Below are 981,619 nucleotides of genomic sequence, written 5' to 3' on the forward strand. Positions count from 1 at the left end.
TTAAATTCATTGTGCGGTTGCCACGGTTATTTTGTGATCAATTATTAATCATACAGGATTAGTGCGGCTGCCATCCTCAAATCATCGCCGCCTGGCGGGGTCGTATTAAACTCGTATTAGGTCTTGAATCGACTTCCTCCTCCACGCTGATGAGGTCTTAGCAGCCCGAAAGTTTGTTTTATCGCTTGCATATTTTGTCATATGCAAAGTGTGTGCTGCATAGAACCATCCGCTAGATACTGATTCAGATACAGATACAGATACAATGCACAGGCGTCGAGGTGGAGCGATGGAGCGATGGAGCTATGTGGGGATGGTGGCTCAGTGCTGTCCTTGCTCCATTATAATCCGCACTCAAAGCACTGTTTGTGTAGCAACCCGCATATATTTACACATCAACTCAAATCCATATGCATATTGAGATCCCGAAACATATCTTCGAGATCTGAACTTTAGTTATGTGCATATTTGTGCCAGCTCAAGCGAGCGTTTGTAATACAATTTCGGTTTGTTGTCAGCTCAATTTTCAAGTTGGTTTCCCCCTCATATCTCCCCCACTTACTCTCCTGTGAGTTCTGGATAGTCTGCCCTGAGTTTCTGGGGTTTTGTTTGTTTGTTTGTTTGTTTGCCTTGCGGTTGCTGTTATTCCCATTTTGCCGCTGCTGCTTGCCTCTGTGTATTTAAATTTTTTCGTACCCAACTACGCAATGGAGTTGCCAGCTGGCTTTGTTGTTGTTGTTGTTGTTGTTGTTGTTGCTGCTGCTGATGTCTCACTATGATAAAAGTAAGTCAGTGAGAGTGTGTGTGGGCTACACTGAAAGAAAGAACAAGAGCACTCTGTGTTAGCTCGGACTGGCCCACTGTGTTTATGTGCATTCCTCGCATGCTTGCATATGTAGGCAATCTTAAATGCAGCTGGCTTGAACAAACATTTGCTGAATAGAAATGTTTTGTGATCGAAGTCGAGATACATTTAATTTTGAGAGTTTGTATTGCTTAAATTATCGGTTAATCATGCGGCACTCCATAAGTTTGATTTATCTGCAACACCGATAAGCTTTGCATATTTGAAATTTACCAGTACATTTTGAATCTCAATGCTTGTCAGTTGCTTTCCCATCTCACCCTCCATCGAACACATTTGTCGTCATATTTGTTTTTGATTTATGCAGTGTTGTTCAAGACCTTCGTGCTCCCTTTGCCCTTCCATGTAAACATTTGCATTATGCTAAATAAACCCGAAAGTATTTCGACATATCGAAGTATTATTTGCATACATCTACAAAAAAAAAACAATAGCTCACTCGATGGCCAAATATTTGGCTTCTGTTTAACGTCAGAACTTCAGTTTGGCTTAAGGAAGGGAGGACTACATTGCTGATTACTTGCGGAAATGAATATGTAGAGAATAACAACAAATAATTAAATTATATAGGGAAATATGTATACCAGTTGCATAACACATATTATCTCTTTTATAAATATTTTATATACTTATGGTACTTATTTCCTTTTCCCATTGCTCTTCCACAGTTCAAGTGACTCGTCAAAATAGCCAACTACCAGGACCTGTTGGGCAGCCATCATCAACTGCTCTTAGCCGCCACCGCCGCCGCTGCAGCAGCCGCCGAACCGCAACTGCAACTGCAACACCTGTTGCCAGCAGCGCCGACGACGCCAGCAGCCATCAGCAACCCCCTCACTTCGATTGGCCCGATCAACCAGATCAGCAGCAGCAGCCATCCGAGCAACAACAACCAGCAGGCGGTGTTCGAAAAAGCCATCACCATTTCGTCGATTGCGATAAAACGCAGGCCGACGCTGCCGCAGACGCCAGCAAGTGCCCCACAGGTGTTGTCGCCGTCGCCCAAGCGCCAGTGTGCCGCCGCCGTCTCCGTGCTGCCGGTGACCGTTCCCGTGCCCGTTCCGGTGTCCGTGCCGCTGCCCGTTTCCGTGCCCGTGCCCGTCTCGGTCAAAGGTCACCCGATCTCGCACACACACCAGATCGCCCACTCTCACCAGATCTCGCACTCGCATCCGATCTCGCATCCGCACCACCACCAGCTGAGCTTCGCCCATCCCACACAGTTCGCGGCCGCCGTCGCCGCCCACCACCAGCAGCAGCAGCAACAGCAGGCGCAGCAGCAGCAGCAGCAGCAGGCCGTGCAGCAGCAGCAGCAGGCCGTACAGCAGCAACAAGTTGCCTACGCAGTTGCCGCCTCACCTCAGTTGCAGCAACAGCAGCATCAGCAGCAACAGCGACTGGCCCAGTTCAACCAAGCGGCAGCAGCAGCTCTCCTAAACCAGCACCTGCAGCAGCAACACCAGGCCCAGCAGCAATCTCTGACCCACTACGGCGGCTATCAGCTGCACAGATACGCACCGCAGCAGCAGCAGCCGCAGCCGCAGCAGCACATCCTTCTGAGCAGCGGCAGCAGCATCAGCAGTAGCAAGCACAACAGCAACAGCAACTCCAGCAGCAACAGCAGTGCAGCAGCAGCTTCTGCGGCTGTGTCCATAGCAACATCCGTTGCTGCTGTGCCGACCAGCGGCGGCAGCTTGCCGGACAGTCCCGCCCACGAATCGCACTCACACGAGTCCAACTCCGCGACCGCCTCCGCGCCGACCACGCCCTCGCCGGCAGGCAGCGTCACCAGCGCCGCCCCCACAGCAACAGCAACAGCAGCAGCAGGAAGCTCTGCAACAGCAGCAGCTACAGCAGCATCTGGCACACCAGCAACATCGGCCGTTAGCGACAGCAACAACAACCTGAACAGCAGCAGCAGCAGCAGCAGCAACAGCAACGCCATAATGGAGAATCAGATGGCACTGGCCCCACTGGGACTTTCGCAGAGCATGGACTCCGTGAACACGGCCAGCAATGAGGAAGAGGTGAGTGACAGCTTCCATTCCGGCATCCAAAAGATACGAAATAAAAAGCTGCAGATACAGATAGAGATGGGCGGGCTAAAACGAAAAGGAGCTGGCTGCTGGCAAAGCAGCGAAATGCGACAAAAGTGACAGCTTGGGGAATACGGAATCCTGCATACTGAAATATTGCATAAATCGGTGGAAAGTCGGTGACAGTCTCGCAAACTTGACTTGGCAGCTGAAAACTCCAAGTGGAGTACTAGAATTTGGGCTGGAATTTGCATTTATGTACATAAGCAAGGTCTACTCCAATTATTCTGGGGTTTATCTCTGGGGTGCTTGGATTTCAAGAAGTTGCTACTTTCAAAATGTGGCAACTCAATCTAAATGGCTTGCCAGTATGCTACAACATTTTAATATTTCAATAGTATCATTTAATTCATAGGGTTCTAAAGCACACCCTTTGATCAGCCCAAATGCACTTCCTGTGACTTAGATGTATAGAGCTCAAATTAAATTCGATCCATGTGCTGAGAGTATCCTTTTCAATCATTCGCTTTCCACTGCATTATTTAAAGACTTTCGCCCGATTTTACTTGCAATAGAAAGTATGATCGATATGTCGAGTTCTTTTGGCCCAATACAAGCAACGCCCTCATGGAAAATCCCCTGAAATAATGGTGCGCTGCATCAACTGGCAGCTCGGGTGTAAAATTTTTGTGCGGCTCCCTTTGTTTTTGGCCGAAAGGGGGGGACAGCCTGCTGCTTCAGAAAGCAGTGAAAGGAGGAAGAGGGATGAGTGGGGGGCAGCGAGGATGTGGGGCGACGTCTTTGCACTTGTGTAAGTGGCATGTGCAACCATTGGTGTTGCTACTGCTGCAGCACTGCGCTGTTGTTGCTTACATTTTGATTATGAGCCTTGTCTTATGCTACACATATTTCACGCTGCTTTCCTTTCATATTTCTTCGCAGCAGCGTGCCACGCGTAATCCACGCGGCACGTGCCCAGCCACCCACTGAACCACCCAACCACCTAACCACCTAACCACCCAACCACCCAACCACCCAACCACCAACCGCCCATCGTTTGCCTCGCTGCACTGCCTTCATGTCAAGTGGGTACGTGGCCTTACACGCACACAAAGGCCGTTGTTTGGGAGAGGGGATGGTTAAAATAGGGGGGTTGGGGTTGGGTCCACTACCACTACCGAGCGATGCGTTAAATTTGATTTTATCCTTGATAAAAAAAGTGCGCTTACTTTTGTTTTACTTTTCTCGTTCCAACTACGCTTATGGATTTTTATGCGCGCGTGATTTTGGGAAATTTATTGAAGTCCTATCGCACAGGTTGCTGAATAGTTGGCAAGAGCTTAATGGCATGGGAAAAGTTCGCCAACGCAAAAGGCTGCAGATTTAGTTTAAGGTGGCAGAGAGTAGTGCAGCAGATATATTTTTGGAAGATTTTTAAATCTTAGCCTAATCCAACAGGGATGTGTTTGCACAGTGCGGATGCATAGCGAACCTTTTGCCGCCTTGCAGCTGGATAAAGTCCACGGAAATTCGCATTAAAAATGCATCAATCACTTGCCTCCACTCGTACTTCACCCCCCTCAATCCCCACAAGCTTCTGGCCAAAACAAAAGGCAAGAAATATCCAGGGCGGAGGAGGAGGAAGATAAAGCTGCACATGAAAATAAAAAATATTACTGACTAGGAGACTTAAATTAATCAAAATAAATATCAAGCCGAAAAGTAAACGAAGGCAATCTTCCTGCAGTGGGAAAGGATGGAGAGTTCGACTGAGAGTCGTTGACCTGAACCTGCAAAAGAGTTGTAAATGCAATTCACCTTTTGCTTACCCCTCAACCTGAATCTCCATTTCTCTCACTCTCTCTGCTGTCCTATTCATTCACACTGCAATCTGACTTCATTTGTATTTATGAGTATTCATTCTCAGCCCCAAACACCCACCCACTTCTCGCTGCGGCCCTTCACATGTGTCCCTCACTCTGTGTGTGTGTGTGTGTGTAAGAGCTGCATGAATTATTGATAAGTCAATTAAAAAAGTATGACAGCGGCTGATGGTTGGTAAATATTTTACAGAGACCTCAAGCCGGAGGACTAGACACTCCGAAGCCCAGTGCATCCTGGCCACGATGTTTGCTTGTCATCTGCAGGCGACAACATATTGCTTTTCTTTCATTTAAACGTTTTATGAGTCGAGGAAGTCAATTCCCCTGGCTCCACTGCGGAAAATTCGGAGTTGATTAAAAATAACATGTTGGCATTGCCTCAGAGAATTTAATATGTATAGCTCGAATTCGAGTTCTTTTTAATTTGAAATAGATGCAGTCTTCAACCTTCATTTAAGTGGGTAAAGATAATGAAAGCTAATTGCTTTTGAAGAAAGATCATCTAAATTTCTCGATATCAATCGACTAGGAATGGTGAAGCTAATTATTTATTTAATAAATACAAACAATAAATCAAACGTAAATCTAGAACTCATTCTCAAGTGTTTAACGGAGCAGCAAACATTCCGGGATATACTTTAAAGGGCGGGCGATCAGAGAATTCCGCCCAGGAGTCCTCAAACTGATGCAAAGTGCTGGACTTTTGGGACCATCGAGCAGTCAAGTGTGCGCAACCTGCCATGTAAAAGTGTGTGTGATGCAATCGAGTGACCTCCGGTGCCCAGATCCCTTCCAGATTCCACATACTTAGCCCAGAGCCGCCTCCACTCCCCTGTCTCCACCGACAAGGTTGTGGCAGCACGTTCTGCATTGTTTAAATGCAAAATGCGAGAATATATAAAATAAACTTAATAGAACTTGTCACAGATGTCCTTTGGCCCCTGCCCCTACCCCGCGTCTGCCCCTGCCTGTTGCCTGGGTTGACATCACATCCTGCCCAAAGTTGCGCACAATTAAACTTTTAACTTTTTGCCAGTTTGCGAAAGGAATTCTCCCCCAGCTTCCTCTCTCAGGAGCCCATCTTGTGGCACTTTTTATGCACATTCCACATTTTTGTCATGTGCACTCAACGGAAATTGCCATGTGCCAAAACGGTAGCTCCTTTTGGCCTCCAACCCCAACCCAACCCCAACCCAACCCGAACTCCTCCAACTGCCAACCGCTTCCCATTTTCACTCCCCTGACAGTTTGCAGTTTTCCAGTTTACCAGTTTGTTTACGTTATTTCGTTTCACATTTTTTCAATTTGCTTATTTATTTGCCGTTGTTTGTGAGCAAAATTGCATATAGAATAATGGCCGAAAGTATATCAAAGCTGTGAGTTTTGGCCACTAGGTGGCGCGCGTCAGACTGTCACGCTGTCTGAACAAATTAGAAAGAAAAGTTTTCAACTGTTGCACACCTACAGTAGTGTGTATATATACCAAATGGCTAGGGCTAAAAATAAAAAGAGACCCGAATAAAACGAGGGTAAAACCTGTGAGAAGGAAAGGGAACGCAGATGCTTTTTGGCCCAATGAATTCGGCAAATACAACTCACGCCCCTTTTCATAGTCTCTTCAAACATTTGCCCGCCCCTGAAATCAAAATGCAAGCTGTATGTATTTTATTTACCTATTTACATTTGCATTTTATTTGTCCTTGCTCTGTCCTCTCTTTCCCCAGTTTTTCTGATTTTTCGTTTCCTTTATTTGACAGGGCTTTTAAGCCAACATCGATGCAGTTGGCAAATTGCTTTACGTGGTCGAATGTTTGGGCACCGCCTGAGCCACTTCTAAATTCCATTTCCTATCTTTCGCCTTTCAAACTAACAATGTCCACTTTGCGGCCAAGACCTTGAAGCATCTTGATCGCCATTAGGCCAAGTTAAGTGTCAACTCTTGAGTTTGGGTTAAGATGACCAGAATGTACTGAAAGTAAATTTCTTTTACTCTTCATAATGGTCTAGCTCAGATTTTTCAGCAACCAAAGTTCCTAATTAAATTCTACTTATAGAAAAATACACTTTTCAACTGATATATGTCAATTCAAGTGCAAGCATTTGATAACATTTTTTCAAGTGCATCTAAGTACTCTGTAAAACTGTGTGAAAAGAAAAACCCAAGAAGATGCCCAAGAAATGGGTGGTGGCTAATTCAATTTGGCTAAAGACAATTTCGCGCTAAATGAAATTATTAAAAGGTTGAGGCCGAGAAAGGAGAGGAAAGTAAGGGCTCTTAAGATGTTATCGGAAATAATTTGTGTAAAACCAAAGGTGCCAACATAAAAATAGTAGAACTTAAGCTGCACTCAAGTGGAAGTCGTTTTACAAAGATCTTAGATAGTTCAAGTTAGTTCGAAATGGTTATGGGACGCAAGGGATCATTTAAAGTGGGTTTACTATCAAAGCTGACCTTTTCCAGACGGCTGGGAATGGGGGAAATGGAAAATGTGAACGTGACTTGTGGCAGCTGTCGCTGATTAAACTTCAATTAATAAAACAAGCGCCATGCAACGTCACCTCGTGTGTGACACTTCTCTACAATGGCATTTTGCTCCTCCTATCGACTTGCGGTGCTCATTATGCATTTAACATGCATTAACCTACCGCCGTGTAATGCAATTAAAAATGCCAGCTGAACACATAAATTACACGCTTAAATAATGCAGAAATTAATAAGTTCTGTTCGGCCTCGACTCCCAGGCCCATAACTCTTAATTACCTCAGCTACATAAGGATGCGTGCGTGGGTGAAAGGGTGAAAGGGAAGAGAGTGTGCGGCGACAGGTGAGAAAGAAAGCAGATTGGTGATGTAGATGAGAAGAATACAGTGCAGTCATAAGCCTGCGAAAACATTGCACACTTTTCTTGGCCATGTTTGTCGAGCTGACCCGCAGGGTCAGCTCCTCCAGAGTCCACTTCTTCGCCCAGTCTCCGGCCATCATTAATATTCTTTTAACTGCTTCTGGAATCGCAGGCGGGACTCCTTTCTCGGATTTGGCCATAATGCGGCTGCTTTTTCGCCTTTTGTTTCCTGTGCTCATTAGGTTCGGAAAATCGCACCCGGGAGCCCCATCTCTGGCCCCTTAAAACTCATTAGTCGCTTGTCTCTGCTCTGCTCCAAGTACAGTGCTTTTTCTCGTGTTCTTGGTTATGCGTTGCCATCAAACCGACGCAACATGCAAAAGCCCCATAAACGAGAATTCCCATCAACACACCAGGAAAAAACAATTGGGGAAAGAACGAGAGTGAAAGGCAAGTAATTAAAGCGCCATAAAATGGATTTGTTGGATAGGTGGATTTATCATGAAGACTCAGACGTGGTCTTCAGGCGAGATGGCGATTAAAAATGATACGTTTTTGCACTTTTTTGTTTTATAATCAAATATTAGCAAAAATATTTTAAAATGTCTTTCGCTGTAAAACTACTTTTTCCCAGTTTCGTTCGTTACACAAACTCCGTCAGACTCCCACGATTTTTTGTGAAAATTCCTATAAAGTTTGCATTCTTTTTTCCACCCAACTAATGAATAAGGCTGTCTGTAAACACGCATATACAAAAATGCTGCTGACACTTGCAACAATTTCCGGTTCCGGTCAGTTGGCTGTTTCCTCTCTTCGCACGATTTTCCACTCATTTTCCTTGTCCCAGCGCCTTTTTGTATGCAATGCGACATCTGCTGCCTGCTGCCTTTTTTATGATTATTATAAGTTTGCCCCCATACATACTGTTTTTTCCTCGATTGCTTGTTGGTGCTGGTGTGGGTGGTGATATGGTGGTTTTGGCCCCCCTTATGGCAAAATTTTCACTTACCGTTTGTGCTGTTCATTTTTCGTTGTTGGTGCTGCTGATGTTTTGTGTTGTGTCATCATCGACACGCAAGTCAAACAAATCACCAAACAAATAAGTGCAAACGGGCATTTTGGGAATGGCCAGCACGGCACAAAGGTAACGGCGCCGGAAAAAATAAAGAAAGATCCAACCCACAAAATGCTCTTTGTAAACACAAAATCGTTTAATTTACACACTGCGGTTGAAATCGGGAAAGCGTTTTTCTATTGTGCATTTCAACAAAGACATTTCTAAGAAAGAGCGGAATTGAAATACCATTGCGGCATAAATGCCTTTTAAATAAATACAGTATTATTTTAAGTTTTCGGATTGCCTTATTAATAATGTAAAGCAGCTTTTAGCCTTTGTATTTCTGATTTCTGAAAAATAAAAACGAAAAAAAGGATTCTTATAAAAATTATCCACAAATTCCCTCTGAAAATACAGCATATTTTTACGACCCCTAATTAGTTTTACTCATATTGACAATATCTTTTCAAAAGTGGGAAGGTACGTTAGAGGTTAGAGTAAGGATTCCCCTTTCTCCACCAGGAACACCGCCCCCTTTGGCAAAACGTTAATGTGTTGAACATGCCGGCAGTAATGTGCTGACAACACGCAATCAGGAAGCTCCGTTTTTTGGGGGAGTGAGGGCGGGAAGCGGATCAACATCCTCTACAGGCCAGAGACAAATGACAGTGCCACATGCCACACGATTTGTCTCGATGCGAGTGGGCCATTCGTGGTACCCTGGGTCTCCTCCTTCCCCCTGCTCCCCCCGCCGCTTCTTTGACTATTTGCTTTGTTTCCGCTTCGGTTCCTTGGAGAGTCGAAATAATTCTTGGACGGCGCGTGCTGTGTGTTTGATCTGTCGCACTTGGGAGGGCTTCATTAGTGGGCCCCCGAACACCAAAAGTGTTTGCCGTCCATCATAATTAGGCCGCAGTCCAGAACATGTGTTTTTGTTCCGCCAAACAACCGCATTTTAGCCCCATCTGCATTCAAGCGAACATTCTGCTTGTTTCGCTGTTTTACTTCAATATTCCTACTGGATTCCCAGATATTCATAAGGGCAGTTCATCCAATCAGTTACCAAGGAAATAGATCTAAGCAGTTCAGTTGACATCAGCTGTGTTTTCTCAAATGAAGCTTATGAATCTCTTGAAAAGTCAACTTGAAGTGTTGAAATGTGAAAGAAAATATGGTCATATTTAAAGATTTATTCTAAATTTTACATTTTACAATTTAATGAAAACTACATAAAGAGTAGCGGACGCAGTCAACTGACAGGACTTAAGCTGGTTTTTGGGGTATTTGGTGGCAGGCAGGCAGGTGTTTTTGTTTGCTTTTCAGTTCTCCGAACTGTGTGGGTGGAGTCAATCATAAAATATGAAATTTACACACCCCAATGGACACGCCCACAAGCCCACACGCCCCACGCACGCATACCAATGCAATTACCCTGCAGCTGCACTCAATCTCGCACGGACTTCTCACACGGATATTTTGGTGGATGGAGGGGTACGGGTGGGGATGAGGGTGTCGCGGTGGAGGCAGCCATTTGAGCGGAAACCGGAAATCAACTTTAGGGCGCCTTTTGTTTATGCGATTTTTTTGCACTCTGCACTCGAGCACAGAAAAACAAAACAACCACAACACAAACTGCAGCAAGAACAACCAACGGCACTCGGAAAAAATCATAGCACAGCTTTAGGGGCTGCCATCAGTTCGGTTTTTCACCCACACATTTTTTAGCTCATATTTCCCAGCTTCATGGTCTTTATTTGTTTAGCATGTGCGATGGGCAAAGCCTGGTATGAGGATTGTGTTTTCACACAGCTTTTGATGTTTTATGCAAGCCGAAAAGAAAGAATGGCTGTCTGTCAGATTCCTCAATAAGGGGACATCAATAAGCAAGCAAACCAAATAAAAGCAAAATCCACAGAATAACACCGAAGGATTGGAATACGAAACTGAGGTTACCCATAGTTAAATAGAGTATATGGTAATTGGGGTATCAAATGCGGTTGGGAGAATCATCGGAGAGCTTTGGCATTTTTTCTGATACTTGATTGGAAAGTGTAGAGTTCCTTGAATTTAACATTTGTAAAGCATGTTTTAAAGAGCCCTTCCTAATAAAATAGCTTAAATGTTTGAGGACACACCCTGCTGATTCAACAAATTAAAGGCGGTGCCCCAGACCCTTGCTACTTCCCAGACCATGGTGATTTCTCAAGATTTCCCCCCAACTGACTGGGGAAAATTGCTCCATTAAATTTCCCAAAGTGCGTAAATCATTTAGCAGGCAAGTGTTCAGCAGGTTCATTTACCTAGAACAGGATTCGTGGGCGGGGCAGGCTCCACGCTCCGCGCTACACGTTCCACTTTGCCACTTGGCTCGGAACTTTTTGTGCGCTGCAACAAAGCTGAAAAAACTTCATTCATTCCTGGGGCCACCAACAACAACAGCAGCACAGAGAGCGGGTAAAAATGGTCAAAAACCATTGAAGCATGATTTTAATGGCAGCGCAAAAGAGTGGTAGAATGGGGCATGGGTATCCATTTAGCTGGGTAAGCAATTCATTTAATTTGCGTGCCACGTAAGGGTGCAAGTTTACGGCCGGCCAGGATGCACTGTGGTTGTCCTTGAAGGCCATCGACGGGGTTCAATGGAAGTCGATTCCAGGCAAGTAGGGAATAACTACATTTCAGACAAAGTGGAAAAGGCTAAAAAGAACATATAAATATAGTTTAGAGTATAGGGTTTAATATACAGTATACAGTAGGCAATAAGTACATTTTTGATTTCAGAAAAATGTACTGTGCCTTATGACCTAATTCAATTTTCTTAGGAAGTTTTTACCCTTTTCCAAATGTTTTTAGCCCACTGTAAGCCGTCGCCTTTCCAAAAGGGTATTCGTTTGAAACCTGAAACCGGCGGAAACTCCCTTGCCACTGAAACCCCACTCCCTTTGCGTAAAATAATTTTCTTTTCCGCCTATTTACGTCACAAAAGGCGAACCAGGAGAGTGCAGAAGGGGCAAAAAAAGGAATCGACTAATCCAAATTGGGTTCAAAAAAAAACTGAGTGTGGAGGACCCACAAAAAAATAAGAGTGAAGGGCAGTCGAAACACTTGGGCATAGGAAACATTATCGAGCATTTTGAATGGGCATTGTTGACAATGAATGGGAAAACCCATTTAGAGGGACATTGGCAAACTGCGAGGAAAATTATCGCCGGTCAACATGAGTTAAGTGTGCTGATTCCTGCATAACTGTTGAGTCAGCATTTGCAAGATACTTTTTATAATATATGTATGCTTTCTTGCTTTCAACCAAAATCAAGCTTAATGTGTTTTTCAAACGCAGTGTAACTAATATAATTTCTGTGTTTTTTGATATCTTTGCAGGTATGTGCTCATTATATGGATTATCAAGCTTCGTGTATCTATTGAAATGTATCTCGAACCACACGCAAGTACTCAAAAATAGCTTTCGTTACGCTCGGCTGACGCGAATATCAATGCAAAAAAAAAGAGAATATAGACTCAATCAAAAGCTCATTAGCCGGCGCAGAAATTTGGGTCATGAAATCTCCATTTAGCTATGGAAAAAATCGCACACAAATTATACAGATCCGATGCATTTGTAATCCCAGCTGAAAATCAAATACGCACGGTACATCAATACATCAGTACATAATGCAGGTCATATAGAGGGGTTGAAATTTGGGGGTGCGATGGCTTCGATAGTCGTTGGAGCGGTCAGTTGACGTGCTTTTGCGTAATTACAGTCCGAAATGTCGACAGTCCGCCGGAAAACACCCCCCTCTTTTCCACCCACCCAAAGCCTTATTTAGCTTGCAAAATTTTCAATTGTGTGCGGAAACCAGAGTCGCACAATGTCGCCCCTCCTAATGATGGCTTGTTGTTGTTCTCGCTGTGCACATTTCGGAAAACTAAATTGTTCTATTGTATTTAAGTTAATTACTCATACTAATGCTAATTTGTGTCTCGTACGACTCGCAGTTGGCAATTGTCGTGAGGGCGGGGCAACAATGGCGGCAAAGATTGCCCCCTTATTACTATGGTAATAGTTGATGATGTTGTCGCTATTGAAATGTGAATTCAGCCTCTTAAAAATTCACTTCGCTCGCTTTTTCCTCACTATATGATGGAAACAATGGTGACACGTATTGAAAACGCATATGGGCATTGGGTTTGTAGCCAGTCTAATGGAGGTTGATGAATTTGTCCAAATTACAGTAGAACAACCATTCAAAAAGACAATCTAAAAGCCAAGTGCCGCTCTAAAGACGAGATATTAAGCCTTTTATTGCGTTCTAAGCCCACAAATTTCCCATGGATAAATACACCCACCTCTAAGTGGATTGGTGTGTGATCTATCGTGGCTCAACCTTCATGGATCGTCGATTCCAACAAAGTGCCAAAAACAAGCAACGAATTCCATTGCAAAACGTCCAAATGTCTCGAGTTGATTGTTTTATTTACGACCCCCTGTGTTTAATGTTTGACAAATTAGAGACAAAAACAGCAGCCGCAGCAGCAACAGCAACAGCAGCAATTAAGAGTGGCAAGTACAGGAAGCTAATGGCATTTCGCTGCCGAGACACAATGGAAAATGGCAAAAAGTTGTACAGAGATGAAGTTAAAATGAAAAATAATAACATTAATGCATAAAGGGAGAAATAATATTTACATTCGAGTGCGGTTAAGCTGGGGGCTTCGAGGTGTTGACTCGAATTACAAAAGCGACTTATGCAAGTCGGGTTGCTAACCAAATATACGAGTATATAAAAAGTAGCTTCCCCTCCGCGGAATTGCTCAACCTATCCAGTAACCTCGACACACACTCGCCCATGATTACTTTTATTCACTTTTCGGCCACGCCCATAGCCTTAGGCCGCTCGCTCAAATTACCAGCAACCACAATTCAATCCATTCGGATCCAATCCCATCCGAAAAGCACCCACAATTGCATGTGGTGTAATGAGCTAATGAAATAATAAATATTAATCAGGCGCCTTCGGTTTGACTCGAAAGTTGATTGCCTTGAAAGCGATTTCGAATCTGACTGTGACTACGAGCACTCACTCATCATCTCAAGTGAAACAATGTTTGACAAAGCCCTAATTAAACCAATTAAGTGGATGAATCGCCTTTGCTTACGACAGCCGAAGATCGTGCCATCAATCATCTCGTCTTACAACTGAACTAAAACTAATTGCCATTTAGGCAAATGCTTTAAGAAATGCATTTACAAATTTAATTCACAATTGCAATTAAAATTGCAAGCCATTCCAAGTTAGCTGAAGAAAATCATTGAATAAAAACCAAATAAATAAATTCCTTCTTCAAAATGAAACCCATTTTTGCCGGCCAAATGGCCAAATGGTTTCCATTTTAAAATCAAATAAAACCGACCGCAAATCAAATAGGTTTAATTGTTTTGCAATCCGACTGAATGCATCTATGCGCACACAAAGAGCAGCCCCCAATTAAATCGAAATAGAAAGTGATTAAATTATGCTACTTCGCCCGCAGTTCCCATAAAAATTCTTTAGTTTGCTTTTACATTTCTGGCCCACCTTGAAATTGTTTAAAAATAGCCCCACTTCGCACTCCCCAAATTGCCGGAGCAAGCTGCTCAAAAATTCTGAACGCATTTGCAAGATGGTGTAAAGTGGATTTGCATGGACATTTCAGCAGGCTGTCATCCGTCCGACGAATAAAATCAGGAAAACGAACTTGTTGCTGGGTGCGAGTGTGTTTTCCGTTGGCGCATAATTAAATATTTCATTTGAAATCCGACTTCCCCCCTGCAAATCAGAAAGAATCGCCGCCCTGTCATTTGGTAAACAAATTACTTTACACACTCGGCAGCAGGGAAGAGACAGAAACAGATTCCGGCAGATTGCCCAGTTTTGATAAATCTCTGCTCCTCTGATGCTCTGTTCCGTGAGTTTTCCCGCCCCACCCACCGCTTTTCACTCCCATTTTTCTAGCAGCCGGAGCAGCGGAGCAGACACTTCCATCAAGTTTATCGCGGCAATTTCATCTCATGACTGACTAGGCAGGCAGCAGCGTCTGGGGGCAGAAGTTGAGTGGCAGTTGCAACTATAAACCAGAGGCGTAGTTTTTCCCTGATAAGAGATTTTGCCGGGCCGCTTTGGCATCTAATCAGAAAACCATTTCGGTAAATGGTCCGTTAATAGCCCGGTCAGAACCGAGAATCCAGAACCGAGAACCCAGAATCGAGAATCCAGAAGATGGCCAGCTGTTGCCTAATGGCGGACTAAGCCGAAATTAAAGCCAAACTTTTGCTTAAGCAACTTCGACTAAGCCAATTTGTCCACAGGAAGGCCAGGGGTGGGGGACATGGTATGTAGATGAAACGAGATGAGATGAGATGGTGAAACTTTTAAGCCACCAACGACGTCGGCGAAGGTGGCTTAAAGTCAAACTTTAAGTCTCTGATGAAAACCACTGAAAGTGCTCATTAAAAACATGTCGCTCCCCCTTTTTGCCTCTGCCCCTTTCCGGCCTGCAGTCCCCACACACCTCCATCTTTTGATGTGCAGATAATTTTCTAACCAAATGTGGTTACATCATTAGCGTGTGTCTACCCCCTGGAATCAACATCACCATCAACATCCCCATCAAACTCCGCCAGCATGCGTGTGTAAGTAATAAATTTATTAGTATCCCAACCCCACCGCCTGCCGCCCCAGCAAATGATGCATGGTGGATGGCTGGACCATATATCAAGGGCTCCGAGGGCTGGGGCCTTTTTATATATTTATATGTTCATGTGTAGGACTATGCCGCAAGCCTAAAACAAAGCCCAAGTTTCCGCACATCCTCCCACCGACTGGAGTTCGAGTTCCTCGAGCTTGGCAACTCGGCGGGTAGACATATTATTTAGAGGTCCCTGGAATGAATCTTCCGCCTGCAGGATGGTGTTTGCTCCATATGCATGTATATTAAAACTGACATTTTAATGAGCTCCAACAGATTAATCTTTGTCGCCGACAGGTGCTCCATGCGGGCATGGGGATATTTACCTGGTTAGCTTTGAAATTTCAGCGAAAGAAACGCCCTGTCCTAGACAATTAAAAAGCTATTTAAGCCAGTTGCACGGAGTCTGCGCCTGGGAATAATTTCATACGTTCGGCAATGCCACTTTGGAGTTTGAACATTAAATGACAAGTCATGGACAAGCCTCCTCCTTCATCTCCTCCTCCTTCTAACAGCAATCGCGCGACACCTCCCCTCGTCATAGCCTCGTACTAATGGAAAGTTCGCGTAATTTGTCAGCAGACCATAAAAATGTTCACATATCCACACATACATATGTGTGCCAGGGAATAAAACTGAAAAAATACTGCATTTGCCACATTCATTTTGCTTATATGCAAAAGTGCAGTTGGCGGAAAAAGGTTAACTGGTTGACAGGGCACGCTAGTGCAGAGGAAAAAATTCTACTCGCTAATGGATCGTCCAATTGCGAACTTTATCACAGAATTATTTTTGTAATTAAATCTGGCACGGATGCAATTATTGTTTGATATTCTTATGGGGAGTCACTAAAAGACTGTTAAGCCACTACCTGTTTTATTTCAAAAGTTCTGTCCAAGGTAAAAAGTTTCTTGCTGTGTAAGATATGCTGAATGACGGGGTTAAAGTTTATTTGCCGGGTCACGCCTGCCAGGCGAGTCGACTCTGTCTGGTTTTTACTGTTAATTAACGCCTGGGAAGTCTACCTCATAACTTTGCTTCAGTTGCGTTTTTGCATCTTTTCTGACCAGGTGGCGACGACATTTGCGGCAAATTGATTAATGATTTGCGGAGATGAAGACTGTCCGCAGCTCTTGACATTTAACTAAAAGGTTTTCCCATGCTTATCTGGTCACCATTTCCCCTCATCCCCTCATCCGCTTCGCAAACAAACTAATAAATGCCATGAAAATATTATGTGTACGCCACATGGCCAACATAAATATTCATTCTACCACACGCACTCCTAAAACTGCTTAACTGTGTGCGGTTGTGTGTGTGGCAGCCATTTTGCCACTTTAATGGCCGCAAATACGTCACATGACTTTTCATAAGCGTCGCCCGACACTTGAGCAAGATTTTCCCCGCGCTGCAAGAGACGCTTTTCCTGGCCGAGGACCCTGAGATGTCTCAGGGCGGAAAACTGCGGAAAAGTGGGAATCATCCTTGGCTTCGGCTTTCCCCTTCGCCGGCGACAACTTGTCATATTTATGTAGAATCGTTTAAGCCAGCTTGGCGTTGTGAATTGCTGTTGGTTTAGCAATACAAATGCGCCAATTGCCAGGGGCAAAAGGAAAAAGCAAAAAGAAAAAAAATGGAATCGAAAGGAAATTGTAGCAGAGTTTAATTTTTTTGATGCGTTTTTCTTGGCTTGAAGTTCTTAGCTCTGGCCGAACAGTTGTCGAATTCAATTCATTTAATTTCAGTCATTTGATTGTTGCCACCGATGGAGCTCTGTGACTTATTAATATTGTGGCACAAACTTGGGGAGGAAACATCAAGGATTCTCCACTGAGAAAGCGGATGTGATGCAGGGTCACAAAGTACTTCAATTGCATTAACATTTAAATAGACACGTGTGTGTATGGCGTGGTAGCGAATTCCATTTGAAATTTGTTGTGTCGTGGCCCGTGACAGGGAAAAATGTTTTGCTATGAATATTTCATAAACCAAAGTGAAATGTGCGATATTCACCAGCCAGTGCGGGGGTCGAGGAAATTTTTGCAGGGCGGAGAAAATGCTCGGCATGCCAGGCACGTCGTTCCAGGACTAAGCCAGGTTCAATAATATGCAAAAGTTAAATGTGTAAGAGGAGAATGTCTGGCATAAAAACCCGCCACATAAAGATGTACTATTTACGATGAAAAAGGGCAAAAGGTGTAGCAGCTTGCTAATGGGTTAAACCATAGACAATAGTCATATGTTTAGTACTCCCAAGGAACCTAGTAATTTGTTCTCGCTCTAGACTCAAAACTAATATCATGAATCTCGGTAATTATCATGAATCGAGAGGTTTTAAACTTAAATAAGCGCCTAACTAAGTTATAAATATTTTATAAAAACAATATACCAGCGTTAACTACTTGACTATTCCGTGAAAAGTAGCCAGAAGTTGCAGCCAAGCTGAAAACTATTTGTGTTGCTTTTTTGTGGCCCATTAAGTGGACCGCAGATCTGCTCATAAAGCCCGTGTCTAAGCAGGCAAATAAAAATCTCCGGGCTGCAATTGCTGGAGAAGCCGGGCTAAAAGGTTAGGGAAATAGGGGTTTTCAGGCCAGGTAACCGCACATTATGTTAATGAGCTTTTTGGACGTTTCGCCAGATATTTCTGCATCTCCTCACTGCATTTTCTGTAGTTCGCTACAGTGGGATGCTAATTATGGCAGGAGCTGATCCCTTGGCAGCCTAGAATGGCTGGCTGACCTGCCACAGGCTTTTGTTGTGCCCACTTCTGGCTGAAACCGCCCGCTGCTCTTTTTTCCTGCCAGGCTGACAAATTACGCGCTTGAAAATATTTTATTTGCCGGCATTTTTCGCATTGCTCATTTGCTGTTTTGTATTTTGTATTTTGTGTTTTCTGTTTTTTCTTTTGGGCCAAGAGGAGAATACGCAAATAAGTCCAAATAAAAACAGAAAGGTAAGCATTTTGCGGTTTAATTATTAAAATGTTTCCATTTTGCCGCCATGCATTTTGAGCATTTTTAAATGCAGTTTTTATTTCGTGTCGGTGTCCTAAAGCTAATTAAATTAATTGCAAAAATCTGGTTGCCGTGGGCGCCAGTTTGTTGTTGAATCATGGATTGTGGTTAGACCGCAGATTCAGTTTGGAGCGGAAAGAACGGCTAATGGCCATAAATATACACGTGTGGGCTTTAAGGATAACAAATGGTTTAAGTTAAACTCGGATATGCAAACAAATACAAAACAAAAAGGCCAACCTGCTGGACATTAATATTTACCAATAAAAGCTCATTAAAATCAAATGAAATAGGAAGAAGCCATAAAATTTTAAACCCTATATCTAGTGGCATTGAAAAAATGTGTACATTTTTTATGTTGGTTAAAAATGTATGGTCCAAAAAGTCAAGCTGACTGCAAATGAAATAAAATCAATTGCAAAAAACATAAAGCCCTAGATCATTTCCAAAAAATACGCGCTTGTTTTTCTTTGCAAAAATCGCAGCAGTAAAGCGGTCCGGCAGTTTGGACATCTGACATTTTGGGGCCATAAACTAATTTAGCTCTAACCGGCTACAGCAAAACCTACTCACAAATCAATGGAACATGTGTTGTCAGCTGCTGCCGGATCGATTTCCCTCATCCTGTTTCCACTCTTGTGCCCGCCTGTCAACGTCAATTTGCCAAAGGAACGACCAGACAAGGTTGACCCCAGCCTTAACTCGCTATTTACCCAGGCACCCCCACATGACATTCAGTCGGAGGCCTGCAAATAGTTTTTGCCCCAGTCATGGACGAATATTTAAAATGTCCTGGCCGAGGACGAAAGTACACTCGCACACAGATACACCCACACGCAACTGAAATACTCACCGACTCAGTATGACGCATCATTAAATGATTTGGCAACCTGATTAGGCGACGTGATCGGTGTTCCTGATGTGGCGCCCGCCCCACAGAAGCAGGCGCAACACGTTGCGTATGCGTAATGTGCGGAATTTGCCACCCTATCAATGGCGGTCCGAAATGAATGCAAATTGCATCTGCAACAGAAGCTTTTTTCGCCCGCGTCATATTTGCCCAAAATGTTTCCATGCCGATTATCGCTTATCTAACGTGCCACAGCCGCTATGTGCAGCAAATGTTGCAAGGAAACAGGAAGAAAAAAAGGTGGATTTACGATGCCACAGTTGGAGGTCATTGTTGATGTTGACTGAAAATAAAACTATTGTAAATTCAGAAAAAAAAAGATAACTGACCAAAAAAAGAAAAGAAATTAGTTGGGAAAAAGCTTTAGAGCTGTATTAAATTCCAACTTTAAATAGAAGTTCTTCAAAAGAGATCTAAAATTAAATGGTAAGTAAAGAAAACGATACTTAAATGGTATAACTTTCAGTTTGTTAGAACCATATTAGATTCCAAACTAAAATTAACTTTCTTTGATAACAGAATCAGTTTATTAAATCTATCGGAATAATTGCGAGTACTGGCTTCTATTTTCCTAGTGCCAACAGGAAGTCAAAGATAAACAAGCCAAATCATCAGCTCACAATTGGGCGGAAGTGAGCTGCAAAAAAGAAGCAAGTGTTGCAACTACAACTGCACGACTCGATTGGGAGTCGCCCTTTCAAGAACGATTCTGCAGCAAACTAGCCTACACCCAGTCTGCATTTCCAGATAACAATGGCCACCAAGCGGAACACAAGCTACAACGTGCAAAGTGCGGCAACATCAGCAGCAGCAGTGGCAGCAGTGGCAGCAGCAGTTAATACCCGCTTCTCCGGCGGACTCACATGATTAACCAAGCGCAGATATAATTGTAATTGGTTTTTGTTTGCTGCTCAAGCTGATGATGGTTGTAGTTGCTGCTGCTGTTGCTCGTGTTGCTGCAGTTGTTCTATTGTTGCTGCAGCAATGGTAGCCTGATATTGCTGCTGCTGCTGCAGTTGTCCTCTCTGTTAGGCATTTGTTGGCTCTTGCTTCGCGTATTTCGCAAGTGAATGGCATTCCTTTCTGCGCCAGTTTTTCGCTTTTTGGTGAGAGGGGTAGCACACCGAAATACCCATTTTGCACCCTTCTGCGGAGCGCACACTAATTAGAGCATATTTCACCTGCAAAGAGCGGCAGAGGGAAGCTGAAGGGCAAATGGCACAAGGCAAAAAGCAAAAAGCTGATTTCCTTGCCGTGATTTTCCCTGCTGCAAGGCAGTGTTAGTGTGAGTGTGTGTGTGTGCGAGAGCATTTACAATTGCAATTAACATTGCCGCCCGTTACCCTGAACTACAACCGTAACAGTTCACTTTAATTTTGATTTGTCAGTTTGGGTCGCATTCTGTGGCGAGGTAATGGAATTTTTAATAAAGGCATCCTTTTGGCCCAGTTTCCTGGGAAACCAATCAAATGCTTATCGTGCAGGTAGAGAGATAGGGAGCAACGGAGAGTCCAACAGGAAGTGCAGGAAACGATGGCATGAAGCAATAAGGCTCTTCAGTTCAAAGGCTAATGAATGTCAAGCTGGCTAACGCAAAATAATAGGTGAGTGCAGCTACTTCTTTTGCCTTCAACTTGCAAACACCACGAATCTGATACAAGTTATTTAATGGAACTAAACTGCGTCACACTTTCGATTTCATTATGCAGGCAATGCGAAATGAAAACTTGAATTAAAAATAAACATTGCGCTAAAAGCCAATACTAATTGATGGCAAAGCAAATACGCTTGATGCAACCAAAGTATTATCATCTAATTGGATTTGCAATAAATTTCGTCGCCATGACAACTAAATATGGATTAATCGAAATGGAACTTTGTAAAGGGGAAAAAAGCGGACGCATAGAAACGGTTTAATGACCCAAATGCGTTCTCGTCGAGGAAATGGGTGCAGGCTTTAATTACGAAGGGTGCAGCAGCAGCAGCAGCAGCAGCAGCAGCAGCAGCAGAGCAGCAGTTGCAACATCAATTAGATGTCCCCACCCATTTTGGAGGCCAAATTATGTCACGTTTTGGTCCAATGATCATTGCCTAGGCAGATTTCACAGTGATTAGCTGCTCACAATGCATGCCACACGAGGGGGCCGTGCGGAGGGGGCAATCGGCAAAGGAAGGGGCGTGCCTCATTACCATTTGCTATCGGTGGCAATTAATCGACCGCCTCGTCCTCCTCTCCTCCTCCTCTCCTCCTCTTTCTCCGCCTCTGAGAACATTGGCTCTGGGGACTCTATTGGCTTGCCATAAAGTCATTTATGTTAAACATCCAAAAGCCAAACTCATTTCCAAATACATTGGAAAAAATTAAAATCGATGCGGCTCAAAAGTCACATACACATATCAACATCAATGAAGCGGAAACTATAAATGGTTTCCATCACCGAATAAGGCTGGCACTTCCTTTCTATAAAAGATAAGTCAATTTATCCATATGAAATTTTAAATATTTGAAGCTCATAAGCACTACTCATTGCAAAGTATATCTTATAAATATCTTTCTAAAGCAAAGTGAATAGGGAGTCCAAAAGATTGTGTTGGAAATTCGAAAAATCGATGGCTTAAATTTCACTGAATCTGAAAAATAAAACCGCGTTGATGTGATGTCAAAGCCTTTCGTCGGTCACAAATACCCAGATGAAAGTTCGGGTATAGAAAAACATTTTACTCTGCTGATTTGCATTTTGTCAATTTATTTTGCACTCGGTTTTTTCCTGTGCTTTGGTATTGACTCGCTGTCCATCAGCCTGAAAATATGCATCACAAAATTGTTATTAATATTTTAATGCCTAAAGTGATTGCGAGTGAGAGTGGCTAGGTGGATTTTCCACAGAGATTTCCCAGCGCCATTCAAATATCAGTAAAATTCAGTAAAAATGCAGCAACGCCCAAAAATAATGAAATATGCATACAGCAAAGTCAAATGTGGGGAACAAAAAGTAAAATAGCTGAAAGTGCTACTTAAAGAGCTGAAAAAATCATTTAAGCTGACAAATAATTTCATTACAATGACATGTCCATCCGGAATGAAGAGCCCAAAGGTCAAAGGAGCGGAGTAAATCCTGTGGCCAAGCAAAAAGTAAGAATTATGCATTCGCCGAGGAAAAAACTGTCGAAAAGCGAGGACGGAGTGGCCGCCCAGCCATCCAATGGCAATGGGGCCATAATAAATTATTCCCCAGCCGAAAAAGGTGCAAAAACGTAGTCGGCGAAGGAAAATCGAATAAAATGCGGGGGTAACTGGCAGTCGAGCATGAAACAGCAGTGTGCGCTGTGCGCCACATGCACATCCATCCTTGGAGCTCGCAACTCGAAAGGGGCAGTCGACGGAATAATTTCTCATATACATGTCACGCGCCCCCAACGAACCGTGCCAAATGTGTTGAGACACTCGCCTGACGGACTGCCCGCCCCATGGAGGGGGTGCAGGGGGGTACAGGATAATACGCGCCAGGATCCGGGGACGTTGGTCAGTTACGGCGCCACTGCACTGAGGCAAAAGCCACGTGATTTCTAAGAATAACGCAACCAGCTTCATTTCATGTTAGTTTATTTTACTCTTGAACTAAAGCTACTAGCTAAAGTATTTAAAACTTAAGGAAATGTAATGAATACTTGTGACATTTTTAGAAAAGAGTATTATAAATCTCCTTCTTATAAGTGCAAATTGGAAATACATAATTATATTACCTCGTTGATTAAATTATACAAAAGTAAATTGCTTTCAAGTGGATTGCAAATACTCTAGGGGTAATTGCAATCCCCTTGATTAAGACCATTCAAAACTGACCAGAATAGTTGTCTAAAACTGTTCAGCTTTTTCAAACAAAGATTAACAGCCAACTCTGTATATTTTTAATAGAATTTTTCCCAGTTCTTCCCCCTGGCAGTGTGTTTTCGCCAGGAAGGCTTAAGCGCAAAGTTTTATGCGCCGCATTGCATAAAATACGAAATATGTTTTGCCAACCAGACGGACAGGTCCCGAGTTGAGGACTGAAACTGAGTAGCAGCGGGTGGGAGGCAGGGAGGGAGGGGGTGTGGGTAAGGATATCCTCTCGAACAGGACAACAAGCAACAGCGTCGTCCTCGTGCGAGGACAGTTATTACCCAGCGGTTGTTGTACATGTGTCCAGGAGAGAACGTGCGTGCCACAACAAGTCCTTGCTACTCTGCTCTCTGCTCTGCGCCCACATCCTTCCATATCCTGCCGCCGTTTAAGCCAGAACTCCTGCTTATTTATGGCAACTTTAACTCCCATCAGACGCATTTCAATGCATATGCAAGAGATTTATGCGACAATGTGCATAAACTCTAAGAGCTCAGGGGAAACTTGATCTGAGGAGTTTAAACGCCTTTTAGTTTTGCAGCAGAAAGGAGAGAACAAATCGAAGCTTTGTATAACTTTTTAAATCATGATGTTTGATAGGAGAAAAATGTATAGTTAACATAAATTCTTTAAAGCCATTTAAATATATCACCAATACCCAATCAAATCACTTATTATACACAAATGTTCACGAGTTATTTATTTTGTATTTTCAGTTATAGAGACCTTTTCAAAAGCATTTCCTTTAATCAATTAACCTACTTAGCGTTAGATCTCTTGTGACACAAAATCGAAATCAAATGCTAATTTTACACTTTTCTCCGATTCTCGTTGCAGGTATGTACAGCATAAATCTCGATTTTTTCGACCATCTGTAAGTCCACCGAAATACATCATGGATTTTAGGCATATAAGCACATAATTCGCCGCCGATCAGCCGAAACGAACTCTGCGAAAAGGGAATGCGTTGGGCAATAAATTAGTCGCAAATTATTATAAATGCGAAGGCATTTGTCGCTGTCAGCAGTTCGCTTGCCCCGTCGACAAATGCAAATGTTGCACATATGCGATGCGAGGCAAGTGGAACAAAAACCACAAAAAGAAGAGGGAAACAAGTTCGAAAGGAGATTTGACTAGGTCGCTGATTAATTGCAATTTGATGCTAAAATTGCACACAGCGTTTGGCATTAAATTTTCATTCTTCGGGCTTGCCAGCAAAAAGTCAAACTGAACAGAAATACAACTTGCTGCAAAGGGCTGCCAAAATATTATTCTTTATTTCAGAATCCTTAGTTCGTTGAACTCGGTTCGCGGACGTTTGACCGACGGCCAAAAATGTTGTAAAACAATATGTTTGGGATATTATGTAATTTTAATATTCCCTCCGCCGCCTGTTTAACGCCCTTGCAAACTGCTTCCCTCTGTGTTCCCAGCGATATTTTTGTTCGCAGCCTTTTTTATGACAAACTACTTGGAGCCCACAAAGCTGGTTCCTGTCACGTGTCTGGGTGCTCCACTTTGTGCCCATTGGGGGTAAACCATACAACACCCCCGAATATGGCCCCCTTCTCCGAACGCCCTCGTCTTTTTTGGCCACGTCGCCTCATGTTCGCATTCATGACATGTTCCGGCAAGTGTTGAAAATTTTGTTGCACACTGTCCCCCCGCTCCCCCCGCTTAGTATTAAGGGGCAGCCACGCCCTCCGCCCGCCCCTGCCAACTTTTTGGCCCATCAAGTTTGCTGTTGTTGCGGAGGCTATTAAATTTTCGTGTCTGCTGAATTGCCAGGCAACCATCGCCATCCATTCGCCCCTCCTTAAAACTTGATGTGTTCTTTGGCGCCTGGCGCCTGACGCCTCTGCCTTTTGTTTGCCGTTGCCATAGTTTTCCGCTCATGATAACAAATAAAATAAAGGCGAGCAAGGAAAAATCGCCTGACAACATTTCATCAATAACATGACGGACAAACAACCAACAAACAACCAACCTCCACTAGCCCATCCCCTCAAGTTGTTTTCTGTTTAATGTTTCACGAGCCACGGTCGACGCCTTTTTGGCGGGTTTTAGAAAACGGCAGTCGTTAAGATTTTATGACACCGAGGCGCTTTAAATTTGAGAAATTTTAAGTTAAGCATGGCGAAAGTAAACCGAGATTAACCCCAGCGTGGCCATTTAATGAGCTCAATGAGGTGTTCGTGATTTGGCATTTCAACACGTTCCATCAGTGCCTTTATCCTTTCAGGGATGATAAATACTATTTGGCGAAAGCCTTCCTTAAATATGCCTTTAAAATCAAGTTCAATTTTTTGCACCCAAACTTCTATACGAGTATGCCGGAGTACCTTTGAATATTGCAAATGTCGCTGGCCGCAGATGTCGCTGACGCTTGGCCAAATACCATTTCCAATTGGTCACTGGCGAAATTACAGAACTCAGCAGACGAGCGAGCGAGCATGCGGCAAAAAGTGGGGTTTTGAATGAAAAAGGTAGGAGAAAAAAGGGAAAACATTTCCTGCTCGAATCAAAGCAAAGTTTGCAAAAGAGTTGCGCGAATCGCGGCAAAAACGCCAACGCAAACGCAAAGTGCAAAAGTGGAAAACTTCAGTACGACGGACGGGCGGCGGGAATCGATTGGAAACCGGGGATGCATATGGGTAAATACGAATATGAGAACAGGCCGGTGGAGTCTGACACTGAAGTTGATGGGTTAATGCCATTAGACGGCATTGATTTGATTGGCGTTGATTGGGAAATGCTATCAGATCGGCAGGGCAGGCTAGTCCACGGACAGGCAATTCTGCGGCTCCTGTGAACCCACTGCGTATACGTAATGTGTGGAAATTAGGTACAGGAAATACCGGGGGTGCGGGCGTTAAAATCAATTTGCATGCTTAAAGTTGTATGCAATTTTATTTAAAGAAATTTATTATACCATAATATGGGAAATCTGCGACTCTGATTCCTTTATATCGTAAGCTATTCGGATAAAGGTATACGCTTTTATTAGTTACCAAGCAGTTCGGCAAAATATCTTCTTTCTTCATTGGAGAGCATCCTTGAGATCACGCATACGCTTATGATTGCCGCTTTTTCAAGCCTTAATATAGGCTGATTTATATATGCACATCAATCGCGTAGCATGGAAACTTGATTAAATTTCGCCCACCTCGTCTGTGGAGTGACTCCAAGTGGAACACGCACACTGCTCATTTATTTCAATGCCAAAGGACGTTACTATTAGCTACCTGAGCATAGTTATGTCCTTTGATTGATTCCGAATGATTACGGGAGAGTGTGAACGGTTCAGATACGTTATGAGACATATAAATTACACTTAGATGGGAACTTCAAGCGTGAAGTAATGTTAAGTTGGCAGATTACGTTTCGAAATTTTTTTTGCCATTTTTCCCGATGAAAACCAATAAAGTTTGAAGCCAGCAAAAACTCCAGAAGTTTGCACATGTCGCACACTTTGGCTTTTCTAGCCAAGAAAACATTTTTCCCCAACTACCAACTACACAAAAAAAGGGAAGCCAAGTGTGATAAATGTTGGTTGTACATAATTTTTTGTGACTGCACTTGGGGGAGTGGCACTTTCTTCCTCTTTATCGTGGCTTGCAAGAGTTTGCTTCATTTGCCTTTTGTCGCCTGCTGTCAGATGTCGAGAAAATCCACTGGCACTTTCCCGTTTTTCTTCCTCTGGCTCAGTTTCATTTTGACATGCAACTGGCAGACACTGCTGGTTGCATTTTCATTGTCACTCAATGTCGTCAGATGCCATTTGATTTTGCATGGAAATAAATACCGTATGTATAATATATAATTTTACTTATGTATGACATTTGGACCCGCCTCCAACGTCGGAATTAAATTTACTGCATCATAATTCCATATCCCTCTGAGAGGACAAGCCATCGAAAGCCATAATATTGATGAGGCGGTTTGAGCTTGGGAAACGTGACTGGGTGCTCAACCTGATTCCACCGATTTCCCCGTTGACATATTTTCTGCCTTTTGCCGCGCGCGGTAAATTTGTGAAATAAGCCAGAAATAGCATAAAATCAGGAGCTGCTGTTGCAGCTGCCAGGGCTCCGAGGTTTTCATGGTGCGATGCAGGATGTTTGCCACGACAATGAGTGTGCTATAGCTGTGCCTACTTGAAGCGAACGTGCTGAGCCTGAAAATATGGCTCGTATCTTGATTGCCCGTCTCGAGTCGAATCAAATCAAATCGAAGCGAGCTCCAACTCTTTCCCCAGCCATTGCGGCTGATTTAATTTTGAGTTCATTTCGCAGGCAACAAATAGAAAATAAATCGTTCAACGTTTTGGCCAGCCCGAAGCTCTTTGGCACTCTTATCGCCGCAGCTCTAAGCCCGGTTACCAGTTTCCAGTTACTCTTGCCACTGCTAAGATAAATCTGCTCAAAAGCCACAAACTCCAGGCGATGGCGGCACAAAAACAATAAAAACAATAAAAATGGTTACAAAACGTCGCTGGGAAGATAAGCCAGGAGATGGATAGGGCGGTACGGCTGGTGGTCTATCAACTGAGCCACGTTAGGCGATAAAAAAAATGGCTTCCCATAAAAGGAAAAAGATAAAATGCGACAGGCAGGCAGGCAAACAGACATTGAGTCAAACAAACAAACGCAAACACGCTGGGCGACAAGAATCCTTATCCTTGAGGCCAAACGCACACACATGCAGTGCTAAACACTCTGGTCCACAAACACACACCACACACGCACACCCACATTCATGAAAAATGTCTTCATCTCGTGGTTCGAGATTGAGTTTTGCAATTGTCGGGGAGAAAACTTGCTGTAGTTGCCCGGCTTCAAGGGGATTTATACTTGATAGTAACCCACAAAGTTGTGGGGGCTTGAAAGAATGCTTCGCTTGATAAAGAACTCGAAACCGAGCTCAAGATCTGGGTATTTCCCAGTAGATAGGATAGATTTGGATTGGATTACCCAAGTTAATACAAATCAGGTGCGACCAATTGAATATCCTCTGTATGCAAAAGATGCAGTATCACCTTTTACATTGTATAAAAAGGGGCTTCCACATACTCAAGTATAAAAATCATTTTAGGATCCAGACAACTTGCTTCAATGGCTTCAATGCCTTTACTATAACTTACAGTCTAAAACTACGAGTTGTTGTTAACCCTATCACTATCAACACTAAATCAGACGTTGAAATTAATTGAGACACTCGGCCTGCAGAATTTCAGTTTCATAAAGCAAATTTACCGACTGCTCTCTTGCTCAACTAGCATCCAAGTGCAAAAGCAGTCACAGTGTTCCAATTTATTTATAAGCTAGCGAGCCCATTAAGTTCAACGCATTATTATGACTTCCTGTCTGCCGTCTAATGAAAACTTGATTAAAATACAACTTATGCGATTAGAAGAGATACTCGGCAGATTGTGTTTCTAAGTCATCAGCTTTCTCTCGAGAATTTCGCCTCGTTCCTGAGCTCTTGTAGAGCTGGCATTTAGTTCTCTAGTCAGGGATTTACCCCAATGCCTTCTCGCTTCCTGCTCAACATTCCATCCATTTGCATTTTATTATTTGCCTAAATAATTCAGACAATTATAATGGTCTGTGCCAATGCATCGTCTTTCGACGCTTCAGCCGGCTAATGACAATAGACAGATGGAAATTCCGGAGGGGAGTTGTCGGCTAACCCTGCTGGCATTTCATTGTCATTGAGTCAAATGCTGAATGGCAATCCAGGATAGGATTTTTCAGCCCACCCAGACCCGAAAAAACCCCCAACCCCCCGGTGGCAGCATTAGTTATTCGGGGCATTTTAAGTGCTCTGGCATTTTGTGTTTAATCTGCACATTTGTTGCATAATTCATGGCGCCACGTCGCAAACTGAAACAGAAATTGCAACTGAAACTGCAGCAATTGTAGTTTGTTTTTGTCTTCATGATGCAATGTTTGGCAATCCCCTCCATTTCCCCCTCGCCCCACTCAACTCCATTGCCCATCATTTCTGTGATGATTTGAATTTTAAATGAAACTTTCCTCGCCTCGCACTGGATTCCCTTTGGCCATTTGTTATATTTACGCAATTTATTTTAGAGCCAAAGATCAAAGCAAATTGCACAATTGGCCACCAGCAGTCGGTTTGAGTGCATTCTCTAGTGTTTTCAACGCTTTTATCGGCATTTTTCTGGACTTTTTAGCGCCCCGGCCACGTTGAGTGTTGTCAAACAGAATTTATTTGTCAATAAAGCTGTCACTTCATTACGCGCATTGTCCTGCGTCCTGCAACCGGCACTCTGTGTGGTGCTTCAATAACTCACTCTATATGTACCACCCACTATCCTTTTTTGGGGGAAGTTTCCCCCTCGCCCTCGCCCGCCCGCCCATCCCCCTTGGCTGCTGTGCATGCAAACCATTTAACAATGGCATCCAGAAGTATAAACTTGGATTACCGAAGGCGGTGGATGAGCGAGAGGGAGGTCCTTGTCGCAGGATCTCGTCGAAACTGCAGCAATACCTGCTCGCCCTCGCCCCGCTCTCTCCCACCACTTTGCTCTGACATTAATGAATTTGCCGCTGTCAATATGGCCAACTACCAGAGGAGAGAAATGGCAGAAGGACGCAGGAGCAGGAGTAGCAGGAGTAGCAGGACTGCATAAAAACAACAAACGGGCGGCCATCGCCACCACCATGTTATATCCACACTGCCTGGCGAACCGGACAGATTCCGGGTTCGAGGACTCCGGGCTGCGTTTGCCGAACTGTTCGCATTACAATTTTCATTTTTGATGTCTATTGACAGAGTGATATGATGGGTGGGGTGGGGGGAGAGAGGACAGGATGCGCAGAGGATCCTAGCTGTCATCGCGATTGTCGACCAGCCAGTAAAAAAGCTACTTCATACACTCGCCAAATGCAGAGGTCGGCTTCAATTTCAAGCTAATGTCCATGACAAGTGCATGAGATGAATGAGGGATAAAGCTTTTATTTATATCTAAAATATTTAATACAATTTTTCGTTGAACGTTCCATATCATATCTGTCGCTCTAAGCCCATTTCTTATGGTATTAAATTTAAGGTTTTAATATAGCCACTTTTAAAATAACATTTGAATTTTATGCAGCGCTGCAAGGCTCGTAACTTAAAAAAAAAAGTCTCAGTTTATGCTTTTATTGCCCTGCAGAGTTTCATATTTAGAGGGTTTTTTTATTGCAAACCAAAAAACACCATTTCCCTTTTTTTCCGGCTTAATTCTGGTTTATTCTGTTAAATTTTCGTGCCATTTGAACTGTTCAAAAATGAGGGAAAGGGCGGGACTGCAGTGCAGACTCAATTACGCGCTTGTTTGTGTCGATATTTGCGCTATAAAAACTCAATTGGATGACCATTTGGCAATGAATCCACTCCGCCTGCTTTTTTAAATTCAAGCACACGGGATTTTGGACAGAAGTTTAAGTAATCTTTACAAACTCTGGCGCTGCAGCTTTTACTTGAACGGTTGACCACATTCGTTAATTACAACGAATAACCAAAATAATGCAAATTAAATTGTGCGAAAATGAAAGTCAAACACAGTTTGGGGTAACGATTTTAATTTAATTCAATTGCAAGTCAGCGTGGAGCGGAATGAAAAATTATATAAAAACACATTCCATTTGGCCAGCAGCAATAGCAGAAATGCCGTAACAAATGAAGTAATTAATTTCAATTAATTTGCATGGCCAAGCAGAAAAAGCAGGCAAAGTAAATAAATACAGGCAGTGTTTCAAATGCAAGTGCAACATTTTTATTTGCACTCAATCAAGTATTCCCCAGACTCTGCATATATTTGCCTCAAGTTGCAGAGTATGAATAAATCAGCGTACAAATCACTTGTCTGCTCGCCTTTTCCCGCTCCCCAAGCAAACCGCTAATTAAAATCATCGACTCCCCATCCGAAAGTCAGAATCCCAGAAGTCTCAGAATCTGGGGGTCCTGACCCTTCCCCCCTGATTTCAAAACCAGATTTCCGTTTTCAATTTGCAAATCAAATTGCCAGTTGGCCAAGGGGCGGAAAATTTCACCTTTAACTTTGACGACAAGTTTTTTGAACACCCCGCATTTCCGAGAAGAAATTAAAGTTCTATGCGGGCCTTTCACTCGTTGAAGGGACTGGCCAATTTTCAGTTCATCAGTTTAGGAAATTCAGAGAATTCAGACGTTTGCGAAAAGTGAGCAGTTCACTTGGAAAGAGTAAAATCCGTTCTGCAGAAAACATTTGCAGTCCGCTTATAAATATCATCGACATATAATAGCATTGGTAATCCTTGAACAGGATCGTATTACTGTACTCAAAACTTTGGAAACAGTCGATTTATTAAATACTGGGAATTAAGGAACTCGTTTTCAAGACGGCATCGCTTAGCTGGCGGTTATGAATGGGGTATGTGTTTCAGCTTAAAAACGGCTACCAAGCATAAATATTAATGTGGCAGTTGAAGATTCTCCTGTTAGTGTAAGCCATGTTTTTGCTACCTAGCTATTTGCAACCCACACTCGCACACTCCTGTTTATATAAATATTCATGCTCCCACACAAAAACTCACACACACTGCTGCACAGACACACGGCTTTGCCTTGGCGTTTGCATTTCATTAGCCAAAGTGGCATTGTCTGTGTGTGTGCTAGCCCTCCCACTCGTTGGCTCAAAAGTAGAGCACATTTAGCCAACAACAGCAGCGGAAAAATGGGAAAAAAGCGTTAGAAAATGCAAAGTATCCAAATAGACTGAAGGACACTTGAATCCTTGTGTCCAAGTGTGTCTGTCCCTCTCTTCAGCTTCAAAAAAGGAAAATATAAGCTAAGCGCTGGCTATCGCCGTCCTCTTCCAACAAGTGCCATCTGAAGTGTGTGCTAGTGTGTGTTTGTTTCTCTGTATTGTCACACGCTGTCAAACCCGTTTTAGCCCCAAGTCAGTTTGAAGCACAGCAGCCCCATAGCATACGATCCCATGCCATCGCATCGCATCGCATCGCATCAGGACGGGTCCCCATCTCACATCCTTAGATCCTTACATCGCACATCCTTATTTTTAGCCAAGCGGCTAATTGTGACTGACAAGCGGACCAGAGAGACACAGGATTTCAGATGCGTGTGCACATCGATGGCAGCTCAAGTGAGTGTGAAAATTGCTGTACCCCTAGCATTTCCATTTCGAGGGGCTTCACATTGGTCTCTCTATAAATAAGCGCGTGGAAAACGAGCCTTGCAACACAGACACACAGTCACACATTTAAGCCGCACCAAAAAGAAAACTAGGCTGCAACGAGCATTTGCCCAACCGCAAGTTTAAGATTCCTTCTGGTTTCCGCCTGGCCACCTGCCAAGCAGCTAATAAACTTCCTCAACAATGGTGGAAAAATGGAAAAATGAAAAAAAAGAACCCGCAAAGAGGGACAGCAGTTCGGAAACACAAGGAGGCAGAAAAGTTTTGCCTAATTTGCGGCAATAAAAGCAACTGCCACGAAAAGCAGCTGAAATTTGGTGGCAAAAATGGAAATAGGAAGCTCGCAGTGAACACAGAAAATTTAAGAAACGTTCAACTAGATATTTTAAAATATTTAAATTAAAACATAAGCATAACAAATGCACTCATAAAGAAAAACTAAATAATTTGATAAATAATTCATTTATGGGGAAAATGTAATGCTATCAAGTAAATATTTAGAAGCAAATTGATGTGATTTAATATTAATTAAAATAAAGAAATAATGCTTTATGTGTTATCAATCGAAAATTGTGTAGTATTCCGGATAATTTAAGTTTCAAATAATTGAACAAGAAAAAAAAAATAACACAAAATGATATTCAAACAGCAATTAAGAAAACAATAAGTCGACTTTAGGCAAAATCAATAACAGCAAATATACTTCCCAAAATTATTCCATTTTACTTTGGCTCAGCCACTGAATTATGCAAATGTAGATAACTTCTTTGTCTTGAACCACTGAAGATCTCTTTCTTCCGCTGTTTGGCCAACAAAATTGTGTTTACTTTTGATATTTATATTGTGTAATGGCAATCAGCAATTCAAATAGTTATGGACAGATATGGCCACAAAACGCATAGCCCCATAACGAGCACTACATTAAATCCCAGCCCGAACCCAATGCACTTAACCTGACCGAATGTGTAAATAACAATTATAAATATTTAATTTCATATTTGTGGAGCAACATTTTGACAAACAACTTGACAACAACTCACATGGCCAATGTTTAATTGTCACTCTGACACACACGCACACTCACTACCACAGCCGCAGATGAGCTTCGGATAATTGTCAGGTTTTAAATAATTCAGTTGATATTTCATTGTTGTTTTGCGGTAAATGCCAAATTAACTCCTACAAGGATGCAACATGTTCGTGCCGTTTTGGGTCCTCGGTGACTCACTTAAAAATTGATAAAAACTAAATTGTTTGTGCCATAAAAGTGTTGTTTCCGAGCGACAAAACTAATTATCAAGAACTAAGTCAATTTGCAAAGGGAATGCAAATGCAATGCAGTATACTCGTACGTATTTTTCTGGCACAATTAACAGCTTTGCAACGAATCATTAAACCGCAGCACTGCAAGAGAATCCTGAAAAGCGAATGCCCAAGTTCTCTATTTTTCCCGACCTTTTGAATTTTCTTTTTGCTGCACTTGAAGCAAGGCCTTTTCAGAGCGGCTTTGAGTGAAAAGCCGCAGCGCTGCTTAGGTCAACATTATTTATTTAAGAGGGGCGTGTTTAATATGCGTACCCTGTTGTTTGGTCAATCGGAGCAGAACTGAACAGGACATGCCGAAAAAGTAACGAAAGTAGTGGCGCAGGATGGGCGCTCGTTAGCCCGGGGATAACCAAAAAAATGGCTCAAATCTGGCACGAGTAGATGGCCAGAGGGGGATGGTGGGGAGTTGGTAACAGGACATATCCTAGGCACGTAATCCATGTCCTCCTTTCGCTCTTTCCATCTCCTCACTTGGCTGTCTCCGTGATTGACCCAAAAATGCGATGATTCGTTTTGATTTTTCACTCTGTTTTCCGCATCCACTCCTGCTTAAGCCAGTTTTTCTTGTATTTTTTCTCGGCTCTCCAGCAAATTGAAAACAAAAATATGGCTCGGGGCGAACTTTTCAATTGGCCTACCAAAAATTCAATGAGGGAATTTTGCAGGACGAACAATAGCTGGGAAAATTGCACGTCGAATCACATTAGTTTGTTTAGTTCACAAGGCTTTCGGAGCTTGCCTTTTCAGATTTGATTACTTTCAATTGACTTAGTGGAAAAGTTTGGCCATAATTAGCCGTAGAAGCCAAACGCTGTTGATCTCTAGCTAGTATCAACCCTAAACCTGCCATTTAACACCTGCACTTCAACACCTTACACACATGTACATACACAGTGCCTAGTACCTACACAATTTTCCCATTTTCCCATTTTCCATTTCCCTATCTCCCTTTTTGTCCCTGTGGCCTGCCACAACATACTTTTGGCATAATAAATTAGCTGCTCGGGTTGCTGAAGCTACTGCTTTTGCCACCGCCCTTCCTTTTGGCACTGCGGCAACTTCAATCTTAATTAACTGATGTCGACGCAGTTTACAGTTATCCGGCGTTACGGCCATGGTAAATGTGTCCTGTATATGTGGCCACATATCACGTATACGCCGCATATGCATTTTACTCGATGGCACTTGAATTGCAATTAGCAACTAGCAGACACGGGCGTAAATTCGTCTAATGAACCTCATCTATCTATACATCGATGTTATCAAAATATCAAATTGTTGTAGTAATTAATGACCTAGGTTTGTTTTATATTAATGGAGATAACTTTTGGCCAAAATGTTATATCAATTCAATTAGAGAGCAGCCAGTTAATTACTGCCTTAATAATTTTGTTGGTGAAAACTTTTGCGTGTCACTTATCCTGATCCTCTCGCACATTAACATCATTTACTTTGAAAAATGCTTCCTATCAAATTGTCTGGCAATTTATTTGCTGTATAGAAATGATTTTCTCTATTGTTTTGTCATTTGTCGCCGTTGGCTTTCCCTCAAACTTTTGTTTGAGTTCTTCTGTTCCGCTCTCTGTTCCATTTCGTTCTGCTCCGCAGGCGGAAACAATTCGTTTTGTTTTGCTTACCTTGGCCTAAACGTTGAATTGTTTGCTAATGCCGCCGAGGCGAAGTCCTTGTCCTGGTTTTCGGGTGGGGATATACTCACCTACGAGCTGCCTGATAAATTTTGTAGTTTATTCATTGCAATCACAGAAAATCTCATAAATTAGAAGCATCTGCTGCTGTTGGGGAAGACTTCGCTCCAGCTCAGTTCATAATTAATAAGCCAGCATAACTGACACAGCACTTAATCCTCCACTTGACTTTCCCCAAAAAGTATGCAACGAATATTCCCTGCAAAAGTCATCGCTCATTTGTTATGTAATCCTTTTTCGGCCAAGGGGCGGCTGCTGATGCTGCTGATGTTGCTGTTTTCCTGCTTAACCCTTTACGCCCACCGTCCGCTCGCAAGCGAAAGTGTTAATGAGTTTTAATTATTTAAATTTCGAAGTTACTGCCACGTCGGCTGCTGTTGCAATTTTAAGGACATCTGGGCTTTTTTTATAGATATTATATATTTCACGGGGGAACAAGCACCGCCCACTTTGCGACTTTTGCTTAACTGCAGCAATTCCCAGTCGCAAACTGGTGTTCCTGGCTTTATCTTGTTATAAATTTTTGTTGTTTCCAAACTGGCAAGCAGGACAGGCAGCAACAACAAGACTATTTCGCTGCTGGCAACAAACTTTTGTCAGCCAGTGTACAAAGTTCGGCGTTTGTGTGGGTATGTGTGTTGCAAATAATTTGCAATCAAAAGTTGCCGGTTACGGAAATTCCCAGTGAGTGTGTTTGTGTGTGTGCCAGCGTGAGATGGCGTGGCTTTGCCTTCAGCTGTTTATCTCACCCGGCATCTGTATCTCAAACTGCCTGGGGTTTCCAAATTTCTCATCCGGATTAAAGGCTAATTTATAAAATAAGCTGCAGCACAAGCAAAGCTTCAAGTCTGCGGATGCTTCTTCGTGGATCACAATTAAAATATTGGTTTTAAAAGCGACTTATGCTAAGATTTGGCCAACCCAAATACACTTTAATTAAATGCAAAATGGCGACTGGCGCTAATTACCCGCAACACCCCGCGATTCACTTGCTTAAGAAAAGAAATGCCGCACAAGAAAATAAGTGAGCCAGGATGGGAGTGAGACTGAGAATGGGAGCAAGTGAGAAAACTGAAAGGAAAAGAAATGAGAAGGAAAAAAAAGAGAAGGCCGGGAAACAAGCTTAAACAATGGCTGGAAGCGGAGTCAAAGCCAAAGCAAAACAAAAACAAAACAAAGAAAGGCTAAAGCAACAGCCAAGATTGTGAAGAGATTAAAACCGCGACCAGGCTTAATTGAGCGGAGGAGGAGCGGCGAATGAGAAGGAGCCAGCAGTCCACATCGCGTATACGCGATGTTTGCCGAGCGCGTGAGCTAAATGCCAAAACCGAAGGAAGGAAAATCGAGGAAAATACCAAACGATTTCAGCATTGCAATGCATTGTGATGCAGCAGTGGCAACGCAAAGAAGTGCACCCATTGACAGGGACGGCAATAGAGATGCAGAAAGAGACAGGCACTCGCAGCCATTTGGTATTCTTATTTATCCTTTTCACCGAGTCTACAGTTCACATTTTGTATGCAAAATGCGCCAAAGCAACTACACCAACTACAGCAACATCAATGGTGGAAAAGGGAACAATACAATGGAAAGAAACAACAATGCGGACTACAAAAGTCAAGCCACATGCATTCATTCATTTGGTTTACTCATTTAGTTGCAGTTTTTTCTACCATTGCACTTACACTGAGGAAAAATAGTTCATTACATTTCATTGCAATTTAATTAATTCAGAAAATAGTTGGTAACCACGAGTTGTTTAAGGAACTTTATGAAGTTAGCAAGAACCAAATTTGAATTTTACAAATTATGTATGATAAGTTAAGACGATTATAATATGAAGCATACTTTATCAACGCTTCTTTTTCCGGCTTACTGGCAACAATCGCTGCTGCAGCACTTGAAGATTTTCCACGGATGCTGCTTTTGTTGCCACCAAAGCAATCTTATTGTGATTATTGTTGTTCCGCCGCCGACAGCAAAGAAAGGAGAAAGGAGCGGAGAAAGCAAAGAAAGGCTAAGCAAACACAAGTAGCTGGCAACAAAGCAACAACAACAGCTACAGCACAACAATAACAAATTGTAACATAAACTTTTAGCCACTGGCATTTTAGTTGACTAAATGCTCGACTTAATTGGCTAACAGCGAGGGAAGAACGCAATAGAGTACAAAAGGGAAAATCAGAGGCTTTGGAAACTAGATGCAGACTATTGAAATGACTTTGGCCTGACCCGCTTTGACATGAAAATAGAACAAATCAGGTTAACAAAAACCCCTAACAGGGTCCAACAAAAAACCTCTTTAAATAGCGATCAGATTTTCCTAAAAATCACGGCGAAATTCATAAAAATACAATCCGTGTAAGCTATACGGATAAAAAATGTAGGTATGAAATAAGTGGTACTTCAATGAGTGTTATACAAAGAAAAAAGTGTCGCAAATGCAAATATTAATTGAACACTAACAAAACGGTATAAAATTTGTTAATTAAAGTCAACCAGTAGAAATGAAGGGAACTGTAATGCAAATAGTACAGGGTCAAATGTTGGAAAATATTTGCACAATTAAATTCGGTTTGATTCGCATAAGCTGAATAATTTATAAGTAAACATAATTACACAGTAAACTAATGTTATTTAAACTCAAATGAATACGTCTAGAAAGGTGGTATATTTTGTGATTAAATGAACTCAAATTATAAAACCAAACCAAATATTTTCAAATAAATTAACACCAATCAAGTGCTAATATTTCTCCATTTCGTACGCTCATTTTGCTCCGTTCGAGATTGCCATCAACTTTTAACGTGCATCAATTGCAATTTAATTACCAAGCTTTCAGCTATATATAGAACATAAAAGCTGTTGAAGCCATGCTGTTTGCTTTGTGAAAACGCCGCCGAACGATAAAAATCAGCAACAAATCAGCTTAAAAGTGGCTCAAAAGCCTCTCTCATTAAGCCGCAGCACATGGGAATATCGTGTATGCAAAATTGTTGGGGCTAAATAGTTTTAGCGTCGACTGCACCACGTTCAAGTAATTGGAGGCTACTCTGGCCGGCAAGTTGTTTGCATTTATATGCCATTGCCACGCCCACGTCAGCGGTGCATGGGCGTAAGTGACTGGCCTGAACTGGTATGTATGTATGCAGTGTGTGTGTGTGTGTAGAGTGTGTGTCATGCTTAATTATTGTAAGTCAACACTTGACTACCGAGTGATTTATAAACGTTGTTATTTTCACTGCTTATGCTGGCCCAACATTGTTGAGAGACAAGGTGGCCTTCGCCGTGCGACTGCAAACTCCTAGTTGCCAACACTGCGTATACGCAATGTATGGAATTGTTTGGAATACTCAGCTAAATCACCAGAGTTAGAACATTAATTGCGGGCGGAACAACAAATGGAATCAAGCATAATTATAAACAAAGTTTGGCTAAGGAATATAGACTGGCAAAAAGGGGTGGGCGTGGCAGGCACTGCGGCAAACGGAAAAGACAGGGAGAGGGTGAGTGGGAAATCGGGGGACTTTAACTTCTTGGCAACAAACAGCAAACCGCAAATAGCAAAAATAAACACACTGGGAGAGAGTCAGACAAAAGTGGGGAGTGGAGCGCATGTTTTGCAAGCCAAAATCAGAGCCAAGTTGCAAGGTTGACCAAAAGACAACAGCAGCAGCAACAACCGTTTTGCTGTATTTAAATGGATTTTGGCAACTGGAGTTGGACAAACCGCAAGTGCAACAACAACAGTTGCAGATACATTTACAGATACGGATACAAAAACAAAACACCCACAGCATCGAAATCAGCCACAGCCACTGAGAACTTTAATTAGAAGAGCTGGCTCTATAAAATTAAAGATAAAAAACAATGTACCATATATGAGTTAGAAAAGAACTGTATGCTAAATCTAAAGGCATACAAGGGGTATAGCCTCCATTTTTCATATTTCTATTTAAGTAACAGCAGTAAGTAGTAATATATAGTTTAGATGGTATTTCGATTGTTCTCAGTGCTTCGATACGCTGTAACTTGCATGTGCACACCAAAGTTTGCGTTTAAAGTTGAGAGTTGGCCGACGAGTTGGAGTTGCAATTGCAGTTGGAGTTGCCAAAATACTAAATGTCTATCCGCAATGCCCACAAGCACACAATCCAAATCCACGTTCCCAGACAGAGTCGCAAAGATAAAGCCATGTATAGACAGCGAGGGAAGGGCGAAAGGGTGGAAAATTCATAGTCTTAACTCGAATAAGAATGAATAAAAACTTCAACATCTTTTCCAGCACTTGCCCAAAGTTGATTTACACTTTCTGGAGCATTTTGATAATTGCATTTCAATTGCCATTAGCTGGAAAGCCTTTTAGCCCCACCACCGCCACCACCGCCCCCAATTCCACAATTCCAAGCAGCCACAATTCTAATGAGCCTGCTAACTTGGCTGACTGCCCTTTTCCACCCGCAGCCTCATTATTGCCTTTAATTAGCCGACCGCTCAGTGCATAAAAATTAATTTAAATTGCTATTTAACTGACCATGCTGAGCCTTCTCCCAAACCACCTAGGCTTTTCTTCTCTTCCCCCAGCAGAATTTGGCTTTTGTTTTTCCGCTGGAGTTTTGGGCAGGACTTTTGCTAATTAATTTATGAGAATTTCTGCGATGAGACAGTGAACAAATACAAGCGGCTCTCGTCGGCGTTTCTTATCCGGCTTAGCTGCACTTGAATGTTCATCTGTGATGAAGGATATTCCCCAGCATCCAGCTACTCAGAATTTTCTTAATAGACAATATGCGTGACATGTTGCCAACCTGTATCGCTATTTCTATAAAACCAAATTTAAAACACACAAGGGCAGAGTTTGCAAGAGATTACAGCAGGGAAAACAAAAAGAAGACGCTAGATGGCAATGATAGAACACGTTTTAATTTTGAACACAACATGTTTGCCGCAAGGGGATGCAAACTGGGAAAAAATCAGTTGCTCGGAAAATGTAAACTTCATTGTCATGGAAGCTGTACATTTTGATATTTTAAAAGCCAGTCGTGACCATGATCGGAATCAGAAGTAAATTTGAATGGGAAAGGTAAATGCCTAATGAAGCTTATAGAACCCAAACTAGTTGGTTCTCAAATAAGTATTTTGCGCAGAAAATATTTAAATTTAATAAACTCATTTAGCTGCAATGCACAATTATGCGTGAAATTAGCTGAAGGCGAAAACTGTGTGAAACAGTACATGTTTTTCTTGATTAGAATACATTGTTTCACTCCGCCTGAAAGCGTTATACCTTTTACCTTTAAGCTAATGACTCTATGGCTTTAAGGACCAGCAACAAAGTAAATTTACCCGCTCAGCACAAAATACCTGCCTGGAAAAGGACGAAAAAGCGGAGGGAGTGGAAATGTAACCCAGTTGCACACTCTCACATTCACATCGCTCAAAAGTAACGCACGCCACCTCGACTCAAACATTTTCGCCTAGGTGTTAAAAATAAAAAGCTGTCAGGGCTGGGGACTCATTTAGTCCCTGCAGCACAGCACATGTGTGCCAATGTGTGTGTTTTACCTGACTCACCTGTAATACGTATTCCCCTGGCCCCTACCCCCTACCCCCTACCCCCTAGTCCCTATCTGCACCACCACTCCCCCCCTGCCTGCAACGAACTAGAGTCACGTCTCTGGCGTTGTCATAATGAATTCAGCGTTTATGGCGCTTATTCCATTTGGTTTCATTATCAGTGGGTACATGTGAACCCCACCGCACCCATTTGCCACCCCCTCTGCAATGTCGTGTGCGTGGGAGGTGGGCAGGGGGGTCATGAACTTTTTGGCCGAGAGAAAGGGGGGCAGGGTTTGGGGGCGCACAAAGCGCATTACAAACATTTGAAGTTGAAAATTGAGGCTGAAGGTTGTATTTGTGTTTTCGCAGCGACAACGTGACAGTTTCAACTTAATTATGTAATCATGGGAAATTGGTTTTGCGAACTAGCAATCATCTAACGATTCTCTATCTATCTTGTCATCATTGCAGGTTCGCACACTTTTCGTCAGTGGTTTGCCCATGGACGCCAAGCCGCGCGAGCTCTATTTGTTATTCAGAGCTTATGAGGTGGGTTTCCAATATGAAAGCTAAGTAAAAGCATATTTGATACATCATTTATACACCTACAGGGCTATGAAGGATCTCTTTTGAAAGTAACTAGCAAAAATGGCAAAACTGCATCGGTGAGTAAATGTTTTCTTCCAAACTTCAATATTACCATTGTTTCCTTATGATGGATTCAGTTTCCTTGCAATTCCCTTATTTTATTTTTCAATCTTTTTAATAACTTACATAAATATTTGCAGCCCGTTGGCTTTGTGACATTCCATACAAGAGCTGGAGCTGAGGCAGCTAAACAGGACCTGCAGGTAAATATCCACACCAGATACACCTACATCCTTGTACCTTTTATAATCAAAAGAACACCAAAATGATTTAGCAGAAATATTTTCTCAGCGACAAGAGCAAGTAAATCTTACACATCTAACATAAGAACTGTAAAGCACCCAATGAAAAAGTACTGAAACTACGAAAACTATCAAAATACTTGTATACTCGTATTGCCTGGCTTAAATACCTTTAGGCCCCCGTTGCCGCTGCTCAAGAATCGAGCTTCAAAACTTCTTTTACATCACCCAAAATCAAAAATCACCAAACAAAAACCGAACAAACAAACAAACAACGATCCACACTAACATGTGCTTGCATTTGAAAGAAAGAATCTTAAATTTCACAAAAATCGCATTCGCATTAAGTGTTTCCCTCTCTCTCTAGCCTTTGCTGTCCCGCTCTCTCTATGTATCTCTATCTATAAATCTCTCTGTCGTTCTATATACATATCTCTCTAACTTGCCATTGAGTTGTCTTATTGTTTTTGGTATCTGCATCCCCTCCCTATTATTTGCTCATTCTACGAAAACTTTCTGACACGCAGAGAACACAAATACACACGTAAACTGGTACACTCATCACACCCACACTTACACCTCCATCTCTGGCAAATAATCTGCAAACTGGCAAAGCAAAAAGCACCATCAAACAGAAAAGCAACGTTTCAAGCCTGTGGTGCATGTCCCCCAGCCACGCCCTCTGAAGCCAGCCGCGCCTGGAAGAGCACCCTAAAGTTCCCTGAAGATCCTGACGACCCTCAAGCTGAAAGCATTTTTGATTCTTGCAATTGTTCAGCGATACAAATAACTCAAATTTGAACAGACTGATAAGAATATATTCTTATAAAGCAATTATAAGTAATCCAAATTATTTTTTTAAAACTTTTCTGAAAGTAATATAAAATAATGAACAACGCCAACCGTTGTTTAGAAATATCGTACTAGTGTTTGTAAAAAGTATTTTTCATAAGCGCAGTATAGGATTTTCGAAATATTAATTTCATTTGAAGAAAGAATAGGGTTTATACCGATTCAAAGAATTTTCCCCAACAAGCCCACTCCATAGCCACACACCATAGCTAAAACCAGCCGTCACGACCCCAAAACCAAAACTCAGAATTCCGAGCAGGCACCACGTAATAGAAATTCTACGTTGAATGTCTCCCGCCCCAGAAACCCCAAGCAATAGCTCTCCAAGTAAAAAACTAATGAGAAACACGATTTTGAACACAACTTTTTTTGTTAACGTTACTTTCACGCGACATTCAAAATTATTTTTGGCGAATTGTTGCAAAAAAAAACTACTAGAAAAGAGTCCCACGAAACCTTTGAGCTTTGCCGAAAGAATAAATTACTTGAAAAAAGAAAACCATGGAAAATACAAACCGCTGTATTTTGATCTGATCATTTACAGCAGGGTGTACGCTTCGATCCCGATATGCCCCAAACAATTCGCTTGGAATTCGCCAAGAGTAACACGAAAGTGAGCAAACCCAAACCACAGCCCAATACAGCGACAACAGCCTCACATCCTGCATTGATGCACCCACTCACTGGACGTAAGTAAAAAATGAACAAAAAATGAACAAAAAATGAAAAATAAAACAAAACAAAATATAAAACAAGCAGTAAAGAAATAATCAAAAGTAAAACCAAATAGCAAAACCAAATGAGAGCTCGGCAGCTGCTAATTTCATTGAGTTTGTTTTGTTTTCCTTTTGTGTATGTAGTTGATATTTATGAAATACCGATAGTATGTTTAAGGGTACAAGAAATCCGAACCGAAGGCGTACTCGAGCACCTCCTCCTAACTATTGACAAACCACACACAAACACACCAAACACACCAAACACACCGAACACTCGCACACTGATACACCGATCTATCCAACAATTGAGCAGTTGAAAATGTTATATACGGAATCGAACAAAACAAAACCATACTAGCTTCAAGTGCACACAACTTAAATATATCGTATATACTCGTACATATATATTATATATCGTAAATACTTTTGTATGCTATATCTACCATATCAAGTTGTTATCTCTGCATACTTCGAGTCGCTATTAAGTTATATTTACATTCCCAACTAGGTTACAGCCACGACAACTGCAACATCTATATATAATGTACTGCACTTTGATCACTTGCCGCACTTTGTGCAACTCACACACAAAAAGACACACGCCTCCAAGAAACAGAAAAATAAACAGAAATAAGCCAAAGAGCTAAAAGTTAGTACTGAATATGTAGGCATTTAAATCGTAATCCCTATAAATATTTAAAGCAATTTATTAACTTACAGAGATTAACTTTAGAGTCATAAAGCCATTGATAAATAAGATGTTTTAACAGAAGACTGAGGCAACGAACTTTAAATATAAAAAATCATTTCTTAATATATTTTTTTTTCGTTTGGAAACCGTTCTTGTTTTTACCATTTAGATTTTTGTCAACTAAAACCAGTGTTTAATACTCAATTAGTACCCCACTTAGGTGAGCTGCCATCTGATTTACCCCACTATTTCTCTTCTCGACTCGCAGATCTGGGCGGTCCCTTCTTTCCGGGCGGACCGGAGCTATGGCATCATCCGCTAGCCTATTCGGCCGCTGCCGCCGCCGAGTTGCCAGGAGCTGCTGCACTGCAGCATGCAACGCTAGTGCATCCAGCCCTGCATCCGCAGGTGCCAGTGCGCTCCTATCTCTGACTAAATACAGACAAAGTAATGGAGCAGCCGATGCATCAAGTAAGTGGAACACACGATATCCATTAGAATTAGAAACATCTAAGAAAATAAAACTGTATGTTGTACCTCACTATCTTTTAAATAAACCTTTAATACTATTTCCCCACCTTGCAGACTCAAATGACCATGCCGCCACATCATCAGACAACTGCTATTCATCCCGGAGCTGCGATGGCTCACATGGCTGCGGCTGCGGCAGCTGCAGCTGCTGGGGGAGGTGGGGGGGCGGCCACCGCTGCTGCGGCACCACAGAGTGCTGCTGCGACGGCCGCTGCAAGTGCCGCTGCAGCCGCTGCTGCCTCGCACCACCACTATCTGTCGAGTCCGGCGCTGGCCAGCCCGGCTGGATCCACGAACAACGCCAGTCATCCGGGCAACCCGCAGATCGCGGCCAATGCGCCCTGCTCCACGCTGTTTGTGGCCAATCTGGGGCAGTTCGTGTCCGAGCACGAGCTGAAGGAGGTGTTCTCTAGGTAAATTGCACACGAATAATGCCAAGCCAACTTTGTAATCCTTACGAGACACAATGAAAACTGCACTGGGATCACTGGAAACCTTCACCACAGTATAAACCACCCGATCACGATTACGATCACGATCACGATCACACATTACCATTACAATATAACAACCACCACTCTTGATGGCACTTTGTGAACTTTCTTAACCGAGTACTAACCGAAAACTTTTGCGTTCTCTTCCTTGGTTCGTTTGTTGCCCACCATCCCACCCGATCACTCTTCTTGTATGATACATGATAACCGATAACCGATAACCGACATATATATCTAACAACAAATTATATATATACCCAACTATGATAAATAATATGCACAGTATGCCTGGCTTTTGTCGCCTACGAATGCACACAAAAGGTACGCACCCAATCACAAATTCTATGCCTATTACTTTGTCTTCAACTCTGACCTCAACCAAACCAACTTCAACTTCCTACTCCACAACAACCACATCTGCGACTTCGACTGCGAATGCGTCTGCGACTGCTCCTGAACAAGCAGCCATGGCAACAGCAACTGGCTCAAGCTGCTCCACCAGTAACGGCAGTGGCAGCAGCAACAGCAACCACAACAACGCTGCGGTGCAGCAACATCCGGTGGCATTCATCGAGTTCAAGGACCCACCGACCGCGTCTCAGGCCATGCAGCAGCTGCAGGGTAAATATCTGCTCAGCTCGGATCGCGGTTCCATCCGCATCGAGTTTGCGCGCAGCAAAATGATCAACGAGGTGACCATCATGAACACCAAGGCACCACCGCCACCACCACCACCCACTGCCGCAGCTGCTGCTGCTGCTGCTGCTGCTACTGCTGCTGCACCACCGCCACCACCAGCACCCATGTACATCCTGAACGGCGGCGGAGGGGTCGAGCACTTGCTGGTCCCTGCACCACCGTCGTCGGCACAGCAGCAGCAGCAGCAGCAGCAACTCCAGATGCAACAACTGCAGCAGCAGATGCACCTTCAGCAGCAACATCAGCAGCATCAACAGCATCAACAGCAGCAGCAACTCCAACTGACCGTGGCAGCACCCTGCACCGCAGCAAGCACCACCACCCACAGCAGCACCACTAGCGTTGTTGTTAACTCACTACAGCACCACCAACTTCATCATCCAAATCAGCACCACCAAAATCATCTCTTTAGAGACGTATGTATTATTCTGGGTGAACCAAGTGAACCAAGTTTCTTCTATGTCTGTGTAGCGTAATCTAACCCTATCATTACCATTAAGTTGCTTCACTAAACTGCACACGCGCTTAGCCCTTAGCCCATTAACATTAGAATAAGCCATTCAATCCGCAAAAAGGTTTTCACCGGCCCGAAAGTCCCTCATATGCATGAACCCCGAAACCCTGAACCCTGAACCCAGAACCCAGAACCCAAAACCCAAATCCAGGAAAAAGGGGAAACCCATTAACTATTTATAAAATTTTGCAAATTGTTATTGTTAAGCTTGCCCGTTTACTTTGCATGCTACCTCCACCACCAACACCACAACAACAGCAACAGCAGCAGCATGAGCAGCAAGCAACAATCCAGCAGCAATCAGCAACAACAAGTAAGAACCTACCTTAGGGATGGCCAAAACCATACGAGTTTTTCCCGTACTCCGGCGCACTCGCACACTCACTTAGCCATAACAATTGGAGCGGCATTTAAACACAAATTGTAGCACACAGAAAGTTGGCAGCCATAACGAGGGGGGCACGAAGGGGAAAAGGACTGGGGGGTGCTGCTGGGACTTCCTCATAGACACCCGTTTCCTAAATGCCGGCTTCCGCTGGGAGACTGCCCCACTAAGCACTCTATCTCCTCGGAATGCGGGGTGTGGGTGTGACTCACGTACTCAAATGCCAAAAGGCCACATAAATATATTTTTCAATTTGCTGCAAGAAACGGCTACAGCAGCAGTGGCAGCAGCTTTATAAAAAATGCAAAATTAAACGCAGCATGCCACACCTACACCTATATTGCCATACACATAACCCACTTGACTGCCCCACCAACTTAACCCAACCACATTAAACGTTCGGGCTTTAAGCCACTTTTTGCTTTTGTTCAAGGCGTGATCTTTCCTTTACTTTATTGTACGTTGTTTGAAAATCAATTTGCATATTGAGGGGTGAGCATGCCCAAGCTGCCGTAAATAAATTTTATCACTAACAACTGGAAATTTCGGTTCCATAAAGTATAAACGTCCAACAGAGCGTTGAAATGAAAATTTTCCTAACTAAATGAAGTTTCTGATGTTATTTAAGTCTTACAAATTTATTTACTCGATTCTTTTGCTAAAAATTATTGATCGATATTTTGTTATTTGTAGTCATTTTAAGCTCTTTCCAACTGTTTACTATTCCTTAATATTTTCCCTAAATATACAAATTAATAGAAACTTAGTAGCTGTAAGAGGTGGTTTAGAAACACAATAGGTGCATGAGTAGTTCCCAAATAACCACATTAATAGCCAGCACCACCGAGATCCGTAGTTGGACCACTTACACTGACAAAAACTAATGGCGGCTCTCACTTTGAAAATTATTTCCAGAGGAGCGGGTATGGAATCACGGCATGATTTGCTCGCTAAGAAGCTAGAGCGCGAAATGCAGCAACAGCAGACGCAAGTGCACCACCAGACGCAGCAGCAACAACAGCAGCAGCAGCACCACCACCCAGCAGCGCAGCACTACCACCACAGCCACCAGACAGCGCACCACCAGCACCACCAGCAGCAGCAACAACAGCAGCAGCAACAGCAGCAGCAGGCACAGCAGCAGCACCTGAGCCACCACCACCACCAGCATCATCACCATCAGCAACAGTTCTTGATGACGCCGACAGCAACCTGACCCGGTGGCACACTGAGCCACCATTACGCGACGACGACGCCGCACCACCAACCACATCAGCTCCACCAGCCGCACCACCAACAGCAGCAGTTGCAGCCGCACCACATCTACTCGTACGTGCTGCCGGCAGTCAGCCACATAGCAGCCTGAATGGGCCACATTTGAGTTTGAAAATCGAGGGCAAAGAGCTCCGCATGCAACGGATTCATGCGAGAAGTAAGAACCTTTAGTTCTAGGTATAAAAAAAAGTTGAAAAACCCAAAAAAAAACTAAAAACAAAACAAAAACGCAAAAAGAAGTTAATTTATATGTGACAGACCCCGTTAAACCCAGTTTAGTGAAATTTTTCGACAGACAACAAAAAGATTTGTAGTGAAAACCAAAAACGGGATAAACTTGTAGTAAAATATACAATTTACCATAGATCGAAGCTGAGCGAACTACTTAACTACTTAAGTTAGTTGCAATACAGCGGAAATCCCCCTATAAACGAATACACATATATACATAAACCGATATATATATATACATATATATATAGTATATATAGCAAGCTGATCGAGAATTTGTTTGTTATTGATTATCCATTTAATGTATTTTTGTAGCTTGATGAATTGATTTTGTTAAAAGTTTTTGTTTGAGAAATGTTGCGTTCTCTTAGTGTTACTTCCCCCTCATTCAAACCCGAACCTAACCGACTTTTAACACAAGGAATTGAGACACGAAATTCGTATATTAATCTTATTATTTCTTATTTTTCGATATATCCAACAGCGTAAGGGAATAAATTATGAACAAATTGTAGGAAGGAAGAAAAGTATATAATTATAGCTTAACCGAATGTGCCCTTTAAATAGCTCTCTTTCTAGAATTATGAAAAGTAATATGAAACAAAACCAAAAGAAAACAATTTAAACGTATGCATTAATGTAATAATTGTATAACTAGTAAGGTAAATTTTCAAAATGTTACTCAACAAGAAAATTCTACAAAACAACCACAACGAGTAGTCGACGTCATCGTATAAATTTAAATTTATATTGAGGAATACTGAAAGCTGGTTTCGAAATTTATTTGTTACAAACGTAAGCATAACAAAATTTAAATGTGAATTTCAAATTTACCCGATAGGACATATCGACGATATGGGATGAACGTTGCACGTGCGCTGTAGTGAAGCAAAGACTCGAAAAAACGTTTTTTAAGAAACAAGAAATGCTGAAACTGGCACAGGACACTCCAAACTTTCCGCCCAGAACCATATGTTTTCTTTCGCCACTTTTGGTTGAGCATTTTCTGCGTTTCCCCTACAAAGACTTGAACTTTACTAGAGGCCCCAGTCTGCAGGACTCCATCTACATAATGAGAAACTATTCCTAACCAACTTTCGAAATGCTAGAACAATCAAATCACATTTCTTGCTAAACCAACGATCGATTTAGTGGGGGGAGGGCGCAGAACGAGATCGGGTGAGAAGGATCGAATATCGGATATCATGTGAGGGTGGGGAGAGTGTTTAAGAGGTAGCAGCAAACAAGGACGAGTAAATAAAATCAATGGCATATCATCTTACGTAGCAAAGCATAAGTCGAGTATGTATGTGTGACTACAGAAAGGACGAAGACAAATTCTATTGTAACTAAACGCAAGAACACAGCAGAAACCAACTACAATTAATTATAAAATAACAACTAACAACTATATATAGCTAAAGACGAAAACAAATTGTAAGCAAGCTTTTTACAACATAATTTTCGAATGATTTTCGAAAGAGTTCGTTCAGCCTTGTTTAAACCAATATAAGTATATATAATATATATACAGATAAAATCTTTAAATTTTACCAAAGTTGTCCTTACTAATTAAACAAGTTATGTTAACCAATTCACACACTATTTGTTGAACAAAAACAGAAGAAACCCACAAGTAAATCAACTAATTTTACACGTTTTTAAAGCTTAGTTTAGGGTAAACGTGACTAGACATACCAAAGGCATATTTGAAACAAAAACCACAATTGTTAGAAGGAGATGTGAAAAAGAGAAACATTAACTAATTGGTACTGTTTTAGCCCTTTTCTACACAATTTTTCTTTAAATATTTAATTATTTTATTTCCCGTCTAACTTTAGTCGAATGTAAAATGCATATTCCGTCCAATTACATTTCGTGCTTTCCTCTTGCCCAAAAATATCATCTCTTCGCCAGCACCGCGTTGGTTTGAGAGGCATCATCATTCGGAGTTAAGAACAGAGGTCTACTTATAAGTCTGTAATCCTAACACACACACACGCACACGCTCACGCTCACCACAAAGACAATTAAATTAGTTAAAGTTTTAGCGTGTAAGCAAGGAAATGTTTAATTATACTTAATATACTAATGCATATCATAAAATTGCGCCTTTCAAAACAATTAAGAGAAAAAAAAAGAAGCCCGACGATGGAAAACAAAAATATTTACAACTACAAATAAGCATAAATAACGAAACAAAAATCGATAGATGCTAAAGTACGAAACAAATATTTTCGAAATTAATTTTTAGCGCCTAAGTGTGGTCGATGAGCCCAAAAGTATGCAACAAAAGCAATGGAAGTACGCATAAGTGTGTGAGTGTGCCAGTGTGTGTGTGTGCATCTGGGAAAATCTTGTGCAATTTTCATTGAAGATAGGAAGCGATAGGAGTAGGGAAAACCAGCGCGTTGGCAAGGTTGTTCAGTCCCCACCCCCTAAAAAAAACCATTTCGAGGCTTGAATTCAAGACATTCTTTAATCTAAATTTCATAGCTCTATATACATCTAGATTTTACAAATCTGCAGCAGGCAAATATTAAACTAAAAATTGGTAATATCTCGAAAACACCAGAGGATGAAAATCTAGCTCGTAAAGGATAAACTAGAGAAAGCTAAAATGTATGAAAGAAAAACTAAACTAAACAATATGAATTATGGGAACATTATATGAATATACATACGCATATATTAAAACATTTTTGAAAGAAACGAAAACCTAATAATTACAAAGGAAAAAAATTATAACAAATACATATCAGCAAACGGATAAAGAACAAAATAAGAAGAAACTTTTACAAGAAACATTATTAAGGAACATAAAGCCGATATGTTTTGATGTGGTTTTTAAATTTTTAAACATTGTAAACATTGTAAGCGCAAAAAGGCAGAAAGCAGTTACCAAAAATATGGGGGAAGCAAGCATAACTGATTGAAAGCTTAGTAATAGATTAGGGAACTACTTACAAAATGCTAGCTATATGCTTACCTAGTAATGTCATATCTACATACGTGGCAGCAGTAATAGAAAGACAGTAACAGTAACAGTAACAGTAACAGTAACAGTAACAGTAACCGTAACAGCAAAAGTAACAGTTAAAATAACGATAAATCAGTAACAATAAATATCCTACTCTATTGTATTTATTGTATTATGGCTATAATTTGTGTCTTGAAAATACTTTCGTTGCGTACTTGATTGATTTTTGTTTAGTTTAAGTTGCCCCCTCCCCAAAAGTTGCCTTATGTTTGCCTAAAAAATAAAATTACAATCAATTACATACTAATTTCTAAGTAATTTATATGTATATGTATGGTATACCTCTATGATAAACCCTTATATAAATATACTTATATCATTTGTGTAGCCTTAACTTAGAACTTTTCAATTGACGGTATCAATTACGCATAATAAAACCTTATATTTTGTTCGTTAAACAAACCCATTATTGTTTCATTGAGTTCCCACTCACACACAAGCGAAAAACCTTTGAAGAATCGAATTTTGAATTAGTGAACATTTTTGCAAGCAAATTAAAACCAACTATACAATTACACATATTATATATATGGTACATATACATATACATATGTATGCATCTCTCCCCACTTAAAGTTTTGAGTCATTTGCGGGAGAGCCAACTAGAAGGCATTGTACTTAACCAGACAGGTCTGAGAAAATCGCTGTACATTTGTAATACTTAAGTACTTTGCATATCTATATCTATATACAGACGGACATATGTATAGTATCTTTAGAGGGTTAAGTAGGAAGGGAAAATGATATTGAATATTGAAAATATCAAGGCAGAGCGGTATCGACACACATACCGGCAGATAAATGAAGATAACACAAGTCAAAACATATCAAACTCGTGCCCGATTAAAACTATATATACACATATATATACACAATATATATTAATGAGAAGCAGCCACGAATTAGGCGCAGCAAATTTCAAAGGTAACAAAGAAGGAAAATGATAAAATTATTAAATATACCGAAAGTCTAACGGGAAATGCAATTTTATTTGCATAACTCAACAGTTGGGTCTACTTTTATCCGTAAATATACGAACATAATGATTAATATTAATTGAGATATTAAATTAAAACTACAAGAAATGGCAAAAATTTGTCTATTTTGAGGCTCATTTATTTAACATTTTCGCGAAACCAAGTACGACTTTCTTTTTCAAATCGAATAATGATCTTTTGCTAATATTGTAAAAAACAAATTGATTTTTCAAGCAAATGAAAACAAAGTCGTATAGCTAAATATTATTATAAAACTTACATAAAGCAGAAACAAAACTCGTATATATATAAATATAAATATCAGCCTTGTTCTTTATATATATATTTGAAAAACAAAAAAGAAAAAAATGAAAAACCATACAAAATATTAATAAATTATTAACAACTATAAAAAAATGGATACAAAAACATAAAAAATATTTAGCGAAAATATTGTATTGTGAGTTTAAATGTATTGTTGCATACGAAACCAAAAAAAAGAAACTACATAACAAATCGGTACACCTAAGTTAAATATAAATCCAAATGGCAATACCAACCGATTGGCAGTGACTCTCGATTAACAAGAAAAGAACAGAACACAGAATTGAACAGAATAGAACCGACAGATCAAATCAGATCAGAGGAAATCCGAAACAGAATGAAAGGTGAAGCAATTTTTCACAGACAGCCACCAGCGATAAGAACTAACGAAGTTGAATTCAATTAAATTACCAAGCAGATTATTTCCAGTATAATTCAATAATAGCAGATGGGCTCGCCCGCAAGAAAAATTATACAATTTGATAACGATAATATTTTCATGCGATCACGATCGAGGAGAAAAGCACAAACGATATGCCCTGCTATGCAAAGGGTAGCGGAGCAACCAATCGCAGTTTTCAGCAGGCGACAAATTATTATAATATAATACGAATAATAAATAAAAACTTTAACAATTGTTTTGTGTAATTGTAAAGAACTGGAATTCTTTTGCCGCCAGATGGATGGGGTGGTGACTCGCACAGGTAGGTATTTGTAATGGGATTGAGATAGGAAAACATCACTGTGAATTACTTAATTATTAGGGTATAACATATTCGTTGAAGCATTTTGAGATGCTTGGCTTATCAGCGAACTCTCTGTTCGACTGATCTGTGGAAATAAGTGGCTGACCCCTCAGATAGCAGACAACTTGGCGATAAGTTGGGTAAAAACCCACGCACGCACTATTTACAAATCCAACTGCTAGATAAATTAGGCAAACAGCAAGGACCTCAGCTTCCATAAGATTCAACCTTCCTACCTGGGGAAGAAATCCGAAAAAATGGAGAAAGATTTTTCCCTGCATTTGAGACACCCTATATGAGCACAGACGTTTATTGGATTAGCTTCGTTGTCCCTCATTTAGTTGTTTTTCAGCCGAGCAACTTGAAGGTTGTACAATGCGATCTCTGTGTTTCGTTTTGCTGATCGTTTGGCTTCTCTGCCAAACCGAAGCCAAGTCTAAGGTTTCCTGTAAGGATGAAGCGGGAAACGATGTAGATTGGTGAGTAACCGGTTGAAAGATTGAACAAAAATATATAAAGTTCTTAAGTAAGGTATTTGCATTACTAAATATGTTTGCTAATTAGCAAGTTTCTTAAAACTATTGCCTTTGTTTGTCCCATTCCTTTGAAGTCGCTGTTGGCATATCATTAACAATTTGCAAACACAACATATTTAAATTATTTATATACATGAGGTTATTCTAAACGAAAAGGGAACAACAAATTTAATATAATGAGTTCAGTTTCAACGGAGAAAACAAATTAAAAAGTAATTACTATTTTTTTGTTTTCCAAACGAAAGCATTATGTAGTTTTTGAATAGTAAATCACGGTAACTGGAAGAGATACATTTTAGTATGAGTTTTTGAAAATTAGTTCAAAACTAGTAGTATAAATAAACTTGAAACTTTAGAAGTTTCTTGATACTTCTTTCTATTGCTTATTAAACAAAGTTTTCAACTGTTTCTAATTTTTGTGATACATTTTTAAAATATGTAATTCTTCTCATTTTTAGGTGGCACCTTTACAAGTTGCCCAAGCACTACCAGCACAACGATCTGGGCAAGGACACCACTGGCTTGAAGTACCTGTTTGTGACCAGCCAGAGCTACGACACCTGGCAAATGTCGGGAAAATTCATAAGTGACCCTCTATCGCTGCCAGCCCAGACCCTCAACCCCTTGAACGCCGATTCCAGCCACACGCTGCTGGCCGCCTACAACGATCAGCAGCCGAATGGCACTGTGTTCAGCAGTGGAGGTCACGCCAAAGGAGTGGTGGCCAGTGACGGTGAGACGGCTATTTGGATTGTCCACTCGGTTCCCAAGTATCCCACGGTTCCGGACTACACCTACCCCACTTCCGGCGAGCAGTACGCACAGAGCATGCTCTGCATCACGCTGAAGGCCGAGGATCTGGAGAAGGTGGGTGAGATCCTGGTGTACAATGAGCCGCACTTCTACTACCAACGAAACCCGCTCGTTAGTCGCTCCGATGAAATGTTCCCGAGCCTGGAAAGAGCTCTGCATGGTCAGTGGCGCACGGAATCGCCGTTCCAGAAGGACGTAGAGCTGCGTAGCCTAGGCGGCAAGAAGTTCCGGCTGTTCGGAAAGAGTGGACGTGCCAATGTGGAGCTGTACGCCGATGTGGTGGCCCCCGCTCTGGATGTCAGTCTCTTCGTGGAGGCGTGGCGCGATGGCGCCGGCAATCTACCGAATAGCTGCGACAAGTCCGACAAGGTCCTCAACGTGGAGTCCATTTCCAATCTGCAGCTATCGGTGGACTTCAGGACCACCCAGGACCACTCCAAGTGGGCTGTTTCTCGCCCCACGGGCATTCTTATCTACCACTGGCGAGTTGGCGGCGGCGATTGGATTTGTGTGGGCGACATCAACCGGCAACAGGGTCAGTTGCAACGAGGTGGTGGAACCGTGTGCCACAAGAGCTCCAGGGTCTCCAATCTGTACCGCCAGCTGGTCGCCAACTACGACAAGTGCGCCGAGCAGGAATAGGAGCTGGATTAACAAAGACAATTTGTAATGTTCCGTTAAAAATAAAATACAAAATATTTTTGGTTGACAAAGGCTTAAGTGGGATAAGAATTTATACATTAAGTAGCAGTCCTTTATTACAAACAAATAACCCGAAAATAAATTAGAAAAATAAGGTTGTTAACCTTTTTTGCAAATAATTTATAGTAATTTAAATTTTATATTAAAGTAGGTCAACTTTTCCTGTTTCTTCCTCTTTCTGCTTTTTCCGGACGCTTGCTAGCGCCATTTTTTGGCAATCTAATCTTCTCGTTAATTTTTGGTACTACAACGGCCGACATTCACCTCACTGAAAACTAGGTGGCGCTAGTTCTTACTTAATATTTTTGTAGCTGTTGCCAGTCTGTATTTAGCCGAAAAGCAATTAATAAAAAATGTATAAATAATGTGTAAATGTTTTAATTGCTTTTGATTACATACATTTATTATTACCGCCCCCTATCTATCAGCTTTTTATCCTATTGTTGACAAATACCAGAAAATTCAGTCAGTGTGACCATCCTCTGTAAAGAGAACATCTGTTTACAAAAACAAAACCAAGCGAAGAAGCGAAAATTATTGGCGAAATCCACATAAAGTAGATAATACGAACAGAGTTGGAAAAACATAATTGGCTTGGGGATGTTCTGCTGCCTACGCACCTGTCTCAATGGAGGACACATAAGGAAACCCACGGCAACCAGTCGCCTCCGGGAGCCCGATGTTCACCTGGATGCAGCGCATATGGGTAAAATTACATTGCATTTCAAGGAAGGATTCATTAACTCAGCCTTAATAATGGTCAACTTAAGCGACTCCGAAAAAGCTCTAATAAGTTACCACAAGATAATCAGTTTCGATAACAAGTGATGCCCATAAAAATATTCGCATTCCCCGTTTTATCGTAGAAATCAAATACGTGATCAGATAGTGATATTGTAGCCCCACAGAAGTTCTTCCATTCCTATTCAATAAGCTTATACCCCAAAGATAACACATCGTCCACTTGCAGGACCTGACGTAATCCTGCTGTCGCACCAGCTGCGCGTAACGGGCACTGGCGGCGTCCTGGCCACGGCGCCCTTGGTCCAGTCGAAGTCCTACTTCGAGGTGAAGATCCAGCACGGAGGCAGTTGGTCGGTGGGCTTGGCGACGCGGCAAACGGATCTCAGTCGCAAGAGCGGCGGTGGGGATCGGGAGTCCTGGTGCCTGTGCTCCGATAACGCCACACGCCACAATGATCGCGAGGAGTTTCGACCTGTGGTGCAGGCTGCTTGCACCACTCAGCCAGCGAGAACGACCAATGGAATCCTGAACACAGGCGCTGCCAAGGCGGCTGGGCTCATCGCCATCGAGGACTTGCAACAGGAAGACCTGCTGATGACCACTGGGGTGGCCCAATCCGATGCTGAAATCGGTGATTTGTTGATAGCATCGCCACAGCGAGACTTTCCCGACGAAGGAGACATTGTGGGCGTCGCCTTCGACCATGTGGAGCTGAATTTCTACTTTAATGGGAAGAATCTGGAGGTTCCCTTTCGAAATGTACGAGGAGCAGCTCTATTTCCCGTAATTTATGGTAAGTATCCATACTCTTAAGAGGCACTTGACCCTAATTACTATTTTCAGTGGGCAATGGCGGCATTCTGGACATCATCTTGGACAACTTTTCGCACGGACCACCACCTGGATTTGAACGTATTCTATTGGAACAGTCGCTTCTTTAGATAGTCCACTCAAAATCCTTAAACAAATTAGCAGCATGAGAACAAAGCGTTAACAAGAAGATCAAGAGGACGGTGCATTTTAGGACTTTAGCATTAATGTCTTTTTTTATACTTTATTTATTTAATTTATTAAGTAACAAGTTTAAAGACATTTAATATATATATAACTGCATTTTACATTAAGTTTTAAAAGATGAACTTTCAGTGTAAGACATATTATTCCCACATTTTACTTGGGTCTAACAAATAATATGCTAATCAAATATTGGTAAATCCCTTGCTCCATTTTTCCTCTAGTCAAAAAAAAAACATTTGAAAATGGTCTACGTTAAAACTTTACTTTGGACACATATTTAAAGGCAGTTTGTTGATTTGTCTCTAATACTAACTTATAGTTGTAAAATGCACTGTTCTGTTCTCATTTAGACAACAGGTGTATAAATTTGTAAACTCTCTAGTCCTTGCACTACCCAAAACCGAAAGTATTCGTTTTATTTTATTAATATTTTGTAAATTATTTACGTAGCTTGACCTCGCGACTGCAATTGTATTATACACAGAGATACGTATCTTTATACAGATACAGAACGATTTTTTTGTAGGACTATGTGACCGCAATACAAATCTGACTTCATACACATTCCAATTTACAACGGCAACGTACTCGAGCACGGAATTACCTAACTAATTATAAGAATATATCTGTATATCTAATAAATTGTATCTACACGTATCCAACGCTTCGAAAACTGATTAATCCGCGCGCGGACAATAAATCAATGTTATGTACTTACACAGCTGTGCGGCTAGTTTTCCTAGTTCAGATTGTCAAGGATTTGGTGTTAGTACATTTTGAAAAACGACTTCTCCACAGAAGGGAAATTAATGGATTAAACTAAGACACGACACATGTCCGGAAAGGGGGAGATCATCCAGATCCACATTGGCCAGGCCGGTGTGCAGATAGCCAACGCTTGTTGGGAGCTCTTCTGCCTGGAGCACGGCATTCTGGCCAATGGAAGAGTAACCCAGTCGCCCGTGGACGACTCATTCCTCACGTTCTTTGAGTTCACCGGCCATCAGCCGTGCGTGCAGCCTCGACTTGTTATGGTCGACACGGAGCCCACAGTTATAGGTATGTTTCCACCAAAACACTAGGATGTGTGATGTGTAATTTTAATCTCCCTTTTCAGATGAAATCCGTACCGGCTCCTACCGCAACCTCTTTCATCCGGATACTTTGATCACGGGCAAGGATGACAGTGGCAGTAACTTCGCCAGGGGCTACAACCTGATGGCCAGCGAGCTGTTGGATCGCGCCATGAATGCCATTCGTCGCGTGGCAGATCGCTGCAGAAATCTCAGGGGATTCCTAGTCTTTCGAGCAATCGGCGGAGGTTCTGGTTCCGGGCTAGGCACTCGCATCATGGAGAGCCTGGTTGAGGACTTTGGCAAGAAGATGACTGTTGTGGAGTTCCTCGTGTATCCCTCTCCTTCGTAGGTTGAGAAATTATTCTCACAAGCTCTTATTGTTATACCTGAACTTTTGTTTGTTTCTAGAATCTCTCCGGTTATTGTGGAGCCCTACAACGCACTGCTGGCTGCCCACTTCTCCATGGACTGCGCCGATGTATCGTTCATTGTGGACAACGAAGCCCTGTACGACATATGTGCCAATACACTAAATGTCCCTGCTCCCACATATACAAACCTGAATAGGATCATCGCACAAGTGGTGTCAAGCTTTACAGCCTCGCAGCGATTTGGCGGCGGATCGACCGTGAGTTTCCAGGAGCTGCAGACGAACCTGGTGCCATATCCGCGAATCCACTATCCGCTGATCAACTACGCACCACTGGTTCCCATTTCGCACTCGCAGTTCGTCAACATGTCGACGGCCCAGCTCACGGGTCAGTGCTTCCAGATGAGCAACCAAATGGTCAGGTGCAATCCCTCGCATGGCAAGTACATGGCCAGTGTGCTGCTCTACCGCGGTGACATCGCCCCCAATGAGATCAATATGGCGCTGGAGAACATCAAGCGGAGCAGGTCTTTCAGATTCGTCGACTGGTCGCCCACGGGCTTTAAGATCGGCGTGAGCCCCGTGCCGCCGTATTATGTTCCTGGCGGCGATCTGGCGCCCACCAATCGCGCCTGCGTGGCCATCTCGAACAACACGAACATCCGGATCGCCTGGTGCCGCCTGGTCAACAAGTTCGACAAGCTCTACCAGCGGCGGGCCTTCGTCTACCACTATGTAGGCGAAGGACTCGAGGAGGGCAACTTCAACGAGGCCTCCGAGAACATCTGCCAGCTGGTGCACGATTATCTGGAGGTGGATGCGTCGGCTCCCACCTCGCGACGAGATTCCGATCCGGAGGAAGGGTCGCCCAACTGACTGTGCCCTGTATGCGCCCCCTTCGTCTATATTTTTTAATGAGCTGCATTTTAATAAATTCGATGTATTTTATATTTCTAACGGGGTTCCCTAAAGACTAAGTGGGACTACGGAAAGTTAATTCTCCTCGAATATCCATAGTTGTGATCAAGTCAGAGGTAATAATTGCTAGCTGTCCTTTCAGTTCCATAAGCAATGTAACTATGAAAGACTACCAGTTGTAGAAAAACTTATGAATATCATCTAAGAGTATTTTCGATTCGGTCTGCAAGGGCACCCAACCCTTTTATTTCCTTCTTTTGCGAGGCTTTCGTCAGCTCGAAACCGTTGCCCAAATTAAGTATTTATGGTTGGCTAAAACAAACATTGACCCAGCCTGCAATTTGCGTTGCTTGACCCCAGCGCCGACAGGGGAAGGAAAAGGGGCGGATCAAGGGGGCTATATGGAGCCGATGGGCGTGGCCGGTCGGCCCGATATGGGGTATAATTAAAATGATCGCAGCCCAGGGGCCTAGCACGTACCGAGGCAAAAGTCGCGCTTATCGCGATCGCACCCAGGGCAAGGTCTTCCCGATCATCCCGGCATCTTCGGATGATCTTCATCCCGGGACAGTGGGACGGTGGGACAGGGAGACTGGTCCCTTAACCCCTTGGTGGCCCCTCCGATTTCGGCTGTGTGTGACGTGACTTACGCACGCTTAGTGCGCGATTATCGATGAAGGGATCTTGGCCAGCACGCAGACCGCTCACTTGGCCATCTTATCAGCTGGCTTTTGGTGTGGTCCGTGGTCCTTGCGCAGGATGACCGCTGTTATTAAGGGCATTATCATCATGAGATCCCGGTGCCTTTCCGCCAGTTCCTTTGTGTGTTAACTGTTGCTAATCTTAAATTGAAGTCGAGCCTCTCGCTTTTGTTTCGCAGCGTGAGAACCGCTGCGTGTGGCTTTCAGCCAAAGTTGGTTTTTATATATTTTTCAGGGGGTGTTAATGAGCTTAAGGAAATGCCAGAAGGACCACCTTGGGCTGACTGTTAGTGCGAATTAAGCTGTTATTCCGTTCGACATGGGCTAATAAAGCAATTCGCTCTGATTGCGAAAAGACGCGGCTATCTAAAAGGGTAGATATTGAAAAGTAAAGAAATGAATGGCCTGGAAGGACGACCCCTGTGCCACAACATTTGAAATATCTAGTTAACTCTGGGGCTGCCCTGACCTCCTTTATTTATGCACTAATCCGTGGGAAATGCTCGTCCAGACACCTGGGGCCGATTTATGCCACAACCGAGCGAACAAAAGGAACTACAACCACTGCTTACCCTCACCCGCAACAAAAGAGACAGCCATTCGAAATCCCAATTAAAGGTTGATTAACAAATGCTCTACGATTTAACAGGATTTCGAGCTTTTTGATTGTCTTTCAAAATAAATGTAAAGTTGTATTTTCTTGTCCAAACTTATTCTCTTCCTAGTCGCAGTAAACCAAATGTATAAAGTAAAGTGAAGCGTTACTTGAACATATTCTTAATCTTCAAAGTATAGTTCGAATAGAAGTGTTCCTAAATGTTTCAATGTAGCAAAACAGATCCTTGCAGTCTCCATAGCTCACTAAATGAGAGTATTGCGGAGAGGCAAAAATATTTAACAACCGTCGAGTGAATTAATAAAGCGCCTTGCGAGGCGGCCACGCATTAAACGACACACACCGCAGAAAACATGCAACGAATCCAGGCAGGCCAAAATCAAAAAAGAGGCAGGAAGAGCTCCAGCTCTATTCCGATTCCGAGGAGCCATGCCACATGTGTACGTACTCGTACTCGTAGATGCCACATGACTGACCACTCCAATGCACTGCACACTCCACACTCCACTTTTGTTATTTTGTTATTTTCGTAGCCGAGGGCAAACATTTTGGAATTGCAATTTTCGACTTCATTTCCAGGCTCTGAACGTCTGGGTTGCTTTGGCTTTATTCCTCCTCCTCCTTCTCGAGTTCGAGGCACAAGGCAACACCTACCAAGGCACCAAAGCTCCAAAGCACCAAGCCACCAAATGGGCAAAGCAACAAAAAACACCACAGCCCGCTGAGCCATCGGTGGGCGGTTGAAACCGAGGCAGGAAACAAAAGGGAGGCGACTAGACTAAGAAAAAATCTCCTCAATTCGGGAATATACGAGGAATATCTAGGAATCGGACAATACGACATAGGCCATACTAAATGGTTAGAATTATGTATGTACGATATTTTAAGAATTTACTATGAGTTACAGCGGTTGGTGTGGGTCAGACAGTTCTATCCTTGTGATTCAAGGTTGTTCCCTATTGAAAAAGTATTTTCTTTTTTTCAGATCTTAAATATATAGTTCTCATATTAAGAATTCCTGTCACACAAAGTACTGCAAGTTTCTAAATAAATATAAATGAGCTTTGCATAAATAGGCTAATGTTATTGGTATAATCTGATCGTAGTCAACAATGATATTTTCGCTCAGTGTTCGCCACGCAGCAAGTGTTTCGATTTATGTTTTTGCGCCTCGGCCGCCACAGCTAGCCATATGCTACGTGCTACATGCCACATGCTCTGGCCGACTCTCGACCGCGGCATTTTCATTCAAAATGTTTAACCAGCCCGCCGCAAGACCACTTGTTGCTCTTTTATTCATTCAATTTGTCAGTTTTGCACTAGCACAAAACGAAACCCAGTCGAAACTTTGGGAGAGGAGGATCTGGGGATCGGAGTCAAAAGGTTATCGCCACACTTGCTGCATTTATGTGGCCTCATCATGTGGCATGATCATCACGACGATGATAATGACGCCGATCTCTCCTGCGCTCCATGTTTACATGGCAAAATTATTAGTGGTAATATTTGTGAAATATTTGTTTTCTAATCTGTAAACACCAATCATATTAGCAATTTGAATATGACAGCGCCAGCTCCAAACAGTAACAGGCCTTGTTGTTGCTGTTACTTGTGCGCTGCAAAGAGGGTACATCGCTTTCGAGGAGACCTTGGGCACATTCCATGTATATGTATATTTATAGTAAAGGGACTATAGATATGGTATGAGGAATGAATTGACAGGGCCTGCACAGCAGCAATCAATGAAAACGAAAGAACAACATTCAAGGGAAATCTTAGAAAATGTCTCGACTTAATCATACCTCTTTCTATATAAACCGTAACATTGCTCCAGCTATTCGAGGCATTCTAAAGAGCATTTAAGTAGCTGGCTAAGCAAGACTCTTCCCATTTTTATAGGGACTCTTTGTGGTCAACGGTCAGTGGCTTTCGGCTAGTATTTCGGTTATTATGTTGCTTTTGCCGGTTGGCATCGATGGGTGGGTGGGTAGGTGGGGCGTGAGTTATTATCTATTCAATTGTTGCACTTTGCTGCTTCCTATTGCCTCGAGACATGGCAATGGATGTCGAACGCCAGCCCCAACCCCCAGTGCTCCTCCCTTTTGGAAATTTGCTGGCTATGCAGTTATGAGGCGACTGCCATGAAATTTATGATAAATGCCAAGATCTCTGCAGCTTTGAATCCGACTCGGCTCGTTAGCCGTCTCCCAAGCATCGTTTACAACACTTTAAGAGGATTTTACTGCCGACCCAGTCGTTGGCAGCCATTAGCAAGCCAATTGACATACTCCTTGACAGACAGACTCCGAAGAGCTCCGGAGAGCTCTAAGTGCATGGGATTTATCATTGCCGGATGGATCGTCGTCAGTGGCGATGGCGGTGGTGGAGTTGGAGGTGGAGGCGTTTGCCAAAAATGGCACAAATAACGACATAATTTGGCCACAGATCTGGCCAACATCGCAGATCAGCAGCACAGCAAAGCACTGCCCAGGCCGCATTTGAAGCCAAATGGCAGGCAACTTGCAACATGCAACTTGCAACTTGCGACTCGAAACTCTGCCAGCGACAATCGACATATGCAAATTGACTGTGAAACGCAGACGACGCACGCCGGATAACAGCCAAAAATGGTGTGCAAATCGTTAGGCCACTTTGTTAGTGCACTGCGCGAAATTTGTGAGGGAAGTAAATAAATTGCATAAATCAGATTAACAGGAATCCTTTAACCAATAAAGGAAATAACTAAATTCATAGCTCAATTTGAGGACAAAGTAATTGAATTCTTCGGTAATAACAATAAAAGATCTTCATCAATATTTTTTATATATAATTTTGGGGGACAGCGGAAATTGTCTTTTCTGTAATATTTAAAATATTTTATTACTTCTCAAAGCTCTTTATTTTTACACATAAACTTACGTTATTCCCAGTGTTCCAGTCGTGCATTGCATAGCTCGCACATAAATAATTCAATTAGTTAAAGCAGAAATTAGCGGGCAACAAACAGTTTGTGAAAAGATTTGCCAATCTGACAGTCTTTGATCTCTCGGGGGCCATTTGAGCCGGCAGATGACATCATCTAACTAAGCCATGACTAAAAAACGGCCAGATCAAATGGATTTTTATGCCGCTTGACTAAATGCCCAAATGCTTGGCTGGCTATCGGCGGTTAGCATGCGAAAAGCATAGGCCAAGTTTGAACTTGAAATTCCATATTAAGTGCATTTTGAAATAGAACCGAATGACTGAAACTGAGTCGCACTCCATTGTGGCATTTATTGGTTTTTTTTAACTTTTGTGCTGGCATGGTAATTACTCTGGCTAAAAAGCCTAGGCAGCCTTTTGGCCCGCTACAGCCTTGCAATTTGAGCAACAAAAAAGTCAAATTCTGCACTAAACGCAATTAATCAAGTGCCTTGGGTCGTGCCTGGCCAAATGTTTTCCACTCCTAATGATGCCGTGGTCATATACTCTATACTCTGTACCCTGCCCCCTGCCCCCTGCCCCCTGCACCCCTCTCCTTATCGCCAGAAATTGCTCAAATATGGCCTGGGTCAAAGTTCAAGCCGACTGCAAACTGTGCTTAATGTCTCACTTATGGCCAAAAGACAGAGGCTTGGTCTTCGTTGCGTGAGAATGTTTTGGGGCCAGAATGCCAGCCAGCCAGAAAACCGCGAGGCGTTTGTCAAGCTCCAATTTTCCGCGATTCGCAGTCACGTGTCTCGAAGCCAATATCTTGATGGATCGGCCTGGCCAGCTGGATATCTCGATTGGAGAGTCGGGCATTGTATGGCCTGATAATTTGGCTTAAATGCTTGGCCAACTCCACTCAACGGCCGTCGGTAATCACGGGGTAAATTAAGGTACATTCCATGGCGACTTTGGATTACCCGCTTTTTGACTTTTAATATTTTTCAAATAAAAAATATATTTAGTTCATAAAAATGAATCTATCTAAAGAATGCAAAATTATTTTTTTTGGCAAACTGAACATTTCATACTTGTTTTATAGTTCTTGAGGTATACCTCTTTAAAATACAAATATAATTAAAGGTCTTAGGTATGCATATATGACTTTTCAAAATCTAAATATTTGTACGAATTACCATTGATCTAAAAAAAATACTAGTCGTAAAAAGAAATGTGTTTGTTTAGCATTCTTAGGGGTAATAAATTATACGTTGATATGAACCAATCCATCGAAAAGCAGCTGAAATATATGTATGTGTCTACGCATAACCCATCCGATATACCCGACTAAATTCATTTGTACCTTGTATAAAAACTGCCTTTGGAAGTCGTTCCTAATCCTAATCATTTTTGAACGCCTCACGAGGCGTCATAAATGCGCTCATACCGGAGATAAAGACTGAGACTGAGGGGCAGGAAGATAGTGGCTGGTAATTTTGCATTTTTAAAAAACATTGCCAAAGTGTTACAATTTCCATTAGTTACAGTTATTTGGCCGAAACAGAGAGTGAGGCAAGCGGGCTCAACCAGGCACAATTATCAACTTTTTGCGTTGATTACGATGATGGATTATAACACTTTGCCAGTGGTTCGACCACTGGCGGCTAGAAAAACTGGACCGGCCGACGAAAACACAGCGAAATTGAATGGGCGCCACAAATGGCAGCACTTGGGGGCAGGGCAGCTCCCAATTGCCATTTCTCGTATGAACATACATAAATGAATACTCGTACATGTGGCACACACATTTGAGGTATACTCGTGTGTAGTATAAGTGCGTCTGGCATCCTGCACTTGGGGGCACAGAAATTAATTTAACAGCTTGACAGGATTACGCGGGAACAGGGTCAGCAAAGCAGAAAAACCCGCTGACAGGCAGCACAAAAACTGATTGGTCACAAGTCAAAACCGGGAGACAGCCCAAGATATTATGAACCCTGGAGGCCATGGCGAATGTGTCCAGCGGCTGGGAACCGTGGCCAATTAGCGGACCATTTAACACGTGGCCAAAATGAAAAGAAACCAGGGGACTGACCCGCCGTGGCAGAGACACCAGAGACACAGGTGCATGCCACTCCATCTCGCTGTCTCCGGGTGTGCTAATTGAGCCGCGATCTATGACAAACACAAATGTATTCGGGGAGGTTCCGAAACATGCAATTGTAGGATGAGCTGAATATGGCATCCGCACCAGGGAATACTCTTGAAAGAATTTCATTGCGAAAGTTCAGCTGGTCTGTAAACAATAGCTCACATTTGTTAATATTTGTGAGTGATCCCTCCCATTGAAGCATCTTCTTGTTTATAATCTAAAAAGAATAAACAGGTTTATTGTTTTTCCGATAATCGGATTAACAGCTGCTTGAATAAAGCTGCTTCCGATTAATCTAATGCTTGAATAAATATGAGAGGGGATTAAGTGATGTCTGCGAATTTTTCCCGAATTTATTTGTTTTAGAAAAAATTATGAAATAAACAGATGTTCCAGTAAATTAAAAATGTTGATGTTTAGGGAGCCAATAAATAAGTTGCTATATAATGTTTGGCATATTAAGGAAAACAACTCTTGGCTTCCCTGAAATAAGTAGATATAAAATTGGAGAATACTTGTACATATTACCCAACGATAGGGTATATAACCTCAGAAGTCGGCTTAACGATCATTGACTAGACCATTTGCTACATAAAGTGGCATATGCAAATATGCCGACGATTAGGACTCCGTAGTCCGACTGGTTACTGGATTGGACTGACTTTTGACTGCTGGCTACTGGCTCCTGGCCACTAGCATCTCCACCGACTGCCGCCGGCCGATTAATCAATGATAAATCCGAAATAGATAAATGACCAGGCACATGGCAAATGTTGTGTGGTCCCCCATTGCAGCGCTGATCACCTGCTGTTGCTGCAGTTGCTTCTGTTGCCTCTGTTGGCTCCAATCTGTTGGCCAAACCCATTGGGCCAGCCGCTGTTTCCCTGCTCCTTGGATTTCAATAGCGGGTGCAAGATAAATGCTCCACTGATGATGCTGACAGAGAGCCAGCGTTCAGGAATGGGAATAGTCTGGAATCCAGATCCATCTCCCCCTGCATCATCGGCTTGGCCATCATCATCTGCATCGGCTCTTTATGGGCATTGTCAATGTCCCGGGACGCATTTGCATCGTACGGTTAATTGTGACCGCTATTTGTTGACCAATTGTGGGTGGCAGCCGCACCACACATGTTCTGCACCACCAACACCACTGAGCCACCGAATTCGGCATTTCTTGGCATTCTGCATATCCCGAAAGAAAAAACTCAGAACGGGCTTTGGTATCCATTCTTGCTTGGAGAACATATTCTCTACTTGAGGGTATCATAATTTTCTTCAAATCTGTAATTATTTGGAATATATACTTCGCATTGCATCACCTAACAGATTTGGTTTGTTGTTTTAAAATGGCTGAGCTGATTATTAGTTTAATTTGGTTTGTCTAATCGGCACGTTCGGCAGCAGAAACCTTGTGTTTCCAGTTTCTCTACAGGCTAAATATATTTTCCTCTGCATCGCATTATATATTAGACATATTATACAAAAGTATCATAGTTGTGAAATTCCTAAAACAAAGGGTATTTCAGTAGGCCTTTCACAAAGCAAGTTCGATGTGGATACGTTTCCGCATCTAAAGGGGTATTGCCTTGTTCTACCCTCCATCCTAATGCTCCTCCTTTGCCATTTGCGGGTGCGAGTGTGGCACTCTGATCCAGGTTCGCACAGGTGGCACTTGGAGTGGTGACACCGCTGGGGACTCCAGTGGTCGTGGACGTGTCCTCCTGCGAGCTTTGCCCTCGTTAGCTCAGCACGTTGCACGTTACAGTTGCAGTTGCAGCTAGCCGGATATCTATATATAGCCAACTGGTGTGATTTTGATTCATGGCGCGATTATATGTGCGCACGCAGTTTATCTTCTTTTCTTATTCCTCTACGGTTTTTTCCCTTTTTCTTCTTCTGAGCAGCAGCACAGTAGCATTGGCCCAGCATGAAGGCCTGAAACCCGAACACTTACTGGAGGAGCTCCAGCCGGCGCGCTGGATCCTCCGATACGCCGATCCGCCGATCCCTCGATCTTGTGGCCCTTGCTTGTGGCACTTAACATTTTATTGTTAATAAAATATATTACAAGGCGCAATACAAAAGGCCAACCGGGTTGCGAGCCGAGCTCTCTGGCTTTCAGGCCCAAATGCGTTAACGAAATCATCCACCACATCCTCCGGCCCCGTTCCAGATCCTCTCCAGGTGGAAGCCCCCCGAACCTCCGCCCCTGGAATGTCGCGTGAGTTCGTGTCGTACATTTAACGCGTGACTCCTTTTGAAAATTGTTCATAAATTTTGCGTTTAACAGTAGCAGAAAGGCAACGGCAATGGCAAGAAAAAAACAGAAAAGACCCACAAAAGTCAGTCGAATACAAGATCGTTGAAGGCTGTGGCCGAAGAAATGGGTAACTGAAATAATCGCAAATCGGAAATTGAGTCTGCAGACTGACATTGATGCCCTTTAAGAACACCAAGTTTATTTGGGCAAATGAAATAAAATAAAATTGCTTATTATTAACTTATTGTATAAATAAGACCTAATTATTAGAATTATATAGAATAAATAATATATATTATATTTTGGTCCCATGGTGAAACATTAATTTGTCTCAACTATGAAGATTATAAAAATTATAGAAAATTATAAAAATCTATAGTTAAAATGCCATATAATGAGTTAAGAACGTGATGCTTTTTCAAGCCCGGTTTTATGTAATCCCCCAGCAACCATTAAATATTGAAGTACACACCATATCCGACAAAGGGCATTCCATTTTCGCTACGAATTTTTGGGTTCTTCATTTGGAGGCAAGTCAGCGAAAATGATTTCACAAATCCGACAGATGCAACGAACACGGACCATGGCGACAAAAAAAAACTCTCTCGCCGAGAAAATGAATTAATGAATCAGAAAACTTATCGATTCGCGGCCTTTCGCTCATTATAATGCATATGCAATATGTGGACTCAGAAATTTATGCGACCAGTCGAGTATTTCTAATTAATAACACACAAAATGTAATCAGCAATGTTAATTAGGCACATCCGCTGCTCGATTCATTCAGCGTTGTCACCTCCACTCCACGTTCGTTTCATTCATAAAAATCCGACAGAGACTCTGTCACAGTTTTTGATTCGGTTTTGGATTCGACGTCTGCCCACATGGCAAAATGTTTTTGGCTGGATTTGCATAGTTCGTAAGCCAAGACGAGTGATCGCGGCTGCTGTGGTAAAAAAGGCACCAAATCGTTAAAGATTCAAAGCTTTTAGCCCGAGAATTGCCAAACCGGTTGGCAGGTTATGAAACTGTTTCAGTTTCATCGACTTCGTGCTTCTGCGGGGTTTTTTTTTCGAGTTTTGGTAAAGTTTTATGAATGAAAGAGCGTAAAATTTGCATTTGAAACACGTGAAGTACCTCTCGAGATTACTCATACGCCCCGGTGAACTTTGGCAAAGAAATAGCTATTCAGTGTTCCTGGGGAAACGGCTGAATCCACTGTGAATCAACATTTTGCTGACAGGTGCGCCAAACTGATTCATCTGCTTGGCTATTCAAATAAGCAATTTAAATTATTATTAATTTATTGTTTCCGGTGATATTCAGTTTCGAGTGTTGCCAAGCTCAGAGCGATAAATAATGTATCTATAGAAAAGCAAACACATTTAATGCTTTAAGCACTTGTCAAACTTTGTCCCCTCCAAGTGTTTGCTCCATTCCATTGAACTATCCCCACAATGTGGCGCCAATTATGTCGGTGGCGAAATGATACCTCAACTCGCCTGATCACCCTGATATCAGCCTTTGGTCCGCCTTTCCAAACAAAAAGCCCCAAGACGAGGTCAACCCAAGCTGTGCAATCGACCAACTGCCTGACTAACTGACTTACTGACTGACTGAATGACGGCCACGATCTGGACGATAGACGTTAGACAGGCAATTTGTATACTTTTAAAATAGCTTCAAATGCAACCCAGCCAGCCAGCCAGCAGGCACTCCAGCAGACAACCTGTGCGCTGTCCGATCGCCAGAAACGATTGACCGCAGCAAACACAACAATACGGATTCGGTTTACTGGCAAGCCGAAGGTTCTAATACTCTTACATGGGATGTGCTTGCTAAGAAATTAGAGATATGTACCATATTTTGTATATTTCATAACCGAAATCTGAATCATTAGTTTGAAAAGATATGGGAGATTTGGTGTACTTATCAAGTAGAAGATAATACTACCAATTCTACAACCTGGTCCGTTTCCCAAAAGCAAGACTCGACTTTAGGCCAACATTCAGCAAAGAAGCCAGTTGGAATCATCACTATTGGTTACCGGCCCATTAACTCAAAGCAAGTTATCAAGCACAGAGGCAATATTCCCTTTTCTCTAATATATTAAAATTTACTTTGTATTGAATCAAGGTAAAGATGCCATTAAAATGGATCACATACCTGATACCACATCTCGTATCCCCCATGATAGAGCAAACAGCGCATGCAAATTAATAGCCAACTGTGGCCGAAAAATTAATTGATCACTCGAGACAGGTAACATTGCCGAGATTGCAGACCAGACCAGGCCAGACTTATAGTCTTATGGACCCGACAATCGATCGATCGACGGCCGGCTGATCACCGCGAATTAAGTTGGTGCTGGTGGTAAGTGCCCGCATACCCGGGCTGATCACAGACTTCCTGAGGTAGTTGGTAGCTGGCTCGATTGGGCTGGTGAAATGTGGTTTGTTTTTCATGGCTCCATGAACAAATTTCAATTAACATATTCACGCAATAATTGCAGGGTCTCCGAGCGGCCCACGTCTCTTGTGGCCGGCCAGTGAATACAAAACCAACCCACGCCCGAATCCCCAATCCTCAATCCCGAATCTCCAGCAGACACGTGTCAAACTTCCGATCATTAGGAGCAGGCGGTCGCTCATCGCACCACGCCCACTCGCACCGCTGGGCGGGGTCCTAATTAATAAACAGACAAAACAATTTTAGTTTTATGGCCCTCGAAGATGGAAAACTCTCGAATTGATAAATTATCGAAATGCAGTTTAGCGTGTGCCTTGCCTTGGACAAAAAGATATTGAGATTAATCACTGGACCAGGCCGCTCGTCATCATTCGATCGGATGCGTTGGCGGTCCTCCGCGGTAATGCCGCCTAATTAATGGTTGCCACGCTCGGGAGGAATAATCCAGTGGGTCACTGAAGAGTAAAAACAATAAAAACAAAAGGCAGCTCATGATGAAATATTTGACAATTTGATACGGTGGTGTTAGCAGCTAGAACTTATTGCACGCTGAGTCAACAATGAAAACAGAAGAGCTTACCATATCTCTAAGTGCCAACAGCTAAACTCTTCAAAAAGCTATAAAACAGCAAAGTAAATAAATTCTATAGGTTTGGTAATAAAGCACTACTTGTATACTGCCCTTAATTCAACAGGGAACACCAAGGTAAGCAATATAATTGCTAATGTGTATAGCTAATTTATAATATTAATAAAAATTGATGTGCAGCTTAAGTTGCAATTTAACTGAATAATTAAATAAGCCTCAATAAAATATTTGCCCATGTGTGCATCGCAACGGGCTAAGCGGCGAATAAATATCCCAGGCAGTATCAATTTAGACTTCTGTAAAAGTCTGGCTTCCACACCCACATCAAGTCATGGCAATTACCGTTGATCTCTGGCTTAGAGCGGCTCATAATCAAGACACAAGTTTTAATTTAAATTTGCCCCAATGTCCATTTATCTCACAAGTATCAGCCACACAATGTTGCAAGATCTTTGGATCGCATCGCCGTGGTGCACACAGATCTAAGTCGGCCAACTTCTGGCCGCCGGCGCAGCGGGATCAGCTCGTTGCGAATACCCCTCCAAATAAATCGGACACTCCACAAATCTCCCGCAATTACAATGCTTTATAAACATATTTTTCTTCTTCCCATTGCGGCGGGTCTTGTATTATCGTCTAATTGCATCGTCGACGCTCGTGGCATTTAGCGCGTCAACAAACGAGCCGCCGCCGTCGCTGCCACTGCGACCCCAACCCCATGATCCCCACCCCCAGCCCCTTAATCCTCTGACACCTCAGCAGCGGTTCGAAGCTGAAGAATGAAAATAAAAACAAAACCAAGAAATACCTATATATAAAAGCAAAAAACTAAAAAACCAAAAACAACAGAGAGGACCGCAGGCCGTTCCATTCATCATTTTTCGTTTAGTGACGCGCGTGCCTCGTGCGCCTCAAATCGAGTGTTATTTTTTTCACAGATTTTCAAATTGAGACGTCATGATCTCTCAGTCGGTTCCATCGGTGCCATCGGTTTTGTCGGATCTCCTCGGTTATGCTGAGGTGTATGATCATTTTTCGTTGGGATTCGAGTACAACATTTATTGTTTCATAAGGCACTGCGGCATGCAACTAACGCTAGATAGAACATTGTTGTGTGTTTATGGCTACGAGTATAATTTAGCGAGTATAAAACTGCGAATACTACAAAGATCAGTACAATATGAAATACAACAGAAATACAACCGAGTCTTAAGCATAACTTAGTACTAGGCATATACTAGAACACGTTTTATAGTGCATCTCAAGTTAATTGTAAGCTAGAAGTAAATTCGAGCAGCTGCTTCTTTTTGGTTTTACGCCTTTGGTGCAATTTTGGTAAAATGTTTCATACAGATACTGACTTAAATGAGAGTTATATACATAAATTCGAGTGTAGTACGATTTATAGGATGTTTTATGTAGGCCTTAGATCTTTCAAAGATTTTCTAGGATTCACCTTGAGGTGTTAAATGGGACATTGTCGATTGAAGACACTCAAACCCGTGTTCCATAATCTCTAGTTAACAATTTTGACTGTGGTTCAAAAACCAGGCTTTCATTGCTTGATCTCTTCTAAGGATCCGTTCGAATGCTACCCTAGTTCGTTCAATAGTTACACCACTTCTGCAGGTTGTCCGTTTCATCCTCCTCCTCATCGCTCGTCGAGGGCGGGGTATCCAGATTGGCAATGTCCACGTCGAGGTAGTCCTCCTTCGTCTGGAGCAGCTTGTCCATATACTCGACGATTTCCGTGAAGGGTGGCCGATCGTCGGCGTTGAAGTGCCAGCACTGCCGCATCAGGATGTAGATGTTCATGGAGCATTTCGCCGGCTTCTCCATCCGCTGACCGGACATAAGATAGGTGTATAGCTCCTCCGCGGACATGATAGTGGGATATGGTTGTTGCCCGTAGGTCATGATCTCCCACAGCAGGATGCCATACGACCAGACATCGCTCTTGGAGTCGTAGAATTTCTCCTGCAGCGATTCCGGTGCCATCCATTTGATGGGTAGCCTGCCATTCGTGTTCTTCCTGTAGTATTCCGTGCTTTGGATATCCCTCGCCAGACCGAAATCGGCTATCTTCAGCACATAATCATCGCTGACCAGCACATTCCTGGCTGCCAAGTCTCGATGGATGCATCGCCGCGAGGCTAGATAGTCCATTCCCCTGGCAATTTGGTGGGCAAACTTGATCAGATCCTTTTCGGTAATCACATGAGCTGGTGGCGATGGCGGCGGTTGCGAACAGTCCCTGTCCTGATCCCTTCCGAAAGGTCGATTTTTGTAGAGGAAGTCCTTGAGATTTCCGTGTGGCGCGTACTCGACAATCACATAGAGAGGCCCATTCTGGCTGCAGCAACCCAGTAGGTTGATAATGTTTATGTGCCGCCCAATGATCTTCATCACTTCCATTTCACGCACCAAGCTGGCAATATCATCGTCCGTGTGGCCCTCCTTCACCATTTTCACGGCCACTATGGCATTGTTGACCTCCGCCATGACCACTCGTCCGAACGCACCTTCTCCCAAGGTGGCACCCAATACCAAATGGCTTCTGGGCAGTTCCCAGTTCGAGTCCAGTGGGAATTCGTATTCGTTAAAGGGAGCCGGCTCGTTGCCATTTTGAAGGACGGTGGTGCGCTGTTTCTGAATCCTAACCACCGGCATGATCATGGTGTCCATGGAGCCACTGGAGTCTCCGCCACCTTCGGGCTTGAAGATGATCACCTTCTTGGTCCACTGGTGAACGGTTTCTATGCGTTGTTTCAGCACCTTCTCATGCTTCATTTTCCGGATGGCATAGAAGACAAACAGAGTGGTCATGAAGATGAAAATGAGGCCGCCGAAGACGAAGATGTACACGAAGCTGGTGGAATGCAGTGAGCCACTGGCCACACCGGCCTCCAAGACGTGCAAACTGTGCACCACTCGCAGATATGCAGTGATATTGGATTGGCCCAGGCTGTTGCTTTCGACGCATGTGTAAAAGCCCTCCTGCTCCGCCCTAACGTTCACAAAGTCCAACTGATCCTTATCCTCGGCAATGATGGATCGGTTGTTGGAGCAGTTGGTCATCCCCTGGCAGGGCACAAAGATCCACGCTTTCTTGCTGGTCAAGTCCGACAGATATTCGCAGTGCATGCTGCCTGTGGAATTGACCACCAGTGTGAGATTCATTGGGCCGGTCATCAGGATCGGTTTGTGGTTGACTCGATCGCTGACAATCACCTGGGTGTCATGACGAATGCAACCCAATGAATTGCACACCTTGCAGGTGTAGTTGCCACAATCGCCCGGCACCAGATCCTCCATGGTCAGGGTCCATCGGTTCCGCTTCAAGCTGCCATAGCCGCGCGTCCACTCGACGGTTCCATTGCGAAACCACGTGATATTGGGTTCCGGATTGCCCAGGGCATGACAATTGAGGGTGAGCAGGGAGCCCGAGGGTCGCGTCTGCAGAAAACTCATCTTCTTGGGGTTCCGCCAGTAGGGTTTCGAACTGACATTCACCGGCAAATCTGCCTTGTTATCATCATCATCCGCGGCGCCATCATCCAGATCCGCCGTCGAAGTGCTTGATTGATTGGCGTTGTTCGTGATGGCTGGAGTCTTGTTTTGACTCCTGGCCCCCGCATTATCCTTGATCATCTCCTGGCTGTTGGCCACTTGGCGTCGACCTTCCACTTGTACGGCGGGTTGCCAAATCGAGAGCAACAGGAACAGCACTACCAGCGATCCGCTCTTCATTGTGATCGTTGAGTGACTGGCTCGCCAACTCCAGGCGGCAGCCATTTTTGGGATATTTATTTTTGTAACTCTTGCTGGCAGGGCAGCACCCTCGATGTGCAACAGCTACTGCGACTGGATGTGCAACTGCAACTGGATGTGCAACTTCGACGGCAACTCCCTTGTCGGAGTTTTGTCGCATGTGCTGCTTGGTTTTTTATTCACCGGAAATCCACTTTAGAGTGCTCCGCTCTATGTGGACCGCGTTCTCCCTCTTTCGCCTGCGCCGGAAGAAGATCGGTGATCTTCTAGTTTCTAATTTATAATGGAAACAACAACTGCAACAGTGGCCTCTTCAGTGCAACATGTGTGCCTTTGAAGTGATCCTCCACTCCACTTAACTCCACCCACGATTGCAATCGGATGCTGTTGATAATGAGGCCGAGATGATCCTCTCGATGATCACCTATCTCTTCTTGGTGTAACGGAAATACTTTCCCCCAAAACAATGCCGTCCGACTTTTCTACTTATGGGGGGAGATGTACTCAGTGCAATATGCTCAGTGAGTTGATGGATTTATGGCAGCCATCTTGTCACCAAAGGAGCTCCACTCGTGGACGTGGATGACGGTGGGTTCCATAGATCACTCGACGGCTTCTGGAGGGTGGATTCCTCGGATGTGGTTGATGTGACTGCTGCAACACCTGAAAGAACGCATGCGATTAGATTTATGATCACATTGAGTACATTAGTTTAGCTAAACTACAAACTTCAAAGAACAAGTGCAAAAATAAGTGGAATTCGGAAGTGTACTAGATACATCCGCTCAATTTCTTTGACTCAATGAATTTCCTTTCCATTTTGTTTATAGGCTCATTTGTTTGTGTGGTGAGTAAACGTTCGAGTCTTTCGCAGAGATTCTTTTTGGTCTTGACTTGATTAAAGGCCATTTCCATTTGGCGAACTTAATTAAAATGTCGCGCACATTTCCGGTAACTTGTTCAGCATTTCTCGTATACCCGTTTCTGATTTTCTGATTTTTGTCCAGCGCGTGCCATAAATTAAAAATGGTCCAGAGGAATGAGCTCAGAATGTGCGGCACATACATATAACAACAAATACTCGTGCTTTTCATCTTTTACGCGTTGCATATTTTATTGATTTTCAAAATAGCTTTATGGCCACACAAAAATGCTTCGGCTGCCACTCTTTAATACCGCCATGAAATAACGACCTGTCTTGTCGTTTACCTTTTTGGCGAGGGAAAACTCTTTTCAACTTGTTGTCAGTTTACTTTACGACGGCTTTCTATATATACACTGCGCCCTCAAATGTGGTTCTATTTTTCGCACAACTCACTCACGTTTTTCCGATTTTCAAGAGGGGTTGCGCAGATCTTTCAGCGACTTTTGCGCTTTTCGAAACTGAGAATTTTCACGGAGCTAAGCGAAAAACTGATCCAAATTGGTCCGCGTAGTCCGATGTACTGAATGTGCCCAATGCCAATTCCGATTCCGATTCCAATTCTACTGGTGATCGCGACGATTCTCTACCTCTCCCATTTCTCCCACAGTCTCTCTCTTTCTCTCCCCGGATCCGGCCGCCCTTGTCTCTTTCACCAGCTCTCCCACACTAATGTCCTACTCAATGCGCCGGCGTCGGGAAAGGCGACTCTATTTAGTGGGCCCTCGAGTCGCTTCCACTTTCGCCGTTAAATTTCCAATGCCTGATACCCTGTATTGCAAGGGTGCGTGGGGTATATACGAAACTTATAAAGTAAGGGTAAATAATGATCATGGAAGCGCCATATCAGAGACAACTTTTTTTAAAAGCTTCTGGCTTCGATATAAACATCTGTCCGATCACTTTTTTGGAATTATTCAATTATTTAATATATCATTTCATAAATTTGTTATTTTCTGTTTAAAGCATAATGGTATAGTTATATCCCATTAGTGATCCCTAGTTTCTATAGTATATCTATACCCTTACCATTAAAACTAATTTATTAGCAAAGCCTAGTTCTATCAATTTAATATTTATTTGCCTTGAAAATTTAATGTTTTAGAGTAAAGTCGCGTTGTCAAATTGCTAGGTATGCTAGGTATGCTAGGTATGCTATAGTCAATAAATTAAGGGAGTCGCATTTCCATTCCTGCTGCGGTTCTCTTTCGATGGTCGTTGCCTTTGTCCCGCATCTTTTCGCTTTCAACGGCAGCCTTATTTTTCCACATATGTACATATGCCAGCCCCGTCTCGCTGAGTATCTCTCAGTTCGCCGCGAGTATTACTCTCATCTTTAATTAAAACAGACACAGTTTCTCCCGACGTTCTGGGTCTGATCTTTCCAGTCGCATTCAACATCAACATTCAGCCCACATCTGGCGGACAAAAAATTAAGGAAATTAAAAGCAACAAAAATAACGGCCGGAGAGACTACTGTGTTCAGTTGTCTCTGTTCTCCCGCCCCCCGGCCACGCCCACAGCCAGAGTCGAGACAAGGGCAAATATTGTTTCGGCTTGCATTTGGTGCGCTATTGTTGACTGCAACATGTGGGCACATCATCAGCATCGAACACGAGTACGCGAGTATAGTGTGTGTATGTCTACCTAAGATCGTGCCACATGTGTTGCACAGACATTGTCGCCGGTTCTCGAGGGGAAGTCGAGAGCCGACTCCAGCGGGGAAATTATGGGGTTATCCAAAATGTTGACTTCCAGGAAGGCATCCGCCAAATCGGAAACTGCCAAAAATTCTGCTAAATAGGTCTTCGCTGTGCTATCTCCCTCCGACCTTCACCTCCATCGATAACGACCGCGCAATTTTAGTATATTTCCTGTGCCGTCCGAAATCGCCGAGTATAAACAAACACGTTCTGGAAAGTATTTGCAAAGTATACAATCATTTTACGCTATACACGGTATACACTTCCCATCGCATTCAACCCGCCGGTCACTTGGCGCATCCATTTCAATCGCACGGGTTGACCCGCAATTGACGCACTTGGTGGATTCGCCGCCGCTCAGTGTATCCGCTACCAAGTGGAGACCGGCACGAGTCTGTTATTTCGCACGGTTCGTCGGCAGGTTCCACCAGCCACTTGCCATCAGCCACCCAATCCATCCATCCATCCAGCCATTCATCTAGCACATGGCATTCAGTACGTGACGGCGAGAAGGTTGCCTCCCATGGGGGAAACGAAAAGAAGCAGATGGAGCGAAAGGTCGATTGTGGCAAGCCGACTTTATCGAAAAGCAGAACTACGTTAAAATATCACAAAGTATTCCACTAGAGAATATTCGAAATGATTTTCATTTCAGAAACATAAAGCACGCACCACCAAAAGAGAGATCGATCTGATACCAAGTACTGATATTCCTCAGATTAGGTTGAAATAAGCATAAGTCAACTAAATGTATAAAGAAATGTAGGAACATTTCACTACCAAGTTCGTAAATTTGTGATTCTGAGATTTCATTTTGTTAGCTCTTGAAACATTTCAAAAACTAAATCCATTATAACATTGCTGCAGCATAATATATAATACTTAAACATTTTAACAAAAAACAACAGTTCTCATTAACATTTTCACAACAACCCTTCATTTTTTGTTTTGCAGCCACTAGTAGTTAAGCACGCTTAAATTTAATACCCAAGCATATATTTTCGTTACATTTGTTCCTGAACACCTTTAAAGATCAAAGGACCATCCCGAAAGGCTTCGGTGTTCCCAACTAAGATCGGATCGGAACAATACCGGGAACTGGCCGCACAATTAGCTAAACAAACCTACCTTAATTATCATTCATAAATAAAATTGCAGGCTGGGGAGGAGAAAAGAAGGAGAGTCGGTTGTCGACCAGAAAATTGAGTGATTGCCAAAGGCAACAAAACAGAAGCTGAAACACCGAGAAGATGGCATCGTAAAGCTTCCCGACCGACAAAACAGATACCCGATAAATATATACACAGATAGCTATATCTTCAGCTACATATATACTCACAGATATAGAGCAAGTCGGACAAAGAGCAGACAAGTTGAAATGTTTGTTTATGCGGCTAGAAAATATTGCATGTTCCTATGCCGTCTACAATCTAGAATCTAGACTCTATACTCTAGATGCTGTTAGTTAATAAACAAAATCCCACTCTAAGGGAGCGGTAAAAAATAACAGAATTATGAGTTTGAAATATTTTCCGAGCTCTGGGGCATCAGTTGGCTTGTAAAAGCAAATAAATAAATATAAATTAGAATGGGAACCCTGTGGAAAAGTGCTTTCAATTTGAGCATGTACCATGTACCATAACAGAACCGAACAAAACAAAAAACACATTCTATGTGGCTTTGAAGCCCACAACTGGCCATATTCACTGTGTTATGGGGTAGCCAGAGAATAGATAATTGAACGATTGACTACACACACAGCGGGATAAACGACGCAAATTGCTTTGGTTCAGCAACATGGAACCACTGCACATTTTACACTTTTTGGCCTTTGGGTGAAAAGTCAAATTGCTGTGCGCGGTCAATCAAAAAGTAGACCAAACAAATAATTTCCGCAATTACGCAAAAAGCGAAATAAACTAAAAAAAACGATGCAAGGCGGGTATTTTTAAAGACTTACCTCACAAAGTGTGTTGCTTCACGAAGAACAAAAAGCTTCTTCCCAAATAGCCCAGTATCCAAAGTGTCTCTGCGTTGGAATTTCTCCTTGCCTTCGGCTAAATTGTAAGTGTTTCACTAAAAACACAATTGGGAAAGTTCACAGAATTCGAGAATGTTTCCACTTAAAATTCTTGAAATGTTTTAGTACGCATTTATATGGCACTTGGGCACTAAAACAGAAGCAGAAACTGTTGCACACTTGACTCTGGTTTGTTTCTTTCCCTCCACAAAATGTGTGTTTTCACCGAGAGGTATTAGTAATTACTATTAGTATAATTATGTGGCGATATTCCCGATCGATCGATCGTTCGCTTTCCGATCGCTCTACTTATTGGGCGAAAAGTAGATTTCCGATTTTGCTACGATTTTCCTCCGATTTCGCCTACTGTAACGGCACGCAGTCCGATCGCAACTGAGTCCAAAACCAAGCGAACCGAGCAGAACCGAAACCGAGCCAGCTCTGCGAAATAAATCTCTTCAATTAAATGAGGGAACAAATGAAACGAATTCACATTCCCCCATCAACATCCACATGCTGGAGAACACATCTCTGCAATGTATTTTCGCAGCAGGCGCGTAAACAAATACAGAAAACACACAAAATTGAACGGAACGCCAGCCACACATTGTATACTACCCAGCGAAAGAGAGGAAGGGTCGAGAAAAGCGGTATATAGTATGGTACTGTATGGTATAGGGGCTATACCCTATGAAGGGGATACACACATGTGTATCTGAGTGGCGGCCTTCCCTTGGAAAGTGAAATGTAATTGAGCGCGCACTGCGCAGATCGCACTCGTTCTAAATTTGTTCAACTGAGTCGAATGGAATATCTCAAAGATATTCTGCGACCCAATATGTTGCATAGTTTCAAGCGCACATGGGAAATTCATGAATTTTATTATGAGGGTGCAAGGAACAAAGAAATATTATGGTATTATTCATTACTATATCTATCCGAAAATTGGCTTAAACTCGAAATTATCGTTCTCTCTTGTTTAATATTACATTTTATAATAAGGAATGGCTTATTATTTCCTACGATAAAGATTCTACGGATACATATCGGACTTAAAAAAAAACTTCGTTCGAGGTGGAAAATGCGGAATGGGATACATTAGCCGACACAATAGGCCGCTAAGTAAGTTAGCAGTTATTAATTAAGAGCTACTTAAAGCCAATGTCAAATGACCAAAAGCCACATCAGAACCAGTAGCCAAGTAGCGATGGAAGAAAGCCCCTCTAATAAATGACTCTCGATGAGAAAGGGCCATCAAAGCACACACGCTGTGCGCCAAAGACAATGGCATCGTTTAGCGCTTGTCTCTATGGAGACCCCGAAATAACGAAAGGGGTTAGCCAAACAATGGGCTGCGAAGGGGATTTTGGCCGAGAATCGAAAACAATTAACGATCATTGACCATCAATTGTGGCCGAAGGGGCCCGCTCTGTGCCAAATGGCGTTACGCCTGACTGATTAATTGATGCTCCCCGGAATGGGAGGATCCCCATCAGTGGTTAGCATTGCTTCAACAGTTAACAACCTCGTAAAGCCGCAGAGACCCGGGGAAAGCTCGGGTTAAAGACAGCCACAGACCGACCGAGCGTGTATGGTCATAATACTTAAATTTTATGCACTCCTGGGCAATCCTCCTGGCTCCAACTGACTCCTCATAGCTCCTCCTAGCTCCTCCTGGCTCCTCTTGGCTGCCAAAAGTACTTCTCCTCGGGGCTGCCGATCGCTGCTTCAGCTTCCGTATGGCTTTTCAATTTGGCCAGAACGGAACGCAAGTTGTTAGCGTTTCGAACATAGAAATAAATATTGGGAAATTGGCTCAAACTCTGGTCGGTCGAGCCTTTGGCCATTTGGCTCTGGGAATTTGGAAATGGGAATGGGAAATGAAAAATCGGGAACGGGAACAGGCTTTTGGAGACACGATCTGCGAGTTGGGCGACACGATCCGCAACCATCTCGCAGCTCGCAGAGATCTCGTGCAGAGCGGCCAAACAGCATAAAGTTAATTGCTAATATGATTAATTGCACATTAACATGAATTTTTATAGCCAATTATATGCGAAATATGCCAATGAGGAACGCTTTCGACCAGCAGATTAAACAACCAAAAATAAGGAAACCAAATCTTGTCGATAACTGCTGGACTTATTCAGGTGCAATAGGTAAAAAGGTGGGCTATTGAAGCTGTCAATGAAAATAAGGAAGAGCTATATATTTAAAAGTGCTAGCAAACTTGGGAAATCAATTAAGTTTTAGGGTATACTAGGAAAGCAGCTCAAGGAGTAAACAGGAAACTAGGTAAAGGAGCAATTTAAGTACATATGGACTGAAACTGAAGTTTAGCCTGCTCTTGGCACCCAAGACATTGATTCACCTCTGCTTAGAACCAAAACCCGCTAACAAAACCAGACCAATTCCACGGCTGAGTCGATGTCGATGATAATTTATGCATAAGCTGTGCGTGGCAATTTGGCATCTTCTCAATCCAAACCGAGTGGGCTGCTGGCAGGCGGAATTATGCGGGTGTGTTTGCATTCGCCACAAGAGCAGACAAATAGCAAAAATAAATAAATAAATGAAAATGCAATAAGCCCCGAGACAAGCGTAAAACAAAATTCAAAATGCGAGAAAAAAATCCAAATCAAATTTCCAATCACTCAAAAACTATTGGAGATTCGAATTTGAATTATTGGCTCCACCTTGCCTGCGCCGCGCCATTTCCGGTCTTAAATCTCTGAGCGCGTGAGCTAATCATAACTTACAATGTGGTCCGGCAATTTGACAGGCGGGCTGCCCGGGCTGTTGGCCTTTTTCACTGGCTCTTTAGCTTTTAGCTTTTAGCTCTTAGCTTTTTAGGTCCAGCACGGTTGCTCTGTTGGCCAGTTGGCCAGTTGGCCTGCCACAGAGATAGGAGTTCGGGTATCCAAACGGAGGATCATGGACCATGGATCATGGATCATGTGGGGCTGGAAGTTGTTGCCATCGCAGCGCTTTGGGGCTCGGCAAGCTGTGAGAGCTGTCAATGAACTTGTACGCTCTTGATTGATTTATATTGTGCTGGCTGGATGATGTATCTCTGGATCTATGGTAAATCAGCTTAAGCAGCCCGACGAACGTTGATATCTTGCTCTTAACACGCCGCTCGAAACACGAAGCGGTGGAAAAGCAGCAGCCAGCAGAAATCTCGAGTCGAGTCGGCGAATCTAATGAAAGGTGTATTAATTATATTAGATATCCCCAGCAACACGATCTTCGCTGTTCTAGGCTACCGTTCGAGCTCTCGGCCTGAAGTGGTTTTATCTGCCCGTTTTCTGTTTCACCAAGGGCCTTAGCCTCCGCCGCGGTCTAGGCCATAATTTAAAGCTGCCTCTTTGGACAGGAGGTGTGGGGAGTGGGGGGGGGGCCAGGCCAGGAAAATGGGTTGGGGCGGCTAAAACTGGCGCTTAAAAGTGCGTTTAAACAGACCTTTCGGCCGGATTGGGCTTGGCGCGCGGGCGTGGCCTTTGTATATATTCCCTGGTTTTTAGCCCCGGTCCCCATAATCCCTAATAATAATCATGTGCTGTAATTGACGATTTATGCTAAGCCCGATATAATTTACGCCGTCGGAAACACTGGGGCCTCACCTCAAACCGCTGAGCAGGAGGCGGAGAAGGAGTATCGCATAAATCATAACTGCACCTGGGTTGGCAAAAGGGGCAGCTGGAACCTAGAACCTGGAACCTGGAACCTGTAACCTAGAGCATGGAATCTGGAGACCAGGAACACCAGATCTCTGGGACTTGTGATCCAAGTACCCACTGCTACCGACCATGCAGCGATGGCTCAACAAATATTTCCCACACACGCCGGCGTCGTTACACGGACCAAAAGCATGGCACTACACAAGCCATACACGTATGTCGGGCAGGTTACACACAATGCAAATGCGTTTGCATAAGTCAGTTAAGGTAATGGCCGAAATAACAGGAATCGAAGAGCCAATACTCTTAAGGAGCAGCAATGATAACTCATATGCTATGTTCAAGTGATCAAATAAATAATGTAATAACTTTTCATTCGATTTAGATATGTTTTGACTTTTTCTTACTAAATGAAACTTGAAATATCACCAGTTATAGGTCAAAACTACGAAATATTTTTAACAAACTCAAATATTCTTTACCATAATATCAGATGTGTGTGGAGTTCTAAAAACTTTTTATTACGTGTAAAGGACTTTACATTCCAGTGTAGGTCTCTTTAGTTATAAACATTTAAATAACATTTGTGATATAAATAAATTTTCACTTTAACTTTAACCAGATTACTCTTATACCCCTTCCTGATCAATAGTGTACTCAAAAGTGTTGGCAAATTTATTGTTGTCGGTTGTCGGTCGAACCGCCGATTTGCGATCCATTCCGCAAAAGGCTACCGTATTTGATCTTGGACTCCTGCCCCCCAAGACTGGAATCCCCGAGCCCCCGTAATTACCAGGCACCGTCAAAAAAAGGGGAGAATGGGGGGAAATCTTCTGGAGCTGCGTGCCAGTGCCAGCTTGTCTGCCATTTGGGCAGGCCTTCCAAAAACGTCGCTGACATAACTGTACCAACCACCGAGTGGTGTTGCGTGGTGTGTGGTTGGTGGTTGGGTGCTGGTGGTTTAGGTGGTTTTGGCAGGCGGTTTTCGAGAACCACTGCTCCGGCAGCCCCAGATTTCGGCGAACGTCGCTGTTTTTGGCATCAAACACATGTCGAGGCACATGAAAGGATCGCGGACCTGGAATCTGAAGCTGAATCGGTATCTGAATCTAGTAGAGCAGATATATGGTCGGATCGGGGCTAAGGCTTTGCATGTTTGGCGTTTCAATGCGCATTAATTTTGCATAGCCGGTCGTTGTTGTCGACACGAATGGCTATGAAAGGTTAATAAATCAAATGCATATGCATATGCATGGGACAGCCGCTGCACCTGAGATCCTGGCATGCGAGTCTATACCACATATTTTTTGGATTTTTTCCTGGCCGCTTTATGCGTTTATAATTTCCTCAATGCCCGTTTATGGCCAATCCAGGGGCAATCAAAATCAGCGCCTTTTGTGACCGAGCCGCATTAACACCAAATTAAGGTTGGATTTAATGGCAAAAAGGAAATTGGGTCATCTTCATAGACCGCAGCAATTTAGTTAACGATTCCCCTACGCCGCCTTGAATGAGTTATAAACCACGTTACACGCCACTTGGGTGCACTTAATCTGCGTTTTACGACCCAGTTGGACAGCGACTGCCGGCTTTGTTACACCGATCACGTACTGGGATTAATCACTAAATTAATTGAAACAATTTCCAAGCATGGCCGACAACACAGCGCCACAAATTAATCAGGCGATGCTGATCGACTTGATCATGATCACTGATCAACGATCACCGATCTCCGATCACCGACGATCACCCCGTTTCGCTCGGTGTTGATCGTCATGTTCGTGGCTCGTACGTGTCAGGCATTTAAAAAGGCCAACTGAGCCAAATGAGTTGTCCAACGATCTAACACATGTCGCTCAGCTCATCAGCCGGCGATCAATGGGTGATCAATAAGGTTCGCCGATCGTGGCGGCCCCCAATTATACCCCAAACAAAAACAGTACAGTGAGTTGAAACTGTTCTCATCTATATTTCTATGGCCAATTGCCAGCAACTAAAGTGATCATTAATGATCGTTTTGCGCTGCAGCTGCAGAAAAACCCCACTGGCTGACTGCTAATAGCTTTTAATTAAATTAAAACTCCGCCTATTTGCGTTCAGCGCTCTCGTGGTCGTGATCATTTCGGTATCATCATCATCCTCATCATTATTGGCGTCAGCGGCGGCCAAACAACAAATGCCTTTTCACACCACCGATCAGCAATCAGCAATCAGCGATCAGCGGCGACCCTCACAAAAGAGGCAGCGGTGCAACAGGTGCAGGCACGATCTTAGGATGCCTTTCGCCTTATTTCCCAAGCTCAGTGCCCCAGTGGTGCTTGTTTTGGCATTAACCGTTGGCTTTCGGGTCTAGCCAGATGGAGTCTGCGGCTCCACCCACTTCACGGCCCTACACTGGGTAAAAAGCTATTCCAAATGGAACCATTTAACAAAAACTTTTAGCCAGGTGGTAATTCAACTGCAGAAGAATACTCCTTAGGCTACATTATTATATTCTAAAATGAAATATATTAACAGAATTCTAATACTAAATATGTATGTTCACCTTAAAAGCTTCCTAAAAATTGTGACAAAAAGAAAATATATATATGTAAGGATCTATTTGTTGCAGTGTACTCCCAAGCCAACCCTGCCCTGGCACTCTACCCCAATCCTGCGGAATCCAAGACGCTGGAATGGCAATCACTTAAATCGTTGCGATTATGATCAGCAACAGCATCGTTCGGCGTTATGTTTTCCTTGAGTTGTACCACTTTGGGTGGTTTGGGTTGTTCGGGTTGTTTGGGCTTGTTGTAGCTGCGGTTTCCTACTGTTGCGGTGCTATTACTGTTGCTCTTGTTGTTGCTGCCGCCAAACATAATAGATCAATTAAAAATTAATACCAACTTTGTCTAGCTTTGGGCCGATCGCAATATACTTCCCCATTAAGCACGCCAGTTTGTCGTACGAAATTAAAATAAAGATCTGCCAAGATAGCAGGGAATGCGATCAATATCCATTGGTAGTCTCAATTTTGTCATCATCAAGTCATAATCAATCATAATAAAGGCGAACGAACTTATTTTATTTTGGATAATTTGTTAATTTATCTACGTATTACCATATCAAAAACTATTTAAATATTCATTTTGCAAATGATCTTTTTGCGAAAATATTGGGTAAATTTTATCAATTAAAATATATGCAGACTCACTAGATTTTGCATTAATCAGCTGGACTCAGTTCTTTGATTCCCAAAAATCTTTATCGTAAACCAATTCTAAGCGGTCTATATTACAGTCTGGGAAATTTCACCTCATTGGGTGGTCTCTTGGGACCACACACGACTTAGAAGCGACTAAAGTCTTGTCATAATACCGAGATGGTCGGCTACTTAAGTCAAATGAGTTAGTGCCACCAAAATGTCTGTGACGCACAATGTGCAAACAATGGATCGCGGAGCTTTCGGCTCTTTGGTTTATATAGAAAGTCGGGCGAGAGAACCGAACTCCATTCATATAGACATCGATGGCTATATAGACCCTAATCCTCCCGTCGTCATGCACCGACTTTGTTGTGCTAATCAGCGTTCAAGTTTATGTGACATTTTTAAGCAGGGCCACACACACGGCCTGGGGATCTGACCCACCAATCCGGCAATCCACCGAACGGCGATCATTGATCCACCGGTGCTTGGTGCTTGGTGGTTGGTGGCTAGTGGTTTCTATGACCTGGCTGGTGGTGCGGCGCTGTCGAGGTGTCGCTGCCAACGGTCGTTACAACTTGGATGCCAATCGACCACTTTCCTTGTCGCGTTGATACTTCCATTTCTTCTAACGTTTCCCCCACTAGTTATCTCGACTTCATTTTTCTATGGACCACCAGCGATCTCGATCTCGATGTCTTCTTTTTGTCTGGGAGACAGCAGCCGATCATAACAATCGTCACTGAATGATGCGGGTTGCGTGTGGCCTTTGTCCGATTTATGATTCAATTTTATTGTTAATTGAAATTCAACTAGTTAAGTGTCTCTGGAGATATTTGGGTGCGGTCACAGCCTCTTTTTTTGTTTTGGTTTTCGTGTTGACCCTTTGGCTTGCTTTGGTTTTGTTTTGATCGCTGTAAAACTGTCGTCCCAATTGATTTGCTGTCCCTCGATCACGGCTCAGTGCTTCAATCATGGCTCGTTGATCCTGATTTATGATCATCACCATCATTGCTGCTTTATTACTATTAGAGTGGGCGTTCCACACAGTAGTCTGTTCGTAAATCCGATAATGGGCTTATGACTCCTTTTACATCGCTCGACTTTCACTGCGGCGGCTTCAATTGAAAAGTAGCTCCCTCTAGTCGCCGGTAATCAGCAACTTAATGCCCAGTAGAGCAGACGCCATTATAAGGGTCCAACTGTCAGTCCAGGTCGTAGTCCGAGTTTATTGAGGAGGAGTTCGGATAGGAACACATGCAACGATTTCCTGATTAACACTTTGAGCATAATTCTACCGCCGGCGACAGAGTGCACATAACAAACAGCCGGCCCAGCTGAATGGATGTGGCTGCCAGCATCTCATGCAATGCACTTAGAGAATGGGAGTAAGTTGGAGGGAAGAGTCGAGGATGTCGACCGCAAAGGTACCTGGTACTTAACGTTCCAAAAACTGGAATAAATGAAATATTCCTTGTAGAACAGTCTCTTTTAAAGTACTCATACAAATTTACTTATTTTTTATCAATGGAACATAAGTAAGTGATCCTTGGCCAATTAAGTTCAGACCAAAACTAGACTTCTAGAAGACTAGGTTTCCTTCTCAGCCGTGTGTACACCGTCTTACTATTAGAATACCCATTGAATTAGGCCCGTTCTCGTTTTAGTTTCAGCTGGAATTCCCGTTTCCCGTTCCCCGATCTCAAGCCCAATCCGCGTCCATGGCGCGTGCGCAAAGCCGCCAGCAGCCGCAGCCGCAGAGACAAATTCTAATGGTGGATAACAGCGGAGGAACTGAATTATTGGTGGAGCCGGGAACGGAAACTGGGCAGTACTGGACAGCTCTGGACTGGGGGTCTGCGGCCTCGTGCTGATTGTCTGTAAGTAGCTGAGGGCAAAACTTCTTCAAAAACCAAAGGCTGCACATTAAACAAAGTGAATTGCAGTCGCTGGAGCTGCCGCAGCATTCACGTTTTGTATTACTACTTGAAACTAGTTGCTCTTCGTTTACTCGGAGTCGCTGGACTTGGATGTTCCGCATTCTTTGGCTAATTTAATGGCGTGAAAATACATGTTCTACGCTAAGGTTAGTCACTGATTAGGCTTGATGATCCGCGATCGTATTTCGCAGACGGACCCATTGACAAACGGCGCCGGCGCCGCTGCTAGTTGCTTTAAATGAAAGTGAATTGCTGACTACTTGTCATTACCCACTGAAGTTTTTATGGAAAGGTTAATGGCACTTTAGGAAAACGTCTCAATTTGGTTTGCCAATTAACTACCTCTACAATTATGTAGATATAAAAGTCGCTCGTCATTCGTCAAATATGTATTCATATATACTAACTTATCATTATACCCGTTACTCGTAGAGTAAAATGGTATACTAGATTCGTTGAAAAGTATGTAACCGGCAGAAGCAAGCGTTTCCGACCATATAAAGTATATATATTCTTGATCAGGACCAATAGCCGAGTCGATATGACCATGTCCGTCTGTCCGTCTGTCTGTCCGTCCGTATGAACGCTGTGATCTCAGGAACTACAAAAGCTCGAAAGTTGAGATTAAGCATACAGACATACGCAGCGCAAGTTTGTCGATTCATGTTGCCACGCCCACTCCAACGCCCACAAACCGCCCAAAACTGCCACGCCCACACTTTTGAAAAATGTTTTGAAATTATTTCATTTTGGTATTAGTCTTGTAAATTTATATCGATTTACCAAAAAACTTTTTGCCACGCCCACTCTAACGCCCACAATCCGCCAAAAACTGTCAGCGTTAAATAATCTCCTTCGCACTTCTACTAGCTGAGTAACGGGAATCAGATAGTCGGGGATCTCGGCTTTAGCGTTCTCTCTTGTTTTTATTATGCAAAAATTAAAGTTGATTGTTTTTATTTTAAATTAAATTCTCATATTCGCCTCTACATCATATATCTAAGGTTTTCCAGACTGTAAACTTGTCAGTCCCAATTTGTTTTATCCTGACTTCAAAATATAATAATATAATGTAATCTTTATAAACTTTGATCAGCAAGCTGTTTCTTAGTGAAGACTACTTTACTATCTCCAACCAGAAACCCATTCAACTACGATTCGAATTGGATTCGAATTCAAGTGGCGATCAGGCAATGTCTCGATCGTTGCTCTTCACCACGACAGCTTGAAAACTCCCCACACCCCATGGATCGCTCTCTCTCCGGCACTTTCCCCTACTTTTCCGACCTTTTTTCGGTTTCGAAATGCAACTCATAGAGTACGAGTGAGATACTCGTACTTCCACTCCAGCTTGTGGGCCCTGCAGTCGCCAGTCAGTCAACCGTGAGCGGTGACTTTTGAATGGCAGTGGATGGATGTTTTGAGTGACCAAGCACCAGCAGTAGCCATAAAAGTCAGAAAGCTCCAAACGGCCGCTTTTGTCTATGCCATAAACTGGGAAACTGGGAACTGGCCAGAAGGCTAGGAAACAATTTATTTACGAGGCGGGCCTCTTTCGCTCCCAGCATGCGGAACAGACAACTATTGATTTTTGGGCCCCAAACGCGGACAACAATTAAACGGAGCTCCCAGCTGTAAAGCACTGTTAATGGCTCACTCTAGACGGAGTTGTTTGTTTCCTACCTGCTTTTAGCCGGACTCCAGTGCTCCAAGGTGGCATGCAAATGACGTCATTTGTTGGCGCAAGGCTCGCCTCTCTGCCCCCAAAAGATCTCAGTTTGGGTTGACAGCTGCCGGAGATTGGACGGCATTTGGCAGCTCGGCGAGACATTTATGGTCGGCCAGTCAAAAGTTGGACGCTGCTGTTATAAAGTTGTAAAATTGGTTCCATCAATCGTTTATGATGGCGTTTTCATTTTCGACTCGGTTCTAGGCTCTCGTGGCTTTGGGGAAGCTTTCCGCTTCTTTTCCTAGTCCATGGAGTCAGGTTAAGCTGTCCAGCTTAACCTTTAGCTGCTCTCTGCGCGTGCCAGAAGGCAACAAACGAGCTTTTTACGAGACGCGGACCTCCTGCCTCCAACTCTCCTCGTGGGCCACACCAACAAACCCAGCATGGATCCCCCGGACCATGTTGAACTCGGTTCACAGATTTATAACAAAGATATCGGCCGCAAAGCCGACACGCTGCGTCGTCTCCTCCGAGCCTCCGGATACTGAAAGAAATGCACTCTGAAGATGCAGTTCTTGAAATTACCGAGATATACATATCTGCGAAGTGTGAAGCTCTTTCATTGATAACTTTTGAAATCTACATAAATGTGCGATAAAATGGCATTGCCAATAGAAAGAAATGCTTTTGGATTTTGTATTATTTTAGCCCAACGAAAGATGTTTTAAAATTTGTATTGTGCTTTACAATCAATGTTTTGGATTAAGCTATAGATATATCATGTAAAATGTAAATAATGCAATAGATTATATGAATTGGCCAATTAAAGAAGGCTTAGCTGTTCGGTTTACCAATATTAAATGAAATAATATATACTATACAAACTTTTCTCAGTGTAGGGACTCCATATAGCCTTACCTCATGCTATGAGCTATTAGAGTTCAGCGAAACCAAGTCAGGGCCCAAACCCAAACCCGCTCCAGTCCAGGCAATCCATTAGCCACTGCGTTGTGTTCTTCGCTGCTTTTCCATGAGGTTTTCTGGATGCGTTTTTTGCAGCTCTGTGATATTTTTTTATTTTTGCATCGTCGGCATCTAACAAATCGTTCTGTAATTTGATAGCTCAGATGTTTATGACTGTGGCCAGGCAGTTTTTATTGGGGCGGCTTTCGGTCCTACAGAGCAACTCTCGATGATCGGGACTTGGAACTAAGTTGCCTAAAAAGAAACGAAACGTCGGCTAAGACAACAACTCTTTTACGCCCCGGAAAAACTGGACCTCAATCGAGTCGCTGGCACATTTCGATGGCTTGGGATTTGGTTTGTGTTTGGGCCATGGTAATGGGGCTGCCGGTGCGTTGATCGCCTGCCAAATCACACAAAATATGCTAAAAGGTTTCGCTAGATCAATTTAGAGATTTTTTGTTTAGATAAGCCTTCGTTTATTGGCTAACCAAATGGTTTAGAGCCGGTGCTTTTGCGCGGACGCACAGACCCCGCAAACATGTTACTTAATCCCAAATGGCGCTGGCCGCCTCGATACGGATACCCTCCCGAAAATCAAGAGGGGCAGCAGCCGGATTGGAGGCCAACATATGTTTCTGCCTCGTATCAGATCCGAGCCAACGGCAATGACAAAGCAAAGCCAAGCCGAGATGGAGCCGCAGATTTGGCTGGTGGAGTTGGAGATGGAGTGGAGTGGCCAACTCCAAGACTCAGGTGCAGCAGGAGGCAAAGACTTCCGGAGGCCACTTTGAAATCACTGAGAAAAGAGATTTGGAATTTTGTAAGTACTTGTTTTTGGGGCTTTAATTTTATTTGTTTAAAAGAGACATAAAAACTGTTGTGGTAAAACCCACTAAAAACTGATTGCTTCTTAATGGACAGCTTAACTATTTTAACTAAGGAGTTTTCGGTTAGAATAATGCATTGAATAAAACACTCGTTCAAAAGAAGTAGGTAATTTTAAAATAATAATAAAACGTGTTGTTATTAGTTAATTACAATTACGTCTGCCAATTTTAGGAACTGCATTTTACAGAGTGCAGGAGTGGGTGCCTTATGACTAGATGAAATTGACATAAAAGGCCAAACCCATTGCGGATTGCATAACCAGTTGACCAGCAACCTATTTCCATGTTGATTAATGAGCGGGTTGTGTTTCAGCCGCCAGAGTTTTGCCATGTTGCGACAGGGGCACGTCAGTTTAAGCTGGAAGAGATCTCCTGCTCTCCTCGGGCATCCGCGATCATAATGATGATGCGGTGTCAGGTCAGCATCAAGAGCTGTCCGTCGCCCCTGGAACACCGGACAACTGGAAGGCTGGACAGCCGGACAGTTGGAAAGCTGGACTGCGGAGCAGGAGTTTAAATGTTTACATTTCCCCGTCGCCAGTTGATGTCACAGAAAAATGAAAACAAGGGGGAATAACTAGGCGAGGAAAACGAAGACGCAAGTTCCCTATGAAACATATGCAATTTATAATATTACAACTTGCATAAAACTTAATTTATAACATTGTATAAATTTGCGCAGAGAAATATAATATAATTCAAAATTAAATCATAAAATAATATTAAATACATCTATATAAAGACTATATAAAATTTTAATACTTAACGGACATTAATCGATGTTATGAAAAATTCCATAGCTTTAAAAATTTTGAAGTTGAAAATTCCTGATGATTTCAAAGGATACTTATCAAAACCTACTGCACATTTAAGAGTCCCCCAGCAAGGGTAACAGAGAGTCACACATGGAAATAAAATCGCGGAAAATAGCCAACTTAATTAAATGAAAATATATATTTTTCCAAAGCGATCTTGTTGCGCCCGCCGCCTCATGTCCCAACGTCCCTGCCTGCGCCACTTGCTCCCCCTTTGGCTGGTGTCGCCTTGCGTGTCAACTGAACATCATGCGTAGCGCAGAGTCTCCCCTTTTGGCGGATTCTCCCCACCAAAAAAGTAAGCGCGTAGAAGCCCCAATCCGAGCCCCTGTCCCCCCGGACAATCTCCTCCCCCGGCAAGTGCTTACATGTTACACCAATTTCAGTCTGGAAATCCTTGTCTGGTCTTAATATGATTTAGTAGCCGCATGCTTGGCTTGACAAGTGTCCATTTGAATACTCATTGGCTCAACAAGCAGCTAGTCCCCAGACTGGCACTGGCACTGGCTCCTGGGATCTAAGCCGTTCCCTGCTTCTTACCCCCTGTAAAGAGAGGGCCCCTGCTAGGCCCCACCATCGTTGATTTGTGTGTAATTTAATGAAATTTACATAATATTTTGTTTTTAATGAGGCCTAAGGTGATGTTTAAATGCTTTGACTTGGCTTAGTCGGTAGTCTTGGCCGGTAGCTGGTTGGCTTGCCATTAAGTCCGGTTGCGATGCGGAGTGGCGCCGACTGCTGCTGCATGTTGGACTACCAGTTTTGCATTATTTTTGGACTTTGGGCCCGCGACCTGCCACAAATCCGCAAATCCTTAGCCCAAATGATATCCTTAGGCCGGAATGCTGAGAAATAAAGAATCCCTTTTAATTGTCTGACAAATTTGCTGCAACTTAATTAAAGGGCGATAAAGGTGGCCCCATCCGCTCGGCTTTCCCCGGCTAATTAAGTCACTTTGGCACCGCTATCTGCTGCTGGTACACACATATTTCATGTTGCTTGACGTTCGGAGACGTCCTGTACAGGTTGCACTCCCTGCCGCCACTCGGGAGCGCATCGTCCGTCCAAAAAGGGTGTTCCAATCAAAACAGACAAACACCTTTGCAAAATGCACTCGAGCACTGATAGCTTGGCAAGGCGAGCCCATGCCATTTCCCTTCGGTGCCCCGTTAATAAGCGTAGATTATTTATGTTTATTAACCCTTAACATGTTTACATTTTGTAAAACGAGACTCTTAATGTGAACTTTATCAGGCCCGGCATTTGCAATTGCTTTGGGTAGGCTGTACATTCGGTGAAGTGCGGTACAAACCAAAAGTTGGCAAATCTATATATGTATCTAGTCATATGTATACAGTCGAAAAAGTATTTTACGTATTTTACACCAAGTATGCCATAGCTAATTGTTCAATAAGCAGAATAGAAATTTGATTAGTTGTTCTGTGGTTATGATTTTGAAAACAAGATTACTTTAGTCGGAAAACTTTCATATCAAAAGCTTATGCTTGCGCCTATTAACCACATTATCACGATAACGATAAATAAGAAAAAAATCTTTATAAATCTCATCTTATACCAAGTAAAGGATTGAGCCATCAGCTTTCTCTTCCTGCAGGGCATCGGGGAGCCGGAAAAACCCAACCTCAGCCCGGCGATAAGTGCCAATCGGTGCGCTGCCTTTTCCTGTCACTGGCGAACCACTGGCGAACCGCTCCTCCAACCCAAATGTTATATGTATTTATGTACATACGTGTATAAAGAAGAACCTAACCCGATTCCATTGATTTGACGGCGGCGGTCCTCTGCAGATTGTTTTAATGATGCTCCCAACTCGCGGAAGGGGAAATAAGGGGGGTTTGGGGCACGGGAAATGGGGCACGGGCATGGGGCATGGGGCACGGGGGTTCTCCACTGGCGCCCGATTCGAGGATGGTCGGTTAATGCACTTTTTTTACATGATCATATGCGTTTATCTCTTTGTCCCTCGATGGCGGCCGGTTATCGGCCGGTTTTTGGTGCTTTGGCACTCATTTAATAAGTTTGTTCTGGCTAAGAGATTACATGAACCTGCAGTGTTCAATCGCAATCATATTTTTGTTGAGTTTCTTCTTTTTTCTCAGAAAAGGACGGTGCAGGCTGCGATTGCCCCAATCTCTGGTCCTGCCATACCATTCCCTCCATATCTGTCGCAGAGTTTTCCTTTTGCTGTGCTTTTGAGTTGGGTATTCGTGTTTTGCGTTCTTCATTTGGACTCTTGGCGTAAAGTGTCGCTTGGCGAGTATCGTGTGACATATCGAGTGTGAAGTGTCAATTTGAATTTATTGATAACGCACTGAGGTCGTCTCACTTTGGCTCCTCCAACCTCCGACCAACCAGCATTTTATTTCTAAAGGAGGTCTACGGAGGGAACCCAATTACAGCCGCATAAATTGCGCCACCAAGTGCTTGGCCATTTGCGGCTGGAATTTATGAAACGCTGATTTCTGCCATCCATTGCCATTGCAATCAGCTGAAAAGCTGAAAAGCTCCGGGGAAGAACCAGGCGAACCAAACAGACATGGCCATAAAAGTGTCCTCGTCTCGCGCTCATCATCATCTCAACTCTCTTTTTGCCCGCAAATTGTTATTTATCACGGGTAGCTCTATAAATTCCCGCATGCAACAATTTCATATTTCGCTTATTGCGACGGTGGTTTGCATCTAATCAATTTCCGAACGTCTAAATCAATGATTAAGAATGTCCACGTTCTGGAAATGGCAAAATCTTTGCAAAAATAAGACCTTGTAGCTGTGTTCTGAGATTTGTCTTTGCTTGATTGTATTCATGCCACTACTAAAAATTGTCATTTTATATTCAGAAATAAAACGGGAAATAAATATTCAGATATAGTTACCATTACATTTCCATATATCATATAAAAATTTGCATTTTGAAATGTGTAATAAAATGGCAAAACTTATATAATATTAAAGCGAATTGGGCAATGATTATTTATCATTATTATTATATACCATTATTATTAAAGCTTGCTTATAATAAGACTTTGTTGAAAAGGAAAGTGATATCAAAAATGTATTCATACATATGTAAATATATACCATTAAATATTCATTCAATAATCCTCTACATATAACATATATGAAAGAGTTTTCTATTGAATGAATGATTTCCATGTTATGAATGGCATGATCCTTAAGTAAATGAACTAAGAAGTTCTCATATTTTCCCAGTGCATATTGACAACAATTCGATGCGGCTGCGACGACAGGAAACATCGTGTAAAACTAGCTAAAGGTACATGTTGTGAACATGAAAGGGCTCGGTCTGGTCGATCTGGTAACCATGGAGCTGCGGAGCAGTGGACATGGCTCTTATCGTCGCGACCGGGCCAACAATGAAAGCTACAACATTATAATGGACAGGCCGAAAGCGGTCCAAAACCAAGCCAAAACCCCAACCCAAACTAAATCCAAAAACAAATCCCCACAGCTGCAGGGCAACGCCACACGCGCGACGATCGATGATCCCTTTTCCCTCTTTTCCGTCTTTTCCGTCTTTTCAGTCTTTTGCGTTTTCCTGCTGCTGCTCCTGCTCCTGCGACCTCCACTTTGGACACGCCGGTGCACCGGCCCCGATAAATAAAAGCGGCGCTGGCTCCAAGACCCCAGATCCCAGAAGATCAGGCCAAGATCCGAGTCGGGTCCAACTTCAACTCCAACTCCAACTCCAACTGCAATTCCAAGTCGAGTGCCAGGCGACAATGAAACGTCTATTTTCCCCACATATCCAGACACTGGGATCTGGACGGACTGGAGGACGGGCTAATGTACACACGAATGTGTTGCAATTGTCACGCCAAGTGAAGTTACAAATTTATGAATGCCAAAAAGGCGGCGGGCCTCCTCCCTTTTTCGACTCCATCCGCGAGTCTTGCTGGGCGTCTGTTTCCCTGTTTTCCCTTCTTTCAGTCATCTCTGGGATGTGCTTGGCGAGTATCTGTGAGTTTGACTTGGCACACGGCACGCGGCAATACAAAAACCCATAAATATGTTAAGAGTCAGAGTCAAAAGTTTGCTGGTGCTGTGCGGTCTAAAGCAGAAAAATACTGAGACGTATCCGAATTTCTCATTAAGGAGAAGAGTTCAATTCGATTCGATGGGCAGGTCAGGATCCTCCAGACATGAAGGTAAGTCCCTGCGAGGTATTTTTAAGCTCCTCAGGGCACGGATGAAGTTGAGATCATGCTAACTACTCAATACAAGTTTTTATGTGCTTAGAATGACCTTACCATAAAATGTAATTACTTATTTATCATTAAAATTCCCCATAAAAATAATTAAAGCACTCATTTGAAAAAGATGTATGACTTACTTAGTGCCACATAGTTGTTCTGATTTTTGGAAAGCTTTCCGCAAAGATTAGACTCGAGATTATAAAGATTTGATTTTATATTATTATTACCAAACATTTCTAACCTAAGAAGTAGATTACAGATGATCGGCAACCTAATCTCCGGCTAATTTAATTTCCTTTTGCTGGTCATTGCTTTCACCATCATCTAAAAACCATCAAAGCATAATCTAAACTTCGCAGGCACTTCCCTCTCCTTCCAGCTTCCCCCTCCACTTAGCTTTACAGCCAATTTAAATGAGATAATGTCCACGGCGAAGGGGAAGCAATGTGAATGCCCCCAATTGTAATTAAAGCGCAATAAGCTACATAAATATTTTTCGCTGTTCTGGCAGCAGCAAGCCTTTTCAGCCTTTTCAGACTCAGAGCCAGAGCCCAACTCCCAGTTTGAGATATACAACGCTCGGATTCTGCGGCCAAGAGCACTCACACCCTCAGAGATTCACGAGGGCTTTCGAGGGAGACCTGGTGGACCCATCAATGGATTGCAGCTCGGCTGAGACAGCGTTTCCAATGATTTATTGAATTTAAATCACTTGTATTGGCAACAGTCCCGCTGTGAGTTTGTGACATTTTCGTAAACGAAAAATGTCAGTTACGATTTTTTATCGACTACAAACTCGAATGTGCTGGTCTTTTTTCCAATGAGATAGAGGCCCAGAAATGCAGGCCCTAGGATCTGAAGCGTCTCTATGGTAATCTCGGTAATGGCGTTACGGTACATGGCGATCATAAAACCAGCTTAAACTACTGTAAAATATAGTTCAGACTCATTTGGAGTTATAAATTCCCGCGGGGCCATTAAATTACGGCACGCAACACGACGGCAGAAACCATCAACGGAGCCTTAACCGCTAATAAAGTTATTAACTCGCATCAAAGTTTGGCTTGTTAAACTCCCATAAAAATTCAAAATATATCAGCAGACGCGGCAAGCGAGCAAATCAATAAATGCATATAAATGTTTTCGGGGGAGATACATTTGATTCCAGTACATGAGATGGGGTTTCGCTGACGACCGCTCAACATCGTTCATTAATTAGAAAGCGATCTTGGAGCATGGAGCATGGAGCTTGGAGTTTGGAGTTTGGAGTTTGGAGTTAAGAGCCGCAGGCTCGATGTTCCCCCAATTAGAAATCGACCAAAATGACTTCATTAGAAAACTATAACAGCCTTGTTAACATTGTCTCCAAACATGCGGGTTCAGAAAAGTCACGAAACTCTTGAAAACGTTTTAGCTCCATAGATCCTAAACCTTTTCTGTATTTTCTGTGTTTTAAGTAGTATTTAATTATTTTATGGACGGTACAATTTTGGGTCTGTCATAAAAATCAGACCTCAGTTCATTCCAAGCCTCATTATCGGAGTTAAGCATTCGTTGGGCATTCCAAAAGAGACCTCATAAATTTCCATGGCTCGTGGAAAAGTTGGGAAATCAAACATATTTATATGACAAGCAAATCACTTAGCCATCGGCTTGACTCGAGCCTCCAGGCCTTCCAAACCAACACCTTCTATCCAAGCGGTCTAACCACCAGGCAATTGAATTCAATTGGCTTTCAATGCTGCAGCACGACTTGAGCTAAGAAAAAAAATCAATTTTTATGATCAATCTCACTTGGCGTGCCTCGAAATTGGCAAATTAGCCCGCAAAATTGCCGCAAACAATCTACAAAGGTTTTCATTTTATTCGCCGGCGGGCCCCTTCTTACCCCACCCATCTAATATATTAGATGGCAATTTATTTTAGTTTAAGCCGTTTGCCCCTCTGTCCCAAAAAAAGAAAATGCAAATTGGAATAAAAATTAAAAATTAAAACAGAAAACTAAATAGGGAAAAATATTTTCGATCAGATTTTATCGCATTTTTTATTTGTGGCTTTATCTCTTTATCTCGATCGTAGTGTCGGCATCTCCGGGCGACAAAGTGAAAAATTTCTACCAAAACAGAAACAACGCACAGAGGCATACGAATACCTAATTAATTGAACCGAGAGGTCCCCAAAATTTCGACCTAATGACTTGCTTTGACACTTTGGCTTTGTCTTAGAGAAGAAACCCTTGTGCAGCAGCCATAAATTCAACGGCAATTATGTCAGTTTATTTGGAGCAAAGCATATGTTAATTTATGTAGCTTCAAGATATAATGGATCCAATAGTCGAGATGCAAGAGGCGGAATATGGGCAGTTCACAATTAGATGCTGATTTCGATATGTAAACAGCAGGTGTTAACAAAGCCAAACCAGAAGAGCCGGCCACCAGTTGCTTCAAAAATGTTTCGTTAATAATGCATAGACACATCCATTTTACAAAAGCTGTTCAGCCTAAACATTCGTAATATTAAAATGGGACACAGCATGATCCAAACGACAACTATCCGAAGATGGAAGAAAGTAGCTGGCTAAACAAAAGAATTTAGAATTTACATTTGTATAACTACTAAATCATTAGGTTTCTTGCAATATAAGTAAATGGTTGCCTTTTGTCAAAAATCCTCTTTACAATAAATAAAATATATTTGTAAATGGGTTTTAAAAGACTTAGGATGTAATGCATGGGGACACATGAAAGTAGGACTGCTCACTAGCTTCACATAGCGGCGATGGCGTTAATAGTTCATAACCCTATAAGAAATCGTCCATTTGCGATCTCCTTGGAATTAACATTTTTAAAGAAGGATCGTAATGATCTTGTGTGGTTGATTTCAGTGCTCATTAATTCACCCAGTGACTGCTAATGATGCACCCTCAATCATTTACACGATTCACAAGCCATAAACATGTGCGAAATTCTGGGGGAACAGCCTTTTTCATGTGGCATTTTCCTTTGTTGCCACCCAAGCACTTGTCAGCAATGGCGCCAAGTGGAAAAGATGATGGGGACTGGGAATCCCCCCAATGAGGAGTGCCACAACTGGGTGACTTATTAGCATTCTAATTAAGTTGTTCCAAATGAAATGTGACGTATGTACAACATGTCATTTATTTGCCAGGATTAAATTGGATTTAAAAACAAAGTGAAGAAGGACGTGTTAATTTCGTTGCAAGTAGCACCCTTTTTGCTACTTGCAACGAAATTAACACGTTTAATGTTATTATTTATTAATAATTACAATAAAACTATTCTTAAAATTCGATTTATCTTGTATTACGCACGTGTTAATTTCGTTGCAAGTAGCAACACGTATAATGTTTTTATTTATTAATATTATTAATAATTAAAATAAAACTATTATTAAAATTCGATTTATCTTGTATTACGCAAATCTCAATCAGTAGGTATAGGTATCTACTAAAATCGTGTTATAAAGTTAACGTTTTTCTAGTAGCATTTATATAACTAAACATTTTAAAATATATAACAAATTAAATTACCTTTTCCCACCAATCTGTGGACAGGTTTATAGGTTTCCATTGGTTCATCGGCATCGACGTCCTTCGCACTTGGCCATCATAAATTATCCTCGTAATGAGACTCAACAGGCGCCGCTGTGGATGCTGCTTCCGATGCCCCTATGCTACCCATTGCCGCATTCGAATTGCATTTAAAATACATTTAAAAAAGCGCTGGCCCATTTATCATTTTGGTTTATTTATTGCAGCCCAATCCTTTCCACCCAACTTGCTGGGGACTGCTGCTGTTTGTACGCATCCCCATACCGCCCAATGAATAATTGCCACCATCTAGGCGGAATGTTATCAGCAGCATAATTAAATAACGCCAGGAGGTAGTCAGATCTAGAAATCCGTGTACTCAGCTATGACTAACACCTCCGGTCAACTGTGATCGCCGATCATGTTCTTCTAATTGCCATGAGCCTGCGATATTCCCAATTTTCTGCTCAGTCATGGCATTTATCTATATAAATAACCGAATTCATAAGCGAGTCAAAACAAAAATCAATTAAAGCGAACGCAATAATCGATCAATGGCAACTGCTGCACTGAGAAGGAGAGAGTGCCCGATAGTGATCACCCGGTCGAGATCGCTCCGTTTTGGTTCCAGCCCATATCTGCGGTTGTTCCACCTGATCTCGCAGCGAATAAAAATGGAAAAACGAGTTGGGCGAAAGATCGAGCAACTTCCAATTAAACGTCACGCTAAATGAAGCGTAAAATTGCCCGTTGCTGCCGGTCTTGAATGCGGTTTTTCTTAAAACACACACACACAGAGGCACACACACTCCAGCGGAACCGAGAAGAATGTGCGATCTTTTTTTGCAAATGTGACAGAGTAATAAAAAATCAATTTCACAATAAATATCTCTTCTTTCCGCAGCGATCCGACCGGCGGAGGCCGAGGAAACCAGAATATCTTATCACAACCAGGCATCGCGGAGCGTGAAGTGGTACTTAGGATGAGGATCTGGAGATCAGGTGATCAAGAGATCTGGAGATCCGAAGATCGAGAAGATCGGGAATCGCGAACTTAGTGTCGGGCATCGAAAAGATTGGAGGGACAAATGAAAAGTGTGGTAGCCCAACTGTCAGCGATTGATGTAGCAGCCCTTTATCATTATCACATCTGGCCCGGGGCAGGTAGCAGACATTGACAGAAAACCGAGAATCAAGAATCGAGTATAAGTATCGGGAATCGAGTATCGGGAATCGCCGCGTGTCCCGCTCAGGACAAATGCCTAAGCAGCCCGTCAGCGTCGGAGAGTCTGGCCCAGATCCGCAAAGCGGATTCGCTGTGCACTCAAAAAAAATGTTCACAATTTTTGTTAGACTTTCCTGGAAATTCGTTGAAGCATCTTACACAAATACAAAGTTGATTGCTTGACTGTAAATTTTTAAAATTATTTTTAGGCAATCAAATGCAAACCAAAGGAATTACTCTTCGTATTACTTAAACGCACTACTTTAATATAAGTTGAAAAAAATCCATTTAAACAACGTTTTCAAGTTATAAAATATTTTTCCTAGAGTTATCTAGTCATCTATCTACTATTTTATATCAATGCTTGAGAGTCCTTTTATACACATCACTATCACCTCAAATATTTCCCAAGTGCAGACATACCGAAAATAAATACTCTGCAGCATGTCGCAGCCCCTGTCTGCTGTCTGTTATCTTAAAAACCTTGTTGTCGTCTTAATTATTGCGTTAATGAGTTTTCTGTTTGCTCTTCTTCCCTCCAGCCAACCCGTTCCGCCGCACAGTAATACAGCATCTCGTGCTATTATCAATCAATCGGCGATCGACGATCGACGATCGACGATCGACGATCGACGATCGTCGATGGTCGATGGTTGGCTGGATCGAAAGTCTGTGGCAGGAATACTCGGCTGATCATATGCGGCGATAAGCGGCCAATCTACAATATGTTTGTATAATAAATAGTGTGAGTGCTATCGCCTTGCACTGATATTTATTAAGAAGCGACGATAAGCGATCTTACGCAGCATGCCGCAGAAAAAAAAAGGAATGCGATCTTAAGGACCGACAGGATACGAAATTCCAGTAGTGGGGGTCACAGCTTATGGATTTCCATGTCGGAAGATCCCCCCACCCCACCTTTTGAAGTCCCACATTTAATTAGCATGTTCAATTATACTCGTATATATCCACAGCTCAACACAATGGATCAATAAACAAATTATCTGGGTGTGCGTGTTCCATTTCATTGCTTCAACTCTGAGTTTAACTTTGATTAATTGTGGGAGCCAAGAATTCCCACTGCGAAAGGGTTCTCATTTCTCCCCGATTCCCATTCCTTCTCTATGATCTCGGTGTGGTTTCCCAACTCGGCCAAGAAGAAATTGGTGAGGTACTCAGGCGTGTAGATTCCTCGGAGGAGTGAAAAATTAATGATTTGTTGATTTATGAATTGGACCGGGAGGTCAAGTCAAGTGTACAATGATAAACGAAGGCGAAAACATAAAGTATCCAGAGTGAGGAGGACATGGGGTTGTTCGCTGTCTGTGGGGTCTCTTGGGAATTTTGTGGGTGAGTAATTGAAACCGATCATGGAGAACTGGGAAAAGTGAACAGTAGATGAGTTCTGCATGATTGCTTACTAAAAGGAAATCAGGTTATAAACTGGGCTTTTTTCAGTGCCGAATAACCTCAATACAGGTGACTAAATGATCGACAAGACTTGAAAAGACCACTTAGGAAACTGTCTATCTAATGAGCTGAAACAGATTCCCTAGTTAAGACATTCAGAAGCAAAACAATCAAAGCTCCATAGAATTAAAATCTCAGATCGATAGTTTGGACATTCAGAAGCAAAACAATTTGCAGTAAAACAGCACTAAAATAAATATCATCCCATCATTGGATCGCTCCAAAAAGCATACAATAGATATCCGCCCTTTGAAAAGCCAACACAATACACTTCCATCTGGAGTCCATTTGGGGAACACAACGTCAAGTGTTGGATGCATATTTCGGCTGTGGACTTCACTTTATGACCGAGGAACATTTGTGACTAAATGCAGCTGGGAATTGTGGAGCTACCACCTCGCAGGTTGGCTGCATTCTTATGCAAATCGCTGTTGGAGTGCCAACAAAGGAGATCATGATCATAGTCCACATTTTGTTGGCCGATTGTTAGGCGCTCATTGTTTGGCCAGTTTATGGATCGCCAATTTACGACTGCTAAGAAGGAAACGTGTCGAATGACACAAAGTGCTATCAAACATTAAGGTAGCAAAAGGAAAACCATTAAATCCGCATCTAAGAACATGTTAATTTCTCAATTGTTTGCTTTGGCCATATATACAGTCACATACCCATAGACACTCGCCTCAATTAGTTTTCACTTTTATGCAGAGTGCACCGAACATAATTGCAATAACTTAGGAAAACACAAGAAACAAGCAGCAAAACAAACTCAAATTCAACCAAATAAAATCACCAAGCCATTCAAATTGATTACAAAACCAAGACATGCGAACACACTCTGAGCCCCGAGGATGAATCCTGTCCAGGTCTTCTGATAAACATGACTTGGCGAAAAGTTTTGTTCAGTTTGTTTGGACTGATGCCTGTTTTTATTGTTTAGCTCGTTATCAAGTCAAAATAATCAGCAGTCGGCAGTGGATCTGCTGCACTAACAATTGTCATTGTTAACGGCAAGCCAAGCTCACAGGAGCCAACCAAGTTCAAGTCCACATGGCAAATGTGCCCCATCATGTCGGGCCATCCAAGTGCCAACCATGTGCCGTCCAGGGGCATCCAGCTTCCAGGGGCCCCCTTAAAATGTGAAGCTCCTCATCATCGCCACCGAAACAGGAACAAAATCAGAATCTCCCGAGTCAAAAGCTCCACCAGACGCTCCGAACAATGCAACATGATTCGCGAATTATAAACACCACGCGCTGATGCGGAAAACGGGGGGTTCGATCCCCGAATTGGCAATACCCTAGGATCGTACATTTCTAAGTTTAATTTCCTGGGAACCTTAATGGGAATGCCTTAATTTATGGTTCTGAGTACAACTATCATAAACGCGGTTGGTAGACGAGCCACAAACTAAATAGTGTTTATCATTTTATTTCTAAGAAATGGAATAAGTTAGGAAGTTGGTTAAATAAATACATATATCTCTTTCATATTTGTAATATTTAAAAGCTAATAGCTCATACCCTCTTAGAAAGAGTATCTCAACCATCATTTTCGTATATTTCTGGAGCAATATAATCGCTGGCTGTCTGGAAATTAAGCAGCCGCCGCAGACAGACGACTCCGGAGATTCGCTGAAAGTCCCGTCCCGGTAATTGTGGCAAGTGGTGCGCCTCTTGTGGCTGCCGTTGCAGCTACTGCTTTCCACTTCACCGTGGCAGCAGCAAACTGCAACTGCAACTGCAAACTGAAACTGCAAGACACAGCTAACAACAGCTCTACACAGAAGCCAAAACGTGTCGTCCTTTTGAGCCACTTGAAGTGCTGCCCCTTCAGCTGAAGAGTGTGTCTTGATGTTGCGGCTGCCGGTGTTGCAGTTGCTGCTGCAGCAGTTGTTGTCATCATCTTGGTACGTGTTGCAAGAGCAGCAGCGGCGGCAGCAACAGCCTCGTTTTTAATTAAACAATGTAAGCAGAAGGCAAGGAAGAAGCTAAAAAATAATACAAAGACCCAACCAAGTTCAAGTTGGCTTGTGTGAGTTATGAGTTGCGCAATCACGACTTCTTGTCTCTGCCCAAAAAACGCAGTCTTCCTCTTTTCGGGCTGGCTGATTAAGTTTTAGAACAAATGAATTAAAAAACGTGCACTTACCTTTTTCTGGCGGCGGCAACGGCTACCAATCGTGTTGGCTTGTCAGTATGGAGGTGTGAAGTAATTTGGCCAAAAGGGATTACCTGACTTAGCAGTGGCAGCTGTACCTCAGCTGCCGCCTGATCCTTTTGTGCTGGTTCGGTTTTTATGGCTATAGGAATTTCAGGCAGATGCTTGGAAAGTTCTGAACTTTTTGATTTCACTTACCTGCAAGCAAGGAGGAATATGCTCGTACATACATATGTATGTAAACAGCGTTTTAAGCTCCAACGATCTCTGTGTAAAGATAAAATATTGTAATTCATTTAAATGAACAAATCAGGCAGAGATCAGGCAGAGGCTAAAAGAACTGTCCACTTGGGAGTCAGGAAAAGTCAAAAGCCAACAGCCTCCACGGTAGATTGTTGTGATGTGATTACGTCAAAATTATTAAAACAGTCTCGAGTCCCTCATACATACTCTGTATGTCATGTTTCCCAATTCGTCTGCTGCCTTGATCGACACTGATCTCAGATAAGACAGTCAAACAGCAAACCAACCAAAAAATGTATATTATAGCCGAAAAACCGAACAGCAGAGACAAGTGCATTTGCATCAGAGATATCCCCCGATCTCCACCAACCCGTTTTCCAAATCTCGTGTGAAGCAACGTTTTCCCAAAAGATGAAAACAGAGTCGCTGAGAATTTATAAACACGGGATTTGGGGTGTACCGAACAACTTGTTGAAAAATATGAACAAATGAAAATATTTTCACCAACCAGGCCAAAACTGAAATGTGCATTAAATAGACATTAAGTTGGCTCCCCGCTCAAGATTGTCAGCATTGTCTGTTCCCGGGTTTTATGCTTTGACAGGCCATAGACACACACAAGGCTGACTACAATGCCATTAGTCCCTGGACAAAAGCCAGCCCAACGACAATTGACAACGACGGGTATCCAAAAGTATCAATGGAAAACGCAGGGCAACTGTACAAGTTAGGCTGGGAAACGGTGTGAACTTTCTTGAACACTTACAAAAATTATTTAATATTAGTGTTTACACATTTTATATAAGTCCATATAAGAACGATCTTACTAGATTTTTAAGAAAATCGGACTATCAGAGTTGTCTTTCAAACGATTTTGTTATTTTACTTCCTCATACATATATGTATTTTCTCCTTGATTATAATTAAAATACATTAGTGACAAATGTGTACAAAGATATGTGTATGTGCCTTTGATTATTACAAATTTATTTACTAATAATATCTACTTTTTACATATTACCTAGAAACACTTTATTAAAAAGGATTCGCTGTCATGGTTTCAAACGCTTTTATCTGCTACTTTAAGTCATTTATATAATGATAGTTCCAACACTATATATTTGGAAAATATACTTGTTTTCAGTGCATTCTACCTCGTTCTGGTTCCAATTGTGATTCCTCTAATCGCTCGCTAAGCTCCCAGACAAAAACACACGGCTTTGATTATTAGATCGTTGAAGCTCACACAGAATCCATTCCATTCTATTCCATTCCATTCGGTGGGACTGTTCTCCTCTTACGATTCCTCTGCGAGAGTTGTTAGCATTTCCTAGAAGCCAAGCCAGGGCAAGCCAAATGCTGACCACGTTTTGTTCGACGCATCCGGCCAAGATTCTGGACTTGAGCAGGGCAGCTAGAGGAGGTAGCTGGGAACACATCTGGGTTCGTGTAATATGCAAACTAGTGAGTCTCTCTAGCGATAACTGTACAGATAGGGGTTTTCAGCAGCAGCACAGGCCTACAAATTGCAGGCAGTATACGACGAGGCGATTTATGAAGACTGGCAAATCACGGCGCGATCCTACTGATCAGGTAGTACAGGTAACGACTGCTGAAAGCTGGCACAGCTGTTGCAAAAGGATTAGCCTGCACAAGAGATAAGGACACTGGGTAATCCTCCCCACTACCTGACTCACTCCCCAATCCACTACCTAAATTTGCATAAAAACTTAGGTTCTTCAAACCAAGAGCACATTCAACCAACAGCAACCTTCGAGGAAGAAACTCAGTCATCACATTCAACAAATAATACATATAATAGTTCAGCATGTCGCAAATGCACAATACCGCATTCTACAAGGACGCCCTGGATGCCCAGCAAAATAGCTGCCCAACGATGGAGGAACTTGAGCCAAACTACATCGACAGCCTGCACATCATATTCTTCGAGCAGATTTTCGAAGAGATCGACAACCTGATCGATCAAGTTCGCATGGCTAGGGCCTATCCACAGTTCATGCCCCAGATTCTCAAGTTCTGGCAGAGGCGGCTGCACCTGATCATTGGACCAAATACGCCCTTCCTTGGACTCCTGGACATCGAGGACTACGTTTTCTTCATGGAACACATGGCTGATAGCTTCACGGATCTGCATGTCCACGATGGCGTTGGTTCATTTTCGGAATTCTACGACTACATCACACACTTGTGCGACATCAATATCACCAAGTTTCCCAAGGTGGACACTTGCATACTGGCGGGAAATCCCAACACTGTAGTTGATGAGGACATCCGGGACTTGACGGTGATGTTGCCCAATCTCAAACGCCTAATGACCTGCATGAATCTGTCTGGCATATATATGCGTGGCTTCAAGAAGTTGGAGGAGCTCGTCTTCAACTCCTTGTACCACTCGGTGCCACTGGACAGCCGCTGGATGCAGGATATCTGTCTGACAATGACCAATTTAAGGGTCCTTGACATCACCGATCAGTTCGACAGTTGCGTAAGGCTCACAGACATCAAATTGCCCAATCTGGAAGTGCTGAAAATCAACTTGAGCACCGTGGAATGTATGCTATCGGAGGTGCTACAGTTGCCCAAGTTGCAGAAACTATCCGTGCGATTCGATGATTCGCGGCAATTGAACGCAGACCAGGAGACCATCTTCCAGCAGATTGTGGTGGCCAAGAGTGAGAGGATCACCAGAATTGCCCTGAACAACGAAGTGGTCCAATTGCCAGCTCGCTGGCAACAAAGCCTGCTGATGGAACTGCCCAAGCTGAGGAGGGTGATCTGCGAGAACTGGAGCCACAATGACTTCTTTCTGGATCGCCAGCACATGCCCTGCCACCAAATGGAGGCGCTCAGCTTCAGTGGCTGGGAGATCGTGCGGGAGACTCAGCTCATGGAACTGGTGGCCGAGTGCGTCAATCTGGAGCACTTGGCTCTGAACAGCTACCATAGCAACTGGGAGAAGCTCACTAAGCTCGTGAACATCCGCAATCAGGAGAGGAATCCACGACCCCTGCAGGTGTTTAGTGACATGATGTGGGGCAACTTCACACCCGAGGAATACTATCACTGGCAGAGCAACAAATATGTTCAGGTCACCTGTGACAGCAGCGAATACGAATACCAAGAGGATGGCTTCGAGTTTGATTTTGAGTAACATTAATACTGCCAATTGTATATATACTACTAACATTTTTTTATGAATTTTGTAATTTTATGTATTTTGTATTGTAAATAAATAAGACGCACTGGCTAGATCAAAAGCAACACAAGTTTTCATTCTCAAACACTCCCCGATTGCAGGCAATTTTCCAAGAGGTATCCTCCAACGGCAAATATTTATTTATTTCGCATTGCAGCGCTTTAGGGTCTGGCAAATGGAAAAATCAACACACTTTATGGCCAGCCAAAAGATTTAACTGTGCTCTGGGCCCCAAGTCGCCTTCTTGGCTTCTTGGACTCTCCTCACATGTGGCATGACCTCCACTAACATGGCCAGTTAATTTCGCGAGGCATAAATTATTTGATTTGATTGAGTCGGAAAATGAGTTCGCAAAGTGCCCAAAGCTCTTTGCCGACTGGCTAACTCAGTTCCCCGATCACCGAACCTCCTGACTATTGGCAAGCTGGCAAAAAGAAAAAAGATCGGCTTTTTGTTTAGGCATTGGATTTGGCTCTCTTACTTCAGGGTTGGCACAGTACAATTACGTGTAAATAAGCGAGATTATAGATGCTTAACTACAAATGGCTGGCAATTTAAATACAAATTTTTTTTTTTCATATTAGAAATGTTACCTTTAAACATAAATGATAACTTATAGTATTTTATTTTTCCGTAACATATCTGCTATTAAACATCCCTCGTCTACTATTCCATGCGTAGTTGCACGCGAAGGAAATTAAGCAATTTTAAAAAATGTGCAGCCGGCAAATGATTTACAAAACATTTCTCTTCGGAAAATATGGCTCTGGGAAAAATGAGCGTAGTTTGGCTTTCGTTTTCCAGCATTACGTGAGCCGATCGCGTCCATCGGCCTAAATTATTGGCCGCACTGGCAAGTCAACACAAAGTCGGGTCTGGACTAATTTGTGGCTCCCATCGCCCCATCGAGAGATTAAAATGCAAACGAGGGCAGTCAGTTGGTCAGTTGGCTCTGGGCGACTCGACGACGACAGTTTGGAGTGGACAAAATTGAGAAATAATGGACTATTAATTTATGGCCAACGGAGAGCAGAGATCGACTGGCCAACTGACCGATCAACTGGCGAAGTTGCCATTGCCAAAGCTTTCGGGGACAGACCTTTTTTTTGGCTATCTACTTACTTGTGTTAGCCGCATATCTATCGGTTTTTCATTAATTGAATAATTGCAGGGGCATTTCTTTGACAAATGCACCACTTAAGGTCCAAAACTAATGCGACCCAATTAAAAGGCCGCTCCGCCACATCTTCGCACTCTAGCCAACTCAGGCGCTTTGCCTAATTTCTCTATCAATTTTATTTAACATGACACTAGGGCACACAATTCGTCATGGCGATGGCGATCAAAAGACCTCAGCAACCTGTCCCAAGTGTAACGAATTTTTAGGTGAAATTGGAACGCTACTTCGAGGATTTCTTGACTTTTAGGCTCCAATTCGATCGAAGCCACAACTAGGCGGATTTGCAGAGTTGCGTGGAGCACGCTTGTTAATGAAATCGAATCGAATCGAATCAAATTCAACGAAATGAGGCAGCCTAGCACCAGCTGATTTCACCATAATTAAATTAAACATAAAAGGCCCAAAACCCCGGAGGCCCTTAAGTGGTGTACTGTGTCGGATAAGTCCGATCGCTCAGACCATAAATACGGCGATAAGACGTTGCGGCTTGCTTTTGATATTTCCCTTTTTTAGTGGGAAATTCAGTGGCTGTTTCCATGGTTAAGGTAAAATTAGAGCTTGTAATGAACGGTGATCAATTATGGGATATTACAAACAATTAATTAGGTTCGCTTTTCTATAAATACGATGTACATAGTATAAATAATTAATTAAAAATCGTTTTTTAAAATAATACGATAACTTTTCTGTAAACTTAATTATAACAAGAGAGAAAGCTATCTTTGCCAAACTTATGCTCATACAGTACGATTTGCAGTATCTCTGTAAACTGCTGTACTATATAATTCAAAAGAACATATTTGCCTTTTTTTCTATGATTAGAATAAACTCGAAAATGTATATTTCAAAAAACTTGTGTATACCGAATTATAAATTTATGATCACAAGCTAGAGCTATGATTTCTTTTTTATTACATTTAACAAATTTTTTCTATGGTAGCTATATAATTTAATCAATCCATTTTTATCTTAAATTAATACCACAATATATTTATAGTAAGTTTAGGTCTTGTTAAAATTTTTTTTAAAAAAACAATTCTATCCTATCTAGCAACCTTTGTGAAAAAATTTTAATCTATGAATAAACAATCAGATCGTCGACTTAAGATATTTAAATGAGTCTTAAATTAATCAATTTATCGTTTAAAATAGTTGATGTAAATTTATTATTTCCCGCCATAGAACACCCAATGGCGCGGTATTCCTCCACGAAGTCTTACCCATGAACTGGCTTTCCAGGTGGCCTGTCGCGTTGATTTGCATCACCATCGAGCCAAGAAAAAAGCACAGAAACGAAAATAACACAAAACATTAACACGAGTGTCAACAAATCTTAACGAGCTAACAAAATGTTTGGATCCGGTGCCAGTTTCCCCCAGTTTGGCGCATAACTAGCTAAACGTTGACAAATCGTTTGGTAACTATATACTTTTGTAATGCAAAAAGAGAAAAGTAAGACCCTATTTTGGGTCTACGCACAATACAAAGACCTCGGACACAGGCGAACCACGACGCCAACGAACTACAAGATAAATGCTTACAAACTTGACGTCTTGTCGCCGGTTCGTTGAATGCTCGTTCGAACCTCAATCGTAGGCTGCCATTTGTTTTCGGCCAAAACGGTACAAAAAAATGTTAAAAAAATTCTGGGGAAAAAATAGGGAAAATTGCATCCCCAAGTCACAGTTGAATTGACATCTCATTGATTAATGCCAGGCGGGCCGGACCCAGACGGTCATTGCGGCAATTGGCGCGGTTCGATTAATTTGTCACTTGGCAAAAACTTAATTACCCCGAGATTGTCATAGCTGGCTCAGTTGGAGGCCACTTTGATGGCTGGTGTCTTTCGAAAATCGCGTGACGTATCATATTCCACATGATTTAATAACGTGAGCGACTCAAACCAAAACCGCCTCTCCAATGGAAGCGGTAGTTGCCAATAAATATTTGCCATTACATGTTTACTTACAAAAAATGCTTAATTTATTGCATACACATTTTAGTCGTTTTGCATTCATTTTGGATTTAATTCGCTTTAATTTTTTTAAGTGTATGCAGATGCAGATGAACGGCGATGGACAAATGATCGCCTGCTTTATGATGTGCTATCAATGGCCTATCAATGGCGGCGATTTTTGTTCTGTCCGCTCATTTGTAGAGCCATCAAAATGCTAATTGAAATCGCTTTTCCTTACCGCTTTTCCTAGGCATGCCGCCTTTCATCTACTACCGTCGCTGCACCAGAAAGTCAAACACGCGGCTGATAATGCTCCAAGTCGAAGCCATTTGGTAGCCGCGGCGGCAAAGCATCAAAAGCTATCGCCAACTGTAAACTGTCAAATTTAATAACTGCATCTAACAATGCTTAAGAGGCAGCAAAGTGCCCAAATTGAATATTTTCAGGCAATTTAACGATCCGATGCACTCACAGACAGCTCAGATTTGCATTTAAATCGTCTAGCTACCGCCGATGATTTTTTTGGTTACAAAGTCTTCTCCCCTTCCAAACAATTAATTAAAAGCCAGGAGGGTTATTAAAAACAAATTTCCAGCATTAAACACGCTTATCGCTGCACCTCGCTAATGAAGACATCAACAGAGGCGCTGCAAAACAAAAGACTAAGGTGACGAACTTGACGAACTCTTTGCGAGGCTCGAATCCGATCGGTTCCGTGTGTTGGCTTCGGTCACTGATCGGGCAAAGGAAATCAAATGAATTTTATACCCACTAGCTTCAAAAGAAATCTATAGTATAGTGTTCTTATTAAAACAAAATGGCGGGGTACGATTTAGATCCCGGGCGTTCTATAATGAACATAAAAAATTCATTGCTGATATTCAATATATGTAAAAACTATCTTTTGTCATATATAAAACTGTTTGAAACTATAGAAATATCAAATCAATTCTCAAAATATTACGAAACATTTACATACATATACACAGATTCCCTTAAAAATTCCAGACAGTGTACAAAATGATCATTTTGTTAATTCTCGCATAGAAATCCAAAGATCAGCTCTTAAACGAAAATCTATGGCTTTCAATTTTCAGGGTTCAATTCCAACAAAGTTCTTCATCTCCGCAAACATCGGCAGCAGAAAACCGCGGAGAGTGCAACATTTTGTAGCTCGAAGGCACGTGCATGCAATTTTCATTCATACATTATTCATTCATAATGCGCTTGTGCTTTTCACGAGGCAAAAGCAAAGTCAGATGGAGGTGGAAAATGCAGAGGGACAGCCCAACCATTCACATATGGACGTCTGTCTGGGTCTCTATTTACCATTTAACTTTTCGCCTGTCTCCGAAACAGACAAAAAATAATTGCCAATTTCAAGTCAATTGCCTATTTACCCTGGTTATGGCTAATAGAGAAATCGTAGGGGCAATCATCCATGCAGAGCCATGAGATATCCACGAAGAACCATGAAACAAATGCTGGGAGAATTCCCATTTGCATAGAACCAACAATTGAGGTAATGGCGAAATTTTCGTAATTGGACCCAACTGACAATTACTTTTACACCGCAGACTTGAGAGCAAGGCTCAACTTGTTGACAAGCGCATTTTGAGGTGGTAACTCAATTTATTTATTTAAATTTCGCTTTTTGCTGATATTTTGTAAATATTTATGATGTGCGGCACAGGAAGTGAGCTGAGCAAGTTGACGCCAGGCCAAAAAGACTTGGACCCGTGTTGGTTATGATTTATGTGACATAGTTTTCTAGTGATGCAGGCATGATAAAAAGGGCGTTGCACTAATTGAAATTGCAAATTTTTGGTTGCCCTGTAAAATTGATAGAAATTTTATGCCGCTTCGCTGCAGTGTGAAACTCTTAAGTCTGCCACATTTCCAGATTTATGATACAGGCAAGGCAGTGTCACATTTATAAATTAAAGAATTATAAGCTGATAATCCAAGATCCCTCAGTTATGATTATTATGAGAGATGTTCGAAGATACGTCCGCTGTAGATTGGAAACCCTAGACAATCAACATGTGTGGCGGGCCTAATAAAACAATATAAATTGAGAAAATGCCCAATAAATATGACCAGAAACAAAAGAAAGATATTTGTAATAAATTTTCAACCAAGAAATTTGCATATAATGAATGGAACGCGTTATCGTAAATCACCAATGAAATAAGCAAAACCGACCGACATAAAAGTGTAACCTGTATAAGTCTGTCTACCTATTAGATGCTCATGTATCTACGTAGACCCAAATGTAGTTGACTATATTGATGATGATGAAAACGAATGCCGCAGCGCCACACACAGACCGCAGTCCAATTGAAATGTTTTTCGAAAATTTACGACTTGAAAAAGAAAATTTTCTAGGCTATTAAATTATCGAAATCAAATCACCGGACCACCAGCATGATTTCGGAAATGGATACCACGAATGGGAGGTTGTCTTTCTACACAAGTTTCCTAATGAATAAGGGCAATACCCATTCATCTAATTAAATGGTAAAGTATTTCTTAAAATATATAGATTCTTTGACTTTAGTAATATGTTTTGGTAAGACGTCAAAAAACGTATAAAATCTCTACCACTTAAAAAAGAAGAGAGATGGAATTGACTTATGAGTAATACTCGTGGTCGTTTATAAATAATTTTCAACGCAATTCATTAAGAGCCGTACACTTTGTTAGCAGAGCTTGGTGGAAGCCAACTAAATATAAGTAAAGAATCCAGTCAAAGGAGTTGTCCATAGTAACCATCAGTAAGCTACGACATCAGATGGCAGTCATGCTAATGAATGGAACGCGTTTTTGTAAATTGTCTGCCAAGCGAATGAATGAATGAGTAAGTGACTGAATGAGTGACTGACAGCCAAATGGCAGAGGAGTTGCCGTTTAATGAGCAACCCCTTCTTAGCGAACCAGTCGACAACAGAAACCTCTGTTGATGTCGATGGTTGCGTAGCCCTAGGGTATTCATTCAATCCGCAGGTCTGCAGACTTGAGGGTCTCTCATTAATTCACTAAAAGGTGTTAAAAACGGAAGCCACCGTCAGTTGCTGTGAAGGACCTAACATGGTCAATCAAGCGCAAAACTGTTTGGATTTTGTTACGTTTGCAATAATATAGTCATTAAATTAAAGTGATGGAAAATTACAAGCTTGATTTTAATTGCTGACTGATATTACAGCATTTTTTAAAAGCTTAAGGGTCACACAGAATGCAATTTACATCTTCACCTATTAAAAATAATTCATAGTTGTAGTATTCCGAAATACATTGTGATGTTATTTTGTATCTTGATATTAATGAATCTGAACGTATTTACTCCAAGATTATGGTGGACATTGTTCTGATAATCTTCTTAGGCATCTAGGGTTTTTGGCCTCTTGGCAGTATTTTGGCCTCCTTCGCTCTGTTCAGTGCCATTTCTCAAATTCATTTCCCTGGCAAAGTTGAGCCTTATAAGGTGCGAGCTTATTGTGCTGGCATTTGTTCTTGCCATTGCTTGTGTCACATTCTGAATGAGCAATTACAGTTAGTAAGAGTACAAATGTCAAATGGCCGACGTGCGCGATTCGGCTAAGTATAATTAATTTGACTTGGGGCTTAGGTTTCGCTCAGTGTAAGACACTTGAAATAATTGACAAGATTCCATATATAAGCATTTTGCGAATGAATCAAATTGAGATTTCAGTCGAGAAGGGGGTAAAATATGAATATGATTAGAAGACTAAGTGTGAGTTTGTGTGTGTCTGTGCGAGGTGAGCTTGGTGGGCGTTTTCAACTGGGTTCTCCGTCTCTTTCTGGGCGCGTTTTGCTGTCTCTTTTCGAGTTTTCATTCACAATCTAATGCCGGGCTTGAATCACACCCACATCATTTAAAGTGGAGCTGTGCAAAGAGGGGCTCTGTCCTTGTCTCTTTCTGTTCCAGTAGGTCTGTCTGTTTCCCCCTACCTTTCTCCACCTGCACCCTTTCTATCGCTCTGTCTCTTTCTGCGTTTATGCGGGCACAGCTGCAATATTTTGCAATTCAATTTGCAGTCAGCTGTAAGAAAGAGCGAGAGGTAAAAGTTCGAATTTATCAATGAAACCACCCACGTGACCCCTTTGTATATACATGTGTGGGTGTGTGTGTTTGGGTCTCTTTTGTGTGTGGGCGTGCGTTTCAGTAGGTGCCGTTGTCTAAAGCTTTTTTCTAAGGGGAGCCAAGCTTTTTTCGCCCAATTAGCTTTCGTTGGTGTTATTTTTAGCTGACTTGCTTTCCAGCAAAAGCTCTCAGGATTGATAGACGAATTTTGATTTCGGTTCCAGGAAAACCCTTGAAGTTCACTGCAACCGTAGAAATCCTGGCTAAAATATGTATGCATTATGTAAGTATATATGTATGCATGTTTGCACAAGTGCAATGAATGACGCAAATTCTTCAAGTATCCCTACGAACTGCTTTTGCACACGTGGAGGGGGTTTGATTCTACTAAGAGGGTTGCGATCAAGAGTGTTGGCTGAATGTGTGGGCTTTTAGACCGAGGAAAGCCCACACAACCACTCATAGAACTCGGCACGCTCTGGTACACTTAAAACAAGAGAGAACGCTATAGTCGAGTTCCCCGACTATCTGATACCCGTTACTCAGCTAGTGGAAGTGCGGGAGAGAGTTTTCAACACTGACAGTTTTTGGCCGTTTGTGGGCGTTAGAGTGGGCGTGGCAAAAAGTTTTTTTGCAAATCGATAGAAATTTATAAAACCAAAACAAAAATGAAAATATATTAAAACATTTTTCAAAAGTGTGGGCGTGGCAGTTTTGGGCGGTTTGTGGGCGTTAGAGTGGGCGTGGCAACATGAATCGACAAACTTGCTCTGCTATGTCTTGGGAGTCTGTATGCTTAATCTCAACTTTCTAGCTTTTGTAGTTCCTGAGATCTCGACGTTCATACGGACAGACGGACTGACGGACATGGCCAGATCGACTCGGCTATCGATCCTGATCAAGAATATATATACTTTATATGGTCGGAAACGCTTCCTTCTGCCTGTTACATACTTTTCAACGAATCTGGTATACCCTTTTACTCTACGAGTAACGGGTATAACAATATAAGATCACTGTAATTCAGTTTAGTTTTTATGTACTTGTAATCCTACTTACAAAGAACGCTTTCTATTGCAAGAAGCTAAATAAAGGTTTTAGAATTATATAGCTAATATATTGGGTTTTATGACGAGCAATCATTTAGGTTAACTAAGAGTGGTAAAAAGCCTTCAGGCTTGACAAAAAATCAATATATAACGATAGTCCCCCAACAAAAATCTTTTTTCAACCAGGCAGCCAGGACATCAAGGTGCTAACTTTGGTGTTCAGTGTAGGAAAACGGCTCAAGAGTAATCCAAAGGTGTTACAGCCTTATACTAGGCGTTAGAAGCTCAGCGAGAGAAAAAAGCACTTTGAGGCGTTGCGGGGGCTGTGTGTGTGGCTTGTGGTGTTTGTTGTTCATTGCCCCACCGGCAATTGCCTTCCCATGAGTGCGACGGAGACGGCTAGCTAGCCCGTTCACATGTACAGTTGTGCCCACACACGGCAGTAACAACAACCACACTAAGACGAGGCATCTCAACTGGGCGACAGATCTCTAAGTAAGGCGATGATCGGCCCACGACTGCCACACTCACACTCTGGAATCGCAAACCGATACAGATACAAGCCATGTACAGGTACAGATACAGTGAAACCGAGGCAAAACAGTCAGGGCAGCGCTGCAAAGCGAAGCAAACCGTATTTTTTAATACCGCCGACAGTCGGACGACGAGTTGAATCGCAAAAAACGCATCGCAACCGGAAGGAAATTATCGTCTAATAAGTTGAGCACAATAAATTCGAAAAGAAGGGAGCAGGAGAAGGAGAAGGAGAGCTGGGGTTATACTCGTATATCCCCCCGATTAACGCGCCCTGTGCATGAGATCGTTAAGCGAATTAAGTCGAACGATAGCCCGTAGCCCAATATCTCGACCAGCCCATCAAATTGCGTGTTTCAAATCAAAATTGCATAATCTGAACGAAGAGGCCGGCAACGAGTTCTTTACTCTTCGCCAGCCAAGGAGATCGCGATTACAGCCGCTGGATATCTTTCGCGTAATCGCAGTAGCTCCGTCGCATCCTTTGACTTGGCCACGTTCTATGGCTGCGGATCTTATCGCTGCTTGGCCATCTGAAGTTTCAGTTGCAGTTGGCAGTAGTAGATGCAGTTGCTGTTGTGGCTGCCGTTGCTATTGCGGTTTATAGTGAGCCGCGCGTGCGTTCGCCTTTTGGCCCGCCTCGTAATTAATTACAAACGCAGTCGCGCGATCCCCACTACCCCCGGTTTGGACTACAGGGGAAAACCCCAACGATCCTGCCTATTTACGCGCCCAAATCTTGATTTCCTAGTCCAGCTTTCTGGGCGCTTGCGTGCTCTGTTGTCGCCGACTTGCTTCCGAATCGACGACATCTGATTGCCTTTTTATAGCTGGTAAGTAGTAGTAGACCCTGGCTATATTGCACAGCCATCCACCAACGACATCGTAACAAGTATATTATTGGTTACAGCGGGGAGGGGGAGATTCTCGGTTTGGTTATGGCCTCTAATGGCGTTTAATTGGGGCGGAAACATAATATAAGGCTTTATTAAAGTAGTGTTCATTTTTCCAAAAACATATATTCGTAAATCTAAATTACTCGTATTTTATTGGTTTATTGGTTAAAGCAATTCAATAAGGGTAATTTATTTCAAATAATTTGTTGTAGACTGTTTTGTTAGGGGAGATTTTCAGTATAGGAAACAGATATTCAGCGAACTAATTAATTAATATTAAAAAAGTTGACCATATTTTTAGTTCCACTGACAAGACTTAAATTTGTACTCTTACATTATAAAAGAAAAATTGCACATGCTAGAAATTTCTAGGCTGCTGCCAACAAATCAAGTCAAATCGAATGAGATCATATTGCATAAAATTACACATTCCTTAATATTTAGGAGCCGTTTTTGACAAACACCATTTGCAGATAGACTCCATATGGATTTCGAAACAAACCTGGTTTTTTATGAAGCCGTCGAATGTTCGAGAAATCAATACGATTTCTTGATTTACCTCCATTAAATGTGAAAGGAAATTGTTTTAGAAGTTATTGAATATGCAATACGAGGGCTTGAACATAACGATTTTTAAAACCTTTTTGGTCGTTATAAATGTAGTGTTTTAAGTTTATGGGTTATGCGTTAAAGCAACTTATTTTCAACTCAAAAACAACCATTTTGCTGGTTAATGCTCAAAATACGAAAGACGTTAGCATGCGTAGCCCACGCGATACAAATTTTCACTCCTGCAGAGCGACACGTGCGTAAAACAAATCAATTAACGCTGCCATATTAAAAGGTTAAAAGTCACGCACACGTGTTCCTGCAAATGGGTGAGGGGGCCTGCGGGGTGCCGTTCATATAAGGTCAACCGGCAAATGGAAGCCGCAAATTTTCTGCAACAAGTTCAACCTCCGTGGCTAATTAAACACGGCGGTGTAACGATTCGAGCCAAAGCTGCCGGCGAAATAGAGCGGTTTAAATGGAGTCGCAGCTGACATTTGAAGGGAGCCGCAAATGGCAGAGAAATGGGAGACAGGATTTTCTCCTGCGGGTACCAAAATATCAAAGTTCAACCGGATAACAGGGCGAGTTTCTGTGGTTCCGCTGCTCTATTTGCTTAGCGGGTCGCAGGAAGATTTATGAATGAACCTCGAGTTGAGCAGCCGTCACCGGGAGCTTTTTCCATTGATAAGCTCAATTCAGTATTTCGGTTTCCACTCATTCATATATTTTTGCGGCTGTGACCGGGAAACTTCGGTCTGCCATCGGTTGGCGGCCGGCAGGCAGCAAAGAGCAACAGGAGCCTCCAGCCGCAGGACATCCCACACACGTGGCAGGCATTTCGGGAAAAGGGCCGACTCTCCTCGAGTGGAAAGTGCGAGTGGCTTCTGGCTTCCTTCTGCACAGTGGGTCAAATCAGCCTATACTTATGAACAAAAGATTTTGGTACCTAAGTATTAACAAATGATGACACTTACTATTTTCCATTTTCTACAGTATTATTGTATTAACATTTCAATTTGGTATTTATATTTATAGCCAAACTGCCTAGGAGTAATAAAAAGAGAGTCACAAAGAAACCAATTTGGGTCAACATAAACGAATTAATGTTTTTATTTGTTTAACCACTTAAACAATTTTTTTGATAATAATATCAGTGCAGTTAGCTTATGTTCACAACTATGCCTTTAGCACATTAAGTGCCCAAGCGGTATGGTGAAATATGATTTCCTTGTACTAGTAGTAATCATTCCTAGTAGTAATCATAGTATTAGCCCACTGTATCGTGTCTGCCATTTAGCTGGGCTGTGGCCCCCTGCCCTAAGCTTCATCCTCGTCTCCTAATCAATAATATCCGACCATGTGGGCGTTTAATCGCATCTATTAGCATCCCAGCCAGAAAAGTGAAGTAGAAGTGGATCACATCTGGCGAAATGAAGGCAGGCAATCAACAGGTCCAGCTTGGATAACCTTATTGTTCTCGTTTCCCCAGCCACAGAAGGGACGTTTTCTGCTTTTCCACCGGCCAGGATGCGATGTCCTTTCATTATTATTATTATTTTTGTTATTGCTCCATTGTTTTAGAGCTAGAGTAATGGAGCAGAACAGCGCAGGCAGGAACTTCCATTCCACTTTTGTAGCTGCCTTTTGATTGATGCTCGCAACCTCTAACCTTTAAATGTCATTACAGGAACGAGGCTTCAGCTTCCACTGTGCAACTCTAATTGCCATTTTGTGATGAAGCGAATGGGGGCGTTTTAGCATTTAGCATTTTGCATGTTTTTCGCTTTTTTTCGGCCTTCTAAAGTTCGGTATTTTGGCCCTTCGAGTGTTTGGTTTTCGTGGAATTCCACAACTTTTTTGCTACATGCCAAATGTCAGTTGATAAGTGATAAGTTGCTAACGTAGGATTTCCTTCAGTAAACAACTTCTGTACCGCCATCTGATAAGTTCAATTGCTTCATATTTATTTCTAAGAAGAAGATTCTCAGGCGATTTTAATTCAAACTCATGTATTTCGTTTCGAATTGGCCTAAGGCTGCTAGTTCGGTAAAGGACTCATCATTTTAAATGTCAGAACAATTATGTAGTTATTAAAGAAAATAATATTAATGAATGAATTAAAAAAATAGTTTTTATCATTTTAATGCAGCATTAAGCTTAAATTTAATGTAAGCAAGATACAATTTTTTAGTAGTTTTATTGAACTCAGAATCCCTGTCAAAGGATCAGATACAACCGGGCGTATGAGTTATTAACATAAATTACTCATACGCTGAGTGATGACGCCAATGGCCACGAAAAGTGAAAGCCGAATATCGTAGAGCTTATCTCTGGTGATAAGCGAAATACGTTTGGTAAATACACGCACACACAAAATGCACAACTATTGCGTAGATTTTTGGCAAGTTCAGTGGCACATTTTCCGCTCCGCACCAAGTGGTATTTTCACTTATTTAGTGGTTCCCCCATCTCAGCGATGCTCATTGCTACTCACACTCTCTCCCAGCAGACCGCCACCCACAATTGTTGACATTTGCTCAGCTCGAAATCGTAAATGCTGCTTTTCACTCTCACAGAGCCGCCCACACACATTCACGGCCGGGAAAATCGGTGGAGAAAATAAGAGAAATGTGTGTGTGTGGGCCAGGAACGAGAGCCAGCCAGCAGATGCTTTAGTACAAATATGAATCAAAGTTACACGCAGACAGAGGCACAGCGTTCGGGCGGCAAATAGATGATGATGGCCAAAAGCTAAGCACACATTTTCAGGCATTTTCCGATGCTTCCGACGCCGACGCAGCCGATTTGCCGTTGTTTTCATGATTTTTTCACCGATGGCCCGAGTTTCCCATTTTCATTTTCAATTTTCACCGCTCGCGCCAGTAGCGTTTCGACGGCTCGACGGCTCGTCTCGCCACTTTTGCCAAAATAAATCGAAATAACTAAATCGCGCGCGTCTGGTCAAAACTAATTAATCAAAATCATTTTCGAAATCAAAAATTATTATTAAATATTAAGCAAGGGCACAAACAGCGGAGTAAAACACGATCGACGGATTTTTTGGCAAACATTGAGTGCCAGAAAATAAAAGCTGAGAAAGCTAAAAAAACAAATTTGCCGACGGCAAAGTGAAAATATACAAGGCATATTTTTGGCCAACATTTTTGAAATCTATTTGAATGTGTATTTTTGAGCGTCAATTTTTAAGAAAATATGTATATTAATCATTTTCTGAGTGTCTTATTGTGATTATCAAAATCTAAGTGTTTATCAACTGTAGTGTACGATTTTATAAATGTTTTTCGTGTTATATTTAGATAAATAAATGTAATTATAGTAAACTGAAACCCGAAATTTTAAGAAGAGGTAAACGAGACATTAAGTTTGTTTTAATTTGTCTAGAATAAGTTATGTTTGGTTAAAATATTAAAAATCTATATTCTTTCCTTTCAGCTTTTGCGACAACTTCATTCAATTCAAGATACAATAAAAGTAAATGGAACAAGACTGATTTGATCTTTCAAACAAATCAATCAAGCAGCAAAATAAGTAAACAAAGTACAAAGTGAACAAAATGTGCCAATTAATTAAATTAACAAAAAAGTGATCGTTCACCAAACAAATGGAGTCTCGGCTAATAAGTTTGATTTTCAGTTTTTTGTTTTCCGCATATTTTCTTTTATTTTCGTACCGATCGACGTGCAACGCGCAAAACCACAAAAATGTTGCTGACAATGCGGCGTCAAAATGAACTGATTGTAGGCAGCCAACAGCATCCTTCAGCCACTTCGTCCGGATCCCCGTCAGCTGGAGCCACCACTTCACCAGGATTATCCGGACAAAATCTCACTCTAGTACCAGAAGAAGCAGGAACTATTCCCGGGTCTGCCACTTCACAGGATTCCTTAAATACACCCACAACTCCTTTGCTGGGACTCAGTCGCAATCCACTCCAGTTTGCACCACCACCCGCACCACCCATTGCGGTGCCCAGTGCTCCAGCATCCGGACCCACTTTCGGCTATTATCAGACTGCGAATGCTGCACCACCACTTCACCACCCGTCGACGGCCACCTCTGAAGTTACTTCAGCACCACAGCCGTCAGTGGAACTGGATGAGTACGTAGACATACTGCAGGTTCAACAACTACTATTGGACTCATCGGCGGCAGCAGCCGCGGCAGCGAATAATCCTTCGACAACCGAACCATCCGTTCAACAGCCACAACAAAATACTGCAGTGCAACCACATCAGCATCAACATCAGCAGCAGCAGCAGCAGCAGCAGCAACTACAGCAGCAGCCACAACAAATTCTTGCCAAGCCGCGACCGCGAATTAATCTGCAAAAGGCCACCGAGTATGCTGCTCAACTAGTTCAGGGTAAGGACTCACTTCCGCGCGCATTATAGCCTCCCAGATCAGCCATCATTACTCCAATATACCTATATCTGACCCTCCAGCCGAGTCCTCCTCGCCCGGCTCGCGTCGTGTCCTGCTCGATTACCCGAGTCCCTACTTGTACGGCAATCCCTATCACCACCATACGCCGCCAGGTGAGGACCTAGTCGCCCTCTGGTTCGGCAGCAATGGCTCAGGTGAGTCCTCCACTCACGCCCTAATAACGTGTTCAATTGGAACGTAGTTGGTTGGAGTAGTAGTTGGATAAGATGAATACATTTTTAGTTTACTTTAATTTATTGCTTTACAAAAGAGGATTTGTTGAGGATGTACAGGATTGACACTTCACCAAATAAATTATTAACTATGATTACTTCTAGTTGGTATCAAGTTGCTCATTAAAGCACAATTCCACAAACCTAGCACATTTCTATATAGTTTCCATGGTGATAAGTCTGACGCGATTTTCTTATGTTCAATATTCATCTTCACCATAATCTAAAATGAAGAGGTCTTCTCAGGTTGTAGTGGTCTGAGATAATATATCCTGGAAACCGACTTACAAAGCGCTGAACAAAAAACAGCAACGCAAGTCTTAGCCTTCAATGTATTAGGCCATTCAAAATGAAATTAAATCGTTCATTAATGGAAAAAAAATTCCTCCATGTTTGGTGTCAATCAGCAATTGAAGTCATTGCATTTAATTCCAATATTTCTGGTGGCTTGAAATCTACCCAATTGCCCCCGTCCCCAAAAATACCGATCAATAACTCACGCCGGACGGCACATTTCCTAGGGTATCGTGACATTTCTGTTAGTCTGTCGCCAACATGGGAGTCAAAAATTGGCGATCCGACGTCCCCCATTCCCCGTTCCCCACTCATTACATAACTCACTGCCTGCGCACTCCATGCTGCAAATATGTCCATGATGCAGTTACTCAAAAACTATCTCGCCGGCTATAAATTGCCAAAATTAATCTGTGAATGAGCTGACAGGCGAAACTCCTGCGCCCCTCTCTAATGGCTCAATAAATAAAATAGAAATAAAATGAGATTTTTCGCGCACTTTAATGCCGCTCGCTGGCGCCTTGGCGCCCGCCGTCTACTTGAGTTGCTCGTTCGGACGGCCGGCCGGCCATTCAGTCAGTATTTTCGCTCTTTTGAAACGCTGCCAAAAGGCTGAAATTGAAATTTCAGCTGCAAATGGTGCAGTGCCTCGTCCGGAGTCCCCTCGACTTTGCTCCGGCTGCGCCCTTTCAACAGGTGGCACATGCATGAGTGCGTGCAACACCGCTGCCCATCGGTGGGCTTCCATCGCACGTCTCATCGATTACTCGCCTCGGATTCGACGTGATGTGGCTGCATCTTCCTTCGGTGCAGTTGCTCCCATTTGGGGTTCTCAGCCGGCTTGCCAAAATAAAGTCAGCCCGCCAAGACCACCCAAAGTGTGTCAATGCTGGCCACGTTGGCACGTTGGCTGAGAAGCGCTTCGCAGTGCGTACAAATTGAATTATATATGTTTATATGTTATACGTGTACGAGTATGTCTTGCGGCTCCGATCGAGGCCTAACGGCGCTATTTCCGCTTCGAATTCAATTAAAATTTCGTCTGCGAAGCGATTGGGTGTCAAGCGTGAAGCGGAAGGGATTGCACTAATGCAATTTGTGCGGATCATAGGGCTGAAGATACTTAAATAGGGAAATTATTCTCATCTCTTTTTAAAGAATAGGTAGCTAGCTCATCGTATTATCACTCTTACAGTTGAGAGTCTTTAGAAATTAACTAACAATGTATGACAATTTTAACATTTTTAATCATTACTTGAATTGCTAGTGTATTACTCATTATATATAAATATTATTTAAGTGTCATTTTACAAGCTTTATATATGAATGTACTACTAATCTGGCACAAAACATTTCATAGTATTGGAACGCTCTAGAAAAGTTCACAAAATGTTTTGTAAGAAAGCCAAACTCGGCATTTTCAACGATTTTCAAAACGTGTTCTGCTTCAGCGATTACAAAGCGATCAAAGTTCCAATCCAAAGTTAGATCGCTTACAACTCCGCTCTCCTGGGATCCAATGCCATGTATGGCAAATTAAAGGCAAGCCCATCGCGGTTCTCGTATTCCTCCACCAGCAAAAGACACGCCACACAAATTGTCTTAATTAATTAATATCATAAATATGCGACGGCGCTTAATTGCCGATGGAGAGCAGGCAAAAAACAATAGTAGTATCAGAGGAAAGAATAAAAAACAAATCTCTCATGGCAACTAATTAGCCAGGAAATGACCCCGACTGACCGAGGGGCATTCAGTATTCAGTGTTCAGTACTCAGTATTCAGCATTTGGCATTCAAGACTAGCTGACTGAGTGACCTTAATCGACAGGAAGCTGACTCAATCTGGGAGCGAACTGCAGCCCAGGGCCAAATGCAGCTGGCACTTTTGCGATCTTGCAAGCCATGGCTGCTGCACTTCACCGGCAATCAATATTCATAAATCTCTGGGCAAGGGTTAACCAATTAATAACGTGACCCGTTCATTTTATATCACTCGGCTCCTTTTCGCCTCCTTTTGTCAAATCAACCTGGGTGATCGTTCCACGTTTTCCAATGAAAATCCCAGACAGACTCACTCGCACACAAAGCCTTTCAGCATTTGTCAACGAGAGGCGACGTTGACACCGTCGACAACAAACACGAAGGAATGAAAGCCAACAGCCAAGAAAACTGCAAGAAAATTAAGGCAGCCATCCGGGCTCAGTGCACACATGGCACACTGGTTCGTATTGCGAACTTCGCAATGTCCGCAAGTTCTATGGTGAAGTTCTTAGGGAGAAGTCTTGGATTGCTGGAAGAATTGATAGCTGAGAAAAGGCAGTGGCTTCCTTTGGTTTCCTGGCAGTTGAGCTGTAATGCAGGACCTTCTTAAAATAAGATATTAGTTATTCAATATAAATTGATTATTTGCTTGCAGAATTACAAGTTAATTAAATTGTGACTTTTTACCCAGACAGCAAGCTTATCATTCAGTAACTAATGAGTGCCAATTAGGAGAAGGATGGAATTTGCTTATTATTTTCAACCTGTGACCTTTGCTTAACAGAATATCAATCATAACTGATGATTCATTAATACTTATAACCTAACCCTTTGCTTAACCAAGTATCAAATTTATTTGGATTCTTCAACTGAAGATTCTGACCGAGGATGCAAGTAAGCACTCAGCCTTGTCTTTTTTGAAAGTGTCTTTTGACGATCTGTTGATCTTTGCACCTCCGTTTGGCCAGAGCTCGAACCACTGTGCAGCACAACCTTTGTTACCTTGTGCCGAACGGAAATCGCTGACATGGACCACACCACAGCAGTCAAGTCAGCCAAACCGAACCAAGGAAGCCAAGCCAAGCTCAAACACAATCTCCAGAAGCTTGGCACTCAGCGAGGCTTGCCTAATGTTTAATTAAGGTGATTGCTGTGCGGTCACCTGGCGATGTTGCTGCTGCGGCTGCTGTTGCAGTTGGTGTCGCGGCTGCTGCTGCTGCTGTTGTGGTTTTGGCGAACGACAACAACACCTCACGATCACCAAATTGGTTTGTAAGGATAAGTTGTTCAGCTCGGTCAGGCACTTTCGGAGAGGGAATAGTAGGAGACCTGTGTCAAATGCCTGGGCCAAAGGACATCTCTAAAGAAACGAAACGCGCAGTTCGAATCTGCAGCGGTGGCCTTAATGAAGATTAATTGCAATCAGCGAGCCACTTGAGCCGCGATTAATTGCAGGAACCAGTGGACATGGAAATGGAACCAAACTTCCTCCTAGATCTGCGGACCTGCAGACCAGCAGACTTGCAGATACTGATGCTGATGATGATGATGCCTTTTGGAATGGTTCACAAGTTCACGACTGCAACGACGGCAACTTAATTGCCGTTTACATGGGAGGCTAAATTGTGATTGCTCCCGGCCAGGCTTTGTTGGTGGCACAATGCAGTTGATGGATTGCACTTGGCCCCCCATTTCCCCACCGTTTGCTTAGTGGCTTGAGGAGCCCATCGAGGAGATTCGTCATTGCCAGTTTAGCATAAACAACTTGGACTGGTTCATATCATAAATTGCGTTAGGTTCGACACATTAGCATAATACGTGTGGGTCGAAAAAGTGTGCCACAAATGGCTTCGTATAGGTCAACTTGATTATTATTATATGGTTTTTATTAGTTTTCCTTTTTTTTGCATTGTCACCTGCGGTCTGGGAGTTGGCGCCAAGTCTGCGCCGCTGGCCAAATCAAATCAAATCGATTTGGAACTCTAAAATGTATATATCGAAAGCCACAGCATGTGGGCTGATTTTTGGTTTTTGCGGTTTGCATTCGAGTTAAGTTATAATTTGTGTATGCATTTTGACAACTTTTAAGTAGGAATAAATTGCCATCGCGAATCTAAAAATACAAGCCTAACTCAGAAGCTGAAGGCATGAGTAGAACGAGCGACTTATTCGGGCTTAAGCTCGGCTTAAATCTCATTAAGGAGATGAGACAGTTATGTCGAATATAGTAACTTGTCAATTTTGTAAGTTGTAAATCATTCAGCTACTTGTTATTATTAGCTTTCCGAGGGGAACTAGGGGAAATCCCTACTTTTATTATATTTTTGCATATTTGAATCACAGCCATAAATGGTAAACTCCTCTTAGCGATCCTAATCCGTCGCTATCGGTTAAGTAGACTCTTGATCTCGATAGAATAACGCCCACACCTTGGGGGTCAACCTGTCGCTGTCTTGTGGCGGAACTTGGTGGCAGCCCACGCAGATAAGCCTCGGGAAAAAATCATGTAAATATAGCGAAATCGAACGAGTCATAGAAAAATGAACTATAAGCGGAGTTCAGTTGAAATCGCTTGGATTTTCGTTGAAAAACCGCAAAACGCGTTTTTCATTTGCATAAAAAATTGTTGTCTGTAGCAGGCAATCGAACATGTGGCAGGCGGAGGAGTGTGAGTGTGTGTGTTGGGGGACCAAGAGCAAGACCAAGCCCCAAAGTTGATTTCATTCATGAGGCTGAGACTGAGCTCCATTCATAAGCCGAGCATTTCTAGTTTAAGGTAAGCCACACTGGACACCTACGATCCGCTGGAGAGTTGCATACTGCACACCAGATACTGCAAACTGCAAGCTGCAACTGCACATTATTTATAACATTTTGCCGTTTTGGGGTCACATGTTGGCGTGTGTTGCAAATTAAATTTGCAAATTATAGGCTGTCGCTGGGGGTTTCCGGTTAACGACCAAAGTCAGTCCTTCGCCACAGCAGCAGGCACACTCCCGCTCATCTTGCGGTGCCTCAAATGTGCTGCACCACACATAAACTTCAGCCGTGGAGTTCCCAAAAAATAAAATAAGATACATACATATATGATGCACCCAGCTTTTTGGCTCAGCTGCACTTCATCACGCTCTTCTTTCTGGCGGCGCGGGGGTCCTCGTCGCATGACAACCTCAATGGACATTCACACACAGCTGGGCCCAAATATGGCGCATTCGGTACAAAATGGTCTCGTCTCAGCCGTGTTTTCGGCCACATTTGAACTGTCATGCCCCGACCAGCAGGCTGGATCACCCGTGCTTGGCCGGCACCAGCCAGTTCCAGCTTTCGGCTGACATTTTGAAGCGAAATGTCAGTCACAGCTCAACATCCCGCCATCGTCGTCGGGCCGTCCGTTTGTCGCCTTTTATATTTTTTTTAAATTACTTCACTTTCTGGCCAACGGCTTCAGTGTAGAGCGCTTGAGCTGCTGATGGTGGTTGTCTGGTGGTTCGGTTAGCGGTTAGTGGCCATTACCACCGTGGGCTGCCCAAGATGGCTTAGACAAAAGTGCGAAAGGAACGTAGGGGCAATGCGAGGAGCTGAACTCTGGATGCCCTTGATTTTGAAATCTAATTGGGATCAGCAGGCTGGAAATAGAAGGCTTTGGTCAAAATTAAAGATAAAAGAGAAAGCGAATTAAGGAAAGGGAAAAATTCATTGCAAAACATTTTTAAGATCATTTGAAACATTTATATTTCACCAAGACAATATGAGCCTCAAGGATCTTCAAAGAAGATCAGAAAGGATATAACGAAATAAAATGATTTCATACTTAGATACTAAACATTCAAAAATAATTATTATATTATATTATATTCAGGCTCGGTTCTTGTTTGTTTAAATACCCCATTAAAACTAAATACATTGCTGAATTAAAATTAATATCCATATAATTATTAATAAATTGACTGGCAGCCTCTCCTATAAAATGCCACCAATTATTTTCTCTCTTGTGCCTTTTGTGTAAGTCGATTCAAAATGAAGCTTTCGAAAAATCCCCTCTCCTCCATTGAGATCTCGCCTGTCCATCATACCCTGCCGCACTTCAAGGGTACTCCACTCGAAAAACAGGGGCAACCATCAGCACAGCCATCATCATCGCTGGAGATCACAGATCACGCAAGATTTCCAGCTAAATATGGTAGCCAAATAATTTACATCAGCTCTTGTGCTCTTTATTGTTCTGTTTGCTGATGTCGCTATATCTTTTATAGTTGAAATGGTGGCAGTTGTTGTTGCAGTTAAGCGTGATTTGAAGTTTCGTGTTATTGCTCATCTAGTTGTTGCTTGAATTTTTAGTGGGCGTAGCGCGCGCCTTGCTGCCCACTCGAGGATTGCCTTTTTCAGAGTGCCGCTGCTTGTTGTTTGGTTATTTGTGATTTGTGATTTGTGTTTTGTTTTTTATCTATATACTTGTACACACAGCTTTTTTGACTGCGAGAAATTCGATTGGTGGTCAGTGTCTGATAGCCAAGTTTCCAGTGCGTCCTCCCCTTGTGCCATTAAAGAAATCATCAAGGGGCTTTTGTGTGCTCACGCCACTTGACACATTTCAATGGAGGGAAACAGACAAATCAGAAAATAGCTGCTCCCCGTTCCATTTTCAAAGTCCGAAACTCACAAATTACGCGCATATTTTCTAATGAGCTCAACCATGCCGCATATCGCCATGGTTCGAAATCATTCGACTCGCACGCAGGAAAATTCAGAAAGAAATTAAGATTCTTTTTCCTCGGGTGGCACCAAGATTTATGCGTCTCCATCCGCCGGCAACCGAAACCCCTTGGCATCACCGTCCTCCACCACCTCATCATCCTTGGCAATTGGTGCTAACTGATGGACAGACGCATATCGTTAGCACAAAAGCCGAAAACTGTCCGCTGTCATTTTCGCTTCCATGTCAAACCCTGAAAGACGCGACAATTTGTGGGGCAGGAGGGCCAATTAGTGGGGGAGTGGGGCCAGAGCCAGCCCCTCTTACTCATCTGCCTATCGATGGGTTAAATGGCCACTAAAGATGGGCGAAAAGATGTTGAAAAGCACTTTCCACCTGACAGAAACTCTCTAGTCAGCTATCCGTGGTATGTCGAAATTTTTAATTCATTTTTTAAAAAGTTTTTCGAGCCCTTTCATTGGGATCTAAATTAAATGTTTATTTCCTCCGATTTACGTTGAAATCAAATGTGGTTTAGTTGATGAAAGGAGAGAGCATTTGCAATGAAGACTCTGTAGCATAAGCAATGATAAATGCGATTTCTTAACTTTTTGAAGTTATCACTTAAGTGCCTATAAAATGGCATATTGACGTTAAGATTCCCCCTTTAAGTACCAACTTTTTCCATAACATATGCCAATGCAATGGCTGTATTTCCTGCCTATCTCTCTATTCACCTTTTCCGCCGACTTAATCCAAAAAAGTAGAGGAAAAATGTAACCAAACTTAGCAACAGCTTTGCCAACAGGCCCCCGCAAAAATAGAGACTAATATAAGGTAAATAAAAGTAAAAGAAGTCAAGCCAGCAGCAAGTTTTTCCAAATGCGACACGCGTTGACTTTGGGCCACTGCCGCGACTTGGGATATTTTTTTTTGGCCGTCTGTCTGTCGCTTTTGGCCGTCTGTGAGTTGTTGGTGGAAGCTGTTGCCACTTCCTCGGACCTCTCGCTCGCACAGACGGCGACACTGCATTTGAACAGTGGAACAAATTTGCAGCTGATTTATGTAAATCGCCAACAAGTTTTATTTAACTTTTTGTCGTTGGTTCCCAATCAGCGTATTGAATGCTCCCGCTTATCCGCCCACCACTCCCTAATCCTCCGGTGCACTACTTGCTAGCTTTCTTCTCTTTTCTTCTGCTCAGTTTTTTATTTTGTTATTTTTTTGGCTGCTTTTGATGCCGTTATGTGGCCCATGTTGTTGGTGGTGGCGTGTGTATACAAAAAGAGATACAAAACTGCAATTCATTCAGCGAATTTTCGGTCGTCATGAATGGAGCAACCCACGCGTCCATACTAAAGTGGCTCTTGTTGCGACCGTAGTTCTTGCTGCTGCTGCGAGTGTCAACTGATGTGGTAATGATGCGACTTTATAAATCAGCTCTGAATTTATTTTAAAGAAATATTCAAATCCTTTTTTTGGTATGAATATTCATTGTTTTTATAGTACTAAATAAAACTGAATTTACTGGTCCATAAAAAGCACAGAAGTAAGAACTAATTCATTTATAATATTCAGTGTATAGAAAATCTTATAATGGTTTGAACAGCTGCACTTTTAATTGATAAATTTTTTAAAAATATAGTAATACAGCAAAAATTAATAGATGCAAAGAAAAATCTTTCTACATTGAAATTTTGTAATTATTTATAAATATATTGATTCGTATAGTTTTTTACATAACTCCTTGTCTTAAAACTAAACTCCTTAGGAACAATCGTGACTAAATTATATTAATTCAAAAGCATGGTTTCTCATATATGTACTATGTAAATATAAGAGAGTCCTTTCAGCTATTACTGGCACCTTCAAAAATCAAATAATTTATCAAGTGACAAAGAGTGCTACCCTTCTCTCCCCATCGAGTGCATAAAGTCCAAGCAAAAATCGATCAATGCCCCAGAGCTGTCAGACATCGTGACAAGCGGCAAAAACCAAAGCTCAACCTAAACTCGGGGGTTACGGTTTGTTTTTCCTATTTTTCCGCTGTTGGCCAATATTCAAATGCAATTTATGTCATCGCGGCTTGCATTCATGCATTTATGACGTCAGCCTGGCCATGGGAAGTGGTTAGTGCTAGTTGTAGTTGTTGTTAAAGTTGTTGTTACTGTTATTGCAGCTGTGGCAAGTCGTAAAATTGTAACGGCCGCAAAAAAAAGCATTCTAACCGGCGGAGGAGTGGGAAATAAGCCATTCACGGATAAGATTTTGCGACCCATAATGAATAGCGCCAAAGTGCAAATTAATTAGGAAAAACCTTAAGTTTAGATTTTACTGGTGTCAGATACTTTTATGGCCGAAGAAACGTTAAGATAATCCCCGCATTAATGTGCATTTTCTCACATATTTAACAACATACTCTTCGTCCGCTTTCATGTGGCGATCCAAAACAACTAAAGAAACGCTTCTAGGCCGAGTAGAAAAGCGTATATTTCGAACAATGGTAGCCGTTGACAAACGCCTGAAATATGATAGTTCCGATAGAGGAAACGGTTCTCTAGTCGATTAGTTCATTTCTTACCCACTGAGCTTTTGAGCAGCACAAACATTTCATTGATGGCTGAGATGGCATTCGAAATGTTTTCATTGAACGAATCTTGCATTTGACAGTCAATTTGTTTGCATTGACAAAGCGCGGGGAAAAGCACTTTCCGGTTACCCGAATTTTTGTTAAGTTTCGGTTCTCGGATCTCGAAACTCGGATCTCGGATCACGGACTTTGGATCTCAGACATGCTAATGCGGTTCCGGTGTGCCTGGCTAATGGCCAAGAGGCAGCATCTTGCCATCAACATCTTGGCCACGGCCATCAATTTGCATTTGCTGCCCACATTTACGACTCGCGTGCCCTTTTGGCACCTGGGGTTTCCAAAGTTTTGTCTTGAGCCTCGTTTCATTCATGATTTCATCATCGATGCGACGTGGGCGCAGTTTACTACGATGCGTTTGTTCATTCATAACGTAAAATGAAGGGAAAAACCTCTTCATTAACAACGCGTGCCCACCCCTAACCCATTTCCAATATCTTTCACTTCCCGACCAGTTGGTTAGTAACCCAATACTCGCTTTTATTTGGTTAGTCATGCATCTGGGAAATGGGAATTGGGAATGAGAATGGAATGGAATGGGGTGTACTTTCCATATCTTGATTCGCCTCTGGCTGCATCTTCTCGCTTGGCTCGCTTAATTTTAGCAACATTTAACCCAGTTTTTGGCCGCTGCATCTTCGTTCGTTTAATTTTTTGTTTGCTAATGAAGTGTCAACAACAAATTGAATGTCTAACATTTGTTGCATGTCGCCAGTGGAACACAAACAACACGGGCCACAGCCATAGTTGAACATATGTCTGTGTCTTTGTTTAATGCTTTAAATAAATAAAATGTGCATGCAATTGCAGAAAAAACGAGTGGAGATTTAAATTAAAAGGCAAGCTGCTGGTGAATACCCTTTTCAATCTTCAATGAAATATGCTTTCATCTATAGCAAAACTACAGCATTCACATCTAAGTGATATTCAAAAAAGTAATTATTTTAGTTCATTTTAATGATAATAATTATAGTACTAAATTTAAAAAAAAAAGTAAAAAAAAATGTACTTAATTAAATAAAATAAAATTAAATCGTACAGTTTTGAGTACAATCTCTCCTAACAGCGTCACCACTATGCACAATTTACTTGCTATCAATCGTCCTGGTGCTTCCATCTTCCACAAGCAACTCCTAATCCATCCAATAACCATTCAAATCCACCATTCAAAGATCATTAATATATAATTTATGCCAACACGTAGCCGCCACGTAGGCAGAGACGAAACGGCAACGAACAACATGCCCTGGCCGAAGGCACAAACCCAATTCATTCATTTGGTTGCTGTTTGGTGTTGCAGTTACTGTGTTGCTGCTGCTGTTGCAATCATCGAACATCGCTTGCCAAGTGTGTCGACTGCGAAGTTGGCAGTGCAGCTACTGCAGAGAGCCAAACTAATGTTAACATCGACAGCAAAAACAACAAGAGCAACAACAACACGATTAATTTGCATACAACGGCGGCCGTTTTGTGAATGAAAAAATATTTCCTTTTTTTTCTGGTTTTGCTTTCGGGCAAGTAACAACAACAAATTAAAGCAACAAATGCAATAAATTGTTAAATTTTATTATTCTGCGCCGCGGATACAGGGTGCTGCCGAGTTGTGCGACCTACGCACCAAGCACAGTCGACACCATTGTGGCAACCCACACAGCACAACAAACGCGACAAGTATCTGTATCTGCGAGATACGCAAGACAAACTACAAACTACAGACTGCGAGTGTGTGTTGCGGCTAATTTGATTTCGGATTTCTGCATTGGCAAACGCTTTGCCAACTAAGTCAAAAGCTACCGATTGTTGTTTCTGCGGTTTCGGACGCCAACACAAAAGATAAGGCCTCAGATACAGATAGATATTGCTTTGGAGATGGAGCTACAACTCGGTTTTTGTTCATTGATCACTTGGCGCTTTTCTCCCCTCGCCCCCCGATTGATTCATTCATTTAATTTTCTATTTTCTGTTTCTGTTGCTGTTGCTGTTTCCACCGTTTCCTTTTTATATTAATTGCTGGCGATGCCAAGACGTAAATGTGATAATAAATTATTACAGCAAAAGACATTTACTGGGTGGGCGTCCATTACAACAACCATAACAACCAGTGACAGACACTTAAGTCAAGTTGAAGCCGATGTTGTTCGGATCGGTTGGTTGCCTTTGTGAGTCGATCAGCTTTATTCGTTTTCAATGTGATTTAATTATATTCATAAGAAATATAGTTTCACAAAGTGTTCCCTGTCGCCGCCGAGGAAAGAGCCTACTAAACAGAACCAATTAAAAAGGCTGGAAGAGAAATGATTCGACACTTTTACTGCCAAGGCTAGCCACCCCATAAAAACCATAAATCACTAGTACTTTTAGGCAAATATTGCCTTAATAGTGCAGATGTAGTTGTCAATGTAGTTTTTCCAACTAGTTGTCTGTACTTAGTTTTCATGCAGTGATTAGCTCGCGAAGATTATGTGGCGTCGGTGGTGTAATGGTTAGCATAGTTGCCTTCCAAGCAGTTGACCCGGGTTCGATTCCCGGCCGACGCACATTGATTATTTTTTAATGCTTTGAATATGATTCCTTATCTTATTTTTGAAGACAATAAAATTATCATTTGGGAAATTCTCATTTTCCTACTTTAAAATGACCAATGAGGGGCCCAATTTGAATGTCAAGTTCAATTGCTCTAACTGACCACTTGCCACCCCTAAACTAATCGGCCGAGATGCACATACTCGTAATTTGCTGAAGCGATCCTCAACTCGCAGCCAAATTCCATGCACTTAACGCATCAGTTGAACGCGCCCAGAAAATGGATACCAACCCAGCGAACGGACGGAAAATGATGACAAGCGAAATGAGAATTTATATGGGAAGCCATAAAGAAGGCGACGCATAAATAACAAGGCGTTCCAACCGGAGCATGAAAGCATGGAGACATGGAAGCATGGAAGCATGGAAGCATGGACCCTGGGCAATGGGCAACGCCAACCGGCAGCTCGAAGATCCCAGAAAATCGGGAGAGGCTGTCGCACGCGCAACTAATTAAATTAAAGGCGATCTCGCCCAGGTTTTTCGGGGTTCCGGATCGCATCGGCTTTGTTTTGGGGTCCGTTATGCTGGGTGGGCGGTTGCAGTCGGGCCAAACTACTTTGTGTGTGAAATTTATGTGTGATAATTCAAAAAGCCAGCAGGCGGCGTATGCCAAAAAGTTCCCACACCCCCACTAGACGAAAATTGATAGCGCCTAAGCACAGTGTGCATATTAAGTGCACCCACTTTCCAAGCTAAATTGGCAAACGCCTCCATTCTCTGGCAGATCGGTTACGTTTCTGCTAGCTGTTTGCTTTTTTTTTCGTTTTGTCGAGCTGCCTTCTTTTTATGGAGCAAGTTCAGTGTGCGAGTGAGTGACCCATGTGTCGGTGTGTAGGACAATGTGGCACGCGACTCAGCCGCAGATCGCAGATCACGTGGGGCCATATACTCCTCCTCCACCTCCACCTCCACACAAAAAGCGAAAATTCTGCGTGCGAACTTGGCATCGACAAGTGTAGAGGAAGCGTATGGATGACGTCGTAAAATGTTTGTGGCCGGTTTCGTTTTTTTTTTTTTTTTTTTTTGTGGGGGTTGTGGAGACTCACATATCCACCCACCTGAGGCGCTGATCTGCCAAATGTCGGTCAGTCACGAGGAACAGATACAGATAGAGATACAGTATGCGATGAGTTCAAGGGCGTTGGAAGCAAACCTTCTTGGCACACGCCACAGGCTGCTGAGAAATCTAAGACGGAGGCGTTTTGGCACGCTTCGATCTGGAACGCCTCTTCGCCATTTTGGCCCCCACGCCAACTTGCAACTGGCCGCTTGCAACTTGCAACTAGCAACTTGCACTTTTTGCCACTCTAGATGCGTATGTGATTGTCGTCTGGTCGTGTGCCGACTCAAATAAATCAACGTGTTGCTGCCTATCTTAGGCATCCGGTTCGCCCAGGCTCAATATGTATTTCTACCCAATATTTCTTATTACCTCGTTCTTTTTCCACTTTTTTTCATTTTTTAGCTTTTGTTTTTAGCACATTATGCAAACTGCGACTCAATCAAGGCATTTTATTAAGCATTTTCAGGGGTTTTAATTTGCACTGGTTGAGTCGCATTGTTGTTGGCTGTTTGGAGTTGGTTCTTTTTTATATTTTTACTCTTTCGACCATGTCAGTGTGAGGCTGCAGCCACAAACATGGCAGTCAACAAATTTACGACATAATAATTTACATTTATCTGCTGCAACGAGGCAGTCACACTGCCACAGCAACGAAAACAACTGGATCGCGGCATAAGTGCGTGTGTGTATTAATAACATGAAAGGAAAACTCAATTTCCCCATGGCCGAACTAAAAATGTCCTTGCAAAGCATCGAAAAACCATCGAGGTGGGGCAATGTAACGTATAGCCATACATTACCACTGAAATATTTAAAACATTTAGAATTATTTCTTAGCTAATTCTAATCATAATAATAGCACTTACCAGATTCTTATGAAATATGGAAATATTTTAGAGTTGATGTTCGATGTCTTTCATTTTGGTTGGCATGATATAGCTTAAAACGATCAATTAGAACGTCTTGATTTTAACATGACTTCGTTTACTATCTTTATATATAACAAACCGACTTTAAAGGATACAATCACCCGTTCGTAGGTCTCCGCATGTGAGGGTATCAAAAGCCAGCGCCATGTTGTTTTATAAGTTACCCTCTTGCGATATGTCGACGTCGGGCGCAGACGTCGCCTCTTTATCAGTTTATTACTTGGCAAACTTTTCATTTTAATATCATTCGCATTTGCGCAATGCATTTTGTTGTTTTTGTTGCTTGTAGGTTTTTATGCCGCAGTTGAGCGACTTTTAATTTTGAACGCCTTCTTGGCAAGGCCTTTGCAAAGGAATCGGGTTGGTTGAGCGACGAGTACGTCGACGGCAAAGATGATAAATGCTTACCGGTTTTGCCTGTCAACCGGTAGGAAAAATATTAAAAAAAACACAATATTATTATATGAAAGCAGTGCCTGGGATAATAACTAGTGCATTTTGAACCGAGTGCCACGTGTGGAAAACATTTCTCGGTTCAAAGTCACTCACTTTCTCTAGGACCGGAAAGTTCGAAAATCGATAGAGCTAAACATTGCCGGCACTGTTTTCCTGCGAATTCCCCAACCTTCTCTCTATCCTCCTGTCTCTCTCTTTCTCTCTTTTGGTATTTCGCTTTCTCCGGCTTGCGTAAACTTTTTTGTGGGCCCGGTGAATTTTTATGAATGAATGCGGCAATTTATAGCATACTTAACAGGGCGCCTGCGTCGCCATTCTGTGGATGTGTGCGTGCGCGCCTATCGGTGTGTTTGCGGAAGCTTGCGATGACGAAAGCAAGGCCCTACAATGTCCTTGACTGCGGAAAGTTTCACACAACAGGTGGAATTTTAAAGATGTCTGTGTCTGCGCCTGGTTTTTTCCCCCATTTTCACTTTCACAGAATTCCGTTTGACGCAGTTGGGCGGGAGGCGAACAAAGTTGCGCGTCTCGTAAATTTTCGTTAGACGGCTGTACAGTTGACATCGCGGCGATAAAAATAGTTACAGTAATTGAGGGCCAACAAAGAGTGTGAAGTGTAATTTTTAAAAATGTAACGCCTTTTGGGGGCTTGTGAAAGAGACTGAGGAATATTAATAAATAAGTAATACACATTTCTGCATATAAATATATTTGTTAGCTTAAGGAAATATTTCAAGATCGAATTTTTACAAGATTTTAAGTTAAAGATACATTTACATACAATAAAGATACAATTTTTTTAAATAATTGTTGCATAAAGCATGTTTGTCCGTAAGCCAAAAATCATTTGCTTTGTTCATAGGCATAAGCCTTTAATTCAAAAGCAAATTAAATGGCAGAATCTTCCCAGACTGAGTCGCAACACGTTTGCATGGTGAAATGTTTAGTTAAAAATAGTCGGTTGAGAACCTGACGTGGCTAACGATGATTAAGCCAGCCATGAAATTATTAACTTGTTTTCACCGCTCTCGACACAAATGTTACCATACATGGTGTGCTGAGAGGGAGAGAAGCGAAACCGCAATTAAGCACAAATCACAAAGTTTGCCCAAAATTGGTTAAGACCAGTCGAAGGGAGCCAAGCAAAACAACCGAAATACCGATAATGCCGAAACGGCGAGATGATGGTTGAAAAAATAAAAACCAGCAGACACTAAATTTGTGGTGCCTACTTTTAACCAAATTTGGATGGGACTCTTTTATGAATTGTATAATATGCTCGTACAGTGTCTGAGCATTAAAATCACTTTGTTACTTGACCTGTTTTTCGACATCGGCTTAAAGAGTGCCAAAATGAAATTACACTTTTAAGTGTCTGACATTTCGTTAAAAAGCTTTCGGGTTTTTTGTGTTTCTTTCGATTTTACTGGAAACTCGTGGCATGAAGTGAGATCTTGAGACACATTCATATATCGCTGTCCTCGCCGCTAGGTGCATCCAACAATTCGCTGTTAATTAAGAACTACATTCGCAATGATTCATAGTGATGCGTGTTAAGACTTTTCCACTTCGTGTTCAGCATTAATTTGCCGTGAGATTATCAACATTAGACCAGGAGCAAACAGATTAGTGTCCGAAATCAAGTCTAAATCAACAAGGAGACGTCTTTGAAGTTGGATAGGTCGAGAGTTGTATACTCTAAGTATTAACCACTACAAGTATTCCTTTTGATACAGTTGATCGTTAGATATAAAGTAAGGGTACTTCGATTTTAAATTAAATAAATATGGCTCTAACCTTATACCTTTTAAACACGAATGCACCGTTTTATTCACTTCTGAATAAAATATATATATTTTATATTATTTATTAATACAAAATTATTAATAAACAAAACTTCATAGCTCCCAAATACATCTTAAATCAAGGAGTAATGTATCTGATTTTCGCAAGAGTATTTTCATTTGAAAAAGTTGTCAGTTGGGTCAAAAGAAATTTCATGTACCTTATAGAGGATAGAGAAAATAGTGCAGGGGAGCGATGAAACGAAGTGCAGAGCACCGAGATCCAAAAAACTATTTTAAGTTATTTTTGCACAACTTGGTCTGACACTCGTCCCTGTGTGTCATTGTGGTTTTGTTGTTAAAGCGTGCCAGTAAAGTGTTTTTGCATGCCAGAGTAAGGAAAGCAAAAAAAAGAGTACAACTACAAAAAATAAGGCGAACAATGTAGGCGTATTTTGATTATGATAAACTGGCGAATTATGTTGTCACTTTGCATTTTTCTTATAGAATGAAATTATATTTTATAAGCGCTCTGCAAGTCAAGAGAGTTGTTCGGCTTGTTGTTGTTCCTGTTGCTGTAGCTGTTGCTTTTGCGGCCATAAGACTCGGAAAATATTTACATGTCATGGCATTTGAAGGGATTTATGTGGCCCCAATGGAGACCTGCCTGACTCGTAGACGACGACACATTCACCCCGGACATTCCGCCATGAAAAATGATGAAAACGTACCATGGAAGCCCAAACAGATACATATACATCAGAATTGTATTGGCCATCGCAGGAGGTGGAGAATCAGCCACCAAAAAATATATCTTTGCACACATCTGTATATTCTAGATTCTAGTTCTAGATTCCTTTCACTTCTCATTATTCCGCCCAATTTGTTTGGCTTAGCCAAGAGATGAAAACTATATAGACAAACGCATTTATAGTTCCGATTCCATGAGCATTCGTATCTGCGGCTAAATATAACCCACGCGAGTTATTTTTATCGTTTCACGTAACGACGAGTATTAGTTGCTGATTATTATTGAACAACAAGCGAAATGCTTTCAGCTAATTATTTGCCGACGTCAAGTTCATGAGAATTTGAAAGTCTCGAGGAAAACACAACTATGACGTCGCTGCCATCTAAACAAATCCAAACACAAGCCGAATAAATGTGTGGGGGTGCGAAGTAAACAAGGCCCATCTATATGTCTGTGCTCCACAGATTTTTCGGCTAATTATAGGCTTGCAATTTCTGGTTCGACATGGGGGAAGAGGTCTCTAAAAATACACCGAAAGGAAGCGGAGGAAACAAGGAAATGGGCCACTAAATCAATAAAAACACCCAGCACCAACGACGTGACACACTTCAGTTTTGATCAAAGATTCCACTCGACAACACTGCGAACATTAAAAATTACAAGATATATCGGGAATGTCTCGGACCAGCTCTCCTCTCTCCTTTCATCGCTGGGATATATATCTTTATAGATATAAAATTAATGGCAATCAGGCAGCGAAAACACGACGAAATTTGTTCTCTAGCCGTGTGCCTTATGCCGTATGCCGTGTGCCGTGCGCCTTGGCCCATTGTCCCACAAGCAGATAGTTTTGTGTCATTAGCCCAAGATGCGAGGGACTGCCATCCAATCCATATGGCTGAGATGGAAAAGGCGAAACGAAAACTGAAAATTAATGATGCAACTGCGAAGTGTGTCACGGATGCCCCCAAGAACCGAACCAAGAACCGAGAGCCCAAAAGACATTTCCTCACACATATTTTCCCCAGCACTTTGAGGCCAAGGAATCTGCTCATTAGCAGCTGACAGTATTGGAAATTGGTTCGCATTCGGCTTGCCCGGTTGCCAGGCCCCCTTTGTGCCTTTAATCAAACGGATATATTTTCCCCGATATCGCCAGCTATAACAGCTATAAGGTATACGACACACTGTCTGCCTATATTTAGCCGTGTGACATCTATATATCCGTGTATATTATGCTGATTGACGCACAATGCTTTTCAGAGCGTTTCTGTGACGCTGCCCGACTTATCTCTATAGGGTTCTGTATGGTTACACGTACGCAGTTTAATCTGCGATCTGTTACCTGTAATCTGTGACGTTCATGCCAAATGATAAGGAAACATAATAATTCGCGACTGGCTAGTGGAAAATTAGGGTCAGGAAACTCACATTAAAACGTCAGACAAATGTGTTTTATCTAATAGTGATGAAAGAAGTGAAGCAATGGTCCTAAATGTTATTAAAAGTTTCATCGTATTTCCAAAACTATTTGGCTGAATGGATCAGCAAAATAGTTCTTGACTTAAAAAAATAAGAATTTCTTATTTCTATGAACTGCATAGCAATCTTCTGCAATACATAAATATAGTAAAAAATTGGTGAAGCCCGAAGAAATGCTTTCTAAGAAAAATATCTCACTAAGCCAAATGAAAAACAATGAAAATCAATCATAAAACGAGAACTTGGATCATTCGGCATATGCAGCCATAAAAAGTTGCGCATTTGTCACAATTCTAAAATTAAAAGTCCCCAATATCTTTCATTTTACCCAGCACAACAAATCGTAATATAAACTATCAAAGGCATTTAGTGGGATTAACTTTTTGTGGCCGAGACGACACTCTCATAAATATCCAAAAAGCGAAAAAACAAAAAAAAAGCCAAGAGAAACGCTGCCCATGCACGCCCCATAAATAAAGCCATTAATACGGAATTCAACGAATTTTCAGCGAGAGGCAAAATGCATACGCCCAATTCATCAAAACACGCGGAGATATGGTAAAAACAAAAGCCCGAAAAATGCAGTCAAAGCCAAAGGTTTTTTTTTCCACCCATGTGATTTGCCAATCATTGTGAAGGCTATTTTTAATTTTCGCCCATCTCCCAAAGAAGCGAAATTGAACGTCATTGGGAAAATAGTGTAAGTAGTGTGTGAGTTCCTAAAATTACCTTGACCGAGCGTGTAGAAAATAACAAAGCCCTATAAATAGACAGGGGAAATCAACGTGAGCATCCAAAAGCGAGCGGAGCTGATTAAGCGCCACAGAATTTATGAACTTGACGTGGAAAATTTATATTGTAATTATTTTGCTATTTGCACGCGGCGCTTTTCACGTCATTCCTGTGAGATCGATGGGCATTTGCCATTTGGATGCTCGGATGCTCGGATGCTCGGATCCTTGGATCTTTCGGTTCTTTCGCATCTATCGAATCTTTCGCATCTCTCTGCAGTTAATTGTTTACTGACGTATCCAGCGGATAGCGAGATCATCGCCAGACCGCCTGCTGACTTTGGCCAATTTAGGTCTTGTTTCCTTTGGGCGGCACACGTACTTGCTCTGCCGCTCTATATTCTCTATTTTCTCTATTTTCGGCCAGCTGATTGGGCATTTTAGCCAATTTCCCCCCTTTGGGCGGCCGCTGTCAATCTCTTTTGCGTCGTTTCCCTATCCATAATAATAGTAAAATGAAGATGCACGAACGTATTTTTGATTTCTTTTGTTTTTCGATTCCTCTCTTTTTGTTTTGGCAAAATATGTTCATCGAAAAGCGTTTTTAAATATAGTTCGAGTGAGCCACGCGTTTTATATTTAGAAGATTGCCATGTATTTCGTGTGCGCCAAAACCAGGAGCGTTCAACATAAATAGCGCATGAGTACTTATCAAACACATTCGTGCAATCTATTTCAGATGCCATTTTATTTGACCCACTTTCACCAGACAAATCAGGCTGAGTCGAGCGACTTATTCCTAATTGGGATTGCGCCGAGTTATTATTTATGAGTATTCATGTTTGTGACAAAACTCATAGAGTTTGCAATTAGACAACAGCTTTGCGGCTGTGGGTAGCTGCTAAACAATTGCCAGACATTTGGATTTTCGCTTTCCAAAATTGAGACTGACAAATTGGACATCGCAGAGAAAGTGTTAGATCGCATTTTGCTTAAAATCCTGAAAATATATATAATAAAACAAATCGAAATTATACTTATTACCTCGATACGAGCAAGCAGTTGGAAACTTGTGCTGACTTCCAAACAAGTCAAGCAATATATAACTTTCAACCACAATTATTTATTTAATTTATTCAAGCACTCAAACGTAGATAGTTTGTTAAATAAAAATCAAATGTAGAGCCTCCATGAATTCAACCTAAGCTTGCCAGATTTACGGGCCATAAACTGTCACCATCTAATCAAGTTCAGGATTTTCCAAGGAACCCACTGCAATATTTTTAATGCCACTAATTATCTTACTAATTTCTAAAGTTTTATGCACTTGTTTTGGAATACTGACAACTAATAAAAAACCGAAAATCAAATTTAATTCTCACCTCATTTTTCGCCGACTTCTCAACACAGGGGGAAAAATGGCGCTGGAGGTGTCTCTCAGTTTCTCTGATTCTCCGTGTCCCGCCGAGTTCCCCGCCCAATCCATGTCTCCGCCGCTCTATTTCAGCCAATGGAATATTTTTTGAGGGTCTCAAAATGTTTAAATTTCTAATTTGTGTCTCTGAACAACAATATTTCCCTCCACATTTTATTTATTATGAATTTTACAACGAATTATACGGACAGGCGGTGAAAAATATTCAACTTTTCTCTCTGCCTCGATTTACATTTTATGTCCTGACAATTAACAGGTTGGGAAACATAAGCACGATTAAAACGGTTAATTCGTAATAATTATATGTAAAGTGTATATATGCGACATAGGTATATAAATTTATTCACACCTCAAATCCAAGCCGATGACGACGCCCACTTGTCGATTGGTTTATGGCTCTCACCTATTTGGCCGAAACCAAAATGAAGTTGGCTTGCGTAATGCGCAGCAGCAGCAGCAGAAAATAAGTGCGTTTTCAAGCAGAGTGAAAACCCTACAAAGACCTCATTGGCAGTTCGGATAGGGCAAAAAAAGAAAACAATTTCAGTACGGAGGGCAATCCAAAGACTTGCCAACCAATAACAAGTGAATAGAAAGCCACACAGCCACAACTCAAGTGAATCTCATAGATACACTTATGTCTATATATTGGAGTGGAAGCGGGATGGCAGCAAGCAAGTTGCACTGCCAGTCAATACGCTTTTAATTACAACCTACGCGTGGCGAGAGCTGTAACTCAAAAGTTGCCCTAACAAAACTTTTCACCATTTACGGCAAAACGCGGACCTTGGCTAAAAAGACAGACAAACAGACACAAGCTCGGCTTGATGGCATTGATGGCAATGTTTGTTTGTTGGTTTGTTTATTTGTCAGCTTGTGCCTTTTGTATTTGTATCTGCATCTGTCGTGTATCTGTAGCTGTATCTGTATCTGTGTTTGCGTCTGTGTCTGCGCTGGGCGCGTGCCATGTGTCATCTGGCTTGCGACTCGAGAGTTGCGACTTGCGACGATCTAACGCCTCTGCCTCATCAGCCGTCGTCTCCCCAACTGACCCACGCACGTTCAGCAACGTTCTCAATGAGATAACACGACTGAGGAAACCCACACATCTGTGAAATTGGCATATAGACAGATATAGCTATCAATGCGACTTTGGATTTTCAGATAGGCAGGGCACCATGAATCGAACTAAGCACGCAAACAAAGGTGAATAAATTAGCTGATCACGGCGATTTTCAAGGAGCTGGTTTCTAGGGACAAAGTTCTAAAACAATGATCAAATGTATATAAAATGAAAACCGCGTTATTTACTCCTTAAAATCACTTTGATATATTATTTTACTGATATTCTGCTAGGCGAAACCCATATATGTACCTGCTACTATTGAGCATAAGCCAAACATTTTAATAGATATGTTACTTTATGTGTATATTGGCCCACCTCAAGTTCGATCGCTAATTAGTTTGTTAAAACCACATAAAATCCAACAATGAATGTGTGCCAATTTATGCGTCTGTGTCATCTGTGTTGGGCACGTTTATTAGAGACCCGACCTCTCCTGGGTGCGCTGGCTGAGAGATACTGCCTCCAAATTGGGGAAGAGGTGCAGTGCTGGGGCTACCAGTCACCAGCTGGGAGCTCAGCTGGGCTTAAGTCAAAAAAACGCCCCCCATTCAAGTGGAATCCGAATGGCAGCCAACCATATCCATCTTTGGATGAACGGCAATCAGACAGGCAGGCAGCAGTCAGTCAGCCAGCGGGCAGCGAATAATTTACAATGGCCACAAAAGTGTATTTTTAGATTGTGCAAACTATTTTCGTGGGTGTTTTGTCAGGGGCTGGACACCCTAGCACCACCTTAGGAAAAAAAATATAAATCAACAAAGTCCCAAAATCATCGTCACTACATTTCTGAATAGATTTAGCTATATTTAGCGCAATGAGTTTTCATTTTCCTCGCTACCGACTTGATGCAAATCACACACATACAAAGCGCAAGTTTTTAGTGGCGTACGTTGGCCTACAGGTGGCCAACGAATTCTACGTGGCCATTTCCTTCGCTCTTAACAATATTCCCCCTAGATTTCCCCGATCGGCCAGCATTATGTGAAGGTTAAAAATAATCGGGAGCGATGCGGTGCGATTTGTATTTATTTTGTTTGGCAAAAAACTTTCACAAATGAGGCAAAGTTCTATTTTTGGGTGGGGGCGCATATAAATGTATCTGTATCCCTTGTGTATTCGCCAGCTATCTGACGTACTCAGTTGTTGTGTGCTGCTAAACTTTTTGCCGGCAAAAAACCAAAAGAAAACATCTTGAGGTGTTTATTTTTAGGTCATGGCGTGTGCTCCAATCAACACACAAAAAGTGTCTCGGTTATATTGAGGTTTTCTTAATTAACCCAAATCATTTTCGTTAACCAAATCATTTGGCTTAAGCTGTGAAACTTTTTTTTTTGGAATTCCTTTACAGCGTCGCCTCAATTTTATTTTCGCACTATTTCCAACTGCAGTTTTGTTTATGTTTCGCAGTAAAAACATTTGCGGAATTATTGCCTCTGCACATTGCACATCTGACGTGCAACCTTGTCCTTAGCACATGAAAACTGTTGTTTCGTTTACAATGTGAACGAATGATAAACATATGAACCAAAATTCCAAATGCTGTCAATTTCAGAATTCAGAAAGACACAGAACAGAGAAACACGGAATTTACAATGTTAGGAAGTTTTAAATGAAGCTGAAGTAAGGATGTCTCAGAATTTAGTTAAATAAATTAAAACAAAATAATAATCAAAAAACAAGAGAGACAACTAGTAAAATATCCGTATTATTATATCTTTAAAAATATTCTTAAAAATTATGTACATATGTATACAAAAATATGTTTTATATTTCTTAAGATTTTAAAATTTCAGTCAAGCAGAAAAGTATTTCCCACCAGTCAAATAAATCAATCAACTTAAAAAGTATTCAATCTTATAATTTTCTCACGGAAATTAGTCAACAGAACCTATGGTTATACCAGTCTCAAACGATTCCACTGACGCGTATAAATTCAACGCATTTCATTAAGTAACGTCCAAATTAATAGAGGACCCATGGGAATGTGTCTTCCTGACCTTTTGTATTCTCATAAAGCTTTTAGAGAACTTAATTGTCCGAATTGACTTGTTGGAGTTAATAAAAGTGCCCCAATTACCCAGCAAATGCCCAAACAAATCACCTTTTCATAGACACTTCAAGTGAAGTGCCTCAGACAGATACTTGCCAAAACACTTGTTCAACTATTTTCCAAACAATTTCCACCCTGACCTTTGCTGGCTACCGTGAAAAGTATCCCGAATAGACCCAAATACTGTCCATAAATGGTCAAGTGAATCATTTATTTAGAAATTGGAACATTTTTGGCGGACGGCTCATGCAAACCATTTCGGATGGATCTCAGTTGTTTACGTCGATGCGAAAATTGCTATGCCTAATGGGCCGCAATTTTCGCGCACACTGATGACGTATTTCGGAAAATCATAACATTTGCCAGCCGCTAAAAGTCTCACACAAGCGCACGAATCGATGGATACCCAGAGATACTATATACAAACTTATACAATACGGGCATGGTATGGGGGTACCTGTTGTATTATTTTTACCTCAAGCGAGACCGGAGAGAATCGAAATCGAAATCGAAAAAGTGTTGCCCCGAAAAGAGAGGGAGCACAACGAAACTCACCACGGCGGAAAGGCCTGGCAAACTGTTGATTGGCTGGAGTGCGCGTGCGCGATGAAAATGGCTGCAGTGTAGGGAGGCAACCAGACCTACGATTGGATCAACATCGGGCCGCCAAACCGGCCGGCTATACTAAACTCACACACATATGTAGATAATACTTTCGAGACATATGACGTCGATGAGCTGCGAGATTTCCCCGCCACAGAGAGCGGTGTTTTCGAATTCGACTCTGGGGCGCGTGCCGCCCGAGCAGGGCATTGCGGTAGCGCCCGAACAGGGACCGCACTCAAAGCAGTGTGTGTGAGCGAACAGCGATGTTGAGTTTCATTCATAAAAACCGAAAGAGGGCGCATCTCGTGCCTCAGTTGTGTTCGGACAAGCAAACGCGACGGTTGAAATATAATAATCCAAAGCAGAATAAGCAGCCAGCAAGCTAGCAAGAAAACAAGAAAGCCAATTCAGAAGCAACAATATATAGATATATGTTCAACGCGGAACACCAATTGGAAAGTCCCGGAAAAAAGCATCGTTCGTGAAGTGAAATAAATAAATTAGTGACAAAAAGCAAGATATTAAGTTTTCACCACAAATAAATCAGTTAAAGCATAGAAGCCATTTCTTGCTTATCAAACTTAAACTGAAGTAAAAGTGAAAGGATATTGCGGCACTTGGCGACGGCATGAATGAAAGCCCACCGCCTTATAAGATGATTACACGAGCAGTGCTTTATTGATTTTTGCCTCGCAGTGAGAACGAGAACGAAACTTTCGTGAAACTGACTGTGAAAATTTTGCAGACCTAAGAGTCTAAGAGCGACGAAAAGCCAAGAAGGCAACAAAAAGCCAAAGGAAAAACTTTTTGAATTCTTCTGCAAGTGCCATTGCGATCCAGGTGGGTGTTTGTCGAAAAGTGCTGGCAAAAGAATTTTTAGTGACTTAGGCTCGCAAATTTCAGTAACTCTTTAAGTTAAATGAAAATGTTCGCTGTGCTTTTGGTTGAATTATTGGTCAGAAAATTGAATTTATAAGAACGCTAAGAAGCATAAATTTAATTGTTGATTTATGGGCGCCGCCTTGTCAATTGGATATGAAATTATGGGGCAAAGAAGCATTTTTAAGACTTCCTATTGGCATATGATTTAAAGTCAAGTTGTTTTTGAAATAAATTGAAATTTTTTTAATTTAGTGTGGCAAATATGTATATCTACTAATGTTATTTAGTACAGAAGATTTTAATAGATTTGTATGTGTTTTTGTGTTACTACATGATTGTTAGAATTGTAAAAAATAATGAGCCAAGGAGTTCAGTGTGTTTCATAATTAAATAATTCGGAATAAATAAATTTGATAGTTTCAGAAGTTGTTGCAAATAAAATCCTGGCAATATATCCTGTCGTATCATGGCCAGCCGGACTATTTTATTATTTCTTTATTTTCTCAGATTCAGATGAAAGATATAAAAATTCATTTTACGCATAATAAAAATGTTTGCACGTTATTTAGAAAGCACCTGGGAGCAGAGACACAGCCAAGCGGCAAAATTTACGACCGCAACTATGTATTCCCGAATTTATGTGGCCAAGCACAAGTGCAATCTGCATTAGCCATTTGCAGATTTTGTAATTAAATTATTGTCATACACTTAGCGCTCAATTAAAAGAGCAATCTGCTCAGCTCACTTGTTTACAATTTGATGGCAAATGTTTTTGGTCCGTCTGCATTCCACACATTAATGTACCCAGCCTCAGATCCGTAACGCCCCCAAACCGGCCAAAAGCTTTCCCGCTAATGCACTTCCTAGTTGTGGTTTTATAATGCCAGACCGCGTTCGAAATGGAAAAACAATTAGCAAAATGATTTACATGCAACCTCCCATAACCAAGCGATGGATCATCGATCAATTCCAAAGCTTTTCCATCACTTTTCGTCGAATTTTCGTATTTGGGCAATTAATTATGATATCAAAACAAAAGGTGCCGACGCCTGCGATCGGGTCATCGTAGAGTTCATTTAACACTTGCCGCAGTTGGCAAATGGCACTTTGACACCAAATCCCCCAGCTCCTTTGGATTTTTCTCAACTTTAAGTGACCGAAACGGCTGAAGTTGCCGTCGGTAGTGCGTTTTTTTTTTCGTGCGTTTTGGCTGCCAAGTCAAACAAGAAAATTTTCATTTAAGTGCCCACTAAAATGATTTCAAACAAAGAGGCGAAAAGGCAATCTTTATAAAAATATACATATTCGGTGTGGTGTAGAGTTGTGGCGATGGTTGTTGTTGTTGTTGTAGTCTGGCCCGCGGCTGTTTATTTTCATTAATTGTTCTCATGAGGAGGGAAAACAGGCAACCAGAGCTGTTGGCATGAAAAGTGTGACAAAGTGTTACGCATGAAAAGACGGCGGCAAAAGATACATTTTCATGTTGTCCATGTTAACTTGTTGGACACTCCTGGTGAAGGGAGCTTGGGGCACAGGGGAAGGGGGGATTGGGGGTCGGGGGATGGGAGATGGGGTTCCTGCTCCCGCTGTGTGAATGATGGACTTTGTTGCCGCCCGGCCATTCCATCATCGTTTCGTTTTGGCTCCGTGTCGCATGCAACTTGCATGTTTTCTATCTATGTATCTGCGATATACTTTTACCCTCCAACACACACACACACTTTTGACTAATGATCGCCATCCCTTCTCCTTTAAACGTTTCTTAAATTTCTTTTCATATTATTAAGAAAAGAAAACAAAGCAAAAACTCGTATTATTATTATTAGTTGAGATATTTTTTTTTGCTTCGCGCTGTACCAAGGCTGCAAATGCAAATCTGTCGATATTTGAGTACCGAATAGTATTGGACAAGCTCCCCCAAGACAACAAACTTGTAGTTTATTTTTGGAGCCGCTAAGTAGCCAAAGGTCGCTTAGTGCGTCTCAAAATCTAATCCTCAATGAGGTCTTCAATGCTGCCAATGAAAACAAATGGTTAAAAATCGAATAATAACCTGAGACCTGGGGGTCAGCCGTGGCCCATCCCCCATCCCCATCAATTGCCAAAGCAAACAAATTGGCGCCCATCTATCCGATTGTTAACACTCTCGACCGGGGCGAAGTAATAATAAAAATAAAAAAAGGGCATATAGAACTCCAAGTGGAACTATGGAAGTGGCTAGAGTTATAGCGACAGCTGCAACCGGTTTGGCAAAACTTAATTAAAATAATATCAACATAACAATTTTTTCATGCTCGGCGCTTTTTTTTTCTTCCTCATCGAGCCGTTAAATGTATCTTTCGGATATCCATCTCACTCTGGCGCACAGCCACTGCCAATATTCATTCATGGCAAAGAGATCTTGACGTGTGTTGTGTTGTCTGTCCTACTACACTAAAAACAAAATCAGGAAAATTGCTATGCAAAAATATGCAGAGTGAAAGAAGTCAGGGGATCCGGGCCGGAGACAAGATTTACAATATACATAAACGCAGACAGCGGTTTGAAACAGTGGCACTTGCCTATGATGGAAGTCCAGACGGAAAAACTCTCAATGATAAATGGTAGCCGTAACAGATCTCTAGAGCGATTGCGCTAGTAGCCAGTCATGATTTCATTTGCTTTAAAGTTTCATTCGATACCCAAGATATCTTCTTAGGCAGTTGCCACTGTAGATAAGCAACAGCATCGCTGGCCGTTGTTGATTTTTCTTTATTTTTTTTTTTATTTAAGGGAGTGTCAATTGTTAGCCGAGTTATTAAGAACCACAGGGGAAGACAAAGACCGGGCCAAGAAGTCCAAAGAGGTGGCAGTTGGGTTCGATTCGATGCTCTACTCCAACCAGTTTTTCAGACTTTGAAAGGTTTGAGATCGAGGTATTGGGTTTTATTTCGGCCGCCCGCGGATGATTCATGTGGCAAGCCAGCGAAGAGAAAAAAGCAGATACAAATCTTTGATCGACTCTAAAAATTATTGACTCGGGCGCATAATTTTATGAATGAACAAAACACAAAAGGCACACAGCACAGCACGCGCGGGCTCAGCCAACACAAATGTGTAAAAGTATCTGCATCTGTATCTGTATCTGAGTCGGCATATCTGTGCCCTGACGTTTTTGAATGTAATTTCACTCGCTGCCCGTCTCGAGTGCACTTTGCCATGGAAATTATGCGTGAAATCAAATGTAAATAAAGGAGAAAAAGCAAAAGTGCCAAAAGCGGGACGCTCTCTTCCGCCGATGTTGCCTCTTCGTACATCCGACAGATACGCCGTGGCACGGTAGTTATTTTGGCGCATAGCTGCCTGTCAGCACAAGTGCACTTGTAATGCAAATCAACGCGGTCAAGCCTTTGCCACGGTGAAAAAAAACATCACACAAAAATGGAAAAAACTAAAAATAATAATAATAAAATAAAACAACACTCGAGAGCCTCGAATGACGCCACATTGAATGGGGAAGACCCAGACCCAGTGCCGAAAACTCGTTGCAGATGGCAATCGCAAATTCGGTTAGTTTATCTGTGATAAACACTCATAGCCATAGACGTAGACATAGATAACTACAAAATAAATAATAAGCCAAGTTTATGTGGCATTTGTTTAGAAAAATTGGCCAGCCACATCTCTAATTGAGAGTCTTGCATAAGTTTGCGGCAGTGGATTGCGTAAGGTCACTGAATGGCCCACTTCCCGGAATCGAGGTCCGATCTTAAACCTGTGGGGGGATGATGTTGATGTTCATGATGATGATGATGACGAACCATGGGAAAGACGCCTGTTCTACTTCTCAGGGCTTAGAGCCGCGAACTGCGAGCTGCTAAGTGCTTAATCGATCTTAATTTAATTGCCTGCGATCGCCATCGTGGGCGCAGGAGGCGAAAGTCTGCGACAGATCCCAAAAGACGACAACTCGATGGCAAATTAAATTGTTAAGTAATTTCACCACTTGATGACCCCAAGTACTCACTCATTCACCGACTGGTTATGCAATCGAACAGCTATCGTGGCAAATCAATTGAACGCCGAAGTGCGCGGCATTCGCAATTATGATTTTGCATGAGTCCGTCTGCGGTTACCAGCTTTGATTGCTCTCGACATTTCGTCTTAGATTTAATAAAAATATATATCAGCTCTGAAAAATTAGTTGGCGGTTATAAGCAGATGGTAATTCTAAAATCTCTGAAGAAATCTTTAAATGAAATACTTTCGTCTCTACTTTGCGAAAGCTTACTTCTGAACTGTAATTTATTCAGAAAAATCTCTATCCAATTTATTAATTTGTTTCTTTCTTTGCAGGCGGCGTAGCCCCTGGAACTCCATCAGCGGCCATGATCATGGAAGGGCTTGAAACCCTGGTGGCGCCAACGCATCACGCATTCCTGCTCACCGAAACGGCTGCGGCCGCCCACTTTAATGTGCTGAGCTTCGACACCTGTCTGTTCAAGACGAGCACGGCGGCCCAGAGCAGCGGCAGTCCGTCGACGGCCACCTACCTGAGTCCCGCCCAATTCGGGGGCAGTCATCACGGCGGCAACAGCGCCAGCACCAGCAGCCACTCCCTGAACTCCTCCTCGACCGCATCCTCGTCGTCCGCGTCGTCCTCGCTGCTTCACTACACCACCGCCTCGGCAGCCGCCGCTGCTGCAGCTGCCGCGTCCGCCAACAATTCGGTGCTCCGTGCCCGCAACCAGACGGCCACGCCCACCCAGGGCGGGAGTCCGGGACACGTGGCCGTTCAGCCGAGCGCCACCGCCAGCAGCGGACGCAGCTCGGCCTCCCATCTCAGCCTCCTGAACACCAGTGGCCAGCACAGCCCCACCTCGTCGGCCGTCGAGCAGGTGGAGGCCCACAAGCAGCTGATCGAGGCGCTGCCGGGCGACCTGAACACGCCGGTGACCACGTCCAGCGATATTCCCTCGTTCTTCGGCCCCAGCACCGTGGTGGAACCACCCCCCATTACTGGTGAGTACAGCTTTAAGTAAACATAGTGAATATGAAGTGCATTCACTAAAAATTACTAATTACGTGGACTGGTATTTGCATTAAAAGATAACTAGAAAGAACTATGTGTTCTGATAATAATATAACATTTAGTTAAATGCTCGACTCTATTTTTACATCTTTAAATGTTATCAGTCTTTTAAAAGTTAAATTGCATTTATAATCAATTCACAATTCTAGTTGGACAGTTCAAGTATTGATAGTTAGTAGTGTTAGCTTCTATGCATTCCACACATATCTCTTTAGAAAGAAACTAACGCAGTCCGAATACCACGATACTCGAGTAGAGATCATTTAGAACGGAGCGAAAGTACATGTATTTTTCTCGCCAAGATAGTTCAATAGTGTAATACGGCCTATAAATCGTGGACACAAAAGCCTCAAAACATTTATAGAGTTTTGCCTGGCCGCTGCGCCATCGGCTGGGAGGAAAAGTCGGGCCGTGAGGTTTCTTTATCTGCTGCTAATGGATGCAGCTTGCAGCTGCCACATGTTGCAGTGGTGGTGTTACAGTAGTGGTGCAGTTGCAGTCCGCATGGAGTCTGCAACTAATCCGTTGTCAGTCCTAAGTCTCAACATAAATCAGCCTCAGCGGAGACCGCAGAAACTGTCGTTATGTTGGCCCATATCTTGACTTACTTCTGCGCCACTTCAAAGTATCTCGGCTTTGTCTTTCACCGGACGACTTACCGCAACCTTTTCTCCCTTGGCTTGCCCCATTGCCCCCTTGCCACACAACAACAAGTTCAAAATCAAAAATAAACATTCAAAAATGTTGGAGTACCAATTTTTGAGGCATTTCTTTATTTGCACGTCTTCTGATTTGTTGATCTTGTTTTTCAATTTTGGATTTCTTTTTTCTTTGTGATATAGTGATTTTGTTTGTGCCTGTTCGTTTGCATTAATAAATTCGTTTCGTATTATTAAGTTATGAGGCATTTAAAGCGGCCTCCAGCCAAGAGTTTCATATATAATTTTGATCTTTGCTCACATAAATATAAATTAATAAAAATGTTGACATCCCAATGGCTATATCGCCGTATAGACTTTGTAAAATGTATGTCATAAAATTTTCTGTTTTATTTTCGCGCTCACTTTTCATTAATGTCAAAAATTGAATTTTGCAATGATCGCGGCGCAGCGTTCTCATATTTCTGAGACTGCATAATATTAATAGGAAATACAACAGCAAAAATAGAGCTTAATTAATCTAGAAAAGGCAACAACGACGGCGCATGTATTAAACATTTCCGTTCAGTGTCAATGTTTCGAGCGCAATTTTCTCACAAGACGCTGCCCCAAGATACGCGTACCAAATCGGACTTGTATGTATACATGATTGTGATACGTATATACGAGTATCTACGGACATATGGAGCTGCATTTCTAATTGAATTAAGGCAAAGCAAATAAAGTATACTAGATTTGCTGCTGCTATCAAAAACAATTGAGTTTAATTGCTCTCTTTTCTGCCCTAAAGAATGACACATTTTTGTCTGGTCTCTCGCAGAGAGCGTGTAGATCCATTGAAAATGCATAAAAACATATATCAGATTCATTTGTGTCTAAAATATGTTTTAGCTATAAAGTTTGCCAGAAGCCAAAAAAATGTCACTCGTAAATTCTGGCCACAACCCACGCTGCGGCGACTTCTTGGCCAAAACGCTAAGAAAAGAACAGCAGAACAGCAGAGAAGCTGAACGGCAGAAATCATAGACATGGGCAATTTTCAAATGAAAATCCATTAAAACAATTTGCATGACAATGATGGAGCGGCATTTAATCGCCAAACTTGGCAAGCTGGCGAAACTGCTGGCCATGTCTCACTCGTATTGGAGGGTTTGGGTTTGGACGAATTGGTCGACCAAGGCTCCATATTGGCCAGACTGAAATGCGTCTCCTTTTGGGCCTGTCACAAATTTAAACATAATTTGTTGTCAACTTTTTCTTCTATTTTCTTGGGGGCACATAATTTGCCCTGACAGCATTAATGGGGCTTGCAAATATATTATATGGAACAATAGAAACGCTATCGCGAAAATTTCTGTGAATCCCAATGCATTGCTACTGCCCCCTCCGAAAACGAGATTGATGTCGCAGCACATTAGGCGCAATGCAACTCAATCAATATCCAGGCTAAAGCTCAAGTCCAAGCGGCATTAATGACGCCAATCGTGAGCACTAAAAAAAAGAAACAAAAAGAAGGGGAACCGAGAAGAGCTGGAAAAGATATATTCCCGGCCTGGTAGCCGCGTAATTAGTCTTCTCGCCGACACTTTTGCCTGGCCCCCAATGGCAACTGTCTTCTGCCGCCGGCAGCTTCTGCACTTCTGCTTTTCTCGACTTCTGGGCACGATGAGCGATGAGCGATGATGCGACCTCCCGTGTCGTTCGATTTCCGCGAAATCAAAGCGCGCCCAGCTGCAGTTGCAGTTGCAGTTACCCAGTGCCAATGCCAAAGCCGTTCGGGCGAACTGTGATTGATATCGTTGCAACAGCAACATCAGCAGCAGCAACTCAAGCAACACCAGCAATCAAAGCTTTCAGGGCAATGATTTACTTTTTCATATAACCCAAATATCACCCAGAGGAATTCATTCTGTCATAATGCGGCTTGAAATTCTTTAGAATTTTATGCAAAAGCACAACAGATCTTAGGTACAAGAAATTCGGCTTATCACTTTCAATTTATTAGGATGATGATCTTATTTTTTTTGTAATTGAATTTTATTTAATATCCCTTAGAGAAGAGCCACACAACTAACACGCATATCCTTTGTTCCTCCATTGCAGGCTCCATCGAATCCGAGGATCTGTCTCTGGAACCCCAGGTGATATCTGTGGCCAGTCCCGTGCTGTCGCATTGCAGTCCGTTGAAGGAGGAGCGCAGCACTCCGCCAGCATTGGCCATTGTCAAGGAAGAATCAAGTAATAATAGTTGTAATATGTACCCACAACACAACAACAACACCACAACATCATCTTCAACAACTACAACAAGTAAACAGACAACAAGCGAAAGCAACAACAGCAACACCGAGTGCGTTGGCTCGCCCGGCAACCACACACACTCACACCAACAACAGCAACAACAACAACAACCACTGCAACACAACAACACGAGCAGCAACAACAGCAATTGCCACCACAGTCACCAACAGCAGCAGCAACAACAACAACACATGAGCTCCCCGCAACATCAATACCAACATCACCAAATATTACACCAACAACAACAATTGCCAAATCACCACCATCATCATCATCACCACCACCACCATCACAGTCAGCTACAACTCCAACAACAACAGCAACAACAACAACAGCAGCAACACCAACAACAGCAACTGCAACACCAGCAGCACCAACAACACCACCAACAACAATATCAGCAACATGCCATTCAACACCAGCAATCACAACAGCAGGCTAGCAAAATCTCATATCGTGGCATTTTCACCACCACAGGCAACGCGATGAACGCAGCAGCTGCCGCAGCAGCCCAGCAGCAGCACCAGCAGCAGCAACAGCAACTTCCCTCCCCGCAACTGGGCGCCCTGGCCGGACCGATGTCCCCGCCCTCAAATAGTTTGGGCAACAGCTGGGGTCTTCCCAGTCCGGACAAGACCATGTTCCAGCCGCCCCTGTTCAGCCTGCCCGCTCACTATGCCACCATGCAGCAGCAGCAGCAACAGCAGCAACAGCAGCAACAGCAGCAGCAACAGCAAGCCGCAGGAGCTGCTTCCTCGCCCTACGACGACGGACGAGCTGCAGCAGCAGCGGCGGCCCAGCACGCCGAGCTCTTGGGTTTGACCATGGACTGCACACCTCTGTTGCTCAAACAACCGCCACCAACTTACGCCGGAACCTCCGCCGGATTTCCGGGCCTGGGTGACCTGCACAGCAGCCACGAGCAGCAGTTGCAACAGCAGCAGTATGTGCGATCGCAGCCGAAATACCAATGGCTGGACTCACCAGCGGACTATGCCCAGCAGCAGCAACAAGTGCAGCAGGTGCAGCAGGTGCAGCAGCAACAGCAGACTCTGGTGCTGCCAGGACCCACTTCATCCGCCAGTTCCAGCAATGCAGCTCTGGGCGTTTTGATACCCAAGCAGGAGAACTATCCCGATATGCAGCCCAGTTCGAATGGCACGGGCTATTCCGGAGGATCCGGAGGCAGTTCTGCGGCAGCCGCTGCCGCCGCTGCAGCAGCCGCAGCAGTGCAACTGGCCGAGTACAGTCCATCCACCAGCAAGGGACACGAGATCCTGTCGCAGGTCTATCAGCAGAGCACTGTGCCCTTGAAACTGGTGCCCGTGAAGCCGCGCAAGTATCCCAATCGCCCCAGCAAGACGCCCGTGCATGAGCGACCCTACGCCTGTCCGGTGGAAAACTGCGACCGTAGGTTCTCCCGCTCCGACGAGCTCACCCGCCACATACGCATCCATACGGGCCAGAAGCCCTTCCAGTGCCGCATCTGCATGCGCAGCTTCAGTCGCAGTGATCACCTCACCACCCACATTCGCACCCACACCGGCGAGAAGCCCTTCAGCTGCGACATTTGCGGCAGGAAGTTCGCTCGATCCGATGAGAAGAAGCGGCACGCCAAGGTGCACTTAAAGCAGCGCATCAAGAAGGAGAAGGTGCGCGGCGAGCAGCAGCAGCAACAGCAGCAACAGCAGCAACAGCAGCAACTGCAGCAGCAACAAGAGCAGCATCACCTGAGCCTGCAGCAGCATCAGCAGTACCAGCAGCATCACCTGCTCCACTCCGCAGACTTGGCCATAGTCACCTCCAGTGCGAGCATGTAGAGACTAGAGAACTCGGCATCCAGCATTGCCAAGGCAAAGACTCCAACTCCAACTGCAGCTCCAACGCAGAAAGTTAGTCTGGCCCTGGCCCTGGATCTCGACGAGAGCGCCTTTCCCTTCGAACTGACATCCGACTACGGCACCCTGTCGCCGCTCACCAGTCCCCGGCAGTTCAACTACGTGTGGGTGGGCCAGGACTCCAGCCAGCCCTTCTTCTACAAGGATAGCAGCGTCCAGGAGAAGTAGAGCAGCAAGAGTCCAGCCAGGGGCAATCCGTCGAGAGGAGTCAATCGCTGATGCTGAATAATCACTTAGTGTATACTGAACTGTAGTCGTAGAAACGGGGTTGTGCTATCAGCAAAATCTATGCAAGACATTAAATAGTAGAGAAGATACAATATGCTACAGTTAGCCTAGATAATATCACACATCCAAGAATGGTCACGATAGGAAATCAAGGAATCTGAAAATCAAGAATTTAAGAAATCGAGCAAGCTAAACAGAGTTACTAACCATACAAAGCCTAACTAAAGCAAATTGATGATTACTAACTATATTCGATGTAATTGAAATGGGAAAATATTTAACTTATGTCTCTAATACTGTGATCTCATGTGTAATAATTATTAATTTTAATTTCTTTACATAACTGCAAGTAACCAGTAATAATTTTAAAAATTATAATCCTTTCGCCATTGCCTAGCTAATGTTCATTTTTTAAAAATGCTAACACAAACAAAACACACAAACACTAATTTATTGCATTTTAAAATAATTATACATATATATCTATTATAATTATTAACTTATTATCTTAAAGGTTTAGATTTAGGTTTTAACATTCAGAATACACAAAAACGAACACACAAATCTTAGCATATCATATTTTCCTCTAAGCATTATAAATTGCGTAAGTTCAAAACAAAAGTTACTTTTAATCGAAAATCGGAATTTTCGTGTGCTAGAAACGAGAAACTTGTTTAACGGAAACGGAATCGAAACTTAAAATTGAAAATTACCCCAGTGTACTTCCTTAATTGATTCGAAATCAAAATGGCAAATGGAAATGAGATGTTATTAAACATTATACATATATCTTGAATACGTTTATGTTCTATCTACTGTAGAAAACACTTTCTTCTTAGTTTGTAATGGTTTATTTTAAGTTGAATTAATTTTTATATTATTAGTTTACTTTACCTTGCAAAATATATAACAATTTTTTAAAAAACATATATCATTTGCGTTATTATTTATTAGTTCCTTGTTTTTCAGTTCCAAATTGATTTTCAAAACGAAAAACGAATGGTGCATGCAAAGTAGATGGTTTCGGCTCGTAGTATTTGGCAATAAGGATCGCATAAAACGTAAAGAACTTAGTAGGAGTTAGACAATAGAAATATTGAATACCCAGCAGTACAAGTACAAGAACCCCCAGCAGTCCTAATTCGAACCTTATTCCAAAACTATGAATTTTCCATAGCTTTATGAACTTTTGTATGGCTATGAATCACGCAGTATACCTATAAAATAAGTATAAATGAAATTTGATAACGAAATTTTAATGCTCGGCTTATTCTGAATGAGTCTGGCGCCTCAAAAATGATAGCCTAACGAACTTGAATCGAAGTAGAAAGTGTGGAAAAGCACGAAAAATGAACTCTTGTGCCACTTGACAAATATATTTGTTGATGTATACATACATATGTAAGTGTATAGAGCCACGATAGCTGAAATACGAAAGTACGAAATACGAATGGTTTGAGAATGTTTTAAATTCGGATCTATTTTATAGCAAAAACAATGGTGAGCATACAACATATATTTTGCATAGCCGCTAAAATCAGACACAAATTAGCATTAGGACCGAAGGTGAAGGGCAGTGCCAACATTGAGAACATTCCCGAAGGAGGATAACATTAATCTATATATTTGTATTGAAAGTTTGTCATTTCTTTGCTAGTATAGTGTTCGGAGTAAGTCACAAAGTATCCAAAATGCAAATGAATGTGTGAAACTTATGTGCCATCAAGAAAATAATGAAGCTTATAAAAACACGGACAGAGGAAAAATAATTACACCTAAGAAACGATTTTGTAATTTTAAACGTTGTGATTTATATTGTTCATTTGATGCATGGTTCAGTGTTAATAATTATTATTCAGTCATTTATCCAAGGGGCAAGGCTTAAGCAAATTATATCCATAGGTGTATTGAATGTGTACAAAGGTAAATGTGTTTATATCTCGAGTTGCTTATGGACAGTTTTTCTTCCATATATACATTACATGAATGTAGAATCCACTTGGATAAATGTATTTTATTGATGCATTCTTAGCTAGACAACAATTATTCGTAGCTAAGCCAAATACAAATAAAAATAAAAATACACTTAATGCTCAATCGGTGAGGCAGCTTGAAAATGTGTTTTTGTAGTTTCGCATTGCAGTTTAAATATAATTTATTTGTGCGTTGAAATACATAGGAATCTAAGTGTTTATTAATGTCTTATGTGTGCACATCCAGTTCTTAACTACCATTTAAATGAGTATTCCAAATTCCAAGAGGCTCCCAGTTCGCAAACTCTTATTTCCAAGACTGTCTGTGTGTTTGTGTTTAGATCGTTAAGTCTGTCGAATCGGTTCTATCTTTCATACTTGGGGAGGCTCCACCTTCTCGACGATACCAGTTCGCTCTTAAAAATTCCACACCTTATATATACCCCTAAGCATAAGTTGATATTTTATGTCAAAGTAAACTAACAATATTCGAATTATATATTAAATACGTGAAAAAATATGCAAATTTGGCGAAAACACTTTTTGAACCAATTAAACAAACGAAATTTAAAATTTAACCAAACACCGTCTTTTTATTTTTGATGTACATACATACATGCATACTAGTATGTCTCGCATGCTCGGCAAACGGATTTCTTTCTGGTCATATAAATTAGTTAGGCATTCGTTTCAATAAGCCATATCGTGGCCATATATAGCTGCGAAATGCAGCCCCAATAAAAAGCGCAATAAAATTGAAAATAATAGCCAAAGCGGGCCAGAAGACGACGACACGGACGATATATGCCAGCACTCAAAACTAATGAAATGTTCCAAACTCCAAGGCAGGAAAGTCGCCTGACCAGAAAGAAAGAAAAGAAACGCTCAATTCTTCCGTCGGTTCCTCGGCCACTGAGCCACGCGGTTGCTATGGTCATTCTTCTCCTGGCCGCCAGTCACCGCCGATCACCTGTTGCCACCGATCCGATCCCCATCCGCTCCGATCCCCAAAAGAGGAGCAGGTCGGCCGGGCTGCCAGCAGCGACAGGCGCATGTCGGGCCTAAAATTCTTCAGTTTTCCCGTCTGCCAAAGACGAGCAGCCAATGTCTCGGGGATGCGGCCAAAGTTATGAGCGCAATTCCATCGTAAAAATGCAAAAAGGCGAGCAAAATGGTCAGCTGGGGAGGAATTGCAGATGCTCTACATGTCCATGGAAAATATGAAATATATATATCTACAGTATTGCTATTTTATTAGCTATATGTAAAGCTATCTTTGCGGTTTACAATGGAGTTGTATCTGCACAAACTTTTGTAGTCACTGATTAACTAAACAATTTTTCGAAACTACTAAGAAAATATACAGAGCTTTTATTTTTGTTCTCTATTTAAAATGTATTTTTATATAAAGAAGTCGTTATTCAACTTTTCGCATTTGTTATATTTCGATTCTTCAGTTAGCGCCCGATGTTTTGGTTCATCGAATATTTAAAATGGCAATCCGCTTTTCTTGTTTTTATATTGTTCTGATATTTCTGCGCTATTTTACTAAAAAGGAACCAACTTAGACAAATCAAGTACACTTCAATGGAAATGCAGTTTCTTCCAATAGAAGAATAAGCCATCTATTCCTTACAAACCAATCGGTAAATTCAGAATTCCTCTTCAGCTAGGGCATGAAAATGCAAAATGCTTTCACGGCTGCGGCTTCCACGTCTTCGGCCTCTCGATTGCCACAGTTAAGGTTCTGAAACTAGAAATTCTTGTCTGCGCAGCAATCATCATCGAACGAGAGCAGCGGCCGAGGAGTCCGGAGATGCCAGAGGAGCTGGAGGGGATCAGACCGGAGGAGCTAGAGGAGCTGTAGGAGCTGGAGGTTCGCCTTGTGATTTGTGGGCTTGCGGTACAATTTGAGCCGCGAGCTGTGGCTACCAATGGCCAGTTGTTACCCAGTCGCAGTCTTCGCTTATGACAGGCGCAAACAAAATTATTCGGAATATAGAGCCGGCGAACAGTCGGCTCTAATCCCCATTCTTGGGGTCCAGCTCTTGGGTGAATCCTTGGCCATTTAGCCAGCCAGTCGGCCAGTCAGTCAGACAGCCAAGGTGATGAACTGTCGGCAGTCAGGGGAGGCTCACACACATGTGTAGTTGTCGTCTTAAGTGCGCCTATTTGACATGTTTAGGTGTTTAGATGGCATGCTCGATATGCACCAAATTGATTTCGATTTGATAAGCTGCCACATTTCATCTCAGCCATTCGGTAGCTTCAATATATGGACACCAATATGGCTTATCGCCGGCTCGATACCGAGAAGAAGATACCCGGCTGAGAGTCAGGCGATTTGGAGGTGGACGCACCTATGTACGAGTGTGTGTGTATGTATGTATGTATGTGGCTGTGGATTGGGAAGTGGACCAACTATCTTCCAGCGAGGTGTCGCTGAACAGTCACTCAACAACCGGCCGCAAACTATCGCAAACCGGACTGGTCTTTTCCCCTCCTGAAAACCACAAAAAGGACCGAGACCGGGACCGGAGGAATGTCATGCCGGCAATCTCCATAGTGCCCAGCTTAATATCTTTGCTTAACTGCTAATGAGTTGCCGTTAGTGATTTATTTCGTAAATAAATAGAATTGCCAGCAGTTAAGCCAAGTTCAACTTTGCATGCCACATGCAACACACGACATCGACACGAGCTCTACTTGACACACTGATCGGCTCGAAGCAAAAGCTGAAAGGCAATTTCAGATGGTAATTTGGCACTGGGAAGCTCTTTTTTAAATATTATGAAAATCTATTGTTGGTGTTTCTAATTACTAGAATATTTGGAATTGATTAACCGGTAAAGGAATATGCTGGAACACTTTTTTTTGTGCAGCACCCGATCTTAAGAAAGTTAGTGGAAGCAAACTTAAAGTTCATTTAGTTATGATTAGCTCTATTCATGTGTCTTAATCTAAATTTCTACGAGTAAATGCATAAACGCATTCTAAGGAAATACTTCCAGCTATTTTAAATTGACTCACTACTTACTTATACTACCTGGTAAGAGCCCGCATTCCCAGACTCTGGATCTCAGGGCGTGCCCGTTAAGGAAATGTCAAGTTGGGGTTAGAGACCCCTCCGTGGTCAGTAGCGTAGTGCTATTAATAAGCCCGGCCATATCGCTCTGTCTGCGACATTTGACTAATTGAACAGCCCTGATATATTATAGTCAGATCAGCGAAAGTTGGCAGAGCCACTAGAATAGCCACACACACGCACTGCATCTGCATCTGCGTCTGCGTCTGCGTTTGGCCTAATCAAAACTAATTCATCATGGGTGCTGCCGATGCATTAGCAGCATCGCTTAGGGCACCGGGATCCGGGCACTGGGGGCCATCGAGTGGCCAGGTAGCTGGATGGCCGGATGGCGGATGGCGGATGGCAGATGGCTACCTTGGCCGAAAGTATTCCCCAAGTAGCGCGTATCTATGGCCACATATTTCATCGTCGTCGTTGTCATCGGTCGTTGTCTCTTCCGCAACTCCAGGGAAGAGCTCAAACCGCTCGAAGAGCTCCACGATGCACAGAAGCTTTCTTGGCCATAAAGAAACTAGATCAATTTAATTTGTTTTCGGGTTTTCCTTTGCTCCGCTATTCACTGCTCTACTACACATATTCGTAGCAGACTGGGCCCGATCCACTTTGGAGACACTTTGCGGAAGCGTGCCACTTTGTCACGGAGCATTGTGCCGCGGGCGTTTTGCATTTGGCCAAAGGCGCCGCTGGACACTCGATACTGGACTGGCGGACTAGTGGACGGTGGACTTGGGAATCCTTCTGCAGAGATGGCAGGCATCCAGAGCAGAATGTAGCTAATTCTAACGGGAACATTCTAAAGGACCACAAAACACATTTTGACGCACATTTTATGTTATTGTTTAAGCTCAACGATGGGGTTTTGCATGCCAAGATCTATCGCTATGAACATTGCTTAAGTCGGGCCAATCCCTAAGAAGTTATGCTTAATAATGGGTATCTGATAGTAGAGTATATACAATTTACTTCGCACATATAATTAGGCGATACCATTCGATTGATACTCTCAAATATTTTAAATGCAACTTTTCCCCTAATAAAAAATTCCAAGAATTCCTTAAATAGCCAAACACTAATAGTAGCTAGAGTGCCAGCACTGGGCTCCTGGTCAGCGATCGTTGGAATTCCTAATAAATGCATTGCTCGGGCCTTCGGGTCCCGCCTGCCTTATCAGTGTTTGTAATTAGCGCATTTGCATTAAAAATAGCAATAATTTCCCATAAAAGAAATGCCCAGCCGAGCCAAACTTGCACATATATATTAAGGCCTTCTACCTCCTTTCGCTTTGGCGCTACGCAGTTGGCTGCTCCTTTGGGTAATTACTGCGAAGTGACAGGAAGTGGCACAGAATTAAAATCGAAGCATTAAATAGATAGCTCACATCTGAGCTCACATATCGCCAGTCGCCTCGCAGACATCAATTAAATTTGTCTATCGTTTCAGCCTTCTGCTAACTGCCGCCCCGACTTTTCACTCGCTCCCCGGTAATTAACCATGCCTGCCCGGTGATTTCCCGGAGCCAGAGATGAACTAGTGGGTTTTACGCCCGACTCGGGTTAACCAGGCCTCTTAAATCGCAGGCCCTGTCTTTGTAAACTAAGCATTCGGGGTTTATGTTAAATAAAAATGTGCTTTGTGGACATTAAATCATAATAATAGTCGCGTAAAAAAGAAAAATAAAATATTAATAATATTAATTAATAATAATATTTGGTAATATTATTACCAAAGTACAACTTTATTTATTCTTTACACCCTTTTTAACCAACTTTAAAAAAGTAGTTCATACACAGATTTTTAAAGCCATGACAGCAGTAATAGAACGAAATAGGGTTGCTGGATGTAAACGTAGTCTTTTAATTTATGACTTGGCCAGTGATTGTCACGTGGAAATCGTTTGGCCATATCTTCATATTCCAATTAATCTTAAGTCCGGCAACGGCAATTATGCTCACTAATTAATGGGTTTTTAAACAAACTTGGCAACGCGTTCTGCTCACGTTTGCGCCAATTACCAAAGTCCGGGCCACGCCCCCACTGCCCCTGGCCTGGAGTGACCAAGGCAAGGCGTGCACTTATTGATTCACAATTAATGTTGATTATCGCGATTGCATAGACCATGCCCGATCCAAGAACGATCCAATCCAATAGAACGCCTCGAATTTTCACAGATGCAACCGACGATTGGCGCTTTAGGCTCAGCTCTCAAAAATGCCGATGATGAGTCTTTACGCGGCGATTTATATTTTTCGGCCGGCCGATGATCGCGAATTCAGTAGCCGTTTCTACTGCCTAATGATGGCCCCCATCGCAGGAGCCGATGAATTATTACGCTAACCACAAGCCATGTTAGCACAACTGCTCCAGAAGTCTATTATTATTTATGCGAAAGCCTGCCAACGGTTGATCGCTCGATCGCCTGGATCGCCAAGATCGAAGCCGCTCGATCTTCGATCCTCTCCGATCTACAATCCACTGTTTTCGATCGGCGATCAACAGCCGCCGTTAACCGCACTACGCGGCCATCAATCATGAAATTATTGCCGCTTGATTTGGATTTGCATTCGAGTAAGGAAAAGAAAAAGGAAACCTGCAGATACGCAAAGAGTATTAGTAACTCAGTCATCGCACCATTCAAAAGTAGCCAGGAGAATCGAATAAGCTGGAAAATAAACAAATTCTAAATGCAGCATAGGTATTACATACCACTTACCTGGGGTGTTTTGAATTACTTTAAATGGAAAGGAGTTCGAAAATCATCCTGCAGCCTTGAAAGTCCACTTTCTACTGGCGATCCCTTGCGTTAAAATTAATTAATGACTGGTTCAATTAAAATTGCAACATGCCGTTGAACAGGAGACCGCGATCCAAGCTTAGTGGCTTCGTCCGCTTGGAGCGGAATCCTTCCTGCCCCCGTTCCTGCTGTCCCTACGGCTTGGCGACTCCCATGTACAACTTGTAGCTACAACTTGCGTGCGACGTTCCTTGATGAGCATCAGCACCAGCAGCCACAAATACAAATGCTGCAGCAACAAAAGCGGCAGCAGCAACATGTGTTGGTCGCTGCTAATCTGGCTTTACTTTAACTCGAGCCACTCTCTGTGTGTCCTTAGGCAAACGTTGGTTCTGCATACCATGCACTCAAAAAAACCGGATATTTTACGAACATATTCGTCTCAAAGAGCAAGCTTAAACTTCCCTAAAAACACATTTTTTTTTTCTTTTTTATTTCTTTATTATTATCATATTTATATTATTATATTTATTTTATTTTATTTTTTTAAATATGATAGAATAGTTTACAAAACTAGGACTGACATTAGAAGTAATATAAGTTATAGATTATCATATATTAGGATATGATAAGTCCCGCTTAATTTGAATTAAATAAATTTGAATTAATAAATCAAGTTCTGACTAAAGAAAACCTGTTCTCGTTATGCACATATTTAGTCCTCATTTATTTGCAGTATATTCTAAAATAAGAAACGCCACATTTTTTCTAGTGCACACACACTCAGACAATACTCAGGTGTAAAAATCAATTTAGTTTCCCCCCTGCACCTATCCCGCGCTCCTGCGCTCCTGCAACTCGGCTCACGTCCTTGGCAATTTGTGGCGAAAATGGAAAATTGCTGTTCAATTATTGGTTGCCATGTAAATTTGTTCTCGGCCCAGGTGACAAGAATTCTAATAACTTGCTTAGGAGCTGGACTCGTGGCCAGATCGCCGCGTTCATCGTTCCTCCACCGGCCACCCAATTTCACCTCCTCGTTGCTCCAGAGGGCTACTTACACTTATCAGCCATTTAGGAAGAAATTTATTTTGGGGCCAGCTCTTGGTCTTCTTTCTTGATTCGTTGAAACCAATTAGTTTGGCTGGCGACCACACACGTGACGGGAAAATTAGCATTTCTTTACAAATTCCCCCAACGGTATTTAATGTAAAAGCTCATAGATAACAAAACTCCATCTCTTGCCCCGTAGGAAATAAAGAGCACTATCTCAAGAAATATAAATAAATAGGCGTTATAGTGGGCGTGGCAGAAATTTTTTTGGCAAATCGATAGAAATTTACAAGACCAATATAAAAATGAAAAAATATCAAAACATTTTTCAAAAGTGTGGGCGTAGCAGCTTTGGGCGGTTTGAGGGCGTTAGAGTGGGCGTGGCAAAAAGTTTTTTGGTAAATCGATAGAAAATGACAAGACTAATACAAAAATGAAAAAATTTCAAAACATTTTTCAAAAGTGTGGGCGTGGCAGTTTTGTGCGGTTTGTGGGCGTTAGAGTGGGCGTGGCAACATGAATCGACAAACTTGCGCTGCTTCTATGTCTCTGGAGTCTGTATGCTTAATCTCAACTTTCTAGCTTTTGTAGTTCCTGAGATCTCGACGTTCATACGGACGGACAGACGGACAGACGGACAGACGGACAGACGGACAGACGGACGGACAGACGGACATGGCCAGATCGACTCGGCTATTGATCCTGATCAAAAATATATATACTTTATATGGTCGGAAACTTAAAAAATAACTTGGGGTAATTATCACAACATACCCAAAACAAAACGAAGTTCCCGCATCGGCAAATTAGCATTTAAATTGTTAAGAGCTGCGACTTGATGTTGAGTTTACTTTGGCTGGCTCTCAAATTCCCTAGGTATTCGGCACGTATCTTCTGGGCTCGCTGATAAGAAGCCGAAAATGGTGCACTTATTGACAACTTTAACGAGTTGTCGACAAAACAACAACCACATCACCACAACAGCAACGAAACGAAACGAAATCAAAGCGATTTCTTAAGAGCATATCTTAAGGTATTTTGGGCTAAAAGACAAAAAAAGCTACCAGCATAAGCCAGCCAAAAAGACCCATTCCATGGCTCAAACATGGGGGCGATCTTCATATAAATGTCGAATTGTGAGCCACAAAATGATGCGAATTGATAGCAGCTCGAAGGGGCAAAACAAAGGCAATCTGGACCACCTACTCACAGCCAAATTCACGGACTTTGATTAACTGCCCTCCGTTTGCGACAAATTTTATATTAAACGCTTCACTGGCCACTGGCAAATGGTGGAGTGGTGGAATGGTGGAAAGAGGGCAATAATAACGAAGTAAATGCAACAAGTGGAAGCAAGAATTTATGATGCCATTGTCTTCTTCCAGAATGATTTCGTTGAATACGCATATTTAACGGTCCAATTGAGTTGTGCCCAGGGTAAGTACCATCTTCGACCCGGGCAACAGCCGTCGTCTTAACTTGGCTGACAACATAAAAACTTTTATGCGCATTCCTTGACTTCAAGTTCAGCTCCAACTCCGATTCCAACTGCCCAACAAGACAGCTAAAACAAAAAGTAAAATCGGAAAACAACAATATAAAAACAAAACAAAAAACAGCCGCCGTGAGGGAAAATAAGAAAAGATCAAAACATGACAATAAAAATCAGGACTCTGAAACGGGTCGGACTTTCTGGTCGGTCGGTTGGTCGGTTGGTTGGTAGGTTGGTTGGTAGGTTGGTTGGTAGGTTGGTATCGGTCGTGTGCCTGTTTTAACGCCAAAAGTGTGACATATAATTTCGAAAATGACACGCGGCAACAACAGCAACAACAGCGAGCCGAACAGCGAAAACCCATAACAACAATTCAGCAACGAGAATGTCACCAAAGCGAGACACGCAAAAGGGTCCAAGTAATTCGGCCTTATAGGTGAAGGGGCCTAAAAGGCGGTGTACCTGTGGAGAAGCCAGGTCCCTGTCCCTGTCCCTGTCCCTCAGTTTGAACTGATCATTTACTTTACGACTGCTGTGTGCCGATTTTTATTTTTTGCCGCCTTGTTCCCTTAATTTTATGCCCGTTTTAGGCCCTCATTTACAAATTTTTCATTTGGCACGAGCAGAAACATCAATGGGGATAGAAAAAAGTGGAAGGTGGGGGGAATTAACTAATTTATAGCATTCTTCTGCAGTCATTTAGGAAAGTAGATTGGAATTTTTTGCGATGTAGGAACAAGTATATTTGACATTTTATTGCAACTATGAAATAATTTAAATTCAGCACGGCTCAACACCACTTCAAATATCTTTTGTATTGCTGTATATTTATTTAGTATAAGATGTAACAGAACTGCTTTTAACTGATTTATAAATCCAAAGTCTCACATGCTCCTTTCCTTAAAAATAAAGACTCACGCCGTCTACTTCCCTTTTAAACTGCTCCAATCACGTTCTGACCAAAAAGTCTTATGTTTTCGATTACAACAGCCAGATAAGAGGGGCTTACTGCCATCTGTCTGGATCTCCGAAAGAACCGAGCGGAAATAGAAAAAGGGTTTGGCCCAAGCCCAGAGATCCAGTCATGTTGAGATGGGTGCTGCTGTTGCTCTTGCTGCAACTGATGTAGATGCTGATGTTGATGCTGATGTCGTTCCTTCCGCTGATATCCAAAGGAGTGACGCCTAAAGGCAATAACTGGCAACTGGCAACTGGCAACGGAGGTAACAGCGTGGCGGACATCCCGACACGTCACCAAAGCGGGTAACAAAATGGCTAAAATGCATTTGCAACGCTCCAATGCGTCTGCTTGTGCAGTGTTTTCTTGCCATTCTGTTACAGTCTAGCTTCTTTCTAGCCATTTTAGCCAGGCTAAGTTCATTACTTGCGCATCGAAAGTTAGTTACTTGTGGGAGACATGGTCCCAAGTTAATGGCCAAGACTTGACACGCATTAAATGTTCTGAGCTCACTCCGTTTTTATTTGTATTACGATGGCAATTTCGTCCAAATAAGGCAAAGCCCATATTAAAGATTTTAAAATTTTGTAACTATTTAGGAAATGTACAGTAACTAAAGTGTTTCTAGAGAGTGATATTATCAACTTTTAATCTTCAAATAAAATGATAGATTTCTGATATGTCCCAATTTAATCTTTGCATTTAAATACATAGACAAAACATCGATTTCTGCAGCAATCGCCGAAGTCAAAAATCAATTTCTGTCTGCAGATCGATGCCCAGAGATAATTTTGTATAGAAATATATAGTTGAAAACACCAAAATGATAATTATTTAAATATCCGACATTTTATGACCGCCGGACAGACTTTCGACCATCGCCCTCATGTGGAGCAGTCTAGTGCAGTGTCTACGTGGTCAACGTGGCCGAGACTATTTACATTTACACCTGGCCAGGCGTCGATATCGGAGGCTGCTCCACACTTGCCACGCTAATGAGGCCTCTCGGCCCGAAGAAGTTTGACATTTTGACCAGGCCAACACCAAACACCGAAGAGGGACCACCAGCCGAGTGCGATCATCCGTTGATTTCATTTCCCTCGTTCCATTTTTCTGTCGTCCCAAGCGATGCTTATCAGCGATTATGTTGCCGCAGCAGCATCGAAGATCTGATCAGTTGGCTGTACCGTTTCTGTGCCTCAATTAATGAATATACAAATCTCCTACTCGTCTCAGCTCGGCTCGCAACTGATGCTTATCGCAAAAAATGCCGAAAAATCTATTAATGCAAATGCGGCAAAATAACTTACAATTATACTAAAGTGTTGAAAACGATTTGATTATTTGATTGCTCTCTGATTGTTGGCTAGAGATGCCACATCCCCACTGCTTGCTGTGCAAGCTGATAAGCCCAGCCAGCCGACTGAAATATTAATTTCTTTACACTTGACAAGGAAAACTTAATAAATTAGCTGCGACCGATCCGATCATCTGATCATCATCAGTGCGGCTTGCTGGCCGGAAATGAGGCATTTATCGACGGGCTCAAGTCAACTGCACTCGGTTCACAATTTGTCAGGCCAAGAGCATCTATTCACCATTCATGGATATGGATGCCCATCGATTGTCTCTCTGAATTGTGAATGAAAATTTTGAAAATTTTCGATCAGATGTGGGAGTGGTGCGAGGTGGGCGGGGGGCAAGAGACAGGGGGCAAAAGCCCTCGAGAAAAGACCTTTGTCCAACTGGCTTGTTTATAAATAGAAGTAAATTAATAACATAAGTACCTAATCCAATCAATCAAACTGGTAAATCACACAGCCAGCCTATGGAAACCAAACGCCAAAAGCCCAGCCAAAGGTAACTCGAAAACATCGGGCAACACAACAGCCATGACAACAACATCTGTGACTGACTGACTACAAGATAAAAACATCAACGGCAACAGCCACAACAATCCAACAATCACAACAATCCCAACAACCAAGCAGACGCAGTCTGTCCGAAAAATTGTAGCTGTAACAAAAAATCGGATATGCCCATCCCTAAAAAGGCAGCAGAAACAAATATGAAAGGGTAGAGCCCCATTTGTCAGGCTCTTGAATACCCTTTAAATGGAGTTCGAAGTAAGAGCTTATCCAGGCCTAATAGTAAAACCCAAAACGTCGTGTTAGACCAACTAACAGTGATAAATTAAGTGATAAAGTTTCATCAAAATATAGGAAAACTTAAGTTCCGACTTTACCAACGACTTTGGGGTTATAGTTATGAGTAAGGCACTTCAATATTAACCTAATTATCAGTAATCATTTATCAAGAAAATGAATATCAAGTAACTTTGCTTGTATCCCTCACTTAAGTAATAATTTCTTCATTAGCAAAGATTAGAATTTATATAGGAATTAGTTTTGTAAATAAGATTATTTAGTTTATAAAAATATTTGGAGATAGAAAATATGAAGCAGCCAAAATGATACCATTTGAATAGCTTCTTCTAATAACCACGAGTGAATAATAATAATATATTTGGAATTTGAGGCTTGAAGATAAGCTTAAAGGAAATAAGTTACTAGACATCATAAAGGTAATGGTATTAATCTAGGTAACATCAAGTAATAAGAATATTGTGAGAGGAGTAGAGACTAATATACCCCCGTTCTTCCCTTTCGGTTTTCTCTCGCGCTGTGAGTTGCTTTCCACGGTATATAGAGGGCATGTTGAGTTGATGCTGATGCTGTCGCCCGGCGACATTGCGGAACTGTAGCCGACATTCAGTCTTTGGGTCTTCGGTCGTGGGTCTTTGGAGCTCCCCTTCCGAATCTCTGTGCCGCCTGTCTCCAAGTGACTGTCTGTCTCCTGAGGTCCGCTGGCTTTCGCTGGGTTCTTCAGGCCAGTTTTTGCCAGATCTAAAGCTGGTGCTGCTGGTTGGGCTCACCCGCAAAGTCCAGGTCTGGCCAATCCTTTTTTTTATATATTTTACTCTTTTTCCCATTTTTTTCTTCGGCTCAGCCTTACTTCTCGCCGGTCTCTCGCTGTGGCTCTTTTTATGAATATGAATGGCTTAGCACGCGCCTTTTAAGCCACCAGCTGAGATGACTTGTGGCTTTTCAATTTCTCGTTATTGCGTTTTGCTCTTTTACTTGTCGATTCCTCTTGGCCTCTGGTATCCCCCTGCTTCAAAAACGTCGCTCGTATTGATCATTTGATTTCCAGCGTTGTTGGCTTTTTCTTAAACATATATATCTTTTTTTTCTGAATTATTGAGTACTTGACGATCTGTGGGTCTCCGTTTGTCTGGGGTTCTGAATCAAGCTCAGCTCGATGACTGAGCGCAATTTCTATTGCGCTCCTTTACTATTTATTTGCAATACTTAACACATTACTTGACATTCTTTTGTCTTGGAGATCATCAAACGGGGAAGCGGATGAATTCACCAAATAAAGTTAAAGTAGCTGGAAATTATGCAGGGTATTCACCAGTTCGCCTTTCGATCTTCGGTCCCTTGAAATTGTCTTTGACAATAATGTTTTTGAGATGTGCGCCGGAAATGAGTAATCAAGATTATGCGATATTAGCAAAAATAGATTTTCGATTTCGGATTTCAGTTTACCAGCATTGATTGATGAGGTGAGACAACAGCGGCAGCCGCAGATTGTTGAACACGACGAGATCGAAGATCTTTCGTTTGTTTGAAATTCGATTCGTTACTGGCCACAACTCTGTGAAACTTCTGTGTAAGTCAGTCAAATAATATTTGGAATGCAATTAAGTGCTGAGTTATGAATCGTTGCGAGCAGGTGAAATGCTAGCCACCATAAGACGGCGATTCATGAGGCTTTGGTAGCTCAACTGCAACTTGTCACTCACGCACACGCCTTGCATTATTGGTTGCTTGGAAAATCGGGTAGTATCGCTTACCTATATCGGTTTTCCCCCCGGCAAAGCAACAACGAAAAGCGGAGAGGCAACAGTACCAAACTGGGCCGCAAAATGAACTTCATCAAGTAATGACCGGGCTGATGAGGAGCGGCCACATTTCTTTGGCCCGTTCCTCGACATGGTAACATGAGAATATGAGTAATACAACAGATACAGATCAGTAGCTAGACTCGAGACAATAAAACCAAAGCCCAGGCATGGCTTGGCCCATTGCCATTAAAACCGAGTCCCCTAGTCCAAGCCCTTCTAATTGGCGCGTCCAGTAAAAGCTGAAAAAAACTGGAGGAGAAAAGAATACCCGCTTCTCGAAGTGGGGCATAAAACCAACATTTTATGTAATGTGTTCATTAGAGTCAATAGCGATTCTGATCTTGCTCGGCTGAATAATTGATCTAATAACGCAGCATGCCGTTGATTTTTTACAATCCGGCGATAAAGTTTAGTATCTCAGATCGATATTATCGCCAAATAGTTATTAATTGAGGCGGTTGGCCCAGAATTTCCCTCAGTCTTTTCCATGGTCTCCTCCCTTTTTTTACGGCTATGCGAATTACCTTAATTTCTTAATTTGGATATAAAAAATCTGAATTTTTATGGACCTACATATAGTTGTACGAATGTTATACGAAAACGTTTTTCGGAGGAGATACCCAAAAAAATTAACGATCTATCTCCCTTAAAAAAACCTTTGAACAAGTTACATAAAATGCTGGAACCATCAAAATGGTAAATGCTACACCATGAAGTTTTGGAAAGGCATCTTGGCGATGTCTTATTTTATTATATTAGTAAAAGCTGAGGTACCAGAAGAGTATATGGGATATTAAACCGAATATATCCAGCTTTGTTACAACATTTTAAGGTAGCATTAATGGGTTATTGTCAATCTAAAAATGCCATTCCTCCCGCATTCCTCGCCCAAATTAGTATAGAAGTTAACGTCACTTTGATGGCCGTTTCAGGTGTAAATGGCAATTAGTGGGTTGAACGTGGAAGATCAGGGGAGAGTGGCTGTCGTCTAGGGCAACATTGTCACTAGACTTTAGCCCCGTTCTCTGGGCCTGACAGCTCACCATGAGTGCCACACGCATTCGCCCAGACAATCAGAATTGCCAGCTGTGGGTAATAACAAGTCCGGTTTAGGCCTTCCACTTGGCCTTCCACTCGGCCAAGCCATCCACACAGAGGACTCTGCCGTACTTGCAGGCATAAAATCACTGAAAGACGCGCTTACTGTTGCTATCGTAATTATTATTATTACCATTATTGAATGCTGTTCGTTGCTGGCGCATGGCATAAAGTAACCGAGGCAACGACTGATCATTAAGCTGCAAACAAAATGTGTGTGCGTTCGCGTTTTCCAATTGAATTCCCGCTCATAATCGGGGATAACATTCCGTAAGCCTCTCTTAAGATCCAGCCGCATAAATACGTGTTTTATTTAACGCAAATTGCGTGCATAAATCAAAACCAACAAGTGGCGGGAGTATAAAGACATTACACGGAGATCCGAACCAAATGGCACTGGAGATTCAACGTGATTGATAAACTGTTTGCTGTAAAGCTGTTGGATTCCGACGATTTGGCTTAGCGGTATATTGGAACAATTCAGAAAGTGGCAGGTTGAGTGCCCGGAAGGGAACAATTGGGTTCAAGGTCTGCAGAGCCTGACAGTGAATATATTACAAACTTAACTGAATGTTAATGAAGCATAGAACATAACTAAAATTTCAGTTAATAACCAAGTTGAGCAGGTGAGAACCATAGGAGCCTGAATCACTTTTAGAAAGTACTCTTTGGGTAACAATGAAGCAGCTTTTTGCCCATACGAGTATGTATATCCATCTGAACGATAAGTGCCATTCAACGGCGTACAGGCAACAAATTAAAGTCCCCGAACATCAAAGACCTCCCAGAGGTGTTTGCCGCCGACTCCAGGAGGAACCCCCTCATAGTGGCAGTGGCCGGCCGTCCGGCAGTGGCTCAATCTCAGAGCCGCAGTGGGAACTGAGAGCTGGCGGTAGCCCTAGGGGCCGTCAAACTACCATCGTTGACTGGCCGATCTACCAGCGATGGCCCTGCTAATAAAGCCGTAAAATTAAACGCCAACAGGCGCAGGAAGTGGCCGAGTCGAGAGGCAGTGATAAACGCCCAAAGATGTTTTCAATTGTTTATTCGCGTGCAAATAATTGCAGTCCACTTGGTTACTTTGGGCCTCGGATTGGCTGCGCATATTGTAGCGTATTGTAATCAGCTGATATGGCCATGCCATAATAACGAGCTTCCCGTGTTGAGCGATTTGGTTGTGGGGCGTAGAGGGCGTTGATTGGCCAGCCTAATGAGCCGCTAATGAGAAAGCATCGCTGCAGGTCCCGTCGATCAAATGGGGATACACCTGAGCACCCGATCGAGGGTATGACGAAAGCCTACTGCGAATGGGCGTTGCTGCGACTAAAAAATAATTAAAATATTTACCCAAAAGTGCCAGATGCAAAGACTTTGTGCCTAGCCCATAGTAACCGAATTTCAAGACATTTAAACGGGTTGTGGTTAAAGCCAAATGTAAACGCCCCAAATGCGGGCAGGCACTATTTGACTATTTGTATCTGTGTATCTCTCGTGTATCTGCAGTCGTATCTGGCTTTAAGGCCCACCCGACAAGGCCATAACCGCTGTTTCTTTCCAGACACACGAGACCGACCACTAGCCAAAGGCCAGTAAACGAACGATGAAATAAAATGTTAAGCACTCGTTGATTGGGTTAGGCAGATTCGGTTGGCAACGTTAACTGATGGAAAAAATGCGGAATATGAACACGTTTACATATCCAAATGATCCATTTATTTATTTGAAAAATGCACCTTAGGAAGGAATAAAGAAATTTTTGAATTACTTATGCCAATTCCAATTAGCAGTTATATGTAAACTTTATAGATCGCAGAAGTGTGTTGGCAACAAATTGATATAACATTGATTTTGCAGTTTATTAAAATGATTTCATTCAAAAACTGTTTTTTTAAATGCGCTTCACAACGCCACGGACAAATTGGTTGCCTGGACGGTTCCACCTTTCGCAAATCCAATCAAATCAGCATCTGGGGTGGGATTTGCTCTGCATTGCCCCCCAAAGGCAAGCCATTTCTTATTCGCCTCCTCGAATGTGTCCGAACTGTCAGAAGTAGCGAGAATTGCAACGGTTGTCGACAACGGCAATAAAGCGCAGAGGAAACACAGAAACATTTATTTAATTAACTTGCATCGAGAGTTGTTGAAGTGTATTAATAAAACATTTCAATTTTCATATTTTACAGCAGCCAGACGCATGCCGCACACACTTTCAGCGAGTTAGTGCCTGGTTTTCCTGATTTTTCACCTTCGTTTCGTTTTCATTGTGAAACTAGTTTGAAAACCAAGTATTGATCCAGCCGATCGCCTAATTGATGCCACAGCAAAATGCTTTGGAAACAAAAGCCGAGATATGAGCAGTCAAGTGTCATAAATAAGTTCCCAAACAACTCGTCGCCTCATTAGCGGAGAGTTTGAAACACGGATTGGGCCAGAGAAGCATCAAGAAGTGCCGCCCGAGATGAGATGGCATCGGGAAAAGCAGTAGAGTGGAGATGTGGAGTCCAACTGGATCGCCCCAAGTGTCCCCGTTGATCAGGTCGGCCCCATGCCTGGGTCCATAAAACAAAATCAGTTTGAAATGAAAACATATCCGTGCCTCGTTAGCATCCGATCTCAGCAGGGTGGTAACAGTGACACCAGTGTTGGCTGGAAAGTGGGGGACATTTTCATCTGAATTTCTCGTTGTGGTGCTATCAGCTCCCTAACTATTTGCACTGGCAAATCAGTCGATGTATATGCCATTTTGTTAACAGGAACCAAAAGAGATAGGTATTTTAGCAATGATGTGGATATTTAAAAACGACGTAGCTCTAGGCATGTGCTTTGCTCTACTTCAACCATTTTGACACAGACTTTTATCCAATTCAAAGCAAACATATCCCAACCTCTCATTCAAGGTATAAGCTTTTTAAAAATGTCTTCTCCAAGAACGGAAGATGATAATGCCAACGACATGGTGGCAAGCAGTGATTCAGAGCGAGAAAACGAGGATCTGGCCCTGCTGAAACTGGTTCTCAGGAAGCTGAATGTCAATGATCAGACTCTGCTCCACCGCCATGTTGGCCAAATTCCGGATGCCCTTCACATGCTGTGGAGGTTGCAACATCCACGGCTGAACTTCGAGTTCATGCAACGGAAACTGCGCAGATCCGACTTGGAGCTGTTTCTACAGGAAATGATCAGAGATATTCCCAGCATTAAGTTCCGCAGTGAGCACTTGCAGGAAGAGCTGAACATCCTGGAAAGGGCTAATATTGGACGTCTGCTCCACGTGAAATGTTGTGCCATTACCTGGGATAATTCGCCGAGCAAAACGAAAACCAAATTCCCTCTTTGGCCATTTCTCGCCCTACCACGACTGATGAGCAACCTGACCGATCTTGCTATATATTGCCCGGTCCAGGACTGCTTCATTGACCAGTTTGGCAAATTGGAAGCCTTGACGATCGCAGGGGAGATTTCTACACCAGCTATGGAGGCCATCTACTTGAGTGGCGCACCACTGAAGACATTGGATCTGCCCGGTCCTCATACATATCCAATACGGGGAATCTCACACTGCAAACATCTGTGCAATTTATTGGTGCACCTCGACACTTTTTTTGCCGGTCAAAGTGAGATTCTTCAGTTGCCACGGCTTGCGGAGCTGAGAATCACCGAGATTCAAGCAAACAAGGACATAACAAAAGCCCTATCTAATGTGGTACAGGAAAAATGCAATGAGCTCGTGGGCATTAAAATTGATTGCAGCTTTGCAGATCATGCGAAATTCCTAAGTAAGTTGGCGCTAGATCGCTGTATGAACCTGACTGCACTGGAGTTGTCCAATTGCATTTTCGAGTACCAGGACATGGCCGAGTTGTGTTTCCCCGTTGGCATAACCTATGCTCAGTTCGCCAACTGCCCAGATCTCACTGACGAACAGCTTTTGGACTTCATAAAGGCTAATACCAAACTAGAGGAGCTGATCCTCGATCAGTGCCCAGAACTGACGCAAAATCTACTTCATGGTGTTCTGAAAGTGCGCAGCAGTGGTACTAAACAGGTGAGCTTGTTACTCAGTGTCGGGAGAAGTCCTGATCTGTGGGATTCATATCAACAGAACGTAAGTATCTTTTGATCTATTGATTTCACTTGAATTGGTTTCTGAAGTTTATGCTTTTCAGTTGAATTATTGGGCCCGAAAGGAATCTATTCTCAAAATGGAAAGCGTTCAAAGTCATGACTTGGATGATATTGTCATGAACTTTGAAATAACTAAAGATTTTCCTGAAAATTAATAGCGTACTTTTAGTGTAATTTCAAGTAGCTTTGTATGGCTTTTTTAGAACTCTTTTAAAAGTCTAATAAACACTCGCGGCAGCCAAATCCAAAGAAGTCAAACTCAAGTCCCTCCACTTGGTAATGATATATGGAATCAAAAGTATAGGATCGATCGCTATGCACATATGGAAGCTTAGTCCGGCCATTAGCTGTAATTAATCTTGAGTCTATCAGGTGGCATCAAACCAGTCTGCACGGACTTCTCCTCTTGCTAATTGGCCGCCTGCCATGTGGCGATTTGTCATAGTCACCGACTCCACCACGCATGCGCCACGCATGTGGCACCCGACGCCCCTTTAGGCCCGCCACGCCCCCCTCCGCCTGACCAGTGGGGCGAAAAAGCCACACGCAACAGCTACACGATTTTCAACAACAAAATTTGTCATATGTGACGATGGCTTGGTTTATTTGCTCCTCGATTTTTTCCGCATTTTGTGCGTTTCGGTGCCTTGGGCTTTGAGTTTTAAGCATTTTGTCAGTGGTGGCGACCACCGTTGCGGAATGCAAACAAATTTGTGAACATGACGCGGCTTACACAGCTCCAGCTCCAGCTCCAACTCTAGCTCCACATCCAGCTATACAACTCGGCTGGGGCAACTGTCGCTGGGGCCACCCATTGTTATAATTATTGGGCGCACGGGTGCCAGTGACAATTTGGCCTGGCTTTCTGGTTAGCCATTTGCGTAGCAAACAGTAAACCAGCGACATGTGTTAAAGTCCTCCGAGGACAGATGTGTTTTGGCCATACTTTTCCAGGAGTTGTGACCAAATAGCAGCCATCAGTTCTGGAAACGCGACTTGGGATATTATCGAACTGGAATTGGATCACTACATAGCTAAATGAAGCTGTTTGAAATAGGAATTTTAACAAAGTTAACTATTGAAGGAGCGTATAATAATGTACTTCCTAATAAAATATATATGATGTAAACTCTATGGAATAATATTAATTTTATAGCAGCATATAAAACATACATATTTCACTCATTGTTTACAACAACAGCTATTGCCACATATTCGATTTCACCTTTGCGACTCGCTTGGGAATCACGAATGCAAAGACCCTAATAACTTGAGCGACCTCTGTCTGCCCCGCTCCTCATTCCCCCCTTCCCCCAATCCCCCAATTCCCCAGTCAGCGAGGAGCTGAGCCAGTTTCCAGATCCCTGAGCCAGGCCACTAATTCGTTTTCACACTTTTCATGCATCGGACAGGTCGAAATGGCTGGCGGCGCATTGGCAGCGCCTAATTTCATACGCCAGTCCTAGTTCTAGTCCCATGCTGCCACACAAAGGGAAAAATGTTTGAAAAACGCATTATTGATATGAAAAAAGAATTTGTTAGTCTGCTTATATGCTGTTACTGCTCCTCACACTAGGAAGTTGTCACAAATTGATGAGAAATGCGCTTAACATCTTTGTAAAAGTGCCTAAAAGCAGCTACGTTTGAAGTTTATTGCTGCATACTTTTAGACAGCTCTTTGGTAGTTCCCCCAACGGAATGCGATATGGATTACGTAATGCGCGAATGTCAGGGATATCCGCGTGATTTTCTTCCAGTGCACATAACACCCGTCTGCAGCCGACTAATATTTATATTTGCCCTGCATTTCTCACTCCGCCGATTGCCAGCGATTTGATAAGCAAATGGAAATGCAGTTCGCTGGAGAAAGAGAATAAGAGAATGGTGGAGTGGCGTAGGGGCAGGGGGCGTCAGTAGGAGGCCAGTCAGACGATGGCGGCGAAAGGTGCAAATAAATAATTTGCAGTAGCCGGGCGGCGACCACTCGACGACGACCCACTGTTGGCCTAGCGACCAACTCGGCCAACTCGACAGAAACCCCACTCCGATCCACTCGATCCACTGAGAGCGACGGCCAGACAAATATTTTATTGCAAATTTGCTGATATTGGACGACAGGCGGCCACTGGAGCAGTTTGCAGTGCTGCTGCTACGCTCTTGTCCGGCTGTTTTGCATATTAAATTTATTTTATTGAATATAGCCGAAGCTTTAGTTAGATATGCGAGGGTGGATTGTTCACTTTTCAGTGCCTTCTGTTGCACATTGTCTGTCCTAAAATATTTCTGTTCTCTTACAGCAACAAATGTTAATAATATTAAATCTAAAAGTAACTTTTATCAATTGTTTATCATTGTACAACTAATTGTAATTTTTACAACTTTACAACTTCCGAGGAAAAGTCTACCAGAAGTACAATGAAAACTGCTCTAATAAGGTGGTCCGTAATCGACCCCATAGAAAAGCAAGAGACTGCGCTTGAACCGCTCTCTTGCTGGCCTGCATGTGCACTTTTCCAGCTCATTGTGATGGTCTTTCCACCGGGGAGCTTTGCAGCCCCCCAAAGCACCGTCCCCCGGCACCCGCGGGTTGGCGCATAATTGCCATCGGATTCGGACGCGATTCGTGGTGGAAGGAGGAGGCCCAGCGGGCGATGAATTATTAATTGCCGTTGATTTGCATTGAGATCTGAACGGTCCGGGATCATTACCGCGACCGGCAATCTTGCGGAGCAGGCCGATCTCGCATATAGTGTAAACATAATAATCAACGTACATTATATGCCGATATACCTATAACTATACCTATACCTATACCCATATGTATGTGGCGATCAGCAGAATGCGCTTTTGCAAAATGGCCGGCGGTCAGAGCGGCCCCCAATTGACACCTGAGCGGCCGAGCTGCCTATTATTGCTATTTTCGTTGTTGCCACTGCCGTTGCTGCTGCCGCTGCTGCTGATGCTGCAGTTGCAGTTGCAGCTGTAATTGTTATTTATGCACTTGCATTTAGCCGCCTGTAATGGCATGTGGAGCGCATGGCGGCCATGCCCCCTGGGATGGGCGTAACGCCAGCAATTTGCAGCGCTGCGCAACCGATTACGTAACAGTTGGGAACGCTTAATTGTGGGGCCAAAAGCGAGCCACAATGATGCTCAAAAGTAAAGTGTACTTGGTCATTATCAGCGGGACGAAAAAAGGAGTTAAGAGAACGTCGATCTATGTACTATTTGTATTCCTCAAAATTGGGAGCGGATTAAAATAATTTAATACAAAATCAGAAAATGCAAATTTTGTTAGAGATAAAAACATTTAAAAAAAAAAAAATGTTAAAATGCAACTAAAAATCCCAGCTTTGTACGTACTTTGGTTTTGATAAACACTGTTTTCATTTTGAACTTGTAATAGCAAGTAAGCGAACTAAGTAAAACACTATGCTTTCATTATCTAACAGTATTGCTCAATAATTATAAATATCACGATGTTACTCTATGTACATACTTATAAAAAAACAAGAGAGAACGCTATAGTCGAGTTCCCCGACTATCTGATACCCGTTACTCAGCTAGTGGAAGGGAAAAGGAGAGTCTTAAACACAGTTTGTGGCAGTTTGTACGCGTTATAGTGGGCGTGGCAGAACGTTTCTTGGCAAATCGATAGAAATTTACAAGACCAATATAAAAATGAAAAAATATCAAAACATTTTTCAAAAGTGTGGGCGTATCAGCTTTGGGCGGTTTGAGGGCGTTAGAGTGGGCGTGGCAACATGAATCGACAAACTTGCGCTGCTTCTATGTCCCTGGAGTTTGTATGCTTAATCTCAACTTTCTAGCTTTAGTATTTCCTGAGATCTCGACGTTCATACGGACGGACAGACGGACGGACAGACGGACAGACGGACAGACGGACGGACAGACGGACATGGCCAGATCGACTCGGCTATTGATCCTGATCAAGAATATATATACTTTATATGGTCGGAAACGCTTCCTTCTGCCTGTTACATACTTTTCAACGAATCTAGTATACCCTTTTACTCTACGAGTAACGGGTATAATTAGTTAACCAATAGTTTTAATGAAAATTTGTACATATAGTTATAACCGTGCCAAGCGTTTTTTTCAAACAGTTTATAATTGCCTTCATGTGAATCCAAACCACCTTTTTGATATTTAAATATTACCAATTAGATTTTCTAATTGGACGGTTGGATCCTGATACATTGCAGTCCAATTAGAAGCAAACCGATGCACGCACACGCGTAACTTTTAATATGGTGGCCGCGATGAAAAAGACACAAAGGGTATGTAAAAACGTTCAAAATCGGATAAATAAATAATTTTATAGATTTCTTTTTTGGGCTGGGCTCGCGTGCTTAAGTTCAACTTGAAAAGGTCGCAAGTGACTACTGTGCGATCCTTGGAATCTCAAGCGGAAAAAATAAATATGATATATGAATGCACGTAAGTATGTACATACATACATATGTACATATGTACGTAAGGAGCAGCTGCCCTCTTTTGTTGTTGCACTTAAAGTCGCTAAAATGCGGTGCGTTCGCTTGTCAAAATTGCAGCAGCATTCAGGCTTTTTATGTTAAGAAGCCACAAAGAGATGACGCAGTCGAAATGGTTAAATGAATTAACCCTTTTACTTTGCACAAACACACACACATACAGAGGCATGTGCATGCAACAGGCAATACAGTGGCTACCAACACAATAGCAGACAATGTTTTGTGATTTTGCTGGCCGTTCTTGTAGTTTTGGTCCAACACACGGATTGAGCTACACCCGCGGAAAAATATTTTTGAAACCACGCCATTTAAACTTTAAAAGCAACACTATTGCATTACATTCGATTACCTCTTTCATTACTTTTTATCGATTGGCATATTCAAAGGCATCGCAGGGTATTGCCAACTTATCTCAATTTATTTAAAGTCATTGAACTCAACTATTTAATTTTTTATATTTTAATATAGATTTTATGATAGTAAAATGATTTGCAAAAATTTAACCTGAATTTGAACTTGAATAAGTTAGGCTCACGGTTCTACCAGCAACCTTTCCAGGTTCGCAATCCCTCAAAAGTATATTCATTTTCGTTAAAGTAGGATTTTTAAATATACAAAATTAAACAATAGCAAAAAAATATGCATACTTGACCTGAATTGTGATGTAGGAATTAGGCTTAAGTTGTATACTTATTTTTAGAAAATCAAATTAACTGAATATTACATATTTATGTATAATGTTAAGTGTGCTAACATTTTGGCGCTGCATCAGCGGCTCGTGTGTACAAACATTTATTTAAATGCGCACCCCACCTCTCGGCACTTCAGATGAAGCTGGAGATGAAGCCGAATCTGAAGCTTGAAGCTTGGAGCTTGGAGCACGGTGGAGAATTGCGCGTAAATTCGTTGCGGTCTGCGCGTCATCAACGTAATCGCCGTCAACAGCAGTCAACAGCATCAAACTGGCAGGCAAACGTTGCTACTGTTTCCAGTCGCAGTCCGTCCGGTCAACAGAAGCACCAACCGCCGCGGTGAAGTGGTTTTTTATGATCAGACGAGATGAGCCGAGCCCAAAGCACTTTCCACACGAGAAAGAAACCGAGGCTCCAACAAAAGTGTGTCTGTCGAGTTCGCTAATGGGAACTATCTACACACACATGTACATTCCGGGTACAAAGTGCACATGGTGGAACCATTTGGGCAGAAATTTATCCATAAACCAATTTTAGAAGACCTAGGCCCTCCACATTTATTATCTGCCTCCCATGTAACACTTTAAATTAGATTTTACTTTCACAATTAAATATATATTTTGACCATCTCATCTGTTGTTTTCCAAGAATCTGATGAGTAGAATTCGTAACAGGATCACAAAACGAGTTGATTGGGCCATGTCCGTATGTCCGTCCGTTTTTCTGTCCGTATGTCAGTTCTTATAAACGCTGTGATATCGAATTCTCATTATTCCTTTCTACCATATAATTTTGGTCTTCCCTCGTCTTGCATATTCCGCCTTATCATTTCTGTGGTCTCCTAATTTTGACCGTTGACCACTGGTCACTTTGTTTGGTCAATTAGTTTTTCTGTTGTCGTTTTGATCTTCCTTTTAGTAGTTAGTTCTTATAATCCCTTTTAGTCAAATCGCTTTGGACACGTTGATTTGTTTTCTGATTTCTGTCCCTAACAGTCTACTTTTGTAACTTTTGTAACTACATCAAAACGGATTACTTCAAACATACACCTGTCGTACCTACCGAGTCAGTTTTGTCAAGCGTTCGAAGTGACTGTAAAAATGAAGGTCTATTTGTATCAGATGCGCCCGGTGCTCTTTCTGTTCTACGGTGTGGAGACCACGGTCAACATGTTTGTGATGTACTTCCAACTGAAGGCATTTGTGTTCGTCAACTTGACCACGATGGAATGGGCCGATGCTCTGTTGCATTACTTTTATATGGCCTACTTCTACATATACACGATGGTAACTCTCTTTGCCAGCTTAAACCTGTGCACCGGCCATCGCACTTCGATCGTCGAGGAGGTGGTGCGTCCTCTGGTCGGATTTGTTCTATATACGATTGTTTCCCTGATGGCACTGCGCGATGCCGAGACGGATTTCTACGTATGGTATGACGAGAAGCAAAGGGGGGATATATTGTACCCAGAGAAGCCCCTCCATCCGTTCTTCGGAAGTCTGCGGGACCAGGCCACGGCCTGTTTGGTGGCCAGTGTCATCAGCCTGCTGCACTGCCTCATTGCCCTGGATGTCCTGCTGTCGAATGACGACTCGGAAGACGAGCGTAAGGCATCCGACTCCTCCGACGATGTTGTCGACGAGGTCGACTATGTCCCGGTGCGTCTTTACGTCCTCGGCGGAGTTGTGCAACGCTGGCTCGAGCAGTTCGACTGGTTCCAGGACTTTACCCAAAGGGGAGTCACGGATATCTGATCCTAAAGTTCGTCCATTTCAGACAAAGATGATCCAAAAAACGTAATGAATGGTTCGGATCATCTCCCTTTGCACAACTTCTTAGAAATTATATGAAACCCTCAATTGCTCTTCGTGGCGATTATGCAGCCTTTGGACTTTGTTACATCCGATGCAAGGAACCCCCACCATCTCTATTCTCATGACGTCAGTGGGAAGCAACAGTTCGGGCTGCATCATATAAAGCTCATTGTCGTCAATGTGTCAGCGATAAGCAGCTGTGGCCAAACATCTACATAAGTACACGTATCTATATCTGTATCTTTCCGCGGCCAGTGCGCAGGTCCGAAGTTGGGGAACAATCGATACGTAATGGGGCACAACGGCAGTCAAGAGCAAGGTGAAGCATTGCCCTGGTACCGGTGGGTGCGGTGCACCGCGGTGCTTTCATTCATAAAAAATTGGTCTATATTGCACAAGGCTACTTCTAGCCCAGACCAAGGATGTCCCTTTGCCTCTCAAAAATTGCAATGGACTTTCGAGCACAGACTGCTGGTCCGCAATGCATTCTTAAACTTACATATCAAAAAGTTAACAAGAGCCAACTCTTTTAGATGCCCAGGTGATGGTAATTGTATGGCCTACTTTTCGGGGTTTTTTAATAATTTACCTTATAAATGATAATTAATGGTAATTGCTGTGGATATGCAACAACATGAAAATGGTTTTGAATAAAAGTGAAGAAAGTGGTTTAATTTTAACATTTACTAATAAAAATATGTCCATTCCGCAATCTTATTAGGTATTATTTTTAAGTATCTGCTCTCTTTTCAAGCACATTTTCCATACGGATACCACATTCGACCAATTCGACCACATTCGGCAATTTGAGCAGAATAACCAATGCAAAGACTTGGCTTTAAACAGAAGTCAAGCCAAACATGAAAAAATCTTGGCCAAAATCACATTTAACAAGGAGGAAAAACGCATTTTCCGCCCACGCAAGAAGCGAATGTGAAAAATACATAAATGCGAGAGGGAAAATCGATAAGGACGCCATTCCGCAGGAGCGGCGTGTCCTTGAAATCGAAATGGAAGGACCATTCATGAAGTTGGCCGAACTTTTCATGAATGAAAGTGGCCAGCGAGGAGTTGGGACAGCCCAGTCGGCATTTTGGTGAGTTTGCGCAGCATAAATGCGAATTTTCCAGGGGATTTCAACCGGCGCTGTCACTTCGAAAACCTCCCCTTTTCAGGGCACTGACGCAACCACAATGCGCTGCTCCAAGGTCAGCGTAGAATTTCATTCATAAAACTGATACGCCCCGCGGCGTAGATATACCCACATACATACGAGCGTACATACAGAGCCATGGCGCGTGTAAGTTTCCAGGAGGTGGCCATGGATGGGGACTGGGCGCCAAGCGAGCACTCCATTTGCAGCTTGTTGATTTTTCTACGCGTGCAAACACAAACAAAGCGGGCAATCATTTCATTCATGAAACCAACTCAGGGGGCTCCAAACTTCAGAAAAGAGCCAGAGCTAGTAAGCCCGCACCCCCAGCGAAAAGCTGCGGGCCCAGCCAAAGATTTTTGGAGCTGGTCCAGAAAACAATTTCGCGATAAGCTGAAAGCAATTTTGCCCCTAGGAATTTGTGGAGAACTTAGTCGCTTGGGTTTCATTCGGATGAGAGTCGAATGGGGATAACTGTCATCTTGCCAACTTGAAAATGGTAAAGGTCACATCTCTGAAAATAATTGAAATTCTTGTGTACGTTACAGAGATTTAATATTTCAAATACCTGTTTAATTGGAAAATATTTATTACACAACCTGGTGGTTACGTGTCGAATTAGTAATATTTCCATGAAACCCCAACGAGTTTTCCTCTTTGCCTTCAATGGAGCCTCCTGAATCCCATTTTCCAAGCCAAAGTCTGATTTCAGTTGTAAATGTTTAAAAGAAATTATGTACTATTATACCATAAAGGACTAAATAAGTTTATACAATAATAACCCCTCCTAATAGTAATAAATATTTTGGGCAAAAGCTATTAGAAGTTTTTATTTTATAGGGGCTCAGTAACAACCAAAATGCGACATTGCAAAAAAACGGATTTACAAAGTTTTTTGAAATACCTTGGGGCACACCATCTTAAGAATATTGAGGCACAGTTCGATATTCCAGGGAGAACATAATTTTAGCTACCATATAAAGTACTTCTTAAATCCATTCTCACTTACACCTACAAAGGAGCAACTAAGCGTTGCTTAGAAGATCAAAAAACGCAACTACGTATAAGGTAAAATCAAATATAATAATAAATTAGCATCGATTTATGGCTACAGCTGTGTCGTTTGGTTGCCGCCCGCAGGTCCAGAAGTCCCACCCTTCTCCATCATGCTAGGAATGCCCGGCTCCGACTCGGAACGTTTGTGCGTTCGCTTGGGCAACCGCTGTGTGACCTGCTTAGCCTTGGGACTGGCCTCTCCGTCGCCGGAACTGTTGAGCAGCATTAGATCCGGTTGGCTGCGCACCAGATCCTGCTCCTGGTAAACCTCCTGGACGGCTGAACTGGCATTGGTGTTTGTCACCTGCTCGTTGAGGCAAACATCGTCCAGATCCACATCGCTGTTGGAGAAGAGAGCTGTGGCACCCAGTTCCAATGAGTTGGTGACATCCAACTCCTGCTCACTGGCCGCTTTCTTTGGCGTGGATGTGGAAGCGATTGAGGCTCGTGAGAAATTCTTACTCACATCGAGATGGCCGGCACTGGGCGGTGTCAACAGTGTGGTCACTTGTGCTGGCTTCGAGCCAATGCTATTGTTGTTATTAATATTGTTATTGTGGTTCTGTCCGCCCGTCGAAGCCGTTGAGACAGGAGCAGCTGTGCCTATAACAGGCACATTGGTCATGCTACTCGGTGTAGAACTGTTCCGCTCTGTCTGGTGTTCCTTCATTAGTTTGCAGGCCTTGCCAAGCGCACAGATGGTCAGGCAAATTCGCAGCCCCATTGCAAACAAATAGGCAAGCAGAAAGAGTAGCCAGGCGGCTAGGTTCTCGAAAGAGACCGCTGTGTAGATGGCCTTAATCAAGACCACAGCCAGCGGAAATGGAATAAACCCCATGCGTCTGGCCACCAAATCCGAATGGTCTGAGAAGGCGTGCTTTTGCCGGGTCTGGGTCATATCATAGGCCAAGCTGGTCGTGTACTCTCTATAGATGCTCTCCGGCAGCTCATTGAATCGCGTGATAAACGCATGCTTGACCCAATCGATGAGGATTTCCGTGAACAGCACGGCAAAGCAGTCGGGCAGCATCACACAGAACTGGGTGATGCTCCAGTCAAACTCCTTCATGGTCTGGATGACCACAATGAACAAAAGCACAGAAAGATGGAATCGCTCTCGTACATCGCTACATGTCAACTGGAAGAGGTTGTTTTTGTCAAACTTCTTGAACACGGATCCTTTGAGCTCCACAAAATTATTCGATATCATGATGGTCAGCAGGCCCTTGTTGTTGGAGTTCACTGCCACATTTAAACAGGTGGCCTGAAAGTATAATTTAGTCATAAGCCTTACGATTGCAACTGAAACATACCTTCAAATTACATACAAAGTATGTGGGTTTGTGGTTTTTTAGGGCGATTAAAATTTCATTACTCACCTGAAACATGATCAGGCCGCTGTGCAAAAACACATAGATTAGCGTAAAGAGGACGTGCGTGAGTACCCCAAAGTGCTCCCGCTTGGAATTCTTTGGTTCTGTCGCCGTCCAGAAGAGAGCATCGATGGTATCCTGGCCAAAGGCGGACAGCAGCCGATCGCCCACCTCCAGCATGTTGTAGAATATATACAGCTTGATGATCGACTGCGACTTGATGATGTGGTACACCCTGTTCGTGTCCACTAGGAGCATTATCAGCGTCACCGTCATCCAGATGACGCCCTTTAGCAGATCACAGATTTCCGCCGGCGACAGCAGCCTTTGTCCGCTGCTGCGAAGTCGAAAAATCCGTGCTACCGTCCTGGAAACCAAGGCCCAAATGGCCATCACAAATCGGACGGGCAGAAAAGTGTGAATGTAGAGGAAGGAGTCGGCGCACTGCATTATCCCGTACACCATGAACCGCTCCAGATCCCGCGGAATGCGCATGAAACTGTAGATCTTCTGCCTTCGTGCCGAATAGCGCTCCTCGTCGTGCTCCAGCATGTAGCCGCGTGTCATCTCCACTTTGAAGAAGTCGTAGAATGTGTTTGTGCAGGTCTCTGCGGGTCCTGAAATGTCAAAGCAAATAATAAATGACAATGTTTGAGATGCACAAGACTGTTACATCTGCATGGACTCTAATGATTTAAGTAAAATAGATACCTTTTGATCAAACATCTGAACTTTTTCTATTGTTGGTGTTATTATAAATAATAAAACACCTTTAAAACTCGGAAATTGTTATACATTTTGTAATAAAGGGCTGTATATAGGATTCAGGATAGTTGACAACCCTCATAACTTGATGTATTGCATAAAACCTAAGGTATTTCTGTATATTATATTTACAAGTAAAGTACGTATGGAATAGCGTGCAAAAAACAGTATTCGATTGTATAAAGATACACACTAAACTCTAAATATTATATTTCAAAAGTATGGATTTCCAATCAGGAATCCTTGTTTACCGTTCTGCAGTCGCTGCTGCGCTGAGCCCGCTGTCGCCGCAGTCGGCGCAGTCGGCGTCGCTGCAACGTCATCCTGGGTGAGCGGCGCCTTTTGCTTGAGCTCCTCCTGCTGGTGATGCAGTTCCTCCACTCGGCTGCCGGTAACGTCGCCGCGAAAGCGCAGATGCCGCTTGCTGCCCGCGGAATTGAGTGTGGTGTTCATTAAGTACGGTGTGCCGAGTCCATAAAATTAATAATAACAACGGACTCTGAAACTTCTGGGTAACAGCAGCTATTTGGAAATGTACTAACGCGTGTCGGTAATACCCAAATGTAAACACTGTATATATCGAATGTCAAGAACTATCGCATAGAGTAGCAGCTTGGTTTTTATTATATTTACATTGTAAATATTACATTTTATTTTAAATTTAAGCATCTTATAGAAGAAAATTTGGTTGGAGCCCAGACAGTATTGAATAAATATATATATTGAATAAATAGTACAAAAACTAAAAAAAAAATTGTTGCTACCCAATAAACTTTTTATGAAATAAGATCCCCGATTAATACTGCATGTGCGATGGTCACAGAAAGGGATGACAAGGGGGAAATACCAGCAGGGCTATCGACTTATTAATCGCTGGAGTGCCGCCACTAAATAAACGCGTAGGAAATATTTTAATAGTTTATAGCAGAAAATATGTCCGCATCCGTGGAATTAAGCTCATACCGCGACCAGCACTTCAAGGTGAGTACATCAGAACGCGCTCAAAAAGACTTTCCACTCAACAACCCAATTGCAGGGCTCGCGCTCGGAGCAAGAGCGATCGCTTCGCGACTCGTGTACTCTTTACGTGGGAAACCTAAGCTTCTACACCACCGAGGAGCAGATCCACGAGCTGTTCTCCCGCTGCGGCGATGTCCGGGTGATCGTGATGGGTCTGGATAAGTACAAGAAGACGCCCTGCGGCTTCTGCTTTGTGGAGTACTACATCAGATCGGAGGCGGAGGCGGCCATGAGGTGAGCCATCTCCGCGCAAGAGGAAGCCGCATTGTTGCCGGCACTCGTAAAAATATCCAGATCCTTGCGGGTAAATTGATCAGCACTGACGGATATATAAGTCGGCTGGGCTATGATCTGCGAAGAGATAGAGTACCTCTCTAGAACTCTTTTGTGTCAATATTATAAATATCTTTAAACTTCTAGAAAATCTGAAATGAGTGTACTGCTGTTTTTAAACTAGAAAATTAACATATTTTATGTAAGGAGTGCCCTAAATTGTAAGACATGGATCTGTTAAAGTTTACCTACAAAGTAGAAAATGCGGAATATGGAATCTCGACTTTAAAAAGTGAAAAATATATTCTCTTAAAAACTTTTTTTCTCGCCCAACACAGATTTGTGAATGGCACACGCTTGGATGATCGACTGATTCGCGTGGACTGGGACGCTGGCTTCATCGAGGGCAGGCAATATGGTCGCGGCAAAACCGGCGGCCAGGTGCGAGATGAATATCGCACGGACTACGATGCCGGCCGGGGAGGATACGGCAAACTGTTGTCGCAGAAGATCGCGCCCAACACGGACAACCGCTAGTTATCAGATAAGATGTAAAGACTATAAGCCACCACAATTAGATATTAAAGCAAATATTTAGACGTAACATCTTTAATCGCATATATTGTACGTTTTACATAGTTCTTTTGAAGACGTAATTGATATCATTGCGGCCTAGCTTTACTGTATGAGTTTCTAGTGTTTGCGGAAGTCTGTAGTCAATTTACTTCTTGCCAATGTTGTTGGCCAGCGAGCAGCTGAGTCCTGTGCCATCGGGCTCGACATTCAGCTCGGTCACCTTGCCATTCTCCACCACCAGAGAGTAGCGCTTGGAGCGCACGCCACCAAGTGGGGGAAGATCGATGGTGACATCCAGGGCCTTGGTGAATGCACTGGCGGGATCGGCAAGCAGGCGCACCTTGCCAGAGGCACCGTGCTCCTTGCCCCAGGCGGACATCACGAAGGGATCGTTGACCGAAATGCAGACAATCTCGTCTACGCCCTGCTTGGACTTTAGCTCATCGGCGGAGCTCACGTAGCCGGGCAAGTGGGTCTGTGGGTTGGGAAAATGTATTTTTCAGATGGACATAAGCTGCATAAATTACAATGAGTTGTTGGAAGTTAGTTTCAAATTATCCGATTTTTCTCTCAGTACAGAAACTCCAAGCAGAATACATGCACTTTGTTACGCACCTTGGAGCACCCTGGAGTGAAAGCGCCAGGAACGCCGAAGATGATCACCTTCTTTCCGTTGACCAGATCACCGGTGTTGATTTTGTTGGCTGGGGAGTCCTCAAACAAATCCACCGCCGGAAGGGAGTCTCCTACCTAGAAGTGAAGGGAGCAGAAAGCACACAGGCACACTTCAAAAAATGAGGGAAAGAGATGGAGGCGGTAACCTTGAAGCGTTGCAATTTCCGAGTGCCGCCGCAATCAATATTTATGCAGCTCGGCCCACCGGCTTATGTAATGGGATCCGGACTGCCGCAGAGCCGGAAATCTTTGTTAGTCGGTGACCCCCACTTACTTTCACCATAGCTGCACTGGTTCTGGACAGGGATCGCAGTGAAATGATTATCTGTGGCAGCGCGGAGTTCACAACTCGGCCAAGAAATTTGCACGACAGCAGACGCATTTCTCCTCTCTTTCTTCTTCTCACACAAACGGGCACGCACTCACACAGCCAAAGACTGCATCTGGGTGGAGGAGGGTTGCCAGACCGCCACGAAAAAACAATTTGGGCCGTGCGCTTTCAGTCAAGTCTTAATTTTTACTACCTCATTTTTTTAGGGGGGGAAATAAAAACATTATGGTGTTAAGATGGACTTCCGTCATATTTGGGGATGCTGGGTGTTAGGTCTTTAGTGGCGCTATGTGCCCGCTCTGCTGACTATACTGTCGGCCAATCTCTCCAAATCGTCCAGGCTCTGCTCGTTAATTTTCCTCTCGAAATCGGCCATAAACTCATTGGTCAGACGCTCTGCCTGGAGTTCCGGATAGTGCTTGCGGAATCCCCGCAGAATGCTGTCCTTCAGACAGGGTTTTATCACCACCAGATTGAGTTTGGTGCCCTCTTTGATGTTGGGATAGGATGCAATTGTCTGTTCGTTGTTCAGCGGGCGTCCCAGTAGCAATAGCTTTTGATTCGCCGCCGATATCTGCAGTTCCGCCTCGATCTGGTGTTTCACCTCAAGAATCGTCGATGTCGGCGAGACCTGCGTGGAATATTTCAATATTAATGAGCTCAATTGAGTTTGTCATGGTTTATTGTTACCTCGATCGTGCAGTCCTGGCCCTTGAGCACTTTGATTGTGATCTGCATAGCAAGTTCCGTAAAAATAATTAAAAAATAAGAAGTATTTCTCGCAAGCGATATAAACAATCTGGCTTTGGCGTTGCCACCTGCTCCGTTCGGATATTGCCACCAGGTGCCAGCTAGTCAAGCGTCCCTGGTCTGTAAAAAACTTAAATATTTGCTAATATTCAAAAATATATATTGAGATTAGTTTTAAGAAATGATCGAAAGATGGGAAATTAAAAGGACGCATCGTGTTTCTATAATTCTGAGTAATTGACTTAGTCAATTGACTTTACTGTGAATTATGAAAGTTTATTATTTTTAGTGTACTTTATGAGGATTAGTGACAATCTATCGAAAGCCACCTAAATTAGTTATTTTTCAAAATTTTATTATTTATTATTATTGAGAAATTAATGCATAATTAAAATTATGCGGAATTTTGGATTAGCTGAGGGCCTTAAGCTACAAAATTAAACAAATAACAAATAACAAAAATAACAGTTTATAAACATTTGATTTCATCTTTAAGCTTTTGCTTTGTGCAATAAAAGAGATAACTTTAAAATTCGATAGCATACAGGCTAAGCCCTAGGACTCTACTAAACTATACTGTTTTATACTTCGATTTAAGTTAGTTCCAAGGCATATGACAAAGGATTTGGCTTTTAACGAAGTTAGTATGTTTAGTCATTTTAAAGTAACTATCGAGGCCGGCTGGGCCTGGCAACGCCGCCGCCCGCCTGTAGCCCTGGTATCTCTATTTTCTATTGAGCACCGACAACGTTGCGTGAATAAGACAGTTTACATAAATTATTATTTACAATTGCACAGTCCGTTGATGTTGTGCGTTGTGAGCGAAAAGGTGAACTTGACCCCGGTGCCGATAGTCCGCCGAGCAATTGGGTGTAAAATTCGCGAGCGAGCCTTGTAGAATTCGCACGCGAAAATCGAAGCAAATCGCAGCGATCGAAGAAATTGCAGCGCAAATAATTCGTGTAGCCTCGACGACTGAATTTTTAACGCGAGAGCGGGGTGTGCGTCTGTGTGTGTGCGCTGTGCTGTGATTTTGTGTGCGTGTGCGTGTGCAAGCGTTTTTGTTAGAATTCGCATTTTACGTAAAGAACCAGCTTTTATCAGCAGTGAATTTGATGTTGGCGAGCCTTTATCGCAGCAGGGCCAAATTGAACAAGTTCTTGCAGCTTCTGGCGGTAAATTGGCGAAACAAGCCCCATGAAAACCCCCTTCTGAAAATATAACCCAGAAATTAACCTCGCCCCTCGACATTCAAAGTTATATTTGTTTCCCCACCTATATATATAATAATTGTGTGTTTGGGTCTTGGAAGTGCAACTACAACTATTAATCGTGCCTAGTACACATTTTATTTTTACGCTCTCTGGCTGTCGCCGTCTTTCTCTCCTTCTCTGTTTCACCCTTCCTTGCAAATACAAAACTTATGGGTACTTGCTGGGTGCCTTAACAATATTTGTGTTAAAGAATGTCCATCCTTGCACCTCCAAAATGTAAAGAAAAAACGTATGAAAAAACACCAACAACACCCATAAGCGCCCTTCGTCTCCCATTTCCATTTCCATTGGCATGTCTGGCAACCCTGGCAATTAGACGACGGCCATTGCTTCTCAACTTGTTGCTCGTCCCTCGCATCGTTTGCTCTCTCTCTACTCCCTTTTTAAGTGCGCTCTCTTTGCCGCTAATGTTTTGGCATTTTTGTTATTTATTTCCGTTTCGAGTATAGTTTTATGCGAAAAACACACGAAAACAATGAAACGCCTAAGGGCCTGTACAAATTGTTAATGCTATAGATTAATTGGGAATCCGAAATTCGAAATCACCGACAGCACCTGTCCAATTGAAATTTACAGCACCAATCGGAGGAACGCTGCATGAACGTGTTTTCGGTACCGTTTAGAACCGGATTTTCTATGCTAGAGAATAAGAATATGATCGCGGCTCTGTGGGGACATCTTGTGACAGCTCCAATTCGAAGCGGTTTTCCGCCATTAAGGCAATTCCAATTGGAAAGCGCGCAGCGAGAGATTCTTTAAGAATGCTCCGTTTGCCATTGGCAATGCATTTACAGTTATGGTTAGGAGAATAGCAGCGTGTGCCAGTAATATAATTCGATTTATGGACGTTTTACTATTCAGTGATTAAAGGAAAAAGATAAAGTTGCATACAAAATAAGCTATAATAGTGATGAGAATCATGGTAGATTTCACTTAAACCCCTAATTTACGTTTACGTTGAGCGCTTTTTGAATGCAAATGCGTGCGTGTGTGTTTGAGTGTGTTGTTTTGTGGCTTAATTGCATGGTGGATGCTATTGTTATTATTCCTTTAGTTATTGCCACGTTAATTTCTTTCTTTTGACCCTCCACAGTTCAAATATAATTTTCAGATAGCAATCATCTGAGAGCGGTCCAGCCCGGCTGTTGTAATTGTTTGTTTGTCCGGTTGTTTACGTTTTTTCTCTTGTTCTCGCTGCTTTTCATACGTATTTTATATTTTGTAAAAACAAAAAATCGCTCTAAAAACAACAAAAACACATAGAGGAGAGCACATCCAAAGAGCCAAAAAGAACCAGAACCGATTGCGTATTATGGATAACGAGGCGTTGGAACCAACAACAAAGAGCAGTACGTCGGCAGCGACGCCAGCAGCAGCAGAAACGACAACAATTGTAGCAGCAGCAGCAGCAACAGCGGTGGAAAGCACAACAACAATCGCGGCGGGCACAGCCTTAGCGGCAGATTCCAAAAACGAAACAACGGCCACAAACAACAATAGCAACACAAGCAGCAGCATCAGCAGCAACAACATAGTCATACCGGCATCGGCCACTAACGGTATCAAAGAGAGTAACAGTAACTTAAGTACAACAACAGCAGCAGCAGCAACAGTAGAAGGAGTAGCACCAGCAATAACCTCCACAATCGTGGTGACCGGCGGCACTCCTCCATTGAGCAGTTTGGTGAGTAGCTCTGCCCCAAAACAACAACCAGCCTTACCACCACCACACTCCCCCACTCACTCACTCACTCTCTTTATCTTGCCGTCTTGAAATCACAGTCTCTCTCTGTTTCTTTTTCGATCTCCCTCTGTCGTTCACCTGTCGCCCTATTTGCATGCCTACCGTTATTTCGGCGTAAGCGTAAACCTCACTCGTAATGCCTACTCGCACACTGTGCACTTGAGTGTGTGAGAGAGTGTGCACACAGCAGAGCACAACACTTTCTAAGCCTTATCTTATCTAATCAGTGCAAATGATGTGTCTTATTGTATCGCTGTTTCCCCTCTCCTCGCACGATTTAAGTTAGACCAACACCAATTAGATTCACAATGTTGCCAATTGTTAAATGAGTGTATGTCGTTCGGATAACAAATCGAATCGGAATTGTATCGCAAGTGCTTGACAAACCAATCAGCACATACCCCCCGTTCCACATATCAAACTTGACTAGTCTTTAGAGCGATAAACATATTAGATTTTTAATTTTAAATATCTAAGTTTACTTCCAACATAAATTTGATTTCATAGATTCTTTTATTGGAAATATGTTGTATTTTTTATAAGGCGCAATTGCTGTTATTTTTGGTTTACAAATCGTTATCTTTGCAATTATTTTGCCTTGGGCTCTACGTATTGATACGACTTTTACGATTGATTGAATTCATTGCCTTAAAATCATAGATTTTATACGATTTTTGTGCCAACGAAATCCGGAATAAATAGAAAAAGTTTATATTCAACTGCCTGTTTTATAAACATAAAATTATAGAATTGGTACGATTCCCCGCCATTTTTGCATCACCAAAGACCGAAATGATAAAACTTATAAAGAATAAGGCGAGCACTTTGCTTTTTGAGCAAGCCAACCAATTACTCAATGAAATGCTTAACAAAATACATACATGTTAGTGCCTGGAAAATACTTTGCCACCACCTGATCCCTGGTAGACGCCAGCATTATAATCCTATATGTGTATGGAAAGCCTACCGAACTCCAGTTTCCTGCCCCCCGAGCACATTTTAATGTTCTTCGGCCTTACTAAACTCAGACAAAAACACACCCACAGGCAGCTCGACTTAGGCGTCAAGGATTCGCACAATCCAAGGTAAAAGCGATGGCCGAAATGGCAACGAGGGACCACCCTAACCTGAACAGCTTTACTCTGATTTTGCAAGTGCTACGTTTTGAGTATGCTTTTTGTTCGACCGTATATTGCTTTGCATTTGTTGTTAAAACTATTTTCATTTACTAACCATAAGCCATCCCGTTGAGATGGGCCAAGATAACCAGATAAGTCCTTTACAGGCTAACAAACTCAAGGACACCACACCACCGTACGATGCACCTCCGCCCACGCCGATCAGCAAGGTCCTGAACATCACCGGCACCCCACTCGTCCGCAAGGACAAGCGCCAGACCAGCGCCCGATACAATGCCTCCAAGAACTGCGAACTGACGGCCCTCAGTCCGCTGAACGAGAGTGAGTAGCCCTGTAAAACAGTCTATTTTCAATATTACCTTATAATATTCGTAATGCCAGCTGTTCAGATCGATATCTCTATCTCCTAAACCTGCAGATCGGTTAAAGGGGACCGAACTTGGTCCTGCTTGTCGTAGCATACTTTTCAGGGCAGGGTTTATATGTATGCATAATTACGAATGTACATATATTATGTCAATTAAATCCAGTAAATTTCCATCATAAGTTCAGCCTTATACGTATATTACTGACTAAAGGCATTCTCTGGAAAGTGTACCTACGACATGCAAGCTTTGTTGGGAAAAATAATTGGCAGGGCGATCTTGAATGCATTTATTGCCGGCGCTTGATTAATTTCGCTCAGCTGTTGTAATTTGTTTATTATTTGTTAATCACGTACGCGAAAGTTAAAGGTCAAGGGAGTGTCGTCTGACTAGGTGGGTGGCAACACTGACGCACGGCTACTCACACATGTGAAATATGCAGCCGCGTCAATTCGCACCTCTCGCAATCTCATCTTCTCTTTCTCCTTCACCGGAATTTCAACACATGCGCTCTCTCCGCAGCCTCTCATTACACTGCAAAAAAAAGCATCATTTAATGATTTCACAAATCGTTTACATCACATGTACACCAGCATTTCTTTTTGACATGGTCACCGAAATATGCACTAAAAAGGCAATAAAATTATTTGAATTTGATTAAAAATGTTTAGGGAAAATTAGTCCAGGGGGGCCGCAAAAATAATACAAATTTTTAAACAAATTTATATATATATACATATATATATATTGAATTGTTACTTTTTTTTGTCTGTGCACTATTATTGTCATCGTATTGTGTTATTCACATACCGTCCTGCTAATTGTTAGGGCGATTTCTACTCACAAATCAAATAAACAAATTTTGCTTGTTCAATACTATTGTTTTATTAGGTTTAATTGTTATTTTGGCTCTCTTCCACCCACCTACTTTCGCTCTCTCTCTTCTCTCTCTCTATTGCTCTCTAACTTCTCTCCATTCCATTTTCTCGATATCGATTTTTCCGATTGGCGCAGCAGTCGAAGCAACAAAAAAGAACCGTTTCAAGACCGTGAACGTCGAGTGCCCCGAAAACTTTAATATTAGTTGAAAATATTCGTTTCCAAAGTTAATTGCTCTCCTATCCTATTCCTTCATTTGACTCCCTTCAAACCGTAAGTTTTCCACGTAATTGTGGCAATTAGAAGGCCAAATAAGCAATTTACCAGTGGCGTTGTCAGTTTCCATTTGCATTACATTTCATTTCGTTTGTGTTTCCATCAGCGCATAATCGCATTTGGCCCTAATCTAAACCATTATCTTTATTGCAATTCCATTACAGATTCTATAGTTTCATACTAAGCGTGCCCAAATTGAATTTCTAGTGTAGTCTTTCTCATGTGTTGTTGTTGGTCGGCGGGGGCGGCTGGGAAAAAAGAAGGCGTTTCGAATCGAGATTAAAACCGAGTGCCATTTAATCCAAGTGCCGGCACTAATGAGATGGTCTTCGGTGCTATGTTGCTGACGGGCAACGGGCTCAAAGGTCCCAAACAGCAACAGCAGCCTCAGCAGGAGCCGCAGCAGCAGGAACAGCAGCAAGAGCAAACGAAACCGGCGGCCATTAAATCCTCCAGCCAGGAGCAGGATCCACAGCCTATTGCAGCCGGGTATTATGCCCTCGGCATACGCATACCCAAGTCGCCATCGTTTCACAGCGGCCTAGATCAACTGGCCGACGACGAGTTGGACGATCAGGTGCAGGATCAGCAAGGTCAGGAGCTGCAGCAGCAGCAACAGGCCGGCAACAGGTTTAGGTTTAGCAGCGTGGAGGAGCTAAAGGCCAAGTTCGAGGGGCGGAAAACGCCCCTCTCACCGCCCGAGGCAGCTGCAGCAGGAGGAGCAGCCGGATCCGGAGCACCCACCGCATCCTCCTCACCTTCGTCCTCGTCCACCAGCTCCAATTCCTCGGCCTCGGCCCTGTCCTCGCTTTCCCAGGCGGCGTCATCCTCGCTAGCCTCGGCGGCGGCAAACTCGTCAGCCTCGTCGTCGGCCCCCACCTACGGTGGTGGAGCTAATTCAGCTGCAGCTGCTCTGATTGCCTCCTCCCCATTTGGATCACAGTCCTCCACTTCTTCGCTGTCGCTATCCTCGAATGCCGGCATGTCGAAGAACGCGGCAGGAGCAGGATCTGGATCAGGATCAGGATCTGGATCTGGATCTGGAACAACGACAGCAGGCCCTGCTAGTGGGGGCAACTCACTTGTGTCCACTTTGGCGCAACACTTTTCGGCGGCCACATCCGCCGCAGCATCAGCGGCAGCCGCTGCTGCATCTTCTGCCTCGGCGGCGTCCTCCTCGTCAGCTTCCTCATCCACCGCCACCAACAACGCAGCCAACTCCATCGCCGCCAGCAAGGTTTGCAGCTTGGTCTTGTCCATACACACACACTCAGCGATCTAAATACCCAACACAACCAAATCACCACTCCAAGTACAAACCACAGATATGACACTTTCTTCCAAACTTTCACTAATTGAACTAGCTTCGGGATAAAGATACTCGGTACACATTTATCCGTCGAAAAAGAATTCGACTAGAAATTGATAAATCAACTAATTTGATTATAAATCTTACATTCTTAATTGGAATCAGTTAAATAATATTACCCAAGATTACGTTTTCATAAAAAGTTTGTGATCCAAGTTGTTTGTTGAAGTGCTTGTGCTCTGACTTTTTCGTGACTAAAAGTGCCCTGAAGCTAATCCATTTAGTAGCAGTTCACAATATTCAAACCCTAACTCCATCCCAATTGAACGAACCAAAAGTTGATAAATCAAAAACATACTCTGCTTTCATTTCATCGCTTCCTCATCATACAGTCACCTGTGAGCGCGGCCGCGGCCATAAAGAACATACTGAATGCCACCAAGAGTGTGGGTACCAGTGCTGCGGCGGCGGCAGCAGCGGCGGCTACCTCCTCCTCATCATCATCCTCATCATCCTCATCCTCCGCGGCGGCTGTGCCGTCGTCCGCCGCCGCCGTCGTCGCTGTTTCCACCACCAGCGATGTGCCCGCAAAGGAGCTGCGTCCGATGGTGGCCCAGAATCTGGTGGGCGGCATTAACGTCTCATTGGGAATTGGCCAGCGCAATGGCGGTGCTGCACCCGCGTCATCTGCAGTAATGGTGACATCTAACTCCACCCTGGTGGTGACCACATCGAGCCTAAGCATCCGGCAGAACGGTGATATACTCCCGGCTCATCCGGCGGGTCTTCAGGCCTCGCCCCAGACACTGCAACAGCTGACGGGCAGTCCGGGAAGGGCTCGCGACCGGAATTTGTTCTACACGCCACCCACCGCTTCGGTTGCCCTGGCGCTGCCTGCACTGCGAGGTTGCTATCCCGTGTGGATCCGGGCCAAAGACGATGGAAGGAGTTGAATAGCTCCTGCCATTGCCCTTGGACTTGAGGTCCTTCAGCTACTTGATCCTTTCTTCTGATCTTCATTATGTTCGTTTTGAGTTTCGCTTGCCTGCTTTTGTTGGTCGTTTAGTAGTTGTAGGTTCGTTTTATTTCACATTAAGGTCTATTTTGTATGGTTTATTTTGGACGATATGTCCACTGATATCCTGAAAACTAATTATGTTTATATTTGGTATTTCCTTAGAGACCGCCGCCAGTGAACGAGAGGAGTTGTTCATAGAGAAAATCCGACAATGCTGTACACTGTTCGACTTCTCCGAGCCGCTGAGCGACCTCAAGTTCAAGGAGGTGAAGCGGGCGGCCCTACACGAAATGGTCGATTTCCTCACCAACCAAAATGGTGTAATAACCGAAGTTATTTACCCGGAGGCGATCAATATGGTAAGCCCGAACAGACTGACTACTATTCTACCAATTGATGAAAGGATTTGTGATCTTTATTGAATACAGTCTTACTAATTTATTTGTTTTTTTCTGTCCAGTTTGCTGTCAACCTTTTCCGAACTTTGCCGCCATCCTCCAACCCGAATGGTGCCGAGTTCGATCCGGAAGAGGATGAGCCCACGCTAGAATCCTCGTGGCCGCACCTGCAACTCGTTTACGAGTTGTTCTTGCGCTTCTTGGAGTCACCAGATTTTCAACCAAACATTGCTAAACGTTTTATCGACCATCAATTTGTTTTACAACTATTGGATTTATTCGATTCGGAGGATCCACGTGAACGTGATTTCCTAAAGACTGTTTTACATCGCATCTATGGAAAATTTTTGGGCTTGAGAGCATTTATTAGAAAGCAGATCAACAATGTCTTTTACAGGTAAGCACAGGCATGGGAACATTATCGCCTCTCAGACTAATCGTATAACTTATTTAGATTTATTTACGAAACGGAACATCATAATGGCATAGCCGAATTGTTGGAAATCTTGGGTAGCATTATCAATGGCTTTGCTCTGCCGCTCAAGGAGGAGCATAAACAATTTTTACTTAAGGTATTGCTGCCATTGCACAAAGCCAAGAGCCTCTCGGTCTACCATCCGCAGCTCACCTACTGCGTGGTGCAGTTCCTGGAGAAGGATCCTAGCTTATCGGAAGCGGTCATCAAGTGAGTAATGATTTCTTCATTCAACGCGTTCTGTGATGGGCTTTCTGTTATAAAATTTATAAAAATATTTCAATATTTTTGCAGAAGCCTGCTTAAATTTTGGCCCAAGACGCACAGTCCCAAGGAGGTTATGTTTTTGAATGAGCTGGAGGAGCTGTTGGACGTGATTGAGCCGGCCGAGTTCCAGAAGGTGATGGTGCCGCTTTTCCGCCAGATAGCCAAGTGCGTTTCCTCGCCTCATTTCCAGGTGGCGGAGCGTGCGTTGTACTATTGGAACAACGAGTACATTATGTCGCTGATAGCGGACAACTCGGCGGTGATATTACCCATCATGTTCCCAGCGCTCAATCGCAACTCAAAGACGCACTGGAACAAGACCATCCACGGTCTAATCTACAATGCGCTCAAGCTGTTCATGGAGATGGATCAGCGGCTTTTTGATGAGTGCAGCAAGAACTACAAGCAAGAGAAGCAAATGTATGTTGACTTTTGTTTATATGGACTTCCTTAGGACCTTGAAACTATCTACTTTTACTTTGTATTTCCCTTTACGCCTCTCTGCATTGTAGGGAGCGTGAGAAGCTTTCGCAAAGGGAGGAGCTTTGGCAACAGGTGGAGAGCTTGGCCAAGACCAACCCGGAGTGGACAAAGGCGCGCCGGTATAACGACTGCCTGCCGGTCAGCGACAGCCAGGCCCTGTACGATCAATATAGTGAGAATAGCGATTTAGCGTACGATCAGAGCGAGCAGAAGGCGCGCCAGCCGCCGCCACCGCTGCCGCCCCAGAAACAGGTGCACCAGGAGCCCCGAGAGGTGAGACAGGCACTTGCCACACTAACAACACTAAACAACTACTAATCCGCCACGTGTGATCCTGGCGTCTGCTGTGAGCTGTGCCCAGCTAAGGCCCACTCTGATTCAACTCTAATTCTAATCGAACGAATGTCTGTTAAAATAATCACACTCATGTCATTTAAAAAAATACATATTTGTATATCTTTAACTTTGTCTATTTATTTATTAATTATTTGGTTACCTCACTGTCAGCCAACCTAAACGCATTCATAAAAATTCACCCACGACACAAAAACTTTTCTAATCTGTGTCTTACATTTGGCCTGCACTTTTGGTTGAGCGCATATGAATGGGGCGGAACACATATCTTAATATGTAGTTTATCTTAATTAGATGTTAATTACACTTTTGTGCATCTTTCAACTCATCTGTAACATAAGTGCGTCTCTCATTTATTAATTTTAAACGACATAACACTTTACTTACTTTCCTTCAAGTGTTCACCATTTCCTAGCATGAATCCCAGTTAGAGAAATCTGTACACGTTTCTATTGAAAACTAGTGTCCAATCTATCATGTTGTTAACAACTCAGACCCCAAAACCATGCACACCCCCCTACTTGATCTCGAAGAGACTTTTGTAACACAATTCGACTTTCGGGTTAGTAGATGTACATATCGCAGTCGAGTGTTGTCCAACTGGTGGGCACCGCCAAAGCAAAATCCAAGTTCGTCATCGGGTTCCTACCAGCACCCGCACTCGATATCGTAACGCAATCGCAAACATCCCGCATCACCGTGTAACTTCACCCGTCCAGTGTGTGTGCTGCGATGTCTTCGCAAGATAGCGGGTCCATTTTCTATTGCCAAACCCCTTCCCGTTCCACACAGATTCGCGGCGAGCGGAACAAGGACAAGCCGCTGCTGCGCCGGAAATCGGACCTGCCAGCGGACAGCGGAACCGTAAAGGCGCTCAACGAGCACAAGCGAACGGATGAGTACCTCACCACGCCGCCGCCGGATGGAAACTGCTAGTAAAGAGCTGGCCAGCCGACGCCGCCAATATTATTATCTCCAGGCCCGAGGCGTTGAGAGGACAGTCCACAAAATACCCAAATACACCTACACACTCCAAACTAAGGCCAGAAAGCATACTTATATACAAGCACAAGCCCAGAGATGAAGGATAGGATCAGCACAACTAGAACAAACAATTTCGAACGATGCTGCGCCGTCGTCGCATTTGAATTTGGGGGCGTGGCAACGGATGCAAGCCAATTGCTTTATATATAAACATACAAAATACCTATCTATAATGATCATGCATAGTACCAATAAAGATCTAAGATCCCAATAGAGACAGATTAGATTATACAGTTCCCCTCTTTCGTTTGCTCATGCATTTTAAGATTACTTTCCTTTTCTAACGCATGCCACAGTGAAGCTTAGCCCTGACCGACTTTCTTATATCTTTCGTTACCGCCTGCATGTTGCTGCTAGCGATGTTTTAGCTGTAGCCCTATCGATTTGATCTAAATGTGCAATAATCTGGTATCACAACTATGCTCTTACCATTTCAGTAAACACGAGAATATAAATTGTACAGTTGAATTTGAATTGACTAACTTAAGGCGTAGGCGTTTACCACCTTTATTGAGTACACACATATATCCCCCGACTTCTGCCACACACTTCGACATAGCTATATGACATCCAAACACCCAAGCCACTCGCATACACAGACATACTATACAAAACGCGTTTACTACTCCGCGACTAAAATTGCAAATATTATCGCTATTTAGCCTAGCAGTTAGCAGCCTACCCATATACATATATTTATATTAAACAAATCGCCCAGAAGGACAGATGAATTGTGGTACGTTGTAGTATGTATGTGCGTGTGTGTATGTATTTGTATGTATTACCCATTAAATATAGACATATATGTGCGGAGCACTGTGTTTTTGAACACCGATGAAAAGGAACTAGGCATTTTTGTTTGTCTTGAGACCACGGAGGATCCTGCGGACCGTGGAGGAATAAAGATGTGCCCATTTCTGGGCTACTAACCACAGTTGATAACCAGCGGGAGAATATATATATATACTTATAAGCATCCTTACATCGTCACTACAACAAGAACAACCACTTGGACATTGCTGGTCGTAGCATCTACTTCTATACGTTAATCTATATGTATTTATGTAATATTGGATCCGTGTCAACCAGTCGTTTAGTTCAGTTCCATAGCCATTACCGGGTCCGTTAGACAAGGAATTATGCAGATACTCTCAACTATTCTAGAATCTAGACAAAGGCGACGAAGCAGATCAAAAGTTTTACTACCACTACCAAGTGCTGTACACGCCAAAAACGAAAGGCTTCAGTTTAGCTATAGACACAAATATATATTATATAAAGAGATGTATTTACATATTTTTGGCATTATAGATACATACACAATGTGGAAAATTGCAAAACAATAATATGACGGAGAGGTAAAGGAAAAGTAATTCTTAGAAAGGCAGATTTTTTCATACAGGAAACGGTGAAAATCAAACATTTCAACTTAAGAATTAAATATATGGAAAAAAAAAACTATAAAATATTTACTAAAAGTAAAAACAATAAATGAAATGAGTTATACACCCTTAAAAAATATATATGTGCAAATTGTAAATGGAGCATGTAATTTTGTAAAAATTATAAATAAAAGTTTATCAAGTCGAGAACTATTGAGCCTAAGTTTAGATTGGTGACATTTACAGAGCTGCCTAATTACAAATTAAATATAATTACAGAAACTAGATAAGAATCCGGATGGATAGAGATGTCATTTGGCCACTTATTGCATATATACTCTTTCACTGGAACTTTTCTGTGAGTCCTCGGGTCTTGATGGCCATTTCCGACAGATGCTGTTGCAGCAATCTCTTGTTGACCTTTTCCCTGTTGAAAAAATGAAAAAATTAACACATAGGCAAATATAAGAGTAAGCCTCTCTCACTTGATTATTAGAGCAGTGTAGCGCGTTTTATCCGCGTCGGTTATGAGCTGGGTGGGAAAATTTGGAGTTGCCATTAGGGACTTCATCCAAACAGCCATCTCAGCGGCATATTTCCTGTTCATGGCGAGAAGGATGTCTGCAAACTTGTCCACCTGCGATCGCGGCGTTAGGTAGCCAACACACATCATCGTCGTGTACAGCGTCTGCTCGCCAGTGGTCAGGACGACTTCGGTGGCGTGGGTGTGGTTACGGGACTGCATCACAAAGTGGGTTAGAAACTGTATGCTGTTTCGAATGGCTCCACTCTCCGGTAAAGTCATTCCACGCTGTGCGTAAAAGACTAGTCGATCGTAGGCCAGTGTCGTGTCCTCCAACACTTGGGGAATTTTCTTAATGATCTGGGTCAGACAGCCGAAGAAGGTTTCCATAGTGTCCGAAATGTTTGAAAAGTTCTGCTCGGGGGTGCTTTCAAACAGCTTAAAGCTGTGTTGAATGAACTCCCTCAGAAGCTGCTGCATCAGCGGCTTGCAGCCCTCGTCCTTAAAGAACATAACAATGGCCTGAAACAGAGGATTTAAATAGAAACCTAATTTTTTTGCAATGTATTGGAAAGGCTCACCGTTTTGGATATTTCCAAAGTAGGAGCGCAACATCGGGTCTGAAAGCTGGCCACAATAAAGAGACAAAGATCCTGTAGCATAGGCTGGAAGCTGCTCCTTAAATTCGTAATCGCATGTTTCATCGCGCTGCAAGCGGCCTATGATACCGATGCGCAAACGATTAAATTTGATTATTTATATATAAAAGGTGTGCTTATTTCCGTACCTCCAGGACATCGATCTCCTCCACCCACATCTCAGCGATTCTTTTAAAGATGGGCATCGTTCGCTGCATGACGAGGAGAACTGGTTGCACAACCGGTTGGTCCGTCTTCTCTTCATCCACATCCGTGTTCAGCGACGAGAAGAGAGTGGAGATCATATTGAGCCGGAAGATTGTGCGAATTCGAGCAGCCGGAGTTTTCTAGTAGAACAAAAGTAATGGTTAAATTTTAATCACATTTTCTTGAAAATGTAACTACTAGAAGGTATAAATTATAGAGTGTATTGTCTGATTTGCTTAGAATATATTTACTCACCGAATCTGCCTGACAAATGGCCTGTAGCTCTTCAAAGCACGGACTAACGATGATATCCAAGTACTTGGGTATTTCCTCTGGCTGCAACAGGCTCATTAGCTTTCCGATGCTGAACATAAGCCTTACCGAATCCGAGTTCTTCATACGGCCCGTGTTCAGGGAAGCGTGGCATGCGTTTAGTAGCGGATCCGCGTACGGCTTCAGCTGCAGCTGACAATCACGGCACAGCTCCTTCAGGCCGAGCGTCGCTTGTGCTGACATCGAGGAGTTCAGGCCGCGCACCAGTAGGTTAATGGCTGGCGGAATGTACGCAGGGTTCTCCATCAGCCAATTGCAATAGGAGCCAATTGTCTCCAGCGCAGTGCCCAGTAGCTTGACATTAAGCTTCTCGTAGGGAATCTCTGCCAGCACTCTCATCAGCCTGGGTATTTGACGCACTTCCTCGCCGCCAAAGTGTTCGGCCACCGACTGAAAGGAATAGATGCACGCCTCCAGCTTTGTCCAGTGGGCGGGATGTCTTTGCAGATCAGCAATGGCCTCGTCCAGCATGGCAGCCAGAATCTCCAAGATATAGGCATTTAACACGTCATAGCAATACATCTGAAACAAATAAAGTTAAAGCCCAATTATGCCTGTTACTCATTAAACACGGTAGTCAATCACTCACAAAGGTATCGGATATATCTTGTCTGTAGCACCTGAAGCATTCCAAATCATCCGAGCTCCACTTGGCGAGAGACTTTTCGTCTGGCTGCTCTGACTTTCTCACTAGTATTCTGGTTAGGTGGGCGTACAATGGTTTGATGTACTCCCAGCACTTGCGTTTTTGCTCATCGTTTGACATGGCAAACACTTCATCTTGCAGCATATACCAAAACGCCAGGGCCATAGTGCTGCAGGACTCCTCCACGGGATAGATGCCTGGCTTGTCTGTGCAGTGGAGAATCTCCTGCACAATACGGTGCACGAGGAGCGACAGTTCCGGATCCGCAGACGTGATTCCGCTGAGCAACAGCGTCGAATGCCGCTCCACGGACGATACGAACAGCATGTAGATATGTACAATAATGTCCTCGTTGTCATTCTCCCTCTTCCACTCCGTCTTTGTGATTTCGGATAGCGAATCCAGGAACATTTTTATAAGCACAAAAGCCGTCTTTGGGTAGTTGTGGCAGTCCGGCTGGATGATGATGTTTACTAATGTCTTCAGACAGGATTCAGCCAGCTCGTTCTCATCGGCGGTCATGCAGCCGTCGCCTGCGTGTATGCAGGGCCAGTAGCACTTGTGGACCACTTCCAGGAGCACGGCGGTGATGGTGACGCAGCCCTCGATAGTGTAGCCGATGTTTCTGTCGGAGTTGGAAGTTCAATGAGAATATGTTAAGTATAATTGTATAAATTAAATACTCACTTGATCCAGGTGCCGACGCACTTGACGGCCCTGTTCATGTTGCTGTACGTCTCGGCATCCCACACGCGGTTCATCTGCAGCTTCAGATATCGCTCAACGGTCTGGATGACCAGTTGGACTCGCTTGCCGAGCTCGGCGCGCAGAACAACCCGCTTGACAGACGTGTGGATGACCTGTGCTTCCTCGGGAATGGCGGTCAGTACCTCCAGCATGATCCACAACTGCACATCGGCGCTGACATTTGGCATCCGTTGGTTTTGAAACGTGTTGATCACCTCCTCGATGGCGCCGGGCCATTCGCCCAGCATGTGGACGATGTAGGCGCCCAGCGAGATGCATAGCCGGTTAAGGACGATCTTCGGCCCGCCAGCGAAGCGGACGATGGACTCGAGGATCTTCTGCTTCAACTCCTCGCGATTTTCGGGCGGCACTTCGTGCCAGTGCTTCATGAGCTTGGAGTGCAACGTGATGGCGCCGAAGAACTGCACCTCCTGACTCTGCGTGGGTGGTCAGGCGATTGGGTGGCGGTGGGAGGCGAGCGGTGGGCGGTAGGTGCATGAGTATACATATCCGGGTAATTGATGCATTGATGCGCAGGTCCTGCGGGGTACTCACCTTGCCGAGCTGCATTAGCTGCCAAGAAAACTGCCAGGCCTGAGGACTGGCCTCCGCATCGGTAAGCCATTCATGGGTGATCGCCTGGTTCTGCGAGTTCGAGCGGTAGAAGGACACTACCGCCTCCTCCAGACGCGCTATGTCGATGGACTCCATGTGGAATGGCTGCTGTTGCTTCTGCTGCTGCTACTGCTGCTGCTGCCGAGAGGCAGGCTCCTGTCCGCTAATCCTCGGGTGGTGGTTTTCCTTGCTGCTGCCTGTGGGCACTGGAGGTGCTAGTGTGACCGTCGCGCGCAGCTGCAAATTGCCTCGCAAATAGAGTTAAAGGTCACTCCATTTCCCACTTTGCCGCGCTTTTTTCTCAGTCGTATATAATATTTAAATATATGTATTTAATGTATTATAACTCTAAAGAAATTAAAAATTATAACGCTTGGATTTTAACAACTTTCATTCACTTTTAATTTTTTAACTTTGGAAAACCAAAAACGTTCAGCAATCGAAACTAAAACGAAGTTGCCAGAAGCAGTAGCGAAGTTTGGAGCAACGTTCGGTGATGAATTCCTTACTTTCCTCGTCGATATACACCTCTATTACAATGTTGTCGCAGAACTGAGCGACCTGCCGCTCCACATCATTGCAGTCCAGGGTGGACCGATTGACCACGGCCCACTTGTTGGTGTCTAGGCCCGGGTTCTGCGACTCCAGTAACGCGAAGATCACACACAGCGACTTGCTCGGGCTGACCAGCGGCAGGACGAACGTCGTCCTCAGGAGGCCAAAGAACTCGATTAAGGGCTGGCAGAAGTGCGGCGGGCACATACCATCGACGGCTGACATGACCCATTGGGCGGTTTCCTCATCCTCGCAGACCACCAACATGCTGGAGTCGAATGTCTGCGTTGAAGCACACTCACTGAAATTGAGTTCGCTAACGCTCGCTCCGCTCTCCTCGAATAGAGAATGAAAGTGGTCCATCAGGGCAACGGTGTCCACACCATCCGCGTCCGGATTCTGGTTGGTTATTACCAGACCGTATCGCCGGTTCTCGGGCATTGTGTTCGCATACGGCGGCCTGGTATCCCTCTTTCTACAATTCTTCGGCATGCAGCAGTCCGTTTTTCTATTTTTGCACTCGGCCAGTTGCTCCACTGCGCTGCTGCTGGTGCTCGGCTCTGACTTGCACGCCATTACTTGTATCTTGGAACCAAAAATGGAGGCCATGCTTCCGGGTGGCTTGTCAGAGAGCAGATTCTGCTGCGGAATCACTTTGACCACATTCATTAGGTTGCTCCTAATTCTGTAAAAAGAAATGTCGAGTAGAGCTTTTATTTTGTAGTTATTACCCATACCTTTTGGCGGCAGACTCCTCATCGGAGGCGCTTACCCGCCTCTTTCGCGCTTCCGAGCTGGCGCTCGTGCTGGCGGATTCAAAGCTGGTGTTCGTCTTGTTGGACGCACTCGATGCGGAGGAATCCTGAGAGTCGGACGCCTCGCAGAAATGAGGTAGCCTGTCGACGGGCAGAAGCATAGAGCTCTTGGGCAAGTTGAGAAAGTCTTGTTGGCTTTTTCCCTCAGGAATAGTATAGAACTGAAGAAAGCCCACGAATGATTTCTCGTGATACAGCGAAAAGGCTGTGCCATTAAGCGTCGTCGTCGGGGAAGTGGAATCGTTTTTGTCTTGGACGCGGAGCAGATTGGTAATGTATTCTTCGTTTTCGAGAGACTTGTGGAAGCTCTGTACGTTCAGGCGAGCCAATGGAAGACCCACCTTCACCTCCAGTTTTTGCTTCAATTCACCGATGGTCGCATTGTTCTTGAGCTCGAACATTTCCGGCTTCTATATGGGATTGATAAATAAAAATGTATTATTTATAATAACAATTAAGACGATCCAAAAATATGTATGTGCGTGTGCTTAAGAAAACTGCTCAATGCTGCAAAATAATTGAACTCATACCAAGCTTGCATTTCCATCGGCATCAAATTTTACTTTAACGAACATTTTATGTAAGAGATTAAAATTTGAATTAACAATTGTTTTAATAACAAAATAAGTTTGGCTCCAATTGGAATATTCAAGACTTCACTGAGCTGATGCGCTTTTTTATTGGAGAATATGTAGAACCGTTACACAAAAGCTTTTGTTTTACTGTAAGTCTGGTACTTTAAGGCACTGGGTATTTAGAGATTTGTTTACGATTTGTAATACATATTTTTAAGTTCTTACTTTGCCCTCGTCCTTGCAATACTTCGCTTCAAAGTTAGCTACTACAAACACCATTTTGATTTTGTTAAAGATTTTCTATAAAATAACACATTCGGATTTTGAATTGACCCTAGAAAACAGGCACTCTACAACACTGGTTTTGCGGCATTTCTGTTTACGAATCGGGTGGAAAGCGAAACTGAGTGTTTGTCGAATGAAAATAAATGAAATAACCCATTGAGATGGCGGGCAAACGTGTTTTGGTCATCGATAATGGATCCTACGAGTGCCGCGTGGGTTGGAGCGACTCCAAAGAGCCGGAGCTGCGCTTCCGCAATGTGCTGACCAAGCCGCGCAAGGATCGCAAAAAGGAAGCAGCTACTCAGCACATCTCCTTCGAAGGATCCTCCTCGCAGGCAGCGGTGGAGCAATCTGCTGAGATCCAGGTGGGCAACGACATCACCAATATCGAGGCAGTGCGTGCGCATCTGAAGAGTCCGTTCGAGCGGAACGTGATAACCAACTGGAATCACCAGGAGCAGATCTTCGACTACATATTCACCAAGATGGGATTCGAGGGACAAGATAAGATCGACCACCCAATCATCCTCACAGAGGCGCTGGCCAACCCCAACTTCTGCCGCCAGCAGATGAACGAGCTGCTTTTCGAGTGCTACGGCATTCCGGCTGTATCCTACGGCATTGATGCGCTCTACAGCTGGAAACACAATCAGCTAAAGCAGAAAAAGGTCAGAAATCCTTTCAATTCCTTATTTCAAACTAATACGAAAATTCCCTTAGATATCCGATGCCCTGATTATTTCCTTTGGCTACAGCACCACCCACGTCATTCCCGTGCTAGATGGCAAACTCCAGCTGGAGCATGTGCGTCGCCTGAATGTAGGTGGCTACCACATCATCACCTACCTCTTCCGCCTCATGCAAATGAAGTATCCCGTCCATCTGAATGCCATCACTATCAGTCGAATAGAGAAACTGGTCCATGAGCACTGCCACATTGCTGTGGATTACAGGGAGGAGCTGGTGCAATGGGCCCAGATGGACTACTACGATGAGCACATCATGAAGATTCAACTGCCATACAATGCGGTTACCGCCACTAATGCCATGCTCACCGCTGAGCAGAAGCAGGAGAAGCGCCGCGAACTGGCCCATCGTCTGTTGGAAATCAAGAATCGTCGCGAGCGGGAGAAACTCCGCGAGGATGAGCAGCAGTTATTCGTCTACAACAAGCTGAGACAACTGTACGAGCAGAAAAAGCTGGAAAAGTTTGAGCGAGCCTTGCAGCAACAGCAGATCGGTACTTTGGAGGACTTGGATTCGCTCATTGCCACCATAAAGTCGCGTATTAAGCGTGCGCAGGATAGGGCTCAGAGTGGCCCACGTCCCAGCAAGCAGCAGGAGAAGCTGGACAAGATGCCAAAACCTCCAGAGGGAATGTCCCAGGCGGACTGGTTGGCTGAAGTCCATGACAAACGGGAGAAAATACTCGGGCGCAAGCAGGCCCGCCAGCAGCAGCGCTCCGAACTGGCCAAGCGGCACACCCACGCGGCGCAGGAGCGGATGCGAATCATTTCATCACTGGCCAAAAACGAGAAGCGGCGCAAGGCGAATGGCGAGGAGGAGGATGATGGCTTTGGGATGAACGACAATGACTGGGACGTGTACAAACGGATCAATCGCTACAACGACGATAGCGACTCGGATGCAGATAACGAAAAGTTACTGCAGTTCGATAAGATCCTAAATCACTATGATGCCAACTTCGACGGCAATTCTAATGTCCCGGCACAGAGTGCCGCCGAAAACTACCAGCTGCACTTTGGGGTGGAAAACATCCGCGTGCCGGAGGTCCTGTTCCAGCCCAGCATGATTGGCTGCTCAGAGGCAGGCCTAGCTGAACTAATAGCATTTGTGCTGAAGCTATTTTCCGCTGATAAGCAGCAGCGCCTGGTAGAGCACGTGTACCTAACCGGCGGCTGTGCCCAGTTCAGGGGCCTCAAGGAGCGTCTGATTAAGGAGCTGATGGAAATGCGACCGTTCCAGTCAAAGTTTGCCATCTACGAGTCGGATGAGCCCACTTTAAGCGCCTGGCTGGGAGCATGTGTGCACGCAGGAGAGCCCAACTTTGGGCAATCGCTGACCACTCGCCAGGACCACCAGGAACATGGCAGAGAGTTCTTTCGTGAACACACGGCTAGCAACCTCTTTTATCCTACACCAAAAGATTAACATTTATTTGAAAAGAACCGAAAAATATATGTAGACGCTTAAAACAGAAGCTCGGTAACATCATTGCCGAAAAGTAGGTTCCAGGACTTGGGCACTGTGAGTTTAAAACTGCCATCGCCCCCGTTACGCAGCTGAAGGAAGTCTTCGCAGAGTTCGTTGAGTTCCCGGACAATCAGCGAAGCGTCTGTGGAGTTGTCGCCCTCGAGGAGATAGCGGAATAACAGCATGACGGGCACCTTCTGCTCATCGAAGGCTTTGAACAGCTGCAGGGCATTGCCGCCGCCGTAGATGGCATCGCCTTTGTGCTCCTTCCACTTGATCAGCTCCTCGTTGCCCAGCTGGGCGGCATGCGCTTCCTTGAAATTGTCGCTGGCGCGGTAAGCCCACGGCGACTCCTCAATCACTCGTTTCTCGAATCCGAAACTGCCGCTTAGGATGACTACACGTCGGGCGCCCTTGAGGATCTCCACTAGCTCCTTCTGGAAATGACCGGTGTGGCGGGCAACCCACGGCGCCCGGAATTGCACCACCAGAAGTTTGTCCTCCACGCCCTCGTACAGTTCGCATGAGTAGACCTTCTCTTTGGGCTCGTGCTGATAGGCGGAGGGTCCGTAGACCGGAATCAGAGCTGGATGTGTGATGGATCCGATTCGCCGGAGTTCCTTGGACGCGATTAACAGGTCACAGGCCAGCTGCGCCGCATTTCCCACGCAAATACTTGGTATGATCACTGTGTGCTCTGCCACGTCCAAAGTGGAACGCTTATCCTTCAGAAACAACATACTAGGGGGAAATCTCTTGGTGTCCGGAAAGAGTTTGAGATGTTAATTCAAGTCAAGTCAAAAATATGAAAGTAATGATTCCAGTGTTGGTGTGTTTACCAAGTGGCACTAGGTGGCAACTCTGGCGAGGAGCTTGATTAAAGCGCGGTTAGAAAATCAAATCCAAATCTTCGATGTTTAAGATAAGCTAATCTTATTTAAGTTTAGGACATATTTATGACTGCTGTCTACTTTACGAATTGATAAGTCGAGGCCACGCTAATTTTCAAAAAGTTTCGTTTTATACAAAATTTTAATTTAACTAATTTTGTATTCATTTTATTATGTATAGTGCTTTCGTTACTAACCTGGAAAAATGTGTTGTTTTTGAGCACTCATTTATCGATAGACGGCCAAAGACGTTTTGCAGCACTGTTCTTTATTTTTGCTTTGACAAACCAAATGTTTTGTTTCCCGGCGTAAATATGTCGAATTCCGTGAACATTTCAGTGGAAACGACTTGCGAGAACCAGATACGTGAGATTGGCTACGATGGCACCGAGTTGTATCAGCCGTATGTGTTTCCGCGCGCCAGCAAGTTCTCTTCTCACAAATTTATTGAGCTCTGTTTTTTTTTCTCCTTAGGCCGCCGACTTTGTCCGAAAGTCTGGCGAAATGTGCGGCGCGTATAGATTTTAGTAAGACGTCGCTGGACGACCTCAAGAAGGAGGAGAAGACGGCGGCGGCGGCCGCCGAAGAGGACAAGGACGCCACGCAGTTTCAAGAGAGCCTGTGGCCCTGGGATGCGGTGCGCAACAAGCTGAAGGACGCGCTCACGGAGATATGTGTGCTGTCCGATGTGATCTCCATCGCCAAGGATAAGCGTTATCTGGTTCTTGATCCCTTGCTGGAGGAGGCTGACGACACCAAGCCCATTGTGCAGGTGTACAGCCGCAAGAAAGCCATCTCACAGGCAGCCCAAGTGCTCCTCGGTGGCGCTGAACGCCTGCGGAACGCCAACAGTGAGCAGCGCAACCGAAATGTCTCAGATTTCCACATAGAGCTACTGCGCCTGCGACAGAACTGGCGCCTAAAGAAGGTGTCCAATGCGATTATCGGGGATCTCAGCTACCGCACAGCGGGCTCCAAGTTTGGCATGAGCGGCACCTTCGAGGTGACCAAAGCCGAAGAGACCGGGGATGAGGACACCGCCAGCTCATCCAACAGCAGTAGTAGCACGTCCGGCAACAATGGCATGCAACTTAAAGCCAGCTCCGCATTGCGAGTGATTGTACCAGCAGAGTTGCAGGGAGTTGCCTACATTAAGGTGATTACACAGAAGGATCAGGAGGACTTGTGCACCGCCCAGGTTAATCTGATGGGCCACGGACCCAATATAACAGCCCAGGTTGGAGTGTGGCAGAAGACGCTGGAGTTCGCTCAGAATGTGCTCTTCTGCAAGGAACTATTCGCCCAGTTGGCACGTGAAGCTATCCAACTGCAGGCGCCAATTCCACATGTGGTCATCGGGAACCAAATTCGCGCCACCCTGCTGCCTAACATCCAACTTATTATCTCGTTGTGCCACTCAACCACTTTTGATTCCAGTCAGCCGGCGCCAATTAACGATCATGACCATGTTCTGGAACACTCGCTGCATCAGCTTCTGCGCGAGGTGCACTACAAGAACTCACACCATCCCTTTCCCCATCCGGCCAGTGCTCCATTGGGACCAACTAAGAAACGCATGCTAGCCGGTCCAATGGCAGCGGATCGGGAAACGTTATTGGACATGACCAAGTCGCAGACCATTCTCGAACAGATCATTGCCCAGGCGCAGCACATTTTCATGCGCAAACGAACGCAATACGTGCTCGACACGCTGGCGAGAGATGTAAAGGACCCGCAGATTGTGTCGCATTGGAACGCCATGAACAGTCCCACCATGTCGTGTGTGAAGATCAACATTGTAACGCACGGATACGATGCCATTGGACGTACCTCACTGGTGATCCACGTCAAGGAGCGCTCTCTTAAATGCATTTGTCGGGATGGACGCGTTATGCGGCTGTCCTACGAGCCGCAGGAACTCCGCGACCTGATCCTCTGCCAGATCAACTCTCACCAGATCTCTTGCCTGATCAGCCTAGCTCGCTGCATGGCCTGGACCGTGCTGTCGAATAGCAACCACTTGGGTGTCGGAAAGGTGGAGCCGCTGGGTAATGCCAGTTCCTGCCTTCTGGCCTCTCCGAATAGCGATCGCATGATTGCCGTTCAAATTCGCTGCGATCCGCAGATAGATGTTAAGGTTTATATAGCGAGAAGTCCACGACAGGATTTCTTCCCAAGTCCACTTGTACCGGAAAAGCTGTGGGAGAACCTGGGGGGCACTTTCAAGGAGGTGAGTTCATTATTGCAAATCAGGGCAAGAAAAGGGATCAATAAGTTTCTTAATTTTTATAGGTGAGGTTCGACAAAATCGAGGGCAAGAGCTTTCTCAACAAAATGGAGTTTCTGATGGCTTCACTGACCAGCAATTCAGCCTGAAAAACCTTCACTTGCATCCACTAGTACATAAATCGATTTAGAACTCTGTTTTAGGAATTAATTAAAGTAAAAAGAGTTGCATTTAAATTTACATACGAGACTTCTGTGTTTCGACATACTGCTATTGTATTGCTTAGATGTAATCTCTTGAGGTGCTTTCAGTTCAGTGCATCAGGCTGTAGCTGACGTTGTTCTTCCACAGGCGTGGCTGGTAGTTCACAGACTCCGGCGACATATTTCGCTGTTGCATGATGGTAAAGGTGTCCTCCAGGCTGACCACATTCGCCCGATTGGTGCTCTGCGCAGAACAGTTTTGATCTCCGTACTCAGATTACTAGCTTCTAAACCGAACTCACCCAGCGCTCCAGGTCGCAGAAGCTGATATTGTAGTTCTGGCCGCGTGGCTGCAGTGTCAGCGCTTCCATCTGTATCTGGTCCCCCAGAGGTTGGGCCAGGCGCAGATAAAGTCCCCGGTTGGTGGAAAATAGGACGGGTACTCGCTTGGCCGGTGCTGATCCCGCGCCCGTTCCGGCACCTGGGATTTGCCGGTAGGTCGGGCAATGATTTAGAGTGGACACCGCCACCTCCGGCATCTGTGCGTCGCTGCCACCGCCTCCCACACCTCCAACTGTCCGCATCAGACCCATGCAAGTGTAAAAACAGGACGCCACCTTGCTGCATTTATGGGATTAGTGGCCGTACTCGATTTTCTGATCTCGCGAGCAGCCTTTGGATGGACTTCGCTTGATATGCATTGTTCCACACTCCTGAACCTATCGATTTTGTGCAGCGCCAAGCCTAACGTCAACACGCTCCAGTGAGTGTGTGTATCAGCCCCATCCATTTGTATGGGCCGCAATCGAACGGCCGGTCGCCCCGACAACGAATACCACATACCAATACCCCGTTTCCTGACCGAATGGCCGGTGGTGTTCATTCATTAGCCATGTGCGTGTGCCGGACCAATTGTCTCAGCCAGAGCCAGATATCCAGATAGGCAGATAGCTAGCCGGCCACACGCGTTTTCTGCAAAATTGTTCAATTAATGCCAGCGGGAAGAGAAATCTCTTTGATGATGTATGCCATCAGCAGATTGGGTCCAACTGGTGGTGTTGTGATTGCAAATAGCAGACTATTATGGAATACCAAATGAATATTGTGAATTCATCAACTGAGGAAAAATAGTTCTGATCATTAGGATCACCAGCATTGCTTCTATTACTTTAAGTATCTTCATATGAGTTCATATTGAATATTCTCTAATTGTTGAAATGTTTTTTTCTTTAGAATAGCAATTTCGATGACTAGGATTAGAGGATTAGATATTCCAACACAACAAAAAAATAAAACACTTCTATTACTTTACTTTTTACAAATATTGTTTTAAAACTTTATTTCATTTTTATATTATATTGTTGTTGTTTTGTTTGTGTTGTGTACTTGTAAATTGTATAATTAACACTAAAATACTTATTTAAACATATTCCATATTCAATCGGTTTTTGTATTCCCTTCATTTTTTTCGATTTTTCAGTGTTACTTTTTGCCATTTTTTTGTTTTTGTTATTTGTGGTTGGGGCGACTTATATCTTTTGTTTACTTATTCCGCTCCATTACACTTATATATTTTGTTTGTGGCTTATATAGATCCAGCAATTGAAACGCTCAAACCCAAAGCGTTAGTAAATAAATTTAACTTAGCCACTATTTAAGTTTTTCGCTCGTCGCATCATCGATGCGGCATTCCATACTATAATTTAGATATAATTCATGCAGCACATACTATAAATTTCTCCACTCCGCGCTCTCGATCGTCTTATAAATTCCGACATATTAAACATATACAATATTTAAAATAGACTTTTACATTTTTCTTGTTGAATTAATTTATCAATTGATTTGTGTGTTGTGTGTGGTTTGTGGTGTGTGTGTGTTAATGTGGGAGTGATTGCTATAAAGAAATTAGTTTCTTTATGCGGATTCCTTTTGATTTGTTTATGTTGCTGGGCTTATAGATTAGCTTCGATTCTAATGCTACTGTACGGATACGGGTTGGTTGGTTGGTTGGGTTCTCTATGAATACTAAATATGCGCTGTATCGCTGAAAGGATGCTAGCACAGACATATACAGTGTGTATATTAGATTTATTTATATATTATGCACTTTACGACTTTTGTTTGTACAGCATTCAAGTTAAGTGTGATATTTTGAAGTAAACTTTTCATTAGGGTATGTTTCTACAATTGTCGCTGCTTCTGCTGCCTTTACGAAATATATAATATATACTTTATATGCATATTAAACAACTAAATCTTATAGTTATGCGCGTAGCTATTTTGCAATAAATTAGTGCATACAATAGGCTACATCTGTATCTGTTTCTGTTCTGTCTATATATAATGTTTACATATAGCTAGCTTTTCATATAATTTTCATTTGCTGCCCTAATGCACACACAATGCCGTGAGGAAATCGAAACGAGTGCAAACTGTTGCCGCTCTCCAAAGTGAGGAAAATCGTACATATCGTGTTATTTTTCATCTCGTACATGTGGTATTGCTCGCCGTTGGAAGGAACTTAAATAACGATTTACATATTAGTTGTTTGGTTTAAATACATAAATACATACAAACGCATACGACAAATGGGAGAGACACAAAACAATACAACAAATACGTTTTGAACAAGCAACCAAACAAACACAGACGGCAGACTGAATAGAAGCGTAAGGAAACGACCACAAAGTGCCGAGTTTACAATTTGTACAATGAGAATTGAAAACGAATAAAATTTGGGCCAAGCGAAACGATCTAGACATTGCCCATTCTGCAAAATGGAGCGCAGTTCAAGATGAGTGCATGTGAATGAGTGTGGTTACAGACTATCCATATACAAGTCCAATAATGCTAACTATATACTCAACTAGGTATTATGCATATAATTATAATTATTCCATTCATATGCATATGCATGCGTTCGATTTGCTGCCTTGCTTAAAAACAATTGATCTGCGATCTGCGAATATGTGGTCTGTATCTGTTTTCTATTTAAGCAAGTGAATGGGTATAATTAGGGGACAGGCGAATGGATCTTGGGAGTTTGCAGTGAGGTGAGTGCTTGCAACAACTAAACTAAACACAAGGCTCACTAAACTTGTTGCATACATGTTTAACATTACTTTAAGCATACAGTCCATAACGTCCATAAGACGAACTAATTCTAGTTCTAGTCCGACTTACAGAATCTCGGCCGCATTTGTTTGTTCATTACGATTACTGTTTTTGTTGCTTGGTTTTGTTTTCGTCACTTTTCAGTATTATCTCAAGTTTTGCCGGAAAACACTTCCATTCTGACCGCCACTGCCCTGCGGCCTCCTCCTGAGTTTCAGTGCCATTTTACGAGTTAAATTTTCGATCGAAAACTATAGTTAAGCATAGAATACAACAACGAAACGAACTAATCTAAAATCAACAGCGAGAAATACAGGACTAAGGACAGTGGCAGTGGCAACAGAACGCTTCTGCGACCGTTTGAAGCTTTCACAATTTTACATTTGCTGCTTTAGTCTATTATATTTAAGGGCTTTGCTTTTTCTTTTTTTGTTTCGCTTTTTCTATTTCTCATACATGCGTTAAATGTTAATTACTTTATGCTTATGTATCAAGGATTTCTACTACCGCGTTCTTATTTGCCGTGTGTTGTGGTGTTGCGTGTGGTCCTCGCCTTCAGAAATTGTTGTTGCTATTGCTGAGCAGATTGGAGGCGGCGGCCCCAAGTGCAGCAGCCGCAATGGAAGCGGCCGAGGAGCTGCCCGCCGCCGATCCGTTGGACGCCGCAGCCGCCACCACAGCTGCCACAGCGGCTGCCACCGTGTTGAGATGCTGCTGATGCTGCTGCTGCTGTTGCTGGTGATGTTGTTATGGCATGAAGTAGTCCGGATGATCTGTGTCTTTCTCGAACCGCTTGGCCTCCTCGTGCATGCTCTCCTTAATCTTCAGAATGGCCGCCGATTCCGTTTGATCGTTCTCGCCGGGTCCGCCGAATCCGCCCAGATTGTAATCACCCATACCGCTGCCAGAGTCTTCGCGCGGCGTCCCAGGTCCTCCGTTTGCCGGCGAGTTTTTCATGCCATCCAAACCGGACCCGTCGGGTCCACCGCCGCCATTAAGTACGGGGCCCATTGAATTTGGCCCGCCGCCCATCGGCCCCATTCCGCCAGGACCTCCTCCTCCACCGCCGCCATCCGGCCCTCCGCCCATCGGGAACTCGGGTTTCATCAAGGCGTACATGCTGTCGCCGGGTCCGCCCACTGGTCCGCCTTGCGTGTTATCCTGCGGCGACGGCATTATGGGCGTTCCCGGTCCCGGCGGTCCATTCGAACCGGGTCCATAGTTTCCTGGCGATGATGACGAGTACGCATTCAGTGGCGCCGAAGCGTTCGGCTGCCATTGCGGCGGTCTTCCGCCCGCTCCGCCCATACCCATGGGCGGCATTCCGCCTGGTCCCGGTGCTGGGCCGCGCATCCCTCCTGGTCCGCCGTAGCCCATCGGTCCCATGCCGCCAGGACCGCGTGGCGGATTCATGCGCGGATTCATCGGTCCCATCCCTCCGCCTGGACGTGTCGGATCCATGCTGTTGGGCATCATGGGCTGGCCGGGAGGTCCATTGAATTCATTGCCCATGCCCTGCATACGCACGCCGGGCCGCGGCCCACCCGGGTATCGGGGTCCGCCCATGAACGGCGGCTGGCCTGGCATCATTTGCGACGGCGGCGGCTGCGGACTGGAGGCGTGCGTCGGTGGCGATGGTCGCATCGTCGAGTTCGGGAAGAAATTCGGCCCCATTGGTCCGCCGGGACCCATTGGACCGCCATCGCCGCCGGGCGGCATTTGTCCCAGGGGACTGGGCGCAGGTCCGCCAGCATTGTGGGGTCCTCCGGGTCCAATTCCGTTCACTCCATAGCCGGAGCTAACAAAGCCGTAGTCGTGGAAGGCCTTGGCCTCCGAGCTGTGATCGCACTGATCCCGGCGCTCTGGCGCCGCACAGTACAGGTCCCAGAAGACGCACCACCAGGTGTGCAGAAATCCCGGCGGCTCGCCCAGCGTTATGTTCTTCTCCCATCGGATCTCCGAGAGGAATGTCTGTGCCGCCTTCTGGGCGCCAACGTGCAGCAGATACTCGTACACGTACAGGGCCAACTTTTCGCGGGCCTGGGCGTCCGATGGAACCGCCGATGTCTTTGATTTGCCGTACATTTTGTTTGTGTGATGTTGGTTGTTGGCTGTAGTTGCGCTTCGTTGTTGTTGCTGCGCTGCTGATGATGATGTTGTTGCTATTGCTGCGCTGGGTAAGGTGGTAGTCTGATTTCGGAGTTTGGATTTTCTCGCCTCTCTTTCGTCGCTAGTTCGCTTTTTGTCTACCGACTTCGAGCGTATTTAAATTTTTATACTTTTTTTTATGTACTTTTCGAGGCTCTTGCTGTCTCCTCCTCTTCGGTTGTTTCAGCTTCAGCTTCTTCGTCGTCGACGTCTTCTTTTTTCCTTTAGCGGCTGCTGCTACTGCTGTTGTTGTTTTTTAATTGGCCGCGCTTTGGCTCACGCAGCCGTTGTTCGCCGCTCTATTACTTCCACCATTTTTAATAAAATATATATTTCTGCGAATGGGGAATGAAACGCACCGGTGTGCCTTTACTTTTTAGATTTTAGTTAATAAACTTTTTAGCGCGCTCTCGCCGTACGTGTGTGCGTGCGTATGTCGCCACTTCTTCGTTTTACCGTTTATTTTTTTCAGGTATTTTTTTGCCTGATTGTTGCTTCTTCTTCTTGCACAACCACTAAAAACAGAAAAAGAAGAGCAGAGGGAGAGAGAAAAAGAGAGCATGAGTGAGAGCGAGCGAGAGTTCGTGTGTATGTGTGTTGCAAATTTTTGTGAGCCTGTGTGAAGTGAGGTCTATTCGTGTATTTGTGTCAGTGTGTGCGACCGTACTTGGTGAGTGCGAGAGAGGGAGCGCGCGCATTGTCGACAAAACGGCACAAGTGCCACACTAACCGTCAAAACTTTTGTATCACCTTGAATATTTCGTCAAAAAGTTTAAACTAAAACAAGAATAATCAACTGGCCAATTTTATCCTTCAGCTAACTTTAATGCCGTTATTATTATATTTTCTTTAAAACACTATGAGACAAGGAAATACGACCAATTGGAGCCGAAGTGCACCCTAACTACATAAATTAAAAGGGAAATTTAGAAGTCCTTTACTAGCTTTTAAATTATACGACCTAGTTTCATTTATCTAAATTAAAAATACAACATTTTTACAGCAATTATAAAGTTGCTATGCTAAGGGATACTATTTTGACAACCATTTAAATGTAGTACCTTATTTTAAAGTTCAATTGTTCTAAAAGTTTTTACTGGTTTCTTATGAGAATTTAAACTAACAAAGGTTTAGGTACTTTGTATACATATGTATATGTATTGAAGGTAACAACTCCATGTCTATTTGGTGGAATACTTTTGCAATCCACTTTGGTGGATTTCCCCCTACCTCGTTCCGCACAGGTGAGTGAGGAGTAGACAGTGATGCTCTTGGCCTCTCGGCTTAGTTCACATTGTACACAGGTAGGTTGCTACCTAAAAGCCTTAAGGCCAGCGGGCAGCATAGTCCGCCTGTCAATCAAACAGACATTCAAATCAGAACTCGTCTCGGGAGACTACGAAAGGGGGGCCTCCAAAATATTGAAGGCACTGTGCGGGAGCGAGCGGGTGCAAGTGGGGTTGGGTGGGTGGTTGGCTGAGTGACAGCCCGGAGAGACAGGGCGCGTGGCGATAAGGTCAATTGGCTCTGCGGACAGGTGCATCAGTTACTAGGCACTACCGGCTATATATCCAATGGCTGGGAAAACTGTACGACCGATTTGAATGCGGTCGACGGCGAACTCAACTCAACTAGCGAATGTACACAGAGAGCGAAAACTATGGGCTGTCAGCTGTTATCATTTAAAACAAAAGGTGTTATCGGAATCTATTATGAAACCAGGTGGCGAAACTATTCCAGTCCCCAAACCTGTGATCATCGAAGCCCAAGGGCTGAGTACCTAAACTTGCAGTGACTACAAAAAATACCGGTCCATCTCTCCCTCTCTTTCGGGCTTTGCCCGCAAGCTCTGCTGGCGTCGCTGTCGGCATGTACAACAATAACAAAAAATATAAGTAAAGTCTACATTAGTGCCGATATTGCTGCATTGTTGTTGTCTAGTTGAAGACGTCATCAAATTGGGTACGCGGGTTTTCTCTCGCACGTTCTACTTTTTGCCACACACTCTCGCACACACCACACGCACGCACAGCTTCACAGATGGCCGTTTGTTGATATTGTTGCTGCTGTTGCATACGCACCTTTGTTGTTTACTGTTGGCTTTGGCTGTTTGTCGTATTGTGAACGCCCTAATACTTTCAATACTATTATTTTGGCGAGTGTCGTGTGCTGCTGATTGCAATTTTATCACAAAATCAACAAGAAACACACACACACCATTCGAGAGGCTGCTGCTGCTGCGCTCGCGAAAGAGAGTAGAGAGAGGCAGAGAGAGCGGGAGCGAGTGCGAGAGCGGCAGGGCGAGAGGGAGGAGCGATAGCGAGAATACGGAATTTTATTACAATCATTGATTTTTCGTATTCGTATTTGTATTAGCGGCTCCCCGGCTCTTCACATGTTTTGCGCACATACATATAATTATTTATTATTAAACCGCGCGCAATTTTTCTTCGTTTTTTTATTATTAGCTTTTGCACCAATTCACATGTATTTATATGTGTGTGTGTTTATTCGTTTTTCATGGTTGTGTGTATGCATATGTTCGTGTGTTTTTAATTTCTTTTCTAAACACACTTTTTTGCCTGCCGCCGCTGTGTTGTTGCTGCTGCTGCTGTAATTTTTGCAAGTTTTCTCTCACACGCCTTTCATTCGCCGTGCGCTTTGTCCGTGTATTCGACGATTGCTTTTACTGCCTGTTCGGCTGCTGCTGCTTCTTCTTCCACAAAAAATCGGCTCTTTTTTGCCTGTACGAAATTTTCACAGAGTGCTATTGCGTTGAAATGCATTTTAAATTGATGTCATTTCGAAAGCAAACACAACGTTCACATTTTCACTTTGATATCAAATTATTTTTAGTTTGGTTAAATCGTTTAAACACGGCAAAATCGTATAAATATTTTTACTGCTACAAGTTGCGTCGTCGTCGTCTTCGTCTCGTTCGAGTGTGACCGTTTGCAGAGTATTTAAATATGCCGTTGGCAGCTGAAAAATGCACTAAAATTTACTAAAAGCACGCCATTTGCCGTGCCTTTAATTATTGATTATTAATTATTGTGGGGTGTTACAGGTAAATTAGTAATGTTTATATCAAAGAAGTAGGAGAATGTGTTTATAAAAGCTGATTTCTATTACATATTTTAGAAAATCGATTAGTTAATACAAGGCTGCCATCCCGCTTAAAAAAGCTCGCTTGGCGTTGCCAGGCTCGCCCAAGGTTGTCTGGCAGCGTTGCCCATGTTTCGTAGGCAATTCGCCAAGGAAGTGCATAGAAGTTCGCTGATAAAGTAAATTTCTTCAATATTACAATAGTGCGCCTAAATGATTAAGAGTCAAAGAATACCTCATTTGCCAATGGGTAAGTTGATTGGTAAGATTGCAGTCTTCAGCTGCACTTCAGGGCGGGGACTTACAAAAGCCGGCGTAATTTCCATGTATATGCATTTATATTGTTGTTGGCCCGCAACTGCAGTGCTGTTAAGTTAACACTGGCAGTGTGACCAGCCACCCCGTTTGTTTATGTTTGGGGCTCGGAAAATAACAGTGTTTGTTCGAAACGCATTCAGTGCGCAAGAACCTCCGCTTGCCGCCAAATAAAAACCCCTAAGCGAAGCAATATTTCCGAGGCATAAACAGTGCGGAGGTTTAGTGCAACTGCAACTGTTCGCGATTGCGCTACGTGCGCTGCGGTTTCGTGCTCTTCAAAGAGCTGCAATTCGCGCGATTTCGACGCCATGCCGTTAGAGCAAATGCACTGTTGATTGACTGCCACTCGAGTGCAAAGGCGATAAACGGCTTTAACAGTTAAGTTCGAAAATGGCTAAAAAACAAATGGAACATAGTTATTTATTTTTTAGCTTACCCAACGAGCACGTGATGCCCGAATTTTAATGGTGTCCCTAAACGCACTTTAAACCATTGATGTTTCATAGTATAAGAGCTTCGTCTACTTTGCGTATGGTCCTTATACTGCCAGTTTTCAATGGGCACTCAAAAGTGTCGAGCCAAGTGTTTGGGCATTCAAATGGAACATTTAGATTGCGCCCTTTTCTTTTTTTCCCTAGTAGAAAGCCCCCTCAGAGGGCAATCGTTTACGAAATGAATAATCTCGCTTTTTGGAGCTACCGATTCCCCTCACTTTGTCAGTTTTATATGACAGATTTTATTGGGCAAATCGGTTGCCCGGTAATCCGTTTGCATTTCTAATTCTGTCAAAATCTAGGGCGACATTTCCCAAGGGTCGCATTTTTCTCCCGTTCACTCTAAATTGGAATCGAAATCAGATTTTTTGCTGATGTCGGTGTGTTTTGTGGCATGGGCTCCCAAACTCCTGTTGACTTTCGCATACAAACATTAGTTTTGTGCACTGTTGGAGAATTCTGGCCCCATCCCCCCGAAGTGCACACATATGTATGTATACCAGAGAACTGCAGGAGCGGCATTTTTTGCCACCTTGATCACACTCAACAACTTTGAGTGCGGGTGCCACTCACCCGGTCTTCGCGGGTACATACAAACACCCGCTCAAAATATTCGGGTGTCTGCAAACCCTACGTCGCGGGTACCGATCACACTTGCCACTCATAACGAAGGGTAGAGAAGGCAAACATGCAGAAAAAGGCAAGTGCCTTTTTTTCTCGGAAACACCCGGGTGTCTGGCAAAACAACCGGGTGTTTTGGTAAAAAAAAAAAACAAGCAAAAAAACAATAGAAATAGAATTATGTTAATTAAGTATAAATACTATTTAATAATATATTATTAAATAATACCTAAGTTTTTTTTTTTGTTAAGACATTAGATACATCAAAACGCAAAAACATGTGCACGACCTTTTCCTTGGGTGTTTCCATTCACCCTTAATATTTTGGACCGTGTCTCGCTTCCACCCATACAATTTTTATGCATACAGAAAAGTACCTGCGGCTGATCGTTGCTTGCGCGTCACCCATCCTAAACTTCTTTGCACTGCAGACACCCGAGTGTTTTTGTGCAAGTACAGAAAATCACCCTGGTGGCAAAACACCCGGGTGTTTGTCATTGCTAAAAATAGGGTGTCTCCAAACACCCGGGTGCGGAGACTCCCGGTGTTTAGCGGGTGCACTTAGGGTGCCGGTGGCTTGCTGCAGTTCTCTGATGTACACACACACACACCCGTTCGGCGGGCCATTCAATTAGAAACATTTCGAGCCGGAAACACTGAGTTGCATTGCTCCCGAGGACTCAAGCATGCAGCATCTGCAGCTGTCGCTATTAGTGGAAAAGTTTCTCCCCAGCTGGGATCACAAATCTGTATTAATTTACATTTAATGTGCTGTGCGATAATCCAACTGATTCATAACTCTGCGTAATTGAATCCAGCTTTAATTAATGGCATTAACTTTATTATTTAACTTTATTCTTTTTATTCTACCCCAACTAATTGCTTGACAATTTAATGCTTTCTGCACATTGATTAACGCACACAGACACACACACACGAATCCTGGAACAATTGCAGCAGAGGACGGTAACAGGAAAGGAACAGGAGAATGGAATGGCAAACTGATGATGATGAGTGTCCTTTTTTGTCTGTCACCTACAGTAGGACTTCTTTAGTCAGCACCTTTAAATTTGCCCGTTTTTAGTTTGTTTTATATAGCTTATAAAACAGATAAGGATTAGAAATATATAACTTTTCAAAACTTTTCCTGGAAGCTTACAGTTCCCAGCTTTAATTATTTTCTAAAATACAACCAAGGTTACACTTGTTGCCCAATCCCTTTTATTATTAGTCAATTAAGTGGGACTTCCAGGAATATCCATTTTGACGAGTCCGACTATAGTATTTTTTGCGGATTAAGCGCATGAGAGTGAATAATTTGTGTATAGGATAAGTACCCTCTTTCCGTTGGACCTTCACAAGGCGGCACGCCTTGTATCGCTTGGTGGAGCATCTGCAGCCGGATTTTGGCATCGCACTGACGCAAGCATATTTCAGGGGATCGGATGGAGGTCGGGGGATGCGGATTTTCGGGTGCTGTGGTCGTTGCCAGTCAGGATTTATGAAGCCCCGCACTCCGGTGGCAGGCGTATCCGTTTCCGATTCCGCCTTGCCTCATCCTCGTGCCTCCTTGCGGCTCTCTCCGCCTTTGTCGTCTTGCAGCCCAAGTGCTGGCAGTATTTTCAGGTTGCTGCACTTGTAATTCAATTGCCTTGAAAAGCGGCAAAGGGCCAACGGCTGCATTACAATCTCCGCCCTCCAAGAGCTCCTCGAAAGCAGCAGTAAAGTATTAATACCCTGTGTGGTGGTGACCGACATGGATTCCCAAAGGACCAGAATACCTTGTTCTGCAAGCCTTTAATCGAGAGTATACGTAGCATTTATAAGTCCACACTACTGTGCATTTCGATAACCTTTAAAGGCTGCTTTATACATCTTTTGTATAGGAAGCTGATTTTGGCCCTTGGAAGTAGGCTACATTTATTTTCTTTTAGCCGTATTCTTAAGTGCTTGTGCACAAATACCTGGGCTATCTCTGTTTATCATCGGGGGGATCATCGGGGGGATGATTAACAACTGCATATTCTTCATATGGCCTAATTAAAGCACCGCAGACACAGTTAATTAACATAATTTTGATAACCGCGCCAAAATTACTTTTAAATATTTTATAAGCCACCGCAAACTGGGGAACTTTGGCGCGCTCACACACAACTTATTTATTCACACATTCACACTTCGGCCACCGCGAGCGAGTCCAAAGATGTGTGTGAAAATGGTAGATGGTAAATGGAAAATGGAAAAAAGGGGCAGTCCCGGTATATCTCAACAATTTTCATAAACGCATGAGCAGGGCCAACACTCATACATCTCCCTGCAGAATGTGCATAGTTTAAAACAATGAAACCCATCCCACGAGACCTGCTGCCCAGGCTGTCCAGGACGTCCAGATGCGTCGAGTTCGAGTCCCAAAAAAGCCAGAGTGAAATCTAAAAGAAATTCGGGAGAAACGGTGCAGAGAAGCTTGGAGCATCCATGCGTGAAACGCAACCTGCGGACAAGGGAATGGGTAAATGTGGCGCTCCAAGAGGATTACCCGAACGGAAGAGCTTTCCGAAATATATCGTATTCCGGTAATGATGCTGCAACAACCCGATTATCTCGAACAGCTCAGCTCAGGATTCGTTTATCAATTTGTAGGTATACTCAGCATTAATATAAATATTTCAATTCAATAAAATAGCTATTCATTTCGAAAGTAAAGCCCCTTAAACACTCAGTACGCAAATAGAAAACCGATATAATAATCCCCAAGAGATTAGACAAAGGCCTGAAGAACTCATATATTTCCGTATCCTGGCGAGCATCCAAGTCCCGGTAAATACATGAACTTAGCATTCCCAGTGTGCCCACTATTTGTTGGCTCACTGTGGCCAGTTGTTTGGCGGTCATGCATGCATCCTGTGCTTCATTTAAAAGTTATTTAGAGCTCTGCCGATGACATCGCATGGGGACATGTCCTTCGGATAGCAGGGGATATGGATAGCAGGGCGAAGGGAAAGGAGCCACATGGAGAGCGCCGTGCGTGTGCCCCGATTATATTTGCATGAGTGCGTATTGAAGTCAGGACATATCCTGCGGGAGGAGTTAAATGCAGAGTGGATCAGCAGGGCGTCGGCGGCGGCAACTGCAGGTATTTGGGTAGACGGTGACGGTGACAAGCAAAACGAAAACATTGCGAGTGTAAACAACCGAGACGTGCTACAGGATGCGCAGAATACGGAGGATACGGTGGATAAGGGTCCTCGACGTGCAACATGCAACAATAGCATTAAGCTCGCAGCGGAATCTCATTTGGAAGGCATGCAAAGTGCGCCGCATTCTTCTCTCGCATGCAAAGTGGAATGGGTGTAAAATTGGTTCAGGGATTGGGATGCAGGGCATGAGCATGGCCACCACCGGAACTGGCACCAGTTGGCAGGAGTCGTGCAGACCGCAGACAAAAGTTTCCTATGCTCATTTCGTGCCCCCCAAACGGAGCAGCCCTGCTCGTTAGAATTTCGTTATTTTGTTTGGTAGCCAACGAGCTCAATCTAAAACGGTGCTCACCCAAGGAATAGAAATCATCTGGAAAATAGTCAGGGGGCGAAAGTATGATTGCGTATTGTTCTTACTTTTTCCTACCATGAGATACACACATATATAAACATGATGGTTTTCTAGCTATACAAGTTAAAGTTCATTTTTCAATGAAATTTGTATTAAATACACATATTAAACTGGAGATACTTCAGATATGATTTTAAGGGCAAAATTGAATTAAGCACTGCACAATAGAGAAAGTGCTGCCCTAATTGACCATTAGGACTCCATTTCCATGTAAACCATTTAAAACAAAATCGCCCAAAGCACGTCCTATGTTTGTTATGATGCAAATTAAAATCAAAGTGCAGCGTGTTGGAGCTTCGTAGTGTCGAAATAAATCCAACGTTTATTTGTTGCCGTTTTTGATGCTCACACTTTGCATTCCCATTTGAATATACGGCATGCAAATCGCAAAAGGGTGGTGTGTTTATGCAAAGTTGGGTGCGAGACTGATGGGTATTTTCTATTGCACTTAAAACATTTGAATTGTTATAATTTCCATGGTAATGCTCGCTTTGCCGAATGAAATTAGTGAAAATATTTTAATTGCTGCACGCAGTCACTGGGAATTATGCAAATGTGGCTAAAGGCAGGAAAATGCTGTTGCAAAATATGGAAACCCAGTGCCATCCGCATTGTTTGTCTAAACTTAAATAGGTTTCCGACTTAGCAGGAGTTACATTTGACTTTGGCTTGGGCTTTTGCTTTGGCTTTGGCCCACTTCCGTCAGCTAATCTCCTTTCGTTTGCTCTCCTCTCCCTGCCATTCCCATCTTGGCTTAATTAATTTTTAAGACATTTTAGGTGGCGGCGAGGGGAAGTGGCTTGAGTGGCAAAAGTGTGCGGGTGACAGCTCAACCGGAGTTGCGCATACGCCGTGTTGCCCCACACTGCACCAGGGACTGACTTTGATTAATTGGCTTAGCGTTGGCTTGTGTGCTCTGCTGCACTGCAAGATAGATTACAGGATGCGGTTGTGGACACACTCGTACATCCAGAACTGGTCTCATTAAATCCAGGCCACTCTTGCCAAATTCAATCGCCTCAAAACTGTCCAACCAGTTTGACTCACTCTGTTGATCTTAGCTAATGCCCAAAGCCATCTAAGCAGAGAGCCAAAAGTTGGAACGAAGTGTTTGACATGTCCTGGTTGACATTTGGCTAGAAGTCAGGCCAAAATACCATGCATGCGGAATATGCAGCAAAGTTTGCATTGTGTGGGCGTGGAAAAAGGGGCGTCAATGCAAACTTAAAACTCGGTCCTTATGCGACTTTGTGGACTTGATCAGGATCAATAGCCGAGTCGATCTGGCCATGTCCGTGTGTCCGTCTGTTTGTCCGTCCGTATGAACGTCAAGATCTCAGGAACTACAAAAGCTAGAAAGAATCAGCATGCAGACTAGAGACATAGACGCAGCGCAAGTTTGTCGATTCATGTTGCCACGCCCACTATAACACCCACAAACCGCCCAAGACTGCCACGCCCACACTTTTGAAAAATGTTTTCATATTTTTTAATTTTTGTATTAGTCTAGTAAATTTTTATCGATTTGCCAAAAATCTTTTTGCCACGCCCACTCTAACGCCCACAAACCGCCAAAAACTGTCAGTGTTGAAGACTCTCCTTCGCACTTTCACTAGCTGAGTAACGGGTATCAGATAGTCTTCAAAGAATTAGTATACCCGAGTAACGGGTATAACGATTTCAATTTTAAGGTGGATCCAAGGGCTCTCAGCTTGAGCTCGTCATGAAATTAAATCAGTTACACTTATGTTCTTTCCAGGGCTTAAGCCTATTAATCTGGTGCTGCGACAATCTGTGCTCAAATTGCAGTTTCCAGCCATTCCATTTGAAAGCAGATGGATCTGAGCTGAGCTGAGCTGCTCTTCGTGTGCAGTTGTTTAATAATTCATAAACATCAATCAGCGCTCGGTGTCACTCGTTCGAGTGGCTGGAGGAGCTTCCTGGGCGTCCCAGCGGAGTGCATTCATTCAGCGTCTGCATCTGCCTTGTTAGGAGGGCCTTTCCATATGCTCATCCAAGACCCACCAGACTCCAACCTCCAACTCTTTAACTGTCCAGATCTCCGCCCACTGGAAATGCTGGTGCTTTGGGCCTGCATTAGTAAACATTTTGTTGTCGTCGCTCGTCATTTGCTGTCATCAGTCGACAAGTCAGCACACAGCAGGCGATGCACTTGAGGGGCGGCTACCAGAATGGGGCGGGGCTCAGGCTAGTCTGCATTTTACTGCCTGCTGAATAGGAGAATTTAATGGCTTTTACGGGAAAATTAAAAGGCGACTCTGGAGTTGGCTTTCACCCTTCTACGAGTGCAAATGCAGCATTGTAAACTGCAAAATGAACACAAAAACACATCCACTCAACGAGTGCAAACAAATAGACTTGCATTTGCATTTGCATTCCGCTGACATTTGGAATTAATGATCCAAATTGTTTGCAGGGCCAGGCCACTGCATTCTTATCGCTAAATAAATATCACGCATACGCAGCGTTGTGCTCGCATAGTACCATATATACCATGGAAAAGCCAGGAATTAGCAACGATTTCATGCGGTAAATCCAAAAATGGCGAAAACAGTGCCATTAAATTTAAGCCATTTCTGGTCGACTATAATTTAGTCATTAAAGGATTTAAAATTTCAGTTTAAATACATTCAACTTTGGTTCCTGCAAGTGCACATAAAATATGCATAAATAAAACGGCCATTAGGCACAGTGTGTGACACAGTTTCGGTAATCCTTTAATTAATGTCATTTTTTTTTATAACCTGTTTGTGCAAAGTTTTCAAACATCTTGGCTTGCATATTTTGAAAATAACTTTATTACAGTCAGAAATCTAACTTTTTGTGCCCACATTGTTGGCCGGAAGTGGAAAATTAATCAAGAAAGAAGTTAATTTTGCATTGGCATTTCTCCGCTTGCATTCCAATTTATTTGTCACCAGAGAAACTCATAAATCACAGTAAAACCCGTAATGCAATTGAAATCGATGAGCATATGTGTCTGACTGGCTGCCAGAGGCTTTGCAGGATGCAGGATGTAGGATGCAGAATGTAGGATGTGGGATGCAGGATGCAGGATGTGCTGTGTGAGTTCTGATTGATTTCTGTGTTCCAAGGACATTGTCCGTTGAGAAGCCTCGAGCACAACCAACCCGATAAACAATATCTGACCACAACTGTATCTATTCTTTATCTTGTTGTGTGGTCATGTTTTCTATGTCTCACAGGACTATCTAGAAAAATGGATAGCCAGCTGGCTAGCGAAATGCCCAATCACGTTTCCCCATCTAATTTCCCCTTTTCATGTGCGCTATCTTTGCTCTGTCACCCGTTTCGTTGGTAGTAAAATGCAGTACAAAATCATTTCAAATTATAAACACGGCGTCGTTGAGGGTCCCTTTTTGAGGCGGGACACTAGCTACGTGTCCTTGCCGTGATTTCTTTACACCAATTGGACGTCGGGTGTGTTGGGCTGCAGCAAAGCATGGCAATAACAACAATTTCACAAGTATGTGTAACTATATAAAATTATAAAGTTTTAAAATTGTAACGCATATGATCATGTGCTAAGGCAGTTAATTTTCTAGTCTCACATGTGTCAAGTTTATCTGGAGGTCTTTTCAGGACTTTCATGGTGTCGCCCAGTCGAGCCATTCAAATCCGACACTTTTTTATGGATTCAGTTTTTACTCGCGCAGCAGCTGTTGCTGTGACAGTTTTGCTTTTTGCAACTGCTTTTTGCTTCTGCTTTTGCTTTTTGCTGCTTAGCGCTTTTGAGCGGACAAACTGAGTGTTGCACGAACGCTCTGTTCTAATTCCACCTCCAATATTCCCTCCTCGATTTTCCGCCACGGAGCTGGCTTTTTCACTGTAAACTTTCGCAGTTATAATCTACTTATGAAGTAGGTAACAACGTTTTTATTAAGACTGGACCTGGACCTGGCCTGGAATGCAGACAATTTTCGAAGCTCTGCGAAAGTTTCGTTTCTTTTCAGCACAGCAAGTTTGTTAGTTGAGTTGATGGGCGCTGGGAAAATGAGTGAGGAAAAACTGGGGAAATGCACAGTTCATCAGGATATTTTCATTACAGCGACAAGTTTCGGTTCCCATTTTTGTTTGCTCCCATTTTCATTTACAGTTTGTTTGCCTTGCCAATTATGAATTCCACTGAGGAGGTGGCGTGGGGAGATGATATATTTGCATACATTTGATTGCCAATTTTCTTGCTACTCTGTTGGCAACAAAATAGCAGGGCTTATGGCGGCATTAAAGTGTTTTATGGCATTGCATTTCTGCTGGTTTCCCAATAGATACTTTGTTGTTGATTGCACAATACCCGTTTGGGAGCCGTGGCCTAGCTATTTCTCTTGATTTCCCCAATACATTTCGAATGGAAAATCCCCCAAAATCCCTTCAAGCATTTCTAATTCAAGAGCCTGCACCGGCATGCATCCTGGCCATCACCAATCCACTTCGATTTATTCCCTTCCAGTAAAGAGTGCAGCCCTTTGCAGCTGGCGAAACTTGTTGGAGTGCTTATCGAGGCATCTTAAGTCTGGCCGAGGAGGCAATCAAATGGAGGAGAGATGGATGCTCTCCCGCTTGGCTGACTGGACCACGAATCATCGTCCATTAGTGGCCGACTGCTAATGGATGTTAATAAGGCGTTAAATGGCCTAATTTCCGATTATGGCCCTCAGACCGATAAGGTAATGCGGAAACTAGCACAATATTTTGCTCGCCCAAGTGCTCAACTCAGCGCCAACCTCCTTTCAGCACGCTTTGCACTGAGAGAAAGGGTGCTATCACTACTTAAGGTACCTAAAACAAATGATCATATGTTGTGGGAACTTCACACAAAAACGTAGGAAGCTTCTCGTTAAACTGACAATGGTAGAAATGGGATGGAAATGGGCCAATTATTTAAAAAGTAGTAAAGACGATCAAAATAAAAGTTTTGTTTCCAAATCCCTCTGCAAACCAAGTCAACTGGACGCCCAAAAATTAGCGAAATGGCTCAACTTTTGAATCGATTGAAACGCAGAACTAATGACGATTCATCCACCGATTTCGGTCCTTCGCCGAAGCGTTCCAAGGACAAGCATCTGAATAAAGACAGTAGGAGCAGCTGCAGCATTCCGCGTTTGGAGGACGACGATACCAAGGGATCTAAAGAATCAGGGTTCTTTCTGGAACTAGGACCCAAGGAAAATCCCTACTACTTACAGAACCAGCTGCTCTTCAACTTGCATGTCGAGCGGGAAAAGCGCAGGGAAATAAATAATAATTTCTTAAAAAGTAATTACTTAAATTTGTAAATACTCGTATGTACTGTAAGTCGCATAAGGTAGACTTGACCTTCAATTAATTCTTATCCATATACCTTCTCGAACGCTTGTCTGTTATTTACGGAATGAAAAGAGGCACTTAAAATGCTTTTAGTTATTTACTTAAAATTATATATGCCTGCTCGATGTATTTTTTTTGCTGTGTAAATTTCTTTACAGGGGCCAGAGAAGTGAGCTATGGCCTGGCCGGCAACTGTATTCTTAAAGCCACGTTAAGGCAGCTTTGGCCTGGCTCTCTCCTTCTTCCCGCTCCCCCTTCCCCACCACTTATGTTGCAGTGGCAGGCAAATTTTCTGCTGAAAATGCAATGCGGGGAATGCAATATAAGCGATGCGGGAGCCCCTAAATGGGAAGTCGGAGCAGAAGCAGCACCGCCTTAACTTAATTGCAATGCTGTAGTGGATTTGCAGGATTAATGATTAAATTTGTGTAATTTTACTACTTACATAAAAGAGAATGCATTATCACTAGCCGTATTACCAGCTACAAATATTTTCAAAAAACAGAAAAGTTACCAATTTAACTCTGTCGATACCACGGACTACATTTTTCAATTGGAGTTTCTTTGGAAAACTAAAGAACAAACTTGTTGTTGCCCACTAATATAATTCAATATACGCTTCGAAAATCGTGAATATGAATACGAGTGCTGGCCCATTAACAGCGAATTGAGTGCCTTTTTAGGTCCGTCAGTTCGCGCTTTAAATGCTTTTCATGTTTCATTTTTTAGATGTGTTTGCTCTATTTTTTTCGCAAGCTGCCAGATTGTGCGGTGGGCGAACACTTCACAGGACATTGCAGCTATTTCTAGCACCCGTTCTAGCTCTCCATTGAGTGGGTTGAGGTTGGGCAGGATGACGCGGTGGATGTAGAGCTAGATGAGGAGGTGTATGAGGAGGTGTATGAGGAGGTGGAGGTGACAGCCACCCAGGAAATGGCCAGGGACGCCGTGAATTGCCCGTCTGCAAATTGGCCTGTCGATTTTGCGGTGCAATTACATTTAATTTGGAAAACAGTCGCCCCAAACTATTTTCAGTTCTGTCTGACGAACCAAAGGCAATTAGCACCAATCCATTGTCCTGTTGAAACCGTTTCTTGGCAGGATCTGTCGGTAACGAACAGGGAAGGTGAATTGTTTGCACTGCGAGAAATATCTCCATAATAAGTACTATTTAGATTTAAAGGTGAAATGATCATTTAAATGCACTTTGTTATTTCCTTACAAATGCAGGCAATAGGCTTGTGCAAAACCTCCAGAAAATCAATTTGTGATTTAAACTAAAGCGATGTTTGAAAAAAGGGGGTTGTATAAATCTTAGTAAAATTGAATATAATTAAAATTTGGGTATTTATGCAGAGTGTAGCAATTGACATGAAATAAAATGCGGAAACTGAGGAAAAGGGTTATTTTTCTGCCTCACATCACAACACAAACTCACACACACATCATACCCCTTTCTGGGGCGCCACTGTTTGCATAGCTGGTTTCTCTATTTTTGCATCCTTGGCAAGAACATCGGCCAACAAAGCGTCTGAAAAACGAGAGCATCCATTCAAAGTAGTTGTGGTTGGGAAAGTGCAGAGCTGCCAAGGAGAAACCCACACGATTACTAGGCCTCCCCATTCGACACCTCCCATCGTTTTGTATGCCCCAGGGAAAATGTTTTCGTGTGTACAAATTTGGCAACAACTGGCGATGGAAAGTCAGGAGAAATCGAGGACGAAGTATTGCAAGTGTGGATTAAGCCAAATGGGTCAGCAATCGGAATTCGATTGGCTTTTACCGAATGCAAAATTGATGAGGATTAGGTGCTTTAAACACTAATTCCAGGCAGGTTGTGAGTGCTGCGTTGCAGTTGGGCGTGAAAAATATGGAAGGAGTTATAAAAAATTACAATAAAGTTCGGGATGACTTGGTGTTGATTGAGCACGAGTACATTACCTTTGAAATAAACAAAATGAAATCTCAAGTTTTAAGGTAAATATGGATTTAAAACTAATCTCTATAATATTGCTTTTGCTTTAATATATACTATTATATAATATATTTACCAAGGCAGCACCGAATTTTGGCACACATTCATTTAAGCAATCCTATTTAATTTTAAAGCGCTACATCTAAACTTCATTAAAGCATTTACAAGCAATGTCAACATTTGTCTGGGCTATTAGAAATGATGGCAAACTTCTCATTAGATCACCTTTTCGGTGGTCACGCCCCTGATTCATCCAAGCCACTTCACTCAACCGACTAACAAGTGTCCACAAAGAGTTGAAACTATTCCGCGTTTGTCTTTACTGACATCCACGAAGCCCGAACCACCAGCCGCCAACCACGAACTGCGAACCCAGTAAGAAGTGGCCTAAACGGCTCCGCTTTCAGCCCACTGGTGGTAACCCAGTGAAAACTCAATTCAATTTCCGCCAGCGAGACAGCTGCACATTTTCACTTGAGCACTTGCATTTATCGCCTGTCGAACCGTGCCAGTTTCGTTGGCTGCCATCATAGGATACTGCCATCTTACCAGCCCCATATCCATGGAGCACTTTTATACAACTATTTGTGCCATATCCCCACCTGTGCGAGATGCCTGAACCAACGTCTTAATGGCTCGGCATTTAAATAAGCTGCCAGTTGTGCCTATTTAGGCGAATGCGATCAAATGCGACCGGCAATAATCCACTTTTCCTTTCGCAGTGGTCTAACCACCTAGTTTCAGCTATAAAGTTAAATTAATTTAAAGTTAGATTAAGTCCACTTTTAAATACAATACGCGTAAATATTACGTTTATATACAATTTAATTGGCTTCAAAGAATGTAAAATGTAATTATTTTCTTAAAAAAGGCAATCATCATAATATTTATCATAATTATAATAAATAAATAATCATCATAATAATTTATCAACTATATCATTATGGGTAAAGTTGAACGATTGATGCCTAATAACATTATGCCATTTCATTGTTTTAAAGGCACCTTTGGTTAAAGCAAACACACTATGGTTTTAAAATTTCATATATCACATTATTATTGTTAAGAACTTAATAAAATCGTGCTCACGAACTAGAAAAAAAGAACTAAAATACATTTGCATTTGTTCTTTATTTTAAAGTTTGTCCGACTTGAGCCAATCACAAATACAAAGTATTGTAGTTTTTGTCCACTGCTAGGTCTCTTGGATTCGTTGCCATGGTGCACAGCCGCCGGAGTTGGGCAAACACAAAGGCAGGAGCCAAGACCCACAAGACACCCAAGAACAACAATGGAAACAGCCCTTAACTCAACCTCAATGAGCTGCTCAGCCCGTTTCGGTGGCGTATGAGTAACGTGCGGCTAGGGGCGCCGGTTGTGGGCGGATTTATATAGCATAACTCCGGGGGCTACTTGTTGGATCTTCAAATATTTATGAAAAGTGATGCAAGTTTTTACTCTGCAGCATTGCAGTGGCTGTCTTGCCACAGCTACACTGATGAAAATACTGTTGTGTGAAACCATACTATTTACATTCAGCTTGAAAATACCTTTATCGAATAAACTTACCATCTTATTAAAAAATATATAAAACACATATAAAATGTAACCCATAGCTTCCGGTATTGCATCGCTATATTGCTTCTTTACTCACCCATATTTTTCCCTACTGCAGATGCACTCAAATCTGTGGATATTTATTTGGCGCCGGAAACTTTCCTTCCTGCTTGTCGTGTCTGTCCTGGTGCTTCTCGGCCTCTGGACATGGGCCATACTAATCGATACGACAGCCACAGCACAGCCTTCCGCCGCCCTCTCCAGTTCTGAGCGCCAGCAACAGCAGCAGTTCACGGGCTACCAGCAGGTTCACATCATCCAAAAGCTGATCGAGCAGGCCAACCGGGTGCTAAGAGCCGAGCGACTCAAGGATAACGCCGTCGAGAAGTCGCCGTCACCAGTCCAGCGGCTGGGAAACGTGCGATTCCTGCGGCCCACGCAGGCCAAGAAGGCCCCGCTGCCCATGTCCGAGAGCTTTCTGTTCGAGCAGGAACGCCTCAAGATTCTGGAGCAGCAGCAGCGCCAGAGAAACGCCGGCATGGAGGAACTGAACGCCAATGCGGAGGACGAGCGAATGCTCAGTTCGGCGGAGCGACAGACTCAGTACGAGCACGAGCTCCAGCGGATGGGTGTCCCAGTGGTGGCTGGCATCGGGCCCCATGGTCCAAGAGCTCCCACCGAGCGTTTGGTGCATCTGGATCTGAAGGGTGCTCCGCCCAAGCTCAGCTTCCTCAAGCAACTGCTTCCCGTGCTGCGGGCTCTGGGAGCCACTGGTCTGCTCATAGAGTACGAGGACATGTTTCCCTACAGCGGCGTTCTCCAGCCGCTGGCGGCGCACAATGCCTACAAGGAGGACGAACTGCGGGTGAGTCTCGAAATCTTTAGGCAGAGATACAAATACATATATACCTGCCTTGTTCTTCTGCAGGACTTTCTGGAGTGCGCAGCCCTCCACGGGCTGAGTGTAATGCCCCTCGTCCAAACCTTCGGGCACATGGAATACGTCCTGAAACTGTCTGGCTTCGAGCAGCTGCGAGAGCTGGCTGAGAGTCCACAGTCGATTTGCCCCAGCCAGCCGCAGAGCACGGCGCTGCTGGAGCAGATGCTCACCCAAGTGATTGAACTGCACTCGCAGTGCTTGGGTCAGGCGACACCCTCCTCCGCAGTTCCCGAGGCACCTATCCGGTTCACCCACATCCACATTGGCTGTGACGAGGTGCAGCGCATGGGCGAGTGCACCACCTGCCGCCAGAGGCTGCGCAGTGAGCTCTTTCTCTCGCACGTGGTCAGCATGGCGCACTTCATCCGCCGCCAGTGGCCGCAGCTTGCAGTGGTAATCTGGGACGACCAGTTGCGATCGATGTCTCTCAGCGAGCTGCAGCACTCGCAAGTGGGCAGCTACGTGGAGCCGATGGTGTGGGTTTATGCCAGTGACATATACCGGTACATCCAGCCACAGCTGTGGGATACCTATGCCAAGGTCTTTCCCAGCGCCTGGACGGCGTCCGCTTTCAAGGGAGCCTTCGGCGAGAGCTTGTTGGTGCCGCCGCTGCAGCATCATCTTGAGAACAACATCCGCTGGCTGGCAGTGATCGCCAAGGAAGGCGGACGCTTCTCAAAAGGATTGAGAGGTCTGGCCCTGACCGGATGGCAGCGGTACGATCACTTCGCAGTACTCTGCGAACTCCTACCAGTGGGCATTCCCAGTCTGATGACGTCGCTGTCTACCGTCTCAAAGGGATATTTCAGCACCAATCCGCGGGACAATGAGCTCTTGCGTGTGCTGCAGTGCGTCTTCCAGCCGGACAGTCGGCGATCGGGTCGACCCTGGCTGGAACTGCATCCGAATGCCCATCACAGCCAGCTCTTTGCTGTCTGCAACTACCCGGGTCACCTGGTTTTCAAATATGCCCTGCGCCTGTATGACAAGCTGGCAGAGATCGGTCTCTATTTGCAGCAGACCCGGGACCAGAGCGCCTGGCTTTCCGACTACAATGTGCGGCACAACTTCAGTTCGCCGCTACGGGTGCGCGAACTGACTGGCAGGGTGCCCATGCTGATAGAAGAGCTTCGGGCCATGGCGCGGGAGGCGCAGCAGCTGCTGTGGGAGGTGTACGACGAGTACACGGTGACGGAGTTCGTGGAGCAGCACATTTATCCCACCATTCAGGCACTACAGCGCCAGTTGGCCAGGGCGGAAATGCTGCTCCAGCGACGTACTTGGCCACAGAGACCTCTGCCTCTGCCGTTGAAAGTGAAGGAGGACATGGGACTGGTGACGTACCAGCAGCAGTAACAATGAGGGGCGCCAGGTGAGTGTCCTTCTGGCAGCTACCTTAAATATAAATGCTTAGTTTCAATAACTTGCTTCAAGCATATCACGCTTTTAACTTTCAGCCAAAACGAGCCAAGTTCCAATTGGCCTCGTCCCAATTATGAGTTTTTCTGCTTTAATGGACTAATCGCGAACTGGCTGGCAGTTCCTGCTCTGGATCTTACTCTACTCGCATAGTGATGGCGTTCGAAACGCCCAAGCCTAGCATCTTGGCTTATAAGCCAGGATAATACGAATGTTAACAGCAGCAGCGGCTTCTCGGCCCAAAATACATAATGGTAGCATGAGCCACTTGTAATACTAATAACATCAAATGTTCATTTTTTCTAGACTACTTTGTAAGCAGCAGCAGCTCAATTATACAAATATAGAACATATTCATACTGTAATAAAAAATAAATCAAAACCTTTTATTGTCGTCTTCCAAAAGAACACATTTTTAATGGACTAAGTTAAAAGTTGGTGCCTGGTACCCGAATCTCTGGTTATACTACGATATACCACTATTTATTTATTTTCACTAAGCTGTTTATATTGGGTTTAAGTAAGCGGACGCTCATTACTTTTAGTAAAATGTATTATAGCAAATTTATAATTTAATTTGCCGCCTTTGCGTATATACGTAATCATATCGCAACGTAATGAAGTATCTTGAAACGTTATCCAGGGCTGCAGCTACGAAATGAATAACGGGAAGCAATAAGCTAAAAAGTTCAACACTTGTCAGAATTGTGGGAACTACTTTTCGACCAAAGGAAAAAACGGCTAGCTATTAATATGGCCCCTAAATAAATGAATATCTTTAACATTAGGGGTCATTTGGGTATGGGCAGTTCAAAATTCGCATTTAAAGCGCGTTAGGGCACGCAATGCACGAAGGGGAGAAAAGGCACGAACAGGATACGGCGAGAGAAGAAGAAGAGTAGGCACGTAGCAGTGCGAAAAGAAACACATGTTCGCGCAAAATCGATGAATGAACGCTGCAAAGGGAAACCGAAAACTATATAGAGCAGTGCGCGTTCAGCAATATATAAACACACATTGTTCGCAAAGAATTGAGAGTAAGGCTTCCTGTAAAAGCCTCCGCAGGACTCCTTGAAAAAATGGGTATTACGGAGACAGCAGCAACAACAACTACCGGACTGGGAGCGGCAAACGCAATGGAGAGCAAAAAAATTCTCTCGCTCGAGGTGTTCCAGGACATCTTCAAGCACGTGGAACCGGAAGTGCAGATCGATGCCTTCGAGGTAAGGACACTTCTGGTGGCACATAAATTTAGGTTATGAAACCACACCACCCAACTACTTTTGCAGCTGGCCCAGGGCTCCGACCGGGGCGACAACTATACGGCCGCCCTGTATCGCATAAAGCTAACCGGAAAGCGGAGGAGCCTCCAATGGGAACAGAACATCATCTGCAAGGTGATGCCGGAAAGTCTAGTCGCCCGGGAGGCCTACAAGAGCGACAAGCTCTTTCGGTGAGTGATCTACTTCCAATTCCGCGCATCCTCAAAAGCGTCTTAGAGGCTCATAATTCCGCTTATTTCACAGCAATGAGGTGCAGTTCTACAACACCATCATGCCTGAACTGCTCAAGTTCCAGGCCAGCAAAACGAACCAGGACACTCCCGTGTTCAATGCCATTCCAAAGTGCTATTCAGCCAGGCATGATCTGCTCATAATGGGTAAAATTACCTTTACCCTTTTCCGTGGATCCATTTTTAATTTATTAAACCGAATTTTCCGCAGAGGATCTTCGCGAACGTGGCTTCCAGATGTCCGACCGCCACAAAGGCCTCAGTCTGGAGGAGACGCAGTCCGTCCTGCTGCAGGTGGCACAGCTGCACGGCCTTAGCCTAGCCTACAAGTTCGAGAAACCGCTGGAGTTCAGCAAGCTGTGCAGCATGATCAGCGAGGGCATCTTCTGCACGGCCAATACGAGTTGGTATCGAAACTACTACGAGCGCCTTACCAAGAACGCCATTCAGATGGTGTCCGAGGTGCTGCCCCCTGACTCCAAGTACGTCATAGCCATGAACAAATTTGCGGAAAGCTCCTCTTTCTTCGGCCGGATGGTGAAGTTGGCCAGTGCCGAGTCGCCGTTATCCGCCATTTGCCACGGCGACTGTTGGGTGAACAACTTTCTGTACCACTATGATCCGCAGGATCCGCAGCGGGTGCTGGAGGTGGCCCTTCTCGACTTTCAGCTGATACGCTACAGCTCCATCGCCCTGGACATTGCCAATCTGCTATATTGCTGCACCACCAAGGAAATGCGGGATGCTCAGCTGCAGACTTTGCTCAAGATCTACACGGAGGAGCTGTTTCGATGGCTGCAAATTCTGTGCACAACTTTGCCGGACCACTGCGACACATTACAGAAGTTACAGGACCTGTAAGCAAATGATTTTAACAGGGAAATAGTCAATGAATGTATTATATGCCTTTTATCATAGTTTCGCCGAGGAGCTGAAGACATACGGCCGCTTTGCTCTTGGCCTGGCATTGGATATCCTGCCAATAAGCACATGCTCTTCGGAGGATGCCCCCGATATGTACTTAGATCGAAGCGATGAACTCAAGGAGGATGTGGGCGCGCCAACGCTCAACTTTCCACCCAACGACCTGTGCCGCCAGAAGATGTCGGAGATAGTCATAGATATGGTGGATCGGGACATGCTCTAGGCCACCCTGCAATCCAAATGGAACACTAGCTGTCTGTCCAAAAAACACCAATTTTCAATAATATACCGGCGCAGATAGCGTGCTCCAGTTAGTGCTCACTTAACCTTTAGTTACATGCGAGATAGTAAATATTACCATTAGCTTAGAAAGACTTTGTACGTTTAGAGTACCACCGCTACCTTTATGTTACGTTTCTGTAGCCTCCAATTCCTTGGCCCTGCGTCCCAGGTTGGACTTTGTGTAGTCAGAGTTAACACTTGCCCGTATTAAAAATTTATTCTCGTTTTAGTTAATAATTTGTACTGCTAGATGAGCAAACAAAAGAATGCCAAAATAGTAAATAGCAGTTGTTTATTGTTTTAGCTTTCGTTTAATTTTGTATCCCCTTTGTCGATGGAACTTTACCAAATAGGTATTTCCGGAAAATTAAAATATCAATTGCGCTTACTTTGTCGAAATGCAATTTGGCACAGGGCCCTTGAAATGGACAGGAATTGCGAATATGCACTATTCGATCTAGCCGTAGCTAAAATGAACAATACATTTGTTGAACTTAGCTTAAAAACCAGACAATAGAAAGCTTGTCTAGGCGTATTGTGTTTTTCTAAAGTATTCTTTACACAAAGTAATAAAGTAATAAAGGTATGCCTTTCTTAACTTAGTAGTCCGCCTTGGCCGTCCAGGTGGCCTTGTTTCCTAGGACGCCCTTGTCGCAGTTTTCGCGCAAGAACCTGAGACCCGCTTCGATGGAGCGCTCCAGATCGACCTGGGACTTCTGCTTTTTAGGTGGTGGAGCCTTGTCATCCAATCCAGCAGGCGGGGGAATAGCGGCACCCATACCACGACTGGATGTGCTCGGTTGCTCATCAGCTTCGTCTTCGTTGTACGCACTGTAACTCCGTCGCTGAAACTTCTTTTCCTGCCTGGTGCTGTGAAAGTTGTGGAACTCCGGCTCATGGCCTCTGTTCCACTTCGAAGGCGGTGGCGGAGGCATACTGCTGAAGTTGCTGCGCTTGAGGGGAACCGGCTCTGGCATGGGACCAAATTCTGCCTGCCGCTGGGCACGTTGCTTCTCATTCCACTCCTCCTGGGACATGGGCAGGCGTTCGGCCTTATACTTCCACTCCTCCTCCGGTGGCTCAGCGCTGTCTGAGTCGCGTCGCTTCGCCACACCAGGCTTGTCCTTGTCCCAATCGCGTACGTGCTCCTTACGCAATTCTTCCATTTCCGCCTCCTCCTTTTCCTTTTTCCGATCGATGGCTTCCCTCCTTTCTTGCTCCTCCCGCTCTCTTTCCGCTGCATCGGCCGCTGATTCGTCCTTCTTTTGCTGTTCCTCCCGCAAGTAGTCTTCCTTGCTGATGGGGGGCAAGCCGTTGCGTGCTCGAATCCTGTTTTTGGCGGCTAGCACTCGATCTGCCACGAGACTGTCCCGTTTGGCGCGCATTTCATATCGTCGTGTCTGCTCTTCAGTCGTAGCTTTGCGTGCCTTTTCCAGTTCCAACTGCTGCTTTCGGCGCTCTTCTTCGTCCGTGGAGAAGGCATAGTAGCCAACACCGTGGGTGCGAGCTTCGTCGAAGAAGACATCCTGGTAGTGGACATCGGGCTTGTCGAAATTTTCCTGCTCCTTGCGCTCCCAGTTCATGCGCTGTTCATCGTGCTTGGTCATCGTGGACAGGGCCTCGCTGAAGACGCTCTCTGTTGGCCGTGGCCCAATAAAGGTCTCACCATCGTCATCGTCGCTGTTATGGTTGCTGCTCAGCTCGCGGCTGCCTTTGGTGTCTATCATCCAGTTGGCCTTGGTCTGATCCAGGCGCTCCGGCATGCTCTCGGCAAGTTGCTTGTCGCGTTTCTGAACCTCCTTTAAGTCCCTTCGCAAACATTTCCTGGTGCGTCCTAGGCAATCAACGTACTCCACCTCATCATCGTCGTGGCATTCCTCATCATTGCTGGAACTGCTGCTGCTGCTTCTCGGTCGCTGGCGGGAATCACACCTATGCGAGGAATGCTCCTGTTCATGGTCTGCCTCCTGCTTTTTGCGGTTAAACATCACCAGGCAGTTATCATCGGAGTTGAGGCTGCCTCCATTGCGGATCATCCGGTCGTAGTACTTGCTCTTGGCCTCCAAGACGCGTCGTGACTTCTCCAACTGGGCATGGTCCTCAGCCTCATACACTTTGGCGCCATCGCCGATGCTTCCGACCTTCTTGTAGTTCCGCTCACTAGACTTATCCTTGTCGCCGCTGCTCTTGGCAGGCCGAAAATCGGCGGCGGATGCCTTGGTGGCTTTGGCCACCCTCACCTCATGCTGTTTCCTCAGCAATTCCGCCTTCAGGCTGAGCAGCGAGGAGAGATTTACACTAATGGCCTTGTTGGGATCGTTCATTGCTTGGTACGCAGTAAAATACAGCTATGTGAAGAAATTGCAGTGGAAACAGCTGATACACTGACACAAAAGAAATCACACTTTTTGCTAAGACTGTCTAATTCAATATTATTATATATGTTAAACAAGCCATAATAAAATATTTCAAAATATATATAAATAATATATATATTAGTAGGTTATATATTTTAATAAAAAATAATTTAGTAAGCCACTTTGTTTTTCCTCTGTGGCAAATACGGTCACACTAAACCATGTGGTAAGAAGAAGAGTGTTTATTTACGTTTCGGAATGTCGAACTCTGGAGAGGATTTCCAGGTGGTAACGCGTAAGAAATGGGTGGCTCGTAAGTGCCTGCGGCGGCGGGACCGCCATAAATCTGAAAGCGATTACTTAATCGACTGCCCGGATGTGAATGTGGAGAAATTTCAGCCGTAAGTTTTTCATGTGTGTTTTTCAAAGGCACCGTCCCCGAAAACCAAATCCACTTCTAGGCGTCTGGAGAACTTGTGCATCGAAATGTGCCAGAGCGACTATTTCCTGGTGGCCATGGAAACACTCCAGCAGCAGCTAGAAGGCATTAAAAAACCGTTGGAACGTATTGTTTGCCTGGGACTGGGACCCTTTTCCCGCACCTACCATGCCCTGCATCAGGCTGCCTTTGTGATTGGACTGCAGCGTCAGCACAAGATCACAGAGACCTTGTACTACGATCCCGTCTTCAGAGACACCGAGAGGGAACTGATCCAACTGTTCGGCGGAAGCATAATGAGCGAAGACTGCGCTGGCAAGCACGAGGCCACGGTGCCCACGCTCTATTATCTGCCGCACTGCCCCTACGCTCTGATGCATAACATCCTGTGGTCCAATTGGAAGCGGGAGACACTGCCCAACGTTTTCCTCATCTCGAATAGCTTCGAAATGCTGACCATGACGCCGAGGAACCGGGATGACCACATAACAAGAATAGTAGAACATTGTACAGAGACCCCACTGGAAGATGACTATGAGCACCACAATGTATTCAACGATTTATCGCTGCACACTTTCCCGCAGGAATCCATGCCCGCCAACGACGACGAAGCGTTCTGGAAACGATGTGCTCCCTTGCAGGTGAACGAGGATGAGCTGATCACGGAAACCGAGACGGACTTTGCTGCCCTGAAGCTGGAATCTGAATAAATTAGTAAAGATTTGCATATATATCCAAAGGCGCGGGTTGGGTTTCAATACGTTCCAATTCTAATAACAAGCTATTTACAATTTCACTGAGCAACCTACAAGTGCTGCATAATCATCTTATCTGCAGGCTTAACGCCGTACTTGTAGACCTTATTGAGACTTTCAGGAAAGTCGGGCAGTAGATTGTTAAAGTTCTCCACGTGATGTGTATGTTGCTCCGTCCAGATGCCGTCGCCCGTAAAGTGGAACTCCGATTCGATTAGGTAGAGAATGAGAGTCAGAATCTCGTTGTTGCTTAACGAATCGAAATTCGCCACTGGCAACTGAAGTTCTTCTTGTGCGTCGGGTGATTGCAGAAGGAGCATTTTTTCTTCAATGCGTTTGCTAAAAAAAAAAAAACCAAAAGTATTAAGTAAAAATAGTTTATATAATTCGTATACCACTCACATGGGATAAAGAAGCAAGTGTATATTCGCAAATATCTCTTTAAGCTTAAACTTTTTACTGCGTAAGTACTCCAGACATTGCTTTACGTGCAGCAAAGGTATATGGCACCAGTTTGGATGACGAGAGAGAAGATTGCGCAGCACCTGCACGTCTTTCTCCAGCACATTGCCTAAGTAGACGACTATATCGCGGCCTTTAGTTCGATCAGAGCCATCTCTGGCAAATCTGGAATAAGGCTAGTTGATTAGACAGCCAATGAGATAATATAGCTTCTTACTTAGCGAAAGCCTCGGACCCGCATGAAAGGATGTGCAAGGAAGCGCACCGAACCTTGAGTTGATTGAGATAATCCAGACGCAGTCGCGCCTTGTTTTGGTAGTGCACCAGTCTTAAGACTCGCGGATTGGTGCCCAGGACTTGGAACTCCTCGATCTCCTGCAGATCTCTTAGTCGCTCCAGAACCGTATCCGGTCCAAGCGTGAGCACCTCCAGGCAGCGTAGAACGGCATCCTCACTGATGCCAAACGCGTGGACGTGTTGCAGAGTTTGCTTCAGACTATCGCAGGTGGACATCAAAATCTTGGGTCGTCGGAAGCCGATTTCGCGTATGTCCTGTGAGTCAATGGTAGGTACCTCTCGCAGGATGCGGCGCACGTTATCAGCTTCCGAATAAAGCAGAAAACTATTCTTTCTTAGCCGCTCGGCGGGAAAATTAAACTCTTTGGTCAGAAGCTCGATGGTGTCCTGCACTGCTCGAAAACTCTTGTGGCGGATGCGGGTGTACACGCGCCACAGCTTTTGTAGATCATTGTCGTCCATCTGAAGACGTTCACGCAGGTAAGCGTTGAGCAGGGATTGTCTTAAGCTCTTTAGTGTGAGGGTCTCGCTCTCCAGCTCGCGTAATTCCACCGGCAGCTTAATGTCCACAAAATATCCCGCCAGACGCTCCGCCACCTTCACATCAAAAGGGATGTAACTATGTGCCTTCAAGACTTCTATCGGTTTGTTGACCACCGTAACATATTTGGCCAGCGTTTGGACAGTCACTTTGTGGAAGCCGCACTCCTGCAAGACACTGTGTCGATTGGCCAGAGTGGTAGCACCATAGTAGATGATCATGGGCTTCGATATGATGTCGTCCACACTGTAGTCCAGTGATTTCAAGGTGTCGTAGGAGTTCAGCAAGTCTTTTCGCTTCAACGTCTTGAGCTCTGGGTGCTTCTCTAGAGCGGCCGCCCAAGAGCGATAATTACTACCTAAAAATATGCAATAGTGACTTCCTAGACCAACTTAAAAGTCTTAGCTTACCCAGAGTTTTGGACAAATAGCTGGCATTCAGGGGCTCTTCCAACGGCATCTCGACTATGGGTGGCTTTGGCATTTTTGGTTTTAGATTCTCCGTTTTACTGGTGACCCTTTTCGAACTGGTCATTCCACGCGCCAGCTGCCCAAGTCTCCGGGCCAGCAACTGCGCTTGATTCTGGCCGTTGCGCAGCATAATTATAACATTTCCCGGATATTTATTTACAAACGACGAAGAAACGTAACTGTTATTCGGGGTGAATGGCAACTATTGCAGCTATTGATGGCAAAATATATAAGTACAATGGGAAATGTAGAAATAAATTAAAACAATGTAGCATTTTTATATTGCTAATATTATATTGTTCAATGGTTAAGTTCAAAATGGGCTTTGAATCTGAGGAAAATTCATTTATTTTTTATCTTCTGGTAGCTAAACAACTATCGAAACGGCCGGCTAATCTATCTTATCGATAAGACAGCGGATGTTTTCACATCTCTAACCCCGCAGCGTACTTGCACGTGCGCGTGAATTTTAGTTTATTTGACTTGGTTTTTAATTAAAAAAGAGTTTGATTATGTCGCTTTTACGCATCAGGTAAGCAATAAAAATGCAATAAAAAGCAATGAAATCAAACCAACTGCGCTTCCAGGAAACCCAAAACCCGAAAGGGAAAGAAAGTGTTGCTGGCCAGGGAGCCGCAACTTATTGAATCCGCCCGCACAATGTTGTTTTTGGATGGAAGGAAGTGTGGTGGCAACGTGAAGCTGTGCATGAAGGATCTGCAGGCGCTGAAGAAGCCGCTGGTTAAGGTGCTGAATCGCAAGAACGACATTACCCCCTTTGACGATCCCTCCTCTCTGGAGTTGTAAGTTTAGACAAAGCAATATACCTTAAATCAAGTTTATTTAGCTTTAAACTTTCTTGTAATCCCCAGCTTGACCATGAAGAACGATGCTGCTTTGTTTACGTTCGGTTCCACATCAAAAAAGCGGCCTGATAACATAGTCCTGGGCAGGATCTTCGAGAACGAGGTGTTAGACATGTTTGAACTGGGCATCAAGCGGTATCAGGCGATTTCCGAGTTTAAGAACGAGAAAATTGGAGCCTGCGTTAAGCCCTGCTTGGTGTTCAATGGTCCGAAATGGGCACAGACCGAGGAACTAAGGCGCCTTCGCAACCTGTTCATCGACACCTTCCAGCGCGAGAAGGTGGATTCGATCCGTCTGCAGGGCATTGAGCACGTTCTGAGTTTCACGGTTACCGATGACATGAACATTCTGATGCGTTCCTACCGAATACTGCTGAAGAAATCTGGTCAGAGGACGCCGCGCATTGAGCTCGAGGAGATCGGACCCTCTGCGGATTTCTCCATACGTCGCACCAAGATCGCCAGCGAGGATCTGTACAAGCAGTCACGCAAACAGCCCAAGCAGTTGAAGGTGGGCAAGAAGAAGAACATTAGTACGGACGCCCTGGGCAACACCAAGGGACGCGTCCATTTGGGCAAGCAACAAACAGGCTCCATCCAAACGCGTCGCGTCAAGGCGCTGCGTAAGACGCCTGAGGAGAAGAAGGAGAACCGGCAGCGCAAGAAGGTTGCTCTGAAGGCGGCCGCCGCCCAAGCCCTGGCCTCACAAGGAAACAATCCCTTCTCTAGTTAATTTTAGTTTTAATAAATTGGTCCTGATTAAAATATCGTTAACAAGTGTATGAGTTCTAAAATCGTATCAGTGTATGCCGTCGACAATGTTGCGAATACGCCGTGTCTTGGACTCGGCCAACGCGTCCTCCAATGTTTTGATCATGTGCACCAGACTGCCGACATCCGTCTGCACCAGCATATCCTTTCGATGCAGTCGCTCGTCCTCCTGCATGGCCTTCAGCTCTTGTTCGCTGCGCCCGGAGACGTCCACCGCTAGCAGCTCACGGTTTTCGTTCTTTGGTTCGGTGTGCAGGTACAGCTTCATGGTCACCACCACTTGACATTGATCCAACAGACTCCGCGACGCGGTGCGGACCTCCAGCCGCCAGTCCAGGTTGACCAGCCGATAGGCACGTATGTTGGCTGACTTGATTGAGCCCTCCACAAAGTTTCGTTTGCTGGTGACGAACTGCTCGAGAACTTCGAGCACATCGGCGCCTATATCGGGGAATGTATGGCGCAGAATCACCTCTGTGTCGACCGAACTGCCTCCCACCCTGGTGGTCACGCTGATAAGCAGCGATATCAGCGCTTCCACTGCCTGCTGCACTGCCTCAGGGCTGCCCAAATCCGAGGACTTCTTGGCCATAACCTCGTAACGGCCGGGACTGGGCCCATTGATCAGGTAATCAAAGGCTGACTTGCACAGCTCCACCACAGAGCTCGCGGATCTTTGGAGCAGGCTTAAATGCTCCCGTTGCTGTTGGGTCAAGCGCAGAGATGACATCTTTATGGTTGCCTCACGGAGTTAGCTAAATAGTATTTGATGTATTCATGGGTACACGGAATATTTACGGTATACAATTGTAAACGATTACCTTAAACAGTTTGAATTGTTGATTACTTGAGACTTTAGTCTTGCGCCAGTACTTCAGCTGTAATTACCACGGATTTCTTGGATTATAAACATAAACAATAAATAGGAGTTCACGTATGCCCCTTACCTTATCACTTACAGCTTGAAATACATTCTAGGCAGCTGGTAAAATACTTTAATTATTAGTAGTGAGCATCATTATGATTCCATTTCTCAACAGCGCCTTATTTTTATGCATAAAAAAAACATTTATAGGGTCGAACCAAAATAAATAAATCTGATTGATATCGGAAAACGATAGGTCGATACGATTTTGCGGCTCAATTGGACAGGACTTGCAGCTGAGTTGGCAGCTCCATTCAATTTGTATCGATAGTTGCAAGCTCAAATTCCAATTTTTGAATTTGCTTCCCTGCAACTGCAATTTAGATAGTTGCATGAAGAAGGATGCTGTTCCGAAACATTGTAAGCATATACGTAACAAATAGATAGCTCATATACACATGAAATTTTCCTCCAAATCACCAATCAGCCAAAAGCTTTGATTCACGTGAAAGCTCTGAAGCGAAAGCAACCCTGCTCTCCCCCGCCCCCACGGCAACAACAACAACATGGATTCGCAAATCCGTTTCATTGGCCCGTGGGATTTTGCTGGCAGAACTGCTCTTGTTGAATTGTTTTAACTAATACATTTTGTAACCAAAAACATTGCAAATATGCTTAAGCAAGTGACGAAGCAATTGGCCCTGCAGGGAGTGCGCACCTTCTCGGTTGGCCAACAGGTGAGCATTGTTACCTTCCAAATTTAAAAATTCCGGCCAGAATCGTGCCCCTTTCACTGCAACTGTTTACGTAACAGAGGCGGGTGATCCACTGCATCCGCAAGCCATAACTATGTATATAGAGCCTGACATAACATCGCGACTGTAGCCATATCTTTGCATTTCTGATCTAGAACAACTACAAGGTGACCGTTTGCGGTGCCGCTGGAGGAATCGGCCAGCCGCTTTCCCTGCTCCTCAAGCAGAATCCCCTGGTCACCGACTTGGCCCTCTACGACATTGTCCACACTCCCGGTGTTGCCGCCGATCTGTCGCACATCGACACCAAGAGCAAGACCGCCGGATTCATCGGTGCCGACCAGCTGGGCGACTCCCTGAAGGGTGAGTAGAGGGCAGGGGCCGCGAGTGAGGTTATGTGACCAGCGGATACCAGTGGAAAATTTGCTTAGGGTTGTTGGTGGTGGTGGTTCGGCAGGGGGAGGGGTCGAACCCACTACTATCTCTAATGATATGATATGCACTGTACTTGAGTGCTTGGCTTTTCTTTGTGGTCGTTTAAAAATCCAATTTTTTTTGAAGACTATATACAAATAATGATCAATTCAGATTTGTATGTACTAAAAGTAATAAATCGAAATACTGAATATTAATCAAGTTTTGTAAAATAGTATTTGTGTGCATTCAATACAAATTTATCCATCGTAAAAATAGATATATGTAGATGTTCAAAACATAAAATAGGTTCACTTAAGTATTTTAATCCAATTATAAATATAATAAAGACTTAGATTTTACCATTAGTATACATATATGCAAAGTTTTTTCATGTGATTTGCATTAAAGAAATTTTATGCTCTGATAAGATAAGCAGCAGAGAATATATACCCTGATAGCCACGGAATGGCTATTGGTATTAATAACGGCGTAATCAGAAGCGGCTACTTATCAGTGCAGAAGCCACTGGGATTGAACCCATAAAAGATCAATGCTCAAAGTGTGTACCTGCAAACTAATCAGTGATGGATGCATGCTTGTGCCTACCTCTTGCAGGATCCGATGTGGTGGTCATCCCCGCTGGAGTGCCCCGCAAGCCCGGCATGACCCGTGATGATCTGTTTAACGTGAACGCCGGCATTATCAAGGACATTTCCAACTCCATTGCTAAGAACTGCCCCAAGGCCCTGGTGGCCATCATCACCAACCCGGTGAACACCTGCGTGCCAATCGCTGCCGAGATCCTTAAGAAGGTAAGATGCCCTACATTATTGCTTGCTAGAGAACCTTATTCCTATGCCATCCTTTCTTTCAGGCTGGTGTCTACGATCCCAAGCGCCTGTTCGGAGTCTCCACCTTGGATGTGGTGCGTGCCCGCGCCTTCATCGGCCATGCCTTGGGTGTGGATCCCCAGACCGTGCAGATCCCCGTGATCGGCGGCCATTCCGGCGTGACCATCCTGCCCGTGCTCTCCCAGAGCCAGCCCCTGTTCAAGGGCAACCAGGACACCATCGAGAAATTGACCGTGCGCATCCAGGAGGCCGGTACCGAGGTCGTTAAGGCCAAGGCCGGAGCCGGTTCCGCCACTCTGTCGATGGCCTACGCTGGCGCCCGTTTCGCCGGATCCCTGTTGAAGGGACTCAACGGCGAGAAGAACGTGATCGAGTGCTCCTACGTGCAGTCCACCGTCACTGAGGCCACCTTCTTCTCCACACCCCTGGTGCTGGGCAAGAACGGAGTCCAGGAGAACCTCGGCCTGCCTAAGCTCAACGATTACGAGAAGAAGCTGCTGGAGGCTGCCATTCCCGAGCTGAAGAAGAACATCCAGAAGGGCATTGACTTCGCCAACGCCTAAGCGACCATACAAATCCCAGCCGCCCCCAAAAATCGTGTACTTCATTAGCACCTATCGTAAATTGGCATACCACTACCCCTAGCAAATCTTTCGTCTCAAGTCGGCGTGTCCAAAGATTTTATAGATCTGCGCCCAGAGTGTCGTCTAGAATGAAACCAGTTGATATCTGAAATAAACGAATTGTAAACTTGGATTGCGCGCCGTGTTTTGACGACATTGTTTAGCAGTAATTTAAAGATATTCAAAACACAGATATTGGGGAAAAGAATTTGTTTTTAAAACCTGCTTACGTGTATAATTTTGTTTAGAACCCTAAAAACAACGCCGAGTAATATTTCTTCCCACAGCGAAAGATATTCAACTATGCTCATGGGCTAAGCATCGGGTTTTTGATTCTAAAATAGCGTCCCAGAAAAATGGATGTCCACTGTGCACTGAGCGAAGGGATCGAGTGTTTGCCGCACAACGACTTGATAGATGGCATTTGGAATACGGAAATTTGGCCCAGTGTAGCCTACACCGCCGCAAAGAAAACACAATGCTCACACACACTTGCCCACACAGACGCAACCAATTAAGCTTCGTTAAGATCAATTTAAACTTGCCCGCATGTCACGACGACCCCCTCCCGACGCCCATGACAACCCCTCCGGAATCCTACATGACTCCGGCTCAGAATCCAGTGCGTACGCTTTTCGGAAATACAAATTTCGATATACAAATTTATGTGAGAGCTGAATTTTGTATGGTATGTGGTGTGGTATGGTATGGTATGCAGACAGAAATTTTTTGCCAGCTTAATAAAGATCCTATTTGTTTTGTTAAAATATACAATCTCTGGATAATTCACACCTTCTGAAGATTATTGATCTACGTATTATCAAATACTTGGAACGTGCTTAGAGATAGATACTTTACAAATTACAAATAATCTTACAATTCAGTGTTAATTGCTAGTTCGAATTCAAGTTTCAAGTTAGATATCTATAGTTTGGTAATCTTTGTTTGGTGATGTATACTGTCTATATATTTTTAAATCGATAAAATAAATCTACTTTCAATTTCTGTGTTACTGCATAAATGGAACATATAAATATATAATTTTGTATAATTTAAAGCTATTTCCTTCATATTAATTTATATTTTTCTTGGAAAAGCATGTTTTTTATCCAGATGCTTAGATGGCTAGACACTTCGATACTATAGCAACACTTTCCATAACTTTCTTCATCGAGTTGCACTGGCTTCGCCAATTGAAGTGCTTGGCACCAGCTCGAATCGAGTAAATCGGATTACTATTAGACAATTTGATTTGTTCATTAAACCGGGCGATGCAGAGCACCACAGCACCAATAATTCTAACCTATTTAGCCGTTTAGTGGGGAAAATGGACAAACACACCCCCGACTTAATTATCGACGATGGAAAGGCAGCGCTAACAAGACCAAAACAATCAATTGATACAATTCCATTCATGAAATCAAATCGAACTGCAAGCAAAAATCACGGAGACAATTTGATAGGCCGGACGATTTCGATTCTCGGAGTTCCGCCAATTGGCAGAACGCTTTTAATGAAATAATGAGCAGGAATCAATTTTCAGACGCCGCGCACGTACTATATGGGATGCGAAATGGAATTGCCGGCCGGCATTTTATATTAAAACAAATTGGTTACCATGGATGGATTTACCAGTCCGCGACGACGACACTCTCTTTTTGTAATCGACCTTGTACAATTTTATTTAATTACAAACAATTAAGTCGCCGTACAGGCAGCAGCACCAAAAACGATAAGCGAAGGAGAGTGTCAAGTGCAGCCACAATACAATAATTAATTAATTATTGTCGCACAACGCAATCAACTTGTTCATTCATAAATCTCAAAGTGAGAAATTGAATTCAAGTCCGCGCCTATCGATAGATTTCCGTTACAGTTTAGATGAAGGGCTGTTTCCACTGACTCTCTTATGCTAACACTTTTAAAATGCGTGCATTTCCACTACCAAACTACATGTGATTAAATAAAGGAAGAGAAATACCCTCTATTGAAAATTCGAACATATCTGATACATTAGTCTTTCAAAAATAAATTGTGGTAGGAGGTGTGAAAGAATCCTAACTCTTGTTTCTCTTATTGAAGGGCCGGTTTCGCGCCAAACTTAAATGCTTGCAGGCATTTGCATTGCTCGGTCATCGATTTCAATTACATAACACCACAAATTGCACTGGGAGAGTGATCGTGCCGCTTAAGTCCACTGCCGCAGCTGCAGTGGAGCACTCCCACCACTCAGTTGGGGCATTAAATGGCGCCTTCTTCTTAAATAAGTCACAATTGTCGGCAATTAATTTGAATTGTGCACACTATTTTGCGATTTTTTGTGCATCGACAGCCCCAAGAAGCCCCAAAGCCAATTACACCGGCCAGGGCCAGCGGTTGACATCTTCAGCTATATCTCCCCATTCTATATAGTGAAATGCCCCATATATCGCGGCTGATATGCGCTAGCAATTGTGATTGCCTTTAATTTATTGGCGTCCTCTCTCACTTTCCCTTTGATTGGATTAAGCTTTAAGTCGGATTTGTGGGTGGGTGTGCTTGGGGGCTGGCTATTTAGCAATTATGCCGCGACAAATTGGTCCTTAAATGTTTTCTGGAATGGGATACACCCACTGATTTAACACTTAGCAATTTTTAAAAATTTAGGGTGGGATATCCTCTAAGAGATGTTAAGCCAAATCCTTTAGCTTCCGAGAATGAACACATTTGTATTAAACAAAAAAAGAGAACTTTATTTATTAGTTTACTGGTTTATCATGATTTTATTTTAGCATTATGTATTACTTATTTCAATGTTTCAAGTTCAACGAAGACCTTCTTAATAATGTTCTGGCTCCCGAATTCAATTTATATCCACTCTGATTTTATATGAATGGAATGTTATACCGAACTCCCACCTCACTTTTTGAACTCTGATCTGGGTACAGTCATGCCCAAAAAAATCTCATGTAAATGATGGCAAATTCATAAGACAGCAGCCTCAGAAAGCAAAATGCACAAACCAATTTGAGTGGACGTTTGTGATCGTGGGTCAGATGTTAGACATAAAGTACGCATACGTCCCAAATCCGCCCCCTTCTAGTATATATGTACATACAATATCATGTAAAGAGGGTAGACTGGGAGGAGCAAGAACAGCAAGAGCAAGTACGAAGTACCAGGCAAGTGTGGACCCCAAAGTGCCATGGGGAATTAACGAACCGAAAATGGGGAAAAAACTATACGTCTTTGTCAGGTCAGATACTCGCTGGATGGCTAGGGGAGGGGTCCGGTTACAGCTTGTATCTACGGGTCGACTTGCAGACTTTGTCTCGTGGGCAGTAGATTTCGAAATGTGCACTGAAAGCGCACATTTGGAATTGAAATCTAGGTGTAGACAAGGTTTTAAGAATATCATTTTAGTAATAATCATCTTTAGTTATTAAATAAAAATATTAATTACTCAGAGTTAACCTAAAGCACATTATTTCGAAAATGGCAATTTTTCAAAAGGATCATTGAGAACATTTCTGTTTAAGATGGGATGAGATTGAAGAACTTTTCAAAGAAAATGCAACAATTATTGTACTGCATACCTGGAAAGCATTATAAAAGTTCCGAAATTGCCCTTAGCTTTTCGCTCGGTGTATTCACGTTCATAAGTCGAGGTTTTTCCTCCTTTCATTTATTGTTTTTTGCTTTTTTCTTGTTTTCCACTGAACGCTGAAAGCGAGAACGAATAGCGACAGCCGAGTCAGAAGTGGAACTAAAATACAAAAACTATTTGATATTTTATGCGGGATTTAAATTGATCTTAACGAAGCTTAATTGGGCGCATCTGTATGGATGAGCGCTGCTCCTCTCTCCTGCACCAGTGTGCGTCCGTGTGAGCGTCCGTGTAGCGGTACTTGCGTCCGCCATATTGGAATTTCGTTGTGCGAACTGATCACAATCGCCGCACCAAGCAAACCCGACTGGAAATGGGAATGGGCGACGCGGGCATGGCGCATCCATGGAGCATCGCCGCCTCATGGAAAATATATAGTAGATACAGTAGATATAGTAGATATAGCCGATGTGCGAGTGTTGAGGCACGACACAGAATGTCGTCGCTGCCTCCGCTGATATCGTAATACAATGTGATAATGGAGGATGAGGGAAAGTCGGTGATGCTTCTACACCGAGAGCAGCTACGCGAAACTACAGGACTACGGGATTTGAAGGTATAGACCTGGACAACTAAATACATACCACTTTCCACTTTCAAATTAGCTAGAATGATTATTTTGGAACTATCCTTCCCCCTTAAAACTGTTTAAAAAATAAATATTTTTGATATCTTTATAGACTTATTGAATTACACAATACATTGTTTTCGAAGGATTTTTATAATCATAAAGGCTTCGAAGTACATCCTTGATTTTACAAGATCATCAAGACCGTCATACATTTATTTTATTTCATTTTAAGGTGAAATTTTTTCGACTGTTGTCGCTGTTTGCGGTGATATCGCTGCTGAGGATGGACTGTCATCTCGGTGGGACAAGTGTGGATGCGATGATGATGGTGATGATGGTGGTGGCGATTGGCTTGAGTATCTGCCTACCCCTCAGCCGGGGATCCGTCTGTCTGGCTGTCTTTCCGCCTGCCAGTGTGTGTATCTTAATGGTTATGGAAAAGATATGAGAAAATATTCAGCAAAAGCTTAGGCGCTCACTTGGCCAAACGGCGGCAACTGTACTGCGCAATCATTTTTATAGATGTCTAAGCTAGATTAAAACAAGAGAAAACATTTTTAAAACAAGAGAGAACGCTATAGCCGAGTTCCCCGACTATCTGATACCCGTTACTCAGCTAGTGCAAGTGCGAAGGAGAGTCTTTAACACTGACAGTTTTTGGCGGTTTGTGGGCGTTAGAGTGGGCGTGGCAAAAAGGTTTTTGGCAAATCGATAGAAATTTACAAGTCTAATACAAAAATGAAAAAATATTAAAACATTTTTCAAAAGTGTGGGCGTGACAGCCTTGGGCGGTTTGTGGGCGTTAGAGTGGGCGTGGCAAAAAGTTTTTTGACAAATAGATAGAAATTTACAAGACCAATACAAAAATGAAACAATATCAAAACATTTTTTAAAAGTGTGGGCGTGGCAGCTTTGGGCGGTTTGCGGGCCAGATCGACTCGGCTATTGATCCTGATCAAGAATATATATACTTTATATTGTCGGAAACGCTTCCTTCTGCCTGTTACATACTTTACAACGAATCTAGAACACATCTTATCTAAAAAGAAAACCTACCCGTAGGTTCGACAACTCTTTTTTGGACTTATAAAGACCTTTTCAGATATCTTCGATTTATCGCCAACCTCATTTGGAAGCCAGTGATTGCCTGTATCATACTCTAACCTCCTTGGGTTCGAGGATCAAGAGTAATTAACTTTTGATCTTGCTCGAGGAGATGCTATCATCGCTCCTTGATCTCCCTTCCTGACTGCGTCCTTGCAACCTCCTCGTCCCTGTTTTCCGTATCCTCTCCCCTCCGGGTATCCTTGCAGCCAAACCCACATAATTGGCGCATTGGCTAATGCAAAATACTTCCTGATTATTCACACGCAACGACCCCGACTCCTTTCCTTGCCCTCGGAAACCATCCCTCCCAGTTCAGGGTCGCGACCCAGTACCCACAGTATGGGGTGTATTTATTTGTTTGCATCTTCGGCTCTGATCGCGTGCCCTGCGTCCATTCTCTTAGAGATCTCGGCTTTGCCCGCATTTTGGAACCTGCCAGGCCGAAAAGTATCGAATCGTCCGGTTCCGTCTGTGTGAAAGAGATTTTTATGTTGTTTCCGCCTGGAATTCGATGGATTTTCTTCTTATCCGCTGGTCGCTTATGATGGGAAAATTCGTGGATCCTTTGTGGGATCTTGGGAAGCTGAAGTTCCTCGCTGAATTTCATTTCATCAATGCGGGCTGGTCTTTGAGGACAGAACTTTGACATTGGTTTGACACAAAATCTCTTTACTTTCCTAACAGCTAAGAACGTTAATGGTTTTTGGTTGCTTTGACGAATTGGTTTATATTTGACATCAGCTATTCTTCTTTTAATGAGTAAAACAATAAATTGAGAAGTTGCAACTTCTTCAAAAGCTCTAGAATAGCAAAGCAAAATCTACCTTTTAATTAAACCTATAATACATGAGCTTAACATTTTATATATTTTGTATACTTAATTTTTAGTAAATAACTAAGTAGCTGCATATTACTTAATTGTATTTTACATTATTTAAGCCCTTTATTTTCCCTCAAAGATCCCCGATCTCAACCTCCATTTGAGTGTATCGCTTTGCCCACTTTCACCCTCCTCGACTGCAATGCCCACATGATTCGGCAGCCTTCTTCACTTCCCATTCAAATGCCCCGTGAAATCTTCGGATCTGTCCAAATGCGCCATAACTTAGCCCCTGACTAAGTGCCCACCTCGCCGCGATCGGAGTACCAGCATCTGGCCAAAAGGTCACACGCAACAGAAGGGACTACGCCAATCCTTGAGAGGGTGACACGCGCTGTGGGAAGATCGCGAGCAGGGAGTGGAAATGGATTGGAATTGGGAATGGGAATGGGCTGAAGTGGAAGAAGAAGGTCACAAGCGTGCCAAGTCAAGCCCTTACAGGGGTTGCAACGTCGAGTCGAAGCACCCTCATGAGTCCAATTGGAACCACGACCATCGGAATTCCTTCGCCAGAAGTTAATTGTCCGGCCGACATGTGTGACGATGAAGGTGCATTGTTAGGGATGGCGATGACCGCTCTCGGATGAGGTGGACGCGGAATAGATGGGCTCTCGCAACTTCAGGCGGAACTAATCTGTGACAATGCAGTGCCAACAACAGCACGCCAAATTGGGATTGATAGTGCATTGGTATTTAAAGAATTATCTATGAAACGTTCCCTAGCTCGATCTAAATGCATACAGCTTTGTAATTTTATTCCTTTTAGCGAACTTTTAATGCTTACATTTGGCAATAACTTCTTCCACTGGCTGAATAAACGGCTTTTAAATAGAAACCACTGGAAAAACAAAGCTTTTGTGTATTACCTTTCATATACTCAATCCTCCAAAGCCCTTAAAAGTCTTCGAATTTCGTAGCCGTAATAGACATACTTGTTGCTTCAAACCAAATTGATACCCTATCCCCAATAGACAAGTAATGGACCAAATGAACCAATGGCACTTCTATAGTATAATATATATATGTACCTTTATTACTAGGTATGCGGTAGCTTGTAACTGCTACGTAACCAGAACATAAACAGTTCACAAAGTGGTTCTCTTAATATGACCATTCTTACTTCTTCAGCGATTATTAAGATACTCCGAAAATTTCCCATTGAAAGTAATATCCTTAAGTAAACAAAATCCAAGAAATGTCAAATTTAATAAACCCATTAGAGTCCTTTAATGCGAACTAGGAACTGATCGCCCGTAGAGGCGAAAGTCCCGTTCCCTGGACCCCATCCTGCCGTACTCTTCCGTTCCCAGAATATCTCGATCTGCTGGTAGCCGCGTGCCTGCGCTGCTGAAGCCCAAAAACTGGACCCAGGCAGCTAGACACAGTCAAAAAAAAGAAATAAAATGAAAGGAAAGGAAAAAATCGCAATGTAGGGGAGACCACACCCCGCCGAAAAGAAAATCGTCGAATCGCAGGGGCAGCGGAAAAGTCACACGCGCCAGCATGAAATGCACAGAGCGGCGGTCGCATGCGCCATCCCGCTCGCACGGCGGTAATGGCGGCCGCCGGAGGGCTGCGATTGGCTGCTGCCGGCGCTGCTGCTGCGCTGCCGCCTGCGCCGGTATAAAAGGACAATCATCGCCAGTAGCCGAGTCAATTAAGGCCAAAGACTCGAGCGGTGAGCGTGCAGCTCTACTCCCAAATATCTCACATCCTAACCGATATACAAGTAGCACCAGCAACCCACCAGTTATGTATGTGTTTGCCTAATGCAATTAACTACTGATTTGAAAATTCAGCGGCAATAATTGAGTTCGAAATCAGCCGAATACACTAAATGGATTGAAAGTGTCGCAGTGGTGCAAGTGTTTAGCTAGTGTTTTGTGTGCTTAGTGTTATTTCTGTGCGATCCAAGGATTAGAGACGTGGACGATGGAGCACGACAGCTTCGATGATCCCATTTTCGGGGAGTTCGGCGGCGGCCCGCTGAATCCACTGGGCGCCAAGCCCCTGATGCCCACCTCAACGGCCATGCATCCCGTGATGCTGGGCAGTGTCCACGAGTTGTGTAGCCAACAGCAGCAGCAGCAGCAACGACTGCCCGACTGCAACACCATTCTGCCGAATGGCGGAGGAGGTGTAGGAGCAGGCTCCGCCGCAGGAGGATCGCCCAACTATGTGACCAAGTTGGACTTCGTTAACAAGATCGGCTGCTACTCGCCCAGCCAGAAGTACGAGTACATCAGTGCACCGCAGAAGCTGGTGGAGCAGCAGCACCATCAACACCATCAGCACTACACGGCCACGCCCCCGCCCACCCACAATGGCATCCTGCTGCACAAGCAGTCCTCCCAGCAGCAGCAGCAACAGCAGCAGCTGGTGGGCATCCTGGACTATCACCCACTCAACGGCAAGCTGGACTACTCCTCGTCGCCCAAGGATCAGTATGAGCCGCAGCAGCAGCAGTTGCAGCATCTCTACGGCGGCAGTCCACATCATCTGGACCATTTGGATCATGGCAGTGACGGCTTGCTGCAGGACTCCTCACCCGTGATGATCAACGGAGGATCCGCAGGGGGCAAACTCAAGAAACCCGATGAGATGTGCTCGCAATTGGAGGCGGGTGGAGCTGGAGTTACTCCCCCGAGCAGTTCCTCCTTGGTGGTCAATGGCACCACCAATGGCACCGGCAACACCAACTCCTCCTCCGCTGTCGTCGGCGTTCAGGGAGCGGCGGTCACAGCGGGAGGCGTGGCAGCTTCTGCTCCCAAAAAGGACGGAAGCGGCAACAAGAAGAAGGGCGATCCCAATGGCATCAAAAAGAAGAAAACGAGGTAAGCGGTTGGAGCTGCTCCACTCCCAATTAATTTAACGACGGGAAATCAATGAAATTATGAGGCACAAGATGATAGCACTTGCTATTTATGGCCGTGACCACGGGGCGTATGAGCAATTTCGCGTAAGGACATCCTAGAAACTCGGGGGGAATCCCATGCAATCTGGGGGGCTAATTATTAGATAATGAGTTTCCATAGCGGAGGTGGCCAACGGTGACAGATCTACAGAACGTGGTTCTCTTAGTGCAGTTTAGTAATATCTTAAACTATATATTCAACTCGTAACCCTTTTATAATATTACAAATAGATTGTTTAATAAAAAACATCCGAGTATTTTTATACATTAACTTTTTTGAATAGAATTGTTTGTACGTAGGTTTCAATCCCTATAATACGACCAACTGTACCATACTGTACTATATAAAACCCACCCAGACTTTCAACTAATACATTTACATATACATACATACCGGTATATTCCATTTTTTCTTTAGAACCACCTTTACTGCCTATCAGCTGGAAGAATTGGAGCGAGCCTTCGAACGCGCTCCGTATCCTGATGTTTTCGCCCGCGAGGAGCTTGCCATCAAGCTGAATCTAAGCGAATCCCGGGTGCAGGTGTGGTTTCAGAACCGAAGGGCAAAGTGGCGCAAGCACGAGCCGCCGCGCAAGACTGGCTACATCAAGACGAGTACTCCGCCGACGGCGACGCTCAATCCCGGAACCCTAGCCCCGCCGTTTACCAGCTATCCGCAGACCACGACGGTCACGCCGCCGGGCAGCATGGACAGCTGGACCAGCTACCAGACGCCCTACGAGCTGACGCCCCAGTTCAGCCTACTCTCGCCGGCGGCCAGTCCGTATGGCACCTATTCCGGCCAGTACGGTGCCTATGTGCACGAAAGCCAGCTCTTCCCGATGCGGCACTACGAGTACGGCAGTCCGACGCGCATGGAAATGGGCGCCACATCCGGTTCGGTGGCCGGAAACGGAGAAGAGGCGGTGCCAAATGGGGGAAGCTATCAGCCGGCGGAACTACAGACCGCCCAGCAGCAGCAGCAGTTGGCCGACGGCACCCTGGTCACCGTCCATGCCCACCAACAGCAGCAGCAGGCGCAGCAGCAACTCAATGGCAAGTACCTGAGTGCCGAGGAGGCCAAGTACGTGCACCTGCAGTGCCATCAGAGTGGAGCCGGCTTAGAGCTAAGTCCCGGCGCCAGCTGTCACCTGGTTGAGGCGCAGGGCCAGCACTATGTGACCACGGCGACGGGGGGAGCTGCATCCGCAGGCGGCACCAGCAGCGATGACAACGACAGCGGCGGCATGCAGACTGTGATCAAAAGCGAGGAGGTCGCCCAGCAGCAACAGGCACAGAGCTACGTCCTGCCGCCTTTTTTGCACTGAGAGAAATGCTCACACACCGGCGACAGCAACAGCAACAACACCAGCGACGCTGGGCCACGCCCACCAGCATGCCGAGCGCCCGTTTCCGGCGGCCATTTTGAAGTGATGGGGGCGTGGAGTGTGCAGCATTTCCAATTGTGCTCCTCCGACTGAAAGTGGGGCTCCAGAAAAGCCGATTCTCAAAGACAAGTAGAATTCATCATCAGTTTACTTAAAACTAGTTTCTTTCAAAAATAATCCTATAACAAGTACGGAAAGACCAGAACCAGAACCTTGATATTTTATTTACTAAGAAAATAATATTGTTGTTAGTCAATATTTCCACTCTGTTGGAGTTTTTCTGGCCAGTCCCACGCAGTTTCTGGCTACTATTTTCATATTGCCATAGGTTCCTTTTAGGTTAAATTATGCAAGTTGCAACAACGGAATCCACAAGTCTTGCCAAATCATGCGGTTTTCTTCAGTCTAAGTCTAGGTTAGTCCAGGGTTAGGGGTTCTGCCACGAGAGCCCCGCCCCCAGAATGCATTCCAAATGTGCCTTACCAAACGGGAGACAAGTGACCACCCACTGGGAAGCTTCGTCGCCCAACAAATTTAGTTCTAGTTATCCTACTCGTAGGCTAAGCCCCATTTCCTGTTGTGTAGTTAGACAATAAAATGCCTTTTATCTTGTATAATGGCTCATTTGGCTTACAAATTTATTACTTACTAATTTTGTAAAACGGCTTGCAAATTATGTTACACCTACATTTAATTTAGTTAAATTTATAACTGTAAGCAATACACTAGGACACTTCGAAAATGTATATAATAGACGTATAAATAAATCGTATTTTGTACCAATAATTGATCAACTTCCAGGTCAAAAAAGGAATAACATAAAATGTTTGAAAACAAAAGGGATGGTTATAACACTTCTTCTTGAAGACAAGAAGTAATATACAATATTTAGAAAATAATATAGCAGATTTACAACATAATTAATCGCTGTGGAGCGACATCAGATTCTTTTAAAGAAATTAAAATCAATACCAATCAGAACTAAGCATGAAATCACAAATAGAATTTCATTCAATTTCCCTATCAGGTACAGTACGAAATCAAAAATACTTTATGGACATAAAAGCAAAGCGAATAGTGGCTATTTTCACGTGGACACAGTGCCCTGTTCCAAAACCACTTGCCAATCGATGCCTTTGAAGAAGGCGTGAGCCTTCAATTGATCGTAGTCCAAACGTAGCTCCGGAGAAAGCTGCAGCAGCTGTTCCAGCAGATCCTTGGCATGATCTGAAATTTCCAAGGACTCGCTAGGGTACTGAACACAACCATAGAGTTCCAGTTGCCCTGGGTGAGTAACTTTGTAAGGCTAGAAGCAAAACAGATTGGCATTAGCGAAACATTTTAGATCGGAGACTTTAAACTCACCACTCCCAGCAGGAGCTGATAGAGCACCACGCCGTAGCTCCACCAGTCCGAGCGGAAAGTAAGCGGTCTTTCTGGGGCCACAAAGTGGTCAGCCAATGCCTCCAAGCTCAGCGCCTTGTGCACATAGTTGTCGTCCGAGCTCAGACCCTCGTTCTGGTAGAAATACGTCAGCAACAGCTGACCCTTGGCGCCCAGTAAAATGTTGCCCATGTGCAGATCCCGCAGGATAACGCCCTTGCCGTGCAGACTGTGTATGGCGATGGCCAGTTCGCAAGCCCACTGACGCAGGCACTGCTCCGGAATGGGTTTACTTCGGATGCGATTTTCATCCGCCTTAATTTTTTTCTTTGGCGTAACGACTCCCGCTTGCAGGTTACTCAGTGTGTTTGTTACTGACTTTAAAAGCTGCTGGGAGCTGCGAACCAAATCACTGACGTCACTGTCTGATGTAAGAGGTTTCTCCTTCCCTTCCTCCTCATGCTCTCGGTCCGATGGAAAAAGCTCTTCATAATTTTCGCTTTTAATACCCGTGGGCGTGTAGCTCTGCAGATAATCGTACAACCTACCGCCCTCGGCATGCCGCAAAAGCAAGAAAATCTTCTGCTCTGACTGGAAGAAGAGCAGCAGCTGGACCATGTAAGGCACCTGTTGGGGCAAAAATATGCTCTGGGTCAGCGAGTGACTGGCCGGCTTCTCGATGCCCTTCATAATGGCAACCGGCTGCTGCGATTTCGTCACACACTGCACCTGCATCACACGATCTTGGAGTATCTGCAGCACCTTGTAGCGGGCCAACTGATTCCAGGGGCACTCCAAATGGGTCACACTTCCGCCGTCTATCGTATCCAGAGAGAGCTGGAACTGCAGCTTCTTTGTCGGACAATCGTTAGCCAAGAAATTGGCGTGTATCTCCTCAGCCCGAGTCAAGTATTTGGCTATCTTCGCCTTGGCTATAAATCTGCGCTCCTCGCTGCTATCTTGCTTGGCCCCATTGAGCAGCAGGTCCACACCATGCTTGTACCGCTCGTGGGCTTCCGCGTACTCAAGGTTTACCTCCGCTTGAACGGCATGACTGAACTCTAGAGCCGCCTCATAAATGTAGTCGCTGTCGTCGCTTTCTATGGAAGCCATGGGCGTAAGAAGGCGTAGGTAATCCCTTTTAGACGGGATTATATCTGTCTTGGGTTCCTGTTTAGTTTCTAATTCAGATTCAGTTTCTTTGGCTTGGGATTCATTGCTTGTTTGCTCCTTATCACAACGCGGATCTAGAGGCGTGATGCCCCCAGCATCGTGTGGGTCATAGGGCAAGTCTAGTTTATCGCATATGTCGGCTATGGCTCCAGCGCACGTTCCTATTTCCGAACCACCAGGTCTTCCACCACCTCCGCAGCCATTGTCTTCCGTCTGCAGCCGTAAAGATCGTTCCACATATAGCTTTTTAAGAGGCGATCCATTTGGTGAGGGCGTCTCCTGGAAGAACTGCGTGAATGTTGAGCACTTGTACAGCGCCGGATGCTGGGAGGCAAAGTCTAATAACTGCAGGATGTACTCCTTTCGTCGCTGGATGACTGCTGCATCGAATCGCTTGAAATATGAACTATCTGTGGGCACTGGCAACTTGCCGGGTAGTTGAAGACTCTTGTGCCGCCGGGTAAGCTCGCGATGCAACCGCTTGACATCGTGAAACCGTTTCCACACCACCAGGCAGGTCAGGGCCTGAGGTACCGACCTCGGGAAGACCTAAAAGTGGGTGAGGTTTATTATTTGGCACAGTTTTTATCCCCCAAAAACCGTCTTACAATCGAGGTGATTTTGTATATTGTGTAGCCGCCCTTGTGCTCCTGGGTGTCCGTCACGGTGAAGCTGTGGATCCAGCCCCCCAGGTTGAGACTCATTCTAGTAGCTGCTTGAAGACCTAGCGGTTTAGTTTCTAAACATATTTCCCATATCAAATGTCGTTTTTCCCCAAAATTTTTAGCAACATAAAAGCTAGTGTGACCAAAGCTTCTCAGGAGGACCATTACCTTCGAAGTAAATTGACAGCATTGACTAACTTATCTCCATAACTTAAAACGAAAAAAAAATTCAAAAAAATAAATTAACCCCTTTTTCTTAAACACTTATGTTTCAATAAAATGAACTGTCATATTTTTTAAATTTAAATTTATACTTTAATCGGACACTATATTATCATCGATGTGGACACCAGCATTAAGGCATGAAGGAAATGGATTGTGTCCAGACTAAACTATTTTAAAAGTGACAGAACTGGGAGACCCTGCTAAGAGCATTGCTTTTCGAAATGTGTCATAAAGCTATCAAACTTAAAAACGGTCCAATATAAGCTAGGCCGTAAACCGATTTTTACAGGGATCATCCAGACAGAAATACAATCAATATAGAGACTTTTCCGATTTTACCACCATCGCTGACGCATGCGCACCGCACGCGTCATGCGTTTTTTAGGCGCTCATCGGGCCATCGCCCATCAATTTTAGTGTTTCACCCGCCGCCCGACACGGTCACACCGCTCGAGAAGTAGAGAAAAAAAGAAGGCGACGAATCCAAAGGCAGCAAGCAGCAAGCAAAATCGACGCCGCACGTACCGGGAGCATTTAAATAATTTTTTCTGTGGATTAATTTAACCGAAAAGGCTTCAACACAATGACTGAGCGCGAGAATAATGTGTACAAGGCAAAGCTGGCCGAACAGGCCGAGCGCTACGACGGTGAGTAGTGTCTAGAAATTGAGAAAAAAAAAATGGTAGAAAACGGTAGAAAAATGCGAGTAGAGTAGGGAAAATTTTCTCGACTGAGGAGCGCCAACGCTTTGGGGAGGGGTCGCCTCAGATTTTTTCTTCCCGATCCATTGCGTCGTCGCGTGGTCGTTGAAAAGTCTGCAGAGCCACTTTTCGTCCGATTTTGCCAATTAAAAAGTTTTCGGCCAGAGAAAATAATGGAAATTTTAAATTTTCATCGGTGTAGCTGCAGTCGAAGCGACGCATTGTTGCGATGAGTAGTATTTCTTGCGAAAAGACGGAGAAGGACGGGAGGTGGAGGAAGCAGAAAGAAGTGGAAGAAGAAGCAGAGCGTCGGAAGAACGAAAAGAGATGAACAGTGTAAAACCTGATTTTTACCGGCAAAAATTCGCGTGGTCTTGCACAAAAAGAGAAAGAAACGGAATTGCGTATTATAATTTACAGTAAATAGTTTGCTTCTCTACTTCTATTCATTCTTTTTGGAACTATGTAGTATTAGTTTAGAGGGGGAAATTTTGTGTATTTGGCGTTGCGAGCGAGGGCTGCGCCGCAGCGAGCATTTCATTTTCTTCCTTGGTTGCTAAGGGCTGTTTGTAGCTGTTTCCAGTTCGTTTTTTTTCTTTGGAGTTGTTAAGGCGTAACTTTCTAGAAACGACACATTTTTTTGGGGTTTCTAGTTTGTTAAACACATTTATTCCACACCCAAAATCAATGATTGTTGGGCAGGGGAATAGGGCAGTCCTCTCTTTCAGACCCCCTTTTTTCCACGAAATGTGCTTTTCATGCGCAGCAGCAGCGGCGTCGTCACCATGCCGTTGCTGCGAAAAATCGATGAATGAATCGATTGTGTCGCCGGCTGTCTCCCTCTCTCACTTTCGGCCTATTGCTTAATTCGTTATTTATGCAAATTAGTTGCGGTTAGTTGCAAGCAGTTCTGCGGCCACTTGGCAACCCTGTCTGATAATGCGAAAAAAGGAAATATACATTTTTCTCTGCTTATTCTGTTACTCTCGCATTACTCATGCTTTTTGCGCATGTATGCGTATGTGTGTGTGTGCATGGAAGTGTGCGTGAACCGATGAGTGTCCGCCGGGCTGTTTTTATTGTTGCTTTTTCAGTAGCCTTAGCTTATATTTAATTAAAAATACTTCAATTAATTAAAAAGGCAGCTCAAAATGCAAAGATAGCCGTCGTGGGAGGAGGACGGCAAATTCGGCATTTGCAAAAAGCGCGCGCTTAACCAATTGCCGTAAACGCTGCGTGCGCTAAAACGGGATAGCTAGTGTGTCTTAGTGTCGGCGACGCCGCACAGTGGCTCTAAAATGTTAACAACATTGGCGATTCCTACGTCCCCTGATTCTTTTTGTTGCTGTACTTGGGCAGCGAATATAGCAACAATAATTGCAACAGTACTCTGCAACTAATTGCCTGCAAAACTGACAACATTAACGGGCGGTGGCGGCGGCAAAGAAGTCAATCAACTATTAGCACACACAAACATGCATACATACACCACTGGGGATATTTGTGTCTGTATCACATGTTTGTCTTCTTATTTTCGCCCATTGGTGTGTGTTGGTGTGCAGCACTTGGCGTTGGCCTTGTCGCACTTGGACATTTTGCGGTGGAGCTCACGCTGGAGCACCAATACCAGGGCGCACAATGAGAGGAAAAGCGGCGGAGAGCGGAGCGGCGAAGCCGCCAGCCGGCAATGTCTGCGCCCCCAATCTGAACTTGCCTCGCCCTCCGCCCCATGATCTCCTCTCCACTCCCCTTTTCTGCACACATTAACGTCAGCCTTTAAGTGTGCTTTCTCAGGTGCTGCCCCCTGCGCCCCCACCCCCTCTTCGTGCTCCTTCCATCTTGCGCTCTCCGCGTTCTATCTACATTTTTTTCGAGGTCGCGCGCTGCTTTTTCCGTTGATGTTCGTTCTCGTCAATGTCGTCAATATGCGCAAAAGGCAGACACAAAATGAGTGGAAAATGTAGCATACATAAAGTTGATTGATGGGCGGTCTGTGGGTGGTGGTGGTGTTAGGTGTGTTTTGTTTGTTACTCGAATTGCACCATTTTAGGCGCTGTTGTTGCTGCTTCCTTTGTCTAATTACACATTCTCTGCTCGCTGTAACGGTATGTGCGCATGTTTTTCATCTGCTGTGCTCTTATGCCACTCACACACACACACGAGCGCAAGACACACCCACAGGCGACTGATAAGAGAGGGGGTGGGCTGTGTGGTAGGAGGGGGTGGAAAATCCTGCCCATTCCTTTTGCTCCCTATTTCGCTCCAATCTTACATTCCAGCTCGCGTAACTTTTTTATATTTTCGGATGTTTCGTCAGTGGGTGGTGGTGGGTTACTTTTAAAGGGTTGTCGCCAGTTTATCAAATTCCTATACTTTTTTTTCGAATAACATCGCATTTTAAATGGCCATGCTATTTTTTCTTTAATAGTAATAATTTTTCGTGAGCAACATTGTGAATGCTGCTATGCTAAACAGATTAAATTCTCAAGAAGCTACTTAGAATCACTTTTGTACTTATACATTGTAAAGATACATTGCATTGACCAAATGTCTAGTATCGGAAACGTCTATCGTTTTTCGTTTTTTCGTATTAACAAATTGGCTACTATTTCTTGAACTTTGCAGTTTCTGCTCAAAGTTTAGATGATTCGAGAAGTTTCCATTTCTTTTCTCCATTTCGTGGGTCTGCAAATGATTTATCATGCCCGCGGGACTTGGTTCTTTATTTTTGGGACGCGTTTATTGATTTTCGCCTTTTTATATGTACATTATTTAGTGACTATGCTGACGCGCATGTCTCATAATTGGCAGTGTATTACTTACTACTAAGCAACATGTGCGGTATACTTTTAAAGCTGGGAGGATCCCAGCCACCACCCCCAAACGCCACCCACCGCCCACCTGCTCCTCCCCTTATCCGATTATTTTTTATGCGTAAGTAAGCCTCGCTTGCACCCGTCGTAAAATGCGTGTGCACATCTCCAACACATCGGTAACAAACAACCCGCCAATGCAAACAACAATGTTTGAAGTTCGATCGTAGCCACAAAATTTCGTGAATCATGCAACTTTATTGGCAATTTTTCACAAATACGTGCTACAACAAAAACCGCAGTAATAAGCAGACAGTCGGCAAATGTACCGATGTCTCTGTGTGTGTTTGTGTGCGAAATACGTCAGCAGCTAACGGGCAGTTGGTGCGAGCGAGAGGGCAGACTGTGCAAGTCAGCAAACGCGCTAAACTTACAATATTTCCGTAGTATAGCTTTGTATTGTTATCAACAAGATATGTCCGAGATAGTTGGCTGCAACTGCTTTTCCAGGGACAGCAATGCAATGATAATTTAGATGATTTGGCTGGGTAGTATTATACATTTCCCACGGCTAGATATCAAAACTTATCTTCCTTAAATGAAATATTAATCATAAGGCCGACAAGCGTTAAAATGAAACGCAAAAAATATATTTAGATTTCACTAAACTGTCTCGAAAAGGAAATGAAAAACCAAAATGATATCAGCTCTTAACCTGCTCACTTTACTGTGATATACGAGCTCCTTGTTTGCTTCCGTGCCGAGTTCCGAACATGTGATTCATGACGCAGTTTTAGATGGTGATGCAGACGCAGATAGAGATGCCCGATAAGGCCGATAGGATTGGGTGCAACAATGTGGCGGAAGCCCTTATCACCGGCTGATTGGATAGCCCTGTATTGGCATGACAGAACCAGTTAAATCGGGCGTAGCGCAACGCCAAGTTATGCATAAAAATATGTGCATGAATATATCATCGCGGATTGGGCGTGTCGCCGATAAGAAATAGAAAATAGGTAGTCTAAGCAGCCGCGGGGACAAGGGCAAGGGTGGGAAAAGTCTAGATAACAAGCCTTCAATACCTTGGATACAATTCAAATTATCTACTGAAATATATATCATGTATATTCGTATAAATCTTCATGAATTTTCAATTCAAATGTTTGTTTTTCTTTCTTAATCTTAGCATGAAAAAAAGTTTATAAATAAAAATAAGTTTATACACGAATGCACATTAAAATTATGTGACGAATCCTTAAAACATTTGTATTCTACGAAGTTGTTGATGAAATAGCGTCTGATAGCATTCTGTAGATTACATCATAAACATTAATTCATTATGGACACTTTGTTTTTAAATGACTCATATGAACTATGTATTATATGATGTATATTTGCTTTAGGCATTGCCTAGCAGCTTAGATAGCAGTAATGTGCCACTAAATTTGGTTAGAGATGTTGCACCTTATTATTGTAAGCATAAGCGGGTATAAAATTTACTCTTGTATACTAAAGACCACACCTTTAATTTTTTGTGTCCATTACAGAAATGGTGGAGGCCATGAAGAAGGTCGCCTCCATGGACGTAGAGCTGACCGTCGAGGAGCGAAATCTGCTGTCGGTGGCGTACAAGAATGTGATCGGAGCACGCCGAGCTTCGTGGCGCATCATCACCTCGATCGAACAGAAAGAGGAGAACAAGGGGGCTGAGGAGAAACTGGAGATGATCAAAACCTACCGCGGACAGGTGGAGAAGGAGCTGCGCGACATCTGCTCGGATATACTGAACGTGCTTGAGAAGCATCTCATTCCATGCGCCACATCCGGCGAAAGCAAAGTATTCTACTATAAGATGAAGGGCGACTACCATCGCTACCTGGCCGAGTTTGCCACCGGCTCGGACCGCAAGGATGCGGCGGAGAACTCGCTGATTGCCTACAAGGCGGCCAGCGACATTGCCATGAACGATCTACCCCCAACACACCCCATCCGCTTGGGCTTGGCATTGAACTTCTCGGTGAGCTATTGACTAGGAAGTCCTTAAATACACGATGTATTTATGTATATGAATTCTGTATTTTTGGAATCATTGCAGGTGTTCTACTATGAGATTCTCAACTCGCCGGACCGCGCTTGCCGCTTGGCGAAAGCCGCTTTCGATGATGCCATTGCCGAGTTGGATACGCTGAGTGAAGAGAGCTACAAAGACTCGACACTCATCATGCAGCTGCTGCGCGACAACCTCACATTATGGACGTCCGATATGCAGGCAGAAGGTAAGTTGTAATCACACCCACTTGTTCGGCTCCGTTATTAAGATCTAAATATTATACTAAGAAGTAGACCCCAACGCAGGTGATGGCGAGCCCAAAGAGCAAATCCAGGATGTTGAGGATCAGGACGTGTCGTAATTTAAGTAAACCCCCGCCCTTCCATTTAAAACACATTATATACCTTCTAAAGTAAATATAATACCATATAATATATATGCATACAACAACAAAAAACAACAACAACATCAAGAACAACAACATGGAACCAACACGGCAGGAACAACATCCCAGCGCCGCCGACGAACGACAACCATAGCAGCCGATTTCAAAAGTAACAACAGCAATAGCAGTAGCAGCAGCAGCAGCAGCAACATAAATACAGCAAGCAAACCAGCAGCAACAATTTGTCATCAACAATAAACAGCATGGAAAACAACAGCACAAAAACAGAAAAAACAAACCAAACTAAATGTTTGAAAATTGGGCGGCCTGGTGGGCGTGGCGCGGCTGTTGCTGCGGCACAGAATCGCAACGAAAAGAATTCGCGGTACTATTAAGTTGTGGTCGCTTCGCGATTTGGCTCCTCCACGTTAGAAAACTGCAACATCAACTCTACTACATTTGAATTTTTTGCATTCGAAAAACCAAGCATTATATTATATTTAAATAAATATTATATTTAATTATGAGAAGCAAAAACAAAAGAAATAAACTTCATTTAAACCACAATACAACACAAGCAGGAAAAGAACGAAAATCGAGAAACAATCACTCACACGAGTAAATCACAAAGCAAATTTCATCGAGTTGGCATGCATTAAGTTTTAAAACAAACTTTAAATACGACAGCAACACGTAAAATACAACTTTAATTTTAAGCCAATAATAAACGTGAGAACGAGGAAATAAAAACGAAAAACGATTTAATAAGCGCAAACGTAAAAGTAAAACATAAAGTCGAAAATGTAAGGAACAAATACAGCAATTAATTTAACTTTAATACATGAATAAAACGTAACTGGAGTAAACGAAACGAAATGAGCAAACATGATGAAAGACGCAAAAGCTTAAAACTATATTAAATGAGAAAAAGGAATGTTAGTTAAGCGAAATTCAAAACGAATTCTTAAGCTTAAATTTGTATGTATGTAAGTGTACTGTTCAAAAACACCGACACACCAGCACAGACACAAACAAACACACACACCCACACAGACACCCATATTACGCATACGAGCTGTTTGTTTTCCCTTAACGCTTCCTTGCTCTCTCACACTCGCATTAACACTCACACCCTTGCATGGTCAAATAAAAGAAACCAAATAATCGAACGGGGATTTGGTTGATTTCTGTTTTTCGCCTTTCGTTTTGAGTTCTCCATCGCAATCGCAACCAATTTTCTTCATCATCTCTTACCTTGCGCAACAAAGAAAACATATTAATAATATAGAAAAGTATTTGTAGTTGCTAAATACAAGAAACAAAAAGAATACAAAACAAAAACAACGGTACATATATATATATATATATATTGTATACATATATACTTGTATATTTTCTATGCCTACCACTTATGTAATTTGTAGAGATTTCGAACTTTTCCACACTCCGCCCCCCAGCTAACCCCGCCTCCAGAGATTCCGATTCCGCTCCCCATGTCCAAAACCCCCAGACAGAAACCTGGACGGAAACCTACACCACAACCGCAACAGACGAGTATCATTTGATTTACCCTGAAGTCCAGTAAACCAAGAGATCCCCCACAAGAACAACATCATCGGCAGCATTCTGTAGCGTGTTTGCGAGATTAGCGAAGGAAAATAGAATGGCATGAGCTGATGAGCTGAGCAGGTACAGGAGAATTTTCGCACGAGCTTATTCGCAGCTCTTTCCCTTGGTTTTTTGGTTTTGGGTTTTGTTTTTTAATAAATGAGGCGAGCAAAAAGTAAAGGAGAGAAGGCAGACTAATATTTTGCAGTCGCCAAATAGAAAAGGCCCGTGTAGAAAGTTAATTAAGCATAAATCAGCCGCGGCAGCAACAACAGCTACATTCTTGAACGGAACAACAACAGCAATACAAGAAACCAGCAGCAAAAACTGACATTCGTATTCATTTCAAATAAAAATCATAAAAAAACAACAATTGGCCATCTCAATATATTCTTAATTGAATTTGGGGCTCGTGTTTTTATGGGCTTGTTCAAATGGTCACTGGCAATCATCGAAAGATTGAATATATAGAAAAGCTTTCCTTTCTGACACAATGGCTTTAATTGATAGTTTATTATTTTGCGGGGAGTCGCCTATTAATAACAATGAAATCTGTTGTTTTGACAACGATTCCTTTTAGTTTTTAAACGTTTTTGACGCTTTTCTCGATATATCGCATTCAGAAGTTTAAAGAAATGTTATCATAAGATAACCTACCAATTACTGAAGTCTACAATATAGATTTGCAAACCAATTCGTATGTTATCAGAATTATCATTTGTTAATCAAGCACAGCAATAAATCGAGATCAAAACCACTCCCGTAATTAATTATTAGCTCGCAGTACGGAGCCTTATCTGAAATGATAAGATTCGTACCTCACAAGTATTGGTATATCCAAAGAATATATACAGCTTAGAAAGCGCACTGCTGGTGCTCAAAAGAAATATGTGCCAAACTAAATCGCTAGTCTGTGGTCATTGCAAAATATAGGCAGGCAGGCAAAGAAGAAAGTGACAACGTTTCTGGGTCAAATCAGAAGCGTGTGGACGCTCAATGTCGCTGGGCCAGAAGCAACAAGAAAAGTGGGTCTAGTGGCCATTGTTTTCAGCTTGTTGATGTGCACAATGGAAAGGCCGATGCATACAGATACAAATTCTCAGATATCTATATTTGAAATCTGGACAACAGCTGGAAGAGGCAAAGGTAAAGAAACGGCAAAAGACCTGAATGCGGATTAGTTGCAAAACGTTGCTCGAGTCTCGGAGATGGCACTGCAGCTGCAAATTGAGAAGCTCAAAGGTTTGGACAACTACAAGGCCTGGTCGATGACGGTGCGGGCGTATCTGGAGTCGGAGGAACTCTGGACGGTGGTGGAGAATGGTCCCGAGAACAACGAGGAGGTGAGTAATGGTGGTACCGTCTAAGCTTACAGCAAACCCATGCCGCATACTCCTTGCAGTCCCTGCTGAAGGACAAGCGAGCCAAGTTTTTGATTCTCTGCCTGATCGAGACCAAGCTGTGCCAATTCATGGTCAGCATCCGCACGGCCCGGGATCTGTGGAATTACTTGCGCACCCAGCACTCGCTGCGTTAAAGTAGAAATCAATATAGATCAGTTTCAGTCCATTGTATTACAAATATGTATATGAATTACATTTGGAAAGAATAGCGCTTTTTTCCTAGGCCTCCGGGAGTTCGATAACTACAGGCTGGTCCTCTGGGTCTTCGTCCAGCAGGCCCTCAAATTCCCATCCCAACTTTTTCTCTAGCCGCTTCGTCAGCCGCTCAGCGCTGACACTTAAACCGCCAGCATGCAGATTGACCAGCAGTTCGCGTACATCTTTGTAGACGGTGTTATGCGGACCAGGCACCATCAGCTCCTCGGGCAAGTGGGGCAGTTGGTGGGCCAAAACCTCGCTGTACTTCATGTACGTTAACTTATGCTTTGTGACCGCCGTTTGCGAGTGAGCAAGCAAGCCCAGAAGCTTGCGCCAGTGGGCCAGCGACTCCACAGAATAGCCCACGAGGAAAAATGCGTAGGCCAGCTGAAGTTCCTCAACGAGTCCGTCATCGGTTTCGAAGCCTTCGAGCAGTTTGTGAACAGCATCTATGCAATCCAAGGCGTGGCGAGAAACTTCAGCGGGCTGGGCATCGTGAGGAACACGCAGGGGTACGGTACTGAAGCGCGGAGCTGTCCCTTCCACGGGTTTTAGGTCCGGCAGAAGTTCGCTCTCATCTAAGAGAAGCCGAGCTGCAACATTCCGGCGGCTGATACTGCCAGTAGCGGCTCCTCCGCGCGGCCGATCTGCGTCCGGACAGGATTGCAGTTCGATGTTCGTGCGGATGGTTCCTTCTGAGGGACGACAGCGATTCACGCATGATTCCGTCACGCTGCCGGTGAGTTCCTTCCACTGAACCACATAACGATAGTCGTACGGCGCCAGCACACGCTCCAGTTGGGCCAGGTTTTTGCGGATTTGGTCTCGTTCCACTTCCGGTTCGGCAATCCTCCGAGGGCGCAGTTCCTCCAGTTCGTGGTCCCATTCTCTTACGACAATCTCATTCGGATGAAAGAAGTGCACGAATCCGACACGAGGAGCTGCATCGCCGTAGGGACCTCGGGAGGAGCACCATACATAGTGGACTCCGGGTGGGATCATCTTGACACCTCGGAAATCCGGACCAATGGTGTAAGCACAGAGATCAATGCCAAATTCCGTGCCCTCGGGTACACCGGCGATGACCAAGACTCCGCCTTCAGCCAGCAGGCGCAGGGCTAGCTGGGGATCCATTTTCATGCTGGAGTTGTCTTTGTTCATTGAGAAATATTGTCCGCTTGCAATTATTGCGAAAAAGAAAACAATTGCAAGTGCGGGCGTTTCAGATAGTTGCCAGATTTGTCCTCGATTTCGATAAGTTATCTGTCTTTTCATGAGAGCAGTCCGGCAACACTAGACTAGCAATTCTATTAAGCGGTAAGTTAAATATTAATTTTTGTAGCTAAGTAATAATTTTATTTAAAAGATTTCATTCTATTTAAGCTTTGTTAATTTTATTACTTGGTGCCATCTGCCCTTAAACTTAAAATTCTCACTTTTCTTGACTTTAATGTGTATATGGACCATGACTTTATACCTAAGCTATATTTATACGTAGTAATTAGTATTGTAAGCTGCGTTTAGTGCCGATATCGTCTAGAATTTGACGCAACTCCTCGTCCTCAAAACGACCCTCTAGTGAAGGAATCAGTGCCTTGGCCTCCTCGGGCGCCTCCGGACACAAATTTCCAAGGGCGGCCAGCTCGAATTTGTGAAGCTTTTTCTGCATCAGCAAGCTAAATGTAAAATAATTCAATATTAGTATTCGAACGAACTTTGTTTGGGTTTTCTACACTACCTTCGCACAGACATTATGGTCTCCTTGTTTTTAAACTTCCGAAAACTATCCGTGTAGGCGTACGTCTTCATGAAGACTTCGGAGAACTCTTGCTCCTCGTCGGCGGATTCGTTCTGTCGCTTGCGGTGATCGAGAAGCATGTGCACCTCCGATATCAGCAGCGTCTCGGCATTCTCGAACTCTGAAACGAAGACCAAGCAAACAGTGTTTGTTCAAAATTTGGTACTGAACGACTTTCAGGAAATTTACAAGTGAAACATTGGAGAAAATGTTGGCCCTAGCCATAAGAAGGTGGTCTGCTGATATAGCCGTGTTCCAGCAAAAAATCGTAGATCTGGCGCGTTTTGTTCACATCTATTTTAATGAGACGTCGCGCATCGGCCAATCGCAGATATCCGAGCTTTGCTTGTTCCGTAACCAGTTGGTTTTTGTAGTCCAAGTACGATTGCGGAACCAAACGAGCCACACTGCACAACTTTCGCTCGCCATCATCCAGTTTGGTGTATCCAGGAAGATCTGGGAATAAAGAAAAACCACATTATGTTGGTTTCATGCAAAGAATTGGTGTTTACTACCTCCAATCTCAATAGGACTGGCCTTGCGCCGCGTGTTAATAGCATATAACTTCGAGTTAATCGCCAGGGGCCCGGGATCACCGCTTCTATTGCTCTCGTAATGCTGCACCAATTGCTGCCAGTCGAAAGCATCTGTTTGCTTATGCCTGCTGTAATCTCGCTGAGCCTGCTGACGTTCTTTGCACAGACGGGCATATAGTTTGGCTCCAGAATGAGTGCGAACGCCGTGCTCTCGCAGATCGTATAGTTTGTGCAGCCGGCTATGCAGCTCCCGACAATAACGCAGGGACTCCAGGAGCATATCGAACTTAATGGGGTCGGGACATATCTGCATGAAGACCAAGAAACGCATGCAACTTGCGTCACTGCTAAAGGCGTGCACGTACTTGGAAATCCAGCTGACAGTGCGATTGGGCATTATGAGACCATGCTGCTTCATGATCTTGTAACGACGCTGACGCTCTCTGTAATTAATAATGGGTCATTAGTTTCGTTTCACTGTTTTAGTAAGCGGTTATAGGATCACACCTGAGGCGATTGTTGTATGCCCGAACCAGTCCCAGCTGCAATTCCTCTGTCACTTCACGCTCAAAGTCGCTCTCAGGCGTCTCGTGGTCGTCGTCCCTGTCCCTATGATCCACCATAATAGAAATGAGACTCTCTGCGGAGGTGTCGTACGGAGTGTCGAAGTCGCCTCTTGCACAGCGATAGCCTGCGCTTAGTTTAAACTGCATAGAGACGATATCGTCATGACGTGGTGGATCCAAGCTGCGCATTTTAAAGACATACGGCATTCGCTCGGGAAGATAGCTATGCCTTGCGTGCTGCAGATTGAGCAGTCTCTCAAATATCCCGCCAAAGTAGCAATCGTGGTAGTGGCGTCGCACTTCAGCGGGATCGTGGCGCTGGTCAAGGGCCTGGGATACCGCCTCCCAGTTGCCATAGCCGTGGGTGCGCAGTGTCTTTAGCAGGATTCGCTCGTCCCGGGCCGTCCAATGCGGCTCTTCTGCGAAAACCTGTATGTTGTCGCGGACTATGATGTAGGCGTGGTTATTGCGGTGGGAAAAGGCCTCCTTTCCTCGCGAGAAACATTGCAGGCACAGCAGGGTGTCCAGGCACTCGGAGCACTTTATGTACGGCTCTGCGAGACTGCAACGACACGTTGCACATCGATTTGCATCTTTTGAAGCCGGTGGCACAGTGCAATTTTTACCATGCGTCACTTCCTTCAGCTCCTCCAAATACCTGTGCAGCGTGTGGGGATTATACAAAACCAAGGAGCTCCTGGTGTTTTCATCCAGCTGTGCATGGGTGAACCGCTTGACCTGTGGCTTGAGCAGTGGCTCAGCTGCAAAGAGGCAATTCAGTGTGGTAAAAATGTGGAGGAGTGCCGCTTTTGGGGCACTCGAAGCCAAAGGTTTCAACCAGTTTCACTTATAAGTTGGGATTCGGTTAGTGTGGGGGGTTTGTTACCTTTGGGAAACTGCAGGTCGGCGGCGTCCTCATCCACCATATCCACGGGGTTCATAAAAGACATAATGAACAGTTCTAATTATACTTTTTATTAACAAATTCTAATTTTTACAATAAAATGCCGCTGTTTTTAGTGATGAGAAAGGCAAAGCGATAACTTGCCAAGAAGCTATCGATAGGTTGGTCACGTCGTGTTTATTTACGATGGCCACACTAGCAAGCATGCACAGTTTATCATTTAGGGTGTTTTGATTTTGTTTAGAATTCTTGGGCTTCTTCCAGGAGAGTTATGTCCCTGGAGCCAGAAGTCGCTTCCTCGAGAGCTCCCAAGTACTGTTACTTCTTCAAGACCCTGCTGGTGGAGGAACTGGAACTGGAAACCTCCTATCACAACCTGCATTACGGGCAGTGCGCATTAATTGGACGGCTAGCGTTAAAGTCGAATCAGTACCGGCTGGAAAACGTGCGCGTTAAGTGTCTGCCAAAGTAAGTATTTCTAGATCATATACCCATTCGAATGTTACCATAGATGTTGAACCTTTTAGGAAGTACTCCTTGGACGAGGGCACCATATCCGTGCTTATTCTGGGTCTTACCCATGACAAAATCGTCAAACAGCGCGTGAGTGCCGGCCGCTATTGCATTGTGCGCGGTGAAGTGGTGCTTCATAATGTGCAGCATCCCAAAGGTCCCAAGCTGACCGCCGGCGGAGTCTACGACAAGATCAACAGCCTGTCCAACAATCCGTTGGCCCAAACACAGTATCTTACCGCCCTACGTGCCACCTACAGACCGGCCATCGATTTTTGGTACATCCAGGTGATCGACAGAACCGAGGACTTGCTGACTCGCCGTCTGGAGATGAGAAGTCTGATCGAGAAATGAACACACACTACCTGACCACCTCGCGAACCAATCCGCAGTTCTACATATTCAGGCAGCTCTTTTGTAACGATCTGGACTGGGAGCATTGCGATTGGGAGGGCATTCAAAACGTTGCCTGGGAAGATTTCTGGCAGCGTGAGGGGCATGAGATACTAGAGCAAAAGTGGCACAAGCGGTTTCCCGAATACAGAGATCTTATCGATGTTGTCTCGTCAGAGGAGCAAGGGCTCTGGCAGGAACTGTGGGAGAAGCACGCCAGAGATTCCAGTACCAAGTTCTGGTATATATTTATCTGTGCCTTTGAGAACTACCAACACGATTTGGCTAAATCATTTGGCCTTCACGAAGATAAAAACCCAGAAGATGTTGAGGAGGACTTACAGAACTTAAGCCTTCAAAAAAATCCAACGAAATCGAAACAGCAAAGGACCTCAAAAAAAGAAGACGAATTATACTTGACTGCCAACGACAATCCCGAAGATTGTGACGAAGAACAACAGTTGCGCCTTTTTGGATTGCCAACAGCATTTGCGTCGAAGGCAGATACAATTACCCGAAAGGAAAGAAGGACACAGTACAAACCCTCTAGCAGTGATAGCGAGGACAGTGAGGAGCTGGTAATCATGGAAAACGGCGAAAACGAGGCTCGGCATGTCGTTCAGAGCGGTTTTATCAAAAAGAGCAATCGACGGCAAAGGAAAATTAAAAAATGTAAGGCTAAAATGCCTGAATTTATGCAAGAGGATAACAACAAAATGGTCAAGTACTGGATCAAGCGATTCTCCCTGTTCTCCCGTTTCGATCAGGGCATTCGGCTGGACCGCGAGAGCTGGTTCTCGGTGACTCCCGAGAAGATTGCTAAACAAACGGCCCGTCGACTGGCCTGCGACGTAATCATAGATGCTTTTTGTGGGTGCGGCGGCAATGCCATTCAGTTCGCAAACACCTGTGGACGTGTAATTGCTGTGGACATCGATGCTAAGAAGCTGGCCATGGCAAAGCATAATGCCGGCATTTACGGTGTGGCCCACAAGATCGAGTTCATCAACGCCGATTTTCTGCAGTTCGCTGCTACTACAAAGCTTCGCCCAAATGTTGTTTTCCTGAGCCCTCCCTGGGGTGGTCCCGACTACCAGAAGCAGGCCACCTTCGATATTGAGACAAGTCTGTTGCCCGTGGGCGCCAGCAATCTGATGCTGCTCTCTCGCCGCCTGGCGTCTGACGTGGCCTTCTTTCTGCCACGCAACGCCAATATGAAGCAGGTGGTCGCCTTGAGTGGAGCTGGGCAGCAGTGCGAGGTGGAGCACAACTATCTGGACACCCGAATGGTTGCTCTCACTGCTTATTACGGCAAGGGAATAATAAAGCCCTCATTGGGCGAAGATGAGTAGCTTTCGTATTGTTAATTAAGAGTAGTTTACCCTCATAAGATTAAGGCAGTTTTAATATAAATTAAAATATTCTTAATGTTCTTACAAAATCCTTTAGTTAAAGGGAATTTTTGGCTTGTTATTAGATATGCAAGAAGATAAATGCATGAAAAGCATTTTGCCTAATACATATGTAATACAATTTATGTTTTAGGTATATTTAATTAAACCCTAAGGATATAAGCGCACAGAACGCACAAATTCCTGTAATTATGGATCAAAGGAAAATGTTGTCTATGGTCGAAAACTTTTTTGTTCGTTGTTTATCGCCTTAAGTTTTTCCCTCTTTTTGCCACAGAGATAGGAGAAAAGTTGACTAATGAATAAAGCCGCCTCACATGTAACACACGAGTAAAATCTTTTTACCCATCCCTTCAGTCGTGCTGGCTGTGCAGTATTTGTTGCCAAGTGACCGGCAATGCCAAAGAGTCCAAGCTCTTTAGCCAATTTAGATGGCTTAACAGAGCTCAACTGACCAATGGTCAATGGTCATAACCATAACGTTCCGCAATCCCTTCTTGCAACTGGCTCTGACTTTTAATTAAAACGGAAAGCAAGCAAAGCGTGCGTCACTTTTTAAGAACTTTGTAGTGCAAGTTGTGACTTGGTCCAATAGCCATGGCCAGGGAGCCATCCTGAACCTGGCAACGACGGTCGGGGGCAATTAACATGCTCGGGCCGCGGCGGAAGCAGCATCTCCATCGGCATTCCACAGCAGACGACGAGCCATCAGAAGCAACAACCCTTTTCATGGCTTACAGCTTACTTAGCTCTTTCGGATGGAGTGCGTTCGGTTGGGGAGGTTGGGGGCGGGGCATGTGCGGAATTTATAGCTGCCAACTGGCAACAAAGATATTTACCCCTTCCTCGCCCCAAGTGCGGCAAGTGCCTGCTCCTGTCCACTGCCATTAGTTTGATTAACTTATTAGTGTGCGTCGGAGCAGCTTGGGCGAAATTTGGAACATTCTTTCTAGCGCTGATTTGTGGGCTGCCTTCTGGTGGGTAGTCTGTTGGAGAGCAGCAATATTCTGCCAAGAGTGGGAGAAATTCTTCAGATTTTATAGTTTCTCATTGTATAAATTATTAAATATATAAAGGCACCTTTGGGGAAAAAGGCACCTTTCGAGGAGGTAGAAAAAATAAAATCAGAATCATTTCTTTTTCCTACCTAATAAAATATGTGTACTTTATGATAAACTAATAATACTTATAAAAACTTATATTCTCTTCAATCGAAAATTAAAGGGTTCACTAAATGAAGCGTTTTCGAGCCTATAATGCTATCTGGATTGGGAACACTAGTCTAGTCGACCAGAATTTCAAGTTTTCGGGATCTACACACGTGGACAAAAGTATTTTGACAACGCAATGCAAGATCAACCATCGCTTTTAACTTTTAAATGGGAGGAGTAACGGTAACCAAATTAATTTTGGGAGAGAGACAACAACAAAGGCATTAAAAGAGCGAAACCTTGTATTGATAACGGAACATATTTATTTTCTATTATTATTTGTACGCCAGCCTTTGATTTTATGGGTGGACAAAGGTATTTAGACAATTCAAAGTTTCTTAAAAATATTATAGAAAAAGTATAAATTTACAAACTAATTAATAAAAAACAAACCCTCCTTTGACATCAATGAACTTCTGCAAGCGCCCAGGAATAGATTTTACCAAATTTTGTAATGTTTCCAACGAGATATCCTGAAAAGGCCTTGAACCTCAGTAATCGTCTCTTCTCGCGTTCATGATAGATCTGAGCTTCGTTTTTTTTTATATAAGCCCACACGTTCTCTATAATATAGAGATCGGGGCTTTGAGGCGGCCAATCTAACACATTAACCTCGCCTCGACATCTCTCAAAAATGCAGAAATCATATGGGCCTTGTGGCATGGAGCTTTCATCTGTCCATAACACTTGTTCCCAAAACGATTGCGGCTTGTTTAAATAGGACTTGGCCGTTTCAACTTGTTTTTAGCTGAAATTACTGGTATTGGTCGAGCTACATATGTATGAAAATCGCCTTCTTTTAGCCGTCTTTCCACAGTTTTTCGACTAACTGAAATTTCATAATGTTCTTCAAGTTCAATCGACACTGCTTTAGGTGTAATTAGAATATTTTCTTTAAATTTCCTTAGTATTATGCGGTCTTCAATAGGCGTTGTTTTGCGTGGTCTTCCCGATCTAGCCATATTTTTCAGGGAATCATTATTTTTTTTTTGTTTATTTGATAATATATTGTTTGTCTTGGCACCTTATATAATTTGGTAAGGTATTCTACAGAAATACCTGCATTATACTTGGTGACCATTTCATTTCTTATAACTTCACTTAGTCCGTGTGTTTTGCCCATATTTTACAAACACTGATTTTAAATAGTATTTAATTTTAATAAAGACAAGAAAAGTAACCTAAAATACCAAAGCACGTGTTTTGCACCGCAAGCGAATCAACGAAAATGAATATGAAAGGCAATGTCAAAATACTTTTGTCCACCCAAAAAATCAGAGGCTGGCGTACAAATAATAATAGAAAATAAATATGTTCCGTTATTAATAACAGCTTGAAAGTTAAGATTGAGCACACGTAGCTTGAATAAATTTGCCATACGTACTGTAATGCACCCTTTTTGATGCAAATTGAAAAGTAAGCTCGTTGTCGGTGATTAAAACTGACTTTTACTGTTCGGATTGATATTAAAATACCGTGGAATTGGTCGTCACACGTCAGCTTCGGCATTATCAGCTACTTAAATCTAAGCCCCCCTCCGGATCCGGTTTACCCACTTTGGGTTTCAGTCCGTACCACTGTTATCCTTTATTAGATACACGTAATCGCCGCTTTAATGCGGGGTTGACAATGCCAACAATTTCAATATCCTGCCTGGGCGGCCTATAAAAGTCTGGCATCTCGCTGAAAATATATAGAAATATATTTTATTGGAAGGCAAGCACGTGTTCACAGCTCATCTCATTGAGCGACAAGTGGCTGCGTCCGCCGTTTAGGCAAAAAACAAATTAAGTTACCCTTTTATTACGCTATTTAATTTCCAGCGTAATGTTGTCATCCTTCTTGACAAATGGTCACCCAAAACAACGAGGTCCTTCCCCCGGATTCCACCCCCGACCGGCCGACTGGCTGTTTGATCTGTAATTTGCGCCACTTGATGATGGCCTTAGCCGGGGAATCACGACTCGCATCCGGGAGTCACTAAGCGGCGGGGTGGTTTATTTGTGCCACAAGTTGCGACAATGCCGCAATGCGATTACGGCGTGCAGTCCATGGGAACTGTGGAAAATGCGATTGTTTGCCTCAGGCTGCAGGTGCAGATGCTTCATGGGCGCATCTAATTAAGCGGGTTGGGGTTGTACACACTCAGTAATTGCCAACTGATTTATGGCCTATCCGCAGACCTGCTTTTGCAAATATTGATTCAAAGCTGAAGTTCTGAACTTCCGCTTTGAGGTCGGATTTTTAAGGTCTTACACTTTAAGTAGGAGGACGACCACGGTTCAGTTTCTTTCCACAAAAAGGTTCACATTAATATTACTTACTATTAGTCCTAAAGAAATATTTAATGAGTGCGTAATTATGAAAGGAAATAGTACATTTTTAGATCTTTATATTAAGATAACTTTTATGTAATGTATGTACATACATACATATGTAGAAATCCTAGCAAAAACATAAAAGGTTCTAATTTATATCGAAACTGCATGGTTTTTAAATATATATACCATTTTTAGTTTCAATATTCTTAGATTTGAAATCTCTACTTTGTAACTGCCAAATATCAAACCCCATATTTTTTAAGGTAATTTATAAAATGTACAGTTTTTTGTAATAAATACACCTATCAACGGAAACATAATTGTTTTATATATTCGTGCGGGGTTTTTCGCTCCTACTTTTCGTCGAGACTTTAGCAAAATGGACGAAACCCATTTATTGATTAACCGTTATTCATTTGGTGGCAGCCATTAAAATTAATAAAACGCTGCAAGAGCGGCGACAACAACAAAGGCCATCACAACAACAACAAGACCAGAAGCAATTTATATACACCAGCATCATAAAGATGAAGAAGAAGTGCGGGGCGGTAAAAAAATGGGAGGGGCAGGCCAAACAGTTATCCGCCCACTTGCCATTGATGGGCAATAAAAAAAGTCAAGTAGAACGCAGAACAAGAGCAATAATATTTAATAAATGCGCACAGGGCCGAGCAATATTTATATGTACTTACATATACATACATATGTGGTATTCCTTGTTGTTGGTGGTTGAATGCGAAAAAAACATATATAAATAAGCGAGCTTACGCACACAAGTACATGTAAGACTTCAACGTGTGGTTCGACTGCCACACTTGAAGAAACAAGCCTAGTCGAAATGCACTATAAATGATGACTAGAAAAAAAGTTCACTTTAATTTGTTACTAATTTTCAAAAATAAGACGAATGCTAATAATAATAACATAAACAAAGCATAACTTTAAATCCAAATCTATTGCTTACAATTTTTAATCGCTACGATTTTTTAAAGTGTTCTGACCATCCTACTTTTCCTCTCTCTTTCTGCCACCCGTTTGAATAGGTAGGCAGGCTCTGTGTGGCTGCATGCGAGTGTTGGCGAGTGTGTGTGTGTGCCATGCATTTTTGGTTGAATGCTTGAGAGCGACAGAGGCAACAGCAACAACAACGACAGCATGATAGAGGCGCTCACTTATAGGAAATCCGCTCCCTCCCTCCCCTTTTCACTGCCTCTCCCTTCTTTCCACCCTTCCCACGCAGCATCATTCTTCATGGCATTTCGGTGAAGAAGAATGCTTTTGATCTTCACAAGCGAATGATTTTTAATATGACTTTTTCTGTTGTTGCTCCCGGCAGAGGGTGGTTTTCCGGGGGGTGCAGGGGCTTCTGGGTGGCGGAAAATATGTAATATTGTATATGTATATAAGCCCTGGGAAATGGGAAAGTAAAGTGCGCCGGAAGTCAATCAAAAGCGCCAGCATATTTATTCGCTTTTTACTGTTCATGCACATAGGCACATAATGACCGTGATAATTAATAAGCTTAATTAAATACCAATGCAGTCACACATACTATCTCACACACAAACACACACACTAGCTTGGTCAACCGCAGCGCCTAGAATTAGGCAACGTTTGAGTTCGGCAAAGTCAAACCGAAGAAAGGCGAAGAGAGGGGCATTCGCATAATGATGGTAATTTGTTGGTTTCGCCAAAAGAGCAAACGGCATCCTTGGAATTTCAATTAATTTCCATAATTTCCAACGCTTTATGAGCGAGGCAGCAAACCCCCAAATACCCCAGCGGAACAGAAAGAGACGGCGATTGAGATAAGCGAGCGCGACTTTTCCGCCACGAAGGGGATGATTTTTCCTACGCTGAAGTTTGTCCTTTGTGTGAAGTCGGTTTTCCCGGCCATTCAGTTACTGCCAAGTAGGTGGGTCCGCAAACAGATCAGAATCAGGCCAAAAGGTCTGAACTACTGCCGGATTGGCTAAGCAACAGAAAACCTATTTGAATTTTAAGCTTAAACAACGTTCTTTTACCTATAAACATGCATGTAAGTCAGATTTAAATCGGTTATTATCTTTGTAATTTATCATTTCATTCAGAAGCAGACTTTCTTAAATTATACATTTCATCAAACAACAGCTTTTGAGACTCTTTAAAAACATTTTGGAGCTGAACAAGAAAATAAGCATTCACCATATTGTAAAGATTATATATTAAACAAGAGAGAACGCTATAGTCGAGTTCCCCGACTATCTGATACCCGTTACACAGATAGTGAAAGTGCGAAAGAGTCTTCAACACTGACAGTTTTTGCCGGTTTGTAGGCGTTAGAGTGGGCGAGGCAAAAAGTTTTTTGGCAAATCGATAGAAATTTACAAGACTAATACAAAAATGAAAAAATATCTAAACATTTCTCAAAAGTGTGGCCGTGGCAGCTTCGGGCGGTTTGTGGGCGTTAGAGTGGGCGCGGCAAAAAGTTTTTTGGTAAATCCATAGAAAATTACAAGACTAATACAAAAATGAAAAAATATTAAAACATTTTTCAAAAATGTGGGCGTGGCAGTTTTGGGCGGTTTGTAGGCGTTAGAGTGGGCGTGGCAACATGAATCGACAAACTTGCGCTGCGTCTATGTCCCTGGAGTCTGTATGCCTAATCTTAACTTTCTAGCTTTTGTAGTTCCTGAGATCTCGACGTTCATACGAACAGACAGACGGACAGACGGACGGACAGACGGACGGACAGACGGACATGGCCAAATCGACTCGGCTATTGATCCTGATCAAGAATATATATACTTTATATGGTCGGAAACGCTTCCTTCCGCCTGTTACATACTTTTCAACGAATCTAGTATACCCTTTTACTCTACGAGTAACGGGTATAACAAAGCAGCTCTTAACGAGTTAAAAATCTTGTTACGGTAACTCATACCACATACAATCCGATATCAACTTTTATGAAAAAAATCGAATTTTCATTATGCTCATTAACTATCTACATTATACAAACAAGAGAGAACGCTATAGTCGAGTTCCCCGACTATCTGATACCCGTTACTCAGCTATTGGAAGTGCGAAGTAGGCCAAAGAAGTTTTTGGCGTTTTGGCTAATACATGAAAAATTTTATCAGAAATTTACAAGACTAATAAAAAAAAAATATCAGAACATTTTGCAAAAGTGTGGGCTGGCAGCTTTGGGCGGTTTTTGGGCGTTAGAGTGGGCGTGACTATAAGTTATTTGGCAAATCGATAGAAATTTACAAGACTAATACAAAAATGAAAAAATATGAAAACATTTTTCAAAATTGTGGGCGTGGCAGTTTTGGGCGGTTTGTGGGCGTAAGAGTGGGCGTGGCAACATGAATCAACCAACTTGCGCTGCGTCTGTCTCTGAAGTCTGTATGCCTAATCTCAACTTTCTAGCTTTTGTAGTTCCTGAGATCTCAGCGTTCATACGGACGGACACGCAGACGGACATGGTCAGATCCTGATCATGAATGTATGTATATACTTCATATAATCGGAAACGCTTCCTTCTGCCTTCCTTCTGCCATACTTTTCAACGAATCTAGTATACCCTTTTACTCTACGAGTAACGGGTATAAATATTTAATTTAGCTAACTTCAATCGAAGATACCGGTGTATGTTTGGCTTATGCGAGCCAGATGAGAAATCCAAAGGTTAATTAAGATTCTGATTCTGGGATGGATTTCGATGAACAAATCGACGTTTAATTTACATTCCTATATCTGACATATATTGCTAAAGTTATAGTGATAGTCTGAGCTTAATATTGACGAGTCCCTGTTCCTACTGTATCTGTTTTAATCTGTACTAAATAATTTTACTAATACATAATGTAATCTAATGCGCATAAGCTTTGTTTTACCAATCAATATACAAAAATCTCCTATTTGCCAGAAATCTGCTTTACCATGGCATCAGTGCAAAGATTTTAATTAAATCTAACAACCCGTCTTCCCCTTAACGCAACAATATGCAATTAAAAACGCAGTTATTAGTGCTGCTGCGAACATAACCAAATAAATTTCCAATTACAACATTGAAAGCCACCGTAAAATCTGTTTAGGTTTTACATTATTTTTGCGCAACTTGCTGTTGGAATGGAATCAAAAAATGAAAATTAATTTTTGGCGGACCGAAAAGCGCACGAAATGGGGCCGAATATATTTTTGTTTCGAGTGGCTCGCCATCAGCGCAGAGTGCAGTATTTTGGCCAAAAACCCAACCAGGACCAAAACTCATTTTGAATATGGCCAAAAGCGGGTTGCACACACACTCAAGTGGCAAAATGGCAAAGTGGCAGCAAATGCGGCGGAAGAGCAGCCGGAATAGCCGGATTTAATTAAAATCGCAAAATGGCCGCCCTTTCACCTGATTTGCTCGCCGTTTGTTGTCTGATTTTGAGGGCAATCGAAAAATTTCTAATTTGCCGCTCATTATAAGTTTTGATTTTGTAATTAGTTTTTGAATGGGCTTTGATTTAGCGCGTCGAGAGGTCTCTAAAAATTCAATAGCCATAAAGTTGAACGCAGCATAGCATGAAGTATCTACCAATTCGAGGCCCTAAGATTAACATTTTGTTTATTCCCACCCATAAAAGGAATGCGGCGCAAATACATCAAAAAGAAATGGATGTGGAGAATGCGGAAAAAATACCAAAAAATACGAACAAATAAAATTGAGGAAAATCAACATTATAAACAACATTATTAAAAACATGCCGCAAATGTTTTGCTCCTCTCGCATTTTTGAGTCCATTTTGTTGTGAGCCAGTGGCCAAGAAAAAAGGGGGCAGCCCGAACCAAAGGGGCGCCTGCCGATGGGCGAGGAGCAAAGGGGCTGGCTGCTCAACCTCATGATGATGTTCTGCCCGGCAAATGAATGCTGCCATTCGAGGGCGAGGGTGAAGCCGAGTCAAGGCAGAGGGCTAATAAAATTAAGCCCCGCCTGGAGATACAGCCAAGCAGGATGCGAAGGATGTGGGCAGCAGAGGATTAGGTTGGTGGAGCAGCTAGGCACTTTGTTCCTGCCACATTGTGTGTGTATATGGGGCTGTGTGGAGCTGATGGGGCGCCTGTGCCACAACGTCGTGCGGCTCCATAGGAATACAAATATTTCATCATATTAGAAAGGGTAGCAGGAAGCACGCACAAAGTGCGGAAAGTGTTCTTTACCGCTCATTTAGAGGACGGTAAAAACAAATATACGTTCGGATATAAATAATAATAAACCCCAATAACAAAAACAAAATTATTTTATTTGAATAGATTAGCATATCAATATTAAGTATTCGTGATTTCCGTTATTTCAATTAAAACAATTTTGTAAATATTGAACGTCACTTTTAAGTAATAAAAACTTACTTGAATTCGAATTTTTTATAATCCGTTATTCCTTGTTTAACTTTTTGAGACGTCTCCTTTCCATTTAATTTTAATTTGATTCCTTGATTTTATATTTTTAGTATTAATATATATAATTATATCACTTACACACAGTGTTGACTATTCATTTTACAGGCTGATGGAGCCGAAAAGTAGGCTACCCTGTTCACCTAGCAAGCCCCGCGTTGCAGCCCTGTGCGAGGACTAACGGTAATTTCATTTGCCCCTTTGCCGAGCCATTCTCTCTTTTTCCTTCATTCCTATGGCCGTTTTCCTATTTCCTGGCACTTTCACCGTAATAATTCATAATGAAAAAAGTTTTCCTGCCGCTTGTTTGTGTTTTATTTATTAGATTACATTATACATTCGTGTGCAGGAGGGGTTTTTATTAAATAAAAATATATAAATGTTATGGTTATGGTTACGGTTATGGCAACGCTCCTTGGCCCGCTCTTTTGGCCCCCTCCTCTACCGAAAAGGGACATCATCATCATTACGCCTCTCATTTCATTTTATCTCTCGTCCGCAGGGCATCAACAACAAAAACAACAACGACGACGACGACGACGAAGTTTATCAAAAGGCCAAAAGCGCAACAACGATGGCGTCGGCGGCAGAGGACCTCTCACACACACACCCACACCTCTCTTCAACTCTCTTTCCTGCCATTTAAGAGCATGCGCAGTGCACACTAGTGCATCGGCATATGTGTGTGTCTGTTTTATGGGGAAACACGTTGTTTTTGTTGCTTGCACATCGAAAAAATATTAAAATTGTGGTAAATAAATGGAAAATAAAATATGTGGGTATATAAAAAGTATTTGTGTATGTATGTAAGCACATGCGTTTTCTGTTAGTTAAAACAGATTTTCAGTTTTCTCTCCCTCTCTTTCCCTGTCCCTGACCCCACTCTCTTTCGCTCTGCTGCGGCCGCCATTGCTAAATGCCGACGCCTGCGTCGACGTCAGCGTCGGCGCCAAGTGGCTGGCCAATTCTTGTGGGTACATTAGCACTAATGATGATTGAAACGACAAACGTGACGGCGAAGCACCAGAAAGGATCCTCTCCATCCTCATCTCGTTGCCAAGCTCCACTTTCACCACGCCACCTCTCTGTTTGTCTTTTTTGGCTGCACATTCCTGGCTCTGATTTTAGAATTTGTCCCTCTTTGGATTTTCGAAAGATGAGGCGAAAGTTGGGCATCGAGGTAACAAAGCAATTTGTAACAATTTGGTTTATTCTTTATTAAATGCTGTGAGCTTGTTCAATTTGCATAAAAGTAAATCGTTTTAAATGGCATGATGATTTCAACTGTGTAGAGGGGTATTTAATTGACAATTAAATAAACCATTTAAAAAAAAATTTTTTTATAAAAAACGTTTTATCTACCTACTATCATTTAACATTTTTTTAATGAAATTTTGTTAATTTCGTTTTATTTTTTCGTGTGTAAGTTCGTCAATTGCTTTGTTCTTTTTGGCATTTTGCTTTTCTGCCAGCTTCACGTGCTCTTGCATTGATTTACTTTGATGGGCCGCTAATTGGGGCCTCCTTCGTCTTTCCGTTTCCGTTTCCGCCAGTTCCGCTGGCTCGTAATGATCGTTGGCATTCCGGGTAGTTTATCAAACGGTAAATTGAAGACCCGTTTGGCAGGCGAAGGGGTGGAGCCAAGGGGCGGCTAAATGGGGTTGAGCTGCGGCCGGAGATAGTTCGTATTGCCAACTTAGTTTGGGGATTTTGGCCAAGAACAAGTTCCTAAAATTATTCCTACTTAAATTAAGGATATTTATAAACCTAATTAAATTTACCATTTTAGTATTAGTACTAATACGCGGTTAAGCTTCTTTTAAACATAAATATTTCATATCCGAATAATACAATATTATTTCTAATCAATCAATGTTGACTTATACTCTTCATATATAGATACTGATATCGTAGATTATAGATTAAAAATTGTATTTTCACATGTGACGATTGCATATTCGACAAAAATAGTTATGACATCAACTTTTGTGACGAATAATTATACACCATACAAAAATTACTTATTTCTTGTGTTATAAAATTTATAATTTTCTTCCATTTTTCTATGCAGTCGTACGAATGAGTAAGTGTTCAAAAGCTAATTTAAAAATGTAATTTACGTTTAGTTGCAAAAATTCAAACAAACCGAAAAAAATTAAGTTTTGAACTTTCTCCATAACCTTGATTTGAGAATGTCCGTTATTAACAAATTATTTATTGTGCCAGGCGGTGGGAATTATTAATAGGAATCTTGTAATATTTGTTGTGGGTGATGTTAGTACAGTATAGTATCATTTCCATTGGTGTATCACTCGTTAAGATCTGTCAAGAGCAGCAGATTTTTTTTCTTAGTGTATGTACAGTAGTGGCCTTTGCACACTGCCTAGAGCGCTTTTTCACTACATGGGTTGCCATAGTGGTTCTTATCTAAATTGAACTTTAACTTTGATTATAGTCATTTATCGAAAAAATAAAAGTAATTTGTCAATGACGATAAACTAGTTAAACTATGATACTACAAAGGTAAAAATAAATAATTAAAGTGCGTTGCTTTGTCGTTTTTCGTGTTCAAATGTAGATATTTTTGCCTATTAGGTATCTGCGATGTAATTTCGTAGCGTATTGCTTCATTAATTATGTCTATCCCCACATAGCACTGCCCCAGTGGCTTTTCCACCCATTCGGGAAATATTATTAATCCAGCGTCGCCATATTGTCTCGTAATTTTTTCCGGCTGCTTAGGTACCGCCCATTTGCCATGAGCGAGGGAGACGGTGCCAGTGAGGCAATTATCCATTTATATCATAATTTCAATATCTTTTCATACACTCGCCCTCGAAACGGGGGTTTACCAATGGGTGTGGGCAGGGTTGCTCTGATAGGTGGGTGGTTGGGGTGGGCGGTGGTGGATTGCTCCCTTTGGTGGGTGATTCCTTTTAATGTAACTGCCTGGTGGTTGCTTCTCAATAATGACAATGACTATGATGATGATGAGGATGAGGCCTTGGTCGACGATGTTTTTATGCCTCTGCTACATCTCATCTCCTTTTTCCCTTCGTTGCCCTCTTTTGGTGGGCACTCTAAGCTGAGTGCAGGGTTGTCAAATGTTCCAACACAAATTCATAAGAGATAAAAACACATGTAAAGAAAGAGGTTTTACCGTTTCGAGAGATTGGTTTTTAAAAACCTCTTTTTATAATTTTTTTTTTTAAATGTTAGCCTCTTAGAGGTGTAACTATCCTGGGATTTGGTTGTCAACTATTTGCAATGTGTTATAAAATTACACAAACATTAGAAATTCTTTAAGCAAGATTTATAGATGTGCATTTTATTTAAGCCAGTATTCAAGAAAGTTATACGCATATATGTATGTATGTATAAGATCGAAAATAAATTGAATCTAAAATTATACGAACACATTTAAATAAAAAAAACAGTATTGTTGTCAAAAACCAAGTTTCTCATTTAATTATTCAAAACATTTTATAATCTAAATTTAAATATTTTTTGGCCAAAATAAACAAATCAAATTTAATAATGAAAACTAACAAAGTAGTGCAAAACAAAAAAGCACTTAATTATAAGTCAATGAATACTTTTTGTGAAAGTTTCGACAACCCTGGTTGAGAGCAAAAAACGCAAAAGGAAAATCGGCTAGAAAAATCACAACGGCAACTCACGCACACCCACAAAAAGAATCACTCACCCGCACACAGACACATACTCAAGCGCACAGCAACAAACACAAAGCAGCGCTGCCAGCTTTGCTGCCGGCGTTCGCTGCCAATATTGTAAAAATTTTACGGTCACGAACTTTCAGTCCAGTTCAGTTTGCAACACGTTCGCGTTCGCATGTGTTTGCGGCAGTTTATTTCCGCTCGATTTGCGATTCGATTTCCGTTACTGCCGTTGGGCCCAAAACTGTAGGCAACACTTTCTGCAGTGCCGTCGGATAGAAAACTGTGTTGGTGAAAATAATAATGAATGTCCCGAAAACTGATAAACTCACGATTGGATTAACTTTTGATTTTATTACATCTGCAACTTAAATCGATGTAATTAGAATTCCATTGGCCTAAAAGGTTTGTTAATGATTTAAACGATTTTTTGCCTAAATCGACTACCGTCGGTTTTTTAATGCAAGAATACTAAAAAGTTTTCTGTTGTTTTTTTAATAACATTATCCTATTTAAAAAAAGATCTGGAATTCATCAGCGTTCTAAATATTTGAATGAGAATTGTTGAAGCTGATGGCAACGATGTATAATTTAAATATTTATTATTTACTCAGAGCCAACAGAAAAAAAAGATGAATTGATCTAAACTTTCAGATTTTCAAAGAGAAAAATGGATTTAATTTGTGCCATTTCTTAATGCGTTATAGCTGATTATAGATTTAATTTTTATTTAGTTAGCATCTTAAATGTACGTTTATGCGGCCTCAAAAGTTCTTATAAGTTGTATACCGTTATTAATGAGTTGCTCCTTCATTTTAACTGTGCACATTAAACAAAGACTGTTTATAAAGATACGAAATAGGACAACACACTAGCTTCTCTTCCAGGATCAGTGCTTCACAAGTAGCTAGAAATTCCCAGCCGGAATCTGTGCGAAATCCACTTGTTACACCCAATTGGCATTCCCCTAATGAAGCTCATTTGGCCAGCACATGACATTAGCCTCGCATGTTTAGTCAAATCAGCTTAAATGCAGCTTGAGACATTCGCATATTTGGCCTAAAGCACAAACAATGGGCGACAACACTGCTGACGACTGAGGACTGAGGCATGGTGGTTCATGCACCTGGAAGAGCAGCTACATCTGCCACAATGACGCAGCAACTGTGACAAAGTCTCAATTAGGCTATCACATTGCCACAAAACGATTCAGGTGTGGCTCACCTGGACAATGGCAATGCGTGCGAGCGAGAGTAGCTGCCACTAAGCAAATGACACACTTGCATAAATTATTTTAGATTATTTAGTGTCTAAAAAATCTAGTCTTTGTTATAAAAAGCGGAATTCATTTACAAAAGTTATATGGCCTAATTAACAATTTTTATCGTAATGAAAGTCATAGTTTCCTGTACTAAAGAAAAAAAGAAAACCTTTTCGTTATAATGTTTTATGTTTTATTTGCCTGTTATGCCTAAAGTTTTTTTGATTTTATTTTATATTGATCTAATTGTCATTTACTGTTTAAAGTTTTAATTATTTTTATAATAACTGTTTTAAACTTTACGAAGCGAATTTTTAAAACATAGAATTAAACATTACCTGATGTATTTGTGATTGATAACTTTTTATAAAGTAATTATACAGAAAACAGTTTAAAAATTGTAAATGTGTAGGGAAAGTCATCAAGGGTCCGTCCTAACCAGTTGCTGTTCCATTGTCCCATCCCCCACCGCTGAGCTGAGCTGACCAAGCACTTCATGGTAGAGCTACTTCTTCTGGCAGGGATCACATTTCACCTAATTGTGGATTTAATCGGGGAGTCGTTGACACCTAGCAGCCACAGAAACTCCACAGCAGAAACTCCACAACAATTAAACAGAGGCATTTCTCCCATTTGCAGAGTTACCTGGAATCCCGAGGGCCAGCGGGAGAAGGCGGACTACAACTCGGAGACAGTGGCAAATACCTAAGCATGCTGCAGAATCCTTCCAAATATCACGCAAATCCCTTGTCGCACTTCCTGGCATTGCATAACACACAAGCCAGTGGCGGCGGCAGCGGCAGCGGCGGGGCATCGGCGGTCGCTGGACTTGGAGCTTTGGGTGGGGGCATCCATGCACATGGTCAACCGCATCATGCGGCGCTGGCAGCGGCTGCAGCAGCGGCGGTTGCCGTCTCGACGGGTCAGAGTTCCTACCAAATGGAGCACCAGCAGCACCAACATCATCAGCTGCAGCAGCAACATCATCATCAGCAGCAGCTGCACACCCACCACCAGGATGGCCACCACCCACACCCACACCCACCGACACCCACCACCGGCAATAGCAACAACAATAGCAACAGCAACAGCAGCCACAACAGCAACAGCAACCACCGGGAACAGTTGGCGGCGGCAGCCACTGCGACGTCGCACGCGCAGCTCATCGAGGCGGCAGCGGCGCATTCCTCCCTCGACGTAGGCAAGTCCTTCACCATCGCCGCCATTTTGGGCCTGCAGAGCCAACGCAAGGACTACAACAATGCCATCAATCTCTCCCTGCACGACAACAACAACATCGGCGACGACAACAACAACGGCAGCAGCAACAGTGGCAACAACAACAGCCACAGTGTAAACAACTTCAATTGTGATAGTGGCGCAGGCAGTGGACGATACCTGCACGGCGGACACCAGCATCCACATCCTCACCAGGCAGGATTTGCGGCCGTTGCCGCCGCCGTCGGAGCAGCTCCCTCCGCCCTGCAGAGCCTGCAGCAACTCCACCAGCAACACCACGCCCAGCAACAGGCCTCCCTAAGCTTTCAGCGGGAGAAACTCAAGTCGGGTAAGGAGGTGTCCCAGTCCCTAACTTAATTCCGTATAAAATTCTTCGAAGTGAACATATAAAGATATTGCTTTCTATAATCTTAGTATTTCTTATTCTTAGTACGTATCGTATACGTAAACTATGATGATTAAATATATATATCCCACAAATACGACTATATCAAGTGGATAGCTTTCAGTGTAAATTACAAATTGCGGTATACTGTTTTATTGAGCTCCCTCCCTCTGACCATCTTTTTCGTATTCCCCAGAATCGCACAAGAAGAGCGCGCTGAAGAACAAGCGCGTGCGGACAATCTTCACGCCGGAGCAGTTGGAGTGTCTGGAGGCGGAGTTCGAGCGCCAGCAGTACATGGTCGGCCCGGAGAGGCTCTACTTGGCCCACACACTGAAGCTGACGGAGGCTCAGGTGAAGGTGTGGTTCCAGAACAGGCGGATCAAGTGGCGCAAGCACCACCTGGAACTGACACAACAGCGGCTGGCTCTGATAAGGCAAACTCAACTGCCAGGTACGTCTATCCTGGGCAATCAAGGGTCCGTGGCGGCAAACGCGGCCCACTCTGCGTCCACGGATCGCACAAACGGATGCAGTGCAGCCTCGCCCAGCCTGCAAGAGGAGGACAACGAGGACAGCAAGCACTCGCTGTCGCTTTCAGGAGCATTGCCGCCGCTAAGTCGAGCGCAGTCCGAGTCGGATCTGTCCATCTGTAACGATTCCCTGGACGGCGACAGCCTCATGGACGGCAGCGAGGAGGCTTAAATACCGTGACAGTGCAAAGCCAGTTTCTGTAAATATAGTCAAATAAATATGTAAAATATCGGTTTTCTTTACTTCTGCTTGTCTTTAATGGTTGTTAATTAGCCGCACATCGATTGTTACCATTAATTTAAGCAAGCCATGGAATAGAAGCTAATCTGATTGCAGCAATCCGGTAAACCCACTACTTACGAGTACTGGAAAAGCAAATCTCTTATAGAAACAGAATAATACAGACAGTTACACTCAATTCGCACTTTATACTTCGATCAGTTATCACATTGGAGTATTTCATTTATTGCTGCGCAGCCGCCCTGGCGATGCGATCGTGGCAGGATAGGTGCACGATCTGTCCGTTTGGATAGCGCACAAAGGCGGACTGAGTTTGAAAGCGCTTCTTGCACTCGGAGCACACACTAGACTCGTTTAACTCGAAGCTAATATCTCGCTGCGCCTCCAAAGCATTTTCCAGGCGCGTGGCCTCCGCCTCCAAGAGGCCGCACATCATCTGCATCTCGTGCTTGTCGGCCATCTTTTTACGTATTGATTTCTCCAAATACTTCTCCAGCTGGGGCATGGGCAGGTCATCGGGAAGGTGCTGCAAAATTGAAAATAGTTGAGAAATATGAATAATAAGCTCTGCTGTGCCTTCTTCACCTCGAAGATCTCAAATGGGTCGATTTTGGTGGCGTGGGTGTTGAGGATTTCCAGGGCGACCCTAAGATTCACTTGCGAGAAATCGGGATGCAAGGGCACGCCGTCATAGGGCGGTTGAGTTGGTGGTATTAGTATGCACTTTATGAGTGTGTGAAATATGTGCTCGTCCTCTTTGTAATGGGCTTCCGCATATGTAGTTGCCTTGACAACATCTCCGAGAACATGGATGTAGATGGACAAAACGTTGTCGTGCTTTTTGAGCCTCCCCAGGATTAAGGCACGCTCCTCCAACAGCACGTTGGTGGGGAATTCCTCTAGCACGCGATCCGGCGAATAGTCGTTGGACTCCTCCAACATCTTGTACAGCTTGGCTCGCATTGGAATGAGTTCGGGAACTTCCTCTCTAAAAAGCAGGAGAGTTTAACTTACAATTCTGGACCAGGATACTGACAGACTCTCACCCTTTCTCCTGCTGAGCAAGAAGCCGTTGCACCTTTTCGCGATACTGTTTGAGAAGCACGTTGTGGAGTAGGGTATTGCTGTCCTTCCATTCAGTGATTACGTGCTCTAAATAGGGAATGACAAGTGCTTTGTGCTTGCTAATCAAAAAGTCAAGAACTTTAGCGCGCGGAAGGGACTCCACCTCAATAAGTTCGTCGGTGAAAATGGTCAGGCCGTCTTCGGTATTTTCGTTTAGGACCCAGTCAGCGAACTCAAAGATCAGCGGCAGATGATCAACACCCAACTCCTGAAGATAGCGTATTGTACGCTTGCGTCCCTGCAGTACAGATCCTTCGATGCTCGCCTGCTCTCGAAGCAGTTTAAGGGCATCCTTGTGCTTGCCCTTCATCTGGTAGAGGATGATAAGCTCGGAGATTTTGTTGTGCTTCTTCAACGTCTTTTCCGACTCCTCTAAGTGACACTGATTCAGGCGTAGCAGCGGTGCCACTAGCGAGTCGTTTGTCTGCAGATAGCACTTCAGTAGAGTGGTGTCTATGATCTCCAGCAGGGACTTTGAACTACTTTTGGTGTCGCGCAGCTTGACCACTTCCCGCTGCCGGGCCCATGCCAGATACTCGATCAGTGCCAAATAGGCGTTTTCCAGGTCGCCATCCTCTAGCGCAGGAGTACTGGACGTAGGCACGGTGATGTCCTCGGTGCCGGGCTTTGGCTCAGGCACCAAGTTTGGAAACAGTCTTATCACATCGTAGGGATCTATAGCCGCATTTTCAAACTCCTTCATGGCCGCCGAAAACTCCTTATTGGTGAAAAGCTCTTTTGCATAGAGCATGTGTATCTGGCGAATTGTTTGGGCTCGGTCCGTGGCCGGTTCATCAGAGATTTGCTTAAAATAGTGCTTGTTGTAGTAGGTATGTTAAGATATTTTGTCCGGACTCACCGTCAGCTCAATGGCCAGTTGGAATTTCTTTTGCTGTAGCAATTGCTGTCGCTGGATAGGGATTTCCACCATTCGGATGCACCAAAGCTCGGAGGTGGCGGCTGCAAAAATGGTTCCCTTGTCTGCGTGGACGAGGAATTTTGTCTTCTGAAGTTCGGGAATAGTCTGGACAAGGGTGTCCTTGCCTACAAGGCAGCGCACCTCAATGGCGTTGTTGACACGACCCACGGCGAATGGCTCATCCCAGACTGTAATCAATAGAATTCTATTTTTAAAGTGGTTTAAAATGGATTGATGGGTATCGTACCCAAATCTAAAAGCGGGCTTGACCAGAGTAGAGGAGTTAGGGAACTATTGCTTTCCATGGCACCCGGTCTTACATCTGTGGAGTTATTGCTGCCATCAGACTCTTTGTACTGACTGGGATCTACCACTACGAGGTAGCTGTCCTTGGAGATGCCCAACATGTTGTTGCGGATAAGGCAGATGCAGGGATCCCTGCTGATACTGGAGGAGGTAAGGAATAGGTCGTGTTTCTTTGGTGCTTTTCCTGATATCTAGAATTGAATATGCAGGGCTTAAAAAAACAAGGTACAGGCACTCAAATCATTTCTTACATCGTAGACCACATATTCGTCTTTAAAGCCTACGCAGACAGCATGGCCCACCCAGCAGAGGGTCCTGGGCACATCGCTGAGGTCGATGCTCAGTTCCAGGGAATTCAGCTTGTCCTCCTTCCAAAAGAAGAACACAAGACGCCGCCGGATGGCGCAGCACACACGAATAACGGTGGCCACACGTCCAGTGGTGGACTTGGGTGTGTCCACGTCCATGGTGAACAAGGTGCATCCCTTCGTGTCGGGCGCACTGTGCATAAAGGCGAAGTTGCTCTCAATCCGCCGAATGTCGCACACCTGCACCTGGTAGTCGGTGAGCACGAAGAGCAGGTTCTCCGAGGCAATCACCTCCATCTGGGTGATCGGTTTCCGGCTGAAGTTCTTGTTGAACATCCGCATGTCAACGCCCGTCTCCTCGTCCACAGAGTACATGATCAGCTGTCCGCTGCGGGTGCCCAAGATGACATGGTTACCTGAAACAATACACCTGGTGAGTAATAGCAGTGCTCCGGAGATTCCACTCACCATATGCTGCTATTGACTCTATCTGCACGCCCTGTTTCAGGATCGAGTGAACACTATAGGCCTGGTGCATCCTGGCCAAGTCAGAGGATTTTGGTTTCCTCCGCCTATTTTCCTAAAAAGCTTATAAACAAAACAGCTGGGAATACCACTAACAATAAAATCGATATGTTGAGAGGTAAATCGATGTCCTACTAAACGCTTCCGCTTATTATTATAGCGAAGTCACTAAAATAAGTATAGTAAAAATACAATTTTAATACGTTTTAATTTAAAATTTATTTGGTTATGGTTAACAATTAAGCAAAATTTAAATATGCAATATTTTAAACGAATGTTGCCAGACTGTGCATTGTAGTCGATATCACCAGTTCGATATACTGGTTCCTGGCGGAACCGCCCACCTCTAGTCCTTTTCACTTTAGCGAGGCGAAATTGTCACATTTACATTTGACAAAATTGTAAGTTTTAAAACAACTCTGTCGATTGATTTCGGGTTAAATGTGTTCATTGCATTATTACCCGTCCAGTGAAGTCGTTGAGTAACAGTTTTACTTCGTTCCCGCACCAGCGTCGCCAACACGCCTGCAGACAGCAACAATATCAGAAGTAGCTGCACAGCAACAACAGCAAACAGCCAATATGCCCAAGAATAAAGGAAAAGGAGGCAAGAATCGTCGTCGTGGTAAGAACGAGAACGAGTTCGAGAAGCGTGAGCTGATCTTCAAGGAGGACCAGCAGGAGTACGCGCAGGTGACCAAGATGCTGGGCAACGGTCGTCTGGAGGCAATGTGCTTTGATGGCGTCAAACGCCTGTGTCACATTCGGGGGAAACTTCGCAAGAAGGTGAGTGCTGCTCTTTGTTTGGCTCTCTCTTAGGCGGCTCTCTTAAGCCACTTTGGCATTGATTGCCAGCGAATGCTACGTATTTACGTTTTTGTTTCTGCTTAAATGCAGGCTGTTTGTGCGATTTTCGGTGTTTTTCGCCAGCCTTGGCATAGGCTTGTAACCTTTCTATACCTCTCTTTGTCTGCAACTTCCTTCACTGGTCCATTTTCGAGTGGGTGTCATCGTCCTTGTGCGAATGCATTAACAAAAGAGAAGCGAGCAGTGTGGGCTGATTAATAATACACAAGTGACTATGCACTGGTGTAGATGAAAGCAGAGCAATAGCACTGCAAATACACAGAAATTTATAAAGGCGGTATTAGTCGGTATTGGGCGGTATTGGCTACTTAAATAAAAGTGAATATACTTTTATTGATGCAATATATACCGTTTTCTACAATCGTTGCACGATTTATAAAGTCTGTTTCCACTTCATCGATTCTGAATATAAGCTAGTATGTATTTTTCAATTGGTCCTCGAAATACAACTAATGATATTAAAATATCCCACTTGCGAAGCACATAAATAGAGAAGTTAGTTTGTGCTCTATTTAAGAAATATTGCTTTCAAGATGTTTTCAAGATAATTCGCATGAGGATTTGTATTCTACCATCACCAAAGAGCTGCCAGGGAGGCGCAGTCTCCCTTATAGCGATATTTGCGTTGCTAAACTGCAGGCCAGCAAACAACATAAGGCTGCTTCTTATCATCTACCTGAGTTCGCCTTGGTCGTGGTCGTGGCCGTCCATAAAGCGATTATATCAGTTCTTCCGAATGGAATGAGCACATGTCAAATTTTGGATGGTGCTTCACCCCGCAGAAGACGGGCGTCATAAACAAGATTCCAAATCGACTGCGTCAATACGGCGCGAATTAGTGACGTCTCCACTGCTGTAGTAGTTGTCACGTAAATATACTATACCAGAAGTGGAGTCCAATCGGAGCGGGATAATCAGACTTGAAGTTATAAACGTAACTACGCAACCAAAAACTTTCTAGACTCTTGAAAATCGTGTCCCACGTTAATTGCTAAATATTGGCACTGTAAATGCAAATATACCGATTAAAATCAAAGTTCACCTTGCAAAAGGAGAACGCAGCTGGCGATCTTTTTTCATTTGGAATTCCAATGAATTCCGGCGCTAGATCTTGAACTCCTTATCTTTATAATCGCCATAAATTAAAACCGAACCTATCAAATTATTAGACATAGATTAACAAAGTCAATCACCTGCACCACTGCAACTCTAAAATTGCAATTAGTAAACAGGATTCTCATGCAATTTCAAATGGAGCAGGTGAAAGAATTTCAAAGATTTACAGCACGTGCTGCGCCATAAAATTAACCTCATGCAACACCCTGACTTGACAATTATTCGTTGACCGCATTTGGCCAAGGGTTGGGGCATTTATCTAATCTACTATTGAGAGTCGTGTCCGAGGTGCCAAAAAACAGAAAACCAATTATAATTTGCAAACAAGTGCGACGTAGTTTTATGTTCTTTAGTTCGCGCCTTGATCTCCGTAAATGGATTTATAATCTCACCTAATCTTAAAATGATATGTTATGTAATGGCCGCAGAGTAGGGGATTCGAATGGCGCATGTGGCTGAATTGCCATGAACTAACTTCAAATTTTTCAAGTTGTTCAGGAATTTATTGGCGCTTGCACTTTTCTGATTAGATTTTTAACCAAAACTTATACGTGTAGTATAATCTATATACAGCTGCGAGAAAAAAATAGCAGCACTTGCTCAGTAAAACTTTGAATAAGTCTCCTACCTACAATTTAGGGCTTAAAACGAGCTGAAATACCTTTTTAGAAAGGTTAAACATTTCACTTTTTAGGAAATAAAAAATAACTACAATTGTTTTATTTATTCTTATCTTAAATGAGGATCTTTGTTAAAAACGACAAAATTAGGCGAAAAATAAAATAGCAGCACTTCATGAAAAATGCTTAAATTTTCAATTTTAAACTTGATAGTAAAAAATTCACTAATAACAATCGCAACGTTTTGGCATGGAATCAACCAGGTCCTGGCACCGTTTTAAGGATATTTTGCTCCAGGACTCCCTAATTTTCTTAAAGTTATTCGTTGTTAGTTGGCTTAAAAGCTACAACTGCTTTTCTCATATCTGACCAAGAATTGTTGATGGGATTACGGCCTGGTGTCTGCGCAGGCCAATCCAAAACAGGAACAGATTTATTTTGGAACGAATCCTTGGCATTCCTGCTGGTGTACTTGAGGTCATAGTCTTGTTAATAGTATTCGGAAAAGGGTAGCATCATCGTCACCAAAATATCCACAAACACATGTTGATCCATGATGGTTTTTATCCATGGTATATTATGGTATTGCCCCAACTACATAGTACGAGAAACAAGCCCATACCATTATACAGGATCCTTCGTGTTTAATTGCTTCTACTGTGTCGTTTGGCTTATATTCGGTGTACCTAGGGCGCCTTACATTCGATCAAGATCCATTGCCACCAAAAAAAACCACCTTGCTCTCATCTGTCCATATAAAGTTCGTCCATTTTTCGCATGGCCAATTTAAATGTTCCTTGACAAACTTAATGCGCTATGTGTCTCCCATTTCAAAAAAAGACTTTCCTTGGACTACAGCCTTATAAACCATGTTCCCTTAGACATTTGTGAACTGTTTGCACTGTTGCGGATATGTTGAAATCCTTTTTCAGTTCGGTAGGAGCTTTAAATGGATCCTTCTTGCTCTCGGGCACAAGCCTTTTCATGAGATGGGTGCCCAATGATTGTTTTCTCCCACGTTATTCGGGATTCTCGTTGTAGGTAATTGCATTTCCTATCATTTTGTTTTAGCATTGAAGGATTAGATCAATATTTCTGTCTGATTTTCCTTCAGAAATTGGTTTTTTGACCATGTCACGTTTATCTGAAGTGCAATGTTCTCCTCGTCCCATTTTAATAATTTTTTTTGAGGTATTTTTAAAAAATAATGTTGGAAATAGTAATACAAATGTCAAGTTTCATAACCATGTGCTTTTCACCAAAACAAACCGCCGACAAGTATTGAATATTTGAAAAAATCGATAATGCTGCTATTTTTGTTTTCGCCTCATTTTAGACCTTGCTGCCCAAAAAAAATTATAAAAAATAAAGGTATGGACAATTCAAATTTTTTTTTTCATTTTTTGATGGGAAAAATATCTAGCCTTATGCGAAAAATCTGTATTTCGTACCTTCGGTACCGCAACCTTAATTTATTTGATCGAGAATAAAATACGTAGTGGTGCTGCTATTATTTTTTTCGCAACTGTACATATGGTGTACAAAGCGGAATTTAGGCCTTAGTAATTTTGTAAATAAAGCTGACACACTTTAATTTCAAAAACCCAGGTGATTGTATTTAATCCTTCTCACAAATAACGAAATAATTAATTTTCTTTACTTCTTATCTATATTATTGAAAATGCCCAATAATTGATTTGCCAGTACCTCAACATTTGAATACCTTATGGCTTCCTGGGTGCTTCACAATTTCTAGGCCATCTGTCAAGTTGAATAATTATTGATAATTCCTGGAAATGGAAAATGCGGAATTACAGCTGACCGCTCCACAATTACTCAGTTCCTGGGGGCTCAAAGTGCAGCAGTTGGACTCAAGGTTCAACGAGCTCGATCTCAGATGTCTAGACCCAAAACAGGGCCATAATTTCGCACAGGCTGTCCCAGAAGTCTGTCAATCATCCAGAAGTCAGCTGATGGCCGCACTTTAGCGCTTTTTACGAGCTCCCAGCTAATCTAGTCGCACTGATCCCAATCTGACAGTCGTAACATTCTCCCGATGCCCCTTAATTTGGCCAGACGCTGCTCGGGAGCATGACTAATGCGTGGAAAGGCGCCAGGTGAGTTGTGGGTTCGTCCCCCAACAACTCCGCCTGCTCCCCGCCCAGCAACAGAAGCGAATATATCGCGAATTCTTATCAGGCCGACTGCCCCTCAGCTTATTTCACAATCACTTTCGACTGGGCCAAAATTGGAGGAGCTCTCGTTTGTACGCACTTTTCATATTCAATCTGCGCAATTGGATTTAATTCCAAACTCAAGGAATGCGAGGTGTGCGATCTATTTTTGTTCATGTTTGTTGAGCTACTTTGGACAGGAAAACAAAATAGTTCCCTTACGCAATACAAGTAACTGGAGAGTAAAATAGGTCACTTTATTCTATTTTCGCTCATCCTACTTGGTTAGATTAGCTAAAAATAAAAAGTCAGTTGAGATCTTTGTTCTATTTAAGTATTAACAAATTTATTCATGTTTGTGGAGCCTTAGTCTATGTCTTAAATTACTAGAATGGCGGCAGTATATAACTCTATATTTGTTCATCTTATTTGTCTAGTGAGATTGTCTAGAGAATCTACATTCTTTGGGTTTTCGATCTTTTGTGTTTTTTTTTGTGTATATTTCGTTTTTCGATATCTTCACATTCGAGCGCTAATTCATGGGAGGATCTGCCCAAGTTGCACAGTATCTTTCCGATGATCATCTTACTAGATCTGGGTGGCCGTGCTGATGACCTGGTTGATCCACTCCGTAAAGGCGGAGACGCGGACAAAGACCGAGGGCGCGTTCTTCTGGCCGCAAGGCATCTTGCCCCAGGACACGATGCCGATGACGATGTTGGCCTGCTCGAAGGGCTCCTCGCAGCACTGCTGGATCAGAGGTCCGCCGGAGTCGGCGGTGCAGATGCTAACGCCTCCTGTCAGCGGGCCAGTGCACAGGTTGGTCTCGTGCAGCTGGAGTCCGGAGCGGGCGAGGATCTTTTCGCAGAGCTCCATGTCCAGGATAGGCATGTTGGCCTCCTGCAGGCGGTGGGGATAGTTGGGCACCGCAGTCATCGAGACATTGCCCCAGCCGTACAGAGTTCCATAGCCCTCGGGGTGGGCATCCTGCTCCGGCAACGTTGCTGGCTGCACATAGGTGTCAAACGCCAGGGGCTCCTTGGTATAGATGAGCGCGATGTCGTAGGGATTCACTCCGCCGAGATAGAGCTCGTGGCGCACGTAGTAGTCGATGTGTCGCATTTGGATGTTGCTCGCCTCGCCCTTCTGATCGTGTATGTCGTGGCTGCCCGCCACAATGACCGAGTTCTCCACCGCTTGCGGTGAGCTGAGGCAGTGGGCGGCCGTGAGGATCCAGTGCTCGTTGATGATGGTGCCGGCACAGTAGTGGACCAGGCCCTGATCGGGTGTCATCATCTGGATGCTGACCACGTACGGCGCCGAGTGAGGAGTCGCCTCCTGCTTGGCCAGGAACTTTTTCGTCCAGTGCGTTTGTCGCGGTGCTTCCAGAGTACTTATCCGGTTCTCCAGCAGCCCGTAGGCCGCCAAATTCATGGCCATGGTGTGGGCTGCTCCCGTGGAGCCGCCACCGCCGCACTTGCGCACGGTGGGCAGCTGCATGGAGCCGGAGGATGCAGAGCTGAGCACCACCATAATGCTGGCTATGGTGGACAGCAGCACCGAGTAGATGCATCGGTAGGATAAGAGCATGATGTCCTCGCTCTGGTTGCACGCGCCGCACGAATTTGTCGAGTAGTAGTAAGTAATTTTGACGGTTCTTGGGTCTTGGATGTGGAGGCGCGACTCGTTTGGGGATTCGATGTCGCGACTGCTTTAGCTTTTCGCCCTTGTTCTGGCGTATCGATAGCACTTCACTTGTATTCCGTTTCGCTTTGGCATGGAATTCACTTTATTCGGCCCGCGTTTGCCGTGTTCTATTGTTCAGGTGTCTCTTGCTTGCTGCCGATTTCGGATTTGCCCGTCGCCGGCGAGTGCGGGCTGTATTTATAGGGGGAGCCTCTCTGGAGAGAGTCTCCCTTTCCAAATTGTAATTGGTGGCTCCTTATCGCCAAGAAAGCGCGAGCGGGCTGCCCCCCATATATGGTTCCCTATCAGTGACGAGTTGAGATAGCAGAGTGCGAGTGCCAATGGGATGTCTAAGGTGCTTTGGATCGGGCTTGTCTTGCCCAGGAATGCCCTACCTTGAGAAGATGGCTCTCTAATCGGTCCTAATCTACACTTTGGTATGTAAAGCATGTTTGTACTTGGCTGCTAGAAAAGCAGAGCGTGAGAAGTGAGCTCTTCAGCCTTTATTTGCAATATATATAGTTAAGAAATTAATCAAGAATATAGTAATAACTAAGTAATATAAGTTAGCTTGTGTTCCAGTGTAGTTATGTTTATGACACATTGAATTACCCCGAATTAATGGTTATACCCATAAAAGCATTATCGCTGATTTTATTGATGGGAGTTTTTAAAATGGTAAGCTCATAATGAATCGCAACGAATTAGGGGCAGTGCTTAGATAATATTCTGCTTAAAGAACTCTGTTAATACTTATCCTATTGCAGAAATCGATCTTTGGAGTAGCCATATTCATATTTCGAACTGAGCAAACCAGTGAAAACTGCCTGCGCAATCTGGAGTTCAATGATGTCTATGTCTATATATAGAGTATCGAGACCTGCTGCCTCGAATGCCAATCCACTGACGGATCACACATACTCGCTAACTTACTCATTGGCACACTGCCGTGTAATCAGTCGAGGAATCGGGTGCTTCCCAGCCAGCTGTTTTCTTGGATAGGGAATGGGCCCATCCAGGGCGGTTCTCTTATCTGCTGGAAATCGTAATAGGGCAATTTCGATTCAATTTAGTCACGATTCTTCGCTTGGTTTTCCAATGGTCCAATAGATAGCAGGATGGAACCGTGGCGCGCTGCTCCATTCGGTTTTAATGGATGATAAATACTCCAAAGTTCGCAGAGGGTCCAAAAAGGTGGTTTATTTCCAGCACGCATACGTAATGTGGGAATTATGCGACAGTGGTTTCGATTCTGTTTAATTAATTATAAAGCCACCCCCGGTATCGTCGCTTATCGAACTTTACGTGATCAACGGGTTCCATATATGTGTCATCTATGCATGGCACTGGAATTTATATTGCACCCACTTGGACGTAATGCCAGTGACAGGAAGTGGTTTTGGGAAGTGAATTTATGAATGGGCTTTAAATCACTCGACAAGTGCAACTTGCCCTAGGTCGTTGACTCTGCCGGTTGAGTAAGTTACTTTTAAGGGGGATTTTCTCATTGCCACCGCAGAGTTCCCTGCATTTCCACATCCTACTTCGCCAATCTGGCCTTGACGTCACTGGGTGATATCTCTATATCTGTTGTCAGGCCTCCTGCGCACTCGCATCCGATTAGGTAAATACTTGCTCAAGAGGCTTGCCATTTATATAGCAAGCAGGTACCTTCTTATCGCTCCAGTACCAAAACCGGGTTTGCTCGTGATTGGATTTTAGATATCTCAATGTGTCTTATCTCGTCAGTAGCGAATTCTTCCGTTTTTCAGTGGAAATAGCCAGTGCCTGTTATGCACTCCATTCAGTTGGCCATTCTATCTCCTCTATGTGACTTCTCACTCGTTTGGATGGTCGGCTAGTCGCAATAATCTTAGTAATCAATGTTTGATGGTTTACTTCAAGTACTGATTGGGATCCACGAGGAGTTAATTACTCTGCTTGCGGAATTCTGCCCAAATATGCCAATGGAACCTTCTTACCAAATATAGAACTTTCTTGTTTGCCCAGTTAGCATGGCGCTTCGTTGCGCCCATTTGTGAAATTCCCGGAATGGAGTCGCTCTGCGCCATCGATCAGTTATCTTTTATATATTACACGGAATACAAGCTGCAAAATTGAGTTTGCCTTTCCCAAAGAATTACTCACCACATAAAGAAACAAAGATTCGTGGCCTTTGCCAAGAAGTGTAGATAAAATTGTTTATTTACGGATTCCCTTGGCACTTTTAGGTGTGGATTAACCAGGGCGACATCATATTGGTGGGATTGCGTGACTACCAGGACTCAAAGGCTGATGTGATCCTCAAGTACACCCCGGACGAGGCCAGGAACCTGAAGACGTACGGCGAGTTCCCCGAGTCGGTGCGCATCAACGAGACAGTCACATTCGTGGAGGATGGCTTCGACGAGGACATCGAGTTCGGCGATGAGATCAGCTCGGAGGACGATGCCGACTCCGTAGACAACATCTGATTAACAAGAAACAAAGTGGCGCCGGGTGGGACGACGACAGTGGGAGCGCCTGGAACGTCTGGCACGTCCTTCTTGGGAACACCAGCAGAAGCAGAGTCAGTTCGAGAATAGTAGGGAATTTAACCAATTGTAAAAAGCAGAATGCCGGTAGCTCCGAGTCCTCTTCGAAGTTAAGCCACCATTCAATCAAATCCATGAATCCAACATCCACAAAGCGGCTCAGCGGCAGTAAAGTTGCGAAAACAAACCAATAGTATCAGTTCATTTTTACCCACTTCAATGTTCAATATCCTTTAAAATTGCTTTATCCCGGAAATCCAAGTGAGTTCCAAAATTGAAACGGTTTTATTTACGACCGCCTTAAACAACAAATTATAAAATACAAATAGTAGAACTGTTACACTGTGCAAGAAATGGAACTTTGCGAAACATAAACTAATAATATTTGAATTAAAAACGAAAAAACAAAGAAAAACAAACGGATATTAGTTATTATTTATCTACCAACAAATCTATCAAACCAAATGAAAAAAGTAAAAAAAAAGAACAAAAAATATATTAATGAAATCTACAACTCATACACATTAAATAGGAGTCTAGCGAACACTAATATTTAAGCGAAAGGGGAATATAATAATAATAATAATAACGATGAAAAGGCAGAGATCTGAGGTTAGCTAGCGAGTAAGCAAAGTCAAATCCATGAGTTTTTGCCAGATATATCTGAGCGTCATCCCCCAAGTGTTCCTTCTTAGCATTTCGTCTCATGTTTGGTTTTTATTTTTTATTATACACCTGCCTTATATTTTGATGGTTTTTCATTTAGCAATATCCAAATCAAATCATATTCCAAACGCCCCTTTTGTTTTTGCTGTCCATGCATTCAGTTTACCCTGTTTCGTTGTAGTCTAATTCGAACCAAACAATGGATGTGTAAAAAGTAAAGCGAAGGTAAAATTATTGATTTTTGTAATGAGTTGAACTCCAATAAATGGCGTTGATTAACCCGAATGCAAAACAGCAGACGTTCCAAGGTTTTTCACTTCTCAATAGTAAAATTCATGCTACAATTTATTATTAAATGCAGAAACTCGTACATATGTGTAAGCCCGCATCGAACTTGGCATTGTTTACAGCTCCTCGTGGCGCGAAGGGAACTTCTTGAGTATGGCATGGTAGAGATTGTAGAACGCGTACACCGAAACCGTGATGATCACCAGCAGAGCTCCTCCGAACGCGATGCTCAGGAAGTTTCCATCGATGATGCCCGCCGAGCGGTGGCGTTTGGTGGAGAAGATCTCCTCCGTGGTGGCGGGGTTGTTTTGCTGCTGGGACGTCCGCTCGGCCATGAGACGCTTCATGGTGCTTAGACGCTCCCGCAGAACTTCCACGGACTCCGTGTCCAGGTCAGAGGTTCCTGGTAAAGTTTCAGTTATTTATTTCAGACTAAAGTAAAGGGAATAAATATTGTCTATACCTGTAGACTGGGATGCGGAAGCACTGGGATAGTTAGACATGACTAGCTCTCTGTTCTTTATTAACTATTTGTGCAAAATCTGCAGCTTCAGCTGGCTAAAAGCAGAGTTATCTCCAGAGTTTTGGGGTGGGTTTGTTAGATTTCAGACTTTTAAACGCGCAGGCGCCTAACGGAAATCGAGCGGCGTTGCCACACAATCGCGCTGCCAACTGTTTTGATTTCGAAGAACGAATCGATAGCAACGTCGGGCAATCGATTGGGATCCATCTCCAAACACGTGAAACGCGATTTTTGATTTACCTTATGTGTTTTGAATGCTGCGATGGGTTTAACTAAACAATATTTGGCCTACCGGGCTATAGACAGCTTTAATATCATTACCTCCGGCCGCGCCAATGTGAACTTTGCCGTTGTGGACAAGACGGAGGGTCGATATGTGGCCGCTCCAGCTGCTGAAAATGTGATCGTGTGGGATTTGCGGTAGGTTGGCTTACAAAGCTTTTTCCTTACTTTTTACATTTTCATTTTATTTACCCCAGAATGGGCGATCGCAAGCTGACGCTGCGGCGCGAAAAGTTTGAGGTAACCTGCCTGAGGGTCTCCCCAGATCACCTGCACATTGCCGTTGGCTACGCGGATGGCATGGTGCAGATCTTCGATCTCAGCTCGGAGAGGTACTACGATCCCATCTGTACGCTGGCACTCCACAAGAACGCTGTGAGCATCCTGCGGTACGATTTGCAGGGCATGTGGCTGGTGAGCGGAGGCCTGGACACCGAACTGGTGGTCGTTGATGTGGTGGAGCAGGCGGGAAGGGCTCGGTTGAGTGGTCACAATGCCGCCATCACAGACGCTCATTTCCTGCAGCGTTTAGTGGACGAGAGCGTAGTGGTAAGCTGCTCGAAGGACACGCAAATCAAGTTCTGGAACCTGGAGACGCAGTTTTGCTTCAAGACCATCGTGGATAACCGCACCGAAGTCTGGGCACTGGCCTTTATTGGTAATCTAATGGTTGCCGGCGCTGGCGAAAGCGGCATGAACGTTTACCGCCTAAGAAAGCACGACGGTGCCATCACTGAAACTCTTGAATCTGCCGTTGATGGCCTATCCATTGATGACGAGGACACCATCAGCCCCATTAGCGTGAGCAACTGCGGCACCATCCAGCGGGCTGGAAAGGGTCGCACCGTAAACCTGGTGACCGATCCTAGTGAACGTGTGATCAGCTGCCACGGCACTAATGACCTAATCGAGAATTTCTACATCTGCACGCCGGAAGAGGTGAAGAAACGTCTGACTAAGCGCTTAAAAAAGGAGAAAAAGACCGCTGAGGACGAGGGAGCAGACGAAGCAAAGCTGTCCGCGGAACAGTCGCTAAGCGATGAAATCAAGCGATTAGAAAGCATCCGTGCCAAGCAGAAGATCAAGTCCATTGATGTGGTCTTGGGCCAGAACCAGGAGCTGCGTGTCCTTGTTAGTTTGGCCAACAACAGCCTGTCCCTGTACTCGCTGGAGGCGTCTATCAAGGCGCGTAAAGCAACCGATCCCAGTGCGAAACTTCTAAGGTCACTTACTCGACTGGGCCACCAATCTGAAGTGCGATCCGTGTGCTTTAGCAACGATTCCCTGGCCATTGGTTCCGGAGCTGGAGAATCCTTTAAGTTCTGGGATCGAGATGCCATGCAGTGCCTGCGAACTGTGCCAACGGACTACATCCTCTGCTCGAAGTTTGTTCCTGGCGATCACTACGTCCTTCTGGGCATGAAGAGCGGCAAATTGCTTATTGTGGACGTGGCAGCGGCTGATATAGTGGAGGAGATTCCGGCTCACGAAGGCGAACTTTGGTCCATTGCAATACTGCCCGATCAAAAAGGATGCGTCACTGGCAGTGGCGATTCCACGGTTAAGATCTGGACATTCGAGCTAATCGATGCCGGCGAAGGCGCTGCCCAAGCCAAGGTGCTGTCCCTGCTGCACAAGAACACACTGAAACTGGAGGAGACCGTGCTGTGTTTGGCTGTTAGTCCGGACATGAAGTACCTGGCTGTGGGATTGCTGGACGCCACCGTAAAGGTTTTCTTCCTCGACACCTTCAAGTTCTACTTATCCCTGTACGGTCACAAGTTACCAGTGATCTGCCTGGACATCTCTTACGACTCCAACCTCATTGTAACAGGATCAGCAGATCGTAACGTGAAAGTTTGGGGTTTAAACTTTGGAGACTGTCATCGTTCCATTTTTGCACACGACGATTCGGTAATGAGTGTACAGTTCATACCCAGAACGCACATGTTTTTTACGTGCGGAAAGGATGGAAAGGTAAAACAGTGGGATGGCGATAGCTTCGAGAAGATTCTTACCTTGCCTGGACATATAGGCGAAGCCTATTGTCTGTCCGTATCTCCAAATGGACGTTATTTGGTCACCTGCGGATCAGATAGAACTCTTAGAATGTACGAGCGCACAGAGGAGACCATTGTATTGAAGGATGTGCAGGAGGAGGAGCGAGAGCAAATGGAGAATGAGCAACTGGCCACGGGCGAGGACAACACTGTTCCCTTGCTTCCGGGTCTTAAAATGCCGTCACGCAAAACAGTGGGTTCCGAACAGTCTGCTGAATCGATTCTCGAATGCCTGGAAATATCTAAACAGTTCGAGCTCGAGGCGGAGGAGAAGCCCGAGTTACATCCCTTGATGCAGGCACTGCAGGTAAAGAATCCTGAAGACTTCCTGGTTAGCACCCTGATGAGGATACGTGCTTCCGATCTGGAGGAGGCACTTCTCCTACTCCCCTTCGCCACTGTGTGTGAAGTCCTCGAGCGCCTACCCACTCTGCTGACCCAGCGACCCGATCAACTGGAGCTGCTTTGTCGCGTCACCATCTTCCTGTTCAAGGTGCACATGAAGCCCATCTCGGCGGCTAAGAACATGAAGCCTCTGCTTGTCAAGCTGCTCTCGATGCTCAAGCGGGATGTTGGCCAGCTGCGGGATGTCTTGGGATGGAACCTGCACGGTTTGGCCCTGCTACAAACAGAAGTAGAGCAGCGCGATGGTGTCCAGCTCTTCAGGGAGGCCACACAGGCTCGCAAGAAGCGGGATAAGAAGCGGAGAGAAGCCAGTAAGCGGAGGCTGCAGATTCAAATGATTTGAGACGCAATACCCTAGACTTAGTTGTATAAATCCAATTATACGTGTTAGTTAATATATGATTTACTGGATTGCTATATTTCTGTGAACATACTTTAATTTGACAATGAGGAATACACCATAATTCGTAAGCCAATTATTGGATTACCGGCAATTTTTTGTATATACATGATAAAAAGGATTGTGGAGCGAAGGAACGGATAGCGGCGCTTGGTTACTCAGGGCAGTTCGCAAGCGAACTTGTTGACAAGCATTTAAAACAAAAACAAAGTTATCTCCTTAGAAGACCTGGACTGAGAGATTTAGCTTGAACGCAAACGTAGAACTCGGGATGAGCTTGGGAGCAGTATTCTTGAGAGCAATCATAAAGTATTTCCAGCCTAACAAATTCCGGCTTTGGGGAAAGTGCCATCGGCACCACCAGTTCCACAAGGACCTGTTCGGGACTCCGATTATATTTTAGAAATGTTAGGTGGTAAATCTGGTTGAAACCTACCACCACAGCGCTGGAAGGCTCCCGGCGGCCCGTAGCTAAGTTTCTGGATAGTGCACTTCTCAATAGGTCCGGTTGGGCGGCAGTAGGATGTGTATCTGGCCCACGGGAGGGGCTCCTTGGGTGGCACACAGTTCGGCAAGTAGCTGAGTTTGTATGTGGTGCACTTCTCCATGGGTCCCTCGTTCCGGCAGAATCCCTGTCGTGGTCGGACGGACTCGGTGCGTGGGAAGCAGGTGACGTCCACCGGCATGTAGGACAACTTGTTCACCGTGCAACGCTCCATGGCTCCAGTGGGCCGGCAGAAGGCCGTTCGCGGCATGATGGGAGCCCTCCTCACGTGCGGCTTGGCCACAAAGTCATGTTTCTGGGTGGTCATCGCATACATGGGCCCGTCGAATCGCAGGCCATTCTCCATCGGGCGAATCGGAGGAGTACGCTCCGTGCAATTCGGCTGATAGGACAGCTAGTAAGAGAGAAGATAAGCGTATTTAAAAATCTTGGGTCAGTCTGATGTGGGTTGGAATACTTGCCTTTTGAATGGTGCACCTTTCTAGCGGTCCTGAGGGCCGGCAGAAAGTGTCCCTGGGCAGGACTGGCGCCGGCTTGGTCCTGGAGGCGTCTACTGGCATGTAGCTGAGCTTGTACACCGTGCTTCCGGATCCGGCGTCGTTGCCACAGAAGCGCAAGGTGGTGAGCGGCGTCACCGGAGCAGTTCGTGCCTCATTGCAGTTGGGCATGTAGCTAAGGTTGTAGGTGGTGCAGACATTGGAGTAGCGCGGCGGCACACACCGTATCTTGTCTGCCCAGGGCGTGGGCTCCTTGGCTGGCAAGCAAACCGGCATGTACGACAGCTTTTGGATGGTGCAGCGCTCCATGGGGCCTGCCGGCTTGCAGTAGTGCGATCCCTGGACCATGGCCTTCGGAGGCGGATTCTGGCAGACATCGATGGGCATGTAGCTCAGCTTCTGGATGGTACAGCGCTCCATCGGCGCATTTGACGTGCAGATAGCCACTCGCGGCTTAATGGGATCCCGCTTCACGATCCCCTTGGGCACGTAGTCGTGTTTCTGCGAGGTCATCGCATAGATGGGTCCCTCGAAGCGCAGGCCGCTCTCCATGGGAACGATGGGTGGCGTCCGCTTCACCGGACATGGTGGCATATAGGATAGCTTCTGAATGGTGCACTTTTCCAGCGGCGCCGTGGAGGCTCGGATCTGGGAGCACGGCATTACGGGCCGGGCCCTAATGTTGTCGCCGCAGTTGGCATAGAACGACCGCCGGTAGATGGTGTCAGTGTCCAGCGGCGCTGTGGAGCGCATAAAGTGTGACTTGGGCAGGATGGGCATGGTGCGCGGCGGCTGCTGGTAGCAGCATCCTGCATAGTCGCCGCAATCGCAAGGCGGACATGTCGAGCCCGGCGGACAGGGCGAGAAATCTGTGGGCGTCTGGCAAGGATCGCAGGGATTGGGGCAGTACGTGTTGCAATCACCGGACATGGCTGATTATGGGACACTGACCTCAAAAAATCCAGAAACAGAAAATCAAAAAAACCGACACGGATGTGAAGCCGACGAATACTGGAAAATTGTCAATGGAAATAATTTTGTTTGCTCGGAGCTGAGAGAAACGGTTGAGTAGACTTGACACTTCCGAAACGACTAAAGAATAATTTTGCAAAGACACTAGACGACGAAAAGTTTCCCGATGTGTTCTACGAAGGCAGAGATGGTCGAATGAAATCGGGTGTGGAAATAGAACACCACTCTGAAATGTAACACATAGGCAACCAAGAAAATGAGTATCAGCTGGATTTTTGTGATCGTCTTCATTTATTTCAGTTTACATTCTTCATTGCTAGGATATCCTGATACTTTATTAGCGATAAGTCCTACAAATTGTGAGTGGAGCACTCTGTAAGGGACAAATAAATAACCCTTCATCTTCACATTCGGAGATAAACTGCCCTAAGCACTTTAAAGAATTATTAATACATACATAAACAAACGGCTTGCATCATAAATTGGAATCTGTAAATGTGCCTAACTAAGTGTCTAACTAAACTCAATTTAAATTATTAAACATTAATAGAAATCACGTACGTTTTAACTTATTTACAATATTTTTGCCTGCTCTATTGGGTTTGGGTCTATGGGGCTGGGCGAATACTTTGAGGATCAGCAAATCATTTCTAATACATAAATATAGAATTACTCAGTTAACAAAACAGTTCCATACGCGGATTGAACATAAAATGAATAAATCGATCCCGTGTATAAGCGGGGAGGGGATGGGCATGTTTCCAATGCACCCATAAAAACATTTTGCGATTCTCTTACAAACTAGTTGTCTTAGACTATATGCTCGATTCATAATATTTTTCAAAAAGAATATAGTAAAAATACAATTATATATGTGTGTATATATGATTCAGTTCGCTCGACGTTCACTCGCTTATCGACAATGTTTCGGGTATACAATTATAGATCGTTTTAGATCGGGGACTCCTTATCGTTACAACGTATGCAGATTAGCGGGCACCTGGTCCAGGAAGTTGGCCGGAAACTGTCCCTGACGACCCGCTACCTCGCCGTACAGCCAGTCCTCGTTAATCCTATAAAGCACTGTGACCAGTTCGTTCTCCTATGGGAAGAAAAATTGATTATAAATTCTGTAACGAAGGCGCTGCTTGAAGGGTAATTACCTGCAAGGCGAGATCTCCTTCGACTTCTCCGGGAAAGTGATACAAGCAGAGCGCCGTCGGCAGTTGCTGTTGTGACGGACTGGGTGACGGTGCTGCAGCACTTACAGCTGGAGCGGCAGCACCGCCACCAGTGGCCCCTAATGGCACCTTGATGTCCACGTAGTTGATTGGAAAAATGCCCTCACATCCGGAACGTGTGCGTCCGCGCAACCACTCCGGCGTGGGATGGTCCAACAGATAAATTTTCTCGTTCTCCTACAAATATCAGCATTATTATACTAATTAAATCGTACGAGGGTGTCAAGAACTTACTCTAAAACTAAGATCGCCCGGCTCAATGCCGTCAAAATCATAGAGTGTAATGGCATAAGGAACTACTTCCTCCTCCATGTAGCCCTGGCATCCGTTGCTAAGCGCTAAAGCGTCCACTTTCCCGTTTATCACATCCAGCAGTGAGATTCCGCTAGATGGCGGCGGTGGTGGCGGTCCTTTGGGCATTGGGGGCGAAGGTGGAGTTTCCGATCCTCCGTAACCTGATGGTATGCTATAACCTGGCGGTAAGTGACCTCCAATAAATGGTGGTGGTTTCGGGGCCTTTGGCTTTTGCGATATCTTGGGCTTGATGATGGTGGGCATGGTAAGCGATTGAGTAGGCGGCAACAGACTCTTGCCATTGCACAGCGGATTGTCCGAGGTGCGTGACTGCAATGGGTACGTCTGACGCACTGGGGCGGAGCCAAAGCTATCGACTCCTCCGTGTCCAACGCTATCCACCGCCTCCCACGGATCCAGCGGACTCTGTGTGGAGGGCCGCGATCGATGGTAATCGTCCTCGAATCCACTCTCCGGCTGCGAAACACTGCCGTTGTTGGGCGAACTGAAGTTGCTGTCCGAGCTGAAGCTGTCCACGCTGACGCAGTCGCTGTTGGACTTCTGGGTAAAGGTGGGCGACGAGGGCGGCGAATCGAAGCTGATGAGCTGTGCATCGGCCGTCTGCTGCGAGGCATAATGGGAGCTGTGGCTACTGCTCGTGGTGGTAGTTGTGGTAGTGGTGGCCGTGTTCCACGCTGCATTCCAATCCACATTGCTAAAGGTCGCCGAGGATGCACTGCTGCCGTTGTTGCTGTAGCTTGGTGTAGCGACATTGCCGCTGCTCAGGCCGTAGACGCGATTTTCCGCTGCGGCCTTGGAAGCAGCGGCGGATGCCGTGGACGTGGACTTCTTGCGAAGGAAAATGTTTGACATGAGTCTGCCAGTACCGCCAGTGACCGCCGATGCCATCGAGGAGGTGGACTTGGCCACGTTCTGCCCATTGACCAGCACCTTGGGCGGCGGCGGTCGCGGCGGTGGCATCTTCTTGAAGCGATCATTTCCGTTGCTTCCACCAAATGGATCGTCGTCCCAGTTGGTGGCCGGCGTGTAGCGTGCCTGCGGAAACTTTCGCGTGATGCTCGATCCTCCCATTGGCTCGTCGAAAAGGCTGCCGTTGTTATTGTTGCTGACGGCGGTCCGCTTGTGCGGCGAAACCTGCGACTGCAGCGGACCCTTGGGCGGCGGCGGCAGCTTGATGGTCAGCTTCTGGAGTCCTCCTCCAGCCGCCTGCTGTTGCTGCAGGTGCTGCTGCTGGAGCTGGAGACGCAGCTGTTCCAGGCTGGCATTCGCCCCAGCCGCGGCGCTCTGGCCACGTGATCCGGGCGGAGCGGGCGCCGGTCTTGATGGAATGGTCATTCTACCTGCAATTGAAGAGGCGACCAAAGGGAATTCAATTAACTTCGTGAACAGAACAGCTACACGGAGTTCGCCCTAATGGCGTTCTCAAATTAAACATGCAAAATCAGACGGTGTTGATATGGCAAATATTTGAGCCTGATAAGCGACACTCACGACAAGTGAACTTTCATGGAGAGCTGCTTCGAAATTGTTGACTCGCACCCCACCAATGTGATCAGACTTCTCGTGGGGCTTTTCTTCTACTCAAAATTTCAAAAACGAAACAAATACGAAATATTAACGAGTTTGCTGGGTTTCTGGGAGGAGCACAATCTGATATTTTTAAATGTCATTACTAAGAGTTGAAAATGATTGCTTGCTTGACTAGTAATTTTTTCATCAAGGAATTTCTTACTACACTTTTTCTTAGTAAAACAAGATCATAAAAATGTACTTTTACTTTATTCGAAGGTCACGCCACCCTGTCCTTACAATAAACATTAAGAAATGCTTATTGATTTACTATGCCAGATAAGATTTTAGCTTAAGTACTTGACTCAAGTGGATTTGCAGTGAAGACTTCTGATAAAATACGCTCGGACACAGAACGCTCCAGTTACTGATAGTGAAAACGGATTTTCTGATTATTATAAGGGAATACTATGTGTGACTCACTGTAGTAATAAACCAGACAGGTTCATTGATTAGAACGAATTATTCGGCATACACGCACCATGATTTTCAGCAATCAACAGATGGCGAAGTCGTTTATTAACATAAGTGGAAACCATCAATCGACAGATCCGAAATGCTCTTTAGTGCTTTCTGTTTACGATGCAATTGGCGAAAGCGAAGGAATAAATATAGAACTTGTTGATTTCGCAGGGGTTTCTCGAACATTTACCTCATCATCAACCGCATCCACAATTGCTCATCTGCTAATTACTGCGGTTTTTTCCCTTTAGTTTTTTCTATCAGTCTATTTATGCTTTTCGCGTTGGTTAAGCCACGATAATAAATAGTGAACAAAAGTGATATCAATGGCAGCGCAATGAAACGTTTTCGAGTTTGCGCCGGATCCAGAAAATATGTAGCTGCATTGTGGACTGCTGCAGTTGCCCCACTTGCCGGGTTCCCGGTGCCCGGCACATGGTGGAACCGAACCGAACCAAGCCGATTCAGAAGCGCAGCTGAATTGGACTGCATGTGCCACAAGTGGGATATTCCGCAGAGAAGCCAAACGCAAGCACAATGGGCGGTGGCAGTGATAAGAGCAAATCCAATGTCGCCTCTCGCGAGATCAACGAAATGGTTTGCGTAAACAAAACAATTTCTATAAACAATTTTAAGCGGCAAAAAATGTAAGGCAACTAAAGGGGCGGCGTATGATTTGATAAAATAAATTCCCATATACTTATGCGTATTTTTCTGCGATTCGAAAGATGGAAGGATGGTCGAAAATTAGTGCGTCACACGGAGAATTCCCAGAAGACCCATTCGCGGAAATAAAATGACAAAAAGGTGGGAGGAGATGGCGCCGCGGCAAACCATTTCCGCCTCTTTGAAGGGGGTGTGTATTTAGTGGTAAATATGTTTGAGCATATGGCCGGATTTACATATGTTTATTGGTTCTGCGAACGCAAACAGTTCGCAAATATTTGTAAGCTCTTTGGTTGTATGAAAGGTCGTTTCCGCCAGAGCTGTAGTTTAAAGGAACATGCCTAATGTACTTCTGAAGCCAAAAAGATCTAAGAAACTCAAGAGCTATTGGGGGATAAGTTCCATAAACGACTAGTTTTCGATTGATGACACAACAAATTGGATTTAAAATTTCTTATTCGAATTCATTCAAAGTCAATGATCGACCAACGAAACTGAACAATATGCCATTTAACGGAAAGTCTGAATGTGTGCACAAAAGAACTGGGATTTCATGTTTAGAAACTTTCAAACTCTTTCAGCCGCAGCCGTAAACATCCAATCATAACAAATAGTCGCTGCATGCGAAATTCATGCAAATTTCCATGTCTTCTATGGAGGAGACCTTCCCTGTAAATAAAGTAAACACGAAACCTAGGGGAATGAATAGCTAAATCTGTGAAATGTCTGACTGTTCATTTCGCCCATCATTGAATAACTTGCTGCACAAAAAACCGACTGGCGGACTAAACTGTGACGCTAATGGCAGACACGTTTTCAACGGTTAAACGTAGAACAAACCTGGCATTTACAATTTAATTAAAATCACCTTCAGAAGGTGATGATGGGAGAAAGAAAAGTGGGCAGCGGCCCACCACCCACCACCCACAACCCACGTCCACCCACCTAGTTTGTTGTCGTTCCTTTGAATGCGAATTTAATCATTTTGCTTACTATTCGCTTTGTATAGACATGTGTAGAAATTCAAGAGCAAGAGCAGTCTATTTACAATGGCAAACACGCTTTCCTTTTCCCATTTTCCGCGTGGCGTCAGTAAAATTGATCAAATAATCACCCTAATCGCTGGCGGGGGTAAATCTTAATGAGGTGCTCTACATTACACCTATTATCAGCGCACTTAAACAAATTAAACCCGAGTTGCAGCTAATTATGATCTCGCACATTAAAAGGCACATAAAGTAAAGCTCTGGCATCAAATGTATGGACTGGCCGACTAGCCTTGTATGGTTCTTATATAATCAACTGATTCTTGATTTCTAATAAGTTTGAGCTCTTTCCTTGATCTATCGAAAACTTGAATTCAGTTGGGGCCTTCGGAAGTGTGTAATAAAGCTACTCTTTTCTGCGGTTCAAGCTCAAGAGCAGTCGATGTTAACCGGTTTACACAGCGACTGACTCCCTTTACAGATTGCAATGAGAATGAAGTCTGTGAAAATGCTTGCTAATTGCTTGTTTTCATTCGGCTTTGAGTATTTCCAGACACGGCTTTTCATGTAACTGATTTCCAGTGAAATTGTTTATGGGATAGAATGGATGATTCAGTCGCCGGTTGACAGAATGTGTGGGCACATACGCTTTGTGATGCGATACACTTGGGTTAGGGGCAACTTTTACTTTGGCATGGTGGACCATCCTCAGGCTTGACCGCACGTTCGAGCAAAGTCGCACGAACAATGGAAGTCGGAGGAAAGCAGAACAAAAGAAAGTGACAAACACATCGATCTCAGTCTTCATACACATATGTGATGAGGGGTATACATACATATGTACATACATATGTACACGAGTATGTGGGGTGGAGCTGATTCGTTCAAAATCGGGTGAGAGCGATATTGATAGGCGACTGCTATAAATTGGAATGGATTGCGTTTGAAAGAGCAATTTCCATGCTCCGCTTTTAATGAATTGTGCGCTACCGAGCATTTCTCTTTCCACAATCCCAATTTCCTTGGCATCGTTTGTTGACATTTGCAATTGCTGATACTTTGACATTTTCGACCACCGCACCTACGAAAACAGGCGTGACGACCTTGAATGCTTTTATTTTCAATGGCCAAATAAAAACTAGACCAAAATCACATCACAAAGGGCCACAAGTGCTCCATTAGTCGTCTTCGACTTGCGCCACTTGAGCGCTCCATGAAAAGCATTAACCTCTGAATGATGTGGATCCCTCTATGGAGTACACGGTAAAAACGATATAACACCAACCATATATGTGTGTAAATTGTAATAGAAGAAAGTTGTTTAGCTCGTCACGTTTCAAACTCACATCCACATCGTTGTCATAGACATAATCGTTTTTGTAGAAATTCATTATTTTTTAATTATTTCATGTTCCTGTCCTCTGGTATTCCCTTCCAAAAACCATAACATCTCATGAGCAATAGAGCAGTGTTGATTTGGGCGGCAATTTGCTGTCGCTTGACTCAGTTTACACGATAAAGGAGTACGCAGTTTAAAGCAAATATACAAATATGCACGTATAAATATGGCAGCGTAAACAGTGAAATAAATATTAAATAACACTAATTTCTTGAGGTGTAGCGTAAAAATAGCAAATGGGAGCAGCGGCAATAAAAGCTCCCCCATCAGATGAACAAAACAAAACGAAGGCAATGGCACTGCTCTAAGTAACGCCGAAGTCAATTGAATTTAATGCCAGACATGACAAGTTAAATGAACTTAACTAAAAACACGCCCCAACTTTCGGGTTCTTTCGCTGCGTTTTTTGTTTCAAGCGCTTTTAAAACTGCCCAATATAATATACTCTATGCAGAGCAGAGCAGTATCAGAATCGTGACCGCAATGCGTTGATGCAATTAAAGCAAATTACACAGAGAACAAAGCCGAAATCATTCAATTTACATCAAGTGCGATAAGGAAGCGCTGATGGGAAACAGAGCCATGCCTTGTGTGTCTTTGAGGTTAAGGTTTATTGAGCTGTGGGGATCTGTTAAGAGCCAGTCTCGATCGCTGAAAGAGCTCTTTATCATCGGGGGATTGTGGATACAGCTTGAATCTGGTGCGACAACAATCTATTCGCAGATACACGCGCACACACATGGCTAGTAAATATTTGATCGGCAAATTTGGCGCTATAAGCAGCAGTCATAGCAAAAAAGATCAGAACTTTGTATAAGGGAGACCGGAAAAAGCAAAAAACAGGCACAAGCCTAAATGCAAAAACGGGTTTTACTTACTTAACCCAAGATTTTTCATAGTCCTCACAAGTCTGCTTGTTTTTTGCCTTTGGCTGAGCAAAAGCGGAATGAATAAGTATAAAATAGGTGAAACAAAACTTGGCGAATCCGCAGCACTATTCCACATTGTCAGCACGTTTTCCTGTTCATCATATACTCGTATGTATGTACTTTTTGTTCTCCCTGCCGTTCCATTCCATTCCAGCTCGTGCCGTTCGTTCTAAAAGCGTATTTGCATACACACAACTATTGATAGACCCACTACACAGCATACAATGTCGTTTTGTGCTAAGCCCACAAATTCTAGACAAACAATGCGATCTGAAAATTGCACGTTTGCATGTAAAATATACAAGGAGCAGCAGATGAAATCCATCGCTGAAATGTGGGGACTCCTCCTCCTCCTCCGTCTTCTGCTCCGCTTGCAATCCACTCGTGCGTTTCATGGCGGGACACTTGCCGAATGTGGGTCAAAGTTGAACACAATCAGAGCTGAAAGCTTACTCCAGTACTTCCGAGCACGCCCACATTTTTGTGCACTCAAAGGAGTATCGAGTCGAGTACTGAGTGCAAAACACTTGCCGCCTATTTTAGTGCTTTAAAAACAATGCACTTAAAAAACAAAGGCCTATAAAGAGGATATTTGTGCCATTTGCATGTAGCATCTGAATTAGTCGTTTAAAATGATACCTTGAGTGTATAATAAAATTGATCACTCGATACTTGCTCAGCCAACAGTTCCTATGATAGGTTTATGATATCATCTAAAATTATCATCACGAAACTTATTGCCGCGCTGTGTCCGATTCAAGTAAACCTATGAAACCGCTTTATTCCTTAGCATGTCCTAAGATTGCACTTCCCTAAAAGATTGTGTAATATACATATGTATGTATATTATGTGTGATATACATTTCCTGTTTTTCATTTTAAGATTGCTCTGCGAAGGGTTTTATCACCGGACAGTGGCGTAGGCGAAAGGGGTGCTGCAGTGCCATATGGTATATGGTACATACATATATGGTTTTCATGTGAGGATCGGCCGAAAGGCAGTCAGCTGGAAAGCGAGGCAGGCGCCACTGCACCACCTGCTGCGTCCGAAAGTGACAAAACGAAATCGAAATTCCCTCGGTTTTCTATTTTATTAATGGTAAGAGGAAAGCTTCGTGCAAAGCTGCACAGAAAGAAAAACGTCCACTGAACGACTGGAAATATTGTTCTCAGCATTCAATAATAGAAGTGTAATTAGTGACCAGGGGTGGCATTTGCAGCGGAATTAATGTGGGCAACCAGGGGAGATGTTCTGTAATAATTCTAGCTATTCACTTAGTGCAATGACAGTGTTTTTCGTGTTGTGTCGATTATGCAGCCAGAAAATGGGTTTCCTATCCATAAATGTCACTGTACTCCCCGCTTATAGCTCAAAGAAGCTGGGTCCGCAAAAATCGAATTTTTGAAATTTAAAAGTTGAATCGTTGCCATCGTTTGCCCATGTTGCCACCAATAGTTTTTTGCCCACGTCCAGTTTCAGATATGAAATTCGAAAAATTTCGAAAATTTTCGAACTTCAAAAAGTTGTCTTTTTTGAACTTTTTTTTTTTTAAATCGCAATAACTTCGTTTGCCCACGTTTGCCCACCCTTTAGAATTTTGAAAAAACTTTTAGTTTAGAAAATATAAGCACTTAAAGAATTAAACATTTTCCATACCCCAAAACTAAAAATTTTCAAACAAAATCGTTTGCCCACCCCCTAAAATTGCTTTTTATCGTTTGCCCACCCTTTAAAAATTGTTTTTTTCGTTTGCCCACCCTTAAAAAAAATAAAAACGTTTGCCCACCTCTTAAAACTAAATATTTTAAAACAAAATCGTTTGCCCACCCCCTAAAATTGCTTTTTATCGTTTGCCCACCCTTTAAAAATTGTTTTTTTCGTTTGCCCACCCTTAAAAAAAAATAAAAACGTTTGCCCACCTCTTAAAACTAAATATTTTAAAACAAAATCGTTTGCCCACCCCCTAAAATTGCTTTTATCGTTTGCCCACCCTTTAAAAATTGTTTTTTTCGTTTGCCCACCCTTAAAAAAAAATAAAAACGTTTGCCCACCTCTTAAAACTAAATATTTTAAAACAAAATCGTTTGCCCACCCCCTAAAATTGCTTTTTATCGTTTGCCCACCCTTTAAAAATTGTTTTTTTCGTTTGCCCACCCTTAAAAAAAATAAAAACGTTTGCCCACCTCTTAAAACTAAATATTTTAAGACAAAATCGTTTGCCCACCCCTAAAATTGCTTTTTATCGTTTGCCCACCCTTTAAAAATTGTTTTTTTCGTTTGCCCACCCTTAAAAAAAAATAAAAACGTTTGCCCACCTCTTAAAACTAAATATTTTAAAACAAAATCGTTTGCCCACCCCCTAAAAATGCTTTTTATCGCATAAAATTGGATTCTTAAAACAATTTACCTAAAAAATTAACCCTTTGTCACAGGTGCTAACAAGTTACCTAAAAATTAACCCTTTGTCACAGGTGCAATTGAAGACCGTATATTATTGACAACTTTTATACCTAATATGAGAATCAACATATACATATAAAAAAACACACATACACATTTTCGGTTCTCCTATCTGCACTGAAAAAATCAAGTTGAAAAAATGAAAATACATAGTTTTAATGCTTTTGAAAACTCCAAATTATGTTGGATAACAATATGGTAAAGCAAACACAATTGTTTTTATTTTTTTCTGGGTTGTATGTATGTAAACCAATTTGCTAGCAACGAAACATACGACTGATTTTTAGCAATGTAGCTTTTCAGTCGGACACCGAGGTAACTGTTAAGCATATGAAATTGTTGTTGCTCAGCATAAGGAACTAGTGAAGAATAAGCAGAATACACCATAATGTTTTTGTATGTATGTATTGTCAATGCGGCAAGTACCACGTGTGCGTGTGAATTGGCGCCACAGCTTACTGAAAGTAATTTTTAATTGAAAATATTTTTTTTAAGGGTGGGCAAACGATAAAAAGCAATTTTAGGGGGTGGGCAAACGATTTTGTTTTAAAATATTTAGTTTTAAGAGGTGGGCAAACGTTTTTATTTTTTTTAAGGGTGGGCAAACGAAAAAAACAATTTTTAAAGGGTGGGCAAACGATAAAAAGCAATTTTAGGGGTGGGCAAACGATTTTGTTTTAAAATATTTAGTTTTAAGAGGTGGGCAAACGTTTTTATTTTTTTTTAAGGGTGGGCAAACGAAAAAAACAATTTTTAAAGGGTGGGCAAACGATAAAAAGCAATTTTAGGGGGTGGGCAAACGATTTTGTTTTAAAATATTTAGTTTTAAGAGGTGGGCAAACGTTTTTATTTTTTTTAAGGGTGGGCAAACGAAAAAAACAATTTTTAAAGGGTGGGCAAACGATAAAAAGCAATTTTAGGGGGTGGGCAAACGATTTTGTTTGAAAATTTTTAGTTTTGGGGTATGGAAAATGTTTAATTCTTTAAGTGCTTATATTTTCTAAACTAAAAGTTTTTTCAAAATTCTAAAGGGTGGGCAAACGTGGGCAAACGAAGTTATTGCGATTTAAAAAAAAAAAGTTCAAAAAAGACAACTTTTTGAAGTTCGAAAATTTTCGAAAATTTTCGAAATTTCATATCTTGAAAACTGGACGTGGGCAAAAAAAACTAATTGGTGGGCAAACATGGGCAAACGATGGGCAAACGATTCCAACTTTCAAATTTCAAAAATTCGATTTTTGCGGACCCAGCTTCTTTGAGCTCCCGCTTATCGCTAAGGCTTGAGTAAACAGTCGGAACAAACGTAGCATGTCGGTTTATGCAATAGTTTGTGAATTGTACAATAGTTGTGCAGTAGCAAAGTTTCTTCTTGCCTTATACTAGCAGTCACCCGGGCAAACATTTAATTAATTAACAAATGCGACCTTGACTGGAATTTCAATTAAGTAAGTAGCTTGTGCAAACTGATGAAAATGTGTATGTATGCAAAAGCATAGTTGTCAGGGTGATGTGGTTAAATATCAATTGCGGGTAACTAACCTTTTGGCGATTTCCGATTCGTTCCGATCCGATTCGCTTCGATTCGAAAAAACCGATCCGCAAAGCTGGCTTAGTGGTTTTTTTGTCTTTGCCTTTTTGGCGATGTGCGTTCAAAAAGGTGGACCAAAGAGTTAAAAGTTAAATAGAGTGACTAATGCTGCACGCACACACTCGTACTGTATTTGTTGTCACACACACACACACATCAACTTTGCACTCTTCCTCCCTTTTGCTCGCTCGCATTCAAGGTGGTTAACGAGAGGTGAGCCAACAAAAACAACAACAGTAGCGGGCGCACTCACACACACGCGCTAAATAGCTGAACAGCAGCTGCAATAGTAGTAGCACGTATCCGCAGAGACAAAAACGAAGAAAACAGGAGACGGAGAAGGAAGTGCGCCTGCAGCTGCGACAATTATCACCCGATTATTTCCCAGCGTGTATTGCGAAATGTGCGCCTTCGTTTTGCTAAATACTTTTGCTTAATTATATGCACGCACACACACACCAAGGCACTTTTCCATAACGAATTTATTCAATGACACTCTGTACGAATCGCTTACAGTTGTGCGATTTAATAGCGATATTTGTCGGCCTTGATATGCCTCGATGTTTTCCAACTGTGTCGTAGAAGAGTTATGGAATAATTTAATTATTATCCGTTTTTATTGCGCCGCGAACGCGTCCGTTATGTTGATTCTGCCAGAGTGACCGTGGAACACAGCCAAATTAATGCTATGAATAAATTTCTCATTTTCAAGTTTTTTTCAACACAGCTTTCTATCGATAATTTTCCATATTTATGGTGTGCTTCCACTAAAGTCTTGTTGTGGTTATAATTTGTTAATATATTTGATACGGTTTCTTTTGAAAATACTGTTTTTTTAATCAATTGCTTGACAAAAAATTGATACTATAACCTTTGGGAGAAGAAACAGAGATGTTCTAAAAGCTATGAGAGAAGAATATATTTTGGTTCATTGAAAAAGCTAGTGTGAAGAAACCGAAATGTGACCGTTTTTTCGATTAAATTCCGACACAGTCTGACCACATCCAGACGCCGAGAAAATACTGCCAAAATAAAACCAAAGTAGGCTTTGCACATCCCTTCGAAAAAAAGACTCCCGACATATTTTATTTCGATTGCTCAAACGCCGCCGACGAGCAGAAAAACGCGCGCACATATACAAGAACAACAATAGGAACTACAGTATAGTACATTTACTTTTTGACCAGTTGTAATTTTGACCAAATCAAACTTGCGAAAATGGATGACTCACGCGAAGAAAGCCAGTTCATTGTGGACGACGTGAGCAAGACGATTAAGGAGGCCATCGAGACGACCATCGGTGGGAACGCCTACCAGCACGACAAGGTGAACAACTGGACCGGCCAGGTGGTGGAGAACTGCCTGACGGTCCTTACCAAGGAGCAGAAGCCCTACAAGTACATTGTGACCGCCATGATCATGCAGAAGAACGGCGCAGGACTGCACACCGCCAGCTCCTGCTACTGGAACAACGACACCGACGGATCCTGCACGGTGCGCTGGGAGAACAAGACCATGTATTGCATTGTTTCGGTCTTCGGACTGGCCGTCTAGAGTGGAGGAATTGCAGGACTGGTGGCAGGACTGGAAGGGTTCGCGAGGAAGACGACCCGGGTCTGGACGTCGATAATAGCAACTAACTTATAAGGGGGAGGGATTAACAAGATTGCCGTCGTACACACACACACACACTCACACTAAACTACACAATAGGCACACACTTTGATTGGCCATCCTGCAGCAAGGACAAAATTAGTTATGAAGCACTGGAAAACAATGTTGTTTTAAAGCAATTACCAAGCAACTATTCGTTGCCAGTGTGCGCGCCTGATGTTATTCTCGATTTTCAATCTAAAAACGTAAATATAAAATGTATAAACATGTAACGTTTACTGTGGTATAAGTTAAGAATTCGAAATGGTTTTAATGGGATTCTCTTTACTTTGTGGCTAGAAAAGGCTCGTTTCCATGGCAGTTATAAGCCATTAGTACAAAATCGATAAAAATTCCCAGGGATTTGTTAAAATAATTATTTAATGGTCTTTGTCTTATTCGGCTAAAAGTGATTACATTGATTAGTTTTACCATTTCTAAAACTTCTCTTTCTTTAGAATAATAACATTCTATGAATCTTTTTTCTTTCTGGCCTTGCCCAAAATAACAAAACCAGAAGTATCTGGCTAAAATAAGTGTCGGCTCGCCTGCGTTTGTTAAATCGATGGCGGTCGTGGTGTCCTTGAATATACTCCTACTTTTTGCGCTGGAAGCGACGGCCCGACTTTAGAGGCGGAACCTTGCTGGGCAAGCGTAGGCTAAGGATGTCCGAGTTCGATTTTGGTAGAGCGTTTACAATATGGGCGTACTGCTTGATCCGAGCCTTGCTGGTGGCCAAAGCACGGGACAGGACATTAATGTCCACTTCAAACTTCTCACTGATGAGCAGGGACATAACAATAAAGTGTGTTAGGGCCTTCTCACTGCTAAAGTTGGTGCGAGTTCCCTTCTTTGCCACATTGGGATCCGCAAAACGATGACGTATATCATTTTCGATCTTCTCCGTAATACCTGAGAGTTCAACCTTCTGCATTTGACGCGAACGAAGGGAAATTAGCGACTGTAAGGCGTCCATGTAGATGATAAGCTTAATATTCAAAAAGTCCTGTTTAGATGAAATGGTTTTTTCCTGAATTGTGCCCAAGCATGTCTTTAGGTATTCCGATTTAATGCTGCAGCGAAAGGAATATTAACATTTTTGTTATTTCTGTTACTTATTACTTACGGTAGAGTCTGAACAGGAGTAGAGAATACCACCTTGGCCTCCTCTTCCAGTCGCTCGAGCAGAGAGCTTGGGATCAAATTTTCCACAGCGTAGACCTCGTCTACTTTGGTGGCCTCCTTGTTGAACTTGGGCACAATGCTGGCCAGGTACTTCTCATTGTTGATGCTTACGTCCGCCAGACTGCTGTCCTCTTCGCCTTCATTCAGCATAGTTGAATTGACCGTTTCGTCCAGATCCTGACGCATTACCTCCACGTTGACCATCATCTGTTCGCGGTTGTCCACAAAGCGGGATGCCTTGCGCCCCCCAAACTCCTTGAGCAGCTTCTTGTTGGCGTGCTCCCGGCTCATGGTGGGAGCCGTCTTCTTCTGGCGCTCCAGTGTCTTGTAAATGTGATTGGACATCAATGCCTGTTGCACTGGCACAATTTTAACTTTGTTGGTGGCTTTGTTCCTAATGCAAATGTAGGTGTCGACTTCCTCGCTATCCTGAATCTCACCCGTGTACACCTGCTCACCCGCCCATACTACAGCCCGCTTTTTGTGATCCACGGTGCTCTCTACCATGCTAAAATCTGCGTTGCCCAAAAGAGATCCATTCTGGAATTTCACTATGGATGGAGAGTGAGATTTTAGGTACTTTCCAGGTTAATGACTAAACTATAAAACTTACGAATGGTGGGCAGGTTCCCGTCCCTTTTGTGGTTGCATACGGTCTCTATTTGTATTTTATCTTCCATTGTTAGGACGATATCGTTGAATATTTCTGGCTATTAGAAACAATTCAAATGTTGCACGTGTGGAAAATAAAACAGATGGCATATGAAGGACAAAAGCTAAGTGCTGCGAGAGCCAATGCAAGACTAAATCGAATAGTCGATAAGAATCGATATATCAAAATTTTAAAAATTTCTTACGATAGCGTAGCATATAAAATTTAAAACATTTACTTACTTTTGAATATCTTTAACTAATGAATTAAGAAACCGTGGGAAAGCAATTTAATAAATAATTTTTATAAAGAGGAGGTTAGTGTTTATGAATACTACAGTATTTTCCTGCTTAAGGAAAAATAGTTTTTTATTTTAAAAAATAAAAAAATCTTTGCTCCGTATCATACTTAAACAAAGCTTATACTTTATGGACGTCTTGCAGCTTCTGGAGCAAAGGTAAATCCAGAAAATGAAACATGTTTGCTTTTCACAATTTTAACCACTTGCTGCAATATTAGAAATTCCATTATACATATGTATATAGATTTCTATCAAGGTACTAATCGTGAAACATACCATGACCAGTTTGATGAGGAAAACGGCGAATGTCAAGAAGTTGATGCTCATGATTGCCGCCTCAGGCGGAAAGTCTATTTCCGAGTCATCCAAAATACCACGTCGTCGTCTCCTCTTTCGCTCTGGTGGCTGCCACAGAACCGCAAACTGTTGCTCTAAAAATCAGAATAATTACAATGAGGCAGCACTTAAGATCTCAAAGCTTATTAAAACTGACCTATTAGCTTTAAAAGATTGTCTCGCAGGTTCTGCAACAGCTTTATTTTCTTTCCGAAAGTCAGAGTCGACTTCTTGATCCAAGTCTTCTGCATGTTCTTTAGGAACTTGAAAAATCCTTGAACGCTAGGCACACCTAGTTCTTCATCTTCGGATGGTGGCTCTGTGGTCTCCTCTTCCTCCTCGGAATCCTGACTTGCGTTTTCGGTTGAGCTGGAGGAATGTTTCCTGGACGTGGTCTCCACTTTAGGGGTCACCACTACTACATTTTGGGCTGTTGGTGCCTTGGTGGGACCGAGCAGCAGTGGATTACTGCTCATACCGAATCTCTCGCGCTGATACTCCAACCAGGCGGCACTGGGCGTACTGAAGTCATCACCCTGCTGGCTAGTCCCGGCAAGAACTGCCATTATGAAGCACTGGGCCACAAAATAATGCATCCTTTCTGTCGCAATGCTGAGGAAGAACTGTTGGAAGGCGCAGAAATTCTGGCAAAACGGGGTCCACCGTTGCAGGCCAGTGATCTTTTGATGCACATCGAGTTGAAGACACTTTTACTGCCGGTGACAAAACAGCCATGGGTAGAAAAATATTTGCAAAATGTAAAACATAAGCAATCATTTTTACTTTATACTAAAAGAGTGTTTTCTAAAGAAACAAATTTGTATAGTCAATTGAAAGTTGAAAATAAACCAAAGTTGTTATTATTAAATACAACTCTTGTTTACTTGTTTGCCTTATGTCAAAATTAAAGAATTTTAACTAAATTAAAACGTAATATAACTAAATTAGTAAACCCTTTAAATCATTATTTCCATATTCACCCGTATTCTTTTGCCCGCGACTGTAAGTAAATGCGCCAAGTGCGTTCCTAATTGTCGACCGTTGTTTATTAAGCGATATTTCTCTGCCATTCCGTTTGATTGGGTGTCTTCTTGTAACTTATGACAAACTGGATCTGAGCTTCACAGTTACGTGTGGGTTTTATTTTCACGTATGTATATTAGGTATTTGTGTATTATTCATAAGAGTTGCCTTTAGGTGGTTAACAAATTAAAGCTATCGACTAATTTTGATTCTAGAGAAAAGTTTAGCACACAGAGTCGTAAGTTGTAAGTGGTAAGTGGTAAGTGGTAAGAAGAGTTCATTCGTTTAGCGGATATCAATCGAAAAGCGAGTTAGAGAGATAGGATAAACTTATGGGCTAGGCAATAAGGTTGTCCTGCTATTTGATGTGCCGGCAGAGGTGGAACCGCATCCACTTCAGCGCCCTGTCGCTCATGGCCTCCGACTTGGGCGAGTTCCCGCAATCCGACAGCCGATGGCATCCGGCGCAGTCTGTCGGAGATCGGCGATAGCTCTCGGTGGTGGTGGCGCTGCAACTGATTACCTCGGTGGTGCCCTCGAGAATCGCCTCGGACTCACAGCCAGGTCACATGTCGCCCACGCAGTCCCAGCGCAGGTCGTCCGCCTCGTGGGTTAGGTACCGTCCGGCACCCACCTGGGTCTCCAGGTTCCGAAGGTCGCGGTACGTCTGCTTGTCCTGCAGCCAGTAGTGCAGCAGACTCTTGTCCACCGTGTACCGCTTGCGCTGCTTCACCTGCAGCAGGTTGTTGATCAGGTCGATGGCTGGGGAAATTCAGAGAAAATTCATTGATTAAGCTGGGCAATCTTGTAGCCAAAGCTCTAAACGCACCATTGGAGGAGATCTCCTTCCAGGGATTGGGTGGATACATGAAGGCCGCATTCTGGATCTGGTCGTTGATGTCCTCCTCCTCGTTGAAGGGGAATGTGCCGCTCAAGCTCACGTAGATGATGACTCCCACGCTCCACATGTCCAGAGATCGGTTGTAGCCCTTGTTACGCAGCACTTCCGGTGCCAGGTAGGCCGGAGTGCCAACCACCGAGCGCCGGAAAGACTTCTCGCCGATGATCCGGGCGTAGCCAAAGTCGCAGAGCTTCACCTGCGGGAACTCGGCGTCCGAGGAGAGCAGCACGTTCTCCGGCTTCAGATCGCAGTGGACGATGTTTTGCGAGTGCAGGTACTTCAGGGCAATCAGAATCTGGGTGATCAGGAACTTGGTAACCCGCTCACTCAGACGGCCCCTCGCATGCGACAGGATCATCTCCAGCATGTCGCCCTTGAGTTTCTCCATCACCACGAAGATACGCTCCGGAGTCTCAAACATCCGCTCCAGATTGACGACGCCGCAGTGCGAGATGTTCTGCAGGATGGCCACCTCGTTCTTCAGCTGCGCCTCCTGTTTGGTGGGGAAGCGCAGCTTGTCGATCACCTTGATGGCCACCTCTCGCTGCGTCTTTTTGTGTACTCCGCCGTAGACCACGCCAAACTGCCCGGAACCGAGGACTTCATCCGGAAAGATCTGGTACAGCTGGCCCATGTCCTGCACCTGCTCCTCCGACTCGCAGCATTCTGGAAAGGAAACAAAGCGTTCTGATGCACCGTTTACAACCATATTCGCAATACTTACGCGTATTGGTGACGTGCATGAAGGCCTGCCGGATGCTGGTCTCCCAGCTCTTGGCAATGTCGCTTCCAATTCCACTGTCCGGCGGAGGAAGTCTGACGGCCTGCTCCTCCTTGGCGCCCACCTGCGGATCCTGTCCGACGAAGTAGCTGAGATTGGGAAGGCGCAGCTCGAAGCAGTAGTTGCACTCCGGCCGGGGATCTCCGAGGTGGCTTTCGATAGACAGGAGCTCCGCCAGCGGCAGCTCCTTGTGGTACTTGCTCCCCTGTTCCGAGACGAACAGTGTGATGGTCTTGGAGTCCAGTCTCCAGTAGTATCGTTTCACTGCCTTGTCCAGCGAGGTGTAGTGCACCAGCCAGCCCTCCTTTAGGGCCTGCCCCCCGCGTTTCTTGGTGTGCTTCACGGACTGGACGATCCTCATCAGCGGGATATTGGCACTGGGCGAGGAGGAGTTGGAGGATTGGGACTGCTCCGATTGGCCATCGCTACAGGACTTGCTGGTCTCACCACCTCCGACGCTGGAATCATCGCCCAGTCCTCCATTGACCAGCTCGGGCGGTGAATTGTGGGCGTTTGTCAGGGCTTTAGGTGCTTCTCTGGGTCTTCCGGCCACTAGATTCACACCGCTCGACACGGCCGACTTGTACTTGCCATACTCGGATCCGTCGTCGCCGTCACTGTCGTCGAACTCCTCGCGGAAGAAGTTGTCCCGCTCCTTGGCTCCGGCCTGGATCTGCAGGTGGCTTAGTTGGGCTTCACCCGTGCAATCGTGGGGCACCTTGTCTATGCACTTCTTGTGCGTGTTGTACTGGCAGTCCCGGCACTGGAGGCCCTGCTTGAAGAGTCCTTTCAGCAGCTTCTTGCACAGCTGGCACACTGTGGGAATCCCGTATGTGTGCACCATGAATGTGTGCGGAATACGGAGCACCATCAGTCCGTTCCGGCTGCCCGACGAATGGGTCCTTTGATGGCGACCGGGAATATTCTGGGAATTATGGAAGCAGGTTACTTAATTAGCAAATGAAGAGGCTCTGGAGATGGATGCGCATGGGGTATTTCCTGTGGGCAGGTCTCCTTTAATAGCGTTAATTGGGCAAAACTAATTTTCATAATTTAGCTAGCTTCTCTTGAAACCTCATTCCAGGACTCTTTTTGGAAGGATTTTGGGGAACTCGTAGGATAGGGATGGTGGAAATGGCTTCAGTGTTTTGGGATATTATACTCGCTTACAGAAAAGGACTTAGAAGGAAGAAATATTTTAAATAAAACTTTTGTTGATGTATAGATAAAGAGTGCTCGAAAGCAATCGCAAATTCAAAACGAACTTTTAGGAGGACAATATGAATATGAGGAATAGGTGACTTTTTAACTGTATCCTTAATTTTCCTGACATCAGATGGTTAAAGTGGTACCCCCAGTCACAATAGAATGCAGTTTTCAAACCCCCCTACGAGTGTTCTAAATAGTTAATAAAGCGTTTAATGTGCGCAGTATAAAAAGTTTATTAGAAAAAGCGTGAAAATAATACAAATTAAAAGTGTGAGCCACTTTAAGTACAATTTGAAAAGCTCGCAGTCAGGACAAGCGGAAACTATCAACTACCACCACCCTTAAAGGACGTACACACACACAATCACACACGCACATACGCAGTATCTCACACTCACACAAACAGACACACACTGTATATGCTTAAGATAGCGAAAATAAAAGGTCCTGTCTGGCTGTCAATTCTTAATAATATCATTCATAAGGTCCGACATGCGCTTTACCAGTGAGCTGCTCGAGTCGTTCCGTCCGGTCGAGTCCTCCGTGGAGACGAGCGACTGCTGGGAGCTGCCGGACGGACTGCGGGGCGCCTGGAGCGTGAAGGAGCGCCGCGAGGTGGCGTCATTGGAGCGGTTGCAGTTGTTCGGGATTTTCACCACGCACCGCTTGTGATAGTTCTGGCCGCATCCTGTGGGCGGAATGCAAGGATACGTTTGGCGATTAGTGGAATTGTTTTGCCCCCTCTGATGTCACACTCTGATTCACATACCGTCGCACTTGAGGCCCTGCCGCACCAGGCCAAACAGCATCTCGCCGCAGAAATCACAGAAGGTCGGTCCCTTGTAGGAATGCACATTCAGGCTGTGCGGCTTGAGGGTCGGCATCTCGGAGGTCGGATACAGGATGGCTTCAGTGTGGGTAGAAGAAAAAACTTTAAAGTGGGGTCTGCTTATATGAGTGGCATAAGCAACATGAGTTAGTTTACCAAAATGGATATGATTTCTAACAGGCATTAACGAATTACTATTGAAACTTTTAGCTACATGACTTTGTTCTCTTTCGTCGGAAATGTAGTTAAACTGTAGAATCATAACCAATATAAAAGTATAACTAGTTATTATAAATAGTTATTATGCTCATCCAAGGAATATATTATAATATAATATTATAATATACATATATATGAGTGCTGTCGTCGACGAATTTTGGCCCCCCGAGTGAGTGGGTTGAATCCCAAGCCCGGCTTGCGGGCTGACTACTTACGACTGGCGGTCAGCACGATTTCCACGAGGGTCTCGTCCACCACCTCCGCTGCCGAGTTGATGATGTGCAGCACATTCGGGGTGCTGTAGTCGTGGACGAAGAGCAGAATGCGTTCCGAGAGGTATGTGAGTCCGCTGTCCGGGATCTGAAATGGCCAGCAGAACGTGGGTGTGAGCACTGTGAATGCGGTGGTGATAGTGATTGTGGCAAGGACAATGACAATGCCATGGGCATTGGCCATTGGCGTTGGCGATGTTCGGCTTCGTTTAACGCTTATTTTTGCATTGGCCGAACCATTATCATATCATATTCGTATCTTAATTGATTGCCCGATAAGATCCAGCCTGCCATATGCACGAAATTTCGTATTGATTTCAATTGATACGGACGGAACTGAACATTGTGGGCTTGTTTGCTTTCTATCTACACAGTTGCAAATACCCTTACAAATTAGAGAAAATAATGACCCATAGGTTGCTAATATTTATTGAGCCGAACCGAACAATAAACACTCCATACGAGTATATGAGCAGCCCAGAAGGAAGCTCAGTTGTGGGATGACACTAGTGGTTGGAATATTCATCGAAATCCACGAACCATTGGGTGACTAGATGAAATACCAGCTTTTCTGCAGTTAATTGATAAAATCTACTGCCAGTCATGGCGAAGACATGTACACATATGCAAGGGGCAATAAAAAGGTCCATGGGTCTTAGATCCTTCGCAAACCAAATTAACCATTCACCACTCCCGTTCTTCTGGGCAAAGTTGTACGCATTTGGAGGTGGATTTCCGGCTGGTGAGGAACCGGATGGGGACGGTGGGAGTCGTGTCTGGAGCAGCTGTCGTTTGCAATGGATGGTTATGGAACTTAGGAACGCCACCAGTTGCGGCCTGGTTAATTGAATTGGCCATGGGTAGCTGCGTCACGAGGGGCAACGGGCCATGCGGAAACGAGTACATGCCTATGTAACTTGGACTTACTTAATGAAATAAAGCAATTATTGTGCACACATACATGCATTAATCCGACCTTTCCACTTGGCTGCTAGAAACACAGTGTCCTATGACTTAATTCTGGTGTTGGATACAAAACTAATTTCTGTGGCAAAATGCTTGATCTTCGCATTGCGAAGTTACTTAGTTATTTAGTTATTTACTTCCTAGTAAGCAAGTTTTTAATTGATTATTTTTTTATTAAAAAAAATTATAGGAAAACCCACTGTAAGTGTCTTCTGTTCGAATATTCTACAATTGACATGTTTACTGGAAGCAGCTTGCATAATTAACTAAATGGCTCCAGATGTTGACCTCCTTTGGTATTTCGGTAGCTAGTACCGCAATTCGACTAATTCTTTGGTACCAAGGAATACTTTGTGATTACAGCAGCTTTAACCATTTCCAAATACGTATTTATTATGTTATATTTTATAGTTAAAGCAAATATTATGGATGCCCCTAAATCCCGCGGGCGCTAAGTGAAACTGGTTAGTGTTGTGCCCCTGGCCTCACCTTTGTGTTGATGAAATCGCAGGCCAGGTCCTTGAGCGTCTTGAGGGTCAGAGAATTGGCGGGCACACAGACCGCATCGCGGACGCTGCCGAATTGGAAAAGGAATGTGACTTCGGGACCCTCCATGATAACGGGAACGCTGCCGACGCCGCTGCCGACGCTGGCTGCGCTGCTGCCGTTGGAGGTGCTGTGGTTGCGTTGGGCCAGGATTGCAGTGGTGCGGGGTATCCCCTCGCTCACGGAGCTCCTGTCTTGTCCTCGGATCCAATAAAATTCCTCTTTTCCGCTTCGCTTGCTGTGATTTCTCGGGGCTTCCTGCCTTCAGCCCCTTCACTTGCTATTGCGAATGCCAAGGACAAACGTAAGTTTAATGCTGCTACTGCTGCTGCTCCTGCCACCGTTATCCTTATGGCTCTGGCTGCCTTCTGTTTCGGTTGCGGTTCGGAGTCGTTTGCGGTTCAAGGATTGCAGTCGGTCACGGCTCTATGTGTCCAGATGAGGTATATGCACCAGATTTGTCACCACACCACACCGCCTCTGGATCACGGAGACTAACTGCAAGGATAGTGGAGAAGGATTATACAGAAAGCCATTTCGAGTTTCACGATAAATGCTCTTTACTTAGCAACAGAAAATATTTGAGCTCGGATCACAATGCTTACTCCAAAGGGAACCTTTGTGAATAATTCGCACAGGTTCGTCACATATGTATATCGTATAAAATTTGACTATTCTTTTGCACTAAGTCACAAAAGTAAAGTTCTTAACGCACAAGTTATAGAGTATTTATTCCTAATAACAAATATATACTCGATTTCTAATTCACAGGATAAGTAACTGTGTGCGGACTATTAAGTTAGGTCATGGCAAACGTGTAGCACAGAGACAATGAGGCCATAAATAATACGGCAGTCGAATGCCCGATTCAGTGGCCATTACGTATGCCTCGATTGGCCATATGTATTCTGTCATTATATTTATATACAAAAAACTGGTTGCTAATTGCGATGAGAAAAACTAGAAAGATAAGATCGCCCTGGGAAACTTGCGCGGGGCGATTTGAATTCCTACCAATTATTTTGAAGTGCCCTTCCTGTTTGTGACCCATTTATGGAGTGTGTGTGAGGCATTAAAAAATAATTAAAAAATCATGACGGAAAATATGTGTGACGGCCGTGAAAGGAATGCCATGGGAAGTGAAAAAAGAAGGGGAGAGAGAAATTATAAGAAGTGAAGAAGAAATTGTAAAAGAAGAACAACAAAACGGGAGCCCAGAAAGCGACTCTCCGCTCTCGGCTGGCAGGCAACTTTCTAAAATTGTATCTCAGCGCTTTTTCTCCGCTTTTCTGGATTTTCGTTGATTCGTTGTTGTTTTTAAGTAGGTGTATCAGTCGAAAGTCGCAGATGGGAGCCGAGTGCGTTTTGAATTTCAATTGAAGTGCTTTTCCTGGCATCTGCTGGCGGAGCACGGAGGCTGCTTCGCTGCTTCACAATCCTCAAGTGCTTTTGTCCCAGAAAAGATACAATCGGCGAGAAATATCCGAAATTGGAGCACCAGCACACGCAAATGACGCAGCGCAGAGGCCTAAAGTCAAGGCTGAAACACGTACACACTCCGATATTAAGATACGTTATGGTATCCAAGAGATACATTCGCCATTTACATAACAACACCAGCAACAAGCTGCCCCACCGAACATCACTTAATAATTTATCCGGCAAATACACACTACTCGTGCCTGAAAGAACCTTTTCAGCGCCTTGCATCCGATGGATGCCGCTTGGACATGATGACTAAGCCCAACTCTTGCTCCTACTCTTGCTCTTGCCTCGATTTCAGCTCCTGCTGTCTATTTTATTCTATGCGCTGCAGTTCGATGTCTCTGCCATCGTCGCCGCGGCACGTTCTGAGTTTGTTAAGCCAAAAGAGCAACTGACTTGGCCAACTGACTGCCAAAGCCGCCGACGATGCCAGAGACCCAGTCCCAGTCCCAGTTCCAGTCGCAGTCGTGGTAGTCTTGGTAGTCGTGGTAGTCGTGGTAGTCGCAGTCTCAGACCCAGACACAAAACCCCATAAAGATACCCAACCCAAACCCATACCCATACCCAAGCCCAGGCCCAAACTCAAGCTGAGACCCAGTAGCCAGCGCAAAAACAACTCAAAACCCGTTTGGCGGCACTGCGGAAAATAAATTAAATAAATGAATTAATAAATAATTGAATACTTGAAATAATAACATTGATTCCGGTTTAAAGCAGTGGATAATGCATTACAAACACATTTTTACCCTTTAGCACCTTAGTTTTGATATAAGTATGTTTTATTTTAATAATCTAAATTAAATTTTCAAGAAACTTTAATGTGTTCCAACAAAAGTTTTTAAGTCTATCAAATATATACATAAACCAAGAAATAAAGTTTAGATATTTTAATGGGTAGTTAACTTGTTTATTACTTTCTTATTCAAATCTTTTTTAGTTCTTTAACATCAAATAGAAATTTTGAAAATTTGTTTTAAGTTCATTTAAGTTAAGTTGCCTTTTTGGGCAACTTCAATATTTTGTAATGAAATTTGTCAGTGTAGACAAATGTGTAGAGCAAGACAAGGCCAGAGCGCTGAAGAGCGAGATGGCAACAGAGTAAGAGAGAGAGTGAGCGGCCGAGACGTGTGTGAGTGTGAGCCATGAACCAAAGCACTCGACCCGGCATAGTCCTACTTCCCCGCCCCTGCGCCCCATTTGTTTCCCAGTTTGTTTGTTTCCTTTGTTTGTTTGTTGTAACGGCCGCACTCTCGTTCTACTCTGCACCTTCCGTACTCTTTCCCCGCATCGAGCGCGCCCACTTAGCGCCCATTTCTTCACTCGTTGTCATTGTCAAGGCTGTGCGAGAAAACTACCTGAGGGGGTGGGCTAACCTAGGTGGGGTGGTGCTGGGTCGGTGGTCTGAGGTTTGATAAGCGATTTTCCCGTTACCGTTGGACGGCCCCAGGGCCAAGGTGATTTCCTTGCATTGTGACGGTTACTGAAGTTGTGGCAAGCGTGCAGTTGTTGTTAGCGATGAAAGAAATTATGAATTTGCCTTAAAGTGGCAAGAAAATAACAAAGCAAAATATTATTAACTTTCACTAAAATCTAGTATATTTTTAGAAAATAGATATTAGTAATTTCAATGCTTCTGTATTATGGAAGATATTTTCCGATTACATTAAGTATATTAAGTATGGTTAATTAATTTCCAACTGCCTTGTGAGTTTTCTCAATTGGTGTCTTAATGATTAGACCAATAAAACAAGAAAACAGAAATATATAAATACGAATCAGTTGGAAATGCTTCTGAAACAATTAGGTCAATTTCGTGTTTCGTTACTCAAATAATATGTAAGTAGTTCGAAAATATATTTAGATTTTAAAGTGATCAATAAATAGCAGCAGCTCGTTGCCGAAAAAACGAAACAAATTTGAGTTCATTAATTGTGTTACGAACGTGTATTTGTTAATTTAAAATGTTTCTCATCGACTGTTTTGCTTAGGAAAATGAATTGCAACATTAACATTATGATATTCAAACTTCTTCAGTGTGGAATTCATAATGGTCGCTGAATAAAAAGTTGGTTGAAAGCTGAGTTTTCATGTGATTTTTATTGCCATCCCCTCGGTTATCGGTAGGTTTTTGGAGGCTGTGCGTCCTCACATGTTTATTTGTTGGAATATTCATAGAATTGGAATTCTTAGGTTCATGTGAAACAAACACAGAGCGAAGCGAAATGCAAATAGTCACAGCCGACGCAAAGTCGCGGGCTCTTTTCAGATTCTGATAAGAAAAGAAGAACGAGACGGGGCTACGGGGTGCGATAGAGAGGGGGCATCGAGTGGCATCACCATTATCATCGATAGATAATTAGCAAGGTGATAATAATTCCAAGCCGGGAGCGAAAGCGAGAACGAGATGCGCTGATGATGCCACGCCAAGTTCAAATTCCACTGTGGGATGAGCCCAAGAAAATCCCATGCAGTGCGCGAAAAAATGATCACTTCAGAGAGAGGATAAGATGGGCTCTATATTACAGAGGGGTATTACAGAAATAAACCATAAATATGAAGATTTCTGCAGTGTTTCAAAAGCGAAATGCATGTAGTTCTGAAACGTATTTCAGATATACATAGATAACACTTAAACACAAAACCTAAATTAGAACATGTAGGAGAGGAATTAAGCTCGTGTGAAATCTCTAGAGAACCAAGTAGCTGCGATAATGGTTCTAGTTTATTGAGCCTGACGCACCAGCCATATAAATACCAAGGCCAGGAACAACTCGAATGTGTTTCTGTTTGTTTTTCTAGCTCAAGTGGATGGTGGACTCCGAAATGGGAAAGGGAGTGGGAGTGAGCTTCCCCCGCCCAAAGGAGCAAATAAATATTAACGGGCGCGGGCGCAGACAAACATTTGCATTGGAGCGTGGCAGGACAATGGTACAGGTGGTCCTCAGTAAGATGAATTAACTAAGTGTTCCTATTCTCAGTTACAAAACCATACTTGTATAACACATCTTTACTGATAAATTTATCAATATACATTTAATTAGAAAGTATTTTTATTATTTTTTACACTTGGTTTCATATTATGTTATTGAAGAAATACGAAGTTAAATAATTACGTATTAAAATAGGAATTCAATCCTTTCTAAGGGTTAAGAACCATTGAACAAGACCCCGTTGCAATGATGCACGCATTTAACAAGCCGTTCTAGAAATGAATGAAGTCTCATATATGTACATACATATACTTATTTTCCCATTCGAATAGCTTGCATATCAATATCATAATTATATGTCTCGTAAGGACACGAATTCAACACAAACTACCACTCACGACCACCAACAACGACGCGTAGCAAATTAGCAACAAAAGCACTCCACTTGGGCACAGGATGATATAATAACGGGAGGGAAGCTCGGAAAACACGGAAAACTCGGGAAACTGCCAAGGAGCCGACTGTGACACTTAAATTTTAATGTTCCTCGGAAAAGTATCATTCGACTTAATTTGTTTTCAGCTGGCATCCCTCGACGACTTTGGCCGACTTTCCGTCGATTATTTTTTACACTCATTTAAGACGCTACACTTGGCGAATGTACATGCATATATAATCACATAGCGCATATATATGTATAAAGACTTGTTGAAAATGTCTTGCAATTAATTTGAATAATTAATATGCACACGGACAGGAGCTAGAATACCAACACACCTTCGATAGTGCCCCATTTCCCCGGGCGCTTTTCCTTAGAATTTTCAATATTTGTTTGCCGTTTCTGCGCGCGTGTGTGTGTGTCGTAGTATTTTCCCTTCTTCTTGCCGTTCCCTGTTTTCCTATTTGTGTGGCAGCATCGTGGACATGTCCACGTTGCGCTGTTTCTGTCGCTGAGGCCAACGAGAAAATTTCGCACGTTTGCACTTCGCCTCGACCGCCGCGCAACTGAAGCGAAATTTCCACAGGCAGCCAGCGGCGGCAATCGCAAAAAATCAGCAGCAGCGGCTGAAAAGGCAAATCCAAATGAAATTGCCGAGCTCAACTCAACTCTCGATTTGGACTCGGGTTTATGCTCTCTTTCACCCCACAAATCCCGCATAGAAATTCTCAAGCGGGAGAGCATTTGGGGGGCAGAGTGCTCCCAATTCCTAGGATGCTGATTTCAAACACCGAATCACTTGCCACATTTCTGGCGTTCTTGACGCGCTTCCTCAATTTGATTCTATTTTATTTCGGCCTCTCGATTGTTTATTTACTCTTCTCAATTTCGGCTGGGCGTTTGTTTACAATCGGCGCTGAAAGAGGTGAAAGCCATGCTCGCCAAGCTTTCCCACTTTCTCACAGGTGTCTTGAAAGCTTGAGAGTTGTAACGAAGAGAAACTGACCACTTTTGCCCAAACAGATGATAGGTTACGCATAGGAGTTGCCAGGGTTGACAGGTCTTCACATTTATTTATTTTTGCTTATTTACTTTTTTAGGGTTTATTTACACATCTACTTTTAGTAAAAGTCTTTTACACATTACGTGATATTTACAGATATGTAAAGGTTTAATATAAATAATAATAGTTAGCAGTAAAGGAAAGTGTTTACACTAACATCATTTAGGTATTACCAAAAATATTTGTTACATTTATTCTATTTATTTAAAAACCAAACATTGTTTACGTATACGTAATATTTTAATTCTTTTAAATGCACAAAAAAAATCTAAATAAATAAAGAGCAGTCGAAATGTAAGAGATAAGCGCGCCATTTGAAGAGAGTCAAGTGAGCGGGCTTTTTATGGGCGACTGTCGCTTGCGCCGCTCCCGAAAAGCTTTAGTCTGCACTGGAAAAAATCCTCCACAATGATTCAGCGGCATTCAGTGAATGCACACGCCACACCGGAGGTCAGTAGGGGATCCCCATTTTAGTCAGCCAAACTGAAGCGCGTAAAATGCACATTACGGTAACACGTTGCGGCGGAAAGGTAACCGGAAACGTAAAGCTTTTCGCCAGCATCGTAATCGCTTTTCCACGCTAAGAGCTTTTCATTTCGCAGAGTCAGAAAACGGGGAAAAATGGGCCGAAAAGAACTGGGCCAGTCACACGAAGCAACTTCGAAAAGGGAAGCATAAAATTGCTCTAGCAACACATGGCGCTTACCCCGTCCCGGAAAAATGGGGCGGATGTGTGTGGGAGGTGGTTGGTGGTTGGTAGTAGGTCTTGGGTGATGGGAGGCCATTTTTCCAAAGGAGGGTGAATGGCTTTTGTTGCTGGCGCTGTGCCTCCTGCCAACTGACAACAAAAGCGTCGCACGTAATATAATAAAGAGATTTTCCATAGCATACAAAGCGAGGCTGCGTCGAGACAGTTGCATGTGTCCTGCTACATGGAGAACTATTGTGGTGTAATATCTACACTGATATTTAAAATACTTCACTTTCATGTAATTATTATGGGGGAATACAAATATATCTATGATGCTACAAAGACTGTACAAAATACCTTTCACTTCACATCACATCAGACCAAAAAGGTTTTAAACACAATAGAAACATTCTTAAAGCATTAAGTCAGGTTTAGTAGTAAAAACTGTGTCTTTTTGTTGTCTGTGTAGATGTGTTGATGGGGTACGGGTCCTCGGAATGTAGAATTCTGCCGGCTGTCTGCCCCTGGCATGTCCTCGTCTAAGCCTCGCATTGTGGATTGTACACACATTATAATGGAAATCGGTTTTAGCTGAACTAAAAATAATTGGCCTTGCATCTCCGGTTCGTTTTCCGTCTATACAGCCGTACACACTCATACATATGTATTTGGGCGAGTATCTGTGTGAGTTCAAGTCCTCTTTGTTGTTGCTGGTAAGCAACAGTTTGTTGGCACGCGTTGCCATTTGGCCCAGGGATCGGGGGTTGGGGGTTTGAAGGGGGCCAAATTTAGACGGAGCGAAAAACATTTCGCAATTAGCTCATTCTCCATGCTCCATTCAAGCTTGTGCCCATGGATTTCCCAGCATTTGGTCCTCTAAATTTACGATTACAATTCGGCACTGGTATTTCGGGTTTTATTTGGGGCATCGATGTGGGAATGGAAATAATCTTTGAACGTTAGTTGTTTCGGATGATTTCAGTTCGACTGGAAAATGTACAGAACAAGTAAAGATATAATTGGAATTAAATCAATTTTATAATAATTTTGTAAATTTTATAGAAACACATCCCTTAAAAAAGGGATTCAGTCTTTCCACTCTCCCTATTCTAAAATTCCCCTTAAATCCCCTATCCATTTCTATTATTCACCCGAATTGCTTGCGTCTGTCCATTTGGGATTTTTGCAGGGATTCCCGTTCAAACGAGAGCATTTTAAATTGGGAATATATCAAAGGCTCAAGCGCCAACATATTCAGCCCATCGATGCTGCTCGAAAAGTACAAACTCTGCAATTTCAGGCTGCTCGCACATTAAAGTTGCATTTATTTCCGGGGAATAAGGGGCCATACAAAGTCAGGGGTCCACATAAAAGAGGGGCGCAGGGAGGCTGCCTAATGCGGCAATTGTTAAACCGAATGCAAATAGACGTTGCAGTTGGCATTCTCCAAGGAACTCGGGCCGCGTGCCAGGCATAAATCACTCCAATGACTACCGTTGCTCCGTCTCTCCATCCCCCTGCCACTTCTTTTCATCCGCTGCCTGGTTCGTTTCCGTTTCCGGTTCCGCTTCCTCCGGGGCGTCCAGCCTCAGCTCAGTCTCCATCTCCAGCTGCAAATCCAAGCCGTACTCCTCCCTGTCGACGGTTAGTTTGGTAACGTTTTCGAGGGTTTTTATGGTTTGCATATACAGCTTCTTCGCCAACTCCTTGTCTTGGCCCGTCACCGAACTTTCCGCAATTTCGCAATCACTGCAACGGACAAAAAAAGGGCTGTTTTGAGGGGGCTGTGCTGCAGAAAGAGGCCAACAAAGTGCTGCTAATGCGGCCAACAGAAACCGGAGTGCAGTGGAGTGGAGTGGCCATGGCAACTACTCACTTGAAGTACTCGCCGGTGACTTCCTTCAGCTGGGGATCGGTGGCCAAGCGGATGGCGCACTGGGCGCCCTCGTAGGCGTTCTTCATGAACAGCCACATCCACGGGTAGGTGACCGCCTTCACGCAGAGGGACGACATCAGCGGCGAGCTGCAAAGTTAACGAATTATGGTAATTATTTAAATGGGGAACAAGGAGCCATTACATGTTGAAGCTAAAAAGGGTCCATTGAGTTGGCTTCCTTTAAATTGCTTTTTGAAATTTATGGAAAACTTTTTTATTTAAATAATATAAATACTTTTCATATATGCACATCAATTGCAAGCAGTCTCTTTACAAACTATAAATTAGTTTTTGTACTTATAGCTTGTGATTTAAGATTTTGTAGATGTACTCACAACTGAGCTAAACTAAGATAAGAGAACTTTATCCTGGTAGTTGAAGGATGAAAGGAAAAACTACATTTCAATTTATTTATATTGTTTTCACCACAACGTTTTCCGAGTGCTTCTAATGCTTGTTTAGCCAATAAAATAAGTTTTGATTAAGAAACATAAAAGTGGCTTAAAACTCCCAAGGTATGCACAAACTTTGAAATAAAGTTCTTCCTTAGCTTGTTTATTATTCAACCCATATTTTGCATTCAATTAAATCGTTAAATCGCAGTTTAGTTTTTATAAAGTTTTGACTAAATCATTTCTTTTGGGTGCATTGTTTCAATGGCATTTTTAATTGGGCGATAAAGGGCGCCCGTACCGCCAGATGTCCTCCATTCAATTCAGCAGCTCATCCGTTGATCTCCAACTCTCGGCCATCTCCGCAGCTGGGACTGGGCCAATTCCAGCGTCTGAGTCCAACGAGTTGTGCGAAATGGCCCCCCGACCAGCTCCCTGCACTTCTTTTGACCCCTCTTCTTACTTTTTACACTGAGAGAAATGTTCAATGGGCGCGGAAAGTACTTTTGTTGCTTTTAAACACGTATCTTATCATATCATTTAACTCCTTTAGAACTGAATTTATAAATCATTTAAATATTTAGCATATTTTAAATCTACCTAATTGTTTTTCTCTGAGTGCTTGTGATGCTGCCTTTCAGGAAGGATTACGAACTTGCGCACAATTTGCTTAGCTGTCGTTGTTAATGCTTTTCGCCCTCGTTTGGCGCTTTCCTTTTGTTTTTCCAGGCGGGCAACGAACGATGAACGGTAAGCAAGTTCACCGACACTTGAACACGATAAAACGATAAATAAATAATTAATGCGTTTAACTTTTCCATTTACGCTTTTTCCGTGACTTGAGCATTAACTGCTTTTCATTTTCATTCACTTCATAGTACGCACAGATAGAAGCCACGCATACAAGCGATGCCACGTGTGCTCAGCGATTGGTACTGTCTATATAGTTGGTTCTTTCTAGGTATATCATCAGATACCATTTGTGTGCACTAAGTGTCTTATATGCAATATAATCATATGATTTTATTTTTTTAGAATCCGTTATTATTACTGGATTTATTCCAAAAGAGGTTCATGTTGAGTTAAGCAATGATATGAAGCTAAATGGTTTTTATAAATATACCCTATAATGAAATGAGGTACATCTAGTAACTATTCATATTTAATGGCTTTCCTGCACCTCGTCTAGGTATATAAATGATTGCCTTTCGCATCACTATGTATGAATTGGGCTGACCTGGCCCTAGATCCTTCCTCTGACCCGCTGGAACCTCACACACTGCCACAAAAGTTAAATCCCCTTGTCCTGGGTCGAGGCTGGTGTTGATTCCATTCATCGTTTTACGCCAGCGTTTTCATAGATACGAGTATCTGTCCTTGCTCCCTCCGCCATTAACCCCCCTTCTCGCTCGCCAACTGGTTGCATTTTTAAAGTGCATAGAAAGCTGCAGGGGCTGCAGATGGTTTGTTGGGAAAAAATGGGAAAAGAGTGCAAAGCAAAATAAATGTGTGTGGCTGGGTCGTGGCTTAGACTAGGGGGTTACTCTCTGGATGCATTGATTAATGGCTGTTTACACAGAAGAGTCAGGAAATATTGGGGGCTTAGAAGGGAGTATATAAATTTTCCGGTTGAATTTGGGAAAATTGGGAAAATAATTTGTTTGGGAGCCACGTTCACATTTAATTATATGTAAAATATTACATTTCTAGCTTGGCTTAGATGAGCATTTTACAAAACTTTATATGTTACCTAAGTTTTGGTTTGCTCTTCTCAATTAGCCAAGCTGTTTTCATGTCTAGAATATTGCGTATACGCCACCGACATGCCTGATATGCTCACACCGTTTTGGCCGTCGCATTGGGTGGGATTGAAAAATTTCAGCCTGACTCGCTAAGCTGCAGCGGTGCAAAGTTCATTTTAACCCCGACCTGCACCACCTGCTATTACCGACCGGGAAAATCTCTTAGCTGTACGTGTGAGTGCGCCAGCCAAAGGAAAAGCGCAGCAAAATGGCTTGAAAGAGAGAAAAGGGCATGGCTTTTCCGAGTATTTTACTTTAATGCCACAATAGATGGGCCACGAGCCGAAATTGAATCCACTCTAGGGCGAAACTAACAGCGTATACGCTATGTTAATTGTTTTTATTGGACGGCGATTTAAGCAGACTAAGGCTAAGCAGGCTAAGTCGCTTCCTGGCGATTATGCAGCAGCAGATAGGTTGCTTTAAAATGGTTCTCAGTTATATAGGATACCATTTCATTAGGTTCATTTCAGAAGAGAAAGGCAAAAAGACAGTAAATATCTTTAAATGTATAATCTGGCTGTAGCAACCAATCTGCTGTGTAAGTGTCCAACTGTCAAGTGGATAAAGGCCGCAAAAAATCAGCAGATACGCAACCATAAACTGACCTTCCTGCCAAGATGATGCAGTATACTGGAATTCCGATGATAAGCGTTCGGCCACAATCTCGAAAGCCCAGCAGGTATCGCTTTTTTCATCCATGGCAGCTGCAAGAAATGAAGAAAGATGCCTCAAGGGTGTCAGGATGTGGGCGTGGCCAGGATGGCCCGGGTGGCCAGGATTGCAAGGGTGGGAATTGCAGTGCACGGGTGAGCCTGACAGCTGCTTCAGCACTTTTCCAGTTGCCAACGAAAGTCAGAGTTATCTCCGATATGAATAGTGTGTGCTACACACATATACATACATAGTATGCCAGCAAGGAAGCGTGGGAGCTGACGTGGGGGCGTGGCAGTTCTGTATGGGTACAACAAAAGTTCAATTTGGCGCTGCAAAGTCTGTAAAAAGAAAATCAACTTGCAAAGGCAAAACATGTAACAGAATGCAACAGCACGAAAAGCACAACAGGAAGATATCCGCTGGACAGGAAGCCAATGCATGTAAGCTTCGTGCACCGGAAGAAATGGATTCGAACTGAACACTGCAATGGAAATATTTATGATGCCAACGCAAATATTTTAATATTATGCGGAAATCGTTGAATAAAGTGTAAGCATAGTAGAAAAGTGTAAGAAAAAATAAAAACAAATCTGGTAAGTAAAAACTGATAGTACGCTAGAGTTGAGTTTGTCGGCTATCAGATATCTGTTAGTTTGGCAGTACAAATCGACGGTTGATTACACAACAATATTCTATTTAGGAATTTACATCTTAAGGGTTGAGGCACCAGACAGATTTCAGTCTTTTACATTTTGGTTAGGAATGACAAGATAAAGATTTAAAAATTAAAATAGGATAAAGTTATGTATTAAATACGGTTCTAAGATTTAGAATTACAATTACTATTATTTTTATCATCTGTAAGGTCTAAAACCATAGAAAAAAGGCAAGTGCTGCCCACATGCCCATGAAGCAATCCAGTTCCAGTTCCAGTACCCATACATCCCAACATCCCAACATCGGAGTCCGTGGAGAAACCCGGCTCACATTCACCTACATGTACAGCCACTTGATGTCGCTTCCGCTGTTCATTTGCAGTTTTATTGCCGCTGCCCGCAGCAGTTGGCCAAGTTTTGGGGTAAGTGGGGGTCTTCCTTGGCCACTAGAGGTGAGCATGTGTTAGTCTCGTTTAATTTGTTTCGACTTGGCCCTGTTTGTTTTGCCCTCACAGTACAACAAAATTGAGGCATTTGTGTTGAAAGTGAAAGTGCACGCTATCACTATAATCTGTTGTAAATGGTTTCTAAATGGTCTCGTTACTAGACATTTATTTTACAAATATTTCTATAATTGTCCGATGATAAGAATTGATTTGTATGCGTACATCAAGTCCCAATGTTATACATGATTATTTTTAGAAGCATACCCATCTACCCATCTCTAAGGTGTAAATTGTGTCTCGTTGGCTTGGTTGTACGCTCGCCAAGGCATTTGATTTCCTTGCCTCGCTTTTTGCCCATTTCAGGGCTCTTTTAGCTGGCGCATTGTTATCGCATTTTGCAAATTGTAATGACGCATGTTAGCAATGTTTCTGCTTCGCCAGGAGAATGGAATATGAGAAAGTTAGGGAATGGGAATAGAAATGGAAATGGAAACGGAGCGGGGTAGTTAAACTTGTACATATGCAGACAGTACAATTTGTGTCTATGATGGATTATGCTTTCCTGGCTTCTGACAGCCCAACTCCAGCTCCTTTCGGGGGAATGAGGATGAGAACTGTATCTAAACCTTAGCCTCTTTTACATCATTTATTGCCATTGAATTGTGTAATTTGTTGTACGTGCTGGTCGTGTTAACAATGTGCAATTGTGTGCGTGTGTGTCTCTGTGTGTGCTACACACACTTGAGCACCTGTTCCATTGTGCTCCCGTCTGAGTGGGTCCTGGCCATCTATTGTCCTCGGCTTGGGCTTTGGGCTTGGGGTTGGTCTTGGGGCTCCACTGGGGGGCATGTGCTTCCCCCAAAATCCCCATTTACATGTGTATGTCGCATGTGCGAACAGGCTTTATGAACAGGCTCATATAATTCACAAATTCAATGGCCATCGAGCGATGTTTAATCTGTTGGCCTTATCCGAAACGTCTAAATCATCTTTCGTTTCGTTTGGGTAATGTGACTTAAAATTTTAGAGAGCCTCATAAAAGTATATTTAATGGGTCATTAAACCTAATTTCCTTAGCACTTTAAAGTCGGTTTAAGGAGCCACAAAAAGTACTTGAAAAGTGAGATTTAAATTACATTTCAAGTTGAATAAAAATAAAATATGTTTTGGTTTTCAAATCGTTTTTTTTTTTATAATGCTTAAGGAAACATTTCATATTACATGTACATTTTGCAAACTTTTCCTTTCCAAGTGGACTTCAAATGTTGAACTCAGTTTAAACCAAATTGAAAGAATCCTTTTCTTCCCTTACAAAACTTTTTAGGCTATTAATATAGGTTGTAATCAAAATCGTTAGAATAGGTTGACGCGCACGAATAAATAAATCAGTGAACTCTTCATTCCTAAAAAATTATCCACCCTGGACAATCTGAATAGATGATTTCCTAAGAAATCGGGGTCACAATATGCCCTCTTTACCAGCACATTGCAAATTCTAATTTATAACTGCCAGAAAAAAGGAAAGCAGCGAAACAACAAGGGCAACTTTTGTGCCAGCTTAAGAAGCATCAATAAATTTCGCATTAATTCTGGTCCATCATTAGGAGACTGGACCCCGGATCCCGGATCCCGTATCCCGGCCATGTTCATGTTCATGACCGTCAGTTAGTTCACAGTGTGCCACCAACTTAATGCTGGCCATCAGAGATGCCTCATTCTAGAGGGGTAGTACTCAAGGTAGCGAATACCGAAAAATGTTTAGGCAATTTGAAATGAAGAGCTAAGTATTAGATGTTTTCTTTTGAAAAGATTGCAAATAATAATTTTGTAAAATAAAACTAAGCTTTATAAATTCGCAAAGCAGAGTTCTAAAGTCACGGGACTTTTTCTTCTGGGACAATCCCCAGAGGAAAACATATTTCCTGGAAAAAGACAAGCTGCCAACACAAGTGGCAGTATCAGCAGCGTCAACAGAGGCAGAGGCATCTGTCACCGGGCTGTGTGACTGTGGGTCTGGGTCATAACTCAAAAGGACGACGTGGCGGGGTCAGCAGGCGAAAGTTGGCACAAACGGAGCCTGGCCAGAAGTGAGAGCCGAGCTTGACCCGCCGCCATTTCAATTGCGGCCGACCCGCAATTCTCTGACTTGGCCGCTTTTAATTACCGCATTTCACTTCTGGCCAGCACAGCAGCCCGCTGGAGGAGCTGCTCCTGCCATCCTCACATACATATCTTTTTGGCAACTGCCACTCGATGGCAGCTCATCTGCATTTGATGATGAAAAGTGGGCGTGGCAGGTTGAAAGTTCATTGCAGCTGTTGTCGTTTGTGTATGGCCGGAATGTTGTTGCTCCTCGCACAGTTACAAAAATATATCTAAGAATAGCTGACCTTGTCATGATGATGGTGATTGCAGTGATCACATAAGCTAAGAAATGTATATAATTTAATTATAAGCCTCAACGCAAGTTTAAGTTATTTAATTAGAAAGTAGTTATCATATATGATAATGTGCTATTAAGCAGATCTAGTAACTTGTTTATAACTTAAATGAGTGTAAGCCTAGTGATAGCCCGCCTGGCCTACTGAGCAAAGGAGATTCGGTGAGCTTAATTTAGTTAGGAAATCAATGGAACGACGGTTTCTCTCAGTGTCCTGCTGATGTGGCACTTGATGTCTGTTGTTGCTGGCATTTTGTCCTTCCGCAATTTGCAACTGTTTGTCGTGTTTGCACGTCCTTTTCTGTGTACTGTGCAAATGTGCTGCTCTGGTTTTGCTTTTTTGTGCGCCAAGTCGCATCTAATTTGCATGCCTTAAAATCGGATTTAGAAGCAATGTGGGGAGCCATCGCCATCGCCATCACATTGGCAAATTGTTAAGCCTGATTATGGTTTGGCCAAGTGTTGGCAACTAATTGTGTATCGTGTAGCACGAAAATCGATGGCAACCAGAAATGGACAGAAGTGGAAGTGAGGCCGTGATTTGAATTTAAATTCCCAGTTCATTACTAGCCTTTTTAGAAATTCTAATATCCATTATCAAAGCAATTACCTTGTAATTGAATCTATTCTGTAGTTCTAGTTTCTCGTTATGTTTTCCCAAATTTGATGCTACCCTTTTCCCCCTGCAATTCGATTCCCCAAGTCTCTGGTTGCTTTTAGGCCGGATTTTGGTATTTGACCAACTCATTTCGTATTTCCAAATGATTTTGGCCTTCGGTTGAAATGTTACCTTGATGCTGTTGCCAAAAAAGGTGGTTTCCATTTCCAGCCCCGCCCGAATGACTTGCAAACTTTTCGATTGCATCAAAACGAGTCGCCACCTCGTCCCACAGATGCAGATACAAAGTCACAGGAAACCGGAAAGAGAGAGAGAGATGGAAGGTGACAGAGAGAAATAGATAGGGAGAGAGAGACAAACTATAGCTGCTTAATGAAAGTGCAAAAGTTGTCTTCGGCGCGGCCACGAAATGAGCTTAAAATTTAGTTAGAGTTTCAGCAGCATTCTGCGTTCTGCACTTTGCCCCAGTTTCGTTTGAATTTCAATTTGGGTTGCGGGTTTCCCAGCTTGGTTTGGTTTGGCTTCTGGGGCTTCCAGATCCAGATCTTGGGCACTTACTTGCGAAAATGGCGAGTTCCACGGACGAGTCCTGGTGTGCAGCAGTTGACCGTGACCGAGGTACCTGTGGGGAAATTAGCGGACCTTGGTTACTTGTTTCTCGGAATCAAGATTGCGCAGTGATTGCATCAATAAATCAGAGTGTAAGCTATGCAAATATTTGGAGCTGCACTGCGAGAAAAACAGATTTGTTTGTGGCCTACCTATAGCGGTTTAAAAGCGGAAAATGTACGTTAAGTTATAAGTTGGGCTTACTTATACTATTTTACCTTGATAATTTAAAACAATAAAAGAAAATATGACAAATCGTTATAAAAATTGTTTCAAACTCTCTTCTGGGATTTAGAAATGAAGAAGGAACGATGTGAAATTATATTTTATTTATGTTATTTAAATATACTTGAATCTATCTGATGGAAGTAATAAGCTATAATAATTCAAACGAACATTAATTTAAAATAATTTAGGCCAAAGTTCAAGTGCTGTAAAATAGAAACTCATTAATTAAATTTTCCCCGCCTAATGGCCACAAACTGAGCAATTGAGATAGCCCAAAATGGCAGCTCCTCCGAGTGCACTTCCGCAGTTCTCTCGGGGAAAAGGTCCCGAACTTGGGCACTCACCTTTCAGTTCCCTGGCCATCCAACGGGTGGCGAGGAGCACGCAGAGCTTGGAGTGGGCGAAGGCTTCGCGGGCGTGGAACTTCACCGACCAGGTGCCGACATTCAGCGGATCGTCGAAATCGATTTTGGCGCCCTGGTGGGCGTGGGCGGAAACGAAGAGGATGCGGCCCTGCTCCGAGCGTTGCAGGTGTGGCAGGAGCAGGTTGGTCAGCAGGAAGGGGGCCAGGTAGTTCACCTGGCTGTGTCGTTCGAAGCCATCCTCCGTGGGCACCTGGGTGTTGGCGAAGACCACTCCGGCATTGTGGACCAGCACATCGATCCGCTCGAATTCCGCCATCAGCTGGCCGGCAAAGTGATGGACACTGCGTAGCGAACAGAGGTCCAAGTAGCGGGCCTCTACGAAGTACCTGTCCGCCGGATTGTCATCCTCGTCCGGGGAGTTCAGGGGGGTGCGGCAGCCCAGCTCACGTTTGATTATGCCCGCCGCCCGCTCCCCAGCCTCCAGATTGCGGCAGGCGAGGATGATCCGGCCACCTCGGCCGGCCAGAGCTTGGGCTATTTCGAAGCCAATGCCGCTGTTGCCGCCGGTGACCACCACGATTTGCTCCTTGATTTGATTATCGTTCGGACAGCGCTGGCCGCTCATTAAGGTCCTGGCATGCGGGTAAAGGATACAGATTAGATGGAGGGTGGCGGATGGCAAAAGGGGCGGAATGGGGATCAGTGGGTGTGGCTTGTGGTTCATGGGTAGCTTAATGATGTCCTGCGTCCGTGTCGCGTGTGTGCACTTAGCTAAATATTACCACCAAAAAGGTTTTTTATATAACACCTCTAGTACAGATTGTAAGAAGTCAAGCTTAAAGAAAGTGAAACTTGTTAGATTATCGATCTTATTTATTGTAAGTTTCAAATTGATATATTAAACCTTTTTAAGCCTATCAAGTTTTCCAAGTGTCTGGTAGTGGCAGTCTATTTATGAAGGGTTGGAACAGGCATATAGTCGTAATTTTGGCTTATTGACAGGCGTTAATGGAATCAGCATGGCTATTTGCATAAGTCCGCCTGAGGGCTTTTGACGATATGACTAACTCTGGCCGCTCATTTTCAACTGCATTAATTTCGGTACGTATGTGTAAACCATAATTGACAATTTATTTAATTTCCAGCCTAGGGAAACCAACGAATTTGCGCAGCATAAAGCCTACTAACCTACATGCAGAGTGGGTATTAAACTCTACACAGGTATAAAAAGCACTATTTAGTATTTATTCGTCCTGAAGTCAATTAATTCGCATGGCTGAGTTCTAATTCATTTCCCCATTCGTTTGATTGCTTTATTTGTTCGTTAGTCCTGTTGTCTACAAATGTTATTTGATATAATGCATATTTGAAACAAAATGACAATTACTCCATTACCATTTTAAAAGAACCAACTATTTCCTCTTGTAATGTGTCGCTTATTTTGGGACTAGAAAATGTTCACTTAAGAAGATAGTTTTTTGATAATAATTGGCTTAATTTAAAAGTCCACATCCCCCGCAATCGAAGGCACTTTAAGTTCAGCTTTTTGCAGTCAGTTACTTCCTCCATAATCTTCACCGCATTCCATTTGCTCCACTTCATTTGGCGGAGACTTATTTTGGCACTTACAGCTAAGTTTGCCGTGCCATCCTTCATTTTGGAATTCATTTGGCATTTCATTTACTCTGAGCCAAACTTTCGCAAATCCACTTTGTAAATTTCTTAAGGTGGTGCAGCGGGAGGTGAGACTCTCTGGCAAGGGGAGTGCCATATTGCAGTCACTTCCATTTCCGCTTCCGCTTTCAGCTTAAACTAACACCTGCAACTGCGAGGCGACAGATAGTGACGGGTCACAAAAACCGCGATGCTCGCGGAGCAGGAATAACAAAAACCAGTAGCTAAATTAGTGCTTGAACTAAAAGATACCCTGTACAAAGCAATAGAATGCATTTTTAGGTTCTCTAATAAAAGAGTTTCCAGTAAAACTATGTTAGATATGTATTAATCGACGTATGAACATGAAATTATTGAGAAAACTGGACTGGATTGTTTACCCCTAACATAACTAAATATATAAATTTTTTCAAAAATATCCCAATTACCTATTTAATGCATGGATTTCAGTAGGCAACGAGTGGTTCGCTTTGAATAAAGTCCACCCTCTTAACCCTCGAGTACCGGAGGGTGTAAAAAACAAAAATGGAAATAATCTTCAGATATTACATATTATCCGGGTTATCTCTGGACCACTGCTCAGCCACTTCCTCTCGAGTTCTCCACCATCTCTGTACGAAATCCACTTAAAAACTTTTTCGCGAATGTCGACAGAGGGGGAGTTTTTACTGGGCTGCTGCGACATTTATTAACGTGTGTCCGAGGCGAAAGTTTTTATATTTTTTATTTTTTTTTTTTAAAATGGGGACTTTTGGGGCTGGGTAGGGTGGTGAATGTGGCCGGGTGAATACAAAAATATATCACAGTTTCCGTTGACTCATCGCACTCACCGCACCGTAATCACAATGCCCACCGTGAGGGCCGCTATCGTGGGCCACCAAGTGGCGAAGGGATCCGCCTCCTCGAACATGGTTAGCAGTCGCTCCATCCTTGAGTGGATGCTTTGGATGCTTCTGGGTGCTCTGGGTGCTGCTGGGTGCTGCTGGGTGCTCGGGTATGCTGCCTCACTTTCTTCCCCTGCAATTGATGAATGAATCTGTGACTGTGACTGGGTCTGCACGGCACAATTGTTGAACGCGAACTGAGCGGCATCCGTAGTAATAAATATGAATTCTCTTCGCGTGGTCACCCGCTGGTTGCAGCATAAATGAATGTATAACACACGTGTGACTACAGTGGTCAATCCCTAATTAGGACTGGATCGAGCATGGATTTAAGGTAGCTTATGTTAAAGTTGGAAGATTATGCTTTGATTGTTCTTATGGTATACTCTGTGTTCTAGATTTTATTCCCCACATCACAAATAGATCATGTTGATTTTCCACGATTTTTTTAAGATTTAATACAGTTTGGCTATAGTAAAAAGTAAAAGAACAGTAAAAAGAGCAAAAAAGCTGAAATTGGGATTGCTTACTTAAATCGGACAGCCCCTAGAATCCGACTAAGAAAAGTTCTAAGTACTTACCCTAATCGAGAGATGCCGGTTTAGGTACAAGAAAATATACATTTTGTTACTCATATAATTTTCAAGAATAAGATAATTACTTATGGTTTCTAGACAATTCTAAGTGTTTACCCTATCGAGAGATGCCTGTTTAAGTGCGGGCTTTAAGTGGACTCGCTCACATCTGAGCGCAGATTTGCAGAGCCGGCGAAGAAGATGTCGTTGACAATTGAATTTAAATGACAACTCCACCCCGCTCCACATCGCCGCCTATTTTTCGACCCCTCAAACGTCACCGGCATATTTTCAATTTACTTAAATGCTTGTTGCGCGGCATACGAAATGAGTTAGAAAGAGAGGGGCAACTTGCCCCTAGCTCCCAACTTTCGCGCCCCTCGTTTGATTTTTCCGAGTTTTCCACCTGTCGTGGCTGTGAAGGTTAGGTGCGAATTTGCACAAGCCGCAATACAAGAACGTGAGAGGGTCGGAAAATGCTGCTCGCTATTTACACACGTTTTCCATTTTTTAATTTGTGTTTTACTCCGCTTTTCATCCAATTTTTTCCCTTATTTTTTGCGGCTACGCATTCAGTTTTGTATATTTTTGCATATTTTTGTATGTGGCAACGCAGACTAATGTGATTCAATTAATCTTTTCGCGTTTTTACCTCGAAGATTTGTTTTACTTTATTCGGAAGTGTACTAAATATGCCAGACTGAGTAACCATAAATTTTAATAATTCTTGAACAGCTGTTGTCTGGGATAAAAACAGGAGAAAAGTGGTTTGGGATATAGTGGAACATATTTAATTGTTTAAAGTAATAAATACCTGTGCAGTAATATTTAAGATAAATTATTGAAATATGATTATTTGATGGTTATGTAGGCAAATCAAAATGTAAATAGATCTTTTCAATTGGCTAAGCACTTAGATTTGTCAATTATGGTTTTGATGGTTTTTAAACTCACTAACTCGAAATGCGTTCTTCTTTATTTGTATTTACTTAAGTTCAAAAAATACAAACGCATAGAACTGAACACCCTTATTTACCTTGTCCATTGGCGCACACACTGTCCAAATTTATTATCCGGCAAGAACTCAGCGGAGAGCCATCATCACTTGTTCCCGGAAAATGCTGGAAAATGCCATTCATTCGCTTACGGTCCATTTTACTGCAACTTCCCAACCTCTGAAACTTCAATTCAATTACGCCGCATCCATAAAACATGCCAGTGACAAAATATATATTTTTCGAGTAATGTAGTCAAATGTAGTTTTCACAGCCCCTATGGGAGCCGTGTACTATGGAAAGTGCACTCCATGCACTTTACGCCTCCAGTTCGCAGTGTGTTGTTTCCATTTCCGGTTGAACAATTGATTGAACAGCATCCCGATATATGGGGGTTCCCCACATACCCCGCACTCCCTGCATACCCCACTGGTGCCCATTTGTGAAATAAATGAAATTGCACACTCAAATGGATCTTTGTACGTGTATTAATACTTTTGTTATATTTTCGCATTCGTTTATTGAACGTTCGTCAATTTACATACTCTGTGTCTAATGTAGCCTATGTTTTGCCGAACTGCATATGGATTTCAACTTTAGTATGCGTTGCATTTCGTGTTTCTTGTGTTTCAATTCGATTCGATTGTGGTTCATTGTTAGATCATGTTACGTGTAGTTTAAGTCGATTTTCTAGTTGGTTTTCGCTCGAAAGAGTTGTTTCATTAGTTGTAATGCTTAGTGGTAAGTTGTTTCAGATATTATGATTCTTGCATTAATGTGCGTGTTCATATATACGTGTGTGTGGTATTTTTCTGTGTGTTAGTGTGGTTGCGTGATAGATAGATAGATAGATAGATAGATAATGTATCTGCTTATTTTGTTTGACTTGCGTGGAACTTTTTCTCATTTCATCTGCAAAATATAAAAGTTTTCATAAGCCAAAGTGCATAAGTTTAATGTCTCTCTATGTCTTTGTGTGAATCGGTATACGAATAGACAGTGCGCTTTATAACTGCAAGTCGAATTAAATTACTCAAGTATACAAAACTTGGGAAAATCAATCCAAATTATATATTTATTTCATTCAAAAAATTTAGCCGAAAAGAAGTATATCTTTAAATGATATTACAAAATGTGTGTCTTTATTTCAACAAGAAAAACAAATTTAAGATAAATCAATTGTACCTGAAATTAACTATTTTTGAAAGATATTGTAGTTTTAAAACTCACTGCATGTGTTGTTATCCTAATCTAATCGTTCAGTTATTTTAAGATAGCTCAAGCATCTTGTTGATGTGATTAATACCTTTATATACACATGAAGTCGAATTCAGCTTGATAACAAAGAATCGATCAACAGAAATGTATTAACAATTTAAACATTTTATTTATTGTTCGCTAAGAATTATCAATCATAGTTTTTTATTCTTTCATTAATCATTATCTTTGTTGTTTGTCCATTTAAAATTAGTATCACTAATAAGCTTTTGTTTTAATGTGTATATTCTCTATGCAGCAAGAGGTGATAAATAGTCCTCACCTTTTTAACACCTCCCCAATGTCTATATTTTCGATCTACTTTAGTTCAGTTTGTGTGTGTTTTTCGTTTAATTGTGTAGTTTGTGGCTTGACTTGTTACTAAAGTTAAAGTTTTACTTTTGCTTGGTCGTCAATTTTAAATATATATTATTATATTCATAGGCATAGAATTTGCAGTATCTATGATAGGTATACTATGTAATCGTTTATACGCGCCACCAATCCCAAGTATCTGTGCAATGCTGCAACTCCCAGTTCCTATACAGTTTGAAAAATGTCCACGAATTCTTGAGGATGTGTATGTATAAATGATTTACAAGCTAGAAATTGTAAATTTATGCTACGTAAAGTTGAAAAGGACAATAAAAATAATCTCTGGAATATTTACAGCGGTTTCCTAATGTGGGCGGGGCGGGGGGAGTGGTTCTTATGCTATTCTGATATTCGGGTATTTGGGTATTCGGGTGGATATGTGGAAACTACCGGGGAGCTATCATTATTGCCATCATGGCCTCGACATATGCATACTAAACTGGAAAAATGTTTTGCGATATTTGCGTGTATGAATAAATTCCGATTTCGCCACACTTCGTTCGCTTGGAATTTCGTGTGTTTTATTCCCGTTGATGTTCAACTCTATTTGATGTTGTAAGCTTTTTGTTCAAGCTTGTCCGCAGAAATTGTTATTAATAATTTATCGATACAACAATTTGTGATATTTTTAGAGTCGTTGCGTGCCTTTCAATTTATTTATTTATGCGTTTTTAGTATTCAGTGTTCAGCGTTCAGAGTTCGAGGTTCGGGGTTGGGCCATCAATTCGAAACTAACTCGTGTATAGTTAATCCAATCGGGCAATGTGCGGATTTGGTTATATATTATGTACAAATTGTTCTAATGTCCAGACTCGCTGATTTGAGCCGCAGACTTCTCTGTGTGGTTGCTTTGGATTTCCAATTCGGGGCTGCTGGTCGTGATGCATTCACAAGGCCGATATGAGGGTCATAAAATCTGCAAATAGCGAAGCGAACAAATATGAAAATTAGATTAGCGGTCGTGATGGCTGCGGCTAAGCAAATACACATATAAATCCTTCCATATTTCCATCAATAACGTCCGATTGATTCGGCTATAAGCCATAAGTGAGCTTATGTGTTCAATGAATACCGTAGTGAATGGAAATATTCAATTTGTGGTCGCAACTCAGGCCACTTATTCATTTACTGCACTGGCGAATTTTAATATTGGGATAGCAATATGCAATAAGTAGTGCTTATTACACGTGAATCTGTAACAACAACGTAGTTTCTTGTGCAAACTAAGAGCGGATAATAAGCCAACACAATGTTTACGGAATCAGGAGCTAACATCACTTAATGGCCGTCATAAATTAGGTTCATGACTCAAATTAATGAACTTTTGCTGGCAATTAGCTCATATAAATTTATTACTTAATGCATTAGGGTAATTTCGGGTAATGCCAACAGGCCAACCATGAGCATATAGCACTGCTGTTGGGATCCGAAGCCCATTATTTGGTAACTGGCATTGTCAGGGTCGTTTCCTGTGGGTCTCAACACTTTCGGCCATGGCTCAGACTCATTTCGTGTAATGGACCATTCGGTTATTCGTTATTAACCCAAATGGGCATTCAACAAACCTAAAAACGCGCTGGAAAATATGGCAACACTTTGCTTTCGGCCAATATATGTGGCTGTGGCAACCAGAATCCAATCGATTTTAGGAGTCACAAACCGAAAGGTTTTCCTCAGGGGAATATCCGGTGAATGTTATGTCACTTTATGGCAAGTTCAGTGTGTTACAACCTAAGACTGGAAATAATATTGGGTTATATGTTGAGATTGTTGAGATAACATTGATGAAATACTTTTGACTTTTCCCAAGTTAAGAAAGCTCAGAAAACATTTTTTTCTTTTTCGTATCGATAGTGACCTTGCAATTTCCGTTCCACGCACACATTTTAATATGAAGGATGTAAAGGGCCATGAATTTTCAGAACCTGACAATTTTTTAATCAACACCCAGATGGCCAAAAGCAACAAATGGCGCGAAACGAAAACCCGGCTACAAAATGTCGTGGCACAAATAAAAAACAAATGCAAAATATTCCCTGGCAATTTTGGCACGTGCACGGCCCACACTGTGGTGCCGTGCTTATTGTAGCTGTTGTAGTTGTTATTGTTGTTGTTGTTGGCGATTGTGTGAGCCTTGATTAACGCAACAGGGGGAGAGGGGGTTGGGGGGTTGGGTTGGGTGGGAGGGAACCCGACTGGCAACATTGGCGGTGGGGATATTGTTGCTGTTTGCCAAATCTCTCGGCGCTGTCTCCCTAAATTTTAACTATGAATGTCCTGGGCCAGCAACAACAACAGAAATTATACACTGAATGGAAAATACTTTTAGGGCTAGGAAATTCGCAAATCAACAAAAAAAAATACATATTCGATATCTAAAATAAAATAAGAATATTTGTTTGATTTTATATATGTATGTCAAGTCTAGTAACAATTTAACAGATTTATCAATGAATTTACGGGAATAAATTCAAATTAAATATTACCATTTTATGTAAAGTTTATTATATAAACTCAGGAATTTATAGGTACATACATATATGTTACCTATGATTATTGGATTTTTTAGAACTTTAATTATTTTTTGATCTTAATCCAGCACACTGTAGTTCATTTGCAATTCAAAGTTCCTGGGATCTTCATTACCTATTCGAACAACACGATAGTTTTTCCAGGTGCATTTGCCTATTTGTGTGTGCGAGTTGTTTGTGTGCGAGTTGGCAGTAAAATTTGTTTACCAAAACCTTCTTAGCTTGGCTTAGTAGCCCCCGCACTGCCATTGTTTGTGTATTTGCATTTCGGCTACTCTTGCTGTCTTGTGCCCCCAAAAGCAGCCCCAAAACCACCCATTACACCCCCATTACGCCCCTTGGAAGCCCCTACCCCTTTACCTACGCCCCTGGGTGTGAAATTTCATGCATATATGTACATATCTATGAATGCGAGTGCGAGCGAGTGTGCTTGTATGTGTTGGTGAGAGAGTTTGAGCCTCGCCTTTGGCCTTTTTGCAGCTTTTGCTTTTTAGCCACTTTTGTTTGCCTTGCTGTTGTTGCCTTTGTTTGCCGCTCCTTGTTCCTTGTTCCCTGGCATTGGGCTTTCGGCTTTGGACAGCCCCGAGTCCTTTGACCAGGCTGTCAGCGAAAAAAAGGGAAAGGTATAGGATGGGATGCGATGGGATAAGATAGGCGGACCTGGGAGTATGGAAAACCGCGTCGCACTAAAACATCTCAGACAAGTGAAATTCCAATTGGTTCCCGCCACTTTTCTATTGTCGCGGGAAATGCAAAGTGCATTTGGCCAAGACATTGTAAGCGATTCAATGGGAACATAATCCTTTACAAATACAAAGAAGAATTTTTTAGGAGAGTAATATATTAATGAGAGAGTAGATAGTCGCAATAGCAACTGCTATTTTATTGCGTCTATTGCGAACTTTTAGGAAATTCATAATTATACGTTTTTTGCAAAATACTTTATAGTAATTTCTCCACGTGCTTGGCAATAACCAGAAAAGTAACTTTGAATCACGGTCATGGTAATCTTCTGTCGAGGTCAGCTGCTTCTTTCTGGTTTATGATATTGCCGGATTTTTATATTTCACGGCAGCCAAATAGAGGGATTTTTGGTAACGCGGAGACTGCAATATATACGAAACCTATATTCCGGGTGTCGGAATCTCGGACTCGGCCTTTTTTGGCCACTGGAACCGCAGCGTGGAACGTGTTATGCAAATCTGGCTTGGTTGTGAACGGCTGTCCGAGGTTTTGCCGACCTTTATTTGGCCTGCAATGGGATCTGCTGTTGACCATCTGCAGTGCCAACGGTGGCATCAAAAACAATTTAGCTGCTCCGCTCCGCTCGGCACTTTTTGCCACCGAAGCACTCTTTTTTCGCCTTTATTTGATTCACTCAAAGTTTTAATTTAAATTGCAAACAGTCCATTGTTTCGCGCTTATTGTTCTTTTCATGTTTGCCGTCGTCCCAGTTTTTAGCCACCTTTTTCCGCAATTAGCATTGCAATGTGGGTTGGCATGGGTTTTGCCTAGGTTGTCGCATTAAAAATGATATCCTAAGTAGATTGCTCAAATTGCTTACAATTATATTTAATAGGTCGTTCAAGTGGCCCCCATAAACGTAGAACGAGCAGCTCATTTAAAATCCAAGTTGGAAACCGAGGGATGTGTTCTTGAGGCACCCATTCCTTTGCGATTCGATGCTCAAAGGCAAAAGCAATTTATCAAAAATCGGTCAAGAGCACTCGGAAAACAGAAATAAGAAACGCGCGACCTTTGACCGTACAAGACACTGACGTGAACGGTGTGGTTTCCAATGGGAAATAATAGCAAGAGCACTTATCTTTTTAGTTTTAGTCCGGATTTCAATGCATTTACGTTCATAGGAGTAATATATTTTATATATTATAAAGATCAAAAATTTCCCAGAACACTCGAAATTATTATATATATTTCTAGCCATCCTTACAAAGATGGACTTGCGATTTTTCCAACTATAAAGGGGAAAAATTCGACATCTGATACCTCTCGATAAAAAAGGAAGGAGAAGTAGTAGGTCAGGCATACAGTATAATAAATGAAGCACATGTCCAATCACTTGTGCCATTTTGTTCGCCAATCAAAGTTTTCAGAGCGCTTGAAAAAGGAACTAAAACAAAAAGACTGAAAAGTTGATGAACTTTCTGCAGGCCAACTTATCGACAGTCTCCGGGCCACAAAACAATCAAAGCGAGCCCCGTTGCGAGAAAGGGGTGGGCGGGAAGGCGAGGGCGAGGGCGTGGCACACATCCTAGGGTAAACAATAAACTTCAATTATGAATATTTCAGCAACTGGGATGGCAAAGTGCAGGCGAAAGAGTTGAAACATACCTAAGGTGCGACAGCAGCAGGAAAAGGACAAACTTTGGAGGTAAAACTCACCGTGGGAAACTTGGCGAGAAGGTGAGGAAAGTTCAGGGGCATTGACTTTGATCTTGGTCCTCCGGTTTTGTTTGCCATTCCATTCGAAGGCAAATAATAGAGAACCAAATAAGCAGCCGCTCGCCGAGTCTGAAAGCAATTAAGGGGAATTTTCGCCTGTCTTAATGGCCAAAAGACGACGACGGAGCCCATCTAATTAATAATTAAATTAAATTTCCGTCCCAACCATAAAAGTATTAATTGCTGTCCACAAATCTGGCTTAGCCCAATCCCTCAAGTGGCCAATAACCCAACGATCCCGAGCTGCAAAGGACCGTCTGCTGCCATTCCGTCCAAAGTGTTGCCTTGTTGCTTCCGGTGGCGGGAGCAGCTCGAAAACCAATTGCTCCTTCGACTCCTCCTCCCAGGAACTGGCTTCCGAGATTGGATTGGGCGATAATAAAAAATGAGCCATGCCCCAATGCCACCACTCCGCAAGCCAATGTAATGTGAAGCTCGGGCACGGGCGACGTTTCCGCTTCCCGTTGGACAACTTCCGGTGGCAGCAGTTTGGCGCCACGTCACATTGACAGCCTCCACACGGTCTTATTAATATTGAAACAACGTATGCGTGTGTGTGTGTGTGTGTATGTGTTTGCCCTCCAAATGGCCGCATAAAATGCTTCAGCACCAAAGTGTCTGTAACTATACTGAAAAAAGCATGTAAACAAAGTTTAGGGGTTTGCTTTAATACAAGTTTTTTTTAGGTAACTAAGTACTGCCATATCTAGCTATGTCCTTCGACATTCGAATTTAGTGAATATTTTCGCTGATAATCCTTTCACAAGACTTCCGTATGTTTTGGTTTGTTTATGTTTGTTTGGCCATAGATTAAGACATAATAAGCATATAATAAGTATACCTATAATATCTCTATATATATATTTCAGTAAATATCAAATGTGCCCTGCATTTACAGTGCATTAAATCAAACGCAAGGTATCATATTTATATTATATTTTAATTGTCTCTTATTTAGCCAATACTTTCAAAAGTTACATACAAATTTGCAAAAGTTATTGTGATTATAAGGAAGGTCATGTTTATTTGTATTCTCTGTTTTTTCGCTCTGCATGAAGCGTGTGATAAAATTGCTCTGATGCTGGAGGGAAAAGCAGAGGGACAGAGGCCCGAAATTGTATTGCAATAAAATGATTTATTTGCCCATATTTCCATTCGCATACCAGCGAATACCAGTCCAACTAAAAGTGGCAGTTGAGCCACTGACATGTTGAAATATGCCATTGTCTTGTGGCACGCGCGCCTCGGACAGGCGGAGGATTCTTTGTGAGGCCGCTCTCGTGAAAATGTAATAATTCCGATGCTGAAAAGGACGGCCTAGACTGCCATGTGGAGTGTGTTGATAAGACCGCACGCCGTAGAACCAGATTTTCCATCTACAGAGGCCCGTGTCGCTCAGCTCGGACTTGTTATGTCATCCGCCTCCGTTTTATTGCAGCCGCAACTTTTATTAAATCGCCATGAGGAACCACCGAAGGAGCAGGAAAAAGGAGCATGGAAAAAATTCATTTTTGGACTGCCCCTGAAAAAAAAGAGTGAAACCTTATCTGCAAATGTCGTTTGCCTTCCTGTCTTCATTCCCTTAACGATTGGGACACCGGATTTGGGGAAAAAGAGTGAAGAAAGGGATTCACTTTGGCTCGACTTTATTGGCCTTAAAATAGCCTGCCATGAATGCCATTTGCCCGGTTTATCAACGGCAATTGGGCCAAGCCCAGCCCAATCAAACCATTGACGTAGATAAATTTAATTTACCTTCTATTTGGCATGTGAATTTATTTATATGCTGATTTTGAAAACGAATTTGCTTAATGGAACAATAACAACGACTTTCGTGCAGCTTCTAAAGGCCGAAATTGAGTTAACTCGTCATAAAAGCCAGCCAACTGCCAAGGGAGACAAACTTGCTTTGACAGGTCACGGTGGCGTATACGCAACATACGTATCACGTATCCGCCATGTCAGCTGTACATGTGCTCAATTTTCGCAGTCGCATGTTAAGCACGCCTCATCAGTGCTATCGCCATTTTGCAATGACATTCCAATAGCTTTCTTTGATTGCTTGATGCAACGACTGAATTTGCATAATATTAACTATTTTGTGGTCCAATTTATTCGTATTATAAATATGAATATTCCATGCATATTGAATTAAAATACCTAAACAATTTAATTAAAACTTGTCTGAATAACAAGTAAAAAATATTCAAATGCTGTGCTGTGTGAAAGACAATTGAAAGGCAATCGTTTAATCAATATTTGACCAGAATTAGGGAAAAGAAAAGCATTACATTTTTCATAATTAATGAATGGGCCGAATAAGCCGAGAAATGCCAGAGCTCAATACTCCACAAAGGGAAAAATAGTTTAATGGCATTTTAATTACAAAATGAAACGAAAAGACCACGAAGGCCTTCGATATTTAACTGTCAGCTGGGGATATGCCCCATTTTGTTGCCTTTGTGATTATTATTATACTTGTTGTTGGCACGGTGTAGTTACAAATGGTCGGGCTATAAATTGCCACAGCCATAGTGTCCATCATGTTGAAATGCTTGAATTTTTCATTGCTTGCATTTCAATTTCATGGCCATTAAAATTGACAGAACACCCACACCCAACCCCCGTCCACTTACATAAACGCCCCCACAATGTGCTGGGTGAATGAACGAAGGGGAGAAGAGAGAGTGATAAAAAGAGGCCAACAGCAAATAGCCAAAATGTCGTGTTTTCAATTCCTCTAAAGATTTGCCCACAAAAGTATTCGAAACTTTAAAAAACCCAGTTTTACCATTTAGTTTTAAATTATTCTTTCTTTTCCCATTTTTGTATGTTCATTTTTCTCCGCGGAAATCGGCAGCTCGTTCTGTGCAGAAATTTCCCTTCGCTTTTTCCTTGAAAGCATGTTGCATAATTTACGGGCTGAGAACTGCGAGGAATGAAAAGGGCGTATCAGCTGATTTGCTTTTTGCTTGGCTTTTGGATTTTGAGTTCAGTGCAGCATTGCTTTGTTTGCGATTAGACTGCTGGCTCCGAAAAGCGTGCTACACACACAATAAAATGTTTCTTTACATTTGAGATTTGTGGCTGCAACAGCTGCTGCCATGGTTGCTGGCCTTTCCAGAGTTTGGCAAAACCATTACTTACAGTCAAACTGGGCGTGGAAGCGACTAATGTAAGCGGGAATTGCGAATTCATGATTCGCCGGGGAGGAGTTGAGGCAAATTAAATTTTTAAACTGGCTAGGGAATTGTAAGCAAGGGGAAAAGGCAGCTCATCACTCACTGGCTTACTTTAAAATGGGCAATCAACAAATATTATTAATCTTTGACGTTATTTCAAAATTACCAAAAGGTTCCAGAGCTGGTGCATTCAAGCAAGCTTTTAAGTCTAATACTCACGATTAAGGAAACCCATCAGAACATAGAATTCAATTAGCAAATCGAATCATTTTATCAATAAATACAAATATGATTCAGTTACTAAGAAAAGCCTCTTACGTCTTTGCTAACCAATATAAATAAATATAAAATATATAATAATAAATATATAATCCTCGCAGTGCGTCTGCTGACAATAACTGAGTGTACATCTGTTTCGCTGATTGATTTACCACTCGCTTGAAACAATTTGATCTGCATGCGCTTGACAGTCGCTTGATTTACGCCAGTGCAAACATGGCTAATCAGCCTCCAGCCATCGAATGTGTCAACTCAACACTGACCCACAAAAGCCAATGGCTTGGAGATTAACCCCCGACTGCCCCAAGCGCCCCACCGTCCCAGTCCGCTGGGGAATTCTTAGCCGGCACCAGGCCACATTGAATTTATGCTCGCTAAACTTTATAATTAATTACATTCGCATAATAAACGAACTTAAATATGAAAATGAAGTGCAAATACAGGCAGCACAATAGGATGACAAGGGGGCAGATTGAATTGAGCAGGGGGCTTCGGGCAAATCATGGGGATGGAACTTTGCTGTTCCGTTTGTGTATATAACAGAAAGCCGCGGAATAAGCAAGGCGGTGCCACAATTTAATACCGCTTACATGAAATTAATTTGCACAAAATCAATTTCAATTTACATTCATTGAGGCTGGCAAGAAGGTGTCAAAATGCGCCGGAAAAACTAAGGAAAATCTGGAAGGGGGGTAAATAAGCGGTTGTGCTTTCTGACATTATGTCATTGCGGTTTCGAATTTTTTCCGATGGTAAAGTTAACGTGATAAATACAAAATGATGAAACATCAAATTTGCATTATCTAAATACTGATGTGTTGGGGAAAATATTAGTTGGCGTGGGTTTCAGCTTTCCTAATTCGTTTTTCATGTACAACATGAATATGCATTTCAGATTATTCTGCATAATATTTACAAAAAATTACTAAATACTTACATAAGGAAACAGTCACATTGCAAGCCTGTTCTTTCACCGATTGATTAAAAATATATTAAGTAAGAGCTATGTTCTTTAAAAATTATCAGAAAAAGTTAGTGTGACTTTAACATATATTAAAACTAATTGTTTAAGCCCCAAATCGATTTCGAATCGATTTCCGTCAGAATCTATTTAAATGTGGTCTGCTGTACGCTTAGCAAAAGTTATTCGGGGCATAGAAAGCACACAATTGCGGGACTGTTTGGTGTGCGGAGTACCATATATGGTTAACACCAACTAGTAATAGAAATCCTCCGCTTGGAGCCTTGACAGGATAATGTGCAGCACATGAGAAGCGCTTCCAAGGAGCGCGCGCACACACACACACTTGATTGCCTGGCTTAGTTGTGTGGCTGGTTTGGCATTGGCATTCCCTCTCACTCCTACACCTTCCCCGCCCCGCCCTTTTTACCGGATAATATCGCCATCAATCAAAACCCGAAACAGATCCGATATGCATGTCCTATTCGTATTCGTATTCGCAAACGATGCTCCTGGGCAGGACAATCGGTCGGCACAAATCAAAGGGATTTGCTCTCGTGAATCGGAACATTTTAGTGTATCCATATTTTATGCAAATTTGATCAAGCCCAGTTTACAGGGGAATTGTACCCGAGACAAACATCCAAACCTAATGTGATTAATCTTGATAATAATAAAAGGTACTTGCTTCGCTAAGAAGAAGGAGTGCTTTTATACAACAATATTTGAGAAATTCAAATATAAAACCAAGATCCGTTAACCAGCAACGAAACAATTCAATAGCTCCTTAGTTCAGAAACTCCTAGAAGTGACACATTTATTAGAAAAATGTGTGTTTGAAGCACTCTAAGCGAGAAAAGCAAATACTGAGCAATGCACTTCAGCTTTGTATCAAGTATCAAGCCACTATTCACCTTACTTGTTATGCCTATCAGTTCACAATTATCCAAATCAGTCAAGTGCTGGGCAAACTCAAATTTTGATACAGATAGAGTGAAGCGCAAATAGTTAAATAAACGCAAATGGCGAGCATTCATGTGGAGTCTCAAAATGGACAGAAACTACTCAGATATCATGTGTGCGCACTTAAAAATTGCATTGCCTGCTTTCAGGCTGGGAAACTGGGTGAAGCGGAAATACAAAGGCGTAGGGAAAAACCGAGCGAGAAGTTGGTGGAAATGGCGAATGGGAAACGAAGCGAAATCGCCTCGGGGCCAAGCCTATGCAAATGTGATCCGAAAGCGAGAGCTCATGGTAATTGAATCACGCTGCGAGTTGTAAGCGAGTTGTAATGCATTCCCGCACTTTCCCCGCCCCACAAATTTCCCGAAAGCGCCCCCAGGCAAGCCATTAGAAAAGTGCACGAGTGGGTGGCTGGGCGGCGTTATGGGGGCGTGGTGGGAGATCGTATTCGTGTTTGACAAACGGCATTTCAATGCTTTCAACGCACACGCAAACTAACAAACAAACAAATAACAAATATCATTACAGCGACTTACACATGCAACGGCTGGCTGACAACGACAGAAGTACATGTGATAAAATTGCAGATGTTGTCGAGACAGTAGTACCAAAATGGTTAGGCAAAATCCCCTAAAATAACTGCTATTTAAATACGAAAAGCAAAAAAAGTCAGCATATGATTCAATTTATGTTGAGTTGTCAAAACTATAAGCTATGTTACCAAAAAGCACATTCTACTCAAAGTATTGTGAATGATAAATAGAAGTTATTGTGAATAGATGAAGAAGTCAACTTGTCCAATACTCGGTGCTATTTTTATTCCTGCCACTGTGCAAATGAACACGGCAAAGGATATGAAAGCCGGCGACGACAACGAGCATACATAAAAGATGAAGAAAAATTGCATATAAATGCGGAAAACACTTGCGGGGGCGGTGAAGAGCGGAAGGGTGCCGTGGCAAGGAGATGAGAGAGCTGCTTGCCATTTTCAAGTGGTTGTTGTTGTTGGACGGCCGGCGAAGACGGCGCTCAACCGTCGATTGAACTTCCCAGGGCGTATGCGTAATTTTCTCATACATGAACAATATACATACGTACAGGCTTACTATATAACTATGACCAGCCCATGCAATTCAAGAACTCCTTAATACATATTTTTAGGAATGAAAGTATTCGTAAAAGTACTCCAGTGCTTGGAGAATACTGCAAAACGAAGTCAGCGAGGATTGACTGTGTGACTATACCTGAGTACTACTATTACTATACCTCGTAATATATGCAAATTCGCATACATCCGAACACAAATAAAAATTCTCGGCTTCTACAGTACATCTCCATTCAATATACAGACCGTGATGTGAAAAGCATTTTCGCGTTGAGAGCTACAAAAGCTGTGAAATAGCATTAAAAAGACGACAACGAAGTGAATAATAGGGTGCCAGTTGAACGTACCATCGATGGCGACCACATAAGCACGTATTAAACTAAAGGACATTTAACCCGTTTAAACTCAATACTGTACTGAGAATTAAAAGTAATACATAACATTATTCTTTGGTAAGTAAGTTACACTCATTATAAGCATGGAAACATGCCCAGATATCACAGAAGGAGCCCAACAATTGCTAAATAATCGAAAAACCACCGACTTCCCTAAAGATCCAACCACAAAAAGCATTGCAACCATAATAAAATGTATTAAAACAAACTAATCAGTACAAATAAGTCCCAGCATTTAAACCCTTATGCTATATTAAACATTGTATATATGTGCATACGAAAGCCTCGTAGCTAGTACTATTTACGTTATGTTAGTCTTACTTTTGTAAACTATATTATCATCTCTAATAAATAAATAAAATACGTTTTACCCTACGAGTGACGAGAATAAATATGTTTGAACACCCCAAGAATTGTTTTTTTTGGTTTTTATTTGTACATACACGCAGTTTTCAAAAGTCTTTGTGATTTGAACATAAAAAGCAAATGCTGGACAGGGAAGTAGGTCATTATCCAGTCACTCGTGGATGTAGTAGTTTTCGACACTACAAAGTAAAAGTAATTTTGATAGCTGATTCGATCTAGCCCTTCCAATGTCCGTTTGAATAAACGTCAAAATGTGTGGACATGCGAATTCTACTGAAACCAACGCCGTCAAATAAATTTCAAAACATTGCCACGCCCAAAGTAACGCTCACGAAACACCCAAAACTGCCTCGACCACACCTTTGAAAAACGGATTTTATCATTTCTTTGTTGCCAAAACATTTTAGCTCTCTGCTGCTTAGCACTTCAGTTTAATTGGGAGTGTGGTACTTAAAATTATTGACCATAAAGGCGGTATTAAACTTTATTGTTCGCTGCTCAGTCCAACAATCTCGACTGACATTTAAATATTATAGTTTCTCTGACAGCTGGTACTTCTCTTTATTTTCATTAAGCTTATTTCCGATTATATGTGGCTCCATTTTCCAAGCTTGAGCACTTCCCATTTCCCAGTTTTCTCTTGACACATTCATTTTCTTTAAGACCAACAAAGGTTTACGTCTGTGACATTTTGCTACGTTCCGCATTGAAATTAAATGTTCTATGTTTCTGTTGGCTCAGACCTAAGCTGCTACAATATTCAGACTGGGAATGCATAAAGCAACAAGGGTAGTACCTACAATAACAATAATTGAGGAGCACCAGCAGATGCAACATCAACAAGGTTTTAAAATCACTCTTAGTATATTGGAATAGGCTGAAAGATAGTATCTCTGATGTACTGCTTTCGTAATCGAACAGCCAAGTTAGATGATTAGGATCCGACCATAAATGCTCATCACTATTGCTGGTTCATCGTTTGTACTGAAATGCGCAGCTAAATGAACTTTGAGCTGCTATGCAAGCGATGGACAGAAGGGGAATGAATGGCGTGTGAGAGTGTGGCATGTGGGAGGATGTCAGGACATTTGGCATTTGGGGGTAATCTTGGCATGCACAATGAGCTCCCGATGACGTCGCGTGTGTGTTGACTCACGGGCTATCTGGCAGCCGCAGTGGCTGGAAACATTTTGGCCTCGCATGCAGGACAAAAGGAGAGAGGGGTTGTTATAGGCAGAGGCGTGGTTCAAGGGGGGCTTGTGTTTGGGGGTAGAGGTGCTAGTAAGCCGGTGGAACAGGTGACCGAGTCCAAAAACAGCCGAGGGCCCATTTTCGCGGCCCGTTTGCACTGCAATTAAGAGCCTGACCAAGAACAAATGCATGCAATTTTGCACTTGGCTCACATTTGCCTCAAACGGCAAACCTAATTAAGTTGAAAGCCAAAATCAACGAGTCAGTATGCTCACATTGAGGAAGCCTTTAGTGTTTTCGAAAATATTTAGTCATATATTTGCGGCAATTTAAGATATTTAGTATTCGGTAGGTCATCAGCACCATTTAAAAATAAAACAAAAATATACTTTTTGCATTTTACTTTACAAATACTGAACAAGTTTAAATCGTGTAGATTTTGTGATAATTTTGTTATGTTCAGAGAAAATCAAAACTATTTTTTATGAGCACAGGGTAGTGATTCGACAATGAAAACGAAATAAATAGAACTGCAGGGTCACTAGCGCACCCACACTCACTCAAAATCGCACATACACGTGCGCACATACACACACTCACTGTGTGGAATGGGTGTAATTAAATATGAAAACATATGTTTCCCCTTTGTTTTTCACATGCCGAACAAAGTCTGAAAAATCAATAAGGATATTTATCATAAAGGGGCACAAACTGAATGTATGGGTATAGCGATATACGGATATATGGGGCAAGAACTGGGCGGGGGCGTGGCAGCTGCAGTCGGTAATTTGTATTTAAGTAAGTTAAGTAAATCAGTTGACGACCCGGCGAACGCAAATCGTCAAAAATTTATAAGCTGCCAGTTGAGCCCGCTACAAATTTAATGACAACCAAGGGTTGGGGCTGAAAGTCGAGGCGTTTTGGGGGCTTCGAGGACATTGGAGGCTTGGTGGCCTAGTGGCATTGTCAATTATGGGAATTATGAGCAGTGAGTGAGTCAGCGGAACGGCTGTTGAAGCTCATCCCCCGCCAACTTGCTCCTTTGCGCTTCTTCCTCAATTTACCTCCCCTGGCAATTGCGTCAGCAGTTAATTTTTATGTATTTTTAAAACGCTGCTATGCCCCACAATTTCCACTTATTATGTGGGCCCTACATTATTAACGGCCATAAGCGACGGGACAGATAAATATCGCGACAACGACGAGCACTCGATACGAATTTATGCACTTTACTCGAGTGGGGATCCTTAAAAAGAGAAAGTAAATTACTTCGAGGACACCAGAAGACTGAAGTAGTGAAGGGCCTACAGATTGACAAAGACAGCAGATTTTTCGTGTTTGTCGTTATCAACGTTTAATTGAACCATAGACTATATGACAAAACAAGAGAGAACGCTATAGTCGAGTTCCCCGACTATCTGATACCCGTTACTCAGCTGGTGGAAATGCAAAGGAGAAATTTCCAAACAGTTTTTTGGCAAATCGATAGAAATCAACAAGACTAATACAAAAAAGAAAAATTTTATATCATTTTTTGAAAGTGTGGGCGTGGTAGTTTTGGGCGGTTTGTGGGCGTTAAAGTGGGCGTGGCAAAAAGTTTTTTGGCAAATCGATAGAAGTTTACAAGACTAATGCAAAAATGAAACAAAATTAAAACATTTTTTAAAAGTGTGGGCAGTTTTGGGCGGTTTGTGGGCGTTAGAGTGAGCGTGGCAACATGAGCTGCGTCTATGTCTCTGAAGTGTGCATGCTTAAGCTCAACTTTCTAGCTTTTATAGTTCCTCAGATATCGACGCTCATACGGACAGACAGACGGACAGGCGGACAAACGGACAAACTTTATATGGTCGGAAACGCTTCCTTCTGCCTGTTACATACTTTTCAACGAATCTAGTATACCCATTTTCTCTACGAGTAACGGGTATAAAAATACCTTAAAATGTTACCTATTTTCGGACTTTTGGCAACTGCCTTGCAGTCACTTATCTATTTTTATACCCGTTACTCGTAGAGTAAAAGGTTATACTAGATTCGTTGAAAAGTATGTAACAGGCAGAAGGAAGCGTTTCCGACCATATAAAGTATATATATTCTTGATCAGGATCAATAGCCGAGTCGATCTGGCCATGTCCGTCTGTCCGTCCGTCTGTCCGTCCGTATGAACGTCGAAATCCCAGGAACTACTAAAGCTAGAAAGTTGAGATTAAGCATACAAACTCCAGGGACATAGAAGCAGCGCAAGTTTGTCGATTCATGTTGCCACGCCCACTCTAACGCCCACAAACCGCCCAAAACTGCCACGCCCACACTTTTGAAAAATGTTTTGAAATTTTTTAATTTTTGTATTAGTCTTGTAATTTTCTATCTATTTACCAAAAAACTTTTTGCCACGCCCACTCTAACGCCCACAAACCGCCCAAAGCTGATACGCCCACACTTTTGAAAAATGTTTTGATATTTTTTTCATTTTTATATTGGTTTTGTGATATTCTATCGATTTGCCAAGAAACGTTGTTTACGACGTGTTTAAGACTCTCCTTTTCCCTTCCACTAGCTGAGTAATGGGTATCAGATAGTCGGGGAACTCGACTATAGCGTTCTCTCTTGTTAAAGATAGTTTGGCAAAAAAGCATTAAATCTTATTTATACTAATAAATAAAAGGGCCAATGTGACTAGTTATGACTAGTGTTCAATATGATTAAGCATATTATGCAGCATTCCTTTCACTCGCAAAAGTACAGGGTACTCAACGAATAAAAAATAACTGAAGCCAAGCTCATTCTCGGAGCATTCGAGAGTCCACTGGGCCAACGGGGTGTATGGGCGACGGGTGATGTGTGATGGGTAATGGCGGATGGGCAACGGGGGACGGGGGCTAACAAAGCAGGGGATGATGAGCTTGTTGTCGATATGCCAAGATAAAGCCAGCAACTTGTTGTTTTTGCTTCTGTTTCTTGTGGCTGCAGTTGTGATTGTTGATGCTTCTGCAAAGTGTAAGCTGAAAGTTCAGGCACAGACAACTGCGAGGGTGGTGCACTGAGGGGGAAGTGGGGTATGCAAAGGGGACTATATGCAGAGGGTATGCGCTTCCTTGCCGATGTGTGTATTATGTTCTTGGCCCGTTATTGTTTCTCCATACCGTACCACTTCTTGCCTTTCCCCCGAATCCGGCAGCTGCCTCATCTACACAATTGTTGCATTAAATAAATGCTTTTTGTTCCCATGTCCGCCTTACGTGCTTACATGTGAATGAGAGAGAGAGAGAAAAAATGACTGCGATCAACTGAGGTACTCTTTCATTTAAATTAAATGAATATAATAATAATGTCTAATAAAATCACTATTGAATGGTGAAACATTTTTTTTTAATATGAAGTTTTTTGATTAATGTTAAACATATTTTTCGAAATCAGAATCTAAATTTTCCACGTTTTACAGAAATACATTGTAATAGTTGACTGTGCCTATTTAACAAATAGGCGGTTCTAATTGTTTTCCGTGTACCAAGGAATTCATTCCGGCGGAAAAACCGGGAGAGAGCCTCCCTCCCAGGCACAGACGTTGATAGATTTCCATGCATGGCCGACACTCCTGGGCGAAGAAAACGGAAATGCAAATGGCGGAGACGCGGGCAAGGCTGTGGAAATTTAGAAAGCTCACTTAAACACACTCATACGCACACACACACACACACACTATGTTTGCGGTGTGTGCAATGCGTTTTAATGAGTTTTTTGTTCTGCCGTAATTATTTTTGCAGTCTGTTGTACTTGCAAGCGCAAATATACTCAAAGAAACGGCAATCAGGACCAGATTCATTTTAATGAAAAAATTCTAAATGCAGGAAATGAAAACACTTTCGTTTTGTTACGTAAAATGCATAAGGCAGATATATATACTCATACATAAGGCAATGCAAATCATAGCACTCCTTTAAAAATATTTTTGTGATTTCATGCGTGGGTTGTAAACCCGTTCCTTGAATTCCTACAAAAATATCAGCCATTTTTTGGATTCAGTTAGGTATGTATCAAATGTTTTAATGAATAGCAAACGCAATTTCTATAGCAATCAGCAAATCAATTCAAACATAAAGCAATGAAAATAATAACATTTTTATAAAAACATTTTAGGATTTCATGCGTGGGTTGTAAATCCGTTCTTTGAATTCCTATAAAAATATCTGCCTTTTTTCGGATTGAGTTAGGTATGTATGAAATGTTTTAATGAATTGTGAATTCCTTGGTAATTTCTATAGCAATCAGCAAATGAAAAATGAAATGCAAATGCAAGTGCCTTGGAACAGATACAGAAGCTTCAGCATTAATCACACACAAACATAAGTTCACCAGTGGAATTATGATGTTGCCATTTCATATTCACATATTTACATTTGTGCAACTGGAACGCCACAAATGCAAGTCCGCCCGCCTCCTGCCAGTCGTTCTTGTACCATTATTATCGCTGCTGCAATGAATTGGCAGACTGTCCAGCCAACCTGACATCCCAGTCGTTGTTTACATTAATTTGATTTAAAATGCAATGCCAGCGCATCAGGATTGCTAAGCTGCCAGCAGTAAACAATTCACGAGTTCCGAAATTCTGGGCCATGACGCCAGTCTCGTTTATTAATATGCTATGGAAGACCCTTCCAGAAACCGATGAATAAAATTTCATTTACAGATTGTTACAAAACAGCTCTAAATGTATCTCCATTTAAACAAATGTCCCATATTGATTTAGCTTTTAGATTCTACTTAATTATATTCTTAAATTACCTATCTTTATTAGTGTATACTTTAGTTAGCCAAAATAACGAGAAGTAATTAAAACATTTTATACCATAAGATTTTACAACTTCTTTTCAGCTCATTTATTTTGAAACTACTCTTTGCATGAAATTTTAAAATATTCCAATGGTTCATTACCTTAGTTAAGTGTTCGAATTTTAAAAGGAAATTCCAAATAGACCGCATATTCAGTGCTAAACTTTTGAAATAATACCTTAATAAAATGTTGTTTGTTATGCATATTATATTTCGGTTGTGTAAATATTTTGTCTGCCATGGTAAGCAATGGAGCACAATGAATCCATGTGATTGTTGTGGGGCGTTTAATTCGCTTATTGTGGAAGAATTATGGTCCAAAGTATTGACTCAGCGAAAATTACTTTCCCTTTTTTGCAGTTATCACATAGTTGATGGAATAAAACCCATAGTAATTATATGCTTGTTCTATTTAATTCCTGCATTTACACGCAATTTCGCATTTTCCGTTTCATAGATACAATTTGCCTGCTCGGCTATTTTTCCAATTGTACCTACAAAATCCGTTGGGTAAGCTATTTTGATGCTGTGTTGTTGCTGCTGCTGCAGTGGCGTTAAATTTTGTTTTCAATTTTCAACACTTTTAATAGCCAATTAATTAAACGGGCAAACAACAACAAACGACTATCTACCCAAATATTTACACACACTTGCATAAATATCCGCGGGTACACATATATAACTCTGTACGGCTTCTGTGTGTTATGTATTTACCTACATATTTTTTGGAGAATAAAGAATTTCCCAGTCGGCCTTTGCACATGTACCAAACATTTTTATAATTGCTGCCCGAGCTTTTATTATTCAACCAAGTGGCGGTTCTCAGACCACCTGATTCGCACCTGGAACATCCCACTATATACGTACTCGTATAGTGGGTATAGTTTGGGGCAAGGAATGGAACTTTTCGCTATCGCCACATGCATAAATCATCGACCAACTGGACTGCCACTTGGCCAAGACAGCAGAGCAGCCTTTTTATTTATGCTGACCAACTATTGCCAAATAATGAGTTTTTAAACAAAGCCAACCGGCCAGACAAGTCGTAAGTTATGAATGCGAACGGCGAGAGCCAATTAAGATAATTACTATTTATGAGGTTAACATGGAGGGAAAATGTCGAGCTCAGGAGATTAGTGGTAAACTTCAGTTTATCCCTCGTCCAGCTCGAGTCTCAGCTTGTCAAAGTTAGGTATTTATATCTACGCATAACTTATTTATGCGTGAAGAAGGCCCCAAACTGTGTGGCCCAAACTTGGCATTTCTGGCCGAAAGTTTCCAACCAGCCCCCCCCAAGCAGACACTTTCCTTTTCCTCCCCCGAAGTCCCAACATTTCAGGTGTTGGGTATTAAAAGTTTTCAGCATATGTCAAACGCCTGGCAATTTCGTCCTTGTTTAATTACGAACCTAATGTATTAAACACGGAGCAAGTGTGGCTAAGCTTATTACATGAATTACTCAGGATAACAGACAATGAATTGTTAAAGGAATTTTCGCTAGTGTCAAATATATATTGAGTTAAAATAATAAATATCAACGTTCGCATGCTTTTTATTCACAAGGCAGTTGCAAACGTCTTGTAAATATAACAACATAACTTTAATGCGTTTTCCTTTTTAATGAAGTGAACTGAATTCTTGGTAACGAAAAATAATGGATTAGTTAGATAAATCAACTGTATTACTATCTCCGGGAATAGTTGTCACGGTAAAAAAGTAGTTACCCAAGCATGAAAATAGACAAAAGAATTCAGAAAACAGTGTTATAAAGACAAATAGCAGGCATTTAAAAAAGGGCTGCCTGCAAATTGGCCACATGAAAGCCTGTGGTCAATAGGTCTATATATATATACATACATATATTCAATAAAAAGCATAGGAAGGTATAAGGTATAGACTAGTATAAACTACTTTAAAAGCATATCAAGAGGTCATCAACTTGACAATGGGCCAACTCACATCCCTTTTTTGATCCTTTCCCCAGGTGGGCGTAACCTTTTGACGGCTTTGGGCGTTACCAGGGGCAACAATTAAATCTCACAGATATAGGCTAGCCCCAAATGGAATATCAGGAAATTGACTTGGGGCTCTCTGATACGTTAGCATATGTGCTCAAAAAAGGTATTCATAAATGCGCGAAAGCCCAAAAACAAACAGTCGCTTGATTAAAGTGGTATTTGGGTTGAAGGGGAGGCAAAAGTCGTGTGGGGAAATCGCCGTCAGGTGTGACAGGTGACAATTTAATAAGAACTCGATTCGAGTTCATATTGATTTCTGGCAGCAGCTGCGACATCAATCAATCAAAGAATTCGAGTGTAAATTTATACAAATACCCATTTTCTGCTTCTGAAATATTTGAAATCCTCTTTTGCAGATTCGGCAAGATTTATATTTTATTAAAATAGTTTAGGATATTCTACTTCCCCAATTAAGAAAGAGATCATCGATAAACCATCCCTTGAGTAACTATCAATAATCAGAATTTATATTTTCCTATTCCCCATTATTAAAGGTTTAAGTTACGTTTAAACAAGAGAGAATGCTATAGTCGAGTTCGCCGACTTTCTGAGTTCCTGAGATCTCGACGTTCATACGGATGGACGGACGGACAGACGTTCAGACGAAGAGGACCAGATCGACTCGGCTATTGATCCTGATCAAGAATATATATACTTTATATGGTCGGAAACGCTTTCTTCTGCCTGATACATACTCTTCAACAAGTCTAATATACCCTTTTACTCTACGTGTAACGGGTATAAACAGCAATAAAAAGGTTCACAACCATATAGGTTATATCACAATGTTGTGTTTTTTTAGATAAAGGTAAATAGATAACTCTCTCAGGCTTTCTTAATGTAAATGAAATTTGAATATAAAGAAGTACTCACACAGTGCGAACGGCTCCAGTTCCTGTTCCGTTTCCGGTGGCCTTGCCATTTGCGCTTCCAGTTCTATATCCGACTCCTGATGACCGTCGGGAAGGGGCTGCCACTATGTGCTGGCCGAATCGCCCAGCGGCGAGGCTATGTTGCTGTTGCTATTGCTGTCCGAGGCGGAGAGGGGGCGGCATATGCCCAGTCGCGTGAGTCCAGGCGGCATGGCCTTCAGAATGGACACCGCCTCGTCCAGTTCGAGGCCCTGGAGCAGGCGATCGCCGACGCTCATGAGGCGATCGCCCGGATAAATCTCGTTGGTTGCCTCCGCAGCACCACCGCGTATCAGGCCGCGAATAACGATGACACTGCCGTCGGAGTCCATCGGATCCTGATAGTCCAGTATGGAGAAGCCGAAGCCCTGTTCCGTTTTCTCTATATCCACGGCGGTCACTTCGCAGCTCCACAGAGCCAAGCCGGAAACGTTTTCTAGTGACTTGGAGCGAGCTCCTCCACCTGCAGTGCCCCCCGATCCTCCAGCCGCTGCTCCCGCATCCGTTAAAGTCGCCGTGCTGGACGTGTAGAGCGAGCTCTCCGACTGGGCCTTGCTCAGCAGATTCTGGAGACTCTGGTGGCCACCGGGCAAGAGGCTACGAGTCTCAAAGGCCTCCGGATTTTGCGAGGTATTTATGACCGACGGAACGTGAGTGCCGCGGGCGCAGACCAACTTAACCCTTGCGGGCAGTTCCTTGAGGATCTTAACCACCTCGATGTGTCGCAATCCCTGGAGCTTGTGCTCGTTCACCTGGAGGAGCTCATCTCCCGGCCGCAAGATGCCTTGGCGACCCACCGGCCCGTCGGCCAGTATCGAGCGTATATAGTGATGCGGACGCTTCTCAATGCCGCACTCCACGTCCACAGTGCCTTCAAGACTGATCCCTAGACCTGAAAGTTTATTTATTTCGGCAACTAAAATTTCACTGTCGGGAAACTCACTTTTCCAGGCCACGCGCAGCGAGGCGGCCGTCGGGCTGGCCGCTTTCACAGGTGCCTCGTTCGTGGGCGTTGGCATCTGGCCGGGATCGAGTTCAGGATCGGGATCGAGATCGGGATCGGGATAGAGATCCGGTTCCGTATCCCCTAGGGGCTTGACCCTTTCCGCCTCCGGCTTTGACCCTTTGCGGGCCTGTGCCGTTTCCGTTTCCGGCTCAGGACACTGCTCATCGGTGTCATTGCCACTGTCGTCGGCCAGGATGAGGCTCCGCCCATTAGTTAGCGGAGCAGTCGGACTGCTCATGGGCGCCTGATCTTTGGTGACGCCTGCACTGTGATCACTGCGGTCCAGCACGTGCGACATGTTTGAGTCCACGGTGTCCCGGGAGGGGAGCTCAATGAACTCATCCTCGGCTCCCGAAGTGCCGACATACTCCGCCTCCACGGCCTCGTCGCCTTCGGTGGCTATGGAATCGGCATCCAGTGACTTGGGTGGCAGCCAACTCAACGTGGCTATCGACGGGGACCCAGGCATGGAGATCTGTGACTCCTGGTCCTGGTCCTTATCTTGATTCCTATCCAGGCCAGAGGGAGCCGATGTTCCTTTGATTTCGGTGAGGGCCACTTGCAAGTGCTCGTATTTTCTGCCTCGGAGGAATCGTTCTAGAGTCAGATGAACCACTATGTCTGTATTCCTGAGGAGTTCCACCGCCTGATGGTTGGTAACCCCGGATAGGTTTCTGCCATCCACGGCCACAATGCGATCGTTGATCTGGATCTGACCACTTGTTTCCGCGGCACTCCCCTCAATTATGCTCTTCACAAAAATCCCGGATAGATCCTCCTCCTCGCAGACATATCCGGCCACCGTGATTCCCAGGCCGTAGACATTCTTATGCAGCTCCACCACGTACGTTTCCGTTTCCGGGGAGTCCATGTAGGAGTCAGGGGAACCGGAACCCGAGCCCCAGCCGGATCCGCCATCTTCGTTGGCCAACAGCTTGTGTTTGCTGTCGGCTATCACAGTCTCTATGTGCTGGTTCTGATCCTGAACGCATCGCCATTGGGTCTCCAGGGGCAGCATCTGCAGGGCGGGACGTGGCGGTGGCGATAGTATCGAGAAGGGCACTATATCCAGATCCAGACGCGGGCAGGGGCGTTGGCCAGCATTCGAGTCCGTGAGCAACGAGTGGCCCCCACCACCCGGAATCGGAGGCAGTGGGAAGTCAGCCAAGTCGCCGGCCAGCTCGGACAGTTGTTGAAGCTGTAGCAACGCACTTGGTTGCGGCTCCACTGCAGACAGTTCCGAGCCCTCGGCGGGACCGCCGCGCACCAGACCCACCAAGCTGGCCACATCCAAGACGCCGCCGCCACCGTCCCCGCCGCTGCCGGAGCCCGCTGCTGCTGCCGCTGCTGCTGCGGCGGCGGCAGCAGTTGCAAAACTCGGATTCTGGAAGAGATGACGCGACAGTTCTTCCGGGTCGGAGAGGAGCTTAGTTGGTATAATCGGCGCCTGACAGGCCAGCGTTTGGTAATCGATGGCCGTCGGCTCCACCGGCCGCGCCACTATCAGACGCACCTGAGCTCCGGTCTGACGAAGAACTGTTGCCACCTGCTCCGAGCTGAAGCCCCGCAGATTGACCTCGCCGATCTGCAGGAGATGATCGCCCAGCTGCAGTCGGCCGTCCCGCTCGGCCACGCCCCCGGGCGTAAGGGCCTTGATCACCACACCGGTACTGCGACCGCCCACGAGGATGAAGCCCAAGCCGTTGCCATCGTTGATCAGATCGATGACCTCCACCTGCGACCACTCGGTGCTGAGAACCATATTTTCTCCCAGCTAAATCCGCTCCCGACGGTCGCTCTTTTCTCTTTGTAGTTTTATTAAATGTTGCTGACGATAGTTGTTGTTCCTGTAGTGTGTTTTCCGTTCGCTTTGCCCTTGCTAACATGTCGCATTTATGATTGTGTCCAAAATTTAGCGGTGGTGCTGTTGGCAATTGTTCGTTGTCGCTGTTCCGGTGCTGTTCCTCCTCGCCGTCAAATGGAGCGAGCGTGATGAATATTATGGTTGCCGGAGCAGCTGATTTTGTTTATTGCTGTTATTGCTGTTCTTGCTGTTATTGCTATCGCATCGAGAGTCATTCAACCGACAATTATGGCCCGGGAACTGTGCTCCTGGCACCGCCAGCTCCAGCCGCATCATCCACGACCGCAACAGCACAGCGCACCTGTAATTATGCAGCACACGCACGCACTTCGCATCAAACAGGGTGGAGTACGCGGCGTATACGCAATACGTGGGATGAGTGGTGTATACGTGTATACGCATTGCGGAGTGTGTGTGTTTGGGGTACGCGGCGTATACGCAATGCGAGCGGGGACAAAAGGAAGTGACAGAGGCGTAACACGGGCGTGAAGCGAGAATTTAAATTGCTGCCCTGCCAGGCATAGCATTCGACGTTCCTTGCCAATACTCTCGTTTGAGGTATATAAATGAGTTCTTAAGCTAACCACATTCTAATCAATTTACACCCGGATAAGGCTGCTGATGAAAACAACATACAAATATTTGAAATGAAGGAGCGGTTTTTGTATAGCAGGAAAGGGATATATTTCAAATTCAAAATATTTGCGGTATTGATTTTAAAGATTTGTGTAATCAAAAATGTTGTATAAGTATAAAAATTAAACTCAAATTTATTGTGACATTCAAATAAAATTAAATAATTAATTCAACTTCATAGCAAGTTTAAGTTTCTGTGTAATTTAATAAATATTAAGGATTTGTGGAATATTAACTGATATAAAAGTTGGGAAATGGTTGGAACAACAAGTATTTTACCCACGTTTCTCCTTCTTAATTTGCAAATCCAATAAGTGACCCTTCTGCTAGAATTATATTTTTTGTTTGGTTTTGTGCCCACATAAATGTTTGAACAGGTCCGCTAGGGTATGCACAACTCGATGTTCTTTTAAAATTCTCATTGGTATGTTGGGTGGCTGTTGGTTTTTTTTAATTTTTTTTTGCCTCCTTTTGCCTTTTTAATGCCACCTTTTTTGCACGATTTTGTAGTTTACATGCACACACACGCACATGGAAACAAGAAGTTTTTACCTTTGCAGCTCACGTGCCACGCATGTTTGGCACCAGTCCCGCTTCAACCCACCCCGTCCCGCACCGCAACCGTTCGCCTCTTGGCCAGGCCAAAAGGCAGTTCTAATTGGAAAATGCCATGATATGGGGCTTAAGAAGGAAAGGACGGAGCGAAGGAAGAGGGGCCAACTTGCGACTACTTGGTGCTGCATACTTTGCGGCGCCGTCCTGGCAGCCGAGAAACAATCTGCAATCGAGCGATAAGTTTCGAGCTGCCGCAGCAACTGCCACTAATCTATGACAGCCATATGGCTAATAATTGGAGGGAAGAAGCCTTGGTAAGATGGGGCGAACAGGGGGTGATTCCACTTTTCCGCTTGCTCTCTGGTCAGAAACAGCCAATACAAGTAATCGTGTGGTGGAACTGAAAATGTTGATTCTGTGTAACCACTCACAAACAAAGTTTTTGGGGCAATTAGTTCATTCATGTCGGTATTGTCCGTATTCAATGATATTTTATCAAATAAATTTAACTTTTGTATTTCCGTGCATTTTTTCGTTTATACTCAAATTTATATTTCTTTTTTCTTGGCTTTTTGTTTTTATGGCATGGCAATAAAAGCAGTTTTGAAGTAAACGAAATAAATCACTTAAACAGATTAAAACAGATTATGTGTTCAAAAAAAATAAATTACCATGGAGTATAATAAAAATAAAAACGACGAGGTTTTTACTATAATAAATAAAATTTTACTTTGTATTGCATGATAGATTTACCAATTAGATCGTTATTCCTATATCATTTTCATTTCGGCTGTTTTAAGTTTAAGTTCTGCAATGGATGTATTTGTACTAATAAATTATGAAATTTCCTAAAATTTCTTCATTAAGCCAAAATATATTTCTTCCATAAAAAACGAGTATACTACGCCGTAATGTTTGATTCACAGCTCTCAGTTTGCACTCAGTTCTCACGCCAACCTTTGCCTAAAATCATTAATCAAAAATACTTCCCAAGCGGACTTTGTTCGGGGCAGTCCTCCACTCCACTCTGAAGCACTAATGTCCTGCGTCACAGCAGCAGGACGCAGGAGCGTAACCGAAACCAAATCCTGTTCAGTGGGTTGCCGGTTTAATTGTTGTTTCCGAGTGCGCTCGATGGGCGGTTTTCGGGTATCGGGTCAATGCTGGCTGCTGACTGCTGGCCGTATCTGGCAGTGACTGCCGCTGTCAATTAAACGCTGATTGACTTTGCATTCGCAGGACACGGATTGGCGCACGATGCGTATGATTAACACCGCTTGTTCCGAGTCCAGTGCTTCGTCCTCCGCCTCCTCCTGCTCACCCCGCACAAGCACCCACCGCCACCGCAACTTTTCACTCTGTGCCTTCGGTTTGGTCATTTGCTTCGGGACCACCTCCCTTGGATTTACACGGAGAAAAGTTTGGCTTCTCGAATCGAGCTATTCGCTTGATGAAGTGACCCGGCGAATGAGTTGCAGTTCAAATGTTTTTTACCTATTCTAAAGTGAGAAAACTTTTCAATTAATTGCTAAGCTGCTCTAATGATTTCCTTTTTTATTTAACTTGTAAACATTCACCCATTTGTTAAGGAATGATCCACATGTTCGTATCTCAGAAAGAAACATTCTCGTAGAATCTTTTGAAAACCCAAGATAATGCATTTTTAGACAATTATGAGTAAAACACTGGAGATAAACACTAAAACTGCTTTTCCCAATTTGGTCCCATGGTTTTCTCCGTGTCCTTGTGAGTGTGCTTTATTTAACTTGGTTGCGGTGGACGGGGCTCTGGAAAGTGGTCTGTGGCACGGAGGAGCAAGTGAGCTAGGACGGAGCTGGAGCTGGAGCTGCAGGAGGACGAGGGACAGGAGCAGCAGCAGTTGACGTCCCAAGCCCATTACCCAGAAAAGTAGGCCAAGCGCGTTTGAAGTTGCCACTGCGTTTGTGTGTGTGTGAGCTACCAAGCTGCTATTTTCTTACTCCCCAAGTAGCGCCAGCGGTTCGTACTCCCCTCTCGCTCACATCAAGTCGCCCCATCTCTTTCTGGGCTGTGCCTGTGCCTGTTCCAGTTTTCGGTTTCGTTTCAGCACGCCTTTGGCCACTGTTGCTTCTAACGCACTTCAAACTGCCGCGGCGCTGACCTACTGAGCATTATTAGCCGGCTCACGGCTCGAGTTTTGGCCCAAAGTCCCGACGTCAGTCAGCCGGCGAAAATCGATAAGCAAAAAAATAGAACAACGACGAGAAAGGTTAACTCCAAGTCGAAGGCGAAGTTCTGCATACCCTGGAATCTCAGCTATTGAGCTGCCAAGTCTTTAGGTATGAAATGTGTCAAAAAAAATACGCCAAACTAAGTTTGAATACCTCCTGCCTTTGCTGATCCAATTAAAATGTACTTTCGGAAAACACACATTTCGAAAACAGTTGATTTGTTGGAAGAGTACTTCATAGAAATGTCAAATCCACTCAAACCATTTGTAATGTACACGTTTCATTTGGCTAATAGTTAAAGTAAACTGAAATCTGTGTAAAAAATCTATTTGATTGGTAAACTATATCGTGTTTTGCTTTCAGTGAACATTCGAGCCGCAAAATGATTCAGCGAAGAAAAGAAAAGTTTATTGTACGTAGGATGTATCAAATAAAATTTAATAAATTCATTTCCCTAAAAAAAATTATGAGCGTGCAATTTGATTGAGTAAAAACATCAGCCTGCTGAATCTGTTAACAGAAAACTAAATAAACAAAATATGTATCTCAAATTGAATGAAAAATCCGCCGGGGAAACAAACTTTTTTTTAACTGACTTGGCAACTCATCTGGTTATTGTAGCTATTAAGTTGATTTCTAAAACTTCTTGAGTTACATGAGTTAGATGAGACGGATTTTATATGAACACTACAACTGTTGTATGCTCTTTGTGATTACAGGGTATTTGGCGTCTCAACGGATGTGTTTTTTCTCCCATGGCCAAGCCGAGCCACGCCAAGACTTTCGGATGCCGGAGCTGGAGCTAGAGCTCTTGGTCTAGCCGCATTGACTGCGGCTGTTGGCCGCGCTGGTGGTTCGAGTCGGAGGTTTCAGGTTGTAGGTTGTAGGTTGCAGGTTGTGGGTTGGCGGCTGCGGCTGTTTGCCGTGTGGTTTCGTGTGGCTGCGCCTTTTGACCCACCTAACCGCTCCGCAGCCCCCGCGACCATCACTAGCTCTTAGCCAAATTGCTGCAGCCCGAAAAGAGAGATGGAGATAGGGCGAGGAAAAGAGAGGGAGAGAGAGCGAGGAAACGGAAATAACTTGTAAACTTGCGGCACGCAATTTGCAATTACTTAGGCGACTGTTGCAAAGAAACATTAACGCATGCAAAGGACAAAGGCTAGAGCGACTGCCAAGAAGTGAAACTTTCCCAAACTATTTTCTATTGATTAAACAACTTAAACGACGCGGGGAATCAGCCTTGCCAAGATTGCCAAGATTGCCTGGATTGCGTATACGCCGTATGTTGCATTTATTAAAGCTGGCCAAGATTGCGTATACGCCGCATATTTTACTCTTAAGCTTAATTTCACAAGCACATATTGCGTGCACGCCGCGCGTTTTCAAAGCCGTTGACGAATGCAGGGCTTGTCACCGGTTATTAAGTTGGCCTAGTTGTTGCCTTTTCTTAGCCAGGCTAATTACCCGCACTGGCTGGCCAGTCGATGGGCCAGCAAACGATTTCCGCTACGATTCCGTGGCACTTCATTCACGCACTCGACAAACACAGGCGCAGGGCACGCTACACACTTGCTGGTTTGCTCTGCCAATTTTCCCCTTGCGGGCCACAATTTTCACACACATCTATCACGGTTTACGCGCGCATTTTCCGGCTCAGCTACACACCCGCACGCCACGAAGCTTCTTGGCCAAATGATTTGCCCGCTGGCCAACAGCAGCCGCTTCGCTCAAAGCGAGGAAATCCAGGGGGAATCGCCCCCACGAGGTGCCCACTCTCTGCGCCCATGCGCACTGCATGGACACATGACTCTGGAGAGGATTTGGAGCACCGATTTGGGAGCACGGCCATCGCCGCTCGCAATATTTACAATCTGAAACTGGCAGGCGGCGGATCTCGACGCCGCTTCGCCTTTCATTCAACTGTCAGATTTCGGGAGAGGCACTGAGAGAAAATACCCCAAGAACGGAGCCGTAGAGCGAGAGAAAGAAAGTGCTGGAGCGCAAGTTCCTGACCACAGAGGCGGCGCCACGTGGAGCTTTGGGGGAATTTTTTCATTTTTACGATATTTCAAAATTAATAAGTGTTATGTTAGAGGTAATCTTAAATTCACCAAGATCTTTGTTATTTCTATCAATGAAATATGCATGAATCAATATTAAAGTTTTTTCACATATGTACATAGTTACACTTTATATAACAATTTTATTTACAGAAAATATAAAATTAATCTTTAATCTATACAACTGTTTTCGGTGTATTTCTTAACCTTTTTGCCACTTTGCTTATGAATCATTGGGCATAAAATAAAAGGTTTCGGAAAAAAAATGTGTTTTATTTGATATATAATATTACCACTTTATATATCCGAGAAAACAGCCTTAAATTGGTTCGTAGAGAATAGGTAAGCATTTGACATTTTCTGCTAAAAGCGTGCTCCTTTCGAGTAATTGTATACCTTGATTAATTGAACTCTTGTAAATATATGATATCCACGAGCAAATGGAGGGGAATACCTCTTGTGTTGTTTCAAAATATTCACCTATATAAATTTATAGTGGTTTCTCCCCTTAGAGTAATTTATTCAGTGTTATTCATAATTAACCCAACAAAAGCCGGCAAGTGCTGCTGAGGCAACCAACAACAAACCGCCTGCGCCTGCTCTGTTGTCCAGGACAACCGCTGGCTAGAATAAATAAATTCCCAGGTGTCAAGTGGTGGGTGCTTGGCCGCGGGGGTGGTGGGCATGCGGATTCCGCTCACCTGAGCTCCAGTCGACGGTTGGCAGCGCCACCGCAAGGCAACCAAGGAGTCTAAGTTGAGCCGAGAAGCGTGGAATGCGCCCACTTTTTCCTACTTCGGGTAGACCGGAGACGGAGGAGCACCTGCCCCAACGTGGGGGCCCAGGTGTCAATCATGAGAGCGCGTTGAAATGGCTGGAAATCGAACTTAGTGAACAAATAGCAACAACTCAGGCTGGAATCAAAATTCAAAGTTTGAGCACCCTAGGAGTTTCGGCAGTTCTCAGTACAAACTACAGAAAAACACACGTGTGACAACGATTATCCCCAAAAAACAAAATACACCCCAAACGACGAACGGAACTTAATTTGAAAACCGACGAAGGATAATCTCACAGGATGTCGGAGGCTGGGGAACACTCTGATGAAGAGTCCTATGCAGAGGAGTCCTTCGAGGAGGACTCGCAGTCGGAGGTGGAGGAGCAGGAAGAGGAGGAAGTGGAGGAAGTGGAGGAAGAAGAAGCTGCGAATATTGAGCTAGAGCAGTCAAATCCAAGTGAAGCTCTCCTAGAGGAGAGCGACACCCAAAGCGAAAGCGATGCAGAAGCTGAGTTCCTTCGCGGCAACGTAAGTCCTCCACTTCAGGAGCTGACTATTTCCAAGTTCAGCCTTAATCCGCAACCTGCATCGCGCCCACAGCCACACGCCCGTCGCCAGTTGGCCCCCCGGATGGTGTCCTACCTGAGTTCCTCCTCCGAGGACGAAAGCCAAGTGGTCATCACCAAGACGGTAGCCGAGGTAAATCAACTAAGTCTGCGAATGGACACGCCTATGGAGGATGAGACGCCCTCGGTGCGCACTCTGATGCCAGGCAGTGCCCATTCCCGGGTTAAGGATGAGGATGAGGATGATGACGAGGATGCTGAGGTCGAGGAAGTCGAAGAGGAGGAGGAAGAAATTCCATTAGACGAAGACGACGCCCAAAGCGATGGATCCATTGGTCGTCAATCCGCCGAGGACAACGATGAGGACGAGGGCACGGATGTTGAAGTGGAGCAACTGGAGGAGGATGAACCCATTGTAACAGCTGTGTGCAAAAAGTCGGTCCAGGAAAAGGTTCCGCTCCACCAGGAGGACATTGTTTCCTTGGTGGATGCCAGTGACAACAGCAGTGAGCACAGTGTGGCCACCATGTGTGTAGCAGGTGACGAAACGGATATCACCATGGTGGAGTCTCCTAGATTACGAAAGCACGTAAGTTGATGGATTAGTTAATATCGAACTAGAAATAATTGCACATCCACCCACAGCAATCAGTTACTGCAATGAAGCCGGAATCGCTAAAAGAGGAGGAAGAACTGGAGGAGGATCAAATGGAGGAACCCATGGAAAACCTTAATGTACTTTTAAATAGTTGTGATTCGTTGCCAACAGCACAGCCCGATCTAGCCAGGGTTCGGTACCTGGAGCAGCAAATGACCCAGATGTCGGAGATGATCATGAAGTCGTTCCAGATCAATGGAGGAGCGCCAAATAGCCAAGCCTTCGAGCAGCTTGCCATGGCCACGGAGAGGATGCATCAAAATAGTAGTAGACGCGAGGACACTGAATCCGAGATGGCATCGATGACGGAATCGATTATGACCAGTGCCAGAAGCTTGGGTGGAGGAGTTACCCCTATGAGAATGCGGATGCAGCGTTCCCAGGAGGCGCTAGTAACGACGCGACCTTCCAAGCTACTCAGGCCCAAATGCAGATGTCCCTCGGAATCGGACTTAATCGAACACGAGCAGGAACTGGAGATTGGTCAGGAGTTGCCCCATGGACTGACACCGGACGTCGGCTTGGGCATGGGAATTGGAATGGGCGAAGGCTACCTCGTGGACGAATGTGGCCAGGGCGACGGACTCATGAGACATCCACAACAGCGCAAACCGCCGGAGTTCCACAGGCGAGCGGTTAGCGGAACTCCAAGCAGCTTAAACAGCGACAGTTGCGAGTATCAAATCAATGTGTCGCGTTCCCGCTGCACTAATGATAAGATGAAGTGAGTAGCTAACAACATTTGGAAAACTATAAAAACTATCCTCTTGTTAATGTAGCTATAAAAACCTTGGGCGCAAGAGCTACAGTTTTACGAATCCCCAAGTGCGCGAGATCGAGCGCCAGAATCAGATTCTTCTCCGCAAGATGATGACTGTGAAGCCCACGGCGACAATCAAGGCGAGCACCAGCAGCATTAAGATCAGTGGCCCGGAGAAGGTGAGCACTTCATATTAAATTCCTGTCCAATATTAAACCTCATCCAACCGTCATATGAATTTCCTCCAGCGACAGCCACCTCCCGCGCCGCGTCTCTCCAGCGCTGCTGTCAACCGGAGGAAGTATCAGCGCCAGATCGATCTGGACAACGATCTGCTGAAGCGGAAATTGGAGGCCATCGGCACCCGGCGACCGCAATTCAAGTGACGCCTCCACGGGCAGCTCCAACTGTGTTCATTAAGTGTTTAAAAGTGTTTACTGCGAATTTACAAAATTAAAATTTATTGCAAGTTGAAAAATGTAGTATAATCCTAATCTAATTTTTAAGGGAATTTGAAACCCAACTAGGATCGGTAAATAATTCAAGGAAATGTATAGTACTAGTAAAATGTTGTTCCGATCCGAGTCATTGCATCAAAATGTGTTTATAATTTGTACATGTAGGTAAAAACATTTATATAATCAAATTGGTAAGCAATATTAAATTTAACAAGTATTTTTCTGCACGTTGAAAACAAATTAAACTAAGAAAAACTCCCGAACATAAATGAAAAAAAGCGGAAAGTTTTGAAAAGGAAGTAAGCATTAGATGGCCTCTCTGAAACTTATAAGAAAAGCTTACAGAGTCACCTCGTTGATCTTGGTCAGAAATGTCTCTCCCAATGTTTTCATGGCTTTAAAGGCAGCCTCCCCGTTATTTTCCTTGAACTCTGCTTCATTTTTAATCTTGACCTTTTCGCGCCGTTCCAATTCACGATAGATAACCTGACCAATCTGAAATAAAACTACGATTTACACAAATTTGTTTGGAAAAAGAAATATCAACTTACATAGACATCTATGGCAGCGTACATCAGTTGATTCTCGTCCAGCGGAATGACATGCCACTTGCTCATGCGCACCTTCTTGCTTTTGTCCATGGCCTTCTTGGCTATAAAGTTGGTTAACCGCTCCAAGCTCCAGCGCCCGCCGGTCTCGCAGACCTCATTGCACCAAAGACCCAAGTCCACGCATTTCTCTATCAGAGGTTCAGCGGAAACCTCGGGAAAGTCACGTGCCAGCTTTCGGAAATCGCTGGAAAATAATTGATTCGATTTTTCTAAATGGTTTTTCCCTTGTACGAGTATTACTAACTTCTTTATGTTCACGCCATGCAGTCGCACTTTGGGATGATTGATAAGGGCCACCAGGACCGCGGGCAGTTTCTTGAGATTAGTCAGCTGGTATATGTAGCAGCACTTTTCATCCACGCATATCTGGATGACGGCAGACTTGCCAGGTCCGGTTTGGAAAGAGAAGGGCCACTCCATGTCAAAAGCCATAGGCACTACGTCATCTTTCTGTTTTTCTACCCATTGCCTGCGATAAGAATTGTAATGCACATTATTAAATAGGAAATGGGATGTGTGGTATTCTAGAAACAAGATAGGTCCACAAGACACAAACTTACAAAACATCATCAGCAGATGCAGCAATATCCTGGTTCTCCGTGTGGTATTTAATAGCACCCTTGTACTTAATAAAGGGCAGCTTTTCGGGCTTCTCCTTTTCCGGCGATGGAGACCCATCCTCTGCCATTGAACGAGTGCTTCTGGTCAGCCTGGAACTCCGGCGCTTGGGCGGGTTTTCTTCCTCCGTCGCTTTCTTTTCAGCTTTCTATATAGGCATTAACATGTTACTCTCAATTTGTAATAAATAATTCATCATTATTTTCTTACCGCGTCTGGGGTATCCAGATTCTTTCGCTTGGCAGCCGGCCTACCGGGTCTTCCTTTCGTTTGCTTTGGAGTATTATCTTCTCCAGCATTTTCCTTGTCTTTCAACTGCAGGATATAATCAGTTATAATAACATAAGTAGTTTTTATTGCTTCACCCCTCGGACAAAGATTGTTAGTTAACAAAAAACCAAAGGCTAGGTTGAGCAGCCCTTATATTAGCCTATATATTATATTAGTCCTATATATTAGTCCTATATATATATTATACTATTTATACACTAGTAGACAAAAAGGAAAAACTTGCTAGAAATATAAATGAATAATAAACAAATGCAAACCTCTTTTGGAGTATCCTTTTTTGTTACTTTGCCTGTCGTTTTGGGAGTCCCTCTTTTGACGACCGCCTTCTCCTACAAATACTTTTAAATTACTTTACTTCCCTATTTTAAGCTGTCAATATAAACTACCTCTTCAGGAACTGCATTTGCTTTTGATTTAATGGGCATTTTTATAAGATATTTTTCCATAACCCGCGTTGCTTGTCCGTTGTCTTTAATGCTTTGTTTACTATTATTTCCCGCCAAAAACATTGAGGGGTATGCACTAGAAATACCTCAGTATGTAGAAATACTGTGACAATCTATATACTGCATTTGACTTTTTCCGCTAATGCTTTAAGCGTTTTATTGGAAGATGCATAACTACTTCTTAGCCAGTCGTATATTCTAACAAAGCAAGATTTAGAAAACAACAGATAAACTAAATTTTTACTAAATTTTTGTTTACTGGCCTGGTATTTTTGTTTCCGAAACTATAGATACCAAATTGATTTTCCCGCTCAGTTGTAAAGCCATTATCTTGCTCTGGCCACACTTCACTTGAAAGCCGCATTATTTTGTTTACATCGCGAAAACTTTGCAAATTCGAACAAAAGTATGTCCTTTGCAAACGTTTCCACGCACTACATATCCGAGAAGGTGGCCAGAGTGCGTTGGCTGCCGGAGCAACTGCAGCAGAGCGAACGGTTTGTCACTGGAAGCTGGGACATGGACCAGAACTTCGTGCGCCTCTGGCGGCTCCAATCGAACCAATATGCCACCGCCACGAATTCGGATGTGGACCAGATGCCGCGCTGCATGGACAAGGTGAGAATGGAGGACGATGTGACCTCCATGGAATTCGTGGACATGGACACGCTGGCTGTGAGCTGTGCCGATGGTTAGTATTAGAATAAAGGAATCATACAATCAGCTTTAATAACTATCTCTTTTTTTAATACCAATCAAGGACATCTCAGCGTGTTTAACGTCCAACGAGCTGTGGAGGAGGATCAGATGCAACGTACGTCCCGATCCGAAAGGCTGCACTGCTTCCAACGTAGCCAGGAGCCGGCTCCTTGCACCGACCTCTCTGTTTACGGCACGGATATCGCCACCGCCGGCGAGGATGGGTGCGTAAGCATCGTCTCCGTGGGAAATGTACGCCAGGTGAAGCGACACATTGAGGCGGACAGCATGGCACTGTTTTCCATTTGCTATATCAGCCAGCAGGAATTGGTGACCGCCAATAGAATGGGCGTTATCAGAATGCTGGACGCCCGAGTGGCCACTGAAGCGCAGCCGAAGACCACTTTTATGGTGGCGTCCCAGGATGACAAGTCGTCTAATTTTGTCTCGTCCCTTGCAACGCATCCCATGCAGCAACATATCCTACTTTGCGGCAGCGAAGAGGGTTCCATCACCGTCTGGGATATGCGAAACCTCAACTATCCCGCCTCCTATCTTAGCGCCCACAAAAGTCCTATCAATGAGATTGGCTTTCACCGAAAGGATCCCAGCAAACTGTTCACCGCCGCAGAGGGTGGCGAGGTGTGGATGTGGTCAGAGAACAAAGTTCTGGGATGCGATTCCAACAAGGACGGACACAGTCCCTGGTTGTCGGGCGATCGTGTTCGCTCCCTGGTTGATGTGGAGGGAGTGCTGAGTAACATTCGCAAGTCCATTAACTCGTTCGATGTCCATGGAAGTCGTCTGGTCTGCGGAGGCGACACGGAAGCCGTTTACCTTGTTGATAATATTATGTGAATTGCAAGCTGAGTACTTTCCTTTCTTAAATTATAGGATTTTTCAATTGTTATTGTACTAATTTGTTTTTGTGTGTAAATTAAAGGAAGGCAAATGGTAAACGGATTTCAAAAGGTCATATACTAATTAGGTATTGTATTTAAATTTCATATATTATTTATTATTTTCCTTGATATACTCAAAAATTGGCTTAAATCAAAGCACCTGTCTTACATCTACATCTAATTTAAGCTTAGGATAACTACATATATTCGTGTACAGGTGTTTATGTGTTTCATGCCTTGGCAATTCCGATTTAAATATTCTCGTTTTGGGTGCTGCTGTGTTGGTTGGTCTTATGAATCGTACTCATATCCGACTTAAATCCTATTTCGTTGGCTAATTTGGAATAGATTTATGCGTGTTTTCAACTACCTTATTTTCTGGATGAACTAACTTGGAATCAATGCATATTAGGCTAGGCGATTATAATAAATATAGTATGTATAAGTATGTACAGTGCAGCTCTTAGGCCTACGTTTGTTCGATTCTCCGCGATTTATCAGATTTGTATTGTTTGAGCATTTTTAACTGCATTTGGGTGCGGATCAGGGGAATGAGTATTACATCATTAGGTTCAATTAGGTTTTAATTTATCAGGAACCCAAACTATTTGTATTGCATTTATTATTGGATTATCAACGATAGAGCTACTATTTCCGGATAATTTACTGAGTGTTCCTCCGTTTTGATTCCTCATCTGTATGGGATCCCTCAGCTTTCAGGCCCTAGTAGAATCGTTCGAACTTGGGCGCCTTGTTGAGTGCGCAGAAATAATACCCTGAATAGTTTTGTGTGGCTCCGGGTGGAGTGTAATCGCCGATGCTGTAGTTCCCGTAGTCGTAGTTACCCATGTGGGCGTGGTGATGATGGTGGTGCTGGTGGTGCATGTGGTGGGTGTGCGGGGGGTGGTAATGCTGGAAACCTCCTGCACTTCTTGGCTTTTGTCATGTGAGGAGGCTGTTGCCACCCCCGCTTCCGCTGCCGGAGGACTCTCCTCCAACTCCGGTTCCCCCATTGCTGCCGTTGCTGTTGTTGTTGCCGTGGACGCGCATGTGCCGATTCAAGTTTCCCGACTGCGAGAATCTGTTGGCAGAAAAAAAGCAATTAACTGGATGTCATTTTAGGACTGCCCATTGGTGGCTTAATCCATTGTGAAAAAAAGACGGACTGATATACAAACTCAGCCGATAAAGGTTTGAATCTTTAGCATAGCTTCTTAGTAGAAAATTAGTATTTTATGTAACTTATTTCCTTGGAGTTTATTAAATACTTTATGGTAAATGTTGAAATAAAGTTGAAACCTTTGAAATTAACACACACATTCTTTTTGGTTTCCATTTGTATCAGTTTATAAGAGAATCAGTAAAACAAATGAAATTTTTTTTACTTTTTAAGACATCACGGGGACTTTAAAGCACAGCAAAACAATGTCGTTCATTTAGGAATGTGGGAGGTGTAGGTCCCCATCCCGGACTCACCTGAGCAGGCAGAGCTTGCACTGGTAGGGCTTCTCGCCACTATGGATTCGCAGGTGCTTGGTGAGGGTGCTGCTGTCGGAAAAGGACTTCTTGCAGGAGGAGCAGCGGTACGGGCGCTCGCCGGAGTGGGTGCGCATGTGCGTGGTGACGCTGGAGCTCTGCGAGAATCTCCGGTCGCAGATGGGGCAGCGGAACGGCTTCTGACCGGTGTGTGTGCGTACGTGGGCCGTCAGGTTAGCGGCCTGCGAGAAGCTCTTGTTGCAGTCGGGGCATCGATAGGGTCTTTCGCCGGAATGGGTCCGCAGATGGGTCTTGAGCGTGCTGGGCCGAGCATATGTTTTCCCGCACAGCCGGCACAAATTGGGTTTCATCTCGCCGCCACTGCTGCCCTCATCCCCGTCCAGATCCTCGTTGCTATCCTCCTCGTCCTCGAAGGCGGAAAGACTCAAGCCCAGGGCGGCTGCTTGATAGCTGCTGGGACTTTTGTGGGGCGGTGTGTATCCCTGATTGTTCACCCCCGTGGGGTAGTAGCCAGCCAAAGAGGAGTTGGCCGGCGGCGACGGCGACTCCTTTTCGCCCACTGTTAGCGGCGGCAGGGAACCCAGACCCGTGGGAGCAGGTGCTCGGAAATCCGCAGTAAAGGAGTACGTAGCCGAGGCGGGATAGTGACCGGGACTCAGGAGCGGTGGGTATAGCACATTTACCGCGGCCGCTGCTGCTGCCGCCGAGGAGGAATTACTGGGTGGCGTCCAGTTCATCTGGGAGCACTGCATCGGTACTCCGCCGGCATCCCCGGCACCGTAGCCATGGTGCATGGTCATGTTCATGCTGACGTTCACGCTCATGCTGGGATACATGGCTGCCGCCGGAGGAGGAGGTGGTGGAGCCGTTCCAGAACTGGTTTCATAGTAGCAATTGGCAGAGTTGGCCACGCCAGGACTACCATTACTGCCGATATTGTTGCTTTGGAGTAGCGAGTTGCCTACGTGCGATGCCTGGACCTGGGATTGCTGGTGCTGCTGGTGTTGCTGGTGCTGCGAGTGCATCTGGGCGTGGTTGTGGGAGTTCGGCGAGATGAGCATCTGGTGGGGATGCACTGTGTAGGAGAGCGAGGCGGCCTGGTGCGGATTGCCGGCGGCAAAGTTGTAGGATGCGCCGCAGGGCGAGAAGGGGAACAGGCTGGGCAGCGGATCGATGTCCAGCGGCGGCAGACCGGGAAACGTGGAAGCCATCTCGTCGGTGCTCCAGTAGCCGTGATTTCCTGAGGACCCTCCTCCGGCACCGTTGGTGCTGCTCCCGTTGCCGCTGCTCGCCGGCGGTGTGGTGCTGATCTGGATGTGGCCGCCACCGATGCCCACGCCCACTCCAATCGTCGGATCGAAACAGCCGCCGCAGTCGAAGTCGCTGCTGGTGAGCGAGGAGATGGGCAGGGCGGTGTTGCCCTGGCAGGATAAGCAGCCGACGCAGGAAGCGGCGCACTCTTGCTGCACGAGCGGAAACGGAAGTGGAGATTGAAACCGGTTATGAAATAAATGCAGCTAATTTTAATAAATATTTAAAATATTTTTACGCAATTATACAATTATGTAAATTTAAATTGTATTATTTTGAAATTACTTTTACTGAATATTACAAAAAAAAAAAAACACTTTTCTAGTGGGAATTTAATTTAACTTAGTAATCTTCCTGATAGATAAAACGCTATCGGATAAAAATTTAATATAATATTTTCAGAACGACAACAAGAGAGGTTTATTGAAACAAATTTGTGCATACAAATGATATACAATAAAAATGATTAACTTCTTAGTTAGTACAAAACTGTCTGCTTTTTTTTAGTTACCGATATAGCAAATTTAAATAGCCACAATTTATGTATTGAGTTTAATCTCCTGGTCAGGTATATCACAGATTTCAGCTAACTTCTTGCCACGAAACAAGCACAACCGAACGCTCAGAGATTTCCGGAGATATTAATGCGAAATCGAAAAGGATTCCAGGACTCACCTGCGGGCTGTCCAGCGCCAAGCCGAACAGGGGATTGTTGGGAACATAGCCCGTCTCTGGTTCCACAGGACCGCCGTTTGAGACATCGCACGATATGTACATAGCTCCACCCTCTTGATCTTCCAGGGAATCTGCGCAGCCAAAAAAAAACCGTGAAAATCACTGGAAGTACTCCAGAGATGCTCGACTACAGCGCGTATCTCATGGATAAATTTTCGAGCCATGACAACCACTGTGCACAGGCTCCGCCCCTCAAGACACACACACAAATATACAAATCGAGAGCGATACAAATGCCACCGCCATTTGCTTTGCTCTCTCGACTCGCGATTTTCCATCTGTGTGTCGCCATATGCGCTGTATCTGCATATCTGTGCAAAGGTGCTTCTGATTCACTCACCCAGAATTGTGTTCAGGAGTTTGGAACCCTTATATAACAATCCCATGACATGACTCCAGTTCTGGAACGTTTGGGTTCAACAGTCGCGCATTTGTTTCTGCTTTTTCTACGCTTCATCTTGATGCGTTAATTTCCAGCTGCAAGGCAAGGACGGCACACTATTGGTAAACTCTTTTCTAATTCGCTTACTTAAGAAATTTTAATTAAAAAGTAACCAATCGTCGAAAATTTCAAAATCCGCTCTTTTTAAATTCAATGTTTTAACGTCGAAAATCAATTAAAAAAATTACATTCAAATATTTTTTGTCAATTTGTCAACTGTAGGTTTTTCTTATCTGAAGAAATATGGATTCCAATTTGGCTATACAGATGAATCAGAATTGTGAGACATTAGCATTTTGATTAAACTGCTGTAAGATTTAAGAGATGCGTCTTAACACAAGTTTCCTTTTTTGCTGGGACTAAAAGATTTATATTTAAATTATAATAAGATCTATTATGAAAAATGTTAACTCTCTTGAAGTGACAAATCGGGAAAATAACTAACCAATTTAAGCATATATACAATTAAAGCTAATTCTTTTTTTATGAGATAAAAATTTGAGTTTTTATATCCTAGCCGAAACATCGTAAGGACATTTTTATTTGCTAGTTAGAAATTAAGAATATCTTTGCAGTTATCAGGTTTGATTTGAAATATTTAAGTTTTATTTTGTTTGTTTTTTTTAGAATAATCCTGGTTCAAATCCTTGTTATTTTAAAAACATTTAATATCCAGCAATACACATTTAAAATATATATTTATCAGATTTTATGTTGCTAGTTCCGTTTTTTAATCACATTTGCACTCTTAACCATTTTCACCTTCTGAATAGATCCACAAATGGCATGATACCAAGATCACCGATAGAATTTCAACGTTTTCTTGCAAAATTTTTAAATTTCTTTGTAACTTTTTTTCGAAGATTTATCATTTACTGATTTCAACGCGACAATAATATCACACGATCGTTGTTCTCAAGTTAGAAATTTATATGGTGCCGTTGTGCAAGTTTTGAGTTTTCGAGTTGAGTGCGGGGCAAGAAGCGACTTTTGGCGAGGAGCATAAGACGGCGACTAATTGTCAGTTTCAGTTCGAGGCACCTCGGCCCAAAATCGACTGATATATCGGATTGGCAGAGCGGCAGCAAAGCGACAACTACAGAGGAAAAGGCAGGGCGCAAAAAACATACTTACTTAATTATAAACAAGCGACAAAGGGCGCAAAAGACAACGGCAACAATCTCGCTCGCACTCACACTTTCAGTCGAATATAATGACACAAGTACGCAGCACTACACACTCGAGACCCTTGCTCAAAGCACCCCTCCCTTACTGAACCGATACCAAACCATACCATACCATACCATACCATACCATACCATACCCATACCAAGCCACACCGCACTATATCCCATGCCCACTCCAGAGATCCATCCATCCACCACCACAACAACGCTGCCGTCATCGCTGTCGGCCAGCCAATGCGCTCCGTCTGCCGGCTTTTGCGGCTACTACCCCTCTGCTGCTTCCACGTCCACATCCACATACTCATCCATAGCCAAAGCCACCCTCCTCCTCATCCGATCCCGCCCAGTCCGAGATTCAGGCCCATTCATACGTGGCCAGCTACATCGGCAGCAGTTTTCAGTAGTTTTTATTTGTCACCCAATATCTTTACAGCTCGACACCAGATACCAATGAGACGGGGAGAAAAAAGGTACACTTAAAAAAAATACATTAACAAGCTGAATGCTATCTAAAATGTAACACTATGACAGTCCCAATATTTGCTTCACTTTAAAGATCAGTATCCGCATTTCATTGCTACATGATGTACCTTACCCCTAAAGACTCGAAATATTCACAACCGCAGACTGCCGTCAAATTCTTTGCAGGATAACAAATAAACCCACCCAACGTTTATCCTGTAATATAGCTATGAGATCAATTTTAGTTGCTGTAATGCTATCAAACATAGCCAAAAACTAGAAACGCTTACGACTATTTGGATTACCTAAAAGGTACTGTAACATCATTGCAACATAAATTAAAAGTACTATTAGGACAATATAATTAAAGTATGCCCCATTTTCATTGATGCATTAATAATTAAGATCAAATAAATGCAAGCAGTGTAAAGTACACCCCATTTTAAACTAGCAATTTTCTCCCAGTGCAAAGGCTCTCCGGGGCGGACGAGGGAGGGGCAGTTGGAACGGACTTGCCAACCATTGATCGTCTTCGTCGGCATTCTGCTTCCTTCACTTCATTGTTTCGTGGTTAAGTGAGGCAGTCCATCGGGCCAAGTCGGCCGGCAACCCCCTGACTGCTTCTGTAGCTTGTATCTAGGTATCTGGCCGTGTGTATCTGCTTCTGTTGCGAGTATCTTTGTATCTCTATCTCCGGTGCTGATTCTCAGTTGCAGCCCGGCCAATGACGACTGTCTATCGATCGATGCTCTTGTCGCCGGGCCGACAATCATGAATAGTTTGAATGTTATTTGATAGTTCGATTTGTGGTTGTAGCAGAAAAAGCAGGGAATAAATCACAGGCCAGATGGAAAAGCAAAGGGAAATTATGAAATACATTTGTTAAGTCCAACCCGGCTATATTTAGCTAAGATATTACATTCAGTGTGGATTAGAGTCCCCAATTTGGATCGATCCCCTGCCGATCGAGAAGGTTCACACGCCCGAAATCGAATTAGCCAATCGGCTAAATAAGTTGAGTGCAAAGGCTTGATCGGCAGTATTCGCATAGGTATCGAGCTATATCCCCCATATCGCCTTACCTTATCGATGGGAATTTCAGGTCAAGCCCAGCCAGCGTCGTGTGTGTTAAAATCAGATCCACAGTCTGATCAGATCCGAACCCGTTTTCATTTTTTACTTCGGTTGGGTATCGGTTTCATGTCAACAACTTGGCTAAGGACATGAGCCTGTCTCTGCTGCCGATTGTCAGAATGGATTAGAATCCGCTCCTTGAGCTGGTAGCTGGTAGCCAGGCAATCCCCGGGTATCAATAACAATTAGGCGGATTCCTCTCAGGTCGTGCGTTCAGGTGTCAGCTGATCAAACTGCTTCCCTTCTCCCGATTGACCGCAGCCGAATTCGAGATTTGCTACAAATTAAGCTGCAGGGTAAATATATTCGAGCAACCCCCTCTCTGAAGGACCTGTTATCACACCAGCCCATCAACCACCTTATCTTCGCACGTGGAATTGTTTGCTAGAGGCATCATTGGTAGCTTATGTTTGTTTTGCGTATTTCAATTGACAAACAATGGCAGGACATGATGCTGCCCATTCCTCCCTGCGCTTCCCACGTTGCCACCAGCAACCAGCTAAGCAAATTTCACTTATTTTCATTGTGCACTTCGTGTTCGAGTACATTTCATTTCATTCCATTTCTTTTGCCTTCGCCGGTCTGTATTCCGCTGTGAATTGGCGAGGTTTCTAAAATCAATGAAATACTTTTCGGGCTGCACCGATGGGGCTTCTCCTGGTTTGGGCTGCGCCTTGCTTTTATGCTGCCACTCAAGTCATTCAACATGTTAATGCCAATCGGTCATATTAGATGCCTTGCCGGCTAAAATGAGATGGCCAACTTGGGTCAACTGGATGGGGGCTGCCTAGTCAATCAGAGATGTCTAACAAATAATTGCCATTAGGCTTTCTTAACTTTGATTCTTTTTGAAATATAAACAAGAAAGAACGCTATAGTCAAGTTCGCCGACTATCTAATACCCGTTACTCAGCTAGTGGAAGTGCGAAGAAGAGTCTTCAACACTGACAGTTTTTGGCGGTTTGTGGGCGTTAGAGGGGGCGTGGCAAAAAGTTTTTTGGCAAATCGGTAGAAATTTACAAGACTAATACAAAAATGAAAAAATATCAAAACATTTTTCAAAAGTGTGGGCGTGGCAGCTTTGGGTGGTTTGTGGGCGGTTGTGGGCGTGGCAAAAAGTTTTTGGCAAATCGATAGAAATTTACAAAACCAATACAAAAATGAAAATATATCAAAACATTTTTCAAAAGTGGCAGCTTTGAGCGGTTTGTGGGCGTTAGAGTGGGCGTGGCAACATGAATCAACGTGTGTCTATGTCTCTGAAGTCTGTATGCTTAGTCTCAACTTTCTAGCTTTTGTAGTTCCTGAGATCTCTGCGGTCATACGGACGGACAGACAGACGGACGGACATGGCCAGATCGACTCGGCTATTGATCCTGATTAAGAATATATATATTTTATATGGTCGGAAACGCTTCCTTCTGCATGTTACATACTTTACAACGAAAAAGTAAAAACCTTATAAACAATTACTGGGGTTAGGCTGTAAGAAAAACCTCAGTCCGTTTCTTATTTAATTTGAACTTAAGAACCTTTAACTATTCTAAAACTAATTATGAATAAATTACCTTTCATTATAAATTAACATATAGAAATTATCTAAAGCAGAGCGTTAACGGGAATAACTGGATTTAAGTAGCAAACTTATGTTTCTATACATATCAATACTCGCCTAAAAGTCGGAACTAAACCAAATTCTTCGATAGGCACTTTGACTTGTCAATTTACATTTGCTAGGATATATCACACTCTTTCTTTTTTTAATAATTTTTTGTTACTAGGTTTACTGAGAGGCTCCTTTATCTTGTGAATAAACCCCCCAATTGATATGACCACAACTGCAGTGGACTCTATGGTTTCTATGATGTGCCATGACTTAGTGGGAACTGTAGTGTCCTGGAACTGGAACTGGAGTACTTGGGACATCTGCGAGTGCAATCGGGCCGATAACCGACGCCCCCGCTCCTAAGGAGAGTATCGATGACCGCGTGACAGGCGCAGCCGTTGCTAGTTGACATTTGCTGGACAGGATGGGGAAGTACGAACCGCTGTCCTGACAGCTGGACGAGTCGGGATCGGGATCGGGATCGGAATCGGGACTGTCGCATAACCCACTTCTTATTAAAAACCTAAGCCAGCTTATTAAATGCCCGCGACTTATTAAAAACGCTGGGGGAGAAGTAGATATAAGTACGGTCGAAGGACTCCCCCAAGGAAAGGAGACAACTACTTGAATTACAGCTCAACTTGGCCACAACAATGTCTTTTCGTTCTTCTGGATGTGAGTACACTTGAGTGAAGCGCGCCAAATTGAATTTGTAAGGCGATACTTTCTGGAAAACAAAAACAAAAGGGGGTTTCAGTACCAGAAGGGTTGATTGCCGGTACATCTTATCAATAAAGTTGCTATTCTAGAGGACAGATACAAGCCAATGCATCAATGCAGCAATAAAAACGCACTCTTTGTTTGTTTTTTATGAGGGCATCACTTCCGCAAACAAATGCTGTGAGAAGTCCCGATTGATGATCTATAGGTTTCTCACAGTAGCGAATTAAGGGGCGTTTGGTCCTTCAATTATCTGCGGTGCCGCACGCTCCGCTATCTTTAATGCCATTTTGGCGAGCCGCAAATGATTATCCTGTAATCCCTTGGATAAATATTAAATTTCAATTACGCCATTTAACATATTATTAGCCACCGGTCGGCACTATCATTATCAACATCATTGGGCAAGTCACGTGCCGTCGAGGAGCTGATAGCCATCTTCGCAAAAGCGAACAACCGCAACCCTCCATTTCTGCAAATACAGGAGTGGTGACAGCCCGCAAAGGATGCGACTGCAATTTTATCAGATTATTCATATCGGCGGAGTCCCCCGGGAGTCCTCCTGCCATCCACCCCTCGGTCCTTCTCAACAGGTGAGTGAGTACGGCGAAACTTTGTGTGAGAATTTTTCGGCCTTTCCCGATTCTGCTCCCCTCTCCATTTGTATCGAGTTACCTTGCTTCACCCGATTGGCGCTGTGATTTGTCGTTCCCGACAATTCTCATGAAATTAATTTAAAACGATGTGTCCAGGATGGATATCAGCTGAATTAAAACAATTAATCAAGATTCAGCTCATTTCTAGCCCAAATGTTAAGATTTAACAGCCATTTGTGGGTGCTGTTATAGGTTACAGAGTCTGTTAGTTTTTAGGGTGAAAGTACTTCTATTTAAATGAAATTAATAGAAAGAGGTTTTAAAAATAAAACAAGAGAGAACGCTATAGTCGAGTACCCCGACTATCTAGTGAGAGTGCGCAGGAGAGTCTTCCACACTGACAGTTGTTGGTGGTTTATGGGCGTTAAAGTGGGCGTGGCAAAAAGGTTTTTGGCAAATCGATAGAATTAGAAATAGACTAATACAAAAATGGAAAAATATCTAAACATTTCTCAAAAGTGTGGGCGTGTCAGCTTCCGGCGGTTTGTGGGCGTTAGAGTGGGCGCGGCAAAAAGTTTTTTGGTAAATCCATAAAAAATTATAAGACTAATACAATAATGAAAAAATATCAAAACATTTTTCAAAAGTGTGGGCGTAGCAGCTTTGGGCGGTTTGTGGACGTTAGAGTGGGCGTGGCAAAAAGTTTTTTGGTAAATTTATAGAAAATTACAAGACTAATACAAATATGAACAAAATATCAAAATATTTTTTAAAAGTGTGGGCGTGGCAGTTTTAGGCGGTTTGTGGGCGTTAGAGTGGGCGTGGCAACATGAATCGACAAACTTGCGCTGCGTCTATGTCCCTGGAGTCTGTATGCTTAGTTTTAACTTTCTAGCTTTAGTAGTTCCTGAGATCTCAGCGTTCATACGGACGGACAGACAGACGGACATGTCCAAATCTACTCGGCTATTAATCCTGATCAAGAATATATATACTTTATATGATCGGAAAAGCTTCCTTCTGCCTGTTACACACTTTTCAACGAATCTATTATAACCTTTTACTCTACGAGTAACGGGTATAACCAACTCTTTGTTAGTCAGCTATTTTATTTGTTAATTTCCGGCAACAGAATTATTATAATGAAAAAGCGCAAAATTTAATTATGTATATAAATCATTTTTATTGAGAAAACTTAGGCTACAGTAAACTCCTCCTTAAAAACAAGAAAATTAAATCAGTTAATTGTGCACTGGCTCTCAACCGCGAACACCCATCTAGATCTTGGGATCCTGGGGCGTGAGCTTGGCGATCTTCACGGACTCCTCCCAGATCTTGAGACCCTTCTCCTCGTCGAGGGCAGCGGCATTGAGAGTGGCCTCTTTGCAGTCCATGTAGTATTTTCCAGACACATTGGCCACCTCATCGGATGTGGCCAAGTAGATAGTGGTCTGGGCTCCGGCCTTGGTGGTCTTGAAGAATCCCTTGGTGATGGCCATCATGGGCAAGTTGAGGGGGAAGGGGACATTGCGCCAAATGCCCGAATCGATCATGCCGGGATGCAGGAAGTTCACCGTCACCTTGGTGCCCTCCAGCCTCTTGGCCAGCTCCCGGGCGAAGTAGATGTTTGCAAACTTGGACACGTAGTACAAGTAGGCAGCCGGGAAGGTGCCGATGGGGTTGAGCTTGGCCAGGTTAACCGAAGACAGGCGGTACAGCTCCGAGGCAACGATGACAATGCGAGCCGGCGCGCTCTTCTTCAGCACATCGATGAGCAGGTGCGTCAGCAGGAAGGGTCCGTAGTGGTTTGTGGCCATGGTCAGCTCCACGCCATCCTCACTCGTCTGTCCGCGGAAGGCCAGAGCCATGCCGGCATTGTGGATCAGCACATCGATCTTGGGCTCGGTCTTCACAATGTCAGCGGCGAACTCGCGGACGGACTTCTGGGAGCCCAGATCCAGTTTCTTGACTAGGATCTTGTTGTTCTGCGTCTCCTTGACAATTTCATCTGTGGAAAATTTACAATTAATTACAAAATTCGATTTAACTTATTTTAATTCATCGTGTTTAATACAACCCCATCAAATTTTTACATACTTTCAATAAAATATTTTAAACACTTAAATATTTTATTAAAATTATTTTTTTAATAGTTACAAGTCGTGAGAAGTTTTTGCTTGAGTCTGTTTTCTACTGTGATGATGGCAGTTTGGCACTGGATAAAACCTGTTCTCAATTTGCATCCTACCAAGTGCTTGTCATGACCTTGTAGGTAATTTAGCCCACTTACCCTTTACTGCATTGGCGGTCTCCAGGTTCCTGCAGGCCATGATGATGCGGGCTCCACGTCCTGCCAGATCCTTGGCCGTCTCCTTGCCAATTCCGCTGTTGGCACCTGTGATAATAACTGTCTTGCCCTCCATCTTTGTCTGTAATCAATGTCGGAGGCTAATCATTTAATACGGGCCCGCGATCGAATATAGGTCGAGGGCGGTTCGGAAACATGTTTACAATAGTAATTAGTAGGCGCTCGGTCACAGTCCCAGTAATCGCAGCTCATCTGGACGGAAGCTACGAGTATCTTAGTTTTCAGACCTATTAACGGGTCGCTTAATTGCCATTCGAGAGCTGAGAGCTTTCTGTGAATCAGAGGTAAGCGATCTCCCAGATTGTAACCGAGATACTGAAGCTTAGATGTTTTGTGGGATCCGGACAACGATCGGTCAGGTGGTAATCGTACCGCAGAGATTTGACGTAGCGCGCCTCTCGGAAGATATCTAATTAAATCTGTAATTAAGTCGACGCGTCACAACTGCCCAGTGTAATAACAAGATTGAGGAACGTTAAGTTTTCCTAGCGGTGATTTCATATATAGTTAAAAGATTTCCATAGTCGGAATGTTCGACATGCTACAGAATCGCTTTAATTTGATGGGGTTTTTCCAGATATACCTTATTACAGAGGGGGAAGCTGGACGCTTTTCAATTATGGATCGGTAATGTTTATCTGAATAGTTCGCATTCATATGAATATACTATTTCTAAAAGTTCTGGCCTATTATAAGGCTAATTCGAATTGAATATTGTTTTAGTAAACTATTCGATTTTTTAGAGGTACACATATACCATCATTGGCATGTATGGGGCGAGCCCATCTACCAGATCTAAAAAGAATGCGCAGCGGAAGTGGGAGCAACAGCCATATAAAGTGCGAAATATTCGAGTCGTGTCGCGATAGTGAACATTGGGGAACATTGGGCTTAATTTTTGGGTATCATGGTTACTAAGCTTGGGTGTCTAGCAATTGGGGGAGGTGCGTTCGTTACCTCGGTGAAACATCGTCCTGCCGTGATGCGCAGATAAAACCGAATGCTCATCAGGGTGGCCACTATGGCGGCCACTGAAGTCATGAGGAAGATGTCGCGCACATAGTGCTCGGTCGACAGCCAACCGAAGATGAAACCCATCCTACAAATATTATATACGTGTATATTATATACGTGTATATCGGTGTCAACATGCAAATCAGATTATATAATGTCCGAGGCTGCGAAAGCCAGACGATTGTCTTAGGGCATAACGAAACGAGTTTGGTTTTGGATTTTGGGTTTTTGGTTTTGGGTTTTGGAGTTTCGTGGTTTGGGGATATCGGTTAGTCGGCGAAGGTTTTCACAACTCCAATCGTTTATCAGTGGCTGTCAATAAATCGATTTCAGAAAGTGTTGAGAAAACGTACACTTTCACTTCCACACATGTGCGTAATTATGGCTATTATGATGAAACGCCGAAAAATAACACTCAACCAAGTTCATTGACAGCCCAAAAGAAAGAAGGTTAAGCAAGAAAGAAAGTCTGAAGTTTCATGGCGCTTAGAGTTTCTGGTTTTTTCTCCTTTTTTCTGTTTTTTCATTTCTGTTTTTTTCTTCGCTGTCCACGTCACAAAGATTTCCAAGAGCTTTCCTCAAGACTCGAAGACTGGCTCTGGTTACGCTTGCATGCACCATTTAAGAACCCCCAACCCCGCCCTGCAATGCAGTCTCGAAAAGAAGATCTACATATATGAAAAAGTCTAGACCCGACACGTTTTCGGATTTTGTTCCCCAACTCTTACAAGTCAAAGACCACATAATAGTGCAAACTCACCTGTTTTGGCTTTTGGCTGTTGGCTGGTCTATAATTTATTCCAACTTCTGCTGGCCTGCACTTTGTACTATATCTGCGCTGCGAATTGGAATCGGAATCGCTGGATCCAAAAGCAAGTGCCACAACCTTCGCCTTGAACGACTGCTCGGAGACTGAAGTCGGAATTCCGATTATAAAGCCGAGGCTGCGGAGAATGCGCGATCGTCTCCACCGGTTTGGTATTGCCGTGGTCTCGCGGTGATTTTTGTTATGGCACTTTTAGCCATGGTAACAGGTTAGCCGCTTTCTGGTCTCCTCTTTGGGACCGTCTTCATGATCGGTTTACTCGCGACGAAAGAGCGAGCACAGAGGGAGAAAATCTAGTTACCAACAGTAAGAGAAAGGTCTGGGGTGTGGGTTCCAAGAAAGTGTGTCGTCTAGTAAAGCCACCTGTCGGGGGCTTCCCAAAGCTACCCGCAAGTTATGCGGCTGTGGAAAATAATGGCCAGCAATTCACTTTTACAATAACCAAGTTTTTATTACTATATGAAGTACTACATGGAGCCATAAAAAGTTGGATTCACTAGTGCTCTTTAAAAAATCACATGCAAAGATAGCTATATCAACTACGGTTAAGGGATAGTTAGATCAATTAACAATATAATTAAGAACATAATTAGATAATAACAATACTTAACGGAGATACCATTGATATATATCTAAAATATATATTTATTTAAATTGCCTAGAGTTCCAATTGAATTAGCATTGTACTTAGAACTTTTATGTATTTAGTATGCGAGAGAGAGCTCTAATAAATAACTACTGCAATATTTGTAAATCCATTTTATTATATAGATGACATTTGCACAAGTACAATACAGAAAGCTCAAAAATCTATCACAAGCTTAATCCAAGCCCATCTAGTTCGTTGCCTAAGTCCTGTGTATTGTTTATTTGAAAAAGACAATTCCGCTAGAATTATCGCTCAAATATAATTCCTTTAAACAGAGTAATGATTGAACATAAATACATATTTACATTAGGTTTTAATGGGGACAGTTTAAACAAGTTCATATCGTAAGACAAACGATCCTACTTCTCGATGCTGTTTTGTCGGCGGGGTCTTGGGGTTTTCGCATCCGTTTCCAAGTGCTTGGTTAAGGTGTTGTACCACTCGTTCATGTGGTTGGATATGATGTTAATGAAGCGAGATACCTTCGACTTCACAGTGCTAACGAGACTTTCGGAAAGGGTAGTCAGACTGCGAGCCTTACTAGAAGCCTGCGAGCTCTTGCTGCTGATCCTCATAATCTTGGATTCCTTTTCCTCCTTGGGTTGGCTGGCATCCTTCTCTGCATCGTGATCCACCTTGTACTCGTAGAAGGTGTACCTTCCCAGGGGCATCATCTCATCGCGATCTGCCTTGTCTATGGCATTGGAGGGCATTTCATCCAGGGAATTAGAGTTAGATATGGCGCGACGCCTTCTCATAGCTGGTAAGTCCCACCAGGAGGTGATACCTTCATCGGCTGGCTTCTGAGGTAGTTTTGAATGAAGAGTGGCCTTCTGCCCGCCAAAAAGGTCCTGTGGGAGGGACTTTCTACCGATGTTTCTCGACTCCAGCGAACTTTCCCGCATGCCCTCATCTCCTAGAGAAAACTCGTGTTCGTGCTCGTTAATGTGGCTGAGGAAATGCTTTCCGAGCTCTTTTTGGGCCTGCAAAAAATCGTTGGCCCCGTGACCTAGCTTGGAGTGACGTCTTCTGGCACTTGGCACCGGTTGCACATCTTCTTCGGGCTCTTCGGCAGACTGGGTTTTTTGGGACAGACCACCCTTGGCCATGGTAGCCTTGCTGGAGAAGGGTTCTGGAAATAGCAGTGAATTCAATGTGGCTCCCAGATTTAATCGCATATTTTGCTTGGGAGCCGGTAGAGCCTCAAAGAATTCCGTGGGGAGAAGACGCATCTTGGGACGTCCTTCTGTTTGCTCCGGTTCCTGCTCGTTTTCATCCTCCTTGTCCTCTCTTTGAATGATCTTCAGCTGGCTCTTCGACTTGGTCCTGCGCTTCTTTGGTACCTCCCGCTCGACTTCCTCTTCGTTTTCCACCTCCCCATCCACACTCTCGATGCGCTTCAGGTGGACATCGCCCTTTGGAAGCCGTGTATAAGTGGGAGTTTCCTCAGATTTTTCTCCAATGCGCTTGAAGAACTTCTCCTCATCGAACTCATCAAAGTCGAAAAGGGGCTTGTTCTTCTTTTCCGGTTTCCGGATCTCAGTAATCTTCTTGGTCAATGCTGTCCTCTTACCCTGGCGATTGTAGAAGAAGGGCCCGGAATAGCTGGATGTGTCGCGTCTCTCCCGCTTTTTGCCCATGTCACGGGTTTGCTCGAGTACGTGATACAGCCAGGCCAACGCTTTATGAGGTTTAATCGACTGATCTTTGGCCTTGTCCGCTACATCGCCCACATCCCTTTTCAGCAGACTGTCATCTTTGAAGTGGTCCAGTAGTCGATCTAGAAGGGTCTGTGGCGTTTCCTCCTTATCAATGACAAATCTCCTATTGCGATTAATGGAACTCTGCACCGATCCTCGGGTAACCGCAGTTTCCTCGATCAACCGCTGGAGTAACCGATCCGCGGAGCTATAGCGGGATGATCGGCGCTTCTCCTTTGAGGACTCCCCACTCGAATCGCCTGCTTCGATCTCCGTGAACTGGCAATGTTCCAGATTGACATCGGGCAATACCCAGAAACTCACAGCCATGCTAGGCGTGATCAGTTGCAGTGGCTTTGTCGGATCGATGGGTTTGATCAAGGGCCGCAAAGTGGTGTTCAAGTGCAAACGGACGTTATTCAGCTGGACCCTTTGATCAAGCCCAGTCAGCACATACTGCCAAATCTCGCTACTGCTCAAACTACTGGTACTCTTCACCGTAATCGTTGTTGGCTGTTCCTCAGTATTGACCACCATGAAAGCCAATCCTCCGGACACGTCATTTGCACAATGGGTATACAGCTTGTTGCTCGGAGCAAAGGCATTCAGAGGTCGGGCTGGGAACACCCTTGATCCCATGACCTTCTTGAACAGAGCAGTTACATACAGACTGAAGTTGGGTCGCTCGAAGTCCACCAGGTTCATCCGCTTAAAGATCACATCGAATCCACCGGCGGCTGCATCTCCCATAGTTTGTGCCCACCGCAAGGCATCCGTGGTCTCGTCGCCCACCAATCTCTGCGAGGATCGCTCCTCCGGCAAGGTCAGCCACAAGGGAACCCGCTGTTGCTGAAGGGTTCGCAGGGCAGGATCGCTGTCGTACAAGTAGCTCCCCAAACTGGATTTGGGCAGCATGTTTGCGGGTCTACAGTTAGAACAAAATAATATTTTATAATTGGTTATAATATATTGATAGATCTTGGTTTTGATTTCTTACAACCTTAAGTTCTTTTAAATTGTAAAGTAGAACATCCACTCAGTTGAATCACTCTACTTACTGCGCCCATCCAAAAGCCGTATTCAGATCCTTGGACATATCAACGTATCTCTTGGTTTCATCAGCACTGCTTCCAGCTGAGATGTCCGCTCCCATCAGTCGCCAGTCGTCCACATAGGGCTTGAAAGTGTCCGTCATCAGTTTGAGCGTTCGAAGTTCCTGGACGTAGTCCTTGGCCCTGGAGGTGCCAAAGTCTGTCCCCAGCTGCCAGATACAGTCCGTGATGCCAACCATATAGGAAGTGTTTAGGATCTTTAGTGTATGCATGGAGTCCCACTCATCGGGGGCATAAGGAACCGGAATGATCATGGTCCAGTTTACGGCCCTTTAAAGAATAATGCCCAATGATCAGAAAAGGGAGAGTTGCATTTACCTCCAACTTACCGCGACCACCGATTAAAACCCTTCCAAATTATCTTGGTGGGATTTCGCAGCTTAGTTGGCGCATTACTGGCGAAGTAAAAATCTCCCACGAACTTGATGTGCGCATCTCCCAGCAGATTGGCCAAATTGGTCACCGCCTTGCGATTCTTACCATCCAGGGCATCGTACAGATCCTCCGGACGAACGGCGAAGCTGACAAACTTTTCGTTAACATCGTTGTAAGGACGATTCACATGGAGCTGAACCAGGGTATCCGCAAAACACACTACCGCCAGGCCCAAAAGAACCAAACACAAATGCCACATGCTTTAATCCAGTATCAAGAATAGAAAGACCAAGACCGGAGACCTGCCCGTTGCTCGATGGCTCCACAACTGACCGGAGTTCCACAGTGACTACCTCTAAATAAACTCCCCACTCGAACACTTCCACCTGATTTTGCTGCTCTTCGCAAGAATTTTCCGCTGAGCGCTGCCCTCAATATGATGACCTTCTTGCGATGCACCACCATCGTAACCCAAACTCACATACAAGTGGGCCGTGGCTTGGAATGCCGTGTTTATCAATGAACCATGAGATGACCCATAAAGGTTGGGGTAAGTCTGCAGAGGGCATATTCTTCGGTATCTCCGCTTACGGTCACGGTTTGTTAGAACTTAGAACGTAACTTGTGCCGTTTACATCAAGAAAACTCTTACTCATTTTCAATAAGCAAGGTTTTTCACACAAAGTTTAGTGTTACAAACCATTTTTTAAAGCAAACCTCGTTAATACTTTGGGAGGTTGAATCATTCGTAGAATTCTATAAACTCATGGAGTAAAAGGGTATACTGTAGGAGCGTATACTGTAGAAGGAAAATATACATATTCCTGATAAGAATCACTAGACTCTAACGGCAATCTAGCAATTGTAGATTTTGTAGCTATTAAAGTTATAGAAACCGTCTACTCAAAATATTAAAGTGGTAATTTCTGAAGTTAAGTATTGCTTAAAATTTCTGTCCCTTTTTTCGAATGATTGAGTTTGATTTTTGAGTTTCGGTGTTTTTGATTCGTACACAGATATTTATAAATGTTGTACATTTAAATAGCGCGCTCATCAATAGATCCATCACCAATCACCAATCAGATTGTAGAAAGTTAAGTAGTTGCTATCGTCATCGATATATTTGTTTTTTCCAACACTAGTTGGTCCGCCATTTTGTACGTCAGACCAAAAATTCCGCCAGAGCTTGAATATAATTGCAAATATTAGCATTAATAAGCATATAAGTAATGGCTAGTAACACTAATGAAAATAATGAAGACCCCAAAAGTGAGGTGCCACCTGAGGAAGATGACCAAATGACAGCATACGTGGAAAAATATGTGACCCGAATGGCAAGTTAAAGCGGGAAGAATTTTAATTTAATTTTTAAATGCATTTTGATATTATTGTAGTGCTACGGTAATGATCTCCGTACCACCCTGACCGTTGAAAAGAACAAGAAAGTCGATGTGTTGATCGCTAAGAAGTACACCGCTTTGAACTACTTGACCCATGTCGACAATCCCCAAAATCTTGTTGCCAACCTCCAGTTTTTGCACTCCAGGAACGCAAATATGCTGAAAGGTCTCTATCAGGTGGTCAACGCCAAAAGGAACGCATTTCAGGCCTACGATGTCTACTGCAAGAAGGCTATCAGGGTCAAGGCTGACATGCAGAAGCAGAGGAAATGCTTCGATGAGTTCACCGGGATGGTATGTAATCTTTGCCAGGAAGAAACCTTTTCCAGAAACCCTAGCTACCTTACTTGCAATAGGCAATTTAGAGTCTGCTCCCTAAAGGTGTGTGAGAGTCTATCCAAACTGATTTCGATTTCAGAACTATCACGATCTAAAGAAGATCATTCTAAACTCTACGAAAGAGGTGCAAGAAATCCGCGAGAAGACGGCTTTAAAATCCGTAGAGCTGAAGAAGAAGCGAGAACTCATTAGGGCTAGCCAGAAGTCAATGAATAATGACATCCGTGTTCTAAGTCAGATCGAACGAGACGCCATGTGAGTAACTACTATTAGTAGTAAAAGTTCAACAATATGAAGTTTTTAATATTCATTTAACTTGTTTTGCATTTTATTTGTTTAGTTTTTAGTTTATTAGTATAAATGTTTTGTATTTTTCTCCAGGGAAATTATCGAGGATTTAAAATCAAAAATTTTTGCAATGCAAGTCCAGCAAAAGGCAAATAACATTTGAACAATCACCAAAAATACATTGGATTGATTGAGGCTCTCAATCAAAAATACCTCATCTTCTAATAAATAATTGTGGAAATCCTTAAATATCTTTTGCGTTGCACAAAGTATTTGATGAAAAGTACTTCAAAGAATTTTGTAATGCTTTTTTAATAAAACCTTCATTAACTAGGAACTATGGCTTTCCTGATGATTCTAATCATCTTCGACGACGATCAAAATATCCTTGAAGCAGAAGGGCGTGAACGGATATCCGTTTCCAACATAGAACTTGCTCATAAACTCCACCCAATGCAAACGCAAAGTATGCAGGAAGGCGGAGAGACCCTCCATCATCACCATGATAGCGATGGTGAAGAACTCCCAAACGGCGAAGATGAAAAACAGCCCAATGGCGCCCGCGTAGCCGTTCATCTGAAGTCCCATCGCCAGCACCATGGTCCACAGCACCTCCGAGAGCTCTGAAATAAGATCCCAATTAAGTAGCAAATCAAGTACGGTCATGGCATATTCTTACGGGCATGGGCCAAAGACAAAGCCCAGAGACGAAGATATGAGGCCGTGTGGGAGATGGTACTGAGGATATACTCGATTGTGTGGATGGCCTGGTGGATCCAGATCTCGCTCATCGGCTCGTCATCCTCCTCGCTGTGTCCTCCAGACTCGTGGGACTCGGCAACCTCAGTGATGATGATCTCCTTGCCAGTGGTCACCTCAATCTTCTCTACGATCTCGTCCACCTCCACCACTGGTACAGCAGGCTGGAAGGTGGATTTATTATTAGGCAATTGGCTAATTATTCCAATCCCAAAAACGTACCCTGTTGCGGCGTTGGTATTTAATGTATAGAGGTTTACCAAGCAGAATCCAGGGAATGCAAAGAAGCGCCACCACTAGGAAGATCATCTCCAGGGTTTTTTGAATTGGGAACATGTTGACATCACAGCCCGGCAAGGCCGTCTCCGTCTTGAAGAGCACCATGTCGATGAACATAATCAGGACAGAGGGCGCACATCCAGGGGTGTCGGCCTCCACATCTGTGGTTGGACTGTACTTGACCCACTTGTAGAACATCATGAAGCACATGTAGCCGAACATGAGGAGCAGGAAGAGAACCTGGGGCACGAACTGCAGGATGATGTAGGCGTATTTCTTGAAGAATACAAAATTCTCCACCGACATGCACACGCCAAAGACCATATGCAGCACTCCAAAGATGATCGACAGCTTCATCTTGTAGGTGTTTAGGAAGATGATCTTGTTAGAGGCCGACTGCCAAATGGGATCGATGCCCATTGGGTAAACACCGCGTGTGGCTACCGAGGGATTCAGCTGTAGCGTGGGATTGGTCAGCACAGTGGTTCGGTTGAACACATTGACCCAGCGCGTGCCAAAAACATTAATCGATTTGGAAAATATGTCGTTATAGTGGAATCCAGTGTACATAGCGAATAGACCCATCAGCATGATAATATATCGTCCGGCGAAAAATATAGTCCAGATCTCGCCACCTCGCTTCTTGGACAATCGCTTTTCGTCAATCACCATCCACAAGCCCAGAAGGAAGAGGATTGTTCCGTGGCCCATATCTCCGAACATCACCGCAAACAAGAAGGGGAATGTGATGCAGGTGTACAGACCCGGGTTCACCTCCCGGTATCCAGCGATTCCATAGGCATCAATCAAATTTTGGAAACCTCGTGTAAACTTATTGGTTCGAAAGTGGGTTGGTGGCTCCTTCTTGGTGTCTAATACGTTGATAAAGGAAGGCACAGTGCTGCCCACACTGGCTGATCCTGCAGCCAGAGCGACCTCCACCAGCTCCAGCTCCCTCTTGGGCACCCAACCTTCGCCAATCAAGCACTTGCTGCCCAGATCCACGTTGAAAAGATTCAACGTGTGGTAGATGCCCTTCATCTTCTTGACCATGGCACTCCAGGTGGGAAGCTGTTTCAATGCAGCCTGCAGAACGCAGGTCCGGTGGTCACTCGACTGGTTAATGATAACCTGTAGGTCCTCCAATCGCGTCCGCACATTCTTAACCATCTCTTGGCGCTCAGAGTGTGAGCTGGGACAGGGATACATGTGGGCATGGAAACCAGTGCACACCTTGCGTATCCTGCCCTGCAACTGGTCACCCTGGAAGAAGACAACGAAGACGCTCTTGTGCAGCACATTGCCCGTCTTGGGATCCGTTAGGGCCACATCAACGTCGGATCGGCGAACAAAGACATTGCCCCGTGAAATTCGCCACAGCATTCGCTCGAAGGCGTACTCTCTCTCCCTGCTGATCACACCAGCCACAAATCCTAGGTGGCCATTGGACCTCTCGGGATCGCGGTGGGTGCCCATTTTATTCAGATCGAAGTTGTGCGACTCCTGGTCCGAAAAGAACTGATCGGTGCGCTCCAGTACCTGGATCATCTCGCTCAGCTCCAGGTAGCTGGTCTGCAGGTTCACATTGTTTGCAGCCAGCTCCAAGATCTCGGTCTCCGTTTTCTCTAGGTGCAACTCCAAATCAATAATCTCGCGTGGCTGCGGAGCCGGAGGGAAGTCGTCCATTAGGTCGAGCACCTCGTGACCCTCCTTGTTCAACTCGGCGGTTACGTAGCGGATGCGGCGCTCCAGTTCATCACATCGTCTTACCTCGCTAATAAATTTTCTCTGCTGGGCGTTTATTTTCGCGTTCAACTATTTGCAAGATGATAATAAAAGATTTCAGGATCATACAGTGGTCATATTTTAATATAGACACACATAACTATGGTATCACATTTATTTTAACCATCACGCATCACTTACATCACGGAACTGAACACATCCCACTTCGCCCAAGGCTGCAATGGTATCGTAGGCTGCCTCCGGCTGCAGATACATTTGCACCAAGGACATCACCTCGCTGCGGAAGATGCTGTTGCTCTCCTGATTGGACCACCACTTGGCCATGATAACTGATCCTGTTCTCCTTGCTCAGCCTAAAAGAATTCCGGAGTGCGCTCCTCACTTTTGGAGCGCAGCTGACGAACTGGTCGGTCTGGTCACTTGACTTGGACGAGGAAGGTTCTGTGGCAATTGCTGACCCACGAGCAACTTTACCGGCTTATCAGTGCAGACAAGTTGCCTTCGCTGGATAAATATTTGGGGAACTTGGTGCCCAATCGAGCCATCCATCAATGTGATGGACTGTCCGTTACCCCTATTGCGATTCCCCTGAGCATGACTGTCTCTTATCAGTAGATACTTTGCTTTGGTCGTAATGCTCGGCCATTTGGACTTAAAAACCAATTGTCAGTCACTTACGAATTAATTTCCTGCTCCGCACATTCTCATACCTTTGTATGCACATCGGAACTTATGTAAATAATACCACCATCAATATTAACAACAAGAGAGAACGCTATAGTCGAGTTCCCCGACTATCTGATACCCGTTACTCAGCTAGTGGAAGTGCGAAGGAGAGTCCTTAACACTGACAGTTTTTGGCTGTGTGTGGGCGTTAGAGTGGGCGTGGCAAAAAGTTTTTTGGCAAATCGATAGAAATTTACAAGACTAATACAAAAATTAAAATATATCAAAATATTTTTTAAAAGTGTGGGCGTGGCAGTTTTAGGCGGTTTGTGGGCGTTAGAGTGGGCGTGGCAACATGATCCGACAAACTTGCGCTGAGTCTGTCTCTGAAGTCTGTATGCCTAATCTCAACTTTCTAGCTTTGGTAGTTCCTGAGATCTGGACGTTCAGACGGACGGACAGACAGACGGACATGGCCAAATCTACTCGGCTATTGATCCTGATGAAGAATATATGTACTTTATATGGTCGAAAACGCTTCCTTCTGCCTGTTACATACTTTTCAACGAATCTAGTATTCCCTTTTACTCTACGAGTTACGGGTATAATAATAATAATAAAGTCTATCTGTTTCTGAGCGTTAGCATTTGGGGACATCCCAAAAGAATGCTACAAAAAATGAATGTTAATAATGCAGAATTTTGATTGTGAGAATGTCTGCCAGATAAGATGTGGCGTTTGAGTTTTCAATAAATTTAAACAAGTTTTCGTTCTCTTCTTTGCTGTATGTTTATTACAATTAGTATTTATTTATAACAATGAATATCAAATTATTGCTTTCGAAACGGTTTTTGAGAATACTATGCACAACTCAAAAGAGGAATACTTTGACTACAGATGGAATAGACAACGGAGGATACAAAAATGTGGGAAGAGCACCACAATACTGACAATATCCAAAAAATTAAACAAAACAAAAACATTTAACAAACAATCAAAATAGTTCGGGCGGGGGTCTAATTGTATACATGTTTCCCCAGGTTGAGCACATTTGGATGGTTTACTCGTCCTCCTCGCCATCGAGGATGGCCTTGAAGCTGAACGGCTGGAAGGCGTAGCCCATTCCCTCGTAGAACTTGCTCATGAACTCCACCCAGTGCAGACGCAGGGTGTGCAGGAAGGCGGACAGACCCTCCATGAGGACCAGGATAGCCAGGGTGAACAAGCACCAGGCGCCGAAGATGATGAACAGACCAATGGCACCGCCCACGCCGGACATCTTAAGGCCCAGGGACAACACCATTTGCCACAGCACCTCGGAGAGCTCTGCAATTCGTAAGTTATTAGTAAGTTAATCACAATCCCAAGTCAATAAATATTTACGGGCGTGAGCCAGGGACAGAGCCCAGAGACGCAGATATGACGCCGTGTGCGAGATGGTACTGAGCACGTATTCGATGGTGTGGATGGCTTGATGGATGTAGATTTCGCTCATGGGCTCATCGTCATGGGCACCTCCAGCATTCTCCTCGTTTCCAGAGAAGCCAGTGGGCAGAGGAGTCTCGCCTTCTGCCAGTTCCATGTTGCCGGTCAACTGACCATTGTGGTTGGCCTGCGAGAGAAAATTTGTAATTAATACTGGATCTATTCCAAACAATTAAATGAGAAACCTACATGAGCCTTGTTTTTGCGGGTGAACTTAATGTACAGGGGCTTGCCCAGAAGCATCCAGGGAATGCAGCACAAGGCGATGAGCACAAAGGTCTTCTGCAACTGCGGCTGTGACTCAAACATGAACTCATTGCATCCCTTTGGCGGCTCAGTGTTCTTGAACAGCATCATGTTGATGAACATGATCAGCACGGAGGGAGCGCATCCAGGAGTTTCTGGCTGGAAGCTAGTCCTAGCGTTATAGCTGAACCACTTGAAGAACCTGCAGACATTCGTGAGTTCGGGAAAATAGTAACTAAATTTCGGGTAAACTTACATCATGAACACCATGTAGCCGAAGAGCAAAAGCAGGAACAGGATCTGGGGCACGAACTCCAGGAAGATGGAGGCGTAACGCTTGAAGTGGGTGAAGTTAACGACCGACATACACACGCCAAAGACCATGTGCAGCACTCCGAAGATGATCGACAGCTTCATCTTGAAACTGTTGAGGAAGATGATCTTGTTATCAGCCAGCTGCCACACGGGATCCATTCCGAAGGTATAGACGCCCACGGCGGAGCTGTTGGGCGGCAACTGCAGGTTCGGGTTGGTTAGCACAGTCGATGTGTTGTAGTTATTGAACCAACGTGATCCAAACAGGTTCATTGACTTGGAGAACACGTCGTTGTACACCAACCCAGTGTACATGGCGAACAGACCCATCAGCAGAATTATGTAGCGACCGCCAAAGAAGATGTTCCAGATCTCACCACCGTTGCGGATGCGTGCCAGCTTGCGCTCACACAGAACCATCCAAGCTCCAAACAATACCAGAATAAGACCGTGACCCAAATCGCCGAACATCACGGCGAACAGGAAAGGGAAAGTGATGCAAGTGTACAGGGCGGGATTGCACTCTCTGTACGAAGCCACTCCGTAGGCATCAATCAGATTCTGGAAGCCCCGGGTGAACTTGTTGGTCCTGTTGAAGGTCGGTGGCTGCTCGTTGGTGTCGATCACGTTCAGGAACGAGGGTATGGTGCTGCCCACGGCAGCAGATCCATCGGACAGAGCCTTCTGGACAACGGGCAAATCCTTGGTGGGCACCCAGCACTCGCCAATCAGGCACTTCTTGGTCACGTCCATGTTGAACAGATTCAACGTGTGGTAGATGGCCTTCATCTTCTTGACCATGATCGACCACGAGGGCAGATTCTTGGACACGGTGGCCAGGACGCGGCTGCGATGATCCTCCGTCTGGCTGAGGACCAGCTTCAGATCCTCCAGACGGGTGCGCACGTTGCGAACCATTTCCTCGCGCTCGTTGTGCGAGCTAGGACAGGGATACAGGGAGGCGTGGAAGCCAGTGCACACCTTCTTGATACGGTTCTTCAGCTGCTCGCCCTGGAAAAAGGCCACGAAGACGGTCTTGTAGATGGGATGACCGGTGGCCGGATCGTTCAGCGGCTCGTCCAGATCGGAGCGCTTGAGGAAGACATTGCCCCTGGAAATGCGCCACAGCATACGCTCAAAGGCGAACACTCGCTCCCGGTTAATTACACCGGCAACGAATCCAAGCCGGCCGCGGTGTTGTGCAGCAGCATCGTTGTCTCCCGCAGCTCGGTTGGAGGAGTCCAGATTGAGGACCTCCTGGTCGGAGAAGAAGCCCTGCGTGTTCTCCAGTACCTTGCGCAGTTCGGTGAGCTCCAGATAGTTGGACTTCATGTTCACCTCGTTCTGGGCCAGCTCGATCATCTCCGACTCGGTCTTCTCCAGGTGCGCCTCCAGATCGATGATCTCGCGTGGATTGGGGGCACGTGGAATGTCATCCTGGATGTCGGGCAGGACGATGCCGTCCTTCTTGATCTCCGTCTCAATGTAGCGGATCTTGCGCTCCAGCTCATCGCAGCGACGCACCTCAGTGACGAACTTCCGCTGGAAGGCGTTCACGTTCACATTCAACTGGTGGTCAGAAAAGATATGTAATTTGATTAGTCGGCGTATCTCGCAAAGACAATCCGTACTTACGTCGCGGAACTGCACGCAGCCAGTTTCGCCCAGCTCAGATACGGAGGTGTACGCGGCCTCCGGCTGAATGAACATCTGGCAGAGTGCCATCTCCTCACTACGGAACATGTCCCCCATCTTGGCGACTGCTTACGTTCCCTGTGGCGAAAAAAAGATTGGGGGAGGAGGTTAGTCTCGGCATTCCGCAGACGTGCAATTAAAATAGGGAAAAGACAGCGTTTTGTTTTCGCCCTCAGAGAGTGTTTTGTCTGGGCAACAATATCGTATACGATAAGCACTGAGAAAAATAGTGTCAAAAAGTGGGCTGCATATAATTTGGACTTCTACTCTAAACTACAGATTTTTTATCATTGTGAGACCTTTAGTGATGTATAAAAAAGTTTAAAAATCATTTGTTATTTATAAATAACCAATTATAAGCCTAATAAGACTGCCACATTGTTTTCAATCGAATTTTTATATATCCGCATATTAGAATATTTATACTCTTTTCCCAGTGCTACTTTGCCCCCTATTCAACCCGATATATTTATGTACATTTGTATGTACGAATTTCGCAGGCTTGCTTTGCAAATCATTTTATTTATTTGTCTTTCATTTGTTTTTCTCTGGTGCGGAAAGGCAATCACTCTATTTTCAGCTCCATATGGCGCTCGGACCTGGCCGAAACTCAACATGTGTTTTGGCTTTCAGTCAATATATCAGGATCCAAATATGTACCGGTTGCTCAATTACAACACCTTGTCACGTTCTACGCCCCTGAGTTTAACTGCTAAATCACGTAACTTCAAACGGATCGCCAAGTGCAAATGAATTCGAAACTCGCGTTGATTCTTCAAGGTCTTTTCCAAACACATTGAAGATCGCATAAAATGCTATACAGGAAAAGTACCGAAAAGGCTCAGCGACTTAAGTGATTGTTTGTATACAATGGGAGTTTTTTGTTTTAAAGCACAGCGGAAGTAATTCAATGATTATTCCACTTTCAAAACGATAAACGAGTGGAACCCAGAAAGAGGTCATCATATTATGGTGGAATAAGACCAGTTCCAATATCTAGAAATAACCAATCTATGATATAAACAGTCATTAAGCTGTTTCATACATATACATATGTATGTACATATGTCTAAACGGACCAATTGGGTTAGTACCAGTTTTCTTGACTCATTTCTTACTGGGAGGAGAATGTGGATGTGGTGCCATGTCCCCAAAATGTCATTCTCTGAAGTTGGTAATCTAGAAGGGTGAGCACTTGCAAGGCCATTTTCGCCGCAATCTTAACTTATTTGCTTAAGTTATCTGCAGACCCGCTGCAAAAGTGTTTACGGCCCAAGAAAACAGTTCTTATCGCCATGTCGACCGTAAATGCATTATTTCTAGACTCTTTCTCAACTCGAAAACTCGGGAAACATATGCGGGTGGGTCTCTACAGATGAACCAATATAAATTATGGTTCAGCAAATTAACTGATAATTGTAACATTATCAAGAGCCGCCCATGCAAATGGAGTTGACTTCTCCCAAAATCGGTGGGTCCAGATAATGCCACTAATTACTGTTTTTGATTTAATTGGGAGGGTGGATTCATGAGTAGCCCAATGGAATATGGTGGCGGCGGGGAGTGGTGGGCAGGTCCAGGGAAGAGCATTGGTCCGTTGTCGCCACCAGTCACCATTCCGGTGTCTGCACTAGAGAGCATTCCGCCATTTCGCTGTGTACACACAGACGACACCAAGGTTTGTTGTGACATCATCGGGCCAAACAGTCAACGACACGGCGACGTCAGCCTCGCACATTATCGAACTTTAGTGGCTCCCCCGGATTCCTGGATCCCGTCCAAGTGGCCAGTCCCATTCCGCGACAACAGGGAATTAGCTTTTGCTTTTTGCGGGACACATAAAATGAATGATGTGTTATACATATGTGGACACATTTACGTATGCGGAGGTAGCAGGCATTAGGAACAAACATTAGGAATTTGTTCCCGAGCAAGCTAAGAAGATTTGATCAAAATATATAAGCTGTAAAAAACGTGTCTCCATTGTTTTTTAGAGCAATTTAGGAGAATTCGGATTTAAAGCGGTTTAGTGTAAAGATGTTACCAGCGCTGGTTGAATCACTTTGTAAGTTTTCTTGTCCTAAAGAGATATAAAAAGTGAGCACTGGTTTTTGCACAATTATTCATAGCATTGAAGAGCGATAAAGCGCAGTGTGACATAGAATAATAAAACACTTGGGTGGCCGCCAAGACAATTGGACAGGAGCCAGTACATAAAGGGACGTCATTGATATCCATCGAAAACCTAACCCAGAGGTCTTTAAGGTCCATCAATCATGTGACCAACTGAAGTCTGATGGGAACAGGGGCTTGAAACCCGAATTCGCCAGGTTTCAGCACATCTTATTACAGTGGGATTGCACATGACTGTTCAATCCGATCCGCGTCCACTCTATGCTCCCTATCGCCTGTTGCTTCCCCTCGAACGTCGCCATATCTTTCGAGCTGTTTCAGCGTTTTGCTTTCATTTTATCAGCTCAGCATTTATGTAGGTTGACACTTTGTTGTTCTGCTCTGTCGTTTTATAAACAAGAATCGTTGGCTGTCGCCAGTGTGCTAAAAATAGCGAGTCATGAAATTCGCAGCCTAATTGCTCCTATTATTAAGTTCTCTATTACCAAGTTCTCAGCTCGTTAAGGCTCATTTTAGAATGTTTGTCGGGCAATTGTTGCCCCATCTTTATGGCATTATTAAATTACTATTGGCGTGTGCCGAAACAAAAGTGGGGAAGTCCTTATAGAGCGGGTCTCTCCAATTTAATGCGGCTGGCTACTTGTTAAGTTTATAATGTAGTTTGGCGGCGTTACCTATTAACGAGGTTAAGTGGCGCAATTTTAAAGCACATTTGAAGGATTTCCCATGGCTTAGTGGTGGGTATTTTAAACACGCTAAGGCAAAGCATTTCAAGTACTGGGTTTAATAATAAATAATGGAATAAACTTTTCGACCAATTAGGTTTTGGCCGTTTATCAAAACGTTACGAGGTACATATGTATGTATGTATTGGATTCCTTCTAATGCGTAGAAAATGCCAGATGGAAAAGGTTCCTATTTATACATAACTCATTGAAGGCTTGTCACTTTAAAGCGGAAATTGGCATGGCTCATATATCAAAGTATGTGTTAAGATATGAAACCTATTTACTCAAAAAAGTTTATATTTCTCTGAACTCCCATATACATATAACAATCGCAACATTATATTAAAGTCATACTGAAGAGCAATATATGAGGACTGAGTAAAGCTTATAATTACAATTATACGAATAAATTAGTATGAATTCACTTGAAACCCGTACCTCCGCCGACGAGAATTACCTCCAAAACTCGATTGGCTTCAAAAACCGGTAATTCAATTGTAACTCGCCTGCTCAAATGCTGTTTAATGATTCAACGAGCGCACTTTCGTTTATAATAAATTCGAGCACAAGTCCAGTTTCAAATTGCGATAGCCCAATATCGCAATATCACAGTTCACACGCACAGCTCGAAGACGAGAAAAACACTGAGCCAGCTGAGAGGCAACTGCTAACTGTAAACCAGTTCGACTTCAAAACAACAACTAAATGCCGTTCGCTCTCTTCTTCTCTTTCCTCTCCCCCTTTCTTCTTTCCTCCTCTTCGCTTTGCTGGTCACTTTCGTGAGTGGACTCTAGCCCTGTGTGCTCGTGTGTGGGTGTGCCTACTTTGATGTACAGGTAACCTTTTTTGTTGCTAAATGTGCAGAAGTTTTTTAATCAATTACATAGTTTATTTTTTCGGCAATAAGTTGTAGTGTATTAAGTGAGAAGAAATGTTTAGACTAAATACTTTATCTATTCCAATAAGAACAATAAAAGTCAGTTGCTTTTCTTTATCACTACCAATACACAAACATATCACTTTATTATTAATAAGGAAGCGAATTAAGAGGCTGCACTGTACTTCAGATGCAATGTGGTTGTTTTAGTTGTTGTCGCTGCTCCTTGGCTGTCACACGCGAGTTGTGGGTGAGCCTTAATCACATTTATTCGTGGGTGAGGGAGAGGGAGGTGCGGAGTGGGCATGGGGAGCGGCGCCGAGAGAGCAAACGAGCGGTTGAAATGGCCCACCCCCCTTTTACTGTTGGGAGCGGGCTTACGCCCATGTGTGAGTAGGCTAATATCGCTACACTTTGAAGTTTCGTTGAATTTGCGCTCTGTTTTGTTTGCTTCTGTCTTTATCGCTGTGCGCTTTGGCTCTCCCGTTCGCTATTTGTTGTTAATTCGAATACGAATATAACTTCTGGCTTTTATGGTGCCTCTGCGCTCGGTTTTATGACAACGGCGTTTTTTCCACTGCGGGTAATTAAGAACTCGCTGGCACGAATAACCGAACAAATTCAATGTGAATCCACCATTAAGGCGATCGAGAAACAAAAGCAGTCCGCACTCATCTTTTATTAAACCCAATTGTCAATTCAATTCATTTTCTTCAACTGCTTCTGTGCGAGGAAAGAACCTAAAACTCGTACATTTTCATTGCGTCACAAATATGATTATACCTATATGACACGGCACTTATTATCGAACTGTTAAAGGAACTCAAAATATTATAGTGCTGTTAAACAAAAGCAAGTTAATAAACGCATTAGTATACGCCCCTTTAAATAGCTATTTTACGCAATATCCTGAGGTAATAATAATATCTATAAACTACTAAGTCTATGCCTATAACCTATGCCTATAATAATCTGTAAACTTAGTGTCATAGGAGCATAATAAAGTTTGCCATTAAATTCAGCATTATTCCTCTTGAAGTGCAGTGTTTGTCGACCACTCCCGATAAGATATATATGAACTTATAGAGTTACGTAACGAGATCAGTGACTCGAGTGGCCAGGCTTTGGCTTTATATAGGTTATTAGCCGGACGATCGACCAACAACACTTATTGGAAGGGCGCAAATATATACTATACTTGAGATGTGAAATTGCTAGATTTCTAGAATCGATCAGATTTTCCATTCATAAACTGGGTCTGCGACTCTGGCTAATCAGCAAAATACTGATTGATCGATGGGAAGTGCCATGGACAATTTATAGAGCGATCCATAAATCATAATCGACTGGTATTTATTGTGCGCTATTTGCAGCTACTCGAGCTCAGCTTTTAGGGTTTCCGTTCCAGCTGAAGATCTTTCTGGGCAAGGCTTCTGGAAGCCGAGACCCCTAAGATCACATGATGGCCCCCATATGATGATTGCATAAAACTCGAAAACTCGCGACTTGCAAAGAGAGCGCGACTCACAGATACTCTGGAGAGTATCATATTCACATGACAGGGGTGCGACTAACACATACACTGCGAAAGTGGTAGGTGCGTACGCGTACCCGTACCGTAGAGTATCTCACAGATACACGGGGCTTACGAAAGAGATAGCGCTTCGCGTATCTGCCGCTCTGACTCTAGCTGCGACTTCTGGCAGGTGTTTGCACAATGGGTCCCATGACAGGTGTGCCCCGCAGCCCCCACTAAGCCCACTTTTCCGACTAGTGGCTGTCAGCAGCCAGCATCACGAGCCAAAGTGCACACAAATTGGGCTTAATTGCGGATACTCCCTGCGGCCAAAGCACGTGCTTTCGATCGCTTAGGATCGCTAGTTTCCAGGGGATATCGCATATACTAGGAGATAGCCCTTGGCACCGCTTTTACGCCATGACCCCCGTGGATTTTTCCAGTTTCTTGATTACCTTCGAGTTTCGAGTTTTTCGCTTACCTTTCAGCTCCGAAAACGCTTTTTATGTCAAAGACACACCAGATTCGATTCTCCGCGAGTGCAAACGATAAATTTAGAACTTGTTTGTTGCCGAGCGAGAGTATCTTTATTCGAATCTGAACCTGAATCGAGCGGAGCACACGTCTGCTCACCGCCAGCGATCGACTGCGTTTAAATTTGGCACTCGCCGCGACTTCGGAACGAAAATCTCACGATCGCCTCCAATACCAATATATCGCATTCTCTATTACTCAGCACTCACACCCTGTGAATTTATTTGACTCTCTCGGCGCGGGCATGCCAACTATGTATGATCGGGGGTCGTTATCACAAATCAGAAATCGACAAATACCCGTACTAAAGTCAAAATCCTCGAGTTCTACATATGTACAAATGTCCGCATTGCGTAGGCACCGCGACCGCTACCGCCACCATTATCAATTTAAATTAATAACGCTTCAACCGAGTAATTCCCTGTTCTAGATAAGTCGAGTTGATATTGATAGTTATTTGTTTTGGTTTTGTCAACCACTATAAATCGACCCACCTGAAGGCCCTAGCAACTGAAAAGGGGTTAGTATTCGATCGATCTTTGCCTACAATGGGCTTCTATTTCTGGCCAATGGACCTGCTTCCTCCTGTCGACCAAAAATATGTCAATTAGCTAGCGGATCGCTTTTCAGAAACCCCATTTGTCATATCCATCACCTCACTCAGATACCATTATTTTAGATATGTTTAAAGTAACTTGCTGTACTTCAAGATAGTGAGACAACAACCCTAAAAAAACAAACGAACTACAATTCCTAGAATTAGAAAACATAATATTAAGCAAATCTGGTAATTTGCATTTCCAATTCCAACTGCTATCAGTGCTGTAAAGTGCAAAAAGTAAGAACAGGTGGCTCCACGCAAAAGGCGTTAGTACATTGCTATACGGCACTTGGGTGTTTTCACTGCATGGCTCACCACGGCCACACTCTGCCTTTGTTTTGTTTTGATATCCCCATTGAATCGCATTTAAATTGTTGGAAATTCTGAACAAAATTATGTCGTACGCCGGCTATAGCCAGCTGCCCAGTGGCAGCGACCAGGAGCGCAGACAGGCGCAGCTTGCGGCCAGCACCTACGACGTACTGCAGCGCACCACAGACAGTATCCAGCGATCCAACCAGATTGCCATCGAAACGGAGAACATGGGGGCGGAAGTAATTACCCACAAACTATCCATTAACAGGGCTTGCTAATACTGGCTTATCCTTCAACAGGTGCTGGGAGAACTGGGCGAGCAAAGGGAATCCCTGCTGCGCACCACCCGCCGCCTGGAGGACGCCGACCAGGATCTGTCCAAGTCGAGGATCATCATCCGGAAGTTGAGCAGGGAGGTGCTCTACAACAAGATCATCCTGATCCTGATCATCATCCTGGAGGTGGGCATACTCGTCGGGTTGCTGGTGCTGAAGTTTGCTCACTTGTGAGCCCATGCCATTATATTCCAAAGTAACAGTCACGAAACAGGCGAAGGACTATGTCTATGTATTATTCGTTATAAATGCTTTGCCCTAGATAATAAGTATATAAATGTATATAAAGGCAACGAAGAAATATATACTCTTAGAACAAAACAAGCTCCATTGAAATCAAATTGCAATTTAAACACACTTTATACCCAGCGATGAATAGGGTGCTTGATTATGTTTATTCATGTTGACTAAAGCGTTAAAGGCTTAGACGTCTATAATATGTATAATGGTAGTAAAACACAGATAAAATCGGAGCTGGACATCGGAAGCTCTGCACTCCGATCCCTTTTGCCCTATCCCAACGCTAATAGCCTATAACAATGATAAAATGTAGTTCGTGCAGCTCGCTACGCCACGACTATTTGGCAAAAAGCAACGATAATTACACTCAGTGGAGGACACCTAGATAGTAGAACATCCGGAACAGTGTCTGCATAATACTTGATCTATGATAAACGGTTACATATAAGTAAAAGCATCGCTTTGGAGATGCTTTGTTCGAGAGATGTTTCGGATTTCGCGGGCTGCACCTCCTCATTTCTTTGGCGCAGCTCTCCGCTTCAGCCGCCTTCAATTGTCCTTCGGTAGAACGATGGACCAGCCGAAAACGCGGCGATCGAAGCCACAGGAGAAGAGGTCGCAGTCGAGCAGCGGTTCCTCCGCCCACGCTACAGACGACACCATCCGTCGGTGGCCCTGCCGACTGGTTCGTGGCAATCGGGCGATTCTCTGCCCGTTCAAATCAAACAGACGGATCTGCCGATTGTCATGCGGTATGGCGATAATTCCTCCAGTGGAGACCGCCAACCGATTGACCGAGGAATCTGTTCGGATGGTGGCCAAGGCGGATCGCATGTTGCGCAACTCCCAGACCTTAATTGTGCGATCATCTGACCCGGACACCACCTTGTCGTCCCGTGCGAACACACTGGACGTAACCGTTTCCGTATGCCCTTGGAAGACGGAGACCACTGGAATTGACTCCCTGAAGTCCCACAGACGGAACGTGGTGTCCCTGGAAGCGGTTACCACCAGGCGTTGGGTGGGATGTGCCGACACGTGAGTGAGTTCGTGGTCGTGCCCAGTGAGCGGCTGCAGTGGTTGGCCTGACTCCACGTCCCATAGGATAGCAGTCCGATCCCAGCTGCCAGTTATGATTTGATCCATCGAAGAGAGCCAATCGGCGGCTACAACCACTGAAAGATGACCTCCGGGGCCTGTGAACTCGCAGAGCGGAGTGCGCAAGGTGTCCACACGATCGCGATCCTCCACCTGTTCATCACTATCGTCCAGTTCCTCCTCTGAAGAATGGCCCTTCCTGACAATTATACACCCATTATTAACGGAATTTTAAACGTATTCCCAAGTTACTCACTTCGGCACTTCCCAGTTGACGGCGGCCTGCCAGATGTGGGCAGTCCCATCACCACTGCCGGTGAGCACGAGATCTCGCTGCTGATGGAACTTGATAGAGTTTACGGAGCCGGCGTGCCCTTGGTACTGCAACAGACACCTGGCGCTCTCCACGCCCCAGATGCAGGCCGTGTGATCAGCGGAGGCAGTGCCAATAATGGGCTGTCCCGCCTTGGCGGCAACCTGCCAGATGCCATCCTTGTGGCCGCCGAATTCTCGTACCACTGTGCTGACCACCGTGGGCGCCTTAAAGCTCGAAACGATGCGGCTGGTCTGGGCCTTGATCTTGTTGCTGGCCTTAGCTTTGCTGCCGCCGGTAGCGCTGCTTAGTTTTGCCTTCAAGCTCTTGTGTGTGCTGGATGCGGCAGCCAGGAAGCTGCCTGCCCCTTCATCTACCTGAGTGGCAGGCGTGGCCAAAGCGGTTGATGAGGCTTGAGTGCTCAGTGATCCTCCTGCTGCGGATCTGGCCTCGGGTGGAATCAATGACTCCTTGGCGGTGGTGGCTATATCAAGCTTCTCCTGAACTATAACAGAGAATAAGTTTTAATCAAGTGCGTACAATAAAAATATACATATACATATGTATGTTAACAATAAATGGTAAAGCCCCACAGAAATATGTTCTTATTATGCACGAGGAACGGCTCCTTAAGGAGTTGTGAAGTATATATGGTACTCACGGGCCTGGTTCTCCAGATATAACTGCTCAAACTCCCGCTCGATCTGGGCGAAGAGGACGTGCAGACGTGCCCGGAAAGGTGCATCCTCCGGAACGCCGGCCACGTCCTCCGTCAAACTGGTGAGACGCACAGCCCGTGTCTTGCTAGCCTTCATGCTCACTTTTCGCCTTTTTGTTGTGTATCTCGCAAGTGATTTTCTGAGCCGAGCTGGTCGGCGATTTCCGTTTCCAGTTGGTCAGGGCGCCCAAGGGAATCCAATTAGCGGTCAGGGGTTGCAGACTCGCGCTCTATTGATCCATCTTCCACTGCTGGCGACGCATTTGCTGCTTTGGCTGGCTGACGGACTGCTGTTGCACTTGGTTTTCGCAATGATAATATACCTATTATGGGTGTAGGTGTGCGCGGGGCGAGTAGCCGGAACAGCTGGTGATGTAGATGTGTTTATCGAGTGGAATCGATGTGCGGTTATCGCAGTATCGGCCAGTGGCACACTGAGAGAAAATTAAACAAAACAAAAATTAAATAGCATTTTATTAATTATTTTACCCTTTACGTTACCCTTGAAGTTATAAATTATAAAGGTTCAAAAAAATGTTAATGTGTTGATTTGAAGTGACACTTATAATTACACTACATATTGTTGGAATTTCATAAATTATTGTTATATTAAATATTAATTTATGCTTAAGAATTTTTGTTTAAGTAATTTTATTTTTCTCAAGTTTGAGAGGCTCTGGAGTCAGTGCTGAGCAACAATTACTTTATTTCGAATCTGACACGTGAAGTTAAATAAGTTTAAATATAGATTTAAATTTATGGATCGGCGCTTATTAACAATAATGTATACGGGTTGATTATCCGGTTATAACCCTTTAAAACCAAAGTAATATCCCTTATCAACACTGTGTATTTGAACAGCTGTTTGGCCTGTTAATTCTATGTACTATTTTTGAAACGACAATTAGGGTTTCGAGACCAACAACTTGGACACCCTTTTAGTTTGATCCCCATCGAACAGCTGACAGACCTTCGGACCCGTTAGATTTCCACGATCGCCCTGCATATGATATCATATCTCCCATTACAACGCTGCAGTTCGATCAAACCGGTTTGTCGCCTTTCGACTTTTCGGTGGTCTCAGTTCACGTTCATTTCCCAACCAGTCCAATTGCTTTTATTTTGCTCGGCTGCCAACGAAATCGTTTAAATCCACCCACCTCCATCCTTTCATTCAGTTCGGCTTGGGAATAGCAGCATGAAAAACGTTTTGGATGTAATGTCGTTGCAGCAGCACGTGGAGTCGAACAAGGCGCAGACCATGAAGCCCATCGACTATCGGTAAGTTGGATGATTCAACCTAAAGATACCACCATGTATATCTGTGCCACCTGTGCCGCAGCAAACTGAACAAACCCGGAGTGGTGCCGATGTACATCTTTGAGTGCGCGGCCAAGTTGAAAATGAAACCACTGACGGCAGCCTGTGCAGCCATAGTGTTCCATCGTTTCTTCCGGGAGGTCAAGCCCAGTGACTACGATGAGTTCGTGAGTATACCATGCCCCAAAATCGAACCCATCTCATAAGATCAACCCTCTGGAATCCTCAGCTCATTGCCGCGTCCTCGCTGTACTTGGCTGGCAAAATCAAGGAGGACGAAAGTGTTAAGATACGCGATGTCATCAACGTGGCATATTGCACCCTGAACCGGGGCAATGCTCCGTTGGACCTGAACGATGAGTACTGGTCGATGAGGGACGCCATTGTCCAGGCCGAGCTGCTCATAACGCGCACCCTGGGCTTCGATCTGAACATAGATCTGGCCCACAAGTACTTACTGCACTACATGAAGACCCTGCAAGACTGGGTGGGCACCGAGGTGTGGAACTCGGTGCCCATCGCCAAGGCAGCCGCCTCCTATCTGCAAGACTTTCACCACAGCGCCAATATCCTGAAGTACAAGCCCACCCATGTGGCCATAGGATGCCTCTCGCTGGCCCTCCAGACCTACGGCATTCAGGTGCCGCTCACCGACGAGTCCGACGAATCCGCCATGTGGTACAAGCCCTTGGTCAAGGACTTCACCAGAGAGAACCAGTGGGAAATCATCGAGAATGTGATCGAAGTTTACAAGCATGAGGCCTTCCTGAAGGCCGCCTAATCCCTCTGAGACTGTCAAAACCATTCCTTCTTCCATCTGAACTTATTTATTTCCCATCGCACCTCATGAACCAATCTTAGATTTTACTAGACGTATGCTCAAATCTCCATTGCATTTACTTCCCCTTGCCAAAACTAATAAATCTACCGGGAATGAAATGCTTCTGTGCTCGGAGGGCGACAGTACTTTTACCTATCACCGGAGACGATAGATATATTCCTAACGTTTAATTATTTATACAATGATTCAATAAACGATTGTTCTGTAAAAATTATATTTTCCCTGGGTCTATATGATTATAAAGTATTTTAAGATTTTTAGTTTTGGCGCATTTATCACAGCATTTAAAAAAAATAAAAATGACTGTACCTTTAAAATGCAAAATGACAACCACTATATTATAAAGAATACAATAATATTATCATATCGAAAATTTAAACACTTTACAGAAATATTAAATAAGATAATTGTTATTAACTTTAACAAAATATTGAAATCAATCGCTCTGGTAATTATTACTTTTCCCAGGGATGGATGACAGCCCTATGCCCAAACTCAACAGTGTTGGCTAACGCTAGCATGTACAAAAACAATGCTAGTTCGTAAACAAAACATATTTTTTATACATTACTTTGCCAAAGCGAAAAAGCAAGGACAATATGCGTAAGACGTGGGTGAAGAGGGAGAATATATACTTCAAGCCCTTCTACAAGCAGAAGTCAAAGATGTTCCTGCTGCTTATCTTCCTGGTGGGGATTTCCTTCATCGCGTATCAGGTAAGAGTCTGGCAAGGATTTGACTGCGCAAAGAGTTTAATGTGTAACCAATAACGATAGGCCTTCTCGCTGAACCAGCTGCCCGGAGTGCCTGCTCCTTGGAATCTGCAGCAGATCAAACGAAAGCACCAGCAGATGATGCAGTCTCTGGGCAGCAAGCAGCGCGACGTGGACGACTTCGATGGCGGAGGAGGGGATGCAGTTACTTCGGCAGGCGGAGAAACATTAGCTGTGGCTGGCCACGAGGATCCAATCAAGATTGTCAGGTAAATAGATGGATGGATTCTGGCTGGATTCCTGGAATTCGTAATCCTGTTCCTTTACCTTTAGGGGCACAAGACTCTTCGACTACGACGCCTACAAGCCCAACTTCGAGGGCAAGTTCCGGTGTCTGGATGGCTCCAAGGAGATTCCGTTCGATCACCTGAACGACAACTATTGCGACTGTGAGGATGACGGCAGCGATGAGCCCAGCACGAATGCCTGCACCAAGGGGCGGTTCTACTGCCGCTACCAGAAGCGTCACATCACGGGCCGGGGCCTGGATGTCTACGTTGCCAGCAGCCGAATCAATGACCACGTGTGCGACTGCTGCGACGGCAGCGACGAGTGGAGCACGGCGACCAAGTGCCCCAATGACTGTGCGTAGTTGCAGGCCGACGAGACTCCCATTCCTCTTCCAACTCCTCCACCTGTGCACCCAGGACACCAATCTCAAGGATGAAGCTGTCTGGCGCATCACAAGCGATATTTTTTGTACGAGTACAATAGAATTGTAATTTATTTTAAAATAAGTAGATTGAATAAAAGAAACAAATTCCAAGAAGTACAATGGGGCCAGTTCCAGTTTTCACATTCAAAGAATCCGATGGTCGCATCCTTCGCTGTCCACGCATCTCCAAATGATTTTATGTGTTCAAATTGTTTAAAAGTATAATTAATTTGGCGCCAGCGCAGCTGTAAGATGAAATCTTTGGAGACATGTGAAAACAAGAAAATTCGCCATTGCTCAAATTGGTCATTTTATCCATATATGTATGCTTATTCATTTTATTACCAGACTCACAAAAATCAGTAGAATTTACATTGGGAATTCTTTTTTGTTTTTTGCTTGGCTTTCTCTGCACCTTTTTGCTTTCAAATTCGCAGAATTTTCATTTATAATGTTTAATTTACATCTATGACCTTCTGTAATTTTAGATAATAGGGTTCTTGCCTAAAAATGTTTTGTGCATTTTAATCCGTAAAATGTACACCGACAAACTCTAAAGCAATTTTGAACTGCAAATTCTACAAGGTACGAAATTTTGTGTGTAATTATTCCCTTATATGCACAGTAAGTTTTACTGGATCCTCTCGGTTTGCTGGCTTTCTTGTCTTGGTTGGATAAGCGGAAGCGGCAATGATCTCCATATCAATATATTTAGTTTAAGGAACGCGCGCCATTACAATTATTTCTCTGATCTGAATTGGCGAAATTCGCTTTATTCGCATTGAGTACTTCTTTGACTTGCCCAGCACAATCAGAAAAAACTACGTCTATGCCTGGCGAGAAGATTGCTATCGCCGCCGACTCTCGTCTCACAAATTTGATACTTTGCCCCCAGTTTGCGATGGAAACCGGGGATCAACCTAAGTAAAGTACATTTTTTGTTGTGGTTTTCTTTTCAGTTGCAACTTAAAGTAAGCTTACGTACGCTAAGTAATACTTAATCAGAGGGCTTGTGGGTATGTGATTTAGGTTGTTTAGATTTATGCGCCTGTGCGGATGATGTATAAATTCATTGGGGTACTTAAAACGAAAATTGCTTTAGACACGCTACGATTACAGTGGTTGCTCTACGAAGTTTATATCATGTGCGCAAATCACAAATCTTTTTCATTTACAAATAAATAGCATGGAGTGTTTTTTAAAATAAGAGAGGTCTTTAAAATCAGCATATATATAAATACACATATATATATATTCGGATTATGTATATTATTGCACTGATGAGATTTTGCTTTCAGTTTAGGGTGAATTACGAAAATGAGATGAGCAGAGATACAAAATACAAACAAAAAAATGGGAATAAATAAATACATATACAAAAAAAGAAGGGACGAAACACTGGACATATAATATAGGACGTGGAAAGTGTGACTCAACTTAAGCTAAGTGCTGATTTTGCTGGTGGTTCTAAGAAACGTTCTCTCGTACAAGTATACATAGATATAGTTAGGCTACAGATCTAACGGCAAAGCGTATAATACAATTTCTGCAGTTTGCGTTTCGAGCGACACTGATGATGATGGTGGTGCGAGTAGTGATGTGAGTGGTGGTGGTGGTGATGCCTGTATGTTGCCGGATGGTGATGATGGCGCGTCTGTGGCGGCTGCTGCGGTTGCTGTTGTTGCATATGGCTGTGGTGATTATTTACAAGGCTCGCGGACGAGGCGCTTAGGGCCACCGCCGACGAGATCAGGGCCGCAGCCAGGCGCGAAGAGGAGGCCAGGGCGAGCTCCGGAGCGGCAGCCAGCAGCTGTTGGTGGTGATGGCGCAGCTGCGCCACCTGCTGACGCTTGAGGGCGGCGGTTCCCTTGCGCATCGCATGCAAGCGACGCCTGTGGTGATGCGGATGCAGTTGCAGCTGTCACTTTGCCTCCTCGCCGGCTTCCAACAGATTGTTGCTACCATTGTTGGTGGCGGCAACCGCCGCCGAAGACTCACTGTTTCCGGCTCCCTGCTGCTGCTGGATTTGCTGTTGCTGCTGGTTGAGCGCATGGACGTGCTGGCAAAAGGCCTGAAGCACCTCGAAGTGGGTCATCAGATTCGCCGGCTGGTTGTCGTAGTGTAAGTGCCGGGTGATCGGCGCATTCAGCCTCCGTAGCATCTCCGTGAATAGCTTCTCCTCCTTTCTAATCCAGGGACGACGATCATCCTGCACCTGATAGGGCGTCAGGTGGACATGGATGTTCATGCCTGCTTAAAGAGTCCCACTCGTTAGTTGACTTAACTTGACATTTGCTCTCTCCACTTACCCATCCGCGTTAGTGTTTCCAGCAAACTTCGGGATGTGATCCATGTGTTCTTTTGGCCCCCGTGGCCGCCATCCAGCCAGTACATGTCTGAAATTCGGGAGAGAAGGCGGCACATGCTGCTGTCGTCGGGCGTAAGAGTTTTAAGATAGTGAAACTCGTAGATGAACTAAAAATAAAAATGAAAAAGGAGATAAGTAAGGTTAGGTTAGGTTAAGGCCACAACCCTCAGACTCCGATTCAGCGTTTAGATGTATACTCTTCCCGCTTTGTCGACACTTCTGAAAAGGATGGGAGCTGGCGCATTGGCGGGTGGGTCAACTAGTTAACGAACCAAACGCGACTCACTTGATTGAGCACGACGCAGCCCTTGCTAAAGCCAATCAGCACCAGCTTGGATTTGTCCAGATTGAGGTTCTCCCGCCACCAAAGCGGATTGCTGTCGCTGGTTGCCGTGCATGTGGAGGTGCCCATGGCCGAGGCTGTTGTTGCAGTGGCAGCAGGAGCCTGCCTCGTACCACAATCGTTGTTGTAGTGCTCCACATTGTTGGTGGCATTTATCGCCGTAGTAGGAGAAGTCATTTTTATGGCCGCCGGCGTTTGCTGCTGCTGTTGCAGCTGCTGGTTGTTCATTTGCTCTTGGTGGTTGTTCACACTATCATCGTTGCCGCCACCGCCGATGTTGCCATTATTCCCAGACACATTGTTCACTGGCTCTGGCACTTCATTGCCCACTATGGGAAATATTACTGCCCCATCCGCGTCCACTGTGATATTCTCCTGCACCTGCAGTATGTCAATGTCCATCTCCTGGCTGCTGTCGTTGGCCGGTGCCGATTGTGAGTTGGACTCCGAGGTGACCGTGGCATTGGATAGCGTTAGAGCTGCGGCCGCAGCAGCAGCAGCCACTGCCGCAGCAGCTGCCGCTGCCTGGGCGGCCTGATCCAGGATTTCGTTCTCTGGTATGGAGATCAGGCGCTGCGATAGATTCTGAAGCAGTCTGTGGGGATAAACATTAGTTTTCATAAGAGCTCTCTTAAATAGTACGCTGTGCACCTACTTTTCTAAGTGCTGGAGGGCATGGTTCATGGGCGTGTGATCCGGAACTCCTGCGTTGTTGCCCCTCACAAAGTTGTCAAAGCAACTAAAGGTCTTAAACTCCATGCTGCACGGGTAAATGTGGATTTTTTAGAGAAATTTAATATTAATATATGCAAAAAAAAACTCACCGCACGGGCCGGATGACGATTATGTGTGACCGGGGAAAGGCCTCGCGCAGGAGGATAGCCGAGTTTTCGAGGTTGTACTTCATATAGCCCCGGCTGTCGCGGTTCGTCTCCATGCTCTCCGGGAAGTCCTGGACGTCTCCACCAAAGTAGATTATGGCCGTGGAGTCCTCCGGCACGTGCACCGAGTGCTGGCGCACAATCGGCGGGCAGTAGACGATGTCATTGGCCCGGTTCTGGAATCCGGCCACGGAAAAGATGCGGAATGGGCCGGCCGAAGTGCTTGGCGTGCACAGACGCTCCCCGCTGCCGCCGCCAAGCATGCCCTCGAAGTTACGGATCCGCTCTTGCAGTTGCAGGAATTGATCAATGGTGAGCTGCAGGGTCGAATGGGTTCATAAGGGATTACTTGCTGGGCAGGGCAAATGAGGGATTAACCACCAATCGCAGCATAATTTTCACAGCTCACACACAAAAGCTTGTTTTGAAAACATTCCCAAACTGTCAAATCTATAAGTACCCCAATATCTTTCTAGATTTTTAAATAGAATAACTGATGGCATCCAAAATCTATGATGTACTTCATTACTGGTTTTTAACCCTAAAGGCAAATACAATCTTATAATAAACTTGCTTTTTTTTTTTTGTTCCTTTTAGATAGAACAAGTTGGGATTAGTGATATATAAATCTAATTAAGGGACGCCGGTTTTGAAAACTTTGTAAATTACTCGCCGCTTCTAACTATCTATTTGTATCCTAGTAGTAGTCATCCTCATACGCATCCCTAGGATTTCCGCAGCAGCCGACGAAACGCAGCCGAGTATCCTCCATGCAAAGTTTGGCATCCTCGCGCATCTCGCGCGCCTTTAGGCGCACCTCTTCGCGCATCAGGTTGCGACACATGGCCACCAAACCCATGCCCAACAGCATGTAGACAAAGTTAATGGCCAGTTTGGAGTGCTGATCGGCGGCCACGGACTGCAGCTGGGCCAACTCGGCAGGATCGGCTGAAATGTCTTCCTGCAACTTTTGCGTTGCCGCATTCACATCCGCAGTGGTGGTCAGCGAGGCACCCGGTACAAAGTCGCCAAATCCAATCTTGCACAGCGAGGTCATGCAAAAGTAGAAGCTGTTCAGTAAGCTCCACCTCTCCCAGTTGGCAAACATCACGGTGCCGGTGAGGACGTAAAAGAATATGACCCACAGACATGCGGTTGACGGTACAATGACCTTTTTGCGTGTCAGGCTGACACCGCCCTCAAGGGCGTCCATCCGATCCAGGCGCGGGTGCTCCTGGGTGCAGTCGTGCAGGGATCGGTAGAGGAACTTAAACGATCTAGCCAGCACTCTGCCCATGTTGAGAAAGTACAGAATGTACAGGGGTATGCCAAAAGTGGCATAGATCACGGTGAATCCTTTGCCCCACGGAGTTCGGGGCACCATGTTGCCGTAGCCAATCATGGTTATAACCGAGAGACAGAACATCAGGGCAGCCGGAAAGCTCCAGATCTGCTCTGGACTTCTTCCCACATAGCCGTGTTTGACGACTCCGGCTATTTGCGCCTGGTACTCCCTCAGTACCTTGTTAGTGGCCTCTGTCCAGAGCCTTCGATCGATAATGTTGTGCTCCTCCGTGATGCTCCACAGCTGCTGGGAGCAGTTCTGGCGCAGCTCCATCACAAGGCCAGCCGTCTTGTCCTCGAACTGCCGCTCGATGTGCATGAAGGCGAATGCCCCACAGATGGCATAGATTACGATCAGGGCGCCCACGCCCACCTGGGTGCACATAAAGGTGACGAAGTTCCGGCAGCAGCGTTTTACCCGTTTGCGCGGCTGGTTGCTCGGCGTAGAGGAAACACTCGATGCCCCTCCCATGCCCCCAGCTCCACCGGGAGATGGTTTCCTCTGAAATTTGCTGGCCATTTCAATAGCTCGTGGATTGCATAACCGATTCGACGGACTCCGGATATCTCCCTTCTGGTCGAAAGGCCTTAAAGACCGACGGTGTGCAATTAATTGGACAGTTATCGATTCCCAATCTGATTTAGAGCACAGCGAGTGTGGAAATCAGCAAGTTGTCTAAAAATAGACCCACGCCTTTGCACGGCATATTTTCCACAAGATCAAACGAAAGATTTTCCCGACTGCACACAACCGATCAATGCGGGCGCCAAAATTCAACTGGTGGAAATCTGTTCCGAGGGAAAATCTCTCAAGAGCCAGAGAGCAAAAGAGCGGAAAAGCCAGTGGAAAGGCGAATTAATGGAAAACAAATATTGCGGCTCAGCTATTTATGCCAGAAAAGTGCTTGCGGTTCTAAATAAGGCCATTTACGTCAAAATTATGGACGGGGCAATCAAGACATCACTGTGGTGCAGGTGCAATATAGAGCATTTCTGAAGCGAAAAATAGTTATGATTTGGTGGACTATGACTAAGCATCTTAAAGTCCATAACTTATTAAGCATCTTCTCACTGATTTCGAAAAATACATTGAAATACCCAATAATATGTTAATATGTCATAACGACTAATGGGAAGATCAGCAGAGATAATAATAATACACCTTCATCATATACATATGTGCAATGAAGAGTGTAAATTTTGTCCTAAATAAAGATTTAACTGATGTTATCTCAGCAAAACTAATTTTATAAAAGTTCCTGTACAGAAGAAAACTCCATGGAACAGCAGGAATATTTCGACGTTGGGATACACATACATATTTTTCCGACAATTTCGCGCAATTAGCAAACCCTAAAGATGCACCTCCTTACAATATTTTCGCAATTTTCCGAGAGGGATAGACGGCACTTTGATTAACGACGGTGTGTGTGGTGGAGCAGACGGCGAGAGCTTTTGGGAATCTCGGAATCGGAATCTAATTTAGTATCAGATTCGGGCACTATCTTTACGGAGAGATGATAAATCAAAACGGGGAAGAGCATCCGCCATCGGGTAACAACAATAAAAACGGGGCCTGCCAAACAAACTATTCGTAAATATAAACAAAGAATTAAAAAACGAAAGCAGAGAACGCACTCAAACACACACACACGCATGCATAGGCGGCTGTGCTGATAGAGAAGAAGAGGAAGAGGGATCAAATACGCAAAAACGGAGGGTGAAAATGCGTAGCGAAGAGATAGATTTTTTCAATACCAGCGCACTCGCACTCACACACACACGCACGCTAACTCGCTGCTGCTGCACACTCACACTCACACAGTTAAAATTTCACAAAAAGTTTATGCAAAATTTTCCGGTGGATTGCACTTTGCAATTACCGTTGCAATTCACCTGCACTTCTCCGCTACTTACGCTGTTTATTCTCGTTAATCGTTGCGCGTGAAAATTTTGGCGTTCTGACTGCTCTTCCCGCGTATTTCCCGTATTCCCTCTTCGTCTGTTTTTCTTTTATCTTACGTCTGTGTTTTCGCGACTAGAGCAGCCAGAACTATCGATGGCACTATCGGTGCTTTGTGTCCGTCGATAGTTTTGGTTCTATTGGGGAGCGCAAAAACCAGCCGTTTTTTATTTTTTATTTCCCATTGTTTTATCCTCATCTGCACAGTATTTTTAATAAGTTTTGAATTTGTTCTTAAGCGCCTGGTATATATATAGTTGCTACCTATCGATATTTCAGTAAACAACTTAACTTGCGGTCACTCTGACTGAGGAAAATCGATTGTTAGAGTGCCCAGCGATCGCATTTTGTATAATCATTGAGCGGCATATCAGGTGGCAACTCTAAGTTTGGCGGGCTCATCTTTAACATTCAAAAAGTTAGAAACATCAAAACTACGGAAAATGTTTTTGACATTAAGTTGATTTATTCCAACAATAAAATAAAATTCGTTTGACAGCTTTTATGTAAATATATGTAAATATTATGTATTTAGGTTATAAAATGAATTATTACAACAACTAAGAGGCTTGACCTAACATATTTGTGTACTTTTTCACTAAAAAAGATTTACTTGCTACTTTTTTTTTGGTAAATATATAGTTTCAAGTTCAAAATGAATAATTTTTTTTTAAATTTAAATTTATATTTTACAAGAATAATGTCATTTGTTTAAAAATAACTTCTCGCTCCGTTTTGTTTCTGGATTAAATATATTTTATATTAGAGCATGAAACAAATTACGGCAGAATATAAAACAACGATAGATGTGTTACTGTAATATTTCTATAAATCTGACTGTTGTTAGCCTGGCTTTGAAATCTTACGTCAAAATACAGCAAATTGCAATAATTTTAATAAAAATAAATCATTTTTATATTTTAATTTAATTCCACTAATTGTATAAATATTTAAACTTCCATTGAAACATAAATTCTTAAAAATCAATGTAAACTGCTAAACTGACATTGACAATTTTAATTTTGAAACAAAGAAGTCGAAGGAATTTGTACATCAACTTTTTTGTTATCTAAACAATAGATGAAATCCGATTTATACATTTACTTTAACATAAATTTAAAAAAATTGTTTAGAATTAATGAATTTAAACAAATATTTGTTGTGAAAGACAATGCTTACTTTCAGTTTACTAAACCTTAAGCCATAACTTGATTTTTTTGATTTTTAAAGGATCTGTACTTTTTTCAATTAAAGGTACTCATTGATTCAATCATCGATGCATAAAAATTCATTAAGAAAGCATACTAGCTTTTGTGCAGCGAAGTAAATGTACTTTTACCTATGGCAGCAGACAATAGCTATTGAAATACCTTTATAGTTTAGCTTACCAAGTTCGACCAATTACTTACCTCGTCACCAAAATAGCAATCCACAGAGGTTTTGGTGTCTGAAAAATGAAATTTCCGTCCGCAACTCCGACCCACACCATAAAATCCAAGGGCTCCAATCCCAACCCCAAACCAAAACCCAAACCTAACTATTTGAATTGTGCTTCCAAGTAGGGACGTGGTCATGAAGGGCAGAACATGAAACGAGTGTAGTTGATATATGTAATAATAATAATCATAAATTTTATTTGGTTTTATTCGCTGCTTCGCTTGACATTTAAATGCTGCTAGTGAATTATATTTTGATTTTAATTTGAATAAATTTGAAATATATATATTTGTTGCTTGATATATATATATAGATCTAATGGATTGATTTATTTAAATTGGTAGACGACGAAAACTGTTAATAATATTTTTCATTGCCGCAGTGTGCCGCGATTTGGCCACTGCACTGCAACATTTGTATTTGTATATTGATTAATTGAGTTTGTAACTGTAGAGGAAAAATAAATTACAACTCGCTGTTGTTTTGTATTTGCGCGTGACGATTGTGGATCATATGGAATCTGTGATATATATATTCCAGACCCGATTCCACAGAGCAACCCTTTATCCCCCAATCTTTGGTAGCTCTTCTTCCAATCGGCCGATTACAAGTGGATGTATAAAAATATTTCGGTTACGATTTATGCTTATTTATGGAAAAAGGTTAGAAAAATCCAGCTAGACTCCTTTTAGCTCCTTTTAGCTTCTCTAGTAGTTTGCTTATCGTTTCTGACTGCTTGGTTTCGTTTGTTTTTTGTTTATAATTTCATATTTATTACATTTTTGGTACATAAATCTGTGTGTAGTAGTGGGTTGCCTTAACATCTGTGCTATTTTTGCTTTCTTGTTTTCAATTTTGCGGTAGTTTATTGGCTTAAAGTTTCTCAACTCAATCAACTTATACCTTATAACTAAATAAAATTATGATCTCTGTGTGTACATATTTTCGAATGGATATATACACACTCACATACACGTAATTTAAAATTAGGAAATCAAAAAAGATTTTAAAGTTAAGTAAAATAGAGTTTAAAGAATAACTAGAAAGTAATTTTATACATTTTGTGCTTTGGACCGAAAGATAACAATTTTGAATAGTTCTATAACAAAAATCCTCTAAATAAATATGCAAAAGGCAGCCCCCTTAGCCAAATGTTGCTACTCCCTTAAGACATATCATCATATTTAGTTACTTTTTATTTACTTTTTTTTGTAAAGTTTTGTGCCAAAAATATCACATTTAATTTTATGTTTTATGTGTTATGTTATAGGGGTTCTGTTTCTAAATTTATTTTGCGTCGAAACATAATTTTGTCTATCACAAAATGTTTAAAATTAATTACTTTTGCCGTCTCTGCGGACAGATAATCGATTACAAAATAGAAATAATCCGTTCAATTCCTTGCCAATTGAGCAGACTAATAAGCAATTTAAAAATATAATTTATATAAATTTTTCCAATCATTTCATTTTTTTGTATATTTTTGTGATATGGTTTTTTCTTGTATAGCCCTCATATCAACTAACTTTCTTTCCTTGTGGACTCATATACGTTTAGTGTACTTTAACTAAGTAAACGTTTGACCATAAATATAAACAAGCTTAACAAAAAAGTGAGGTGGTTCAAGTGGTTCGAGCTAATCCTAAAATCTTCAACTTAACGCGTAGGACAAAATTAAAAGTGTGATAGAGAACACAAAAAAACAGAGGGAAACATTGGTAAACATATATGTGGTACTTTATGTACTATATAAGTGCTAATGGTCTTCGTAGACTAAAATTAAGCAATCAACAATAAAACTGAAATGCATTTGAGGTATATGAAAATTTCTTTGTAGTTGGTTGAGTAGCCCTCATCCGTTGCCTACTCTGCAGAACATATCGGTTAACACTACGATCTAAACATTAAACAGTAAAGTAAACTAAAACCTAATGTGACCTTCGTATGAGTAGTATTTGTGGGTGACTGTTGCTGTGGTGGCTGATCCTCATCCTCATCCTTATCTTCATCCGCATCCTCCTCCTCCTGCTGGTGACCCCGCGTGATGGGGTCGTGACCCCGGTCTGCTGACCGAGTCAGCGAACCATGAATCAGCTCAAAACAATTCTCCTCGACTTTCTGTTTCTATTATTAGTGTAGTTATTACATTATAGTTTTAGGAAACAACATTTAGAAACCTTCGAAACGGTTTGTTGTGGCTGTGGAAAACTTTTCCGCCTTCGCTGCCCCTCTATACAGGGTATATCCTTCTCCTTGACTCGCAACTGAAACCTTTTCCTAATCTGCCTTAGTTATACACATTTATAAATTGATGGGACGATTGTGTCAAAGTTTACCAATAAGTTTAGTTAAGATTATCAATATACTTTTGTTTTACGCGTTTTGCCATAGCATCTTCGGTTCTACTAGGTTATGGTTATTGCTTGGATAGCTAGTGGGTAATGTACAGACGACGACTAAATGCAAGAAAAATCCACCTAGAACTGCAGCGATTTACAATAAACTATCGCCGTAGCTGTATCTACTGCTGTAGTTGCTATAGTTGCTGATGTAGTAAGCTGGTTGCTGTTGCTGCTGATGCGGGTGATGCTGCAGCTGATGCTGCTGTTGATGCTGCTGTTGATGCTGCTGCTGCTTCTGCTTATGATGCGGCTGTTGCTGCTGCTGGTAAAGCTGGCGGTGATGGGCTGCACTTGGGCCCCGGCCACGCCCTTAAATGGACGAGTTCAGCTTGAGCAGGCGGTCCGGATGCTTGACCCGCAGATGGGAGCGCAGCGTATCGATCCTGCTGTAGGTGGCTGGGCAGTAGGGACACATGGACCGCTGGGCGGTGTGGGAGTGAAAGTGGTGCCAGCGGTTGGTCACCTCCTTGCCGCAGGAGCGGCACCGCCACATGGTGCCCGGATCGCGGGACGGCGTAAACATGTTGTGGTACGACATGGTGTGATGTGAGTTATGGCCTGCTGCTCCAGTTGCTCCGCCGGCTGCTCCGCCGGCTCCCACTCCTCCCGCTCCGCCCGCTACCGATCCAGCTCCTCCGGCACTGTTCTGCGCATTGCCCGATCCCTGATTACCATAACCAAGCGCCGAGGGACCGTTGTGCCCGTTGCCGGCGGCGATATAGTGCAGAGGATGGTACTCGCGTTTCAGGGCCGCCGACAGGTGCATCCCGAAAGGGGGCGGCGGGGGCGAGGCCGACGACGAGGTCGACAGGGGGGTCGACAGGTGGTGGCGGGCGCTGGTGCCTGCGGTTCGAGAACGAGAAATAGAAGAACAGAACACACAACAGCCCGTCGAGCGGGACGAAAATCAGCCCAGAGAAATAGATTTCTTTGATTTTTTCAATTTTTTGTTTGGATTGGTTTTTTTTTTGTTTTTTGTCGTATAATAGTCAGATTGAGAGAGAGAGAGAGAGATAGTGGGTGGTGGGTAGGTGGTGTACTAGTGAGTGTGTGAGAGAGACAGACGGAGAAAGAGGGCGAGACAGAGATAGGCAGAGTTTCGTTTTGTGAGCTAAAAACAAATATACTTATGCGGCATAATGAAAATATATCAAAACTAAACTAAGAAACTAAGGAGAAAGTACACAAAAATTAGGTAGTCCTTAAAAACAAACAAACGTCACTAACTACAATCAAGCAACTTATATCAATCAACGGAAAATATACATAAATGAGTGACTAACACAAGGGATTTCGATCGATTCTGCGTCTCCTCACATATTTCAGCGTGCAAATGAAATATTCAATACTCGTTTAATAATAAAGTTCGTAGATTAAATTTAGAGGTATATGTGGAGAATATAAATGCGGGCTCGTTTGCTAAAACTAAGCGTTTGTAAAATATTTTCATGTGACCAGTGCACGCGATAAGTAGGCAACGTTTTTAAATAGCTTGCACTTGATTTGTCATTTCGAAAACGTGGCTTACTTTTCCAATGCACTGTTCAGTTACAAATTAACTTATAAAATGCCTCCGTTTGTTCCTGCCATGTCATTTCTTTCGGCTTTCGATATGCATCATTATTATATAGTTGTATACAAATAAAATTAGTCACAATCGACGCATATGTGTAGATGTTTGTAAAAATAATTATTTTATAGCACAAATGTGGGCAACAATTCGTTATGATCAAATGAAGGGTTCGGCTGCTTGGCACATTTTCCCCGTACATTCGTATTTCTTCAATACCAATTATTTTTTGGGTGTAACTCATTTGTGCAAAGAATCGTCTTAGCTTACACTTAGCGAATTCGGGCTGAAACTGATACAATATATATATTTATATTTATTCAAATAAAGGTAGGGTACTCGTAAATGTGGAAAAGAGGTTAACAAATTCAACCAATAATATTGAAAAAAAAACAGGAAATTGGGCCGAGGTTGAAAATTTTCTATGCGAATGTGTTTGTGTGTGTGCGCGCATGAGTGCAGGTGAGTGTGTTGTTTGGTTTTGTATAGGTATTGGTATTGATACTGGTATATAGTAGAGTAGGTGGCATATAGGTCCTTAGACATTAGTTCGACTTTTCATGGGCACCCCTAACATCGTTGGAAGCACAATTCAAAGCTCACAGCAGACCGCGAATCGGAGATTCGGTTTCGGAGTCAGAGGATCAAAAATAATAAAGTGATCACCATTTGGTTTTGTTTCCATAAAATTCAATTTATTTGATTTAGTTTTGATTTTTGTTTTGTTTCATTTGTGTGTGTGTGTGTGTGTGTGTGTGTGTAACTGTCTGTCTGTCTGTGAGTGTGTGTGGGTGTGTAGTTGTGTGAGATTGGTACATCTGCCTGTTCTTCATTTATAGTTTTATGATTTTTTACGGTTTATGTTTGTCTTGTTTAGTAATTCAATTTGTTTTCATTGAAAGGCGGCCATAATAGATAGAATGTTTATTAAAAATTGTTTTAAAAAATATTGTAATATATATTTATACGTGTATATATAAATTGTAACAAATGCTGCAAACATTTCGTGGGCTTGCTTCAATTTGCTTAACTTTAATTAAACTGATTTCATTTTTTTCTGCGTTTTTCTATTTTTGTTTTTTGCTTTCAACATTTTGCTGTTGTTGCTGTTGCCGCTACTATTGTTGTTTATAAATAAAACTAAAAATAGTTTGTATTGCATTTATTATTAATACAAAAATTAGATTAAACTAAGTTTACATTGAAACTAGCACGTCATTAAAATTAGGGGTTCAAACCACTCCTGATCGACTGCAAGAATGCTGTTAAAAGTTGGTTAAACGAAGTCAAAGTCAAGCAAAAATCGAAATCAAAATCGAAATCAATCAATTACTGAACTCAAAATGGTTCGAAAAGGCACCAAAATAAATATGAGAGTGTTTTTCAAATGGGGCTGTGTGTGATTTTTGTGTGGGTGGTGTGCTCGGTAATTTGATAAGCTTTATGACATTTATTGTAAATAGACACAGAAATCGTAGCGAAAAGTTACCATTAACTAACTGCTCTGCTGCTATATCAGACGTATATATATTTATTCATAGTGATATGCTAACACTTATTTTCTTTGCGGGTGGTGTCTCTCCCCATTTTGCGACATTGAAAAGGACTTTGAATATCTCTCGGCTTATTTGGGGGCGGGGGCTTACCACCGCTTTGTATTTACATATCCTTGTGTGTTTAGTTCTTGTGTTTTTTATTTGCGTAATTCAAGTGGTTGGCATTTGCGTGGACAACATTATTCACCATTCATCGATGATCATCCATCATCATCTTCCTGCACCTTAAACGAAAACTAGTCATATTGCACATACGATACGATTCAAGGAGGGCTGGCCTCCTCCTTTCACTCCCTCTCGTTCTACTCGGTATACTTTAAAGTATATTTGGATTTAGCACCATTTTGCATACCACACAAATGATAGATTTCTCTCGATTGTTTTTTAAAAAAACTTCAATGCTCTACTCTCCTGCTTAATTAACATAATTTCAATTTGTAATGTGTGGGTGTGTTTCTTGTGTGTGTGTGGGTGTGTGTATATGTTTAGTTTTACTATAGTTATCACATCATATATAGATAAATTTCTTAAATTTTTGTTAACAAAACAGCGTTAAAAATAAACATTAAACAAACATTAAGTCGGGGGCAGTATTTGATGTAGCATTATTAATAATGTAAATTTAATTCCTAAACATTTCATGTTAAGAAGTAGAACAAATAAATATTATGAATATGTGTGTATATAACATATAACTATATATTTCATAGAATTATGCACTAATTCCTTAGGCAATTAGACCTTTCTGTGTGTATGTGTGTGTCTGCATATGCATATGCATGTGCATATGCTCGTGTTTGTGTGTTCGTGTGTGCGCACCAATATCTGAGATTTGGCAATCAATGTACAACAACAAATTACAAAAACTTATTTAAATATACATTAACTAGCAGAATTCGGGGGAGAATCTCCAATCATATTTACACCGCAAGAAGAGTCTGCCAAATCAGTATTAGCCCACGCAAGTGTGCATATAAGTAGGTATTTTATATCATATAGACTGGATAACAAACTCCGCCACATGCATTGACAATTTGATCTGGCGATGTTATCGCTAACTATAATACATCAGATCAGATCGGACCATATAAGATGATCGGCTTGGATTGGATCAATCGGCAATCGCTCACTTCGAGACTCATTCGCACACTACCGTAATGGTTATAAATAAATTAACATTAGTTTAGTATCCGTAATCAGTGAATTAGTGTAGTTTAGTTTAGTTTAGTTAAGATTAGATTAGTTTAAAACTGCTTCGCTAAGATAAGGGCTACTGTAATGCATGTCTTCAGAGTCAACTAACATCTATCAAACGCACCGATTTGTACATCATAGATACATCTAAACTCGTTTGCAGAAAAAATCCCACTAAATGGGGTTCTGGTTTTTGAGGGTCGATTAACTCGAGTAACTCTATTATTCTATTTTACAATTGTTGTTATTAGGCGTAAAACATGACATCCATTAGATCGTAATCGTAATTAATGATACATTTATATAAAACAGTAAAATGGTTAGGTTAGCAGCATAAAAATCTCTCGTTAAAATGTCTTCAATGTTCGGTGTTTGCTCCTAACTTGCTTTTCCTATAGAGTATCAGAGTGGTTTCCGGGTGGGTGGGTTAGTGTGGTTTTCTGCATGTATGTAGTTTCTGTATGGATTGTGTGGTCTGGGTTGTGGGTGTGGGTGTGGGTGTGGGAGTGGGAGTGGCTGTGCAGATACTAGTATTAAATGCAACAACGAACAGGTGCAAGTAGAGAGGGTGCAGCCAAGGAAGTTGGCACTACCACCAAGAGATTTTGGCACAAATGTCTGACAGGTCCAACGATTTTAGTTGGTAAAATTTTTAATTCCATATATAGTATGAGTAGCTTCGAAATACAATTAGTTTAGTTTTAAGCTTTTTTGTTTGTTGGTTTTGTTTCTTGTAAATATTTGAGTGCTGCTAGTTAAAACCTTTTGCTTTCCACCCTCTGCTTTCAGCTGGCTTGGAAACCCTTTTGCTTGTGCCATGAACAAGACTTTTGCAATTAAAACTCCATTGCGAATAATTCTCCTACTATTCTCTACACTGCATACTGTATACTCTATACTGTATACTGTATATAAGTGCGTGTGGGTGACTGCAACATCCGTATCTAGTTGAAACCTGGACAATGTGTCGCTTCCTGCACCGATCAGCATTGGATTCCTCCTCGCAGCCGAAAGTGCATCCTCTCCTTTCCAATCTACACGCCTACATAATTGACAAACAAATTTGGCTTACCCTTATATCGATTCAACATTTAAGATCTTATTCGCGTTTCTCGTCTAAATTACATTTGCTTTGAGTATCAATTGGTTGCTGTTGCTGCGGCTGCTGTTGCTGCTGCTGCTGATGTTGCTACTCCTGCTGCCTTTTGCTGTAGTTCCTAGTGCTGTGGTTAGCATAGCTATTGTTATTAATATTATTACTAGTAGTAGTAGTTGTAGTAGCTTCCATTTGATTGGCATTCGTGGGCTCGCCGCTGCGGTTGCTGTTACTATTGCTGTTGTTGTTGTTGTTGCTGCTGTTGCTGTTGCTAATGTTATTGGTGTTGTTATTGCACAAAGTTTCTTGGGGATCGTAGGGCGCCAGCTGCTTCAGCTGCTCCATGTATCGCTCAAAGCTCAGCCTCATCTGCTGCTCCTCCTCCAGCTCATTGTCGCTTTCATCGATGATGATCGTCTGTGCAGGCGGAAGTTGCTGCTGGCGTCGATTTTGCTGCTGCTGCTGCTGCTGTTGCCGCATGTTGCCGTTGCTCATGTTGCTGATGGGTGGCTGCTGCTGCTGTTGCTGCAGCTGCTGCTGATGTTGCTGGTAGTAATAGTCGCGGGCATAGAAGTTGAAGGACTGAGCCTTGCGATGGGGCTGCTGCTTGAGGTTGGGTTCGTCGGGACGCCAGGCGCTGTAGTTCCAGCCCAAGTACTGACTGTATCATTCACTTGTGGCATTGTGCTGCTGCTGCTGGTGGTGTTGCGGCTGCAGTTGCAGCATGTGCTGCTGCGCGAGGGCATGGAGTTGCTGCTGCGACTGCTGCTGCTGTTGCTGCTGTTGCGACTGCTGGTGTTGCTGCTGCTGCTGGTGTTGGTGTTGCTGCTGCTGTTGCTGCTGCTGCTGCTGTTGTGCTGCGTTAAAGGCCGCCGCGGCTGCCGCTGCCATCGCCGCTTGGGAGGCCACCGCCAACTGGCTGGCCGTGGGCGTGGCAGCCGCCCCCACAGCCGAGGAGGACATTAGGTTGTCGAACTTGCGCGTATCTGGATTGTACATGGGATGCTTGAACTTGCAGTGGGTGCGCAAGTTGTCGCTGCGCGTGTAGGTGGCCCGGCACAACGGACACTCGAAGCGGCCCGGGAAGTGGACGTGGTAGTGGTTGCGAATGTGGGTGACGACCTTGCCGCACAGCTTGCAACGGTGCAGGTTGCAGCCGCCCGAGAGGCGCTCAAAAGTTAGCCGCATGTGCCAGGCCTTGGAGCCTGCGCGATTAATTATATGTTTAATTTATTTCAATTATTCGATCGATTGCATTTTCATTCGATTTGTTTGTTATTTTTGTATTTATCATGGGTTATTGCATTTTTGGATTCGATTTGGTTTTCGTTTTCGGTTTTTTCATTAATTCGTTCGTTCAAACGCGCAAAGAAAAAAAGAAGAGAAAAACAATTTTGTTGTTGGTGATTCACAGAAACAGAAAAATCATTTTTATAATAATTCTTAAACTGTATAATTAGATGGTTTTCAGAGTCTGCGTGTGAGTGTGTGTTTATGGTTTTTTGGTGTGTTTATGCGTGTGTGTTTGGTTTTCTGGTAGTAAACTCGTAATATCTGCTTTCTTTCTGCCATGGAAAGAATGATTACAACTGAAAAACGAATGATTGTTAAATCAATTTTGTTCATTTCCCTGAGACATGGTGTTATGTGGGGCAGACACTCTGCTCGTTTCGGGATTATCCGGGATTATATGTATTCAATTTTTCGCAATCAAATTTGGTTACACCCAAAAAATCGGCAAATATATAGTTAAAAATTTGTTCTTTTTTCCATGGGGTTTCGAGAATTTGGAAACAGCACTTTTGAACGGGAGGGGAAAATCATTATTGCTTTGTAAAAAGGATGATTGAATTCAAACGATTTATGGTCTATGGCCATGGGTTCACTTAAAATATTCTACGGGAGTTATTTACAATAATCAGTGCAGCGACTGAATTGGATATTGAGGAACCCAAACCATATTTTAAATTTATGTATGTATGTATATATGCAAATGATTCGTGTTGAGACACTTAAAAGGGATCTAGTAGTGTAATGTTCTATATAGTTTTCAATAGATGATTGTGGGATCCGATTCAGTTTCGTTTTCAGTTTAGCTTCTGTGTTAATTTCTTGTCAAGAGAGCCCAAGAACCGTATTAGTGTCTAGTTTTGTCACTGTTTTCGAGGGGTTTTTGCGGAGGGCGTGGTGTTTCTTGTTTGGCAAATGTACATAAGTTGGAAGCAGGCAGAGAGTGAGCGAGAGGGTCGAGGGTCAGTGGAGGGCCAACAAAACGCAGATGAGGTTAAAAAATGAGACAAAACAAGTATATTAAATCACTGATTTCGGATGAAGACTAACGAAATAACTGTAGCGCAGCAACGTGGATAAGAAAGATAAATCGCATACTGTATATCGAACATCGAATGTAATTTATCGTTTATCGAACACATTTCATTCAACACCCCTCCTGCCTGGCGAAAACAAAAACAAATTTAGATCCTCGTCCAAAACGAGACAGACTGCATACAATATATATATAGAGCGAGAACAAGACAGAGTGAGACAGACCGAGTTTTAGAGAGAGAGAGAAATAGAGCTATAGAGTAGGATAGATATATCGAGTGAGTGAGTGAGTATAGGCAAGTGTTTTGTTTAAGAGTTTAAATAACTAAAACAAATTTTCAATCGTTTGGCCAATTCCTGTTTTTTTTTTGTTTGAATTCTTTAGTTGTTCGAATTTGTAGCTTTTCGTTTTAGATAAAATCATAATACATAAATCAGATATATAAATTTAACTTAGTTAACATAAGTCTAAATTATAGGGGAGAGGTATTTGTGCTTAAAGTAGATCTTAAAAATTTCAACTTACCGTTAAGAGAGTGCGCTTGATGTTTTAAAATATATTTTGAATTTGGACTCGTTTTAACTCGGATCGAAAAAAATTATGGATTATGTTTATAATTATATTTTAATTGTGTTTAGTTGTTTTTAGTACCTAGGGTTTTGTATTTGCTTTTTATTGAATGAAAAGAACTGGAATTTGATTTGAAAGAGATTTATTAAGTAAAGTTAAAGATGTTAAATATTGATTTATCCGTTTCACAATATATGTACTTGTATGTTTATCTGTATTTAAGTGTTAATTAATTGGATTCATTGCTTGATTGGTGACTATATCTAATGTTTAAGTACATCTTTCGATAAAATCTGATCTGAATTTGTTCTTTAGCAAAGCACTGACTATTTATAGTTTTAGCAACTTCAATCAACTTCGGTGGGTGTTTTGCCAAAGATATAGATCAGAAGAGCGTCCAACTTCAGTAAGCCTATATTTTATCTGGGGCTCTGGCCAATCAGTTTGAAATTGGACGCTATCTGAAGGTCATTTCATTTTATTCTATTAGATCAGAAGTGAGAAAAATCGTGTGTTACTACGGAGCGTAACAGAGATAGAAAAATATTTAATTCCAATATAATTCTTGACTCTGGTTTGAATATCGCTTTATTTTTCTCACTCGTTGCTTGCTGTTGCAATTTATTTTATTCAACTATCTTCTTGCGACCTTAGGGCCTATGGACTAGAAGAGAGATTAGCTAATATGGCACAAAATGACACGAACAAAAATTAGTCAACATTCACTACAGCACATGTTAAGTTAGTAAAATAATAATAACTGACGCGGATATCGATTGGAATTCTACATATAATACTTGTCAAAGTTCCTCCACTGAGTACTGGTCGCGGTATTTCTATATCGATATAATTATCCATTTGGTTTGCTAGTGTCCTACAAAAAAGCATCTAGAGGTTAAGACGAATTAACAATAAGTAGTTCAAAGTCTTGAAATCAACTACGTGTAGCAAAGGTTTTGTTTTTTTTCTTTTTGTTTTTTGTTTCTGATAGGGTTTATAAATGTATATATATAGATATAGATGTACACCCAACTGATGGCTATTGGCTCCTCACTCTGGATTACGTATACGTTTGCTTGATTCTTGGTTACTTAAAACACGCTAGTTGTGAAAACCATACGATCTGTTACTGATTTTTGATTTGATTTGTTTTGCTGTCTGCCTAGAGAAGTGATCACATATGTACATAGTGGCTAAAGAATCGATCCTTGATGTCCGCGTGCTTGATCTTACAGTGCGCCTTCATATTGTCCCTGCGGGTGAACTTCTGCCCGCAAACGGGACACTCATGACTCTGGGGTCGATGGATATTGGCGTGGTGCCAGCGGTTGGACACGATCTTGTTGCAACTAACGCATCTGTACAGAGTGGGCAGTGTGCCCGACAGCTGGACGAACAGGGTGGAGTAGTCAATGTTGTGATCCCGCCGATTTGCCGCCGCAGCAGCTGCCGCAGCCACCGCCGCCGCCGATGAGGTGGACCCAGTGGAACTGGAGCTCGGTTGCGGCGAGACCGCAGACGTGGCTACCGAAGCTGGTGCGGATATGGCTGATCCCGACGCAGATCCTGCTATTGACACCGAGACTGATCCCGCACCCGCACCAGAGGCGGGTGGATAGTGGGGTGAGCCCTGCGAGTGGCTGGGATGTGGTGCTGATGGCGGATGCTGGTGGTGTTGGTGGTTGGCGTGACCGTGGCCGTGGTAACTGCTCAAGTCCAACTGCTGCACCGCTCCATTGCTGGCCAGGTAGGTCTGGTTGCTGGCCACGGGTGGTGAGTAAGCCGCCTCGGCGGGGCAATCTATTAGGGATCGGTGGTGCGGATGATGTGGCGGATAGTGGGACATCAGGTGCTGCTGGCGACTGCATCGTATGGCGCGCATGTTGAGCTCCTTGCACTTGTACTCGCAATTGTAGCCACCGTCCACATAGACATCCGATCCCGATCCGGAGGCCGCCTCTTCATCCGGATGCGGAGGAGCATAAACCACCGCCCTTCTGTACTTGGGTGGCGTGGCATGGTAGGTCGCCTCCTTCATCTCCTCCGGTTCCTGCTCATCCCCCGCATCCATCTCACGACCGCGATCCACAACGACCTCCTCGATAACGCCTGGATCGTCGTCGTGCTCCCGATGGATTCGATCCAGTTCCCGATCCGGATGACGTAGGTGGTCGTGCTTAATGTTAAAACACTTGACGCGACCTGCAAACATTTGCTTGGTTCATATTAGGCGTCATCACTGTGGGGGTGGGAACTCAGGGGGTGAATATAGAGATGAGAAGACGAAGAGGGGACTCGATCGCGCTTCTCTTGCATTCCATGCGCACAGTGGGCTAAACAGGCCAATGGTTGTCGGGTGTGTACGGTGGGGGTGAATGGTGTCTAGTTCAACTAAGTAGCCAGCCACAAGAGGAGGAAGGCAAAACAAACTGGTGAAACGGATGTTTTAGAAGTATAGTGTGGAGCCTATGAGTAAATCCCGATTAGGGTGAACCAAAACTGCTTTAGGAAGTTGCAAAAAAATTAAAACTCTACAAAATCTTTCTTCTCAATTTTCAAATGTTACATCTTAAATAAGATAATTGAAAAAAATGTATATCAGAAAATGCTAGTTCCGTATATGGTAAGAATAACGATCAAATCTTGACCGGACTAGCCAATGTTTTTGCAAATTTTTTTTTTTTATTTTATCAACTAACTGTAATGCTGGTATTATTATTAAAATATTTTATATGGCGGCGTTTTTTTCTCTCAAATATTCAGAAAAATGGATCAAAGGGCAGCTACGGAACTGGGTTTTAATGTGTTGATTGGTTTTGGGACATTTCCACTTCGTTTCGATTCGGAACAAACTTGGTGTTTGAATGCGTGTGGTGGCCAAAAAGAAATATGTATGTATATAACGAAAGGCAAAAACAAGTCAAGTGATCGGCAAGGAGAATGGGGCTGGGATTATGGACTGAGGCAACTGCGAAGCCTGGAAATCATAATATACAGATCGATCGTGGGTGAGGGGTTGAAGGTGTAATCAAGTCAAATCAAGAGTCTTAATTATACAGTTGGCGGAGTCTGTGAAAAACAAAACAAATCAAATCAAGGCTGGACTTAAAGCTAAGGCGGCATCGTTTTGGATCGGCAGGACTTTATAGCTCTAAGAAAACAATTCAGCTAAATTAAGTATACTTTGCATCAAAGCAAATTAATCAATCAATCAACAGTGTGAAGAGTGTGAAACGGAGTGGGAAAAATCATAAGTAAATCAAAATCAATGTTAACAACTCTGGTTTCGTGTCATTTTGTGGCATCGACAATTTTTTTTGGTTGGGCTTATCTTATTGTCTGGTATTTTCGGTTCTATATAATACAGATCTCATACACAATATTTCGGTTTTTCTTGTTTGGTTTTCTGGGATAGCTTTCGTTTTAGTACTTCAATGTTGCAACAGATTTTTAGCTATAGTTTGCTTGGTATTAAGTATAATATATTCTTTTATTTTAGTTTTATTATGGTAACACTTTGTCATATTTTCAAATTCCAGTTCTTTTTCTTTATTGGTTTTTGTTGGTTTTTGAAGGTTGTGAGGGGTTTTTGGACGCTGGGTGCGGGATTTTTCATTTTCTTTTAGCTGTAAGGTAATTTCAGATTCAGTTTCAACTTCAATTTCGATTTAATTTCACTAAACATTTTTGTATTCAGTTTGATGGAGCCAATGTGCGAATTTTGTCGCTCTCCTTTACACTTTACCGTTATTTTGGCGGCAGCTCTCGTTTAAACGTTTAAAGAACATGTGCAACACACACAGACACAAGCATACACACACACAGACAGTTAAGTACAGAGAGAGAGCGACAGAGAGAGAGAGTGAGATAGAGATAGAAAGAGAGTAGGCAAAAGATAATAGTTGGAATACACTTAGTTAGCTTGGCAGAAAAACCAATTGAAAAACACAGTCAGTTACAGTTATCTCGATACAAAACAGTGTGACAAAATATGGTTCAACGGATTCTTCACATCAAATCATAAATGCAGCAATGTTAGTAGAAATATCCAAAATAGGAAAAGTACAGTCTGTATCTGTGTGTGGGCGAGTGTGTTTGCGTGTGTGTGTGTGTGTGTGTGGGCGGCATAGTGTTTGTGTGTGTGGATTAAACGAAAAATAGAACACATCGATTTTGGAAGCTGGTGGTTTTTAAGTTTTTCGTATTCACACTGAAAGTAAGTTTTATTTTTTAGGTTTTCTTGCTTTCTGGTTTCGTTTCCATTTCTTAGACAATAAGTTGCAACATTAAAGACGAAAAGAGATTTGGAAAAGTTTTAAAAGGTTTACGTTTTTGAAATTGCATTTTTTTTTCAGCACAGTTTTGAAAATGTAGAATGGAACGAAGAAGGAATAAGTTATGAAAACAAAATGGCATAAGATCAAACAAAAAGCGCTTGGAAAATAACTACAAGTGTATCCTATGAAATTTTTTTTTGAATTTGAAATTTGTCACGTGTTTTTATTGGGTGATTATTCTTTTATTATTTATAAGTGTTTGGTTTTTGTTTTTGCGTACGCCAATTGAGCTAATTATTTGTTTGGGTTTTTGGATGAAAACGGAGGCATTTTGCTCTAAAAACTAATTGGGAGTTTTCGATCTGACTTAGCTCTAGTTATGGCATGAAAACGGTAAAATCAATCGTTAAGTATAAATAATACATTTAAAATTAAAATAAATCGATACTTAAATGATAATCGTATGTGTGTATGGGAGGGTGTGGGAGAGTATCAAAGGTAAGTGGGCGTGTGTTTGTGTCTATGTCTATGTAAAGGTGTCATAAAACATGCAACATGCGGCAAACATACGACAATGGACTAGAGCCGCAATCGAAATCACGATCTAGTCCCAGCTCAAATGGGAAACTCGTCCTAAAAGCTAGATTTAAGTATATTTATCAATATAGAATACCATAAGATACGACAAACAACGAAATAATAAAGATATGCATGTAGAGATATTCTGGTAGGAGAGGTGTTGATCTGTTGCTCTAGCTAGCACTTTGAGTCTTACTTCTCTTGGAATCTATCATTCGGAGAATATCCATAAATACATAGGGCAACTAAAGGTACTGCACTTACAAAAGCAAACAAAATAGGGTTATTACTTGTCTCGGGGTTGGGAAAGATGAGGAAGAGAATGGGGTATAATTTAATGCATGCAGGATTTTCCAGGAAGTACACATATAAGTTGGAGCTGGATGGGAATATTCCATTCACTTTAAATGTTACAAGATGTACTTAGTCACCCATTCTTCTTCAATTTATAAGCATATTTTCTGAATAATTGAGGGAAATCTCCAGGGGTTTATTCTACTTATAATATATATTAGAATAGTTTTCCTTTTGAGTTAGATTTTTACGGGGCCGTAGCAGGAAAGGAACAGAATTAAGCTACATTTTCTACAATCTTCTTTACAGTTTATCAATATATATTTTGAAGGGGTTTCTCGCTGTTCTTGAACACATGGTGGAAACAAAGTTTGTAGTAAGGTAAAAAAAAAATTGTATATCAACCAAAAAGCTAATAACAAATTACATAGGCAATATTTAGATACATAAGGTAAGATATTCTTTCGGGTTTCGAGTGCGTTAGGTATTCAAAAGCTCAGAGAGAAGAAGATTCTTTTGTGTGTGGTTTACTTGTAGTAGTTGTAGTTGTGGTGCTAGCTCGGTTCTGGCTAAGGCTAAATGGCAATGCTCAGCGTTCATCTACTCACCGTCGATATTGTCCGTCTGGTCCAGCTGCAGCTGCTTGGCGTCGTTGTGCTCGTCCCGCGCATCTGCTTGCAAAGCATGCTGCGTGAGCAGCGTTGACATATCCTCCGCGTGCAGCTTTAGAGCGCTCTTTGGTAGCAGCAAGAAATTGGGAGAGAGGGTAAAGGGGATATAGTAAGGCCAGTAAAGTTGTTATATAATACATCTCATTTTCACTAGGGTATTATCAAAAACTTCGTGAAAGTGAAATCGAGCTCGAAAAGCGTGCCAATACTAACTATTCGACCAAAAAAGTGTATTCTGATAGATTTTTCTCCTATTAATTTTATTTGACTTTTATAATCCTTAGTAAAAACTAGGAAACTGTAAAGCCTTTCTTTTTGTTTGCTCACCAATTGCAAAATGCTGCAGTCTTTTTAAAATAATTATATTCTTTTATTAATGCTCAATGGCTCAATGCTTCTTAATTTTTTGTTCAATTTTTCCCACTGCAAATGATGTTGATGATGTTTGCTTTTGTTCACGGCAGCTGCCCAATTCTTAGGTTTCTAAATATATTTTACTTTTCGGACATTTAATTGATAAGGAAAACTTAATGCTAGTGCCTATGGCTAATCCTGAGCGGTGTGTTGGGTCCTGTCTCAAGGCCCTGTCTCTATGCACTGTTCTTGCCCACATTTATGGTGATAATGTCGGGAGAACGTCGCTTGCTGCTGCCTCCAGCACTTCCACTGGGCATCGGATGTAGCTGCTGCTCTTGGAGCTCGCGCTCGTAGCACATGCGATGCGATTTGCACTTGTTGTGATGGTTGACGATCTCCAGGCGGAAGTTGGAGTTGCCCTCTACGAAGGAGGTGCGTATGTCGGCCAGCTCCCCGCTCCATTTGCGACAATGGCGGCAGAACATGGTGTTGGCCCTCTCGTCGTACTGCAACCACTCAAACTGATAGAGCCAGTTGGCCCTAAATCGACCACTTTTCCGGGAGCTTCCCCCTGCAGATCCCGATGGTATCGCTGGACTGTGAGATTTTCCCACCGGATGGTGTGTCTGCTGGTGCTGCTGATGCTGCTGTTGCTGCTGTTGCTGTTGCTGCTCCTGATGTTGATGCTGTGCCAGCAATCGCTGCATGGCGGAATCCAAACCCTCGTTCTGGTAATGCAGCTGGAAGCCCTTCAACTGAGCCTCCACTGCCTGGTGTAGGAGCATTTGGTGCATGGACTTGTTGCCACTGCTGCCTAAAAACGCTTCTGACTTTTTCACCTACACACAGGATTGAGAAAATGTTGTTGGCGAAACATGGATCTGATAGAAGGAAGGATTTTCTGGTCTTTACTTTACTTTAGTTCTACTTTACTTTATTTTTGCTTGAGACGCAGCATTGTTGAGATTTTTTCTTTTTCTTTGGCCGATATTCCGCTTCGAATTTGGAAAATTCAATTAATCGCAATCATTTACCAATCCTTCGTTCTGCTCCCATTTTGCTAGATTCGCTTTGATTTACTTAAATTTTAAAAGAATACAATTTTTGAGCCACGCTGTCTCATGTTTTTGGGAAGCATTTTGCAATTGGCTAGCTTAGAGGTATATAGCTGATTTAAACAAAAAGAATGTTCTGTACAGTAGCTGGAACCATCGCACCGGTTCAAAAAGAAAAAACCTTAACAAACTAAACGATGCAGCAACAAAATCATAATCGAAATTCCATCAAAAATTGAGATGTACTCTATTCAATCGACTACTCTGATCTGACTGACCAAACTTACCGGCAAGTAATCGGGCGGCAGTGCCACGTGGTGTTCCCGATGCTGCTGCTGCTGCTGGGCATCCATCAGCTCCTGCTTGATGCTCAGCGACTGGCTCAGGCCGCTCAGGGCGCTGGCCGCTCCCACATTGCCCCCACCGCCGCCCAGATGGACGCTGGTGGTCATCGAGAGCGGCGAGTCGTGGCGACCGCCGGCGTCCTCCGATTCCGATGTGCTGCCGCCTGTTTTGGGCACGGGACTCGACTTAAAGTTGGCCTGAAAACAAGACGTTTATTTGGAAATTAGATACCGCTACACAAGTAGAGCCCAACAAGAAATCAATTACATCCTAAATATTTATCCAATACTACATACAAGCATAGGTTTATAGGAGATTTGAAAGTTCTGGGAGAGAGTCTTATCGAAGGGGAGAGCGGCACGTGCCTGGCCCGCAAGAGTCACGCCCGCTGATAACAACCCGAAAGCCGAAATATCTGCCAAAAACAGCAGCGTCGCCCTATTTGATCGGCCTCAGTTGATACCGCAGTCATGTGAGCGAGTGGAGCGCGTTCCCCTCGTATCGCACATGCCAAACATAAATGTTGATATTGTTTGTTTGTTTGGTTGCCTGCCTGCTTCCCCACCAACCACCACCCACAGACCGATAGTGAAAAGTTTGGCAAGCTTATGGCAAAGCGGCACGAAGGTCGACCCATTGGGTGGTACGCCAAATAAAGATATGTGTAAGATATGGCATCAACTCTCTAACCGGGATTTGTCGGATTTAAGTTGTTGATATGTGTTAAGACCTCGAATGACACTTGGGCAAATCTGCACTCTTTAAAGGGGCTCTCACTTTATGGGCTTCTAAAGTTTAGTTTATCAGCTATTTCAGTTTGTAAATACATAAGAATAAAAAAGGGGATTTCTTGCTAAACAGTTTTAACTGGAACTCAAATTAGATTCAATAAACTACTACACATATGTTATTTTTAGTTCATTTTACAGTAGGTGTTCCTATTTAATAAACAAGAGAGAACGCTGTAGTCGAGTTCCCCGACTATCTGATACCCGTTACTCAGCTAGTGGAAGTGCGAAGGAGTGTCTTCAACTCTGACAGTTTTTGGCGGTTTGTGGGCGTTAGAGTGGGTGTGGCAAAAAGTTTTTCTGCAAATCGATAGAAATTTTCAAGACTAATACAAAAATGAAAAAATATCAAAATTGCGCTGCTTCTATGTCTCTGGAGTATGCTTAATCTCAACTTTCTAGCTTTTGTAGTTCCCGAGATCTTGACGTTCATACGGACGGACAGACGGACATGGCCAGATCGACTCGGCTATTGATCCTGATCAAGAATATATATACTTTACGTGGTCGGAAACGCTTCCTTCTGCCTGTTACATACTTTTCAACGAATCTAGTATACCCTTTTACTCTACGAGTAACGGGTATAAATACATAATACTATTTTTTCGGTTTTTCGTTTTTAAAAAGAAATTAAATTAGAGTAAAAACAAGAGTGAACGCTATAGTCGAGTTTCCCGACTATCTGATACCCGTTACTCAGCTAGTGGAAGTGCGAACCGCCTTTGGCGGTTTGTGGACGTTAGAGTGGGCGTGGCAAAAAGTTTTTTGGCAAATCGATAGAAATTTACAAGACCAATAAAAAAAGGAAATAACATCAAAGCATTTTTTAAAAGTGTGGGCGTGGCAGCTTTGGACGGTTTGTGGGCGTTAAAGTGGGCGCGGCAAATTACACATTTAAAACTGCATAAAGTATTTATAACTTAATTATAATGTAACTAATAAGCATTTGTCGCCTGTTTGAATGTGAGATTATTTCTAATTAATTTTAATTGTCAGGCAATTAAAGTACAAACCACAAAAAAACAACATTTAAATGCGGAATTGCTGGCTGACTGACGGAGCTGGCAAATTGTTTAGGTATTTTTGTGGGAAAACAAAAACCAGAAACAGAGGTAATTTAATTGCGAGGGCAAAGAGCTGGCCAATAAAACAATTAAATAAACACGGAAGGCTAGCTTCGGGGACCTTAGCTGCTTTTTTATGCAGAAGACTGCGTGTAGGCAGGCCATTATATCCGTATTCTGATTGGGATAATGAAACAATGAAAATGTATTAAAATTACTTTTTAAATTCCAAGGGACTATTTATCTTGAATAAAAATACCAAACAGTATGCAGTTTTGTATAAAGATTCCAAGTCGTTTGCTTCTCCAAACCAATTAAAACCATTCTGCGCACCACTGTGCGTATACGTAATGTCCAATGTTATACAAATTAGGTATACGCCATGATGGTTCATGGGATAGGATTCTAGTGCACTACTTGTTCAGTGGACCGTGCTCACCTGAGAGTCCTGCGGGTAGTGCCTGTCCTGGTGGCTCGAAGACAGCGAGTTATCACAGTTGGATGATGAGTTCTTACGTCTGCGCTTACTACTACTCAGCTGCTCCACCGGTGTGGTGGACAGCTCCCTGTCCCTGTCTCGCTCACGCTCACGCTCTCTTTCCCGCTCCCGCTCACGTTCTCCGCTGTTGTTGCGCTCCCTATTGCTGCTGTTGTTGTTATTGCTGCTGCTATTGTTGTTATTATTGTTGTTGTTGTTGCCGGTACTACTGCTGTTGCTATTGTTGTTATCCTTGTTGCTGTAATCCAGCTGCAACAGATCATCGCGACTATCCGTCCGCTCGAGCGTACCGCGCTCGCTTCCCCGATCGCTGCATCCGTCGGCGCTGGCACTTCGATTGGCAGCCGCTGCCACAGCAGCCGCTACAGCCGCGGCCGCCGCCGCTGCACTGGCGCTGCCCACGCTCGGAGATCGTTCGCCGCCGGTGGGCGTGGTCAGGCCCAGGGCTACGGCAGCCGCATTCACATTGCCGCCGGCGGCCGCTACCGCCGCTGCTGCCGCCGCCGCCGCTGCCGCCGCCGAGCTGCGTTCGCTCATGCTGCTGCTGCTGCGCTGCGTCAGCTCGTCGCGCAGATCCCGTTCGCAGCGGGAGCGCAGGGAGTCGCGGGAGTCGCGCATCGCATCGGCCACGCCCCCAGCGCCGCCCAGGCCGCCGGTGTAATTACTCGGCCCACGTCCGGTCGGCGAACTGGCCGCCGAGTCGCGCAGCTTGTCGCAATCGGAGCGGTAGTTCAGATTGTTGTTATCTGTGAGACCACGCACCTGCAAGAGTCCCAAATAATATACATGTTATTATAAGTTCATGTTGAATTGTTGATGGAGGGGAAAGCGGACACAAATTCGGGCATTCCCCCATTTAAAAACAGGACTATTAAATGTAAACTGACATACTTTCTTGAAATTAATACTAAAGATCGTCTATGACAAAACAACAATTCTTCTATTAAATTTAACTAATAAATCGCAAGTTTCTGGTTCTGTAGACGATCGCTTAACTTAGAGTAAACCCAAATTTACACATACCTGCAGGCTCTCGGCCGTCTTGAGAAACATGGGCAGCGAACTCTGACCCACGTTGACCTCGCCCTTGTACATGAAGTCGAGCAGAGATCGCATCTCTGAGTATCTGACATCTTTCAAGTAGATGATGGGATGTGGATGCTGGTTCTGTAGGAAAATCGTCTCGAAGTACGGACTGCAGGCTGACAGGATGGTCTGGTGAGCCTGTGATAGAATACGAATTATGTCAGATATGTACATATATACTTCCAAATGTATCTCAGAGACGCACCTTGACTGTTTCTCCCTCGCAGGCGAGCGTGACGTCGCATAGCGCCTCCCGCTGCAGCAGTGAGGTGAGCACGCCGGTCAGATTTGTGGGATGATTGTTCCAGCGCAAGCAGAATTGCTGGTCCATCGCTCCTTGGTCAGTGTTGTACCTGTAATGTGGAAGGCAAATGCATAAGTACGTGACGAGACAAGAGCACATTCAAATTATTTGGCACTTCCCATAAATTCATTTCATTTTTGAATTCTAAATAAGTTCATGCAGTATAAACCTACTTTGTTTTTTAATTATAGTACAAATAAGTGTTGGGTAACGCAGCCTGAATGGGAAAGTGCCGTTTGATACTAAAAATAATACCCAAGCCTAGACAAACTTCTCCGTGCACTCTATTTTTAAGCCGGAAACGGAAGTGTCAAGCTTTCGACCCCGTTATCTTTATCGCCGCCATGGCACACATTTTTGGTCGTGTGTATCGGTGTACAAGAGATACCAATGATTATTTGTCATGGAACACAATTGCTCATTACAATTACCAAATGCTCGGGGCTGTTCTCAATTATTTATTGCGTTTCCGGCGCCCGATAACAAACCGCACCATGTGTGTTGTTGTTGTGGTGCTGCCAAACTCCACAAACTCCGCAAACTCCACAGTTGCATCTGTATTAGAGTGTTAATTGCCATTTTGCCATGTTGCCGCCATGTTTGGCTGCTGGCTAACTGTTAATTACTCGGCCAAATAGACGAGCAATCTATGCAAATTTGGTTGACAAACCACCGATGGAAGGGACTGGTGGCATAATGAATGGCATTCGGGGCTTATCTATCGCACAATTTATGGAGCCTACCTTCCTCCTACCACCAACCACCTCCTTACATAGCTAAGAGCCTAAGAATAGAGTTTATATTCATATGTTTATATTTCTTTATTACATTCGCCTGGAATCCACCGCCTAATCTCAATGGCCTTTGCTCAGAGTCCAGTGCGTTTACAGGGGGTAAAGTGAAGGCGCGAAATGGGGCTCCGATAAGAGGTACTTTTGCTTTTCTTTTAATCGATTTGGCAACTTCTGCGACTTTCATACCCTCGGTTTATGTAACAAACAAGTGAAGAGTTGTCAAAAAGTATATATACCACTGCGATTTTCAATAAACATCATAAAGTAGTTTGCTAAATAACTTTCAGTTTTTGTAGCACCTCAAAAAATTCTATCATATTCAAAGGCAATGTGTAGCGCATAAGATTTATGATTGGTTGACCCATAAGTACCCTGTAAAAAAGAAGGGAACTAAGAGAGATCGCGAGAGCTTTAAGCTTTTGCCGGCGACGCGAGCGCCTAACAAAATAAATAAACAAAACGTCAAAGAACTTTTTCGCAAACTGAACTGCTGACCGTGAGAAAGAGGTGTTCAATGGGGAGCGAAAGAGAGGGCCAGATGCGCCACGAAAGAGAGGCTGATAGTGGGAAAAACAGAGAAAGAAAGGCAGAGAGAGCGTGCGCCAGTGGGTGCGCGCGTGCGAGAGATTAGATCGGTTCGGTATTGCGCACTAATGTATATGTGTTTGCTCTGGTAATAACAACAATTACAGCGTGTGTGCGTGTATTACCCGCTGTCGTAAGCGTTTTTTATTGGCGATGTTCCATCTCCCTTGCTCTCTTTCTTTATTTGTGTAATTTGATTTCAAAATAAACTAAAATCGCTTCAATCGTCAATTTCGTTTTCGTTCGCCCACAACATTTTTGCATTCTTTTGCTATCTTTCTCACTCTCTGTAAAAGGTTCTAAATGTTGCGTTTTATATCTGCATTATTCAATATGTGCTCTGTATTTTTATTCGAAAATTTCGCAACGCAAAGTTGTGCTTTCCATTTTTGAATTTTAAAGTTAGCTGAGTTCAATTTTAGTTTCGCAAGTCTTAGTGATATGATTCAATCACGTGTTTTATAACGACTTGATGTGTATATATTTGTAGGATTGTTTTGCAACTCTTAAGGGTTAAACACAAGAAATTTTATAAATAAAGTTTTTATCATAAAGTATTTTTTTTTTAATAGTTTATTTTATGGTCATTTGTTAAGAAATAATTTATGAAAGAACTATACAATGGTAATAAATAAAGACAGCCAAAATAATTGCAAAACCCAGAAGGTTATCATTTCCGATTGTCACTCAAATGAGTAAAAACTGATTCATAGAAATGAAAATAAATTAAGACCAGCGAAGCCTTTGTAAGCATTAAATATTTATCGAATTGTTTAGATTGTGGTGAAATGAAGGTATATTTTCGAAATAAGCACTATCATTTGGTAATAAGGTAAAATAAATAAAACTTCTCATCTTTTGAAATCCGGTTTGACGGCAGTCAGAAATATATTGTTCGTTGCCCATAAATCATTTGCAATCATAAAATCGCTCTTAATTGTGTCATTCTAGCTTCACTTTTTTCTTAATTACTTTACTGGCCATTTATTTACAAAGTTGGAAGAGTTAAAAAAAATAGAACGCAACGTAGTCGGCGCCGGCGCCAAAGTAAAAAAAATAAAAGCCAAGCAATTTCGACGTATTGTGCACTTTATACACTTTTTTTCATTCAATTTCGTTTTCGTTGACGGGCGGCAGCGCAGTCGGCGTCGGCGCCGGCGTCGGCGTAGCATGCGATTGCAGTTTTTATTTACACTTGCGCTTTTAATGCAAATTTGCTATGAATGCAAACACAAAGTTGTTGCCGCTTCCCCGATTGTTCTGTTTAATTAATGACAACTTTTACTTTCAAACAACAGTAGCGTCCGCTGCGCTTACGTAAATTGTTTAAAAATATTTAAGCGCTTATCAGCGTACTTCTGGCGGCTTTCGGGGGGCGGGGCATATGGGCGCAGATGGAGGCGGGTGCGATCCGCAAATTGCGCAATATGTTAACTGCCCATCAGCTGAAACGTGCGGCTGTAACGCCCAGCGAATCAATATCAAGATGCAGATATAAACCTGAAGATACGCAGATAAGCAACAGCAGAAGAGGCGTTTAATGGAAAGAAAAAACATTTTGTCACGCGTCAACAGCGTACTTAGATAATCAACGCTAACTGCCAGTCACACAGTACGCAAATAAGGGCGATTATGCAAATCGAAGTTCGAGTACCCTTATTATTCCATATTATTCATTTCAAGGGATCGTTGATTGCAGATAATAAACATGTACAATTTGTGCAAATATATGCTAGTCACTTCCGAAAATATTCTGAATTTATATAAGGCAAGCATTGTCAAATTTTTCAATTTTATTTGTGTGGTTATGACTGTGCCAAGCAAAAAGCAAATGTAAACCAAAAGCTTAAATCGTCTAAAAAATCTGATCTTCACACTATAGTTACAGCACCCTTTGCGAGGGTATACAAAAGACCCAAGGAGCAAGTAATATATACTTCTGAGGCGCACGGGGCGTATCAGTAATGGCCTTCAACTTTCAGTTAGAAGCGCCTTATCGTGCGAGACGGCGACGTCGACAGCGCTGCCGACTGCGCAGCGCTTAACGCTCAGCTGTAAGCGAAATAGTTTTTTCAGCTTTTTCTGTTCAATTTACACGTTCTAAATAGTTTGCGCCAAGCTGAGCGAGTGTGTGTGCGAGTGGGTATCCGTGAGATACGCGAACGAGCACTAACACAGATACTCGGAACCGCGATAATAATTATAAATACAAAGTAGTTTGTTGATATTTGTTGCTGCCTGCCGCTGACGTTTGACGCTTGTTGATCTTCTCGTCTATTTTCCTCTTTTTTGTTGCTGCTAGTTTTCAATTTTTGCTTTGCTGTTTATCTTTGCTTTAGAACTTTACATGTTGGCGTAGGTTGGTTGTTGTTGTTGTTGCTGTTATGCGCGTTGTAAATTTACCGTTGCGAGTTCAACGAACGCGAAAAAACCTGGCTAGAAATAATGAGCGCCCACATGGTCATTACATGGTTTCTGTATCCGTATCTGCCATCAAAAGATAGCCACAAAATTCAGACACTCATGGTTTTTTTGGGCGCCAAAGGCAAATATTTATAATAAGTTGGACTTTTGTTTTTTCCATTAAAGAGAAAATCATAATTATTTATAATGATTAGGAAGGAAAGTAATCTGGGCTAGGAATATTTTTATTGCTTTATTATTTTTATCAAACATTAAATTTTAAAAAATCATAATTTCTTGGGAAAAAGTAAGTTTGCCATTTCCTCGTTGAAAATTTTCGAATAAATATATATATATACATTTTTTTTATAAATATCAAAGTATGTTATTGTTTCCGGTGCTCTCGATACGTTCATACAACGCTTTGATATTTCTGCCCTTCGATATAGCAGAGCGGTCATAAATCAATGGAAATACTTAAAATGGAGATGCGTTTGTTCAGATAGACAAAATGAATATTTTAAATTTGCTAATGCACTCAGTTACATGTATACGAATACAGATATAGATACAGTTACACAGATACAGATAGACACTTGCAGAAGGCAAACGAGATCAAGATTAGCGCGTTCGCGGTTCACCTTGACTCAATGGTCAAATGTGCAAAATGCCGCAAAGTAAACTTTAAGCAGCAGCAACAACAGCGGCTTTAATGAATCAGCCCGGTCGAAAGCGTTTGCCAAAGGTTTGGCCAGCTTGTAAATGATGAAGGTCGCCGGTTACAGATACAGATACACCAGCGCCATAGATACAGATACAGATACAGCCACGCCAGATCATGATTGATTTAGCGCGGCCCCAAAGCTGAGGCCAAAAACTCCATTTAGCCTTTGGCTCGAGGCTTGGCTTGGATCGAAAAAATATCAAAATATATATAAAATAAAATAAAGTAAAGCCAGCAAAATGTTGAGCAAGGTCAACTGTAGGAGTTTACTGGTACTGGATGGATACGGGGCACTGGGAAAAAGAGCTAGTGGCTATTAGCCGGCCTAACTGGGTCACAGAGCCGACCAACTTCGGTTGGCGAAGTTGTGGGAGCGAGGCATATTAAGGTGATGTGTACACGAAATTGATTTATGCACGTGTTAGCCGAACTAAATCAAATGTTTGGCTGCTAAATTAACTTTGGGCTTTTTGGGTATTGGAATCTGGTTATTTGGGGCCATTGGAATTTCCTAGAATGGGTAGTAAATACAAGAGATATTTGGGTTTAATTTTATTTGTCATGTATCGCTCAGTTTATTTGTGACTAATTTTCCAATAAAAACCAAATGTTGTACTTATTTATTACAGTGCATATCATCAAACGAAAATCCCCTAGCGCAGACTTAAGCAAGAAATTTTGTAAAATTCAATTAACACATTTTTCCCCATCCTAAGCATTTTGTTTAACACTTCATTGTTGTGAGCATTGGTTAAACGCGTCCCACTCGGATTTTAAATAGCATAGATAAATAAAAATGTGCAATTTTCCATGGCGTGTGTTTATATGGCGACCAGCGGTCCAGCAGCAGATATAATAATTTAACTTGTCGCTCATTGCGGGCTATTTTTATAGAAATGCATTATTAAGCAGCGGCACAAGAGTCCATTCAGTGGCTTGGCGAGCGGAGGGCGGCAGTGCGGAGGGGTCCACCAAAAGATACATTTTACATTTGTCAGATACAAATGTGTTAATTGCCTTGCAGTGCGTGCACTGCAGTGCAGAGCAGTTCAGTCCGCGGCCAGGAATAGAACGCCCACACGCAAAACTGTTTATGCCGTTTACCCGTCCATGGGGAAAAAGGCGCGAGGGCGGGTGGTAAAGGGGGGGCTAGTGAAAAGGGGCGGGGCTGGGGCTGGGGCTGGGGCATCAGGGATGCAGACATTAGTGCGAAACTGTGTCGAGCAGCGTGTGGGCGGCCAAGAAGTGCGAAATTGTGTACAAGACGACAAATGAAATTAGCCGACTGCTCGCGCCTATCTACTATACACTGTATTACTGGAGAGGGGGCGTGGCGGATTGGGTCGTGTCGGGGAAAGGCTGGGGCGCAACAGAGGCCCCCATAACATAGGATGAGTATGATCTGAGGTGAATTGAAATTGCCACTCGTTAGCAGGTCATGATGATGTCATGCGCACTCTCTCCAACGATCTTACTACATGGAAAGGCTATCTATATCCAAATACGTCGATTTAACTATCTTGAAATGTTTTTAATATCTAGTATTGGAAGCTATTCATGCTGACTGCTGTTTTTACTTTAATGGGCTCCGTATTGTAACTAAAATAATATATTTTTTCAGTGCATTGGGTAGCTTCGCGATTCTCCAACACTGACTCACTGACTACCAACGCTTGTAACAACTACTGCTGAGCACTGTTGGTGCTGGTGGCCAATGGCCATAATCTGGAATCTAGCCAAGGGGCAGCAGCAGCCACTCGACCGGACTTCGCTTTTCAGCTTTCAAGTACTCCAATGTCCGCCACTCGAGGAGCTGTGTTCGATTTTTAAAATCCGCCGTGGGCCGAACCAACGATTCGATTTTGAATGACTTTGACAAGAATCTTCAGCTGTCGTCGCGTTGCTATTGTCTTGTTGTAGGGGGTTTTGTTTTGAGCCTCGGCAAAATTACACTGGTAAATTCGTTATCTTTGGTTCCCATTCTGTCAAAGTTGTGTTTGTTTATAATTTATTTTTAATTTTAACAACCCAAATATGTTATAAAGATTACATGTTGGGAATTACCCAGCAAAGGGCCGCTGTGTGGCTAATAAATAGCTATAAAAACTCGCCAACGCTTTATTGGATGCTAGACGTCGAGCTTTCGCCGATCGTGCTGCCTGAATTAAACGGGGCGTATGCCTAATATATTGCGCATACGTCACGTGGGGCAGCAGCGCAACTCAATTAGCACACGACACGAGACACATACGGACAGAACTGCATGCAAAGAGCGTTTATCGGAATAATCGGAACGAAATTAATTTCGATTAAATAATGCAGAAGAAAAACTACTTTTGGCAAGCATAAGTGGCCGGGGAACAAGAACAATTACGTCAAGTGTCTGTGGTCAGACACTTTCTGGGCAATTAAATGTGCCAATTTCATGTGCCTTGATATGGCTGCTGCTACTTTTGCCCATGCAAACTATATATGTATGCTACAGTAAAGATGATGCACAATTCTGGCATCTTTCAGCTGGCGGCGTGGGCAGCCGAAATGCTCGAGCAGCGCGACAGCTTCTGTGGTCGTATCGTATCTGTTTGTCCCTGCCTCGGATATTTGCAATTACAATGACACTCTGATGGAAAAAGATGGAGGGAGAGGGGGGTACAGAGGACGCAGCGGACTTTTTCGCTGACTGACCCAAATTCGACGAACACACTTAGAAATTGTCTATGAAAGAGCAGCGACAACAACTTGGATAGAACTAAGTACACGCAAACAACATGACAAAACAAACAGACGCGCGAAGGCGTATATATACAAATATCTTTGTATATATCTATACCTATGGCTGTACCTATGTGTGTGTGGCACCACTTAAACCCTGCCAAAAGCAACCTCAGGAACATAAGCACATGAGCACACGAACAAGAACCGACAATAAACACCAAGCCACCAGCAAAATAAACGAAACTTTGCCGGCTGACAAATCGCGCGCTTCTGCGTGGGCAGACCTTATAGACCTTATAGACCGCGCCAGTCCCCTACTACCCCGATCGTCCTCTGGCAACGTCGATCGCCGACATGTGGCCCTAATTCATGCAAAAAATTAAATTAAATCCACGAACAGCAACCAACTATTGGGCAACATGTGCCACTGACTTGGCACTGCGAAATTCCCAGGTGGAGGTACGCGAAAAGGAAATTTGGAAGCTACCCTTGCTACAAGAGAAAAAATCAAATCAAATACCGAGGAATTTCTATTTAGGAGGTAAACAATCCCTTAATAATCTATATTCCTTTTTAAAATAAAACAAAGTAAAGTTGAACTTATTTTACCTAGAATGAGAGGTGTATCTACATAATTCTTTAAAGCAAGGTATTTTGAAAATCTAAATATAAAAATTGATAAAAGTTCTATTGATTTATATATTGTATTATTTATGATTGTAGCCAGCTAATAGGGTTTCTTAGAATTATTATTATTCATTTACTCGAAGGTAATGCCGCTAATCCCAAAACGCATTGTCTAGTCAGTAATAACCCAGTAAGTTTCAATGAGTCAACAATCATTTCCCATTGGACAGTGTTAATATTAGTATTGACCAACAAAACACACCCCAAAAATAAGAGTTATAAATAGATGAAGAGATCCACAAAACGCGCAAATTATAAATATGCAATCCATTCAAGCTAAACAAAATAATTTATGTTTTTGTTTGCAAATACTTGGGCGGTAGGTATTCGAATTTGGCATGTCTTCCTATTCCTGAGGTGGGCCAATACATACATACAGCTACTACAAAGCTCTTATCCTCCTCACAAATGTATTTATAAGTTCGGCGCAGAATATACCGAAAATAAACTAAGGGAGCCAAAAAAAAGAAGGCAGCATTTTCACAGGGAGCGCGGTGATCTTCCCCCTACGGAAAAAGAGAGCACATGGGGAAAGGGAAAAGGTGGAAGGGGGTTGTTAAATTGGCCCTGGGCTTAGGCTGATATGTGTGCCACACAGACCAACCCATTAGGGTGGACCAACCCCTCGCCAGTCGCATACGTCTTATACAATAGCGTCACTCGTATTTACACAGTTGTTCGAACAAATTCGCACTGAAAAAATGTTTTCTCCGCTCCGCTCATATAAATACAAATCAGAAAAAAAGTATTCAATAAATAAGTTGCATAAAAACATAAATAAATAAATAACACATTGCGCAAAAGGTAACAATGCATCGCTTCTGTGCGGTGGAGCGTTCTGTTCGTCTTTTGTTATTCTAAGGCCAAATATTTTTATCACAGCAAAAAGAGAGTGATCTAATCATAGTTCAGTTCATAAAGGCTTTGAGCAAAGGGTTTTCTAGTATCATACTACTACTATATATTTTAGTTTACTTAAATAATTTATTTAGAAGGCGTGGTGTTGCAGTGACATCGATAGTACGCGGAATCGAATAGGAAGGGTAAGAGGCATTCTGAATACCAATCGAGTTCCGCTTTATGGTATCAAAATAACATGGAATCACTAGGTTTCAGAATTTCATTACTTTCATTTTCTAAGAACTTAGTAAATTAAAATTTAATGCCGAAAAATATATAAATAGTGATCAGTTAGGACCGATAACCTTTCTTTGTGGGATTTTCCATTTTTTCCCCCATAATATTGCTGGCTGGGTGGGCTGCGAAGGGGGCGTGGTCCGCGGTCCGTGCTCGTTGCCTTTAATCTAAATTGGCACATAGTAATGAGTGTGTGTGTCCGTGCGTGCCAGTGTGCGCATGTGTTGGTGAATGTGATTGCGAGTGTGATTGTGATTGTGAGCATGATTGTGAGCATGAGCGATCGCCCATGTCTTCCATATAGAATATAGAATATATATATATACATATGTACATATACATATATGTATATAGCCACATATCTCTCTCAATCTCTCTGCCTGCTTTTCGTGCACACCCTTAATTGTGTAAAATAAATTGGCGGTGCCAGCGAAGCTGTCGCAGCGCGTTTGACGTCAGCTCAAAGCTTTTTCTTTATTATTCTTTTTTTTCGATTTTTTTTATATTTTTTTGGTAGCAATTTTGTTGTTGCTATAATCGCGCACAGATTGTAAAAATTTAAATTTATAGATAATTTTCGCATGTTTTAGGTTTTTCTTCCGTTACTTGTGTGTGGGAGTGGTGGCGTGTGTGTGAACATTTTCGTGTATATTTTTAGAGATAACTTTTACGCTAACTTGATATGCTAAATTGAAAGGGAGAGGGGATGCGCAGGGGGCTGAACTGGGGGGTGGTGGGTGGAAGGGTAGAACGGTAAATACCTTCGCTTTACATCGCACTCACGTAGCGAGATAATAGATAGTCGGGCAGATAAATCGGACGGATTGCTGTTATGCCATAGGGCTTTTCGCATATATAATGGATTCCACTCAATCGGATTGTGATGTAAGTGATCCGGGGTTTTTTGTCCATTTGTTAAGGTACAAACATACACATATAGATAAGAACCGTCAAAATCGAACTCTCGTTTCGCAGTGTGTAGGACAGTTGAAGGTCCCCCAAATATACACCACCTCATAGGGGGTGCTTTGCATTACCCATTTTAAAGAGTAATGGAAGTGGCTGAACTGAAAAGTCCTTGGAATATTATAAGCAAATAATTGATTATTGTTGCCAATTTTGTTTATGTAATTATTTATTCCATTCCATTACTTGTTAAAGTGCCATAACTAATCTGGAATAAATTATTTCGAAAAATCCTATAAAGATATTGTAAAGCTTCTCCCAAACTACTTTTTTAAAGTTATAATCCTAGGTATCACACTTTTTTCTGCGACTTACCCTGACATTGGACAAACTTTATGGGATTACATAACACGCGTCGGATGAGCTGATGATGCCCAGCTAATCGGGTTTTATAGATCTGGTCTCGAGGCACTGTCGCTTTCAAATCGTCAGCAAAGGTTTTATCTGAGACCCCCTTTACAAGTAGAGCCCCATAAAAGTGACCCAAATAGTTGGAGCCGAGGGTTAGTGGGCAAAGGAATGCCAGTAGGAAATTCGCAGGAAAAATAAACCTTATCTACACTTGTTCATACTATATGCAGTATGCGATTATGGTGCCACTGTATGGGTATTACTTAATGCGCAACACTTGGGAACTTTCGCTTTCGATTCTCTGCTCATGCCGAGAGCTCTCCATTCCCATTCCCATTCACTTTCGCCGCCGTTGAGACAGGTCGTATACTTGATGTGGGTCTGGTGGAACTGCTGGATCTGATGGTTCTTGTGCTGTACTAACCTTTCCAAGAGTGACTCCAGCAGCCAAAAGTTAGTGTAATCCAATTTGATGGGCTTAGATTTGGCAATTGTCTGGGCGCAAGAGGTACAGTTGGGTTCGGTTGCTGCTATACTGGTATACTGATTTACTTCTATGTTTCTGTTGATACTCGCTGCCCAATATGTCAGACACAAAACTTTAAAATTCTATCAAGGGACCACATTTTTCTTCACTGATCAGTAATGATCTGGGTCGGGGGTATTTTATTCTAGGTTTATTTTTAAAGGCACTGATTGAAGCACTTTAGATTTTAAATTTTAGATTTAACTCTTTTTTTTTATCAAAAATGTGTAATATATTCTTGCAGGTTTTCCGACTGCAAATGCACTTTTTGTCGATTTTTTAGGGCGTGTGGGCGGAGCTCTGTGTGTGTGTTTCTTGGGTGTGTGAGTGTGTGTTAGAATCCGCGCAAACGCAACCCGTCCGTATCCGCCGCGTATCTGCCGCGCAACATCACAACAAAATTGTAACTAACGCGAGGTTCGCGAAAAAATAGGTTAAGAGTGCCGCGCGAAACGTGCGTCGGCGTTGACGTCGGCAGCGTAGTCAGCCGGCGCGGCGGCAGAGAGATTTGTGAATTTTTTTCTTACTTTTGAGCGCACGCGAAGCTCGCTGATCTGGCGCGGCAATTTGCAAAAACTGAAGAAGCGAACAAACGCAGAATAAGCAACGCAGCACTGTCCAACTAGAAAAAAGGCAACGTCGACCGAAGCAGAGGCAGTGGCTGAGGCAGCGCAGCAGCAGAGGCGCGACGACGACGCGAACCAAATTGCCAAAAACCTTGATACCGATCGCCACTCACACACATGCGCAGGCACACTGAGCGATTTTGCAGCGAAGAGCACCATTTCTCTCTCGCGATTTTTGAGAACGCTCACAAAAGAGAACAAACAGCATAAAAAGCGCAAAATGTTTGCAAAAAGTTTGTTGAAGAAATGAACATCAGATCGGGAAAATAATGTGTGCTATCTTAAAAAAGGGTTCTGTTTTTATGTTTATTAAGTCGCGATGAACAAAACTAAAGTAATATACAACCTTACTATTAATTAAAATTGAATAAAATTACCTAAATAAATTATAAAGCTTTAAAAATCATTGATTCCAAACCCTTTTTAAATTTTTTTAATATTTTACAAAGGAACTAAAAAATTTTTTTTTTTTAGTATTTTATCTACAAAAAGTTTTAAAATGTTTATTTTATTTATGTAGTAAAAAACTGTTACAAATTTAAAAAATTAAGCTGAAAATAATGGAGTATGAATAGCCAAGAAAATGGCGACTGCGCCACAGCAGCGCAGTCCCCCGCCCCCGCTTAACAATTATCGTTCTCTTGCGCCTTTGGCGCTCTCTGTAAAATGCGCTCGCCGAATTAGATTCTATGAGACAACAAAAAATTATCATGGTATGCACATAGCGTCATCGCCGTTACTGCCACTGCCCCCCGCCCCCTTGCCCTACTCACAGGTATATTTTCGTACACGTGGTTGTGTGCGTTTTCATAGGGGCGCAGCCCAAAAACAAAACAACAATAAAAAAGCTTGCAATTTTTTGGCTGTTGTACCTTCGCGTGTATGCGTGTTCGTTGGATTGTCGTTAGTCGTGTTTTTTTTTCACATCGTATGCGTGTGTGTGTTTTGGTTGCTCGTATTTTTTCGGCAAATGTTGCTGTTTGAAGGTCAACTTTACGACCCATAAGCGCCAAAAATGTGTGTTTTTGATACCCTTGAAGAGGGCATTCCTGTTAAGATTATGGGCTATAAGTTTATGATGTTTGCTTGGAAAGCTAAATATATACATATATACATCAGAAATTATATCCCTAAAGGAAGGATCAAAATAAGAGATTTGAAAGATTAAAAACTCGTTCTTATAGTTCTGAAAATGTAAGCTACTGGTTTTTCTTTAATTAACCGTTCTCATAAGATTCTATAAGTAGGTCAATGAAATCATTTGTTCATAACTTATTTATTTTTCTTTTCTTAATCAGAGGATCATCACATTTTGAGGGGTATTTCGACCGTCGGTTTGGCCCTAACCGTCAGTTTTACTTGGCGTTAGTTGCGTCGCAGTCGCAAAAAAATTTTGTTGCTGCCTTATTTTTGGCACACTCGAGTGTCCGCGTGAGTGTGTGCGTGTGTGGGGCCGTCCGTGTGGGTAACTTTACATGCGCGTGTAGGGCTCACTTTGCTGCTTTTTTAACGGGCGACGCCGACGCAGACGCTGACTGCGCCGCCTTGATCAGGCACTCACACAGATACTAAGCGGAACACACACGCACACAGACGCACACTTGTTTGCCAGCCCAATTTGTTGTAGCTGTTGGTGAATTTAATACGTAATACACACATGTGCGAAACATGTGTACGTAGGCATGTGTGCGAATTTGATTGTTGCTTTTTTATAAATTTAGAATTTTTGCATTTTTTCATTGGGCATTTTTGATATACAACAGCGAGAACACTTGCCCTACCACTTTTCCGATCTATATGCAAATGTGCATACACATGTATAAATATGTATCTGATCCCGAGATCAGCCCATTTAAAGTGAAAGTCACTCGACTCGAGGCCTTTATGAATGAACCTCAATCCGTCGAGCAATTGCGTGTGTTTTGCCGTGATATACATAGGTTTTGATAATTCACTTGCGTGCGATCGCACTCTAATCTCAAGGGGCCTCCTGTCGTTTTTTATCTTTATTCTGACCGGAATTTATCAGCCTTTGGCCTGTTGGGGGTATGCTGAGTTCTTTTCGCCTAAACATTGTGTAATTTTTGGTTAGTTTGCTTGTTTGCACCACTAATTTGCTTACGAAGGCCTTTGTCAAGGTGAAATTGGCGTGCAAACGAACCAAATGATCTCTCACAGAACATACGAACAACCTTATGTGCAAAGTCAAGTAGATAAATGTATTAGCATTGCTAGACTCCCTTGTTCCAAGATATTCAGATGTCAATGGAAAGCATTGTATATTTAATATTTAAGAAGATTTCTGCAATACATCTTATCTGTTATCTTCAGGATTAGAGTACAATTACTTTCGAAAGTCAAGGACAAGTTTCCGAAATACAGAGTTCCAAGTTCTTGTTAAATCCATTTTACCAGACAATTAACTAACTAACTATTATGTTTTGGTTTCTTTCCAATCACAAAATCGGTAATGAAACAAGTGATTCCCAATTAAAGAATGTCATAATGTTTTAATTTGCCACCAATACCCTGAACTTTAAACCCTCGCTGCGGAATCTTTGAGTGCGCTTATCAGGCCTTCTGACCCTTTTTCAGATCGATCGATCGTGTAATGTAAAAGAGGGCAAAGCTTGGCAATCAATCACGTTTGATTAGGCTCTATAAATACGCATTATTATCGATTTGCACACACTATCGCAAAAGTCACGCAGTCACTTCAATTACAAGTCACGGCATTTGGCGTCATCGTGACTACTTCACTTTTTAGCACGATCCGAGGAACATTTACGTATGTATCGGATCGGAGAGCCGAGCGATATTGTTACCGTAATAGCAGCGACAATTGAGTGCGAAAAGCAGTCCAATGATTAAAGAATTACAACCGCATGCCGCTTAGAAAAGAAACCAACTGAGCGATGCCGGCAGAGCTTCGGCAGAGCGCCGGCAGCGCTGTAACTGCGACGCCGACGGCGCTGGCCGCATAATCGAGAAGAGAATAAAAGAGCGGCGAATTATTAAATAAATACACACACACACTGGCAAATAAAAGTTATGCGAAACGCAAAGGAGGAGATAATAAAGAACGGTATTTGCGTCGCAGGCAATGCGGGAAAGAGAGGGAGTGAGAGCAGGAAAGAGAAGGGACCCGACCTTATAAGATCTATCTTTATCTAAGGCAATATCTAACAGATAAAACAACAATCTATACATATGTACATATGTACATATTTAAGTAATATGAGGGCATATGATGTTAAAACTGTATGCCTTTTAAAGATCGGGCCACGATATATGTTGCGAAGGATAAGATTGGAAATCTTTAAGAAGTAAATCTGAGAGAAAGCTATTCTGAACATGATGGACGTGATAATATTTAAAGGACACTTAACATTATTTAAAGGAGTCTGTCTAATAATGACAAAAAGATTATTGACAAATTTTAAATTAAATTAACCTTAAATATTAATTTTTTTTTTTTTTTTTTACACATAAACATAGATATAGTACATTCATGTTTTTCAACCCTTTTATTTATGGCATTCAGCTTAAGTTTTTTAATACAAAAAACTATTTAGGAACTGCAGGGGTCGCAGCGAACTGAAACCGCCTCAATCCGAAACCTTCCGATTCGGGGCGTGACTGCCATGAATTAGCGCCCATTAAATATGAGTCCCACGAACGGCGCAAATCCCCTTAAAAGGCAGTTAGCCAGATCAGCCGGCGATCCGATTGAGTGACTTGAGTTAGGATCGGATTGGCTGAGTCTGGTGTGTAAGTATCGAACCAGTAGCCAGGCACTTGCAGTTCAAATTGCTCAAATTGCAGTCCGCATTTGCGGTTGATGCCTTTTTGAGGGTGGCGCAGCCGCCTTGACACACTCGCCCGAAATGCAACCTGTGGCGCATGCGCCGTGCCAAAAAGTGCAACAGCTACAACAAAAAAGTAACAAAGCAAGCATTTTGCCAGGCTTTTTGTCAAGTGAACCTTCTGGCGCCCATAAACGGCAATTCTCTTGCCGCCAGACAGTTTACAACATCAGAAACAATAACAAAAACAACAAAAACAGCTAAAAGTAACAACAGCCATAGTTAAGACAACGCCAAACGGCAAAAAACCATATTTTGAGCGTGAGAAACGGTTATGGCCCGGCCATATAGCAGATATAGTCAATCCGCCGCTGATGGCCGATACAAACTTTGCTTTCGGTCCAAAAATAGGCGCGTGGGTGGCGCTGTAATGGAATATCGGAATATCAGCCCGTCGATGGGTGGCAAAACACAATTATAGCCATAAAAATGCGCCCAACACTCACGTACTTGGATAGAGTCAGAGATATGGCCAGATGCGAAAAAAGAAAAAATGCACTCGATTCGCACGAAGAGCTAAGAACCACAAACTGCGGCATGATGGATAAGAAAAATGTACTGGGTATTTAATCGCGAGTATGTACCCTTAAAAAGCAGCAATTAATAAATCAGCACACTGGAGAAATAAATGTAGTGATTAATTTGCTCGATTGGATCACTTTTGCTACTAAAATTATTGCAAATTCATAGTTAAGGCTAGCTAAATGAATATAATTAATTTTACATTTAAATAGTCAATGAGTTTTGGTATCAAAAATATTGTCAATTCATAGTTAAAGCTAGCTTAATTAATAGAATTAGTTTTACATTTTTTCTAGATCAAATAGTTGCATACAGTTACAGGTATTTCCGGCTATTATTTAGTTTTGCAGTGCGCAGTGTGTGGCTACCATATTTACATGGCTGAATGGGTTCTGGCCAACTAGACCGCTGAATATTTCGCATGTTTATACAACAAATTTGAACAAATCAGCAGCGGAGGTATTCCAAAAACAACTGATACATTGTAAGCGAAGCAAAATCAAATCGAATCAAATCAAATGAAATCAAATTAGCGCCTCGCTAATAAGCCAAACAAAATGGTCTCGCTCAATGAAATTTCTAATTAACTGACAACATATTTATTTATTGTCAAATATTCATTCCGACCATTTCATTTGGCCATGTAACGACACACCACCACATGCACACAATCAAAGCCTAAACACAATAAATGTTTAATTTCTGGTCGGAGCTCGAATATCGCCATTCGAAAAGGTAAATAAACTTCTGGCTGCCAGCGTATTACATTCATCAATGGAAACTGAAAACTTGGTAGGGTCAATGTAAGGTAAACATTCACGAAATTGCATTGGCCAATTGTTTTCCGAAAAGTGAGCATCGCGAGTTAAGGTAAAATTTGTGTAAGCCAGCGCATTTAAAGTGGTAAAACATTTTAAAAACTATCAAACGTGTTAAAACGTGATCTTTATTCCACTTTCAAAAAATCGGATAAAACTACAAATTTGTGAATTTCCCACAGCTTAAAGATCACGAGAATTTTGCTTCGTAAATTGTCTTGGGAATTCAGGTGACCAAAATGATAGAACAATTAAATAAATGCGGCACATTCCTATTTCTATTTGAAAAAATTAGAAAAAAATTGTATATTTACATACCCGTTGAAATGGGCAAACGAGCTTATATTGAAAACTATTTTGATATGGGCCAACATTATTTTTTTATTCGAATAAAATCAACATCAAAATTTTTGGTGGGCGGCTCAGGGAGGGAAAACAAATATCAAAAAATGACCGCCCGATTTCCCTCGACGATGCATCGTGATGGAGCTTTGAAAAATGTTTTTACAACATTTGTACGCACACGTGTACAAGTACTTATGTGCATGTGTGTGTGCGTTTATGTACTGCATGTTTTTGCTGGCACTTTGCGTTGCATATTTTAAGGCGAATTGGGGCTGGGAATGACGCAGGGAATTCCCCTCGAGGCAAATGCAATAAATAAAGGACAAAAACCCACGGCCACACACACGGACATCGGACAAATACATCTGCTTGTTTAATTTAATTTTTAATGCCCACAAAATATGCATAAAATATTAAGCGTGCGGTTTTTGTTAAAGTTCTCTCATTTTTTACTCGGCCCACGTCGCATTTTTTCTTTTGGCGTTGGGAAATTTGCATTTTCCGTACCGCTTTGCGGACTCCAGTGGATCGGCATTGGCTCTCCGGCCGGAAACCGAGCACAAATACAAACACAAGTGGACCAGACCGGACCAGTTCAGACCGTATCCAATAACCCGTGTGGCAATGCGAAAATGTGGAAGTATGCAATGTGCACATTAAAATCAATTAAATGACAAATTGAATTTCGACAAAAAATGGCGGGCCATAAAAATTACATGTCCTTCTGCCGGGAATTGCAATCAACGCGTCATCAGGCAGCGCGAATGTCAATTTAATAACTGCAAAAACAATGACTATAAAGACCCAGGCTCCACTGTACAGTATGACCTCGTCCACTGTCCACCGTCCAGCATCCACAGCACTGCCCTGGCAAATTAACACAACAATGTTGGCTCATTAACAGACCAATCCCGATTATCGGCACTCACTCGAGTTTCCCGGCCCACTTTTCTTTACATCTCCAGAAAAGTTGGGCAAATAATTAAAAAACAATGCGTGAAATGGACGCACAGCAGACCAAATTCTCCGGCAGATCAAAGCACAGCGCCAAGGAAGAAAAAACACTTCCAGAAAAAGGTCCTTCTTAATGGAAGGGAATGCCTTCCTGCAAGGCAGATGCAGTAGAAATACTAAAAGAGCCTCAGCATTTCGGCAACAAATGCTTAATTGAATTATAATGTTCTATAATCTATTAAATTTCAATTATTCAAAGTAACTATCACTTGTGATAAATGCGATATCTAATAGGTATATTACCTACTACTAAACAACTACAACTAATATATGTAAATGCTATTTTTTAGGTGCATCCAGATGAGATATTACCCTTATGAAGATGTAATATTTTTGCTCAGTATAACAAACTCTGCAGAATCAGAACGACGCAAATTATGGCGTAATTAAAAGTCGCTTGGAGGCCGGACATCTCACTGTTTCCGCCTTCCCCACCCCATCATCACTCCATCACCACCCACTCAATTCAATCCCCACTTGCTCACCGCAGGAGGCAATCGATGATTGCTGTAAATCCCTGTAAGCAACAAAGGCCGAAATAAAAGGATGCGGCCATGGCAAACAGTTGCCGATTCAGTTCCGGAATATCCGCATCCTGGCTCCGGACAACTCAAGTGACGCAGGCGGTCCGGTTGGCCATTAAAAATGCTCTACAATTGCCGAGAAATAAACGACGGCTGCGCTGCAGCGAGCGAAAATTGACTTTAATTCCATTGCATTTAATTGTCAGCACAAGAGATTTTCAATTGCGCCCGCCATGGAAATCGTTTATTATTTATGGTTTTTCATACCCTCGGAAAACACCTACCCTACACACACATACATACGTTCACAGACACACAGTCATTCATCTCTGCTGAGCATTATCGAAAATTTGTCAAAGTTATGGCCAGTAATTGACTTTAATGGCTTTTCAATTTGCCCAAACCCACAAATTGAATATTTAAAAAATGAACAAATGCGCATCAAGCACTAAAATATTGTAATAAATAAAGAACGAAATTGAAATGCAATAAATAAGTGTAATAAAATATGCGGAATGCAAAAAAACATCGATGTAATTTTATTCAGGTGAAAGCCGCCGTGCTTCTGTGGAAAAACAATTCATATTTATGGTTTATTTTTTAGCTAGATGTGTAGTATGCACTTAACAGATTTCTCAATTCGTTCGCATTAGCTGCTGGAGCTTCTAAATTACCAGTAACATCATATTTTTGTGGCCTCATAAATAATTCGCTAATGTAAGCAAACTGGCTGCCATAAATAAGGCAGCTAAAAAATATGTTTCACGGTCCGTACTGCGAATGAATTTATCCAAAAAAGTGTAATTACCGAGCATTAATAATTGCAATCTCGATAGCAGTGCTCGAATGTAACCATGCTGTGTAACTCTTATTTATTGTTGCCCAGTTAAAGCCATAAATCCTGTGCTACCTTGGCGGAAAGGGAAGTGGCAAATGAAGCTCTAGCTTTGTGAAGGATGTGGAAAGTCGGAAATTTTCGGAAATTTACATTACGACGCAGCCAGCTGCTTCGGCTGATGCAGAAGTTCGCAGAAGGGGCTCCAAGGGGGCTAAAGGCCACTCTGCGTCAAAGCGACGCCGCTCTGAACTTCCGCCCTTGCAGCCAAGGTTGCATTTTGGCCAACTGGCGGGCCAAAGCCAGACATTTCGCCAGAAAGCCAGCTTTGTTGTCTCTTGTTCGGCTAAAAGTTTCGGGGATTGGAGGCGGGCTGTCTTAGTATTTGGCAGTGTGCGATTTGTAAGTGTAAGTGGAAAAGTATGTAGATAGGGCGTTACGAAAGTGTAATACGAAACGGAGTCGGGAAATTGCTTGAAAAGAATTATTGGCAAAAAGCGTCCAATGAATCAGTGAGTAATCTTATAATCTTATGATAAGTAGCAAAGTATGATATGATAGGATAGTAAGGTATAGGTGTATCTTATTATTTACTAATCACCTATTTACACGACCGAGCTGCACTGTGTTTGAATCCCACTGGTATACTACGGGTATATATCCAAAACAGTTACCTTATCAGGCCGAGATGGGCGCGTCTAAGCCGCGATCCATTCGCCCCGAAACGCACTGAACTGTGAAATTAAACTACGCAAAAATGTTCAGCTTTTTGCGAACCTTTATTTGCTTTTTTGTTTCATTTTTAGATGAGAAAACAAAAGGCTGATGACTTCAGACCCAGATGTTACGTGGTGAGAGGTGGGTGGCTTATGTAACCTAACTGGTTTTAGGGCCCTCAGGTTGGGCCACTCAGGTAGGGCCAATCAATGCGATTATTATTTGAGTATTTGCTCAATCGGGCGAATTGGCTTTAATCTGATTCATCGACCAGGCCCGCATCTGATCATTCGAAAGCGATTTGAAAATGGAAAGCGAATCTACGAAATGCGAAAACCTCAAAGGCAGAAGCACAGAGGCAACTACAATAATAATAAATTAAATCGCCTGCTCTCATTTTCCATTAAGCGGGCACAGTGGGGCAAAACTGTCAAGATGGTGCAAACATAAATGTGATAATTATTAAACAAAGCATTCTATTTATTTATTAAGGAAAGGCATTTAGTTTCTGTATAATTCGTAGCTTTATTAACTTTGGCACGAGTTCTTACCCGCTTTTAACCCACTGTACAGGCCATAATCACTATCTAGTGACGGTGTTGCCTTGACCCCGAGAACGCCAAGCGAAAAGCGAACCAAGAGGGGAAAAGAAACTGAATGAGTGCGAAAACGGGAATGACGGATTGATATACTGACTGCCGAACTGACTCACTGACTCACTGACTCACTGACTCACTGACTGACTGAGTGAGTTAATGGTGGGTGGCTGATGGCAGTGGCTGCAAATGAGTGAAACGTGAGTCGCTCTCCGGCCCGCGATGATGATGGTAAAGGCAACAATAACAATGGGGCCAACAACAATGCCGACGACCTTCAGGAGCATGAGGGGGAGTGGTGCGGGGGCAGGTGGTGGGGGCGTTCCGAAGAAGGAGGTGCTGATGGGCGGGAGACGGTGAGGCGGTAAATCTGTCTGCCTTGACAGACAGCTTCGATGCAACGGGGCACGGCCAACAGCAGCGCCAATTGCATTGTTATGACTGTCTGCCTCCATCTCTGTCCCGCCTCCTCTGACCTCTCTTTCCCCCTCCCGCACCCTACTCTTTCACTCTTTTGGCCCAGGATGCGCTGGCCCTGAAAAGCGGCGCCTAAGCAGCTTTGTTCGGTGCCTCTGGTTCTTCTGACACGTTTTCCTCAGCTGAAAACGTAAATCAGGGACTTGTTGCACCCAATTAAGCTGCTTTCAGAGGTACACAGGAAAAATAAAAATAATATATAAAAAAAGGTAAAAATATATTTTTTAGAATATATCAATATGTTTATATTTATAGAAAAAAAAGAGTGATAGCTAGAGTTAGCTAGACATTGTTTTTGTTTAAAGGTTGCCTAAAGGCAAGACATGCTACTTCCACTTTGAACTACTCAACTAACTTGTTTAACACTTTCCTTCTTTATTCCTTTTCTATCAGTAATATATTTAATTTAATGCTTGTATACAAATTTAAAGTATCCACAACTTTTTGTGTGTGTAAGTGAAATGTATACAAAAAATGGGTTACTTAAGGAGCGGGGCAGACAGAGTTCTTGCTGGTTCACTCGACTTTTGACTTTTGTTTACTCTCATCACTTCACACCGCACTTTGCTGCTGCTTGTTGCACTTTATGAATGATGCGCAGCACGTGCCAGCAGCAACGCAGCAGCAACGCAGCAGCAACAGCAACAGCAGCAACATCTACAGCAACTTAAGTTTCAGACTGTAGCTACAATTTGTAGCTTAATTATTTTGATTTGGTATCTTGGCTGCTGCGGTGGGTTTTTGTTGTGTGGCTAATTTCGGCTCCGATTGCCACTCTTACACGGCTCATTGGCAGGCACGTGTCGACAATGAGTTAATACCGCCCTAACTGACCTTAAAATATTGGCAAATCGCTACGGCCACTGTGGCCAAAATGGCTTAATTGTTGTGTGCTTGTTTGGACTAGAAATGTTACAATTGGTTTATTTGCCCAGCTGAGTATTTGGGTGAAAAATAATCGTTCATGGTTGTGGAAACAATTTGATGTTTATGAACGAGTAAGATTTGCACAGCAATTCGAGCTAGAAAAGTGTCTTTTAAATTTGTTTACATTTATATAAATGCTTAATAACTATATAGGAGGTATAAAATTATAAACAAAATCTTATTTTTGTACCATATTTAAATAAATATTTTCTTGTTATTTTATACAAAAGACTTGAAAGTATAGAAAGTAGTTTAAACCTTCAGGTTGCTTAACATATTAATGAATTTTACACTAGTTATATATTTTTGTATGCCAAGATAGAACGTTAAAATCTGATACTTTCAAAACCCAAAAATACACATGTGCACATAATCTGCTGTAGCAGAACTGAAGTATTCATCTATCATCTTGGTGTAACTGTCTGCTCAATTGCAGTCCATCTTTCATTTGTAACTAGCTCCTGTCAGTAAAAAGCGTTTAATTTACAATCAATGGAGCTTCCTTTTTGCCAACTGAAGCGTCTCGGGTTTTTCATTCCTTTGTTAGCCCTAAGTGAACACGGACAACAAGAGTGGCAAAAAGCAACTGCTGGCTCATTACTTAAGCTGGATATTAATGCCCAGTCATATGGCCATTAGCCCATTAGCGGACACCCCATCTGAACGCAAGCGCAACGCCCGGGCAATTACACATAAATTAACTGCAGCTTACTGCTAACTGCTAACTGGCGAGTGCAGATGGAAGATACATCCGCATCCATATGTACATATATAAACTGAACCACCGTTAAGTGGCTGCTCACGGACGGATTGGGGATAGGGGATTGGGATTGGGATTGGGATACATATGGTATCTGCAAGATGCGCGCACTGATTATACTTCAATCGAGATGGAAGTGTGCGTCAGCAGACGGCTCAAATATAATAATCATAATAATGAGCAGAAGGCAAAGAAAAATTTATAAACCAACAGCCAGGGCAGCCAAGTGCAGCCGAGTTAAGTCATGAAAAATCCACTGCCATAAAGTAAGCACAGCCCTTCCCGCTTTTCCCGCTTTTCCACCTTTCCTGCTGACTCGTGGTTCACAGTCGCTTAAGATACGCTTACTAAATCGGGATACCGCCGACTTGGATTCTGATTTAGCATACAGCAATAAGAAGGAACCAATGGGATTTGGAAAACTAATCTAATGAATATGAGTAACCTTGTATTCATAATTGGCTTTTAACTGGTCGTTTATCTCATTAAATAATGGGAATATATCAGGTGGAATTTTATAACCTTTATACATATATTACTCACTTCCAGTGTTTCTTACATGAAAATATGTATATGTTTTTAAAAACGAAGCTTAGTTCCTGCAAACTCATAAAAACACTTTTGAGTACAGGCATCAGGCCACGTGTGAAAATGCGGTAAGGGTATTGAAAGTGTGAGTCATGAACCCTTTTCGCTTTATTGATGGATTAGCCAGGCGGGTTTTTCTGCCTTTTGCTGGCTGGCAAATAAACACATACATATACTAGTGAGTTGGCTTGTGCCCCTTTCTCCCCCCTTTCAACCCCCTTTAACGACTTTCCCCATTCTCTGTTGGCGTTGCATGTGCAGTTCTATATTTTTGCGCTCGGCTCCTTGCATTTCTTCCTTGTGTTTAGAGATTTTTTCACCCTGCAATGTATTTCTTTATGTGTGTTTTTTATGCTTTTCTATGTATTTTTTTCGGTCACACAGGGAAGTTCCTGGTGTTATTCTTCCATTTGTTTTTGGCTTTTTGCAACAGCGGGCAAGTTGCAACTGCAACTGCCACTGCAACCGCTTTTGACCCGCGAAGCGTGTCGTGGCGCCAGCGATTATGTTTGTTTATATGCTTGCTGTGGTTGCTGTTGTTTCCGATGTTGTTGCCTTTGTTTTTGGATCGCTGCCTTGCTGTTTTTTCCCATTTTTTTAATATTTTTTATATTTTTGCTAGTTGCCACCGCTGCTGCTGTTGTTATTATTATTGTTTTTGTTTTTGTTTTTGTTGCTTCTGGCACGCTGCAACGGTTTTGATGGCGCGCATTACTTCAGCACCGTTAAAACTATTTACAAGCCGCGTTAATTCTTAAAGCGTGGCCTTAATTTGATTAGTTCGGATCTGCTTGGCTAAGCTCGCCTAGCTCCAGACGCTGTCCACTTGGCTGGCTTAAAGGGTTCCAATGCGCCAGCGAGTTTGTTTAATTAATTATTTACATGCGGCAGGTTCCACTCGAGGTATCAACACGTTGGAGCGAGCGAGTAATGGAAGTAAAGCGCTTTCAAACTTTAATAAATTCTATTAAGTTCTATTCCTAAAGAAGGAGTAGATTAAGTTATTCAAACTTCTGGTCTGGAGTTCCTATTCAAGGCCGAAAGCCATCATCTCTTTGTAAAATGCGAAAAAATTATAGAAAGTGCTGTTAGATTGGCTTGATAATGGCTCGGATCGTGAGGCTGCCACCGCTGCCGTTGCATTCAAATTTATTCCCAGAAGCCGCGTCGAAAACCATTGAAATAAATCAGCGATTATCGCTCACGCAAATCTCGGCTATCGGCTATCGTCGATGGCCAAAAGACGCGCTGCTCACACCTAGAATGAAGAATATGGAGAATAGGGTAAGGCCATCGCCATTCGGAGTGCGCACATATGGCCAAAATGGCCGCTGCATATTTGGCCACGTTGCACATTTGGCCAACTGGCTGGCTCGCTGTATCTGTCTTGGCCCAAAGTTAAAAGTCAAATGTGAGCTTGAATTACCAGTAACGGCGGCTGGAGAGAAAATGAGAATTCTCTGGGATTTATGAGAGGCATGCAAAAACATAAACCGGCCCAAAAAGGGGGATGTGGGGTTTTTTTTTTGTTAAGACTAGCCTAGGGCGACGTCTAACCAAATACGAGTAAGACTGGCAAGTCAAGTGGCGTGCAATGGATTTTTTCTTGGCTTTTTGGCCAGCTCAGCAAATGCAGTTTTGGCCAAATATGGTGATCGCATGCTGCGAGCCCAAAAGTGGCTAAAGCCAAACGACACAGATACGAGAACTTTGGCTTAGACGGCGACTCTTCTCCTCTGCTCCTCTCCTCTCCTCCACCAGTGCCCAATGCCCATTCCCCATTTTTGGACACCGGCTCTGGCCCAGACTTAAACCTGGCTAAATGCAGCCACCACCACCGCCGCCGCCGCCACTTTGGCCAATTTTTGCACTTGCGCAAAAGGTCTTAAGACAGGTTACGCGCCTGCGGCGATTTAACCGTTTTCAGGCGACCAACGGCAGCCGCAGAAAAATTGGTTAGAAAGGTTACGGTTTGGCCAAGTCGAAGTGAGAATGCCCTTGGCGGAGAATCTAACGCTTGTAAATCTAAATGCTTGCTTCGTCGTTGTTTTCAAATTGCCGGAAAATGGTAAAGTAATTTATTGCGAAATTGTTAAATCGAAAGTTGTAGGCATGAATAGTTTGCATCGACGGATTATGAAGTCCCCACTCAGTAAATGAAGTGAAAAGAACAACCATCGACTTCATTGATATTAATGTTTCCACATCAAAGGCTTTAATAAAAACCCATTAAAAATGGGTTAAAACCTCATAACGTCCAGCGAAATTCTTCATGCTATTGAGGATTCGATATGAGTAAGGGCTGAGGGGAAAACTGCGGTGGTCACGCCAACTCCAGACCAGGAAAACTCGAAGGGAAGGAAAGCAGGGGGAGGCGTACAAATGTGCAAAGGGTCAGGCGGCATCGGCCTGCATTTGGCATCCATTAGAAAGCAATCCGTCAGTGCGGTTTGGGCTAACAAGATAGCTGCTGTGGTCAGTGGTCCGCATTGTTTTTTTTTTGTTTTTTGCTGCCACTGCTGCTTGTGGCACACCCACGCAATTTTCTTGGCTACGAGACGGCGAGGCTGTGGCCGAAGTTAAGGTAAAACCGGTCGCAAAAGTTCTCCTTGACTTCATTACGAATCACGAACCAGGGCCCAACCTCCGACCACCAAGAACAATGCCAAAAAGGAGTCTTAGTCGCGATCTGACCCAAAAGCAACGCCAACGCAAAAGGTTTAGTGCACGAAAAACATTTCGAGGTAAACAATAAATGATATATAGATATAGTACTCTTAGCTACCTAAAAACAGTTAAAACATTTAAACATAATTCTGGTAAATATAACTATAGGACTGCACGCCTACCTAAATGGATTATTCAAAAGTGTTGTTTTACTTGTACTGCCACAATAGTAATGGTTTTTTTCAGTGCATTTGTTTTTTTAGCAGGTAGCTTTTTGGCGACACAATTATGATGAGTAATGGTAGTGGCCAAGGAGCAAGTTGGGAACCGATAGCAATCGCCGAGGGATCCGAATTTGTATTTGTATCTGACAGATGCAAGCGGCATCCACGCCAGAAAAAACATAATCTGGGTGCTTTTTTGGCCGCTGACATCATGCGGATTTGCATAGATTCGGTTCTGTTTGTTTCTTTCTTTCTTTGGTCACTCCATCTCCATGTTAGAGCCATGTCATGTTTGGGTTTTTGTTTATTTGTTTAATTAATTTGTAGCCGCTGCCTGTCGCTTTATTACTGCCCACGTTGCAGTTGCAATTGCAATTGTGGCGTATTTACAAAATGAAGTCATAAAGGAATGGCGGCCATAAACCGAAATGCGGACACAGTGCGTATTAAAAGTTGCGCATACGCCCCGTTGTCCCACCAGCAAGAAGCGCAAATCGGGAGAAGGCAAGACGGAGGGGGGGAGAGAGGGAGAGACGGAGAGAAGACAGTGGCGTGTGCCACCTCCGCGCTTTTGGCTTAAACGAAAATTTATCTGCGCGCATTAAACTTTATTGCATTCAAAATTACAGCAATTATTTGACCAACAATTATGGCAGACGCTCTTGTTCTTCAGCATCGGGTTTTTTATTTTTTTGGTTTTTTTTTTGTTTTTCCCCTGGGCGTGGCCAAGTGGGGCAAGCACTTTATTATGCGTTTTTTACGACACTTTGGGTTAAGCGCTCTTCAGTTTCCGCTACCCGTTTTATTTTGTGCCTTTTGTGTTTTTTTTTTTTTTTTGGTTTTGTTTTCTTTGCCCTTCAGCTGTTGCGCTCAAGCTGCATTCTTCTTGTTTTTTTCCGGTTTGTGGTCAGTGTACTGGGGGCGTGAAAGTGGAATTTCAACCGAAAAAACAAACAAGGGGAGCAACAAAACGGGGAATCCTTGACCGCGGGAATTCCGCGTTGGAAGAGTTATCCCGCTGGAGGTTTACTTAAATGCTTGCACCCTTGCGAATAAATTAAATTTGCATGATAATTCAGGAGGAATTGTTCAAGGTTACTCGGTTTTTTGGTTAATTGAGAGCCAAATCGTATTTAACTTAATAAAAGTTTATGTAAAAGTGATTTGAGGTTAGTCCGAAATACTCTTTTGTTAAACTGAAAACTACTAATTAAAATAATTATTATTATTATTTAATCATGAATTATTATTTTATAAATAATTTAGTTTGTAGGCTCCATATTTGACGGCACATTTGTAAGCACCGCAACGTTCAATGTAATAATTACTTAATAATAATTAATTAATAATTACAACTTGCATTATTTTTTAGCTTATTTTACCTGATTATTTGTGGGCTTTTAAAGTCGATGAGCGAATAATAATGATATTGTAGCAAGTAACAGAGACATTAGTCATCAGCTGAACTTACCTAGAAAGGTAGAAAAAACAGAATTAGCATGAAAATGTTGAGGCAGTGTCAGAATGTGTGTCTTTTAAACAAAAGCTGATGCACTTAATGGAAAAGAAAATAACAAAATGTTCGAATAATATCCTATAGATGCTTTCCATTTAAGTACGTATATGGGATTAATATTTTCGGTTACATTTGTTTTATTTAAGCAAGACATGAGTTTATTGAGCAGGGTTTGTAAGTTATAATGGTTTGCCAGTTTGGCCTGGGCAATGTCTTAAGTTCAAACATGTTCATTAGATAGATGTATATGTATATCTTAGGACTAGCTAACAAACCAGGTGCGACCACGCCCAAATTGCCGCAAGCATCGTGTAAACGGAGTGCAAATTACAATCATTTCTCTTTACCTCTACTGGGTGTTTTTTGTATTTTGTTTTTTGTCTTTTGTTCGATGGCTACTAGTATTGGCGATCTAAGCCTGCCACTCTCGGCCAGCAACATGCAACTCAATTTCGATCAAATCAAATCATCAAAGCCAACGGAAAAGTCAGGTAAAAACGATCAGGAAACCGTGCAACTTCACCCCTTTTCCCCCATTTTCCTCGCCGTTTTCCCCATTTTCCCATTTCCAGCGCCTGCAGGTTGGCCAGGACACATTGAGTACCCGTCAATCTTCATTAAATGTGTCCGAGCTGATTTAGCAAGTGCTCCACTTTTATTTGAACTTAATTTGTTTGGATAGCTACGCATTTGTACGAGCAAGACATTGTTAGTGCCACTGTCTGTGATTTAAAGAATTCCAAGAAATGTCTCTTAATTTTCTAAAGTTTCATAAATTTATATTCGCAAACATTAAGAAGCTCTCTTCTGATTGTTTGATTGCTTGCTATATATATTTCGTGAAATGTAATTGACAACACAAAAATGTTAGAAAATAATACCAAGCGCCAACCCTGAATCGTTGAGCTTGGAACCCAGCTTAAATGCATTTACATCCAGGGAATTTGCATAATTGACGAAAAAGGCAAAACAAAAGTGCCGCGCACAAATTGTCGTGCGAAATTCCACAAGTTGGCTGCGATCTCAAAAGGCAGCCCGAATCCCTTGGAAGAGGTGGCCAAAGTCAACTCCTGAAGTGTTGGCTTAGTAACCAAGTGTCGAGTGGTGTATCTGCATCTGAACGGAGCTCGACTCTCCAGCGGCTATTTGCCCATCGTTCCATCGTTGGCAGCTAGTTTCAATATTGACTTTCAAAATGTTGTTGCGGCAGACGAGATTTGCAGCCAACTTGGAGCTGCACTAAGCCAACAAGGGGCACTAAGCCGCAGATACTCCAGTCCGCCAGTATTTGCCCGATTAATTAATTGCTTAAATGAGGATCCTCTCGCTTTGTCCCCCCAGCCATTGTTATTCGCATCAATCAGAGGGGGATCAGCTATCTCAGAAAAAACTTGTCAAACTGGCAAATTATTAAAAGGAAATTGTTGACATTCCTGGGTAAATATGCAACTGCCAGTTGCAACGGTAACTGCAACTGCAACTGCACCGCCAAGTAGCCTGCTTGATTGCCCCTATAAGGAAGCCAAAGCTATCTCTATTACAACAACCAGACAAACAAGACAGGCAGCCTTTGCCTTCTGCTTTCTTGTACTTTTAGTCCCCATTTCCGAGGGGGGAACTTGCCACAACATTAGGAATAAGTTAAGGAATTCGAACTAGAGCTGGCGAACAATGGGGTTCAACTACTAAGAGACGTTTTCCCACACAGAAATGTACTAACAATTATATGGTCAGTTTTAAAATAAATTTCTTTTTAATTGAAATATTTAATATTGATTTATTTTATAACCATACCTTTTAGAGAAACTAATCTTTCCAAGAGCTGTGCTAAAATATATTTCCTATACCTTCCAATTTAGTGTCCCTGATGCCAACTTCCAAAGTTATCATCATTTGATTTCTTCTGCTGGCCGCCGTTTGTTGTTTTCCCTGCTTTACAACTCGATCGTGTTTGCCTGTTGTGGGCCAAATAAATTTTTATAAATAATAAGCTTGGGCCAACGGACGTGGATGTTGCTGCAGTTGCAGTTGCAGTTGCTGTTGCTGTTGCTGTTGCACTTGCAAGCACAGTTAGACGACGACAGACTCGACTGGTTTTCCACAACAAGTGCGGGCCAGCTTCCTTCTTTCAGGAGGAGAAAAATAGTGGAAAACCGGCAATACCTTTGGTTAGCTACAAATTCTTGGCCAAAAGGGTATTTCGTGCAGCAGCAGCGGCAACAACTTTTTTCCGCTCGAGAGCCAGTTCGTGCAGCTCGTTGCAGTTGCTAGATAAAAATGCAGTTAATAAAACTGTAAAAACTGGACGCATGCGCAGCACCCAACACACACCACCACAAGCACACGCACAGAGGAATCAAAACTTTATATAGAGGGGATCCACATACATGTACATACATACACATGTACTGGTATATATACCGGACTTGGGCCTGGGCTTTTGGATCTGGGCAAGTGCAGCCAGCAACGCCATTTAATTGCCTGTTTGCATTTCACATGAGCCGTGAGCCTCGAGAGCAAAAAGTGGCATAAGAGGAGGCCGAGGAGGATGTGTTGGCCGCGGGCCAGGAATATTATCCCAAATCTCTGGGTCCGTGTATTTATGGTATTTTTCCTGCCGTATGTTTGCCGGGCGGTCGCTTTGAACCATCTTTGGTTTTGATAGATCGCATGTGAAAGGTGGCTTGACTTTGCCTTGGCTTTGACTTGACTCAGGTGTAATCTATGGCGAAAGGCGCGAGAGGTGCACAAGATTCTGGATAATGAATTAGTCGTTTTTGTGCTTTTTTGGTAACTTGTGCCCAGTCGAGTGGGTTAATCAAATAAACTCTACGACTTTCTGCCTGCTTGAGCATAGTGGAAATAGTTTGCTTCCTTCGATTGTTGCAGACCTTTATAGAATTTATCTCATCTATAACTTATCTAATTATCCTTTAGATCAGTCATCAAAATTTCCAAGCTAGCTCATGCAACATCCGCTAACATTTAGTTCCCAGCTAATAAAAATAACCCACGAGTGCAGCTGGTGCTTGGTTTTCCTGTTCACATAACTAAACCGTGCAAATTAGTTGCCAAACAAATTATTTCATATTTTTTCGGTCGAAGCTTTGGTTTTAGCCCGGCTTGCAGGCCAAGCGAAACCAAACCGGCATAGAGCCAACATATAAACTGACCTTCGTTCATTAACGACAGCAGAAGGCATGGCAAGACATAAACCTCAAAAGGCTCCACATTTGGCCAGCAGCAGAGAAACCAGTTAACTGCAGCCGGTAACTAACAAATAGTTAAATTAGCCCGAACATTTTGCATTTGATTATACGATTTTAATTTGCCAGCCACACAGATCCACAAAAACAAAGATTACAAAAAGCTTGTTGAATTAATTTCGCATTAGAACACGCGCTTGCAATGCGGCCAAAACGCAGTTCGCCTTAGCCAAATGTCGACGACTATCAGCCAACTTAGGTATATGGCTTACACATACATACATGTACATACATATGTACATGTGTGTCTATTCTTACTTTTTATGTTATTTTTATCATTTTCGAGGGTAACCCAATCCAAGCTACCTAAGCCGGAGTTTAGCGGGCGGATGTTTCGCTGACGTTGCAGGTAACATTCTGCCGCATTCAAACTTGTTCTGAAACACTCCACATAGATGGGTGAGATCAGTTCGGATGTTACTGGATTATAGTTGACAAGCTTGTGAAGCTCCAAATAATTTGAATTGTAAATCCGTTTAATGACTTCATTTAAATTGGATACCAAAATTAAACATTAAATTAGAGTAAAAGCAATGAGTGGAGCCCACAAATTTTGGGGCTTTATGGCCAGAAGATCACTGCACTACACTTTATTATCTTGCTGTTACAGCACTGTAAGTTCGCTTGACCCAATGGGCAAATACTCGTGTGCATATATTTATAGAGTGCATTTATGTACATACATAAATATGTGCGAAGAATCGCCCAGACCTTCGCCAATTTGGCGCCGGGCGTTTGCCATTGTAAAGCGAGAGGCCCCAAAAATCTGCCCAGCTGCGTCAACACAAAAAAACACAAAAAATTACCTCAAAAATAAAACAAAAGCAAGTGCCATATAGCATAAAGCATACATATATAATCTGAAAACCGTGCTGCGTTTTGTTTAAACAAATCAGCAGAAATTTTTTTGTCATGTTGCGGCCAATTTTGCTGGCGCTTGTAAGTGTATTTTGATGAGTGGGGTAAACAAATAAAAGTAGGAAAAAATTAAGTCATTTTGAATATTTATAGTAAAGGCAAATAATAGGATGCAGTTGCACAAAAAATGTGCACTCTTTTTGCAAATCAGTTATCTGTGCACTATTGTGCTGATTAATTTGTTCAGCTCTTTTAGTATTTTTATAAATTTAATTACTTTGATTGCGAAGGGCAGCTGAAAAATTTGGAATAAATTATTGAACTGTGAAATTTACATACGGCATGTATTTTATACGCTTTGCTGCCTACTTTGCATTATAAAATGTTGTAAAATCAGGTAGCCTTTTCAAGTTCATTCAAAAGCAAGACCAAACAACATAAACAAGAAAATGCTAGTATGTCTATGGCTCAAGTGTAAGTCTGCATTTCTGTTGCTCGCAAAATTTTCGAAGGTTGTACCCACTTGAAAACACCGAATAACAAATTATTCATGATAGGGACCTGAGGAGATTTATTGAGTGAGTCAAGTGAAGAAAGATTTTGTGGAACGCACCAAATAGGTGGTACAGTAAATACTTAAATCGCTTAAGTCGGATTCATATTTAAATAACAAGGAGTACCGAAAGCCAAGTAGGAACCAAAACGAAGAAAGTCTTGTCGAAATAACTGTGGGAATCAGTAATAGCCTCTAATCAGCCGCAATCACTTAACTATTGACCGTAGTTAGAACCAATAAAAGTGTGTGCTTAACCCAGCAACGGAATATCAACATCATTCGCTGAAAGAGCCCACCAGTAACCATAAAACACCAGCCTACAACACCAGCGCCGTCGTCACAATTCGCAGTCCGTCGCCGGCGGCTATTTAGCATAAAATGTGTGTCAGCAAGGTAAAGGGCGTTCGTCACTCCCCCACCTCCACCTCGATCTCCACCTCCACCGATCCGCAGTCCGCAGTTCGCAATCCGCGATCCCCAATCCCCCGATCACCGATCCACGTAACCAGCCCCCCCTGTTAACCCCACATCGATGGTCCCACGCTGACTTGGCGCTGTAAAAAATTTGAATACCTAAATAGGCTGGCTGGCTGACCTATTTTGCTGCGTTTTGTTGTTGCGAATTTGGGTTTTTATTTTGTTTTCGTATTGAAGTTTTGCTAGTGGCTTACAACGCGGCTGTAGGTTGAGTGACTTTCGGTACGAAGCTGACCTTGAAAAGTGCTTAGCTTCATGTTGTCTTAGGCCCTGCTACTAAGAAACTTGGTCAACTGATTCCCCACGAATATCTATATTTCATTAATAAATTTAATATAAACGACATATATAAACAGATTATTACTATGCATATAAACATAACATTTTATTTGCTAATAAATAAAGAACATTAGAGGCATAAAACTACAAGGATAGGTTCGATAAGATTTTGAATAAGAACGATGCGAGTCTCATAAAAACAAACACATTTGCTATTGCAAGGCAGTTCGAATATGTTAGTAGTAGTAAATCAATAAACTATCTTCATGTGGAGCTCTTCATCTCTCTCTTCGTACGTAAAAGAGCACCAAATAAATCCCAACCGAAATTGCCGAAATTGTCACCTGGAAATTTCTACTCAATTTTTACACCATTTTAAGATTAAATCTCTCAGAAGGTTTTATTTTATACAACAAAAACCTACAGATATTAGAAATATAAGTATAACCACTTTTATGTGAAAGGTTTTTTATATTATTTATACATTTATTTCGTTCTGTGCACCAAACACTTGTCACTTTTTGCAGCAGCTATGACACATGCCACTTGCCACTTGGTGCAACTGCTCTGCGACCCTTAAAAGTTTCCACAACTGGATGTAGATGAAGCCGCGAGTGATGGTGATGATGATGATGATAATGATGACGACTGCCGGGAGTTGTGGCTTTGTTTTGTCTTGGATGTGATTTGATTTGCCCACTACTTGCAGACTTAGCCACAATCCCATGTTTCGCTTGTAAGTTGCCGCTCCGCTGAAATTTCTCCGCGGCTTGTAAGTGACTTAGCGAAGCGCACAATTTTTATTGGCTTGACTGACTCATAACTGGGACCAACTTAGATCGTCCGCCCCCACATCCAGCCCACTCCATCTCATCCTCATATTCATTCCCCTCTGGTGTTTGGAGGGTCTGAGGCATGAGTCAATTATTTCATATGCCACAATGTCCAGACATGTGTGCAACACACCCCGTCTGATTCTGATTCGAAGTTGGAATCTGCTTTCCCTTAAGCACAAAAGGCTTTAAGTTGACAGCGTCAAAGATTGCGAAAAGTGATCGAAGCATTTGTGTTTAGATGTGAATCGTTATAAATTTAACTGGAATTTATACGAAGCACTTTCCTGTTTACTTACCACTCATTTGCATTTTCCATAATATATTTTAAGCTCATTTTTAAGCTAATAAAATAATACATATAGTTTCCATTTCACTTCTTCTGTGCATGGGAGCAGGCCATTAAGAAGATTTTATGATTCACACGCGCAAAAGATTTATATGTGAATCACAGCCAAAAAAACACAACAGCCCCAGAGCCAAAACATTAACAACAAATTAAATAAATGTGCGCACACTAAGAGGCCAGAATAAACAAGCGGCTGCATCTCGCCCCTGTAATAATAATGTCCGAAAGCATCAGCAAATAATGTTCTTGGACGACGGCACTTCCGGTGCAATTAAGACGCAGTGTTTCTAGTTAGCACTCGAGTCGTCGACTCGACGAAGTCATATAGCAAAATGACAAGAAATATGAACGGGCTGCTAAAAATACCAGATGCTTCCCTTTGGCACACATAATTTGGTGGAAAGCATAGAGAAACATAGAGAAACATAGAGAAACACTTCTGCAGATATCTCCCCGTGCCACTTCACACTTAATAAGACATCATTTGTACATTTTTATGCGTTGCAGCCTAGCGCGTGGGCAGCCAAGAAAAAGTTTCAGAAAAAGCCTAATTAAATGGTCAGCAATATGCGAAAACTGTTTGCATTTACAGAACGAACTGAGACAATTGCATTGGGACAAAACGCCTTCGCTTTGTGCACTCGTTCTGTCAGCCGCAGGCGACAGGTTGGCCCCGCCACTTAGTTTGGGACAAGTTAATTTTTGGCTCCGTTTGACTTTTGTCTGCTGATAAATTTAATTTCTAATTGTGCCCGACATGAGCACTTTTGCACAGCTCGAATGATAAATTACAGGCTGGCGCTCGTCCTCCTTAACTGCGTTTGTGCGTAGGACTTGTTTGCAAAACTCTGCATTCCTAAGTAAGCCAGCAGATCCAAAAAGAATTTCAGACATTGCAATACATTGCATTTGAGCTCGTTGATTCTATGCAACTTTAGGTAAGTCTTAAGCAAAATACTCTATCGTATAAGCGCGGAAGTTCGATCGCTCTCCTTTGGCCACCGTGGCGTATGCGCAATGTGCAACTGACGTGTTGTGGCCGACGGATCAGAACCGCTCAAAAGCCATCGTCGCTTGACAATGCAATTAAAGTGGCCAATACTAGACGTTAGCACGCATCTGGGATGGGCCTTCAATTGACATTTCGGTTAGTTTGAGTGAATTAGCATGGGGCTGATGGGTTTGAGTGAGTGCAACCTGCACTCGCTTTCATCTCGCAAATGAGGCGGAAGATCTGCCGGCTGTCACAGCTAGCTGTCAGTTTGGAAAACGTATCTGACCACTTGACAAATCACCCTACGAGTGACAGCCAGCCCAAACACTTACAACACTTCCTCTCGTAGGCCAAAAAGGCCAGAAAGCAAATAGTGTGCCGCAAAAGTTGGCCCAGAATAATATTCGCACTCTTCTTCAGCTGTCAGCCGAATTTGGGTCAAATTAATAACGCGTAGTGTGGTCGAGTAATGCCAAACGGCTGAAACACATTCGCCGCCGCCAGAAGCACTTTTCAAAATAATAAAGAAAGCCAAAAAATAGAAAAAAAAAGGAAAAACCAAATTAAACGCTGCTGAGAGCCAAAATGTCGACATATTTACAAAAGAACCCAAAAACAAGCTGCCCTGACACTTTCGATTTCAATTTCGTTGTATTTGAGTGTGTTTTTATTTGCACTTGTATTTTGCTGGCTGTCTCGGCCGTATTGTCAGTTAAAAGTTTTTATTTTTCTTGTTTTTTTCCGATGTGTAGCTGTGTCGAAGGTAGCGACGACAGGTGCAAAAGTTGGCGACAAATTTTAATGAGCTGCAAAAGGCAGCGGGAAAACATCAAAATATCTGCGACTTGCAGCAGAACACCCTAAAACCACAGAATACAGAAAATAATTAAGTCAAAGTGAAATAATTTAGCGGATTTTAATTAACTGCAATTAACGGAAATTAATGTGTCGTGGGAGTCTGAAACTTCTGAAATGGCGATATAATTCCTAGACCTCAAAATAAGGTAAATGTTCACGTGTTGTTTTGGCATTTTATGAGTTATTTAAACAATATCCTTAAATATTTTATATCCCAAAATCATATTATCTATTGGCCACAAATAGATTTTTCATCTTCCTAATATTTAAATAAAACTAAGCATAGGTAACATAAATTATGGAAAATACATTCATATTACTCATCATCTTATACAAATCGTTTATAGTTCAAATAGCAAGGCAGCAAATAAAATTAATTGCTAAATTTGATATCTAATTAAATGTCCCATGACTCGCGTCAGTTTAGGTTGATTTTAAAAAATTATTTGCAGCCCAAAGGAAAACCAGAATTAAAATTTTAGTGCAATACGATTGATTTTAAAATTTGCGGGCATTGTTGTGGTTGTCAGGTAATTTACGAACTTAATTTATTTTTTATTTATTTCTACCTTCTTTTTATTGTTTTTATTATTATCGCCTGCTGCTTTGTGAATATTGCTTCCTCTTTGCAACGAAATATAACAAAAGAGATACAGTCGAATGTGTGTGTATTAATGTGTGTGAATTTTGAATAAAACGTAATAAAAACAACAGTATCGCGCAGATACAGCAATAAAAAAAAAAAAACATACGAACGCCAAAGCAAAAGAAAAAATTTCAAGGTCAGCGCCGAAACGTGCATGCAAAAATTAAGCGCTGAAAAAACGAGCGTACAATAAAGTAAATAATAAAAAACAGCAGCCAAAATCCCAGCGAAAGAGCCAAAGGAGAAATCAAAACCATTTCGCAGCTTTTTAGCTTCTGCCTTTTGGTAGGTCTTTCTTATTTTGCCCTATTATTTCGCTGCACTTTCGCATCTTAAAAGAAAGAAAGAAAGTTAAGAATCTCGAAGAATTGTATTTATCTAAAGCTATGTAATTAGCTATCTAATTTACGTTTAGTAGAAAAAAAAAACAGAATTATACCACCAAATTAAAAAAAAAAAAAAACAAATGTACAACAACAAAAAGATTAGATTAAAAAAAAATAAATAAATAAATAAAAATTGTAAACCAACGTAGCCATAAGCCCTGCAGCCAGTGCTATATTACTTAAGTTAATTTACTTTTGTAAACTGCTCTAACCATTATAATAATAATAATAATGTTTAGTAGAAGCATGTGTTTCAGTCCTTAGTCTTCTTAAATTTGTGATATATTTTGTGACTTTTATTATATGTATTTAATATTTGTGGGAAACAACTAATGGACTTGTTTTCTTGAATCTGAGAACTCTGAGCCTTGAAACAAGACGTAAATCTTTACTGCTTTCCAGGACAGAGCAGTAAATAAAATTGAACATTCCTACAACATTAACATCTATTGGTTTTCATATTGATTGGTATTTTCAGATGTACTGGCATTTCCATGACAAAAACCGATTGAAGAGCCAACCCTTCCCGTTTTTGTTTTCGTTTTCTCACACAGACTCCAAGTTGAGTCACAGCTCATGGGGATTGTGTGGAGCCAAAGGGAGGCTTGTGGATGAGAAGGAGGGGCAAACCCAATCGGCAATCGACACTTGTCCTTGAACGCCAGCCAGTAGAAGAGGCTGAAGCTCAAATGAGCCATGTTGGCAGAGCTGCCAAAATGCAGTCAACGGCGACGCCGCCAGACGTCGGCGCTCATCCAATGTCGTCAGCAGCAGCAACGCTAGCACCATCAGCAACATTAGGAGCAGCAGCAACACAGCGGCAATTTCGAAAATTAAGTGATTTAAAACATCACACTTATGTATGCTAAATTACATGCTTAACTCATATACCTGAAGAACCGAAAGTTGTTTAATACCAAATAGTAATGAAAAAGCATAAATTTCTGTATTATACCACACTTAACAATCCTCTTTTTTTTACACAGCACTATCAGGAATAAGAATGTATCGCAGCAACTAAATAGGAGCAGTAACATTACTGTAAGGTAGCAGCAACATGGTTCCTTCAGGAGAAAGAGCTCTGATGTTGCATTTTGGAAAGCAGCTTTAGCAACAATGTCCAAGCAACTACGACTGCAACATGAGGAAAGAAAGAAAGACAGCAGCAACACTACACTAGCAACATCCGAAGACAGCAACAACTCTGCAGCAGCAGCAGCAACAGCAGCGGCGGCCCTCGAATTTTGGGGCTTGGCTGCCGTCTCTTTCGCTCCCCGCCCTCTCCTACGCTCCTTGTCCTGCACTCTTGCCAAATGAACAACTGTCGCTGTAGTCGCTGATTGTTGTTCTTGTGGCTCAGCATAAATTCGCAAAGTATGCGAAATTTATTAGGGTCTGTTTCGCATGAGCCGATGTTGTTTTTGCTGTCGTGGCTCGTCTAATTTAAAGTTCACAGGCAAACACACACACACACACGCACACACACATACATTTGGCAGACCCATTTGCACACACACTCGCCCAGCGAGAACAGCTCTCTTGTGTAAGTGAGTGTGGCACACACATCGATAAAAAACCCGAAATAGCGAGTAAAGGCAACACAACAACAGCAACAAAAATGTTTATATTAATTTTTGTATGTTGTTAAATTGGTTTTGCATTGCCGGAGTTGTTGTTGCAGCCTGGCAGCTCGTTTCGCGCTCGTTGTTGTAGTTTTCATTAACTTTATTTCTGCTCTTTTCTATTGATATTGTTATTGATATTTGCTAAACTGTTGGCATAAAGGCAACTAACACACGCGCAGCACCTTGTGCTATCATTTGTGCCTGTGTGTGCGTCACTTTTCGGCCCTTTACGCGTGTGTGGGTGAGCAGCGATTAAACTTAATAAATTCGCGAATTGATCGCGCGTGTTTGGCGCTCTGCGTTGTAAGTACCGGTGTATGTACATACATTATACATTGGTATGTACCAATTGATGTTGTGTTTAGCAATCAAATAACGGCGAATTTCTGCATTGATAAGCAGCTATTTCCTATAAATAAAATGTTATTTACCATCAACAATCGTTTTCTGACTGATTTGGTGCTTGCTATTAGTTTACTTGAGTCTAATAAAAGAATATAATTATAAACACCAACACAATATAGAGATCATAATTCATTCGGAGAGCCCTCTCTTGCTGACTAAGAATTTTGGTTTCTCAGGTTGCAGCAAGCTTATTAGCCACAAATGAGAGCCCATTCGGAATTAACTGCCCATAAAAAGCAGCGAGCTCTGTGCAAATTGCAGAAGTAGATAGATGTCCATTAAATGGACTTTTATCGAGCGCCTTTCCTGTCACCTTGCCATTACTGGCGCGATACTTATACATATGTATGTACATAAAGAGCTCTGGCCATTACATAATCGCCACTTTGAATGCATGACTACGACGCTTTGTGCCACAAGAAATGGTAAGAACAGACCGTCAAGAGCACACCAGCAACCAGAATGAGTAGTTGGCCACTAGGAATGGCCACTACGATGGCGAGCGAAGCGAGGCTAGTTCAAAAACATGTTTTAACCTTTTTCGTCGCGTGCAAAAGCCCAGACCGGCTTACAAGCTTCAAAATTAACACAAAAAGGTAAGAAATAAATAAAACATATTACGCACACACAGCCACCTTCGGCAACGAGAACATGGCTACAAAAATTAAGAAGGGTAGGCGAAGCACGCGAAAAATTTGGCAAAAATGGTCAAAGACAAGACACAGACCCAAAAACCGAATCGCCAATTTCTGCGCATGCGCCGCTGCCTGCGTCGGCGGCACAGTCGGCAGCGCAGCCGGCGTCGACGGCGACTTCGCTGTCGCTGTCAAACCTTTGAGCGGGGACTTAGACGTGACTTACAAACTAAATGCGCTCGCTCAAGGTTAAAGCCGTTTATTTGTAAGCCAACGGCAAAAAACGAAACTGAAAACTGAAAAGCGCCGAAAGAATCTCGCGAAAAAATTGTTGATATTTGCCGAAGTTGTTTCTTTTTAAAGCGAGCCAGCATGTGCGTTTGTGGTTGTTTCGCTGCCCAACCGCGTGTTTCAGAACTAAAAGACCGTTTGAAGGTTTTTTTTTTACGATTTAAAATGATAAGTTTTAGGAAATTCATGTTATAGAAGTTGGCCACGTCTTCAAATATATATACATACATCTTTATGAAAGACATTTAATCTTGACACTACTAAATATTATATGATATGATGTTATATAAAAACATGTTTACGCCCAACTATCTGAAGCCTTGTTAGCTTCTCTATCTGCAGATGCATTGTTGGTGCTCCTAACCTACCTTATATTTATGAAACGCACGGCACGTAGTGTAATGTAGCCCCTATTGTACTGTAATTCGAAGGACCGATCGTGTTGGCCATGCCAACGAATAACGCCATAAGGTTCTCTATTGATCCGAGTGTGAGTAAATATCCGTTAATAATACGCATCTGGGGTCTATTGTTGAATTGATTGCCCGAGTGGCTTTTGTGTGCGATAAAATGGGAGTCAATTAATTAGCGGCCAGGCTTGCAGCCATATCAATGCGAGCTAAGAGAAAAATCGTGTTGCGAAATAAACAAATGATTCAACTTTAACCTGACCCTGCATGTCTGTCACAAATCGGCGGCAGCAGCTGCTGTATTATATACTTTTTATTCCGATGACATCATTCCAGAGTCGCAGCGATAGTGTCTCCTAGGCCCGGGCCATTTAATCGCAGCCGAAACAAAGTGTTTAAAGTGCAATGAATCGGTGCGGTGTGCGCACAGTTGACCAAAAATGTGCATTTCGAGTGTAATCCAATGCAATTCGATACCCACCCACAATGCACCCACCCACGCTCGCCATAAGCCAAAGCTGTCAAAATATCAGCTGCAACTAAATTAGTGAGCCTGACAAATGCCAAACAAGTTGTTGTAGGTGCCACAATTCAAATTATTCAATTAGCATGCATTGCGTATTTTCATCTATTTTCAAAGACGACGTCACCACCACCGATTTTTGCTTTTGCAGCTTATACACTTGAATCAGCGAAGTCTAGCTCCACAAAAACGGCCTGAAACTGTTTTTAATCAATGAACTAAAACGTTACAAGTCAGAAGATAATATATTATTTAAAATTCAATAAAAAAGAACAGAGGTAAAAATTAAATTTCTTTTAGGCTTCAGTTTCCTAAATCAATCAAAGACAGCCTGTGAAATGTTCTGGAGTGCTTACTTCTTTTATTCTGAGTGTGCATTTGGTAGAGCTGCCGTGCTTTTTCTGCTGCTCCTATTAGCCTACACGATCGAGTCGCGTTTGTCCTTCACAAGCCGTCGACCAAATTGGCATCGATTTGGCAGCGGCTTTAGCGGCAGTTTCTTTGACCATATGGGCGCAAGCAGACGACTTACCAAACTTTAATGGCTTTGCGAAAAACAAAAATCAATGTATAAAATGGGAAGCAGAACGCGGCGAAAAATCAATTTTCAAATGGCAAATGGCAGGGCGCGCCACGACAGATACTTTTGGCAATTAACAATAGTTGAGTTAGATACTAAAACGCAAACACTGGCAAACATCGGTCGCCATGGTAGAGAGCGTGGGATAATTAATACACCGAATTCCATCAAACCCGAACATTTGCAATAAAACAAGATCGAATTGGATGAGTAAGCGACTAGATCGCAGATGCCCTTGGCAGTGTCTGTGTTCCATATAGTTTTCTAATTTATAGCTTGGCATCTACTTTAAAAATGTTTAATAGGTAATAAACACATTCTAGGCAGCTTTTTACTTTTAAAAGATTTCCTGGAAGTCTAAACTAAATTCAAATATAATGTGTAAAACTATGTGAATAGCATTTTGAATTTTAATCTTATTTTTGATTATTTATTATTTTGTTCGGAGATATTTGAAAACCCCCCATTTTGTATCTCTTAATTACTTTGAACTTTTATCCGCCAAATAAGTTATTAGATTCGACCAGAACCATTCGCACTAAATCGCAACTTCTCGTTTAAAGTTATTTTCTATAAAATATTTGCAGATAATAATGAGCGAACAAACCTTGTCATTTCCGCAATTGATGGTAGGTAGATGGAGCACTATAACATTTGCACTGCGTTTGTGGTCGGGGCAAAGTATCTCGTATCGTTCAGTATTTCGATTATTCGATTATCTGGAGTATGCAGCTGTATCTCTCAAGTTCAACTGGCACATTGATGCGTCGAGGCATTTGCTGATGATATTTCTGCGATTGTATCTCACACACTTTGTAGCAAACACTCGCGCACGTTCTCAGTTTGGAATTCCTTTGTGCAAATTATTACACAATGCCTGATGAGCCAAGCAGCAAGCTGCAAACAGCAAGCACCAAACACCGAACCCATAGACGGAAAAAGAGATTCGAAAAGAGAGCAGTTGAAAGACTGGTTGATGCCAAAACAGTAACCCTCCTCTGGAGCCCTCGCAGCGAACCACATCACTTCGAACCTACTGCCGACTGTCCCAGCTTAGATTCCGATCCAGACCCCAGGCGGATGCGATCCGACCCGATCCGATCCGATCCCTTACGATCTGATCCCTTGGCGCGTCGTCCGAGTAAACAAAATAAACGCATTGGGTTCTATGAAAGCGAAAAGTGAGCAAAATTTAAAGGGGCAGGCGATATACCCTTACTGTTGGAAAAGTTCCTTGTAAGTTAGTTAAGGTAATCCTTTAACCAAACTACTCTACTCGCTTCTATCTTTTGCTGTCTACCCACTATTATAGTCCTCTAATGAACAGCAATGACCAAGTTTAATGTTGGTCGAATCAATCAATGTTATTCAAGCCTATTGCAATGTATCCGTGAAACTCATCTTATTGTATTAGAAAACATTCTCATTTCTAGGAAGAGCATTCAAATCGTCGGGGATCTTGCCTACTTTGGCTCTTATGATTTTTTCGAGGGATTTATTTTGCGTTGCCAAAATTCGGCACGCTGACGGGACGGAAAGGGATGGGCAAAGCTTACAGCGCTCTTGCTGTCTTAATATATGTTGTTTTCTTTTTTTTCAAACCTTTTTTTGTATTTTTGCCGCGCGACATTTCGAGCAACGATCAAGGGCAAGTTGGACATGCCGCTGCCGCTGCCTCTGCCGCTGCCTCTGCCGCAACAGACGTCGCTGCCTCACCCTTGAAGAGCTTACAGCGGTCTTGCGGATGTATCTGTGCCCTGTATCTGTATCTGAACGGCTTTTGTATCTGCAGAGGGGTATCTGTGTCTTCGAATAGGGTGTGTGTGCTTTTGGAGGGTTTTCGCTTTCAAACGAGCAATTTGCGAATTTCGTCGGCTGCTTATAAAATTGTGTATTTATTCCTCGTTCGCCGACGTTTGCCTGCTAACCTAGTAGCCAGTCGTTTGCTCTTTTTTGTAAGTCTCGCTTTGTCTCGATTCTTTTCGGTTTCTTTCCGTATCATCCCCAGTGTGTCCCCTGTTCCTCTGAGGATCGCTTTTAATTCTATAGAATTGTCTGAAAATTAAGCACAGGAGGCGAGCGTGCACAGAAAAAAGTGAGGAGCCGAAAAGAACCTTTATGAAATGCTGCTCACATGTTAGACACACATTCAAATCTTGATCATGATTATGATAATGATGATGATAATAGTCATCACCAGCTGATTCCCTCCCGCTCACACCCTATGCTGCCTCTCTGTCTCCCTTTTGTTTATTCACCTTTTCGGTTTTGTCATTATAATTCGATTTGTGAATTTCAGGTTTTGCTTTTACAGAAATCATTGTCAATTTGCATGTGTGTAGACCATGATAGTGCCATATTGCATTACATTTAATGGAACTTCTGGGACTCGTAATGGACCAGATAATGGGTTTCTATTTAAATGATTGCAGCGAATTCCTGAACAACTAAAGCTCTTTCTCGGAAGCCGCGAATTCTGCACTTGACTTTGGGTTGGACTACCTTCATAAAAATTACTCTTGTAGAACATTATATGCCCATATTAGTGGATATAATAATTAAATTTATGTATTTACTTTCTCAGTTTATTTACTATTACTTTAAGTTAAGGGCAGAGTAAAAAAATATTTAAATTAATATAATTTCTGTCTCTAAGTTTTTGTCATTATCCTTCTACTTCTAACATTTCTATGAATATTTTGAATTCTTTTTTAGTCGAAACTACTTAGAGATGTAGATTCTCGCACAGGACTCCAAGTTCGGCGAATCCTTTAACTGTTATCACTCTTTTTCCGCCAGGATCGCCTCATACTTTTGATTATCTTTTTGCTTTAGGCAGCAAGGCGTCACATGTTGCACTGTCGCATGTGTTGCGATTGTTCACAGTTCACGGTTTTTGTTGCTGATCGCATATTCACAACACTCGCTCATGATTGTTCACACTCAGATAGATCGTCTTTCGTTTTTATAATCTTGCGCTTTTTTCAATTTTTGTTTTCAGATATTTGGTTTTATATTTTTGTTGTTGCTTGACGAGCAATAGAAACGCGTGCCACAACGTTGCGGTTGCAGTTGTTTTTAGCGAGTGTTCGTTGCAAATGCTGCAAATAATGCTAAAAGTCTAAAAAGAACACGTCCAGCAACAACTTAGACGACGCGACGTCGCAGTCGCCGCTGGCAGAGGCAGCAGCAGCCAGAGCCGCTTCCACAAAAACAGCAAAAGCAATAGCAGCAACAGCAACATCGCCAGTTGCAGCGGTGAATTTCGCATGTGGCAAATGCTGGAGTTGCAGTTGCCCTCTCTCTGTCTATCTCCCTCTCTCTGAACCGGCCCTCTCGCTCGCTCCGCTTTTCGAGCTCTCTCTCGCACACTTGGCATTAGAATAGGCTTAGTCTTAGATGGGTAACGAACGGCGATCGTTCTCGGCTTCGTAGCTTCGTAGCCTCCCGAACGCCTTCCGCCCGGCCCCCTTCTACGCCCCTGCCCCGCCCCCTTTTCACGAATTGCGGGATTCTGCAGCTGAGCAGTGAAAAGCTGTCCCAGTGTGTGTCTGTTGGTTTCTGTGTGTGCGTTAGAGATGCTCTGTTCTTGCGGCACATGTGCTCCCTACACTGGTCGAAAATACATATATGATACAATATATGATATGATATATGGCATGGATACCAACATAGTTCCCTAGTATACAATCTGCTCGCCTAAAATTTTATCTGCTCATCAAACAATTCACCCTTTATTATATTTATTCGTAACTATTTCTTATTTAGTTTTATAAATCTCTTTGGTAGCTGTTACCTGTTCTTTCAGTGCACCTAAGTGGCTCTCAAAGTGCTGTCGCTGCTACTGACTACACACAGATATCACACACAAGCGCACTCATCGTCCACACATATTTCGCACTTGATAAGAGGAAGAGGGAACCATCAGATGCGTAAACTTTTGCAAAAAATGCCCACACAAAAGATTGCAAAGAATCAGGACAGCCAGAAACAGGGGCAGATGCCTACGAGATCATGAAGTTGCGTCTCAGCATAAGCTTACATTCATAATATTAAATCACATAATTCTATCTATTGATCTATGCAATGCAGCTTATGCTAAATATGCATATATACTCGTACGTAATAAATTAATTAACAATTCCCTTTCAAAGAAAGGCCATAAGAATGCTCTCGCCCTCTCTTGCGCCCTTTCTTTTCTTGGCCGCCACATGGAGGATACAGTATCTCTCGCTCGTGTAAAGCAATTTGAACGCCCAGTTGTATCTCACAGATACTCCTCGCACACAGAGACAGGGCGCGCGATGCGGTAACCGCGATCGCACGCACTCAAATCACCGAATTCGGAACCGAGCACAGACCTAGAAAAAACCCGAAGCATCGGCGAGCGTTGGAAATGCGCTAATCATTTGCGAGCTTTCTTCGCGAGCGGGAGAAAAGCCAGAAGGCTTCTCTTACTCGCCGGCCGAAGAGAAAGCAGAAGAGAAAGCATATAGTTCATTTAAATTAGGGCTCGCATTTAACCTTTGACACGTGCCAGATAACGCCCAACCACCCACTGAGAAGTTGCAGCAAATCAAACGAACTTTAATGCGAGGAAATCAAAGTGAAAGGAGATGGAGAAATTGTAGAAATGGTAGAAAGAGTGATTGGGAGGTGGGGAAGTGGAAAGGGAAGGGGCGGACAACAGCCAACAGCAGTAATTGGCAAGGTCGTTTCGTCGTTTGTCGTAATCACTGCGTTTGCTTTTCGGTCTTCCGTTTTCGTATTTTTCGACCAACAAAAGGCGAAAACAACAAGAGAAAAGACAAACGTTGGCTGTTTGCCTTTTTCTATTTAATTTTTTTATTTGTTCAACCGCATTTCGGTTTAGCAGAAAAATTAAAATACTTTCTGATTCACTGTTAAGAAAGCAGATTCCATTTAAATCTAGCATTTTTAATTTTTTTACCCGATACTTGTAGAGTAATTATACCCGTTACTTGTAGAGTAAAAGGGTATACTAGATTCGTTGAAAAGTATGTAAAAGGCAGAAGGAAGCGTTTCCGACCATATAAAGTATATATATTCTTGATCAGGATCAATAGCCGAGTCGATATGACCATGTCCGTCTGTCCGTCTGTCTGTCCGTCCGTATGAACGCTGTGATCTCAGGAACTTCGAAAGCTAGAAATTAGAAATCAGATTAAGCATACAGACTCAAGAGACATAGACGCAGCGCAAGTTTGTCGATTTATGTTGCCACGCCCACTCTAACGCCCACAAACCCCCAAAAACTGCCACGCCCAAACTTTTGAAAAATGTTTTGATATTTTTTCATTTTTGTATTAGTCTTGTAATTTTCTATTGATTTACTAAAAAACATTTTGCCACGCCCACTCTAACGCCCACAAACCGCCCAAAGCTGCTACGCCCACACTTTTGAAAAATGTTTTGATATTTTTTCATTTTCGTATTGGTCTTGTAAATTTCTATCGATTTGCCAAAAACTTTCTGCTACGCCCACTATAACGCCTACAAACCGCCAAAAACTGTGTTTAAGACACTCCTCCCTTCCACTAGCTGAGTAACGGGTATCAGATAGTCGGGGAACTCGACTATAGCGTTCTCTCTTGTTCTATTTAAATTTAGTTCGAACTAATCTGAAAAAATTCCTAAGTTAGTCTGATCTTTGCTATGAAGCAATATTATCAAGTCACGATTAATTATAGAGGTTCATCAACCTTAAAGAAATATGCCAATTCAGCTGGCTTACTTAAGCTAAGTTTAATAAAGTTTTAAAGATGCATCTCACCTATATACTAATGTTTTCAACTGATTTTAATTAATTCTACTAATTTTTACAGTTCTGGAACATAGTTAAGGTGGTTTGATTTTAGGAATCAGGGCGTTCATTGGCTAACAATAAATCAAATAAATTGTAATTGATTCTCCGACCACATGCTAAGCGACTCGGGTGTGGGATGTGTATGTTCCCAGCCGGTGGTCAGGGATCACACGGCGTATATGCAATATGGATTTTGCTTGGCCGGAGATTTTGATTCAATGGCTCGCGCGGAAATTTCATTTGACTTCCAATGGGCTGAGAATTTCCACACATGTGTTTCGTTTTAGTTAACAGCAACCGCGTATTAGACATTAACCATTTTTGCTTTGCAAATAAACCCAAATAGATGCCCTAAATTTGGCCCAAATGTTGTATAAAGATCGGCACACAAATAACCAGCAAAAGTAGGGCGCCAGCTGCCCACCTTACATCCAAAACCACCGCCCCCAAAACGATGGAGAACAATATGGTTCATATGGTTCTAATCGTGGCGCGATTCTGTTGATTATAATGCAAATATTACACGCTGCGGTGATCTGTTTAATAGAGCACTATATGCGTATATAGATATTTTGCGGCACATAGATGAATATGTCTTACAAAAGTTCTTTGTTTACCCGCCACCCGTTTTTGCCTGTTTAGCATTTGGCCAAATATGCGTAATTTACTTAGCCCAATTTCCGCCATTTACAAATAAATTTCTTGTTTACTCACTTTATAATTGCGCCAGGTTATTGAACCCCACCCAATACAAAAGTGTACCATTTAGTGGCTCCCACTTGCTATCAAAATCGCAAACTCGGATGAGGGCTGCCATCTCAACGCTCTCAATTATGTCACCCTCAAGTATTTCGGGTCGCTCATAAATTACGTTGAATGAATTTAATTGCCACGACGCATAAATCTAAAGCGCTTCAGTTGAGTGTTCGCCGAAAAAAGCGAAGTGCCTGGGCTTGGCGCCGGGCCATTTATTAAAAGTATTAGGCGAAAAATTAAAAAAGGCAAGAGGAACATCAAAAGTCACGTGGAACGCTTTTTTTCAGTCATAAGAGTTACAAATATTTAAATATATGTACTGAATTACTGCCTTCTCTATTATAGAGATGGCTATCGTTGTGCCCTTTTACATATATATAAAAGTTAAAAAAAGGCTGATTATAATGGTCAAGACCTATACCTATATACCTATACCTTAAAACTTTGAAACGAGCAAATGTAGATGGCCCCCGATTAAGAACTTTAAAATTATAATATTATAATTAATATTTGCCTATGCCCGCAGTAAGGGTATCGAAGACCCGATGACGACGCAATGCAAGGAGAATAAAAAATAGAGAACTCGCAAAAATTCGCGCATTTGCCCTTGAAATAAATTTTAGTTTGCGAAAAAAAGTATAAAAAAATGGTGCGATTTTTGGTTGCTTTGTTTCTTCCTCAGTTTGAATGCTCTGCTTTTTGCGGGCGATTTCTTTGTGTGGCTTATGCTGTTTGCATTTTGTCTAAGCTTTAGATACTGTCGAGCAGCTTAAGCGCAGGAAGACGAGCGGCGACGAAATCAAATGAAACAGAAATAAATGTTTTAGTTTGCATTTGGAATGCTTTGCATGTAATTTAAAAACTGGTCTAGCGGGGCCCCGTCCCAAACCAAAAACCTTCGCTCGATTCGCTAAGTTTGCCAAAATTATGCGCGACTGCCCTTGAGTCCCGCGATTCGCCCCCTCGTCGCACCCTCAAGTCGTCGTAATTTATTGTAGACGGCGATGGCAACAACAATTTGGCAAATACGGAAGTCTATATATCTCGCTGCGTTTTTGCCTTTATCTTCCACAGTCTTGGCTTTGTTTGCCTTTGTTTGAAATGTAATAAATTTCGACCAAGTCGCTGCGAAGTCGCTGCGAAGTCACTGCAAGCCGGCATCGATCGATCTGTGTCCCTGGTTTTATTTTTAATTATTAACTTGGTTAATGAATCTCGCACTCGAGAGCTGAGCTCAGCTCGGACTTGGATTCGGAATCGGATTTGTATTTGGATTTGGAACGCGCGCGCTGCATGAGAACAGCCTTCAAATCCGCTGACCTTTGCTATTTCGATTTTTGCATATTTCTAGCAAATGCTATTGGACCCGCAGAAAACACCGAAAACATGTTTGCATATGACGCTCGAGCGGATTTTTAATTGCCGCAGCCACTAAACTAGCTTAGTTCATTGATTCGCTCCCTGGGCGGAGTGCGGATTGCGGACTCCAGATTCTAGATTCCAGGGACCAGCTTCCAACTTCCAACTTCCAACTCCCAACTTCCAGAATTCCTATTCCCAGCAAGTGCCGGGCGGTGCATTCACCTCTTGCGTAATGAACACCAACAGCGCCACCAACGGAGCTAAGGACTGGACCCGGTCCAAGGCCTGCAGTTTCAGTTAGCCAGTTTGGAGGCTGGGTACTTGGATAGTGGGATAGTTGGATGCTTGGATGCTTGGATACTGGGTACTGGATACTGGGTACTGGGCACTGAGATCTACGCTCTGGAGTTGGCGCGCAGCTGCGTTGCAGAAATTAGAATTAGAATTCGCCTGGCTCTTAGCGCGGCCAAGGAGGAGATGGCCCAGGCTGGAGCCGCTGATAAAGCCATGCTCAAAAAGCCAACGCCAAAGTCGCAGTTTTAGATAAGCACTGAGAGAAAAGGACTAAGGCTCGTGAGTCGGTTTAACACGTACTATAGAAGATACTCAATAAAAAATAATGCGTATGGCTTCAAATGTCGAAATGTCAAAATAGTCTTTTACATAAACAATTAAACAATTAAACAAATGATATAAAATCTAAAAATATATTTATCTATTTGTACAACTCTAAAAGTACTTTGTACTGGCAGTCATGAGTTAAAACCAGCTGATTAAATGCTTTTTATTATGCTATTCTAAATGATTAAGAATTCTGAATTGGGTAAATTAGGCGTTTTAAAATTTCGTATTACTAAATTAATATACGTTAGTATTACTAAATAAATATTAAATAAGCAGAATTATTTTCCTTGTGCATCCCCGGGCGGGTAATTCCTTTGCGCTACAAAAATAATTGCAAATAAAATGCAAGCAGCCCGCCGTTGCACCTGAGCAGGTGAGGTGGATACGGGATGCGGGGGGCGGGAGGTGGTAGCTGGAGTTGGAGTTGGTTGGGCCAAGAAGACATCTCTTGGCCAGCACCTGTGCGCCAAGGCGTTTAATTCCATACGAAAACAAACAGCCCAGGGAGAAGTGTTGCCCGTGTGCAGCAGTAAATGTTGCATGTTGCTGTTGCTGTAGCTGTTGCAGTTGCAATCCCTGTCCTCGGCCTGAGCAATGCGGCTGTTAAAGTAACAGCATCGAAGAGCCGTTATCAATATCTGGTTTGTCCACTCAGCGGGCGCTGCAGATGCAGCCCAGCATCAGCCACTCGCACATATAGCCATATGTATATATGAGCATTTATATGTATATATGTATATGTTGAGCGGGAAATCGGCAAGACGGGGTGGGGGGAAAAGCAGGGCGGCAGATTGGGCCAATGTACCTGAGTGGCAGCCACTTTCAGGCGGAGGAATGCGTTCAGCAGCAACATGGGGCAAGAAGCGGTCCTAGGGTAACTGCAAATGTGGCCATTTATATAGCACAATAAACATTTGGCGTTGCCCGCGCTCGCATAAGTGCACTCGGCGAAAATTGGCAAATAAAATATACAGATTGCGGGATGTTTCATCAAATGCTAGTGTTATATGGGGAGAAAGTTGAAGTCCATTAAAAATGGCCCGGAGCCTTTGATAATAAGTATGTGTGTTCGAAGCTTAACAACTCATAGTCTGAGGGTCGTTTTATATATTTACTTTTGAAATATGGCAAAGAGTAGTAGTTAAGCGTACCCTTTAGTTTGATTTTGATTTTCCGTCTATTAAAGCAAAGTTACAAGCTACAAGCATTTATTTCCAGTGCTTGTAGTTCCCTGCAGTTTTTGTTCCTGTTCTGGAGTGTTATCCCGTGCCGAGGCTTAGTTAGCCAACTATTCGGACGCCCATCGCTTGGCCTGGGCTAAGCAACGGTTTGCCTCGATTTTTTCTATTAAAATTACCATCAAGATTTACATTTCAGTAGGCAACAGGTTTGGGCCCCTTTTAGGCAAATGTGGGCAGCATCATCAGCAGGAGCAGGCTCTTCTGGGAGGGGGGATAGTCGGAGGACCATGGGTACCATGGCTAAATGCCTTGGCGGCCTCATCTGCCCACTCAGAAACGCTCAAGTCAAGTGGAAAATTGCAGGCATTTGCGGTTGCTCCCATTTTGTTCGCGTTTAATGTCCATATTTAGCTGCGGGAATCAAGCCGGCGAATGAATGAACCGCCAGATCAATCTGGAAACAATGGCTATAGCAAATATAGCTTATCGTGGGCCGAGATTGGTATTGGTTTGTAGAGCGCTGAAAGCTACCACGAGAAGATGGCAGGACTTTTTCACTAGCCCGGATTCACCGTACGAACGGCAGACTAAGAACCCATTTAATTGTGTGATTTAAATCAATTTAAAATGGCTATATATATTTATATTTAAACCGTAAGCTGTACTTAACAATGTAGTCAATTAATTGATTTTCAATAGTTATTCGTCAGTTATGGCTTTAATGCTTCTTGACCAAAGTACATTAACATCAAAATAACTATCCACGGAATTACCTAATTAAACCAACTCGATTAGGTTTTTTTATTTCTAGAAAACAACCTTTGTTTTATAGCTCAAGGTTGGACTCAGCCTTAATTTTCCTCCATAACACTTCGATGGCAATAAATAACTAAACGCTTAAACTTTTAAATAAACAATTTTCAAAAGCCTTCGCCATCATTGCCCAATAAACCATTTATTTGGTTAACAGTTAGGCGAGGAGGCAAAGATTCATAATCGCCAAGCACAGAAGTTCCTTGGCCGTCTAAAAGCCAACTGGCTGTGCGCCATGTGCAAACGTCAATCGACGGCTGGTCAGGCAATAAATTTTAATTTCATTTAACATTTTACAAGCCTTCAGAAGGCATAAACGGAAATTTAAAGCAGGTATACGGCATACGGTATACGGTATACGGCCGAAGGAAATCAAATTGCGGCCCAACTAGGAAGCGAATGGGCCACCATCCTTATGACTCGCAATCCCCTCGATTCTCCTGCATTTCTACGCATTAGGACATCCAATGGCCCAGTCAGTGAGGGGGAGGAGTGGGGGCTGAATCCATCTAACAGCACAACGATGTATAAAACAATTTAAATATTGCCGCTGCACTTGCAACAACAACGCAGTAAAAGCGAGAACTTGTTCTGCACCCAGAAAAAAATTGGTTCACTTCTCTTAAATATGCAAAATATAAAAATTTCGGTGGAAAGAATTTAAATTTAAAGAAAACCTAACAAAGTCTTGAAATGTGTACATATAAATATATAATCCAGTATCTCTTTTGCATAATAAGTAATTTATTAATTAAATAAAAGTCGTTAACGATGTTCAATAGTAAAATGCGGAATCACTTATCCACTTAAATTACTTTCTGTGCAGATAAGTTCGCGGATGCATCCGCAATTTGAAACGGCCAGCAGACGCTAATCTTCATCATCCCATTCGCCTCGTGATCATCGCGTTCGTCAATTGTGTCAGCTATAGGCAACCAAAATGCAATCGGGATCGAGCCAGAGAGTTGGGGGAAGGTACAAGTACACACAAAGGAATTTGTAGTACAGAAGCTTAGATGTAGAAGGTTTCAAGTAGATATAAAGAAAAACCTTTTTAATATTTATGATAATTACATACTGTTTAAAAAGACCTAAAATGCCATCTACCAAAACCTAACTGCACTGTTTAGAATTGCCTCTGTGAGTTAGGATCACTCTCTGCCCTTTATTTTTAGATAGGGCTTAAATGTCCAATCCCCACATTTTTTTTTCATCTGCAGAATCAGGGACAGCAGAATCTGGACCCCCGAGACCTGCGAAGAAGCGGAAGATCAACACGCATGGGCCTGGGCATTAGCCTATGTGTGTCTGGCTGTCCACTCTGCTGGCCAGCGCCATGTTCATTTAAATCTACAACTTTTGGAGGGACAACTTGACTGCGACTGGAAATGGGAATAGGAATGAGATTGGGAATGGGAAGGGGAAGGGGACTAGGAATGGGACTACAACAACAGCAGCGACTGCCATGTGAGAAAATTGCGCACTTGAGCAGCTCAGCCTGAGCTTTTCCCCAACTGGATGCGAAAACCTTCGGGGCTGGTCCGGTTCACTGCGATTGCCTCTTATATAAAATGAAAATTCCTCTAACAACAAATGTTTGTCCATCCACGGGCAAAGGCATAAGGCACAGCCACATCCTACTCCCTGCACTGCAAAATCAGCATGCATACGTTAAATGAATATAATTTAAAAAATATATTTACTTCCTAACTATAATAAAATTTGTATATTTTACATACTTATTATAGACATAACATTAATGAACATAATATTTGTTTAGAAATTCACTTAATCCAAAAACGATTTTTTAACAATATTAGGTATACGCCAAGTATTCTTCATAAATCGAAGTGTACTTTACTGCAAGACCTCTTCGTCAACTCTTTTAAGCCATTTCCCCGAGTGTTGCGGCATGCGGCGGCTACCTGGGGCAAGTGAAGCCAATGCGCTTATCTCGAATTCATTATTGAAATACTCGTCCCCCTGTTTTCGTCCCAGGAAAAGGCCCTAGAAAAAAGAAATCGGTTGGGGCTGGAAGGCCAGCTAACGGTAAACGGCAAGGGATCAGGCAACATCTTAATGAAAATTGAATTCTATGTTTATTACGCAGTGCAAACACTTTAGCTGAGAGCCCGGCCCTGCACATAACCTTTTGAGTGCGATCCCCACGCTGAAGTCCATCGGCCCGAATCTGGCCAGAAACCAGAAATGGGACCCTAGGTCTCGATTTGGCCAACATCTCTCTCTCAACAGGGAGAGGGGAGGGGAAGACAGATAGAGAGAGCAAAGAGGACTTGCAACAACGGCAACATGCTCGGCTGATAAATGTAATAATACTAATGGAATCTAAGGGGCCGAAAGCGTAAACCACGATCTGGTAATGCACTAGGAACATAAAACCTAAGATGCTTAATACGAGTTTCGAATCTGGTTTGTTAATTAATGCAGAGCTGGTGGTGACTTAATGGTTTATAATATTTTAATATAATATTAACAGTGCAATATATTGTATTCAAAGGAAATATTTATCAATTAAATTAAAACTTCTATTCATTTTCAAACAATATTCATAGCCCCTATGCCTTATTTGTATACATTCTATTAAACTAATTTTTTTAGAAAATGTTTCTGAATTTTCGACTCTGTCGCAGTATTCCCCATATCTTTCCTCACCATATGAGGTTGCAACTCGCAGCATCAGGTTGCGGCGATCGCAGCCCTGCGCTCCATGCAGTGGGATTGGCTCTTGTGGGATCCCACCGCTTCGACCTCAACCTGCCTGTCATGACAAAGTGAATGCATCCTCGGAAATTCGATTAGCCTGGCATACCATCCGAAGTCAAGGGACAGCGACATACTGAATCGGCGGGCCCCAATCCCCAATCCCCAATCCGCGATCCACCGACAACCAACCACCAGGCAGGAACCAGCAAACAGCAACCACCAACAGCTAGGCCAACTCACAGCGAGTGGCCGAGTGGCTAAACACCACCCTGCCACCAACCCATCCAGATCTCCCCCTCACTTATCACTCACACACACACACACACACACGCGCAGCGTGCACCAACATATGGGCACACAATTACATGGGCCACATGCAACTAGGAAGCAAAATGATCTGGCCTGCCAGCACCAACAAAAACAACGCCAGCAACTATCGGCCACAAAGCAGCAACAAGAACCGCTCAGAGACCTTGGTATGGGGCCAGTACAGTGGGGCCTTACTACCATGGTTGCCAAGTAGGTACTCTATTTTCCCAATGTTATTACACTATAATGATCTGGTCTATATTCTGAATTTTATATATATATTAAACAAAAACAATTGATTTTTCTATAATGAAAACAATGTCTGCATTTCTCTATCAAAAAATATGGTTTAAATATTTATAAAATATTAAATAAATTATAAATAAGTTAGATAAGCCACAGGCATCTTAATCCAGTGTAGGACGTATCGACTGCAAATGCAACGGCAACCTGCCACACGCGGCCTACGTAAGTGGCAAGATCGCACACAGCCGCAGCAACGTTGCAGTTGCAGTTGCAGCGCTTCAAAGGATGCCAGGCGAAAGGTGGGCAGGTTGGTTGGTCGGTTGGTCGGTTGCCAGGTAGGTTGGAAGGTTGGTCCATGTGGGATGCCTTCATGCTGCGGCTGCGACTTCGAGTGGACTTGGGCTTCGGCTGCATCGGCTGCGGCTGCCATGCCCCCAAGTTGTTGCATTGATTTAGCAAACATGCATTTTTATAGCCTTACAACGCGTCCAGCTAACAGCAACAGTAACAACGGCAACAAGTTTCTCTATTATTTATTCCAAGCTGACGGCCCCAGAACACTGCCAATTATACTTTTGAAATAATTAGGAAAGGGGTTGCCAATTGGGAAGCCTAGAAGATTTGATTTTTGGCACATGCATTGAGTATTTACATTTAATGTTAAATCATGCAAAAAGTAAGATTTTTGTCAAACCCTAGCAGTAAGTAGTAAACTTAGGAAAATATCCCTTTTTTGCAGTGTGTGCACTGGCTGGAAGGCATTTCGATGTCCGTCTCTGTCTTCAGCTCCTCCCTTTCTATTTGCCACCTCTCTCGCCATCTCTTTCCGCGCTGATTATTTTGATAGCACGAGGCGCACAGCTGCAGGAAAGTCGCCATCTCCACCCCGAAAAAGTGAGGAAAACCGCACATCGCTTGCCGTGCAACGGATTAAAGTGTTATTAATGTTTATTACAGCTGAATGAGTTTTAATGTCCGCCGAGGTTATCATTAAAATGTTGTTAGAATTTGAATACCACGTGAGAACAAACGGAGTCCCGATCTGCAAGTCTCCTGCTTTTGCAACTGCGCCTCGCTTTTGGCCTGGTCCAAACCAGGGGCCACGTTGCAAGTGGCAGAGCAGGAGGAGCGTGTACTTTATTTTGATTGAAGCTGCCATGGAATTTCTTTTGTGTGTTCGTGGAGATTTTTTAATGATCGGTGACAGGATTATTAAAGTCATTAAGCCGAAGAAGAAGCACAGAAAGAAAATAGGACCATTCCTGTGAATCTTTAGGGATACATATTGAATTTATTTATTTTCAAAGTACTATACACAATAGAAAAGTGGCTAAACAAGGATTACATGCGTTTTCCAATGCGAGAACTAATATTTACTTGCTGATTCAGTCTATGGCAAGCATTTGTTTCTCCCAGTGCACTGCTGTTGGTGGGGCTCGGGACCTAATACTGTTAACTGTAACTGGCGATAGCAGTCGTAAAAGCCGCCACTTGCAACGACCAAGCCCCATATGCTGATGCCAAAATTGCGGTTTGTGCCGCCGATCATAAAGGCCTCGGTTCTCAGGAGCCGACTGAAAGTTTCGCTTGGGTTCTGTGTGCGGGTTGTACTTTTAATTAGGGTCATCAGCGGTAAACTATGCGAGAGCCCCAAATTACAGGCAAGTGGCCAAAATGCACCGTGCCAAATGATGGCTACATAAAACTGAATGCTCTAATTGCTTGTAATACACATTGTTGTATCCCCGCGACTCCAAAAGGAAAACATAGTTTCGACTTGTCACGAGATTGTAACTTTTTTCGGCTTCACAGCAAGCATCAGTTTCTTTCGTTTTAGCCAGGATATTTCATCGAAATTGATTTCTTTTTATGGTATCTAATAGGTTGAATTTATAGTCGTAAGAGAAATTTCCCAGCTGCCGCTACTTATGAGAGTGGGCTTCAGGATAAGATATCCGGTGATTAGATTTAATGTAAAACATGAAGTGTAGAGGAAATTACAACTTTTCTTTATAGCTGCTAATATGATAAAACTGAAAGATAATCGCAAAGAGATAAATTCTGAAGTCGCAGTAAGGATTTCTGACTTTCATTGTAATCAACTGCTGGCAACAAAGTAATCTGTGTTTTCGTGTATCTATTAACAATACTCAAAGTAATGGTTCAACGTTTTGTTATGATTCGGATTAAGCTTAAAGAGTTTAGCAAAGGAATTCTGCAACCCAATCAAAGACTTTGAAACCTAACCCACACTAATGGCTGCTCTGCAAATGCAATAATGCCAAGTCCATGGTGTGTCCTTGATGTTGTACTTGTTGTCTTACAATGGCGCTCCTGTTCACGCTTTTGACTGCACCTACTCTCCTTTTTCTCCTGTGCCCCAATGTTGTATGGTGTCCTTATTTCCCTCCTTTGGCGGCTTGAGCAGCAATTTCTCCGCCAACTTGAGCAAGTCGGCGGCTGGCTTTTCATGTCAGGCGGCATTAATGTCGGCACGTTTATCAAATTGCAGCTTACATCGGTGCGGAGTATCTGAAGTCGCTCAGTGACTAAAAACTGAATTATAGCCAGTCGGTCGACAAGCGAAACCGTGAGGACGTCAAATGACAGCCAACCACGTACTCGTCAAATTATTGACACTCGGCTGGAAATATGAAAAATGGCAATGGCAAATGGTAAACGGAAAATGGAAAATGCACCCTCAGTTTCCCAACTAAAGTTGCCACAGCATCCTGCTGAAATTTGAAGGTCCCGCCGCATTATGTAAAGAAAAGTTGCTGCTTCACGCAACTGCCACGCCCACCCAAGCCCACCAATATATGCACGGAAAGAGCGACGCGTGCACTTTCTTGGTCAAGGTCATGGCGGAATCAGCGATGAGGAAGAACTTGGAAAACCCAACAACTAAAGTCGAAAACACAAGCCAAACGAGACGCCCAAGTGGGCGGCCAGCCATGTTGGAAAACGCTTTTCGAATGTGAAGTAATAGCGAAAGAGGATCTCGAATGGTGGTGGAGTGATTTAGAGGGGTGCATCACTGTAAGAAATCGGGGAAAGCTAAAGGAAATCACAGAAAATGTTGAGAAAAATACATATATCGAGCATAGAAAGTGTGAAGTGCACTAGAAATAATACTTCAATATAAAATAGAAAAGAATATTAAAAGATTATTTAAATTACACCTTTTTTGAGCACTTAGTTTTCAGGCTCGCTTGAAACAATTACAATATTCATATTAAGAACCTACTCTTCAGATTTCAGCTAGTTCAATTTTTAAAATACTGGTTTATCGAAAGTGAACTAATCATCTTCCAGTGCAGTAATAATCGATTGAGATTTTAGTAACGGCGAACAATTGAATTCAGCTCGAACCCAGTCGGCACAAGTTTCCAGACAAAGGCGGCTCCAAACTCCTCCGTTTTCCGCTAAGTTTCTGGGGATGAATGGTGGAAAGGGGCGTGGCAGATGCTATATAGATGCCGTTCGATGCCGGTCGCAATTAGCAGGCAAAGCAACTGGAGACTGCACTTTTAATTGCTTACTGCTGCGCCATCTGGGGGACAAAAAGAGAGCATTGCATTTGTGCATTTTCCTTCTCCACTATTTTTTCCCATTTTTCGACCGTTAGATGCGAGATGGCCGAGTGTGTATGGGATTGGGATCGCTGTCTCATTTTGCAATAATAAGCGACAGCGAAATGGAGCACAAACGTGGCTAATTGTAAATTGTTGCAGTTTAAGTTGTTACCAGTGGCTGGTAGTGTTCCAACTGGTCGCAAGTCGTAAAGGAAAACACCGAGCATCCACCGCTCATATGTTGGAGCAACTGCATCACATTATCTCATATCGACCTGGAAGCATTGAGAAGCCATCGGCCGGCAGAAACGGGGCGTAATCGTTAAGAGGCATCGTTAAAAGGTTTCACATGGCGTCGTAAAAATTTGTGCATTAATAAACATTATGCAACAGGCGACAGGAAAATGATGAGACGACCAGCAAAACTTTGATTCGTATGGTCATTTTGAATTGTGCACTGCAAAGAATTGGGTTGCTTTCTTTATAACTTAAAACTGCAGAATCAAAATCCTAAAAATATATATTCATTTACTATATGTTTTTAAAACTCTTGTCCCTTAGACTAAAAGAAAACCTACTATGGACCTACTTTACAACTAAACTGGTGTGTGTACTTAAACTTCATCTTCCAGTGCCGATTTAGTTTGTACGGAAACTATGTCCTTATTGTTTTCCAGTGACAAAGTAGCCCGTCCAGCCGATTCTGTGAGTGCAACTTGACCCCCCTGCGGTGTGTGAGTTTTTTTAAAAGGTGGTTAGTGGAGGGATCCCAGTTATAACGAGATTCAGCCCGGCCACTTAACTGTTCCTGCTGCTTTGACGATGCGTTTATTAATGCCACAAGTGCCACAAGGGAGATCGTGATCGGCAGTTTAGAGGTGCGGGCCTTTTAATGCCCCTTTATCTGTGTTATCAACGCACTCGGAAATCTGTTTTACGAGCGTGTAATTAGCTGACCACGAAAACCTTTACCAGCAACAATGTGTGGAAATAGGCACCTTTTGAAGATCTATTTAGTGAGCTAACCAGGAAGTCAAGTATGTCTTTAAAGAGTTTATAACTTAAAAATAAAAAAAAGATGTTCAGTAAATTGCTGACAGACTGTTGAACTATCGGCCAGCGATGTCAAATGTGAGGCCCATTCTATAAGGAAAAAGTTATGCAATCGGCTGCCCAAGATTGCAAACCGATACATTTCCCATTGCATTGAGCAGATGCCACAGCACATTTCTCATGCGCGGCCATTTATGGCATATGGATTGCCAATTGTCGATTGCCAAGATCCAAGATGCAAGCTGTAAGATGCACGCTGTAAGCTGCGAGATGCATGCTCCAAGCTCCAAGATCGATGAACAATTTAACGGGCAGGCCAAGTTGGCTCGGACCTGCCTTCAGTTCTAACTGTCCCTCTGACAAAATGCCGCAACCTGCAAGTGTAACTGACACACGGACAGTTGGTCAGGGCAAGAGAAGTAAAAATAAGATGAAATAAAATGAAAACACTGGAGGATGGATGGGGATTGGCGGATGGTGGCAGTAGATACAGCAGATCTAGCCAACGAGACTAAGTATACAATGTGCAGGCAGGGAAAAAAATAAATCAAATTTTCTCATCAATCTCATCGAACATGAAAATGCACTTTCAAAACGCATTAAATAAACCATAACGGCACGCATGCGCCGCTGCAAGGGAGCAAAAGAAACAGAAACAGCGACTCCGCCGAGGCCGTGTGGCAGGGGCAGCGTAAGAGGCCGCGTAAATCTTTCACTTTGAGCCAAATGCAGCACAGCACAGCTAACTGCGGCTAACTGGAAAACTAGCGGCCGAGAAATAACGTAAACGATGAACGCGCATGGGCAAGTGCAGCCCCACAACCTCGAGGAATACGCGGCATTCGAGGGGCGTCGCGGGCGGAGGCGGGTTGGCCAGGCCAGGAGATGAGAAGGCAGCCAGCCAGCTGGTCAACGGAGATGCCCTCATTGGGCGCCAGAAAAAAGAGCCAAGTCAACCCTTAAGTGGGAATATAAGCCTAGATACCTGAGGACTCTTCCCAAAGTTTTGAAAAAGGGCACCAACAGAGTTGGATCTAGACTAAGTAAGCAATGTCATATGACAAGATCCACCAAAAGTACTTAAATGGAAAAATGTACAAATATTATAATAAATATTATAAAAGCAGACAACCCTTTTCATTTTAGAAGAAAACGTTTTTAAGTTGTTAATAAAATTTTCAAGCTTCCTTTATTCTGACAATTTCTATTTGCAATTCTAAAACCAACCATTTCTTATTTATTCATCGGTTTCCTTTGCTTGTGAGTGAGTTATAAGACTTTATTAAAAAATGTCCAAATTGGCAGCGCTTTCAGCCAACAACTCGCAGTATTCGCTGTGGCCCGGCCATATTTGGCATTGGCTTTGCCCAAACTCTGTGCCTCTCAGACACGCTGCGACTGCGCTGACAAATTGCTGTGGTTGTTGCCGTTGCCTGGTGTCGCCAGCAACATGCAACATGCAACTTGCAGCAGCAGGAGGCAGCAGGCAGAGGCAGCAGGCAGGCGGCAGCATCCGATATGCCGGCAAGTCCTCGAGGCAGCGTGGCACACAAATTTGGTAGCACGGCGCACGGCGGCACTCAATAGTGTCCAATAATTCATAACGCAGCCGTCGCCGTTGCCAAAATTGGCAAGACGCTTGATAAGCCGACGCTTGTTGTTGGTGTTGTTGCGCTGCTGTTGTGTTTGTTGTTGTTGCTGCTGCTGTTGTTGCTTCTGCGCAGCCGCGCGTAATAAATCTGAGCAATTTGTTGCGCACTAATCGGCAGAGGCAAAGCTGCAGCGGTTGCGGCTTTCGTTAGCCATTTCAATTGAAAGTATCTTTCAGCTTATGGGTTGCAGGTGTCTTGGCCAAAAAATCAACGCAGCGGGAACTTCAATTAGTGGGCCGAATAAATCAGTTTAGTAATTGCAAAGCCGATATGCGAGAAGATGTTACTAAACAAGGAAAAGTCGTATACATGCTGCTAAAAGCTGTGACAATTTTTTAATAAATTTAAAACATCTTTTATTTGGTTTAAAACATGTTTTAGAACTACTCAAAGCTCATATAAATAAACCTGGTAAGTAATATGTACGTATTGTCATAATGCTAATAAAAAGAACCATTAACTAATATGAAGAATCTCTTACATATGTATTATACAATTAATTATTTGGGGCACAAGTGCAAAGTACAATTTTCTCCGGTTCTTTAGGGTACTTTATACTACTACTTTTATACCAACTTTTTTCCACTTCAGCGGTCATTTCAATTCAATAACTCGAAGCGCTAAAGATTAGCCAGAATCGCTTGGATGGACTGACTAATAAAAGCCATAATTTGGTTGGGCAAATGAAATTAGCATGCATTACACAACGGCAATGGCCAATAACGGCACAAACCTGCCATTGATCCTTGGGGCGTCCCATTGGGCCATTGAGCTGCAAGTTGGCTCTTTTCGTGAGCGGATGCAGTTGCAGTTGCCAATTGCCAGTTGCAAGTTGCCAGTTGCAAGTTGCCAGTTGCCGGTTTCCAGTTGGCCAAAGCCGCCGTTCAGCCATTCCCTGCGCATGTCTGACTGACTGAATGACTGACTGGCTGGCTGATTGACTTGGCCCGGGTATGGGGGACAGCAGCCAAGACTGGTACTGGGACTGGGACTGGGTCTGATACTGGGTTTGGGATTGGGACTGGGCCCGAGCATCAATGAAACCTGGCGGATGCGGCCCGCCGCTGCCGCAGATGCTCTACGCCGCTTTGCTAACGGGATCGACGTGCTGCATGGAGAAAAAAACCTTAGGGTTCAACTCTAACCTTAGTCTATCCACCAACTATGTTCAAATTATAATTAAAAATATGTATGTTTCACGGTGCGAATGTTTAATACTTCAATTCAAAAATTTGATTTTAAACTAAATAGAAGAGTGGATCTTGGTGATAGCTATCATTATATTTTCCACAATGTAGCATCCACTTCCATTTGCCACTCGGGATCTTTCTAATGGTGCACGCAACTCCATGTGCATCTGCATCGCATTTGCCGCTTCAATGGCCAAGTGAGTGACCAGCGAATGGACCAACACCGCGCATTTTCCTCGATTTTCTCATCCTGTTTTTCTCAAGGCCCGAATATTTTAAGCTGGGCGCCATGGAGTATGCATTTTTTATGTAAATTTTCTTCGCCGCCCGTCATTAGTTATGACGGATGATGTTTGAAATTATTTAAATATATTCAATTAATACCAGCGGACACAACATAAACAAGAAAATAAGTTAATGAAAATCAGCTTTAACTTGATTTCGTAAATTGCTTGGGATGTGATATTCATAACTGCATTAAGTACATAATATCAAAGTTGCAATTGTCATTAAGAGAATTACGGAGAGAATAGTAACCAAATTCTTCACAAGTAACGCATACGCTCTGTATGTCAGAGTCAGGGGCAGAGTCAAAGTCTTTGGAATGTGTTCATCCTCGCCTGCCTGGGAATAAGTTAATAAAATAATTGAAGTACATGACAATAACATGCTTATTCCGACATATATGTGAGTTGGCAGTAACGAGAACCAGGCCAACACGGCGATGAGGAGATGGCAAGTCGGGGAACAAGGCGAAACAAGGAAAGCGTGAAGCAGACAATCAATAAATTTCTGGCTAAGAATGCCAGGCAACAGTGGCAACAGGTACAGGTAAAGGCGATTTCCAATTGTCGGATTGCCCTAGACTACCGCCGCCTGTGCTGGGTTCAATTTAAATAATTTCTCCTGAAAATTGAATACCAAATAAAGCGCCGTAAAGCACAGTAAGAGAAGTCAGCCAGGAAAGACCAAAACAGTAACCTACCCGGGCTAGAATATGATTTACATGCTGGACTAACTTGGGAGCCAAGTGCATTCGATGGAGGCAGTATTTGAATCACTGAGGAAAACTAGCCATATTTACTGAATTATAATTGCGAATAGAGATGTCATCTATAATATCAGTGAATATTGTTTGAATATGTGATACTTAAAAATATTGAAGTAATTATAAAGAATTTAAGCAGTTGTTGCCAAGTATTTATTCTTACATATAAAATCTAAAATTGATCTGTACGATTTTGTGGGTCACCATAGTTTTAGCCCTAAGAAAAGTGTATACAAATTTCCAAACATAAATAAAGCAAAAAGTAGGCGTCATTTTCTGGTGGCCCGTTTGGTCAATTTTTTAGATCCCAAACTAATTGAATTGATGAGTGATATTTTTCATTGTGTGGCAGAAGCAGCTTGTTGGTTTGGTTCCTTTGGTCGTGCCACGTTTGCCACCTGTTCTGTTGTTGTATCTGTTGCAGTCACTGCTTATTTCTATTTTTTGTATTTTTGTATTTCTCTGCCGCCGTGTTGGCTTCTTTGTCCCGTTATTGTTGCTTGTTTAGCCTTGCCTTGCCTTTATATCGTTAGCTAATTTTATTGTTACAATAACAGTTGTTGCTGCTGCTGCTGGCATAAATGGCATTGCTGCTTTTGCTGCTGCTGCATGCTGCATGCTGCAAGTTGCTGCTGCAAGTTGATGTCGGCTATCTCTCGCACATCTTATGACCGGCCTTGCTACCACTCGTATCAATTCTATTAAGCCTGGCACTAGTTCTCCGCCACCCCGCCAACCCGGCACACCGCTCATTCTCCGCTTCTCTGCATGTGACTAATCATGCAGAGCCAATCATGCCACAAGTTTATTTATTTTCACGTTGCAACTGCCGGGCTTTGGGGTAAAAAGCAGCAACAACAAAGGCGACAGCAACAGCAACAGCAGCGAACAGTAAACAAAAACTGGGTAATCCACTTAAAAATTCCTCGATTTTCGCTTCCTTTCCAGCCGCACATATAGATTTCCCATTTTCCATTTTTTTTGTGTGCCTGTTATCGCCTGACTATCAAGGCTGCTGCTTGTTCTCGTTATTGTTCCCTGTTATGTTGGCTTGTTCTCTTTTGGCTTTCTTCGGATCGCTGGCTGTTCGAATTTTTATAGAGTGAGTTATCTCCTGGGCTGTCTTGTCCGCTGTCCGTCCGTCGCAATGATGTGGACATCCCCCACACGTGGAAAAATGCACTTCAATTGCATAATTATTATATTTGTTTATCGGTTTAGAATTGAAGACAAACCTAGGAAACTAAACTATAAACTAATTTTAAGTAAACCGTTCAGTATATATTTTTTAGATTCGATTAGAGCTTGGAAATAATAGATATAATAATTTTAATGTTGTATAGAGCTACTTAAAGCAGGATTGGATATCCACTGAATATTTTCGTGAAGATTCTTGATCTAGAGAGGTACTTTATTTTGAAAGTTATCCATTTTTTTTCTCAATTTTTTGGTAGGTGGTATATTGTTGAAAGGAGTGTAACTTTGGTGCATGCTTCAAGTGCACATCCATTGGCAAATGCCAGACTCAGCTGCACTTGTTGTTCTCGTTCAGTCGGCGAGTGTATCTGCAAGTGTGCATCTGCACATCCGAACATCTGGGCATCTAAGCATCTGAGTATCTGAGTATCTGTGTGTGACGTTTACCGCTATCGCAGCTGTCACTCGACTGGCCGGCCGTTATGTGTCCTTGAAAGAAATCTAACTGGCTAACTGTTTCAGCCTCCACCTGCCTACTAGCCCCTAACGACCATTGGTCATTGGCCATTGCGGAAATTATAATCCACTCAGGTGAACTGCGCTGCCTTACAGCTTCTTTCCGCCGCCGCCGAAATCAGAACAATGGAAGATATGGGCTCGAGTGGCAGGAGTTCAGGATCCCGTCATCCATCATCCCTCTTTGGTGACGTGACCCGGGAGAGTGTCATGTAACAGAGATTTGCGGATGTTACATTTATATTGCTCACATCCAGACAGCTCCGAAGTGGCTTTGTGTGAGCTCTGATTGGATTGGGGGCGGATAAACAAATCTGCGAGGGATTGCGACTATCCAGGTGTCACACTCAAGTGCCAAACTGGATTCAAGGTAAGCGAAATAAAATTTGATTTGTGTGAAAGGAGTTCGAAGCTGTGACACCTACGAAAATAGTCGTCACTTAGATGATTTGTGAGAACAAGGGTCCGTTAAGGTTTACATGGGACTTGGATTTTCTGAAATTTGTATTCTTAAGTATTGAAAATGCCACAAGGATGGTCACTATTAACTTAGTTGTTGTATAATTCGCCAGCGTTTGTATTAAGACCATCCTCAATAGCTGCACCTTGAGTAAACTGAAAGAACATATATATTCTCCTTCTATGGGCCTATCTTATAACTACCATCTAGAGTGGAATCGGCCCACACACTTCCCAAATAAATCTTAGTCACACATCAGCGAAGCCTGTCAACTTGTTGCATATAAGATTAGAAATCCTATCTGGGAAGGCATCCTCCTCATCGATATGGGGATTTTTCCTTTTGTGGGGGAAAATCGAAATCGAAGAGATGTCGAAGTCAATGTCGCTGTCGATGGCACTTGCTCTTGGAAAATATTGCAAGTAGAGAAGGCAGAACACAGAACAGACCAAGCGTAATTGATAAAGACCGACAAATCCGTTGAGTGCTATGTTAATACATAGGCGAATGACCGATCTTTGGGATCTGATCACTGGGAAAGGGGTGGTGATCTGGGAGCGGGAGGAGGCGGATCAATGTCGCTTCAAAACGATCTTATTGATGGCAGGAAGACAAAGACCAACGATTGCCTGCTAATTCCAGCTTCAGGACCGATTTAGCGACGCGTGCAGAACCAGTTGTAATTAGTTGCATGCACTGGGCGAAAAGTAGTTCCCGAAACATATTGATAAGGGTACATATTCCATTAATAACCATTATGAAATGTGGTTTCGTTTTGTTGTTTGTATTTACATCATTTCTTCTTAGAAATATATGTATTTTAAAATATGAATATATAAAACAAATGGCTTACGCCATTTTCTGGGAATTACGTTCGAACGTTTTAAACAATTTTTAATGGAAATTTTGAACACGGTTTTGATTACACTTAAGATCGTATAGGTGCAGTCCCTTATAATTTAATCATTTATTTTCCCCAGGTGTTGCTGCTGCTCTTGTGGCTGCGCTCATCGAGAAGCCTTCGATTTTCGTAATGATTAGCGCCATTACAGGAACTGCTGCTGCGTCGTTGTGATTGCGGTTAGCAGCTGATGGCAGTTAGCCGAGCAACTACCACACAAAAGGTAGCTAACAATGCAACTGCAACTGCAACTGTGGCATCGACATCAGCAGCAGCAGCATCAGCCGCATCAACATCAGCAAACTGGCTGCAATTAGAGGATGGGCGTGGGGCGCGGCTGGGGCGCATAAATTGCGTTAGGATAATGATCGCGCTTTGGCACAGTAAATCGCATTTCGAAATGCAACGGACACCGGAGGTACAGTTCGAATGTGCAACCTATCTCTCGATTTTCCGATCCTATATTTTCCACACCAACACTGAACTGGTTCGGCAACAAATTTGACGCGCGCTGGTACAAATGAGCGGACTCATAGAAAGGGGGCAAAAGAAAGCAGCAAACAGCAAGCAGAAGACAGAAAGCTGAAGGAAAACCAGTAGATGGTGTGGATGTGGAAGGCCAAGAAGCAGCGGCCAGCGTTTTGGCCACGCATGCTGGGGCGCCATTTAAATTGAGATTTATTGCCGGCCACTTTGGCTGCAGGTGCACCATCAGCTTGCCACAGCAACTTGCAACAGCAGCAAAGATAAAACTGTAAAATCGCTGGCCACGCTCGGCTTTTGTCCTCGCTAAAATATAACAGTCAACAAATCGCTGAGCAATGAAGATGAAGTTATTAGGCGACTTATCTCGCCAGCGTGTTGCCAGCATTTTCTTTCTTATAAGTATGCTCCGCTCACCTCCCGCTGCTCAAATCCGTGGCAAGATTTAGAGTAACGACAAAGCTTAACAAGAATTTTAATTCAATTTTCTTGATGGCAGGAAATTGGTCTCAGCTGTGTGCAGGCCACATCGCTCTGCATCAAACGGAATATAATTTGGAAACATAAATTTAAAGCGACTTCAGAGTTTTTGTATTTTCAAAGTATTTTACAAGAGCCAAGAAATTGCAATTTTGTTGACACTTTCAAACTGCATAAATTAAAACCTTGCGTTGCTCATTTCATTGTGTATAAACACAGGGGAACATCTGTTCATCTTATTCTTTAAAAATTTGACACAAGTTTATTTCGGGATCTATTAGAATTACATCTGCTATCCGCCACGAAAAATCTTATTTTCCCAATATTTTTGAGGGAATGTGTCTTTTATATTTCTAAGGGTTAAGCATATTACATTTTCGAAAGATTACAAACATGTATGCATCACGATAATATATTTGAGTAAATAAAATATATCTGCTTCAAATGAATACTTTTGTTTTGGTAATCCCTGTGTCCAGTGTGCCTCACATATGTATATTTAATTGCAATTGACACTGATTTGCATTTGCACGCCAATGCGGCGGGGCGTTAAGTAGCCGAAGGCATCTAATGAGTTTGCCATGTGGCAAAACATAATTTCTGCATGTCAGTCACTCAGTCGGTGAAATGACAAGGAGGCAGTGCATCCAGGGGGCTCCGAATGGAGTAGATTGGAAAGGCGGGGCCAGTGGGGCGGGTGATACAGGTGGGGCAGGTGGGGCAAGCCAGGCAGGAGGCACTGTCAATGTTGCGGCTAATCCTGCTCATCATCTACATCTACAGTTGCCGGCACGAATGCGATTTTGAAAAATCGCAAAAAAACCGGTTGTCACTATTTGATGGAAAAGTCTCTGATGTGGTTGTTGCTTTGCTCTGTTGCTGTTGTTGTTTCTGTTGGGGGAGGAAGAGGGGGACACCTGCTGATTTTATCCTCGCCGTTTCGGCCATTTGGGGGCTGCAGCTTCTGCTGCTTCTGCCACTGCTGCCTCTCCATTTGATTGTCTGCCGTTGATTGCCGCTGATGTCTTGCAGCTGTGTCGCCTGTATCGTCATCGTCTGCTGCAAATTAAGTTGCTGCCTGCTAGCATTTACATGCCGGCCAGCTGGCAGCTTTTGATGTTTTAATGATAAGATTTGCGCGATTGATTTTTCCTGGGTGTCGAATCTGCTGTTTAGCTCGCCCGTTACACTCAGCTAAAAAAGGTGTTTTGAACTGAAACCCCTCAGGACTTAATAATCTTTAATATTTCAATGCTACACTAATTATACTCGTACGCAATATTAAAACGTATCTAAAATAGTTCCAATACAGGCCGATCAAATAGCTAATATTTTATGCTCTGAAAACTAATTTTCTTGAAATGTACCGATTTAGGCTGGTTTAAAAAAACATTTTTTATAATTAAAAAAAACTTTCCTCTAATGAAATCAACATTCCTGTGGCAGTGTAATGCGTTCAGCGTCCGAAAAGTGGCGCAAAAACGTGCCGCAGAGATTTGGCTGCCTTGGTGACACCCACTATCAGCCGCCCCCACCCGGCATCAAGGTCAATGGGTTAATGGGTGATTCGGAGGTCGACTCCGCTCCGCTCCGCTCCACGCCAAGCCACTGCACTCCAGTGCATTTCTCCACACTTTCGACGGCCGGACCCGAGTTTATTCCAATAATTGCCACTGCCGGCAATCCGCAAGTGCAACTGTAAGTGCCACCGTTTTCAGCCGGCGGCCAAAGAGTCGACGGCCGGATTGACAGCGGAGTTGCAGCAGGAGCTGGAGCTGAAACTGCCACTCAGCTGCAGACGACGCATGTTGGCCATCAAATGTCCGGTCTAAACATTTAGATTAGACCAGAGACGATTCTTCCGTCAGGAATGCCATTTTTTATGGAACAACAGCGGTAGCCAGCAGAAGTTGCAACTGCAGAACAATCGACGCGACGATGGGGTCTAATCTAGTTAAATTGTTGCATGCAACAATCGCAGTAGAAGCCCACTCGCCGCGTTTGCAGATACAGATACAGGTACAGATACAAACTGCAGATACAGCTACACGATAGCAGCAGATAGTCGGATAATTTCGTCGGGCTAATTGCGAAAAGTGCTCCCGTGGCGGAGGGAAAAGTAGCAGGACAAGTGAAAGACAGCGGCGCACGTGCGGCGGGGGATCAGAAGGAGTCCCGCCACAAGCACCACGCCCCCGTGCCCGCCCCGCCCCTCTGCTCGATTAGTCAATCCTCCCTCAAAGCCATTAAAAGTCAAGCACTTTGAGAAAATGCATTCAAGTCTTTTCTGGCAAATCCAACAGATAATCAATACTAATCCTGTCCGTCTTTTGTAAGATACGTTATATTTAAAAGAGATTTTTTTACATAATAACTGCTTTAAGATGTGATTCATTTATAATGGATTCTAGTAAAAAATAAAATATTTGTTTCTCTCGTTTAAAAGAGCTGAATAAATCTATAAACATGCAGTTAATATTGTAAGAAACGAGTTATTGAGATAATTAAAATAAAATTTAAATTTTAAAAGAATGAATCATCAATAATTGAATGACATGGTTGACGGTCTTACATCAATAGCTTTTATATATTTTTTATTAATTAGAACCTCAATTGAACATAATTGCATGAAGCCTTCGAAGTCGGCTTACTACCAAATTAGTTTCTTAGTCTCATACAATGAAGTAAAATTAGGGCAGCCCTGAACACATACTTAAATAAACTGTAAGTTTTCATATATTTTTCGCAGTGAGCCGAGTGCCATTTATGTAAGTGACACCTACGAGGAGGCCGCCTGCAGGAAGTCAAGCGGAGCTGGGACGGCAATTGTGTTCCATGGGCCCACAAATAATAGCTTCATTGGTCAGCCCGGCAGCAGGGAGCAGGGAGCAGGGAGAAGGCAGTTGGCCAATTTCAATGCCAGTGGCCAAAATGGGAAACCTGAAAACTGAGAACTGGGAACTGAGCACTGAAACCCCAGCCCAAAACTGAAACAGAAACAGGCAGAGACACAGGCACAGGCACAGTGGCCGGGCCATGTCATGGAATGGAATCTGGTCTGAAATTTGCATTGTCTCTGGTCGGTGGCTTTGGCCTAAACTTGGCCAAAAATGGTCGTTGGCATGGCCTGACATTATTATGCTGCTGATGCGACTCCCTAATGGCTCCTGGCCCGAGCATTTAAATGTCCATCAATTTATCAATTAAGTTAGCAACTAAACAATTAATTGTCAGCCAGGGCATGGGGATTTATATCCCCTCTAGAAAAATCGAAATATGTCCAGTCCTACTCACGTCCTACTCACGTGGTTCTCAGAAGTCTTGTTGGTGGTAGCAAACGGAATAAATGTAATTTGTATCGATTAATGTTATTAACTGCTTATTGATTTAAATCATTGAGTTTTATTTGTTTTTTTATATTTTGTTTATTTTATTGTTTACAATAAAAATTGTGTAACTTGTGCACTAACTCACTTGCGAACTGAGTTTTTCTTTCTTCCCCGCTTTTCCCCTGCATTTATGGGAAACTAAGCCCGAGCGATTTTATGGCCGCGACGATTCGACATTTACTAACCGTTTGCATTGGCAGTCCATCCGCAAATTTCGAATCGACTGTATGTGACAATAAGTGCAGTGCAAAGAGCTGGTGCATAGTAAAAAATGCACTGGGCGCCTGAGCGGAATTTATGGGCCGCACACATGGCGCCAAAGGTAAATGTGGGCGACCAGGTAACTGTGACAGCAGCAGAAAAAAAACGAAAAAAGGAAAAAGCGGCAGCAGCCGGCTGAAGGTTACATTTTCTTTGGCCCCTTTTGGCCACGCCACACAAACTGCCAAAGAAGTGCCCCCAAACGGCGGGCGAAATGTTCAAAATTACTAAAGCCGCTTATGGAGAATGCAGGCATATTTGTTGCAGCTTCGTTGCACGTTGGCGATGCGTTCGTGAGTCGCCAATTTGTGGCACGCACTGTGGGAGAAAATTTCGGATTTCCAAATAGATATTTTTTAGCTTGGAGTAAGCTTAAATACAGTTTTTCAAGTACTACAAGATACGATCTGATCCTGTATCTACATCTATTCTAATTGGCTCATAAGCAAAGAGGCAGTTGAAAAAGTCTGTTTGAAGTCCGTGTTCTATGGCCATATTCATAATACATTCAATTAACTTTTAGAAGAGCACTTCGCAGTTACAAGCTTCTCGGGTCTAACGACACCCACTTTAAGTTCTGTTATGAAAGTTATAAATTAAGTGCCTGCTCCGCAGAATGCGAAGAATTGAAATGCTGGCAGAAGAGCTTTTATGGGAATCAAATTCAGTCATTGCCCTTAAATTGCATATTTTCCTTGAAGATTATTCAAGTTTAGTTACAAAACTCAATTCAAAGTTGTTTCTCTCAAGGGGTAATTTTCTTCTAAAGTTTTTTATAGAATTATTTTAAAATAATAGTATAGTTTGAGCTTTTATGCAATTTTGAGCGTTCTTCATTATAGTAATAAATTTAGTTTTCCACCATTTCTCACGACCCCTTCGTCAGCTGATTGTTCGTTATCTATATTTGTTGTCTTTCTGGCACAGTAGTTCAAGCTAAATGTCATAAGTTAATTAGATTAAATTCTCCAGCGTTAGAAATATTGTTACATGTTCTTTGCCAGCTTTCCTTTCGCCCGCTTTCTCCGTTCTGGCTATTCTTACTATTCATTCCGCTCATAATACTTCTCACTTGATTCCGCTGTTCGGTTGTCAATGCCAGGTGGGCGGTGGGGCCGCCTGTGGGCGTGGCTGACTGGCTGGCTGGCTGGCTGGCTGGCTGGCTGAAGGGGCATACTTTGAGGCTAGCTGAGACGCCGCACAAAAGTAGGCAGCAGATTTTCTTAGTCTGAGCGATGGCCAAACAAAAGGTACTTCTGCTATATGCACGGACTATAACTGCTTGCGTATTGCTGCTGTTTTTTCTCAAGTGCAGCAACCTGCATTAATTAAAAAAAGATTCAGGGAAAAAATCAACTAAGCCATGCACTCGAAAATTCAATAAGTTGCATTAGGCTGCGTGGAACACTCGTCGTCCGCAAGTTTTTCAGCCACGACCGCAAAGGAAAAAGTTTCACTTTTGCCCCCCAAGAAACAAACAAATGAACAAGGGATGAGGTGGCTGAAGAAAGCAGGGCGCAAAGGGTGGGAAATGGCGGCAGAAGGGGCTGAAACACATCTCGAACGCCCACGCACAAATGACGACGCCCTCTCGACTTTTGCCTGCGAAACGGGGGCTGCCCACTCACGCATTGCGAAATCATCCCCAAGCCCAAACCACCCATCCAAGTACAGAGAAAACAATCGAGAAGACCGTTCTTTGATTTGATATATAAAATATAAATATAAAAGTATATATTTAAACTCGATTTGGAGTTGCCCGAACAATTATTAGGATGCAAAATAATATTTTAAAATCATAAAAAATATTTATGGAAATATAAGTAGTTGAGCTATAATAAAATAAATATTCAACAATTTTATTTGTAAAGGAAATAAATAATAGCGAATGAGTTTTGTAAAGACCCTTCCATTTTCTGATTTTTTTTACAGTGCACCCATACACCACCCCCAAATTCCCAACCCCACGCACTTACGCACTTGTTGTTGGCAAGGCGCTTAAGTGATACGCATGTGTGTGCGTGCGTGTGCATTAGTGTGCGCCATTTTGTAGCTCAACATCGGTCTGGGCCTTAAACTCGATCTGAGGGTTGCACTCCTGAATGTTATGCCATATTTTTAATGAAATATGCAACACTCAGACGCTGCGTCTCGTTCACTTGAAAAAACATTTAACGAAAACAAAATATTCTAGAAAAACGGATTAAAGTCATGAATATCTTAACTAAACTTTATCTTAACTTTGACTTTTAGATATGGTAACAATAACTCCTGAGTTTCGTATGTAAGGTGTGTAACAATATAATTTCTTTAACAGTATGGAAAATCAGCAAACATTTTCAAGCTCGAGGGATATTGTAATTGTGTTTACTTCACGAACGCTTCACTTTTGACATTCTCAGGAAAATTTGTATTTAATTTCCTTCAGTGAGCAGTGACAACTCCCACTGGGGAAGATAAAAAACTCTCTGTTGGCTTTGGTCGGGGCATCTATTTCCGTGTAATCATTCTTAACTTCCAGGGCGCTGCACGTGACTGTGTAAGCTGGGAAGTCAAGTGCTTGTGATTTGCAATTGTCGAGTCACCAGGCACACGCACATTTGTCTGGAAATTTTATAACCCCGACGCATATTACATTCTGCAGCGCTAAGTGACCCAAATTGTTGTCAAGCAATGCAATTTGTGTATGCATATTTGCCTCCGTTGCACTAGTGCTTCGACGCCCACGGTGCGTATGCGTAATCACTCGAAAAGCATGCAAGTACATATGCGTTTGCTCGAGAGCCAAATCTTTCACTAGCCATAGGGGCGTAATATTAATAATGCAATTAAAATTCCAATTGCACGCACACACCAAGTGGCCGCCTTCCGTTTAATTAAACTAATTCAATTGGCAAATAAACACCTGATTAATATTAAGCATACGCCGCCTGTACACAATGTGCACTCCGCACTAATTGCAAAGTCTTAAGCTGCAGACGGGGAGTTATTTGCACATACTGCACATACTACTGGCCAAAAATCCGATTCCACAGACATTCGGTGCAAATAAAATGTAATCAGCAGTAAATCAAGTGCGGCATCAAATGCAGGTGAAAAGTTGATTTCCCACAATACAACAGTTGATGAGTCAAGGGAGGAAATGTCGAGAAAAGCGAGTCGCACCCATTGGTAAATTATATATATATGCGCTCTGCAGAATACTTGAAATTATGATTTGTGCCTTTGGCCACAGTCTGTAGCACTCAAAACCCCCTTCCCTCGTCTTCGTTTGCCGCCATCATTGTGACCACATTTGGGTGACAACTTCACAAAGCATAGACACAGGAACAGACACACGTGAAAATCCCAACTTGCCAGTTGCAAAAGTTAATTATAAAGAGCATTTTGTTTAGTCTGTCCCAGGGTCTTAGCATCACCTTTTTCCCAAATTTGTTTGTCTCTGCTTAAGCTTAGCTTTGAAGGCGTTGCTTTAATAAAATATTAAATGACGAGCCGAATAGCCGAGGTCGAAATAAATTCATCGACAATTTGTTAGCAGCTGGACACAGATTTCTTGGCAATTAGTCAGATTCTTGGCAAGTCAAAGATGCATTTTTAAAAATTCAAATTCATTTTAGAAGATTTCTTTTTCATTCCTGCTTTATGCTAAACGAAATAAAAGAGAAAGTGATACAAAAAATTTGATAGGTTAATTGGAATGCATTTCCAAGTACCGCAATCAAAAGTTGTTTCTGACAAACTTTATTATCGAGTAAAATGTATTTTCCTATTTGCACTCGTTGTGGTATATCAGTATCGAACAATAATATTTGTTTATACACCTAGTCTCTGCCTGCAAACCTTTGAAAAGTGTAGAAACTTTCCTTTTAAATTCATTGCCGGCCTTAGCTGAAACTTGAAGTTGACTTTGTTGGTCCTGTCTTGACCCAAGACCCTAATGAGTCAGCGGTGGCAGTTTATGAAGTGCCAACATCTGATTCTTATCCAATTAGCGGGACCGACCGGCGACACGCTGCGTTTACACCACCGAACAGACAAACTTTCCCCAAGGGGTGTGGCACTACACTGAGAAAATTCCTTACTTTTATATGAATCAATACACAAAGCATTGTTAAGACTTCTGGCAGTGATCAAAACATTTCAGAGGCACAGCAAATATATTATAATAATATTGAATACCTTGATAAGTGTTTCAAAAAAGCAACATTCGCAGGCCCATAATTACTTTGGCTTACAAAAACATTTTAGAGTGTAGGCACTGTGGTGAAACAAAAACCTGCGCTTGGTTGTTTCCTGGCATAAAAAGAACCAAAAAAAACTTGTGCACACAAAAAGTTGAGCAGTTGAACTAGCAGAAAACAGCAAGTGGAAGAAAGTCAGCTGGAAAATGTGTTAACAGGCTAAAGCCATGGGTGAACCTGCCCTGGATTTATACAGCTTAGGTCACATTTAGCCCTGTTAACTGATTTTCTGAATTGTGATTTATTGACTTGGCCTGAGCCCCAGGTGTTGGGTGTGTCGTTTTTTCCCAGCACTTCCGCAATTACTCCCCGACACTACAAATTGATTGCAGCAGGTCAATAACAATTTTGCCTCTATTGCCGGAGTTTCCTGCCGGATAAGTGCACATAATTCGAACGGAAGTATCTGGGGTGCACAATTTTTAATTACAGGTATGGCCAGCTGCCATATCCATGGGCGATTCCTTTCTGGATAAATGGCGAGAGAAGGGAGCCAGGATGAGATACGCACTTTTCTCAACAGGATGCTGGCTACCTTGTTTGCAACCCCCAAACAACGTGGCTTAAGCTGAGGGACGCAACTCCGGAGGAAACTCTGGTCTTTTGTACTGTCTCCTGTGCCAGTTCCACAGGCTGCTGCATTCATTCAGCCTCGGAATTAAATTGCATTTACAGGCGCTCCACTCCTCTACTCTCCTCTTCTCCTTGGGTCCACGACTCCTTGGACTCTTTGCGCTAATGGTGTAACATGACTTGGGGCCATCGCGCCATTATTATTATGGTTATTATGGTTATTATGATTACTCTCGGCCTTCAGCATTTCATGCTGCAACCTTCTTAAATGCCACCAAATTGTCGCTTAGCCTGGCTCTTGGCTGGTCGAAAGCAAGCAACCCGCTGGCTTAGTAAATGAAATGGACTGTATTTAATTTAGGGAAAATTAAGCCATGCCAGAACGCAAGTATAAAGTGACCCCGAGTAAGAATTATTAATATGGCAAGCCACCTGCACTCACGGGCTATAATTAAATGCGCTTCTTAACTAATTAGTTAATTAAGAAGGAGAACGATTAGGTCTCTGTTTATCATAAAGAGGATAGTCATTTTATATTTTGCACAAAAATTGCCGTGTGAGTGATCATAGGTTCAGAAGGCCCATGCACGTACGTAAAGTTCGCTTAGTATAGTTTCATACTATTTTTTGTGTAGGCAATTATCCGCCAAAATGATTTGTGGAGCCAGCCTTTTATTAACAGAGCCCGTGGCGCTGCCATTTGGCAAATTAGCATGTTTCGGTCATCAGGACACCTGAGAAAGCCCAGTGATTTTGGCAGTTACATGTGTTACTTAATCACACGGCGACTGTAGCTCTCTGAACAGGAAGTGCATGCCCAGTGTTGGCAACATGCCATGCCACACGTCACAGTTACGGGCCAGAAGAAATGAAACTTGGCCGTACGTTGAGCCGAACTTTTTCAATAAATGAACATGTTAACATGCCCAAAGGCCGAAATAAAGACATTTTTCACCTCACTTGCAAAGATTCCGTTAAAAAGAGTCTTGCTCTACAAATAGTTGCGCTTCCTTAATGCATTAATGAGGAAAATAATATCTACAACCCTTTAATTAAGTTCCTAAATACACAAATAAATCATTTTATTTAGTAACAAGAAGGAATATGTATTACCAAAAATATTATTAAAGCAGGGGTATTTTTAATATATTTAAATTTAAAATATAAAAATAAACATGAAAAGCAAACAGTTATCCCTCTAAAAATGTGTTTTCACCGTTGAAAATGACTTATTTCAAATGCATTTCCCGCCAGGTGTGACCACAATAATTGCTAGAACTTTAACGAACGTCTGGCATGTCAACTTGCCATTGCACCTGTGCATATTTAAGACGCTTGTTGAGACATTTCCGCTATAATTGATTATCGCCCAGCGGGGCATAAGGTATAAAGTAACGCGATGGTCGCGAGGAAATCCCAAAATTGAAGTTTCCACGGAACTGCAAGAATAATTACTCGGCAGTTTTTGCACCCCCGATTAAGTTGCATGTGTAACTTGGCATGAATGTTAATTTAACGAATTTGGTTGCATGTTCCTTTGGTAGAAGTTAGTATTGCTAGTTTAAGCTTCCATTGGAATTTATGGTTTGTTATTTTTCATTTGGCATGCGCAAAATGCAGCTAAGTTAAGTCGTTCAAGGGGCCTACTGCCTGTTTGCTACGGATTCTTCATCACTTGCTTATCACATGCATCATCGGCGATCACCGCATCGGTTGCAACTTTCGAAAGTCCGGAAATGGGCTCTATGCCGCCCGTCATCCGAATGCAGTTGAATTCTATGTGGGATTCACTACTTGGACTACTAAGATTGGCTAGTCAGTGGCTAGAGCTTAAGGCTTAAGGCTATAATTAAAATGGCTCTTCACTTACCGCGCCAGTTGGTGGGGATATTTTGTGGGTATGTTGATTGAAGTTTTGGTTCATTCTATTCTTACTTTCGGTTAGAGTTATGAGAGAGAAACGGTGGCTAACTAACTAATGAATAGAGGCCTATGAAAGGACTAAGTTTAGGTTGCTGGGCTTTTGAGGGCCCAGTTCGGGTTGAGTGTTGATTGAAGAGCAGCTCCTCCGGGCACGGAAATGTTGATTGATGATATTCTCTTTCGATCAGGGGGTTGCTCCTTCGTCACACGTCCTCGAACTCTCACAGTTTGCTTGATATTTCGCTCACTTGAAAAGTGTTTGCCTTACAATTGCTTACGATTACGAACTACGATTACGATTAGGGCTACACTAGATGGGCTGGCCAATTGAGCTTCAATAGGGGTTTCCTTTACAGTTTGTACTCTTGGTAATTAATTTCTGCATTTTACAAGGGTGCATATCTCGCCGTGGTGCTCGGTCTATGCCTAGGACTTAGAGCTACTAGTAGTGGTTAGGCATAAACTATCTAACTATCTGGTATACGAGTACAATATGTGTTTAGCTGCGTTAACTTGTAATTATTGTTTATGGCATTGCTTTGAAAGAGTGTTGTTTAAGCTAGGGAAAATTCTTTGTTTTCAATTTACGTATACTGCGATATTATCAAGATTGATATATAGCTACTGCTGTTGGCTAATTGTGTTTAATTATCCTAAGTAAGTAATGGGTATCTTGTGGACCCTTGCGTAAGCTGTCTTTATCTACCAAGTATATGCAATTGATTCCAACTCCGTTCTGGCTTTGGCTATATAATACCATATGTTTATCTCAGTAATATTAAGGGTTTAACGGGTTTAACTGAGTAATACGCGTATTTTTAAAAAGAGTTTCTACTTAGTTATAGTTATTGTTATTGGATTGCTTGAGTTACGTATACTTTCGTAAACTTAAGTCTAGAACGGTACAAGTGCTGTCTGAAATGCTCTGCCTTAAGTCTAGGATATTCTTAGGATATTAGCAGTGGTTGCTATGGAATATTCATTATTCATTAGTTGGTGTTTTTTCTTGCAGTTAGTTTGCTTAAACATACTATGCGAAGGAAACATAAAATGTATTCTAGTTGATTACATTTTAATACTCGTGGCAAACACTTTTGTTTAGTGATACTAAGTGATCTCTAAAATATCTTTCTCTCTCTATTTCTCTACTTAAGATTTGCATTTGATGGGATCAAAGTCCATTGGCAAGGATTAAGAAATGAAAGCTTATATCTTATCTTAATCTACATTTACTCTTGGGCGTAATTAGTTAAGGGCATTTTAAACTCTTTCGCACTAACGTAAAAACTTTAAAATTGATGTTGATTCTTTTTTGTTTGGGTAATTTTTTATGCTGTTGATTGCAGACATAGCAGAGAAGTGTGTTGATGTGTGTTGCTGATGATATGCCAATGTGAATTGGCCATGTTTGATTTCTCTGTGCATTTCTTTGCTCGTCTTCGATCTGGTGTTAAACTGCCCACTTTCTTCACTTTCTTTACTTTCTCCTCTTTCTTTCTTCCTCCCCCATTTCGCTTTTACTCTTTTGGGGGGGAGGCTTACCTAGGGGATGCGGGCGGAAGCGGAAGCGGTGGCGGCGGCAATGGCGGCGGCGGTGCCCGCACATCCGTTTCGATGTTCCGCTTGTGCGGCGTCTGCAAGTCCAAGGCCGCGTAGTGCGAGTGGGCGTGGGCGTGGCCGTGCCCGTGGGCGTGGCTGTGCATGTGCCCATGGCCGTGGGGGTGGCCCACGCCGAGCGGCGACTCGCGCGGTCGCAGAGTTGTGGGCGGTCCGCGGAAAAGGGCGTACGGATTGCCGAAATAATCCTGTGACGTCGCCATCATTTTGGCTCTGGCTGAAAGCACATAATAAGTGGTAAGGGAAAACAATTAGCTCGCAATTGACAAATTATGACAGCGCAGCGCTGCACAGCTGCTGAAATTAAAAGCAAACATTGGCGATTGCTGGCATGTCAATAAAGCATTTTTATGGCCACCGATTGCCTCTGACTAAACGATGTCATGTGGACGAATGCACTCAAAAAAGTGTGAGACTCTCCCACACTTGATTTATCATTTACTTGCAAAAATTTGGAACGAATTTTTAAGTTATCTATACGCCATACTTAGTTATCTCTGCCCTATTATTTAATTCAGGTAATCTTTTTAGTACGCATATTTCAAAGACGAAATATCTGTATTCATTATATATTTTTCTTAGTGAATTTATAAACCCTTTCTCGCGAAAAAAACACTTCACCGCCTTTGTGGCTGTCCATTCATGTTTTTTAATTTAATAGTCGTGTCATGTAAATGCGCCCTGCACGCGACTGCATTTAATTCCGGTTGTGAAATGAAATTATTTTAACATGTTCGTCGTGATTGATACTCGTACCCTCCCCCCTCGGTGGCTGGGGGAATGCCAGCCAGGACCTGACCCTTGACCCCCAGCCCCTCCCATCCAAAGCGATCCAGATGCAATACACATGTCGGACACACCATAATTGACAGCAGTGGACATGCCAGCAGCGGACTACACATGTAATTAAGTGCCGGCTTGTCGCTTAAAGTGCCGGCCAATTGCCACGAACGCATAACGAGGCGACAATGGCCATCGGCCTTTGGCGTGAGAAATATCGGATTTCAGATGGCCAGGAACTCTTGGCCAGCCTCATGGGATGAGTCGCAGACAAGAGCCTCCTAATTGAGCGATAAAAATTATGAATTTATACGATGCCGTTTATCTTCAGCGCACAATTGTTAAATGTCTTTTAAGTGTATAATCTTGTTAATATATGACAAACTTCTGGAGCTTCTGGGGAGAAAACATAACGAATATATATATCATATAATTTGATAGCTTCCAGGCTTTGAAATATTTCTTTATATTGTATAATAAATGTATACTTTTTAAAATTCGTATAAAAAAGAAATGATAAATAGCGAAAACAATGTAACGACTAAAGAAGAGTGTATTTTCAAGTAGTTGGGATAAGTCAATAAAAATTGTCCAATTGACCAATACATAGATTAAGTGCTGGATAATCCTATCAAATAGTTAATAAATTACGTAAGCTTAAAGCGATAAAATAGGTAAGGCCATTTATTAATCTTAGCCAACTTAAACACATTACCTTTTCAAAGCCTTTCTGATAAATCCCACCCATATACGATGATGCACTCAAACGGCTTCTATGTGAACATCCCAACTTATTAAAGGTAATTTGAAAGGCAATTATCTAATTACAAATCACAGCCAGAACGGTTTCGGCATTGCCAATTACATTGTGCCATTGCTTCCACATCAAACGTGAATTCCTAATATTCAAGCAATCCCATTCAACATTCCTCACTGGCCCATGTAAACATAAACGGCTCATTATTTCCCGACCATCAAATCGGCCAACACTTGAAGTCACTTGCAATTAAATGCTTACACTGCGGTCCGAATAAGAGCCCCGCCCACAAAACCACGTACGCCCACTCAAACCACGCCGACTTTACACACTCGACGTGTTTACGCAATTTCCAACCAATTGGCATCAAGTGGCAAACAATTTAGCCGCAATTATAACGCCCGAAAAGGGAAAATCAGTAAGTGCTCAGCGGTGTGATGACCAATGCGAGTAGCGGATTTTTTGTTTTAATGAACTTTTCCTTCACCTTTCCCAGCCATTTTCCACGGATTTTCCCTTCCCCATTTTTTTTTTTTTTGTATTTTTGCATAATTTAACGCGACACCGACAGCTCAAGTGCTGACTGGTTTCCCACCTGGCTGGTTGGCTGGCTGACTGGGAAGACGTCGAAATATACAGAAAATGAAAAATAAAGAGAAACCCAGTCGATGATGGTTGCTTTTAACTTTTGCATAATTACGTGTAAGAATGGAGAATTTTTCGAAAGTTACGGAAGGCAGCTGAAAACTTTACATCAGCATACGGATATCGGAAATCTACGTGAAAGCTTGCGGCACGCACGATGCGAATTTTTTTAACTTACTTGGGCCAACTTTTTATACCCGTTACTCGTAGAGTAAAAGGGTATACTAGATTCGTTGAAAAGTATGTAACAGGCAGAAGGAAGCGTTTCCGACCATATAAAGTATATATATTCTTGATCAGGATCAATAGCCGAGTCGATTTGGCCATGTCCGTCTGTCCGTCCGTCTGTCCGTCTGTCCGTCTGTCCGTCTGTCTGTCCGTATGAACGTCGAGATCTCAGGAACTACAAAAGCTAGAAAGTTGAGATTAAGCATACAGACTCCAGGGACATAGACGCAGCGCAAGTTTGTCGAATCATGCTGCCACGCCCACTCTAACGCCCACAAACCGCCCAAAACTGCCACGCCCACACTTTTGAAAAATGTTTTGATATTTTTTCATTTTTGTATTGGTGTTGTAAATTTCTATCGATTTGTCAAAAAAAATTTTGCCACGCCCACTCTAACGCCCACAAACCGCCCAAAGCTGCCACGCCCAAACTTTTGAAAAATGTTTTGATATTTTTTCATTTTTGTATTAGTCTTCCCAATTTCTATCGATTTGCCAAAGAACTTTTGCCACGCCACTCTAACGCCACAAACCGCCAAAGCTGTCACGGCCACACTTTTGAAAATGTTTTGATATTTTCCATTTTATTATTGGTCTTATAAATTTCTATCGATTTGCCAAAAAACTTTTTGCCACGCCCACTCTAACGCCCACAAACCTGCACTTCTACTAGCTGAGTAACGGGTATCAGATAGTCGGGGAACTCGACTATAGCGTTCTCTCTTGTTATACCTCGCACCGCGACACTAATGGCACCCCCGGAGTGTTGTTGCATCAGAGGGCGGGGAACCGTGGCAATGCACCTTCCCAAGTGTCCAGATGCGGTTGATATTCTAGCAATTTTAATAAGTAACAGGGTCAGATTCATTTGTGGAGTATAACCCCTTTTGCAGGTAGATAGTTACAGCCTCAGATATAATAACACTCTTATTTTGTGTCTTTATACAGAACTACACTTCTTGATAGCAAGTAAATATGCACAGCCTACGCAAACCTCATTTAACGACTGCCTTCACTATTATTTTGACGGCCACTGTACGTACGCACCCTAACTCTCGAAAGTGGAGGAAATGTGGAGCAATAGCGTCAAGTGCACGCAGTCTAGTGCACTGCATCGAGGATGAGGACTCCTGGGTGGCAGTCGGGAGATGAGGAGCTCCATGTACTGCTGTGTTATATGTGGCAATATAGGCCAGACGTCCTGGGCCGACCAAAACACCTACGCGCAATGGTGTCACCTACTGAACTGAGCACTGAATTCCGAGCGCAAAGCGTCGAAAATCAAACGCCTGAAGCCAGTGATGATAAAGTATTTGCAACAGAAAACTGTTTTGCAGAACTGAAACCGTGCTGAAATCACTCTGCTATTCTCCTTACACAAACAAAAGTTCGCAATTCAACCTTCTAGATATGGGAGTAAATACATGTACATCATTTTAAAACTGACAATACAACATACTTAAAAAATTATTGAATATCAACTTAAATAAACCAAATTTCATTTAGAGAATTAATAGTGTATAAATTTTTAAATATTGTTTAGAAGGCAGTATGAGATCGTTGACCATTATTAACTGACTGTTTTAGTGGGCTTGCAGGTTATTTGCTATCCAAAAGCTTTGGATAGTGGAAATCATACAAAACTAATTTATTTTTAGTGATTAAAAGCCAAATTGGCAGAGCTGCTGGCTAAGATGTCCGTCGGAGTGTTTGCCGTATCAGGCAAAGTAATCTCTGCTCTGGAACGCTTTTACAGCGCTGCGCTCAGGGGCTGTTAATGAGTCAAGATATAATGCATTTGTGAGTGTGTGGCTTGTGAGAGTCTGAATAAGTGTGTGCGTGTAAGTGTAAGTGTGTGTGTGCGGTGTCCTAAGTGCGTTGGCGTCAAGTTGAAAGCCGCTAGACGGCAACAATGGCGGCGGACTACAAATGCCGACGGTTTTGTTGCCGACTTTTGTGCGCCGCTGAGATTGAGAGTTCTGAGCTAGGGAATGTACTCCGACATCCATTTGCATGTGTGCACATCCATTTTAATGACTAGTGATGAGTTTGGCGGAAGAAGAAAGTAGTGAAAGCGAGGGCAAAAATCGCCGAATTTCACGGTCATCGATTTGGCATAAAAAGCGATACGTAACTGCTTGAGATAGAAGTCTTTCTCTGTTCTTCTTATTTGTAAATTAACTTCTTCCTCAACTTTTAGATTAGTTAAAACAATTATAACAGTGCTAGCTTAATTGACTTACAGCAAAAACTGTGCTAAATGGTTATCGCCTTATCTAAAATTTACTACTAGAGGGCATCAAGCATGGCTATCAAACTAATTGATTCATATTCGAATCGGCGTGCTCACGCACTCATCGCAAATTCGCTGTTGAGACGCACTCGCTTGCAGCCTTTGTTGTGGCATCGATGGAATCATTTACCCCAGCATATGCCGCATAATGCAGGATGAATCCGCGGGGAGCGGAAGGCGGAAATATAATAACTCCGTAAGTTGGGGTGGGAAAAGGAAAAGGGCCTGAAGTCCCATATTGAAAGTCTCCCTTTAGCACTCATTATGCATTTTGTGTGAGTTGCAATTAATTGAACCACTTGGTACGCTGCCTGCAATTTGTTCAGCATGCGTCTGGAAAAGAAGTTTGCTATCGCTTCAGTATGCATTTTTTTTGTGTTTCATTATAATTCCTATGTTGCCTGTTTTATTTTATTTTTGAGTTGGTTACAAAAACTTCTTTGTTGCTTGCTATCAGCGAGTGCTTTGCAACTTTGGCTGACTTTTGCCGAGGGGCATCTTCCCATTTTTGCAGTAACTTTTTCCGAGGCTCCCACTCAGAGGACGTTTGCTGACCCAAAGGAAGAGCCGGCAGCCTGAAAGATAATCCTTTTTCCGGCTTTATTGCTTTATAGCGCTGGTGACGCTTTAAGACGCAAATAAATTGAATTTGCGGCCAAGACAAATCTTCTTAGTCCAGACTGAGGCACTGAGGAAAATAAATTCCAAAGGAATTTCGAAGTCTTTTCTATCGTCACAGCACAATGGCTAGGAGCCCTCTCCAATATTTTCAGAGCCATTAGGTTTTCCATGTACAAACATAAAGCGGTTCTGTATGCCGAAAGCAGTTTTTATGGCAGTCAGTGCTACTTTTCTTATTTATTTAAATATTAAGTGACATTTTTGCACTGTAGCATGACTTCGCTGCAGCACCGCCAGCTGTGCACTTGTTTAGTAATATGCTTCATTTGTTAGCTGATTTGTGCAGTACCTCCTTCTCCATTAGCTCCTTTTGCCATCAAATTACTGTTTCTTTGTGTTTCTCTGGACGGGAGTTGCTTGCCAAATGGCTTTGAATGTTTGCCTTCTCGACTATTTGATTAGCCGTGCTGGAAATGTGATTTTGTTTTTGTTATTACATAATGCTCAAAGAGAGAGTGCGCTTTTGGGAGTGGGGGTGCTGGTGTTTTCCGATTCCAGGAAAATCTCCCCATCGAAAGCCCCACTTATGACGATTTTTGGACTGCAGTCATGTGCGTGGCAGCCGATGGTGCTGTTACGGTTTGTTTGCATGCAATTCCGTAAAGTCCTGTGCGTGCATTCAGGTTATTCCGCCAGCTCAGGCGTTTGACATGAAAAATGCATTTTATTGGGATTATTTTTATAACGTGTCCGACCTCAGGGTCCAGGCCGCAATTAAATCGGGCGTCATTAAAGCTTTCCGCGACGTGTGTGCTCAAAATGCAAATTCAATTAATTTTACATTTATGCTTAGTTCGGGGCGTGGCCATTCACCAGATTTGCAGTCAATTTTCGCACTTTTTAATTCAATTTCTCAATTTCGTGGATAAAAATATTAAGTGTCGTCCTTTGTGCTTTGTGGCCTGGTCGCTGTTAATGGCCAATTATGTGCTGGGCTTTCAGGTTGGTGTGCATACGAGTATGTATATATCTGCTCCTACTCCTGATCCTATATATATGCCCATTCTGGCACACGTCGATGGTGGGATCTACATCGCGGTGGTGAACAAAGTGGCGCACGTGCTCGCCTCTCAAACTTTGCGATTTCATCAGCAAACTGTGGCAATTTCACCACCGCCAACACCCACCCACCACCTGCTGGTTACTATATTAGTTTATAAATTCAATTGTTTTTGTAATGCAATATTGGACGCGGACAAACTGTTGCTTTGTTTAAATGGCACTGGCTGAATGGCTTTAAAATCCAAAATGAACACAAACGGTGGGGCTTAGATTAAGGTCAAGGTATACAAGGATATATAATCCAACAAACAACGAGAAGTTAAATGAAATGGAAACCAATAACATTTAAAAATTATGTTTATATAAATATATAAACAACATCCTATATCTAAGTCTCATTTACAGTGAACAGATAAAAATAATAATGTTCACATATGTATGTATATATTTATAAAATATGTATCTTTCTGCTGGAGCACATGCTGACATGACAAAGAAAGTACAAGTCTTTTATGCGGCATCATGGAGATGGAGTGGAAAATACAAATATCTTAGAATGGCTTTTCATTTAGACAGCTGAAGCGCTCCCTAATTAAATGTTTCAAAAGCGCTCATCTCTAATAAAACCTAAGTGAAGCCATTAATAAAGCGGTTCTGGGGAATCGGAATCGGAATTGGCCCAATATTGGTGGCCACTGTCCACACCTGACAGCCGCTCACAAATGTGGCAATCAAGTGGCGGCAGCCAGCGTGAATGCAAAAAGTCAAGCCGTTACTTGACTTTCAAATTAAGCGAGGGAGCTAAAAACTTTTATCGATAGACGCATGCCACACTTTGGCCATTGCCAATTTGTAAAGACTCCCAGCACTTACAGCTGTCACAGCCCCCACCAGAGTTTTTTGGCTTTTGCAGCTCGTGCTGCATAAATAAACTACTACGCAGCCGGAAAAGTTTTGGCCATCTCCGGTTGGGAGGTATCTAAATATAATCTGCACTCGACCGGACAACATATTCAATTCGTTTCGCCTCTTAAAACGATTTACAGATATTGCGTGTGTAATTTATTTCCAAGTGCCAAACTGTTTACAAGCTCACTGAGCCAGAGAGCAGCGCATTTAGCATGCTGATGTTCAGCAGCTTTTCCGTGAATCACTTCGACTTTCCCCCGTCGATTTCGATTTCCCCCTCGATTCGCAGTTGTTGGCTCGAAGGAAACACCATTACATGTTGCCACAACTGTTGCCATCGAAAGCCATGGAAATGGCTGCCAAAGCCTTTAAACTCTTACATAGTCTTTAATCCTGATTTAAGTGACCCCAAATACTTGTCATCGGAACATGTGTGTTGGCCGGCCAGCAGCTGTCATTGATATTGGGCTATTTCCGTAGCCAAGAAATGGTGTTATTCTCACATTTGGCCAAGTATTGGTATTTAATTGGGAGGGTCTTGTGCTTGTGTTTAATTCATAATTACAAAACAAATATATATTTGGAAGAAAACTAATAGGGTTTGTAGTTTATTTTAACATTCTCCCTCTTCTCTAAATTTATGATAACATATTAATACATCTCATAAATTTATGTTTATAATTATTAATCAAAACAGATTTAAACATTTTTTGCGGAAAGAAACAAATAAAGAAAGTTCCTAAAATAGAAAAAATGGTTTCCTTTTAATAATATTTGAATTTATTTTTTATAGAATCCTAACTATTATTTATTATTAAAATACCTTGCTAAATATTTTACCCAAAATTCGATAACCATAAAAACTTGTTGCGGTTCCCTTTTAAATAATTCATATACACCTAACATCTATTTGAAGTACCCGTTCCCGCCTTTAATTGAGCACTTAACCAAGTGAACAATTTCCATTTTTATAAAATTATTTGTAAGTTTCCCAGAGATTGGACGGACCTGCTGATGAAATAGTCCTGTGGCAAAGGGCCACCACAGTCGACGGCAGTTTCGCAGTACTTATGCATTGTAAAATATGCATTAATAGCAGCTGCTTGCGAACATTTGCATTTATATGGAATACCTTTTGTTTTGCCGGAATTTGAGAAATGCAGGCACGTGGCTAATAAACCGCAAAGGAAGTGCTGCCATAAATAAGAATGCCTGCATGTCGGATCAGCCATTTGCCTAGGTCCTTGTACTTCCATATGTGTAGATGTGTGTGTGTGTGTGTGTGAGTGCTGGAAGGATGTGTGTTTATTGTGTGTGTTTTGGATTGTGCGTGTCAGCTGGCGAATTAACACGTCAAGCGGCTTCTGCATTGACAGGTTCCAATAGTTGCCACATGGCATGCAGCGAAATGGGAAGTGCCTGCTGTTTTGGACAGCGTGCGAGTGGACGTCCTTAAAGGGTCCTATTAGCAGGTCTAATAGGCAGACATGGGTGCATAGGGACGGATATGGGATAAATACAGTGGGAGAGGGTCTACGGCACATGCTGCCTAGGGAAATCCTTTTAAAGCTGAATCTACCCCTTTGAAAACGAACAATGGGCAACGCTGCGTATGGGTGATGTTTGGAAATCTCGAAAATGGGTAATTGTTCCTTTTCTTACATTTAACTTATTAGCGATTTCAGAAAATAATATGCATTACAAATTATTTATCACTGCTTCATTTTTCCATTATATTTTAAATGCTTCTAAGAAGAAGCGACAATATATTTTATTTATAAATATTTAAAATAGAGTCAGGTTGGGAAACTGCCGCCCTTTTGAAGCATATCGATTCACTGACTAATTTGTAATGCAAATGTTCGGCTGCACAACGAGGCGCTACTTAACTTGTATCTGGAAGTAAAATGGAAAGAAAAAAAAACGTTCAAGGAACATATTGACAAGGAAATTAAATTTTTAATTACCATGTGTGCAAATACTTGGCGAACTTTACGTTCCGCTGTACAGACATTAAAAATTATTAACAGAATTAATGTGAAAAGTTGTGGAGAAGACAAAGGCAAAAGGCGAAAGGCAAAGAGAGTGGCCAAAGCCACAAGAAGTTGGCCCCGACATCAAAGCAAACAGCAGTCGGAATCCAAGGCATCAAACAGACAAAGAGTCGAGTTAAAGTTTCCGGCTGTTGCTTTTGGCGCCTTTTTTGCACACTTTTGGCCAAAAAGAATGGTGCACCAGTGTTAATACATTATTCATGTGACCAGCAGAGTTTTCAACGCGTTGTCCTGCCATTTTCTTTAAGAGCTTCCGGCAATTAAGAGGCGCCGATCCGATCAGAAATTCATTGAAACTTTAATAATTTATACTCTTTTAAACTAAAAGTAAAATTTTTTAAAACCTTTTAAGTTACTATGGATCTATGCATCATTTATTGATAACAGTACGTTTTGCAGTAATTCCAATAACATTTAGTCGTGTCATCTACAATCTCATAATTAAATCTAAGCTAGTTTATAAACACTTCATCTGAGAACGTTAAGTCATTTATCAAGATACAAACAGGCACTCATTCACTCCATTCTTCACTCCAGCGAAAAACCGGAAACATGAATAAATTCCGTGTTAATAAACATTCATGCCCGCAGCCAAATCAGATTTGCATTTTTCAAATATTTTACAAAACTAACCAAAATGGCAGCTAAATTGCACTCGCCCACGCATTCGCATTCCAAACAAAACTGCTGTGGCGGGTGGTAGGCAGAAGGGGCGTGGCTGTAAAAGAAGGGTGGAGAAAGGAGAAAGGTGGAGAGAGAAAGTGACATTGCTAACTCGTGATGTCGACAACGCGGGCGGAACGAACGCCGCTGGCCAAGCTCAAAATGAAAGGCACGCGCCTCGGCAGCAGAGAAAAAAGGACATCGAAAAGGATATAAAGTTTTGGAAATAGTTCGTTTGAGTACCCTGTAAAAATGTAATAAGAGAATTTTCCCTAAATACATGCACATAAATTGAAACTAAACCAAAAATTTTATTGTTAGTACAGAAGTTAGTATCGTATTATATTTCGTTGTAATATTTATTAAGTTGACTAACTCTTAACATAAATACTTACATCAGTTCTTAGTCAAATATGATTTGAGATTTTGAATTGCATTTATATTTTACTTTAAATATTATTTATTATTACTTAAAATAAATATGCTTATGAACATATCGGTCAAGTTCGATGCTTATAAAATTTTCAAATGGACCCATAGAATAGGGTATAAAATATATAGGAGAACAAGCACGAGTTTCCAAGTCTGGCTGACTGACAGGCCCTGTGCGAATAGAAAATCGAGGCAGTGGGCGGGTGGCTGGGTGGGGGTGTCGTGGACAGTGGGAAGGCGGTAAAGGGGGCGTGTAAATTTTCGAACTAAGCCACAGCGAGCAGAGCGACTGACACTCGCACACGACCAACTCAACCAACTCAGCTCGCTGCCCGCGCCGTATATCTTCATTAAAATGCAATGCATCCTTGGGAGAGCAATGGGTCCCGCCGTCCCACTACCACCCCTTCCCCTCTTCCACCCGACTCGCTGGCCATGGTCCCCAGCTCGTCCTGGAAGCCCCTAGCCCCTTGACCCGAGTCCCTGGTCCGCGATTCTCGGTTCCCAATCCCCAAACCTTCAATCGTGTAAGCGTCCGCGCGTGTAATGACAATGGTGGCGCGTGGCTTTGACTTTGACATGGCCGTCGGCCAGGACTTTAGCAGGACAACGCAGGACACCGTCGCCTCCCAGCCCAACACCATATTTTTCAAATGCAATGCCCCGTGACCAAAGCTGCGGCTCGACCTCTCGCATCAACACGTACGTAAAAGTCAAATCAACTGGAGCTGTAAAATTGGAAGTCTGCCGTGAAAAATCGGCGTATGCGTATGGGTTGGAGCATGGACTTGGGCATGGCGAGTTGTCGAGCTGGAAGTTGTGACTGAGGATGAGCAGCATTAACGAAAATATAAACAAACATCTAGACTGGCAGCTAAAAGCAGCCAGCACCTTATAAACTTTAAATGGAAAACAAGAAGAGGCTGGCAGGTCGACACTGGAAAAACAGGTAGTAAACATATGTTTTTGGTAATACATTTTTATTACAAATATATATGTTCTTTCTTACATATCACTTGCACTTTATTAACTTATATAAGCTATATTAAACCAAGCAATCGAAAAACGTTTAATATAAATGTTAAACGAATATTACTGCGTATATAATACATATTTAAGATAAAATATTATATTTACATTTCCTTTCATTTATTTTATTTAAGTTTCCTTCGTTCCTTTTAAATTAAAATAAAATATTAAAGAAAAGTGCATTTTAAAAAGCAAAAGTTCACAAGATCCTTGACTGGATTTTCCTCTCGGTGCTGGGAAAACTGCGATTCAGGGAGCTGTGAAAGGGCGTGACATGTGGTAAGTGCAGCAGGAGCAGCAGCTCCAGAAGAACAGAAATGGAAGCCAAGGAAAAAGGACGAGAGCAGTTCGGTTTCAGGCAGCCATCATAAAATGATGCGCCCACAAAATGCACATTCACATCCTGGCTAGGTGTAAATCACGTAGCACTCTGACGCCTTTTACAGTGCCAGTTGTTTTACCCACAATAAAATTGAAAAGCAGCCAAAACAGTACCAGCAACCAGCAACAACGACAACAGCGACAACGACAGTAGAACGCAAAAGTTTTAAAAGTAAAATGACAAGAGCACGTGCGACCTGTTCGGCGGTAGTCGAAATTGAAGGAGTTCGTTTACGTCGTCTACCTTGAGTACACCGCGAGAAAAAGGCGAAACTGATCTCAACCATGATTGCCAAGAAAACATAGCTGGATTGTTGTCTCAGTAAATGTAAAAAAAGCATTAACTAGAAGTTATTATTATGCAATACTTGAGTGGCAGAACACCAATACTCCCAGAAAGGCTTATAGAATTTCTGAGTCTCTGACAACTTTCGCTACCCTTTTTTCACCGTGTATGCCTCTCTTTAATGCCCGCCCGCTCAGACCCCTTTCCGACTCTGGCTGAGTTATGGTTAGACATCGATCTCCTGGGAAGCCCAGTGCCAGAGCTGACTTAGCCGGGCTAAAGCTTCGTTCCGAAAAAGTTTTTGCATTTCTCGTGCGGCTCATTACAACTCCGTCAGAGCAGTAAAAAACACTCATATCAGAGCAGAGACTGCAGTTCCTCGTCCTTCCCTAAACCGGAAGTCCCCTTTCGCCACGCAAAAGCAGCACACATACCATTACATCACTCTTTATCCCCAGTATTTTGTTTATTAAAATTAAATGTCATGGAGCTGGAGAGCCAAAGAACAGTGGTTTTCGCGGGGTGAGTGCTGAGTGGAAGCTATTAATTTATTTAATTATTTTTAACCTGTAATAGTAGTAGTAAAAGTAGAAGTAAGACCTTGGTCTATTACAGTCTTTACCGAAGATTTAAGGAGCTAAGCTTATTTTTCTATATTTATATTTGGTTGGTGGACTTTATGTGCACATACTCAACATTCAAATTAATGTTTTACATGTTTGATTTACCTATTTAGGTACTACACTGGACTGGAATGGAAACGGCAATTTGTTATGTCTTAGTTGTTTACCCGAATGTCCTTGATGTTTCCCTAATCCCAGTGACAGTGTGCGTCCAGTGACCAGCGTCCTGAAATGGAGCATCACCAGCTAAGACCACCAGGTGGTCCCAGGACCTTGGACTCCTGCCGCCCAGCCTTTTGCCATATTATTAGTACTGCTGTTCCTGCTGCCTGTTGTTGTTTGTCGCCAGTTGCTATTAATGCTGCACAACAACAGCAGCAACACCAGTAGCCCCTTCTGCAACCTGATGCACACTTTTTACGAGCTGCACACGCACACGTGCCGGAAAGTTCCCAAGTCCTGAGGTCCTGGGGACAAGGACACTGTGTCCAGTGTCCAGTGGCCAGTGTCCAGTGGCCAGTGCCCAGTGTCCGGCAGATACGTGCCTTTTTGCTTTGCCATTAGCCTGGGAGCACTGCGCCACCGTGGTGCACCGTGGCCACATTAAGTGATATTTGTTTTACATGAAAATCAACTCCTGTCTGCTGTCCCGAACAGAGCACTCGCATTCCTCCTGACTGCTGTTAAATTTAAATTTCAATTGCTGAATTGGGAAATTGGGGAATTGCGGAATTGATTTGCTAATTGCATTGCCGTCGCGTGGTTAGTTGAGCTCATCATGGTTACTTAGGGGCAATTTTAATCAATCATCAATCGGTGAGTGCGTTTTGAGGCGTTGAGCCTGCGTTAAATCCAGCAAATCCATAACTAAACATCCCATCCATCCGATATGCAGCCTTAATGAGCACCAGAAACATTAACCGCATCAACAGCTTGTTATATGCACAAATGTGTCAAGCATTACAGCAGCAGCATCTGCTGTCAGTGGCACCTCGTAGATATATGTATATATCTCGGGGATATGTATCTTTTGGGTGCATACAAACGTACATCCCCTTCAGCCACAGCAAAATATAACTTCGCCTAACCCACATTGCAGTGAAAGTTTTCGACTGCGCCAAATTCATGCCACTAAATGCTAATGCACTAATTAGTTCACGCTCTCAACTTGGCTGTCTGACTGCTCAGACTTTGCATTTGCCATTTAGCAGACACATTGAGACAGCACCGGCATTCGGGCTGCAAATGATTAAAAATTCGCAGACGTCCAGAATGCAAACAAAAAATGGGAAAAAACAGTGCAAAGAAAGCAATAGAAGTGAAAATGATTTGACAAAACAACAGCATTTTAATGGGCAAACTCGGCAATACAGTCTGCTCTTTTGGAAGGTCCCACGATTTGGCAACTGCGCTGGCCTAAACGCCAAGTTTCAATGGCCATCCCACTTAAAGCTACTCTGGGCCAATACGGAATTTTAACCCGATTAAAACATTTCCTTTCCTCTTATTTTAATAAAAGACTTTACAATTTATAGCAATTATTCTCGGTGACATTAGCTGTTGGCCCACTGTGCTGGTCAGTAAATAAATAAACGCCAACTTGATTCCGTCCTAACCAAATGTTATTCAGCCGAAAGTTGTATTGGCCGTTTGAAAAGCCTGAAGGAGGGTGAATCAAAAAAGGAACATGTCTATATGTAAATTGGTAATTTGGTCGAAATTAATTAAACTTTTTAAGGTCATGTCGCCTGAAACTATTTACCACTCCTCAAACATCTAATAGAGAAACATTTTATAGAGAATATCCTTGTCCTTTCTAAATATACCCAACCATATATTGGCATTCAAAATTGGTTTTCATTTTCTTTTATTACCAATTTCTGGTCGAACAGAGAACAAGCCCAAAAATTGTCAAATACCAAATCAATTTTGGCTTCACAACTAACAAAAATTTACCCAATATAAAAATTTAATTGAAGCTAGCGCAGAAAACTGTTAACACCACGCGGCGCATTTAGATATACATATATGCATGTTCGGCTTAGAAAAGCAATTGAGTGTTTGTTGACCGCCACTAAATTCGGCCATAAACTTTTTAGAGCCCAATCGACTGGTGTAAAATATTCTTAGTTATTTTTTAAACGCTCGCCTTATGAGGCTTGAAGTTCATTTTGCTGGCGTTGTTTTTCGTACATTTTCTGAGCGTAAAGCACTGCCCATAAAAGCCAAAGGCATTTAAAGCGGTGGAGATGCAGGTGTGTCAGTGGTGGCAGTTGGGGCAGCTGAGTGGTGGCAACCTGGCTAGCCGCAGCAAGTTGTAAAGATGTCCAAAGGCCACAGCACAGAAGTTTATTATAGTTTGGCCGGAAGATGGCGAGGGTTAAGGTATTGAAAGTCCCTTCGCTGCTCACACTCCATTGCGGTCACTCTGGACGCATTTTCTTGCACTTGACTTTACAGGCGCTACTTTAAGGCCTACGCAGGTCATGAGTTAAAAGGAGGTAAATTCAAATAGAAAGGTGTTTAAAGAGGTGGTAACTTCCTTTCAAAGGTTTTGCTGTTCGCCAATCAATAAATGAGGAACAAATGCAAGTTGTACAAAAAGTGAATAGGAATCAAGTTAATTAGCAAAAACAAACGTGTTCTCAATTAAAAATGCACATTCAACTTAATTGCAGTTTTTTTTAGTTTAATAAAATTATTTTATATTATAAAACAAAGACTGCTGGCTGACAATTAAGGTCATTTCAATTTTACGCATTTCTAGACATTTATAAAATAACTATTGTAAACTTTTCTTCACACTACAAAGCACTACAAAGTTTGTAAACATCTTTAAAAAGTTTTGGTTTTATTTTTCTGATTTATGGGACATTTTTAACTTATACTAAATCTAGGGCATTCCTTTTCTATATATTTCTTTTAGAATAATTAGCCTTAGCTTAAGAAGTATTATTTGAATTCATTCCAAATTGTTTATATTCAGTGCTTTCCAGCAACAATATTACCCTTTATAAAAATTCCTTACTGTAATTAATTTTATAATTTACTTTTTAAAATACCCATAACATATATTACTGCATTACTGCATATTTAATTTGCTGTTGAATACATTGCACTTTACATTTCTGCAGTGATGTTCAGCCAATGTTCCACCTTCGTCAGGTGCCATAATTAATTTCCACGCCAGTTTGTTTTCCTGCCGTTGTTATCGCAGTAATTGTCACCGTTGCTGATACTGTTGCAACAACAAGGTTGCCTGTACATTTGTTGACATCTGCGGATTTGGCTGCCTGATTTATTGAAAAGGGCCAACCGGCACAGTGCACTGTGTGGTCTGGGCCAGTTCTATATGCAAGTTGGGTTCCGCGTCACACTCACACACTCACATACATTCACACTCAGAGCCACACGCGCCCACAACTCGCTCTCTATAAAAATGCATTTTCAGTCAATGCTGGGGCACTCAGACGACTTTGAGTAGTGCTTCAGTCCACACAACGGGGGTGGTGCAGCAGCCGAGCGCCACCGCCCTGCGCCCTCTGCCCACCGCCCACCGCCCACCGAGATAAGCCAGTAAATGGGAGTGGGGTTGGGGTGAGGAAGTGTCCTACATTTTCTCATTAAATTGCCATGGTAAATATCCGGGTAGTTGCCATAAACTTACTAACAAGGCGCCAACGTAAGGTGCAAGTGTCGAATATTTTTGGCCACCACTTCATTGCTGTTTTCTCCAGGAAACTTTTAATTGGCCCGAGCGAATGGCCATTGTCTTTTTGACAAACTCAAGTATAAGGCTTTAAATGGTCAAAGTGGAGAATAGTTTCGGGCGCCACTGTATCAGCCATGTGTTCGTTAGGCGGCATCAGGAGTGCACACGGCAATTGAAATTGCGGCCGTAAATTTTGGCCGTGTCAATAAGTGCAAACAGTGGAAAACAGCGAAGGCTACATTGTAATGGTGAAACTTTCGCCAGCCCGCAAGCGGACATTAAAAATGCATAACTAAAGGGCGAATTTACGGGTTACAATCACGTCTTCCCTTTTCCGACCCTTTTTTCATTTTTTTAGCCCCATTTTGCGGGATGTTACTCAAATTAAAGCCTGTTGTTTAACAGCCGCGTTTACAGCCCCTGAAATGCAGTCTAACAGTGCGCACAGCTGTGCGAAAACTTTCGTAATGAAATTGCTTTCCATTTGCGGGTTGCGTATAAAGCAAAGAGCTTACTTTAAGGGAAAACTAAGTTTCCCAGGGGATGGGGTTTAAAGTGTAGTTACGGATGGTGGTAGTTGAAGGAGGGTAAGGTGCCTTGCGTAAAAGCCCTTTAAAGAATTTTTGTATTGGGTGCATTTTTGAATATAAGGGTTAGTTACCTTCTTTATCAAAGCTACAAGAAAGTGTCTAAATAGGCAAAGCAAAGAAACGTTTGCTTAAACATTCATACAAAATTGTTCCAGAGATCTCTGAGATCATACGGACAGACAGGCGGACATGTCTACTAATCCTGATCCAAAGTAAATATACCTTAAAGTGTTGGAAACTCTTCCTTATACACACATAGCGCATTTTGCAACGAATCTATTATACCCTTTTATTTTTTAAAGTTTAAGCTTTGCCCAAAAGTTTATTAACATTAAAATTTGGAAACACCTTAATTTCAAGATTAATTTAAGCCACTTGATTTGCCAACTGTAAACGTTTTTCTTACGCAATAATGGCGAGCCTCCCAATGGGGCAGGTACCAATATCCCGCCCACTGCCACCCATTTTGCAGCCAGTACCCACCCCACCTCCCTCCTCCTCTCAGAGCCACTCGTTGGACTGGCCGACGACACCGATGCATGCTGGCCACGCGCTCATTTCAGTTTAAATTGAATTGAAGCCAAATGCATGCCATGATTTTAAATTGTTTGGTTTGGTTTGGTTTACATTGCATTACGCAGAAAAACCTCTCCCGCAACTCCGCCCACCGGGTGGATTTATTGGGTGGCGGTGTGGGTGGGACGGGGATTCGGATGAAACTTGGCGCATTGGTGCACAAAACTACACAAATTGCTGACATATTCAAATCAATGAGAATGAAAATAGGATGTGTGCTTGTGGGTGGGTGGTTTCGGTTGCATCTTCACCCATGGAAAGTACTTGCAAAAACAAATATCGAATTAAATAAATTGCAAAACTGCACCGATGATGAGCGGAGCGCTGGTGCATTTTTTGGATTTCGCCGGATTTACATTTTCGCCATTTACGAATGCCAAGCGATAGTCGCGATACTTGTTGCGATAGTTACGACCACCCAGCCATTTGTTTACTACATTTCCACAGCGAGGATCCTTGTCGAAGGAGGCAATCAACGAGCCAAAGGAAATAAAAAACGTTTACGTTGGTGGCTTGTTAAGTAGCATATTTATGTAAGACGGAGCCCGCTCTTGATTCTGTGCCAAAAAAAGGAATCCGGATTCCGGACCGGAATTGAAATGATCCCGGGACCAATTACTTGCGAGGGGGTGTCGCCCGTTTTGCGGTTTTTTCGTCTCCAAAAACGCCCAACTTTTATTTTTGTTTTCGCCTGCTTTCAAGTAAAAACTATTCAATTTATAGACGGCTGTGGATAAGCAACGAAAACAAAAACAAAAACAGAAACTTAAATATTCGTTCCAACTTGAGAAGCCTTTAAAGTAACTTAAAGAAATGTTGGGTCCTGCAAATAATTTAGAGAAATTCTAAAGGATTTCTAGCAAATGTTTTTTGTAAACATTAAAATATTTTCAATAGGTTTTTTGTTTGACTGTATAACCTAGGCCAGCCCTAATGAACGGCTACATCAAATAAATCTAAATTTTGCTTGTAAAACTATACGTATGCCAGCTGAAAATCCGCCATATTCAACCTCGTAAACCACCGAAAAGTCAAATGAAGACAAGTTCAAGCCGGAATGCAAGTGGAAATGACCCAGACCGAGGACACCAGACAGATGGCCTGGCCGAGGGATAACAAGAATCCCATGGGCAGATGGATACAAAAATCGTAAGCTAGGATGCAGGGGCATTAGCACGGAGGGCGAAGGACTGGGAGACAAACAATCTGTTGGTTTGACGAACTAACTGACTCTCCGACTGCCAGTTACTCCGGCAGCGGCGTCGACATTGTTGGCACATCACATACGCCCACCGATGAAAAATGGCTGCCCTTGGCGCCTCAGCGACGCCCAACTGTCGGACAGACGACCGAGGAACAACAATGGAAACAGAAGAAAAATAAGGAAAAGCTGAAGAAATGCGGCCCAGAACGACGACTACGAGCTACCTCTTATTGGGTGCTTTACTCAAATGTACTCAAAGATAACTATTTTTTTTCTATGAAAAAATAACAAATTAACAAGGCTTTTTCATAAAAATAGATAGCCCTATTAATTTAAGTTTAAATGTCGCAACAGATCCAAAGGAAGTATTGCTATAGAGACGTTGTATTTAATGATACGATAATTAAGAAAACTTGATTGTAAGCTACTTCTTAACAGTTGTTAAAAAAAAAGTGTGGTCAAATGCAGACCGATCCATTCAACCCCAGAGTATTTAATATAATGGATACGAAAAAATCTCGCTGGTCTGATGCTATTTTTGTCTCCGTCTGACGGCTCAGTCCACACTAGACAGCAAAGTTAAAATTGGAAGTAAGGCTTTTATCACGTGCTTATGACCCCCAGATCACTCCCTTCCCTTCAGGGTGCCTTTTTCTGTTCCATCGGCTACCAAAGTCGTAAGTAGGTTGTTTCCAGCTCTCCAGAACTTTGCTTTTGGCATAGAAAATAGCTGAAAATCGAATTCCTTTTGTCCGACTGTTTACTGTGCCTGCGATTGTGTGATATGTGGGCGGGGAAAGGCAGTTGGTAGAAAGAGGGAAAGGCAGGGCCCGAAAACCAAATACCAACAAAACTTACTGCACTAACTTGGCCACAGTGTTGAGATTCAGCTCGAGGATTGCTGTGCCCTAAATCAGGTTACTCTAAGTCTTCTTAGCTGAATGTATTCGTTTTTTACTCCAAGGTGCATTGAATTGTTAGCAGGGAAGCGGAAAATTTAGCAGAACCTCAGGCTGTAGACGTAATTTTTTCTGATACAGAGCATTATCTCTACTGTTGAACTGGATCAAGGATGCAAGGGCAAGTAAATAATGAGCTAGATGTATTTTAAATTATGTCCAGTGTTCGTTTGCTTTAATATCAGAGCTTAGCAGCACAATCGAAACCCTTAATAAAAGCCTTAAACGGCACAAAGATCCTGTTGAATTTTCGCATTAAAAATTATACTCCGCTCTGCTTTGTGTCAAGTTGGCCAACACTGCTTCCCTTTTGGCCATAATCGAGTTGATCATCATAATGCGCTTTGTGACGTTGTGTCAGCTTCAAGTGGCCGGGTCCGCAGTACCATTGCCTCGGTGTGCAGCACTCTGTGCGGCCCAAAAGCTGTGCATATTTTACACAATCCTGGGGACTACCGTGCCCACTCGTCCTTATTCCGCCTCCTTTTTCCCCGTACAACACATACAACTTTCGGTGGAGATTTATCGCTATCGTGCAACTTGGCCAAAGAGTTCCGGAAAAGCGGAATGAGTTTTGGGGGTAGAATTTCGACAATGCCTTTGGCCTAGACTTGGTCTTGGACTTGGAACTGGACTTGGAACTGGACCCGGACCTGGACCTGGACCCGAGTCGGATCGGATCTGGGCATACTTTCCTCCTTTACGACAATACATTCGTGGCTAATTTCTCATGCACAGTGGTCTCTTCAAAACGGGAATTTAATAACAGTCATTCACTCCCCTCTTCAATGCCCGTTTATCAACATTGTTATATATATAGTATCTTAAATTATATTCCATACAAAATACATTCCCTAAAATATTATTTAGATTTAAAAGAAAGGCTTATAAATGTAAAAGAGCAAAACTTTGCATACAAAACTCCTTAGGGTAACAGTTTTTTATCCAAAGAAATTTACTTTATAAAAATATTATTTCTAAAGCCTACAGGATCAATATTCATCCAATTGCCCGAAAACCAAAAGTATCCTGAAATATTAAATCTGCCTTCTGCCACTGGTCATAAATCGGACAATTTGGCAATGTATATAATCGATGATGGCGATGCGAATCGCATTCATATTGGCCAAATGAATTGAAAGTTATTTTGATTGCCAACCGATTGGATTGGCCGTGCATGAATAAATTTTGGCATCGCTCTCTCCTAGCATAATTGTATGCATGTGATGTAAGATTTTAGCATTTTAATGAGATGTTTACGCCACAGCCAATCAATTGGCCAATCTATCGAGTTCTCGTCTAATTTTCATGTAAATAAGCCACGCCCGCGATCTCCGCCTCAATGCCGAGTTCAATTGCAGGTGGCCAGTTGGACCAGAAAGGGCGGCCAACGACAGGACGGAAGATCCTTGGTGCTATTACTCTTGTGCCATAATGTGCACTTAGAAGAATGATTCCCATCTCTTCTAAATTACCTCACTATTCCACATTGATATTATGAGTATTATTTTCATCGCGAACATTTATCCAAATTTTTTTTATTATATTAACACAATGGTGTTAGTATTGGTTTTAAAGTGATTTTCCTTGAAACGTGCTGTTACATTTGTATACATACGTCCAGTTTTGAAGGTATCACTTCCTAGTTTCAAAATTAAATTGATGCTATCTCTGCCTAGTTTCAATATTAGACACATATTTGACCGCATTCAAGTTTAAGTGCACCTACTTTGCCTATCAAAACTGACAACAATCCGTTGTTAGACCAATAAACACAGAGGTGGGTCGCAGGAGGGGCTCAAACTTGCATACCTGATCCACAGTGGCTGCACAAAGTTCGGCCACACAAACGGCAGACGCACGGTTCAGTCATGGCCCGCCTTTCAGGTAATCCCCGCCTCGTCCCTCCGAAAAAGACGAAAAATCCAACGTAACATGGCTAAAAGGCATACCAGGCAGTAGCCAGATCCCCACTGCCCGCCTGCGCTGTGCTCCTCATTTTCCACTACTTCGCAAACCGTTTCACAAAACGTTATATGCAAATCGCATTTGGCATACATATTTAGCAGTTGTTGCCAAACGGCCAAAGGAGCCTACACTGGGCCAAATAACGAGTGGTAGTAGTATGCAAATCTCCAATCTGCTTTGTAAAACTCTGTCATTCATGTGTAAAATCACATTCAGATGTATGACCAACAAGTCTAAGCAATCAATACATGGAGAAGTAAAGGTCTTAAGTCTACTGTTAGTAAATTAGAATACTATAATCTCGGATATAAAAAGATTTATTCTAAAGGTATAAAATAAAATTTAGCTGACACCACAAGACTGGCTGTAAGCGGCCAATTTCGATCACATTTCAGAGCTATTAACTTTATTGTGCTAAAGTACAACTTCTTTACCCATACCATTATTTCTCTCAGTGCACTGAGATGCCGGCGTACGTCCTCCCGGCATTAGCATATGCCAGCGACAGTTGGCTCCTGGCAAGGTTACACAAGCAAACGCACACGATAAATAGGATATGAAAGTGGCAGGGGGAATGGGGGAATTCAAGCCCCCTTTTTTCAGCCCGCCGCCCATGTAAGAAGTTCAGGGAGAGTGTCTCCCCCTTCTTTTTGGTGACATTAAAAGTAAAAGGAAAACATTTTTGAGTCGCTTGCTATTTATAAATGTGCCGGACATCGATGTGCCCATGGATATGGATGAGCTGAGATTTCTCTGTCCAGGATAATTCGTTTAAATTGGCCTGATAAAAAATGCAGTGGCTTTTAGGCGCAGCAAAATTCTTCGATGAGGGGCAGTTTGGAGAATCAGAGCCAGGAAATTATTGGAATCGCTTTGCCTTGAGTCTGAGCCGGGAAAACTTTGAGTTTTGCTAATTGAAAAGCACAAAACGGGCGGCGGAAGATGCCGTTTGGTCAAAAGGAAATTAATTGCAAATGACAAACACTTGACCGTAGGATATCCTTTCAATTTTAAGTTTTTTTCTCCGCTTTCATCGGCCACTCTTTTAACGGAAATATCCTTGTGCCATTTACCAGGCCATCGATGGCATTTAATTTCCGTGCTGGCGCCAAAACTTTAAACCGGCCCAGGGCATTTTCCCAAAGTTCGCGGGAAAACTTGCTAAATTCTGAGCAAGGTGAGCCCAGCCGAATTTTCCGCCATCCTCCTCCGCGTCGCCAAAGTTTTACAACTAACGGAATGGCTAACACCAACAAATCATTGGTGTACCCACTATATAAATAATCCAAGCAAACAAAGCTGGTCGGCGATACATGAAAGGCTAGCGAAAGAGGGAGATGGCATAAAGCGGGAAAGGGACCGCGAGTGTACAGAAAATGAGGCAAAGGTTCTGTGCAGAGGATACAGTAAGTACCGGAAAAGTACAGGAACTCTAGAACTAGGCAATAAAAAGGGAAGCCTAAGGCTTTTCCATTTAAACTCTAAAATATTACTACTGGATCAGATTTTAGAATATGTCTCTCTTTACCATCAATAACTTTATATTTATCCCTACTTAAGTTCTCTCCCCTTTTCTAATTGATATCAGCAATTAGTATCCGCTACAAAATGTTCTATGAAGTTACCACTGTATCGATGTGGCACTTCGCTGGCAATCAAGCAGCCACCTAGTCACAGCGGTTGTTGTAATTTTAACAGCAGCGCCGTCTGTCGCGACAGTTTGCAGCTATACCTTTCTCCCAACCAGGATGTGGCACCCACTCAACCTTTTCCCGCCCAACCACCACCGCCCCCCCTTTTTTTTAGCCCTCCTGTCGCCGTCGTCTGGCATTGCGGTTAATGAAAGCTGCGATTTTACTTGGCGAAATTGGGTCGCTGCTCTTGTTTCTGTTTCCGCACCCTTCCCTTTCGCCGTTTGTGATGCTGTCTCTGTCTCCGCAGCTCTCCCCGTCCCTTTCACTGTCTGCTGCCGTCGCTGTTTTTCCTGATGCGGGAAAACTGCTCGTTTTGCATTTACTTACTGGCTGCTGCTGCCATTTACTGGAGCCCTTTTTTTGCCCCTATTCTTCCAGCTTGTTTTCTTTCTTCTCGGTTGTCGCTCTACTTTTTTTTTTTTGGCTGGCAGCCGACACCAAAAGCGTTTATAGGGGAAAAGTCGCGGAGCACGAGGGAAAATCTGTCTGCCGAGAATTTCCATACAATTTACTCTATACTACCAGTGAACTATTCGGTCGTTGAATAAATATGCGAACAGATCATAAAGCGATACGAAGTGCTAAACAGTTAAATTTATGGCTCAGTTTTTGCTGGAAAAACTTGGGCTCTCTATATGGTAGTTGCAACAATAATGGGATGTCAAAACTATTTGGTAATGAGGAAAATGGGCTGCTTGATAAAAAATAGCTAAGCTAATACAGAATTAACAAGATATAGCTCATATAAAATAGACTTTACAGAAAAGTTATTTAATTCAGCTTCATAATTTTTCAATGCCTTCTATATATCAAAACAATCAACGTTTTTATTAAGAGATTATAATAATATAATAACAATTTAATAAAAATAATTTAATTTGATCATTTGACAACGAAAAAAAAGAGAAAATCCTCAAAATGGTAATCTAAAACTAACTTACAAGTAACGGGTGTTTTTTTTAGAGGTATAGAACTTTAAGTTGGCATTACTGTTCAAGATGGCGACCGATTTAACAGCTGTCAAGTGATTTATTCTCAGTTTGGTTTGGCAATTCGTCATGCGTGCTTACAAAATCCAACTCGTGCAAGAATTGAAACCAAACGATCATCAAGCAAGGCGTAGATTCGTCGAATGGGCCCAAAACGAGATTGCTGTTGTTCCCGATTTTTCATAAGCCTCCAAGATCTTGTGATTTAACACCGCTAGACTACTTTTTGTGGGGCTATGTAAAGTCATTGGTCTATGCGGATAAGCCACAAACGCTAAACCATTTGGAAGACAACATTCGCCGTGTTATTGCCGATATACGGCCAAATATTGGAAAAAGTCATTGCAAATTGGACGTCCAGATTGGACTACATCCGAGCCAGCCGTGGCGGTCATATGCCAGAAATCATATTTAAAATGTAATGCCACAAGATTATCTTTCATGTCAATAAAATTCATGTCAATCGAATAATCCATCGTTGTTTTATTGCAATTTAAAGTTCTATACCTCTAAAAAAAACACCCTATATATGTACATTTTAAACGTGAAAAGTATCCAAAATAAAGCAATTCAGGAATCGTTGGTCATTGCACTTGGTCAACCATAACAAAGATAATCTTTCAATTGCGGAAACACTAAGTAGGTAGCATTACAGGCCTGCAAAACACAATTCGTAGGCAAAAGAAACAAATTCCTTTTTTCTGACACATTCAAGTTCGTAAGCTAAGGACAGAGGATTATTTATTCTTTACCGGCGCCGTTGCGTCTCCGTTTTACAATGTCTCGAGGGAGTTTTTTGGCCTTTTTGGTGTTTCTCATTGTTTCTCATTGTTTCTCCGACTCTGAAGTCACTGCTGGTGGTAAATCCATAATCAGTGTCGACTTAGCGTCCAGTTTAGCGGTTGCCTTTAGCTATTTCCATAGATAATTTAAAAATCGCCGGGCAGGGCCAAAAATAAACAGAAAGCCACCCACATTTTTACACGGCAAATTACACACGTCTAAAGGTAAAACATGGGGATATGGAGAAGGTTTTCGCATCTCATATGTGTGTGCTAACTGCGCTCAAAAATATAGCACACATAGATCTGGTCATCTTTCTAAGATCTTATTGTATATTTATCATCTGCTCAAGTCTATTTTCTGTCTTTATTTGATTTTAGTTTCATAAAGGTGATAAATTATTTTTATAGGTATTTTGAAATAAGTTAGAATTATCTTTAAGGATTAAGTCACATACTTAAAACATTTAAAGTCTTTGCCAGGGCTAGTACATTCATTCTACTGAACCCAGGCATAGTCCTTCAAGTCTGGCCGTTGCTGTATTGTGTGTTTATAGTAGAATATTTTCACGCCTCAATAGCGCACATTTGTCTTGTGTAGACGGGCCAGCGTTTTCAACGTTATCATTTTAAGCAGGCGCACAGGGTGCTCATGTCCTGTGTCCCAGAACAAGGACGAGAACAGAACAAGGACGAGAACAGAACGGGCCAAGAGCGGTGGACTAAAAGGGGATACCGTGCCGTAAAAAGCGGCAAGAATGGAGGGCAGTCTGCTGGCTGAACATAAAATGCACTTGGCCGTGTCTCTGGCGTCTGCTAGGATTCGATTGGAGTGGACTGGACTCCACTGGACTGCAGTTTAAAGCCGGACCAACTCGTGGCCAAGTGCTTTAAATTGTGTAAAATTGGATAAGGCCGGGCCAATGGTTTTACACCCCAAAAACCCAAAGGTGTAAATGGAGCAGAAACGCAGACAGAATGAATTGGAAGGAAAGTGTCCTTCCTACAGTCAAAATAGCGTTAAAGGTGTCTAAGAACTTACACAGGGAATTATTCGACTTTTTTTTTTTCTATGCCTAAAGTCCACAGGGAATTTGATTAAATTATAAGCTTATTATAAGCAGATTATTTTTCAAGAGTTTCTTATGCGTTAGAGTTCTTGTAAGTTACGTAACTGAGGAAGAAATCGTCTAACCTAGTGAACCTTCACTGTAGTTGAACGGTATTTACAGGCACTCCATGTGTCCAACTAATCGAGCCGACGAAGATACAATGCATCTAATAGTCTTTGACCAGGAGCAAAGGATGCGGATGCGTTTCACCCAAGTGCTGGATGTGGATATCTTAAATAATTTATCAAATGCCATGTCGTGCAGTGGCATTGTTGATGCTCTTTCGGCTTCTTTGGCTTGTAATGAAATTAAATATTGATGCAGGCGCTTGCTGGCCAAGAAAAATACTAAATATCGGAGGAGCAAAACCACAGGCCTAATAAAACTGCTCATGGGCATTAGGTAATCAAAATGTTAGCCAAGTCGAGGCATTTTACGCAATTTTACAAATTCAACCTCTGTCCTTCTATATAACTATGCATATAACCCTCCCTTCAGCCCTCCCTTGACCCGCTCTGTCTTGAGTTCTGTCCGAGTCATTTTATTACTTTGAGCATTTTTGAGCATTTGGGCAAATACTTTTCATGCATTTTTAAATTGAAGCAATTATGAAGCAACTGGCTTAGTAAAGACATTTTTGTCTCCTTTAATTGGCAGCCGAGCTGCAGTATTGAGCTGCATTTTGGCAGTCTTATGTAAGAGCCGACTGGATTGTAAAATCTTCATCTTCATCTGGCCGAAAAGTTGTGCAGAGAAATTCATTTAACAATTTGTGGTTTGGCACACTAATTGTTTGTCGAAAAAACGGCAGAAAGCAAGAAAGCAAGAAAGAAATATAACTTGAAAAGTGTATACAGTTGAGGTGTCCAAGCAAACCGATAAATTGGTTGGCAATTATAAGCCAAACATTTGCATATCTCTCATGGTCTTATTTCCAATTCAAATGGAATTAGAGAGACTTCTGGTATCATTATTGGCCTAAGGTTAAATGTGCGATTTGAGTGCGAGTTTAAAGTGTGTGCATTCTTATTGCAAAAAAGAAAAGTCATTTCCCACATAGAAATCTCAAATAATATTTTCAGGTGTAGCTATATCCCATATATAATAATCTTGATCAACTTTGGCAGTGCCAAATGATTTCAATGCAATATTTCACTTTGCGTTTGACTGTCCCTGCCAAATTAAGACCAGCTTACAAGGTCAAAGGGCTTGCAGGGATAGAAAGCTCCAGACAATTGAAACAAAAACGCTTTGTGCACTCATTTCACTGAACTTTTTCCTGTAAGTGCTAGGCACAGACTTACTGCCACAAAGGAATTAGAAACCTCCCGGAGTTACTGGAAAACTCAAACAAAACAGCGCTGAGAGCCCCAAAAAGTGCGCTTTAAGTTTTGAATTACTTTGTGGCATTAGCGTTTAACTATCCGTGACTTTTGAGCATTTCTTCTGTCGTGTAACATTTTACACCGAGCTTAAGTGCGAAAGTTAGGCTAATCCCAGATTAGCCAATAAACAACTAAACAACGCGAAGCTGCAAATATTCCGCAAGGGGTAAGTGGGTAAACTAAATACGAAAGCAACTTGGTCTTATGGTCAGTAAATTGCTGCGATTCAATAAATGTTTGAAGCTTTGACCTTGTTTCTCGTCCAAGTTTTTAGCACACATATTAAGTAAAGTGTACCTAATGGGAACATTAATATTACGAACAATAAAATGAATTATCCATATCCGTATTTGCTAATTTTCTCACACTTTCTGTAAATATTTTATTGCATAAGGCCCATTTACAGTCACCACTTTTTATGTTTCGTTAATTTGTAATAAATTACCGCAGTTGATTTAGATGTATTCGGCGAAGCTTTTATCTAATGTGCACTCAACAAATAGTCCATAATACTATTTTATGAAAATTTCCAATTTAGCCAAGCCACATATGCATATGAACACATGTAAACACACCCAAAAACACAAAAACACACGTAATCGCGTGAAAATTTCACAGACTCATAGAATAAAATCTGTTAATGACAATAAAGTGTAAAAACATTAAACGCTGTAATTGCCGAGTGCATGGAAATGATATTTGTAAACCCCAACCTTACCACATATGTGATTTTCCCCCCTACCCACCTTCTGCAATCCCATCTTATGCAATGCATCAACATTGTATAATTTGCACAATGTGTCGCCTGTAGACCAACCGAGTTATGTTTGTTAATTTCCATGTTGTAAATAAATAATTAAATTACTTTGCAGGGAAATGCCTCATAATGGGCTCGACACCGGAAAGAGACCCAATAAAATACACAACACAGATATTAAGTTGTTTTTAATGTGCTCGAAATGCTCTCATCCTGTGCAGCTCTGTGGGTTTTGGTTTGGGTTTGGGTTCGAGTTATGGTTCTGGGATCTCTACGATTCTGTCACTGGGGCCGGGCCATCATCATTCTGGCAACAAAATCGAATTACTTCCGTATGTTGTGGCATTGTGAGCACTAGCATTCATATATATCCCCAATTCATGCCGCACAACAACACGAGCATCCAATGCAGCTCCATCTCGACACTTCACTTCACTTGTCCTTGTCAGCCATTACAGACCGCCCTTTGGCCCCAAGCCCCCAACCTCCCTTACACCAGCCCATATTTGCCTCATATTTTCCCGGACTTCCTGGGCTTTCCCGGCCTCCCCGGTTTTTCCCACCTCCCAACTTGTTGGACTTTGGTAACGGTTCTGGCTCTGGCTGTGGCTGTTCATCAGGCTGCAGTCGCAGCAGTTCGGCTTACACACAATTTACAAAATAACCTCAATCCACCCACTCAATCCTCCGTCCGATCCCCGCTGGAAAACTGCCTTCCCGCCTCGCAGGGGCCCTTCAGTCAGTCACTCAGTCAGTAGACTGGGAGAGTGTGTAAATTGTCTTGTGTAAATATGCAAATTTTTCTTATTTTCATACCCTGCAAGGGAGTCTCTCAACTTTAGTACGATCTTTACAAAGCACTCAGGGAAATGCGTCTGAACTACTGCTGTTTTATGAAGTCTCCTGAAAGTTCCACTTTAGCAAGGACTTTTTGGAAGTGTTATGCAGAGTAAGCTACACTGTATATGAGGTGAACTAAAATAACGACACAAAATATATTTAAAAAGTTTCTGCATCATCAATTACTTCTACAGATGGAATATTTTCAGATGTATTTATTTTTCTACTAATCCAAAGCTATATATAATTTTGCAAATCTTCATTCCATGCCATTTATTATAAAATTAATAGAAGGTCTAGATGGGATGAACGCTAATTTTCTCTTTCCCAATAAGCTATGCTTGTGATCTTGAAGGAATATTCTTGCATTGATTCCAATGAAGATTACATTTTGACCCTTAAAAATAAGGGTTAAATGATTTTCCTTCAATGTCATTTTAAGAAGTATCATAAGGATAACACTCTTAAATATTTTGCCTCCTAGCTCCTAACAATAGCTGCACCTCTTCTTCTAGGCATATTTCGTGCAAGGGTATCAGCACATCGACTTCCTGCGGTGTATCCTGTCAATCCTGTTTTTATTGTCAACGTTGTTGTTATTGTCTGAGTGGGGATAGGGATCGGGGCGCGGGGACGGGGCGGTGGCAGTTCGTGTAAACAAACCAAGGCGTCGGATTAAAAAGTTTTGCATTACAAAGAGTTTTCGGTGGACGGATGTGATGGAAAGAGACGGGAGGACGGAAGCTTGGAAAAATGTTTTGATTATTTAACTGCAACTTACGATAAAACTAATTGCAATTACAAGCGGACTCTTTCCCTTTATGGCCCCTAATGAAATTGGCAATGCCAGGGCTGACGATTCAGCACAACTCAAATCAAACTCGGACGCAAACTTCGCACTGCAATTTTATTGGCTCAGTTCAATTTGAATGCTTTGCTTTCTTTGTTGGCCTCTGCATAAATTTTCCTCGGGCCATATTGATTTCCATTACAAATCCAATATTATACTATGCCCCTGAGAGCGATTACTCGATTTCTACCGTTTTGCTTACTTACTTAAACCTTTGTAACTCACCGAAATTGAGGACATGGCCAGGATACACTCGGCCCACAGATTTGAAGTTATTACAAAGGATCATTAAGAGAGTAGATATATTTTCCCTGCGGACTTGTCATTTAATCTCTGGAAATATTTACTACACTTTCCTAGCTCATAATTTGTGAAAACATTTTTGGGGGCTTTTAAAAACGAAATCTTTTAAATTTATGTTGGCCGGGGGAGATGGAAAAATATTCAAATATATTATTGAATATAAATTGGTAACACGGATTAGGCAGGCTGTAATTGAGTTTGGACTAGTGAACTCCTGAACAAAGTGAATCAAATAAAGATGAAGGCATCTGATATTTTCTAATAAAATATATGAAACTAGAATTTGAATTGTATTAAGCCAACCTTAATTTTGTTGTAATTTAATCCCTCGATTTTTATTTTCCATGACTAAACTATTTACAAGGTATCCATGCAACACCTTTTGGCAGTCAGGACTTTGATTTTATGATTATAATTTCTATAAATTCTCTTGTGATTATTGTAATTATTAAATGCAAAATAATAAACGGTTTAGTTCTTTGTTTGATCTTAATTATATTATATTATATTATATTATATATTAATCAAAATTACGATCACATATTTGCTCAAATTGACATAAGGTACTTTATGCATCTGTTAAGTTTTGATTTTGTGAATAATTTTTGAATATTTTAACAGAATGATTGATTGAATGATTTTTCTTGCAGTACGTTAACAAATAAATTTTTGGCAATTTACTAAAATTTTTAAAGACACTTAATTAAGTGCAATTAAAATCTGTAGAGCCGTAACCTTCTAATACCTATGTATCTACCATTTTTATATGTAAAACCTATTTTATAAACACATACTACATTAATGATTGCTCTTAGTAAACAAGCACGTAACGTATTTTTTCAAACCACTTTATAAAATTTCCAAAGACTTTATTTAAATAAATATTTCTACAGAGAAAAAGAGCATTAATAATGTTTTTAATAACAATTTCGTACCTGTGTTCTTAACGTATTCCACAAAACCACTTAATACAATTTCACCAACACAAAATGTGTTCTAAAAAGAGCATATTACCTGCACCTTAGGTAACTCTTTAGCAAAACCTGGCTCTTGGTGGCCGGGAACACAGACTCACCTGCTTTTATTTGACCTTATGCGGCTGCAACTTGTTGACTTTAATGAAAATGCACTCAGAGGCTGACTGGCACACACAAAACGATGGCACAACAAGTTAATATGTATTAGCTAGTCGCTAGTATGTCTCTAGTATCTTGGCTTAAAACGGCACTGGGTGAGACACCAACAGAAAAAAAAGGACAAACAAAATCGGGCGGCACTCGCACACAAACGTACGCACACAGTTGCAAAACAAGTCAAGCGCGAAAGGACCGACTAAAACATGGCTAACATGTCTGGCTAATTGGCGTTTCTAGCGCCGATTTTTACAGCGCTCTAGCATTAATGTAAGCTGAATGTAACACGCTTTACAGGACTTCAAAGTCTGGATTGGATTGTATCGGAATGGATTGGAATGTTGTGGCAGGTCGTTCGGTTTGTCGGCTGCTGATGTCCTTCGAAGGGATTGTGTGAGCTGTGCGTCCTTGCTGAAGGAGCCGCCGCGTCCAACTGACTGCTGCTAGATGTGCAAGCTGCGATTGTTGCAACGACTCTGCTGTCGCAGCACAAGCTAAACGCAGCAGCAGCCGCAGCACGGCGGCAGCAGCAGCAACACATAAACGCAGTACATGGTGGGTTCGGTGGAATACATATACACGCTCGTCGCTGCCGAAGTTCCTTGCCGTCGAAGGGTTGTGTAGTTGCACTTGTAGTTGCTCGTGTTGCAACACACACAGCACCAGCACCAGAAGCAGCAGCAGCAGCAGCAACAGCAACAGCAGCAACACGACATAAACTTCGGCCCACATTGTGCAATTGGCGTACTTCCCAGTCAACAACTGGCCGCCTTTACAGTGCCCGTTTACAGCGGAGAGAAACTCTCTCTATACCTGTCCTGCTCTCTTTCTCCTGATTTCTCTCCGAGGCTTTTCCCGAACAGCTGTTCACGCTTGCCGGCTCTTATCAGTGAAAAGGTAACAGCTTCTGTTCCATTCTGTTAGCGTGCAAGTGCACTTTTCTTCCATGGCTTTCCGCTGTGGCTTTTCTTTTCCTTCCTCTTCCTTGTCTTACATTCATTTCCGTTCCTTTCGGTGGGGTTTGATTTATTATGTAAAGGTACAAGGACACCGCCACATACAGTGGAGACCTTTAAATGGTGCCCATTGAAAGCATTTAACAAATCAAATATAGATTAGTTTTAAAGTGGCAATCTCGATTTAAAACTAAATGATTAAAATTAGACAGTATGTATGTAAGTATGTAACTAGGCAACTTTTCGGAAACAATAAATAGTGAGTTTTGGAACACTTTCGAGCAATTTGTAATAAAATTATCATAGACTTCGATTAAAACGTTTTCATTATAAAAAAAGAAGCCATTACCCAACGATCTTGACTACTGGGAGATCACTGTACACAGGGAGCTGCGTGTGCGTGCCAAGTGTTGGACAAACAAGCTGTGTGCACTAAAGCCAGAATACATTTGAGACACTTGCAATCGACTTAATTCGCGGCAAGAAGGGGCACGATGCGGCCTCATTGCCACGGTGGATTGACAAGCAATATGAAAACGGATTACCACAAAATGCAAATTACGAAATGATCAATTGATATAAGCAGCTAGCCAGCCACCTAATCGCCCGATTAAACCACCTTAACATCGGCAAAGAGTCAGACATTAATTACACGTAGTAAATACCCCGCATCAACTTACTGAGCAATAATTAAATCTATTATTAGAGGTGCCGAGTGGAAAGTTACTCAGCAACCAACGTTTGCTGTTGCCAACCGGCGTTGTTAGCAGAGCGCTGCTAAAGGACCTCTGTTGATGTTAACTGGGCCGGCACGTGTTTCTCTCTCGCACGCACACAGTGAAGCGGATTTTTTGATTCTGTTTTGATTAATAGCTTCGTTGCAAGCTTATCAGGCGCCCACACACACAAGCGCACAGCCAGGAAGTGCAACAATGTCACGTGGCCGGCATTTGCCGAAGTCTCTCGGAAGGACTTTCGCTCGCTCGCTCGCTCTCATACCGAGTTGCCCCCATTTTCTCTCTCTGTAAGGCCTGCGCTGTTTACAGCAGTTAACTTTTTTCCAACGCCCTGCAATCGAACATGTTGCAACTACCCGTCTCTCTTGCGCATTTCCCCAGCCCATCGCAAAGCAACAACAAATAAACAAACTAAACAACAACAAATATAGCACGAGCAGCAAAAAATCGAGTATTACATAAGTCTGTGCTCCACCTACGCGAATTGGATATAGTGCTGGCCCTATGTGACTGTCCTATATGGAAGATCGGGTATTTTGGTCGGTTCCTCGCTTTCGGCGAATGAAAACTGCGAAATTTCATTGTTCGTTTTAATTGCAAAGGAGCCTGGCTTAACTGCCACCCAATGTGGCATGCATTTGGGGGCCACACGATAGTCGGAGAATCACCGATTTAAAATTAGCCAGCAATGAAGCGTAATCAAAATATTATTTATTCATTTTTGTTTGCCATTCATCCGGTTTTGACCTCATTTTTTCATCTTTCATTTTTCTTTTTCAAAGAATAGCAAATTCGTTTTTTAATCCTTTCAACAGATTGTAGAATGAAATTAAATATATATCCTTTTTAAAATGTGAAAACGGAATAGGGTAATATTACATTTTTTGTTGTGCTATGTATTTTTTTGTTAATGATAAAATAAAATAAAATGATAAAATATTGTGAAAAATATTTGTATTAAAAATATTCCTGTATTATTTTGGTTTTATTTATATTAAAAATATTTTTCAACATTCAATCCTTCAATTTTAAAAATAAATTGATAAGATGAAATGAATTTTTGTTTATTTAGCCATTAATTTTGTAAGCTATTTTTAAAATAAATTGATAAGATGAAATGAAGACCTAAGTGAACCGAAATAGGTGACCACGTTTCATTTATTGATCTAGCAAAGCTTCGTCGTATTTCAATATTAAGCTGAGCACGATTATCATATTTTAAAATTGTTACATATACAAAATTTAAAAAAAAGGAAAAAATAAAATTTGTTTATTTAAAAGCAAAATTAAGGCCTTTACTTAACAAAGTAATTTTGATATTTAAAATATGTTTATATATGAACTTTGCGACGGAAATAATTTGGGAGTTATTGGGATAAATACAGTTTTTCTTTTACCCTAATAAACGCACAACTAAAAATCAAAGGAGATGAAAAAATGTAACATAGTATAAATAGTAAAGTCGATGTTTAAACCTGTAGGCTTTTTTATATTAATAAACATATATTATATATTTGAACACAAGTATCCGAATTGGAGGTAGACTTATACCGTTCTTTTTTAATATTCATTTTTTAATATTGTAAGTTTATTTTCAAAAATATAAACCGCAAATTTAATACCGCATTAAAACTAATCAGATTTTGATTCTGAACCTTACACAATAAAGTTCATTCAAATCAAATCTCTTTATTACAAACTTAAATCAAATGGCACTCAACTAGTTATACCAGTATTATTTCGGTTTTAGGGATACTAGTATTTGCAGTTAATTAGTTTATGGGCATTTTTCAATTTAACTTTATTCCCCATTTTACTTTCCACAATATAAAGATAAATACGAAACATTCGACTAGAAATTAAAGCCTTACCACGGTGAGCCAAACTGGGTTGCTGCAGCCGTGCGCAAACTCCTCCCCTTGCAACATGTTGCAGCGTAATCGCTTCCCCTGCTGAATGCTCGATGATGTTTGCTGTGTTGCACTGGTGGGTTTTCCGGGGCTTCACAGCGGTTTCGGTCGGATCCGGGCTGGTGGTGTGGGCTCCCTACAGATTTTGCATTTACTCCGCTGCCTTTTTGGCCATTGCCAGGACTCTTGTTGCAGTACACAGTACATGTCACCTACATACACGCACACACACATACACACACGCACACACAAACTCACACACACGGCTCAGGCACACACAGATGGTACACATGCGTGGCTCGTTTACATAGGAGCCAACCGGCCAACCAACGACGTTCGTCCATGTCGCCTACACATTGGAGGGTGGCCTTGAGGGGGCGCCACCAGTGGGCTGGTGGGTGGTGGGCGGTGGGTGGCGGAGGGTTCGACACTCTCATTCGTCGGCGGAGCTCAAGGACCCCCATTCCGCCTACCTCTCTTTCGGGCCATACAATGTTGCTCGTTTGGGTCTCGTGATCTCGGGCTTTCGTAACCGAAATGCCAAACATACAGCGGGGGCGGGCGCAGGGGCGTGGCATTCAGCATTCGAGGCTTCGCGACGAATGCGTAAAGTTTACAAAAAATATCCTTGCAACAAACTGCATTTAAATCTACTGCTCTTTGGTTTCATCTGCGTTTTTATCCTTATTTCATGTTGTATTTATTTGCCTCTGCTGTTTCCTCTTGTCATGTTTTTATTCCATAGCTCCAAGCCATTTGGCGCTCTGTTTGCTTGGCATAAATTTTAATCTTAATTAAATGCGATTTTTATTTTAAATGGCAGCCAAGTCGATGCTTGAAGACCAATGGTTTCAGTTAATTAAAATGCCCTACTCTAGTAAAATCGAATGAAGTGCACATTTTAGGTTTATCAATTTCCACTCATACCAGGGAATCATTTGTGGAACTATAATTGCATTGCTTAACAGCTTTTTTTTCTGTTGTTCAATTATACAGCATAAGTAAAAATAAGACCTTAAAATATATTTTAAATATTTTTTTAACGCCTGTGGTTAACGTCTAAATAAAAATAAATGGTACAGAAAATAAAATTAATCACTGTTATATACAAAGTTAGTAAACTTTTCCAATTTTATCAGAAAATATTTATGGCAAATCCTGACAATTTGGCTAATATAAATAGAGCTGCGAGAATAACCATGTCAATGCGAGTCCTTTACGACAGAAACGTCAAATGGTTTAAATATCTTTTATGGGAAATGTTGTTTGTGCTTAATATGCCTCATGATTAGCTTTGAAGCAACCAGTTCTATTGATTACTGCTCTGTTTGACAATTATATATAATCTAACAATTTTGACAATTATATATATAAGCACCTTTTTACAAGAGTCTTTTCAGTGAATTCGTAGTATATTAGGAAACTAAAAAAGAGATCTGTGAAGAAAAATCCCTCTCCGAGAAATCCGCAATCTAAGTAGAGCTGCTAATCTGCTGAGCTAAACAGGCAGCAGGCAAAAACAAAGCGCAAACTAAGACTAAGCTCGAGGAGAACAACAAACAACAATTCCCATAAAGAGACACAATCCATTTGGCATTTCCATCATGGAGCAACTCACTCACAGCACCATGGGGCAGCCACATGCGGCATCCACATCCACGTCAGCCTCGACATCTTTATCCAGGGACGACGACTCATTTGGCTGTCGTCGCCTGTAATGCGAGCGCAAAGAATTTCAGTTTCAGGATCCCGTCGCCGAGTTCCTCACTCGATGATTTCTGGAAATTCGTTTGTTTTCCATGCCAAGTTCGAGCAGTTTCCTCTGACGGAGTGATGAAATCCTCTGGCGGGATGTGCAGCCCATTTGTAAGCAAAAACATTTCAGCTAAATTAGTTTATGCATTCTGGGAATTGGAAAATTTCCTAATGAGAACGTGGCTACATATAATGGAAAGTTTCCTTAAAGAGCGCCAGGCAGAACTAAAATGCTTCTAAGTTCCATTTGATTAAGACTGAATTTTTCTCTAAATGAGATGAGGTGGCTCACAGGCTTCCCTTTATATACGCTTTCCAATAAAAAAGAAGAAAATATGTACTTATAAACTTCCGGCTGATAGACTTAATGCCTTAACTGGTATTGCAAGCTTAATCAGATAAAGTCAAACTAATTGTTTCTAATCTAATAAATGGCGATTAAAGGATACAAATTTTGTTATTGCTGTGCCATGGATACTTATCAATTTCCTGTAAGTAAACATGATGAAAAAATTAAAATTTGTATGAGAAATAAAATAATACTTTCCACTATCTAACCAGTATCAAAAAAATATTAATTGCTTAAGAAACTAAATTCAACTGAAATGGATAACACTTCCTGTGCACATATTTTTCTAGCCCAGCCTTTGTCTGTAGAGTGTCATCCTGAGAATATCGCCAGGACAATCCACTTCCGAACAAGAGCAAACTTACAAGCCACTCAAAAGCGAATTTTGGAAAAGGAAGTGCAACACTTGCAAAAACTTTCATCTTCGGCAGCGGCTGCCTAATTTTAATTATGCCCGCTTATAAATTCAATTGCATTTAACAATTGCCAGGAAAACTTGCTGGCTAAGAGCAGAAAGTTCTGCGTTACTTCAAAAAGAGCTAGACATCGCGGGCAGGCGGAATAGTTTACAGGATTAGTTGCTGGCGAAATGGAAAATTAATCCATGCCGCTTTCCACGAAAGACAAAGAAAAGCTACTGCTGGACTGTTAAACATGATTATACCCGTTACTCGTAGAGTAAAAGGGTATACTAGATTCGTTGAAAAGTATGTAACAGGCAGAAGGAAGCGTTTCCGACCATATAAAGTATATATATTCTTGATCAGGATCAATAGCCGAGTCGATATGACCATGTCCGTCTGTCCGTCTGTCTGTCCGTCCGTATGAACGCTGAGATCTCAGGAACTACAAAAGCTAGAAAGTTGAGACTAAGCATAAGTTTGTCGATTCATGTTGCCACGCCCACTCTAACGCCCACTCTAACGCCCACAAACCGTCCAAAACTGCCACGCCCACACTTTTGAAAAATGTTTTGATATTTTTTCATTTTTGTATTAGTCTTGTAATTTTCTATCGATTTGCCAAAAAACTCTAACGCCCACTCTAACGCCTACAAAACGCCAAAAACTGTCAGTGTTTAAGACTCTCCTTCTCCCTACCACTAGCTGAGTAACAGGTATCAGAAAGTCGGGGAACTCGACTATAGCGTTCTCTCTTGTTTTTAAGTAGAATGGTGGAGTTTTAATGGCCAACAGGCCGCAGCTACTTCACTTAATGATGCGACAATTGTCCCAAAATTATGTTATTTGAGTGCCAAGTCCTCGACTCGAGGATTCAGACAAAGGCAGGATTCCACCGTCATAATATTTATCTTGAAAAATCCTTTCACTCCCAAGGCCAATAGATTTCTATTCCAATTCAAACGGCGTTGGGAGAGAGCAAGATGTTTTGGAAATTAAAATTCAAATTCGTGTCTACTAGCCTCCAGGGTGGGCCTAAAAATGGAATATCTTTTAAGAAGCGCAATTTACACTGCAAGAAATTAACAACATCTGCTCAAGAAAATAGTTGATTAAAAGTGGTGAGTGAAATAATTATTTTAAAATACCTCCTACATATGATTGCGTCTTGCCAATTTGTAAAAATGATTCGAGAGTCAATAATAATCATCGAAATAAGTATATGTATATTAAATTATAAAAAATAGAGTATTCAAGAACACTGAAACTAAACCTAAGGAAAAACGGAGGTTGCAGGTGAAATGGAAAATCGTGCCTGAAATCATAAAACATTAATCGGATTGTATCTGCATTAACTCTCGATTGGGTCATACATATGCAACTTCATTTGACTGAGACGTGCCCGAGTTTCACGCTTTTCTAGGATTTTCCCTTGGGCCAATTGAGATTTGCACCTTGACAATACCAAAGAAAAACTAATTTCACGAAAATGGTTTCAAGTGTGAAATAATTTCCGCAGGAAAAGGAGCCTGGCCACAAGGCGATCCGAATTTCAACAATAGTCAGGCATTCGGAGGCCCTCGGGCACATGGAATCCTTTTTTCCAGCCAATCTTCGACTGTCACACTCGTTTTCCCTCTTGCCAATTAGATGTTTATAAAAATGTGTGTGCACTGAGGTGACTGGAAACTTTTTCCATTGCCGCTACCAACTGGCCAAAGAGAATTTGGGAAACCCGCTTTCCCAACCTTGCACTCTATTCGTTTTTTCTAAGCCACTTAAGTTCGTGAAAGCACAAAGGCTATTGCAAATGAACAGCTTAAAGGTGAGGGCTCTTTTCTAACTTTAACTAAATTTAAGAACAATTTACACTGCAGTTTTGTTGGGTTTGGAAAAGTACTAATATCTGCTCGATAAAACAGGACTTAATTCTGTGGCACCTCTGCAGATTCCTTAAAGATCCCGGAATTTAAATGGAATGCCAATACAAACTTAAGCTGCTGAAAGACAAAGAAATTAGTTTTCAATTTTAGAGTTTTTTTGAATTTAAATGCATAGCAAAAGTGCGAACACTTAGTTTCTCATTAAACTGGCAGCAGCCGCAACAAGGATGACGCCGTCAATTGTAAAATATGAAAATATGCAATTATAATTTACAGTCTTCCTCGCTGCCACTTTTTTTGGGTCTTTTCGCGGCAAGCTTGCCACATAAATTGCGGAAATTTCGACGGCTGAAGCAACTTTGTGAAACGATATCCTCCACCTCCACTAAAAAAGGCGATGGAAAAAGTTTGCCTGCTAATCCTGGAGCTGCAACTACACTGCACGAAACTACAAGTCGGCAAACACTTAACAATTAACTTGCCTCGCACCTGAACATCCGAACACGAACACACATATACACACACACGTCTTTCACCTGCCAGGATGCGTAATTTATGTTAAGCGCTGCATTTTTATGTTCAAACAAGCGAAGAAGCTGCTTATCATACAAGGCGAAGCCTCAGCTGCATTCTCATCCCCATCCTCATTCCCATTTTCATTTTCATTTCACTCGCCGCATCTTTGGGAGTCACGGCAAAAAGTTAATTGAAACACACGCAAGAATGAAGAATGGTGGAAAATTGTTTGGAAGACGTTCATGCGTTTCATTTCTTATGTCACTCAAAACATGTCTCCAAAAACGAATCATACGGTAATCAAATTATATTCATAATCAAATATCTGTAAAAAACCTACGATGTAATAGTTTTAAATAATCCAATCTTTTGAGATTTTTTATATTCAAACATATAAGCTAAGTTAATTAAACAGATTAAACATAAAAGGAGAAATATTCAAAATTTAAATTCATTCACTAGAATCAAAATATCCCTAAAATATTATTACCAAATTAAAATGGACCTGTTTTCAGTATAGTATGTAATTAATATTAGTAATTAGTATTATTTACTATATTTAATATCATCCACGTACGCGTAAATTCATAGAATCAGGTGGGGCATAACCTTCTCTACGAGTTGAAGAAACCCTGGCGAACCGAATGCCTTGGCTGCTCCGCACTTCACTCACCTTTCTCCCGGATTTCGGATGAGACTTAATCCTCGAAGCTGGATATCAAAAGCAACAAGGCAACGAGATGAAAGGACCTTTCGAACATTTCTGTTAAAGCGAATAAAGTGCAATTAAATTATGCATTCGACAAAAAGTACTCCGCAATAATGTAAAAAATGCATACAATCACCGCAATGAACACAATCGCTGGATCACATTTATTTAATTAAGAAGAATATTACGCGAGAACAGGGAGAGCCGAGATTTTTCGGGTGGTGGACGAACGGGGGGGCCAATTATGGCTATAAAGTGTCTTCATTAAATTATAAATTCACGAGCTTAACATAATTTGCATGCCAATGCATTTTATAAAGTACTTTGTGGCCATGAAAAACATGAAACCGATGAACACGAAAAAAGGAGTTGGGGCCCAAATAAAAAAAAATGGCAAAAAAAACAGGCGTTGCAATAATGAAACCAAAAAAAAACACAAAAAACTGGGACCTCGTAATTGGAAATGGCCAGCGGCCTGTTGACACTTGCGGCATGTAAATTAACAGTTATTATTGCTATTTAAAAACTACAATGCAAACAAAATAAATGCCGGCGAAACAGCTTTAAAGTGGCAAATTGATAAATCGCCCGCCAGTTGCCAGTCCAGCCACTAAGCCCAGAATGAAATGCGGATTTTTATGCCAGCCCATAAATTATTCGCCCCGATAAGCAAAAACAAATGCGCAACAGATTTGGCCAAACAAAATCTATTTATTGTTATATAAGCCGGCCCCTTTCGACATGGCCGAAATCCCGGAACTTTGGCCACGTTTTACTCGCGCAATTTTATTTACGGTCTAAATTTTTGATTTGGGTGCCCCGTAAGTTTATTTTTCAGCTGCCACAATAGAACGGGAAACATTCATCTGTGTGGCTGCAAAGCGAAATGAAATTATTAATTTGCATGTGTGATTATTTTCATATAAACAAATGTGGCGACGAACGGCGGAAGTCGGGGAAAGGCAGCCAGAGTCCATTTTTTAATGTCCTGCGGCGCTGAAAAGTATGCTACAACTGTGACTATGACCTAGGCTTTGCAAGTGTGTGTGCGTGCTCTTTTTCTGTGTGGTTGTGCAAATTAAATTTGCATATACGGCGCATGTTTTCTTTACTGTGGGCAATGCAATAAACAAGCGCACACCATCAAACGCATACTGCGATATTTTGTGCACAAGCTGACTTGAAAATGGGATACCTCGCAAGAGAGTCAGTAAATGGGGTTGCAAACGAGATACTTTACTTTTAGATACTTCTGTAAATATAATGATTAAAGCTCTTTCCCTTTTTTTCATTCGATACTACTGAACTCAGTACCTTGTTATCTTTACCCAGCTCATAATGCTCCATATTATTATTCATTGTGCTCATGAGCTTAGAATACAAAAATGTTAAATTATACAGCACCACAATAAATTTGCATTTCCGAGACAGTTGAATTGTCCCACTTCCTTAATTTTTTGCAATCACGAGAACCTTGATAAGAATGGCCTTGCGGGCCAGTTTTTCTGGTTAATTCAATAAATATTTATTCGTCATTGACAAACATTATTATTGCTGTGTAAATTATCCAGCGATTAATGCAATCGCTCGAGGCACTCGGCATACACATTTCCTTGGCCGCAGGATCGCAGCTGCAGCCGACGAGCTAAGCAAACAAACTTGAACAAATAAATTTGCTACGTGCCAGCTATGACTTATCGCCGTAGCCAACAAACATGGCCAGCATACAAATGGATCGCCGAATGGCCGAAAGTACAAAGCCAGCAAAATAACAATTGCAGGAGCAAAGGATTCGGACTCGGAACAGGAGCAACAAGCATTTGTCATGTGACAATGGCCGTGGGTAGCAAAAATCCACGAACTCCGGACGACCATTTCATTCTCATGGAGCAACCACAAAGATAGCGAATCCAGTGGTCCGGTGGTTTCGTTGCTCGGATGCCATATTTTATTTATGGGCACAGTTCCGTTGCACAAATTTGCCGCCTCGACACTTGGCCACACTTCTGTCCAAGTAATAGACCCATAACGGGGATACGTGTTTGCCAAATTTGCTTGTTTGCAGCTCAAATTTAATTTATAAACTAAATAAACAGGGAGCCTCCGTGTGCGCCTGTTCCTCTAATCAATTTCAACCGATTTACAGTGCTCACTCGACAGGTATTCCTTATCGAACCACAGTTGTATAAACATACTTTTGCTTATCTGGTTTACGTATTATTAATTTTAGATTAATATAAGAAAAATATGGTGTCTAATAAGAATAATGTTTAAAACGAATAAAGAATAAAATAAACGTTGTGATCCGTTGAAAATATATTTCAAAAATATTTTAGTTGTTGCAAATCATATTTTTATTATATTTAGGATGTTACCTCCTCAGATTCTTTATTATATAATATATAGAACATGTAAACATTATGTAGTAATCAATAACCGGCACAATAAAATGATATTCTTATGATAATTTTAATGCACCGTTAAAAATAATCTCTTTTTACAATAAAATTACAGATTTCGTATGTGGAATGCACATACATCTAAAACTTTAATAAAAGTTCACACTCTGATCCAAATTGAAGGCTCATCAGTGGCAATTTCGGAGCCGTTGGGCTGCCGACAGTTCCAGCAGTTTCCCCTCCTTTCCGAATAAAATCCAATGCTATTGCCCACATTTCATTCTTTTTGCATTGTTATGCTGGCCACGTAGACCAAACTGGCCAAATGCTATGCAAACTTTTGGACAAATTAACAAATTTCCCCAAACTCACGGAAATAGAGTCCTATTTGCCTATGTCGCAGTTTGTTTATGCTATGGCCTTGGGTGTTATAGGGAATAGAGCAAAGCGGGAAGGATGGTCAGGATGGGCAGGATGGGCAGGATGGAGAGGGTGCGTTAGAAGGTGTTGATGGGGCTGGTCGGACTGGTGGGGCTGAGGCAATGGTCAGACCGCAGATGCTGCAAACAATTGTGTTTTTCTTTAGTAAATAAGTGGACAAGTAGAACGGGATTTGACACTTTTTGGCTACACACACACTTTGCGGCATGCAAATTTAATTGCCAAACGCCTAAGGGCGATTGTCGCAGCTTGAAATACGAGAATTTGATTAAATTATGAATTTTTATTTGCTTGGGATTTGTTGCATATGAGATGATGACAGAAACATTTTTAGTAAATTCACCACAGTATTTATTTATGACAGATTTTCCCAAGGAAAAACTCTAACCAAATGCAAAATGCAATTGGCAAAATAGCAACGAAAATCCATATTCTTATCCAGGTGCCAGCAAAAAGGCAAAACAAAAATAATTACATTTTAAATTGGGGAAAATAGTGAAGTGTGCTCCATGTCCTTACACAAACGTGGCCAAATCCTGCCGTGACTCGGTCTCGGCTTTTCCGGCCTCTGCAGATTGACAGCCAGCCATGACGATTCATTTGTATGTTGATGACAAAATTTGCAATGCAATCTAAGGCATCGGCCTTCTGGGAGGCCGCCAATAAAAGAAGCTTACGTGCCTTGGATTAAAGTAAAAGAACCAATTCTCAGCCTGATGACTTCGACTCGAACGGCAAACCAGAGCTGCAAAGGTAATAAATGTGGCAGAGACCAAATTGTCTCACAAGGACTTAAAATAAATTTAAATAGCCTTTACCTGTGTACCTTTTCTGTCTGATATAAAAACAGTTTTTAATGCATAATTAAGTGGAAAGCATAGTTTGGTTTATAAAGTGCATACATAATAGTAGGTATGAAGCCGAGAATAATTTTTAAGTAAGCTTAATTCTAGTCCATAGAATACTTCCTAGTTCTAAAGTTTAAGAACAATAACATTAAATATATTCAGATGGAGCAAACTACGAGCAGCATCCTAAGTGGAAAAAGTCCGTGGACAAGCCGTAGTGCTTTACAACTTAATCAAGTAATGAGGTTAGTCCAACCTCTCATTTGTGACTCATTGTTGACAATCCTGGTAAACATAAAAAACATAAGAGAGAAAAAAAAAGATGGAAATCTCATTTGTGGTACGTGCATATTAAATTCCATGCCCAGCTGTGAACACAGTCACTAGTGCATGGGTATTACTTGCTTTAGTGGCCGCCCAAGAGTACGCAATAAAATGCTATGCAACTGCATCAAGAGCTCGGCAGACAAACGCAATTTCGATGCTTGTGTACTTGAAATAGATTTTTAATAGTCCGACTGACACACAAATAAACAGAGAGGAGGGCACCAGCTCCTTTTCAATGGCACTGGAGTCCTGCTTCATGCCAGCCTTTTGTTTGGCAGTCGAAAGCATTTATGCGATTTTGTCGTTGGAGCAAAACACGAAGATACACTCGCACAACACACATTTGCCACAGCAAATATAAGTTTATGAAAAATGTCATTTGTTTGGTCCACAGATATGAACTATTTATGGACACAGAGAAATGAACAGCAAATTTGCTGTTGTCGAAACGAATTAATGTTTAACTGGAAACAATTTTCCTTTGATTGTTGTCTTCCTTCTTCTCGTTGGATGGATGGATGCAGTGCGTTTCATAGAAGTGCGTGCTGTATGAAATAATCTGCAATGGAAATACAGGAAATGAGCGTAATTTATGAGATTAGTTAATTTAAATGATTAAGTTATATACTTATATTTACTGAGTCTAGGATCCGTAGAGTACTTAGTAACTAAAGCCTCTCTAGTTTTATTTTATTATTCTATGTTCATTTTATTTTTTAGGTTTCAAGTTCATTCCCAACTTGGGCAATCAAACTCATTTGCTGTGAAACGCACTGTCGTCGAGATTGATGCACTTCGAAATGACCAAGTAATTTGCTGGCCCAATATTTTGTGGTCCTTTTCGGCCATTTAACAGCCGAACAACGAGCTGGCGGTAATAAAGTGCCAAATAAATGCAATAAAGCTGTTGGTACAAGTCGTTGTCGAGCTCGCAATTGGAAGGGGGAACGGGGAGTCCGGGTGATGCCATAAATGTTTTCTCTTCCGGCTTTTATTACAAAACACACTCAAAACGGACAAATAAAAAATGCAAATAAATAAGCGCAGCAAACTGTCGAACAATTGAAAAGTTCCCCACAATAGAGCTGGGACTTAAGTGCTTACTGAAGGAGCTGCAACGGAATAGTCCTTAAAGCAGTCCAAGGATGTGGGTGGCTGGATGCCTGGGTGGCTTCGGCTGCTCTTGGCACAACTGGATTACAGGCAAATTGCAAAACGTCTTTGCATGTCTTGAGCAAACCCCCACACACACACACACACACACACGAATGTGAACAGCCAAGCCAACTAATTTTATTGCTCAACACATTCGTGCCTTGTTTATTGCCCAGCTCCCATCTCTTTCGAGCCTTCCCTTCCCTCGCTTTCTTCGAGAGCAATCCCGGATCCGTGTGCAAAATTTTTAACAGGAAGATTGCTTAAGTGCTTAGTCTTGAATTTCCCAACCAAGGCATTCACTGATGGCCAGCTCCTTTAAGGCAGCCTGTTTACTTCACTTTCGGTGGTCAACCCCACTGGTTTCGGCTTTTTTTTATTTAATTTAAATCGATTTAAATCAATCCACACAGACGCTGAAAATAACAGAACTTCAGAAAGTAAATATATTTTACTTGGAATAAACGACATCGAATTCCACCAAATGAAACTTTTAAATGAGTTTATCCATATACATATAGTTCATCTTTGTAGGGCTTTAGTGCTTAAGCTTAAAAGTTTGGACCTTTAATGAATTTCCAAGCTCCAAAATTGTATACATGCCTTTAATGGCAGGATTGCTATTTTTAAACGACTAGAATGGTGCAATTTTTTTCAGTGCGTAGTTACTGCCTTGCCAATCTGTTGGCTGCAATGTAATTTCTAATCGAGTAGGCAACTCAAATGAAATCAGCGCAGCAGGCTGGTTGTAGCTGACTGACTTTTCAGAGCCTGTCAAATTGGGAACATTTGACGGCAGCTCGGTTGTGAGGTGTATTTAGCATCATGCCCAGTATTTTTCGCAGTTTCTTGTCCGATCGCTATAATGGCAAGCAGGAGCGATTCTACGAGCGCTATGAAGGTAAGGCATTCGCGAGTTTCAACAACCAAGTAATACGAAAATTCCGAACTTGCAGCTTTTTTTCAAGCCATTCCCAACATGCCACCGATGCCAAGGCCAAAAACCAACCACCATATCAGGGCAGCCACAAAACCGGAACCCAAAAGCAACGTAAAGTACACCTATTGTTATGGTCGAAGTGAACTCAGCAGCGATTGGCGGCAGGGCGACGACATACCCATTGTGGTCAGGAGGGAAATGGAGGAGCGACTGGGCATCCAACTGATGAGTGTCCTTCCAATTGCGGAGAGCTCTCTGGTCAGTCATACCATCTGGGAACTGAAAATGCCAGGCGAAAGTTTCGGTTCGATGCCTAGTGGCATCATTACGGTCTTGGCTGAGTCCACGCTAACCCGCTCGAAATACATGCGGAAAAGACCCATTTTGGCCAATGTGAATGTGCCACCAAATATTACGGAACTACCACTTGCCCAGCCAAATAAAGTGGCGGAAAGGAGGCGATTCAAGCGGGTTGACGGGCCGTTCGAGTGCAGGGATTGCATTAAGAAGTTCGATCATTCCTGGATGCTCACTGCCCACATAAGGACCCACACCGGGGAAAGGCCCTTCGTGTGTCCTGATGCAAATTGCCAAAAAGCCTTTGCGGATCGGTGAGTAGTGATCTTTCAAGGAAACTTTAAAATATTCCTAGCTTACTCAGTCCACTTGAATACCAGGTTGAATTTTTTTCAAATTTTTAAGATAATAATTATGGCTTACTGAATTTAGCTCCAACCTGCGCTCCCATCAGCGAACAATGGGCCACCACGAGTGGCAGCATCAATGTGGACAGTGTGGCAAGTACTTCAGTCAGCTTTGCTACTTGAATCGACACTCGATGAACGCTTGTCGCAAATATCTGATGTCCGTGATGCACAAGAGGTTCTAGCTTTGTAATATTAAATGTAATAATGGGGTATATTACACATGTTTAACATTCTTTTTTCTCTTAAATTGCAATGATGCGGTATAAGACATTTATTCAATATTCTTTTCATTTAAAGAATAAATCCTTCATTTCAATCAGACCACCAGCATTGTTGTAAGTTAACTCTGCGTCGGTAAGGATTTTTATTCAATAAAAGAAAGCGTTTAAAAAAAACTTTGGTTAGTGCAGTTTCCTAGAATGGTATCATATCACACTCCCACGTTTTTCGCTGGTGGCACACTACTTACCATTTCAAAGCAAGGTACCCCAGCCTTAAGGCGGCATTTGGCCAGAACGTATTGGCCAAGTTTCAAGTATCGGCGGCCAGACCAAACACACACACACTCAAAGGCACAAGCACTCACGCACCCACACACACACCCACACACACAATGCAATTGCGTTCAATGCAACTAAATTGGCTCATTAGCAAACAAAGTGTGGCAAGGTGAGGTGTGGGGAGGTGGTTTCCAGGACGAGAAGTGTTCCTTTGGCCAGCCAAAACAGTTTCCCGAGGAGTGTCTCCTCCGCCTTGTCGACTGGCCCCAAAACTCAAAAGTTCCAAGTGCGAAAGTGGTTCGTTCGGCGACTAAATCAAACAATGCCAATAGAGGTGCACTGAGAATAAAGTGTATGTTCCACAGCTATGCTTATTGTGTAATTACATGGATGGTACGACCATTTATTGCATTTAAAGTGACTTCAATACACTTAATACTTAATCTTCGCTTCAGGTGAATTTGATCAATATTTCGTATTTTGTTAGACTTTTATTTACTCACAAAAAGTGCCAAATTAATGTGCCAATGCCTTAATATCCGAATTCGTACTTTTGGGCAATTAATGGTCGGGGTGGCGGGGACGGATTGGAGGGGTCGTTATCTCTTTAAGGATACGACTTCGATTGCGGTTAACCCAGGCCGCAGTGTAAACCCCACATTTGGCGGCAGCAGCTGCACGGCCAAGTGCCACGGTCGCAATGCAAACAGTTCGATGCAATTCGAGGGAAGGACGACGGCTAATGCCTTAATTTATGGTCGCCAGATAAACAGGAGATGATTTAAGGACCCCCTCCACATATTTCTCAATGTAAAACATATGTCCACTAAAACGCAATTACTTAAGCGAAGCGAACAATGAAAAAGGAGCGCCAAATGTATCGGTTTATTTAAATATTTGATGAGCCCGCGTCACCTAATAAAATTGTAAAACATGAGCATTTATTGGGCAAAAGTCCACCAAATTTTCTTGCTCCTCGTATTTTTTTGTCGTCATTCCTAGTTGGGTAAGTTGGCAAACATGATAGGGGTGGGCGGGAAGGCCAGCTAAGTGAATTTTTACGCCACCATGAACGCAAGTCGCGTGCTGCTGCACAAGAAAGCGAGCAGTGAAAATAATTTAATCGACCTTCAAAATACCTCTTAATGGTATGTCTAATATTGCATTTGTAGATATTAGTATGTAGTGACTTTTTGGGAAATGCTCATCAATTGCATTAAACTTTCTTATGTAAGAATTTTTTTTAATATTTTCTTTATCTAAATAATTTGGAACACTTGACCCTTTGTTATAGAAAAAGTATCATTTTTTTCACTCAGAGGGTATCAGGATAAGCAGAAGCCAGAGAACACAAGACATCCTCTGCCGTACGAACGTATTTTTAAACTAATTTTCCAACTGGGAGCATTTCGATGGCATTTAACGTGCCAGCCATCAAGGAGATGGCAGGACACTGCTGCAGGATCCGAAGGAGCAGCCGAAGCCGGTCAGTTGAGCCGTAAATTATTTTAGCGTTTCAATTTGGCTAGAAGGGAGACGGCTGTGGCAGAAGCAGTCATTGGCTGAATGGGTCCCATAATAAAGAATATATATGCACGGACATCTATCTATTGCTTAAAAGTTACCCAAAATGATGAGCGAATAAAGTTCACTAATTCAATTGGATTTGCATTTGGCTATCGCGTTTTGGGGAAACTAGCGCTAAATAAGTTGCTGAAAACTCTTTAGCTTAAACGGTAAGAAAACTCAACAAATTGGCAAGAAAATAAAAACTAACAATCCAAATTAGGGAGATACTGCAATTTATCTGCAATACAAATAAATTGAAATTCTATAATTGTATCAAGAGGTATTTAAGAATATATAGAATACTTAAAAAATATTGTATTGCAGACAATCAAAAAATTATCTTTTTTAAATAGTATTGACAATGTAAGACATTAAATAGCAGAGTAAGCAAAATATACGTATTTTTAAAATCAACAAACAGCAAGAAGAATGGCAGACTGTGCAAATAATTCAAGATTTCTTGTTTTGTTTTATACACAGCAAAAAATATGTATTTGACTAGTTTGTTAAAAAAATTGTTGTTTTATTTGTATATTAATAAGTTTGTAAAATCGAATAATTTACTAAGCACATCATGCCCAATAGATTTGCTGTTTAATAATTTTGACTTCTGACGGAAATACCTTGCCATTCGTTGTTTTAAGTTGTTCACTTTACACTTTTGCAACTTCATTCGGTTAATTTAATTTTCCTTATTACCTGAGACGACTTCGTTTGCCGGGATGTGAATGAAAATGTTATTTATTAGCACATCTCGTCCTGCCACTGAGGACCATCAAAACCGCCGTGCAGCGCTAAATTTTACAGGTCGTGAAAGGAAACGTCAGCGAAGATGCATAGCCAAGTTTTTGGCTAAATTTATGACCCGTCGTAAGCAACCAACAACTCCCAAATACACCCAACCAAACACACCCACACACACCCAAAGACATCACGTTTTCACCTTAAGTTGTACTTAAAGGCACTTCGTTCATGCCGTGAACTCATCAAACATTTTATTACTGGGCCATGGGATGCATAAGAGGCAACAGTTTTTACGGGTGCGATCCGAGTGGAGACAAATAAAAGCACTGGTATTCAGATACAGAATGAATCATTCATAATCGATGGTAAACAAGGCGACAAAATTCCAGTGACTACTGTTTTCAGCGTTCGTTCTTTGTTACTACATGTTTCGTTTACATTCCTTTATTTGAATTCATGGAAATAATATTAAGTTTAATATTACTGATAAAATATAATATTAATATTATTCTTTCTATTAGTTACTGGATTTTATTTACAAATATAAGCTTAATGTACACGACTAAATAGACAAAGTTTTTATACCCGTTACTCGTAGAGTAAAAGGGTATACTAGATTCGTTGAAAAGTATGTAACAGGCAGAAGGAAGTGTTTCCGACCATATAAAGTATATATATTTTTGATCAGGATCAATAGCCGAGTCGATCTGGCCATGTCCGTCTGTCCGTCCGTCTGTCCGTCCGTATGAACGTCGAGATCTCAGGAACTACAAAAGCTAGAAAGTTGAGATTAAGCATACAGACTCCAGAGACATAGAAGCAGCCCACTCTAACGCCCACAAACCGCCCAAAACTGCCACGCCCACACTTTTGAAAAATGTTTTGATATTTTTTCATTTTTGTATTAGTCTTGTAATTTTCTATCGATTTACCAAAAAACTTTTTGCCACGCCCACTCTAACGCCCTCAAACCGCCCAAAGCTGCTACGCCCACACTTTTGAAAAATGTTTTGATATTTTTTCATTTTTATATTGGTCTTGTAAATTTCTATCGATTTGCCAAAAAACTTTCCTTCTCCCTTCCACTAGCTGAGTAACGGGTATCAGATAGTCGGGGAACTCGACTATAGCGTTCTCTCTTGTTTATACTCTAATTGTTCAATTTGGAAATATTTGTGGGAAAATCAAAAGCAAGGTTTTTTATGAATATTAGGTTAATTTAATCAATTTAAAAATAATAAATGCAGCAGGCAACAGCAAACATACCAAAGGTGGCTAGAAGATTTTGATTTGGACAAGATTTTGACCAAAAGTTTAATTGAATGGCTTCCCTTTTACTGTTTCTTGTTATGTTTCTCGCAGTGCGGTGATTCACATGAACTTAACTCGAGCCGAAGCACTTTGTCAATAGACTTGCAGTTGCTCCGCAGAGATATCCCCAAGCAAAGAAGGCGTGGCCTCGCGCCCCCGAGATCTTCGACACTCGCGGACATTCAGATACCAGTAGTAGAAGTAGATGAACACCATCAATAGGAAGACCGGTCCGCAGATAAAGTAGGATAAGTGAATTTGGCTGTCGGTCATCGTGGAGCACTGCCTAAAACATGAATTAGATTAAATTCAGATCGTTACATTCATGAAACGAATGAAACACTCCCGTATGGTGAAATACTTATTCGGATTAATCACCTATCTGGACAGCAGTTCTAATAGATGTCCACGCTGTTCCGGCTGTGCGTCAGTTTCGTGCTGGCCACTTCGTTGTATCCGGGAATGATCGAAAGCCGACTGAGTGGCAGTGGCAACAGGGCTTTCTGGTCCTCGATGCGAGCTGTTCGGCGATCGCGGATGCACTGATGGCAGTGATAACAATAGCAAACCAACGTAAGGGCCATAATGACAACGGAGGGAATCAGCCAGAGCGGATTGATTTGCGAGATATATACAATTGTGAGTACTTTAAAATCATCCATGTTGCAAGCGACGCGCGATTAACGGAGTGGCAAATATAACTAAATAGGAGGGAACCCTAAAAAGTTTGTCACATGCGCTCAATTGGCGATTTATTTTCTCCGAATGCACTCAAAGAAATCACATTAAGCAATTGCTCTCTAACATATTAGTTTAAATTAACTAATTAATTTAAATTTTAAATATTTACTAATAATATATTTTCCATGCCTGTTGTTTTGCAAATACATACTAATATATTAATCACGGACATTATTCAAAAGACCGAAATGATTGAAATTAAAAATTAAAGTGTTTTCTCTGAAGAATTTGCTCTCCCTTAAAAATGCAGATAAAACGCTATTAATACTCGCATCGACTTTAGTTCTTATCCGAGTTTCTTGCTGTTACGACTGAGTTTGAATTGAACGATTCATTAAAAAATACAGAAACAACGAAAATTATGTGATTACGTGCTATCAAGAATCCTATTATTTTTATTTATTGCTTTATTTATTAGCCCTTTAATTTCTTTTTGCACTTTGTGCACCATACTATATGTACATACTTGTGATCCACATGCTGGAGTTGGTGGATAAGCGAGAGCTTGAATGAATCATACAAGGGCGCCAAGGTCCCAACTCATTGTTGTTTTCTTCGTCTCAGTCCGCTGATGTGGATCCCCCGGGAACCCAGAACCTGGGGACCAGCCTCGACTATAGCAAATGGAACTGCTAGACAAACATATAGAACTCCTGGGGAACGCGGCGTCCAGACGCAACTCAATTCAAACTTTGAAATTGTGCGTTGCTGTTGACTGCGATGCGACTGCTGCTGACATTTGATGCTTTATGATGGAGTAAGGACCAAAAACAAGCAGCGCAAAAATAGATGTATGCCAAATCGCAGCAACACCTCTTGTGCCGCATTCCACACTCCTCAGGCTGATGAGCAAAGTTTGCTTTTAATTTAAAATTTCGCCGCAGAAAAGTAGACGCAGTTTTCTGTTTTTTCCCGACTAAAGATGCTGAGAAAACCCACAACAGATATTGTGGGTTTTAGGGTTTTCCTGTACCAGATAAACAAATTTTATTATGATACTGAATGAAGTGATTTTATTGTGCAGCTTCGACTTTTCATATAAAGGGAGTCTTTACATATTTTATTTTAAAGGTGCCACAAAAACATCAGCCAACTAGGAATTCTTTTCAAGCACAACAGAAAAAAACAAAGAAATAAGTTGAAGTTCATGCATTGAAAATCCTTTTGTATTGCTTAAAATTCTTCCGGGGAAATAAAATTGTTTTTTGCCAACTATGTTCGAGGTTCGAAAATAATCGAGGCAGTCGGGAGTAAGTTTGAAAGCGTAACAACAACTCACTGGCCCCGCCAACCAAAAAAACACTCACAACGCACACTGAATGGATATTTCTCATTCAATTTCGCAGGTGTTTGACTCCATGTCGAAGGTGGTTACGAATCGAAGGAATGGGAAAGCCTTTGTCGATTTGAGGCGAACGTGGTTTGGTTTGTTTCGTTGCGTTTCGTTTGGTTTCGATTCGATTCGGTTGGCATTTAAGCGGATTTTCAAACGCATCCGAAATGTGCAAATGGACCAGATACTTCGATAGGACAGCCACAAGGGCTTAGATGAAGATGGCGATGGCAATACAGTCGTACTGAGTGAATTCCAAATTGAATTGGACATCAAGACGGCTGGATTCAATACTGTGGAACCCAACAGATAGCTCATAATTTAATAAGAAGTAACAGATAATTTTTGTAATATTAAAGCCTAGTAATTCCAGGCCCGCATTCAGCGTTACAAGTGGTATTTGCTTGCTTTTTGTTGGCCATTGCCACCATCCCAAACCCCACAAACCGCCACAAATCCACTTTTATCGTATGAGAACGTGTTGCATACTTTGTGGCTGCAGCTGCTGTTGTTTGCCTTTTGCTTTCAGCATTTTATGATACGCGCGATAATGATGGTTGCCCACAGACACATTACACCCAACCACGCAGGTTGCCGCCCAGTCACCCACCTATTTACACCTTTCACGTGTAATTAGATGCGCAAGTTAAGTTCGGGCGTGTGAAATTAATTAAAAACTTTCGCTGCTCCGAAAGTTGCGACTGAAAAGAAAGTAACTATAAACTTGAACCCCCACATGCAGAAGTTTGGGAATCCCCAACAAATTGCCGCAAGACAATGTCGGGCCACAAAGTCAAGTGCAAAAGTGGCAAGTACATAAGTTCCCTGTTGCAAGATGCCGATTGTAACTTACAGCATAAATCAGAGATAGTTCAGCCCAACTGCCCCCCATTTGTCCATTTCTCCGTCTGCCGATTGTCTATCATCGAAGGCCATCAGCAGACAAGCGTCGAGTTCGGTTGCAACATCCCACTTACCAGTATTTTTCCCGGTCCAGTTGCTTCTACACTTTCAAAGGGAGTTACGATGTTGGCCGGCGTCCAAGTTATTGTTATGATAAGAAATCGGAATTGGAATACCAATTCCAAATGGCTTAAGCTATTCTATACCAAATTCTTTCATCTTGAACTATTTTAAATGTTTTTTAGTTTAGATCAAATACAATAACTGTTTATTAATCCTTTAAGGTCAAAGAACTGTTTAATTTCTATTGTTCCCTGTAATTTTTGGCGAAAGGGTATTTCCTATTTCCGAAGTTATTTTGCTATCTGACCGAAGTCGTTTTTTTACCAGGATCCCTTTGGTATTTTCCAGTTTTGCTGCTTATTGTTGGCGCTGTTTGTTTTCCTCGCAATGGCCCAAAATGCTGCATATTTATGGCATGCCGCAAACGTTTATCTAAACTACATAAAGCAATAAAAGTTAAAAGTCAAATAACTGTAGTATGGTTCCTTGAAGTTGGCCTTGTTGCTCCTTCGGTTGTTACTGTTTTTGTTATTGTTTCAGGGTGTTGTGGCTGCACTGCTGAACACAGATGCCATCGAGTGAGTCTGCAGGAGCAACAACCCATTCCAAAGGATACTCGTATCCTTGTGGCCGGATCCGCCCTTTGGGAAGCTCGAACGGAAGCTGCCGACAACCGACGGTGATGAGACTCGTTATGGTTTCGGTTTCGTTGGCAGCCCCTTCAGGAAGTGTGGGATCTACATTATCTCGGGATGAGAGTTTGAAAGACAGAGAGCTAGAATATACCCTTTGTTAGGGAACAATCTGCGGATTTAAATACTGATCTCACTGCAATTGACGTAAATTATGTAATAAAGAGGTGTATAATTATTTATAGTATACTATAGAACTCTTACAATAAACAAAAGCTTAGAAAGCTAAATGCTGCCTTTCTACCACATAGTATGATTATGTGAACTCTATACCTGCAGTGAATTCCGATAGTCGAGCTGGCACTGGTGTTAATAAGCCAAGGTTTTATGTATCTGTTTACACTTACAAGCTGTCTGATAACTCGACTGGGAAATGGAAAATGTTGGGGGGAAAAGCGAGTGCCAGGATGGAGGTCGAACAATTCTCGAACGTCATGCACGTGCACTGCTCTTGTCCTTTTGGTCGGATACCCATGTAGCTGCTCCTATTCCAGCCATATCCTTTTAATCCTTTTGCCAATGCATTGCATTGCCTTGCATCGAGTTTGATTTCACACGCGAGCACAAAAACAATAATATTATGCCACAAACACTCGATGCCAACGAACATGGCCCATGTAATCACACTTGAGCTCCTCGCCCAGCCACACAAACACACACGCACACACACCTAACGTGGAAAACGCGGTTCCACCCACCAATACACACACACACACACACGCAGGCGCTGGAAAACTCGCTCTCACCCACACGACTTCAGCGAGATTGCGAAACTTCATTATATGCCCGTTGGCAGACAGGAGCAAGTGCAGAAACGCGTGCACTGCGCGAAAATCTATCCCTATCAGTTCATAATTAAGAACTACTTCTCTGTAGGCAAACCAGCATTGTAAAATGCTAAGCTTAGAAGAAGTGTATAACTTATAACAAAGGGCTTAGCATATATATTATATAATTTTATAGCACATGACTAGATCTTATTGCATAGAGCTAGAGTGTCAAAAGTGTCAACAAACTTCCATAGTAACTCCCGATTTCCCCCAGTGCTTGCCTAGGACTAACTGGCGCACCCCACCTCCGATCACCTGAATCGGCCAGTTCTTTTCCATTTCTATTTCTGTGCCGAGTTCTGCTGCCGTTTCTGTTTGGCTTTGTTCTCGACGCCCTGCATTGTTATTGCTGCCTTTCGCCTTTGGCCCGAATGGCATTGAGCTTGAAAATGTGTTTATTTGCCGGCACACACACGCACACACTCGCCACACAGCAGCAAGTGCCTGCCATAAAATCGCTGAATCCATCCACGACGACGCAAACAAGCTGCCATATGTCGGCGGAGGTTTGTGAGCAATCTTGCCACCTCATAGGTACTACTTGCACTTGCAACCGCCCACCCACCGATTGGCGTCGTCATTTGGAATCGGCATCATCATTCCGTCTCGGGGCAATTGTTGTGCATGTTTTTGTTATCTGCCGGCTGGTTGGCTGTAAGGAATGCTAATGCCTCTGCCTCTGCCTCTTTCTTTGCCTCTGCCACAACCAATTCCAATGCCAATGAGACTGCAATAAGTGCACCTCAGGTGTTGGCCAACTTGAAGTCCTTTTCGGGTTTGCTCCGCTCAGCTTACACCCAAAGAAAAATTATTTCTCAATTAGGCGGAGTGAGTCGTTAGGAGGAAGCCCTCCCTAGTAAATTTACATAACATGCTGGTAATAATAAATAGTGTCTGCAATGATTCCTTAATCTAACATTGAAAAACTATCTTACTCTAGGGTGCTATTGAAAAATCGGACGAAATGCCTTTTTAATTTGATTTAATTTAAATTGGCTAAATTTATTGGCTTTGTCAGCCCACGCATTTTATTTGCGTGTACAACGATGACATTTGTCGGGTTATTTCTTAACTTGCCCGGCTTGAAATTAAATTCCTTGGGCGGATCGGCTGCGGGGGTCAAGGCGGTGGTGCGAGGACGTGTGCGGCTGCCAAATGAGGCGACTTCAAGTGGCACATGGCAGCCCGTAGAATTTAAAAGCTCTCTGCAGTGCAAGTCACGCTTTCATTTGCGGCATTGGCCAATATATCAAAGCACTCAAACTGATTGCATTTAGTAGGATCCATAGCCGATGCAATGGGATCCCGAATCTCAATCAGTGTTGCCCAATGGGCTGCTAACCAAGTTAGTGTACACCAATCTTGAAGTTGATATAGCATGTCATATATATATTCATATTTATATATTTTTCTATATTAACTTTGTAACTTTACAAATAGAAGGGACACGTTTATAATAATATTTGAAAGGTCCATTTCAGAGGCTTGGTTCTGTACTTGTTAACTTCAGTGGCGCAACACCAGTGCATCATCGGTTGCATTATGAGAGCCACGCGTTGCAGCGGCACGTTTCTCATAACGAAACCCCGCTCCACTGTCCCCTTGGTTGCCTTGTTTGCTGGTCAAATCCATCACTCGGCTGCCCCACACCCCTCGGTTTAATTTGTCGCACAACAATGATCCCTCCGCCTTAATTGGTGTATCCCGGTCGGCCGGATGGCACTTGGTGGGGAGCCAGAAGTGTGTGCCAAACACATGCCACTTGCCACTCGGCACTGAAGGACTCGTCTTGTGGCAATTGTGCGGATGAGCTGCTACTACATTCTAGGCCATTAGCTGGGGTCCATCCTTTAGGGTCCTTCTCCCTAGAAGAAAGGAGGGACTTTCCCTGATGTCTGGCAAATGAAGGCCATTAATGCCAAACTATTTGAATCAAAGCCTATACAATTAAAGACAAGAGAGAACGCTATAGTCGAGTTCCCCGACTATCTGATACCCGTTACTCAGCTAGTGGAAGTGCGAAGGATAAGACTAATACAAAAATGAAAAAATATCAAAACATTTTTCAAAAGTGTGGGCGTGGCAGCTTTGGGCGGTTTGTGGGCGTTAGAGTGGGCGTGGCAAAAAGTGTTTTTGCAAATCGATAGAAATTTACAAGACCAATACAAAACTGAAAAAATATCAAAACATTTTTAAAAAGTGTGGGCGTGGCCATTTTGGGCGGTTTATGGGCGTTAGAGTGGGCGTGGCAAAATGAATCGACAAACTTGCGCTGCTTCTATGTCTCTGGAGTCTGTATGCTTAATCTCAACTTTGTAGCTTTTGTAGTTCCTGAGATCTCGACGTTCATACGGACGGACAGACGGACAGACGGACGGACAGACGGACGGACAGACGGACATGGCCAAATCGACTCGGCTATTGATCTTGATCAAGAATATATATACATACTTCATATGGTCGGAAACGCTTCCTTCTGCCTGTTACATACTTTTCAACGAATCTAGTATACCCTTTTACTCTACGAGTAACGGGTATAATTACAGACTAATACAACAGTATGTAATGTCTCCATCCATTTCATATTTAAATAGATCTTAAATATATAATGCATGTACTTTCACAAAATTTGCCCACTTGCTGCTGCTTTAATTCGAATTTTCATAGGGGTCCCTTCACTTCCACTTTCCATCCCAATTACTCATCCCCTCATTATTGTAATGCCCTGTTATGATGGATTATGGCGCACACGGATTTGCCATAACTTTGGGGATGAAATGCACTGCACCCAGCAGCTGACAATTAATTATATGCATCGCTGTGTTGAATTATCCCTCGTCGGCCCACTAAACCCGTGCGAAATTGCCCCCCAGCTAACCCATACCCCTTTAAATACTTTCCACATTTGTTGCGTGCGCACGTAACTCAAATGCCAAACACCTGCAGTTAACACGTTCGCAGTGCTTACAGAGCAGGCAAACAGATACGTTGCCCTGAATCCTCCATGTCCCCCTTGTCCGCCGTACTCCAGTATCCACTTCCGCATCCCCAGTCGTATCCGTGGCCGTAGTTCGTGCCCCTGCGGAACGGACAAAGCAGCGTTAAAACTGCACTTAAGTCAAACTTGCCAGACAAGTGGCGTGTGGAAAGTAGAAGTGGTTGGGGGTGAGGTCCTCCGATTTTAGGGGAACCCCAGACTACTGGGGCTGTGGTTAAACGGGATAGGGAAGGCACACCATAGAAGGGCCACTGAGAAAAAAATCTTGAGTCAAGTGCGCCTTGTAAAGAAACTGTGATCTTTTTAATGTGCTACAATATTTTCCAATTATGATGTTTATAATTAGTCATGTTGTCATGATGTTTATAATTAGTATTCCTTCTTTATAAAAATAAATAAATTTAAAAATCTACTCCATTAGCAAAGATTTTCATGTAATATTTGTATTTTATTTTATTAAATTTACTATTTCTTTTATAAGTGAGATGTTCACTAGGATTTTACTAATATGTATTAAGATCAACTTGTATATTTAACTTGTAGGTTTTTGTTTAGCTTGTAACTCTATTGGTTATCAATTTTTTGTTAATAATATAAGTAATTTTCTGGTGGTGTAACAACAGGCAACTAAAACGGCTGACGTGGCCGTTTTACGAGCGCCCTTCGGTTGTAAAATTTCATTACGAACTAAACGGTTTTCATGGCTCAAACCAGTGGTCATTGGACCAAAACCCACACTTCCTGCGCTTCTCCGACGGAATTATCCCTGCAGTCTCGGCCGGACTTTCTTTCTTATGCTAATTCGTGGCGCTCGGACACTTAGTTGATTGGTTTTTGTCAGAGACGTTGTCGCAGACCGTTGACTGATTGGATTTTGGTCATTTGGTCATTTGCGGAAGACCCAAAACGCCCAGTCCCCAGATAGACAGTGATTATGATTGCCCGAAAGTTGTTTAATTTCGCAAGGCTTCCAACTTTAAGACTGCCAGCTCCCACGCTGTAATCCTTTACCTATTATGTAATAATCTGGAGCACATAGGTCTCGGTTCGGAGGCTGCTCGGCTTGTCAAGGGCGTGCACCGGCCCCTGTGACCTTGACCTAGACCCACTCCCGGATTACATAAGTGGGAGGCGGTGGGTGGAGATGTAACATTGCTCTAACATTCTGCTGGGCTCTTACAGCACTCAAGCTTCCCTTTTTAAAACGCTTTTCACTTTGAGCGGAAAGGGTGATGCAGCAAAGCTTGCTAGTTAGGTATTTATTTCTTTTCTTGTAAATATGCCCATTAAACATAAGTGAAGACCAGAATAAAATACTTGTTTAGGATATCGCCCAATTCGATCAACTTTTTTAGTGGATTTTTCAAAGCAATATTTAAATAATGTAAAACTAGATATTTCTTTGAATTTCTAAAATGGTGATTTCTTAATGGTTTCTCTTATTAAAATTAAATAAAACAAGAGAGAACGCTATAGTCGAAATCCCCGACTATCTGATACCCGTTACTCAGCTAGTGGAAGGGAGAAGGAGAGTCTTAAACACAATTTTTGGCGGTTTGTAGGCGTTATAGTGGGCGTGGCAGAAAGTTTTTTGGCAAATCGATAGAAATTTACAAGACCAATATAAAAATGAAAAAATATATAAACATTTTTCAAAAGTGTGGGCGTAGCAGCTTTGGGCGGTTTGTGGGCGTTAGAGTGGGCGTGGCAAAAAGTTTTTTGGTAAATCGATAGAAAATTACAAGACTAATACAAAAATGAAAAAATTTTAAAACATTTTTCAAAAGTGTGGGCGTGGCAGTTTTGGGCGGTTTGTGGGCGTTAGAGTGAGCGTGGCAACATGAATCGTCAAACTTGCACTGCTTCTATGTCTCTGGAGTCTTTATGCTTAATCTCAACTTTCTAGCTTTTGTAGTTCCTGAGATCTCGACGTTCATACGGACGGACAGACGGACATGGCCAGATCGACTCGGCTATTGATCCTGATCAAAAATATATATACTTTATATGGTCGGAAACGCTTCCTTCTGCCTGTTACATACTTTTCAACGAATCTAGTATACCCTTTTACTCTACGAGTAACGGGTATAAAAAGGAAAGTCTTAAATTACTACCTTTTAATGGTCATGTTTTTTACTTTTCATTTAATTTTATAACATACAAATACATATGTACATACATATGTAAACATGTTGATCATCCCCTTTAATGAACATATTTAGATATCAATTAAATAATCAAAATAATATCAGTATTATTTTTGCCTCTTGTCTTGGAACAGTACGAATTTGAATTGCGCGCTCAGCCTAACAGCATATGCGCTTAACAGCGCCCTGTATGTCAAGCTTTTTGGATACAGATGGTAAACAAACGGGGAACAGCGAAAGGGAACGCTGAAACGAAAGAGAACGGACCGTGCGGCAGCTGAATTTTTATTGTATATTTATTTCGTGCCGTCGAATCGCTTCGCTTAGCTGACTTTTTGACTTTTTCGTGTAATTTTCACTCGAAAGGTGATCGAAATCAGCCGACAAATATCCCCCGAAGATATTGGCGATAGTCCGGATGGCGAATATACTCCTGTGAATCGGTGAATTGCCAGCGAAGCAGCCAAAAGCAAGAACAACATCGAAAAAACGTTTCGTCACGCTGAGAGAGCAGTGGAATTTTTTCGCAACAAATACAACTAAAAGTTGCATAGAGAAGTGGAGGAGGCGCCGAAAGTCAGAAAATCAATTTGTGAATAATACGAAATCGGTGCAAGATACGTTCCCGTGTGAAGTTACTTTTTCAGCGATTGGTTTTTCATCGATTTTGCAAAGGGAAAACAGGTTGGTTGTCCCTCTCTTTCCACCCCACCCCCGAAAATCACATTTCTTTGACTTTTCTGATTTCGCAACTGGTTCTAGAAAACAAATGCTGCTCATTCTGTGCTGTTTTGTGTGATTTTTTGAGTTTGAGCTGCTTTGTAGCCTTCTGCTTTTTAGCATTTCATTCGTTTCGAAAATTTGTATGAAAATACCGGCTTGTTGTCATCTGTGCCAAAGAGAGCGTGAGAGAGTGAGAAGAGAACGCGAGTGCGAGCGAGGGTGACTCAGTAACTGTGCTTGTGCTTGTGTGAGGTTATGCGTGTCAGTTACAGTAGCGGTCAAATAAGTAGGGTGCGTCACATATATATTTATATGTCAAACTAATTTCAACGTTAGTAAAGAAGTAATACTTTTACAAATATATATTTGGAAGTTTGAAAGCATTTTCAAAGAGTATTTATATATTACGATTCTGTTAAGTAATGTTATTCAATCAACATTTAAATTTCGTGTAGTAAAAGATCATTTAAAATTCATTTCAGAGGTGTCTAAACATTTTATTAAATTCTCGTTATTTAAAAATGAAACACTTATACTTACCAATCAATTACATTATCCATTCGTTTTTTAATTACACGAGGTACAAGAAATTTCCAGAACAAATATTGAGTACAATTACGCTCACCGCTGCTGTGCCCTCAACTGGAATTGGAACACACGCGTAGCATATTGGAAACACTCGCGTCCGGCAATATTACGACACTGCCCGACTTGATTGAATTGCTTGCATTTCTCTTAATTGATACGAACTTCAAATGGACGGGTCCTCAATTAGTGGCGATTTTTTTTTCTGCTTTCCCATTTCACTCGGGCATGTTCGCAGTTGTGGGTGCAGCAGGCTGCTCTTTCAAATTCCCGCGCAATTTGCATTTTCAATTGCATTCGGCGAAAGGGACGGACAGGCAGAGAAAGATTATGCAATATGCATTCATTTAGCGTGTTATCATCTTTTATTGCCGCCGGCTGTTATTGCAACTAGTTTTTGTCGGTACACATCACTAAGGTTAATTTTCACACACTAATTCCTGAAGGTTAACCATAATTTCAGTTAAGAGGGTAGATTCAATTCGTGATCCACGCGGAAGTTCCTTCGTGATTGTCATACCATTATCTTCAAAAAATATCTTTTCAGTCGGATATTTCGAATAGTGGCTTTAAACTGATACGATGCCACTAGTAAGATCCGATACAGGATCTTAGAATCTTGATGTTTCTAAAGGTAGAGTTTGATTGATTAAATTGAACAAATGATTTTTGAATATAAAATAATTTATACAATTAATAGAATCACTCTTATGTAAAAAATGAAAATGATTTGCTTAAAATATAGTATATGCCTAGTTTAGACAAATATCCTACTCTTTTGCGTCAATACGCTAATTGTCGGTCAATGATTACACAATTAACGAAAGCAAACTGCTAAAAACAACGATTACTTGAAACTATTACTCTGCAACGCAAATCGAGAATTAAAAACAAATAGCCCAACAATAAACACCTTTACGGAAAGCAACTATCTTCCTTTTTAAAATATGATAAATTTCTAGTTTTACTTGGTAAGCTCTTCCAAAAGTTAATGCTTTTGTTTTAGAAAACCCATCTTATCTACTAGAATTTTTTTAAACAATTTGGAGATAGAAAAGCAGGTGTCAAAATCATCAAATGTGCGACTTAAAAGAATTTCAAGCTTGGTATGGTCCAACACATCTCTCTAATGGCCGAAGAATTTCACATGCCAGCTGCGTGGCAGAGTCGCGTGGCTGTGGCAAATAAAAAGGCAATTTAAAACCAATAACCTAAACATTGGAATTGGGATTTGGAAACCGCTGCTAATTTGATTGATCAACGGGCTTTTAAGGCGCATGAACACATGAACACAGTGCCATAATCGTGCCATTTACACCTGTTGTCCGCCCAAGTGGCAAATGCCATGCCGATTGCCAATTTGCGTTTCTAATTAGTTGCATCCCGTGTCGGCAATTTATGCTCGATGTGCCCATCGTCGATGATTGCTTAGATTAGTCTATTGTGGTCTATTGGCCATGTGACATCGTGAGAACCACGTGCAATTGTCGCCCATTCTAATTGCTTGCCTTGCACTTGCTCGACTCACACTTCCACCCATTCAACGTTCCATGTCCACTCGGATAATTTTTATTGCAATTTACAAGTAATTTAAATTTCATTTTACTCGTAATCTATGCTAATCCGATTTGCACGACGCTTACAGGTGCTGCAAATAAATCCCTGGCAATATTTCAGTTTTAACAATGAAGTTATACTCTTTTTCCCAATAGGAACCATACTTTGGCAATTCTTTTGATTGGTTCTTATTGTTTCTATGGTATTTGAGGCAACTTCTAGTGTACTATATTTAGTGGCACTCGAGGTACGATTAGTTGAAGGGTCCCAATATAAATAAGTGTGAGCAAGCCATCAGGCGATAAGCTTAATCACAGTTGAAAGGGTATACAAGCAACTTAATGTGTTAGAAAAATGTATTTGAAATGATGCCTTTTTTGGGTTTCACTTAAATAGCCATTTTTATGGCCCCTTTTATAGCCATAAATCACTCAATTATTAGATGATTTTTTGCATTTACCACGCATTTTCATTTCATATTTTGTATATTTGCTATGAGGACGTCTGAAATCCCAGCATATGTCATACACTTAAGCGCATTTTGTTTGTCTTGCATGTCATTTTGTTGTCCACACAGATTTCGAACTTAATGCGCTCACAATTTTCTATTTTGCTCTTGTTTATGCGGCTAGAAAATGTTTTTAATGGGTTTTACAGCACGTGCCGCCTGTTTTTGTCCCCTGGTATTTGTTATTATTATTGTATGTGGGAAATACGCAGCATAACCATTGTTTATAATTTATGGCAAGTTATTAAAGTGCGCAGCTGTTTTGTCTATTTAAAAGCCATATCACAGTTCGTAAAGAAAATAGCACTGTGCCTTGATTATTGTTTTGGAAAATATATAGTTGTCGGCGATTAAAGCTTGCTATTTTGATGTGTGTCTCTAAAATTACTGGTTACCTAAAAGATACATAGTTTAAGGTTACTAAACCCATTTATCTGCCTTAAGAACTTTAACTAGAAGCCAGAGAGTGGAAATTGATTGTTAGCTTTATCCCAAGGTAAATCGGTCTTTTTACTGGAATTCTTTTAGTTTTGTTTTTACTTTATTTGCTTTATTTTGGGTAAATAAGAGAACGAACCATCTGTATTGACTAAGGCAATATTTATTTAGAAGTATCGAAGCCCAGACGTCACCAAAATGTGGCAAAGACGACTATAAATCCGATTTTAGCACGTATCGCCATGGCTTACTTCCAAGACCATAATGGGGAAATTCCCAGAAAAAATACATTTTGAGACATTTTGCGCATTTAATTACTATACTCTCTGGCGACATTGGCTCACATTTTAATTTCCTTGGCAGCAGTTGGGTAGAAACTAGCCAACCTATTGGTCGGTCCCATTTTAATATTTCTAAACGCCATTCGCTTAATTGGTGGCAACAGGTGCCACACCTGCGCCCTTCCACCACGTAAAGAACCCCCAAGACTGGCACAAAAATCGGTGGCATGGCGATGCAATGCTGCACTGGTGGCCATCGGCTGCTCATAATTTATTTGCATGCGGGATAAGTTTATATTTATTGGCATGAAGATAAGTTTTGTGGCTACACATTCGAGACTCGTTTATTTTTAGCTGCTTCCATGCCCGCCAACAAAAGTAGGGGAAAAGCCTTAATAAATTATTCGCACATTTACAAATCAAAATTTATGTGCTCTAATTATTTATTATTTATTATTTATTTGGCGCCCCCTCTCGAAAATTATTGGCCGTTCGCTTGGCTGATCTCTTACATGATGAACGTTGATATAGATTTTCACCTAAATTGCTAGCGATTAATAAATTATTTTAAAATAAGAATACTTTATCTTGTATTATTTATTTGAATTTTTTGTTCAATAGTTTTTCATTAACCCCCATTGAAACCATTTGTTCAAACTTTATCTAAACTAACCTTTTCTAATATGTTCTCTTTATTTTTTCAGGTTTTAAGAGGAGAATTGGTAAGTTAACTTTGGGATCATAAATTTAATATATATAAATAGAGCAAAAAAAATCGACGTAAATGGCAAGCATTAACTGGCTTCTTAGTTCAAAGTGCAGATAAACTTTTTGTGACTCAAGTTAGTTAGTTTTGACCATTTTTTTAAACATGTTTTTAGTTTTTTTTTTTTTTTTTTTTTGTTGTATGCATTGGGGTTTTCCGTAGCGTGATTCACGAATGTTTTAGTTTCACAATAACTAGTCATCCCAATTGGGGTTTCATAATAAAGTCATTAAGAAAGCACGCTTCTATAGAAGTACAGAAGTATGCTCGTTCGGTAGACGAAACGCATTAGCGCGAAATGCAATCGGCGAAACTGAAATCTAAATGGTGATCTGAAATCGAATTTAAATTGAGATAGGTAGAAGGCACAGTGGGGTTTTTCGGGCTTTTGGGGAGGTGGGAAATCAACCCGGTGGGTCACGTTCCGCTCGGCGCTAATCGCTCAATTTGCCTCACTGCTAGCACGCGGAAATGTGTGGGAGGGCATTCGAAAGCGTTTCAGTTGCGAAAAGACACGGTGGCAGAGACGGAGTCATACACTGGGAAAAATTCCCATTGCATTACATAACTTGCGCATTCCACTAGAGGTGTATTACTCAAAGATTCGATAGTATTTAACAAAAAGAGCTCTTGAAAATGACTAGATAACTTCGTCGCTCGTTGTAGAGCGATCACTGCAGATTTTACACTACGTGGACTGCTGATGCTAAGGGTGATTTGCTCATTGGAGCAGAAAATGTAGTAATCCAAGGAGCAGAAACGCTTTTCACATAGAATAATCACACAAAACAATTCGCAACAGCACTCGCAGTGCACTGAAAGCGGGTACAGTGAGGCAATGCTAATTAAATTTCGCTAGTCGGGGCACGGCGCCCTCAGTCTTAATTTGTTTGCATGCTCGGTCGAGCGGAAAAACAACAACAAATTTGCATAGTGATCTTGTACGATCGGTGGAAACATGATGATCATCAGCATCGCCACGATCATGCTGAACTGACTGACATGCGGACTGGTTCCTCCTCCCAACGAGCGTTCAATTACTATTTTGACTTTGAACTTGCGTCGCTCTGTAATTTACCATTTCTGCACTGAAGCAGAGGTTCCCCCATTCCGCATTATATAGTATATAGTATAGTATAGTATAGTATAGTATACGAACTGTGCGATCCGTGCACCATTTCCTACCCACTCATGTGACGTTCAGAGATTTAAATTTAGCCACCAGAGAAAGAACGAAACTATCACTGGGCTCCACGCTTAATATGGAACGACATTTCAATTGCGATTGCTATTTTTAGGCATTGTCATCGCGCCGACTCGGCTTTACGATTTATGTGTTTCATTTTGATGCATATTCAGGGGCACCATTAAGCCCCTCGATTGTGTGTCTTGTGGCAAGGTTACTTCATATGAGATTCTCGTGCTTATCTAGGCACATATGGGTATTGAAACGTAAAGTTTTTTCTTTATGCCCTCCATGTGAGACTTCCACTTATTGATTTTGGAACAAGAAGGCTTAAATTAATGGTGCTCGTCTTTACAAAATGATATTTACTAAATAAAGAATTGAGTTCTCAAAAGATCGCTACATGTATCCAGACATTTTAGACATGCTAAATTTGCTGTAATTTTTTATTAAACAAAGCCTCGCTGTCTCTGTCAATAAAACAAAAGAGCAATTAACACGGCTCATTTAGTTTCAGTTTTGAATAATAATGTGCCATAATTATGTTTGTCATATAATATGTCTTCCCAAAACATTAACTTCCTGCTTTTGAGCAGCTCTTTGAACTCATTGAACTGAAATACCCTCGAACACGGCAACACGATTTACGTTCAAGAATATTGATTTATTTACTGCTGTTTTTAAATTTGCGAAAAAAAAACTTTGCAAGTGCAAAAGTCCCAAACGTCCTTGCCTTGAGAAATCGACCGAGTGAGTAGAAATCACATGGTGACCAGTAAATTGTGAGCATTGATTTCGCCTATGGGGGATGGCACATGGCAAATATTTAGGATTTTTTAAGAAATATACGCGCATTTGTTTATACAAATGTATAAAGTTTCTCGAACCCCGCGTCAATTGGTGCGCGGCACATATCAAAATATACTTTTAAAATATATCTTTTGTAGGTGCTCGTACATACGTCGATGGTATAATGGAATTAATTCTTACCTGACTTTTAAAGTAAATATGCTCTTTAAAGATACCTAAATAAGTTAGAAAACAAGTAAATGGACCGCAGTATTCATACTGACAATCAATGCCTCTTACTAATCGGTATCACATAGCCCGAATACTTTGCTATTAATTTTCCTAGTGCTGTAGCTGATTGTATATACACATCCAAATATACATTTATGTATCCACTGTAGTTTTTACTATACTAAATAGGTTCGCTTTGGTTCATTCACTATAGCTGAGCCCCAGCTCGTGGTCATTCATGAGTTTTCCTCATTTAGTTGTCCCCGACGTCACGCAATAGACAATTTCTCAAAGTTTATGACCAACGCCTAGTACTGTGAGTAGTATATATGGAATATTTGGGTTCGGGAATGGGGTTCAACCATTGGCCCGCCCACACACGTGTCGAAAAACATTGGCCGCTAATTAAATCGCAGGTTTTTTGGTTATTTTTTGCGCTCTTTGAGTGTCGAAACTTTTTGAGGGCGTTCGATCATTTGACTCGAATCGCCGGTGCGCATAAAAAGTAAGCCAGCGTACAATTATAGATATATTTACGATTTGCACTGCCTGACAGATTTCACACATTTCGATTCTCAAGCTTTGTTGGCTTGGATACAACAAATTCACTTGTTCAAAATTAGATGAACTCAAAAAGTAGGAAAAAGAACCACACTTTGCCTATAAGCAAGAATTTAAAAATACACATCCTATAATACCATGTCTCTCTGACGAAGAAGATTTACTTGGGTACAGTGCTGCTAATAGCTGGGTAAACATGGCTAATAGACGTCTATAAGAAAAAAGAAGTTATACTTTACTTTACCACATCTACAGATACATCCTAGTACTTACTTGTAAAAACAAAGACTACGTTTATAGAATTTACGATAGATCTTAGCTCAAAACATCAAAAGAAAATTCACAAAAGAGCTTCCCATGAATAAGCGAATGCGTGCAATGTATCCAATGTATCAATGTAGCAATGTATCAATTGTTGATTTATTGATTTTATGAAACTATGTAGCTTTAAATTAAGCATCAAACGAAACTTGTGGAACCCGCTAGAACGGAGATAGGAACCACCGCCTATGCAAATTCTCGAATATCCCCTGCCAAAGGTATTTTAATTTTAGTTGAAATTCAGGGCAATCACTCAGAAATATTACTTATCAGCTGGGCTTTCGCAATAATGCCCGGCAAATCCGAGTTTACGTCAGCCGACATAGATACACCTAGTGTTACAGATACAGATACAGATACACCGATGGGGATACAAAGGCGGATACTAACTACCACTAACTACTACTAACTAACGCCAACGCGTTGATGGAGGCGGCGAAATTTCGCACATTTCGTACGTTTATTCGTCGATCGGCGACGACGGCGTTTTCCTATAGTATCGTTGTTATTGCTTCTCTGCCGGCTGCCTGTCGTCGTGTTCCGCCATTTGTAGAGCTCATTTAATTTTATTGTTGTTTATTGCTAAACGAAACGAAAAAAAACTGTTCATTTTAAATGTTTGATTACAACGATTTGTGAAGTTCAGTCGAATTTGTGATTTTCGCGCTGGAGGAGCGGTCCACTCAGCGATCGCGAGCAATGCGATTTGGAACTGCAATCGGATCGAATCCCAATCGCAGTTTCGTTGATAACTCAACTCAGTCATTTTCGAGTGTCGTGTGTGATCGAATCTACATCTGAAAACAATCCAGGACTAGTAAAAGTGACAACCAGACAAAATGCAGTTGCTGAATTTAGCGTGCCTCAAACAAAGTGGGTTGAAAATTGAAAATTTCGAAAACCAAACTACATAAATCACCATTACGACACTCAAATTTTCAGCAAAATCACAAGCACAATCCACACATTGGGCTAACCAACTAATGTGAATTTCATGTTATCGCCGAAAGTTATTTCCCACATGCCCCGCATTTGTCATTTTCTAATCCAAAAATAATGCATGTGCACGGCCTTATGCAAATAGCTAAATAAATGATACCTATTTGATAGATAGGAGCGTGAATTTTAAATGCGAATTTGTGCGCCTTCATTGGCAACCCAACTTAAATTGCCAAAACTGAGTTCAGACAGGGGGATCCCCGTTCTCTGCTCGTGATTTATATACAGTCGGGTTCAGGATAATTAAATTAAAAAATAATTGTCACAAAAAGCTCATAAAAATGTCTCAACGAGATTTATAATTTACTTAGGATTTGCTTAACTTCCAAAGCAAAAGCACTTACTAAGTTGAGGTCTAACAAAATACAATGTATTTCTTCATTTTTCATTTTCTACTATATTCTGTGAATTGAACTATATGCTGTAAACGTTTAAAATATGTTTTCGCCATGCTGATTAATCGACCAACAGCGAAAGCCAGAACACGAAAGATCTCAATGAGTTTGCCATATGAATTCATCAATGCCAGTGCAAATACTATGTTCCCGAATAGGAACAGCAACCAAATGCGAAAACCAGAAATCAATTACTCTTCCTCATGACGTGCCGAAAAGTCGCTGGCATCGGCCAAACTAAAAATCTAATCTAAACAAACAGTCACTTGGGCACTTGGCATACGTACCGATTAGTACTCATAGCGCACTCATCCACTTATCGGATACATAGTAAAGATACAGAACCGAGTCATTTGCGCAGAGTGTTTCATTCTTGGGCGCGAGTGCAGGTCGAACTGTGTCAACAATTAATGCGAAGCGATATTGCAACTGCAATTCAAAGTTCAAGCAACTCGTTAGTGTGTCGATATTGAAATTATGTCGTTGAATTCTTTCCACCGAGCGGTTTTATAAATACACTCACGTGTATTTTTGAAATTTATCTGATTCCTCTATATTAAGGCTGTCGCATATTTGCAAAACGCAGAGTGCAATATACGGAAAATGTGTTAAGCGAATGGGATATTTATGTGTATTCATCACCGGACTTAATGAGGATCCATTAGCTATATTGTGGGGTGATTAGGTAACTGAATCATTCGGATAAATGGCCAGCTTTAGTATACCTTAATTTGTAATTATCTGTGTGGAAAGTTTTGTTAATTGATTTGAATGAAACAAACTAAAGCTAATTAGGACCATGGTCTTATTTTCATGAACTACTAATCATCAGTCCCACAAAAGTTACTCAAGTTATAATAATACTGAATTGTTACAAAAAAATCGCAATGTTACATTTTCAACTATTAAGTAAGAGAGTTACCAAATACCTTACCAATCCTCAGTATCAACCAATCAAAGTATTACCAAACAGCTTGAAGTATGCTAACTTAACAAAACTTAAGGAAACTCTTAAAAACTTGAAATATTGTATAAGATAACTATAAACTATAGAGTGTATCCCTGGTTCTTTCTCTTGAGCTGCTTTCCATTTTCCGATTCATTTGGGTTTTTACGCACTGCGGTGATGACGATCACCTTTTGCGTTCGCCAGCCCCAAAACCCCCCCTTTCCGCCCACCGAGACACTTTGCCATGGCCGAACTGCATTGGAAATTATATGCAAATAGCAAACGAGACAGAGACGTTCTAAAAATAAATAGACCACGCAAAAATCAGTATCAGTATTGTGTGTGTGCGAATATCTTATTTTTATAAGTCTTCAGTCTTCAGTCGTCGTCTTCGTTCTTCTTCGCTCGACCATTGCGCATTTTCATGCAGAGCAGAAAAGAATTTAGCGCTATGGCCAATGCAAACTGACGATCCCATAATCAAGCAATAGATACAAAGATACTTTTGTATCTATGTAGATGTCCGACTGGGTTTTATGGATGGGCTGTTGTGGATGCAATTTACGAATTTTCCATGATGACTGTGCGGGCTTCCCCCCACAAATGAACCCCCTTCCAGTATGTTAACCCAGTTATCTTACCCAGCTCGATAACGGAATGGAAAAAGAGTAAAAGCGAGAGAGTGAGATACTGGATTCCACTTTTGTATCTGGGTGCGGTATGGAAAGCACATATGTATGTCTGCTGTATCTATGCTCCACTTTTGGGGACTTTGGGTCTTTATTGTTGCTAATTGTTCTCGCTTGTTGTTGTTATTGCCGCTGGAAACTTTTTAACTTATCGTGCGCGTCAGAGCTGATAAAATCCGAGTACACAAGGGAAAATTGGTGGGGGATAACAAAAGGAAAACCCTACAAATTGTGCAATTGGCAGTGGGTCAGCATCGCCTTTTCAACATGCAAATTATGTGGAATGTAGAAAAAGTAGTTTATAGATTTTTGAGCTATTATACTATTCGTTTTTAATAATAAATAAGTTGAGGTATTCAATTGTTCATCTTTGGTTCTTTTAAGTTCGTGTTTTGAAATAACACTTTTCTTTGTTTATAAACGTCGTATTGCTAATAAAACCTGGTTTTATCTATGTCACCCACTGTGCGGCTCTTAACCCGCTCTCACTGGCGCTCTCTACCTCTCTCGTTCCTCATTCTCTTCTTCGTGAAACAGCAGACCGGCGCCCCACCAACACCTCCGCCCCACCGCCCTTCTTTACCGCTGTTGATATTTACTCAATAAATATATTTTTGTATACTTCAAGTTGCAGCTTTCCACACTCATTTAATACCCTTCAGTAGTGCGGTTTAAGGAAATTCCAAAGAACTAACCCCACAATCGTGGAGATCTTGATTAAAAAAGCTAGATAAACCATTTTAATCCGCAGACTACTGGAAAACCTAGCTCTTACACTAAATTATTTGGTGGTAGGGTATCCTATGCTCGCATAACTTGACCTTCTTTGCTTTTCTCTCTTATTCTTGTTGTTTTTGCCACAAGCCGTTGGCGCACTTGTTACGACGTCGACGTCGACTGCGCTGCCTTTGGCTTTGGCTTTGCCATTGCCATTGCGTTTGTTGTTCTGTTTTTGTGCGCTCATTTGTTGCGCGGCTTTTGAAGCGATCGCTACGCCGAAGACAAATCGGGACGGAACGAAACGAAACGAATCGGAATACAAGGAAGCTGGAAAAAGCAAAGACCAACACTGAGTCGCACCGGCGTGCAGCAGAATAAAAAAGAAGTAGCAGCAACAAGAATCGTGTAATTATTTCTTCAGCATTTAGCGTAAATTGTTTTGATTTCCTTGCCGAGAAATCAATAAAGCTCTAATGAAAATTTATTGAACTTCCAAGTGTGTGCGTGTGTGTGAAGTCGTGTGACAATGCTTATCAGATGCACATGATCGTGTGACTCTCCCGCGCTCTCTTCTCTCTCCCTTTCTCCTGCCGCTCTTGCTATTGATCAATTATGAAATTTGTCTGCATAAATAAAAGCATTTACGCAAACTTTCCAGTTAAATTCATATTTGTCATTGAGTTTATTTGCCTTAAATCTGATTTCAACCGATTTTTACTTAGATTTTTATGATTTTCTGCTTTTGTTTTGAGGATTTAAATTGTCTTCGGATGTCAAGTTAGTGGCTTTACCTATCTTTTTTTTCCGACTGCAAAAATTTTCATAGATTTTCATAATAAATTGAAGCATATGCAAGTGTATTAGTTAAAATTAGCCTTAGCTTTCCTTTCAACCATTCTAAAGTGGTTTCTGCTCAAATTAGCCTTCTTAATTTTATTTTTGGTTGCCAAGTGTTCTAGAGGCCATTTCCTGTCTCCCCTCGCTTCGCATTTTGTTTGTTGTGTAAACATTTAGATATTTTTTTGTTTTCCCTCCCTTATTCTTTATTTGACTTGGCCTAAGTGTTAAATTGCGAAATTCGCCAAGTACATTTAGTGTTGGTCCAAAAAGTTAGTTAGTTTAATTAAGTGGCACATGACACGTCCGATAGCTGGAAACGCGTTTTCTTTATCGCTGCTGTCACAGTTATCGAATTGCGGTTGTTCTTTTTACCGTTTTCAACCGCAAGCTTATCGTGTTTTCGATGTAATCAAAATGAAGAAGGAAATTAAAGGAAAGCAGAAATTGTAAACATTTAGCTGAAAACATAATTACAGTTTCCACACACATTATTTTTGTTATTTTTGTTATCGTTTTTTGTTGCTATAAATAGCTCAATGCGGTCATTGGTCCCGCTCGCACACTTTTCTCCCTCTCTCTTGTTCATTCCATGCGATTGAACTTTTTTTATGCTGCTTGGAAGAGAGCCTGAGCGTCGAAGAGTAAGGCAATTTAAGAGAGCGCAGATCGCACATATGTACACAGTCGAGGGCGGAAAAAATTAACCGGTAGTGTTCCACACAATATATTCATGCAGTAAAATCTTATCAGCAAAACGTGGAAAAATTTAGCATAATGTGACGGGGAGAAGAAAGCTAGTATGAATGAACACAATTTCCAGTTAGGCATGTGTCGAACATTAAACGAGCGTTATATTTAAAACATGTCGGGGTAATTCCCTAACAATAAGCTAAATGTTCTTTAAACTTTTTTGTTTATTCAATGCACATGTAACCTAATTCGAAATATTTAAGTAACTACTTAAAAAAATCTTGAACAAAAACTATCCGACAATTATATGACAATTATATGAATAATTATTTTGAAGAAATTGTTCATTTTTTTAAAGTATATTCTAAATTGAAGTGATTAACTAACTCATCATACACTGAAATCCAAGGCTTTTACGAAGCCCCTTTAATCCCTTTCCACACCCTGCATTCGGCATCTGGATTTCACCCTTGCATTCTGATTTTCACAACTAGATTTTCCTTAAGCTTCCTGAATCAACCTTGAGCAGCTCGTTGATCATCATCCACGTAGATCAGTTGATTATTGTTTAAAGATAAAGCAAGGCAAGGTCCCTAACTTTACCCCATTCTGATTTTTTCTCCACTTGCAGAGGTGGCACACATCGCCAACAACAACAACCAGAACCAAAGCAAAGAATCCCAAGAAAGAGATCCGAAGGATACAGGAATCTTTGGGTGCTTTGCCAAGAAGGAAGAGCAGCATCAAAATCCGAAAAAGAAACAGTCAGAAGAACCCAGGGAGAGTTCCCATTCGGGCAGCTATAAAGTCCAGCAAAAGGAGCAAGAGCAGAGGGAATCGGAGAACGAGCATCCAGCCATTTACCGCCAGCAGGACGAGGAGTTTCATCCGATAAAAAAGGAGGAGCCCCAGAAAACCCCACCAATATCAAAGCAACCCCGTCCGCGGAATACCCCAAGATCGCAAAGTCAGCCGGCTATAAACAATCGACGACGTCCGGGAACCCCACCACCACACACAGTCGCAGCTGAAAACGGAACCGCAAGCAGGAGCATGACCTCCATACCCGCCAATCTGTCTAGCAATAATGTGGCTGGAGCAGCAACCTTACCAGGAGCTGCGGCACCGCCAGAGAAACAGCCGTGGCCGAACTCCAAGGACGATTACGAGCTGAGGGACGTCATTGGTGTGGGAGCCACAGCCGTTGTCCATGGTGCTTACTGTATTCCGAGGAACGAGAAGTGCGCCATCAAGCGCATTAACCTCGAGAAGTGGAACACATCGATGGACGAACTGCTCAAGGAGATTCAAGCCATGTCCTCTTGTTTTCATGAGAACGTAGTCACCTATCACACCTCATTTGTGGTGAGGGAAGAGCTCTGGTTGGTGCTGAGACTTTTGGAAGGCGGTTCGCTGCTGGACATCATCAAGCACAAGATGCGAACGTCTAATTGCAAACAGGGTGTCTTCGACGAAGCCACCATTGCCACGGTGTTGAAGGAAGTTTTGAAGGGATTGGAGTATTTCCACTCGAACGGGCAAATCCATCGAGATATCAAGGCAGGCAACATTTTGATTGGTGACGATGGCACCATCCAAATCGCTGACTTCGGAGTGAGTGCATGGCTGGCTACTGGCAGGGATTTGTCCAGGCAGAAAGTGCGCCACACCTTTGTGGGCACACCCTGTTGGATGGCTCCCGAGGTGATGGAGCAAGATCATGGTTACGACTTCAAGGCGGACATTTGGTCTTTTGGAATAACGGCGATCGAAATGGCCACGGGCACTGCACCCTACCATAAATACCCGCCCATGAAGGTGCTAATGCTGACCCTGCAGAATGACCCACCCACCTTGGACACGGGTGCGGACGATAAGGATCAGTACAAGGCTTATGGCAAGACATTCCGCAAGATGATCGTCGAGTGCCTCCAAAAGGAGCCATCGAAGCGTCCCACGGCTAGTGAGCTTTTGAAGCACGCCTTTTTCAAGAAAGCCAAGGATCGCAAGTATCTCACCCAGACACTGCTGCAATCCGGGCCCAGTATGGAGACCAGGGTTCACAAGGCGGCGAAACGGCAGCCAGGAGCTTCGGGTCGCTTGCATCGCACGGTGACAGGCGAATGGGTTTGGTCCAGCGAAGAGGAGGACAATGGTGGCTCCGCCGCCGGTTCTGGATCAGGAGGTAGAAAACACCCCTCCTCGGACTCGGATTCCGAAGATAGACCCATAAACCGATTGGAAAGAGCCGACTCCTCGGACAGCGACCGGGATGAGCCTTCTCCCGAAATAACGCATAGTGTTTCCTCAGCCACAGTGACACCTGGAGCTCCAGTTGGCGCTGCTGCTACCCGAGAGCTAACAGCTGGCATGGCTCAGTTACCACTTCCCAGCGAAGCCGCCGGCGAAGCGCCACCAGTCAATCTTGTCCTGCGCATGCGCAACTTGCGACGTGAGCTCCACGACATTCGCTTCGAGTTTGTAGTGGGAAAGGATACAGCCGAGGGCATCGCTACAGAACTGGTAGATGCGGGTCTCGTTGACGCGCTGGATACCCAACCGATGGCTACGCATCTGGATCAACTGATAGCTGCCAGTGCAACGATGAAAACGATTACTTTCCAATTGAGCTCCGGCGTGCAGCCGGGCGAAGTGCCCGACGAACGATCGCTGGTGGGATATGCGCAGATCTCCATCACGGACTAGTGATCTGCCACGGAGCATGCATCACAGCCAACCCAACCCATCACAAGAGCATCCGAAACACCAACACATAGCACCATCCCTAGGAAACCAAGCCAGTCTGATGATACGTAAGGCCAGGAGGGTTCGGGATCTGGATTTCCCGACTGGAGCCGTTTCTGTTTGCTGCTTTTAGCACTAGACTAGAACTAACCGTATATGCTAGTGATAGATCTTAACGCGAGCCGATCGTTTACTATATAGAGAAACTATCTATACACACGTATATATGTTAAATAGGGTGGGTCGATTTTGGTTGAATAAGATAGAGCGTGTAAAATTAGGTTTCCATGATTTCAACCTCGGTATTAAGTCGTTGTCAAGTGTTTGATATACTTACTATTCAGCTTAAATATTTTTGAATTGGTACAACCTAAAAAGCTATAGGATCTGAGTTATACTACAAGTTGAATCACTTGAAATTGTTCTTTAGATTTTATTTATCCAACTCTAGAAATCGGGCCGCCTTACGTACTATATAAATCCAATGCGCATTGTAATTAATCCATGTGCCCCGACCCGTTTTTCCTCGCCCCGCTAAAGTAATTGAAGAATCGTGTACTTATTCGTTTCGTTTGTCTTTAAGTAGCTCTGTACATACACCACTCGTATGTATATATATATATATATATATATATATAGATATATATATATATGTATATATATAGTTCTTGGTTTTAATAAGCCCACTGAAATCAGTAGATCCTGATGTAGTCCTGCCTTTATTTATCATTTACCAACCGCTCCCCCGCCAGGCGTCTTTAATTTATTCTCTAGCAATTAAAACTACTAATTTTTAAATCCTAGCGCCTAAGACTTGTTTTTGTTTTACTCTTATTATTTTGTATTTTATTTTACCATAAATTACCACTACTCTGTATACCTACTTTATGAGTTTTCCGATAAGATCGCAAAGGATGTAAACTTAAGTGAGGCCAGAGGAAGATCCTGAAGAGAGAACAGGAGAGTAGAAATTATGATTCAAGCTCTGTAACTACCTTGAAGTAAATCGTAAATCAATTACTTTAAAAATGAATAATATTAAACCTCGTATAGTTAAAGAAAAATTCCAAAAAAAGAAACGAAAAAGGAATTCATTTTGTGTTTTTATTGGCCAATTTGCGTTGCACTGGGATTGCTATTTGTTGGATTTCGGGATTCCAGTTGGAAAGCATTTTTTATTTTTATTTTTAATTTAATTCAAATTGCAGTATTTAATGGAATTTAGTTTAAATTTAAAAAGTGAACAAGTGTAGAGGCAACTATGTATTTATTCGCCTATATTGGATTTTCAAGAATTTTTCAAGTAACCCTTCAGCAAATATTCATCTTTATGAAGCTCAAACGATAACAAAACAAAATAATATATTCTTACGAATACGTATTCTTTGGAGGAAATGTTTAGCTCCTACTAATAAGTACAGTAAACCATTGATTGGGTGGACTTCGCCTAAGCTCACGCAACAAAGAAGCCAGTGTATGCCTGTAAGTTTAGACTTTTTAAGAGCATTGCTGGGCTACCAGCCACTAAGCAAAGAGTTTTAGTCCTAGAAAAACACAATACTTGCTAGCGTTTTAAATGCAAAGACCTCTTAGATACTTAGCCATAAAGTTGCTGCAACAAATGAAATTGAATGGAGTTTTATCCCAGATAGACTGTTATCAATTGTATACGAGAAACTCGAATAAAAATCACATTTGGCTCCTAATTACCGGGGTGTACTTCTAATATATGTATATATAACAAATTTTTGTAACCTGCCACAAAATAATCGAGTGGAAATTCGAGAATAAACATAAATGTACATAGGTCTAGGATCTGGGGTTTTTACCATCAAGCTTTCAACTACGACGTTCTGCTACAACAATTTCAGTCATGTCGGACTACTTCGAGGAACTGGGCCATGAACCCACTGGACCACAGGGTGCAAACGATTTGGCCAGAAACCTCAAACGCCTCCAGGTTTTGGCCATCATGAATGGCATCGATATGGAGATCGAGGTGCCCGAGGCCTCCAGGCGAGCCATTCTGGAGCTTCCAGTCCACGAAATCCTGAAATCGGAAGAGGACGGAGACTTGGAGTGCTCCGTTTGCAAGGAGCCTGCCGAAGAGGGCCAGAAGTACAGGATCCTTCCCTGCAAGCACGAATTCCATGAGGAGTGCATCTTGCTCTGGCTAAAGAAGGTACATAGATCATAGCTCTACATTTAAGAATGTTCTCATTGCTCATCTCCCACTTTACAACTTGCAGACGAACTCCTGTCCCTTGTGTCGCTATGAACTGGAAACTGATGATCCTGTTTACGAGGAGTTGCGCCGGTTTCGGCAGGATGAAGCTAACCGACGGGAGCGGGAGAACACTATCATGGATTCCATGTTCGGTTGATTTGGGGTTTCGATTGGAGCTTTTGTTGTATGAATATTTGGACAGTGGTATTTGGTAAAATTTGTAGTATGTTGAATTAAAGGGTGCTTACGGGAGAAAATAATTTTATTGGGAAGGGTAGTGTATGTTTATTATGCAAAGTAAGTATACTTACCTAGTTCATTCTGATTCAACAATATATTCGTACATTCTTTTTAAAAAGGCCCTTTTTGAACTATTCACTTAAGCTTCCAATCAAATACTGGTCCCACTTTTATTGAAGCCGTTTTAGTGGGCTGTACCCAATATCTAATGGGACCACTGTTCCCATTATTCTTTAATAATGCAGACTTCGATATTTCCTGAAGCGAGCTTATCGATACTGGCATCGACGACTTGCCATCACCATCTGTCTCTTCCTTTTTGCCGGCGTGCTTGGGAAAATGTTTTGCGTTTGACAACTTGGAATAATCTGGAGTTGAATAAAATTGTAGTCATAAAAGTATAGTGTTTTCCGACGGTTCGTGCCAAGACTCGATCAAAATGATTGCCGACGACAGCGGAATAAAACACTTCGATCGCAAGTTTGTGGCGTCCAACCTGCAGAATCTTCTGCGCTGCCCAAAATGTACAAAATGTTTTACTTACTCGTTCAACAAGAACCAAGGAGAAGGTACGTGCTTTATAAAGGGGTTTTCTTAATTATTAACTTATTAGATCGTGGGTCTGAAATTGATGCGCTATTGCAAATGGCCACTCTCTTAATGAACAGTGTTGCCAGCATGAAAGTTGGGAAAAGTTCAGTCAAGAAAATAGACACAGGGGCTTTAAGAACTCCAAAATAAAATTTATTTAAGCTTTAAAAGCTTTAATTAAAATGTTACTTGTTATTTTTAAAATGTATACTCTTTCATTGAGTTTATTAAAATATTTCGAGGAAAAACAAGAAGCCAGAGCCAAGCTCGCATCACTGTTTCGTTCTAGAGGTACTCACATTACTGCAGAAGTTTTTCACTTCTCTTTGACTTGTTCTTCTAAACAGTCGTACAATAAGTTCTCAAGTTGACAAATATATATGTACATATGTATGTATGTTTATGTTTACAAATGTTTTTGCTTAGGCAAGGAAAACCCTCGCAGTTCCAATCTATGCGTATTTATCAATGAATCACCACATAATAACCGCACAGTTTGTATGAAATCTAGAGATGTCCATTATAAGGAAACATTACACGAAAAATTACAAAAACGGAACAAAATAGTCACCAGTTTGGGCAGATAAACAACTGTTTATACACACTTTGGTTAGCAAATCATTTCCACCAAAATATAATCGGAAAATCTTCATGAAGTTTCTTTCAAAACATTCATTAGCTTACTTAAGATGCCTGTCCGCTGTGCGGGTTTTGCACACTACAAAATTGCTACTTCTATAATATATTTATTTTATAGATCTATCTGCAAAAAAGAAAACAAAACCCAAATACAAATTACTTATTTGTTCAAAATATAACTTATGCAGTGCGGCACAAATTTGTTAAAGGCAATATAGTTAGCTCTGGAATTAACAATTATATTTCTTTAATGATCTTATCTTTTGGGAGTACGATTTGTGAAAACAGCGATACCTCAAACAATTTAAGAAACGCCAATTTTATATGTGCTCTTACCCTACAGAAAGCTATCGTCCCTTTCTACTGCCATGCGGTCATAGTCTCTGTGAGAGTTGCTTGTGGAGCGATCGCCGGGATCCGAAGTGCGCCGTGTGCCAGAGTCCAGCTCCTCCCACGATCATGGCCAAGAGTCCGGCCAGCAAGTCGGCCGCCAATGTGCGCGACTACTACGAACTGAACTACCACGTGCTGGGTGAGACCAGCAGCCTCAGTTACTTCCGCCGATTCGCCACGGACTCAGCAAACCAATCGCTGAGCTTCAGCTCGATCAGCGAGGAGATTGTCCAGTCCGCCAAATGCAGCGAGTGCGGGAATGCCCTTGCCAGCGGAGAGTGCAGGCGGTGCAATGCGTTCTACTGCCGCCGATGCTTCGATGCTGTCCACAATCACAGTCGCGTGCTGAAGTCGCACTTTTTCCACAAGTCTACGGATCAGGACACAATTTCCAGCAAGGGACTGCAAGTGGGCGATCTGTACTTCGAACTGCCGGGTCAGAACTTATGCTTTCAGCACCGAATGCTGAAAGAGAAGTACTGTGTGCAGTGCCACCGATCCCACTGCCGAGGTTGCTCCACCTTATATCATCACGGGCACCGCATTCGGTCGCTGGTCGAGATTGTTAGTAAAATTGAACTATTCCCATTCCTCTCTTATCTGTATATACTTGCTTATTTAAGTGTTCTTCACCCGATTTCAAAGATTTAAGTACGTTAGTTTTAAAATCTGACTCAAGGGCTAGCATTCTTACAGAAAAACCTAGCTAAATTAGAAATCAGGATTTACATATGAATCAGCAGCGCTGAATCATGTTTATACCAACTTGATCTTTAAATCCATAACTTTAATTTGGCTAATGTATTTTTATAACTAATAAGTTAACCTATATCTGCTAAATCGAATTCATGAAACCCTAATCTTATTTCATTTCTCCCGCAGAATCAACGCTTTGCTTCCGAGATTCCAACTTCTTTAAACTCACTCAACTCGGCTCTTCTAAATGTCGCGAATGGCAAGGAGGTAAGTGCCATGAGCATTTTTACTTACTAGTCAGATTTTATTTCACTATAGCTATAGGTATGTATACAGTTGCATTTACAGCTAGCTATTTACAGTACTCGCTCGCTAAGAATAATTTAGGGATTATACAACCAACTCGCAAACGAATTTCTCATTACAAATATGGCAAGCTATTCATCCTCTCCACGTAACGCTCATTTGCTACTGCTCTTGATGGGCATCAGTTGTCCGGTGTTTCCATCGGTTTTGATCTCGATTACCTCCAGCTTTTCCACGCTCACCCTTGTGGATTCCCGAGTTTTCTTCTCCACTTCCTTAGTTTCCCTTAGTCTTTGCAGATGATCCTCCTCTTCGCTGCTGCCTGGAGCTGTTGGCTCCACTTCGAAGTCAATCTCTGGCAACGGTTGCGGAGTGGAGGAGACAACGATTGGTTTAAGGACAAAGGACTGCGTGTCCTGCGTGCTCGTGGGTGCCATTATAGTTGTGGGAGCGGTTTGGTCAAACGTATCGTAGGTGCCACGCTCCGAAATATCATCTATCTCATCATCGATCAGCAAGTTTTTCTCAGAGCTTTGCTCATAAACCTGCGCATTTATTCCGCTGCCATGTTTGGGTTCTGGCTTGTGATTTTTGGGCAGCGCAGGTAGAGTAGATGGTGCTTCTTCGGGTTTTTGCGCCTGTTGGGTCGCCTTGCGTTGTTTCTCCTTGCGCATCTTTTCCTCCATTTCCTGGAATTTCATGGCCAGATACCTTAAATGAAGGGCCCATTGGTTAATGAATACTTTCGAATCCTAATAGTGTCTTACTTATCCACAATAGGGCCATTGTAGTCCTCGGGGAACTTTGGATTGAAAGGCAGAATGTACTTGTAAAGCCGCTCGTTCAGCACATACAGTTGCGCGGTCGTTGAACATTTGACATTAAACCACCAGTCGCAAGTTAAAGCAATCTGTATTTATATATTTACACGCTTAATTTGAAACATATGTATATAAAAAGTTATCAGTTATCCAGTTTACCTGACTAAAAATGGTTCCGTTGGGACAAAGGAACGATGCCTTTCCTCCGTTAAGATCACAGTAATGCCAGACTTGGCAATTGGTTTCCGGATCGCCAAAGAACCCCTTATAGCGTTGCTTGGTGCACTCAAAACTGGTTTGAGGGATCTCCGCATAGTTCGGATAATCGATGCCAGGTCTTCCAGTGCTTGGTCCAGGGTGTTTATCTATAAGAATGTTAATTAAATAAGAAACTTTTGGAAATAAAGGCTACCCACTGGGTCCCTTGGGTCTGGCAACCGCCTTCTCTGATTGGGAATGGTGTTCCTCTTCGCTGCCCGTATTGTAATCATAATCCTGGGAACTGGACTTGTGCTCCTCATGATGCTGCGGAGGATTAGCCTCAATGGTTTGGGTTTGTTTTAGATTTTGCAGTATGCGGATCAATGTTTTGATGGAGTTGTCGATGTTGTCGGGTGTTAAGGTTTGCGGAAGATGATTGCTCGCTTGAAGCTTGTGAAGAATTTCGGCCAGCGATGAGGTGCGAATATCTGGTAGCTGATCCTGATCCTCTGATACGTATGCAGGCGTTAATGGAGGGCGCTCATGGGCGTATTTGTAAACGGGCTTAAGTTTAATAGGCGTTACCGTAGATGGTTCTCTAAGCGGTAATTCTGGGTTGTGAGCACTGGGAGGCTTCCCGGAAACGTAAACATATTTTGGCGTAATCTCTACCGTGTGGCTTGAAGTGGGCGACACCGCGGGCGATGGTGTTGTCACGTAAATGGGACGCCTGGTGGCCTTGTAAGTATGCACTGGCTGCAAGCGCAGTGTGGGCTGTTGGTTATAGAGAATCGGTGGACGCGGTGTGGAAATCTCAGGATGCATTTGTGGAGCAGGCTGATGCTCGATGTGTGGAGCTGTCGTGGTCACCAGGATGTAGGCATGCTGTGGCGGCTGATGAGGCGATGGACGCTCATGCTGGGAGTGCTGCTGCTCTTCCTCCAGCGATTGTCTTGGCCCATCTATTAGGTAGTCAATAAACTGCGGTGGTGCTGGGGAACTAAAAGTAATGTTCAGATCTAAAGTAAGCTCTTTGGGAAGATAAATAACAGCACCATAGTAAGTGTTTTGATGTCTTGAATATTAACTTGTTACTAAGAGATGCCAAGTTATTGGAGATTGTATTTCTATAAGCATTGTGTCCTAATTAAAGAGTACTCTTATTAATTGAGGCGTATTATGTAATTCCCTATCAAATTAGTTACTTTTTTTCTAATTATTCAAGAATAGAACGTTTCCAAATTTGAAGGAAACTTCATGCTTGAATAGGGGAGACCAAAGCTTCGTGCTTCTTTTCAAAGTTCCTTGCTCCTCCTCCCAAGCGAAAGACTTACCCAAGCGGCTCATCCTTGACGTAATCGTGGCGCGGCGACTGTGCCTGCGACTCCGCTTGTAATTGTGACTGGGAGTGCGACTGCTCTTGGACGTGGGCCATGAGTGCGCGCAGCGGGATGTGCAGCACCTGTTGGCCAGCAGTCGCATCCGGTCTTACGTAGAGGGCATCGTACTTGTTCGGGTGATGGGTCTTGGTCTGTGGATGATGGGGGTGCAGATGGGAGTGTTGTGGTGGTGGCTGGTGGCTACCAGCCAATGTATTGCTTTGTGCCGGCACCACCGGATGTGAAAAGTCGTAATGTTGTTGCTGTTGCTGCTGCTGCTGCTGCTGCTGCAGATGCAGATGTTGCTGATGTTTTTGGTGTTTCATGCGCTGCTGTAAGTAAAGCACATATTTCTCCTGCGGCGTCATGTGCGGATGCTGCTGGTGAGGATGATGAGCAACACTAGTCGGTGGCGGGGCCATGTTGAAGTAGCTTTCGTATTTACTAGAGTGCCCGAAATGCGGTGATTTCTGATGTATTATCAATGCGTTTTTAGAGGATGTGGTGGCGGTAACTGCGCTCGAATCGGGAACCGACACAGAAGCGTAGCCGATGCTGTGGGAGGTTAATCATGCAAAGCGGTTATGGTTTTGGTTTCAAGCAACTACTTTATTTCATTTTGAAAACGCAACATTTTTGTGTACTATACACTATCCATACTTGGAGATAATATCCGGAGAATGCTGCAAATTGTATTCTTTTAATTCTTTGCCCTACTGTTGAAATCCTCGTACTACGGTGCAGAATAATTATTTCTTGACACTTGCCACTTTAAAGTGTAACTTATTCAATGATTAAACTCGAAAAACAAAAGTGAGCATCGAAATGTGTTCAACCGAAGTGTGGTGTTGTAAAAATCTTCGCTGATTGACATGTTTTTCCATTTCCCATCCCTCTTCTGATAACCATTGTATGACAGATTTTTGACCTGAGCCCGCTGGCTACTTATGACATGAATTTGCAATTTGACAATTACTACATGAGCATGTGAGGAGGTACATGAGACACTGGCCAGGTCAAGTCTCCTCAGCCCACCTTTGCCCACTGGCTGTGCCTCCTGCTGTACATCGAACGGCAATCGAAGTCGCAATGGTTGTCGTCATGGATCTAACGTCACCACTGCAGTTGCAAAGATGGTGACGATGTGGAAGACTGGACTCAGAGTTGGGGAAGAGCGGACGTGGCCTGAGTCGGAGCCGGACATTGGAGTGGACTGGGCTGGTGCATTGAATGCAATTGATTTTTCTGCCCAAGGGCATTGCGTTGCAACAGTATCCGTCTCAGACGGAATCCCAATTGCATGCGTTTTAAACGGAGCATATTAAAGTCCCTGTTGCATATTCGAATTTTAAGTTGGTGTATATAAGCAGACTACACTGTTCACAATTAAATATTGACATATTTGGATGACGACACAATAAGTTTAACAACCTTTTGTAACCTAGCTAATTAAGTTGGTGTGTCTTTCAAGTAATTTGTAGTACGATTTACCATTTATTTTTAGGACCAATTAAAAGTCTGTTGTGTAAAGTTGTTAAAAATGTATAGATGACGTGAAACTGTTTTGGAGACAGACATTTGTAATTTGTATTCTACATGCGATATTGCAACTGCCTCACGATATACAAGTGGGCGTGGCTGTGAGAACTGCCTATCGAGCAGACGGCTTGTCTATTCCATGAGATCAGAGCTCGATGTGGCTTACTTTTGGGCTTTCGCGCTAGCCTCTTTTTTCTGTTTAGGTATGAGAGTCACATGGGACAAGAAACCTTACCTTGGATTGTTTGGCACTTGTTGGTGCTGTTGCGGCGGTTGCTCCTCCACCGCCTCCTCCTGGGCTCCATGGTCTTCCTGCTCCACCACCTTCCCGCCCCTCTCCTCCTCGACAGATGACGATGATGATGGCTGCTCGGCGGAGGCAGCATCTCCGGCTGCATAATCCGTAACGATTTGTGTTTGATGGGAATTTTTATAGACAATTTCTGGCTGCTTCAGGTTGCTTTGGATGTTATTGTAATTGATGGCATCGGCGGAGGAGCCCGGTTTGCTGTTCACTGGCGTATAAATAATGGGTATAAACTGTCCCGGCAATGTGTTCTGCGCTGTAAATGGTGTTAAATTGATTTTTGATTGTTTGCCCCGCTGTCGCTGCGACTGGGGGTCCCCTAAGCTTGGTGATAGGATCTCGAATTGCTGTGGTAGCTGTTGTTGCTGGTGGTGCAGCAGGATGTGGTGCTGATGCTGTTGCTGCTGTGGTTGCTGCACTTGCTCCTTGGGTGACGGCGGTAGCGGCGGAAAATGCTGCACCGTCTTGTGCTGCATGCGTGTAAATTATGAATTACGTGATTATTTCTGCTTATTTATGGCCCATGAAGTCAATTGTAATAATAAAGAAGATTGGATAGGTATCCAAGTGCCCTTTCAATACCCCTGATGTTTTATTGGAATATTCCCAATACTGCAAGTATTCTCAAAGATAACTTATGATATATACAGCGGCTATATGAAGCAGCTTATTTGTTCTTAAACCCATTAAGCCCAAAGACAGCGCCATCAATGTTAAATATTTTACCCAAAGGGTTTCGTTAGGGAACCCCGTATCCAGGATAATGGCCAGAAAGCACCTTAAAACGAGGAGCGTTGAAAACTAAGGAAAACCCTATGGGCTCCAAAATTAGCAGCAGAGATCCGGGAAGAGATGGGCAAGAAGAAAGTCCGTGCGAAGGCGATACAGTGCGCCTTGTATTACATTATCATAATATTAATAGTCGAGTATTACGAAAGACGCTTTTCAAAAAGGAACGGTTCGGATAAAATGTCCAAAGGAGCACATAGTCCTCCCGATTTTGTTATGGAACGAAGGTATTTTTGATAGAGATATGTTTGTTGGCGACGAAATACAGAGCTTTAATATAAGCCCTTGAAACCTTTGGTTATAGTTGGGCCTGTATGGCACCTTCTGGCGTGGACAAGCTTTTATAGACGGAAGAGTGGATGCCGAATGGTTCCTTCAGATTAAAAGGAAATCTTATTCAAATAGCGATTCAAAACACTTAGCAGCAATTGGCTCGTCTGGTTTCCCTCTATGATCAAAGAAATGCTTTTTTTTGGTTGAATATGACAATAGTCCTAGTTCTAAAACAGCTTTTGAATTTTCCTGTTATCATTCTTAGTTTAGAAATTTAGCAATACCAACTTGAACTTTGATTTGCCAACTGCACGAAATAAACTGCTACTACAACTACATATCTATTCTATCTTCTTGGTATGCTTTCCCAAGGAGACGTACCCTTAACAGAACTTTTTTATTAAAAAACTTGCCTTATGCGTCGGGTTTAATGGCTTGTACGCAATATATGAGGCACCCGAATTGGTGATCGCCTGCTGCTCCTTGACATGACCAGGTGACGGGTGTGGGGGCGCATGCTGATGCTGGTGGCTTCCAATCGCCAGGGAGTGGTAGACCTCGCCTGCTCCCGACTGATAGTGCGGCACTGGTGGCGGGTGAGGTGGTCCATGGTGGTGGGGATGGTGCTTCTGCTGCGGCATGTAGGCTACCGGCACTGGTATCCTTCCAGGACCTGGCAGCGGTGCCTGCAGCTGTGCCCCGCCAGCCGACGACGAGTGCTTCGTGGCATACTGCTGATTAATGGGCAACTCGGGCGCTGGTAGATAGAAGGCCATGTAGGGTATCAGTCGTCGACTTCGCTCTGAGGCACTCAGCTCCGAGTCGCCGATGCCACTGCTGTTGTGGCTGCCTCGGGGACTCCTATTGATTGGAGCTGGTTGAGACGCAGTGCCAGTGGCTTGGCTCGGGGAAACAAGAATGACAACTGTAATATAGAAATATTTAAGCTTTAGTTGCTTTTGAAACACTGAATTTATAGTAGCAGACTTTTATAAAAACATTACTCAGTCCAGTTAGTCGAGTTTTTCCACATAGTATAAAGAAAGAGCTTACGCTCTATTATTATTGTTTCGCTTGCCAGCATAGTGTTAATTTGTAATTTATTGAACGTAGTAAACCTTGTCTGTTCGTTCAAAAAATTTTCTGGAATGGTAGAAGGCTGTGCGCGTCCTTTTTTATATTTATTTCACACATCATAACGTTTGTAAGTTTTGTCAAAATTTCTGGATTTGAATTTCGTAAGTAAAATACACAAAGTGGCAATAAATTATAGTTTGTGAAATCAACCATCTTAAGGGTAAATATGTTTACCATATAGAAAAGAAGCATTTGCTTGATGCCATTACCAAATCACCTAGTTGGAAACTCTCGGACCATTACACTAAACGCACGCCACGGAAACAAGAGCCATGTCCAAATACACTTCTAGCGCTGGGAACCGACAGTTGGGTACTCGACACTCGGATGTGGATGCACTGGCTCAGCGGGGCTACAATGTGGGTCACAAGATCGGCGAGGGGTCATATGCCACTGTTATAACCGCCGGTTATGCCGATGATAATGGACATGGAGTACATTTGGCTTGTAAAATCATTGACAAAGCCAAGGCGCCCACCGATTTCGTGAATAAGTTCTTTCCGCGCGAACTGGAGATCCTCACCAAAATCGATCATTCCAACATCATACAGATCCATAGCATACTGCAGCGCGGTCCCAAGATCTTCATCTTTATGCGTTACGCGGAGAATGGTGATTTGCTGTCGCACATCAAGAAATCCGGTCCCATTGATGAGAAGCAGTCAAAGATCTGGTTCCTGCAAATGTCCAAGGCACTGAAGTATCTGCACAACCTGGACATTGCCCATCGGGATCTCAAGTGCGAGAACATCCTTCTCTCCAAGCGGCTCAACATCAAACTGGCGGATTTCGGATTTGCTCGCTATTGTCGCGACGATAATGGCCGGGAGATGAAATCTGAGACGTACTGCGGATCGGCTGCCTATGCTGCACCAGAAGTAGTTTGTGGACGACCATATGATCCAAAACTAGCGGACGCCTGGTCCTTGGGAGTCATTCTGTTCATCATGATGAATGCCAAGATGCCGTTCGACGACAGCAACTTGACCAAATTGCTGGAGGATCAGCGCAACCGCAAGTTTGCCTTTCGCCGGAAGCTGCAGGAATTGATTTCGGCACAGGCCAAGGCTACTGTTTCAGTGCTCCTGGAGCCGGAGGCACATGCTCGCTGGAATCTGCGCGAGATTCTTAACTGCGCCTGGCTGCGATCCGTCGAGGAATCCCAATCGTCCACTCCCTAGAACTTACTGCAATTTTGCAAAACTTCAGAAACCACTTATCATTGATTATCATTGAATGAGCGCTGAAGTTGATTTCACAGATATGTGTAAATTGGAATGGTATCTCAGAAATTCAATGGTATTTTTCAGATAGAGATATCTTTCTACTGTCTGAATCCCATCACGCACTTTTTATTTTGTATGGTATTAATAAAAAAGCAATTAGTCAAGTATTTATTTCTGCTCGTTTAAAAATTATAAATATATTGATTACAAGTACACAGGAAAATACCGAATAAAGCTTTTATAATATTTAACTAAATTAAAAGAAGGCAGTCGATGTTGAGCAATAGATGCAAACCTTACAGTTAAGCGACGTGGATGAAGCAGAAACACAGACCCAACGAAGCCTAACCACAGAAACCAAAGGGAGCTGTCATAACCGTAAAAGAAATACTATTATAAAATAGCATTAGGTAAATTGTCGAACAAATTTTTCTTGCATCTTTCCCCACTGCATATGGCGTACAGCAATTTATTTATCGTGTACATTGTTGGCCACACTCTCCGCTTCTGTTGGCCGTGTTTAGTGAGCCGTTTCAGCCGGCAGAGCCACAAAAAGCCTCCATGGAATGTGCCGTCCCAGCCCCAGACGACAGCGAAGTCATATTTCTTATAACTGTTAAGCTCGATCGAACCGAATTTCGTTTAATATTAATAATGCCAAAGAAGAGGTCCCAGACCCATTGAAATGTGTTATAATTTGGGGGAATTCATTTTGGGCTAGTCTTGTTTAAGCCGTGCCATGTGACCAATCACTGCGAAACATAAGTAATTGTCTGATTTGCCAGTTTCGCCATTCCTGGCCAGTTTGCATTGGATTGGATTGGTTTGGCTTGGCCTAGCCGCATTTTCGTGTCCTGTGCGGCATGTGTTGCAAGTTGCCATGCCGACCTGCAATCTGCAGACCTGGGAGTCGGGCCCCACGACATGGACAGTCGGCAGTCTCCTCACAATATCACAATAAGTGTCCGAAAGTTCGAGCCAAATCAGAGCTGTGGGGCAGATAATTTGCATTGGAGAGCGGGCCGGGCTTAAGTGGCAACTTAGATGCAAGAAAGGTCTTGTTGTTGCATATGTGACACCAGAAATGGGTGGTTGAGTGAACCCAGTGTGCAGTGCTTTTGCCCACAACAGTGGTTGCAGCTATTTAGGCAACTGTCCAATTAATTTAGAAAGTGTAGTTAACTTTTTAGTGAATATGTTCAACTCCTCCACAAAGAATCGAATAGAAATTAGTTTAAAGCGTGCGCTTATTAACAAAATAATTATTTTGAATTGGAGTACATTCTTTAAAGGTTATTTTATACTTATTACTTTTGTACATTAATGTGCATGTTTCAAATGTATATTGCAAATTCATCTTAGTTCATACTGTGACTATCCCATTCCAACTATGGTGTTACCGAAAATGCTTGTCTTTATTTGATCTTTCAGTATGTCATATCCTGCCAGCTTTCCATTGTGTTGTTTTCTTTATTGCATAAAAGAGTTTTTGTTTTACGACTCTTTTTCATGTGTTGGCTGGCCAGGCAGGCAGTCTCTTCTCCGCACACCTGTGCGTATGCGTAATGCAATTTTGCATTAATTAATATAAGTTGTCTGTGTGCTCGCATCCAGCCTGCGGGGCACTAAAATGTTTTGCGATGGCTCATCTGCCACCTGGCTGCAGCCAATTTCCAGCCGAGAGTCGCTCCCAAGTGGCTCGTATGGAATTAATTTTGGGGCAACGTGTCAGATTTATGCTGTTGTCTTTGTCCCCTTCGGAACTGCTGGGGCTTATTAGATCTGCCTTCCAACTTCCGGCTGTCGTATAAATCCTTTGAAAAATGAGTGGCATTCGCCTTTTGCATATTGCTAATAATTTGCTAGGACTCGGCTTGGGGATTTGTGATTTTCTATAAAATCGCAAATGGAATTGCCAATCAACACATTGTGGAGATAAGTTTGTTCAAAATTGAGATTTATTAATGTTTTTCTTTAAACTCTTTTATACAAACTAAACTCATAATAAAAAGTTGACATTCTAAATAAATATTTAATTTTTTACTTTTTAAATGTATCGCCCTTATTTGTTTTTTCTCATAAATCATTTGTTTTCGTAGTGTTTGCGCGAAGTGAAATAATTAAAGAGTTTGTTACCGACTTAAAGTTATGACAAAACCCAGACGTGTCTTACAGTTTTATATGCTCTACAATCGAACTCATTTTTCCATACATCACCCCACGCAAAAAGTTTCCCAGGCTGGCTAATATAATTGTTGATTTCTTCAACGTGAAGGCAAAAAGCACGCAATACGAACAAAAACTGAGGTAGAATGAGAGAAGGTGGAAGTGCCTATCCTAAATAAACTTGTCATGGTCAACGGCACACCCTCGAAGCTTTTTCAATTACAATATAAATATGGGAGTGTGGCAGAATGTTGAAATGCAATTAGGCAGCCGCGAAAACAAATAAACGCGGACAGCGAAAGTTTGAGAATGATTCCTGATATGAGATGGAGCGGGGAATGGTCGGGATATTCTCGCACTGACCCCGCAGGGGATTCGACTTGTTATCGTTGTCATTTGGATGGCACTCTCCGCCGAATTTCGCACATTTGACCCCGTGGGTTTTAGCTGTTTTGCCCAGTTGTCAGTTGGTTTATGGCCAAAACACATTAAGCGAACCGCATAAAAACATTTTAGCCGCAGTCACAGTCGCTGTTTTGGCCCCGAGCCCACACCCCCACCATCATCACCCACTGAAATTCTAGTTCAATTCAAGAGAATCGCTCCAAAAATGTTTGTGGTCAGAATCAGAGAGATGCGGAGTGTACAGATACAGATACAGATACAGATACGGATACAGATACTGATCAGGCCATATTTGCCAAGCACTTTTGCATGTATTTTGCATAAAATTTGCAAATGATTTGTTGAGCGCTTCTTATTTTGTGCAATTTTGATGAGATTTCTGGCGGGGATGGGGAGAGCTAATGGGCATGGTGGCGCGGTGGCGCACAGGTGGACCAGACGTGGAGTACTCACCTGTTTTGGGTTAATTCACTCGCCCCGGAGCCAAACATTTCACGCTTTTTTGACATTTCTGGCGCATAATTTGATTAGATTTCGATACGACGAGCGAATTGTTTTGGTCACTCGGCGTTGGGGGAGGTGGTGGCACCGTTTTGGAGTGTTGTTCCTGCCGTTGGTGGATTGTTTTCTAATTTGATTTGATTTGATTCGGCCAGTGTTCTGTGGCCGCCCCTGGTATGCATCGCTCAAATGCAATTAAATGCAAATTTATTGCGTAAATATTTACTTGAGCGTGAATGAATTTTAATTTTGTCAATGGCTCGACCATTTCCATTTACCGCTCGTTCGGCCACCCATTTCTAATTTTCGCTGTTGTTTTGAAATGCTGCTGGCCATCGTATCATCATCTTCAACAAAGTGAGCCGGAGGCCAGCGGTTTGTGCACGACGCTTACTGATTTGGCTGGATCGGCGGATCCCGCGATCCGATTATTGTGCCACTCAGCCCGCTACTCCAAATTATAATTATGGCCAAAACGATACAACTCGCGCCCCCGGCCATTTATGGTCCAAATTGTAAAGTCGGCCATGTAAGCCATAAACTAAAACTATAAACTCCACATCTGTAAAGCAGGCATTACACGAGCCACGGGTCCAAGAAGTCAAGCTCAAATTGCTGGCTGTCCGATTTAAGCAAAAACAAAACAAAACACAGAGGCGCAAGGCCTCAGATTTGCATTCACTTACATTTTTGGCCAGAAGACAAATTATAGAGGCCGTAAAATGCAATAAACCAATCGCACAATTTCGGGTGGTCCAAATATTAGCCAACTAAAGTGCGAACTAATTTGCTACTTCGGTTTTTATGTGGATTGGCTTTCATGCGGTCTTTCATTGGAAATTGTAATAAAAATTTGTTAAGTATCTGACGAATTTGTGGAAATTCAGTTGCATGCTGAGTCGTAAACATAGATTTAGTAATTGTAGATGCAGTTTGTCATTGAACGAGGACTTAGAGTTTCCTCTTATTATTCCCAGTTTAGATCCGCTCAAAAAATGTACGCCTGGCAAAATGTTAACTTTATTTTGGCCACACCAATCGTGAGTAATTCGCCAACGTGACAGTTCACACCCCAATTTAAATCTTGGCAACTGCCCACGATGGTTAATGTCTAGGTATTATTTAACTCCATTGTTTCCTTTACTTGCCCGACCTTTAAGCTGCATTTCGTTAAATGACTGATAACTTGTCTAACTCATATATCAAAGACAACGCACCGATCGAATTTGATTTTATGGCCAGAACAAACATCCGCTTGGGGCGAAACTGCAACTTGATCAGCGGAATTGCTTTTACAATTCGGTATAAAATAATACGAAAATGTACACTTTTTCGTTTAGTTTATATTGTTATTTTGCACGTTTTCCGCTCGTCGGCGACAACAATTGCGACAGAAACAGAAAAGTGAATGGGTTTTCCTTCCATTCCTCCAATCGGCTATCGCGGGTACGTTTGCAAATGTCGCAATCTGGCACTGGCACCCATTATAAGAATTTGCGGACAGCTTGAAAAAACAACAAATTAACCACCCGCTCGCGTCTCAGTTTGTCCGTCAAACCAAACTGCGTTCATCAAAGTCAAATTCGTCGACCAAGTTGTCAACCGAGAGGTTTGCAGTACTGCATTGCCAATTACCTAGCAATAAGTAACATTTTTGCACATTCATTGGAAACTAAATTAAAGGCTTACTATTCAAAAGGTCTAACCAATTATTTGATATTCCTGTGGGTTCGACGATTAGACTGTTTCATCTGAGATAAAACCTTAAGAATGTCAGAATATTATAGCATACCACAGTCCTGAAGCTCTTTCAATATGGATTTAATCCATAGTTGCTCCTATAAATAAAATAACGTAATTTTCAATTCAGAATTTGATCTCTTTTTACAAAAATGAAATAAGGAAATGCTCTTCACATTCCCTTTCACTTAAGCAGCAGACAACCAGCGATCCATAAAAATGTTTGGTGGAGTAATTGTTATCATTGGCCGGCCGTTAATTGTATGGAAATGGAAAATGATTGTTACACTTTCTGCCTGCATTTAGTTAACAACATTTGCACACTCATTCCGCCTCCTCCATCGGTCAGTTGCATCTAACTTAAATTTACATTTCACGGCTAGGTTGGCAACAAAAAGCCAGCAAAGTGCTTCCTCATTCACAAATGTGTTTCCTCAAATTGGAATGGGAAATGAATTGGGGTTTTCCGTTTTCTGGCATTACTTTTATTACCTTGCCATTTGTCCATTGGTCCAAACCTAATTGTATTGATTATGTTAATCGACAGGTCTTAAAGCCCTTTTAAGTCCAACAACAAATCAACCAACATAAATTAGAACATTATAGATATAGATTTTCATTGTTGTTTTACGACTTTGCGAAATGCGTTAAACAATTTAATGGTATCCGGTTTGAAGTAATGTTTTACGATTATACCTGTTTTTATTGCTATTCCAAAATACAAATAAGCAAGTCGATTGACTACCACCAACTCAGCTGGTGAGAGGCGAGGAAAAAATTTCAAAATGGCTGTCAAATACAATATATGTATGAATTGGCAACCAAAGTTTAGATTAAAAAAATGTTTCGAAATTGTGACAGCTTTTTACGGCATGTGGGCGTAAGAATGGATGGCCGAAATGGTTTTGAAAAATCGTCAGAAAGGCAAGTATTAAAATAAAATATTTAACTTACTTAACTACTTCTTAAAATATGTATATTTATCGAAACTTCAATGCCCAAGGCTGCCCAAAATGGAAGCAATAAATTTGTCTCTCACACACTTCATGGACAATCCTAGCGTCCGGATTTTGGTGACCCAAACGCTTGACCCTCTCGGTCTGGTTAGAAAAATAAAGGCCAAACTCCTACTGGGGTCCACGGGGCGTATGGAGCACGATTCGAGTGGCGTTTGAGCTGAGCCGGCGACAATTGCTTTAGATTCGAAGTAATTTATGATGGCTTTCTCGAAAACAATCGCTATAGTTAAGAGGTTCTAGCCTCACTATGGCTATAGTTGTGTAATGAACTTCTGTTAAACAATGCAGATATATGTATATCAGCAATGTTTGCCATTGAAAAATGATTACGCAAATTAAAAGTAATTTATTTGTGCATGCAACGAAGTAAAAGCTACAGCAAATGGCTCGAAGCCGATTGTTATCACTCGAAGCTCAGCCAAGCCAGGCAAAACAAATTTTAATATAATTCACTCACAGCCAACAAAAGTAGCTAACAAAACTCATAAAAGGCTCGAATGGAAAAACGGTAACATTGCATAAATTCAACAACAGACTGCACAACTTCAATTTGGTGTATTATGGCTACGGTTCCAATCGATTTGCGGCGCTACAGAAATCGAGCGATTTGATCGATTCGATCTGTGGCAAGAAATCGATCGGCAAGGTCGCACAGCTGTCGATGGCTGCTAAATGTGGATTGTCATTCGTAGATCTCTATAGATCCGCCATCGATTGCCCAGAATAATATGTATATCTGCTTTAGATGATTATGAAAAAGATAACTATAAGAAGTTGAAGACTTGATGCTCTTGAATGCAATTTGAAGTCTGTTATGGTAATGGTTTTTACAAAACCTATATTAAAACACCAAAGATTTCCCAGAATTATTAAATAGGAAAGCTTAATTACAAGAAATGTAATTCTTGATGAGAAATAAGATAAATATCCAACTTTTTAAATACTTTTATAGTGGCTAAAGTATCTGATCCTCTTAAGTCTGTCTTCTGTGAATCAGAATCTTAGTTCTAAGAACAATTTTCCCATCTTGTTTATTCATATACTGATCATACTTTTTTTTACCGGTGATACATATCTGCTTAGGCACTATTCTATTACAAATAAAATACCCTCACCAAATAAATAAAAACTGGGGTTTAAAACCAAGGGTTAGATGATTTGTGGCTGCTTGTTCATAGAACACGGTCAAATACAATCATAAAAGGCGGAAATCGGGTGCTGAGGTTGCTGGAATCAAAAGGCATAGAAAACATGACGAGGCCGCCGCCACGGCGATTACTAAAAGGCAATTAATCCGATCCACAGACAGAATTAATCGTTAACTACTAGAATTAGTTGTCTTTGTGGTTCTTTGTTTTGCGTTGATTGAAACCAGTACAAATCGGGTTACAAAAAACGACGTTAAAAACTAAATCTTGTTAATTAAAGCGTCGTTAGTCACGTTTTTGACTACCTTTTGGAGGCCTGCTGGGTTGGGCTGAACAATAAAAATCTATAACTAATATGGTCCCAGTTGGAAGGCATTGAATGTCATAATCAACAGCAAGAGTTTTTAAGAGCGTGTTGAAAAAAAGGTAAACACTGATGATGATTACCAACAGGAAAGGAAATGGATTTTTAGCAAGATAAGCATGGATACCAAATTACACGATGATTTTTCTTGGAATTCATTAAAATCAATAAAAATGGATTATAATTATATATAGGGGAAATAAAATAAATTAAATATTTTGGAAATGTAACAAAGTTATAGGAATTCAAAAAATGGATTTAAAAAGCAACCAATTCGTTGTCTGGTTTAGTCTTGGTCATTAATTAGTTTATAAGATATTTTAAAAATATTCTGGTAGCCGCCATTTAAGCTCTATTCAGAAATAAATACCTAGCAAAACCAGTCAAAATATACTTTATAAAATTCACATAATTAAAACGCATTTATCAGAGCCATCTAGAGACTTTATACAAACGATGAATCTGTGAATCTGCCGAATACCTAGTCATGGTTAAAACAGGAAGCTATTAATGCCACTTGCTTCGGGGGTTCCCTCGATAAACAATTTAAAAACTGTTATCGTGCTTGAGTAAGAGAACCGCAAGTGCTCTGTGACCTCTGACCCAAAACGGTCAAGGCGATTTCAATGACCATCACGAAATGACCAAGCCACAACATTTGAAACCCTGTGCTCTTTTGCCCGAGTTTGCCCTGTGAAAACTTCCCGCAGACAATAGAGAACGATGGAGTTTGAGCTGACTCACAGGCAGACCATAAATAGTGGTCCCAAAAAATTTGACAACATTTTTTTTGCTGACTTGGTGTAGCACCTTAATTAATTATTCTAGCATTCAGGTGCAGTTTATACAGCATTTTAAACCTACCCATTTTTGGTAGGCTTTTGCGTTCTTTGTGTTGCCAAATATAGAAATCTTTTGGCCGTTTTTCTTTTTTATTGGTAGTAAACTATGGCTCATGCTAAGCGATTGTTGTCTCAACTAGCCAAATTAATTGACTTAATTTGGAGGTCTAGCTGGGCTAGCAGTTTTTTAGATGTTAACAATCGTGTTTGCATGTTGGTTTATTGCCAAACAATTTAACCGTATTCGGCTATTTTAGAACTTGAATAGTCACCCAAGCAAACAAATGCGAGAGAAAAAACTGCTTGGCTAATCCAGTAATCAGTACATAATAATTAGCTTATCCGAGCAGCGACCTTCAACTTCATCAATTAGTTGATAAATATGCTTTGCCCACTGGCCAGTTTTAATTGTGGTTAATTATTGTAAATGTTGGTAACTCTACAGCACGATAATCACTCCATTCCAAACCTATTTTATTAATTACATGGTAGCGTTTCATCCAAAGAAACAGAAAGATATTTATTTAACCTGAGGTCAGTGAAAGAGGTCAGACAAGTTTTGATTCAGCCTCCATTGGGTTAAAGAAGATCGCGCCGAGAGCTAAACAGAAAATTCAGTAAAAGCGGATATAAATTAACACCCGCTAACTGGAAGTTAGCCTTGGCTATCGCAGTTGACAAATTGGATACTCTGCAAATTAGTGACTATGAGAGCAGCTATGTGGAACAGCTAATCAATGAGTATCAATATCAAATTCACAGTCCACAATCACGAAAACTATTATGATAAACTTGATTTGTATCTGTATCACATTTGTTCAACTTTAGCATGAATTTTATTTTCTGACAGTTTGACATAGATGGCGAAATATTGGACAATTTTGAAATAAATTGGTTTATTCGGAGCCACAATTTTGCTCTATATTCCTGTACAGCAGTTGTGTATCGTGTCCGATTCGTCGTATGCAATGCAACGGAAAATGTAATTGAAAGTTGCCTCAACTCCTTGATTTGATTTTCCTGCTCAGTTTGAGTCTTTGAATTTCTGGCTATTTTAGTATCATGTAGAACCGAATAATAATTTCATCATACCTAATTCGTCAGATACGATTTAACTAAATGTTTATATCTATTGGTTTTTCAATTTATGTCCTCATCTTATGATTTCATTAATATCTACATACTAATTTATCGATACATTCCTATATAAAATCAGTCTTTTCCTTATAATCAGTGAATCGGTTTTAATATGTTTTAATCAAATCATTATTTTATTAAAAAAACCAATCTTACACTTACACTGTTTGCATTTCTAATCTGTTTCATCTGTTGGGACTCGTTCCTCCTTAATGATAATTAAAAGTTTCTTGGCTACCATTTTTAAAGTCCCATTAATAGTTCCAGATGCTCAAATAAGTTTGTGTAAAGCAATGAAAATAAACTAAATTATAAACACTTATCCACCGAGGAAAACAATCGTTGATTTGGTGAGAGAAAAAAATGTCACATTTGATTGAGCCTGCTTAAATTTTCCGCGACTACGGTCATTACATTAATGGGATACCAACTTTCCTTCAGTTAACCAATTAACCTGTTCCATCCCCAAGTCGCATCCCGATTGATGTGCTTATTATAATTTATTTGCAATAAGGCAACAATTTCAGTTATTCAGCAATTTTGAGCATTCAGACGCAACATGTGCACTTGCCTATCGAGACGGGTTGAGTTGGTTTTTAGCCATGTTTGTCGACCCTCCGATTTAGCTTGACTCTAATCCAAGAAATTTCATCTATGCAGGCGGTGTGTGCTTTTTAAGTCATGCCAGTTTTGTTTTAACACGCGCCACTTGGCCCACAAATATTCGCTAAAGCAGCTGCTGAAACTTTCACTGCGGTGGCCCAACTAGTTAATATATCACTGGCTTGGTAATTAGACCACTAATTAAAGCCCAAATGCCAACACTTCTTGTCCCAAAAGCTGGGTGGTACACTACTTCACTAAGCCGAACCGAAACTGTACCAACAATACCCAATTATGTCATGCTGTCAACTGTCATCAGGTGTATGACAAATGTTTTTAAGTAGCTCAAGCTGGGGGGGAGGGGTTTGTTTATTTCAATTGTGTTATATCATTCATTTTTATTTTTAAACTAAAGTTTGTTAGTAAAATTTGAAAGTTTTATTTCGTAAGGTGGTATTTATCAGACCAGCACTGAAACTTGATTGGTCTAAAGAATAATATTATAATTTCCTAGCATCCCAGATATCTAAAGCAGATAAAACTTCGAAGTTTTCAATAAGCTAATTTTTTACCGGGTATGAGATAGTTCGTTTACCCAACGTCTGCTCCGTTTCTCGTTTAAGTTACGCACGGGCCCGTCATCATTGCAGTAAGTATATCAGCAATTTCTAAGTTCAGTCTAGGCTCAGTTACAGTTACAGTTGCAGTTAAAGTTTCAGTTACAACCTCCGCAATAACAATGGAATGTCTCTTACCAAATGCGGCGCTTTGTTGGCTTACACATCATCTAGTGCCACCCCACCCCACCAGTACCCCACTTCACTTGCTCGTTTTAATAATCATGGAAAACATCGCCTCATGTGTTGACATTTTTCATTTAAAACTTTATTTGGCAAAGGCTTCGTGTAGTTTCCAAAAAAATATGGCAAGCAGTTCGGGGGGTAAATAATAATAACAAAATGCGTGTAATATCCGAAAAATATTCACACAGTTTACACCTAAGCCATGGTTTTTCCTACCATTCCATGCTGCTTCATTCAAGGCATCTGCCATGCAATTTTTGGCTTATTATTATTTTGTGGCTTTTGCTTTTAGCCCAGTTTTACGGTCGTGTGAGGTAATTTAAGACTTGGCTTGAATCACAGCAGGTATGACTATTCAATGTTTTGGTTATGAATAAATGTGCCTCAGAGCTGAGATTCAAATTGAAAAAGCCGTTTAAATAAATTTCGGAGAGAATTAAAAATAATTATATCGCTACAACAGATTTATAAAAATTGATAGTCACATTTCTGTAGCCGTAAAAATAACCAAATTTGGATGTTTCGCAATAACTACTTTCAAAATCTGTTCGAATGATTAAACTTCTTTCTTGTCTGTATATTTATTTTATAACAGGGTACGAATGATGGCTCTTTGAATTTATGAGTAAATATAAACCCAAGCAGTAGTATATGCTATCAAATTATTTCAAAATGTTCAACATATTCTCAAAATCATTGTGCGTCATTTTGGTTACCATGTATTTCTCTTGACTTTTTGGTCCGCCAAAGCGTCTAATTTCCTCTGAAGTTTGTGTTTTTCTTATGCAATTTTCATTAGCTGATTTACTTGGAATATAATTGTAATGCGTGAACTTCTTTGTTTGTTAATTAGAGAGCGAAACAAATAAGTTTTGAATATGCTCTATTTGACTTTCAAATTCTGCCATTAGTCGAGATGAGACAAACAAAACTTAATGACCCAAAGATATCAAAGCAAAATTATAAACCGATTCTCGGCACCGGTTTTTATTTCATCGACTAACCCCCACACTTTGCCTATTGCCGAAAACGGCACCGTCCAAATATTAGAGTTAGTTAGAGTTAGATGTTAGATCTATAAATCAATTAAGTTATTATCGCAGGCGTTGAACAAGGCGTTGAGCTTGTTTCATCTGTGGGAAATTTGCATTCGTCAGCATACAGAGTATTTCTTTCTCCTGTGGAAAGGCACTTGACTTGCAGTTCGCTCCTTGGACAAGTTGATAACTATTCGGCATGGTATTGTGTAAATTTGCCAACGGCCATAAAACAATCAAATCCATTGGGTGAAAAGTGGATGAGAAGCTTTGGAGAGAGAAACTCTACAAGAAATGCAAATCCGAATAAAGGAGGTGAGGCATTTGGGGACTAGAATTCTGAACACCCTTGCAGATAATAAAGCCTTTAGATATTGAATCTCAAGGATTTATGTAATATTAATTTGGGATCTTTTTGAGGTATGATTTTAGTTGTCACCTCCATTACACCATAAACATCGTTGAACATACATGATTGGTATTTAAAAGATAGCTATGGTACTTGTTGTGCTGTAGAGTTTTAAAGAATTATTACTTCTTTAACCAACCTAGTGTATTCAAATGATTTCTTTCGTATAGTCCCTCTCATAGGGTATAATGAAAAGCAACAAAGTTAATTCAAATGAAAGCAAGTCTGTGGGCTGGAACTGCAACCTGGACAGATTCGATGGGGACTCTGAGGAAAATGTTGCAACCAGCTCTCTCGGACGTCGCGTAATTGCGAAACGGCCCCGAGGACATTGGCGCTGCCGAGTTTCTTTGTTGGCTGCTGCTAAATGAGTTTTTTTTTGCATATTGCAAATGCAAAATTTTTCTTAATTAAATCCGATCACTCGCGGCCAATCAGGAAGAGAGTGGTGGCCACGCCGCTGGAAAAGCCAGACAACATTGAACTTGAATTGCTGGCCAAAGTGGCTGCGTAAAAGTTGTGCAACTTGTTGTTGGCCAGCTAAATCATTAAAGACATGATTGCAACACATCTGAGCGCCAGCTTTGCTTTTATTTTCGTTTTATTTTTCTGTAGTTGGTTTGTAGATCCTGTTTTTGGTGAAGGCGCTGCGAAAAATTGGGTTAAATCGCATTTTGGGACTGAATAGTACAAGTTTTTACTAATCTGCTTTACTATTTGTAGACCTTAGTTGAAAGTAGTAAGAAAGACATTAAATGTTAAGGTTTCTAAGGTGCGTCTTGGATTCATTTAAATTTTTAGCTGGTTGTTAAAAATAAAATGTATTTTATTAACTTTTATAGACTTAACCAACTGGCTGTTCCACGCATTCACCGACGGCCAAAAAGGAATAAGCTGAATAAGAATAAAACTCAGTCAGTCAACAATCTTCTCATAGTTTAAAACCTTTAACTCACGCCTCTCATTTGTGCAAATATAGTTTCGCATCTCGCACTCGTTACTAAAAGTTAAGTACTCCTCCTGGAAGATCTGCGCACAGACTGGGTCGTAGATATCCGGGCAATCCTTGGTGCAGCTTGGCTTGCAGATCTCCCGGGTGGTTTCAATTAGCTCCGATCTTCCGCTGTTTTTACGGGCGCATTGCTCCACCTTCAGCAAACAATTGTTGTGAAAGACATAACACCGTTCGTCTGCCATGGCCCAAGCCAACTCTTTCACATCGGAGCATTTGTACTGCACATTGCACCGGAAGAGGTCGTCCTGGACTTGGCCGTGGGTGTATCCCAGCCAACAGAGCATGAAGGCCAAGGCCAAGGTCAAAGACAGCTGGCTGCTTCCGCGCATCTCGTTCGCTGGTTAAAGTACACTGAGGTTCTCTAAAGCACACTCGTGAATATTTATACGAATCTCACCAACAACAGCCACTTTAACCCGCATCGAGTTATCTGTCTTAGTTGACCCCTTAAATAGCAATAGCAATAGCACTGCGTTCGAATAAACGGCTTTGGAATAATTTCATATAAAATATTTCATAAAAGAAGTAGCTTCCTAGTTAATTATATTTAATTTATATTTATATATTTGTTGTAAATGTTATCCTTTTCTTAAATATTTGTGCAACAATTTGTTTTTTATCCTAAATAAAAACAGAAAATGTACTTATAATTTCTCCAAATATAACAGTTAGTTGGGAATTCCCTTAAATAAAAGAACCTTTTATAACAGCAAAGATATATTGAATATTTAAAGACCACTATAGGGTTAATAGAATATTTGTAGTTATTAAGTTAAGTTAACAAAATGAACTGCGGTTTAAAACCAGCTTATTGTGTAGCGCAGCGTAGATCTGATATTTTTTACAGCCGGCAATTGAGGTGTAAGATAATCAAAAGCTTTTTGATTTGTTAAATATTCTTGGAAATATTCACAATTATTATATGAGGTCTGAACCTTAGTTTATTTTATTATTCAATGATGAATCAACGTCACAAAGCAGAAGGCAAATTCATATGAAATGGTAATTATAGATTGCAGCCCTTTTTTCAAAGTTATAAAAACAATGAAGAAATTAAAAAGTAATTACGACTTACATATATGTTCGGCTTAAGGAAGCGTTTCCGACCATATAAAGTATATATATTCTTGATCAGGATCAATAGTCGAGTCGATCTGGCCATGTCCGTCTGTCCGTCCGTCTGTCTGTCCGTCTGTCCGTCTGTCCGTCTGTCCGTCTGTCCGTCTGTCTGTCTGTCCGTCCGTATGAACGCTGAGATCTCAGGAACTACAAAAGCTAGAAAGTTTAGATTGGGCATACAGACTCCAGAGACATAGACGCAGCGCAAGTTTGTCGATTCATGTTGCCACGCCCACTCTAACGCCCACAAACCGCCCAAAGCTGCCACGCCCACACTTTTGAAAAATGTTTAGATATTTTTTCATTTTTGTATTAGTCGTCTAAATTTCTATCGATTTGCCAAAAAACTTTTTGCCACGCCCACTCTAACGCCCACAAACCTGCACTTCTACTAGCTGAGTAACGGGTATCAGATAGTCGGGGAACTCGACTATAGCGTTCTCCCTTGTTTGGTTTTACTTCTAGCGTTACGTAAAATACTCTATGGTTTTTATAACTAATGCATATTTCTGTTAGTTGAATACCGTTTAAAAAAATTCCATTTGCATTCATTAATAATACACAAATTATTCAGATTTGTCAAGTTTATAATGATTTGTATTGTATAGGAAAAGTGTTTTTTTGAAGTATTAAGCTCAGACATGGCTCATATATCAGATGCCTTCAATTAACGCGGGTTGAACATTCAAGTAGCATCACTTGACGGTCGAAAGTGGCTCAAACAGATCAGGCTCCGCCGGCTTTCTATCCATTTGAACATCTTATTATGTCAATTATCCAATTGCTAATAAAGTCCACGTACGCTGCTGACCCGCAGTTTTGGATCAGTTGAGATCGGTGAAACGTAAACTGTAAACTGAGAAGCGAAACGAGAAATTCGCGTTGAAATGATTTCAGAGTCATTGACACAGACAATGTCCGCCAACGTGTGGTTGAATTTGGTTTCCCATTTTTTTTTTGGCAAACATTTTACTTTTCCTTTCACGCCCCAAACTCAAACTCCCGCTCTTTGGCTGCTTTTTTTCTCTTTATGGGAAGTGAAAAATCTTGTTTTCCCGAGCATATATATGTATATATGTATATCCGCAGCTGCTTATGGACCTTCAAATTGTGGGTCTATTAAGCAGCGCAGAAAGTTGACAAAACTTGCGAATTATGTAAAACGTAAACTGTTGGCGGCAATTAGTGAACTTGGGCAGAGTTTTGTTTTTTGGGGAGTGATGTGATGACTGTAATTGGTTTTTGCCTATTTGGTAAGCCAAGTTGCTGGGCTTTTTAGGAAGTTATTAGCATAATTGCTCCGGGAAATGTGTGTTTTCTTTTCAGGGATGGTTCATTTCTTTCCCATCCTCCGCCGTGTCTTGCAGTTTGGAATATTTCGGACGAACTCTGTCCGCTCCAGGTATTTTTTACATTGATGCAGCACTTGGAATTCCGAAACATCTGCCCAATCTCCCACGAAGTCAGTGCCAGACAAATGCACACATTCCTTTCTGCTGTTCCCCCGATGGGAAATTGCATTTTCACTGCAAATGCCGCGCACTCGATGTGGAGCACGTTTACCTCAACTGTGGCCCACGGCTCCAACTATGAATCCGTTTTCCCTCCGCCCGCACTCCCTTCTCCGGCTTGCCAATCCCCCCACGGCTGGCGTACAGTTTAGATATCCACTTGGCGCTGTAATGCACCGTCAGCGAATGCCGTCCATGTTGATGGCGATAATAATTTGTATGCCATTCCATCAATACCAGGCTTTCCATAGATTACTCTGTCGTTTCCACAGTGGCGCCGTCATAGTTGTGGCGCTATTAATTGATTTAAATCAATAATAAAACATTGCGCGTAAATTGACCATACAACAACCACATTATTTTTATCAGTTGTACGTTTATGACAGTACTATTACGAAATGGTGTTAATAGTTTCAGCTGAATTTTCTTTTACTAAATTTGATTCTGTTTTGATTTTTGATGGAAATGCCGCCCGTATGTAGTATTGATTGTAATTAAATCCCGTCCAATCAACCTCATTTTCAGCGTATGCAATGTCGTAAAATGGAACATAAGCTAAGCCCCGGGGACCACTGTGCGGATTATCCGCGGAGCCTGACGGACGTGGACGAATCCGCGGTGGAACCATCGCTTTGCGTACTTTCGTACTTTCGCTACGATACACAAATATACTTAAAACGCAACTTTGTGCACGTATTTGGGATTTCGGACGGTGTCGCATCCGATGCTGAGGCATTTAAACTTCATTTTCATATTGTCAACGGCAATTGATGGTCAAAGCCCCGGGTCGCAATGGTTGGCATTTCACAGAGCAATGCAATTCGGCACATTGCACTTTGAGGGAGAGCTGTTGGTGGATTCAGGGATTGCATAAGCTCTAATATTTGGCAGGCTGACATAAAGCAAAATTTTTTTAGTGCGACACAAGCGACCTTGCTCCCGTTCAGTCACCCAATCCGCAAAAAAGACCAGAAAAAGCGAAATGGAACCAACAAACTGGTTTTGATCGATTCTAACTAACTTTTCTGAGTGGTAAGACTGGGTAATTTAAAGATCTGCACTTACCAAATGCCAATGGCAGAAGCCAGTCGCTCAATCTTCCCATGGGGATCCACATTTTATTCCTCTGATTGTCTCACACTTTCGATTATTAATATACTGACCCGTATTCCAGTTTGTCTTATAGCTCAGTGAAGCATATTTGATAAACAACTGAAAGTATTTCACAGACGACGGCAAACATTTAAATTAATTGACTTGTCAGCGATAAAAAGGGAATAGCTTAAAAAGTGTTTTGAATATAACGTTCTAAAAAAGGGGCGTCGCCTTCTTATCTCATGAATGCATAAATTAGTTTGGTCCAAAACGGTGACAAAGAGAAGAATGCGTTTTGTTTTGGAAACAATTTTAGTTACTTTTATTGTAGGACAACTTTAAAAGGTTGGGGAAACCGGACCAAGAAATGGTTAAGAAAGTTTTTCTTTTATTTTAAAGTGAAATCCTAAAGATTCAGCTAAACCCCAATAAACATATATTTTATAGTTCAGAGAGCAATATTTTCAACTGCCTATACAGTTCTCAGATTCGTTTTGTTTTCAATAAATGCTGTAGCTTCTTTTCTTTCACTCGCTTTACTTAAACAAAAATTGGGACACAGATCTAGATACATTTAATAGGTTAATTTGTTTGTCCGCGGTCACAATAAAGCTTGTTCTACTTCACTTTTCATAGGTTCACCATTTATTATTTGTCATTTACACCTTATGCAAATTTTTCTTTAGAATTATAATTCAGTTTTATTTTTTTTGCCAACTTTCACATGTCGAAATATTATTTTAAACAGCCAACGGGTTTTTTAATAATAACTAATATTGACAGTTCATAACTTATGCGATTTGTCTCTAGGTTTTTTGCCTGGTAAACGGCGGAACAAAAATGTTTTTATAATTTGTAAGCCACCAAACGAACCGACAAACTGCTATGAAAGGGCGATGCAAAACGGCGAAGCGCGCGAATTTTTTCTACACGCGCATGCGCGGCGTTCAAATTGAAACTAAACGTGGTTTGGCAGCTGCGCGTTTGTTTATTTGATCGGTGGCGGCACACTGCTTGCACTGCTTGGCTTTCCGACTGGTTTCTCTTTTGGCCATGGCAAAACGCTCTTTTCGGAACAACTCTGCTCTTTTCCTTACCAGAGGTTTTTGTGACCACAAGTCGCGTGCTTGTGACTCACGATGATGGAGGGATTTTCGAGGGGGTTTTCGACTGATTATATTCGTATTGCCGCAGGTCAGGTCTCAACTCTGCTTTGTTTATACTATTTTTCAGACTTGCCTTTAACTACCGTTTTCGCGGTCTTGCGGCTTGTAATGAAGCCATTAACGGACAATTACCGGGGTGACCATCTTATTATGTTTGAATTGATTCCGGCCTCGGGGCTTGGGCAGGTTCTATTTGGTTTTCCGTATATCTCATCCCTTTCACCGGACCGGACCGGGGGTCCGTCCTTTCACCTCTGCACTTTCCATCGCTCGCGAATTAACCACAAAATATGATCAGCTCATCCCACATAATTATAAACAAAAATTCAATTCAATTTCGGCAACCACGCGATTCAATTGTGTGCAGACTACACTAACTCAAAATTATACGCTTAGTTTTAGCTTCCCACATTTATTTAATATTATTATTATTATTATATTATTCATGTACAATTTCAAATTATTTTGCAATACCTTGTAAACTAATTACAATTTAATTAGATAAATAATACGAATTAACTTTTGCACCCTTTTCAAAAAGACAGCGTATCTATTAAGCCCATATTTCTTTCTAAAATTATTGCTATGCTGTATTTTTATATATTGGCGAACCACTCCCATTGCTCAGCTGCTGTAAAATTTAATTAAAGTAAAGTTATAAATTACCTGATGAAATTATATGGCGTTACACGCATTGCTTGGACTTAACTCACCCGCATCCATTTATTCAAAGACTAGTCCCCTTTCCATTTTATCCAGAATTTATTTCAAGTTTAATTGTTAAATAAATTGCAAAAAAAGAAAATGGAGAAATTATAATTCGTCTGCTCACCCATAAATATTTAATGAGCCCCACGAGCCAATCAAATGAAAGTGCAATCACTAAAGCGAATGATAAGTGTTTAAGGTCGAATTATATGGATGATGGTGTGGGCGGATGTGTAAGTCTTGTGATTGATTGTTTGTTAAAGGTCTTGTAACTTAAATCGTATGTTTTTAAAGAGGAAATAAAATTCTTGTTTTCATAAAAAGTCCTGTTATCAATTATCGTAATGAATTAGGAAGTATAATTTATTTTTTGCCCATTAGTTTTATTAACGAATAAGTATAAACTATAAATATAAGTAAAAACTACTTCAAACTACTTCCCTAAATATGTTCATTCGTGGTTATTGCCTGCGCAATTGGCTGAATGCAGTCACCCCAGGGCACTCATGAAGGCAAACTCCGCCAATTTTGTGGGTGTGTCCAGAAAGTGGACACTGCACGTGCCAAAAAATGGTTTAGAAAGTGCCCAAAGGCACTTCGTGGCAAAAAAAAAAATGATGTTATGGACATAGGCACATGGATGTCAGTGTGTGGGGGCTTTTAGTTTGAAATGGTCGATAAAAAAGCGATTACTAAATTCAATTTAGTCACAAAGCAACGAAAACACCTTTGTGGGATTTCCAATTATAAAGCCCGGGCGAAAGAAATATGCACAGCTCTTTTTTTCCCAGACCGCAAAAAGGCAAAAGTGCCAAAGGCGTGAAAATAATCCATAAAAAGAAAAGCAGTGGGAAAATAGAAGGAAAAACTACGACCAACAGAAGGAAACACACAAAAGGGGCTACTTTTTTTCAGTTAGCACAGCAGAAAGCGCGCTTAAATGATTTTGAATTGTGGACAAACATTGGCGACATGGAAACACGAAGGCGGCGGAGACGTGGACACGGACACGGGTTGACGTTGTCAACATTGTAGCTGCGGCTTCTGGCTAAAATGTTTGCGGCTGGTCAGGAAGGAGCCGGATGCGGAGTTGGAGGAGGACCAGTTGGCGTGGCTCGGTGCTAGGATGCTCAATGCTGGATGCTGGATACTGCGATGTTGGTTAAAAATAGTGCCTGGCAAAAAGCCGCGGCCACAAGTTGCAAAAATCACGCGCCATGAATCGTACAAAGAGCAATTGAATGGAACCATCTTTGGGAGTGAGTGGAAAAGTAGTTGGGATCGCTCCTCGTCTGACTTTCGTTTGCGCTGACTGGATGATTATGGTTCTTTTGGGTCAGGGTTTTGTTTTGGTCTACTTGATGTGCTCCCGTTTAAAGGATGACATGTCTTAGTGGCATCTTTATAGTGTTGAAAAGCACTTAAACAGAGATTGTAAATATGAATATATTGGTAAGGTACATTTATTGGATAACATTTTTAGCATCCCATTTATTTTCGCATAGTTTTCCTCAATTTAAGTTCTTAAATTGCATATAAACCAAAGTTAAATGCATTTTTTAAATCAATACTGTATGTGCAGTTGAACGTTCTTAGAAATAATTGATAAAACAAATACAATTCGCTTAATGAAAATATTGTAATGGCCAGTTCTACCTCAAGGGTATTTAATATTCGTCCTCTGTGACCGTTGACCCATCTCCAGTGGCCACTTCCAGTTTATTTTCTGTTTCGATTGCAGCACTTTTGCCGCCTGTTGGTGCCAGCAAACTAACAAGTCGCCGGGATTGCCGTCAGAAATGTACATATTTTTTATTCCGGGGCAAAATCAATTGGCATTTCAAATTGCACGCCTTTGAGTTTTGTTCGCGCACTGTGTTTGCCATTCGTTTGGAGGGTTTGGGAGTTTTTGTTATAATTGAAAAGTGGCCCGGTCGTCGAAAAGTGGATAGATGAAAGGTCCAATCCATGCCACACGCCATTACCCTCGAAGAAATCGAGGCAAACTGTGTAGGCTATTTAAGTCTCAGTCTACGCCAGTTTAGGCAAATATAGACATAGTCATCAGAGCCATAGCGCCTTCATAGCCATACAATTAATGCAGATGACGATGCTGATGCCCAGACGAGACGAGACGAAACCAGATTGAATCCATAGAGGCGTCCATTGGCACAGGTGTGCAGGTGCAACTGGAAGTTCCGGGTGAACATGTCCATAGCTGTGTACTCCGGCAGACACCGAATACTTCCTTCATTAGGCTCACCCGGAGCCCATTTCCCATTTCCCACTCCCCCTACCCTAGCGCAATCCTAATTTCGGAGCAGCCAACCAACCGACCAACGTGTCCCAGTCTGGCCTCCATTGTGCGCTTGATGTCGTGTGCGTGTCGTTTCAAATCGGTCTATGCACTGAACAAAATAACTGGGGATACATAAGTATTTATTTCTCATATGTGTACTTATTTGGAATGCTAGTTTATGTTCATTTGAACAGCACAAAACATTTAAAGCCCAATCTCACAAAGTTAAAAATCATTCTTAAGCTCAATGCATAAATGATACACTTCTTACAGTGCTCAGGAGGGCTACTCTCACATTGTTTGCTGCATAAATAATTTTAGAGTAAATTAATTTATTCGTTGACATGTGTCCTGCGTTTATTTTAAATTGCATTGTCATTATGCAAATGCAAATGCACTTACCTTTTACCCTGTTTTGTGTTCGATTTAACTGCCTGTTGTTTTCTGCTTTTCGGCTGAGTGACTGCGAGCAGAGTTTTTCTGTTGAGTGCCATGATTTATTTGTTGATCCAACCGAGTTATTTACACTTAATTTGACAATGCGTGTAATGGTTTGTTAGCCACCCAAATCCCCGGACTGCTGCTAAGAGCGTTTGTGATTTACCATCTTCTTGGCTGCATGATTTGCTGCTGCTGGCTAACATCTTAAATCTATTTGTATTTGTCCTTACTGGTTGTGGGCCAAGAAAGCATCATTCAGGTGGTCATATATTCCAGAGCAAATACAATAAATAAATTAACTGCCGGTGTTCTTGGACGCATTCGTAGTCTTCAGGTTTCAAGAAAGGGTTTACCATTAGGCTGGGACATAATGGGACTCGAGTTTGGGAAGAACGTGTAATCTTAATCTTATAGAGTCTTGAAAGATTTATCTCTAGTACGCATTGGTTGTGTATTTCACATTTTTATACCCGTTACTCGTAGAGTAAAAGGGTATACTAGATTCGTTGAAAAGTATGTGACAGGTAGAAGGAAGCGTTTCCGACCATATAAAGTGTATATATTCTTGATCAGGATCAGAAGCCCAGTCGATCTGGCCATGTCCGTCCGTATGAACGTCGAGATCTCAGGAACTACAAAAGCTAGAAAGCTGAGATTAAGCATACAGACTCCAGGGACATAGACGCAGCTCCACGCCTACAAACCGCCCAAAACTGCCACGCTCACACTTTTCCAAAATGTTTTGATATTTTTTCATTTTTGTATTGGTCTTGTAAATTTCTATCGATTTGCCAAAAAACTTTTTGCCACGCCCACTCTAGCGCCCACAAATCGCCCAAAACTGTCAGTGTTGAAGACTCTCCTTCGCACTTCCACTAGCTGAGTAACGGGTATCAGATAGTCGGGGAACTCGACTATAGCGTTCTCTCTTGTTATTAATAGTTTTAGTTTCAAACACTCCACGCAAGTGTCTGTTCAAAGATAACTAGTTTACTTAACAATATGGTTATGTGGGTGTTGGTCAGTTGATTGTTGTGCCTGGTTGTTGCCCACTACTGACCAAATAACCGACTTTTCACGCCTTCTGGTATTACAACTATGGCCAGAGCCGTGGTTACTCTACTCCGCAATCCTTCCTTGCCCACAAAACCATACACAACATTCCGATGCCCCCGCAACTGCATTGTGGTTGCCTCATTACGAAGGGGAAATGCTCACGCTTTTCCCTGCCGCAGCAGCAACATGTTGCATTTTATGAATGAAGAAAATGTAATTTTACACTTGAATTGCGTGACTTGGAGCGGTGGGTTCTCATATTTCATAGCCCAAGATGCCGCAATCCATCACGTAAATTGAAAAAGAGCATTGATAGGCAAATTAGGCGCTGTCTGCTTTCTGGCCCTCTTGCACAATTGTAAATCTGGGGGGTACACGTACGGAAAACTAGTGGGAAATCACCATGTCGGTGATTTTCATGATTTCAAGATCAGAAATATATGAGATCTACATATTTAATGCTTATTCTCCTTCATATATCGAGCGTGGACGTCTTACTTTTGTATTTTAGCGTACAATAGTAAGTGTATGTTGGGTAATGCCTTCAAATTATTTGTATGATTCTTTTGTTAGATTTCAAATAAGAGTGAACATTTCGAATATTTCATCACATTATACGGAACATTTGGTACAGTGCAATCGTTGCCACATTGTTGGCAGACGAACGATGCTGAGAATTTTCGACCCACCCATCGCCCGTGCCTCACAAGCGGGAATCCCCATTCCAAAAGAGTGATCCTTTCACCAGGGGGCAACGAACATTCACTTTCAATAGCCAATGACATTCACTTGGCCAACAACTGGCAATTGATCATCAGCCCGGAGCCAGCTGAGCTCTGTATTATGGTACCCATTAAATGCGATTCCATTGCACTCTTGAGGTTGCCTCCGAAAGTCATTAACAGCTACGGAGCCGCACCATACCTGTCTTGCAATCAGTCTCTAACCGAATCATTAGTCGATCTGGTTAAGACTTCTTTTAAGAGCAGTTTGCTGCTCGTGATTTGTTCAACTGCATTTGGAATTGATCTTTGTTCGTGCGCCGGTTTGCTAAGCAGTACACGAAATATATTACACATACGACACCGATTCCGGTCGCCAATGCTGTGGCAAGAAGTCCGATTTATTTCACAGCCGTTTGTCATATTTTTCCTTTCGATGCTTTTGGAAATGGCGAAGGTATGCCAAACTGTTAAACGCCAATTAAATAACTTACATTTTATAAATTAGGAACATTTTTATTCTTGAAAAACTTAAACGATTAGCTAAAGTCTATCATTTGTCTTAATAAAGGAAAACGATTTCGTTATTCGAACTTCCTTGGAAGGAGACACACCAGCGTTATAAAAACCGATATTACGCTAAAAAGTTCTAACTCAGTTCACTTTGGTCGTTAATAAGAAAATGAAAAAATACAAAAAAAAAAAAAACATTCAAAGTCGTCAGTTTTGTGCGTTAGAGTGGCAATGAATCGAAACTTGCGTGTTCTATGTCTTGGTCTGTATGCTAATCTCACTTTCTAGCTTGTAGTTCCTGAATCGACTTCATACGGACGACAGACGACAGACGGACAGACGGACAGACACGACAGACGAATGCAGATGACTCGCATTGATCTGATCAAAATAATATACTTATATGGAAACGCTTCTTCTCTTTACATACTTTCAAAATTAGTATACTTTTACTCTAGATAATAAATAACAAATAAGGTTTAAGCTGTAGCGAGTTCCTTTTGACTAATTCTTTAATAAATAATAATATTTTTAGTTACTGTAGAGTAATATATTCTTGAAAATTAACAGAAAAGCTTTAATAAAGTATATATTTTCAATATACGTATTCATGTCCGTCTGTCCGTCCGTCTGTCTGTCCGTCTGTCCGTCTGTCCGTATGAACGTCGAGATCTCAGGAAGTACAAAAGCTAGAAAGTTGAGATTAAGTATACAGACTCCAGGGACATAGACGCAGCGCAAGTTTGTCGATTCAGGTTGCCACGCCCACTCTTACGCCCACAAACCGCCCAAAACTGCCACGCCCACATTTTTGAAAAATGTTTTAATATTTTTTCATTTTTGTATTGGTCTTGTAAATTTCTATCCATTTGCAAAAAAACTTTTTGCCACGCCCACTCTAACGCCCACAAACCGCCCAAAGCTGCCACGCCCACACTTTTGAAAAATGTTTTGATATTTTTTCATTTTTGTATTGGTGTTGTAAATTTCTATCTATTTGCCAAAAAACTTTTGGCCACGCCCACTCTAACGCCCACAAACCGCCCAAAGCTGCCACGCCCACACTTTTGAAAAATGTTTTGATATTTTTCAGTTTTGTATTAGTCTTTTATCATTAAACCAACCGAACATACAATAAACTGCGAAAACCACCTCCAGAATCATTTTGGGGCTTTGGCTGGTGTGCAACCTGCATCGAGCAAATACATTACCACCGAATTCGGTTAGCCAAGTTGACGCTATGTGCTGGTTTTGTGGCTCAAACTGGCCCGCACTTGTTGCCATCTCGTCTTGTTTCAGGCAGCTGCAGATCCGATCCGATCATCTCGTCCCGATGCGAAGGCCATCGCCAGTCTCCGCACTTTTGTCAGATGGCGGACGCGGATCAAAAAACTTGCATATTTGCTGGGTGATTTTAATTCCGATCCGACCGACCGACCGGCTAGTGAAAGTAGTTTTTATTTATATTTTTTCGGCGGTGCATTTAGCTGTCTCTGGATTTGGTAATAATTCGCTGCGATGGCCATGTAAGGCTATTACAAAATATGATGGCTTTATTCTTTAAGCCAAATCATATTTAAAGCAGGCAGATGGCTTTCTGCACGCTTTCCACCACAAAAATAAACTGGAAATGATCCGAGAGAAATAGTTTGCTTAGGGGTTACATCATGGGCACGAATTTATGTCTTTCACACTTTCAGTCGCGTGGAGTTCGAGTTTTCATTCGGGCTTAGAGCGACACTCATTGTTCAATTTTCCAATTGGCGGCGATAAAACACACAAAGATTTATCGGCCAAGTCAATCGCTAATGCCCCAAACAAGTAGTTGCATGTGCTTGGCTCAAAGTTGGGGGTAATACGAGTATTAGCCGAAAAGTCATCCGCTAGCCTGCCTTTCATTATATGTATGTGGTGCTGCATCTGAGGCAACAAATGTTTTACTCAAAGATAATACAAAGTAATTATACAAATGTTAAATTTCGGATTACACTTACAAATAATAATTGGTCAACATTTAATAACCCGCATTTATTTCATAATTATATGTGCTTTTTTTAAACAATTTAATTGGTATTGCCAATTTGTAGAATGGTTACAACAAACATCTCCATCTTTTTCAAACATCTCCATTAATATTATTTTTAGTTTTACCAAATTTAATTGGATATCACTATTCTAATTCAAATTGAGTTATTACATATTGATTGACAAAAACGCTCCTCCACGAATTTGAAGTACATGTATTTTTTAATAAAACTGCTTAGCAATTAATTGTATAGAATGTAGTTAAAGCATTTGTGTTTATGTTACCAAGACTTGAAATGTGCCTATATGTAAAAGAAGAAGTATGTACCTTCAATAAAAATTAAGGTCTGGGTACAGGTACACATTATACGATACTTACCATCTCTAATCGCCAGTAAGGCGCAATTGCTACTTCATTTTATTTGCCATCCAATCAACGCGTTGCCATCTGTGCAACGTTGTTTATTTGTTGGCCCGGCCGACAGAAAATGCCTTGCAATATCTGCATTTTCGCATCGCTTATTTCGCAGTGGCTTTCGCTTTGTTTGTTTAATTAACTTTAGACCGTGGCCATAAAAATTTGGCCACAAGCTGGTTGCTGGGCTAGATAAAAATATTGGAGCCGGGCTCAACCGGGATTTGAACCCGGGACCTCTCGCACCCAAAGCGAGAATCATACCCCTAGACCATTGAGCCGCATGCCGAGCATCTGGCACTGCACTGTTTTGGCCGCAGCTCTTCGCCTCTTCGTGCTTTCGAGTTGGTTCGTTGATTTTGCTGACGTTGATGCTGCTGCGGATGACGTCTTTTCGCCAACTTGTTTCGGCCTCGGCTTTTGTGTGGCGTGTTTTTGGCTGACTGCATTAGCGCCTTGAACGGGAAAAAGTATGCTTCTCTTTACACCTTGGTTTTGATTTTCCCTCTACGCCTGTAGCTGGGCTGCAGACAATTGCAGACTTTATCGATGAATATGGCACATGCTCCAAAGCTGATAAAAGCCAGCTTGCTTATACTAGTGTACAAAGCTTGTGTACGTACCTTCTTTAAAATTTTATTCTGCGTTGCCTTTAAAGAGCATCGACAACAAATATTATACCTGCCCATCTGTATCAATGATTTCATTAAGGGTAATTCACGTAGTATTGATGCGATCACTATATAAGTAGGAAGAGTGATACACCAATCGAAAGGGGGCGCCCAAATAAATAGGTTTGCCTACAAGATTTTGAAAAAGGAGAATCAATTGTCATACATGTATATAGCTACTAGCTACGGTGGGCGGACGGATGCGTGTTGTATTAGGTATTACATCTGTAATCTAACCAGCTTTATTTATTTAATGAAATACATTTTGTAACTTTTTTATTTGTTCAGACCGGCGTTTGAATGCATTCGAAATAATCCTTGGTGTTCACTCATTTCGTTTACAATTAATCCCTCTTATTCATACTCATACTCATTACTCATATTTCCCATTCAAATGAGCATTATCTAATTGAACGCCAGTTTTTTGCCATTCCTGCAGCTGTCTAATCTGCATGTTGATATGCAAACAAATACAAAAAGTGGTTTGGTTTCTTAAAAATAATTTTATTTTAAATCTGATAATGAAACTATAAAATATATACAAAACTTAAATGAAAATTTTTCCATTTATAGACTAAAAGTAATGCATTTTACTAATGGATTGCATGGAAAAGTTAATCGAAAGTATTCAACAAACTTCTTCAACACCAAATAATTTTTATCATACCTTTTATTTTTTATTATAGCTTAAAGTGATACCTCTAACATGAATGTTTCCCGTAGAGCTGGTAAAAGGTATTTCAAAAATAAATATTTTTAAAATAGAACACACAAATGCATTGTATTAAAGGTTTCTTACAAGTCTTTAAAACTATTGGAAATATATCAAAGTCTTTAAAGCAAGAAAGAAGTCTGTACAAATCATCCGACCTAAGACTATAGCGCATTAACTTGTTCGAAAAGTGGTCTCAACCATTTGATTCTAAGTTCGAATTTACAGCATAAGAAAAGCAAATAGTAATGTGTTAGCTAATAGGCATCTGCAAACTTAGGCTACATTTATTAATGGGAGGACCACTCGGGGCTCAGGTGAAGATGTCCTCGACGAGTTGCTTGGTGATGATGCGATGTGGCCGAGTGGGATTCACCTTGGGGCGCTGATAGAGCCGGGCATTGATGGCGTACAGCCGGGGTGAGAGATCGCAGCGGACATTGAACCACCAGTCGCAGACAAAGACCGCCTGTGAGAACTGGGTGCCATTTGGGCAGAGGAACGTGGCCTGTCGTCCATCGATGTCGCAGTAGTGCCAACCTGTAGGGGCATATTATAGAGTTTCTCCACACGCAAACTTAGTTTAAGGATAGCTCACCCTGACACCTTGTCTCCATGTCGGCAAAGAACCCAGGATACTCCTGCTCGTCGCAGTAAAAATTGGTGTACGGCACCGCCGACAGAATGGGATAGTCTACGCCAGGACGACCTGCAAATGATTTTGTTATTGCAATTAGTGAGCCGCCGAACCACCGAAACCAAAACAAACTGCATGTCACGCAGTCGGCGGTTTCCAATCAATTTCACTTCATCCAACCTTACTTGAAAGAAACCTGCAGAAAAAAACATCTCCTACCTCCCAGAAGTGTCAACTGCAGGCGCTGCCCCGGGGTCACCAAAAAACTGAAGCCCCCATCAACCAAAAAATGGAAACAAAAATAAAACCGACATAAACAAATCCTCGACCGGTTTCAGTCGCCTCTCTGGCGCTAATAAATGAATTTACGAGTAGATGCACTTCTGTGCCAAATATCCATTCCGCTCGTCCGAAAATAATTTAAAATCGTGCACTTTTTTCTGACCTGTCGATGATGGCCCCGAAATGCATTTCGCTGCCCCATCTTCAGACCGACTACTCGAAAAATAGATCAAGAAGAACATTTCTCTGCGCCAAAGGACCCTTGCCGTTGTTTTCGATGTTGTGTCATGTTTAATTGATTGACTTTCGGGGCATGCATATTGGGATGAACCATTTTAATAGTAAAGTATTAGATTCCTACGAGATAATTTCGTTACCGGGAATGGATTTTCCCAGCTCTAGGTACTCGCGAACCGAGGGGCTAAGGAAGTTGTCCGGTATCTCTGGGAGATCCTTCTCCTGGCTGCCGTTCTCATCATTCTCCAGATCCTGCTGCGGTTCCGGCTCAAAATTAACTGGTTCCGGAGCTCGTGGGCGCTTGGCTCGTTTAGAACGAACCGTTTCATGGCAGTCTGCAAGAAAATCACCCAATTTATTAGTCGAAATAAACAAATTGGCAAAGTTCAAGGTTTAGTCGAGGGAAAAAACATTAAAGTCTATGAACAACAATTAGCGGCGATGCCAATCTTTGGCCTCAATGTCAAGATACAAACTTGATTTGCTTGATGGTACATAAACCACTCCCTAATCCAGTTAATGAGTCAGTAGCCGTCGAGTTAACTTTAACTTTAACCTCAGATGTATCTGACCCGCTTTTAAGCTTTAATATTCGTTTTTGGTGCTGCGAGCAATTGCGCAACAATTGTTCTCTTACACGAAAAGAAAATACTGAATTGGACTATAATTTGCTATAATATTAATAACAAGCAGTCCAGTGTCTGGGCTATTATGTACCCTTTACTCAGCTAAGGAAGGTGCATGAGCAAAGGACAGTTTCCAAAAGTGCGATTGAGCTCAATTTCATAGCTTTTACAGAAGTATTCATAATATTCTCATAAATAAGCGACTAACACTTTTTTCACAAGAAAGGTAGAAAGCTTACTTCACTTGCATATATTATATATTTAAAAAAAAAACCAATGTGTATTCAATATGAACACTTTAGAATCTAAAACAACAAAACTATTATTTCATATTGGGAAAACAACTTTCTATGGGCTATTTACATTTTTCTAAAATAATTTTCCTAGTGTATGAAGCTGTATATTTTGCAGTTGATTGTGTAGATTAATGTTATGGCTGCTTCAGATGACAAGATTCGTGCGGTTGTTGCCGTTTTTGTGGCTGACCTTGGCGCTTCTTTTGCAGTGGGAAAAGAACTTGCGGTAATTGCTCAATAAAAATGTATTGTTTTATTCTGTTACTTTTCTGAATTAAGCATAATTGGCTTTGAGCTCGTAAGTCGTACCTGTTGCTTATGCAAACAAACTTGATGCATGTGAGGTTGCAATTCTGCTCAGCCTCCTTCACACGGCCCCATACTAAATTAGCTTTGGTCTTGAAAATCTCGGTAGGCAATTTGGAATATAACAAGAGCTGTAGCAAACAGAAATCGGATATTGCTCTTTCCAATGTACTTTTAGTTAATAGTACGATTTGAATAGCTTGCGGCACTTTGGTGAATATTAATAAGCTGACCCAAATATCTTTTAAACACATCGCAATAGGCGCGTGGGCGCCAGACAGACTTTAGATTTATAGGTGTTTTAGCGGGGGTGATAATTTCGATGCATAGGCGTCTGCATTATTAGTTTAAGATTTCTAAGTGGAACAGACCGGACGGACATGGCAAATCACCTGGGCTACCAATTCGGATGAAGAAAGTGTTTGCAACGTATCTAGTATACATATTATAGTCCAAAGGTAACGTTTATAACTAAATCCGTTTACGCCGTGTATTCTTCACACAAACAATCTTAATTTTCTTACCTTACATATTTCTTGAGTATATTTTAAAAATGTTAATGCTTAGGAAGTAGAGATAAAATAGCAAGCGTAAGTTTGAGTAAACTTCTACAACTTGTTCAACTTTTTGTTGCCCTCTGATGTTGTTACTGCAACTGGAAGCAGTCGGAAAACTAGTTCTTCATTTTATATTCTACATTTCGTGCGAAATTTATTCACATGGCAGTTGTCGCTGTTTTTATTAATGCTGATTTCGCCTTATGTAATTGACCTTAACCTTGTTCCGCAGTTGTCTGTTTTTATTTATTTTTTTTTGGATATGTAAGTGAGTCGAATGTTTGATTCAGTAACAGGCGATAAACTTTGCCTGGCCAACGATCTGGAACTGCATCGAACATGTGCCTTTCATCTAGTAAACGGATCGAGTGTGGGTTTATTCGTTAAACTTTCGACAAGCGAAGGCAAACCAAGTGCAGCTGTATCAATCGATGAGTAATCAATCAAACGATCTAACTTCTTTTGTGCCTGACTCTTCCGAAGAGCTTGTAAACGTGAATTTCCATTTGGGACTTTGTTTTGGCCTCTTTTATAAACAGTTGCATCATACACAAATTTTTATTGTAATTTTGATGTCGCAACAAACAAGCTAGATTAAAACTTCCTCGAGTTTCAAATTGGCTCCTGAAATAAATATGCACCAGATAATGGAGCAAACCGTAGACCATTTACATACCCAGATTTGCTAAAAGGCAGGCATTAGTTGGCCACGGGTTTTGCTAATTATTTAAACCGAACAAATTAACTGCAAAACGCAGAGGACACTCCCCAAAGAGCACAAAACAATTAGGCGAAATCCAGCCAGCTCCCACACAAAAACCAATCGAATGCAGAAAGCTAAAAATTAAAAATTAAATTTTTAGGGGCTAACAAATGCGCTGGCTAGCTAGGCAACAACGAGGTGCCGCCAACAAATTGCAAAATGATATTTCGCAAAAATAGCAAGCAAATTTATTACAACTGAAATAATTACTGCGAAAAAGAAAAACAATCACATCGTAATTAGACGCGCGTTGAGGTGAGTATTACTGAGGGGAGGCCAGCTGCGAATTCAGCGACAAATTGTAAAAACTGCCCGGTTATTCACACATTCATGTGTCCGCGTTCGAGTATAAATCTCGATATCTATATATGTAGCCAAGTCCATTAGCCACGCATTTGTTGGCGGCCTTATGTCGAAAAGTTTTGTGCGTGAGACAAACAACAAGAATTGGCATTGCGATCGAATATGGCATACCCTTACCTAATCTTCATAATTTAATGAAATATCGAATGGGTGCTTTACGTTTATTGCTGGTTACATATTCATTCAAATATATATTTATTTTGGTTATATAACTGTGAAAATGGGTAATATTTTTATAGAGTGGTTTTAATAATAATAAACCGAAATCCGTAAAAGCCATTTGAAATTGCAAAGAGTAATGGCTAGTATAATTTTTAGGACCTACGGTTTCGAAGGAAACTGAGAGGAGAGATCAACAAAAATCGTTTTTCGAAGACCAATTTCACGGAAAATTGTATTGCCCTGCGTCAGAGTAAAAAATAGCCATAAAAAGATTTAATTTTTCTGTGTTTTTTGGGGACCAACGGCGGATGGGAGTGCGTCGTCATGGGGCACACCCCTTTGCCACGTCAGGCGTTGTGGCTAGTTGGTTGTCTGCTGGTTAGGTAACCCAAAATGAGCCGAACGGACGCTCGGAGTGGTGCCACTCTCCTCCGGTGGAGCAGGCTGCTCACCCGGCCGCTGCCCAAATCCCGCATCCTTCATGTGCTCCATCCAATCTGATGATTTGGTGCGCTTTGGTTGGTTTGGATTTTGTTCGGTTCGGTTCGGTTCGGCTTGGTTTGGTTGGGCTGGTGGCTTGTCATCGCTTTGTTTTTGGCCTGTGATTGGGTTTTGGTATGCAGTCGCATAATTAAAGTAATTGCCTTTCGATGTGTGTGCGCGAAATTAAGTCAGCAGCTGCTGCGGTGCAGGGGAAATTAAATAGCATACAGAAACGAATTTCACAATTGTAATTGTTGTTCGGTTGGGCCTGACGTTGAATTTGGAATCCTTTCCACCTTTTCCACCGCTCAAACGCCCGATCCTCCATCCTCCAATCCAATCCAATCCACAGGCTGATAAAAATCCGTCGCATAAATCAAATTGCCACAAAACTTTTATCGGCGTAGGCACATCTATTGTGGGCCTGTTGGCTTCGTAGGTTTTGTCTTTTCTGTGGATGATTAGAGCCAGCCAGGTAATACGACTTTATTTGGTCTTGCACTGCTGAAGCTCGTTTCGACTGCACATAAATTAAACTGTTTTGCGGCTTTCGGTTTTATCGGCTATCCGCCTCTAAACGGTATTATTATTTATGTTTTTGCCCATTGTCAGGAGTGGAAGGTTAGACTGGAGTTAAGGAACTAAATTGCTTAAGTGCCGGAAATGGCTGCGCCATCTAAATTAGACAAAAAGAAAAATGTATGCGCTTTCTCCTTTTTACAAACACTATAAAGTATTCTGTAAAATAGTTTTGATTTATTGGACTTACGTAAAAAACGTTTGTATTGCTTTAATGTTCCCATCTCATTATAGTAACTCTCTGAAAATATCTACCTAATATTTGGCTATTTACATGAATAGTATTAACTTCACTTCAGGAAATTTTATTAAAAAAGACAGAACATCTTGAATAAGTTATTCACTTAATACACCTTAGTGTCAGCCATAAATACTCATAAGACTCATTAACAATGACCATTCTTCTTGATCGTAATCCGTTAAAGGGTTAAAAAAGTCAATCCAGGAAGTGGCCCAGCAACAATTGAGTGAAAATAAATCATTGAGCAGAAAAAAGGAGGAGGAAGAGGAAAAGACGATGCCATGGCATATCCTTCCATGTCACAGGAAACAGCCAGGGACAGGGACGGTAAAAAAAACTGGAAAAACAACAACATTAACGAGGATAATGAAGTTGGCATGATGAACATCACGGACCAATGGAACAAGGATGCTCTGCTGTCCTTGCCGTGTTGCAAGCGCGTAAAGCGGCGCAAAATAAATTAAGCTCATTATATAATTGAATCCTTGATAGGCTGATTATCCACACGGCTTGCCATGTGCGCCTGCCGCCTGGTCCACCCGTCTCCTGCCCACTCGCTTATTAAAAGGATAATGCCCAGTCAAGCGCAAAGGATGCGGAATGGCCAAACGCAAAAATTATGTAAATGAATTTCCTGTTGCATGTGCCGATCCGATGCGCCGGCTATATGGTAAAGGTGTGTACATGTATGTGCGCGTTGGCCAGCGACATTTCCATAAATCTGCCAGGTGGTGCCACAGTCAAATTAAGCATGGTTGGCCTTAAAAATTATGCATAAATACTCCAGTTTCTCCAGATATTGACTTTAATGTGCTTTAAATTTGGCAGGTTCAATAATAAATAAAGCATCGGCACGAAATGATTATCTCAAATCTGGTTGTATCAGTTGGTCTCATTAAATATCCAAATACCAATATCCGTTTATTTAAACATATCCACAATTATCCCTTCGTTTGTTTAGATTACTGTCTCCACAATCAACGCAGCTCCCAAGCCGAAAGTCACCGTAACATTGTCGCGAGCTCCACCTTAAAAATTGGGGACAAAAATCCGAACTCGAACTAAAATTGCTTTTTCAAGCCGCGGAATCGCCAGTATATTTAAACGGCAACCTCATGCAGTCACGATTCGCTACACACATCTACACACGAGGGTGGTGGGGGGATATATAAGTCTGGATATACATATAAGTGTACAGTTGCAGGCCTCCTTAATCTATTGACTAAATGCATTGCATAAAGCGTCGGTCGGTCGCTCGGTCGGTCGGTCTGTCGGCCAAACCTCTGAGCCAAGACCTAAAACAATGCCACTACAAAACAAACGAGTTCAGTTTGCCGGCAGTTTTCGTGCAGCAGCGCTTTCAATGGCCGCAAATAGCTCAAAGGCGCTTTGTCTAGCCAGTATAAAGTCCACCCTTCTACCTCCCCAGATCCCAGCCGATTTACGATACGATACTATACTATACCATTCCATACCCACTCCATTTTCCCTGTAAAACCCACTCCCTGTTGCTGCTGCATGGTTAAATTATGAACGCAGTCGAAAATCTAAATACCCAAACCCCATCTAGATTCGTTTTAGGCCAAAGAACTTTTAGCTGAATTCGAATGGCCAAATAAAATTTAATACTGAATAAAGTTAGAATCGATCTTGTTGTCTCCCGAACTTTATCGCTGGGCCGTAAGACACCCACCAATATTCCAGTTAACTACTGCGTCTACTGCCTGGCTAAGTGCTTATTGCACTGAAGAAAAAGTTTAGTACTATGTTGATATGTATTTCCCATTAATAAAAATATTTCATATCAAGTGGTTGGAAATGGTACCTATTTTATTTCTGTGTATAAACAAAACCATGCCGATAGTCGCTTTAGGCTTATATTCCATGGGAGGTGGTAGATCCGAGCGCAAATATACAAAAACTCCTCGGTGCGATTAATTTGCAAACTTCTTACATAAGATTTCGGCTCGTTGGGCTGCTGTTTGCCGGCTTATTACAACTATAAATTTGCATTCGAATGTGGGTGTCGATGGGAATTTCGCTCGAGGAGGGGTTTCATTTTCTGCTGGTTATACAAGCAGTCATTTTTGGAATCATTAAGTTGCAGTTTACAATTGGATCGTATAACTTGCAAGCAATAAATGGAGTATTTCTTGTTACTAAATTATGGATTTACGACTTTAACACACCAAAAACAGATGTATCTGCATTTAAATCCATGTAATGCTGAGACCATCCATTAATAATTGTTCGTTTCAATGAATCAACCCACTCCAAAGACGAGCTGATCTCATGGTTGTCTGCTACAAAATAAGTTTAATAAGCTTTTATATTGTATATGTAATTATGCATTTTTCCACGTTAATTGCATTGGAAATCCGCGACTGATTTCCACAGCTTTCCCAACCTGCCAGCCGCTCCGATTTCCCACATCCTGGGCAATAAGGTGAAGCAGGAGGTCGCTTTTCGTGGCCGCCTGGGCCGTTTTTCATGGCGCATATCTCATAAATATAAATGACTGAATTTTTCCGCAATTTGTCGTACACAAAACAAATTTCATTTTAATTGAAAATTATGCCAGCGCATTAACATGAGCAGCGATTTAATGGATTCTGTTCTGGGATCTCGCAGAGGATGTTGTAGTTTGAATTTATGGATGGTCCTGGATGAAATTATATGGATGATGCCGTCCGATTTTGTGTGAAGTGTTCGGTAGACTGTTTCGACAAGAAGAGGTTTAGATAGAAAGCAAATGATTAAGGTATAGACAATGATGATCTCTAAACCGAACCACTTTTTGGAAGGAGTTTCTTTGAGTGATTTGTACCCAATAATAGAAAGGGATATATGTGACAAATTGAGAGCCGCATGGGGAAAAAATCAATCGGATTTGAGCTTGGCATTCCAGTATTTTTTCGACCAAACTTATCGCTTTGTTGGCCGTTGACTTGGCCAACAGATTTGCATTTGTCAGCTGGGCGGTCCGCCGTTGTTTGTTGGCCAGGCCAAATGTGTTGGCTGACAGCCGCATAAATTGTTTTCTCATGTGTGCCAAATGTTTGACTTACGCGCAAAAATGTTTGCGCAGGTAAATCTTTTGTGTGTGCACCGGATTGGGTCAAATTTTTTGTCTTGTTTTCCGCAAGAGCATTTGTATTTTGTTGCTAGCCATGCATATAAATCAATTAATTTATACACAAAAATGCAAAATGCTTGCGGATCATTGCGTGCGGAGTTATTTCCTCCACCTGGAAATTCGCAACTATTTGGCAGCTTTTAGCCCACACTGCAAATTATTGGTCAGTTATGCACACGTATCAATATGGGGTAGATAATAAAAACGCACTGTGAATTTGATACCTAATTGAAAAAGTGTGTGTTATCAACAACTAAATTTAATTGTTGGTCCAAAAACTGGGGCACTACTCTTCTATGCTTTTTAATAATCTTCTATTATAGTTATACACACATAAAAGGTATTTGTAACATCCTTAATTTCCGTTTCCAACTTATCTTAAGATGCTTGTTGCACTTCCTGCTAATTATTCCGCTCATATTCACCAATAAAAAAACATATGTACAGACATTGGAATAATTTTGAGTTTTGTCATCAGCATAACTACCTATCTGCCAGTCTCTCGCAATAATTGAAAATCATTTGCATTCGAATGGCTAAAACATCTGACAATCTGCGCAAAGCGGATGTGCCGAACAGCAGCTGAAAGGTTATTTGCCAGTTAGTTGCATGCACTACGTATACGCCACGTTGGCTGCAACTCGCGATTTGTGTGTGATTTGTGTGGCCGACAGACGAATGCGACGCTTTGCGCGGTTAATGTGAGTGGGAAGACATTCGTCGTCGGGATGATGGGCTCCAACTAGAGGGCCCCGAGGCGCATTTTTGCCTCTATTCATGTAGGAGAAGCCTTCGCCATTACTGGCAACTTTCAAATTTAGATTGGAAACATGGAGTGGGCTTAGAAGGAATCACTAGGTACACAGCTTCCCGAAGCTGCATATTAATGTAGAAACTAAAATATATTTATTTGGATATACTCGTTAGGTGCCGTTACGTAGGTACTGTAATAAAATTAATATATTGTTTAGTTAATTATTGTACGCAATTCTTAGCCATTGTCCATGGTTTGACATTTGCTCTACGTTAGGTATGCTTAGGAGTGTGGGCTAGCACTTTTGACATGAAAGGTTTATTAGATCCAAGTAATAATCGAACACAATGCCAGAGTGACTGGTAATTAGAGGCCAGCACAAATCGCACCTCATTGAAATGGCAAAAAGGTAAGTATCGGAAGGCAGACGTTATAAGACGGCTAAAGGCGGCGGATTTGCTCGCATAGCCTTCGTTTCGGTCGCTTAATTTCGCCTTTTTATTGTCTGAGTATATTTTGTTGTCTTTTTGCATTAGCCACACAAAATGTCGTGCAGCATCTGGCTGTGGTTTTATATTTTTTCGGGGTGCGGACTTGAGCAACCTTCAAAACCATCTAAATGTCAGATGCCATCTATAGTAGAACTTTCCTGTCTGGGCGAATGGCTATTGCCGTGAGGCGTCTGGCCAGAATTTGGAAAGTATTCCCAGGCGGCATCATCTTGGTGTGCATTTGCAGCTGCCGCAACTTACCGCGCTCATAAATAACCTGAACTTTGGCGGTGTGTCTCCAGCCAATAAAACACTCGAATATTTCGCATGGTGTCGTGTCGGACTGCGCATTGTGCAACTTGTGGCTCTTCCCACCACCAGCAAGAAGTTACGCATGTGCCAAGTGGCCAAATCTATGGCCACCCGATGGAAAGCCAGCCGAACGACAGACACACCAAAAAAGTACAAATAAAACAAAATGCAACTGCGTTGAACGCAGTTTTTGGCTTGCGGTTTTGTCAGCCCGCGCTTGACACATCAAGGCAGGCGGTTGGGTTGCCTCAGCGCAGCTGGTTGCATCCCGCCTCCGCCTGAACTGAGGCGCTGAAGTACAGTGGAGCCTCGGTGTGGCATTATATACATCCCATTTTCATTAGTTTAGAGAAAATAGGGTCGAAAAATTATCTTATTCACACAATATTAACAAGAAATATTAGGAATGGTTTTATATTCTTAACAAATTATTTAAAAAAGTCTAGGAGTATTTTACTTAAATATTTTGCAAAGCATTAAACCATATTTAATTGATAAGATTTATCTTTTTTTTTTGTAAACATAAACAGATTTTCATCAGGGACGCATCCCTGTAAGGAGTACATGTACATAAGAACCTCGAAGTGACGGCGAAGTCGTGTAATCTGCTAGAATTTATTGCGCTTAACTGGCATTCTTGTGCATGTAATTCGATTAACTAAAGCCAAGTCAAAACAACTTGTGCCAAGCCAGCCTACTTGCTGTGACCATAAAATGTGTTTTTCTTTGTGGATGTAACTTTTTACAATACTCTACCCCTGTCTGCGTTTATGGCGTATCATAATGTAGATGGATTGTTTGTATATCTTGAAGCAATCAAGTACTTTATCAAAAACCACAGATAAATGCGTCATTCGGTCATGCAGGATTCATATGATTGATCACAAATTGAGTTTTTAATTTGTTGTTCGCTAACCTTTCGTAAGAACTGCATATTTGATTAACGCGGATGTCGCCCGGTAAACGTTGGCAAATGTGATTATGTTTCTCAAACTCAATCTAAAGCATTCCAAATATGGGTTTGTGGTAAAGGTGAATTTAAAAATGCAACTTTCTGAACAAAAGTAAGATCTTTATATTTTTTTCATGTCGATATGCCCATGTGTATTATAAGACTCGGCAAAGCCAGTAAGTCTGCTAGGTAACCTCTCTACTTAGCATGCGAGCCACATAAATATTAAGGGGATTTTTGATTTATGGCTCGTGGGATTGTCTTCACAGCTTACCAGTAAATAATAAATATCCACAAATGATGATGAACACAAAAGTTATTCTCGGCAACATGTTGCTTCTGTGTCTGCAGCTGGTAAATGTTATTTTTACTCCTTTTGTTTTATCGGCGGCATGCGATTCCTTTTTCTTTTTCCGACTCCCACTGCTTCAGTTTGATTTATGTGTTGACCTTTTGCAATGTTTGTTTGTTTGTATGTTTGTTTGTTTGCTCGGTAAGCACTTGCACTTACTTTCATGCACTTGAAACCGATCGACAAGGCTACAAAAACCGCGTGCGGTTGAGCGTTTTAACGACTTACTACTTTTCGCCTTAAGAAGCAATTACAATTAATTCGTTTTCATTGGCAATTGCCGCTGCCGTTGCCGCAGCCGTTGCACACGTGTTTCGGTTGTTTACTTTTCCCAGTTGGTAATAGGAAAATGCTAGTAAATGGAGCAACATCAAAGCCGGAGATTGCCGCGAATTTGCATGGCCTATAAAGCAGTTGAGTCGCATGCGAGGAGGCGATTGCCCAATAGGCCGCCAAAATAGCGGGCGGGTAAAAGCTTCACAGTTGAAGTTGCACAGTTGACGTTGCTTGCAGTTGCAGTTGCAATCGCTTCAGATGTTTTTCTCTTTTTTTTGTGACTTTTCCTGGGACAATGGAGCACACGAATATGGCAACACAACACAAATGGGATAATACTAATAATACGACTTCTTGATTCACTTTTATTATTACGGTCTGTAGTAATTCTTGGGCTTTTCTGATCTCCAGACAAGTACAACAACCATTCAACCAGACGCTTCAACCTCAACTGACTGCAATTGTTGTTGAATACGAACACGAATACTTGGCGGTCTACTCAGAAACCACAAGACTCGCTCCACTCTGTAGAAACACTCCAGCTCAGATTTGAGTGGGCTTTTTGAGCCAGGCCTGAACTCGTTTGTCGTGCCTTCAAGAAATATATGTGTTCAACTTGAGCGCGCACTCGGCTAGCTTACTTTTAATTGTACTAACTAACTAGCTCGATCTACTGTGCTCTTACAGATCTTACGCAATGCCCAATTGCCGATGAATAACGAAAAAGTTCGCAGTCAAAGAGCCCCGAACCCTATTTTGGGCAGCCTTCAAGCGGGAAAACTAGTCTCGAAAGAACAAAAAGCCAGCCACCTAGGCCACAACATCTAATTAATAGTGTAATTAAGTTTTTCATTTCATATTTTGGATTTTTTATTCGACTGGATAGAGCGGAAAAGCCTTTGCTGAATGACAGTTTGATGCGATTGGGGGCCTTTCATTTTTGGTAGAGGTTTTCTGAAGCTTTTTTGTTGTTTGCCACAATTGAAGTGGATGTTTAACTGCTGAAATACAAAAATTGAATTCTGAAGGAGACAAAGAGGAAAAAGAACAAGAAATTTTAACACCTTCAAAAATTATCACAGAAAATGCAGTAACAAAACTTTATTTGCACAAATCTTTTCTTTAAAAAATCCAATTTTAGGAATTATCAAACATATAAGTAAAAACAAGTTTTAGGAAATTTTCTACCATATTTGTATTATATTTTTTACAATAGTTACCAATTTTGTAATCTCAAACAATGATTTCAAAATATAGGATTTTCGAAAATATATGAAAATGGATCAACACCGTATTTTTCTGAGTGTTTTAGCCAAGAGCATCTTGCCTGCAAACCGTTCTGCAGCTGACCTTGTTTTGCAAGTCTTTGGCTGCCACAGAATGTGACTTGGTCGAAGAGGCTTCTTCTGACACACCAAGGGTCTTCTGGGCCCGCATTTTAATGAAGTTAATGGAGACACAAAGGAGGACTTTGGGCGGGGTAACTAAATTACTCTGCCATGTGCCATGTGCCGTCCAGCATTCGCAATTAGCCTTATCCAGGGAATTCCAATCGAAGTGCCCGTCTGATGCTGCTGGTTGCTGGATGTTAACCACATCAGTCAGTCAGCTCGGACAGTTTGGTCCGATCTGGGGTAAGGTAGTAGGCAGCACCTCAAGGCCTCCCACATAAATCATAATTACATTAGCCCCTCGTCCAGTCGGATTGAGGCGTGCAGAAATCGTTGTGCGTTCGCTTCCCCAATGGTTAATAGCAAAAACAAGAGAGAACGCTATAGTCGAGTTCCCCGACTATTATACCTTATCACTATGAAGGAAAAAGTCTAAACAAATTTTCGTTGTAGCTTATATGGCGTGCAAAATTTTGCAATCATAAAATTTACAAGACAATAAAAATAAAAATATCAAAATATTTTCAAAAGTGGGCGTAGCAGCTTGGGCGTTGAGGCGTTACAGTGGCGTGGCAAAAGTTTTTGGTAATCGATAGAAATTACAAGACTAATACAAAATGAAAAATTTCAAACATTTCAAAGTGGGCGTGCAGTTTGGCGTTGTGGCGTTAGAGTGGCGTGCACCTGAATCGACAAACTTGCGCTGCTCTATGTCTCTGAGTCTGTATGCTTATCTCAACTTTCTAGCTTTTGTATTCTGAATCTCGACGTTCATACGACAGACGGACAGACGACAGACGACAGACGACAGACGGACAGACGACAACGACAACGACAGACAGACGACGGACAGACGACATGCAGATCGACTCGCTATGATCTGATCAAGAATATATATTATATGGTCGAAACGCTTCCTTCTGCCTGTTACATACTTTTCAACGAATCTAGTATACCCTTTTACTCTACGAGTAACGGGTATAATAAACACGAGAAAAGCGTACTCAAATTATGTATTATATAAAACGAGAAACAATTATTAATGGCAAAAGCCAAAAAGTCGCGACCGATCGCGAGTTACGCAGCCGATCTGAGCCAAGTTGAAAATCGAAAAGCTGGCTAACGAGGCGGCGCAAAATGCTACCAAATTGCGTGTCCGTCCGTCCGATTGTCTGTAATTTATAAACTGGCCAAAATGAACTCGACTGTCTGTATGTGATCGACTGACGTCGCTTATAATAATGCTGATAATTAAACAAAAAATTGTTCAATCCTATTAAAAACTGCGTTTAATAATCGCATTTGTGCAAACTTATCTGTTGTATATAGTAACTTTAATTGCACACTAATAGTTTTAATGTTTCTGCCAAGTGTTATAAACGAAATCAATGTAAAACAAGAGAGAACGCTATAGTCGATTCCCGACTATATACTACTAGTAAAGAAAGAGTCTAAACAGTTTTGGTTTGTACTTATATGGCTGCAGAAGTTTTGCAAATCGTAGAAATTACAAGATAAAAAAAAAAAAATACAAACATTTTCAAAATGTGGGCGTAGCAGCTTTGGGCGGTTTGTGGGCGTTATAGTGGGCGTGGCAGAAAGTTTTTTGGCAAATCGATAGAAATTTAGAAGACTAATACAAAAATGAAAAATATCAAAACATTTTTCAAAAGTGTGGGCGTGGCAGTTTTGGGCGGTTTGTGGGCGTTAGAGTGGGCGTGGCAAAATTTTTTTTGACAAATCGATAGAAATTTACAACACCAATACAAAAATGAAAAAATATCAAAACATTTTTTAAAAGTGTGGGCGTGGCAGTTTTGGGCGGTTTGTGGGCGTTAGAGTGGGCGTGGCAGCATGATTCGACAAACTTGCGCTGCGTCTATGTCCCTGGAGTCTGTATGCTTAATCTCAACTTTCTAGCTTTTGTAGTTCCTGAGATCTCGACGTTCATACGGACAGACAGACGGACAGACGGACGGACAGACGGACAGACGGACAGACGGACAGACGGACAGACGGACGGACAGACGGACATGGCCAAATCGACTCGACTACCGAAATTGTTTATCAAACAAAACGCCGACAAGGTTATGTAATCTCCAGAGGCATAGTAAATCAATCTGAGCTGATCAAGTTATGACAGCATTTATCGCAGAGTTCACAACAATTTTTGAGTGATTGACATTCTACCAGTGGATTTACGATCGGGCACTAATAAACATCAGTGCTAATACACATGCGAACCTAATGTTTTTTATTGTATTAATAATAATAATTGTTAGCTATTTTTAATAAATTTATGTGCTAGTAAAACCACTTGGCGTAGTCTATAGCTTTTAGAAATGTATATTTGATATAGCTGTATATCATTTGCGACCAAAATTTTTTTATAGTTTATGTTCAAGATGGCGACCGATTTAACAGCTGTCAAGTGATTTATTCTCAGTTTGGTTTGGCAATTCGTCATGCGTGCTTACAAAATCCAACTCGTGCAAGAATTGAAACCAAACGATCATCAAGCAAGGCGTAGATTCGTCGAATGGGCCCAAAACGAGATTGCTGTTGTTCCCGATTTTTCAAAAGCCTCCAAGATCTTGTGATTTAACACCGCTAGACTACTTTTTGTGGGGCTATGTAAAGTCATTGGTCTATGCGGATAAGCCACAAACGCTAAACCATTTGGAAGACAACATTCGCCGTGTTATTGCCGATATACGGCCAAATATTGGAAAAAGTCATTGCAAATTGGACGTCCAGATTGGACTACATCCGAGCCAGCCGTGGCGGTCATATGCCAGAAATCATATTTAAAATGTAATGCCACAAGATTATCTTTCATGTCAATAAAATTCATGTCAATCGAATAATCCATCGTTGTTTTATTGCAATTTAAAGTTCTATACCTCTAAAAAAAACACCCTATATTTATGTTTTTGATCCCTATCATTAGCCGAGTCTATATAGCCATCGCTGCACTATATCACATAGCGTAGAAATAATTACGCTAAAGGGCTTTAACACAGTTTTTTGACACTATATGTAATTAAAATCTGCCAAAGGAACAAAGGAAAATGAATTTGTAATAACTGAAAAGATTATTGATTAGTCTTAAAATTCAATCATTCCAATTCTGGTGTATATCAGTTTTTAATTTTACACTTTCTACAAGGGTATATAAACTTTAGCTGCTTTCTTATTTATTATGTAGCAAACCAGAAAAGTAATTCATCAAACAAATCTGCTTATAGTACACTTACGGAAGTACAATAAGTAATTTTCTGATTAATTGAATTGTATTCGATTGAAACATAGTTATTATTTAAGGTATATGTGGTTGTTATTCTCGAAATGATTTCCACAGCATAGAACTTTACATTGCCCGTAAAGCCTCGTGATGCTGGCAGTAAGCTCTTTGTTTTTTCTCTCAACATCAGTCTATTAAAAAGTATTTTTGTGGCCAAGTAAAATTAATTGTCGAGGACTGGTTGGGAATATGAATTGGGTAACTGGGGACTTTTGATAGACAAGGTAAACAATAAACATGTCTATGCCTGTGATATTGGGATCTCAGACTCGATGCCGAACCCTTGACAAGGTCAGCTGAATTGATTTCAAATTGCCTCGAGCGGCGGGAATGGCAAAACGATCCGAGTTTCGTTTTAATGATGTGCCAGATTTGGGCTCCTACATGGTTTCATTTACACACACGACAACTCTTGCGATTGGATCGCTCGATGGATGCCCGTTTATGGCAGAACAGCCCGTTGGCGCGAACTTGCCTGTCATCTGCTACAAATCAGCTGTCATAAGCCCGATCCAATCGGATCCGATCCGAGTTGGGGCAGCATTATTTCGGCGATTGTTACAATCACTTTCAAAGCCCCAACTAAGAGCAACATAATCTTTGATAATGATCATTGCCACTTGACAAGCGGTGAGGAAGATGATTGCGATTAAGACCATCGAAAGGTGCAATGTTGCCCGTTTCGTTTAGAAAGGAAATAACGAGAAGTAATGGCTTAAGGGATTGAGACTATTCAAAAATGTAATAACTAGTGTGTGTATTTTTTAACAGCTTCATCCTCAGCCCTACATTTTTGTAGTATATCTTAAAAAGTATTTTAAATGCCTTCTTAGTATTTGGTCCCGCTTAAAAGTTCTTGACAATACTATTAAAATGTAAGAGCAATTTCCATTACCTATTTATGATTACGTGCATATATGTAGCATTTGCCTGAAAGTAAGCGTTATGTGAAAACAAGCCGAACTGGCTGCTCTGAGAAGTGGTCACCGACGGTCTTCAATTGGGAACTGTACATTTAAAATACGAGACGTTCGCCGTTCACCTGGAGAGGTGGATAGGTGAGGTCGGGTTAGGTGGCAACTGCTAGCAACGCAGAGTCATTAGAATGTGCAACGTATTAATCTGCATAGCTATCTTCATCCAGCTAACCACGGATATTTTCCGCCACTTCTTGCATTCGCAGGTGGTTCGAGCGGCTAAACAAAAACTGAGCGACTATGCCGCCGAAACGCTAGCCAGCATTTCCAAGCGATTTTCCCACCTGCATGGCCTTCTTCAGGTGGCCGAGCTGCAGGTCATCGAGACGCTGCGCGAGTCCAGTTTGCCACCGCAAATGAAACTCAACGAAGCCATGGGCCAGCTGAATGGCTACGAATCTGTCATCAAGGTGGGTGTCTGAATACAGACTAGTTTAGTTACAGTCCTTAATAAAATCAACCATATCTTAACTTAGCGTTTAAAAAAGACCTTGGAAAGTGGGTCCGACAACAACGTAGGCGTTCCCAGCGATGTCTTGCTAAACTGGCTGCTCAAACTCATTTGCGAAAGTATCGAGAAGATTCCAACAAGTGTGCAAGTCAGCAAGATCGAGGAAAATCCTTACCGGTAAAAAAACTATACCTATATGTTCTCTCTATTATAACATTACAATATTTTGTCTATATTTTTTAGCGTGACCTGTAGTAGATTCATGGACATGTCCAACATATTCAAGTGCGAGTTTGTGGACCCTAATATACAAGTTTGTTTCAAGACTGACTTCGAGAGTAGTCGTTGTTATTCATCGTCGCCCAAAGAAGAAAACACATTTTTTACGTCCTCCAGCAGTAGCAAGGAAAATCTTCAGCCACTTGTATTGACCCAAAAGTCAAAGCTAAAGACCAACCAAATGTCACAAAGCCAAAAGAAACCGGCTAAAAATGCCATGGAGACCGCCCAATCCAGTCTAAATTCAACTGGCGCCATTAGTGAGGAGTTTCCAGCGAAGGATCTAGATTTTCTCCACAACTTCTCGGCAATGGACATCACCAAGCCCAATAAAACGGCTGAAGACTGCAGCGATTGGTTCAAGACCGATGCACTGGTTAGGGTGCGCTCCGTTCAATCCCCGGAGGATTTCTATGTTCAAGGCATCCATGCTGCCCAGCGATTGCGAGAGGAGCTGGATACATTTGCGCAGACACTTTCGGATGGCTTTTCTGTTCCGCCGGATGTTGTGGTGGGTCAGCACTACATTATCCACCATAAGGTTCAGGACCGATTCTATCGCGCCATGGTCAGCCAAAAGCTAACAACTCGAGATTGGTTCAAAGTTTTTCTGCCGGATATGGGCATTTATTTTAATGCTCACAGAAGCGAGTGAGTTTTCTTCATAAGTAAGCCAAATTTCTTCTGCAATGCAAGCCCTTCCAGCTTCCGTGTGGTGCCGGAACGTCTATCCCACCTGCCGTACTCCGTCGTGCACTGCAGCCTGAGGGAGTTGATGCCTAACCATGGTGGAACCGAGTGGGATACTAAAGCCAGCGCCTTCCTTAAGCAGATAGTGCAGAAGTACGTTATTTTAAGCCTCCTAAAAATCCGACAATTCCACATTATTTTGGTTTTAGCAACCCGGTGCACGTGATCGTCAAGAAAGCTTTGACCCATGAACTGCATGAGGTGGACCTGATTACCAGCAACTACAACACCAACATCTCCGTGCGCGATTCTTTTTTATACTCTGGCCTGGCGCGCTCACGCGACGACCGTGGGTCAGCTATTGGTTCTCAATGGCTGCAGCCTGCCTCTACTACGCTTCGTATACCCAGGATGTCGTTCCAATTCGGGGACGTCCACATGATCCAGATGCTGCACGTGGAGGACCCGCAGGAGTTTTATGTCATGCGCCACGACTACGAGGAAAAGCGCTGTGTGTTGCAAGTCAGCCTGCAGGGAGCCATGGATCGCATTAACATTAGCCAGTTGCAAAACATCTTTCTTGGACGGCTGCGTCTCGGTTGTGTGCTGCAGTCGGATGGACAGTGGAAACGTGCTAGCATTGAGCAGATTCTTCCCGACGGTGAGTTAAGACAGCAATATTAATACAAGACTATTAAAGGTTGTCGTATCTCATACTAATAAAGTTATTGTTTTTTCTCAGGATATGTTCTGGTGCGCCTTGTGGACGAAGGTCCCAGCCAGAAGGTTTTCTGGGATCAATTGTTTGTGCTGCCTCCGAATTTTTGGGATACAGGGCTAGCCATTAAGTGCTGCCTGGCGGATGTGGAGACCAGTGCAGAGCATTCCTATATGTGGACTCCAGGAGCGACGATCTTCTTCAAGCAGCTAACCTCGAATCCAAAACTTTATATGGAAGTTATTCGTTTGACGGAGGATGTGGTCTATGTGGCATTAAATTTTGTCCGCTCCAACTCGGAAACCACTAGTGTTGGAGTACAACTAGTGGCTCAAGGACATTGTACCTCAAGCGGAGAGAGCAGTAGAATGATTAAGCCACCAGAGTCCTCACGATCTGTACAGCTTGATTTGGAAACGCACAAGTTTCTTGCACAGCAGAGGGACCGGCCAGTGGAACTGTCACCTTACCAAAAGCACAATAATACCGAGCGCAACAAACGAACTACTGTCAATATTCTTCACGTTCGAAAGCCGGATGAGTTTTACGTGACCTTGCCCCATTTCCAGCAAGCGATCAATACCTTGCAGAAGTTGGTGCAGGAAGCAGCTGCCGCGATGTACCAGAATATGGTGCCCAGAACCAATTGGCAGGTGGGCGATATGTGTTATGCACGGGTTCAAGCCAAATGCGATTCGCAGGTTTTATGGCATCGTGCAGTCGTAACAAAAGTCATACTACCTGGTATTACTTGCCAAATAGTCCGCTTCCAAGTGCAGTTAAGGGACTTGGGTGAGCTGGTCGATGATGTGCCCAGTTCTTCTCTAGCCAATATCGATGAGGCGGACATGCGCATTTCAAGCAGCGCAAAGCGCTGTCATTTACACGGAATTCGGGCTATTGGTGATGAATGGTCAAAGGACGCCATTGAATTCTTTATGGATCAGTTGCAGGCGTATGACGATATCCACGTGACGGGACTCGGACATACAGAAAACTCTTTGAGCGTTGTTCTATGGGGCTCTCTCTCCATAGTCAGTGGGGCGTTTTCGCCCGCTCGTATAAAGTACGTTAATATCAACAAGGTTCTTCTAATGGCGGGAATGGCACAGAAGGATGTCAATTTCGATAATGAAGATCAGCAATCGATGCCGGAAAATGTAAGCGTCAGCTCCGCAGGAACTGATCGCACAAAATCCATCGACTTTAAAGTCTGGGAATCCTTTATAGACAAGGTTGATAGAATTGTTAAGACAAAAAGCCTAAGCCCCATTGATTCGCCTGGGGGGAGAGTCGGCTTCGAGCACAACGAGGACATGCCTCCGCTAGCACTGCTTGAAGACTTAGGAAAAACCAAAAATACAACTGGTGAGACAAAACCACCCGCCGGTTGGATTACACGACGTAAGTGCGATAAGGCCATTTTCACGGCCATCGCTACCAATGTGTCCTACGAATGCTGCATCTACTTGACTTTGGCCAGCGATAAGCCCTTCATCGAGCATATGCGCAATCTGCTGGTACGGGAATACAAGCCACTAATCGAAAAGCAACAGGAGCGATCCACCTCCTATAACTACAAAGTGGGACAACCGGTGGTGGTCACCTATCACATGGACAACCTGATCTACCGAGGAATAGTGCAGCGCCTTAAAAACAATGACGATGAATACACAGTCTACTACGTGGATTACGGCAACATGGAGCTGGTCAAGGCTGATGAACTGCTTCCATATGCTCCGTTCCCGGACCTAAATGCAATGTGCTTTCTGGTGGAAATTCATGGAGTGCGGTCAAAACAAGGAAAGTATTCTATAAAGGAAATGGATACGATCCACCGGAACTTGGTCATGAAGATGAGCAGTGTCCGTATTGTGGATGCTCAAATAGTGGGTTCGAACAAGCTGCCCACATGCCAGATCAAGGTTGGCAATGTTGACATTGGCACCATGATGATAGACTGCGGAATGTCCGTACCAATTGAAAAGCAGGCAATCAAAAACAAAACCATGTATTTACCTTCCCAAAAAGCTCTCCAGGAGTTTAAAGTATTTGACGAACTTGACAACCTGGCCTCCGGAGAGGGAGAACTATCAGACGAAGAAGCGCCGCTGACCCAGCGTAAACACGAAAGCATTTCATCGGTTCAGCAACCACCCACGAAGAAAAAATTCCTGGTAGATCATAGGGAGATAGAAGACGCCTATGTCGGTGATCAGGATTTTGATTGCCAGCAAGCCGCACAGAAAATGTCCCTCAACAATAGTTTTTATCTCAACGACTTTGGTAAATACGCTGGTGAAACAGCCGCCGAAAAATCTGGACTTGATGAATCAGAAGATGAGTCACACTCGAATTCCTCTGAAAATATGGATATGGAAGTTTTTGCAAACAACGATGGCAGCCAGTTGGAGCCGCTAAATTCTTTCGCTTCCGATCAGTTGAAGCGCCGCATTGCTTTGCGTCAAAAGGTGAATGCTAAAAATACTATTTTTGAAAAAATATAATACATTTTCAAAATTATTATTACATTTTTTTAAGGAAATTAAGGAGACCATCAGTTTTTCACCTCTGGACACCTCGTCGGTGAGGTCTTTCTACGACGGCAGTGGAAGCTTCAAGACTCTGAGCCTTCCCAATGGAATAAAACAGTTCCAGTGCACCGTGGACAACGTTTTATCAGCCACGGAGTTGCAGATCGCTCCATGTCTTTCGGAGTTTACCAAGTACGAGATCAGCCTGATACAAGAGACGAGCACTTTGATCAAGGACGCGGAACCGCTGAAGAAGCCTAGGGTAGGCAACTTATGTCTGGCCCGCTATTCGAGGGATAAACAGTGGTACAGGGCCATTATCAAGGAGATTCCTCCAATTGTATCTCCAACCAGTGAGCAAGCCACAGTATTCTACATTGATTTCCATGACACCGAAAACGTTTCGTTTAACCACCTAAAAGTTATGCCCAGTCAGTTATTTATGTTTCCGTTGCGGTCTTTCCGCGTCAAATTGCACGGCGTTAAGAAAAACAAAAATTTTGAGGACAAATCAGTGCGCCAGGCACTGCAGGCCTGCCTCTGCAGACACTCGCTGCTTTTCGCCCGGGTACACTATCCTCTCAATTATCACGAGAACAATGCTGACCGCTCTAATAGCGAGTCTCTCATCCGCGTGGAGCTATTCGAGAACAGGCACGAAAGGAAGCTCGTGTACCAATCTTTGTGTGAAAATTGGATGTTCCTCAAAAAAACCTAAAGTCTAAAGGCTAATGTCACACAGAATGTGAACATTTAAAATTTCTTTTTATTAGTTAGACTATATCTACGCTACATAAATGAATATGTATGACAGTATTAATTGTTATTTTTAGTTTCTGTTATTAAAATGTGGAAATATTTTTATTAAAATTTAATTTCAAGCCAGAAAATCGATGATTTTATTAATTAATTAAATTGAAGTCTGCTAATTTTTATTTGTTCTGAATTGGGACTTCTCTTATTTAGATAATATTTATACCCGTTACTCGTAGAGTAAAAGGGTATACTAGATTCGTTGAAAAGTATGTAACAGGCAGAAGGAAGCGTTCCCGACCATATAAAGTATATATATTCTTGATCAGGATCAATAGCCGAGTCGATTTGGCCATGTCCGTCTGTCTGTCCGTCCGTATGAACGCTGTGATCTCAGGAACTACAAAAGCTAGAAAGTTGAGATTAAGCATACAGACTCCAGGGACATAGACGCAGCGCAAGTTTGTCGAATCATGCTGCCACGCCCACTCTAACGCCTACAAACCGCCAAAAACTGTCAGTGTTGAAGACTCTCCTCCGCACTTCCACTAGTTGAGTAACGGGTATCAGATAGTCGGGGAACTCGACTATAGCGTTCTCTCTTGTCTTTAATCGATCCGTTTTGCTGGGTTCTATATCCTCAAGCTCTGATATAGTTTTCGAATTTGATCTGAATTTTACTTTTATTAGTAGTGACTAACACTCCTACCAACCTACCACCCGCCTCCCACCTGTCCCGCAATAGAATCAATAAATGGCGCTGATTGTTTTGTAATTATCCATAAATTGAATTTATTTCCTTCATAGAATGGGATTCTTTCCATTAGTTCTCATTGAAATCTTTATCGTAAGTTGTAAATATTTTAAAATTGTTTTGTTTTCATTTGTTTGTTTTCGTATTATTATGATGCATGTATTGTGAAATTTTATTTATACTTAATGGGTTCACTGAAAGCTACAAATTTTAACTAATGCTGCAATAAACCATTAAAACAATCCTTTAAAATAGCCTAGAGAAGTTGCAACTACTATAAATCAAAAATATGCTACGTACATCGAAATTTGTTACCCAATATGACAGTTGTGTTCGCTTACTTTCGATTGCTGGCCGAGTTTTCTCTTTAATTAGAAAAATACAAATTATATAACAAGTTGTTAGATGGGTGTTCGTTTTCTGTGTATGTGTTCTTCGCTTAGAATGTGCTTAAGTTGTGGAAAAACTCGAAAGTTTCAAGACCAATTTCGGCTAACTTAAATTAACTAGTATGCTTTTCTAGGCATGGATAAGTAAATGAATAAACTTAATGCGAACTAAACTACAGAAATGAAAAGTATCGCGGCATATAGATTTTAATCGATGTATATTGCACTGAACTAGGTATAACATTTTACTAAAGTGGGTTAAAATCTAAAACCTAAACGGGATTAAAGCGGTTGACGCGAATTGTAATTCGAATCCAGAGGAAGAGAATATGGAACACTTTCACATTTAGCTACCTTCTTAAACCACATCCAAAATGTAAGATTAGTAAAATGTAATTATTGTGATAATTGTTTCTTGTTTGCTTATTCAACAAGAGTTGGCAATCGCATATGTTAACTAAATATATAGTTCGATAAGTAATACTAATTTGTTGTTTTGTTTTGTTGTTTTAACCACAGACACACACAGTACACACATAGAAGAGTCATAAACAGCTACCTAGGTAATGATTATATTAAACTTTAGTTCGATTACGAAGCCCATTGGAACCGAACACCCTTAGGCCTCCACCGTGAACGGATCGCGCGAATGGTGGATCTTCAGATGCTTGTTGTGATTGGTCTTGGTTGTGGAGCTCTTGCCGCAGATGGTGCACGTGAACGGACGCTCTCCGGTGTGCATTCGCCGGTGCTCTATCAGATAGTAATGTCGATGGAAAGACTTATCGCACTGGTCGCAGGTAAACTTTTTGGTGCCGTGATGTTCGCGTCGATGTCGCATGTAGTTGTACTTGCGGATAAACTTGCAGCCGCAGTACTCGCACGTGTACGGCTTGATCTGCTTGTGCGCGTTGATGTGGTTCTTGAAGTCCAGCTCTCGCACGAATGCCTTTGGGCAGTATTCGCACTTAAAGGGCTTCGCCGTCCGGTTGGCGTGTACCCACGAGTGGATCTTGAGATTCCATTTGGTGGAGAAGCTCTTGCTACAAATTGCGCAATCGTATTGGGGCTCCGTTGAATGCGTCGCCATATGCGCCTTGATGGACGTCTTTGCGAAGATCTGCTTACACATGGGGCATTCCATAGGTTCGGCGTAGTCAAACTTATCAGAGTGGGCCAGCCGTATGTGACGACGTAGCGAGTTGGCGTGCACAAACCGATCGCAGCAGTACGGACAGCACTTCGGCTTCAGGTCGTGCGTTTCCTTGTGCCACAGGAAGCGGGCCTTCGAGGGCAAGACTTCACCGCAGTGGCACACGTATTCCTTTTTGCGCACCATCATTTTCGTGTGGCGCTTGCGGTGTTGCGTCAGATTCGAGTATCTCTTGAACTTTTTGCCTGTTGTGTGTAAAAAAGGAATTAGTTAGGGAAATATAAAAGCTTAAGTATGATGAGCAGATAAGTATTTCTACTACATCAAAATGATCAATTACATTAAAACTCATCGACCCATGATAAGGAATAATAATAGTATTTGAATTACCGCATATCTTGCACTTGAGAGGCGTTTGCCCCGTGTGCATCCGCATGTGTTCGACCAAGGCGCTGCGCACCACGAACTTCTTGTCGCAGACGTAGCATCCAAACTCCTTCCAGCCCAAGTGCCGCTTTAAGTGCAAGGAGAAGTTCTTCCAGCGGTAGAACTTCTTGCCGCAAGTGAAGCATTCAGCGGGATGCTCGGTGAGATGGGCGTCATAGAGCTTTACGGACGGGAAATCGGTACGACAGACATAACAAAGAAATATGGATTTTTCCATAGCCTTCTGCTCCAGCTCACTAAGGTTGTTGCGCTCCTGTCCGAGCTTGGATTCGTTGTAGGCGATGAGCATTCGATACAAAGCTGCTAATTTAGCTGCTGGCGTCGTCATGGCTAATGGCGGCAGCGTCGGCTTTTCATCTAGCTGGTTGGGTGGCTTAATGTCATCATCCACATCACAGTCACCATCACCGCCGATGCCCATCAGCTCCGAGTCCTTGACATCAGCCAAAAGTTCGGAATGGTCGCGCATTTGTTCAACATCCTGCTTTTCCTGGCACTGCTCCTGTTTTATCTTCACAATGCCATCTTTGGAATCCTCAACCTCACCACCCTGCAGTATCATCTGCTGCTGTGGGGGTAACATCGAAGTATTGATTTGCGGCTGAGTGCAAATAAGACGCCGATTTTGCCGCACGTAGTTGTGCTCGCCAATCATGTGCGCATTGCGCTCTTTAAGCTTTTCGAAAATTGCCTCGCAGTGAGGACACTTGTAGAGCTTGCGACGCTGCGGTTTCCGCTGGGCAAAAGCAGCCGCCTCCGCTGCCGCCTCAGCAGCAGCCCGTGATGTCGAAGCTATTGGTGGACCCGCCAGCATAGCCGTTGACGTACATGCAGAGGAGGTGGCCGCTGTCGGGAGGATATCTTCCAGATGACTCCTTCTCGAGCTAGATGAAGCCTCATCATCCACAGCATTAAAGTCAAAACTGTTCGAGTTTAAGAGATGGAATAACCTTTATACGATGTCTTCAAAGATTAAAATTCCCATGCTTACCGTTTTTGCTCCCTCTGCTGCGCGCTGAGATCCTGAGCCGGATAATAGTCCTGCCGCCAATCAGGGTTATAGTCGCCAGAAAACTGGTTTCTGAAATAGCGCTGCGAAATGTCCCCATAAACCTGTAAGGGATTCAAATTGTACTTAGTTTTGGATAAAACCCAAATGAAATTTAACTTACCGACTCACTCCAGGAGTTCTCGATGTCGCAGTTGCTTTCTTGTTCGGAGATTTCACCCTTAGCGGGCATCTTCTCATCGGTGCGAATATTCAGACCACCCACCAAACTGCTTTCCGTGCCAGCACCAGCAAACGACGACGACGTTGTGGACGCGGAAGCGGAGGGCAGGTTGCTACTGCTGCTCAGCTGCTCCCGCTTGCAGGCGTCCAGGTCAAGATATTTTGCATCCTCGTCCAAAGCAACGCTACAGCAATCGACGGCCGCTAGAGCAGCGTTAAAGTTAGTGGGCTGGTGGCTGACCACATCCTGGCTCTGATTGGAGGAAGTGGCTGTTCCTGATTCCGCACCACCCTGATTCTGTGGATCGTGCTCTGGCTCTTGCTGGTACCATGACTGCAGCGATTGGGTCTTGGCCACCCGGAATGTAGCATTCATCGAGTCGTGGTCCATTGAATTGCTGGACGACGAAGCCAAAGTGGCCGCATTGGTGGCATCGCTAACCCCGTGCTGCTGCTGATGATGATGCTGCTGCCTGGAAAAGGGATTGAAGTATGTGGCCGTCGTGGCCGTGGTAGTGGCCTGGTGGTACAGAAAGTTAAAGTCCGGCGGCTGTAACGTGTTTTGGACCTGGGCTGCTGAGGAGGTGTAGGAAGACGACGAGGATATCACAATCTCATCCACGTCCATGTTGTTGTCCGGCAGGATGTACTCCTCGCCCGGCTTGGCCGGTGCTTTGGAACAGCTGTTACTGCTGCTGGCGAAAACTGATCCCGCCGAGGGAAAACCTGCACTTGCATTTACCACGAAAGTGGTGCTGGATGCGGCCAGTGGCGGCGGCTGTTTCGAGTTCGCAAACTCCAACAGCACCCGGGCATCGTCGTCGTTCACCGCCGAGTGGTGATGCAACAGTTTGCGGCTGGTGGTCAGGTGCTTCTCCAGAATGCTGCTGCTACTGCTCGGCGCTGGCGCCTCCACGGTTTCACTCTTTACCTGCACCAGATCTCTTGATATGGATGGGTTGTTGCTGGGGGAAGATGGGCTGTCAGTCTTTTTTGTTGTCGTCGCATTCGCTGGTGCTGTTTGTTTTGGTTTGATGACTAATTTCTTAGGCCCACGATGCTGAGCGGGAGTTGAGAAGCGCTGCGGTAACAATGTAGTGGTGGGCTCGACCTCGACTTTCATGGGCGGCGGCTGTGTGAGATCCTCGGGAGACACTTCAGTCGCCGTTGCTGAACTAGGTGCTGCAGCCGTGCTTGCCATTCGAATGACGCTGGTAGTGCCGTGCTCAAGACTGGGCTTTTGCTCCAGATCGGCATTAGCAGGCAATGCTACGTTGTCGTAATCATCCAAGGGCTCTTCCTTCTCCACCTTGACGAGTGGTATGGGAGCCACAGCGGCAAACGGTCGACTTGCCCCAATACGACTGGAGGCCACAATGTTGCCCATCAAATCTAGGTACTCATTCATATTAAGCGGAACATCGCTCAGTACAGTAATTCGATTCTTTTTGGACTTTGTAGTGGCGGTGGAGTTAGAATTGGAGGCGGAGTTGGACGCGGAATTGGAATGATTGTCCGCCAGATTGGAGGTAGAAGCTCCAGCAGCACTCGTAGAAGGAGCCGTGCACAATGGAGGTGGTAGTGATGCCGCGGCATTTGGCTGCTCCTGCTTACGCTCTTTTTCCATCTCACTCTCACATCCGCTGCTAAGGCTCATGAACTCCTCCTCGTCCGACGTGCGTTTGGAGCCTCGCTTCGGCTTTGTCTTACGGGCCTTTTTCGTTGTCTTGCTCATATTAAGGCTGTGACTGTTTTCCTCCCGCTCATCGTCCCCGTCTTCTTCCTCGGGTGGCGCTTCATGCTCGTCTTCCTCCTCTTCATCCTCGTCATCCTCATCATCATCGTGTATGTGCAGAACACTCGGCGGGGATTGATAAATGCGCTCGATCACGGAGAACTCGCCGTCTTCTTTTTCCACACATTCAACTATATGCTTCGGCGTCTCCTGGACAATGAAGTCACCATTGTCTCGCTCAAGGTAGTGTGCCACCGGTGATTCCGCATACCGCAATACCGAAGATGAGGTGGTGGAACAGGCTGGCGATGCACAGGCCACTGCCGCTGCAGCATTAAGCAGTGCTCCAAACGGAGAGTTTGTCTGACGATTCGAACGTAGACCAGATCCCGAGGTCGAGGGGTTGTTGGAGGAACTGCAGCTACTGCTGGCCCCTAAGCCGTAGGTCGGCAAGTTCGGTAGCTGTTGGTGACTCTGTTGGCTCGGCTGCTGCGACTGAGGAAGCTGATGGTGTTGACCCTGATTTTGCACTAAATTGTGGATCTGCACCTGTTGCTGTGCCGGCGGCGGTGGTGGCGGATTCAGGAATACTTCCGTTTGCGGCTTACTCGGCTGCTTGACAGCTGCAGTTGCATGTGAAGTTGAGGCCGCTGCTGTCGTCGGTGGTGCCAGGGCTAGGTTGTGTTGCATGGCCACGCTTTGGGACTGTGGCTGCTGTTTGTTTTGGTTGTGCTGAGATCGAATTTGACTAATGGCGGCTCCATAGGCGGGAGGTGGTTTCTGGTGCGATTGCTGCTGGGTCTGCGGTGGAGTAACCGTCTGCTGTTGCTGCGTAAATAGCTGTAAAGAGATTCGGGTGGTTTAAGAACGAAATTCAATTCTAAAATAATGTGGGAAAATCAATGTCCAATCATAAAAGGTACAGTGCCGATATATATGTATTTGTTTGTCTATACTTTTTGTAAGTACAATTGCTTTTTTTTCTTGTCACAAGAAATTTAACGCAAACGTGGATCTTGTAATCTTGGATGCACCCTTTTTGACCAGATAAAAATGATTTGCAACTCACCTGCAACGGCGGAGGTGGGGGCAAAGCTGTGGCGTAGCTGAACTTCAGAGCAGGCTGATGCTGCTGCTGCTGATTCTGTTGCTGCGGGGGCTGCTGATGTGAAAAGTGAGCCTGCTGTTGATGGCTCGCGAGGAAGTGCTGCTGAGGCACCTGCGGAATTACCAGCGCGGCTGTTGAGGCGGTGACACCACGCCCAAAGCCCGTCGTCTGTGACGGCTGCTGCTGGTTGAAGCGATAATCCGGAGTGACCTGCGGCTGGTACAAAGTGGACACGCTACTCGTGGTGGGATGAGCGGATGAGCTGGCTCGCACCTCAGTCGTGGGCGGTGCGCATTTCAGTGCTTTTATCGGTGGATTGCTCGGTTTGCTGCTGCTGCTGTTGCTTGCGGAGTTGGAGGTGGGTGTGGAGCTGGTTGTGGAAGAGGTGGCTACGTTGGAGCAGGCCGCCACGAGGGAGGAGGATAGTGGCGGTGGTGCTGGTGGCGGCACAGGCGCTGTTGCAGCTGATATGGTATTGACCACGACTGGTTTAACATCGCCGCCAGAAGGTGGTGATAAGACGGCCGGTTTCTCATCAGCACTGGCTTCGCCTCCGCTGGATCCACCTCCAGTTCCTCCTGTCAACATGGCAGCAGCGAGAACACTGCCCATACTGTTGCCACAGTTTCCAACGATCGTCATCTGCACCAGTGCCTTGATCACCTGCTCCTTGGGATGGGTCTCCAAGTGATCGGAGAGATTCATTCCCGCATGCAGGTACAATGTGCACACGGGGCATTGGACACTGTTGTCGACCATGATGACAATTTAAGATTGTTCTATGTGTGGCTCCTGCCTACTCCTGCTCACTGGCTGCTCCTTCGCTCTGGGAGCCTGGCTTCTAGCTTTTTAGTGCGACGGATGACTGGCTTGGCTGCCCTTTAGAGTCATAAAACCACGTATCTCCTTGGCTTGGCGTCCATCTTGCTCAATCCTCTGATTCGACACGGGTGAGCTGCAATGGAGAACATAAAGAATGTCAGAATGTTGGTGCCAGAAGTCTCTGCACCAGTCCCTGGGCTCATTCTGCGCTCCGATATCAGCGTCTTCGGTGAAACGCTACCCGATATGCGAAGAATGCGCCGTCCGGCAATCCAAGTGATCGAGTATCCGCGGTATGCGTGCAGCGTAATCTTAAGAAACGCGGTTTTACGAAATTAATACAACTTTATGAAGGGGTGGATACTTTCACAATAAACCCTACTTCTACTTTTGGGGAGGCGATTTGAATTGAAAGCCAGGAGGAACCCTACGAACACCAGATATCTTAACTTTTATCAGTCAATCACACTTTAAGAAAATCTTGCAGAATTAGAACTAAAAATATGTTTTACTATCGGGTGAAGCAACAAAGAATCAGTACAAAACATTCGATGCAAGTTTCTTTGTAGTGACTAATTTCTTTAAAAGCCACCTAAATAAAAGTATGAGAAAAAGAAAATCATTTCCAGAAAGGCTGCTGAAAATAAGACCACATTTCTCAGATGGTGATTATAATGATTTTGGATAACCAGTAATTATTTCGTTTTTTAGAAAGCTTCCAGATAAGTACATTATATCATATTATTCATTGTTAATTAGTGAGGATCTCAAAAGTCATTGTAAGAAGTAGAGGTTACAGGAATATCGACTCAAACAAAGCGGACTCAACCTCAACAGTCACCTAAAAGTCTATTCCCCATTTTCGAAATCAGTGGGGGTAATTTTTAAATCGATTCTATTTATTAGTAAGCCCACGTCTGATATTTAAGTCCATTGATATTAACATTATTATCTAATTATCAAGAATGGAGCTTAAGACCAACATGCGAATTCTGATTAGAAGGTCCTGCTTGGAAGCGAGGAGAGGCTTTTAACTTCCAGGTGTGAGTGGTGGAAATGGCGGATTGGAATGCCGGCCGCAGATGAGTGAGACAACTTTTGGAGCAGCTTTTTTCGCTCGGGGAGCCAGAGCAGCAGGAAGAAAGGCAATCAGAATCGGAAAAAAGAGGCAACGACCCAGACCCAGCCTGCTGACGAGTTATTGGCCGTTCCTCTGGTTTGCCTTTTGTTGCTTGCCTTTTGCAATAACTTTTGCTTTTATTTATAGTCTGTCTGTAGACCAATATTTGCTGGCTTCTTTTTTGGGATTTGGCCATCTCTGCAAGGGTGGCTCTTTGTTTTGGGGGCAAAGGACAATGCGAGGGCTGCACATAAACAGCGGCAAACAAATGTCTACGTCTGTTGCTATTGATTTTTCCATTGCCAAAGGTTACACACACCACGCACACACTACACCCACATGCACACACAGACAGTTGAAAAAAGAGGAGCACACGGTGCGTAAATGCATTATGATTTATTCCAATATCCCACTTTGCAGCAACAACAATTACAGCCAACCCTTTTTCCAGTGTGCACGCGCGCGTGTGTGTACGTTAATGTCGCTGATCTTGCCACTTATTGTACGCCTTTTTCTGATGCTTATTATTCACATAATTACAGACACACACAATTTAAAAATGCACATATTTCCGCTTTTGTTCGCCATCCATTGCTATCGATTTCGTTTTCGTTTCGTCCATGGAATGGAATGACACTTCCACGAAGAGAGGACGCCAGCTAATTACCAGTATCGATCAAGGAGAGAGAGCGAGCGGCTGAGAGCGTATCCTTGGAAATGGAAAGAGCGTGGTGCACCTGCGGCCGCTTGAAGATGGAGAGGCGGTGGATATGGAGGAGGAACAGGAGGACCAGGAGCTCCTGACTCTCTTCTCTTCTTCTTTTTCTCGTTCAATGACACAGAAATCTTTCCTCTCGTCTTCCGCTTTGTGCGCTCCTTCTTACAATATACAAGCGAGCTTTTTATATGTGCGAGTACGACTGCGAGGCCATCGCTGCGTTTATCTCCCTCTGCTGTGTGTGTGTGCGTTTGTGTGTGTTGGAGTGCGTGTGGCTACACACAAAGTAAAATTTTCAAGCACGTTTTTCATGCACTGTGAGCCGTTTTTTGTCTACTGCCGTATCGAAATCGAATAAACGCCACTTTCATCTACACTTTGGTGTACAATTCGTGCAATTTGATGCACTTTTCACTACCGAAAACCGTTTAAATCGTTTTCACCTTGCGACAAGAAAAATTACAACACCAGGCGTTGAAGTGCTGCAAAACGTATGCGGGCTGCGGGAAATTCCCAGCACTAGCAGTGGTGGTATTTAAATCTGAGCAGTTCTTTAAGCTATTTTCTCGCTAAATATACAATTTTTCGGTGAAACTAAGAGACGGGAGTAGCAAAAACTAGATTAAAACTATTAATACTTTCTTAGCTGTTTAAGTTAAAAAATATAACGAAATAGTTTCTTAATCGTTTATTACATATTGTTAATATTATTATCTGTACCATAGCGATTTATTTCCCATTAACAATATGCATTTTTTTTGAGTCCCTGGTAAGGGAAATTTTTCAAAGAAGAAGAAGAAACATCAAGCCGGATTGCAGGGAATTCTTTGGATAAATTTATCAACGTTCGCTAAGATTTTCTCGGATTTTTGCATTAAATAATAGAAAAAACAGATATGGCAGATAAGGCGCAGGAACAAAGTATTATGGACAAGTCCATGCGGTCGGTTTTTGTGGGGAACATACCCTACGAGGCCACCGAGGAGAAGCTGAAGGAGATTTTCAGCGAAGTGGGCCCGGTTTTGTCACTGAAGTGAGTTATTTTATATATAGCCTTGCAAGCCCCACTGTAAGCCTAATTCCTAATCCTCCAGACTGGTCTTCGATCGGGAAAGCGGCAAACCCAAGGGCTTTGGCTTCTGCGAGTACAAGGACCAGGAGACGGCCTTAAGTGCCATGCGGAATCTGAATGGCTATGAGATCGGCGGCAGAACACTGCGGGTGGATAACGCCTGTACGGAGAAGTCGCGTATGGAGATGCAGCAGCTGCTTCAGGGACCACAAGTGGAAAATCCTTATGGCGAGCCCTGCGAGCCGGAGGATGCTCCCGAGCTCATCACCAAAACTGTGGCATCCCTGCCACCGGAGCAAATGTACGAGCTGATGAAGCAGATGAAGCTCTGTATCGTGAGCAATCCTTCGGAGGCACGCCAGATGCTAATGCTCAATCCTCAGTTGGCCTACGCTTTGCTCCAGGCAATGGTGGTTATGAGGATCGTAGATCCGCAGCAGGCGCTCGGCATGCTTTTCAAAGCCAATCAAATGCCTCCCGTTTTGGGTGGAAATCCGCACCAGGGGCCAGGGAACCACTCCATGATGGGACAACAGCAGGTTCCGCAGCAGCAGGTGCAGATTCCGCAGCAACAGCAGCAGGCTCCTCAGCCTCCAATGCCCGTCCCCGGACCTGGCTTCCCACCCAATGTCCATCCAAACGATATCGATTTGCGCATGGTGCCCGGTGGACCCATGCCGATGGATCCCAGGATGATGGGCCGCGGCATGGACCAGGATTTGCGTGGTTCTCTTCCCAATCCAGTGCCTCCGCCACTGATGGATCCACGAACTCGTGCCCAGATGCCCCCACAGCAGCAGGCGCAGGCGCCACCGGCCCCTTATCCCAGCGATCCGCGCCAGCGTCCCATGGATCCCAGGTTAAGGACAGGACCTGGCCCTCAGCAGCAGGCACCGCCACAAGGCATTCCCCAAGCACCGCCACCAACACAGCAGCAACAGGCGGCCGCTCAGCAGTTACAGAGCAGACTAGGCGCCCATGGAGTCCTGCCCTCGGATGCCTCCGACCAGGAGAAGGCTGCCCTTATTATGCAGGTGCTGCAGCTGTCCGACGAGCAGATTGCCCAGCTGCCCTCCGAGCAACGGGCCAGTATCCTCATGCTCAAGGAGCAGATTGCGAAGAGCACTCAGCGCTAAACCTACTCCGACTAACACGGTTGGAAAATCACTTCGGTCATGCTTTCTATAGTACATTCTATATGAATCAATTAATAAAAAGAACATTTTCACGCAAGAAATTTTAATAAGCGGAATGGTGCGGTGTTCAAAGAGCGGAGACTAGGGTCTGGTGCAACTTCTGAACCGTCGTGTTGAGCATTTGTCGAAGCACATCATCCTCAGCACAGTTTATGACCTGAAAAAATGACAGATTATCGATATTTACGCCATTAGAAAGCATCTTCTACGAACACTTACGAGGGTTTCCAGGTTTATTTCCGCACGTTTCCCGCTCACCGTTACTGGCAGCAGATCGCCCTTGAACATTTTTGGCACGCAGTTGTCGCCGAAGGTGTCCTGTAGTGTCTCGATTAGGCACTCCCGAAAGCGCGAGTCCTCTGACTTGGTTTGCTTTGTGGCGCCCTTCAGATTTGTTCCTCCCAACTCTGACTGCATGATGCAGGCGAGAACGGCATCGGCGTACACATCATTCACATGCGTCGCTTGCCACTCCATCACAATGATTTTCTGCTCCACAGTCAGCTCGATGCAGCCGAAAACCCGCAGCTTTCGCTCCGCCTCCAGCACCTCCACGCATCCGGCACCAATGCGATCTAGCAGAAGCTCTAGAGTGGCCAACGAGCTGCCCCAAGGAATCGACTGACGTTGTGTTACAACAGACATGCTCATGTCCGTGTATTCTGTGGGTATTTTTTGATTGAATGAATTGAAATTTTAACAAAGGAATTTATCAATATATTACTTACTGCCCAGATCAGAAGGGGCCAACAGGTGGTACTTGAAGTCGCGTTTAACTAGAACGCCTGAGAGTTTGCTTCCCACCTCCGAGTTCTTGGCAGCGAGGCTTCCCATCACCTTGGCGGTTTTCTCGCCACGGAAATAAAGGTCCACGGCATGCGTGTTTCGCGGGTTGTAAAACTTTATATCTGTACTCGCATCTGCTTCGTATTCCCTCTGTAGAGCCAACTTCAGACGCGACATCTCGTTCTGCTCCCCGTGGACGAGCACAACATGCGTGGGCTTTAGTAGGCGGATGAATTCACTAGTCTGCTGGTAGTCCGTGTGAGCCGAAAAGGATATGTAGTCGACGGACATGTTGAGCGGCAGCTTCTGACCCGACAGTGTGGTGATCTCCTCCGGTTCGGAGAGAACGGCTTTGGCCAAAGTGCCTTCCACGCAGTAACCGGCTATGATCACTCCGTTCTTGGGATCTGTACACCAGCTCTCGAAAAGCTCTCGCGACAATCCCGACTGCATCATACCGGGCGAGGCCATGATTACACAGGGCCCTATATCCTCGAAGTGATCGATGCCCTTTAGGTTGGAAATGTGGCGGAAAACAAAGGGATTGTTCACCGCTATCTGTCGTCGAATTCGATCATTCATGGCATTGATGTACGTCTGGTAGACAGCCATGCACTTCTTGGCCAGAGAGGAGGCATAGTAGATGGGAATCTCGTGCAGATCCGGGTTTTGTGACCAGAATTCATCCAGAATAAGTAGCAGTTCTTGGGCACGGCCCAAAGCAAATACAGGGATCAAGCATCTGCCGCCTTGCTGAACTATTTTCTGCACAAGCGAGGTAAATCGGTTTTCTCGATCCTCTCTTTTCTCGTGGATGTGAGTGCCGTAGGTAGACTCTGTGATTAGAACATCCGGCTTCATGGGTGGCACCTCGGCGGCCATCAAATGTCGATCCTCCTGCCGCGAGAAGTCACCAGTGTACAAGATCTTGATACCAGCAATCTCTATCATGAACATGGCAGCTCCCAAAACATGACCAGCAATATAGGCACAAAAGCGCACGCCCATTACATCGCGCTCCTCGTGGAAATTGATCGTCTCGATCTTCTCCATAGAGGCCTCCAGATCAGCTTCTGTATACAGCATCTGCTCGGTGGATATGTTACTGATCTTAATGTAATCGGACAACATCCATCGGTAAATGGCTTTAGTGGCATGGGTCATGAAGCAGCGGCCTTTGAAGCTGGTCTTCATGAGGAACCAGGGCAAGGCGCCACAGTGATCCAAGTGGAAACTGACAATTATACCGATTCACCATTAAAAGTTTAATGTGCATTTAATCTCTACAGTACTCACTGTGAAATAAACAGCAGATCAATTTCATCCGCCTCTATTAGATCCACGTAGGGCAGGGCATCCATGCCGGACAATCCCGGATGGATTCCGCAGTCCAGCATGATCTTCTTGCCCTTGAATTCCAGCATAATGCAGGAGCGTCCAACTTCCTGGCCAGCACCACTGAAAGATAAACGCTACCGCTGAGTTTCGTGAATATGGATTAAGTTAAGTTTCCTTACAGTGGCTTGATCTGCAGCAGGTCGCTTTCCTCATCTGGCATGCGTGCATCACCTGTTGCCTGCGTCATTATGTCTAAAACAATGTAATCAATAACCAAACAAACTTTACAAATCGCCGGCAACAAAATGATGTGCTGGGCAGTGTGACCAAAGTTTATTGACTGCCCGGTAAAGACCTGTTCACACAAGAGCTGGAAGATACATTTTCTCTTTACATTTGGCTTGCAGTAAGAAAGTTATGGTTTTGCCGTAGAATTATTAAGAAAATGTATTTTTAAATACTTTCGAAGTAACCATTCATCTTTCACATATAGACATAAAAAAATCTGGCTATTCATTTTTCGTGATGCTTCATCACGTCCAGTTGGGCCTCGCATGACCTGGCCACACCGATTGCCACACGAAAGTCGAACAAATAAAGGAAAACTATTTTGGACAAATGGGAGGATCCAGCTACGATGGTGAGCAGTGTTAGTTATCGGATACCTTCCATGTAACTCATCTCTCCCATCGACCTCACACACAGTGCTCAGGAAGCAGGCGCGAAGCCTGGAGAACGAGATCGACCTGAAGCTGGTGGCATTCAGCAAAATCGGTGCGGGCAGCGGAGGAGGTGGAAGCGGAGGATTAGGAGGCGTTGACACATCGCCGCTCCTGGGCGAGCACGTCTTCGATTCGCTATCGGAAGAGATCGAGCAAATGCTGGAAAAGGTGGGATAGGTGATCCAAGTCCATGACATGGTACAGGGATTATCATATGAATCTGGTACTAAGCCCAAAGCAATATAATGCTAATCCCTATTAATTAATTGCACCCGCACCCAAAGACTGGCTGGTTTAAAACTAAAGCTTTTCAAAAATGATTATTAGCAGAATTCAGCACACAATTAAAAAAAAACTGTCACGATTAGGATGCTGCTATAATAAACATTTCATTACTTTTCAATTTTCCACAAAAGCAGCCTCTAGGAACGCGTGAAACAAATGTATTTTTATTTTATTCGGGTTTTGTTTTATATTCTTCGATTTTTGCTAGATTCTTTAAACGAAAACGTATAATCCGCTTAATGAATTAAATACATAAATAGATTACTTAAATGATAAAAATGTACCGCCAGCATAATTTTGGAACCCGAAAGTAACGAATGAATGAATTGTGTTGCTTGAGTAAAATATGGATTTCTTGATTGCGTTCTGGGCATGTTCAATTTTCGAAGAAGTGAATATAATTATAGCATCATTCTTAATTGCAGCTATCCTCGCTAAATGAGTCCATGTCCGATTTGCCCGCCTCGGGAGCAGCCGCCCTGCACACACTGCAGAGGCATCGAGAAATCCTGCAGGGGTACCGCCAGGAGTTCAACAAGATCTGCGCCAATCATACAATGCGAATCGAGCGCGAGGAGCTGCTTCGTGGCTCTGGATTGGCCACCAGCTCCGGCAGTCCATCCATCTCGGGCTTGAACCGGCGAGAAATGTACCTGAAGGAGAGTGGGCACCTCAACAGCGCCAGTCACCTGGTCAACGATCAGATTAACATTGCCATTGAGACGCGTGACCATCTGCACGCCCAGCGACAGGCATTCAAGCGGCTGCAGACCCGCTTTAACGATATCTCCAATCGATTCCCACTGATTTCCAGGTGAGATAGAATAAATTATTAATTCGATTTTTGTATAATGTATATTCGCAGTCTCATTCAGCGCATAAATATCAAAAAGCGACGTGATTCACTGATCCTGGGAGCAGTTATTGGCTTCTGTGTGATCTTGTTGCTACTCTACGCCTTCAACTAGTGATTTGCAGCCCCGATTCGGCCAAAGATAGAGCTTGCATTCAACTCCATTACAGACAATTGCAATTTTAGTTTGTTTTTTTCCGACGGTTTATGTGTATGATTAAATTGTGATAGCAATAAAATTTACTATTTAAGAGAATCCCAGCAGCCCTAGATCTTAATGTCAGGCAGCAATCAATAAGTTTAGGCAGACAACAAACATAAACAACTTATATACCTAAAAGCAACCCGAAACATTTATAGACAGACCTAAGTTGATAAAACGATTTCAATTGTACAGAGATGGCTGAAAATCCCCCCGAAGAAGCCTCTCCCATAAATCATGCTGAGGAGATTCCAGCCGCGGAGGATGCTCCCAAACTAGTAACGATCGCTGAGGCGGTTGAGGGGGCAGAAGTCCAAGGTGAGGCAGCTAACGCAGATCAAGGCGTTAAAGAATTAGTAGATGGAGAAGTCGCATCAGTGTTGCCTACCGAGGATGACCATGGCTCAAAGGAAGGTCAGGAATCTACAGCTAAACAAAAGGGTCTTGTTACCGCCGACGAACGGAAGCGCGAAAAGCTCCTGAGGATTAAGGAACGGCTCGCCCAACATAAGGAGGAAGAGGCTTCGCATGCTGCCATGGTTGAAGTTCCAGTAGAATCTGAGGAGATGCAGGACGACGAGGCCAGGGTGGAACTTCATTCCTTGGAATCGGGCGCCGAAGAGTCGGCAGATGATTTCGAAGATATACAGGCCATCCTCAATGAAAAACCCCAAACTCCACATGAAAGCGTTATTGCCGAAGAGGATGTCGAGTCTGAGGGCAGCTTTGATGAGCCATTGCCCAGGTTGGGAGTGTCCATAAAGAGTGAGTTTATCCGCGGGTTTGAAAGCCTGCCCAGCATATCGGACATATCACTCGATCCGGAGCCGGAACCAGCACCCGAACCGGAGTCCGCTCCTCAGAAATCCTTTACCAGGTCGGGCTCAGAAGATGGTAGAGTACAGCAAGATGGCTCAGAAGATCCGGGAGAGGGGGAGGCTTCTGACTCCGATCAGGATGCTAGCACTGCTCAAATTGCGGCTGGTGAGTCCGAAGAGGACGACGATTCTATACTTATGGATGATCTGCCGGATGAGCAAGCTCAGGCAGAAAAGCAAGTCATTATTGGGGAGGAAGTGGATACCATGGCCATGTTTGCAGTGGCCGTCGATGCAGAAGTGGAGCCCCAGAAGGAGTTGGTTGTTCCTGTGGAAGAACCCTTCTGGTATCGCCTTACTGTCGATTTCCTGAACAATCTTATCAATACCGTGGTGGATAATGTGGAAAGCGCCGACAAGAACAAGGAGCACCTGTTGGACAAACACAAGATGCTGCTGGAGCTACAGCGCCTGGTAGACGACTACAGTTTCGAGAAGTACCAAAACACCCTCCTAAACAATGTTGTGTGTGACTACTTCCGTCGCAACCGTAAGTTCAACAATTTTCAGCCACTGCCACCAGACGTTGCCGCTGGCGAGTTCATCCGCTACATGAATGCTCTCTACTCGGTGGACAATCTGATGGAGCGGGTAAAGATGATCAAGATGAAGTACGGACACAGCACGTCGCGTGCGATGCTGGAGCTCAATTCGTATTCCGTCCTCGCCTTCAACGAGGAGCAGCGCCTGGAGGGTTTCATGCGTAAGACCCTCATCCGCAAAGACATGGATCGTTTGAAGCGCGCCCTGGACAACGATCTCAGGCGCATGCAGGACCTTCGCAACCAGATCAGCGGGAAGCGCTACGAGCTTAACTTGAACCTTCACAACCTAGCATTTGTGGATGAGGTGAGCGTATGCTTTTAGGAAAATTCAATCTTGTATATAATAATGAGTACATTCTTCTCCCAAAGAAAGTGATGAAATTTGAGAGAGTTACTGAGACGTTGACCATTTCGCAAATGCTCTGCGCCAACGAATCCATAATACAGTTGAGCAAGCAATTGGAAGGTAAGTTTGTAAACTCTAGAACGTTAAATTTAACGTTAAATTCACGTATGTATGTATGTGTAACTTGTACAGAAAAGTGCAAGGATGTTGCGGTCATGCAGTCGAACTACAAGAAGTCGATGATCGAGGAAACATGCGTTCGGGAGAAGCGGGACATGATTGCCTACATGCTCTCCAAGGCAAGGGCTGAGTACACAGACCGTTTTGAGCGGCGGAACAGTCTGCGCAAGGATCTGACCAGGCTGCAGCTGGAGCACGCCCACCTCAAGGCCATGCGGGCCAAGCTGGAGGTCAAGGGCGGACTGCTCTTTAAGGCGGGTCTGATGTACGACTACGACAAGTGCATGGCCGATATAGAGACTCGCCGTGCCCATATCCAGGCCATGAAGAAGACATGCAACGATTTAGGGAAACGCATTAACGCTGTGGAACACTCCAAGCACCAGTCCAGTATTTCCATACGATATCTTAGTTAATTAGGATGCATTTCTAATTTTCTAAGGATTTTCACAAATAAATTTGAGTGCATCTTGTATGACTATCACCCATGTGTGAAAAAGTTGACCATTAAACGATCTTTTTAAAATTTTAAAAAAGGGGATTCAACTTAAATTACTTCCGGGAATTAAGCAGCAGGAAATTTTCCGTTTCCACGATGTAGCGGAAAATTACGCTTTTGATTTCAATTTAATAAAGATATTTTCCCTAAAGGTACTTCCCCACCGATTTCCGGTGTCTGTGGACAATCGATAGAAGCTTGTGATATTTTTGTGCCTGTTATCGATAGGTGCGATAGTCCGGCCCTGGCAACCAGCTGTTCGGCGATGTGATAATAATTTTGGTTTTTTTTACCCAACACGTTTGACCCAACAAAATCCGCATTTCTGAATAAAAATCTTTATAAAAAAGCAGAGATGTCCGTGCTGCCCAACGCCGTGAACAATGAATCGTCGGTGACGGCGCCCAGGATGTTTGGCGACCCGGATCTGGATCGAATGGCGATGCAGTATGTTGGAGACATGCACCACTACCGCGAGAACATCGTAATCCCCAAGAGCAACGGGCCGGTGAAGATCAAGACCAACGAGGAGAAGTTAATCGAGTCTGCGGTGGAGAGCTGTGGATTCAAATGCGCCATGGCCTGTGTGATGGGTGGGTGACTATCTCTGTTTCGCAAACTAATTGTTCATAATCAAAACAGGCACTGGTAAAAAAATGCTTGATCTATCTACGATAATTGTCTTATAGCAATACCTATTTATACGTTTCTTCAACCTCATAATTATTATTGTGTTTAACAGCCATTATCGGTACAAATATTATTAATTAAGATTATTATTATTCAAAAAACAAATTAAATCATAATATGTTATCAGTTTTATTTTGAGTAACTAAATTGTTAAAACAACTTTACGACTATTCAGGTTCCCGTTTTGTTAGTAACTAAAATACAAGATTTAAAATCCGTCTAAATGCGCATTTTCAGGCTATGGCTTGGGTGCAGCCTTAGGTTTGTTCAGCGCCTCCGTTAATCCCAACATGGCCGATCCCTTCGCGAATGAGAAGAAACAGACGGCCAGGGAAGTTTTCCGCGAAATGCGCTCCACCACCCACTCCTACGCAAAGAACTTCGCGCTCATCGGATGTGTATTCTCCGCCGTGGAGTGCACCATCGAGAGTGTAAGTCACCCTAATCGAAATCGTTTTGCAACTGTGTATTAATCATACCCTTTTTGATTTTGCAGCATCGTGGCGTCACGGACTGGAAGAATGGCACCTACGCCGGAGGCATCACCGGCGGACTGATTGGCCTGCGGGCTGGCGTTAAGGCGGGCATCATCGGCGGACTGGGATTCGCCGCCTTCTCCACGGCCATTGACTACTACATGCATTCTAGATAGGCTCATATTCCTCAGTTACCTTGTTTCGTATAAATGTTTGTTTCTAACTAACGTCTACTGATATGCTTTTGTGATTTGCCGCTAAAGAAACGTTTTCGTCACGACCTGTAATGGCCCCATTTCCGGTTAGCTCTCATTTGGAGCCCTGACATTTGAAAAAGTGCAGCTGCCACACATTAATATTGCCCTCCAATCAAAAAGGCACTGTGTGGCATAAACAATGTGCCACAGTCTAGCTTTCAAATTCGGCCAGTGAGCTCCCGACCGGTTTTCTTTTCGGGGGAGCACTGTGTCCATTTTTGTGGGAACGCGAACGGGAATCTCGATCCAGCAGCAAATTTCCAGTTTCGGTTTTTGTTCAGTTTGACTCGAGCGGCGGGCAGGTAGAGATCGTTGGTTGGCTCCTCTGCGCTAACGTTTCTGTTTTCGGCGTCAGTCCTCGCGCGTGTTTCTTCTCCAGACGAGGATGAGCATAGTTCCCCAAGCAGCTGCAAAAGTGCAACAGCAGCAACATCAGCAAGATCACCAGTAACCACAGCAACGCAAACGGGTTTCATTCGCACTCGACGGGCATTTACTTTTATTGGGTGTGCGGTTGGGTCGCGTGCAGTTCACGGAATATGCAAAAGCCTTCATCATTAAATTAAACACAGACTAACGACTAGTAAGCACATGGAACTTTGCCACGGATGTGCGTCCTCCTCCCTTGCGGTTTGTTGAAAGAAAAGCTTTTGGAGGAGAGGCGACAGAGATCAAATCTCTCAAGAGAACGTTTACAGTGGACATCGGATAAGGTTCATCAGACTGAAACTTGTTTCTGATAGCGTTTGCTAGGAACATAAAAGGCGGAATTAGATGGCAAAACCAAACTAATGATATGACATTTAAAATATAGTGTAAACTTAATTCATTCTATTCAAACTGCTTCTTTTAGGAAGACATTAAGCAGGCAAAAAGGGTAATTCAAATATCTATTTAAATATTTATCGTTGGATTTATATTAGGAGCAATTTCACTTTTGATTAGTAGTGACTTTAAATAAAAGAAGCTTTCAAAAATGAGTTTTAGGTATTTTAAAGTCTTCAGAATCTACAATCTAAGCTGTGTCCACTGTACTTGCTTCCAATGCGATCGTGAGTCACAAGTGTCTGGGCAACATTGGTCTGGCTGTGCTCGGTTAGCTTCGTCAGTGTTTTGTTTATGCAACCAATTCCAGAGCCACAAACACTTCTTGTTTGCCTTTCTCATCGGAGGCAGCTGCGAACAGCTCAATTCTCCATTCTTCGCTCTCGTTTCTTGATTCCCGATTCTTAATTCCCGATGCCAGCCGTCAGCAAGTTCAATGGAACCAAGTGACACTTGCAATTGCGATCGCATTTAATTGGTCTTCGGCCAGTGAATCAAATTTTGAGTAATTTTGAGCAGCTGTGGGGGCTTAGCTGAGTCAACTAATGGTCTGTTTTTGGGCTTCAACGCCACTTGTTGCCACATCGAGAGACAAAGTCTTATCTTATCGCAGAACAATCTACCCGAAGCTAAACAATACAGTACGACTTCTATAACTCGAATTCCCATCTTGAGTACTAAATAAATAAAGTAGAAGTTTTTGTAAAAATTGTTAGAGTTTATTAAATATTTCAGACAATCTAAGATAAGGCTAACTTTTAATCTGTTTTTAGAGAATCTTTAGAAAAAATAAAAATAGTAAAGAAATTGCTCTTGGATTTAAGTTACAATTTAATATTTACAGCTTATTAATGAAATACATTTTAGATGCATTTGGAAATGTAACGTAAATCGTCCATAGCTCTTGCAAATGGATCAACTGAGATTCGCAGCAAATCTGTCCAAATCGCTTACCTTAACAGATCAGTTACTGAAATCTATTATAGATTTTGAATAGATACTGAAATTCGGCTTAGAAGTGCAAGACTGTAGGCTCGTATGCTCGAAGAGCGATTGCACTTTAGCCAGCTGGGTTGGCCACTAGAAATTAGCTGGCGAAGAAAGCCAGAAAGCAGGAAAGCAAAGCTGACGACCTTGCGAGAGGAAGATAGCCGTAGAAAGAAAGCGGAGAGAAGGAGAAGGGAGAGTCCAAAGCAGGGGAGAGATGACTCAATTAGAATTCACTTTTACTTTACTGACCGTTTAGATTACAATCTCAGAGCTGAGAGCGCGGGAGAGTGAGGGTGAGAGTGGAGCCCCGAGAGAGACTCTCTTCTCCTGCTCACCGATATCTAATCAAAACAAATAATGCCGCAGTCCACGGCGGCTTTACTTGATTCATTAATTCAGTTTTATTCTGCGAGGCAAGCAGTCCACTCGCTGAGTGCTGCGGTAAAAAACAATAAGTGAATATAAGAAAAATCTAAAAACAAGGAGTGCACTTTCAAGAAACGGAAAAGACACAACTAACAGAGCTCGAAATCTTGTACGCCTGCATAGGAAACCCCGAAACCGAATCGTTAAACGATACTATAATGAGGCAAAAGCTTCTGCTGTTGGTGAGTAAATATTTCAGCCATCCAAAACAGTATCCCTATCTTATCGCGCATACTTTGGGTTCAGATAGTGGGATCAGAGAGTGTTTTCCGTAAGGCTGTTCTCCCAAAGTGCCAAAGTGTGGGGAGACCTTTTTATGAAGCACTGCGATGACCTCCTTCCGGACGGCCAGTTGGCCCAGAAAAATTAGGATGTCACAGGTTATCAAAAATCTGTGAGTCAATCAGATGAGTCACGCCATGATGTTTTCCACTTGGAAGTACAACGTACTAGCTTTCAGTTTTCACTCACCGCTATCAGTTGAAAATGTTTTCCCACAAATTTATCACAAGTCTTCAAGACACATGAAAGCCGCAATAGTACGGATACCAATCGCAATATGTTTCAAAGCGCTTATGAAAATGAACCGGAGTCGTGCGGATCGTTGGAGAAAGATGGCCGAGATGCTTTTATCCTTATGTGTAATCGATAAAGCCGAGGATGTAGTACTTGATATTATAATGTTAAAGGTCTTCGGAGAGTAGTTGCAGCCGACCAACTATAGGCACCTAGAAACATACATATATAGAATATGGCTAATCTTTCTAAAAAGACCCTGATGTAAAATTTACTTGCTTAATTATATAAATATTATTTGCTGTGTAAAGGCTAAACCGATCGATGACGGAATAATTTCTTTGTTTTGTATAGTGACCCAGAAATGATTGATTTTTATAAAAATGCGCACACTTTTGTAGGTTGAGTAAGTAGACTTATACTTTAACACAGTCATACTTGCATTTCTAAGTGTTCATTGCAATCAATTAAGTGTGGGCATTTAGCAATTAGATGGCACACTTGCTCCTTTAAAGAAAATAAAATTACTTGTGCTGTATACAAATTGCAAAGAGCTCTGGCTTGCAGTGCATTGATATTCGTTACTCGTCGCAGGTTTTGGAACTCTTAGAAGTAGCCATGCAATCATATTAAGGGCGCCAACCTTACTGGTCTCCAAAGTACTTTCGTCTGTCTGAACACTTGTACTTCGGTGCAATCGTGACATATGGGAACCAGCTAAAAATCAGATATACAACACCCCTTCCATGGTCAGAACGATGGAAAATGTGGCGAAATGTTCAAGAGACACGTGCTTATTACTCAGGTTGTTTTCCCAGAAAATTTTATATTCTCAGTCAAAGTCAACTCCCTAAAATATTGTTTTTTGTGCACGCAAATTGTACAACGGATACAGATAAGGACCGAACTTTGCATTGTTTTTAAAAATGGAGGAATTCCCAAAAACAATCCAAACAAGAAAGAACCCTTTAGTCGAGTTCCCCGACTATCTGATACCCGTTAACCAGCTAGTGGAAGGGCGAAGGAGAAATTTAAACACTACCCTTTTTTTGCGGTTTGTGGGAACAAGTTTTTTGGCAAATCGAGAGAAATTTACAAAAATAATGTACATATAATAATAATCTTGAGCCTGATCAAGAATACATATGTATACTTTATATGGTCGGAAACGCTTTTTTCTGCCTGTTACATACTTTTCAACGAATCTAGTATACCCTTTTACTCTGCGAATAATGGGTATACAAATATTTCAATTTGTAGCTGTTTTATACTGTGAATTGTTAACTTGATTTGCTTATTATTCTGATTTCTAAGAAAACTGAAGACATATAAAACTTGTTTTGATATATGTATGTAAATTGTAGGACGGTAATATTAAATAACTTATACAAATTAATACAATACATTAATTAAAGATCAATTAACCCCTAACACCCTTATTTCCTTTAGGTCCTTGCTGGAGCGGCTTTGCTCCTGGACACCGGAGTTCGGGGCCAACATGAGGACATTCCTTACCAACCGGTGACCAATATCTGCCAGACGTGCCTGTGCCTAAGCATTCAGGACGGAGATCATCGGACGCACTTTAACCTGGACTGCTCGGTGAGGAATTTCGAGCACATCCTGGCCCGCTGGCCGGAGCAGTTTGGAAGCCAGGCGATTGCGTCCGGAGATGCATCAGAGATTGTGGTCTCTTACTCGGGCAATAGGATCAAGTTGCTCCAACAGCTGCCGGCCACAAATGCCAGCTTAACTCTCTCCTGCCGGCACTGTGGTCTGCAGGATCTGCAGGCTCCCCTCTTCATGGACGTGCCCAATGTGGAGGCTCTTTACATCAGCTGGAATGAGCTACCCGATGATGCCTTAGTTCCGGACCTCTTCAGGGGTCCTTTTCGCAACACCCGCTACGAGCCGATTGGCTTGCGTGACCTGGACTTAAGTCACAACCGCATAGCTCGACTGGATCGCCGACTTTTCGAGCACACTCCTCACTTGACCAAGTTGAATTTGGCCTACAACAAACTGAGTGCCCTAGATGAGGCCACCACAGCCTCCATTGCATCGGTTGCTACACTGCAGCGACTGGACCTCTCCCACAATGGCTTGATGTCACTGCCAGCACAGCTTTTTTCAAAGCTTACAAGCCTCCGTATCCTGGATGTATCCGGAAATGAGTTTGCCACTGTGCCTGTCAGCTTGCAGCAGCTAGGAAAGTCATTGGTTCAACTCAACTTGGCAGGAAATACCTTTCTTAGCTTGAAGGAGAATAGTCTTCAGGGCCTAGTTTCCCTGAAACGGCTAAACATAAGTAGCATGCCATCCCTAAGAAGCCTGGAGAAAGGAGCTCTGAACTTGCCTGCACTGGAACACTTAGACTGCTCTAGGAACTCCAAGCTGGAGCGCTTGGAGCTGGCCGATCTGCTAAGCAGTCAGAATTTGTCGCATGTAGACTTGTCCAGGAATGCACTGACCACCCTGGTTCTTACTGCCACCGGTTCTAGCAACAGCAGTAGTAATTCTTCAAGCGAACCCTGGCCACGCCTCCGTCGTTTGAGCATCTCCGGAAATCCCTGGTATTGCAGCTGCGAACTGTTCAAAACCCTGGAGCTAACTGGACTGACCCGCATCGACCGGGAATGGGATGGAACTGAGGCACGCTGTGAAACCCCATACCTTCTGGCCGGATCGCCGCTCTCCAATTTGACAGCCGAACGGATTTGCACAATGGTGATACCCAAGAAATATCGCGAGGTGGACGAGGAGCCACCGCGATTCCTGCGGCGCCGCTATATAATACTCACCGCCATTATAGCCAGCATTGTCCTGGTAATTGGTCTCGTGATCGGATTTGTCGTGGTCTGTGTGCGCCGGCGGCTTAAGGGCAGTGACTACGGAGTACAGCCCATCCGGTACACCAGTGTAAGGGGTAGCAATCTGTCGCAGTTCTCGCAGCTGCAACCCGCTTCGGTGGCCAGCAAGTTTAATAATGTCCATGCCGGGAGCAGCAGTGGGGTGACTACTGGTGCTGCCAATGCCTAACACGGTGTTGAAATCCTAATTCGGTTCAAATTCCGAGCTAGCTGCACAAGTTTCGAGCCAAAGATGTCCACGACAGTGACGCGATCCCAACCGAAAGACTTCCTGTGCGTGCTATCCTGTACATATTTAGGTGCTCCCTGTATTAAATTCCACAAAGGAGCTGATCCCATTGCCAGTCCCTAACCCCTAGTATTTAGTGAAGCCATCGATGTTTGTATTGTACTTAAGATCCGCACATTAGCGTGTAATAAAACATTTTTAATTCCAAATATAGTTTTATGTAGTGTATGTGGGCAAGGATGAGTTTAATCCATCTAGTTTGATCATTGAAAGTGTAATTTTAAAAAAACAAAAAAAAATTATGTACCTTTAAATCTTCAAAATAGTTAAAACTAATATAAATAATGCTTGGCCATGTCTCGAGTTTCTCTCAATTGCTTTCCCATATGTAAATTCTCGAGTGGGTCTACTAAATAAGTTTTATTTGTTGCTTGCTCATTTTTATTTAGTTTTAAAAATGGTAGCGAAACACAAAATGAGGAACAACTGAAAGGCAGAAAGTTGTGTCTATCTCTCCAATTGGCTAGATAAATGATAAAAGCTTAAACTGATAATAACCAGACCAAAGGAGATAACAGATAACAGGCAAGTGAACAACAAAACAAACAGCCTAACCGTCTAGCATTCACTTTCGAGCAGCTCCTCCTCAGCGGCGGCCACAGGTGGTGGTGGTAACTTAAACAGATTAATTGCCTGCTTCTGAGCTAGAAATTGACGCATTTCAGCAAAGTTATCACGCTCCTTGTGCTGTTTGCTACGTCGCTTGAAGGGCTCTTCGTCAGCAGAGTCTGAATCTGAGTTGGTGGAGGAATCGTAGATAGGGAGGGGTGTTGCTTCCGCCAAGCGATTATCCTCCTGCTGCTCAACCTTTTCCATTTTTCCAAACAGCTCGTCCACATTTATGCCCTTAGAGGCCAGGACCTCCCGCTCCTTCTCCAGCATAACTTGTCTAATGGGATCGATGCGATCCTTCAGCTGTTTAAGGACAGGCTTAAACCTTCCCTTGGTAATACGCTTCTCGAAGTTAAGCAGTTCCTTTTCAGGCGAAGGAAAGGGAGCATTCTGCTCAGCTTCAAAGTGATGCTCCTCGTTTTCATCGTACATGTATGCATAGAAATCATCCTTCTGCTGCGGTGCATCCACGTTTTGCGAGAACTCGACCCTAAGAATGCTCTCGGGGAATTCATCATCAAGATCCTGCCTGGGTTTCGGAAACTCTCCTTCCAAATCCAGCTGACTGTGCAGAAACTTGTTGTATACCAGCATCAACCGCTGGAAATCATCACAGCAAACGGCCAAGGCATTTTCGATGCCATGCATATTATTTGCCACGGCCACCAGCTCTTTGGAGTTGTTCTTGTTTGCAGCCTCTGTGGCTGTAAGTTTTTGAAGGGTCACGTCCAGAGCTTGACACTCAGCGGCCACAGCCACCATACAGGCGCTTAGTTTTAGCGAAGAATGCTGCAACACAGCAATTGGTCCACTCCGCTGTTGCTCTGTTTTCGTTGCATTCAGCTCAGCCAGTTCCAGCTGCTTTCTCTTCTGCAGGGCTAACGCTAGATTACTAAAGTGCTGCTCCTCCTCTTGCACCAACTGCCTCACCAGGCTGTCGATTTTCACCAGATCCTCGCTCAGCTGAGAAATCGAGGGACGAGTCGTGATGGTGAGTGCCAGCCGGAGCAGGTATTGTGACTGCACATAGGCGAAGATGTTGTGAAAATCCTAAAAAATTTGAAATTAAATAAGTTACTTTAAAAGGTTTAATACTAATAATAATATTTTAGATGTACAGGTATACATTTTTGTTGTAGGTTTTACAGAAAGCATTGGCGCATTAACAAATTAGGAGAAAAGTGCTTATAATTTGTGTTATCTGTTGAGTGCGTTATTAAAGATTACCATATCCTCTGGGAATAGACAATATTGGCCTATTGTTGATACAGCATAATAATGAACAGCCAGCTTATTTATATAACCCTTCGTAAGATTTTTTGTAAGCTTCCTCAAATCACACTTACCAAAATACACATAGACAATTGCTTACCTTTATGTGCTTGGGACTGTAGTCCGTGACATTGTTCTTGAAGTACTCGCACTCCCGCAGCTCTTCCATGGGCGCATAGTAAGCGCCGTACTTTGTCGGCAGGGGATAGTCCGTCTCCAGTTTGCGGGTGGCATCGTACAGGATTTCGGTAACTTCCTTGGCGGCCGTTATGCAATCCCATGCGCGCTCGATTTGACGGGATCTGTAACGTAGTCTGATTAGGTATGTATACTTCACTAGACTGAGATCTTTTGGATTACTCTATAAGTTCAGCCTGTTTCATGATGATGATCTCCTGAAAGTACGTCATATTTCGACGGATGCAATTGCCGAACTCGTCAATGGTCTTGACCAGTTGCTCCAACTTCCGTTCCACGATTTTGTTCCGGCAAACGAAGACGCTCTTCACAGCGAACAATGCAGCAAAGGTGCCTGAAATGAGGATGGATGGTACCATGGTGTACCGGATGCCCCGTGGAGTTATCAGGTGCTCCAACAGAGTGCCTCCCAATATTAGGCAGGCGTTCCTCGTTGTCAGCAATTGTCGGCCGGGACCCGCGTTGGAGGATGCCTGCAACTCCTGCATGCAGTGCTCCAGTGCCTCCACATGGTCCACCAGCAGGCGCTTCGAGTACAGGATCTTCTGCAGCAGGTGATCCTGGATTACCTGGTTTGTTATGCACAAGTTAGTTGGTTTATTTATAGCAATTGCTTTGCCCCACGCCACTCACCTGTTTTTGTTTAAGGTCATCCGCCAATTGGCGTCGCTCAAAACGTTGCTGTAACATGAAATGCATTACATGCATAATTTGCATTATTTATTAATAAAAATATCTATATTGTTGCCTATGCACGCACCTTGAGCTCCTGCATGTTTCACCTTTTGTTGTTTAGAAAAACTTTATATTTTATACAACACTGAGTGTTTTTAAAATACCAAAAATAAAGCTAGCATGAGATGGTGAAGGATATTCGAGACGTATAGGTATTTTAGCTGCTTTATAGCTATATTTAGCTTGTCGAATGGTTTTGATTTTAATCGCTCAAAAGAATAATGATTAAGGTTTTAGTAAGTTGCAGTTATATCTATTTGAAATAATTTCTAAAAGATTTGCACATTTAATTGTCTTTTACACCTATCCACTTAATAAAAAAAAAATATAAAAAAAATAATCAAGAATTATTTCCCGGGACAACTGTTGAAAGGGTACGGTATTATTAGGCGGCTCATATCTGGTCTCACTGCGTCGAACAGCTGCGAATTTTGCAAAAATTTGTTTACACCTTGAAAAATTAACAGATTTCGTCCGTTCGTCATCATGAACGAGTTCAAAGTGCCCGCTCCCCTGCCCAAACCAAAAGTAATTATAACAGAGAAGCCGCGCTCTGAAGTTCCTGCAGAACCACCGCCTCCGCCCTTGAAAATCCCAAAAACACCCAAATCCTCGCCAGCGGCCGTCTGTCCCTACAAGGTGCCCAAGTGGTCAGCTCCGCCAGCCGAAAATCAGAACTACAGGTTTGAGGTGCTCAAATCCGGTCAGATCATCGACACTGTGCATCAGCTGCAGCAACAGGCAATCTGGACTTTTGGCCGTTTGCCAGAGAACGATGTGCCCGCCGCCCATCCGACGATCTCACGCTTCCACGTGGTGCTACAGTACAAGCCTAAGGCTCCACCAAAGCTGGATTCCAATAAGGAAGGCGATGAGATGGGTGAAGAGGACGAAGAGTCAAAGAACGATCAGCCAGAGGGCTGGTACATTTACGACATGGGTAGCACTCACGGAACTTTTTTAAACAAGCAACGCGTGCCGCCAAAGGTCTACATCCGCATGCGGGTTGGACACATGCTCAAGTTAGGCGGCAGCACACGCGTGTATATTCTGCAGGGTCCCGGTGAGGATGAGGAACCGGAATCAGAGCTATCTGTAACCGAATTGCGTCAAAAGAGAGAGAAGGAGCTGGCTGATGCAGCCGTGGAACGAGAGTTGAGGCTTCTGGAAGCTGAGGAGCGAGAGCGCAATGAGGGCGTCAGCTGGGGTATGGGGGACGACGCCGACGAGGAGACAGATCTTAGTCACAATCCCTACGCCAGCACCAATAACGAGGAGCTTTTCTTTGACGACCCAAAGAAAACGTTACGCGGTTTTTTCGAGCGAGAGGGTCTAAACCTAGAGTACAGGTGCGACGAGCTGTCTACCGGCTCCTTTGTTTGCCGGGTGGAGCTTCCGCTCGACGATTCCAATGGCAGGCCAATCATTGTGGAGGTTAACCACAAGGGGCGCAAAAAGGACTGCGTGGTGCAATGCGCCCTGGAGGCTTGTCGAACGCTCGACAGGCATGGTGTGCTGCGTCAAGCGAACCAGGAGGCCCAAAAAAGGAAGCTGCTCAAGAATCGGGACTCTGATGACGAAGATGAGTTTTGGGATCGCACTGGAGATGTGGCTCGAAAGAAGCAGCGAAAAGAGAATGCCGGAGTCAGTGTCACCCTTACCTATGAGGATTTGGTAAGTCCCAAAAGCCTTCTTGATCATTGACTGACCAACTTTTCCACAGCTGAAACAAGAGATTGAGCTCAACTTAGAATTGGAAAAGGTAGAGCAGGAGATTTCAACTTACCAACAAAAGGAAAAAAAGCTGAAAGAGTTGTCGGCCAAACAGCAAACTGAGGGTGATGATCTGGACAACTTCATGGACACGCTCACCAAAGACGTCGAGAAACTGGACAAGACGGAGATCAAAAAATTAAGGGTTAGTATTTAACAATAATATAAACAATCATTAATTCAAGACCTTGCCTTCTAATTAGTTGGAGCAGAAACGACTCAAGGATGAGCACCAAAAGGTGGAACGCTTACTGAAGATAGCCAAGCCCACTGCTCTGCCATTCACCACAAGCCTTGCTGCTGGTTCTAAGGAGTCGGTCGCCCAGAAGGGTGCAGTCAAAAAACAACTCCCCATGATTGGCAAGAGAAATCAGTTTAGTAAATTCAAGGTGGTCAAAGCGCCAACAAGCACACAGACTGTGCCCCAATCTAATGCATTTGCCTCCGATGAGGAGGAAGTCGAAGAGGAAGAGGTCCAAGAAACAGTAAAGGATACGGAGGGGGACAATTTGAAGAAGGAAGTGACAAAACAGGAAAGTACGACAAAGCCATCGACTCCAGAAAACGATAACTTGAAGGATACCGAACTCCCTGCTCAACCGGAAGTTAGCAAACCAACAGTCGCTAAAACGGAAGTCTTAAAACCAGACAACGTGAGGTCAACAAAAGTTTCATCGGAAGTGCCCCCAGATCCCACCGACACTGTTGCTTCAACTAATACAGCTGAAGGCACCAGCACCCCTGCAAAAGACTGCAGCACGCCAGCAGAAGACTTCAGTGCCCCAGCAGACGACACATCGGAACCGGAAGAAGCGCAGAAAAAGCGACGTCAACGCCAGCGACAACGCACCAAACAGCGCCAGGATGTGGACATGGACCAGAACGAGCTGGCCGAGCATGAGGACACCGAAAAGTACGCCAAGTGGGTGCCACCGTCCAACCAGAGCGGCGATGGAATCACCCACTTGAACGAGAAGTTTGGCTACTAGCCCATTGGTAGCCCTAAAACACCGGAAATGTTTAGTTTACAAGTACTGTAAAACTAGTCTACACGCGTAATAGATGTATTCTCTAAGACCCTCTCATTATTACTTTGTAAATGTTGAACCCCTGAACGTTTTCATATGTATTTGTTTTGTGGGTCTTCAGGGGTACTTCAAGCGGAGTAGAGAAGCTTTTCACCACCATTCCAGTGCTGGCAACTCCCCTTCGCGCTGACATTCACCCCTAATTTAAGTCGAGTGGCGGCTTCCACGAAACGATTCATCCGGCGATTCGATAAAAATTCCTGCGCACATACACAAAATGAACGCCCACTCGGCTCAGCCATTTTCCGTCGAAGAGGCCATCGGTTCGCCGATGGGACTCCAGTACTTGAACTTCCAATTCAGTTATAATTTCGTCGCTCTAACCGCCAACACGGTCCGACGGCTGAACGTGGAAACGTGTTTTTAGTTTACCAATAGCCCGTAGTCTACTGCTAATTTGTTTTTCAAAACCGAATGGCTTTAGTTTAATTGCTTAATTCATTTTCGAATATCGATCTGATTGGACTCAGTCCACCTTGAAGTTTGGATCGATTTAATAGGCCACTCGATTGCAGTTCAAATAAACCGAAGGCTTCTAAACACCACCTGAACGTGTGGGTGGTGGGATTTTTATATAATCTGGAACATTTTCGACAACCTCTCGGGTGCGGAGCTAGTGGCATTGGTTTAATGCGTCCGTCACGCGTTTCATTACCAGCCGGAGCACATGTGCGGGTTACATTTTAGGACGCGTAACAGTCCGTCTCAGAAGACGTCCCTCCGCTGGGGCGACTGCTGTCTAGCCTAATCTAGTGTTCCGACCGTGATTCGAGTTCCTAGCCGGAGACCTCATCCTCGATTTCGATCGACCTACTGCTACGGGACTTCCCGCATCCACCAAGAGCCCCTTGGAGCAGGAAATGTTGCATAAGCCGAGGCGCATTTGATTGGCGCGCTTCTCTGATTGCCGTCGCTAAGCTCCAGAATCGAAAATCGGCGTCCGCTTGAACTTGGCGCACAAATCGCAAGGCAGAGGTGAGTGGCTACCCGCAAATGCGATGGGTCATGCGCAGATTGCTGGGGGGATTACCCCTGTTAGTCCGATGCGCTCTGTGCTTTGCTCAATTTTGTGAATGAAGCAGCCACAAGGGGGCATTGTGGCACACAATGGCGTTGAGGCGTTCTCGCGGTGGCCGCTCGCCTAACGTGGCTATGACGTACTCGACTCCCCACACACAAGGTGCTCTGAATTGTTTATGTATTTCACATAAGCGGAGTCCCGACCATCCCGCTCCCAACTCGGTCCGTTACATAAGCAGGACACGTGCGTGCGCCTGCAATCAGAATTAATTTCCGCACACTTAAATGGCTTTCAGTATTGTTCAAATTACTTGGGAACTAATAGCTGTCGTAAATAAATTTAAAAAATATTAAATTATACATATTATTATTTTAATGTTAAGTTTATTAAAATAAGTGTATATATAAAATAAAAGAATATATAAATGAACTTATTTAAAGACTATTTATTTCATATTCGTATGGCTTATCTCACATTTTAGTGGTCATTTTATTTTTTCTAAGATTTTCTCAGCATGGTCAATTTGACCTGTTTTTTGTAACCGATTTCAAACACAATATTTTTTATAAGTATCTATACAATTGTATTATTTTTGGCACACTAACTAACGAGATAACTAAACCAAAGATAGTATCTAACCTCTGTAGGGATTATAATTATAGGGCCGTAGAGGTCAAACTCAATGCAATACTCCCTTATTGTGCGCTATTAACAAGGACGCATTTTGTCGTAGGTGGGCGTAACGATGGGTTGAGGTGGGGACAGCTCCCATTATATCCTTGCAAACAAAGGTCAGGCGCACCTAAGGCCATGGCCAATGCATTGGCTTAATTTTTAATATTTAATGCTTCGTGCTGTTGCTAGTTAATTTAAAAACTAGTCTGCCATATTAACCATTATGCTCAAGGCTATAGCTCTAAGTGAAACCCTTGTATTCCATTACAGCCAAAAGGTCAACCCCATTCCGAGAGTATCTAGTTACACCAGCGCGTGGAGAGCCGTAAGTTTCGTAGCCAAGGACACGCCTGAACTGCAAGGATGATCAATATCGCCGGCGTGGTGAGCATCGTGCTCTTCTACCTCCTGATCCTGGTTGTGGGCATTTGGGCCGGTCGCAAGAAGCAGTCCGGCAACGATTCGGAGGAGGAGGTGATGCTGGCCGGACGCTCCATCGGCCTCTTCGTTGGCATCTTCACCATGACTGCCACCTGGGTGGGTGGCGGCTACATTAACGGCACGGCGGAGGCTATATACACATCGGGTCTGGTGTGGTGTCAGGCTCCATTTGGATACGCTCTGAGCTTGGTATTTGGTAAGCTTCACAGTCTATTCAAAATATTAAGAATAAGAGTCCACTTTATACCACAAATTGTAAGCATTATTTATCATTTCTTATCCTTCATCCAAACTCAGGTGGCATCTTCTTCGCCAATCCCATGCGCAAGCAGGGCTACATCACCATGCTGGACCCGCTGCAGGATTCCTTTGGTGAGCGGATGGGAGGACTGCTCTTCCTGCCCGCTCTCTGTGGAGAGGTCTTCTGGGCAGCCGGCATCCTGGCTGCACTTGGAGCCACTCTTTCGGTGATAATCGACATGGATCACCGCACCTCGGTGATACTGTCCTCCTGCATCGCCATCTTCTACACACTGTTTGGTGGACTGTACTCCGTGGCGTATACGGACGTGATCCAGTTGTTCTGCATCTTCATCGGTCTATGGATGTGCATTCCCTTCGCCTGGAGCAACGAGCACGTTGGCAGCCTGAGTGACCTGGAGGTGGACTGGATCGGGCATGTGGAGCCTAAAAAGCATTGGCTATACATAGACTACGGCTTGCTGCTCGTCTTTGGGGGCATTCCCTGGCAGGTCTACTTCCAGCGGGTGCTGTCCAGCAAAACGGCAGGAAGGGCCCAGCTCCTGTCCTATGTTGCAGCCGCCGGATGCATTTTGATGGCCATTCCCCCGGTGCTCATCGGAGCGATTGCCAAGGCCACACGTGAGTCCTAGCTAGACACTAACAAGTAATACATTCCCAAATTGGAAACCACATGTCCTCGTTGTGGGGCAGATGACCTTTGCACCTAGAAGTATAGTCTGTTTTCTTTTCAATGACAGCTTGGAACGAAACAGATTACAAGGGACCCTATCCCCTGACCGTGGACGAGACGAGCATGATTCTGCCCATGGTGTTGCAGTACCTCACGCCCGACTTCGTGTCCTTCTTCGGACTGGGCGCCGTTTCTGCTGCCGTGATGTCCTCCGCTGATTCTTCGGTGCTCTCCGCCGCCTCTATGTTCGCCCGGAACGTTTACAAATTGATTTTCCGTCAGAAGGCGTCCGAGATGGAAATCATTTGGGTGATGCGAGTCGCCATCATTGTGGTGGGCATCCTGGCCACCATCATGGCCCTCACTATTCCCTCCATCTACGGCTTATGGTGCGTGAGAAGATGCATTATTAACCCCAAACTGGCAGCTCATTTCGCTAAGTGCCTGCTCTTCTCATCTTTCCGGACAGGTCCATGTGCTCGGATCTGGTCTACGTCATCCTGTTCCCGCAGCTGCTCATGGTGGTGCACTTCAAGAAGCACTGCAACACGTACGGCAGCTTGTCGGCTTACATTGTGGCCCTGGCAATCCGACTGTCGGGCGGGGAGGCCATCCTAGGACTGGCTCCGTTGATCAAGTATCCTGGCTACGACGAGGAGACCAAGGAGCAGATGTTCCCCTTCCGCACCATGGCCATGCTGCTCAGCCTGGTCACCCTCATCTCGGTCTCCTGGTGGACTAAGTGAGTATAGGGCGATAGAAATTGTTGGATTTAATGTTTTATATTTAATAAATATTTTATTTATTTTATTTAAAGTTAAATCAATTAAAACTAACCCTTCTCTTAATCAATTTCAGAATGATGTTTGAGTCCGGCAAGTTGCCGCCCAGCTACGACTACTTCCGCTGCGTGGTCAACATTCCGGAGGATGTGCAGCGTGTGGGCGATCCCTCGGAGTCGGGTGAACAGCTATCCGTAATGGCCGGACCCCTGGCTAGATCCTACGGAGCGGCCACAATGGCGGGCAAGGATGAGCGCAATGGCCGCATCAATCCCGCGCTGGAATCGGACGACGATCTGCCAGTGGCGGAGGCACGACGCATCAACCAGGAGACGGCGCAGGCGCAGGTCAAGAAAATGCTGGACAACGCCACTGGAGTAAAGCCCTCGGGCGGAGGAGGGGGCCACCTCCAGAGCCAAAGCGGGATGGCCATGCCCACTGCGGAGCAGGATAATACGGCCTTCTGAGCGGAGTAGAAAATCCCATGGCATCTTGGTAGCTGATTGCCCAAAATTAGGCTGCAGTTGATACCAGATAAATATCCGATTTTATGTTGCGCTTGTTAGGGGGACACAAATGGGGGATGTTGGGGTCATCAGATTGTGGAGAGGAGTACAGAAAGTATTAGGAAACGTACGTTAAACACACAAGTGCTCAGGTAAAATGTGCAGAAAGCTGATCGTAAGGTTTACATTTTCATTTAGCCAACTTAATGTGTATAGTTTCTACAAGCTAAAAGCGTTCTATCGGTATTTATTTTGATGTTAGAGTATCTATGTGTAAATGTTCATTATCCTGCCCGAGAATTGCATAGGAATTCCCGTATTAACCCAAAGAGTTAGCCCAAAAAGTTGAAGAGGCTATGGAAGTAAGTGTATGTATAACCACTGAGCAGAGCATTTGAGCAATATGAATTGGCATTCCTGGCGTTAGCATATCGATCATATACTATATAGATGCATATAATGTGAATCATGTGTCCTTCCAGAACGAACAAAGCTAAGCAAAACTAACCACAAACTAATGCAAACGAAACATATCAAAACAAGGCGGAAGTATATCAGTATACATATCACTCGTGTAAGCTATATTGGAGAATCGGGGTATAAAAACATCCACTATATCCAAACAGTAGTCGAGTAAGTGAGCGAAAACGAGGCATATCGAGTTATATAGGAATGAATTTTAGCTGCTCTCAAAGAGCAAAAACCACAACGTACATGGCAGATGGTACACAGGAAAGCAGATCTATATATATATATATATATATATATATATAACATGTTGCATCGTAGTACCTAAATATATACCTATACAAAATCATATACAAAAGCATATATATACATATCTAGAAGCCAGCCACTGAATTTAGAGAGTTATACCCAAGGAAGCACCCACGACACTGACCCAGAATCCTGCGAAAGAACCATTGGCAAGGGAGTTTCCGATCTATATAAACACACGCTGCCTGAACCCCGAACCTCAAATCCCAACCCTTGATCTCAACGTTACTCCAAAATGAAGCCTATTTGAATATAGTTTACCAAGAGATGTGCGTTAGTTCCTCCTTTCGAAAGCCTCTCGGCCATTTGATACTCCTTCAACGCGTTATAAAGAACTAAATCTGAATTACTAAACACAACTCAAGTCTTGGTAAGGTGTGGAGCCCTATAGAAAATACCACAACTACATACAACTCATTAAATTGTAATAAATGTTGACTGCTTTTTGATTGAGCCTCGTATGTTTGTTATATCGAGGTAGAGTTTTTTAACGTTTACATAAGTGAAACTAACTAAGAAGAGTTTGAGTCCATTTAGGATTATCTACCATATGATACAAGCATATCTGTTCGTTGTTATTGTTATTATCTCTTGCATCAGATCTGAGTGTGTCAATTTCAATAGAGTTTGAATCCGCTTATCTAAGGAGTTTCACTAAATTTGCCGAGATCCTACATAAGTATTTAAGTGTGTTTGTATTCCACGTTTCGCCTTTCTTTGTGCAGTTGACCAGGTTTGTAAATATGCAAATTATAATTACTCGAATCGTTTGTAAAGTTACTATCAACTAAACCAAAACCACCAAATAATTTATGCATTCAACTGCGATGACTTCGCTTGGTTAAAACAGTCGAAACTATTCTGTGTTGCAATTAGTTAAATATACCTACATACTTCTGTTATTGTTAACCAAACTTGGTCTATCACTCCAAGTCACCTTAGTGGCATTATGTTAACCGAAATAAATGAAATGAAATAAAATAAAAATACAAATACAAATGAATAGGACGAAGGGTTACGATATACAGTACATGATGTATTAAAGTCAAATTAAACCGAATACATATCAATGTTTTAAGCATAGCGAAATGGCATAAATCGAAAAAAGTATTTAATAAATAAAAGGTATATATATCTACATTAAAATGGTTTCTCTGTTGCCCCAAAAGCCGAAATCCGTCTACTTATTTATTCTATTTCTCAGTACTTATATATTTTGCCGACTAACTGACTGGGTTGTGAAATAAATGCGAGTATTACGACCCAACAAAAGCCGCCAAGTGACGACCCGATGACAATGGAACCGTATTATCATGGCAGGTGGAAATTTCTCAGACCAACTTAAAGAGCAAAGAGCTCTTGTCGGTGTCGCATCTCATCGGTTCCATCCGAGTCCGAAACCGCAAGACAATGCATTTTGAGATTCACAGTGACGAGAATGTGGCAACTATGCGACAGTTACTTATTTTATTTAGTCGAAAGTCAGTCAGTTAAATTGCCAAAGTCAGAGAACCATAGCCGCCATCTGCGATCTCAACTGGTTTCAATTAGCATGCTAATTATGCAGTTGCAGTTGAATCTGTTGGATCTGTTGCATCTGCTGTGGCAATTAAGTTGTAATCTCAATTAGATTGGAATCGCCGTCCTCCATCATAAGCTCATAACTTGTGTCGCTCGAGAATTCCCCCTAATTGTGGCCCCCAGTCAAGATGTCTTGTTGCAGGGGATGTGGTTGTGGCAGCTATCCGAATATCCGGTATATCCGCTATTTTCGCATAAGTTTTCATTGTTAGCCGATTCGGGCCTTCAACTGACATTGGGTCGACTTCACCATCCCCACTTCCACGGCTGTCAATTAGTCGTACGTAAGAATTCCGCGAATGTCGCTGGCATCGTTGGCAACGCTGGAATTGCTGATGTCGCGGATGTGAAGGGAACCGATCGCCCAGAACTGATGGCTTCTACGAGCTTCTGTGATCTTCATCAAGTTGTTTATTTAACAAACGTTTCGTGTTTTACATCTAATGGTACAGTGAATTAAGGCTAGATTTCCATGTAGGACAGAGAGGAATGGGCGAATTGGTGGCTTGTCATTTGGGGAATAATTTACAATGGCGACGGCGATGATATGATGTGGTGGTTGAGTATTCGAAGGCACGTGGCGTATGCGCGATGCGGCGGCTGCTCACTTCTTCCGATAGGTGTAGCCACCGTCGGCACTGTAGCCCTGCTGAATGGTCTCCGGCACCTGGCTGGGTCCGTTGTACTCGTAACCGGAGTCCTGGGACGGAGCACTTGGGTAGGGACCGGAGCTGGAGGACCCACCGGAGGGCGGAGCACTGTAGCTGGACGAGGGTGCGCTAGAGAAGTTCGGGCCAGAGCCGGTGGACGGAGCTCCATAGGAGCTGGACGGAGCCGAGGGATAGCCACCACTGCTGCTCGACGAGGTTCCGCTGAAGGACGATGATAAGGACGAGAATGAGCTGGCACCCACACCAGTGGAGGGAGCTCCATAGGAAGAGGAGGGTGCGCTGAACGAGGAAGACGCTCCTGAGGCTGGTGCTCCGTAAGATGAAGATGGGGGAGCGATCGGGGCCGAGTACGAGTTGGATGGAGCAGACGGGTAAGGTCCTCCGCTGTTGGAGCTCGGACTGGGTGCGGAATAGGACGAAGAGGGAGCGGATGGGTATGGTCCTCCACTGCTGGAGCTGGGTGCGGAGTACGAAGATGAAGGCGCCGAGGGGTAGGGTCCTCCACTGCTTGAGCTGGAACTGGGAGCAGAGTACGAAGATGATGGAGCAGCGGCATATGGTCCACCGGAGTTGGAGCTAGAGCTGGGAGCGGAGTACGAAGATGAGGGAGCCGAAGAGTAAGGACCACCACTGTTGGCTGAAGGACTTGGTGCCGAGTACGAGGATGAAGGAGCTGCAGGATAGGGTCCACCGCTGTTGGATCCTGGGCTAGGTGCCGAGTAAGACGAGGATGGAGCCGAAGGATAGGATCCACCACTGTTAGCAGAGGCACTGGGAGCGGAGTACGAGGACGATGGAGCAGCGGGGTAAGGTCCGCCACTGTTGGATCCTGAGCTGGGTGCCGAGTAGGACGAAGTCGGAGCCGAGGCATAAGGTCCTCCACTGTTTGAGCTCGAACTGGGGGCAGAGTAGGATGATGAAGGAGCTGAGGGGTATGATCCACCGCTGTTAGCACTGGCACTGGGAGCAGAGTACGAGCTGGATGGAGCAGATTGGAATGATCCATGGCTGGAACCCTTGCTTGGGGCGCTGTACAAGGATGAGGGAGCGGCCAAGAAGCTTCCGCTGCTTGAGGCTGATCCGCTGCTAGGAGCCCCGTAGCTGGACGATGGTGGTGAGATGGGCTGGAACGAAGAGGTAGGAGCTCCGTAGGATGACGATGGGGATGCACCTGGTGCTTCGTAGGACGAAGAAGGTCCGGATGAGTAGCCACTGCTTCCCAGGCTCTGGGTCTTCGACGGTGCTCCATAGTTGGTCGATGGAGCCGAAGGCAAGGGCACAAAGCTGCTCACACTGGGTGCTCCGTAGCTGGAAGAGGGCTTCGCTGGGCGCGAAGCGGGTGGCAGGTAGGAGCTGACGGGCGCCTGAGGCGGGGCTCCATAGCTGGATGAAGGTGGTGCGGGCGCTGACTTTGGAGGTCCGTAGGAGGAAGAGGGCGCCGAAGGAGCTCCATAGGAGGAAGATGGTGGGGCAGGTGCTCCGTATGAGGAAGATGGTGGGGCAGGTGCTCCGTAAGACTTGGAAGGAGCAGCAGGCGCTCCATACGAAGAAGAGGGCGGAGCAGGTGCTCCATAAGATTTGGACGGTGGGGCGGGAGCTCCATAAGACGATGACGGTGCGGCAGGTGCTCCATACGAAGATGATGGTGCGGCAGGTGCTCCATAAGACGAGGATGGTGGGGCGGGGGCGCCGTACGAGGATGCAGGGGCTGCGGGTCTCGGAGCTCCATAGCTGGAAGAAGGTGCAGACTTGGGAGGACCGTACTTGCTGGAGGGTGGAGCTGGGGCACCGTAACTCTGGGAAGGGGGCGCGGTCTTCGGGGGCCCATAGCTAGAAGAGGGCGGGGCACCATAGCTCTGCGAAGGCGGAGCGGGTCTCGGAGCTCCGTAGCTGGTGGATGGACGACGATGATGGGGCTTCTTGGCCTGTGGCGGTGGTCCGTACGACTGGCTCGGCCGGCTTGGCGGTGGTCCATAGCTGGACGAGGGACGGGAGGCTGGTGGTCCATAGGAACTGGAGGGACGTAGAGCAGGAGCCGGATAAGGGCCACCCAATGAAGCACTTTGCGATGGAGCCGCATAGCTGCTAGACGGAGCGGTGTTGAAAAATGGCGCCGGTCCGGAGGCGGGTGGCAGGTAAGAGCTGGCGGGCGGAGCACCATACTTGGAGGAGGGACGCTGGGGCGAACTTGGTGGCAAGTAGGCGTTGTTCACCGGTGGCTCGGCTCCAACATCGCGCACCAGCGAAACGGCCACGACGGCCACGGCGATGACACCGACAAGCTGCTGCAAAAACGAGGAAATTAGTAAATTAGCTTTTTTATGACGCACCGATCGGTGATCCACATTAGAGCGATCTCTTCAGCTATGCACTTTGAAAAAACTATGCGAGTTGTACAGTGTTATAAATAGTTTTCAACTTTAGGATCTCTACAAAAATACACTTGAACAAACACTAAGTGATTAATGTAAGCACAGTTTTAACTAAAACAATTTCCTCGACAAAAGGAGGATAAACCGATTATTACTACTAAAACTAAAGTTTTTTAATAACAAAATTAAATTAATTAATTAAATTAAACCGGATTGATTTTTAGTAGTATTTCAAAGTTGTTCTCTAATTTAACTAAAATAAGAAAGAAAGAAATTGCAATATGCAAATGAGCTTAATAGATATATATTTTAAAAATGTATTTGGATGATTGTAGTACGTCCAATACCATATGGAAATAAGGCGAAACGAGTATATATATATCTTAATTGGTTCATTTTAGTTTTAGTGTACTTACCACACGCATGACTGCTGCTGCTTCTCCGGGGGATGAGGTCGATGTGATGAGCTTCGAATGCAAATTAACCGAACTGCAAAGCGGGAAGGGGGGCATTAAAGAAAATCAGTTGAAAGTGGATTACTTGCAAAAAATAGTTATAGAAAGATTACGTTAATGTTGCATAAGTTTTAACGGGCACCAATGCGACCAAGACGACCAAGACGACCAAGACGACCGAGATGACCAAGATGACCGAGACTTAACCCACGGAGCGAACCTAATCGCTCGTCAATCTTGGCTCGGTCCGTCGGGTCGGCCAATGCCAAGAACTGGCCAGCAGACGGAGCGTGTCGTCCGGCATTGAAAGTGGAGCCCCTGGTGTGCTGCCACTTAAGTTGCCGTTTTTGGCAAATCGCGGATGCAAGCAAAAGCCACTGAAATCGCCAGCAAATCTCATCCGAAGCAGAGTGAAACTCACTTATACTTTTTTGGGCGCTTTTCTTGAGGGAAATTGAATATAAAAGGGACTATAGACTGAGTGTGGGCGTGATCGGCTGTGGCATAATGCTGGCTTTTATGACATTGCAAAATCAGCCACGACAGTTGGAAATTTCTCAGCGCCATTGCCATTACACCCCCACTGCAGGCGGCATGCGGCATGTGGCATGTTGCATGTGGAGTGACACATATTTGCCTCTCCAGCTACTGCTGCCAATTACGGTATCCGCGTTTTGGCCACATTCGGAGTCGTCTTGGCCTGTCCCGTTGCGTCCAATTGTTGGTTTTTTAGCAATTTGCTTTATTGTTTGGCTCGCGACGCTTGTTTGGTTTTGGTGATTGCGACAAACTTTAATTATTTTTCTAAGTCCGACTAAGTGACTATATGACCTGCTGAATGTGAGGCAACTCATTATTGCCCATGCTGATTATGCAATTTACGAGGGTGACAAGTGCTAAGTTCTTTAGACTAATGTTGATCCAACATATTTTGACAACCACTTGGTTTTTATGAACTTTAGTTTGGGAAATTTAGTAACGAATATTTAATCATCTGTCTGCACATAATACATTTTTTTTTCATTCAGCTAAAGATTAAAAACTATAACAAATTTCCTGATAAAATAATGTGCAAACTTTGTTATGTAATGAGTAAGAGCATTTTGAAGATATTTTTCATTTTACCTGACAGTTTCAGAAATATAAGATAGTCCTGAGTTGACTATATTGAATATGATAAGTCAAAGTTTATAAGTTGTTTTCCCAAAGCACTGAAATTTGAAATGACTAGAACTTTAAACTTTTTTTTACACTGTATCTGATAATAAACCGTCTTTGCTTCTTTGTACTGTGTAATAATCCTGTCTAAAGACTTTGCCACTTAGTAACAAAGATTTATAATGACGTGATGTATACTCGTAAGTGTACTATTAAATAAGTTATCCTTTATGCAGCACTGACCGTTTTCGTGGGCACCAGCTGTTTCTTTGAGATTTTTGGGGGCACTTTGCAGACGATGCTCTGCCGATGGACGAATGCGAACTACACTGCTGGCTGATGCGCAGCATGCACTTTTATACAAAATCATAACCGGGCAAAGCCGCAAAAATAAAGACGCAAACGAAAAACACAGCAGAAAAAGCAACAACAATGCGGACAGACGAAAATCAAAAGCTCCAAGCCAAAATCACAATGAGAAGACGACGCTGGCAGCGGCATGTCTTCGCGTTTGGTACTTTATGTAACACTTGCACTCGCTCTCCGCCGGAGCCACCAGTCCAAGCCAGCGCCACCACAGAAACCACCAGCAAGCAGCCAAAGCAGCCAAAGCGGCAACCACGGCGAATGCGCGACGTCGCGTCCAAAGCTACGCATCTGCCACAGAAAAAGTACAACAAAATAACAAAGGCAACGGCAACGGCAGCGGCAGCGGCAGCGGAGGCAACAACAAGCTACTGCGATCGTAAAGCTTTCGGCATTTGCTTTTGTTTTTGCACTGATAAATCCACTGCGATCCGATGCCAAGTTCAGTGGCAACATCTGTCATCGGCTGCGTCTTGTGGATCAATAAAATGCATTTTGATTGCCTTTAAGGCTTGAAAAACAATGTTAATTTATTGAAATGGTGGTTAAGAAATCAGACACCCCGCATATGAGTGTTATATCACGTTTTTACCAATGCAGTCACATTCAACTTATGTTAATTTTGTCAGGTATTTTAAGAAGGCAATTTCAATAGTGATTTGCTCTCCAATTATGCCAGAATAGTTGGAACATTTATGTAGGATAAGTTTCTTGTGAAAATACACACTACTTAGCACCTTTGCTCCCAAAACCTACTGGATCAATCAATTAATAATCAGATAATGTTGCAGTTGTGAACGTTCAAGAGCTGGGTCATTTATTTTCAGGCCACAGTTGGTGGCATCTCTGGCTTCTTCCAGATGTAGCTGGCCCATGGGATGCACTCCTTGAGCAGGTGCATGTAGGCCAGTCCCGAGGGGCAGTCCACCTCGGTGGCCGGAGTGCCGAGGGTCTCGCACAGCCAGTACTTGGCGGCATCGAAGTGGTGCGTAAAGGTCTTGCCAATCTCGGACTCGTCCTTGCAGGCGGAGCGACCAGCATCCGCACTCACGCCCGCCACGAAAATAATGGCCAGAACGGTGGCAAACAGGGCAACAGCTGGTGGAAACGATAGGTTATAGATGCGAAACAACATTAAAATTCAACCTCACACCCACCAATCTTCATTTTCAGCTGTGAAAGTTTCTCGGTAGAAGGAACCAACTGAGACCCTCACGTTTCGGGAATGGAACTTTTATACTTTCGAGGGGGAGCTGTGCCAAAAAAAGACGAAGTGAAAACAAGAATAATAAAAGTATTGACATTTTGACACACGCATCCGTCGATTATTATCAAGGGAGCAGAGCGAAGAAGTAGCTGAATACAGCATCTTTATCAAGATGGGTGAAAAATTCATGGGCTTCAGAGGTGGGGAGAGTAGATAGAGAGAGATAACAAATAAATTGAAGCATTATTTAATGCAGCACTTCACTTCACTTCAGGAAGAAGGTAGACAACCAAGTGCATTTTTAATGGATTCTTCTTGTAGCTCCCAAAGTACCATATTGAATTCCCACCCAGCCCTACACTATCATCATAGATATAAGTTAAACATAATAATTTGATATATGTAAAGCTGGTCAATTTGTTCCACTTTTAATACAAAACCATTTATTAGGGACGAACTAATATGCATAAATATTTACATGTTTTCGCAAAGCAAATGTATTGATTGGATTGATCTCCGTAAATTTGATTCATTGGGGTGTAGAATCAACAGCAAATGTTCGGCATCCAATTAAACAGCCCACAAACTACACCGCATTTATTCAGTCAACAGTCATCCAGCATAATAACCATGACTATTTATTGACAGCTTGTGAAGTGTGAACCCAGCTGGCATGGCGAATGCACAATCGGATATTTTCGCGTAAACGCGTAAAACAAATGCTGAAATCTGAATCCGTTTAAATTTTGCAACATTAAAGACTATCGGCCCCTCCATTAATTAATTGCTGACTGTCTTTCCGATGGATTTTTTCTTTATGATGTTTATTTTTGTTTTGTCATTTTGCAAAAGTATTTTGCATTTATGTTAACTGTTTGTCTCTTTGTGGCTTTGTTTGGCTGTGGTTTCGGAGCTTCAAACGCCCCAAGCGACTCGGGCGCCAGGCCACTTGACCAATATAAATAGCAAAGAGGCAGCAGCAGCCGCATCAGCTGAAATAAAATATGGCAAACCTCACGAAATGTGCCGACTAAAAACCGTTTAGCAGCAAGAGTGGGTCGAAGAAAAAACCCTGAAAATCGCTTACAAAATGTTTTAAAGTGTAATTACAGTTTCCGCATTGAGAGGTGGCACACCTGGGGGGGGGGAGAAGGAGGTGGGCAATCAGCGACGCAACTCCCCAGCGGGTGACTATTTCTTTTGTATATTTTTATGCTCAAGGGACAAGATGACGCTGCCGTATCGCATCACATAGCATCGCATCGGATGTGTTAAGCTAACTGATTATTTCAGGTTGGCCAAGATGTGATGGTGGCAACGCAGTGCAGCGGCTAATTATCGATTAAGACGACACGGTCGGTCTCTGGGCCAAATCCAATTAATGCGGCCAAGTGAAATGCGGCTTGTTATGATTGCCATTGCCCAAACTTTCGGGGCGACACTCGCAGCAGGGGAACTAAACAAGTCAGGGAGCTAAAAATAAATTGAAACTCAATTGGACTAAGTGACTTTGCTTGTGCAGCAAGTGTCGCTTCGATAAGAAGAATTCGGCACTAGTATAAATATGCCAATTGACGGACTTTGATTGCAACACTTTCATTATGTACAAGGGTGAGACACATCGCCATCGATCTTCTCAAGAATTTTCCATTCAATTTTCCCAAATTTTCCTTTTGCAGTCTCCCTCATTTGCTGCCTACTGTTGGGCCTGTTCCTGGCCCTCAGCTCTGCCTACAATGGCCAGGACATCTACGCCGAGCCCAACTGCGCCATCGTCGAGGATCACGCGCGCAAGTTCCGCGACATCTCGGACCCCACCCACTACTGGGTGTGCCCCGAGGGTCAGGAGAAGGCCGACTACATCCAGTGCCCGGACAACTACGCCTTCATGGAGCAGCAGCAGAACTGCGTTGTCTGGGAGGAGTGGAAGTGGGTCGAGCCCTACACCAAATAAACAGCCAACTTTCGTCCTGTTGCTGAACGTCTAAGCCGTTTATGTTTCTTTTCTTTGATTGGATTCGATTGGATTTACGGCCGCGTGGTTGGATCAGTGGTGGTGCACATAAATTAATTATGTGTGCTAGCACAGTAAGACAACTGTATGTTTACTCAACTAAAGTCCGCACTAAAAGTTTAAACCCGGTCGTTGTGTGTACTTATTTTATTAATTAAAGGTACATGCGGTAAGAGGATTTTTTGTACATGTTCTTCAACAATTACTGGTTATTTTCGGTTCCTCCTACAATTTTGTAGCCTGCGTTACTTTTGAAATATTGAAATCCAAGCAGAAAACTGATTTAACCATCGGAACCAGCCACAATAACTAGCTTTTCGGTCTTTCCTATATTTTTCAAATACTTTATCACCCAAAATTACAACGCTTACGACTGATTGCACTAGCTCGTACTCAACAAAAATCATACAAAACTTCCATGACAGCCTAGCAATCCAAAACCACAAGTCACCGCAACCTAAGTATATTGTATAACCTGGCAATTGCTGCAGCCATGGTTGTGGCTGCCCAGTTTTCACTGTAACGCTGCTGCCTTGGACCTGAACTTGAGCCTCCACCTGAGCCATCTGAACCCCAGGCCGAAGACCGATGAGGCAGAACTTTTAATTAACCACGGCGGAGATACACACACATTTGGGGTCGGGATGGGTTCCCAGGGCACAGGGCCCTGGGCCATGCCCGGAATATGAGATTCGTCTGATAAACGATAATTAGGCGGTCCGTGTCTGTTGCGCTTGTAATGTTATCTAACACCTTCGATTGGCAATCAAAGCTATTGCCGCTGTGCTGCTACCACAATCAATCAACTCGCATTGTGCCCGCTCCGAAATCATTCAAAATGCGAAGAGGTGAAAAACTTGGAGCCTGGAGTGCTAGTGCTCCAATTTGGGGCTTAACAAAACACAAGTGTGTGTACAAAAATTGGGGCTCACATATTTTTTTCAAGTAAAAGTCATAAATATCAAAGCGTGGCGAAGAGAAACACAAGCGCTCGCATTAAAAGTGAAAAGTACTTCAATAAATTTAGTTAGAAATCATTGCCGCAATGCAAACACGCAATTTTTTGTACAAATATTCGTTATAGTACTATATTCGATGGATGCGGATGGCCTCAAGTGCGCGGTTCGTGGGCTCGTTGTGGATGCCCCACGGCAGTTGAAGTGCCCGTCGATGATGGCATCACATAATGAATTCGGAGGTGCCCCGGCACTCACCTCAGCCAAAAGATCTCAGGCCCGCCATTGAAGAAAGTCTCTGTGGCCTTGACAAGGCGAGGGAGCTCCATTATCTGCGTGCAGATAAGACTCGCTTCCCAGTCCCACTCCCACTCCAACTCAAACTCGCACTCCCGGTGGCCATGACAAAGGTAATGGGAATGGTGGTAATGGTAATGGCAATGCCATTGGTAATGGTAATGGCCATGCCAACTAGACTCTCATGTGCTACTCCTATTAGGGCCGAAACAAAGCACTGGCATTATTAGTTGCCGCATTTGCCAATACAATATAGTAATGTGGGCTTGTGTTTATCACATGTCGCCTCATTTCTGGGTTAAGATGAGTTGCAACCGCGGGCTTTGGCGCTCCAATCTCGAGTGCTTTGACGCACTTGGCCAGCAATTACATCGAAGAACGACATCTATAATTATTCGCATTACGTATTTACCAGTATCTTCGTGCATCTATGCAGAGATGTGCAAATAAGGCAAATACTCATCGAAACACTCCGGCTTTGAACCAATTTTCAGGTCTTTGTATTCAGCTAATAATAAGTGCACATTAATGACGAAATCACTTAATGGAAGAACTCGATGATAACTTCGATACTATGAATGAATCAACAGAAGTAAGATTAAATTTAGTGCATTATATTTATGCAGTTGAAGATGCGTTTGTACCAATTAAATATATATAAATTATACCAATCATATTTTCTAAAGAAAACTACGATTTCAACAAAAAATAAGCACTTGAATTAATATTTTATGTTTTTTTTCTTCAAAGAAACCAATTTATATACTATCATTACTTAATTTTTTCTGCTTTCACAATAGGGCTGATGGAGAATTGAATAAATGAATATTTAATTACTTTTTAAAAGCTCATATGCTCAACAAAATGAAAAGTTTTAATAGGCAGAGACTTAAGTGTTCTTCAGTTTTATGCAAACATTTTTGATTTGCATTCAGGACAAACTTTTTGACCTTGACTAATTCCGTATGCGAAACTTTTCAGTTTTTTCGTTATTTGGCCACCGCTGTCTTTAGTAATTATCTATCGCAATCCATCTCAATCTAGCTTCAAACCTTCAGACTGCTGCTTTGATTGATGGCTCCACTGATTTGACTGATAAGAAAACATATGTACACATATATATCTTATCTAATACTCGCACTGTCAGGCCAGGTAAGTGACAAATTGACATGTCGCAAAAATGATGAATGTAGCAATGGCGGGCGGACAGAGGAAAATCCACCGACAGACACATAGATATATGTACGTCTGGAAATAGTGACTGCCCGAAGAAGTAGAATCCAAATGACCTTTCATCAAGCTGACAAATAAATTCAAGGCGACATGACTGCCAGAACCGCCCTCAGGCGATCTGAAAAATGTATTTGAGTGCTGTGGGCTCGAATTTAGCATAGGTCAAAGTTCGCAAGTGAAGCGGGATTTCGGTTCAAGTCCATTGCTGACGTCATTGAGCCGGAGCATCCACATTCAACTGGGCATCCAGCCACGTACCCACATCAGGAACCATAATCCGGAGCAGTAAGCGAAACTGAAACCAAATCTGCGATTCTGGAGGTTGAGGAATATCATCACCATCTCACCTGTGAGTCCTTCTCACCGGCTTTTTCTTGGTCGGTTGGCAGGACAGGCAATCCCCTCCGTGATAAGCCCACATTAATTTTTCAGTCTGCCCCTCTTTTAGGCATCCACAATTTATATGCATTAAAACTTTATTGCTCTTTCAAACGTCGCCGTTCATCTGCAATGATTGCGAGGGATCTGAGTGATTGAGGTCTGTCATCTGCAGACTGTTAATTGAATTGGGGGGTTATACAACCAGACAAAGCCCAAAATGTTCAATATTTCAACAGTAAGTAGAAATGTGCTTTGTGCGCCTCAAAAATAATTAGAACATTGTTTGCCATTTCCATGTACAGTCCAGTGCACTCAGAAGTTTCCATTAAAAATTTAATTTCTAGCTGATTGTAAGCTAACAAAAAATGGGACAAGGTAAACTTTTTAATTTTACATCCAAAAGTGGTTTGTCAGCTTGAAAAATAAATATTTTTGAATATCTGTTCCCAGGCCAGGCGACAGGGAATACGGGCCCGGGGGGAAACACCCCGTCCCCCCTCCCCCCCTGTCGCTGGGCCTGTCTGTTCCTACTTTTCACTGGTGTTAGTTACGGAAATATTTAAGTATTTCTACTTAAGTAGTTCTGTTAAGAAACTCGTTGATATTATGTTAGTTGTATAACCTCTTGAAACTTGTCCGTAGGATTTTTCTGATTCAAAGTAAAAATTAACACCTGGTCACTGCAAAATATGAACAAAAAAGCGTCTTTAGATGTTCGGACAGCCCCCGGGTTTTTGACAAACGACCGTGACTTTTTTCAGTGTTGTCCATAATGCATCCATCCATTTTGGTAGTAGGTAATGTCAAATCATCGGCAAGTTGTAGCAAGTTTTTATAGTTTTTCAAATGTGACGATGACAGAGTGGTGGGGGCGTAAGCTGCACTCTTTTTGAGCGCCAAGCTTTCACCACAGTGAACGCCCCTGACTTCCAAGCTGAACAGCTGATGAACAGCTGGAAGCCACATGTGCATTGGTGGGGGCACTGGAAGCGGTCGCTGAACGGCAGAGCGTGTTCATTCTGCCAGGAACCGAAGGAATGTACGACAATAACGGCTCCGCCTACCGCTTCCAGGCGACGACTCCTAGCTCGTGTGTGTGTGTGTGCGTGGGAGAGGATTCGCATTTCGTATCTGTATTGGTAACAAGGCCACACCCACGCGGCCATGTTTGAATGAAATAACAGTAAAGGCAAAATGGCAAAGTCAGTCGGGAAATGGATGGGGGAGCAAATACATTTTGGCGGAATGGAATGGCAAGTGGAACATGGTTCTCAAAATGGGAACTGAAACACAGTAATACGAATTTAGGTTACAGGCCAGAGGAAAAGGGACAGATACATAGTGAGCGGGGGAGATAGAGGGGCAAAAATTAACTGCAAGTGCTGTTTTCGTTGTTGTTTCGCGCTTAGCAAGTTAGCTAAGGTCATCGAAATGTCAAAAGTTGCATTCTCCGATTTTCGAGGTGGCAGGGAAACTAGCGACACGCACACCAAACATTTGTCCCGTTGACATTGGTGTTGATGTTGACAGAAAAAATACACGCGACATTTGCAATTATTTTTGGCGGGCATGCTTCCCGAAAACCAGTGTTACATATGTATGTACGATTCTATATTTTTGGACATTTATCCATTTCCACTGAGGTTCGGTTTTATTTTTGGCCTTTGCCCCTCTCTATCGCCATCATTGAAAAGTGGCTTTGATGTCGGCCATTGTTAGTTTTCCTCTTTTTTGGCTCACTTACACACTTCAACACTTTCGGCAGCCATTTTGATGGGCGCTGTTCCTTTGAAATTCCACCACTCGTGACATTCACACATACAGTCACACACACACAAACACACACTCATGGTAAAAAGGAAATTCCTTAGCACTTTATTGTGGGTTCCGCTTTTCTTCCCTCTCGCTTTAGTCATCTGCCCTCTCTCTTACTCTGCTGTCCACCATCTCCTCTCACTGCGCAAGGCGTCGTCTTAATTTTAATTTTATTGATATTATTCAGTTTGCGCAGATTCCATTAGATTTTATTGCCCACCCATTTTATGCATTCTCTGCAATATTTTCCTAATCTGTCTGGCAATTCCAACAATAGTTTTCCACTTACATATACATATGTTTATGCAAAAAGAAATCCTACCAAATTATAAAAATTCAAATTAAATTTTTTTAATACTTATCAAATAATAATTAATTATTAGTTCACACTTAGAGTAGAAGTAGAAGGGTATACTAGATTCGTTTAAAAGTTTGAAACAGGTGAAAGGACGTTTCCGATCCTATAATGTACTCATATTCTTGATCAGATTGAGATTAAGTATTTAGATTCCAGAGACATATGTAGATGCAACGTAAGTTTGTTTTCATATGTTTTCTTTCTTAATTTCTTTATTACTCTATTATTTTTTGTCTTGCCAATTTCTATAGGTACACCAAAAATATTTTTGATCTTTTAAAAATAAAAAAAATGTTTTTTCAAATTTTATTATTTTATTTCAGATATTCATTAAGTTGCTACATGTTAAGTATAAATTGTCCAATTTCGATTGCTTATAAACAAATACATTCTGGAAGACTAATTAGCAATTAGTTATATTTTGGGACGGGGCAAGTGCACGAGTTCAACTTGTTATAAAATTCAGTTAAATTAAAGGGTAATTCAATACTGGCTGCTGGCGGGCTTTTCCACCCACACAGCTTTCGCTGATAAAATTTCATATCGGTTGGGGAATTACAGACCCACTTCATCATCATCCTTAACTCTTTACCTTTCGCAACTCCCACGACTTCTCCGCTGGTATATCCGCGCTAACGAGGCCTCGTCTCATGTTACCCTTCTTGGTCCTGAATCCCTTGCGTTTCGTCCTTCGTCCTTGGCTGTGACACTCCGTGTCAGCTGTCAGCTGACTTGTCGGTTCCAGCATAAAGAGCGCAATCAATTGCAACTATAAGTACTGGTTCGGGATGAAAATGTACGCGTACATACACATTTTCAGGGGCTTATGCTCGGTTGCCTTTCTGAATTCACAATGAGGGCTGCACTTGGGTACGGATCTGTCCGAAATCGCACGGATAATGTATCTGAATAGTAACTGATTTTAACAAGCAGAATATCGTATTTACTTGAATTTATATTACGGCTTTCAATTTTGAAAGCTAATAAGCTTGGCAAAAATCTTACTGTCAAAAGTATGCATCGTATATTTATTGAATACAATATTAATAGGCTGACATGGACACGTAATCATTAATCTCTTACTCTGCCACTATTAATCAAACTTCAGTTCAACTTGGGTTATCCGCTGGGAAATTTGTAGCTGTCAATTAAGTTTTTGTTTTTCTGAATCTCATCATATTCTTCCCTTACTTTCTTCGGCAATCCCTTACGTTTCTTTCCGCACCATCTGAATATGTCAATAAACTTAAATATTCACATGACTATCAGCCGCCACATGCAATAAGTAGACTTCAAGCTGAAATCTTATCCGCAGTGCCCCATGAAAATCGCATCAGTTACTGTTTGCTGCACTGCAAAGTGTACTGACTTTTCATGTAGTTGCACCTTCAGCTCATATAAATCGCGGTGTCAGGAGCAGTTCCTCAGTTCGTATCATACCTTGTTTACCTTTGGGCCGCCACTTGCTGCGTCGCCTCAGCTCCGAAATGAACTTTGGCGCAGCGGGTTGCCGAATCCCCCTTTGGACTCCCATTCGCAGTGGATGTGGCTGCGACTGCCGTCAAACGTTGCGCCTTGAGGAAGCTTGTGGAAGCCCCATGCCATGTTCCATGCCATGCCCCATGACAAAAATCCAGACACTGCCACTGACAGGCGCAGCAACAACAAACCGAAATCCTTCTGGCAGGCATCCTGCTGTCTATCACGCTGTCAATATCGCGCAGAAAGGATCGGCGGCACTATGAAGCCATCAAGTTGGATGGCAGCGGAAATATTATAAGGGAAATATATTTTAAACCTCCTGCGACAGGGTGGTGGCGAGGATGGGAAGAAGGGGTTTTGCTCCCGGCAGGACATGCGAAAAACTGGTTGCGGTCAGAGCAATCCAATTAGGCCAGAGCAGTATTTGATAGCAGTTAGCGTTAGTTCTTGTTACCCAGGAACTGCGAGAAGATATCCAAAAATGCCCACACGAATTGCACATGTTATAAAAATCGATAGAATGTAACCAGCAGGGGTTGGGTGGGCGTGAGGTGGTGGTGGTGGGTGGGTGTATGGTTGGTTGGTTGGTGGTCGGGGCTCACCTTGGGCAAAACCAGACCCGAAAGGCGCAGCGTGATGTTTTACAAGTGCTATGTTTGTTTTTATTTTTCTTGCTCGGCGGTGGTTAAAGAGTGGTTGTGGCTCGCTTGCATCCAAACAGATGCCAGATGCCAGATGCCAGACTAGTCCTAGCCCGCCGTCTAATTGCCAAAAGGCGTAGGACATCATACTCCAGACTCAGAGCACTCGTTCTGGGCACGACTGAATCCTTAATTGAAAATAAACATTAAGGTACGCAATTAATGTGCTGCAGTCTGGTTGGTTGGCTTGTTTGCCGTGCTCGTTATGGCCGCGCTTTGAAGTTTATTCTATCCTCGTTTTTTATCGCCCTCGAGGCTCCGGCATCCTGATCCTGGCCACTCGGGACTCTCCGCTGACTTCCGGCCACCTTCCAGTGTCGAATTTCAATTGTTTGCTCCATTTTGCTGCGGAGAATTAATTAATCGCTTAGGCGGCTCCATTTCGCAAAATGACAAATGATGGCACATCTCTCGGGTCAAACAATTAGCTGTAAATTAAATTTGTATTAAGCTTAACTGCTGCGCAAATTGACGTTGCATATAAGCCCGCTCAACAGTAAAGCTACCCTAACAACTTACTAAGCTTTTAGTATCCAACCAGTTACTTGCGTAGCTCTGGCGAAATATTAAACACATTAAACTGTATGTATTTTAAAGTATGAATATGATCTTTTTTTGGCACATCCGACAAAAGTTACAATCTATTGGTACATTATTTACAAATAATTGGGTACTTTAAAGACGAAGTTGGTGAAAACCACATATGTTCTATAAATTAATTTTGTATATTTAAGAAAACATCCCTTTGATGACACACCACTGTGAACGGTAGAAGGCGTAATGACGAAGCGCATCAAGTGAGTGTTCAATTGGGAATACTGTATACCTCATATCGTCAGTGCAGTTTTAACTTGTAATGATAATTTTAACCGCAGTTGACTTTATAAACAAAAATTATTTTTTGCTTTTACATAAATGACAAATGATTTTTTTGAAATGATAATTTCAACTGGTTTTCTTCAAGTCAAAGAACAAGTTGCACTATATTATTATTATAATGCTGTTTGCGCTAAAGAAGTTCGACTGTTTTCATTCCACTTTTCCACATTTCCATCATTTTCTCGGCTGTGTTTTGTGTGCCTGGGCTTTGTTTGGTCTATTGTGGGCGCCTGACGAGGCTCGTTTTCTCTGTTACTTGTGGTCCGCTTGGCTCGCGTGCCTTGAAGACATTTTTCTCTGTTTTCGCCGCGTGGTGCGTACCAGGTAACCTTGTTTCCAACCACACTTAGGTGGGCCGCAGTACGTTGGCCCGACTCGACTTGGCCATCCGGCGGACGGCTGTGCCATATAATTTGGCCCCGCCGCACAAAGTGTTCTTATGTTTAAGCACACCGCAGGCAACCAGAAAGCCACCCACCCAGCAACAACCACACCCACACCTTCGGCAAAGGACACGCACGCGGCAAAAAGGAGGCACACCTTAATTTACCTTTGAGAAGACGCCTCCTGCTGGTTTACCGCCCACGTGCCTCGTCCTTCCAAGTCCTTCGGCTCATATCGATCGGTGCATTAAAAGTTTCGCACTCTACTTTGTAAATAAGTGAATAAAAGAAGCTGCAAAACTAGTTGCAGCACACAAAAATTAAAGCTGTTAATTGCTTTCACGTGGCTGGATTTTTAAAGATTTTCGACTGGAGAAAGCAATCTTTAAATACAAAGCGAAACTTTTTTACCACGTATAGATAGTCCTGACGGACTAGACATGCCATTCATGGCACCCAAGCCCTATAATCAATCAATAAAACTGCTCTAACCTTGACATGACTTTCAGTTCAGCTGCCAGTTCTCATTTGCGACGTTAAATGAAAAATGGAAATGTAATCAACTAACCAGCGGAATATTATTTCCCCTTATCTCAATGCAGTGGGTCAGCTGACGGCGTTTTTCCTGTAAATTAAAAAGGGAACATTCACGGGTAAACTTCTGCCCTAATCACCCAGCAAAAAATAATAAAGTTTCAACTTTTTTGCTGGTTTACAACTTTTTGCATAAGAAATATAACGCCGGTGACAGAGAAAAAGAGTTCAGACAAAAGGTGAGCGAAAAACTTTGCCATTGAATTTCTTATGCCATTTTGGAGGGCTCTCGGTTTTATGGTCTTAACATAATTCGGTGGCCTTTTGGGCCCGAGCTGAGACTTGATAAATTGCAGAAAGTGCTTGTCAAGTGATAAATGACAGAGAAATTGGCAAATTGTGTGACACTCGGGTCAAAAAATCCAACAAAAGCCGTACCAGATATATTTTGTGGTGGGTGTTAGTCCCTGCATTGCAGACCTGCTGTCTTCCCACCAGATATTAATCAGGGTCCTTTCTGCCAGCCAGTCTCATTGTCTGGCCCACTTGAGAAGAAATGTCTGTTTATTGTTCGGGCAATTGCTGAAATTAACAAAGAAATCGCCCAATTGTTGTCCAGGGATTTGTGCTGTGGCAAAATAATTTCAACTGCTGCAGCGGGAAAGTAAGCAAAAATCTGTTGTTGTAAAATAATTAAATTTGGTCAGTGTGTGTTTGTTTCTATGGCTGGGAAGAAAAAGCAAAGAAAACAGCAACTAAGTCCCAAAGTTGCCTTACATAAGACCCCAAATGTGTGCTACACAAAAATGGCAAACGCAAAAGCACGCAATGACAAAATGGGCGCAAAAAATAGGCGCACGACACTAACAAACAGCATTTGCAAACCGACAGGTGAGAGCGGCCGAAGGAAATTAATTTTCTCCGCACACTTCAAATAGAATTTTATTCAAATGTGCTCAACTGGGCGAGAGTAATGGGCCTGGGAAAACGGGAAAAGCGGTTGAGGGGAAACGCTGTGGCAGGATTTGCCAGCCAATTGGCTATCGAATGCTCGGCGGAGGCGCAGGCGCATGCGCAGATGTCCTGCGCCGTGGAAGGCGCAAGGTGGGGAGCTCCAGCCTTCCAGGCTGAATACCTACTGCTGCTCTGCGCTTTTCGGCCAGCCGTCGCCAGACAGAAGTTACCTTTGCTCCTGCCCGGACGACTGAACGCACGCTGCTGCTGTATCGCCGTAGTCGCCGTCCGTCGCCTGGAAAAAGAACTCCCCGGAGCTACATGTACAGCCAGAAATAGAAAAGAATTATCATTTTTGTGGACCCAGCCAGGGAAATCCAAGCGAACAAGCGGTCGAGCGGTGCGGTTGCATTGCGGGTAGAGTGTCAGTGTGTGTGTTGGCGTCGGTGTGAGCGTCTTTGGCGATCGATTAGCGCGCGCTGCCCTTTTACATAATCGCAGCGAGAAAAGTCCGCGCGCCTTCGTGTGCTTTCGTGTGCTTTTGGGTGATTTTGGGTTAATTTGGGTGATTTGGGTGATCGTCCCACCCGAGCAAAGGGGCCAAAAACCGGATCCGAAAGGAGCGAACGTGGCGTCCAACGAGGCCAGCACCAGCGCCGCGGGCAGTGGCCCGGAGTCCGCCGCCCTGTTCTCCAAGTTGCGTAGCTTCTCCATTGGCAGCGGGCCCAACTCGCCGCAGCGCGTCGTTTCCAATCTCCGAGGATTCCTCACCCATCGCCTCAGCAACATCACACCGAGCGACACAGGTGAGCAGTAGTTACTGGTTGGTGGGACTTGCATAACGTGGCTTGGTCATAATTAAAATTAAACAACTTCAAGTCGCACACACTAGAGCACTGGGCCCGCTGGCCAAGAGGTTCGTCCTCGTCCTCAAAGGCTCCCGCTCATCAGCGTTGTCCTTTGGCGCACAAGTGTGCCTATATATATACACACTTCATCTGTGTGTGCGTTCTTAAGGACATAGAGAGCTCGTTCGTGAGCTCGTCACTTGCCACATTTCACAGGGTAGACACATTTTATTTATGGCCCCAAAACAGCACGAAACAGCACCGAAACCGTAGGTTCGTAGGTTCATTTCACTCAATGGGTATCCGTGCAACACTGCGGGAACGGAACGAAACGGAACGAACGAAATGGAACAGTTACCGTTTGACCGCCTACCGCCCAAGCTCAGGGATTGAAGCTCTTATGTAATTCCACGGACTGTCCCCAGGTGACTTTCCTTACGACGAAAACTTTTGTAGTGGCAAACTAGCAGTTAAATAACTATTTTAAATAACTTTTAAAGGTCGCTGCAGTATCAAATCAGGTGGTACTTGTAAATTAGTGTACCAATTATTAAAAAATAATTTAGTTTCTAGCATTTTCATTGAATATTTGAAGAATCTTTACACATGGTGTTTACCTTTGATAAACTCGCTCTTTTTGCTCATTCAGAACGAATTACGGATTAAAAAAAATTATTGCTTAAAGTTACACTTCTCTCAATCAACTCTTATTATCGACAAATATAATCGGAAGTAGAAATTAAAATTCATAATTTTAAAGCTTCTGACTTTGTTGGGTAATTACTTTACTTGTAACGAATGAATAGCTATTACCTTCTCAAGGAAATTATACAAGAAACATACAAAACTAAACGAATCTTAATAATTTGTGCTAAATTTGGTACTTTTTACTTTCAAATTACTATTCCTGCCGAATAAAACTGCGTTTCGTTATGCTTTTATTCTAAAGGAATCTCCATCGGCATAGCCCAAATCTTTCGGCTCGTTGTTGTTTTAGGACATTGTTGGGGTCACCAATTGCGAATCAATTAGCAGAGAATCGTAAACAAATGCCTTTATTAGATTGCGTTGACTAATCAAATTTGTGTCAGTCGTCCCATTAAATCATTACAATGCTCTTCTGGTGGAATGTGTAGTTGGTCTGGTCGTGGTCCGGCTGGAGTTCATCAAGGCTTCTACCACTACTACCACTACTGCCATCCATGGGCCAAAGGAAACGCCACCAGGCCGAAGCCACCTGCCAGAGGAAGCAATTTTCTCTGGTGCTGCGGCTGCTGCATAATGAAGGCAATAAATATAAATTTCACAGACAAACACAAACAAGGCGACGTCGTCGTCATTAGATTGTTTGCCTTGTAGACGCGTTTGTAACGCTGATGTGTTCATAGCGGTTTCATGTCAAAACAAAAGGGGGCGCACCACCACCCAGCCACCACCACCACCATCACCACCAGAAACCACCGAGAAACTACAGACACAATCCCCCTTCTTTATTGTATGCCCATCTACGGCAGCTCGGGGGGATGGAAATGCCAAAAACAAAGGCTGGCAGGAAGGTAGCTCGTAATAAGCTAAACGAGAAACAAGTAACGCATTTGTCTTGATGCTGTCTGATAAGAACGCGCCAGGACATCTCGAGGGTTGCTAGCCCGGCATTGAGCCATCAGGACTCGGAGGGGGACGATGCGGCATGGAGCTAGAGGGCGAGAGAAAGTGGGGGAGAAAGAAGCAGGATCTGGACCTGAATTTACACCCAAGTAGCGACATCAAACGTCATGAACGGGTCGCTGATGGTGTCGTTGATTGCTCCGCATTTGCCAAGCTACAAATGGTTACATTTTAGGCCCTGGGTTCGATGCAGGAATTTAGAAATTTGCTGGAACGGATAGGATATCGCAGTTATTAATCAAAACTGCACGTAGAGAAAAGTTGGGAATATATAAAAGACATATGTGCTCTTCAGCTTCAAAAACCGAATACTTTAACTACTCAAATTTTACAGCTGAACAGCTTACAAAGATTTCCAAAAGCTTGTATGTATCTTATAAAACTTAAACGTGGAAATATGTGGTAAAAATAAGCAAGATCATAAACAGATTCCTGTTTTAAATTCATACTATTGAGCGACTTGCAGTGGTAATTTGAAGAAGTTCAACATTTTTAGATGTGTGAGGGAATATTTCAGTCTATTGTTCTCTGTGCACAAAACTACTTGAAACGTGAACTGCTGAATGCAAGACATAAAGGTAAATTACTTTTGCTCTGCAAAAAAGGCAGCAAGTATGGCCAGCCCGAGTAATTTATGAGGAAATCAATTTGTAATCCAACGCTCACAGTTGACCAAAAAGGGATGTTCGGTGGAAACTGCACATGTGTGCAAAACACGGACATTAGACACGCACACCCACACTGGGCAGATCGAGAAAGAGGAAACCATTTGGGGCTCACTCCCCCAAGGGCCCCGCCCATTTAATGTTTTGATTTATAGACAGGCCCCGCACTGGAGAAGCTGCTCATACGCCCCGTGGTACCATCAGTGCCACCGAAATGGCGAAATGGCGTCCTTTGTGCGTTCGTGCTCCTTTATTTCCATTTTGGGAAGCTGGAAACTGGAGTACGGATCCTCAGGCTAAGTGGCTGCGTGTCCACTGGGAGTTGATAAAAGCACATCAGCTCAGCAGCAATAAGAGCAATAAGAGCAATAAAAACAAGGACCTGCCGCGCAGAGGGTTGCTTAAAAGCAAAAAGGATACCCTGCTCAAATTGTCATTTTCCTTCGTCCCAAAACTTTAACAATTAAAAAGTGTTTTCCAACGACTAGCTGAGCTATAGCCAAAGCTAAGAGGCAAAGCCTGGTAAAATCGATTGAACACATTCGCAAGACCGCGACAAGACAATTAAACTTGAAACAAAACTGTCACTTGGCAGTCGAGTAAACACTTGGCAGTTGGAAGAGGGTTAAGGTAACGCTGGCAACGCTGGCCAAGTTAATCGATCAAGAGTGGCCAAGGTAAGGCTCATTAGCTGGTCACAGTTCATTAGAGCCAATTGCTCGGGACCGTGTCTTAGCCGGACCGATGGTAACCCCATACAACACCACTGCCACCCCGACCAAAACTTCAACCCTTCGAACCACTTGACAAAGCAGCTTACACCACTTGCGGGGAGCTTTACAAGGCCAGTCCCTTTAGGGGGATGGTATCTAAGTCCATATTGCGGACCTGACACTTGTGAGGATTTTCCGCCGCCTTTTGTCGAGTGCATGGGTGCGAAATGCGGCTTACCGTAAATGTTATGATATATTTTATATGCTGTTTACTTAAGCCCAAAGCCCCACCTTGAAAATTGGCACTGAAACGAAAATACGAAAACGTATAACGAAAATATATTCTAGATTATTAATTTTAATGGCATTCGCAGCGTTGCCAGGGCAATGGCAAAGCGCCAAAGCTCACAGTTACATGCCATCTCATTGCAAATTCAAGCCGAACCCCCCCGATATTATATTTTTTATGTCTCACCCTTGATGAAAGCGAGGGCAGAATGAAATTGTATTTTACGCTGATTACCTCGTCAGACAGACGCAGGCACACCCAGGACTAAAAAAAGCGAATGTAATTTCATTCCCCTTTCTCGGAAAGCAAACATCCTTTGCTGTTGCTCAAAAACGACAGAGCGACAGGAGCAGGCTGTGGATGTTCCCAGGGTTACGGTGGGTGGCAAAAGTTGGCGATCATCCTGCCATTGAAAAGGCTAGTGGATAGTGGGTGGAGCTTTAAGCCTGGCTGAGAGGAAAACACTTCCTTCAATTGCTGCCCCAGAATCCCATTTCGTCCTTTGTTGTCTGGCAAAAGATTAAATTTGGCTTTGCCTAGATGGCCTGCAGAAGAAAATCTTAAAGCCTCCTGAATATTTAAGGCAGCACCTGAAGCCCCACAGGTAGCGTATTATTAATGAGGCACAAAGTAGAAACTACATTTTGCTTCCTACTGCAGAGCCAGGAAAACACATGGGTCGTCATAATTTACTGTGGTGGAAGCTGCATAAAGCATGAACGCTTGGCCTGCTAATTGAGGCAGTCGGAAGTTGGCACTCGACCCCAGAAAAGATGAAAAGGAAACCCGGCGGGAGCTGCAATAAAAGGTCAGGCGAAACGAAACCAAAGCGCAAAGCAAATTCATGACCACAAGCCAAGCAATATTTCCATAAATGTTCAGGCACTGCCTGGGAAAGCCATCAGCTGTCCTGGGAGCTTTGCCAGACAGTGCGGAAAAATCAATAAAATTATAAACGCGTAAATACAAATTGCTAGCTAGCTCATTTATAAACAGGCATACATATATGCACAAAGCATAAGTAGGTGGCTGTGTTCCTTGCAACTAGGTAATCAGTCAAGAAAATATAATACAGCTTCTTTGAAAACATGTTGAAATATTTATAGGAATGAAAGAAGCAATGTTTTGATGTCCTGTCATGGGCACGAGTTCTGTGAAACTTGCTCAGGCTGTCGCTTCCAGCTTTTATAATCGCTTATCATATACAGACTATTAGTTTGGAGTAGAAATAATTCTAACATAATTTTAACATTCTGATGGGACCATATATCATATTGAGGAATATCATATATGTCTTAAAGAGAGATAATAAAGTTAATGCTGGTTCCAGGTTCTTCTCCGAATGTTTTGTTATAATATTGCTTTAAAGTACGTGAGATACATTGAACGGTCTGTTTAGTGGGGACCTTGTTGTAATCAACATGTAGGCACACGTTTCTGCACTTGACTCGAGCAGCTGCAGGCGGGCGACCCAGGAGCAACCCCTGGTGCTGATAAAAGCCCGCCAGCCTACACCGTACACCCCGGCACCACCGCCACCACCGCCACCACCACCAGCAACACCACCGCCCCAGGGTCAAGTGCGACAACCCACCTGACCCACCCACGGGCCTCCTCCAGCTTTTGTTGTTGGGGGAAAGTACTGATGCATGGAGAAAACTCAAAAATTAAAGTCGCTGGACGAAAAATAAAAGCAAGACCCACTCGGTCGCAAAACATAATTGACTCATGGGCAGCCAGAGTAGCTAGGTGAAAGTGGGTGAGTGATCAGAGTTGGTGCCCAGAACCCACGGCTGTCGGGGAGGTTTGGAGCAGATACACGGACGTGGTCATGAAAATTTAATGATAAAACGAAATGTTTTTGCTACGTCTCGTACACACCAAAGCCTCATAAGGGGCGGCTCTGAATTTGGACGGATGGGGATGGTGTATGGCATATAGTAGCAAAAAAGTGGGGCAGGGGTCATATTTATACCCAGCACACGTCGTATTTTCGTGTTTACCCAAATGGGGGTGGCTGGTCGCCGAGCGCTAGAAGGTAGATAAATGTTGAAATTAGATCGGCATTGATAGCTGGCACAGCAGCGATGTGAGCTATCGGAGGTTCTTTAACACCATGAAGCCCTAATGAACTAAGAGTGGTGGCAGTTTTTGAAGTATTAGTCTAAACTGTATTGCTTTTCACAGAAAAACAATGAATCGACAAAATATATCAAAAAATACAGTTAGGACACCTCAAAGGAACATTCTTAATAGATAGATAGATTATTACCTACAAAATAATTTTTTAAAAGCTTACAAACGTTTTAAAAACTATATTTTCATGTAGTACATACTAAGCTTGACCACCGATACTCTTCGGAAAAGTATATCCCCTACTTAAGCACAATGCTGGGGTGCACTTAAGCTCCCTTTTGTTCGCATTCAAGTCTTTTTTGATGGCGTGCCCGTTGAGTGGGACCTTTTTTGTGAAGTAAAAGCAATAATTATAATTACTGCGGCGATGAGTGCACTCGCGTGGCTCCGAGAACACTTCGCTCCGTTTACATGCCCACAAAATGCAATTAATATAATTGCTATACCCTTATATAATCACTCTGGACCCACAAATATATTTAATGAATTAGTTGTAGAATTTACACGTACTTTTCGGTATTTGTTTTATGATTGAAATGTGTGTCCCGCGAAAAGGAGAACCTAAAACTGAAAGATATCCCTAATCCTATGTAATCGAAACATTGCGAATGCCACAAACTAATCCTAATACAATACAATTTCTGTTCACCAGCAGGCAGCCTTTTGCAACACAGAAACAACATTTCAATCATAAAATAGACCCAACTAACCAACTAATACTAGTTAAGAGTAAGAGAGAAAATAGAGCACACGTGTGAGTGAGAGTGCTGCCAAAAAATTAAGAAATCAAATGTAGCAGGCAATCAAGCAACAGAATTAAAGAAAAGACTAACGAAATCTTGTTTCTGTGTCGTTAAAGGTTGTTCACTGGCATGCCAACAATTCGTACACCTCCAACTACAACAACCACACCAAAACATGTAAAACCACACAGCAACAACATCAAAAGCAGGAGCAAACACCACAGTTAACCACAAGCAACGATAAACCACCTCAGTGCGGGCAATTAGCGGAGCGGAAACGGAAACGGCCATATTTGTAGCGAGAGCTAATCAATTTCCGGCTGTAAGAATGGCAGGCCCGCAGATCGGCGCTTAAGCTTTAAGCTTTAAGGCAACAGAGAAGAGTACAAACAAGAAGAGAGAGGGAGAGAGAGAGAGATAGAAACAGAAAGAGAGAGACAGAGGAAGTCCCGAAGAAACGATCAAAACGTTGTACACCTCAGCAATTGACATTAATTAAATTCAACCAAAATGGCCTCATTCCAAATACCTATTATCAACCTGGAGGTGCGCGAGGTCAAGGACATCGTCTGGGAGAAGATCCAGGAGCCGGTGAACCAGCGACGCCTCATCCTCGTGATTGTATCGATAGCCCTGCTGCTGGACAACATGCTGTACATGGTGATAGTGCCGATTATACCCGACTATTTAAGAGAGATTGGCAGCTTCGATGACGGGCCGACGCCCCCGCCATTGAGGGATAATATCACGGGAAAGATCATACCCGTGCATCACGATCATCACGGGCAGGACTCGGCCACGGGCATCCTATTCGCCTCGAAAGCCATCGTACAGCTGATGGTGAATCCCTTTTCGGGCGGCCTCATCGACAAGATCGGCTACGATTTGCCCATGATGATCGGCCTGACCATCATGTTCTTCTCCACGGCAGTCTTTGCTTGTGGCAGCAGCTACAGTGTCCTGTTCTTCGCCCGATCCCTGCAGGGAGCTGGTTCCGCCTTTGCGGACACCGCCGGATTGGCCATGATAGCCGATCGGTTCACCGAGGAGAACGAGCGATCGCAAGCCCTTGGCATTGCGCTGGCCTTCATCAGTTTCGGATGCCTGGTGGCGCCTCCGTTTGGCGGGGCGCTCTACCAGTTCGCCGGAAAGGAAGTGCCCTTCCTGATCCTAGCACTGGTGTGTCTACTGGACGGGCTGATGCTGCTGCTGGTGATGAAACCGGTCAAGGAGGCGATAAAGCAAAGTAAGGACGTGCAGGACCAAGTAATACCCATCTGGCGCCTGCTGATGGACCCCTATATCGCCGTCTGTGCCGGTGCCCTAACCATGTCCAATGTGGCGCTTGCCTTCCTGGAGCCAACCATCTCGCTGTGGATGGAGGACAACATGACCACGGACAACTGGAAGATCGGCATGGTCTGGCTGCCCGCCTTCTTCCCACACGTGCTGGGCGTGGTCATTACGGTGAAGATGGCTAGGAAGTATCCGCAGCACCAGTGGCTAATGGCCGCCGGTGGATTGGCCCTGGAGGGTCTCTCCTGCTTCATCATACCGTTCTGCAGCGGCTACAAGATGCTCATGCTGCCCATCTGTGTGATCTGCTTCGGAATTGCCCTAATAGACACGGCTCTGCTGCCCACACTCGGTTATCTGGTGGATGTGCGATATGTGTCGGTGTACGGCAGTATCTATGCCATAGCGGATATATCCTATTCGATCGCCTACGCCGTGGGGCCCATTATCGCCGGCGGAGTGGTGGAGGCCATCGGGTTTACGGCTCTCAACTTCTTGATAGCCTTCTCGAACCTGGCCTATGTGCCCGTTCTGCGAAAGCTACGCAACATCTACGACTTCAAGCCCTTCGAGAATGAGGCCAATATCCTGATGCAGGACCCGCCCAACAAGGAGTACCAGACCTATGTGATGCACGACCAGAAACCAGTGGCGGGTGGCGTCAAGAACCACCTGGAGTACGGCCAGCAGTATCAGCAGGAGCAGGAGACCAATCTGGATGACCAGCAGTACGAGTACCAGCAGCAGCAGGGATACCAGCAAGGATATCAGCAGGATCAGGGCTACCAGCCCGGCTACCAGGAGCAGGGCGGCAGCTACGCCCCGCAAGGTCAGCCCCGCGTGGCCAATCCCTTCCAGCAGCAGCAGCAGCAGCAACAACAGCAGCAGGTCCAAAGCAGAGGTCCTGCCGCCCCAGCGAATCCCTTTAGGCAAGGATTTTAAACTGTTGCCCCACATGCCGAAAAGCAAAGAAGAAAACCCTAGTTTTAAATCGTGTTCTGTTGCACACCTCCGTGTGCAATATTCTGTTCTCTGTTGAACCCACTCTGATCTAGACACAAGACACATACACATATATTATTACTATAGACATATAGGCAAGTGGTACGTACACTATAACGAGCATTACATGCAGATAGTTAAAAAAGCATCTAGTTAATGCCTTGCACCGCACCAAGTTTTGTATCATACACGAATGTTGAAGCAACCGAGGACAGTGATGGAAATGGTAGGATTTGAGTTTACTTGGATGTGGAATTGGCCATATTTTAAAAAAAGTTCTTGATGGGAATATTAATTTCAAAATCCAATTCAAAGTTACGCAATTTGGAAGACACGCGAAAGTGTGAACTGAAATACAAAACTCGTTCTGAAAATTTTTTTTTTAAATAACAGAGCTGATACCAAAAAAGGGAGTTAAGATTAATATAATAATACATCAGAGCTATTTGTAAAGTTGATGTTATATACGGAACAGTTCACAATTTCTAAATGCCAACAAGAAATAATGTTTCAGTAACTAGAAAAGCGAACAGAAATTGGAAAACTCACGATTCCCCTATCCAAGTAAGCCACAAAACCACCAGGATTAAGAAACACCCATCACTGATGTAACGCAATTATGCTATATAGAGCGGTCCGATCGGATCGCCTATGCCCTATACTCAGTACTTATGCAGCCGTTTTCGTGTCTATCAGTCAGTGAAGCTAGAGAAACCAAAGCCTAGGCATAGATAGTTGATGAGGGGAGACCTCGGACTCCCGCCCCATCAAGTATACACACAAGTATCAGATATTATATACACGCATACATATATAGTAATATATCCATATACAAGCTAGCTGTAAGCAGCTCAGCTGGCCAGAGGACCACTTTTGTCCGAGTACCGCCGTTAAACAGCCAATGGCATCCATATCGCAGACATATCACTAGTTGCACAAATCGAAACCCTCCCACGCCTTCTGAAAACTGAACAAGAGGAACTCTTTCGGGTGTCGTTGTGGCGGACTTGGGACGAGAGTGGTTTCCCGGCCAGAGGGGTAATATGATTTCCGGTTTTGAAAACATTATGAGTTGAACGTTTCTTAAACATAAGACACAACCAAGGTAACGATACATATCAGAGTCTCGATGGCTCGCCTGTTAAAATTACCAAAAGTGATATTACTTATTGCTACTAGTCTATATACATATATATCGTATCATATCGGTAGCATACACAACTAGATTTAGGACGTACATGAAGTGTACATAAGTTATACAACAACCAAAGGAAACAGAAATCAATTGAGATTCAAATTAAAGTTTCATATTTACCTACCAATCAATTATTATTTGCTTGTTGACTCTATGTGCAGATGGGCGGTTCCAACCAGGGAACTGCCGCCATAGTAGATCTTCGATAGCATAGCATAAATGTGTGTACCTTGTCTATAAGATAAAGATAAACCTAACTGAATAATATGAACATATTTACTAACGATTATTGTAGTCATTCAGTACTGTATTTTACTATAATTCGTTTCGACTGCACCACTTTTTAGGGCAGTTTACTGCCCCTATATTATACACCTTTTAGCTGGATATCTATAAGTAAATTGATCTTTAATAAACATTTTCCGATATAACATCGGAATATTTATCAACACTTTTCGAATGTGTTTAGTCGGGAATTGCAGTTGATTGCAAGTATATCGCAGAATTTCTATATTCGTAAACATATCAGTCAAAGTACATATGTACGAGTTTGCTTTTACGAATTACGAAATGCTATACATTAACAGAAATGCACTGATTTTGATGAAGTTACAAAATACGTTCATAGGGTTTTAGAAAATGTTAGTTTCATTATTTTCACTGATTCTGTTATAGATACTCTAGGAAAACAACACTGTTGTCTTGTTTTATGGTTTGCAAGCTTTATACTTAATTAAATTCGATTATTTTCCTTATTTTACCGACACTAAATATATGTACTTAAAAATATATACATAGATCTACAAATTTACAAAACTGTAGAAATGCTCTTAACTATAATATGAATTAAACTCATGAAAAAATCTCCCATCAAATGTATCAATTAAAACGAAGACGAGTAGTGGCGAAGAATGAAGTGTTGAAGCAACTACATACTTATATATAAAGCGAAGAAGAGTAAAACCAGAACAATTAATATAGTCAATAATATATATTATTATGTATTATATTATAATATTGTTTATTTAAGTAGCTACAATAGAGTTTTAATAACAACTAACTAAACATACATATATACATATATGAAAATGTATAACAAGACACCGAAAAAGCAATATTTATTTAAGTTTCCTTTTAAACTCATGTAAGGATTAGAATTCCGTTCAAAAATAAAAAGGCATTAACTTTAGTCCGTTCCTTTCCCTAATATTTGATTCATTTTTACATGACTTTCGAAACTGGATGTAGATAGACGTCAAACAAATGCAACATGACAGTGTCAGGCATTCAAGATTTCAACTGATTTTAACAGTTTTAACCAAAGTTTGGCAGAGCGTAACATGTATATGAATCTTCCACTTTTGGTTTACAAATATATATATATATATAAAAAAAAACAAATAAGTAATAACCATCACATTATGTACTCAAAGGACGAGGAAGGTCGACCAGAAGGTCGATAGTGAAGAGCCTAAAGGATGTGTAGCAGTGCCGGCAATGTGTAATAACTTACTAAACAAATAAGAGCAAATAGAACGCATAAACTGTATGTGTTACGAGCATATAAATATTAATATAATAGTAACAAAAAAATAAAAGCATAAGAGAGATGTATAATAACATATATAAGTGAAATATACATTTATAAAATGAATTATTAAACACTATACCAGTTAATCGAGTGGTTATACTCTGCGTATTACAAGTGTTGAATGTTCAATAGCATTATATGAATTATGAATTATATCCAATAACTGTGCGCTATGGATAATTAATGAACAAAATTACTTTTTAATATCGAATATATACTAAATGATATAGGGATTTTACCTTGGCAACAAAACCAGTAGCACAGAAAAATAATTTGATATTTTTTCATATGAGAAATGCCTCTCCGAAAGTTTCTATGTGTTGTGCGTGTGAAGAACGTTTTAGGAAATTTAATTCTATACCCTAGAAAAAATAAAATGAGTTCGTAAGTGAAGCCTACAAAGTTAATGCCCCCACGGTTCGGTTTTGTATTGTATATAAGGCATATTGTTAGTTTCGAATGTCCATTTTGGTAGAAGTCAATGTCAACGTCAAAGTCAAAGTCAGAGTCGAACCGTTTCGAGTACATACTTACATACATAGATGGTGCAAAACTAAATTATTACAGAAGTCTTTACAATTTGTTTCGGCTAATGTTATAGACGTTTGTGTTATATATTTAACAATAATTATTACGACAAACGGTGGAAATTATAATAACAAAAACATAATTAAGCAAATGCAAGCCAGAAGAGTAACTAAAATTTTACCAAGTATCCAAATCCCAGTTCTGTAACGTTGCTGTTCAATTTCCAAGTCTATCCATCTATATTCTATACCTAATTATGTTTGTATCTGTATATCACACCGTTCTTCAACTATCCCCAAAACAAAAGTAAGCAAACTAAGTGCTATGCATATCAAAACGAAGCAAATCGATGTTCGATGACTTAACATAGCTTAAAAACCCTCTGAAATCAAATGTAAGCAATAGGGAAAGAAGCAGGAACTGCCTCGAAGAGCCACTTTAAAAATCGGATCGATGTGTGTATGTTTTCCTTAAGATACATTCACGGCAAAAGTCGGCAAAAATTGAAAGCCTAAACAAATATCACTTTTGCTGGCGTTGGCATTTGCCGGATTTATTCAAGGGAAACATACAAATGGCAAAATCGCACACATGACTCTATAAAAGTATTTGAACTGCATCAAAGAAAGAGAATTCAAAATGGCAGTTGCCTGCTATCGGCTATTGGGAAATGCTATGAATAATGAATTGAACGAGCAGAAAAATTATAACCGAACGTACATTAAAGCATACAGATATTGGCATGAGCTATAGAGGAAAGATAATGCATTATTACAGAGCGACACACCCAACACACACCCTTACACCCCCATAACCTACACCATACACACCACACACACCACACACACCCAACCACAACAGAGAAAAACAACACAAAACAAACATGTACTATTGAAATATAATTGTTAACCATGGAAAACGAGTCTTTTCTTAATGGAAACTGGCAGCCCATCCGATCTATTAACGATTAATGCAATTAATTAGCTAATGTGGGCGAAAAAGGACCTTCTGCTCCGATTAAAATCGAGCCGCATTGTGTGTACAGTGTACACCTGGTTTTGGTTTCGTGCCAAGGCGGAACTTGGAAACTTTGGCCCTATGGCATTCATCTCCCAGCTCTGGGGGTTAGAATATATTCCTATGGCTTTTCCCACAAAACCCACGAACTTTTGGGGGAATTGTGTGCGTGCCCTGGGGACGGAAATTTGGGTGGAAAATGATTTTATGTTTGCTATTTCCATTAGCAACTTTGGACCGAGTCACGAACAGCCAACTTTCGTCTACTTATTTATTTCGGATTTTTGGGGGAGGATGCCCCAGACTGAGATACAGATTCAGCCGCAAACGAAAGGTGGACCGCTACTCGGGTGTGCCTTACAAATATTCTGACTGCTTAGCCGCAAGCCGCAGGCCAAGTACAAGTCAGCAGAATACGAATCTCCGCCACAATGCCCGAGCAATTTACGCTTTCCGCTTGTTTCAATCGGAACAATTACAAGAATTTCGAATGCCTCAATGCTGCAGTTAATTTGAGTTTGGCGCACAAAAGTATGCTAGGCATTTGCGGCAGTAAAGAGAAAAAAACCCAGGCCACATCCACAAAAGCGCAATGTAGTCGCATTCGCCGTGAAACAACGGCGCTAAGACCGTAAAGGATTTACGGCTCAATTGCGATGTGCGTACGACGACGACAGGAGCCCCATGCTCACCGACATCCCCATCCTTGTACACGTCCACCCTTGAATGGAAGAAAGCCCTTTACGAGCAGCCAAACCGAACAAAAGGGGGAAAACTCATTCACTCGACCATTCATCGCTTGTTTCGACATCCGACAATGTTATGACCCCGCCAGCTTTCGACACTGAAAAAAATCCATGTTATCGCAGCAGCCATATTTAAAGACAAATCATCTCATTAAAACTAAGATTAAGTGCCAGCCACTTTAAACATAGATATTTAAAAGGGTATTTGATTCGTTAATTAATTAATATATGTATATTTTGTTTCGGGTAGCATTTCTGAGCAACCCAAAATCCTTATAAACAGACTTGAAATTGATTGGATAATATTTTTATTTATTCCCGAATTCTATATTAAATATTTTGTGTATTTACACATGTAATAATTTTAACCCAACTCTAAGGAGAGGCTCCTCTTCAAAGCATTTAGCCTAAGCATTCATCCCTCACATTTTTCTCGGTGTACCTTCATTCACCACCGAACACTGGTACCAGTTGGTAACTGCGGTTTGGGGTCCCGGCTTGTTCGACGGGTGTTTTATGTAGTCGCAACGTGTCGCGCCCTCGTCCTGCCGCCTCCTTGGGGTGCGGATTTGTTTTGCCTTTTTAAATTCTTCTCCTTCATTTGCTCCGGTTGCCGTCATCTGCTATTCGGACTGGTCCTAATGAGCTACGGTCCTGGGGTTGACTGTAGCTAAATTGGAATCATGCCGGCAGAAACATTATTTTTCATTGGGATTACATTTTTATCGCATTGTCTGACAGGCGGCAGCAGTTGCCTGTCGTTGCTGCTTCGTCCTTTTTGGAAAGGGAGCTCGGAATGCCATGAATTCGAGCGTGATTTTTGCAGCTTAATAATGAGACCCCGGTTTACTGACGCGTTTTATTGGCCAGCATTTAAAGTAGGGGCGTGTTGGCATTAAGCCCAAGATTCCTCGCCGTTAATGTGTGAAATGTCTCCGGCATATTGCCATCGCATCCCATTCCCATTATCCAATATACTCAACCATAATAATAACGAGGCATCGATCTGTATCCGCAAAGTTATGGCTGGGCCCAAATCGAATCATGAGTTGGCACAAAACCGACAGATACGAGCAAATTGAAGCAGACAGCTACAGCTGCAGGAAAGGAAAGGAAAGAAAGGGGAGCATTACTTTGGGGTAAGTCCCCAATCCGGAACCGGAACTGTGCTGTGTCTGCCACCGAAATGATGCATGAATATCTGATTAGCCGTCTGTCAGCCTAATCAGAAATCCTGGCCATCAATCAATCAATTGGAAAAGTGTCGCTGCCAATGCATATAATTAAAGGTGACGCAGCAGATACATTTTTAGCTCTCAGACGGGGACCCATTCCTATTTTGGGCTGTAGGTGTCAAAAATGGTTATTATTATTAGAGTATATATATAATATATATATTACTCAAAGTATTCAAAGCAAACATGTACAGCTTATGAGTATATGTAGTAAAGATGATTTCTGCATAAAGCCCGAGAGAATTCCCCATCGCAAAAGTCAATCCATTTTCATTTGGCTCATTTTGTATTTTCCTACGCCTGGTCAGTGGAAAACTTGGTAATTGGAATTTATATTTGGACATCAAAGAGAAAGTAACAAGCGCAATAACTTTCCCTCAACTGTTGTAAATTGATATTTGCTCTATTAAGCGAGAGAGATACAGCTACCCCAAAACCATTAGCCTTGGATCTGAGCGATGGGCCACCCCAGAGAAGAGTGGCCCAAACCAGAGCTTTAATTACTTAATTTGAATTTCTCAACGACGCTTCCTAATACAATTTATTACAATTTGCTGATGGGTATGATGGGTGATCCTGGACAGGTTACATTTTGTGGTTGCTGTTGTTCCAGCACGGCAAGGACAACAAAGGAACGGACGTTCAAATTGCCGCCACGTGACTCCATTGTGTGATTACCTCCGCCAGCTATGTAGTTGCTCAACTAGGGAATCTTTAGCGAGATAATGAAAAAAGGATAATAAATTGCATTAAATTTGACATCGTTGTGGGTGAGGCGCGTGGCTCTACCCCCACTTCTGCTCAAAGGGAAATAAAGCCAAGGAAGGCCTGTTTGCCGTTTCTGCTCGTTTTCCTTTTATCCCGATTGCCATAGAACAATTTTATTAATAACATTATGATTGTCGGTGGGTGGGGTCGATTTAGCTGGAAATCGAGCAGCTCTACAAAGCTTGGTAGCCGTGCTTCAAAGTGGTCAATGCGTTGACCCTGAAGTAGCTGCTACGTCGCGTCGACTTGTGTGGTACCCTCAAGGGGTAAGAGGTTTAGATAAGAGGCTTGTTACCTTTGACAGTAAATGGATATTATTAAAAACGGGACTGTAATGAATAATGTAATTTCGAAGTTCTCTTGGGGCTTTGCTCATTATTTTACTGACCGTAAACTTGATCTTTGACCTAACGTATCACATCTAGAACAGATTCTGTTCCTTGAATCGTTTGCGCTGGTCTTCGCTTGTTATTAAATTGTCATTAAATGGACAGCGAGCCAACTTTGCTGAAGGAAAGTTCTTGGCGCAACGGATTAAGTGATTGGTTAAACGGAGTGGCCTTATACGATGGGCGCTATCGTACGGACACACGAGGTACTCCTCAAAGCTTGGACCGACCACAGAAGCGTTACTCTTAGACATTTTGAAACTTTTCTTGTGTTTGTAAAAGGATTTTTTGATATTTTCTACAACAATAGACTTTAGATTCATCAAATCTGGATATAAAAATCGATGTTTCCTTGTGGAAAGAAAGTTGTAGTAGTTTGGAAACTAGCCACTGACTGCCTGACAAAAGTCCTTACAAAGGACATTCTTGCCATTGGGCCTGAGCCGGAAATTCGAGCTACTCGGGCGCAATGGCAACCGGAAGTGCTTATACAGCTGAATTACAGCAATGACATCTAAAGTTTTTATGTGTATGTCAGGAGCCAAAAGGCGGACAGTCGAAAGGAAGTGGGCCTTGCATTAAGCCCGAGAGTTTTCAGTTTCCTCTAGCAATTTTATTACATTTCGCCGGCGGAAGCCTGGCCAAGACAATAAATGGCAAACTAGCACGAATTTGTCCGAATCTTGTGTGTATTGATGCGGGACGATAAATGGTTGTGGCTCATCAGGGGGATAATCGATTGCGGGCTAACGAAATTTGAACTGCAGATAAGGGACATCAAGTTAAGGGTTGTCGAGATCCAAACCTACTAGTTTTTTGTCTAAAACCGCGGAACACTCAGTGACGCATAGGCTATACATCTTTTTGCTGGGACTGTCAGCCGATCGATAAGGTCGGCATTCCCATTCGGATACCCCAAAACTCTTGAGGCTTGTGACAGTGATTAACTAGTTGGTAGCAGCAGTCTAACGATTGCGGCAAATTACTCAACCATTTAATTTGGTGTTCAACAAGTAGTTAATCAGCGATTGTCGCGTCGCGCGTGTTTTCTTTGTTATTTCAGGATGGAAAGACTCGATTCTGTCGATTCCAAAGAAATGGCTCTCAACGGCCGAGTCTGTGGACGAGTTTGGATTCCCTGACGTGAGTAAAATTGATTAAACCATTTCGAATTCGCCTTCCCTTTTCCAGCAAATATTTGCCCTGGGGCTAAACTCGACTGTTACTTGAACAATTCAAAGACAAACACTCGCACAGACGACAGACTAATCCTGTTTGTTATAATTACAAATGCAAATAACGAGGGCTTTTGTATGGCAACAGGAGCTCGGGTTGCTCCTGGCAGCCAACCTGCGTGCAAACAAGCCGGAAAAACCAACCTTTCCAAACACGACCCCCAGCCCCCCAACCATTAAACCCTCAAACCCTACTACCCTCTACATCCCCACACTCACCTGAAAAAAAGCACAGCAGCCACAGTAACAACCCCCGAAAAGCAGAGTTAGACAACTAAATTGTAAACCGATGGATGAAAGGGAATCCCCCCCGAAAAGAGACAAGTGACAGGAGACTGGGGTTTTGAATATAACAAAAGTAACAATTGCTTTGAAAGCGGAGAAGAGGACGTATCCGGAAGTCAACGGCATGCTGATACCATGTCGCTTCGTTGTTAAGTGGAAAACTGTGTTTTCGCAGCAGGTAAATCAAGGTCGATGGATACATTTAAATATGAAATGGCAGTCAGAAATCCTGTATTCAAAATCAGCTGCTTTGGCCATCCGGCAATCGATTGGATTGCAGACCTCGAAATACGACGTTTTTCCGACATGGAAACACCCAGGGAAAATCTCTCAATTAAAGCTCCCGGGCGAGGGTGGAAAGTGGAAAAGGAAAAAATGTCAAGGAGCGCAATACAAGCCATTCACATTCAAGCCATTCCATTTCTTTTTGTATTTTTTGTGATTTTGAATTTGGCTCCCCAGGGCTTAAACTTTTTGTATTGCTGGTGGCAGGACAAAGCAACTTTCCATTTGACGCTCGATATTGCCATGCATACAAATGAGGAAATGGGGAAAAATTCCCGGGAAAGCCGGGCAATGCCAAGTGTCTAAGATGAGTGGAAGGGAAATAAAATTAAATTTGCAGCACCACGCAACTTACTAACCCCATCGAGAACCCTTTTTTCTCCCTCTCTTCCTGCAGACTCTACCCAAGGTGCCCGTTCCAGCACTGGATGAAACGATGGCCGACTACATCCGCGCTCTGGAACCGATTACCACGCCGGCGCAGCTCGAGCGGACCAAGGAGCTGATCAGGCAGTTCTCGGCTCCCCAGGGAGTCGGAGTGCGACTGCATCAGTATCTGCTGGACAAACGCGAGGCGGAGGATAACTGGGTGAGCATTTTAGGTGATAGATTTCAGGCTTTTAAATCTAAATAAAAATGCAACAATGCAAAAATAAATAAATTCACTTTTTGTTAACAAACTGGTTTTTATATTTCTGCAGTTTTTATTTGATGGCTTACAATTAAAATTTCTTGTAATTAAATTTATATTGGGGCTGTTAAAAAAAACTAAAAGTTACTTCCTTTTCATAATGAGTGTGTCGACACTTTATTCAGACAAAAATCCTGAGGCTTTTGATAGAATTAACTCGAGGAGTTACTTAATCGGTGCCGGCCACAGCCGCGGTCGGAGGAGTGTCGTTGATGACTGGAGCTGTAGGCGCGGGCGTCACTGGAGTGGGCACGTTGCTGTCGTTGGGGGATGGGGGCTGGGGCACGGAGATGGTGGTACCAGAGGGGGTTATGATGTCGTCGGAAACGGTGGTGGCGGTTGTAGGGGCATCAGTTGGTGGGACGGGCACGGTGGTGCCAGGTGCCTTAGTGGTGGGGGCAACGGTGGTTTCGGTGGGGGCAACAGTGGGGGCAACCGTGGGGGCAACCGTGGGGGCAACAGTGGGGGCAGCAGTGGGGGCAACAGTGGGGGCAACAGTGGTGGCGATGGACACACAGGTAACGTTGATTTTCAGACCGCTGCACTGGGTGCTCGGGAAGTAAGTATCGCAGGTCATGCATTCCTGCATGGCATAGTTGAAGTAGGTGTTAGTAGGGCAGGTGGTCAATGTGGCGGTCGACTTGGAGGTGGTGTTCGCTTTACTGCACTGGTAGTAGAAGGTGGCGTTCTCGTAGTTGGGCAACTGGATTGCAGACAATGGGCATTCAACGGGATCGATCTTTTCCGAATACTGCGGAACTTTTCCGCATTCGGCATGGGCTTTTCCGGCAACGGCCAGCAAGGCGGTAAGCACAAAGATCACTTTGGGATTGGAGAGAATAGAAGAAGTTTGGTTGATGGGCTATATCCGTTTTGCGTCTGTGAGGTGCTGCTTACCGGCTTTCATGTTGATGGTTTTATTTTGGTGTTACTTGCGAGACTGAAGAAGAAATGCGTCTGGCTGCTAACTCGGCTCACCGATCACTGATGCATTTCTGGCAGCTCGAAGGGCTTTTTATGTGGAGCCAGCCCATGCTAGGCACGTTTAATCAGTCCGCTTCTAGATTAATTCGTGTCTTGTCAGCCCGGGTGCGAAATTGAAATCAGCAATGCCAACCAATACCAACCACGCTTAATTGCGCCTTAGAATCGTTGCCCCGAAGTCTCGGTAATCTCGGCCAGATAACAACGGGGCGGAAACTATTCCGAATCTGGCTGTCAAGTGAGCAACAAATAGGAACTTCTCATTCCGAGTGTCATGTCAATTAGCATCGCAAACAGATCATCTGGGGAGGCGGAGATCCCATTCTTACCTGGTAATGACTTCATGATATTTTCTGCGGAACTGAAGTTCTCAGCACTTTATCTCTGACATTCAGATAGCAGCAGTTGTTGCTACATAAAGACTTTGTATTGTTCTGGGGAACCACGCCGTTCACCCTGAAATGCTAGGAGTGTTATGGTAATTCTTGAGCATTCAATTTGGAGTGTAATAATTCAGGTATTCAGGTTGTAAGGGTTTCCAAAACGCTTTAATTGTGCTGTATATATATTGTATTGGTCAGGCAAAATCATTTGGGAGTTTAGAAATGACTTAAAGAAGACGTGTCTGTTACTAGTTTCTGGTTTGGGATACATACAAAAGTGTTATTTCGATGTTATCCAAGTTTCATATCTATACCACTAAACCTTTCCACATCAAAAGGTGATTAAAATTTTTATAATGTACTCCCAATAAACAGATAACAGGTATGCGCCAGCAGTTTCCTCGAACGTTTGTTCTTTTCCATGATATTTGGACGTCCCCAAGTAAAGTCTTATAACATGTTATAATCACCATATAATTGCACTTATCGTTTTCGCTTAGCATTGATTTAGTTTTTTCATCATCTATATATTTGGATACTTTACCGACCTTGTCGTACCTCTCACTGCTATGAATAAATATTGTCAAACGTATGTTCATTTAAGGGCGGAGAATACCAATAGCTCAGTTCTGACAGGCAGCTCCTATCTGTTCTTCACTTCTTTCTTTTCGTTTAACACTATCAAACTCAGATGTCTATGGCGGCCGATCAAAATATTTCGTGCCTAACAAGAAATCACAATCAATTACCCGGTTTTCACTCCCTACCGCGATAAGAAAGTTCTGCAAACAACAAACACCCATTCCCGTGGAGAAATACGAACGAAAGTCGTTGCCAGTTAGATATTTAATTACTTTAGGCTGCTATTTAGAGTAGTGAATGAAATTCCGCTTGCTGAACGATGTGCATTAAACTGGCGATCTTCGTAAGGATTGGGACTTAGGCGGTGGCTGGCTTCTTCTGGGCCTTGCTGGGTGGCGTTGGCTTCTTGGCGGCCTTGGAAGGAGTCGGAGCAGCTGGTTTCTTGAGGGCGGCGGCGGGCTTCTTCGCCATGGCAGCCTTGGAGGGCACTGGAACGGTGGCCTTCTTGCCGGGCACAGGGACAGGGATCTTCTTGCCGGGCACGGGCACAACAGGCTTAACGGCAACGGTGGGTGGGGTTGGTGGCTCTGGGGCCGGGGTTGGTGGGATGGGGTGCGCCTCAACCTCCTCCTCATGGTGATCGTGGTGCTCCTGGTGCTCATGGTGCTCATGGTGCACCGGGGTCTCTGGCTGAGACAGTGCGGAGATCACTGGGGGTGCATTATCGATAACGTTCATGGTGATGGGAGCTGCGGTGGGCAGGACATCCATGGGGGGAGCTGGGATGTAGTGGGCTGGCGAGACACACTTCTGGAGGACAAAGGTGAAGACCTCGCCGGCAGGACAGTGGATAGTCATCTGGCTACCGTAGATGCTCGGGCACACAAAGTACTCCGAGTTGCTGTGGTAGCTGGGCCAGCGGATGCCGATCTCACCGCGGGCGCACTGCAGCGTGTAGTTTAAGCGGGCCTGGCTCAAAGCCAGCAGGCTCAAGAAGGTCAATGCGAATACTGGCAGGATTAAAAAAAAGGAAGTCTTTGATACGGATGCAACATATATTGTAGAGATCTTTTCACATCCTACCTTTCATCTTCGGGCTTGGTCCGTTTGGGTTATCCGTGATACTTCAAGGGAACTGTGGTACTGCTATTCCAATGGCCCAATTGCCATTATTTATACTACTTCGCATCTTGCTATCAGAAATCAGTGAGCTATCAGCGATCTTCGCGTGATGCTACGAGAAAGACATTCAGACCGCGCCCAAAATTTCCCAAAAAATTCACAGCTAATTGAATTTGTGTCAAACACGACAAGGAAATATCGACCTCTAACACGATTTTCATGTAAAGGCCTTGGCCAAAAAGAATATGAACATATCTCTTAAATTTACATTCCTACAGGTTGTAAGTCTGAGCACATTTTAAAAGAGTAAATAATTTTGTAACAGGCCTATTACTACTGGCTCAACGAGATGTACATGGACATTCGCATCCCTTTGCCGATCAACTCAAATCCGGGCATGGTGTTCCCGCCGCGTCGCTTCAAGACCGTCCACGACGTGGCCCACTTCGCCGCCCGCCTGCTGGACGGCATCCTGAGCCACCGCGAGATGCTGGACAGCGGGGAGCTGCCGCTGGAGAGGGCCGCCTCCCGGGAGAAGAATCAGCCGCTGTGCATGGCGCAGTACTACCGACTGCTGGGCTCCTGTCGTCGGCCTGGTGTAAAGCAGGACTCGCAGTTCCTGCCGTCGCGGGAGCGACTGAACGACGAGGATCGCCATGTGGTGGTAATCTGCCGCAATCAAATGTACTGCGTCGTGCTTCAGGCCAGTGATCGTGGGAAGTTGTCCGAGAGTGAGATCGCCTCGCAGATCCTCTATGTTCTCAGTGATGCTCCCTGTCTGCCCGCTAAGCCCGCGCCGGTGGGTCTGCTGACCGCCGAGCCAAGGAGCACGTGGGCACGGGACCGGGAAATGCTTCAGGAGGACGAACGCAACCAACGCAATCTGGAGCTTATAGAGACAGCCCAGGTGGTGCTCTGTCTGGACGAGCCGCTGGCTGGGAACTTTAATGCCCGCGGTTTTACGGGCGCCACGCCCACTGTTCATCAGGCGGGCGATCGTGACGAGACGAACATGGCCCACGAGATGATCCACGGCGGAGGCAGCGAGTATAACTCCGGAAATCGCTGGTTCGACAAGACCATGCAGGTAATGCCACTGGGACTTGATTTGTAAAATTGTATTGCGTAATTATTTTACATTCGAACATTTTCAAAATTTAACCTAATTTGCAGCTCATTATTTGCACCGATGGAACTTGGGGCCTGTGCTATGAGCACTCCTGTTCCGAGGGCATTGCAGTCGTCCAGCTCCTGGAGAAGATCTACAAGAAAATCGAGGAGCACCCGGACGAGGACAACGGTCTACCGCAACACCACTTGCCACCACCGGAGCGTCTGGAGTGGCATGTGGGTCAGCAACTGCAAATGCGGTTTGTCCAAGCATCCAAGAGTGTGGACAAATGCATCGATGACCTGGACTTCTACGTGTACCGCTACCAGAGTTACGGAAAGACCTTCATCAAATCGTGTCAGGTCAGTCCGGATGTGTACATCCAGCTGGCCCTGCAACTGGCCCACTACAAGCTGTATGGACATCTGGTGGCCACCTACGAGAGTGCGTCCACTCGACGATTTCTGCACGTAAGTATACGAGCAGCTCAGTTTATCTCCATCCAGGCAATCTATCTCTGAATAATTATTTCCAGGGTCGCGTGGACTGCATCAGAGCGGCCAGCACGGAGGCATTGGAGTGGGCAAAAGCCATGTGCCAGGGTGAGGGTGCAAACGTGCCACTGGAGAGCGATCGCGATGATGAGGAGGAGTCGCGCAAGGTCAAGTTTAGCATTTACAGTGTGGGTATTCCAGCGCAAGCCCACCTCCTTGAATGGAGTAACTTATCTTCGCTCCCACCCACAGAAGGATCATCTCCGTGAGCTGTTCCGGTGCGCCGTCGCCCGCCAGACTGAGGTGATGGTGAAGAACATCCTGGGCAATGGCATCGACATCCCGCTGCTGGGTCTGCGAGAGGCCAGTATAGAGGTCACCGGCGAGATGCACGAGCTGTTTAGAGACGAGTCCTACAACATCTCGCAGTGCTTCCTGCTTTCCACCAGCCAGGTAGTAATGGGCCAATAGGTCTTCACTAATAAGCACTGCACTTTATCACCTCTGCACCACCTAATCAATTCTTGCACCACAGCACCACTGAGCACTAACCAGCTGCACAAAAGTAGGTATCAGCTAGACTGAAAATTTCGTGAGGATTTGGCAAAGAAGATTTTAGGATCGGTATAATGGTCCCTTTAAAAATACCATTTAGGTGGCCTGCTCTACGGACAGCTTCATGGGATACGGACCGGTGACGCCACGTGGTTATGGCTGCTCCTACAATCCACAACCGGAGCAGATCGTCTTCTGCGTCTCGGCCTTCTACTCCTGTGAGGATACGAGTGCCTCGCGCTACGCCAAGTCGCTGCAGGACTCGCTGGACATAATGCGTGATCTACTACAAAACTAGACGGTTCTGGCCAGGATTAAGGCCCATCAAAGAGGATGGGGTTCACCAAACACATATCAGTAAATGTACCTAAGCAGGCTAGCGAACGAAACTAAGTAAGTGTAACTAGCGACCACCCGGGCGTTTTATTTGTGACCAAGCACCACCAAGCGAGCCACCCAACGAAGGGTGGGGATCTGAAGAATAAGAAGGATAACGATAACGAAATCGGAATCGAAAACTAATGTCAATCACTATCACGTTGAGACAAAAAAGAAAGGAAACTATACGCAACCCATTCGCTTTACATATCTGTTACCTAAGTATCCTCGTAGTTTGAATTAGAACAACTTTAGTCAATTAAATGTTTTAGAGCCGTTTTATGCGCAAACTGTTAGTGCTGTTATCTAAGTGTGTTACTTGTGCAATATGAAATATGAGTGTTATACCAATCACTTGCTAACTAAATTAGCAGAGCTTACGAACTTGTTTACCCCAACTGCCCGGATTTCCTGCGCGCAAGCCCACAAGTATGCAATACTTTTTGTTACGAAAGTTGTGTTTCAAATACGTTCTATAGTTGTTACAAAAGATACTAGCTAAAGCATATACTAAAAGTACTCTGCGCTCGTTACTGCAATTTCATTGTTTTCTTTGAGGACTAATTATATAGTGTCCGTTGCTATATTTCCATATATATTCGTGTTTAAGAGAACAAATGGTATACCGTAACTAAAGGCTTTTTGGATGAATATATATATGTACAACCCGTAAATGATTAATGAAAAGATTGTAGAGGATTATATATATAATATAGACTTGAGACGTAACAATACATATCAATAAATTTATATACATCCCAAAAAGGCAAAAAATGCGATAAGCAGAAGCTCCCCCACGGCGGAGGACGATTTAGAAAGATATAGATATATAACCTATGTGTGTTTGTCTGTTCCAGCCGATAGCAAAAAAGTATGTTTTGACAGCGATCCAAAGCTATCAATAATCTACAAACAATATATATATATATACATAAATACTATACGTATGTTATTTACAATGGAAAATATATGAGAAACGTTAAAGGACAACCAGATACATATGTATATCAAACTAGTTGCTGTGTTCATTGTTGCTATATATGTATGATTATCTTCTAAACTGTTAACCAAACTATCAGTATGTACTATCCAACTAACTACCCTGTATTCAATCTGTGTATCATTACGTTACCTTACTGTTTGTCGTTAAGTTTGACTCGTTTCCATATGGCCAAGAGCCACAATAAATGTATGCAAAATAATCACGAACCGAATAAATTGAAATAAATGCATTACAAACCAAGACCATCATTCCTGACCTACAATTGATCTGCTGGTGAATGAAAATACTCGTATGCGGCCAAATTGGCCACATATTTCAGTGACTTCTAAGAATAGATAAATCGTCTTCCGCTTGAAACAGTCATGAAATCCGCGTTGCGCACTTTATAATATCCAAGTGGTAAATACGATAACAAATAAATAACGATAAGCCAATGCCAGATAAACAGTGTTTTGGAAAATTAATTAACTATACGAATTTATCCCCATGACCAATTGGTTCTCAATAAAAGGCCCTGGGCATTCTGGGCAGTTCAACAGTCTTTAACACGCCATCATCATGAAATGTAAGTATCGTAAAAGGACTAGCCGCCAAAACAATACGTGAGTGGACCATTCGAGTAACCCACTCAATTCGTTGCAGACTTCAACCTGCTGTTTAGCCTCTGTCTGGTCTTCATGCTGTGCTCCTCGTGGGTCTCGGCTTTCTCCAGTCTTGCCACCCCGGAGCCAACTCCGCCAACTGGCTCTCCCGTCGACGGAACGACTGGCACTGGGTTCCCCGGACCCCCATCGGCTGAAACCACAAATGCTACGCCCTTAATTTCGACTATCTACCCAATTTACGGATAGTCATAATCAATTGATGAATTAAAAACTTAATCGCAGATATATTAAAATACGTGTAATTTTCACTTGTGTGCAATGATTTTGGGTACGGTACGAAAGACTTTTGATTATTTTATACGGGTTATATATTGTCAAACTTAAAACCAGACGTGGCCAGTCAAATAATCGGCATTCACATAAATTAGACACTAAACAAAATGCACACCGATGTACATATGCATCATATGTAGGGGTGAACCAAACAATCAGGGGCTAGTTAAGTAGGCACTAGGTTGCGCTTAGCTGCTGCTGGTCGCCACGTTTCGCCGAAAGGAGCCACGCACCTGCATCTGCAACTGCTCGCTGCTGCACTCGTCTCGACCGTACTGCACATGGAAACGAAAATCAGCAAATTAACAACATTTGGAAGCGGGCTAATTACAGGCCTGCGTACCTTGCAAAAATTGTGCTCCAACAGTTCCACTGCCGTTAAACGATTCTTGGGATCGTGCTGCAGACAATGATCGATGAAGTCGTGACCCTCCTGGGAAAGGCTTTCCGGCGCCTGCGGCTTCTCGCCCATGCCCACCTTGAACATGATCTGGAAGTTGGAATCAAACTGGGCCCAGGGACGCTGTAGAAAACCAAAAATATTTAATATTATTAAATAATTCATTTAATATTATTAATTTAGCAGTTTAATGTTATATTGTTTTCAGAATATTTGGAGATATAATAATATCATTGAGACACAGGCTACATATTAAAACCAAACTAGTTTAAGTTGATTTAATACTGGCAAAGAGTACTGTATTCGTAAAATGCATTCATTCAAAAATGTATTTTATATTAAGGCAATGTCAAAAAACTCCGCCATAATGCATAATAAAATGGATACTTATGAAACTATACCTTCTAAAGCAAAGCAAAAGTAGTCCAACATTGAGAAATGGACTGTACACACCGGCCCTTTGTACGGAACGCTTATCTAGAATGTGAAGCACTCACCTTGCCCGAGGCCATCTCGACAACCACACAGCCCACCGACCAGATATCTGCGGCCCTGCCATGGCCATCGCTGTTGGTCTTTGTGAACACCTCCGGCGCCATATAAGCCTGCGTGCCGACGTAGCCCTGCAGCTCGCCGGGCACAGTGGTGTGCGCCTGGATCTTGACTGCTGATCCGAAATCGCCTAGTTTCAGGCTGTTGCTGCCGTCCACAAGGAATATGTTAGCAGTCTTAATGTCGCGATGCACAATACCATGCTTGTGGAGCTCAGACACGCCCGACAACAGCTGGGCGGTGAATCGGCGCGTTAGTGCCTCCGGCAGATTGCCAGTCAGCTCCACCAGCGACTCCAGGGTGCCCTCAGAGCACAGCTCCATGAAAATAAGCAGCTCTTCTCGGTGCACCTCGATGCCATAGTAGCGCACCAGGTTTTTGTGCTTTATTCCTTCCAGGATCTTTAGCTCTTCGGCCACGTTCTTGAGCGCTCGCGTCTCTCCCGGCTGGATTGCGATCTCTTTCATGGCCATTAGCTCTCCCGTATTATTGTTCACCGCCGTGTACACCTTGCCGAATCGTCCCTGGCCGATCTTAATACCACGATGCCAGCGGAAATGAACGCTACGTGCCCTTATATGCACCTTGTCGCTGGAATTAAGTGATTTGACCTGTCCAATCAACCTCCGTTCGCGCAGCCCGTCCTCTAGATCCATATCCAAACGGTTAACGGCATCTCTAACTCGTTCCTGCCGCAAGGCCAGCGGTGTGCTTTCTAGGCTTCTCTTTCCAGGAGATGCTGGAGTGGGAGGCGTCTGGGGCACCATAAGACGCAGCTCGCCGTTGGGACTCCTTTGACACGGAGTATCAACATAGTCTGAACTGTCAACGGAACTGAACGAGTTTCCTGATAGATCCTCCTTTAAGCTGAACTGCGGATGCAGTAACTTGTTGTACGGTGGTGATTGCAGTGGCGGTGTATTCGGATTAAGAACCATGCCAGCGGACATTGGAGTCCGTGTTGGTGTCCGTGAACGCGAAGTGGCCGGCGAAGAAGTCTTGCGAGTGCGAGGCGACGCCTTTTTCTTGGCGACCTTTTCGGGTTCTGAGGTGATACCAACCACGTGCGATATACAGCGGTCCATCTGATGCTTAAGAGACTCAAACTCGTCATCGTCCAAGTGTTGGGTGATTTGCGGATCACAGGCAAGAATCAAAAACTCCAGACCCTGGAAGGCCCAACGGGGACGCACTCCTCGCCCACGCTCGCAGCGCTCCATTACGAAATGCATCCACATCTTAGCGTAAGCGATAATTCCTAAAGCTAGATCAACCGTGTGAGCACCGCTGTCCTTTTGGTCCATAATCTTCTGCTCGAACAACCGAATGACATCCTTGTGATACTCGAACCCAAATTTGTATCCCTGATGCAAAATCTCCCGAGTGCGCGATAGAACAGCCTGTTTGTCCTGTTCATCCAAATCTCGCATGTTGCTCAAACAGCACCGTTTTTGCACGCCTTCAATTATTGCCGTCAACTTGTTGCGCACCTGCAAAACGTCCTGCTGCAACAGCTTGAACGCCGCCTTTACGTCCGAACAGATGAAGTCATGCTGCTGGTTAGCCACGTCATGTTCGTAGTGCTCGCGATGAAAATCCGTCGTCTCTACGTCGCGACAGAAGGTTTTGGCAAAGAAGAGCACCTTAATAGAGCGCTCTCGTTCGACTGTGAGCAGCGATTGAGTCTCTCGGCAAATGGTCAGCAATTGCCATTTAACCTCCTCGTTGTCGTCAGTGTCGGCTGTGCCATCGATCTGTTGATCTAGCTCAACGGTGCGCTTTACCAGGCGTTCGGAAATGCTACGCAACAGCTTGCTGATTATGCCACAGAACTTTTGAGATGCTAACGTGTGCATGCCATTTATCATGGGACTGATAAGTTTGGTAAACATCCACTCCTTCTCAAGGACGGACTTCTGGTTGCCCTCCGGAACGGCAACCAGCACTAGTTGATCGATGTACTCCAGGTACAGCTCGAAAGTTTTTCGCACCGTAGCATCATAGTGGTTTAAAATGCTAATGTAACTGCCCAGTTCCGCCTCATTCTCCACCAGCGCCGTGGTTATGTGCCGCTGGTATCGCTCTCGATGGGTCAAGGCGAGTGTCAAGCCCTCCCTAAGCTCCTTCATCAACTGTTCCAGGCTCAGTGGATTGGGCCGAATGGGTCTCGTTTCGAGACGCATGCGCAGAAACTCATGCATGAACTGCAACGGAATTCCGCTCAGAAATACAAAGGTGGGAATGTACGAGGGCAGATTTATCGATTGGGCTTCCTCGCTCCAGTAGCCGTAGGTGCGCAGCTCCACAACCTGTTCGCGACTGATTTGGGGATCTAGCCTTGGTACGTCTTCTTCAATGGACTCTGCATCTGACTCATAATCTAAGTCTTCAGCTCCGGGTTTTTCTAGAGCAATGTGCGCCTTGTACAATGCCACGTTGTGCAGCTTGTGTAGAAAAGCCAGCGACTTGGCCAGTCCTCGACTTTTGAGCACATTTTCTATAAACTTGCGATACAGCCCAGTAGACTGCTCTCCTGTTCCATTGTGACTGCATGTACCCAATGGCTCGACACTGAAAATGTTAATGTCGTGCATGGATCCCTTGCGCAAATGGCCGTGAGAGCACTCACTGGACCACTGGCTTATCTCCGTGGACGTGGATCTAAGGAAAAATGTAAGTTATATCTTGTTCTTCGTTTTTGTACTGTATCTACTTACTCATTACTACTTGATGTTTCGCCTGGAACGTGGGTTGCGTCGTTTAGCATGAATTGCACTTTGTGGCACGGTGTGACACCCTTCCGTGAGGCTGATCCGGCCACACTGGGTGGCTTGGATGAATCCATTGAGTTGACAGCCGAGTCATCGTTTTCTACACCTGATGCTGATGAACTACCGCTGTCGGAGGCGATGTAGGACGAAGTGCATACCGGCCAAGAGAACTTCTCATCCTGCAGTCTTGCCAGAATTTTTCCCAGAATACTGAGCTTCAACTTATTTTGCTTGGTAATGTTATACCATAAGCACATGGACTTGATGCGACCTACAAAGCTCTGTGATTTGTAAATGGGATGCAGGGCTCCCATGGCCTGTGAGGAAGGGTATAGTGCCTCTGCAGCTTCCAGGCGCGTCAGCATACCCTCTACTTCTCGCAGCGCCAGCTCTTGATGATCCATGCAATCCTTGCAGTATAGCGACATACAACCTTGGCACATCTTGTTGGGCAGTGGAGCTAGAATAGATTTAAATAATGAACAAAAGTTTAGTTTTGAAGAATGGTTTGACTTACAGCTGGCATTAGAGTTGCTGTCGGAATGAATGCCACTATCCAGACTGATCAGACTCGGCTCGCGGCGATAACGCGGCTGGAACTTGTAGTTTATAATGTGGGTGAGCAGATCGGAGACTCCCTGTCGCGCTTCGAAAAGGTACTTGTCCTGCTGCTCCACAGTTCTGTCTGCTTGCCAGGCCTGCAGCTCCAGCCAGATAAGATCCTTCAGCTCAGTCTGCCAGGTATGCTCCTCCTGTGACAGTTTCGCGTCCTGTCGGTCTACACTACCGAGCTTAATTAGATTGGCAAACGTCTCGTGGAAGTCCTTTCTTTTCCCCAACCCAGCAGTTGCTCTTCCATCACTCCTTAACATTCCAGCGGGAAGTTGAGCAGCAAAAGCCAACGGCGGCGCCGAGGACCGATAGCCAATGGGACGTGACGAAACGCAGCGATAGCGATTGCAGCTCTCCACCACCTTGGAAGCGATTCGCATTGGAATCGGCGCCATCGCCTCCGAATTGAGCGGCATGATCTGGTCCAGAGACTCTAGTGGATGAGCTGTCTCGTGGAAGCTATTTCCTCGTGGAGGAGCCACCGCCGTTGTGGCCAACGAGTTCTTCATCTCCCGTTCCGAGTCGCGAAGGAGAGACTGCAACCGCTTGTCCGTCCGCTTGTTCTCATCGTTGACAAACATCTCGTTGAGCAGGGCGCAATCCATAGTGTTGCGTCGCAGGACGCGGGATCTGGCCGTCCTGGTCTTTTTGGGGGTGCCACCCACACTGGCTGGTAAGTCTGCGGAACTGAGAAAAAGATTTTAAAATAGCTTTCTAAGATATTTAAAATCTACATTTAAACCCAATTTTTACCCAAAAGTCAGGACATTTCTTGGAATATATTTAATTGTATATGAACAAGAAATATTTAAAGATTATTTGAAATTTTTATAATTTTCAAATAACAGCGGTTACGAAAATGACATCAGCCAAACCCATGGCAATATCAATTGCGACATATGGTAGCATATGGTCATTTTGTAGGTCTGCGTTCGTCACTAGTCCCGATCACGTACTTAGCACAGACGCAAACCCTTATCGCGTCCACTCTGGTGCCGTGTATATGTTATCCATATGGAGCACCCCGCTTGTATTGTTTTTGGATACTCACGCCGTCACATTGACCACTTTTTGTTTGCGTTCCCAGTCCCGGTTCTTGATTTTGAGCCTCGTACGTGGCGGAGTGGTGCCGAACGCCTCATAGTGCGCCGCCAACTCATCCTCTGGGGGCATGTCCTCTTCCAGAGCTCCGATTCGACTCCGAGCCATCTGCACTGGACGCGAAGGCGTCTGCTTCACACGGTACTCCACTCTGTAAGATCCGAAAAGGGTTGATGATGAGGTTGAATGTATGTCATGGCTAATACTATATTTGCACTAATCTAAGGGCTTTTCCTAATTGTTTCGCTAATTGTATCGGGGGACAAGTGCCGCCTAATCGCCGATAACCCAGATAAATATAATGCACTCAGAAAATAACTTTAATATTGAACAACGAATTTTTCACTCATTATTTTTTACATCTGCGATTCTAAGTTAATAAATATCATTTTCATGTTGTAGCAATATTACATATATTTATTGTAGTTCTTTATAAAGCCTTGAGCTTTGATAACTATATAAGTACTCTGAGAATTGAGCAGATAAAACAAGAAGGTATTTACAGATTTTCCTAAATCATTTTGAATCTCGCGCTTTTAAAATAATTTCTAAACTTTTCCTCATGAAAACTTCGCGGTGTATCCAAGGGAGTGAAAGCGGTGAGGTTCGGGCAGGACATCCCTATCTTATCTGACTGCTGCCGGTGTTGCAGACAGTCGCTTGTCACGCCTGCGATTATGCCCTAATTTGAGCAGAGGTTTGATTTATTCCAAACCAAAAAAAAAGTCAAAAATTGGCTGGCAATTACTCGTATGATTGTTGTGCAAATCGCGCCACACTTTTCATCAGCCTTTTCGTCATTGGCGCGGTTCACTCACTTCTTTCGACGCATTTTGCAGCCTTCCTCCCAGGGAATCTCTGTCTGCCGAGTCCAAAACCGGCAGTAATCAGCGAGTCACAGCCAGACGAGAGAGAACCGTGGAGTGCAATCCTCGTCTTTGCTCTCAACTGGTTGGTTGATAATGCCGCTGTTTTAAACTGTGCTTAATCGCCGCAATCGAGGGCTATTGTTACTTTCAGAGTCTCCGGTGGGTGCCCGAGCCAGATTTATGCACATCTAATTGCACCGCACCATACACAACCTACTCTAGGAACAAAAACATCGGCGGAACGAGCCGAGAGCAAATAAAAAGCAACAGCTCAAAATTATAAGCTGGTGAAGCTGGAGAGAACTTTAGACGCGAGCCAGCGAACGATGACTGGACTGGACTTGGCCGGATGAAAGATCCCCGGTACCCGGTTCGCGGTACGCGATCGATGGATCTCACTGGTGGGGTGGGCTATGCATTATCTCCCACCGCAGTAGTGTATAGTTTTCCGGTTGCTTTATCACGACGAATAACAAACAGGCGGCAGTAGTTCGCACGCCTCGCACCGAACCCTTTCGAATTTCATAACGCGCAGCACTTGCCGCGGCAGCCAGTACATTTATTAGCACTTTTAACAAGAATATTCTCCATATACTCGCCAATGCGTATAGTATACGGATCTCTATGTAGCGCAAGCAACGCAGCGGTGTCGCCCCCAAAGTGGACTGCTATTCACTGCCAATCGCGGCGAACTGAAAAGCGCGAGCGGTGAGCGCCCGACCGACGCATCCCTCAGCGGAGAGCAACTAGTGGGTGGCCACTTCAAATCGGAGATGTCGGTTTAGCTATTAAAAAGTTCGGTTACTCATTTACAGATACAAGAAGAAGATACAAATGATTTGACAAGAGCGATTCGAATTTAAGAGCACAAAAAAGAGACAAGTGGCGAGTGTTAAGTGTTGTTGTGGAACGCAAAGGGGTATCAGATCGTTTGTGGACCGCATTGCGTTTGTTTGTGGTTCGCAATTGTCTTAACCGCGCGTATATTTATTATTAATTTATGGCATTTTATTATGTACGCGCTTATTAGCTAATAGGCAATGTGTTTACTTAAGCTATACATTCAGTGTATGTATTTTTTCTCCAAAGAAGCACAACAACAAAAAAATTCGAATTTAGTCAATAAACTTCATTGGCGCTATATGAAAATCTACTGTCACGTGACCAGCAGTGCGTATACTTCATATTTATAGATATACATAAAAGTTGCACATTCGCACCGTGGTCCCTATTGATGAGGCATTGGACATTCAATGACTAACCGATCAATTTACCCGATTGACTGATAGGACGAGTTCGTGCTAAACAAAGTGAATTGAAAAAAGACGTTGCCAATTAGACACGCAATCAAAATTTGTTATTGTAAACAAATCTAAATATAAAACCAGAGATTTTAGTTTTATTTTTCTGTTTCTTGAGTATGTTTCTTCCTTGGCAGAAGATAACGCCAGATTTGTCTAATTTAAGGAAAGGAAATTAAGAAAAGTACTCAAATCAATTACGTTTAATAATATGTACATTATTTCAAAGTAAGACTTTGAGTGGTTTTTAATTTAAATAAATGGAAGCAACAAATCATACACAATTTCCGCATCTCATGTTTATGCTGTTCTCTTCAGTAAACATTGCATTTAAAAACATATTAGAAAATTCGAGCACGTGTATGTGTGTTTGCGTCCTTGTGTGAGTGTGTGCGTGGGCGTATGCGTGTACACCATGCGGAAATGTTTTCTGATATATGTGTACAATGTAGACGCCATAATTATGCTTATCAAACACACGAAAACCCAAAATTATAACCAACTGATTTGATTGTACTCATGCCAGACTGGCCAGAGCGAGAGGGAGTGAAGCAGAAAAAAGAGAGGGACAGAGAGAGGTAACCTGCAAGTTCAAGTACAAATATAAATGTTGCAAGAGCGCGATCTAGCTCGCTCTCTCTCTATCTCTCTCGTTCTCTCGGCCAACTACAGTTAGGCCAGAGACCTTCAGTCATTGGAATTCCATTCAGTTAGCCAGGTGACAACCACAAAACATTATGGACGGAGATTTGAGAAGAAAGCGAATTCGATTTGAAAACAGAATAACGAAAGAGGTTACAAAGCAGAGTGGGCAAACGCACGTATTAAACGCGTTTTAACTTCCAATAGCATCCACCCCGTCTCTTCTTCTTCCCTGCCCCTAAAACAGGTATACGAACTGAAGAAGAACAAGATTGGCATTAAATGAGAGATAAAGTCAAATGAGCACCATGCTTACAGATGTTTGAACCATCGATTACCCTGTAAAGATTGGAACAGTTCAAAAGGATCGCATGGTGTGTTAACCTATGTTGTTTTACAGTATAACTAACATTTTCTTATTCGTATACCTACCTACTTTTCCAGCTAGCCAGTCAACTTATCAATTAACAGGTATTAAAATATAGAGAGACTAACACAAAAGTTAGCAAGCAGCAGACACATAAATCTCGCCTAATTTCATTTAGTTTCCATAGAAACAGGTGCCAAACGAAAATTGATGTTTGCCGCAAATTTCCTGCTAACATACGACATTCGTGATTTCCTGCGAAACCCCCATGAACACTCACCCATCCAATGAGAGTCAAATCAAAAATTAAGTGTATTACGAATAAGCCTCCGCGCAAAAGACGCAACAAAAAAACAGCGGAAAAGGTATCCGTAATTCCCTCAAGGTGAGAATGTGTATGTGTTATCAGGCCACCGTCAGCGTTATCAGCAAATATCTTGGAAGACTTGAGGCGGCCCCACCCATACAAATATGGCTATGATAAATGCAGAAATACTCCGAAAAACGACGCAGAGAGTATATAATAAAGACACTTAGTTTTTATAATGTATATCCGATTTAACAACTGTCTATTAGGGATTTTCCATTGAAAATATATCAACACATTAAAATCAGTTTACAAAATATTTAAGAGTGCTCTTTAGTAAGTGTGAAAACAATCTTTTTTGATACATAAAAGAGCGCTTAGTCTCGAAGATATCTTTCCGAAATAAAGTTATTATTAATATGGTTTTTTGAAAAATATTACGTGATCCTTCGTTGCACGATAAGCATTTGAATTTATGTTTTAAAAACCTATCACACAAATATAAACGATTTTTCGCAGTGCACCTATGCAGAATTTTAATTGCGCTGCACACAAAGTGTTCAATTTCAGGCAGAATTCGCAATTTGTTGCTGTTCAATTTATGTGCCTGTCTTGCAGCTCGCTAAATTCTGGGGTTCGTTGAGCCACCCCAAGCAACAACAAGATAACGTGGCCCAAAAACACGTTGTTTACGTTTAAACAATTAAAACTGGTGAAATGCACAGCGAGAACGAAGAGCAAGAGCAACTGAGACGGAAAACCACAAACAGGGCTTTGAGAGCAGAGCCGCGACAGATAGCGCAAGAGGAAGGGGTAGGGGCAGAGGAAATGGGAAAGAGAGCGGCTGTTACGTGCCAATGCAGACTTTCTTGTTTCTGTTTGTGTTGGGAAAAGCCCAGAAATTCGAAAATCACCGAAGTGCTCGGCTCACCTTGCAACATCCTCCTCGACGCTCTGCTCGCGTCGTAATCGTATGGGCGGAATGGGTGGTGGGGGTGGTGTTTCAGCTGTAACGGTACTATGATGCCCATTACCGTTCTCCTCCTCCCCCGCCTTAGCCAACTGGTCCTCTGCGTTTGTTGTTGCCGGTGTCTTTTGCAAACGCAAACTCTGCTGCAGCGCCAGATAATCAATTGTTCGCACTCTTCGCCTGTTTGACATTTTTGCAAAACTCTGTTGTTTTTTGCTTTTGTTATATTCTTGGAATTGGCTGCTCACACACACATGCTCAGCCAGCCGCCAGTGCACCAACACTATCTCACTCCAGCACCAATACACTCTTGCACTTTAGTAAGCACGCGCTGCTTTTTTTTTTGTTTTGCCTGGCGATAATCAGATTTATTTTAATTTAACTTTCACGGCGAGCAAACACATAACGTTTAACGCGCTCCCAAACTCGCGAACTTGGAACACAGGTAAGCACCGTGTCCTACGTCTTACCGGGCCAAAAAAAATCAGCTAACTAAAGTTTTCGAGCCACTCAGGTCTCCCGGCATTTTTAAGAGAGAAGAGATAGAGAGAGAGAGAGCTTTAGAGGTGGCAGTACTGCGATAAAAGACGTTAAACCATCGTATAGAACGCCGATCACTAGTAACAGGTGGGCGGGATTTAAGATTTTGAATTTAAATTTATTCACTTTTGCGTTTGTATCAGAAACTGTTTATCTCTATTTTTGATGTTTGATTCAAAATTTGTAAAACATTTTGCTAAAGACTAAAAACAATAGAAGTTGGTAGCCTAAGATCATTAATATTATTATCAAAAGCTTATTTTTTAAACCAGTTATTTTGATTTAAATTATTTAAAATGAATGAAACCACATATACATTTTATAAGACATGCGGTTGAATCTGAACTTTTGATCCCCCTGGTGATAAGAACACAGTGTGGTCGTTTTTCTTCTGCATACCCTTGATTCCGTATAATATTCTCTTTATTATTTAACAAACTTTAGGCTGTGTACAAAAGCAACAATTACCAGCAATAGAAACAGTTGCCCAGGGCAAAGATTAAACACGAATTATAAAACTAATGTTACTACTTGGGATATGGGCCTTAACAAAGAACGAAAAAAATTAAACTATTACATCGAAGAGTCTAGAAGAAATTCCTGAATATGCGGACGACGGCCTGGACCCATCGCGGAACGGGACGTTGGACAATTTCCCGCTCCGCCGTCTGTGACAGATCGTATAGCCGGTCAGCTTCCGCCTGCAGACGCTGGCTCAGATCCTTGTTAGCCGTCACCAGGCACACCTGCGTCTCCAGATCGCGGTTCACCGATCGCTCCCCAAAGTTCGAGGAGCCGATGAGCGTGAGGATGGGCAGTCGCGTCTCGGGCAGGTAGTACCACAATCCTTTAGCATGATACGTCCAGCCCGGCTTCTCGTACTCGAAGAAGTTGACGCGGTGGTTTTGCTTCCGGCGAACCAGGCTCTCGTAGAAACTCTTGGCTATCAAAGTGTAGGCAGCCGGAATTCCGCCCGCAGGTCCTTTGGCACCCTGAAAGCCATTTGCCTAGAAAATAAATCAAATCATGGTACTATTGGTCAACTAATTAATTAGGCATAGGCACCTACATTTGGATGAGCCATCAGGATGCTGCACTGGGCTAGGCACTTGTGCGTGAGCGTGTCCATGTATTCCTGCGTTAAGTTGAAGTACCCAGTGGCCAGTTTTAGCCGTGATCCAGACACGCAGTTGGAGAGCAACTGCTTGGTCACCACGCTGTCGTGGTGGATGCCTATCTGGCCCATCTCAAGCAGCGGAAAAACCCACGCGTCCGCCTGCGGATTCTGCTCCTTAGTTCGCGCCTGCCGTTGAAATGTTTCCTGTACCAAGTCGGAGATACGCTTCCGGGCAAGCTGGATAAACTGCTCCTTGGTGCCCTCGTACGGCAGTATTCGCCAGTTTCGGTGCAGTCCCTCGCTGGCATCTGGTGCCACTTGCAAACTAAACTCCTGCACGCGTTCAATGAACTGCGCATAAAAATCCGCCAGCGGCTTGTCCTCAATGAGTATGTATCGATCCTGCCGGTTGGTAAAGTAGTCATTCGACAGATTGGCGCCTGAAATGATCACGGCATCGTCGAAGAGGTAGACCTTCATGTGCTGTAGTCCGAGAAGCTCATTCCACCGTGGCGGAGCAAGGCGCTTTGTCATACCGCGCAGATCAGGCGTGTGGTACAGAGAGAGCTGCACCTGGCTGCCAAAGTCGCGTACCAGTGGCAGCAACATGGTCTTGGAGTTGAAGGTTCCCCGCGTACCGCGTGTAAAGTCCAGGAGCACGTTGAGCCTCAGCCCAGACTGTTGCTCCAGGCTGTGACGCAACGTCTGAACCATGGCGTTCTCCAGTTGCCCGGTGCCCAGGTACAAACTGGCCAGCACTATACGGCGTTTGGCCTGGCCGATGCGCTGCACCAACGTTTCGTAGAAGTGCTTTGGCTCGTGGATGACCTTAATTTGGTCGCCTCGCAGCGGGAAGCATGGCGCTAGGTTGTGTAACCAACTTAGGCTCTCCAGTGCAGGTGCTCCAGGGAAGCCGGTGGCCAGGAGACTGGGCGCCTGCTGCAGGCAGCCTAGAAAGTCGCCCTGAGCAGCCGGAGAGAGCTCCTGGCTGAAAAGGCGGCGAAGGTATAGCATCATCTTGGCGGGGATTTCTCTGGCGGATTGGCAAGCGGCTTCTCACTCTGGGCGGCGGTTTGGTGATGACAAAGAATGGCGCATTGCTCACTGTCGGTTTGGCGGTATCCGAAACACACTTTCATTCATCAACGGCTGTTTTATCACAAAAAAAAACTCGGAATTTCAGCACGTAAATAAATTTCTGGTAGAATGGAAGTGTTGCAAAGCGAGCTTGGATTCGATAAGAAATAAAAGCTATCGGAAATAATCGCAATTCAAACATATTTATTTTAAATATTCAATATTTTATTTTAAATTCATACTTATTATTAATAGTTAAACATTTTTTTAATTTATATCCCAATATGTTACTGAAAATAATTGATGATAGTTTTTAGGAACATCGATCGTAGTATTAATAATCGAATTAGTTCCACCTCTATATCAGGTAGTAGAAAATAGACGCGCTGTTTTAAATGTGTGTTTGAAATAAAAATTGTGTTATAAACAAGCTAATAACACTAAAGTCCACATCGAATTATAATAAGTGTATATATTGTGCGAAACCGCGAGATAATCGCACTGCGACCGTTGGAAACTTGGAAGATATGGAAAACGCCGATGCGACTTCGCAATCGGATGTCCACATCGACTACAAAACCCCCAAGAAGACCCACTCGCTGATCGACAGTGAGCAGTTGCTGGACAAGATCAACATCCTCACCACCAAGCCGGAAAATCACTCCCAGAATGCCAAGGTAAATGCAGGAATCGCAGACTGGCGCTTACCACACGTGGGTGGTTTACAGTTACCCACGGTTGCTCCTGAAGGAAATTTGAAATGCGCCAAAACATAGTAGATAATTTATAAAAAAGAGCAGTAAATATTTAAGACTTTACGGAAAAATCATGTTGTACCTATTATAAGTAAGTAAGTATGTAAGTAAGTATAAGTGCTGATGGAGGACCAAATGTAATGTTATAAATGATACATTTTTTTACAGTTTTATTTATCTTCTGTTTTTCACGTTGCTTTTTATTCATTTCCTTTTACAGTGAATTTACATATATCTTCTTCCATCCAATTATATACATACATGATTTTCAAAGATCTGTTTGGAAAACTACAAAATAGGAATCAACTTCACTTTCGAATTGTTTACCTTGCCCATTTTATATCCACAGATTTTTACGGGTTATAAGAATCTAGTATTCTTTTCCTACTACCGGCAGTTCTATCATTTAATTATATAATAATGGATACATTTCCTTCCTCGTACAGCTACCCACTATCAAGGATTTTGTCATCATTAAGCCAATTAGCCGCGGCGCCTTCGGAAAAGTATTCCTGGGCTACAAGAACAACGACTCGAAGCGGCTGTTCGCCATCAAGGTGATGCGCAAGTCGGAGATGATTAACAAGAATATGGTGTCCCAGGTAATCACCGAGCGGAATGCCCTGGCCCTATCCCGCTCCCAGTTCTGCGTCAGCCTCTTCTACTCCCTGCAATCGCTGTCCTACGTCTACCTTGTGATGGAGTACATGGTGGGCGGGGATCTCAAGTCACTACTGGCCATGTTTGGGTATTTTGACGAGCCCACGGCCCGGTTCTACGTGGCCGAGATGGTGATGGCGTTGCAGTATCTACATCAGCACGGAATTGTTCACAGAGACATAAAACCGGACAACATGTTGCTCTCCGCCAGTGGCCACGTGAAACTCACAGATTTTGGGTTGAGCAAGATCGATATGCGACGAGATCTGGAAATATCAGACCTTATAAACTGCTCACCGAATTTAAACGCCCGCACGCCTGGCCAGCTCTTGTCGCTCACCTCGCATCTGTCCTTTGGCTCAGAGAAGAAACTGCATGACTTCGGTTCAGTTTCAAGTGCGCAAAACAATGGAATGGGCTCGGTGGCCACGGGGACATCCCACTTGCTGCAAGCCATTAACAAGCACAGTCTCATAATGGAGCTGTCGGATAGCGAGGGTGACACTTCCCTTAATGATGCAGAAAAAACGAGCGACAGCAAGATTTCTGGGGTTTCCCCCTTCTTTTCTGCCGAGGAGGCCAATGAATCCATTACTCATACGTGCACTACCAACGTAAATGTGGGTAAACAATTTAATTAAATCGGATTATTTCACCAATTATTCTCCGAATCTTCAGGCCCAGGACAGCAGCTCGTCTTGTTCGTTCCACACTTGTAACTCGGCTGAACTGAGCAAGTGCTCACCACCACTGGAGTCTACAGATGGTGCTGCTGCGGCCAATGCGATCCCCAGCAAGCGACGCGTGGAATTCGTCTTGGATGCGGCCCCCTGTCAGGTGAGTGGCTAGAGCTTGGCCAAACCAGTCATCTCTGTATTTATTTGCGTAAATGGTTGATTCTCTGAAAGGGCTGCAAGCTGGCCGAGCAAGACAGCAGCAACATGGCCACCAATGAGGACAAACTTTTGCCCAAGATAGATAACGCAAGCGAGGCTTCGTTTGAGTTTTCCATGGTGCGCAGGCGATCGGTCGACGAGGTGCGTTGGCATGTGCATGAGTGTGTGTCTGTCCTTTGTGCGGTTTCCCTTTCTGTATCGAAACGCTAGTATTCTCTAACTCTCTTCGCAGAACTAACTTTACTGCTAAACAAATTTAAATAAGTTTGATATGTATGCCACATAGGTAGTTCAGTTAATAACTAACTTTACTTCTTCCTCAGCGAAATCGCATCTTAAAGGGGCAGGAGGATTCAGGCGTGTCCAGTCGCAAGGGCGACGACTATTCCAGCTGCCATTTGAATCTAAATAGCGAGAGCACGGCCTCGTCGATTGAGAAGAATGGGGAAAACCTCAGCCAATCCAAGGAGGACTTTAGCTGTTCGGATTACTCGCGCAGTTACAACATAACCAATGGCAATGAGATGAGCGGCATTAACATGAACTCGCCGTTTCGCAATCTGTCCAAGCACTTTAAGCGCCCCGACTTCCTGCGCGGCATGAAGCGAAAGATCAATCTGGTCAATCGCTCCGACAACATGTCCAGCATGGAGACCGATGCCTGCAGTACGAGCAATGGGAGTACCAACACCGGACTTACGCAGGAGATCGAAATTCTCAATATTGGCAGCAGCACGCCAAAGAAGCGCAAGGCCCGTTCCTCGCCGATCCGGGGTGTGCTAAAGGTGCGCTCTTTATCCGATGACGAGTTGCCTATGACTCATCTGCTTGGTCCGGAAGCAAACGTGGCCAACGTGGTTTTCTCTACGCCCGTATCTTCTCAGAAGTTACCTCGTCGAGATGGGGGTCTTCTCGGAAAGCTCAAGGCCACTCGGTTCGCTCTTCCCCTGTCCATTGAGAACAAGAAACGGGAGCACGCGGCCGCAGATAAGATGTCAGGCATTCAGTACCACCTGAAACTGTCCGACGATCCAACGATGTCGCCTATCAATCATGGAGCCGGCAACCTACCAAAGACGCCTAAAAACGTAAACATCAATACACCATTTCGCACGCCAAAGTCAGTGCGCCGCGGGGCTCGAGTGTCTAACGAACGCATCTTGGGCACACCTGATTATCTGGCTCCGGAGTTACTGCTGAAGCAAGGTCACGGTCCGGCCGTCGACTGGTGGGCTCTGGGCGTTTGCTTCTACGAGTTCATGACCGGCATTCCACCCTTTAATGACGAGACACCTCAGAAAGTATTTGACAACATTTTGAATAAGAGTGAGTTTAGTATATTTAAAGAGTTTTTTTTTGCACATATACCTATTATTGTTGCTAATGTCCCGCAGACATCGAATGGCCAGAAGGTGATGAGGCATTATCCGTCGAATCCATGGAGGCTGTGGAACTGCTCCTAACCATGGATCCCAATGAGCGACCAGCCGCAAGGGAAGTGCAGCAAATGCGTCACTTTGCATGCATCGACTGGGAGAATATTGGCAATACCGAGCCGCCATTTGTCCCGACACCAGACAATCCCACTGATACGGGATATTTCGATGCGCGCAACAACCTTCAGCACCTGCAGCTGTCCAACTTTGCCGTAGAAGACTGATGGCCAAGCGGAGCCCGGCTGCCTCCGCTTCAGCTTGCTCGTTCCGAGCAATGTCCTATCGTTATTTATATTTTCATGTAGCAATATCTAAGAGTAGACCTTTAATGTTCATTTGTTATTGTTCGCTTTAGCCCTACGTATTTATATTTTGTTTAAACTTCATTCAATTGTATCATTAAATTTCTTGTACATTTATTGGATTATATCGGATCATGATTGTCGATGATCGTGGCCAGCGCAGAGTTTATATACAGGTACTGATTTGAATTTTGTTATTGTAACTACGCTTAAAGAAATAGCTTCAAGTATGCACTTTCGAGACAAGTATATCAAATAAAGTTATAGTCTACAAGATTAAAAACCAACATTGAGTCTATGACCCCTGAAATATTTGTATTAGGATAAATAAATAAATGTTCACTATTGTGTGTTTTGCTGTTTTGAAAATTGCTTAAAGTTTATCACTTTATTTACCCTATACCTAGTTAGATGATATATAACACCTGGAAAATAACACAAATGGCTGTTAGGATGGTTCTAATATTCCTCTTGGTCGGTAAGCTACGTGCCAATTAACTTGAAGGCAAAGTCCCAGACCTCTGGAATGGTTGTCAGGTAGCTCTCCTCATAGAAGATGCTGATTAGGCGGCAGACCATATGAGGTGTGGCCCGGATGTCGGGAAATGTGGTTTCCTTGAGCAGGCTAACGGCCCGAACAATCAAGGGCTTGATGTCGGTGAACTTCTTGTTGGCCAGCAGCATAGATAGCTCCCGGAGCGCACTCTCGTACTCTTCTGATGGCAAACGAAGGTCCCTATTGGCTGGAAACAGTGAGAAGATCACGCAAGCCAAGCAACGAGTTAACACCTTTCGTCTGAAAATTAATTCGGAATTGTAAACCACGCAGATTTTCTTTGTTCGATGTTCAGTATTCGAAAAACGAACCTGTTGGTAATAACCTCAGATTTGAGACCAATCACTCCCAGCAGACCATCACCCCAGCCTTCTGCCTTAGTTGATGCAATCTGTAGGTGCCTCGCCAGCATGTGAAGTGGCTTTTTTACCTGCTGGTTGAACTGCGCAATTTGACAGCCCCGTGCAATGATCACGCCCCAAACTAGTGCCATCCGCGGTTCTGTCAGTGGGCTGGTTTTCAAATTCTCCAGTAGCTGGGTGAGGTCTTGCAAAAAGGTCACCTTATCGCCATCCGTCGCGATCTCCTCCATCTTGTAGACCACGAAAACGTGCAGGGAGAAGAAGTAGCTACCCTGCATGATCGGCATAAGGTCCAGTTTCGGCAGCGACATGCTCAGTGCCTCCATTAAACCTTGCCAGCTGGGCGCGTGCCAGGGTGCGCTCTCCGGCGAGGTGCGAAAGTAGTTCTCTATACTGGTCTCCAACAGCGAATAAATGCTGGCGATGTATGTGTTAAGGTGACCGATGGCGGGCAGGGTGGAGCACATGACCAGGTTGCCCGGAGAACAGCGCTGCTGCCACCAAACAAGGGCCTTAATGTGTATGCTGAAAACCAGTAGGTACAATTGGTTAGACTGAAAATGTAGACCTAACTAGTAATTTATACTTGGACACTTCCTGGCTCTGCGTCTGAGTGGGCGCAACCAGCTCCAGCATCAGGTTGAGTGCTTCTCTACGCTGTTCTTCCATTGTACGATGCTCACTGCAACTGCTGATGGCCCCATTGATGCTATCCAGCAGCTCTAGAAACGCGTTACTAAACGCACGCTCGCCCTCCTTTGTCACTAACAGCTTTTGGTGCTTGGCTCCGCATGCTCGCTGCATGCGAACCATGGAGCGGGTGTAGAGCATTCGTTTGGCGGTACCCAGAACAACAGCATCCTGCGAAGAGCGTTCCGGCAACATGGCACAAGCCAGGCGAAGGAGTCTGCCCCAAGGAACAGTTTTTATAAATATGAGAAAAATTTACATTTATGTCTTTTACGTACTCCAAAACAGCGCGGTCCGCATAGTTACTTTCGGCTGGGAGCTTAAGGGCAATGGCGGGCTCCACATTGGCCACGAACCACTTGAGCAGCTGCTCCAGCTCAGTGTATTCCACCAAATGCCATGGATAATGAATGGCATCCTCTAGAATCTTGCTGGTATTGGGGTGCATGTGAATGTTAGGTTCGAAGGCGATCTTCACGAAAGTGGTGAAAAGTCGGGAGAGAATCGACACTGACTGGGGCATCTGGGCAAACCAATTATTCCATTCAATTCGAATGAATATGTGACCCAGCATGGCGTGTGATTCTGGCAGAAACTTGTGCAGACTATCATAGAGCAACTCCACGTGTTGTCCCGGTGGTAGAAAACGTTCCCAGGGCAATTGAGCCAATCCCTCGTGAATGGGCGCCAGCACGTGGCCTGCTGTGTTGGATTGGGCAAAGTGATGCACGTACCAGGCGAATACGTGCTCCAGAATCTTGTTTGACGACGGCAGATACTGCAGTACTTGTAATATGGTAGCAACGAATGAACGGATCATAGGTTTGCAGCTGCTAACATGCTGCTCGCTCCATGGTAAGAGTACTTTGCTTTGTCCAGGAGTCAGCTGGCGAATCCAGTGGGCTACACCACTAACCGTCTCTTCGGTATAGGGGATTAGCCAGGGGCTGTACGTCTCCACAATAGATCCAAACACAATATCGCTAACTAAATAATAAGAGGAAATATTAGAGATACTGCAGAAATGGTGACTGACTTACTTTGATCAGCTAGTAGCTCTTGATAGCTGCAAATGGCCGAAGCGAGGAGCGTATGACCGAAAGAGGTGAACCACAGGACCAGCGCCTGGCAATAATCCTTGTGCTTGGGATACAGTCCGTGGAGTCCATGATGGAGGCGCTCCTTTTGGAAGTGTCGGGACAAGAGCAGAAGTGTGTCTGTCGCCGCCTTTAGGGTAAATAGCTTTTGACGTCGGGCAAAGTCCAAGGCAAGTTCGTGCACCCGCACTTCGCTATGCTCCAAAGACAACTCCGGACAGTTGGAGCGGACAAACAAAGCGTTTAGAAGGTCCAAAAGAACAAGTGGCATAAGTTTTTGATCCGACGTGCGGTCCAGAACGAGCTGCATTACCTCGCCGTAGTGTTGTGGGAAATCGTAACCAAAAATATGAACTAGATGCCTACGGAACAGATCTTGTAACAGACTGCTATCGGGCTGAGACCATGCCTCCAGTCCCTGCAGGACCAACAAAAGCAGACGATTGATCTCGCTCAGTTTTGGCTGATAGGTCTCCATCCATCCCAAAAGGTCGAATTTTGAGAATAGTACGAAGAGAGTCTGTGTATCGCAGTGCTTGAGATGCGAGTCAATAAGGAACTCGTACATGGGCAGAAAGTGATCCGCGTCAGTGCGACTGGGCACAAAGACTCCGGCCAGCAGTTCTAAAAGATCTGGTCGTTTGAGCGCCAGACGAAGAACCTTCAATCCCTGGGTTGCCTGGTCTGCTTGCAGATACACCTGAGTAATATAAATGATTAAATGAAATTTTAGCAATCACAAATGTTTTACTCACTCCAAGGTTCTCCAACACCTGAAAGTACAGGTCATGTGTTGGTTGGAATTTCATTGTCACCTCGTTAAGGTTATCCACTATATGGTAGAACACCTGCACGCCAATCTGCGTAACTGTTGACTCCAACGGGGCAACCATAAGGGCACCGACACAAACGCCCAACTCCTCGATGGCTTGAGCAAAACTGTCTACATTTATGGCCATCAATATATCCTCAATAATTTTATCATGCCTTTCCCGATTCTGCGATTGTTTTCGGGATATAACGTCGTTGATTCGAATATGTTCCGGAGTAAGTTTTATAAGGGCAGGAGCAGTACAGTTTCGCTTGAAGAGCAGGGATGTGCACTCCTTACGCCTGGTTTCTTCATAGGGAATCATTGAGTATAGTGTGGACACTCTTTCCAAATAGTTCAGGTTGAGGGAATTTAACTCGGACGACTTATAATGGTAGTTGCTAAAAATTGTATGATTAATCAGTAATGTTGAGTTGTACACTATTACAAGTTTGCTACTTACTTGGCCGTTGAGTTCAACGTGTTCATTTTTTTCTGAATCTGAGTAACAATATTTCCATCGATCGGCGGCGTCTTGATAGGTTCCACACGAACATGAACCGGATTCTCCACCATCTTCTCGTAACTATTTAGCATGCTTTTAATGTGTTGAGCAGGGGGCTGTCGGGGCTTGGGTTGTACTGGTGTCCTGGGAGCCTTTTGGTTGGGAAGTCGCATCACTTTTCGGCCCCACTGATCAGCTTGATGGCGTTGCTCCTTGCGTAACGAAGCGAGGCATAGGAACTCCGTCCAGTGGTTGACATGACCACTTAACAGTTCACGAAGCTTCTCAGAATTATACTGGGCGGGCAGATGCTCTGCATCACTGGTAAAGCGATTAATTTGAGTGTCCTCCAGCCAAAGCGTGCAGTTCTGCATTAGCTTGCAACAGTTTCGATAGAAGTGGGCCATGGCATCGTCACTGGCGTTTTTGGTTGCTAGTGCAGAATAGTACGACTCAGCGGACTTCAGTTGGGACTTAATACTTTTCATTAAAGGCACATTGTATTCGTAAAACTTGTCGGATACCCCGAAATTGTGACTAAAGTTAAGTGATTCGTTTCCTGTCGGCACTCGCCACAGATAGAGTTCGAAAAATTTTTGGCAAACGATAGGAAATAAATCGTGAGTGCTGTCCATGCTAGCCAGTAGTTGAGCGTATTTGAATATCACCAGCTGGCTGGCGGGAAAGCTGTTGGTTTTGTTTAAGGAGATGGTTTTTTTGAGAGCTGCTTCCACAGGTTGAGCGGAAATTTGTCGCAAAAGTTCGGGAAAGATACGCGTGTCCACTAGACGAAACTCAATCTCAAGAATCACTAAATTCAGCCAGCAGTTTTGGGGCGAGATCAAGGGAATGCGAGAGACAGACTGTCCGCCGAAGAAAGCTTTTAGAGCTGAGCCCTTAGGTGATGACTTCCAATCTGTGCAATCCTGTGGTGGAAACAACATGTCATTAGTTAAAGCTGTAGAGAATTTCAAATACGTATCCTTGATTTGATTATTTACCTTATAGTAATTGTAGAAAAATTCAACTGCCTGAGCACGGCAGTCGGGAAACTGGTACGAAATACGTAGCATTCTGTCAAGAAGATACAATAAATTGGAGTTCTGGGACCATCCTGGCAGTGTGGTGAAACAGTTGAGCCAGATGTTGAGAAAATTAAGCGGCGAACAAAGACCATAGCTGTCACAATAACATAATAGGTTTGTAATTATTAATAAATAAATTATAAAAAATGGGCTTACTTTGTATATGAGATAATCTGATGGTGCAACATGTTATCCAATAATTCCAGAATTGGACCAATAGAATTTGCGTAGACCATGTCCTTAGCCAGCTTTAAATAGGTACGATCGGCATTTAGCAGTGTGGTCATAAGTCTCTGAAAACTAGAATTGGAATCGATTATACCGTTAAATTACAAATTCTCGATTTAATAGCGAACCTTTCACAATTGGCCAGAGTTTCTGGTGATTCCAAAAACAGTGGTACAATTAACTCCAAGCAGCGAATTGTGGCCGCGTGACGGTGATCCAGAAGCAGTTGCTGAAGAAGGTTAAATCCATGCTGGCAGATCAGCGGAATAGAATGGCCATGCAGGCTGACCAACATACCCACATACAAAGCCAGGGGTCTGTTTTCATTTACGCCCTGAAAGATCATATCCATTCGTTCCAGTTCGGGAATAAAAAGTAGTGGTTCCGTGGGATGTTGGAGAGTGCGCTTTACGGACTCCACTCCTTGGTCCATCAGATGAAGCCGCAATACGGAGACCATGCGCCAGCACCAGTTCGTAAACTGCTCTCGACTCGATTGCGTAGAATCAATTAGAGAAGACACTTGACGCACACTCTCAGAAATGCCGGAGGCACCAATAACTTCCGGAGCGTATTTATTCAGAGATTCATTCACCAGGTAAGCCATTCTCACGTGTATGTTGTGTGGCAAGAAAAGTCGACCCTCGCAGTCCAATCCCCAGTTTAAGTGACTGATGATCAAGCGAGCTAAATGACTCTCCGAAGATTGGTAGTCAAAGTGAAGAAGCCAGTTTGAGAGCACCTCAAAGCTATCCATGCTGGGGTGCCAGTTTTCCAGAGGTAGAGCTTTAAAAAGATAAGCCGCTCGATCTACTTCTCCGTATCGCATCTTTAGCTGAACCAACAGACAACCAAACAGATCCTCATCCAATAAGTTGGCTAGCATATCACGCGCAGTTTTATAACAAATTTCCCTCGTAGATTGATTAATATATCCAATGTGAAAGATGTGCAAGCACATTGCCTTGACGAGACTTGCATCCTTAGAGCGATTTCGTTCGTTGGCCATCTCAAAGAAGGTCTGCAAGAGGTAGTACATATCCTCAGGTGCCACATCGGCATTCGCTAGATCGAATTTGCGCCAAAAGTCTTCTGCTTGAAAGGCTGCCTCCGCATTGCTCACTAAGTTGTTGGCCAAATCCGTGGGAAAACCCACATTCAGATAATAAAATAAGTGCCAGATCACCTCTGCATCTAAGGTTCCGAAGGGCAACGTGGAAAAGTATTGCCAGGTGCCAAGGTTTCGGGTACGATATATGTAGCCGCAGGCGCGTAAAAGCAAAGCTTGTAATTCCACTTGGATGCGCTCGTACATCTCTGATGATTTAAAGAGGTTGTTGTTTCTGTAAAATAGTTAAGTAAATAAATACAAATTACTTTAACCTAACGTGATCTAGTTACTCACATGAACAGTTCGTTGTAATCAAACACGTATTGCAGGGTATGTCGGACCAGACGACCAAGCCGTTTTGCCAGTTGCTTATATCGCTCGTTATTGTAGGTCAGCAATCCATCACCTATTGTTTTCACAAGTTGGGAAAAAAAAACTACCACGGAGAGCATTTGTTGCGCAGTGATCATATCCGGTTCTAGAATATAGTCGTCCAGAAATTTTTCAATACGCAAGGCCGAGCTAAGGATTAGCCATTTTAGAACCAAATCAAATAACAGATTTAGACATTCCAACTCACGTAAAGATTTTCTCAAAAGGCAACTGGTTAAGTAGTGCGATCAGGTCGCTTTCCTTCAAGCCTATGCATTCGCCAGCAGATGTATGCGAGTCCTCGCCATCGGAATCCACCACTATCCAGCGATCAGTGGATCCCGTCGTAGCAGAAAGTTCGCGGTGAGCTTGAGCCTGACTCTTAAGATATTCGTTACGCTTTTTCACGGGCATCAGCAAAATCTGCAGCACAGCCATGCAGTGGTTAAGTTCGGGAGAGTTTAGGTCTAGTGGCAGTTCGTTCTGTTGCGAGCCACGGCGCACTGCTCGCGTTCCAGGCAATTGCAGGAATTGGGCGGCCCAGGACCCGACACCATTGGGACAGCGCAGGATGTTGAATAGCAGGAACCAGTGATCCTCTCTTGTAGCCAGCAACAGTTGCAGAGCAATCAGCTTGCGCAGCCATTCCTTGAGGTCTTTGTCGAAATTCTGATGGGGTAATAAGGTATTAGATATGTCCTCACACTTTTTTCTCTGAAGAATTTAATTACTGCATTTGGACTGGGTCTCCGAACGAAGCTGAAAAGTATGGATATGGCTCGCCTCAGTTGGGAAACACACTCCAGAGCCTGTCCAGATTGTGTGTAGTGCAATGAAAGCACCGAGTGGTCATCTAAATTGGGATAGGCCAGCAGATCATTGATGATTTGGTCTACCTTTACTTTGGTTATCTTGGCTGTAATTGAGTTGTTGGTATACGCGTGGCACACCATATCATATAGGCCAGTTAAAGCCGTCTGGACCAGTTCTAGTTTAATGGGATCCACCTTTATCACACTGCAAAAGATATTTTGGTGAAAAATTCTTGACAGAAGTAAGACGACTCACTCGTAGGTGACGCATTCCTGGACCACATTGCCATCGCCGCAGGTTCCACTGAAAGTACGTGTAACTGGCTGGCGGACCCAGATTTGTTTTTGGGACTCGGTGCAGCCCTTGCACAGCTTTTCGATATCGTGCAGGTTAGAGGTTATATTTCCCTGCAGTTCATAGTATTCCATTACAGCAGCATACAGAGGATCTGCCTCGGTGGACTCCAGCAATGAGTTCATTAGGAATTCCAACTCAAATTGCTTGGCCAGCTCCAGATCAGGGCAATCGTAGATTCGCCGCAGTTCCTCCGTACTTAATGGTTTAGTGTGACTCCTGGCCAGAGCGAAGCCCGTTGGAGACTCCGCCTGTCGGTACACAATCTTAGCGGAATGCTCCTCCACCTGCGCATTGGACATTTGCATGGGCTGCAGATTTGGGAACAGAACGATGTGACCGGTCGTCGAGGGCGGGGCACTTGGGGCACTGGGTTGGGCCTCTGTTTCTGTGGGTTCCATTGTTTCTGGCTCTTGCGGCGGTTCTCCTACATCGCTGGAGATGCAGCACTCGTGGCTTATGATTGCTTCGCCACTGGAACTGCTGGCCAAGGCCGCAACTCGCTCGAATTCCTCCAGAAGAGACACATTCTCCGAAGGTCTTTGTTCTTCACTTGTTGATAACTCAGCATGTTCCTCCTCTTCTTCTTTTTGGATCGGCCCTCTGTTGCCAGTTCTCTTGCTCTTCTGCAATTTTAACATCAGGCCTTAGATTGTTATTTCCTACTGCCCACGACTCACCTGTTTTTTGGGTTTCACTAACGTGGCCATGATTCACGTTTGATTTCCTAGCGAACTACTTTTTTGCGTTTTATTTTTGCATTCTTTGGTGGACGCAACACCGACAAACAAAAGTCCCCATAAATATAATAGCGATGGGAGAAACCGGAAAACAGCTGTGAGCAGTCACGAAGGCTCACGGGTACTACCGCACTTTAATAATTGATATTTATCACAATATGATGACTTGTAAAATACGTAAGGAGATAATTTTTTATTTTTGTATGACGTGTATGCGTTGATTACCTAATTATAATTGCAGCTTCCCAGCTTCCCTTTATTCTCTTACCAGTCGTTACTCACGCAGTACTCCCGCTGCCCTGGCCATATCAGTTATCGATAGACCAATTTGATGGGCAGCACTGGCCAAGTTTAGCAAGTTCAAGCGCGCAAAAAGTGAAAATTGGAGTTGAAAATGCAATACTTCTGTTTTTTTTTTTTTTTTTTTTTTATAAAAATACGTTTATTTGTCTTTATTTATTGCATGCTGCCACGCACACACATATGCGTTAAGTACATGCGAATGGAATGCGCGAGCAATTGCTCAACAACAGTCGCGCACAGAAATCACAGCATCTTTATAGACATGTAACACTTGACTAACTAATTGGCCTATTCTACGGCTTAGCTTACGGGCTACGGACTAAGTGGTGGGAAAAACTATTTTCGCATGCTACATAGTTAACCCTCAGAGCGCAGATCGGCCGGCAAGTTGGCGATACACTCCTGTTTCGCCTTCGCCCGGCACAATGTCCAATTGGATCCTACTGCTGTCGCATATCGACTGCTGATCCGTAGATCCGGTTTCTTCGGAGGTGGTGAAAACCACGGCGATGGGACTGCTCTTTTCCTTGTCCTCCGGCGAGGACTCGTACCCGTGATTAACCTTTTCCTCCTTGCAGGTTGTTGTCGTGGCCGAGGAATCGCTGCTGCTTCGTCCATTCAGTCCGGACTCCTCCTCGTGCTTCACATAGTATGGCTTCCGTCCGGAGAAGCGCTCGCAAAGCCGGAAGATCAACGGGTGCAGCAGCTTGCCGTCGTAGGCGTCATCCGGGTGCTGAGTCAATAAACTGATCACCGTGCCAATGATCACGGTCAGGGCTGTTCCAATTAAACTGTAGTACATGAAGCTGATCGAGTAGAAGGTCTCCAGTCCGGATCTGCATTGGAGTTAACGGTATACTGGGATTAATATCTAACGCATTATTGTACTTAAGAACTATGCAGTTATCTCTCACTTTTCAGGTGCAATTGTGGGTTGCGTGGGCACAAAGCTCTGGTTAAAACCATCAATGGGCGTGTGCGACAACAGCCAGGGCATCTGTCCTGGTTCAACGACGGGCTTGCCAATAGACTGCGCGAAGGTATCGTTGGTGCAGCCCTACAGCATAACGAAGGAATGTATTAGGTATCAAAATTAAAACGAAAGGGTAAAAAAACTCACATCTGTGGAGGTGGGCAGCATGGGATTGTCCTTGGTAACAGTCATGCCACCGCCGATGATCCAAAGCACGAAGGCGCAGGCGGTGACCATGCCGGCGGATGTGCCCTTCCAATTCGCAATCGGTACCATCATGGCCAAGATAAAGCAACCCAAAAGCGGACCCGAGGTGGCAGAGAATACCAGAAGCGAGGACTCAATGACGCCCGCCAACAGACCGACTCCGAAGGCCACGCCCATAATAATCAGTCCGCAGACCACGGTGATCGACTTCAGAATTCGTAGCTGCTGCTTGTCGGATAGTCCCTTGAATTTCGGCAACTGTGAGATGAAGTCCTCCCAAATTACAGTTGCCAATGAGTTTAGATTCGACACCATCATGCTAGAATATTACCTTGGATTAGCGAAAGCACTTTTCAAAACTGGAACTATTTACCAAAGGGCGCCATTGAACAGGGTGGCCATAAAAATGCCCACAAATCCGGGCAGGAAACCGAGTTGATCCTCCACAAAGAATGGCAGAATCTCATCAGGTTTCTTGATGTAGCCCTCGGCATAGGGATCGCAATTGATGTACGTGGAGTATATAACCATGCCAGAGATCCAGGAGATGGAAAAGAAGAAGAACACCAATGGCACATTGGTCAGCATTACTCTGCAAGATAACATAAGATATTTTAACAACTAATAGAGTTTCCTTAATAGGTGGTTCTCCAAAAATAGTTACTTACCGACGCACTTGCTTTAGCGACTTGAGGCTGACATAACGCTGCATAAAATTCTGCTGACAGCCGATCTGGGAGAGGGACATGAACAATTGGCCCAACCAAGCCGAAGTGGTATCCACTCTGACAGTCATATCGCCAGTGAAGTTCCAGAAGTTGAGACGTCCTGAAAATAGAGAAGTTGGATTCTTTAGTGCATTTTTATGGCGGGAACAAGGTTGAGCTGCCGTTAGAGAAGAATCACGTGGAGGGATTCCCAGTAGCCCCACGATTGCCGCACAATGACAGCCAACAACTCAAACTCGAGTGACAAACGCTTCGCCGACACACATTTATTACTGTCGTCATGCGAGGCTGCCATTTCCTCCTCCTTCGGATTCTGATGCCGCTGTTTTATGCCACTTTTATCATCATCATTTATGTGCATAATGACCCGACGCAGAAACAGAAGCAAAGCGAACGGCAATCCACAATGGATGCCATTTTAATAGTCATCATTCGTCAGCACTATACAGACACACACATATTCGCATCCTGGCAGCTGGCTAATAAGCTGCCATGATCAATCGAAACCAATCCCACACCCACTGGTGGCTTACCATTGTCCCGATTTAGTTGGTAAACCTTCTTCACGCCGCCCGTAGAGATAGTTCCCTGGATGCATACGGCCACAGTGACAACCAGAATGGTCACTGTCTGGATGACGTCCGCGTTGATAGCCGCCTTCAGGCCGCCCTAATGAGTTGGAACAAGGGTGTACAGGAATTTAAATATTTTCATCATTAAATCGCTGGCATTCCCGGGCCCAACGTACCATAATGGTGAAGAATATGCAAATGACGGCCATGCCCGTAATGGAAGCCCAGTAGGGTATGCCAATCACCGTCGAGAGGGCCACGCTGGGAGTGTACACGGTGATGCCAAGGTTGCAGATCTGCCGCACGATATATGTCGCCGATGCCAAGCATCTCACAGTGCGACTCTTGAACCTGTAAAATGAAAGCGAAAGGAAAAGGATGAAAAGAGGAGCAGGTGAGTGCATCGTTTAATTAAGCAGCTCCTCAAGGTGCCTCTTGCACTCCATCCTTCTATTTATTTTTATTAAACTTTCTCGGGTAGCATTTCTTGTTTTTCATTATTGCTCTAGCCCCTTTTTATGATTTACTACCGCTGTAAAGAAGGTATGTGGAATAGGGAGCACCGGGCGGGTCGAGTTTACGACATTGGCGAGAAAACCCTAAGAAAATTGGCGGGTCTGTAACTCGTTTTGATTGTTTTTATAGTTCAGCCCGGCGATTTTATGGCCTCGGTTGTAAAAATTTGTGTGTTAATTTGATGCGAAATGTGCGACAAGATGGGAGGGACTGCTTTGGGGGTCCACCTAATGATCGTTTAGTATGCGTTATGTGGCCATGGTCGAATGTCTCAAATGCCTGCGCACACGCATCCACAAGGCACGGCTCTTAATAAATAAACTACTTTTCGTCCGTAATCCTTTAATTGGCATCCTTAGCTTCAAGCCACAAGTTGGGGCATAAAATTAACAGTCCGTTCCGAAGCCTTTAAATAGTTATAAATGCGGTTAAGCGCAAGCAAATTTAAAGCATGTGGTAGTAGGATTATGAAAAATCTCATTATGTGAATTGTAAACCTTTTCATTGTAATTGCACTCTCTTTTAGAGATTAATGAAATAATTGTTAATCACATTTGAGTGAGACACTCTTAGTAAATGCGATTTTGTTTTTATTAATTTTAACAACAGCTGCATAAATGTCATACAGAACGAATGTAAATCATTAAAAAATCTACTTGAGTTTCCACATTATAAGGCAGGGCTATGGAATATGTAATACCCCGCTCAGTCTTGAATGTCCTTTTCACTGCTCGTTGCGAAAGTCTTTTGCATTCCCTATTGATAGTTCCTATATCCTTGCACCGGGCTGTGAGTTGTAATCACAAGTAATTTCTTGTTGAACATCTGGGCTGACTGCATAATCCACTTTTGCCTGTGCCCGACTCCGCTCCATTTGCCCAGTCTCCTCCTCCCAGTCTTGTCCTCTCTGTTTGTCATTCGGTGTCTCTGCATTGGTCTACGTGTGTGAGGTGGCCCACTAAATGATTAATTGCCCTTGGCCAATATTGATCTGAGACGAGTTGGGCTATCAACGGGCCGTGTCTTGGCCGAGGTCCTGGACTGGGGGGCATGAGCGATTGAACGCAGGTGTTCGGCAAGGGGATTAAGTGCACTCTTAGATGTGGGACGGGCTGCACTGGATTTCATCTTTAATCGCCTTAATGTTCTGGTTATTATAAAACCTAGCCGCAGGCCGGGAACCATCGTCCTGTGTATTAATTAATGATGTTGCACTTTTCCCCCACAGGCAAACATCAATTGGCATATGCGGGATGGTGGCCACGCCCCCGAACGTCCGCAGGCTAGGTTTGCATTAAGAGGGCTTAACATATTTACCCGATCGACTTTACATTGTTGGGCGGGGGCTTAAGCGGTTTACATGACAACGCGTCGTATGCTTGATACACATTTTAATTGCGACACAGCTGTGTCTGTGGGCCGGTGGAAAACAATCGGAAAATCCCGCAGAGGAAACTCCAAGGCCACCATAAAAGCCTGGCCAATTTGGCCAATGATATGTACTGCATGACAGTCGCCCCTATATGTGTTGATTGAATGGGCGTGGCACTGGTATGATATGGTTCGGCTTGCTTGGTTGGTCAAACATTTATTTAGGCATTCGCCCTCTTTGCGTCTCATCTATTTTGTGTTCTTTGGTTTTTCTTGTTTTTGCTTCTTTTCTCAGCACTAAGCTCCGAGCTTGAGCTTGTGTGGAAATTGATAAAGAAATATTATTGTAGGATAGAATATCCCACAAGCAGACACACACGCACACACACAAAGATCCACACATATTGTTGCTTGCGGTCAATTTAAGCCTGAGATGTCAATTTAATATGATTTATGCGATTTATTGTTTTCGGTTGCCTTTCATTTCGTCTTCTACTTGGCCGGCGTGTGTTTTTCCTACGTTGTCTGATTGTGGCATTTGTTTCTCATTTAGCCTGTTAACATTGTGTTCATCACAATAAGTGCTCGGCCAGTTGTCCTCGCCCAGGATTTGCCGGTCCGCCTTTCCTCTCCTCTACTTCCCTTTCCTCTTCTCTTCTCTCCTCCCTTCTCCTCTCCGTCTGTCTGTCATTTCATCTCCATCTCACTCCGACTGTGTGTGAGTAATGACCTGAGGCTGTCACCACAGTCCAGTTGATTGAACGTTGGCCTACTCCTGGCTTTTGTTTTAGTTTAATTGATTTAACCAGCCAGCGGATCCCTTGGCCGGCATAATTTACTTGGCTGAGTTGATTAAAGACGTACTGCGATGCGATTGTCGCTTAATAACTTTAAATGAAATGTAAGTGCCGCAAAGTATGCAATAATTGCTGCAGCCATGCCAGCGGGCAAGCAATTACCAGCAAGGACACTGGCAGCTCCCGGCTGCGCTCCCATTTAAACCACCATCCCACACCCACATACCCATCAGGATACCAGGCAGCCGGGCAGGTCAAGCTGGCAGGACAACGTCAATGACCACCATCACTGGAGGGTGTGAAAATAGGTTGCCAGCGAATGAGCAGGTCAGCGGGCATGGGCGCCACCCAACCCATTTCCCCATCCATTAATTGAACCCTGGCCGTAATGGGGATTCAGTTTCCCACTTCTCGTGGTCCTGGTATCCCATCCTGAAATTGAGTTTACTTTTCAACTCGGAGCCATCATTTATCATGGGAAGCCGCTAAGCCAATTTTCGGCCAGGCGACAAAGGCATAAATTAATGGCAAATTTAATATGACGAGTGGTTTTGTACAATGGCCACATAATCGCCGTTTAGCCAGCCAATCCTAACCCAAGTCGTTTCCACCTCCTCACATTCGTGTCTCCTGGGAGGGTCGAGTTAATTTTACAATCAAAGCAATCCGAGCTACGGTGGAGCAGCCCAACAAGGGTGACACATTTGATTGCATTAACTGTCATGCATACATAAACATAATCAGCCATACATAGGCGGTGTCCTGAGTACCTTCAATGCGCTAAAAGCCGCCTACAAAAAAGGTGGAACTAAGGTATCAACGGTGAATGGTTTTGCTTGATTTAATCGACTTTGAGATACCCAGAGCAAACCAGTTTGAGGATAATCTGTTTTGTTTGTCGCGTATGTATATTGAATTCTTTTTGAAGGTGATTTAGAAATTGTTTTATATTTGGTACTTGAAGACCAGTTTACAATAAGGAATATGTTTATATTCTAAGCGTCGTTGCAAAATCAACTGTATCTTCAATTTATGGGGACTGCAATGGCATTTTGTTTAAGAACTCACCAATTTGTATCTCTATCTAACTACCTTTTCTGTACCATTTTTGGCTTCGGCCCAATATCCCCATTCTTGTTTGCACCGGAGGGCATGTGTGTTACTCCCAAAAACAACTTTGTAGCCTTTGAATTGCAAATCACGGTCTCACTTTGTAGCGCCGAAAACGTCTTTATTTATGCGTATGCATGTCGTCCTAAAACGCCGACCCCTGAACTCCTTCACTTCTCCACACCTCTGGTCCTGGCCACCAACCTGGTTTTTGCGTGGCTTTTTTCATTTGGCTGTCATTCACTCAGGAGCACTTTGGGCACCCTTGTACTCGTAAATAAACCATGGAGGAAGCCGGAATGCATTTTTTCCATTTGCTAAGTGCCAACGACTGTTGGCATTGATCTCTCCCGCTTTTCTGGCATACAAGCTTGGTATCAATTTATTTACATGTAATTGCCACCCCCCAAAATCACCGGCAGTATGAATTATCCGGGGCGAACAAAGCCGAACTTTACTTGACCATTGAACTCGATGGTTGCCCAGATAGCAAATCTCTGTGTGAGTTGGCTAACACTTGAGTTGGCAGCGAGTCAAGGGTCATGCCACTGCCATCCACCCAATCCGCCCAATTTGCCCAATCCACCCACTCCTTCAAAGATTTGAGTGGCAGACATCACTTGCGACAGGCGACTGACAAGTGAGAGAATCCACGACTTTTGGGTGGGTGCGTGTGTGTGCTTGGGATTTCTTGGGTTTTTTGTTTCGCAAGTTTTTCGTAGGGCGGAGATCCTGGGGCTCAGTTCTTGATCCTTGATGCCTGATGCCAGTGACAGACAACAACACGCGCTATTTATAAACATTATGGCACAAACGAATTGTCATACAATTTGTCAACAGCCTCAGACCGAGTGGCTTCTTTGTGTTTCCTTCTTTTTCCTTTGCGCTTTCACTGGGGTTTTTTTGACTTGATACCCGGTAGTCATTGGCTTCAAGGGTATATTGTCTGGATGCGATTGTATGCAACAGGAAAATGTTATGTAGATAGATGATTGAGAAGGTATCAGAATGAAAATAAGTAACTGATTCAAGGTGATTACTTAGATCCATAGATTCTGAGTATCTTAGAATGCTAGTGCAAACATATGTATATATCCCTTGGACTTTAAAAAGTATTCTTTTGATATTTGATCATATGGTGGTCAGAGATGCATCACAATTTAAGAAAGAATGGGTATTATCTAGCCTACTGGCTTTACTACACAATTTTTCATATATGGCATTGTCAAGGCTGTTGTCTTTTCCTCATTTTTTTCTTTTTCAAACTTGCTTTATTTGGATCGGTTGGATGTGTTTGGCCAAGTGGCTTTTGCCAATTTGTAGCATATTCACTTATCGGCCTCCGTGTGTGTGCCCTAGACCCCATTTCCATGTCCACATCCATATTCCTTCGCCAGTCCACAGACTCAGCCTATTTTGATGAAGTTGTATGCATAAACATGTCGCTGGGCGCCAGTTGCGATGACAAGCGGCAATGAGGCATCTAAATGTTGTGCGCCCAACTTCTTAGGGCAACATTTGGCCATGTTCGCCTCCACAACCCTTTTCTTTGGATCCTTTGCCTTTCCTCCAGCCAGCTTTCTTGAGTTCTCCGCAAAGCCAATTGACTAAGATTGATGAAGTAGCTTGAGTCGTTGGCTCGCTCTTCAATTAGTTTGAGTGTGGCGTCCGAGCCGAGTAAAATGTACATTTATAAAATGGTATTTTTTTAAAAACCAACATTATCAGTCATTGATATGGTCATTAATTTAACTGAGTTTTAATCCCATAAAAAATTTTATTGAATTGCTCAATATGTGATTTTTAGCGTCATTAATTTAACTGATTATGAAATGTATACTCCATGTCTATAAGTCATTGCAAGATTGTGCTTTAAAGTATCAGCCAAATTCTTCTTAAATAGGATTTATCGGAAGTCTTGTTAAAATTTATTCAAACTTGGCAAAATCCTTCGACCATTGAGACTCATCGCAGTAGAAGAAACATGACATTGATTTTATCATTAATTTCCCTTAGACTTCCCATCAGTTCTTCTTGTACTTCGGTTTGTTTATGCTAATTAACAAATTACATCCAGTTCTTCAAGCAAACATTTAAATAATTTGTCAATTCTGCACAGCTTTCGCTATGCACAGTTTGCCCACGTCCAGTTCCTCCTGCCTGTGGGAAACCCACCGAGAAATATGTCAATGTGCGGCACATGCCAATTAAATTTCAATCAAATTATGCTCTGGCCACCATGCCACACCCTCGTCTCTGTTTGCCTTGTCAGTTTTTGCAATTAATTGAATTCTGTTGTCGAAACTGCAAAACATTTGATAACAAATTTGTTAACTAATTTCGAACTTAAAAAACAATTAGGCCCACGAGGCGAGAACTTGCGACAGATGGAAATGGAAATGGGACACAGTAGGGAATTTTAAGGGGCAGGATGAGGAAAAGGAGGTGGCCCAGTAGCGCTGACGACAACTGGACGATAGCATCCGAGCGACCAAGTCCACCACTTCGTCTCCAAGTCCAGTTTGCTATCCTCGGCGGGACAAGGACAAATCTATAGATTATTTGCTCTGCCGGCTTGGCTTTTGTTTGGCCATTTGTTAGCGACTCATTGTTGTTGTCCTCTGTCTGTTCGTTTTTTGTGTGAAATGTAATTCAAATTTATTTAGCAACGCAGCGAACTTGTGCCAGACGCAGCAGCCTGGGAAAAGTAAAAGCAGAACCTGAGCTGAACTGAGCCCTGCGGCGCTTTTCTGTTCAGTTTCATTTGGCCTCCTTAATGAAGAATAAAATTTTGTGAGAGATAAGAGAGGCGACACAAGACCCTTGGACAGCACTCGCTGTTGCTCCTGCGTCGCATTTGCCGGAATTAAAACGAATGTTTAAATAACAATTTTCCTGTTGCCTGCCGTTTCGCTTCGCTTGCTTTCGCTTCTTACTAATTAAACGATGTGGCGCTCTGGGGAGTGGCTATCCTTGGACTTGGAACCTGGTAGCTCGACTCACCTGAGATCGATGTACTGATAGACTGAGGTGATGCCCAGATTGAAGTACACTGGCACGAACATGAAGCAGACGATGGGATAGGCGCTCATCATGCCGTAGATTATCTCCCACATGGCCGATCCGCGGTAATACAATTCACTGGGATAGCCTTTAAAATATTGTTACAAGGTGTAATATAGTTGAGCTTTTATAAGAAGTAATTTAGGGGTTCAAAAACTCACCTAGCACTGATCTTACTCCCAAAGTGCCTCGTGCGATGGAAATCATCACTGCCACGATCGAAACTCCGCCGGTGGCAAAAACATAGTCGGCCTTGCTGCGCTCCTTCTTTTTGCCAAAAATGCGTTTCCACAACGGGCCCAAAACGGTGAGGGCTATAAACAGTACAAACATCAGATAATCCCATCCCATAGTGCTCAAGTCCTTGGCCATGTTGGTGCTGCTATTGCTTCTGCTTCCGCTTCTGCTGGAAATGAACGAACGAAAAAAAGTGGGCCAGAAATGAGAATCAAAATCAAAATTCAGGTTGGTCAACGGCAAAAAACAAACACAATCTCTTCAACTTTGGGGGGGCTTTTAGGTGAGATGTGAGCTGGATAAAACGTTTTCCAGCACAGTTGAGCATGTGCATGTTAGTCACGCCCGATGGACATAATGCCAACTGAGCGCTCCGTGGCTCGGCGGCCCCGTTGTCGAGCAGGAAACTTGACAACATTGTTGCATATCCGCAGGCGGGTGGCGTGGGTGCCTTGTGGTTGCCTGCACCCATCAAAACACTTGCAGGTACCCACACCCAACTGAACCTCAGATGGGGCCAGGGGCCAAGGGCCATGCGAAATGAGCGGCAAAAAGCCGAGGCTGCACAAAACTTAAAGGGAGCAAAAAGATTGCGCAGAGTGACAATAAAATACCTTAAAATAAAATTCGTAAAACCCAAGTACAATGACCAAAAACTTATTTTCAAAAGAATGTAGGCATAATGCTCAAAATGCTTATTAGGATTCACAAGCGTACAATTCAGATTCAAATCCAAGTCCAAATTGTTTGACAGCTTTGGTTAAATATATAAGCCATATAGGCCCATAAATACAGATTTTTCAAAATTTTTTTGGAAATTTGCTATTTTGCCTCTCTATAACCTCACAGTTTATATCTCGGTGCACCCTTGGAAAATGTGGCTCGTTGTTTGAATTTATGAACTTCGCCCCACTTGCTGACATCTGTATGCACGTCCCGCCGTAAGGACATTCCACTGTACTTCAGTTCCTGTGAGCATGAGTGGGTGTAGTCCGGACAAGGGGAGTGTGGAGCTTAAGTGTGACTTTGGCGGCGACTTTGTGTTTTTATAACCGAGCCAAGCTGTTGAGCTGTCCTGTGATTCTTGTGATTCCGTGGTCCAGGCGACCAAAAGAAATGGCATAACCCAGCTTAGGATTTCCTCCTTCACCTGAAGCTGTCGTAAAGCACACTTCTTGCTCAATGTGTATCTTCTGAACTCGATGTTAAAACTTCAAAGGGGTTAGAGTGAGAAGTTGCAAAGGGGACGAATAATTGGAACTTATGTTTCATTACTTTTTATGTTGAAGCTTGTAGCTTGTATTCATGTTTAAAGTCATGGTTTCTGCTGGCTTTTGTATGCGAATAGTAACATCTTGGGACCCACCCTTTCTAATTTCTATTTTTAATTGTCTCATATTTCTGAGCAACAGAAAGCTTTGTGAGACATATACAAGTCATAAATACTTACGGATTTTACAAAGCCGACACTAACACTAATTAGCAGCCTGATTGACAGTATTGAAATGAAGTTTGTCTAATTCACTTCTTAAGAAATCGTGATGAAGCTTGAGTTTAAACCCAGTAAATCTGCAAGTCACAGATACGATTACAAGTCTCGAAATTCCCATGCGTTTCACATGATTAGAAATAATTGATTATATGTGCAAAGATGAATATCGCCCCAGGAAGTTTTACATTAGCTTGTCAAAAGGGTCCCCAACTTTTTGCGAGCGAAGTTGCCCAGTCATTCGGTCATTCGTTTTTTGGCTGGCCAACTAATTGACAACATTTAGCATGCAGTTTCGCCTTCCCAGCGAACTCCATTTGCCATCGCTTTGGCTTTTATCTGACATGCTGTCTGGCTTTTGTTTTGCCTGGCTCTGTCAAAACTATTAGTCATGTTGTTTTTACCCGAGCTTAGCTTTGTTTAAAGCACAGCTGCCGTGTCACTTGCCTGACAGCCGCAGCAGCAGGATCCTGGCCAGCTTGCTCATCTTTGTCCCCTCGCTTTTTCGGCCAAGTGATAAGCCGGGGGACAAAAAACAGGAGCCAGGAAACAGGAGCCAGGAGTCGAAACGGACAGTTCCAAGGTCTTCTCTCATTGTGCGTATGAGCTTGTGTGAAAAACGTTATTTTCTGCTTGCTGGGTTTAAGCAAATTATCCGTAATCCCTGTGCCACCTGCACTGCACTTGAATGGCAAGAGTCTAAAATAGCTTCTAGAAGACATTTCAACTATTGTTTTGAGGTTTAGGGTATATATAAATATAATAATTAAAATACATCTTTTATCCATTTATAGTTTCTGTAAATAAATCTTAGTTTTCAGAAGAAGAGATTTTTTTACGTGGAATTAATGAAAATTGTTTGCCATATTAAATCAAGTTTAAAAATACAAATTAATTTAATGTTTTTCTTTAAATGTGCTATAACTGTGTTCCCAGTGTATCTGCTCTTTTGTTTGATGGGCGAGAAAACCGAATGCGGCCACAAAATGTCCAATAGACAGCGACGACAATTTGTGAACATTTGCATCAAATATGTATGAAAAATCCCTTCCCGAAAACGGAGGACGAGAGGGAAAAGGAGCCTTCCCGAAAAGCAGCCTTGGCTACACGTATGCATAAGTTAGTAGGGCGTGGCCACCGCCCCTTGCGGATCAGGCTGGCACTTGAAACTTTCGCTGGGCGCACACACAATAAAAGTGGCAGCCAAGATGGGCCGGGATTTCGGATGGCAGGATGCTGCTGCCGCCATATTCTGCCACTTGCAGTTAATATTCATGCAGTTCAGTTTTTTGAAAAATTATACAAAAGTTGGCGACATGTGTGGTGTCTGTGTGTGTGTGTGCTTAAAGGAGTCTTCGATGCCAAGCATCATAAATTATAAAGCAGCTTGAAGGAGCGACAAAAGCAACAACGAACCGCTGACATGTCCTGAGTCTCGAGTCCTGAGTCCTGGCGAGCAGGAGAGGCACGTGTGTTGGTGTTGCCTGCCACTGACAGCCACAATGGAAAATTATTAAAAATAAAGGGGCGGCAAAACTGAAACGCGTGTAAAGGAGAAATTTATGATACTCATGAAATATTCAGCATATTTATCCTCCTCCTGGCGCCCCAGAGCCGAAAATCTGACACGATAATGCGCCAAGATCGTCAGACAATGAAACGCATATCAAAAACACATTTGCCGCTGGAGAATGGAAAAATGCAAAAATTGCAAGCGCGCCAGCAGCATTAGCAGCATCAGCAGCTCGGCAAATAAAATAAAATAAAAAGCCGAAGCTGAACTTAATTTGCCATTTAATGGCCTGCAGTGCCCCGCCAGCTGACAAATTGAAAATGTAATTTAGCCAAAGTGCAGCGCCGACATTGGCCAACGGCCAACAAAAGAAGACGGCCGAGGTAGGAGTGGGTGTGCTCTTCCGTTTTTCCACTTTTCCGCTTTTCGCTTTTCCGCCTCTTGCAGACGCAGAACGTATGTACAACTTTCGCTTTCCACTTCTTTCGACTACCTTGCCTGACCTGGCATTAAGGAGTGGCCTCCCGCGAAGCCTGATCAGCTTGTTGATGGGCTGGTGGGGCTGTGGGCATGACAGGGATAATTATGGTAATGCAGGGGAAATTACACTATACGGTACATTGTTGCTACATTGTTGCTATATTGTTGCATATGTATATGTACGCATTCTCTGTGCACTCAATTTATGCGCCACTTCAGATGAGTTGTGCGTGGGGCGCCACAAAGTTGCATGCACTGCGTGCAGTTCATGGCAATGCTCGAAAGTTTCCCCAGTTCGCTGCATTTGCTAATTAATGCACTGGCAAAGTCAGGCTCGAAACTCTCGAGCAGAGGGTGTGCCAATCAAACTTTTATTTGACAGATTTTCCGGAGTGGGGATGCATCAACTTTCACAGATTGCAAAGTGCAAAATGTTGTCCCAATTTCGGGGATCTTCAGAGCTTTTAACTGCCTCCTTTGTTTTGTTGGCCACATGTTCTTGCCAATTGGCTTTTTCGTCCCGAAACTGTTAGGTGTCTTTATTTATTTACATTGCCCGTCTTAGCGATGGTACACTAAAAACTCGAAATTGTTTAATGCTATCAATAGAATAAGATTTTCTTTAATATGAGTACATAGCTCTTGTGTAATGGGGGCTGGAATTATATACGTAATTGGAATTATATACGTAATTATATACGTAATGTTGGAAACATTTCTGCTTTAAAAGCTAAGAAAAAGGAAAAGTGAATTTCGAAAGAATTGCAGTTAAGTCAAGTGACTGCAAGTTACTTCTTGTTCTCCGTTCTACGGTTTACGATTTTTTGTTTTCCGTTGGTTTTGCCATGGCAAACTTTGGTCGGTTCATCTTCTTCATTTTTGCTGCTCGGCTGCCAAAAGTTGTTAAATACAAAAGTTTGCCACTTAATACCAGTTCGAGTAATGAAATACGAGTCAAGCAGTAAGCAGCGATCCCAGTCCCAGTTCCCCGTAACAATCCTTCCAGCAAATTGAAGTTGAAGCATGCGGTTGGCAAACTTCTTCCTGCCATTTGCCAACATGCAACTGTGCCCGTTCCCGTTCCCCCGCCCTACTGTTTTTCGTTCCTTTAGACGAATCAGAGGCCACCCACTTGGCCAACACCAATACCACCACCCACGGGTAGGACCAGCACCCGCTCCTCGGGGGCCAAAACCAACTCGATTGCATTTGGCAATTGTTTGTTTAGCTTTAGTTTTAACCGCTCGACGCTTTACACATGTTCACGTCCCTCCGGGCCGGCGACCCCAAGAATTTTGTGCAAAAGTTTAGTTTGATTTCTTTTCGACCACGTTCGCCTTGGCCAGGCTTAATGAGAAAAGTCATTGGGGGCGGGGCAGGCCACGCCCATGTGCGGCTTTCCACCCTTATTCACTTGCACATTGGCCAGGTCAAAGTCATTTATCAAAAGATGCCCGAAAAATAAATACTCGACTTAAGTTGCCTCTTATTTATCGTTCGCCGACTGTTTGTTGCCAACGGAAAATAATGCCAATTTTTCAACTAGCTCTGCGTGGGGTTAAACTTTCAATTGCGATCATTTATAACGAGTTGCGCTTGTCCGGCGAACAAATCAAACGCTCCTTTGACTCGCCTTCCACCGAAAAACATAATTTTTATAATTTATTTCCAGCATGACTTTGGCAAAAGTGAAGCCCAAAGTGTAGCCAAAAAGAAAATGAGCAAAAAAGTAAGTAAGGCAAGGAAATAAGTTTTTTTTTTGTAAATTTCGAGGAAGTTTCAACAAAAGTGACAATTGCAACTTGTTGTTGCCTGTCATTGTGGCCCTGTCGCATTTCAGACGTGATGTAAAGCAAAACATTCCGCGTTACAAGTTGTCCTGTCAAACAATTAGGCAGGCTTCGTTTAAATTACACGCCGGAATATTGTTTAAAAATCGTGAATGCAACTTATTAACTTCTTAAAATCATATCTAGCAGGAAAACAGCACAAAAAGGTAACTTATTTTTTCAATTGCACATTTTTAATTGATGATAATATACATTGTATATTGTATTTTGTCGATATGGATAAACATATATTTTGTTATGTTTTTAATGGTCATAAAATTTCATCTTTCATTTCTAATTTATCTATTCATTTTTTAAGCGCTGTCATGGTGTGAATAATGAACTAAGATATCGGATTTAAAGATTCCACTGACATTGACCTGCTCGTATTAAAGTTTAACAATTAATTGCCGTTTTTCTGCGTGCAGTTTCTCTTTCGAAACTCGGCCATTCAGCAATTCAGCTTAAGCAATTTGCTGGTCTCTGAAAAGTATGCTACGAAAGGAGCATGGACGAGAGAAGTGAGCGCAATAAACGACGGTCATCAGCCACTTGCCAGTCGCCACATGCTGTTAATTTGATCAACATCAGCCCGGAGCCTGGAGCCCCGAGCCCCGAGCCCCGAGCCGGAGCGGCGACTTCATCTCGGCAATTTAGTGGTCAACCCCAGCGGCAGGGCATCTAGGACAGCCGGCTAATGCCAGGGTTTTGCGTTGCAACTAGCGAGCGTGCACAACTAATTTCCCGTTGTCGCCACTTTCATGTCCAGCAGCCAGAGCACTCGACACCATCGAGTGGCACTGCCAGTTGCACGGGAAAAGTTGTTTTTCCCCCTTATATTTTTTGTCTATTTTTGTGCCATTTTCCTCGCTCTCCCTGTGCGACATTGGTGTGCTCTAACAAAGTTTTCATTACGCGTGCTGTGCGAAGTTTTCCCAGTTTTCCCGCTTTTCCCCGTGTTCCCATCTCGACCCCCTCTGTGTCTCGAGTTTCACCTGCTGAGGGGAAAGAACAATGGGCTGCGGTTTCTTTTCAGTTTGGTTTCTCAGTTATTTTTTCTGTGCTCGCATTTTACAAATAATTGGGTTAGTTAGTCTGCGGCTGCAGTGTCTGTTAGCCCTTTTGCTATCTCTAACACCTCCGACTCCTGGCTATTAGCTAATTGTGCTGGCCAGTGATCACCTGTGGCAGTGGATGTCGTGCAGTGACAAAATTGGTAAACCATAAAGTAACTTTTAAAATAAATAAATAATGGTACCCTTCAGCTCCTAAATACTGTGCAAAAATAAATTTAAAACGTAATGTTAGTATACTACTATCCACTTTTCTCTGCTTATTAATTTGTTCTTAAATAATCGTTTTAATATGACTTATTTTTAAAATGGTGCAGTTGTTTTAATTAGTTTTCCTGTTCTTTAAAAATGTGTCAGCAAATTTTAGTAGCCCCCCGAGAGCAGCGCTCAAAAAAAGATAAGAAATTATGTTAAGGAATCCCTCAGCTGCGACCTGCCAATACTAACGACCGACTGACAAAGGGAATCCTTTCGGACACATAAATTTGCATTCAAGTGGATCCTGTCGGGAGCTAAACAAACAACAATTTGTCTTGTATTTCGTCCTGGCCCAGGACGAAAACGAATGGCCACTAATCATCGTTTAAAAAGCTGGCACTTGACATCCAGCCAGCACCTGTCCAGCTAATTGAACTAATGAAACGGTCTTTCCCTGTCCAGGGAAGTTCCCAAGTCCTGGCTCCTCCGAATTGGCCATTCATTCGTCCTTTGAGATTGTGGAAATTAAAAAGCTTGTTTGGGTCCTTTGTTTGCACAAAGGCTGTTGATAATAAATTAGCCTGGCTACATTTTTGTCACCATGGAAATGCCGCAAATGGATATTTATGGCTGCAACGCCTCCCTTTGGCTATCTCCGTTTGGTAAACTATTTCTACCTTATGGGGGATTGAGGTGGAGCTGTAGCCCATCCCCACTTTATTGGCCACGTGCTGGTGATTTGTTCAAGTGAACGGCTATCATTGGGGAGGCTCTTTATGTCCGGTCGGGGACAAAGTGCTTTTGGCCAGTCCAGTCTGCTTAATGAAGTATTTACGTAATGAGTGTGCATATGGCAATGCATATTTTAATTATTTATTGATGTTTGTATGAACACGCTTTAATATGTCCTTCAATTGCTCTTACACAATTGTGTGTTGACTTTGGGAATTAAAGTGTATTTCATGACAAATATTTTAGTGATATCTCATAGCTGAAATGTGTGCCTGTTCAGTTGAAAAATGAAGAATTAGTTTAAAGTAAGCATTATTCCGGTCTCAACACAGTTATTGAGCTCTTGCTTTTCATTTGCATGCTGAGCTACTTAATTTAATGCCAAAATTCTTGTCGGTCTTCAGAACACGAAGCTAATTTCTTTCAAAATTTATGAGCAATTTCTCGGCAATATAAAGCCAGCTTAGTACAAGCTCGAATATTATGTTGGCGGAATTAAAGGAGGGGAAAACTAAAATATGCTTTGGCCTTTACCGGTTGCCTTTTTGGATTTTCAATTAACCCGGATAAACCTGGCTTGTAGCAGCTCGATCTTTGATGGCCAATGCTAGTTATTAAAACTTAAATTCACTTACTTGGAGCATAAACAATTTGCTATGATTCATCGGCCTGGCCATGGCAGCAGATGTGGGTGGCTAAATAATGGAAAAGGAGGTGCAGCAGGAGGTGCAGCAGGAGGTGCAGCTGGAGGTGCAAGCACCCATCCCGACAGACAATGTTGCCTGCAGGAGAAAGGGGTGGCATTTGGCTGGGTGGCCCTGATAGCTCCACAATTTGTTTAGCTGGCATCGTCAACTTTATGCTGGCAACAATGTAATTTATTTAATTCCCAGGCCATCTCCCCCCCCTGTCCCTAATTGTTCACGCTGCAAAGCAATTTAAGCTGGCAACTGTTGCTAAGTCACGCCCCCTTTTTGTGTTGATTTCATTTGAATTTATGCTAAATTGTCAGTTTCACAGTGCGTGTTATCCTGGCGGATTGGCCGTTTGAGTCCTTGGTGCTCTTGTTGCTTTTGTCGGTGCAAAGTGAACTCGCTCCGCTTCGCTGAGAATTATAATTTCAAATGATTGTGCGTACAATCAGTTGTAATTAGCATATTTAATTATATCGCGCATAAATATTCATGAGTTGCAAATTGCAGCTAACTCGGGGCCAAAACTGTTTGACAAGCTCGGCGAGTTGGGACCTAATTAGGTGGACAGGCAGCCAAAGTTGGCGGTAACAAACTTGGCGCATTGATTGATCTATGCATCGCTTGATTGATTGATGGCCACTCCGGCCGGACAAAGTTGCATCAACGGAGCATACACGAGTCGTTCAAAGCAAACACAAGTAGAACGTACAAGGGCAAACAATTGAGCAAACACTATCAATATGCAATTAACGTCATGTAAACGACTCCTCTTTTCCTGCAGAGGAGGGGGGGGGGCAATTAGTTATTGTCCGCACTTCAATGCAAATGCCACTTTTCGTATCGGTTGACACTTTAAATCGATAATGCATTATTACCTAGACAGCCATTACTCATACGCCATGTCTGACAAGCGCACAGCGATTATCCTTGGTGCGTGTGTTTTGGTGAGGAGGCAGCCAGTCCCATTCATAATTAAAGGCAATTAGTTGGCCAGCTGCAACAGCTTGTGCTGCGCACATACCACATGCTGCAATGGCAATTTGGCAAATTGTTTCGGACAGCCAATCCCGAATAGTTCGCAAAAATCGAAATTAATTTGCAACTCGCCTCCACTCGCCTGTCCAAAAAATCAGACTACACAAAATTAGCCACGAGCAACGGAAGCTCAGCTCGAACACGAGTTAATTTACATTTGGCCAGACCGAGCAGCTTCGCATAATCGTTAGATTATGCTTTTGCATTAACGGGACAGCAGCTCCAACGGCAGCAAGAATAACAATCACTTAATAACTTCGCCCAAAGTATAGCAGCAATTACATGACCAACTGGAGGACAAAAGGGAGTCACTGGCGCATCGGGAGCGGAACAATGACGGAAAGGACAAAGTAAACTCGTTTGGCAGCAGCAGCTTGTCCAGCAACAATGTCGCAAAAATTGTGCTTGTCTTGATTGACAGTAACAGCTAAAACAACTACAGCTACTACAACATTTTGTCATCTTAACTTCTGAGAGGTGCACCGGAAAAAACGTTGTTTACCCCACTTGTACAAAGATAAAGCTACATTTTATGAGACATGCTAAGTAAACGTGGGACTTAAATGCAAAGTGAATTCCACCCCTAAGTTTAAACTTCTTGCGATTTTAAGTGTATGAGCCTAAGTACATTTCCGTCTCATTTTAGAGTCTTTGTTTTAACTGCACATCGTTTTGAGAGGTTTCCCTTAAGTCGTTCCCCGTGGCCGCCAGGATCTTGTCATCCTGTGTGTGTGCGGTTCTCAAACACTGTGCTTTGCCATAACTAAGGCAGCTTACTTAGCCTGCTTACTACACGGCTGCAGGGTTCTTGAGTCGGCAGCTGGCCGCATACGTAACGAACTCAAACGAAGTTGCAACGTTGCGAAGGTTTAACACTCATGTGGCTTACTCAGCAAACGGCAATGTCGGAGGGTAATATTCCATTAAGCTAAACATCGAGTTATAATTCACCGAGCACAGCTGAAAGGCAACTGAGAATGATACATGCTTAGGCATTCGAGCCAGCCAAAAATAAGCTTTAAAAATAATATTTTCGACCAAAAGTTTCTCTCCGCACACAAAAGACTTGAAACCTTTAATGGGTCAACTCAAAAAGCACTGACAGCTGTTTAAACGACCCGATTGTATTCACATCGCATATTTGCCCGACTACTCACGTGAAAATATAAATGTTTCAAGTAGATTCCTCCAACTCCTTTTAAGTTGACCACTCACTGAATGGAAATAAACTGAATGACCGGCCTTGTCTAAGATCGCTCAAGGAATGCTTGCAGCTTCTGGCCCTGTGCCCTCATTTATACTATAAGACCAAGAGATATGGATCTACGCTGATAATGCCAAAGCAAATACTAGGGCGTCGGGTGTTTCGCCAGGTGTTTTGTTTTTTTACGCAGAACGTGCTCTTGTTGTACTAGTCGTTGTATCGAGTTAAACGGAATCGGGCTAGACACAAATGTTTGCTAGACAGTAAAATCATATAATGAGCTAAAGCTCTCAGTTCGTCAGTAGTGATGATGTTGATAGACCCATCGGCCTTACTCGGCGGGTGGGAAGTTGCCTCGACCTAGAGCACTTAATCGGAAGTGCTTTTGCCAGACCGCGTTCAGAATTTTATCTAAATTAGCTGGATAAACTCAGTCGTATATGAAAGATGTAGTGCCTGCGTCGTTTTACCCAACTAATTACTACGTATGTATACCTGTTACTCGTAGAGTAAAAGAGTATACTAGATTCGATGGAAAGTAGGAGATTTTTAGGTAGAAAGGTAGAAGAAAGCGTTTCCGACCCTATAAAGTATATATACTCTTGATCAGGACCAATAGCCGCGTCAAACTGGCCGTGCCCGTCAGTACGTCCGTTCCACTCCGAGATTGCAGGAACAAGAAAAGCTATAAAAGCTATCTGAGTAACGGGTATCTGATAGACAAGCGTATAGTATAGCGTTCTCCCTTGTTTTAGGAAGAATTAATAATATAAAGTGCGGCACGCGGCTTGGCGAGAGTTTTTTCACCAACTGCAGTCGTGATTAACTCCGCTTGTTTGATTTATGCATTATGTATATATGATTTATACGATATAGACATCATGTACACGGCGGCCTGCTCAGTTGTGGTTACTGCAGTGTAAAGTGTAATTTATGGCCACCACTTGATTATTTAATGAGGCATAATTTTCATTTGCCACACACAAAACTTTGAAACCACCGAATTTGAAGTTCATATTTTCCTTCGAAACCGACTGGCTTTCTTTTTAGCCTCGGCTTTGGCTTTAGCATCAGATTGTGCCATCTGCTTCATAAATTTTCATTTGGCTTAAATCATAAAGTGAAAAAGAAGAAGAGGACGCCGTTTAAGTATCCTAAGCCCGACATTGTGGGTTGAATTCGGTGTAGCAGACTTAATTTATGATTCATTTTTCACACCAAGGCCGCCAGGTCGCCCGGCAATCGCCAAAGGTGCTTCCGACGCCCTTTCAACAAGTACATATCAAAATATATATGTGGGTTTTCCTGGAAGTGGGTGGCTTCGAGTGGGGTTTTATGTGCCTATAAATATGCAAAATTTATGCGGATGCTGTTGCAGGTTTCCCGGCTTAGCCACACAAAATAAAAACTGAGCAAAATGCCCAAAAAGTTTGAGCTCTTTACATGACTAACTAATTGAAATTTACGCTGAGGCAAACGCTTTCTGTATTTCTAATTTATGTATGAGCCTGCGAGTTCACAAATCTTAAAAGTTCTTTTGACTTTGCGAGGTCATCAACTATCGATAGATGTATAATAAAACGGAAGCATCAAAGAATGCCCTTTACAATAATTTAAGGTTTACGTATTTAACAACCATGTCCTGTAAAAAGCAGCTCTGTAAATATTTACTTCAACTTACCCAGGGCCAATATTTACTCATTTGATTGCGCAAAATACTTTTCGCATGTTTCGGATTAAATTTAAGTTAATTTAAACATCAGCTTTATATACTTTCAGTAAGGAAAACGCTGTTTGCTTAATGCTTAAATATTCAAAACGGAAAACGTTATCAAAAATTCATAAGCTTTGCGAAAATATCGAATTCATTGCAGAATATTTTTGCTTTCGTTCCTTTAGTTATACGTTAGTTTGTTTTCAACTGTTTTTTTTGCAATAATATTTATTTTTTTGGTCCACTGTATTTATATTCTGTTCTGACCAACAATGCAAAGAGCTGAAGAGGGAAAAAAGCTGAAATTTTCACCGAACCACACAAATCAATTTGCAATTGTGCTCATTGTGAAAATGCGAATGGAAATGTTTTTATTACAATAGTTTTGATGCGGTTTTTATTTATATACCACAATAGTGATACTGGCAACGATTAAAGCAACAATTTCCCTCAAAACACATTGTTGTGTTTTTAGTTAAAATTTTGCAGCTGTTGCGTTTATTTTTTGCTTGAATAGCTCTCAACGAGCACTAAAATGATTCTTAAATCGCCATTTGCAGTATCTGCTTTATGCGCTTGTTTGATCCACTAGGCTAATTGCAAAAATAAATAGAATTTCAAGCAGTGAAATGCTTAAACATATACATTTTATAAGCGTATTTAATTATATTGCAAATGAAATTCACCATTTAAACAATTAATTTATCAGTCTTCCAGCTTGTAATTAAGTTCGCTCAAGCTTCAAGCTAGGCAGCTTGAAATATTTATGAAATGCCATTTATAAATTAACACATGATTCTGCTAGCAGGGAACACAACATTTTTAACACCCCCAAAACGACGAGCAAATCTCGGCAAGAGCAGTGCCGAGCATGCCGCTCGTCAGCACTTACCTTTAATTAAATGATTTATGTTAATTTTGCGCCGCGTTGCCAAGTTAATTAAATTACAGCTTGCAGGGGAGCCTAGATGATTAGCAGGCTCCGCTGTGATGTGGCTATTGTGGAGCGTTTTTTGCCCGCCACCTAATTGTTGGTATTATTACCATCGATTAGTTGGCTATGCATTGAATATGGTTTATAGCGAGTATTTGCGGAGTGCACTGTGTCCACTAGAAGTGGGCAAATATTGATCACTCCGCTTGCCTTGGGCGCAGATGTAGCAAAAAGCACAACTCTTTTGTAGTTCATTTGACTGCACATTTTGATTACTTTCTGTGCCTAGTGGATCTAAATTGGATTTCGGATTTTGAATTAAACAAAGCCGCTGGCCGCATAAAAAGCAAATTTTGCCTGGGTGAGTACATTAAAGTAATCAAAAATGTGTATCAAATTAAATCTATTTGTCCAACAGACACTTCATCATCATCGTCATCACACTGCGCATCATGGCTTCAATTAGTCGAAACAAATAACTCGAAACACAGAAATGGGCTAGCAGAAAATAATGGAGTTAGTCACCAGACTCCCGGGCCCGATAACAATAAGCAATCAACTGGGAGCCCTGAGTGGTGCTATCTCCGCGAACCATCACATATCAGCCAGCCATCGGCATTCATTTGCGTGTTTTGGCGTGTAAAGTGCCACACATCGACTATTGCGAATATTCCGCGTGCCGAAACTAATTGATAATACAAAACCCCAACCCCAAAACAATACCGAAAATTGGTTCTACCGTCGGAACTTATGCACCTAATGGAAACAATATGGCGGTTGATAAAAACACTCCAGTGCCAGTCGCCATATTGTTTGCATCACAAGTGCTTCGGTTTTGATTTCGAAATTAAAATCAGTTAACCTGTCCATTAGTCTGCTTCCTGGTTCAATTACCCCAAATTGTTGCCATAGATTTCGAATGGGTTTTTCCCCAAACAAATGGAATTCATCTTCCTTTTTTTGGTTGTAGGTAAATTATCTCTGTAAACACTTACGTTTTCATGACTCACTCAGTGGCATATCTTTCAAAAATATCAACCAGACACCTGTACTTACCTTTAAGTGACTCATTCCTAGGTGCATCTTAAATCAAGTTCAATTGCCCTTGTCTTATCATCCTTAAGTGGAAACATAATCCTCAGATAATATTACTAAGTACCTACTTCGACTGCGCCTAGTATTCACGGGCTGCCCTTTATGGTGACTTTTTAAGTGTGCGATAAGCAAACTAAAATCATTTAAAACCATATAACCGGAAAGCCATCCTGGGAGCCATATTAGATTTTCGCCGAAAAACTGCAGTTATCTAATCTAATTATCAAGCAAGTACTTCAGAAATTTTAATAAAAAAATGTTTTTTCCCAAAACGTTTTTACTTACACGTGCTTATCAGACGAGAAACAATTATTTTTAGCTTTGATTGACTTGTTATCTTTGAGTGGTAAATAATGTTAGAAATTAACTTGGCCACTATTGAAAACAGACTACTCATCGATTCATTAATCTCGTGACAATTACTTGTCTCGAGTGCTAAAATGTTTTCCTTGATATATTAAAACAGATGAATAAAGAACGTTTTTCGATGACAGCTAGTCAAATATTATTTTAATAAACTTAATGTTTGCACTGCGGATGTACGCACGTAGGTGCGTGCATCATATTTTAGCCTACTATTATTCATATCAGTGTGTATAATAGAGATACATTATTCATTCATGGTTAATTTAACGGGCGCTCAGATTTAAGTGGATAATAATTTCGCAAAAAAGGATGAGACCACTTTTCCCGTGAAATACCTGACACGTTTTTCAGAAATTTCCAAATTTGATTATGACAAATTTTCCCTGGAATATTCTTTTACGTTTTCCAACATGGTATATAATCTTTTCTTATCTGTTAAAAGCCCTAAAGATACCAGAGGATTTATGGCTGATCTTCTGCGTTGCCGAGGTTTATCCCAGTTTCAGTCAGCGCGATTCTGCATTGCGTTTCTGCGTTACTGTCTTTACTTATAGTTCATCAACAAATTGAGTTCCCATGTTCGGCAGTGAGATACTTGCACTTCTGACCGACATTCAAACAAGAAAACCACTTGGAGCAGTCTGGAGCAGACACTATCCATTGTCACTGTCATTGCCACGGCCCTTCTGACCACGATCTCAGAAAAGCCCGTGAATACACTGGTGGAAACACTGAAAACAGTGAGTACAGTGAAACCCTGAAAGCCCCCGGAGGAACCACCGTCGAAGCCAACTTTGGTGGTGCGGCAGCGGCGTGGCGATGATGGCGGTGCAGTTGGCGGACGGACGAAGTCGAGTGGAGCATTGCACTTGAGTGATTTTTTATTGTGACACGCGCACGCTGTGCAGCAAATTAAATGCTTCATCCGCAATAACAGCAGTGGAAGATGTGCATAGCTCCGGGCCAGTCCAGCAGGCATCTGACAAGCAATTAAAATGCGTTGCAAATGTGTGGCCGGGAAAAAATTGGTAAAACACTGCGGCTTTAATTGAGGCTCAAGCAGCCGTAGAGTGGCCCGAAAGTGGGTGTGTGTGTTTACGCACTCTTGCCGCACACTGACAGTTTCAATTTTGCACTCCGGTCTATAAAACTGTATTTTTCCATTAATTATTCATTATTTTTAATGGCTCCCACAATGATGGTGATAAAAAAGGTGATGCTAAAATACACGATCCAATTTAAACACGTCTGTGTTGTTTGGCTTTTATTTTTGTTATTTTCCGCAGCGAGCAAATACTAAAATTGAAAATTTTGTTTATTTGCTTACTCAAATATTACACCATAATGTGTTTGTTTAACTCGGGTTTTCCATATTTATTCGCCAGTAATGTCAGGCACTCACAGCCCACTAAAGAGTTTTTTTTGTTTGTATTTTTTTTACACAACTTGTCATGTGATTCTTTTCTACATATTTTTATTGGTGCTTCCCCAACCTGACTGACTCAGCACAAGGCAGCTGTTTTGATATTTATTTTGACTCGGGATCATTAAATATTTATTCGACTGCAATAGTAAAGCACGTGATCGTAGATCTGCCAAATCCCGCTGGTGGAATGAGGTTCAAAGACCATGGACAACATTTCATGGAATGTGCATTGAACGCGGATTATATTTTGCACAAAATCGAGGATTATGGCCATATTAAGAATGTAATTAATTCGTGCTTGTGTCAATAAAGCGCCACAGCGAAATAAACAACAGCAATAACCGCTCAAAATAAACCCAGTTCAAAGGACAAAGGCAAAGCGTTTATAAAAAGAGGAATTCGCGCACAAGACTGCAGAATATACATAATATAAATAATTAAATGCATATATACGAAACAAAGAGCGTGCTCCTCTGGTCCGCCAACTGCCACCCGCTCATTATTTATATTGTGCATGCAATTGTATTGTATATTGCCAAGATTAATGATCCCCGGCCAAAGGACGGTGTTCCTCGGCAAAGGGCATTAAACACCCAACAGCCAACTTCCAACATCCAACAGGAGATTGACATAAATAAAAGGTCTGGATGGTGGCTTGTTGGTTGGTTAGCCGGGCTGTCTCGTTTGGCTGGCTGGCCAAGGAGCATGAAAACAATTTCGGCCTCTACTCCTGGCCAGTCAGTGCTGCGCTGCATTTAAGGAGACAAATGTGAGTGCTAGATGAAAGTTCGATACACTTAAATGGCTTCTGGGTTTCGGAAATGAACGTGAGCAAGTGCTTGGGAAAAAATAAAACAGCTGGCATTTACCTAGCTCATCGCAACTATTTATTCTAACTTTTTCGAGTCTGTCAACACAAATAAACAAGTTGGTACTAGTTATGTGGTTATGCCATTATGCGCTTATAGTTTACTTTAGTTTAGTTTACTGTAGAAAACAAACTAGCAAAGATCTTGGAAAGAAATATTTGCCTTATTCCAATATATTAACATTTTTAAAATTAGAAATTAATAACTAAAAAGTTTATTGAAAAGTATGCTTGGTACTTCTTGTACTAGCCAGAAACTATGACAATAGGAATATATGATTTGAAATCAAATACAAAAATGGTATTAATTTTCTGCCTTCATTGCTTGCAAACAGTTAAGTTGTTAATACCTCTCTCAAAGGCAGCAATAATGATATTTTTGTAAGTCCAGAACACGACAACCCATGAGAAGCAAAACAAAATCAAAGGACCAGAACACAAATTTATCTGTGGCGATTTATGGAGCATGTTTTGGGACCATGTCGAGAGCACACACCACACAGCAAACACACCCGGATATTCGGAACATCGCAGATGGGAGCGAAGAATTAAGGGGCGGTGCACAGGACATCCTGCTTGTTGAGTTCATAAATAGCGATGTTGCATGCAACTTGAAGAGCGCCTCAGTTCAGCTCAGTTGGGTGTGGCTTTTCCTTTGACTTCAGCTTCAGCTTCAGCACTCGAGGTTCTAATTTTTATGAGCATGTTGCGTGCAACTGGAGGGCAGGCAGTGCAGCATACTTCGAGGCGCTTTCCCCCGAGCTTTTGCTGCTGCTTTCACTTTATTGTTCTGACGTCAGCAGCAAAGGACCTAGGAATCGCCTCGACTGCTAGTTTTGCATTCGGCTCGTATATTTGTGTGATTTAATGCTGGCAAAGGCAGACAAATTTAAATTGCTTTATGGCACATTTCCCATACGCCCCGTGTCCCCGTTCTAATGCAAGCCCGGCGAACAATAAAAATTAGGCCACATAATGACGTCGCGACCTCCCCGTAGAGGACCAAATTGAAAACAGCAATCGGTCAGCTCTTTTTGCCGCCGTTTTGGGCTCGCTTTGGTTTGGTCTGATTTTGGCCTGGTACGCCTGTGTGTTGCATGTGGCAAGCAATTCGATCAGTTGCCAGCGGCAAGTTGCAATCATTTTTGGCCCCCGCCAAACAAAGCAAAGCAAATGCAAGTCTGATAACTGAGGGAGGGCTTTCAGCGCTGCAAACTTTGCCACAAAACTATCAGCAACACTGCCACTTCATTGCTGCAGTCCTTGTTTTTGTTGTTCAAGTGACGCCGAGGAAGAAGCTGCTGAAAGGGAAGCCCGAATGTCGGACGGGGATGCACTTCAAAAAAAGGGGACAATGTCTGACCGCCTTGTGCCAAAATTCAAAGTATATATTATACGTTCGTTTTCAGCTTTTGCAAATTAATGTGTATAGAACAACCTTTTAAGATTAAATTTTACGTTTTTAGTTATTGAAAGTGTTACTTTGTGTATTGCCCTAAAAACTCTTTAAAATTTGCAGAAATGGTTTACTTGAGGGTGACTTCTCCAAACACGTGGATTTCATTTTTTCAAGTGGTTACTGTTACTGGAGTCTCCGGACTTGATTTCGCCTGAGTTGGCCGGGTCTACTGGGTTAGTTCGCTGTCTGCTTAGCGTGTTGGCCAACCAGAACTGAACTGGAAGCCACAAGAAACTGGGTTCGGCTTCCGTCTGGAGCTACTGGGTTTCCCAGTACGCCCCATTCCCACTCCCCGCTCATTGATTACTTTGTTATGGATTTTTTCCATTTCTCTACAGGGGACTGAGTGTGTGTTTCTGTGTTTGTGGGTGGTTGGACCTATTTGTAACGCGAGGGGTGCAACTGCAGACGCTCCTTTGATTGTGACAATCAGAGTTAACGGAAGGGTGCCAAAAGTTTATCTAATTTCATATTCAAGGTGTACAACTCTCGGGTTAAGCCAGTTGCTTTGCAAACTCCTCCAGGGCGGTAAGGGATATGGTCTTAAAGCCGAGATAGAATTAAATTGCCCAATCCATTTTTAACTTAAGTCGCATGCAGCGCCACTTTCTGCGCAATCCGTGTGCAATTAAAATGCGAACCATGCCCAAGTTTATGATTAGAGGGAAAGATCGCCGCAATTTTATGCACGTAGCTCCGGCGATTCAACTTCAAATAGCCGGAGCGCATAAGCCGGGAATAATATTCAGGCGGCGTCGCGACGCAGTCACCGTCACCATCACCACCACCACCACCACCATAACCATCACCATCGCCATGCCAACAACAATTAGGCAGAAGTTGAAATACGAGCAGCCACTACCAAGACCAAGGCGAAGACCAAGACGCTGGTTTATAATATGGTTGAGGATGGTCCGTTGGCGCGGAGCTGGGTGTTTCTGGAATTGCGGCACCAGCGACTGGAGCTCAACTTTAGCCAAATGGAATTGAAATGACAAGTCGCGGGATGGGGTGGTAAGGGCAGTCGTGGGTTGGGCGGCTCACTTAGGCACTGAGAGAAAAATACCAGCTCTGGATGCAACACTGATACTAGAGTAACAACTCAATACTGAAGTTCGATGACGCTGGCTCATCAGTGCACTATGAGAGATTTTTAATGTGCACTACTTTACTGTATACTTACTGTAAGTAATTACCCAATACTAGCCGTTTTTGTTGATAGTTTTTGAGTACTTTAAAGTTCACTTCCCAATTCTACCACCATTCCTGTTTCAGTGCGCAGGCAGGCAACTGGAAAGGAGTGGATCGAGATGGTCGGTGAAGCGAAATGCGAATGGGATGTGATGCCCAGCTGGATGCCGCCTATTGGCCTGTTGTTGTCACATTTATCACGGCTGTCTGATTGCGGGGAGCAGTGCCTGCAGAACTTGCTGCAGGTCAAGTTACGGGCAAGTGGGATCTTGAGAGTGGTTGCCTCTGATTCCTTGCCGACTTCTTCAGGCGGGCAAATGAATTGGAACAGAACCCAAAAGAACAGAACAGGTAAGTTGCATTTGGTTCGAGGGCGTCCTTTGTGCGCCCTTCGGTTCAACGAACTGGCATGCAAAATGTATTTTTATTGAATTTCATTGATAAATGCTCCTTGCAACATGCATGGCCCGCCTCAATGTTGCTCCGCTGGTTGTTTGTTCGATGGCAATGCGATTCGATTTCTGATTGCATGCCGGGGCATAAGTATGCTGTTCTGCTGGGGCTCGTTTTTAATCGACTTAAATCCAATTTGGGTCATTTGCAATCATTTGGCCCAAAGGTAACCGAACTCTCCCAGCCAGTCGTTCAACTTTCGTAAAATGTCTACAAGTTCTGCCATCGATCTGTATTGATTAGCCAAAAAATCAGCAAAAGATTTGTAGTATTCAAGCGTCTGTCGAGAGTTTCGCTCTTTTGGAACTTGTTTATACAGTTTTTATGACACCCCTTACTGGCGCTAGCCGAAATCAATTTAAAACAAGAGAGAACGCTATAGTCGAGTTCCCCGACTATCTGATACCCGTTACTTAGCTAGTGGAAGTGCAAAGGAGAGTTTTCAACACTGACAGTTTTTGCCGGTTTGTGGGCGTTAGAGTGGGCGTGGCAAAAAGTTTTTTGACAAATCGATAGAAATTTAAAAGACCAATACAAAAATGAAAAAATATTAAAACATTATTCAAAAGTGTGGGCGTGGCAGTTTTGTGCGGCTTGTGGGCGTTAGAGTGGGCGTGGCAGCATGATTCGATAAACTTGCGCTGCGTCTGCGTCCCTGGAGTCTGTATGCTTAATCTCAACTTTCTAGCTTTTGTAGTTCCTGAGATCTCGACGTTCATACGGACAGACAGACGGCTATTGATCCTGATCAAGAATATATATACTTTATATGGTCGGAAACGCTTCCTTCTGCCTGTTACATACTTTTCAACGAATCTAGTATACCCTATTACTCTACGAGTAACGGGTATAAATAGCCGTTGCGTCATGTGATGCAAATTAATCAGTCGCATGTACTAGAAGCTACCACGACTTTTTGGCAGACAGACACCTTCGCTGCAGTTGCAATTATTTAATAATCCGGGCAAATACACCTTGCAGTATTCCACATGACTCAAAATCTCTGGCTGTTGTGTACTTAACACTGTTTACGGCCGGCAATGGACAAATAATTAAGAAAAGCAAACAGTTCGTTCAACCAGGCCACTTGCGAGGTGTCAATGTCAAGAATTTAAGGCCGTTAGTCAATCAACAGAAATTTTCATATTTGCTGTATTTTTAATAAGAAATAAGCACTTCTGATAACCAAGTATTTAAATGCTTCGCCTGAACTGCTATTCAAATCAGAGCCGCTGGAAAATGTTATTTTCGTCGCGCTTGGAAAAACTATTTTCAGACTGGAAATCAATTTGCAGATTATTTGCGTGGAGTCTTGGAGTCTTCGAGCTTTAGAGTCTTGGGGTCTTGAAGTCGTGTAGTCTTGGAGCAACTGGTATCGAGTCAGTCACGTGGTTTGGCAATCGGGTTTGGTTTGTTTTCCGAGTGGTTGATATAGTGGTCATGTGCTGTTTTTCCATTGCCTGATTGCTAAGGAGAATTGTAAGCTGCACAGATAGCAGATATACATATGTGTAAAATAACCCGTGACTTGTGGGGCTAGTGGCTTTCCTTAAACGAGTTTTTCATTTTTTGGAAATATTTCGATTTCACTTAAAGCGGATATTCATTCACCCAAGTTACGGGACTGCTCCAATTTATTTGCATTCAGGATATTTTAGGATTGCATTGATTAAGTAAGTAGGTGTCAACGTATAAAAATACCACCTATATAAAAACAAACGTTGCACGTTGCATAAATATGTGACAAGTAGGTGAATTTCGAATTGTTAAAGTCGGCTGAATAAACAATGTGAAGCTCGCGCCTTGTGCACTTGACACGCAAAGGGGCTGTTTGTTGTTATGATAATTGACTACTTTGTAAAATTATTGTACTCGTCGTAAGAAAAGTTTTCATGGAAAGTAGCGGAATAATTCGAGGGGGGACGGGTGAATGAGCAGCAAAAAACCTTTCATTCATGACTTCTGATGTCGCATGTCAACAGGAATATACAAAATTAACAACAGCAACAAAAAACTCGAGTATCGGCATTAAATCGCCATCAACAATGCTGTCGTCTCGATAAAGTATTCATGAAATATGCTCTACGAGTGCTGTGAGGATTTGACTTCATTATTTGGCTTGCGGTGCGGTCGCAGGTTGTGGTCGATGCGGTTACATTAAATCGACGTGGCTACACTCGACAAAAAATTAGATACTCGTACATTAAGTGTCAGCAACACTATTACCAATTTTATATTATATGGATTTATGGATTAATAGTCCAATTAACCTAAGTTATGTTTTTGAGCTTATAAGTTTATAAATATATTAGCTTTTCTTAAAGATTATGGCTTGAACACTTGACTATTTAAATTTCCTTTAGATTTTCAAAAGTTGTGTTTGAAAATACGCTTTTATAACTAACTATTCCTCCCAGTGCACGTCATCTCGCGTGTCCTTATTATGGGAGATAAATGTTAATACCAGCTTGACAATCTGTCCGATGCGGGCTCATGCTTAATTAGTCATGTTTGTCACAAATTCTGACATATGAGCCTTTCAATCGATGCCGCCAGCAGCGGGCAGCTCTAAAAATAAAACCAATTTCGATTCCAATTGCAATCGGCAACTCGGTTGACAGTTGTTCTTTTTGCATGGGTATAAGTTGCACAAGAAGAAATATCGTTGCATATTTCACACCCAGCATTGCGCGAATATTTATCAAGTTACCCTAGTCCGCAAGTCCTTCGGCCTTGCTCCCCTCGCCTTTTTTTTTTTAGAAAAAGACACCGACTTTTGCAGGAGTACGGTGGGGCAGGCAAATGGACAGGAATGCGGGGGGGTACGGAAAAAGGGGAAAAATAGTTAAAATGTAGATTTATGCAAATGGAGCGCATAGCTCGCATCCTGTCCCATCTCGCATTCCCTGTATGCCAATGTGTTAGTAGCCCGCCAGGCGTTTCTTGGTCCTTCCTCCGCCCTGATCCTCCACGATGCTCCCTGTTCCTTCTTGCTCCTCCCTGCTACTCCCTGCTACTCCCTGCTCATCCCTGCTTTTTTCCCCGCTGTCAGCTCAGTTTGCTTGCCAGCTCGCTGCCGGTTGTCTGTCTGCCTGTGCTGGCTGTGCAGTCCGCCTGTCTGGGTATTGAGTGTATTGCATTTAATATTTATTTGCTTTTATTTTCCCTTTTTACCCGCTGCCGAGCGCATTTTTCTTTTCGAGCTTGCGAAGGATGAGAGGGATAGAGAACTCTTCTGCCGCCGTCAGGTGGAAGAGGAAAATTAAAAATGCAATTGCGATTAAAATTGCATGACAAACGCGCGTCGCGTTCGCAAAAAGTGTTGCCAAAGGGGGTTTGCATGTTTAGCACCCACGAGTACCCACTCCCAGGCCCGATAAATAGTTGGATCCACAATGGGAGACTGCCCCAGTTATGTGTACATAGCCATAGTGAATCACTCTTTCTCCTGATTCACGGGCTCTCATTGAAACCCGTCTAAGGAAATCAATTCACACTTACCCTTAGTCAATCGCGAAGAAAAGGTGTCACCAATTTGAATTAGCGCAAAATCCGTTGCGTCTCGTTGAGTCTTCGTCTTCGGTACGTCAGCGAAAAAGAAAAAACAGTTTGATTTGTTAATTAGCGCGACAGAAAAAAACGTTTAACTGTATTTGTCGAAGCCAAAAATACGCATAAATCGTGGGTTTCACCGCCACAAAATGTTTTATATCCGCAATCATTGTAACATTAAAATCCGTTCGTATGCTGATCATTGTACATATACATACATACATTCATTATCTTTTTGTTTTGCCACTCTTTTTTCTGGCTATCTGCCCAGTTTCTCTTCAATAGAATTTTAATTTTGTGCCAATGGCCCCCACACGCGACACTCGGCCATATCATTCCCCCGCAGATTTTCTCTATACCCTATGTTTTTGTATCATCCCAAGTGCATTAAGCGATAAACAAAGGAAGAGTGCAGAACAAGGAACAATGACTGCAAAAGCTAAAAACATGACAGTGACATAGGAAAGTGCATTTCAAGGCAATCTTAAAAGGATGCACAAAGAAGAAATTCTAGAAGACTTTAAAAACAGATTTTAATGTTCCTTCGTCGCTAAAGAATTTGAGACTGAATCTGATAAGAAAACATTGCCTTTTTGGAAATTATTATACACTAAAGCGCACGTGGTATTGATATACTTTGAGTGGGGTTCAAAACCATGGCACGTGACTAGCTGATGATTTTGTTATGTCGGCCAATAGACAAAAACTGTGGTGACGAAAAACGGAAAATCGTTGTCTCTCATTGGACACATATTTTTTGAAAAGTGCTCATTTAGCAATCGTATTTCGATTGTGGATATTTTAGTTGAATACGTTTTAAAAAATACAACTTCACCATTTTATGATTGGAATACTTTCTTTTAATACAAATACAAACACAAATGCTAGTTCAAAAACGCACGTGATGCTGAGACTACTTTTGCGTGGACCTAGAGATATTTATAGTGTGGTGCGCTTGGTGGGCTCGAAAACGATGCGAAATCATAATCACGTGACTAGGGAATGATTTTATTTAGCCGGCGCCAAACAATATGTTTTTTGTTGAAATCTTTTACTTTTTGTTTTGATTCCGGTTTACGCTTTTTGCTTTCCGCTTTCAGCTTCAGCTTTAGTTGTCTCTTATTCGGTGGCTTTTTATTTTTTGCCCAACATTCGTCACTCTTTCGCGCACTTGTCGTCTCGTCTGTCCCACGTCTGATGGGGGACTGAATGTCAAATGATTTGGCCGCCCAATGGTTATGCTTTATTTATAACAGCACTAATTAATTTTCACTCTTTCTGCCGGGCGGGCGGGCGTTCGAAATGAAAATGGTACGGGAATGGAAATGAAGTGAAATGAAATGAAATGAAATGAAAACGGTGATGCCGCTGCGATTGTGTTTGTGATTGTGATTGGGGGATAAGCCGGCCGAGTGACTACGAGCGCGACTACGCCGACTACGACTAATATAATTTGCGGAAACTGTGACACAGCACACGGGGGACCAGGTAATTGCACCTGGCTATATGTAGGGCTCAAGCTCAAGGCCCGCACTCCCTGCCTGCCCGCCCATTGTCATCGGTTATTAATTTCCCAGATTGGCGTTTATATGGTCTTTGTAGTCTGTAGTTTAGTTTACAGAGTCGCAGGTGAGCCAGCTATGTGGCTGGATGTGGATGTATGGACAAACACGAGCACGAACACTAATTTATTTGCCACCAGCGAATGGACCGGAATAAGGTGGACAGATCTTTTCGGTGATTTCGGATGCATTTACATAATCAAATATTAATATTTTTGTTGTAAATATCCCTGGTCAAATCAGTTTTCAATTAGTCAGAGCGAGCCGTTTTCGAGAGAACCTGTTCCCCTGGCAGCTGACTATTTAGCGCTTTATGTGGCATATTTGAAAAGCTCGTCTGAAAACCGTTTAGATTATATTTTGGTAGCTCGTTTGCATTGCTAATGAGCCAAGGGGTCCAGGCCAGAATTAATGGCCCCGACCATGTGAAAAGTTCGTAAATATTTGGCGTTTACAATTTATTTATCAAAATCTACAGGCCAAAACTGCAGGCCATAAAAAGCACACCAAATCAGCCGTTTTATTAGCATTGTCAGGTTGGGAATTCAATTTCTTTTGAATTTCTTTGGGGCATTTTCGCTGCCTCTAGCTTGTTTGTTGAAATTTTCCGCTTAGTTTTGTCAGTTCGGTCGCGCAGTTTTTCGAAACCATAGCCATACGAAAATTTTCCACATCCCAATCAAATTTCGGTGGGGGTGGCTGATGGTGTCGATGGTCTAATGGTCGACCTTCGTTATCAAAAATTTCTGTCACGTCCGCACAAGTGAGCCAAGGGCCCTCGAAAGCCCAGAAAGGGTTATGTAAATGCCACGATTTCGATTGAACTCTCGGTCAGCCAGATCGCGTGATAGCAAAGTCCCTCTGATAATGCCGAACTTGTTCAATCAATTATCCGTTTATCACCAACACTTTTCTACTACCTCGTTGTTGTCCCCCTCTCTATTTATATTGCAATGCTTTTGGTGGGTGAATAAATTGTGTTTTTGTGGCACGCCGAGATGACAAGGAAATAATAATAATTTCATTTGCGTTTTCGACGGCGAGAGTAGTTGGCTTCCGTTTTCTTCGTACTTTTTTTTACAAACTCAAAACTCGGCTTCGGGTACGATTTTCAAGTGGATTTCTGTGCTGCACGGATCGATTGGGAACTGCGAACTGCGTCTTGTGTCTGCGAGCGCCACGACGGGTTTGTTTTCATCGCCAGCTGCGCGGCTGCCTCTTGGGCGGCATTTATTTCTCCTCAGCGTTGGCTCGATCTTGTTCGTCGTCGCGGAAGGTTCGTAAAACGCCGCAGTCGACGCCGACGGCACCGCAGCCCCACAGCTCCACAGCACCACAGCACCACATCGACTGCTGCTCTGCTGGGCGTACCGCCAGCTGCTCTGCTGCTCTGCTGCTCTGCTGGCCGTACCGCCAGCGTTCCGCCGGCGTCAGCATCTCGCAGCCAAAGTCCCAATCGCATTCATTCCACAATATCAGAAAGAGTCAAGAAGGAATGACTCAAGCGGGAGATGCGACTGGGAACTACCCACGAATCGGGTGGCCAGGTGTTAGGGATCACACTTTTCCACTTCACAGATGTCTTGGGGAGGATATTTGTGGGGAGGTTTAAGAATAACTTGCTTGACATTTTTTTCACATTAAATAGTTATAACTTAGCTTTAACGTCTTCTACGAATAGAACATTTAAATAAGAAGGCATAACATATGTTCATTGACAAAAGCCAAACGTAATTAAATTAAACGGATTTTGATATATGAGCTTGTTGCATTCTCAAATGGGACAAAGGTAGTTTAAGTTATTTTACAAAAGTAATTCAGCATATTTCTTCCGTATCTTTAAAGGCTTTAAGATCTTTAACTAACCCAAACCAGGAGTTCGCTTTAAAGTTTCAGAGAAACCATCTGCTCGCAAGAAATCAATATACCCGCACTAACTACGACTACTGGGTATCAATACAACTTAAATGAACGAACATCTCTTGGCCGCACAGGCAAATATTGTGGGTTTGTTTACGCACTGGCTGCGGTGGCACAGAGCCGGTTTTAGCCATATTTTTTGACTCTAGCCCACAGCCCCCAGCCCATAAGCCTCAACTCCAATCGATCCACTGACCAGTGGCCAAAGAAATGGATATTCGGATTCTACTCCACGCGGTGCAGACAGAGTGCATTTGCCTCGTTCGGCTGGCAGCAAAATGGAAATACATATTCGAAATGCCAGTGCAAACATGGCAACGTAACGCGATATAATTAACACATGCAACGCTAAAACGTAGATAAGCAAACAACAATTGTCGACACTGCTCTTTGCCCAATTACATTGGATGGCTGAAGGGGGGAGTGGCGTGCTGAAGGGCTTTTCTGGCCCTTGAGGTGGGGGTATTTCCTTTTCTACTGGCCCGAAGCAGAAGCGACTCATATCCCATAGTCGAGCCGTTAATTATACGTTTAACAACGCGTTGATTGTACTTCCCAACTACACATGTTTTGCCCTGCATTGCAACACTAATAAATGCTTTATTTCGGCGGCAGGTTCAAGGAGCAAGTGCCATGCATGCACTGAGAAAATCTGTATCTCTGTCACAGAAAAGCGGGCCAACTTATTTGAAGTGTATTCAAAAAGGAATCTAAGTAAAAAGTCTCAATATGCATTAATACCCTTGAATAATATAATATGCTTTCCAAGAGGGTTTGCTGAACCTACGCCAAACTTTCTTGCCAGTGTACCCACTATTAATCGCTTCGTTTGTCGCTCATGCTGTTGCTATGTGCGGCCAGTTGCATGTTGCCGACTTTGCAACTTTGTGGGCAACTTCCGGCAACAATTTCTATGCAGCCAAAGAAAAGTTTTTGCATTAAATGCGAAACAGTGTTAAATAATTTCAGCTATTTTACGATTATTTTTCTCGGCCTGGGCCTGAATTTCTACTCCACTCGGCAGTAGACTGTCAGTTAGTGATTGTGTGTGGGTGTGGGTGTGGGTGTGGATAGCACGGCTAATCATCTCGAGCGGAAGCGCTGTCACCCACCCACCTCCTCCAGCTCATCCTTTCTAACTGGGAATAGCGTTTACTTTATGACCGCTAAGCAGGGCGGTGGTCGTCTGTTTGGCGGTTGGCTTGGTTGTGCCAGTGAATTAGCGCAAACCGCATGTTAGATTCGTTGATAACATGCCACCGCCTCCCATCCTTGTGCCGCCCACATAGCACCGCTTCGCACCACCACCATAACACCGCCCACATAGGACCACTCACCACATAGACATGTACAAGTTGATGTCCTGTTGGTGTGGATGTGGGTGTGGGTGTGGGTGTAAGCGCGTGTCTTTAGCCATGCAGTTAGAGGCTGTCAAGTTGCGAATTTTATGCGAAATGTTTAGTAATTAGTTGCATCCGCAAGGGGAAATTACTTAGCACAGCCAACCGCAAAAGTCCCATCCCTGCTCCTGCGCCCCGACTTCCCCTCCCCCATCTGCCACTCCCCCGCCCTCGTATCCATCCTTACCAGCAACCGTTTTGCTCGGCTTGTTTCGAAAGTTCAAGCGTTGGCAAAATGTTGACAGCTTCAAGAAATACACATTAAGGGTAGCTGGCTTTCATATCCTGCGCACTGAAAGAAATTATGTTTTAGTTATATTTTTTGTTTAGATTTACCATATATCTATATATGTTATGTATTGAATACGAATCCGTCCTTCTCCCATTTATTCTGATCTTATTTTGATTGCGCAATGAGCTCTTGGATTTGAAGGCACTTAAATGCGAATAAAACAGATGTCGTCGATTAATTTAATTTTTCAAGGGTTTAATTTGAGCAAAAATTGACTTTGCATACCAACTGCTTGATATTTCCAAGTTTTTTGATCAATCATTTCCCAACCATATATTGATTACTATATTGAACTTAAAAACAGTGCTTAAAAAATAGGTTAAAATGTAGAATTATGTTTACGACTGAAATTGGTTTAGATACTCTAAGTTCATTTAAGTTCTCTTTGAACGCATTTAATTGCTCTGTACGTAAACATGCGAGTAGATGGCCGACTGAGCCAGAGCGCTCATTACTCATACGCCGCGTGCAACGGGACTCCTGTTGGTGCCAGGCGTTAAATTAACTAATTAAAACTTGCACAACTCATGTAGCCATCTCTATATTGTGCCATAGGAAAGGAGCTGGCTGGGTTTGTGTAGTTTCTTGTTTCCGTTTCTGTTCCGTGACAATTATTCGCGGGTGCTTTTAATTTTTTCAAATGCCGCTGCAAAATGATGTTGCCAGCGACTTCTGACCCGGTTGATAAACGCTGCACGAGTTTTGGGAGCAACAACTGAAACAATTAGTGCTTTGGCTGTTGCTGTGGGTGTGAGTGTGGCATTTGGACTCAGCCCGCAGGCTCTATGTGTGTGAGTGTTTTCGGTTGTATTTGTTTTGGTTTTCTGCTTTTTTGTTGCACGAAAGTTGTACATAGGTACATAGATAGATAGGTAGCCCACTTTTTGCCTCTCGCAGACCGGCGTCACGTGTGTAATTAGCACCTGGCTGACTGGGAGACGAACTGGGCAAACAAACTGGCTTGACAAACTTTGCATGCTGCTGGCGGGTTTCTGATTAATGAGACTGTTGCGGCTCCGCGGCGCTAAGAGCTCGCATTTGGCGCTAATTATGTAATTGCGCTCGCACAACAATTGATCACACAGGAACCTGTTTAGTTCTGCCTTTCTCGCTCTCTTTAAAGAGTATAAAGTACACACTGTTAATGAATCTCCCCGGGATTGAGTCAACAAAGTGTGATAATTGTGTCCGGTTCGGGGTTTCCACTTAGCCAGTTAAACTTTGGACGCACAGGTATCAATTTTGTACTTTCTGCGAATGCATTAAACAGCAAATAGATGTGTGATTCAGGCTAAAAACGTGCTAATTTCTTTAGTTAGTTCTTAGTTAATAAGAACTTTGAGTTACGGCTTTATAGTTTAAACCTAATGATTTGTTGCTGATTTGTGATCAATTCAAAGCTGTCTAATATTAATTTGTTTATTTATAGTATTTTACTTTTTTATTTTTGAAGCAGAGGCATGCCTGTAACATACTGAAATAGAATGTATAAAATGTATGTATACTTTTATATATTTTAAGGAGAAATTCCAAAGTTACTTTAGTATAGTACTACTCACTACTGACTGTTTACCACCTGAAAGATACTTGAAAAGAGGTTTACATAAATTCTTTGAGGATGCATTTGCTAACTATGAGGTATATGACGAACCTGTAGCTACATCAAATAGTTCTTCAATGGTCCGCCATATATATTTAATAGTTTTACACCTTAATTCACCGCAGCAAGTTGATTGTTTTCTACCCATAAAGTAATGGTCTAAAATTGTACTTACACCCAAAGGTATGCCGTGCATTCTTAATATACTTACCATTTAACTCTTCCCCCAGAAGTGGGCTATATTTGCCCTTTGTTAGACTGCATTTTTAATGACTGACTTTGACAGCTCGGCAAAGTCAAGGCTGCTGGAGAAAATCAATAAGCTGAGAAGCCGAAATGCCGGTCCTTTTTCGTGGCGGCGTCTGCGCATACAGGAAATTAAGATGCCATATAAAACGCCCAAAGTAAACTTTGTAGAATTTATTGGCGTTTTCACTCATTGCATTCGCGACGCAGCCCTTCGTTGCGATGTGACTTTCGCTTTCCATTTGCCATTGAGATTCCAAGTATTTGTCGCCATGCAGAGTGCACGGTGACAACGAATAATTCGACAAATGCATTTAAAGAATTTAAGAATACTTTCGGTTTTATTATTCATTTATGATTTCTGCCTTTCCGCAGTGTTTCTCTGATTCGCTTAACGAGAGTAAGTTTTAAAAGGTTTCTTTTTTGTATTTTGTTTGTTAGCTTTAGCTTGGTTTTGATGAGTTCGAGTTGCAGCCTCTAGAGTTATTCCTCGTCGGCCGTTTAGTGGTAATTGTAATCGTACTGTATAATTTCAATTAAATCTTTATTGTCCTTTCTACTGGACATATGTATTCGCTTAGCTAATAGTTTTAATTTAGTTCTCGTAGTTATCATGTATCGTATGCTCTATATTATAAGTTTCACTTAGGCTACAAGATCTTAGGAAAACAACGTGCCCCATACAATGGGTAAATGTTACGTTTGCTTAAACTCAACTGGTGTGGTGGTAGAAAAACAACGAAACTTAAAGTTTTAAATGCGTCTTAGTTCTTGGTGTTTTGTAGTTTTGGCTATTCTCAGAAAATTTACACGTAGTTTTTGAGGGGAATTGCCATTTCTTTAGTTAAGTTGAACTATGATATATGATTGCCTAAATGCTAAAAGTTTTCGACTATGGTTGCTGCTTGTTATTTTGGGGGTAAGAAAGGGGTCTCGGGTGTTTGGTTTTTACTCTGTCTACACATAGTCTTAGCTTTGTTTTAATTAAATACTTTTTAGTTTACTTGTTCGACTTACATGCAAAAATTCAATTCTTTGGTGGCTTCAATTTGCAATTCTGTGTTGCTCAATTTACATTTCATTATAGTAATCGTATTATATTTAGTATGTATGAACTATAACACGGCATAAGTAATAGTTATTTACAATGCTTAGCAGCTAATTAGGTTTGAAATGCTCTAAATTCCCTTAACTATCTTCCAATTTTGATTTGAGTTCTCTCTTGTGGGCGAGTGTGAGTGTGATAGGTGTGAATGGTGTATAATGCTTTTTAGGCTTTCGATTTTTGTGGTGATGCTCTACATCCAACCAAGACGTTAAAAGGGGCTCAGATTTTAACGTTTTGACCACCCTGAGTGGATACGAGATGAGATGCACGATGAACCGGGGAGAATCGTAGCTCATAGCACCATGTTACTTCGTTGTTAGCTATGTGGACCTACAAAAATGTATAAATAACGAAACGAGAACTCGCTCCTATTTAACAGATGAAAATAAAAGCGACAACGACCATGTCTGGTTCTAAACATAGTTTCTACTTACTCATAGCACATTTTTGTGTATTTTACCCTTTGTTAACTACAGTTTATTAATCGTAACTTACATGGCTAGCGAAACTAACATGCAAATTTGTGCAGCATCTTCTATTAATGTAAATTTATGGCTTATGCCTTCCATTTGCTTTACACATCATTTGGATTTTTTCTAGTTTCATGTTTCGGATGTTGCTTAGTTTTTTCTATGTTTTTGTTTGGGGAAGAAACCTTTTCAAATACATACACCTATTCGATATACACACATTTAGTTACATAGTCTGCCCGGAAACAGAAGTTGAAGTCGGTAAAACGAGGGAACAAATACAAATAGAATGCACGTGGGTAGAGCGTAATTGTAGTGGAAGACTTCCGCTTAAAATGTAGGTAGTTTTAATTTATTTCATTCATTTCGTCAGTTTGCGAAATTTGATTTTTAACCGCTTGATTTGATATACATTTGCATACTCACAGATTGTTGTACACGTGTTTTCGGTTCCATGAAGTATCGTTTTAGTTTGTTGTATCGTAATCTGGTGGTATTTTATGTTGCTCATATTTGATCTACACACAACTAGTGGAACAGACACGTATGAGAATATGAGTTAAAATTTTGCTATGCATATGCCGTACAATACAATTAAATGAGTAAACGTGTTCATTTATCGGCAACTATAAATTATGCTAAATATATCTGAACTATTCGAATACCCGCCGGTTGCGTTTATCTAATTTCAAAATTCAACTTTAATATATATATATATATATCTGTTTGTAATTAATATTTATATGTATATAAATATTTCTGTCTAGTTTACAATTAGCAAAAAGTGTAAGTTTAAATATTGAAATACGTTTAAGTTACTTGCGATTTGTTTGGTTTTTGCAATGAAATAATTTCATTTAACATTTCAGTCATTGTATTTTTTTGGTTTTGAAAGACAAGCCAAAACTTTAACTAACATGGTCGCATGGCTTATCTTAATGGCAAACATATGAATTCCTTTGCCTTCTCGTCTTTAAACCTGAAAACAGGCATTGGATTTGCTTAGTTTTGGGCGGCATTATTAGACCTGCAAAAGGGAAAAGTAAAAAGCATCAAGCATACGACCCGTTAAACCGAACCGAACCGAAGCGAACCAGCACAACCGACTTAACTTTTCCAATTAATCAACGGGGGGCGCATTTTAATGTCCGCCGTCGTCGTCGTCACTGGCTCATAAATATTCATGCTGTCAGTGCGCATAAATACCTAAGTGCATATCTATGGTCCAAACATTTGTCGTTATGAGTTTTACATTTATGGCCTTTATACTCCACTAATTAATATGCAGGCCAGCGAGCGTCATTTCCATGATTCATGCTCCAGCCGCTTAACAGCCATGATAATTGCCCCAAAAGTATATACGACCATATCGTAGACCAGATCCCCGATCCCAGATCCTCCAAAAATTCCGGTGCCACAAATGCGTTCATGCGATTCCGGCAACAATGCAGTTCTCTGTGTGCACTTTTCATGTGTGCACTTATCGTGTGGGCGAGTCGTAAACGAGAATGAACGCCGTTTTATTGATGGCTTTGATGCTTTTATTCACTTTTTTATAGTGTAATTTATTTGCCCGCTTTGAAAAAACTTCTGATTCTGAGTGGCGCGTCTGGGCAATAGTAACGCATAAATAAACTTTTGTCTGCATGAGCGATAGTAATTAGCAGAAAAAATTCAGCCAAATATTTACCAACAGTGGCGAAATAGTTTGAAAATGACGTAACCGCAAACAAAAATGCATTGAAAGTGAGTTTCCCTGTCAATCCGATTTTCTATAAATACCTCTGCAATTTGCCAAGTTAATCAGCCATTAAATTGGCTTATGGCATATAATGCCCGGCGCCGAAATAGATGTTGACAGAAATGCAAATTCTATATTACGCGTAATAAATAATTAAATTTCATGAGCGAGTTTGCGGCCTCTGGCGTTCGGAATTAAAATTTACAACACAAAAAATGTGCAAATAAGAGACAAGAAGACTACAGTAATCTAAAATGTTTTTATGTCATTATTGTAAATGTTTAACGCTTAATTTTGTTATTTACTCGCTTTGGGACCACTCCCATGTTGACTGAAAACAATTAAGGCAAACAAAGCAACAAATTAGCATTCCGAATCTCATAATTCAATTACGGAAATTAATTTAAATAGCTCTGAATAATTCAAAATGTTTTTCATCCCATTTTTTCTGGGCTCCTTGTTTGTTTTTTTTTTCTTCTTGTATTGGCTACTTTGTTGTGTTACATTCTTTCAATTGTAGTTGAGCATTTAATTTATGGTGTTAGCTAATTGTGACGTTAATTGCAATTTTAGTAATGCTCCTCAGTCGTTAGTAAAGCGGGCGTAAGCGGTTTTCCCAAAAAAGGGGAAACAATGGATGGCGTTGCGTATACGCAGGGTGGTCCAAAATGCCTGCCAGCTTTTTACGCTTTAAGTGAAAATGACTTTCAGTGTGCCTGGCAAAACAATGCCATCCGTGGAATGCCGTTCGACACTCATCTGGCTGTCGCACCTAAGTGCAGTTAAGTGCTGCGTATGTATAGGATGTATGAGCGCTTACACTGAGAACAACGCGGAGATATAACAAAACCTTTTGGATACTCTTTCTTTGGAAAATCTACCCACTGGATGGGTACGAATGTCGCTAGAAATAAAAGCAAAATGATTATAGCTTTAGCTAAGCCAATGTCTCTAGCAGTTTGAGGAGAATCTGAACTGATGGGTAGGTTATAGATTGAAAGCTGGGTATTGTATACATTTTTTGGATACCTTTACTACAAAGTCGTTATGTTCTTTAGGATTTTCTCCGTGTAGTCGCGCATTTTAATGTACCTTCTGCACCACCTGCTGTACCACCCTCGCTGCACCATACTTCTTGCACCACCCCCATCACGGTTTTCCCTTGCTGTCGATTTCAATTGTTTTCGATTTCGCTTTATGCACGACGGTCCTTTTTTTCGTCCTGCCATTTATGTTGTTGTCGTCGTTGTTCAAATTGTCATTTGAGTGCAGTTGTTGTACACACATTGCTGACAATGCCAAAACGTGCAGCCGGATGCTGTGTGATCCATAAAAAATGCAGGCACCAAAGGCCTTTGCTGTTTGTCTTTCAACACCATCAAAGTTCTCTAGTCGATTTCCATTTTCCATTTATTCAAATGAAACACTTGTTCAATGAAACACAGAAGCATTCATTGCCGATTTCGGTCGCATTATTTATGCGTTCTTAAACAATTTTAAGAGGTCTTCGGCAACCGCAACCATTTAGGCTATTGCCCAGAGCTATAAATCAAAACAATCTTCGACTATGCCGACATGTGTTGAAAGTTCGAGCGCTGCTAGGAGCTGTCATAAATTTTTGGGCAGCACAGATTTCAGATGGTTTATTGGAGAGAGAAGTTTGCTCTATGCGGATTACAATCTAGCTGATAATGGGTGCAAGTGGCTCGCAGGTATTGTTGCATCTTGCCACAATGTGTCAAGAAAGGTGAGGGGCAGGACGACACACCGGAAGTGAAATAAATTGTACGTAAAATTCATGCATAGACTGCCGGCCTTGCGCTCCTCCGTGTTTTTGTGTGTATTCTTTCGGCCGTACCACATACTATATACGGCATTTCCTTGCCTTTTTTCGGCTTTGCCCAGCAAAACAAGCCCAACCAGCCAAACAAAATGGAGAGCAATTCTGGGCCACATGCCAAAAGCAGAGTCTGTCGGTCTGCCCCCCATTCTGGAAGCTCCTCTGTCACCATCTTCCCGTCTAACTCGGTGTCATTGTAGCGTTCCAGTGACGACTGTCGACTGTCTGTCCGTTAGACTGACTGAATGCTTGAATGATTGAATGACGGACTGACTGAATGACTGGAAGACTGACTGACTGGGTGACGGGGTGTCTATTCCACTCGGCCGGGCGCATGCATTTGCTGATGCATAGCCAAAAACTAAAGTGGGAAATGGTGGAGAAAATGGCGCAATGGAATGCGTACACAGAAAGAAAATGTTCAAAGTCCTAGTTTCTCTACTACCTTGGCAAGTCAGTATGATGGCTCTGCGCAAGTGCCACATTCCTTTTATGAGGTACTGATATTTACTTAGTAAGCGGTAATTTAAACAATAGAAAGTAAAAAAGTTATAATTATTTTGATTCAACATCGAAATGAAAAGAATAAGAGAAAAAATACTTGTTTTTTTTAGTGCAGAAGCCAACCATTTGCATTTGCATCTGTCTGTGCCCATTAGGCATTGGTTGCCACACATTTGGTTTATTTTTTCAGGCTCCCACTTTGTGTGTCGCTGAGTGAAACATCTTTGAGTGAATGAATAAAACTGCGACTGCCTTGTGGAATCTGTCGCTGGTTCAGTTTTTGTTTCTATTTTCAATGCTGTGTGTGTGTGCTCACTTTGTTACACCAAATTGTGCGGCCGTTGTGCTGGATTTTAGTTACATTTGTGTGCGCCAGGAATTATTGATTTGGCACCCGGCCAAATGCAGCCTGACTCCGAGATTTTCGTCATCGAAGCGGCGGATAAGCGGTTGCCAAAATATTAAAAAGGAATTAAATTAATTTGTTGCCCTCGCTCGACTTCAACAAACAAACTTGTTGACCTCCATTTTGATTGCCAGCGTGCAACAATGGGGATCGGGCTCCCCTTTGGGGTTTTAGGACTACCTGAGCCCGACTTTCGAAACATTTGCAGTCTGCACTGATATTTCGCATTGGCAATGCAGCCTCAAATGGAAATTTGCGAAATTATTTCAAGTTGAATGGCCATAGACGTCGCTGGCGGACACATCCATTCAGGGAGCATAATAGATGTTTGCCCAGCTCAAATTCTTGTTTGCTCAGCTCATGCATTTCTATGAGCTCGTCGAGTGTGAAAAGTGTGTGGGCTGTGGTGAGTTCGTTCGGTTGGTCTGGTAGTTCTGGGGGTTATGGGTGCTATGGGGGTTCTAGGTGTTCATGGGCTACCGGGATTGGGGTCTCTGGGTTCAAGGGTGCTCGAGAAACCAAACGAAACGAAACGAAACCAAAATGCGTAAATTGAAATTGAGAGATTCCATCAAATTCACAGCCGTTCATTGCTTTTGAAATGAGCTACAATGTTCGTTACTTTTTTTTATTCAAACACAAAATTCAAAGAAAGATTGGGAAGGTCTTAGCATATGGGAGCTGATAGAACTGCAAAGCTTTGGATTATTCGGTTAGACGATATTATCGAAAGCTGTAACAACTAGCATATTTTAATATATTTCTCTTTTCAAATGATTGTTTTACGTGCTTTTGAAATAATACGAAGCATTAACAGTTTAAGGACTAGTTGGCAACATAGAATGTTTTTGTTTTACAGAAAACAATTTAAACAGTAATGACTTCAGGCGTTAGGCAAATAATGGATATGTGCATATATCGGTAACATCGAATGTCGATAGCCTTGCAGTTCTGGGAGGGGGAAGGGGAATGGGATTGAGAATGGGATCTGTTTCTAGGGACCTATGGCACTGCCAAAACGAAGCAAATCTAACGCCTGTAGTGCTGATACATGCCATGACCATAGCCCATTGGTGTGCTGCCCATGGCACGTTCGGTTGCCTTCTCGATGCTGGCGTAAACGCACCTGTAACAGCACACATAGGCCAAACATCACTTGAACAGGATGCGCCGGAAGGCGCGTCGGAAGTCCTTGTTGAAGATGGTGTAGATGGCCGGATTGAGCGCCGAGTTCATGTAGCCCAGCCAGAAGGCGACGGCGAACGCCGATTCCGGTATGTTGCAATGGCTGCTACATGCCGGCACCAGGATGTACAGGAAGAAGAATGGCAGCCAGCAGGCGATGAAGCTGCCCATGATCAGGCCCAGGATTAGGGTGGCCCGCTTCTCTTTCTTCCGCGCAATCCGACGCTTCTCCTTCTCCGGATCCCTGGGCTTCGGTGTCTTCGGTATTGCAGGCTCCAGTTCCGCCTTCACCACCTGCTGCTGCTGCTGTTGCTGCTGATTTTTGCTGGCCGCTGCACTGGGCTGTTGGTTCTTGGCCGCCGACTTGGCCTCGTTGCGCCGCTGCTGGTTACTCGACTTGCGCCCGAAGATCGGCTGGCAAAGGCGAAACTTGAGCGGCTTGACCACGGCACAGCGACTGACCACGCCCGAATCGCTGCTGGATGGATCGAATTCACTCACCATGTCCGTGTCCACGCCCACGGATAGGGCTCGACACCGTCCAGCGACCGGAGAGACGCGCAGCTCATTACCGCCCGCTTGCTGCAGTCCACCAGGCGTTGCTCCCGCACTCCCATTTCCCCCGCCGGCGGAGGGGGCGCCTCCATCCATGGCCACGGTGCCGTTGTTGTTGTTCAGCGCATTAACGGAGTTGTTGCTGCCCATGGACGGCGGCACGGGCACATTTAGACCCACCCGACCGGTGGCTATCGTGCTGACCTGGAGCGTCTCCTTCGGTGAGGTGGGCGGAACACCGGACGCCCCGGTGGCCCCGTTCCCGCTGCTCACCACGGTGACCGAATTCGTGCCAGCCCCATTGGGATTTGCATAGGCAAGCACCGTTTGGGCGGCCACCGCCTCCAGTTCCCCCGCCTCCGAGGTGGATATGTCGGAGGCCAGGTCCATGGTCACCGTGGGTATCTGCATCGGAAGGCTGGCGCTGTTCGGTGGTGTCTCGATGGTGGCTATTTGGCGCTGCTGGTGCAGCTGCAAAGCGGACACGCCGCTCGAGGAGGGCATCGGTATTGTTCCTTTCTTGGCGGTGGTGAAGCTCGTTACCTGCAGCAAATGGAAGAGCAACATTAGTACGCAACAAGGTCACCAGGTGCCACAGAAATATTTGGGGACAAAGTCTTACTGTCTACTGCAATAAAATGGATAGTGTATTCTGCTGTTAAATGCTACGAGCTGTTTTCTAAGCATAATCATCATAAAATGGCTACAACTAATTAGGCATTCATTGTAAAATTTTTACAACTTAAAGTAGCTGTCAAACAATATGAGGCAAAGTAGTGCATTCAAATATCTGTAGTCTGGCTTTCCGGCTGCCTACGCTATATTGATTTAGAGATCATAAAGTGCTGGCAAAATATTTTTAGTTCGCTGCTGATGCTGCTGGCACGGGTCACAGTTCTCAAAGTGGTTCTGTGCGATTAACAGTCTCACGTGCTCGGGCATTGCAAATTAGGTTGCAGATCCGCACAAGTGCAGCGGCAGTCGAGTCGAGAACAGGGACAGATGGCCCAACACTTGCTACAGAAGTTTTCCATTTCGAAAATCCTGTTTAAGCCAACAGGCGGCCGGGAAACGCGTCCGAGCGCGCGGATTACACAAACATGGAGCGAGGGCTGTTGCTTTTGGATGGGGATAGCTATGGGGAAGGTGATTGGGATGGGGATGGTGATGGTGATGGGGATGGGGATGCGGTGACGTGGACCAAAGGAAGAGGGTGGGGTGAGGGGGTGAAGGGGATGTGCATATTCAATGCTCGAAAGGCAGCAACAATTACCCGGGGCAATTAACAGAGACGAGGGGCGCCCCAACGAAAATAAAAATTAAATGGGAGGGGGTCGAGGACCGACAGTGCGGATACCCTTGAATTTAAAGCAGAATAATCTATCGGTTAATAAATAGTTACTATAATAAAATTGCAAGTGCCATCCTGGTTTAACTTTAATACAATTATTATTTATTTATATCCGTTATTTATAGCATCCGTGGGAAGTAAACTTTAGATTACAGTAAAGTGCATTTTTTAACATTTAGTATAATAATAGTATTAAAAAATGTGTTTTACATGGTTTAACAATACTTAAATATGAAATAAACGTAAAATTACAAAAAAACGAATATTTAAATATTCATCTTAAACTGCTTTTATTTTTGTAATAGTAAGGATTTAGTGTATCTGAATTATGCACATTTAAATTAAGCTTATTAAAATGTTTCTTTGTAATCTGAACTTCATTTCCCACATAGTTGCCCGTGTCCAATGATCGTATCCCTGTACTGGGTGTGGACAGAATGCTCGAGGCAAATCGCGTTGTCAGCATATGTGCGGGAATCTCCCTCTGTTCTCCCTGATTTCTGTTTTTCCTCTGCTGCCGCTGTCTGTGCTTGTTTTTCCATTCATCCCCCCATCGCCCCGGAAAATTCAGCCCCTTTCCTGTTTGTTAATCGCTCGTGTGGGCCGCTGCTCTTGCATTTGTTTGCACAAAATGGTCGAGAAGTGTCGCTGCTATTGCCTCTGACAAATGGCAAATGGCAAATGTATTTCACCTCACACCCATTTTTTCTGCCAGTGTGCATTGCGCATATAGTTAATTGAAAATGCAAATTGCACCTCATTGGCAGTCGTTGTGCTACCTAATTGACGATCATTAGAGACTTTTCACTTAATCAGTGGATTTGGGGTGGAGTTTCGATTAAATTTTCAGCGATAATTTTCCAGCCAAGGCCGTTATTAGCCCACACCCGCTCCTCGTCAGTAAATGCCATTGGATTGAATGGCCCTTCATAATGGCCGTTCGCCTTAACGTCGGCAACTGCAACTGCTGCAGCGGCCAATATTGCACCGTTGGCAAGTTGCAATTCCCTTTGGCTGAGGGCAGGGGAAGTGGGGTAAATCCAACACGTAGCCCACAAGTTGTTGATGGGAAATTGAAGCGAGGCATGTGTGCTCAATTTGGAGCATCCTGGGGTAATGCACAATTACTTTTTGGGGGCAGCGGAAAGGTGTGTGCGAATATTACACATACGCCGCATATGCCACAGTCGGCTAGAAGAATTACATTTGTCCATTGAATCGTACAAATTTCCATGCCTGACAAATTTTGCGGCCAACCGCAATAATGGTTCAAAAGTGAGATCCTGAGACCCCCGAGGTGTGGAGTCCATTAGGCAAAGGTGTGTGAACATGTGCCCATTTCGACGGGTCAAATTCATAAATAATCACGCCTTCCACTCACCTGTTCGTTGTTCGTTTTGCGGGGATGCTTTTTAATACCTCTCCTCGCCCGTGCCTTGGCGGCAAAGTAAATTCGTATGTACACAAAGACCATGATGCAGCTGGGTATGTAGAAGGAGCCCAGTGCCGAGTACAGCACGTAGCCAATGTCCTCGCTCAGCTGCAATGAATCGAAAAAGGACGAGGGTTAGATATTATCGGGGCATGTGCCAAAAGAATTTAACTAAATAACTGCCAAAGGTGAAGTCTAGTGCACTGTCGAAAGTCCACGGAAGGGTAACTAAGAAGTATCTAAGTCATTTCTGCAAGCAAAATCAATATAATAAGGTGTCTTTCTTGTGGTATATTAAGTAGGATTATAAGTCATAAGTTTTTTGATTTTTAGGGAAGAGCCATTACTTTATATACATTTGTTTTCACATAATGTAAGCAACATAATAGTTATATTTTAGTGAAAGCAATTATATTAGCATCTACACACCATTAACTAAAAAGCCAATTCATTACGAGTATGCCTTCAACCAGTTTCTGCAGCCAAATTTGCTTCTATCGACGACCAAAGAAAGTGTGTACTACTCATTCGTCCTTTGTAGTCTTTAATTATTTTAACCTTTCAGCCATCAACTAGTCAAATTTTCCCATTGAATGCCCTGAACTTGACTTGTAGGCTTTGTTGGAGCTTAAGGAGCATTAACTTTACCAAGTTAACTTAACTATCGTGTGCCAGATTAAATTTACGACCCAACATCCTCTGACTCTGACTCGCCTTTTCTTTGATACTTTCTATCGCTTTAGACGGCTTGTTGCTTTGGCCATATTTTCAGGCTGATAGTGGTGGGGTCATTGAGTACACAGGCTGATTTACTGAAAAATGCATTCCGCCTTTTCTGTCTGGCCCAAAAGTTTTTTGTCTGAGGCTGCCTCCGTCGGCAATTCTGCGCCCCGGGTTCCATTTTCCTACGGCATTTATGTGAAATATGCAAAGTGCATGAAATTTCATAACGTTAAATGAAGTAAAAGTATTAGATTACCGCACCGCACAAAAGGGATTCTTCCACCTGGCGGCGAAAAATGTTACTGGCCCATTTTCTGGTGCTTGGAAAGCATTTTACTTTTCCTTAAAGCTGCCGGAATTAAATCATCTCAAACTTACTGCTCTCGCCGCTGCCCGTCCAACTCTCTTCACAAAAATTATGCAAATTAAGTGTTTTGATGAAAGGCATTCGAAAAAGTGCACTTGACAGGAGGGGAAAGTGGGGAACGGATTGCCCCAGCAGCTTTGCCCTTTTGAGTCGCTGTTCGTGTTGTTCGCCGGCGAGTGGCGTGCATAATGAAAAGCTTTCGTCCCGTTGTTACTGCCACTGCTTGTAGCTCACCTCAATCCGCATTCAACGCTCCTGGGAAATGCATAGTTCTACACTCTGAGAAAAAGCCAATAACTTCGGAGCATTCAAAATGTTCCTTTATTTGTGCCGTTGTCTTTGGGAAAGGATACACTTTGGAGGCAATCCTTGGCACTCTTTTTTCTGCAAGCACCATTTTCTGAGTCTGATTCCATTTCGCACAGTGTATGCTTCCTTGTGCGGCGAATGTCTGTGTCCGACATCAGCTGGTCACGTTAAGCTGCTTCCCTCTGAGAGAATTGCAGTAGCCGGTTAAGAAATCGACTAGCAATTTATAAAAAATGCTTTACGTACTTGATATCCGAGTATGTGTGTATGTACATCTGGAGAAAGAAGCTGGGTACAAACGAAATTTATTTAAGATTTAAAGCTGCTTACGTTCATATGCAGGCAGGCAAATTGAATTGCCGGGAAGGGGAGCCAGCTGTAAATACGAGCACACAGCCAAATATCTGGATAGCTGGCCTCGTATGCAGAGGCAGCTTAAGTGCAGCCCAGTTTATCATAAGCCGCAGGCGAAGTTGCAGCAGAAACAGGCTGAGCTAGACAACTTTATCCTGCCAAAGCAGAATATAAATTTCCGAGGCTATCCCCATCCGCCCAACCATCCAACGCCCGTCTCGAAAACCGGGGTTGTGGCAACAAAATAAGCATAAAGTATTAAGCGCCGGTTATAATGTTGCCGAAATATACATCAAGTGGCAGGCTGAGACGGCCAGGAGAACGCCACCAGAGGATCCGAGCAGATGAGTAGAACCACCAACAGCTACTTAAGCTGGATTCTTGAATGCTGACGCTGCTGCCAGCCGGGCTGTCTCGGTTTTCAACTTATTGCTTGCCGCACAGGCAGCACGCAAACTGCACTGGGAGAAACCGGATTGCGAAGTTCCCCACTAAAATTTGTACACATCATGTTCGGATTGTATCAGCCTTGCTTAAATGATCTCATAAGAGAAACGCACGTTGATTTTAAGGAATACCTCAATTGAAAGCACTAGATGTGGGTGTAATTATTAGTGGTTTTCGAATATTATATTTATTGAAGAGGCTAGTGCTATACACTAATGTGAAGTGCTGTACATAACAAAAGCGAAATATTTTTAACACTGTAAACTGCAGTTGCATTGAAATAACATTGTTGTAGCTTCTCTTAAGCTTCATTGTAAATGGTCCCATCATTTACGGCTTAAGGCTGATATATTGACAGCATTTGTCAGCGCTTCACGCGGAAGCGTCTCGCACCTCCGCCGTTGAAAATAGTGTTCTAAAGGAAAGAGCTTCGTTTCGGTGGTATTAAAGCCAAAGTTGGCCGAAAAACTTTTCTCGGTAGGCCGAAAAGTTGCGCATACGCCACGTGTGTGCACGTCACTCAGGAAACACCTGTAGCAAAATAGTGGGCCCAAAGTTTTGCACACTGCGATAATGATGTTGAGCCGAGAGGAGGGGAAAAGTGGGGCAGAATATTTTATTAACGCATTGGAACAAAGCTCTTAAACTGACATTTGTGCGGGCCACGAACGTGTTGGCCAGGCTGGAACTAGTGGGCGAACAAATAAATTGTCAACTGTGCGTGACGATAACTTTATGCAGCGGATTTAATGTAATTGAAAACTTCACTTTGTTGCTGCATTTCCCTTCAGCCTTTTTCTGTTTCCTTCTTCCATTTTCTATTTTCCACTTTCCACTTTCCTCTTCCCCTTAACCCATTTCCCAATGCCATGCACCTTTGGTACTTTGGAGCTTCCTGCTCCTGCAGACTTTCAATCCCTCAATGCGCCCTCAATCCGCCCACAAGCTGCATTTGTGCTAATTTGCAGATTTTCAAATTGCAGAGGGCGCCTTTGTTTATTTAAAAGTTTTTCCACGCGCTCCTCGAAGAAGAAGCGTGCAAAAACAGAGAAAGAGTAAGAAAAACAAGGCAGGAGGCGAAAAGGAAAAATAATTATTCTGCAATTTTTAATTAAATGGCAATGGCAATTGTTGCTGCTCCCGCTTCATCCTCTGCATTGGCGAACTTAAGCTGACGGAAACAAAAACTCATTATGCGCCACCAAATTCGTTAGGCGGGCAGGAGCTTGAGCAAAAGCAACAGCTAAAAGTGTTGATGATGACAAGTGCCTCAGAAAAAGGATGAAAAAAACAGCCAGAGCTAAAGAAGAAGGAAAATGATGAAAGGGTTGACGGCAGACCGAGTGGAAATTTATTGAAATGTAAACATGGAAAAGCTGGCTGAAATGAGCGTAATTAAAAATATTACATTCCTCTGCTTCGGTCGCGCTCCACGCGTCCTGTGTCCACGTGGCGTATGAGCGGTGCTTTAAAGGCAAAATCATTCGCCTCGTGGGCTTGTGGCCACCAATAGCTGCCAGCAATCGCAAATAATATGTAATGCAAGAAAATAAAGAAGAAATTCCGCTGTAAACACAAAAGAATTTCAATCCGCATTGCATTGCAGAAAGTTTGAGCAGGGAAAAAGGGCCGCAGAACAAAAGTTGAGTCAAGCTCACAAAAGTACGAAAAACAAAAAGTGTGAGTAACGACAACACTTTGAAAAACAGAAATAAATATGATAAACACAGAATCTCTGTGTGCCCTTTAAAACTACGCTCGAAAAAAATATAAATTCTTGTAGGGTTAACATTTGCTAAAAAATTATTATTATTAATATCTAAAGGTATAACTAAAATGATAAATTATAAAATTGTGATTTTCCAAGATTACTTGGCGAAATCCTTTTAATGCGACTTAAGGAGTATATTTGCTCTGAAAAATGAAAAAAGGGCGTTTTGTTCGAGGAAGAGTAGAATAGTGGGAAAACAGAAAATGTGGAAAGAGTTGGTAGTGGCTGCTGTCATCATCAGCATTGATGTCGGTGCTTGTGCAAGTTTTTCAACAGCAATAAGCCAGCACTGCGAAGGACTGCAGGACACATTCGGACGCGGACTCGGACTCGGACTCGAACTCGCCAAGGACAGCAACGCACTAAGACAATCAATAAATCTAAAGTGCAACTACAGGCGGCGACTACACAGCTCAGTTTTCAATTTGACCAAAGGAAATATTCGCTGCATGGCCCTCGCTTCCGCCCCTTTGACAATGATGTCAATACTTAAAGCTGGCGATCTCGTGCTCTACTTCCTCAGCCCAATTCCAGCTCGATTTGCCCTCTTGTTTGTCGCTGCTCGCTGAAGCAGCTATTTTGCCCAGAGTTTGCATAGCCAATTTGCCTGGCTGCAGTTTTTCTTTTCTCGCTCCTCGTCTTCGCATTGACTTGAACTGCTCCTTGTCAGGAAGTTCCACATCCTCGTGCTGAAGCTTGCATTTCAATTGACTGCACTTCTCATTGGAATTTGCCCATTGCCATTGCCATTCCTTATTTTCTATTAGAGCATTCTCTCCGCTCTCCAAGGCTGTCGTCATCGCCAGCTGACTTTATTTGCGACTGCCTTTTCGCATATCCACATTTTCACAACTTAACGCTTGCCCGCACTTGCCATAAACGTAAATCAAGTGGCTCCTTCGTTCGGAGGCTAGACTCCGCCACTCAAACGAGGGCTAATGCCGCAGATCCGTCCAGTTGGCCATCTCCTCCCGTCATTTACGCCCCGACAATGTCCAGCCAAGCCAATTTTTTAACAATTAAAAGTGCTGCTAATGCAGAGCGTAACGAAATACGAGAGAACTAATTACACTTGTAAAAAAGAATTATAAATATACTTGTAGGAGCACACTTATCATACTTGAAGAATCATAAAAACTGTGCTCTGGTCATATACATTTAATGTCTTAAACCCCCATACTAAGGGGTTTAAAAAAAACAAGAGAGAACGCTATAGTCGAGTTCCCCGACTATCTGATACCCGTTAATCAGCTAGTAAAAGTGCGAAGGAGAGTCTTCAACACTGACAGTTTTTGGCGGTTTGTAGGCGTGGCAAAAAGTTTTTTGGCAAATCGATAGAAATTTACAGGACTAATACAAAAATAAAAAAATATTAAAACATTTTTCAAAAGTGTGGGCGTGGAAGCTTTGGGCGGTTTGTGGGCGTTATAGTGGGCGTGGAAAAAGTTTTTTGGTAAATCGATAGAAATTTGCAAGACCCATACAAAAATAAAAAAATATCAAAACATTTTTCAAAAGTGTGGGTGTGGCAGTTTTGGGCGGATTGTTGGCGTTAGAGTGGGCGTGGCAACATGCGCTGCGTCTATGTCTCTGGAGTCTGTATGCTTAGTCTCAACTTTCTAGCTTTTGTAGTTCCTGAGATCTCAGCGTTCATACGGACGGACAGACGGACATGGCCAAATCGACTCGGCTATTGATCCTGATCAAGAATATATATACTTTATATGGTCGGAAACGCTTCCTTGTGTCTGTTACATACTTTTCAACGAATCTAGTATACCCTTTTACTCTACGAGTAACGGGTATAATTATTATTTTTTCATTGGGGCATAACCACATCTATTTATATGTTGCACTTGTGCTGCTGGCCAGAAAAGCTAAAGAGAACTGTATTGCCCGCGTTATGAATTGGATTTTCCGATTGGCGGTTTGATTTTTTTCATTGCGATACAATAAATTAATTGCGCAGGCAACCTCTTCGACTCGAGGGTATTTTTTAAGCCTTGGGTCGTGCCGATTTGTTATTGCCGCTTAATTGCGGCTGACGGCACGCTTCATTAAATTGCAATTTTTCAGAACCGCTAGTCATCCGCTAAGCCATGCAAATGCATTTTCTGGGGCGCCACTAAAAAAACGGCCAACAAAGTGCTGTATGGGCGCAATGGAAGAAAAACACATTCCCGGAATTATGCTGCAGGCCTTTTAATTGTTGTGGCGAGTTTCATGGTTTTATGATTTGATTTCTGTATTGCTGCGTGTGGCAGAGCGTTTCCCCCCACAGGATCTTCCCCTCCGCCCTATGCCGCGTGTATCCGCTGCGAAACGGCGCTTTTATTATGCGGCCTGATATTTTTAACGGCAACCACTTTATGCTGATTGCCAGCCTGGCCTATCCGTTAGCAGCCGCCAGCTTAATATTATCGTTAAAATAAAATAGCAAGAAAACAGCTCACAACGGCAACTGTTGCTGCTCCGCTGTCGTGGTAGTTGTAAAATGCAGAAGGACTGAGGATTTGTTGCAGCCTTTACGGAATCGTCGGTTGCGGAAATTGCTTGTTGACACGCAGAGGGTGGGTGGAGAATTGGGGGAGGTGTTTTTCCGATGGTGCCTGACCTAGTCCACGGCAATTTGTTTTCGCATTTTCAGCCGTGGTCATTTCAGACTAGGTTTCCCCTTCGCGTACCCTTATAAAAGGAGTTCCTCAATCAAACATTATTAAAATTGTGTCCAACTTTGAATGTTTAAGTAAAAGAATAAGAGCCTTTTCTCACTCTAGTTTACATATACAAAAATTTAGATACCTAATTTTTGCCAGGAATTATTCGATTTTATGTAGAAGTTAAACTGTGTAAATAAATCACTAGCTGAATTGTTTATATTTTGCGTTTAAGTAAAATATGTGCTGAAATATCATTTAATTTTGAATGACTTGAAAACAGTCGTCAGTTATTTTGAAAGGGTATTTTTAATTCAGTTACACCCTGCTTTTTTAATGGGGTTGCCTTTTTGTTTTTAGCCAACGAAAATTGTGATTGATGTTTGGCGCTAAATGACTATAATTATGCAACACGATTTGACTTGCGTTTTATTTGATTTCCGGTTGCGGGCTCATTGTGTGGCCAAATCGAACCCCACCTGGCCCACCCCCTTGATGACTCTATTCCCAATTGAACGGGAGGTTAGTGGCGATAAGCGAGCTGTTCCGGGCTGCCTATTGATTTTGTGTCATTGGTGTTTCGGTGCTCACGGAAAGCAAATGAGTTGTGTAATTAATACGGGCTTTTGTCTTGCCATAATGGCAGGCACATAAATAGCACAATAAGCCCAGGGTATGTAACGGAAAATAGCAGAAAATTAATTTTCATATGGCTTTCGGTTGTCCCTCTATTCAATTGTGCTGAAGTGCGTATGTGTGCGTTAGTACGCGTGTGTGCGTAAGCCTAAATGTATGCTAATATTATGCCTTTAACCACAATGTCGCATGCATTGTTAATCATCTGCAGTTGCCAGTTGTAACAAATTGTTGCCAAATGCTTGTTTGGGGCTCCGCAAACTTGTACACAAGTGCGACCGAGAGCGGCCAACGGCGTCGTTAATTTCAACAGTAAATTAAATAAGAGTCTTTTCGCATTGGGAGCCATGGAAGCTGCCACTGAGCCGTGTTTCGGGCCCAAACGGGCAGTTAACCGGCCAGAGCCATAAACACTGAAAATGTTCGGCTTTTACATTTTAGAAAGTTTGAATGGAAACAAAATTGTATGTTTTCTACATTTTATGGTATTATATTATTTCGGTGCTAAAATATTGAATACGTTATTATATTTACATTTCAAGGACTATTGAAACTGCTAAAATCTTAATTAGATACAGCTATAATATATCTATTATTTAAATACTGGCATTAATATATGGCAGAGCATATCTCATTTCTGAGTGCACTTAAAATGGAATCCTAATGTCCGAATGTTTGTTCTTGCGAGTGGTCGCCTGGCAAGCCAATTGGAAATTTTGAATGATATATATTCGAGCGGCAGAGGCTGGCCAGTGTTCTGCTCTCGTAATGTAGATAAAATCGAAATTTGGCTATAACGTGTTTATGCCGAATCGTGTGGGCCGAATTTCCAACTGGCCAGCTTTGCTTGGGCCAAAAATAATTACTGTGTTGTGCCGGGCGTACAAATCATGTTGGTTTTGCAGGCAGCATGAAGCAGGAGCAGCAAACCCACAGCAACAACCATGTTTCACAAATTTTAACGCTTAATGGTTATTGACACACAAACAAACCAACAGGGCACACGGAAGGAGGTTGGTGGTGGGTGGTGTGTGGGTGGTTGTGGGCAATGTGTGGAACAAACAGCATGACACTCGTCGTCGGCAAAAGCCGGACAAATGAACAACCGCTGTTGCAGCCATGGACAAGTTGCCATTGGGGCTTTGGCCATGCGGTCAAACGCATGAGGAAGGAGCAGCTGGCCAGGGGTTGAAGGGGGTTAAGAAGGGGCTATGTGGGCGCTTGCTTGTGGGTGGTGGTGGTCCAATAGCACGGACAGCAACGATAACAACACGACAAGTACAACTATAGGAACGCCCGGGCGCTCAACAAGCAAAACAGCTTTCCACATATCACGCAATTTCCATTGCAACGCTTGTTTGCTTTCCTCTGCCGACGGCTGTAATTTATGGTTTAAAGTACTAAAAAACGCATGTGTGCGTATTGCTGGCATTATTGCATTTTAATATATGGTGTAGGTCAAGATAAAAATGTGTCTTTATAAGTTCTAAGATATATAGAAAACCTAACCAAATTGATGTAAGTGCAAAAATACACGTAACAAAGTACTAAAATGTATATTCTACATATGAAGTGTTATGTAAATAAATACAATGAATTGAAACCTGTTCCTATTTTATTGACCGCTGCTGTTCACAAACTTTGGAGAGAAGCTAACAGTGCGTATACGCAATATACACCTGAAATTAAAATTGAAATGAAGCCTTGCGGCGACCTTAGACAATATTGATATTGATTTGCCTTGCATGCTCAAGTCAATCAAGCGGAATTAAAAAGTTTCCGTTTCACTAGCAATTGCCAGAATATCAATTTGATTAAGTGGAAGGATTGCAATCCTTTAAGTCCTCTCCGACCAGAGCTCAATGATAATGATAGTATTCGTCGGTCAGAAGTTGTCGGCCACAAACAGCATCAGTATTGGCGAGATTCGTTTTCATTACGCCACCCAAGCTCCGCCATGTGTGAATAAGTGAGTGTGTGCGTGAGTGCAATTTCATTAATGGCTAATTAATTGCAACTTTATTTCGCGGTCCGTCCGCCGTGGCAGGCAACCATTTTGCATTGTAGCGGAATGTGCTGCATGCACGCCACAACCATCGCCGAATGGAAATAATGGAAAGTTGAGGAGAGCTTGTATGGAAGTCAGACAGGAAGGGCATTCGTTTTGTTATGCGAAATTCCAGCTATAATTAAATTTTAATTTTTGTATAATTTTAAACGCCGCTCCTCGGCACGAGAGTGACTGCTCGTGGGCAATTGCATATGCAGTGCACTTCATATTAAGCGATTGCACAAGGCTCTTTGCGTGTTTTAAAATCGTTGCGCGCACACACCCGCTAAAGACGAACTACGGCTTCGACTAATTAGAACACTAATTAGCGTTATTAAAATACGGGAATGGCGGTAAAGTAGTAGCAGACACTGTGCCTCAGCCGGAGGCGTCAGTGGGCGGGTTTCGGGGTGATCCTGGATGGAGTGGCAGGACTTTGCGGACTGGGTGGCAGGACCAAAACAAGTAAAGCGCGTGGCAGCAGCTGCACGACTGCATGTCTGACTGTTCCTGCCTTTTGCCGGGATAGCTGCCCATTAAAAGCACATTTAAGATGTTTACAAACGTGTTCTGAGACGATGCACACGACGAACCCACGCTCACACGGCGACTTAGACACTGCGAGGAAATTCCTATAACTGCAAATAAATTTGCTTTTTTGAACATACGCCTATCTTTCCAATAATCCACAACATAAGTATTATTGTTTATTATTATTATTTCAGTTAAATAAAAATAATAATAATTAAAATTCAACCTTGTATTTATATTCTTTTAAGATAGTTAAACATATTCTTATGAATTAGTTTACTTCTTTCGATATAAACATAATTAACCCAACCGGCAATTATCATTTTCTAACAAGCTCAAATGCTCTACATTTGCATTTAAGCATACAAGTTATAGTTTTTCCTAGTGCCACGACACGCATTTGCTGTCAGTTTTTGCACTGGCGAAACTAGAACACGACTGCGGAAGGAGAAACTGCTGCGGGCGGAAACGGATGTGTGCCGGCGGGAGGAGGAAGAGCGCAGCGCTGGAAAAGAATGGGTGTGCGTGAAATTAGAGGCGGAGTGGAGTACACTTTACAACCGACATAGCGCAATGGCCTCGGCTAGATTGGGTATATGGGGAGCTGAACGAATTTGATTGGCTCCAGATGAGGGCGGGCGCAGGCGGCCGAATGCGAAAACTTTACTTTAATTGACAGCAAAAAGCAATTTGCCTCATTACAAGCAACACGAGCGTAATTAAATGCTGCCCTGCGGCACAAAGCTGCTCCATCGTGCCATCCGTGCTGCTCCTGCCACTTCGACCACTCCGACACTGATTTACCCACCAGCTACAGCGGCTCCTCTTCCACCTCCGCCTCAGCCACCGCCTCCGCCTCCGACTCCTTCGATGGCCATTTCCCGCTAGGATTACGGGGAAAGCTTTAAATTCGAAACGCTTTGACCGACGGCGCACAAAAGGGTCCGGCAGACAACCGACAACAGACGACATGCGATTTAGTTTCTTATTTGACACTTTTCCGCAGAGCTTTGCCCCGTTTTATTTCGCCATTTCCCTTCTTTCCGGGTGGGGCAAAGCGATGGGCGAAAGGGCAGCTTCGGCATCTGTCGACGTCCGCTGCAGTCATGGCAAATGTCATTTAAAGGACAATAATGGCGGTCGTTGCTGTCGCCGTTCGCCCCAGTCGACCGAAAAGTTCCCATTTTTTCTCTTGCGCCGCTTGGCGCCACATTTAAAGTCGAGTTAAAGTTCAAGTTACTGTGCGAATGTGCGTCAGCTGCCAGGCTGCGGGGCTGCGGAGCAACGGATCTCGGTATCGATTTACCCAGAATGTGACATAATTATGGCTCTGTTAACACACACTCGTGCGCGAAGCGAAGTGGAGCACGAGACTCCTTGAAGATGGAGGCGTCCCCGAGGAGCAGGACACAAGTGCCGTGGAGATGAGCCCAGGCGTCATCTTCCTCCGCTGTGGGTGCACTGAAAAAAGGATACCCAGCCCTTGCACTTGGCGGTGAAGTTTTTATTTTAATAAAATATAAGACCCGTATTAAAGAGCACTTCAACATCACTTGCTTCTGAAAAAAGCTTTCATACAATGAAATATATGCATGCCACATTATTCTAATTATGTTTTTCAATCTAAAAAACATTTTCCCAGTGTTTCGTATTATTTTTAGAGTTCTTTATGGCAGTCGGGTGCCCCTGACTTGTCCCCACTTGGCTAGCGATTTATGTGTGTGCCGGAGGGTTGGTCAGCAGGAAAGTTTTCATTAATTGTACTCGCATGTCAGCAGAATAAGCAGAGCGCCGCCCTCTGGCTGCCAGTCGCATCCATGTAATTTAATCAAGAGATGAAGAAACTTTAAGCCATCTTCGCCTTGTGGGCCGAGCACAGATCAGAGATGGGCTCGGCAGAAAGTTTTGCCAGCCAACCGGGTGGCATGGTAGAGGCCAGAATAAATATTGAAATCTTCAACCTCTGACCCGCATGACAGACGAACAACAGGGATAACAATGCCCCGCATACAAATTTGTGGGCGTCGCTGAAGAGATTTGTAAACAATATTTTGTGGCGTACATTTGGGACAGCCGCTGCCTTTGTATATTGGCTGGCATCGTTTCCTTGTGCCTCGTCCTTGTGCTCGTCTCGATTTCGGTTTCGTTTTCAGAAACGCTGCCTACATTTTGGGGCCAGCAATTTGGTGTTCTTTTTATTGGGTTGCCCTGTTTCTTCTGTCTCGCAAAGACAGAATGTATTCCATACATTGTTGCTCGTTTATTTGCCCTTTATTCACGAACTTTGCCATCAGGCTGAGTCCTGCTTTAGCGGATTTAAGAATTTTTCATGAAGCGTATAATGCGAGAATTGAGCAAACGAGATTAAAAGTTCCGCCATGGCAGCTCGCCCCTTTATTAACTGCCAGTTTTTCAGAGCTATGGAAGCTAAAGAAGTTCAGGACTCTGGCTCGCCACTTCAGCGACGCAATCAAGCGTGAGTATAAATATTTATGGTACACATTTCTTCGGGTCCAATCAACTTTGCATTAGGCAGAAAAATATAAAAGCCCAAAACCATATTTACTGACACACACTACAAATGAAAATCATGGCAAATGTTTCAGCATAATTTCACAAATACAAAGACCGCCAACAAGAAAAAACAGACAACGCCGAAATGCGATGCCAACATAGAAATACTCGTATATTACAACTGTCAAAGCGGCAGATACTTTACTGATTTCAGGGGAGGTGTACTATATATTATGGTATGTACTATATCGACAGGCGGCGATTGCTCGCTCTATTCTGTTGGACTGCTGGTCGACGTTCGTGATTGCTTTGCAGTTTTTAGAAATGTCATGTATCCTAGTCCTATGCGTAGTTATGTCTGATCATAAAATCAATATGCGCATACTTAAATTTTATTCCCTTACAATTTGTGTACGAATTTGTGTGGCCCACTTTTGCCCCGACTCCAAGCGCCCGTTGTTTTACGATGTTCCGCAATGCCTTCTTTTCCTTTTATTTTTTGCAGCCAGATCCTTTTGTTTTTTGCTTTTTTGTTTTGTAGTCCATTTAATTCATGCCATCAAGGACCTAGCTGGCTGGCAGGGTGCACATGCTTTGTCCATTTTGGGGGGAAATGGGAAACGTTGTTTTGACATATTTTTCTCGTTTATGTGTCCCTTGATCCGCTGGGTGTTGCTTCCCATTCGCTCTGATTTTGCCCTCTGTTGTTGCCCTAGGTAGAATATATTTTTTATTATTTTGCTTTGCTGCCTCTGTCCTGCCGGCTCTCAGTCCCACACGGCGTATGCTTGATAATTGCTTTGGCATTTGGCAACGCCTTTTCCACGGCAAATGCCTGGCGAGTATTTGCTTGGCTAGCTTCCTAATTGTGTTTGCCTAACGCTCCACAAGCGAGGAGGAGCAGAAGGAGGGGGTGGTCTCATGTAAGCCACTCTATTATGTCATTTGGGGCATTCAATACAAATTGGTAATATCTCATTTATTCCCATTTTGGCTTGTCGTCTTACACATTCGTCGAATCCAGACTAATGGCTGGTGGTGGATTGGTTCCGGCTTCAAGGTGGTTGGGCTGCGATATATATCCTTCTGCACACAAGTGCGTACGTGGGTGCTTCTGCTGACCACGCAGGCAAACAAGCAGAACAAACAAAAACAAACTGCCAACGGAAAAGCCGAGACAGACACTCGTTCACTGTCATTGCGCTGGTGAGTGACCAAATGTCAAATATACCAAGGCACACACTTATTTCATTTCCAGATTTATGGTGAGAATCGCAAGTGTCCAGCTAGCGAGCTCACTCGACCTCAAGCGGGGCACTGAGAAAAAAGTGGATGGTGCTTTTTAACTTAAAAAACAAACACTATTTTCCTTCCTAGTGATACTATTTGAATGGTATTTAAACGCATAAACTAATTATAGTCCTACCACTTTTGGTAGCAACTTTGTATTCTGTGAGTGAGGTCAAAGGGAAGCGGAAATACTTTTGGCTTAGTGTAGAAATGAAGTGTCCTGCTAGGTGAGTCCTTGGCAGCCCAATGCACACTAACAGCAATTTCCGTTGACGTCGAGCTTCTTCACTTCTTCTGCTGTTCGAGTTTCGTTCACTAGCTCTTATATATATGGATATACAATTTTTACCATACTTTGCTGCTCCAGATGCGACAGATCTGCGGCTTGGGGTTCAGACTCAGTATCAGATTCGACTCTAGCTGCAGCTCGACAACACTTCAGCTGGACCCGCGCATCATGTCCACAGATGGCGGATTGTTGTTGCATTTTCCATTTGATTGCTCGCCGCATTCCCCTTTTTCTCTCGCATTTCCCCCAACAAACAAATGGCAAACAGGGACGAGAGCAAAGGCCACATACAATGTGATATGCTCTTCTGCGGTATGTGAGTGCAGTGGCGTAGATTCAGGAGGGTTGGGATTCCGCCTTCGCTGGGATTCATTGGTATTTATTGAAACAAATATTGTTGACTTGCAATTAATGTTATTTAATACTTGAATGACGTACCAATGTCCTTAGAAACAATGGATTTTGAAAGTAGTAAGCTTGGTAGGGAATCAATAAGTAGATGTAGCAGCTACAGTTTCAATCCATGAAATATTAAATCAAAGGGAATTATTTTTGCAAGCAAGATAGAATGTTGAATCCCTTAAATAATGTTCAGTGTGCGCCTCTGTGGTGCCACGAGATGATGCAATGCCAGTGCCCCATCGACATACATCCTTCTTTGTGATTTCATCAATTTTGGGTCGCATTCTTTGTCCGCATTTGTGGCTTCAATTACTGGCAGCGAAACAGAATTCCACGCACGTATCCCCGCTCGCTGTTTATGTCTGTGTAAAGAGTTTAACATGTGCTTGGATCCTTGGATGCTCGGATGCTTGGATGGTCGTGTCCTGCCACAGCCGAAAACGCATATTTCTTCCCTTGCGGCAGCACGTACACAATCCAGTTATAATATATAACTACAAATGGAATTTATCCCTTCATCCTGCCTGAGTTTTTGTGTCCCGATGCCCGATTTATTGACATGTTTCCCCGCTGCTAAGTCAAATTTCTGTGGGCGATTTTGTAATTGCTTTTTCGCACTCATTTCGGGACTTGGTTTTGATCCAGTCACGCAGATTTCCTAATCTGCTTTCCGCCAATGTGGGGAGAATAATGATTTGTAGAAATCCCAATGGGTCTTCTCACTTGTGGGATGAATATAAAGTCTTCAATATGCTTGAATTTGCATACTAATCTTTTTAAAGGCAACAAGAACATAAAAACAAATTAAGTTAACTTAACGGTGCTCATTATATAATGATTGGTTTTGAAATATATGTTTTCTATTATAAAATGAATAGTTTCGTATCATTTCATATTTTGTTTTGAATTTTTATATTGATCTGGTGCTTTTAAAATATTAAACATAATCATACATAAATCATTTGATCTGCATTCTTCTTATATACTGTAGACTTGGTCAAAATAATGTCTTTGCTGAAGTGAAAGCAAAAGTACACAATGTAAACAACACACAGTGGCTTTGCTTAAATCCTTTGCATGCTTCTGCATCGTTAACGCCATTGGCCCGCTAAAAGTGTCATAAAATGTGTCCATAAATAAAATCGACAGACTGACCGGCCATCTGACCGACTGAAGCTCGTCATTAAGCGCGTTCGTGTTGCCGGCTTATAACTAAACGGCTTAAACGGAAGTGGACCAAACCTGTTCCTCGGGGCTGGCTGGGTGCAGAGGACTTAATTTCCAGGCCAGATGAGCGGCCTGGTTTGATTAAAGTGGTTTCACCGAGCCACGTAAATAAATAACAACGGCAGGAAAAGTATTAGCAGAATTGAGGTTGTGGTTTGGATTTTGCTTAGACGAAAGTCAAATTGAAACTCGCCTGTGTATGGATGGTATGGTACGGTTTGCTTCGCTTCGCTTCGCTTCGGACTATGTGTGGTGTGGCTGGCACAAGCATGGGCCAGCTATAAATTATGATCACAGCTAAAGTTTATGCCATGCCCCACACAAAAACACACTGACACACACTGTGAGGAGCTCACACACATGTGGCCGTGGCCGGTTGAATATTTTATGCTAACACCCAGACCACAGGACCGACCCAGCCCCAACTCAAATCTCATGAAGTGAACATAAAACATGCAAATTAAAAGGTCCAAACACGTCGTCGTCCTGCGAGCTGTTTGTTCTAGTTGCAGCTGAAGCGGACACACAGACACGCACAAAGTGAACTAATTTACACAAAAACAATACAATTTGCGAACCCTTGTTCCACATCCCTTTGCCCCCCTTTGCTCCGGGAAAGGGACGGAGGCGGCTTCATGCCCACCCTTTCCGGCGATTCCATTTGGCAGCCCCAAACCCATTTCGAGTTAGCTCAGCTCACAGCCAAATGGCGCCACCTAGACATTTATAACCCGACTTTTTCCCTGCGATCTCGTCTCTTTCACTCCGCCCTCATTCCCTCTCTGTCGCACACATGCGTGCCTCGGTGGCCACATTGTAAATCTTACTGTCAGAACATACAGACACGGGGCCACTTCATTTGAAGAGTATCCTTACACGCGGCGGAAAACAATAGAGTTGCCCTAAAACTGGTGTTCTGTTTAAGGATCGCATTCTTCTAGCCCTTTTCACAGAGTTACTTAGGAATATTTCTTTTGGGACATATGCCTCACATATCACCCTCTAGATTACCAATCCAGACTTATATTGGTAGTAATTGTAATTCTCTTGTCAACCCTATTCAACAATTTCTCTCAGTGAATGCAGTGAATGCTTTGAAAAGACGAGCACAGCACACCAACACACTCGCAGGAGTGGCCAAAGGAGCTCTTTGGCATATTTTTCACGCGCACACTTAGACATCGCACCACACACACACCAGCACACTCTCACGAACACATGAGCAGGAACAATCAATGCCAGCAGTTTATGTCAAAAGTCAGTGATGTTGGGCGTTTTGTGTGTTTAGATACCTTTTATTTGGTCGGCTTTGGGCTTTGAGTTCGACTTCCACTTTGGCTTCTGGCGTATGCATTAAGTTCTTCATACTAATTTGCCGGATAGTTTTGCGTGTGTGCGTGCGCTCTTAATTACATTGTCCTTCGGCTCTGATGCTCACAGATAAAGTCGAAAAAGACGACGAAGTCTAGCCGGCGATGGGGAAGGCGTGAGGTTAAGTGGAAATTATTTTAATCAAACAGCGGCAGGCGGAAAAGTTTCAGCTTGGTTAAGCCTAGATATTTGCCAAAAGGAAGCCCCAACAGCAACAGTTTCCCAGTCGGCTACAAAATGGCTCATACGTTCCGTTGCCGACACTTGATTTTGGCCTCAAAAATGGCTGAACTAATTTATTTGATTCATTTGGATGCAGATTGTGTTTTCCGATTATTCGCATACGTATAAGGGAAGCTCTCAAATATTTATAGTCGGTCTTATCTCCGCACCAAAAACATTTGCCAGTTTTAAATTTTTCGTTTTTGTGTGGTGTGTGTTGGTGTTTTTGCTTTACATTTTCAAGTTCGCCTGTTTTGTCTGGCGGAATATGTGCATAAATCTCTGTTATAGTGAATTTATATTCGCCAGACATTTTCACGCACCCAGAGCAACTTTATTTCGCTGCTGTAATGTGCGTCATTTATACGGGAAATACCGTTCTGACAAAATCGGGCTGCGATAAAATCCCTAGAAACCCAAACCCAACCAACCAGCACACTTACATATACGGTACATACGCGCTGCAGGCATCATCAGCGAAAATGTTCACTTCAAAATCCTTTGAGGTTGGCTGGCTGGCTCTCAAAATTAAATTAATGACTTAAAAGCTTTTTTGCGGTGCCCGTCACTCAAAATACAATCAATGCGCGTAACAGCAGCAATAAAAGCAACAAAGACCCTTTACCATCACCAAGCCCAAAGGAAGCAAAAAATCCAAAATGCTGAGCTGTAATTTGCGAGCACCATTTAAAATCGTTGCAAAAGTTTTGAACGATCATAATGTTTTTACCACCTGCTAGCCAACCAGCCAACCAGCCAACCAGCCAAACAGCCAGCCAGCCTTTTTTGGCCAAGTGTCACGCCAGCCGCAAAGCGAAGGAGGAGGAGCTATGGGGCTCTCTTCTGCTTTCCTGAGGTGAGCAATAATTGTTGTTTGTGTGGCAAGTTCAAGCTAAAGAATTAAGTAACTGTAAATGCAATAAACGGCCACACCCAGCAGACCCCTTAGACCCCGAACTTCGCCCCGTGAGAACCGAAAGGAAACGCACCCCTCTTTCCCCGCCCGTTCGGGAGTCGAAGTTTTTATGGGTTGACAGTCAGCCGCACAGACGCCCAGCCATAAATTGTGAAGAGAACGCTTAACGTGCAACATATTCCAACGGGAGCAGCAACAGCAGCAACAACAGGGGCAGCAGCAGTTAACTTCCCCTTAAGAGGTTCGGCCGGGGTTTCCCCCTTTTCGAAATAAATGAGCAATTCGCGCCGTGGGGTTTTGCGGCGTCATTTTTCTCTTCCCCTTTACGGAAGGGAAGTCCGAAAGTACACTACAAAAAAAAGGATACCAAATAGAATGTCCTTAAATACTGCAATTGTGGTGAAGCGTCAGGAAAGTTAGAAGGGCTACTAATAGTGCTTCAAAACTTTGATTCCCAATACATATCTTAATATCTTTAAAAGCTCAGTAAATGTATGCTGGTAAAATAATATATTATATTTTGTTGGGCTTTACTTATGCAGTGAAAATAAACACGTTTTTTCGGGCTTTATTCCCATCTGGAATGTGCTGGGGTATTCTAATGAAAAGACTTCAATGCTTTTAAGGCAAGTCAAAAGTTGTACAATCAAATGTACTATGTGACTCTGAAGTCTTTAAAAGCATAAAACCTTTGCAAGAGCTGTTTAAAAAAATGCTTTAGAAAAGATATATTTATAGAAGTAAACCCATGTACCAAATATAAATTTTCGCGTACTTTGAAATCTGATGACGCTTTCCTGATTTTTCCGGCATTCCTGATTATATACATTTAAGGCTCAGCTCAAAATGCCATCCAGGTTTCCAGTGTAGGCCAAGAGAAACACCTAGAATAGCAATGGCATATTGTAACGCCATTAGCTGTTGGAAAATTGGCAACGCAACAAATCGAAGTGGATTCAAAGGAAGCTGGCTGGCTGGCTGGTTGAAGCCGTAAGGAAGCTCTTCTTTTCTGAGGTGGAGGCTTTCTCCTGGGGGTGACATTAAATCAAGTGCAAAATGTCTGCAAAATGTGATGCGATGCAAACCGATGTTCTCGGCCCGGCTGATTGATAAAGTGTGAGCTGTCAGGGAAAGCGGAAAATAAGGAGCAATAGGATGGGGGTTTTGGGATATTTGTCCGGAAATTGCGTGGAATAGCAACACGTAGGGGCCCAATTCATTTCTGTTTCCATTCTCAAGCCGAAGCCCCATCTCCAGGCCTTCCACCTTTTAGGGCATGGCGTGCATTCTGTGAATAAATCATCTCGGCAATCTTTATTTTCCCGTATATCACACGAAATAAACCAAAAATCGTTTATGGAAGAGCAACTTTTTATACGAAGTTTTCTTTTTTCTTTTTTTTTTCCTGTCTAGCACTTCCACCATTCAGTCAGATCTTACGCAGCCCCTATGGCTGTCAGGAAAAAAGTTTCGCCGTATTTCGTATAAATTAAATTAAAGACAAATAAAAGTTAACTCACATGCTCCCACTCGGTGTTCTCTTCCATCGCTGAGCCATGAGGTAGCAATTAATTTAATAAATCAACACAAAAGTTTTTCTGCTGTTACATTTTTTCCTGATTCCATTATTCAGAGCTGGCTGTGTCAACTTAGGCGGCCATTAGGCGCAAGCTTAACCCATCAGTGCCGAAGTCGTGGGTAAAAGTTAAAGAGCCATCGATTTGCCCTGGAGATTTTCCTATCTACCCACTCACTTCGGTGTTTTGTTTCAGGTCTTTGTTTAAGAGTATTTTATCGTGCATTCTCCCTTCCTTGCCGGCTGTCTTTTCTTTTGGGTGGGAAAGACAATCCAAGTTTGGCCCACAGCTTAATTCCTCAAGCTTAATTACAACATTCGGTGATTTTGGGAGAAAAACGTTGGATAGAGCTGACATGGGAATATTCTGTAAAAAATTCTATTTTATTTCGAAACCTCGTGTAACTACTGTCAAATAATCCAGTCCTCTATTGTTTCGTTGTATCCACCCTGTGCAACATAAATATTTTTGTAAAAGCTAATGTTGTAATGTTTCCCCACCAATATGCAATTGGTGGGGAAAAACTACAGAGTGCCTTGAATTGTATTGGGCTATAACCAAACGGATCTTACTATTTATAAGTTGTAGCTTAGGTAGATGGAACTGTATATAGTATATAGCGGTAGCATCATCGTAATGTCTTGTTTACGTGTAAACACAAATTTAAAATGTTTTTGAGAAATACATAATTTGCGTTGTTCATGTGGATCATATTCAAATTTACTCGACTTGAAAGGAGAATATCTTTTTAAATCTCGGCGACAATTATTACTTTAATTGAAGGGGTTGCAATGGATTTGGAATTGTGCTAGAAAAAATGCTGCCACTTTGGCTCATAACAATGTTTGACAACTAAGGGAATGGCAAGCCGAGTGGGTGGGTTGGGTTTTTTATGGAGTGGTCTGGTGGCAGGGACATCCCTTCCAGACAAGTCGGCGTTGTCTGGCGGGCGGACAAGATTTTCAGTTTAATTTGAACAGGACCTGACGACGACGTAGCCTAGTTTCTTTTTCCGTTGTTGGCTCTTCAGCAGCGAGGCAGCCCTCGTGATAACAATGGCCGGCAACAAGGACAAAAAGCGTGCATCCTGCGTATCTGTGTGAGATGAGAGAAAATGGCAACTTGCAGCTGCCAAAGTTGCTCCCGGCTAAGCTGGACTCTTTTCATCCGTTGCGGGGTTGAAAAGCAGGCGAATCTGGGGTGATGTGATGTGAAGGCGATGGCGATGGAAGTAAAAGGGCCGAGAACTGCTGCCGGCATCTCCGCTTCTGTATCCATCTCTCCATTCGGCCCGGCAGTTGGCCGGCATTGATGTGGATCCCGTTGTCCTTGCTGTTGCCTTTTTAATAACGCTAAACGTTTAGCAACACACGCACACAGACTCAGATGGAAAGAGAGATTGACAAACAGGCAGAAGGACAAATGCAATAATCTGCTGAGTTTCCCTGGCGTTTAATTAGCGGAAGCGTGAAGAATTAGGCCAGGCCCTGGCACTCAGCTTGCGCATTCGACCCGTATACAAGGAGCATATTTTGTGTGTGTAACACATACTACTACTACTTACTACTTCCGTAGTAATAAAATCAAAAAATGGAGAAATTGCATTTTGAAATGAGCTTGTCCTGAGCAAACCAATAAAACAACAAGTCACAGACTATATTAGGGGAGTTTTACTGCCTTTTATGTTTTCCAAGTAATCAATGTTTTTACTTAGCCACAAAACTAGGGACCCCCTACGCCATAGTTGTTTGTTTTGTATCGCGTCGGCCTTTATCACATATTTGTTTTGGGTGTTTGTCTGAGTCACTTTTATGACGGCGGTTATGAGCGATATATGCGGTTATGACAGCGACAACAGCAACAGAAATGCTTGTTTATCTGTGTTTCTGTGCTGTGGCTGCTGCTTCCACTCCTCCATTGCACAGGAGCAGACTCAGGAGCAGTAGCAGTAGCTCGACCAGGAGCAGGAGTCGAGCTGGAGCAGTTTGTCCCTGTCACTTTACATGCCTCCAACCAGACCAAAAGCCATTTATGGTCGCTTCTCTTTACGGCGCTTTCTTTCTGTCGCCCCACCGTGATTATGGCCTCTCAAAGCCAGCAGCAAGTACAGCACTATGGGAAATACTGCTAAATTTAATAAAAACTTTCTTAAAGTCATTACGAAAATGGCCAGATTTAGTAAACAGCTAAAGCTTACCAACAAAAAGCTTAAATTCTGGTCTTGAGGAACTGGAATCTTGCGAGTGGTTAAAAACTTTATTGTAATGACCGACATATCATAAATCATTTTCAGATATTGAAGCAGTTTAATGAATACAAATAGTTCAATATAAATTTATAGTAATGAGTCAAATTTTCTTAACTTTTTGCTATGATTTACGTGAGTTATATACCCCTGGTATATGAAACCGTTTTCTAGTTACGTTCTTTAAATATCTGTATCATTTATTTAAATCAGATATAAATTTAGCTTTCTGTTAATTAAATACCAAATATATATGACAATATATTTATCAAAATTGAGGCCTGTGAAAAGTTGAGCTCAGCGGCTGAAACTCCTATATCCCACTGTGCCACTTTGCGTATTTTCATCGTAAGGAATTTGATTGCTCTACTATGTTGAAGGCCCAGGTTGGGGGTCCTGCAGCAAAGTAAACTGTTGGACAGGACCAACCGAGCGAACTTTTCACCTGGTCAAGCCCCAGAAGCCTGACACTTATCCGCATCGAAAAAGATGCCAGAAAGCGATGATCATGATGATGATGACGATGATGGGGTGGGTAAGGGCACCGTGAACTGCGACTCCCTGCTGCTCATTAACTATGACAGAAGTTTGGCCAAAGCTCAGGAATTCCACTCTGGGCATTAAGCTAATGAAATAAATTCCGAATAAAAAATTCCAGCCGAGAGGGAAAAAGGCAAAAAGTTTGCGCTGCATAGTTGGGCAGCGGAGTATAAAGTGGAGTCATTGTCGTCGGTTGACATTCTCCAGCTATATCCGAAGCGAAACAATGCGTTTTGCTCCCGCTAGTTCTTTTTATGCACTACTTTTTTGTGAGCTGCAATTCGGGGAATTTGGGAATTTCATACAGCCCCGGGGCGCCGGTGACAGCTTTAGTTATTTGACGGGTATGCCGGTGAAATATGTCAGTTAATATTGCCAACTGGCCGCGATGGGAGGTGACAGGTGTATGGTACGGGGCGTATCAGCAGGCCAACGCTATGACTATGGCCAACGAGAGCGAAAACGAGAACTAACCGCGAAGTGCCATGGAAAATGTTAATAAAAGGCAAATATTTGCCAAGGGAGTTCGCTGCGGAACGCAAAGGATTGAGATTGAGATGGCGGCCAACTAAATTGAAAGTAAACAGCAATCTATTTTAATGCGTGAGGCTTGGCAAGCGATGCAACCGGGTCTTTCCCTTGTCAACCGCAGCTGGAAATTTCGGCGTTCTCCATGGGATCTCCCCAGACTCAGCGGGAATCTTGCCCTGCATCCGGAACTGATTTCCAATGGGGGTGCAGGAATGCCAGGGACCTGCGACGAAAATGTTTCGAGTGAAACTTTAGGCAAACAAAAGTTAATTAAAACATTCCAGCAACCACGAATACTCGGCAAATTGGTAATCACATCCTGCATAGCCTCATACATCTGAAAATCATCTTTTAAGACGGTTTTAATTGGAGGTTTTCGCGAATCCTTTCCAACTTTACGCTGCATTTTTGATTAAAGCAAAGGTCACTGGTGGAAGCTTGTGCTAATCAATGGATTACTAGTAAATGCCAAAATAAAAATTAAAATCACCGAGATCCAGCCATTTTCATGAGCGTTTTCCTGCCAGCTTGTGGTGGATGGGGCGGGGGTGGGAAATCTAGAAAGCCACAGCAGAGTACGCCAAAGTAAAAGATGTTCAAGCATCGTCCAAAAGGGAAAAGAAAAACCATGGAATTTAAATTGAAATCGCAGTCGAAATAAAGTGAAATGAAGCGTTTAAATTGTGAGTGATGTGAGTGTGTGTGTGTGTGTGTGTGTGTGTGTGTGTGTGTGTGTGCGAAGAGCAAAGGGAAACGCACACATACACACAACCATTCTTCCGAAAAGTAAGTGAAAGTTAATGTGAACGCGCTTGTTTACTCTGCGGCTTCTGAGGCAATCGCTGAAAATATTCGACGTGCATCTCAGGCGAAAACATTGCCGCAGAGGCCGAATGGGGGAATCGCGAAAATCGGAAAAGCGCTGTGCTATAAACGAAAGACGGGCAGAGAAAGCTAGAGGAAATCCAGAAACGACTACGCGAAGCATTCATCCTGGCGCTTTTCTTTGCTTTGGATGTCTGGCAAAGGGGATTTACTAGCGAAATATGTAAGCCGGTAACATCAAGCGAAGCGCGCTGGCATTTACTCGCCATCTCCTCCCTTTTGGCCAAAATCCTGCAGCTGCTCTTGTCATCGCTCAATCGACTCAGCTGAGTTTTTACGAAAACAAAAACGCATGCAAATTATATTTCACTTGAGGATTTACTTGTAAATCGGGGATAACTCAACGCTAAACACAGACAACACAGCTGGCACACCTGCCAGCTAATAATCATTAGAGCCAGGGGCTCATAGTTAGGCTTGACAATGCCATTTCTCCAGAATTTCTTTCAATTGTTTTGGTACCAACACTACCAGCTTGCAGGGGTATGTTGTTTTCTTCACAGTGTGGATGCCCGAGAAAAAATAGGTATTAATTATCACAATTGATAGAAGGGGGTATACAAAAATATTACAAGTATGCATAGAACACCGTGTTAATAGAAAAGTGGCATACTTTTAGACACCATTGATGACTTAAATTCCACTGCGGTTTCTGTGAGCCTTTCGTAGAGTAATTTTTAGATTTAATCTATTTACTAATATTTAAAGTATTGAAGTTTATAAAAAGAACCGTTATATGATATCAATATTTATAGTACTTACTTAACGAAATGTGTGGGACGAATACTTATAATATTTTCCGCGTGTCAGTGAGTAAGGGGTATCTGATAGTCCCTTTAACTTAAGCTTATCATCTTTCCCGCATTGCCAGCTGTCTTTCGAGCCAAATCTGAGCTGCGCACATTTGCCACAAAAGCTGAGAGTATTTTGTTGGGGATTTGATTTAAAACAACTCGCAGGAATAACTGTAGTAAACTTAGACGCCCCCGATGCGCAGAGACATTCAACTTGTGTGCATGTGTGCGAATGCCTGATTTATGCCCCGCGGTTTTCGCTTCTGTTTAAGCGCCAATTGAGTCTCACGTCCCGGTGACAAATCGATTTCTTATCACCCAGTGGTACATTATGGCCCCTTTGATGGCGCGGTGTGCGTGTGCCTGCGATAAGGTTAAGGTGGGGTTACCACCACCATGGCCACCATCCCCGTCCCAATTGCAATCCCGTTTTCGACACGAATCCCCACGCCGGCGCGGCACTGGAGTAAATAAAATTTTAATTTAATTTTTAAGCACTCGCAACGATTACGCGTAATTCAATCGAAATGAATGGGCGGGAGCGAAGGGAAGTCGGCAGTCATCGGCTGGCCTTTATCAGCGTTGCGCCAGGGAAAGTTGTTGACTTTTATGGCAAATGACTAGCGCAACAGAAAAAGGACCCGCTCATACCGCAGAAAAAGTTAGCCCCACATTTATTTTCATTTGGCCGGGCAAGTTTGTCCACAGTCCCAGGAGCACTGAGAATAAATCTTAATACAATTACATGTACTACTAACTCTGACAATCGATACTGATGTAGAAAATAATAAGCTTTTTGTTTGATTTTATGTCTCTTGACCTTAGAAGATTTAGAGTTAAATGGGCTCGAGGGCATTGCTTTTCCCTCAGTGTGCTTTCCGCTGTTGTTGTTATTCTGTGGGTGTTGCTGCATTTTATATTTGTTTTAATTTCCTTGCCATTTCCTTTGCCACATTTGTCAGTCAAATGGCACTGCCAACAGCAGGCGGGGTGGGGCAAGTTGAGTCTGTGCAACAGCATTTCACGTTTTAGTGTTTATTACAGTTTACTGGCGCCCAACGCAGGAAGTGCTGTTACTCGCTACTTCCGCCGAGCTCCCTGCCCAATGGATGTGAAAGTATCAACCGGAAACCTGGGCGCTGCCTGCTAGTTGAATTACCCCTCAGCTGGGAGCACAAGTTCCATTTCGGCTGCCGTCCTCGCTCTTTCCACTTTTTGAGTTATTAAACGCAAGTCGAGTGCTATGGAGCCATTAAACATTTTATTGACTTCACATGCTTAACGGCCCAAAAAGGCAATTTATTACTCATCACTTTACTTGGCCCCTACCAAAAGTCTTCGGCGTGGAGGGTTTAAAGAAAGGCTTTAAGGAGTCCAAGCATCAGCTGCATCTGATGTGGATTCCATTATATCCTCTCCCACTTGGATCTGTTAGTATGTGTGAGTATGCCACTCAAAACTGGTTGCTCAGGTGGCCCGGCAAACACGTAACCAGTTGCCGTGCCATTCCGGACAGACTGGACAGGACCTACAATGTCCCTTGTTAATGGCATTTTATCGCCAATTATAAAACCTGTCATTTCACCATTTTTATCAGTGCGCCAAAAAAAAAAAACACGAGTATCGAAGAATGAGGGAAATGTGTTAACAAAGGACCATACATCCCGACACGGAAACAAGGGCTGCCGAGAGGGATACCTACGGTCTGGCCTGACGCTTGAAAATGCCAATCATGTTGGGACCGGATCACAGACGACGAGGCGGAGGACGGAAGGCCCGCGGACGAGGCGCCAAGTGAAAGTCCCGCCTCTCCACGGATGACATGTGGATAAGTGGGCGATTGAATGACTGACTGACTCACTGAGTGAGTCCCTTTAAGTTCATAATGTGAACTGCCAGCGCTTAAGAGCATTTACAGTTCAGTACAAAATTCCGGAGAATACCACTTCCTTTATAAGGAGTGCCTTATAATGAGTATAATGCGGGTTTCTACTTTCTTCATCCATTCGATTCGGTCATTAAACCACTGAAGTTCACTTTATATACGAATAAATTAAGAAGTTTAATGCAAGGATTTTTATTTAAGTGCACTGCCGCCGCAAGAACAAGTAATAGTTATTTTTCCTTCTGGGGAGCGAGTGGGCATACATGTATGTATGTAGGTAAATAAGAGCTGTTAAAATACAATATAGCTGCCTATTAGCACAATAGGCCGACGCACACATATGCGCAGTTATCCGCACTCTCGCACCCACACTAACGCACACTCACACACGCCGGGGGTCGACCACATGCAAAGGGCTGAAAAAATACGTATACGCCGTGTGGGTTTCGGGTTACTGGTTACCGGAGAATAGCGGGTTACCGGAGAATAGCACGCAAAGTGTAACCACAAACACGACAACGAAGGCGGCAACAAACTACAATCAACAAATACAAATACAGTACAGCGACAACGACAACGACAACTAGAACTACAATGGGATACAAAAAAAACACAAGGACACACACGGGCGGAGGCAGTCAGACAGACAAATGATATGTGTGCTGTGAGTTGTTCCTTTGCCTCGGAAGACAAGTGCAAAGCATAGGTTGAAGGTGCTGCAAATGGGATTGGTTTGGGTCCACCAGGGCTGCCTTTCCTTTCCTTCTCCTCCGGATTCCGGACTCCAAACCCTGGACTCCTCTGCCTCCTGCGCCTTATTTATTTGCCTATTCGTTCGCTATGCGAGTGTGCGGTAAGTTTATGATCGTCAACTGCCACTGACGCAGAACATAAGTCGACAATGCGGTCAGAATCAGTGTGAGCAGAGAGAGTGAGGAGAGAAGGAGGAAATTAAGGGATTTCCCGTTGTGTGCGAAAGTCACACTTTCTTTCCAACAGCGAGATATTTCTTGAATTTGTACTTTAAAGAATCCATGCATGGAAACATTGATTGTGATTTGTAGATTTACTCAATTTGTAACCTCAATTTTGGTTGTAAGATATCATGGCAAATAACATTGTATCTAATTCTGATTAAATATTTGATACGAACCAGGTGTTACTTATTAATTTTATACTTTAGCTTAGAAAAATAGGGCACAATAACTTTTGCCAGCGTTTTCAGAACCAAAGTTACTGTCTCTTTCTCAAATCTTATTTATAAGTAACTATAGTCCATTAGTCTTTTGCAAATCCCTTCTTTTCAACATTAAAATTATCCAGTCAACGAAATATAATATCCCCCCAACTTGTTGCCTCGGTAAGGACATTTACTCAACATCGCCAATGTCGAATGACTTAATATTTGCAATCAAAATGCCATTGATGAGAAGCACTCCATCTCCGGATCGTGCCTTGTGGTATCCGGCACTCTCGAATTCATAACAAGCATAACAAATGACCAAGCTACATGGCTGCTGTCCTGGCCATAATATCAAATCATATTTTAACGTTTATTCCCACAACAACCACCATGCTGGGGTTGGGTTTTCCCATTCTATTTTTGTTGCTGTTCCTTGATGGCATGAAATTCTTGGTGGCAGCAACAACGGCCTGGCATTTACTAATTTCATACAGCCAACTGAAATAAAAATGCCAGCAGAGTGGGACAGAACCAAATAGAATAGAATAGAATAGAATAGAACAGAAGAGGCTGATGTGACATTAGAAACGGGATTGGAATTTATCGCGGTCTCAAAGGAGAGTCTCCTCTGCTTTTTGGGCACTCTTGCCAATGCAGTTTTTAGCTTGAATGGACAAAGAGGAAATGATCAAAGCCTTGCAATGAGTGGTCCATTTCCGCCTTGTGCATTATGGTGAGAAAACTGAGGTCGGGCTTAGTGCCAACAATGTGCAACAATAACTCAATAAAACCCTGGCGCCGCAGACAAAGCGCAAATGAATGCATGAAGGCTAAAACCAGCTTCTTTTCGTGTCTGCCTGAAAGTTCCTCGTTCCTCTCTGTTTTTCCAGCCCCTAAGAAATATCCGAGTGTCATTCGTCTTCATCGTGTTGGCGTGTTAATGAAAGACAAAGGAATGGCAATGGCAATGGCAAAGGAGAGGCAACGGCTCTTGCTTTTATGGCGAACTGTAAAATGCGCTTCATTTGTAAAAATGAGACATCGGCATGGGGGCGTATGCGCATCGTGTGCGGCAAAGTGGCCGGAATTATGATGATTGACGATTATACACTCGGGGTTGGGAGCAGGAGCAGAAACTGGATCCAGAATGCTGTGGATGTGTGTAGGTGAGGATGAGGTAACGTTTTCTTTTGCCGTGCAAAATTAAATGGATTTCTGAGAGGCAAAGGAAAATATACAAGGCACATGCAGGAAGGGCTTCCATCCAACTTATGATGTAACCAAGTCAAAGGCGTAACCAGCATGCAGATAAACAAGCAAACGGAATTTTTTAGGAACCGAAAAAGGGTGAAAATTAATATTTATGACATGGCCTGCCCTCAAATGTCAATGTGCATATTTTTATACCCGTTACTCGTAGAGTAAAAGGGTATACTAGAATCGTTGAAAAGTATGTAACAGGCAAAAGGAAGCGTTTCCGACCATATGAAGTATATATATTCTTGATCAGGATCAATAGCCGAGTCGATCTGACCATGTCCGTCTGTCCGTCCGTCCGTCCGTCCATCTGTCCGTCCGTATGAACGTCGAGATCTCAGGAACTAAAAATGCTAGAAAGTTCAGATTAAGCATACAGACCCCAGAGACATAGACGCAGCGCAAGTTTGTCGATTCATGTTGCCACGCCCACTCTAACGCCCACAAACCGCCCAAAACTGCCACGCCCAAAAAATGTTTTGATAATTTTTCATTTTTGTATTGGTCTTGTAAATTTCTATCGTTTTGCAAAAAACTTTTTGCCACGCCCACTCTCACGCCCAAAAACCGCCAAAAACTGTCAGTGTTAAAGACTCTCCTTCGCACTTTCACTAGCTGAGTAACGGGTATCAGATAGTCGGGGAACTCGACTATAGCGTTCTCTCTTGTTAATTATGTACAAAAGTCGAGAGAAGAGCAAACTGCGACTGCAATTATGCTGAGGCAATTTTCACTTCGTTGCCGCTGTCAAATTTTACACGCCCCGCCGTACGGTTTGTTGTTATTTTTTGTTTTAATTTAAAATTTTCTCGATTTCATTCGTTTGCCCTTACTTTTGTTTTGTTCCGCGCTTTCGTAGCGCTTTTCCACTTTGTTTTTATTTACATTAAAAGGTTCAAAATGACCGTAATTAAAATTGACCCAAGGGAGCCGTGGCAATAAAAAATAAGAGATAGAAGCGGCGCAAACTTTTGCATAATTAGGCAGGACAGGGAGACTACATGAATCATCCGGGGGCTTTGGTTTGGATTTATGAATGTCGAAATTAAACTCATATATGCTAAATTGAATCTGGCCCCATTGAGTCAATGATACTCGTATCCAAAGTTGCACCGGGGCGGGAATTGTGAGTCTGTGTGGTAACAAGGACCTTCCACCTCCTGTGGCCTTGGCAGCCTGCCCTTCCCCTTCGCCTTCGCTTCTGTCTCGTTTAATTTTGAACTTTTTTGATTTCTCTGGTGGCCGAATGGCTCCCCAAACGACATGTGCGGCGAGTGCAAAAGTTGATTTCAAAGTTACCCCGTCGCAAAGGCAGCAAATTAAACTACAAATTCATTTACGCAATGCAATTTCAGTTGGCAAATTTAATTCAATTCGCACAAACGAAAGTTTATCTCGCCGCTTGGGGTAATTATGTTTGCATTTAGTGCCAGATTATGGTACACTGAATTAAGAGCGCAATGCAAATTAAAAACTTATTCATGCTTTTGCCAAATAAATGCAATTTCTATAATTTCTTTGGGGCCTTTGCCTCCCATTTATCCCAGTTCTCGTTTTTTTTCTCCGCCCCACTTTATCGTATTTAATAGCACAAAATGGCCCACAGAAATGGGGCCCGACGACATTTTGTGTAATTTATTTGGCCTACGGGCGCATCCGAGTCCTTTCCCTCTTCCTTTTATTCAGCCTTCTGCCTTCAACGACGAGAACGATGAGGCGCGCAAATACTTTAAGACGATTTTATGTAAATGTTTTCCGTGCTCATGTTTTAAGCGAGTTGCCATCGCCTGTGCCAAACGCCAAAAAAGGCAAATGCCGACCGCCATGACAAAGGATGGGGCCGCATTTCAACAGCCTCCTGCTTGTAATACACTAAGGAGAATAAATAACAGCATAGTGCGGGCTATATAATTTTTTCATCAAATCCTGCAGAGATTTTAGGTAGCTCGGAATGGACATTGAATGTCCATTGAATTGTTGGTAAAAATATATTTGATAACTGAAAAACCCGATAAATTGCTAATATACTGTTAAACAGTATTTTCGAGGTCTTGATTATCAAAAAGCTTTTGCTATCCAGTTCTATAACAACTTAGAGGTGTAGTTTCAGACAGCCGAACTATTTAATTATTTTTCTGCGTGTATCCCTCATGCTCGAAGCCAGTTTGGCTGCTTTACCGTGTCTGTTCGTTCGGAATTTTATTCAAAATGGATTATGCCGCCTGCGAGTGAAGAGAAAACAAGGCAAAAAATAATTCTGCACCATTTTGGACACATTGTTGTTTGTTTTTACGCCGGTTGGCGGCGGATGGCCCCACTCGTTTTAGCGGCTGAGTTTGTAAGTGTTTATGTTTATGCGACAAAGTGCCAAGGACCAAGGATTGCGTTCGAGCTCCTGGCTTAGGCTGATAATGCTCCCAACGGCGACGTCGAAAAAATCTTAAAGCCAGCACTCAAAACTGGAGTTTAATGAAAGGCGAAACTGGTGTTTGATTTCGGCGCGGCCATAAATCTTCATAAGGCCAACTGCTCGCTGCTCCCATGTGTGCTGACTCAACTGGCAATTATCTCAGCCTGGTTTTCAGTTCCAGTTTTTCACGTTCGTCCGCTTAAGTGAAAGTAAATCAATATGCCCGGCACGGTAAAAATTTACGACAAATAACGCATTAAATTGAATGGCTAAATTTAATTTTATTGTTGGATCGTGCAAGGAGTGCCCGCCGGGATTCCTGCTCCTTCAACTGCACAACTCTTTCGTTTATTAACAATTTCCCGCCATTCCCGTCACCCCGTGATTCCCGCCCCTGCCACACCCACACACATGTACAAAGAGGTGGTGTTCGGTGGTATATCGAACCAACAAAGGCGCCAGACGATGGCTGTATGGCGATGACGATGACGATGGTGACAACGCCAGCTGGCGTGATAAGCCATTCATTACGATTATTATGGAGGAGGTGCCAGAGTAGAGGGACCACCGACCTACACACATGGTCTTGAACTCTCGGCGAGCAAATAAAAAAATACTGCTGATAGGGGTAAAAAATTTTCATACTCATTTATTTTTATTTACTGCTCGCAATTTGCACATAAAAGCCAAAGCACAGAAAGCCAAAGAGTCAGAAAGCCAGCCAGCAAGGCAAAGCCGACGCCAGAGCTGCTGAAACCGAAAACCAAAGTGAAAGTCTTTCCCGAGCCCATGGCGTGTGAAAGGGTTTTCTCTGAAAATATGGTTAAATTATGCGTTGCCATAAAGCCGAGCGCGGCTAAACAGAGCGGTGCACGGCAATGCGATGCCAATGCCAATGTCGATGCCGATCCGATGGCGATGTGAATGGCATTGTCAATATTTAAGTTTTGACATTGTTATGACAGCGGATGGCGGAAAGTTTTTGCGTGAAGTTAATTTATGGTGTTCATGTGGGCAAATGTTGTCATAAGCGATTTTTTCGGTTCGTATCGGCCCCTTTCTCCCTTTTTTTGCACCAATGAATTATATGATCTATCGAAAGGCATTTGATGTTGAGTCACGCGTGTAAAATTAAGTGCAGCCGGCTTACTCTTTAATTGTGGGCAACTCGCTGGCATTGGGCCAATGGATTCCAAGGCGACAGGCATTTGCCTTTTCTCGTTATAATACCTCGAATGGAGTAGCGCAGAGAGCCTGGTAAATAATTCATTTCATTTTATTTGGTTTGGTTTCTTTAATGAAGAGAACGCCAGCCGGCAGTGAAAATCACAGGGCGAAACTAAAGCGGCTGCGGGGCGTATGCGCAATTTGTTTTATTTGTGTTGCACGGTCCCTCTGAAGAACGGCCAAGACAAATTTATTTTCAACTTTGACTCGGACTTGGTGAGATTCTGTTTTAATTTGCGATTTTCCGCTTGTTTTGCCAATTAGGCGCCATTTGACTTTACGATTGCAAGGCAGTTTGCCCAAAAAAACCAAACTTTGACAGAATGTTCGCAATTTATTCGGCAATAAATTAACTTTGACCCTTTCAGCAGATACAAAAAATAATTGTATATCCGAAAATATACGAATATACAAAATTGTGCTTTTAATCTCTTGGTATTTTTTATGAAAATTTAATCCCAATTCGAAGCCAAATATTATAATTTTTGGCACTACATAACAATATTTTTCTGTGTGCAATGTCTCTCTCATCCAATTGAGCTTTTCGTTTATTCCTTAAGGCCAAAGAGCGTGCAGACAACAACTTTCCCATGGATTTTAATTCAATTAGCATCAGCGGAACGCAAGTCAATTGTAAAAGAGTTTTGCTTTTATCTCTGTCTGTTTTTGCCCTTCTTCAGTTTCCCAGCATTTGCGGCCAACTTTGTTCAATTTATTTTGGCGAGTATAATTTACTTTGGCGGCAGATAGGTCCAAGATTTTTGTGCAAAGCCCATAAATACAAAATCCGCTTCAGCTGGCAATCGGTGGCCACTGCTTTAAGCCTGTTTATGATCTTCTTGCCTGTTGGCAAGCGAAAATTAATACGCGTGCGAATTTCTCAGACGCGTTTGGTACGAGGACAGCATCCGAAACAAAAATAATGACATTACACTTTGCCAAAGGAATTATATTTCATACGAGATGACATCAGCTCACACAGAGTTGCTGGCATATACTCGTATACATGTAGTATGTAAATGTGCGATGTATCGGGGATCTGAGGCAAACTTTGTGGGGCAAAGTACTTGATGCGGATGCACAGCAACAAATGTGGGAATTCGGTCCCTATTTTTGCTCCAGGACCCATACCCATTCCTGCATTTTATGGAATGCAATAAAAAACTTTTCAGACAGCCTCCCAAAGTAAGCAATGCAAATTGTGCAAAGAACAAACGAAGCGACTTTATGAAACGTCTATGAAGCGTACAAAATAAATAAATAAATAAACGCCAGCTGATAAACCACGAAGCCAAACAATTGACTGAGAACGCGTTGCCCAACGAAAAAATAACAGAGAGAAGAATGAAGAAATAATAATAATTCGGACACTAATCCGGGCTTAGAAACTCGGCTTTATTTTAATCAAACCGACGGAGCCAGCAGCACGAAAAGTTCCCCCAGCTGCCACGCACACACGCTCCCCTTCAGAAAAAATGAGGAGCACAAAAAGAAGCCATTGGCGAAACACGCGACAGCCATGATAAGGGATGAGGGGGATAAGCCCCTGGAGCAGGAGGAGGCATGTGCCATACATATCCGGATCTGGATTCGGCTTCTGATTCGGGTCCTGCTCCAAGTGAAGTTCAACTTGTGCCGACTTTAAGTTTCTGCCCAGGCATGACAAATGCCAATGAGCGGCTGCACTGCACATGGCAGTTGAGCGGATGGAGATGGAAATCTGGGTTGGGAACTGGCTGGCACTGTACACAGAGGAAAATTTCAAATATATTTTTTTTGAAGAAATTGTAATTTAAAGGGGAAACAACCTATATGCTTTTGGAGAGGAACTAGCTTCTATTGGTCGATTACTCATTCAGCATTTTAAATGTAAATAAGGAAAATGGTTCCTAAAACACGCAAGTTAATGGGTAAAGAATAATTGCATTTTTCCGTATGTATGGGAAGACCACAAATGGTTTACGTGAGGCACTCACAATAACGAGTCACACATACTATTACAGAGAGACCCAAAAGCAGCCGGAAAGAATTGCTCAGTAATTTAATTTAACCAACGAAGGGAGTTGGAGCTTCGATCTGTTAACTGCGAGCTGTGAGCTGTGAGCTGCGAGGGAGCTGGGAAAAAATGGTGGGCGCCAGTTAGTGGTGCGTGCGCCATAAGCTAAAATGTCAATATTTGCCTATGCCACGCACAAAATGCCAAGGCATATGCCTTGTGGTGTGGTGGGCACTTAAAGGCATACGATGTCCTGTTGTCAGTGTGTTTCATTTCATTTTTTCCCATTGCCGCCAGTTGTTTGGCGCTCCGCAAACAACATCCTATCTGTATCTGTGTAATGTAATTTCAGCTGCGATGAGTGCGCGACGAGCGGAAATTAGCAAACGATTTAAGCAGCCAAAAAGAAGCGAATGTAAACGGGGCGTATGCTTGTTCTTTGATTTTGTTCCGATTTCTCTCCCAACTGGTGGGCCCGTATATATTTTCTTTAATAATTTCCTGTTATAAACAAATCAAGGATGTAATAACGCAGTTCAATGCGTAAATGTTGCTGCCTCCGCTCCCAAAAACTCCTGCCCACTGCTGTAAAAATAAATGCCACTGATTATGATCTTAAAAGCCATTTCAAACCCTAATGGCCGAGAAAAGTGAACTTTTCCAACGATGTGGAAACGTGGTGCGGGGCACATAGTAAATACGCTGAGCTACACAGTGCAGTGAGAGAAAGAAGCATATGCAATTATCAAAATGAATTCATATTTATACACCCTTTAAAAGTAAGTGATTGTTAGAAAATATATATGAATTCGACAGAAAAGAAACTAGTTTATTGTGCAATTGGCAATCAGTTTTAAGTTTGAACAACAGGCATAAATAAAATATTTAACAGTTAGGCACAGCACTTTCACTGAAATCGATGCGGAAAAGTAAAAAAAAACCCATGAAATTGTTTACCATGAAAATATGTGCAATACATAATGTGTACAAGCTTGCAAACTAGCGAAATACTTCATCTTTTCCCCAAGTGCAGGGCAAGATACGCAAGCATGCCCAAACCCGCCCAAGGAAAGAATCTCAAGGACTAAGCCCATTAGCTCACTGCTGTTGAACCTTTTTCGTAGCGAGTCCTGGCATTTCTTTGCTTTTGCATGAAAATGCTGCCCGAAAAAATGAAACGAAAAAATGTAAAATACTTTAGCCAACATAAAGGGCTACACTCGCACACATGCGCATCTGGGATGGCAAATGTAAGTACAGAAACAACAAACAGTCTTCAGGCCGAGCAAGTCAAGTGTATGAAAAGTAACAAAGACCTAACGAGAATTACAGCCTCAGCCTCAGCATGCACATGTACATGGAATAATGAGAAAATATCAAAAGTGCCCAGGCTCACGCGCACACTTTGCTTCTGGTGGACTGAAAATAGTGGTGGACTTGAAACTTGGAACTTGCCACTTGGGCACTCGGTCTTGTCCAGGCTCAATGTCAACTTAAAGCCCTTGCAGCCCGACTGCTGACTGCCGCCGGCCACGACATTGAGTTTGTTGGATAAGGCAGCAGGCATTATTAGGAAAAGTAGGCTTTTCCTCCCTTCCCCTTCTCGCCACTCTCTTAATTTCCTTTAAAGTGCTTGGCTGGGCAGAAAAAATACTGACGCTAATGAGCTACTTAGGCAATGAGTTAAGTCGTTATTGTGCTGCCGCATATCATCGCATTACACATCACATTACACACACGCACTGTTGGCCCGTAATTTGAGCACACTAAAAATACCCCTGGAAAGCTCTGTGTTTTTGTCTTAACTACTCAAAACTTTCACTGGGTTTTCTGTATCTAAGAAAGGGGGAAAAGTAGAAATTTAGGGCCAAACTCTCGGGCCAAAAGCCGATTGAGCCCTGCTTTTGATCCTGGCCATTTGTTGCGCCATTGAGTGCTGGCTGACTTTTGTGCATGTTCCGTAAAATGGTATATAATATTCGATTAATATTTCAATAAAGTGTTTGGCCCTTTACGGATTATAATAAGGTCCATTGTGCGACCCTTTGCCACTGAGCAGCTGCACAAAGGACACAATGGCCGCTTCCATGGGACGGGCAGTGAATAATGTAGTTTCTTGGAATTAGAATTTCCCGAGAAGCAGCGGCTCCACTTCATTCAATAAGCGGTCTTTTGTGTGTTTATTTGTAGATTTGTTGGCCCTCCAGCTTGTTGAACTGGCTGTGCGAAATTGCAGCCATTACGTTGGATGCGAACAATGCCAGTTGATTTTGTGCCACGCCGCGGGCATCCAAATTATGCGTCCGAAAATAACAATCCACCCACCCACACGCACCCATATCGGGATATACCTCATTAGGTTCCGCAATCAGGCAACGCAAACTTTCATCGCTTCTTCCAGATGATGTCAATTAAAAGCGCCTGCCGAAACGTATTCCTTCTCCTCGGAGGAGAAAACAAAGAGGCCAAAAATAGTTCAGTGCCGAGACAAACTCGAGTGGCCCGAAGTCAGCGTCATCGCGCTCTAAAATGTCATTTTATTAATTAAATCGAGCAGGCAAGTGTCAAATCAGCGCCTCCACCACACACGACCACCACCCATCGCAACCCACTTTTTGGCCACCTCCCCAGCGGCTTGTATTGCGGTTCAATGTGCGATGACGACGACGACGGCGGCGGCGAACAACAATTTTGTACATGTCAACATGGTGTCATAATTAAAATGTTCACCAGGCCATGCCACTCCGGCCTCCTCGTGCGCTGCTCCTCCACCTGCTCCTCCCCATCCCCGTCCCCATTGCCATTCTCATCCTCCTCCGCCGGCTGTTTGGTCGCCAAATTGGGGGTTTCACATGCCAACCCCGGGACAAGGCCAATGCCGACAGGCGAGAGACTTGCTTAATGATTGGACAGAGCTCGTTTCCGCGGCGAAAAATCAATTTCAACTGGTAATCTGGTAATCTTAAGGAAAATCTTTTTTAAATAACGAATGTATCTGGGCCATCACTTAAAATTAATTGTTACTACCAGAAAAACTTAAAGAAGTATTAATTAATTGGTTCAAGATTTCAACAAATTATATAAACTGTTTTATACACTTGAAACATACACATACATGCATACATACATGGAATATTTGTTTAATGACACTAAATTATATCTTAACTACGATGTACAAAATCTAACCATGTTGTAGTCAAAAATGTCATTGAATTATATACTACATTAATTGACTATTCATTTTTCTAGTGTTTGAGATTGGTTCTTCGATTTTGACCAAAGGAAAACCGACATTATATAATGTCAAGAAACCTGACTCATATCTGATTAAAAACTGAACGTTTCTTTCTTCTGTAGCCAGAGTAAGTTTTGGCCAGTTGATGTGACTTGTGATTTGTTGACTAAAACGCCAGCAAGCTTATCTGAGTGCCCAGAAAAAATGATTGAGAAGGTAGTCGATGCTTTTAAGCGTCGTACAACAGACAAACTCGTGTCCGTAAGTACAAAAGTTTGGCCATTACAAATTGTCATTTTGTGCTGTTTAGACTGCTTAAAATACGGCTAAAAACATGTTTGCTCATTCGCAGGAGCTGGAACTTTATCCGGGCCACTTAGGCTTGATTAATGTGCCAGCATTTGCCGCAATATGCGAAACTGGACGCTGGACATCGTAAATAAATGCCTTTGGCCCGTTTTCCACCGCCTTTATTGTCTCAAGGTTAATTTGAATGGCAAACTTTACGTAAGCAGTCTTTTATATTAGGATATTTTCGCTCTACGCTTGCTTTCCACTCTATTATTATATTCTGCTACATTATTATGTCCTCTTTTTTTGCTTTTTATTTACTGTCCAATGTGTGTGCGGAGGGTAGAGGAAAATACAAAAATTAATCAAGAATTCTGGAGACAGGCGAGATACTGATACCAACGATATGGAGGGGAATGCCCTGGGTTATTTGCATTTTCCATTTTGCTCCGCATTTATCATGATTGCAATAAATAATATTGTGGTTTAACTCACCACTGGCCACTTTTACTCACTGCACAGCTTTTCTGTGTAAAGTTTGTTAAGCGATTTAAATTGTTTGCCACTGTTGAGTTCCATTGCGGAAAATGGCCACTTAAAGCTTGAATTCCATGAGGGCCAAAAGCGAATTGTGTGCCAATAGCAGCAGTCGAAGGGGGTCAGTCAGTCGGTCATTCAGTTAGTCAGTCATTCAGTCGTTGTGATTGAGCGTTTCTCTCGTTGGCTGCGACGAGTATGTGAGTGATTCCATCGATTGATTCCCCTTGTGAAGGACGTTTTCAATTTGTGGCAAAATTTAAAGAATTTTCCCGAAAAACGGGCAGTTTGTGGCAGTTACTGATGTTTTGTCTTTCCTTCGGCGGGGAATTTCCCTTCTGAATTTTCTAGCTAGTTTGATACGCTTTGCACACTGGAAGGTTTCCATGCATGGGTTGTGCTCCACAGAAATTCAAATTCAGCAACTGGCGAACCCGCATGATAATGCGCATATTTTTATGCATTATAGCCTACTTTTTCGGGCTGGCTTAGAGCCGTTTGCAACTGTATTAGGCACTCGGGCCTCAAGCTGGCGGAATTAAACACACTCGGAATGTATCCACCACTTGTATGCATAAATATTTCTGCGTTTATTCCCTGCGTGACCCAAGTCGAGTAAAGGGATATAGATGTGGATGTGCGTTGGAGGTTGGTTGTTGGGAACCTCCAGCCAAGGCCTTGCAAGGCAACACCGCCGAATCATCTGACAATCGTGCCGACAACTCGAAAATTTGCATAGAAAGAGGCCGCAATTTTGCGCTTTGCATGTTGGTAGCCGAGCTTTTGCCAGCATTTTGGCCATTCACCGCTTTATTGTTCGCAAATATGAGTACTCGGCAGCGATGGCATCTATTGACGTGCAAAAAGCTGCTATATTGGGCTAGAAAAGATTCCTAAAAATAGCCACGGTAAGTTATGAAGACATTACGGAAATTATTTATGCATTTACCATATTTTTATATAAATGATCCCAGATTAGTTAGCAAATAAAAATGCCATTTTATGCCATGACATGGTTCAACTTTTTTATCATGGATAATTTAATGTTTTCCTAATATTCTAATTCTTTAATAAATTAAAGTGTGTCTAGTCTGTGCTCTTCAACGTTGAATCTGGAGGGGCTTATAAACAAAGATTTCCTTGGTATTGAAGCAATTTGAAAATATTTATGAACCAAGCTGTTGATTCTAGTTATAACAGAATTTTCATAAAGGGAAATATTGAAATAATCATCCATATTCCATAAACATCATCCAGAAAATAGCCAATTGGCCAACACACACGATGCTTTTCAATTCCACAACCCGTCTGATTTCCATTGTTCAATTGTCGTTGGGGCAACGGCAATTGCCGTCAATTGGCGTCAATTTCGCATTGGATGTGGATTATTGCGCCACTTAGGAGCACCACTTACCTCGCACTTTGGCAACGGTCCCTCGGGCATCTTCACCTTCCAGCCGAGCAGCGGCGGGATGCAGATGAGGGCGGACATAATCCAGACCGCCGTGATCATGACGGCGGCTCGCGCCGGCGTTCTAGACTTTAGATAGTCGACGGCCTTGGTGATGCTCCAGTAGCGGTCCAGCGAGATTAGGCACAGGTTCATGATCGAGGCGGTGCAGAGGAGGACGTCCATCGCGGAGTGGATGTCGCACCACCAGCTGCCGAAGATCCAGTAGCCCATCAGCTCATTGGCCAGCGAGAATGGCATGATGATGAGGCCAAGGAAGAAGTCGGCCACCGCCAGCGAGGCGATGAACCAGTTCTGTATGTTCTTCAGTGACTTCTCCGTGGCAATGGCTATGATCACCAGCATGTTGCCCACCACGATGATGATCATCAGGATGGTCACAATTATGGAGGCGATCACGATGTGCGTAAGCGTATAGCCGCTGGGATACCGGCCATCCCAGTGGACTTCTGTGTGATTCGGATTGGTCAGGTTGCCCGATGTCGCCCCGGAAGCACTGCTCTGATTGTAGAATCCAGCCGCCAGCTGCAGGCTGCTGTTGTAGAAGCTGCCATTCAGGAAGAATATCGTATCGTTGACATTGACATAGCCCGATCCCGGCGGCAGAGTCAGCTGACCATCGACACTGAGCAGGGGCGGATTGAGGGTGGCATTGTCCGGCTTGCCGGTCGAGAACACGGCCAGAAAGTCATCGGTGCTGATGTTGCCCGTATTGATGTTGGCATTCAGGCGGCTATAATCCATCGTGATCGTGATAGTGATAGTGATCGTGATCGACGTTCGTCCAACTAACTTTGTGGATGCGTGGCTAGCTCTAGAGTCTGATTGGTCCCATGCTGCCCGTGTTTATAATTAGTTCTTATTGCGCGCGAAATTCCAATCGATTAATCCTAATAATTTAACTATTCCTACAGCATTCGAATATTATTTCGCTTATTTATACCCGTTTTTGCACCGAAACTTGTGTGTGCTGCGCGTTCTGTGTCCAAAACGCGCGCGTTTTTTGCTCTATACTCGTATATTTATTTATCTTTTATTGGTTTCGTTTTTTATTGTGGTTTAAACAATTAGAGTCTACAGTATATACAGTGGCGGATACACGGACACACATTTGACAGAGACGCGAGTAGAAAAGGCTGCAGGCTATTTACAGGAGGATGGCATTGTGGCTTGGCCGGAACACGATCCCATCGATCCGGCTCACATGGCGTATGCGTTACGCGTTCGCTGCTGGCCGATTCATTGATCAGACATTCCGCACGCTGGCATTTAGTGAAATAAATGTGAATAACTTGTGCCTTTTCGCTGAAACCGAAAAATAAATTGTGCGGATCTGTATCTTTTTCTCTGTGAGAAGTGATGTGCTGATGTTTTTGTTCCGCTCGACTTTGAATTTGATTTCAATTTGGATTCTGATCTGATGTTTTCTGTTTATTTACACAAAAACGCGCGACCGCGGTTTTGGCCCTCAATCAGGCGTTGGCATATTTTGGCGCTGTCTTCGAGGAGAAACTATTGCCGTTCCGGCTGAAAATGGTTGGCTCTTTTGGCTGCTTTCGGCTACTTGGCCAATTGGCGCGCCCGGAACACGTTCGCACCGCTGGAACTGCACATCCTAACTGAACGGCATCCGCTGGCGGATTCATCGCCCAGCTTGCTACCAAAATCGCCATCCACAACTTCGTCGTGTGCGGCAGCGTTCGTTCGTTTGTTGTCGTTTTTCACCGTGGGAAGTTCTCTCCGACTTTTCCGCTCGCGCTGCTATTTTCCGACGCTCTCTTGGATCCAAACTGAGGGTGCCGTATCCCATTTGGTGTGCGCTTCATCTGAAATGCTCATCTTGAGTGTCTCGCACTTGCAGTGGTCGCCTTTGTTTACCAATTCCATTGGCAAGTGTTTTGGTGTCAACAGATTAAATTTCTAGCTACGCAAACAATACAACAAAATTACGCTTGAATAAATAGCGACGCCGGCAGATATGGGCAAAAACGCAATTATAAAATGTGGAAAATTATTTCGATCTTATACTTTGTTTGGCGGAGGTCAATATCATTAAATTGTTATCTATTTGTAGACACTCTAGGCAGCACCGAGGCGAAAAAAGGTTTGTAAATTGAATGCCTATCTTAATAAGAAATTATAATGTCTGCTGAAAAATATTATCAAATAAAGTAAAATATTATTTGAGTATCATATTAAAGAATAAATGTTAAATATTTGGATGAAATATAAAAAATATTAATTCAGAAAACATAATTATAAATATTATCAATACTACTTTATTACCACTTCAAAAAATTATAATTTAGTCCAATTCTTTTAGAAATTATGACATCCTTCATAAGCTGTTGATCAAAATGGATCAAGTTATTATTTGAATTCAATAAATTTCAATAACGTGTTCCTCTTGTATTTCATCGCTACGTTCCACAAGTGCATGTTTCTCGGGAAATTCCCCTCTTTCTCACTGTCCGAATGTTTTCGGGGAAATTCTCTCTGGCCATTCGGTGTTCCATTTTCCGAAATATTCCCCAATGTGTTGCGTTCTGTTGTGCTTTGTTTGCCTGTGCCCCAGTGGCCTAAACCAAAAACCGAAACTTATTTTTGTGGCAGCACTTTCACGTTTCGCCATTTCCAGGGGGTGGAGAAGGCAAAAGGAATCCCTTTTTACTTCTAAGAACCTGCGTTTCGTGCATATGTTTGCCAAGGGTTGCTGCTGGCCAGATTCGCTGGCCTTGTTTGAGCGATGCTACCATTTGTTTACATTTTCGTTTTAACCCACATACGGGCCCCAGTTTCGTTGTTGGCCGGGCTGGCCCACCTTTAAGCACTTCTCAATGGGGGAGGGGTTGGTCCAATAAAAGCGTAATGAAGCCATCCACCTGCAGAAGGTGTGCGGGCATTGAAACGAAGGCGGCACAACAGCCGCTGACATATCAGGCACATTATGCGCGATAGTCACGTCTGTTGGGCACATAATTGAAAAGCGAACTTGAGCGTATCAATCGCGCAGACAGGTTGTTACCTTTTTCTCCCCTATCCTCCGCCCTCCAGCTCGCCGCTCAATGAAATCAACTAGAAATTATGATAATGAAAAAGTCGAGAGCTGGAAGTTGTTCACCTTCGCTGCTTTGCCGTTTCTTTTATACATTGCTGGCATCGCCTTGTTCATCAAGTGTACATGGTGCGTATGAGTTATTTGATTATGTTAAGCATACGTCGTGGCGCTGCCGCGCATAATTTCAAATTACTCGCAGCACACATCGTAATTTCAGCGCCTCGGCATCAACATAATAAATCCGCAAGGGCCGTTGCCTGACAAACAAGCCGAGACCGACTGCTTATATATAAATATATACATGCACCCACGCACTTCGTGGAGTGACAAATTCCGGAAACAACTAGCGACAGGCAGCAGGCAAAAGATTGCTTGTCAAGCACTGATTATGTTAATTGAGCCCCAAACACAGCTTAAAAGCAAAGAAACAAGATTTTTTCAACCTGAAATCAAGGAAGCTTTCCCAGACCATTTGATGCAACATCTGGTATTTAGTATATAGTGCTTTCCCTTTGTGCCCCCTTTGAAATTATAACATACATATGTTTTGAACACTTTATTTAATAAACCTTTCTCTCTTCATGTGGGACGGTAATTTAGTTTCCTTTCTGCCAATTGAAATTTGCAAGAGATCTGCTTCGAATTGGACGTTAAAAATACAGTTCTTAAAAGTACGGTGAGCTTACGTTCAGCAGTTCCGATTTTTCCGTGTGAGAAAGTAGCCCAATCCTACGCTCACGACAAGTACTAGCAACATCCACCTCTCCAGAAACCAGGTCCACTCGCCCCGCACCAGGAGTTAAATGGTCCATTGTAGGGTCCAAAGCAGGGATCGTAGAATCCACTGGGTCCACTGCCGCCGCAGGGGCACAAGGCGGCGCAAGGATAGCAAGGATAGCTGCACATGGTCAGTTGATTTGTCCTGCAACAATTGGGCATAAGCCGTGGTAAAGATAAGTGTACGTTTAAATTACGTTACTTGGGTTGCACGAAAAAAATAGAAAATTTATTTTGGAATTTATTGTTTTGTTACCGTCCGAAGAGTTCGAATTTCAATGTTCAACTGAGCTCTAAACGGTGAACGAACGGCAACCAAAAATTTGTTGGCTGGAGTCAAATTTCAAGGCACACTTATGGCTGATAAGATGGTCAGTTCAACATAAATTCTTTATAAATATATAGAAGGCTTTGATTATTTAATTGAATTTAAAAAAAATAGTATAAATTGATTTAGAACCCAATTCTCTATTGTAGGAAACCAAAAAAAAAGTTTAAAACAAAATAATTGTGGGAAACATTGAGACATATAGCTTTTATGAATTGCTGGACGTTTATGGTATTTTTAACACACTTTATAATTTGAGCTCAGTAAAGAAATTTAGATAGGATTAAAAAAATGTGGTCATAGTCATTTATCACAGCCATTTGTACGAGATTTATTTAATTAACGAATTTTGGATTTTGTGACTTTCTTAAGCTTTGTAGCATGAAAGCATCACCGAAACCATAGGTGTCTAAATGTTTTCTCACCAAGTAGAAACAATTTTAATCGATAAATCTAGGAATTGTGTTTTAGCGAGGTACAACTCTTTAAATTCGCAATACTTTGCGACCTGCAGTCCAAGCAAAGTCCTTGCAGTGCAGCACATCCACAGATAATCCAGAGAAATCCGAGTGTGCATACATCAAATTATATGCACATACATCTGAGCTCCAACTGCACTCGCTGTCGCTGCAATTTCCCCGCCTGGCTCCCCGTGCATTTCGCACTCCGCCGAGTGGAGAACGCAGAGCGCAGAGTGCGCAGCTCCTAATGGAAGAAGACGGACGTCCAGGACGCAGAACTGAATGGAACTGCATTGAGTGTTTGTCGTGGCACTCGCCATAGTTCGTTCTTTGTTGTAACTGAGCTAAATCTACTTTTAATTCGGCGCACGTTTTCCATAATGAAATCGGATTTGTGGGCCGTGGCACAATGTGGTGGCGAAAAGCGGAGCGACAGGGGTGCTGGCCATAAATTGAGCACTCAGCAGCTCGCTGCGCTTTGTCACGGTTTCCAAAATGCCCCGAATACTGTGCAAAGAAAGGTCCCGAAATGTTGTGGCAGGATGGCTGGATAATGCCGCATTTTGAGGAATGCTCGACTGCAGCGCACACTAATGGCAGCAAATATATTATGGCAGCTATCACTCGCATTAGCTGGCTGAATTGTAGCTAAAAGATTTTCCCATGCACGCTGTAAAAAAAGTGAAAAAAGCGCCCTACAAATGGTAAATGGCAGCAGCAGCCAGGCAGGAAATTACGCTACTCATACGCACCGTGGGCCCCTGCCGTCTGCTGCAATATCTTAATTTAAAAACTCGCTACAGAACGCTCAGAAATTCCGCTCTCGTTAGCCGTGTTTTAGTTTCGTTAGCTCGGCTGAAAAGACATTTATCAAGCTGTCAGCGTCAATTATTTATAGCCCACTCGGCGACGCCCACAACTCACAGAGAAATATTATGGAAATATTTTCATGGCTTGGCGGATATATAGATTGTATATAGTAAGTGCGTCGGATCAATCCGCATTTCGTGTTAAATGGAATGGCAATCGCTCGGCGTTAAATTATATTAATTGGCAACCTATTCAGCTCCGCAGCCCTCGTGCTTATCGCCAAACAATTTAAAGTTTTAATCTCTTGACGCATTTAACCGAATGGCCCGGGGCTTTCCGAGCGGCATTAGCCTGGTAATTAACCAGCAGCCCGACTTGGGCAACATGTGCCGGCAATGCCCAGATTCGCCTGATCCCACACAACACGGTGTGTTGTATACGCTCGAGTTGGTCCGACATTCATGAAATTCGAGGACTACGGACTACATGGACCGGCAGGAAGTGCATACTTGGCAGGGCAGGCAAATCGTCTGGCAGGAGCCGTAAATCCATCTCTCTCTGCTGGGAGTGGGGCCAAAGTTTCGAGGCCAAGTTGTCATAAAATTTATGCGTCTAATTACTTGCACTTTTTGTGCTCAGCTCAGCTCAGCTCAACTCGGCTCAGCTCTGCTCGGCTCCAACTGCCAACTTTCCTCTTGATGGACCCATCGGCGACGTCATTTATTATTTTTATGTGAACAGCGAACGTTTTATTGACACGACGGGCGATTGGCTTCTTCCATTGGGTATAAGTCAATAAGGCGGCGACAAGTGAAAAGACTTGGCAAAAAACAGGGGGATGTCATTAATCTTTCGTTTCGGCCAAGTTTTGCAGCTAATTGCGCCATTTTCAGAGGTCTAGCCTCCGCAGTTAGGGTCGTTTTACTTCTCCCCGCCTCCTGTTTACCATTTCCCATTGCTGTCTCAATTTTCCCCAGTCCCCGCTGACTGGTATTCATATTTCCATGGCCAGTGACCCAGTCCTCCTGGTCAACTGAGTATTTACAAAGGAGACCTTGTGACTTTAATGCCCTGAATGTTCGTCTAAATTTTGTGCGGGCCGGTATGAAATAAACAAAGCGCGGAAGGGAGAAAATAAAATACTGCTGGTACTACGGCGGCCCAGGTAAAATAATCGGGATTATTTATGTGGCTTGGCAGAAATTTGCTTACATATTACACTTTTTCAACATTCTTTTAATTAGCTGCGCCTACAACAAAACGAAACTTGCAAACAAAGCGGCGCAGCACAAATGCTGGGCATGAGCTGGAAACCAGGTAGTACTCATCGAGGTGGGTTGTTGCCTCCCCTTTGGGCGATGGGCGATGGGTGGTGGGCGGTGGTTTGGGGTTTTGGTGGTGCAGAGAGGGCGGTGGTTGGCCGCTTTGTTCGCACGACGCGACGCGAGCCATGGAAAGGCTTGGACTTGCGAATAAAGCAGCAGCGCAACGGGAAGCGAAACGAGGAGAAGCGAAGACGGACTCTTTGGAGGACCTGGTAGCTGGCAGGACCCTGGAGGTGGACTCCACAGTGCAGTCGAAAACACAAGAACTGCATTTGAAATGAATGTCGAAATATCCCATAAGTAAAGTGCTTACGACCAGTTCAATTGTAGAATGGTAAGGTAGAATGTTCCAAGACAATCTTATAAATCTATACGTGAGCTACAATATTATCTACACCATGCATTTAAACGCCATTTTATTAAAATATTGTCGCATAGTTGTTCAAATCAGCAAGAATTAGATTTAAGTTGTTACTTACTGCCTCTTAAACTTACAATTCATGAACTGTATCTCTTCTTTTTACTATTTTTTTAAAAGTAGGTACAACTCCACTTCATAACTAATGTTGGCTTATAATTCAAATCGGTTTATACATTTTCGTTAAAATATATACGAGAAAAGGACTATGATAGCCAGCAATTTTAGCAACATACATTTCTGTAAGTGTAAATTGCTCATTTCTTCGCCCTTTTCATAGAATTTCCCTTTTTCCGCCGCTTCTGTTTAGCAGTTTCGCATTTTACGCGCTTGTTTAATGTGAAATTTTTGGAAGCTTGCACAAAAATTTGCTACACAAAGTGCCTGCGGCGCAGGAGGAAATACAAAACCCCATGACTTAATTAGAATTTTGTGTAGCTACTAATGTTGCTGGCACGGTTAGGCGCATTCCGCTGCCGGCTGCCTTCAATCCGTCAACCCTCCTATCCCTCAATGTTCACAATGCCCTCCAACGCCCTTTGACGTTGCGCTGACACATGAAATGCATTTGTATCGAGCCTGCGAGTCCTTTTCGTCCTGGCTTCCGCGCTGTGGAACTTTTCGGAAAGTTTCCTGATTTTATATATTTATTTTAATTGCGTAAGCATGCAAATAGTGTAATAAATGTTGTTGTAGGGCTTTTTGGTGAGAATGTGATATTATTGTCTTTATTTAACTAAAAATAATATCAAAAAGTCGAATTACATCTTTGAAAAGTAACAAACATATAAGATTTTAACCTTACAATTCCCAATCATCTTGCTTACATTTATTTTCATAGCCCTAAATTATTTCGGGTTTGTATCTGACCCCTTCTCATTCTTAAATAACTGGTAAAACAATGTTTTAAATGTGTGTTTTACATTTTGTTAAACATTGGAAGGAAAATTGTTATGATTTACTTTTAAGGAATATTTATAGTCCTTCTTGCTTACCACAATTCCAAATATTTCCTATTTGTTGCCAAAAGTTCGTAATCAATTCCGTGTCGACATATGCTGCTGCCCAACTGGGCACAAAGAGCTGTCTCTGCTTTTTATTTTTTCTAGGTTTTGTTTGGGAGCACAGACCAACTGAAACTAATTTCGAATCCATTTACATAAACTGACATCTGTGAGAGTTTTGCACGACCGGGAGCAGTTTTCAAGGCCAACGCCCCTCAAATGCCCAGTCAAATATTTGCATTCTGTTCTTTTTTGTAACTCTTGCAAAACAATTGGGGCAAAACTATTGCATGAAAAATGGAAATGGGGAAATGGGGAATGGGCGTGCGAGTGCGAGTGCATTGTAAAACATGCGGAATTACAAGCGGTAACATTAAATGAAACATGTTCAGCTGTCGGCTCTCTGAGGGGGTGTAAAGTGGGCATGGTCGCAGGTCGGTAAAAGCAGTGTAAAGAGCTAACGCCACCGCCATCACCACCACCATCACCATCGCTAGTGCCATTAGACATGGTCATAAACCAGGCCAGAGATTAGTGGGTTGCATCATCGTCATCGCCGGCAATTGATTTTCAATCAGCGCCGACCTTGATGCCGAGTTGCGATGGTAAACCTGGGATTGGGATTGGGATTGCTATTCGGAGAGGATTGCCTTGCTGGTTGACTGCCGCCCTCGGTGGGCACTCAAGCCTCATTTGGCCCAGGTCACTTTAATCAGCTGCAAAAGCTTTCAGGCGGCCATTCCTCGAGTTGGGATCCCCGTGCTCAGGGCGAAGTTGCATTTGAAAGTCGGAGGAAATGGCAAACGCCAAATGGCACCGGCAATGGCAATTGGCAATCCCTCAAATGTTTGCCCACATTACGAACATTGCAAATTATTTGTTGGCTTCTAGGGGGTGTGGAATGCTGTGCTTGCCCCTCCGACCATCGGAGGCCCTTTGTGGAATAAGCGCTGCCGAAATTGAATTTTCTAAATAACTGCAATGTTTGATGAGCTGCAATCGAGATTTGATGCCAAACCGTTTGGCAAATCAAACAAAAATGCAATCAAAGTTGGGAATTAATTGCATTTACTCGCTCAAACTATGCAATTGTATTGCAATCAGTCGAAGAGCATCTCCCACCGATTTCTAGCGCAGATCAAAGCCATTTGTGGCCATATCCCATAACGAAACTGGCACATCGTTACCGCCGAGCACCTTGATATAATGAACATCCTGTCCTCGATTAACCTCCTCCATTCTCCCGACCCTCCGGCCATCGGAGGACCCCGAGGGTCAGCAGCCGGCATAGCATTTGATTTTTTTGGCCACCACTTCACCACTTCAGTTTGACTTTCGCTTCGTTTGGCTCTTTGGCCCGAGAAGGAAAAACTTTTTCTTTTCGCACACATGCGAAACGTGATAAAACTTAATTGGGGCACACGGATATTTTGCTCCACTTTTTATAGAGAGTGAAGAGTGAGGAGTGAGTGAGTGAGAAGAGGAGCAGCCATCCAGGTGGGCGACTGCAAATGGACTTTTATGAGCTGTGCGGAGCAACAGAATTTGCTGTTTATTGGCTTTCATTATGGCTGCGCTGAAAGCCGCAAAAGCTGCAGCTGCAGGCGGCAAGCCGCATTTAATTAATGGAGGCAAGAGACTTTCCAGCTCAATGGAACTCTACCAAAATAACTGCCAGCCACAGCCCAGGGACCAGACCATTATGTAAAAGTGTGTGCCGCAGGCAAAACTTTCAGCCATTTGCGCTCTAAGAATGTATAGCCTTACAGGCAGAACAAATATGGGTATAATCTCACGAAAGCACGATTTTCGTAGATAATTCCCCTTAGTCTGAAATGTTCTTGACTTGCCCCAAATTGACAGTATCTATATAATCTATGAAATCAAAATAATATTAAAGGCTGAGAAGAGTTGCTTTAGAATAAAAACATTTTTTATTCAATACAGATATCAGAGGATACCTTTAGAACATTCCTGACTTTAATATATGGAGTAAAAGTATTCTTTATTTCCTGTGCATGCTCTGCCACAAAAAGCCACTTTTGCCATCTCTCCAGAAAAGTTAAGTGCCCCAAATTGCTTACAAATTCACTTTACGCCAAAACGCGCAAAAGTATTCCTGTTCCATTTGGTAGTTGGCATTGTTGCACCTGCTGCGCCCGAGGCAAAAATTTTCACTCCAAGAGCGGCTGTGGAAATCGCCTTTCATTTGATTTAAATTGCATATTTAATTAAACTCAATTGGACTGCATTGCAAACATACGAATTATTGCATAGACAACTTAATTAGCGACACTCGAATTCGGCATCGCATTCGGAATGCGAGTTTGAATTTCAATTAAATTTCAATGAAATCCGCACGATTGCGCTCGCAAAAAAAGAATCCAACCCAACTCAGGCACATCTGCACAATCTGACACCTGTCGCAATTCCAGATATCAGATGGTCCAAAGGCCATCCGACGAGATGGGTCCACTTTGAGACTAAATTCAGTCTGACCCGATGGCATCTCTCTGCGGGCCACTCTCTGGTCTCCCATGATGGACGATACCGAAATCTGTTTTACATATCGCAGCAATTATTCCAACCTTTTCGCCTTTATTTATTGCCGTTTATATAAATACTTGTTTTTGTAACCAAGCGAAAGGTCGCAGTACACGTGAAATAATTGCCAGAGGAACTCGGCTTTATATCTTTATTATTAAGAAAAGTACGCAACTCGTGTCTCTATCTTCCTATGTTCATTTTCATTTCTAAGAGTTTCCTGACTTTTAAACCCTTATTTATTAAGCTGTTCAAGAGGCGACGTATTTAGATATTTGTCAAATCCATTAAATTCCATTGCGTAAAAGGGACATTTAGCTTTCTCAAATGGCTTGCATTGCTTCCGAAAAATACGCGCTTGCTGGAATATCCGGGCATCAAGTGATTGAAAAGTGCACTGTCAAAGTGAAAGTGAAAGTGAAAGGGACGCGGGCGCCTTTAGGCGCTATTGGCTTAAGGAGCTTTTTCTTTTCCATTTGAAACCCCAACCCGCGTACATACACTCACACTCGCACTCAAAGCGATAACGTAATGTAACGCAATTTGTGCCAATAAATCAAATTGTCGGCCAGCCCCCAAGACGGGCAAATGAACTCGATCGAGTCTGGGAGTCTTGAGACTCGAGCCGATTTCATTTCGAAGCCGACAACAAATGAAATCAAAGTTGGGCGAGTAGTCAAATGGGAATCAGTGGCGCAGAGGCATTTGTATTGATGATGCCGGAGCACTGCAGATAAACTAAATCAACGAAAATTGGCTTACGAGTCTAAGATTTTGAGTTATTGCCATGACGGCGCACGCGGCGTATGCGCAACATATCACTTGTGGGCCACGGCGTGCGCTCCATTAGCGTAATCCCACTCGCAGGCCAAATCCCCACTCAGCCAGCGATATCCATTAGCATTCAGGTCAATGCAGGTCCCAACCTTATTAGGGCGTGGCTGTGGGCGTTGGACTATGGGCGTGGGGCGGTGGGCGGTGGGCGGTGGTGGCTTTCCACGCCCCCATTAACTCGCCAAGCAGTTGAATATTCAAACAAGAAGGCTGCAGCAGTAAGGTAGTTAGGTAGTAGGGTAGAATTCTACAAAGGTGACTCTTGATTTTGGCACAGGCAAACTTTGTGTGTGCCAAGTCATGAAAAATAAGAAACGACTGACATTTTCTGCATTTCTCTGCGAGAATCTGTGACATCTGTGACATCTGGGACAGCGCAGGGAACATAATTGACAAGCCCCATTGCAAGCTCATAAAAATTTGCAAAGTTATTTGTCGCTAGCGCGAAATTTCCCACCCCTTTACGTTGGCTCGGGGAAAACTTTTCACTCCCAAAGACCCACCCTCCCAGCACATCCAACTCATCCAGCACATCCAACACATCCACCTCTTCCCATCGACATCGAGCCGTCTTCGAGGCCAAGTCATAGTTCTTGGGCAAAAGTTTCGCCTCTGACGCAGAGGGCTTCTGACTTCGGAGATGATGCACATGTGCGTTTTATCTCCCGAGCCGCATTCAGGGGCTAAAGCTTATGCTTTTGATAGCTGAAGTTGCCTTCCTGTCTGTTTGCCCAGGAAATAAATGTCAGACGCAGACGCACTTCTGCTGAATAGAATACTCGTATAGAATGTAGAGGACGCAAAAAGTTGAGGGATCCGTTTCGAGCACTTGAAGTTACACATCTGCATGTGCTTGGCCAACGCCAGTTCCATTCTAATTAAAGAATATGTTAGCTGGAAGGGTCGCGACAGCAGGTTGAGTAATTGAAAATATAAATAAGTATATAAAATTAGTATATAAAGTATATAAGTATATAAATTAAATCTTTGCAAAGTAATTTTTAAAATGTTCAGATAATCTCAATTTGATCTCTTCAGATTTCCCGTAAAGCTTTTGCAGTGTCAGTAAGGACGTGGCAAATATCAGAGCCCTTCTGGTTCTAATTAGAGAACTCAGAGTCATTCGAACCCTAAGACGATAGACGATTCGCCCCCAATCTTCACACTGTGTTACTAGGGAAATTATCAAAAATTGGGTTAAATACATACGTGGGCGCTATAATCGCGGGGGGTGGTGTGTGTGGTGTTGGCATAGCGGGCGTATTGGAGTCAAGGCTAAATTAAACGTGAACGTTTTGTTAAGTGCTCTTGGATAAACACACATGTATGTATGGTGTGTACACTCATACACATACCCCTCCGTCCATACGTCCCTTCTGCCCGCCTGCCCTTCAGTCTTCCACCCAAATGCTATCGAAGCATTTGCAACTGTGATAATTACTAAACCACGTCGACCCACCGAGAGTGGTGAAATGGAGTGGTGCCAGTGGCAGTTCTAGTGCCACTGTGGCTGCTCCTTCGACCCAATTCCCATTCGCCCGCACTGCAGACTTCCGCTTCTAATGGATTTGTATGCCCGGGATTGGCGGAGGTCGACGTGCCGCCATTTAATCTACACTCAATATGATTTTACCGCACAGCAGGAAGAATTCTGCGAGGGTCGCTAATGCGAACATATTGTATATGTGCACTGGGAAAACAGTAGAGGTCTCACCTCAATAATTCATATCAATTCAAGAAGCCGTATCATTAAAGAGAAGATTCTTGGAAATTGTAGTCATAATGATACTTTACAGTATTCTTTTAGGGGTTATATTTTTTAATTTGGTATCCCATTTCTTAATATCGAGTAATAGGTAGCTCAAGCTAGTCCGTTAATCCTTGGACTGTTTCCTCTTCTAAGAAGTGCAATAGGAACTTTATTTTCTCACTGTGCACCGCTGTGTGCATGTCCGTATTTATATGCCATAATCAGCATTATATGCCCGTCATGTTGTTCTCTCGCTTTTTCGCCATGCCATTGTAGTGCTAATGATGATGAAGTTGTCCTTAAATGCCCGGCCAACTCAGCCAGATCCAGATGCTGCGGTGGCATTCGCCACTTGCCACTTGGAGCAAAATTTGGGGCAGGACGGCCTTCCACTTACTTGGCATGCTGGTCAGCCGGCGCTTGTACACTTGTAATGAAAAGTAATTTGGGCCATATTCGCTTGATTGTGCGTATTTTGTTTGTGGACTTAATTCAGAATCCCAATTCGGCGGGGAAGCACCAAGGCGTTTCCATGTAATAATTGCGTACAAAATTAATGAACGTGCTTTTTCGTGGAAAATTTGATTAAAGTGTTCATTAATTCCAATTGTCGGGCAATTTGCCCTGGCCAAAGATGAAGATGAAGCTTAACCGTGTGAGGATACCAATCGAAAGTCAAGTATTTAGGCATTTATTGCGTTCCTAATTGTCTATTCAGAGCCAAAGGCTTGTACATTCAAATGAATATCTACAAACTTGGCCTAAGCCCGATTATTATTTTATAGCCGCAAGGCCGAAGATGCTGGTGCCAGTGCCTCAAAAATTGGCAATGCATTATGCAATTCGATTTGCATGTTTCTGATTGCCTGGCAAAAGCACAGAGATCCTCACAGACACACACACGCAGACTTGTAATTGAAATTGATAGCAGCAAAATGAAATTTGTGGCATTTATGTTGATAAATTGTGTTTATGACAACAGTATGAAACTGAAACGGCAGCAAATAAATGCGAAATTTCAACTGTCCAAGCACAAACAAAATAATGCAACGCTAGCAAATACTCAAGAAAATGTCAAATAGTGAAGCTGCAAACACGAAAGCCCCCAAAAATCCCACCCGCAATTCGATGGCCAATATTTGAGGCTTCTTGTCTCTCGTATGCTCTTGTATGTTCAACAAGCAATATCGCACAATAAATCCAAAACTAAAATACACACCAAGACCCATTCAATGGCTCTTTGTCGGGCAAAAATCAAACATTTCTCCAGCTCCATTGCCCCACGGCGAGCAACAGTCGGTTTTAGTTTATGTTTCGGGTTGCGATAGGGATTCAGGTTGGAGCACGGTCTGTCCGGATCCGGATCCGGATTCTCCTCCCAGTAGAAGTCTGGGTCGGGCTGAGTGGGTATTGAGCAGGCCGAGAGGCTCATTATTATGCATGAAGCCAGGGACGGCTGTCTAGCACCTGTAGGACAAAGCATTCGCAGCACGCACAGCTACATACATAACCACCCACCCACCCACTGTGCTACCCACCTGGTGCTCCTTAAACAGGGTATGTACATGTACATATATACCCGTACCTGCCAGTGGAACGGAAATTTGCGCTGACATGAAAACCTCGCCACCGGCGCTCTTCTATAACGCAACATCCGTCGTCGTCATCGCCAGTCGTTCACCTCACAAGTTTAAGTGGGCTGCGGCAGCCTTTGATTTGGGTTCTGATCCACTATCTGCCTGTAGTACACTGAGGAAAACCAAATCACAGTAATTGGAAATGGTTTATAGTAACAAAAAAAGGGTAAAGTATCGTATCCCAAATATATATAATGTATGAAATAAATTACAATTATAAAGTTGTTTACCGAGCCGTAATCTTTAAGTATTAGATTAAACTAACGAAACCGCTGGTACGTAACAATAATTAAATAGAGTATAATATGTATTAATAGGGCTTAACCAACATTACCACTATTTCGATTCCCGTTTAGTGAATCTTATAGACGAAACAATAATTATTCCATTTGTTCGACAGATCGACCTAAAGAAAGTTTGAAAAAATGGAAAGCTAGGAATATAAGTATTTAATTAACATCCAGTACAGCGACTTTTCCAAGTGCACAAAAGCCGGGCAAACTAGTTGGTATTCAATGCAGCATCCGGAACTTGATGGAATTGACTTTTGTCCGAGAGGCAGAAGCCGCGAATGCGTGGCGTTGAAAATGTCCCAGCACCGTCATTAAATCAAATTGAAACCCTTTTTCGGGTTAAAATGGGACTTGAGACTTTTGATTGCTTCGTTCTGAGGTGGTTTACAAAACTATTAAGGGTTCCCCTTTTTCCGGAGGGAGACATGCTAAATAAATGGGAAATCAGTTTTCCTGTGGGCGTGCCAGGTATCAATCTTTGGGGCATGGATAACATTAATCACACTTAAGATGGGTTTCCCGGCCTAATGAGCCATACTACTCACTTAGAGATTCGACTAGTTGTGGTTGTCCACGTAAATGGGTTTAACCCTTGACAAATGTTCAATCGCGGGATATCGCGAGAAGCCTTAAAAACTTTGCATATATACCGTATCTTAATATTTACTTTATTTTACTTTGACTGCTTTATTCAAAAGCATATAATAGTTCAAGGAAAATGTCCATCTACGAGTATATTAATGAGTAAGTATTCCCTATACACAAGTCTTGGATAAATTTGTTAATAACTTTTTTAAATTCAAAATTTTTTTCCCAATTTCTAAGCCGTAATGATGCCCATGTAGATGAAAAAACTTTTGCTTTTAATCATTTTGGTTATCAAAGTGCACAGATATAAAGGTACTAAATGGAACGTTTACTCTTCGGTCAGTTGGGAATTTCCCCACCAGTTTGCCACGCGTTTGTTTCCTTTCATGGCTGCCATATTTACACAATAATTTTGTGGAGTGGAAAATATTTGTTCACACATCCGGCTTCGAATGTGTGCATTTTAATGTGGGTGGCCAAATGTGTTTAGAACACCTCTGCTGCCCCATTAGCATATTATGGCTTATTCACGCACGAGTTTTCCCTAATCGAAAGCGCAAAACATTCGGACCCCTTTATTGAGTTGATTAGCGCAAATGTTCTGAGTGTTTAGCGAGTGAGCGAGTTTATTTAAATTGTTTCTGTAACTGGCTTGGGGTGGAAAATGGTAATGTATAGGGGTCCGGTTTATGAAAAGATCTTAAAGCTTATTTGAATATTTAAATAAGTGGTAAAATGTTAAATTAAGTTTAAGTGTGGGTGATTTGTTTTTATTTGGAAGTTTTAGTACGAAGTTGAATTGTTCGCTGTCTTCATTTAAACGCCTTAAAATAAATATTTTATATTTCTACTTCAAATGTGTCCAAAATCCGAGTGAAAACGCTTACAAAAAAATATTTGAAAGTGCACATTTGTGTGCCAGCAATATTGAAATCCCAGTGATACCTAGACATTTTCCAAGGCAACACCCCGGCAGGAAACAAGCCAAATCCTCTGCCAGATGATGTCCTGTTCCCCGCTGGCAAAACTGGACTGGACAACCACAAAATATAGAAAAAAATATGAAAAAAATATGAAAAAATAAAAAAAGTAAACCAGTAGAATGCATAACAAACTGTATGGGTAAAGTTTCCCAGGGAAATTATTTTTGGCGAGCAGCGGACACTGGCAGCAACTTCAAAGTTAGCGGCAAAGGGAATAACTTGCATATATTTGATTGTTTTTGCTACCCCGCAACAAAATAAATTTAATAAATTCGCTTAGGGACTTAAAACTTGGAATTGGAAATGGCCATCATGGTGGCCATCGAACCAAGTTTTGATTGCCTTTTGATTAGAAAAGGGGCGGTGAAAGGATTTACATAACTCAGAGCAATGAAGCCCCACAGCTGACTGCGCTAAGTACTTTAATTGAATCGAGCTGAAGCGCCATAATCTGACCAAAAAATCTCTAAACGAATGCAGAACGGAGAATGCCTTATAAATTCCTAATGCCTTCCGCAAGCAACATCTCGCTTTTGTTATCGGTTTAGTGGCCCTTGCTGGCCATAAGAAGCAGCACTTGAAGTGAAAGCTGACTCAGTAACGACTCAGGCCACACCTACACACTACAGCCACTACAACCAAATGCTGGTCGGAAAACAATGCGACAGAAGCGGAAAAGCGGAAATTGCTTGGCTCGAATTGGTGTAAAATGCAACTTGAAATGCAAGCTAGCCTTCTGATTGCGAATGGGAATGGTGAAGTTTCGTGACCAAGTGGAAGTTCGCCTGCCGACCAGAATTCAGGTCCCATTTGGTGTCGCTCTTACTCCTTTTAATGTGATTGTGAAATGCAAAGCGAATGCCCCCAGAGTTGAGTCGTGGAAAAGCGCTGGAAAAGCGAAGGAAATCGCGCTAAGGGACAAGGAAACCAAGATTCGTGGCCCTCGGGCTAGATAAGCCAGTCCGTCCGACAGACAAACAGACAGACAGACAAAAAGCCTGATATGTTCGAATCATTAAGCGTCTTTTTGCCGAGCTTCTTCAGTGCTCAGTGCTCATTAAATCTAAGCCCAAAGCTAAACAACAAAGCAAAGCCAGTCCTTGGCATTTCTTGTGTACATATTAATCATACGCACTGTTGCCAGGCGACTGGCAAGGAGCCAGAAAGTTTTCAGTTGTTTTTTGCCGCTTTCGGCTCAATCAGGGACCGGCAACCCTTTCAGCCCGAGACCATTGAAGCACAATTATCAAAAAGTTTTACCAACAGCCGGGAATAAACTTCTTAGCCCAGTTTGCCCCGCCCCAAAAAATCTTGGGGAATGAAAACAAAGCGTATTTTAATGCTAAAGGCTTACAGCAAGTTCTGCAGGCCGATTAAGCGATTAATAAGCTTGTCAATTTGCAATTGTTGCCAGCAGTTGGCAAGTGAATTATGAACTGGCCGTCGGAGTTGTTTTCCTTTCACACACTTTATTGAAATTGGTGGGCTTGAAGACCTTTGGCAATAAGGCGCCAACTCTAGGCCTCCACTCCAAATGAGCTCCAGCATAGTTCGCACTAGCCGATAGTAATCACCTGCAGTATTCCAATTTCTGGGGGGGAGCAGGCACAGATTGGCAAACTCTGCCGGCAGGCAAAGGAGCAGCCAACTCTCGAGGGCCTCTTCAAACACACTCGCACATCCAGACAGACAGACAAACAAGCACACAAACGCACAAACAACCCAACACAAACAAGCCTGGCCCACAAGTATTTGCCCATGTATCTGTAGCTGTGAGCCGGCATTAGACAAACCCGTAATAGTTTCTGCTGGGGTATTTTGCGTGCTCAACGCGCAACAACTTCTACTTCTTCTTCTGCTTACCTGGCTACACATTTTTTATGAGCGCCAAGAGAGCAATTACTAAAGATTCCGCTTTCCTTGCAATACAAATTTAAGATGCTAACCGGGCAGGAAGCCTCCTCTTCTGGACAGGAGGCCAAAATGTGGCAGCCAGTTGGAGGGACTACGGCAAATTGTTGGCTAAATGCAAATATTACACCTGGGCGTACCATTTCTTTTCTTTTCTGGGCGGTGTTTTCTTCCTGGTCCGAGAGCAAAACACTTCTCTGTTAGGTTCTTAGGTTCTTAAAGAGTAGCTTTAAGCATCTCTTGTTGGTCACTTTGCTAACCAACAGTTTTCAAAAAAGTGTGCTGCGCTTGAAAACTGAAGAGCTGTAAGCTTATTATATGTTGAAGACTGCCAGACGGCAAGGCAATATAGTAAATAGTAGTATTTCAACAGGAAACATTTGATGGAAGTGTTTTTCTTAAGCAAACGAACCTTAATTACAGTTCCCTCTTTTCGTTAATATATAAATTTAATGAAACTAAGCCCTTTCAACATAACAGAGAGCAAGTACAATGTAGTATAAAATGTAACTTGCAGAAGTTATACATACGTTGATTTTCTCCAAGTGCATTTCGATGCTGATAAATGATTGTGTGTCTGTGGAGCTTAGTATTTGCATTCGCCGCCCGATGTGCTTGTGAGTGGCTTTTACGAGACCGCCTGCCAATGTCAAGCCAACATGCAAGCAAGAGCGGCAGAACGACGGAGCAGGAGCTGGAGCAGGAGCAGTTAGCCGGGAAGTAGGATATAGGAGCCCTCTGTAGGTCGTGGCCCTGCCAACGGCCATTGGCAGAGACTAAAGCAGGGCAAATCTACATTTTGCCAGCCGCAACAGGCGCACTTTGGCCCACACTCCACTGTATTATACACACTCACACCCGGAGGAAAAATGCCAGGCACACGTAGACGTTGAATAAAGTAACTTTTTTATTGCGTCTTCATCTACATACATACTAGATGCGAGTATAAAAGCCACCGCAGAAAACTTTTTCCCCAGAATTGTTATTCAAAGTGGCAGGCCGACCACAAAATCCGAAAAGTAAAAGGCATATCAGGTGAAAGAGAGGAGGCGGACTGAATGGAAATGGCAACGCACCAAATTGAAATACAAATAATGAGCTGGCAAAACAAAAATCATGCCCAGTCCATCATCAAATCGATGTTGAGAGGAAATGTAAGCTGGCAGTTTAGAAATATGAAATATTGCCCTCGGGCTGAAGTCCTTTTTGTGGGCTGCCAAAAGTAAAGTAAGGACCTGGTGGAATGGCTGAGGTGGGCTATTGACTGCCTTTGGTGATCCATCAAATTTGGTTTGCCCAAACCTATTTTCCATTAAAGAAGCTGTTGTTGCCGCAAGTTTTCCATTGATGCGCATATTCTCGGCTCTTAAGAATCCAAAATATGCCATGACGGGCCATATGCCGCTATGCGAATAGCATGGGCAAGGATTTCCCCGACTCACTCCAGTTTTTGAGGAAAACTGACGCCATAAAATTGGCACATAAAAGTGGAAAAGGTTTCCCCATTCCCCTTTTGTCTGTTTTGTGCCAGCCAAATGTACTCTAATTAAATTGAATTGCTTTCTGCTTTTTCGCTGCAAACTTTTTAATGCAACATTTGAGTTTAGTTTTACGTGCGCTCCATTGAAGCTGAAAAATGTAGCCCACGTTTAGATTTTATGGCCGCTTCCCTCTTTTCCCCCTTACAAACTTTTCTCTCTCCGTCGGCCATGCACTTTGTATGCACTTGAGTGGCTGCCATGTCTGACCCACTTAGTGGCAGCCAAATTGACCAGTCCAAGACAGAGGACTGCAGGGACCACATGGCGAAATGGCTACAGCAAATACGGCTCACAGACTGAGGTGGAATTAAGAATGAGCTGATTAAGCCCAAGTTGGCAGACAGTTTGGCCTGAATAGGATTGAGTTAAATGTAAAGTAAACAAGGCTTGACTCTAGCTCATTTCTGAGTCCAGTTAAACTTAAATTAATTTGGCCAGCAGCTGCCCGGCCATCAATATTTGCACACATTGATTGAGTTAACACTTCTTGGCCAAGTTGCAAAATTGTACTTTGGCTGACTAGCCTGGCTTGGCTGGAGTTTTCGGCCCCTTGAAGTCAGGCCAAGTAATCATCGCAGGGCTGGAAAATAAACTCATAATTGCCTGAACTTTCGGCTAGGGAGATAAGAGCCAAAGGACCAAGGGATAAGGATAATGGAGCGTTGAAAGGGGACACAGCAAACTTTCACATTAGCAATTAATAAAGCTGTAGAGATGCGATGGCCAAAAGTTTTTGCCTCTGATAATTTTGATGTAGCCCGTGAAGCTTATGTAAATTAAATTACAAGCGGGCAGGCCAGCGGAAGAAACACCCCACATTCACATGCGCATCGCCGCATTGAATGGCAAGCGGAAAATGGGAAGTGGGAAGTGGAAAATGGGAAATGGGAAATTGAAACGAAGAAAATTATAATGAGTTCCGTTCCGTTCTTTCTCGCCGACGAGAAGCGTCAAGTTTATTTCGGACGGGCATCGCATCGCATCCTGGGCTGCTGCACCGACTTCGCTGCCCGCCTATCCGACTATCCAACTATCCGACTATAGCCATCAGGATATCTGTCGGTTGAGCTGTCGCCATGATGTTAATTGCATGTACGAGTGCGGCCCCGATGCGCTTCTCCGATCCTGCGAGACTACGAATTGGTATCGACATACACACAATTTGCATAATTGAAGTGAGCGAGAAATTGCAGCGCATGTAAAATGAGAATTTTCCCTTTCAAGCGAAAAACATCATTTTCATACAGGATGCAGGGATGTGTGGGTGTTATGTTAATGCTCTTGTTGTTATCCTCGCACAAAGACATTCAGCAATTGCATCCGCATCCGCATCCGCATCCACATTCAGAGTCCTGCAAATCACAAGGTAGCAGTGGATGGATGTCATAGATGCTGGGTAAATTGATTTGCCGCTTTCGCAGCTGAGTCGAGTTGGCATTGCGTTAATAACCAAATTATGCGTAAACAATATTAACAGACAGCAGCTTGAGTGCATTCCGCACGAGAACCCTTGCTCCCCTGGGCATCGACGCATCTTAAAGCTATTTTAATTAATTCCAGGCAACCGCAAGGCAATCAACTTGCGGTCAGGCGATGGAGTTTTCCACCATCAAATATTGATGGGGAAAGCTCTGTCTTCGGCAGCGACCAAGCGTAAGCAGCTCAATTTCAAGCAGCTAGTTGAATATTTCACACTCCAGGGGTCACCCAGGGGATGGATTGCAGAGAGGGGTGGGGTCCGGAAAAGCCGGAAAATCGGGGTGGTGGATGGAAAACTGTTGTATTGTTGTTCGGGCGCTGTTGTGTGTATGCTTTTATTGCAGTTCGGCAAACTTTTATCCCATCAAATATTAACAAGTTTTGGATATTTACATATCTCACATCTAACAACAGCATGGAGAGATGCTTCCGGCCTGTGAACACTGAGCGAAAAGCTAACATCTTTTGAAAATCCATCCATTCTACACTGCACTTTTCAGTTGCAGAGCAGGCGAGGTACTAAAGTTGTTGAACTGCAAAATAAACGTTTTTTTAGAAGGGAAACGATGTAGCAAATGAAAGAACAATACTTATTGTTTTATTTGTTAACATATAAATGACTCTTAAAATTCTATCAATTGTTAGTTTTAAATTGTATGTGCTAGTTCGTAGATTTTGGTCCGAAAGAATCAAATTTAAAGGACCATGGTTTTTCTTTGTGGAACTTTTCCCTTTTCCTCCGAACGCATTACTTCTTTACTATTTCACTACTGTGCGACAATAAGACATGCGCATTAGTGTGAATTTGTGGAAATGCTTTTTCGCAACTTGTGCGACCAATTCGATTGAAAGTTTCGAGCCAGTTGCTTCGGATAGCAAATTGAGACAAGTTCTGCTGCATTTTCTGGCCAGCAATTTGCCGATTATAATTTGATACTGATTGCCACGGCGCACGGGGCGTATGCGCAACGTGTCGCTGTGTTACTGGCGTGTGTCCTCTGCCTGCGGTTGCAACTGTGCCGCATTCATTGCTTGTTGCTGCGCGACATTAAGTGGCGCATTATGCACACTGAATGGGCGCGGTCATGGTTCTGGCCACATAAATCACTTGCAGGCAAACAAGCGCGCAACTTGGTTGCATTAAATTTGCATAACTTTCCGCTGTTGCTTCAAACGGCTCACTCAGTCCGGGCGCGCAGTTTGCGTTTAAAAACTTGAGCAACTTTTGCAGTATTCGCTAGTAGGTGGCCACCAAGCAAGCGAATCTGCAACATACAATCCGCTATTACCGCTGACAATCAACAAATGTTTGCGGAAATCTAGGGAAATCTACGAGAAATCTAGGGGAAATCTGCGAAATGCACTTGCCATTAGGAACACCCAGGGGAATACGAGCTTAATTTGAATTCTGCCACCCGCTTTTATTGGCAAACTTCAATAAATTACACCACCATTAATCCCGGCTGCCAGGCAAAAACGTGACGCGAGTTCTCTACTCAAAGGCAGGAAGCCAGCGATTGCTTAACCAAACGACTTCGATTTCCATGTGTGCTTGCTTGTTTGCGTTTTCAATTTACCCGCCACAATGAAGAAAATTGGAACGGGGACTCGCTCATTTCGTTTGCCAAACGGGTAAACAATTTTCCACGCCAAAACGAGTTTCGCAAATTGATAATCATCGGCGTTGGGAACGGAAGTGACGACGAGTACACTTTGAAATTGCTGAAAAAGGAATTTTGGTTCGTGTCTAAAGCGGTTGAATCAAGCAGGAATGAATGTCTGCTTCCACTGAATGAAAATGCAACAAAGTCGCTTAAATGGTCCTCCGATCCGGATGAATCGGACCTGTTCTTGTTCAAAGCCGCATCATCTGCATAATGAAATCCATCCGTGGATGGCAATGATAAGCAAGTAAAAACAAAGCAGCGGAAAATCGCATTAAAATTAATTATGCTTTTTCATTTCGTTTCATTTCGAGAGTGCACACAGAAGATGACAAAAAACATTAAAATTTCTCTTTTTTGCTGGGCGCCCATAGTTCTTAGTTACTATCTAGTGTTGTGACAGCTGCAAAATGAATACGAGTATCATAAATATCAAAGCTTTGTGCCGACCGCGGTAAAACTATGCCATAAATTCATTGACAAAACTGCGACTGGCCATCCGAGGAATTATGACATAAACTCAATTATAGAGCAATGGAGCACTGTTCAGCAGGTTAATAAAATGATGGCTGGCACCAGAATAGGCGGCAATTAATGGTTGAACGTGGCCCGGCGTTAGCTCTAACTGCCCCACCAAAGCCAAAGCCAAGGCGCCATGCACGACTTGATCACAAAATACAAGCGGAAATAACTACTCATTAAGCGCGTTGGCCACGTAAACTGCCAACAGTCCATTGGGGGCTAGGAAATGGCGTCAGTCAGTGGGCAGTTGGGAATTGGGAGTTAGGAGCTGGGAGCTAGGAGTTGGCAGTGCAGCTGCTGCAAACTACAGACACGGAACGCTCGTGTGGTAATAGAAATCATTACAATAAAACCAAATGAGCCCGAAGCAACAGCCAAACGAGGAAATGGCCAAGAAAAGAAAGTCATTTGGCAGCTGGCTACTGCTTTCAAGCCGCCGAGTCCGAGTCCGAATCCGAATCCGCAGCTCTGGGATGAACTGGCCAAAATAAGCCCAGACAAATGGCAGACACGTAGAAGGCATCACGGGTAGCCAAGTCCAAGACCGAATCCTGCTTCGAGGTCAGGGCAGACAATCAAAATCCATTTGAGACGGAAATGAGTGAAATCAACATCGGCGTCGCCCTTTTGCAGATACTTTCATCACTACACTCGAAGAAACACCTTCCCGTGAACTACCTTTGCTTCTACCTTTGATTCATCCCAATCTTCCCGGAGCTGAGTAAAGTGAAATGAAGTTTAACAATGGCTTGTTCGAATATTTATAGTATAGTTATTAAAACATACTTTTGGTATACACACCTCTTTAAAATATAGCGCCTAACTAATTGCAAATTACTAATTAAATATTGTGATCTTAAGAAATGCATTTAATATCCAATACTACGATTAATTATTTTTGTAAGTGTAGAAAATGGCTTCGGCTGCAGCAGGTCGTGCCATAACTTCACATGAGAAGGCGCATTTTTGTGGCAGAGGCAGAATTATTTTTGGGAAATGTCAAGGCTCCTTGGTGGCTTTAAAATAATTACGATACACACAGAAGACGACACGGAAAGAGACGGGCATAGACAGAGAGAGACGGCGACAAGGAGTCGCTATGGTCTGGTCTGGTTTGCTGGATGGGGGATGGGGGATGGGGGAAAGGGAAGGGGGAAGGGAAAGGGACAAGCTGAACGCTTCATCGCCTCCATTCGACTTGCTCGGCTGGCTCAACTCCGTTAAGCTTTTGAGCGCATTCCTCAGCTTCTTCGGCATGCAAGTGAAATATGTTTTGATATTAAATTATTGTCGGCACACCCCAGCTGCCACAACAAAACAACACACTGACCCCCCAGACACCCCCCTCGCACACACACAGGCACACACACACAACCCGATTATATGAGGCACGTGCAGTTCAGGACGCATAATAATTGCCGGTTGATAGCTCGGCAAGAGCCCGGCCCATTGGGAGGATGCGTATCCTTTCGCATCTCGGATCGCTTTCCTTTGCCGGAAAACAGGGAGAGCAGAAAAAGCTGGAAAAGCCGCAAGGCCACAAGCCGTTGCCGATATAAAAGCAGAAGATGTAGCTGTAGCTGTAGCTGTAGCTGTATCTGAAGCTAAGCTGGGACGTACGCTCCAACTGAATTCCGAAAAGCAAAACTGGAATTTTTATTGCAAATTGCGAAATTTTAACTAAAAAAACAGAACGCAGCCAGTAAAAAGGATAAGCTCTTGTCCCATTGTTCGGGAAATGCCTCACAATATGTTCAGTGTCACTGCAAGAAATTGCTACTCGTGCCACTGAAATCAATAGCACTGTGCCACAAATCACTTATGTATATTCGATATTTTAAACAGTTACATTTTTTTACTGCTCATGTTGGTCACTTATAAAAATTTCATCTACGAGTAGTTGTTGATTTTGTTTCATTTCTACTGAAAACTTTTGTTCGATTGCGTAGCCTAGTGTAACTTTCGCACAGCACTTTTGTGCATTTCGTGTGCAATCCCCCCGCGAAGATCAAAGTTGTAATTTGAATAATTTATTAAGGTTGAACTTCGTGCGCAGCGAATAAGAAGTTGTCCAAAGCGCCTTAAAGGTAATAAACAAAACTCTTTTTTCTGCTTATGATTCGCTGCCCAAAGAATGGCGCAAGGGGAAAAGCCGGAAGCAAATCATTGAAATGTTTCATTTCCTCAATTTGAGGTTGGCCAAAGTGGGCCAAAGTGGGGGCGGTGGGGTAACTCGTTCGTTTTTTTCCAAGGCAAAGAGAAATAAAGCGGATTCTGAAAAAAAATAATTCCCAAGTAGCGCAAAGCGGACGACTATGGGAACTGAACGATTTTGCTGAACGAAGGGGATGAGCTGAATGGGATGGCGGCAGGTGCATCAACAAAAGGTAAAATATATGCATAGAATATTCTCAGTATACGTGGAGCGTCAGCGCTTTTCACTCAATTTCAAACTGCAAATCACTTCTCCCGCAGCCGCTTTCAATCGACAATATCCGTTTTTATATTTTTGGTTGGTTTTGTCTTTCGGCACGTTCAAGTGCAGCCATTAAATATCTTTTGCTCGAGTGCGTAAAAAAATTGTTGTGGGAATTAAAGACGACAAATCACAAAATCGCCAAATCGCCAAATTGGTCAAAACAAGTGGAAAATCACAAATTGTGGCCGAAACAACCGAAACGTGGCCAAGAGGATAACCTCGCCGAGGGACCACTCTTTACACTCGCATTGCTTTTTAATTTTATCCGCTTTGATTTTACTTCTTTTTTGGGGCTGACATCCCGATCCCGTATACCTGTTACCGTTTTTAGTTAAGACTTCCGATTTCTGTTTGAAGCACATCCTCTTTCGAGTTTCAGGCTTCCGTTTGCTGTAATTTTCATGCCTCACCCATCACTGGGTTCCTTAAAATAAAATGGGTTCTTCAAAATTGAACAAATAAGGTTGAATAATACTTACTACTACTTATTTATACAGTTAACTTGAATCATATACAAGTGTGGACCAAATCCATATATTTGTCTTAATAATTATTCCTTCTTTTAGTCGCTTTTCGTTATATGTATATGTATATAGTAAAAAGAAACTCAATGGGGCACAATAATACCATTGGCAGGTCTGGACTGGACATGCGACACTGCCTGCCAAATTCTCTTTGATGCGTCAGCTCGTAAAAAATCTACACAATTGTTTTCTAATTTTCTCCCGGCGAATCCTATACGCTTGATGGCCAAGGCGTTGGGATACTTCTTTTATGCACGCAGCGCATTAAATTGAATTTTAAATGAAGATTGATTTTTGCGCCCGACCCGCAGCAATAGAAGCAAATAAAAGCCGAAAGGGGAAAGGAGGAAGAGGAGGCCAGAGCCCATGCCAAAGCCACTTGCCAAGAAACCAAAAATGAAATAAACCAAAGAATAAAAAAGGGGAGCCCAATACAAATGCCGTCCATTGTAATTAGAGACAATGGAAGAGAAAATCCCTTGTGACTGCAATGCGCGACCCTTTTCGCCTTTTGGCCTCCCGAAAAAACACAACCTCGCGGTCCTCTCTTATCAAAATTAATTCAAATGCCTGAAAGAATCACAAATAATTAAAATTAATTATGTGGAAAATATTCAATAAGTTGAAAATTATGCAAACGAGCGCAAAGTAAACGCCCCAAAGATAAAACTAAGTGCAATATCTCCCCTTCGTCTGGCATTTCGGCCATTTCGGGCATTTCGGGAGCATCGAGCACTTTGTGGACCAAAAATATCTTCTCATACTTAGCATTGATGGACACGGTCCGCTGGCTGATCGGCGGAACTGATAGACGGATGGATTGATGGTTGGATGGATAAATGGAAGGGTGCTGGGGAGGATGGACGGATACGCGCACTAGAAGATTGTCAAGCTGGCAATACTCGAAAGACTTGCCGAATACTTGACTCTATCAGCGAAATGAGAACGAATAGTTTTCGTTCGAGTTAGCAACAATTTCCGGCATTTCGTATATAAACTGAAGACCGAAAATGCGCCACACTCAGTGAGTTCGCATTGGTTCGTTTGGATTCGTTAGTCTGCCGCACGTTTTCCCACCGAAAGTAGCGCAGATTACTTAAAAATACCAAAACCGAAAAATTGGAACAACCTCTGCCGGCGGCAGTTTCTCAGTTTCGGATATTTTCAAATATTCCGACTCTCTGATCCGGCATTCCCCGTTCGCATCTGGTGCGAGTACTACGAACAGCTGCTCCCGGTGCTGCTTCGATTCCCATCCTCATTCCGCTCTGGGTGCCCGCGCTAAAGACATGAAATTGAATATCAATCTGGCGTTCCTCCGCGCGACACTCGTCGGCCTCCTGTCCATCATCCTCTTGACACGGACCGCGCAATCCGAGGCCTTTGGAGGCGGCTCTTCAGGCAATGGGGCCGTGGTGTCGTGCAAAGAGCTGAGTAAGTGTCTAGGAATGTGGCTGAATACTTTCTGAAGCATTCGAGGAACTACCATGTTTGGTGGCAGATCGGAACATGGCCACCAACAAGTGAAAATAAAATATATATATGCAATACTTTATCAAATAACTAATCGCTCAAGACCTTTTGTTTCATCTAATACTGCAATAAGCTGTTGAAAGCTTATTAATTAGTGCGAAGTGTTCCCGACTCTCAATTCAACTTCAGTGTTATCAAAGAAATACTTTTAAAAAGAAGTTTAAAGTTGATACTAAAAGTGTTAGGTATTGTTCGACTCAGTTTAAAATATCAATGAATATTTAATTCATTATTTGAATTAATGTATACCTGATCAGTGCTTTTAATGTTAAATTTGCCTTTGGACTTAATTTGATTGCATTATCAGCAGCTTGTTTAAAAAGTTTCCTTTCAACAAGTTAACCAAATTCTTCTTATTCAATTTAAGTTCAATTAAATGTTGTAGGTAAATAGCAATTAGAGCACACGCTTTAAGAATGAAACAATTTGGTAGTTGCCAAGATTAGTCCACATGCTGTGATTCTTTTTTTTTTTGCTTCGGGCCAGCCAGTCAATTTTGTCTGCCAAATTGTTCTATTTTTCCGCTTATGACTACGTGGCCAGGGAATTATGAAATACATTGTCGTCCGCCTCGAGCGCCGTATGAATAAACAAACGTAATTGCACTTAATGAGGCCAGTCGAGTCTTCCGAGCGAAACGTGGACGCGAATGGAGCATTTCCAGGCGGCGATTAACCAATGAATCCGCACTTTTTCAGACAACGTCAACTGCTACGTGGGCCGCAACGAGGGCAACTTCTGCAGCAGCAAGGATAAGACCAAGGTCGTCACTCGCTGGTATTTCGACAAGGGCGTCTGCAAGCCCTTTAACTACAAAGGATGCAACGGCAATCGCAACCGCTTCTGCACCCAGGAAAGCTGCGACACACGCTGCGGCGATTGATTGGCACATAGATATAGATACATCTCACCTAGGCGATAAGTTTGTACGCGTATGTTTAGCAAATAGAGATTGCTCCACACTTGAAAAACAGAAGGTCATGAATTATAGACACAATTGGCTTAACACTCAACCACTTTACACAATGCTGAATTATGATTTTGTCACAACTCCCCAACTATTATTTTAAGAGTTAAGTGCTTTTACTAAAAATCTAAATAAACATTTAAAAAAAATACAATTTGAAAAACAATTTCAAGTTCTTTTACATTGTGCAAAAATTAACTTTAAGTACAGGCACCAAACACTCAAGTGCTTAAGTGTTTTTACCTTTGATCACACGGATTTTGACTAAATGCCGCCCAAAAATAGACACCCAAATGTTGTAAGCTGTCAGCGGTGGATCGGCACTCTGTTCACTGTCAGGGCTGTATAAAAAGACGAAATAAAATAAAATAAAATGAAATGAAATAAAGAGGGCCTGCGGAAAAAATGCGCCAAATGTGCTTTCTGTCAGTGGCATATCAAATGGCCCTGACATCCGACTGACAGTGTCGCCAAGACGGCGACTGCCACTCATTCCGCGCTCCTAGTGGGCTTATGGTGCTCCATCCTCCGATGCTGACGTACTCCACCCACTGCTGCGGCTGGACCTTGTCGTGGAAAGTGAGATGCCCTACCACATACCCCAGCCCCACCCACACCCACCAGGTGACCGGTGTTTTGCACATCAAAGAGCCGTCATCTTTGTCCCTTCTTTGCTGCTATCGACTTACGGCTAATTAAAAAGATCCACTCTCCATCTCACTGCTGCGTTACCTGTTGACCAGGCCGGCTATCTGGAACAGCATTAATTGCTCTGCCGGCATATGTCGGATTTGACAGGCCTTTGTTTTGGCCATCAGGCTGTGCGAAAATGGCTTGATTGCTGTGCACAAACAAATGCCAATCAAATGCATAATGGCATCGACGAACAAAACGATACGAAACGAAACGAGACGCCCAACATGACATGTCGCTGATGGCAGCACATTAATCTGTTTAAATGACAGCACTCAGGGTATTGGAATAAAGTGAACAGAAAGATTGGGAAATTTGCGAAAGAAATCAACCCGAGTCATGTGCTAAAACTTCGCTGACGATGCCGGTAATTTTAACCAAACCCAAAAAAAAATATGGAATTGGGAACGTTTCTGCCGGCTAAAACCAAACTACTCAACGCATAATTTCGACAGAGAAAATTTCGTAAAGCGTGCGAGCAAAGAAACTTTTTTCGCCAGCAATTTGCATGAAATTAGTTTGCTCTCAGATCTAATTGGAAATTTAAAACGTACGAACGCACGCACACGGCGAAAAAGGAAACAAAGGCCACTTTGGGGCTATAATTGAAAAATGGCAAATCCACCAGGCATTAGCTCTGCGAGCCGAATAATCAGCGATTGTGCCATAAATGAAGCATGAGCCGGAAAAAATGAGAATCAACGAAAATTTAGCGCCGTAAAATGCTGAAGCCCAAATCTGGGCCGACATCAAATGCATGTAATTTGATTATTTATCACATTTTTGTACATTTAACGACGCAATTGAGTTTTATGTGACCAAGAATGTAGGAGAAGCCCAATAGCTTTCCTTCTGCGGCGGTAACGACGATGGCATGTAAATTTCAGAGGGTCCTTCTTCGATTCCGTTTGCATCATTTTTGAGCATCCTGTAACGCTGCAATTCCATAAAACCGAAAACAGTCCTCGTTCCTCGTTTTGGTCAATCAAAAAAGTTTCGTTCTCCCTGGTGCCATCATGATGGCAAAAAACGGAAGCAGCAGGCAAAGAACTTTGACAAAGCTCGCAAAAGTATGCTATTCTAAATGTTTTGCTTAGATGTAAAGCAGAATTGTTGCTCCGGTCGGTGCCTGTTGGGCTGTTTATTTATTTGTTGGATGCCTGTTTTCGAATTGCATAAATGGAAGTATGCCATAAAGCAGGCCAAAGCCATGCGCCAAAGGAATTTATAAAACGCAAAATTTGCTTTTGTTTGCTCCCACAAAAAGTACACAAACTGTTGGGAATACAGAGCAGAGGAAGTACAACCTACAATTTTTTCACTGACCCCTTACCCTTCTTGCGATTTTGTGTTTGGTGTTTTTGCGCTTTGGCTCCCTAATCTGTCTTGCATGTGTTCATATAAATTTTGTGTTTATTCGGGTGCATTTCCACTGCGACGCACACTCAGCCGCAGTCGGCCACGTTTAGTGGCCATGGCTAACACATACACACTGGATTTCCCCACTGGCTTTTGGGGCTTCATTTATGTTTATGTGTGTGTATCTGCCACGCAGGGAGACAGCCAGCTGGCTCGGGTCAACTCAACTTCTGCAGTTGGGCTTTAACTATTTTTCCGTTTAAATAATTTTGAGGTGCTTCTTTGTGGTTAAGTCTTAGATATGTTTGTGGCCCTTTCTCCGTCTCTTCCTCCGCCGTCTGGGATTGTATTAAAATTCCTTCCCGACCGAAGTGGAAACGAAAGTAGAAAGTTGCCAATGAAATTTATTGCCATCGACTTTCCAGCGACTTATAAAAAGTTTGCTTTCAGCAATGTTTTCCACTGACTTCACCTTCAAAATGCGCGCCAAAGCGCCGTCGAGAGAAGGAAGCTGTGGCGAAACTTAAACCCTTTGGCCAATTTAATTTCCCAGTCGTGGTTGTTGTTGCCTTTGTGTTTTCCACACAAATTGGTTTCTCATTCTGCTTGATTTCATGCACAATCTGGAGACGAGTTTCTCCAGGTGGCATTCGCATATCTACACTGATTCCCCCTCCAGAACAGTAACAGTGAAAAAAACTAGGGCTTTCTAGTTTCATACCTCTGATTGCAAGCGTAATAGAAATTTTAACAAAAGGGATTTGGTGAAAATAAGGACTTGCTAAAATGTTTCTTAAGCTTGAAAGTAAAGGCATTTGACAATATGAAACAATAAAAATTAGAATAGAAATAATTTATCTGCTTTACTTGCATTTGACGTAAATCATCAGAAATCCTTATTAAATCTTTGTTTATTACTTTTGGTTTCCTATGTGGAGACAAATGTATTTCTTTCCGTCCAAAGTACTTTAAGCGGAATCGTGGCACCTGCACGCTGGCTCAGACCACTTGACTTGTTATCTGCTTTTGGCCGATCAGCCCACTTGCACTTGTTGCCACTCGAGCTTCTTTTCGCTGCGTGGGCGTGGCTTTATCTAAAGCGATTCTGGGATATATATGTGTATATATATACATATCCCGCCCGGGGTATGCTCTTATTTATTTAGCTGGAATTTCGCGTTTCTGATGCTTGCTCACGGAATCGAAGTGTGTGACAAAAGCAAACAAGCTGGCGCAACTGCACCATTATGCTGCCGCAACGGTTGCAATCCCAGAACGCATCCTGCGAGATGGTCCTTGTTCCTGGCAAAAATCTGGCAAGAAGTTCCTAGCCAAGATAAGCCCCTAAGAACCAATGTTGAATTTAACTTATCCATTCTGTAAAGCAAAAATGTAGATCATTAGCACAAAAACTTGAAACTATCGATATTAACTATCCAAACAAGTTCAAATCGAAAGCGGATTATATCTTTACAAAAAATAAAAATTATATAAAAGCTGAATAAAAGTATACCATTCCTTTATTTTCGTTATGAAAGGGAATTGAATAGTTGTTAATTGTGAAAGCGGACCTAACAAAGCTGATGCCGCAGAAACATATTTTTATAAAGTTTGTCTTTTAACTGAATAACAAGAAGTAAGCAGAAACCAAATATGAAGATTGTACAATTGATTTACCATGTCCTTCAATGAAGGACCCTACTAGGCGCGAAAATATTTTTAGATTGCATTTTAACTTATCCAGTTCGCTTTAATTTTGTTTTGCACACATGGTATGGTAATAGAGTAATGTCGCCTTTGCTTTCGCAAAAAGAAATTAAAATATTTATACGCACCCACATGGCGGGGCAAGGGGAGACTAGCATATTAAATTAAATATAAACCTACTCCAAATAACATCAGCATGCAATTTCTATTTAAATTTCGCCTTGGGTCCATTGCTGCACGTAGAAGATAAAAATATATGCAGTAGCAGTAGTAAGGACGAAAAAAGTAAGGTACACGGTCCTGGGCTTTTGGGGCGTGGCAACAAACATATTGCTGACAGAGTTAAGCAACAGCTCTTCTCGCTGTGAATGAATGAGTGAATGGCTGATGATGCGCAAGTGTGTGTGAGCCGAGTGTGTGTGGGTTTGAGTGTGGGTGTGTGAGCATCCTGACTGGCTGTGCGTGTGAGTTAGTGTCAAGTCAGGGACATTTAGTAATTCCGCAGGCATATCAAGGACAACGTACTCATAAATACCAAAGGCAAATGCCACAGAAGCAGCAGCAACAACAACTGCATCCTTGTCCCTTCTCTTTCCTTACACTCCCTCTCACCCTCTCTCTCTCTCTCTCTCTCTCTCTCTCTCTCTCTCTCTCTTATTCTGCCTCATCTGTCTGTTTGTATTTGTATGTATGGAATTTTTAACTTCATTATCGAACCCGGCTGCCATTTCCTCTTCTTTCTTCTGGGTTTCCTTGGCACGGAGAAAAATGTCGCCCAAAACTGTCATTAATTTTAATTGGATAACGAAAGCAAGTGAGATTTGAAATCACGCATTAGGGTGTAGCAACGTATATAAACACAGGTATCGTATTATTTTAGTACACACGGTTACCTAGTGCACTATATTAAGTCATTTGTGAAATGGAAAATAAATTACATAAATGATTAACAAAAAATCATGAATTGTTTAAAACTTAAATTAGTTATTCTCATTGTCCCACTCATGGACTCTATGTATCTCCCAATTATTGTTAGTTAGGTGGCCGCTTCTGAGTTCTTGGTTTTCATTCGGTCTCCGGACTTGCCTAGCATATTTCTCCGTGTAATCATTGTCTCCAACAGCATTACTCAACATCTTTGGAAGTGCGAGGCTCAACGGCATGCATACCTAATGCCCAATGATGTGCACACGGGACCCTCGACGAGGACGACAAACGACGTGCCGCTTCTCCATCATTGTCGCTGCCAGTTGTCAGTCAGGGAGTCCGGAGTCCGGAGTGAGTAGTCTCCGGATGAGTGGATCCGCATTCGCAGTCGGATTCGGATTCCCGGGTGGATCCGTCCGCCTTGCAAGGCATTTAAAAAATCATTAATATCATTTCTGGCCAGGATGGCGTCGGGACTATAAAGCGGACGCCCCTCGATGAACCACTGGTCGTTTCCTAATCCAATTGCTTGAACATTTTTCACTTTTGTACCCTATGGCTTGGCCCATAAATTCATTTGCTGTCCGCCAATGTTTTGTTATTTATTCGACTCAAGCACGTTTTGCTGCGTGGCACTTTCTACACTTTCAGCGCCGCGCTGCCAACTTTTCGCAAAACCAGGACCTTAAAATGATATGCCACGCCCACCGCTCACAACTCGAAGTCCTACAACTGTAGAGGCAGCAACTGTGTCAGCAGTCGAGCGGCACCGAAACTGAAAGGGCACGCGATTTATAGCACACCTAGGTGAAAGTTTTGCATGGGAGGAATGTGTTTCCAGCACGTTTGCTCAATGAGCAAACAAATAGGGGATTGGGGATCCGGATTCGAATTCGGAATCGGAATCGGGTACGGATTAAAAATCAGAATGGGAGGTATTACGGCTACGTTCGACCGCGAGAATGGGAATTGAATTTATAGCGTCTATTTATTTGTGCGTATGTCAATGCCAAATGGCGGTGGCGCCTCCAAGGTCGGCCACGGTGCGTATGAGTGATATTTGTTGTGGCTGGCTGCGCGCGCTCAAAAGTTAAATTTAATTAATTATGTGCCGCTGCCTGTCTGTATATAGACTTTTCGCTAGCTGCCTGCCTGGCTGGCTTGGAAACGAAATGAATGCAATGATTTATGGACAATTCCCCGGGGGCAATGATTCGTTTCGCTATTTTGTCTGTTCCGTTCTGCTTTTCCAGCTGTACTTTCAGCTTTCGCTTTCTGTGTGCAATTTTGACGCGACGAGCGACTCAAAAGCGCAACATGAGAATTTATTTGGCTCACATTTGTCTTCCGCCGACACTCACTCACATGCACACACCCACACCACCGCACTCACACACACACTCACATTGCCATGGCCGCTCCACATGGAACATTATTAATAGTTCTGGTGGCGCCTGCAATATCCTGTCAAATTAATTTCAATTTAATTAAATTTTTTCACTTCACTCAAAGCCAGAGAAATAAATGAAAAGCCCGTGTCAAATAAATGTTAAAAAATTGACTCATTGCAAAGCATTCGACCTCGCCTCACTGCCGTTTTCTCGCTCAACTTCTCGCTCCTTTGGCGGGGAAGTCAGCGAAAAGGAATCACAGCTGCAGAAATATTTACAAGCATTTGTTTTGCACCCCTGACGTTCGCAAGTGCGTGCGTGTGTGTGTGTGTGCATGGGTATGTGTGGGCCTGCGGCGTTGCGAATTTCTCACGCTTCGCAGTGAAGCCATTTTTCGCCGAAATCCCATCGCCACTGCACCCCAAAAACCTCCAGGAACTTGTGCTTGAGCCATTTGCCATCGCAATAGTTCAGCTTTCCTGCTGCTCCTGCTGCTCCTGCTGCCGTTGCTCCAACGCTCATTTATCAATATGTCAGCTGTTGTATAACTATTAATGTTGCCAGCACTCCACCTCCGACTGTTTTCCATCGAAGGCTCGCGTGGGTACAGTTGGGGTCACCAAAAGAGTTCAGAGAGTCAAAGTGCTTCATGTGCCCCATTTCCCGACCGAACCGACAAATACTTTGTAGTGAAATCAATATTGCTACATGAATAGAGGAAATACGTGAGAATATGGTGATTTCACTCTGGCGCACATGTGTATTTTATTATAGTTTTACGAGTATTTACAAAATCTAACCTAATGTCACAACCTCTAACCTCTTTTCCTATTATTAATATGAAATTAAAACTGAACTGAACTGACTTCTATATTTTCCATCACAGCTGTGTATAGTCCGTTAAGCAAACTTAGCCAACTTAGCAAAACTTAGGAGGCATCAAATGCGCTCGGACTAATTTACAGCAATTTATTTTCATTCCACGGCCCGATGCATCAAGCTGGTTTTTCGAGAGCGAGACACATCTCGAGATTAATGCAAAATGCATTAGCATTAATAAATGATCGCTTTCAGTTGGCCGCCCGCTGCTCGCTGCTCGCTCGCATACTTGAATGATTGGCTTCTGCAGGCTTTGGACTTATTAATCATGCAGGCGAAATCAAATGTCAACGCTGCGTATGAGTGACGTTGCAAAAGGACTCTCTGCTGATTGAATTGCGCATTTGCCGTGATTCATTAAACAAAACACTCGATGCTTAATAAATGCATCCAAAGTGCAAATAAATGCATTCACCTTTAAATGGATTACCCGCTTAATAGAGCAGACTCAGCGCTTTGGCCGGTGGAAATTAAAAATGCTTTTTCATAAATGGTCCGAATGCGGCGGTATGCGGGGGTTTAGTGTCTGTCAATTCTCTGGCATTCTCTGGCTGCCTGGCATTTCATTTGATTGCAACAAATGGTGCTTCGGGGAGCTTCGTTGGGGGTGGAACTGGGACCCCACCCACATATATGGTACATATACGGTCTTTTGTGTACATTTATTTTCGCTACCCCCAAACCGGCATTTTCGCCTTATTTCTTATTTGCTTGTCAAACTCATCTGCGGCTCCGGAGGGGTGGGTAGGTGGGGTGGGAGGGCTTGTCATTCGGCATGTGGGCATAAAAAAAATAATTCAAATTATGGCAAATGGGACCAGATTTTAATAAAATTCAGCAACAAAAAGCAATGAAAAATGCAAGCAGACAGGACAGAAATCACAGAATCAGGAAATACGCACACAGATACTCGGCGAAATGTCAACAGTGAATGGTGAAAAAACGGAAAGAGAAAGATGAAAGCGCAGCAAAACTTTCCACAGAAGAAGCTCCGCAAATGACGCGTTATATCCGATACAATTTCCACAAATTAATTCGCTGATGAATTTTAAAGCATACGAGTATTTAAAACGGCTTCAATGCTTAATCAGGAAAACAAGAATTAAGCTGCCTACCGATACACTTTTTATTGAATATTAATTATTAACGAGCTGTTGCTGCTCGAATTTGAACTGCGTCGCCGATAAGAGAGGAAACATCTCCACAATATGTAAATTAATAATAACATAACGCAGAGCACACAAAACAAGGAGGAACCGAAGCAAAACAAGCCGCATTAATTCATGAGGTGGCTGTCAATGGGATTTCCGGTTTGCAACTTCCGCTTTTCGCGCTACCCCAATGACAGGCACATATGTATGTATTGCGTGAGAGCAGTGCCGCTGTACTGCTATCTCATTCACTATTAAAGCAAAAATTGTATTGGTAAGAGCAAATTGAAAATTTAAATGAAAATTCCATTGTCAACATGTCACAGCAAATTAATGCGGCGCGCCAAATCCGCAGATTTCTGGTCGCAACCTTTTGAATTATTTAAAAATAAAAGTCAAACTGTTTTGACTTCAGCATCGGATTGCATATATTGCGGAGAATTTTTTCAATGAAAGTGGTTTTTTTAAGGGCTACAATTAACTTTAGTTAATGAACGAACTATTTGCATAATTTAACAAGCTTTAGCCTAACACTTGTTAAATAGTAAAGCCTTCGTGACAGGTAGTTATATCATTAATAAAATTGGCAAATAAAATTAGCGTGTGTAATTAGTGGGTATTATAAATTTTAAAATGCCTGATCCATTTCAAGAGTATGAAACCTTTTTATTCAGTCCGCCTGTTTGCATTTTGTTCTTATAATAACGGATTGCAAGTAGCCGGAATTAAAAGCAAATATTTTTCAGCCAGAAAAAACACTTAGCAGCGAAACAAAATGAAAAGGGCGGAAAACGCGGAAAAGTACAAAAAGCCATACACTCAACAAGCTAAAATATTTGCTTAAACGCATATTTACTTGCCAAAAAAAGGAAACCGAGCAAAATTGGTTGGCAAACAGGGGCGGAACAAAAACATCAGCAACGCCAACATCATTTGCCGAAATCAATTTTCCCTTGCGACCGGAAAAAAGATGTATAAAATGCAGCAAACAAATCAAAATTACCAAACACAAATGCGCAGGGCGGCCAAACGACAAACGAGTCACAACTCCAATGTGTGTGCAACAGCAGGAAGAGAAAAACATGGCGCCACGTGGTGAGGGCGGAAATTCGAAGTGATTGCTCGAGCCCACATTGAAGCCCGGGTGACAATGGGAAGTGGAAATCCCCAAGGAAGGGGGAGGGAACCGCAGGGAGCCGCAGGGAGCAGCTGCATTTCCCTGCGAACTCTGGCCTCTTGCTGGCGAAATTTGAGGAGCATGTCATGCATTTTAAATTGTGCAATCGGGGGCACAATTAAATCCTGCAGCAAAATGCATTTTAATTACCCACCATCGCCGCACCAGATGTGCGTGTATTTGTGCTCGTTTGATCAACCTGTGGGGCTGAGGGGGATTGCGGGGGGATTAAATTATGAACAGAGCGCTGCAGAGGCTCCTTTGCAGCTACAAGCGCCTGCGGGTCAGAGGTCATCGCTTGGCTGGCTCCGCACCTGGAGTGGCCGCTATTCACGTGGCCGCCACTGTGGTCAGTCGACCGCAATGCAAATAATTCACGTTAAGTCCGTGCAGTGCATCAAAGGAGCATCTTCTCCCTCTCTCTCTCTCCCTCTCTGTGATCCCCAGCTCCACTGTCAGTGGAATATCGCGTATACGCCTGCGAAAGGCAACCGCATGTGGTCTCGGTCGTAATTTATGATTATAGGCACCTCAGACCCAGACCCAAACCCAGGACCAGAAGCAGATCCAGAACCAAACCCACGCCCACACCGCTGTAATTCCCACTAGAGTGCGGCTGAGTGGTTCCACCCATCCGACACCGCTGTCATGGTCCAGGAACCAAAGAGGAGGACACTTACGGTGGTGCGGGAGTCGTCAACACTTTACGGCTATTAAAGGACTCGGCTTAGTCTGAGTTAATGGCGGCGCATTAAAATCACAGATTAATGCCAGGCCTGTGCGATTTGTTTCACGGATCTGCCCCGAGCGATTTCAATAACATACAACAAAACTCAAACAGAAATGGAATAACAACTGCTCAAGTTTCGCCCCCAGAACGAGAAAAAAACACATAAAAAGTATAAAACTTTTGCCAACCTCATCGATGAGCTGATAAGTGGCAATTGAGACTACACGCGTACGTGTGCGGGTGTATATCTCACTCTTTATATATGTATGTATATATATATATATGTATATATCGGTGCAAAGTGCCAAAGTTGAAAAAGTTATTTGCATGTAAATTTGTTGTTAAGATCACAAATGTAATACAAATAGCAGGAAAAAGCTCAAAGGCAACTTTAGACAAAAGTCAAATGATTAAGTTGGCAAGAAAGTGCGGTCTTTTCGCAGATGGGCGGATGGTGATAAGCGAAAGGCTGCCTAATAGCCGGTTAAATGGAGAAAGTGCAAATGAAAAGAGTTTCATTAGCAAATGCTATGTGGAAAACCCTTTCACCGAACCTGCGCGCCCACACACAAACAGTGATGAGAGTTTTGTTTAGCCGCACACCCGCATACACCCACCCGTACCATTACACATCGCGAATGGAGGCGTGTATTTCCGTTTCCGCTCAACTGGCAAAATTCATTAAGCTCGGCAAAGTGGCCGCCCATCCAGGCACTCCATCACAAGCTCACTCGATGGCTCAATCAATGCCGTGTGCTCAATAAACTTTCATTAACTTCATTCGTCACTCAGCCAGTCAATCAGTCAGTCATTCAGTCATTCAGTTATTCAGCTAGACTGGGTGCGACCTGTAAGTGTTTTGTAAACATGACTTATACAATTGGCTGCCAATATTTTTGCACAAATGCATGGCCCCATGCCGACATATCAATAAACTGAGAGTTTCCCGATCGGAAATCAAATTGCAACAGCATCGGGAATAGGAGCAGTACACTGCGAAAATCATTCAAGCACATGTGACTAGTAAAGAGAGAAACCATTTCAGGCCTTCACTTCTATTAAATTATGTATTTTGTTGTGTAATATCATTCAACTAAAAAGCTTGAACAATCCCTTGTGGAAGGGCTTAGAGAACAATTGTCAAATAAATTTTCCCTTTAGGGAACACTAAATTATATCTTTCCACATAAATAAATATATACATATTTTTATATATTATAAATATTTGTTATTTTCTTATATTTTATTGTAACACATTTGAGTTGATGAGAACTAGTTACTAAAATTAGATTATTATGATAAATAAATTTCATTATTAAATTATCGAATAGAATAGAATAGAATACATAGATGGAATGACAAAGCAGATAGCCATATATTTATTCCCTGTGTAGTAGTGCACTCACTTAAACTTTATGATACAATAGCCATATGTATACTCCCTGTGTAGTAGAACTCTTAGAGTGAATAAACTTGGTCCACGGGCAATCGGAGGGCCAAAACAGTCTGTCAGAAGGCAGGAGGTAAATGCAAAAATCCCAATTACAAGCCGATTTCGTGGGATCTGGCCCCGGATCACCTGAATCAGTCGAAAATTTAATTGAGCATTCAAAGACGCAGTGACACGTGCGACAGACGAAATGCATCGCCAGGAATCGGGAGTTGCAGGGCCAGCCGAAGGACTCTGCTCTAAGCAACGCCAATGCCAATGCGAATGGAATGGGAATGGGAATGGGAATGGGAGGACATCGAGACACCAGGTTCATTCAATCCCAGTGCCAAACTCGAATTGCTGCTGTCAGCCGGGAATGAGAACGTTGCCAGCAAAATTTATCCCTCAGTTTGTGTTTGTCACTCTATTCCGGCTTAAACTCCGGACTCAGCTGCTGCTGCTTCTGCTGCTGCTCCTGCTCCTGGCATTCGTCCTTCAGTTTTCTGTTGCGGTACATCCTGTTATCGAAGCTGTCTCCACGAGCAGCCAGCGGCAGGAGTCGGGAGTCGGGAGCTGGACCTGGGAGCTGGATGCCCAACATGATTGGCAGTTCAGGTGGAGGCTTAGCCCAGTAACGAATGTCCAAAATGCAACCATGTCCCGTAACCTGACAATTTTTATCGTCCACACCTGACCCTGTTTACCCATCCTGCTTCAACAGCTGTCATCTCGCTGTCATTACAGCAAAATATAAGTTTGGTAACCATTATCGCAGATATACAATAAAAGCTTTGTAACAGTATTTTATATATTCCATTCATGAATATAATTTGATTAATGCAGTGTTATTCACACTAAGCCTCAATAAATTCAATTCAGTAAATGATTAGAGCTAATAAGACGACGCGCTTCGCATCAAAATCATTACGTTCATTTGTTATTAATATTCCTCAATTACAATATGTTTAATCAATTACATTACTAGGAATTACATTAAATGGAAGCAATTCCAATTGAAGCGTGCCGCAAGGTGAAAACTTTGACCTGGAACGTTTACTACCCATAATTAAGCTAGTTGTTTTACAAGTAACTTATTGCCTATGGCAATGTTCTGTCAATTTGAATAATAAACAATTCAGACAAAAGTGATTAACACGAATCCACATAAATGTAATTTACTACGAAACAATGTTTTGTAAATGAGTATTAAGAACATACCAATGGTGCTTGTATGGACTCCACCTTTTCTTTCCGTGTAAGTCCCGTAGCTCCTTGGGCAAAGATCAATGCTCCGAACTGGAGGTCCTGGCCCACAATTACAGGCCTCTGGGGCAGAAAGCAGTGCTGATTTGGCTTCAAAGCCGTCACGTCGCCAACTAATTATCAACATAATTAAAAGGTGCCGTGACAATCCCCGGCGGGTCCGAACCACTGACTGATTATTGGCAAAAAGTGTTTAAGTGTATTTCATTTTACTCGGTGCAGTATTTTCCTTTCTAATTGAATCACGTTCGCCGCGGACTGGGACTTTGGCCAAAATGGGCTCTCCCCTCTGCCCCACATTTTTCTCACAGATAGTTCCTCCGAGGCAGCTGACTTGAGCCCACAATCAACACGCACGTGGGGCGTCCTGGGGGACGAGCAACTTAATCATCATCAAGTCAACATTAGTCACACCCACAGCGCGTTATCCTTCAGGCTTACACATGTGCCTGGAGTGGTGGCGGAGGTGCGGAATGAGACTCAAATGCCATTGCAAATGCCATTTGCAAGTCCCTTTGATGGCCACGACAATGAAGACATTTGGCCAAGAGAGCGAAGCCCAGCCTAGTGGCGGAACAACAATTTCTGCCTTCGATAGTTGCATTAAGCTGATAATTATGTCTAATGCTATTTGTTGATAGTTTAGGGGAGTCTGCTCCTTGCGGGGATGTGGTATCTGGATTAGCGCCATCAACGCCGCTGCGTCGATTTCAATTCAAACGTGCAGTATTTAGTATTTAGGCCCAGCTCACCAGCTGCACTTGGTGATTAGCCAGGGCATACACATACATCTAAACTGTGGGCATTATCCAAAGCCGATGGGGAGGTGCGGGGATTCCACCTGGGTATCCATTTCAAAAGGTTAATTACGCACGTTTGCATATCACGCGCCACATGCCGCCGCCTTCAATGTTTATCTAAATTGTTATTGCCACCGACAGTGGCAGTGGCAGTGGCAATGGCGGAATGCGTGGCCTGATTGGGGTGAATGGATAACCCTGGTTTCCCCTTCGATAACATTGCAATTTAATTAAGTCACGCAGCATTTCGATTTGAGCTTTAAATTAAACATGCACAGGAACTAGATTTCCCTAATGAGGGGCCAACTTGTTTGGACATTTGATTGGATTCAAAGCATCGTGCCGCGTTAGTTTTCGTTAAATTGGATTCTTTCGTGGTGCAGATACAAACTTCTGCGGACATCGTGGTTATAGATGAGCGGAAGCTGAACAGATCGATGTTATTTTTAGCGATTTATTTCGCTTCGCCTTTGAATTGCTGACATATTAAATATAGTTTTTGCCTGCTAATGCTCTAAATCGTTCTAAAAAGGTTCCATTTCAGTTATGATGTAGTACATATTGTAACTCGAATTATCCAATCTCAGATCGGACTTGTTTCTCTATTAAAATATTAACGTGGTGCAAATTTAAATATATAAATATTCAATATATTCATGCCACCAAATCAAATAATGTTTTTAATTCAAAACGTAGGTTACCTAGAAAGCATTAAAACCGCTCTTTTTGCCAAAGGTGTATTTTTAAACATTTAAATATCGTTAGCCTCTGTTTTCGCAATGCCTGAACTGTCTAGAACTCCGCTGTCAACCCGTTTCTTTGTTCGCCGCGCATCTGGGCCAACAAAGGTGGCAAACAGAAGCTCAAATATGCAAACAAGCGCCAAATTTTGCCTGCCTGGATGGAGTTGCTGCCGTGGCTCCTTGGGTTGTCCTTTGGACTCCTCGATGTGCCCTGTGCTCGGCTTGTTAGCCCGTCTGTCTGCGACTGAGTGTTGTCGTTTGTGCCACGTTTGTTAGAGGAGCCAGCCGAGCATGAGGCGATTGCCTCCTTGACTCCGGCACGTGCAGCAAAGTGACTTACTGGTTTTTGTGTTCCCGATGCAATTTGCTTGCACAGACAACTCGTTATTTTATTGTTTGCCTGCATTTGCATTATGCACTCTTTATGCACACTTTTACAACATAAATTTCCGCACTGCCCTTCCGCCCCTCATTTCTATTGACTGCCACCGTGCAGTGCAGGTGACTAATTCACTGTCGTGTCTCTGTTGATTGCTTATTTGGCGGCACCGCGCAAATAGCATTTTGTTGTATCTCACCTGTCCTACGCAAGTGGACCTCTCACACTCACCTGCTCTTCATTTTATGCCTCGCAATTGCAAATGTGCCACTGCAAACACTGCGTCTTCCGCTGGCCTTTGTTCAATTATTGCACTTCTGCTGCCGCTGACTGAATCTCAAACTGCAAAATCCTTTTAGCGCTAAACAGCACGGCACATTAGAGACATTTTATTTTCGTTCTGGATGAGACAGTCGGAGTTTTGTGTTTTTTTCTTCCCCTTTCTGAAGGGCAAAAGGGGCATGGCAAGGCCAATCAGCTGAAAGTGTGGCATTTGAGGCGGCTGGTTGGCTGTTTTTATTTACTTTTTCATCTTCTTCTGCTTGGTGTTGACTGCTTAAGAGCTTAAGTGATATTACACTTGAAGCGCAGCAATTTCGTACGTCGAATGACGCAGAGTGGCGATGCGAATACATACGTTTCAGATTGAGAGTGAGATTGAGGAGTGGGCGGTGGCAAGGGGCGAAGGCTAAAAGCTTTTCCGCCCCGAAATGAAGAAATTTTGCGAAAAATTCTAAAGTGACACTGCGATAATCGCGTAATCGATGAAGACTGCCATTATCCAGGCAAGTCAATAAACAACACTTACAATGGGTAAAAGTCAGCGGAGCCAATAACAGCAACATCACTCATACGCAAGGCACTCGGAAAAACAGGCTTTTAAATTTTGAAAAGTCAGCTTTTCATTTATTTACTAGCTGGGAGCGTTCAAAAGTTACCTTTTTCATCATTTGCCTATGACGTCTCTTTACTTGTACAGCATCATTTGGTTAAGAGAAATTTAAAAGAAGAAAGATATTTCTAGATGTTGAGTAATTTACCAGTTTAAGTTATGATATATAAATCATTTTATCTTCTACTTGAAAGAATTGGTTTCCGTTTGGTATAGAATCATACTGATACTGTACCCATTCCTGTAAGGCTTCAACTTTCAGCTAATTGTGAGCTATTTAAGCTATTTCACCATTTTAAAACTTGAAACTTTTTTTACCCGCTGATCACCACGTTCAGCTCCCTTCTTAAACAAAGGCGAACAGTTGGGCCTGCTTCCTCTTAGCCAAATATGTTCAAGTTTTGATTCCACAATTGGCAGCAGGAAGGGTCAGGCGCAGGCAGATTCAATTTGACAGTTGTGAGAATTCAATTTTCTTGTCGTCGTGTTGCGGATTAGTTTCGTGCTGGTCCTATTAGAGGCTGAAGGGAAGCGAGGGTCGACACCACAGTTGGATAGCATTCTACTTCAAAAGAGGCAAGCTGCAAACTGAAGAAGTGTGTGCAACTTACCAATGCACACGCACAAATGAGAAAAGTTGCAAGTTCCGAAAAGTGAAGGAAACTTTATCCAACTGCTGGTGATGCTGATGCCCATGCTTTTGCGGCCCTCCGTCAGTCATGGCCAAGTAACGAAGTTTGCGGCCAAGTCATGTGCAAGGGGAACAATAAAGAAATGGGATGAGTGGCAGCCTCACCAGCTGCAATCCACATCGGAAATTGGTCCAATTTCCAATGCATCGCATCATCGAAATGATTGACAACTCAAGGGCGAAACAAGGGATGTGGTCAAAATAGACTGTGGAGTGTCAAAGACGTTCGCAAAATTGGGCTGCAGCCACAATGGAAACTTTATTAATTGAGCTGCTTCCAACGATCAACGACATACCCATCAGTGCTGAGACCTTAATATAGTTACTTTGAACCATTTAGTAACTGCCATGTATAGAAAATGAGTATAATAGGCTTCTAACTCGGTAAAACGTTAATATTAAATAGAAATAGAATACAATGAACACCGCAAATCAACATAATTGATTGCAATTTCAAATTCCTTTTTTCATTACCAAGTGTAAAATTCCGTGTCATTTATTAATTTTAGTAATAATAATTGGTTAACTTTGGTCTGCCACTAACGACCATCTAATATCTGATATTGGGCGGCACACAAAAGTATGCTACGGCTTTTGCCCCCACATTGAGTTCACTTCACTCACAAAGGCTGGCCTAGGAGAAGAGTGGACAAAATGACAACTGAATGGACTAGAAGATTGGAGTGAAAGAGGCTCAGCCGACTGACTAAATGCTTAAATACCTAAAACACCGAACGGATGTACGAACAACACGCACCGGCAAACAGAGAATGGAAAACAATTTGCTGGCAACGTTTTGGGCTCATTGTGGCAGGTCTACATCTTCATCTTTAGCTCCCAAATCCACCAGCTTCACCAGCTCACCAGCTCCCCAGCTTCACCTTCTCCCCCTCAAAAAAAAACAAGAACCCTTTCACCACTCCATGCCCATTCCTCGCTGTGTTGTTGCCGTATTTGTTGCGACAGTAGCCCCAAATCAAAACCGAAGCAGGTTGATGGATTACAACCAAAAGGCGGTAGCTTCACCAGATCTCCTCCTTTGGGCCGTTGTGGGCGTGGCCAGGAGGAAGTAGAAGATGTGGCAGCTGCACGATTAGGCTTTTGTTTGGCTATATGTCGAATTTCAATGGCCACACCCAATCCAATCCTAGCCAGCCTTTGTATCTGCGGCTAAAGTGATTTGTGTGCCCTCGGGATATCGGCAAGTACGTTTAATGAAGTGAAGGGTTAAATTTGCCAAGGACTTTCGGCCCAGTCCAGACCGGCACCGAAGAAAATGGCAAGTGGAAGCCGCTTAGGCAAACACAAAGAACTTGCGCCAGCAAGGGGAATCAAGGCGGAAAATCTCATTCCATTCAGGCAGCTCAATTGGAGAAAGTGTTCGTTTCTGTCGGTTCCTTTAAGTAAAGTGCCCAATTTTAAAGCAAGAAATGACTTAAACCAAACACCACTAAAAAAAGATTTCTCTGTACGTCCATCACGCACTTTTCAGTTCAAAGTTTAGTTCAAATATTACAATTTTATATACAAATTTATATATTTTATATTTATTTGAAAAATAAATAAGGATTAAATAACTTTGCAGTTTGCAGTAATTCTACAATATTGTTGTTTAAATTGTGCATTTATAAATGCTCATACAACTGAGCTGAACATATTACTATTAAATAAAACTAACAGTAAAGAGTAAAATTTTCATTCTGATCCACTAATGAATTTGTACCCTCACCCATTTAATCTTTTACTTTTCCATTGATCCCCAAAATAGTTTTCCCATGAAAACATTTTTTATAACACTGATACTTGTGATGTGTTAAAACTTCTTTTGAAACCACATTTGGAAGAGGATGACTCCTACCTGTTCTTGCCAATTACCCCAAGCTGACTTTGAACGACCTTCACACACACTGTGCCGCGAACACATACACATACACATGCATGCATTTGCGCTGACGGGCAACTAAATCATTTATCATATCCAACGGCAGCGGCGCATTTCTCTCAAGTGGCGAATGTGATTGCGGCGAAAGGCCGGCCAACATCCATCCAGCCAACGAACCCTCATATAGCCATAAATCTGCGGACTGGGCTGGAGTTGCGGATATGCGAAACGGCGACCGGCAATGGCAACCATTTGTCTAATTTTAATGGGCATGCTAATAGAGCCATATTGCTGGTCAGCCGGACGGACCGACGGACGTACGGACGGACGGACACCTGACCATGACCCCTGGCGAATCCGTGGGGATCCTGGATCCGTTCAGTCGACTTTTAATTTATGTGCGGCCAAAAGTTTTTGGCTCATTAAATACCTCAAAATGGCAAATGACTTACGAGCTGCCCTGAAGATGAAGATGCCGCTCCAGCGCTCCAGACGATTGACTTGCCTCCGGAACGAGCCCCATTTCCATTCCCGTTCCCCCTCGCGTACTCGTCCCAGTGGCCAGCGTCCTGCTGCATCATTTGCCGAATTGCCGCTACGTGCCGCATTATCGGCCACAAAAAATCTCGGCCAGACGACTTTTCAACTGGCTGCCGCCGTCGCTATTGATGAGGTCGATTTTAAGGTTGAGGAAATGGCCAAGACGCTGGGCCATATTTGCCTTTGGCTTTTTAATGAGTCGGGCAGACATTTCTCGACCCAAACCCAAAATCAACCGAAGGCCCAAAAGAGGGCAATACAATATTATTATTATTTATCTGTTTTAAAGTATTCAGAAGATAAGATAATGCATTTCTACGAGCAAAGCGCTTCGTGGACTGCCGCCAAGTGGTTATAGTTTTTTGTGCTGTAAAATTAGGAAAATAATTTAATCTCTCAGTGTGTACAATCTTTGAACGTCGTTGCATATGTACGTTATCTTAAAGTGATTATCTTCTCAACAATTATTTTTTGTGCAAATGAAATTGTAAACTTTTAAAGCAGTTCTTATGTTTGCGGTGACAATTAATATTTAACGTGCCCGCATTCATATATGGCATTAGCTAACACAATGCCACGCCCCCTTTTGGCAAACATTTTAATTCAATTTTCACACCTGAACACACAGCGAAATCCCATACAAAATACAAAGTGGTTGTAGTGGCGTTTGTTTAGCAACGAAAAGGACCTCAGGCGCCGTTCAGCAGCAAGGATGAGGTCCTGCTAGTACTAAATACATATATTCGTGAGCACGGTAAATTTAATTTTAAAAGCAAACCCGGAAATACATATATGCACGCCGAACCTCAATCAGCGGGAAATGGCCGCAAACGCGCTACACTTTTCCGACCTCCAACCCTTCTCCTCTCCACCCTCCACCCTTCACCCTCCACCTGTCTACTGCAGCTCCCTGTCTAATTGTGTGTGCTTTGTGGCCAAAACTATGGGGATGCTGTTGATGTTTTTGTACCACCCCTTGTTGCAGCACATTGGTGGCTCCCCTTGTTGCCCCTTTTGTTGCTGGCTGCACCTACACCTTAACCAGCACCAACACCAACACCAACTCACTGGTCAGTTAATGCTGTTCCTGGGCGTCCAACAAAGTTGTGTGTTTTATTAGTTTCTTCTGGGGAAGTTGCCACGTATTGCGTTCACCGCCGATTGTTGTGCTGTAAATTGCATTTGTGGTCAACAAAAAGCATTTGCCAGCCAGGTCGGACCTGAGCTTTATTTGTCGTGCATTTTTTATTCCGTATTCAACTTGGCTGCTTCATTTAAAGTGCCATTAGGCGTGGCTCATCCCTTAATTTGGGGGAAACGCCACAGCATTACGGTTGCCATTAGCCAATGCAGCAAAACACATAAGCGGCAGCACTTATGTACATATGTATGAGCAGATAGTCGCACACTTCCGCCTGTGGGTCGGTTGGGTTTTCCTTATTCCGCTCTCTGAGCGATTTTCGTGCTACATTTTTCTGGGATTTTCCCACAATTTGTTTCTTGTTTTTTTAGCTTTGCTCCAAATATTCAACACTTTCGCCCAGGCACCAGCGTTCGGTGCACCGTACAACCACAACCCGACTTCGTTCTGTCCTCTCAGGTTGCTCACTTTGGCTTTACTTTTTTTGTCGGGCCAGTTTCTGTTTTTGTCGGGCCAGCAGCTCGGGAGGTTTGTTTTTAATTAAAACAACAATGCAGTGCCAGAGCCACACTTCCGTCCGGCATCTAACCCGCTGTGCACCACCAAACCACCCAACCACCCAACCACCCAACCTGCATGTGAGCACACATATTATTTCCCACTCACCCGGTTAGTGAGTGACTTGTTGCTGTTTCGCTGGGGTTGTTGCTGTTGCAAGTGCTGCATGTTGCTGTTGTGCTTTACTTTTGCGCTTACAATTTCATTTGGCCCGCTTTTCCTGCCAGCCACCCCGCCCTCGCCCTCATCCTCGTCCTCGCCCTCGCCCTCGCCCCGGCTCCTTTTGGCCAGAGTGGCCTTTGTTTCGGCCTTTGCTTGTGTGTTTTGTGTGAAAAGTGATAAGTGAAATATGCTTTTTCAGCTGCATTTTCAATTTAGTCGTTCAATGCAATTCCAATTGGATATTGCCAATGGCCAAGTTACAAGCCAACTCGTCGCCCCACTCGTCTCCGCAAGGGGTAAGATAAATCGAAATAAAAATAAAGGGTAAACAAAAACGTTGGCATAGTGTTTCGCCCTCTGAAATGTTCAAAATGGATCCGAGCTCAGACAGAAGTCGTTTAATTGAGACTGAATTAAAACGAATTTCAGCTGCATTGTCCGCTGAAGAGCTGAAGTGCCATCGTGACATGAAATCAGTATAAGCTGGATTAGAGCAATCACTACTACACGGGAAAACAGATTCACATAAATCTCGGAAGTAGGGGAGATATATTTCAGAGATGTACAAAGCATCCCATAATTTAAAACTAAATACCTAATATGTGTATTGGATTATGAATTTAGTTATATATAAATGAAAGCATAATAGTAACAATCGTTGTAACATTAAATGCATGGATGATAACATAATACGTTTTAAATCTTTCCAATTCAAAAGGCAAATGCTTTAACTTTGGTGCATGTTTTCTAGCCATTTAACATACAAGTACTTGGGTGGGATGGGCCCTGTCCTCATCCGATTTTCCCCACCTTAGCTGGAAGTTCGCTGAACCTGTTGACTAATTTCGAATGCAACTCGCGACAAGACTCTACGTGGCCACCACCTGACAGCCACGTGACACTATCTTGCCACTCGCCCCTTCTGGCAGAATAATGGGTTTGTGGGCGTGGCACACGAGAACAGGACAAGCATTGTCCTGGCAGAGGACTTTGAAACGTTGGGAAAACTGCAAGTGGTGTAAAAAGTGCATTAGTGGGGATCATTATCTCAGCAAATGGTCATTTACTCCGCCTTGAAGTCGGGTTCATTGGGCTAAACGGAGCAGGCCATTCAGTGTATTAAATGGGTAAGGGAACCAGCACCCAGTAAGCCGTGTCATTTTTTCCGTTCGACATGTGTGTCAGGCAATTCAGCAGTCAAGTACAACATTAGTCTCGAAAAGAAGTTAGGCAAATTAGTGTAAATTATTGTTGAAAGTGCGAGAGTGAAGTCACATAGAAGCAACCAAGAGAAAGATGACTTTCAAGAAATTATTGTTTGTGTGCATGGGTAAGAAATTGCATTCTGTTTTCGATTTATTGGAAACTTGCAAGTGAACTTCCTCATTTTCGAAGGCAACTCGTGCGGCTCTCCGATGGCCGAGGTGATTATGCAGAATCTGATGGTTAAGACGAGTCTCTACTGGGAAGTGGATAGTGCTGGTCTGAGGACGTGGAACACTGGACGCCGACCTAACAAACGCTGCCTTCAAATTCTGCGGGAGCACGGACTGCGATCCGATCACTTTTGTCGTCAGGTGAACTCTTCTTTCGGCTGACCTATGAACTCCATACACATGTGCTTATCCATATAGTTCACTGTGAACGATTTCCTGTACTTCGATTATGTCGTGGCAATGGATGAGGCCGTGTACAAAGAACTACTGCTCTGGGCTGGGGAGAACCGGGCTGACAAACACTGCCAGGTGCTTCTGCTGGGCTCATTTGGCAAGAATGGACTGCCTACCTATATAGACAGTCTTTCCCCTGTGAGTATATTTAGACACTAAACAACCTTACTAAATGTAAAGCATTTGCAATCTAACCAGACCCACAAACTGAAGAACTTTCGATCCGCCTATTACCGAATCAAAGAGTGCTGCAAGCAGCTCATCCTCAGCCAAAAGGTGGACATAGTAAAGTACGAGCTGCCCAGCACCGAGGACGATGATCTCTACTACTCCGGCAAGGAAAAGGCGCCGCCGGAGTCAGCTAAGGCGAACCACGTGCCGGATGCGAACCAAAACAGTTCCATATTTCTGCTACCCGCGGATATCAGATCCTCTGGAGGACTGAGGTCCTCGTCGACCGACCCATCCAATTCGAAGACCTCGATGCCGTCCTGCAGCCAAGGAGTACAGCGAAAACTGTGCCAGAAATGCGGACAGAAGTTTCTGGCTGCCCTTTAGTGTCACTGACTAATATTCAAAGGCGAATCAATTTTGCTCTAAGATTACGTAGCGTATGAAATAAAATGAAATTGACTTTCATCTGGCAGCTGTCCGCCGTCCATTAGCCTTGCCAGCCCTTCTGATGAACGACTAATTGGCTTAGAAACCACCTATAAAGGGCCGGAAACGCGGCCTCTTGGCTCAGATCTAGTTCGATGAGCCATCGTTTAGTCGAAGGGGTTGCGGGTAGCAGAGCATGGAGCGCAGTCATTTGCCGGAGACGCCATCCGACCTGGCCCTTTCTGGGCCCAGGTTCCAGGCCCAGTCGAGCGGCAATGGTTCCGTGCTGGACAATGTGAGTGATTTCAATTTATCATGGGACATGGGGAAACTAAGCTTAATGCAGCAGATTGTAGTACTAGCTAAAGAAAAATATGAATAATATCTTCATTTTTGGATCACTCTCCATAAATTGGTTTCTATTCCCTCTATAATTTGATTCATATTCAATTAATGTGCTAGTCCTTGAACGAAAGTGGGTGAATACAAAACATTCCTTTGGGCTGGCACTTCAACTTATCACCTCCTCGAAATTCGCAGGTGCTGCCCGACATGGCGCACCTGGTGAACCCCTACTGGAGCCGCTTCGCGCCCATGGACCCCATGATGAGTAAGATCCTCGGAGTGTTCACCCTGGCCATCCTGATCGTCTCGTGCTGCGGCAACGGAGTGGTGGTCTACATTTTCGGAGGAACAAAGTCGCTGCGCACGCCGGCAAACTTGCTCGTTCTCAACCTGGCCTTTTCCGACTTCTGTATGATGGCCTCCCAGTCGCCGGTGATGATTATCAACTTCTACTACGAGACTTGGGTGCTGGGGCCGCTGTGGTGCGACATCTATGCAGGATGTGGATCGCTCTTTGGCTGTGTGTCCATCTGGTCCATGTGCATGATTGCCTTCGATCGGTACAATGTGATCGTGAAGGGAATCAATGGCACACCCATGACCATCAAGACGTCCATAATGAAGATACTTTTTATCTGGACGATGGCTGTCTTCTGGACTGTTATGCCTTTGGTTGGATGGAGCGCCTACGTGCCTGAGGGCAATCTGACAGCCTGCAGCATCGACTACATGACGCGTCTGTGGAACCCCCGGTCATATCTAATTACATATTCCCTCTTCGTGTACTACACTCCCCTGTTCCTCATCTGCTACTCCTACTGGTTCATCATAGCCGCCGTCGCGGCTCATGAAAAAGCGATGCGGGAACAGGCCAAGAAAATGAATGTGAAATCTCTGCGCAGCTCCGAGGATTGCGACAAAAGCGCCGAGGGAAAGCTGGCCAAGGTGGCTCTGACTACAATCTCCCTCTGGTTTATGGCGTGGACACCTTACCTAGTCATCTGCTATTTCGGACTCTTCAAGATCGAGGGTTTGACCCCACTGACGACCATTTGGGGGGCGACTTTCGCCAAGACGAGTGCCGTCTACAATCCGATTGTGTATGGCATTAGGTAAGTAACAAATAACACTAAAAATAAAAAAAAGATCAGTAAAAGTATATCATTAATATGTATTTTTTTAAAATACATATTATCTATAGTCATCCCAAATACCGCATAGTTCTCAAGGAAAAGGTAGGACTTCTTGGCCATTTTAATGTTCTCGACTAACCCTTCTTCGCCCGTTAGTGCCCTATGTGTGTGTTTGGCAATACGGATGAACCAAAGCCGGATGCACCCGCTTCCGATACGGAAACCACATCTGAGGCGGATTCAAAGGCTTAAGCAGTAAAAAAGCAACGCAATTGCCTGCGAAGGGCACAGAAATGTAAAAAAGTAATGCACTATCATAACGTGATACAAAAATGTAAAAAAAATTTAATAAGCCCTACGGATTAAAGTTAGTTTGCAAATTGTTTTAAAACTGTCTTATTTGTAATACTATTAAATACAAAAAGGTAGGTATTTCAAAAGACTAAGTGGAGGTTATTGGTTTCTGGGATACGCCAAACTATTCATTATGCAAATTTCGTATACATATAGCCATACCTATCATTTTAAAATCGAAAAGACTTAAACAGCGACACGCGAACGCAATTAAATCAGAGCAAATGATTGAACTTGTGACTGGAAATATGCAAGCATTTTGCTACTCGCTCATTGCATTCTCATTAGTCCCCCTGACCTAAAACTCTCGTAAGGAGGGCCCTCCAGCGTGGCAAAATCCACAATGCCAGTCGCAGGGTTCAACTCTCTGGCGTCTCTGGCGTCTGGGGCAGATTCATCTTCATTGACACACATTTCTACGCAGCTAATGTCGCTATTTGCTTTGTGAGGGTTTTGTCTCGCCTCTAATGATTATAATTACGAAACAGCCACCTCCCAGACCTCCTCCCCACACCACGCATTGCCTAATGAGCACTAGAATGCCAGCCAAGCTCCACAGCCACCGAAATCACACCCACCCACCAGAATGAGATGAAAAGCTGCACTGACGGGTCTCGAGTTGACTGTCTAATTAAAGTACATCAGAGAGCACAGGGCGCAAAGAAAGCAGACTTGATGCCTGCCAGCGATCCTGGCCAGTCTATCATCACCAGGGTATCATCAGTGCCAGATGTTAAGTCTGCTTGCTCCGCTGGACTGTCGCTCAGTGGTAATTTGAAGGAGGGACCTTAGCCTGTCTATGTGCAGCTGGATGACATGCTGGATGCAGTCGTTGAACTGCTGAAGGTGCTCACCACCGTAATATCTCCGGATGCATTTGCTCGTTTCAGTGTACGCACTGTCCAATATTTCACGGGCTGCCACTTTCTTCTGGTTCTCCAGCTTGCGGACATAGAAGTCGTCGATCTGCGTATCCACGTATTTGGCAGCCTTCGCGGCCTTCTGGATTCGATGCCGGTCGGTGTAGTTCATCTTGGAGGCCACCACTTTGGCCATTTGATCCCATCGCGGATGTGCTGCTATCCATATGGTAAACAAAAGTGTAAGCAAAATAATACCAAAACTGGTTGACAGCCAACCCATTGTATACTTAGTGTTCGAACTAAAAATGTGTAATTCTATGTAGAAGGCAATTCAATAAATCACTGTCATTGCCAGCTCCTTTCTAGGCATCTCGTGACTAAAACCCAATATGCCTCAAATAACTAGCAGGACTTCAAAATAACAAAACCAATTTACCAACTCTATTGTCTTTTTAATATTCTGAAAAGTTTCAAAATCTGTATAACTTAATTCATAATAAAACCGTCCTTTTGAGAAACTAATTAACATTCAAACATTTTAAGATCGTAGGCATTTCTTTAGCAACACTTTAGTGAGATTCTAAAATATTCCTCTTTGCTGTTAAATTTTGTAAGATGATTTATTTGTATGTTACTTTTAATCAGCAGAAGAAGCCAATTCGAGAGGCTCCTGAGGTGGCTCCATAGATGGGCCAGTGTTCCGCGGCCAAGCGATCCAAAGCAGTATAAAAGCCAGCAAACACGGCCTTGACACAAGTCTTGTGAAGATCGACATTTTGGGTGGATTTGAGCTCAGCCTCGCAATGGGATAAAGCCAGTTTCAAAGTGTCCAGTTGGTCCTTGGCATCGTTCTGGGCCTCAGCAACATTGGGTAGCTTTCCTTGGGCTACAACCTGAGCGATTTTGAACTGTTCATTGGCCCAATCAATCGACTGTTGCACGGCCACATTTTGGCCAACCGATTGTCCGGTCTATTGGGATCAAATATACAACAACTTATTATTTATAAAGTCTTTTTGAGTTTTATTTTCCATTACCAAAACAACCAAGACGCAGAAAGTTATTAACACTGCACCCGACATTTTCTGGAAACTTTCAATGACCGACTGAAGCACAATTCAAAAAAATCTAAAAACATCCACACTTATCTTCTGTTTGCGCTTTGATAGAGTTTACAGCCTCCTCTATCTCTCCATCTATCTGAGTGCGATACGATACGATAGCCTCAACCCCATTATGTTTTATGTTGGTCCATAACCGTGTATTTGCCGGATTAATTAGATAACTTTATCAGCGGAAATGGCACTCGGCGATCAAATAACAGTAGCCAGTGCTAATAGCAAACTGCGGATAAACACCATCCAGCTCGTGGGTGATTCACTATTCGATTGGAACTTTGGTCGACAACGGATTTAGTTCCGCACTAATTTTTGCGACCCACAGTATCGTCAAATAACAAACGAACTAACGAACTTTGACACGGGCCAAAGCCGCAGAACTGTTGTTGCCTACTTTCGGGGGCACACAACTTTTGCATCAAAACAAAAGCCGCAAACCGAAAACAAATTTCCATACATGCACTTTGCGAAGGGAGCGAGTGTGTCGCATTTTGCTTTTATTTTTCATTTTTCCTCCAACCAATTTCGGATTTATATGTACTCTTAGTTGGGCAGTTGCGGCTGGATTTCATTCTGTGCTCGGAATTACCATTTTTTGCTGCCGCCTGAATTTCAAATGCCGCAACTTTTGCATTACCAAAACAGAGCTTAAGGCGGTTCATTCGTTTGAGGTTTCGTTTCGGAGGGTTACTCGATGAGTTCGCGGCTAACACTACACCAAAGTTGGCCAAGTTTCCTCCGCGTTGGGTCGAAGGTCGATTCCGAAATACTCCCATTAATTGGCCCAAAACTTTTCACTCCCCATCTTGTGAAGCGGCCGGTTTTGTGTACGTTGGAAATTTACATTTAATTACATATTTCAATCTGAATTCAAACTCTCCCACTCAGGCTTTGTTCGATGCTTAGCCCACTTGCAACATCCAACATCCAACATCCAACAACCAATGGCCATTTGGACATTTGGTTATTTGTGGCCGGCCTTAGGCTCGTTAAGCCAAGCCATTTAATAACCACAGGTCCCAAGCCCGGAATTCGAATTCAAATGCAAATCCAAAAGCCATATCAAATCGAATCGATTCACAGCGAAGCCGATGCAGTCGAAAGGGCAGGACGGCCGGCAATTTGAGTGAGGACATTGGATAATTGGAGCTGCACTGGCACTGCACATAAATCAACATTGCCGCCGCAACTGAACGCCACTCAAGCGAGCTGACTCCCGACCCTCAACTTAAAGGGCTCCAATTGAGAAGCAAATCATGCACTGGAAACAATTGGCAGCGCCAATTGATATATGCATAAAAGGACTGTCATAACCCTTCGAAAAGGAGTGGGTCGGGGGTAGGGGAGGCCAGGGAAACAAAGCCCGCAGCTAAAGCAAAGGAACTCAGTGCAAATATTTGGCCAAAATGCGTCAAGTTCCAGCGATGGCCAAAACGGCTCAAGGGTGCGTCGAAGTGATGACGCCTTAGCCAATATATATGGGTGAAATTAAATCAGTTAAAAGTATTTTTGAATAATATATCATAATTTTAGCTTTATTTGTAAGATTATTATTATTATATTTTAATGTTTGTTCAAATGTTATTGCTATTTTAAAATATACATTTATATTATTTATAATAAATAATTTATAATAAAGTTCACTTACTTAATGCGTCCTTTACATACAAGATAAAAATCATTTTAACACTAGCCTATGACATTAATTCATTTACTTGTTGTTTCATTGTTTTAAATTATTTTTAATCATTCATTTTTATTAATACTTGCAGAATAAGCAGAACGTACTATATGTTTTTTTAAATAACCTAATAAAAAAGGAACAAATTTTTTATCGTTATTTAAGTTTTAACTAGTGTATAACAAATTATTATGGCTGGTTTCCCTAGGATGGCTGCACTCTTCTTCCAAAGCATAAGCATCCTTTTAGTCGAGGTCGATGCGACGGAACTAGGATTTTCGTGGTGGTGACGTGAGCAGCCAAGTATTTGCGCCCCGAGAAGCGTCAGGAAGGCAACGCCAAAATTTGTAATTCCCGATGGGAAATTTAATAAAGCAGCGGAATGCAAAGCTCGGCCGGCCACATCAAAGCATGTCCTAGGTCAGGAGTCCCCTGGCACCACCGCTGCATCCCCAAAAACCAGCATAAGAAATTCCGGCATTAAGCTTATTTAAATTTTATTGCATCTATTTTGGTCGATTGCTAAGCTAGGAAGTACTGGACACTAGGGCAGCGAGAGGACAGGACTAGGATCCTAGGCAGGAGCTGCTCCTGCGGGACTGGCGGGGGCGGCCAAGCGTGCCTGCCACTCGTCATCGATAGCCTTCAGCTGGTTCTTGGCAGTGGTCAACAAAGGCTTGACGCAGCGGATCTGCAGCCAGGGCAAAGTGGCGTTGTTGCAACCATCGATCGACTCCTGCGAGGTGGCCACCACATCCTGGACGCGCTCCGCCAGGTCGGTGGGGAAATCGGGCTGGGCAAGAAGGCGCTCGGCTTCACGTTGCAGGACTATCGACTGGAAGAAGGAGGAAATCGAGGCGCCTCCAAAGGGGGCAGATGGAGCCACGGGAGCGGCTACTCCGGCAGCTGCTCCAGTGCCCGCTCCGCCGAAAATTCCATTTAGGAAGGGATTAAAGGCAGCCGCATACGGATTGGCAGCGGCAAAGGGATTTCCGGCAAGGGGATTACCAGCAGGAGCTCCAGGGCCCTTTCGAGTAAATTATGATAATTCGGTTACATAATAATCCACTTAATAGAGGGTGGCCATAACTCCTCACCTGTGCGCTGATGCAGGCAATGCTGGCAGCCAGTAGAACAATTGCGAATTTCATTTCTTTTTTTTATCTGAGTTCAGTTGGTTCTCAGTCGTTGGGTTTCGTCGAGACTAATTGCCAAAAGCAGTGCGGTTCGCGGCTTTTATACGCCATTAAAAACACGGCGAGACGATCTTATCTCTGATATCTTAACTATTTCTACTGCGATTGAACTGATTTACATGTTCATTGTTTGTTCGGGGGTGTTAAGTACCTCTTGGGGGTTATCTGTTGAGATAAAGCCGCTAAAAGCTATAAAAAGGAATGTGGGAAATTTGCTACTTCATGCCGTGGACGTCACTGGTTTTTACAATTCAAATAGGGTTTATCTAGATCTATTTGGCACCTTCTGGAAATATAAATTTGATTGCTATGCTACTGGTTATTTTGCACAAAGTGGCAATCAGTCAAGAAGATATTTTCATTTCATTTCTGAGTCATTCCCTTTTTATCTTACAGTAACATTCATTTATAATTGTAACTGTGCAGCTTTACTTTTGTTGAGTCACTTTTTTATCACTAATGAATAGTTAAATGTTTGTATTTTGAGCGCCAAATAGTTGTAGCTGTAATATTAACAGAACGCACAATGACAGAAGTTGTGACTCAACATATCGATATTGACATCGTAAATGCTGCTAATCAGCTGTTAACATGTTAACATAGCGGTACAAATTCAAATTTAAAATACGTTAACCATATACGTACGAAGTACTTAGTATTATAAATGTAAATAGTGAAAACCCTTGCACAAATCTTATAAGTTATATGATTTATAGGTTTCTGCCTTATTAATAAAAAAAAGCATGTAATACTTTTATCATATATTTATTACTTGTAAAAATTAAATAAAAAAAAATAAATGTTAAGGCCATAATGTAGCCTTAACATAACCCTAGAGATGGGCGTATCCAGTGTATGTCTGTTTTTGCATTGGAAAGAGTGTGGTATTTTACCCGAAATCGGCCACACTAAGAGCTTCTGTCAGAGCTATCGATAGTCCCGCAGCTCTAGTGGCTTAGTGCCGTTGAAAATTGTTGTACACAGTCAAGATATTGATTTTTGCGAGCCGAGAGGAAAACGCGACCCCAGAACCCCCGCCCCCTGCCCGTGACGAGTAGTAGTAGTAACGACTCACGGTCCTTCAAACATTACGCAGCCCAAGGTTCTGGAAAAAATCGAAGATTACGAGCAGAGCAACAAAAAAGGGGCAGAACGTGCAGAGCAAGCGAAGCGAGTGAAAGTGCCCGCAGTTCCGCAGTCAGCAAAAGTAGAACTCAAACTCGAACTCCACATCGGGCTACAGTTCTTTAAGCCAATCCGAGTTTCCTGACTCGCAGCCTCCCCTGAGCAGTTGAGGAAAATAGGAAAAGAACCCCCGAAGGGAGAACCCCCCGCGGAGAAGGAACGGAGAAAAGTGCAGTCCGCGTAAGTCTTCCAAACGTAAACGTTTTAAAAATAGACACTCTCAGCCAGTCAGCCAGCAATCCATTGAACCCATTGATGAAATGGTTGATTAGATGATATTGACATTGAATTTGAAATCGAGTCTCGACTAACCCAACCAACCCGTTCACAGCAACTGCGTCGAGTGCCCCAGACCCAATTTAACCAGAGGAAAAGCAAAAGAGACAGCAGCAGCCATGGCTTTCGCCGGACTCAAAAAGCAGATCAACAAGGCCAACCAGTACATGACGGAGAAGATGGGAGGTGCCGAGGGCACCAAACTGGACATGGACTTCATGGAGATGGAGCGCAAGACGGACGTCACCGTGGAGCTGGTGGAGGAGCTGCAGCTGAAGACGAAGGAGTTCCTGCAGCCGAATCCCACGGCACGAGCCAAAATGGCAGCGGTCAAGGGCATCTCGAAGCTGTCCGGGCAGGCCAAGTCCAATACGTATCCGCAACCGGAGGGCCTGCTCGCGGAATGCATGCTGACTTATGGGAAGAAGCTCGGCGAGGACAACAGCGTGTTCGCGCAGGCGCTCGTCGAATTCGGCGAAGCGCTGAAACAGATGGCCGACGTCAAGTATTCGCTGGACGACAACATCAAGCAGAACTTTTTGGAGCCACTGCATCATATGCAGACCAAAGACCTCAAGGAGGTAATGCATCATCGCAAGAAGCTGCAGGGCCGGCGGCTTGACTTCGACTGCAAGCGTCGCCGGCAGGCCAAGGACGATGAGATTCGTGGTGCCGAGGACAAGTTCGGTGAATCGCTTCAGCTGGCCCAGGTGGGCATGTTCAATCTGCTCGAGAACGATACGGAGCACGTCTCCCAGCTGGTCACCTTTGCCGAGGCACTATACGATTTTCATTCGCAGTGCGCGGATGTCCTTCGAGGCCTGCAGGAGACACTGCAGGAGAAGCGCTCCGAGGCGGAGAGCCGGCCACGCAACGAGTTCGTGCCCAAGACGCTGCTCGATCTGAACTTGGACGGCGGTGGCGGCGGCCTCAACGAAGATGGCACGCCGTCTCACATTAGTTCGAGCGCCTCGCCGTTGCCCTCGCCGATGCGCTCGCCCGCCAAGTCGATGGCCGTAACGCCGCAGCGCCAGCAGCAGCCCTGCTGCCAGGCCCTCTACGACTTCGAACCGGAGAATCCCGGCGAACTGGCGTTCAAGGAGAACGACATCATCACCCTGTTGAATCGCGTGGACGACAACTGGTTCGAGGGCGCGGTGAATGGCCGCACTGGCTACTTCCCGCAGTCCTACGTTCAGGTGCAGGTGCCCCTGCCCAATGGCAACTAGGCTGTTCCTGTATTCCTCATATTGATCCTGATCCCGCACTCCCATCCCTTAATCTATCCCATCCTATCAAACTGGCTGAAGACGTACGTAGATCGCTGATTGGAGAACAATAACCTTAATGTTGGTTTCGCCACAAGAGGCGCGAAATTGGGCAGCCGAGCCGATGCAGAAGCAGCAGCGGCAGCAGAAGCACATAAATGCAAATATATATATAGTTGAATTAGATGAGCGGGTTACTACGATTACAGATATTACGATACGGCTTAGCTAGCACACAGCAGGCTAAATTCATGGTGGCCATAGAGCAAGCTAACTAAATTTTATGTGCAAAATTATACCAGTTGGCAACACAATAATTAACAAATTAACTACGAGTTAAATTAATGTACGTATTAACTAACTAAATTTACAAGATGTTACGCGCGCAATGCCACTTCCTTGCGTTTTTACTTTTGATTCTCAAGCGTCAGCGTTGTTGTTCGTTGCAAGTGCGAACTTTTAGTGCTACTTCACACAATAGATCACGTATTAGAACAGTTGGCCGGCGGCATAAGCAAACAAAACACTCTAGCTAATTAACTAAATTACCCGTAATCTTTATCACCCACGGATGCGCGTATTTTTTGTCTTTCCACCTGAGTTTGTCTTACCTCCAAGTCTTCGACTTTTATCCGGTCTCATCGTTGTAATTTAAACCTACCTATGCCAATGCGCTATCTATGCAAAGTCCCTTTATAGGCTAACGCCACGTATCCACATCATACGCCCACATATATTTATTATATACCCGAAATACCTATACCTACTCTACCTACGTATATTTGTGCAAAAACAATACTCCCCACACTCTATTCTAAAAGGCATACGGAAAACCGTTCTTGATGTTCGTTGTTCAATGTAAAGAATAATTCAATATTTCAAGGATGAAACAAGCGAAATTTGTATCCTACTTTTTGCTCCTTTTTATGTGTGTTGTTTTTTTGTTAATTATATACATAACAACTATATATATATATATTAAATGAAATCAAATATATGTATAAATATATTTATTAAGCGTATTATCTACATGTATATTTATTATTATGTATTTATTATAAATTATACTGAGCAGCAACGTAAACAATATAAAGAATATTTAAACGATGATAGCAGATAAACAGTACTAGCGGCAAGTAAATGTAACAGAATCCTCCTAAACAATACCAACAAGCATAATACTAGTTAAACGATTTCCAAAAAAATGTTGATAATAATAACTTTAAACGTAAGCAAAATCCAGTCAAGTCAATCGAAGCATAGCAACACTTACAAACCTACTAACGCGTTTACCAACCGCACTTCTAGATCAAATATTTATATACTTAACGAGAAATCCAAAACAAAATCATACATTTTCGACGGCAAACCGATAAAATGATTAAAATAGTCTCATGTTGGAAAACAGCAACGGAAACAGCTATGCACGATATACGAATGTATATACGTTTAGGAAAGATATACAAAAGATATATTTACGTATATGCAACTTGTGTTGATAATAAATTTGTTAAATGCCAAAAAAAACCATTTAACAGAATTATATTTGAGTGCGAAGATGAAACATTTGCCTCGTGGACGGACAGACTGTCAGTGCGAACATTTCCAGAGGACCCCATCTGGGGATCCTCAGCATCGCCTGGAGACTATCTTTCCATGCACACACACTTGCCCCACTGGACGGGCCGAACTTCAAACAATAATTATTGTAATTTTGCATTTGTGTGGGCGGTAACTTGAATAATATACATTATAAACCATATACATATAATAATAATTACGCTAAAACTGAAGACCCTAATTTATGCAAACCAAAATTAATAAAATTTAATTTTTAATGTGTCTTTCGTTCAAAGTCATAACTGAGAAAACACAAGCAACCGTCCTTTACTCTTCGATATTTGCCAGCTGACCTTAAAACGTGCTGTCTGTTGTGTAACACTGACTCGGATGCTGCTCTACTGTTGCTGGGCACGGGTGGGGTATGATGGGTGATCCGGAGGCGCCACCAATAAACTACAACAGAAGCATGGAAATCTTCGATTTTCCACACAGACACACGAGCGGAAAGCAGAAAGCGGGAGCCACTCCCAAGGCCCCTCCCCCACTGGCCCAGTGGGCATGACATTGAAACGTGACGCAGCATCCACCCCCTGGAGCCCATCCCCCAGCCCAAAGTGGCTGAGGTCATGCTGCCAGGACACGAGTGCTTGCCAGTCTGGGCTGATGAAACCAGTACAGCCGGTGGGGAATTCAATCTTCTTCTTTGGCATTTCTGATTGCCGTTTCTAGGCATTGGGAAGGTGGAAATTAAGGCAATATTTTGCCGTGTTTTGCTTGTTTATGAAAAACATTTCAAGTTTTCCTTTAATGTAAACTTTAAAATGTGTTCAAAGAACCCAAATGCCTCTAAATAAGTGTTTGTATCATATTATTCTCGTTGTTTTCGAAAACATTGCTCTTTTTATTAGCTATGATGTTCACAACTGTTTTATTAATAGCTGCTTATGGGTTTTCCGCTCACTTCAAAGTACAACGAGTATAATTATCAAAAGTGTTATAGTTTACTTTATTTTATTATTAAAGTTTAAGATTTGGAGCTCGATCAGGTAAAAATTAAGTTCTTTATTTCTACCTTTTGCAATTCTATTTCTATGACCGAAACTGTAAAGGCATGTGAAGCGAAAAACAATGACATGGTTGAGTTATCAGCACTCTGAGGTGTTTTTATTAGACGTGCGATAAGACAACAAGCCCAATCTATAGAATACTTAGTCGGACCTACCTAAGTCAGGACCACATACTCCTCATACTGGCCGAGGACCCTTCGCTTGGACCTCTGCAGCGCCTCGTGCCCCAATGTCAGGCAGGCAGGTTGATCCTTGAAGACGCCCTGCTCCTGGAGGACTGCATGCGGAGCACATCGCCAGGGATCTTTGGTGGCCACCTGCCAGTCGAAGAGCTGCTGACGAAGCTGCTTGAGGGTGCCATTATACTTGGCCTTCTCGGCCAGATTAAAGCGCTCCAAGGGATCCGTCTTCACGTCGTACAGCTCCCATTCAGGTCTCTGGTAGTACTGCAACAACGATCGATACCACGGCAGAGTTTGCTTGTTGAGCGTGGCATTCAGTATTTGCTGGAAGGTTGGGGAGGTATAAAAGTCCTGGTCGATGGGGAAGTCTGCCCAGTAATTGACGTTATGGATAAGCTTATAGCGCCTGTTCCGCACCATTCTCATGGGATAGGCCATGGTCACCTCGTGGTAACTGTGACTACCAAACACCGAGTCGCTCTCCTTGATCGGAGGTTCTTCCCGCAAAACAGGCAGTATCGACCTCCCAACGATCGTGGTGTCGTTCGGTCGGGGAATCTGAAGGGCATCGAGTACACTAGGGTATATATCCAAAAGACTAACCATGGCAGCAGTGGTTTCATGATGGCGATCCTCCTTCTTTGGGGAGTTTATGATCAGGGGCGACCGAATACCATGCTCATAGAGATTGGTTCTGCCTCCGGGAAATGGTGGTCCATTGTCGGAGGTGTAGATCACGAGTGTCTGATCTGCCGCACCGGCTGCTTCCAGCTCCTTCAGCATCAGACCCACTCCCTGATCCAACCTGGAGATGGTCATGTACTGAGCAGCCAGTTCCTGACGCACTACGTCCGTGTCGGGCAGCCAGGCGGGCACCTCCAGGTTACGCCAATCGTAGTAGATGGGCTTCCAGTCGGGAATGCTGCCCATACCATCCTCACCGCTGCCCCAACGCTCACAGAATTCTCCAAACTGCGGGGTGATGTGGCCACAACGATGGGGATCATGGAAGGCCACCATCAGGAAGAAGGGTTTCTTCTCGTCCTTGGCCTGCTTCAGGAACTGTCTGGCGTAGTCCTTCATCCGGGTGATGTTTCTGCCAATCTGGTTGATTGAATGCTGCTCCTCTGTTTGCTCGAAATCAAAACGGAAATTAGAGGCAGCTCCAACATGTTTCTTGCCAATGATGCCACTTAAGATCCGTCCGCCACTTTGATCACGGATTAAGTTCGGAAGTGACCCTGTCTCCGGAAGAACGTTGAAGTTGTGGACGCCCTGATGGAGCCCATACATTCCGCTAGAGTGACCAGCCTGGCCGGTGAGCAACTGCGAGCGACTGGGACTACAACTGCTCACCGAAGTGAAGGCGTTGTTGAAGAGCAGTCCGCGTTTTGCCAAGGCGTCCAGATTGGGAGTTTGGCAGAATTTGTTCAGATATGCGCCCAATTCGAAGCCAGCATCATCAGCCACGAGCAGCAGGACATTCTGCGGGCCAGCGGAGCAACCTCCGATAAGCAAAAGTGGAACAATCCACCGGAGGAATCGCATGCTGAATAAATCCAGTGCCAGATCCAAATTAAATGTAGTTGAAGAACAAGAACGAAAAACAAGGCGACTCTTCAGTCGACGTCAGCGTACTAAAGTCCGGCTCAAGAGAGACCGATACTTTTAAGTACCCACAAAGTCTCTCATTTCTCCGTCTCCGTTCAAGACGCTTTCAAATCCATTCCCAGTTCCAGTTTTAATCTCACGATCCAAACAAATGCTCAGCGGGAGCACACCTATAGATAGGTACGTTCACATTGCCCGACTTTCTTTGTGAGCGGGCTTAGTACAGTCAAAACACGATATAGAAGATAGATTAGACGAGAATGAATCACAATATTATAGTCGAGTTGCCATTAGATGCCCGTTACTCAGCTAGTCGGAGTGCGAACGAGAAAGTTTAAAATTCCCTTGGGCATATCGATAGAAATTGGCAAGAAAAATAATTAAATGAATATTTTACAATACATTTTTCCAAAGTGTGGACGTTCCATTTTTGGGCGGATTGTGGTTAGAGTGAATGTGGCTAAAACGTTTGCTTAATTAATACTTTAGGATTTTTTCGTTGCTCATATAATATTTAAATAGACTTAACACTATTAAAACGGAGTGTGGTGCTATAGCATTTTGAAATTTATACCTGGTCATATAATAAAAGCCTTTTTTTGTTTGTGACAGACATGGAAATTAATTTAAATCATCCAGATCTTGCATGACTCTGGCCATTAGTTGATCAACACGTTGTGGTTTCCGACATTATCTTGCCCCATTGAGAAGATAAAAACAGGCCCAGTGTCGCCAATGGAACCACGTCAGGGTGCCACGGCCAATCCCAAAGTAAAATGCTGTATGAGCAAAAATACATCTACAAACAAATGCATGTTCTGCTAGGATGGTCTACCTCGACATGCGCAATTTCTTCCAGCGCCTAATACGTGTCATCAGTGGGTTAAAAGCTCTTATGTAAGTGGACAACCCCCAAAATGAATCATTGGCCGACTAATTTTAGCCAGCCAGCAGGAACAGTTAAAGCCACCCCTTTTGCACTACATCGGTATGGAAAATTCGCAAGAACATTTTCCGCAGCATGTTGCCAAGAGATTTTCTCAGTCGCTGGCAACACGCCATCAATCCGAATCAGCTGGGCCAGACTAAAACAGCTGTTGCAACGTGTGGCAAGTGTTGCATCAGCCAATCTGAACCAGAGAGAGTTTCACTCGCGTGGAGAGAAAGAGTGCGAATCTGTATTGTTTGTTGTTGCTGCATGGCAGGCCGCCAAACCAGTTGGCCTACCTACACCTTATGGAGCGGACATAGGTGACATGTGTATCTATGATTAGTTATACTTACATTTAAACTCCTCTAAATGATCATAAAAGCCTACATTTCGTTTCACAAAATTCAAATATAAACTATAGTTACGTTGCGCTGCCTGTTAATTGATTCCAGTTTATTAACCCTTTTATATATAGGCAAACATATAATATTTGCCATGACTTACAACCATAATACCTACGTTTCCAAATTATCTGGGTGCAGAGCTAGCTATAATCCTTTTTTAGCTCCCCCTATCTATGGTAGCCATTTTGGTCGTCTCGATAAGAGCAGTGCGACCAAAATGCTATCTATGCCATTTCTGATTGTCGCGAGCCAAAAAATATAAACGGCTATGAATAATCTGTATTCGTTTTGCACAGTGTCTTAAATTTGTTGTTTATTTAACTATATGTGTACAAAATTATTTAATTTTAAGTTTTTATATTAACTCAATTGTCTTTCATGTAGTATTTTGCCTCAAGTTGGTAGCCTAAATTCTGATGTGAATACCTTGTTCTCCAGAACTTAAATCAGTGGATGCTAATGCGACAAAAGCGAGCAGTGTACGTTGTACTATTTACACCTTTTCCAGCTGGTTTAATCTACTTCAAAACCAGCTAAAGGATTGAACGAACAAAATCTGAGGAGAAGAGGCCCACATACCCGAGTGGCCCATCCTACGCATCGCAAAAAGAAAGAGATCCGGCGTGGAAAAGTTTCGGGGGCACGGCCATAGAAAATAGACACAGCAGCTGAGAGCGCGTGAATGTGAATATGCGATGTGTACTGGGGCTGGGAATGGGCCTGAGGGAAGGGTATATGGACGAAGTGGTGGAGGGGTGGAAGCCCGGCGACGACGTCAGCAAAATTATATCAACCCCGGCCAGCGGCAGCCGTCCAGTGCCCACAGTTCAGTCAGTTAGTAACAAAACTTCGTCGCGAGCAGAACAACATTTCAGTGAGTCAAGGCAGACAGAGCTTTCAGTGTGCAAATCACCGTGGAATTTGTGAAATTTTCGATACGTGTTTTATAACCACATCTTAATGGCATCAACAGCTGAACGTCGTTACAAAGATTTCTTATTCATAGAACAGTAATTTCTTTTCGTGTTAAACGTACCAGATAAACCCAACTTTGAGTGCAAAGTTCATAGTGATTGACAGCGTGAAAATCATTTGCGAGAGACGCAATAAATTGGCCGAAATTAAACAACAAGTTCTATATATGTACATATATGTACTTTGCATACAGTATCTCAGATAAAAGTTGTATCTAGATGCTATATAGATAAGCGCGTGTGAACCAACACTTGACGAGTACATTAAGCATACGACCGAGCTGCCCAAGTGGTATCACTATAGCAATCTCTTTAGCTGTCACCGTCTGTAAAAAAAAACCCATTTAAAGGCTTTCTGCCCCAATATTATGTTCGTTCTGCCTGCGGTTGGTGCAACAATAACAGCAACAGCAACAGCAGGGTCGAGGAAAAGCGGATATTCCAACATCGCGTCGCGCAAGAACGTCATGCAACATTCGCCTGTCGTTGTCTTCATGTGTGTGCAACATTCGCAGCAGCAGGTTCCCATGCTCAACAACTTTATGTGTATGCGTATGCGCGGCTGGCATAACAACAAGTACTACTGCAACAATTCGATTAATATCGAGACCTCCACGATCGGCACTGGTACTGGTGGCACTACGGGCACTACAGGCACTAAGATCCTAAGGCGCTCCAAGTTGCTACGAAAGAAGCGGGACTTTAACCGCCGTCGCCTTATCCGCCGCACTTCCTACTGAAGCCGATTCGAATCAGTCAACGCCACCAGAAACAAGGAGCAACAAGGATCAAGTTTATAATTGTGCCGTCATCATTGGAACCTGCTCCACAAGGCAGCAACATGATGGAGGGTAAGCAACTACTGGCCACATTTCCCACTTTCCCGATGCCAGCAACATTTGTTGCCAGACTATTGTTGCTGGCAGTGTCATTGACACTGGGTACACTTTTCGTCGAGTATAGACGAGCCCTTCTCTTTAGGCCTAATGTAACCGCACACCGTTGATAAGGCACAGCTAAATTTTTTTTGCTGAGGTGTTTAGGTTATATGTTAACACATCGGCTTTAAGTTATAACTTTCAATAGGGCATCTATTGATGTGAATTCAATCTATTGAATTGTGGTCTTTATGCATTTCTAAATAAAGAACGTATAAAACATTCAGGATGATTATTAATGATGATGGTAGGGAAGATACATACATATGTAAGTAAACAACTACGGATTCAGTTATTTAAGGCACCCTTAGAGAATGAGCACGGCTAAACAAATTAAGAAAAAACAAATTTCTGTAAATGACAGCTACTTGTTCCAAAAAATATGTAGCCTCAAACTTAGTCATACTTTTTAGCTACCACTCTATTAGATCACGTTCAAGATAAAAGAGCAAGATAAGATTTCCGAATCGAACAAGGAAGGGGCTTTATAGACCAATTGCTACCCATCTATACAAATGCTCCACCTTCCCATTTCCATTCCTTAGGGTCGAAAAACGCTCACTCATCGTGAAAAGACCAAACGGAACGCTACGTGTTAGTCATTTAACGTGGTAAATTGCCAACTGAGGCCGCCTATTGTTGATGGTCGTCTTCGATATTCGAAGATCTCGTGCCAGTCGGTGCGCGATGCAAGATTGTCGCTGGAAAGTCAACTTGGAAAAATTCCACGAATTTTGCACGCCTATGTGGGCTGGCAATTAAGCTCCTCTGCTTTTGGGGGCTAAAATCATCGGTCGTGGCCAAATAATCAAATGGCCCCCTCTATATACATATGTTCGTACTTGTGTCTGCAGATCAGAGCCATTACAAATATCACATGATGACTGTTTTGGCCAACCGCTGAAGCTCATTTTGCGCTTTGGCGATTTCTGTTTTTCAGCATGACTCATGGATTTCTAAATTATCAGTTAAAGCTGCTATACGTACATGTGCATGTATGTATGTACATCTGTATATTTATATAGGCTTGCACGCAGATGGAAGCTCTTCGATTCCAAGAATTCAACAGCTTTTATCTGCGCACACATTTCAAGAGAGCTGACTAATACCACAGCATGAAAGCTCTTCGGTTTGAATGTGGGCGAATGAGCTTTAAGAAAGAGAAGGAGTATAAAGAAATTTCCCAAGTTCTCATCTCCATTGTCGTGGGGTTCACAGTCTATTATTATAAAAGGGCATACAATCTAGCAAATTAATGAAATAATATAGTCTGAACTGTTATAGACAATAAACGCAGTTCTTTGGGCTTATGTATTATAGTTTCATATGACGATGCAGTGTTTTTAACTGTGGAGTTCTGTAAAATTCTTGAAGCAATGCAAAAGTTTATAGCTTAAATAAATAACTTTTGATTTAAAGACATTACTGATAAAAATTAACATTTCCTATAAGCAACTGAATTATAGTATTAATCTAATAATAAAAAGTATTTTTATAAATGGGAGATGATTAATACTAAGAAATATCCATTGATTTTACCTAAGCTCAACGTTACATATTTCTCGTCTGTATTTTCATGTAATAGAAATAATATAATTTTGAGATAGGTCAGTAGACAAGCATTTCAGTTCCCAAGATTAAACTCTCGTCCAACCAAGCAAACGATAATGACTCATGAGAAAAAAAATCCAGCTCAAAGCTAAAAAGCAGTTGAACTTGCTCACTCGTGAATATTTAGTCTCACTTAAATGTACTTTGCAATGTTTGGATTAAACTATAAGTAAAACACCGGCCGGCTGTGACAACAGCCCAACTTGTAGCTCATGTATGCCAGGGAAATTTTATAAAAGCAGGCCATCTGGCGGCAATGGGGAAATTTAGTGCCCTCTTGCTTGCGCACTACGTATCTCACAGTGCGCGTATCTGAAATACACAAAGCTCGCTGGCGCACACCGATAAGGAAAAGTATCTGGCTATGGCAAACTGGTTTGTGCTTTTTGAATTTCACAACGAATGAAATTCAGAGTGCCAGGCAAATCCAACAGTTTTCGATTCTGTTTGCAGCTAGCAGCTTGTCGTCGTCGCCTCGCACAGTTCAAAACGTAGTGAATACTCCAAGCAGTCGGTTGACTCACAGCACCACAGTGAAATAGGTCTACATTGAGCTGCAACCGCATACGGTGAAAGCCTATTAGAACCAGCATATAAGAACCTGTCACAAGGAAACCCAGTGCAAAGACTTGGCAGTCGTTGTTGTTCATCGCGGAACAACAACAGTGGACATTTGTCGCTATCCCAAGAAGTAATCCTCCAGATCCGAGCAACGGCCGGACTTGAAACCATATCCAAGTGGTGGTGCCAGGAACCACCCAACCTATTGCGTAGCAGGAAAGACAAGTGAATTAGCGGTCGGGTTTTCCAAAAACCAGACCACCGCTCTTGAAGACACATTCACCGAATTTATGTAAGTAGAGTAAAGCAATCAGCATTCCATATGCTAAGGCATATACTATATGCACATAGTACTTACTACTTAGTATAGGGAGCTTTAGTTTTTTTTTTCAACTTGAACGTCGCCATATTTAATCACTTACTGTCCACTGCTGACGTCACATGCCTCGAACAAGCGCAGACACAGATACAATCGAACTTTACACTGGTAGGGGATTTTTGTGAAAACATTTAATTCGCATTCGATTTCTATATATTAGTGTGTAATTAGCCAAAGCTCGCGTGTGCTTTTCGGGGAATTTTTCCACCGCACGAGTTAATTGCTTTCTGGTGTTGTTTTACCGGCCGCACGAATTCTAGATATCTGATCGAGATAATTGTATAGCCACACGAACGTGTGGCTCAATTATCTAAGTGACAACTAGCGGCAATCGGCGAGCGGGGAGCGGAGGGTTGCCAACTGCTGATTAGACCCCCCACCCGTACCCGTACCCGTACCACCCATATGGTGTTTAAAGACCTGTTGCGATGGGTCCGCCATATTGTTGTTTTTGCCAATGCTGTTGTGAAATTCAGAAAAAGCAAAAATTGGGCGTGCTATTATAAAGCTCTTATAGACAGACGCCTTATCTGACATTTAAAAAAGGTGCTCCTATCAAACAAGGAACTACTTATTTGGTTGGGAAAAACAGACTTATCTTGATTTGTAACTGAAGAGTACTTACCGGAATAACGAATCCCTCCTATCAAAATGCTTGTGGGGCCTATAAGTAATTTGAGTTCTCCATTTCTTTGCTTACAGCTTAAGGGGAACTTGTGTCGACGACTCTTTTAGAGCTTGTTTAGAGGGACCCTAACAATTTCATTGTTTCTTTCTAACGGTCAATTAAAAGTGAGTATCCACATCCTTTCGCCTCCTATTATTAAGCCATACCTCATGATTGCCCGACTTTCTTAGTCCTTGCACCAATAGTTTCTAAGAATGTTTTATGAAAAAAGAAAAAAGACAAAAAAAAAAAAAGAAAAAATAAGAAAAAAGAAAAAAGGAGTCATTCCATAGAAAAAAGGAGCAATTCCAATCAAAAAAGGAGCAATTCCAATAAAAAAAAAGGAGCAATTCCATTCAAAAAAGGAGTAATTCCAACAAAAAAAGCAAACAAAACTAAAAAGGAGTAATCCATGTACAAAATAATGAATAAAAGGAAAAGATTTTAAAAATACACTGAAAGAAAATGGGAAAAAATATGGAAAAAAGCATAAGAAAAAAGGAAATCACACTAACAAAGTGGCCAAGAAAAGAACACCACCCACATTACCACCCTCTTAACCACTCATCTCGACACGCAAAGCACCAAACATCCGAGCTGTTGAAAGTCGCCAAACATGATGGTCTAGAAAATCGGTGGCCAGGCGTATCCTCGAGATCCCTGCGACACCGAGGTCCACAAACACCACTTGTACATTTGCTAACCCACCCAAGCCACAAAGATATTTGGAGGCGCGAACTCCCCAAAAAGGATCGCGCTTCTGCCCGTCCTCGATCTGTGTAATAACAAAATCTTTTTTCTTTTGTCTATTTTCTTTCACATAAAAATGAAACAAATATTACGAACACTCTTAACTGCGCTTGCTCCACTCATCGCCAAATCCTGTCCGAATCGATAAAAATTATACGAATCCGTATAAATATTGATATCCTGTCGAACCGAAACCGATTGAAAACGAACCGTACACCGAACCGTAAACTGCCCGATCGCATTGAATTCGATATTGTTGGACAACAAAACAGCCACGTTCAAAATGGCATTCTCCGTCAAAGCCCAAACCAGCCAAGCCAGGCCCAAGAGCGAATCAAACAACAGCATCCCAATCAACCAAGACCAGAGCAACATCAACAACATCCTTAAGAGCAACCCAAACCATTCTGCTGCCGGCGAGACCAACAAACAACAGAGCAACGCCAACGAGGAAGGCTACCGAAAATCCGAGAGATATAATATTGATGATCCAGGAGCCAGCACGAGTACAGGCGGCACCCAAACTCGAGGCGACACACCGGGAGGACAACGCAGCATACCAGACTCCAGCGGCTGGCGCGACAAACTCGTGGCCCAACTGCTCCTGCTCTCAGAGGAGAACAAGGCCAACGGAGCCTACGAAGGATTCGCCTACTTCAACGATCACCACAATACCGATCGTGATAGACAGCAAGCCCAATCCCAGAATTCTGCTGATAAGAGTGCCCACAAGCAACAGCAACAGCCTAAGCAGCAACAATACTCGCAGCGTGACAGAGCACAGAACGCCTCGAACTCGCATCATCAGAATACCCTTTTTACCAGGGTCGGTACCAACGCGTCCGCCAGCCAACCAGGCCTCGCCTTCACCGAGTTCTTTAGTAAATCCGATAGGTTCGGCGAGGAGGTGCCGTATCTCAACGTACCCAACAACTGGGACGCCAACATCCCGATCGCAACCAGAAACGGTGGCAGGTTTACCGACTACGGCAATAGTGAACCAAACGGTCCCGGTTTCGTCGAGCGCGCCTCAGACACAGACCCTGGCAGCCATGGCTGGTATCCAGCTGACAGGTGCGGACGAGCCGCCATCCCGCCGGGATATGAGTGGAGCAATGCCTACTGCCACAGTTGAAGAGATAGACGTTCCGGTGTTCATTGATGGTGAGTACTGTGTTTTGTGTGTGTGTTGCCTGTGTACCCAGCACTCTCTCATTACTGTTGCTTTGCAAAACAAAATACTAAAAAGCGAACAAATGATTTACAATCAGTTGGAGAAAGAGTCAGATAGCAGGCATCGAGCTCGGGCCAGGATCCCAACGATCTGGCGCCCGTGCTCTGCCAAGGACGTCGAGGTACAGTCACCACGTAGCGGACGAAGGCGAAGATCACAGTGCAATGACCCATTAAAGAAACGAGTGAAAGATTGAGGGCGGTCTGGGGGCCAAGGCGTCTCCACTGCGCCCATGTTCTCGGTAAATGGCAACGTAATTACTCATACGATCGATATCATCAGGATATTCAATCTATGTACTTCCATTTATCGGTCACGTCTTTCCCCAACTGTTTCCCTGACTTCAGTAATCCATCTTTAAGTAAATCCTCAGTTAGCCTCAATTAGCAATTTGTCAACCGAAACCCCATCTTCTAGGAAACCGAATTTGTAAACAAGACTTTTTTGAACTAAGTTCTTTTCCATGTCTGGCAACTAGACATATAAAACTTAAAGACTCCATTTATTTCTGCAAAATTCGCTACTGCGTTCATATTTAACATGTATCTTAAAGATGGAAAAGCGCTGTGATCGAGTAATCTGACCTGGTTATAAGGCAGCATTCGACATCTCTTGAATATTTTCTTACGTACCGCGGTACACGTACCGCTTCTTTATATATATTTCGTACACACCGTATTATTGTTTCAAAATGTACAAATTCAATACGGCCGTTTAGGCATTTAAATTACATTACAATGTAAAATGCCCACATCATATATATAGATATGTATGTAATGTGAATTGCCATATGTGTCAACTTTCTCATAGATTTCCACTACTTTATCAAATTTTTCTTTTTTTCCTCACCTAAACTATTTTTTGTTGGCCTTGGAAACACATTTTATAAGAAAATAGTATCACTTACCTGTTATGTTTTAGATGCCAGAAGAAAATGTGAGACTTTTCTTTTAAAAATTGCCAATTGGATTAACTTTTTCAGATAGAAGATGTTTTGGTTTTAACTTTTATAGCGTCAATGATTTTTTGCATAGCAACCAAAACTGCGATTCAAGGTCTCCTTTCCTTTGTTACAAGCTCTTATCATCCAAGTTGATGCTACGCGTTTGAGGTGAATCATTTGAATGGTACCATTCCCACAACTAATTGCGCAGCTAAGATTCCGTTTTGGCTATCTGAACTTCAGCACCCGAAGAGTACGAATAAAGGCGATAAGCTTGTAACTTCTGAATAGTACATATGTATCTTTCGTTACGACGACAGCTGATAAATACTTCGCTAATATGTGTTTAGATGTACTTAAATATGTATAGGTCATCAGATTGAATTGCCCAATCAGAAACAGAGTTAAAAACATACCACCAATTATTTACATACACGTATGTACAAATAATTGCTATCCGTTGACAAAATGCATTTTATTCGTCGCCGATGAGCTGGCCGATTTCTATTTCGTTTTTCACAAAGAGAGTTCGTTTTTTTTACTTTGTTTCTGGATTCAAATAAATATCACCTTTTCATGGCTATTATATCTCAAATTCATTAAAATTGAATTAAGTACAAACATACTTCGGATAATTCGTTAGTCTTCAATAAGTCGGGTTTTGAATGCAAGGATTGCATTTTGATAATTGAAATATCGCATAATTATCCGAAAAACAATGTATTCCCTTACAATTAAACAAAGAGGCTCGTCGGGTTGTGACGTCAGAATCGAGAGAGTGCAGCAGCTGATTCATGACCCAAATTTTTGCGGCACGTGTGTCTAGCCGGCTAGTCCAATATTTCTATTTACTCAGTATTCACTCGATTACTAGTCGAGCTGATAATACTTTTCAGAGTATTTAAATAGTAATGGGTAGCAGAATGTTTAATTTAATTTCAATATCCTATTCTTCTCATCCAACTGTTCCTCTAAGGCTTATTCAATATTTATTGTGAAATTCAATAAAATAGATCTGCGAAAATATAGCGACCAACACAGACACCTGCTTGTGTGGGTGTGTGTCCTCTCGCTGCGTCTTCACTCACGCTCTCTCAGCGAAAGAGATAGCTATAGTGTCTAAGCGGCAGTGGTAGTATCTCACAAATGCAGATACATTTAAACTCGACTGAGCGGCTTTCATTCTCTGCGTACATATGAATGTGTGTGTGTGAGTTTGTTTTCGGAAAAATGCATTGCGTATACGCACTGTTAAAACTTAAGGAATATTCATTTCGTTATTTTGATGTTTGGTTGCAGATTTTTTAGTATAGTTTTGTTGACTGTTGTTTTTAGACAAAAAATACGATTTTTTCACTTTGGTGATCTTGCAAATAGTCTAAGGTCGGACGGTAAGTGCACTTCCTCTTGGGAATCGCAGTTCTTATTAGACAGACTCACTTCCATAAATGGCAATATTATATTCCCGAACCTTCCTCGATCTTGTGAAATTCGAGGGGCAATTGTATTGGTGCAATCGGAACGGTTAACTTTGTTTTCGACGGCCTATGCCGGTCAAAAATCTATGTAATTGGCAGAAGAACACTGCGCTCAACGCAGAAACAGAAAGAGAGCACTGCCGCTCCCACCTTGGGATTGAACTTGCTGAGGGTGTGAGCGAGACGGCCTGCTAACTTGTTGCGCCGTCAGCTGTGCTGTGTCGGTGTTTGTGTAGCACATGTGTACTGTGCATCTCGCTCGCTCGCTCGCTCTTTCACTCGATCTCTCTCTCTCTCAATATCTGGAGCCGCAATAGTATCACAGTATCTGAGCAGTTGGTTTTTAGACGTCGCAGAGTGCAGAAGTGTTTTTGGTTTGCGGGTAAATCTGAGCCGAAATAACACACTTAGCAGACTTAAATAAACGCAAAAAAGGTGAATATTTTAAGGAACTTAAAATTAATAATCCATTTGATAGTTTTCATTGAAAATCGGATTGGGATTGGTTAACGATTTTAAGCGATCGCCCCACATTTAACCACTTTTTGTTTAATTTTCGCATTTCTCATTTTTAGATTTACATACATGCCAAAAATTATGTTTTTGTTCTTGAAAGAAATAAGACGCGCGCAGACGCGCGCACACACACACTCAGGTGTGGCAAGCGGGCACATGAATGATCATGTCCAATTTTCATGTGGTTGTTGTCAGTTGTTATCGCGCAATGCGTCACTGTATGAAGCAGCCGGCATATTGGGTTTCTTTTGAATGTGTGCGTGCGAAGGGGAAGAAATAAAACTAGAGGACTGTTGGCCAAATTCAAGCCGTAACAATTGGCGAAAGATGTAATGGAATAATAATATTATCTTCTTTTGTTATACATCAACAAATGCGTACATATTTGCATTTTTATTTGCTGACACGTTTTTGTTGTTAGTTTGCACAGATTAAAAAATGCATTAGATTTGAATTTACCCTTTCCGCACTTTTTGATTTTCTCGTTTTTATTTTGTATTTTCTTTTGTTTTATCATTTCGTTTTTTCTTTCCCCTCATTTCGTGTTCCTTTCGTAATTTCACAACAAACGGCGAGTTCACTCGTTTTGTATAATACAGCGTGTAGAGTTTGTGTCGCGTCAAATAACAGAGTAGCGCCGCCATGGCGTAGTAGTGCGGATTAAAATGGGAACTTGAAAGTGACACTATGTAGAATATATATGGCGTAGATATTTATCTACATGACGTACTCGTAACATTAAATAAGATGGATGATGAGTCATTAATAACTAAATTTACATATTTAAAATAATTTTTTGCAATCAACATTTAATTGATACCTCACCCCTTTCTCCAAATAACAAAAAATTGGGTACCTAAAACTAAATTAAATTTACGCGCATCCATTTAGCACGATCTGCCTCAATATTAAATGACTTGTACTAATAAATAAATTTGTTTACCATAGAATACCTGCAAGACATAGAAGCAACGTCATCGACGTGCAGCAGCGAAAACGGAAAGGAGATTTTTACTGAGACGGATATTCTTGACTTTGATATAAACATGTTTGCCGAGGAGGATCTGATTGAGCTTGAGGGCAAGAAGACGGATCCCTTCAGTCCGGCGATGGACACGATGAACAACGACAACCTTGAGAACGACTTTCTACTTATGGATGACCTGCCGAACGAGGAGGAGACTTTCGACATGTCATCGATGCTCAATAGCGGCATCGACATCAACCAGGAGCAAGACCTGGACCTCATCAACATATTCCAAAACTCGCAGCCGACGGCCATGCTCACTGGTTCAGAGGACCCCTACCTGGCCAACTACTCGCAGGCCACATCTACATCCAGCACCACGAAATACATCACAGAGGAGCCCCTGATCGCCGACATGGCCAACTTCGACAGCAGCAGTGTCTTTGGCTGCAGCCAAGAGTCGCTCGGCTTCGGCCTTGTGGAGGACGTCAAGCCCAGCAGCAGCTTTGCCAGCAGTGGCGGCGACGTCGCCGTGGCCATCCCAACACCCATCCAACACATTACCAACCTCAAGCGATCTGCTCCGGCCCCCGTGGTAGAGGCGCAGCCCAACAAGCGCCGACGACCGGTGCTCAAGATCAGCACTGAGATAACGCCCGTATTCAGCCCGACCACGCCAGAGATTATTAACCAGCTCCTGAATGATGACATGGTAAGTATCTGTGCAAAACAGATCAAAATAAAATGTACAAAAGAGCTGTCAGCTCTTAAAAAGTCCAAATTACCATCACGTGCTAACTTACTTGTCTTCTCTAATTTGCAGTTCGAGGCTCCCACAAGTACCAGCACCAACAACACCTCCATCAGCAGCATCATAATCACCCATGCAGACATCGTAGAGGATCTACGCAGTGCCGAAGAGGAGACTACCACCGACTTCTCGCCGCCTAACACACCACACAGTAGCTACTCAGCCAGCTCCAGCTGTGCCGCGCCCACCTGCCAGACCGGATTTGGCGGATTCCTCACTGCTCCCGCCTCGCCTGCCTATTCAGTAGCCAGTACCTCCGTGTTCAGCCCTTCGCCAGCCGGCGGTCTCGGCGGCAAGAGGAAGCGCGGTCGTCCTGCCAAGGATCATGCCGACGGTCCCGATCCCGAGCTCATGTCCCGCATGAGCAGCGAGGAGAGGAAGGCCTACGAGGACAGAATCAAGAACAACGAGGCAAGCCGCGTCTCGCGCCGGAAGACGAAGAAGCGCGAGGAGGAGGAGAAAAGCGCTGAGGACGAGCTGGTGGCAGAGAATCTGCGACTACGCGCCCTGGCCGACGAAGTGGCATCCCAGGAACGCAAGTTTAAGTTGTATCTGATGGAGCGCCAACGGAAGAACAGCACCTTCGTCAAGCAGGAGCAGCACTGAGATTCTCGTAGCCATAGAATAGATAGACCTACTGTCGTGACCTAAGATTGTCGCATATTGCGAAGCATAAGCATTAGTCATAGTACCCTCGTCGTCATCCATTTGTTTAGTTACTTAAGTTGTCGTTGAAGAAGTCGAGAAGCAGAAATCAAATTTCCATCTGGACATCAGTTTCGCACGAAATGATGTAAAACCTAAATCATTTAAGCCACTTATTAGGCATAGTGATGGCGCCCATTGTGCGCGAGACGTGTTTAACTTTAATTTTACTTTTATTATGTTTGAGAAAACTAAAATTTTTTGTACCCACATATATGTTTTTCGTCCTATGCGTAATCAAAAAACAATCAACAAAAAGCACAAAAAAATATGATTACGAGTTCGTATGTTTTAACCCCATTGATGAACAAAAAAAAGTTTAAAAAATGTCAACAAAAAAATATGCTATTGTTAAGAACAATTGAAATGTATATTTTACAAATACAACTTATATAACCGTAATTGTTTGAATAAAGCGTGTTTCAATAAACATGACAAAATCAACAAACTTTGTTAATTTTTGAAGATTTTGCTACGTTCTTAATTTTTAGCTTAAAGTGCTTACAGAAAACACAACTGAGTTCAATGTTAAAGTTTTATTGAATTTTAAACCATATTCATGTAAACATACGCTATTATTGTAAACTAAGGATTGCACTGGCTTAAAATTTGGATCAACTGCCTAACGGAATTAACTAAATGGGCAAAGTAACAAGTTGGGGATAGACTCAATTGGAATTGTGGTTTGACCCAATCGAAAACGGCGATTTGGGCACGATAACTTCGCGATTCGAGATTCAGCCAATTGTGCGGGTGTGATTCCCGGCAATTACTCCACCACTTGGATTTGATGTGAAGTGCATTGCGTCAGTGCAATTTGCTAGATGTTTGTTGCGTGTGGTGGCAGTAAATTGCAATAGCTGCTGCTGTTGAGTAAACATTTAAAGTGGCTTCGCGCGTCGTTCTCGGGGAAGTGGATTTAAGAGCAGGGTTTTACGCCTGCTGCTCTTTAGAACCATAATTGTAGTGGAGGAAGCGTAGTCCCTGGATCGATTGGGCGGTGGCATTGGTGGCGTGGCAGGCAAAGAGCAGCCAATTTCTGGGCTGGACCTTGTAGGCAAATCGCATGAAGATGCACGAGTACAGGGTCAGAGCTGGAATACATCAAGAGTTAGCATTTCTGAGGGAGCTACTTAGTTACGGAACAAAAAATATGCTTAGTTTGCCATTGTTTTCATGTCATTATGTGCTTATTATCTCGGGGGCACATTTTCCCGAGGATATGCATAAAAATGATGACCAACTTGAGCTTATTTTGTCCTCAGTGCAATCTTATCGGCAGACGTTTCGACAGTTTCCCTATCTGGCTTATCAGGCCATATAGAGTGATTTGTTTAGAATATATCACAGCGGCTCTGATTACGACATCTTAAGCGGAAACTTTAGAGGCCAAAACGCCGGAGATATCCTTACCCAATGTCATTTTGCCGGAGATGAATTTGGGACTCTTTTGTGTGTCGGCGAGAGCAGCCACAGGAATACCCCAGTTGGCCACAGGGCCCCAAAAGTGGGTACTGTGGATAAGAAAAGGAATATTAACAATATGTCATATATGGTCAACTGATTACCACCAAACAAACCTCATAAAGTAATCCCGCCACTCTTTCGAGGCCGTTGTGGACATAGCTCTCCTGATCGACATGATGCTACCGATTTGTTTATTAAATATATCTGACCAGAAATGTTAATCAGAAGCGCACCTGGTGGAATAATTTAGATTAGATTGCCTCTGTCGCGCAATATAAATCCGAAAAAATCCCCTCAAGGTCTTACAGGTTGTTCGTGATGTTGTTGTTGTTGTGCCAGCTGTTGTTGCTGTTGCTTGTTTACCGTCTGGAACACCTTGATCTAAAACACGATGAATTTTGAACTGCAGGCCGCGTTGCAGTTGTGGGAAGAGTGTACCTAAATATTCACAAGCTAGGATTTATTTTTTGTTTATGTGTCGGCCGCTGTGTCACTCCGAAAGTTATATAAAATTAGTGAAACGAAAGGCAACATCGAGTTTTCTCTGCTGCGTCGCTGCCGTCCCGGAGTTATCGATAGCCCGAATATCGCTATTTCGTAATGGTCACACTTAGAGCTGGACATTACATGAAACGAATGCGATAGTTTTTAATAATATAATAATAGATATTAAAATTACCTTTTGCAACTGATCATGCACTATGGTAAAACGTATATTAATATAATCTAAATTTGAAAAAAAGAATATTCTAGAACTTAAAACAGTACTAAGATTTAATCAATTAAAACTAATTTGTCTGCTTTAAAAACATAAAAAAGTAGTACATTATTAACATATATTAACAATAGTTTAACGCAATTTGAATGAAAATTTTTCATGTTTTTAAAATTCCTGGATTTTGTTTTACAGATATATTTTTTTCTACAGCAAAATGTCCGATTGTCATTTGATTAAGTGTCAGTTGACCGGTGTCAAGCAATTACTGATCGCTGCAACACTCGACTCAACTTGCAGTATCGCTAGGTTTGGCAGTAGGACTTCCCTCCCTATTTCCGCCGAAAAGCGAATGCTTGATGTGCATTAAGCGCGCTAATTACAAGTGGGCGTAATGTGCATTTGCATCACATTTTCTGAAGTGCGGGCGCCACGGTTTTCAAGTGCTTAATCCACCACGCGCTTCCGCTCTTCAGTTAATACGTGCTCTTCCGGCTCTCTTTAAGGGACGAAGGCGAAGAGATTTGGGGCGATGGTTTCTGCGCCGACATCATGCGCCTGAGTCCTTGGCCGCGGCGGCAGAGGACCAAAGCAGCACAACCAGCAGCATCCGAGCACACAGCATCCAAAACCGAAACCAAAACTCCGGCTCAGTGTGAATTTGCGACTCGAGAGCGACGGCGGCTCAAAGGAAACTTGGGTCGGTAAATGGTCCTGAACGTAGGAATGCTGGCAACAACAACACACCATATCCTCTGTCTAAATAACGGCAACAACAAAGTGGAAAAGCGGAATAGGCAAATGGAAATTGTTGGCAGTCGATGCCGCTGCCGACTTCGCTGCCACGGCTCTGCCAACTTGTAATCCCCGTGTGTGTGTGTGTGTGTGTGTGTATGTGTGCGTACGTGCCAGTGTTTATATGTGGTCAGTGTGCCATTTTGCAAGCATTTTCCAAGCATTTTTCAAGGAAAACTAAAGAAAATTCAGATTGTGAACAAAAAAAAAAAAATCTCCAAGAATATCCAAAAGCAAGGCCAGATTTTTATTTCATTAATAAGTATAACCACTTCGTCTTCAAATGTTGACTTCGCGTCATCAGTTGCCGCAGCTTAAGGAAAACCTGTAAAAGAAAACCTTTTTACAGAAAAATCAATCCTACACATAATGACCTTTTTTTGTATGCCTGCATTTGTTGCTAGTAAGCATGAAATTTTCGTACATTTTTCCCAGTAAGTCTGCCAAAAATGTTTTTCCACGCGAGAAAAAAGGAAAAGTTTAAGAGAAAAGCAAATGAGCCGCTCCCAAAAAATCCGAATTTATCAACAACAACAAGAGCGGAAGCAAGAAGAAGCGTGAAAATGGGGAAAAGCAAGAAAGAGCAACCACAACAACAGACAAAGAAAGGCTAAAAATATAAGTGAAAATCAGAAAAAAGGAAATACGAAGGAACCAGATTTCAGGAATTTTTGAAGGATTTTTAAAAGTTTTTTAAGTTGTGGTGGTAACTATGAAAAAATGGGTGCAAAATTATTTGAAACAAAGGCTAACACTGTTGTTTAATTTAAATTAAAGCAGATAATTAAAATAATAGTATTAAAATTAAATTTTAAGCATTCAATAATAGTATTAGGTTTTTTTGTTTCAAAAACCAAACAAGACGACCTACTTAGCAGCCCTTGAAGGTCTTTGTCGTTAGCTGGACACTTGTCGTTCACTTGTGTTCCTGGGCGAGATTGCCGTACATAATTACTCGCTCCTGGTGGCGCATCTTGGCGTCTTCACATCTTCCCATCTTCGAAATGTCCCCAAAACGCCTCAATTGAATAAGTGCCAAATGGAGGCAAATAGCTAAAATAGGCTCCTCAGGCCCACTTAAGCGCACTAACCCAGTGCGACTGTGTACTCCGTACTATGTAGTTAAAGTGTCCGAGCTAAACGGAATCCAAATCTGTTCACTTGTTTGCTGTTGATTCAATCAAGCGCAAGACCATACAATCACCCGCACCCATACAAATGCAGAATGCTCAATGCAAATTGAGTTTATTGTTCGGTCAATTGAGGCGCACTCGTAAGACATTTATTTTATGGCCCGTAAGCAGATGAGGTGATTTGCGTTTAGTTACCCGACTGCCACCCGTGCGAGGAGTTCGAGATCCGTGGCCGCATATCGTAGTGGACCGCCGCCTTAAAAGAATCCTTTGATTTCAGCAGGAAAGTGTCTCGAGTGAGTGAAATGCCAAGCTGAGAAGTGGAGAAAACAAATGCAAGACCAAAAGTTTACAACCAAATGATAATACAAATATAATACAAAGCAAACGAAAGTGTTCAGCAACAAACATTCCTCGCCCCGGTCACTGGATCAGGATATATACACATACATAAAGCAGGCCTAAAAGGATACGCATACGGATAGGGATAAGGAGTCACAGATGCAGCCCTAAGTAAGTACGACTGCAATTAGCATTAGCATAGCCACTTTTTCATTTTTCGTTTCAGTTTCGGTTTTGGTTTCGGTTTCCGTTCAGTTTTTGGCTTTTCCAACCAAAAGGGCGTGTGTTTTGTATCCTCGCCTCTCAGCATCTCTCTTTGCGTGTGTGCCTGTGTGTGTGTCGCTTTCTCTCCAGCTTTCGCTCCTTGCTGTTTTTTTTTTTGGTTGTTGTTGTTGTCGTTTTTCATTGATGTTGATAGCCTGGTACATTATCAACTTGGTGCTCGGCTGCGCCTCTTTACTTTGTGTGTAATAAAATTGATGATAAAATAAAAATGGATAATGGGTGATTTTCGGTCTTCGTATTCGTCTCCTCGAGAGAATTCCGAGCTGAGCGGCCACAGACGGCAGGCAAAGCCAAAGCCATTACCATCAGCCAGGAGCCAGGACCCTCTTGGCTCCGTTGTTTACCGTCTCTCATTTTTGTGGAAAATCAGCACCACACACACAGAAAACCACACATTTCTCTTTTGTCTCTGCTCTGGGCTTTCACCACGTTACCACAAACACACACACATTCTTTCTCTTTAGCTTTCTCTCTCTTTCTCTGTGTGTCCTTTGTGGGTTACTTGGTGCGTGCGTTTGTGTGTGGGGGTGGAGGGTGTGCATCCTGTGGCTGATAAGAATGCTGCACAGTTGTTAAGGGCTCTGAAGGCTTGCAAAATTTTAATCACGATAATATCCTCTGATAAGAAGTAAATATCAATCATTGTACAGGAATGCCAATGTACACTGAAACTTTATTTTAAAACAGCACATATTTTTGTAAATTTATATTATCATTCGGAAGAAGATTCTCGGAATTTTGTATTTCTATTACTTAAAAAACAAAAGATGTGAAACATATTATTATTATAGATCAATATATTTCTAAATGCAAAGATCGAAATTAAGAACAAAATATTTTCACTAAAAAATTTTAAGAAAAAAGGCGTAGGCCCCTTAATTGCACTGAACATTTGCATAATTTCCACATTACATCTAGTAATTTATGAAGGATATTTTTTTAGACGTATAGAAGTTTAAATTGCAATAAAACAACGATGGATTATTTGATTGACATATATTTTATTTAACTGAAAGATAATATTGTGGCATTACATTTAATATATGATTTCTGATATATGATGACATATGTATACCTTCTGTCTCGGATGTAGTCCTATCTGGACGTCCAATTTTCGTCGATTTGTTTCAACATTTGTGGCCGTACAACGGCATTAACATGGCGAATGTTTTCTTACAAATGTTTAGCGTTTGTGTCTTTATGCGCATATGACTTTAGATAGATCCACAGAAAGTAGTCTAGCGGTGGTGAATCCCGAGATCTGGAGACCAATTCACAGGTCCAAAACGTGAGATTAGGCGGTCACCAAACGTATATTTCCTCCAATAAGTGGATGGACACAAATCCAATTCTTGTGCCCGATGGCGGATGGCCTTCCTCAGGCTACGCTCTACAGCATCAATAGCTTCTTCTGTGCGATTTATCAATAAGAGAAAACTTGGTGCAAAAACGGTCCATGGTTAATTATTAACTGATCTGATGAACGAGCGATGATGTGGTCTATAAAATGGACGTAGTGAGCGATACGCATTCCGCACAGAACCATTATTTTCGAATAAAAGTTGCACTATTTGCAAGCGCTGTTCTGGCGTGAGTGTTATCCTGTTGAATTGCCAAACAAAATAGATGCCCCATTCCAAATAAATCTCTTGACAGCTGTTAAATCGGTTGCCATCTTGAACAGTAATGCCAACATAAAGTTCCATACCTCAAAAAAAAAACACCCTTTACTTCATTTATATGATAAGCAAATACGAATTGCTGTATCTACATTTCAAATCAATTTTTAACACACGCTGGTTTGAGATGAATGAAAACGAGTGAACTGTATTTGCCTCCGGAGATGGGGCGAGATAAATACGTGGATCTAGACTGGAATTCAGGGGGCTATTAGCAGGTGCTCCCGCCCCCAGAGGAAGCCGAACTGCTTGGAATAGGAGGACATTAAGGGAGCACACGTTCCGTCTTAGCCGGATCCTGGCATAATTTGGCCGTCGTATCGTATTTAGCAGGGTTAATTACCTAACATTGTGTTGATGGCTTAAGCGTTTCATGGGACGCCATAATGTGGCCGGCGTGTCCTGGAGGCGCTTTTTAAAACGCTGCCAATTGTTGTCCTGCGTGGCGTTATTGTTGTTGCCACTGGCAATTGCACACACAGATTGGCCGCAATGGTTTCTTGGCCGCATTGAGACTTCCGGCTTGATGCCGTGGAAATGACTGCGATAAGGTTAAATATTTAATAGGTTTTCCGGCTCCTTCAACTCTTGCTTCTTCCTCGTTGTCTGCTTCTTGCTCTTTGCTCCTTTGCTCCTTTGCTCCTTGCTGGCTCTCAGATAATTTCTCTAGCGACAACTGTCTGTCTGTCAGTCAGGCGTGTCCCTTTCTCCGATTGTCCCTGTCACTTTGGAAAACTTTTCAAGCTGCCTTAGCTTTTGTTTTTGTGTTTTCCTATTTCTCTTTTTTTCCCGTTGGCTTAGCTCCTTTTCGCCCTGACTCCTCCTTGACTATAGGTGATGGCAGCATTTTAGAAATAAATTAAAATTTCATTTAAGAGCTTTTCAGCTGAAAACTTTCTTAATTACAAATGTTTTGTTGTCTGTTTCTCTGTTTCTGTGTACCCCCTGATGTTCACTCCAAAGAGAAAAAAGAGAAGCCCTCAATGTCTGCCAATCGATGGGCGCTAAGTGTTCTTTTGCCTGGTCGGTTCAAGGTTAATCTGGTTGCCCATTACTAGCTTTCGTAGGTCCAAAATGTGTCAAGGTGCTGATGGTTAAACGCCCCTAGATATGCAGCACGAATTCATGAATTCGGCATAAGAGCCGCACTTCAAATAGATTACCTGCAAATGGCCGCAGCCAACACAAACACCTCTCATGAGAATACAAAAAATATAGACAAAGGCCAGCAGCGGTGGGGTGACATCTCTTGGTCATGAGCAGGTGCCCGGAACTCAGTTGGCAGTTGCATGCAAAAATAATCAAGTACAAATGGCACAGCATCAGCATCAACATCCCCACACCCACAAGCCTTGCACTCAGCCCACACAAAACCCACCGGGGAAATGTGGAATTCAAAAGAAAGAAGAACTTTTGGAGCCCTCTTCGCATGCACTTAGATGAGAACGACAGGACCAGCAGCGTCCACAACAAAGAGCAGCAGGAACAAAAACAACGAGTCGAGTAATGACAGCAGCAATGGCAAAAGCAACAGCAACAGAAACACAGCCACCGCAGCAACAATGGGGCCAAGTCCTGGCCACGCCCCTCACATGCTGGCTTGTCTGGCTGCCAGTGGCGATTCAGGGATTCATTCATCCATTCATGCGCTCTGGACGACGCCAGCGACGTCGCCGGATGTGTGGCAGTGGGTGGCGTACACAGCGGGAAATGTGGGCTAACTGGTTGGGTTCTGGTCGAGTGCAGAGGGTTTTCCCAAACCGACAACACATTTATAACTTCCTCGCAAGTGGATTATATAAATAAAAATGTTCGGAGCACAGGAAGACAAATCGTTAAATTTGTGATGTTCATATAAATAAGAAACAATTGCAATTTATGAGGCTAATCAGGTTAAAGAACTTAAATTTAAATAATTTGAGTTCACTACGGAAAATATTTGGCTGTATTTGCTACCATATATCATACATTTATGATATTGGAATGCACTCCAATTATAAGATAAAAATACGTACTTATATTTTGTAATATATTTTAGAACTGGCAAAGTCATTATGAAAGACACTGAAACGAGTGGTTATAATAAAATATTTATTTCAATTTGAAGTAGGAGTAGAGTTGGCAGGGCTTCGGTTTTCGCATAGGCGTTCTAAATTGACAGTAAACTACTACTAATTAGTAAGGCCAGTAGAGAAGAGAATATGTGTCAGTTGTTCTGGTTTTTGCCACGTGTAAGACTTGCATCTTTGCCACATTGTTGTTTCCACTGC

The 981,619-nt window shown here is 42.9% G+C and overlaps 115 protein-coding genes, 4 long non-coding RNA genes and 2 other non-coding genes across 188 annotated transcripts; 60 read left to right on the forward strand and 61 right to left on the reverse strand.

Moving 5' to 3' along the window:
* Window positions 1-1,542: 1,542 nt before the first annotated feature.
* On the forward strand, window positions 1,543-47,844 carry LOC120453600 (protein couch potato; the record flags this gene model as incomplete). Its single annotated transcript, XM_039638365.1, is given in 10 exon segments — window positions 1,543-2,892; window positions 41,488-41,565; window positions 41,628-41,681; window positions 41,805-41,867; window positions 43,303-43,447; window positions 44,437-44,639; window positions 44,754-45,112; window positions 45,477-45,514; window positions 45,659-46,308; window positions 47,707-47,844. Coding segments are annotated over 10 exon segments (2,967 nt in total), but the record flags the coding sequence as incomplete, so codon positions are not given.
* A 5,865-nt stretch (window positions 47,845-53,709) lies between these two features.
* Window positions 53,710-55,453, forward strand: LOC120453626 (plancitoxin-1). The gene is made up of 2 exons (XM_039638408.1): window positions 53,710-53,863; window positions 54,379-55,453. The coding sequence occupies exons 1-2, from the start codon at window positions 53,760-53,762 to the stop codon at window positions 55,373-55,375; spliced, it is 1,101 nt and encodes a 366-aa protein (XP_039494342.1). The 5' UTR covers window positions 53,710-53,759; the 3' UTR covers window positions 55,376-55,453.
* Window positions 55,454-55,924: 471 nt separating this feature from the next.
* On the forward strand, window positions 55,925-57,917 carry LOC120453031 (SPRY domain-containing protein 7). The gene is made up of 3 exons (XM_039637551.2): window positions 55,925-56,141; window positions 56,406-56,972; window positions 57,023-57,917. Exons 1-3 carry the CDS (start codon window positions 56,036-56,038, stop codon window positions 57,118-57,120), a joined length of 771 nt encoding a protein of 256 aa, XP_039493485.1. The 5' UTR covers window positions 55,925-56,035; the 3' UTR covers window positions 57,121-57,917.
* A 16-nt stretch (window positions 57,918-57,933) lies between these two features.
* On the forward strand, window positions 57,934-59,592 carry LOC120453030 (tubulin alpha chain). Its single transcript, XM_039637550.2, has 3 exons — window positions 57,934-58,255; window positions 58,314-58,617; window positions 58,681-59,592. Exons 1-3 carry the CDS (start codon window positions 58,030-58,032, stop codon window positions 59,516-59,518), a joined length of 1,368 nt encoding a protein of 455 aa, XP_039493484.1. The 5' UTR covers window positions 57,934-58,029; the 3' UTR covers window positions 59,519-59,592.
* Window positions 59,593-72,303: 12,711 nt separating this feature from the next.
* On the reverse strand, window positions 72,304-80,048 carry LOC120452396 (fibroblast growth factor receptor homolog 1). 4 transcript variants are annotated; one of them, XM_039636612.2, is made up of 2 exons: window positions 79,616-80,048; window positions 72,304-75,693 (listed from the first exon to the last, which is right to left on the reverse strand). In XM_039636612.2, the coding sequence occupies exon 2, from the start codon at window positions 75,052-75,054 to the stop codon at window positions 72,865-72,867; it is 2,190 nt and encodes a 729-aa protein (XP_039492546.1). In that variant the 5' UTR covers window positions 75,055-75,693; window positions 79,616-80,048; the 3' UTR covers window positions 72,304-72,864. The 4 variants fall into 4 exon arrangements, with proteins under 4 accessions (XP_039492546.1, XP_039492545.1, XP_039492548.1 ...); XM_039636611.1 differs by lacking the exon at window positions 79,616-80,048 and adding an exon at window positions 76,353-76,482; XM_039636614.2 differs by lacking the exon at window positions 79,616-80,048 and adding an exon at window positions 76,349-76,477.
* Window positions 80,049-107,433: 27,385 nt separating this feature from the next.
* LOC120452064 lies at window positions 107,434-108,920 on the forward strand. The gene has a single exon (XM_039636127.2). It carries the CDS (start codon window positions 107,528-107,530, stop codon window positions 108,869-108,871), a length of 1,344 nt encoding a protein of 447 aa, XP_039492061.1. The 5' UTR covers window positions 107,434-107,527; the 3' UTR covers window positions 108,872-108,920.
* An 8,918-nt stretch (window positions 108,921-117,838) lies between these two features.
* On the forward strand, window positions 117,839-160,170 carry LOC120452858 (AF4/FMR2 family member lilli). 4 transcript variants are annotated; one of them, XM_039637300.2, is made up of 6 exons: window positions 117,842-118,574; window positions 122,643-123,572; window positions 123,653-123,787; window positions 153,479-154,144; window positions 156,977-157,111; window positions 157,652-160,166. In XM_039637300.2, exons 2-6 carry the CDS (start codon window positions 122,912-122,914, stop codon window positions 158,992-158,994), a joined length of 2,940 nt encoding a protein of 979 aa, XP_039493234.1. In that variant the 5' UTR covers window positions 117,842-118,574; window positions 122,643-122,911; the 3' UTR covers window positions 158,995-160,166. The 4 variants fall into 4 exon arrangements, with proteins under 4 accessions (XP_039493232.1, XP_039493234.1, XP_039493233.1 ...); XM_039637298.2 differs by having other exon boundaries at window positions 117,839-118,574; window positions 156,977-160,170; XM_039637299.2 differs by lacking the exon at window positions 123,653-123,787 and having other exon boundaries at window positions 156,977-160,167.
* Window positions 135,728-135,799, forward strand: Trnag-ucc. Its single transcript has one exon. It is a non-coding gene; the product is annotated as a tRNA-Gly (tRNA).
* An 18,351-nt stretch (window positions 160,171-178,521) lies between the features above and the next one.
* On the forward strand, window positions 178,522-180,394 carry LOC120454121. Of its 2 annotated transcripts, none has more exons than XM_039639156.1 (2): window positions 178,522-179,768; window positions 179,830-180,394. In XM_039639156.1, the coding sequence occupies exons 1-2, from the start codon at window positions 178,578-178,580 to the stop codon at window positions 179,941-179,943; spliced, it is 1,305 nt and encodes a 434-aa protein (XP_039495090.1). In that variant the 5' UTR covers window positions 178,522-178,577; the 3' UTR covers window positions 179,944-180,394. The 2 variants fall into 2 exon arrangements, with proteins under 2 accessions (XP_039495090.1, XP_039495091.1); XM_039639157.1 differs by lacking the exon at window positions 179,830-180,394 and having other exon boundaries at window positions 178,522-179,526; window positions 179,589-179,728.
* Window positions 180,395-185,699: 5,305 nt separating this feature from the next.
* On the forward strand, window positions 185,700-187,373 carry LOC120452268. The gene has a single exon (XM_039636397.2). The coding sequence runs from the start codon at window positions 186,095-186,097 to the stop codon at window positions 186,746-186,748; it is 654 nt and encodes a 217-aa protein (XP_039492331.1). The 5' UTR covers window positions 185,700-186,094; the 3' UTR covers window positions 186,749-187,373.
* Window positions 187,374-188,667: 1,294 nt separating this feature from the next.
* LOC120451533 (protein TAPT1 homolog) lies at window positions 188,668-191,697 on the reverse strand. The gene is made up of 3 exons (XM_039635311.2): window positions 191,407-191,697; window positions 190,397-191,007; window positions 188,668-190,281 (listed from the first exon to the last, which is right to left on the reverse strand). Exons 1-3 carry the CDS (start codon window positions 191,606-191,608, stop codon window positions 189,070-189,072), a joined length of 2,025 nt encoding a protein of 674 aa, XP_039491245.1. The 5' UTR covers window positions 191,609-191,697; the 3' UTR covers window positions 188,668-189,069.
* Window positions 191,698-191,981: 284 nt separating this feature from the next.
* On the forward strand, window positions 191,982-193,052 carry LOC120451535 (nuclear cap-binding protein subunit 2). Its single transcript, XM_039635313.2, has 3 exons — window positions 191,982-192,136; window positions 192,192-192,409; window positions 192,787-193,052. The coding sequence occupies exons 1-3, from the start codon at window positions 192,089-192,091 to the stop codon at window positions 192,983-192,985; spliced, it is 465 nt and encodes a 154-aa protein (XP_039491247.1). The 5' UTR covers window positions 191,982-192,088; the 3' UTR covers window positions 192,986-193,052.
* Window positions 193,042-194,133, reverse strand: LOC120451534 (peroxiredoxin-5, mitochondrial). Its single transcript, XM_039635312.1, has 3 exons — window positions 193,974-194,133; window positions 193,640-193,774; window positions 193,042-193,499 (listed from the first exon to the last, which is right to left on the reverse strand). Exons 1-3 carry the CDS (start codon window positions 194,079-194,081, stop codon window positions 193,170-193,172), a joined length of 573 nt encoding a protein of 190 aa, XP_039491246.1. The 5' UTR covers window positions 194,082-194,133; the 3' UTR covers window positions 193,042-193,169.
* Window positions 194,134-194,191: 58 nt separating this feature from the next.
* LOC120451536 (ubiquitin domain-containing protein DSK2) lies at window positions 194,192-194,902 on the reverse strand. The gene is made up of 2 exons (XM_039635314.2): window positions 194,721-194,902; window positions 194,192-194,661 (listed from the first exon to the last, which is right to left on the reverse strand). The coding sequence occupies exons 1-2, from the start codon at window positions 194,766-194,768 to the stop codon at window positions 194,317-194,319; spliced, it is 393 nt and encodes a 130-aa protein (XP_039491248.1). The 5' UTR covers window positions 194,769-194,902; the 3' UTR covers window positions 194,192-194,316.
* Window positions 194,903-195,469: 567 nt separating this feature from the next.
* LOC120452340 (serine/threonine-protein phosphatase 2A 56 kDa regulatory subunit gamma isoform) lies at window positions 195,470-207,496 on the forward strand. 9 transcript variants are annotated; one of them, XR_005616455.2, is made up of 10 exons: window positions 200,339-200,454; window positions 200,622-201,694; window positions 202,159-202,672; window positions 202,947-203,143; window positions 203,245-203,579; window positions 203,637-203,867; window positions 203,952-204,344; window positions 204,437-204,680; window positions 206,243-206,541; window positions 206,604-207,496. XR_005616455.2 is itself a non-coding variant. In XM_039636507.1 (9 exons), exons 2-9 carry the CDS (start codon window positions 197,367-197,369, stop codon window positions 205,695-205,697), a joined length of 2,091 nt encoding a protein of 696 aa, XP_039492441.1. In that variant the 5' UTR covers window positions 195,470-195,609; window positions 197,148-197,366; the 3' UTR covers window positions 205,698-206,022. The 9 variants fall into 9 exon arrangements, 8 of the variants coding, with proteins under 8 accessions (XP_039492441.1, XP_039492445.1, XP_039492443.1 ...); XM_039636507.1 differs by lacking the exons at window positions 200,339-200,454; window positions 200,622-201,694; window positions 202,159-202,672; window positions 206,243-206,541; window positions 206,604-207,496 and adding exons at window positions 195,470-195,609; window positions 197,148-197,738; window positions 199,084-199,258; window positions 205,554-206,022; XM_039636509.1 differs by lacking the exons at window positions 200,339-200,454; window positions 200,622-201,694; window positions 202,159-202,672; window positions 206,243-206,541; window positions 206,604-207,496 and adding exons at window positions 195,510-195,609; window positions 197,166-197,738; window positions 199,084-199,258; window positions 205,554-206,022.
* Window positions 207,475-211,129, reverse strand: LOC120452342 (importin-13). Its single transcript, XM_039636512.1, has 8 exons — window positions 210,837-211,129; window positions 210,222-210,718; window positions 209,478-210,159; window positions 208,811-209,410; window positions 208,498-208,695; window positions 208,292-208,429; window positions 207,673-208,232; window positions 207,475-207,614 (listed from the first exon to the last, which is right to left on the reverse strand). Exons 1-8 carry the CDS (start codon window positions 210,990-210,992, stop codon window positions 207,530-207,532), a joined length of 2,916 nt encoding a protein of 971 aa, XP_039492446.1. The 5' UTR covers window positions 210,993-211,129; the 3' UTR covers window positions 207,475-207,529.
* Window positions 211,130-211,269: 140 nt separating this feature from the next.
* Window positions 211,270-213,208, reverse strand: LOC120452345. 3 transcript variants are annotated; one of them, XM_039636517.1, is made up of 3 exons: window positions 213,067-213,208; window positions 212,189-212,676; window positions 211,270-212,130 (listed from the first exon to the last, which is right to left on the reverse strand). In XM_039636517.1, exons 1-3 carry the CDS (start codon window positions 213,118-213,120, stop codon window positions 211,329-211,331), a joined length of 1,344 nt encoding a protein of 447 aa, XP_039492451.1. In that variant the 5' UTR covers window positions 213,121-213,208; the 3' UTR covers window positions 211,270-211,328. The 3 variants fall into 3 exon arrangements, with proteins under 3 accessions (XP_039492451.1, XP_039492450.1, XP_039492452.1); XM_039636516.1 differs by having other exon boundaries at window positions 211,270-212,136; XM_039636518.1 differs by lacking the exon at window positions 213,067-213,208 and adding an exon at window positions 212,797-212,956 and having other exon boundaries at window positions 211,270-212,136.
* Window positions 213,209-213,270: 62 nt separating this feature from the next.
* Window positions 213,271-215,347, forward strand: LOC120452344 (actin-related protein 5). The gene is made up of 2 exons (XM_039636515.2): window positions 213,271-213,794; window positions 213,847-215,347. The coding sequence occupies exons 1-2, from the start codon at window positions 213,288-213,290 to the stop codon at window positions 215,296-215,298; spliced, it is 1,959 nt and encodes a 652-aa protein (XP_039492449.1). The 5' UTR covers window positions 213,271-213,287; the 3' UTR covers window positions 215,299-215,347.
* Window positions 215,275-216,321, reverse strand: LOC120452346 (proteasome assembly chaperone 2). Its single transcript, XM_039636519.2, has 2 exons — window positions 216,180-216,321; window positions 215,275-216,095 (listed from the first exon to the last, which is right to left on the reverse strand). The coding sequence occupies exon 2, from the start codon at window positions 216,078-216,080 to the stop codon at window positions 215,337-215,339; it is 744 nt and encodes a 247-aa protein (XP_039492453.1). The 5' UTR covers window positions 216,081-216,095; window positions 216,180-216,321; the 3' UTR covers window positions 215,275-215,336.
* A 150-nt stretch (window positions 216,322-216,471) lies between these two features.
* Window positions 216,472-218,697, forward strand: LOC120452343 (mediator of RNA polymerase II transcription subunit 17). Its single transcript, XM_039636514.2, has 3 exons — window positions 216,472-216,633; window positions 216,705-218,460; window positions 218,523-218,697. Exons 1-3 carry the CDS (start codon window positions 216,545-216,547, stop codon window positions 218,604-218,606), a joined length of 1,929 nt encoding a protein of 642 aa, XP_039492448.1. The 5' UTR covers window positions 216,472-216,544; the 3' UTR covers window positions 218,607-218,697.
* On the reverse strand, window positions 218,682-219,800 carry LOC120452347. Its single transcript, XM_039636520.2, has 2 exons — window positions 218,963-219,800; window positions 218,682-218,904 (listed from the first exon to the last, which is right to left on the reverse strand). Exons 1-2 carry the CDS (start codon window positions 219,251-219,253, stop codon window positions 218,770-218,772), a joined length of 426 nt encoding a protein of 141 aa, XP_039492454.1. The 5' UTR covers window positions 219,254-219,800; the 3' UTR covers window positions 218,682-218,769.
* Window positions 219,801-220,036: 236 nt separating this feature from the next.
* LOC120454520 (single-stranded DNA-binding protein 2) lies at window positions 220,037-226,881 on the reverse strand. Its single transcript, XM_039639886.2, has 2 exons — window positions 226,007-226,881; window positions 220,037-224,440 (listed from the first exon to the last, which is right to left on the reverse strand). Exon 2 carries the CDS (start codon window positions 223,860-223,862, stop codon window positions 222,525-222,527), a length of 1,338 nt encoding a protein of 445 aa, XP_039495820.1. The 5' UTR covers window positions 223,863-224,440; window positions 226,007-226,881; the 3' UTR covers window positions 220,037-222,524.
* Window positions 226,882-227,160: 279 nt separating this feature from the next.
* On the forward strand, window positions 227,161-237,528 carry LOC120454521. Its single transcript, XM_039639887.1, has 2 exons — window positions 227,161-227,280; window positions 236,565-237,528. The coding sequence occupies exon 2, from the start codon at window positions 237,085-237,087 to the stop codon at window positions 237,388-237,390; it is 306 nt and encodes a 101-aa protein (XP_039495821.1). The 5' UTR covers window positions 227,161-227,280; window positions 236,565-237,084; the 3' UTR covers window positions 237,391-237,528.
* Window positions 227,169-243,699, forward strand: LOC120454519 (hexosaminidase D). 4 transcript variants are annotated; one of them, XM_039639882.1, is made up of 4 exons: window positions 227,169-227,280; window positions 241,072-241,818; window positions 241,882-243,265; window positions 243,351-243,699. In XM_039639882.1, exons 2-3 carry the CDS (start codon window positions 241,072-241,074, stop codon window positions 243,247-243,249), a joined length of 2,115 nt encoding a protein of 704 aa, XP_039495816.1. In that variant the 5' UTR covers window positions 227,169-227,280; the 3' UTR covers window positions 243,250-243,265; window positions 243,351-243,699. The 4 variants fall into 4 exon arrangements, with proteins under 4 accessions (XP_039495816.1, XP_039495817.1, XP_039495815.1 ...); XM_039639883.1 differs by lacking the exon at window positions 227,169-227,280 and adding an exon at window positions 227,462-227,725 and having other exon boundaries at window positions 243,328-243,699; XM_039639881.1 differs by lacking the exon at window positions 227,169-227,280 and adding an exon at window positions 227,462-227,725.
* Window positions 243,700-244,010: 311 nt separating this feature from the next.
* Window positions 244,011-246,075, forward strand: LOC120451283. Of its 2 annotated transcripts, none has more exons than XM_039634828.1 (5): window positions 244,011-244,535; window positions 244,602-244,765; window positions 244,839-244,972; window positions 245,037-245,682; window positions 245,744-246,075. In XM_039634828.1, exons 1-5 carry the CDS (start codon window positions 244,392-244,394, stop codon window positions 245,970-245,972), a joined length of 1,317 nt encoding a protein of 438 aa, XP_039490762.1. In that variant the 5' UTR covers window positions 244,011-244,391; the 3' UTR covers window positions 245,973-246,075. The 2 variants fall into 2 exon arrangements, with proteins under 2 accessions (XP_039490762.1, XP_039490763.1); XM_039634829.2 differs by lacking the exon at window positions 245,744-246,075 and having other exon boundaries at window positions 245,037-245,307; window positions 245,453-245,631.
* A 234-nt stretch (window positions 246,076-246,309) lies between these two features.
* LOC120451281 (coiled-coil domain-containing protein 174) lies at window positions 246,310-248,487 on the reverse strand. Its single transcript, XM_039634826.2, has one exon. The coding sequence runs from the start codon at window positions 248,353-248,355 to the stop codon at window positions 246,631-246,633; it is 1,725 nt and encodes a 574-aa protein (XP_039490760.1). The 5' UTR covers window positions 248,356-248,487; the 3' UTR covers window positions 246,310-246,630.
* Window positions 248,488-248,574: 87 nt separating this feature from the next.
* Window positions 248,575-249,638, forward strand: LOC120451284 (SRR1-like protein). The gene is made up of 2 exons (XM_039634830.2): window positions 248,575-248,789; window positions 248,850-249,638. The coding sequence occupies exons 1-2, from the start codon at window positions 248,647-248,649 to the stop codon at window positions 249,535-249,537; spliced, it is 831 nt and encodes a 276-aa protein (XP_039490764.2). The 5' UTR covers window positions 248,575-248,646; the 3' UTR covers window positions 249,538-249,638.
* LOC120451282 (transcription termination factor 5, mitochondrial) lies at window positions 249,575-251,561 on the reverse strand. Its single transcript, XM_039634827.2, has 4 exons — window positions 251,293-251,561; window positions 250,262-251,240; window positions 249,985-250,209; window positions 249,575-249,921 (listed from the first exon to the last, which is right to left on the reverse strand). Exons 1-4 carry the CDS (start codon window positions 251,480-251,482, stop codon window positions 249,633-249,635), a joined length of 1,683 nt encoding a protein of 560 aa, XP_039490761.1. The 5' UTR covers window positions 251,483-251,561; the 3' UTR covers window positions 249,575-249,632.
* A 174-nt stretch (window positions 251,562-251,735) lies between these two features.
* On the forward strand, window positions 251,736-253,000 carry LOC120451631 (ribosome production factor 2 homolog). The gene is made up of 3 exons (XM_039635488.1): window positions 251,736-251,884; window positions 251,940-252,155; window positions 252,225-253,000. The coding sequence occupies exons 1-3, from the start codon at window positions 251,865-251,867 to the stop codon at window positions 252,949-252,951; spliced, it is 963 nt and encodes a 320-aa protein (XP_039491422.1). The 5' UTR covers window positions 251,736-251,864; the 3' UTR covers window positions 252,952-253,000.
* Window positions 252,943-254,107, reverse strand: LOC120451632. Of its 3 annotated transcripts, none has more exons than XM_039635489.1 (3): window positions 253,937-254,107; window positions 253,811-253,867; window positions 252,943-253,744 (listed from the first exon to the last, which is right to left on the reverse strand). In XM_039635489.1, exon 3 carries the CDS (start codon window positions 253,717-253,719, stop codon window positions 253,018-253,020), a length of 702 nt encoding a protein of 233 aa, XP_039491423.1. In that variant the 5' UTR covers window positions 253,720-253,744; window positions 253,811-253,867; window positions 253,937-254,107; the 3' UTR covers window positions 252,943-253,017. The 3 variants fall into 3 exon arrangements, with proteins under 3 accessions (XP_039491423.1, XP_039491424.1, XP_039491425.1); XM_039635490.2 differs by having other exon boundaries at window positions 253,949-254,100; XM_039635491.1 differs by lacking the exon at window positions 253,937-254,107 and having other exon boundaries at window positions 253,811-253,886.
* Window positions 254,108-254,430: 323 nt separating this feature from the next.
* Window positions 254,431-256,633, forward strand: LOC120451630 (malate dehydrogenase, mitochondrial). Its single transcript, XM_039635487.1, has 4 exons — window positions 254,431-254,591; window positions 254,765-254,972; window positions 255,642-255,838; window positions 255,901-256,633. Exons 1-4 carry the CDS (start codon window positions 254,526-254,528, stop codon window positions 256,438-256,440), a joined length of 1,011 nt encoding a protein of 336 aa, XP_039491421.1. The 5' UTR covers window positions 254,431-254,525; the 3' UTR covers window positions 256,441-256,633.
* Window positions 256,634-264,380: 7,747 nt separating this feature from the next.
* On the forward strand, window positions 264,381-267,845 carry LOC120453156 (homeobox protein Hox-B3a). The gene is made up of 2 exons (XM_039637711.2): window positions 264,381-265,538; window positions 266,037-267,845. The coding sequence occupies exons 1-2, from the start codon at window positions 264,637-264,639 to the stop codon at window positions 266,944-266,946; spliced, it is 1,812 nt and encodes a 603-aa protein (XP_039493645.1). The 5' UTR covers window positions 264,381-264,636; the 3' UTR covers window positions 266,947-267,845.
* Window positions 267,846-267,988: 143 nt separating this feature from the next.
* Window positions 267,989-270,439, reverse strand: LOC120453154 (ribosomal protein S6 kinase delta-1). Its single transcript, XM_039637710.2, has 3 exons — window positions 270,171-270,439; window positions 268,372-270,111; window positions 267,989-268,312 (listed from the first exon to the last, which is right to left on the reverse strand). The coding sequence occupies exons 1-3, from the start codon at window positions 270,390-270,392 to the stop codon at window positions 268,094-268,096; spliced, it is 2,181 nt and encodes a 726-aa protein (XP_039493644.1). The 5' UTR covers window positions 270,393-270,439; the 3' UTR covers window positions 267,989-268,093.
* Window positions 270,440-270,853: 414 nt separating this feature from the next.
* LOC120453158 (14-3-3 protein epsilon) lies at window positions 270,854-276,973 on the forward strand. 4 transcript variants are annotated; one of them, XM_039637715.2, is made up of 4 exons: window positions 270,854-271,099; window positions 275,514-275,983; window positions 276,062-276,242; window positions 276,307-276,973. In XM_039637715.2, exons 1-4 carry the CDS (start codon window positions 271,036-271,038, stop codon window positions 276,375-276,377), a joined length of 786 nt encoding a protein of 261 aa, XP_039493649.1. In that variant the 5' UTR covers window positions 270,854-271,035; the 3' UTR covers window positions 276,378-276,973. The 4 variants fall into 4 exon arrangements, with proteins under 4 accessions (XP_039493649.1, XP_039493650.1, XP_039493651.1 ...); XM_039637716.2 differs by having other exon boundaries at window positions 276,310-276,973; XM_039637717.2 differs by having other exon boundaries at window positions 270,855-271,099; window positions 276,322-276,973.
* A 1,916-nt stretch (window positions 276,974-278,889) lies between these two features.
* On the forward strand, window positions 278,890-279,630 carry LOC120453159. Its single transcript, XM_039637718.2, has 2 exons — window positions 278,890-279,352; window positions 279,412-279,630. Exons 1-2 carry the CDS (start codon window positions 279,218-279,220, stop codon window positions 279,544-279,546), a joined length of 270 nt encoding a protein of 89 aa, XP_039493652.1. The 5' UTR covers window positions 278,890-279,217; the 3' UTR covers window positions 279,547-279,630.
* Window positions 279,431-280,846, reverse strand: LOC120453157 (protein AAR2 homolog). Its single transcript, XM_039637712.1, has 2 exons — window positions 279,607-280,846; window positions 279,431-279,537 (listed from the first exon to the last, which is right to left on the reverse strand). Exon 1 carries the CDS (start codon window positions 280,769-280,771, stop codon window positions 279,632-279,634), a length of 1,140 nt encoding a protein of 379 aa, XP_039493646.1. The 5' UTR covers window positions 280,772-280,846; the 3' UTR covers window positions 279,431-279,537; window positions 279,607-279,631.
* Window positions 280,847-280,943: 97 nt separating this feature from the next.
* On the reverse strand, window positions 280,944-283,571 carry LOC120453160 (DNA-directed RNA polymerase II subunit Rpb4). Of its 2 annotated transcripts, XM_039637719.2 has the most exons (5): window positions 283,397-283,571; window positions 282,452-283,271; window positions 281,924-282,387; window positions 281,598-281,864; window positions 281,388-281,529 (listed from the first exon to the last, which is right to left on the reverse strand). In XM_039637719.2, the coding sequence occupies exons 1-4, from the start codon at window positions 283,458-283,460 to the stop codon at window positions 281,626-281,628; spliced, it is 1,587 nt and encodes a 528-aa protein (XP_039493653.1). In that variant the 5' UTR covers window positions 283,461-283,571; the 3' UTR covers window positions 281,388-281,529; window positions 281,598-281,625. The 2 variants fall into 2 exon arrangements, with proteins under 2 accessions (XP_039493654.1, XP_039493653.1); XM_039637720.2 differs by lacking the exons at window positions 281,598-281,864; window positions 281,924-282,387; window positions 282,452-283,271 and adding an exon at window positions 280,944-281,286 and having other exon boundaries at window positions 281,349-281,529; window positions 283,397-283,554.
* Window positions 283,572-283,607: 36 nt separating this feature from the next.
* LOC120453162 lies at window positions 283,608-284,281 on the forward strand. Its single transcript, XM_039637722.2, has 2 exons — window positions 283,608-283,882; window positions 283,942-284,281. The coding sequence occupies exons 1-2, from the start codon at window positions 283,686-283,688 to the stop codon at window positions 284,279-284,281; spliced, it is 537 nt and encodes a 178-aa protein (XP_039493656.1). The 5' UTR covers window positions 283,608-283,685.
* Window positions 284,278-286,055, forward strand: LOC120453161 (trimethylguanosine synthase). The gene has a single exon (XM_039637721.2). The coding sequence runs from the start codon at window positions 284,278-284,280 to the stop codon at window positions 285,670-285,672; it is 1,395 nt and encodes a 464-aa protein (XP_039493655.1). The 3' UTR covers window positions 285,673-286,055.
* An 11,914-nt stretch (window positions 286,056-297,969) lies between these two features.
* LOC120452770 (homeobox protein Nkx-6.1) lies at window positions 297,970-302,029 on the forward strand. 4 transcript variants are annotated; one of them, XM_039637155.1, is made up of 3 exons: window positions 297,970-298,058; window positions 300,269-301,196; window positions 301,450-302,029. In XM_039637155.1, exons 1-3 carry the CDS (start codon window positions 298,011-298,013, stop codon window positions 301,956-301,958), a joined length of 1,485 nt encoding a protein of 494 aa, XP_039493089.1. In that variant the 5' UTR covers window positions 297,970-298,010; the 3' UTR covers window positions 301,959-302,029. The 4 variants fall into 4 exon arrangements, with proteins under 4 accessions (XP_039493089.1, XP_039493090.1, XP_039493093.1 ...); XM_039637156.2 differs by lacking the exon at window positions 297,970-298,058 and adding an exon at window positions 298,410-298,773; XM_039637159.1 differs by lacking the exon at window positions 297,970-298,058 and adding an exon at window positions 299,495-299,581.
* Window positions 302,030-302,195: 166 nt separating this feature from the next.
* Window positions 302,196-305,312, reverse strand: LOC120452769 (vam6/Vps39-like protein). Its single transcript, XM_039637154.1, has 7 exons — window positions 305,154-305,312; window positions 304,629-305,101; window positions 304,319-304,568; window positions 304,012-304,259; window positions 303,074-303,957; window positions 302,613-303,015; window positions 302,196-302,553 (listed from the first exon to the last, which is right to left on the reverse strand). The coding sequence occupies exons 1-7, from the start codon at window positions 305,221-305,223 to the stop codon at window positions 302,251-302,253; spliced, it is 2,631 nt and encodes an 876-aa protein (XP_039493088.1). The 5' UTR covers window positions 305,224-305,312; the 3' UTR covers window positions 302,196-302,250.
* A 167-nt stretch (window positions 305,313-305,479) lies between these two features.
* On the forward strand, window positions 305,480-315,172 carry LOC120452538 (eukaryotic translation initiation factor 1A, X-chromosomal). Of its 2 annotated transcripts, none has more exons than XM_039636804.2 (3): window positions 305,480-305,611; window positions 305,722-305,996; window positions 313,905-315,172. In XM_039636804.2, the coding sequence occupies exons 2-3, from the start codon at window positions 305,793-305,795 to the stop codon at window positions 314,145-314,147; spliced, it is 447 nt and encodes a 148-aa protein (XP_039492738.1). In that variant the 5' UTR covers window positions 305,480-305,611; window positions 305,722-305,792; the 3' UTR covers window positions 314,148-315,172. The 2 variants fall into 2 exon arrangements, with proteins under 2 accessions (XP_039492738.1, XP_039492739.1); XM_039636805.2 differs by having other exon boundaries at window positions 305,518-305,611; window positions 305,681-305,996.
* On the reverse strand, window positions 309,230-313,895 carry LOC120452537 (lectizyme). Its single transcript, XM_039636803.1, has one exon. It carries the CDS (start codon window positions 311,575-311,577, stop codon window positions 310,576-310,578), a length of 1,002 nt encoding a protein of 333 aa, XP_039492737.1. The 5' UTR covers window positions 311,578-313,895; the 3' UTR covers window positions 309,230-310,575.
* On the reverse strand, window positions 314,921-315,812 carry LOC120452540. Its single transcript, XM_039636807.2, has 2 exons — window positions 315,625-315,812; window positions 314,921-315,564 (listed from the first exon to the last, which is right to left on the reverse strand). Exons 1-2 carry the CDS (start codon window positions 315,662-315,664, stop codon window positions 315,278-315,280), a joined length of 327 nt encoding a protein of 108 aa, XP_039492741.1. The 5' UTR covers window positions 315,665-315,812; the 3' UTR covers window positions 314,921-315,277.
* A 62-nt stretch (window positions 315,813-315,874) lies between these two features.
* Window positions 315,875-318,850, forward strand: LOC120452533 (WD repeat-containing protein 3). Its single transcript, XM_039636797.1, has 2 exons — window positions 315,875-316,104; window positions 316,164-318,850. The coding sequence occupies exons 1-2, from the start codon at window positions 315,947-315,949 to the stop codon at window positions 318,772-318,774; spliced, it is 2,769 nt and encodes a 922-aa protein (XP_039492731.1). The 5' UTR covers window positions 315,875-315,946; the 3' UTR covers window positions 318,775-318,850.
* LOC120452535 (stabilizer of axonemal microtubules 1) lies at window positions 318,829-320,983 on the reverse strand. The gene is made up of 3 exons (XM_039636801.2): window positions 319,798-320,983; window positions 319,268-319,730; window positions 318,829-319,207 (listed from the first exon to the last, which is right to left on the reverse strand). Exons 1-3 carry the CDS (start codon window positions 320,761-320,763, stop codon window positions 319,152-319,154), a joined length of 1,485 nt encoding a protein of 494 aa, XP_039492735.1. The 5' UTR covers window positions 320,764-320,983; the 3' UTR covers window positions 318,829-319,151.
* Window positions 320,984-321,077: 94 nt separating this feature from the next.
* On the reverse strand, window positions 321,078-333,089 carry LOC120452534. Of its 2 annotated transcripts, none has more exons than XM_039636798.2 (4): window positions 332,373-333,089; window positions 322,281-323,701; window positions 321,969-322,223; window positions 321,078-321,907 (listed from the first exon to the last, which is right to left on the reverse strand). In XM_039636798.2, exons 2-4 carry the CDS (start codon window positions 323,694-323,696, stop codon window positions 321,779-321,781), a joined length of 1,800 nt encoding a protein of 599 aa, XP_039492732.1. In that variant the 5' UTR covers window positions 323,697-323,701; window positions 332,373-333,089; the 3' UTR covers window positions 321,078-321,778. The 2 variants fall into 2 exon arrangements, with proteins under 2 accessions (XP_039492732.1, XP_039492733.1); XM_039636799.1 differs by lacking the exon at window positions 332,373-333,089 and adding an exon at window positions 323,853-324,012.
* A 356-nt stretch (window positions 333,090-333,445) lies between these two features.
* LOC120452539 (dynein light chain Tctex-type) lies at window positions 333,446-334,307 on the forward strand. Its single transcript, XM_039636806.2, has one exon. It carries the CDS (start codon window positions 333,640-333,642, stop codon window positions 333,973-333,975), a length of 336 nt encoding a protein of 111 aa, XP_039492740.1. The 5' UTR covers window positions 333,446-333,639; the 3' UTR covers window positions 333,976-334,307.
* A 130-nt stretch (window positions 334,308-334,437) lies between these two features.
* Window positions 334,438-336,033, reverse strand: LOC120452536. The gene is made up of 3 exons (XM_039636802.2): window positions 335,873-336,033; window positions 335,201-335,810; window positions 334,438-335,147 (listed from the first exon to the last, which is right to left on the reverse strand). The coding sequence occupies exons 1-3, from the start codon at window positions 335,937-335,939 to the stop codon at window positions 334,670-334,672; spliced, it is 1,155 nt and encodes a 384-aa protein (XP_039492736.2). The 5' UTR covers window positions 335,940-336,033; the 3' UTR covers window positions 334,438-334,669.
* Window positions 336,034-336,243: 210 nt separating this feature from the next.
* On the reverse strand, window positions 336,244-337,667 carry LOC120452164. Its single transcript, XM_039636266.1, has 4 exons — window positions 337,529-337,667; window positions 336,706-337,261; window positions 336,489-336,643; window positions 336,244-336,418 (listed from the first exon to the last, which is right to left on the reverse strand). The coding sequence occupies exons 2-4, from the start codon at window positions 337,142-337,144 to the stop codon at window positions 336,338-336,340; spliced, it is 675 nt and encodes a 224-aa protein (XP_039492200.1). The 5' UTR covers window positions 337,145-337,261; window positions 337,529-337,667; the 3' UTR covers window positions 336,244-336,337.
* Window positions 337,664-348,704, reverse strand: LOC120452163 (serine/threonine-protein kinase D3). Its single transcript, XM_039636265.1, has 8 exons — window positions 348,487-348,704; window positions 343,238-343,792; window positions 341,726-341,870; window positions 341,232-341,369; window positions 340,966-341,150; window positions 339,197-340,178; window positions 338,401-339,138; window positions 337,664-338,333 (listed from the first exon to the last, which is right to left on the reverse strand). Exons 2-8 carry the CDS (start codon window positions 343,361-343,363, stop codon window positions 338,137-338,139), a joined length of 2,511 nt encoding a protein of 836 aa, XP_039492199.1. The 5' UTR covers window positions 343,364-343,792; window positions 348,487-348,704; the 3' UTR covers window positions 337,664-338,136.
* A 2,503-nt stretch (window positions 348,705-351,207) lies between these two features.
* Window positions 351,208-362,784, reverse strand: LOC120451971 (retinol dehydrogenase 13). Its single transcript, XM_039635997.1, has 5 exons — window positions 362,557-362,784; window positions 360,032-360,684; window positions 359,409-359,472; window positions 351,779-351,925; window positions 351,208-351,651 (listed from the first exon to the last, which is right to left on the reverse strand). The coding sequence occupies exons 1-5, from the start codon at window positions 362,652-362,654 to the stop codon at window positions 351,393-351,395; spliced, it is 1,221 nt and encodes a 406-aa protein (XP_039491931.1). The 5' UTR covers window positions 362,655-362,784; the 3' UTR covers window positions 351,208-351,392.
* Window positions 362,785-364,662: 1,878 nt separating this feature from the next.
* Window positions 364,663-394,953, reverse strand: LOC120452616 (patj homolog). Of its 5 annotated transcripts, XM_039636922.2 has the most exons (4): window positions 394,740-394,953; window positions 387,948-390,175; window positions 386,967-387,896; window positions 364,663-366,728 (listed from the first exon to the last, which is right to left on the reverse strand). In XM_039636922.2, the coding sequence occupies exons 2-3, from the start codon at window positions 389,770-389,772 to the stop codon at window positions 387,070-387,072; spliced, it is 2,652 nt and encodes an 883-aa protein (XP_039492856.1). In that variant the 5' UTR covers window positions 389,773-390,175; window positions 394,740-394,953; the 3' UTR covers window positions 364,663-366,728; window positions 386,967-387,069. The 5 variants fall into 5 exon arrangements, with proteins under 5 accessions (XP_039492856.1, XP_039492852.1, XP_039492853.1 ...); XM_039636918.2 differs by having other exon boundaries at window positions 386,967-390,175; XM_039636919.2 differs by having other exon boundaries at window positions 386,967-390,201.
* Window positions 394,954-396,250: 1,297 nt separating this feature from the next.
* LOC120453106 (protein hemingway) lies at window positions 396,251-398,575 on the forward strand. The gene is made up of 5 exons (XM_039637639.2): window positions 396,251-396,641; window positions 396,714-397,268; window positions 397,325-398,061; window positions 398,117-398,276; window positions 398,346-398,575. The coding sequence occupies exons 1-5, from the start codon at window positions 396,414-396,416 to the stop codon at window positions 398,481-398,483; spliced, it is 1,818 nt and encodes a 605-aa protein (XP_039493573.1). The 5' UTR covers window positions 396,251-396,413; the 3' UTR covers window positions 398,484-398,575.
* Window positions 398,576-398,705: 130 nt separating this feature from the next.
* On the reverse strand, window positions 398,706-400,616 carry LOC120453107 (Werner Syndrome-like exonuclease). Its single transcript, XM_039637640.1, has 7 exons — window positions 400,462-400,616; window positions 400,333-400,404; window positions 399,995-400,099; window positions 399,727-399,932; window positions 399,411-399,635; window positions 399,107-399,350; window positions 398,706-399,050 (listed from the first exon to the last, which is right to left on the reverse strand). Exons 1-7 carry the CDS (start codon window positions 400,582-400,584, stop codon window positions 398,895-398,897), a joined length of 1,131 nt encoding a protein of 376 aa, XP_039493574.1. The 5' UTR covers window positions 400,585-400,616; the 3' UTR covers window positions 398,706-398,894.
* A 222-nt stretch (window positions 400,617-400,838) lies between these two features.
* LOC120453064 (nucleoporin Nup43) lies at window positions 400,839-402,183 on the forward strand. Its single transcript, XM_039637589.2, has 2 exons — window positions 400,839-401,212; window positions 401,282-402,183. Exons 1-2 carry the CDS (start codon window positions 400,930-400,932, stop codon window positions 402,076-402,078), a joined length of 1,080 nt encoding a protein of 359 aa, XP_039493523.1. The 5' UTR covers window positions 400,839-400,929; the 3' UTR covers window positions 402,079-402,183.
* Window positions 402,184-402,749: 566 nt separating this feature from the next.
* LOC120453063 (protein glass) lies at window positions 402,750-407,107 on the reverse strand. Its single transcript, XM_039637588.1, has 5 exons — window positions 406,870-407,107; window positions 406,006-406,142; window positions 405,606-405,736; window positions 403,599-405,082; window positions 402,750-403,203 (listed from the first exon to the last, which is right to left on the reverse strand). The coding sequence occupies exons 2-5, from the start codon at window positions 406,049-406,051 to the stop codon at window positions 403,065-403,067; spliced, it is 1,800 nt and encodes a 599-aa protein (XP_039493522.1). The 5' UTR covers window positions 406,052-406,142; window positions 406,870-407,107; the 3' UTR covers window positions 402,750-403,064.
* Window positions 407,108-412,970: 5,863 nt separating this feature from the next.
* Window positions 412,971-416,118, reverse strand: LOC120453404 (retinol dehydrogenase 14). Of its 3 annotated transcripts, XM_039638093.1 has the most exons (4): window positions 415,955-416,087; window positions 415,138-415,279; window positions 414,103-414,241; window positions 412,971-413,820 (listed from the first exon to the last, which is right to left on the reverse strand). In XM_039638093.1, the coding sequence occupies exons 2-4, from the start codon at window positions 415,276-415,278 to the stop codon at window positions 413,090-413,092; spliced, it is 1,011 nt and encodes a 336-aa protein (XP_039494027.1). In that variant the 5' UTR covers window position 415,279; window positions 415,955-416,087; the 3' UTR covers window positions 412,971-413,089. The 3 variants fall into 3 exon arrangements, with proteins under 3 accessions (XP_039494027.1, XP_039494029.1, XP_039494028.1); XM_039638095.2 differs by lacking the exon at window positions 415,138-415,279 and having other exon boundaries at window positions 415,955-416,118; XM_039638094.2 differs by lacking the exon at window positions 415,138-415,279 and having other exon boundaries at window positions 414,103-414,260; window positions 415,955-416,083.
* A 646-nt stretch (window positions 416,119-416,764) lies between these two features.
* On the reverse strand, window positions 416,765-420,184 carry LOC120453190. The gene is made up of 3 exons (XM_039637756.2): window positions 419,811-420,184; window positions 419,428-419,751; window positions 416,765-419,294 (listed from the first exon to the last, which is right to left on the reverse strand). Exons 1-3 carry the CDS (start codon window positions 420,113-420,115, stop codon window positions 417,029-417,031), a joined length of 2,895 nt encoding a protein of 964 aa, XP_039493690.1. The 5' UTR covers window positions 420,116-420,184; the 3' UTR covers window positions 416,765-417,028.
* Window positions 420,185-421,009: 825 nt separating this feature from the next.
* LOC120452897 lies at window positions 421,010-422,220 on the forward strand. The gene is made up of 4 exons (XM_039637355.1): window positions 421,010-421,190; window positions 421,251-421,550; window positions 421,675-421,850; window positions 421,977-422,220. Exons 1-4 carry the CDS (start codon window positions 421,086-421,088, stop codon window positions 422,044-422,046), a joined length of 651 nt encoding a protein of 216 aa, XP_039493289.1. The 5' UTR covers window positions 421,010-421,085; the 3' UTR covers window positions 422,047-422,220.
* LOC120452896 (V-type proton ATPase 116 kDa subunit a1) lies at window positions 422,177-425,081 on the reverse strand. Its single transcript, XM_039637354.1, has 4 exons — window positions 424,848-425,081; window positions 422,865-424,736; window positions 422,563-422,806; window positions 422,177-422,506 (listed from the first exon to the last, which is right to left on the reverse strand). The coding sequence occupies exons 1-4, from the start codon at window positions 424,989-424,991 to the stop codon at window positions 422,241-422,243; spliced, it is 2,526 nt and encodes an 841-aa protein (XP_039493288.1). The 5' UTR covers window positions 424,992-425,081; the 3' UTR covers window positions 422,177-422,240.
* A 1,022-nt stretch (window positions 425,082-426,103) lies between these two features.
* On the reverse strand, window positions 426,104-434,986 carry LOC120454568 (V-type proton ATPase 116 kDa subunit a1). Its single transcript, XM_039639963.2, has 6 exons — window positions 434,810-434,986; window positions 429,015-429,152; window positions 427,321-428,948; window positions 427,008-427,266; window positions 426,717-426,945; window positions 426,104-426,659 (listed from the first exon to the last, which is right to left on the reverse strand). Exons 2-6 carry the CDS (start codon window positions 429,129-429,131, stop codon window positions 426,394-426,396), a joined length of 2,499 nt encoding a protein of 832 aa, XP_039495897.1. The 5' UTR covers window positions 429,132-429,152; window positions 434,810-434,986; the 3' UTR covers window positions 426,104-426,393.
* A 778-nt stretch (window positions 434,987-435,764) lies between these two features.
* Window positions 435,765-436,437, forward strand: LOC120454571 (vesicle transport through interaction with t-SNAREs homolog 1A). Its single transcript, XM_039639970.2, has 2 exons — window positions 435,765-436,017; window positions 436,078-436,437. The coding sequence occupies exons 1-2, from the start codon at window positions 435,859-435,861 to the stop codon at window positions 436,285-436,287; spliced, it is 369 nt and encodes a 122-aa protein (XP_039495904.1). The 5' UTR covers window positions 435,765-435,858; the 3' UTR covers window positions 436,288-436,437.
* A 23-nt stretch (window positions 436,438-436,460) lies between these two features.
* LOC120454569 (WD repeat-containing protein 37) lies at window positions 436,461-438,858 on the reverse strand. Its single transcript, XM_039639967.2, has 3 exons — window positions 438,426-438,858; window positions 437,708-438,269; window positions 436,461-437,650 (listed from the first exon to the last, which is right to left on the reverse strand). The coding sequence occupies exons 1-3, from the start codon at window positions 438,577-438,579 to the stop codon at window positions 436,903-436,905; spliced, it is 1,464 nt and encodes a 487-aa protein (XP_039495901.1). The 5' UTR covers window positions 438,580-438,858; the 3' UTR covers window positions 436,461-436,902.
* Window positions 438,859-439,431: 573 nt separating this feature from the next.
* On the forward strand, window positions 439,432-440,854 carry LOC120454570 (cyclin-Q). Its single transcript, XM_039639968.2, has 3 exons — window positions 439,432-439,763; window positions 439,825-439,969; window positions 440,032-440,854. Exons 1-3 carry the CDS (start codon window positions 439,681-439,683, stop codon window positions 440,581-440,583), a joined length of 780 nt encoding a protein of 259 aa, XP_039495902.1. The 5' UTR covers window positions 439,432-439,680; the 3' UTR covers window positions 440,584-440,854.
* Window positions 440,855-441,157: 303 nt separating this feature from the next.
* On the forward strand, window positions 441,158-442,185 carry LOC120452974 (glucosidase 2 subunit beta). The gene is made up of 3 exons (XM_039637470.2): window positions 441,158-441,359; window positions 441,420-441,625; window positions 441,690-442,185. Exons 1-3 carry the CDS (start codon window positions 441,243-441,245, stop codon window positions 442,006-442,008), a joined length of 642 nt encoding a protein of 213 aa, XP_039493404.1. The 5' UTR covers window positions 441,158-441,242; the 3' UTR covers window positions 442,009-442,185.
* A 200-nt stretch (window positions 442,186-442,385) lies between these two features.
* Window positions 442,386-443,947, reverse strand: LOC120452975 (alpha-2C adrenergic receptor). The gene has a single exon (XM_039637471.2). The coding sequence runs from the start codon at window positions 443,945-443,947 to the stop codon at window positions 443,591-443,593; it is 357 nt and encodes a 118-aa protein (XP_039493405.1). The 3' UTR covers window positions 442,386-443,590.
* Window positions 443,948-443,992: 45 nt separating this feature from the next.
* On the reverse strand, window positions 443,993-446,117 carry LOC120452971 (UPF0565 protein C2orf69 homolog). 2 transcript variants are annotated; one of them, XM_039637467.2, is made up of 5 exons: window positions 445,607-446,117; window positions 445,438-445,542; window positions 444,726-445,377; window positions 444,381-444,546; window positions 443,993-444,324 (listed from the first exon to the last, which is right to left on the reverse strand). In XM_039637467.2, the coding sequence occupies exons 1-5, from the start codon at window positions 445,924-445,926 to the stop codon at window positions 443,993-443,995; spliced, it is 1,575 nt and encodes a 524-aa protein (XP_039493401.1). In that variant the 5' UTR covers window positions 445,927-446,117. The 2 variants fall into 2 exon arrangements, with proteins under 2 accessions (XP_039493401.1, XP_039493402.1); XM_039637468.2 differs by having other exon boundaries at window positions 443,993-444,321; window positions 445,607-445,926.
* A 192-nt stretch (window positions 446,118-446,309) lies between these two features.
* Window positions 446,310-448,092, reverse strand: LOC120452973 (potassium channel subfamily K member 15). The gene has a single exon (XM_039637469.2). The coding sequence runs from the start codon at window positions 447,525-447,527 to the stop codon at window positions 446,361-446,363; it is 1,167 nt and encodes a 388-aa protein (XP_039493403.1). The 5' UTR covers window positions 447,528-448,092; the 3' UTR covers window positions 446,310-446,360.
* A 2,603-nt stretch (window positions 448,093-450,695) lies between these two features.
* Window positions 450,696-584,797, reverse strand: LOC120452969 (sex determination protein fruitless). 5 transcript variants are annotated; one of them, XM_039637464.2, is made up of 8 exons: window positions 584,285-584,795; window positions 552,651-552,942; window positions 472,342-472,489; window positions 472,074-472,274; window positions 470,991-471,812; window positions 468,642-468,896; window positions 466,880-467,006; window positions 450,696-453,652 (listed from the first exon to the last, which is right to left on the reverse strand). In XM_039637464.2, the coding sequence occupies exons 2-8, from the start codon at window positions 552,929-552,931 to the stop codon at window positions 453,120-453,122; spliced, it is 2,367 nt and encodes a 788-aa protein (XP_039493398.1). In that variant the 5' UTR covers window positions 552,932-552,942; window positions 584,285-584,795; the 3' UTR covers window positions 450,696-453,119. The 5 variants fall into 5 exon arrangements, with proteins under 5 accessions (XP_039493398.1, XP_039493397.1, XP_039493396.1 ...); XM_039637463.2 differs by lacking the exon at window positions 450,696-453,652 and adding an exon at window positions 453,807-459,430 and having other exon boundaries at window positions 584,285-584,797; XM_039637462.2 differs by lacking the exon at window positions 450,696-453,652 and adding an exon at window positions 461,247-463,323.
* Window positions 504,823-511,460, forward strand: LOC120452976. 2 transcript variants are annotated; one of them, XR_005616521.2, is made up of 3 exons: window positions 504,823-504,948; window positions 510,331-510,775; window positions 510,839-511,460. It is a non-coding gene; the product is annotated as an uncharacterized LOC120452976 (long non-coding RNA). The 2 variants fall into 2 exon arrangements; XR_005616520.2 differs by having other exon boundaries at window positions 504,922-505,052.
* A 14,696-nt stretch (window positions 584,798-599,493) lies between the features above and the next one.
* Window positions 599,494-600,616, forward strand: LOC120452464 (zinc finger and SCAN domain-containing protein 23). 2 transcript variants are annotated; one of them, XM_039636695.1, is made up of 3 exons: window positions 599,494-599,629; window positions 599,685-600,279; window positions 600,398-600,616. In XM_039636695.1, the coding sequence occupies exons 1-3, from the start codon at window positions 599,554-599,556 to the stop codon at window positions 600,555-600,557; spliced, it is 831 nt and encodes a 276-aa protein (XP_039492629.1). In that variant the 5' UTR covers window positions 599,494-599,553; the 3' UTR covers window positions 600,558-600,616. The 2 variants fall into 2 exon arrangements, with proteins under 2 accessions (XP_039492629.1, XP_039492630.1); XM_039636696.1 differs by having other exon boundaries at window positions 600,346-600,476.
* A 3,724-nt stretch (window positions 600,617-604,340) lies between these two features.
* On the reverse strand, window positions 604,341-604,772 carry LOC120452186. The gene has a single exon (XM_039636296.2). It carries the CDS (start codon window positions 604,770-604,772, stop codon window positions 604,593-604,595), a length of 180 nt encoding a protein of 59 aa, XP_039492230.1. The 3' UTR covers window positions 604,341-604,592.
* Window positions 604,773-604,894: 122 nt separating this feature from the next.
* LOC120452184 (hemotin) lies at window positions 604,895-606,333 on the reverse strand. 2 transcript variants are annotated; one of them, XM_039636295.2, is made up of 2 exons: window positions 605,707-606,333; window positions 604,895-605,200 (listed from the first exon to the last, which is right to left on the reverse strand). In XM_039636295.2, exon 2 carries the CDS (start codon window positions 605,159-605,161, stop codon window positions 604,895-604,897), a length of 267 nt encoding a protein of 88 aa, XP_039492229.1. In that variant the 5' UTR covers window positions 605,162-605,200; window positions 605,707-606,333. The 2 variants fall into 2 exon arrangements, with proteins under 2 accessions (XP_039492229.1, XP_039492228.1); XM_039636294.2 differs by having other exon boundaries at window positions 604,895-605,217.
* An 8,130-nt stretch (window positions 606,334-614,463) lies between these two features.
* LOC120453095 (E3 ubiquitin-protein ligase RNF181 homolog) lies at window positions 614,464-632,658 on the forward strand. 3 transcript variants are annotated; one of them, XM_039637626.2, is made up of 4 exons: window positions 614,464-614,890; window positions 619,003-619,020; window positions 632,051-632,361; window positions 632,429-632,658. In XM_039637626.2, exons 3-4 carry the CDS (start codon window positions 632,053-632,055, stop codon window positions 632,561-632,563), a joined length of 444 nt encoding a protein of 147 aa, XP_039493560.1. In that variant the 5' UTR covers window positions 614,464-614,890; window positions 619,003-619,020; window positions 632,051-632,052; the 3' UTR covers window positions 632,564-632,658. The 3 variants fall into 3 exon arrangements, with proteins under 3 accessions (XP_039493560.1, XP_039493562.1, XP_039493563.1); XM_039637628.1 differs by lacking the exons at window positions 614,464-614,890; window positions 619,003-619,020 and adding an exon at window positions 631,502-631,661 and having other exon boundaries at window positions 632,429-632,614; XM_039637629.1 differs by lacking the exons at window positions 614,464-614,890; window positions 619,003-619,020 and adding an exon at window positions 631,511-631,661 and having other exon boundaries at window positions 631,987-632,361; window positions 632,429-632,614.
* Window positions 619,004-631,269, forward strand: LOC120453091 (serine/threonine-protein kinase OSR1). Of its 2 annotated transcripts, none has more exons than XM_039637621.2 (2): window positions 619,004-619,020; window positions 628,066-631,269. In XM_039637621.2, the coding sequence occupies exon 2, from the start codon at window positions 628,488-628,490 to the stop codon at window positions 630,138-630,140; it is 1,653 nt and encodes a 550-aa protein (XP_039493555.1). In that variant the 5' UTR covers window positions 619,004-619,020; window positions 628,066-628,487; the 3' UTR covers window positions 630,141-631,269. The 2 variants fall into 2 exon arrangements, with proteins under 2 accessions (XP_039493555.1, XP_039493554.1); XM_039637620.2 differs by lacking the exon at window positions 619,004-619,020 and adding an exon at window positions 622,824-623,025.
* Window positions 632,508-633,297, reverse strand: LOC120453097. Its single transcript, XR_005616525.1, has 3 exons — window positions 633,191-633,297; window positions 632,718-633,014; window positions 632,508-632,649 (listed from the first exon to the last, which is right to left on the reverse strand). It is a non-coding gene; the product is annotated as an uncharacterized LOC120453097 (long non-coding RNA).
* LOC120453089 lies at window positions 633,008-693,508 on the forward strand. Its single transcript, XM_039637616.2, has 10 exons — window positions 633,008-633,215; window positions 634,220-634,833; window positions 635,152-635,232; window positions 688,269-688,472; window positions 688,539-688,690; window positions 688,757-689,443; window positions 689,498-689,635; window positions 689,692-690,143; window positions 690,225-692,671; window positions 692,742-693,508. Exons 1-10 carry the CDS (start codon window positions 633,086-633,088, stop codon window positions 693,450-693,452), a joined length of 5,616 nt encoding a protein of 1,871 aa, XP_039493550.2. The 5' UTR covers window positions 633,008-633,085; the 3' UTR covers window positions 693,453-693,508.
* On the reverse strand, window positions 635,264-660,806 carry LOC120453090 (mediator of RNA polymerase II transcription subunit 15). 3 transcript variants are annotated; one of them, XM_039637617.2, is made up of 9 exons: window positions 660,731-660,806; window positions 659,828-659,974; window positions 640,994-641,505; window positions 639,447-639,988; window positions 637,628-638,227; window positions 636,509-637,293; window positions 636,252-636,457; window positions 636,039-636,181; window positions 635,264-635,982 (listed from the first exon to the last, which is right to left on the reverse strand). In XM_039637617.2, the coding sequence occupies exons 2-9, from the start codon at window positions 659,877-659,879 to the stop codon at window positions 635,427-635,429; spliced, it is 3,396 nt and encodes a 1,131-aa protein (XP_039493551.1). In that variant the 5' UTR covers window positions 659,880-659,974; window positions 660,731-660,806; the 3' UTR covers window positions 635,264-635,426. The 3 variants fall into 3 exon arrangements, with proteins under 3 accessions (XP_039493551.1, XP_039493552.1, XP_043862314.1); XM_039637618.2 differs by having other exon boundaries at window positions 660,735-660,754; XM_044006379.1 differs by lacking the exon at window positions 637,628-638,227 and having other exon boundaries at window positions 660,735-660,751.
* Window positions 641,664-643,110, forward strand: LOC120453092 (testis-specific serine/threonine-protein kinase 1). Of its 2 annotated transcripts, none has more exons than XM_039637623.2 (2): window positions 641,664-641,818; window positions 641,899-643,110. In XM_039637623.2, exon 2 carries the CDS (start codon window positions 641,990-641,992, stop codon window positions 642,896-642,898), a length of 909 nt encoding a protein of 302 aa, XP_039493557.1. In that variant the 5' UTR covers window positions 641,664-641,818; window positions 641,899-641,989; the 3' UTR covers window positions 642,899-643,110. The 2 variants fall into 2 exon arrangements, with proteins under 2 accessions (XP_039493557.1, XP_039493558.1); XM_039637624.2 differs by having other exon boundaries at window positions 641,723-641,877; window positions 641,939-643,110.
* LOC120453096 (U-Kazal-Dg21.2) lies at window positions 655,678-656,488 on the reverse strand. The gene is made up of 2 exons (XM_039637630.1): window positions 656,074-656,488; window positions 655,678-656,011 (listed from the first exon to the last, which is right to left on the reverse strand). The coding sequence occupies exons 1-2, from the start codon at window positions 656,459-656,461 to the stop codon at window positions 655,962-655,964; spliced, it is 438 nt and encodes a 145-aa protein (XP_039493564.1). The 5' UTR covers window positions 656,462-656,488; the 3' UTR covers window positions 655,678-655,961.
* Window positions 669,412-669,483, reverse strand: Trnap-ugg. Its single transcript has one exon. It is a non-coding gene; the product is annotated as a tRNA-Pro (tRNA).
* Window positions 670,475-683,021, reverse strand: LOC120453094. Its single transcript, XM_039637625.2, has 4 exons — window positions 682,037-683,021; window positions 671,882-672,076; window positions 671,184-671,294; window positions 670,475-671,125 (listed from the first exon to the last, which is right to left on the reverse strand). The coding sequence occupies exons 1-4, from the start codon at window positions 682,092-682,094 to the stop codon at window positions 670,899-670,901; spliced, it is 591 nt and encodes a 196-aa protein (XP_039493559.1). The 5' UTR covers window positions 682,095-683,021; the 3' UTR covers window positions 670,475-670,898.
* A 1,080-nt stretch (window positions 693,509-694,588) lies between the features above and the next one.
* Window positions 694,589-703,473, reverse strand: LOC120453260. 2 transcript variants are annotated; one of them, XM_039637883.2, is made up of 6 exons: window positions 703,408-703,473; window positions 700,266-701,259; window positions 697,403-700,036; window positions 697,222-697,343; window positions 696,174-697,153; window positions 694,589-696,028 (listed from the first exon to the last, which is right to left on the reverse strand). In XM_039637883.2, the coding sequence occupies exons 2-6, from the start codon at window positions 701,061-701,063 to the stop codon at window positions 695,250-695,252; spliced, it is 5,313 nt and encodes a 1,770-aa protein (XP_039493817.2). In that variant the 5' UTR covers window positions 701,064-701,259; window positions 703,408-703,473; the 3' UTR covers window positions 694,589-695,249. The 2 variants fall into 2 exon arrangements, with proteins under 2 accessions (XP_039493817.2, XP_043862322.1); XM_044006387.1 differs by having other exon boundaries at window positions 702,914-703,455.
* Window positions 703,474-703,747: 274 nt separating this feature from the next.
* LOC120453264 (cleavage stimulation factor subunit 2) lies at window positions 703,748-705,279 on the forward strand. The gene is made up of 2 exons (XM_039637886.2): window positions 703,748-703,997; window positions 704,059-705,279. Exons 1-2 carry the CDS (start codon window positions 703,861-703,863, stop codon window positions 705,170-705,172), a joined length of 1,251 nt encoding a protein of 416 aa, XP_039493820.1. The 5' UTR covers window positions 703,748-703,860; the 3' UTR covers window positions 705,173-705,279.
* On the reverse strand, window positions 705,210-707,697 carry LOC120453261 (cleavage and polyadenylation specificity factor 73). The gene is made up of 5 exons (XM_039637884.2): window positions 707,536-707,697; window positions 707,315-707,476; window positions 705,961-707,252; window positions 705,452-705,894; window positions 705,210-705,389 (listed from the first exon to the last, which is right to left on the reverse strand). Exons 1-5 carry the CDS (start codon window positions 707,601-707,603, stop codon window positions 705,300-705,302), a joined length of 2,055 nt encoding a protein of 684 aa, XP_039493818.1. The 5' UTR covers window positions 707,604-707,697; the 3' UTR covers window positions 705,210-705,299.
* A 139-nt stretch (window positions 707,698-707,836) lies between these two features.
* On the forward strand, window positions 707,837-709,472 carry LOC120453265 (Golgi SNAP receptor complex member 1). Of its 2 annotated transcripts, none has more exons than XM_039637888.2 (4): window positions 707,837-707,996; window positions 708,062-708,246; window positions 708,789-709,177; window positions 709,239-709,377. In XM_039637888.2, exons 1-4 carry the CDS (start codon window positions 707,975-707,977, stop codon window positions 709,243-709,245), a joined length of 603 nt encoding a protein of 200 aa, XP_039493822.1. In that variant the 5' UTR covers window positions 707,837-707,974; the 3' UTR covers window positions 709,246-709,377. The 2 variants fall into 2 exon arrangements, with proteins under 2 accessions (XP_039493822.1, XP_039493821.1); XM_039637887.1 differs by having other exon boundaries at window positions 707,838-707,996; window positions 709,229-709,472.
* A 7-nt stretch (window positions 709,473-709,479) lies between these two features.
* Window positions 709,480-711,903, forward strand: LOC120453262. 2 transcript variants are annotated; one of them, XR_005616529.2, is made up of 3 exons: window positions 709,480-711,145; window positions 711,215-711,307; window positions 711,380-711,399. XR_005616529.2 is itself a non-coding variant. In XM_039637885.2 (3 exons), exons 1-3 carry the CDS (start codon window positions 709,616-709,618, stop codon window positions 711,781-711,783), a joined length of 2,031 nt encoding a protein of 676 aa, XP_039493819.1. In that variant the 5' UTR covers window positions 709,480-709,615; the 3' UTR covers window positions 711,784-711,903. The 2 variants fall into 2 exon arrangements, 1 of the variants encoding a protein (XP_039493819.1); XM_039637885.2 differs by having other exon boundaries at window positions 711,211-711,307; window positions 711,380-711,903.
* A 199-nt stretch (window positions 711,904-712,102) lies between these two features.
* On the forward strand, window positions 712,103-713,259 carry LOC120451317 (mitochondrial import inner membrane translocase subunit Tim22). The gene is made up of 3 exons (XM_039634886.1): window positions 712,103-712,459; window positions 712,794-712,987; window positions 713,053-713,259. Exons 1-3 carry the CDS (start codon window positions 712,222-712,224, stop codon window positions 713,206-713,208), a joined length of 588 nt encoding a protein of 195 aa, XP_039490820.1. The 5' UTR covers window positions 712,103-712,221; the 3' UTR covers window positions 713,209-713,259.
* Window positions 713,260-715,571: 2,312 nt separating this feature from the next.
* On the forward strand, window positions 715,572-716,382 carry LOC120451318. The gene is made up of 2 exons (XM_039634887.1): window positions 715,572-715,712; window positions 715,777-716,382. The coding sequence occupies exon 2, from the start codon at window positions 715,938-715,940 to the stop codon at window positions 716,232-716,234; it is 297 nt and encodes a 98-aa protein (XP_039490821.1). The 5' UTR covers window positions 715,572-715,712; window positions 715,777-715,937; the 3' UTR covers window positions 716,235-716,382.
* Window positions 715,583-719,354, forward strand: LOC120451316 (insulin-like growth factor-binding protein complex acid labile subunit). The gene is made up of 2 exons (XM_039634885.1): window positions 715,583-715,712; window positions 717,496-719,354. Exons 1-2 carry the CDS (start codon window positions 715,689-715,691, stop codon window positions 719,083-719,085), a joined length of 1,614 nt encoding a protein of 537 aa, XP_039490819.1. The 5' UTR covers window positions 715,583-715,688; the 3' UTR covers window positions 719,086-719,354.
* Window positions 719,355-719,550: 196 nt separating this feature from the next.
* Window positions 719,551-722,112, reverse strand: LOC120451314. The gene is made up of 5 exons (XM_039634884.1): window positions 722,048-722,112; window positions 721,921-721,968; window positions 721,450-721,856; window positions 721,190-721,391; window positions 719,551-720,867 (listed from the first exon to the last, which is right to left on the reverse strand). Exons 1-5 carry the CDS (start codon window positions 722,060-722,062, stop codon window positions 719,764-719,766), a joined length of 1,776 nt encoding a protein of 591 aa, XP_039490818.1. The 5' UTR covers window positions 722,063-722,112; the 3' UTR covers window positions 719,551-719,763.
* Window positions 722,113-722,417: 305 nt separating this feature from the next.
* LOC120451666 (kanadaptin) lies at window positions 722,418-724,910 on the forward strand. Its single transcript, XM_039635541.1, has 3 exons — window positions 722,418-723,696; window positions 723,746-723,940; window positions 723,999-724,910. Exons 1-3 carry the CDS (start codon window positions 722,509-722,511, stop codon window positions 724,782-724,784), a joined length of 2,169 nt encoding a protein of 722 aa, XP_039491475.1. The 5' UTR covers window positions 722,418-722,508; the 3' UTR covers window positions 724,785-724,910.
* A 109-nt stretch (window positions 724,911-725,019) lies between these two features.
* On the forward strand, window positions 725,020-729,945 carry LOC120451667 (high-affinity choline transporter 1). Its single transcript, XM_039635542.1, has 6 exons — window positions 725,020-725,858; window positions 726,850-727,216; window positions 727,318-727,902; window positions 728,022-728,343; window positions 728,424-728,696; window positions 728,813-729,945. The coding sequence occupies exons 2-6, from the start codon at window positions 726,943-726,945 to the stop codon at window positions 729,201-729,203; spliced, it is 1,845 nt and encodes a 614-aa protein (XP_039491476.1). The 5' UTR covers window positions 725,020-725,858; window positions 726,850-726,942; the 3' UTR covers window positions 729,204-729,945.
* A 2,066-nt stretch (window positions 729,946-732,011) lies between these two features.
* Window positions 732,012-736,626, reverse strand: LOC120453617 (pro-resilin). The gene is given in 4 exon segments (XM_039638396.1): window positions 732,012-734,556; window positions 735,060-735,106; window positions 735,109-735,132; window positions 736,500-736,626. Coding segments are annotated over 4 exon segments (2,550 nt in total). The 3' UTR covers window positions 732,012-732,204.
* A 799-nt stretch (window positions 736,627-737,425) lies between these two features.
* On the reverse strand, window positions 737,426-737,892 carry LOC120453148. The gene is made up of 2 exons (XM_039637704.1): window positions 737,780-737,892; window positions 737,426-737,720 (listed from the first exon to the last, which is right to left on the reverse strand). The coding sequence occupies exons 1-2, from the start codon at window positions 737,787-737,789 to the stop codon at window positions 737,446-737,448; spliced, it is 285 nt and encodes a 94-aa protein (XP_039493638.1). The 5' UTR covers window positions 737,790-737,892; the 3' UTR covers window positions 737,426-737,445.
* Window positions 737,893-738,001: 109 nt separating this feature from the next.
* On the forward strand, window positions 738,002-739,882 carry LOC120453634. The gene is made up of 2 exons (XM_039638426.1): window positions 738,002-738,029; window positions 739,509-739,882. The coding sequence occupies exons 1-2, from the start codon at window positions 738,002-738,004 to the stop codon at window positions 739,781-739,783; spliced, it is 303 nt and encodes a 100-aa protein (XP_039494360.1). The 3' UTR covers window positions 739,784-739,882.
* A 9,953-nt stretch (window positions 739,883-749,835) lies between these two features.
* Window positions 749,836-775,989, forward strand: LOC120453641 (choline O-acetyltransferase). The gene is made up of 9 exons (XM_039638435.2): window positions 749,836-750,093; window positions 750,238-750,622; window positions 767,709-767,788; window positions 768,848-769,039; window positions 772,538-773,299; window positions 773,386-773,793; window positions 773,859-774,005; window positions 774,070-774,270; window positions 774,473-775,989. The coding sequence occupies exons 1-9, from the start codon at window positions 749,836-749,838 to the stop codon at window positions 774,668-774,670; spliced, it is 2,631 nt and encodes an 876-aa protein (XP_039494369.1). The 3' UTR covers window positions 774,671-775,989.
* On the forward strand, window positions 750,486-761,758 carry LOC120451014 (vesicular acetylcholine transporter). Its single transcript, XM_039634338.2, has 2 exons — window positions 750,486-750,622; window positions 756,995-761,758. The coding sequence occupies exon 2, from the start codon at window positions 757,389-757,391 to the stop codon at window positions 759,114-759,116; it is 1,728 nt and encodes a 575-aa protein (XP_039490272.1). The 5' UTR covers window positions 750,486-750,622; window positions 756,995-757,388; the 3' UTR covers window positions 759,117-761,758.
* Window positions 769,206-770,407, reverse strand: LOC120451015 (peritrophin-55). Its single transcript, XM_039634339.2, has 2 exons — window positions 770,039-770,407; window positions 769,206-769,963 (listed from the first exon to the last, which is right to left on the reverse strand). Exons 1-2 carry the CDS (start codon window positions 770,046-770,048, stop codon window positions 769,311-769,313), a joined length of 663 nt encoding a protein of 220 aa, XP_039490273.1. The 5' UTR covers window positions 770,049-770,407; the 3' UTR covers window positions 769,206-769,310.
* Window positions 771,028-772,279, reverse strand: LOC120453331 (vegetative cell wall protein gp1). Its single transcript, XM_039637991.2, has 2 exons — window positions 772,235-772,279; window positions 771,028-772,158 (listed from the first exon to the last, which is right to left on the reverse strand). Exons 1-2 carry the CDS (start codon window positions 772,277-772,279, stop codon window positions 771,448-771,450), a joined length of 756 nt encoding a protein of 251 aa, XP_039493925.2. The 3' UTR covers window positions 771,028-771,447.
* Window positions 775,990-776,311: 322 nt separating the features above from the next.
* Window positions 776,312-776,604, forward strand: LOC120453665. Its single transcript, XM_044006401.1, has 2 exons — window positions 776,312-776,318; window positions 776,396-776,604. The coding sequence occupies exons 1-2, from the start codon at window positions 776,312-776,314 to the stop codon at window positions 776,602-776,604; spliced, it is 216 nt and encodes a 71-aa protein (XP_043862336.1).
* A 35-nt stretch (window positions 776,605-776,639) lies between these two features.
* LOC120451319 (mitogen-activated protein kinase kinase kinase 4) lies at window positions 776,640-787,178 on the reverse strand. 2 transcript variants are annotated; one of them, XM_039634889.2, is made up of 7 exons: window positions 786,545-787,178; window positions 782,078-782,278; window positions 780,932-781,713; window positions 780,361-780,874; window positions 777,589-780,304; window positions 777,035-777,214; window positions 776,640-776,966 (listed from the first exon to the last, which is right to left on the reverse strand). In XM_039634889.2, exons 1-7 carry the CDS (start codon window positions 786,772-786,774, stop codon window positions 776,880-776,882), a joined length of 4,710 nt encoding a protein of 1,569 aa, XP_039490823.1. In that variant the 5' UTR covers window positions 786,775-787,178; the 3' UTR covers window positions 776,640-776,879. The 2 variants fall into 2 exon arrangements, with proteins under 2 accessions (XP_039490823.1, XP_039490824.1); XM_039634890.2 differs by lacking the exon at window positions 786,545-787,178 and adding an exon at window positions 782,946-783,662.
* A 350-nt stretch (window positions 787,179-787,528) lies between these two features.
* Window positions 787,529-789,468, reverse strand: LOC120453184 (CDP-diacylglycerol--glycerol-3-phosphate 3-phosphatidyltransferase, mitochondrial). Its single transcript, XM_039637747.1, has 2 exons — window positions 788,193-789,468; window positions 787,529-788,130 (listed from the first exon to the last, which is right to left on the reverse strand). The coding sequence occupies exons 1-2, from the start codon at window positions 789,255-789,257 to the stop codon at window positions 787,711-787,713; spliced, it is 1,485 nt and encodes a 494-aa protein (XP_039493681.1). The 5' UTR covers window positions 789,258-789,468; the 3' UTR covers window positions 787,529-787,710.
* Window positions 789,469-789,672: 204 nt separating this feature from the next.
* Window positions 789,673-793,653, forward strand: LOC120454509 (serine/threonine-protein kinase greatwall). 2 transcript variants are annotated; one of them, XM_039639862.2, is made up of 6 exons: window positions 789,673-789,994; window positions 790,519-791,352; window positions 791,411-791,569; window positions 791,641-791,769; window positions 791,952-792,954; window positions 793,023-793,653. In XM_039639862.2, exons 1-6 carry the CDS (start codon window positions 789,845-789,847, stop codon window positions 793,286-793,288), a joined length of 2,541 nt encoding a protein of 846 aa, XP_039495796.1. In that variant the 5' UTR covers window positions 789,673-789,844; the 3' UTR covers window positions 793,289-793,653. The 2 variants fall into 2 exon arrangements, with proteins under 2 accessions (XP_039495796.1, XP_039495798.1); XM_039639864.2 differs by lacking the exon at window positions 791,641-791,769.
* Window positions 793,654-793,718: 65 nt separating this feature from the next.
* Window positions 793,719-802,154, reverse strand: LOC120454508 (ectopic P granules protein 5 homolog). 2 transcript variants are annotated; one of them, XM_039639860.2, is made up of 15 exons: window positions 802,031-802,154; window positions 801,252-801,976; window positions 800,915-801,200; window positions 800,392-800,852; window positions 800,106-800,333; window positions 798,829-800,043; window positions 798,629-798,772; window positions 798,389-798,566; window positions 797,346-798,313; window positions 796,827-797,283; window positions 796,015-796,771; window positions 795,253-795,961; window positions 794,871-795,191; window positions 794,234-794,809; window positions 793,719-794,162 (listed from the first exon to the last, which is right to left on the reverse strand). In XM_039639860.2, exons 1-15 carry the CDS (start codon window positions 802,058-802,060, stop codon window positions 793,850-793,852), a joined length of 7,368 nt encoding a protein of 2,455 aa, XP_039495794.1. In that variant the 5' UTR covers window positions 802,061-802,154; the 3' UTR covers window positions 793,719-793,849. The 2 variants fall into 2 exon arrangements, with proteins under 2 accessions (XP_039495794.1, XP_039495795.1); XM_039639861.2 differs by having other exon boundaries at window positions 801,252-801,973; window positions 802,031-802,149.
* A 373-nt stretch (window positions 802,155-802,527) lies between these two features.
* Window positions 802,528-838,054, reverse strand: LOC120453497 (sodium-coupled monocarboxylate transporter 1). 7 transcript variants are annotated; one of them, XM_039638238.2, is made up of 12 exons: window positions 836,329-836,503; window positions 836,175-836,268; window positions 835,223-835,298; window positions 811,892-812,133; window positions 811,671-811,818; window positions 805,050-805,224; window positions 804,835-804,970; window positions 804,242-804,401; window positions 803,947-804,165; window positions 803,514-803,892; window positions 803,308-803,450; window positions 802,528-803,229 (listed from the first exon to the last, which is right to left on the reverse strand). In XM_039638238.2, the coding sequence occupies exons 4-12, from the start codon at window positions 812,100-812,102 to the stop codon at window positions 802,758-802,760; spliced, it is 2,043 nt and encodes a 680-aa protein (XP_039494172.1). In that variant the 5' UTR covers window positions 812,103-812,133; window positions 835,223-835,298; window positions 836,175-836,268; window positions 836,329-836,503; the 3' UTR covers window positions 802,528-802,757. The 7 variants fall into 7 exon arrangements, with proteins under 7 accessions (XP_039494172.1, XP_039494170.1, XP_039494173.1 ...); XM_039638236.2 differs by lacking the exons at window positions 836,175-836,268; window positions 836,329-836,503 and adding an exon at window positions 837,907-838,054; XM_039638239.2 differs by lacking the exons at window positions 836,175-836,268; window positions 836,329-836,503 and adding an exon at window positions 837,907-838,054 and having other exon boundaries at window positions 811,892-812,136.
* Window positions 828,871-829,930, forward strand: LOC120453506. The gene is made up of 2 exons (XR_005616539.1): window positions 828,871-828,952; window positions 829,010-829,930. It is a non-coding gene; the product is annotated as an uncharacterized LOC120453506 (long non-coding RNA).
* Window positions 838,055-844,635: 6,581 nt separating the features above from the next.
* Window positions 844,636-895,059, reverse strand: LOC120453496 (alpha-2Db adrenergic receptor). Of its 2 annotated transcripts, XM_039638235.2 has the most exons (4): window positions 892,969-895,059; window positions 852,835-852,993; window positions 850,049-850,645; window positions 844,636-849,961 (listed from the first exon to the last, which is right to left on the reverse strand). In XM_039638235.2, the coding sequence occupies exons 1-4, from the start codon at window positions 893,767-893,769 to the stop codon at window positions 849,515-849,517; spliced, it is 2,004 nt and encodes a 667-aa protein (XP_039494169.1). In that variant the 5' UTR covers window positions 893,770-895,059; the 3' UTR covers window positions 844,636-849,514. The 2 variants fall into 2 exon arrangements, with proteins under 2 accessions (XP_039494169.1, XP_039494167.1); XM_039638233.2 differs by having other exon boundaries at window positions 844,636-850,645.
* LOC120453505 lies at window positions 878,421-879,599 on the forward strand. Its single transcript, XR_005616538.2, has 2 exons — window positions 878,421-878,973; window positions 879,131-879,599. It is a non-coding gene; the product is annotated as an uncharacterized LOC120453505 (long non-coding RNA).
* A 1,565-nt stretch (window positions 895,060-896,624) lies between the features above and the next one.
* On the reverse strand, window positions 896,625-897,218 carry LOC120453504. Of its 2 annotated transcripts, none has more exons than XM_039638251.1 (3): window positions 897,063-897,218; window positions 896,770-897,005; window positions 896,625-896,716 (listed from the first exon to the last, which is right to left on the reverse strand). In XM_039638251.1, exon 2 carries the CDS (start codon window positions 896,987-896,989, stop codon window positions 896,831-896,833), a length of 159 nt encoding a protein of 52 aa, XP_039494185.1. In that variant the 5' UTR covers window positions 896,990-897,005; window positions 897,063-897,218; the 3' UTR covers window positions 896,625-896,716; window positions 896,770-896,830. The 2 variants fall into 2 exon arrangements, with proteins under 2 accessions (XP_039494185.1, XP_039494186.1); XM_039638252.1 differs by having other exon boundaries at window positions 897,058-897,211.
* A 23,772-nt stretch (window positions 897,219-920,990) lies between these two features.
* Window positions 920,991-922,588, forward strand: LOC120453503 (kunitz-type serine protease inhibitor Hg1). Its single transcript, XM_039638250.2, has 2 exons — window positions 920,991-921,389; window positions 922,187-922,588. Exons 1-2 carry the CDS (start codon window positions 921,245-921,247, stop codon window positions 922,369-922,371), a joined length of 330 nt encoding a protein of 109 aa, XP_039494184.1. The 5' UTR covers window positions 920,991-921,244; the 3' UTR covers window positions 922,372-922,588.
* Window positions 922,589-944,099: 21,511 nt separating this feature from the next.
* LOC120453500 (low molecular weight phosphotyrosine protein phosphatase 1) lies at window positions 944,100-945,261 on the forward strand. Its single transcript, XM_039638246.2, has 4 exons — window positions 944,100-944,282; window positions 944,348-944,529; window positions 944,587-944,760; window positions 944,821-945,261. The coding sequence occupies exons 1-4, from the start codon at window positions 944,249-944,251 to the stop codon at window positions 945,178-945,180; spliced, it is 750 nt and encodes a 249-aa protein (XP_039494180.1). The 5' UTR covers window positions 944,100-944,248; the 3' UTR covers window positions 945,181-945,261.
* A 16-nt stretch (window positions 945,262-945,277) lies between these two features.
* Window positions 945,278-947,062, forward strand: LOC120453498 (opsin Rh2). Of its 2 annotated transcripts, XM_039638244.2 has the most exons (4): window positions 945,278-945,517; window positions 945,763-946,679; window positions 946,769-946,802; window positions 946,857-947,062. In XM_039638244.2, exons 1-4 carry the CDS (start codon window positions 945,419-945,421, stop codon window positions 946,950-946,952), a joined length of 1,146 nt encoding a protein of 381 aa, XP_039494178.1. In that variant the 5' UTR covers window positions 945,278-945,418; the 3' UTR covers window positions 946,953-947,062. The 2 variants fall into 2 exon arrangements, with proteins under 2 accessions (XP_039494178.1, XP_039494179.1); XM_039638245.2 differs by lacking the exon at window positions 946,769-946,802.
* A 597-nt stretch (window positions 947,063-947,659) lies between these two features.
* Window positions 947,660-948,230, reverse strand: LOC120453501. Its single transcript, XM_039638247.2, has one exon. It carries the CDS (start codon window positions 948,195-948,197, stop codon window positions 947,775-947,777), a length of 423 nt encoding a protein of 140 aa, XP_039494181.1. The 5' UTR covers window positions 948,198-948,230; the 3' UTR covers window positions 947,660-947,774.
* A 288-nt stretch (window positions 948,231-948,518) lies between these two features.
* LOC120453502 lies at window positions 948,519-949,023 on the reverse strand. The gene is made up of 2 exons (XM_039638249.1): window positions 948,955-949,023; window positions 948,519-948,888 (listed from the first exon to the last, which is right to left on the reverse strand). Exons 1-2 carry the CDS (start codon window positions 948,997-948,999, stop codon window positions 948,559-948,561), a joined length of 375 nt encoding a protein of 124 aa, XP_039494183.1. The 5' UTR covers window positions 949,000-949,023; the 3' UTR covers window positions 948,519-948,558.
* Window positions 949,024-951,196: 2,173 nt separating this feature from the next.
* Window positions 951,197-951,968, reverse strand: LOC120451684. Its single transcript, XM_039635567.2, has 2 exons — window positions 951,814-951,968; window positions 951,197-951,743 (listed from the first exon to the last, which is right to left on the reverse strand). Exons 1-2 carry the CDS (start codon window positions 951,865-951,867, stop codon window positions 951,291-951,293), a joined length of 507 nt encoding a protein of 168 aa, XP_039491501.1. The 5' UTR covers window positions 951,868-951,968; the 3' UTR covers window positions 951,197-951,290.
* An 868-nt stretch (window positions 951,969-952,836) lies between these two features.
* On the forward strand, window positions 952,837-955,663 carry LOC120452059 (endophilin-A). Its single transcript, XM_039636121.2, has 2 exons — window positions 952,837-953,277; window positions 953,429-955,663. The coding sequence occupies exon 2, from the start codon at window positions 953,493-953,495 to the stop codon at window positions 954,600-954,602; it is 1,110 nt and encodes a 369-aa protein (XP_039492055.1). The 5' UTR covers window positions 952,837-953,277; window positions 953,429-953,492; the 3' UTR covers window positions 954,603-955,663.
* A 1,392-nt stretch (window positions 955,664-957,055) lies between these two features.
* LOC120453284 (N-sulphoglucosamine sulphohydrolase) lies at window positions 957,056-959,097 on the reverse strand. The gene has a single exon (XM_039637908.2). The coding sequence runs from the start codon at window positions 958,999-959,001 to the stop codon at window positions 957,427-957,429; it is 1,575 nt and encodes a 524-aa protein (XP_039493842.1). The 5' UTR covers window positions 959,002-959,097; the 3' UTR covers window positions 957,056-957,426.
* A 7,534-nt stretch (window positions 959,098-966,631) lies between these two features.
* On the forward strand, window positions 966,632-973,377 carry LOC120451826 (uncharacterized threonine-rich GPI-anchored glycoprotein PJ4664.02). The gene is made up of 3 exons (XM_039635800.2): window positions 966,632-967,443; window positions 971,399-972,129; window positions 972,241-973,377. Exons 1-3 carry the CDS (start codon window positions 966,765-966,767, stop codon window positions 972,832-972,834), a joined length of 2,004 nt encoding a protein of 667 aa, XP_039491734.1. The 5' UTR covers window positions 966,632-966,764; the 3' UTR covers window positions 972,835-973,377.
* Window positions 973,378-973,454: 77 nt separating this feature from the next.
* On the reverse strand, window positions 973,455-974,972 carry LOC120451839 (mitochondrial pyruvate carrier 1). The gene is made up of 4 exons (XM_039635816.1): window positions 974,707-974,972; window positions 974,514-974,633; window positions 974,347-974,447; window positions 973,455-974,027 (listed from the first exon to the last, which is right to left on the reverse strand). Exons 2-4 carry the CDS (start codon window positions 974,573-974,575, stop codon window positions 973,867-973,869), a joined length of 324 nt encoding a protein of 107 aa, XP_039491750.1. The 5' UTR covers window positions 974,576-974,633; window positions 974,707-974,972; the 3' UTR covers window positions 973,455-973,866.
* Window positions 974,973-981,619: the final 6,647 nt, after the last annotated feature.

Source organism: Drosophila santomea, chromosome 3R (genome assembly GCF_016746245.2).
Source record: "Drosophila santomea strain STO CAGO 1482 chromosome 3R, Prin_Dsan_1.1, whole genome shotgun sequence".
NCBI lineage: Eukaryota > Metazoa > Arthropoda > Insecta > Diptera > Drosophilidae > Drosophila > Drosophila santomea.

What these genes read in the sequence shown, in the direction of transcription:
- LOC120453404 (XM_039638093.1), bottom strand. Translation starts at nt 415,278, where the DNA reads ATGGGTTTCATCTTCGGTTGGCTGTCGACCGAGCACTATGTGCGCGAC. An exon ending in CAGGACGATGTTTCACCGAG is followed by an intron (nt 414,242 to 415,137) that starts GTAACGAACGCA and finishes CATTGATTACAG; the next exon opens with ACAAAGATGGAGGGCAAGAC. An exon ending in GACCGCCAATGCAGTAAAGG is followed by an intron (nt 413,821 to 414,102) that starts GTAAGTGGGCTA and finishes AATTTTCCACAG; the next exon opens with ATGAAATTGTCAAGGAGACG.
- LOC120451317 (XM_039634886.1), top strand. Translation starts at nt 712,222, where the DNA reads ATGTCCGTGCTGCCCAACGCCGTGAACAATGAATCGTCGGTGACGGCG. An exon ending in CGCCATGGCCTGTGTGATGG is followed by an intron (nt 712,460 to 712,793) that starts GTGGGTGACTAT and finishes GCGCATTTTCAG; the next exon opens with GCTATGGCTTGGGTGCAGCC. An exon ending in TGGAGTGCACCATCGAGAGT is followed by an intron (nt 712,988 to 713,052) that starts GTAAGTCACCCT and finishes TTGATTTTGCAG; the next exon opens with CATCGTGGCGTCACGGACTG.
- LOC120451534 (XM_039635312.1), bottom strand. Translation starts at nt 194,081, where the DNA reads ATGCGTCTGCTGTCGTGCAAATTTCTTGGCCGAGTTGTGAACTCCGCG. An exon ending in CCAGTGCAGCTATGGTGAAA is followed by an intron (nt 193,775 to 193,973) that starts GTAAGTGGGGGT and finishes CTTCACTTCTAG; the next exon opens with GTAGGAGACTCCCTTCCGGC. An exon ending in TCACTCCAGGGTGCTCCAAG is followed by an intron (nt 193,500 to 193,639) that starts GTGCGTAACAAA and finishes CCCAACCCACAG; the next exon opens with ACCCACTTGCCCGGCTACGT.
- LOC120453063 (XM_039637588.1), bottom strand. Translation starts at nt 406,051, where the DNA reads ATGGGATTGTTATATAAGGGTTCCAAACTCCTGAACACAATTCTGG. An exon ending in TGGCGCTGGACAGCCCGCAG is followed by an intron (nt 405,083 to 405,605) that starts GTGAGTCCTGGA and finishes CCGCTCGTGCAG; the next exon opens with CAAGAGTGCGCCGCTTCCTG. An exon ending in TGCAAGCTCTGCCTGCTCAG is followed by an intron (nt 403,204 to 403,598) that starts GTGAGTCCGGGA and finishes TTCTGCCAACAG; the next exon opens with ATTCTCGCAGTCGGGAAACT.
- LOC120452396 (XM_039636612.2), bottom strand. Translation starts at nt 75,054, where the DNA reads ATGGCTGCCGCCTGGAGTTGGCGAGCCAGTCACTCAACGATCACAATG.
- LOC120452535 (XM_039636801.2), bottom strand. Translation starts at nt 320,763, where the DNA reads ATGTCCGGTGATTGCAACACGTACTGCCCCAATCCCTGCGATCCTTGC. An exon ending in AAAGGTGCACCATTCAAAAG is followed by an intron (nt 319,731 to 319,797) that starts GCAAGTATTCCA and finishes CTCTCTTACTAG; the next exon opens with CTGTCCTATCAGCCGAATTG. An exon ending in AGCCTTCCAGCGCTGTGGTG is followed by an intron (nt 319,208 to 319,267) that starts GTAGGTTTCAAC and finishes AGTCCCGAACAG; the next exon opens with GTCCTTGTGGAACTGGTGGT.
- LOC120452534 (XM_039636798.2), bottom strand. Translation starts at nt 323,696, where the DNA reads ATGACCATTCCATCAAGACCGGCGCCCGCTCCGCCCGGATCACGTGGC. An exon ending in CGGGCGATCTTAGTTTTAGA is followed by an intron (nt 322,224 to 322,280) that starts GTAAGTTCTTGA and finishes TGATATTTGTAG; the next exon opens with GAGAACGAGAAAATTTATCT. An exon ending in AAGGAGATCTCGCCTTGCAG is followed by an intron (nt 321,908 to 321,968) that starts GTAATTACCCTT and finishes TTCTTCCCATAG; the next exon opens with GAGAACGAACTGGTCACAGT.
- LOC120452971 (XM_039637467.2), bottom strand. Translation starts at nt 445,926, where the DNA reads ATGCTTGGCGGCGGCAGCGGGGAGCGTCTGTGCACGCCAAGCACTTCG. An exon ending in ATCGTCATCCGGCCCGTGCG is followed by an intron (nt 445,543 to 445,606) that starts GTGAGTTTTTTT and finishes TTACCCGTGCAG; the next exon opens with CATGGAGTTTAAGACCTTTA. An exon ending in GGAAACACTAACGCGGATGG is followed by an intron (nt 444,325 to 444,380) that starts GTAAGTGGAGAG and finishes GGACTCTTTAAG; the next exon opens with CAGGCATGAACATCCATGTC.
- LOC120453159 (XM_039637718.2), top strand. Translation starts at nt 279,218, where the DNA reads ATGGCACTGCAGCTGCAAATTGAGAAGCTCAAAGGTTTGGACAACTAC. An exon ending in GTCCCGAGAACAACGAGGAG is followed by an intron (nt 279,353 to 279,411) that starts GTGAGTAATGGT and finishes TACTCCTTGCAG; the next exon opens with TCCCTGCTGAAGGACAAGCG.
- LOC120454520 (XM_039639886.2), bottom strand. Translation starts at nt 223,862, where the DNA reads ATGTACGGCAAATCAAAGACATCGGCGGTTCCATCGGACGCCCAGGCC.
- LOC120453262 (XM_039637885.2), top strand. Translation starts at nt 709,616, where the DNA reads ATGGCTGAAAATCCCCCCGAAGAAGCCTCTCCCATAAATCATGCTGAG. An exon ending in ACCTAGCATTTGTGGATGAG is followed by an intron (nt 711,146 to 711,210) that starts GTGAGCGTATGC and finishes CTTCTCCCAAAG; the next exon opens with AAAGTGATGAAATTTGAGAG. An exon ending in GTTGAGCAAGCAATTGGAAG is followed by an intron (nt 711,308 to 711,379) that starts GTAAGTTTGTAA and finishes TAACTTGTACAG; the next exon opens with AAAAGTGCAAGGATGTTGCG.
- LOC120453264 (XM_039637886.2), top strand. Translation starts at nt 703,861, where the DNA reads ATGGCAGATAAGGCGCAGGAACAAAGTATTATGGACAAGTCCATGCGG. An exon ending in GGCCCGGTTTTGTCACTGAA is followed by an intron (nt 703,998 to 704,058) that starts GTGAGTTATTTT and finishes CTAATCCTCCAG; the next exon opens with ACTGGTCTTCGATCGGGAAA.
- LOC120451282 (XM_039634827.2), bottom strand. Translation starts at nt 251,482, where the DNA reads ATGCTGCGCAACGGCCAGAATCAAGCGCAGTTGCTGGCCCGGAGACTT. An exon ending in CTATTTGTCCAAAACTCTGG is followed by an intron (nt 251,241 to 251,292) that starts GTAAGCTAAGAC and finishes GCATATTTTTAG; the next exon opens with GTAGTAATTATCGCTCTTGG. An exon ending in GGGTCCGAGGCTTTCGCTAA is followed by an intron (nt 250,210 to 250,261) that starts GTAAGAAGCTAT and finishes GCCTTATTCCAG; the next exon opens with ATTTGCCAGAGATGGCTCTG.
- LOC120451281 (XM_039634826.2), bottom strand. Translation starts at nt 248,355, where the DNA reads ATGAACGATCCCAACAAGGCCATTAGTGTAAATCTCTCCTCGCTGCTC.
- LOC120453626 (XM_039638408.1), top strand. Translation starts at nt 53,760, where the DNA reads ATGCGATCTCTGTGTTTCGTTTTGCTGATCGTTTGGCTTCTCTGCCAA. An exon ending in GCGGGAAACGATGTAGATTG is followed by an intron (nt 53,864 to 54,378) that starts GTGAGTAACCGG and finishes TCTCATTTTTAG; the next exon opens with GTGGCACCTTTACAAGTTGC.
- LOC120452164 (XM_039636266.1), bottom strand. Translation starts at nt 337,144, where the DNA reads ATGCATTATTTTGTGGCCCAGTGCTTCATAATGGCAGTTCTTGCCGGG. An exon ending in CAATCTTTTAAAGCTAATAG is followed by an intron (nt 336,644 to 336,705) that starts GTCAGTTTTAAT and finishes TCTGATTTTTAG; the next exon opens with AGCAACAGTTTGCGGTTCTG. An exon ending in TCCTCATCAAACTGGTCATG is followed by an intron (nt 336,419 to 336,488) that starts GTATGTTTCACG and finishes CTAATATTGCAG; the next exon opens with CAAGTGGTTAAAATTGTGAA.
- LOC120452343 (XM_039636514.2), top strand. Translation starts at nt 216,545, where the DNA reads ATGTCGAATTCCGTGAACATTTCAGTGGAAACGACTTGCGAGAACCAG. An exon ending in GGCACCGAGTTGTATCAGCC is followed by an intron (nt 216,634 to 216,704) that starts GTATGTGTTTCC and finishes TTTTCTCCTTAG; the next exon opens with GCCGCCGACTTTGTCCGAAA. An exon ending in TGGGGGGCACTTTCAAGGAG is followed by an intron (nt 218,461 to 218,522) that starts GTGAGTTCATTA and finishes TAATTTTTATAG; the next exon opens with GTGAGGTTCGACAAAATCGA.
- LOC120453503 (XM_039638250.2), top strand. Translation starts at nt 921,245, where the DNA reads ATGAAATTGAATATCAATCTGGCGTTCCTCCGCGCGACACTCGTCGGC. An exon ending in GGTGTCGTGCAAAGAGCTGA is followed by an intron (nt 921,390 to 922,186) that starts GTAAGTGTCTAG and finishes GCACTTTTTCAG; the next exon opens with ACAACGTCAACTGCTACGTG.
- LOC120452896 (XM_039637354.1), bottom strand. Translation starts at nt 424,991, where the DNA reads ATGGCCAAGTGGTGGTCCAATCAGGAGAGCAACAGCATCTTCCGCAGC. An exon ending in AATACCAACGCCGCAACAGG is followed by an intron (nt 422,807 to 422,864) that starts GTACGTTTTTGG and finishes TCCACCTTCCAG; the next exon opens with CCTGCTGTACCAGTGGTGGA. An exon ending in TTTGTCTTTGGCCCATGCCC is followed by an intron (nt 422,507 to 422,562) that starts GTAAGAATATGC and finishes ATCTTATTTCAG; the next exon opens with AGCTCTCGGAGGTGCTGTGG.
- LOC120453261 (XM_039637884.2), bottom strand. Translation starts at nt 707,603, where the DNA reads ATGACGCAGGCAACAGGTGATGCACGCATGCCAGATGAGGAAAGCGAC. An exon ending in GATCTGCTGTTTATTTCACA is followed by an intron (nt 707,253 to 707,314) that starts GTGAGTACTGTA and finishes TATAATTGTCAG; the next exon opens with TTTCCACTTGGATCACTGTG. An exon ending in GGCCCCTTCTGATCTGGGCA is followed by an intron (nt 705,895 to 705,960) that starts GTAAGTAATATA and finishes AAATACCCACAG; the next exon opens with AATACACGGACATGAGCATG.
- LOC120452537 (XM_039636803.1), bottom strand. Translation starts at nt 311,577, where the DNA reads ATGCTCTTATCCTACCGATGCATCTACTCGGTGCTGCTGTCCACCATA.
- LOC120454519 (XM_039639882.1), top strand. Translation starts at nt 241,072, where the DNA reads ATGCACTCAAATCTGTGGATATTTATTTGGCGCCGGAAACTTTCCTTC. An exon ending in ACAAGGAGGACGAACTGCGG is followed by an intron (nt 241,819 to 241,881) that starts GTGAGTCTCGAA and finishes GTTCTTCTGCAG; the next exon opens with GACTTTCTGGAGTGCGCAGC.
- LOC120451839 (XM_039635816.1), bottom strand. Translation starts at nt 974,575, where the DNA reads ATGTCGATCAGGAGAGCTATGTCCACAACGGCCTCGAAAGAGTGGCGG. An exon ending in TGGCGGGATTACTTTATGAG is followed by an intron (nt 974,448 to 974,513) that starts GTTTGTTTGGTG and finishes TCTTATCCACAG; the next exon opens with TACCCACTTTTGGGGCCCTG. An exon ending in CTCCGGCAAAATGACATTGG is followed by an intron (nt 974,028 to 974,346) that starts GTAAGGATATCT and finishes GATGTATTCCAG; the next exon opens with CTCTGACCCTGTACTCGTGC.
- LOC120451314 (XM_039634884.1), bottom strand. An exon ending in ATGACCTTAAACAAAAACAG is followed by an intron (nt 721,857 to 721,920) that starts GTGAGTGGCGTG and finishes ATAACAAACCAG; the next exon opens with GTAATCCAGGATCACCTGCT. An exon ending in AAACAGGCTGAACTTATAGA is followed by an intron (nt 721,392 to 721,449) that starts GTAATCCAAAAG and finishes ACTACGTTACAG; the next exon opens with ATCCCGTCAAATCGAGCGCG.
- LOC120452975 (XM_039637471.2), bottom strand. Translation starts at nt 443,947, where the DNA reads ATGCGCAAGGGAACCGCCGCCCTCAAGCGTCAGCAGGTGGCGCAGCTG.
- LOC120453156 (XM_039637711.2), top strand. Translation starts at nt 264,637, where the DNA reads ATGGAGCACGACAGCTTCGATGATCCCATTTTCGGGGAGTTCGGCGGC. An exon ending in ATCAAAAAGAAGAAAACGAG is followed by an intron (nt 265,539 to 266,036) that starts GTAAGCGGTTGG and finishes TTTTTTCTTTAG; the next exon opens with AACCACCTTTACTGCCTATC.
- LOC120454571 (XM_039639970.2), top strand. Translation starts at nt 435,859, where the DNA reads ATGTCGTACGCCGGCTATAGCCAGCTGCCCAGTGGCAGCGACCAGGAG. An exon ending in CGGAGAACATGGGGGCGGAA is followed by an intron (nt 436,018 to 436,077) that starts GTAATTACCCAC and finishes ATCCTTCAACAG; the next exon opens with GTGCTGGGAGAACTGGGCGA.
- LOC120451826 (XM_039635800.2), top strand. Translation starts at nt 966,765, where the DNA reads ATGATCCAGGAGCCAGCACGAGTACAGGCGGCACCCAAACTCGAGGCG. An exon ending in CGTTCCGGTGTTCATTGATG is followed by an intron (nt 967,444 to 971,398) that starts GTGAGTACTGTG and finishes TGTTTACCATAG; the next exon opens with AATACCTGCAAGACATAGAA. An exon ending in AGCTCCTGAATGATGACATG is followed by an intron (nt 972,130 to 972,240) that starts GTAAGTATCTGT and finishes TCTAATTTGCAG; the next exon opens with TTCGAGGCTCCCACAAGTAC.
- LOC120452616 (XM_039636918.2), bottom strand. Translation starts at nt 389,772, where the DNA reads ATGGTTCTCAGCACCGAGTGGTCGCAGGTGGAGGTCATCGATCTGATC.
- LOC120453641 (XM_039638435.2), top strand. Translation starts at nt 749,836, where the DNA reads ATGGGCCTGGGAAAACGGGAAAAGCGGTTGAGGGGAAACGCTGTGGCA. An exon ending in TCAAGTTTAGCATTTACAGT is followed by an intron (nt 774,006 to 774,069) that starts GTGGGTATTCCA and finishes TCCCACCCACAG; the next exon opens with AAGGATCATCTCCGTGAGCT. An exon ending in TCCTGCTTTCCACCAGCCAG is followed by an intron (nt 774,271 to 774,472) that starts GTAGTAATGGGC and finishes AATACCATTTAG; the next exon opens with GTGGCCTGCTCTACGGACAG.
- LOC120452345 (XM_039636516.1), bottom strand. Translation starts at nt 213,120, where the DNA reads ATGGTGTTTGTAGTAGCTAACTTTGAAGCGAAGTATTGCAAGGACGAG. An exon ending in ATTGCAAGGACGAGGGCAAA is followed by an intron (nt 212,677 to 213,066) that starts GTAAGAACTTAA and finishes AATCCCATATAG; the next exon opens with AAGCCGGAAATGTTCGAGCT. An exon ending in GAGGAGTCTGCCGCCAAAAG is followed by an intron (nt 212,137 to 212,188) that starts GTATGGGTAATA and finishes TTCTTTTTACAG; the next exon opens with AATTAGGAGCAACCTAATGA.
- LOC120451630 (XM_039635487.1), top strand. Translation starts at nt 254,526, where the DNA reads ATGCTTAAGCAAGTGACGAAGCAATTGGCCCTGCAGGGAGTGCGCACC. An exon ending in GCTGGGCGACTCCCTGAAGG is followed by an intron (nt 254,973 to 255,641) that starts GTGAGTAGAGGG and finishes TACCTCTTGCAG; the next exon opens with GATCCGATGTGGTGGTCATC. An exon ending in CTGCCGAGATCCTTAAGAAG is followed by an intron (nt 255,839 to 255,900) that starts GTAAGATGCCCT and finishes CCTTTCTTTCAG; the next exon opens with GCTGGTGTCTACGATCCCAA.
- LOC120453095 (XM_039637626.2), top strand. Translation starts at nt 632,053, where the DNA reads ATGTCGGACTACTTCGAGGAACTGGGCCATGAACCCACTGGACCACAG. An exon ending in TCTTGCTCTGGCTAAAGAAG is followed by an intron (nt 632,362 to 632,428) that starts GTACATAGATCA and finishes TACAACTTGCAG; the next exon opens with ACGAACTCCTGTCCCTTGTG.
- LOC120454121 (XM_039639156.1), top strand. Translation starts at nt 178,578, where the DNA reads ATGTCTTCTCCAAGAACGGAAGATGATAATGCCAACGACATGGTGGCA. An exon ending in GGGATTCATATCAACAGAAC is followed by an intron (nt 179,769 to 179,829) that starts GTAAGTATCTTT and finishes TATGCTTTTCAG; the next exon opens with TTGAATTATTGGGCCCGAAA.
- LOC120453504 (XM_039638251.1), bottom strand. Translation starts at nt 896,989, where the DNA reads ATGTGCAGCTATCCTTGCTATCCTTGCGCCGCCTTGTGCCCCTGCGGC.
- LOC120452539 (XM_039636806.2), top strand. Translation starts at nt 333,640, where the DNA reads ATGGATGACTCACGCGAAGAAAGCCAGTTCATTGTGGACGACGTGAGC.
- LOC120453265 (XM_039637887.1), top strand. Translation starts at nt 707,975, where the DNA reads ATGGGAGGATCCAGCTACGATG. An exon ending in GGGAGGATCCAGCTACGATG is followed by an intron (nt 707,997 to 708,061) that starts GTGAGCAGTGTT and finishes CCTCACACACAG; the next exon opens with TGCTCAGGAAGCAGGCGCGA. An exon ending in TCGAGCAAATGCTGGAAAAG is followed by an intron (nt 708,247 to 708,788) that starts GTGGGATAGGTG and finishes TCTTAATTGCAG; the next exon opens with CTATCCTCGCTAAATGAGTC.
- LOC120453500 (XM_039638246.2), top strand. Translation starts at nt 944,249, where the DNA reads ATGACTTTCAAGAAATTATTGTTTGTGTGCATGG. An exon ending in CCGATCACTTTTGTCGTCAG is followed by an intron (nt 944,530 to 944,586) that starts GTGAACTCTTCT and finishes TTATCCATATAG; the next exon opens with TTCACTGTGAACGATTTCCT. An exon ending in ATATAGACAGTCTTTCCCCT is followed by an intron (nt 944,761 to 944,820) that starts GTGAGTATATTT and finishes CAATCTAACCAG; the next exon opens with ACCCACAAACTGAAGAACTT.
- LOC120453031 (XM_039637551.2), top strand. Translation starts at nt 56,036, where the DNA reads ATGTTCTGCTGCCTACGCACCTGTCTCAATGGAGGACACATAAGGAAA. An exon ending in CCTGGATGCAGCGCATATGG is followed by an intron (nt 56,142 to 56,405) that starts GTAAAATTACAT and finishes GTCCACTTGCAG; the next exon opens with GACCTGACGTAATCCTGCTG. An exon ending in TCTATTTCCCGTAATTTATG is followed by an intron (nt 56,973 to 57,022) that starts GTAAGTATCCAT and finishes TACTATTTTCAG; the next exon opens with TGGGCAATGGCGGCATTCTG.
- LOC120453091 (XM_039637620.2), top strand. Translation starts at nt 622,992, where the DNA reads ATGCAGTTGCTGAATTTAGCGTGCCTCAAACAAA. An exon ending in TTTAGCGTGCCTCAAACAAA is followed by an intron (nt 623,026 to 628,065) that starts GTGGGTTGAAAA and finishes CTCCACTTGCAG; the next exon opens with AGGTGGCACACATCGCCAAC.
- LOC120453160 (XM_039637719.2), bottom strand. Translation starts at nt 283,460, where the DNA reads ATGTCTTTTATGAACCCCGTGGATATGGTGGATGAGGACGCCGCCGAC. An exon ending in GCATACAACAATCGCCTCAG is followed by an intron (nt 282,388 to 282,451) that starts GTGTGATCCTAT and finishes TATTAATTACAG; the next exon opens with AGAGCGTCAGCGTCGTTACA. An exon ending in CAGTCCTATTGAGATTGGAG is followed by an intron (nt 281,865 to 281,923) that starts GTAGTAAACACC and finishes CTTTATTCCCAG; the next exon opens with ATCTTCCTGGATACACCAAA.
- LOC120452347 (XM_039636520.2), bottom strand. Translation starts at nt 219,253, where the DNA reads ATGGGTCTGATGCGGACAGTTGGAGGTGTGGGAGGCGGTGGCAGCGAC. An exon ending in TCTGCGACCTGGAGCGCTGG is followed by an intron (nt 218,905 to 218,962) that starts GTGAGTTCGGTT and finishes TGTTCTGCGCAG; the next exon opens with AGCACCAATCGGGCGAATGT.
- LOC120452969 (XM_039637462.2), bottom strand. Translation starts at nt 552,931, where the DNA reads ATGATGGCGACGTCACAGGATTATTTCGGCAATCCGTACGCCCTTTTC. An exon ending in TGCCGCCCGATTACTTGCCG is followed by an intron (nt 467,007 to 468,641) that starts GTAAGTTTGGTC and finishes CTGCTACCAAAG; the next exon opens with AGCGCTCTAAAGCTGCACGC. An exon ending in CCAGACGGACAATATCGACG is followed by an intron (nt 463,324 to 466,879) that starts GTGAGTAGATGA and finishes AAATGTTTGCAG; the next exon opens with GTCGCGTCAAGTGTTTTAAC.
- LOC120452059 (XM_039636121.2), top strand. Translation starts at nt 953,493, where the DNA reads ATGGCTTTCGCCGGACTCAAAAAGCAGATCAACAAGGCCAACCAGTAC.
- LOC120453089 (XM_039637616.2), top strand. Translation starts at nt 633,086, where the DNA reads ATGATTGCCGACGACAGCGGAATAAAACACTTCGATCGCAAGTTTGTG. An exon ending in GCTACGAATCTGTCATCAAG is followed by an intron (nt 688,473 to 688,538) that starts GTGGGTGTCTGA and finishes ATCTTAACTTAG; the next exon opens with CGTTTAAAAAAGACCTTGGA. An exon ending in TTTAATGCTCACAGAAGCGA is followed by an intron (nt 689,444 to 689,497) that starts GTGAGTTTTCTT and finishes AAGCCCTTCCAG; the next exon opens with CTTCCGTGTGGTGCCGGAAC.
- LOC120454509 (XM_039639862.2), top strand. Translation starts at nt 789,845, where the DNA reads ATGGAAAACGCCGATGCGACTTCGCAATCGGATGTCCACATCGACTAC. An exon ending in CGTGCACTACCAACGTAAAT is followed by an intron (nt 791,353 to 791,410) that starts GTGGGTAAACAA and finishes CCGAATCTTCAG; the next exon opens with GCCCAGGACAGCAGCTCGTC. An exon ending in TGGATGCGGCCCCCTGTCAG is followed by an intron (nt 791,570 to 791,640) that starts GTGAGTGGCTAG and finishes ATTCTCTGAAAG; the next exon opens with GGCTGCAAGCTGGCCGAGCA.
- LOC120451318 (XM_039634887.1), top strand. Translation starts at nt 715,938, where the DNA reads ATGAGTCACGCCATGATGTTTTCCACTTGGAAGTACAACGTACTAGCT.
- LOC120452858 (XM_039637298.2), top strand. Translation starts at nt 122,912, where the DNA reads ATGTTGCTGACAATGCGGCGTCAAAATGAACTGATTGTAGGCAGCCAA. An exon ending in GTTCGGCAGCAATGGCTCAG is followed by an intron (nt 123,788 to 153,478) that starts GTGAGTCCTCCA and finishes CTTTCTTTGCAG; the next exon opens with GCGGCGTAGCCCCTGGAACT. An exon ending in GGAACCACCCCCCATTACTG is followed by an intron (nt 154,145 to 156,976) that starts GTGAGTACAGCT and finishes CCTCCATTGCAG; the next exon opens with GCTCCATCGAATCCGAGGAT.
- LOC120453184 (XM_039637747.1), bottom strand. Translation starts at nt 789,257, where the DNA reads ATGATGCTATACCTTCGCCGCCTTTTCAGCCAGGAGCTCTCTCCGGCT. An exon ending in TCCTGATGGCTCATCCAAAT is followed by an intron (nt 788,131 to 788,192) that starts GTAGGTGCCTAT and finishes TTTATTTTCTAG; the next exon opens with GCAAATGGCTTTCAGGGTGC.
- LOC120452533 (XM_039636797.1), top strand. Translation starts at nt 315,947, where the DNA reads ATGGGTTTAACTAAACAATATTTGGCCTACCGGGCTATAGACAGCTTT. An exon ending in GTGATCGTGTGGGATTTGCG is followed by an intron (nt 316,105 to 316,163) that starts GTAGGTTGGCTT and finishes TATTTACCCCAG; the next exon opens with AATGGGCGATCGCAAGCTGA.
- LOC120451536 (XM_039635314.2), bottom strand. Translation starts at nt 194,768, where the DNA reads ATGCAGATCACAATCAAAGTGCTCAAGGGCCAGGACTGCACGATCGAG. An exon ending in GCCAGGACTGCACGATCGAG is followed by an intron (nt 194,662 to 194,720) that starts GTAACAATAAAC and finishes TATTCCACGCAG; the next exon opens with GTCTCGCCGACATCGACGAT.
- LOC120454568 (XM_039639963.2), bottom strand. Translation starts at nt 429,131, where the DNA reads ATGGGGGACATGTTCCGTAGTGAGGAGATGGCACTCTGCCAGATGTTC. An exon ending in GGCTACATGGTGTTCATGAT is followed by an intron (nt 427,267 to 427,320) that starts GTAAGTTTACCC and finishes GAATGTCTGCAG; the next exon opens with GTTCTTCAAGTGGTTCAGCT. An exon ending in CCCGCAAAAACAAGGCTCAT is followed by an intron (nt 426,946 to 427,007) that starts GTAGGTTTCTCA and finishes TTTCTCTCGCAG; the next exon opens with GCCAACCACAATGGTCAGTT.
- LOC120451666 (XM_039635541.1), top strand. Translation starts at nt 722,509, where the DNA reads ATGAACGAGTTCAAAGTGCCCGCTCCCCTGCCCAAACCAAAAGTAATT. An exon ending in CCCTTACCTATGAGGATTTG is followed by an intron (nt 723,697 to 723,745) that starts GTAAGTCCCAAA and finishes ACTTTTCCACAG; the next exon opens with CTGAAACAAGAGATTGAGCT. An exon ending in CGGAGATCAAAAAATTAAGG is followed by an intron (nt 723,941 to 723,998) that starts GTTAGTATTTAA and finishes CCTTCTAATTAG; the next exon opens with TTGGAGCAGAAACGACTCAA.
- LOC120451319 (XM_039634889.2), bottom strand. Translation starts at nt 786,774, where the DNA reads ATGTCAAACAGGCGAAGAGTGCGAACAATTGATTATCTGGCGCTGCAG. An exon ending in AAAGTGGTCAATGTGACGGC is followed by an intron (nt 781,714 to 782,077) that starts GTGAGTATCCAA and finishes TCTTTTTCTCAG; the next exon opens with TTCCGCAGACTTACCAGCCA. An exon ending in TCGAGATGGCCTCGGGCAAG is followed by an intron (nt 777,215 to 777,588) that starts GTGAGTGCTTCA and finishes GGTTTTCTACAG; the next exon opens with CGTCCCTGGGCCCAGTTTGA.
- LOC120452974 (XM_039637470.2), top strand. Translation starts at nt 441,243, where the DNA reads ATGCGTAAGACGTGGGTGAAGAGGGAGAATATATACTTCAAGCCCTTC. An exon ending in TTTCCTTCATCGCGTATCAG is followed by an intron (nt 441,360 to 441,419) that starts GTAAGAGTCTGG and finishes CAATAACGATAG; the next exon opens with GCCTTCTCGCTGAACCAGCT. An exon ending in GATCCAATCAAGATTGTCAG is followed by an intron (nt 441,626 to 441,689) that starts GTAAATAGATGG and finishes CTTTACCTTTAG; the next exon opens with GGGCACAAGACTCTTCGACT.
- LOC120453090 (XM_039637617.2), bottom strand. Translation starts at nt 659,879, where the DNA reads ATGTGGATCCCCATGGGAAGATTGAGCGACTGGCTTCTGCCATTGGCA. An exon ending in GCTTCTGCCATTGGCATTTG is followed by an intron (nt 641,506 to 659,827) that starts GTAAGTGCAGAT and finishes TCTATATTACAG; the next exon opens with TTGTCATTCTTGTTTCCCCG. An exon ending in CATTAAACCCGACGCATAAG is followed by an intron (nt 639,989 to 640,993) that starts GCAAGTTTTTTA and finishes ACACGCATGCAG; the next exon opens with CACAAGACGGTGCAGCATTT.
- LOC120452346 (XM_039636519.2), bottom strand. Translation starts at nt 216,080, where the DNA reads ATGTTGTTTCTGAAGGATAAGCGTTCCACTTTGGACGTGGCAGAGCAC.
- LOC120453501 (XM_039638247.2), bottom strand. Translation starts at nt 948,197, where the DNA reads ATGGGTTGGCTGTCAACCAGTTTTGGTATTATTTTGCTTACACTTTTG.
- LOC120451283 (XM_039634828.1), top strand. Translation starts at nt 244,392, where the DNA reads ATGGGTATTACGGAGACAGCAGCAACAACAACTACCGGACTGGGAGCG. An exon ending in TGCAGATCGATGCCTTCGAG is followed by an intron (nt 244,536 to 244,601) that starts GTAAGGACACTT and finishes CTACTTTTGCAG; the next exon opens with CTGGCCCAGGGCTCCGACCG. An exon ending in TTACAGAAGTTACAGGACCT is followed by an intron (nt 245,683 to 245,743) that starts GTAAGCAAATGA and finishes CTTTTATCATAG; the next exon opens with TTTCGCCGAGGAGCTGAAGA.
- LOC120452268 (XM_039636397.2), top strand. Translation starts at nt 186,095, where the DNA reads ATGAAGGTCTATTTGTATCAGATGCGCCCGGTGCTCTTTCTGTTCTAC.
- LOC120452973 (XM_039637469.2), bottom strand. Translation starts at nt 447,527, where the DNA reads ATGGCCAGCAAATTTCAGAGGAAACCATCTCCCGGTGGAGCTGGGGGC.
- LOC120452538 (XM_039636804.2), top strand. Translation starts at nt 305,793, where the DNA reads ATGCCCAAGAATAAAGGAAAAGGAGGCAAGAATCGTCGTCGTGGTAAG. An exon ending in GGGGGAAACTTCGCAAGAAG is followed by an intron (nt 305,997 to 313,904) that starts GTGAGTGCTGCT and finishes TGGCACTTTTAG; the next exon opens with GTGTGGATTAACCAGGGCGA.
- LOC120453498 (XM_039638244.2), top strand. Translation starts at nt 945,419, where the DNA reads ATGGAGCGCAGTCATTTGCCGGAGACGCCATCCGACCTGGCCCTTTCT. An exon ending in ATGGTTCCGTGCTGGACAAT is followed by an intron (nt 945,518 to 945,762) that starts GTGAGTGATTTC and finishes CGAAATTCGCAG; the next exon opens with GTGCTGCCCGACATGGCGCA. An exon ending in GCATAGTTCTCAAGGAAAAG is followed by an intron (nt 946,803 to 946,856) that starts GTAGGACTTCTT and finishes TTCGCCCGTTAG; the next exon opens with TGCCCTATGTGTGTGTTTGG.
- LOC120453190 (XM_039637756.2), bottom strand. Translation starts at nt 420,115, where the DNA reads ATGTGGCATTTGTGTTTGGTTCTTTTGGGCCTGGCGGTAGTGTGTTTT. An exon ending in GGTTTTAATCGGTGGTCGCG is followed by an intron (nt 419,752 to 419,810) that starts GTAAGTTGGAGG and finishes TATTCTTTAAAG; the next exon opens with GGCCGTAAACTGGACCATGA. An exon ending in ACGGCTTTTGGATGGGCGCA is followed by an intron (nt 419,295 to 419,427) that starts GTAAGTAGAGTG and finishes TTCTAACTGTAG; the next exon opens with ACCCGCAAACATGCTGCCCA.
- LOC120454569 (XM_039639967.2), bottom strand. Translation starts at nt 438,579, where the DNA reads ATGAAGGCTAGCAAGACACGGGCTGTGCGTCTCACCAGTTTGACGGAG. An exon ending in ATATCTGGAGAACCAGGCCC is followed by an intron (nt 438,270 to 438,425) that starts GTGAGTACCATA and finishes TCTCTGTTATAG; the next exon opens with TTCAGGAGAAGCTTGATATA. An exon ending in GTCAACTGGGAAGTGCCGAA is followed by an intron (nt 437,651 to 437,707) that starts GTGAGTAACTTG and finishes TATAATTGTCAG; the next exon opens with GAAGGGCCATTCTTCAGAGG.
- LOC120452186 (XM_039636296.2), bottom strand. Translation starts at nt 604,772, where the DNA reads ATGACCGACAGCCAAATTCACTTATCCTACTTTATCTGCGGACCGGTC.
- LOC120453030 (XM_039637550.2), top strand. Translation starts at nt 58,030, where the DNA reads ATGTCCGGAAAGGGGGAGATCATCCAGATCCACATTGGCCAGGCCGGT. An exon ending in CACGGAGCCCACAGTTATAG is followed by an intron (nt 58,256 to 58,313) that starts GTATGTTTCCAC and finishes CTCCCTTTTCAG; the next exon opens with ATGAAATCCGTACCGGCTCC. An exon ending in CTCGTGTATCCCTCTCCTTC is followed by an intron (nt 58,618 to 58,680) that starts GTAGGTTGAGAA and finishes GTTTGTTTCTAG; the next exon opens with AATCTCTCCGGTTATTGTGG.
- LOC120452342 (XM_039636512.1), bottom strand. Translation starts at nt 210,992, where the DNA reads ATGGAGTCCATCGACATAGCGCGTCTGGAGGAGGCGGTAGTGTCCTTC. An exon ending in AAGATATATCCGATACCTTT is followed by an intron (nt 209,411 to 209,477) that starts GTGAGTGATTGA and finishes TATTTGTTTCAG; the next exon opens with ATGTATTGCTATGACGTGTT. An exon ending in CTTTGGAAATATCCAAAACG is followed by an intron (nt 208,233 to 208,291) that starts GTGAGCCTTTCC and finishes CCTCTGTTTCAG; the next exon opens with GCCATTGTTATGTTCTTTAA.
- LOC120451631 (XM_039635488.1), top strand. Translation starts at nt 251,865, where the DNA reads ATGTCGCTTTTACGCATCAG. An exon ending in ATGTCGCTTTTACGCATCAG is followed by an intron (nt 251,885 to 251,939) that starts GTAAGCAATAAA and finishes CTGCGCTTCCAG; the next exon opens with GAAACCCAAAACCCGAAAGG. An exon ending in GATCCCTCCTCTCTGGAGTT is followed by an intron (nt 252,156 to 252,224) that starts GTAAGTTTAGAC and finishes TGTAATCCCCAG; the next exon opens with CTTGACCATGAAGAACGATG.
- LOC120453162 (XM_039637722.2), top strand. Translation starts at nt 283,686, where the DNA reads ATGTCCCTGGAGCCAGAAGTCGCTTCCTCGAGAGCTCCCAAGTACTGT. An exon ending in CGCGTTAAGTGTCTGCCAAA is followed by an intron (nt 283,883 to 283,941) that starts GTAAGTATTTCT and finishes TGAACCTTTTAG; the next exon opens with GAAGTACTCCTTGGACGAGG.
- LOC120453158 (XM_039637713.2), top strand. Translation starts at nt 271,036, where the DNA reads ATGACTGAGCGCGAGAATAATGTGTACAAGGCAAAGCTGGCCGAACAG. An exon ending in ACAGGCCGAGCGCTACGACG is followed by an intron (nt 271,100 to 275,513) that starts GTGAGTAGTGTC and finishes TGTCCATTACAG; the next exon opens with AAATGGTGGAGGCCATGAAG. An exon ending in GTCCGATATGCAGGCAGAAG is followed by an intron (nt 276,243 to 276,303) that starts GTAAGTTGTAAT and finishes TATTATACTAAG; the next exon opens with AAGTAGACCCCAACGCAGGT.
- LOC120451533 (XM_039635311.2), bottom strand. Translation starts at nt 191,608, where the DNA reads ATGAACACCACACTCAATTCCGCGGGCAGCAAGCGGCATCTGCGCTTT. An exon ending in GCAGCAGCGACTGCAGAACG is followed by an intron (nt 191,008 to 191,406) that starts GTAAACAAGGAT and finishes TTGACATTTCAG; the next exon opens with GACCCGCAGAGACCTGCACA. An exon ending in GCGGCCTGATCATGTTTCAG is followed by an intron (nt 190,282 to 190,396) that starts GTGAGTAATGAA and finishes TTATACTTTCAG; the next exon opens with GCCACCTGTTTAAATGTGGC.
- LOC120453094 (XM_039637625.2), bottom strand. Translation starts at nt 682,094, where the DNA reads ATGTTGCCGAGAATAACTTTTGTGTTCATCATCATTTGTGGATATTTA. An exon ending in TGGATATTTATTATTTACTG is followed by an intron (nt 672,077 to 682,036) that starts GTAAGCTGTGAA and finishes ATTTTCTTGCAG; the next exon opens with ACTGCCATGAAACGGTTCGT. An exon ending in CATGGAGACAAGGTGTCAGG is followed by an intron (nt 671,126 to 671,183) that starts GTGAGCTATCCT and finishes ATGCCCCTACAG; the next exon opens with GTTGGCACTACTGCGACATC.
- LOC120451284 (XM_039634830.2), top strand. Translation starts at nt 248,647, where the DNA reads ATGTCGAACTCTGGAGAGGATTTCCAGGTGGTAACGCGTAAGAAATGG. An exon ending in AATGTGGAGAAATTTCAGCC is followed by an intron (nt 248,790 to 248,849) that starts GTAAGTTTTTCA and finishes ATCCACTTCTAG; the next exon opens with GCGTCTGGAGAACTTGTGCA.
- LOC120453502 (XM_039638249.1), bottom strand. Translation starts at nt 948,999, where the DNA reads ATGTCGGGTGCAGTGTTAATAACTTTCTGCGTCTTGGTTGTTTTG. An exon ending in TCTGCGTCTTGGTTGTTTTG is followed by an intron (nt 948,889 to 948,954) that starts GTAATGGAAAAT and finishes TGATCCCAATAG; the next exon opens with ACCGGACAATCGGTTGGCCA.
- LOC120453634 (XM_039638426.1), top strand. Translation starts at nt 738,002, where the DNA reads ATGGGTGAAAAATTCATGGGCTTCAGAG. An exon ending in AAAATTCATGGGCTTCAGAG is followed by an intron (nt 738,030 to 739,508) that starts GTGGGGAGAGTA and finishes TTCCTTTTGCAG; the next exon opens with TCTCCCTCATTTGCTGCCTA.
- LOC120451971 (XM_039635997.1), bottom strand. Translation starts at nt 362,654, where the DNA reads ATGGAGCGACTGCTAACCATGTTCGAGGAGGCGGATCCCTTCGCCACT. An exon ending in GGCATTGTGATTACGGTGCG is followed by an intron (nt 360,685 to 362,556) that starts GTGAGTGCGATG and finishes CCCGCATGCCAG; the next exon opens with GACCTTAATGAGCGGCCAGC. An exon ending in GATGGCCAGGGAACTGAAAG is followed by an intron (nt 359,473 to 360,031) that starts GTGAGTGCCCAA and finishes ATTTCCCCACAG; the next exon opens with GTACCTCGGTCACGGTCAAC.
- LOC120453161 (XM_039637721.2), top strand. Translation starts at nt 284,278, where the DNA reads ATGAACACACACTACCTGACCACCTCGCGAACCAATCCGCAGTTCTAC.
- LOC120452340 (XM_039636504.1), top strand. Translation starts at nt 200,780, where the DNA reads ATGGTCTTCGGTGCTATGTTGCTGACGGGCAACGGGCTCAAAGGTCCC. An exon ending in GGCGCTGCCTGCACTGCGAG is followed by an intron (nt 202,673 to 202,946) that starts GTTGCTATCCCG and finishes GTATTTCCTTAG; the next exon opens with AGACCGCCGCCAGTGAACGA. An exon ending in TTATCGGAAGCGGTCATCAA is followed by an intron (nt 203,868 to 203,951) that starts GTGAGTAATGAT and finishes ATATTTTTGCAG; the next exon opens with AAGCCTGCTTAAATTTTGGC.
- LOC120452536 (XM_039636802.2), bottom strand. Translation starts at nt 335,939, where the DNA reads ATGGAAGATAAAATACAAATAGAGACCGTATGCAACCACAAAAGGGAC. An exon ending in CGGGAACCTGCCCACCATTC is followed by an intron (nt 335,811 to 335,872) that starts GTAAGTTTTATA and finishes CTCCATCCATAG; the next exon opens with TGAAATTCCAGAATGGATCT. An exon ending in ACTCCTGTTCAGACTCTACC is followed by an intron (nt 335,148 to 335,200) that starts GTAAGTAATAAG and finishes CTTTCGCTGCAG; the next exon opens with CATTAAATCGGAATACCTAA.
- LOC120453107 (XM_039637640.1), bottom strand. Translation starts at nt 400,584, where the DNA reads ATGTTTTTGGCGGGAAATAATAGTAAACAAAGCATTAAAGACAACGGA. An exon ending in AAAAGGATACTCCAAAAGAG is followed by an intron (nt 400,100 to 400,332) that starts GTTTGCATTTGT and finishes TATATCCTGCAG; the next exon opens with TTGAAAGACAAGGAAAATGC. An exon ending in ACGCTGCCATAGATGTCTAT is followed by an intron (nt 399,051 to 399,106) that starts GTAAGTTGATAT and finishes GTTTTATTTCAG; the next exon opens with ATTGGTCAGGTTATCTATCG.
- LOC120452464 (XM_039636695.1), top strand. Translation starts at nt 599,554, where the DNA reads ATGCCCAGTATTTTTCGCAGTTTCTTGTCCGATCGCTATAATGGCAAG. An exon ending in ATTCTACGAGCGCTATGAAG is followed by an intron (nt 599,630 to 599,684) that starts GTAAGGCATTCG and finishes CCGAACTTGCAG; the next exon opens with CTTTTTTTCAAGCCATTCCC. An exon ending in CAAAAAGCCTTTGCGGATCG is followed by an intron (nt 600,280 to 600,397) that starts GTGAGTAGTGAT and finishes TACTGAATTTAG; the next exon opens with CTCCAACCTGCGCTCCCATC.
- LOC120454521 (XM_039639887.1), top strand. Translation starts at nt 237,085, where the DNA reads ATGGCTCAACTTTTGAATCGATTGAAACGCAGAACTAATGACGATTCA.
- LOC120453106 (XM_039637639.2), top strand. Translation starts at nt 396,414, where the DNA reads ATGTCGGAGGCTGGGGAACACTCTGATGAAGAGTCCTATGCAGAGGAG. An exon ending in CTGAGTTCCTTCGCGGCAAC is followed by an intron (nt 396,642 to 396,713) that starts GTAAGTCCTCCA and finishes TCGCGCCCACAG; the next exon opens with CCACACGCCCGTCGCCAGTT. An exon ending in CTCCTAGATTACGAAAGCAC is followed by an intron (nt 397,269 to 397,324) that starts GTAAGTTGATGG and finishes ATCCACCCACAG; the next exon opens with CAATCAGTTACTGCAATGAA.
- LOC120451535 (XM_039635313.2), top strand. Translation starts at nt 192,089, where the DNA reads ATGTCCGCATCCGTGGAATTAAGCTCATACCGCGACCAGCACTTCAAG. An exon ending in ACCGCGACCAGCACTTCAAG is followed by an intron (nt 192,137 to 192,191) that starts GTGAGTACATCA and finishes ACCCAATTGCAG; the next exon opens with GGCTCGCGCTCGGAGCAAGA. An exon ending in GAGGCGGAGGCGGCCATGAG is followed by an intron (nt 192,410 to 192,786) that starts GTGAGCCATCTC and finishes CGCCCAACACAG; the next exon opens with ATTTGTGAATGGCACACGCT.
- LOC120452184 (XM_039636295.2), bottom strand. Translation starts at nt 605,161, where the DNA reads ATGGATGATTTTAAAGTACTCACAATTGTATATATCTCGCAAATCAAT.
- LOC120453154 (XM_039637710.2), bottom strand. Translation starts at nt 270,392, where the DNA reads ATGGTCCTCCTGAGAAGCTTTGGTCACACTAGCTTTTATGTTGCTAAA. An exon ending in TATACAAAATCACCTCGATT is followed by an intron (nt 270,112 to 270,170) that starts GTAAGACGGTTT and finishes ACCCACTTTTAG; the next exon opens with GTCTTCCCGAGGTCGGTACC. An exon ending in ATCAGCTCCTGCTGGGAGTG is followed by an intron (nt 268,313 to 268,371) that starts GTGAGTTTAAAG and finishes TTTTGCTTCTAG; the next exon opens with CCTTACAAAGTTACTCACCC.
- LOC120451667 (XM_039635542.1), top strand. Translation starts at nt 726,943, where the DNA reads ATGATCAATATCGCCGGCGTGGTGAGCATCGTGCTCTTCTACCTCCTG. An exon ending in CCCTCCATCTACGGCTTATG is followed by an intron (nt 728,344 to 728,423) that starts GTGCGTGAGAAG and finishes CTTTCCGGACAG; the next exon opens with GTCCATGTGCTCGGATCTGG. An exon ending in TCGGTCTCCTGGTGGACTAA is followed by an intron (nt 728,697 to 728,812) that starts GTGAGTATAGGG and finishes AATCAATTTCAG; the next exon opens with AATGATGTTTGAGTCCGGCA.
- LOC120452064 (XM_039636127.2), top strand. Translation starts at nt 107,528, where the DNA reads ATGTCGCAAATGCACAATACCGCATTCTACAAGGACGCCCTGGATGCC.
- LOC120453260 (XM_039637883.2), bottom strand. Translation starts at nt 701,063, where the DNA reads ATGGTCGACAACAGTGTCCAATGCCCCGTGTGCACATTGTACCTGCAT. An exon ending in CCCCACCTCCGCCGTTGCAG is followed by an intron (nt 700,037 to 700,265) that starts GTGAGTTGCAAA and finishes ATCTCTTTACAG; the next exon opens with CTATTTACGCAGCAACAGCA. An exon ending in TCTCAAGTGCAAGATATGCG is followed by an intron (nt 696,029 to 696,173) that starts GTAATTCAAATA and finishes TACACACAACAG; the next exon opens with GCAAAAAGTTCAAGAGATAC.
- LOC120454570 (XM_039639968.2), top strand. Translation starts at nt 439,681, where the DNA reads ATGAAAAACGTTTTGGATGTAATGTCGTTGCAGCAGCACGTGGAGTCG. An exon ending in ATGAAGCCCATCGACTATCG is followed by an intron (nt 439,764 to 439,824) that starts GTAAGTTGGATG and finishes CCTGTGCCGCAG; the next exon opens with CAAACTGAACAAACCCGGAG. An exon ending in CCAGTGACTACGATGAGTTC is followed by an intron (nt 439,970 to 440,031) that starts GTGAGTATACCA and finishes TGGAATCCTCAG; the next exon opens with CTCATTGCCGCGTCCTCGCT.
- LOC120452540 (XM_039636807.2), bottom strand. Translation starts at nt 315,664, where the DNA reads ATGTCTAACTATCCCAGTGCTTCCGCATCCCAGTCTACAG. An exon ending in TTCCGCATCCCAGTCTACAG is followed by an intron (nt 315,565 to 315,624) that starts GTATAGACAATA and finishes AAACTTTACCAG; the next exon opens with GAACCTCTGACCTGGACACG.
- LOC120452769 (XM_039637154.1), bottom strand. Translation starts at nt 305,223, where the DNA reads ATGCACCAGGCCTATAGTGTTCACTCGATCCTGAAACAGGGCGTGCAG. An exon ending in CTTGCTCAGCAGGAGAAAGG is followed by an intron (nt 303,016 to 303,073) that starts GTGAGAGTCTGT and finishes CCTGCTTTTTAG; the next exon opens with AGAGGAAGTTCCCGAACTCA. An exon ending in ACCCATTTGAGATCTTCGAG is followed by an intron (nt 302,554 to 302,612) that starts GTGAAGAAGGCA and finishes TCAATTTTGCAG; the next exon opens with CACCTTCCCGATGACCTGCC.
- LOC120451014 (XM_039634338.2), top strand. Translation starts at nt 757,389, where the DNA reads ATGGCCTCATTCCAAATACCTATTATCAACCTGGAGGTGCGCGAGGTC.
- LOC120453284 (XM_039637908.2), bottom strand. Translation starts at nt 959,001, where the DNA reads ATGCGATTCCTCCGGTGGATTGTTCCACTTTTGCTTATCGGAGGTTGC.
- LOC120453496 (XM_039638233.2), bottom strand. Translation starts at nt 893,769, where the DNA reads ATGGATTATAGCCGCCTGAATGCCAACATCAATACGGGCAACATCAGC. An exon ending in GACCGTTGCCAAAGTGCGAG is followed by an intron (nt 852,994 to 892,968) that starts GTAAGTGGTGCT and finishes GATTCATTGCAG; the next exon opens with CTGAGCGAGGACATTGGCTA. An exon ending in GCAAAACGAACAACGAACAG is followed by an intron (nt 850,646 to 852,834) that starts GTGAGTGGAAGG and finishes CATTTGCTGCAG; the next exon opens with GTAACGAGCTTCACCACCGC.
- LOC120453157 (XM_039637712.1), bottom strand. Translation starts at nt 280,771, where the DNA reads ATGAACAAAGACAACTCCAGCATGAAAATGGATCCCCAGCTAGCCCTG.
- LOC120453092 (XM_039637623.2), top strand. Translation starts at nt 641,990, where the DNA reads ATGTCCAAATACACTTCTAGCGCTGGGAACCGACAGTTGGGTACTCGA.
- LOC120453064 (XM_039637589.2), top strand. Translation starts at nt 400,930, where the DNA reads ATGTCCTTTGCAAACGTTTCCACGCACTACATATCCGAGAAGGTGGCC. An exon ending in GGCTGTGAGCTGTGCCGATG is followed by an intron (nt 401,213 to 401,281) that starts GTTAGTATTAGA and finishes ATACCAATCAAG; the next exon opens with GACATCTCAGCGTGTTTAAC.
- LOC120451632 (XM_039635489.1), bottom strand. Translation starts at nt 253,719, where the DNA reads ATGTCATCTCTGCGCTTGACCCAACAGCAACGGGAGCATTTAAGCCTG.
- LOC120452770 (XM_039637155.1), top strand. Translation starts at nt 298,011, where the DNA reads ATGTGCATTTTATTTAAGCCAGTATTCAAGAAAGTTATACGCATATAT. An exon ending in AGAAAGTTATACGCATATAT is followed by an intron (nt 298,059 to 300,268) that starts GTATGTATGTAT and finishes TCCCATTTGCAG; the next exon opens with AGTTACCTGGAATCCCGAGG. An exon ending in GCGGGAGAAACTCAAGTCGG is followed by an intron (nt 301,197 to 301,449) that starts GTAAGGAGGTGT and finishes CGTATTCCCCAG; the next exon opens with AATCGCACAAGAAGAGCGCG.
- LOC120453497 (XM_039638236.2), bottom strand. Translation starts at nt 812,102, where the DNA reads ATGGCCAAGGACTTGAGCACTATGGGATGGGATTATCTGATGTTTGTA. An exon ending in GCATATTCTTCACCATTATG is followed by an intron (nt 804,971 to 805,049) that starts GTACGTTGGGCC and finishes CCAACTCATTAG; the next exon opens with GGCGGCCTGAAGGCGGCTAT. An exon ending in CCCACAATTGCACCTGAAAA is followed by an intron (nt 803,230 to 803,307) that starts GTGAGAGATAAC and finishes ACTCCAATGCAG; the next exon opens with ATCCGGACTGGAGACCTTCT.
- LOC120451684 (XM_039635567.2), bottom strand. Translation starts at nt 951,867, where the DNA reads ATGAAATTCGCAATTGTTCTACTGGCTGCCAGCATTGCCTGCATCAGC. An exon ending in TTGCCTGCATCAGCGCACAG is followed by an intron (nt 951,744 to 951,813) that starts GTGAGGAGTTAT and finishes TTTACTCGAAAG; the next exon opens with GGCCCTGGAGCTCCTGCTGG.
- LOC120452163 (XM_039636265.1), bottom strand. Translation starts at nt 343,363, where the DNA reads ATGGAGGGTCCCGAAGTCACATTCCTTTTCCAATTCGGCAGCGTCCGC. An exon ending in GCAGGGCCTCAAGTGCGACG is followed by an intron (nt 341,151 to 341,231) that starts GTATGTGAATCA and finishes TTCCGCCCACAG; the next exon opens with GATGCGGCCAGAACTATCAC. An exon ending in ACGACTCGAGCAGCTCACTG is followed by an intron (nt 340,179 to 340,965) that starts GTAAAGCGCATG and finishes CATAATTCCCAG; the next exon opens with AATATTCCCGGTCGCCATCA.
- LOC120453331 (XM_039637991.2), bottom strand. Translation starts at nt 772,279, where the DNA reads ATGCGAAGTAGTATAAATAATGGCAATTGGGCCATTGGAATAGCA. An exon ending in ATTGGGCCATTGGAATAGCA is followed by an intron (nt 772,159 to 772,234) that starts GTACCACAGTTC and finishes GGATGTGAAAAG; the next exon opens with ATCTCTACAATATATGTTGC.
- LOC120452344 (XM_039636515.2), top strand. Translation starts at nt 213,288, where the DNA reads ATGGCGGGCAAACGTGTTTTGGTCATCGATAATGGATCCTACGAGTGC. An exon ending in ATCAGCTAAAGCAGAAAAAG is followed by an intron (nt 213,795 to 213,846) that starts GTCAGAAATCCT and finishes AAATTCCCTTAG; the next exon opens with ATATCCGATGCCCTGATTAT.
- LOC120451316 (XM_039634885.1), top strand. Translation starts at nt 715,689, where the DNA reads ATGAGGCAAAAGCTTCTGCTGTTG. An exon ending in GGCAAAAGCTTCTGCTGTTG is followed by an intron (nt 715,713 to 717,495) that starts GTGAGTAAATAT and finishes TATTTCCTTTAG; the next exon opens with GTCCTTGCTGGAGCGGCTTT.
- LOC120454508 (XM_039639860.2), bottom strand. Translation starts at nt 802,060, where the DNA reads ATGGCCACGTTAGTGAAACCCAAAAAACAG. An exon ending in GGAGACCCAGTCCAAATGCA is followed by an intron (nt 800,853 to 800,914) that starts GTAATTAAATTC and finishes TTACCCCATCAG; the next exon opens with AATTTCGACAAAGACCTCAA. An exon ending in ACTCTGGCCAATTGTGAAAG is followed by an intron (nt 798,773 to 798,828) that starts GTTCGCTATTAA and finishes TTCCAATTCTAG; the next exon opens with TTTTCAGAGACTTATGACCA.
- LOC120453096 (XM_039637630.1), bottom strand. Translation starts at nt 656,461, where the DNA reads ATGCGCGGAAGCAGCCAGCTGTCTTTGACCTTGGCCTTGGCCTTCATG. An exon ending in TATTTGCACAAATGAGAGGC is followed by an intron (nt 656,012 to 656,073) that starts GTGAGTTAAAGG and finishes ATTCTTATTCAG; the next exon opens with CTTATTCCTTTTTGGCCGTC.
- LOC120452897 (XM_039637355.1), top strand. Translation starts at nt 421,086, where the DNA reads ATGGCTAGTAACACTAATGAAAATAATGAAGACCCCAAAAGTGAGGTG. An exon ending in TCGATGAGTTCACCGGGATG is followed by an intron (nt 421,551 to 421,674) that starts GTATGTAATCTT and finishes TTTCGATTTCAG; the next exon opens with AACTATCACGATCTAAAGAA. An exon ending in CAGATCGAACGAGACGCCAT is followed by an intron (nt 421,851 to 421,976) that starts GTGAGTAACTAC and finishes ATTTTTCTCCAG; the next exon opens with GGAAATTATCGAGGATTTAA.